At 44.3% G+C, this 955,000-nt stretch overlaps 2 protein-coding genes and 1 long non-coding RNA gene across 3 annotated transcripts in view; 2 read left to right on the plus strand and 1 right to left on the minus strand.

Annotated features, from left to right (window-relative positions):
- Nucleotides 1-283,831, plus strand: part of GUCY1B1 (guanylate cyclase 1 soluble subunit beta 1) — a 481,270-nt gene extending 197,439 nt beyond the window's left edge. Inside the window, exons 5-14 of the mRNA XM_086962339.1 lie at nucleotides 17,178-17,375; nucleotides 95,227-95,457; nucleotides 100,428-100,544; nucleotides 116,930-117,063; nucleotides 118,740-118,937; nucleotides 138,411-138,648; nucleotides 190,732-190,872; nucleotides 218,360-218,514; nucleotides 240,767-240,893; nucleotides 282,244-283,831. Of these exons, the coding sequence (XP_086818465.1) occupies nucleotides 17,178-17,375; nucleotides 95,227-95,457; nucleotides 100,428-100,544; nucleotides 116,930-117,063; nucleotides 118,740-118,937; nucleotides 138,411-138,648; nucleotides 190,732-190,872; nucleotides 218,360-218,514; nucleotides 240,767-240,893; nucleotides 282,244-282,267 (1,563 nt within the window). The 3' untranslated portion in view covers nucleotides 282,268-283,831. The remainder of the gene's footprint in view (nucleotides 1-17,177; nucleotides 17,376-95,226; nucleotides 95,458-100,427; nucleotides 100,545-116,929; nucleotides 117,064-118,739; nucleotides 118,938-138,410; nucleotides 138,649-190,731; nucleotides 190,873-218,359; nucleotides 218,515-240,766; nucleotides 240,894-282,243) is intronic.
- A 99,456-nt stretch (nucleotides 283,832-383,287) lies between these two features.
- On the minus strand, nucleotides 383,288-851,456 carry ASIC5 (acid sensing ion channel subunit family member 5). Its single transcript, XM_086963310.1, has 10 exons — nucleotides 851,367-851,456; nucleotides 827,389-827,695; nucleotides 640,885-641,122; nucleotides 603,426-603,548; nucleotides 597,686-597,835; nucleotides 574,855-575,002; nucleotides 554,848-554,904; nucleotides 515,942-516,110; nucleotides 438,771-438,862; nucleotides 383,288-384,084 (listed from the first exon to the last, which is right to left on the minus strand). Exons 1-10 carry the CDS (start codon nucleotides 851,404-851,406, stop codon nucleotides 383,894-383,896), a joined length of 1,515 nt encoding a protein of 504 aa, XP_086819436.1. The 5' UTR covers nucleotides 851,407-851,456; the 3' UTR covers nucleotides 383,288-383,893.
- On the plus strand, nucleotides 849,922-914,961 carry LOC147728569 (uncharacterized). Its single transcript, XR_015309564.1, has 4 exons — nucleotides 849,922-850,019; nucleotides 852,578-852,622; nucleotides 896,471-896,614; nucleotides 914,354-914,961. It is a non-coding gene; the product is annotated as an uncharacterized LOC147728569 (long non-coding RNA).
- The last annotated feature ends 40,039 nt before the right edge of the window (nucleotides 914,962-955,000 follow it).

Here is a 955,000-nt window from a genome sequence, read left to right on the forward strand (position 1 = left end):
AAGCGATACCATTCTAGCCAACTGCCTGAGAGGTGTATGAGAAAGTGACATTGTCTTTAATTCTTTTTGATAAGCATTAAATTGCACACTCATATTTCAAATTTAGAATCTATATGGAAATCTTGTGAAACAACATAGAGCAAAAGTCAGATCAAAGGAGTAAGACTTAAAATGGTAACTTTTGCTGCCAATTAAATTGAAGGAGCCACATGTGTTCCAGACAAATTGGAACTGACAGTTAGGGGTCCTTGAGGTCCAGCTTCACCATTGACTCTCCTGGAAAAACAAATATCCTTGAGATGAAAATTCACCACCATTTTTATAATGACAGTTATTTTTTTGTTCTTTTATTTTCCTCTCATTTTTAAGGAAAAATATGTTGTTTGCCCTACCTTAAGGGTGGAGAGAATGCTCTTCTGTAACTTTCTTTGAAAAGAACATTCATATATTGTACATGAGCTCTTATTTATCTAAACATAAATAAATCAGCGTTTGAGAAAACCTTGCAACAACTATTTGAAAAATCCTGCATGGTGAAGAGACCTTGGATTCTTTCAAATTCTATTTTGCAAACACTTATCAAAGGGGGAGAAAATAAACGAGAAACCAACCTTGATTAAACGCTCTCCCTTGCCCTCTGCTCTAGGGGAAATATCTACTCTTTGGTGAAGGAATTAAGGCCATTGGCATTGCCAAATCTCACCTCTCCATGGGTACTATTGTCACCAGTTATTGAAGTTGCAATGTTTGCTGCAACAGGTCCTAAAGGTTCTGTGTTCATGAATTACATCTTTCCTAAACAGCCTCTTCAGTAAACAATGTACTGAGCTTCAAGACCATCCTCCTAATGTGGAACTACACATCATTTGTAATCAATCTTAAACAACAAGATTTTTTATCTTTCCAATGAAATACCCACCCTATCACAACTAAGTTAATAGGGTCTAGTGAAACCAGAAGAATACCTATAGTTGACCCTGAGGTAGAGGTTGGGAACCAGGTGTTTATCAATGAAACATCAATCCTACCTAGTGAAGTAATATCATCCTCTGAAGTTCCATCCCTTTCCCGTTCCCGCATTGTTGACCTAGGTTCGCTGGATCCAGATTTATTGGAGAGTGTAGTGCCAGAGGTTAAAGTCGGGAGTCGTTCAGAGGGCCCAAGCGGAGGCCTGACAATGTTGTCATGGAATATTGCGGGCCTTATGGCTAAAATGGATTTGCCAAACTGGGGAGACTTTATTGACTCCCACGGGATTTGCCTCTTTCAAGAGACCTGGGCCCCAAGATCTATCCACAGGGTGGGTTTTGTGACATACTTTGAGCCAGCTGGCAAGGGCCCTAGATGCAGACCATCGGGGGGTTTGTGTACATGGGTGGGAACCCACCTTGGATGTGTGTTAAAAAGAGTTAACACTCATTCCCCAGATATAACTTGTATTCTCTTGACCCTTAAAAATTTACAAAAACTGGCACTTATTAATATCTACTCACAGCCAGTTCAGTATGGTGGTACTTCCCCGACCTTGGATTCTTTGACAACCCTTTCAAACTCTTTAAAGGGTGACATGGCCTTTTTGATTGGTGGGGATTTTAATTGCCACTATGAAGCCCTCAATGGAGTTACGAAACCCATCACAGCGGATGAGGATGCAATTTGGTCAATTCCACTCCCTAACACTTACGAGGTAAAGAGGTGGACCCCATTAGTGCTTCAAATAACGTTGCTTACACTAACCTCTTCTATAAGGGCTTGTAATGGGCGATTCCCGAGTGACAACCCTTGATTCCCAACTTTTGAAAGATTAGGACAGGAATCAGTAATCGATTACTTTTTAATTAGTGTAGAAATGTGGTATAAAGTGGTAGACTTTAAGGTCGTGCAGCTCACTGAAAGCGACCACAACCCACTGACCATTAAGTTAAATTTTCAAATAAGCGGCACAGACCAAGGCTTTTTAACCCCTCCTCGTAGTGATCTTAGAATAGTAAACGGTGGGAGGCGTATTCGCTGGGCTACAATTACGCAATCCCCAGACACAGACACCATGGCAAAAAGGGAACAACATTATTCCCCTGATAGAAAAGGCAGCTATCGTCTTTGAGAATATTTCTGATAGTAGCTTTGGGAATGACCTGGGAAAAATCCACCAGGAAATGGTGATATTGCCGACAGATTTTTTCTATTGCACTCAGTCAACCAAATGCAAACCCTGTGGGGATAAAAACCCATGGTTTAGTAGGGGTTGTAGGGTAGCTAAGCAAACTCTCATATCATCCCTCAAGGGGGGTGATTCTTTATCTATTAAGGCAACAAGGGCTGACTTTAAAAAAATTATTTTTATTGCAAAATCAGAATGGGAAACAGATAGATGGCCATTAAGTCTGCCCTCGACGCAAAAAAACGCAAGGGCTTTCTGGAATTTGATTCAAACAGGGAAGACAGAGGGTAAGACCACTATAGAACCAAATATTTGTGAGGAAGCCTGGCGTTTTTATTTTAAAGATCTCTATGCCATAACATCAATCGAACAAAGTGAGCTGCGGGTATGCCTTTTAACTGCAGACCCCACATGGTGTATACCACTGTGTACAGTGGCTGAGGTACAGTCAGCCTTAAATAACCTCCAATTGAACAAAGCCCCAGGATTAGACAGGATCCCCGGAGACCTGTACAGAAGGGTACAGGCAGTGTGGGTTTATTATTTACAATTACTATTTAATGCAATTTTTCAGGGACTCCAAACCCCTGTACCTGGGCTGGGGCTGAGATCATCCCCATTTTTAAAAAAGGTTCACCCATGGACCCGGCCAACTATAGGCCAATTAGCCTCATCGATGCAATCCAAAAAAAGTATGCAAGGGTACTATTACAACAATTGCAGGAATGGATTAGTGACCATGATATTTTGACCCCGTTACAAGCAGGCTTCAGGGCCAAAACTTCCACTATAGACCAGTTATTCATGCTCCAGTTAATTTACTGGAAGCATGTTGTTCTGGCAGGCGGGAGCTTATACCTAACCTTCGGCGACCTGAAATCAGCATTTCATATGGTGGACCGTAGCCAGCTGTGGAGTATTTTGCTCGCTATGGGGGTTCCACCATACCTATGCTTTCAGCTTAAACGACTCCACGAAGGCACCTTTGCTAGAGTTAGGTTTTGCAGGAACGGACAATTGACGGCTTCGTTTCCTGTTGGGAAGGGGGCTCGGCAGGGTTGCGTGGTGGCGCCGACCTTTCCCCTCATCCTAAATGGGTTGATAGATGATCTACTTGCCACCAAGGATATAGACTCTCCGAAATTGGCCCATATTAGGTTTCCTGCATTAATGTTTGCGGATGATACCCTGCTGCTTTCTAAGTCAACTATGGGTATGCAGCGTGTTTTAAATGAATTCGCCCAGATTTGTAAAAAAAGGAATCTCGTGGTCAATATTAAAAAAACTAAATACAGGTCTTTAACGCTAATTCCATCAATTGCCCGCACCCAATGATGGAGGCTGGTCCCCTGGAAAGGGTGCCTATTTTTGATTACCTGGGTCTCTCACTGACTGAAAAAATGGGGTGGGGCCCTCAGATGGATAAGGCCAACCTAAAATTAACCCAGGCAGTTGGGGGAATTTTAAAAGACCAAAAAAGCTGTGTTTTAAAAAATATAAGCTCACCGTTGGAAATATATAGGGTCAAGGTAGGTCAGCCTCCCTTTATGGGGCGAAATTGTGGGGGCATAAGTCCCATAATGCCCTCACAGTAACTGAAAACAATTTTCTCAGACAAATTCTGACCCTACCGAAAAACACTCCGCTAGTTTTGCTAAGGATGGATCTTAATATTCTCCCAGTTGCGGATCTTATCTCGATACGCCCGCTGCTTTATTGGCGGTGGTTGTGGAGTACTCCCGAGCTGTCTAGATTCAGGGAAGAATTAAAAGTGGTGTTGACCTCATTAGTGGCGGGTAGTATACCTTGACTTTCTTATGTGAAGCACTCCTTTAGGGCAATTGGCATGGAAAACCTTTGGATAGATCCTGAAGTATCCTGCCTAGCCATTTCCAGGAAAGCTTTGGCAAATGCTCTGAAAGATTATAAACTGACAAAAATCTTGCAGTTACCAAAACCCGATGAGCCTTACATACAGGCTTCCTGATTTTAAGAGCCACTATGAATTTGAGAGGGCCCTGGATTCCATACAACCAATGTTAGCAAAGAAGCGTTCCTTCAATTTAGATTTGGAACCCTGCCGCTACACGCGATCACCAACAAGTGGGCGGGAGCTCCCATTCACCTGTGTCCCGGGTGCCACGCAGAGGAAGAATCCTTTATTCATGTTATGCTCTTCTGTGCGGCATACAAACAGCCTAGGCTTAAATGAATCATCCAACTTTGTAGGAACCTGGGCATCAGGAATTATCTAGATTTTTTTAGGATTCTAAAAACCAATACTGATCCGGTTTATGTGGTCGCAGTATCAAAGTTCTTGTTTGCTATGTGGTCAATCCGTAGGAATTTGTTAAAATTGGAGCAGTCTAAAAGCAATAAATAGTAGCCCCCCCCCCCCCCCCAACCCTTTTGTCATACCGAGCTCCTTGATTAAATTTGGGAGTCTTCTATCCAGGGTGGTCGTGGAGGGAGACTCGGTGGTATGCACCCAGGGTTTGAGAAATGTGGACGGCTCTTTTTAGAGTTTTTAGAGTTTTATGAATTTGTACACTTAAATTATATTTTTATAGTGTGTTTTATTAACCATGAAATTCTATAATGACGATTGTTAAGTAATGGTATTAATCTATTCTGCCTAATCGCCAATGTACATTATGAAATTTCCGAATCTACCTTGGATCTGTATCAATAATTGTCATAAATTGAATGTGCTTTTATGGCTATATCTAGCCGCAATAATGTTTTTTGAATGAATGAATGAAATAGCCACATTGGCATTACCACTATAACACAAAACTTGATAATCCGAATGAGACAAGTCACTCTACTGAATCACTAGATTTCTTCGCTTATTCTGTGAGATCTAAAATCTTAGGAATTGGATCCGCCATCTCTAACAGTTTGTGCTGACGGCACAGCTAAACCTTCTTATTACCATTCTTTGGGTCTCAGTCACTTTTGGTAACAATGGTATACGTTTTAGGATCTTATACATGGCGAGCTGTGCAATTAGAGAGCTTAGTAAGTGATGGAACGCACACAGGATTACCATTTCAATCTAAAATAACTGACACTAGTTCTGGGATACTCCTGTCCTTTGGGACGGAGTCAACCAACAACTTTTGATTTTTTGGTGCGTCAGTACCAAAGCAGAAAGGATTGGAATTGTTGCATTATCATTGTCGAAATCAGTGCTATTACAACTATCATAATCACCCTTTCAAGCATTCTCCATAATAACATTAGGGTATTTCCTCCAGACTTGAGGTTCAAAGGATCAACTGAGTGTTTTGGGCCATCGAGAGCCAGTAATCAAAATACAGAAAGTACTGGAATCATCTCCATTATTGTCTGAATCATAATTATCAATTTCATCCATTTTGTGCATTGTTCAATACAACATTAGGTAATTCATGCATCTTGCAATTTATCTACAGAAGTGATGTTCAAAGGATTGACTTAGCAGCAATGTCTTTGGTGGGGTGTAGAAACACTTTTCACAATACCGACAGAGATGAAAATCCATATTATACAGGTCTGTTGATCCTTATGTTAATTGGCATGTTTACATTTAAAGAAAACTTTCCTTTTTTGGAGGAAGTCTGAATTTCTCTATCTTCAGAGACATACTCATTAAAAGAGTGAGCATATTCAGAATTGGATGTACGCAACCTGCTACTACCGGCAGGTGAGGTTAGGTTTTTAGTAATTGCCAGGCAACAGATGAGCCAATATCTACAGTAATGAACGTTAATAAAGATGTATAATAAAAAGGATACATGTTAGATTTTATCAATTCTTCCTCTTTGAAATCAGTCTGATGAAAAAATACCAGGACCTTTGTAACTAGTGTTTAATCATTACCTCATAAAAGCATGAAACAACCAAGTGCCACAGTATTGAAACAAATACATACTGAAATCCAAGCTTTAGAAACCAGAAGGGGGACACTTGTGTAAGTTGTAATTTTCAACTTAAAATTTTTACTGCTTAGACCATGTACCTAATATTCAGACTTCTCCATGCACAATACCATCATCCCTTCCCTTGTCTAAAATATACTTCAGGTAATTCATAAATGCTGTATCCGTGTTTACTAAAAAGGTACATTCCTCTTGTTCCCTTCCTCAAAGTATGTCCAATGTATGCATTGTGCACATTAACCTATCCTAAGGTTGAAAATGTGTGCATGTACCCATTGGTCTTGTGCTCCATTGAGATAGACATACATTTAACCATGCATACTGTATATGTAAGAGGAAAGAGAATGAATATAGAATGAAGAGAGAAAGCCAATCAGTTCTAAATATCATGTGTTTGTTTGTAAATGAGGCTGTTCTTAGTAACAGCTACATCACTTAAAATGTGTCAGCTATTTAATCATATCATTTACTGCTAAGCAAGGCTTTGGGAAATTGCCATAATGTTTACCCTTAAAAAACTGAAAGGCAAAAAAACCCTCTACTCATGACCTCACATATTGACTTACAGAATCTTAAATAAATTATGCTAATACATAAAAACATTATTCTAGGTATTTATTTGCTATTCTTTTATCATAGCAATTATTTTAGTCATTGGTATCACAGCGTAGTAAGTCTAATTTATAAACACTATTTGTTTATCATTTTAACATTTATGTTTCTAGATTTAGGCCACTGTTAATAATTCATATATTTTTGTGATAAAAAAGATCACAGATTTTCTGAATTCTATGGGCTTGATGTTCCTCCACTCTCTTCATTGGTAGAGAAAATTGAAAAGAGAACTCACCCAAAAGTCAAGCAATAATTGTGAAGGTTTGGGGGATGTTCTAGCTCATATTGGCTATGTGAGGAAGCTTTAAAAATTGCATGCTTTTTTTCACAGCAAAGCTTGTTTTTAAATAGTACCCAATATAATTAATGGCTTTTATAAATGCTGCTGACTTCCATAAAAAGCCATGCATCTTTTCAAATGGTAATGACTGAAATTAACTGGACACTTATGATATCACTAAAATTGCAAGTTAAATATTATAAATGCTGGGTGAAAATAAATACAGATATTTTCAACAAAACACATGGCCATCCCTTTTGGAAAAATCACTGTGCATAATTGAGAACAGTTCAAAACGAGGCATTTTCTACTGAGATTTTGAACAAGTCTCTACCATGCAAACAAATATCCATTCCCACCAATGTGAAATATTTGTCTGGAAAATGTGCTTGAGACTGATCCAATTATATTTTGTTAACGTTGAGAGAAAATATCCCATATGGGTTCTATTAGAACAACTATTTCTTAATTGGTGCGGCCCTCTCTGATGAACTATCATGAAATCCAGTACGCAAACAAAAAACAACAAATAATATTTAGTTAAATGGGAAAAAAGTTACACATAATAAAAAAGTGGATTAATTATGCCCGCATTTCTCTAACTTTAGGTATGTACCTGTCCTGCCAGCTCCATATCAGGTGTTTAATATTCGGCTTATCATCATGATCCTGTAAATAATATCTTCTGGATTATACAGCTATTAGGGAACATCCCTTTAATTATAAACAGATCTGAACCATTTATTTGAAAACAGTATGGAAAATGTCAAAAAACGTGTACATTTTCACTGACAAAATATAACAAATTGAAAAATAAAGACATTTTACTTCAAACTACCCTCTTGAAATGTATCATCCTAGAAAACTTTGGCTGAACTTCTACCATAAGACTCAGAAAATAGGTCAGTGGAATAATATCAATTAATCTACTAATGAGGTTGCTGCGTTGCAGGTAAAGGACAGCACATGTCTCTACAATCCATACACTCCATAAAGAACTTGTCATTTACCAGTAACAATGGATGTATAACTTTTCTGTTGTAGATAAACACTCGAACCTCTCACTTCTATGAGGTCAAGAAAGAAAAAGTTCTGTTATAGAAGTTTTACAAAGATTTTTAACACATTCACATACACACATATTCCCACGGGGAGAAATGCAGATAATCTGAGACGAAAAATATGTACATATGCATTGTCAGTTGTAGGGAACAAGTTCACAATTCATTCCATTCACACCTAAAATTGAAACAGTACTTAGAAGTATAGTCCAAACCCAACCCTAAAGGGCAGGAAAGTGCACAGGATGTGTATCTATAGTGCACTAAGCTGCAATTGGACTGTTAAAGGTAAATTCTATTTTCTTTCTTGATTCTTTGTAGCTCTGTAGCTCCTTTTGCCTTTTTTTGATTCTGGATTTCAGGCAGACAACTAGGGATCATATTTAATCTTGCCCATGCATCTGGTTTCCTGTTCATCAAATGTCTATGATAGGCCTTTCTATAATTAGGCTTAGGTAGTAAGAAGAGTGTCAACTTGATTATCTCTTTTCCATGGCTATGATCATCGGACACAGAAAGTGATCAGATCACCAGAATATCTCATCCTCAGATAGTCTCTCAGCACCCATTGTTTGTTTGGGTGCTTGGGGTTGCTTTGTATATGGCAGCGTAAAACTCATAGAAGGCTTGTAGAATACTTTTTTGAGTGTGGACCAGAGCCCCTGTACAATCCACCACTTCGGTAATGGAAAGAGTTGCATACTCTTGTCTTATAACCCGCGTTAAGAGTCTGCCAGGTTCTTCACCATCTGGATGCACCCTAGCAGAGTAGGCTGTAAAGTTATAAAGCCACAGACCCTTGAAGAGAGCCGACTGCTTGGTCCTAAAATCTGAAGTTGTAGAACAAATGCAGGGGCAGCATCCGCTGCCTTACTGAGTGTTGTTAGGTTCCAATCGGTCTCCTCTATGCCCCTTTCTAGTGTCCTGGGAACAGGCTTCTCTAATGACCACCTTACAGGCATCCCATTCCAGTGTCCTAGAGGATGCTGTGTTATGGTTCTCTGTAAAATATCATCATATACAAGTTTCCTGGCCCTTCTGGAACACCGGATCTTCAAGGCAGTCGTACAGTAACTTTCAGGTGGGTGTGGGTGGTAAGGGGGCGCCCATTGAAAGTCCATGACATGAGCATCATGATCTGATACAATCTGCCCCAGGTAGATGGCGTGCTGTATCATGGGTATTAGAGCAGGAGAACAAAGAAAACAGTTAAGTTGCACATGCAGGTTATGTGGAATGGAATTGAAGGAGTAGAGTTGCAATGCATCAGTGAGTGACCAGTGTTCCGCCCTGGCTTGAAAGCGTTCTATCTGTGCTTGTGGGGGTGAGCGTGGCAAGGGGAGTGAGACCTGACTAAGGCCAAGTCAAGCACACAATCGTAGACTCCACTCAGCACCCACAATGATGTTGTGTAGGGGGTCAGTGGAGTGGATCCTAATAGGTAGGGTTTGAAGACTTTGTGGATTTATCTTACAGTTAGTTTACAGGCAGTTGGAAAAGCAAGTAGAGAAAATTAGATTAGAATCCCTAACCTTTTTTCGTGATTTTGACAGAAAGAAGAATGAAAGATTAGAACAACCAGAGCACATGTAGATAGACGTGGTAAAACCATCACTTACTGGGAAGAGATGGAAATCACTTGAAGGAATAATCTCTGCCTATATTAATAATCCTCTAAACATTTTTATAGAGATTTTCCTAAGAGACCTCATAAGATAGTGTTGAAAAACTTCCCAGGCCAATGTTGAATACCATCACTGGGTGTTGATTCTGAGAGTCCATCAAAATGGATTGAAACAGACTCTAAAGCATCTCTATCATTTGATAACTATATCCCTAGTAAAGAAAAAGAAAGTCTTGAATTGGAAGCTTTAATTGATTCTGGAGCTACTGGTATCTTTGTTGATTGGGGAAGGGAAACATTTAGAGATTAAAATGGCCCTCTATTAAAAAATACATTTTCACCATTTCAGATTGAAGCAGTGGATGATAAATCTCTTAATTAGGTGGCAGTTACTCTCCACATTCAAAATTATCTAATGCTTAGAGAAAGTATCAGTTTTGGCATATAGCCGTGCTTCAATATCAATTAATATTTAGGGCCTGATTACTGCGAACCTATGGTGGTGGTTGGGGACTGGAAAAACACTCCAATTTAGCCAAGGTCTGAGGCTATTTTTAGAGACCTAGCGTGGATAAACTACCCCAATAAATTACACTTCTACAACTAATGTATCCCCGGGTCTGAAATTAGCAATTAAACAACAAGAAATCTAGGACAGGAAGTGTGCGCCAACTTCCTTGACTAAGGGTGCTAACATAGAAAATCAAATTAGAAGGACGGATTCTCATCACTCACCAATGGTGACATGCTTCATCATCTGGGTCTCCTCTTGGTGTCATACTAGTGGCACTTTGGGCTACAACCCTATCAGAGGGAAAGGGGAGGCCGAGGATTTTTTCTCCAGGGTTATCAGTGAAACACTATATTGCCCTCCTAATTAGACGTCCAGATGTGAGCTATTGAATTGTGTGGGAAAAAAATGCAGTGCACTATGATATGGTGATAAGTGAATTAAAATTGACCTGTGAGAGAACCACCTTTAATAATATCTCTCACAGACCAACCTAAAACAGTGCAAAAACAGGTTGTAACAAATAACTGTCTATCTTTGAAAAGAGGTCAACATGTTTCAGCATATTTGGAAAACCTTTGTCCCATGCCTTCGACAGGACCACTACTATATTACTACTGCAAATGTGAAAAATATATAACAAATAGTGATGAATAAAAGTACACACAAAGTGGTTGGAACAGATATAACCGAATCACCTGTAATCAGGAATGTACAACACTTCCTCTGCAAATCCCGTAATGCCAATGGCATCCGAAATGCATGAGGAGAATACCTCACCTCACCTGGCTGCAGCTCAGGGACAAGGGAGGCACCGCTCTCTCCGTCTGTACCTCTGGCGGTCAACTGAACCGTCTGGGGAGGTGGTTGGGGACTGCCACACCAGCAGTCCGACTGCCGTATTACAAGTCCAAACAAAACAGGTGATGGACCGAATGTGGAACAATGTCACACATTCAACCCAGTCCAAAGATCTGGGCCCAAATCCATCGTTTTTTTGCACTCCACACCACCCTGGGTTAGACAATGGCGATATGGAAATCAGCTCTGACCCTGTGCCCCATGGGAACAGTCCAGTCCGAACTACAAAAGCCATGTCCTTCCCAGAACGGAATCAAGCATCCGAGGACCGGACTGGTTTCGAGGTAACACCTCTCATCAGCCCGGCTAGCTTGACTCCAAGTGGTGTGGAGTGCCTGGGACCCACGTCTGAGCATCCCCAGCGCACTTATGGCGGCAATTGCAAACAAAACAGGTGATGGACCGAATGTGGATCAATGTCACACATTCAACCCAGTCCAAAGATCTGGGCCCAAATCCATCGTTTTTTTGCACTCCACACCACCCTGGGTTAGACAATGGCGATATGCAAATCAGCTCTGACCCTGTGCCCCATGGGAACAGTCCAGTCCGAACTACAAAAGCCATGTCCTTCCCAGAACGGAATCAAGCATCCGAGGACCGGACCGGTTTCGAGGTAACACCTCTCATCAGCCCGGCTAGCTTGACTCCAAGTGGTGTGGAGTGCCTGGGACCCACGTCTGAGCATCCCCAGCGCACTTATGGCGGCAATTGCAAACAAAACAGGTGATGGACCGAATGTGGATCAATGTCACACATTCAACCCAGTCCAAAGATCTGGGCCCAAATCCATCGTTTTTTTGCACTCCACACCACCCTGGGTTAGACAATGGCGATATGCAAATCAGCTCTGACCCTGTGCGCTATGGGAACAGTCCAGTCCGAACTACAAAAGCCATGTCCTTCCCAGAACGGAATCAAGCATCCGAGGACCGGACCGGTTTCGAGGTAACACCTCTCATCAGCCCGGCTAGCTTGACTCCAAGTGGTGTGGAGTGCCTGGGACCCACGTCTGAGCATCCCCAGCGCACTTATGGCGGCAATCGCAAACAAAACAGGTGATGGACCGAATGTGGATCAATGTCACACATTCAACCCAGTCCAAAGATCTGGGCCCAAATCCATCGTTTTTTTGCACTCCACACCACCCTGGGTTAGACAATGGCGATATGCAAATCAGCTCTGACCCTGTGCCCCATGGGAACAGTCCAGTCCGAACTACAAAAGCCATGTCCTTCCCAGAACGGAATCAAGCATCCGAGGACCGGACCGGTTTCGAGGTAACACCTCTCATCAGCCCGGCAAGCTTGACTCCAAGTGGTGTGGAGTGCCTGGGACCCACGTCTGAGCATCCCCAGCGCACTTATGGCGGCAATTGCAAACAAAACAGGTGATGGACCGAATGTGGATCAATGTCACACATTCAACCCAGTCCAGCAGTTGCAGTGCTTTGTGACTGCTGCAAACGCCAGGGATCCGTGATCCTTGGTGGTGGTGTAGCAGTATGAGTCAGCAAAATGCTTGGCAGGACCACTGTGGTACCACATAGCATATTATGAGTTTTCTTACTGTGAGTGGTCTTATGCAGTGTTCACGCCATGAAACTGCTGCCGGTAAGGAAACCAAGAGGACCCTACAGAGTTCCCTGGTGCCTCAGGCCATGGAGATGCAAGCAGGGGGGCAAATGGCTTGCGCCCCTGTCTGCATGCACACCCAGTTCCTGCACTGCATGGACTTATCAGTCCATGCCATGCTGAAACTTGCTTTGGTGTTCCCATTGAGGTGCCTTTTTTAAAGACACCTTTTTGAAAAATCCAAAGGACCGCCTGCCAGACAACGAGAAAACTCATCACATTTGGCAGTGCGGGAGTGGGGCGGTAGCGTGCTGCACCACTACTGCATGGCCAAACCCGTAATAAGGCCCCTAGTCTTCCCTAATTGTGATGCCATATCAATCACAAACTGGTAACTAGGTGTGGTCGCATTTACAATTTCAAATAATTTGTCAAACATATAAAAACCATAATGGCTGCTACTGCTGCAGAAGTGCATCCGGAAGTGGATGAAGTTCAAATAGAAGCAGTTATCTATTTCAACTATCTTGATCCCCTAGTTGTTTTAGTAAAAAGGCAGCAAAGAATGTACTACCTTATCATTCATATGATTGTAGGATTATTTTAGTTCTGAGTGCTACTCTTCCTTGCAGTTGGTTTTATGCCTAACAGTAAAGAAAACATGGTATTTGTGAGATCATTTAGATCAATATTTAGTTCATGGTTGTAGCCATCCAACTAACTCTACAGACATTTCAGCTTTTCATACCTGAGATGGATGATCAGAATGTGTGTAGACTGTAGAGCCTTACATTTAAAAATTAGGAAACTATATCCATTACCTCTAATTCCAGTATTATTAGATCAGAAAAATAAATCTACCATGTAAATCTACCACTATTTAATTTTAGGACTCTCTTTCTTACATGCCAGTTTAAAGGTTTGCATATTTTATGGGAAAATGTGCAAGCATTTGAACAAATCCTCTTCTGTTTTTGACTGACCACACTGGTATGGAATTTGATGATCTTAGTAATTCCATTACACTGTCAATGTTGTAAACATGTGTGTTAGCTAAATGTGAAGTTAGTCTTTGTATTCCAACTCTTGCAGTCTTCCATAAATAGGACATAGCACACTATTGCTGCATCAAGCATTCAATAGACTCAATCACATTGTTATGCTTATGTCCAGGCTTCCAGGGCAAAGTGTAACCCACCCTGTCTGTGATCCTAGACACTGTGCGCCTCATTCAACCCATCTCTCAATTTTCAGTAAAGTCATGTCTGCAAGATGGTCGTTCAGAGAAGATGCACATAACTTAAAGATGTACGCTTTGTAACACAAGAATGCTCCATGGTTTTGAAGACCCAAAACAATGGCCAGTTAAATAGTGATATATCCTTTGAGCAGTATTGAAAAGCTGCCTCTGCGATCCAAGGCAAGACGCTTGGCCACCTGGCCACTTTTGACCACGTTATGAGACACATATCTTATATTGGGCATGCAGTAAGGAAGAAACCGTGCAATACAGATAATTAAAGTACAAAACAATCACCCACATATCCGCTCACCGAGGGTTATTGACAATATATTTTGAGTCTTTAATGAGATAAGTCTCCAACAAACACTGACACCAATGCCCAGATATTCGTCTAGAATATGAGAGACTTTATCCAAATATGACAGTCCATATTAGGCCATACTTATGTTTCTGTCCACAAGCAGATCACAAAGATACCATTGCCGATTGAGGAAGTGTAGTGATGTGCTTTGAGAGCTGGTCATTAGATTTGACGGCCATGGCAATTAACAACAGTACATGCAATATAAAGAAAAGTAAATGCAGACAGAACTACAAAATGCCTTAAATTAATGACTCATAATGTAGATTTCATTCCAAGATAAAAGCTCATATATAGCAATAATGTGCTCAAATGCGGTCTATGTCTGTTGGTAGCCCTATTTAGCCACATGGAGTTTGTGCGTGCAAACGTTGCTGTCTGCTTGTTCTGTGAAAAGTCTGATTCCCAGTAAAATAATTCAGCACATTTGCAGTCCCTTACATTTAAAATAATTCAGCGCTGTGCATTTTTCTAAACTGAGCAATATGTAGATTTCCTTGCAACTTCCTTCCTTCTATATGTGCTCCGATGGTCATCTGCCGAACTACGTGTGGCAGAAGTATGCATTGTTGTTTTTTATTCTTGAAGTGTTTTTCCATGTGAAGAAACCATTTCCCATGTGCCCATAGGAAATATTGGGCTGTTTATCTCCCATCCTTCCAATGAACGTACTCTAGCTTTTTTCAAATATACCACCCCGGGTATGCTTCAGGTATTTTTTATGGCTATCACTTCCACTAAAATACAATTTTTCCCTACCCCCTTACCTATTATTCTAAAGAAATCTGCGTTTTTTTGCAGCTTTCACAGTATATTAAATTCAATCACTTAAAATGCCCCTTAGAATATTTGCACCCATGAATTTGAACATAAGTACTCCAAAAAGGTACGAATCCCTTCCTAAAATAACAGACCTCTAGGGCTAGATGTAGGTAGTCACAAATTACCGAATTTTCCTGATTCGGTATTTAAGAATCGGTAATTGTGATGTAGGAAATAATTCGGTAAATTTTACCGATTCGGTAAGATTCCTTATTACCGAATTGGTAATACCGATTCGGCAATAAGGAATCACCTTCCCATTCATTCCTATAGGCCTGGAGGCCCATAGGAATGAAAGGGAAGCCATTCACTATTACCGATTCGGTAAATACTGAATTGGTAATAGGGGGAGCATATTCAATGGTGGCAAGGGTGGCAGGGTGTCAGATTGACACCCTGTTGCACCCCTGAATGGTGCATGTGTGCACATGTGGCGCACATATATGCCCTAAGGGCATGTATGTCTGCCACATGGCATTTGTAAAAAAGCACAAAATTGCTTTTTAAAAGGTATTCAGTATTTACCACCAACTTGTAGTTGGTGGTAAATAACGAATCCTAAAACCAAAAATGCACTCACTTGAGTGCTCCCTACATAGGATTTAAGGATTCTGTAATTTACTGATTCCTTCATTTAAGGAATCAGTAAATTACCGAATTCTTATATCCAGCCTCCTACATCACAAAGGGCTAAATACCGGTCTGTAATGACAAATTTACTGATTTTCAGCCGTTACCGACCGGTATTAGCCCACCTACATCCAGCCCTTAATTCAGTATATACTGTTATACGCAGGTACAGAATTGGTATCTTGTTTAACAAGCATTTGCAAAGGAATAGGTCTCGCATTTTCAAAAATGTGACCTATTGGTATTGTAAATAATAATGCCTTTTATTATTGCAGGTTTTTTAAACACATAAATAAAAGGCATTGCAACTGCGTGTTAAAGTGAAAGCGTGCATTGCGCGCTGCAAATACAAGAAGCGCCTGCCATTGTCCCACGAGTGCTGTGTGAGGGCACCCACTATTAAAGTAAAAGTGCGCATAGCGCGCTCCCTATACAAAAAGAGTCCACCATTGTCCCAGGAGTGCTGTGTGGGCATGCTGCAAATACAAGAAATGGCCCTCATTGTCCCCCATTATTCATTAAAAAAAATAGTGCTCACCAACTTATAAAGCAGACACAAGTAAAAAGTCAAGTCTTTATGGGACGTTACAAATGCAGACAAGGCTGTATCAAGGAGGGACTACTAAGCCTATTCACGCATTAAAAGCAACGATTTTGCTTGGTCAGTTACCGGAGCCAATTGAAGAGATGGGCGGGAAGTGTGTGGAGCTTCTATGCCATACCTCAATACAGCATGCCTCGCAGAGCAGCGCATGTGCTGTACAGCCTCAACCTAAAACATGGGATTCTGGTAGCTACTGAAATTGCTGGATCTATGGGGCTGTATCATGATGAATTCGTTCATCCCAGGGCCCACGTTCATCCTTTTATGTGCCTGCAGTTTAACCAGATATTTCTCCAAGTTTGGCCTTCATTTTCAGACAGTACAGTGATCAGGGTTTGCCTTTTTCTGTTTCAGTGCTGTGTTCAAGGCTAGAAAGATCTTTTATTCCACTAGGCATTACCCTGTGGGCCGGGGAGCCCTTGGAGAGCAGTTGTGAAAGCCCAGGTTCGCTTCTGGTATTTTTTTGTCACTTTCCCAAGCTTCCTGAGGGCAATTGTAGCAGGCATGGGGTGGCTTTGAGAGAGAGAGGGGGGGGATGGCGTAAGGTAGAGAGAAAGCGACCAGAGAAGCAAAAGAGTGAAAGAAGAGAAGTAGAGATACAGACTGGGTGGAGGGAAAGAGAGAGATTGCTCGAGGAGGCCAAGTGAGATGGAGGGAACGTGCTTGGCTTGAGCATTTACCCCAAGGTTGCTTTTGGTTTCCTGGCCTTGGCCTGGCTGTCCTTTCTATAATAATACACTAATTTGAGAACATAGAGTTAATTGAATGCACTGCAGGTGCATAAAAACACCGTAGGGTCCTGGAATTAAGTCAAGTACAGATTTTGTTTGTCTTGCTGTTGTGTGTTCCAATCTTCATGAGATGTTCACAGTCTTTTACATTTTTTTTCTTTTTAATGCTTTGGCAGAATCTGGATGCTCTACATGACCACCTTGCTACCATTTACCCTGGCATGCGTGCCCCATCTTTTAGATGTACCGATGCAGAGAAAGGAAAAGGGTTGATTCTTCACTACTACTCAGAACGAGACGGACTTCAGGATATTGTCATCGGAATCATCAAAACTGTGGCTCAACAGATCCACGGGACGGAAATAGATATGAAGGTAACACAGGAAGTCTATATTCATTAAAGGAAGAGGGTGTTATTCTGGGGAGAGTACTGCCGTTGGCCTTTATCACAACACCAGACTCCACGCGTTGCAATGCGCCATCTTGCTAACACTGATAAGCATGTACCAGCATTGTATTGCAGAATACATATGACGGCACTCGTAGTTCGTGTCGGTCGTTTTATCAAATCCGCTTCAGTGTTTACTTTCAGTTCTGAAAGAATTAAGAAATTTGGACACAACCTCTGTCAAAGTTAGGGCTATATTAAAATTATTGTGGCATTTTATGATTTTGTGATTTAAAATATTATAAATACATTTTGTATTCTCATTTTGAAGTCAGACGTGACATTTAGACTACAAGATGCATTATATTTGGTTTTCAATATGTGCTGTTAATGTAATGTCACGTCATAAGCAGGCCCAGTTTTCCCCTTTGAAAACGCTAGCTATTTTCTTTGGTGTTGACATGGATTGTAGAGTATCAAGTTGCTAGTTCTGAGATAGTTGACCAATTGCAAAATTTGCAAAAAAATAAGTGCTGGGACCCTAAGATTTACACAGAAGCCCGTGGGCCTGCATTCTGCAGCACATGTAGAAAGAGAAATATACCTCTAAGGAGTGTTTTTGTGCAGGAGAGAGTCCCTTCCTGCACAAAACAATCCTGCCTGTAACACAGACACAGTTACACTATGGTGCCAGGGTGCCTGCATTGCTGCTAGGAAGCTCACAATGCACCAGCGCAAGGAGAGAGCAGAAATACACCATATTTTTGTAAATATGGAGCATTGCTGCCCTCTCCCTATCAAGCAACACAGCAAAACAAGTTGCCTTGCTGCGTTGTGTTGTGTGAAAGCATGGTAAACCTGCGAGTGGTGAGGGAAATTTATTGTTTGATTAATAAAAAAATCATTACAATGGTGAACATGCGAACAATATAAAACATGTGTCATGAATAGTTGTTAGAATATTTACGTTTGAACCATCATAGTGGGGTTAAAAGTAAGGTTTCATTAGAGGAACAATTTAAAAACCTAAAACCTATTGTTAAAAGTGGTTGAAGTCCTTGGTTCTCCATTCCGTTTTTTCCATCTAATCAAACCACATGCAGATATTTGCTATTAAGAATTAACAAATAATAAGTTTGATTGTGTAGTTCATAGTTTGTGGTAGGGGTCCGGGGGTTACAGACGGTTTATGTAGTAAGCCCCCTACATACAACCTTTCAACAAATTCCAGACATGCACGCGAAGAGCAAATCAATTCTACGCCGGGGCCATTGCCGGCTGTTCTTATGTAATACAGAGGACTATGCAAGTCGGAAGGAATACTGCGTGAGTTAGCCATTGATGGCTTACAGGATCTCGCAGTTTGTAAATGTTCTTGCTGTTCCTGTTACAAACTTGGTGAACCTGATGTTAAGCTGTGGAATGTCCGGGTTCATTGATGAAAGAATAGCCTGTCGGCGTGTTCGAATACCAAGTTTGTAAACCTGCGAGTGCCTTCTTGGAGTTCAGAATTTGGATTTGTCCTTCTGACTTCCCTGAAAAACGGTTGATTCCAGAAGGCAGGTTTCCCAATGAAAGTTAAACAGCGCTCTGATAAGACTTGGATGCAGACTTGCTAGAATGTTTATGCACTAATGTTGGACTAGCTGAACTTTGTTTTGGAAGAACTAAGTCATACGTAATCACTCGATAAACTCCAAACATGTGTTATCCTTTATTATTTGAATAAGGGCAATAAAACGTAGTCACAGTAATCTAAATGCTCGCCATTTTAATACCCGGTAATGAAGTAACTCATAATAATTATGCCCGATGGTGCAGTGTAATCAATTTCATATCAATTTGAATTTATCCGGAATCGTGAAGTCATCGGAATCCCCCGAAATGTAAATGCAAGTGACTTTGCAAAAAGTTACTAACGTAAAACCACTGTTTTTTGTGAATTGTTCGCCATGCTCCTCTTTAAGGTAAACGTGTAGCTTGCCTGTAGCATTAGTATGGTATCGCAAGTTCTTAGCCCACACAAAATGCCATCTGTCATTAGATTAGCCCACATCAGAAGACTAATCTGAGACGAAAGTACGTAACTGTAAAAGTATTTAAGGTGACACCTTCCAATTAGGTGAAGTAGAAGAACCTTATGGGCTGTGGATTACCACACTTGCTAACACGTTTAGTGCCTGGTGCATTAGGAACTGTCACATAAAATTGTGGTGAAATGACACGTAAAATATATTTAACTGATGTGAACCTTTTAGTGCATTAATGCAAGCATTCTATACATTTTCTCTCATGCACACACACATTTGAGTTTTAATTTGGGGACATTAAGCACTTTTTTACATGACTGCTCAGGTGAAAGGAAAATGCTAACATCGACAACCATTGTTAAAGCCATCGGATCTGACCTTGATAAGCTGGTAGAACGGATTTACATCTTGCAAGCATGTGTTACAAAAAATGAAAAAGACACCATATAAAAATGGAGGCAGTATGTTTGCAATAAAAATTAGACATACAAAAAATTAACCATTACATTCACATTAATAGGAAAGAACGGGGCTTCCTAGTATACAGTTGACCTTAGAACAGGGTGAGTACGCAAGGTTTCTAGTTTTAATCTAAGTCACAAGAAAATATTGTTCTTATTGGTGCAAAGCAAATGTACTATTGGCTTCGAATTACAGTAAATGGAAACTAGTCCTCATTTGTTAAAATGACTGTCACCCGCACAAATATGTGGCATGCTTCATTATCGAGTCCTTGCCTGGTAAATTTTTAGTTAGTAGATGGGCTTGACCTCAAGCTTGGAGGGAACAGTTTGTTGTAAAGGGTAAGGATTCCTGAGGGATAAGGGCAAAAGTTAAATAGCCTGCTGATGTGCCATTTACATTTTTCTTTTAGGACACCTTTGGCCATTTTTAAAACCGAGAGGGATGTGTAGGGAGAAGTTATTGACTTCTACATCCACTGGTCAACATGTTTCAGCCGGTTAAGCTTAGCCCTTTGAGTCACTTGGTTTTCACCAGAACCATTTATGTATGTGCTTGTCGAGATTTCCGATATGTATGAGATTTTCATAACTAGTATGTGAGCAACTTGCAGTTTACATGCACACACACACACACACACACTCTACCTCACCTTTGAGTTACAGTGTGTTACACATCAGGAAGCCTGGGAATTGCCAAGCAACTGAATCTGTGGAAATAGGTAACATATATTATTGTTATCTGCATAACTATTACCATTACATACTATTCGCATCACTCGCATATGAACATGATGCACTGCACACTCTATAAAAATCCGTGCAAAATTGAATCTGTTCATCAGGTTATGATGAAAGCTGGTGCATTCATTTGGATGAAACTCCTGTGCTCCTTTTACGTGTAGACATTATCAGTAAACACTCACTCTTGCTTGATATAAGCAGAACGTGAAGTATATATCATGTCATGCTAATAGTCTTACTTATGTCTGATAATAATGTATAGGTCTATAAGTAGAGAATGGAAGACCTATAAAGACGTGATTTTTATAGCGCACACTAATGTAAATGCTAATATGGCAAGTAATTAGAAAAGTAATCGTTCCCCATTCTGCTAAATTGGACCAAAAGTACCCCATAGTATGTTACAGGCAGTTACTGCTTGTAACATCCTGTAGGGCACCTTTGGTCCTATTCAAAAGTAGAATACATGATTACTTTTCTGATTACTTGTCTTTTTAGCATTACAGCCTTTACTGATTACCAAATCACCCCGTCAGACCGAGTCCCACAAGCTACAGCAAAAGCAAGCAGAAAGCTGAAATACCATGAAGCAAAAAAGTGGCCAGGGTACCAGAATATCGAGGCCTAAATATTATCTGACAAAAATATTGGGCCTGATTCACGAACTTCATTTTATTGATTGTAAATTAACAGTGCTTAAGAACTACTCAGATACTACAAAATGCGATACAAAAACCTATGACAGGAGATCTTTGCCTTCTATAACTTTTCTCGTGCAAAGTTATTTATCATAGTATAGGTATTTGTTTTTATAGTAAAAGTGGAAGAAACAAGAGAGTGGCTGGAAAATGTAGATAGTTACTTCAAATTGGGAGGGGTTTAGGGAAATGTAAGGAGGGGTTTTGGGAGGGACATGCTAATACAAACGCACTCCTCCAAAGAGTATGTTCATTGCTATCACAAACTACACTTCTACATTTATTTCTGCCCCAAAGCTGTCAAAAAAGGTATAAATGTTCTCCAGACCAGCCTTGGAGTAAGTCAAGCACCATACACAGCTGCTTAAAGGCACTGTAACACTTTTCCATAGAACTCAGTGGAGGCAGAAAAATAAGATAGCACCCCATAGGAAGTGATGTTAAATGAATGACATTATTTCTACATTTAAATGAAATATATGTACATAGGTGTGTGTGGGCATGTATAACCCACGCTGTGGAGACCGACACGGTCCTCTCAGCGTGGGTTAACCTTGTTAGAACCAAAGAAACACTATCTTTGTGAGGATCAGAGGATCAGTGCATTGTGAGGACCAGTCGCAATAGTGTGTTTAGGTACTTTCGAGCGAGTGTATCCAAAAACTAAAACTGCAGTTAGATTTGCCTCGGTCCACTTTATAGCCTTCCCTGCTCTCAAAGTGTGTGTGGAGTTTGAATAGTAATTCCACACTTTATCATGGTCAATGGCCAGCACTCATATATATAGGTATGTTATGTTGTATGTGTGTGTGTGCGTAGGTGCATCTGATAGAATTAATAATAATTTATTTTCAAAATGTGATAATAAACATCATTGTCAGATAAATTAAATATTAAACTTTTGAAGAATAATAATAATTTCAGTTAATCCACCACACACACTTCTTTTTAACAAGTTTTATAATTATTAAATAAAAATACAAATGTTACTGAGGGTAGGATTTTTTAAAAATGATAGTTTAAAAATTATGTATGAATTACAGTAATACATTTAAATTGATTCTTTAGTTCACATTTAATTTGATGAGTTAACGTGCTGTATCATAATATTTAATTGGTTCTAGGTTAATCAATCAATCAATCAAACATTTATAGAGCGCAACTAATCACCTGTGAGGGTCTCAAGGCACAGGAGCTGTGTTCTGCTGCTTGGAGGTTTGTTCATTCAAACATCCTGGTCTTTAGTTCTCTTCTGAATTGCTGCGGTGATGGTGCGATCCTAAGCTGCACAGAGAGGTTGTTCCAATCCTTGGCTGCCAGGTTCGAGAAGGAGCGTCCTCCCTGTTAACACGAAACATCCGTGGGCTGTCTGTTAGGGAGAGGTAAGCTGATCAAATGTGTCTGTTCAGTTGGTGGAGGGTCAGACGTTTGTTGATGTATGCTGGTCCTTCAGTGTGCAGGGCCTTGTAAGAGTGGGTCAGCCTCTTGAACTGGCAACTCTTCTGAATTGAGAGCGAGTGTAGTTCCTTGGGATGTGGTGTGATATGGGTCCTTATGGAAGGGTCAAGTATGAGCATTGCCGCTGTAAATTGTAAATTGATACTTGTATAGCGCACTACTCACCCGCAAGGGTCTCAAGGCGCTTGTACGAATACCGCTGTGAAACCCATCCTGGCTTTCCCTGTGAGGCGTCCACTCCTGGGCACCTCCAAGGTGGAGGCCAGGCATCCTTAGCGTTGTGGAGCCAGTGTTGGAGATTTAGCAAGTTATTGCCCAGAGTTGCAGAGTGCGACTCCATGATTGGAAGAGGCTCAGAGGGAAGAATTATCAGGTCCGTGGAATTTTGAGCCCAAGACCCGCCGAGGCGGGGAATTGAACCCTGGTCCCGGGCTAGGCCTCTGCATCTGAGTTCTGCATTGTCGAGTGTCTCATCATGAGGCATGCAGTGACTTCCACTTAGAGCGTGTTTCTGTAGTCCAGTCTGCCGGTGATGAGGGCCTGCATGACGGTCCTTCTGGTGTCTACAGAGAGCCTCCTGAAGATCTTATGGAGCATCTGAAGGGTGTGGAAGCAGGCCAATGAGACTGCGTTGACTTGCTTCTTTATGGATAGCTTGCTATCTAGGATGATGCTGAAGTTTCGGGTGTGGTCTATTGGGGCGTGGGGTGTCCTGAGCTTCTCAGTCCACAATATGTAGGTCCATGGTGAGGTGTTGTCCCCAAAGATGAGGACTTCCGCTTTTTTTCGATGTTGAGTTTGAGACAGTTTTCCTTCATCCTTTCCGCAACGTTCATCATGCATCTGTGGAAGTTAGCTCTAGTGATGGAGGGATCTATCGAAAGTGAAAGCATGAGCTGTATGTCGTTGGCGTAGGAGATGATGTTGAGTCCATCTGATCTGATGGTGGTGGTCAGGTGGGTCATGTAGGTGTTGAAGTGGTTTGGCCGAGGGAGAAACCTTGGGGAACTCCGTAGATAATCTTCTTGGTTTTTGATGTCGACGGTGGGTGGCAGATCTGCCTATGTAATATGAGGCGATCCATTTGAAAGGGTTACCTTGAATCCCGATGTAGTGGAGTCTGTTGATCAGGATGTGGTGGGATACGGTGTCAATTGCGGCTGGTCCAGGAGGATGAGGGCAGCTGTTTCCCTGCTGTCCAGGAGGGCTCTGATGTTGTCTGTGGCTGCAATCAGGGCTGTCTCAGTACTGTAGTTAGCTGAAAATCTTGATTGGGAGGTTCCAGGACCTTGTGGTCATCTAGGTGTTGGGTGAGTTGCTCGCTGAAAGCTTTGTGAAGGACTTTTGCTGTATAGGGGAGCAGAGAGATGGGCCAATAGTTTTTTATTTCGGCTGGGTTAATAATACATATTTGACATTATTTATGATTATATTATACATTAAAATATTCTAATTGTTTTGAAAAAACAAACGAATCATTTTTGCTATACTTTCCCACAGAGAGAATGCCACAGTGGCCCAATGTGCAAAGTTATAAGTAGTAACCTAATTCTTGTAAATCATGTTGTTGGAAACTCAACCACTTGAGTTTCCAACAATTGAGGAACATTTGAGGAATGGATACATGCAATTCTACACCTAGGAATAAATCTACACATGACACCTATGTGTAATAGCAAATATAAATGTCCAAATATGCATGTGTGAATCAGGCTCATTCTGTCATAATATCATATACAAATATATTGCTCCCATAGGAGTTAATAGTTGAAAATCTACACACAATGGGGAGATATTTTTGCAAACAATGTTTAGGCCTTTACATCGGTGTCAGATTATATTTTTCTTATCAATATACTTATATATCATCTATTTGCATGGCCCTGCCCACCAAGGGAAGTAACAGCTACATTCGAGCAACAACAAAAAAAAGGTAAAATCTTGAACTCCAGCTTTGCAGCATCACACTTTGATCCTCAGTACTCAAAAATATAATTTGCATTAAAGTGAGTTTCAAAATCCACCTAATATAAAAATAAATTCATGCTACATGAATCACCATGGAATACAGACAATATCTAGAGAAACACAAGCACTTACTATGAGGAAAGTACACTTACAATGCAATGTAGGGAATTAATAAACAATTGAAACAAGAGAGTTCACACATTAAGGGAGCCGTACACCACTACAGTACACCACTAATAGATGATGAGAAGCATTGAAAGAGCTCTTCCTCTTAAACATGTATCGGTAACTGGAACATACACCAGTGCAAGACTGCACAGGAAGTTTGTTTCACACACCTCTTCTATGAAATATAAGCTACCAGCTGTATGATCTGATATATCAGCGACATCTCAGCATGCCAACAGTGTCACCATTGGCATATCACAACCAGAAAACTATATTTTAGTATGATATACCAAGAATTTATTCAGGTGTCAAGAGGCGTGCCATGTCACATTTATTCACACATAACATATCTAAATATGGAAGGCCCCTACATCATCTGTGGCTTTCCTCTGATGGTAATCACTATTCTTTGCATACGCTTGCCATTAAATTGCCACCATAAGTCTCTTTGTTAAAACAACATTAGGTGAGCTTAAACTTGCACAATTACATTTTATTGCAAGGCATGGTGCTAATATCTTGAATTTTAATAGAGTCTCTATTTAAATGACATCACCCAGTTACAGAAACTGCACTCTACTAAGTTAGTTACCAACACAGCCACACATTACAAAGCAGCTGTACCTCCTGTTCAAATTACTCATGTCTATGGGCTTCGACCCCCATTTGTCAATGGCAGTCCTTCCCAGACATGTTTGAGGACACAATGACAAAAAAGAGTAAATATTTCTAAACACGATCCACCATCCAGAAAACTATTGGAGTGCTTGAACTGAAATTCATATGCCTCTATCAAGAAATCCCTGGGTAGCACATCTACCAAATGACTGTGGACATTATGCAGTTCTGACCATGCTCTACAGCATGTTCATCAACAGATGACTGCCAATCCTATAAACCACAAACAATCTCTTCCTGGGCCAAATACACAGCTGCTCTCTCATGAGTCAGGCAACTGCCACCACCAACTAATATAGAGCAGAGGAGGTTGACAGTAATCAGGGTGCTGGTTGCTAAAAGGTACTCAGACAAGAACTATATGTGGACCTAAGATGTCTTATGTGAAGAAAGAGGATTCTCAGATTCTTTCAAGGTCACTTGGTAAGTGACAAAATATATAATATTATATAGACCCTAGACTGCAAAGCCACCTTTGGATCCACTCAGACACATTGTAGTCTGCACCAGGATTTGAGGCAGGATAGAGGTAACAGGAAATATAGCACTGCTCATAGCATCAGAAATTGATGCTATTACGCAGTGATGTGGAGCCATCCAAGGTATTAGGATGATGATAGCACCCACTGCAGCCTACAAACTTTGTACAAACACATTGCCGGGAGGTTTCTCTTCAATAGTGTCAAAGAGGAATAGCACAGGCTCTTCAGCAATACTATGCACTCACTATGACTATGCAGTACACATGCCCTGCTGAATGAATATGCCTGTGCTTGTCTTTACCTACTGTGTGATATCTCCATTGTGCCTCAGATGTGTAGCACCACATATTCATGTTCCATGACAAAACATTATCCTCTGTCCAAATATTTCCTTGATTGCCTAAGTACAGTACTACACTGCCCTACTTATTTCGATTAATCAGCTTTCAGTGGTATGTTGAAACTTGTGCTGTGCTTCTCCCTTCTGCTACTTTACTCACAGATGGTGATTGTGGAAAACATGTTTCTACCATGAAACAGTACTTGACAATAAAGCTCCAGATCTGAAACAGCAGAGTAAACTCTGTGTTCTCCTCTGATGTGCCTTCCCTCTGTCACTCTCATTGCCAAAATCAATGTCCTGTGCTGCAACGGTCGCCGCTCCATCCAAAGTCTCAGCATATGTATTGCCCAGCTGCAAACTACTATTCTGTTTGTCATTACTTAGGCTTGTAATGTTTTTGTTGGGAGCACTTCATCTATGAACATCAATTCTGAGCCCGAGTTCTACATCTGTGCATAACCTAGGGCAGAGATAAAAAGGAAGGTTCTGAGATGCCAGGTTATGAGGTCAGTGGCGGGTGGTGTCCACGGTCAGCTGAGTGTGACAAAATAACCCAAGTGCCAAGGAACATCATTGCCCTGAACTGGGAACTTGATTTGAGATCTTAATTACTGGTTGTACATCTGGTTCTATAATGTGGGCAAGAATTTCATGGCACAGTGCACATGCAAATTAGGAAGTTGCATGATCATGGCAAAATATGTAAGTTGCTCACTATAGGCTCCAAAAGCGGTCATGTTACTCCATGGATTCTATGTGGCTAGTGGTAAGGTTGGTGTGCTTGGTAGTAGTGACCTGAACCAGCCAACCTCTTCTGCTGCTGATGTAGCAGGCCTCGGTTAGTTCTCTACGTAACTAGAGGGTGTGTCAGCAAGCAGAAGAGGAAAGCATATCAATGTTTTGGATGTTTTCCTGGCACAGAATTATTTCATGTAGCTTGATTAGTTTGTGGTATGCATCAGATACTTAGTGGACACACTAGAGTAAACTGATGATTTGCCCATTCCTGTAGCCCAGGGCTATTTACACAAGCCCAATAAAATCTGCTAATACTTATACCACACTCCTTGACCTACTCAGCACTAATGCATTTGATGGTGCTAGGTTTGTGGAACACATTTTTCTTCTAATGCTGTTTTTTAGGAGTGTCTATGAAAATGAAGCAGTTTGCAACATTTAGAGAGTAGTGCGGAAACAAACAATCTTTGTCCCAATCAGCATTAGCTGTCAACTCCCAAATGTGTACAGTGAAACCAGTAACATTTAATCTGTTGCCACGCTTGGTTTATGTTTTTTTTTTTTGTCCTCATTTATCACCTTGGTTTCAAATGAGGTCGACGTCTGGGACACTACAATCTGTCTCAGGTTAACAACCAGGCAGGGTATGGTTATAGACGCCTCTGAATGGACCGACACCCTCAGATATGTTATGTCCGCAGGGACCATCAAATAAGAAACCAAAAAGGGAGGGCAAACACTACCTTAGCCAGCAAAAGGTGCAAGTACAACCAATATCTCCCAGAAAATGCATCCGGGCTCTTCGGGCTCAAAGGCACCATTGGTGAGTAATCGTCGGACCGGGGAAAAAAAAACCCCGTTAAGTCAATGACCCCACTCCAACTGGTGCCAAAATGCTCTCTTAGCTGGGTTACCAGATCTTACTAGATCAACGCTAGACACTTGCAAAACTGAAATCTGCCAGTCGATGTGTGAGGGCGGAACAGAGTCTTTCCACTTTTTGCAAATCTCTCTACGGGCAAGTAGGATTGAATAAAACAGGAGACTTTTTGATTGCCCATGAACCTCGGCCGAGAGCCCAAAGATGACAGTAGAAAGGTCTAGGGTGATTTGACTTCCTAACGATTCAGAGAGAGTGTGGCATATAGCATCCCAAAAAGGAGTCAAACGAGGGCACTCAAAGAACATGTGGGCATACGCTTAGTTTATGTTATCAGTGGGAATTATTGCCCAGCTAGCACTGTAGTTTCCCTAAAGGTGTTCATGTTTTGCTGATGGGAGCACTTTTTGAAAATAAATTCAGCAAGCACAGGAGGTTGCCAAACACAAAATAGCTTTTGTGAAGTTGGGCTCTTTTAGAGATCTCAACCTTTCAGTCTTTTGACCTTCATGGGTGCAGTGACATAGTGGTTGCTGCTGGTGAGTCTGGTCTCACTGGCAGTGTCTGTGGATGGCACTTGCAGACTGCTTTGAAATGTGGGCTTTGTAGCAGGTTGCATCTGATTTGTGTAGGCACCAAAAGGTATCTTTAGGAGAGTATGGTACTAGAATGCCACGGTTGGGTGATGGCTGATGGGATCACTGTTGGTACTAGAGGCGAGCAGCTCCTAGAGGTGTTTGCATGTGTCTGTGCGCATCCATGAGTTCCTGTGGCACAGATGTGTTCGGATGCAGAGCTGTCTTTTTGGTTTGAAATCCTTTTCTGGACATGCTTTGTGTGCCTTTGTTTTAGGTCTGCGGGTGATGACATTGACTCACAAGTGCAGCAGAACTGGAGTTTGTTTGTCTTAAGATGGTTTGGAAAGGATACTGATATGTTCCATGTATGTGTGGCATGCCCTTCTAATTAAGTTATGATTTGAGGATGAAGAGGTATACAGGATCAGCATTAAATGGGAGAAAGCTGATGATAATGTTGAGATTGAGTGCAAGTGTGGTAGCCTGTATGGGCAATGTATCATGGGTATTGTCCGTTCTGGGAACATGTACTCTTTTGCCTGGAGTTACAGAGGATGAGAACCTGTAAAGGTTTCTGTTAGACAGAGTGCTGAAACATCCAGTACCAGTGATGTATAGTAAAATGTGTTTGTAAGATGGGCAGGTAAAGAACTAAGGGGCAGATTTACAAGCTCCCTGCGCCTCTTTTACGCCACTGTTGCGCCACTTTTGGGAAAGCCTCCCAAAAGTTGCTGAGTGAAATCTACAAGATTTCACTCAGTCCCTTTTGGGCCCATGCTACGTCAAAACCCTGCGCCTGCTTGAGGCAGGCGTAAGGATTGACGCAGCATTATGGAGATAAGGCCCTCCAGAGTATTGCTGGAGCTGCGTCTCGCTTGTGATGCAACTCCAGCAATGCGCCTCTTTTACGGCACAGATGTGTCACGCATCTGTGCCGTTTTTGCCCCATGGTGCACCGCATTGTAAATGCAGCGCATCCAGGGTGGCGGAGCTGCGGCGCACAATATCTGGTGCATCCCTTCTGATATGCAGGGATGTGCCAGTTATTGTAAATCTGCCCCTGATAGTATTATAAAATACCTAAGGGTGTCATTGACCCCCTCTGCCACAATGTGTGTGGTAGGTGATATCAGTCTTATCTCAACTGTGGTTCTTCTTGCTGGGACAGTCTGTGGTTATGTGGCAGTCTCTAGCATAGGTACTGTGTTTGCCACTGATGTTTCGTGATTTAAGGTGCTATTGGACTGCAGTTGCCTACCGAATTGTGCTCTCTTTATACACTTCATTCTTCAAAGGTAGCAGGACAAGCAGTCCAGGCTTACTAAAGCAAGAGTTGGCAGAGAATTTGGAAATCATAAAAAGTATCAATCAGGTACTCGTACAAAATAAACATCATATCCAGTCAAAGCTATATATTTCCATATATTTGAAAAAATAACCCACTCCTACCTTCCAGAGCTGAGATACAATCCCAACCACATTTGTATGGATCGGCAGTAAGGAGAGCCAGTTTAAGTAGCGTCTGGCCCAGTGGTCATTCTTATCATTTGGGAAATGTTTGTTTATCTTTGACTGCCATGAGGGACACTTGGGTCGCAGTTTTTACTGGACATCGGGTTCAAAAGGTTGCAAAGTGGATTTAGCCATATACAATCCTGCAGTGTGTGAAGTTGGATTTCATACCTCCGACCTTTGCTTTAGTTTCTATGTGGGCATAGGTGTGAAAGTGAAATACTGACTATAGCCAACTTCCATTCCATGTTTATATATACCTTTGAGTTCTCCTATTCAGGATCCTAAATCATTTGACAATTATTTGCTGAGGCCAAACTATCAGTCCCCATATCTGTTAATACATTTATTATCAAATCCTCAACCATGCTCTGTAGTAATTAGGGATATTACCTGGCACCATGAGGATTGTGTCTGTGCTGCATTATTGCAAATTACTTAGAAGGACCACTATCTTTAACATTCCTTCAGGCGGAAATGTTTATTTAATGGGGTAATGGAAACCAAGATTGGTGACTGAGACTATAATTTATGAACAAAATTTGTGATGCCTCCAATATACAGCCTGATATATTAAGTATTGGGGATGACGAACAGGCGTCTTGCAGCTTTGATTTGGCCAGAAACAAATAAAGCACCAACTCACAGGAATTCAAAGACCTTGACTTCCCATGCCTCATCACTTGACCTTTATTAGGGGACTAAGTTACCTTTACCATGTGCAGAAATATAGATTTTGAATAAATGAGAAAAGTGCTGAAATGTATTAATGCATGAATATGAAATAGTCGTAAACTTTGTTTAATGTATATGTGAGCTTCTCTTCTGCTATTTCCTCGGGTTTGGCATTTCCAAACTCTGCCATCTGTGATTTGTTCTTTTCATTCCGGTTGCCGTATTGTGGTGTGGCTTTGTTGTTCACACTCAGTAGCACTGAAGGAGTATGCAGTTCCTGTAGGGTGGGGAAAAAAGGAGGCTGGATTGGTCAACACCCTTAATCAGTAGTGGGGTGTGGGGTGTGGGTGTCTCCCAATTTGGGAAGTGGGGCCCTTACTCACCCATTTCGGTGTCATGCTTCATCATAGGGCTTGCTCCTCGTCAGGCTGACGCTGCAATGCCTGACGGGCACCCTGTGAGGGGCTCTTTTTTGGCGATCTTTTTCACAAACCGTATAGGTAAGGTGCGTGTGAGGGGTCTAGTGCTGTAGATGTGAGATTATGTGAGGAGAAATAAAATGAGGCGAGGTGGTGTTCCAAAATGAATTCTAATCTGCGGGCCTACTTGTCTCAATTAAAACCAGAATAGGGATACTGCCGATTATAATGGTCAGAGGTGTCTATATGTGTGTAGTCATGGTCAACATGTTTCTTGCCCTATGTGTGCAAATCACTAGGCAATTCTTCTAGACCTATCTTGATGCACTATCTACACAGGTGGTTGGTTATGGAAAATGAACCAATCACTATGATGACCGTTCATTGAGGTACCTTAATAATACAAATCATGGGACCAGCCTAATGAGATTCAAAACCGAGAGAGAAAAACAACGGTACATGAATAAGGTATGCACATACAGTAATAATGCCTCCAGAATGAAATTAAAAACATGCCACAAACACATGCACAAGTGGTTAGTGCAAATCAAGAGGTCCATGGCCAAACAAACATAATAAGCAGACCTGTGGCACATGTTACATATACAAAACATATTGTTGCCATCGGTTTTACCCAACTACCGTAGGAAACGGCGCGACGAAACTCACCCAATTTGGGTTCAAGCCACGCCTCATCAATAGTTAGGCAGAGCAACGATCGTTGCAAAAGTTAACATCATGCTGGTTTTGAGGAGAGAAAGGGGGAAGATAAAAACACAATGGGTATAAGCAAAGATGGAAGGCTGCCCAAGGATGAGAATTCTGCCAAAGTGGCATAGGTCTCTGGTGCTAAAGGGGGTGGGGGGGAGAAGAACGGGGACTGCTTACTTACAGTTTTCCTGGGAAACAGGTGCCGGGAACCTACCCCTCACTCTGCCTCATTGGGAGGAAGCAAGGTGTGTGGAGCCAGTGGGTTTAAGTAGCAGGGAAACAACCCAGAAGTGGTAGATTGAGGGACATGCAGCAGCCATTTTTGAAGGGGGTTGAAGCTACAAGCTTCTGGTTAAAATGGTGTGAGCCATCTTAGAATGTGGAATGCATGTGTCATCCACAGGTCGATAAATACATGGCAGCCATCTTTGAAGGGGGTATAAGCTTAAAGTTATTGATTAAAGCTATGGTGGCAATCTTATAACGTGGAATGCGCACAGCATCCAAAAGGTGGGTACTGTTTTGGATGGGTGACGCGTGCGCGTGTATGTGCTAAAGTTTGCCCACCCTTGTGAGTCATGTTGAGGCCAACGCAATTGGCAATGTAGAAAGGGGTGAAGGAACTACCTAATTGACCGGCAAAGGGGTGAAGTCTCGGCATAGGGATGTAAACACTGACACGTCTGCATGTGATGAATCCAGATGGGATGTCATGACTCAGTACCTTGCACAGGATGCTCGAATGTGGAACCTTGAGGGCTGGTGGTCGTTCTTGGGAAGATGGATTCTGAGGTGGTCGAGTCTACATGTTGCTCTAGAATAAAGGCTTCTGTTCCTACTTTATTGTCATCTACTTTATATTGGTGAAGAGTGGCTTACCTATATAGCCTCTGTCTCTCCTCGATTGACCACTGCAGTGGCATCCGTCAGCCATCCGTTCTGTGAGACTGTGCATCTTGCCATGTGGCAAAACCCTGCCAGGGGTAAATGAGTACCCTTCCTCGTCTTGTACACAGTGAGTCCTCAGTGCCATTCCAGGTGCTGATTACTGTCAGCCTCTTTGCTTACTGAGGGGTTACTTCAGGCTTGCAGGACATTTTTGTACAGAGCACTGTGAGGTGGTGTGGAGATTGTGAGCCTGCTCATGCACATTCTAGCTCATTTATCTGTGATACACCTTACATCTCCTACGGGACTCTACAAGGCCAAACTGTGCAGCTCTAAATGGAGGCCTTCTAAATCTGATTAGGGAATTTTCATGACTGCATCGGCTGCTGCCGTCCTAGTCTTCATCTTGATGCCCACTTCACTCCTATGGACTGATTATTGATACATGTCAGATAACGGGAATTTAAAATGACATTTGTTTCGAATAATAAACACTTCTTATTATATCATTTTGTTTATCTAATATGTGTGCTGCTGCTCAAACTTTCCGCCTTGTAATCCTGCAGGTCTTTCTTTCAGTGCCCAGGGAACCTCCCATGAAATGGTTTGACTGGAAGGAATACTTTTTGAATTGCATCTCATCTTTTGAGGAGGACACCTTAGTAAAAATGTTCACCATGTAGGAAGAAAAAATATTTTGTTACATACTTTTGGTCCTGAGTTTAAGAGTGTATGGACAGCTAGATAAAACGTTAGGTCAGAGAAAGATACAGATGATTTGAAACATTCCTTAGAGGGTCTCATCAATTACTTCCAGTCTGCAGTATGTTCGGTAATAGTCAGGTTTTTTCCAACGTGAGTAAGGTATTGCTGAGTTGATCAATGACTATGTCACAGCTTTGAAAAAGTTGGCAATTGCTTGCAAATTTGGTACTTTACATTCATGATAAAGTAATAATGCACACTAATAATTTCAATCTCAAAGAGATCCTTCAGGATAAAGGTGACTCCACCTTAAAAGAGATTGTGGCCATCACAAAGATGGCAGATTTATCTAACAATTGTGCCAAAGTTGCTACTGGGTTGCAGTGTAAAGTGACCTCCAAACCTGCATCCAAATGTGCATCTAAAAGTGGTCAAAAGGGTGTTTTTGCCAAAATGAAGCAAAATACAAGAAATGTACATGTTTTGGATGCGGCCATCTTGATCATCTTGCTACAGACGGTAGTTGCCCGACCACCAAACAAAAACTTTCATTTTGTCATATTCCTCTGCATTTTTCCAAAACCATGTAGGAAAAAAACAATTGTTTGTAAAATGCATTGATGAAAGAACAGATTCTGAATCTTCGGGCGCTAAAGATGGGTATACCTCAGATTGTGTTTTGAGTAGTGATGAGACAGTTTTGAGCATTTCTAAAGTAAAAAGCAAACTGATTTGTCAGATGACCATAGAGAGAGTAGAGATACAAATTGTGGTGGATTCTGGTTTGCCTTACACGATTGTGAACAAATCAGTGTGGGAGAACAATTTCTGTGGGAAATTAGTTAATAAGCCACTGTCACCATATGGACATCCTGTGAGTTACACTGGGAAACATCAAGGGGGTTTATCTCCGCTTTTTTGGCTTTAAAAGCCAAGAAAGCAGAGATAAAATTATCTCCCTATTACCTAGCTGTCGCTAACACCATTTAGCGACAGCTAGTAGGAGATAGCGACCATCTTGAACCCCACTTTGCATGTCAGTGATATTTATCACTAATGACATGCAAAGTGGGCGTGCCAAGATGTTAGAGACTGAAAACAGTCGCTAACATCGCTATCTCCTATTACCAACTTTTGGAGATATTCGCGCTAAGCGCGAATATCTCCAAAAGCTAACACCTGCCCTGAGCAGTTCTTAGCCATGTTATCCAATGGGAGGTGGATAACATGGCTAAGAGCATTAGCTCGGTAATGCATGAATATCGCTGAATTTTCAGCGATATTCATGCATTGCGGCGATTTTTATCGCATTTGCAATAAGCCTTGGTAATACCAAGGTTTATTTGCGGTAAAAATCGCCACAGCTCAGCAGTAAATTTTTATCTCTAACCAAGCAATAGCGATAATTATCGCTATTGCTTGGTAATATGCCCCCAAATTCCTATGCTAGGGCACAGAGATCTGTTATTAGTATTCAAGTGTAGGCAAGGCAAGTGTAAATTGAATGTTGGTGAGTATGGACCTTCTCTGTTAGTGTAGATGGGTCAGAAAGAATTGGGTATAACATTAAATCCCTATATTGAGGATCTGTCATATTAGTAGACTATGAAGAAGCTAGGATGGGGCAAAGATGAAAGAGGAGTTCTCCAGTTTGTTCTCAGGTGAAGTTGAAAAACTAAGGGGTTTTCCCAAAAGATTTTGTAGAAGAAAGGGGCCACACTTCTGTAGTTGTAAATGTAATTGTAATTGTAATGGTACTTGTAAAGCGCATGGCTACCATAATGCCTCCCAGCACTAAGGAATCTGTTCTGTGAGTGCTCCATTTAGCTAGATGGATATAGCAATGTTTTCAGTAGCTTGCAAAAAACCAGATGGTCATCCACCAACCGGATATGGTCTGGAAGAGTGTTCCATATTCTGGAAGCAACATAGGAGTATCGCTGGCCTTCACTTCTGTTTTTGCGAATTCTTGGGATGGTAAGGGACAATGATTTCCTGCCGTATTGGAGGACTTTATGCAGTCATGATCTTGTGGGTGACGCAGAGGGCCTTGAACTGGATCCTCTCTGCCAGGGGCAGCCAGTGAAGTGCGGCAATGGCTCGTCTTGCTGATTCTCTGCAGGGGATGTTCATGAGCAGTCTAGCTGCACAATTCTGCACTGCCTGGAGTCTCATGATTGTTGATCGTGGTGATCCAGCATAAAGAGCATTGGCGTAGTCCAGGCGGGAGAGGATTGATGATTGGACTACTAGCGTCTTAGCCCCCCAGGATAGAAGTGGAAAGACTTTCCTCATCATCCTAAGTAATCCAAAGCAGCATCCTGCAGCTTTCAGTACTTGGGCTTTCATGTTAAGTTTATTGTCCAGCCAAACTCCAAGACTTTTAATTTGATCTTTGGGTGGTGGGGCTTTTCCTAGACAATTGGGCCATAAGGTAATAACCCCCTCTGGAAGTGGTTTACCAAGGAGCACCAATTCAGTTTTTGTTCCATTAAGTTGCAGGAACGAACATTCCATCCTTGCTGATATTGTTTTCATACAGTTGGCAAGTTTGTCTGGGCTGTGTCCTGATTGGTTGAGGGATACTATTAATTGGGTATCGTCAGCATATGTAACAATTCGAATTCCAAATGGTTCAACAATTTTGGCCAGGGGGCTCATATAAATGTTAAAAAGTGTGGGGCTCAGGGATGAACCCTGAGGCACCCCACATTTCATGGGCTTGCTCTCAGAAATGCAGTTTTGCTTAAAAAACCTGGAACGAACGACCCTCCAGAATGGACTCCAGCCATCTTAGTGCAACCCCCGAGACCCCTGCTTCTCTAATCCTAGAGATAAACAGATGATGATTAACGGTATCGAAGGCAGCACTCAGGTCTAGGAGAACAATGGCCGCCGAGCCTCTGGCGTCCATAACTTTCCTCGTTTCCTCAGTGACGGCGATCAACGCTGTCTCTCTGCCTTGTTGGGGTCTGAAGCCTGTTTGTGTAGGGTGTAAGCGGCCGTTCTCTTCGAGATATGATGAAAGTATAGCATTCACATGTTTCTCTGTGATTTTGGTAATTCCTGGCAGCAAGGATATGGGGCGATAGTTCGAGAGGACTTCTGGGTCGGCTCCTACTTTTCTAAGCAGTGCTCTCAGCATGGCTTGCTTCCAGGGGGATAGAACTTTGCCAGTGCTTAATGACAGATTTATGAGTTCTAGTATGGTAGGTCTAACTGTGTGAGACACTTGATTTAGGACAGTAGGTGGAGCCATGTCTTCTGGGTAGCCTGATCTTAATTTGTTCAAATAGGATTTTAAGGATTCCAGATTCATAGGATGAAAAACCTCTATATATCCTTGTGTGCCAGGATATATACCTACTAGTGTTAGAGAAGAAGTTCAGTCTGAATTAAAAACTTTCTTGGAAAAGGGAATAATAAAATCTGTGGAAAGTACCAAATGGTTGGCTCCCTTGGTTATAGCGTGGAAGGCATGTGACCAGGTTAGATTGTCTTGATTTGAGGGATCTCAATAGGAATATTGTCATTGATAAGTTTCAACTCCAAGGCTGGTGAGGGTGCTATTTGGGTTAGTCTCTGCGGCTGTGGTGTTCCAGAGGTTAATTTATCAATTATTAAGGGTGTTGAAGGAGTAATTTCCTTCATGATTCAATTATGGGAAAGGACAAGAAGGATGAAAATAGGAGATTTTGGAAGGTCTTAAAGATTCTAAGGGAAAAAGGCCGTCTCGCAGTTAACAAAATCCAAATTTGTAGTAAAATCTGTCATGTACCTTGGTCATGAGGTAAGTGAAATAGGGATATAGCCCAAGAAAGAAGTTATGAAATCTATGAGGTAAGCCTCACCATCCTTATGTAAGGATTAAGTGAAATCCCTCATAGGTTTATCAGAATTATTTTCTAAGTTTGTGAAATATTTTGCCAGTAAGACTTCTGTTGGGATAAGGGACTCCAAAAGATGTTCGACTTTATTAAGAATTATGGGTCATATTATCAAGGGGGTTTATCTCCGCTTTTTTGGCTTTAAAAGCCAAGAAAGCGGAGATAAAATGATCTCCCTATTACCTATTACCAGTTAGCGACAGCTAGTAGGAGATAGCGACCATCTTGGGCCCCACTTTGCATGTCAGTGATAATTATCACTAATGACATGCAAAGTGGGCGTGCCAAGATGTTAGCGACTGGAAACAGTTGCTAACTTCGCTATCTCCTATTACCAACTTTTGGAGATATTCGCGCTAAGCGCGAATATCTCCAAAAGCTAACACCTGCCCTGAGCAGTTCTTAGCCATGTTATCCAATGGGAGGTGGATAACATGACTAAGAGCATTAGCTCGCTAATGCATGAATATCGCTGACTTTTCAGCGATATTCATGCATTGCGGCCGATTTTTAAAAATGCATTGCGATAAACCTTGGTAATACCAAGGTTTATCTGCGATAAAAATCGCCGCAGCTCGGCGTTAATTTTTTCACGCTAACCAAGCAATAGCGATAATTATTGCTATTGCTTGGTAATATGCCACTGGGTTTTCAATTCTATTCCCTTGCAGAGATTTGATCCTTCAATTTGCTCTGTGATCATAACTGATACCAGTGGGAGGAGATTGGTAGCGATGCTTTCAAAGAGAGTGAACGGGTTTTGGCCTTTGCTTCATGCTCTCTTTTGCCCTCTGAAGAAAAGATTTCAGCTATTAAACATGAAATGCTTGTGTGGGTTTGGGGAATAGAGAAATTCATGCACTACGTATGGGAGTCTGAGTTTACACTTCACACATATCATGTACCATAGAGTAAGGTACTTACTACATCTGGTACATTTAAGGCTACACCCCCTATTGCCAGAATGTATTTGGGACTGCTAGATTATAACTATATTGTTGAGTATGTTCCAGGAGCACAGAATAGGATTGTAGACTTCCTTAGCAGGTCTCCTGTGGCCATTAATGGGCATGTGCAGAATGAGTAGGATGAGTATTGTGTGAACTCAGTGGACGACAGAAAATGTAATGCTATTTTAGAAGAAGAGTGGAATAAAGAGTATGATAATAACCAGGTATTGAATACAATTTAGGATATATTCCTTGTTGGATGGCCAAGCAAATGTGTGCTTGATGAAGTTTGTAAAACATTTTGCGAAGTAAGATGTGAACTTTCCAAAAATGAACATGGTTTCCTGTTGAGAGGAGATAGGATAGTTCAACCTAGCACATCTGGACTAAAAGTCTGACTTTAATGCATGAATTCACTGTATATTGAAGTCAGGAGATTTGTTTGTGATTGTATACAATGTGCCGATTCTGACAAAAGTTGAAGGACTGAGGGGCAGATTTTCAATAACTGGCGCATCCCTGCATATCAGCAGGGATACCCCAGTTATTGTGCCCCGCAGCGCTGCCACCCTCATTGCGCCACATTTACAATGTGATTCAGAAAAGGGGGTGGTGATGAACAGAGTGTCTGAATTAAGCAGACCACTCTTACCCAGTCCAAAGATCTGGGCTTGATCCATCACCATTTTTTAGCTCACTGCAACATCACAGCTCAGAACTTAGCTATATGCAAATTAGTCTGACCCTGGCCCAGTGCATCATGGGAACAGGGCAGACCAAACTACCAAGCCAATTTTTATACTGGGAAGGAAACAAGCTACCGGGGACCGGTTTCTGGCATTTCAGCCGTCTTCGGCCCGGCTTGCTTGAATCCTGATGGTGCAATGAGCTAGGGACTCACATCTGAGTAAACCCTTCCACGCTTATGGTGGACAAAAATGATTCAGAAAAGGGGGTGGTGATGAACAGAGTGTCTGAATTAAGCAGACCACTCTTACCCAGTCCAAAGATCAGGGCTTGATCCAGCACCGTTTTTTAGCTCACTGCACCATCCCAGCTCAGAACTTGGCTATATGCAGATTAGTCTGACCCTAGCCCAGTGCATCATGGGAACAGGGCAGACCAAACTACCAAGCCGATTCTTATACTGGGAAGGAAACAAGCTACCGGGGACCGGTTTCTGGCATTTCAGCCATCTTCGGCCCGGCTTGCTTGAATCCTGATGGTGCAATGAGCTAGGGACTCACATCTGAGTATACCCTTCCACGCTTATGGTGGGCAAAAATGATTCAGAAAAGGGGGTGGTGATGAACAGAGTGTCTGAATTAAGCAGACCACTCTTACCCAGTCCAAAGATCAGGGCTTGATCCATCACCGTTTTTTAGCTCACTGCGCCATCCCAGCTCAGAACTTGGCTATATGCAAATTAGTCTGACCCTGGCCCAGTGCATCATGGGAACAGGGCAGACCAAACTACCAAGCCAATTCTTATACTGGGAAGGAAACAAGCTACCGGGGACCGGTTTCTGGCATTTCAGCCGTCTTCGGCCCAGCTTGCTTGAATCCTGATGGTGCAATGAGCTAGGGACTCACATCTGAGTATACCCTTCCACGCTTATGGTGGACAAAAATGATTCAGAAAAGGGGGTGGTGATGAACAGAGTGTCTGAATTAAGCAGACCACTCTTACCCAGTCCAAAGATCAGGGCTTGATCCATCACCGTTTTTTAGCTCACTGCACCATCCCAGCTCAGAACTTGGCTATATGCAAATTAGTCTGACCCTGGCCCAGTGCATCATGGGAACAGGGCAGACCAAACTACCAAGCCAATTCTTATACTGGGAAGGAAACAAGCTACCGGGGACCGGTTTCTGGCATTTCAGCCGTCTTCGGCCCGGCTTGCTTGAATCCTGATGGTGCAATGAGCTAGGGACTCACATCTGAGTATACCCTTCCATGCTTATGGTGGACAAAAATGATTCAGAAAAGGGGGTGGTGATGAACAGAGTGTCTGAATTTAGCAGACCACTCTTACCCAGTCCAAAGATCAGGGCTTGATCCATCACCGTTTTTTAGCTCACTGCACCATCCCAGCTCAGAACTTGGCTATATGCAAATTAGTCTGACCCTGGCCCAGTGCATCATGGGAACAGGGCAGACCAAACTACCAAGCCAATTCTTATACTAGGAAGGAAACAAGCTACCGGGGACCGGTTTCTGGCATTTCAGCCGTCTTCGGCCCGGCTTGCTTGAATCCTGATGGTGCAATGAGCTAGGGACTCACATCTGAGTATACCCTTCCACGCTTATGGTGGACAAAAATGATTCAGAAAAGGGGGTAGTGATGAACAGAGTGTCTGAATTAAGCAGACCACTCTTACCCAGTCCAAAGATCAGGGCTTGATCCATCACCGTTTTTTAGCTCACTGCACCATCCCAGCTCAGAACTTGGCTATATGCAAATTAGTCTGACCCTGGCCCAGTGCATCATGGGAACAGGGCAGACCAAACTACCAAGCCAATTCTTATACTGGGAAGGAAACAAGCTACCGGGGACCGGTTTCTGGCATTTCAGCCGTCTTCGGCCCGGCTTGCTTGAATCCTGATGGTGCAATGAGCTAGGGACTCACATCTGAGTATACCCTTCCACGCTTATGGTGGACAAAAATGATTCAGAAAAGGGGGTGGTGATGAACAGAGTGTCTGAATTAAGCAGACCACTCTTACCCAGTCCAAAGATCAGGGCTTGATCCATCACCGTTTTTTAGCTCACTGCACCATCCCAGCTCAGAACTTGGCTATATGCAAATTAGGCTGACCCTGGCCCAGTGCATCATGGGAACAGGGCAGACCAAACTACCAAGCCAATTCTTATACTGGGAAGGAAACAAGCTACCGGGGACCGGTTTCTGGCATTTCAGCCGTCTTCGGCCCGGCTTGCTTGAATCCTGATGGTGCAATGAGCTAGGGACTCACATCTGAGTATACCCTTCCACGCTTATGGTGGACAAAAATGATTCAGAAAAGGGGGTGGTGATGAACAGAGTGTCTGAATTAAGCAAACCACTCTTACCCAGTCCAAAGATCAGGGCTTGATCCATCACCGTTTTTTAGCTCACTGCACCATCCCAGCTCAGAACTTGGCTATATGCAAATTAGTCTGACCCTGGCCCAGTGCATCATGGGAACAGGGCAGACCAAACTACCAAGCCAATTCTTATACTGGGAAGGAAACAAGCTACCGGGGACCTGTTTCTGGCATTTCAGCCGTCTTCGGCCCGGCTTGCTTGAATCCTGATGGTGCAATGAGCTAGGGACTCACATCTGAGTATACCCTTCCACGCTTATGGTGGACAAAAATGATTCAGAAAAGGGGGTGGTGATGAACAGAGTGTCTGAATTAAGCAGACCACTCTTACCCAGTCCAAAGATCAGGGCTTGATCCATCACCGTTTTTTAGCTTACTGCACCATCCCAGCTCAGAACTTGGCTATATGCAAATTAGTCTGACCCTGGCCCAGTGCATCATGGGAACAGGGCAGACCAAACTACCAAGCCAATTCTTATACTGGGAAGGAAACAAGCTACCGGGGACCGGTTTCTGGCATTTCAGCCGTCTTCGGCCCGGCTTTCTTGAATCCTGATGGTACAATGAGCTAGGGACTCACATCTGAGTATACCCTTCCACGCTTATGGTGGACAAAAATGATTCAGAAAAGGGGGTGGTGATGAACAGAGTGTCTGAATTAAGCAGACCACTCTTACCCAGTCCAAAGATCAGGGCTTGATCCATCACCGTTTTTTAGCTCACTGCACCATCCCAGCTCAGAACTTGGCTAAATGCAAATTAGTCTGACCCTGGCCCAGTGCATCATGAGAACAGGGCAGACCAAACTACCAAGCCAATTCTTATACTGGGAAGGAAACAAGCTACCGGGGACCGGTTGCTGGCATTTCAGCCGTCTTCGGCCCGGCTTGCTTGAATCCTGATGGTGCAATGAGCTAGGGACTCACATCTGAGTATACCCTTCCATGCTTATGGTGGACAAAAATGATTCAGAAAAGGGGGTGGTGATGAACAGAGTGTCTGAATTAAGCAGACCACTCTTACCCAGTCCAAAGATCAGGGCTTGATCCATCACCGTTTTTTAGCTCACTGCACCATCCCAGCTCAGAACTTGGCTATATGCAAATTAGTCTGACCCTGGCCCAGTGCATCATGGGAACAGGGCAGACCAAACTACCAAACCAATTCTTATACTGGGAAGGAAACAAGCTACCGGGGACCGGTTTCTGGCATTTCAGCCGTCTTCGGCCCGGCTTGCTTGAATCCTGATGGTGCAATGAGCTAGGGACTCACATCTGAGTATACCCTTCCACGCTTATGGTGGACAAAAATGATTCAGAAAAGGGGGTGGTGATGAACAGAGTGTCTGAATTAAGCAGACCACTCTTACCCAGTCCAAAGATCAGGGCTTGATCCATCACCGTTTTTTAGCTCACTGCACCATCCCAGCTCAGAACTTGGCTATATGCAAATTAGTCTGACCCTGGCCCAGTGCATCATGGGAACAGGGCAGACCAAACTACCAAGCCAATTCTTATACTGGGAAGGAAACAAGCTACGGGGGACCGGATTCTGGCATTTCAGCCGTCTTCGGCCCGGCTTGCTTGAATCCTGATGGTGCAATGAGCTAGGGACTCACATCTGAGTATACCCTTCCATGCTTATGGTGGACAAAAATGATTCAGAAAAGGGGGTGGTGATGAACAGAGTGTCTGAATTAAGCAGACCACTCTTACCCAGTCCAAAGATCAGGGCTTGATCCATCACCGTTTTTTAGCTCACTGCGCCATCCCAGCTCAGAACTTGGCTATATACAAATTAGTCTGACCCTGGCCCAGTGCATCATGGGAACAGGGCAGACCAAACTACCAAGCCAATTCTTATACTGGGAAGGAAACAAGCTACCGGGGACCAGTTTCTGGCATTTCAGCCGTCTTCGGCCCGGCTTGCTTGAATCCTGATGGTGCAATGAGCTAGGGACTCACATCTGAGTATACCCTTCCACGCTTATGGTGGACAAAAATGATTCAGAAAAGGGGGTGGTGATGAACAGAGTGTCTGAATTTAGCAGACCACTCTTACCCAGTCCAAAGATCAGGGCTTGATCCATCACCGTTTTTTAGCTCACTGCACCATCCCAGCTCAGAACTTGGCTATATGCAAATTAGTCTGACCCTGGCCCAGTGCATCATGGGAACAGGGCAGACCAAACTACCAAGCCAATTCTTATACTGGGAAGAAAACAAGCTACCGGGGACCGGTTTCTGGCATTTCAGCCGTCTTCGGCCCGGCTTGCTTGAATCCTGATGGTGCAATGAGCTAGGGACTCACATCTGAGTATACCCTTCCACGCTTATGGTGGACAAAAATCATTCAGAAAAGGGGGTGGTGATGAACAGAGTGTCTGAATTAAGCAGACCACTCTTACCCAGTCCAAAGATCAGGGCTTGATCCATCACCGTTTTTTAGCTCACTGCACCATCCCAGCTCAGAACTTGGCTATATGCAAAATAGTCTGACCCTGGCCCAGTGCATCATGGGAACAGGGCAGACCAAACTACCAAGCCAATTCTTATACTGGGAAGGAAACAAGCTACCGGGGACCGGTTGCTGGCATTTCAGCTGTCTTCGGCCCGGCTTGCTTGAATCCTGATGGTGCAATGAGCTAGGGACTCACATCTGAGTATACCCTTCCACGCTTATGGTGGACAAAAATGATTCAGAAAAGGGGGTGGTGATGAACAGAGTGTCTGAATTAAGCAGACCACTCTTACCCAGTCCAAAGATCAGGGCTTGATCCATCACCGTTATTTATCTCACTGCACCATCCCAGTTCAGAACTTGGCTATATGCAAATTAGTCTGACCCTGGCCCAGTGCATCATGGGAACAGGGCAGACCAAACTACCAAGCCAATTCTTATACTGGGAAGGAAACAAGCTACCGGGGACCGGTTTCTGGCATTTCAGCCGTCTTCGGCCCGGCTTGCTTGAATCCTGATGGTGCAATGAGCTAGGGACTCACATCTGAGTATACCCTTCCACGCTTATGGTGGACAAAAATGATTCAGAAAAGGGGGTGGTGATGAACAGAGTGTCTGAATTAAGCAGACCACTCTTACCCAGTCCAAAGATCAGGGCTTGATCCATCACCGTTTTTTAGCTCACTGCACCATCCCAGCTCAGAACTTGGCTATATGCAAATTAGTCTGACCCTGGCCCAGTGCATCATGGGAACAGGGCAGACCAAACTACCAAGCCAATTCTTATACTGGGAAGGAAACAAGCTACCGGGGACCGGTTTCTGGCATTTCAGCCGTCTTCGGCCCGGCTTGCTTGAATCCTGATGGTGCAATGAGCTAGGGACTCACATCTGAGTATACCCTTCCACGCTTATGGTGGACAAAAATGATTCAGAAAAGGGGGTGGTGATGAACAGAGTGTCTGAATTAAGAGACCACTCTTACCCAGTCCAAAGATCAGGGCTTGATCCATCACCGTTTTTTAGCTCACTGCGCAATCCCAGCTCAGAACTTGGCTATATGCAAATTAGTCTGACCCTGGCCCAGTGCATCATGGGAACAGGGCAGACCAAACTACCAAGCCAATTCTTATACTGGGAAGGAAACAAGCTACCGGGGACCGGTTTCTGGCATTTCAGCCGTCTTCGGCCCGGCTTGCTTGAATCCTGATGGTGCAATGAGCTAGGGACTCACATCTGAGTATACCCTTCCACGCTTATGGTGGACAAAAATGATTCAGAAAAGGGGGTGGTGATGAACAGAGTGTCTGAATTTAGCAGACCACTCTTACCCAGTCCAAAGATCAGGGCTTGATCCATCACCGTTTTTTAGCTCACTGCACCATCCCAGCTCAGAACTTGGCTATATGCAAATTAGTCTGACCCTGGCCCAGTGCATCATGGGAACAGGGCAGACCAAACTACCAAGCCAATTCTTATACTGGGAAGGAAACAAGCTACGGGGGACCGGTTTCTGGCATTTCAGCCGTCTTCGGCCCGGCTTGCTTGAATCCTGATGGTGCAATGAGCTAGGGACTCACATCTGAGTATACCCTTCCACGCTTATGGTGGACAAAAATGATTCAGAAAAGGGGGTGGTGATGAACAGAGTGTCTGAATTTAGCAGACCACTCTTACCCAGTCCAAAGATCAGGGCTTGATCCATCACCGTTTTTTAGCTCACTGCACCATCCCAGCTCAGAACTTGGCTATATGCAAATTAGTCTGACCCTGCCCCAGTGCATCATGGGAACAGGGCAGACCAAACTACCAAGCCAATTCTTATACTGGGAAGGAAACAAGCTACCGGGGACCGGTTTCTGGCATTTCAGCCGTCTTCGGCCCGGCTTGCTTGAATCCTGATGGTGCAATGAGCTAGGGACTCACATCTGAGTATACCCTTCCACGCTTATGGTGGACAAAAATGATTCAGAAAAGGGGGTGGTGATGAACAGAGTGTCTGAATTAAGCAGACCACTCTTACCCAGTCCAAAGATCAGGGCTTGATCCATCACCGTTTTTTAGCTCACTGCACCATCCCAGCTCAGAACTTGGCTATATGCAAATTAGTCTGACCCTGGCCCAGTGCATCATGGGAACAGGGCAGACCAAACTACCAAGCCAATTCTTATACTGGGAAGGAAACAAGCTACCGGGGACCGGTTGCTGGCATTTCAGCCGTCTTCGGCCCGGCTTGCTTGAATCCTGATGGTGCAATGAGCTAGGGACTCACATCTGAGTATACCCTTCCACGCTTATGGTGGACAAAAATGATTCAGAAAAGGGGGTGGTGATGAACAGAGTGTCTGAATTAAGCAGACCACTCTTACCCAGTCCAAAGATCAGGGCTTGATCCATCACCGTTATTTATCTCACTGCACCATCCCAGTTCAGAACTTGGCTATATGCAAATTAGTCTGACCCTGGCCCAGTGCATCATGGGAACAGGGCAGACCAAACTACCAAGCCAATTCTTATACTGGGAAGGAAACAAGCTACCGGGGACCGGTTCCCCCCCCCCCTGCGATGGAACGCCTCCTTCTGGCGCAGGGCTTTACAACGTGACACATCTGGGAGATGCGTCACGTTGTAAATACCCCGCAGCATGGCGCATCTTTTGCACCACCGCTGCGTCCCAAAAGTGACGCAACCGTGGCGTAAAAGAGGCGCAAGGGGCTTGTAAATCTGCCCCTTAGAGACCACCATTATACCTCATTAAGGCCAATGGGAATTTCTAGCTATAGACATTTTGGGACCAATTTTGGATCTATCATATACATCTAAATATGTGGTAGTGCAAACTGACTTTTTTTTTAAAATGGGAAGAGGTAGAACTTTTACTAAATGTGGATTCCAAAGCTGTGTTTCTTTCCTAGAAACGGTTTTTCTTAGAGAGGGAAATTCCCACGGTGTTGTTGATTGACAATAGTCCTCATTTAGTGTCGAACTACCTGAACGATCATTTGAGCAGGAATGGGGTGAGAACCAGGAACACTTTGTTATATCATCCTGCCAGCAATGGATCAATGTAGAACGCTTCAACAGAGTCATTACAGGTAGTGTAAAGTTTGCAATAAGTGCTGATATGATTTGGAAAGTGGAGCTCTGTAATGTATTTTTGGCATATACAATCACTTCTGCGCTTACTGAGAGAGCCTTTGCGAGGTGCTTAGAGGAAAAGAACCGTTTACCTAGGGAAATACTGCCTGGATATCAGGGAACAGGAAAAAGGAGGAGTCACGTGAAGTGGTGAGAAAAAACATTGAGGATGCACAAAGTGTTTACAAGGAACACTACAATTGTAAACATTTTGTGTAGAGTCTTTACTTGGAAGTGGGAGTTTGGATTCATGTAACAAATTGTGTCAGAACTAAAAAAGGTATTATCAAGTTTAGCAAACCACTGCATGTGGTCATACCTTTAACAAATGTAGCACGGTTGAGTGATGATGAGTTATGGCACTTTAGCAAATTGGCAAGATGCAGTATGATTATTTTATGAAAGGATGAAAGTGGCACCACAAGTTCGTTCCCCAGTTAATTGTTGGTGGTGGGACGATGTGGGGTTCTCCGAAAAAATGGCAGGCAGAAATAAGGAGGCAAGGGTGAGTGAGCAAGTGCTCTGGAGTTTCTGAGCTAGGTGCTGTTGCGGATAATGCCAATCAACCTGTTTTGAAGTTACTGAGGACTCAGTGCATGACTCTGGTAGCAGTGTTCCACCCCTGAAAGTTATTAGGGGTGGTAGGGCAGTGGAACGGCCAGAGAAATTTAAGGAATTTGTTATGATCCTAGATGTTATTTGATTACATAGCTGTTACATAAGTGTAATGTAACAAAGATAGAATGTAAAAAACAAATATTGTTTTTGCCTTTGTATGGAATGTTGAATTTATTATTTGCATATTCAAGAAGTTGTGCCATTTAAGAGGGGAGAAGTGCGGTGTGGCTTTATTGTTCGTGTGCAGTACCCTGCACAAGATACTCAAATGTGGAACATTGAGGGTTGGAACAGGTGTCAATTATTCTTGGGAAGACAACCCTGGAGTAGGTTGAGTCTGCATGTTGCTCTACAATAAAGTCTTCAACTTCATTGTCGCCTACATTGAAAGTAGCATGAACAGCATGCATAAAAGGCATTTAAAATATTTAATCTTAAAAATGGCTTCCTTAATGTGCATCCCTTTGAATAGAGACCTCCAGTATCCGCAAATTTACTTTGGGATTTGAAAACATATTCACTCAAAAATTAGCAATGCTTGAGAGACGTAATTTAAAAACCTTTAAATGATTCAAGTCTTAGCCTCCCCGCTGATCACCAATGTTAGAAATGGGGTCTCTAGTTGACAGTTGTTTGCAATCTGTCCAAATAAGGACCCTCACTCTAGTCAGGGTAAATACGTTATAAACTTAAGATAACCCCTGCTGTCACCCCCATGGTAGCTTGGTACAGAGCAGTTCAGCTTATCCCAGAGTCAATGTGTAAAGTAGTGCAAACACACACACACACACACACACACACAAACACACACAGTAACACAGTGAAAACATTACAAAAGGACTCCACACCAGTTTAGAAAAATAGCCAATATTTATCTGAATAGAACGCGACAAAAACGAGAAAAATCCAACATAGACATGTCAAGATATGAATTTTCAAAGATTAGCCTCTTTGGTGCTCAGGACAGCCCCCGGCCGTCTGACGTCACGTGGCCATGTGCTAAGGACAGCTGGGGGCCGTCCGAATCCGGCCCACTTATTAATTCTCCGGCACAGCAGGAGAATTCGTGCAGCACCAAAGGGGTTAAATAAAGTTCAGTTCTTAAAAATCAATGGTTGCGTTTGATCAGTACAAAGTACCTTAGATGCTTCAAAAATCGAAGACAATGCGAGGCGCAGGGGAGGTGAGGTGCAGAAAAAGCAGGCGAAGCATAGGTTCCTTACTGCTAGGCAGGAGAGATGATCCTTCGGTAACTTAATCGTGCAAAGAAGGTGATGCATCGTTTTAGGCATTCGGCCTCGGTTCCTTACTGTGGTGCGGTGTCAATCAAGAAACCAGCACCCAGAGATGATGCTTTGAAAGTCATGTTGCGCGGTGTTGATTCTACACCATTGAAGCAGGCGCTGTGTCGGAATTGGGGTGATGCGTCATGGACTTGGTTGATGCAGTGCTCAAGACTCATGCAGCTGCAGTTCTTCAGAAGCACTGTGATGAAAAACTGGGGCCTGCATTTTAAGCCGCAGTCAGTGCATCACACGGGGACCACTGCTGGTGCAGGCAGTGGAGATACATCAAGTTTTGGCGGTGCTGCACCGATTCCGAACAACACTTGGAGTTGATGCAGGCATTTTCTTCTTTGTATCACATAAATTCTCTTCCAAGCGCCCAAAACTGGATTTGGCACCACTTGGCAAGACAGGACTCTCAACAGAAGAGCTCAGGTGCTGGTATCAGAAGTCTTTGATGGCCCTGAGACTTCTTAACAGAGGTAAGCTCAAATCAAGCCCTTGGAGAATCTTCTAATCAGAATGTAGAAAGCAAAGTCCAGTCCTTTCACTCCCAAAACAGAAGCAGCAGCAGGCCAGAACAGCAAAGCAAACAACAAAGTGTCAGTCTCTCCTGACAGCAATCCAATTCTTCTTCCTGGCAGATTGTCCTCAACCCAAAAGTGTTCTGAGTATATGGTGTCAGAGGTCCAGTATTTATACCCATTTCAGCCTTTTAAGTAAGCAAACTTCAAAGGAAAGTTTTTGTAGTGCACAAAACCCTGCCTTTCCTTGCCCTGGCTCTAGACACGCTACAGAGGGGTGGAGACTGTTTGTGTGAGGACAGGCACAGACCTATTCAGGTGTCAGTGTCATCTCCACCTCCACTCTAGCTCGCGAAAGCCTATCAGCCTGACGATGGGCTATCAAGATATGCAGGGCACACCTCCGCTCCCTTTGTGTGATTGTCTAGAGTGAATGCACAAACAGCCCTACTGCCATTCTGACCCAGAAGTGTATTCAGAGACAGGCAGAGGCACAGAATGGTTAAAGTAAGAAAATGCTCACTTTCTAAAAGTGGCATTTTCAGACTTGCAATTTAATAAATAACTAAAAGCTGTATGTTTAAAATGTGAGTCCAGTGACACCAAACTCCAATTTCCTATCAACTTCCAATTGGCAGATACACTTATAAGATGTTACAAGGCGCTTCATAGCTAACCTATAGGGTGGATAGGCCTTGCTGTAGTGAAAAACTAATTTAGCAATTTTCATTGCCAGGGCAGGTAAAACACAACTGTACATTTCCTATCTTTTAAATACACTGCACCCTGCCCATGGGGTTACCTTGTGCCTACATTAGGGCTGCCTTACATGCAATTATATGGAATGTTGAGGCCTGGCAAGTGGGTTCACTTGCCAGGTAGAAATGACCGTTTTAAACTGCACACACGGGCATTTTAGTCTTGTGGGTGGCACAATCAGAGCTACAGGCCCATTAGCAGAATTTGATTTACAGGCACTGGGCACACCTGGTTCACTGTACTAGGGACTTACTAGTAAATCAAATATGCCAATCATGGAGAAACAAAATACCATTTCATTTTAGACAGGAGGCACTAGCACTGGTCAGAAGTAGTAAAGTGCCCAGAGTACTGAACCCAGCAAAACCACCGAAATGCTGCACACAGTCAAAAATAGGAGGTCAGTGGCAAAAAGACAGTGGCAAAAAGACATTGCCAAAATGATGCCTGGTCCAACACACATAGTTACAGCAGACAAAAGAATATTGCTGTTTACCCAATATAGCCTGCAGGATATATTAAGAACATAGTTCATTTTTCTGTGTATGTGAGTGTTGTGTGTGTGTGTGTTTGTGTGTGTGTATATATATATATATATATATATATATATATATATATATATATATATATATATATATATATATATATATGTATATATATATATATATATATGTATATATATGTATATATATATATATATATATATATATATATATATATATATGCATAAACTGTATTATATAGATCAAAGGTTTCTTGCTTCTTATAAATTGGTTTACAAGAAGAGAAGCTTATTCATCTTCAGCCTCTTATCACTGTCTTACTGTTTTGTTCTTCGGTTTATAATTGACCCTGACAGCTAGAGATGAGCTCAGAATTGAATTAAAGTAGTGATCTAATTGTTATGTCCAACGGACTAGACAGCCTGTCCCATCCACTTACATCCTCTTCTGTAGTACTGGCCGTGCAGAAACACATGCATTGTAACGGGGACAGATCTTCATTTTCATGAGGATGTGGCCCCAAGCAAATATGGTGTCTCCTTTGCCTCGATGCTTGTGTATGGCCGTAGGAGTAAACAAGCCATCGAGAGGTACCATAAATGTGTTTTAGTTGGGACGTTGTGCACAGTTATTGAACCCCAGTGGGTGTGAGGGCCCCCGAATTAATGTCACAAGCATTAACCCACAGGTGAATGCAGTCACAACTTGCAGTGGTCAATGTTTTGGTCTATGCCTACTCAATAAAAACAGGTTAGTCCCCATGCAATGATATTGGAATTGTAATTTTAAAATGCTAGTCCGTCTTTCATTCGTGTGGTGTAACCAGTGCAAATGCAAGTTCTCACTTACACAGGGGACATCATATTTATTTTGAATCCACTACAGGGTCAAGGTCTTCCTATACCACACCAGGACACTGCACCAGATTAATGTGATGTGCCCCAGGTTCCAGTGATTCCTAAAGTGCTGCCCGTAGCATTCAAATGTCATTTACTTTGGTCTTTGCAAATTCGAATTAACTTTTACAGAACTGCAAGGATTTAAAATGAAAAACATGGGAAAGGTAAAATATATGTGTACACTACATCAAGTACTTCGAGAAATTACTGAAATTAAATGCTACCTTTCCATAAAGACATTAGTGGGATGATATTGCCCTTTTCAGTCTTTTGCTAAGATCCTTGGCTGCAGCTAGTGTTCATAGCTTTGCATTCAAAGCATGCAAGCATGGGGGGTGAAGGAGATTCATCCATGGTTTGTAGCTGTTGTTCGTGTTTTTCATCTTGTAAAGCATGAATTACACAGCAGGGATGGCTACATTGGTACAAATGCTATTGTAACATGTTCCTTCCATATCTTACTGTGAACGGGAAAATAGTGCAACATATTCAAATGGCATTTAAAATGTATCACCTCCAGGGAGTCATTTATAGGCAGATTTACTGAACGTCAAACCTTGGCCACACCCTCTTCTTCCCCCCTTGATGGCATGCTACTGACTGGGAATGTGCTTCCTCTTCCTGGTTTCTGATGATGAAACTGCAATACGTTAAAGCAATAAGTAGCCATGTCACAAGGTTTTGCTGAACCCAGATAAAAAATGCATTTGTACACCACATATCACAAGCACCTGCTTCTAAGTTTAAAACATATCTTTCCATGAAAGAGAAAACAGTGCAATTCGGGCATCTGCCGCCATCTAGTGTTATACTCATGTTTGCTGCTGCATCATTATTAAACGGGGTAGGCTAGCTTCAAGAAAAATATGCAACATGGAGCTCTGAAACGTCACGAGGTCTAAAGAATGAATTTCCTTTTGTGCCCATATTGTTATAATGGCAATGGCTAACGGCCTGCAATCGGTGTCTCATTCCACATTGTAAGATTTGTATAGCTACTTCTTGCCACTTGTGAAGTTGTTAATATTGGTATAATCAATGTCAATGTTTATAATGACACATTCATACACAAGAACGAACTCGCACCACTATTATCAAATTTGCTCGTCAAACCCCAACTCAGAAATACATGATCAACCAGACTCTGCGACCTAGGCCTGAGGTCACTGAATGACAGGTCGCAGGTTGGGTGGTATGTAGCCAGCAGACAAATGCACGAACAGGAAACTCAGGGCCATGCTCCAGATAAGTGCAGTGGCACCACAATGGTCCAGGAAGATTGGCCCTAATAAAGCACACATGGCTCGCGGGGCGCGCTTATTCTCAAAACACCATAAAGTCAGATGACACATCAAATTAGGAACACACAGCCAATCAGAAGACAGCACACAGTACACACAGTGATCATGCGCCTCTCATGCTGGACATCTGGAAACGTTACCCACTGGCCCATATTTATTCCACACATGGTCGAGGCTCACCTGCATTTATTATCAGGAGCATTATTTATGGCTCCATAGACAAGGCCTGCATTCTTTTGCCTAAAAAAGATCTACGCATGTTCAGATTGATTGTACTTTGAGACAGTCCTCAGACCCATTTCTGTAACTGGGCTCCCAGCCAAACTGTTTAATTGAACCAACTGTTCCTGTTTTGCCAAACACGCATGTCTTTTGTTTTTTCAAGGTAAATTCAAATTCTAGCAAAACACTCATCCTATGATTTCTAGGAATCCCTATCACCTCAGAGTCACGTCGCACATGAGATTACCTTCTGTCTTGGCACCCCAACTACGGGACATCATCAACATATCCTTCCACACTACCACCTTCCTGGAGAGCAGGAAGCACGCCGAGCTCAGCGCCCTCCTGAAGCAACCTAGAGCGGACCCCACCGACCTCAAGAACTTCCGCCCCATCTCGCTCCTCCCTTTTCCTGCCAAAGTCATCGAGAAAACCGTCAAGAGACAGCTCACTGCCTTCCTCGAGACGAATGGATCCCTCGACCCCTCGCAGTCCGGTTTCCGAGCCAACCACATCACCAAGACCGCCCTGATCGCAGCCACCGATGACATCAGATCCCTGCTCGACAATGGGGAAACAGGAGCCCTCATCCTCCTGGACCTCTCCGCAGCGTTCATCACTGTCTGACACCGCATCCTAGTACAGCGCCTCAACAACATCGGAATCCAAGAGAAGGCACTGGAGTGGATCTTCTCGTTCCTTGCCGGAAGAACCCAGAGAGTCCGCCTCCCCCCGTTCAGATCCGAGGCCACCAAAGTCATTTGCGGCACAACCCTCTTCAACGTCTACATGAGCCCCCTCACAGCCATCGCACGCCAACACAACCTCAACATCATCTCCTACGCCGATGACACCCAGCTGATCCTCTCCCTCACCAACGACCCCGCCACCGCCAGAACCAGCCTACACGAAGGGATGAAAGACGTCGCCGAGTGGATGAAGTACAGCCGCCTGAAACTGAACTCAGACAAGACGGAAGTCCTCATCCTGGGATCATCGCCCTCCGCTTGGGACGACTCCTGGTGGCCCCCTGCCCTGGGAACCACACCCAAGCCAACGGACCACGCACGCAACCTGGGCTTCATCCTGGACTCCTACCTCTCGATGACCAGACAAGTCAACGCCGTCTCCTCATCATGCTTCAACACCATGCGTATGCTCCGTAAGATCTTCCGATGGATCCCCACCGAGACCAGGAAGACCGTCACCCAGGCACTGGTCACCAGCCGACTGGACTACGGGAAAACCCTCTACGCCGGAACCACAGCCAAATTTCAGAAAAGACTCCAACGCATCCAGAATGCCTCCGCACGACTCATCCTGGACATCCCCGACACAGCCACATCTCCGGCCACCTGAGAGACCTACACTGGCTCCCCATCAGCAAGAGGATCACGTTCAGGCTCCTCACCCACGCACACAAGGCGCTCCACGATCTGGGCCCCAAGTACCTCAACGACCGCCTGACCTTCTACACGCCCACCCGCCAGCTACTATCGACCAGCCTCGCCCTCGCCTCCGTACCACGCATCCACAGAGCCACCGCCGCAGGAAGATCCTTCTCCTACCTGGCAGTCAAAACTTGGAACTCCCTCCCCACCCACCTTCGACTAACCCAGGACCATCTCTTCTTCAGGAAACAACTCAAGTCCCTGCTGTTCGAGCAGTAACGCACCCATCTTCCCCAGCGCCTTGAAACCCATCCGGGTGAGTAGCACGCTATACAAATTTCATGATCGATTGATTGATTGAAACATGTTTTTTTAATGGCAGTCTTGCTGCTGCAGACAAGCACACTTTTTCCAATGGTGGTTGTAGGTGTAATTGCATTAGCTGCATTAGTTTTGGTTTTAACGCCTGGCTTATCATCTTCTTGCAATAACTTTCAAGAGAGGCAGAAACTGTGAAACACAATCTTTCTGTTTTATATACTAATGTTTGACAGTGTAAAAGAAGTGGTACTATCATGCCAAATTCAGCATCTACTGTCTTAGACAAATAATTAGCAACTGCTTAATCCAGGTATAAAACACAAATTTTGCATAATAGAGATGTATTTAGAAAAGATCTGGATAGTATCCAGCACTATTTCCATATGGCTGAGATACCCGCCACCCCCTCTCAACACAAATCCACAAGGATGGGAAGACGGAAACGGTTCTGAGCTTTTGGAAGGCGGGAGGGAGTTCACCTTCCCGGCCGTATTTATTAAAATATGAACAAAAAATAAAACATTAAAATAGTTTCATATCATGTACAATTTCAGTTATACAGTACGATGTTCTTGGCTGACCTTAACACATCTCTAATACAAAGGTTCTCCTAGCCATCCTGCAAATGCATTTCTGAACATTGAAATTGTACATCCTAACGTTACGGGCCAACGGCAAGGTCGTAACCGGTGTCAGATCCCCACTACCAATTCCCCCCTCACTTGTGAGGGGCGGGCGCACAGAGGACTGTACCTCTGTGCCAACTTCCAATTTCCCTTGCCTTAGCGGGGGCCCCCTGTTAACTCGACGCCATCTTAGTGGTCGTCCGAGGACTCGTGTGAGGTGTCTAGAAGGTAGCGTAGACCCCCCTCCCACCCCACACAACTTACCACACCTGCCGTCGCAGATGTCCGGGCCCCGGGAAATTCCAAGGAGGGGTCCGTACCCCCTCCTACCCAGTGAAGGGGCCTATGGCCGCCTTCCCTTTCGGTGTCCCATCCTTAGATGGGACCGCCTCCCGTTTGAGGGGCCAATGGCCGCCTCCCCCCGGGCGCTCCCATCCGTAATGGGTGACGCCCAAACCTCTAGGGATCTTCCAATTACTGCTCACCGATCATGACCTTACCGCCGGACCAGAAATAAATACGACATTTCAAACTAAGCTAACGAAAAGGAAATTACATTCAAACAATTTCACGTAGAACTCTACTGAGCATCACCATTAAACTTATTCGCAAACGTTTCAGCTAAGAAAACATGTTAAAACGAAAATCATCCTTTATTATATACACATTACTAACTTTATTCCAAGACAACCTGTCAGAGAAACCCACTTTACTGAGCATCATCATTAAATTTATCCGAAAACATTTCTGCTAAAAAAAACATGTTGAAAATGAAAATCATCCTTTATTATACACACATTATCAACTTTATTCCAAGGCAACCTGTAAGCGAAACCAATTCACGTCAATCAATTTTATTCAAACAAATCGCTGTCAACAGGGGCTGGTGGGTGGGTCAAAATTGGCTCTTCGTTCCGTCTCGAGCTCACGTGCAACGCGGGGGTGCAGCTTCAGAGCACAGGAACAAGAGGATGCTTCCTTGGCTTGTCGCTCCTTTTATCCTTCGTCGGGCGGGCGTAGACTCTCCTCCAATCCGCCCCCCGGGCGTGGCTGGCGGTGTTGGTGTCTAGGACAACCCCTTCTTGGGCGGGAAAAGGCACGCCCCAGCTACGCCGCTTCGGGCATACCAGCCGTGACGCGCCTCCCGCCCAAAATGGTTTCCCAGGGGGATCGGGGTACTCCACCATACGTTCGGGGGGACCGAGTGGTCGCCCCTTTCCATATGGCTGAGATACCCGCCACCCCCTCTCAACACAAATCCCCAAGGATGGGAAGACGGAAACGGTTCTGAGCTTTTGGAAGGCGGGAGGGAGTTACCCTTCCCGGCCGTATTTATTAAAATATGAACAAAAATTAAAACATTAAAATAACAGTTTCATATCATGTACAATTTCAGTTATACAGTACGATGTTCTTGGCTGACCTTAACACATCTCTAATACAAAGGTTCTCCTAGCCGATACTAAACATCCTGCAAATGCATTTCTGAACATTGAAATTGTACATCCTAACGTTACGGGCCAACGGCAAGGTCGTAACCGGTGTCAGATCCCCACTACCAATTCCCCCCTCACTTGTGAGGGGCGGGCGCACAGAGGACTGTACCTCTGTGCCAACTTCCAATTTCCCTTGCCTTAGCGGGGGCCCCCTGTTAACTCGACGCCATCTTAGTGGTCGTCCGAGGACTCGTGTGAGGTGTCTAGAAGGTAGCGTAGACCCCCCTCCCACCCCACACAACTTACCACACCTGCCGTCGCAGATGTCCGGGCCCCGGGAAATTCCAAGGAGGGGTCCGTACCCCCTCCTACCCAGTGAAGGGGCCTATGGCCGCCTTCCCTTTCGGCGTCCCATCCTTAGATGGGACCGCCTCCCGTTTGAGGGGCCAATGGCCGCCTCCCCCCGGGCGCTCCCATCCGTAATGGGTGACGCCCAAACCTCTAGGGATCTTCCAATTACTGCTCACCGATCATGACCTTACCGCCACAGGCCCGGATAGTTGACCGGCTATCCGGACCCCCCCAAAAACTCCTACTTAAAGGTCATGGCTACAAATTCTTTAACCAAGCTATGAAGTCTCCTATGAGTAAATCATTCCCCACCCGGAACAAATGAACCCCGTCCTCCAAATACATTTGATCCCCCCTGATACACCCATGTGGAATAGAATGCAATGTATTTGTACGAAACAATCTACCAAGTTTGTTATTTACTTTCTTCACAGAGTGATTTAAAGCAGACACAGAATTAGCCCCCCGCCACACCTTCCGTGGGATCATGTGGGACCATGCAATTGTGCACCCAGGGACCCTCTTTGCTAACCAACTTACAGTGGATAGTATTACCTCGAGAAGAACTCGCCGACCAATGGTCACCAAATCATTGCCCCCAAGATGCACTATGAGTATAGATGGCGGTGACCTCGTCCGCCCTAACAAACCCTCCATAAAACCCTGAAACTGGTCAATACAGAGCCCGCCCCTTCCGTAGAAGGTCACCCTGTACCCGTATTCCCCAGCCATGTGAATCATGTCACCTGCTTTGAATACGTCTGCGGCACGCCTCACGTATGAGTGGCCCACGACCCACACCACTCTGTCCACAGCCGGTGTCCTTTGACCGCTGGTTCCCAGGTGTCGGGTCGACTGCACAGTCTGCCCCGCCTCGTAAGCATGCGAAACTGAAAAACCAAACAAAAACAAGAAGCGTGAGTTCATGATATTAGCTTCATAACATGTGCAACCGCACGTACCGTTTATAACAATTCGAGGACCAACGCCCCAACTGTTTCACTTTATCAACACTCAGACCCCTGGCTGTGGCCTCTGTTGCAGCCCCTATCCTGAAGGAATGGGTCCCGAACTCACACGGGTTTAACCCTGCGGCTGTAATTGCCATCGCAAGCACCCGTTGGAACTGAAACCTCGTCAGCGGGGTGGCATCGGCGTGCCTCAGTAAGCTTCCCCCCCATGCTGCCACCCTCTGCGCCAAATATTCCTCCACGCAGGCTACCGGGCATATGGGCGATCCGGGAATACGGCGGACTATTACACACTCGCCGTTTGCTCCTTGATCGGTCTTGGACCTGGCAAAGGAGACTACCATTGTTTCCCCCGCAATGCAGATGTGCTCTCGGCACAGTCCCCCCCCCGTATCCTGCTTATTCCTTGCTACAAGCTCGCTTACCCTCATAGCCCCGTGAAATGCTAATGAAAAAGCGGCTTTAAACAGTACTGTCTCATATTGTGATGAACATGTTGCAGGGAGGACTGACATCAACAGGGCCAACCTTTCCAGACCTATCGGGTGCCTATCATCCACTCTGCGACCCTCAAGGCGTTGCCACCCACGTAGCGCCTTCTGAACCACAAACGACGCTGTGGGGTCCTGGAGACCATGAGCCCGAGCCATGAAAGAAATGGCGGCCCGGTGCCTTTGTGCCGTGGCTACTGTTCTGCCTGCCTGACGTAATGATAACAGAAACTTCAGGACATACTCCTCTTGGCCCCATAGCTCCCCCCCAGCAGAACCCAAAAAGGACCAATAGGAACGGAACGCCCCTTCATATGCCTTCCTTGTTCTGGGAGCTAGACTCTCTCCCACGAGGTCTTGTAGTCCGGGGCACCGAGAGACCAGAGAGCTTCGGGAAAAGGTGCCGCCACCGGGTCCGCTGAGGGTAGAAAACCCCAGAAGGCCTGCATACGGGAAGGAGAAAGCGCATCAGCAGCCTGATTTAACACCCCTGGCACATGCCTTGCCCTAAAGTGGACGTTTAGTCTCATACACAGCAAAACAATTTCCTTCAGCAATCTCAAGATCCACCTACAGCGGGCAGCCTGACTATTGATACATTCAACAACAGTCATATTATCAGACCAGAACACCACAGTGCGGTCACGAAAACTCTCGGGCCATGTTTTCAAGGCCACCAGAATAGGAAACAGCTCAAGAAAACCTATGTTACCTGTGAGCCCATTCTCGTGCCACCACGCCGGCCAGGTTTGTGCTGACCAGTGGTTGCCAAAAATGGCGCCAAATCCCACACTCCCTGCCGAGTCTGTCCACAACCCTAACTCCTCCGAGGAGACCCCGGGTTTGCTCCACACGACCCGACCGTTGAAATCCGCCAGAAATGCCAACCATATGAGCATGTCCTGCCGGACCTCAGCCGAGAGCCTTGTGCGGTGGTGGCCTTCCTTAAGGCCAACCATGGCCTGCGCAATTGAGTGGGAAAAGGGGCGCGCCATTGGGATCACCCTCAGGGCAAAATTCAGTTGACCCACGACCTGTTGTAACTGATGTAATCTCACTTTGGTCGCGCTAATACATGCTTTGAGCGATGCCTCGAATTTCGCCACCTTTTCACTGGGCAAGCGGAAGCACCCCTCTTCGGAATCGAGCTCTATTCCAAGAAACTCGAGTGAAGTAGACGGCCCCACTGTCTTACCGGGTGCCAATGGCACGCCAAAGCGCCTCATGAGATCACAAAATGCATTCAAAGCTCGTGTACACTCTATGTCCCCAGGTGCCCCCAGGAACAGAAAATCATCAAGATAATGCATCACATGAGTAAACCCTGTTATTCTTGTGAAGGCCCATTGCAGAAAACAACTGAAACCTTCAAAATAAGCACAAGAGATGGAGCAACCCATTGGCATACATTTATCCATGAAATAGCGACCCTGAAACATGAAACCAAGGAGACGCTGATCGTCTGGGTGTACCGGGAGCAACCGGAACGCCGACTCGATATCTGATTTAGCCATCAGCGCTCCGGGCCCTAGGCGATTCAACATGGCGACGGCCTCATCGAATGATGCGTACCGTACTGAACAGACATCCGGGTCAATCGCATCGTTCACCGAAAGACCCCTTGGAGCTGACAAATTATGTATCAACCTGAATTCCCCCGGATCTTTTTTGGGGACTACGCCGAGGGGTGAACAAACAAAATTAGCAACTGGCGGGTTATCATATGGTCCAGCGACCCGACCTCGGGCCACCTCCTTACCAATCTTTGCTTGCACCACCGCCGCATTCTGCTGCACCGATAGCTGATTCTTACATTGCGCTTCACCCCGAAAATCCCCCGCCGGGATGCGGAAACCATATGAGAAACCATCTCGCAACACCCCAGCGGAGATATGATCAGGGTATTCGTTTAGCCAAGGGATCATTGCCATGATATCAACCGGGGTCGGTAGCGGTGCCCCCTGGACCATTTCAGACCTGTTTGGCGCTACCCCTACTCCCCGATTCACTAGTCTTGGCTCTGCACGTGGTCTCCGGATGGGAGGACTGACCACAACCCGAACATTCATGCCTGAATTTACAAGAACCCTGAGGCCTAGTACATTTGCCCCTGTTAAAGCTCCAGCAGACCCCTTTCTTCCCCGTGCTGCCGCTAGTCTTTGTGTTCCGGTCGTTGCTGGAACCTGCTCGAAAGGGCGTCCCTGACGAATGGCGGGAATACCCGGCTATCTCACTCCCCACTACTGGTGACTTCCCCACTTCCATATTTTGCCATGAAATGGAGTCAAAACAATCCCATGTCAGGGATGCATCATGTTCTTTGGATTTACGAAATATATTGTCATAGGCAAACCATTGATTTCCTCCATATGTTTCATAAAAACCCATGATACGCGTCTGATACACAGCCAATTCTCCCAACAAATCGGGCCTACGTTCCCCCATAATTGCAATGAACATTCCGAACGCTCTGCCCCAATTGCCTATCGATTCATCAACTCTAAAACCGGCCATCTTGGCTCGCCATACACTTGGATGCAAAAACTCTTTCTGGTTTTTTACATGCTCAATTTCGTAGTGATCGGTCAACAAGGAGAATATGTTTACATATTTATCTGCCCAGATCCTCTCCTTCACCTCCTTCGGGATATGTTGTACAATTTTTTCCCTCCTTGAAGGTACCGATCCCTCCCCAATCATCGGCAATGGCTTACCTGAAGATGCCGCTGCAGCTGCCGACCCTGACGTACCAACGCCTGATCCTGGGTGACCCACGGGCGCCTGCGGGGAAACAAAAGGACAAGGTGGTTTTGCGGCCTCCCGTGACTGCCCCAACTGCCTCATTAATTGCTTGGCCTCCTCGGCCGTGTCCCCTGGAGCAACGGAACCCACGCTGTTACTACCCAACCATGCCGCCAGCTGGGCGGCCAACTCCGGGGGCATGTCCCCCTCGTTCACCGGGGTAACCACCACAGGGATCGGCTGCCCCTCGACAGGAACCGGCGCGGGAGCCTCCACTGGTCTGGGAGGGTTCGCCGGGGGAGCCTCCGGAACTGGGACCTCGTCCTCATTTGCCCCGTTCCTGGCCCTCTTCCTTCTCCCGGCAGGGACCTCCACTGGGATGGTTCTTTTTGGCCGTCCTGTACCATCCCTGGCCTCCATTTTCCTCTTCATCTCCGCCATGTCTTTCACCAGCATCCGGAGCATTTGTTCGGTGCTAACCTTCTTTGCGACCCTTTTGCCCGGCATTCTCTTCACGTAGATGAAAGGTCCTGAACAAGACTAGCAGCGCTAGAAGAGAAAAAAGAGAAATTACAAATTTCAAAATTGGCTCTTCGTTCCGTCTCGAGCTCACGTGCAACGCGGGGGTGCAGCTTCAGAGCACAGGAACAAGAGGATGCTTCCTTGGCTTGTCGCTCCTTTTATCCTTCGTCGGGCGGGCGTAGACCCTCCTCCAATCCGCCCCCCGGGCGTGGCTGGCGGTGTTGGTGTCTAGGACAACCCCTTCTTGGGCGGGAAAAGGCGCGCCCCAGCTACGCCGCTTCGGGCATACCAGCCGTGACGCGCCTCCCACCCAAAATGGTTTCCCGGGGGGATCGGGGTACTCCACCATACGTTCGGGGGGACCGAGTGGTCGCCCCTTTCCATTGTTGTCTCTTTCACATGGAGAGATTGTTTTAGATTTGAAAAGCTCACATATCGTCAAAATACCTTGCCCTTGCAATACAGATCCAAAAGGAGTGATCAGAGCTTCCCGAACTCACTATAACCCCAGACAATATCCCTATGACTGCACTGGTTAGCAGTAGACCTGGGAAAGGGGAATCAGATAAGAGAGAGAAAAAGAGAGACTAGGTATCATCACACTGCCTATTTTCACTCCTGGGTTTAATTTGCACTGCATTAGATCTGCTACCTAAAAACATGAGAAGACTTTTAGCATGGCTCTAGGATTGACCATTCAAATTGACGTCTTACAGTACATATTTCTGTTGATGCTCTCTTTATTTCCCACTCCCTGTACTGAAATCGAACTTGATATTCCTTCTAAGCTGTAATGTAATAACAGTTGATATCATAGGTGCCAACAACATTGAATTGTTGTATTTTGTTTGCTGAAGAAAGCTACCATCAATGTTATGCAATACGTTTTATGATAATGTTTACATGCAGTGGAAGTGGTTGATAACTGTAATATGAAAACCATTCATTAATATCATGTAGTTCATCTCTACCCTTTATAATCATGTATTTGCTTTTACCAATATCGTCAGCGTACTTATCTCATAATCACAGATCTATGGCAACGTGATTCCACTCACTTCTCTTATGAAAACAGGACTCCCTCAGGAATACTATAGGGCAAGGTAGAGTTTGTAATCCTAACAGATGACTCTTGGTGAAAAAACAAAGTACAAAATAGAGTTTGTAATCCTGACGGATGACTCTTGATAAAAATAACAAAAGCGCAAGTTCACATTGAATGCAAGTGCGTTGCGAAATGACTTCTCTGATATCAATGATGTCTTTTGCTTACAGGTCACAGGCATTCTATTTCCAATAGTAATCCCTGGTTGCAGCAAATAAGCATCATGAATGCCTACAAGAATGCTATGGGTCAGGAGGGCCTACAAGAATGCTATGGGTCAGGAGGAATTATACTCTAGGCATTCAATGTAGCCACCAACATTGCCAAGTCTTGAGAGAATTCTGTGACTCCTTGGGACATGTGTCCTTCCTTCCTTTACTTAGAAACATTGCACTTCTCTCTGAGACGTAATGCTTCTGTCTCTGTGGCACCCACACTCTACTCAGCCCTCCATTCTTTTCTGCTTCTGAAAGCATGCAAGTTTATGAGCTTTAGGGTAGCTCATCATGAAAGACCGGCATGTGAAAGTAAGGATGTCCCAATATGAAGATCCTGACAGATCTTCTTCCAAGATCAATGGCTTTCTACATCCTAAGGACCTGCCACAGATTGAACATAAGGTAGAAATAGACCTGTATTTATACCTTTAAACTCCCATCAAGCTGGAAATATTTTTTGTGGATAACCCACTTTCTGTGATACGAATGGGCCAAGTTTAACTTTGTAGTCATCAGATGGGAGAAGTGTGGCACTCCTAATTGTCAATTAAATGGGAAGTATAACAAATCACCAAATAAATCTGCCTGAAAGTTTTAGGCAAAAATAACAATGCTCTAATCCAGAAAAGGTCAGATAAACTGGAAGTACATCTTTCTGATGTTTTAGTAGTTCAATGATTACTTACGACTCAAATTCAGGGAACGCTGTTGTGTATAGAAGCACACCACATTTTCCAAACCCCATGCATACTCCAAAATATTTTGATACTAGCAGCCCGTCCCAACGTTGTCCGGGTATGAATTGCTGCCGGCCAATAGTATATTGTTTTGTAGGATTTCGTTTTGATAGCATTTCTTATCTGTGACAGGCCTGTGAAACGCACCGATTCACAATGCACTGCTGATGCACTTAAAAGTGTGCGTTCAGTAGTGTGTGAACTCGAGTTTCCCTACTTTATTTTTCCTTGCAATATTATATAGCGCGAACTCAACAACATGGCATGAGCACAATTTACATTACAGAAGAACACATTCATTTGTGGTAGGCACAGGGAGACAAAGCGATTTGCCTGGAATCACAGGATGTTGAGCTGATGCCGAGATTCGAACGTAGATCCCCAGCTCTAAAGTTCGCAATTCCAGCACTTGTGGCGGGAGGTGTGTCTAAAAGTGTATGTAGGTGCTGGCCATCAATGAGAGAGACCTGTGCATTTTTCAAATGGGTGGTGAAAAAATATGAGTATGTTGTTGGAGATGTGGGCCGCCGTGCCACCAATGTACTTACCGGGGGAGGGTAAACACCCATTGTTCCGCAACTTTCTTTTCTGCATACCATCACTCCGCATACTTTCATTACGAAAGTACCCTGACTCCGCAAGGCCATTATAATGCATGGCATTACATTATATATGCTTTTACCACGCATACATTTACAACAAAATTCGTTGTAAATGCATAAATGGTAAAAGCATGTTTTTTTTAATGTTTGGATAAAGTAAGTATGGGTATGGGGTAGATATTTGGGGTACTGAGGTATGTGTTTTGGGGTGTTGGGGTATTTTAAGGGTTCAGATATAGTTTTGGGTTATGGGGTACAGGGGTAGTTTTAGGGTTTAGGGATAAGAATGGGTTTTGGGGTACAGGGGTATTCTTAGGGTTCAGGGCTAGGTTTGGGTTTTGGGGGTATTTTTAGGGTTCAGGGGTAGGTTTGGGTTTTGGAGTACAGGGGTATTTTAAGGGTTCAGGGCTAGGTTTGGGTTTTGGGGTACAGGGGTATTTTAGGGTTCAGGGCTAGGTTTGGGTTTTGGGGTAAAGGGGTATTTTAGGGTTCAGGGGTAGGTTTGGGTTTTGGGGTACAGGGTATATTTATAGGGTTAAGATGGGTTAGTGTTTAAGGGTGTTGGGGTATTTTAAGGAGTAAGGGTGGGTTATGATTATGGGGTGCAGGGGTATTTAAAGGGAGCAGGGTGAGATTAGCACACGATATGAGACATGGCATGAAGGGCGGAACGTACCACACGCCCCCAGCATTTGTCACGCCCCAGCACACACCCACAGCACAACGCAGACACGCCCACAAGGGACTACTTTGCTGGCACGGTTCTTTTACCTTTTAAATGTATATGGTGGGCGTCTGCATAGCCTATGTCCTTTTGCTGCAATTGCCCTTTCCAACTCTGTATTGGGTGTTGTGATTGGTGCTGTGGTTCCTGAGATTACCCGCCTCAAAGTTTTGGGCTCTCTCTTTATTATATTAGTATGGATAGAACTCTTATCTTCCGAAAATAACACAATGAAAGCTGTCTTTCCTATAAAGTAGAGGTACATGCTAAATAAGAGGTATATTCTAAGAATAGTGTCCAAAGTTAATAGGATGCTCTTCACGTGTTCTTCCAAACCTTAGTGCACTTTTTGAACCAGGACAATGCATATTGCATGTCCAGAAAACCAAGAATACATTGGAATGGCTGAAATACATGTACAGCAGTTGCTTTTTATATGCTTGTTAGTATATCTGTACAGATGTGCCATGACAAGGACACACACAACTGCAGCATGTCTTCAAAAAGAGTGACGCATGAATAATGATAAATATCATTCATTGTGCAACACCAAATGGAATATGCACTGAAGCATATTTTACCACTAAATGCAAAACCATGGTATCACAATCATGTAAATCAAGCATTTTATTAAAGAGGTCCTGAATAATTTCTAGAAGTATTGACCCGATTCCCCCTACCAGTTTAAATGCCTACCTGCAAGAATCAACAATACATTTGGATTCCACCAAAGACCAAATATGGGACGGACAAAATACGCCATCAGCCTAATAGGATAGGAAATAAAGGAAATGGCAAAAACCTTTTACAGATTCTCGCGATCCAAGCCAAGCTTTTTCAGAAGGTTATCATCACCACATTTTTAAAGATGTATGTATTATTTCTCAAAGCCAGAGAAGAGTTGAAGGCTGGAAGAAAGATAGGGGATTGTGTGGTAAAGATCATGATTTCAATAAATATGACTGGGGGCGTAGATCCTAGGGAGAAGAAGATCACTTCCTTATGTGTATTATTTCCAGAAATTAAGGTGAAGAGAGAGGAGAAAAGATGGGGTTGGTTGTTAGGACTAGCTCATTGTTTAAGGCTTTGGAGAATATTACCGAGCCTGTTGCATCACTCTTGCACCACGAAACATAGTGCAAGAGCGACCCAACTCGAAAATGAGATTCATGAAGTCACGCAAGGTCACCTTGAATGGCCCTGAGTGGCTTCATAACTCCTGAGTAAAGCAATGCAGCACAAATAGCTGTGTTGCTTTACGCTTTGCCAGGGAGGAGTTCCATGAGCATTGTGTGGGTGTGTTTACGAAACTCCCATGTTTTTTTACGCATTCTTTTACAGAACTGGTTAACCTAAGTATGTGCCAAAAAGATACTCCTCCTCAAGTGAGATGTAATGAGGAGAATTATATTTAGTTCTCCTTGTTAATTCCTCTATCTATGTTTAACTGGATAGTTTTTGTGCAGGAAGGTGTCCCTTCCTGCACAATAACAATCCTGCCTGCAACTCAGGCATCTCTACACCGTGGTGCAAGGGTGCCTGCATTGGTGCTAGGCAGTCAAAATGATGCTAGCACAGGGACAAGGACAGGACTGCATTGTATTCTTTTTTAAGTACGGCACATTCCTGCCCTTTTCCAATAATGCAGAGCAGCAAGGTGACTTGCTGCGCTGTGTTGCGTTACTTTGCCATAAATGTGGCCCATAGTGGCTGAGTTTGAGGCTGCATCTGATCAGAAATTGCACACTCCTTTCTCATGAGGTGTAAATGAACGAATAGGAATTTATTTCTAAAATGTTTGCTATGTTATCCCACAATAATTGGGATGGTAGAAAATGTAAACAGCATTAAAAAAAGTTTACGCTTGGGATTGGGCTTCCCTGTCAGCAAATTTAAAGGGTGTAAGGCAGACTGCCCTGTGTGCACAGGCTGCTTCTGGAAAAACCGAGGCAGCATCACAAATTAAAGAAGCCATCTTTTCCTGTCTCTTCAGGATACGGAAAGCCCTTGCTCCTGCAGCCCTCTGGCGAATCATGGTACACCGGAGGCAACCTGGGAGCTGGCAGTATGCTCCACTTGTTTGTCTGTAAATTAGATTCGGAACATTCTGATTGGCTGGCTAGCCTCCAACACTCAATCTAGGGTTCTAATAAATCCTTCAGAACAAAACGTCCACCTCAAAAAAGTAAGGATTTGCTTTGGAGTGTTGTAAAGGGATATCTGCCAAAACCCGTCCAACCTGCCCTCCTCTAAGTTCCCTCGTTTAATTTAGAATGGGGTTTTCCCAGTGGCAGAGTCGCTGGCAGGAAAACTCTTATGGCAGACCTAATGCAGGCAGAAACAGTTGTGAAACCCACTAGCATACTGTGCTTCATACCGTATGGAAAGCAGCAGCTAGGAAAGCCTGGGTACCCCATTGACTTTAGTGCAGAGCTGTGCCTTCATATGGAATGCATCAACATGAACGCAGACACTCGAATTCTACCCACCTTGGATATCTTCAATTCAAAAGATCTTTATTTCGGCAGTACGCCCTAAATGAGAGCAGTGATTGCTAAAAAAACAGTACAGAAAGAAAGAAACACTAGATGACAATAGAAATTCATTATATAGATAACATTTTCAGCAAAATTTGGCAACATAGTTGCTATCAAAATTTCATAATTATTGGCAAAAGTGAAATTGTTAAAACAATAAATATTTACATAAAAACAGTTAAAAAGCATATAAAAAGAACCATATGCCACGGGCTAAAGGTGCAGGCTAGGGTTCATTGAATTAATAGCCTGCGCTTAAGCCACATGGCAGCCAGAAATTTAAACAGCGAATACTATAGGTCCAGTTGTGTCAGTTTTTAGTATTCTAAATGCCTGCATGCATCTTCGAAAAGCCTAGGTTTTTACATAGGGGAACAAGCCAGTGGTTCATGGTCTTGAGATAACCAGGGCAAAAGAACAACACATGCAGCTCACTTTCCGTATCATGATTGCAAGCTGGGCAATTAGTCGGGGAAGAGGGTGACCATTTACAGGTGACAGCTCAGAATGGTAGAACACCATGCCTCCACTGAACATATAGTTTTTTAGCCAAGAGAGGATAAATGTCATCTAGGTATTGCTCAAATAGATAACAATCTTTAATCAAAATAAAGGAGGCTGTTATGAGCCGATTTGTGGATTACGTTGAGCAGCAAAAAGTCTGTCTGTGCGGAATGCATTCGTGATCTGGGAGCGTGAGACTTTTTTGCACCCTCGTTCTGGGTCAGACCAAAGCACAGAGAGTTCTAACTTTCCATATTCTTTTTTTATATAGGCAATCCAGGGAAATTTCCCGGAGCCAGAAAAGGAGGGAATCTCCTTGAGCTCTTCTCTGTATTGTTGCAGCTCCAGAGTTACCCAGAGTCTGCGCCAGAATCAATAATTGGTCTGAGACCCAGATCAAGCCTTAGTGGAAATAGTGGTGTGCTAGACGGTAATGCTATTAGTCCTCTTAGAAATTTATTTTCAGTCGTAGTAATATTGGGCCTGGGAGAGTACCCCCACAGTTCACCCCCATACATGATGGCACCCCTAGCTTTAACCTTGGATATCTGTTTTGATTCCAGAAGAGTTTTATGACTAGCTGAATTGCTATCCATGCTGAGCCAGAAAAGTGGCAAAGCCTTACAACATTTTCCAGCAAAATCTTTGAGCAAAATCTTTGTACATTTTGAGTTGAAATTTGACAAAGGAGTTTACCATTTTTAAAAAAGGTGGATAGCTGTATCACTTTTCTAACTCTGCAAGATAGCAATTGAGATAATCCGTTGGCGTCCTGTATGCGGACAGCAGCTATCTCCTTTCCCCACTTCGCAGCACAAGAACAGTAGAACACGTCTCTACTTGAAAGGAATGAGATTCCTCTCACACATTTACAACCAGACATGGGCATATATAAGAATATGTACAGCTTTTCCCAGAGTCTTCATGTAAATCACCTTTAAAGAGAAAGGGAAGATCATCTCCCCTAGCCATTAGACTGGACAAGAGAAAGGTAGAGAGCTGCTAGTAGACTTTGATGTGGCCAATATTTGTGTGAAGAGTTGTCAGGGAAAAGAATGAGTTTGACCCATAGTGTGCACTTGAAAAAAAGTTCCAATATGTGGTGGGCGAAGGGATTTCCGTAAAAGATGGGAACACATATAAATCTGTCTGGGATGAGAAATGTAAATGACCCCTTAAGTCTTCAAAGTTTGATGCTAGCCCTGAAGGCTCTTGATAATGTGAATGTCTAGTGAAAGAGAATTTCACGGAGGTGGAGTAGCTGCAGAGAATGACTGTCTGGAGAAAGCAACAAGTTGAAACATAGGAACTTATAGACAGCAATGAGTTTTACCCCTGAGATCGTTAACGTAAGTAAAGGCCTTGAAACCTGGACAGCCATGTTTGATCAATCCTATAGTGCAAAGGCAATGAGGTGAAATTAAGCGGCACTAAATTTGATCAACAGCACTGTTTGTCAAATTTAATAATGCCACAAATCAAACGAGCAGAAGGGCACAAAGTAGATTTTAAGGAGAATGAGCAGTAGTGGGTGAACCAAACAAAATGCAGGTTCTGAGTAGAGTGGATAAAAAGGGTTTGACTTTTCACAAGACAGTTGACAGAAACGTGATTGTCAGATCACATCAATATGTGGCTTTCAATTGATATGTGGGTGGAAAGTCTGGAATCGTTGACAACCAAAGGTGCTTGGATAAGGGAGTCTGGGCTTCAATGGAATACTACTTGCAAATCAATCTAACTTCCTGATGGTTTACTTAATGAAAAGTATTTGAACCTAATAAAATTAACTCATCGCTTGAAGTTGGAAACAGCAATAAATGTACCTAAGGTACAACCTTCTATTAAATGAACCACAATGCCGTAGGAATAATATTTAATTTGTAGTTACAAAGAAACCAACAAAAATCAAGCGGACAAGTAAGACCCCTCCTTGTTTAAGAAAAAAACAGCTGTGACTCAAGAATTTTCGTTTGAATGATCGTAGGTACAAAATTGAGGCGAACCCCATAAAGGTTAAAATACGATTTCACCTGCATGAGAGTTTTTGAAATGCATGCAACCTTTTTTTTAATAAAGCAAAGATTGCCCCTACACCTGGTACTGTTACAGAACCTCTGGGGATGTTGTGGGTGGTTCTATACACACAAATTTCTGCTAGCTGGTAAACACTGCCAATCAATCATTCACAGGTCACGAAGTGTTACTTGACACTTTGGTACACTGGTGCAGGTTTCCTTTCTCGGCTGGCTTGGATCCACTCATGTTCATCAAGCTTCAGTGCTTCGGTAATACCCTGCATTACAGTTACAGTGCAGTCGGTGTAACATAAATGGACAGCTATTTCCAGGTGTAGGACTAAAAATAACCCGGATGGTTATTGCAAAGTACGCTTTTGATAGGGTTGAAAAGGGCATCTCCTTGTCTGTCATCCTGCGATAACACGAAATCTCACAACTTTGAATCCTTTCATAAAACTATGACGCTAACGCTCCTTAAAGATATCTTTTAATGTTCGTGGTTTTAAAAGAGCTTTTTGAATTCTAACATTGCTGCAACTTACAAGAGGAGAGCCCAGTTAAGTGGCTCATTGAAGCCTGGCGGGTGATTTATCTTGATGTAAACGGCTGTTGCCATGGCGATTGAGCTCTGAGACAGGGCACGTTGACGTCATTAGCTCAATGCCTCAGGGGAAACCGGGCGCATCCAGCTTGATTTCTGCCTTTGCCAGAGATGAAGCTGTGTTTTCATTGATCCAGTGTTTATCTGTTGTGCTTGTTCATTTGATATTTTGCCTAGCTGTGCTGCATGTTTTCGTTCAGTGTTTGCTACTCTTTATCGAGCACTCCTTGTCAAGGGCACTGATCAGAGAAAATGAAGGCATCTCATCCATACATCAGAGTGCAAAACTGACCACCATTAAAAGTTGATCACATTTAAAACAGCTTTGTTTCTCATTATTCATGCCAATTAAGCATCGGTGTCTCTGCTAAGAACCGATTAATACGGTGCAGCCCAGGGATATATTACTAACTATTGGGGAATTTTCAATGGTGCATGAGCATCTGAATGGTCAACCATTGCACACATATAGAAGATCACAACAATTGATCTGCTGCTGCCTCCCTTTTCAAGAAATAATGTGTAATGGCAAATCGAAATTTGGCACCAGAGTATCATCAACGAATATTTTTCCCTTAAAAAGATATATCAATTGTATCAGTCATTTACAAAAGCAATGCTGCCTACTCATGCTGCAGTGAAATATGGAGAAAATGTGACTTGGAATCCTTCAGAAGTCGAGAAGTCTGGTTATGTAATTTGTGTGGCTGTCACCTTCTATTCCCAAATGATCATTTTGAAAACTGATATTAGGTGGAATGAATTGAAATAACAATTCATAGTAGCTCATTGTAAGCACATTTATAATGAATATTAATAATATGTCTTCTATGCTTCCTGATGCCTTCTGCTGTTTCACTGTGAGGTCTATATCTGCGATCTTAGGCCTTACCCAAAGGGAGCAGGACTACTTCAATGCGTTGGCAGGGATAGTAAGCACTAATAAATGCAATTTAAACTTTACACTGTACAGTACTATGCAGTGGCGAGTCGCACTGTTTATTCATAACCTCCTTCCACCAAATCAATATGATTAATGTTGCATGCAGTAATTTGTGATGGGTACTATAAGAACCTTGCTAAGTCTAATCAGACCACGTCCAGAGCACAAACATTCATTGGGCCTGAGTCTTAACACACTTAAATTGAACCTAGAACTGTTCCTAATCTTGTAGCAAGACAGATTTTTATTAAAGCTAAGTTTAGGGTAAGGGGCAGTCAAGTGGACGTAATGGGGAAAGGTCAGGCAGGTCAGCAGTAGAAGTGCCCATTTTTAGATGTAGCCTAGCATTCTTTCAGATGGCCTTTACACTGCTGTGTGCTGTGATCAATTTCTTCCCTCCTTTTCCTCATTTCTGGTTTCTGTTATGAACATGTGGTTGTATCAAAAATTTACAGACTTACTTCAGCCTCAGTTGCTGTCTTGCTTGAGTTTTATTTATAGACGCCATATTGCAGTTCAGGAGATTCCATCAATAAGCTCAACATAGGAGAAGCTGTCAAACAATTTGTTAATGCTTCAAGACTGCACTCGCATGCTCACAATCCCCTGCATGACAATAAGGAGAAGGAGGGGCCGCTGGGGAAAGTTATAAAGCCCCAGGCTGCTTCTAGTGCCGCTGGACATTTTGCGAATGCCTTAAGGATGGAGTCACTTGACCATAATCCTCCATACAAACACAAGGTGAAGGAAGAGGGGCAATGGAGGAGCACTATAAAGAGCAAGATTACTTCCCAATAGTGAGCCCACCTGCGCTAGTCTGAGTCCAGACAAGGCTGGGCTGGGCCATCCCTCTTGGCCATGTGATTTTACATAATCATCCCCACCATGTTGTATTGGTATTTAGACAAAATATTGAGTTGGAAATGTCTACCTACACAAATATCGAGTTGTAAACATCGTGACATAGAAATATCGACAGCAAGAATATCGTGGTCAAGAATATTGAATTTAAGGTGAGAAATATTGTTTTCAAAAATATAGAAGTCATTGATATCATTTGCAAAAATATAGTTGTTTAAAATATCGATTTTCTAATGAGTGTTATGTATTTTAGTATATGTTTTGAATGTGTGTGTATTTTTTGTATTGTCCATGTTTTTTAATATGTGTGTTGCATTTTTAGTAGTTATTAATTTTATTTTTATTAAATTTTAAGTTTTTAAGTTTCGTAGTAAATTGTGAGTTTATAGGGGAATAGGGTGGGAAGTATTTGAATTATAATAAATAAATGATTATTTTTTATTTTTTAATATTTATTTAATTCAGATTTTATAGCGTTATTTATATTTTTTTTTGTGTAAATTTTATGTGTAGGTTGTGGGATTTTCAGAGGTCTAAGGTGGGAATTAATTTATTGTTTATTAATTGGTTTGTTAATTATTATTAATTAATTAATTGGTAATTAATTATGGTAATTGTGTCATTGTTATTGGGTGCGGGTTGTGGGGCTTATGGGGTAAAGAGTGGGAAGTAATTCATTTTTAATTAGGTAATAATTAGTTGATAAGTAATAAATAATTGATAATTAATTTTGTTGAAAGCCAGAGGAGCCCTTCCCCTTAAAATAAGATTGAAGTCTGGTGGAATAGTCCTTCAATGTCTTATATCTTGTTTTTTTTCAGAAGCTTGGAGGTTTTTAAAAATATTGGGATCTCAGAACCGGCTTCCTGTACCATTTTGTCCACAAAGAAATTGTCTTTTAACCCATTGGAAACCACAAAAAAAGCTAATAAGTCTCAAAAAAGCTGCATCGTAGTAAGTTTGTATGTGCGGTAAAGCCAGCCCTCCCTGTGCAATGGTTAATTGTAGTGATGGAAGCTTGACCTTTGGTACCTTTTTCCTCAGACAAACTGTCTGATCATAGTTTCCGCTCTTTGAAAAAGTCCATAATAATTTTGAAGGGTATGATAATAAAAAGAAAGGTGAGTAGTGGAAGTCTGGACATCTTAATAAGAGATACTCGTCCCACCAGAGTCAGAGGGAGTAAAAGCCACTTCTCTAACAATTTCTTTATTTTACCTTGCATTCTTACATAATTCAGATTATATATCTGTTGGTATTGGTTAGTAACATAAATCCCCAAATATCTTATATGGTCGGGCTTTGCGGCTTGCAACTTGAGGTTAGCTGGGAGAAAGTTTATATTAGTATTCAAAACAAGAACGTCTATTTTATTTTGATTTATTTTATAACCCCCAATTAACTTGAATTTGCTAGATTCCCTCAACGCCAGTTCTAAATTCTGACTATTAGGCTTTAGATATAAAATAATTTCGTCCGCCAATAGCTTTAATTCGGCCATACCCAAAATTGGAGCATTGATTGCTGCATTGTCTCGCATTCTAATGGCTAATGGTTCTATAAAAAAGATAAAGAGCAAAGGGGAGAGCGGACATCCTTGTCTTGTCCCCCGATTTATTTTTACTGTACCAGCCCGTTTTGCGTTCATTACCACCTGAGCCTGTACCCCCTGGTAAATATTTCGAAGCATTGAAATATCCTGGGGAGGTATACCAAATCTACTGAGGGCAAAAAACAAAGAATTCCAGTTTACCGGATTTAAAGCTATTTCTGCATCGACCATCATGATACAGGCCAGGGTTGAGTTAGTATTTCATTAATCCAATGACTGTATTAAAAATTCAGTATTTACTGCCATAGATCTTCCTGCTATAAAGTTAGCCTGATTTTTGTGAATAATTTCCTGTGCAGCAAATAAAAAACGCTGCACCCAAACCTTCCTTTAGATCTCATAATCTGCGATGAGGAGGCTAATTGGCCTATAGAAATTAACATCCTTTGGGTTCTTGTCCTTTTTTGCGAAGCAGACAATTGCCTCTCTACAAAAAGAAGAAAAATCTGTCTGCCTACATTTAGAGGACCGCCCCAACCGTTGGACTACACTTTCCTCACCAAATAGGACATATCATAGTCCGGGGCCGCTGCACTAACACATGCTTTTCATGTACACTAGCGGCCACTTTACTAAATGAGGGATCATTGTTCAAGATTGGTGAATCACCGACTGTTAGGGTGGGGATTTTAACGGGCTGAGTCCCGCCAAAAACCACGTACCAGTTCTTGGCAGGCCATTCTGAAGAAGGGATAAATCCAGGTATTTTCTACTACTTGTCGAACCCCAATTATTTCAGGGAGACCCTAATGACCTACTAAACTCAGACTATATTTCTGACATTCAACATTACATCCATAATCTATGCCGAAGCGTTTCTATGTCATAACTACTGTTGCACATGCAGAGAGTAAGCCTTGAGAAAGTTACATCCATGTAACAAAACACGTGTCGGCTGTCATCGGGCTTTCGCCAACCGCCTTGACCGGAAAGGCCCTATGATTTGGACCTCCAGTTTGGCTGTTACTATTCATCTTGCTCATAGTGCTCGATTGCTCTGTTATAAATGCACATAATATGATCATTACATGTATTGTCTTCTGAATTGCTAAAACATAGAAATGTTATATTTTAAAACTTGTGCCAACTATTATGCTAAAAGATTGAATGGCAATATTAAATTGACAAATACTCGACGGTTTGATGTTCTCTTTTCTCACCGTTTGATAGACTGATAATGTTGTCTACTACTGGATTAATTGCTGTTGTAGGACTCTCAGTATTGGACATTTAGCTTTATCCAAATTGAATACTGTTAAATTTACAAGTTAGAGTGCCGAGGTACAACTATTTTTTATATAACAAAAGAAGGGACATGGCCTCTGTTTTTGATATATTTAAAACGTTTTTTCAGAGGTGGAATCAATTCCTCTGAGAAAGCCTTATAAAATGTTATAGGATACCTGTCCTCCCCACACACTTTGGCTCCAGCTGTAGATTTTATGGCCGCCAAAATCTCTGAATTTTCTAGATCTGATTTTAACTGGTCTATCAATGAATCAGATAGGTAGGGAGATTTACATTGTTGAAGTATTCCTGTATAGTATTTTCCCCACCAGATATTCCGTGGTGTAGAGCTGCTGGAATTGTTCCAAAAAAATCTGTGGAATCTCATCACTATTAGTTACTTCTACTATGGTCTTGGGGTTGATCATTTTTGAGACTAAAGCTGCTTCTTGTTAAGTTTTGGTAGAGCTGGCTAGCAGTTTACCAACCATCTGACTATCTTCGTAAACCTTTTGTTGGTAGGATCGGGAGCTACTGATCGCTTCAAAAAGAAAGAAATCTATCAGGGCCTTTCTAGCACTTTCCAACTGATGTGGACGTGACAGAATCCTCTGAACCTGTGCTCTTTTCAAAGCCCCCTGCAGTTTAGCTATTTTAGCCCATCGAACTCTTGACTGGGCGGCCGAAAAGGAAATAATCTGTACTTGTGCCGTGGCTTTAAACACCCCCCCCCCCAACTGCAAAGGGTTCTTCTGTCTCCTCATTAATCTTAAAGTAATCAGAAATACATACTCTAAAACCCTCAACCCATTTTTGATCTTGGAGAACGAGACAACCAATCTGCCACCTGGATCACCCCCTTTTCACTTCGCCAACCTCAAGTTCTAGCCTAATATATGAATGATCGGAGAAGGGGTTAGTCCCAATATCTGCCTGTAGGTTATGAAGGGATCTAGATGTTAAAAAAAAAGTCAATTTGGGATGCTGTCTGGTATTGGTGCGAATGACATGTGTAGCTATTTTTGTCAGCGTTGGCTTTCCGCCAAGGAGCTATTAGTTGGTAGTCATGCCTGATAATCTCAAAGATTCTTTTAGAATTTGATTTCAATTGGGCTAGCTATGAGAGGGGTTTCTAGAAATCTGCCATGGGAATTAGAACAAGTTCATAGGGATCCTCAGGGAAGATTACTATGGGTAGTGGCGAAATTGACGGGAGGATTTAAAATTTTGTAAACTACTATGGCCTGGTTACGGATGACGCATCGGGTTGATTAAGATCAATGAGCTGTTAAGGGGTGTCCCAGGTCAGATTATTATCTGGGGAGATTTTATATAAAACAGGATGTAAAGAATGTTTTGGGTGGGAAGTAAATTAATTTTACTTACTTCATAATTAGTTGTTAAATAATATTAGTTTTTTAATTGAAATTACATTTTACTTCTGTAATTATATTTTTAACGTTTAATTTTAGGTGTGGGTTTTGGGGATTGTAGGGGTAAAGGGTGGGGAGTTAATGAACTTTTTTGTGTTTTAATTTGTTTTTAAATTAACAATATATTTTTAATTGATAATAAATTATGTTAATTAAGGAAGTACATTTTTTTTAAATGTAGATGTGGGTTGTGAATTGTGCGTTGTTATAGGGTAAGAAGTAATTAATTGACATTTTTGTTATAATTCATGTTTTTGTTCATAAATAATATATAAATAAAAATATGTATTTAAAATAATATTTTATTTGTTTGAAAATTGTTTTTTATTGAATTTAATATAATATTTGTAGGTATATGTGATATGTATTTAACATTACAATATTTTGTTACATTAAATGTATTTGAATTTTTGACATATTTATATTTAGTTTTATTGATTTATTTAAAAAAAATATTTTTTATGTTTTTGATATTTTGTTAGTTTTTAATTTTGAACTGACTGGAGTGGGAATAGTAAATGTTACCGCTTCGCAATCCAACACTTTCCCTACTGTTGCACTGACTGGAGTGGGAATAGTAAATTGTATTGCTCCGCTATCCCACACTTTCCCTACTGTTGCACTCATTGGAGAGGGAATAGTAATTTTTACCCCTCTGCTATCCAACACTATTCCTACTGTGGCACTGACTGGAGTGGGAATAGTACATTTTATTCCTGCGCTATCTAACACTTTCCCTACTGTTGCACTGACTGGAGTGGGAACAGCAACTTTTACCCCTCCGCTATCCAACACTTTCCCTACAGTTGCTCTTACTAGAGTGGGAATAGTAATTTTTACCCTTGCTCTGTCCAACACTTTTCCTACTGTTGCACTCATTGGAGTGGGAATAGTATTTTTTTTTACCCATCCGCTTTCCAACTATTTCCCTACTGTTGCACTGACTGGAGTGGGAATAGTTAATGTATCCCTCTGCTATCTAACACATTCCCTACTGTTGCACTGACTGGAGTGGGAATAGTAATTTTTACCCCTCCGCTATTCAACACTTTCCTTACTATTGCAGTCATTGGAGTGGGAATAGTCATTTTTACCCCTCGGCTATACTGCACTTTTCCTACTGTTGCACTTATTTGGGGGGGGGGAATAGTAATTTTTAACCCTCCGCAATCTAACAGTCTCCCTAAAGTTGTACTGACTGGAGTGGGAATAGTCATTTTTACCCCTCCGCTAGGCAACACTTTCCCTACTGTTCCACTCATTGGAGTGGGAATAGTAATTTGCACCCCTCCGCCATCCAACACTTTCACTACTTTTGCACTCATTGGAGTGGGAATAGTATTTTTTTACCCCTCCGCTATCCAACATTTTTCCTACCGTTGCACTCACTGGAGTAGGAGTAGTAATTTTCACCCCTCCGCTATCCAACACGTTCCTTGCTATTGCAGTCTTTGGAGAGGGAATAGTCATTTTCACCCCTCCGCTATCCAACACTTTCCCTACTGTTGCTCTTATTGGTGGAGGAATAGTACTTTTTAAACCTCCGCAATCTAACAGTCTCCCTACTGTTGCACTGACTGGAGTGGGAATAGTAAATGTTATCCCTCTGCTATCCAAGACTTTCCCTATTGTTGCACTCACTGGAGTGGTAATAGTAATTTTTACTCCTCCGCTATCCAACACTTTCACTACTGTTTCACTCATTGGAGTGGGAATAGTAATTTGTACCTCTCCGCTATCCAACACTTTCCCTACTGTTGCACTGAGTGGAGTGGGAAATTTAAGTTTAAAGATTTTTAAATAGCTTAATATTGAAATTAATAATATATTGTTTAATAGATTTTATGTTATTAGTATATGTGTATATTTATTTACTTGTCAAAGTTATATATAATTCAAAAAATATAATTTTTTTTACAAACAATAGTTTATTGTTTTAATATATATATATATATATATATATATATATATATATATATATATATATATATATATATATATATATATATATATATATTATATAAATGTGTTTAACTTTTTTAAATTAAGTTTTTTGTTATATTTGTTAGTATGCATCTTCCATTTAATTTTTTTAAACACATGTTATTATTTAATATATTCAATATTTATTATTCCACTTAATATATAGATATATAAAATATGATATTTTGTACAACTATATTTATGACATTGATATTTTTTCTCCATATTTTTGTACTTACCATTATAAATATAGGATATCGATATTTTTTACATCGCTTTTTAGACCTTGATATTGTGGTATGGGATATTTTAGGTGTCAATATTCTGTCAGTGAACCTGTTTTATAAACTTGCTGGTGGAATGGGGAAAAGGAAGCCACACTATCCCTGGCATGGAATGCCTTATGTCTAGTTCCATCTTCAGTTTTTTAACCTAATGCAATGAGGGTAAGTGACTATGAAAATGATGTTGTTGTGGAGCAGATAAGCAATGCAAAAGATACAATACAAGGGTTTACTGGCCATTAACCTGGCTGTAAATCTAACCCTGAGAGCATGCTGCTTCCTCTTAATCCTATTGTGGGTAAACCGCTACACAGTGCAAAAAGGGATGACCCCAGCACCTATAATCCTTCAATACTATTAGAGGAAAAAGAACCCTCTTGCTCAGACTCTGGTACGAAGTTAGGCTCTGACTCATAGTCTTGACTCATTGACTCATTGTATACAACGTCCCCAGCCATGTATAAATAGGGAGCTCAAGGTGCATCACATGAGAATGAGAAACATGGGCAATGCTCTCCCTAGACCCAGACTCTTCATAGGTGTCAAGTCAGAGGAGAGAAGGGCCACAATGAACCCTACCTTCCATTTTCTGTATGTTGGGATAGTTAAAAAGATGTAGATGGCTTTTATGGATTCTGTCTCAATATGATTGGGTGACATTGAAACACTTTTTGTGGGACTAAATGCAAGCACAGGCAAACAGGCCATTGAACCAAAGAAAGAAGTATCGACATCAATCCTGATGGACTTTCTAATCCATAATCAATGTCCCTCTGTTCCAATTGCCTCTGCTGACTAGGAATTAATTGTCTACTCATAACCCCAACTTTACTTCTGTGCCAATCTTATAGGAAATAGGCTTTATCCCCTAACCTCAGCCTTCACCACTAGTGATATGTTTCTGTGTGCTACAACTTTCGCCTGAAGCTATGCCATACACCATCCTTTTAAAAGGCATTCCTCTTCTTAGATCAGAACAGGTGGAAAGACAAGACCACCTTCTTAATAAAGTCACCCACTGGCTTGGGTGACAGACACACATGCCCAAAGACTGCTTTGCTATACGCTTATAATTCAGTGCGTATAGCTAGGATGCCACTTAGGCTACAAAAATACAAAACCAATTTACACAATTTTCATGACAGATTGAGAGTTATTGTTGAACCACTCAAAGACCTACATATTAATTGAAGTCCCAAAAAGGAATAAAAATACTTACTACATAGTAAATATTTCTAAAAACTTGACTATTTCAACTTTTCCATATTTGGTGATTTTATTCAGCCCTAACAGTCAACTCCTACATGACCCCCTGGACAACATCTACAGAACCCATGGACTTAACATGATAACCAATGCCAACATTTCAAAACTCATCTTTGCTCTATCTGAAGAACCAGCCACTACGAGGGCCAACTTTTGCCGGTGCATGACCAGCGTCACTGACTGGATGCAGAACAACTGCCTCACACTCAACACAGACCAAATAGAAGTACTCATCTTCGGGAACAGCACCTCCCCTTGGAACGGCTCCAGGTGGCCTATGGAACTAGAACCCCCATCCACGTGTACAGACCACGCCCGGAACCTTGGCATCATCCTGGGCAGCAATCTCACCATGAAAAAACAGATCAAAGCAGACTCCACTGCTTACTTCCTCACTCTTCACATGTTCCGTAGATTCTTCAAATGTCTCCCAGTCAGCACCAGATTACCATCACTCAAGCCCTCATCACTAGGCAATTAGACTACGTCAAAGCACTCTAAGCAGGTATCACCAACAACCTCGTAAGAGACTGCAGACCATTCAGAACTTGGGGACCAGACTCATCCTCGACCTCCCTGGATGGACCCACATAACCAAACACATCATGAAACTCCATTGCCTCACTGTCCACAAGAGATGCTAATTCAAGTTGCTGACCCATGCCTTCAAAGCCTTGCAGAATTAGGATTTGACTAAATATCAAACTGCATTAGACTCCGTCCACTCATCCTTTCGTTGTGCATTTGGACTAAGTTGGATACCGGTGTTAACCGTAAAGTACTTAACGGATTGCATTAAATTGAATAACACAATGAAGATCCCATGGCTAGCTTATATAAAAAAAAATTGCCATTGTCTGGGTGTCCCATAATTGTTTAATAATCCAGACGCCCTTTTGCATATTTCAAATACATGCCAAAGGCACGTTTTCTAGCTTTTTGCGCGAGGTCTCTAACAACCATCATAGAGTTCTACTCGCTAGGTTGAGATTGAATATATTACATTTTATGGTGGCTTCCCCAGAGCCAGTTCTATATTCTACCAGCTTGAGAGTGTGTCCATGTGATTCATTGTCATCTGAGAACCCATTGGGGCCGATTTACAATAACTGGCGCATCCCTGCATATCAGCAGGGATGCACCAGTTTTTGTGCGCTGCAGCTCCGCCACCCTGGATGTGCCGCATTTACAATGCGGCGCACCATGGGGCAAAAATGGTGCATATGCGTCACGCATCTGTGCTGTAAAAGCGGCTAATTGCTGGAATTGCATCACAAGCACGACACAGCTCCAGCAACGCTCTGGGGGGCCCTATCTCCACAATGCTGCGTCAATCCTTACGCCTGCTTCAAGCAGGCGCAGGGTTTTGACGCAGCAAGGGCCCAAAAGTGACTGAGTGAAATCTTATGAATTTCACTCAGCCACTTTTGGGAGGCGTTCCTGCGCCGGGACGCCTCCCCCTGCGATGGAACGCCTCCTTCTGGGGAAGGTCTTTATATCGTGACGCATCTGGGAGATGCGTCACGTTGTAAATACCCCGCACCATGGCACATCTTTTGCGCCGCCGCTGCGTCCGAAAAGTGACGCAACGGCGGCATAAAAGAGGCGCAAGGGGCTTGTAAATCTGCCCCATTATGTTTACTATTGTTCTGCAAATTGTATACCCAGATTAGGGACCATTTATTATTCTGCTTTCGGAGGAAGGCAAATGTTAGATATTGTAGGCAAGCTATGTTTTATGTGCAATCGGTATAATCAATTCATATATGTTTGGCTGCAGTTAATTATATCTAGCTCTCAATGAAATTGAAACAGCGCTTGTGGCAAGCTGCCATTTGCTAATTAGTACTTACTGCACTTTAGTCCCAATTTGAAGGTGGTGATTTTATTAGGCCCATCAATTCTACTTTAATTTGTCATTTATTCATGAGATTAATTTTAATCTTTAATTTATATAAATTCAGTTATTACATGGATTTGTATATTTTCTTTTAAATTGAACCATTTGTACTATGTTGTTATCTCTTTCTCTGTATTGATCTGTTGGACCTGGCCCTTTTTGCAGGGTTATCCCAGAACATTTTGCCTTCCTCCTTTATTTATTCTGACATGTTTTTGTTGGTTTTATGGCTCTGGGCACCTTACCACTGCTGATTAGTGCTAAAGTGTATGTGCTCGCTCCTGTAAACTTCCTAAAATTGGTCTACATCTGGTAGGCATATTTACTTTAGCTGTAAGTCCCTTGTACAGTGGTATCCCAGGGCCACTAAATTAAATGCTACTAGTGGGCCTGCAGCACTGCTTCCACCACCCACAGAAGTAGGCTTTCAAACCTGTCTCAGGCCTCCGCCACTGGACGGCCTGCGTGCTCAATTTACTGCCACAGTAATGTGGCATTTAAAGTGTTTGCCACGTCTGAAACTGCTGTTTTAATACATATAGGTGACCCCTAATGTAGGCCCTAGGTAACCCTATGGGCAGGGTGCGGTGTAGGTAAAAGCTAGAACAAGTGCCTTTATTGTGTGGCATGTCCTGGTAGTGACAAGCAACCTATTTGGTTTCTCGCTGCTGTAAGGCCTTCTCCTCTAATAGGTTTGCAGTGGGAATTCCCTGATATATATTTCAGTGGCGATGTCTGATATGAAAGGGGTAGTGTGGCCTTCTTTGTTATATTTGGAATAGTGGTGATAAATCCTGTTTATTGGTGAAAGTGGATTTGTTATTACTATGTTAGAATTGCCACTTTTAGAAGTAGACGTTCCTGCACGCGTATGACTCTTTGTGCCCAGCCTGGTTATGTATTCAACTTCTGGTTTAGATTGGCAGGAACAGGAGATGTGCATTCACTCTAGACGCCACAAGGTGGGGTTGAGGTGTGCCCTGACTTTCCTGGGTGACTCATAGCCAGGCTGAATAGACCTGATCTGCATTTAAAGTGGTGGGAGCAGCTGTCACCCACACCTGGATAGGGCTATGCCTGCCTTTCACAATGCTGTCTCCACCCACATGTAGTGTGTCTGGAGCCAGGGCAGGGGATTGAATTGGGTTTTTGTGCACTTCTAAAATTTGTTTAAAGTGCCGTAAAAAAATACTTTGTGCGTATAAGTACAGGGGCTGTGACCCCATGATTTTAGACACTGTGTGGATTTGTAACTAGACGCTGTTGGCTCTACACTTCACCTGACCAGATGCAACTGTCAATGCGTGGTGTGCCCTGTATGGCCACAAACTCGGCGGTGCCCCCATGTGTGTTTACATACTTTCCGGGCTCCTCACTGTCCAAGTGCACATGTGGTACAGCGGTAGATGATTGGCCTTCCAGGACAGCAGCACGTCTGAAGCAGAGTCCCGATTCCAACTCAGCATTGTGCACCCGATTGCCATCTGCCTCATTGGAGCACTGCTTGACAACCAGGTACACCACCAACAACCCTGAAGGGATTCCCTGCTGCGTTCTCACCGTCGTAGGCCAGGATCAGACCTCGCAAGTCGCAATCATCCACCTGCGCATTGACGTCACCACACTGAAAGTAACCAGTGAGCCAGGACCTCAGTGTTGCCTAGGAGATCCTGGATCGCCCCCTGTCATGTGACTGCATGGCAGCCAACGCCATTTTTACTTTCCCCGTACGGAGTAGACCAGATGGGAAGTGAAGCCGTCACCCATCTCAGGCCACCACTGCGCAGTGAAACCCCAGTGGTGACACTCTGACATTCCCAGCTCTGAAACCGAGGTGCCTCAACGCCGAGAATTGAGAATGCGCCCTACTTTGTGTTGAAGATTACCTGAATCTGACCGAGCAGTCTCTGCATGGGGGTGTAGCGCTCCTTGCTGCACTGCTGGAGGCATATTCTTCACAGCAGCTGCACCACGCGATTGCAGGCAGCTGCTCTTGAGGATTTCACTGCTGGAGGGGGGAACAAAGCCTCCTGGCTTGATGTTTCAGTGCGTTTCCCACTTCTTGAGTGGCACCTACCTTTGGGAACACTGTATGTGGCTCCACAGATGGGGTAAGACCTCAACAGAGGCCCCAGCCCAGGAGTGCTGGGCCCTACTCTTTATGGTGATCCCAATGTTTGTATTCTCTTCACTACTAACAGCATTGTATGCCCTAATGTTGGTATATATATCATTTTAGTCCTTAAATGGCTTCATTTTCATCTAGATAAACCCAAATGTCAAACGCAAAACAATTTATACAACAGATTTCAATGAAGAATACGTCTTCAAATTGTGTTTTGTTCTTTCTGTCTTATTCTCCACAAGTTGCTGTAATATTTCAATCAGCTTTTTCCATCTAGCATCACAATAGCCAACACATGTTTGTCATTATACCGACTTCACCAGGGCTCCTTATTCATGTGCTCAACTAAAGCATGCAATTTAGTCACAGCCTGCAAGGAGCAACAACAGTGGAAAACCCAGGCATTACATGAACCCGATACCCATTTTTAAATTCCTGTCGTGCATCCTCAACGAGTTGCATTCATTTTGGTTTTATTTGAATCTGAGTTCAATTGGAGGTATTCCTGTCATATCCACCCTTGATGAATGAAGAGGTGATCTCGTGGATTGCTCTTATTGGAAGCATGGACGTTCTTTAGTTGAGTTTGTGGAGAAGGTCCCCTGACCAGATGCAACTGTCAATGCGTGGTGTGCCCTGTATGGCCACAAACTCGGCGGTGCCCCCATGTGTGTTTACATACTTTCCGGGCTCCTCACTGTCCAAGTGCACATGTGGTACAGCGGTAGATGATTGGCCTTCCAGGACAGCAGCACGTCTGAAGCAGAGTCCCGATTCCAACTCAGCATTGTGCACCCGATTGCCATCTGCCTCATTGGAGCACTGCTTGACAACCAGGTACACCACCAACAACCCTGAAGGGATTCCCTGCTGCGTTCTCACCGTCGTAGGCCAGGATCAGACCTCGCAAGTCGCAATCATCCACCTGCGCATTGACGTCACCACACTGAAAGTAACCAGTGAGCCAGGACCTCAGTGTTGCCTAGGAGATCCTGGATCGCCCCCTGTCATGTGACTGCATGGCAGCCAACGCCATTTTTACTTTCCCCGTACGGAGTAGACCAGATGGGAAGTGAAGTCGTCACCCATCTCAGGCCACCACTGCGCAGTGAAACCCCAGTGGTGACACTCTGACATTCCCAGCTCTGAAACCGAGGTGCCTCAACGCCGAGAATTGAGAATGCGCCCTACTTTGTGTTGAAGATTACCTGAATCTGACCGAGCAGTCTCTGCATGGGGGTGTAGCGCTCCTCGCTGCACTGCTGGAGGCATATTCTTCACAGCAGCTGCACCACGCGATTGCAGGCAGCTGCTCTTGAGGATTTCACTGCTGGAGGGGGGAACAAAGCCTCCTGGCTTGATGTTTCAGTGCGTTTCCCACTTCTTGAGTGGCACCTACCTTTGGGAACACTGTATGTGGCTCCACAGATGGGGTAAGACCTCAACAGAGGCCCCAGCCCAGGAGTGCTGGGCCCTACTCTTTATCGTGATCCCAATGTTTGTATTCTCTTCACTACTAACAGCATTGTATGCCCTAATGTTGGTATATATATCATTTTAGTCCTTAAATGGCTTCATTTTCATCTAGATAAACCCAAATGTCAAACGCAAAACAATTTATACAACAGATTTCAATAAAGAATACGTCTTCAAATTGTGTTTTGTTCTTTCTGTCTTATTCTCCACAAGTTGCTGTAATATTTCAATCAGCTTTTTCCATCTAGCATCACAATAGCCAACACATGTTTGTCATTATACCGACTTCACCAGGGCTCCTTATTCATGTGCTCAACTAAAGCATGCAATTTAGTCACAGCCTGCAAGGAGCAACAACAGTGGAAAACCCAGGCATTACATGAACCCGATACCCATTTTTAAATTCCTGTCGTGCATCCTCAACGAGTTGCATTCATTTTGGTTTTATTTGAATCTGAGTTCAATTGGAGGTATTCCTGTCATATCCACCCTTGATGAATGAAGAGGTGATCTCGTGGATTGCTCTTATTGGAAGCATGGACGTTCTTTAGTTGAGTTTGTGGAGAAGGTCCCCTGATGAAGTCGGTTATAATGACAAAACGCGTGCTGGCTATTGTGATACTATATGGAAAAATCTGATTGAAATAATAAAGGAACAAGACAGAAAGAACAAAACACAATTTGAAGACTTCTTCGTTATTGAAATCTGTTGTATAAATTGTTTTGTGTGTGCCATTGGGTTTATCAACATTTGTATAGAACCTCAGTACGGGTCTGTCTTTTGTGAATGTAAGGTGAGCATTACTCCCTTGAGTGCACCGCTCTTACTTGTATCAAATACTAGATGTTAACTTCAAAGTGAGTGCTGGGAAACCTTTTACTCACCCCCCTTTACTCAAGTTGCTTTATTGTCAAGCTCTGATGTGGAGAGGTATATTGTTGTTACGGCTTTTCTGACAGGATAATGAATACTCTTTCAGGAGCTACATAAAATGTACAGTGATGGTGTAAGATGTTGTTTTTCATGATGTTCCATGACAGGTACACTGATAAGTATTTACTTTATGCACTACTTGTGATGTTATGATAATTGCCTGGTTGAAGAAGTGATTTATGTGATTGTGGTCTGATGTGTTTTTTTGTGTAATACAAAGGATATTTTTTATATAACCTAGTGTGAAGTCTCTTTTGTGGTGTGACTATGGTGTCACTGGTGTGTGTGTCTGTATTGCCCGAGCGGTTTACACATTGCCTCTTGAATAAGATTGCTGCTCTGCCAAGCTACCAAGGGAGTGAGCAGGGGGTATCTTGTGTGTTTAACTCCCTTACCTTGACTAGAGTGGTGGATTCTGTCTGGCTTAGGTGAATATCCTAGCCAACCAGAAGCTCCATTTCTAACATGGCCTAATTATGGCGAATAAAGAACAGTACAGATAAGCTGTCACCTATTAGTATGCTGCAGAACTTATCAGTTTTTTTACCAATAATCTCGGTTTTAGATAATTCACATTTTTATATGTTTTTTATTTTCTGAGAGAAGGGATTCATTTTATTGTTGTTTCATACCTCGAAAAGTATTAATTTACCATTTCCTCACTAACTGCTTCAAAGCGCTGTTATGTTAGCAATGTATTCCTTTTTACTAATTATATAGGCATGCCCCCAATAGATATGGATGTTTATTCAAGTTCATTTCACTACTGTAAAAAATAAAATTCCTGTTCCTAATTTTCACAGTAGTGTATCCATTTCGCATATGTTTTGGGATGTTAGTTGCAGTTACATTTTTAGATAGGAATGTGTTGGTTCAGAGATTTGCTGCATGGGTATCTTATATCCTGGCCTGGAGTAGTAGGCCCAAATCAAACTGCTTACTTAAATTCAAAGTGACCCCTAACATTTAGTGGGATGTCAATGTTGGACAAGTTCTTTTTTCCAGATCTGTCATAACACCATGCCAAGGAGCCATAGGGGAGTTGACAATATAGCTTTGTTTTTTGTAAGGGGCTTTGATAGAGCTGTCTGGCCAATCAGGTGCAGTTGCGGGGATCCTATCTCATCAGGACCTATAGAACACTGACTCTGGGTGAAAGGCAGGTAGCCCATTTCTTTTATATACGTGTGCTTCCTTGGCCATGCCTTTGGCCACAGTCGACATTCCCATGTAGCTCTCTTTAGGCCACAGTCTCAGCCTCTGAAACTGGTTGAGTCCTTGTACAAATCAGAAAAACATGCTTCCTTTGTCTCGGATGATGATTGCAGCTTGACTTGGATTTACAAAGCATTTTACAAGAAGGAGGATTAAAAGGAGTAATGCAGGAGTACATGTAGGAAGAAGGGGAGGTAGCAGCACTGACAAAAACTAAACCACAAACATCCTACAACATTAGGGACTGGATACATCCAGATACGTCCAGCTGGTCCACAACTAAGGGTACCCTACCTCAACCACATCCATGCTCAGCACATGCAATCAGGGAGAATCAAGTGTTCCCAGTCATGATGCACAAAACTGATTTACCCCTGAGAGCCAGGAAGCAGTCTTCCCAATGGGGTTCAGGTAAAATGACATGCACCCAAGTACTATAAACAGGTGGCAACAATCATTAGTAGTTTCAAGGCATGGCCACAGGAGTGGTTGTCTCCCAAGTTAAAAAGTGAATGCCTTTTGGGTGCAGTTTTCACCTCTATTGGTGAGCAGCATACAAAATCATTGTTGAGCACTTATCAGGAGACACAGAGACATACCAGGTCTGCCAGAATGATAACATGATGAGCAGTTGGACACTATCACATGCAGCAGGGGCTTCTGACTCTATGTACAGATACAGGGGTTATGATTGGGCTTTCTTATCCTTGCTGTTAACAGCAATTTTGTTCAGAAACCTTTTGTTCAGAGTGTTGAGTTGGCTCGTGTAGGGCACTGCTTCCACTGGATTGTGTCTTCTCCCTCCAAGCAAATATTTAGACATGTGAAAATTCTGACTGCAGTTGACACCACTTGTCCAGTAGGTCAAATAATGTTTCTTCCCTACGCTGTATCCAATGATCCTTTCAGGTCTCTTCAAAACGGAGACCTGGTACCTTATTTAGAGTTTTGCGTACAACATACTCTATCACAAATGTGGAGTATGTCCTGTCTGCCATATTACAAGTGCATTATAGCCTATAGCAATTTTAATGTGGCAGATGGGATATTCATCACGTGTTGATGGATTATCCTGTCTGCCAAACTCTAAATAAGACAATTTTTTCCAATACATTACATTTACTTGCAGGACTTTGAGTCAGCCCCTTGGTCATGAGTGGCTGCTTTTTTGTCTCTCTTACTTTCCTGCTTTGTTTCAATGGCGGCTTTCCTCTAGGTTATTTTGTTTGTCTGGCCATGGGGCCTTCTATTCTTGAATTGTTTATTTTTAATTATGGTCTTTTCCACTGCTGATGTCTGACCTTGAACTGCAGTCGTTTGAGGGACTGTTTCCTCTCTGTCTTTCCTTTCTTTCTGTCTCTCTCAGTGCTCCCACCTCATTCACATTCCCTCTCTTTAAACCCCCTTTCCCAAATCCGCTTAACCCCCTTGTCCTTTGTCATTTTTTGTGTCAGCTGGTGCCCTACTTAAAGTTCCTTAAATAATTCCAAGATGGCTTCCTGTGCATGCACAAGCATACATGGATTGGCATTTTCAAATGACATTGGTTTAATTAAAAAAAAAAACTTTTCAAAGATGTTGTTAGACCGGACAGCCTTAGGGGGGTCTTCCCCCCAAAACCTTTGCCCTTCTCCTTCACTTTTCTGACCTTGTTTTTGCTGGTACCAGAACTTTGTGCCCTTTACTTCCCAGTGCTCTAGTGACTGTGCTCTCTCCCCTAAACATGGTAAGATTGGTTCACCATTGTTAGAACCTGGCTTTTGCAGTGGGTTTATCCCAGGGCTTTCTGCTTTTTGGCCTCCTGGTCATGATTTTTTTTATGACTCTTGGCACTTTACCACTGCTGATCAGTGCTAAAGTGCATATGCTGTCCCTGTAAATTGTATTTATGGATTGGTGATTCGATGATTGGCAAATTTGATTTACTAGTAAGTCCCTAGTACAGTGCACTCTGTGAGCCCATGGCCTGTAAATCAAATGCTGCTAGTGGGCCTTCAACACTGATTATGCCACCACATGAGCTGCCTGTAAATGTTACTCAGATTTGTCACTGCAGTGTCTGTGCGCAGTTTGGTACTGCCATAATGACCTGGCAAATGCACTCACTTGAAAGGCCCTAACCTTCCCTTTTGTTACTGGTAAGGCACACCTATGGCAGGCCCAAGGTAGCCCCATTGGCAGGGTGAAGTGTATTTGAAAGGTAGGACATGTACTGAAGTGGGTGACATGTCCTGATAGTGAAATACAGTGTATTTTGTTTTTCACTATTGAAAGGCTATCTGTCCCATAGGATAGAATGGGCGTTTATTTATAACAGCTTATAAATATAACTTCCCATTGTAACAAGATAGAAACATGGAGTTTAGTATGCCTGAACTCAGAATATAAAAATGCATCTTTTAGGAATGATGATTTTTATATTGTGTGTTTGAAAATACCACTTTTAGAAAGTGGGTATTTTCTTGCATAGCCATCCTGTGTGCCTCTACTGTGGATTGACTGTCTGGCTTTGGAGTAACAGGGGCTGGGGATGTGCATTCTCTCAGACAGCCACTGGGGGATGGCGAGGTTGATGTGTGTCCTGGCTTTCCTGATGAGTCCAGGCTGGGCTGAATAGACCTGGGATGCATTTTGAGTAGGGGGAGGAAATTTCCTTGCAGATGAATAAAGCCTGGTCTGCCTTACACAATGCTGTCTCCACCACCTGCCGGGAAGCTGGGCCAGAGAAGACATAACTGGTTTTGACTGAGCACAGAGCCTCTCTACCACCATAGAACAAAGATGAATTGACTACAAATATTGGGGCCCAGACCCCTGAACTTTAGATTACTTCTGGGATTCAAGTGGACCTTTGTTAAGGAGAAGAGCTGGAGAAACTGAGGAGAAGTACTGCCCCTTTGCTGTGTGCTGTCTGGGGTTGGCCTGCAGTGGCTGTTTCTGCCAAGGAAAGGACAAGAATGTTGCTGTGTGCAGTGACCCCTGCTTGAGGAACATCTCCAAGGGCTTGAAGTAGAGCTTGCCTCCTGTTTTGAAGTCTCAGGTACACAAAGATTTCATCCCCAGTCCCTCCTGAACTCCTTTCCTGGGAGTTCTAACCTGCCAAGAGGTGTCTGGCAGTGTTGTGGACCCCTGGGGGTTGTTTCTGGGGCTAAAAACTGCAAAAGACTTGTGAAAATTGATGCATCACCAGGTTCCGATGCATCGTAGAGGTTCAAAAGAAATCTCCGAAGCATCACCCCAGCCGAAGAATTGACGCAGGGCATGCCCCTGTCTGAAGTGCCTACCAAATGACGAGTCCTGTGCACCGATCTCTGACTTCCGAGATCACTGCACCAACTCTGACGCAGGCCCTGCTGTGTAAGAATCGACGCATCAAGGGGGCACGACTGGAATCATCGCAGCGCATCCCGGATCGTCACGCATCGCATCATCTCAGATCATCACGTATCACATCGAGGCGACAGGTCTGTCGCATCGCTGAGGGATGCAGTAAGAAACTGATGCATCACCTAGCCACGCAGTAAGAAACCAACGCATCACCTCCTCTCCGGTAAGGAACCAACGCATCATCCCCTGTGCAGCGGTAAGGATCCGATGCCTCACCTCCCCCGGAACAAGGAAATAACGCATCAACTTCCCTGTGTAAGGAACCGATGCATCACTTCCCTGCGACTCCTTGTTGCTTGTCGGCTTGACGCATCCAAGGTACTTTGTGTTGAAAGTGTTGCATCTACAATTTTCTTTGATCAGAACTATTTCTACCTTTTAAAAGTCATATTTTAATTACTGTATTGTGGATTTTTGTCGTTTTGGTCTTCTTTGGAGAAGATAAAGATGACTTATTTTTCAAAACTGGTGTGGTGTCCATTTCTAGTTTTTTCACTGTATTACTGTATGTGTGCACAAATGCATACACACTGCCTCTGACCTAAGCCTGTCGGCTCGTCCAAGCCACCATGCTACCAAGGGGATGAGCAGGGGTTATTTTAGAAGTGTATCCCTCTTACCCTGACTAGGAAGAATGGTCCCTACATGGACAAAGGTGCAAACCATTGCCAAATAGAGACCCACATTTCTAACAATACCCAATTGGAATATTTCATAGATCCCTAGTTGAGTGGTAATACGTGTACCCAGGGCCTGTAAATTAAATGCAACTAGTGGGCCTGCAGCACTGATTGTGCCACCCACTTAAGTTGCCCTTTAACCATCTGTCAGGTCTGCCATTACACTGCCATGTCGAACTGGCAAAAGACACTTTTTGCTACGCCAAAACCTTCACTTTTTATACATATTAGTCACTCCTAAGGTATGCCCTGTGCAACTCAGAGGTCAGGGTGCCCTGTATTCAAATGGCAGCACGTTTTATCTTCACATGTCCTGGTAGTGAAAAATCTTAAATTCATTTTTCATTCTTGCAAGGCCTATCTCTCATCTAACATTGGGATTATGTTATTATATTTTATAAAAGTAACTTACAATTAGGAAGAGATAAACCCTTAAAGCCAGGTGCCTCTGGAATCACAATTTAAAACCCAAACTTATGGTGAAGTCTGATTTTAAATTGCAATTCTGAAAGTGCCACTTTTAGAAATGTTGGTCTTTCTTTGCTTTAGCCATTTGGTGCCTGTAGCCTGTCTCTTATCACATGACTAGGTTATAGTTGTCAGTCAGCGCCTTGAGACCCTTACGGGTAAGTAGCGCGCTCTACAAGTACTCTGATTGATTGATTGATTGATTGTATTCCTGCAAGCCAACCACTCACAATGGGAGCAGAGGTGTGTCTCAATTGGACACCTCTGGTAGGATGAGAGGGAGGAGCTACGCACAGTCTCACTTACACCTGAATAGGCTGTATTCTGTACACGCACAAAGGGCTGCATACCCCCCTGTAGTGAATATGGAACCAGGGCAGGAAGAGAGGACATATGTGCACTTTAATGGCATGTCTTTGAAGTCGTCCCCACTTCTAAGGCATCACTGGGTACAAGTAACGGGCCTCAGACATCATCACTTCAGCGCACTTCTGGACCTGGGGATACTCTTTCAGAAAGAGGGACTCTTGTACTGCTGAAGGACTGCCACTCTGCTGGACTCCTGCTTTCCTGCGCTGGTCTGCTGCCTGCTGCCATTTTACCTGGTTGAGAAGGACTGGACCTCCATCTGTTGATCTCAGAACCCAGAGTGACTCCAAGGGCTAGTTGGCTGGCATCCTCACCTGAATCCTCAGGGACATAACAGGCATCCACCCCCTACACTCTGCCACCTGTGAGTTTACTTTACCAAGTTGTGCAACCCCAGTCCTGGACCCTCGAAAGAGGGTCTAATGTGCTTACGAGTGGAACCAATGCATCTTCTCTGCTGAGCAGTTCATCCCTGAGCAGAACCAATGCATCACCCCTACTGCTTGGATTGGACCCATCGCAAAAGACTCGCATTTCCACTGCCTCCTGCATCTTGGGACCGATGCATTGCCTTTGGAACCACAGCTGTGCGATTCTTTTCCTAGTGAAAGCTCCCTTTGGTCTTATTTTATTTATTAATATTACTATTTTTCTAGCCTGGTGTAGAATCTTTTCGTGTAGTGTTTTCACTGTTTTCCTGTTTGACGTGTTGCAAAAATACTTTACACACTGCCTCTAAAGTTAAGCTTGACTGCTATGTGCCAAGCTACCTAAGGTTTTCCCTGCCTCCTACCCTGACTAGGATTGTGGTTGCTGCTTAACCAGGGCTCATACCCAGGTCAACCAGTTACCTAATTTCTATCAGATATTCTGCACAGATGCTGGTACATTCCAAGCATTGCAAAAGCAATAGGTTTCATGACTGAGACATATTGGCTTAGCAAATGCTTGTTTAAATGATATCATAAATATTCAATGTTCATGCATATTATTTATTTGATTTCTTTTGTACAACAAATACATGTTATTTTGATTTATCTTTATAAAGTAATTCACGTTTGAAACAATCCACATTACAATACATGAATATGAAATAGTCATGGAGGGGGATGAGAGATAGGGGATGAGAAAGGTCCTGGTCTGTGCCTGAAGTGAGGATCTGGGACAAAGATCTGATTTCTTAACAGCTCTCCAAGAGCTAGATTTTATTTTGGTGCTGCAAATGTCTGTGTTTTTATTGTGAAATGGAACTCTGGCAACGGCCAGAATCAAGGCAAACATAAGTAAACGTTCTTAAAAGTATATTATACACTTAAGGCCTTATTACAACATTGGTGGTCCTCCAGCGGCACTGCCACTGCGCCGTCCTTTGGAAGACCGCCAAAGCCGTGGCGCTCCTGCCAGCCTGATTAGGAGTTTAATCCTGGTCGGGCTGCAGGGGTCTCACCGTGGTGGGCTGTTAGGCTCATAGGAGACCCTAACATAAAGCCTGCTGCCGTAACAGTGCCTGCAGTACTTTCCTGCACGGTGTGGCATGCATGCCTCACTGTTCAGGAACAGGGGTGCAAACCAGAGGGGCACAGCATGTGCCCCACTGCATGCACCCCCAGGTCCTGGAGCGGCCCCCTTAGTTGACTCTACGCCACCCTTTTCATGGCGGGCTCACTGCTTTGAAACGGGCAGTGAGGGCAACTCAGAATATCCTTAGCTGTGCCGCAGCGGCACTGCTAGCGTATTCCTGCTCTAGACCGCTGCACGACCATCGCAGGATCCTGGATCCCCAGAAGATTCAGCTGTCTTGTGATGGTCCAATCACCCCAATCACAATATTGCTGGTGAGCCTGCTGTGTGGCGGTGGTCAGACCTCCACCACTGGTACAGCTGTCCGATAGACCACCATACTCGTAATAAGGCCCTTAATCGTTATTAATGGATGTCTGTAGTGTTTAGTCGATGATGGGGCTAGTTGCAAAGATTTACTCTTAATCAATTCTTTTGTGTAGATGATTCAGCAAAGAAATGAAGAATGTGACCATATCCAGTTTTTAATTGAAGAAAAGGATTCAAAAGAGGAAGACTGTTATGAAGACCTTGACAGATTCGAAGAAAATGGTACCCAGGAATCTCGAATCAGCCCTTACACCTTCTGCAAGGCGTTTCCTTTCCACATCATGTTTGACAGAGATCTTGTTGTTACGCAGTGTGGAAATGCCATATACCGAGTTCTTCCACAGGTAAAGTTCCTGTTTTTAATCTTATAAAATGTTGGATGTTAAGCAATAATATTTGCACACTGCACATGCTTATAGTTCATTATAATTCAGTGGTAATGGAAACCTTCTGATTTTTGCAGCAAATGCATATATCATTCTGTTCATAGAGAGAGGGCATTCTCAAGGAGAAACATTTCCCCCAGTGCCACCTAGCTGTAATTAAGGCCATGTTTATTTCTTCTTAAAAAAAAACACAGCATTTCTTTGAAGGAATTTGTTTTTATTTCCTCATTGTCATCTGCAGGAGCACACATTTCAGAAACTGTGTTTTTGTCTCGAACACTAACGTGCGCAATTATTATATGCTTTCATATATGTAAAATGTCCTTTAGTGCATCTTAGAAACTTGCACTTTGAACTGGGACTTTTCCAAAAGGTGTCTTTCCCTGCAGCAACTAGTCCACCCCATCAGGAACCTGCTTTGCAGGAATCCGGGTTACTTGCAGTACAATGTTGCCACTGCGTGGGCACTGATTATTTTATTTAGCTGCTCAAAACAAGTCATCTTATTACTGAAAGCATGAAAGCTGACGATAGTATAAATGTGCAGCAACAGTAGAGATACCCGCTGTACCTGCCTCTCTTGTTGTCGTTTCTGCTCCCTCCTTCCCACCCCCTAGCCACCCGTCCTGCTGCGTTATTCAGTCGCAGAGAACTATAGTTTATGGCTACGTTATTAAATTGATATATTTGCAATTCTGTATATCAGAGTTTTGCTTGGCTCAGTCTCTCTGTTTTTGTTACATGTATCAAAGACGACCAATTTGGAGCTTTTACAATGACCTCCAATCCTTGATATGAACATGTTGTTAACATGTATTTTGATTTAGTTATCAAAACTTTAAGTGTGTGGTTAAAGGGTAGCTGTCATATGAGTTAGTTAAGGCTTTCTGAAAGAGGGCAAACGTCCATGTACACCACAATCTTCTAAAGGGTTTTTTTATAGAACACCTATCGTTTACACCACTCTCTTTAGTCTCTTCACTCCCAAGCTGCAGCAGCTTCTGCTAATTCTATGTGGTGCTTCTGCTGGCCTATGTATTGTTTGTTCCATTAAGCTGCACTTCTCGATAACGTGTTTCTATGGGTTCTTTCTGAAGAAGTCCTTTACATGGCTGTCATAGTAACATGTAAATGTAAATCCAGTACTTGTATAGCGCACAAATCGCCCCCGAAGGGGTATCTCGGCACTGGGGGATGTTGGGAAGATTAGGCGAACTATTGCCCAGATAGCATGGTGCTGGGCAGACTCCTGCCACCGGAGTCAGGGATGAAACTGTGATTCCCTAGCGCCCAGCGTAAGTCGACCTGGCCGCGAGGCCGCACCTCTTCCCTATAGTAAGGTCCAATAGCACACTTAATTATCATATAATGCACAGGGAGAGGTGTGGCACAGCAACCAGAGCAGCTGACTCCGGAATCGTGGGGCTCATGGTTCGATCACCGGTGGCAGCTAAGCTCAGCATCATGTAACTCTGGGCAATAGCTTTATTAATCTCCCAGAGGTCCCCCAGCGCCTTGAAACCCTTAAGGGGTGATATGTTTGCGCTTTACAAATAGTGATTATTATTATTTATTATTATATTGGGTGGATGCTCCAGGGCTGCTGCCACTGAAAGTAGGACGCAAGTAAGTGGACAAGTTTTCAATGTTGGTATCCAACAGTAGTGGTTGTGTTGTCAAACAATGTAATGGCATATTATCAAGGGCAGTATCGCCGCTTTAGCTGCAATATTTTCATTGCCCTATTTACAAGGTGGTGCTAACATGCATTATCCCATGTTAGCCCCCGTTTTCCCGATGCCCCGCTTTGCATCTCTAATGGGCGTCACTGGGCGTACCCCTGATGGACTACCTTGTAAAATATCGCTAAATGTACATCGCAATATTTACAAGGTGGCCCACGCATTTTAGCAGACATTAGTAACCAAAAACTAACGTCTGCTAAAATGCTGATTTACTTATACCTAACAATGGGGATGGATTATGCGGATACGACCACAGGGTCGTTTCAGCAAGGTTATCACCATTTTCCATGGAACATTGCTGGTAAAAACAGCAATGTTCCATGGAATACACCGCTATCGCTGAAAAATTATCGCCATAGCGCTATGCGTTGTTAATACAGCGATCGCATGGCGATAATTGCCAGCGATAAATAAGTTCTCGCTATTAGCGGCCAGCGATAATTATCGCTGCTGCTTGATAATATGCCCCCTACTGTTTTTCACTTCCTGTGTGGACTCCCTTCTTTTAGGATTGTTTTAAAAATAAGTAGTACAACTTTAGGTGTAGGTTCTCATGGATCTTTGGACAGGTGTTGACCATGTATTTGTCTTCAGGTACTCCATGTATCCTAAGTTAGGAAAGCCTATATAACTTTGCTATGTTGAGGATATTTAAGACACTAGACTTCATTTACCAGGATCCTTTCTCTTGAAGTAGAATATCACTCATTACCTGAAATCTCACTGCGTTTACGGTTTAGTCCTTTTGCTGTTTATTTATAATGTACTGCTCCTTGTCACTGCACCACAAGAGAACTCTGTAGTCACAGCCTGGTTGAAGTAGCTTTAATCAAAATCAAAGACAAACTTACGTAATGTGCACTTTTACTTCTCAATAGGCTTTTTTGTCCCACTTAAAAAAAAATGATTTAATCGTGTGAGGAGCACAGATTTCCATGATCAGTTTCATATTTGACATCATGCATACTTTGAAGTGATATAATTGGCATGCATCATATATGATTTCCAGATGCCCTTTATAGCATATTCAGCTCCCTTCCATTATGACAAGCAGCTTCTAACTCCTCCAGGGTACGTTTCTTGTACTACCGACAATTGTCTCAAAGCTATATCAAATGAATCCAAGTTTGAATCCTTTTCTCCTCCATCCACCGAAACTATCACAAAACGAATTATATCGGCAAGATCAGGATCCCTCTCCACCTAAGATAACAACCTCCATCACAGAGACATTAGCTACCATCCTGACCAGAATTTTCCATCACATGTTCTATTTCGCCATTGTCCTATTCATCTGGAAGAAAGTATTGAGTCTTCCTTTGCTAAAAAAGAAACCTTCCGATCCCACAGAGCCAAACAACTACCACCCCATATCGTGTCTCCCTCTATGGGCAAAGCTTATTGAGAAAGAAATGAATAGTCAGCTATTGAAATTTATTTGGGACAACAATCCTATGGATGAAACTCAATTTGGTTTGTGCTCCGGGCATAGCACGGAGACAGCTTTAATTAAAGCAACTGAGGAAATAAAGAAATCTCTAGATCATGGTGGCAAGGCCGCCTTGATATTTCTGGACCTGTTGGCAGCCTTCAACACTGTACATCATGGCAGACTACTGAACCGTCTGAAGCAAATCGGGGTCTCCAACATGGCCTGGGAACTTCTCAGCTTGTTTCTGCAGGGCTGCGAACAAATGGTCAGACTGTAAACATTTGTATCTCACTCCTTTTCTCTCCTATGTGGAGTTCTGCAGGGCTCATCACACAGCCCTATGCTTTTTAACATTTATGGTACCCCTCTTGCACAACTGATCAAGTCATTTGGCTTCAGCCATTCGTCCTACACCGACAATACTCAAATTGTGGTGTCCGTAGCCAATGACTCGATAGAAACTGGACTTAACTTTAACAAGTGTCTGCAGGCCATTATTTACTGGATGGCAGATAACTGCCTCCAACTGAACTCAGCCAAGATGGATTTTCTACTTTTTGGGGCCAACCAATCCTTCTGGATGCCCACCTGGTGGACTCAGGATATATGCTCCTTTCCACTCTCTGGCAACAAAGCTAGCAAGCTTGGTATAATAATTAACAACAAATTATTCCTAGCGGATCATGGGAGTGCAGTCACTTCCCACGCTTTCTACACTCTAAAACTTGTGAAGAAGATCCTTCCTTTCATTGCACCCCATCTTCAGAAGACATCGGTTACCTCCCTCGCGCTCTCATGACTGGACTACTGCAATGGCCTGTACCTAACTGTCCATGAGCATGTGCTAAACAGGGTGCAGATGCTGCAAAACGTGGCTGCACGGCTCCTCCTGAAAATACCAAAGTATCACTTGATGGCCTTACATTTCAGAAAACTCCATTGGCTACCGATTAGGCAAAGAGCAATCTTCAAAGCCATATGGCTTGTCTTTTAGGCCCTGAAAGACCAAAGTTTCTTATTCCTCAAAAACAGCTTTGACTGGTACCAGCCCACTAGGTCTCTGCGACCTTCCACTACTAAAACAGTCATTGTTCCCAGCTTCAAGTGAGCTACTTGGGGTGAACTCAGTTTGTGCGGACCAACACCATTGCCTGGAATGAACTTCCCTTCTTCATAAAAGTTTCCCCCAGTCTTTTGGGATTCAGAAAATCCCTCAATACCTGGTTTTTAATTTTCCTCACTAGGCTTCTCCAATTTAGTATAACAGTGCCTTCTAGTAATCAGCGCCAAGACCCCCTTATGGGTAATCGAGCACTTAATAAAATGTATAACATAACTTAGAAATTAACAGGATATTAAATATAGTGACGGTGAAGACAAGTAGCAAGCCCACCCCAATTACGAGAGCCTTACGATTAATTCTCTGCTCCTGACTGTTATGACACTGAGTAATATACTCCAAAATACTATTTGTCCTCTTTTGCTGTTATCAAATTGCACTGTACATAACTGGTATCTTATTTTCTTTCTTATATACAAATGATGCTTGTTCTTTAATTGGTCAATTTCTCTGTTTTGCTATGTTGTACAGTGCTGAGATGCCCAGATTGGTTCGCTCCCTCCAATAATTGGCAAATAAATACAGTGATGACTGTACCACAGAGCAATGTGCTGGGCTGCAAAAATATGTTTACTATATACGTGTTTTGTCAAACATAATTGCTAATTTTATCTTCCCAACGTTCTTACAGCTCATGCCAGGAAACTGTAACCTACTCTCCGTCTTCTCATTGGTTCGACCACACATTGACATAAGTTTCCATGGGATCCTTTCCCATATCAACACCGTTTTTGTGTTACGGAGCAAGGTAAGCACGCTATTTTATTATGAACGTTCGAAGATGAAATGCCTTAAGTGACGATTGTGTTGTGAAGAGTTAGCAATTTATGTGAGCCTCAAAAATTATAATGACTGCCTTGGTAGAACGCTAGAGACATCACTAAGATAGGCCTAGTAAATTGGATGTGTTGTGCCCTGTCCCTAGAGCTACCATTACCTGGGGGATCCAGTATTTCCCAGATGCTGGAGGGAAGTTAATAACACGTGGGAATCAGACAAATAGTGTTAATTCTGCAAGTTTTCTCCCAATATTTCATCCAGTAAAGTTCTAATTCAATTAGGGCCGGTAGCCCATGTTGCTAGTCCCATAGGAAATATTGAAACATTTGTAGTGAGGGCGTAATTCTGCTTTGACGTTTGGTCTGGGTAGGCAAATGCTACTGGTGTTAGCTTTCACACCTAAGTGCCTAATACATATTTTTGAGGACATTTTCAAAACACTATAACAGGCATAATTCTTTGAGTGAAGCTCCACTGCTTGGTTCATTTTGAACTTTAATCAGATGATATATAAAATTGAGTTTCGGATTGGCTAGAAAAGTCACCTAAGCCAGGGAGAACCAAGCACTCTAGGAAGGGCAAGTAAGTTACATTCCAAAGATAACCTGTGCTCACCCTCTGGTAGCTTGGCACAGAGAAGGCAGACTTACCATCAGAGGCAATGTGTAAAGCATTTGTGCAACACACTCACACAACATAATGAATACACCACAAAGGAGACTCCACACAGATTTATATAAAAATGCATATAGTATATTGTACATAAAACAGACCAAAAGATATGAATCTCCATTGTCATCTTTATTTCGACATAAGTGTCATAAAAGAGATATGAATCATTAAAACTGTGCATACTATCCGGTTACTGAAATTGTACTTTTTATCCTGACAATGTAAGAATCAAATGTCATATATTAGCACATCAGGGCATTAAATGCTGCAGTTAGATTATGAAGAAAAGGCATGAACCACAATATGAGTGCAAGTACTGTAACTTGGTTTTGAGGAAAAACACACAGGTCACCAAAGATCATCATAAGTCACCATAAACTCATAGATCAGCAAATATCCCCATAAGAACATAGGGTTCAGCACACCTGCACTCCTGTTACATGTTATAGGGTAGATTCTTGTGAGACCCGTGGACACCAGGGCATTCCAGCCCAAAACAAAGAAACATCTGCAGGCTATTGTGCAATATGTTAGGCTGTTTTCCAATAGTGACAAGTTTCCAATGAAAATCGGGACCTACGTCTAAGTTTCACCTCGTAGACTATAGCAAAGAGGAAAAGATGTAACAAAGGTTCTCACCACGTGAGAAAAATAACAGAAGGCTCTCCATGGAGCCACCCACAGAAGAGCGCTGGGTGGCTTCTCTGACATGGAGAGTGCCTTCAACTCAGCAGTACCTTCTGAGGGGACTGGGGAGAGTCTTGGTTATGGACCTCAGGAGCTGTGCACTCTTCTCTCAGGCTTCACAAGAGCTATGTTGTGCTGGGTTTGGACTGTGCCGTGACAGCCTTCCGTCTGGAGGAGGCGGGGCACGCAGCCTCTCTGGCAACACTTCAGAGCCGGATGGCAACAAGAGATGCACTGTCGTGGTTTGGGTCCCTGCTACTCTCTACAGTGGTCTAGTGTAGTTCCTATATTCCCAATAGGCTCTGCGCATTGGAATAATATATCCTATAGATTTGACGTAGGACTGAGGTCAACTATGTCTCTATTGAATATAGTAAACTTAATTGTGTGTGTGTCAGCTAACTCAGAGGTCACTAGAAACTTTCTCGAATACACAAGAAGGGATTCGTTTCTGACAACAGCATAAACATGACAACTTTGTTTCCCAAGAATAAGAGTATATCTCTCAATAGATGAGTATTTCACTCAGTCAATCGTGCATTTTCAATAAAAAGGGTTTATTGAACAGTCTTCTTTCTCATGCAAGAGATACGCAGACTGCAAAGTATAATGCGTACAGTGTAAACAGTAATATGAAATAATACTGTAACAGCATTGTATGGTTTCTAAGCCATATAAAAATACATACATAAATAACATTGACTAAAAATACTCAACTGGTGCTTCTAAAATACACCTACCCCAATGTACCTAACCTACGTCTAGTACAAGGGAAGAAGTAAGTATTGTGTAGCATAGGTTTAGATTTAGCCAAGAATCTACCAAAGGTTTCTCTAGGTTCTAATCAGCTCCATACCTTGTTAGAATGGAGGAGGTATGGTATCTCTGTCTCGGGACTCGATTTCCCAACACTCGCAACGGTAGCCGGAAACACTGGAGCTGGATTCTCAGCAGGAGAAGGGCAGCTTCCTGATTAGTGCGTCAGCTGGAGAGTCGGCTTTCTTCTGCACTTGCTGTAGAGAGCTGCGTCGGGCAAGTAGGTCTTCGAACTGCTCCCAACCACTGTATCTTGCTAGAACAAGTGTAGGTTTATTTATGCCTTGAAGGTGTTTAGGAATGCCATAGTTTGACGTAAAGTCGGACATATGAACATCAGGAAAGAACCCCTAGGGAAAAGTTGTTCTTTGTAAAGTAACTGAGTTCTTGGAAGAATCAATATTCCAGAAAGGGGAAGTCCCTGACTGCTTAAGCTTGTTTTGGAAGAAATCGTTGTAAAGTTTGGTACGGGTGGAGGTAGCCATGCCTGTATTTGGGTAGCATGGGCTATGGCTAAATAAGGGCTTGATTTCTATGCCTATATAAGGGCAATGTGAATTTTACTGACTCGGAGCTTAAAACGTCACACAACAGTGGAAATGTGGGCCCTCTTGAGAGGAAGTTAAAATAGAGCACTTGAGACCGGTTGTCAAATGGGGCAGTGCTAATTTCTCAGCCCCGTAGTCCCTGCGTGACAAGTCCATGTAGTGTCTAAAATCATGGGGTTAGAGCACTGTACTTATACTCCAAAATGTTGTTATTTAAGAGGTGACCTCAAAAGAAACCTTAGAAGTGTACAACACTTACTTTCATTCCAGCCCTGGCTCTGAACATCAGTAGGGGGGTAAATCAGACCTTTGTGTGAGGGTAGGACACAACCTATTTAAATATAAACTGTGAACTCCCTTCCCTCCACCAATCCAGGATGATCATCAGTATGTAGATGAATGCAGATGTAATTCTTGCAACATCCAGCCCTTATTGTGTGGCTGTCTGTAAAGTATGCACAAGTGTAGCTGTCACCCAGGCCTAGTCGTGGATTGGAGTCAGGCTGCAAAGCACAAGGACTCATAGGCACAGAGAAATTGCCACTTTCTAAAATAGTAATGTAAAATCCAAGAACACCAGTAAGCAGGATGTATCACTACCATTCTAAACATACCAAACACGGCAGCGCTACTCCTTTCAGATCAGGAATTAACACTTAAAAGTATTTAAGGAAATTCCAAGTGCTAACCTATGAGAGGAGTAGGCCTCACAGTAGGGAAAAACAAGGTAGGCTGTTTGTCACTACCGGGACATGCCACACATAAAGGCACATGTCCTATCTTTTTCTTACACTGCACCCCGCCCATAGGGCTACCTAGGGCCTACCTTTGTGGTGACCTATGTGTAATAAAAAGGGTAGTTTAAGGCTTGGAACATAGTTTTAAATGGCAAGTCGGAGTGGTAGTGAATTGCACACTCAGGCTATGCAGTGGCAGGCCTGAGACAGGTTTGAAAGGCTACGGCTGTGGGTGGCACAAGCAGTGCTGCTGGCCCTTTAGTGGAATTTAATTTATTTGCCCTCTGTATATAGGATACCACTTTACAAGGGCCTTACAAGTATATTAAATATGTTAAACAGGTGTGAACCAATCATACCATGTTTTAGGAGAGAGAGCCCAAGCACTTCAGCACTGATTAGCAGTGGTAAAGTGCCAAGAGTCTAAAAACAAATTAAAACAAGGTCAGAAACATAGGCAAGACGTTTTGGGGATAACCTTGTAAAAAGGGCCAGGTCAAACAAGATGTAAAGAATGAACAACTGTAATGTGGTTATGGGTAAGGAGAGGAATATTGTCCATTAGGAAAATGCATGAAAGCATCAGTTGATCTAGAGATCCACCCAGTAGAAACATTACAACTAACTTGTTTAAAGGGACTTTGCTGCCCAGATTGTCAGTGAACAAAGCTATGTAAGAATGTTTCTAACTACAGCAAATGGCACTCTGGGAGAGCCCATGTCATGGACAGAAACCAAGGAGGGTAATGGGTGTCACAGACAATCAGGAAAAAAGAGTATTGTGGCACCAGAAAAAAGAGGTCCCAAAACATGTTTCCCCCATTAATTTTCCATAGGAAAATTGAACAGCCATACAGAAAAAGACTGCTGAATGTAATTGCACCAAATGTGTCAGAAAGCGAAATCTTCATCCAGAAAGTGTGCTTTTTGGTATTTGGAATAAATCTGTTCAGTAGTTTTTGAGAAATTATGGCTCAGAAACTTTGAATATTTCACTTTGCGGAGCATCCGCAGACCCCACAGAACTAGAAGATTAGATCTGATTGGCTGCCACCACATCAACAAAGATGTGGCAGCAGCCATTTTAGTACTTGTGATGAATTCCCCAGTCCTAAAAAAGGCAAAACATATGGCAGACAGGGTGGGGATACTAGGCACTCTGGATCTGGTTGGGGTGGTCCTAGAGGGACATCTCTCCAGGCATAAAACAAAGTTTTTTTTAAAAATGTTACCACACATTTTCAGGTGGGGGGAGCAGGCCTGGATAGGAGTGTGACAAAATGTGTTTATTAGAGGAGGGTATCATGTGCCCTCCTCCCTGAGCCTCTGTGAACTCCCAACTAATCTCCTGGGGGTAGTTTTTCATACATTTGGCAGGGTGCACCAAAGACCGTTCATAGCGGAGGGTTGGGTGCCAGCGGTGAACAGAAAGTAAAATTAAATAACACTTCAAAAGTGTTGGACTTCAAGGAGTCATATTGACTAATATAACTACAATCTAAGCAAATTAGGAAAACTATTGGACTTTGGAGTGGTTAGATTTACTATTCCGACCCCAATGTAAATAAATGTAGGGAAAGTGTTGGGCTTTGAAGGAGTTAGCTTTACTATCCCCACTCCAACGTAAGCAGCAGTAGGTAAAGTGCTGGACTTTGGGGGGTTAGATATACTATTCCAAGTCCCACATAAGCAAAAGCAGTTGAAGTCTTGAACTTTAGAGGGGCGATATTTACTATATCCACCTCAAACAAAACAAAGTAGGGAAAGTGATAGACTTTGGAAGGGTTAGATCTACTATTTCTACTGCCATCTAACCAACAATAGGGAAACTGTTGTAACTGTAATATTCCCACTCCAACGTAAGCAAACACAATGAAAGAGTTACATATACCAAATACTATTCATTTTTAAACAAACATTTAAATAGCTATCAAAATAAGATTATTAAAACTATCCAAAATAACAATAATATTATATATAAATAAATAAAATTAGCTATAAAAACAATGTATAAGATAACGAAAATGTAAAAATTTATAGAATGCTTTAAAAAAGTGTACTTTCCTGCCCACTACCCAAATTACCACTACAGCTCCCCAAAACACTATAATATATTTAAAATAAAACATTAATAACATTAAAATATTAATGACACAAAACAGATCAAATTAAAGTCAATAACAAATATAAAATAAATTTTATAATGCTATTATTAAGCACTCTAAATAGTCCATTTTAGTTAATTAAAAAAATACATTTGCATTTGAAGTAATAATTTAAAAGCTAACATACCTTTTTACCAATTCAATATTTTGTTAAAATAAAAATCTAAATATAAATTTCTAACTTAACTATACAAAATAAAATATGCATACACATTTACAACATATTTGAATAATTAAAATAGCAATTATTCAATTTACAAAATTATTCACTAAAACTTCAAATAATAGAAGACATTAAATAAAAATAGTCAGCTATAATGTATAATGTAAATACTTTTCCTCGTCTACAAACTCAACAACCCACTACTTAAATCCAAATTACTAATTAAATGTCAGGAAAAAATATTTACACATTGAAAATTGAAAATTACACAAAAGAAGATGTAAAACAATTACATTAAAAATATTAACACCTAAAAGTAATATAATAAATATTTTTTAAATTAATTAAAACATATTTAATACAATTCTATTAATATAAATATTATACTATATACAACAATTTTCAAAATCAAATTGTTACTTTAAAAAAAATATATTAGAAACTTCTAAATTTTGTTTCTCAATATTTCTGTAGTGATCATATTTTTGGCATGAAATTCATGTCACACAATATTTTTGATTCAATACTGTTGTATATTACCAGGTTAATACTAGGGGCTAGACAGAGCAGGTGTATATGGTGGCTGAAATCTGTATGTAGCTGGTAATGATGAAATACACTAGAAAGATTCATCAAGATGGGGGCTACATCGACATCATGGAGGACATGAATGCAATGCTTTTTTTTAAGTTAGGGGATTACCTTAGGTCCCAGGGTATAAAAATTAATTAAGGAATAATGTGAACAGTGCTAGGAATAAAATTGCAGGAAGAAAAAACGGTATCAAACCTTGACTTTACTGTACACAAATGTGACCCTACCTTATTTAGGCTTATAACTGTTTCTGCTTCCAAAATGTCAGACACTGGAATTGTTTGGGTTCCATAAAAGTCTAATTTTGTTTAAAGCAAGGCTATAGACTTTCTACCAAAATTATTACTTAATGATCAAACTAGATCGTATTATTGAGAATGTGTATTTTAGCACAACTTTGACTAATAACTGTTGGCATGATGCATATATCTTGCATTGAGGTCAGTGGATGTCTGGTGTTTTAAAATAAAAATTTCCTGTTTTTCTCACATTGAAACATACCAATCCGTAACTATATAGTTACTTTCGTGTAATTTCTGCAAATATGCAAAAAGTGTCAGAAGGACACAGAATCCCTAAGGCTCCCAGAGTGATGACTCCCATATTGTAATAGTGAGCCTCTTTCAGTTGGTTTTCTGCAGAGAGAAATATAAATCTTTTGATCCTCTACTTTGGCCCATAGATCTAAAAAAGAAACGGCTATAGGGACAAACTGTAAAGTAAACTGGATGTCAGCTAATAGTCCATTGAGTCAGGTATGGAATTCTTGTGATCTTGTGTCAGTGCCTTTCCAAATGAGGAAAATGTCATCTCTATACCTCACCCATTGTCCGATGCTGTCTGAGTAAGGGTTACTTGATGGGAAGATATAACCCTCCTCAACGTCAGCCATGAATAGATTGGTCTGGTCTGGGGTGAAGCCTTACCCTATTGCTACTCCCTTGAAATGGAAGTAAAATTAATCTCAGCAATTGGCATTGTAGCATAGCCATGAATTGCCAACATGATTGTAGGAGTATGCACCAATGTGTGTGGCCTAGTGAGAAAGCAGACATGACTAACTTCAAGGGGCCTTGTGGTGAATAAATGCAAGGTGCTGAAGTCCAATCATCATGATGGGGAAAAAGTTCAAAACGATTTACACCATAGTGACTGATCCTCCTCTTCTTATCTACATCTCCTTTTGCTGGTCGCTCTGAAAATACCCTGTGCGAGAGTATAAAAGAGCATATGGGTCCAAATAAGTGTACATTTTTATGAAGGAAAGGTGTAACTTAAACGCCATACTTCGTATTATGTACTGTAGTTTAGAGTTCCACTACACTGTGCTGAGCTGATTGTAAATCCAGAAGGCAGTATGGAACTCTTAAGCCTGCAGTGGTGGAATAGGAACTTCCTTCATTTATCACCTTTTAATCACCTGCCTGGCTTGGGCCACAGTGGATACATCACAAATATAAAAATAGTTAACCCCATTCATTCAACTCCATTAGGAGCATGTAGTGTACTTGAGCTTTGTGCCATAATGCACATTGTTCTGCTACAAAGCTAGATTTTGCTTTAGGAAGTTCTGTGTTTTTTTTGTTCTGATCACTTGTTTCAGAATTTGAATGCATGACTGATATGTTCTTGTGGTGCGTATAAAAAAGACAAATATGTATGCTGGCAGGCCAAGGCCTAACTTTGAAAGCATTTGTCTCTATGCAATGCTATGGTTAGGTTAGGTTGGTGCTGCCTCTTCAAGGGGCATCCTGGTTATGAGGAAAGCCAAAAACAATGCACCAAGTGAGGAGAAAAATTACAGTTTAAAAAAACATGTATTATGTATCTTTCTACATGATTAGCAGGATGTAGTGATTATAGCCTTTTGAAGGAGCGAGTTTCAGTGCATGGTGGCCAAATAAAAGAAATAGCAGCAACCATAGGACCTACATGGAAACCAAGTATTCATTTTCAAATTAGCATTGGAAGAGCAACGGACACTAGTTTGTTGACACTCTAGATTTTTTGCTCACATAATGTATGGTGCCGAATTGGCAAGGTTTTTGTCTACTATGCAGTCATTTAAAAATTTAGTTTTTGGTAAAAATAAGTCAATGAAGGGTGACGAGATGGGGGAGACAGATTGACACTTGGGTAAATTCAGCAGCAGGTGAGAATCAGCCTTTTGCATCACATAAAGACAACGGAGATGATTATGAGGGAGACCAAGACACCTACATTTTTAGCAGTAGAGGCAGGAGTAGAAGTATTTACAAGATTTGATAGCCATCAGTCAGGGGACAAGATAGCTGTTTGTTTGCTGAATATCAGAATCTCTGTCTTTTAGAAAATATATATTTTTATTAATTTTCAAAACTCTCACGGTTCATTCATTCGACCACAACCCCCATACAAGCACAGACTCTGCCCTGTGTAAAGGTGTTATCATCAGAAATGGTAATAGTGAGTTAAGTGTGTTCATCATATGACGTGATTTGAAAAACAAACAGCCGTGGCTGGCAGTGGGAGTACCTGTAGGGCGGTGACGTTGGGGGGGGGGGGGGAGGGGCAGGCTGGGGGGTAGTAATGGATGGATAATGGATCTTCCCAGGTAAGTAAACATTTAAATAAATAAAACGAATTTCGTTGAGTGCACTGCATCCCCAAATGAGATGCAGTGCGCGCAACGAAATTTGTTGTATTTATTTAAATGTTTACTTATCTGTAAAACTCCGTAATCCATACATTACTACCCTCCCACCCTGCCCCTCCCCCACCCTACGTCACCGCCCTGCAGGTACTCCCACTGCCGGCCGTGGCTGAAAACAAAATCATTGAACGTGATCTACAAGGGCTATTGCATAGATATTAAATAAAGTGGGACTGATAGAGAAGCCCGAAGTACCCCATAGAGAATTGGAAGTAGAATAGAGGTGAACAGGTGCATGAAGGCAGATTGAGTATGGTTAGATAGGAGAGACTGAAACCAGTCGTCAGCTTTACCATAGATTCCAATACTGCACAGGTGAGAGATGCGAATCCTGTATGAAATCATGTAAAATGCAGCTGAAAAATCTATGGAGAACCATGATGGCTGTTCCCTTGGTCTAGAATATTTCTCAGATTTTCAGACACACAAAGTATGGTAGTTTATGATCTGTGTTGGGAAAATCTGAATTGTGAATAATAGAGTACAATGCTTCTCTCCAAATAGAGAAAAAATATATTTTTACATGTTTTTTCAAGTCCCTCTTAGGGAAAGGCAGGAGAGAAATGGGGTGACAGTTCTTTGAGATGGAGACATCAGTAGTCTTTATTTTAAGAGTATTGTAACCAATGCGTGCTTGCAAACATCTGGGATCGTGGCAGAATCCAAAGAAGAGTTTGAAATGTTAAGCCAGACCCATCATAAATAGCTGAGCAGGCAAGGGGCTGAACAAGACCTTGATTTGGTATGAATCATAACAGATTCAATCTTCCTACATGAGGTGGGGGAAATCTGTAAGACTAAGTTGTGTTATGTTATGTTAAAATCACTTTTACCGCGCACGGTCACCAAATGGTTTCATGGCGCTCAATAGACAACAGCGGAGGCAGACAGCATAATCACTCAAAAGCTAATTGAGAAAGGTAAGCTTTAAGTAGTTTGCGGAAACAAAGATAGTTGGGGCAGAGTCGAAGTGAGATAGGAAAAGAGTTCCACAATGTAGGGGCAAGAAACGAAAAGCACGAGCCACCATGCTTTTTACGTTTGTACCTGGGGGTGATTAGAAGGTTATGGGCAGTAGATCGGAGATTTCTTAAGGGGATATGACGTTTGAGGCTGGAGGAGGTAAAAACTGGGGCAGAAGCAAGAAGGGCTTTGAAGACAGTACAGCCCAACTTAAACATACAACGGGAAGCTACTGGGAGCCAGTGCAATTTCTTCAACAGGGGCGAGACATGTTGATGTTTGGACTGTTGAAAGACCAGTCTCGCCACCTGATTTTGGACCAGCTGAAGTCGATGGAGATGGTACGCAGGAATCCCAACATAGAGAGAGTTGGCATAGTCAATCCGGGAGGTGACAAGAGCCATAACCTCTTAGCAGCTATGGAACGTCCAGCTCCAGTGCTGAACGTTCCATTGCGCAGGTGAGGTTCGAACGTCCAACGGCCGACGGCAGCACTCCTGAGGTAGTGGTGCCGTCGGCCGTTGGAATAGGCGCAGCACCTAAGAGGATAATGACCAGTATGAGAGCCCCAGTTGTGAGGAATCTGCGGATTTTGCAGATCCTGCCTAGATGGAAAAAGCAGGACGATGTAACTGCATTGATTTGAGGTCTCATAGACAAGTCACTGGATATGATTACGCCAAGGCTTTTCACCGAATTGACAGGACAGGGCGGGATGCCGAGAGCGGAGGGCCAAAAGCTAGAGCACCAGGGGTTAGCCGACCCTCCTGTTAGTACCAACTCTGTCTTGCTGGGATTGAGCTTCAGCTGGCTAAAATGCATCCACTCAGAGATAGTGAGCATGGTGGACTGGAAATTGGCACAGGAAGAGGGGGATGAGTAAACAGGGAAAATCAACTGTAAGTCATCTGCGTAGTTGAAAACAGTGACAGAGGTGTGGCAGAGAGAAACTATAAGGGGTTGCATATAAAGATTAAACAAAAGAGGTGAAAGAGCCGAGCCCTGAGGAACACCACAGGATAGTGCAGAGTAAGGGGCGGAGAAGGTGGAAAGGTGAACTGATTGGGAACGTTGGTGCAAAAAAGATCTGATCCAAGTGAGAGCCTTGCCCTGGATACCCGCCTTATTGACACGGTCGATCAAAATGGCATGATCGACCATGTCAAAGGCAGCCGAAAGGTCCAATAAAAAAAGAGCCTGGGCCAAGTTTTTGTCGGGCCTTGCTTCAGTACATCCATTATGGCCACGATGACAGCTTCAGTGGAGTGAGCCGGTCTAAAACCGGCTTGCTGGTCATCCAACAAAAAAGACCCCTCAATGAAAGCACTGAGGCAATGGGTAACATAGGTCTCCAAAATTTTCCCCAAATAGGGGAGAAGGGAGATCAGTCGATAGTTGCTCAGGACAGAAGGATCAGCACCAGGTTTTTTGAGTATGGGAACTACAACCAGCTTTGGATTTAGATGTAGCCCATATGGTTCCAAGTTACCTGTAGAGAATGGATTAGGAAAATTGTGTGTATATTTTGGATAATTTGTTCTAAAAGTATTGAGAAAGGTTGGTGCATAGTTCTTCTGAAGGTGTGATGGTGCTATTGCTGGCACCAAGATTTAGAAGCTTTTTTACTATAGTAAAGATTTCATGAGATGAGGTCATTGAGAATTCAAATGAGAATGGGTTTATCATAGATATATGTGCAAATGTATAAATTAGATGCCAGTAACCTTTAATAGCCATTCTTAATATACTTTTTGATCTGGGATAGTAACCTGATATCTAAATTCTTCCTAAAAAGCTTACATTTTTATTTTGCCTCATGAAGGCCAATATTATATCATAGGCCAGAGGGTGAACTGCACAGAGTGACAGCTATTTAAGGGCGATATTGTGCTTAGAGCTGCCTTAATCCAACTGTTTAAGTTAATAGCAGCAGTAGATACATGATAGAGAGAGAGTGAAGGGTGTGTTTGTGAGAGTGTGGTTGAAACCTGAGCAGTTAATTGTAGAAATATTAGCCAACGTAGTGATTAAGTGGATCTTATGATGGTCAAAGCTTTCGGATAAGAACCGAAATAGATTGCAAATTGGATACATTAGAATGAAATAAATGCCCTGATTGATGTGTGAGCTGAGAGTTTGAAAGGAAGTCCAGGAGCTCTGAGGCAATTATGTTTATAGATTCATTGCTGCTTTTGTTTTCTATGGGGAATGTTTCCATCATCAATCATCAAATATGGTGACATTTGAGAAACGTAGTATAAAAGGAGGAAGACTACATAGGAAGATTTTACAGAAATTTTTCTTGGTCTCCGGGAGGGAACAATATAGTAGGCAGCTGAGAAACAAGATGGTGGGCTAATTTTAAGTGAAAAAATACCATGTGCTGCTTCCCATATCATTGGTATCTCTGAGAGAGCACATTAAATCTCTGATTTGGGTATTATTGCTAGTGTACTCCCTAATCTGAGAAGACGAATGCAGTGATGGATGACATATCCATGAGGGATTGCAGCTTTGATGTCAGGACCAGAGGTATCTTTAGGCCTTGTTACAGTTTGGTGTAAGTTAAGAAACATTAAGATATCTAGGTGGTGTCTAGGAAAGAACCTTGCAGTGAGTAAGTAAAAATGTATAAAGGGCACATATTGAAAAGTCATCAGTGGAAACGGGTACGTTTGGTGACAAAGTTTCATGGTTTATGCACTATTTACAAGATACTGGGCCTATAATGGAGCATAAAGGAAGAGAAGGACTGGTATGTGACTTATCAACAGATAGGGCTATACGATTTGCAACGATTGATGCACAGTCCAGTGCAGATGGATTAGGTGTTCTGCTGTGCAGAAGTTCAGGAGCCTCTCAGAAGTAGCCTGACATGATAAAGCGGGCATGGCCATTCGGGAGATGAGAGTGTGCATTTTTGGATATGGAGCATGAAGGAAAATTGCCTTAAAAAGGTGGGAGAATGAAAACATGAATTGGACCTGAGCTGCTCCTTAGTTCAGCACCAATCTCCTTTAACCCGTTTGCTGCTCTGAACAATCCGCGCCAGTGCGGAACGTTCTAAGAAACGGGTGGGGCCGCGTCGGCCAACGGACGTGCGCAGCACTACTGAGGGAGTGCTTGCGACGGCCGTTAGCCGACAGCAGCAGCCAAGAGGTTAATGTTGACTCGTACTCAGAAAGAAATACAAATACAAAAATACAGCACATTTGTTTAAGCTACGTTGCCACTGGGCCGATATATGATCATTTGTTGCTCACTTTAGGTATTATGTCCCAGGTTTTGCAGGAGTATTTTATTTTCAGCCCCCTGAATTTTTTAAACAGGATTAGGTCCTGAATTATATGACAGTGATGTTAGATATGTTTTTTTTATAAATTTTATCAAAGATAATTTTTTTGCTGAAATTGAAGCCTCAGAAGTGTAACCCAAGTTTCTGAACTGAAGTATTTAACTGTTGATCTAAATCTGAGCTTAGGCATGGGTTACAGAAATTTGCAGTAAAACAACCTCCAGCAAGGATAAGCCCTATCACAAATTAAAAACTCAGGGCCACATTACGATCGCGGTCAGACAAGTCTCCGATCATCATCGTTACGGGATGGGACTGGCCGATAAGTAGGTGGCGGTCCCACCCACCAGATTAGGATGCAACTGCTGTGTAGGTTGTCGGAAACATCCCTTCTTTGAAAAAGGGCTGCAGCATAAACTGCAATTGAAAAAGGGATGTTTTCAAACATCCAAGCTCCATGTGCCAGTCACCATGTGCTGCCTGGCACACAATGCATGGATGTTTGGGGGGGGGCACCACATGTGCCCTCTCAGCCGCATAGCATAGGTCCCTTTCTGGCTACCTATTCATGGCATTGGGACCGCCATGAACAAGCAGTCAAAAAGAGATATCCTAATCCCTATGGTGGTGCCTGCACGGGAACAGCAACTGTTAAAATGCATGCCATTACATTGCATGCCGTTGCAACACATAAGGTGTGCAGCAGTGGGTAGAAGGTGTTGGATTTAACTCCAACACCTTCCCTACTGTTGCAGACACTGGAGTTGGAATAGAAACTTCCAACTTCCAGTGCTCCTCCTCCGACAGAAAGTCGAGGTAAAGTTTTGCGTTGCAACGGCATGCAATGTAATGGCATGTGTTGTAACGTCTCTTATTCGCCTGCGCATGCACTGCCCCTGTTTTAGGGATTAGGAATCCGGCCGCTGCCCTGACGGGGTCTTTGATGCTGTTGGAGGCAGCGATCCTACCTCCACCTCTGCAGTCCGACCAGCTGCATTGTCAGTGGCGGTCTGCTTGCCTTCATAATGAGGGCCTCTGTTTTACCTTACCAACTGGAGTACTTTTTTCAAATATTTACAAGTTAGTAGTTTTTTCACATCATGGCTTGAGATATTTGACTGCATAGGCACTATCCCAGTAATTTCTACTTTACTGAAATCTAAATATCTTTTTTGCTTTTTGTATGTATTTAGAGGATATGCTTCAAATTGTATGTTGATGAACAGTGTCTTTGGAGTAATCACCAGAACCTGAACTAAGTGCAGGTATTTTTCAGCTTATATGCACATTGATTTGTTGATTCGTTTTAAGATCCAATTTAAACCACCTTCAACATTTTCCACTTGATATATGCTGTTCAACTGATTAATTTGACTGCTTGTAAAGAGATAAAGTGACTCATATTAACATGCAGGTTGATGTGTGTACAGCTAGTTTGTGGGTCACTAGATGAAGCCTCACGCAACATGTTGCATTTCTCAGGACACTTGGAGTTCACTTTTGAGTCCAAAAACGCAAATAAAGAAATTCTATGTCCTCACAGCAGTTGCTCTCTCTAATCAGCAGAGACCTTCAGTGCTACTCTTCCTCTTAATAGAACCAATTCTTCAAGATCATACATGTCCACACTTTGCTGTTCCTCAGAACATGCATTCTTCAAACTGAGGTGCAGAAAACACCACCGATGGTTTGCAGCTAGGTAGATAACGAGCCTCATTTAGGTGATTATCATTGCAATATATGGAGTCTTTTGAAAGGTATTCTCACTCTGCCCACCCAAAATACCCTTTGAGAAGCCATTGTACATAGTTCAAAGCATCCGATATCCAATCAGATTTAATGTTCAAGGGAGGAGGACATCATGTCCCTATGCAGGTCGCATTACATCAATAGTCTCGGAAGCAACCTTTCTATTGTCAAGTAACACATTCCAAATCAGGTGATTCGACAATTGTCAAACAGTGATCAATGTAAGTTTGAATTGCAAAAAAGGAATGGAAAAGCCACATGCATGCTAAATTGTCAGACATAAATTCCATAGACACGCACGCATGGCATTTGTCCCCATTTGGAGACTTATACTTATTCTCAGCTTGGAGCCACTCGTCAGAGAGGAAATTATCACCATGACATGTAAAACTTTGATTATGGGGAACTAATTGCAAATTATACTTTTTTGAAGGGATTATATTTTAAAAGTAGCTTGAACTTCAGTCACTGTACGATACAGTTATTAACTTTCATATATATTAAAACGGTTATTTATGTAAAGAAAATTAAAATACTTACTTCCATGTCAAGCAGTCCACCTATTTGGATTTCCATTTTTATGCTGGAATAAATTGCATTTTACCCAACATTTATAAAGTTGTGTAGAAAGATATTAAACCAGGTGTATCATTAGGTCATAAGCAATAGGGCCTCTTACATGAATGTCATATATTTTAAGTGCATAATATTGAGTGAAGTGACCTGTATAAGAAAGTGCAGAACTGTGTGCCATGGGTCAAAGATTTGGAATACTGCCTACGGGCACTTTGCACAATGTATGTATTGTGCTGCTCAGCTGAATGGTTGGTATTGTGATCGAATCCTTGGAGCTGAGGAAGCAGCAGGGTGAGATTTCCTGTTATCTCAGCCAGTCAGGATGTTGGACCAAGACAACTTATGTTTGGTACTTCGATAGCGCTTGAATGTTTTCCTGGTATTAGAGATTCTCGGATTCAGACAGTCTAATCACTCATGTATGTATGCTGTGAGACTGCTAAACATGAGGGACTTTCTCGTCAGCATTGATTTTTTCTGCCTGGGCGTTGGTGCTTCAAACTAACAGTGGTAGGACATACAAGAGTATCTGCCAATCAGGGAAAAGGATCAAGTAGGATAATGTGTGACACTTCTATGTCCACACTCTGTATCACGTCCCACAATCAATAAAGCAGCAAACGAGCTGGCTTTGGTCATGAAGAGAAAATAAATATTTCTGAGACTGCTTTTTTAAAATATTATTTTCTTTTTCAGGAAGGTTTGTTGGATGTGGAGAAGCTAGAATCTGAAGATAAACTGACAAGTACAGAAATCAGTTGCCTTCGCCTCAAAGGGCAAATGATCTACTTGCCAGAAGCAGACAACATTCTTTTCCTGTGCTCTCCGAGGTAAATACACGACTAGTTCATTGTAATACCTTTTCCAAGACATATGTTTTCAATCACTTGGTTCTCTGTACATTTCTAGTTAAAGAAGGCCAGTTCCCTTTAGATATAGACTTTATATGCTCTTGCTTTGGGCAATTGGCAACATTTAAACATACTGAGATTTATTGAGCAGTAAATTAGTCAAACAAAACACCAGTTACAAAGCGCTGAATTCTATCTACATATCTATGAAACGGAAACTGTTCCCCCGGATCTATTGAGAGGATAATGTCTATTCATTTTTAGAATATTAATCAAGTCTTTAAAGTTCTTGCAGTATCAGTGGTTTAAATAGTTGGTGGGTATTTGGACTGAATTAAAGACCCCTTTTGAGTTTGATCATCCAGTCAACACTGTTTTCAAGGCCAGTGATCTTTTTCAGTCGTTCCTGCTTTATAGTCAGACTTACTTTTGGTACCTTCTTGTGTGCTGAAAGGTGGTACCATGTGGTGTGCTGAAAGGATCAATGTATAGACAGTTTGACACCTCCTGCGGTGCAAACATATGTAGTGAGGGTTGCTTTGCCTGTGGAATATTTTTAGCACCAGAATAAAAGTTATCAGTCTCTTCACCAGGGGTGGACTTTAACCCCCTTTATCCATTTTTATAACCACCAACAGTTCATTGCATATCCCTTCCTCGTCCTGTTCAGTACATCTGTGTATATCACTATATTGAGAATAATTTATTAACAGTTATATTAAATCCCTCTGAATATAGTGGTATAACCTGAGTACTTAAGTGAAACGCTCCTGCATCTTAAAAACATACAAGAGACTAGGGCACTTTTAAATATGTCACTTCAGGATGCACAAATCCTGAACTCACAAATATAAAAGTGTCTCAGTCTCTTGTATGTTTTGAACCTGCAGGAGCGTTTCACTTTTTTTTCCAGAGTTTTATATAGTGCGGACTTGACCCGAAAGTATCAGGTATCAGAGCGTTTTATATGAGCACCAGTTGCATTACACAAGGATACATTCATTTTATTAGGCACAGGGAGATTAAGTGATTTGCCCAGAATCACAGGATGTAGGGCGTCATTGCCGAGACTCAAACCCGGGTCCCCGGGTTTGAGATCAACCGCCCTAGCCATTAGGCCCCATCCTTCCCCTACTTTTCGTTAATACCTATAAATTGAGAAGCATTTATTAACATTTTTAATAAGTGCCTTTCACTATAGTGATATATAAACTGATGTACTAATGTAACCCTCCCTCATTCTAAAAGCATACAAGAGGTGCCTCACCCCTTTCAAGTTCCACCATCCGCCACTGCTTTTGCACATTAGTAATAGTGATTACTACATAGCGATTTGCAAAATAATTGCTATTTAATAATCGCTATTACTAATGTTAATACATCAGTGGCCCAAAATCTTTGTGAATCTGGCGCTTCATTCTCCGTTTTCTTTTGGAGTTGTCACAGAAATGTTTGCTCATGTCTTTAACAATGATAGTGCTGTTTATGGAAATCCGTTTTGAATCGTTTTGCAGTAAATTGTTCATGACTTATTTTAATATATAACGTCATTCCAGATGTTGCAGCATTCTTGTGAATACCAGTTTTTTAAAGCGATCGTTTTAAATGGTACAGCGTGAGCGTGATATGGTGATACATATGCCATTCCATTGCAGTGTAATGAACCTGGATGACTTGACAAGGCGGGGTCTTTATTTGAGTGACATTCCTTTGCATGATGCAACACGCGATCTGGTCCTGTTGGGGGAACAGTTCAGAGAGGAATACAAGTTAACTCAAGAGCTTGAAATTTTGACGGACAGACTTCAGCATACACTCAGGGCCCTTGAAGAGGAAAAGAAGAAGACTGATACGTAAGTCAAAATTAAAATTCAAAAATATATTTAAAAACCGTGTTAGAGTATCAGGTGTCAAAATCTAACTTATTACAGTAATTTCATATATTTAATGTATACTTTTCTTGTGTAAACACGAAGTACGCAGTTAACTTGTATGGATAGCTAACTGTTCATATTTCCAGGGTATGAGCTCTGTTAATTCCGAGTTCTGAAGAAATATTATGTCTTGCAAACGTTTTGTATTATAGTGCAGTGGAGCTGATTGTTTCCCACGAACAATATTTAACTTTTCTTCTGTGGGAAATATGTTTCCCTGTAGAACATTCCCTTTCCCTACTCCCTGTCCAATAATCAGGCTGCCGACTTCGCTTATTCACATAACAAAGTGATTACTGCATTTGACGGAAGTCTGTAATCCTTTCAGCCTGGGACTAGAAGAGGTTTGCGTATAGAGAAAAACACTCGGGTTAGTCTTGCACGTGTACCAACCGTGGAACAACCACAACTCTTGCCCATGAGAAGATTTACTCATGCTTAAAATTGCTGACACAGCGCAAATGTTAAGTGAGTAAAACCTCGGCATTCTTGATTGGCCTAATCAGCAAAGGGGGTTTGACCCTGTAAATAATGATGTCTGTTCAGAAATAACCGTGTGAACAAGGTTCGGGCTTTTGATTGATTGTGATCATGTGTAGGATTCATTGTGTACATTGCACAGAGGGTGAGCTGAAATAGTCTTACCATTGGAAGTTAGTTCAGAGAATGCAATTCTGGGGTAATCTGGGGGACATTAGAGAATGATTCAAAGAAAATATTTCACCGGAAGTATAAACCCTAACTCATTCAAAAAAAGGGTGAAAATAAAATACCATGTATGTACTTTCTCTAGAAACCATTTCGTATTGTAAGTTAACCCTATCATTTTTGTCATTGCAATTCTGGTCAACAGTTCCCGCAAAGTGGTCTAAACAATAGCAAATACTTTGATGCTTTCATACGATTATTAATAATGGCTTTTAACAGTGTCCACCATATATTGAAAACATCGCAATTATGATGTTTCCAGTTTCGAACTACAACAATCCTGGCTTCCCCTTGACATCAGAATTATTCTTTTCCATGAGCTCAGTACCGCAATTAAATTGACATTGGATCCTTTTCAATTGAGTGGTTAGCAGTGCCAAAAAACAAAATTATGAAGTACTTAGGCAACCTGCTTATCCAAAAAACTGTCTAATGTATTATTTAACCACTTTATCTTTGTCAAATAGCCTATAATTTAACTAGAATAAATATTATGTGTATATGCTATTTAAAGAGATCACCTTTTTATGCAGTGGAATTTGAAAACAATCTTAGTTATGGAGTAGGAAAATTTCAGTTCTATTATGGACATGCAGTTAAGGATTATGTATCATTTGGCCACTAGTCGTTTCATTCTTGCTTCTGTTCTGATCTCAGCAAAAACAAACATAACACAACTATTGTATAATCTCCAAAGAACCTTGAATATCTTACCTCATTATATTGCATTAACACACCAGAACTTCTCTGGAGTGCTATCAGGTGACAGACAACTCAGACAACCGCCCAAAAATATTGTATGCCCCATGCACAGGGACTCATACTATACTTGTAAATCTAAGATATATTCATCCCACTTGCCTGTAGTGTTGAGTGGGTGCTCTAACACTAGCCTCTCTAATAACAGATTTGAAACTCTCCTTCTTTCTAGATTGTTAGGAAATGTATGTGCTGTGTCAGGACCAGAAGCGAGGATAATCCATGTTAAACCTTGATGACATTCTATACCAATCCACAAGGGACAAGGGTCTAAGGGACAGTTTACCGACCGATGACCAGATTTAATCCCCGATTCAACTATATTCAATACATAAAGATCTGGCGGTCAAATACAAAACCATTAAGAAAAAGAGACATAGCAACCATCAGCCATCCCACTTACTGTTATCAAATAGAATTCTAAAAAGAGTATTCTATTCCATAATCAAAACTGATATCTAACACAAAGACCATTATGAATCAGTCAGATTTCCATCAACTGCCCCTCACGGCCAGTGTCATCATCTGGATATCCTTCTTTTCTCCAAAACAACTGTAGAGGAAGTATAGAGGTAATGATAGCATCACCCTCCTAACTGATCTGTATAAACAACAGGATTCTATCAATGTGAATAAGTGAATACATTTATTAATAGTGATGACGGTCTTAAATGTGAGATGCGGCCCTTTCTTATGATGACAAGATAAGGGCACTATGTGCTTTCAAAATACCCCTCACACACTAAACAACCCTTTAGTGTCATGCTTCATCATGGGGGTCTTCCTGTCCCTCTACGGGGCGGGGCGGGCTACAACCTACGAGCTACGTGGGAGCACTAGTTGGTGTGACGATAGGCTATGTGTGGTACAGTGAAGGTGATATCAGTGAAGTGCAGGGACCTATATATGTGAATACAAAGAATTAAAAATTCCCTGGCTAGTAGAAAAAATGGAATTTATTAAGTTCTCTGGCTGGGAACGTTAAAAAAGGGGTTTTGTGGGTAGAGCAAATTGCTTGCTACCTGGTCAAACCCTTCTTTTCTCCCCACTCAACTCTCTCCGCACGTGAGGAGATTGTGTGGTTTGAATTTCGTATCGGGCTCTGTGACCTTTACATGGAGTAGCACAGCAGAAACCAATCACAATTAATGCTATTTAGTCAACTGATGCATCTGAAGGATATCCACTAAAATATGTGATGGAAAAGGATTGAGTGCAGTGCAAATGAAGTAGTGATCTAAAAAGGATACGTGAGAGAAAAACCTTTTATTCTAACATCTCTCACAAACCTAATAAAATCATTGCAGATACGACATGAACCAAATATTTTGCTGTGTGTGAAAAGTGGTCGACTAGTTTCAGCCCAAACGGGCTTGTAGCCCATGCTTTCTTCTGGATCTTCAATGACAATACGCTACTGCATACGTAAAAACATTTAGTGAAAACATATAGTTATGTGTTAATCATATTACCTTCATATAGGCAGGGTGATTGTCACAACTAGAAGATAGAATTTACACACATATAACACCAATCATGAGAATACATGGCATTGAGTGTATTGCTTACTCTTTTTCGTTTAGATGTTGATCTTAACGGTTTATTCAATATAAGAACAGGTACACTCACCTGTCCTAAATGAGGTATTAGCCTCACCTCACCCGGTAACCACTCAGGTTTGTGAGACCCCGCCGTGTAAATAAGATAACAAATGTTTCTCAGGGGGGGTTAAACACTACAAATGTTAGGGGTAAGATACAAAAAAAACGTATATATGTAAAATAACTCTCGATCTCAACTTGGGAAGATCACTTCCCAACAAGATAATCTACTACTATGGCTGGTCTCATAGACACATGAGAGTTTGGCTAAGAACTGTGTGTATATCGATGACTTATATATGAAAAATAACTCTCGATCTCCATTAGGAAAGAGCACGTCCCAGCAAGATAATCTCATGCTTTGGCTAGTCTCATAGATGCAGGAGAGCTTGGCTTTAAACTGTATGTAGATCGATGATCTCAAACTCGTGCTACCTCTGATGTTTATGTAGCACTCGTGGGACCACTCTCATAGATATTACGGTAGCCTTTTTTGATCGCTATAAAGTTGGTTGTCTTATGGTGTATACAAGAGGTAGCACGAGTTTGAGATCATCGATATACATACAGTTTAAAGCCAAGCTCTCCTGCATTTATGAGACCAACCAAATGAGGAAGGACCAACACAATGTGCTGCAAGCAGCAGCTGAAATAGGAAGTCAGAGGAAAGTGCACATGACAGAGTGAGCAACCTGGAATCCTTCGACGGGATATCGAACTTGCAAGACTCAGGAACTTTGCCGGAGATCATGCCTTAAACAGCAGATGCCATAATATAATAAACTGTTAGCTACCTGACCAATCCTGGCCATGATTCTGCAAAGATGATCAAGCAACTACTAAGAGACTCATATAGCACTGTTATTTTTATCTCACTTTTAATTGTGACAGCCATAATGCCCCACTCAAGTCACAAATAATGCATGTGTAGTTACGGCCACAGGGATCTGGCAGCCCTCACCAACATGCATTCCTCCTGGGCTGATTCTTTGGCATATGTAATTGCTAAAGCAGCCCCGGCCACTGCTTGCTTTTAGACAAAGGGGGGATTCATGAACTCTGGGTGGCTCTACCCAATAGCCATTGTTCGTAAGTCTGTTTGTTTTATAGTTTGAACAGTTGAGTGTTGCATTTTTGCCCTACTGGTATTATTTGCTCTAATTTTTGTTACAGTGGTTATCCAACACACTCCAACTTAAGTTAATAATCAAGATAGCATGGATACGATAAGTGGGGGCCCGCCCTTGTGTTCCCTCACAGATACCATGATCGCCCCAGGGCCCCTCGCTAGCTTCGAGTCCACATGTCTTCCCACAACGTGACACATATTAAAATATGCAAATGGAACGTTAGAGGGATACATCCTACTTCCTGAAGGTCCCTGATCTACTCCTATCTTAAGCGGCACCAGGTTCAAATAGCTCTCCCCCAAGAGACACACCTCACAAAACCGGAGACATTGAACTTTTGAAGGAGATGGAGAGGTCGGTTGAATGCAACTGGCTACTCTGCTTTTGCCAGAGGCGCACTAATTTGGGTTTGGCCAGAGACTTCATTCGAAGCAGAGTAATCACTCATAAACAAGGACGGCCGGTACGTCTCAGTAAAGGGCAGACTGGATGGTAGGCCTGTAGTACTGGCCTCCATATGCACGCCTAATACTGAACAAGCAGTTTTTCTTGACTCCCTCTTGAGCAAACTGTTAACTTGGCACAGAATTCCATTGCACATTGAGAGAGACTTTAATTGCAAGCTGGACGCATCCCTGGACAGTTCCTTTCCTCCTTTGCCAGGGGAGCCCACTGTAGCAGCCAATAAGGTATTAGACACCTGGACCAGGCAATGGCACCTGGTAGACACCTGCCTGCATGGAAACCCCATAAATTGAATCTACTCATTCTACTCAGGTTCACATGGTTTCCACGTCCGACTCAACAGAATACTAGTTACAGAGGATTTATTACCTGTCATAACCAAGCCTCAATATCTAGGGAGAACGCACTCTGATCACAACCCTCACACGCTACAAATAGCTTGGGGCAATAACACAACACTGATCCCCAGATGGCACAGGCAACCTGATGCATTAGAAGACAAATTATACAGTGAATCAGTTGGGGCTGCCATATTGAACTACTTCGACTGAATACAGGCACTGCATCATCACCCCTCATTGAATGGGATGCCTTTAGGACCGTGATACGAGGACATTGGCTAGGCACACAGGCTAGGCATGCTTAAAACACATGAGGCAGACCTTACTTAACTAGAAAAGGCCCACCTTTAAAAAAACACACCCATTTGACCCCTTGCTAGCACTAGACTGCGCAAGTACAGAGCAGAACACACCCGCCTACTGGAAAGACTCCGCGGTCTCAATTACTCAGCGCACTCAGCACGTACCCATAATACAGCATAATACAGCAGATAAAGCTGGCAGGCTACTTGCATGGCTCATTAGGCAAGACAATGTCAGGTCTCCTTTCACATCCATCCGCTCCCCACATGGCACATTACTATATTTGGTTTCGTCACGCTTGCACTCTTAGATCCCCTTTATTTACTGCTGTTGCGTGCTCCAGGGTGTACTCTCCTTCAGAGTACAAAAACAACAAATCAAATGCGTGACCCTTAATTGAGTGACGTCCCCTGGTCACAGCGTAATGCCCATGAATTGGGTTGTAAAGTTCCACAAAAGTTTTCGAAAAAAGCTTAAATTTCTTCAAACATCTTTATTTTCATTGTTTCCAAAGTCATTTTTTCAAAACGAATAATCCAGCCTTCTGGAAAATTATTAGGGCGTCCAATGCATTTCGGCTATGCAATAGCCTTCATCAGGGACTGGATTCTACAAATTAAATAATCACATGTGAGGATATAACAGGGACTCAAATGTCAAATTCACAACTGTTAAATTGGTAAAGTCTCAAAAACGGTACATAATGTTAACTCCTAAATGTCACCCCGTGGATCGAATTGAAAACTAATACAAAAAATACAATTGGGGTTAAGTAAAAAAACTCAAAGCAAGTTGTGTTAAGACACCTCCACCAGATATTATAGCGAGAATAAGACATGCACACATAGTAGAAAAAGACGGTCCGAACGTAGTTACAAGAGAAACCCTTTGCATAAATTTAGTTCTAAACATAAAGAGAAAAGTATACGCCCGCAGAAAAAAGTATACACCCGCTTACCGGTTGGACTGAAAGAAAACTCATACACGCCATTTGCGGAAGTAGATTTCCGAAACAGGTGCGAAGCACCGGTTAAATCACCACGCTGATAGTGAATATAGAAAGTGGACTAAGTCCCTAGTCAAGCAGAGAAAGCGATCAACGTAGTATAGAAGGCGGACCGTAGTCCGTAGTAAATATAGAAAACGGACATTAGTCCCTAGTCATGCAATGAAATCAACCAATGTAGTAAAAAACGGACGAAAGTGTGTGAACAATTAATGTAAGCGGCCATGATAGACAGGGGTGAGAACGTGTGAACAAAGGTGAAGTAAGAAGCAAAGGGTGTGTTCCTCATGTTTACAAAAACTCTAAATCACAATATTACAAGTATTATCAAATATAAATGAAAAAATGCAACTGTATCATATTCATAGACAGTGAACACTGGCTAGATGAACAAATTAAAGAACTAGAAAATCAAGTAAAATGGACTAAAAATAAAAGGTTTCAAAATTAAACGAAATTAGTCGCAAACATTGTGATTGAAAAAAGGCAATTATCAGAAACCATGTACAGTCCATTGGGATTTAAACGTATCATGATATAGTTCATAGATAACAACTGATTGCCCCAGTATTGGAACTTTCATAGATTCCCATGCTTTTTTTTGTATCAGTCCCCGTCGTCGGACTGGGAGTCTCGGTAATAAAAAATATCATAGTAGTAGGTACAAAAGAGAAAGGAAAGGCCTAGACCTCATTCCCTTTTGTAACATATCAGCCTCTTTTTGTAAAAGAGACCAAACCATAGGCGTCAGCCAATCAGAAGAGCCTCACCCTTAGAACCTTCCTGAAGGAACCTCAGAGCCTCAGATTTTCTACTGCACGTTGTGCTAGGGAGTCTCCATTAAGCTCTGCTCTATTTCTACTCTTTAAAGCTCATTTCTACAGATATTTCTTCAGAATTTCCTTCAGATTTCTTCAGGAAACTCTTTCTTCATCAAAATGTCTGAGGTTGAGATCAAAAGCCCTTTTCAAGCCCTGTTCCACCTGTGGGAAGAAAAGGCTGTTTGTGGAAGACAAACACAAGGATTGCATCTACTGCCTGTATCCAGATCACAAGGCAGAGGCCTGTAAGATTTGCCGCACTCTCTCCACCAAAACCTTGAGAGATCGTGCTGGAAGGCTTCTTACATGGTTGCAGAGGCAGAAGGAAAGGAAACATGGAGTTTCCAGTGATGAGGAGGAATCGGTGTCCTGTGCTTCTTCTAGAAGGTCAGTGAAAAGGTGGGGGAACCTCTACTGGGCGCCCCTCTAAGGCTTCAAAGAAGACCCCCAGGGAGTCTGATGGCCGGGGTTCAGGAGGTTCCCCCCACCACAGTGGGTCGGGCAAGGCAGAACTGGTTTCGCCTCCTAAGGGTGAGAAGACAGACCCAGCCTTCAAGAGACCCTCATCACACTCTTCAGAGAGGAGTTCCAAGTCCTCTACGACGAAGACTTCGTCGACGGTGGCTCCGTCGACGACAAAAATGAAGCCCAAGATCCAATTGGTCCCGTCGACGGGCTCGTCGACGGGAGCGTCGACGACGAAAGAAGAGCTCGACGACTACGGCGTCGACGGGAAGTATGCCGACGACATCGTCAATGAAGACGAAGACATCGTCGACGAAGAAACCATCGTCGTCGACGGCGGTGTCGACGATGGCAGTACCGACTACGACGTCAACGGCGACGACGTCGACGACGGTGTCGACGACGGTCATGTCGTCGACGAGTGCTTCGACGACGACAACAATTTCTACATCGACGGCGGGCTCGTCATCGGTGGCGTCGACGACGACATCTACTATTCCTATCTCGTCGACGAGGATTTCACCATCGTCGACGGACCAACCAACAATACTGGCTGCAGAGAGAAGGGTGACGATTTCTCTCACAAGGATCACGCCTGAAATGACATCCCCAAGGAGGGTGACCTCATTACCTCCCACGATGTTGCTAGACCAGGAGGACTCTGAGGGAGACGGTCAGGATGGCTTTGATTATGCGAATAGCCCATCTCAGCTTCTCATTAAAAGTCAAGAGACGGACTCAGAGGAGGCATATGAACAAGGTGGAAGTGACTACCCACAAACAGACCACCCAAGGGAATATGAATCACAAGACATGGTTTCAGTCCCGACGTCCTTCCTACATGACCTGCACAAAATGTTGCAAGACTATAAATCCAAAGCTGAGCGCCCAGCGCCGAGAAGGTCTACTCCGTCAACACCAGTGAAGGACCACTCTTCAGTTGTCCCACCTGTACACCCGGTACAGACTCCTCCTCAACCACAGCGGCCAGTGCCCCTGGCTACGTCTGAACCAACAGATGATCCGGATGGGGATCATGATAATGATACGGATGTGTCATCCGGTAATAATCAAGACTGGGATCAGGAAGGGGATGAATACAATGACTACATCCACCCGGATCAAGCTTCACCACACCAGGACCTAGGTGATTCTCCTCCTGCTGACATCGGCAGTTTTCACCAACTGATGGAGCGTGCAGCCGGCCGATTTAAGTTGGTATTGCCTGCACAAACCACAGACTGTTTCTTGTACGATTTTAAAGACACACATCGCAAGACTACGAGGTCCATTCCGATTGTGGAACATCTATGGGAGGAGGGTTTGAAGACCATGAAAAACCCAGCGACGGTGGTCCCTGTGCTACCGCGCCTTGACAAAAAGTATAAAGCGCCGGAGGATGGACCGGCTGCCCTGACAGGTCTTCCCAAGCCGGACTCTGTAATCTCACAGGCAGCACAAAGGAAGTCACGGAACCCTTCTGCTCCCTTGACGGCCCCTCCTGACAAAGATGGACGGCGGTTGGATAGCACAGGCAGGAGATTTTCATCCATTGCTAGCCTTCTGGTTCGCGCCGCCAATGCTTTGGCAATATTGGGACGATATGATCGCCAGTTGTGGTGCGATATAGCTCCCTATTTGGATCAACTTCCACCAGAATCAGGGCTGGAAGCCAAGAAGACCTTGCAAGAAGGTGAAGCGGTCTCCATGGAGATCATAGACTGTGCCATGGACATTGCCACAACGTCCTTTAGGGCTTTGGCGGGAGCGGCAGTGTTAAGACGCCAGGGGTGGCTAAAAGCGACTTGGTTTAGGCCAGAAATCCAAAATAAGGTCCTTGATCTACCTTTTGACGGCGAGGCACTCTTCGGCAAATTGATCGACGACACGCTTCAGGAGATCAAAAAGGACACGGAGACAGCTAGATCGCTGGGAACGCTCCAGTACCGCAAAACTCCTTTTAGGGGCACAAGAGGCAGAGGTGGCACTTACAGGGGCGCATACCAACAACAGCGCTATTCTTCGAACAGCTCTGGATACCAGCCAAGCCGCCAGTCCTACCAACAGAGACAGGGCCAGTCCTCTGGTTATTCACGGCTTTACAATAAAGGCAAGCAAGCTGCCCATGGACGAGACTCGTCCAAACGCCAATAGCGGCCTCCTGACTCTGCCTACTGCTCCCTCCTCCAAGAGATCATCAGTTGGAGGCAGGGTGTCAAAATTCCTTCTGAACTGGTCCCAAATTACATCGGACCGTTGGGTGCTCAACATCATCAAACGAGGACATACTTTGGAGTTTACGGAAGTCCCTCCACCCAGACCCCCATCAGCCATCCCATGAAAACATCTGCATCTCCTACGGCTAGAGATACAACAGATGCTCCGCAAAGGAGCGATAGAACCGGTCCCCTCCAATCAACGGGGCCAGGGTTTCTATTCCAGGTTCTTCCTGGTGAGAAAAACGCAGGAGGAATGGCGTCCCATCCTGGACCTCAGGGAGCTAAATGCCTATCTCATCTCCTTATCCTTCAGGATGGTATCCATACAGGATGTTTTAAAGATGGTCAACCCGGGGGATTATATGGCCACACTCGATCTGGAGGATGCGTACTTCCATGTCCCGATTCACCCAGCGCACAGAAGGTTCCTACGCTTCACAGTAGCCAAGAGCCATTTTCAGTTCAGCATCTTGCCGTTCGGCCTTCGCTCTGCTCCAAGGATTTTTACGAAGGTGCTGGCACCGGTAGCAGCATTTCTGAGAAAAAAACACTTCCAGGTCTTCCCTTACCTGGACGATTGGTTACTGAAGGCCCCGACCAGAGCATTAGCGCAGGACACGGTGCAGGCTTGCACCACTCTGTTCCAAAATCTGGGTCTCACCTTGAACAGGGAGAAATCCACGCTGCTGTCGTCACGGACAGCGCGGTTCCTGGGAGCGATGTTGGATTCGCGGCTCTCAAAGGCATTTCCTACTCAAGAAAGGATACAGAAACTGCAAAGATTAGCAGGAAACCTTCAAAGAAAAAAGTGTCTTTCTGTACGCAGCTACAAGTCGCTGTTGGGGGTGATGTCATCCTGTATTCCCCTGATCCCGCACTGCAGGCTCCGGATGCGCCCCCTGCAGGAGCAACTGGACCTCCAGTAGCAACAAGTGCACGGATCGTTCGACGACAAAGTAGTGGTCACTCGAGAAATGAAGGAGGCAGTGCTTTGGTGGTCGAATCAACAAAACTTATGCCAAGGTCTATCCTTCGCAAGCGTTCCATCGCCTCACATACTGACGACGGATGCGTCATTGGAGGGATGGGGAGCAGTGATGCAGGACCTGCAGGTCAGCGGCCATTGGTCTCCAAGCGACCAAAAGCTACACATCAACCTGTTGGAGCTGAGAGCGATCAGGCTAGCCCTTCAAGCCTTTCTTCCGCGTCTCCAGGGTTCACAGGTGCTAGTCAGGACGGACAACACCATGGCTATGCATTATGTGAACAAGGAAGGAGGGACGAGGTCACTCCCCTTGTCGCGAGAGGCTCAACAGATTCTGGAATGGACAATTCTTCACGGAATTTCTCTAAAGGCGGAGCACTTACCAGGAGTGCTCAACGAGGGCGCAGACAGGCTGAGCAGGCTCGCCTCAGTCAGTCACGAGTGGGAGCTGAAACAACAAGTTCTAGATCTACTCTTTCAAAAATGGGGCACACCAGAGGTGGACCTTTTTGCAACGCCCACCAATAGAAAGTGTTGAGCCTACGCCAGCAGGTTCCATCACCAAGGCTCATTGGGCAATGCCCTATCGATAGCCTGGAGGGGGAGGTTTCTCTATGCATTTCCACCAATTCCCCTGCTTCCTCGACTCATCAGGAAAATGAGGACGGAACCATGCAAGCTCATCCTGATAGCCCCGGCATTGCCAAGACAATTCTGGTACACCGAGCTACATCTGCTATCGCTAGTACCTCCGATAAAGCTTGAGGATGTTCCGGATCTCCTGGCAATGTCCGGAGGACAAGTTTGGCATCCAGACCCAAGGTCGTTGCACCTGACTGCATGGCTCCTGACCAGCGAGAATACATGAATGTCCCTCTTTCCAATGAGGTCAAAGACATCCTCTCTCAGGCAAGGGCTCCATCCACAAACAAAACATACAGATTGAAGTGGAAAAGAGTTTGTATTTGGTGCAAAAAAGAAAAGATTGATCCTTTCACGTCAAAACCTCATCAGCTCCTACCTTACCTACTCTCGCTAGCTAAGTCTAATCTGTCCCATTCTACTATCAAGGTTCATTTAGCGGCGATTTCGAGATTCAGAAGATCTGATTCTGGTCCTTCGTTGTGGTCTGCAAGAATTGTCAAACAATTCCTCAAAGGCCTGTTCAGGGTCTATCCGCCAGTGCGATCTCCTCCTCCAACATGGCATCTAAACTTAGTCCTGGCTCAACTAATGAAGGGACCTTTTGAGCCGATTCTCCGCTCAGACCTAAAATTCTAATCATGGAAGTTAGCTCTACTCTTGGCCCTCACATCAGCGAGGCGAGTGGGGGAGTTACAAGCCCTAACTATCCAAGAACCGTTTTTGCAATTCAAAAAGAACACTACCATCTTAAGGACAAACCCAAGGTTCATTCCCAAGGTCCCCACTGACTTTCACCTAAATGAGCCTGTCATCCTAAAGACATTTTTTCCGAACCCAGTCACTCCAGCAGAAAAGACATTGCACACTCTGGATTTGTAACGCTGTCTAAAGTTCTACATAGACCGCACCAAAGACTTTAGAAAATCTTCGCAATTGTTCATTGCTTTCGGCGGTCCAAACAAGGGTCTCCCTCTGTCCAAATAGGGGATCTCGAGATGGATTTCAAGTGCCATTCTGCATTGCCACAAGTTAGCAGGGAAACCTCTAGTGGGCAAGATCCGTGCTCACTCGACGAGATCAGTGGCTTCTTCTACGGCCCTCTTTGCGGGGGTACATGTCAAGGACATCTGCAGGGCTGCTACCTGGAGCAGCGTGCACACGTTCACTAAGCATTATTGCTTAGAGTCATTGCAGCAGGATGACGCGGCTGTGGGCCAGGCTGTCCTGAGAAACCTCTTCAAGTGATGGGTGAGCTTTCCTTCCTATCCCACCTTCCATGGGTGACACATTTTGTACTTTTCTTGCTAATGTTATGATGTACTGCTTTACAAAATGTGTTTATGGTGTTTACTGCTTGCTATTCTGATACAAAGCATGGGAATCTATGAAAGTTCCAATACTGGGGCAAGAAAACAAGTTACTTACCTGTAACTTTGGTTCCCCAGTATTGGTAACTTTCATAGATTCCCATGCGCCCACCCACCTCCCCGGGGAAAGCTCAGCCTTCAGCAAGTATGGTGTCTAGCACACTACGGCTACGAAAATCTGAGGCTCTGAGGTTCCTTCAGGAAGGTTCTAAGGGTGAGGCTCTTCTGATTGGCTGACGCCTAGAGTTTGGTCTCTTTTACAAAAAGAGGCTGATATGTTACAAAAGGGAATGAGGCCTAGGCCTTTCCTTTCTCTTTTGTACCTACTACTATGATATTTTTTATTACCGAGACTCCCAGTCCGACGACGGGAAATGATACAAAAAAAAGCATGGGAATCTATGAAAGTTACCAATACTGGGGAACCAAAGTTACAGGTAAGTAACTTGTTTTCATTCAGTCCGATCATTCATTCCAGTTGGTTTAAGGGTTTCCAATTTGAAAATCCAAAAGTTTTCTCTTTGCAGCAGGTTCTTATGGTTGTCAATACCTTCACGTTTTTTTACAATTTCTAGAACAGTAAATCTGAGCTGACTGATGTTGTGTGAAGCTTCACTGAAATGTGTTGCAACTGTAGATTTGGTGTACTTGTTACGAATGTTCGACTTATGCTCGTTTAGTCTTACTTTCATCTTTCTCTCAGTCTTTCCCACATATCCTTGCCCACAGGGACATTTCAAAAGGTATATAACATTCATAGAATCGCAAGTTGCTGACACACGTAATTTGATCTTGAATCCTTTGCTCGGATGTGTGATAGTATTCCCTCTGATGATATTGTTGCAATGACTGCAGTTGTGACAAGGCAACGTACCATGAAAAACTTCATTAGCATTCTCTGTTCTAGATTTAATCATGTTGCCTAAGTTCGTTCCCCTTTGGTATGCAAACAGAGGCATTTCTTTAAAGATGTTATTGAATTCTGTTCCTTGGGATAGTATCGCCCAGCGTTTTTTGATGATGTTCTTAAAAGCTTTACTCTTGGTTGAATATTTCGACACAACAACAATCCTTGTGTTTTCTTTTTTTGGAACTTGAGTTAGTAAATCCTTTCTCTCTCTTTGTGCACATCTCAACTTAGCATCATCTAGTACTTTTTGGGGGTATCCTCTACTTTTGAATCTTTCTTCCATCTCATTGATTCTAATCTCCAATGTCTCCGAGGATGATACAATCCTTTTTACTCGCAACATTTGCGAGTATGGCAAATGAGTTTTCAATGGGTTGTTGTGAAAGCTGTTATGATGCAATAAATTATTGCGATCTGTCGATTTCCGATAGATGTCTGTTTCAAAATGCGACCCTTTCCTGTGAATTTCTACATCCAGACATGTGATCCTGGAGGCGTTAATCTCAAAAGTGAATTGAATACGTTCATCACGTGTATTTTCTCTTTATGTTTAGAACTAAATTTATGCAAAGGGTTTCTCTTGTAACTACGTTCGGACCGTCTTTTTCTACTATGTGTGCATGGCTTACTCTCGCTATAATATCTGGTGGAGGTGTCTTAACACAACTTGCTTTGAGTTTTTTTACTTAACCCCAATTGTATTTTTTGTATTAGTTTTCTCTTCGATCTACGGGGTGACATTTAGGAGTTAACATTATGTACCGTTTTTGAGACTTTACCAATTTAACTGTTGTGAATTTGACATTTGAGTCCCTGCTATATCCTCACATGTGATTATTTAATTTGTAGAATCCAGTCCCTGATGAAGGCTATTGCATAGCCGAAATGCATTGGACGCCCTAATAATTTTCCAGAAGGCTGGATTATTCGTTTTGAAAAAATGACTTTGGAAACAATGAAAATAAAGATGTTTGAAGAAATTTAAGCTTTTTTCGAAAACTTTTGTGGAACTTTACAACCCAATTCATGGGCATTACGCTGTGACCAGGGGACGTCACTCAATTAAGGGTCACGCATTTGATACATTACTATATTTGCAATAGAACATTCACCAGGAATTCACCCGACACTACGATGCCCTGTATAAGCCCACAGTCACGGCTACGACAGAAGAGATTTGCCAGTATCTCTTGGAAATCAACCTCCCTAAAATAACTCCGGAACAGACGTTAATGCTTAACGCCCCACTAAACCAGGAAGAACTTCTGGTGAGCATGAGCTCTTTAGCCACAGGGAAAATCCCAGGTCCAGATGGCTTGCCACCTGAATTCTATAAAGCTTATGCCGCGATATTAGCACCCCAGCTAAAGAAAGTATATGAAGCCATGCTATCTAATTCCACACTCACAGACATGCCACAAGAGGCACTGTTGGTTTCTCTCCCTAAACCAGACAAAGTCCCGACCCTATTAGACTCCTACAGACCACTTGCACTCCTCAAAACAGACTACAAAATCTTAGCCTTTGTCATTGCTGCTATACTAGCACCCTTGGTGAAGGACTTAGTAAACCCTGATCAAAACTGGGTTCTTCCCACCAGGAACACCTGCCTAAACATACGAAGGCTCTTCAGAATCCTAGAATATGCCATACATATATGGCCCAATTCTGGGTGCGCGGTTCTAGACCTGGAGAAGGTTTTTGATTACCTCGAGTGGCCCTATTTATTTGAGGTACTGCACAAATACGGCTATGGGGATACTTTTCTCAAGCTGATTATGTTGCTTTACACACAAACCATTATTAGCGTTCCACAGGAAGTCTAACCTCAGAATGTATAACTATAAACAGAGGCACCAGACGAGGGTGTCCCTTGTCCCTATTATTGTTTTTGCTAACCATGAAACCGTTAGCAACACAATTACATGGCAGAGGTGATGAATGAGGCATACAACTAAGGGATGGAATGCATGTGATGTAAGGGTCCTACAAAACATCTCAAACACTATAACAGAATCACTGCTGCAATTTGAGCTATGTTGTGTGTGAAAGTAAACTGGACCAATTTGTGCTTGTATCCCATTGGGGATGAAACCCAGAATGTTGGTCTTCTGATAAATAATTCCCCTCTTAACTGGCAACCAACTTCCTTCCGGTACCTAGGTATATGTATATACTGCAGCCCCATCAATATCTTAGAAGGTAACCTATCAACTTCTGTTTCCTCCATCAGATCCCAAGTAAAGTTCTGGAAAACTCTGTCATTAAATAGCTTTGACTGAAATGGCAATATTGCCAAAGCTGCTGTTCTATTTCGCAAACCTCCCCATTTATGTCTCAACTAGAGCGTTTCGCGAGTTGGAGCAGCTGATTTGGGACTTTATATGGAACAAAAATCACCACTGATCGGCACTCTGGAATTTGTACGCACCTCAAGATAGGGGAGTGCTAACCGTCCCAAATCTGGAGCTCTTTTACCTGGCTTCATAGCTGCCGTGGGCGACGAAGTGGCTCGCCGGACTCAATCTAGCTGATATAGCCACGATTCAACCAGCGTGGACGCTATCCCAGATCTACCACTTGTTCCATCCAATGGCTCGGCCCTCTATCCCGTCGCCGACCCGCCTGGCCCTAGAATACCAATGACACAAACATAGTCTATACCTCACCAGAAATAAAATTCCCTGTGCTCCAGCACTGCCCCTCATTGGTACCCCAAAAAGAAAATGGACACCTCATACGGTGCACTAGCACACTGGCACAAAGCAGAGATACACACCCTTGGTGACTTGTATGATGTCAGCACAGTGATATCCTTCGACAAACTGACGTGTGAGAATGACCTGCCAACAGGCCAATTTCTTTTATATAACTCGATTATAAGATCACTAACTGTGGCTTGGGGTGACATAAATACTGAACCACAAATGCATCTGCTGATCCAGTACCTTTATGTAATGGGAAATGGGGGCCACGTTAAAAGTAGCAACCTACAACACACAGTCGTCCTAGCTATGTAACAATCTTAAGGTATCCAGTGGCCTTCACAGTAGCCAAAGCAGTGAAACCATCTGTTTAAAGCCCGAGACCAACGTCAACCCTTCTTCTAATATGCAGCCAAGATCTGGGATTCTCATATAAAATTGTAAATTAACTCTGAATTTACCTGCACTAGCATAACTATCGATTGATTTTACTGGCACAATACTTTAGTACATTGGTAAACCTCTGAATGTAACAGGGAAATTCTGCATCGAGCCACTATAGATGGCTGCATAATGATGCCACTACAGTACCACAACTGGCCACAGGTAGACACCAAATTGCAACATATGGTTTAGTAGGGCTGTGTTACTATGGGGATCAAAGGGCCTAAAAGGCAAAACATAACTGCTACTCCAGAATTCAGTGGATCAGAGTAGGTGGTGGCACTGTTTTTGCTGGCTATGGTTACTGTTGTTTTTGCGGCCTGAATAGGGAAGAGTTATCCAGATATATCGGCACAGGATTTTGGTAGGTGGCCAGGGCATAAGTGAGAGGCTAAAAAGGAGGGAAGGGACTAGGAGTGCATTAAAGTCCACCATGCAACTCCCAAAGTAGCAAATTATAAGCAAAGAGGGATATGCAGTTCCCATAGGTGATAGGTTTGAAATTTCCATTCCTGCAAATCACTTGTTTCATGCTATATTAGGTTAGCAGTGCGTGGCTAAATAGATGCCATTTGTATACATGTTATGCAACCCACTGAGTTATACCCGTAAATGTGCAGGCTTCAGTTAGTAAGTGTGACTCCATTTGGCATTTCGTAATCCCTATTAGGCTGCTTAGACTGTGCCTGAGTTAGGCCTCATTGCTCATATTGCTTGCCTCCGCAGAACACTGTGTTTCATTATTATTTTCGCTTCTATCCAAGGCTGTTTTGTCGACTTGCTAATGAATAGACCAATCTGCCCTTGCATGCCTATCTGAATGTGTCGTTTCTGCTCCCATGTTAGGAGATGCTGAGACCCAGCACTGTAGCCTTGAATCCCTGATAAAATGTTCCCATCTGGCAGGTGTTAGCTCATCCTACTGTGCCTCTTTGTTCATGTTCGGCCTAGGCCGGTAGTTTTCCATGGTGGGCATGGTTGGAGGCTTCTCAGGAGGAATGATTATCCACTGTAGACGGTTGGGGGGCCAGTCCCTCAGCAGACATATTAGGGTGCAGGTCATGATGGACTCCTCTGCAGAGCACTGCCAATAAAGATGTAAGTTTGTATTCTCTACTGTCTGACCGACTCTTCATTCTTGGGAAGGCATAGTAGGTGGTTGTAAGTAACCCGGGTGGCCCCTAAGGGCCACTTCCTTCATAAGAAAAGATTGTATAGCAAGCAAGGTATTGGTCAGTGGAAGACTGAAATTCCAAATTGGAGGATCTGATTGTTCAGAAGCAATGGCTTCCACCCACCCAGATGGGTGTCATGCTTCATCATAGGGCAGCTCCTTGTGGGCCGGCGCTGTAATGCCTGACGAGCCGCTTGAGGGGTTCTCTGCCAGAGATGTTTTGATTGTAATGCCTTATTTGAAGTATGAGTGGCAGTGCTATGTTTTTGAATAGTTGCAAATTGGTATGTAGTGAATTAAAATGAATTAAGGAGTATCTAAGTGAATGTAAAAGTTGGTCCCCTTGTAAATAAAATCAGCGAGTAGCTGGATGTGGATATAATGACCTAATCCAGTTTGTATGGAAAGTTCAATATGTTTCCTACCACATTTGAGTCGTCGTTGATTTAGGCAATTATTCAGGCCCGAAGACCTATTCTACTGAGGATTGGGTTACTCAGGGTACTACAGATCTATTAAGAGAAAGAAGTAAAAGAAAGAACTTCAAAAGTCTACATTTTTACTCAACGTGTTATTTTTATGTGCTCATATGTACATTATGTATTTTCGCCAACTCCATCAGTACCATAAAATGGTTAAGTGGCTGGCTGATGCATCTGTTATTAACAGTGCTTACAAGCAGCAGAAATGCCATATCTCTAATGAAGAAATTAAAACATTTTGAGTGCACATTCACTGAAAAAGAGCCTCTTGTTCCCCCAAATAGCCAGAAACACCACTTCCAAAACAGTCTTGTCCTCGAATAACTGAAAAGATGAGTGTTCTGACCATTCCTAAATAAAGAATGCTTTTGCATAGGTACAAACAAGGTATTATTATTGTTTATTATCTAAATGTTATTGTTATATACCATGTAATGTTCCACTAGACCGCATCCTTAACCGGTTCGATGCTGATGACGGAACCGCTCCGTCATCAGCTGCGAGTGCGCTGTGCTGATGACGGAGCGGGTCCGTCATGGCCCGCTCGGAACGCCTGCGCGGCGCGAATTCCGCGCCTGCGCTCGACGTTCCATTGAGCGGGGCGGGCCATGACGGAACTGCTCCGTCATGAGCACAGCGGAACCGAGGCTGGTGACGGAGCGGTTCCGTCACTAGCATGCGGCCGCCGCGTGGCCGCCCCGCCCCCTTAGCACTGCGGCGGAATAGGGGTTAATATTCTTAAACCCTCATGATGATTCTTCTTATTCCTGAACTCCTTACATTTGCTAACATTATGCATCTAAATGTCATTGGGGTTGTTTGCCATCTCTTTCTAACTTACTCTTTCTGTTTTTTTCTATAGGTTGCTATACTCCGTTCTCCCCCAATCCGTAGCCAATGAACTGAGACACAAGCGCCCAGTGGCGGCTAAACGATACGATAATGTGACCATCCTCTTCAGTGGTATTGTGGGATTCAATTCCTTCTGCAGCAAGCATGCCTCTGGAGAAGGAGCCATGAAAATTGTTAATCTTCTTAATGATATTTACACACGATTTGACATTTTGACAGATTCTCGGAAAAATCCTTATGTTTATAAGGTAAGCTTTTTGTAGGTATTACAGGAGCCTTCTTGTGTGAAACTAATCTAACGAGGCATAATGTGATTAATGCACTGTTTTCCGTTATTAAGTGATCTTGGGCTGATCGAATTGTATTTGCTGTGTTTTGCCACAGAATGGCAGGTGGCAAGTTTAATGTTAGTATGGCAATGCCATCTCTGCTGTTTGCTTTTAAAAACATGTTAAAAGCTACAACGTATGTGGCATGTTAAATTCGGTTTTTAATGTGCACAGTGTCATGCTGCACTTTTCTTACCTGCAAGGGACGAATCTTCTATCGACTGTAAAAAAGGCAAAAAAACAATTCCATACAATGGTTTGAACAACTGGAGACACATTCGCAAATAACTACTTTTTTCACTGTGGTAAAATGCGAGAAGTGCAAGGCCAACAAATGACTGGTTGCGCAGTTTGTATGTAGAGGTGAGCCTCAAAAAATGTCTCCTGTGATTTAAATTGTGCATGTGACAAACTGAGCCTGGGCATTTATATAAGCTACTCAAAAATGTTCATTTTGTCTAAGTCATGTTTCCAATTCGAAAACAGGGAAATTGCTAATACCCACGTGCCAGAGAAAAAGTTGGAATCAGGGCTGCCCTTTCAAAAGTTCACAACAACAGCACACCACAATATTATAAGACAAGCTATTGGCTTTACAATGTACTGGTTTGCATTGGCGCTTTGTGCTCATATAGTGTTTCTTTAGTTAATCGTTCCGACATGGCCATCTGCTAGTTAGAATAGTAAAGAAAGTAAGAAAGAAAGACTAAGGGGCAGATTTACAAGCCCCTTGTGCCACCCTTGCGTCACTTTTCCCATGTTAAAAGTGACGTAAAAGTGGCGCAAGGGGCTTGTAAATCTGCCCCTAAATGGTTACCAATATGTTATCTACAGAAGTGTAAGCATTGTGATGCATGAGCACGCATGTGTGCACACAGTTGCCATGTTGGCATCGTTACCATGTGTGCATGCATGTGTTATGATGAACCAGTAGCCATTTTCATTTGTTGTTGTTACCATACCCTTTCAATTTGACCAACGACCATGTCAGAATGGAGGTAGAAAGTATAGTGCCCAGGGCCCTTAACAGTGAGGCTAGAGGCCAAGTTGCAGTTTGAAGTTTCCGGGCTCTCAAAAGTATATAAATTATTAATATTTTTAAATAATGCACAGCAGGAGGACACCAATTAACAGATATTGGCATAACTAATCGGCCTGTCTTTTTGCCCTCCAGATCACTATCTAAAGTGATACCTCGCAGCCAAGCAGCATTATCTTTATTCCTCCCAGCAAATAAACATTAATCAGTAATGACAGCCATTTTGACTCAGTGGTCGAAGTGGGAGGAAAAAAGTAGGGGAACTGTGGGCGGAGATCAGGAGGTGGAAATAACCCGAGGGTTGGGGCAGTGGGCGGAGTCAGAGGTGTGGCAAGAAGGAGCAAAACATACCAATTTTTCATTTGTTTTGCATTTCACTGACCAGTTACAGCTCATTACTTTATTTAATTCAAATTGGGATATGAATCCAATCACAGAATGTCCCAAATACGCTTCAAAGTGCTATAACAAGAAGTAGCGGTCGGTGGTAGTAGTAGATGCCGGGCAGTGACGTGGGGAGGGGGAGGGGCGGGGCGGAGGTTAGTAATCTATGGATTACGGAGGATTACAGGTAAGTAAACATATATATAAATAAAATTAATTTTGTTGCGTGCACTGCATCCCCAAATGTGATGCAGTGGACGCAATTAAATTTGTTTTATTTATTTATATGTTTACTTACCTGTAATCCTCCATAATCCATAGATTACTACCCCCCAACCTGCCCCTCCCCCTCCCCACATCACCGCCCGGCAGTTACTCCCAACACCTTCCGCTACTGCTCACAAGCCATTTGTCTCTCAGCTGTGCAGTTTCTGTCATCAGCAATTTTCCTCCCCTTTTCCACAAAAGCAGTTCAAACATGAATGGCAAAATATCCTATTTTGCAAATGTTTTCCACATAATTATAGCTTTGCCCTATTTGCTACATAATACAACATCTGCTGCATTATCTGACGCTTTTAACTAATACATTTTCTGTAGCTCAAACGGATCAAAAGTTACTAAAAATGCTACTTGTGTTGCTGTGAAAAGAAGGGCCCTTTGCAATAGTTGAGTGGTTACCATTATCACTGCTACATGTGTATGTTGAACTGGTACTAACGAGTTAAAATATTTTCAGAGACTGTTAGTATGTGTAAAACTGTCAAAATAATAAAGTATCAGGAAATATACTGCATTACGCTGCAGCTTTTTTCTTGCTGCATAATTTAGTTAACACTGCAGCATAATTTTGTCCTCAATCGCAGCATAATTCCAGCGACTTCAAAGCAGGCAGCACATGCTAAAATTGCTTGTTTATGAAGCAAAGAGACTGTTAAGTTTGTGAACATATTTTAGTGTGCGCGCAAATCCTGCATTGCCGAGCCCTGATGAGTTGTAGCTACTACTGCTGAAACAAGGCCAATGGAGGTACCAATGGGTGAGGAGGACCGGCATTAAGGGTCCTGAGACCTCAGGGACAGAGTCACTGCCGTTCTAGGGTGTGCCTCTTCGTATGCCTGCTGACAAGACTGGAGGTGAACTTCAGTATGCATTGCCTTGGAGATTAACCCACACTTGCCACCCCTAGGGTCCACCTGCTGATGCTAAGACACTAGGGGCACGATGTAGGTCGCCAATTACCTGTCGGTAACGGCCAATTTCGGCCGTTACCGACCGGTATTTGGGATTTGACATTTAGGTAGGCTTAATTTACAGAATCGGTATATTTACCGATTCTGTAAATTTACCGATTCTGTAAAATACCGAATCGGTAAATTTACCGAATCGGTAAATACAGATGTAGGTGGCACTGAAAACAGTGCCACAGGCCATTACCGATTCGTTATTTACCATGTAATACTATTACATGGTAAATAACGAATTCCAGTGTACATGCACATCTGTGCATGTACACCTGTGCCATGTGGCACACAGACATGCCCTAAGGGCATGTATGTGTGTCATATGGCACACAAGGCAAAATCAGGGGTGCAACAGGGTGTCAAAGTGACACCCTGTCACCCTTGCAAAATCGGTAATTTTACCGAATCGGTATTTACAATTCGGTAATTGACATTGATTCCTATGGGCCTGTGGGCCCATAGGAATCAATTGCAATTACTGAATCAGTAAATACCGATTTGGTAATTACCGAATCATACAGATTCGGTAAAAATTACCGAATTTTTACCTACATCTGATTTACTGAATCTAGAATACCGAATTGGTAAAATTCGGTATTCTAGAGTCGGTAAATCAGATTTATCTACATCTGGGCCCAAGCCTTCTAAGGTCTAGCAGGGGAATGTGCTCTCTCAGGAGAGTAGTCTGGTGGACTGGTCATAAAGGCTGAACCCAGTTCTCCAGTTCCAAATTCGGCATCTCTGGCCAAAGAAGTGCCACATCCTCTCCCCCACTGGACACCAAACTGCCCCACTTAGAGAAAATTGCGCTGCCTTCAACTACAACCACATTTTACTCCTCTGTAAACACCTAGATGAGATTCAATTCAAATTATACACTAGACAATAGTAATAGTCTAGCGAATAGTAATTTGCTGGAAATAGCAAACCCTCATAGGGAATACAACTTAACACTTTTACACTCATTCAGAAATCAATGAGTAGTTTTGCCTGAAAAGTTAAGCACATGACTACAGGTCTTGGAAGGGACCCGTTTCAGTGTCCATTGCTTATATCCTTTCAAAACATAGGCAGTATGGTTTGAAAAGACCACATCCCTGAAAACAGAGCAGCGGTACACATTTTATGATCTACAATAGGGAAAACAACTGATAAGGATCACATTAAACGTTTTCCAATCTACTCATCAAGCAGGTATTGCCGCACTTCCCCACTTGGGGAACAATGATGTACAAAGAAAGATGAGAAAATAAATGTAGCGCTTCATTGGCAAATGCTGTAAAGTGCTGTTAATGTGTTTGGAGGTGAATAAAATCAATCAGGCCAACTTGCCACCACTCTCTCTTGCTTTATTTAGTTATAAATTTATTGTTCAAATGTTAAACCTTTTTTCTCTACTTCGGAGGCTGCATTGAAAAATGTCAGAAAAAGACATTTGCAGCAAAAGCGTTTCCTCTTTTTTTGGATCCATTTCGCAGGGAAACGAATGAAGGAATGCAGAGGAAAGAAAAGTCACGGTTTTCAACAAGTGACCTGGAGCATGACAAAACGGTAGAGAATACGAGAAAGAGAGGGGGATGGCTGCTAGCGGTGGAGCAAGAGAAGTGGACACTGTCCTTGACTTCTCTGGGCAAGAAGGAAACAACAGCCCTTTTCCTTCTGTGCCCGCCCGTCCTTGAACAGCCATGAACTGCTGGGCTATTTCGGCCGTCCTGGGATGCATATCTAAAATAATAAAGTTGGGGAACGAACTGTATTAAATTAAAGAAGTAGGGGCACGCCGTGCCCTGCCGATTCCGCCCACTTCGACCACTGTTTTGACTTTTGTATGTTGAAAAATAATGGTCGTGCCTGAGAACATCACAACATGGGTATTACATGATTAAGATAGTGGGTGTTTATGTTGCATACAAAGAATCTTGTGCCACTGCTTTGCAGGTTGTACCTAGTTTGCGTGTGTGTAGAAGCATATCCTGCTGTCCTCTGTCCGGCACCTGTCTCTTGTGCCATGAAGCTTGAAGTGCTACCGCCCATTGTTTTGATGTGCTGTATGTCAGGAAAGCTTGGCAAATACCCCATCAGTATATAAAGGTCAAGCAATTGCCTCTTTCTAGATGAAGGGCACAATGGGTGATGTAGTCTAGTGGATGACTTTGAAACATGGGTGTCCAGGTTTGTATCCTGGTCCCGGCCTGACATCCTGTAAATCTGGGAAAATCACTTAATTACCTCATGCCTTTAAAATAATCATATTCTGTCAAGAGCGCCTGCTTTTAAAGGACTTAAGAGGTGGTCCCCTGCCACTGTAGAAGGAAGCAAGAAAATGTGGCTGCCAGTGGCCCACACAGTGCACTCTAAAGAGGGCAGCCGCCTTAGTGCCGCATTCCGAAACATCCCAGCGTTCCCCGCGTTCCAAGCGCTGCGAGGCCTCCGGGTAGTTTAGCGCTATACAAGTGCAAGTTTCATTCATTCATTCATTCATTCACTCACTGGGACCCCCATACGGGAGTCCCCCATGTCCAGCGCCTTAGATGGGTCATTTATGGCATGCAAGGGGTGGGGTTAGGTATTTATACCTGCCCCACCCGCTTGCCGTCCTCTTGGTTCCCCCACTGGACACACAGTCATGTCTAGAGGCAGCATTTTGTCAGTATATAGCGGTGAGTTGGAGGCCTTTTGGAGGCCGTTTGGATGCCGTTGCCCCTGCCTTCCAGACGATTTCTCTACCCTCCTGGCTTAGCAGGCTCAACTATACAAGGTCCTCATTTGAGGCTGGGATGGGAGGGAACCAATCAGGGGTCAAGTCTGACCAGCCGGTTGAGGCGCACTTTAAAAGCGCAGCAAAACTATGTCCCAGCTTTTAATAACCATTAAGGTTTTTTACTCAGCTGTTAAAAATCACATTAAGGTTTGGTATATATGTGTCTAGCGAGACCATGTAGGTGGAATATGGTGCATCGTCATTGTACGTAGTAGAGAGACTGATTGCCATGTAGTGCCTCGAGCCCCAGATGCCAATTACTAGGGCCCTTAATAAAGTAGTGTGTTGTGCCAAAAATTGCCTCAGTCAGTAGCATGTCAGGTAGCTAATTCCAATCCCTTTGAATAGAGGACACTGCCCCAGAGGGATCGAACCCACAGGTTTTACACAGACAAGGGGAGCAGACACAGGAACCAACCGCGTCACAGTTTACAATCTGCACACCAGTTGACGCATCGCTCCGCACCAGGTTTGAAATGGCCACTAGAATTTCTTCCATGAAAACGAGCTCTGAAGACACCCGGTTTGTCATGCAGTGTAAGCAATTCCCAAAAGCCCGAACCAAGACAGGCTTTGTATCTCATCGGAGTATGTGTGGAATTCTTGCCAATTTCGGTGGCACTGGGATTTGTGTGCAGTCCTTCAGATGTCCTTCACAAGAGATTACCAGAGTAATTCCTGCCTTCATGAACTCTTGGCGCCAGTCCGCAAGTTTCCCTAAGGCACATCATTGCTTAGGATCACTGGGTCTCATTTGCCCTAGTTTTTTAGGTCTCGCCTAGGGAATGCAGTGCTTGCACTGCTTCGCCTTGGCAAGACTATTGTCGGTTTGGTGCGCGAAGGGAGACAAAATATGTGCACGTCCGAACAGGCGATGCGCACGCGCACGCCGTCTCTTCTCTGACTCATTTTCCATATTGGCCAATTTTGTGCAGATACTCAGGTCAGATGAGTTTCAAAACTAATTAAATCAAAATCTCTTGCAACTCCTAGTCTGTGCTAAACGGCCTCCGAACAAAGAAATGCTGCACTTAATGCAAGCACAAAAAAACAGTACTTCAGTGGTCACCACATGTGGCGCAGTTCACCTTAGTGCTCTAAATGAAAATCTAGAAGTGCGGGTACTCACTCTTTAGAGTACCTGTTTGCTCCTGAGATTTGCCGCTACTCTCCCATCAAATATATTACTGAAGTGCAGGTACGCTCCCTTCCAAATTAAAGAAGTGCAGGTACTAAGTACAGGAAAGTACCTTCCCATTTAAAGGATGATTCACCAAAGTGGGAAAATCTTGCTTGGAGTAGAGTCCTGAATCACTGCTTCCAGCAAACACCTCAAATGAATGGAACCACATTCCTTCGCCCACAGCACCAGTAAAGTTCTGATTTGTTTATAATTCGTCCCTGTTGGACCTGGCCCTTTTGGCAGGTTCACCCCAAAACTTTTTTGCTTTTTCCTAGCCTGTTTCTGTAACCTGGTGTTGGTGAATTTAGGCCTATGCGCACTGTTTCACTGTGGTCCAGTGTAAAGTGCATGCACTCTCTGTGTATGTATGGTGAGAGTGACCTGCCCTCCCATAGGAATGCATGGGTAATATGTGTGACCATGGTAGTTCCAAAGGTGTGGGGAGTACAAGGTCGAGTTTGAAATGTGCAAACTCGTGAGATTGAATGCTGCGCGATGATGTGTGCAGCTTTAATGTGTCTAGTGTGGAAGTGCCACTTCTAGAAGTTGGTGTGTCTGTGCAGTGAATGTGAATTAACTGTCTGGCTTGTGATTGGCTGGAGCTGGCTGGTGTGCCAGGCTCCTGGAGTCAGGATGGGTCTGCCCCGGTGGTGAATGGAGAGATCTGCATGTTGATGTGAGGGAGGGGTGCACCTGGGACCTGAATAGGGCTGGGCTTTCCCTCCACAATGCTGGCTCCGCCCCCTGTGGTATGTCTGATGTCCCTGACCCACCCTGTGAATAGGCAGAGGGGCTGAGCAAAACAAAGTGCTCAGAACCAGTTGCATCTTGTTCGCCCCTTGCCTGTACCTTTGGAGACAAAGGATTTGTGTGTATAAAAAGAGGCTGTGACCTCCTGTAAAAGGTTCTTGTCCTGTACTCAAATCTACCAGGGGCGTGCTGCTGCTGGGGCCCAGGGGAAGGCTTGCCTCCCTGGGCCCTGCCCAGCCCCTGGATGCTGGAGGACTTTTCTTTGCTGCGAGCTGCTTTTGCTCCACCTTAATCCATCCAGGACTGCTGAAGCCCTAGGGACTTGGGGGCTGCCCCAGCACCTTGTGAGTGCTGGCGTTGTTTTGAAATGCCCCTGGGTCTCTCTCTGAGCACTGGAGCGCCTTACTTTTACTTTCTGGCAGAGCGCTGTGGTTATCCCGGGGGGGAAGCGCTCCTGCCCGTTTGTTACACTGCGGGTGCCCAGCCCGCTTATTTCAATTCTTTACAGGTGCCACCCCGTTTATGGTGCCCTTTGCGGGTGCCCACCCCGCTCCTGCATTGTTTCTTAATTTCGAGGGAACCTACCCCTCGTTCTGCTCTGATAAAGTCACCGCTGCAGCCGGGCCTTAACTGGAAAACAGAAGGAGCTGCCTGACATGGGGTTGGACTTCTGCTTCCCAGAGGGAAGCCCGCACCCACCCTATGGCCGCCGGACGGAAAATGGAGATGAAACTTCGAGGCGCTGACGCAGGGCTCCCATGTGAAGGGGAGAGCCCTGCCATGGCGCCTGATGGGGAAAAAGCCCCGGGTCCCAGGAGGGGGCCCTGGTGAATCCGAAGTGGCGGCTGAGGCGGCCAACAGCAGTGCGGGGCTACCGGAGTCCAGGGGACTGGAGAAGTACTGCTGCCGCCCGGGATGAGATGGAGGACACCTCAGAGGAAGAACCGGTGAGTGGGGCTGCACAGGGAGCACTCTTAGTGCTCCTCTCCTCCCTACCTTAAGCTGTGCTATACAGCTGGACCGCAGTGGCGGGCAGCTGCCTCAGGGGGAGAACCTGTGGCCATAGAAAGGCCCCAAGGGGCCCGTATCCCCCTACTTTCCAGCCACCATAGGGATGCCCTCCTTTTCAGAGCGGCCCCGGATGGCAGCGGGCCACTCCAACACTTTGCCCATTACTTCCAGAGCCAGATGGCTCCCTCGTGGGCATGTTTATGCTGATCGCGTGGCTCTAGCGAGAGGCCCAGTTATTTTAAGAGCCTGGATGGCTCCCGCGGCACACTATTCATTTAAAAGGGACAGAGGAGGCCGTGGTAAGCCCCGTGGCTCCAACGATGGGGGCATTTATGTCTTTAAGGAGCCGGAGTGCTCCCATGCATACAGTTGTCAGGTTCCAGAGCCAGAGATGTCCAACGATGAGCCTGCTTTGTGTAAAAGCCTGGAGGGCTCCCCATGTTTTGCGCAGTGTTTGCTCCTAAGGGCTAGTGAAAGCCCAAGTCGCAGTTTTGAGCTCCCAGCTGCCCAGTAAGTAGTGGGCACCTGCACTGTTTAGGCCTTTCCTTTCAGGGGACATGTCTTTGGGAATCTAGGAGTGAGTCACACTCCTTTTCCCCCTACCACGGCCTTCCACAGCTGCGCAGCACTTAGTGCCAGCTGCAGCGTTTAGACCCTGTTCTTGTCCTCAGTTGTCCAGCAAGTAGTGGGCAGCTGCAACGTTTAGGCTTGCTACCCTGACTGGTGCTGCATTGACAGCGCGCCCTGACATTCTGGACACAGGGAATTTGAGCCCCTTCTTGAGATGGCCAGTTGGCCAGGGGGGCTGGTTTGTGGATAGGGAGCAAGGCCCTAAATGTGATTTATGTGCTAGAGTGATGTGGTGCTGAGCAATGTAATGCATTTAGTATGTTTTGCACACCCTGGGGCATATTATTAAGCCTGGGCAATAAAACTATTGCCGCTTTATCGTCAGGAAACTGCCGATAAAGTGGCGATAATGGGCTTGATAATATGGTCTATGGAATTCCAATCGAAACTCATGTTAAATGTGAAGGACATCTAACATGAGCTTCGATTGGAATTCCATAGAGCATATTATCAAGCCCATTATCGCCACTTTATCGGCAGTTTCCTGCCGATAAAGCAGCGATAATATTACCACCCATGCTTGATAATATGCCCCCTGTGTTTTTATACCTCTAAAACTGTGGTTTATGATTATGAGGTTGTGTAGCATATTATGGTTTATGCTAGGGAGATGATACTGCACTCTGTGCTTTACACCCCTAAATTTGAATTATTCTTAGGAGGCAGGGTCTAATGTGGTTAGACTAGTGAGAGATTGCATGATGTGTTTATGCTGGTGAGGATTGGCGCAGAATATAATTTGCACCTGAGGTGACGGTACATAGTGTAGTTTATGTTACAGGTTGAGATGGAGTACAGTGATTACCAATAGTTACTGGTTGTAGGTTTATGATCTATTTTCTTTTACCAATTTCTGCTAAGTGTTGATCCTGACAGTGGCCCACGTGGCCCTGTCCTGTGTAAAGAATCCCTTGTGAATATTGCCCTTGCAAGTTGGCACAATGTATATTGTGTGAGTACTATCTGATGTGTTTTGAGAATGCAAAAGTTATTTTTATATAACCTTGTGTGGATTTCCTTTTGTAGTGTGCCTGGGATGTTGTTGCTGTGTGCTTGCACAAATGCTTTACACATTGCCTCTGGGATAAGCCTGTCTGCTCGTGCCAAGCTACAAGGGGGTGAGCAGGGGTTATCTTGGCGTGTGACTCCCTTGCCCTGACTAGAATGGTGGTTTCTGCCTGGCTTTGGCGCAAGCCTTAGCCAACCAGAAATCCCAGTTCTAACAGTCCCACAAAGTTTTTGTGTGATTGCAAGCAGATAAAATAAACAATCATATGCAATGCAATAGGTCTCGCATTTGCAACAGTTTGAGCTCATGGTATTGTAAATGACATTGACTTTCATTTATGTGTTGGTTTTTAAAACATAAATACAAGGCATTATAATTTACAATGTCAATAGCTTAAACTCTCGCAAATGTGAGACCTATTGCATTGCAAATACTTGTCTTTGTTTGCTGCAGGGATGGGCAGCAGTACAAGTTGTGCCTTGATTCATCCGGTCTATTAGGGAGATATCTATTTGGAAATGCGGGTCGTAGTAGAGGTACACTACACCACTGGTCTAAAAATTTGTCTGCTTATCCAAATAGCTCAAATCTGAATCAGCCCTCTTCCGGTTTTGCTTTAAATAAAAAAAAATGTAAATTGATACTTGTATAGCGCACTACTCACCCACAAGGGTCTCAAGGCGCTTGTACGAATACCGCTGTGGAACCCATCCTGGCTTTCCCTGTGAGGCGTCCACTCCTGGGCACCCCCAAGGTGGAGGCCAGGCATCCTTAGCGTTGTGGGGGCCATTGTGGAGATTAAGCAAGCTATTGTCCAGAGTTGCAGATTGGGACTCCATGATTGGAATAGGCACCGAGGCGAGAATTATCAGGTCCGTCGAATTTTTGAGCCCAAGACCCGCCAAGGCAGGGAATTGAACCCTGGTCCCGGGCTAGACCTCTGCATCAGGGTCTGCCGCTCTAACCATTGAGAGAAAAACAGTGGTCCTTGACACGGAAAATGACAGTTATAATAATTATAGGCCACAATATGCGCTATAATAACCAAAAAAGTCCAGCCGGACTTACACATTTATTCAATAATTAAGTAAATTGATTTGGAAGGAAACAATAAAACAGTGGGACACAGTCCTGCATCCACAATGCTATACGTACATTAGGACAATACAAACATATAAGGTGTTTCAGGCATGTAAAAAAATGGAGCAAGAAGGGGAAACTCTACAATGCACTTGCTTCACATATGTGGGGAACAAAACATTTTAGGCACATAATAGTGAACTAGTGTTAAGCCCACATATCATGTTGACGGCGTTTCGATCCAGTTTGGCCCTGGATCTGCACAACCAACCGGGCGTCAAAGAGAACAAACATTCATAACCATGTTAAGTAAACAGGCAAGCATTGTTTACACTAACTGAAATAAAAGAAGCAAAAGGTGCCCCACACCATATAACAGTAGGAACACATTAATTTTAAGACATCTCTCAACAAAAGTGCGGATATACAGTCTCTTAATTAAAAAGTGTCTTTTTTTTCATGAGTCAGTTAATACAAGAAACCCTCTGGAGAAAGTTTTATACAGTTGATGTCTTGATAACATGTATTTCAAGGTGCCCTTATTCGTCAAAATGAAGGAACAAGTTAATTAGACAATTGCCAAGGATCACACAATTTAGTTTAGTAGGGAAGCCATGATTAATCCGAGGTTTTCTGGTTTACCTTTGCATAAGACGTCCCTCCTCAAACAAGAAGTAACTGCAGGAAGTCTATAATAAGGCTCCAGGCCATCCAATCATTTTTTGATACCTCTGCAGAGGTGGGTGCAACTGCTTGAAATCTTCACTAAGCGGCCGCTCGTCCAGTTAGCTAGTTGTTGTCTTGAGCCACATGCCAGTGCTTCACGTGAGCTGTACTAAGTACCTAGGTCACACACAGCGAAGCAGAGGGGTTTCAGTAGGATCCACATAAATGAGGGCTGCACCAAAACATGAAACTGCAACTCTTAAAATTCTGACATAATGTCTCCGCACCATTCATATTGTTAACAGTTAAATGTCCTTTGAAGATTGTCTTCTGAACAGCACAGTATTCAACTGCACTTGGGGCATTCGTTTAGGGAATTAATGGACATATTTCAATTAAACAAAGAAATATGATTCTCAAGGCCACATGTTTCTAAGCACCAGAAGCTGGGCATAAGGTACCTTGGAGAAGACAGTCACCAATGTATAATAATCTTTTGTGTCCACTCTAGCAAAACTAATATACATACTTTTTACTAACGGGCACCTCTTTGTGGGGTGATGTGGCCTATAGGTTGCTCTCGAACTTAGGCATCTGAATCTGCAGCAGTGGATTGTGCTTGCCGAAAGTGCAGAGGATATGATGATTAAATAGCATTTCCAGACCCACTAGGCTTTTAGGCAAATGACCACTTTCATCTGATCTTTTCCTAACTACCACAATAGAAGAAACCCACTATAATGACTCAGTCTAATCAATAATACCTTCAGAGCACGTTCTTTAATACTTGTTTCATTTCCTCCATAACACAATGGGCCAGATGTAGGTAAATCTAATTTACCACTTCTAAAATACCGAATCATACCGATTCGGTATTTAAGAAGTGGTAAATTAGAGGGGGGGAATCGGTAAATACCGAATCGGTAAGATTTGGTATTTACTGATTCTGTAAATACCGAATCGGTATCCCCCATTGATTCCTATGGGCCTTGAAGCCCATAGGAATCAATGTGGAATACCGAATCGGTATTTACCGATTCGGTAAATTCCAAATGTTGCAAGGGTGCAGGGGGTGTCACTTTGACACCCTCTAGCACCCCAATTCCGGACTTGTGTGCCATGTGGCACACAGACATTCCCTAAGGGCATGTCTGTGTGTCACATTGCACAGGTGTGCATGCACAGATGTGCATGCACACCTGTATTCGGTATTTTACCACCCAATAGGATTGGGTGGTAAAATACCGATTCTAAAGGGCCTTTGGGACTCAGAAGAGTCCCACCGACATGTAGATTTACCGAATCGGTAAATATACCGATTCAGTATTTTACCAATTCTTCAAATTTACTGATTCAGTAAATTTACAGAATCGGTAAAATATAGGCCCCCTACATCTGGAAACCCTAATACCGGTCGGTAACGGCCGATTTCGGCATTTACCGACCGGTATTAGGGCTCCTACATCTGGCCCTAAGTTGGAAAGACTGTACTTTGTGAACGACTAGCTGTGTGCAGTGTTTGAGTTTAATATGATGTTCGAATCCTTAAACCATACCTACTTGTTCCATAAGGACCTCACCAAAGTCATACAAGATGTCTTCTCCATTGTGAACATACTTGTCTACACAAGCTATGGGTAACTGAATCTGGACAACTTTGTCAACCTGAGCTATGAGCATATCTCCAACAACTCTAGGATTTTTAGCACAAGGTATAAACCCAATTTTGCAAACCTTGACATCCAACAACTTTTTTCCCTTTCACAGCTACATACACTTTAGTAATGGTTGCTCTTCTCAAGCACTCTATTCTTGATGTAAAATAACCAATCATATTGATATCCTTTCCACCAAAAGCTTTGGGATTAACATCAGTGGAGCAAAGAGTAGTATCTTCCAATTGTTATAAAAGATAGAATCCCGTAAAATCCCGTAAAATTGTTATCTGGGACCCTAAATCTGCCTTGACATGTAGAGCTATGCCTCTAACTGTTGCTTGCACCATTTATTTATTTGTAGAGTTTTATTTAGTGAAAAACCTAACCCGAAGGTATCAGAGCGCTTTACATAGTTTGGTAAAAGGTTCCTTTAACCAAAGTAGTACCTGTAACAGAATTACATTCAATTGTCAAAATAACATTGTTGAGTTTCTCAGCAGATCTATCCTTTGAAATGGCTAACAGTATTCTTACTCCTTTTACATACAACACAAAAAGATGATGGATGGAATGCTGAACATTGTTAAACAGTCACTCCTAGTCACATATCTGGGTTTAATCTATTGTTATTTTGCTCACCACGTCATTCCCGGTTAGACCCAGCCATATGCAAATCAGTCTTGACCCTGTTCCCCATGGGAACAGTCCAGCCCAAACTGCCAGGTCTGGTTCTCCCTGGATCTGAAAACAGGCATCCTAGGACAGTTATTGGGGTGTCACCCCTCATCAGCCAGGCTAGCTTGAAACCAGTGGCGTAGCAAGCAAGGGACCCATGACTTGGCATACCCTTCCCACTAAGGGCGAAAATGCAATACATTTCAGTTTGGACCCAGCCATATGTAAATCAGCCTTGACCCTTCTCCCCATGGGAACAGTCCAGGCCGAACTGCCAGGCCAGGGTATCAGTCATGCTAGCCTGACTGATACCCTGAAACTGGTCCGAGGATGTTTGTTTCCAGTCCAGTGAGGACCTGGCCTGACAGTTGGGACTGGACTGTTTCCATGAGGAGCAGGGTCAAGTCTGATTTGCATATGGCTGTGTCCAAACTGGGATGGGATTGTGAGCAAAAGAACGATGGTCAAACTAAGACCTCTTAACTGGGGGTTGAGTTGTTGACAAGTTTAAGCACTCCGCCCATCATCTGGTTGTGTTTGCTATGTTCGCCCTGAGTGGCCAAGGGTATGCCCAGATGTGGGTCCCTTGCTCACTTAGCCACTGGACTCAAGCTAGCCAAGCTGATGAGGGGTAATATCGTAAAAACGGTTCCAGGATGCTTGTTTCCTGTCCATGGAGGACGTGACTTGGCAGGTCGGGCTGGACTATTCCGATGATGGTTGGGTAAATAGCAACTAAATGCTGCAAATGTTAATGCTGTAGCACTTCAATAGTATAATATGAATACTGGTAAGTTAACAGTACCTTCCTACGTTGATTCGCTAACGTTCTTCAAATGAGAATTCCCCACGCAGAAAAGCAAACCTTTCACCTTCACGTACGATTGTGTAGGGCAGTACACTTAGTTTTACTTGTAACAAAAAATATGGCCTCTGACGACTTACGTCATACATTGTGCCCTCACCCAGGCACACACTGCACAGCTGTCCACTTAGTTATGGATAAAATGTCCACTCAACGTATTATGTCACCATGTTGCATGTTCAGTCTCAACATGGCCCAAGACAGTTGCAGGAGAGCCACTCATGCTTCAGAAGGAGAAAACACACTCTAACTGAAGGCTCAAACATGCAGGGCTAATGCAGGAAACTCAAAACCAAGTATACCTGCAAAGTCTCATCAGTCTCTGTAGACTGCAGACCACCAAAATACTTTTTAAACGTGCTGGAAACTGCTGCTGACCTCCGCTCGACCTCTGCTCGACCTCCTGCCGATGAGAAAGTCGAACTTCCAAGTTTGTGGGAACGCTGATAAAACTTGTCGCCAATTTCTCGTATTCAGGCTCACATGCCAATAAGGTTCCAGATATGTCTTTAATGATAATTAGAACATTGTAATGTTGGGAGCTCCATTGCAGACAATGGAGTGCTCCCTGCTTCTACGGGCCGTTTAAGGCCCACAGAGCAACATTGCAATGTTGTTTTCAAAGGCCTCTCAGAGCCAGAGGGAATTTAAACCCCTCGAGCTCCGAGAGGCCTTTGTTTTATTTGTTGGAACATTCTGCCTTCTAGTGGCAGAATGGTCTAATAGCCTTATAGCCCTTCGTAACAGGGCTATACCAGCTATTAAAGTCCCGTTCCCTTGTTAAAAACCCTTACCTTCGGCTCCGGCCTTTAACGCAGGAGCAGGCCTTTAATAGCCAGTACAGCCCGCTACAGCAGGCTATAAGGCTATAATAAATGTGCCCATGAAGAATCCACGTCCGGCAAGCACAAAGTCAATGAAGCAACTGACACATCTGCCACTCACTGCCAGGACCTAAGCCCAACAGTAAATTCCATTCCAGAACCTATGAGTGTGAGTACAAACATTCAAAAACATACATAGAATGTCATAACAAAACAGTAACCCTAAATTACAAGCGTTCTGATGCCCTGCTGTGACACGCCCATATTCACTGTGCAGCTGTTGGAAGACTGTGAGGATGTAAGTGTCTGCGCTGGTTCCCCACTGTTACAAAAAGTTTTGCTAGGCTGGTTCAAATCACCATTAGAACAGTTTTACACTTTAACCTAAAATTGAGAAAACTATTTTCACAACGTTTGGCACGAGGCAAGAAGAGAGTATTTCTCTCGCACTCTTTTTGCATCTATGAATGGGTTTTAACTACGGTCTTTCAAACCTAGTTGAGTCAGTGACTCAAACCTTTGCACCACTGAAAAACTGAAGCAAATTATTTGCCTCCATGTTTGTTGCTGGCAGAGTGAGAAATAAATGCTTCTAACTCAAACTTGTGATTCGCATTTGAGTTATCAGAGTAGAAACTGTTTATTTCATTTCTTTTTTTGTAAGTCACAAATGCAGTTAGTGGTTCTCTTGTACCACATTTTGTTGTGGTGTAAAACTTTATTTCACTACAGTGAAGACTAAGACCCAATTTATGAATCATGTGTGTTGACTTGTGTAAGCAAGGACAACACTAGGGCATCAGCCATATTTTCAAAGCCAAGAAAGGCCAGATTAGCATGGCCTTGCGCTTTTTTGTAAAGAAATGTAATGCGCTGCGTTACATTACATTTCAACTTGAGAGGGGGTCCATGGGTGGATCTTGGGCATTCTCGTGCATTCACACCTCGATTTAGGTGCATTCCCAGATTTACAAAGACTTACAAACCTGGAAATATTCCAAAATGCTATGCATTCTCAAGTGAGGCATAATGAAGAGAACTATTTTTGTTTCTCCTTGTTATTAACTCTTTCCACATGTGCTGGAGGAAAATGCCTGTTTTCGAAACACAATCCTGCATTTAAGGGTAATGCAGGCACCCGTGCACTTGTGGGCAAGGGTGCCTGCATTGGCACGGGGCTGCACACAGTACGCCTGTGCAAGGATGGAGCAGAAATGCTCCATGTATTGGTAATATCGAGTAGTTCTTCTTTCTCCCTTTCATACAACGCAGCATAGCGACTTTGTTTGCTGCCCTGCTTTGCTTCAAAGTTTCGTAAAAGTGCCCATAGGTTTTGCAGCAAACCTTGTTTATACCGTATGTAACTATGTAAGCAGCAGAAACTGTGAGCAGTGGGAGCGCTACTCTTTGCCTCAGTACTGAGCTTTACGCTACGTGGCTACAGTGTGAGGTCATTTTTGTTGGGATCTTGTTCAGTTTCTGGCAAGTGCTTATCTTTGTGTGACCTCAGTACTAAATCACAGTTCCTGCTCCTTCACATGTGACCTTTCTCAAATCACGCTGTGCCTTGTAGCCCTGCCAAATTATCAATGTTTCTTTTAGATTGCGTTACATTGAATGCTTCAAGGCGCAAGGGAATGCATGTAAAGCAGTCATTTGGAAAAAGAACAGTTTGTATCTAGTCAGCTGTGTTAAGATGCTGTCTGCTTTGTGGCGGTGCGGGATATTGCGATCTCCTGCTCTCTAGTCTCTCCTGTACTGTTTTGAGGGAGGCAAGTTGCTTGCTGGGAACGCTTACAGATGTGCTTGGTGTGAGAGCCTGAGCAGGAGGGTTCATGCCAATGTGTCTGTGCACATGTGCAGTGAGTATCGCCCGTGTTTGACTCCTCGCTTCATTCTTGCACAGTGCAGCCCAGAAGTGTATACGACACTCGGAGCAATGCCAAGTCCCGCCAGTTGTACAGTAATCTGCATCACAACCTGGACCTGTGATGGTTGGGTAAGTATCTCATCTCTATAGGCAGGAAGCAGACAACTCGAGCAGTGTGCTTCCAGCTCGCCATTACTTAGCTAACATTTTATCAGGGTAGGGCAGGCGTTGCTTCATAAAGAATGAGGGGTTTTATCTGGGACTGTGACTATATTGCAAACACAACAAGATGATGGACGAGCCGCTGAAACGTTTCAGACTCTCACCCCCAGTCACTATTAAATCTGGGTTAAGACACCGGGGGAGCCTGGCCTTATTTGACCAACGTCCCTGAAAGTCATCCTCCAAGTGGGACACCAACCAATAAGAAAGTATCCCGTAACCATAGCAGGCCCAAGTAGGATGAGCGCATGGGTGCTTTGAAGATACTCAATTATTACAAACAACACCAAGAAGCCGATTGGCACATAGATGAGTGAAGACCCTATAAGAGTGTCCTCTCTTCATTTGACACATTTGCCGGCTCACACAAGACAGCCTCAGTGCCAATTATGGGGCACTCCCACAATTTTTGGAATACCCTGGCTGTGGAGAAGACAACCTTAGCACTAGAGAACAAATTAAAATTCTATGAACAGGGTAACCTTTATCCAAAGCCTGATCCACGAATATCGAGAGATTACTTTACCTTGTTATCTCAACGGAATGTTATTTATCACTGATGAGATATCACAACTACTTCACAGATAAAGCACTTACTTTCTCTACCAACAATATTACTGCGCATGGAGCAGCTGTTCATGTGTAGGGGACTAGATGAAACCCTGTAGGAGCCAAGAACTGTTATCAACCCGACCGCAAGGGGTTGTGGGCGGGGTTGGAGGGCGGTTTAATTGGATTATATTTGTAACGCTCATTCCTTTCCTACCTTTGATACCTCTCTGGCTAGCCAATTGTAGTAAGTGGTATGTGTATTAAGTTAAAAAAAATATATAGTTAAACCTAAATCCCATCTTCATCCTTCCCCTCTTACTTTTTATTATTTTGTTCTTCCTCGTTTATTATAATATTGGTTATGTTATTATTTTTTTCAAAATGTTGGTATTTAACCTCACAATTGTCAGTAGGTCTTTTGTTAATCAACTGTTTGAATTATCCATTTTACTTAACTGCTAGTAATGTCTTCTTGGGAGCCTTTTTCTTAATCTGTTACGGACGTTTTGAGAATAGATGATCTTAAAAAGACTATGGGGGCATATTATCAAGGGGGTTTATCTCCGCTTTTTTGGCTTTAAAAGCCAAGAAAGCGGAGATAAAATTATCTCCCTATTACCAAGCTGTCGCTAACACCAGTTAGTGACAGCTAATAGGAGATAGTGACCATCTTGGGTCCCGCTTTGCATGTCAGTGATATTTATCACTAATGACATGCAAAGTGGGCGTGCCAAGATGTTAGTGACTGGAAACAGTCCCTAACATCGCTATCTCCTATTACCAACTTTTGGAGATATTCGCGCTAAGCGAGAATATCTCCAAAAGCTAACACCTGCCCTGAGCAGTTCTTAGCCATGTTATCCAATGGGAGGTGGATAACATGGCTAAGAGCATTTGCTCGATAATGCATGAATATCGCTGACTTATCAGCGATATTCATGCATTGCGGCTGTTTTTTATCGCATTTGCGATAAACCTTGCTAATAGCAAGGTTTATCTGTGATAAAAATCGCCGATGTGCGGCGATAATTTTTGTCTCTAAACAAGTTAGAGACAAAAATTATCGCTAGTTGTTGGTAATATGCCCCTATCTCCTTGTTTCTCACCATTAACAAAGTTATATTTCAGGGCCTATCTGCGCTCTTCTTTGAATAATTGTTCCACTTGCTGTAGGCCAAGGATATCATCACCCTTTACAATATAAATGAGCTGTTAGCCGCCATCTACCTTTATACTTCAAAGAAGATATTAATGCGAAATAAATGCGGATATCAAGACACAAAGCAATATGGGTCAGATTTGTACCTCAATTTTTTTCCGAGAAAAATGTGACAGTGTGATGTTTATCTTCTCTGTAGGTGATGTGCTCTAGTCTTACATATGGAATAGTGAAGCTTTTACTTTTGTGAGTTTCCAAAGTCGAAGTCCAAGTCTTTTTTAATTACTGATTTGAATTGTTTGCATCTTTGAAATATAAAAAAATGAAAGACATTTGAAACAAATTTGTCAAGTTATTGTTATGTTTGTTAGGAATAAGTACCGAAGCTGTAGATACTAGGGAGCTCAGCATAACGTAATACTTTTAACGTATTTTTGATGTTGAAAACCACATGTAACATCAGAGATGACTTCCAAAAATGATATATTTTGCAGCACACAACTATCGTTACAGAAACGTACATTATGTGACAGTAATTTCAGACTAATATCCTGTTCATTTCAAACTCAACCTGCAGCCTCACTTTGATGTATATGTTGTGCACCTATAACATAATTGAATGCCAAAGAGCGTGGAAAAGTGTGAGGCTACATTCTCAAGTGTGTGTGGTTAAGGTATAGTGAAGCATGGAGAGTAGGGAACCTACTGTTTCAAGCCCTTGCCTGTATTTATTTATTTATGGAATTTATAGAGCGCACAAATACCCTAGGGTGTCTCGGCGCTTGGGTAGAGTGATAGCAAGGTAGATGATTGCTGATTAAAAAGCCAGGTTTTTAGTTGTTTGCGGAAGGGTATTAAAGAAGTGGTGGTTTTTAATAGGTGAGACAAGGAGTTCCACAGTTTGGCAGTAGTGATAGAAAAAGATCTGTCACCCCAGGTTGCTTTTTTTTGTTTTTGGGACCTCTAAAAGGATGGCCGTAGAGGATCGTAGTGCACGAGCTGGTCTGTAGGGACATAGACATTGCTTCAAAAAAGCGGGACCTGTAGCATGGATGGTTTTGAAGGCTATGCATAAGGATTTAAATTTAATTCTATGTCTCACCGGTAGCCAATGAAGTTGTCTGATGGTTTTGGAGATAGGTTTAAACTTTGGTGTACCTGTGATTAGTCTCGCAGCTGCATTCTGTACCAACTGTAGTTTGTTAAGTACCTTTTCTTGAGCATTGACAAGAAGTGCGTTAAAGTAGTCAATGTGGGACATAACCAGGACACTAACCAATGTTTTTATAGTGCTAGCAGGGAGATAGGGTAGGAGTTTCCTGATCATTTTTATAGTAAAGAAGGCGGAAGAGACCGCTGTATTGGCATGTAACTTGAATGACAATTTGTTGTCGAAAATCATCCCTAGGTTTCTAACCTTGGTGCCTGGGGTGGGAGGAAGCCCAAGCTCTTCTGGCGACCAGGTAGGGGACCAGGTTGGTGTGAGATTGCCAAAGACCATTACCTCAGTCTTGTCCGAGTTAAGTTTGAGGCAATTTTCTGTCATCCAGTTGCTTATGGCAAGCATTCCCTGATGGAATGACATGAGCTGCTGTTACTCAGACCCTGGGTCAGATTGGCCTACAGGGCAAACAGGCCCAGTGCCCAATAGACTTGTCTCACAGATCAGACAGAAGGCTGTTTTTCTAGAAGTTGGTGGGCTGTTTTATGGCCGGGGGACGGTTTTTAGGTCTCGCCTACAGCATTGCTTTAGCAATGCTTGTTTGGCGAGATTATAGTAAGGCTTTCAAAATTCTACCCAAACTGCGGATTAGGTACAGTACATTTGAGCTAGGCGCGTGCACATCGCCAGCCACATCGCACATCGCACACAATTTGACTTCAAAGGAAGCCGCTCCCCCGGCCTGCCACGCAATGCCGCTCCCCCAACCCCACCATGCAATGCCGAGAGCTTGTTGTAGAACATATATTTCTCCCAGAAACATTTTACATGAGTAACATTACCAAACACCATCCCGGAATGCAAAACAATCACTACTAACTTAAATGCTTACTTGCCCATGAAATACCTCTTTTATGCTGCATGTTTTGCCCAACAACTCTAAATCGTATATCTAAATCGCAGTGCCATGTCTACGTTCAAAGTCCATTCGTTATCTAAACATAGCAGAATTTTCTCCCAAAAAAATGCTCCTTTTCTTACTAATTTCTGATCATGAACAGTGTACACACGATAAAGCTGTAAAATTGTTGTAACGCTGCACAGTGTCTTCCTCTGAGCACTGCAGAGAAAGCCACATCATGCTTTGAAGTCTGTGCATCAGCCATTATCTCTCGCCTTCATTCTCTCTCACTTAAAATGGCTTTCCAGTTACCACGGGTTGCGCAACACAAAGCGCAAATCTTTTGTTGCATTGAACGAGATATGCAAGTAGCCAGCCTGCACGCATCACTCCGGATTCCTCTGTTTGTACACGCTTGTTATCTTTTATTCCTGCGGTATTTGTTAGGCTTTGGTGGGACAAATGACACTCATTTCGTGTACACAAAATGTGTTTGCTTGAATCTGAGCGTATTTATACAAAGCCCTTGTGTTGTGTGGAAATTAAGAGATAAACATGTTTTTACCACCTCCGAACCTTATTTGTGTTTTTTCTTCTTTACATATGGCTAAACGTCTAGGCAGGAGGGGTAAATAATTACAAAAATGCCATGTTAAACTGCATTACTTTGTCGTATACCATGAAGTCGGTGCACCTCCCACGGTCTGACTACCAGTTACAGTTCTCCAAAAGAGCCTAGTACTGTTTGTGGTCTTTACAGATGTGTCGCACATGCACGTGCATTCGGCTTCTGTGTATGACACCGGCCTCTCTGCCCAGGGAAGAGAGTGGGCTGGTCAGCTCAGTTCTCCTGCCTGAGAGTGTCGCACGCACTATGCTTTTCGCAGCTCTACACATTTCACGCACCAGGCGCCACGTGTTTGTGTACATCTCACGAATCCTGATTCATGCCTGTGTTCACCTCACACACTTTGTTTTGAGAGTCATACACAACACGCTCATGTTTCAGAGTATCTCACACTAGGATTCTTGCGCATCTTCCACGTTATGCTTCTCAGGGGCATCTTAAGCCCACAACAGGCGTCTCGAGAGCGCTAGACTCGGCATCTATCTCACACCCATGTTTGTGAGCCTCTTGCGCTCTGCGAGCGGTTCACACGCACTGTACACGCTCGTATTCTCACACCAGGGTTACCCTGTGTTGTAAAATCACACACAGGACTCGTTTGTTGGCACCTCGCACCAGTTTCCCATGTTAAACGATCTTTTCCCACCTCATGCTTCTGTGTTTCTCTGCCTTCTCCACACAAGGCTTCCCGTGTGTGAGGAGCACACACCGTACCACACATTTACATACAGAATGCTTCATGTGGTTAAGTCTCCCACATACTTGAGTCTGTTGTGCTGGTGTTGTGAGCATCGCAGGCACTGTTCTTTTGTGACCTTGTGCGGTGTACTCACTTGGAAATGTTTCTCTCACAGTTTACAAGTATCTCCCTCGGGCTCTCGTGCTGTGTTCACCACAAACACCAGACTTCTGAGTACCACCCACACTCATCCACCTCGTTCTCTATATTTAACCATGCTCATAGTTGTGCATTTCCCGCTCCACATCGGGCTTCTCTCGCGTGTACCTGCATCACACACACACACACGCATCCTAGCATCTGGCACCCTGCAAGCTTTTTACAGTTGTAAGGTTCTTGCACCCTGCGTCTCGTTTTGCACCTCATGCACCTTATGCATGTGAGCATAAACCACGCGCATTGTGAACAGCTGCCATTTGCCACCAGACACTTCCACAGCCGGGTTCGTGCACATCGCACACCATTTGACTTCAGAGGAAGCCGGTGCCCCGCCACGCAATGCCGCTCCCCCGCCCCCACCATGCAATGCCGAGAGCTTGTTGTAGAACATATGGCTTATTTTCCATTAGCATTGGCTTTGGTCCCCTGCCCCACTCTCCTCCCTGTCAACACTCACCCAGCCCCACTCTGTCTCTCATTGTACAGCCCCCCTCCCCCTCGGCCCCCAGTTCACTACACTCACAATTTTCACCAGCTCTCTCGCTTGTCATTCTCTCCTCTTTCTTCAGATCCACCCCCCTCCTTCTCACATCGCCATATTCATATTTACCCCACCTCCTTACTTCATTTTTTCTCCCTTCCTCTCTCCCACCCCTTCCCCCTCCCTTTCCCTCCGTGGGACACCCCCACCCCTGTCCCACGCTCCTTTCCTTTCCCCTTAGTCCCTGCTGCACTCCTTCCACTCCCCTCCCCTCTCCTCACCCCCCCCCCCACCACTCGCTGCTCCAGTACATCTGTTTCGAATCTTCGAGCTCTGCCACGGCTGGAGACAAACGCACGCCTGTTTTCAGAACCTGAAAAGGAATTTTACGTCTTCCCCGGATACAATGTACTTTTTTTTTTCAAATAAAAAATAACAATGTTTCTTAAACTCGAGAACCTTTCCAGGCTCCTCTTTTAGGCGATGTCCAAATGTCTGGTGAAATAGTTCCTCAAGCTACTTTCACAAAAAAAATGATATTTTATTCTCAAAGCACAGTTTACAAACGCTGTGCAGACTTTCTAAAACAACCGGAATGCCCGACAATAATTAATTAATGCTGTTTTTCGATAGCATCTGTATTGTTCTTTGAGGCAACTTCAGGGTGCTTTGTACGGTACATAAATTAGGCAAGAATTAAAAGCGTGTGCACAAATTAGGCAAGAATTAACAACGTGGGCACAAATTAGGCAAACATTAACAGCGCGTGCCACTATATTTTTCTGTTTGTCAAATAAATTTACATCCTAGCACGGAACGTAGAAAGCAAACTAAACATTGACATGAACTTGTTGGTTGCATGTATTCTCTTTTGATGCCATTGTACAGTAGAATATACCAGATTGCTTTGTTACATTACCAATTGTACTCTACAAAATAGCTGCATTTAACTAGGCAATTGAATAACTCCGAGAGACTATCCAGTTGCCAGCATAACTGGGTCCTTGTGTTATTAATTTATTTTTAGGTCGAGCCTAAGGCATGCATCTATCTATCTATCTATCTATCTATCTATCTATCTATCTATCTATCTATCTATCTATCTATCTATCTATCTATCTATCTATCTATCTATCTATCTATCTATCTATCTATCTATCTATCTATCTATCTCCCTCACTCTATCTATCTATCGGCCTCACTCTATCTATCTATCTATCGCCCTCACTCTATCTATCTATCGCCCTCACTCTATCTATCTATCGCCCTCACTCTATCGCTCTCACTCTATCTATCTATCGCCCTCACTCTATCTATCGCCCTCACTCTGTCTATCTTATCTGTCTATCGCCCTAACTCTGTCTATCTTATCTGTCTATCGGCCTCACTCTGTCTATCTATCGCCCTCACTCTATCAATCTAACGCATCACCACAACATCACTGAGCACCACCACAGCATCAATCAGGGGCACCACAACATCACTATGCGCTACCATAGCATCACTGAACGCCACAGCATCACTCGTCACCACCACAACATCACTCAGCGCCACTACAACATCACTCAGCACCACCACAGCATCAATCTGTGCAACCATTCAACAACAACTGGTTCAAATATGTTCTCTCAATGTTTCAAGCTTTATTACAAGTGTCACAAAAAGCTGTTAATATTTCACTTCTGTTCTTGGATTTTCGTCACAATAAAATACACTGAACATAATCTTCACAAAAGTTATTTACAAAAGTTTAAGCTATTGCCATTTTAAATTACAGTAACTTTTATTTAAGCAATAATTATTAAAAAAAATAAAATCCATTCTTATTTGTAATGTCAATACATCTAAGTCACGTAAATATAACACATATTGTATTACAAATGCTATAGGTGTCACATTTGCGAAAGTTCAATCAATCAATCAATCACAGCATTTATATAGCGCGCAACTCACCCGGAGGGTCTCAAGGCACTTGGGGAGGGGGGGTCCGCTACTGCTCGAACAGCCAGGTCTTGAGCTGCTTCCTGAAGGCGAGGTGGTCTTGGGTCAGGCGGAGGTGGGTCGGGAGGGAGTTCCACGTCTTGGCGGCGAGGTAGGAGAAGGATCTTCCTCGTGTGGTGGCTCTTCGGATGCGGGGGCGGCGGCGAGGGCATGGTTGGTTGATCGGAGCTGGCGTGCGGGAGTGTAGAAGTTGAGGCGGCTGTTGAGGTATCTTGGGCCTTGGTTGTGTAGGGCTTTGTGTGCGTGGGTGAGGAGTCGAACGTGATTCTCTTGTTGACCGGGAGCCAGTGCAGGTTTCTCAGGTGTCCGGATTGATTTGATTTGATTTGATTGGGATTTGTAGAGCGCGTAGCTACCCTAGGGCATCCCAGCGCTAGTGACCAAGCTCCAGCAAGGTAGGGAAAGAGGGGAGAAGTGATCAGGGGAAGAGTAAAGTTTTTAGTCGCTTCCTGAACCTGAGGTGGTTGTGTTCTTGCCTCAGAGAGAGTGGGAGGGAGTTCCACAATTTAGGGGCATTGTACCAGAACAGGCGACCGCCGGTTCTGGCCTTCCTAATTCTGGGGACGTTTGCAAGGGATAAGGAGTTAGATCTTAATTGTCTACTTGACTGGTGCTGTGTCAGAAGTGGTCTGAGAATGGGGGGGCCTTCATTGTGCATTATTCTGTGGGCAATGCACAGGGTCTTGAAGTTGACGGAGATGTGGCTGTGTCGGGGGATGTCCAGGATGAGTCTTGCTGAGGCGTTCTGGATTTGCTGGAGTCTCTTCTGGAGTCTGGCAGTGGTTCTGGGGTAGAGGGAGTTGCCGTAGTCCAGTCAGCTGGTGACGAGGGCCTGGGTGACCGTCTTCCTGGTCTCGGTGGGGATCCACCGGAAGATCTTACGTAGCATGCGCAGGATGTTGAAGCATGACGAGGAGACGGCGTTGACTTGTCTGGTCATGGAGAGGGAGGAGTCCAGGATGAAGCCCAGGTTGCGTGCGTGGTCTGTTGGTTTGGGTGCGCTGCCCAGGGCGGGGGGCCACCAGGAGTCGTCCCAGGTGGAGGGCGAAGATCCCAGGATGAGGACTTCCGTCTTGTCTGAGTTCAGTTTCAGGCGGCTGTTCTTCATCCACTCGGCTACGTCTTTCATCCCCTCGTGTAGGCTGGCTCTGGCGGTGGCGGGGTCGTTGGTGAGGGAGAGTATCAGCTGGGTGTCGTCGGCGTAGGAGATGATGTTGAGGTTGTGTTGGCATTGTAAATGACTAAGCTATTAATTTCGCTATTTTCAAAACCAACACATACATAAAAAATTGTCATTTACAATATCAATAGCTCAAACTTTCTTAATGCGAGACCTATTGCATTGCAAATGCTTGTTGCTGTTGAGTTCTTTGATAGTATAAAGCAAACATTGCCTGCAGCAACCCCAAATGCATGCAATTCCCCATACTTTGCAAATTATTCATACAGCGTGTATTTACAAGTTCAAAACTGGCCTGATTTGCAAATGTAGGCTACTTTTGTAGCTACCTGCTTCGCTAACATGGGCCACTTTTATTTCGGTGCATGGACCTATTTTGTGCCCCAGTCCAACCCTGCTTGTGAAAGTCATGCTCTTTTATGCAACTATACAATTCACAGGGACAAATACGGTTATTTTTTATGTTCAACTCATATTATCCCTTTACCTGGGACATTCAGTAATATAAGGTCATCGCAAACCAAACAGGGTGGTAGTGTTCGGTACAAATCTGCTGAAATTACTTATTTTCTATTGAATCCAATTTGGGACTGGCAGCATCTGCCTCAGCTTTAACCACAACATTAATGGTGCTCTCCTGAGATTTTTTTAAAGCTTTAAGTGTTGCTGCTGACTGAGCACGAATGAGGCACCTACTCCACCCACGGATAGAAATGAATAATAAGGGGGATATTCACAAGAAATGGCGAAAACTATCGCTAACATCAATTAGCGTCCGTTTTTTTATCACGGTGTAACGCGAGAAAGTATTGCCGTGTTAGCTGCAGAAAAGTGCATCTAACACGGGGTTAACTCATTGTGAATATGCCCCTTACAGCTGGATTCATCATAGTGCCGTTTTGCGAGTCCTTAATAGCGATTATTAAGGAATCGCTATTAAGGACTTGCAAAACGGGATTCATGTAGGAATTGCTAAATAAATTGCGATTCCTACACATTCCTTATTTGCGATTAGCAAATTGCTAATCGCAAATAAGGAATAACTCCCCATTCGTTCCTATGGCCCATAGGAATGAATGGGGAGTTATTCCTTATTTGCGATTAGCAATTAGCTAATCGCAAATGAGGAAGCGATTTCAAGGGTGCCAGGGGTGTCCAAAGGACACCCTGTAGCACCCCTGAAATGTAATCTACATTAGTGTTGCGCAAACACATGTCCAAAGGACATGTGTGTGTGTAACATGCAACTTAGAAAAATGCATTTAAATGCATTTTTCTAAGTTTCTCGCTATTTACCACGAGGTTTGACCTCGCAGTAAATAGCGGCCCAAAATAGCGATTTTGCTATTTTGAAATGCTTCTTGAATTGCATTTAAGGAATCTCTAATTGAGATTCCTTAAATGCAATTAATCGCAAATATGCGATTTCTAAAAATGCGATTTTTGCATTTGGGATGATGAATCCCAACTGCAAATATAGCGCTCGCAAAGGGCCAGATTCTGAGAATCTGGCCCTTTGCGAGCCGTTTTCGGCTTGATGAATCTGGCCGTTAGTTTCTTAGCATCACAACGCCAGTATCTTGACACTGAAGCTTGAAGCAGAGGAGAATACTCAGTAATAACCAATGCCCTTTATGTCCCCAAATTTGCCAGATAAATGTGACATTATCGATGTATAACAGCCACTAAAATGAGCACCCTCTACTTACACTTAATCCTACAATCATCGTTATACCATGCCTGCAATAAAAGATGTTCCATCTAGATGAGAAACACCAATAGATGTGCTTGATGTTGTCCTGATGTGGGTTCTCGGGTAGGTCTCGTCTTGAACATGCTCTTTTTGCTTAAAACGACAGTGCACCTGCTATAGAACATTGCATGTTATAGAAATACACACGATTACTGGCTACTGCTAATGTCTGCCCATTGCAACTGGCAGGCGGACCTACGTGCCACGCCCTCCAGATGAGTTTCCCTCGCCAGGAGACAACACCACTTATGGCAATTAGGTAGATAGCTCTGTATTTGCATGGGTAGGTGTTCCAGGCGAATTCTGCCAATAATCTGGTAAAACTGTGTCAGCAGAGACAGGGTGAAATCACCCCAAATGTGACCAGCGCGTTACTTTTCGTTGTCTATGGTGGTTTCTAGGGGCAGCAGCAGTCCTTCAAGTACAGCTGTGGTGCAATGGAGCCCCAAGGGAACCTTTGCAGACTTTCATTTTGTTTTAGATGCCTACCTACTGAAACGGCCCACATTGCCGTGTTTAATATCCCCCTGGATTGGGAGAGCTTTGTTTCAATTCTCTTTCTCATATCGATCCCATCCAGAGTAATACACGACCTATAAAGCAAAGGCTAAACAGTGGCCTGTATTAGCATCCACTGCGTATTACTGAAAAGACTCAAAATGCTATCATTACCACACCGTGAATAAACTATAAACTTTCATTAATACTGTTCTCTGCAAAGCACATGAACCCACCGATCTAAGTTCCCATGTTAGCTTTTGATAAACCTTGGCTTGCTTGCTCTGGGCTCCTTATCATCTGTTTCTCACATATTTGCAGTCTGTGTAATGCAGAATCATCATTTGTAATACTGCTGACATCTTTTATAACTCTCCTCTCGGAGTAAGCTCCACACTGAACAATATTCCTTTGTGCCCTATGTCACCCAACGTGCTGAAAAATACAGAATGCCACTTGGCGCATGATTGGTGAAACCTGTTATCAGGGATTGATGTGAGCTCCCAAGCAGGGGTTTTTCGAATGAGTGAGAATTATAGTCAGCAGCTGCTTTCCAGATGAAAGTTAGACCATAATGCTAAGGCTCACGAAAACTACATTTATTGGCGTAATGTCACTAGTGTCGCAACATCAAGTGGCAATTGTGCAACCCCAATTGAAGATCTCATTACAATTCTGAATAGCCTGAAATTAGCAAAAATAGCAGATTCTTTCTTTATTTTCTAGAAATTATTACCACATATAACCTCTTATATTGGGAGTGCCGATGAAAAAAGGCAGAGAATTCCATTTTAGGAATTGGTACTTGATTTCACATCCAGGGCAGATGTCCTTATTCAAAGGTGATGAAATCTGAAAAAGAGAAGGATGAGTGATGCAATTGTAAGACCCTAATATCGTTCACTACTGCACTTAGATTTTGGTCATAGCTGTAGGGTGGGAGACCAGCAGGGAGACTGAGCTGCAATAAAGAGTGAATTATTTGCCCAGCTTTCCCTACAGTTGCATCTTCAATGAAGAATCTGTATGCATACATCTTGGCTCTGGGAACTCCCTAATGTAAACCCCTATTGGCTCTTTATCACCAGCTTTCCTTTGGTAGGGGCATCTCCTTCCCAGATCTCTTCTGCAATTTCAGTCAGTCAGTAATATCTTTATTTCGGTCAGTTTGACCTTAAAAGTACAACTAAAATTACATACAATTCATTTACTTTCGAAATCGGTTGTAGTTAAAAAAGAATATAAAGGATGGAGCAAGGCTGGATACATAAGGTAAACATAGATGGGTAAAACATACACACGTATGGCCTATCACCAATATGTGGTATAATGTGTTCGACTGGTTCCACCTATGGAAGAGTCTCATCAAGTAAAATAATTAATTGATCTTACCTGGACACAATTCTGAGAATGCAAAGGGCAAATTCTGACAATACAAAGTACATGTGCATCGATGCGAGATATAAAACAGGTGACAAAACCAGATGCGGAAGATCAGAATTTGGTCTTGGCCACAAGATACAGATTCGGAGACAGAAAAGCAAGGTAGCCAAAGAGACCAAATATGGGTTAGGTGTATCAATGCAGGTGATCACAGTTAAATCAAGATAATAGTTGCCCCAATAAAATTCCTAGTTTCATTTGTAAAATGGCAGTGGCCCTGGCTTGTTGCTATGGTTTGGTTTTTAAAAAGACTATGCGGGTGCACCACATGGAGAATAAGAAACCTGCTACCGAATAAACTATCGGGAGGCTGGTATCATGTTTAAATATCCTGAAAGCCTCGCAGCAGCGCCTGGTCCCATTCTATTGGGCAATCGCAAGCCGGGCCCTCCCCCTTCTAACCGCCCCCCCCCCTCAAATAGTTATGAGTTACTCCTTGCAATTCAAAGTAAGCCCAGCTTAATCAAGAATAATTCACATCTGCTTACAGAAAAATGTTTGTGGACTGGGTCGGTTAAGATTAGATCAAGAGTCATTTAACATGAGTTTGAAGGTTATGCTGGATATTGTTAAAGCTGAATGTTGGAAGCTGCACTGAAGATATTGGAGTGGCAGAGGTACAACAATCGCTGGTATAGGCCATCTGTTCCAACAATATTTTGGTTTATTTTAGAATATTTTATTAGTGGGTGGAATATTCTGGCAGCTATATAGCCCTTACGTCATAGGATATTCTGCTGGTTAAAGCCCCTCTCGTTTGTTAAATGTCCTCTCCTGCAACTCAGGCCTTTAACAACCCGTATCGCCCTCCACAGCAGGCTATACATGGATTGAAGTACCCGCTATTATATATTATGATATTGCATGTCACCCGCCATGAAAGTTCTGCAAAATGCCTATGTGCAGAAGCCACTTCTAAGTTATTTTTTTCACATATAACTCAATGTGCCTTGTTTTGCCACTTGTGCTAGCACACTCTACAGGATGAGCCTACATGCTAAGGTGTGAATTACAGTAGAAACTACATCAAGGGCTTTTATTGGGGCCTCTATCTGTGGCAGATATTATCTATACTATTTATGAACAGACTATAAAACAGATAACATTTATTTGATCATTTTAATGTATGCTTTTAAACTTATATTTTGTCAAAACAGTTAAAATGACTGCTTAAATCCCAGCTCCTTTGAATGTATATTCCTTCGACTGAAACAGTTGTACAATCCAACCTTAAGCTAATATAGCTTGTCTGGCAACCTTCTGGGGTGCAATGATGTATAGCAAGGTATATGAAATTCCGAGTAGCATGTATGGCTCCGATAGTTATCTTGGAATTTGGGGTTTGATAATAACGCTACTAACTTGAAGAATTCGCCAAAGGCAGGGCTTTTCTTATACTACTAAACTTAATTTGTGACATCCAAATGCCCATATGCAGCATTGTAGCGCCACCTGACTTGATTGTCCCACTTAATTTTAGACACCCAATGTCTCAGGTGCAGCATTATAGCACAATGACTTGATTGTCCACAGGGCAGGACCACTTACGAACATCCACTCACCGATTCCTTGAGACATCCGGAGCTATTGCATCTCTGCAAAACGTCTTTACAATGACCTCTCGACGGACGGTTGTTGAAGCCTCTTCAACTCAGATGGCGACCAATAACCACGGTAGCGTTCCAAGCTCTCTTACCATTGCTGTCAGAGGTGAATATCTGCTATTCGGGGGGTGTTATATATTGTTTATATATTTCAGCCATGACCTCTTTATATTCCTTAAACATTTAGCTTTACTTTTTTTCGAATTGTTAATCATTCCACTGTAACACCTTCCAAAGAGTATGTTGGTATCTTGGCCTAGGCTACTGAAAGTTGAAACAAGAATACATGTGAGGCTCCTGCAGCTCACTAGGACGCAGAGTGACTGAAGGTGTGGAGCACTGCCTCAACAACTAAGTGAAATAAACTTGGAATTTTGTTAAAAAACACAAACCTCACATGTATGATATTCCCATCAAATATGCTGTTTGGGGGACTGCAGCATTTCGGTCTTTTACAAAGGTAGTATCTACAGGTCTTCATTAAAGCTGTGCGTGTGTTCAGCAAACCCAATAGCAAGCCCTTCTTAATACTAAGGGGTTCATTAGGATGGCGGGCGGGCCTTGCCCGCCCGCCACCCTAACGGAGAAGAGGACCGCCTGCTAACAGTGCGGGGGTCCCGACATTTGTATTAGGATGCGCCCGCCTCACAGGCGGGCGCATCCTGTATGTCTACCATTGCGGCGGGCGGAGCAGGAATCTCCGCCTGCCGCAATGGTAAAAGTGCACGTTTTGCTTGGCAACGCGCAACACGACAGGCACCGCGCGGTGCCTGCCATGTTGCACTCTGACATGCGGGGGGGTACCATAGGTACCCCCCATGTGCACCCCCCAAGCCACGGACTACCAGGGGGCCCGCAAGGGGCCCCCGCAGGGAGTCTCCGCATGCCTTTCCGTGGCGGCATTGCCGCCACGGAAATGCACTGTGTAATGCACATTGTAATATGGTGGGCGGTGTCTACAAGACACCGCCACCATGTTAAAGGTTTTCCGCCCCGGCGGCTAGGCGACCGGGGCGGAAAACAGGCGGGCGGTGTTTCCGACCGCTGCGGTCCCCTCCGCCATTGTAATATGGCGGGGGGGAATGCAGGGAAGGATGGCGGGCGGATTGCCTCCGCCAGGGTGGCGGTGGCCACCGCTACCCTGGCGGAGGCAATCCGCCCGCCATCCTAATAGACCCCTTAGAATTTGATTCACAATTCTAGACATAGAATACAGGCAAACACCTGACAGCTCAAACGGCAAGTTGATTGGGTGTATTCAATGCCTCGAGCTGTCACTCACACACAGTGGCGGCTGGTGAAGTTTGAGAGTGGTGCGGCTGGGCTGGGCTACCCGTGGGGGGCTGGCGTTGGGGTTCACTAGAACAGGACACAACATGTTTGGGGACACAGGTTGCAATTTCCCATCATCCCATGCAAATCTTTTTTTTAAAAACAACGGGGTAAAGTGGTGCATTTTCCAAAACAGTTTTCAAAATTACAAGAACAAAAAGAAATAGGTTTTACAGGCTCTTGTACAACAATTTGGAATTTTGAAGTAGGTGGGTAGCTCTACCAGCTGGATGAACATAACTAAAGAACACCATTGCTGACCCAGAGACTTCCTTGAGGCATTGTTTTTTTCCACTGCAGCTTTTACCTGTCAACAGTCCTTGACTTGGCTAAATTTGCATCGAAAGTGTGAAACCCTCTCTTGTCCCCTGGGCCCTTCCTCCTTCCATATGAAAGCTGCTGCATTCTTGAAAGCACTTCAGGAACAGAAGTAGAAATGTGTGAAGCACGCCAGCCATCAATTTCATTCACAATCCCTCTGCCTAATGATAAAGTACGCCCAATTATAAAGTATGTCATACTCTCACTCAGTGGGCTATGAATAAATACGAACGTGATCATGATGTCACTTAAGGGAATCTGGAGCACTGGCAATTGAGATAAAAGGAAGAGTACATCCTATCCTACAGCTCTGATACTGCGCCCTAACCCTGCTCTAAAACTTCCTATACTTTCCCAGTATCAGAGTCCACGCACAGCTGGCAATGTACCTCAAATCTGCCCAGCAGCTTCCTATCCTATTTCAGTAGCAGGACCCACGTGCAACTCTGTTAATGTTGGTCCTCCCTGCTCTCCAGCCTTTCTTATTCTCCCTTTGTACTGTTAACCCCACAAAGCTTTGTCAGTGCAACCTAACGCCAGCTTGTAGTAATTACCATCCTTACACGTGACGAAGCCCACACCTGGAAGAAATCGGCAGTTTATGCACAGGTTTAACAAATTGTGTTGAGTGCTCACCGTACAGGGTAACAATATCAAACACAAGACATGCAGTGAATATATTCAAATTCTCCAGCAGACTGTAATATATAGTATATTAGTATATGTTTTATATACAAGTCAGCAAAAACAGTTCTACAAAGGTATTTTAAGATAGGTGTGTTCCAGTAAAACTCTGTAAACATTTTTGAAACCTCCTTAGAAAAGGATTTCGATTTCCTTTTAGCCAAGTAACTTGCTGCTGCCTGCTGAGGCTCCGGTTGAACAATAGACAGCTTCCCCGTGGTTTCCAGGAGGTGCATACATTGAAAGTTACTTTCTGCCCTCTGTAAGGTGGAATATTCTCCCACTATTAGGAAACACTATAAGGAACCCTGATACATAGCACCAGAGCATCATACTTTGTTCCTGTGAGAATTGTGTTACTCTGCATGTGTCTAGGCCTAGCAATTAATTCAGTGTGCCAATACCTGGACAAATACCTCAGTGTTAAAAGGCTAGCTGCTAGGATTTGTGTGCTTACCAACCTGCTTTGCTTGGCTTGGCTCCGTGACCATGGTCCACTCAAGGCATCAGGACTGCCAAGTGTCATGCATCAGGCGTGACACTAGCGCATTTCAGTGTGGTAATCCGCATTACTTGCACTGAAATGCATTGTCTCGCATAATCGTAGTGTCTCAGCAGGTGTCTAACTGTGAAGTGCTACCACGGTAGTAGAAGCTGTGCTCCATTAGGTGAAGCTTGCAAAAAACACAGTTGATGGACAAAATGTAGAGCAATGTCATACATTCACCCCAGTACAAGGATCTGGGCCTAAATCCATCGTTTTTTTGCACTCCACACCACCCTGGGTTAGATGTGTTTTTTGCAATTTTCACCCCGAGTGTGCTGGGTATACTCAGACGTGAGTCCCAGGCTCTCCACATCACTGGAGTCAAGCTATCCAGGCTGATGAAGGCTGATAGCCAGAAACCGGTCCTTGGATGCTTGATTCCGGTCTGGGAAAGGCATGGCTTGGTAGTTCGGACTGGACTGTTCCCATGAGGCACAGGGTCAGAGCTGATTTGCATATAGCCAGTGTCTAACCCAGGGTGGTGTGGAGTGCAAAAAAACGATGGATTTAGGCCCAAATCCTTGTACTGGGGTGAATGTATGACATTGTTCTACATTCTGTCCATCAACTGTGATTTTTGCAATTTTCACCCCGAGTATGCTGGGTATACTCAGACGTGAGTCCCAGGCTCTCCACACCACTGGAGTCAAGCTATCCAGGCTGATGAAGGCTGATAGCCAGAAACCGGTCCTTGGATGCTTGATTCCGGTCTGGGAAAGGCATGGCTTGGTAGTTCGGACTGGACTGTTCCCATGAGGCACAGGGTCAGAGCTGATTTGCATATAGCCAGTGTCTAACCCAGGGTGGTGTGGAGTGCAAAAAAAACGATGGATTTAGGCCCAGATCCTTGTACTGGGGTGATGTATGACATTGTTCTACATTCTGTCCATCAACTGTGTTTTTTGCAATTTTCACCCCGAGTGTGCTGGGTATACTCAGACGTGAGTCCCAGGCTCTCCACACCACTGGAGTCAAGCTATCCAGGCTGATGAAGGCTGATAGCCAGAAACCGGTCCTTGGATGCTTGATTCCGGTCTGGGAAAGGCATGTCTTGGTAGTTCGGACTGGACTGTTCCCATGAGGCACAGGGTCAGAGCTGATTTGCATATAGCCAGTGTCTAACCCAGGGTGGTGTGGAGTGAAAAAAAACGATGGATTTAGGCCCAGATCCTTGTACTGGGGTGAATGTATGACATTGTTCTACATTCTGTCCATCAACTGTGTTTTTTGCCATTAGGTGAAGCAGCATGAGGATGGTGCGCTGCTGGCAGCTTGCAGTGGACAAACTGTGAGCTATCTGACCTGCGCCTGCTGCGCACAACTGAAGCATTGCAAACTCATTTATATTTTGTATCAGGTGAAAATGGGAGTGGCGGCCGCGCCGTCTTCAGGGCTCAGCTGCAGCTTTCATTCTCACAGCTCTGCTCAGGAGGCTCAGCCCGGGCCGGCAGCGGCGGCATGTAGCGCACTTAGGTTCAAGGAAGTCAGGATGTTTTAGGTTATGTATGAGGGATATAGCCCCAAGGTTTTTTGATGATTTGGTTGCAGAGAGGAAAGCTGACTGTCCTGACATCACGTCGTTGCCCAGCACTTTTGTTTCACTTTAGTGCCTTGCACAAGGAGACTCCTGGGCCCTGGAGGCAGCGGGTGATCAGCTACAGCCAGTGCCAGCCATGAAGGTCTGCCCTGGGCATGGCTCGTGGCCCCGGGGATGCGTGCTGGTGTCTGCCGCCGTTAGTTGTAATTCAGGCTCGGCCAGCCAGCAGCCCTCCTTCACTCGGGCTAAGGCCGCTCATCTCTGCGCAGCTCATCTCTGTGCAGCTCTTCTCTGCGCAGCTCATCTATAGCTCACTGCAATAACAGAGATCACAGCGAGGGGAGAAAAAACACTGGCAGCACTCTACACAAAATAAAGATTCTTAGTTTATACACAGGGCACGTCTCTTTACTGGGCTCAGGTGTGAGTGGTGTATGAGAGAGAGACTGCACGGTGGGTGAGGGGGAGCCGGAGGGCTTTGTCGGGGCCCGAGGAGTATTGGAAAGGGTTTCCTTGCCTGAAGAAGGGGTAACATCGGGTAGGAGAATTGTAAGGTGAGCACACAAGAGCGCATCACGGCTGAAAGTGTTTGAGTTAGTGGAAATGAGAGAGGGGGCTTCCGTGCAGGATAAAAGAGGTGTGTGTGGGTGTGTGAAGGGGGGAAGGCGGAGGAGGCCTTCCTCCTCTTCTGACTCATCTTTGTCCCGTATACAGTGCATCATTTATGTAGGTGCTTGGTAGTGGAGGGAATTACTTTTTGGGCTCTGAGAGTTCTTTTTCTTCCACCATATTTTGGTCCAGAGCTACTACTAGAGAGAATTACAGAAAGGGAGCAAGACGAAAGCAGAGGAAAATAATGGAACAGTGACAGATGAAGATAGCAGGAATGAAAAATAACCTACAAGAGTGAGATAAGAACACAGGAAGTGCAGGTTGATTGAAAAAAGAAGCATGACATGGAATCAAAATGTATAGGCCTTGGTATTCATGAACCCCTACATTTGGCAGCATGAGTGACAGCCTCTTTAGAAAAAGTATGAGCTCCTTCTGTTTTTTATTTGTTTGAAAATTAGGCATGGCATATGTATAAAATACCAATGAACTTGGCCTAAATGCCATCAAGGCAAGCTTAATGGCACACCAAAAAAATTATACATGTATCAAACAGGGTAATGTAAAGACTAGCATTTGAACATAGCTCAGCAAACCTAAACTATGTAGGATACTTGAAAAAAAAACGAACTCAAGCCCAGATGCTCAAATGGATGTAATGTATGATATTGATATGTTTCCCTGGTTTTCATTGCTTGAGTTAGTGCACGAGAAAGTGTCACTCTTGGTCATTAAAATGTCACTCATAATTGCACTGAAATTATGAATATGTCACACATTGCAATCTGAAACCTTGGCAGCTATGAGGCATTGGGGGCTGCAGCAGACAGTCCGTCAGGAGTGTCAACTTCGGATCAGGTCAGCGGAGCTGGAACTGAATCATGGCTTCCACACATTCCTGCAAATAGCAGCGCGGGAAGCAGACACCTTGAGTCTGTGCAGTGTGTCTTCAAAAGTCCTGGAGACAAACTGCGCAGACTCGATGTCTCAGCTTCCTGCTTGTCTGCACCCTCAACCCCACCCTTTACAAACTGTTCACAGGGAGGGACCCCACCCAGAAAGGGTGGGATGATTTTCCTTTCCATTCCATGACGGACGTGAAGCCCTGGTACTACAGGGCTTAAGCCTTAGGCGCCCGGTTCAAACTTTATGCTTACATCATTAGGGGGTGGAGACTGGCCTGTAAGTCCATGTCTTTGCTGAGCTGATGACGTCACAAGCCTCAGGGCAGTGAGCTAGTCAGTCCAGCTAAAACTGTAGGTTCAGGGCAATGCATTGGTGTTGCTGGCGGTGTCACATGACTCATCTGTCATGATCACAGCAGTCCCGGAGTCCCGGCCAAAAGCAAGAGGTTTGTGTACTTTTTTTAAAAGCAGATAATTAAAATAGATTGTTTACTTTTACAATGGTCGTCCCTGGGGGGGGGGGGGGTGAAAGTAAAGGGGGCGGAGCCCCGACGCCCTCATGCAGAAACCGCCACTGCTCACACAAGTAATGTGACAAAAAGCCCGTCTTTTTGTGAGAAAGGGAGATGCCTGGAGGATCATAATGAAGAGATGAGGCAGCATGTGCTGGACACAGTGCTGCTGACAAGCACAAGGTAATTATTTAAAAATATTCTTGAATACCACTGCTGCTTTTGTGTTTCATTGTGCTTTTGTTTGTGCGGATGTGTGAGGGCATGGATTTCTTGTGCACTTTTTAGGTATAAAGAATACTGGACCTGGTATAATGGTGTTTGTTATAAAAGAGAAAACACTGAGTAGTTGAAAGCTGTCTTTATTTGGTGTAACAGCACCACCAGGTTCCAGTCAGCTGAAGGCAGCTTTGGAATGTGCGTTCAAACACTCAAGGGACATTCCAAATGAGGGAGAGAAGATGCCAAAGCAGGAATAAACCAAAGAACATTACAACACACCTCCCTATGCAGGGGAGTGAAAGCAAGAAATAACAATAGATAACATTACAATACAACAACTGCAAGGATATGCAGCTGAAATAATAACCAGGAATATATATATATATATTACCCAATCATATCGTCTTCATGCCTTGCAGGCTGGGCAATGATTCTTGATGACCCTTGAAGACAGCAGAAGTTCCCTGCCGCAAGTCCTTGGTCCAGGGATCACTCTGGAAAATCTGGGGTTCCTCGCAAAGTACAACTTTGCCCATTCCTCAAGTTTGCCCATTTTCAACTCGAACCACATTTTTACCCACATTTACTATTTTGAGGGGTTCTGAAAATCGGTTCACATATTCCTCCTGGGTTGGGAAGGTCGATGCACACCCATTTACCTTGTAAACCTTGGTTTTGTATCAGTTCTGTTGCTTATCGGTTCTTCAGCAACTTCATACCTGTTCACCTGACACGTAGTGTCTTTGCGTAACAACCCTGCAGTGAGTTTGGTCCTAGGTTTCCTCCCTTTTAAAGAGAAGAAAGGTGACACACCTGTGACACTTTTAGGTGTAGTACCGTAAGCCCATAGAGTGTCTTGTAAGGCATATTTGGCAGCTACATTAGACATTTCTGCTCTGTGTAAACATTCCTTGATCACTCTGTTCATACGTCCCACCAACCCATTTGCTCGGGGACAATAGAAAGCAGTTTTTTTTATGACAAATGTGAAGATTAGAAAGAAACTCCTTCATGTGGACAGAGTTGAGTTGAACCCCATTGTCAGTGACAATTGTGTCAGGAATGCCTTCTTCATAGAAAGTATCTTTAAGGAATAGAATTAGAGATTTGGTGTACGCACTTGGTGTCCACCCAACAAGTGTGCTAATCAATGAGGACTAAGATGAACCGTTCGTTAAGATGTTTAAGATTGAGTGGGCCAATGATGTCTAAAGCAAGTTTAGAACGAGGTAGATCAGGGACTTTGACAGGGGACAAAGGTGCTTTCCTGACTAAAAGTGTTTTTTCACTTTTAGCACATTCAACTTTTGACTGAGTCTTCCACCATGGTATACATTCCTGGCTACCAATATTCTTCTCTTACTTTGCTTTTGGTAAGACTACGGCCTAAGTGTCCTACATGAGCCAAATCCACAATCTTACTCCTTATATTCTTGGGTGGTACAATTTTCTCTTCTCTACAAATGGTACCTTTGATAATGCACAGTTTAAGTCTTACTTCCCAATATTTATTCACAACGTCTGGTGGGTATGCTAACTGGGTGGCCAACCCTCCATTATGTACTGTTTTAGAAAAGGTATAGTTTAATCACCTACACAACATTCAACTCAATCCTTTTTATCCAGTACTTGTACTCCCAAAACAATGTCACATTCCTCCTCCCCCTTGGTTTCAGTACATAGGATGAGGGGAGCTCTGGAAAGGAAGTCAACCACTGCATTCTGTTTGCCTGGCACATATTCAATTGTAACTTTGTAACCCTAAAATCCAAATCCATTTATAAATACTGGGTGTGGTTCTGTTAGAGCCTTTGATAGTGAAAACATATGTCAGGGGTTTGTGGTCAGAAAAAACAGTGAAAGGGATGCCCCATAAAAAAAATCGGAAATGTCTAATAGCCCGGAAACAGGCTAGGGCTTCTTTTCCTACCACAGAGTAGGGAAGTTCATCCCCCTTAAGTGCTCTTTGTCCCCCACCCTTTGAGTAAGGCTTGCTCCTTGGCATCTATTACTGGCATCTGTGAACAAAAATGTAGCTTTCATGGGATCAAACCTGACTAAGAAAGGGCATTAGTAATGTGAGACTTGATGGCCTGAAAGGCTGTTTGACAGTTTTCATCCCTTACGAAGGTGATTCTAGCTCTGAGCAGGTTCCCTAAAGGCTCCACCCTACTGACATCCTTTTGAATGAACTTGGAGTAATACTCCGAGAGTCCCAAGAAATATTTAAGCTCATCAACATTGGTGGGAGCAATAGTATTTAAGATGGTGTCCACCAAATTCATTTTGGGTTTGATGCCCTCTCGGGAAATGGTGTGTAGCCAATATTCCATAGAACTTACCCCAATTTGTCATTTTTCTTTTTTGAGTGTGAGGCCGGCTTTACGTAGTTTGTGTAGTACTTGTGTAAGCATGTCATTGTGTTCGCTTATGTCTTTCCCATGTATGAGAATGTCATCCTGGAAACGCAATGTGCCTGGTACATCTTTAAGAATATGTTGCATGATCCTCTGGAAGGCGGGAGCGGCAGATGCCAGCCCAAAGGGCATGCGTAAATATTGAAATACACCCAGGGACGTGATGAAAGAAGTACGGGTACAATTCTACTTGGTGGTATGCCGAGGATAGATCAAGGACGCTGAAATAACTGGCGTCCTTGATTAAAGTCAGGATTTCGTGGATCCTCAGAAGCTGGTGTCTGTCCACCCAGATGTTCTTATTTGATTCAACTCCTTTTGAAGGGGAACTTGCATGAGGTGTGGGATGGGTCTGATCTTAGGTGCCACAGGTTTGGCCTTATCTTTGAGTTTGATGTGGTGTTGGAAATCCTTGAGTAGCCCTAAAGTGTCTAAAAACTTCAGGAAACTCATCACAAATATTTTCTCCACAAACTGAACAGTTAACTAAGAGTACTTGGTCAGGGCTATTAGGGTCCAATTTGATGCCAAGCTCTTTTTGATGTTTCCATCCTAACAGATTGGAGCCCTTTTCAGTGACGTAGACCTTTCCCACAGTATTCCTTCCCTTGAAACTGAAACTGAACAGCATGGTAGTGATCCCCACCAAAGGGATATGATCACCATTCTATACACCAGGCTTGATGTCTACGTTTTGAAGGGTACTTAGCCTACTGGGAAACAATTCTTTAAAAACCTTTCCTTCCAACGATGTATAGGGAGAATAAGAATCAGCAAAAACTCTGACTTTTTTATTGTCTAAGGTGATTCAGCACTCAGGGAAGCTAACAGTCTCATCCTTGTTTACGAGTTGAAAAATCTATTTGGTTTATACCAGAGTCCTAGGTTCTATCAAGGAAACCGTTTTTTCATGTATGTCACAGCAAACTCTGGCTAAATGTCCCCTCTGTCCACACTTGTGACAAGTAACATTTTTTGCTGGGCAGGAAGGATTGTTTGCCAAGTGCATTGTGTTACCACACCTGTAAAATGTGGTCTTAGTGCTTGCCTGGGTGTTGTCATATCTACTAGGAGATTTGAACTTACTTTCCTTGTCGGGCTTTGTAAATCTTTGTTCTCTTGTTTGAAAATAAATGGCATTAACATCAGAAGGAGAATCAGTATTCACTTTAATTTCTTTTATGCACTATGTACTGTGTTCTATACTTAATGCTAACTCTACAGCTTGTTTGAGATCAGGGTATCCAGCTTGTGCTTTCTTTTGTATTTTAGGATTGTTAGTGCATCTCACTAGCTGGTCCCTAATCAAAAAGTCAGTAAGGTTTTCAAATTCACAAGTGTTAGACAGCCCTCTCAAAACTGCAATATAAGATTTGTTTTTCTCATTCCTACCTAGTACTCTTGAAAATAATTTGTGTCTTATTAAAACCACATTAATAGCTTCACCAAAATGTTTCTCCAACTTATTCATTGTAGCAAAGCACACATTAAAATACTTTCCGCCTTCCTCAACTTGTTGCTCAGGATCATTCAGATTATTATAAAAGATTTTCCGACCTTCAATGCCTAAATTATGTAAGAATATGTGTTGTTTTCTGAAATTAGAAAATGTATCTCCACCTATGGCAATGAGCTAGGACTCAAACAAATCTTTCCATTCCTTCCAAAGAATGCTTGGTTCACCAACATCATTTAAGAATTGGGGTGGTAACAACATATTGAAAACAGCCATGCTACACCAGGAGAGACAAAATGAGGAAACCAAAATACTAGAAAAAATGGTAGAATTGCAATAACAACGGTGGAAAAACCGACAGTGAAGCTACAGAGGAAATAAATGGAATATGGAGCAACACCCCAAAAACTACACTTGCTGTGCCCGTCAGCGAGGCGCAGGCAAAAACTGAATAATTGTACAATATCTGTGCCCATCAGCGGTGAAACCTTCAATGAGCCAGTGAAAAGGACAAGGAGAGGGTACAGTATACTAATAGCTTATAAGAAGATAACAGGCAGGCTGTACCATCAGCGGAACAAACAATGCACAGTAATTTTGCTAATAATAACGAAATTGACAGGCAAGCTGTGCCTGTCAGCGTAGATCTACGAAGAACACTTCTTACCCCTCAGAAGTCAAAAAATTTGACAGGCGAACTGTGCCTATCAGCAAAACGAAACAGAGGGAGTAATGCCAAACTGACTACAAAGCCGCACAGGATAGCGTAGCCTCTGTAATGCTGAAATAGGAAGCAGAGATGAACTCCTAACCGCACCACCTCATGTCAGGCAGAAGCAGTGAATAACTCGCTCATCCAATGCGCACTCACAGTGCACGCCGCACGTCATGCCTGAGGTGGGAACCACTCCCTCGAATGCACTCTTCGTGTTAGGTAAGGCGGGTCCTCACATCTGGCAGGAGGCGGGAAACTCATCTCAAGTGCACACCTCACGTCAGGCAAAGCGATACTCAGGAAAGAAAGCGGGAGTGGTGAAGATCCTTGAAGCACCACCTCACGTCAGCCAGGAGGTGGGAAAAGGTTGCTTCACTCCTCACGATACATGCCTCACCAACGACAATCGGAAAGGAGGCATTCATCTCTAGTATCTTCCCACGCAAGCGGAGAGATTTGAAAGGGTCAGCGCATGGCACACTTCCTCCCAGTTCCTCTCAGTACTTGGAGGAAATAGGTGCACCACAGTGCTAGGTCCAGAGAGTCTCGCCTAGATGGCAGAAAGGTGAGGGCAGGGCAGCTTACCTCCTCCAGACACCGATGGATCAGCCGAGACAGTGTGAAAGACAGGACAATACATTGAACGGATGCTAGGCTCCAGCAACTGCTTCCAGAGGATGGCAACCACACAAGCCATGCTGGATAATCACCACATCAGGAAAGAGAATGAGAGTTCCAGAAGGAACAGTAACAGTACCTTGAAATAGTAGTAAGGTAACTTCTAATGTATTAATCGCTGCCTCTGGAGTACAGCTGTAAAAGTAGAAATACAGCAGGGGATGGTGGAATAGCTGCCCCCTCACAGGAGATCGTCGCCAGTGTTGTAAAAACAAAACACTGAGTAGTTGAAGAGCTGTCTTTATTAGATGTAATACCACCAACAGGTTCCAGTCAGCTGAAGGCAGCTGTGGAATGTTCGTTCAAACACTCAAGGGACATTCCAAATGAGAGAGAGGGGAGGGAGAGGCCAAATTAGGAATAAACCAAAGAACAATACAACAGTGGTCTTTGTTGGCAAAGGGTCAGTTTCCATGGCTTGGTTATTTCCACTCTTGACACAATGCCAGCTCTGGAATAATAGTATTCATTCTTGGTACATTGTTTGCATCCGTGGTAAGATGGTTCCCGTCCCTGCTAAATTGATGAACCTTGATGATGGTGGTAATTCTTAACTTTTCGTCAAAATTCATGGCATGATGATTGATGGTGTGCAACTATGGTTAAATGCTGGCACATGCCAAATGGTGGCAATTATTGGTATGTGGTAGAAGTGTATGAAATATTGTTTTCCACATTAGGAATAATGCTGCTTCTTTCACAATTGTGGTAATTACTGCTATATTGATGGTGACTAAGGCAGGATAGTACCCACGCTTGTTAGAAACTCACTCTGAAATCATGAGGTAATTCCTGCCATATTGTTGATATTCATGGATCAATGAGGCTTAGGCTTGGTATAATGCTGACCCTTGCCCTGAAGTATAATGGTAATTCCTGGCATATTGTGGACATCCATATCGTGATGATGCCTAGCATTGGTTTAATGCTGGCCCAGGATTGGTTACATTCTGGCCCAGGCATAAAAATATGCCGCCACAATATAAGTAAAAATGTGATGAAAACGGAAACAATGCCTAGACATCAAACACATTTACTAAAAATAACCTTGTGTCTCAGGACAAAATTCTTTTTCTTCTTGAAAATCTAAAGCTTTTTTGAGAAATTCGGTTTGCTGTTTAAAATAAAAAAGCTTGTATTTAATAGTAAAATATCTGTAAATTGATAAGATATGTTTGGTGAAGTATAATAGCAGTTTCAAATATGTATTGAGATCTAATGTTCTATTGATAATCACTATAATCGTAGTAGACATTGACTTTTAAGACTAAGTTAACCTGTCTGCTATGCAAACCTCTCAGATCTTCCAAGCCTGAACTGTATTGTGAGATGTGTGTGTTTTTGTATATTTTCACTCAACCCCTTTCAAGAATACTGTCAATCATAACATATGGCAAAGAGGTAAGAACGAATCATTAAAGAATTTGGAATATAGAAGTCAAAATAGAGTTCCGAAAATGATAGGCCATGTGAAATAACATCTTTAAACTGCTTGCTTTTTTAGTGAAATTATGCTAAAATGTACTATTATACCTCTATCTTCTCAGTAAGTTGGGTTGTGTGGACCCCCAACACCCATGAAGATGTTAGGGCTTCCTTAGTTCACCATATAAAATGGGATAGTCCCTCCCAAACGTATTTCTTGTAGAGCATGTATGTGATGCTGCTGCTGTAAAATCTGTTATTTGGTCCATTTAAAAACATATTTAGAGGAAGAAAACCCCCATAAACCCTCATAAAGGAAGTCAAATTTGCTCTCTTCTCTAGCTTGTTATAATTTGTCACGTGTATTTATGACCCAGCTCTTTCAGACGTTAACAGCCTCCATCAAGTGTGGGAGGGTTCATTTAGCTAGAGTCTGTATGAAAATCCCTTGCTACCAAGTCACACTTATGTGGCTAGTGTAGATTCTTTCAATGACATAGCACAGTCCGTATGAGGTTGTGGAACCAGTGGCTTGCAGTCTTTCTGATTATGATACTTCCTGTAAACATCTTTGGATTGGAAATCAAATTCCCCACAAATCGTCCTGTAATGGAGTCTAATGTTCAGATCTAGTGGTGGTTGTGTTATTTCATCACCATTCATATATGTATTATAGCATTAATATATCGTAAAATGTAGGTAACTGACATCTGTTTACACAGTTTCATTAAAAAGAATTTCTTGATACTTGACTGCTACATACATTTTCAATCAGTCATTTTAATTTTCTTTTTCGTGTCGTCATTATACATAATGATATTGCTATATTCAGTATATAATAGGAAAGCATTTTTTTCTATAGTGGTTGATAAAGACTTTGGGGGTTATTCAGTATTTGGTGTCGGTGTGAGCCAACCTCGCCATTCGACCATTTTGTTACGAAGTCAGCAGAAGCAGGGTCTCTAACAAATAAATCCTAAGCTGGTTCTGACTCCAGAAACCTCTGACCTGGTGGAATATCTGCCACTGGGCTGTACAATCATATTGACAGGTTCCCTGCTCTATGTACAGAGGGGTTGGTGGTCATCATACGATTTCCCTTCCTGGATCAACCCTGCAAGCTATGGCAGTACCCAGAAGGAAAACATTTAATGGCCCCAAAACTCAGGGAGAAACTTTCTGCTCATCACGGCAATTGATTGTATTACACAGATATATTCCTGCTGTGAGAATTTTTGCAAAAAAAGATACATGCCTAGCAGGGCAAAACGACGCGCATCAACTGTAAGGTTAGAGATCCTTGTCTGGTTAGCGGTGATCTCTATATATCACAGTCTGGGATGTGGGCTGCCCTACAAGGTAATAATTACCTTATTCATCATACAGTTAAAGATTCACTGAAATGTGTTATGGCCTTTGTGGAATAGGTACGTTATTTTGCATTTTGAGGGCCTTCATTTGCAGTACTGCTACCAAATCAACATACAATAGCACATATTTTAGCCCTTCAGTGTATGAAATTCAACTTTCTACGTGGTGTGCACCATATATTTTCAAATTGTTTTCGACTGGATGTCCTGACTTTCTGACTCTGAGCACTGTGGGACTGCCATTCCTTCTCTATGTGTGTGCACTATGAATCCTAAACATGGAGCCAGATTTGCGCAAAAAGACTTCTGTGTAGTAAAGTTACGTGTGCAGAGTCTCTGCAGTCATAGAGGAATTGCCATGTGTGGAGACTCTGTTCTCATAACTTCATTTATGAAGATTAAGGGGCATATTATCAAGGGGGTTTATCTCCGCTTTTTGGCTTTAAAAGCCAAGAAAGCTAGTAGGAGATAGCGACCATCTTGGGCCCTTCTTTGCATGCCAGTGATATTTATCACTAAAGACATGCAAAGTGGGCGTCCCAAGATGTTAGCGACTGGAAACAGTGGCTAACATCGCTATCTCTAAGCGCGAATATCTCCAAAAGCTAACACCTGCCCCATAGCAGTTCTTAGCCATGTTATCCAATGGTAGGTGGATAACATGGCTAAGAGCATTAGCTCGGTAATGCATGAATATCGCTGACTTTTCAGCGATATTCATGCATTTCGGCCGATTTGTATCGCTTAGGAGATAAACCTTGATAATAGCCATTCCATTCAAAAGCTTTATTCGAGGATTAGACTCATAAAAGCACAAACATACATTTAAAATACATCGTTAAAAATTGTTTCCTCATTAATACAGTAATTTTAGAAAAATTGTGCAGACATAGACAATTAATCAGAGCAAAAAAGCAATATAAAACTTTGGTACATGATTGCACAGATGCCAGAAAGGATACCCCAATCGATGTACTCTAGAGAAGAGCCCTCCGTCTGATAGACCATACCCATCCCAGGTACTTGGCTGTTGCTAGGACTACAGGCATATGGGTGGAAGTGCAAATGATTCGTAAGGCATCGATACCCCTGGATGTCCCTAAATGTTTACAAACAGGGACTAACCAGACTTTTCTCGGGGTGGCATAAGCTTTGCAAGAGAATTAGAAGTGGCCTATACTTTCATATGATGCACCACAAGCTGGACAACATGAGGTGGAGGAACTCCTCCACCTACCTGTCAGTGATCTCAATGGAAGAGCACCTGATCTTAGCTGGAAAAAAAGCTTCATGTCCCCAGGGCTGGTTATGCTGTCCCAATAAGGTTCCAGAACTGGATACAGTTTAACTACCACAAAACGCCCCGTCATGGAGTCGGATTTAGTTTTGTTCCAGACTCTTTCAGCAACCCGATCCCAATATAGCTCTTTAATCGCATTTTTGCTTGGAAAGGGTACCCCGGTTGGATTGTCCCATAAATTTGAGAGACCAAGATCGCCTAGAGCAGACCTGAGATTTTTTAGCCAAACTATCATATGAAGGTTCCTAAGCGATAAAAATCGCCGCATGTCGGCGATAAAAATATCGCCGCTAAACCAACATAGCGATAATTATCGCTAGTTGTTGGTAATATGCCCCTAAGTCTCTTCATGAATCGAGCCCATGGTCTAAAATTGTCTAAACTCAGCATATTTAACTTTCTATTGCAGGTTATAGCACCATTTTACAGGGAAATGTAACATTGGCATAAACCTTAAGGGGCCGATTACGATGTGGCTCATAAAGGCTCCTTCCGGGCCGCATCGTAATCAGCCCATTGGTTTACTTTCCAACCGCTGTATTATAATGGTGGCAGTCGGAAAGTAAACTGTCAGTTTTTCTGTCTGGTTTCCGACGGGCTCAATGAGCCTGTTGGCCAGTCGGACCCGGCACATAATCCCGAAGGGAGCTCAATGGGAGATTGTGTTACGGCCAGTTTATGTCCGTAACACGAGCTCCCACTGAGCTCCCATTGAGAAATGACAGTATGCGACCGAACAGTGTTTGGTCGCATTGTAATTGGTCGATCGGTCCCAGGACGAGGCGGTGTCAGTCTGATGTCCTTAATGTCACATGCAGTCTAGCGTGCACATTTACACCACCTACAAATGTGGCTGGAAAAACGAGGCTAAAGACCTGACGAGGTCACAGCCTGCAGTAACATGGCAAACAAAATGTTTTTCACAGGTTGGCAAACATACTTTCAAACATTATCTCTAAGTGTGCCGCATTGCCAGCAAGGCTTTTGTATAAAATTGAGACGTGCAAAAATATTAAGAATAGTGGGACCTACAGTTACTAGTGCCATAGTGATATTTTCATGGTATAGGTTAATGTGGCTATTCCATTGAAAAATCTAGTTCAGTGTTGAACGAGAACTTTGCTCTTTTTAAATAAAGGTAAATTCACAAAATTCATATTTCGTCTAGCTGGAAGACTAGCAGTAGTAAACTAGTTCTGCTGGCTCCACTTCTCTCTAATGACAGTAATGAACACTCCAAAGAGGCAAGAGAAGTTCTTCTTGCCAAAGAACGACAGAGTGGGCTCTGCCAGAAGGAACACTGGGGCAAGTAATTATTGAATACTTAACTTGGGATAGAGTATTTTGGAGTAGGAAGCCCAAGCTGAGGCCCTAGCATTTTGACATGTTTATTTCAAAACAGGGCTTAGTGTAAGCGAATTCCTCAGCCTCTTATCTCTGTTCCTAACTAGGAGGAAATGTATTTCCAGAGCAGCCAAGGAAGGTTTGGTAGGTAGAAGCTACATTTTCATATGACAGGGTCCTGGGTGAAGTTTAGGAACTTTGAACAGTGGGACAGGGATCCCGTCTTCTTGAAAAAATGCAAAACAGTGTACTCTGTTGTAGTTTGGGGGAAGAAAATGCTGAAGAGCTGGAATGGCCCGGCTGAGGTATTTCTGTTAGGACTTGAGCAAGAGTTACCACACATCAGTAACTAATGTACATGTAAAAAAATCAAATCATCTCATCAGAAAACAAATGGACTTTGCAAAGCAACTTAATGACCCAGTAGAAGAATATTGCTTTCTGCCTGGTTTTTGCTACTAAGACTGAGGCCTGGATCTGCAGTTCCCTATGTCCAGGACTCTGAAATTGCTCTTATGAGGTAGAAAAAGGTAATCTCTTATTGTCTCTAGCTGGTAAGAGCTTCCCTGTGAAGAAAAGCTAGGTTAATGGTTGGGAGTTGACTTGTCTGTACCTTGGTAGCCACCTGCCTAGAACTGATGGTTTAGTTAGCCTCCCACGGCTGAACTTTGGCTTTGACCTGATACGTTTTCTGGATTTCTATCCAGAACACTGCCTCTTAATAGGCTTCCCAAACCACCTGGCACCAAGGGCTTTGTTAGTGTGGCAACCCAAGACAGAAACCCAGATGGACTGCAACAATCCCAACACCCATTGACCATTACTTGAGTCAGATGTATTGTAGATAACAATAAATCCAGTGAGATACCACAATGATAGTCAGTGGAACCCAAATTATCTTTCATCATGAAAAGGCACACTCAAGAACACTAGAAAACTAGCAATATATTTTCAATATTTGCTTAAAATCAAACCCTATCCTGGTGCTTACAATGTGAATAGTAACAAGGAAAATAGGGGCAATGATACCTATTAGTAAGGTGAACAATAAAAATTATTGAAAAATTGTGGTGATAGCATAAGGCTTATTAACAATGATATTTCCCACCCCATTATACTTTCAGCTAACTAAGCACCAAAAGAAACCTACTTCGAGTTCCAGAGATTGTTCATATTTGCATACCTTTTTCTGAACAATAGAACCAATGTTTAGCAAAGTAACAACATCTGTTATTTTTGTCTGTGTAAGTAGTCAGGCAAATAAGCCCGTCAGGTGAAGGTTAGATGTGCTTTCCTGTAGCCTTCAGCAAAGGAGGCTGATTATGCCTCTGTAAGACACTGCTGTTTCGAGTCTCTGGTACTAAGTTGATCTCTACCCTATTGCACTATGAATCTAGTTTATGTATTGTATCTGAAAATTGTTGAACATTTTCAGAATGAACGATTAGCAGAAAGACCCTAGCATTCTGTCATTTACTTGCATTAGGTGAGACCTTGCCTGTTGTTTATAAAAACTAAATGAGAAGTGGCGTATCAGCTTAAATTGAACCTGGTTTACTATTTAAAAACAATTATTGGAAAAGAGAATTCCATCCATACTTAAAAGCATAAATATATTCAAGCGACTTGATTATCATGTTGCAATGAATAATGATGCTTAATGTTCATGCATTTTTTACACTTATCTTTAGATTAACAACATATATAGTTCAAGAAGTAGGATACCTAGAAGAGAAAATATATTATAACTAAGACAGACCTAGGAAGCCTTCACCAGCTTTTTGGCAGTCTGTGTAGTGATCAAAAACTAGATTTTTGTATTTCAATAAAGAATAATATTTCTCCCTTTCAAAGCTTTATCAAGGAAGTTTGCGACTACAGCAGACCACCCAGAAGTGTCAGCCTGACATTGTGGAGCCCTCGGCTGTTCCAGCATCAAGTCTTAACCTACTGCAGGAGCATGAGAACCACAAAACCTTATTTTCTAAGTGTGGAGATAACTTTTTGACCAGAACAAACTATTGAGGTTTACCTCAGGACTGTTCTATTGTAATTGTACTGAAATCACATCCATGCCAATAACTCCATTGACTTGTTACAGAGTTTTGAATTTTTATGGTGCTTTTTAACTGAAAAATGTAAAAAAAATATATATGAATCAGATTGTCTCAACTTTTGTCCCATGTTTCTTGATTGATTCTTTCCTGAATTGGGTTTGGGACTGTATTGTTTTCTTTTCTGACTATAATGTTGTTTATTACCATTTCATTCTAAAAAGAATTTCTTAATGGAAAGCATTCCACTTGTGCCACTGTGACCAAGATTTTATCACTGAACTGTGATTTGACCCATCAAGATATTCAATTCTCAAGTCAGTGGGTCCAGCCTATTTTCAGCAAATGTATTGTAATGCAATATGTATGCATTTTCACAACATGTGTTTATCACATTACATGAGACAATTACATAACATGTCGTCCTTGTTCTTTCATAGGTAGAGACAGTTGGAGACAAATATATGACTGTAAGTGGTATTCCGGAACCATGTACACATCATGCTCAGTCAATTTGCCATCTGGCATTGGACATGTTGGAAATTGCTGGTCAAGTTCAAGTAGATGGAGAACCTGTCCAGGTCAGTATGGACTTTTGAGTATTATATAGTAGATTAAAGATCATGTTCGTATTTGCACATGTAACTAGGAATATAATGTAGTTGTTTCACAAGGCACTGCCTAATTACATTGTTTGGTTGACTATATTATGAATTTCCTGTTAGCACAAACAAATATTGCATGGCTTTATTTAAAAAAGAAAATATGTCAAAAAGAGCTTCTATTTGTTAATGTTTAAAAAATAATTGTGTTTAAGAAAATGTAATATCCGGTAATGATGGGTTGCACAGGATTTAGAGGAAGCCCTTAGTATCCATTCAAATGCAGTAAAGAACGTAAAAGACAACACGCCTTGTTAGTACCCATTTGGACTAACAGATATTAAAGACTCTAGAATCCACGTTTACTAATGACTCATTCAACGCAGGGCAATATTAAAATGTGCCCTGCTGCTCTGTGTAAGGTGAAAAACACTGCTCAGAGATACACCTACAAAGATTGGCATGCTTCTAGTATCAACCCCTATGCAGGCTCACAGACAAGACTGCCTTACATGATGCACATACTCGCACCATAGTGCACAGGTGAATTTCTGCTAGAGTGTGATTGCCTATGTGTATGCAAAATTCAAAGGTTCCCAGTCATAGAGTATTCTGCCGTTTGGAAGCATGCTCTAGTTCTGCTGCTGAGGAAACTTGGTGCAGATACTTCAAACGTGTCCAATTATCATCAGATTGCCTTTCTGCAATACTTGTCTGAGATTTTGGAACATTTGTTTAATAGCCAGCTTTCCCACCATTTGGAAAGTACAATCTGCAGGATTCCTTTCAAAGTGGCATCAGAGCTAAAAATAGTACCAAATCCACCTTGCTAGTGAAATGAACAGCATCATACTGCTAGTTGATTTGGGTAAATCTTCTGCCCTCATCCTCCTGGACCTGTCTACTGCATTCAACACAGTGTCTCATCATTGATTGCTACAAAGATTACATGAAATTGGCTTGCATTCCACAAATTTAAAATGGTTTTGTTCGCTCCCGTGTAATAGGGTTCAGTCGGTACAGCTGCCTTCTTTTAAATGTGAGCCAAAGGAAGCAAACTGCTGTGTTCTTGAGGACTCATCCCTGAGTCCCACCCTGTTTAATGTTTATGTGTCTCCTACGGCAGGTATTTTAAGAGATTGGAGGTTTGAGATCATTACTTATGCTGATGACACCCAGAACATCATTTCCATCGATGAAAGAGACACCAAGATGAAAGACAATTTACTGAGCTGTCTTTCAGAGATGACGATGTGGATGCAGTCCCATTGTCGGAAACTTTTTGTAGAGAAAACTAAATGGAATGGCTGCCAGCGTCTGGAATGGATCTTAGTGGCCAACACTGCCCCCAAGCTTAAAAAAGTAGTTAAGAATCTGGACTTTTTTATCGACACCTCTGGCTCCATGCAGTACCAAGTAAACGCTGTTTGTGGGAGTTGTTTTGGACATCTACGGACTCTCCATAGAATATTTTGGTCTATTCCTGGGGCAATGGCAAAATACTATTGTGCAACTCCTTAATGTGAGTAGATTGGACTATAGCAGTACCATGTATGAGTATTTGTTCACTCGCCTGCCATTTATTCAAAACTTAGTAACAAGATTGATTTGTAATCTCCTTTCTAGAAGATGGGTATCATCCTGTTTAAATTCCCTTAATTGGATTATGTTAGAACTTGGGTTTCTGATTGACAGAGGTATGCACCCAGTCCAACCAGGAACCCCCACTCTAGTGAGGGTGAGCTAAAAAGATAACCTGTACTCACCCTCTAGTAGCTTGGCACAGAGCATTCAGTATTTAAAGACACAATGCGTAAGGTATTTGAACAACACACACACACAGACACACACACAGTAACACAATGAAAACACTACAAAAATACCCCACACAGTTAGAAAAATAGATTATATTTTTATGAGTAAAGCAGGATCCAAACGACAAACATCCAATAAGTAGAACCATAGTTATGCATTTTTAAAGAATAAATCAAAATCCAATGCTCGGAATCAAATAGCACTTAGGGGTTACATGAGGTCACACTGGACCAGGGTAAATCCAAAGTTCGGGCCATCCAGGATGGAGGGCAGGCCGGCTACAGGACTCATGCAGGCGCCGCTGAAAAAGTACTTTTATATTGAGCAAGCATCAATGTCTTAGAATCGATGCATCCGCTCCGATCCAATCAGGAGATGAAGATTTTATCGACAAACCCCTTAATATGCAGGCACTGCTTCATCATTAAGCCATGCTGTCTGTCGCCGTAGAGCTGCACAGTCCATCTAAGCGATTCCGTCGATCGGCTCCTGTGTCAAAGGGCAATGCATCTGTTCCGATTGGTGTAAAGTGGTCACTGCATCAATTTTGATGACTCTGTACAGCAGAAATCAACTTTCAGGGGCCTAGGACTGGTTTGCCACCACTTGACAGGGCAGGACTCAGATAAAGCAGAGTCGAGGTGCTGTTGCACAGTTGAAGGAATTAGGGGTAATCAGCCCTTTGTATGGGAAATTGGACACTGCTTATTCAGGTCTAAGTGTCGGCTCTCCCTCTCGCTTCCTGCCCCGGAAAAGCTTTCTAAATGCAGATAAATGCAGAGGAGTTCCCAGTCACATCCAACCTTCCTGTTTGTGGCTGTCTAGAGAAATATTTCAAAGTGTAGCTGTCACCCACCCCAGAAGTGTATTGGAGATAGGCTGCAAGACACAGAGAGCAGTAAGAGCAGGGAAATCTCCACTTTTCTAAATGTGGCCCTTCTAAAATAGTAATGTTAAATCCAACTTTACCATTAAAGAGGATTTATCATAACCATTCCAAAAATATTAAACACGATGCAGCTACTCCATTTTAATCAGGAATTACAGCTTAAAATTGTATTCACGAATTTACAATGCTAGACTATGCGAGGAGTAGGCCTCATAGTAGTGAAAAACTTATTTAGCTGTTGGTTACTTGCAGGACATGTAAAACTCAAAAATACATGTCCTACTTGTACATGTCCTACCTTTCAGTTACACAGCATCCTGCCCTTAGGGCTACCTGGGGCCTACCTTAGGGGTGACATGTGTTATAAAAAGGGAGCTTGGCAATTGCATTTAAATGCCAAGTTGAAGCAGCAGTAAAATGCACACACAGGCCTTGCAGTTACAGCCCTGTGACAGATTTGAAAGGCTACTTGTGTGGGTGGCACAACCAGTGCTGCAGACCCACTAGTAGCAATTAAATTACAGGCCCTGAGAATATGATATTTCGCTTTACAAGGGACTTATGAGTAAAGTAAGTTTGCCAATCATGCATACACCAATGTCACCATGTGTAGGGGAGAGTCACACGCACTTTAGCACTAGGCAGCAGGGGTAACGTGCTCAGACTCCTAAGGGCAACAAAAAATACAGCAAAAAGAAGAGGTAAGTAGGCAAAAAGTTTGGGGGAAGAACACCCTTAGGATGACAGGTCTCAGTTACCAGTCCGTAAGAGAGACATTTTTAAGGGACTTTGTAATGTCCTTTGAGCACTGTATAAAACTGAACCAAATGTCCCCCATGGTAAGGTGGTTTCCATAAGCCTAATCCTACCCTTTATTCTGGAGTCAGACTCTGATACAAGGTAGGCGGATTAAGAGATCAAGAATGTAGGTCGCTCCTTTAATTCATTGTCAGCTCTAGACTGGAATGCCCTTTCTCCCTATCTTTGCCTGACGTCTGACTTTCTGTCTTTTCTTAGGATGCTGAAGACATGGCTCTTCCCTGACTGATTGTGTCTAGCGCCGGGATATCACTTTGGGGATGAAGTTTCACTTTATAAATGCAATAAATAAATAAAATGTGTGAAGTGCATTGCAGCACTCATGAAATGTATTATTTTTTTGAGAAAAGAACACATTTCTCCATATTTTTGTCTACTTCCAGTTGGTGTTAGTTTTAGATGCAAAGCCTGATTGCTCTTTCTGTCAAAGCTAAGAGCCTGACTTAGAGGTTGACAGAGGGAGTAAAGGCAGTCACGGTGGCTGAGGACTTTACGACCGCCACCATGCCTTTACTCTGCACAACAAATTTAGAGTCAATCTGGGCCCAGCTTTCTTCTCAAATGAAGAAAGGTTAGGCATGTTTTACTTCTCATAAAAACTATTACTTAAACTAGGTTGAAGGGGGTTTAGTTATGTTTGTTATGTTATTGTTTCTTATTAAGCGCAACAATATTACCCTAAAGGGTCTCTAGGCACTGCATGCTTTCAACAGGGCAAAGCAGCAGAATACAGGACATTTAAAAATGAAGAGCTAAAACAGCCATGTTTTACGAACTTTTAGGTTTAAAGCATTTTATTGAGACAATACAAAAACATGAAAACACTTGTCGCAAGAAATAGGTGCCAAGGCATGGCGATTGAATGTGCGCTCAAGGCACCAAGTCTCTCTCAATGAAAGGCCCATTAAGGCTAGTCCATCTTGGTGCATAGATAGAGACAGCAGTGCAAGGAATAAACAACCCCCCCAACTCCCCCCCAACACCCTCAACTCCCCCAAAACACCCCCCCACCCCTACCTCCCCCCTCGTCCAGTGCTCAGATCCATCCCCCGCTCTCCCCCCCCGCCCTTCCCCCGCAGGCGAATCTCAACCAAGGACCCTTCAAGAGGTCAATTCAGCAGGTGACGTTAATCTCAGAAGGCGGAGATACCTCGGACAAGTGAGCTCACTAAATTCAGTGACCAGTAGGGAATGAAACGGCTGCCAAAGGTCATTAAATGGCTCCATATACAGAGCGAAGAGCAGCGGGGACAGCGGACACCCCTGCCTGGTGCCCCTCTCTATTGCAAAACTCTGCGAGCTGCAGCCGTTCACCCGCACCATTGCCGAAGGAAACTTATAGCAGTTAAATACCAGGGAGTGGAATTTCTCCCCAATTCCCACCTTCGCCAGGACCTGTTCTAAGTAAGACCAGTGTACCCGGTCGAACGCCTTCTCCGCGTCCACCGCCAACATCATTCTCTCTCCGGGAATCCGGGAGGCCTTCTCCAGGAGGTGTACCACCCTTTTAGTATTGTCCACCGTCTGCCTCCCGGGAACGAATCCCGCCTGGTCTGAGTCCACCAAACCCGGCGAATGGAGTGCCAACCGGGCCGCAAGCATCCCAGTGTACAGCTTGAGATCAACGTTTAGGAGGGAGATCGGTCTGTATGAGCTGCATTGGGTCCGATCTTTCCCCGGCTTGGGGATGACGTCAAGGTGGCCTGCAAGAGGTCGGGCAGGATGGCGCCCGGTTCGGAGAACGAGTTGAAAAGACGGGTGAGGATAGGTGCCAGCGTCGTACAGAACGTCTTATAGAAAAGCAACGTATAGCCATCCGGCCCGGGGCCTTGCCGTGCTTTAGTTTGGAGATAGCGGCGATCACCTCCTCAATACGGATGTCCCTTTCTAGGTACTCCGCCTGTGATGGAGCCAGGGAGGGGAGGGTGACCGAATCCAGGTACTCCTCCGCCGCGTGCGCCGACGGAGGGTCACCCGCGTACACATCCGCATAAAACTGACGGAAGGCCTCAGCAATTTGGGCATCCTCTGTGACCGCGGCCCCGTCGTAGACCGAGATCTCCTTCACCAGGTGTTGTTGGTGCGCCACTCTGAGCTTGTTCGCCAGAAGCCGACCACATCTGTCCCCCGTATAATACGCATGTCGCAGACGTAATGCCGCGTACTCCGCCCGGTCCGTATCCAGGGCCGACATGAGTTTCCTCGCTGCCTTGAGTTGCCTCCAGATTCTGGGAGCTCCCATACGGTGATGCATATGCTCGAGTTCGTGGACCCGTTGTGTAAGTTCGTCCCGTTTGTGCTGCCGTTCCTTGTTCTCCGCCGACGAAATGGCTATAAATTCCTCCCTGAGGACTGCCTTCAAGGCTGCCCATTGAGTCGCTAAAGAGGTATCGGCGTTATCGTTGTGAACCCGATAGTCACGGATGGTATCCGTAATGTGCCTTACTACCGTTTTTTTGTGTAGCAAGGTGTCCCTGAGGCGCCAGACCCCGCGCGCTGAGGGCATTGGCGGTAAGCTAAAGGTGCCTGTGACAGGAGCATGGTCCGACAGAGAGAGGACCCCCCTCTCGGAGGCCGTAGCCAGGGCACAAACTGGTCCCGTAACCAGGAGGTGGTCCAGTCTCGCATATGTTTTATGTGCGTGTGAATAAAAGGAGTAATCCCTATAGGTGGGATGGATGCGGCACCAAAGATCATGGAGATCCAGGTCCACCAGTTGGGACCTGCACGCGGCAGAGAGTTCCCCAGTCTGCGGGAACCGCTGCGCAGATCTGTCCAGAGACGAGTCGAAGACCATATTAAGGTCCCCCCCTATGATGATATGTCTGTCTGGAGTGGCTGTAATATCCACCAAGGCCGAGCTGAAGAACCGCTCCTGGTGCTCGTTGGGGCTGTACACAGACCCAATGGTAAACACCAGACCCCCAAGCTTAATCCGATACGCAAGCAGCCTCCCCTTCTGCTCTGCAAATTTGTGTAGGACCTCCCCTTTGAAGCGCCTCGACACTAGTATTGCCACCCCCGCTGTCTTGGTAGTGTTAGAAGAAAAAAATTGTGTCGGGAATTCGTGGGAGCGCAGCCTATGGCAGTCGCGGGCCAGCAAGTTGGTCTCCTGCAATAGACAGATATCTGCCTGTGTGCTTTCCAGTTGTGACAGGACTGCTCTTCTCTTAACCGGATTGTTCAACCCTTTAACATTAAGGGTCACAACCATAAGGGTCGTTAAAGGCATAGGGACGAATGGGGGCACAAGCAATGGACCTCCGTCCAGGTGGGGCGGAGCAGAGATAAGCAGCACGTGTGAGCCCAAAGGCACAGGAACAAGCGTGTGTACAGGCAATAGATTCCCGCCCAGACGGGGCGGGGCAGAAGTATGTAGTACGTGTGAGCCCAGCTAGGACGGTTTAGACTCGCAAAGAGCACTGGACGACCTCCCCCCCGCTCCCCCCACCCGGCCTCTCTCTTCCACCCCCACCCCCCCTTCGCCCCCTCCCGTCCCCTCCCTTCCCTGACTCCCCCCCAACCAGCCCCCACAACCAGAACAACGAACCCACCCACATTCAACCCCCTCACCACTCCCACCCCCCAAACCCCCAACAAGCAAAAAATGAAAAAACATCCATCTCAATGCTGCATCAGTTCCCCTGACACCCCCTACCCCCTGCGACAACCCCTCAAACCTCATAGTCCCTGTCCGGTTCCCAGTGGAACAAGGCTGTTGTGAATTACTGAAGTGGACGTCCAGCCACTACGCCCTCCCCGCCGCCCCACCCTCCCCCCAGTCCCCGGTGCAGCCATAGAAACAATGCAAGAAAGGTGATCTCCCCCCGGAGTCAACTTAGGCCTCAACTCAGGCTGTGAGGGCCACTTCTCGTACCGCCTCTTTCATTCCTGCTCTCACTATAGGTGAGTCTGGTCTGGAGCCCAGCCCTGAGCCCCGCCGACACGGAGCCTGCTGCCAACCATCCCTGGTCATTCTCCGCCTTCGAGGCGACTGTGCCCTCTCCTCCGCTGCATCAATGCCCAGTACAGCGCATGTATCTTGGAGAGAGCGAAGCTGATGCAACGTCCCGTTCCAACGAAAAATTATGCGGAATGGGTGCCCCCATGAGTACTGCATTCCCTTTTCCCTCAGGAAATCCGTGGCCACCTTGAACGCCCTACGTTTACTGAGCGTAATCTCCGAGAGGTCCTGGAACAGGGCCACCGGATAGTCCCGAAGCCGTAGAGGTTCGCGCCTCCGCGCTTCCCGGAGGATACGTTCCTTAAGCACGTAGTCGGGCAAGAATGTCCGGTGGCGAGGTTGAGGGACCCCGAGCCTGGCCCACCCTCTGGGCCCTGTCTATCCGAATTGAGAAGTCCACTTGTTCTCCCAGGATCTCTCTGAACAACACCTGGAGAAAGCCCGCCACATCCGTGCCCTCTTCCTTGGATGGCACTCCCCGGGCCCGTATGTTGTTCCGCCGGGATCTATTCTCAAGGCCCTCATTGTGCGCCTGGAGGTCCAGCTGTTGGTCCTGCAGCCGCAGGACCTCCTGCTGCAGCTGCGCAATTTCCTCATCTCTAGAATGACCGGCAGTCTCCATGGTAGCCACCCGTTCACCAAGACTGTCCACTTCTCGCCGCCTCTCGCGGACCGCCCTTGCCACCTCCTGCTTCAGCGTGTGAAAGTCCTCACGCAGGGAGTTGAAGAGGGTCTCTAAGAAACATCTGGTGATGGGGACCTCTCCTTCCCCAGCTCCCTGCGAGGCCCTGGACGTGCCCGGGGATGTGGGCCCCTTCTCTCCCTTCTGCTGCCCCCTGCTCAGCATCTCAGGCATGGTACGGTCCCCTTTCTTTCCACGTTGCCCTGTCATGTCGCCGTACCTCACTGCCGCAGCACCGCACCCTGCCGCACTGCGGAGGCCGCTCACCTGCCCGGCTGCGGGCACACGGTCGTGGGCCCCTCGGTATTCGCGACTTTGGATCTGTCACGGGGCATCACTCCTTGCCCCCGGATGCTTGCTGCACAGTTCACCGGGCTCCAGACTCCCCAAACCCCCCAGCCGGGGGGCCCTCCACCACTTCGCCGGGCCCCACCACTCTCCCTGGGCCGGCCTCCTTACTGTGGGCCTATTCACAAAGCAGGACCTGCGGGATGTCGAAAGTACCTCTGCAGCCCACTGTGCCGCCCCTGATGTGCTCTTGTCCCGGGGCCCGGTCCTTGTCTGGGCTCTCAGCGCCACCCACAGGCCCCTGTCAATACCTCCTCACCTGTGGGGGCCCAGTCACGGGGCACGCCGACCCCGCCAATGCCTCAGCTCCGCCTTAGCCACTTACAATGGGGAAGGCCACAGGAACGTCCCCGGTGCGGGTAGGCCTCTCCAACTGCCTCAGGGGCGCGTCCACAGCCCCCGATGATCTCCTTCCCAGGGGGGGCTGGGGGCGAGGGGCGAGCCCAGTGGCCTCCCGTCCCCCAGTGGCCCCACTTCACACCCTCAAAGTCGCTGTCTCACACCAGGGCCCCTCGGTTGCCGATTTCCAAAACCCGGCCTGCCTCGTGGCCCTGGACGTCGCCCCCAGCTCGCTCCGGCCTCTCCTCACTCTCGAGTCCTGAAGGGGGTCTCTGTCACCTCCAAAGCTCACTCCTGCTTGATCCGGGTAGCTGTGGCACTCGCCCGGCGCAGAACGCCGACTTCCGCTCCGCCGCAGGTACAGGCCGCAGCACCGGCCTAGATTAGCTGCCCCGCCGGCCGGCCACAGCTCCACCTCCGGCCTTAATGAAGCGGGCCGCACCACCTCTGTGGCCCCCGAGGTAGCGCTCCACCTCTCTTGCCGGGTGTCTGCTTAGCGGGAGCCGATGCTCCATCCCCGACCCCTCCAGCACCTGCGGGGTCGCCCGACAGCTCCGCCCGGCTCCAGGCCGCACCCAAGTCCGACATAGCTGCAGGCCGCGGCCCCGGCCTAGAGTAATTCCAAAGCCGGGCTAGTTACCGCCACACCTCCGGTTGCCGCACAACTCGTGGCTCTGCCACAGCCGGCTCCGAGGGAGGGTCCGAGCAATCTCCTTGTGGTCCGGTAAGGGAAAGGCCGTAGTCTCCGACCCCACTCTCTCTCCTGCTCAGTCGGGACTCCGCCACGTTCCGTCCAGCACAGGCCTTCTCTCTCCTCCGGGGCAACCGGAAATCCTCCAGGCCCCTCCGACAGGCGATTCAACCGCTCTTTGTCCCGCAAACTGCTCCGTGGCACCCCAGCGTCTCCAGCCCCCACCAGGAGCACGAGGGGGGGAAGAACACGCCGATTACAAGCACCGGGCCGGCCGGGGTCGGAGGAGCTCTTAGGGAACACGTCCTCTCACTCCACCATCTTGGCCACGCCCCCTTTAAGAACTTTAAAAAAAAATTAACATTGATGCCTATATGTAAATGTAGTGGAAGTTGGTTCCAGTGCAAAGGATCCAAATGCGAGAAGGATTGGCCTACGGATCTGGCAGTACCGATAAATCGAGGATGTAGCAAACATATCCCAGTAGACTAGAGGCTTCCAGTGGGGCCATACCATTTCAGTTTCCTTTGTAGTTATTGTGGTCCATTACCATAAAGAGATGTATGTGCTAAGCAAAGGCGTTTGAACAATGATCAGTTTCTTATGGGTAGCCAGTGCAGGCTTCTGAGAATGGGTTCAGATGGTGACTGAGGTGGAAGATTACAACCTAACTTATGACTTATTTTGTGCCTGGATTACCCGGGCACTCGACTCTCTTATCCCAGCAACTTGGAGCAAATGCCGCTCTCAGGAACCGAGTCCCTGGTACAATGATACCCTGTCACTACTGAGGAAAACATGCAAAAAAATGGAGAGAGATTGGAGAAAAGACTAATACCCAAGGAAAAAAAGTGCTATACCTGGCAGAACTAAAAGCCTATCATAAAGCCATCTGTAAGACGCGAGCAGCATACTATGCCAATGAGATCAGACTTAGTCCCAATCCTGCCAAATTTATTTTTAAAGTCCTTAAAGACCTTAGTGCTAAGAAAGTCTTGGCGCCGGCAATCTCTTCGGAATTTCACTGTGAAGAACTAGCCACCTTTTTCTTGGAAAAAGTATGGGCTATTTATCGGTCCTTCCCTGCCGTAACCTCATCCCGCGAGTACACAACCCCTAGACCCAGGCCAAGCTCATGCCTTAACGTTCTCCCAGAGATTTCCGTCGAAGAACTGAGTAAATTATTTGTAAAAATCCAATCCGGCTCCCCTGCTGATCTGCTTAAGCCTGCTCAGATCAGAGAATCTTCCTCGCTCTGTCTGATACCTTTGTGTCAGTTAATCAATGCCTCTTTTTCATCTGCCATAGTACCTACTAAGTGGAAACAGGCCTGGGTTACACCCATCCTCAAAAAACCCACCCTGGACCCGACTAAGCCTGAGAGCTATCGACCTATTTCTCTCCTCCCCTGGGTGGCAAAGGCTGGCGAAGCCCATGCTAACAGCATACTTACCAACTTTTTACAGTCTAATAACATTCTAGATGTCACTCAGCATGGTTTACGTGCTGGCCATAGCACAGAGACTGCCCTCCTTGCGATGACAGAACATCTGCGAACCATGCTTGACAGGAATATCCTTCCGTGTCTCTACCCCTCCCTTCCAATCCCAAGCATATCCAATTGAGCAGGGCGTCCCCCAGGGCTCCGCTTTGAGCCCCACATTGTTCAATCTCTATCTTCAGCCACTGGCTGCTGTTGCCAGGTAATGGGACCTTACTTTGGTCTCATATGCTGATGACACGCAGCTAGTGGTTGCTCTTTCGGATGGCTCAAGTCAGGATGCCTCCAAGTTTAAAAATGGACTTGCTGCTGTGGCAGATTGGATGACGTCTAACTATTTACAACTGAACGCTATTAAAACCGAGGTCCTGATAGTTTGTAAGAACATCGAGCTATGGGGTGACCAGTGGTGGCCCACTGTTTAAGGTAAGACCCCTATACCCAGAAATGAGGTTAAGAATTTGGGGGTATTGATAGACCCCTCTCTCAGTTTCTATGGCCATACTAAAAAAGTTGCGGCCACTTGTTTTGGCATCCTGCGGGGCTTTAAACCGATTTTAAAATTCTTTGACGCACCCACGAGGCAGCTGATAATTCAGTCCACCATTCTTTCTCGTCTGGATTACGCCAGCTCCCTACTTTTGGGGGCTAATCAAGCCGAAATCATCGGATGCTGCGTATCCAGAATGCAGCTGCCAGGGCCCTAGTCGGCCTTCCGAGGTTCTGCTCTGCCACCGATACCATCCGGAAGCTGCATTGGCTCCCGGTGGCACAAAGGATTCAATTTAAAAGGTTGTGCCTGTGCTTTAAAATTCTGAAGCTGGCCACTCCTAAAATTCTTGACTTACTGCTGATTCCTTACGTCCCGTCTCGTCCTTTGCGCTCCATGGGGCATCACTTGGTCATGGTGCCTCGTATTAAACGCTGTAGAGCGGGGGGTCGCTCCTTCCGCTATCTTGCAGCAACATTGTGGAATTCGCTTCCGATCCACATTTGAGCACTGAATGACCTACTGTCCTTCAGGAAGGCAGTTAAGACTCATCTCTTCCCTTCCAAAAAATAATAATTTCTCCTGGTTTCTGTCTTACTGTGCCTCCATAGCTGCTTTTTCCTTTTTGCTGCTGTAAGCGCCGGGACGCCCCTTCGCTGGGGCAGCTGAGCGCTATATAAATAGTTATGACATAACATAACTGTGCAGCCTATTTTGAACCTCCTGATGTTTAGCAAACAATCCTTCATTCATGAAAGCTATAGTGCATACCATACTCAAGGGGACTAATTATCAAAGCTAGAACTAGAGATTAGCCACTCGATTAGTTTTCAGAGTGGGTACATTATTCCAAACATGCTCATAGAAAGATCCTCATCCAACAAGAAGCCCATGTTTCTGACCACAACCTAAGGAGTTGGGACTGCGCCCAGACTATTCAGCCACCAGTCATCAGACCATGCTAAGTAGGCTTTACCAAATAGAATGATGTCTATTGTGCTTGAATTAAGCTGCAGACACTTTTGCTCCATACATGTGGCAATGTCATTCATACAGTCTCGGAATCTTATCATAGTAGATTCTGGATTAGGTGATGACCTCAAACCCATAGGATATTATCACTGGTGCTAATGTTGCCATATGAATATTGAAAAGAGAGGGACTTATTACAGATCCTTTGAAGAGAGGGACTTATTCTCCCCGATCCAATGAAAACTATGGTTTGTGAGACAAAGGCGTCTAACTGTACCGCACTATTGCGGTCAATCTGAAAAATTCTTCAGCCATTCCAAGGCTTTTCCTACAGCCATTCCAAGGCTTTTCCTCCAGTCCAAATCAATCTTAGTGTTTTGATTAAGACTGCATGAGAGATGGTGTTGAATGTACTGACATATCAAGAAGAACTAACATGGATGAGTATCCATCATCTAAAGAAAGTCTTATATTGTCTAGGACCTCCACCAGTGATGTCTCTGTGTTATATGATGAACGGAAGCCTGACTGGGTAGGGTCAAGCACATTATGATTTTCCAAAAAGGCTATCAGTTGTGAATTCACCAAAGTTACCATGACTTTCCCCAAAAAAGGAAGCAAGGAAATAGGTCTAAAGTTTTCTAACGTATTATAAATTGCTGTTGGCTTTTTTTAATGGGTTTCATCCTGGCAGATTCCCATTCTGCTGGGATAGCTCCTAGGTCCAGAGAGAGATTGAATAACTCAGTGAGGCAAGGAGTAAGGACCGGGACCAAAATAGCAATAATGCAAGGTGGAGAAAAATATGCAGGCGACCCAGACTTAATTTGATTTAGAAGGCAATTCAATTGATCTGGTGTCACCCTATTAATCTCCTCCAACAGCACTGGACAGCCAGTTTCCTCCAAAACATGCTTTTATTTTATTTCATGTATAATTCTTTTTTCAAAAGAGTTGTAGATTTTGGTAATTTTTTACATTAAAAAAAGACAAAATCTTCCATTAAGTCTTGCGACGCAGGAATAGATTCTTTGCAGGAGAAGGAATTAGTGAATTCTTTGAGACTCTTGTACAATTCATTAGATGAGTTGACAGCATTGTCTAATCCATCAATAATGTGCAATTTCTTGGCTATTTTAATGTCATTGAGATAACGTCTGAAGGGCTTTTTATAAATAACTAGGGGCCCGATGTAGGTAAATCTGATTTACCGACTCTAGAATACCAAATTTTACCGATTCTGTATTCTAGATTCGGTAAATCAGTTGTAGGTAAAAAATCGCTAATTTTTACCAAATCTGTGTGATTCGGTAATTACCGAATCGGTATTACCGATTCGGTAATTGCCATTGATTCCTATGGGCCTTGAGGCCCATAGGAATCAATGTCAATTACCGAATCGGTAAATACCGATTCGGTAAAATTACCGATTTTGCAAGGGGGACAGGGTGTCACTTTGACACCCTGTTGCACCCCTGATTCAGGCTTGTGTGCCATGTGACACACAGTCATGATCTTAGGGCATGTCTGTGTGCCACATGGCATAGGTGTACATGCACAGATGTGCATGTACACAGGTATTCGTTATTTACCACCAAATAGTATTTGGTGGTAAATAAAAAATCGGTAAGGGCCTGTGGCACTGTTTAAAGGGCCACCTACATCTGTATTTACCGATTCTGTAAATTTACCGATTCGGTATTTTACAGAATCAGTAAATTTACTGAATCGGTAAATATACCGATTCTGTAACTATAAGGCCCCCTACATGTCAAACAGCAAAAACCGGTCGGTAACGGCCGAAATCGGCCATTACCGACCGGTATTTGCCGTCCTACATCTGGCCCTAGGTCTTCAACTTTTTTGAAGACCTCCATTTCCGTTCTAGCTTTCTACATGCTGACTTTTCATTCTTCAAGAAATCAATAGTTAGAAGGCTAGGGAAAAGCAGTTCTGCTTCATACGGCCCATTTGCAGATGTTCACTAGTAAAATAACACTTTAGCTGTTCCCTTTTTATGGACTTAGGTGCACACAGCTGGCTTAGAAAATTCCCTTGAAAACTGTGCAATGATATTGGGGACGAGCGAGTGGAGCCATATGGTTCGGTGCCATAATGTTGGTATTTTGTGTAGAGCCCTGAATATTAAATGCAACCTAAGTGAGCTTGGTCTGAGTGATCATATTTATCCTCTTGTTTTTGCCTATGGTTTAACATAAACATGGACTATGAATCACAAATAACTGTGGTGGAGAATTATTTGCTAGGATTTCACTCAAAACTTCAGAAAACTCAGAGAACCCAAAAGAGTACTCAGGACATCCATTAAACGTATGCTCCACATATAATGTTAAGCTGTCTACTCTAACTGAGGTAAAAGTTAAAGGACGCGATCTCATAAAGTGAGCATGGGATATGCAAATTTACTACATGGGCCCGGCCATAACTGAGAGTTGTATTTGAAGAATTCAGACAGTGTTATGTTACCATTTTTTACAGTGACATATGATTGCTTTGCACTTGAACTTTATTATAATGTGTGTTTCTCTCAAAACCTAGAAGCAATTGCTAAAGTCCGTTGATTTGTGGTTTCTGCCGCTCTTGCGTCACAACAAGTGATGCAATGGCGGTTCAAGGGCCTCATAATTATGGTCCTTAGTGTATTGTGTCTGTATTCTCATTTTGTTGTACTTTTCATATTGCCTTTTCATGACGTGCTCTTTTGCCTTGTTGTGTTAAGTGTGTTGTGTTACTTCATTGTAAGTTATTGGCATGTTGCATTCCTGGTGTGTTATTGTGGTTTTATGTTATTGCAATGTAGTGTTTTCCATTGGTACTTTAATGGGACTTTTATGCCATTGTATCCCAGCTGAAGCTTTTATGCTAAGATATAGACCAGCATTCTTGTTACATATTATTTCGTTCACATACCTGCTTTCATAATGGCAGTCGTAAAAGTTGTTTCAAGCATTGGTCTATTTACCAAGGACGTGTTTTAACACCACCTAAAAATGCTTAGTGATGCGCCCCTAAACAAATAAACATAAGCCATTTCCTTTTAATAAATGTGTTCCCTAATTACGGGCCAGAATTCTATTTCCCTGATTGTGAGGGGGTTGGTTTTTTCCAACCCTTGCACAAACTCCTGTGTACACATGGGACCTCATTTATGAGGCCGTGCGTAACTTTATCGCCGCCGGTGCGTCACTTTTTGTGAAGCACTAGTGGCGTAAAAAATGTGCCTTGTTGCACCATATTTACAAAGTGACGCATCTAGATAGATGCGTCACTTTGTAAACCCCTGCGCTACATTATACCTACGCCACGTATAATGTATGCAGGGGGGCGTTCTGACGCAAGAAAGGGTCATAGAAGTGACGCAGTGAAATCTATAAGATTTCACTGCGCCACTTCTAGGACACAAATGCGTCAATTTCTTACGCCTGCCTCACAGCAGGCGTAAGACTGACGCAGGCCCATGTGAAAGGACACATTGCTGGAGTTGCGTCACTTTTGTGACACACTCCAGCAATGCGTCACTTTTGCCCCATACAGACACGTCAGAAATACTGACGTATCTGTAACTCCTTGCGCCATGATGCGTCATACTGTAAATATGACGCATCATTGGTGTCGCAAGGAGGGCGCAGTGAAAAGTGACGCATCGCTGTTTTCATGCAGCGATGCGTACCGTATTTTTCGGCGTATAAGACGACCTTTTAACCCCTTAAAATGTTTTGGAAAGTCAGGGGTCGTCTTATACGCCGGATGCTAAATTTGAAGGAATGTGTTCATGCGTTTTTACATAGCGCAGACTACACCCGAAGGTGTCAGACTGCTTCTTCATTATATAACAATGGGCTGATGTTAGCAACAATAACAATGGACAAATTACCAAAGCAAACATTAAGTTACATGGATCAAAAGTGACAAAATACATGAGGTAGCAATCAGTACATTCCTGGAGAAAAAGTGATAAGTGTGCAGGTTACAAAAGCATACAAAGCAAACAAAGTACGAGCCAAAATAAAATAAAATACATTCTCAAAATGGCTATGCAGGACTGCGTTGGACTGCACTGGAAGTGGGGGTAGTCTTATACGGCGAGTATAGCATAAAACCTACATTTTATTAAGCAAAGTAGGGGGTCGTCTTATACGCCGGGTCGTCTTATACGCCGGAAAATACGGTAATTTTTCATGAATGAGGCCCATGGTTCGGAATTACGAGTTGCGCGTTATTTATTGCACGTAGGGTGCATTAAAGATCTCACCCTTCATAAAATGTATGGTACAAAGTGGATTTTGGTGCGGTAAGCACCAAAATTCTCATCTTATTCCTTTAAAACTTGTGATAGGTGTTATTTATCGCACCCAATACATGATGAACCCTGTGATATCGTTATTTATGAGATGCAATAAATAGCAACTTGATTTTTACGAAATCGGAATTAGGGCCTACACATTTTAACAGTGGCAAAGTAGACTTTTAAAATTCTTTTTCTTATTTTCTTATGTGGTAATCACTTTTTAGAGATCGGAAAAGTTTTTCTGAGTCCTAGAATGGGATTGCAATAAGATACCCATTTGGGATCTTGAAGGGGTTTGTTGAAGGCGTCCCTACCAAATACCAAATAGTCATCAAATATCTTGATGTTTTGCAACCAAATTCTGTTTGGAAAACTTAAATAATTGATCAACACCTCAAAGGAGGTGGCAATGCATTAATAAAAGGAAAAGGGTCCTCTTGAAAATGGTTACCCTGTGTAAATGTAAAATGTTGTTGGGTCCACAGGACGACTGCCAATTCTTAAACAAACAAACAAACAACAAAAAGTAAAATTTTCTTTTTTCGCTGAGTCCCATTTCCTTTAAGGAAGAGTTTCCTTTATTGTAAGACAATCACAGATACAGTCGTCTGCTGGCCCCAGCAGGCTGCTATATCTGTGATGGCTTGCAATCCTAGTGAGTTGTAATTTTGCAACTCATCACAATTCGGATTTTTTAGAATCCACCTATTAGTCCACTGGTCGGTTCTTAAAAATCTATACTGGTCAAAAATATCCTGGTCTCAATTTGCGACCAGATATTGTACACCTGACCCTACAATTCCACAAATCTCTAAAAACATCCTTTTTTAGATTTGATTTGCGATATTTTATTTCTCCAGGTAGTTCAGATAGTCATCAAGTGTATAGACAAATGCTAATCGTAAATTGTATCTGTAAGCAATGCTATGTAGACTCCTTCCTCTTCCTCTTTTCCAAGTTCGTCATCCTTTATTTTGTTGCTGTCAGCTACTCAGTTTACTCACCTGCAGAGATTTTCCTTTCTTTATATGTCTGTGGTGCCACTGCATCTGTTCGTCTTGAGAGTGCAGGGAAAGGTTGGAAAGAGGGCATATCTGGGGAGTTCTATGAGAGCAGCTGTTTACATTGCTGTCACTCACATGGCCAGGGGGGTGCACAGACATAATATCGACTCAAAAATATCGACTGGACATAATATCGACTTTTAAATATAGACTGGACAAAATATCGACAGGACAGAATATAGATGACCAAAATATCGTTTTTAAGGTAAGTGATATAATATCGACTGTTAAAAATATAGATAGTAAAAAATATCGAATTTTTAATAATATCAAATTTTTTATAGTGTATTTTTATGGTATAATATGTGTGAAAAGTGTGTATTTATGTTATAATTAATTTTTATTAATGATTTTTGTTTTTATAATCATTGCGTAATTTAATTCTGTAGCGGGTTGTGGGTTTATAGGGGAATAGGGTGGGAAGTATTTTAATTATAATTAATTAAATATTTAAATTTATTTATTGATAGTAAATTTAAATTAATACTTAATTAATTTATAATAGTTAATTAATTAAATTTTAATTGGTAAGTAATTTTAATTAATTGATTAATTGGTAATTATGTAAATTTTACTAAATTATTTTTGTAGCGGGTTGTGAGTTTATAGGGGAATTGGGTGGGAAGTGATTAAATTATAAATAATTAATTATTTACATTAATTTATATTTATTTAATTTCAAATAATTGTTAAATAATTTTTCATTATTAAATAATTAATAGTAAATATTTATAATTAGTATTAATAGGTGATCAATAGAAATAATTATTGTTAATTAGTAAATATAATATATTAATTAATAAATTGTATACAAATATTAATTATTTTTAATTAATTATTAATAGATATTCAATAATAAATTATATAATTATTTATGAAGTATTAATGTTGTATTCTATGGAGTGGGAATAGTAATTTTAACCCCCTACGCTATCCAACTTTTTCCCTACTGTTGCACCCACTGGAGTGGGAATAGTATTTTTAACCCCTACGCTATCCAACACTTTCCCTACTGCTGCACCCACTGGAGTGGGAATAGTAATTTTAACCCCTACGCTATCCAACGCTTTCCCTACTGTTGCACCCACTGGAGTGGGAATAGTAATTGTTACCCCTACGCTATCCAACGCTTTCCCTACTGTTGCACTCTTTGGAGTGGGAATAGTAATTTTAACCCCTACGCTATCCAACGCTTTCCCTACTGTTGCACCCACTAGAGTGGGAATAGTAATTTTTACCCCTACGCTATCCAACGCTTTCCCTACTGTTGCACTCTTTGGAGTGGGAATAGTAATTTTAACCCCTACGCTATCCAACGCTTTCCCTACTGTTGCACCCACTGAAGAAAAAACCCACTGAAGAAAAAACCCAATGCCCCATGGTACACCAAGACCCTGGCAGATAGCCACCTCCAATGTCGGAGACTAGAAAGACACTGGAGACAAACGTATGACACGGCCTCCAAAGCTCGCTATGTTCAACAGAGAAAAGTATATCTCTCTGACATCAAAGCAGCTAAAAAAGACTATTTCACTAATCTCATAATGGAAGCGCGCCAAAACCAAAAAACCATCTTCACTATAGTTAAGTCCTTCACCCACCCAAAAGCTCTTACCGTTGACATACCTCCGTCAGAGAGTCTCTGCAACCAAATTGCAGACTACTTTGTTGATAAAATTGTCAACATTCAGAAAGACTTTCCTCTACCTCCGACGACCATCACACAAGTCACAGTCAATTACCCCCTTCTCTCCAGTTTTAAACCAGTATCCTTGCAACAGACAAGCAAGGCAATTCGCGCCTGTAAATCAGGAGCACCTACAGACTCCTGCCCCCCTATCATCCTCCACCATCTGATTGATACAGTCAATCCCCACATTAATGGAATCATTAATGAATCCCTTGAATCCGGAATTGTACCTGCCGAATGGAAGAAGGCTACTGTCAAACCTCTGTTGAAAAAACAGAACAAACCATCCACAGATTTGACTAATATGCGGCCCATCTCCTTACTTCCTTTCCTGGGCAAAGTCACGGAGCATTTAGTGCACGAGGAGCTTAAAACCTTCACAGAAGCCCATAACATCTTGCACCCACAGCAATCGGGCTTCCGCTCCGGTCACTCGACCGAAACAGCTTTAATCGAGCTTGCTGATTCTATTAAATTCCTACAGGATGAGGGCAAGCAAGCTGTCCTCATCCTGTTGGATCTTACAGCGGCATTCGACACCATCTCGCATGTTATTTTAATCAATCGAATGCGAGAGATTGGCGTGACAGACTCAGCCCTGGCCTGGATTTCATCGTTCCTTTCAAATAGGTCCCAGACTGTGGCACTAGGACCACATCTTTCCAGCGAAAAGCCAATTACATCTGGAGTGCCCCAGGGGTCCATATTGAGCCCCCTATTTTTTAATATCTACATGGCACCCCTCTTAGCTGTGATAGAATCACATGGGATCCTGGTCACGTCCTACGCTGACGACACGCAATTGGTCGTCACCATTGACAAACAGCGTACGGACGCAGAGCTCCGCTTTAAAAACTGCCTCTCTGATGTCTTTGAATGGCTAAACACTAATCATCTTAGATGCAATAGCGCAAAGACAGAGATTATCCCAATAGGCAAAAATCCTTCTTTTTCTCCTAAAGATTGGTGGCCCACAGGATCCGAGGCCCCTCCTAGTGCAGTTACATCAGCCAGAAATCTGGGCGTACAATTTGACTCTTCCCTTACTTTTGACGACCACGTCAAGATCACTGCCGGTCGATGCTTTGGACTAATAAAATCTCTGAGGAAATTCTTTGATTTCCTCCCAATTGCAGCCAGAAAGTCAGTCGCGGTGGCCCTTTTACTTTCCCGACTCGACTACTGCAACGGCCTTATGGCTGGGGTGAAAAAATCTACCCTCAGGAAGTTGCAGAGCTTACAACATGCTGCAGCTCGACTGGTTCTACAACTCCCCAGAAGGTCATCTGCATCTGCAGCCCTGAATTCACTTCATTGGATGCCACTGCACAAAAGAATCTTTTTCAAACTGCTTCTCACAGTCCATAAAACCATGCAAAACACAGGACCCCGTTACTTTGTAAATCGCTTCAAGCGCTACAACCCTTCGCGCTGCTTGAGATCTTCTGGGACAAACCTTGTTCAAATCCCCAGATTTAAATACAAGACCAGAGGAGGAAAATCCTTTAATGTTCTGGCAGCTAAAGCCTGGAACACATTACCCATCGACCTTAGAGTCATTAACAATGAGAACAACTTCAGGAAACTTCTCAAGACATGGGTCTACAAACTATCAGACTCCTCTGTCCTGGCTGCCATTTAGCTCTATCTTTCATTCACCACTTTTTCCTCAGTCATTCCTCCGCAACTCGCCCAGCGCCATGATGCTCCCCTGGGAGCGAACGCTTGCGCTTTACAAATACCCACAAAATATCAAATATCAAATATCACTGGAGTGGGAATAGTAATTTAAACCCCTACGCTATCCAACCCTTTCCCTACTGTTGCATTCACTGGAGTGGGAATAGAAATTTTAACCCCTACGCTATCCAACGCTTTCCCTACTGTTGCACCCACTGGAGTGGGAATAGTAATTTTAACCCCTACGCTATCCAATGTTTTCCCTACGCTTGCACTCTTTGGAGTGGGAATAGTATTTTTTACACTTCTGCTATCGTACGGTAATACAATAGTATCTTATTTAATTATAGTATGTTACTATATATATATATGTTTTAACAAATATGATTGTAAAAATTTATTTTTATGAATTTCATTTATGATTTAATTATTATAAGTTAATTTAAGTATTTTTAAGTATATTTTAGTAATTAAATTTTAATATTAATTTAATTTAACACTGTTTTTAATGAAGTCGATATTTTTTAAAACTATATTTTTGTACTTACCTGTTTGTAGATACAAACTCGATATTTTGTCTGTCGATATTTTGTCCACGATATTTTTGCAAGTCGATATTTTGTCCCTCGATATTATTTCAGCGATCCGGCCAGGGGCTGTTGCACCGGCTGTGCTTATAGCAAGAGTGCAACTGGCTGGAGGAGTAGACCATGCCTTACTGACTTCTGAAGATTGGGCACCTCCTAAAGGCTGTTGAAGAGGAGAGAACATTAAGCAAACGCCTCAGTATATTACAGGCTGATGAGGCTGTAGTAGCTACTCACGCAACCAGTCCATGTGGCAACTAGTGAATTGTTTTGGGCCACTGTAGCAGCTTTAAGACTAAGGTAGTAGACAGAGCCCCCAAGGCGCTGCTAGGGAATGACACCTAGAATCTGTTCTAAAACTCGCAAAACCGCTCTCTTCATCAGACGTCAAGCACACAATGCTCTACAACTGCATTGATGGAGTTAGTGGTGCAGACAGCAGTTGCAGTGAGGACGGTTGTCTGTGCCAAATGAAGCCGGGAGGGTCACATGAAGATCTCCGGGCGTAATAGCAGTGGGAGCAGAGTCGGTCCTGCACCCTGTCGCCACAGGTGACCAACCTACGCCTTGGATCTCTTCCTACCATTCCAAGTGCAATAACAGTGGCATCAGGGTCAGGTCTGCACCCTATTGCCACAGGTGACCAACCTACGTCTTGGATCTCTTCCTACCTTCCAAGTGCAACAGCAGTGGCATCAGGGTCAGGCCTGCACACTATCGCTACAGGTGATCACCCTACGTCTTGGATCTCTTCCTACCTTCCAGCGCTTCTGATGCTAAGAGCTGCCCCTTAGCAATGGCAACAGCTTGATAGAACCCAGCATCGGGAACACAGCCTATACACGTCGATATACTCTGAGAGTCGCTGAGTCTGTTACATGGTTCCAATGCTCGGAAGGTGTTTCTACATTCTTCCTGTGACCCCTGGGCAGCGGCAGCAGTATCTCAGAAAAGCAGAAAGTTCGATCCATCCTGTCCCGTCACCTGGTCAGACTCCACTAGAGTAATATTGGGGGAACCCAGCATGGGGGTGGATATTTTGCCATGCTTCTCACTCTTTCCGTTGCGTTCAGTGATGTCACGCCCTGACAGCCCTGGAAGAAGAGGACATATAATTTTCTAGGTTAATAATTAGCAGCATATCAGGGAGGTTCTTCGTGGTGGACTGAGATAAACCTTTAGGTTATTGGCATTGCAGCATTAAGGGAAAACAGGAAAAAACAATCCCTCTGACAGAGGTATAGGGTTTTTTTTTATAACCGATTCTCACTTTCAATTGCCTTCCTCTATATGAAATCGAGTAGTTTGTATTCCAGTGACAAGGTTCTGTTTAGATCTTTTCTAGAATCGCTACATGACGTTTCACTGCAAACCATAAATGCGCAGCTACTTTTTGGAATACCTGAAAATGTAATGTTATGTTATGTATTCAATGACCAGTTCAGATACTGCCAGCACACATATATTTAGGTGATATGCCAATGCAACCAATACTTCAGAAAAGGTGAAATTATGTCAACACACAGTTATTTTGTCGTGCAGATTTTAGAGTCCTATTGACTTCTAGGTTAGACGGAGATTCCTAATTTAACGGTATTCTTTACACAACCGGCCGCAAATGTTTACTGCTGGTAGTGTTTACAGAAATGTATCCCACCATCATCCCTATTATCATCAAGACTTTGATTCCAGTAACAACAGCTCAGTACAATGTATTTTCTCATATTCTTGTTGTAATATTTTATTCGAAAAATATTTCATAAAAGTACGAACATTCAAGCATACAAAATACATAAGACAATATTACAAGTATTACAAATCCATAAAAAAAGTTAAAAATGGACATGATAAAAGGTTCTTTTCCTAGATGAACTGATCAAACATTGGGTAGCAACTTCGACCTGGTAAACCAAGCGCTCGCCAGATATTTGGCTACCCCACAAACAATATACATGGAAGAAGTGTTGGTTAAAATGATACGCATTGCTGATCTGTGGTCCCTGACTCCTAGCTCCCTACAAACACGTTTCAGCCATTTTGGCACATGCAAACAAAAAATGGCCAAGAGATTCTTTCCAGCAAGAACAGCCTGGACATTTTAGGTCAGATTCCCTCCTTCCCTTCCACCCTTCCTTAAATGAATTGAGGGGGAGGATACCATATCTTAATTTCAGAAACAGGGGGTCTGAATAAAGTCCAAAAATGACTCTAGCTTCCTGAGGGGCTTGTGGTCGAGGAAGTTATTCGTCACGGAGCCCCAATTTGGGTTCTTTAATTCTTTTGCCTCAACCCAATCCCAATAAAGTTTTTTAACAATTTGTTTTGACGGGGGGGTTTGGGAGGTCCAACAATCACCCAGACCTATACATACCACCAACTTCTTTAAATTGTTGAGCCATTTTATTTTATTGGTTACATTCAAACTAATTAGCTCATCCAACACTAATGCATAATTGGATAGTTCGGGGGTCCTTCTAAGCCGCACCCAATATAACAAGGGGCGAATTTGGACTAAGTCAGAGATCGTTCTTTTGCCCAAGTATAAAAATAATGGTTTCAAAGGGGTCGATAAAGGCAGCGAGACTATGTCTCTTATAAACTTGTTTTCAGCCAGTGCTTTGGTGTTCTCCGCACCCCAAAGTTCGGAGCCATATACTGCCACTGCTAGCGCTTTCCCCTCATAGACTGCTAAGACAGGGGCTATGGGTCTGCTAATAGAGAGCCGCTGATTCTTTAATATCACTCCTGAGACCCTTTTAAGGTTTAAAACCATTTTAGAGATATGGGAATTCCAACTCATATTATTGCTAAGTCTCACTCCGAGATAATCGAAGTCATCCATCACCTCGAGGGGTGTGCCACTCAACGAGAGGTTAACCTTCCTATGTTTTTTATTGGCGGACAATACCTTCAGCTTTGTTTTGGTGGTGTTTACCGTCAACCCTCGATCTTTACAGAAAATACAAAAACGATCGAGCAGTTTTTGCAAACCCATAGGGGTTTTGGACATCAGGAGGGTATCGTCTGCGAAGAGGAGTGTAGGTGTTTTCTCGCCTGCAAGGACGGGGGCATCAGCGGGGTCCTCCCTCAGATGGTCCACCACCCCATTTATAAAAAGGGAGAACAGGGTTGGAGCCATTACACATCCCTGCCTCACTCCTCTGTTGACCGGTACCCTCTCTGTCAGTTGGCCCTGACTTCCCCAGCGAATCCTTGCATAGTTTCCTTCGTGGAGTTTAATAATAAGCTGCAGCAAATAGCTGGGGAAACCCATATCAAATAGGATTGACCAGAGTTTGGCGCGTGGAATAACATTGAATGCTGTTTTCAAGTCTATGAAAGCCAAGTATAGACTACCCTTGGCGATTGATACTGACTTCCAACAGACTGCACAGAATCGAAAGACCTGGTCCATTGCACCGACATTGCGCCTGAACCCAGCCTGGAAGTGGGACAAAATGTCCTTGTCCACAAGCCAGGCTTCGGTACGATTTATGATGACCCTGCCAACTACCTTTTGGATGGTATCTATTAGACTTATCGGTCTGTAGTTGGCAGGGTCATCTCTTTCACCCTTCTTATATGGTAATAACCTCTGCACCCTTCCAGGATTCTGGGACAGGATGACCATGCTGGATCAAATTCATCAAACATGCTATGAACTCTGCCCATAGTTTAGGATCATGCAGTAGCAAATCCCCCGGGAGGCCATCTGGCCCGGCCGCCTTCCCTGGTAATAGTTTTGAGATGGCATCCTGAACTTCTCGCTGGGAGAATGGGTCTACCTTAGAACTTGGCTTCATACAAAACTTACTATGAGGATCTAAAGCTGGGGATATTGTCGAGCTTTTCAGACTGTCCTCACAATATAAATTTAAAAAATGGGAATACCATTGCTGTTCGGTTATATGGTTTAAAATTGGTTCTACCCCCCTTCTGTCAAGAGCATTAATCAATTTCCAGAAAATAATGGAGTTTTTCCCACGGGCTGCGACCTTAAGCTGCTGCCAGTGCTCCTCCTCCCAATCTTTCTTTGCTAATGTTATACTATCGGAGTACTCCTTTCTGGCCACTCGGACAGCCACAGGGTCCTTGCTTTTTATCGCTAGAGTAATTGCTTTCCTTTTCTTCCTACAATTTGCCGTATACCAGGGGTTGCTCTTAGAAGATTCACGGTTGAACCGTGATTTCACCCGGGGCTTCTTACAGAAAAAAAATCCTAGTTTAGTTATTAGGTTTTTATAGGAGACTAGCAGGCTACGTCCAGCTTGGTTAAATGTTGCTGAAACCAAGGCAGTAAGGCTGCTGGTTTCTGCTGAGACTAACTCTTTGATACTTTGGAGTTTCTCCTCATCACACTTGACCACATTCCATTTTAATTTCTGATTATCATTTGTAGGGAAAACTTCTTTGGTAATCATCTCTGGTTTTCCACTTGTATCAATCCCTTTTACCCAATGGATTTCCATACATAATGGATTGTGGTCACTATCTGAAGACTGCCTAACCTCCATATCAATTAGGTCAGCCCATGATTGTATATCTAAAAGAATATAGTCAATTCAAGATGGGCAACCTAGCCTATTGTAGGTCACTGCCCCATCGCGATCCAACGTAGTCCGTCCATTAAGAGCCCGTAAGTTATGTTCTAATACTAGAGCATTCATCTGGATTGCTCTGGCTGTCCATTTCTTAATGAGTTCGATCCATCCTGTCCCGTCACCTGGTCAGACTCCACTAGAGTAATTATTTTGGGAACCCAGCATGGGGGTGGATATTTTGCCATGCTTCTCACTCTTTCTGTTGCGTTCAGTGATGTCACACCCTGACAGCCATGGAAGAAGAGGACATATAATTTTCTAGGTTAATAATTAGCAGCATATCAGGGAAGTTCTTCGTGGTGGACTGAGATAAACCTTTAGGTTATTGGCATTGCAGCAGTAAGGGAAAACGGAAAAAACAATCCCTCTGACAGAGGTATAGGGTTTTTTTTTATAACCGATTCTCACTTTCAATGGCCTTCCTCTATATGAAATCGAGTAGTTTGTATTCCAGTGACAAGGTGCTGTTTAGATCTTTTCTAGAATCGCTACATGACGTTTCACTGCAAACCATAAATGCGCAGCTACTTTTTGGAATACCTGAAAATGTAATGTTATGTTATGTATTCAATGACCAGTTCAGATACTGCCAGCACACATATATTTAGGTGATATGTCAATTCAACCAATACTTCAGAAAAGGTGAAATTACGTCAACACACAGTTATTTTGTCGTGCAGATTTTAGAGTCTTATTGACTTCTAGGTTAGACGGAGATTCCTAATTTAGCGGTATTCTTTACACATCCGGCCGCAAATGTTTACTGCTGGTAGTGTTTACAGAAATGTATCCCACCATCATCCCTATTATCATCAAGACTTTGATTCCAGTAACAGCAGCTCAGTACAATGTACTTTCTCATATTCTGTAAGGACAACTCAAGTGAATACCTCATATAAAATAAAAATAGTTTGTGAAAACATTATTCCAACCATATAATAAAGCTGAACGGAATCAGAAATATAGTAGTCCCACGTTTGGTGGATTCAAAATTGTATCAGATTATGTGTGTTTTTCTTTTTCAGATAACGATTGGGATCCATACTGGTGAAGTTGTTACCGGAGTTATCGGTCAAAGAATGCCACGCTACTGCCTTTTTGGCAACACTGTGAATTTAACAAGCAGAACCGAAACCACAGGAGAAAAGGGGAAGATTAATGTATCAGAATACACATACAGGTAAGAAACAGCATTTGAGGCCATCTCATGAGCAGGAGCGCTGGCTTAGAGTTGAGGGACTGTTTTATGTCATTTAACTTTCTCTAATATAGCCCATGGTGCAGAAAGCACAAATTACTGAATGCCAGAAACACCAGTAATACCTTGCTATGAAAAACACCTGTGTGCCGCTCCATGTACACCAGTTTTGCTACCCCGGGTACATAAGGTCCTATCCATTGGTACCCCTTTTTACACTCGGCCATGGTCCTGAAGGAAGACGCATAAAGTAAGTAGGGGACTGAGATAATGGCCTTATTACAAGTTTGGCAGTGTGGCAGTGGGCTGCCACGCCACCAATCTTGTCTGCATTCCACCCGCCTGATGACGAGTTAATTTGTGGTCTGGTGAGCAGTCCTTTGGCATATCTGAGCCTTTGAAAGGCGCCGCATTAGGAGCGCCAAAGAACATTCCTGCAAGGCATGGACTGTGCAGTCCATGCCGTGCAGGAACAGGGGGCACATACTGTGCACCCACAGGCCCTGAAGAAACAGAGTGTTTTGTAGGAGCCCTTTAGTTTCCTCACCGCCACAGTTTTCATGGCGGAGTCACAGCCATGAAAACTGCCGCAGTGAGGAAACTCGTAATATGATTAGCGGTGCCACTGTGCCACAGCCAGCATATTGCACCTCAGAACGCTGCACAACTGCTGCGGGATCATGTTTCCTTTGCGTTTTCAGTGGCCCTGTGGCATTCCAACTGCCCATGTCATCATAGCGTGAGTCGTCCACCACTCTGGCGGTCCACAGACTGGCACCATGACTATGGTAGTCATAATAAGGCCAAATGTCTAAATCTGTAGTTTCTACTTTTTGCCTTGCCCGGGCCCTTCACGAGTAAATAAGAGGTGTTTTTTGGAACTAAAGGCATGATAATGGTTCATCACTTTGGTAGCACCATGGGTCAGAGTGTGTGTGATGTCATGTCTGTTATGCTTAGCCTTTCACTGAATTGACTTCCATGCACCTCTCCCAGAAAGCCTTAACATTTGCATCATGCTCCTCATGTCTAAGGCTAGACCATGCTAGCGCTGGAAACATCAAGCCCCTTAGCAGTCTCCAGTCTTTTTTTTGTGCTGCTCTCCATACTGTTGTCACTGCTTCTTCTTCTCTCACTATGTTTTGTTATGGTCGAGTCTTTCTTCTTCTTTGTATTTTTTGGCATCTTTCACAAATAGCCAAATCACTTCAACAAAAACAAGGACTGCCCTAGAACACTCTGTATATCTGATGCACGTACCTTGAGGCCCTTCGCCTGCCTACATCACTGCTCTCCCCTGTTACCAATCTATTATCCTTTTTGTGGCATTCTCCAGATGTAAAGGGGCTCCCTCATATTCTAGAAGTGCTCTTTTTCTCTGTAGGTTGTTTCTACACACTGTTAGCTTTAGGGTGAAAGTGGTACCAGAAGAGAGTTGGGAGGGCAAAAGAAGGAACAGGATTCCAACGTGGGTTTGAAAAGATGGCAACTGTCCACAGCATACCTGTGAATTTGTGTGCTGTTATTGCGTATTGTATGAATCCATACCTTGAAGGCAAACCGAAGGACTGCTGCACAAAAGGTAACTCAGTGGAGGAGGGATGAGAGGTAGTTGTCAGTAAACACTACCCACAAGCTTTTTGTTCAGTCTGGTGTTCTTGCCCTGTGCTGATATCTTGGTTTGTCATCTTCATAGTTTTTGGCAGTGGCACCTTACACTACAAAGGAAAAATGTATTCTGTTGGTTTTGCTTCAATCAGTAGGGGTGGCTCCTCCACTAATTGAAAGAAGTGGCCCTTAGGGGCCACTCTGGTTACTTACAACCACCTGCTATGCCTTCCCAAGAATGAAGAGTGGGTCAGACAGTAGAGAATACAAACGTACATCTTTATTAGCAATACTCTGCAGAGGAGTCCATCATGACCTGCACCCTAAGATGTCTGTCGAGGGACTGGCCCCACAACCGTCTACTGTGAGTAATCATTCCTCCCAGAAGCCTACAACCATGCCCACCATGGAAAACTACCAGCCTGGGGGCTGAACATGAACAAAGAGGCACAGTAGGATGAGCTAACACCTGCCAGATGGGTACATGTTATCAGGAAACCATGGCCACTGTGCTGGGTCTCAGCTTCTCCTAACATGGGAGCAGAAACTATACATTCAGATAGGTATGTGAGGGCAGAATGGCCTATTCATTAGTAAGTCGAGTAACAGCTTGAACAGAAGAGAAAATAATAATGAAATACAGTTTTCTACTGAGGCAGTGTTGGACTTGGCCCTTTTGGCAGGTTCACCCCTAAACTTTTTGCTTTTAAATGTGACCTGGTGTTAGTTGTTTTTGGCTTCCGCGCACTTTAACACGGTGTCCCAGTGTAAAGTGCGTGCACAGTCTTGAGTGCATGTGGTGAGATTGGCCTGCCCTCCCCTAGGAATGCATGGGGGATATGTGTGTCCATGGTAGTTCCTGATGTGAGAGGAGTGCAGGGGCGAGTTTGGTATGTGCGCACTAGTGAGAATAAATGCTGCGTAATGGTGTGCGCAGACTTATTGTGTCTAGTGGAGAAGTGACACTTCTAGAAGTTGGCATGTCTGTTTGCAGGGAATGTGGATTGCCTGTATGGCTTGTGAGTGACAGGAGCTGGCTGGTGTGCTTGGCTCCAGGAGTCAGGATGGGTCTGCCCGGTGGTGAATAGAGAGATCTGCAGTAGATGGGTGGGAGGAGTGCACCTGGGACCTGAATAGTACTGTGCCTTCCCTCCACAATGCTGGCTCCGCCCCCTGTGGTGCGCCTGATGTCCCTAGCCTGTCCTGTGAATAGGGAGAGAGGCAAAGCACAACAAAGTGCTCCAGAACCAGTTGCATCTGGTTTTCCCCCTGCCCTGCACCCTTAAGACAAAGGGAATTTGTGTATAAGAAGGGGCTGTGACCCCATGTGAAATGTTCTCTCTGTGACCTAACTTGAGGGGGGCCTGCTGCTGCTGCTGGGCACCAGAAGGACCGCCACTGGCGACTGCCTCCCTGCTGGAGGGCCCTGTGAGCTAGCCCCTGAGCACAGCCTCTGCGACCCCCTGCATTCCTAAATAACTTTTCACTGGACTTTGCCTGTAGCGCCTGGAGGTGCCTTATTTTTCCTCCTGGGAGCGCTTTGTTTTCCTGAGCAGCTCTTCTGTTTTGAACTGCACCACGGAGCTGCGATCACTGTCCAGAGGGAGTCCCCAGGGTGGGGATCCCCCTGCCTTTGTGCCCGATTTTTGGCGCGGGTGCCCACCCCGCATATTTGCCGTTTTCGACATCCCTAGGGTGTGCCCACCCCGTCAGGGACTTAGTATGTCAAGATTCAAGGAGCGCCCTCACAACGAGTTGAAATACAATGTGGGGGCATTTGAAGAGAACGGTGCCCCCTTGGAGTCCACGTACAGTGGGGGTACTATGCAGGACAGAGTCTTCTGGGGATTGCCCATGTAGTGAGGGCCATAGTTAGAGGCCGTGTCCTCTTTGGTGGCGGTCACGCCCTCGTGCCTCATGAAGGGGGACAGTTTAATTTGTAGGCCACAAATCCCTAAGTAGGACCCCACAGGCCCTGTGAGTGCCAGAGCCTGCGAATCTTCACAGCTGCCCCGTTTTGTCAGTGGGCAGCTGCAATGTGAGGGCATTGGCTGATTAAGGAGCCCCAGTGGGGGTCAGGAGGCACGCTGGTGCCAATGCTCAGTTTTCCAGCTGCCCAGCAATTAGTGGGCAGCTGCATCATTTAGGTTCTTCATTTTGAGGGGACAGGTTCTTTGGACTCAGGAGTGCGGCGTACTCCTTCGCCCCATTCATTTCTCAGCTGCCCAGCAAGTAGTGGGCAGCTGCCACATTTAGGCCCAAACTCTTGCGCACTCTTCTTTGGCTGCGTGTGCAGCCAGCCCTGACTTTTGGGACAAAGGGCTTTTGAGCCCCTTCGAAGGCCAGTTGGCCTGGGGTCAGTAACTTTTGTGATTCTTGCGCAAGGCGATGGTATAATGTGTTTATGATGGTGATTACCTAATGCCTAATGTGATTTATGCGTAATGTGCAATGCCTTTATGCCTGTGATACCTCTAACTGTGTTTTCATGCTGGGGGGTTGTTTTGCCTAGTGTAGTTTATACTAGTCAGTTTATGTTTCACTGCGTGATCTATGCCTAGGATAATTAGTATTGCGTAGTGTGTTCTTACCTTTTACCAGTAGTTACTGGTTGTGTTCTGCAATTATTATTTTGTGCTACAGTTTTACTAAGTGCCGATTCTGACAGAGGTCCACGTGGCCCTGTCATGTGTATATAATGCCCTGTAAATACTGCAGTTGTCACAGTCTATCTGTGTGATTATAATCTAATGTGTTTATGGTAATACAAAGGCTATTTTTATGTATAACCTTGTGTGGAGTTCCTTTTTGTGGTGTGCCTAGTGTGTTGCTGCTGTGTGTGTGTTGCGCAAACGCTTTGCACATTGCCTCCGGGATAAGCCTTACTGCTCGTGCCACATTGCCAAGAGGGTGAGCAGGGGTTCTCTTGGCGTGTAACTCACTTGCCCTGACTAGAGTGGTGGTTTCTGCCTGGCTTTGGCGCAAGCTTTAGCCAACCAGAAATCCAATTTCTAACAGGCAGGCAATACGAGTAATAGGGCCTAGTTCAGGCACAGTCTAAGCAGCCCTTGAGGGATTACGAAATGCAAAATGGAGTCACACTTGCAAACTGAAGCTTGTTCATTACGGGATAGCTCAGTGGGTTGTATAACGTGAATACAAATGGCATCAATTAATCCACACACTGCTAACCTAATATAGCATGAAACAAGTGTGTTGCAGGAATGGGAATTTCAAGCCTAACAGACCTTTTAGCAGAAGTGGCTAAATGCTTTATTTGGCTATCAGGTAGGGTCTTTACAATTCTAAGGGGGGGCAACTGCATATGTACTCTTGTGACAATCATGCAACAATGGAATAGAAAGCAACACACACTATGAAAAACCACCTAATACTCGAAAATGCCCTTGTCAATGAGCATAATATTCTGAATTTCCTGCATCATCATAGTGGAGACTTTGTTATCACGTCCTGAGAACCTAGGAGTAAGGGTGAGCTTACTCACACAATAGGTGCAACTGGAAGGCAATTAATACATGAGCAGCATGTAAATATGACACCTGAAATAGCTATTAGGACAATTAGTATCTTCCAACCCCATGATGTCAATAGTCGCCAGAGCCACCCTGTGACGAACCATGAACCATTTTCTTGGTGGATGTCTGAAGCAAATCTGTGTAATTTCTGTATTGCAGAGTATACAGTAGGGGCACTATCAGGAATGAACACGCAGCAGCTGCTGCCGATGATGCAACAAGCCCCACCCCTATCAGCCAAAATGACTTCTAAAACCATCTGATTTTGAAAAGCAACGAGCCTCGTAGCCTGAAGCTCGACTGTAATGTCAGTCAATATACCTGCAGTAGTATTAATGACTCCCTCAACTACTCTGGCCAGGCGCCGAATATTACGGCTGTTGAACATGGGACCCCAAAATGGCAGAATGCCCTTCATTATGTTAGTGAATTGCTGTAAGGAGGTATCTGTCAGATGGATATCGTCTGTATTGACTACTCTCTTAAATCGAGGGGCTAGGACACCCCTACGCTGTAGGCAATGAGTTTTGTGGTAGTTGGGAGGGGCTATATAGACTGGGGGAAGGAGGTAAGAAAGGTAGCACCTCCCGGACCAACCCTCAGGGAGCCACACATAACCACGGGCACCTCAAACAAAATAAACATCAGGTGGCGGGATCACGGGTAGACTTTTAGGCATCCTCAATATGGTAGTGGTGTTGCATCTACTGTCCCCCACCTCTATGTCTCCCACCCCTTGAACACAAAATGGAGGCAGTACATCTACCACCGCCAGGGGTATGGGCTTTTCTTCAGTGACATTGCGTGCTTGGAAGGATTGGTAATATTCTCATAAATTGACCTGCAAGAACCTGTCTTTCTACCTGAATCTGCCACCCTGAGGCAATAATTCAAGAACACCCAATCAAACCTCCCATCACCAGGGGAAACACCAGGTGGGGACCTATGTTGTAAATACATATTCATTGTCAAAGAACAGGAACAGGTGCCTCTTCATTCCAAGGAGTCAACGTGAGAGAATGAGCAAATCTAACTAAGTAAGGTGAACCATCCCTCACAACTGTTAACATAGGATAAGGGCATAGGCAGCAAGTTCTCACTTTGATGCGTAACAGAAGGTAATAAACCACACACCCAACATTTTGTTGTATTATAAACAGCATGCATTTGGTGCAACGTCTGAATAAAAACATTGTCCTTATAGGATTTCTGGTGTTCTTCTTTGTGAGACGCTAAGGTACCTGTTGGACTTGGACCGTTTTGCAGGGTCATCCTGGAACTTTTTGCCTCCCTCCCGTAGTTTGTCTGACCTGTTTTTGTTGGTTTTATGACTCTGGGCACTTTACCACTGCTGATCATTGCTAAAGTGCATATGCTCTCCCTATTGTAAATTGATGTATGGACTACTGACTCCATGATTGGCTATTTGATTTACTGTCAGACCCTAGTACATTGCACTGCGGGTGCCCAGGGCTGGTAAATCAAATGCTGCTGGTGGGCTTGCAGCACTGGTTGTGCCACCCACAGAAGCAGCCTGTAATGTGTGTCTCAGGTCTGCCATTGCAAAGTCTGTGTGCAGTCTGGCATCCACTTGCCAGTCCCTAAACCTTCCCTTTTCTACATATTAGTCACCCCTAAGGTAGGCCCAAGGGCAGGGTGAATTGTAGGTAAAAGGTAGGACATGCTCTGATTTGTGTGGCATGTTCTTATAGTGAATTACAGCCATTTTCGTTTTTCACTATTGCACGGCTACCTGTTCCCCATAGGCCAGAATGGGCAGTTTTATTAGTACATCTTATAATCCTAACTGACTCAAGGAACTAGGTAGAAATTTTGAGTTTAGTATGCCTGAACTCAGAATGATAAAATGCATCTTTTAGGTTGGTTTTAACATTCTGTGTTTGAAATTACCACTTTTAGAAAGTAGGTATTTTCTTGCCTAACCATCCAAGCCTGCCTCTGCTAGGTTCTGTATTCCTTGTCTGGAGTTTGAGTGACAGGGGCTGAGGGATTCCAGGAGACAGGGTGAGTCAGCACAGGGCTGAATAGAGAGATCTGCATGCAGATGGGAGGGAGGAGTTTCACCTGGGACCTGAATAGGGCTGTGCCTTTCCTCCACATTGCTGGCTCCACCTCCTTTGGTGCGTCTGATGTCCCTGGCATGCATTGTGAGAGGAAAAAATGAGTCTTGTCAACAAAGTGCTCCAGGACTGACCACAACTGGTTTGGAATAGGCAAAGGCCTCTATGACTTCATAGAACAAAGAGAAAATGAGTATAAAAGAGGGGACCCAGACCCCAGAACTTTAGATCACTTTTGGGAAACAAGAAGAAGCCTTTGCTGAGGAGAGGAACCAGAGAGACTGAGGAGAGACTATCCCTAAGTGTGATGGATTGGCCTGCAGTGGTTGCCTGACTGCCATTCAACTTGTGAAGTATCTCTAAGGGCTTGCCATAGAGCTTGCCTCCTGCTGAAGTCTCGGGGACAACAGACTTCACCACCAGCTCCCCAAGAGTTCTTTGGAAGTGCCTGCAGTTGTGTTGGGCTTTCTGAGGGACCACGTGTCGCAAGGAGCTGGAAGCGCGACTCATGAAGAAGCGTGTCACCGAACTGCTCCTGTCACTTCACAATGCGTAAGCACCTCACATCACCGGAGAAGAGGATCGACGTTGCACCAGATGCCGCCGCATCATCGGAAAAGTGTGTCGCCGCTGCAGCCACTGTCGCCGCATCGCTGGGAAAGTGTGTCGGTGCTGCAGCTGTCGCATCAATGTCGAAGGGCCTCGCCGGAGAAGAGGATCGACGTTGCATCAGACGCCGCTGCATCACTGGGAAGCGTCTCGTGGCTCGGAAGAATCGTTGAGTTGCTGCACGGCCGTCAGGCGTGCACGCATCGTGTCACATCAAAGAGAAGACGCCATTTTGTTCATTGCATCGGGTCTTAATTGCATCACAGCGCTGCTGGTCGCATCGCCATGGAAGCGCAGTAAGAAACCAATGCATCACCATTTTTGTGTGTAAGGAACCAACGCATCACCTTCCCTGCAACACTTTCGTTGTATAGCGTTACGCATCCAAAGGTACATTGAACTCAAAGTGTTGCATTTTACATCTTAAGAGAACTAAGCTAATTCTACTATTTTTAAGCACAGTATTGTTGATTTTTTGTCGTTTGTGGTCTTGTGTTATGTCTATATAAAAAAACTTATTTTTATGCTACAACTTGTGTGGTGTCCATCTGTAGTGTTGTCACTGGGTTACTGTATGTGTTCACAAATGCTTTTCACAAGCATGCACAGGATATTTGTTTACTAGGAAGAACAGTACCCCAAATACGAATAGCAGGGTAAACAAAATTATTACAACAAACACTATTTTACTCTTAGTGGACCAAGAGGACCAAACAGGCCCATCTGAATTGGGCCGCGGCGCCGCAAAGGGCTGCTCCTCATCATGGATAGGACAACCAAAGGGATACATTTATAAAACTTCAAAGGCAACTTATATGTGACATAAGGAAAGAAAATCACAAGCTGGAGCCACTATTGCAACAAGAGTAACAGGGGGGCACAGATCACCCAGCGTCCGTTTAAAGCCTAGCTGGTAAGCTCCTATCATTCAGCAACAATGGTGCTATGAAGCACTCCCATGGAGGAGCTGCGTAATCGCAGGCCTTGCAGAAAACAAATTCTCTTCTTTCAGGATAGGGCACCTTCCCTCCTGGGCAAGTACCCTCAACTGTCCAGAATACCGGGCAGTGCACCAGTGTAGTTCACTCTAGACTAATACAGGCACCTTAAGCACAGCACCTGGGCCCTAAGCTCAAGTCCTTCCCTAACTCCTGGACTGTTCGGCTGGTGCACCGTCCTTCTTTCGGGGCCTCAGATTATATTTTGTTACTCCAGGCATAGTTTCATCAACAAAAAGGGTCAGGCGGACATCGAGACTCAAAGTCGGTGTATTGGAAACAGAGTTATCCGAGGCAGCCCTTATCTCTGGAGGAATCGCCTTAAACAGGGCTAAACACTCTCATCTTCCATCTGTGCCCACCTCAATCGGGCATCAGAGAAGGGAACGAAGCGTGTCACCCTCTCACATTCCTGATCACCCATGCTGTCATTGACCCAACTGTCATGCGGGAGAGGCACTCGCTTAACAAGTGATGCATGGATTCAGTGTTTTCTGCCGTCTACCTTCACTGCTGTGCAAGTGACGAACAGAACGAGAAGAGGCCTCATCCACCTCAGCTCCAGACAGTTTTTCTGTTGAAAGTTTTTAATTAACGCAATGTCTACAAGCTGTATTCGGTGACCAGGACCTCTGGTACTGGCTGCAATGTGGCGTGTATCTGTGCACAATTTACTACTAGCAAATACTTCAAATTATTAACTTGTTCCATTTCGGTGAAATCCATCTGGAGTACCTCAAAAGGGAAGGAAGGCGTTGCAAAGTTACCAGCAGGTGTAGGAGTACCATTCCCAGGTTTCCAGGGTTATCCTTCAACCAAATGATGCAATGCTTCACTAGGTGTGTGGCTACCTTAGTGATATTATCATTCTGCCATACTTGGTCTAGTAGCTTGCATATTCCTTTGGCACTGACATACCCTGGGCCATGGGCCATGGTTAAAACAGGGAGCACACATGAATTGGGCAGAAACCATCGCTGTTTCCTAGACAAGTCAGTCCAACACCCATCCTCGTCCAAACGACCTGTTCTCTCCTCCCACACTGCCAATTCATCTAGAGTCACCTCGTCCTGAATTTCCCTTACATTTTCCAATGTGTCCTTGAACATTCCATTGTCTGGGACCCACCTAGCCGGACCTCCTGAAAAACATATTTCTCATCTTTGATTGAGATGTCTCCTTAGCAGTCTGGTCTGCGAATGCATTTCTCCTTCCAACATCATCTGTGGCGGCTTTATGAGCGCTATATTTTACTATTGCTAACTTATCAGGAAGTGTCAATGCGGACAGCAATCTATGTATCAATGGGCCATTCTGTATTCGCAGTCCGTGCAAAGTTAGGAACCCTCTCTCCACCCAGAGGCGCCCAAAATTATGGGTCACCACAAAGAGGTACTGGCTGTTGGTATAGATATTAATAGCCAGTCCCTCACTCAACTCACAAGCCCTGAGGAGCACAACCAACTCTGCAGCTTGGGCCGATTGGTGTGGGATACGGTATGTCTCTACAACAGTGTGTAACATTGTGATTGCATAGGCAGTGGTGGTTCCATCTGGCAATTTGAAACAAGAGCCCTTGGGGTCAGATAAGGGTACATTAGTCAGGTCTACCCTTCCTTTTATTTCTTCCTCAGTCAGAAATAAATAACCATGGACATCATTGTCCTTTTCTTCCGAAGGAATGGGTAGTAACGTGGCTGGGTTCAGAGTGCCTCATCTTTTGATGGTAATGTGCGGAGCAAACAAGGTCAGCTCATATCCAGTCAGACGTGCACTAGTAAGGTGCTGTTTCTTTGTCTTATTCAAAATCATATCCACAGCATGGAGTACCATTACTGTGAGATTAGTATCAAGGACGAGACCTGCCGATTGTCTGATAGAAAGCGCCACCACCGCAGCAGCTCTCAGATAGCTCGGGAGAGCTGCGGCAACATTATCGAGCATGGCGGAGAAATAGGCGCAGGGTCTCTGCTTACCACCAAAACCCTGTGTTAGAACAGAAAGGGCACAACTGTCCGCCTCATGTATGTAGAGCACAAAAGGCTTCAGGTAATCAGGAGTACCAATCACAGGAGCAGAGCAAAGCAAAACCTTTAATTTCTCAAAAGCTTGCTGCCATGCAGGGGTTTATGCACATCTTTGGTGGTCAGGTAAAGTAGGGTTTTTTTTAAATACAGAATAGTTAGGAATCCAGTGCTGACAATATAATGTTATCCCAAAGAACGCGTGTACCTCGCGCTGGGTCTTAGGAACAAGCATATTAGTAATAGCAACTATGCCTTCAGGTGTTAGTCTGTGACCCTCCTTCAACAGTAGGTGACCTAAGTAGGTGACCTCCTGTCGACAATATTGAAATTTCGAAAGTGACACCTTGTGTCCATGATGTGCCAAACGCAACAATAACAACTGTGGCTTCCTTGCAACCATCCTCATTGTCCGAAGCCACAAGGAGGACGTCAACGTACTGCAACAGCACATTACCAGAGGGACGCTCTAGAGAATCCAATTGGGCTTTCAAGGCTTGGCTAAAGATACTAGGACTTTCTGTATAGCCATGTGGAGCATGGCAGAATCTAAAGCTCCGACCTGCTGTTGCAAATCCAAACAGATATCTGCTATCTGTATGGATTGGTATGCTGAAGAAAGCATTCTTTAAGTCAATGACGGAAAATAATTTTGCTGATGGGGGAATCATTGTCAGGATCGTGATAATGTCTGGGACTACAGGGTACTGGGGAACCACTATCGTATTTACCTCTCTAAGTTCAATCACAAAGCGGTAAACATCAGGGTGAGCTTCAGAAAAATCCAAGGGTGTCTTTTTAAGAATAGGAAGAATAGGGCTATTACACACATTTGCCTCTGTCTCTTCAACCACACCAGACTTAATCAAATCCTGAATTATGTGTAATAAAGCCTTTTCTCCTGCCTGCAAGATCTTGTACTGGGGAATGCGTGGCAGTTTGTCATTGTCCTTTATCTGAATGGAGACCGGTGGGATCTGTAGCAACCCCACATTCGTGTCCCCTGTAGCCCACAATGTGCGTGGCACGTTCTTGAACTCTGCAGGGAGGGGAGCATCTTTTGGGAAGCATTGCTTTGCACGGGCCACCTGTGGTCCAACAGTCATGTAAAAAGAAAAAACAAAGGTGGTGATGGACGGAGCGTTGACAATACAAACACTCACCCCCAGTCAACTGATCTGGGTTTAATCCATCACAGTTCTTTAGCTCACTCCGCCACCCCAGTTCAGACATGGCCATATGCAAATCAGTCTGATCCTGTGCCTCATGGGAACAGTCCAGCCCGAACTGCCAAGCCATGTCTTCAGTGGACCGGAATCAAGCTTCCCAGGACTGGTTTCTGGCATTACAGCCGTCTTCAGCCGGGCTTGCTTGACTCCAGTGGCAAAGTGAGCACGGGACTCACGTCTGAGCATACCCTCCCAACTTAGGGCGAACAAAGAAAAACCAAAGGTGGTGATGGACGGAGCGTTGACAATACAAACACTCACCCCCAGTCAACTGATCTGGGTTTAATCCATCACCGTTCTTTAGCTCACTCCGACACCCCAGTTCAGATATGGCCATATGCAAATCAGTCTGACCCTGTGCCTCATGGGAACAGTCCAGCCCGAACTCCCAAGCAATGTCTTCCCTGGACCGGAATCAAGCTTCCCAGGACCGGTTTCTGGCATTACAGCTGTCTTCAGCCGGGCTTGCTTGACTCCAGTGGCAAAGTGAGCAAGGGACTCATGTCTTAGCATACCCTGCCAACTTAGGGCGAACAAAGAAAATGAGGAAGAAAACACCGCCGCGACTCCCGGGCTCAAAACAATGTTGAGGAAGTAATGAAGCGGCACAGAGACTCACCCCCACTTCATGAACACGGAACCGCTGTCAAGTTTCGGAAGCTCTGCATCAAAAAGGCAAGCTGTGAAGAAAAGGCTCCGCTTCCAGGCGGAGCTAACTGTAGGACGGCCATGTTGCCTCGGCGTCCAAGCCATGCCCCCCGGCTACCCTACATCTAGTCAAAGATGTTGCGCATGCAGTCAGTGAAAGATGTAGCAATTGATGTGTGAGAACCATCAAAGGCAAAAAGCAACTGGGTATCGTCGGCATAGGAGATAATTTGGCACCCAAGCGACTCCACCACGGAGGTCAAAGAGGACATGAAGATGTTTAAAAGGGTAGGCTAAGTGAAGAGCCCTGTAGCACCCATTGCCTGACTAAAATCACTTCCGAAAACAAAACGGAGCAAGACAAACCAACTGGCCTCTAGAGACCAAAGAGGACTTACACTAGTCCTACACAATACTCTCCACACTTATTGCCTGCACTTAGTGCAGGAGGATAGAGTGTGAGATGGTATCAAAGGTGGCAGATAAGTCAGGAAGGATTAGCACCGCATTTTTTCCAACATCCAATGGCGATTTAGTATGGTCCAAAATGTGCAGTAGTGCTGATTCCAAACTATGGGTGTGAAATCCCAATTGACTGGGATGTAGCAGCTTGCCTTGCTCGAGATACTCAGAGAGTTGCATATTAGCCAATTTTTTAAACATTTTAGAGGAGGCTCGGAGAAGAGATATTGGCCTATAATTTCAGAGAATGTTAGGGTCTAGAGCCAGCTTTTTAAACAGTGGGACCACTTTGGTCAATTTCCACGAGGCAGGCAGAACCCCGGCTGAAAATGACTGACTGAAAAATCGAATTAATCAGAGAGTTGATGATGACTACCGCTGCCGCTAACATTGAAGGGGGCAAACATCCAGAGGACAGTTCAAGATTGCTTCTCTAGATTGTTTGAGGGAAATAGGCCTAAACTGGATGAACCTGTTGCTATGGTTGTCCAAGGTCAAATCAACAACAGGAAAGGGATTCTGGCGGAGAGAGGGGATTGATCTCTGCATGTCAACGTTGGTTTAAAAAAATGTATCGCACAGCTAATGAGATGGAGCAATTACCCTGTTACAGGGCTGTGGAGAAAGAAATGTTTTCACGATCTGAAAAATTGCCAGAGCACTGTGCTCATCCAAACTAATTTTGTCTACAAAGAACGCTCTTTAAGACGGTTTAAGAGAGATATTGTAAGCTCTAAGGGCTAGTTTACTGTCAGGTGAGTAGCTCTCACGGCAATTGCATTCAAGCTTTTTAAAAGATTAGTGCTTTACTGCCAAAGAGTCAGAGAACCAAGGGGCCGGGAGTCTCCCCTGTCATTTCTTCAGCTCTTGTAAAAGTGCTAGCGCATCCACTGCCATGGCTAAGCAGGAGATAACAGCTTCCACAGAGTGATCTACATTATAGGTCAAGCAGGGTCAAGTGTTGGCGTCCTGGTTCTGAAAAAAGGTTTTACACATTTCTAATAAGTTAAGCATGTCTGCTCCATGCTACAGCTACCAAGGGTTAGGATCAGGTTTACATTATTGAGACTGGAACCGGTAAGGAATAGTGCCATTATTACTTGAAAAGGACTACCATCCACTTAAACCAATAATCAACTTTCTCACAATTCATATTCTCACTTCAAAGGTGACATGGTGTCCAAAATACTTTTTACCTGGGAAGAAATATGTACAGCTATTGTGGCAGAACCTCTGGGCTTACCACCATGTGAAATACGTCATCCAGGAGTCACAGTGGGTCTGGTTATTAAAGAAAGACTTAGTGTTCTCTGAGGTGGAGGATGGATTGAGGGATGTGTGTGCATGCCTGTGTGTTATTTTGTGTATGTGTGTGTCCAGTCTTTGTCACCGGAGACAGGGAAGCTTTCAGGTGTGGATCTGCAGTAGTGCCTTGTAACCCCTTTGTGTGACCAGCATGTACCAACCCTCCGGTAACATGGAAGGAAGACTGCCCCTTTCAGCAGTAGATAAAAAGACAGCTGCAACACAAATGCAACACAAATGAGCTAAAAAAAGATGAGAAATGGGTCAAAACAGGTTATTTTAGGAGGCCAATTTCCTAGATACTCCACCCCATCATCAATCCTGATGTGTAACTGAATTGGTATTGGCAGAAAAGTATGATAGTAGTAAAAACTGGGTGGTAGAAATAGTGACTTTTACTCCAGTGAAATTGAAGATCGGCCATAGCAGGGGCCAGAGAGAATAAGAGACCACAGCAGGTGGAGCATGGTTGGGGACAAGGAATAGGATGGCAAAAGAAACCTAACTATCCAAATAAAAAAGCAGTAGTCAGGTGAATGTACATTAGGAGTCTGCAAAAGGTGTACATCTATGAGAAATATGATGTGATCCTGAGTTTTTGCATTTCAGGGTTTTTATATTTGTGCCCAGCCTCCCTGACTTTCCATCTCCTGTCATTGTGGCCTCCTTGACCAATAAGCGTGATCCAGTGACATGGGAACCCCAGCGCCCCAGGTCAGCACAATTGCCGCTCTTCACTCCACTGCAACCCAGCTCCCAATGCAGGCAAGCAAGTGTAGTTTCACTCCAGTGGCCGATCAGACATTATCCTGTTATGGAGGGTTGTCCATATGTACTGCTGCCTGGAAAAGTAGAATATACGAGGGTGGTTTGTGTCCTAAACCCTGTTGTACTGCGAATGGCTGTTTGTCCCTGCGTGCACAGCAATGGTGATGCACATGTCCAGTTCCCAGATATTTTCGGTGGGGAATCACAGTGTCTGGATCCCACCCAGCCGATATTGTCTCTGGTATCCGGTTGTGCCTCCTCACACCACACCCACCACTTACCTTGCTGACGACGCCTCACAATGTGGAGAAGCCATCTGCAGAGGTTCTCCCTCTGCAGCTGACGCTCTACCATTGCAGGAGCAGCCCGTTGCAGGGAAGAATATCCCCACAAACTCCAGCCTCATTGTCAAGCCTCACAACATCCTGCACTGTCCCACATTGTTCGGCACACACACTCTCACCTATCCTGGACTGCTGATGCTCTGTCAGGCCACACCTTCTTTGCCTCAGGTGTCCCACAATAGCACTCTCTCTCCAAAAGAAAGGAGGACTCATTCAGTGGTCAGCCCTCTTTTACCAACACATCACTGAGTGTTCCTTCCTAGAGTCAGCAACAGGACACTCACTCTCTGCTTAGTTCATCAACATACCCTCCTCACAAAAAGCAACAAAGTGAGGGAGAAATCTCAATGCTTGCTGCACTATGGCTGGCATACCGCCCATTGAATAATTCACCATTAAAGGTGCACTCTTAGACCAAGTACCCAGTTGGAAAGACTAGGTAGAAAGACTAGTGCTTTTCTTTGAAGCTGCCAAAGTGGAAAACGCAAAAAAAAAGTGCCATGCTTATTCATCTTGGTGGTAAAGAAATACACAGGACATGCAAGACTCTCACCAAAGCTGTGCCAAAAACTACGCTCACCCACATAGCGGCCCTAAATGCTTACTTTGAACTGATGGCCAACAAAGATTAAGAGCGGTTCATGTTTCGACAAGCCAGGCAACATGCAGAAACTTTCTATTGACACTTTCCACACACGACTAAAAGAATTAGCTAGCACATGCCGGTTTGCTGATGTGAGTGAAGAAATACGCGCCAAATCATTCAAGGTTGTGCATCAGCCAAGCTCTGTGAATGCATCCTGGAGACGTCTGGGAGGTAACTAGCAGACATCCTAACATTGGGCTGCACGAAAGAACTCTTGAAATCACGTGCCTCTCACATTGAAGTTGTCCTAAATACACCTCTGAATTTGAAGTCAGTCAACACTATCGCTTCAACGCCCAGCACCAGTAAGCCCAGAAAAGACCTAATGACACCTAGAGCATCGGGATACTGTGGAAGTCCAGTTCACAGACCCTCAGAATGCCCACCCAGGCTAAGAAATGTTCTGGATGCGGAAAACTCAATCACTTCATCAAAATGTACCGCTCCGGCAAAGGGCACGCCCTGCGTATCACGATAAATGCCTACCAGACATACAAGAGAGGAGCAATGAGGACGAGAACGAAGAACACACCATCCACTCCATCTTTGTGAGTGCCTGATTCCCCGCTGTCAAGTGCTCATCTGGAGCCACCCCACAACAGAGGTAATGGACACTGGAGCGTCCATCAACATCATGCCCACCGAAATGTACGCCATGGTGCATCCATCCCCACAGCCACGTCACACAACAATCAAAGTATTTGCCTAGGGCCAAGGCACACCCCTAAATATAAAAGAAAAATTAACCACAATAGCATATGAACATCAGTCAGTAAATATCCTGATATACGTTGCTGCCGAAGGCTATGGAATGCTACAGGTATACAGAGCGGCAAAAGCGCTAGAAATTGTCCATTTCACATTTGGTGTACATCAAGAAGCAATAATTCACATCCTTGATAAGTTCCACACTGTGTTTGATGGGATCGCTTGCTTGCGAGAAAAGGCGGGGAAACTAAACATCAACACTTCTGTGCAACCAATAGCACTCCGACACCGACAAATTGCCCCTTGGTGAAAACAAGAACTAGATAAACTAGAAGCTGCCGCCATCATCGGAAAAGTAACCGGGCCCACCCCATGGGTATCACCAATTGCAGTAACCAGAAAACCTAAACAGCCCGGTGTCAAGCGTCGGGTGGCCCTAATCCACCAGCTCCAGCAATCACTAAAAGTGGACCTCAATAGCCGTGGGTGAGTGCAAGCCTTGATTTTAGGAGCCTCCTGGATGGCAGACACACCCTGGCCATAATCAATGACTACTCACAATTCCCAGAAGTAGAAATACTGTCATCACTAAGCGCGAGTGAAGTGATACCAAAAATAGAAAAGATCGTTGCCACCCATGGACTCATAAAAGTGCTAAAGATCGATAATGGATCTCTGTTGCCAGGTCAAGAGATAGCTGCGTCTCTTAGGTCACTTAACATATCCCACAAATGAATCCCACCCGCTGGCCTCAGGTGAAAGGTGAGGCAGAAAGATTTATGTGAACACAAAATAAAGTAATTTGAATTGCCTCAGCCAGTCAACAAGCTGCTGATCTCACCATCTTCTCGTTCCGCCAACAACAGGACGAGCTTCTGGACACCTCTCCATGGACAGGGTGATCATAGACACAAATCCTCATCATAGTGCGTGGACACCTGCCTCCATTGATGACCACAAGCACACAAAAAACGCCAGAGAACCAATGAGAAAGTGAATCACCACAAGCATGCGAAGACCCCTAATTTTGCAGTTGAGACCCTGTCTTCATCAAAGACCAATTCCCGGGGAGAAAGTTCAGACTGCGCTTGGAGATACACCTGTGGACCATCATTCGAGTGGCAGGTACGAAGAATAGCGCTCGTCCGGGGTGGAAGAAATCACTCGAAATGTGTCTGAGTTCAAACAGTACCACCATGACACCAAGACCCCGAAGACCGAGGTGGCACTGATTCACTGTTGGACGTCCGAATCTGGAAGCCTAGTATCATTCCCACCAGAGTCCTGCGGCACGAGTCCAAGTCCAGCCTCGCAGGAACTGAGCCTGCAGCCAAGTAATGCTCTAAGATTCCCTTAGCGGCAAAAGAACCGTGCCACTCTGACCAGATATGCCCTAAGAGGGAACCCTGCACCTTCAAGGAGAATGAAGGATCATGTCATGCTGAAGATAAGTATGACCGGGTGCATGGTTAAGACTAGGGACACTACCATTCTTACTGGTGTCCCATTCCATGAGCTGAGTAGGGTGGCCAGGTGTGTACAAAACAGCCCTCCTGAATTGCTGTGCTTAGTATTTGTTAAGCCTGTTTCTGTCTACAGACTTAGCACCATTTTAAGACTTATCATGTTTAAAGTTTTGCCAGTTTGTTCTTTTTGGGGAGGAATGTAGTGTTGCTCCAGTGAAGCAGTTGGAGCGTCGGATCAGACACTACTCTCCTATTGAGGGTTGTCCATATGTACACTTCGCTGCCTGGAAAAGTAGAAAAGACCCCAATGTTGCGTGTGGTGAACTACTAAAGAGTGGGGATTGCTAGGCGTGGTCTGGGAGTCTCATGAAAAGGCCAGCTGTGACAGTCCACTCAGAGTAAACCACAACTCTGCGTCCCTGTCGTTATTGGTAGGCCGCAGCTGACAAGGTGCCTCCTGACCACGAGGACCTGACATCATCATATGCCCCAACATTACAGTAAGGAAGAGTTTGCTTGCAGGCGTTGTGAAGTTTTAGTGTATACACAGCAGTAGTGTGTGTATGTGGGCATGTGCATGCGTGTGTATGCTCATTTATTTAGTTTGTGTGTATTTTTCTGTATGTGTTTATGTGTCTGTGTGAGGGGGAAAGTATGAGGGTATCTGGCGTTATTCATGTCAGAATACTGGTGAGAAAAAGGGCACCTTATAAAATATCCCACCCAAATATCGTCAACCAAATTATTGCGAAGATAAATATATAAAGTAAGTATAGTCTTAACTATATTTAGATATATGTTCTTGTGACTCTTCATAATAAATATTTGCAGTGTTGAGCATAGTACATCTGTACTTAAATATATATAATTAGCTTCATGAATATTTAGTAATCGATGTTTAACCCTTTCGATGCTGATGACGAGCTCAGCTCGTCATCAGCCACGGGTGGCGTGTGCTGATGACGAGCTGAGCTCGTCATGTAAAGCGGGATAATGAAAAACGCCGCACAGCGCAAAAATCGCCGCAGCAGCGATGCGGTTAAGTAATGGGATTATTGTAGGGTATTTTGTCCACCCTAATTTGATAACATGCTGTCCGATGCGATGTCTTTCTTGCCTTACAGTCTTTGTCTTTGGCTGCTACCTGATACTTGATATCTCTGGCCTCCATTGGCATTTAGAGACCCCTAAATGGAATACTACAGCCATGGTTGGCATGGTAGTGGTCACACATGGCATGGTCTTGACCATCCTAGCCATATTTTGCCATTACTTGTTATGATGACGCCCACTTCATTGCTCAGTGCTGGCTGTTATCCTTTAAATACTGTCAATACCCTTGGCATTGTAGTTTCCACCCAGATATACCTAGTCTTCTTTGGTATATTGCTGCAATAATGTATTAATTGGCGTCCATTCCTGGCATATTTGCATTCCTGACATAATGGTGATCATTCATGAAGCCATAGGCTATACAACGCTTTACACTGTAAAATCACGCTCAAGCAAACTCAATAGCATTTGTAGTGCCTGTTTCAGAATGTAGTTGCTATCGGCATGAACACTGTTGGCAACAAACAGACCATGGTAAATTTAGCAGAGCACTATATAATTGTCTCCTCAAGTGACCTCTTCATGGTGGCTGGTTAGAAAAGGGCATCCCAAAAGTCATCACTGTTATAGGTGGATATACTACTCTACGTCCAGCGATATCACAATGGGTATCTCAAAATCGGGCTCAGTTCTGGCTAAACTTCAATCTCAATCCACTGCATTTATTATTTCTCAGGCTTTTCTGATTGCTCTTCTGTGTCACTCGCAGTCCCACTCTTTCCTTCACCATTCCTCTTGCTGCCTCCACTCTCATCCCTGAACCTGCTCAGAATCTTGTTGTCCCTTCAAGTGATAGTTTAATCCTTTTTTACCTTGTTTAATTTAGTTTTGCTTTCTATCCAACATTCTTTCTGGTTGTCCATTAACCTTCCCTGACATTCTACGTTCTTCTCATAACTCATGGATGCTCGTGTGCTGTGGCAGCAAGTTACGGCCCTGCAAGAGTCGAAGTTGGGAGAGAGGATGCGATCTCTAAAGAGGAACTGCGTCATAATGGGAATCCCCCAAATGGGCATGTTTTTGGGGCAGTAGTCTATAACGTACTGGGAGGCTCGACCTGCACTAAAACAGACACACACACATCCAAAAGTTAAAGATACATAACGTTTAAAATAAATGGAAGAAGCAACTGAGGAGTTTAATTTTAAGGAGCTTGCACCACCAATGCATCAAAATTTTGGCGACGCCATCACTAGTCCAAATTTACAAGGTGACGTATCTTTGAGGATGCATCACTTTTCATCGGCCTGTGTTGTTTTTTTCCTCCATCGGACAGCTGTGTTGCGTTAGTTTTAATATATACTCGGTAGGTGTTCCATCAGAAGCCGTAAAATTGTTGCAGTGGTATTTATGACATTTTTGCCAAAATGACGTGTTGTCAGGAAGAGGACCACTGTGCTTGGGATGCGTCAAAATCTCTATACCTCAAAAATCTAAGCATCGTAATGACGCATTAGCTGTTTCAGAGCAATTTGACCAGCTGAAGTGACGTGAAACAGTATAATCTGCAATCAAGTCACATCCCCTTAACAGGTAAGTGCACAGATAAGTTAGATAACACAGTAAATTACACATTACTCTGTTAATGCCTTACGTCACACATACATGGACATAAGAGTGCTTATAAGTACACTGGGGCAGATTTACAAGCCCCCTGCGCCTCTTTTATGCTGCCGTTGCGTCACTTTTGTGACGCAGTGGTGGCGTAAAAGATGCACCATGGTGCGGGTTATTTACAACGTGACGCATCTCCCAGATGCGTCACGTTGTAAAGCCCTGCACCAGAAGGAGGCATTTCATCGCAGGGGGGGGCCTTCCGGCGCAGGAACGCCTCCCAAAAGTGGCTGAGTGAAATCTACAAGATTTCATTCAGTCACTTTTGGGCCCATGCTGCGTCAAAACCCTGCAACTGCTTGAAGCAGGCGTAAGGATTGACGCAGCATTGTGGAGATAGGGCCCCCCCAGAGCATTGCTGGAGCTGCGTCACGCTTGCGACGCAACTTCAGCAATGCGCCGCTTTTACGGCACAGATGCGTCACGCATCTGTGCTGTTTTTGCCCCATGGTGCACCGCATTGTAAATGCGGCGCATCTAGGGTGGCGGAGCTGCGGCGCACAATAACTGGCGGAAATCCCTGCTGATATGCAAGGATGCACCAGTTATTGTAAATCTGCCCCACTGTGCCTAGTTATATGCGTGACATACAGGACCAATGTAATAGAGTGCAGGGTGAGTTTTTCACCTTTTAACACTCTATTACATTTGTCCTATACAGTAGGCTACTCGCGTCAGTAATAACTGACTCATCGCCTCTGATTTTATACACATTGCTGTAGTTGAGTCAGTTTTATGACCAACTACAGTAATGTGCCACTTTTGGGCCGGATACGTCAGAATTCCTGATGCATTCATGAATCCTTGCGCCATGGAGCCCCATGTATTAAATATGGCGCATCCATGGAATAGTAAGTATTTTTGACGCAGGAGCAAGTGATTTCGACGCAATGCTGCATTCCTGCAGCAATGTGAATTATCTTGTAAATGAGTCGCTCCTTCTATACGTGATCCCTGTTAGATAGTCAATATTGTCATTATTTTAAACTGCTTTCTTCTAGAAGTGATTTCCATCACAGATATGCAATTAGGTGTGGGATTTTTATCATGCAAACATTTTTTTTTGTTATTCCAGATGCCTTATGACACCGGAAAATTCCGACCCACAGTTTCATCTGGTGCACAGAGGACCTGTGAGCATGAAGGGGAAAACTGATCCAATGCAAGTTTGGTTTCTGTCCAGAAAGAGTTCAGAAACAGCGGTATGAATAATCAAGCAGTTATTATTACATTACAGCGATGCATAACTATGGCAAGTGTTATCTAAATCACGAGAGGCCCTTTCTTTAGCAAAGATACATTTTCTTGTGTAGAAAGGAACTGCTCAGTTAAACATTGCTTTATTAATATGTCTGCTGCACAGAGAGCCAATTAAAATCATTGATGGTGCGGGTTCAGTCTTTATACCATTACAGAAATACTTTTTTAACATGGAAAACTACACATAGAAATTTCAGATTTTTTAATGTTCATCATTACACTTTCAAGGTTCATTTCCTCTTTAATGAGTCTTTGTAACATATCTGCAGGTAACAGTTCTTCTGGCAAGCTTCCCCTTAGGGCATGATTTACAACCCTTTTTCACTTGTGACACAAACCTGTACAAATGATATTCTATGAATTTGCTTTCAAGTTCAAACCTTGTTTTGCTCTGGAAAGTTGCCTGAAAGTAATGCAACACAAAAAGGAGGTAGACCCTTGGTGGGGCTGAAGGAGGGCTGGGCCCTATATAATTGTAGCACACAAAAAGTTGCCCCCTCTCCAATTATTTTGAATTTAAGGACCAAATACACTCTTATTTAAATTTGGTCCGGTATATTTATTTATACCTTTTAGTCATATTCTTTCGTACAGAAAAAGTTTTAAATGGCAGAAAGAGAATCCACAAAACAAACAATTATTGACAAGCTTATTAAATGAACATTTGACCAGAAAGCATATTCACGAAAATCTCAAACAATAAATATAAACATTACATCCAACATTCAAATATAAATTGCAGTTCAGAATTTTACAATGTGTGAGATCAATTCAAAGATCAAAAATTCTTTACATAAACAAGAATGCAATTACTACATTCAAAGAGCAAATAAAGACATGTATCACTATTGTCCTGAAACACTTTAGTTGTTACAATTCGCTCTTGCTGGGGTAGCAGACGCGTTTCAAGTTCGGACCATGAGTGTCCAAACTATCTTCAGGGCTTTGTATTATTCTGTTAGGATGCAGAAAAACGTAGTTTTAATACAACCAATTCACCTCTATTTGTTGAAAAGCAACCGTTTGGATAAAAACAAATGTACCTGTGTGATACTATGTAGTTTGGCTTCTATCACTGGGCACAACTCTTTTCTTCAACTGTCAAGCTGGGCACTTTGTTCCACAAGCGACAGTCTGTGAGATAAACAATATATTGCCTTTTTTTACTCAATGCAATACCAGGGGTTTACGGGCTCGTAGTCGAGTTAGTTTCAGTTTCAGTTTCATAAACTTTTATTCGATTATCAATTGTATAATCATAAAAAGTACATAGAAAAAAAACTTTTCAACACATGAATGGGTTTAAAATGAGTCAAGATAAAAAGAAACGTACTAAAGGTAAATTTACAATTTTGAATATTTCTGGTTAATTTAGAACATTTTGACGTAATTTGATGACTGCTTTAAGAAAAGTCACTATAAGTTTAGCTTCATGGGGTGTGTTCAGAGACTGCAAAAAGAGAAACGCAGAATAGCATAGTCTGTGAGCACTGGATCGAAGAAGTGGAATAATCCATGTTTTACGTGGAAGACTGTAATATCTACAAAATAAAATAACGTGAATCGTTGACTGTGGAGAGATTCCATCGCATGGGCAGTTCATCAAGTTGCGGGACCAGATTTGAGTTTCCGGAAATGAAACTAAACGGAAGAAAATGTCAAAGCGAAGTCTTGTTAGTAAAAATTTCTCGTAGTTTGATAAAAAGTATGTCAAATATGGTTGTATGCCTTTGCAGGATTGTTGAGCACAAATTTTTTCGTTGGAGGGTTTTATGATCTCAGCTTGGTTTCGTAGCTCTCTCAGGTGACCCAAGCACATTGATTTTAGTTGTTTCCTGGAAATGTCCTTGATCGTAGGGGGATCTTCGAAGTAGGAGTTGCGGCCCAGGTCTTTGAAAAAGTTCCAAATGTAGGTCAACCAAGGAATTTTATGCCAGTTTGTCAGGGCTAGGCAGTCTGTGATAAGGGAACGAGTTAGATGGCATTCAGGGTTGGTCCATATTCGGTGCCACAGTAAAATTGGTTGGGAGCGAATAGAGTCTACAATATGTTCCATACCGAGCTCACAATGCGAAGCAAGTATCGGGGAGCTTTGAGGGAGGGCTAGAACATATTTAATGAAGCCATTCTCCGTTACTTGTAGTTGATCTATGCACCCATATCCCCATACGCCAGCTCCATAGGTAGCCAGACTGTGGCACTTGGCGTAATATATGGTCAGAAGTTCGGATGGTGCTGGTTTCCCCAATTTCCTCGAAAAAGAAATCAAGGCCGTTGTTGCCCGTCGAAAATGGAGGTTTCTGGCGTCCAGTTAGGAGCAACCGAGGAGTACAACACAAAACGAGTGGACTGCGCATGCAGGTAATGAAATCTACGCGGCAGCGCAGAAACTCCCCCCTTTCTTTTCACCCCGCCGAACGCGAAGCCTCCATTAATGTGCTTCGTTATTCTTTCTAACAGAACGGGAGATTTGATATCCTAAACAGTACCCGCCAAGCACTAAATAGAAGGCGAGGCCGATTTATCTTACAGCCTCGGACATGGCGGTAGACGGGAGGCGAGAGGCGACGGCCTTTTCTACCGAAGGCACAGGTATGCAAACCTGTTTCTGTAGCGAGGCAGCCGTTTTTACGTAAACATGTGAATCTTTAAAAGTATTGTGTACTCACAAGTGCGTTATACAAACAGGTAGACATGGGAAGACACAAAGAATAAGAAGAGAAAAAAAGCATGAACAAAGGCCTCTGACTGGTACCAATACATGATTTGAAGGTACGAGATGGGTTTGGGAATAACATGTGACCACTCACTTCAGTTGACATACAAGGGTTGTCTAATAGCAAGCTATATGTCATTTAATTAGGATCACAAGAACAAAGATCAAGACATTCTCCCGCCCCCCGGTGCAACGCAAGATAGCGCAGTTTAAGGTATGGAAAACCATTCTAAAAAAACAGTACTTGGTGGCCCGTAAACCCCTGGTATTGCATTGAGTAAAAACAGGCAATATATTGTTTATCTCACAGACTGTCGCTTGTGGAACAAAGTGCCCAGCTTGACAGTTGAAGAAAAGAGTTGTGCCCAGTGATAGAAGCCAAACTACATAGTATCACACAGGTACATTTGTTTTTATCCAAACGGTTGCTTTTCAACAAATAGAGGTGAATTGGTTGTATTAAAACTACGTTTTTCTGCATCCTAACAGAATAATACAAAGCCCTGAAGATAGTTTGGACACTCATGGTCCGAACTTGAAACGCGTCGGCTACCCCAGCAAGAGCGAATTGTAACAACTAAAGTGTTTCAGGACAATAGTGATACATGTCTTTATTTGCTCTTTGAATGTAGTAATTGCATTCTTGTTTATGTAAAGAATTTTTGATCTTTGAATTGATCTCACACATTGTAAAATTCTGAACTGCAATTTATATTTGAATGTTGGATGTAATGTTTATATTTATTGTTTGAGATTTTCGTGAATATGCTTTCTGGTCAAATGTTCATTTAATAAGCTTGTCAATAATTGTTTGTTTTGTGGATTCTCTTTCTGCCATTTAAAACTTTTTCTGTACAAAAGAATGACTAAAAGGTATAAATAAATATACCGGACCGAATTTAAATAAGAGTGTATTTGGTCCTTAAATTCAAAATAATTGGAGAGGGGGCAACTTTTTGTGTGCTGAAAGTAATGCAAAGCAGCACAAATGGCTTTTTTTGCATTGCTCTTCATCAAGGGGCGTTCCAGGTGTATACATTGACATTTCCGTGAACCCACCCATAGTTTTTGCCACAAAACCCTATCTACTAACAATGGTAGACAGGGTTTTGCAGAAAATTAATGTCACTTTGAAGCAGGCGTAACAAGGAGACACTCTTTTATTTCTCCTAACATTGCCCATGTTGCATGTGTGCTAGACTCTACAGCACACATCCAAAGCGCGAAAAGTTCTAAAGTTAGTCTAAGCATAGTATTTTGAAAAAGTATCCTTCCAGTACAAAATCAATTTTAGACTCACAGACACCTTTGCACTATGGTGTATAGGTGTGTGTGGTGCTCGGCAGAATGATTGTGCAATAGTGCTATGTCTCTGAAGCGGATCAACTTTGGTGTTAGAAATCTTGGCCTTAGTATTAGACCCCAGCTCCCCTGAAGGTTTTTTTTGAGCCAGGTGGCAGATGTATGGATCAATGCAGTTATGTCCCCATTATGCATTATTACCTTATTGTTTAAAAAACATATAGAAAAACACATTTCATTCATTTTAAAGCAAGAATGTACATCATTTACACTTAATCAAAGCACTGAGTGGTGTGGCATAAAAGCCTATTTGAAGAAATACTAATTTAGTTGTTGGTATCTATTTTCTTTTGCTTTGTTTATTATTTATTTTATAGTTAATTGTGCCCCAAAGTAACAGAATTTTTTTATTTTATACTCATGAAGAAATACTTTCAAGTTTCAAATAATAAACATAGCCACAAATAATGCAGCCATCTCCTAAGGAAACTGAAAAGACATTGAGGCCTTATATGTGAGTTTCAAAAAGGCCTAGTTCAAGATTTGCAGGGAATTCACAGTATGAAAAATTCGTGCAAGCCCGCCAACATCATGGACCCCTGAAGGGCCCTGGTTTTCACACATGTCAGGGGTTCATAGGTTTGCTTGTGTGAGTAAGTAACTTGTAAGCCCTTCTGTGTTCATATTTTCGGTCTTTCATCTCCTGGGCATTACGCCAATACAAAAATTCCAATTTGTTTTTAAACAAAGTCTGAAGTTTGCAGGGCATTCTGGGTAAGGACAATGGTTGCATCTATGCCACCCACACCAATCTAGATCATCTACAGTCTCTAGTTTACAGAAAGGTGGCCCAAAACCCAAATATTTCAGTGCCCGCATACCAAAGGACAGCTTATTTTGAAAGAACTTTCAAGCCCTTTCCATGGTCGTGTTTTTGTTCTTTTTCTGTCTTGCCCGATAGCCCCATCCTCCCATGTGGGATACAGTTTTTATCAGAAGAACTGTGAATGCAGGATAGTAGGCTTTTTCCATGCATTCAATTTCTCTACCTTTCTGACTTCCTTATGTGAAACACGTTTTGAGAACCCTCCTCAGATTCACCTACAATTATAGAATGACCCCTACAACTAAACTCAGATTATTGTGTACATTGTAAAATAACATAGCTTTTCTTCATTCCCAGTGCTTAGTCATGAGATTTCTTTATTATCAAAGGATGCCTGATCAGTACACAAATAGAATTTATCATAAACCACTGCTATATTGCTGCCCTGGGTACTGTAGCTTTTTTTTTTTTAGACTTCAGACACTGTATATTTCTGTGACCATTAGAGTCATAATGGTGTGTTTCTTCTGTAGATTGTCTATAAGTGCACAAGGAACAATAGAAACCATGTTCTGTGTTTCTCTTTTCCCACTTACTTCAAAAGTTAAATTCGGTGAGAAAGCCTTAATCTATCTCCCCAAATGACCCTTTACTGAAAAATAGAACATTCTCACTATCACTTAGAACATTTTAAAAACAGTTGTGACTGTAATTTTTTCTCTTTGCCTGTTTCTGAAAGTTTGAAAATGATACTCATTACTTCTACCTCTTGTCGATGCCATTTTTAGATAAAAACACGGACTTTCTTGAAGAGAGGATATTTTTGGAAGACGCCATATTTGGCTATTTTCTCAGATCTCTGATGGGTAAATGCTAAATGCTGGGTCCCATAAATTTCCCAGGTTGGGCAAAAGGTCACAAATGTGTCCTAGATATCTACTGCAGAAAAAGGTCATGAAGGCTTAAGGTTAGTTAAAAAGAGACTCAGCCTTTGCGGGAGAGTGATGGGGTAAAGTGCAGCCCTTAAAAATCAAGGGGCACATGCATCATTGGAAATTGCGGGTGCAAAGGGGCAGAGTCTCAGAAACTGCCCCTTTGCGACCACAATTTTTGCATTTGGGATGCATCATTCCAAATGCAAAAATCACTATTTAAGTAATCGTTAAATTTGTGAATACTTAAATTGTGATTGCATTTAGCGAAATCGCAAATTAAGATTCCCTAAATGCAATGCAACAAAAAAAATGTGATTTCGCATTTAAGAAACACACGTTACATTCAACCCAAAGTAGATGGTAATTTGCGAGAACTTTGAAAAATGGACAAAAGTCAATTTTTCAAAGTTCGATGTTGCCCACATACATGCACTTGGGGTATGTGTGTGCAACATGTTTCAAATTGTAATTTCAGAGGTGCATCAGGGTGTCCTTCTGGCACCCTTGCCCCCTTGAAATTGCATGCACAATTTGGGAGTATCTATTTGGTACTCTCAAATTGGGCATGCAATTCCCATTGCCTTCTAGGCCAGTAGGAATGAATGGGAAGCAATTCCTTATTTGCAATTCCCAATTTGCGAGTCGCAAATAAGGAATGTGTAGGAATTGCACATTTTTGCGCGATTCCTACATACATAAGGAATTGCGGGTCCTAAATTTCGATTTCTTAAAAATTGCAATTTTGGAATCGCAAATCCTAACTTTGATGCATGTGGCCCAAAATGCTTTCAGGCACATATTCAAACACAAATAGAGCAACCCAATAGTCTCCTAGAAGACTGGGTAAGAATCAAGTACAACAAAATAAATGCTCCTATAGGAATTCTTTTAAGATAAATACAAGTTTTGTTGAGAAAGGTAATAATTATGTGATCTCTGTGAAGCAAAAGTTAAGGCAACATAGGAAAAACAAAATCCCACTTAAAGAAAAAATATATAATGGCATTTAAGGAAAATAAAGTTAAAGTATCTCTCATTACTAAACTGTACATAACATAGCATCCGAATGGATGAAACACAGCCGTCTGAAACTGAACTCAGATAAAACAGAAGTCCTCATCTTAGGTACTTCCCCCTCTGCATGGGACGACTCTTGGTGGCCGGAAGCCCTTGGAAAAGCACCCATCCCGACAGACCACGCACGGAACCTAGGCATTATCCTGGATTCTTCACTCTCAATGAACAGACAAGTCAGCGCCGTATCCTCATCCTGCTTCAACATTCTTCGCATGCTCAAAAAAACATTTCGCTGGATCCCCACCGAAACCAGAAAAACAGTCACCCATGCTCTGGTCACGAGCCGACTGGACTACGGAAACACCCTCTACGCAGGCACTACCGCTAAACTCCAGAAGAAACTCCAACGAATCCAAAACGCCTCAGCCAGGATCATATTAGACATCCCGCGCAACGAACACATCTCTGGTCACCTGAAAAACCTCCACTGGCTACCCGTCAATAAGAGGATCACTTTCCGACTGCTAACCCACGCACACAAATCACTCTACGACATCGGACCAGAATGCCTCAACTCACGACTGTCCTTCTACACCCCCTCCCGCCAACTACGTTCTTCCAGCCAAGCCCTCGCCACTGTACCTCGCATCAACAAGACCACCATGGGAGGCAGATCCTTCTCATACCTGGCTGCTAAAACATGGAACTCACTCCCCACTTACCTTCGCCTTACCCAGAACCACCTAGCATTCAGAAAGCAACTTAAAACGTGGATATTTGACAAGTAATCCTCCTCCCCTCCCTAAGCGCCTTGAGACCCTCTGGGTATGTAGTGCGCTATATAAATTCTTTGACTTGACTAGACAGGGTCACGTTATATAGCGCATACACAGGATGGATACCACTTTAACAAGGTGAAGGTCTGTTTTAGGTGTAATTACAACAACCTATGTATCCACAATTGCTAAGAGCAAATGTCTCTATAGCCCCTTTTCTTTTTTAAGGGTATTAAAGGCACTTGACAATCTTTAGTGGTAATCTGTGAAATCTGTCGACATTTTGGTCTATTGAGTATGAGACATGTAATGCAATCTTCAGGACCTTAGAGACAATGGCCCAAAGAAACAATAAAGAAAAACATGGAGAATGAAACTGAACACGTTGCATCTACTGAGTTTAAATGACAAAAAGTAATTAAATGTTTCTTATAATGATAGGATTGAATGTTGATGAGTATAGAAATGAGAACAACAAGAGAATGCTGTTCTGCAAAGTGGCTTACAAGATGTTTGAACATAATCATTGAACAAAAGCAATGGAGAATTCCTTGTCTGTGCATATATGGATAGAGGAACTCCTCCATATAATCTTTCCTTACCTAAGCTGTTTAGAAGCAAGACTTGTTTTTAATTTAGTAGTAAGGTGGCCTGTTGTACACAGCCCTGCTACACGTCTGCACAGCCTTAGTAATGACTACTAAGGTGAACATCTCATAAAGATACTCTAAGCTACTTATATCTGCTACGGTAGCTGCAGAGAAATGTTTCTGCAGATGCTGCAGAAGGAATAATCAGATTTTGACTAATGAATAGAAAGTAAGATGGCAAAACTATTTTTAAATGTTGGATAAGCTGCAATTTTGTCTGAGCAAAGAATGATAAAGATGAAGTGGTACAATGGCTTCCAAAGTTAAGATTTGACTTTCCATTCAAATTTAAACTATGAAAGCAGAACAAATTCACCAAATATGCATAGTGGGCAACTCATTGACGGAGAACACACAGAGGGCTTAATTGGGCCCAGAGCCACTAAAGCTGGACACCTGTATCCAGCCTTTCTAGCACTTTAAGAAAAACATTCGAAATGTAAATATAAAATCCCCAGAGTGGGAAGTCTTCACTCATCTGGCTCAGAAATTTTATAACAAGTTGACTTGTCAGATTGGCTCATAGCACATAGTTGTTCCTCAATATTGCTATAACTAATTAACATTACAATGATTCTCAAAGGCTCAAGACCATGAATTAACTTCTGAGATTCAGTTGGTAAACATTGGATGGGATCCCTTTCAACAAATGGCCACTTGAAACTTTGCTCACACCCTTGTTATTTGCTTATCCTGTTCCCTTTCCAACAACTCCTCAAGACACAAGTGGAATGTATAGCCTTCTTTCAGGCGATGAAAGACATGTGACATTAGGATACCTGGGAACAAGCAAAGTAACAGGAAAAATTCTACAAATAGTCACAACCGAATACTTTTTCAACCTTTCCATTGCCCAGAGGAGCTTGAGCAGCCTCCATTACTACAAATTAGAGGTACAGGAATCTCTAGTTATTCTGAACCTTTCTGGTGTAGTTCCCCTATTAACCCAGGGCACCCAATTATCTTATGCATGTCACAGTCCTTTGGATCACATAATATGACTCCTCTTCTTCAAAGGTGGTGTTAGAAATGGGCTTTCTGGTTGGCTAGGGTATGCCAGGCAGAACCCACCACTCTAGTCAAGGCAAGGCAGTTACACACATATGATAACCCCTGCACAACCCCTTGGCAGCTTGCAGAGCAGTCAAGCTTATCCCAGGGGAAATGTCTAAAGCGTTTACGCAACACACATGCACCCACTGGTCACACACGAGGCACAGCACAAAAGAGACTCTACACAAGGTCATTTAAAAATATCCTTTGCATTATAGGTAAACCCCATTAGATTACAATTACATCATTCACTATTACTTTGCCAGCTAGGCAATTGTCATGACATCATAGGTCATAAATCACTTTTGTCAGCTAGGCATTGTCACACCACATTTAGTACAATAAGGTAATTCCACATAAGTTGCATATGTTATATACACACCACTTTATAGATAAATGAGCTTTGTCAATTATGCAAACCTAACATCATATCCAGGGCACTGTTACACATAGATCACCTTGTAGCTTAGGACAAATATATTAGAACACCATTATTTTGGTCACCTTCACAGATCAGTGAAAGCTGGGTGTTGCATTAATTAACCCTTCATTACTGTCTGTTCACAAAAACGGACAGCCGTAAAATGTGGGCCTTGGCTGTTGTCAGATGCAGCTCGGAATGGCTTTGCGCTACCACCAGCCAAATTAATTTCTCCAACCCCAAAAACTTCCAGTAAGCACAGGACATTTTAAGTGGAAATAAAATGCACACAGAGCTCTAGGAAAGTAAAGCACCCAGAACTCTTAGTGATAAAGAACACATAAACTTTCTCAGCACAGGAGGCCAGCACACACAAGCCTTTCGAGATTTCTTTCCCAAGCAGGTACCACAGCAGGGAAGAACAGTCAGTCCTTTTACCCCACCATAGAAGGAAACAACAACTGCAGGCCAACCAACCCCTCACTCAGAAAAGGCAGTGCTCCTCACACAGTCCTTCCACTCTTCTTGTTTCTTGAAGTAATCTAAATTTCTGGGGTTTAAGGTCCACTACTTATACCTAATTCTGTCTTTGTTCTTCTTTGTGCAAATGTCTCTGAGCCCAAGTCCAAACCAGTTCTGTCCTCACTGGTGCAGTATGACCACAGGTGGTGGAGACAGCATTGTGCAAGGAAGAAAGGCCCTATTCAGGTGTAAGGGAAGCTCCTTCCACTACTCTAAATGCAGCCAAGGTCTATTCACCTCAGCTCTGAGTCATCAGGAAAGGCAGGGCACACCGCCACCCCCCAGTGGCTGTCTACAGTGAATGCACATCCCCAGCCCTTGCCACTCCAAAAGCAGATTATCAATACACAAACCAGCAGAGGCAGACAGAATGCTTAAATAAGAAAAGGCCTACTTTCTAAAAGTAGTAAAAGAGTTAGTAAGGGCGCACTACGCAGTTGTTGTTGGTTTGTATTGGTTGTATGGTGCTCCAAGGTATCACTCTCCGATGTAAAGTGTATCGAAATGACTCTGCTGGTTGCACCCTCATAGATATGGGGTGTGTGCCCCGGGCTCCAATGAATCCTTCTACTAGGAAGGCTGCTGTTTGGTCATCAATGAATATGCAGAATAGTTAATCTTTTTAGAAATTTGATATTTTATTCCATCTTGTTTTCACAAAAATGTAAAGTTCATTATATTTCACTTTAGTTCATGAGTAGACGTCTAAACCTTCCCAATGCATTTCGGCAATAAATATGCCTTCTTCCAGGGGATCTCTCGTGCAAATGTTTGTTACGTCCCGTACTTCTCTCATGAACCGGTTATATTGGTAGATCACCCAGTAAATGGCTCCAGCTCTTTTTACGCCTGTTTTGTACCTATGCTTTTTTTTCTGAGCAAATCTTTTTTGCGCTGCTTCTCGTCACTTTGTGTGACTCTTGTAAATACATGTGCCAACAGGGTTTTGGAGGTTTGTGCATGAGTAACACCCTGACACACCCACTCTGCATACATTAAATCGACTTTGGCACAGAGTGACACAAACCGGTTGTGAATCACGCTAACTTTAAAAAATGGCGCAAATACCTACCTGCACCTATCTGAAAATGTGTGTGACATTTTGTGCCGCTTTGCGTCATGCGAACACCAGCGCAAACTCTTTGAAAATCTGCTCCAAGGTCTCTTCTACCACATAATCACACATCAGCCAGTTCTGAATTACACATGTTTTAGACATGAGTGCCTAGTAGTACTTCTCAACTATTTGATTGAATTCAGCACTTTTGACAGCCAATTCAAGAGATGCCACTACATTACACATTTAGTTTTGGTGTCACCAAAGGCTTTCTACCCTGCACTCCAAACACTATATGGCTGAGATACCCGCCACCCCCTCTCGACACAATCCCCAAGGATGGGAAACCGGAAACAGTTCTGAACTTTTGGAAGGCGGGAGGGAGTGACCCTCCCGGCCATATTTATTAAAAATATGAAACAAAATCAAAACATTAAAATAACAGTTTCATATTATGTACAATTTCATTTCAACATTACGATGTTTGGCTAACCTTAACATATTTCTAATACAAAGGTTCTCCTAGCCGAAACTAACATCCTACAAAACATTTTAACTTGAAATTGTACATCCTAACGTTAAGGGCCAACGGCAAGGTCGTAACCGGTGTCAGATCCCTAAACCAGAATTACCCCCCCACTTGCGAGGGGCGACCGCACAGAGGGCTGTACCTCATGTGCATCTACCAATTTCCCTTGACTTGACGGGGGCCCCAATGAACTCAACGCCATTTAATGGTCGTCCGAGGACTCGTGTGAGGTGTCTAGAAGGTAGCGTAAACCCCCCTCCCCACCCCACACAACTTACCAAATCTGCCGTCGCAGGTGTCCTGGCCCCAGGAAATTCCCAGGAGGGGCCCGTAGCCCCTCCTATCCAGGAAGGGGCCTTGACCGCCTTCCCTTTCCTTTCGGCGGCCCATCCTTAGAAGGGACCGCCTCACCGTTCAGGGGCCAATGGCCACCTCCCCCCGGGCGCTCCCATCCGTAATGGGTGACGCCCCCCCCATAGGGATCTTCCAATTACTGCTCACCGATCATGACCTTACCGCCACAGGCTGGATAGTTGACCAGCTATCCGGACCCCCCACAAAACTCCTGCCTAAAGATCATGCTGTAAACTTTTTAACCAAGCTATGAGGTCTCCTATGAGTAACGCATTCCCCACCCGGGACAAATGGACCCCATCCTCCAAATACATACTGTCCCCCTTGATACAACCATGAGGAATGGAATGCAATGCATTTGAACGAAACAATCTACCCAATTTGTTATTTACTTTCTTCACCGAATGATTTATAGCAGACACCAAATTCGCCCCCCGCCACACCTTACGTGGAATCATATGGGACCATGCAATTGTGCACCCTGGAACCCTTCTCGCCAACCAACTTACTGTGGAAAGTATCGCCTCGAGAAGAAGTCGTCTACCAGTGGTCACCAAATCGTTGCCCCCAAGATGGACTATGATTATAGATGGCGGTGACCTTGTCCGCTCTAACAAACCCTCAAAAAAGGATTGAAACTGGTCAATACAGAGCCCGCCCCTTCCGTAGAAGGTCACCCTGTACCCGTATTCCCCCGCCATGTGAATCATGTCACCTGCTTTGAATACGTCCGCGGCACGCCTCACGTATGAGTGGCCCACGACCCACACCACTTTTTCCGCAGCCGGTGATGTTTGACCGCTGGTTCCCAGGTGTCGGGTCGACTGCACAGTCCACCCCGCCTCATAAGCTTGCGAAACTGTAAACCAAACAAAACAAGAAGCGTGAGTACATGATATCAGCTTCACAACATGTGCAATCGCACATACCTTTTGTAACAATTCGAGGACCAGCGCCCCAAACGTTTCACTTTTTCCACACGTAGACCCCTGGCTGTAGCCTCAGTAGCAGCCCCTATCCGAAAGGAATGGGTCCCAAACTCGCCGGGGTTCAAGCCCGCGGCCAAAATTGCCATTTGAAGCACCCGCTGGAACTAAAACCTCGTCAGTGGGGTGGCGTCAGCGTGTCTCAACAAGGTCCCTCCCCATGATGCCGCCCTCTGCGCTAAATATTCCTCTACGCAAACAACAGGGCACATGGGAGATCCGGGAATCCGATGTAAGACTACGCAATCCCCCATCGCACCCTGATCGGCCTTGGACCTGACAAACGAGACAATCATCGTCTCCCCCTTAACCTGAATGTGCTCTCGGCACAGTCCTCCCACCGTATCCCGCTTGTTCTTCGCCACCAGTTCGCTTACCCGCATCGCCCCATGGAATGCTAACGCAAAAGCGGCCCGGAATAACATTGTTTCATACTGGGATGAACATGTCGCGGGAAGTACGGATAATAACAGGGCCAACCTATCCAAACCTATTGGGTGCCTCTCATCTACTCTGCGACCCTCAAGGCGTTGCCACCCACGTAGCGCTTTCTGCACAACGAAAGATGCTGTCGGGTCCTGGATCCCATGAGCCCTTGCCATAAAGGAAATGGCGGCCCGATGCCTCTGGGCCGTAGCTACTGATTTGCCTGCCTGATGTAAAGACAGCAAAAATTTTACGACAAACTCTTCCTGGCCCCAAAGCTCCCCCCTAGCAGTACCCAAAAAGGACCAATAGGAACGGAACGCCCCTTCGTATGCCTTCCTTGTCCTGGGTGCTAAACTCTCTCCCACGAGGTTTTGTAGTTCGGGGCACCGAGAGACCAGAGAGCTTCGGGAAAGGGTGCCGCCACCGGGTCCGCTGTGGGCAGAAAACCCCAGAAGGCCTGCATACGGAAACGAGAAAGCGCATCAGCCGCTTGGTTCAGTACCCCCGGGACATGTCTTGCCCTAAAGAGCACATTCAATTGCATACACAATAACACAATTTCTTTGAGCAATCTCAGAATCCATTTGCAACGTGCTGCCTGACTATTGATACATTCAACCACGGTCATGTTATCAGACCAGAACACCACAGAGTGATCCCGAAACTCCTCAGGCCATGTTTTCAGGGCCACCAAAATAGGGAAAAGTTCGAGAAAAGCAATGTTACTCGTCAGCCCGCACTCGTGCCACCATGACGGCCATTTTTGAGCCGACCATTGCTTTCCGAATATGGCGCCAAAACCTATACTCCCCGCCGAATCTGTCCACAGCCCCAGCTCCTCGGAGGACACCGCCGGCTTGTTCCAGACAATTCGACCATTGAAATCCGCCAGGAATGCCAACCAAATGCGCATGTCCTGGCGAATCTCTGCCGAGAGCCTCGTGCGGTGGTGTCCCTCCTTAAGACCGACCATGGCTTGTGCAATCGAGCGGGAAAAGGGGCGGGCCATTGGCATTACTCTAAGGGCAAAATTCAACTGACCCACGGTTTGCTGCAATTGATGCAAGTTTACCTTAGTCTCCCGAATACATGTTTCAAGGGAGGCCCTGAATTTCACCACCTTTTCCTTGGGTAGCCGAAAGCAACCTTCCTCCGAATCGAGCTCTATCCCAAGAAACTCGAGCGAAGTTGAGGGCCCCACAGTCTTACCTGGTGCCAATGGCACACCAAAATGATTCATCAAGCCACAAAATTCTTTTAAAGCCTGTCCACATTCTGGATCCCCGGCTGCCCCCAGGACCAGAAAATCATCCAGATAATGCATAACATGCTGAAAACCCGTCTTTCTCATGAATACCCATTGCAGAAAACAACAGAATTTTTCAAAATAAGCACAAGATATGGAGCATCCCATTGGCATACATTTATCCATGTAATAGCGACCCTGAAACATGAAACCAAGGAGACGCTGATCGTCTGGGTGTACCGGGAGCAACCGGAACGCTGACTCGATGTCTGATTTTGCCATCAGCGCCCCGGGCCCCAGGCGATTCAACATGGCGACGGCCTCATCGAAAGATGCGTACCGCACCGAACACACTTCCGGGTCTATCGCATCATTCACGGAAAGACCTCGTGGGGCTGACAAAATATGTATTAGCCTAAACTCACCCGGGTCCTTCTTGGGGACCACCCCTAAGGGGGAACAAACAAAGTTAGCAACCGGTGGTAAATCGAATGGTCCGGCAACCCGCCCTCGAGTCACCTCTTTCCCAATCTTTACCTGTACCACCGCCGTATTCTGCAGGACCGACAGTTGGTTCTTACAACGTGTTTTACCCTGAAAATCCCCCACTGGAATGCGGAAACCATACGAAAACCCGTCTCGCAACACCCCAGCGGAGACATGATCCGGGTATTCATTGAGCCAAGGAATCATTGCCATGGTATCAACCGGGGTAGGTAAAGGCGCCCCTCGGACTATTTCAGACCTGTTTGGCGCTTCCCCTACCACCGTTATCACCCGTTTTGGCTCTGCACATGGTCTCGGGATGGGAGGACTGTCCACACCCCCCACAGTCGTGTCTAAACTTGCATGACCCCTAGGGCCTTGTACATTTTCCCCTGTTAAAATTCCAACAGATCCCCTTTTTACCTGCGTTGCCACTCGACTTCGAGTGATGCTCGTTACCTGCACCCGTCCGAAAGGGTGTCCCAGACGAATGGCGGGAAGACTCACCCCCATTACCCCCCGACAATGGTACCTTTAACATGCCTGAATTCTCCATTTTTTGCCAATAAATGGAGTCGTAACAATCCCAGGTCAAAGCTGGGTCGTGCTCCTTTGCCTTCCTAAAAACATTGTCATAGCAAAACCACTGATTGCCCTCATATGATTGAGAATACTCCATGATACGTGTCTGATATATGGGCAACTCGGGCAACAACTCAGGCCTTCGTTCCCCCATAATTGAGGTGAATATGCCAAACGCTCTGCCCCAGTTACCTATGTTCTCGTCGACCTTAAAGGCGGCCATTTTGGCGCGCCAAACACTCGGATGCAGAAGCTCTTTTTGACCCTTCACATGCTCGATCTCGTAGTGGTCGGTAAGCAAAGAAAACATGTTTACATACTTATCAGCCCAAATCTTTTCCTTAACTTCGAGTGGAACATGCTGGGCCACTTTCTCCCTTCGTGAGGGTACAGACCCCTCCCCCGCAATCGGCAGTAGCCGCTTACCTGAACTAGGAGCTGTAATTGCTGCCGAACTCGTGCCCGCTGCGGTCTCACCCACCGGAACCTGTGGGGGAACAGAAGATGGTGCCTTCGCAGCCTCTCTAGATTCTCGCAATTGCCGTGGTGCCCTCACTATCTTTTCCCAACCACGCTGCCAGTTGTGCAGCCAACTCGGGAGGCATATCCTCCCCGATTACAGGGGTGACTACAACGGGGATCGGTTGCCCCTCCTTCGGAACCGGGATTGGCTCCTCCATCGGTGTATCGGGAACAGGGGCCTCCCCCCCCAGGTGCCCCCCTCTTGGACCTCTTGCCTCTCCCGCTGGGGACTACTCCCGGCAATGCTGGTCCGACGACTCGCTTCGGGCCTCCAACCCCGTTCATTGCCGCCATCTGCTTTTTCATCTCGGCCATGTCCTTTACGAGCATGCGGAGCATCTGATCGGTACCGACCCGCTTTCCGACCTTCTTGCCCGGCATTCTCCAACGAAGATATCTGAAAGAACAAGAACAAAATTACAACGCTCAAAATTGGCTCTTCGTTCCGTCTCGAGCTCACGTGCAGCGAGGAGGTGCAGCTTCAGAGCACAGGAACAAGAGGATGCTTCCTTGGCTTGTTGCTCCTTTTATCCTTCTTCGGGCGGGCGTAAACCCGCCTCCGCCCGCCTCCGGGGGCGTGGCTGGCGGCTTCGGTGTCTAGGACAACCCACTCTAGGGCGGAAAAAAAGCGCGCCCCGGCTACGCCGCTTCGGGCATACCAGCCGAGACTCGCCTCCCGCCCAAGATGGCCTCCCGGGGGGATCGGGGTACTCCACCATACGTTCGGGGGGACCGAGTGGTCGCCCCTTTCCAGATGCAGCCTACAAGACACTTTTTGCAATTTAAGACATCAATATCCACTACTATCCCCAAAACACCTAACACTACTTCTGGTATTGTTGGACAATGATATTAAGTGAATGAAGTTCTGCCTGAAAGCCTCTAGTTGAATCTGTCAGTCGTATATATAATTTCACCACTGGCGGAATTATAATTGCTCCTTAGTGCTAAATTCCTGAAACCCACATTATGGCTTTTCGCTATGAATTTTGGCTCTTCTGTTTGTATCTCACTGACTTGCATTTAGTATGGATCCTGGCCTGATCAATAAACTTTGCTTTAAGATACAATCCGTGATCAACTCTCATTTCTCTAGATTACTTAACCTTCTAGCATCCAAAATGTATGCAGCATATCTTATAGCTCTCCTCGTCCTTTGTGTATACCTCCTTACTAACAGTTTGTTCCACACAAAACCGCCCAAAAAAGCCAGACTAAAGTTTGACTGCACCATCTTCACCTTGAAGATTCCTCATTCAAGCATTCATTGAGTTAGTGATTTATTGGCTAATCTACAAAGCTGACATCTGTAACTGTATATGAAAAATCACATCTACCATAGATTTGATCAAATTTAAGGGGCCTCATTTATGAGAAATGACGCATCGCTGCTTGAAAGCAGCGATGCGTCACTTCTCAGTGCGCACTCCTTGCGACATGATTGATGCGTCATATTTATAATATGACAGATCATGGCGCAAGTAGTCACAGATACGTCAGTATTTCTGATGTATCTGTATGGCGCAAAAGTGACGCATTGCTGGACTGTGTCACAAAAGTGACGCAACTCCAGCAATCTGTGCTTTCACATGGGGCAAGCCCCATGTGAAAGGGCCTGCATCAGTCTTACGTCTGCCTCACAGCAGGCGTAAGAAATTGACGCATTTGGGTCCTAGAAGTGGCGCAGTGAAATCTTGCAGATTTCACTGCGTCACTTCTATGACCCTTTCTTGCGTCAGACCGCCCCCCTGCATACATTATACCTGGTGTAGGTATAATGTAGCGCAGGGGTTTACAAAGTGACGCATCTACCTAAATGCGTCACTTTGTAAATATGGTGCAACAAGGCACATTTTTTACGCTGCTGGTGTGTCACAAAAAATTGACGCACCGGCGTAAAAGTGACGCACTGCCTCATAAATGAGGCCCAAGATTTTTTCAAAGAGAAACTCAGCATAATCTATCTCTGCAGCTGTCCCCACACTTCTGAAATTCTGTTGGGAGATGAAAACATTTACTTACAGATGATACCTCCATCGAGAAGGTAAACAAAACCCAAAATTGGGCCTCAGGCTCATATAGCTGAAATACATGTGCTATGAGTGTAGCAATACTACTGTTCCTAATGAATTCTCTGAAATTGTTTACACTCTCATAATACTGACCAGTGTGACCCTCCATGAGGAGTGAGACTCTGATGTAGGACCTGTGCTGTTGCTTAATGCCTCCCATCCGATTGGGGCAGCACAATTGCATTCTGCTTCAGCTGGCAATCACTTCTCTCAATCTTTATGTAATGAAGTCTATAATTCATTAAAAGCTCCTACATGATTTGTCTTCAGTCAGTCAGCTGATTTGGTCAATAATGTACATTGGAGAACGGTAAAATGTTCAACTCTTATAGGTACAAACTTTTTCTCATTATTCTAATATTCATATAAATGTAATTGTGTAATAAATTTTTGAAAGCATATACTATGAGATTATTAAGTCTTAAAAATTGCGCAACAGAATTACAATAATGAAGGATTTAAAAAAGTGATGAATGGAATGGTTGAATTAATCTCAGCCACTAGTAATTACTCGGGCTGCACCCCAGTCCTCAATTTTTTGCCCACCATGCCACCTCTTTAAGAGAATAGAAGTAAGAGAATTTGCAGAGAGTCAGTGGCTTAGCCTTGTTTTTTCTACAAAAGATGTAATTACATATGCTGTAGTTGGCATTGAAAATATATCCTTAACTTAATCTTAACTACTGAGCCCATCAGAATAATGAGTTCAGCAGGAACACTGCTATGCAGTGGTATTTTACTGAGAGACTTCACCTTCTGCACGAAGGAGATGTCTCTTGGTGAAATGCCAGGGAAAAATCGGACAGAAATGGACCCAGTATGTCACCTTGCCGCATGTATTTACCAGAAATTCCTAATTCATGTTGGTCCCTACCTTCCAAATTTACAGCCTACTGCCCCCTGGTAAAGAAAACATTTGTAATGAGAGTCAAAGTGAAGAATAAAAGTGTTAAATTAGGAAATGGTCTCTGCTAGGTTTGGCATGAACAGTGTCTTTATTAGTGGAAGAGGTGGCGTAGAGTATGTTACCACCTTGAACATAGGTAAATGCTTGTTTGTCATTGGAACTGTAAAAGAATGTGTTGTTTTTTGGCAGGAAATGTAACTGTATTCGTCGTCATCTCCAAATAACACAACTCAAAGCAAAATAAGGAAACAATAATTTAGCAATCACAGTACAGAAGAAAATGAACACAATGCATACAGTAAGCCAGCATAAAAGATGGCCACAAAATACAATGAAAAACATCAACACCACAACAAAATGACCCACAACAAGGATGCTTAAATATTCTTGTCAGACTTTACAACCTCAACAAGTATACTTTCATGTTGCATTGGCTGACGGCGTTTGCATCAAGCAGTGCCTTACTTACAGCCAAAGACATGTAATGGTGTCAATAAACATGTCTATGATCCTTCCCTTGGACTTTAGGGCTTGGAAAAAATGGGAAAGCAGAATAGATTTAAAAACAAAGCCCAAAGCAGAGCTCGTTAATGAAAAGGGTGCAACCTGAAATGCATTCCTTCCTTTATTGCTAGATGTGTCCGAAACAAAACTGTTCTTAAACAATGTCACACTCATACCCAAAATCGCACACAGATTGATTTTATTGTTGGACTCAATTGCAAAAAAGCATACTTTCTAAAAAAGTATGTCACTGGAGTATAATGCAAAAGTAATTAAAGAAACATACCTTTTTGTGCTCTATTATGTCTCCTGTGGTAACTGTAGGACAGTAACATTGATAGAAAGGGATGTTTAACATCTGTATTGCAGTATCGCTGTGGGGCTATACCCAATTCCCGTTAAACCCCTAATGAATGGGGGAAAAAATGCAGAAAATGGCACCATGGGCACGTAATTCTGCATATAAAACCAACATTCCTAGCCTAATTTCCTAGGGCAATTTCCTTCAGGTTTGATCCGGGTGATTTGCTCCGGAAACCAAGGCAGGATCCCTGCATGTTTTATCATAGTATGCCTAATTCAAAACAATGTTTTTGCAGTCTGCACCTTCACATACGAGGCAGAAATGTTCAGCCATTTCCAGGGTGACTAATGAGTTAGAAAAAGTATGTGAATACTAGCAAACGTTCAAGTTAGTCGGTGTGGAAAAACTTTAAGGGCATTCGCCCTAGAAGGTCTACCTCCCACCCCAGTAATGAGATTTACTCCTCAGTATTGCACAATCACTTGAAAATACTGTGCTTGTGTAAATGTATTTACCAGTGCACATACACCTTTAATAAATGCATTGTACTTGTAACTCAAGATATTTACACATGCAAAGTAATTTATGAATGAAGCACAATATTCATAATGGCCTAATAATATGATGCAGAGCTTTGTTGGTTGGGTAATCATCTCTTTAATTTTTTCGGCACTATCTATTTAATAAAATAAATCATTGCTGTAGTAAAATAATAGCCCTGATTTTAAATTGGGTGTATTTATGTGGAGGGATACCATATAGCCGAAATGTACTCTTCTGCATGGTATCATAAATCTGGCTATTACAAGTTAATCCCCACAGAATGGGTAGAAATGGTTTGGCTCCATTTTTTTCGACTAAATTCTGCACAGAATGTCATGTTCCCTGGGGACTAATGCTTAGATCTACTGTCTGCTCTATGTAAGTGATAAATGTGAACAAGGGGCTTTAGTGGGTAGGTGTTAGTATGGAAAGGGCTGAATTGTAGGTAGTAGGCAGAGAAGGATGTGGCTCCGTCCTGAGCTTCTCAGAAGCGGTTGCTCCCCTCGCTGCTCCCTGCTCTCACCTGGTATCGTAGCGCTCTGATTGCCACGCATTGCTCGCAATGCTAGAATCTGTCTATCATCGTAGCGCTTATTGCCAGACTTGCTCGCACTGCTGAATATTAAGTGATCGTAGCGCTTCAATATTAGACCGTGCTGTGCAATATACTGTGCCATTGTTATTTACTGTGCCACTCGCTTTGCCTGATCTGATAATTGTTGCCTGACTGTGCTGCCCAGTTCATAGCGCTTATTTAACTAAGGTCGTGCCCAATCTCGTCCTGTTTCGCTTTTGGCTTGCTGCCATTTTGTTGTTTGTTGTTGTGCCTCCAAGCCCGGCCCTCCACCCCGCTCCCGCCTCCCAGCTGCTCCTCCCTCCCACAGAGAGTGTAGGCTCTACCCGTCCAGCAATTGCGCTGTGACCGTCCTGAGTTTCTCCCCTCGCTGCTCCCTGCTTCCACCTGGTATCGTAGCGCTCTGATTGCCACGCATTGCTCGCACAGCTAGAATCTGTCTATCATCGTAGCGCTTATTGCCAGACTTGCTCGCACTGCTGAATATTAAGTGATCGTAGCGCTTCACTATTAGACTGTGCTTTGCCATATAATGTGCCATTGTTATTTACTGTGCCACTCGCTTTGCCTGATCTGATAATTGTTGCCTGACTGTGCTGCCCAGTTCATAGCGCTTATTTAACTATGGTCGTGCCCAATCTCATCCTGTCTGACGGCGACTTTTAACTGGATGCATGAAAATCATCTTAAATGCAACTCTGCAAAAACAGAGATCCTACCATTCGGGAAAAACAATTTATTTTCTCCACTCACCTGTTGACCATCTGATGCAGAGGCTCCTCCTAATACCATCAATGCAACTCGTAACCTGGGCATAAAATTCGACAATATGCTCTCTTTTAAGCAACAATCTAAAGAAATAGCAGCCGTCTGCTTTAACATCATGAAAGGACTACGCAAATTCTTTGATTACCTGCCACTGCCCGCCCGCCGAACAGTAGCAATTGCTCTAATTACATCTAGAATTGACTACTGTAATAGTCTGTATGCAGGGGTAAAAAAATCTACCCTGCACAAATTACAGATGGTTCAAAATGCGGCGGCGAGGCTGGTCCTAAGGTTGAAGATCATCAGCGTCAGCTGCCCTGAACAAGCTGCGCTGGCTTCCTATTCAGAAGCTGATCTTATTTAAAGTCCTTGTGATCACATTTAGGTGTTTTCACAAACGTGGCCCAAAATATCTGAATAACAGATTTCACAGGTACAATCCCTCCAGTGAACTCAGGTCAGCCACAGCTAATCTGATGACTGTCCCTAAGTACAAATTAGCCACCAAAGGGGGAAAGTCACTGGCAGTTCTTGGGGCCAAAGCCTGGAACACACTCCCCACGGACCTCCGTCTAATATCATCAGAACAGATCTTTAAAAAATCTTTAAAAACCTGGATCTACGGACTGTCAGAATCAAAATGTAAAACTCTGGTCTAACTGTACATAACAACTTAAACGCAGATAAAAACATTGTAAAACCTGTCAGCAATGAAGACAAAGCGACAGGATGCTCCTTGGAGTGACAGAGCGCTATACAAAAACCCACAAACATCAAACATCCTGTTTCGCTTTTGGCTTGCTGCCATTTTGTTGCTTGTTGTTGTGCCTCCCAGCCCGGCCCTCCGCCCCGCTCCCGCCTCCCAGCTGCTCCTCCCTCGCCCCACCCCCCTCCACTAACCACTTATGACAGATGCTTTTGCGTGCAGCGTTCGCGCGCAGTGGTCGCGCCCCATGCGCGCCGAAGGTGTGCCAAAGGTAAGCCCGTCTACGCCCGTCCGCGCCCAGCACCAGACCCCCTGGCCCCCGCAAAATCCACTCCGCCTGCATAACATACGACACCGCAACCCTCTCAGCCTTTAACCCCGGCCACCCATCTAACTGCTACCAAGCCGCCCCTAGACACACCCATGGACCCTTCACCTGCCATTCCTGCAAGTTCGACTGCATCAGGACCCACACCAAATCCACAGACTCCAATCAGAGCTCCGACACTAACCAACTAAAGTGCATCCTGCTCAACACCGCTCGGTCCACAGACACGCCATTGAACTCTGGAATCTACTCGACGGCTACAAGATCATCCGAAAGGACTACACCAACCAAACAGGAGGAGGCATCGCCATCGTCCACAAGAACACCTTCCGCATCACGACCAGTTCCGACGACAACCTCACAACCGCCGAACACCTTCACTTCCAGATCCACACCGACCCCAAGACCACACTCAGAGGCACCCTCATCTACAGACCTCCAGGACCCCGCACACAATTCAGCGATGACATCACTGACTTCATCAGCCCACATGCCCTCCCCTCCAAGGACTACATTCTACTGGGAGACCTCAACTACCACCTGGAAAAGAAAAACAACTCCAACACCACCACCCTTCTGGACAACCTGGCCAACCTCGGACTCGAACAACTTGTCAATACCCCCACCCACTATGCCGGACACACGCTCGACCCAATCTTCACCTCCAGCAAGCACATCTCCTTCAATCACACCACAGCTCTCCACTGGACGGACCACAGCTGCGTTCACTTCAACTACAAAAAGACCACGACCCACAACCCCCACAACCTATTCCCCGAAGAAACTGGAACAAAATTACTACCGACCAGCTCTTCACATCGCTACACCAAAACCCTCCTGCCAATTCATCGGACCCAAACCAAGCAGCCACCAACCTCACACAATGGATCACCCACAGCGCAGACGAACTAGCATCCTGGAAAAACCATCAAATCAAGCAAGGTAACAAAAAAGCCCCCTGGTTCAACGATGACCTTAAGAAATCCAAGAAGTTATGTCGCACCCTCGAGAAAGCCTGGAGAAAAAACCCTACCACTGACAACCTGACCACCTTCAAGAACGCTACCCGCAAACGCCACCAACTGATCCGATCCACCAAGAAATCAGCATTCAAGGATCGACTTGACAACAACGCCCACAACAACAAGGAACTATTCAACATCGTCAAAGAATTTACCAACCCCACCGCCAACACCAACGGCATCACTCCCTCCCAAGACCTCTGCGACTTCCTAGCCTCTTTCTTCTACAACAAAATCGCCGACATACATAACAGCTTTGAAAACCAGTCCGGGGACCAGTCCACTGCACCTACCTCCGAACCAACACCCCCCTCTAACAACATTTGCGTCTGGAACCCAATCAGCACTGAAGACACCATCCGCCTGATGAACTCCATCCACTCAGGATTGCCAACCGACCCATGTCCCCACCACATTTTCAACAAAGCAGACTCCATCATCGCACCCCATCTCCGAGACGTCATCAACTGCTCCCTCAACTCCGCTACCTTCCCTGAAAGCTGGAAACATGCCGTACTCAGCGCCCTTCTGAAGAAACCCAAAGCAGACCCCACTGAACTTAAGAACTACCGCCCCATATCGCTCCTCCCATTCCCTGCCAAAGTTATTGAGAAAGCCGTCAACAGTCAGCTTGCCGCCTTCCTCGAAGCCAACAAATCCATCGACCCCTCACAGTCCGGTTTCCGAGCCAAACACAGCACCGAAACCGCCCTCATCGCAGCAACAGACAACATCCGAACTCTACTGGACAACGGAGAAACAGCTGCCCTCATCCTACTTGACCTCTCCGCAGCCTTCGACACAGTCTGTCATAGCACCCTCATACAACGCCGCAGCAACGATGGAATACAAGGAACAGCATTGGACTGGATCATCTCGTTCCTCGCCGGAAGAACCCAGAGAGTCCGCCTACCCCCTTTTAGATCAGAGGCCACCAAAGTCATCTGCGGCGTTCCACAAGGATCATCACTCAGTCCCACCCTCTTCAACATATACATGAGTCCCCTCGCATCCATCGCACGCCAACACAACCTCAACATCATCTCCTACGCAGACGACACCCAGCTGATCCTCTCCCTCACCAAAGACCCAAACACCGCCAAAACCAACTTACACGAAGGAATGAAAGAAGTAGCCGAGTGGATGAAGAACAGCCGTCTAAAACTGAACTCGGACAAAACGGAAGTCCTCATCTTAGGATCATCCCCCTCCGCCTGGGACGACTCATGGTGGCCACCGGCCCTGGGAACCGCACCCATACCTACGGGCCACGCACGTAACCTGGGCTTCATCCTGGACTCCTCCCTCTCGATGACCAAACAAGTCAACGCCGTCTCATCCTCATGCTTCAACATCCTACGCATGCTCAAACAAATCTTCCGATGGATCCCCACCGAAACAAGAAAGACGGTCACCCACGCACTGGTCACAAGCCGACTGGATTACGGAAACACCCTTTACGCCGGAACCACAGCCAAACTACAGAAAAAACTCCAACGCATCCAAAACGCCTCAGCAAGACTCATACTGGACATCCCCCGTCAAGCTCCCATTTCCGGTCACCTGAAAGACCTCCACTCGCTCCCCGTCAACAAGAGAATAACGTTCCGTCTCCTCACCCACGCACACAAAGCCCTCTACGACCTAGGACCCGAATGCCTCAACACGCGACTGTCCTTCTACACCCCCACCCGCCAACTACGATCATCCAATCAAGCCCTCGCCGCAATTCCGCACATCCATAGATCCACCATGGGGGCAAGAACCTTCTCCTACTTAGCGGCCAAAACCTGGAATTCTCTCCCCACCCACCCCCGCCTTGTACAGAACCACCTCTCCTTCAGAAAGCAACTTAAAACTTGGATATTCGATAAGTAAATTAACCCCCCCCCCCCCTCCCCCAAGCGCCTTGAGACCCTCTGGGTGAGTGGTGCGCTATACAAATCTCTGAACTTGAACTCCTTTCTACAAAAGGGGGCGTAGCAGGGGCAATACAGCACACACTGAACCAGCAAAAACGAGGATAAATGAAGCATTTCACCTCGTTTCGCTTGTTTAACACCAGGTTTTTTCCTGACTTTAATGTTGGCGCTGCCCTATATTTACAACACCCTTGTAAATATGGAGCAGCATCAAAATCAATGGGTGTTGCGGCAGATTGCCCACCACAATACTCTTTTCCCGCCCATTTCACGTTAAGTATAGCGTAGAAGGGTGCCTTATTCACAAGGCAGCCTTAAGCCACATTAAGTGGCTTAACACCGCCTTGTGAATAAGGTGAAGCTCCTATCACCACAGGAATCTCCTGTGGCGTTCCTGTGGCGATAGGGGCTGGTAAATATGCCCCAAAATTTGGTCAATGTGCCCATTACCACTCTAATGCCACATACATAAAACACAGTTACTGGATTGTTTTTGTGTCTCATAAGATTTTTTTAACTCATAACGATTTGCTGCCATTTTGAAGAGCACAGTTAAAGTGTAAAAATGAGTATAAGAGGGCTTTTAGGTAAAGGACAGAAAATTGTTTTAGGCTGTTCCAATATTTTATGTTACAAATCAGCCCGCCTTCCTTCCCCAAATATGTAAATCTATTTTCATTGGAAAAGATTATAGCAAATTAATGCAACAGTCAATATGCTACAGAGATGTACTTGATTATGTTGACTGACATGCATGCGTCGGATTTCAAGAACAGAATTCATCAAATTCATAGAAAATTCATAAAAGCAATAAAAGTGTTAGAAAAACCAATCCAATATATCCTTGTCATACATCCAGGGCATAACCATCTGTGAGATCAGATAGGCCCTGTTTTACCGGCTAGCAAAGCTTCCCTAATCTATTGCGCCGGACATACATTACAGAGATTGCCAATTTCAGCATGCAGAGAAACACAAACTCCTTACACCAGGACATGATATCCAGAGCAATTGCCAATCTTGCCGTGGTTATGGCATAGAAGAGGACCACAGCCTTTTCCGAAGGGCTGTTAGGCTTGTGTCCAAGTAACACTATTCAGTGGTTGAACCTTACGTTTTTGAATGTAAAAGTTTACTCATCATTTCAAATACCCTATTCCAATATGGAACTGTTTGGTCCCATGAGGCAAAGATATGAACAGTGTTGGCTTTGGACAGACCAGGATCAATAGGGGACCCCAGCTCAACAAGTATCAATATGGCTGTCTAGAATTCAATGGTTGAAAAGGAACCATTTCAAACCTATATTAGATACATCTGGACCCTCTTAATGTCCAATTTCCAAGAGTGTTTTTTGTGAATGTATTGCTCTGGTTTAACATGATTTGGATTGGTGAAGACTGAATTTGAGCTTGGTTTATGTATTTTTTGAGTTACACTCTTGTTAGTTCTAGTAACCTTTCAACAATTTGAACTTAGTTTTCCACAAATTATTGACTGTGCATCAATTGAATTGAATATGGTTTTTCTTTTCTTTCATTGCACTAATTGGATAATGTTGAAACGTTTTTCCAACTATTACAAAAGTAACTTGAGGTCATTACTATTCTGTAAAATACAAAACAACAATTGATGGACAGAATGCAGAACAATGTCATACATTCACCCCAGTACAGAGATCTGGGCCTAAATCCATCGTTGTTTTGCACTCCACACCACCCCAGTTCAGACATGGCCATATGCAAATCAGCCTTGACCCTGTGCCTCATGGGAACAGTCCAGCCCGAACTACCCCGCCATGTCTTTCGTGGACCGGAATCAAGCATCCTAGGACCGGTTTCTGGCGATCAGCTGTCTTCAGCCAGGATAGCTTGACTCCAGTGGTGTCGAGAGCATGGGACTCACGTCTGAGCATACCCATCCCACTCGGGTGACAAATGCAAAACAACAATTGATGGACAGAATGCAGAAAAATGTCATACATTCACCCCAGTACAGAGATCTGGGCCTAAATCCATCGTTTTCTTGCACTCCACACCACCCTAGTTCAGACATGGTCAAATGCAAATCAGCCTTGACTCTGTGCCTCATGGGAACAGTCCAGCCCGAACTGCCAAGCCATGTCTTTCCTGGACCAGAATCAAGCATCCTAGGACCGGTTCTGGCTATCAGCCATCTTCAGCCAGGATAGCTTGACTCCAGGGGTGTGGAGAGCATGGGACTCATGTCTGAGCATACCCATTTTACTTGGGGTGACAAATGCAAAACAACAATTGATGGACAGAATGCAGAACAATGTCATACATTCACCCCAGTACAGAGATCTGGGCCTAAATCCATAGTTTTTTTGCACTCCACACCACCCCAGTTTATACATGGCCATATGCAAATCAGCCTTGACCCTGTGCCTCATGGGAACAGTCCAGCCCGAACTGCCAAGCCATGTCTTTTGTGGACCGGAATCAAGCATCCTAGGACCGGTTTCTGGCTATCAGCCGTCTTCAGCCAGGATAGCTTGACTCCAGTGGTGTGGAGAGCATGGGACTCACGTCTGAGCATACCCATCCCACTCGGGAGTCAAGCTATCCTGGCTGAAGATGGCACAGGATCAAGGCTGATTTGCATATGGCCATGTCAGAACTGGGGTGGTGTGGAGTGCAAAAAAACGATGGATTTAGGCCCAGATCTCTGTACTAGGGTGAATGTATGACATTGTTCTGCATTCTGTCCACCAATTGTTGTTTTGTATTCAGTAAAATGTTCCTCATGCATAAGTAAAAATGAGTTTGAATTACACAACCACCTGATGTTGTATTGTGTTTACGGCTTTGGACAGACATCATCAAAAGCAGTCAGAAGTATTCCTCAATCCCCATTTGGACTACTTGTTAGGTGTATAATATATGTCATAGCCAGGGGCATAACACAGGCCCCCGCAGCCCCCGCTGTTTGGGGGCTCCCAAGCTCCAGGGGGCCCCCTCAGCAGAGCATCCTGGCTGTAGAGCTCCTGATTGAGCCCGGCAGGGGCCCCTCCACGCACATTGCAGGGAGGCCCCCTCAAGGTTCATTACGCCAGTGGGCATAGCCCGTTTTGAAGGAATGAGTGCTTAACATGAGAAATGTTAAGAGCAAGCTAGGTGGTACATCTTATATCAGTAATGGAGATGTTCGATTGCAAATTGCGAGATCAACTGTAAGACAAGGTCTCAAACCTATATGTTCTGTTTCCTCAAGCTCATCATCACTAAATAAAAGATGCAAATTTAACCATGTTTGGGGACCTTGATGAATTTGTTGAAAAACCTCCTGGTAAACTAAACTGATTTCGTTGGAGGAAATATGCAAAACATATTTTTTTCACTTGCATGTAGGAAACTGGAAGTATATATGCCTTGTTTATTTCCCGAAATGTCAAGAGATCCCCATTGTTGTAAAGCTGACCAAGAGTCATAATTTGGGAGTCGAAACAATACCTTAAATAGCTGTCCTGAAACGCCTCTGGAGCTTGGGATTATTAACGAGAGATGTAAATTGATGAAACACCATAATAAGGCAGATGAAGCGAATATTCTGCCAGACCATATGATACGCCAAAAGAGTCTTAAACCTTGTGTGGTTTAAATAGGCAGTATCAATCTAGCCCTTATCAGTTATGACCACCGGCGGGAAGATCTATTATTCTGGATATAAGCCCACCAATTCCCAAAGACCTGCCCAACTATTGTGCAGAGTATTGAGATGAATGCAGATAAAAAAATATAGCCAAGGAGAATGTAGTGCTACACCACCCTCACTGCGAGGAATTTGAAGATATCTTATAGCGCAACAAGGTTTTTTATATTTTCACACAAAATTTTGCCAGCTGCTGTCAATCTTTTTGAAGAAGCTCTGGTATAAATACATGTGTGATGGTGGCCATCTTTCTCGGAAACTGCATGATGGTTTTTGAACCCACCTCCAGGCAGCTCTAACTCATTTGCTTTTATAGCGCTGAGGATTTAGAGTGGCCAGGCGAGGGGAAGGGAGTGGGAAGGGAACAGTGGGGAAGGACATCATAAAGAAAAATGTTTTAAAAATACCATCAACATAAACAAAAGTAGATTCATCCTCTGGATTATAACTCAGCGTTGGTTGAGAAGTGCTGTAAAGATATGGTGGTTACACTGTTGAATCCATTATGATACTGCTCCTATTAAAAATGTCACTAACGTCATTACTTATTTAATCTTGGTCACAGACACTGTCAAAACATATGACCTTTCTGCAGGCTCCTCTATTGTAGACAGTATTCTCCTTGCCTTTTATCTGCACACACACTCTGGTTCATAAATCAAACTGGGCCTGACCCCCGAGGCTAGAGACTGCTAATAATGTTAAAGAAGTGCTAAGGGCTTCAATTATCCTTTCTGTGCTTGATCACACTTACGTTAACTTGTAGACAAAATAAACAGAGTAAACACAATGTAATCAATTATCCTATCCACCCTCGATTGCACTAGTAGGTTGCCAAAATGAAGACACAAGACACTTCTTGCAAAGCTTACCACGGAGAGCACTGCCTGCTTTGTCAACATTATGCAGCAATACTCATTGACACGTCTATGTGTGTCGGCATGGGTATCGGTACCTCAGCTTCAGCTGTCTCACATCTGGAAATGCAGTGGAGCTGGCCTTGAATTTGGAGTTGCTGTGGGAGCCGGCTGGAACTGGATTTTCTTCACTAGTCAATGCGCACTTCAGTGCGGAGTTCAGCAGCAGAAGTGCTGCTCTGGAAATGCCCAGCTGATCGGAGGATGGGAGCTCCTGCTCTGATGAGGATGATAGAATAGTCAGCAGCTATTACTGGGCGGTGCCACCTATATGAGGCTGAACGACACCCAGGACACACCCAAGATGGATGTCCTCTGAGGCAGCTGGAAAATGGAGTTCCACACTTCACAGAAGGAACCAAAGGCCTGGCTAGGCATTTAATACAGTGTTCTTATCATTAAAAGCGTACCATTGTACCAGCTGGGCAGGACATTGTAGCCACCAGCGCGCAGACCATGCAAAGTGTTGTTTCTCACAGCGAGACTGGCTGTCACTGCAAGCACCACTACAAGCACCATGGGAACAGATAGAACCCATAGGGTGCTGCACTTCTTTGGTGGAATGGGCCCTAGAATGCGCATCATTATGGCGCTGACAACATGAGAATGCACCAGAACAGATATGGATAGCATGGAAGGATGACCATATTGCACCTACCAATTAACCTAAAGATGGATAAAAAGTCCTGATGCAGGGCATTAAAATTAAGAGCAATGATACAATCCATACTAACAGAAACATTAACGCCTACATATTTAGCTGAAGTGACATATCGGGGGCTATTTCCTACTGGGATGTTATTAGCCATAGTTTCAGTTTTATCTACATTTAACCTGTACCCTAAGACTTGGCAAAATGAAACAGCTGCTTCCTGAGAGGCAGAGCTTTGTCATCAGAATATGCCAGAAGTGTGCCCTCCCAAATATGTACCCTCAGGGTAGAATAGAAGTAGATTTTTTAAATGCCCAATTATATGGATCCAAATACAGGGCAAATAGAAGTGGGGAGAGGGAATCACTGTCTCGTACCCTGACTAATTTGTACTACATCGGACAGCACTCCCGTATAGGAGAGCCTGACCGTTAATGATATATACATTCTCTGGCGCTGTGTAATAAATCCTGAGCCACACCCAATTGCAGGCATAACTGCCCACAAATATTGCCATGAGACCCTAGTGAATGATTTTTCAGCATCGAGTAGAATCATACCGGCTGGTATTTTAGATTTAGCCTCCATGCTGAGTGTGGATATGGCTAGGTTAATATGCGAAGTGGTATCTTGCAAAGGTATAAATCCATGCTGCATGGGGTCTACTAGTGATCCTATAACTGAGACCTGTTTATAAAATTCCATTGGGATAGCGCCCGGTGCAGCCGCTCTGCCTGTGACTAATTATGAGGTAGCTGTTATGACCTCTTCACTAGTTATTGGAACGTCCACGTTGGCACTCTGCGCATTTGTACGTTGGTTGAGCCCAATAGCCTGGAGGTAGTGATCTGGTAAGCCCACATTTCCTGGCAATCGTCCTCGTATAAACTAGAATAAAACTTATGGAAAACTGTAAGAATTGTTTTACTGAAATCCAAAACGTTTTCTCATCTCCTCACTGTTCTCGAAACACGACAGACACTTTTACGACAGACACTTTGCCCTATATTTGGAACAGGTCCTGCCCCAGATCTTTCTCTTCAATATCATCCTTAACATTGTTAGTTGCCTAAATGTACCCAGTGCAATATTAGGATCCCTATTGGACTGAAAAAGAAGTGAATGCTCTTATTGTAAATGAAGGAACTTCAACCACATCTCAGTCTCCACAACCCGTTCAGTCCTTCTCTTATGGATAACAATGCTAGTAGTCTGGCCTCTAACAAAAGCTGTAAGGACATCCCAGACCATGATAGGATTAGCAGGATTAGCAGACCTTTGATTAAAACAGATGATGTCACTCAGACCAGAGCCCATATAATTAATATGCACCGCATCTAATAGTAGTTTAAGATCAAAGGACCACTAATGTAATGTTTTAGTATTATCTAATTCACTTGATTTGAAGGATAGTGAAAGGGAGTTATGGTCTGAGATAATCATGAGATTAAGTTTAATTGTTAATGATGCTAAGATATAAATCGCAAAAAACATATCTATAAGAGAAGATGAGTGATGACATATAGAATGAAATGAAATGTAAAGCCATACTCACCACCCCCTGTGAGCACGCAATACATCAGCAAGAGTGTATGTATCAAGGATCTGATTTTAGCCACCCTTCAGTTTCTCATCCACCACTGACTTGGAGTGCACATAGTTGTTGTTTCTACCCCCGGGTTAAGAGTCAGATTTACATTACCACACATAACTATGGGCACCTGACGTGCTAAGCTCTCCCAAGAGGAAGTTATACATGGCTAGGTCATGCGAATTGCCAACAAAAAAACACAAACTGTCACCTGAATTCATACAGTCCCTATATGAGTGATAGAGTGCGGGCTCACCTGCTCGTTTTACCATACTCACCTGGGCCCATAAAACGTACACACTTTGAACAGGTAAACCTACACTTTAATCAGAATTTTAAATTAACCATTTAGGACCTTAAACTATTTGTCTTACCAATCCTTGTCACCAGTACCTAGAGTCCTGAGGGATCAAGGGTGCATAATAGGCAGTAAATAAACATTTACACTCATAAAATAATCAAAGACTCGGGAAAGATTTAAACACTTTATCTATGTAAATTCTTAAATATCAGAGTCCATACCATTTCAATCAAAGTTCTTTCAATTAGAAAGAATATAATGAAAGCAAGATGAGACTTTCTTTAAGCATTGAAACATAGGAAGGGTGAGAAAAGGGAAACAGTACAATAACATACACACGCTACTTTATATTTACCTAGAATGGTGTGAAGACCTACCCTGGCCACGGGCTGGGAAAATGGACAGTATCCCCGATAGTTCAGGTGCCAACAGGACAAGACAGGTGCAGATCAGAATCAGGATAAGTATGGACCAAATTAAATCAGGACAGGACCATCGCAGGTCAGGACCAGCACCGACAGCTTAAGTGCAACACCAGCGTCACAACCCTCTATGCAGCTAACAGTCGGACCCCGATTGGGTTATCGAACCTTCTCCCACAGAACTCCAATTGGGTTATCGAACTCCTTCCCAAAACCCCAATAGGGTTATCGAATCTTCTGACAGAGTGCTCCGCCAGCACCTCTGCTCTCGATCGCCTGTTGAGTGCGTTGGGTCAGTGACAGGTCAGCTATTCGGACAAGTCAGACAATCTAACTAGCTAAGCCTATCTTGGTTATACCTTTTTCCAGGGCGGTTTACCACCCCCCAATGTTGTAAATGGGTGTATTCTCTCAATTTGATTGGTCAAAAGACAAGGAGAGGTCATCACACCATACCAGTTATGAGGCCACTTGATTCAATAATGCAAATTATCTTTCCAGCCCATAATTTTATTTTCCCATGCACTTTTATTCCACCCGACAATGGATGTTTCAATAACAAACACATTGTATGTAAAATATTCAATTCAGCTTCATCTCGAGAGGTCGAAGGGTGAGTTTCCCAGGCGCATCTTCAGGCAAAACAGTCACTGGCACAGGTTCAATGCCATGACTTGTTGAGTCCTGAGCTCTTCTGCGCAGTCGCAGAATTACAAGATGGAGTGCAGAAAGATTACATCAGGCCCAAATACGAGCTAATGGCAAAGCCAAAGAGAGACAATCTTAGAATAAAGAATAAATTAATGTACTGTATACCACTAATCTCTACTCTATTCCCATTATTTTATTTTAACTATAGCATTAGGAATTAGGCAGAACAAACAATTTAGTAAAAGCAGCAATGCAAGCGTTAGAACGTGAAAACATAGAGCAGCCATCTTTAGTTCTAGTGCGCAGAAGCATAGATTTCCCACCAAAGCAGAGAAAACGTCACGTCACGTGAGTGTGACAGACGCATGCGCAGAAAAGTTCCCACATTGCGGTGGCCATATTAGGTCACTCGAGTTACTGTTAGTAAAAGCACATACGCAAGCTTCCCCTAGATACTAGAAATGCCGTGTGATGCAAAATTAGTAAGACAAAACATGTTTATTAGTGCATTACATTTTAGTTAGAGAAGGTTGAGTCCGAGTAAGTCTCTTTACGAGTGAAACCTTGCTCCAACAATAACAACAACTAGAGAGAGAGGGAAGAGGCACCCTCGGTCCCCCAGGTAATAGTTACAATCAACAGAATAGTGCCCACACAGGGATAGTAGTGTCCAGCACAGAGAAGAAAAGAGAATCAAATCAACCTGAGCATGAATTTCTCAGGGATTTCTTGGAAGCCCTCACTCACCACCCTGGGTGGTGACATGCTTCATCATCGGGCCCACCAGGAGAACCCGAATGCCTCCCTAGTGTGCTGCAACGCCAGGTTACTGCGGAGCGGGCTTTTTTGTGACAAAGTGATTGAAAAAAGTGAGTTTAAAAAATACCAAACAGCTTTACCAAACAAAAAACTTCAGTCCGTGGTTAGCTGGGTATTGGTTAAAAGGTATGTGCAGGGAAATATACCAACTAATGTGTTGGGTGTTTTCCCCTTTTAATTACAGCGGGGTCAACATGTTTCTGCCCTTTAAGTGTATGGATATTACTGGGCATTCGTCAGGACCATGTAATTGTGTACCTCGGTGGTGTAGGCGCGCTAAGGCCCACCCCAGCCAGAGGACGTGACAGTTAAAAAACAGAATTATGTGTCAAAAACGTGCAAAAAAACAAACCAGAAAAAAGGGGTTCGAACAATTTTGATGAACCTGTGGTCTGAGAGAAATGACAAACACACATGAAAGACAATACAAACAATGTTAATGAATGGACTGGAGCGTCTTTTTGCCAACACTGATTTCAAAGTTCTGTGCTTGGACTAAGGGGAAAAAACGCGTGCCCGAGGTGGAAAATAGAGGTATTTTAAGCCTGCAACGGTGGGGGCCAGGCTGTCTCAGGGCATGCAGTTTTTGAGCAAAAAGGACGATCGCAAAGCAGACTTCATGCCATTCGTGCTGGTGCGATCAATGCGCCCAAATGGAGGGTTGGTGTCTATGTTGGACCCTAGCGGTTCAACCCATTTTTAACAAATAAATAAACTTAAAATAAATAAAAATGGCGAGTTTCTCACTTGTGTATTAAAAGATCCACACTTCATGGGTCTCAGGAGGGGGGTGGTGGCGACAATGGCACACCCTACAAAGGTAAATAAAGGAACACAAATCTACTTAGCGATTGGAATGATGTAAAGGTTACTTAGCTGAGCGTGGGGCGGGATGGCGCCTGATGGTCATAACAGAAAGATTCTTACGCCCGCAACGCCAAACACCCGCTAGGCACCTAACGATCTCCTCGAACCGGACCCCGTGGATGGATGTCCGGAGATCGAATGGCATTGAAATACTCTCTCCGTGGTAAAGCGCGCGGTGGAGGGCGTAGCTTTGGGCGGAGGTAGGCGTGCCGGGGGGTCTGTGTATGCCCAATCACAGTAGAGGACAGAAGCGAGGCTTGGGATGCAAGCCCTCGCGTTGTTGTGGAGACTTTGGAAGGTGTGACATAACGCATGCGCATCAGTATCTCAACAGAGTTAAGGATCAGACCGAGGCTTGTGATACAAACACTCGCGTTGTCATGGTGAGTGATTAGATCATTCCTTGCGGTGACAGAAGCCTTGTTCGTCAGGTGACGAAGAGTCTGATAGAATCGAAAGGTGAAGTGGACAGTTATATTTCCGATTCTAGATAACCAGAGCAGGAGAAACAGAGCAGGAACAACGAGACCAGAACTCTGGCGGCAGTAAGTGGTATAGTTCACATAAGTGAAGGTGAGCAAAGGATCATTGGGTCGTGGTGATAACCTCGAGAAACATGAAGAGGTTAGCTATCAGGACTGTGGTAGGCTTACCGCTTGAGAACAGAAGACCAAGAAATCTGATCCTTAAGCCCATTGATGTGGGTACCCAGTCTATACACCCAACGCTGCTCTTTTTCGAAGAGAATATTGGTGGTGTTTCTCTCCGAGGTGACTTGCTCGAATATTGTCCACCGTAGATCATTAGGCGTGTGGTGTTGTTAAAGAAAATGTTCACTCATTTTGGTTGCTGACTTTTGACACCTGATGTTGCTGCGATGCTCGCAAATCCTTTGTTTAATTTTGCGCGTTGTCATCCCTATATATCTCTTCTGGCAGGGACACGTTACCATGTAGACGACATTGGTCGAATTACAATTAGTATGGCTCTTCTGTGTCCATATCTTTCCTGTTTCGAGTGAAAGTTGTTTCGTGTGCGTAGTTAGATGACATACTCTACAGTTGGCACAAGGGAAGTGTCCTGTCACGGGGGGCAGGCCCCATGCATCTGTGATCGACCTTATAGTTCCGGAGGCAGAGGTATCAACCTTCGGGCGTGTGTGGACCAGAGAGTCTTTTAAACTTGTGCTTTTTTTGAAAGAAAAAAGGGGTTTTTCCCAGGTTCTTTTGTTGCTAGTTAGGATTTTCCAATGTTTGTTCACTGATTTTTTCATTGCATCTGAGATAGAGCTGTAGGTGGTCACGCAGGTTAGGGGTATTTCAGATGGTTCCCTGGTGTTTTCTTCCAGTGAACAAACATTGCATCGCAGCAACATCAGGTGTCAAAAGTCAGCAACCAAAATGAGTGAACATTTTCTTCAACAACACCACACGCCTAATGATCTACGGTGGACAATAATCGAGCAAGTCACCTCGGAGAGAAACACCACCAATATTCTCTTCGAAAAAGAGCAACGTTGGGTGTATGGACTGGGTACCCACATCAATGGGCTTAATGACCAGATTCCTTGGTCTTCTGTTCTCAAGCGGTAAGCCTACCACAGTCCTGATAGCTAACCTCTTCATGTTTCTCGAGGTTATCGCCACGACCCAATGATCCTTTGCTCACCTTCACTTATGTGAACTATACCACTTACTGCCGCCAGAGTTCTGGTCTCGTTGTTCCTGCTCTGTTTCTCCTGCTCTGTTTATCTAGAATCGGAAATATAACTGTCCACTTCACCTTTCGATTCTATCAGACTCTTCGTCACCTGACGAACAAGGCTTCTGTCACCGCAAGGAATGATCTAATCACTCACCATGACAACGCGAGTGTTTGTATCACAAGCCTCGGTCTGATCCTTAACTCTGTTGAGATACTGATGCGCATGCGTTATGTCACACCTTCTAAAGTCTCCACAACAACGCGAGGGCTTGCATCCCAAGCCTCGCTTCTGTCCTCTACTGTGATTGGGCATACACACACCCCCCGGCACGCCTACCTCCGCCCATAGCTACGCCCTCCACCGCGCGCTTTACCACGGAGAGAGTATTTCAATGCCATTCGATCTCCGGACATCCATCCACGGGGTCCGGTTCAAGGAGATCGTTAGGTGCCTAGCGGGTGTTTGGCGTTGCGGGCGTAAGAATCTTTCTGTTATGACCACCAGGCGCCATCCCGCCCCACGCTCAGCTAAGTAACCTTTACATCATTCCAATCGCTAAGTAGATTTGTGTTCCTTTATTTACCTTTGTAGGGTGTGCCATTGTCGCCACCACCCCCCTCCCGAGACCCATGAAGTGTGGATCTTTTAATACACAAGTGAGAAACTCGCCATTTTTATTTATTTTAAGTTTATTTATTTGTTAAAAATGGGTTGAACCGCTAGGGTCCAACATAGACACCAGCCCTCCATTTGGGCGCATTGATCGCACCAGCACGAATGGCATGAAGTCTGCTTTGCGATCGTCCTTTTTGCTCAAAAACTGCATGCCCTGAGACAGCCTGGCCCCCACCGTTTCAGGCTTAAAATACCTCTATTTTCCACCTCGGGCACGCATTTTTTCTCCTTAGTCCAAGCACAGAACTTTGAAATCAGTGTTAGCAAAAAGACGCTCCAGTCCATTCATTAACATTGTTTGTATTGTCTTTCATGTGTGTTTGTCATTTCTCTCAGACCACAGGTTCATCAAAATTGTTCGAACCCCTTTTTTCTGGTTTGTTTTTTTGCACGTTTTTGACACATAATTCTGTTTTTTAACTGTCACGTCCTCTGGCTGGGGTGGGCCTTAGCGCGCCTACACCACCGAGGTACACAATTACATGGTCCTGATGAATGCCCAGTAATATCCATACACTTAAAGGGCAGAAACATGTTGACCCCGCTGTAATTAAAAGGGGAAAACACCCAACACATTAGTTGGTATATTTCCCTGCACATACCTTTTAACCAATACCCAGCTAACCACGGAATAAAGTTTTTTGTTTGGTAAAGCTGTTTGGTATTTTTTAAACTCACTTTTTTCATACACTTTGTCACAAAAAAATCCCGCTCCGCAGTAACCTGGCATTGCAGCACACTAGGGAGGCATTCGGCTTTTCCTGGTGGGCCCGATGATGAAGCATGTCACCAACCAGGGTGGTGAGTGAGGGCTTCCAAGAAATCCCTGAAAAATTCTTGCTCAGCAGGTTGATTTGATTCTCTTTTCTTCTCTGTGCTGGACACTACTATCCCTGTGTGGGCACTCTTCTGTTGATTGTAACTGAAACCTTGCTCCATCATGAGCAATCAGCCATCTCCCTGATATGCACTTCAACCCGATAAGAGGTCCACTCCTTTCCCTTAGATAATAGTGCCACACCCCTTTGAGGAACATCTATCCTGGTTGCTACAAGAGTGTAATAGCCTAGACTATTCAATGTATGTATCTCCCGAGTTGTAAGACGAGTCTCTTGAATACATGAAAGCTGGGGCTTCAATATACCTAATTCCTCCCTGACATATCTTAACTTGGCAGCAGAGTGCAAACCGTCGACATTCCAACAGAGAATGTGCATATCCTTCTTACGATTATGATGCATGTTATCTACTGATGAGAAACAACTTTTTCCCTATGCACAGCATCATGATTAATTCATACAATCCAATAAATGCTATATCTTTACCTTTTCTTTCATCTTTGCCTGTTCCCCGTTACCCACTCCTGCTGAGACCCCCCAGCACCCAATCCTATCCCTGTCCCACTTTTCCCAGCAGGACCTTGGGCCCAACAGAGTAGGTGCAAACCAGAAAACCCCGTCGGATGGATGTTTAGCGGCACAACTGATGGCAAGCCCACCCCTGACTAAAAGCTAGAATGCTAAATGTAAATTCATTGTCACCTAAAGCCCAAAAAAGGAATCAAAAGAAGGAAGTCCGAAACTGAATGCAAAAACATAACTATATAAGTAATCTTTCCCCAAAACATGTTAGACATGAATTAGCCCTAAACCCAGAGCAGTAGGATTCTAAAGGGAAGAGCCGATATCAAGAACAGTTTGCTAGTATTCATTCAATTCTATTTTCAAAGAAAAATGTGAGGAACAAGAAGATAATTCATTCGGAATTTGCCCTTCCCTATTGTTTCAACAAGTCTTGCGCCTTTTCTGGGGCATGACAATATATTGTCTGGCCTTTCCAACATATCTTTACATTTTCAGGTTCAAGTAAGAAGACTGTGGTATCCAATGTTTGAAAGGGATAAATCATCTGAGTTCATCAGTCAGTCTTCGGGGCGAAGTCAGACCCAACAAAGAATTCAACCTTGCAGGCCTTGACTGGTTAACTAGGGCAAGTCAAATATGTCAAAAAGCAGTCAAAACCTGAAAATAATATAACAACCACAGGACAACATAACATCACATAGCAGCATTGAATCACAAAAGCAAAACAGCACAAAAACCAACACAGCAGAGCAACACCACAAGCTAGTGTCTCAAAACAAATACACACAGGCTTTCTTGACATACATTACCACCTCCAAAAATATGGTTTCATAATACAATGGTAAATGGTGTTTTCACAAGCACTGCTTTAGTTAACTGCAAGGACTAGGGATGAGTGATAAATTTCCCTCAGCCAGCGGAGTTCGTTGAGTTTTGGCCATTCGGCATTCCCCTTGTAAAGCGGAGTTCCAGCCACACTCCGCCAACTGACTGTTTTTTCTCGTGCACGGCTAGCCAACGGTTAGTTGGCAGGGGTGTGCAAGAATTGGCGTTCTTTAGTGCAATTTTCAGGTGCTATGAGGGCACACAGAGATGAGTTTTTCAACATGGGTGGTCGAAACTGCTCGTGGTTAGAAGGCTGCCGCTCCAGTAAAAAAATATACTCAAGAGGCAGCAAAGAGGCAGCTCCCTCTGTTACACCACATGGTGCCTTTTTACTGATTTTGCAGCATAGAAAAAGCTCCTGGTGCTAAATAGCAGCATGAGCACTGCTACATGCCTATTTCCACCCATTTGCAGAACTCAGCGGAATCTTGCAGTTTTCATGTAACTCCGCGAAGTTCCACCCACCCCTGCCAAGGAACTGGAATAATGGCAGTCACAAAGATTTTCTAAAATTGTCCTTTTCAATTTATGTTATATGGCCCTAGCCAGCTAATAATTTGAAGTTATTTAATAAGCTAGCTGCTTAATAAATAGTGAAAAGAGAGTATGCATTGTGTTTCACTGTCAAATACTTACCACCATAAATAATTGAACAATTTGCTGGTTGTTAATATTCACTTGTTTCAATCTCTTTTTTTACCATGCAACCCAGGAGAAAAAGCATGAAGTATTTTAAGCACTATGAAGAGATGCACAGACCATGTATATGGTTGGATCAGTATTCCTTGGCCGGACGGTGACTTCTCCAGCTGACCACTGCCAGCAAATGACCTGCATATTGTAAACCCACTTCTCTTGTTCTGTTCTCTGCCTGTGCTTTTGAGATTGTTGTGTTTCAGATGTGAATGCTAATCTTCTATCTATGTTCAATGTGGTATTATCTAGAGCATATTTAGCACACATCCCTGCAATCATACAAATGCAATATATGTACACAATGTTCACCTGTGTTTACCTTGTTTTACATCTGGTGCTTGGAACATTGCATGTTTACTGACCTATTTATAAAGACATTTTTATTGGATATTTCCTTGAAGGTATAGTTCTATACTGTTTATATAAATCTGTGTCATATTATATCAATTGTTGTCGATAGCTCACATTCCTCCGAACATAAATGTGCCAAATCCATCGGGGGTTGTTTACTCACATCAGTTCACTTCACTTCATGTAAAGTCAAACATGCCAAAGGGTTATTGTGATGTTGTTGTGCCATGCTATGCTAATTTCTGGTCACATCATGTGTTCTACAATCTCTACGACCGTCATTTCTCCCTCAACGCTCACTGTGCCACTTTAAAGATCACAAAAACATTTTTTTCTGGTGTGAAAAATAATATGAATTTTCAGTTTGTCGTTCCTTCATTGTAGGGCCTTTATATCTCCTCACCCTTAGAAGGAATAACATGTTTAGATTGGAGTCAATTACACCATAGATATGCTGATCTCTAAAAGGCTAATTAAAACATACATCTCTGCTTGATTAGGCTGGCGTATGTGGCACAATGTCATCTAATTATTTCTCTACTCAATTGACCATTAGATCAGCAGATCCATGTACTTTTTATTGACTAGGACATGTTGGTTCCGAATAGATGCTGACATGCTACACATGCAGTCCTTATGAATTCCTTGAAAGTTCTGACAGTGTTATTTTCAGTGTTGCCAAAATGTGATCCACTTATGGAGAGCAAACAATGGGTGTCTCTCAGTGTCAGATTATCTTTGTAGATATTTGTGCCCTAGCAGTACATTCTATGCTCTCAATTGAGTCATTATGAGGATTATACTTCTTTGTGACATAGGTTCACATAAATTATGTGTCTGTCTTCCTCCGCTCACCAGAAAAAAAAGTTGTCCCAATTAGTTATACACCAGCTGCTTGTTTGACTGTGGCAATAGCCATAGGATGGACTTGGCCATGGCCATCACTCCAAGTGATTTAATCATGTTATTCAGACATAGTCTGCGGCTTCTTTTCATGAATGTACACTGTAAATGGTTAATTAACCTCTATTTCACTGACAGTTTCTCTTTCCTTTTGTAAAGATGCACCCTAGGCAGAGAGCTGCTCCACCTGTCTTTCAGTACTTTCTTAATAGAAATCTGTGAACGTGCAGTTGTGTCAGTTTTAAGAACCATTTCTGTATTTATATATATATATGCTGTTTTCATGTCACATTTATATGTATATATCACTGTGTATAAAGGAAATACAATAAATTATTTTCTTCACTTTGTACTTGCATATATTAGGCTTATTTCAAAATAAAAAAAATAGTAATTCACAAGCAAAAAGTCTGCCCTTGGTGAGTCTGGCATCCAGAATTGATGTATTTACGTATAAGTTAAAAAAGGGCTTGAATTGCATCCTGTGATCAAAGCTGATTAACTGTAGCTTCTATTAATTTGGTGTAATTTATTAACTATTAAACACAAATGGCCACGATGATTAATGTTCTTAGCTCTTTTGCCGTGTTCCGGGAAACTTCACATGTTGTTGTCAGGCAGTGATTTGCATTGTAAAAAGACGTAGCACGAAGCACACACGTCAGGACCCGACTGGGAATCGAAAGCAGCCCTGGCACATTTCATCTGACCAGCCCCCATACAGTGCATAGGGATGTAGTGCAGCGAGCGAGCTTGACCAGTACACGGGAACTTGAGGGGTTCTCCCCCCAAGAATATTTTGGAAAGAATTATAAAGATTGGTGCATTCAACAGCACATCTGTAATTATATATTCAATTGTATTGGTTTTTGACGCATAGTAAAGGATGACCGTACAGTGCACTAGGGTACAGCAAACTGTATTGGGGTTCTTCAATAATTACCACACTATCACCCTCCAACAGTCCCTCTCTTCTCTCCATAGCACCTCTCTCGTATGTATTTAATTTGTTTTATAACACCTCTCTTACAAGTGTTTGGTGTTGAAACATTTCACATCACAAACACATATGGGGCTAATGAATCATACATGTGTAAATCAGTGTATAGAAAATATTACATAAGACAAAGGGGACTACAAGGTGTAGGATTCATGTCTTCCATTCTGATAGGCATATTTTAAGTGTTATTTGTCTGGGGAAGCCCAACTCAGGATTCAGAACATAACACAGTGGTTAGGGTTAACTTAACTAATAAGCATTTATTTCTACCCAAACAAACTCTTTTAAGCAAAATTAGAATGATGAAAGACAGGGACAAAAACGCATTCTAACTCAGATTACAACTGTAATTTATGAACTGCACAGTAACAAACAGATCTCTGTGACAAAAGCAGTAACTGTTCTTTGATTTGCATAGTACATGATCTTTGCAACAGGCATAGTAACCCTTTGTGCTACTTTAGATGAGACAAAATTCCATCTGTCTCCTGCAGGTACATTAATATCCAGAGTTACCCTGGCACTTTAATTGATGCCTGAAAACTGCACTCTTCAATGCTTTTAAAACTACTGCACTGCCTTAAATGAGCTCCTCAGTAACACTAGCAGCCCCATCCTTTCAGTCTCCCGGGGAAACGCCTGATGCTCGGTATGGCCAATCCATCACACACTGAATACTTTTTAACATTTAACTTTAACATTTTAATATTTCTAGGGCTTGTCTAGAGAAAATTAGCCTCCTATAATCAACAAAATAAATCATACATTACAGAGCAGCAACTTTGTACTCAAGATTAGTGGCCAAATGCCCCGGAGGATGTCTCTGAAATTTGTGTAGCTAATCCTTTTTGGTGTTACAAGTAAGTAGGGTTAGTGCTTTTAGACTTATACAGTATTTTAACTTAGTGATATCTGTTGCTTCTGGAGATTTACAAAACTACCATGGTATAGGTGAAGTCAAGTCATTAGCTTATTGGATAATGACAGTCTTTACAAAAGTTAGTGGCATCCATTATTGTACAGCTTATGCAAACTGTGTTTGTTGGACAACATGAGTGTCAAAACTGTGCGAGACTGATTCTACACACACCATCAGGATATGTTGGCCTTAGTCCCGCGAGCTTACAGTGTACCATCTGTACCCCAACCCTAACAAGGTAAGATATGGATTGTGCAACCTCAGAACATGACAACCCTGACTCTCCAAGGAAATCGTGCTAACAGATCTAGAATATTTCTGTTTGGTTGCTCATGCATACCCAAAGAGATACACAAGAAATATGAAGCATGCAGTTTCAATATTTATTGAAGCATTGTGATTTCTGAGTAAAATGCGTGTGCTGCAATAATCAATAGAAAGAAAAAGAATTAATTAATCAGCGTTACAAGAACGGAGAAGAAGATAAACAAGTCAACTATTTTGCTGATTCTGAAAATATGTGCTTGTATGTAAGTAACATAATATAACATGCATAACATTACATACATAACATAACATGTACATAACATAGCATAACATAAGATAACATAGCATGTGCATTTGTAAGGCGCATGTTTACCCTGGGGTATCTTGCCACTGAATAACAGATGTTATTGTACTGTAAAACATTGTACTCTTGCCTAAGGTTTTCTACCTATCCTAGTGTGCCTAGGGTGGGTAAATCTAACAGAATCCCTGTGGGGTGATCTAACTCCCCCATTACGAGTGGGTAAGTGTCATCACAGTGCCTGTCTTGGTGGAGAGCTGGGAATCATCCCTCACAGAGGTAAACAGGAACCAGCTGGGCTGGAATTCCGGCATAGGACGAACTCTCACTGCCAGCTAAAGGCTTCTCTCACTAAACAAGGGGGTTATGTGTATATAATAAACATCACACATGTTGCCAAGTCAAAGTCTCAGTCAGGCTGCTTTTGTTGATTCTATTGTGACAGCTCTGTCTCGGAGCGGCCAATAACAAACAACATTTTACGCAGTGAACTTAGCACTTGTACAGAATGTTCAAGTTATTTGATAAAATGCCTATGAAGTGTATATGTAAGCAAACATAGTTCCGAGAATGTTATCCTGCACAGGTACACAAGCAAATGTGTGTCAAATGTCATTGTGTTTAAGAAAAAAATCATTTTAAAACTCGAGCATGTAAAATGGCAGTGCTTCTATTCAGGTCTAATGTGACAATAAGACAATCACTCCCTGGACGTGAGACGACTAAAAAGCTTCCTAAAAATAATGCAATAATGTACAGTGTTGTAGAAACTTTAAAAAGCATAGAAAACATTGTGGTCTTTGGAAATAAAAGCATTTAGAAAGCAAATCATATTAAAATGAATATAAAAAGTGAATAAAAACGGTACAATTCAAAAGCAATTTAGAATGATAAAAATAAGCATGAATTAAAAAAGCTGTACTGGTTAAAACTGCAAGATTGTTTAAATGTTCTGAGAAGTAGACAAAACATTGCTGTTTCCAGTATCTGCAGATGATGATTCCGGTGGCACCCATTGCACTAGCTGCATAGAGCAAACATGGTCAAATCCAACCCCCTCAGCAGACGCCGAAGGAATAATAGCCAGTACTAAATCCACAGAAGAAGAGCCAGAATCCAGAACACCAGGAGCTGAGTTGTCCCAGGAAGGCTCATAGTATGCTTTTAGAAGCAATGGTAAGTTTGAAGGACAACTGTACTAGCAGGACTTTAGGGTACCCACCAGTAGTTCTATGTCCGGAAAATGAACCAAATACATTCCTAGGCATATGCCCATGGCACACGTGGAAGTGCACAGCGGCCAGTGGAAAATGAGCTACACACAGTGTGGCCAGACAGGCCAAGAGTCTGTGGTCATTGAGTTCCTGAAGCAAGGGTGCGCCAAAGGACTGTATCATCTACTCACAACACAGGAGCACATGTGGTAGTATCATTCCTACTGGGCTCATGACGGGACATCCATTGCAGAGCAGAAAAAATAAAACCACTGTACCAACAGCTCTGAACAAGACAAGCGGTAGCATTCAAACATGCTTACAAGCATAGAGTGAATGAATGATGGAATATCTGTGAAGACTGTCTGTAAGGGGCTACCCAACCCGGAGCCAACTGTTTTAAAAAGTGTCCTATTCCCGCAGTACTGTACATGTTAAACATGTGGTGCACCAGCTCCCAGAAATAGTGTGGGAAATTAGTGCAGAGTAGGCGACTGTCTCTCAGGAGACAACCTTGCAACTTGAAGATCAAACGTCTGCCTTGCAGATGTTAAGGCCACATCCTTCTGGAACAATATTCCTTTTAATCTGCTCAAAGCATCACAGTGCACATTTAAAAAGCTTTATCGAAGGCCAAAGCGCTGCATCCCTAACTGTATGGGCAAATGGAAACAGTACTTGCGTACAACAGGTCACAACCCCAGAAACCATCACCCTATAGGCAATTCCTGGTTTCATACTACAGCAGCCCTGATAATTTAACATCAAATTACACCCATTAGAGAGTAATCTGAAAGCAGGACAAATGACAGCTGCTGGAGAACCCTTCAGATCACACAACAAGTTTGCCTTAGATACATTAAATTCTCCATAAAGCAAAACTTCCCTGCAAACTTAGGAATGCTTTAAGGTACTCTCGCAGTCAGTCCCTCTAAGAAAAACCCCAGAGTCACCATTCCTACAGCTGTATTTTAAAGGTAAGATCCATGACTTGTGCAAGTATTCCTCTCCTAGCGCTTCATATCTGCCCACTTGATGGTGGTGTGAGCAGTATTGGAAGTGAAAAGTCGAAATTTTCAGAGAAATAAAGCCTTACATTATCCAGTCTGTGGTAGGTATTTTTGTAACAGTGAATGGTCGTTTTTAGAATTTCTCGATGTGTAACATAGTGAATGTCGCATCCTTCTTGGCAATGATTGTTTGTTGTTTTGTAAGATTGTAAGGATAAAACAAGTTAGTGTCATTAAAGTGTTTCCATGGAACGCGACCAGCACAAATTGTCTGTAGAGTCCAAATTAACAGCATGATAGAGCACAGCTGAGACTACCCATGTTGTAAAGAAGACATGTCACTTTGTATAATATCAACTGCAGATGACACAATCTTACCCAAGGAGTATAACCTAGCGGTAAAAGTAGTCATACCATTTTCAACCACTGCTTAAGCCCTTTCTAAATTTGCCAAGTCAGTTTTATGCAGTCTCTCAGCAGCTTCCTGCTGGGAAACCTTCCACACTTCATTGTGTATAACATGCAGAAAGTACTTTTGATATCATCTTCAAAGACCTATCAAACATTCCTGTAGTCCCATGTCATTAGAAAGAAGGGACAGATGTTGTTTTATTTGAGACAATGTGGAATGTTTCAGCCAATCAAGGCACAACTTCTCAACGCTGTCAGTTGTTACCACCCCTAAGTGTTTTGTCTGCAAGTAATGCGGATCCAGCCTATTGATCCCAAACCCTCTGGTGTTGCCATTAAAATGGGCCATAAATCTGTTAGTGTCTAACAGCTACACTAACCATTCTTCATGATGGGTACTTGAAAAAGTGTATGCTCCATTACGAAGCATTCGGTCAAATGTTTTCTCCATGTAATTTTGTACACTGTGGCAAATTTGAAAATCGTGCAAATGTGGGAATGTTTGGTGCGTTTCATCTTTTATCTTGACCAGGCTAAAACAGGTTGTTTGCTTCACAGTTTTGATTGGAAAATCAGTTGGCATGCTCTAAATAAAGCCTAGTTCCCCATTTAGATTTGAAATCAACATTGCCTTTCCAGAAGTCATTCCCATGTGTCGACAACTATGAAAGAAAAGATGCAGAGTAAATCAACTTTGTGTCATTGAGCATATTTTTCTTTGCCTTTGAAGGTGTAAGTTTATAATAATAAGACTCCGGGTCAACTGTGTTAGGACCAGAAACACATAAACGTCTGTGCAAATGTTTTTAAGCTAACCTGTGGTGGTGTAGGGCAGTGTTCCCATTGTGTGTAAATAAATACTGCACATTGAGAACTTGCTTTATGCAAATAATGGTGACCCTATGATGAAAACAGAACATTTCATCATAAATGGAACTGCCATCATACATTTCTTCAGTACTTAAAACAGTAGAATGCTCTAGATCATCTAGCATGTCATGCACTATATCAATACCCCAATCATCAGAGAGTGTATTAGGAGTGATAACATCATGTAAGGAAATCCTAAATGCATATGGAATCAGTAGAGTTTCAGTTGGTCCAAATATATCATAGGATACCTTATCCCAAGCAGTTCCATCAGGAACCAGAACAGCAGAAATGTTCACCAGGGATAGTTCTCTTTGCTCTTTGTGGAATGAAGATTGGGGTGTTAAAACCAACTATACCAGTTCAACAGCAGAGCGTTCTGGGAGATATTGTCTGTTACAAAGCAAGACAAACACTGTTACCAATCCAAAGAAAGAAGTAAAGTAACAACATTGTAATCCAAATATGGAGGGTTAAAGTATGTATTTTAAAGTTAAATGTAAACTTCACGCAGTCTGCCTTGTGGCAGTGGAGGTGAATCAGATAAATCTGAAGCAAAGTCATCAAAGTCAATGAAGTTGTCTGAGGCAGTTTAATCTACTTTAGGTAGCTCTAGAGGCTGTGTAGAACTGGGAGTTGACTTTATTGGTGGTACATTGTAGTAGATACCATCTTTGTCAGTTTGCCCTGAACAGGCTTTCATAGGGGGTTCAACCACCCAGGGAATTTCTAGGCAGTTTATTGAGCTCTCTCTGGACCCTATACATGTGGTGAACCAAACTGGACTTGAACCTAATACCCTAGCTATTAAAGACTACTTTAAACACAGTTCTTCCTCTCCACTACCACATTTCCTTATGGATGATAGGGTGAGGAATACTGCACAGTCATGCCAAATGTTCTCTTCTCTGTAAGCCCTGGAGGCAAACGCCTCCCTGGTCCAAATGGAATGTGGCTACTGCATATGTTCTAATAGATTAGGAGTCTGTCGATCGCTGTGGCCAAACCCCTAGAAATCAATATGTGGAATCCATTGCTACCAAGATATATTTGTAATGCATATCTGATTGTAAGGGACACGGTGGTCCAGATAAACAGAGGCTTGTCTTAGATCAGTAGAGGTGTCTGTTGTGGGCCCGCTATGGTGGAACCCTTCATCTGTGGCAGATATCACATTTGAGGATGAAGTCTTTAGTTTGTTTGTATGAAACTGGCCAGCAATAGCGTTGCTGCAATAATGAAAGTGTAGCGGCTAACACCCTGTTTGAGCGGATGCTAGTCCCTTATGTGCTGCTAAGATTAATCCTAACCTGCGATCTGAGTTTGGTATTACTCTTACCCCAATCCAGTAATTTGAGCAAACTGTATTTTTTCTGTGCTTAACTGGTAGCAGTATTTAGTTGCAAAACATTTTAGTAGGTGGGGGCCATTTCACGCAGCATTGACATCATGAGGTCTGCATCTATCCCCATACTAGAATGAGTCATTGCATTGAATGCAGCAGTATGTACTTTTGCTTTTATAGCTTTATCATCCATGGAATTCCTTACAATGTGTATTCCTACACGCTGATACGTGTGTATCACATAAGTCAGTGGCAAACAAGTTTTTAGTTTGGCCACCTGTCCCCAAAGCATTTTGTGCTTTATCGTGCACCTTTTCGAATCTCTGACTCCATTCTGACTTCAGTAGTGTAAGTACTCATGGTAAGAATGGTCACAATATTACGAATCACACACAATAATTGTGGGAGTCCGAGATTCTTATTCTCAAATGCCAGATTAGAGATTTCGGTTCAGCCAGCTGTATTATGCAATCATCAATCTATAAGGGTGGAATTCTCCATTCTGCATGTGACCCGTAAATGCTACCCAAGCAGCTGAGTATTGGTACTTGGTCCCTACGGCAGGCTGAACAGAACCATCAGTATAGATGATGTAATCATACTGATCTAGAGGCATGACTTCATTAGGCAGAAGATCCTTGTGTACATATTGCAGATTTCTTTGTAGTGTAGAGTCAAATACATAATCTACATCTGTTGCTGTAAATGAGTTGGCCAATTGTATCCATCTGGGATGTAAAGCATTTGCATTTGGAACAGCCTCTAAGACTGGAACTGGAGTCACAACAATTATTAGTTTGCCCTAAGCCAATGATATTTCTCTCACCACGCAGTCTGTACTGCTGTCAGAATCTTTTCTGTCAGCGCAAAACACATTTCTACATTTCTATATAAATGCAATTTATTTGCAACAGGTACAGTGTCTCCTTCATTGAATGTGGCATAGGTGTAGCCTGTTGCACCTGTAGTGATCCAGATCACCGGGTTTGTAGCATTTACACATGTGTGTAAGTGATTTGAAGCTAGCATGTCAGCTTGCACAGAACGTAGAATTTGCGTGTGTTCAGTTGTCCAATGTGAACTTGAAAAATTAAGTTATAGAATGGTTTTTTCCACTCTGTGTATTCTGGAATCTAAGTTGTGCCAAAATGTAGGAAACCCAATGGTGACTGGAGTTTTTTCCAATGCATTTGGTGGTTGTAAAAGCGCACACTTCTCTAATGAATGTATCACAGGGCTTCTGCTTTCTCTTGACAGCTCGTATCCCAAAAACTGCACTCCGACATTGGCTACTTTTGATCCATGAAATTAAATGTGTTGCCCATGTGAGCAAATCTATGCAATCTACTCTTGCTAAGTGAGTTGAGAGGTTATCAGTGCTTAGGCATCAAAATCTTGTAAAGGTTCTGTTACCCATGCTGAAAACTGCGTGGGGCTATTCTTATTCCCTTGAGGCAATTGACAAAACTGTTTCTGAAAACCTAGAGCAGCGAATGCGTCAAGTTCCTGCTTTCAGGTGCAATATTTTGGCAGAAAAATTAATTGGAAAGGCCTAATGTGGTTATGTAGGTTTTGTAATTTGTGTGCACTATATTGTTCATCAGTGCCATGCTGTGGGCATTCTGTACAGATAATGTGCCTATAGCAGAGTTCAAGGCCCTATAATTTAAGACTAAACCATATGAATTATTAATCACAAGAGGAAGGAACAGGGAGCAGTTCATAGTCCAGCACTCATGCTCCTAAGAAGGAATAAATGCATGAAAAAAGGGGGTAGCTGTTCCTTTACAGAAGATAACTGGTTGGAGTTTATATGAAGTGAGATGATCTTCCTTATTGAAAGGTGTTGCCCTCACACACCCATGTGGGTGTCATGCTTCAACATCCGGCTTAGCTCCTCGTGGGGCCAGTTATGCAATGTCCCACAGGCCACGTGAGAGGGCTCTTTAGCGGAGATCTTCTCTCTTAGCCATGATGATGCATGTGGGTGTGTGGGAACTCAGTAGTGAGTATAGTGAAAAAAGTGTTTTAAAACTACCTAGGAGACATTTGAATCAGGGGTCCCCTTGGCTCGATTCAAAGTAGGTGGATGTACATTGTCAAGAGAGTGTTACGAAGTGTGACAATATTATTTGAGGTGCTCAAAAGGTTTAACAAGTGAGATCAATGGGTCACTGATCCCATCCTTGGGTGCACACTGTATTTCCTCTATGATTCAAAGAGGTTTCACACTTTGTTCATTTGTTGATTATTCACATTTATTCAGCGTAACAGTTCATTAATGAATCTCATAAGTATATCATGTTGATGAGTTAATCCATTCTCAACATATTGGCACTATCCCTTGTGTAAATCCAATGCATTTCGGGGCTATTATCTGCCCCTTCATCAGGGAAAGGTACTGTAACAAAATTAAATAACACAACGTAAGTAATTACGAATGTATGCATGGTGATGTGTGATTTCTTAAACTGGTGGGGGTAAGCGCTGACTTTTTGCAACCCCTCATAACTTGCTGTGCATCTTCCCAACTAACCTGCTAGTGCTCAAAAGGTTCACATTTTTCATGCCTGCATGGACCAGAGGGTTCTGTGTCATTTCTTCAGGACCAAAGAAATCAAGTGCCCCTACTCTTACTCTGGGCAGGGTGTGAGAATCTATAATGCCTGGTTTACGTATAATGATCTCAAGGGATGTTAAAAATGTCAACAGTACCTGTAGATAATCACCCTATTTGGATCTCACATCCCAACCTAAAAAAGAAAGAAATTGAAAGAGTAATCTCAGATGTATATTGTCTGCATATGGTTAAAATATTCCTTAAGGTGCCTAGGAAGATTTTCATAAATTAGTTTTATTATACTGCATCATAGGTAATGTGCTAGGTGCACAAAGCATAGCTCCTCTGTGATTGTGTAGGGTGGGACGTTATTTAAGTATAATTTGGTTCTAAAAAAATATTAATGTATTATTAATAATTGAGGATTAATTAAAGTATTTTATTTATTTATTTATTTATTGTGTTTTCAATAGCGTGAACATGACCCTGTACAGGGTATCAGAGCGCTTTACAGGGTCTTACAACAATCCAAACCATACATATTCCGAGTCATTACTGATTTGAAACAATTAGAATTATAAAAAGCATAGTTAAATATATAGTATTCAAACAGATAGCTTATTTTAGCACTAAATAACATAATAAAACAAAATATGAATATACAGATCCAGTAGTTGGCGTAATAAGACACATCATGATTATACAGGTCTCACGATTGCAAAGAGGGCTTGAGTTAGCATTCAAACAGCAAGGGAGCATGACATTTACATAGTTTAGCAGTAGGGTATTAGGGAAGAAATTTCTTCATGTAAAACAGTTTTTCTTCCTTTTTGAATGTTGTGATGTACGGAATTCTTCTTATCTCCGGGGGGAGGGCGTTCCAAATTCTCGGTGCTGCCCCTGAGAATGCTCGGTCATAGGTTTTTTTCTTACGGAAACGTGCTGGTTTCAGTAGTATGTCCTCCTTGCTCCTGGAGGCGCAAGACCCTCCTGACAGAGTGAGTTTCTGGGCAAGATAGACTGGGGATTTGTTGTGTACTGCTTTATGAGTGATGCATGCTAGTTTGAACTGGATTTGTGCTTCGAACGGAAGCCAGTTGAGAGCTTTCAGATGCGGAGAGATATGGTCGAATTTTGTTGATCCCGCTATCAGTCTTGTGGCTGCTTTAAGGCATGCTTTCAATGGGGCTGTTGAGATTTTAGGGAGGCCTGCTAAGGTAGTGCAACCATATTCAATCCTTGAGATGACCAGTGCCTGAACTGCTGTTTTAAGGTCAGATTTGTTTAGTACAGGTTTTAGCTTTTGTAAGTAACTTAAGTGGAACCTAGCATTTTTTGCCATTGTGTTGATATGCGCTGACATGTTAAGATTTTTGTTCAGAATGATGCCCAGGGATTTGGTTGACTCAACAATCTTCGGAGTGCAATTTAGAGCAGTGATGGGGTTGGACCAGTCTGCAATCATTGTTTTACTTTTCTGTAGAGTAATCAGTAGGAATTCAGTTTTCTGAGGGTTTAGCTTTAGGTGGTTCTTGGTTAACCATAGTAGGGTTCTCTTTAAAGCTAGATTCATTGACTTTATGTCAACCGCCGAAGTGACCTTGATGTACAGCTGAGTGTCATCAGCATACATATGGAAAGCAATGTTGTCTTTTTGTAGAATTTCTGTGAGAGGTTCTACATAAAGATTGAAAAGAGCCAGAGATAGCGTTGAGCCTTGCGGCACTCCTATATTATTGTTGGTTGCGCTTAAAAGGTTTTGGTTGACAATGACTTTTTGTGATCTATTTTCCAGAAAGGAGCTAACCAGGTTAGTACCGTATCTTCAAAACCCATCCTGTTTTTCAGACGATTAAGTATATAGGCATGGTTCACCGTGTCGAAGGCAGATGACAGGTCCAGCAATATTAAGAGACATGTTTCATTCTGGTCAAGAGCCAGTAAGGCGTCATCCACTATGTGTAGTATCGCAGTTTCCGTGCTGTGGTTTGGGCGGAAGCCGTATTGGCAGTCGTTTAGCAGGTTGAAGTCAGACATGTGTAAGCTCAGTTGTTGTTGGACACATTTTTCCATAATTTTGGCCAACATGGGGATGTTGGTTACCGGTCTGAAATTGTTCGGATCTAAGGGGTTCTCAGTCGTTTTTTTTAGGAGAGGGGTTACTAGGCCTGTTTTTAGGCAGGCAGGTATTTGACCTTGTGACAGAGAGGCATTGATGACCTTAGCCCAAGTTGGGATTAGCAGGTGATTTATGAAGGACCAGCATTTCGCCGGTAGGGGATCATTATAGTGATTATTTGGTTTCGAGGCCGCCATGATCTTTGAAATGTCTAGTTCACTGACCTGTCTAAAATATGACCATCTGTCATTGTTTTTAGGTTTGGTAGTTTCCTGTAACTCCGGTACCACATCTCCCAGGCCCTTTTCCATTTCAATTTCATCTGCTGCTTTTTTGAGTTCCTTCTCCAATGAGTTAGCTTTGTCTGAAAAAAAGACCGAGACGTCTTCGCTATTTAAGTTAGTTTTGGAGATGACTGGAGCCATTTTGGCCGCCTTATTTGATTGTTCTTTGAGAAGATCGAAGAGTTTCCTAGGTCTATTTATTGCGCTATCCAATTCTTTCCTAAAGAATTCTTTTTTAGATTTAATGATGCTTTTGTTATACGCTTTCCTGGATTGTCTCAGTATGGATAGATGTGGTGAAGAAGGGTGTTGAAGCCATTTCTGTTCTGCCAGTCTCAGTGACCTTCTTTCTTAATTTAGGGCACCATTGAACCAAGGATTTTTGTCTTTCTCTGAGAGCCTTTACAGTTTTAGTGGGGCTATGTCCTCCATAATGCTGGACATCGTTTTGTTATAGTGCAGCGTGAGGTCTTTCACGTCAACCATGCTCTTGGGTGGCTGCAGATCAGTTTCGCAACGTGCGGCTAAGTATTCCATGTTAATTCCTCTAGTGTCCCTGGTCCACTTTTTGGGTTTAGTAGCTTGTGTGGACGATTTATATTTACTGATGGGAATTTCATAAGTAATTATGTGGTGGTCCGACCAATCACACGGGTTGATTACAATGTTCTCAATGGATTTTTCTTTAGCTAATATCCAATCCAATATGGACCCTTTGTTGTGGGTAGGGAGATGGCATCCTTGGATTAAAGATTGGTCATCCAGGACATTTTTCAACAGGGTGATTTGATTGTCCTCATGATCATCCCAATGAATGTTAAAGTCTCCTAAAAAAATGTTGTTCGTCTGCTTATTGGCGTTAGTAGTAATGACATCAATCAACTGTTCGATGAATTTGGTCTTAGTACCCGGTGGGTGTTATAGTGCGTGGAGTTTGCAGTACTGGTTATCTGCTGATCTTAAAGACATGCCTAGATATTCACAGGATTCTAGAAGATCAGCCTGTATTTTTGTGATGGTAATGTCAGGTCTATGTACGCAAGCGATGCCTCCACGTTTTCTGATATTTCTGTCCTGTCTCATAATCTGGTAGTTTGGGGGGACTAGGAGGTCTAGGCAGGGCGAAGAAAAGTCAGAGAGCCATGTTTCTGTTAGAATGATTATGTCAATTTCATGGCTGAGTATGAGGTCGGCTATGTCCGCCGCATGTTTATTCGCTGAGCGACAGTTGAGTAGAGCGCAGTGAATATGTTTCTGCTCAGTGCTCACGGATGGCAGAGGTTCTAACGGCGTTAATGAAACTTTCTTAAGATTGTTGGTATTGATCCTTCTTGTGTTTGTCTGTGAGGCTCTACAGGCGTTCATTGAGATCGTTTGAATATTATAGTTTTCTTCTAGCTTAGTTTGAGAGGTAGGTGTATAACATTTTCTATTATCTGCAGGCTACTGGGTTTGTAGGGGTACAGTGTGGGAAGTTCATTAAGTAATACATAATTGATAAATAATTAACAATGTATTCATAATTATTTGAGTATTAATTATATGAATTGTGTAGTAATTCGATTTTTAAAGTTAATTGTTAGGTCGGGTTGCTGGTTTTAGTAGGAGTAAAGGGTGGGAGTAAATAATGTAATAATTAATGATCAATGTTTTCATAATTATTTATTTGAGCACTCGCTGGGTTACTGGAAAATATTTATTGAACACATCCCCTACAGCCACGTTTCGGCGTTATGCCTTCTTTAATGCTGGGAATTTGAATATTTTATTGCAACGTCCCAATTGGTTTAAAAGCAATAACCATCCTTTTTATTGGCTTATGTCTGGCCAGAGGGAGGACTCATCAAACTCCCTTGATGTCATGGTCGCAATCATCATGCCAGTGCAGTACACAAGATCCTCCCCTCGTGAACGGATACAGCACCCGGCCTGAGTTTGGCCCCCTGGTGGGAAACAAAAATGAATATTATTTGTAAGACTGAATTGCCACTAACAGAAATAACCATTGACCTCGTAGGTCATGAGTTATTCAAACTCAAGGATGACAAAGCATATGCCTGATCCCTACGGTTGCAACGTGATTAACCATCCAGCGGGTTGTGGCAAGGTTGGAAATGGCACAGCTATTTGTCATCCAGGTAGAATATAAACAACAGGGCTATGTGATGCAATTGATCAGCGATGGATTGAAGGCACTGTGGTTATCATCATTATGTGCCCATCAGGAAAAAAGTGGTAATTGGGTCATTTTGGCCGTAAATTAACTACGCACAATGGCGGATGATACAGCAATGCCAAACCGGCATAATGATTGTGACCATGATGAACTGGGGTGGCAAAATGAGCTAAAGAACGCTGATGGATTGAACCCAGATCTGTTATTGACTGGGGTGAATGTCTGAAAAGCTTCAACTTTGTTTGCCTTAAGTTGGCAGGGTATGCCCAGATGTGGATCCATTTCTCATTTTGCCACTGGATTCAAGCTAACCTGGCTTAGGAAGGTGTTACCCTGAAACTGGTCCCAGGTTGCTTATTTCCAGACCAGGGAAGACCTGGCTTGGCTTTTCAGGCTGGACTGTTCCCATGAGGCACAGGGTGAAGACTAATTTTCATATGGCTGGGTCTGAACTGGGGTGGCGAAGTGAGCTAAAGAATGATGATGGCTTAAACCCAGATCTAATAGTGACTGGGGGTAAGTGTCTAAAAAATGTCAGTGCTCTAACCATCTTCTCCTTGTGTTTGCTCTGTTTGCCCTAAGTCAGCAGGGTAGGCCCAGATGTGGGTCCCTTGCTCACGTTACCACTGAATTCAAGCTAACCTGGTTGAGGAGGGGTGTCACCCTAAAACTGGTCCCAAGATGCTTGTTTCCGGACCAGAGAGGACCTGATTTGGCAGTTTTGGCTGGATTCCCATGAGGCACAGGGTCAAGACTACTTTTTATATGGCTGGGTCTGAACTGGAGCTAAAGAATAATGATGGCATAAACCCAGTTCTAATAGTGAGTGGGGGTGAGTGTAAAATGTCAGCGTTATGTCCATCTTCTCCTTGTGTTTGCTTTGTTAATGTTCATGTTAATTTAATGTTAAAGCCATTGATAATGCGCTCGAATCACCTCGAGGGGTACCTCTGCGTGACCAGGCAACCAAGCAGCATAGCGCAACCAGCTCAGAACAAAACTGTCTTCAGTAGTTTCCACAAGCGAAAATGACCCGTACAACTCCTAATATAGTGTGGTAGCTTATTTCAACATAAAGGGGTCAAATAGGAAAAGGACCTGCTGCCCAAACTCTTGATAAGTGTGATATTTAACAGTGGGATACTTAACAGTGATTTGTCACTTGATCTCAACAGCCTAGCCAGGTGGTACTGTCTACGTTTGGTGGCTAAGTAAACAGAGCCACAACCAGTTAAGGCTATGTGTGTTAAACAGCACAGTTTGAAGATAATTCTCTTTCAAACTGGAAGCCAATGAAGCATTTGAAGGAGGGGCGCAGAGGCGGTCATAGCAGGCAGATTACAAATAAAGCGAGCCACAGTGTTCTGCACCACCTGCAGTTTAGATAACAGAAGCCAGCAACACGTTGCAGTAATCCAGGCAACTAATCACCACGGCCTGGATCACCGTTTTTCTTGCAGAGAATGAGATGAAGGGGAGAGCTCTTCTCAGCAGGTGCATAATATGGAAACAGGAGCCAGCCAAAGCTAGACATCACCTGCTCTTTCATTGAAAGGGGTTGGTCCACGTGTACCCCCATGTTCTTAACCACCAACTTAGGTGAGGGAGCAGTTGCAAGTTCAGCTGGCCACCAGTCAGCAGACCATATTTGTTGCACCTTGCCAAATAACATAATCTCAGTTTTTTTCACGTTAAGCTGGGGACAGTTTTCTGTCATCCATGAGGCAATTGCTGTCTGGCCTTCTAAAAAGCATAGTTTTGTTTCAACGAGATCACCCTAAGTTGGCAGGGTATGCCCAGACGTGGGTCCCTTGCTCACTTTGCCTCTGGATTCCAGCCAGCCTGGTTGAAAAGGGGTGATACCCCGAAACCGGTCCCAGGATGCTTGTTTCTGGCGCAGGGAAGACCTGACTTGCCAGTTTGGGCTGGACTGTTCCCATGAGGCATGGGGTCAAGACTAATTTGAAAATGGATGGGTGAGAACTGGGGTGGCAAAGTGAGCTAAAGAAAGGTGATGGATTAAACACAGATCTAATAGTGACTGGGGTGTGTATCTGAAAAGTTTCAGTGCTCCATCCATCATCTCTTTTTGTTTAGTTGATAGAAATATAGCCGCACATTAACATTTATTTTTATGTTTAAATTTGTTTATTACGTTTTCATTTAATAAAATGGGTTTCATCAGCAGTCATATGCATGTATACATTTCAAGTGAGATGCATAAATTGAATATTACTGTACGTACATAACATGATTTATATGATCTTCTTACATGTGACATGTAGAATGCCGAGTGTGGCAGGATACTAGCAACAGGGAATTATAAATGGGTGTAAGGTCTTGATAATCAACTTGTTGGGGTAATAACATTCACTGTTTCAGTATACCACCAACCTCCAGTGTTGCCTTTGCATCTACTTGCTATCTGTATGCTAGGGTTGTGTGATGCTAGTCCTTGCTTTTCAAATGATATGACCCAAATGTGTATTTAAGGCGCACAACGTTTAGGGTATTGCAGAGTCCCTGGGTCTGAGTCACAGGATAGTGTCCACTTTACTCTTTGGTAATTTGTTGCACTTGTGTCTCGTTTATCTCTTGGGAGGCCTCATATGGTTCCACATACACCTGATAGGATTTGCGGAGATCCCAAAGTATTGCATCCCATGCTGCTGCCAGCGACAATGTTCGTAGCCCTATGGTGTCTTCACACCACAGCGCTACACTCTCTGCCTTGGCCCAGCACACTAGGGATTGATATCAGGCTTTCATGGATGGGGGTTCCAGGGACTTCCAGCAGCTGGCGATTAGAAGCTTGCTCACAACAAGATCTATGAATCAGGATGTCACTTTGTATTTTTTGTGCCTCTGGTAATGGCCCAGGAGGCACACCTCCCATGTACACTCCACAATACGACCTGTGCAGTGCGTTAGTGCATTGTGACTGTTTCCCAAAAGGTGGTAATTACAGTGCAGGCCCACAACATATGTTGGAGGTCTCCATCTAATAGTCTACATCTGGGCATTGTGCATCATTAAGACCAAAGTATTAATAAATCTTAGCTGGTGTCATGTAAGCCCTTTGCAGTATTAAGTACTGTATGAGATGGAACCTGGCATTCCGAGGAATTTGTGTGGGCCCTTCTAAGATGGCCGCCAATTCGCGCTCGGTGCTTTATTGCTTTAAATCTGTGTGCCAGTGATGTCTAAGTGATGTCAGTGGGTGTGCCGCATGTGTACGCAGTAATTCTGTGAACCATCTGGTGAGGTGCTGTCCCATGCCTATTACATGTAGAGACTGAATTGTAGGTGCGTTGTGGTCTCCTGTGACACATCTCCCTATAAAGCTGCGTGAGTGCAGCGTGCAATAAGAATGGCCTTGTGGTAAATAGCAGTCTTCAGCTAGCGTGTCAAACGGCATCATCTGCTTGTCGCGGTACAGATCCCACAGGGTTTGGAATCCTGCATCTTCCCATGAATTGAGCTCTGCAGTAGTGAGTACACGGTGCTCCCTAGGTGTGCCAAGTATGGGCAGGGAAGCTGTGATGGGACAACTGCTTTTGGAAGCCTGTCACCATGGTGAAAGCAGTTGTAAGCGACTTTCATCATTAGTTGGGTAGGTGCTGTTCCTTTGGGGTGACATAAGGTTATGATCTGGGGGTGGGTATAACCTGGTTGATGTGTAGCAGTATATGTTAGGTGCAGGCCACTAATCAAGCTAGCCCTCCGTGGTCGGTTGGCAGATAAACTTTAGTCAATGCTACTCTGCTACGCGTGCCATGATATATAAACTGTTTGAACTTGCAAAAAAGCATTGGTTTATTGTATAAAGGTAAATTTTCAAAATGGTAAAGGACCCTTGGAAGCACCACCATCTTTAGGAGCGCAATACGAACCATGGTGGTCAATGGGAAGGTGCAGCAGAATATCATTTTTGACCTGAATGCTGCTATAGCTCGTGTGAGGTTTACCCCTAGGATGATCCTCATTCTCGATAAATTTGCATACCTAAGTAGTGGAATGGCATCTGTTCCCAGGGTACCGATGTGTTGCTGATCACCAATGCTGGGTCAGGGGTCAACTTGGCCAATGGGTACAGGCATAATTTCCCCCAGTTTACTCAGAGCCCAGATAAGGAGGAGAACTCAGATAATGTTCTTTCTTTTGCTTCGAAGGGCTCCCAAATATCCTGGAGATATATTATCAGGTCAACCGCATACATGGAAACTGCATGCGTGCCGTCCCCCATAAGGATTCCCCAGTCTTCGCTTGTTCTGAGCAAGGATTCGGCTAGTGGTTCGATGGTCAATAAGAACAACAGCAGGCAAAGCAGGCAACCCTGTCTAGTGCCACATTCAATTGGGATTGAGTTAGAAATGTAAGGACCTGGCTTGATTTTAGTAGTAGGTTGTGTGTATAGCAACTTAACGAGGACTAGGAAGTTGCCGCCTAGTTCATATTTGTAGAGAGTGCTGAATAAGAAGTCCCACTCTAGCATGTCAAACGCTTTCTCTAAGTCAAGCACGAGGCAACTTGAGTGTGTCCAGTGCTCCATTGAGTAATGAGCTACTTGGAAGAAGCGTCGCAGGTCAGCAATGTACAGCAGGCGGGAACTAAACCATTCTGATCTGCGTGCACTAGGTGCGGTACCAATGGTCCAGTCTGTTTGCTAGTATTTTGGCTAATATCTTGTAGTCCTCATTTATTAATGCTAGTGGACGATACAAACTTAGCAACTCCGTATGTCTGACTGGCTTAGGCGGAGAGACTAGCAAGGATTCACAGAGCTTCACCGGTAGTATAGATGCCTCTTGCGAGCTGCGGTATACTGCAAGTAATTGTGGTGCTAAAGCTATTTGATACTTTCTACTTTCTAATGCCCCTCCGCCATGATCTTTCTGCCTCAGTGAGGTATAGCAATGATGGGAATGCTCAGAAAAGTTTAGTATTAAGCAAGACGTGTGCCAAGGATGCGTCCTTGCCCCAATCTTATTTCTCCTCTATACAGAGAATCTGAAGAAAACATTAGTTACGGCTGGGGCCGATGTGCCGCTGGTTGAGAATAAGGCTGTGCCTGCGCTCCTTTATGCGGACGATGCAGTCCTTATGGCAAGGACTGCGATTGTCCTAAAAAAAACTAATTTCCAGCTATGTTAACTATAAGAAATCTGTTGTTCTGATTTGTGGTCCCAATAAAACTGAGGGCCATATGTATCAAGCAAAATTGCGATCACAAATTTCGGCATTTGCGATTGCATTTGGCTTTGTGGTATGTATGAAGCACATCTGCTTGCGATTCCTTAAATGCAATGTAAAAAGCACCAAAAAGTGCAATTTGACTTAAAAAATTACCACCAACTTCAGGTTGGTGGTAATTTGCGATTTCTGTGAAAAATTCACTTTTTTGCATTTTTCAAACTGCAATGTGAAGCACATACATGCCCTTAAGAATGCTTATTTCAGGGGTGCAACAGGGTGTCCTTTTGACACCCTTGCACCCTTGAAATTGAATTCTCAATTTGCGATTTGCTAATTGCTAATCGCAAATTGAGAATGTCTTCCCATTCATTCCTATGGGCCTCTAGGCCCATAGGAATGAATGGGGTGGTATTCCTTAATTGCGAATCGCAATTTGAGATTCGCAATTAAGGAATATGCAGGATTTGCAAAACCTGCGTACATAGCATTTTGCGATTCTCAAATAGCGATTCGCAAAAAATTGGTATTTGAGAATCGCAAAATGACTTTTTGATACATATCACCCTAAGTCCTGTAGCCTGAAAATAGAGGGTAAAAAGCTGGAACAGGTTAGTTCCTTTCCGTATCTAGGCCTGGGCTTCAATGAAGGTTATATGTGGCATATCCGCATAAATAATAGAATAATAAGATTTACACTCGCAGTTGGCACTACTTATTCACATGCACTGTCCATAGGGAAAAAGCCTTTAGCCCCTATTTTAGAGATCTATAAGCGTAAATGTATTCCTATTTTAACATATTGTATGCGGATCTGGGGATGCAGGGACGTACATGCTAAGCAGCTGGAGGAGAACAGATTTTGCAGTAGAGTGCTAGGAGTGCCCGCTTCTTTCCGGCACTTTCCCCTCCATTTGGAGCCGGGTCTCGAGTATGTGCAAGAATCTATAAATGCAGCCCCTCTAGCTACGTGGTGTTCCATCTGGACAAATGAAGAAGCTGCCTTTAATCAGGCAATTATTAGAGATTGATTAAATTGCACTCGAATCCTTTACATCCCCTGGCTCCAATACATTAAAACTTGTTTTACGGAACTAGGTTATTCCACCTTGTTTGAGCACCCAGATCTAATTATTAAAGTGGATCGACAGAGGGTTCTGGCGAGCTTCCGAAAACACAAAGAATTGTCTAGGGAATTGTTTGATGTAGCCAAACCCACTGTCAGAGATTATTGCATCATACAAGTTCCTTCTTATATTGCCCTGTATCTTCTATATGTAAACAATGTGCATTAAAGGAATCTGTTGTCTAGATTCAGGTTGGGGTCTTTTCTTTGGTTGATATGTTTCCCCCTGGGTCAGTATTCGTCGGAATCTATTACTAGTTGCCCTTGTGATGAACATTCGAGTCAAACCATTTTACATTTTGTATTTTTTTGTCACTTTTATCTCCAATTTACCAGGAAATTTTTAATACCTCCTTTGCGCAGACACAAATTTTCTAAGTGCAAAGTGACTTTGTACTTTTTGCAGCAACTCAATGATCGTGATGTCTTTTTTGCCTTTGATAGCTTTTTGAAGTGTATTTTGGCAAAGAGAAGGAGCAAGATGTTTTAATGTAAATGCAGTTTACCATTGTTTGAATGGATTGTATTAGTATTGCTGCTAAAATACTTACCCCTGCTACTAAACTCCTCCACAAGATTGATTTTATTATTCATGTATTTTTGAATAATAATTGCTGCTATTGAAGGCTGAAGTTGTTGTTTTTTTGGTTTTTTTGCACTATTGGGTAATATCTGCTTCTACATACGAACCCAAGCGTTTTGCACTGTCACTTTAGTTCAGAGAAAGAAACTGCATTTGTTTGCTGATATATTCTTTTTTAAATGAAAAATGAGTTTGTCTTTGCTGTGATAAGTTTGATTTTATATGATACTAGCAGCCCGTCCCGACGTTGTCCGGGGAAGAAAATTAATGTGTAAAAGGTTATTGATTGTGACCAAAATGTATTACAGTGTTTTTGTTAGTGCTGCAACTATAGTGAGCAGGGCGAGAAGGCTTTTCTCATGGATGTTTAAAGAATGTGCTCAGCCATTAAAGCATACATTTGTGACTGTGGAAGCAATTTAGAGGCTTGTTGAAATAAAAAAAAAAGCGCCGTGAATTATCACACAACATGTGTCTTCCGGCAAGTGAAATGGTCCGTATTTAAATTGCGCTTGTTTATGTAAATTTCAGCCCCCTTTACGAAGGTTTGATGTCGTGCCAAGTCAAAAAGTGTGTGTGCTTCAGCGCAGCAATTGGAGGCAGGCCTGCGAGAACATCTTTGTCCCTACGACCAAAATAATGCCCTGAGTTTGTAAAGCAATCTGTGTACTTTTTGTTATTGAAATTGTCTTTATGCAAATTTAGATAGTAGCGTGTTAAGTCTTTTCCTTAGGGAACCCTTTCTTCTTCGAGCGTGGGTGTTTGAGCAATCAGTGAAGCTTTTGCACATTTATCGCGGCAAGTACTGTCATCGTTTTTGTTAATGGCACGCCATTGGTTGGTTGTGCAAGGCTCGGCCCTTTGCTCTGCTCGGAGCCTACTGAGAAGGAAGGCGTTGTGAAGTAGGCTGTGACGTATGTAATAGCAATCCATGCCCCATGAATTTCGCGTGCCTACGTAACGCGTCTTGTTTATGGAAGCCGCGCCCCTTTGTTTATGTCCACCCTGAGCCCAGTCATAACGCGTAGTTATAGAACTGCATGAATGAAGCGCCCAGTGTGTCTGCCTGAAGTGAGTACACATGTAAGTGCGAGCCCATGCCTTAGTTTGATCTTGTACATTCATGCCCTATGACAATGTTTAGGCCGACATGTTTAGTTACACATGGCCATGCCCCCTCAGTAACTTACACATGGCCACGCCCCTCCCTAACTTCCGAACAACGCTGTTTATGTGACCACCGGCACCTGTGATATCGCTTACTTGTTCAATGTTGCAGCGAGTTTCTGTCTTCCTGAACTCGCTGTTTTTTCTGTGTGCCTGCTGCGCTCTGTGTGCCTGAAGCTCGCAGCCCCTGTAAGCGAGTAAGCGAGTGAAGTTGGATAAGCTCGCAGCCCCTGCAAGCGAGTGAAGTTGGATGGGCCATGCCCCTCTGCCAATGTTTCCGCCCACAGGTTTACTTTGACACGCCCATGCTACTCCCTAACAGCAGAAGAACGGCCACAAGGAACTACTTTACCCCTAATATTGTTTGCCCTTTGTAATGTATATGTTGGCCAAATGTATAACCTATGTCCATCTCCTGGACCTCCCCTTTCCAACGCTATATTGGGTGTTGTGATTGGTGGTGTACGTCTGGAGTTTACCCGCCGGTTTTCCCGGTTCTCTCTTTATAATAGTAGTATAGATTTTTATCTATGTGTATCTTTTATGTCCTGTCTTTGGAAGGACGAATAAAGAAAGAATTGAATTGAATTGTATTGATGCTCGTATTACCGCCTGGACTTCTAGAAGTGTGGTTGGCCTATGAGTTCAGCTCTCTGCACTGCGGAGAGTGATGGCATGGAGAGTGGGGACAAGTAGGACTCTAGCGCTGTAGGTTCTACATGGAAAACTAATTTATACACCCTGGTGTAGTGGGCAGTGAATTCTTGATGGATGTTGTGTTGGCAAGTCAATATTGCCCTGTCGTAAATCTCAATGAAAGAATCAGCTGTTGTACATGTTCTTGCCTGATCGGTCTCGCTAGCAATCTACCCGCCTTGTCGGCTGCTGCATGGGTGCGGGCTGAGTGACGCCATCGTTTAGACATCGCAGTCTCTCTGTAACCCCTGTATGTTCTTGCCTCAGTTTGTCCAAGGCTTATTGGGTGCCAGTGTTGCATGCTATAGTGGTTTCTAGGCTAAAGAGTGCGTCTTCGATGCATTTTGCTTCTTTTTCTAACTGGTGGCGTATGCTCCAGCGAAGCCCCAGTCACTGCTCTCTAACTGCTGCTTACATGCATCCCATACAATTCCTGCATGAGGGACAGGGACCGGTGGGAAAGAACTGTCTAGGTTCATGTTCAGCACTGCATTGGTCTCCCCCCAACAGCTAGGGGATGTCACATCGGCGGGACAGTATGCCATATAACGTGTGCCAGAATACTGCCTGTTCTGTGTTCAGTGTAACTGCAACAATTGATGGACAGAGTGCTGAATGATTCAAATTCAATCATTCTCTCAGGAGATCTGGGTTAAATCCATAGCTCTTTTACCCACTCCGCCACCCCAGTTTGGACCCAGCGATATGCAAGTCAGTCTTGACACTGTGCTTCATGGGAACAGTCCAGACCGAACTGCCAAGCCATTTCATCCCTGGACTGGAAACAAGCATTCTGGGTCTGGTTTCAGGGTATGTCACCCTTCATCAGCCCGGCTTGCTTGAATCTAGTAGCACAGTGAGCAAAGGACCCACGTCTGGGCATACCCATCCCACTTAGGGCAAAAAGTGTTACTCCAACAAATAATGGACGTAATGCTCAATGATTCAAACATTCTGTATGACATTGTTCTGCATTCTGTCCATCAATTATTCTTTTTACATTTGTCACCCTGAGTGGGATTGGTATGCCTAGACGTGGGTCCCATGCTATCTATGCCACTTGAGTCAGGCTGTCCTGGCTGCTGAGGGGTGAAATCCCGAAACTGGTCCTAGAATGTTTTTTTCCAGTCCAGGTGAGACCTGGATTGGCAGTTCGGGCTGGACTGTTCCCATTGGGCGCAGGGTCAAGACTGATTTGCATATGCCTGGGTTAAAACTGGAATGGCAACGGGAGAAAAAAAAGGATGGATGTAGGCCCAGATCTCTGTACTGGGGTGAATGTATGACATTGTTCTGCATTCTGCAGACTAGGATCAAAGAGCGATGGAAGGCCACCAGACTGGCCCATTTAAAATACTGGGAGGGAGCTGGGAAACTGCTGGCTTGGAAGCGAAAAGCGGATAAAAAAAAGAAATAGAAATATGATAAAAGAAATAGAGGGCAAACAGATAGAGGCTAGACTAACCAGTGAATTGAAAATAGTGGAAGCCTTCTATGAGTTCTTTCGGAAGATGTATGCCGAAGAGCGTGCAGTTACTGAGGATGAAGTAGTCCAGTGGTTGGGTTCGAGCATAATCAAATCATTAAATACAAATCAGTAGAACCTTTTAGGTCAGGAACTCACTCAGGATGAGGTTAAGAAAGTTATGCAGTCAAGTAAAGGGGGGAAAGCTGCAGGGCCAGATGGGAAACCATTAGAGCTGTATAGACACTTGTGAGAGGCATTAATCCCTTTCATGACTTTGATGTTTAGTGAGATTTTGAATAAAGCTCTACAGCTGCCCGCATCCTTGGGTGAGGTCACAATCACACTGATGTTAAATCCAGATAAAAACTAGGCTACCTGTTATTCATATAGGCCTATATCTCTGCTCAATGAAGATTATAAACGTTTTGCAAACATCTTAGCATATAGACTAATTACAGTAGCAGGAGAAATGATGCATAGTGATCAGAAGGGTTTTATTAAGGGTAGATACCTGCAGGGCACAATTGATTTGGCCATTCACTTCCTTTAGCAGTAGTGACCTTAGATGCTACTAAAGCTTTCGATTGAGTAAACTGGGCATATCTGGTGGATATTTTGGAAAAATATAAACTGGGGAAGAATTTACGTAAGGTTATCCAGCTAATATACCAGGATCCATCAGCAAGAATATTAGTAAATGGATATCTGACAGAGCCTTTTAATATATCCAGTGGAACTAGATAAGACTGCCCTTTGTCTCCTCTCCGTTTTAACCTCTATATAGTGCCCTAAGCACAAAAACCTAGAGCTGCTGCAAACATTCCATGCTTTGGATATGAGGGGTAGAGAAAAAGGTAGCACTTTACACCGATGATTTAATGGTTTACACCTTATACCTCTCTTTCGCCCTACCAATTATATTTCAGATTGCTTCAGAGCTTGGCAAAGTGTCAGGAAATGAAGTTAACTCTGAGAAAACAGAGATAATGACGTGGAATCTCGAAGAGGGAAATTCATTGATTAAAAAGGAAATGTATTGTAAAGGAAATTTAAAAAAATCTCAGAAGTAAACCTGACCAAAGCTGTAAGAGATTGGACATGGATAATGAAGAGCTGGACACACCTCCCTTGGTCAATCTTTGGGATGGTGAATCTGGTAAAAATGATGATACTGGCAAAAATCACTTTTTTAACACAATCCCACTGCACTTTGAAAAGCCCATGATTGATATTTTTCAGCAGGTCATTAATGCATATGTCTAGGCCTATAGGCGCTTTAGAATTTCATGGAAGAAGTTACGGTGCAAAAGGGCGAAGGGCGGGGGTGGAGGTATCCCTCCCAAATTTCCAATACTATGCATGGACTTTCCAGATAACACACTCCAGAATTTTGCTAAAATCCCCAGCCTGCTCCAACCTGGAATCCATGTATAATGTCATGCTGAAGGGAGCTAAATTAGGTAGAGATCGTTTTTTATTTAAGTTTGGTGGTCCGAAATATTTCAAAAAGATTAGGCTCAAAGTACTACAAGCGATGGCCAGAATATGGGCTAGCATTAGATGGATGACAAGTCAAGGGTATTATTTAATCTTGGCTCCTATATGGGATTCTCCAGGAATGCCAAAATATCTAAAAGACAAATTAGTCATACCATAAGAGAAGCAGGAATATATTGTTGGGTAGATTCAGCCGAGGACAGCAATTTTATACAATGGGCAGAGTTGAGTACAAAGTCGGAAGGTAATCTATCGAAATTCAAATATATTCAACTGAGAAGTTGGGAGCAAATTCAGAGGTCCCCTCTAGGAAATGGAAGCTATTTGGAAGAGCAAATGGTGATGAAACCTCCTAGAAGCAAGGAAGTGTTATTGTGGTACTGGGCACTTCAATAGGCTACAGACAGTGTTTTCACTGTGGCAGAAGATCTACAGTGAGATTGCTTGCTGAGACAACAGTTGCAGAATATCTGGCAAGCAATGTTGCGCACATTATACTTAATTTTTAAGCCTGCCTGGTTAAGGTGAGGCTATCTTTTTTCATTCCATAGGGCCTATATAACTCTGAAAAGGTTGTCAAAGATGGAAAAAGGAAGATCCGCCAAATGTATGAAGTGCGGATTAGAGAAAGCATTGGGCGTCCATATGTTTCAACAACGTCCGGCTATTTTTGAACTCTGGGAGGAAGTGGGTAAGGCCATCTCAAGTATACTGAGGCTTCAACTTAAGGTAAGCCTTTCACTGATTATTTTTTAAGTAACGGAGCGTATTACAGGTCCTGCAAGATACTGTTTGTTGTATGCTATAGTATTAGCAAGAGGGGAAATATGCCAAAAATGGGTAGGAGAATCTCTACTTTGTACATCTATCAATCAATCAATCAAGCATTTGTATAGCGCACTACTCACCCGGAGGGTCTCAAGGCGCTTGGAGAGGGGGGGTCTGCTATTGCTCGAAGATCCAGGTCTTGAGCTGCTTCCTGAAGGCGAGGTGGTCTTGGGTCAGACGGAGGTGGGTCGGGAGGGAGTTCCAGGTCTTGGAGGCCAGGTAGGAGAAGGACCTTCCTCCTGTGGTGGCTCTTCGGATGCGGGGGACGGCGGTGAGGGCGTGGTTGGTCAATCGGAGCTGGCGTGTGCGAGTGTAGAAGTTGAGGCGGCTGTTGAGGTATCTTGGGCCTTGGTTGTGGAGAGCTTTGTGTGCGTGGGTGAGAGACGGAAGGTGACTCTTTTGTTGACCGGGAGCCAGTGCAGGTCTCTCAGGTGTCCGGAGATGTGGCTCTGTCGGGGGATGTCGAGGATGAGTCTTGCTGAGGCGTTCTGGATCCGCTGGAGTCTCTTCTGGAGTTTGGCGGTGGTTCCGGCATAGAGGGAGTTGCCGTAGTCCAGTCGGCTGGTGACGAGGGCCTGGGTGACCGTCTTCCTGGTCTTGGTGGGGATCCACCGGAAGATCTTACGTAGCATGCGCAGGGTGTTGAAGCACGACGAGGAGACAGCGTTGACTTGTCTGGTCATGGAGAGGGAGGAGTCCAGGATGAAGCCCAGGTTGCGTGCGTGGTCTGTGGGTTTGGGTGCGCTGCCCAGGGCGGGGGGCCACCAGGAGTCGTCCCAGGCGGAGGTTGATGAGCCCAGGATGAGGACTTCCGTCTTGTCTGAGTTCAGTTTCAGGCGGCTGTTCATCATCCACTCGGCTACATCTGTGATCCCTTCGTGTAGGTTGGCTCTGGCGGTGGCGGGGTCGTTGGTGAGGGAGAGGATCAGCTGGGTGTCGTCGGCGAAAGAGATGATGTTGAGGTTGTGTTGGCGTGCGATGGCCGCGAGGGGGCTCGTGTAGACGTTGAAGAGGGTGGGGCTGAGCACAGAGCCTTGAGTAACGCCGCAGATGACTTCGGTGGCTTCCGATCTGAACGGGGGAGGCGGACTCTCTGTGTCCTTCCGGCGAGGAAGGAGATGATCCAGTCTAGTGCCTTCTCTTGGATTCCGACGCTGCTGAGGCGCTGCACTAGGGTGCAGTGGCAGACAGTGTCGAATGCTGCGGAGAGGTCCAGGAGGATGAGGGCTGCAGTCTCCCCATTGTTGAGCAGGGCTCGGATGTCATCGGTGGCTGCGATGAGGGCGGTCTCGGTGCTGTGGTTTGCCCGGAAGCCGGACTGCGAGAGGTCGAGGGATCCGTTCGTCTCGAGAAAGGCGGCAAGCTGCTTGTTGACGGTCTTCTCGATGACTTTGGCCGGAAACGGGAGGAGCGAGATGGGGCGGTAGTTTTTGAGTTCGGTGGGACCGCTGATGGCTCCTTCAGTAAAGCGCTGAGTTCGGTGTGCTTCCAGCTCTCTGGGAAGGTAGAGGTGTTGAACGAGGTGTTGATGATGTCCCGTAGGTGGGGTGCGATGATGGCGTCGGCCTTGTTGAAGACGTGGTGAAGGCAGGGGTCGGTTGGGGATCCGGAGTGGATGGAGTTCATCATGCGGATGGTGTCTTCAGTGGTGATCGGGGTCCAGGCGCAGAGGGTGGTGGTGGGGGTCGTTGGTGTGGTCCTCAGGTGCGTCGGTTGTGTGCTGAAGCTGTTGTGTATGTCTGCGATCTTGCTGTGGAAGTAGGAGGCGAAGGAGTTGCAGAGGTCTTGTGATGGGGTGATGTCGTTTTTTCCGGCGTTGGGATTGGAGAGCTCTTTGACGATGTTGAAGAGTTCCTTGCTGTTGTGTGCGTTGTTGTCCAGTCGATCCTTGAATGCAGTTTTCTTGGTGGTGTGGATCAGTTGGTGGTGTTTTCAGGTTGCGAGCTTGAGGGCGGTCATGTTGTCTGGTGTAGGGTCTCTGCGCCAGGTTCGCTCGAGGGCCCGGCAGTTCTTCTTGGAGCTCTTGAGTTTGTCGGTGAACCAGGGCGCTTTCTTACTGCCAGGTCTGCTGGGCGGGGTCCTCAGTGGGGCGAGGTCGTCTGCGCAGTTGCTGATCCACTTTGTGAGGATGTTGGCGGCCTGGCAGGGGTGCACAGAGCCGGCGGGGGGGTCTTGGCTCAGGGCTGCGGCGAGCTGGTCGGCTGTGATCTTGTTCCAGTTTCTGCATGCGGCCTGTTGCTGGTGGTGGTGGGTCGTGTTCTTTTTGAAGCTGAAGTGGAAGCAGTTGTGGTCCGTCCAGTGGAGTCCGGTGGCGTGGCTGAAGGCGATGTGTTGGCTGGATGAGAAGACGGGGTCGAGTGTGTGTCCGGCGTAGTGGGTGGGGGAGGTCACCAGCTGTTTGAGTCCGAGGTTGGCGAGGTTGTCCAGTAGGGTGGTGGTGTTGCAGTCGCTGTTGTTCTCCAGGTGAAAGTTGAGGTCCCCTAGGAGGATGTAGTCAGCGGAGGGGAGGGTGTGCGGGCTGATGAAGTCGGGGATGTCTTCGCTGAATTGTGTGCGTGGTCCCGGGGGTCTGTACATGAGGGTGCCTCTGAGGGTGGTCTTGGGGTCGGTGTGGATCTGGAAGTGCAGGTGTTCGGCAGCTGTGAGGGTGTCGTCGGTGTTGGTCGTGATGCGGATGGTGTTCTTGTGGACGATGGCGATGCCTCCTCTGGTCTGGTTGACGCGGTCCCTCCGGGTGATCTTGTATCCGTCCGGGATGGCGATGGCGATGTCGGGCGCTGAGGAGGCGTTCATCCAGGTTTCCATGAGGAAGGCGACATCTGGGGATGCGGTGTCGATCAGGTTCCAGAGTTGGACGGCGTGTCTGTGGACGGAGCGGGTGTTGAGCAGGATGCACTTCAGGTGGTTGCTGCTGGGGCTCGACTTGGCGGGTGTTGGTGCAGTGCAGGTCCGGATGCTGGTGAACTTGCAGGAATGACAGCTGAAGGGTCCGTGGGTGCGTCTCGGTGTGGCTCGGTAGCATCCGGGTATCCGGCCGGTGTTGAGTGCGTTGAGTTCAGTGGCGTCGTAAGTCCGGCGGTGGGCTGGCGTCTGCGGGGGCCCGGGGGTCTGGAGCTGGGCGCGGTCCAGGCGCGGATGGGCGTAGACGGGCTTACCTTTGGCGCACCTTCGGTGCTCAATCGGTGCTCCCGCTGCGCGCATCCGCTGCACGGTCGCTCAGGGGGCATCATAAGTGAGGAGCCGGGAGGGCGGGTCAGCTGGGTGGCGGGAGCGGGGCGGCCAATGGGCAGGAGGGGGGCGGTAACGCCGGAGGGCAGTGGCGGGAAGGAGGACCGAGGGCGGCTCAGCGGCGGCTAGTTGTCCGGCGGTTGGAGGAGGGAGCTCACAGGAAGGGGGAGGGCAGCAGAAGGGGGGAGAGAGGGGTTCAGAAGGCAAAAGGGGAAAGGGGAGAAACAAATGCAAAATACAGGAGGCGAAAGACAAAGGGGAAAACAAAAGGCACACAACAGATGTCAAACAGCGGCCAAAACGAAGGCACACAACAGATGGCAAACAGCGGGCAAAACGAAGGCAGCAGCAGGAAGTACACAGCAGTCAGCAGGGCAGAGAACTGGCACAGCGGGCAGGAGCAGCGGTGGGTGGGGGGTCGACCTCGCCTGGAGCAGGCTCAGCGGTCGCTCCCTACCTCTGCGTTCGGTCCCCTTAAGTGAGGAGCTGGGAGGGCGGGTCACCTGGGTGGCGGGAGCGGGGCGGCCAATGGCAGGAGGGGGGCAGTGACGCCGGAGGGCAGTGGCGGGAAGGAGGACCGAGGGCGGCTCAGCGGTGGCTGGGTCGTCCGGCGGTTGGAGGAGGGAGCTCACAGGAAGGGGGAGGGCAGCAGAAGGGGGGAGAGAGGGGTTCAGAAGGCAAAAGGGGAAAGGGGAGAAACAAATGCAAAATACAGGAGGCGAAAGACAAAGGGGAAAACAAAAGGTACACAACAGATGGCAAACAGCGGGCAAAACGAAGGCCCAAAACAGATGGCAAACAGCGGGCAAAACGAAGGCAGCAGCAGGAAGTACACAGCAGTCAGCAGGGCAGAGTACTGGCACAGCGGGCAGGAGCAGCGGTGGGTGGGGGCGACCTCGCCTGGAGCAGGCTCAGCGGTCGCTCTGAGATTGATCAAAGGGGGAGAAGATCAAACAGAAAGAAGATATTCTGGTTTTTCCTACTAAGATGGTCGAGAAAAGGGATGGGGGATAATCAATGGAAGGCATAAAGTTGACGACAGACTGCCCTACGATTACACGAATTAAAATCTCTCTATGGTGCGATGGCCCCTCCTTTTGTTGCAGCTGCCGGTCTCCAAATAATACGGAGACAGACTCATCCACTTGGACAGTGCCCTTCTGTGCACATGTATACCCGTACATGGGTTTTCCCCACCTTAGATTTGTGGTTCCAGGGTACGGGCCAGTGGAGTGGACCTTGGTGTCAGAAAAAAAGAAGATTACCAACAGTGAATATCTCAGAGCACCAGGCAAGGTTACAATCAGTAGTGTGAAAATTACATTATCAATTTCTATAGAGTTAATACATGACAGTCCTAGCTGCAATGGCCCCAGAGCACAGGTAATAATTGTAGTAATGTCTCCCAAATGCCTTATGATTAATATGTCAAAAATCATCTCTTAATATATTTTAGAAAAACAGCCATTTGTTGTTAGCTAAGCGAATCTATTCTGAATATACCCATATTTTACACTCAAACACATGCTTTTCAATTTTGGGAAACATATTAATTCAACCATGCAAAAGCTTTGACTGTAGTAGGCAGTGTTACACACCGGAGAGCTTCTAGCAAGTGGCTGGAGCGCTACCAGTAGCTCATGAACTACTCATGGAAGAAGCCTGTACAAGCGCATTGGGGTTCTTTTATGAAGCTCCAATTTCTCAAGTCATTACTAGGGGCCCCTCTCAAATCAGATGCAACATTTTCGGACTTCCTTCTCAGAACTTCAGGTCTTCAAGGTATTACTAGTCATCCCTCTTAAATTAGATGCAAAAGAGTTGAGGTTCCTCTCAAGCCAAATACACATTTTTCAAAAATTTTAGGGAGAGTTGCCCTTCATTAAGGCTTTGCTAGAGATCTCTCTCAAGTAAAATGCGAAAGCTTTGCATTTTGTTCATGTGAAGTGTTGAAATGGCAATCACAAATCTGAAGGGGTGTGACATCAATCTAGAAATTTGCACATACACGTTAGGTATTTACTTGTGGTAATATTTTGTAGGATAAATCCATTTACCAAAACTAGTTTATAGTAAAGATCCAATACTGCAAGTTACAATAAGGGCATTATTATGAATTTGGCGGTTCACAGGACTGTTGTACATGCGTTGGCGGTCTGATTACTGCGTGTCTGCCTGTAGTATTCAGGGTGCGGCGGTTGGACCGCTGCAGGACTGCCTCATCACCGGGAATCCAGGATCCTGTGGCGTTTGAGCAGCGGCATGGAGGCAGCAATATGCTGGCGGTGCCGCTGCGGCACTGCCATGCATATTGCGAGTTGCCTGTCCACCACCTCTTTCATGGCAGTGAACCTGCCATGAAAAGGGTGGCAGAGAGGCAACTAAGGGGGCTTAGGGGTGCATGCAATGGGGTACATGTTGTGCCGTCCTGGAATTGCACCATAGTTCCTGCATGGGGTAGTATGCATGCCACACCATGCTAGAATATGCTGCAGGCGCTTTCACAGAGGTCTCTGCAGTTAAATCTCACCCATTGCAGCACCAGATGGCCGCCATGGATTAAAGTTGTAATCTGGCAGGGGGCCCCCGAGGGCCTTGTTAGTCCTCCTGTCGGCACAGTGGTGATGAGCCAGAAGGAGACCGCCAAAGTCGCATTAAGTTCCTTAATGTATTGAGCAATATGGAAATAGTTGATGACACACTAATATACATGTGGACTAGCAACCACAGGCAAAGGCATATGTCTAAAAAGACACGTTTTTGAGGAACTATTTTTAGGCGTATGCATACGTATGCAAAGGTAAAATGCAATCATTCAAAGTGAAAACTTTCAATGGCTGGTGTGAGCTGGTCATTGATCTCTATATTCTGCTGGGAGTATAGTGTGAATGGTGGAAGGGGATTGATTGAGAGATCCTATATGCATATGCATTTTTGAATAAAACGTTTTGGAAAACACGAGGCTGGCAACAGAGGCAAAGCTGTCTTTAGAACGAACCCCAAACAAATTCAAACATATTCACAAACATTATAAATGTAACTAATAATGTTTTATTAAAAAAATTAAAATGAGTATTAAAAACAATATATCTCATGTCAACGAGTGCCTAAAAAAGCCTACAACATAACATATGTATTTGTTTAAGATTATTTTTTATTTTTGATAGAACATGTATACCTTTTCTGATGGTGAAAGAGAGAGAACTTTATTGTTTGATTAATTAAAATCATTACAATAGAAACCATATATCAGAGAGAAAAAAAAACACTTGTCTAATCTCTAAAAATTATTATTTTTCCCTTTAAGAATATTCCTGTGAATGTCTGTTTTAGTCCGTTTGAATCATCACAGTGAGTTAAAAGGTAACATTCATATAAAAAGAAAATTTAAAATTAAAAAGAATTTGTTTGCATAGTTGTACAACCTCTTAGTGAGTATTAGAAAAACATTTGGGAGCCGTTGTTGTCCCTTGTGGTTTAACAGCTGCTAAAAACACAGAGCAAAACCATGGTTATTGAGAATACATAATAGGTACTACTGGAGGCGTGAATCTGCTAATATAGTAAAGACACTACATATGATGGCGTAATGGTCCTGGAACAGACGGGGCCCAGAGATAGTCTGTTGGAAGAATGAAGCCATGGTCAACTGATATTTGATGGAACAGAGGAGTTGGTCCTCCCATTTATTGTTGACCATTGTTTACTTGCTGGCTTCTCCGGTTGAAAATCTTCTTACTGCTCTTGTCATGAACTTGGTAAACCGAATATTGAGCATAGGGTTGTCCGGGTTCATTGATGCAAGTATAGCTTGTCTGCACATGCGAATGCTGAGTTTATTCCATTTGCTCTTTAACATGATCTTCCGGTCGTCAAGAAGTGCAGGACAAAGACATGCAACATGCCCGATTGATTCCTAGCTACTCCCACACCCCCTGCACATTACATTGGTATTTAAGCGTTGCCAGCTCGGCAGGTATGCTATTTCACTGAATTAAAATATTTTTATACATGAACTAATCTCCCCGAACAGCCACAATACACAGGACAAAAATTCAAAAATTGGTTTTAAAAATTATATTAAGAAATATTTTTAGACTACAATCTTAATTAAAATCAAATAATGAATTGCGCAGTTAAACAACAACATCATTAATGCGTTAACAAGTTCATCCAAAGTTTTAAATATTAGGTTCAATGTCTTCCTTAGTTTCCAATTTCTTCCATTCCTAGTGGACACACACACCTATGGTTTTCTGCAAACATGCTTAAATCCTTATGGTTGTTCAAAAAGCAAGACTTCCTGCCATTTTTTCAAATGGATGAAACATCAGAGAGGACAGGTGCAGCCAAATACAAAATACAACTATCAAGCAGAACAGTTGTGTATTATAGCTGAAAATGTTAAACAGGAAATGGACATGTGTCGGCTACATAAGGACCAAGATCCAATGGATAGAGTCATATTAGATGTTCATTGGATGAGAAGGTACTGCAGACTATTAGCAAAATCCCCAAATACTCTCCTAGAGATGGGTGATGTAATATAGCGTTCCATCCTTTTTGAGCTCGATGCAGTTTTAAGAAAATGTCTCAGTTTTGCATTGAGACCCCTTTCACCAGTGACCTAGACCATGTTTGACCTTTGACCTTTATTATAAGAATAAATCCTGTGAGCAATCCTTAAATAAATTTCTATTACAAGGACAAGAGATTATTTAATACACCCATCTGGAATAAACATTGGTGACCGCGTATTGGAGGAATATTGAAGTAGGCTTTGAGGGATAGTAGATAGATGTTTTATCAAAATTATTTCCTAAATTGGAAGGGATTCTAAGGGTTTTGAAATTACTGCTTATATTTGGTGATAAGAAACCTTGACTAAGTAATGTATTTTTATATAGCACTTCATAAAGCCCTTCCACTTTTTCTAAGCACTGTAAATTAGTGCTGTCATTATTAACCTATTTTATCACACATAGCCACACTAGCTGGACATCTCACTAGCATCGATTGGTTAGTTTTGCTGTCTGAGTTTGGGTGGTGAGAAGCTGGGATATTTTGCTTTTAAGTTATTATCTGTGTCTGTGTATTTATTGAGATTTGCAGGTTTGATGCATGATGTAGTGTAAGAACTCTAATTAAAAAGCACGGCAGAAAGTAACTGTTAAAATGGAAGTCTTTGTTCTTTTATGATTAATATTCAGAAGATATGAGGGAACAGTCACTAAGAGATGGAGGTGTTGCAGTGGAGCAATGGTAATTTAATGTATGTTTAAAAGGCATATAAAAAATATCTTACAAGGATAGGAAGCGTCAAGTTAAAAGAAGTGTACAGGAGAAAATGGAAACCTCCAAATCCTTCCAGAAGTTGTGGAAAGGAATGAGACGCAGGTTGTTATCGTCCTTTCTACTACCTATCTTCTAACAAAAAAAAGTACAGAAGAGGAGTGTACCTAAGTGGGAAATTTGGGGAGAGGCAGCAAAACATCTCAGTTAAAACGAAAAAAGCAATTGAAATAGTTGCATCATCCAATGGTTATGATGCAAATGGTAGAGACTCACAAAACGACTTTGGGGTCCTAAATTAATTGTCAGATGGTGGAAGCTAAAGGAAATGGCACCTTATTTGTCAAAACGCCTGCGGGTGAAGCCATGACAAAAGCAAATGAAGCTGGTCTACAATATTCATCTTTTGACCTATGAGAATATGTATTGAAGCATTCAAACACATTTTATGAAGTAGCATTGGCAGATTCTAAAGTAGTCATATGCTGTACAACCTTAGACAACATAAAGGAGCTCCTCTAGTGTACTTTCAAATTAAATTGTAAAGATTTTTCCATTCTACCGTGAAACTGTGTACTAACTTCATTTTACCTGTTAGAGTGGTCAACCTAGAAGCTGGGGAACCAGGATCGAGTTTCAATAGGGACGCTCAACATCCTGTGATTCTGGGCAAATCACTTAATCTCCCTGTGCCTAACAAAATTAACATGTCCACCTGAAATGCAACTGGTGTTCGTGTAAAGTGCTCTGATACATTCATGTCAAGTTCACGCTATATAATACTCCACCCCCCCCCCAAAAAAATAAGGTAGCTGGTAGCATGCTTTGTGTCTGGTTGCAAAGCGTAGAATACTATTACCCTGTACTCAAATATATTGAATAAAAACAGGTGTTGACAATTTCCTGTATATATAAAATTCAAAAATCTATTTTTAATCTTACAAAAAATTAACACTTCAAGGAACATCAGAGGACATGAAGGAAAAATGGCCCATAATAAATAATGGAAGGTCCTGGCTTTGCAGGACTAAAGATCAGACCTTGCAGAGAAATAGAGGGAAGTTCAGTTCACATTATCTATTTGGATTCTTTAATACCCTTCCCTAGTTAACATCGGATCCTTGACATTATATTAAGTGAGGTATAGAAGGCAAAATGATTACCATGGCAGTAAAAAGAACTTATGTGTTTGTGCATTTATTTTGTAGTTCACCATATGTTTAAAAACATTAATGTCCTCTGACATACTTCAAAGTGTCATTGCTCTGCCCGAAGGCACACTGCACCCACCTAGAGTTTAATTTCATTTCAACAGCTTTATTTGACAGATTAAGTCATTAAAGCATTAAAAAAATTACAGATAAAATTACTTAAGTAAAACATCTGCCATAGTAAATTGTATAAACTGGATGAAAGGGCATGCAAAGGTAACGTTTAAAAATGAGAAGAATGCACTTGACATAAAAGTCAATAAACCCACATGGAGTTTCAATCAAGCAGTATCCAAGTTGAAAGATAGAAATAGTGTGGAGAATGCATAGGTATTTAAGATAGAAATAGGGGTAGAGACACAGGGCGCTGCTGTCAAGTCTCCTATGCAGCCTATATATACTTCCCTGATCCTACCAATCACACCAGCTCAAGAAAAATCCATGAACAATCTCATGAGATGAGAAGGAAAATGAACCTGGGCAATGAACATCAAAAGAAATCCCAGTTCGTTATGTTGAACACGTTTTCTTCATTTAATAAAATTATTGCTGCCAGTATTTATATAATTGATAATAAAACTATTGTGTCAACAAGATAATAAGTGTTAGTTGCAAGTTTTTTTGTGGGATAGCTCCATTCCGGTCTAAGTGAATCAGGTGATCTGTATATTTGGGTATCCTTGTCGAGGATCTTTTGGCAATATTTTATCTTTTGTGTTCAGTAAAGTAATCAGCCTGTAATATTCCAACTCACTTGAATATTTGCCCACCTTTAAGAAACTTACCAGTATACCTGAATGAAAGTATGGAGGAATTGTAATACCTGAGATTGAGTGGCTGAACAAATTAGTTAAATAAAGTTGTATTGCATCTGAAAATACTGAGTATATTTGAACTGGCTAAGCCATCAACGTGAGAGGCTGTTTATTGCCTTTAACACCTGAACATCCATGCTGGCCAGGAATGATCTTAATAAATCACTCAAGCAAAATGTGGTTTTGCACTGGATATTAGGAAGTCTTTAACCACTGTTGGTGCAACTAGTGAACTAGGTTAACAACCACCTTGAAGGTGTGTCAAAAATAGTTCCAGGAGGGAAGATGGCGTCCGCAAACTCGGGCGTGTAAGCTGACCGCTCATTGATGCTGGAGCTCGAAAAGGTGCAGAACGAGATAATACGGGACAGTAACGCAGAGTCGTGGGCTCACCTTGTGATGGAAGCTGTGGGATGCTGAGCGTTTTGGTAGAGGTGGCTGCGGCGAGGCTTGGTTGTTTTCCGCAGAGCTGCTGAGCGGTCCCACTGTACCGGCATCGGCATTGGGCAGCTCGTCCGTCTCAGAGGCGATACGGAGGCCAGAGAGGAGAGTATCCTTGGTAGTAACAATGCCTCCCAAAGGTGCGCGGGGAGAACACGGCCACAAGAAGATCCTCTTGGAGTAGGGAATGCCTGTGGCAGAGTGAAGACGCCAGGTAAGCCTGACTGCCGCAAAAACTGTTAAAGATGATTTAAATGTTAAGGGGCTGAAAGCTGACAGTTTAACCAAAGGAACTGCAGACATGCAAAGCCACTATGGCTTCCATTTATTGGTTAAAGGGTACAGCGCAATGCATTACTGGGCCAAATGCTGAATAGTATCACAGTGTGCAAATGAGGGAGTCCATGGGGGTTGTGGGTCTGTCTACGTGCCACTTCCATGGTTCATCAGGCATGTCATGTATCCCACCACCCACATCTGTGGTTTACCATGGACACATACATGTGTCAATTTAAGGCATCTCTTGCATGTCATTATCTACCAAGGGATGACCAATTACCCCCACATTGGTTCCACAATTGCCTTATGCATGTAGTGGGGGCACACAACATAGAGTGGTCAGAAGCATCTACAAAATGACATCACAGAAAACTACATGATCTACATGACAATCAGGATGTAGAAGTGTATGATGTATCAGCCGATTCTCAGCATTTGCTATGGCACAGAGTAACAGAAGCGAAAAGTGCCGACCTATCAACAACTGTATGACTAACATCTGTTGTGAAAACAATGTTAGAAATATGTACAACAATGTAACTAGACATAACACACATGGCCTGCCATGTATCAGCAACAGTTTTCAAAAGTATTGACTTTTGTCCTTTCTCTTCACTTTCAGCTCACCACGATAGGTCATGACACCCTATGCACACCCCCATACGGAGCCAGAGTAGGCTTACAACCAGGCTCTCAGCAAGACTAGGAAGAATGTTGAAGGAACGTTCGACCTGCCCAAGACCAGGTTTTGCTGCCTGGACAATTCAGGGGGTAGATTTCTCCACTCCCCCAATGGTCTGCAAAATAATCTTGGTGTGTGCCATACTGCACAATATTTGTGTGCATACTAATGCCCCTGGGATGGGCATCTACAACTGCAGGACTTAACATGACCCATTAGCAAGAAGAGTCACGCATTGCACTAAAAGTGAAGTTTGAGTAAGAAAGGTGGCTCCATAGTACGAAAGGTGACTTCTGTAGTAAAATGTGACGCTTTTATGGGAAAGCTGACTCGTTACAACTAAAAGTTATGCTTGAGTGGAAAAAGCGTAAATTGATGCAGAGATCGGAAATGTGCCGCATCCACACAAGAAATAATGCAATGGCTCAGCCATGTTGCCGACCTGGGCATGTGAAGCTTCTTTAACTTTCTCTTACTGTCTTTTTGTCTGTGCTAGTGGCAGCTCCTCCTGCAACAGTTCTCCTGGCCAGCTTGCCTGCAGTCAACTACCCTCTGCTTCCAGTCTACCTGTTGACCTCTGTTTGTGCCTTCTCTACTCGTTTCTTGCTCTGTTTTGCCTTTTCTGCTCATTTATTTTTTTTATTCCCTCTGTTTGGCCTTTTATGCTAGTCTTTCCTCTTTATTGCCCTCTTCTCTTCTGTTTTGCCTTTCTGCTTGTTTTTCTGCCCTCTTTGTTGTCTTTTCTGCTCTCTCAACCCTTAGTTTTGCCTGCGCTCATTTTTTTGCCCTCTGCTTGTTTCTTGCCTCCTTCCACCGTTTCCTAAAAACCTTGCTGTTTTACTTAGACCACTCGCCCCAGTGCCCAGACACACCTAGGAGCGACAGTGTCACACTTCACAAATGCTAATTGACGTAGTGATTTGTATGCTTGGAGGTTTCTTTGTGTGCAAATCTCCTCTGAGTAGGGAGTGGATTTCCCAGGTTGGCAGTACCTTGCTAGAAAGTGTTTTTATCTAATAATAATGTTTATGTGTGTTTAGTTTGCATAGTCAGGCCTTAAGTTGACATAACTAGGCCTCAGACTGCCTTCAAAGGCATGCACATTTGAAGCTAGGAATGAAATGCTGTTTTATTACTTGTGATTTGAAGGAAGACATACTGAAAATGTTCTGTAATGTTTCAGTACTCAAGGCTGTTGCTGACTGCATCCACAACTGTTTGTTTATTCATTTTGAATGATTTATTGTTCAGTCATGCATTGTAATTTCCCCTGTATGTAGGGCAAAGGGTATTACAGCTTATTAATATTTAGGTGGGTTCTAGAGTAGCCTGCTTTATGTATCACAATGTATGCACTGTTGCTTGTGTTATAACTAGTTTGTTTTAGCCCTATGGAGCTACTTAGCACCATGCTTAGGGCAGGATTTTCTTCTCCTCTGAACCTATAAAATGTACCTTTAAGTTATGTGTGCCAAGAATGTTACTAATTTATTTCAAGAGAGTCTCTATGACAACGTTTTTTTTTTATTTAGACATAGACTTTTTTTGTTTTCATACTGGAAAGTCCCTATGTCAGATTGTCATTTAACTACATATTTTTTTTGCCATTTTTATATAAGCAGATTTAGTGACACTCTGGAGCTGACTTATATTTAGGCGGACGCCCTGTGGGTCCCTCCTCCCTATGGTACAGAGGCCGCTCACCCGGCAGGTGGTTATTTATAAAGAGATTGGCAGGAACAGCCATCACGTCAGAAGGGAGCAGCCCCGTAACAGTATTCTTTTTTACTTTTCAAAAAAGAAAATCCCAAAACAGGATTATGTTTTTGAAAAAACATCAATGCCCCCTTCAGCATGGTAGGCTTCTCCCATGGTTTGAGGAGCATTATAACTTTTTTACTATTCCTTAAATTTCATGGGTGGGCCGCTACATTGGTGGGGAGCGAACTTCATTGTTGTTGTGTTGGAGTACCTTCTTCACCAATTTATAAACAGGCCCTCTATCATTTGATGTTATACTTGGATATTAATGATGATTTATTTTAAACTGACTAAATAGCTACATTTTTGGTTTCAGTAATTTCAACATTTTTAATAAACCCATAAACTTTTGACTTTGAATATCTTTAATTTGCCTTGGACACTTGTACTCTGGGACATACACAGCCACTACCTTGCATATAGGCTGTTTTAAAATGTATAAGTGCAAAGGATCGACATCTGCAAAGTTGTGAACACCTTCAAACCCTTTTGGACGTTATCACAAACCATTTTCTGACTGTTCCCACCCTACAAAAGACAGCAAATTTACTCTAGTCATGGACAGAAGTAAAACCCTTTCCAGGATGGTATGTGGAAAGAAACCCTCACTAAATTGGTGACGTGTAGGAGACAACAAGAGAAATGTTAGCAAGCGTACTTACTGTTCATCTGTTTATTTTTTGCAAATCGAAAATTATAGGTTCATATTTGGGAGAGCAAAAATAAATTCACAAAAGATGTTCAATCTTATTCCTGCTGTGACTTGTGCAAGTTTTCAGAAACTAAGTGACGAGTGGATTGCTTGAATTAATCTCAGCCACTGGCATTTGTTCAGGGCTGCATTTTGGTCCATCGTTTTTCAGCCAGCATGGCACTCAGGACTAAGATCCGCATTATGCAACTCAGGACTGACTGTGCTCCTGGTGGGAACAGAAAGCCCTCAACTGAAAGGGGTAGCCTCCTCTAGAATGGACCACAAGAAACCCTGACATGCCCCAGTTAGGGTTTCACCCTTCTTGGCATTTGCCGGTAAGGTGTAGCTTGAGTCGTATGGCACAGTGAGCACTGGACGCACGTCTGGGCATACCCTTCTGTTAGATCTGTCAGTCTTCAGGTGATCTTCCAGAAACCTTTTGCCTTCACCCCTCCTAATTTTGCTGATCTTGTTTATGTTGGCCTAAGACTCTGTGCACTTTACCACTGCTAACCATTGTTAAATTACTTGTGACTCACCTATAAACATGGTAGAACTGGCTTACGCCCAATTTACACATCTAATTTATTTGTAAGTCCCTACTGAAGTGGTACTACAAGTACCCAGGGCCTGTAAATTAAATGCTATTGTTAAATTAAAATCTGCATTTATTGTACCACCCATGTAATTAGCCCTGCAAACATGTCTCAGGCCTGAGATTGCAGCCTGTTTGTGGTGTTTTACATACCATTTTGATGTGACAAATAAACCTTTTGTCAGCCATAAACCTTCCTTTTAAATACATATAGGTAACCCCTAGGTGCAGTATATAAAAAAGCTGCACATGTCCTTTTAAGTTTTATATGCAGATGCAGACCCTACATTAAAATGGACAGGGTTTGATCCAGTTGGAAGGTTTTCCCAAACACCAACATCTTTTTAATGCCAAACACGGATGTGCTTCCAAATGATAATAACAGTAACGCCAGGACAGAAATGCTTATCAATTCACCAAGTTCTGACATTTCCTCTTATGAACTCAACACCTACTGGAAATCGTGGATCTTGAAACCTGATAAAACAACCTGGTCTTACTGCCAGAGAACTTGATGATTGGTTCAAAGATACAGACACCCCAGAGAGTAACTAAGAGGAAGGAATATTCAAGTCCCACAGTGAGAAAAGTCAATAGATGTGCCAAACTGAAACTAGAATGAGATTAAATGATATTAGGATATCTTGATATGTCCCAATTAAATGCCTACCGAGAGGATGAGCTTTTGTTTATGTGTAAAGATATTACTAGACATGCTGGGTAAGCTCAGAAAGGTTGCCTTAATTGGCTCATGGATATAAAATTAGCTTGCCAAAGCCTTGCAGAGGAGTTACCATTTAAGCTTTAATGAACCTGACCTCACTTATGTGAGGTTTTCAAGAATGAAATTACAGATCAGGGAACTAATTTGCTAAGTCCAAAAAAGGGACTGAGCTGAACAAATGGGGAGGCAGGTAGGCTAAAAAGAAAGAACTGATGAAAGTCAGATTAGAGCTACCTTTGCATGCAACAGAGAGGGAGAATGAGGATTTATACATGTTTCCAATGAGAGATGTGACCGGTGGAGGTTATGGCCATGTACCTTGGAGCAGATGTTATCTTGCATTACTCACAAATGCTTTTCTGAAATTGACAGAAAGCCCAATGTAATGATACCAACAGGTTGACCGGTTTGTGAAGATTTAAAAGGTTTTTTGGATACATTTTAATACCTTGTTTGAAACTGTGGTTCCAGGTGTCTTGTGGGTTGAATGCAAAATAGCTGGGGAATGGCCTGAGAGGAGCCTATGAGACATCCCATAACAAAGGTGCAGTCACTGGTGGTGATAAAAAAGTATCATCAAGTGATTCCATTTTTAAAATCAAAGGTATTCCCTATGGAAATTGATTGGCTCAAGATTGAGAGGCCAACCCAAGAGTCCAAACAAATGTAGTCACATCCATGCATGTATACACTGCTGGAAGCGTTCAAACACTATTGTGGTACAGAGACTATTGAAGCCAAAGACATGGGACATTTTGTGTTCACGTTTGGGCAGTGATTGAAACCTGAGATTAGCATTATGATTCAACAGCATCTGATTTGTTGGCAGAATAAATCAATTGATGAGATCTTGAGGTATGGACAATATTGCAGTGACAAATTGGAGGCTAAGCACAAGAAACTGAAGGAGAAGTTGATGGAGATACAGATGAAAGCTGCACAAAGATTTCAGAATTAGCAGTTTGATGGGAATGCAGGTCCCACACAGGGAGTGCATCAAAAGGGAATTCCTGTAATGAAGGTGGACATGGATTTCAACTGCAAGTTAGAGGTTGTGGTTTTCCAATTGATCCCAGTGCAGACATTGATGTGGCAACGTTGGAAAAGTCAAATCCTTGCCACTTCTGTGGCAAGTTGGGGCATGGAAGCAGGAATGCCATTTTAATGCTGGTAAAATGGTATATGGGAATTAGGTTCAGAATAGTGGGTTGTGCAGTCTCAAAGTAATAATATCATTGAGACACAGCAAGTGCAGAGGCAGGCAGGACAAAGTTTCAATGCACTTCAATCTCAGGTAATGCAAGCCAAACAAGCCCCTTTGCCACATTTGAATACAAATGCTCCTAGATTTGTTCAAAATCAGGTTCCCAATTCAAATGCCAATCCATTTGTGAATCAGGTTACATCTAAACAGTACCACATGATACAAGCAGATGAGGATTACAGCTCAGAACCATTGCAATGACGGTGCCTTAGAGGTAGATCAGAGTGGTCCATTCATTGATCGTGAGGTGAATGGCCATCCAGTATCATTTTTGACTCCTACGGGTGCTACATGCTCTACTATGAGAAAATCTGAGGTTCTCAACCTACCCGTCTCGGGAAAAAGAATCCAAGTTGTAGGAGTTGCAAATAAAGATTTGACTAGCCTTGCACTGAAGCAGTACCTCGTAAAATAAGGTCCCTTGAGGTGATCACCCATTCGTGGTGTGTGATTCGAGTCCTGTAAGTCTGCTTTGACACAGTCTTTTGTGCAAACTGAATTGTTCTTTTTACTGTACCACAGTTAGCATTGTGTTTCAGACTCATGATGCAGACGATGACTTCAAACCTGCAAATCAGTGTTCAAATGTTAGATTGTACCCCATGTTGACAAAATATGATCTGCCCCCAGAATTAGGAGACACTGTGTTACCTGAAGTTTAGGACTTTTCAGGGAAGGTCATAGGTCTCATTAAAGGTGTTCAACCTGTACGGAGAACAGTGAAACCTAATGGTGAGTATCCGAGAATCCCATAGTTTAATCTGACCCCTGAAACTATTGCTGTGATTACTCCTTTGATTGACTCAATGATTCAACAAGGCATTCTGAAGGAGATTATGGGGAGTCCATGTAACCCACCCAGTGTGGGTTTATAGTGCCCCAACAGCAAATATTGCATAGTGCAGAATTTGAGAAGAATCAACATCATAGTTGTCCCTTGTTGTTCTGTGGTACCTAATCCAGCTGTGATTTTATTTCAGATTCCATGTGAGGTCGAGTAGTTCACTGTCATCGATTTGTGCCAGCCTTCTTTTCTATATCTTTGTATGAGGACAGTCAGTTCCTCTTTGCATTTTGGTTCGGCAGCCGTGTTTTATCATGGTGCAGAGTCCCACAAGCGAATACAGAGAGTCTGTTCATCAACCAGATCCTCAAAAAGAATCTTGAGTCCTTGGCAATGCCCTATCACTCAGTCCTGGTTCAGTACAGTGACGGCCTATCTGTGGTGACACAATTGCTCTGTTGAACCACTTAGTTGAGAATCAACATAAAGTGTCCCTGACCAAGTTGCAGTACTGTAAAAAAGTGGTCTTATACCTAGGACATCACATTGAGAATGGAGTGAGGAAGGTATCACAAAAGAGAATCTCAACAATTCTGAAAGTGAATCCGCTAACTACCCAGAAAGCAGAAAGGACGTTCTTGAAAAACGTGGGCTACTGTCAACAGTGGATCCCCAACTTTTCCCTAGTAGCCAAGCCTTTACAGAGGATGACACACAGAGATGTGTCAGCTTTGGTACTATTGGATGTCATTTGCATGCATGCCTTCTCAGAGCTGTGAGAAAGTTACTGTCAAGCCCCGGCACTGGGAATGCCTGATTACAATAAATATTTTGCTTTGTTTTGCAGTGAGATGGAGGACTGTGCTGTTTTAGTGCTAACTCGTATGCAGAGAAATGCTCGCAGACCCATTACTTATTTTTCAGCTACACTTAACCCACTAGCTGCTGCTTTTCCCGTTTGTGTAAAATCTGTGGCTTCCACAGGTATAAGCCCCGAACAGTGTGAGTGCATTATTATGGGTCATCCTCTGTTACCCATTCTCTGGAGGTACTGTTTACTCGTACCAGAGCACAGTACCTTACGAATAGCCACCTGACCAAGTATGAGCAAGTCATAGTTGCTGCAGAGAATATCACATTAAAGCGATGTACTACCCTCAATCCTGCTACTCTTCTACCTGGGAATGGTATTGTGAAAGGGGAGGTTGAGCATGTCTGTCTTGATTTTACTGAACTGTGTACCAAGCCAGGAGCTGACATACAAGACGTGCCAGTATAGTAATCAGATTATGTAATGTTTGTTAATGGTTCCTGCTGACGAGACCATGAGGGAAGCCCGAGAGCTGCATGCACAGTCTGTACTGTCTCAGATGTGGTCGAAGCCTCCTAGCTTAAAGGAGTATTTTATGAACAAGTGGCCCAATTGTTTGCTGCTCTTACTAGAGTGTGCTGTGTTTCAGACCAGCTGAGAGTGACAATTTTCACTGGTGATCAGTATGGATTTGGTGTTTTGAACAGTTGTGGCCACAATGTGGATTTATGACGTCTTCAGGGTCACCAATATGAAATGAAGAAAGTATACATATATCTGTAGGACGCTGTTACTGTTACCTGCTCAGAATGCATTGTTAAAGTGCTCAGCACACTGCAAAAGAACTGATTACATAACTGTTGCAACAGGTATAGGGATAAAACAGCCAGATATTGTGCCCTAAATGTTTATACCTTCAATGGGGAGTGCCAAAATTAAATCTCAGATAAGATAAATTACAATCTGTTGTTAACCGCAGTTGATACATGGGAGGAAGTTAGGAGGCTACAAGAGAAAGTGTCAGAAGCAGAACAGCAAGTTTTCGTTAAAGTTGGTTCTGTTAAAAGGGATGAGGACAACGTTTGGGTTTCAGGAGACAGAAGACCTGTGTTCCCAGATAGTTTGTTTCCTTCAATGAAGAGGCATTATCATTGACTTGCACATATAAGTAGAGATGCCATGGTGCACTTGTTCAGGCAATCCTGGTTTAACCCAAGGTTCCAGCTGAAGCGTTGTGTCACAGATGTGTTATGTGCCGAATGTAGGCAGGCGAACAGCAGTAACATTGAGTTACATTGGGAGATTAGGTGGTCACTGAACCAGGATACAACTGGACTTTATCAAGATGCCTGTGGGAAATGGGCTGACATATGTCCTATAAGATACATTGCAGTTATCGATCAGAGGCATCTATATGGAGCAGGTCAATGGGACTTTTAAATCCAGGTTTGTTAAAGTGTGTGCCTTGAAATCATTGAAGTGACCTTATGCTTTGTATCTTGTGTTGATGAGCATACATAGTACTCCAGATAGAAGGACAGGATTTTCTCCCCATGAGATAATCATGGACAGAGCCATACAACTGCCAGCTACACCTGTGAATGCAATTGCGAGCCTTACAGTTGATATGATTCTTGATTACTTAAAAAAACTGGCTGATGCAGTGCATTCTGTGTCTCATCAGGTTGGAAATGCTACATCTCCACCTCAGCAGGAGCAGTGCCATGACCTCAGTCCTGGTGACAGAGTTATGGTAAAGAAGCATTTGTGCAAGTTGGAATCTCGGTGGTGAGGTCCGTACCAAGTGATATTGGTCAATATGACAGCTGTGAAGTTAAGAGGTCTCCCCAACTGGGTGCATGCTGCCCATACTCGCAAAGTCCATTTCCCCCTTGATGATATAACAGCACCTGCCCCTTAAGTGCTGGTAGTTACAGTTAGACAAACAGAGCAGGTTAGTCAAGCTGTTGGGGACCAGCAAGGAGCTGGGACAGCACTTGTTTGGCCTGACAGTGGACTGAAAGAGTCAACAGTTGAAGTAGGTATCAGAGGGATTCAACCTGTGGTGTTGAGTGCGCCATATTCAGACCCTGCGAAAGCCCTAGTGCAGTAATAACAAGAGTAGTGACTGGAGAACGGTGGCCAAGAATACAGGAAAAAGGGAGACACAGTTTGTCTGAAGTGCGAGTACCACACACTATCTGAGAAGCTACTGAACGAGCCTACGTGACAATGATGAGGAAGGGTCAGCAGTGAGAAGATCTAGGAGAGCAAGAGTACCCTTTCAAAGCTACTCTTCACCCAAATGGACATATTTACCTGCCAATGACTAGAAGAATTTTGGGTATTTGCTATAACAATTCACATTCAAATAAGCCCCCTTAAACTGAACTTTGTGACTTAACTAAACTATGAAATCTCACTGCCACAGAGCAGACTGACTCAAATGATACTGGATGTGATCATTAGTAAATTTGCACTACACAAGGGACTTAATAGATTTTGCCTAAACTACTAAGAAGAGTACTGAGGTCTGTGTCTGCTGAAAGAGCGTAAGGTTGTCATTTAGAAGAACACAGAGTAAGACTGAGGAAGTCCCACAAAGATCCTTTGTACATATTTTGCTGAAAAGACACATGAACTTTGTTTTTGATTGAGAAGGTTGCTATCAGATCCAAGGTTTTGCAGAATAGACTTGCATTAGACGTTTTCCATACAAAGGAGGGCAGAGTCTGTTGGATAATTAAAGTTCAACAATGCGGTACCTACATTCCTAACAAGCGTAAGGATTTGAAGAGCTATATCGAGAAAATTACTTTTTTGTTTGTTTTTCTGTAATTTCAAAAACCTTTATTGAAAAAATTGCAACGTCAAGTTACAAATAAGCACCAAATGATAGCACCATATACCTGTAAACCAGGAGGTTGATAAGGTTGACCCAGTATATGAACCATCAAGTGGAAAACAGCATGTCACATATGTTGTCAAGCACAATAGAAGAAAAGACGTTAAATGGAGGGCGGGTCCGGATTGATAGGAGGAGGTGCGGGCACAAGCAAAGGGAATGGAGAGGGGGGAGAGTGGAATGTGGACCAACACTGGCGCCGCCGTGGGCTCATTGCCGGCGGGGAGCGCTGGAGAGGGCACAGGGCTCGTGAGGGTGAGGGTAAGGAGATATAACACCAAGGAGCCCCATATGTCAAGTGGACGAGATCTGGCAGGCATAAGGTCCCAGAATTCAGACAATAAGGTTTGGCAGCGCGAGGCATCCTCGAGCCAATGAGTGTACTTGAGTGCAGGTTTGCGATCCCAGTACATGGAGACCCTGCGGCCCGCAAGAACCAGCAGCATGTCAGTCAAGCAACAGGAGGCATCCGGGCAAAACTTAACAAAACCTAAGAGGCAGAGCAGGGGGTCAGCCTAGACCAGCGAGGAGGTGATCCCGCAAATGGCAGTGTAGACTTCTCACCAATAGTCAGAGACCTTGGGGCAGAGCCAGGCGAGGTGGTTGAAGTCTGCAGCTGGGTCGGAGCAGCACAGGCATCTATAGCTTGGGATGAGCCCCAACTTGTGCAATTGAACAGGGGTATGATAAAGTCTGTGCAAATTAGGCCTGGGTGTAGGACTACGCTACGCTCTGCTCGCGTACTTTGTGTAGTTTGCGCAACTACGCGCTACGCGAACGGCAAGTAGCACAGTGCAAAAACGCGTAGCCTAGCGGACAGTTTTTGCTTGCGTCAACGTCAAGTTGGTAACCGCAAGCAAGCAAAATATCATCCCGGCGAGACTTTTTCCTTGTTCGCGATCAGCGACATCAAGTTGCCGATCGCGAGCGTGGAAAATAAAGCTCCTGCGAGAGTCTCAACGCAGGGAGGTCAGGTTTCTCATTGCGAGTGGTCGCGTATGCTTGCGACCGCTCGCGATGAGAAACCACCAGTCCGCGTTGAGAAAGCTGCAGCTCGAGTACAAATCTACTCGAGTGGCAGAAAACGACCGCTTGCACTGTGCAAGATGCGTTTTGCACTGATTGCACAGTGGGGACAAGCATACAGCACTCTGCAATCAGTGCGAACAGGCGCATGCTATAGTTGGGGGACAAAAGCATAGTCTGGTTAAAGCAATAAAACCAGTCAGCTTGGGAGATGTCAATGCCGAGGTCCGCACCCCATGCCACATGCCACACTTGCGTGCTCAGCGGAAACAGAGGTAGCTGCAAGCGAGAGGCCATAAAGTTTGGTCACCAACTTCAGAGGAGAAGACGAATACAGAAAATCAAGAGCATTCATTGAGGGAGGAGGCTGGGGGAATGAGGGGTGCAACTCCCTGCAGATCGCCCAAAGTTGATAAAAGAGTAAAAGTATCCATAGGGCTGGTATCATCTGCGAGCGAGAAAAAAGTGTTCCCGGGATAAAGATCCGCTAGCTTGTTCAACCCTAAGCGGGAGGCGTGTTTGGCCATACCAGAGGGCTGAAGAGGAGGGAACGCTGGATGAAGAACGATTGGCATCGTGTTTGCTGAGAGCGTCGGAAAAGTGGCGGAGTCCCTCCCAGGCCCAGCGCCAGGTCCAGACCATGTCAATTTCAGTGCGTGGGAGTGGGGCTGAGGCGAGAGCGGTCACGAGGCAGCAAGATCTGTCTCCACAGCCACGTGCGGCTAGAAAGGAGCGGGGTGGAGCCAAAAATGTAGGAAGCTGGCCTGAGCGCAGAGTGCGTAGATTTTGAAGTAAGGAGCGCCAAGACCAGCGATCAACATCGGAAGGGTGAGAGTGTCATAAGCAATCCTGGGCTGCCTACTGGCCCAAATAAGCGAGATGAGTAGCGAACAGACCCTGTGGAAAAAGTGGGTAGTAAGGGGAATGGGTATGTTAAGATATAGAAAAAAAAAACTTTGGGAGCACAACCATCTTGGTGATTGCTATCTGCCCCACTAAAGATAGAGGCAGCCGATTCCAATGAGGAATCTTGGACTCGAGCCATTCAACCGCGTGCCCAAAATTAGCCCTCCACAACTCGTCCACGTCCCTACTCACTAAGTAGTGAGTGGGGCCCAAAGCCCTCACAAAAGGGTGGTCTGGGGTGAAGGGCACTGTGGAGTCAGTGAGAGGGAAAGGGACTGACTTGTTCCAGTTCACCTTTGTGCCTGAATAAACCCCAAACCTAACAGTCTTGCGCACTAGAGGACTGAGGTTGTCCCGAGGGTCACATAAGGTAACATCATCCACATACATGAAGACAAGGAGGGCACGGGCTGCGAAACTGATGCCCCTCTGAGTATGGCACTGTCGAAGTCTAGCTGCCAATGGTTCCATCTCAATAGCGAAAGGCATGGGTGAGAGCAGACACTCCTGAAGGGTGCCACGCTCGATGGGGATGGGATAGGATATTTGGCCATTGACCCACAGATGGGCAGTGGGAAGAGTGTACAAGAGTGAGATTTTGCGCATGAAAACCTGGCTAAATGTAAGATGCGAAAGGAGAGAAAATAATAAAGGCCATTCAAGTGTATCAAAGGCTTTAGTAACAGCAAGCAGGGCAGCAACCGCAGGGAGCGATGGGTTGATCTGATATAATACGGAAAAAATGGTCCAGAGGTTGTGGGAGGTCGTGCGGCCAGGAATGAAACCAGACTGGTCCGGGAGGGCGATATGTGGTGTAAGAGGGAGAAGGTGAGAAGCGAGCAGTTTGGTCCGTATTAAAAAGGGAAAGGGGGCGATAAGAATCATGAAACTCGGGATGTTTACCTTGTTTGAGAAGGAGGGTCAGCATGGCTTCACGGAGCGAGGGAGGTAATTGAATGCACTCAAATGATTCCTTGTACATGTGGCCAGATGCGGTATTAAAATCGGCGCAAAGTGTTGTAGAAAGATACAGGCAAACCGTCCGGACCAGGGGCCTTGTCGCCGGGCATGCCATTGATATCGGTGAGTATCTCTTCCTTGGAGAAGGGCACATCAAGGAATTCCGGATGGTAGTTTTCAAGCCATAAAAGCTTAATGGTGTCAAAATATTGTTCAAAAACCTCTCGCGAGGGGGTGGAGCTGGCCGTGTAGAAGTCCATTAAACGCGTATGGATTTTGGCGGGGGATGTTGTTCGAGCTGGACCACCATCCTAAAGTGAAATAATGTAGGATGTGGCATGAGGCGGGCGCTGCAGACTGGCCAGGGTCCTGCCGGGGCGATCGCCCTCGCCAAAGCAGCGTGCCTGAGCCTTACCTGGCCAGGAAGGAGGGCTCCCAATTGGCCTCTTCAGTGATTTCTGTGTGTTTGCCGTGAAGTTGGGCAAGCAATTCTGGGCTGGGGCTGGTAGTGTGGGAGGAATCCAACAATTTAATTTCCAATTTTCAATTTATCGAGCATGCCGCGGATGGACCGCAAGACTTTGGACTGTTTAGAGATGTTTTCTACGTGGATAACAACTTTCAAGCCTTCCCACAGCATGGAGGGAGAGTCCACACAGCCTTCATTGAGTTCAAAGTAATTAGTAATTGTTGTTTGGATCTCATCACAGAAAATGGGAGTCCCGCAGCGCGTTAGTGGGAAGCCGCCATGAAAACGCGTGACGATGAGAGAGGGGGAGACGAAGGCAAAGCTGGACCGGTGCGTGATCAGAAAGAGTACGTGCCATGTGATCGGTGGAAGTGAGCATGGCAAGACATTGAGGGATGTGATCCAAGGTCTAGCCAGGAACAGCAGCCGCGTGTACCAGTAACGCAAGTACCCTAGCAAGCCTCAGAGCGCATATGATGGCAAGCGTCAAAAAAGGAGTTTTCAGTGAGAATGGAATTGTGGAGGGCCGCAGGACGTGGGTGAGAAGTGTGGGAGCCAGAAAGGTCCTGGTCAGTGGAAAGTGTGACATTGAAGTTCCCCCCACGAAGGAGCGTAGCCAGGCCAAGGGATGCTATGTGGTGCCACACTTGTGTAAAGAAGTCTGGGTCATCGTTATTGGGACCGTCTAGCGCAGCGATCATCAGAGGTTGTGCCTGGAGGAAACCATGAAGGATGACAAAGCAGGCAGAGGGGTCAGTGATAACCTTGGATGTCTGCCAGGGAAGTCTGCGGCGTATGACTATAGACAACCCACGAGAGTAGCTAGAATAAAAAGAGGAGTGTGTTTCTCCCCAGTGCGGGAGAGGAGTCTGGAGGCAGATGCCTAAAGCAGATTAGTCTCCTGGAGTAGACAAACATCAACCCTGTGCCTGTGGAGATGTGCGTGCACTAGCCGGACCTTACTGTGGTCGTTGTAGCCGCGTATGTTCCATGTCCAGAAAGTTGTATCAGTCATTCAGACAAAGAGTAAGGAGTGAATGCCAAGGAGTAAGAGGGAAGTAGCCAGGGTGCCTATACAGATGAATGTGAAAGTGTTGGCGGCTGGAGAGGGTATGGGCAACGCAACAATGTAGGAGGTGATGGGTGACAACCAGGTGGCTACCAGGGCAGAAGACAGGGCTTCGAGGGGGAGCCAGTAGATCAAGTATGTGAGATGGGGAGGCAACAGGTGCCAAGCGCAGAAGCGTGTCATTGATGGAGCAAATAAGGTGTTGCAGAAAGGTGCATCGGAACAATGCTGAAGCAACATCGTCAAAAGTGCAATACATAAACCAAAAACAGTGTGACAAAAACAAAGAAGCCTCAGAGGGAAGCCTCAACTCTATGAGGAAATCCCCCGCCCCCACCCACACCAACCCCCCAAACAGATTGAGAAACCACCCAAACCCACCCTAGGGAACCATAACTGGGAAAGGAAAAATTAAGGACCAAAGTGGGAATTATCCCGCGGGGGCATGGCTACGCTCGGCATACACCCCTGTCGAAGAGACAGGGTGGTCAAGCCAACAATTAGAAGCAGAGGACAGAATATGCAAAGTCTTGTAAAGGTACAGTTAGTCCTGGCCCCTCAACGGATCCACCGAGAGACGTTCAGTGCAGGTCAAGCATTCTGAGGTCTCTGGGCGGGGAGTCAAAGTGGAGAACAGAGTACTGCTAGCTCCGCAGAGGATATGAAAGTCAGTCATTGTCACTTAAGATGCCAGAGGCAGAGTCCTGTGTCCTGAAACACAATCTGCAGCACACATAGAAGTAAGAAATCATCATTAGTGATTGTTTATGTACAGGAAGTGACACCTTCCTGCACATAAGCACCATTCCCTGCAATGCAGGCTCCCTTGCACTGTGGTGCAAGGGTGCCTGAGTTTGGTGCTAGGCAGCTAAATTTAGTGCCAGAACTAGGGAAGACACAGGGGTGCAATGTATTCTTGTGAACATTGCGCATCCCTGAGGTTTGAAACTGTTGGAGCACGGTGTTGCCAAATTTGGTGCAGCTCTATGCTCTGACATTTTAGCGTATATATGCCCCTATGTGTGCTGCAGAATGCTGCACACATAGAAAAACAAAAACGAGGAGAAATAAATGTGTTTCTCCTCATATCGCCATTCTAACGCTTGCTCTTCAGCATCAAAAAGCAATGGGTGTTGCTGTGCAATGCCCATAGCAACATCCATTGCACATCCTTGTCACACAGGTATCTGTGTGAAAGGGTGTCATATTTAACGCCACTTTGTAAATATGGATCAGGTCCTTATGCCACAGGAACGTAGTTAAAAATGACGTTCCTGTGGCGCAATGCCCTTGTAAATATGCCCCTGTGTTGCTTAATCATCTACATTCGGTTATAACTGCGTCTCTCGTCCTTGCACTAGCTAACTTTATTTTCGAAGTAAGCCTGATCGTAGTTATTGAATACTAATATGCATTCAAATACTCAAACGTTCAATCCTTTGGTGTTGAAGAGAGTTTGAAAGTTTAATTTGATTTTATTTACAGCAAGATGTCTAACCCTTTGCACCGGTTTGAATGCATGGTCCACAGTGCCATCTACTGGTAGAATTATTTTCAAGTGCACAGTCTATATTTCAAAAGACGGTGTTTGTCATGAATGTTTACGTTTCAACGGAAATGTATTATGTGTGGGGTTCAATTGTACCTAATCTCACACACCAACTGAGCTTAGCATTGAACAACTCATGCTAGATATTCCTTGGCCAAAAAACACACAAATTTTACTGGTTGCAGCCCATTATATTATTCATAATTGACTGCTTTTTAACTTCTTTTTGTATACAAAACACAAATCTCGTGTTTCTTCTAAGAAATCAATCCTTTTATCCCGAGGCCTCCACAACTGAAGATCAAATAGTGTGCATCAACAATCTAAGAATGTAAACAAAAAAAATCAAATCATGGAAAATCACCACCCATCCGTTCTCTAGAGTAGCACCATCCATCTGCAACAAACTTCTATTCGAACTAAAATATGCAAAAGACTTCTTGCCTTTCGGACAAATTGAAAAGGTGTAGAAAATAATTTAGCCCCGGAAATAATGTTGAATACATAAAATTATTTTAAGCTCCAAGGGGCTTATTTACAAGCCCCTTATTTGCAAGCCCCTTGCGCCATCGGTTTGTCACTTTTTGTGACGCACTGCTGACGCAACCTCCTGCACCACATTTACAAGTACACGTACAGCCACCCTTCGTGACTTTTCCTGTCCTTGTAAATTTGGCCCTGTCTCATGCAACACTTTGGGTGAAAGGGGCACAACATGGGTGTTGCTGTGTGTGTTCAAACGCAGCACCCATGTATTCTGGCACATTTCCAGATTTATGAGAATTCATAAATCTGAAAATGCAGCAGAATGCTACGCTGCGCAAATTAGGAAGAGGAAATCACCTCTTTTTGTGTTTTTTTGATATTATTTTTGTTCAGGAAGGTACCCCTTCCTGCACAGAAATGATTTCCCCGTCACACTGCCACCCTTGCACCAAGGCACACGGATGCCTGTGTGGCCCATGGCAGTCGATTGCGCGCAAGCACAGGGAAAAGCAGTGGGATGCATCATATTGTTGCAAATATGATGTATCCCTGTGCTTTAAAAGTGCTGCAGCATGGCGCAGCCAAAGGGCTTCGGTGCCGCGCTGCTGCACTTTCTTGTAAATAAGGCCATTAATATTTTCCCTGTTCTTTCCTATCGGGAGATTCCTGCCTTGCGGGAGATATCTCCACCTGCATGTGGAAATGTACTAGTAGTTTCTTTACACTTGTAAATTCTGTTGTTGGAAGCTCCTCCAGGAGGGTCGAGACATGTAAATCTACACTTTTGAGTAAAATCTACACTTGGGAATGGTGATCAGCAAAAAAAGGGTAGATTTACATCTAGCTCTATTGTTTTTAATTTTAGTGGCAGGCGGTGGCTGCAAGGTGTGTGCATTGTGCGACGCTGCCTAAAGTGCCCAGCGTGGGGGGAGAGAGAAAGAGCACCATATCTTAAGGTATACAATGCTCTTATATTCTCTCCAACTGACGCCATGCAGTGCGGTGTTAAATGTAAGTAAATCTGGCCCAAGGTAAGCCATTAGAGTTTTTACTTGTTCAGTTCTATGAATCACATGTAATAATGTTAGGGCCCTTCTGAGAATGGGGCGTTTATACTTTATTCTGGAAGCTTCAATCGACAATAATTGAAGTCGGTAGGGCTTCCATCATTAAAGGGATTAACATAACATAACGTGCGTATTGCTAAAGTGCACATTCCCCCGTAAGCATCTTGACGCTGAATAATGCGGGGCAGATTTACAAGCCCCGTGCGCCACTTTTACGCCGCCGTTGCGTCACTTCTGTGAAGCAGCAGCGGCGTAGAGCTAGCGCCATACTCCCGGGGAATTACAACGTGATGCATCTAGGGAGATGCGTTACGTTGTAAAACCCTGCTCCACATGTGGGCGCACCGGTGCCGGGTTGGCGTTCTGGGGCAGGGACGCCTCGGAAAAGTGCCTGAGTGAAATCCACAGGATTTCACTCAGTCACTTTTCCGACCGTGCTGCGTCAAAACCATGCGCTTTAAAGCAAGCGTAAGGCGTGACACACCATGTTAAGGATAGGCAGAGTTGGAACAGTGCTGGGGTTGCATCGCGCATGCGACACAATTCCAGCAGTGCGCCATCCTTACGACGGCAGATGTGACACTCATCTGTTTATTCTTGCGCCATGATGTGCCGCATTGAAAATGCGGCACATCTGTGGTGGCACAAGGGTAAACTTGCGTCACACATCTTTCCTGGTGCATCCCTGCTGATTTGCAGGGATGCGCCAGGAAACGTAAATCTGCCCCTAGATTTTTATTGTTACCCAACAGTACTCATTTTATAGATCTCAGATGGATGAAAGGCTGAGTGGACCCACCGGATTATAAATCTGTGACCATGTTGCCAAACACATGTCCCTGCAGTGAACGCATTAGTACTCTGAGCCGGTATACAACGTTTACAACAAAGTTTTTACAACGCACTATCATTACAACGCAGGCATTACCACGCATACCATTACAACGCATTGCGCTGGGGGGCGCTCTAGGATAGGGAATAAGTTTAATTTTCTATCCAACACCTTCCCTGGTGTCCACGGGGACTGGAGTTGGAATAGAAAATTATACTTACCACTATCCAGCACCTCTAAGCGCTATGCGTTGTAATGGTATTCGTTGTAAATACCGCGTTGTAAAGGTATGCGTGGTAAAAGTATGCGTTGTAACGTCAAACATCCCACTGAGCCACCGGACCCAGCTAAATTGCATTAGTTAGGGTCTCCTACCATCAGGATTTAACGATGTATCAAAACCTCCCCTACCTCTAAAAATCTATGACTGCTTCTAAAAGCAGGAAGACTGGGGACAGGTAATTGCTGCTGATTGCTCATCATTATTTGTCTGGAGATGCCTCACTTGGGGCAGGACAGGAACAGGTGGCCACACACAAGTCCCAGGCTGATGCCTGGCTTTTGATATTATTATGCAAATATGATGTTTAGAGTATAGAAAACTTCTATCAGGAGAACCCTTTTGTGACATTCGTCTGTCATCCCTGTATGAGATAATCCTGTTTCTATATTAGGGAAAGGGGGAGGGGTAAATTCCTAATTTCCGTAGGACTGGATAGACTTATGGGGCTTAGATTTCTAGGTAACCCAAAGCTGTGAACAGAGTATTCTGTCAGTGTTTACTCTGTGCTTCGTCTGTGAATTTAGCTCAGTGTGGTGCTATATAGTGCAGTACAAATTAACTTAGACATTTTGTCCCAGATTAAACAAACCGAGGCATACTGCAGTGCAGCAACCAAAGTTGTTGCACTGTGCTGCATAACAGTGAGAGTGCAGGATAGCGCTATATCTACAGAACTATGATGCAGTCGAGCTCTCTCTCTAGAGTTGGAACACAATCAGCTGCCAAGCACCACTCACCTTTGCGCAATAGTGCAAAGAAGAATGTGTGAGTCTGACATAGAGTTTGTACAGTACAAAATACTATGCTTAGATTAGCTTTAAAACTTTTCCCCCTAAGGATGCGTTCTGTGCAGTGTATCAAATGTTCAAAGTACAAAAAGTTAGGAGAAATAAAAGCATTTCTTCTTTTTCACACTTATTTCAATATGACAGTAAGGGGTAGATGTATCAAGATTTTCGTTAGCGATTTCTTAATAGCGAGTCGTTGCGAATCGCTATTAAGAAATCGTTAAATGCGATGTATGTATGTTTCTGCGACTTTTTTGCGATTCCTTAGAAGTCGCATTTTATTCTTAGAATTTTATGCGACTTCTTAATTTGCGAATTTCGCAAATTAAGAAATCGCAAAAAAGCGTGCATCTGCTGCTGCCAACTACAAAATAGCTGAGTCATACTCAGAAAATGGGCTTGATTAGTTTCACCTGCATGCCTGAGCCACACCCAGTGGCAGTTGGAAACCTGTTTGGCTGGAGAGAGGAGCTGCTTGACTACAGGATGGAGGCTGCAAATTCTGAAGGAGGCCCCTCAGTAGAGAAAAGAAAAAGGAAGCAAACATTTTCTGAGAGGGAAGTGGAGACACTGGTGGAGGAAATGGCCTGCCATCATGAACTTTTGTTTGGAAAGCAATCCAAATATGTTCCTGAAGTCAGGAAGAGGAAGTTATGGCTGGAAATCCAGGAAAAAGTCAATGCAGTTGGTGTCATCCCAAGAACAATTGATGAAATAAAAAATCTCATTGCACCATCAGGATTCAAGCAAACCGGGCCGAAGACGGCTGTAATGCCAGAAACCGGTCCCCGGGAGCTTGTTTCCTTCCCAGTGTAAGAATTGGCTTTTGTAGTTTGGTTTGTCCTGTTCCCATCATGCACTGGGACAGGAACAGACTAATTTGCATACAGCCAGGTTCTGAAACTGGGATGGTGCAGTGAGCTAAAAAACGGTGTTGGATCTAGCCCTGATCTCTTGACTGGGTGAGAGCTTTCTGCTTAATTCAGAGACTCTGTCCCTCACCACCCCTTGTTGTAAATATTTTTGTCCACCCTAAGCGTGGAAGGGTATTCTCAGATGTGAGACCCTTGCTCATTGCACCATCAGGATTCAAGCAAACCGGGCCGAAGACGGTTGTAATGCCAGAAACCGGTCCCCGGGAGCTTGTTTCCTTCCCAGTGTAAGAATTGGCTTTTGTAGTTTGGTTTGTCCTGTTCCCATCATGCACTGGGACAGGAACAGACTAATTTGTATACAGCCAGGTTCTGAAACTGGGATGGTGCAGTGAGCTAAAAATCGGTGTTGGATCTAGCCCTGATCTCTTGACTGGGTGAGAGCTTTCTGCTTAATTCAGAGACTCTGTCCCTCACCACCCCTTGTTGTAAATATTTTTGTCCACCCTAAGCGTGGAAGGGTATTCTCAGATGTGAGACCCTTGCTCATTGCACCATCAGGATTCAAGCAAACCGGGCCGAAGACGGCTGTAGTGCCAGAAACCGGTCCCCGGGAGCTTGTTTCCTTCCCAGTGTAAGAATTGGCTTTTGTAGTTTGGTTTGTCCTGTTCCCATCATGCACTGGGACAGGAACAGACTAATTTGCATACAGCCAGGTTCTGAAACTGGGATGGTGCAGTGAGCTAAAAAACGGTGTTGGATCTAGCCCTGATCTCTTGACTGGGTGAGAGCTTTCTGCTTAATTCAGAGACTCTGTCCCTCACCACCCCTTGTTGTAAATATGAAAGACTAAAGGATGCCAATAAAACTGGTGGAGGATCTGGAAATGTGGACCAACCAACCCCACATGAGGAGCTCATTGAATCTACAATTCAGCACAAAAGTGTTTCCGGAGTCTCAACAATTGACAGTTCTGATCACACAGTTGCTGAACATGGTAAGCAGGATGCTTGACTTTTTCATTGCATAAGTTAGAAGCATGAGTGTATGAGTGTGTGAGCATTATTCCATGTGTTTAATAAATAACTGCAGTTAAATGTAAAAATTGATCCCCTTTTTTGTTCCACATTACTGCATACTTATGATATGCAGTACATTTAAGCTGCACCAACATACATGCATCTGAATAAGTACACAATACTACCTCTTTAGTTAGCTTAATTTAATAGTTAAGAAGCACACAGACAGGCAAGCATCTCATGTGACTCTTTCTTTATTCCCAGATCATGTTGTAGATTCACATGATGGTGATGGGGGCCAATCCTCACAGGAACATATTACAGCCCCAGAAGAAGAAAATGTCAGTGATGAGCATGAATCATTGTCTTTTATGAGAAGAAAAATAAAAGCAGTTGCACAACTGCAACCTTTTGAAGAATCTGATGATGAACCTGAGGGATCAACAAATAACATAAATGTGTCAGAACAGGAAGTTATACATCTTGACACAGTTAGTGATTCTGCTTCAAGAAGGTCATATTCTAATAATAACACCAGGAGAAGCAGGGGAGAAGTCACAGAGACAGCAAATGTTTTTGCTGGTTTGGAAAACAACATGCTTGCAGTGCAACAAAAACAACATAAAGCATTAAGGTCAATTAATGCCCAACTAAATAAATTAAACAAGAGTAACAATAAGGTGGGTGATGGTATGGCCCGGATGGCTGACTCCATGGACAGACTTTGTGAAGCAATTGAAAGATCAGAGTCAAACAGAGTGAGGGATTCTCACACTCATAACATCAGACTAAAGAAGTACTATGCAGCTATAAATAGTCTGTGCACTGTGACAGCACAGAGTAATAGGCGAAGCATTGCCATGCAACGCATGGTTGGTGAATGCAGTAGAAATGTTGCCAAAGGGCTGGATAAAGTATCCCATTCTTTTGAATTATTAAAAACTTGTCAGAAAGGGGCAAGTGCGTTCTTTGAGGCCATTGAGTCTGAGGACACTTCCAGTAGAACCAGCAGTAACCCTACGCCCACTTTGGACACCCCTGACATGAGGAGTGGAAGCCTTGGTAGCCAACCTACATCTGTGAGGAGAAGTGGGCCAGGCCAACGCAGGAGTAGCAGAAGGGGAAAAAATTAAAAAGAAAATTCAACATATATATTAATAAAAGAGAATGACACTGTGAGCAAACATTCTCAGATGTATGTCCTGTGGATTAACAGGTTCCAGGTTTTTGTTACACATTTAATTTTGAAAAATTAAAGGTTTACATAATGAAAACAAAGATGTTGTGTTTTTATTTCTTACCTAGAAATAATTGTTAGTAATTTCTGCACGCCTTTGTCGCCCAGCCACAGCTCCTAAACCTGTAGCACATCTTCTTGGTGGAAGGACATCATCATTGTCTGAAGATTCAGGGTCACTCACTTCACATTCTGTTCCCTTTCTAATAGCCATGTTATGTAGCATAGCACAACTTGTAATTATTTTGCTACACAATGCTGGCTTATATTGCAAGGATCCTCCACTTTTATGGATTCTTCTGAACCTGCTTTTCAAAATTCCAAAAGTTCTTTCAATGACTCCACGTGTAGAACGGTGTGCCTTATTGTATCTACTTTCATGAATGTTACTTGGATTTAGATAAGGTGTCAAAATGAAATCACGAACTGCATAGGCGCTGTCTCCTAAATTGTAATTTCAGAAATATGACAATTTTAAAAATAGATTGACAAAAGTTTTAAAATTGATTTTGTGTTTTAAAGTAGCACTTACCAAGCAGAAATCCATCTCCAAATTCACCAGCACTCAAACGTCCATGTAATCCACTGTGTCTAAATATATATGAATCATGAGTGCTTCCTGGAAATTTTGCAACAATGTCAGTAATAATATATTTAGCATTACACACCATTTGAATGTTTAAAGAGTGGTAACTTTTCCTATTCCTATAAACATGCTCAGTTGCAGCTGGAGGTGTAATGGCAATATGTGTCCCATCTATACATCCAATTACATGTGGAAAATGGGCAATTTGATAAAAATCAAATTTAGAAATTTGGATATCTTGAGGTGTGCTGGAGAAGTAAATATGATGTTGCAAACTGTTCATCATTGCATCCAAAAATACCCTAAAAAACCTTGAAAAGGCACTCTGAGATACTCCTCCCACCTCTGCAATCACCCTTTGAAAAGATCCTGAGGCAAGAAGGTGCAGGGAACATAAGACCTGCACATGAGTTGGTATAGAATGTGTCCTGTGTGTCTCATGCTCCAAAAAAGGCTTTAACTCCTCAATTAAGTCCAAAATGGTATGTGGATGCAGTCTATATTTCTCAAAAATGTCTTCTTCAGTCTGTTGAAATAAGGTAATCCTCAGTTTGAAAATCCTTTCCTGCCTATGTCTCATCTGTGCAAGAGCTTGGATGCGCAGTCTTCTAGCTATCAGGTAAAGTCCAGCCATGGTTGTGTTGAAAAAATCAGTTGGGGCTGTCTTTTAAAGATTAAAAAAAAATTACACCTGGTTTGATTTAGTGTTAATTGCGAATTCTTATTTTGCGATTTACAGTTTTTCGCTATTTGCGATTCTTTGATACATTTCATAGCGACTTCTTAAAATGCGATCATGCAAAATAGAGAATCGCTAAGAAAAATTCGCATAAACATGAAAACGCAAATAACGAAACGCAAAATATAGCGATTTCTTATTTTGCGCTGCGAAAAAATACATACATCCCGAAATATGCAAAATATTCATTAGCGATTCGTTATGGTCAAAATTCTGCGAATTTCGGCCATAACGAATCGCAAAATGCTTGATACATCTAGGCCTAAATGTTGACATTTTCGTGCAAAACCCTGTTTAATATTGTTAGTAAATAAACTTCCACCAAAAGTCATGGGTTGTTGCATAGTAACGCCCATATACCACCCACGGAAAGCCCCATGACAGAGAGTAATGCCCAACCAAGCTTTGTGCTGCTTTGCATTACTTTCCGGCAACTTTTCAGCACAAAACAGGTTTTGCTCTAGAAAGTAAAGTCAACAAAAAAAATGCCCCTCATTATTGGAATTTTGGAACTGGCCAGTGCAGCAAGGCACTTTTCTATGCTGCTCTGCGCCCAAGTGTAAGGGCAGTAATGCATCGTATTTATGCAATACAGTGTATTCCTTTGTTTCTCCCTGTGCAGGTGCCGTTTCAGCAGACTAGGTCCAACATAGGCACCTTTGCACAATGGTGCAAGGATGCCTTTGTTGCCTGCAGCAGGCCTGGCCAGCACAGGTAACAGTGGTGAGGCGGGACAGGGTGGATGGGGTTACAATGGACAAACAACAGGATAGGGAAAGTAAAATAAATAATACCACTTACCTTGTGCTCGGCTCATCGCTGAGTCAGCAATGGGCAAGCTCATGGTAAGTGGTGTTATTACTTTCCCTATCCAATCATCTGTCTACTACCCCTCCCACCTGCCCCACTGCTGTTAACTGTGCCGGCTGCGCCTGGCAAGCAGGATTGGTTATGTGTAGGAAGGGGCCCTTTCCTGCACAAAAACAATCGTAAGAGGTGTTTTCTCTTTCTATGTGCGCTGACAAATGCAGCACACATAGAAAGAGGAAAAAACAAGGAGAAATAGAGATATTTCTCCTCGTTATGCCTCACCTTTGGAGGCATAAGGATATGGCGCGTCCCCAGGATTACATGGTTTTGTAAACTTGGGACAGCGTCAAAATCCTTGGGTGCTGTGCGGGAAAACCCAGGGTAATCGCCATGGAATGCCTCCTGGACGCGGAGTAAGGTGACACAGCGATTTGTGCTGCATTGCCTTACTCAAGATTTATGAGGCCAGTCAAAGGCAAGCAATGTCACTTTGCATGGTGTTATAATTCAGAGCCAGGCATCACGCATGCACCACTTTACCTGTTGCAAAAGTGACTCAGGGCTCATAAATAAGCCCCATTTTCTGCAAGATTGCATCAAATTTGTGACACAAATCCAGTGCAAAAGGTTTATAAATCTGGCCCCTAATATCTTTATTCCCAAAAGCTTTGCACGTGGGCAGAAAAACGTTTAATGGAATGAAAGCAGCTATTTTGGGCTGACGATATGAAATCTGATTTCCTCAAGCTCAGAAAAGGTCTTGCAGCTTGATTCCATATTTTCCAGAATTTCACTGTGCACTTCTTTAATGTACCAATGTATACTACATTACAGTAGTTAGGGTAAGTAATTGTTAGTCTTCATCCAAGTTCAGTCCTGTGTATCACAAGTAATACAATTAGGGCTCTTCTGAGCTGGTGATCTTAATCACTGTTGTGATTGGCTACTCACCAAAAAGACCGGGATGGAGTGGGCTTTCACTTTGCTATGGCTTTCATTTTGTCATACATTAATGAATGAGCACTCCTGAATAGACATGCTCCACTGTATTCTTTGTTCTCAGGAGCTGTAGGCAGTTACCCTTTAACAAAGTGAGATACATTTACAGAAGTTGACATATTCCTGAAAGCATTTTATTAGCCTACACTTTAAAGTATTCCTCATTTTTAAAAGCCAATACACAATAGCTATAGCTCATATTAACAATATACATCTTTTCTGTGGTCAAATTAAATGCAGCACTACAGACTAATGAGAAACATGTACAATTTACCCATCCTTCCATTTCTAAAGGAATAAACCTAAAAAAGAAGTGTCTATATAGTCAGCAATGGGAATTGATAACAAAATAGGATGTAAAAAAAGAAATTGGGGGCGTGGCCAACATGGCGCCTGAGTAGATGCGCCTTGCCAGAGCTCCATCAATTGCATACCCAACAGGGTAGAAGCAGCGTTCTGTGGGTCCCACAATGGCCCCCTACCCCGCAGACGCTTGCCCGTGATCAGCAGGAAGCCAGAGCCATTCCTTTGAGCTACCACCCTCCGGCCACATCAGGTGCAGAACAGGCTTAGCGCGCTGACAGCGGCTCCAATTTGGCGGCCCCCACGATGGTCTGGCATCAGTGAGGCGTTGATGCTGGGGACAGTTGAAGGTAGTGCCACGCTTTTGAGTCTGCAGCACCTGATATTCTTGGAGGTACTTGTTACCTGTCGGCGGTACCATAGCCTTGGAGTGGCAGCACACCTTCCAACCACCCTACAGCGCCCAACATTGCACTTCTAGGCCTCAGGAAAAATGTGGTGCAGAGTGACTGGTGGCCCATAAGGTACACCTCCAGTTACAGGCCCCAGCATAATATAATCTCTTGATGTGAGCACCCGCCACTTCAAATACCTCGCCTGCTTGTTCCCAGGGACTGTGGGGCTCGGGTGGCTCCATCTTCCTATCTCTGTGCACCTCCGGCGCTTCCACTCAGGGGGGGCAAGCATCCAAACACAATTTCCATGGGCCTTGGAGAGGAATCAAGCCCAAAGCCGTTATACCATCACATTACCTGTTGGAACACCGGAACAGTGTGCATAACATTAGGGTGCTGTGATTCGCTGTTTACTGAGAAGCCCCTGGGATGGCAGTGTTGATGGATCCTCCTTACTAAGGGTGCAATCTGCCAGACTTTGGCCCTAAACTGTGGCTTAGCTTTTTTCTGTGCTACGGGGCACACCACTTTAACTCTTCTCTAAGTGCAGATCGGCCTTTTGTCAGCTGGAATCTCAACTTGACACCCACGTCCAGCCCGGGCGTCCTACTCTAAGGTGCAAGGAGTGGTCGCTCACGCACCACCAAGTGCCAGTCTTATCACACAACCTACAAGGTGGAGCTGTCCAATGCTTTGACTGCTGACAAGATGAACAAACACCATTGTGCAGCCATTTACGGGGCTGCACTGCCAGCGGAGGCAATCCTGATGGGAGATTTGGGACAGACTCTGGTCACATAAGGGCGACTTCGTCTACCGCCAAGCTACATGTCCAACCGGTTCTGTGACAGCCACCTGTATCTCTATGTCTTCCAAACACAGTGGCAAAAAAGACACTACGCTCAAAGACATGTTCAAAAAAGCCCCACTCAAATAAACCTGGTCATAGTGGGGACTCTCCAACCACGCTCCCACTTACATCCCCAACTGACATAGGATTCCAAGATGAGGAGGCACCAGCCACATGGTCGTTCCTGGAACATCTGTTTGGTGCTCTATGGAAAGACCCAGCTGCCTGCAAGTTGGACATAAAGGCGGATGTCAAAGACTTGAACAAAGATATCGAAGAGCTGGGCCAGAGAGTCAATGCCCTGAAGCAGTCTGGTGACTCCTGTGAGGAGGGACTGGAAGACCACAGACAGGAGCTGTTAGACCTCAGGGACAAAAGGCAGAGTTCGTCTATGAACTAGAACACTTAGAAAACAGGCCCAGTTCTCTAACATTCAAATTAAAGGGGCTGTACTTCAAGTGGACTTGCGGAACCTTGAATACTATATCATCCACCTGTTTCGTCATGTGGTGCCTGATCTTGCGTTGAAAGAGGTGGTCTTCAATGGAACACAGAGGGAGAGACTCAACTGGTCAAATCTCCCAGTAAGCCATATGACTTCCTCATTTGCCTTCATTCATATCATTATAAAGAAACCATTATAGCAGCAATGTGTGACAGAAATGCAATTGACTTTGAGGGGTACAGAAATTTGGCTGTGCCAAGAGCTATTCCCAGTCACGCTGCTGGGCCACAGAAATGCTGTCTATTGCTGTCCTCCCCAAAAAGTGGCAAAGACCCTGTATACAGTGTGTTGTACCAGCCTATATAACTAATAAATGTAGATGCAACAATCTTCATTAGCATACTGGTGTCATGTCTAACCCACTACATGCAAGATCTTATTGAGCCTGACCAAGCCAGGTTTATACATTGCGGCAACAACATCAAAAGCCTTTCCCATCTCCTCGATAAAACACGACACACATGATTATCTACACTGCTCCTATCAGTTGATGCTGAAAAGGACTTCAACCAAATGCACTGGCCATGGTCATACCTCAACTTATTGCTTGCTAAATTTGTGTTGGGGGCAAGGTTTAGACACTTGATTGGGTGTAGTTATGCAGACCCTCAGACGATGGTCAAGATTAACCTGCCTGCTCCAGGACCCACACCTCTTTTATGCTGACCGGAAACACCTGGGTTCTTACTGGTTTGACCTTCAGTTCTTTTCCTCTGGGCCTTGGAAAAGGACAGGAGTAGCTATGTTGATGGCATTTCACTTACCCGGGAAGGTGCTACCAACACAGGCAGAACTCCCTGGCAGACTCTGCGAGTGAAAGTAAAGGACTACATTTTTCTGACTGCCAATGTATACGCCCCAAATGAGAATCAGGAGGCATTCCTTAATGACACGGTAGGGCTGGTGGTGGTCACTATTGAAATGGACATAATCCTGAGGGATGACTTTAACTTAGTCACCGGCATATCACTGGATAGGTCGGATGCACAGGGTGAGCAAGCAGGGGCTCTCTCACTGCCGACCCAAAAATGGCTTTTAGAAATGGGATTGATAGATGTGTGGAGACAGAGCTCCCGACCATAAAAGCCTGCACATTCTTTTCAACCGCACACCCGACATATGCATGGATAGATCTTTTCCTGTGCTCCCCATGCTACACCACAGCCACAACAGCAGCAGTCGTTGGAGTGGTCGCTCTATCAGATCAATCGTCCATAGTTATCACACTTTGATGGCCAACCAATGCACTAGGGGCCTGAATCATAAGCTACTTTTCTATGACTCTAATATATCGGAGATAACAGATGTTCTCTGTGTATTCTTATACACTAATGACACAGAGAGCACCCCTGTTGCCCACTTGTGGGACACACTGAAGGCTGTCATTTGGGCCATTAAATTGCTTTCTTGGCCCGACTTAACAGGGAGCAGCGGGACAGGCGCACCCAACTGGAATAAGGCATAAGGAATTTGGAGAAAGCCCATGGGTGCACAAGCTCTCTAAAAATGTAGCACCAACTTATAACATCCTACAAACAGCTTAAAGCCCTAGACACGGATAGAGCTGAGTATGCACTCCTTTGCACAAAGTAGAATTTGTTTCTGAGGGGCAATAAGGCAGGCTGTTTAACGGGTCAACTGTTTCGCAACCAAACTATACAGCAAAAATAAGCAAATTGCCCGTGAGTTGGAATGCTTCTATTCCCCGTTATATGAAGCAGAGGCACTCGATGTAAGCGCCACTGAAAGCTACATGGCCCAAGTTCCTGTTGCCCAACTTACACAAGGTGAAATTGGATAAGGATATACAAACTGCTGAAGTTCTTGCAGCCGTACAATGCCTGCCTCTGGGCAAGGCGCCTGGGAAGGAAAGGTTCACATCAAAATTCTATAAATACTTTGCAACCATTCGTGTGCCCCTTTTGGTCCAATTACTTTAGTGACACTGGCATGCTCATGGACACCATGAAACTGGCCTCTATTGCTGTCCTCCTCAAACCTGGCAAAGACCCTGCATACAGTGTGTTGTACCAGCCTATATCACAAACTAATGTGGATGCAAAAATCTTCATTAACATACTGGTGTCACGTCTAGCCCACTACATGCAGGACCCTATGGACCCTGACCAAGCCATGTTTATACATTACGGCAACAACACCAAACACCTTTCCCATCTCCTCAATAAAACATAACACAATCTTCATTAGCATACTGGTGTCATGTCTAACCCACTACATGCAGGATCTTATTGAGCCTGACCAAGCCAGGTTTATACATTGTGGCAACAACATCAAAAGCCTTTCCCATCTCCTCGATAAAACACGACACGCATGATTATCTACACTGCTCCTATCAGTTGATGCTGAAAAGGACTTCGACCGCATGCACAGGCAATGGCCATACCTCAACTTAGCGCTTGCTAAATTTTTGTTGGGGCAAGGTTTAAACACTAGGGGGCAGATTTATGAGGCCCTTGCGCCACGTTTACAATGCTGTTGCGTCACGCAAGGCAGCGTAAACGTGGCGCATCCCTACGAACGATTTACAACGTGACGCATCTAGGCAGATGCGTCACGTTGTAAAGCCCTGCGCCGCTTGTGGGCATTCCGGCGCAGGGTGGGCGTTCCGGGGTAGGTGCGCCTCGCAAAAGTGGCTGAGTGAAATCTATGAGATTTCACTCAGTCACTTTTAAGCCAATGCTGCGTCAAAAGCCTGCGCCTGCTTGAAGAAGGCGTAGGTCTTGACGCAGCATTGCTAAAATGAGGCACCCCCGAGCCTTGCTGGAGCTGCGTCGCGCTTGCGACGCAACTCCAGCAATGCGCCACATTTCCGGCACAGATGCGTCACGCATCTGTGCCGTTTTTGCACCATGGTGCGCCGCATTATAAATGCGGCGCACCATGGCTGGCGGAGCTGTGGCACACTGTGGCGCATGTTAACTGGCGCATCCCTGGGGATGCGCCAGTTAACATAAATCTGCCCCTAGATTGGGTGTAGCTATGCAGACCCTCAGGCGAAGGTCAGGATTATTGGCCTGATGTCCCGCGCTTTTGGGATAGGAAAGAGTGCCCCACACTGGTGCCCATTGTTCCCACTATTATTTGCTTTATATATGGAACCTTTGCTGAGCGAGTGCAACAACACCCACATATAACAGGCATACAAATGGGGAGAAGGACCACAACTCGGCCTTGTATGTTGATGACATCATGATCATGGTGACACAGCCATTTGCCTTCTTACCGCCACTCTTGCGTGAGTTGAAGAAATTCAGAACAGCATCAGCATTCAAAATCAACTTCCACAAGACCACAACCTCACTATTCCCAAAGAGGACCAGGCCATGCTTAAGTGACTCTTCCCATTTGAATGACCACCCAGGGAGTTAGGTACTGGAATTACAGATCCACTCCACACTAGGGTGCACTGCATGCGAAAAATATGCTACTCTTCTCTCCAATCCCAGATCTGAATTGTCCTCCTGGAAGAAATACACTCTGGCATGGCATGGCTAGGGCATCTTGCTACAGTCAAGATGAACTTGCTCACCAGGGACCTCTGCATCATGAGAGACATTGCCCATTCAAACCCCCACATACATATTAGACAAACTACACCATCTTATAAATTACTTTATCTGGGAGGGGAGGAAGACTCAGATGGCAAAGAAACATGCTTACCTAAGTTAAGCTGATGGGGGCTTGGATATACCTTACCTACAGAGATATTATCAGACATATCAGCTTCGGTACATGGTGAAATGGGCGAGAGCAAGTACTAAGAAGCATTGTTGCTTCATAGACCATGTTGTCGCAGGGATACACATATGGAAGGTGCAATGGCTATCCAAGGCATATGTCTATGTCTATGTAGCGGTATTTATAAAGAGCAGCTGCTACTCCAAGGAGTGTCCTGGCACAGGATGGTGAAAGGTAACAGTGGGGGCAAGGGAGGAGATTATGGGCTAGAGAAAAGGCACTTTTTCAGCTTTTTCCGGAACACGGGCGGAGACTTATTGCTTCTGAGGGTCAGAGGCAGTTTGTTTCCGAGGGACAGGCCCAGTAAGGAGAAGGCTTTTCCCCCCAACCTGGTCTTTTTAATACATGGAGTACTGACCAGGAAGAGATTTTAGGAACGGAGATTTCTCTGTGGGACAAAGAGCAAGATCCTGTGTTTTAGGTAGCCAGGCCCATTCCATGTGAGGCATTATGAGTCACAAGTAGTGTCTTAAAGATGATTCTCTTGCTTACTGGAAGCCAATGGAGACTCCTCAGAAGGTTTAAAACGTGAACATCAGGGGGGAGCTCGAAGGTAGTTCGGGCCACTGCATTCTGGACCAGCTGAAGCTTGTCCATCAGATACCTAGGCATGCCCAAGTAAAGGCTGTTCCCATAATCAAGACAAGATATGATCAGGGATAAATCACCTGTTATCTGGCCACCACAGAAACTTCAGAAGAAGATGCAGGAGGGCAAAACAAGGGCCCACTACCAAATTTACTTGGGTATGAAATAGTAGCTGATTATCAAATATAAAGCCCATGTTTTTCACCAGCTGATTTTCTATGATGGGGTGGGCGCATCTGGTGGCCAGTAGGACTGCATCTGTGTTTCTGCATCCAAGCCAAAGAAAAGCAGCTCCATCTTTCCCGCATTTCATTTCAGCTACCCAAATACCGCTGAAAGGCAAGTACTAATTAACTTGCGAGGGCAGGGCTTGTTGTTCTTCCATGTGAACAGCAGCTGGGTGTCATCTGCGTATGACACAATTTTTGCTCCTCAGAGCTCTACCAATGTAGCCAAAGGTATGAGGTAGATATTGAACACGGTCGGACTCAGGCAAGAGCCCTGTGGGACATCAACCTTCAGCTTGTGAGACGTGGCCAAGTAGGGATGGCACCATACTTCCTGTCCCCTCCCCTCGTGGAAAGATGCCAGCCATTTCAAGGCCAACCCCCAATGCCAATCGAGTGGAGACGTGGCAGGAGAAAATGGTGCAAGACCGTATCAAAGGTGGCTGATGAGTCTAACAGACCCAACAGCGCCCTGTCCCCCACTTTCAGAGCAAGTCGGATGGAATCAACTACCTCCAACAGTGCTGTCTGGGTTGTATTTATCTCTGGTTACACAGGCAATGGTGGGAGTCTGGGATAGAGTACAGGAACAGCTCTGCCTCTCCTCCTGTATTTCCCCTTGATGCTGCTTAAAGGTAACCCAGATTTCCCTCCAGCATCCCAAGGGTTCTCCTTCCTATGCTGGCAGGAAGCCACTGGTAAGAGAGTGGGGCACTTCTTTGACTTTGATGGGATCATGGAGTTCAAATAACTCAGAGATAATTATAGCCTACCCTCCACTGCATACTGGAAATACCTCACTATCTGTCATTGAGTCATGCAGCCTCATATTTACCCCCATGTCAGTTGGCCCCTTATGCAGTTTAAAAAATGACTTCTCACACACCATTCTGACAGGCACATTCTTTTGGACATTTACGCTTTCCTCCTCATGTCAGTCACCCAGCTAAAACCTCAGCATAGCAGAGGTAGGAGCTAGAGTGTGGTTGTGTATTCGCTTCCAGGGAATAGCATGATATCATACACATAGCACATGCATCGACCTGTAGTACATCGGACAAGGAAATGTTTCTTAAAATACCTCGCTATAGGCATTGCACACCACCTGAAACCCACATGAGGATGGGCCATTATTCTAACCTTGGGCACGGCCAAACAGGTCTTTCTTTCCCATTGGGGTTTTGTTGCCTTCCTGACAAGGTTAGATTGGCTCCACAAATTATGGGAACTTCCGGGAATGGAGACATTTATGGCAGTGGCAAACCAAACACTGCCACGTTTTGATAAAACTTGGGGTCCTCTATAAAGATTATATCCTCTGAATTTAAAGGATTGACCTGCTCAATCTATCCCTGCATACTTCACCGGACGGATGCAAGCATTCCTTCTGCTTGACACATCCAGGGTCCTCCGTAGCTATCTTCCTCCTATAGGTGTTTTAGGTGCTTTACCTGCTCTCTAGGGTTGTTGAGTAGTTGCTTTCCCTCTTCTGACTACCTTTCTACTTTCTACATTCTATCTTCCTGTTCTCCCTCTGCTATTTATTAGTACTATCTATGTGTTCCTCACCGGCCAGTGGATTTAGTTGGGATTTTGTTGAATTGCGCTTTGGTTTCAAAATCATTAAACCGGAGTTAAAACTAAAAGATAAATTGAACTGAAATCAATTGCAGGTCTATATGGCGGAAATGGATAGGACCAAAACTCATGTTAAAGTAGAAAATCTACACTAGGATTCATGACCACATCGAATCTGCATTGAGCCCATTCTCAACATATTATACAATCACCTGTGTTCCTGGCCGAGATACAAACAGAAGATTGTCATAACAGTCCCACCATAAGCAAATCAACCTACAGGAATATAGAAATCCCCGAAACCAGAGTCTGTTAGGCATGTCCAACAGCCATGTACAGACGCCTTTGAGGACATGGACCGGGTGTGTGCCTGCCCAAAAGAAACCCCCTGCATCCTTCAGATACTCATGCATTGCCAAGCACCAATCAATGCAAATTCTGTGACAGGATGTATGAGCTGAGACATTTTTGAGGGGTTCTCCTCTTTTTTAGTATGGATTTGCTGGTAATTAGCACTTTACCAATGCTATTCGCTTTCATATTGCTTCTCCTGTCCATATACCGAAGGATAAAATTGTCTCCACCCAATTTATTTATTTAAGTTTCTCGGTTGACCACACTGAATTGGTAAAGCAAGTTAACTTGTGGGGTGGAAGTAAAGTGTCAAATAAGGGTTGTAGTGTACATTTACACACCCACATGTATGGCTAGAGTAACACATATCAAAACAAGCATTTTCAATGGAATAGGTCTTGCATTACAGAAAGCTTGACCTATTGGAATTGCAAATAATAATGTAATGCCATTAGCTTAACCTTTCAGTGATGCAAGGCCTATTGCATTGGAAAATGAACATGTCTGTGCGGTACAGAGGCAGCACCTCCATGGCCTCTAAGCAGTGGCACCCTTCCAGATCCAGTAGCAGATTTTGAAAAGCCACACTTACCTAGCCTCCAGCAAAATCTTTAGAAGATCCGTGTATGTGATTCTGCCTTGCTTCTGGAAAGCGCAGTGTCCCTGAAGTGGATGCCGCACTCAGCTTGAAATAAAAATTAAAAATCTTAAACAGAAAGCGTTGTGTTCCTGAAGCAGGCGCTGGGTGCAACACTCAGCTTTAAAGTTAAAAAACCTTCAAAGATATGGCTGAAGCACTGAAAGGAGAGAGGGTTGTTTGTAGTATAGTTTCTGGAGTATGCAGTCGATGGGGAGAGCTTATAACACAAAGCAGAAGGGAGAAGGCCAACTAAGCTAGCAGTGACTAGCAGAAACCAACATTTTGAAAAAGACTGTACTGTCCCCCGGCCGGGTAGCGTTGCAGGCTACCCGCGCTCAGAGGACTCACACTAGCGCTGGTGCGTGTCTTCACGTGCCGGCTATATAATAAAGGGGCATGGCCAGGCTCAGGCAGTTGGGACCACGTGGTTACTAATTAAAGCCATGTCCTGTGATCCCTGTGGCCGCAGAGCTAGATAATTGCATGGCGGCGAGGGAAAACGAGCCCAATTAGTGCAATTAGTGGGCTGTAATCTCCTAAATGGGTGAGAGCCTTTGATCTAGGCTATAAACCCACGTGAGAGCCAACTGCCCTGCACTGGCTTGCTGTGTGCCCCTGGCATATCTGCTGCATCCAGTGGGGGCCCTGCAGCCCCTGAGAGCATCTGGTAAGAAGAGGGGCTGTGTCTGCATGCTCTGTCTCAGAGCCCACGCTCGTGCATGCCCCTAGCACCCAAGGAGAGGAGGACACCACAGTGAGGCCTAGCACCCAGAGGCCACAGAGAAGGAACCAGACTGCACAATCGTCACACTCGGCCAGGCGTCTCCTTCCACGCCCAGGAGGTAGGCAGTGCACGTGCCGCAAAAGAGTGACTGCGAAAGCGCTAAGATGGCGTCAATCACAGCCATTGAGCCCTTCGTGGTAGACGGCGCCCCCTCATCCCTCACCCCACGGTGGAGCGACTGGACCAACCATCTCCAAATTTACTTTGAAGGCAAAGACATCCACCGTATTTACAAGACCCTGGTGGAGGCCACACCCAAGACGTATGCAACGCTTCTCAACACCTTAAATGCGCACTTTGAGCCGATGGCGAACAGGGACTATGAAAGATTCATCTTTCGCCAGCCCAAGCAAGAAGCGAAGGAATCGTTAGACGCGTTCCATGGGCATTTGAAAGAACTGGCCAGCACGTGCGGATTTCGAGATGAACAAGAGGAAATCCAAGGCCAAGTAAAACAAGGGTGCTACTCATCAAAACTCAGAGTGAACATCCTTCAGGAGGACGGCACGCCTCTAGCAGACATCCTCACCCTGGGCCGGTCAAAAGAACTGTCGCAGGCCAGAGCATCCCACAAGGAGGCAGCCCTCCACGACCCATCAAGACGGAACAGGTCAACGCAGCGGAAAAGGCAAACATGGTGAGGCCCAAAGTGCGCCAAAACTCAGGGAAAAGACAACTGGAAAGGAAAAAGGAATGCGGTTACTGGGGAGGCACACCCCATCGCATGCAAGACAGCCCAGCAAGAGGGAAGAAGTGCAGTGCCTGCGGGTGGATGAACCACTTTGCGGCTGTATGCCGGTCGGCGAAATCACGGAAAGAAGCGGCGCAGACAGTGGCTGAAGCGCATGACAGTGAGGACATGGACGATGACAAGGGAGACTACCCGGGCCACTATGTGTTCGCAGTAAACCAGCCACGACGGAAGAGACGACGACTGCCAAGGTGCAGAATCAAGATCCACCACCCGGGTGTGAGAGCCACCATAGACACTAGGGCCTCGATCGAACTAATGGCTGCCAACGTGTATAATCAACTGAGTCCACGCCCGCCGTTAAGTGAAGCAAGGATCAGGGTATTTGCATACGGACAGAAGACACCCATTCCGCTCCTGGGAGGTTTCAAGACTGAGCTGAGACACCAGGACCTCAAGATCCCCACCGCAGTGTACGTGACCAAGGAAGGAAGCGGAATGCTAATCAGCGGGCAATCAGCAGAAGAGCTGAAGCTAATATCATTTGCCATGGCCGTACAAGAGGAGGAACTGGAGGCCATCATGGAGGAGTTCAAAGACATCTTCAAAGGCATCGGATGCCTGAAAGGGAAAGAAGTCTCTCTCCACATTGACCCGTCGGTCCAACCGGTGGTGCTGAAGCACAGGCGTATTGCATTCCACTTGCGGAAAAAGGTCGAAGAAGAGCTAGAAGTGCTGGAGAAGCAAGGGATTTTAGAGACAGTCAGTGGACCCACCCCATAGGTGTCCCCAATAGGTATGGGCGGAAAATCCGTTTCGCTCGCGGATTTTGCGGATTTTCGGTAAATTCGCAATCCGCGAGATTCGCGAATCTCCCGCAAAATCCGCAAATCCGCGAGCAGCGGATTTTGCTTGCACTGTTCGCGTGAGTTCGCGGCTTCCCAGTACAACTTTGCGCCCCGCGAATAAGCGCTAAATTGCAGAAATACGATCTTAGCAAAACTGAAACTACTTACCAGGTTCAAAAGTTCAGGCTCATCATTAGTAGCCATTTCCTGTAGTGCTTCCTGAGGGGCCCCTCCAGAGTTCAGTTGCCTACTTGCAACTATTATGTGACCCTGCTCTGAACCTCAGAATAGTTACACATATGCCACAAAGGTCCTGAATTACAGCTAAGGGAGACAAGCAGGAGCCAGGCTGGAAGTTCAAATCCATTAATCAGCCCCTAATTCATTATTGTCAGTTGGGGCAGGGCAGGTGTTGTAACTAATTTTGCAACAATGAAAGCACTTAGCAAGTGCAAAAGATCACTAATCAGGAAGCACTAAGGAAGCAGGTGCCAGCTAAAAAAATATTCTGTGACACATTAATCAGCCCCAAATTAATTCAGGTCACTTGAGGCAGGGAAGGTGTGCTTTGCTTTGCCACAATAATGTACACTGACTGGACAACCAGAGGGTGCTGTGATGAAACAGAGGGTGGCATGGGTGGGCCAGAGGGTGGCATGAGTAGTCAGAGAGTGGCAGTGGTGACAGAGAGTGGCAGTGATGAAGAAGAGTGTCCCAAACAGGCTGGACACGTAGAAACAACAAGTTCGCAAAACTTGCGACCCGACAGGTAAGTTCGCGTTTGCGAAAATTGTACAAAACCCTCGCGAACTGGCAGAAACCCGCGCGAACACAAAAAAAAAAAATCCGCAAATTCGCGAGAATTCGCGGATTTTGCGAATTGCAAGTTCGCAAATCCGCAAAATTCACGAACGCGAGATTCGCAAAATTCGCCCATGCTTAGTCCCCAATCGTAGTGGCAAGGAAACTGAAACAGCCAGGGCAGGTACGCATCTGCGTTTACATGCGCCTCCCAAACACTGCAGTGAAGAGGGAACGTCATCTAGCCCCGACCATCGACGACATCTTGGGAGAACTGAACAGCGCGAAGTGGTTTTCGAAGATGGACCTACGGTCCGGCTATCACCAACTGCCACTACACCCGGACTCTCGATACATCACCACATTCTCTACGCACGTTGGCCTCAGGAGATATCGAGTGCCGTGGAGGTGTTCCAAAACACTATCTGTGAAGTCCTCAGCAGGCTCCCCGGGGTCTTGAACGTAAGCGATGACCTACTAATATACGTATCGTCAATGGAAGATCATCACCGGAGACTTCGCGGGGTTCTCAAGAGGAACAAAGAGTCCTGACTGACCCTACACAGAGAGAAGTGTGAGTTCTTAAGAAACAAGATCAGCTTTTTTGGTTACACGTTCTTCGACAAAGGAATGGCCCCGGACCCCGACAAGGTACGAGATGTCGAGGAAGCCCCGGCACCTTCCAACATCTCGGAAATAAGGAGTTTCCTAGGGATGGTGAACTTATGCGGCGGTTTGTCCTGGACTTATCCAACCTCACAAAGCTCCTCAGAGAACTGACGAAATCCACCACCACATGGCAGTGGGGCCTGAACAGGAACAAGCCTTCAAGGATACTAAAGCAGCCCTGTCGGCAGACACAACACTGTCTTACTTCGACCTGGCCTAACTCACCAATGTCGCCGTGGACGCCAGCCCGTACGGGCTAGGAGCTGTGCTCACGCAGTTACAAGGAAACGGAGAGTGGGCCCCGATCGCATATGCTAGCCGCTCCCTAACAGACAAGGAACGGAGGTACTTGCAGATAGAATGTGAAGCGATCGCCATCCACTGGGCCTGTCGGCACTTCCACGTATACATGTACGGCCATCCATTTACAGTGTCCACCGCCCATAAGCCTCTCATTCCCCTGTTTCAAGGGTCAGCATCCAAACCTCCCCCTAGTATTGAAAAATTGATCCTTTAGCTGCAGAGGTATGACTATCAAGTAGAATACAAACCAGGCTCATCCAACCCGGCGGACTACCTCTCGAGACATCCAGGGCCGCCACCAAAGTGGAAGAAGAAGAGGCTGAAGACATGGAAGAATATGTCCGGCTCGTATCGGAAAGGTCCCAGCCACTTCCCATGAGTCTTGAGACCATCGGAAAAGCCACCCGGATTGACGAATGCCTGAAACTGGCAATAACAGCGGTCCAATCGAACGACTGGCACCCCATTCAGTTTACCATGACCAGATAGACGACGCAAGCAAAGGACGTCCTGGAGTCAATTGTGCGGGCAAGGATGAACTTTCAGTCGACAGCAGTGGTCGTCTACTCAGAGGCCTGCGACTGGTGATCCCATCACGCCTAGCTTAACAAGCAGTGGACCTCGCACACAGGGGACATCAAGGCATGGTAAAAACAAAGAGTTGGCTGAGGGCCAAAGCGTGGTTCCCGGGGATGGATCCACTGGTTGAACAGACAGTCAGAACGTGTTCATGGTGCCAGGCATCAGGCCAACCAGATCGCCCTCACCCCGTCATCACTGAAGAAAACCCCCAACGGCCATGGGAGTGCGTGAGTGTTGACTTCAGGCACCTCCCTGATGGACGCTATGCCCTGGTGGTCATCGATGATTACACGAAGTACCCCGAAGTCGAGATTGCAGGAAGTCAGACAACCATGGAAGTGATCACAAAACTCGAGAGAATCTTCGCAACCCATGGAATATTCAAACTAGTGAAGACAGACAAATACCCGCACTTCCAGGTGCAAGAAATTGCAGGCTATCTCAAAGCCTGGGGAATTCAACACCGGAAAGTGACCCCACGCTGGCCCCAAGCAAATGGGGAAGTAGAGAGGTTCCTGCGCACCCTCAACAAGGTAATACGCTTTGCACATGAGGATGGATCACCCCTCGAGCAAGCCATATACAGTTTCCTGAGGGAATACCATTTGACACCCCATATCACGACCGAGGCAGCTCCAGGGCCGGCAAGCATGGGCGAGTAGTGCGAGACACCATCCCACATAACCCAAGCTGGACCCCGTCTCAGATTGACGCTGACAAGGATCTAGCCATCAGAACCAGTTCCAATAATCAAGCCAGCGCCGACCGACTAGCCAGAATGTCAGCTATTCAAGTAAAGTACAGAGTCTATGCCAAGGACAGGTACCCCGGGATCAAGTTAAGGCTTTCATTCGAACATCAGCCCTGGGCAGCTATCTGCCAAACCGGCACCATGATAACAGCCAGAAGAGGCACTGAAGAATTCACACGCAACATATCTTTCTTCAAAAAGGTCCACGCCGGAACTCCAGACCAGCAACCATCGGACAACCTGGATGCCAGACCACGTCAACAGCCAGAGGAGGAAAAACCGGTGACCAAGGGATAATCCCCGCAGAAAGTCTGACCAAGGCGCCCCTTTGCTGCTGGGGACACCAGGCAGAGCTTTGCCAAGTTCCCCAGCACAATCTCCAGAAGAAGGGGTCTCACAAGAAATGATCTCCTCGCTGCCATCCTCACGGGGAGAACACTCCAGATATGGACTGCGAAGCACTCCGGCTCCATCCTCCCACCTGGCAGGGTTCATGGTGTGCTGAACCAAGGACTGGAACTTCATAGTAACCGGTAACAGACCTGTGTATTCAGTTTTTGTTTATTTTTTTAATAAAGGTTGGAAGGAATGTAGTGTCCTCCGGCCGGGTAGCGTTGCAGTCTACCCGCACTCAGAGGACTCACGCTATCGCCTGTCGTCCCGCGCCGGCTATATAATAAAGGGGCATGGACCGGCTCAGGCAGTCGGGACAACGCGGTTACTATTTAAAGATGTGTCCTGTGATCCCTGCGGCCGCAGCGCTAGATAATTGCATGCGCACGACCCCCCCATATCACAAAGAATTCTTGCGAACATCACATAAATAATGGTAGCGTAAGGAAACTGTAATTGGCTAGTGCTCTCACCCTTAAAAGGAAGTGAGGTATTGGCTGCAGAAACGAATTAAGCAGCAAGAAAGAAGACTGATGCTGCACTGAGCCTATGGTAGAGTAGTATTATTGATTACAGAAGGTCTTGCACACAGCACATGCGCGCTGCCATGGCTCGAAATTAAAAAGTGCTTTGAGTATTTGACAAATTAGCTTGTACATATTAGCTAAGCCACCCCTAAGTTTACTTTACAGATCACATGTCTGTGTGCTTATTATATCATATAAAGCAGGACAATTAAATATTGAGGAAATGTAAGCCCATACGGTGAACAGCTACAAACTGCTGCTTTCACTGTATATGTAAAATGACATTTTTGTGGGAGGGTAACCAAACTAATGCCATTCTGAACAAAGACTTCTGGGGCAGTTTGCAGATAAACAAGACAGGAAGAGCTGTAAAAGTGGGATGGCTGATGGGCATTGTGCAGAGACTGACCAACGGAATGCCAGCAATCAATAGCTAATCAGCTGAATAAAAAGGGCTTGACACTACCATCTCATACAAACACTAATGGACTGTTAGAGAAAACATAAGGGAAGAAAAACGACAAGACTGCTTCTATTTGTTGTCCATGAACTGGGCTAAGGCTTTGCTGTCAGGGACTGTAGCTGCTCTTCAACATTCTATTGACTGGACTGACCTCATGATCCGTTCATTGACATAATATCGATGTAAAAAATATAGAAGAAAAAAAATTGTTGAAAAAATATAGATTGCAAAAAACCGACTTCCTATATTTAAAAAGGTAAGTACAAAACTATTTTAAAAAAAAACTATTTAAAAAATGTAATTGTACAAAATATTGATTATATATATATATATATATATATATATATATATATATATATATATATATATATATATATATATATATATATATATATATATATATATATATATATATGAAGCAAACAGTCCAAGTTCCAAATGGTACAAGAACCAACGGTCGAGACCTCACGATACCTCACAGCCAGCAACTCGAAATAGCCTCAAAGAAGTGAATCCACAATGGATGACAGGCAAAACGTATTTTAATAGGGATGGCGCGTTTCACTCTACGAGAGAGCTTGATCACACGATATATATATATATATATATATATATATATATATATATATATATATATATATATATATATATATATATATATATATATATATATATATATATATATATATAATAAAATAATAAATACTAAATATGTTAAATAATGAAATAAAATAAAAAATAAAGTATATTTAATATAAATTTTAAAAAACTCCAGTGAGAGCAACAGTAGGAAAAGTGTTGGATAGAAAATGGGTAAAAATTAGTATTCTCCCACACCAGTCAGTGCAAAGTAGGGAAAGTGTTTGATAGAGAAGGGGTAAAAATTACTATTCCCACTCCAATAATTGTAACAGTAGGGAAAGTGTTGGATAGGGAAGGAGTAACAATTAATATTCTCACTCCAGTCAGTTCAAAATTAAAAACAAACAAAATATTAACAACAAAAAAAGTATTTTAAAAATAAAACAAATTACCAAATATATAAACATGGTTAAAAGTAAAATACAAATATATGTAATATTAAAACAATTTAAGAAAACATATTATGTCAAATACATATGACAAATACCTACAAATATTATATTAAATACAATAAAAAAATTCCAGACAAATACATATTTTTATTTAGAAATCATTTAGAAACAAAAGCATTAATTATTACATACATGTACTTTTTTATTTCCGACCTTATAACACCACACAATTCACAAGCCACATCTAAATTTTAATAAAGTACTTCCTTAATTTACATAATTAATTACCAATTAAAGAACCACTTTACCCCTGTAATCCCCACAGCTAAAATTAAACTGTAATGAATTAATTACAATATTAAAACTTTTTTCAATAAAAAACTAATAGTTTTTAATAACTAATCATAAAGTAAATAAAATGAATTTACTCCCCTTAAAGTACCCCTATAACAGTAAAACCCACACACACAAAACTATAAGCAAATGTCATAGTTAAATATCAATTAATTCATTAATATTAATAATAAACGAATTATTAATTAATTAAACATAAATTACTTCTCACCCTTTTCCCCTATAAACCCCACAACCCACACCTAAAATGTATTACACAATTTTCATATTTAACTTTCAATTAATTAATTAATATTAATTAACAAATAATTATTAATTAATTAACATAAATCAATTCCTACCCTTTACCCCTATAAACCCCACAACCCGTATCTAGAAATAATTACACAATTTCCATAACTAATTTATAAAAAATAAATTAATTTTAATTAACAACCAATTCCCACAATTAAAACTATAAAATCTCCAATAAATAAACATTAATACATACAAAATATTAATTAGTTTATTATACTTTGAATAACTATATTTGGTTAATTATGTAAAACCATCAAAGTACACAAATAAATCTAGAATTTTACGATTAAAAACAATTAAAACATGATAAAATCCTTGGGTTGCATCTAAAATGTACAATAAAAAGAACAGGAGTAAAATGTTAAAAATGTTAAAACAAGTAGTCGTCTTGTTGACAGCCTTACAATTAGGAGGCATAGGTAAATAATTTCACACCCTATTCCCCTATAAACCCACAACCTGCTACTGAACAAAAAAATGCAACATTTACTTAAAATAAAATTGATAACTAATAAAAATGTAACACTTGTATTAAAACCATAATAAAACGAATACAAAAAACTATCATCACATACCTTTAAAGTATAAACTAAAATACAGAACACTAATTAAAAAATGTACATTTTAAATAGCGATATTTTTGCAAACGATATTAATGACTTCTATGTTTTTGAAAACAATATTTCTTACCTTAAATTTGATATTCTTGACCAGGATATTCTTGCTATCGATATTTCTCTGTGACGATATTTCCAACTCGTTATTTGTGTAAATCGACATTTTCAATACGATATTCTTTCTGAATACCCTCATGATCCCAAAAGGCTGTAAAAGGACACTATTTAAATGGGAGAATACGCTGGCTTGTTGAGAGTGGACCCTGGCAAAAGCCCAGTTGTCAAAAGAGCCTGGCATGGGGAGGAGCATTAATTGGAAGCCTAGGAGCTGTGAGAAAGACCAGGACTTTTCTAGAAATATAACGAAATTAATACTCTTAGGGGGATATTCACAAGAACGTGTGATAACTACCGCAAGAGTAGCGTAACACAACTTTCAACATCGCAGCGTATCGTGGGAAAATAAGCCAGTGGCAACGTGAAATTCACAACGCAGCAATAGCATGCGATAGTCTGCCGAAACCGTGGATAATGTCTGCGATACAACCACCTCAATGGAGTCCAAAACACTAACCACAACACCAAAAAACAAGTGATGGACCAAAGCGCAATGAGGAAATAAGTGATAAGCAGCACCAGGCCTGCAACACACACCTGGCAGGTGGCAAAAATCACCATAAAAGTACACAAACTGACCAACCCCCAAGCACCATGGAGGCAGCCGGAGCAGGCGAAAAGATCGAGCGCAATCCCACAAGCACCCTGGATGACCAGCCTGGGACCTCGGGGACAGGGAAGGCAAGGACACAAAGAAGAGGAAGCCGAAGTTCAGTCCGCAGGCGAACAGGATCATAGTCACAGAGGTGATGGCCCACCTCCAACATGTCATTGGGCACCAAAAAAGGAATCTGGTGGGACATTGTGGACAAGGTGAATGCAGTCGGGGAGCACAAAAGGACAATGGACTAGGTCAAGAGGCGATGCAATGACATCAAGCGGAGGACAAAGGAGAACCTCTCCGCCAACCAGAAGGCAGCAATGCAGACTGGAGGTGGGGGCCCAGGGCCACAGTTCGAGCTGGATGACATGGAGGAGCTGGTGTTGACAGTCATCAGTGTGGAGACAGTGGCCGGAGTCAGGGGATCGGACACTGCTCGCCAGGACACAACACAACTGCAACAGGGTGAGTGACCACGAGGTACTGGGGCACTGGTGGAGATGGGCACAAAGGCACACATGCACAATCAAGCAGAGCACAGTGCACACCCACAATGACTCTGGGTCCCCTCCCAGATCTTCGGACTGTCACAATATACAATGCCATGCTTTCAGATTGTCTACATGTACCATGAGGCCATATAAATGTGGACATATTGTAATACACCATCTCCCCTTCACTTCGCAGGGGCACCATCAACACATCCTGCAGAGCAGTCCTAGTCACTCTTCACTGATGACGAGGGGGACAACACTAGCATCAACACCCAAACCATCCAATACATCATTGACCTCATCCGCCACTAACCTCCAGGATTAGGGCAGGCCAGCTACATCAAGGAGACCCCACCTACTACCAAAAGCACCCAGCAGGAAGCACCCACAGCCCTGGAACTCCCCCAAGAACCCCTAGGAATAACACATGGCCTTCCAATGCCATGTGCTGGAGTGCCCGAGGGATACCACAGAGCAGTTGCGGTTGGGCTTTGGCAACATGGCAACCAAACTTGACGACATCCTTGGGTGTGTAGCCCTGCTCCATGGTCTCCAACGAGCCCTGACTGACATCGCTGAAGTCATGACACAGAGAGAAGAACACCTGTCCACACAGAGTGGCTCCAGCGATACCAGCCATGAGCGGGAACACATTTGGAGGCTCATTGAGGACAGGGAGCGGATGGAGGCGGAAAGGATTGCAGCCACTGCTGCACATCAGTGGAATGTAGCTGGTATCTACCATGCCCTGCAGATCCTTATCATGGCATTGCTGCCACAAGGCGTGGCGATGTTGAATGCTGCTGCCCCCAAACCATCCACATCTCTGAACCCTGGTGTGTCCATGCCTCCCTGTGCGGCAGGCCAAACCACTTGGGCACACAGTGCCACACAATGCGGTCGGCAATCCACTTCCGGCACCTGATGTATCAGTGGCACACAGTGCCGCAGCCAGTACAGCAACACCCCCAGGCGGGGCGGGGCACACATCCGGGGACGAGGACGTGGATGGGATTGTGATCAGAAGAGCTCAGTAGCATTCATTTCTGCCAAATGGCCTGTTCCTGGTTGGTCCTGTATATGGCCTCATGATCTTCCACTGACCCCTGATTCACTTAGATGCACTCACCTTGGATAGCGACATGACCACCACATCCTGTTTGAGGACCAATCGCACAGCGACTAGACTGTGGACTGCACCCCTCCTCTTCCGCAGTACTTATCTTCCACTGATGAACTCTGGCTGGCCCTCCAAGGGCCTATTGGTGTGGTGTATTCGGAAGCGCCCTGTACCACTCCAGCTGCGGAACTGCACTGGATGTGTAATAAACATCCAGTGACACACTGCTGTGCCATGTCTTTCATCATTCATTTATGTGTGTGTGGAGGAATGTAGTACAGTGATTTCCCTTGCGTCAATGATGATCATCCTGTGGGATGCCAATCTGAGGCTGCTACATAGTGATGCGTGCATGGGTCCCGTGGACTCCACAGCAGGGACACACGCACCAGCCACATTCTTTTCCAGACATAGACTGAACCAGACCCAGTGCCCACAAGTCATTTTTGCAAGCCCTGCGCTGTTCGGGTATACAGCAGGCCAGACCACTCCACTCACGCTCCTGGGGGGGCCTCATTGCTACCCTTTGCAGGCGTACACGCTGGTGGTGTGCAGGTCACTGGTCTAGTTGGCAGCATGACACAGCCACTTCCTGAGGGCACACACACCACACCCATCCGGCACAGGCGTCACAGGCCATGTGACTCCACAAATATAAGGGACCAACAATGTCACATACTCCTCTGCCAGTGTTGACTGTATGAAGGACCTGAGGCCTTGAGGCCGGCACGGGCGTACCACCATGTGGAACTGACTGGGGTTGAACAGGGTTTGTGGCACACGCTGCATTGTGGAAGGGACAGGCACCCCGCCATGGGATAGTTACTGAGGGTACACTGAGTCATTGGCACCTTGAGCTGCTGAGCGGGTGTGCAGCCTGCGATGATGGCCCGTCCTGGCAGTCTGGACTGCTAAAGATGTTTGTGCCTTGCTAGACCGCAGTGTAGGCCGAGCCAGTGGGCTGAGCGGGCCTACTGCCATGTGGCTTCACTTCTGGGGTCACAGAGTTAGTGGCACCCATTGGGCTGAGCGGCTGTGCAGGCTGCGATGTTGCCGGGTGCCCTGGTATGTCCCATCCCATGGTATAATCAAGACCGAGCACCAAATATGAGACCTGGTAGCCTGCGTAGCATGGATGCATGGTGTGTAGGGTGCCATGTCCACGGGCCCGGGCTTGTGGCTTGCAGCGTCACATGGTGGGACCTGCAGTCTACATGCCAGTGGTGGAAGGTGAACAGTGAGGCCTGTGTGTGCTTGGGCGGGCATGCTCCGATGGGCAGCGGGAGGGCCTGGGATGCCTCTGCCTGGGTGTTCATGGACGGGTGGGTGGACAATGTTATCCTGTGCAGTTGTGTGCACTGTGTCAGTCATGTCTCTGAACTCTGTTTCAGATGACCCCTCTGTCTCAGATGTGGGATCTGGTGTACTGCCATAGGTACCAGCAAGGTATTTGAAACACACCAGTGGCAGCAGGTGAGCAGTGTGGCCTGGGTGTGCAGGGTCAGCTCTCTCTCTCTCCCCCTCTCTTCTCTTCTCTTCTCTCTCTCTTTCTCTCTTTCTCTCCCCTCTCTTCTCTCTCTCTCCCTCTCTCTCCCCTCTCTTCTTTCTCTCTCTCTCTCGCCCCCTCTCTTCTCTCTCTCTCTCTCTCTCTCTCTCTCTCTCTCTCTCTCTCTCTCTCTCTCTCCCCTCTCCTCTTCTCTCTCTCCCTCCTCCTCTCTCTCTATCTATATCTGCCCCTCTCTTCTCTCTCTCTCTTTCCCCCTCTCCTCCTCTCTCTCTCTCTCTCCCCCTGTCCTCTTCTCTCTCCCTCTTTCTCTCCCTCTTTCTCTCCCCCTCTCTTCTTTGCGCACTCTCTGTCCTTTGATGTGCGCAGGACACACGTTCTCATCATGTTTTTTGTGTTGCAGACTGTGACCTACGGATTGTGTCGAGGGGTGACGCCATGTGTTTTCTTCTGATTTCTGTGTTAATTTCAATAAAGTTTCTTTGTTTGCTTTGAAAAGTGAATGTGTAATGCTCATTTCTGTGATGACACATGCATGTCACCAGTTGTGATTGTGCAACATCAGGCGGATTATTTCGTACATGTTTCGGAGTAGCTGATGTGGCATGTCTTCGGTCGGGGTGCCAGGGAGGGCCGTCTGGGTGTGGTGTCGGTTGGTGTTGTGGCCCTCTTGGGTATCCATGCTGCATGTTCAGTTGCTCTATGGCATCTGTCTTCAGGTGTGGATGTGGGCTGTGTTCCCTTTTGTGGAGTAGGCTGTGGTCCGACCTTACACCAGGTCGGGGCAGGTGTCAATTTCCTGTTGCTAACGCGCCTTAGCGCATGTTTTTGCTCTTATCGCTGGTCTGGCTGGTCATTGTGAATGTTGAGGTGTGATGTTGTTGCGAGTTTTGTCACGGGAACGCCTACTCTGCATCTCATTAGCGATAGTTGTGGGGGTCCTCTGTGGCAATGTTGTTTGTGGCCTAAACAAAATATTTACAAGAAGGGGTACTAGGGAAACAATATTTAAAGACCAGGCAGTGTTCTGTCCCCATACTACAACTAAAAAAACACAAAGAAACTACCAGTCTACAAACAGTGAGACAAAGCTTGGCAGAAAAGCTAAAATGTCTGGGTCAAAAAGGAATACCTATTCACGAGGTGAGAAGGAATCCACTCAGCCCACAATGGTGGCAGAACATCATCATCTGGAATTTGCTGTGGGTTGCACGACTAGTGCAGCCAATAATGATGGCTGAAAAGCTGTACTTAATTCATAACCCAGTAATCGATACAGCCACAACTTAATTTCAGTCTGTGGTGCTGAAAATTTGCAGTGCAAAAAGGTGAAAGTTAAAATTGACTACTAAGATACTACAATAACTTTAATAGACGCTAACTTAGTGTCAAATCTAAAAACAGTGTGCTGGGTCAGCTCTCTCTCTCCAGGGTCAGCTCTCTCTCTCCCCCTCTCTTCTCTTCTATCTCTCTTTCTCTCCCCTCTCTTCTCTCTCTCTCCCTCTCTCTCCCTTCTCTTCTTTCTCTCTCTCTCTCTCTCTCCCCCTGCCTGAGGTATATTTTCTCAGGCACCAAACATGACTTGACTACCTGCTCCCAAACACATGTTAGCACTTATTAAATGTAATAATGCAACTCAATTGTATCCTAGGTGACTGGTAAAACCTCACAGTAGGAAAACATGAATTTGGGATTTGTTTACTACCAGGACATGTAAAACTTAAATGTATATGTCCAATCTTTTAATTACAATGCACCCTGTTCTATGGGCTGTCTATGGCCTCCCTTAGGGGTGACTTATATGTACAAAAAGATGAGTTAAAGCCTAGGCAAGGGGGTCATTTTGCCAAGTCAAACTGGCAGTTTAAACCTGCTATCAGGCTGCAATGGTAGGCCTGAAATATGATTTAAGAGGCTACTTATGTGGGTGGCACAATTAGTGGTGCAGGTCTACTAGTCGCATTTCATTTACCATCCCTGAGTGTATGGTATACCACTTTAGCAGGAACTTATAAGTAAATCAAATATGCCAATCAGGTGTAAGCCAACTTTACCATGTTTTAGTCAGTGAACACAAGCACTTTATTACTGGTTAGTAGTGGGAAAGAGCACAGAGTCCCAAGGTAAGCAAAGACTAATTCAGAAATTGGTGAGTGAAGGCAAAACAATTGGAGGAAAACCACCCTAAGGCTGACAGGTATAACAAACAACCCTCTTCACAATTCCCTTATTTTTTTTAAAGATTAGAGGAATGTTAGTTTCCTAATGGTGTAGCCGACCCAAGCTTCACCTTCAGACGAAGCCCAAGGCAGATCCCATACTGGTGGAAGGTCTCAGAGGCTATTACCACAACAGTGAATGTAGTCCAGGACTACGATGTGCACCATGACAATCCCAAAGAGAAAAGGTCCACAAAGGACCATTATGCACTGGGAGAAACCTCCAAGTGCACAGGGGACGTTTTTTTGCTGGATAAAGACACCGCATGGGGGTCAGTTCTTCATGCTGCTATGGCATGGCATACCTTTTGTCACTGTTTTTCTCCTTACAAACTTTTGGAGAAAAATACCCCAGCCTGACTTCATGCTCTAAGTTTGGCAGGCCAATCCATTGAACATTAAGGACCAGATTTAGCATAGTGTTGCATTGCCCTTGCACCACACAAGGAACACAACAGCAGCACAACATTAAAGTCAGATTTACAAAGCAACGCATGCCCACCTTGCATTGCCCTGCAGTGCTTGGTAAATCTGGAGTAATGTAAGGCAGCACAAGTCTTTGATTTGAATTACTCAGCATCAGGGAGACATTCCGTGGGTAGAGCGTGGTTGTTCCCACACATCCACCCATAGATTTTGGTGCATTCTCAGATTTAACATGAGTGGTAGAACTGGGAATGCGCCAAATGCTAAGCCTTCCAAATACCTCAGAGAATTATTTTTATCAATAGGGTGTCCCTCCCAGAACAAAAACAATCCTACCTGCAATGCAGGCGATGTTGCACCATGGCACAAGGCAGCACATTGTATGCCAGCTGAAGGAGAGGACAAACGTGCAACAGAATGTTAAGTGTGGAGCGTTCCTGCCCTCTTCCTTTCACTCAGCACAGCAAGGTGCATTGCTGCCTTACACTTCTGGAAAGTTTGATAAATCTGGGCCTAAATGACACTCATAGCTATTCGCTTGTTGTATGATCGGGAGCCAGGGAGGTGAGTCGAAAGGGAAAATCCCTCATCGGCACTTGGAGAGTGTCATTGAGGAGTGTTGTCTTATAACACTTAAGTCTTCATGGTTTGTATTAGCTTGATGAATAACAGTTGGTTGAAGTTTTTGTGTCACCATAGTTTTTTTCTAGAGCAAGAACGCTTGGAAGGCAAATCTTCTGCATCAATTTCCAAAGGCAAGATTATTGATGGATTTCAGAAGTCTGGGGAAAGTTAGAGATCTGTATTTATTATCGCAATTTGGAGTACTGCATTTGCTAAGTACTAATTTAGGAATAGGAAACGGAATTATATTCACGTATTCGTAAAGGTTCTTTTTCAGGCAAAAATACACTATTGTAAGAGTTGAATATACAGTTTGTTTGGACCAATGTTGTGTTGAAGATCATTGCTAGTACATTTTTAACCATTGTGAATTATGAATAATGCTGACTTGTGAGACATTTGATGTAGGTACTCTTCTGGAGAGTGTCATGTTAGACCAATGGGCCCTATTCATAAAGGGACATTTACAACAGATTTACCTTCCTGAAGGGATTCCTAGCAGACGACATCCCATTTAGATGTGTGTAGATATTTGCCATTGGTGTGGTATTCTCTGCACCCATGTATTTGATTTATGGAGTAGAAAAGTTAGTGTTTGAAGGCGTGGCTAGCCGTGGAAGTTTGTGAAAGCCCACAAACATATATGAGTGAGGGAATCACACAATCTCTCATTCCCTTTACAACCATGGAAGGGGTAGATATTTTACTCCAGCCAGGGGCTGGCATAAATCTATTGTCAAGTTGGGAAGGCGAATAGCTTACCCGTGGATTTGGTGGGGGTCTAGAGGAAATGGTTTCTCCACTGAGAACATTTTTTTTTTCTGTGGAAGAAAAAAGTGCATTTGCACTAGGATGACATTTCCTCCATGCATAATTCTCCATTGAATAGAATTCCGCACTGAAGAAATAAGATTCCACTGGAAATGTCACATGACCCTCCCAGAAGTATGCCTGGAAGCCTGTGCCTGGCTGAACTTTCTAGGCGTACACACAGGAATGATCATCAACTCCAGAAGGTCGGAAAATTACTTCTAGGAGTCGCCAGAGTTCTCCACTGGTATTTCTCTTTCCTTCTTAGTAATAAGGTCCAATTTATTTTCAGAGCAAATGCAGAAGAAGGGTGTAATCGTAGTGGTGGGTTGATTGATTTACAGAGAGAAATACTTATGGTGGCTGTGAATGTGAAGCCTGCTTATAAAAGAAACAGGAACTGGATCATGACATGAGACTCGAATTTGATGTAGCTTTTGTAAAAATATTGAAGGATTTTTCTAGGAGCCTCAGAAATAGGTGAAAGCAACAAAATTGTTTAAAAAAATGTGATTTATTATTTTCACTTTAATTTTCTTGTCTCCCTTACCCCAGACCATTTAATTGCATCCCCGCTCTGCTTCCTCATTATGCTTTTATCCTTTTAAATACCTGCCTTCCTAGTCTTACACCCAATACATGCAGTTTTCCCTCCCATGTACTATGTACCATGCTCCAATGCTTTTATATACCAGATTTGCACTTTATAAATATTTCAAGAGAACTCTGTGACATATTAATAAATAACCTGGTCACAAATTTGGTCTCTGGCATGAGGTGTAGATGAGGAGACCAGAATAAATGTGTTCAGAGGCTTGGTTTGTGGTCAATCCAGAGTTAAAGCACCAGGTACAAAGACTAATTAGGAAATACATGGGAAACGTTACACTGCCACCTACGTAGCGTTTAGGCAATATTGGTCTAACAGATCATGGGAGAAAGGTGTCTGTTTTTCATGAGAATTTTATAAGGGGAGGAGGGGTAATGGTGTTACATTTTTCTTTCTAAACGTGTCTAGTGTTATGTAATCAATTATATGGTTTGATACACTGCTGGCTGGGGAGGCTGGGATTGCTGTTGGGAGAAGAGAGTGGATTATAAATGGTGTCTCTCAAACGCGATGTTAGTGTGAGGTGGCACATAAAAGGTGAACGGTTTACCACCAATTGTGCATTGAATAGTGTTTAGCCCAAGCCTTTGGTTAGTTACCTGGTGAGGGTGGCATACAAGGGAGGACGATAGACATATAGGGGGAATGGCTACTGTGGTGTGATTGAGCAGAACGTTCAGTCACACCTTTTTTCTTAGTTGAACTTCAAATGTAGTTAAGATGGTAACGTAGCGCTGTGTTGTACAGGTATCTGTGGTTGGTAATAGTCATTGTGTGGATCAAGGAGCACAGCAGCGTTTTAGTCATTTGGAAGACAGACTGTCCAGGTCTAACAGTGCCCATATTTCAGTGGGAGCCATGCAGGAAGAGTAAGTTTACCCTCCGCTGTGTGCTTGTGACTTTTGATTGTAGCGCTCAAATCACAGGCCGTGGCCGAATGTGATGTCTCCTAACCATGGGGAAGATCAAGCAGACACACATACACACCTGCTCTCTCTCTCTCTCTCTCTCTCTCTCTCTCTCTCTCTCTCATCTGTTTCATGCTTCTACAAAACTCAGAAAAACAAAGAATTGAGGTGAACAAAAGTAGTTCATTCTCACATTCTAGACATTCTGATTGAGCGAGCAAGTATCAGCATTGAATAGAGGTGTCAACAGAGTTTAATGAGGCTTATGCCCACATGCATCATTGAGAATTGCATTCGCAAACGGTGCGAATCGCAATTTTCGGCCGTTCGTGAATGCAATTCTCAAATTTGGGATGCATCATGCTTTTCGCAATTTTAGGAATCACAACCATGTTGCGATTTCTAAAATTGCGTTTGCATTTAAGAAATCGCAATTTGAGATTTCTTAAATGCAATGCATGATCATTTCTAATTTGCGAATTCGCAAATAGGAAGGGGTAAATTAGCATGAAGTTGACCTTCATGCTAATTTGCGAAAACTTTAAAAAATGCACAAAAGTGCATTTTTGAAAGTTTCATGTTACACACACACATGTCCTTGGGACATGTGTGTGTGAAACTTGCACTTAAAGTTACATTTCAGGGGTGCAGGGGGGGGGGGTCCTTTGGACCCCCCTCTGCACCCTTGAAAATGCATTCACAAATTGCAATTCGTAAAATGCTAATCGCAATCTGTGAATGCCTTCTTATTCATTCCTAAGGGCCTCTTGGCCCATAGGAATCAATGGGAAGGGATTCCTTAATTGCGATTTGCAAATTGTGAATCGCAATTAAGGAATTTTTAGAAATCACAAATAAAAATGCGATTTTTTGATGCATAGCAATTTGCGATTTCTTAATTGCGATTCCTTAATTTTCGCAATTAAGAAATCGCAAATGCTAACTTTGATGCATGTGTCCGAAAGTTCGTTAATTCAGATGGTATACACGTTTCAGTATTGATCATGTACAATGTGTAAATGACTATGATATCCCTAATTATTTTCTCAAAACATCTGCTGTTCATCTAAATTAGTTTAGATGCAAGATGACATCAAATCTTTACTCAGTCACACACCATGTAGATCACCTAATATGTATATAATATTGGGCAAATATCAATACAAAACTTTTTGATGGTTTGTTGTGGTTCTATTTAGGTAAGAGGAAATCAAAAATATTTCTTAAAGAAAAATGACTTAAAGGAAAAAAACTAAAGCAAAAAAATCAACCATAATTTTCATTCAAACAGAAACCACAGTGCCAGTACCATATTACTTAAAGTTGAAATGTCTGCAATCAGCCCAGTTACATTAGATTTGCTTTACATACATGAAAAATATTGGTATATGATGAAAAGGGCAAGTGCAAAAAACGAATTAATAAATTCACTGATAGCTAGGTGTTACGATGTACAATTTTAAACATAGCGAGCCAGCTGTCAAGGTAATTTGCACAAAACAGTCCAATGATACAGTCATTGGACCACTTTTAATATATTGATGTTAAAATATGTACATATAACTTACAAAAAACTTTGAACGACTTAGAAAGGTCACACCATTCCTCCAATATTCATAGGGATAGTAAAAAACACATTCTCTTTGTGGCCAAAACCTCTGTTATTTCAACTGTTGTGCATAATGTTTTATGCAAGTGCATATAGCCCAATTGTTGGGCTATTCGTACCATGTGTGTCTTCCATGTTTCATCATGCTTATCCTGAAGATGTAGGGGCTGATTTACTAAGAATTAACGCAACACAGTAAAGCAAGTCTAGTTGCTGTGCTGACCTGCGTTGTGTTACGTGAACGGAAGAGAGCTGTGGAACACCTTATTTTCAAACATATGTCACTCTTCAGATCTCTCCCAGCGCTGGTGCGCTTTTGGGTGCTTGGTGCCAACACAGGCACCCTTGTGCCATGCTGCAAGGGTGTCTGTGTTACAGGCAGGATTGTTTTTGTGCACAAAGCGATATCTTACTGCACAAAATCAAATCATAGATTTGATTCCTCTATTCACATGGAATGCAGTATGCATCACATAGAATAGAAATAGAAAGAGGAAGAGGAAGCAACAAGGAAAAATAAACAGACCCACACTAGCGTGACTCCAGGGCGGATGCCTGGTGGAGAGAGTTGTTTGGACGGCACTTTTTAAACCCTTTTTTAAAACCCATCTGGAGAATTGTGAATTGTGAATCTGTGTTGCTTTTAAAATTTTGCTGCTTTGTATATGTGGCCCGTGCCATTATTTTAATTGCACTACCTTGCTCTCGGCCTATCTTTCTCTCCTTAGGCGAACAGCCGGGAGATCTTCCTATCACTTTACTCGAAGGCAGTGCGCTCGGTTCCAACTCCTGGGGGCTGACGAGCACCTACCTGTTTCCCTTCACTAGCACGCCGCTTCTTTCTGCTACCCTGTTCCCGACTTGATCTGGGCGCTCCCTTCTCAGCTGATTACGAGCTGAGGGGCATTGAGGGACGGGGAGGCTGCACACTAGCACTGCGGCCATCTTGGGTGAGGAAGGCTTGCGGACTCATGGGCGGGGTTAAAATTTAGACAGGGGTGGCTCCGCGCAGTGGACGCGTTCAGCGGACGCGCCCGTCCCGCGCCAAAGGAGCGCCTGAGGGAAGCCCGTCTGCGCCCGTCAGCGATGAGCTTTTGGCGTATTTTCTTTTTGTCGTCGGGTCAATAGGAGGTGTTCCAACTGTAGATGGTTTCCAAATAATGGTTCCATCTCTACTTCGCAATCAATCCCTGACACGAGCACCTTTTTGCTTCTTAACACTAGGTCTCTGGGAAAACATGCTCTAGATATTTATAATTTGTTGTCCGACACCAAGCCTACCTGTCTTTTCCTGACTGAAACTTGGTTAGGGGATTGTTCGGGCCCCGACTTAGCCACGGCCCTTCCTCCTGACTATGTGATTTTTAGAAAGGACAGAATTAAAGGCAGGGGCGGTGGTGTGGCGTTGATAGTGGATAAGAGCGTGGCTTGTTCTATCACTCCCACTGACGACATTTAGGGCTGTGAAACCCTGGGCTTCTCGTTGGCACTGTCTATGTATCAATCTTGTTCCGGCCTTTTGGTCTATAGACCTCCAGGTCCCATGGGCGATTTCCATGAAGAGCTTCACTCAGTGATCTCTACCCTATGCTTCAAGACACAGCACTCTTTGCTTTTGGGCGACTTTAATATTCATATGGATATGGAGGAGGCGGCAGACACTATCAAACTCAGTGATACTGCCACTTCGCTGGGTCTCCTTCCGTGTCTTGCCGCCCCCACCCATATCAAGGGCCATATGCTTGACCAAGTATTCTCTACTGTCCCGTTAATCACCTCTGCCCCTTTACCTGTTTTATGGTCTGATCACTATTTAGTGAACTTTCAAATCACCCACACTGACAGAACACCTCGGAGTGGGTTAGTTCGTCCTATGCAGAACTCCAGAGCTCTCCATTTGGTCTCTCCTGACATGCTGGCGCTACTCCTTCATCCTTGCCTGTGGTCAGGTACTCTGGAGACCGATCTCGAACATCTGCAGACATGGCTTGTTCAGCGATTAGATGAACTTGCACCGGTCTGTGCGGACCATAAGAACTCGTCTCAGGCATCTGCCCCTTGGTTTTCTCCTGCCTTGGCGAAGAAGCGGCGGCACTGCAAAAAAGTAGATCTGGCTTCTAAGGAGTTATACAGGGAATCCATCAAGGAATACCACCGCGATATCACTCTGGAAAAAAGTCCTACTTGGCAAGAAGAATAGACGGAGCGACTAACTCGTGCAAAGAAATCTTCCTGGTCGTGAAAGAATTTACCAATTCTTCTTTTTTGTGTATGCCGAAGAGCTCTCACTCTGAAAGCTGGGTTTCGTAGCTAGCCGACTTTTTTGCCAACAAAATTATAACCATCCAGACCTCCTTTTCATCTCTGGGTGCGGCGGTTGTTCAGGATGTAGAGACACCACCACTGATTCCTGCTGAGGAGAACGCGACTCTTTCATGCTTTCCACACCTCCCATTACAAGCCTCTCTAGACCTTCTCATGAAACGTAAGTCCGGTTCCCCTTTGGATCCTTCCCCCACATGCATCAATCTAGGATTTTGCATTTCTTAAATAGCGAAAATTAAGGAATCGCTATTTAGGAAATGCAAAATGCTATGCATCATTTTTTTCGGTATCTCTTTGTGATTCGGTAAAAATCGCATTTTTTACCGAATCCCAAAGAAATACCGAATTCTTAAGTTAATTTTCGCAATTTCCATTGATTCCTATGGGCCAAAAGGCCCATAGGAGTCAATGCAAATTGCGAGTGGCACTTAGAAAATTTCATGGGTGCAGGGGGGGGTCCAAAGGACCCCCCCATGCACCCCTGTAATGTATTTTTCGCATCATGTTGCACACACACATGTCCTAAGGACATGTGTGTCCGTAACATGAATGTTGAAAAAAAAACATTTAAAGCATTTTAAACACTTTTTCCAAATTTACCGAGTGGTTCAACCACTCGGTAAATTTGGAACCCTAAGTGCGAATTTTCACTTGTCAAAAGTGATGATGCATTGCTTTTAAAAAGTCGCACATCTGCGACTTCTTAAAAGCACCCGCAATTTTAGAACTCGCAACAATGTTGCAAATTCTAAAATTGCTTCATGCATCCCAAAAAGCACTTTTGCATTCGCAAACGGCCGATTTTAAGGAATCGCACCGTTTGCGAATGAAAAAGTGCTTGATGCATGTGGGGGCTTGTCCGGCTAAATTTTGCTTCAAAATCGCTCAAGTTATTAACCCCTTAGTTAATCCACTGCTTAACCTTTCCCTTTGCTCAGGGGTGGTTCCTCAGGCCTGGAAACAAGCCCTCATTCTGCCACTCCTGAAGAAGCCCAATCTGGACCCTCTGGCCCATGCCACCTATAGGCCTATCTCCCTTTTGCCGGCATTTGCGAAGATTGCGGAGAAACACGCTCACCAAACCCTGTCTAACTTTCTGGAGAATAATAACATCCTGCACCAGTCATAGTCGGGATTCCGGTCCAATATGAGTACCGAGACGGCGTTGCTGGAAGTCACAGAGTCCATTAAAGAAATCCAGGACTCTGGAGGCAAAGCAATGCTGGTAATGCTTGATTTGTTGGCGGCTTTTGGCACTGTCCCCCACGGCCATCTCCTTCTAAGACTTTGGGAGATTAGTCTGACGGGGATGGTGTACAGCTGGTTTGAGTCTTTTCTAGCGGACCGCCAACAAACGGTCTGGGCTCCACCTTTCTCGGCTGCGGTGCCGTCACTGGAGGTCGGAGTTCCCCAGGGCTCGATTAAGAGCCCGACTCTTTTTAACATCTATATGGCCCCTCTGGCGGCACTGGCAGAGTCTCGTGGAGCCCGGATCGTGTCATATGCTGACGACACTCAGCTCCTCTTCGCATGTGACAGAAACTCGGACTTCGATGGGGAGAGCATCCGCAGGTGTCTCGAGGCTGTATTCCAATGGTTTCAGCGGAACAGCCTTAAGTGCAACTCCGATAAGTCGGAGAGGCTTTTCTTCGGGTGTCCTTCGGACCCGAATTGGAAGTCCTGGTGGCCGGAGGCCACGTTTCCCCCTTCTGCAGCCTCAGTAGTAGCCAAGAATCTGGGAGTGCAGGTTGATGTGGATCTTTCATTGAAACCGCAGGTGCTCGGCCTTGTTGGTAAATGCTTTGGTCTCCTGAAAATGCTCAGGAAATTCCTGCCCCTTCTGTCTCTGGATCACAGAAGAATCACAGTGAAGGCATTGATTGGCTCCAGGTTGGATTATGCCAGCGTGCTTTACCTTGGCCTCCCGGACTTCCTCCTAACGCGTCTCCAAATTGTTCAAACCTCTTTGGCCTCCATAGGAGATCGAGTGCGAGTGATCTTTTAAAAACTTTGCACTGGCTGCCTATTAGAAAGAGCATCATCTTTAAAGCGCTTACTCTGTCTTTCAAGGCACGTCACGGTACTGGCGCCCACTACATCAGTAAACGGTTGGAGTTCTATCAGCCTTCGAGGGCACTCAGGTCAGCTTCTCTCGCCCTGGCCACTGTTCCAACTATCAGGCGGGCCTGGTGTGGCGGCCGTTCTTTCCAAACGCTTGGCGCCACTGCTGTGGAATGCCCTGCCTCTGTCTTTGAGGACTAATGTCAACCTTCTGGCATTTAGGGAGAACCTCAAATCTTGGCTGTTTGTCCATTAGTTTCTTTTCTGTCTTGCTCCTCCGCTCTGTACCGCTTTTGGGTTTTTTCTAGCACCGGGACACTCCTCGGAGTAGCTGAAAGCTATATAAAACAAATTTTAACATAACATAACATATTTCTCCTCATTACCCTTTTCTGTGGTGGCATATCGATTTTGTGAAATTCCAGCTTTGCAACCTTAGCAAACCTAAAATTGTGTGAAATCCATGGGTGGATGGATGGTAGTGCCCATGCTCAACCCATAGAATGTCTACCAGTAAAACATGTAACACAAGGCATCGCAAGTCTCTGTGTTGCATTACATTTTTTTGCAAAGTTGAGCAAGGCCATGCAAATCAAGCCTTGAGAGGCTTTGTAAATCCCAAATAAGCCTTTTTGTGCCCCGAGTAACCTTGCATGAAGCAAGTTCGATGCAAGGGCTTTGTAAATATGGGCAAACATTTTCTCTCAGGGGAGAACTGGCTTCAGCAGAAAATATGTAGTTGAACTTTAAAACGGATTGTGTGGCATGGCTACAAGTACTATTCAAGTGATGTTACCTTCCTGGCTTTTAGAAACTGTTGGAACAATACTGTTAGCTGCTATCCCACATAAAAGTACAGGTTTCCTACACATTAATGCTTATGTGGAATGTGTGCCTAACCCATCAGTCTCATTGGAAAAAGTATTTAATTCCAGCTTGTCCTAATCTAAACATTGTCATTCACTTCAACATTTGGTGCCAAACATGCCTAGTGAAAAGAAATGTTCTGCTTTAATGCTAAGCATGCACAAATCTGCTGATCTAGGCCCAGATTCGCAAAGGTGAAGCAGAATGTAGTGGAGCAGCCAAAAAATCCTGCGCTCCACTGCGTGACAGAGAGAGAGATGGAGAGCGTGATACTCAAAGAGATATGGCACTCTCCTCCCCTCTCACTAGCGCCAGTGCTGATTTTAGCTGCTGAGCGCCAGGCACACATCTTAGCGCCATAGTGCTAGGGGGAGTGTCTGAGTCTACCATAGGTTTTGTACAGGGAGGGTACCCTTCCTCTACAAAATACTATGGCCTTTTCCTACTTTGTATGTGTGCTGTACAGTGCATCGTACATGCAAAGTCGGAAAAGAAAGAAGAAATGAAAGCATTTCTCCTTTCAATGACTACTTTTTAGCTGGATTAATTTTTGGCTCTAAACCCTGTCTGCTAATGTTAGTTGATAGAGTTTAGTGTCAAAAAGCATGAGTGGTTGCATGGGAGCGCCCATGAACCACCCATGTAATGCCGCCTTGACGCAAAGTAATGCAAAGAAGCGTTTTGGGTTGCTTTGCGTTGCTTTGGGTACTTTCAAGTGCAAAGCAAGTTTTGTACTGGAAAGTGAAGCAGGAAAAAACATTGGTGTTGGTTAGCATCACTTTTGTGATGCTGAATCAGCATACAATCTTTGAGAATCTCCACGGATTCGGGTCTGCTCATGACGATTTTAACAATAGCATTACCTCTAACTTATTAGCCATTTGTGAAAGTTTGTTTACGTCATACAATGAAGAAACAAGTGCAATAAAATTTAAGGAAGAAATGTGAAAGCAACAATTTACCATATTGAATACCAGTCATGGATTCTAAAATTTGTATTTTGAAAACAGAGTACAGTTCTCAAAATATCATTAAAACATCATTAGGCATAATTAGTAAATGCTTCAAAAACAAACCCACAAAACTGCCCCTATTATTCTAAGTAAAATGCGTATTTAAAAGAAATGGTAAACAATTCAAATGGGGCTAAAGCACGCTCAAATGAAATAATGATAAAACATAGTTACACGGGTTTTATGCAGGGTGTTTACAATTAGACAACAGATCCCTCGATTACGCGAATAGAGCATTGCATTAATTTTCAATATTCTAGAAAACGTTTAGTTTTTTTCTTCCTTCTGAAGTCAAAACAAATGAGTTGCTAGGAATTGTCTTCACATTATAAATACTTCATAATTGTTCATATTCCTTTCCCGTAATGGTATATTTCCACACATGTATTTTTTATCACATATGTCCTAACATATTACCTTTCAAAGCATTAACCACGTTTGCATATCACTTTCATGGTCTTTCCAAATACACATTGAAAATGTACTTTAATCTATACATCAAGAAACAGTATGCTTACAGTAAACTATAATGTGCTGTTTATTACTGGTTACATTGTTGTTTGGCTATGACCTATTACAATTCTTGTATTTCTTTTTTATATGGGATTTGTTTTTGTGTAGTTTGACTTCTTTCGAAATTTTCAGGTGTTTTCATCAGCATAAAGATGCATATCCAGAAAAGATTTGTTATAAGGTATTCCAGAATTTCTATGATGGTAATTACGCTAGCACCACAAAAAAGACCAAGTTGTCCACCAACATCAGCTGAAAAAAAATGATAAATATTACAACTCTCATCTCGATCATTTTTACAGTCAGTCACTATTACATAAAGAAAGGCAAGCTGCAGTCTTTATCTTTTGCAGAACGCAATCTACACCTTATACGCAACAGAAAATTATGTTTTAATTGCTTTAAATAACACCCAGATCCCCCCCACAAATATTTAGTAATTCTTTTGACTTATCCAAGTTAGTCGAATCCTTTGTAATACATTGGCATTTTGTAAGTGAATATCTTAGGGGCAACTAAGGGTCTCAATTTATCAATATGGGGGCAGAATTACAAGCCCCTTGTGCCTCCTTGCGCCACCATTGCGTCACTTTTTTTGGTGCAACTATGGTGCAACAATGCAGCCAATTTACGTGTTGCATCTAGGGAGTGGCGTCATGTTGTAAAGCCCTGCTTCACATTATACCTGCCCCACTTATAATGTATGCAGGGTGGTTATTCCCACGCAAAAAGCCAATGGAAATGTCGCATTGTAATTTAAAACATTTCACTGCGGCACTCTACGCCTTCACTGCGTATAAATCCCAATGCCTGTTCAGACCAGAAGTAAGGAATGATGCAGGGCTTTTTTTATGGGACCCACCTATCTGTTGTGGCGCATTGCTGGAGTTGCGTCACTTTCATAAGCAACTCCAGCAATGCATCACTTTTGGGCCAATAAAGGCGTCAATATTTCTGACGCATCTGTTAATCCTTATGCCATGAAGCACTGTATTATAAATAAAGTGCATCCATGGTGGTGCAAGGACCTTTGGCACTGGGCAAGGAAACTGACGCATCTATGCAGATGTGTCAGCTCCTTGTAAATCTGCGCCATGGTGTCAAGTGAATGTTGCAACAAAAGACTGTAACTAGTACCCGAGCCTTCAAAAGAGAGGGCACACTTTTTTTGCTGATTGTGTGAGACCTCTAACTGCCAGAGGAGTAATTGGATCATGCCTGGATTATTGGAACGCTTTGAACTGACCTATTATAAAAATGTCAGAAGATACAATTCAGCACAGCCAGTTTAGCACAAACATTGAAGGTAATCAGTCATATCTTCTCGCTTGAATAACTTAAAATTGTGCTCCATTCTCAAATTGGAAATTCCATTCAAAATGTATCCTTCTACTCAAGTCCAATCAAAACTCTGCTGGCAGGCTTATACACTCTATGTGCAAATATGACCGCATCACTCATATATTTTATAGCCTTCGCAGACTAGCCATCACAACGGGGATTACTTTTAAAATCTGCTACCTCATGACAGAGCCATGCATGAAAATCCACAAAAATATCCCTCCCAACCTAGCAAATCTTCTATATATATCTCAGGTTGCGGAAAGGATCTTAAAGTGTCAAAACCCTTCCCTTTGACCCTCCCAAATTCAGAGCATTAACAGTTTGCAAACAATCCTTCTCTGGACTAGTTTGTACAGCATGAATCTATTTGTGTGCCACTCTCGGACAGCTGACCCCTCACCACTCCAATCTTTCATAAAAGCTCAAGGATTAGAATTTCATTCTCTGGACTAGTAACCAAGGTCTGGATCTGTTTGCCTGCCACACCCAGAATGCTGATCCCTCTCCATTCCAATGTTTCACAAACAACTCATTTCATTTTGAACCTGATATCTTTGGCATTGTTTTCCCCAACTTTTTTTTCGTTTCATCTTCCTGTTTTCCTGATATTTATTTTGCTGGCCTTATGACTCTGCTCATATTACAACTGCTAACCAGTGTTAAAGTGCTTGAGCTCTCGTCCTAAAACATGGTGAAATTGGCTTACACCCAATTGGCACCTTTATGTACCTGTAAGTTCCTAGAAAAGTGGTACCACCTGAACCTAGGGGCTGTGAACCAAATGCTAGTAGTGGTCCTTCATCACTGATTGTGCAACCCACTTAAGTGGCCCTCTAAACATGTCTCAATCCTGCCATTGAAGCCTGTTTGTGCAGTTTTAAACTGCTATTTGCGACTTGGCAAAATATACGTTTTACAGCCTTAAAACCTTTTTTCATGCATATTTCCCCCCTAGGATAGGCCCCAAACAGCCCAAAGGGCAGGGCACGTAGTGTTTAAAAATTTGGAGATGTACTTTTAATGTTTACATGTCCTGCTGCAAGGCCTGTCTCTCCTATAGGATAACATTTTGTGACCGAAATACATTTAATAAGTGATAACTTTAAATTAGGAAGAGGTAGTGTTGGACTTGGCCCTTTTTGCAGGGTCATTCTGGAACTTTTTTCCTTCCTCCTGTAATTTTTCTGACTTGTTGGTGGATATATGACTCTGGGCATTTTACCACTGCTGATCAGTGCTAAAGTGCATATGCTCTCCCTATTAGTTACTGTTATGGATTGGTGTTTCCATGACTGACTATTTGATTTACTACTCAGGCCCTAGTACAGTGCACCATGTGTGCCGGGGTCTGTAAATCAAATGCTGCTGTTGGGCTTGCAGCACTGATTGTGCCACCCACAGAAGCAGCCTGTTAAATGCAACTCTGGCCTGCCATTGCAGAGCTTGTGTGCAGTATGGGACTGCCATGTCAACTTGGCAAGTGCACACACTTGCCAGTCCCTAAACCTTCCCTTTTCTACATATCAGTCACCCCTAAGGTTGGCCCAAGGTACCCCTGTGGGCAGGGTGCATTGTATGTAAAATGTAGGACATGCCCTGAGGTGTGTGCCATGTCCTGCTGGTGAAATACTGCCAATATTGTTTTCCACTATTGCAAGGCTACCTGTTCCCATAGGACAGAATGGAGAGTGTGTTTATAACATCTTATAAACACAACTGGCCCGGGAAACAAGGTAGAAAAATAGTTTAGTATGCCTGAACTCAGAATGTTAAAATGTGTCTTTTAGTGAGTGTGATTTTTACACTCTGTGTTTGAAAATACCACTTTTAGAAAGTAGGTATTTTCTTGCCTAACCATGCAGGTTTGTGTATTGCATGTCTGGCTTTTGGATGACAGGGGCTGGAGAGGGGCAGCGGCAGCAGACGTCCGATGAGTCAGGGCTGGGCTGAATAGGCCTGGTCTGCATTTGGAGTGGTGGGAGGGGTAGCACCTTCACCTGAATAGGGCTGTGACAGCCTTCCACAATGACGGCTCCGTCCCCCTGTGGTGTGACTGAAGCCAGGGCTCACACTGACAATGGAGGTTGTTGTGCACTTGCAAAGTGCCTCCACACAACTGGCTTTGGCTGGGTACAGACACTCTCTGCCTTCAGAGAACAAAGGATTTTGGGGTATAAAAAGAGGGGCTCAGACCCCAGACTTTTAGATCACTTCTGGGAACTCAAGAGGAACCTTTGCCAAGGAGAAGAGCCAGATAAGCTGATGAGGTATGCTGCCCCGGTGCTGTTTGCTGTCTGGTGTTGGCCTGCAGTGGCTGTTTGCTGCAACGGAAAGGAGGAAAAGGGCTTGCTGTTTGCTTTATCACCTGCTTGTAGAAAAGATCTCCAAGGGCTTGAAACTGAGCTTGCCTGCTATTCTGAAGACTCAGGGACATAAAGACTTCACAACAGCTCCCCTGAATTTCCTTGCTTGGAATTCCAACCTGCATAGAGGTGCCTAATGCTGTTTATGACCTCTAGAGACTGTTTGTCCCTGGAGCTGGAAAATCAACGCAACACCTCAAGAAGCGTGTCACATCTGCACCTGTTTTACGAAGCATCGACAAAGAAACAAGCGCAGCACCTGCCGCGGCTCGAGAAATCGCAGCGCGATGCATCGGGTGCAACGATCTCCGAAGTCCGAGATCACCGCACTTATCCCAACGCAAGCCTGCTGTGGGTCTGCATGAAACCACGCATCGTACCAAATCAACACATTGCATCGAGGCACCAAGACTGTCGCATCGTTGGGAGCCGCAGTAAGAAACAGATGCATAAACTCCCCTTGCAGTAAGAAAACAACGCATCACCTCCTCCTCGGTAAGGAACTTACGAATCACCTCCCCCGGAGCGAGGAATCAGCGCATCACCTTCCCTGAGCGTAAGGAACCGACGCATCACCTTTCCTGCGGCCATTTTGTTTGTTTTGCATGACACATCTAGAGAAAAGTGACGCATCTGAGAAAAGTGTTGCATTTACAATTTGTATTGAACTGAACTATTTCTACAATTTATGTATTGTTGATTCTTGTTGTTTGGTCTTGTTTTAGTTTAGATAAAGATCACTCATTTTTCTAAACTGGTGTGGTGTCCATTTGTAGTGTTCTCACTGTATTACTGTATGTGTTCACAAATGCTTTTCCCACTGCCTCTGAGATAAGCCTGTCTGCTTGTGCCAAGTTACCAAGGGGGTGAGCAGGGGTCATTTTAGGAATGTATCCCACTTACCATGACTAGAAGCAAGGGTCCCTATATGGACAAAAGTGCAAACCATTGCTAACTGGAGAGCTCCATTTATGATTGGTAGGAAAGTCGAGTTTGGTATCCAAAGCATTACAATTTAAAAGGCTCTATAATGGTAAAGTTGAATTTTAAGTCACCATTCAGAAAATGCCACTTTAAGAAAGTTACAAAAACTGGGGGGATAGGCAGTTGAGAGATTCTGGGTACCACGCAAATATGAGTCATAACAGCAGCTCTCTCCGAGAATCAGGCAAACAGGTACAGAAATTTGAATTAAGCCTATTTAAGGAGAGTAGTGTTAAGTTTTCATTTTCACTGATGCAGAGTTTCTATCACTCATTTATGTTTTTTAGAAATCACTGACCATTAACATGAAGCCCTGATGAGAGTCCCGGTACCAGAGGACTGGGTCTTGAAACGTGTCAGCACTTTTTTTCAACACAGAGGAATTTGAATAAACTTGGTGTGACTTGAGGGCGTTTGTATTGAATTGTATGCCCCACGTACACATTCTAAACATTTTCCCGTGTTTGGCACATGTTTGGCCCCCCAAAAACAAGATAGCGATAATAGTATTCTAGTTTCTGATTTCATGCACTGTCTATTGTGAATCGTCATAAGTATTTTCGATGTTGTGTATGTTAATTTGAAAATGTGTGTCTCTTCACTTCTCATGCAATTAAAATCTTTTTGGAAAATATAAACAATTGCAAAGAAAGGAATGGTTTAATAAAAATTCCATTCAAACAGAAAAGATAGTGGTCTGTTTGTTGCTCAAAAATAATATGAGCATAATGGCAAACGGAGCCGGTTCTCCTTTTTGTATTCACTTTAGGAAAGTTGGGACTTTCTTGTCCCACCCAATTGGTGCCTGCAGCTTGAGTCCTGGGTCACATGATTAGGTGCAGGTGACAGTTGGTCTTTGTGTATTACTCCCCAAAATAGTGAGACAAAGACGGGAAAAGGTGTTGACCGGACAGACCATCTCTATCAGAATGAGAGGGAGGAGCTTTCAACTACCACACTTGCAAATCACAAAGATTTTGCTTCAGCACACTCACATGGTGTTTTACACTAGCCTGTTGTACTCCCAGATAAGCTGGGGCCAGGGCAGAAAGGAAGGAGCATCCAGACACCTCTATAAGGGAAGGACTCAAGAAGCTTCTCCCATTTCAACGCGGGTACCAGGTTTAAATAGTGGGCCCTCAGACGCAACACTTTAGACCACTTCTGGAACTGTGGTCTCTGCCAGCAATGACTGCCCAGTTGTGAAGTCTGCCCTGCTGAACTGCTTACTGACCAAGGACTCCTTTACTTCCCAAGGCCTGCTGGTGCTACATCAGAACTTTTCTGCAGCTGTGAGCTGTCCTCCTGTATATAGCCTGCCTTTGTAGACCCAGAACTCCAAGAAACTTTTATGGGTCAATTGGCTAGCCCACTGTTTAAAGCTAGAGCTACAAAATAGGCTTCTTTGACGTCGACACATCTCTTCATATCTTAATGCAGTGCAGTGCACCCCACCATCAACTCCAGTCCAGCATGACGGTGCTCGTCTTCCACACCGATTCATAACATCACAAGTCCTCCAAGCCCTAGTGGCTTTTATACACCAACGCCAAGGTGGCTCAATGCTGACACCAGCCCAGCGCAAAACATCTTGTCCCCTGTGCAGATGCAGCACAGCCTCGACAGCGGTGAAAGCCCTCACATCGCTAAACTCATTGACAGTCATTGACTACACTGCTGCACCGCACATCTCGACACAGGACCTCGCATCGCAAACCTTGTCGACGGTCATTGACTCAGCTGCTGCACAAAGAATTTTGATGCTAGACTTCGCATTGCAGCTTCTCGATGATGATTTCTCAATGCCAGCTAATGCAGCTCAATGCAAGGACTTGGCATCTTGATGCCCCGGCTCCTCTGTACTTTCAACAGACTAAACTCGGTCCAGTATCCAGCCCACGCTTCATCACGGTTAGACTGAACTTGTGCTGTTGGCGCTTTTTGTTTCATAGTGCTTGATTTCTGCAAAAGGTTTAAAATCACAAATCTCCGTTTCTAATATTTGTTTTGCTTTTGTTTTAGTGTGACATCATTTATAAATAAAAAGCAGGTTTTTGCTGTGTTTACATTTTGTTACTGTTTGAAGTGTTGCATAAATTCTTTACACATTGCCCATAAGTTCAGCCTGACTGCTTTTGTGCCAAGCTGGCAGAAGGTTGAGCACAAGTTAATTTCACTCTGACATGAATTGTGGTTGCTACTTAAGTTGGGTTTTAGCCCCCTCAACCAATAACCCAATTTCTTTACAACTCACATTTTCCAAACATTCCATGACTAAGAACTTTTATGCAAATCTGACCTTCAAACCAAGGGTGTTTGCTGGATATGTTATGCTTTCAAATTGTTATCTCCCTCTCCTCATCTTCATATAATCACTACTTGATATCTTCTTGTAATATAAAACATCCTTAAAACAACCAGTCCTGGTGCATTAAGTAATTGAATAAATAAAATAAATACAAAAAAATATACTTACATATTTGAAAATATACTTCAATCATGCACACTAAGAAAGTGTTCATATTTTACATTAAGGGAAACCTATCAAGAGCCTACCACTAGTTAGACTAAAGGTTTTAGCCCAAAGCCTAACAGTAGTGATTTCTTTTGCACCTGCAGCACACATAAAGGTACATATTATGCAGAAATCGAGTAAGCACAGTGAATAAGGCTAAACCCCATACTCCTAACTTAGGAGATGTGCACTCAAGAGATGTGCTCTCCTCTGAGAAAGTATGCCAACTAGTGCACTTTACAGCTAAACAAATTGTAAACAAAGCAAATAGTTCAATAAAATCAGCAAACAGTATCCTCAAATGAACATGCATTGTCAGTGGAATATTAGCTTTCAAGACTTTGTAATGACACAAAACATCTGTTTGTTGTTTTCTTTAAATATAGCAGTTTTGAGCATAATTATGTTTTTTTATTTTTATGAAAATGCACAGATATTCTCCAAATGTCAAATCTCATTTTTAGCAAGGCATTGTCAATGTATGTCTAGATACCCTAAAAATGTCAGTCATTGAAACCATTTTCGCAAGAGCCCCTTCATAGACCAATCATTGCCATAATAGGCATAGGTATGCCCTTTATATACCCTTATCTGCTGAGACATATTCATTACATGAATTTTCCTCAGTCCTCACCTCACACATATAAACATAATATATCTGTCTTTGCTGTCTTGTATCTAGGTAATCAAATAATAATTTGGTTGTCATTGACATCTGGGGCAGGACTAAACCTTTGACCAACTGATCATCCACTTTTATATTCCCTGGAGGGAATTGATATTGGTAGTCCTCTAAACCCCAAGACTGCCATAGGCAACACGATTAGCCTGGTCATGGTTGACCATGCCACAAGGTACCATTAGCCCGTATTACTAAGTTTGGTGAATATCCCCATGCTGGCCGCGACACTGATGAGGTGCTGTACTCAAGTGGGTTCTCCCCAAGGAGATTGTGTCTGACAGGAAAACCAACTTCATGTCTGCCTACGTGAAGTCCATGTGGGAAAGGTTTGGGGCAACCTATAAGTACCCCATTCAGTACTACCCATAGACCAATGGGCTTGTTGAAAGGTTCAACAAGACCCTGAAGGGTTTAGTTATGAGCCTATCAGACCCCATGTGATGTGAGTGGGTTGTCTTGTTACCTTGCACCCTTTTTGCATATAGGGAGGTGCCTCTTGAAGCTTCTTTTGTTTGCCCACTTTGTGAGAGGATGTTTCAACTGTGTTAAAGAGGGATATGATCAAGCTCCCAAGAAGCCCCTCAGAATGTAGGGAGCTACATGTTAGCGCTCAGGTCTCAGATAAACACTTCTAAAAAGAGGTCACTTAGTACACTTACAACATGGAGTCCAGTCTGGAGGTGATGAAATAGTGGTACAGCAGACCATCAATCTGGTGGAGTACCAACCTGGCCAGAAACTGTGGGTGATGGGGCTGTGGAACTCCAAGCCTTGCAGGATCTGTGGAATGGGTCCTCTGAGGTAAAAAAAACCTAGAGAGGTCATCTACCTGGTAGATCTCCAGACCCCCAGTAACCCCTTAAGGGCCCTGCATGTGAACCACCCCAAGCCTCACTATAAGAGGTTTGAAGTAATTACCCTCTTGGTGACAGATGGAGGTGAGGGGGTGGAGAGTTAACCCCTCCCAGACCTACTGTCTCCCAAGGAGCAGGATGGGTCAGTGTAGGGAGCCATCCTCTCCCCCAAACTGACAGCAGAGTAGCAGAGACACTGTCGCCAGATGCTAGGACAGTTCTCCTATCTGTTCTCCCTTACCCTGTTTGCCCCTACTGGTGTGCCCATGGCATCGACACAATGGACAGCATACCTGTTAAAATAACATAAACATGCTGTATGAAAAAAAAAGTGATGAGATGTCTTGGATGCTTGAGTTGAGGGTGGTCCTGTACACTTGTACTTGTTCTCAAGGCTGTACTACTGGACATCACTCCAGAACTGAGGTTCCATGTGGACCATCGGGGTCTCACTTATGGGCCTAATAAGGATGTCATTCAGAGTTTCCTCTGACCTACATCCCTGAGGTTTTGAAACAGACCAACCTCGGGTCAGTGGTCCGAAACTGGAATTACAATGCAACTGCACATGGTGCAGTTGCAGAATTCCATTTCCCTATGGGAGCTTGTGATGAGGTCGGAAACCATCCGCAGCACAAGCTCCCATAGAGAAATGGGAATCACTGTAAATCATGCACTGTGTGGCAGGCACCTTCTGGTGCCTGCCACATGGTGCAGGGATTTACAGTGGGAACCATAGGTGCCCCTTGGCCCCCAACCGGAGGCCGGTAAAGAAGGAGGGCCCTGCTAGGGGAACCCAAAGTTGCTTTCTGATTGACTTTCCATGTCAGAAAGTCCAACATGGAAAGACTGTTGGAAACCGACATCATAATCCTGATGGCAGAAATGCCTTCGGTATTGGATTATGGTGGGTGTTCAGACGAGCGAATGGGCTCCTTGAGCCCTCCGGAAGCAAGCCAGAATGACCGGCCAGTTTGATTTAATCGAAATACGACAGATGGAATTCAAATCAAGGATGTCGACCGGATGCTTTCCGACCGACATCCTAATTAGGGCTGTCGTCACTAAGACTGATACCTCATCTCCAGAGCTGATGAGCTCTTTGATCAATTGAGGGATATCAATTTCCTCTGTATCTCTGATTTGACATCAGGGTGTTGACAGATTTCCCTTACTGAGGGGGTCAAGGAGAGGTTGGCATTTTTCGAACCAGATGACAACTTTTCATTTATACTCTTTGGGTTAAAGAATGTCTATGCCACCTTCCAGAGGTTGGTAAATTGACTCCTAGCTGGGCTGTAGTGCAACATTTCTGGGTTATATTGCTGTTTTCAGTTCTAACTGGGATGACCACCTGTACAACCTCAAAGAATTGTTTCAGACCCTGCATCAAGCACGCCTCTACTATCAAGGTCAGCAAGACCCAGATGGAGCAGGGCTCAAAGTTGTACTTGGGCCACCAAGTTATTGGAGACCAAGTACACTCTCTACAGCCTAATATACAGACTGTCATTGCATGAGAGCCTTCTGAGATTCATACCCAGGTGAAATCCTTCTTAGACCTTACTGAATATTACTGGTGATTTGTCAACAAATATGGCACCTGCGAGAAAGTGGCTAATTATTTGAAGTGCATTGTAGTCCTCTTCAAGTAATAATTGCTCTATTTCTGAATCGGTCCAGTTAGTTCTATATAATTTAAACCTGAGATGAACCCATGGTGCTTTAGCACATAATAGACAGGAAGTGCTCAATTGAGCTGGTGGTTGCCGGGACTTCATTTTGGGGACCAGCACTTATTTTCCTGCATCAGATATTAACAGAGTGCAAGTGAGGGAAGAAGACACTGATCGTTAAGGTGGAGAAAGAGAAATATGACAAAACCGTCCCAAAGGAAGAAATCACAAACCTCCAAGAGCAAGAAAAACTGCCTGGTAGGTAATTAAAAATGACCAGCCTTAGTATTTTGGTGAACCGATGTTTTATTTCAACATGTGTCAGCTTGTGAACAGAGCTTTAAGCACTGGCGCTCTTTCTTTCTCAAATTAAGCACTGTAGACAGGCTTATTTGAGGAGAAATGTGTTAAACATTTAATAGTATCGAAACAGTTAAAAGGTAGAAAACAAAACACATTAAAACTCACTCCAACTTATGAAAATGGAGCGTAATTTAATAAACAAATAGACATCAAAACAACAAAAATCAGATGTAGTTAATCAGAGATGTGATAGGTAAGTCTAGTCCCAAAAAGAGCAGAGCACTAACTGGGTATCTGGCCACACTACATTAGGTTTAAGCCCAAAGTTACGGCCAACAGCAATAGAGCATCAGTCGGATAAAAGAACCAGGATCAGTCCAGTGGACAGTGTTACCTTTTGACTTAGACTCTGGAATGGAAGTCAAAATTCTTCAGTGGAGCAAGACAGCAGGCTGTGCCCCAGATTAGTTCCATAAGGCCGATAGCTGTTGGATTAAGACCCAGTGATGCCATTGACTTTTGGTGGGAAAGTTCAGAGTCGGAAAAATTTGAAACTCATGCCCAAAGAAGATCTCTTCCCATCCAGATACTTTAGGCATTTTCGGAAAGCGATTTCAATCTTTCAAATTTTGACTAACAAGGAGGAGTATACTATGACAAGGCCATAGGAACTCGACCTGGGGGTCAGGACGAGCTCAAGGGGAAGTCTCTAGCAGGTTCCATGGGAAACATGGTTAGAACTGGTTAGCTGGGCTCTTCAGGAAGGTGGGCTTCTTGCGTTATTTTGTAATACTGTAGCCTAATAGGATGTTAGTTAACCACTCTTCATTCCTGGTTACAAGTGGGGACAGGTCATAGCATTGGGGTTTCAATCCACAGGTTAAAGTAGGTTCAGTCCTCTCACTGACTGTAATCCACAGGTCCAAAGATGTTCTGAAGAGATTATCTAGGGATGCCACTTTTATGCCAGGTATTAGCTTGTGAGCAGGGATCACTCCCCAACTAAAAGAGAAAATGTTCCAAGTGTGAACTACACCCACCATGACATCATTTTGTGAGGGTTTGCCCCTAAACAATCTCACAGTGTCCTTTTTTGCTGAAATACAACAAGGTAAAATCTTTCTTCCCTTAGTAAGAACTAAAGGAACAGCCCTGAGGTGTATCAAGGGAAATGAGGAATGCCCCGTGCAAAACCAATTCGGACACTAGGATTGGTACCACTCTGGATACTTAGAGAATGGCAGGGGCTAGCCTAAGTGTGAACTAACATCTGACTGTGACTGTGGCTGTCCATTTGAAGATTTTCCTGTTTGCAGCCACCTCCTGAAGGCCAAACTGTGAGCAGGAAGTAACAGCTCCTTTCAGGCAAGGCCCTTTTGTTCCCCTTCCCTTTCGCACCTCCCAGCAAACTGCCAGGTGGCAGGTGGGGATTAGCTCTGAAAGGGCTTCCTGAGGCTTAACATCAGGAAAAAGCCAATTTTCTCCAAGTAAACAATTAAGGGTGCCTTCTTGGGATTTATTAAACCCAAAAAGTTTTTTTATCAGTTTATATCTTATATAGGATGTCCAACTATGAGATTGCAAATTATTAAGAGAGCGATAGTGGTGGGGAACATTGTGGCTGCATGCATACTCGCTCCTGTCCCTCAGGCTGAGTGGTCGCTCCCCAGTGTCCCCTCGTGACACTCGGTATCGTTGTGCTGCTTTTGCTCATTAGAACTGCCTAATTTCAATTGCCTGCTGTGTGCCTGCTTGCCGAGTTGATATATTTGCATTTTAATTAATTCTATCAGCCGCTTTCACTGTTTGTGCGCGTTTTCACTAGCGCGACGCTGTGCTCCCCCCTCCGCCTCCATTTTGTTGTTATTGTGATCCCTGGAGCCCGCCCCGCCTCCCAGCTGAGCCGCCCTCCCACTGACCAGATCAGCGCTCCAGTACCTGAGAGCGCCGTGACTCGCTCCTGTCCCTCAGGCTGAGTGGTCGCTCCCCAGTGTCCCCTCGTGACACTCGGTATCGTTGTGCTGCTTTTGCTCATTAGAACTGCCTAATTTCAATTGCCTGCTGTGTGCCTGCTTGCCGAGTGGATCTATTTGCATTTTAATTAATTCTATCAGCCGCTTTCACTGTTTGTGCGCGTTTTCACTAGCGCGACGCTGTGCTCCCCCCTCCGCCTCCATTTTGTTGTTATTGTGATCCCTGGAGCCCGCCCCGCCTCCCAGCTGAGCTGCCCTCCCACTGACCAGATCAGCGCTCCAGTACCTGAGAGCGCCGTGACTCGCTCCTGTCCCTCAGGCTGAGTGGTCGCTCCCCAGTGTCCCCTCGTGACACTCGGTATCGTTGTGCTGCTTTTGCTCATTAGAACTGCCTAATTTCAATTGCCTGCTGTGTGCCTGCTTGCCGAGTTGATCTATTTGCATTTTAATTAATTCTATCAGCCGCTTTCACTGTTTGTGCGCGTTTTCACTAGCGCGACGCTGTGCTCCCCCCTCCGCCTCCATTTTGTTGTTATTGTGATCCCTGGAGCCCGCCCCGCCTCCCAGCTGAGCCGCCCTCCCACTGACCAGATCAGCGCTCCAGTACCTGAGAGCGCCGTGACTCGCTCCTGTCCCTCAGGCTGAGTGGTCGCTCCCCAGTGTCCCCTCGTGACACTCGGTATCGTTGTGCTGCTTTTGCTCATTAGAACTGCCTAATTTCAATTGCCTGCTGTGTGCCTGCTTGCCGAGTTGATCTATTTGCATTTTAATTAATTCTATCAGCTGCTTTCACTGTTCGTGCGCGTTTTCACTAGCGCGACGCTGTGCTCCCCCCTCTGCCTCCATTTTGTTGTTATTGTGATCCCTGTAGCCCGCCCCGCCTCCCAGCTGAGCTGCCCTCGCCCCTCCCCCTCCACTATCCATATATGACAGGAGTTCCCGCGTGCAGCGTTTACGCGCAGCGACCGCGCCCAATCCGCGCCGAAGGTGCGCCAAAGGTAAGCCCGTCTACGCCCGTCCGCGCCTGGACCGCGCCCAGCGCCAGACCCCCTGCCCCTCGCGCTGCCCAGCCCTCCCGCATTACCTACGATGCCGCCACCCTCCTAGCCCTTAACCCCGGTCGCGCCCCCAACTGCGTCCAAGCCGCTCCTGGACACACCCATGGACCTTTGTCCTGCTACTCCTGCAAATTCATCGGCACCGACAACATCCCCGCTACAACCACACCACAGATTCCCGACCCCAACCACCTACAATGCATCCTTCTCAACACCCGCTCGGTCCACAGACACGCCATTGACCTATGGAACCTACTAGACACCATCTCTTCGGACATCGCCTTCCTAACAGAAACATGGATGAACGCTTCCTCCGCCCCAGACATCACCATTGCCATCCCTGAAGACTATAAGATCACACGCAAAGACCCTACCGGCCACACAGGAGGAGGAATCGCTATCGTCCATAAGAAATCAATCCGCATCTCAACCAGCTCTGACGCCAACCTCGCCAACTCCGAACACCTTCACTTCCAGATCCACATCGACCCCAAGACCACACTCAGAGGCACCCTCCTCTACAGACCACCAGGACCCCGGGCAAAATTTAGTGAAGACATCACGGACTTCATCACTCCTCACGCGCTCCCCTCCAAAGACTACATCCTCCTGGGAGACCTCAACTTTCACCTTGAAAAGATCAACGACCGCAACACCACCACCCTCTTGGACAACCTCGCCAACCTCGGACTTAAACAACTGGTCACTTCCCCCACCCACATCGCAGGTCACACACTCAACCCCATCTTCACCTCCAGCAATCATGTCTCCTTCAGCCACACTACGGATCTCCTCTGGACTGACCACAGCTGCGTTCACTTCACCTACAACAAGCCAAAACCCATCAACCACCTCCAACCAACTCTGCAAAGAAACTGGAACAAAATCACCACCGACCAGATCTCCTCATCGCTCCTTCTAAACACCCCAGCCCACTCTACTAACCCAGACCAAGCCGCCGCCAACTTCACCCTATGGTTATCCAACACCGCCGACACCTTAGCACCACTGAAAAAACGTCAAAGCAAACCTGGCAACAAGAAGGCCTCATGGTTCAACGATGATCTTAAGAAGTCCAAGAAACTCTGCCGCTCCCTTGAAAAGGCCTGGAAAAAAGACCCAACCACTAGCACCAAGGACGCCTTCAAAAACGCCACCCGCACTCACCACCAACTTATCCGAAAGGCCAAGAAAACAGCATTCAAGGATCGACTTGACAACAACGCCCACAACAGCAAGGAACTATTCAACATCGTCAAGGAATTTTCCAATCCCTCGGCCAACTCCAACGACATCACCCCCTCTCAAGCCCTCTGCGACTCCCTAGCCTCATTCTTCCACAACAAGATTGCAGACATCCACAACAGCTTCGACAACCAACCCGGAGACCAACCCACCCAACCATTTGCTGAACACTCTCCCCCCGTGAACACCCTTAATGACTGGAACCCAATCTCCACTGAGGACACCATCCGCCTGATGAACTCCATCCACTCAGGATCCCCCACAGACCCATGTCCTCACCACATCTTCAACAAAGCAGACTCCGTCATAGCACCGCACCTCCGAGACGTCATCAACTGCTCCTTCAACTCCGCCACCTTCCCGGAAAACTGGAAACACGCCGAACTCACCGCCCTTCTGAAAAAACTCACAGCGGACCCCACAGAACTCAAAAATTACCGCCCTATTTCGCTCCTTCCATTCCCGGCCAAAGTAATCGAGAAAGCTGTCAACAACCAACTCGCCGCTTTCCTCGAAGCCAACAAATCCCTCGACTCCTCACAATCTGGCTTCCGAGCAAAACACAGCACCGAGACCGCCCTCATCGCAGCAACAGACGACATTCGAACTCTACTGGACAATGGAGACACAGTCGCCCTCATCCTCCTCGACCTCTCTGCAGCATTCGACACAGTCTGCCACAGCACCCTTTTACAATGCCTCAGTAACATCGGAATACAAGGAAAAGCACTTGAATGGATCACCTCGTTCCTCACCGGAAGAACGCAGAGAGTCCGCCTTCCACCATTCAAGTCCGAGGCCACTGAAGTCATCTGTGGCGTACCCCAAGGGTCCTCACTCAGCCCCACCCTCTTCAACGTATACATGAGCCCCCTCGCGGCCATCGCCCGCCAACACAACCTCAACATCATCTCTTACGCGGATGACACTCAACTAATCCTTTCTCTCACCAATGACCCCAGCACCTCCAAAACTAACCTACACGAAGGAATGAAAGAAGTTGCCGAATGGATGAAACACAGCCGTCTGAAACTGAACTCAGATAAAACAGAAGTCCTCATCTTAGGTACATCCCCCTCTGCATGGGATGACTCTTGGTGGCCGGAAGCCCTTGGAAAAGCACCCATCCCGACAGACCACGCACGGAACCTAGGCGTCATCCTGGATTCTTCACTCTCAATGAACAGACAAGTCAGCGCCGTATCCTCATCCTGCTTCAACATTCTTCGCATGCTCAAAAAAACATTTCGCTGGATCCCCACCGAAACCAGGAAAACTGTCACCCATGCTCTGGTCACAAGCCGACTGGACTACGGAAACACCCTCTACGCAGGTACCACCGCTAAACTCCAGAAAAAACTCCAACAAATCCAAAACGCCTCAGCCAGGATCATATTAGACATCCCACGCAACGAATACATCTCTGGTCACCTGAAAGACCTCCACTGGCTACCCGTCAATAAGAGAATCACTTTCCGACTGCTAACCCACGCACACAAATCACTCTACGACATCGGACCAGAATGCCTCAACTCACGACTGTCCTTCTACACCCCCGCCCGCCAACTACGTTCTTCCAGCCAAGCCCTCGCCACTGTACCTCGCATCAACAAGACCACCATGGGAGGCAGATCCTTCTCATACCTGGCTGCTAGAACATGGAACTCACTCCCCACTCACCTTCGCCTTACCCAGAACCACCTAGCATTCAGAAAGCAACTTAAAACATGGATATTTGACAAGTAATCCTCCTCCCCTTCCTAAGCGCCTTGAAACCCTCTGGGTATGTAGTGCGCTATATAAATTCTTTGACTTGACTTGACTTGACTTGAGTGCCCACGGGCGCCCCAGGGGGTTGCTTCACCGCAAGGACGGGCACGTTTTTTGTCTCTTTTCTGACCGGATTGTACCTGGCTAGTTCCTGAATGGAAGCACCTGGAGGGTTGTTTGAATCCCAGGCAGAGATGGTTTTTGCTCATGGTGCATCCTGCATTGTATCATGCTGGGAGGAGGCGGCGCGAAAGCCGTAGTGTTGCAGGTCGGCCAGTGGGCGAGAGTAGGGCAGAGGCAGCACTAATCAGGCTGCCGGCTGGAGATCTCTCCAACCTTCAACAGAGACATGGATAAAGGGGCCTACCCGTCATCAGTCACTAGGAGACAGAAGGAATGAACTGATACAAAAAGATTGGGTAAGGAGTCTTCAGCATATGGAGAAGGGTGCTTCAACCATTGGTAAGGCTGCAGATAGGGCGTCAAGGTACACTCTGCATACCAGGAAAATTTTGGCTGGTAATGCGTGTTATGTGCCAGACTCGTCTTCTGTTGTAGTCCCTGGTATTATAAAGGACGCAAGACAGGAGAAGCGATGTGTGCCTGGTGGGGGGAGCAGGGTGTATGATTTCTGCCTTTCAAGATGTGTAATCTGCTAAGTCTTCTGGTAAAGCCCTGGGGGTAAAGTTAAAAGGTCTTTGACTCAACAGATTAAGATAACCCCCCTCGCCTAAATCCTTCCTCAGAGTTTTACAGGAATTTCCGCGAGCGGAGGTTGCTGAAGGAAATACCCCACGGAATAGTCTCAGAATGGGGATTCCTGTAATGGCTCCCAATACTATTAATTTTAACATCCTGGAAATACCTGCTTCAATAAGGTCCTCTGAAGAAGAAATGAAGCCTGGGTAGTAAACTCTGCTCCGCTAGCGGAGTTTGCGGTATTCACGCAATCCACTCTCCGCGGAGGAACGCAGAATTCCAGAATTTCACCATTCAGTTCTGAAACAGAGTTTTTTCCATGTGTGCGCTTGAGTTATATTTTGGCACTCAACTGCAAACGCCAAGACTCTTGGGCCGCTTGTGAGTGCTTGCGCGACTTCTCACACCACTAGCAAGCTCTCTTGAGACTCAGCGCTCACTCCCTCAGTTGCTGGCTGCGACAGCACCAATCTAGTATTCTTAGAGCCGTTTGCCATAAAAAATGAAGCGGTAGAGCAACTTTTCTGCTTGAGAATGCAGCTGAGAGGCACATGGAGTTGAATTTCTTCTCAAACAGGCCGATGGAGTTTTTTTTGTGTGAGATGCCATTTTTTAAACCTTTTTTTTTTCAAAACAGAACTAAGTGCCCCAGAGACTCCAACTTCCTGTTCCTGTCCAGCAGCTCCTAGTGCTTTTTCCCTCTCCTGGTCACTTTTCAGTGAGATTAGAAGCTGGAAGGATCACTGCCCTTGTCATATCCATATATACCATCGGATTTAAGGACTTTGTTTTTGAGATATTACACGTAGTTTGAAAAACTGATGCATTAGGATGATGTTTGTTTGACTGGGAGCATGAACCTGGATTTATTGGTATTTTCATTTGATTTTTAATATGTATTGTGGTGCGTGGCCTGCAGTTTTAGTAAGGGCCTCGCTTTTTTTTGCATGAAATTTATCTTCTTTTATAAAGGAAACATTTTGCACTGTTCAGTACATTTTATTTTCCATGTTTTCTATAAGTTTGCAATAATGATTGATTTAATTCACTATGTGGCGTAGTTTGCCAATAGACAGTCCAGCCAGTAGGCTCCGTACTATTCATGGGTGCATAAAACAATTGTTTCTTTGGTGTCTGTAAAATTGAAACATCTTTAAGGCGTGGCTGGCATCAGTTTAAAGACAAATATTCATAAATATTTTATGTGATATTTCCTGTTTTATCCTCCCTGCAAACAGTTTTTAGGTGGGGTAATGCCTTTGGAGGATATGTGTTGTTGTGTTGTTGTTAACATTATTAGCCCTGTTCATTTTCATATTTTGTCATTGCTAAATTAATGCTGTGTTCTCTGCGTTACCATGACTCTTTTGTCTGGCCACTGTGTGTGTGTGTTTGTCATGGGCCATCTTTTGCCTTTGTTTTTCATTATGCCATGTGGCCAGGGTCCATTTTGTATAGCCAGTGTCCACTCTGCTATCTGCATTTGTTCTTTTTTTCTAGTCCTCCTGCTTGTAGTTCTGACCATGTGGCTGCCGGCCATTTTGTGTATTCAATCATTGCGCTTTCCCCATAGGCCTGCATTTCTTCTTTGTTTGTGGTCATGACTCTTTGCTAGTTGTTGTTGTTGTGACCATGTGGCTGGTGGTCATTTTGTGTAGCCAGCCAGTAAGCTTTTGCCATAGGCCTGCATGTTTTCTCTGTTTGTGACCATGCCTTCTTGCTGGCTGTTGTTGTTGTGTGATCATGTGGCTGGTGGCTATTTTATGTAGTCAGCCGGTGTGCTTTCCCCATAGAACTGCATATCTTCTCTGTTTGTGGCCTTGCCTCCTTGCTGGTTGTTGTTGTTCTGACCATGTGGGTGGTGGCCACTTTCTGTAGCCAGCCAGTGTGCTTTTGACATAGGCCTTCATGTCTTCTATGCCTGTGAGTAACCAAGCCTCCTTGCTGGTTGTTGTTGTTTTGACCCTGTGGCTGACAGCAATGTTGTGTAGCCAGTCAGTGTGCTTTGCCATAGGCCTGCTTATCTTCTCTTTGAGGGGAGAGGTGTGGGGGCTGACTCTGGAGCACAGGGCTCACAGTTCGATCCCTGGCACCGGCATCAGCTCAGCCCAGCACCTTGTGTCTCTGGGAAATAGCTGTCTTAATCTTCCCAACAGCCCCCAGCGCCTTGAGACTCCTAGGGGTGATTAGTTTGTGCATTACAAATACCGGGTTTGTTTAGTTAATTTATTATTTGTTATCCATGCCTCTTTGCTTGCTGTTGTACCATGTGGCTGCTGGCCATTTTGCGTAGACACCCAGTGTGCTTTTGCCATAAGTTTTCATGTGTTGCTCTTCTATCATTATGTTGCTGCTATGCCGCCTTGCTTGCTTGTTCACCAAGGGATCAGTCGTTGGCCATTTTGTGTAGGTATCAAGGATGCTTTTGTCTTCTTCTCTTTGTTCCCATTCCCAATCCCTTTTTGCTCTGTATTCTTGTTGTTGTTGATGACCATGTGTCAATGGCAGGCAGCCATTTGTGTGTCCAGTCTGTGTTGCCCTTTGCCATTTACTTGCATGGATGGTTGAGCAATGAGATAGCAGTTTCATAAATTAAAATAAATGATATGCTTGAGGATAATGTCACTTATTTATAAAAATGTATTTTTTTCCAATTTTAGTTTTAATTAAATTATTTTTAAATTATTTAAAAAACAAATGTATTTGTAATTTATGTATTTATTTTTAGATTTAAAAAAAACAAAACTATTTTCATTACATCTGGCATCAATGAATCAACCCCAAGTCTGCTATATGTGCGTAATAGCAATAATTGTGCAAAGATTATTCTATTCTCATTGGTCAGCTGCACCTCCCTGAGTGCCACATCCCATTTGATGCATTGCACATAAAGCAAACAGTTACAGCTGTATTGTTTTGTTTTTGTTGTTGCTCTTTCCAATCCTTTCTGAGTGTACAGTCACCACAAACGTGTATGTTGGTGTCGTTTTCAGTTTTATGAAGGAAAACTGTATTCTATTGTTAATTATTTATAATAACTTAAGTAACCACACTAAATTATATTGTTTGTACTACTACTTGAACTGTACAATGCCACATTTCACTGATGTTTTTCTTGCTTGTTTGCTTTTAGGTTCACAAGAGAAAAGACATCACCCACAGTACGCCTGACTGATACACAATATGGTCATCTCTTCAGCTTGTTGTGAAGCTAATTACCACTGACAGCTTCAAGATGGCCCCAAAGAAAGGTGCTGCTGAGACAGTGGCTAGTGGGTAGCAGAAGAAGATGATGATAGGGACATGGGGTGGATCCAGACAGAGACCAGGAGACAACAGGAGAGGCAAGGGAAAATAAAGGTTTCAGAAAGACTTAGGCTTATAGAAGGAGATGAAGAGGATGATGACAATGACGAGGTAGCCATTGTAGCAGGTGACACAGAGGAATCTGACATTGCTATTCAAACAGCTCTAAGTTATGTGGCACAGGTAGCACCGCCACCAGATCCCATAGTTGCAAATCCCCAGCTAAGACCTGCACCAACCCCTGCCTCAGGAGAAACAGAGAGGCACTCGAAATGTCCACCTACTGCCAATTAGTCTTCAGGCATTTTAAGTGGCCCGGTAAAAAAGTACTCCTCCCCCGGTGTGGACTTTTTTTACAGTTAGCAAAGAGGGTGAGCAGTATGCACCATTTGCCACACAAATGTTCGTTGAGATAACCCTGGTACACATTTTGGTACTGGAGGCCAGATTACCCATATGAAAAAACACCAAACAATTAAGTGGGAGGGGCCCCTTAAAAGAATTGCCGGACATGGCTGTGGTGGTGTGGAGAGCAGGGAAACATTAGCTATAAGTGCAATCATGGGGGAAGGTGATGATGATGAGGAAGAAGAGGGTGATGTAACATCTTAATGCAAAGCAGCCTTGTTCCCAGCACTTTACCAGCAGATTCAACCACCTCAGCAACTTCACAATGGAAAAAAGACTCAGAGTGAGATGATGGAGACAAAGCATACAGCGACTGCCTCATCACCCTACACACATTGAGTCTACCACAGCATCTACTTCCCAAAAAACGCCTGCATCAGTGCCCCAAGAAAAGAAGAAACTCCAGGCTACTGTAAAGGCATGTTTAGGCAGGAGTGGCCCTACGAGTGAAACCATCCAACCGCACGTTTGTACAATGGGAAGCTGGCAAAAATGTTAATGCTGGACCTCCTTCCTTTTTCTTTTGTAGAAGGAGTGGGATTTTTAGAATTTGTGGCAACATTCTGCCCAAAATGGAAGGTACTAAGCAGGACCTATTTTTCCAGAGTGGTTGTTCCAGTACGCATTATGATATTCTGCAGTTGGCTGGACAAGCTTTGCAGCAAAGTGCTGTTCACACTATCCACCTGACAACAGACTTGTGGACCATTTGTCAGGTGACTGATTCCATGTGCATCACTGCACACTGGATCTCTTTTGCAGGGGTAAAACAAAAGATATTTTCAGGTCTTGGCCCTGAAGAAAGTTTTAAGAGCATTCATTGGCATTCAACAATGGCCATGTTTGACATGGAGAAATCATATACAGCTATAAACATCTTGGAGGAATTTAACAGCAAGGTGTATGAATGGCTGCAACCCAGAAGTTTTAGAATTGGAATTGTTGCCATGGACAATGTCAGTAAAATAGTCAAGGCCATGACAGACGAAGGCTATTTCAGGGTCCTGTGTTTGACCCATTGCATCAACCTGGTGGTGCAAGACTTTCTCAATAAATGAAGACCTAGTGCATGTTTTAAAATACAAGCGGTGGATTGTAGAGCAAGCCGGAGACTTGGAAGAAGAATAGCTGGAACTATGAGTTCCATCCCACTGTTCTGGGGTGCCGCCTTCAACTTCCAAAGAGGGCATTCTTGTCAAACAGCAGCCAACAATACCATCAACCAGAACACCGGCAACAACAGCAAAAAAAGGCCCGGACCCAACTGCCGCATTGTATTGGTTTCAATTGTCAGGGCTCAAGTCCAGTACAGAGGTGATGGTAAAGCAGGTAGAGTAAGTGGCAGCACCAAAGACCATCCACAGGATGTTCCAGGAGTACCTGGATTATCCAAAAGAGGTCTATGTGGATCAACATCCATTAATTTATTGGTATGGGAAGGTACGCCAATGAGCAGAGCTCAGCAGGGTGGCAATAAAGGATCTGTACTTGTGCTCAGTGCAGCTGGTGCTGTCATCACAGAGAGAAGGGCCAGTCTCTCGCCTCAATAAGAGATTGACCATGATCAAAATTAACCAACATTTTATACCGCAAAAATACACCACTCCTAAAACAGCAGCACAAGAGGAGAAAGAAGGTGATTGGTCCAAAATGGAATCAAATGTGTTAGCTGACCAACTTCTGGGTGAACAACCTGAGTTTGAGGTTGCACTCTACTTCCATGGCTAAGTATGCCAGTGCCCCATACAAATTTTACAAATTTCTCGTTGAACTTAGTTCTTTCTAGGCAAAATAAAATATATAAATGAGCCAGAGGAACATTATTATTTTTGTGTAAGATTTAAGCTGCCACACCTTATTTTTTATTAGTGACATATATATTGCGGGATTGCAGGTGGACCAGTATGCATTGAAGAAGTCTCCACTATTCCTGATGGTATTTGCAATAATGCATCACTTAGCACTAGAAGGGCTACCCCATACAATTATTTATTATCCTACAAGACTGCCTGCCAAGACCAAATTCCAATGGGTTGCCTGCAGCAAAGATGATTGAATATTTATCTGAAATTGATCTGCCCATGCTTGGATTGGATGAGGTAACTTTAACTATTGCAATGGTGAGTGACTGATTGCAAGAGTGATGATTTAAGTTGATTGATGATTCATGTGGTGACAGACACTGAGGGAGGGTGTGTGTTGAAATGTAATATGGGAAATGTCATTGATTGCTGCTTGAGTGATGGGCGCTTATTTTTTTCCCCTGTAGGTAAAAATCAGCCCTTTCACAAATAGCCAGATTTAATTAATTGCCGGGGTGTTCTCCTTTTTTTCTGGTTCTGCAGACACCAGAACAGTCAATTCAGTTATCAAACAAAAACCTACCCGAAGCACTGCAATTCTGTGTCATTCTCTACTTGTTCTTCAACAGCCATGCACTACACTCCACGTCTTTCTTGTTTGGGTCCTCGCGATTCATGATGATAAGGATGACTGGTCTGGGAATGGGTTACTCGGAATCAGCACTGGAGTAGTATCATGGAAGAACTCAGAACGGGACTGGGAGCTGCAAGTCTACCTCATCAATAGCTAAAAGCAATAAATTATAGAGTATACTGTGGACTTGAGTTCAAAGGTAAACCAAAATTTTGAGGTCTAGTTCTCAGATGTGTGAAATAGAGAGAGGTCTGTTTATGAAATGCTACTGCTGTGTGTGTATGTTGTGGAAAAGGCAATACTCTGATTCCCCTTTTGTGTTTTATGGCGCTGCCTCTGAGTCTTCTTGATAGGTTCCTCATGAAGCTTACCTTCTTTCTGGCCTTCTCCTTGATTTTAAATATAGTTTCTCCTTTACAATCCACAGGTTTTCTTCTAGTTTCCTTCCTGAATAAAAGGTGAAAGCTACATGAGCTCAATAACACTCCTGCTTACCTACCAGATGAGTATAGACTGGCCCCAAAGACTGGAGAAAATGCGGACACATCACCAAATTTTGCAATATGATATAATTTTTAGGTCTCACCTAGAGGCGCTTGTGCTGTCTCATTGAGGCATGCAGTATATACTATAGCTTCATTTAAGCTCCACTCACTCACCGCCCATCTTTTGGATTGGCTCACATCCTAAATGCTGCATTCTGATTGTATTTGGCTTCTTAGTCCCTCCCCATGATGGCCATGTCGTCATTTGTGTACTTCCATGGCTATCAGCCCCTTTACTCCACAGACCACTTTCTTCCTGTCCCTCCTCCTCCCTCCCACAGTCTATGACTTTTTGCCAGCCCCGCCCCCCTCCAGGCACTCCCGGTGTTGCTTGTGCCTTCTCGCGCCCGCCCTCCCGCACTCCCAATGCAATAGGACTCCATGGCACATGCTTGTTTTTCTTCTCTGACATTGAAGGACAGCGCTTTTTTAACCTAATAAAATTTAAAAAACAGACTTGAGATTTGGGAAGTGCAGGCTCCACCCCTGCAATAGGTTCAGTAGTATTATTAGCCGGAGTTTTGTATGCACTCATAGGCCGGCGGTGGGCGCAGCTGTCAGGGGCCGTGGCATAGCTGCAGCCTGGGAGCTCAGGAAAGAAGCAGAGCTGAAGATGGCGGAGTCCCCACTGGAGGGCTGGAGTGGCGATACCGTGGAGGGTGGCAAGCGGCGTTGGGGGACCCACCTGCGTCGGGGGACCCTCTTGTGTCAGGGCACCACGACGAGGGACCCGGCGCCAGGTGTAACTCCCCGGTGTCACCACTGCCCCAGCCCATCTTTCTCTACCCTGGGACCCGCCAGCGCCCGCCGCAGATAGCTTCGGGGAGCATCCCCGAGCTCAGAGGTGGAAGGACGCAGTGGTGAGGGAAGAGGACTCCCCTGTCTCGATCCTCAAATCTATCGCTACTGATGAATGATGAACTACGTGGGGCACCTTGCGACCAAGCAGCGCTATCCAAGAAGTGTGAGTACTGTCTGGGACGGGTTCGTGGGGGTACATTGTGGGTCCAACAGGGCATCTTCGGGACATGTATTAGTCCTTCGTTTGAACGAGCAAGGACTCTAATTGCTTCAATTATCATCTGAGTGACAAGAGGGATCCCTTAACACGAACATCACAGACAGAGCATATAACACATTATATGGTTTATATGGACGTGAGTACTGAGGATCAATAACTGGATGGTTGTATGAAGGATGCCATTGAAGGCCTCTTAGAGGCCTTTGTTCTCATGGGATGCACAGTTCCTCAGATGGAAGAGCCTCCTGCACCATCACGCTACCTTTGATCATTTCATTACGTACAGATTGTGTTACTTGCATTTGGCTGGTGCAGTGTATGAACCGAACCAGAACAGGTCGGAAAAAAGTTGCTATGATTAAGAACTTGTTTTGGGAAATAACTGTGACCTCAGAATTTAATTCTGCTTGTAACAGTACGTTAGCCATCTGGGGCCAGATGTAGGTAATCCCAAATTACCGATTCTTAAATACCGAATCATACCGATTCTGTATTTAAGAACAGGCAAATGGCATGTAGGTAAAAAATTACTGAATCAGTAAGTTTGGGTAATTACCGAATCGGTATTTACCGATTCAGTAATTGCCGTTCATTCCTATGGGATGAATGGCAATTACCGAATTGGTAAATACCGATTCAGTAAAAGGGGGAAACATTAAAGGGTGGCAGGGTGTCACTTTGACACCCTGTTGCAACCCTCAATTGTGTATGGGTGCACATGTTGCAGACATACATGTCTGCAACATGTCATTGTTGGAAAAGAAAAAAAAATGCTTTTTCAAAGGTTTTCATTATTTACCACCAACTTCTAGTTGGTGGTAAATAACAAATCCTAAGATGGGAAAAGCACTAATTTGAGTTCTCCCTACATTTCAGATTCGGTAATTTACCGATTCGGTATTTTTAAGAATCAGTAATTTCCTGAATTCTTAAATACCGATTCGGTAAATTACCGAATCTGAAATGATGCCACCTACATATGAAAAGACTAATTCCGGTCGGTAACGGCCGAAATTCTGTAATTTCGGCCGTTACCGACCGGAATTAGGCTTCCTACATCTGGCCCTTAGTGTATTAACTGCATGGCTGCTAAAGTAAGGGTAATCTGTTTACATTGGATCAACCCTTCCACTTTGCATAGGTTTTTTTCATATATTTACTTTGTACATTGTCCTGCCCAGGCATTGTAAGGCTAAATGAAATACAAGCAACTTAATATGGTGAGACTGAATCCTTGGGAGAAAGATTTCTAAGAGCTCTTAAATCTTTTCAAGCTATTTAACCAAAAGTATCTAGTATGGCCACTTACTACTGGTCGTAGGTCCCCAGGTTGTTTGAACGTCCCCTGGTGGTTCGTATGCACTCACACCTGATACCCTTTTAAGAATCTGCAGTTATTGTTTCACTGCTCAGTGGAGCTGTGCAACATAAATGTTCTGTCTTTTTTAAAGAGTCCGTTCCTGCAAGTTGAAATGAATTGAAGTGCCATGGATAAAACCAAGATGATGAAGATGGCGACGGAGTAAGACGTGCCTGCGAGCTCCTCCGGCACCCCGAGCCGTTCATAGTTTTGTTTAGCGGTATCGGGGCGATTTAAGTCCCGGCTTTGACTCTCCTGGGTCTCCTGAGGCACCCTGCATTGGTTTGTCCCTTCTCCCGTCGAGCTACGACACGGGACGGCAGACTTGGCCGAGGTGTTACTTTGGTGACGCACTTGCTCCGGAGCGGCCTACTGGGCTTTGTCTGGGCGGCTTCGACCCTTTGCGATAGGGGACTCGAGACTTTGGCTGGCGACCGAGTGAAGCTCTTCTGTGCGTGTCCTCTACATTGGCGCTGTGACGAGCCCGCCTGTGGTTCCAGTGGCCCAGCTGGCGACTGTCGCCGTATAGAGGTGACGAGGAGGCGCCGTCCTGTCTGGGGCCTTGCTGGACAGCGTCATCGGCGAACGATCGGAGAAGTGGTGCCATCTTGCCTCCTATCTTCGGCATTGGGACGTCGCACCATGTCGACGAGGACTCGCCTGAATAAACCGGGGAAGGAAGGTCCTGGGAAGGGGGCGTCTGGTTCGTCCCTTGGCTCTAGCAAGTCACCGACCAAAGACGACGCTGACGGCCCGGTCACGAAGGCCTTCCGGATCGAGCTTTTTTCCTCCATCAAGGAGGATATCACGGAACTGAAAGCGCAACTGGCCTCCGACCTCCGTGAAGTCCGTCGTGATGTAGATGGCATTGGCGAGCGTGTAGCTACCCTGGAGGACCAAGACTTGGGCCTCAGTGGGGATGTCCATCAGCTACAGCAGGACCTGCTCCAGCTTCGTGAGCAGAATCTGGATCTTCAGACCCACTGCGAGGATCTGGAAAACAGGTCCCGTCGCAACAACATTCGAATTAGAGCGGTGCCCTCAGAGGGTGACGGTGGAAATCTGCGGGAATATGTGGAGGCTCTCTTTCTACACATCTTGGCGGAGGACGATCGCGATGAAGTCAAGCTGGACAGGGTACATTGGGTGGGCCTGCCACGTGGCGCGCGCTCGCCGCCCCCCGACATCTTGGTTTGTGTCCACGACTTTCAGCTGAAGGAGATGATCCTGCGGAAGGCGAGGGACACTAACAATTTGCTTTTTCGCGGATACAGCCCCCAACTTTTTCAGGACCTGGCGGCCTCCACCCTGCAGAAGCGACAGGACTTTCGCCCGGTCACAGCTTTCCTGAGGGAACATGGGGTGTCCTACTCCTGGGGTCACCCCTTTCGGCTGATCTTCCGATGGTAAAATAGACTGGTGCAAGTGCGTACTGTGGCAGCCGCCAGGGACTTGCTGGGAATGGAGGAAACATCTGCTTCGGCGGACGCTACTGCCTCACCGAGAAGACGTCACCGCTCCTGATCCCCGCCTTGGCAGAGAGCGGGCCGACAGCGCACAGCGGAGGGGCCTTCCCTGTCAGCGAGCCAGACTGAGAGGGGAGATGCTTTGGCCTCGGTGGCCCAGGTGACTGAATCGAGCCGAGTGGACAGCTCCTCGGCGGCTTAGGCCCCATCATCAGCGGCCAGTGGGGGCCGGAGGGCTCTACCACCTCAGGTACTCTGTGGGACTTTTCTCCACTGGAGGGTCACCCCGGCCCTGGAATCGGGGGGGCATTACCTGGGTCTTCTACCCCCGACCCTTACGGTCATGTCTGACTTTCATTGTTCATTCTCTACTTTTCGTTTTCCTTTATCTATGGTTTGTTTTTGAGGCTCCTGAGGGCTCCGGTGGGCTTGTTGGGGATGGACCCCGGTGGTGGTGGATTGGGTCCTGGTGTGGCTGTGGTGTGTCTGGTTTGTCTTTAGAGTTGCGCTGCATTAATGGAAGCGCTGGGTGGGGAGGTTGGTCTCGATGTTGCCTGTTACGATAGGCTCTTGGAACGTTAAAGGCCTTAACTCGCCTCAGAAGCGTCAAAAGATTTGGAAATATATTCTAGATCATCAACTGGATGTGGTGGGCCTGCAGGAGACTCATTTGGCTCGCAAAGATGAATCCAGGCTCAAGCACAGGCAGTATCCCCTGATTTATAAATCATCTGCCTCTACTAAGCACCGTGGGGTGGCACTTTTGTTCCGATCTGCCCTTCAGTTTCAACCTGTGGGGGTGCGGGGGGACAAAGAAGGGAGGTGGTTGATGGTGAAGGGGATGCTCATGGGTAAACGTTGCACATGGGTGGTGGTCTATGCTCCAAATACGGGGCAGCATGGGTTCCTTTAGACGCTCTTGAATGTGATTGGGGACTTTGGGGAGGGAGCTTTGATTGTGCTGGGGGATTTCAACTTGGTTTGGGATAAAGATTTTGATTGTTCGCATCAACAGAGGACTGAGACTGGTCTCTTTTCCCCGGAGCTGCGTGATACTTTGTTAAGTCTGGGCCTTATTGATAGCTGGCGCTCCCTCCACCCCCGCACTAGGGACTACACGTTCTATTCACATGTTCACCACACATACTTCCGTCTCGACCACATTTTTGTGCATCAATCTTTACAGGGTGACCTGCGTGATAGTAAAATTTTTCCACTTTCATTTTCGGATCATAGCCTTTTGGCGACATGCTTGAATTGGGCCCCTGATTCGTCCCCTCATCGCAAATGGTATTTCCCGGCATCCCTCACGCGAGATGAGGAATCCTGCAAGAAGCTTCGGGCGGCCATTAGGGAGTTCTTTGAGCTGAATAAGACTGGCGACACCTCGATCTTTACCCAATGGGACGCCTTCAAGGCGTCGACACGTGGTACATGCATTGCTCTGAACTCCGCCCTGAATAGGCTTCGGCGGGAAGAGAGGGAGGCGCTGGAGGCGGAACTGACCACGTTGGAAACTGCACATAAGCAGAATCCTTTTAGAAGGACGCTTCGTCCCCTAGCGGCCGTACGAGGGAAGCTCAGGGCGCATTATAATAACCGAGCAGAATATACTCTTCTGCGCTTACGGCGCCTCTCCTACGCTCAGTGCAACAAAGTGGGGAAGCACTTAGCACGGCAGCTCCGTGATAAACGTGAATGAGAATATGTGGGTGGTATTCAGAACCCCCTCGGGATAGTGGAACACAAGGACGCGGATAAGGCAACGCTCTTTGGTGACTTCTATGCTGCTCTGTACTCGGCGGACCGCTTGGTGCCGTCCGCTCAACGAGCATATCTGGAGAACCTAGAGCTACCGCAGGTCTCCAAGGAGTGGAATGACCTTCTGGAGGCCCCGATTACTAGGGAGGAGGTACTCTCTGCCATTCGGTCTCTCAAGCCGCATAAAGCACCGGGCCCGGACGGCTATACAGCCTCCTTTTATCAGACGTTCGCGTCCGAGTTGGGGGACCGTTTGGTGCTCCTCTTCAACACCATGAGGGATGAGGGCCACACCTCGGGTTCTATGGCGGAGGCTATGATTTCGATAATTCCCAAGACGGGGAAAGACCCCTCCAGGTGTGAATCCTATCGACCCATTGCCCTCCTGAATATTGATGTTAAGTTGTATTCTTCTATCTTGGCCGCTCGACTTAAGGACCTTATGCCCGCTCTCATTCATCCGGATCAATCGGGCTTTATAAAGGGTCGCCAGACCCACGATAACACTAGACGCCTAATTCACCTGATTGAGAAGGCCGAACGCTTTCGGATCCCAGCTGTCCTGCTCGGCCTTGACGCCGAAAAGGCATTCGACCGGGTGGACTGGAACTTTCTCTTTAGCACTCTACAGGCATTTGGTATTTCCCCCACGTTTATCACTATGCTGCGGGCCAACTATCACAACCCGCGTTCGAGGGTCATGGTGAACGGCCATGTCTCTCCATTTTTTGCTCATTCTCGAGGCACGAGGCAGGGCTGCCCCCTATCCCCCTTACTTTTTGCACTTAGCATAGAGCCTCTCGCTATTAGGGTTCGTGAGGATCCGGATATTGTGGGCCTCCCCTTTTCGGGGGAACAGCATAAAATCTCTTTGTTTGCTGACAATGTCCTTCTGGCGCTAGCTGACCCCGGGACCTCCCTCCCGCGGATACAGGACGTGCTGTCCCAATTCGAAGCGGTGGCGGGGTTTCGGGTGAACCCCGGCAAATCATACATACTTAATCTCATGCTCCCGCCCTCTGAAGTAGAGCGCATCCGACCGCTCACTCCCCTGGCCTGGGCGGGCTCCTCCATTCAATATCTGGGGGTCCAGCTGACCTCTTCCGTCGCCACCCTATATGCAGCTAACTTCCCTCCTCTGCTGTCTCAGATACAGGCTGAGCTGACTCGCTGGAAGCCTATGTTTATTTCTTGGCTTGGGCGTGTGAATGCCGTCAAGATGACGCTGCTCCCCAAGCTTCTGTACTTGTTCCAAGCCCTCCCCATTCCCTTGGACGGGGGTTTCTTTCGGCGACTGAAAACTATGATTCTGCGTTACGTCTGGCAAGGGGGCCGAGCCAGACTTTCCTTTCTTACGCTTCGCCGACCTCAGAGGAAGGGTGAGGCGGGCCTGCCGGACATGCTCCTTTACTATAAAGTGGCACAACTCCGGGTGTTGGCTGAATGGACTCAAATGGAGTCGGAGAAGCATTGGTTGCACATGGACAGGAGTGTGGCGGGGCGCTCTATTTGGGACCTGGTTTGGAAGGAGAAAGGGGATCGGCCTCGCAACGCATACATTAGCACTCCTACTAGCACCACTCTGAAGGTCTGGGACTCGGTCTCTCATGACGAGCGGTGGACTTCCTTTCCTTCCCCCTTCACACCTATTCACTTTAATCCTGCATTCCCGCCGGCGCTAGTTGAGGGGCCCTTTGACAGATGGAAGGCGGGAGGCTGCCATGCACTTACACACTTGTTTCATGGCTATGAGCCGCTCACCTTCCACAACTGCATGCGCGATTATGGTGTGCCACCGACTGAACGCTACCGACATGCCCAGCTGCTGCACTGGGCACTGTCTCCTGAGGTGAGGGACGCTGCGACGAGGCCTCCCACAGCTTTTGAGTCCTACATTTTCCCCCACGTCCTCCATGAAGGGGGTGATTTCCTTTCTCTACGATTTGCTGTTAACCACGGCTGTTTCACCTCGCCCTAGATACATGGGGTTGTGGGAGGGGCACCTGGGGAGAGACATCTCCGACGCAGAGTGGTCGCATCTTTGGCGCGATCTACACACGTTTAATCATTCGATCGATCTTAGGGAAGCACAGATGTTGGCGGGGCTGTGGACTTTTGGGGGACTTCCGCCATATCTGGTGGGACTGCCACGTCATACGCCCCTACTGGGAGGAGATACTGTCTCATATTAGGGAGATCCTGGGCTACCCGGTTCCAGATTCCATTGGCTTTGTGCTCCTTGGCCTTCGGGACCCGCTTCTGGAGCACCAAACCAGGGCCGATAAGCACATCCTTTGGCTATGCCTGGGAGCGGCCAAACTCACTCTGGCTGCCTCATGGAAAAAGAAGGAGGCCCCGGCTCTTTCCCTTTGGTTTGCTAGACTTTGGAGGCTGCTGAGTGTGGAACGGATGGCAGATATCTTTAGGAACAACTTTAAGAATTTTGCTTTCAGATGGGGCCCACTGGTCCGCTTTCTTTCTCGTGGGTTGCCGTCCGCGGTATGCCCGCCCACTATACGTGCCTTGCATCTGTTTCAAGTGTGATCTGTGCCTGTGTGAACGGTTGTTGTCTGGCCGCCACCATCGGGGGGGGTGGGCGCACTGGGGAGGTTGGAGTCTCTGGGGAGGGGGGGGTTCGTCTTTTTTTTGGGGTTTGCTTTTCTTTTCTGACAGGGGATGTGGACGATTTGCTTTTATGATATTGCACATTATGCTGATTTTCTTGAGGCCGCACTGCGGGGAGGCGTGCACGGACCTGGTCGACCTAGCCTCTGGATTGCATTGACTTGCCCGGTGCCATGCAGGCTTTCCCCTCCGGACTCCTCAGGGGGCTTGACACTCTCCCGAGCTGCATTTTTGGAACTTTTTCTTTTTTGCACTATTATGTCCTGCCCTGTGTGTTGACACGGCTCAGCCCTTCATAAACGTTTCCTGCTGCCTGGCCTCTTTGTATTGACCCCTGCGTGGGTACATCTCTGATTTGCAATTCATGTGTCTTCATCCCCCCTTTCCTTTCTATTGTTTTTGTTTTTGTTTTCCCTTAATAAAATATCTTTTACAAAAAAAAACAAGATGATGGAAAGTAACATGCACTACAATTCAATTTTGTTCTGGTGATACAGCCCAGACCGAAAAGAAAGGCTGAAGAAAGTGAGACACATCTGGAGTGTATGTGTAATTTCATTCTAAGCTAGGTCATAGATGGTGGAGAGAGTTCAAAGGTCACAGTGCCTACAGCAGGGAGCTGCATGCAATCCAACATCAGCAGTCGGAAGTTTCGAGTGTCAACTTAGCCTCTGAACTTTGAAACGCTGAATGGTTGACCAGCTTTAGTTGCGATAGTACTGCTGTGCTGGTAAAGCAATCCGAGTCCCAAGTGTGGTATGTGTCTGTAGAAACAGAAGTGAAGGTTCGTGAAATAGTACCCAAAGTATCCCACAGGTTGGATCAAAATGGTCCTATTTAAACTTGTGGCATTTCTCTCTATAAGGAGAACAGAATAATGTCTGGGGAGCTGTTTGGGCGGGTCATATGTAGTAACTGACATGCCTTAACTGTATGTAGGCTGTTTGTGTTAGTTCTCACTGACACCTCCCCTGTGCCATTTTTCTCGAGGCGAAAAATGAAATCAATGGAAACACTCTAGTAACTTTTTTGTGATGTACATTTAAGATATTCTTGGCCCCCACGCTGTTAACGCTTTATATTAATGGAATTGCTGATTGTATGAGCAGAATTTCGACTGATGCCCCCATACTTGCTGTTGAAAAGGTACCAATCCTGATGTTTGCCGATGACACACTGATCCTTTCCAAGACCCCGAGCGGACTAAAGAAAGCTCTTCAAATTTTCGAGGATTTCTGCTGTGAGAGGGGATTGGAGGTCAACGTGTCCAAAACTAAGTTAATGACGTTTAATGCACGCAAGGCAAACATGAGAGGATTTGCAATGAAAGAGGGCCCCTTGAAATAGTCAATGAGTACACCTATCTGGGAGTTACCTTCCAAGGTAGTATGAAGTGGGGAGGCAAATCGACATAGCCTCTCTCAAACTCAGACAGATATCCGGGGCACTCTGACAGGAGTACAATTGCACCCTTTCCAAGCCTATCAGTCCCGTCCTTGAAATCTATAATCTGAAGGCTGTTAGTTCAGCATTGTATGGTTCAGAGGTGTGGGGCTGTGAGAACCTTGTAGCTCTTACCTCAGTAGAGAACATGTTTTTAAGAAATATAACCGGACTTCCCCAGAGCTCTCCTATGTGTCCATTGTTGTTAGATCTAGGTAAGAAACCCATTGCAACTATAGCCAAATTGCATCCACTCCTCTATTGGAGGCGATTGTGGACCACTCCCTAACTTGTTGGCTATGCCCAGGGTTTCCTAGATATCATTAAGTCAGACACATTACATCAAATTAAATGGCTCAGGGCAGTCCGACTTCTTTTAGGGGAGCTAGGACTGACTGTATTGTGGACCGATCCTGCAAACTCAATTTTTCCATCTTAAATCTTTGTTAAAGGTTAAGTACTGGTAACTGTTTTCACTGAATAATGCAAGGCAACAAGAGTCTTCTTCCCTTACTAGCCGCTTTATGGACCATAAACTGGTCCCTGGGATGGAATTATATTGGGATGCAATCACGAAACCTATGGATCGCAAATTGTACTTCCAGTTCTGGGTGGGGTCCCTCCCTGTAAGATCTTACACCTTGAAATGGTCACCAAATACCCCAGCTGGGTGCCCAGGATGCACTGCCAATAATGAGACAACGGCATTTGGGTTTGTGATGTCTATGCTGCCCCAAGGCGGGCTTGGTTGTTACCTATCTGTAAGCTTCTGGGTACCAGAGTAGCGGCGGAGGCTGATCGAATTTTGCACACAGATGCATCGCTACCGATTGCACTGGCTGTGGCGAAATTCCTAAGCTGGGCTTGGATCTTGAGGGCGTGCCAAATTGCACTTTGTCCTTGATTTGATTTAACTATTTTTATATTGTACATATATAATGTTGATAAATCCAATGTTTTAACTTTTTAACCTGTGGTTTTATTGATCTAAATCTTCTCTTTTTTATTGGGTTTTATATGAATTCATGCCAGACATCTGTTTTAACCTGTAATCCTGATGTATGGCTGGTTGTATATGCTTTTATGATAGTAAAAAATCGAATAAAGCTTTTTGAAAATTGAAATTGATATACTTGGGACCTGAGCAGGGCCAGTATCTGGGGGTTTTAACAAGTTCACAGTGGGCTACCTGCATTTGGTTAACACGCCTGTTGAGGAGTCTCATTCTTGTGTCTTTCTTATGCTGAGCTGCAGGGGTATAAAAACATAAACTGCAACAGCGGAAACCATGCATCCATTTCAATATTCCACATCTTTTTCCGCTCGGCCATCGACACTGGGAAGTATTTAGAACAGCCAGCCTTCTGTGTCCTCTTACAGCAGGGGTCTGGCTATGATTTATGTGTTACGTTATGTTGCCGTTATACTTTGATTGGGATTCCTAGGTGTTTTTCCTGGTTCCAGGAGTGGTGGTGGAAGCACAAGATAGGCACATGACGATGCAGAAATGTTGAAAGAGGCTATTTTTTGCGGTTTTATAGTTTGCTTTATTTTAAGGCTGTGTGTTATTGTTTGATTAGTCCATCCCGCACCTCCCTCTCCAGTCTTCAGATTCCATGAAAGCCAGTCCTATTCCATAACAATGGAAATGGTCCCAAGTGTGCTAAATTCGATGTTTGCCATGCGGTTATTTAAGTCAGATACTACAGCACACACAGAGTGTGGGTGAGTTCAATGCAACTTTAGGAAGGATTGATGTTTCTCGAAAATGAGGTCTTCATTTGACAAATCCTCTACTTTGGCTATTGAAAAGATTTTCTTGAAAAAGGAATAATGAGTTTCCCTGTATCTTTGTATCCCTGTATCTTTTAAGATTGTCTTGGGCAAATTTTAAAAAATGTTTTGTAGTACAGTGAGTGATGGGTGTCAAAGATATTTTCATAATGTAATGTGAATCTAGTGTCTCTCACTAGAGTCATCTAATGAGTTGACACCCCAGAACATGGCTTCATGTTTCTCTTCAGTCTGCAAGATCAGTGTCTGGTTTGGGATCTTTTGGGGCAGCTATCATGTGAACCTCCTTAGCTACTATCCGCTTGGCCACGTCTTTACATCATTGGTTGTGTACTGGGCCCTTATCCTGCAATCACTGGAAAGTGACCAGCTACCCTAGACCATTCATCTTCAACCCAGTCTGTGCTAGAAAAGGATTTGTGTTAGCCTACATTGCTCCATAAAGATGGATGGAGCGCAGGGTTGTTCCATTGTTTGATGGTACCAATGCCATCAGATCGAATAAACTGTGTCTAATCTGAAGCTGGCGATATGCGCTTGTTCATTCCAGTCCTGCCACCATCCATTGGAGAAGCATCTATGGGGAAGTGTAACCGAACTAGCAGTGAGAAAGTGACATTATTTGGGAGATTTATTGAAGGTGATGGAAGTAGTTTGAAATGCTGTACACAGGGTATGATGGTGGCTTTTCTGTCCAGTGTTTTATGAGGAGAGCTTCACACAAAGCCTGAAGAAGGGATGTTGGTGTTGTGCAGCAAACTGAATGAATGATAGACGCTCACCATGCTATGGTATAGGTTTTACTATAGGACAAGTACACCTTTTATTCGCAAAAGCATCCTATTACTGAAAAACGTACTGGTTCTGTTCATGCATGATTTAAAACGCGAGCACATTTTAGGGCCATGTAGGGTGATTTTGCAGCGTGCGGATGCACTCCACATTCCTAACACAGCACCAACGGGTGCACCAGCAAACTGCTCCCGAACGCGGAACTCCACGTAGTGCAGAGTTTTTTTGAAACTCCATGGAATTCCACTTAGTAGGACTCCGCAAACTCCGCACACCCCTAGAAGAAATAAGCTTAGGTGAAGCATTACAGAATATGGCTCAGGTCCCTACCAGTAACAGGTTTAAAGTCCTGGCATCAAGTGAAGTGCCGGAAAAATCTCAGGATTTATCTTTGAGGAGTCAATTGAATGAAAAATGTGGAGAAATGCCTATGGAAAAAAGAGAGGAATCACTGACTCTTATCCTTTTGGGGCTAAATGAAGACATAAAAATTGTATTTGGAGTCTTGGAGGCTAATCAGGTGGGCATTCAAGCCTCATGCTCTGCATTAGCCCAAAAGCTTGATGAAGTCACTTCCTGTACTAAAACACTGGAAGAAGAGGTAGGATCAAAAAGGTAAGGTGTGTCAAAAAAATGCCACTGGGATGAGCATGCTGGTTTAGCAAAACTTGATTTGAGGGAGGACCTTGATAGGTTTGAAAATTATTTGTGGAGGAATAACCTAAGATTCTTGAATGTCCCTGACGTAGAGGAAGGTGCAGACATAAATACCTTTATAATTAGCCAGCTGCAAGACACAGTCAAAAATTAATTTAGAGCAGAAGATCCAGAGAGCGCACAGGGACCTTTTTAGATAAAATTCAACATTTTCTCATATGTGCTGAAGGAGATAATTTTGAGTGTTGCCCTAAGGGGGGGCTTACATTGTTAAAGGTTTTCTGTCATAATTAGATCCAACATATGTAAGGCAACTGAGCAGTGACAATGAGAGGTAGGCAAGAGGATGGAGGATCTTTAGAAACTGAATGCAAAAGTACAACTAAAATTCCTTGCAATGAACAGATCATGTGGAATAACCAAATGTATAACTATCGGGCGGTGGAAAATGTGGATCCATTGATAGACTCCATTAAAAAGAAAGGAGAGGACCTATGAATTATAGACAGCTCTGAATTTAAGACATATGAGGTCGGGAATGACAGCATGCTTTATTGCAGCTAAAAATATTATGAATGATATATGTTTATAACCCCTGGGGTAGGTCATAAGGCATTTATATGCCTGTAAGGATTTGGAGGGTTCCCCTAGGGTGGGGTGATAGAAGGGTGGAAAGGTGGGTGTGGTGGAGGGGCACAGGGTGGGGAGCACTGGGAAAAAACAATAAATGCCCTCAATATTACCAAGTAGGTATTTTTCTCTTCAGAGATAGAGTATTTGAGGAGGGACTTAATCTAGGCAGATGATGGCTGGTATAGGCAAAAATATAGGCTTTTTAACATTAAGAGTGAATGGCCTCAGGTCCGAGTAAGGCAGAGGGTGGTCATGAGGTATCTGGAAGAAAGTCAGGCACATATTATCATTCTACAAGAGATACACCTGGTCAAAAGTGGGAGCAGGGAGCTATTCTGTAGGATAGAAAGTTTTGTGCTATCAGATCTAGGTCAGGACTGTAAATGGGTTGAGATTCTGACAAGGAATGTTTCCGGGGTGGAGTTTTTGCAGTCTAAAACAGATAGTTCTGAAAGGTGGGTTTCAGCCAGAATGAGATGTGCTGGCCTTGAGTTTATATGTGCAGGAGTTTATGGACCAAATCTGGATGATCCCCAGTATATTGTAGATCTGGAACTACATTTAGCAGAGCTTCAGCCCCATTGGTTCTGGGGGGAGATTTTAATACTTTATTAGATCCTATCTTAGATAGAAAGACCCGGAGAGATTGTGTCCAGGCATGCAGGACAAGACAGGCCCTTAGAAATATGCTCCAAGATCTAGGGTTGGTGGATGTATGGTGACATCTAAAAAGCCAGGTGGAGGGTACACCTTCCATAGCAAAAACTATGGTTATTATAATTTCTTGGTGGAAAGGGGCTTTGCGGCATACATAAAAGAGGTGAACCACCACCCAGGGAATATTTTGGATCATTCAGTCATCTTTATGTTAATAAAATAGGCCCAATTTAAGGTGGACCTTAACAAGCATTTTTCTTCTGGACAATGAGGTGGTGCTTATTTTAAAAAGGGCTGAGTTTTTCTTGGATAATACAAGTATGGCACCTCCAGGAGATGTATGAGATGCATTTCAAGCATTCATTCGGGTTGTAATGAAAAGCCAGGTGCATTTTAGGAATAGTGAGGAGAGGGCGGAAATGGCCAAATTGGAGCAAGTAGTTGGGGCTTTGGAGGCCTCCTTACAGACGCAGATGGGAGGATAAGGAACTGGTACTAAAACATCGAGAAGAGGCACAGCTAATCTATAAAATCAAGCTGGACATGAAGTGCAGGGGGAAGTGGCAGGCTTGATGTATTGGGCAGTTTGAGTATGGGGAGCAAGCTGGGGCACAATTGGCATGGAAGGTGAGGGTGGAGAGATCTAGAAACATGATAAAGGAACAGTTTGTTACCCCCCGGGGGATGTCACAACAAACTAGAAGATATGCAAAGTCATCAGATCGCCCTATTCTCTACAATGTATATGGAAGAGATCTCCCCGGAGCCTTATAAACGTAGAGAGTGGCTGGGTGATTTTGGCCTCCCTGAGATTACAGGAGAAGGAAAAAAGTGTATGGAAGCACTGATTACTCAGGAGGAAATCAAAGGGGTTTGTGTGTGTATGAAAAGCGGCTGGCCCGACCTCCATCCCTTCGGAACTTTATAAACTCCAAAAGTTGGAAGTTGTTCCTATCTGGAAAATCCTGTTTAATTTTGTCTATCAGGTAAGGCAGGGATCCCTAATTCATGGAAGGAAGCCACAATAGTCCTGATCTTAAAACCAGCAAAGAGCCCCTGGAAGGCTGATTCATACCGACCAATATCTCTTCTAAATGCAGATTATATGGTATTTATAAGTATTTTGGCAGGGAGATTGGCCAAACTTGCTCCTCGGCTCAGAAGGGCTCAGATCAGAAGGGCTTTGTCCCAAGGAGGCATATACACAAACTTACTTAGCAGCTCATTAGATGTATAGACCTCGCCACGGCTCGGTCGATCTCCCTGGCTCTCGTCACATTAGATGAAGCCAAGGCATTGGACCGTGTCTATTGGGCCTATTTGTGGGAGGTGTTGGCGGTATTCGGTTTCAGCCTCTATTTTATTGCAACACTACCGTGGCTAGGATCCTCCATAATGGATCGCATACCAGTAGCTTTGCTGTTTCTAGGGGCACTCGGCAGGGTTGTCCCCTTTCCCCATTATTGCTTGATATATATGTTGAGCTGTTCGCTCAGCTTTTATGGAGAGATAGTCAAGTTATCCCTTTTAGTTCATCTCATTTTAATAGCAAAATCGTGTTATACACAGATGATTTAATAATCTATACCTCGGATTTTGCTCATACTATTCCATACTATTCCCATGATGCAAATCCTGGTGAAGGAATTTGGGGCACTGTCAGGATATTTCATAAATATTTTGAAGTTGAAGGTAAATTGATAACCGATTGGAAGGGGGAAGAACAAGATGAGATCAGGTATTTAAGTATTACTATTTTAAATCCACTAGATGTAATGATTTGGGGAGGGTAGCAACTGATGTAGATGCTTTGCTTGCCAGATAACAATAAATGAGCGAGTACATTTGATGGTGATAACTCCAAAATTGACATATAGTTTTAACCACATACTTTTGACACTCCCAATATCTGTCATAGATAACATTCAGGGGAAAATAGTACGTTTTATATGGGCATCTAGAGGAGCTTAGCACACATAGAAAACTGAGGTGTAGGCTTGAAAAGGGTGGCTCAGATCTACCAGACTTGAATTTGTACTGCCCAGATTTCTAGTTTAAAAATTGTAGGATGCTCTTGGGTAAATTGGGAGCCTCAACCTAGGGAGGTGTGCTGGTGGAGATGGTAAGAGAGTGTGGTTCTGAAGGATTTCTGTGCAAGTTTGGGGCTAAGCAATTCTTCAATAAGGCCCAGCTGAAGGTCCTTAAGGCAGCGTTGACTCTTGTGCTTGTAGTCTAGAGGATGTTGAGCATGGGTTATTTTTCAGATTTTACACCGATTTGGGATTCCCTGGGTACGCCAGAGTATCTTAAAGATGGGTTAAACTTTCCACTACGGAGAGCTGAGATAGAGGTTTGAGGGGAATTGGTAACAGTGCAGGGTAGATTACCCTGGGTAGTTTTAGCAGCCAATACTAGTAGTTCCTTCTCCAGATTTAAATATCCCCAGTTGTCTTAGTTTGCAGCCAACTCACAGGAGATAGAGGGTGCATGGGCATTTGAGTCAGATTTGCAGGATTGGTCTCCTAGGGATAAAGAGGTCGCTCTGTGGTACTGGACGTCGCATGATGCTGAGGATTGGAAATTGAAGACACCATACTCTGTTTTGGAAGGAGTCCTTCAAGGGACTATGCTTCAAACAGTATGGCAAACCTCCCTAAAACTACTCTACTGAAGGGTAAAGCCAGCCAATATTATGTGTGAACCACTTTTGTTTTTACCATTAATAGATTATATTGGACCCCTCAAAAGATAGCAAAGTTTTACAAGAGCTGACTTCCTGATGTTGTTGGTGTGGTCTCCTAAGAGCTGATGACCAACACGTTTTTATGTGCCTAGAGATAACGGCTTATTGGCAGGAGGTGGAGAATGTAGTCAAAGACATCTTTGAGGTGAATATAATGCTAAGTCTAACTTGGTCTTAATGGGAGTGGAAATCTGCTCCAGCCTACCTTGGACTAAATGCAGAGGGCTCTGTTGTTTTATCTGATGCCTTTAGCAAGGAGGGAGCTCTCTAAGCATTGGACAGATACGTTACCTCCTACAGTGGTGGACTGGCTTCAAGCTGTACATCGAAACTGCCGAATGGATATTAATTGTAGACCCAGTGGGGCTAATCAAAGTAAGATGTGGGCCGATTTCCAAAGATTGAGTAGTGTGAGGATAACAAAATAAATCAATGATTGGTCCTATGATTACACCTGCATGCAGTTAGAAACCGGGTATCTGGTTTTGACGGGTGTGGCGAGGGCCAGTGAAAGTATGCAGCAGGCTCAGGGTTGGAAAGCAATTCTAAAAAAAAGGAAAAAAAGATGTTGCAAATTAATTGACAAAATACATGCATAGCATTTTTCTGATTAGCCGGGTGTATCTCAACATATTCCCTTTATATCTAAATACAAAGAATTAGGGGTTCATACTAGCAATTCGCATATTCATTTATAACAGGTGTTAAAGTTGTACTGGATGAAAATTAATTAGTCATCAATAAATAACTACTCAATTTCTTAATAACAAGAATGGAGTCTGTCCTACACATGGGATCTAGATCTACCCAAGTGAATTTACAATAACTAAAAGGAAGATTGGGTTACACATCAACGTTTCAGTCTCTGTTGTAAAATATCTGTGAGACCATCTTCAGGACACAAAAATGTGTGCGAAGATCCAGTAACCTTTGGTCAATAACTTGAAAACTGAAATGTTGTAAGAATGGTCTCTTCAAATCAATTGGAAACAGACTTCAGTTTAAACGTATGTCGTGAAAAGATTCTGACTCCTGTGGAATGCTGTTTGAGATGGCTGGCAGCGCTGAGGCCACTACTATCAAAAGATTATGTATGAATACTAAGTCTCCGGTGGGAGACTTCATACGTGTAAACTGAAGTCTGCTTCCAACTGATATGAAGAGAGCATTCTTATGACATATCAATGTATGTGAGAATTGCTGTTATGGACCCCTAATTATTTGAATTTTGGGATAAACTGAGATACACCCATCTAATTGAATGTATTTCTTCGGACAAACACTATGCACGTATTTTTAAATTAATTTGTGATGTCATGGTGGGATATCCTAAACCAGATATAGACTGAAATAAAACTATTTTGGGTTAAACAAATCCCTTGTTGGCACCCATACTTGTTTACCTTTAATAACCCAAGCCCACAAGGGTGTACTGGGCTGCCCACATGTACTTAAATAATTTTCTAAGAGTGGCATTTTGTAAATAATCATTCAAAATCGAATGTTATCATCAGATTGGATTTTTTATTCCTAGCAATTATAGTCCTTGAATCATGGTTCTAGCTGTAAGGAAAATGCATCTTATGCGTGATCACCTCCAAGTTTAGGACAGATGCTGCTGGCCAAATAGGCCTCAATGCCAGTGTTCTGACCCTTCTTTAAAATATATAGGTCTAATTGCTCACCCACATTTGGCATAAGTTAACTTACTTAAAAGTCCTCACCATTGCCAGCTGGCAGAGCAGTTTCGAACTGCAATTAAAGTAACAGCAATTTCAAACCTTCCTTTTCAATAATCCTTATGGCAGGCCTGATGGCAGAGTGCATTATAGTAAAAGCTAGATATGTGTTTTTGTAACTTTACATGCCCTAACAGTAAAAACCGTACATTGCTGTTTTTACTGTTGAAAGGCTAATAGACTCACTGGCGAGTACAGAGTTACATGCTAACAACTCAAAAGTGCTAACTTTTGCGATAACATTACTAAATATAGTACTTCAAGATATCAAAAAAATTGTTGCATTAACCCGACTTGTTGCTCAAGACAAATTTAATTTAACATTTGCACCAATGGGAACTTTGTTACCCAAAGTTTCCAGTAACTGTTCACATTTGGACACAAGCTGCTGTTCTTGAGACAACCTCTGCCCTCATGGGGTGATGTCTGAAAGATTCTCAGGAAGGAAAAGAAAATGCCTGCTGCGGGAAGCGTTGCAACTCCCTCCAGGCAGGATGGATAAACAATCAATCAAAAACACTATATTTCGATCACTTGTATGTTATGTTATTGACATTTGTAATGCACACAGCTACTCAAAGAGTGTCTCGGTGCAAACCAGGTAGGGGTGGCTGTCACCGGATCGTCATATGGAGAGAAAGGTTATCAACCATTTCCTAAAAAGTCTCGGATCCTGGATACTATGAAGGTCCAAAGGAAGAGAATTCCAGGCCTCTGCTGCCTTATATACCAAAGAGCTGCCGCCCATTCGCATGAGTTCGAAAATGAGGGATGACTGCCAGAATCTGCATGACCAGCAGAGTCTCATGGGAACATAGAACCTGAAGCGATTCCTGAGGTATATCCGGCCAAGTACGTACAGGGCTGAATGGGCCAGGGTAAGGGCTTTAAATGTAACTCTTTCAACCACTGAAAGCCAGTGAAGATCATGCAGGTGTTGCTTTATGCTAGATCTCACAGTAATGTCAAGCAGAGACCTTGCTGCAGCATTCTGCACCACCTGCAATCTCCTTAGCAGGTACCCTGGCAGGCCAATACACAGAGCATTCGCATAATCGATGTGTGAGAAAATCAAGGCACGGGTAACCATTTCCTTGGCTGCCCTAGGGGGGAGGGGGAGGAATTTCAGGAGTGATTTAAGAGTGCCAAAGCATTGCCCCGCTAGCCTCTTAATATTTGTTGCAAACCGGAGATTTTCATCGAACCAAATTCTGAGGTTTTTGGTAGGCTGCCCCATTGAATTGGGGCAGTGGAAAGTCCACCGGCCAGAGTGATTCCCTAAACTCATGTGGAAAAGACCCAAACAGGAGGATCTCAGATTTGTCCTCGTTACATTTAAGTTGCGTGGAGAGGAGCCATTGAAAAATAGCCCGAAGGCATGTTCTAGCTTGAAGAGTGGATGAGTCATTCTTGTTCCAAGAGAAGAGGAGCTGAGTATTGTCAGCCTATGCGATGATCTTAGCACCCAGCTCCTCCACCAGCTGAATCAGTGGGGTGACATAAATATTAAAAAGGAGAGGACTCGAGGCGAAGCCCTGAGGCATTCTGTGATCACTTTTTGAGGGGCAGATGAGGATGGGGGAGCCGAACTTCCTGCAATCTGTCCTCCAGGAATGATTTTAGCCAGCTCCATGCACACCCAACGATACCAATATCCGAAATGAGGGCCAATAGCAAAGAGTGAGGTACAGGATCGAATGCAGCAGAGAGGTCCAACAAAATTAGGGCCGCTCTGCCACCAGCATCCAAGCAATCATGATGGAAAATCCAACACAGAACATCTGACACACATTTTAAATATAGAAATACAAACAAGAAATAGAAAAACTCAATAAATACTTAAGATAAAATATTACAGCATATTTACAACTAATAATTAAATAACAAAAAGTAATAAACAATGAATAAAAACAAAAAGACTACCAATAATGCATTTGAATAGCAGTGTATAAGGGGTAGAATCCATACAAACGAACACACCAATTAAAAACCCATACATAGTAATACATGAGAGATGCTGCTCCTTTATTTTAGCAGACAGACTGGCATCTCAGGCAGAGAGGGAGAAGTCGTTGACAAACCAGCTGTCCATCGGCAGATAGCCCCCATGTAAACGATCATTGGGATGGACTAGGAAGGTACAGACCCCAATCAAAGTGTCTGTCATGTTGGATGTGAGTAGAACAATACATTATGGGCTAGCAGGATGCAAAACGTTGCAGGAAATCACTACAAGGTGGGAGGAGACTTGGTATCTCATTAGCTAGAAGTCCATATACCCTGAGGTCAAGAACCGGGCATAAAAGTATCACCCCTGACACCTAGGCGTCATATCACATCTTGAGTGGAGAGAGGTCCAAAGAATAACTGTCCTGCTTTTCTCTGAACCTAGCAAAGAGAGGTTGCATCAAGGACTGGACTTCGCCTGCGGATTTTTGGGCTAGCAAAGAAAGGACTGTAATTTTGGTGACCTGCTAGGGGAAAAGTTGTCCCCAAGACTTAGACAAAGAAGGCAGCTCCAAGAATCAGTTGGCTTAGTTCCTGATACAGTCACAGGGCCATAAAAGCAGAAAAACCTGTTCCCTTCACAGCCCAGTGCCAAGAAGCTTGGTCACCACTGGATGCGAAGGAACTGCTTGGGAGACCAAGACCCAACCCTCCAACGTTGCACCTGAGTCTGCTGGACCTGGGAGAGCTGTATAAGTGCAGAGTGGTCACCTAGCATGGACGTTACTGCAAGGTAAATTGAACCACTAGTTTTGGTGCAACCAGAGACCAGCAGAGTAGTGGCAACTAGTTTTGTGCTGGACTTCACCTAGACTGAATGGGACATCGACCCCTGAGGCTAATGTTGCCCCCTTTTGTTGTGGACTAACAGATGGCCACAGGAAGACCCCCCCAAAGCAGGCTCAGCATTCTTTGGTATCTACTGCTTCCTGCATCCCTTGCATCGGACCACTCCATTGATTCCTATGGAAGTTCGCCCATAGCTCCTGAAATTGGACTGGAGACTGCTCTTATGAGGTAACTGTCCAACTCGATCTTGTTGGTCCCTGTGACCGGCTCCCTATCTGAGTTGGTCCACACAAAAGTGCCTTTACAGCCCTTTCCATGTTACTTGTATGGTTAATCCTAAATTGGGCGATGGAGTCCATTACAGTGAGTTATTGTTCTACATGAAAAGTTGTGACCATTGTTTCTTTAAAAAAAATCATATTTCCGGAACCCTTAGGCAGATTTTTGCCATTGAGATGGCTTTTAAAAAAAAAAAAAAGTTTTTTTTATAAATTGGTGGCAGATATTTATTATGCTTTGGTGTTCTTCTTATTCAACTGCTTTGGTACTGCTTAATATTTTGCCAATATTCCTTTGATATAGCCTGACTGCCCTGAGCCACAGCTACCCAGGACTTAGCTAAGGTTTTACAAACAAACCTGGCCAGACCTGATACAGAATTGTGCTTTTATTGCACAATGATGTTGCAAAACCACACCATATGATAAATCACTTTCCTCACACTAGCTATTCTAAATTAAATTTATACAATATATGGTGTTATAATGTAACCCAGTGCTTTTCTATGGGTGAGCCAGACTTGCTACATTAAAAAACAACTTTTGAGATTTTTCACTGCCAAGTCATTTAAAACTTAAGTACACTTGTCCAACTTTTTAAATATAATGAGCCCTGTCCAATAAGTATTTAGGGCCTATCTGAAAGGTGAATTATAGGTATTTAAAAGGAAGGTTTAAGCCTGGCAAAGAGTTTATTTTGCGGGGTCAAATTTTCAGTTATCAGACTGGATGCTCATGCTGCAGGTGCAGAACTGAAGACAAGCTTTATTTTTAATTCATTTTGTTTATAATATTTACTCTCTGTTTCTGTGAGATTGGTATTGTTTTTCATTTCAACTTTATTGCTGTTTTAGTACTTTATACATTGTCCTAAATTAAGCCTGTCTGCACTTTGCCATAGCTATCATAAGGTTACATCAGGTTACTTTTATGACTTTGAGAGTTCATCCTGAGGAGGGTTGGGATTATCACATGAGGTGGGTACTTACCCTCCTCAACTAATAACCAATTTCTCACACCCTGTTTCTCAATGTCCGTTCTTCTCTAAAACACGAAAGACTATTAGGTTCAATTTGTTCACTATCTGTCTCTTATCTCACACAGGTGCCCATCAGCCACCCACAACGAACTCACTTCAACCTTAGAAACACTTAACATATCTTTCATTTAATAAAGTCAGACTTCCATACCCCACCCTGTATGCCATATGAGCCATTGGGGGAAGCACTTATAGCATTCTTGATTAGTTTCCTTTTTAACGCTCTGAAATTACTGCCTTCTCCAGCTTTCAGCAAACAGTTAGTTCAAAGTGAATGTGTGTATTTTTTTTTGGGAGAACTGATTTCCCTATTACTCCCACCCTGTATTTATTGGCCAAAGTTCATAAACAAGTCACTCCAGTTCCTGGGGGTCCTATAATTTCTGCACAAGGCAGTTTATTGAAAGCCATGTCTAAATATGTGGATTTCTTTCTCCACGAATATGTAGAAAATCTCCCTTTGTTCATCAGGGACACTGGTCATTTCCTGGAAAAATTAAGTGAGGTTAAATGGGAAGATGAATATTGCTTTTTAATAATGGACATCTGTTGCCTGTATACTAGTATTAACCACCAGGATGGCCTGAATGCCATCAGACATTTTTTGGCAGATAGAGATGTTTGCTTCTATGAACATAACAAAATGCTGCTAAGGATGACAGAACTTTGTTTGACTAACAATTTCTTCCTTTTTAATAAGGAGATGTATCAGCAATTGAGGGGTGTGGCGATGGGGGCGTGCTTCTCCCCCATCTATGCATGCTTGCATGTTGGCTGGTGGGAGAAGCATGTCCTCACGCACACTCATGCTGATGACATCTCCAGGGATGTTATTAAATGGTGGAGGTTTATTGATGATATTTGTGTTGTTTGGAAAGGCTCACAGGAATCAGCTTTGAAATTTGTTGCTGAAATTAATGATAAAACCTTGAACCTCCAATTTACGGCTCACGTTAGCAATCTGAAAGTAGAATTTTTAGATGTTGAGATTTATGTGGAAGAAAATACTATCCATACCAGATTACATAGAAAGGCCACTGCTGGCAATTCAATATTGCATGCCAGCAGTGCCCACCCTAGGCACTTTATTAGAAGTATCCCCTATGGGGAATTTTTACGTATTCAAAGAATTTGCAGCAAGAAAGAAGATTTGGATAAATGTTTGTCTGAATCTATACATAGGTTCAAAGCTCAAGGCTATGATTCAAAGGACTTACAATCAGCTATGGCTAGGGTACAGGATCAGGCTACTCAATCTGGCATTAGTAGCGAGGTTGTTAACATTACTCAACCTGATGTAAAACCCAAATCAGTGGTAAGGCTTATCACTACATGTAGTAGCCAAGAAAAACAAATAAGAAAGATTGAAAGCAAACATTGGCCTATCCTTAGAACAGAAATGACGTTGGCTCCGGAATTGAAATTACAACCCACAATCACCTTTAGAAGAGCACCCTCCATTAGGGACGCTCTCTAAGGACTAGTCCCGAAGTAAGCAATTCAGAAAATTGGTTAACCAAGAGAAAAGGTTTTTTATAAATGTAGTTCGTGCAGATCCTGCAAGTTTGGTGTTAATAAACAGGTATTTAAGGATGCCTTCTCATCTATGCCATATAAAATCCAAGGCCTTTATTCGTGTAAAACCGACTTTGCAGTCTATGTACTTAAATGCACTTGCCAACTTCAATATGTTGGCAGTACCAAACTCCTTGTTTTTAATTGTATTTTACAGCACCTTCGAGCAATTGTGAATTCGGATCCTACGTATCCCGTTCCCTGTCATTTTAAATTGGTGCATCAAAACAACCTTCAAGATCTAAGTTACTTTGTAATTGGCGCTGTTCCTAAATCTATTAGAGGCGGGAACAGGGAGAGGAAATTGCACCAATTGGAAAGCCAATATATCATACGATTAGACACTAAGATGCCCAATGGGCTTAATACAGGGGAAGACCTTTATAATTTTCTTTAATGGGTTGACAGCATATCTGAAATGTATTGTTATTATATTATATATGATTGTGCTTTCCAAATGTGATGATACCAATATGGGGTTTGTCTGTTCTATCTCTGTAATCCCAAGCACTTTATGCACTTTCTAGTTCTTGCTGCTACTATTAGGAACATGTATTCAATTTGATGATCTATTTTTTATAATTCGGGGTCATTCTGAATATATATTTTCTGCTATATACAAATGAAATTTTATGTAAATCTGGTGTACTTTTATATTTTTATATATTGGTTTTTAGTGTGTCAGTGGACGTAATATTTATTGAATTTTAGCTACACTTTTATTGTGATTTTTATTGGTTTAACTAGGTTCCTGGTTTTACTGGTTTTTATCCGGTATTGGTGTAGTATTAAAATCATAAAGTAGCTTATGCGGTTTTGCACACTATTTATGAATATATAAATGTATTAACTTCCACATTACTATCATTAATTTGTTTTCAGCATCTTTGTGTATTTTTGAATATACTGAATGTATCATTCTTTCTATATATATAAATATACATATATATATATATATATATATATACACAAACCTTTTTCACATCTTTCTGTAATGTGAAGTTTGTTCTGCATCCGTCAAACCCTGAAAATTAATTAATTAATTCATTATTTTTTAATTTTTTGCGTATTTGGTGGGTCTGCCTAGCAGTACGATACACTTTTTGCAATTTGATGAAATGCTCTAGTCTCTATTGCCCCCATAGAAATAGATGATTTTATGACTGATTATGTGGGTTTGAATTTGGGCACTTGCCCTTTATTGTACATATGTTTGTATAATTTGCGCCTTGTTTTTAAAACATAACAATATTGTTTATAATTAGAGTGGCGAACATTTTTACCCTCATAGTCTGCCTTCTAATTCCATGTTCGTATTGGGAGGGGCTACATTGGAGAAATGGAGTATTTAAATCACGCAGGATTCTTTGCATGTCATGTGATCAAGACCGGGGTGACCTGGTCGAAACGCGTCATGTTGGGAGAATGGAGGAATAAATTGCACACTATATTCAACTGAACCTGAGTTGTGGTCCGTTCCTGTTTGAAAACGTCTCTGGTACTGTGCTGCAGCATTATAATTTTCGACAATATTCTGGTGGTTCATATATATCTCTCTCTCTCTCTCTATATATATATATATGCCCAGCACACCGCCACAATGGGCGTCCACCAGAGGCGTGGCATAAACGTGAACAATATCACCTGGACCCACTCGCAAGCTCACAAGGACTGAGGCAACACCTCTAAAGAAGTTTTTAGGAAAAAACGAAACGCGTCAGGTGCCTCAACACTGCTGTATTAAAATGCTGTCAGCAAACTGAATACTGTGTGTGTCTCCCTTTTCTCTTCAAACTGTGAGAGAATAATTGTTGATACATAGCGACTGGTTCTGTCGCCGAGATACACGCACCACCACAAAGAGCGCCGTCAAGTTTCCCCGCCCGTGAACCACAACTTGCCTGTCTTGGACAAACCGAAAACCAGGGAAAACAGGCTGCTGCCTGACACCGGAGTCAGGTCAGGATCCCGCGCAGTCCCATAAAAGACTGGGAAGCATTCTGGGAGGTATTCAGCCTGGAAACGGAACACTTGCATGTTCCAGGAATTCCAGTGATGATCCAGCTGACCCTTGCGCAGAGAGCTGACTATTGAACACTGCAGGAAACAGCATGCCGAGTCAACCTCGGATGGAGGGGACTAACAATGCTGCAACAATCTTTCACTGCAGTTCGTTAATGGCAATCTGCTGAACTGAGGAACAATATCCTCCTTTTGCATCAAAGTGAGTGAAGAGACTGTTAAAACTAATGGGACTCCAGGTACCACAATGCCCAGCACACCGCCACAATAGGCGTCCACCAGAGGCGTGGCATAAACGTGAACAATATCACCTGGACCCACTCGCAAGCTCACAAGGACTGAGGCAACACCTCTGAAGAAGTTTTTAGGAAAAAACGAAACGCGTCAGGTGCCTCAACACTGCTGTACTAAAATGCTGTCAGCAAACTGAATACCGTGTGCGTCCCCCTTTTCTCTTCAAACTGTGAGAGAAAAATTGTTGATATATATATATATATATATATATATATATATATATATATATATATATATATATATATATACACACACATATATATACTCCGCCTACTACTCCGCTATTGTGAGGTCGCCTGGCTGGCGAGGGGAGACCACTCGTCCGCCTTGTTCTACACATGGGGCGCCAAGACGAAACAGGACTACCAGTCCCATCAGGCACTGGGACATTTGGACTGCCCATCAAGGGGCGTGCCATGAGTCTTAACAGGGCTGGTACCTGTATACCCACATCAGTTCGCCAAATCCTCTGAAGAGAAGGCGGGAGCCTTCGAAACGCGTCAGGAATTCCACGGCGAAATGGGACTGAATCACTTTCTCTTGAGCTCCTCAGCTATTCAAGCATGCTGTAGCAAGAAAGGCGAGTTCAAGTTTCTCCCCGCGTGTGTGGCTGTGTTTTTACACGCGAGCGTTCATATATATATATATATATATATATATATATATATATATATATATATATATATATATATATATATATATATATATATATATATATATATATATATATATATATATATATATATGCAGCTTTACCATGTACTACCACATTCAGATCTGTCCAGTGAGAATGATGTTGCAATATGTCACCCAAGAAGTAGATATAGCTGGCAAAGTGAATCAAAAATTAATTAGCTTCACAGTCTTTTCATACTCAGACCTCATCTCTCCCTTCCTTTGCTGTTGGGCATTACATTATTTACAACATGCCCTCTCATTCCTCGAATATGTAAAACAAGAAGGACTGACCCATACACCCAGTTAAAACCTTGATCAAATTCTGTAAAAGCAGTGCATTATTCCACCAACATCAATTAACATACATCAAAGTCTAGTGCAGACAGTGCAAGGTGCCTAAAGTGCTTTGTAAATATAGTTCACCCACTGCGGATTCTATGCACCTTGTGCATTATGCACTAGACTTTGAAATATGCTGTTCCATGTTGATGGAATACAATGCATTTACAAAGTTGGGTCTTGAAACATTGATTCTATACACATACACAATGGATCTTGATATACCCACAGAGGGTTGTTTGGGATTTGGTTGGTAGATTTTTGTGCAGAATTTGACCCACAAAACCATTGTGTTTGCTTTTTCCTTCCACGAGGCAAATTGGCACCTGTACGCTTTGGCACCTGCTGTTTTCCTGGGTAACATGCAGAGCTGCATTAACAGTCAATTCTCTGAGAAAGAGTACCCACACAGGCAGAAGGGCCAGCATTGAAGGATTTAATCTAGGACTGCCCTCTGTTATATTAAAAAAAAACTGAAGTGTCAAGCAGTACGTATCTATGTTTGTATGCATGTGTTATTTTTAATAATGCAAACATAGCCAAATTGCACCTTAGGTGATTGGAGGGGAATCTGGGTTCTGAGACAAAAGATGGACTTTTAATAAGTTGCAATGTACTGTGTGTGGGTTGCTCATTCCTTAATTGGAGTAGGGTCGTTGTGGTCTTCAATTGATGCATACAGGGATTTTTTCGTTTCTACGTGCATTTTCTGCACTTTTTTAATTCCAGGTTGTTGGTCTCCTGGGTGCAGATGGGTGAATATTATCAGAAGCAGTGTGCCTGTTTGCCACAAAAGGGAGGATGTCAGTAGTGATGACTTCCGCGATGATTAGGCTGGTCTTGAAAATTTCTGGAGCTGGCAAGTGGAGTGAGGGAAGTTCCATCCAGGAGAAAGGGGTGTGCCCATAATATTTCTGGCCATTGATGACACATGCTGCATCATGTGGGATGCCTTTACAGGAAACTAGTATAGAGTCTACAAGGCCATGGAGCCATCTATTATCCCCATCCAGGTGCAAGGGTACAAGAACTTGTATGGCAAGATTTCATTTATTTCAATGGAGGGTGTCACCACACCAACTTGGTCTTCTCAGCATGGTTCATTGATGATGAGATTGGTGTCCAGGGTGATTACAAGTGAGTTGACCTTGGGTGTAAGTTGGGGTCTAATTCCATCCAAGTGCATGTCATTGAGCACGTTTTGGTTGAGCTGCTACTTGTCAGTCTTATTTAACAGAAGGCATTTCCTCTTGCCAGCTTTGAGCTTCAGATAAGTGTTGGGCATCAAAGTATGAATAAGATGTAGGCAGTGTTTGAGGCAATGAATGTCTAGAGCGCATAAAACCTTTAGGTATAGTTGTATGTCAATAGCATACTGGTGAATGTTGATGCTTTTATCAGTAAGCAGAGTGGCAAAGGGCTCATGTAGAGCATGAAGATGATAGGGGACATATGGAACCCTTTGGAAACATGCAGGTGATAGGAAATTATTGGTGCCATATGAATAAACTTGTGTTGGTTAGAAAGGTAGGAGAAGCAACAAACATTGCTGGTGGTACCAATTAGAGGCTTCAAGGAGTAGATGAGGGCAGGATAATCTACAGTGTCCATGCTAGTTGAGCAGGTCAGCATGATCAGAAGTGAAAGGCTGTCTTTACCTGTGGTCAGGAGGGCATTTTCTGTAATTTGTAGTGCAACTGTCTCTCTGAAGCACATAAACTTAAGCATGCTCTCTAGTCCCACTACCAACCACTCCACCCTGTAGGAAATAGACCTCTATAGTAATAGAATATAGTGTGCTTCACCATACTCATTAGAAAACTCCAAAGACGTTTGCAAAATAGGAAAAACGATGAACACAGAATGGTGGACCTTATTTTTGCTTGGTATTGTATGAAACCCACAAACGTGTATTCTGCAATATAGGAGACATGCATCAGAATCACCCCCTTTTTTCACCCATTCATTCTAATTTAAAATATGTTTGCATGTTTCGATGTGTATATTTTACACTCTTCTCCTGGCTCATTGCTGATGTTCTACAAGTTTTGTTGATTTCCCACCTTTGCCCAGTTTTTCACCTTTAGGCTGGGGCATATTCACTCACGTACTTGCTTTTTTTCTCTATCTCTTTCATAAAGTAGTTCTTTGGTGGATACCATGTCTTGATTGGTCGATAAAATCATTCTATTCTAAGGTGATAATTGTTCGATTGTGTATGCGATGTGTTTACCCATCAAGAGAGAATTTCCTCTACTTTTGATGTGCATAAGAGCGTTCTCAGTTATGTTTTCATGCACAAATTGCAGAAACCATGTACCGTTCTTTTCTGCTGTCTTGATATGGATTTGATCATATGGCTATTATGTCATGTTCATAATTGTTACTTCATAGTAAATTACGGTAGGTGGACCTACTAGACTGTGTCTGATGGATGATGTAAAATCGCTTTTTTGGCTGCCATGCCTGTTTACATGTTTTTTTTTTTTAAAGCGGATGCTCTCTTTTTCTAGATTATGTGTTTTAATCAATTTTCTGGTTCGTTTTTAAGTCTTTCATGCATACATGCTCACCTTTAGGAGCCATGCTAATGTAATTTCGTTAACTATTCTTATAAATACATCAAGCTGAAAATAGTTTTGCTATTGTCTGCAAATTGAATCAAGAATTGTAATTATTCAAGTGGACCACAAATGTCAACTATTGGACAATTGTGTTTTTTATAACTCAACTGAAAAATTATGATCTATCTCTGTACCTTACAGTTTCTGTAACATGTGGCATGCTTTGGACCCCCAACTATAAATATTTTGTTGTGGTCACGAGTTGTGACTTCCATACTTACTGTTCACATAATTAGTGTGAAGATGAATATTAGACGTTTAAGTAAGATCTGGTAGTGACAGCAAGCATATGTAATGTGATAAAACCAAGTCTGTCGCCAACACCTTCTCTGCATATGTTGTGACATGTGACATGATATTTGAATGACAAAGAAGCATGCATGAATATAGTTCAGCAACACCTCGCATGACCATTTGCCTTACAACATATGCCATACTTACCAAGCAGCTCTGTAGTTGTCAATGCCTTCTGCTGTTGGGTCATCTTGTAGTTCAAGTCATGATATTTTACATCAATATGCACCAAATTGTTCCTATAAATAATAGCAAGTAAGTATATCCATTAAGTACCTGAGAGGCAATTAAAGTAATCAGAAAAGCACCATTTATAAAAGATTGTTCTTTTGAAGCAAAATGAAAATATACACTGTATAGGGCCGTATTAAGAGCAGAGGCATTATTTATCATCGCTGACAAAGTACGATACCACGGGGTATGGTATTATGAGGTGTGATTAGAAAAACAAATTATGAGTATGTGGAGAACAACATGTGGATGTTGGTGTTTAACACATCAAAATCCTCCTGAAACGGTAAATGCCTTATGTTTGTCTACGTTAAATTTCAGCAGGTTTGACCTGCCTAAATTTAAAGAAGGATGAGTTATTTAACGCTTCTGATAATTACCATATACGTTACATACCTTTAAACTTGTAATTCCAAACGATACATAAACGGGTTAGCGCATGGGGCGAATATTGCGAGGAACTCGTAATCAGGCCCTAAGGGTCTAATTATGAGGTCGGAGGACCACCAAACTCACGATGGCGCAGCTGTGGCGGTCCAGCCCCACTGTACTGGCAGTCTGACCCTGGATTACAACTGGACTGCCATGGCATCACCACAGCCACGAGGGATCAGAGACCTCTGGGAGTGGATTGGCGTCTTAGAGCTGCAATATGCTTGGTGGTGCCCTGCGCCATCGTCATTCGTATTACAACTTTCCTCACAGCCAGGGTGCCTGAACTCCATTTCTGCTCATTGTGGACTGTACAGTCCATGCCATGCAGGAATGTAGACTGTTGGTCCCGCGGCAGTGCAGTTTAAGGCGCACATATAAGCCTTATAACTGTACCTCCACAGGACTGCGACACCACCCGCCAGTCAGGTCACAATTTGACTCTTAATCTGATGGGCAGCGCTAGGTTTTGGTGATGCTGGAGCTGGGTGGTGATGTGCCACCCACACCCACACCGCCAAAACTCACAATTAGGATCTAAATGTTCCAAAAACAAGGTTTATCGTCAGAAGCGACAAACATTTCCCCAGACCAATACCTGGAACGGAACACCCTCAAATTGATATTAGTGCATGACCTAAGAGCCTCAAGTTGCACAAGGGGGTCGAGATCACTCTTATCTGGATTACTACCCCTCCACTACCGAAATAAAATCCCCAAGCAAGCTTCAGAGCAAACTATCAGCCTGATTCATCAAGCCGAAATTGGCTCGCAAAGGGCCAGTTTCTGAGAATCTGGCCCTTTGCGAGCGCTATTTTTGCATTTGGGATTCATCATCCCAAATGCAAAAATCGGTAATAGCGATTTCGCTATTTTGCGATGAATTACATTTAAGGAATCTCTATTTGAGAATCCTTAAATGCAATTCATCATCCACTTAAAATTTGCGAATTCGCAATTTCGGCCGGCTATAGGATATAGCGAAAACTCAGAAAAATGCTTTTAAAAGCATTTTTCTGAGTTGCATGTTGCACACATACATGTCCTTTGGACATGTGTGTGCGCAACACCTGTTTAAATTAGCATTTAAGGGGTGCTACAGGGTGTCCTCTGGACACCCCTGGCACCCTTTAAATCGCTATCTTATTTGCGATTAGCTAATTGCTAATCGCAAATAAGGAATACTCGCCATTCATTCCTATCGGCCTTTTGGCCCATAGTAATGAATGGGGAGTTATTCCTTATTTGCGATTAGCAAGTTGCTAATCGCAAATAAGGAATCAGTAGGAATCGCAAAAAAATTTGCTATTCCTACATGAATCCCGTTTTGCGAGTCTGGAATAGCGATTCCTTATGAATCGCTATTTCAGACTCGCAAAACGGGTCTTTCATGAATCTGGCCGATAGTGTCCTTGTGTGATACTGGAACCTCAACACACTCCAGTCTGGAAGCTCAGCCACTCCTCTACTCCAGTAAGCACAAGCAAAAACTTTTTGATCCTTGTCTTTGTTAAAGCTGCCCCATGAGTGGACTCACTTCATAGCGGCCAATATAAATGTTATATATCCATAAATGCATTTAGCACACCTTTTTGCAAATAAATAGCCACTAATAGCTAATAGAAATGTTGCCATTCATTACTGAGGGCATGAGAAAAAAATGTATGCTGTTAAAACTATCCATTGCTTTCCAAGTAAATATTCAATGTGTTCGTGTTTACTCAATTATTAGTGTACATTACTAGAGGAAGCTTTTATGCCGTATGTAATGTGAGCAATAAGCTAACATCAATATTCACTCTGGATGCAACCCCTGTAATAAGAGAATCCATTATGACAGTGCCTGTCGTTTTAGATAATTGCTTATTTGTATCCTTGAAAAAAACTGTAAATAATGCCTTGGTCCTTTTTGCCTTTCACCAATCAATACATTCCAGATCTGACACATGGCAACCTAACCTCATTAATACATTTACTTGATTACGATTGATCAAGTGCTTAGCAACAAAGGTAATTATCAAGTATGCGTGTGCACTCCATGAAAGTAACTGCTAGGCATGGAAATCATAAATTATTTTGGATGATATAATTGGGTTACAAACTCTTCAATGAGAAGTGCATAAACACAGGCCCCGCTTCCGATCCTACATACATCATTTAAGCATTAACTCCTTTGCACAGTTGCAAAGGAACTGGAATGTTAGTGTACCTAAGATCAAAAGCAATTTTGACACAATCTTATCTTTATTTAGCTTCTCTTATCACTCACTTCTTCTGTCCAACCCTCAACATCCGTTGATCATTAACTTGTATACAGCCGGCTGTCCTCTCGACAATTTTATTGCAATGTCAGTTGAAATCAAAGTAACAAACATACTTAGTATCTCGGTGTGGTTACTAGTGCATTTTAAATCCACCTTCAGGGTATTTGTTTGTTCAGTACTGTGCATCATACCTTAATGCTGCAAGGAGGGACGCTTCGAAAAGCTGAATTTTCTTTTAGTAATTGGCTGTATTTTGAGAAGTCACTATATGAGGAAAGCACATTTTGCAATATTGGGGACTGTGTTTAAAAAACAGCAATTTGGCAGTTAACTTGTCGTGGGAGGTAAATAACTCAATCATAGTACATATTATGTCCTTTAGCTACGGAATTGTATTTGTTTTCTTCCGGGAAATCTCACATTTCTAGAAAATGTTAAAACATGATTGGGTAACAGTTGTGAAGGACAAAATCCTCCACTGATGGAGAAACATCTGGAGGAATTTCCTTTTCCATGCAAACCTTTTCACATATGTAATTTTGGCTGACTGACTGTTCACACCATCGACAAAGAGTCCTGCAGTAGGGAATTTTCCACAAATTATGATAGTTACCTTTAACAATCACAGCTAAATTTAGCCCAGCATTTGGCAAACCGCTACGTAAGGGCACGGAACATGAACACATTGAGCAAACAGAGCTATCAATGGTGTTTACCGGAGCACAGATAAACACATTTGACCAACATCAAACAAGGAAAGTTCACGCTGACATCTTTATCAGTGCCTGACAGAAAAGCGTAGGCATTGCTGGGCTGGCACTATGGGGCAACCTGTAGGATGCATGCTGCTCGGACACGAAGCAATCTCTGCCTAGCACAAAGCTAACATTTCGAAGCTCTTTTATTTATTTAAAACTTTTTAATGAGCTGCAGAAAATTGTTTTGAAAATTTGGCTTTCAATACTTGGGACTTATTATCCGAAAAGTAACAAACTAATATTGGACCCAAAAAAGAACATACGATTTAGAAAGGTCTCTAGAGAGATGCACAGGTGGGAGAGATGTATACACCAGGAGAGGGAGGCGCAGACAGTGGAAGGGAGCCATAGGCACTGGAACCGGGGGTACCGACTCTGTGACAAAAAGACAAAGACACTGGGGCAGTCAAAAACAGCTGCAAGGACACACAGGCACGGTAGCAGCGTGACACTGACACTGGAGCTGGGACACAATCACACTGTGGCAGTCAGACATAGGCAAAGAGCAGGGGTACAACGGAACATGATGGGGCCCCTCTCCAAAATATAATAAGGGGCCACCGAGTCTCCTATGTCTCAGATATTTATTGACTTTGGGCAGAATAGAAGCTCCTGAAGTATTGGGGTCCCCAAAGAGTTGGAGGCCCCCCCCCGTGTACCACAGAGGCTGAAGGGGCCTACATTATGCTCCTGACCCAGAGACAGCATACCATGAGCACATTAGCAGGCAGAAATTAACTCTGGGGCAAGGACATAGCAACATTGGGCCAAGGAGAAACCGACACTGGAGCAGTATTATAGAAATGTGCCCCTTTTTGCATGGTTACCCCTAACTTTTTGCCAGATAATAGATGCCCACTTGACTGAGTGTGTGCTGGGACCCTGCTAACCAGGACCCAGCACCAGTGTTCTTTACCAAAAAGGTACTCCTGGTACCAACGACCTTGTAACCAGAGAGGGCCTCTGAGGGATGCAGCATGTATTTGGCCACCCTCAGAGACCCCTTGCCTTAACCCCCACCTACTGCCATTGCAGGCTGCATGTTTTGGTGCAGACCAAAGTGGAGAGTCGACATGGCACACATCCCTGTGAGTGTGTTTCAGGTAGCTGTATGCCTGAATCCCTATGCGCACTGTTAGTGGCTTAAAACCTATCAAGTTTACCAGTATACACAACATTTTAATTTGTTTTATAGTTTTCAGATATTCCATATATTTATTTTACAGTATCAAACAATTTGAAATAGTATTACATCATGAATTCAAAAATACAAAGCTCAACGATTCTTATGGAGTCCATTTGATTCTGATATCACCCTTTGCATTTTGGGACTTAGGTCCCATACTCAGGGGCCTCTATATTCAACAACAATATTATCAAGGGGGTTTATCTCCGCTTTTTTGGTTTTTAAAAGCCAAGAAAGCGGAGATAAAACTATCTCCCTTTTTACCTAGCTGTCGCTAACACCAGTTAGCGACAGCTAGTAGGAGATAGCGACCATCTTGGGTCCCGCTTTGCATGTCAGTGATATTTATCACTAATGACATGCAAAGTGGGCGTGCCAAGATGTTAGCGACTGGAAACAGTTGCTAACATCACTATCTCCTATTACCAACTTTTGGAGATATTCGCGCTAAGCGTGAATATCTCCAAAAGCTAACACCTGCCCCTGAGCAGTTCTTAGCCATGTTATCCAATGGTAGGTGGATAACATGGCTAAGAGCATTACCTCAGTAATGCATGAAAATCGCTGACTTTTCAGCGATATTCAAGTATTTCGGCCAATTTTTATCGCTTAGAGATAAACCTTGATAATAGCAAGGTTCCTAAGCGATAAAAATCTCCGCAGCTAGGCGATAAAGATATCGCCGCTAAACCAACATAGTGATAATTATCGCTAGTTGTTGGTAATATGCCCCATAATTTTGTTAACCAAAACTAACATCTCAACCAAGGAGCCATTACTTCTGGTAAAGTGATTCCTTATCTAATTTGCTTGTATGGTGATCTATAGAAATTCACCAACAACATGTGAATCCCATCGGTTATGATCAACAGCATGCCAACATTACCTCAGACGACCAGTTCACAATTTAAATGTACATTCATGTGATCCCATGTTCTGTATGTCATTCAACCTGTGTCACCGCATATCACCCTAATTAAATGATCTTATGTATAGCAACAGGTTACTCACAATCTAAGTGGGATCTTCAGTAGCTTCTATAATACCCTGACATCACCCAAATCCTCCTGTAGAATAACACAGTCCTTAGCAAAAAGAGTTTGCCATAATTATGTACCTTACATCCGACTCTTCTGAAAGCCATACCTTAAATTCCAACGTGATTCCCATGAACCATTTGTTTAATCTGTTTGTTCTCTGTCTAATCTTCAATACAAAAAGCAAACTTGTGTTCTGGTAGTCTGAGGTAATAATGTAATACTGTTTTGAATTGGAAGATTCTGTAAACAAATATATTGAATATTTGAAAACTATAAAATAAATGAAAATGTTGTTTTGACAATCTATTTGAAGTGTTTTTTCTGCACATTGGTAAACTTGATAGGTCTTAAACCATTAACAGTGAGCACAGGAATTCAGGCATACATTTTTCTGAAGTGCATATATAGATTTTACATGGGCAATAGGCAGCACCCCGGATCTGTGCAGCATATTGACACAAAAGAGCTTTTTGGGCAAGATTGATCAATGTTAAACCAGGAGTTCACAACTGTATTCAATTTTCTTAAATGAACATTCCTGTGTGCCATGCCCACCAACACTGCCTGTAGCATGGGTAAGTAACCCATATAGCAGGCCTTACAGCCCTAAGGGAGGGTGCACCATACCACAGGTGAGGGCATAGCTGCATGAGCAATATGCCCCTGCAGTGTATGTGCCGTTCACAGACATTGTAAGAGCTGTGAAGCCATTTTGAGTACATGGGCTGGGAGGTTGTCATTACGAATGCAACAGCTCCGTGAGGGGTTTACTAAAAAACTGATAAGTTTGGTACCACACTACTCAGCATAATAAAACCTCACTGATGGCAGTGTTGGATTTATTATAAAATGCACTTAGAGGGCATCTTAGAGATGCCCCCTGAAAAACAACCAACTTCTAGTGTATTGGCTGACTGGCCCCCACCAGCCACCACCAAACAGTTTTCTGACTTCATGGGATGAAAGCCTTTGTGTTCTTGGAGTTCAAGAACAAAGCCTTCTTTTGGTGGAGGTGCTTCACACCTCCTCCTGGCAGTAACAGGAACCCGTGGTTCTCACCTTGTGATGTTCTGATTTGGGCAGCTGCATCTAGTGTGGATGCCCACTCCTCTGCCCATGTCCCACATTTAGTGGCAGGACAGGCGGGAAAATTATCAAGCAGAGTAGGTGTGTTCACCTTAACGTGACACACCCCTAAGGTAGCCAGGAGCTGAGGTGAACCCCTCTTTTAGAAATTCTCCCAATTGAATTGGAAAATTAGGCTCAATAGGATGAGGGATGTGCCCCTCTCCTCAGGGGGAGGAGGCACCCAAAGGATGTAGTCACCCTAGTGGACAGCAGCCATACCCGCCCTCAGTAACACCCTTAAATGTAGTATTTAAGGGCCCTCCTGAACCTTGTTCCTCAGATTCGACGGATCAAAGAAGAAGACAGAAGAAGACTGCTGTTGGACCAGGAACTAAACAGTGCAGACATAACCAAGAAAGAACCCCGCCACCTGTAGCTGGATCAACAACTGGACCTGCTGTCCTTCCAGAAACCCCACAAGGCCTCCAAGAAACCCCAGAGACCTTCCAGCCTTCACCCAATCTCCAAGAACCTCCCTTTTGGCTGGAGGCTCTCATCTTCAGTGTCCCCTGGTACAAGAACCGCAGTGGTTGAGGACCAACAGTTGTATTGACATGACTCACCACTACAAACAGAACCCCAAGACCTCAGCGGTAGAGGACCGACACTCGTGTTGACGCAACTTTGACTTGCCAGAAGAAAGCACTGCAGTTGGAACGGCAGCCTCTCCAAGAAGGCGCAACATCGGTGGCACTCCTCCATCCCCTGCACATCTCCATCCCCACAACGGTGACAGTGACCTCTGGGCTGCTGGTGCCTCTCTTCAACCGACAGCGACTCGCTGAAGTTGACCACAATATTACCGGTGTTGGGGTCCTACTGACTCCCATTAATCCCCATTGGTCTACACTGACCGCAAAAGCAAACATAATTTCCAGAATCGACCGCCCCCGCATAGATACTGAACTCAGGACCTTTTCGGGTGCCCCAGTCTCCATAGACTAGCCTTGGGCTCGGCAAACTCTGCACCTGGCTGCCCAAGTGCCACCGGCGGTGCAGTGCCTGTCTTAAACAGACCCTTGACCTTGGCTGGCCCAAAAGCCCCAAAGACTGGAAAAGTAAGTTGTGTACTTACCTGCTGATGCATAGACCTGTTTTACTTCCTTATGATTGCATTGCATTTTATCTACTGCATACAACTGTAACTGAGTTCAACTCGGTTCTTAAAATAAAGTAACTAAAGTGATATTTTTGCATTCCTTTGGTCTGGAGTTAGTCATTGAATGTGTGTTCCTGTCTTGTATGAGTGGGTATGACAAATGCATTCACACTACCCTCTGATAAGCCTAACAGTTCAGCACAGCTACCACTAAATTGAGAGTAAGATATGATCTACTTTAACCTCTACCATACCTTTGGGAACTCACTGGACTCTGTACACACTATAACACTTTTTATATAGTATATACAGAGCTGGCTTCCTACAAGTATGAAATGGAGACACAACATTTGAGCAGTTTGACATTGAATCATAGACCCAGGAGAAGTATGACCTGGAGAAACAGACACTGGAGTAGTATGACATGGAGAAACAGATACTGGAGCAGTATGACACAGAGTCACAGACCTTGGAGCAGTATGACATGGAGAAACAAACACAGGAGCAATATTAAAGAGAGTTACAGACCCTGGATCAGTATGCCATGGAGTCACAGACCCTTGAGCGGCATAACATGGAGATACAGACACTGGAGCAGTATGATATGGAGAAACAGACACTGGAGAAGTATGGAATGGACTCTTGATGTAGTAGATGTTGATGTTGTGGCAATTACAATCAGTGACAATGAAACTGTTGTAGAGAGGTACATGCTATTCATAAAGGATTCACTGAGATTGGAACAGACAGGTACAGACACTGGTGCAGTATGACATCGAATCACAGACCCTGGAGCAGTATGACCTGGAGAAACAGATACTGGAGCAGTATAACATAAAGACACAGACACTGGAGTAGTATGACACAGAGTCACAGACCCTGGAGAAGTATGACATAAAGAGAAACAGACAGTGGAACGGTATGACATGGAGTCACTGACCCTTGAGCAGGATCACCTAGAGATACAGAAACTGGAGCAGTATGACATGGAGTTATAGACCCGGGAGCCATATGACATGGAGATACAGACACTGGAGCAGTATGATATGGACTCTTGATGTAGAAGTCGTTGATGTTCTGGCAGTTACAATGAGAGACAATGAAACTATTGTAGAGAGGCATATGCTATTCATAAAGGATACACTGAGATTAGGACAGAAAGGTACAGCCCCTGGAGCAGAATGACATAGAATCACAGACCCTGGAGCAGTATGACCTGGAGAAAGAGACACGGGAGCATTATAAATCAGAGATGCAGACACTGGAGTAGTCTGACACAGAGTCACAGACCCTGGAGCAGTATGGCACAGAGATACAGACACTGGAGCAGTATGTGACGGAGTCACATACTCTTGAGCAGTATGACATAGAGAAACAGACACTGGAGCAGTATGGCGTGGAGATACAGACACTGGAGAAGTATCAAATGGACTCTTTATGTCAAAGACATTGATGTTGTGGCAGTTACAATCAGAGACAATGAAACTGTTGTGGAGAGGCATATGCTACTCATAAAGGATACACTAAGATTAAGACAAAAAGGTACAGACACAGGAGCAGGATAACCCAGTCACTGGGGCAGGAAGATACAAATACCTGAGCAGTGAGACTTAAATCCTGCACATGAAAATCACAGCACTTGACCACAAAAGGGCATGGACATTGGGACCAGGTGAGGCAGACATGTGGTAGCTCAGCATGGACACTTGTACATTGAGACGTGTACACTCCAGAATGAAAACACAAAGACTAGCCAAGGGAAACACAGGTTCTCAAAACATAGACTTTGATAGGAAACATGAACATTGTGAAGGGGAGAAATATATATATTTCTTTCTTTTTTTTTCTTCTTTCTTTTTTTTACAAACTTAAGTTATGGCAAAACAAAACATTACCAAGAGCAATATATTACCCAAAACATATCACATGATGAGAAGAACTCAGCTAAATATGGAGTCTGCAGGGCATATTTAAACAAGATCACATGGGTAAAAAACAGGAAAACAGGTCAAAAGAAGAACACAGAAGTAAGCAGAGCGGCAATTCAGTCTAACCTATCCAGTCCATAATAGGAGTCAAGATTTATCGGCCCATTTCTTGCCTCTTTCGCCCTTTTAATCTATAAACTGCTGTTTCCATATTAAATATTGCCAACAGCCGGGATCTCCATTTTATAAAAGTAGGGAAATCAGGGCTGATCCATTGAGAGGTAAGCCCTGATCTAAAAATAGACATGGCTATAAGTAAGAAGTATTTATCAGGTTTACTAAGCCCTGGCAAATTTGGCGATCATTCTAGCCCCAAAATCACTAGACTAGGTGTTAGCCTCAGAGCTTTCCCGCTAACCGGAGTGAGAAAAGTTTCAATATCTTGTATGTATTTAGCAAGCATGGGACAGGAAAAAAACATGTGTAAAGTGTCAGCAGCAAGGATTCCACATCTACTACACAAATTCCCACAAAGATTAGACCATTTAGAGATTTTGGCAGGGGTGTAGTATAAGTCATAGACTGCCATGTAATGTTGGGCCCTCGGACTACCAGTTATCAATATCTGATTAACCAATTCAAGCGAGGCAGACAAATCAGTACCTTCTTGCCCAAACTTCATGTCCCATTTTTCACTTGAGTAATCAGGTCATCAGGCAAGTTAGATATTAGCATTTGGTAGATTAACTCAATCCTTGACCTTTTCTCTATAATTCCCACTAAAGGGATTTTCCGAAACATATCGAATCCTTCTGTCGTAAATTTCAATAAGTAGCTCCTAATTTGTAGATACTTAAGTGTCTAGTGGAGAGCCCATATTTTCCATGGAGATCGGAGAAAGAGATAATTTGGCCTTCATGAAAGAAGTCACCCAGTACTCTAATTCCTGAACTAACCCAACTGAAAATATTAGTATCCAGGCATATTAAGGGCAAAAGACCATGGGCCAACAAGGGGGATTGTGCATTGATAGCTGGAATACCAAACCATCGCCGAATTTTCCTCCAACTGGAATAAGCTGTTGAAAAATGTTGAATTTGACTTTCTTATAGTAACTTGGTTCAAAAATGCTTACTAAGCATTTACAAGCATCTTCACTAAGTAATGTCTCATAAATTGTAGGCCTAGCAATTTCCGGCACTATAAAACTACCCCCTGATATTAATACTCTCATGTGTTGTAACAGAGCAGCCCAGTGATAGAACATTAAAGACGGTAAACCCAAACCATCCCTTAATCTAGGAAGTATCAACCACTTAGATGCTCTTCTGGCTTTATGATACCCCCAAAGAAACCTCAAGCAGGCCCTTTCTGCATTAGAGATGTACTTCTTTGGGAATTCAGTAGGGATGGTCCTGAATAGGTATCGAAATTTAGGGAATATTGACATTTTCATAACGTTAGAGCGGCCATGAAGTGAAAGATGTAAATGATCCAGTCTCTCCAATGTTTGGTTTACCTTTTTAATAATTGGCAAGATGGTAATTTCTGGTATCTTCTCTACTGCCGCAGTTATCTTAACACCCAAATAAGTGGCAACTGGAATTATTGGAGGCTCTACTGGTTTTAAGAAATCAGAATGTATGATTTGGGTTTTGTCAGCATTAAGGCGATACCCGGAAGCTGAACCAAAAAGCTTGGCAGAGTCAAAGACAGCCGGGAGAGTGGAGAGAGCATCCTTCTTGAAAATGGCAACGTCGTCGGCATTGTCAAATGTTTTATAAGCCACATCTTTAACCATAACCGCCGGTATGATCGGATTGCTATCTAATTTGTTAAAAACTGGGTCGATGTATATTGAGAATAAAAGCGGGGAGCAGGGGCAACCTTGGCGAGTTCCACTGCTAATGGGAAAGGGACGCAATTCTTATCCCGAAATGTGAACTGAAGCCTTAGGAGAGATATACAAGGCTTGTATGGCTGTGATAAATTCTTGTGGAAATGCCTTAAATCTCAACAGTTGCAAAAGAAAGTCCCAAGAAACCCTGTTGAACGCCTTTTCGGCGTCCAACAGGATCATTGCCAAAGGTTGTTTACAGGCAAGAGCCCAGTCAAATAAAGAGATCGCCCGCCTAATATAATCGGAGGTTTCCCGGGTAGGTATTAACCCCTTCCCTGCTGCCGTCAGCCGTTGGCCGTCGTGAGCACTACCTCGCTGGTGCTTCGAACGTCTAACGGCCGACGCGGACCCGCGTGCTTTGCGGAAGTGCCGCACTGCCCTGAAATCGCAGTCATGGCAAAGGGGTTAAACCGTGCTGTCCAGCAGAAACTAGGGGGATAATAACCCTTCCCAGCCTGGATGCAATCATTTTGGCGTAAATTTTACTGTCAGCACAAATTAGGGAAATCATCCGATAGGACGAAAGAGTAAGCTCTGGTTTGTTCTTCTTCTTAAAGACTACAATAGTAGTCTTATGCCAAGAGTCTGGTGTTCGACCTCCCTGAGCCAATAAAAACAGGGATTCGAGCTCCCCGTAGAGAATATTGCTTAATGTTTGGTAGAATTCCAGGGTTAGTGATTCCGGCCCAGCGGCCTTCCCTGCTGCCAGTGAAGTTATCGCTAATTCTATCTCTTCCCTTGATATCAGAGAGGAAAGCACATCCAGCTGCTCCAATGGAACCTTTGCTGTTATATATCATCTAGGTATCCCTCCCCTAAATCAGCTTCAGCATCCTTGTCTGAAGAATATAATGTCTCATACAAATCTTTAAACACCCCAAGCACTTTATCTGGTTGATCCTGAGTAAGGCAATTTTTATCATTAATACAACTGATCCTGTTTAACATCCCCTTGTGTTGTAATATTTTGGCCAGCAGCCTACCAGTGTTTTCACCATACTCGTATATGTCAGTTCTATGTTGGATGAACTTTACAGTAAGCTCTTCCCCAAAGTTTTGCTGTATTCTGTTTTTACAGATTGCTATTTGTTGTTGAAACTCCTCCCTTTTTACCTGATCATCGATAACTTGAATGAATTCTTCTTCAACTGCTCGAAGATGGTTAATCCAGCCATTAACCCTCTCTTTGATTACCTTCTGACGGTGAAGAGAAAAACTTAGAGTCTCCCCCCTCACTGCTGCCTTGAATGTGTCCCAAACAATTAGCTCAGGGGATGTACCCTTGTTAATCTCAAAAAAGCCAGTTATCCAAGTATTCATGTTACTACGAAACCCATCGTCAAGCAATAATCTATGCTCAAATGTCCAACTTGACCCGATAGGTCTTGAGCCACTAGAGGGAAGTTGCAATATTATTGGATTGTGGCCTGAAATTACTCTGGGATGTAACTCACACAAAAACCCCCGCCAAGGATTGAATCTGCAATGAAAAAGTAGTCTAGCCATACAAATTTTCGGTGGGGAGCTGAAGCAAACGTATAGCTGGGTTCTGTCGAACATAATCTCTGCCAGACATTAACCAAAGCATGCTCGCGGCTAAGTCCACAGACTGCTTTGAACGTCTCACTCTTTCTCACCAAATAAGGAGTATCACTGTACAAATCTATATTTGAACTCAAATGGAGAATAAAATCTCCACACAAAATTTTAGGAGAGGTCCACAAAGCAAGTTCAATGCTCAAAAAATTGAACATGGCAGGGTCGTCAAGATTGGAGCTGTACAAAGAGCAGATAGTAAAAGGTGATCCCCTGATTACTATTTCAGCATGTGCCCACCACCCAAAATTATCGACCTTCACTTGCATAGAAACATAGGTACCTCGCCTGGCCATTATAGCGACACCCCTGACAGTTGTAGTTTGCCGCGAACAAGCGATGAGGTCGAGACCCACTTCCGAGAGCCAGGCTCGATTGCTCCAGGAAACGAGAGTCTCCTGTAGATATAATACATCAATATCTAAATGTCTAATAAGTTTGGCCAGGATCCCCCTTTTTTCCTATCATTTAACCAGCAGCAATTTAAAGAACACAGCCGAATCAATTCAGGTCTACCCATCATCCTTAAAAGCAGCCCAAACCAGCCCAATGAGGCCCAGACTCGCGTGCATCAAACCCATGTCTATGATCAGTGTAATGCCAAAAATGAAGTAAAAATTAAACACATACCACTTTAGAAAATGTATACTGTTTGCCATAACAATTTAGTGAAAGAGCTGTTTGTGCCCCAAACCCTCCCCCCCAAACACATCCTTGCCCACCCTCCCCTACCCCTCTCCCTACCCTTACACCCCCCCACCACATTAAGGGCATGGGGAACAACGGTCCCTGGTGATGTAGAGCTGATAAACCCTGCATTCTCACCGCTGAACTAAAAAAAACTCAAAAGTTAGCAAATAGAGGCAATGAAGGACCACAATTATTTAAGCATAAGAATGGAAAGACAAGAGATTTGCAAAAAAAAAACTAAAAAGGAAAGGAAAACAAGGGGAAGAAACCAGATACCCTCATCACTTAACCCGAGGGTTCGTTACCCAGACAATGAACTGAACCATAGTCTGTCAAATCTTTCCAAAAATAGCAAAAAATAGCAAAAGTGCTACACAATCCATTGGTAGTCCTAAGAGTAAGATCAATGATTTCCTCCTGCCATCATGGAGAGTAGATGCTCTTTAGCCTGAATCTCAGATTGAAATAAATTGTCTGTCCTTTGTAAATCACTGTTAGTTTAGAGGAGTTCAAAAGGAAAACCTGAGCACCCTTTGACTGAAATTCTGGGATCAGTTGTCTTAGGTGCCAACGTAGTTCGACTGTCCTCTGACAGAAGTCAGGGCGCACAAAGAAGCTACATCCTTTCCCAACTCTTTTACGATCAGGCCTAGCCAGGTCATACAAGGATTCACGGGCCAAAACGTTGTTCAGGGAGATCAAGATTGCTCGAGGGCGATTGTCAGACTGACCACCTGTATTGCGTCGATTGAAAGGAAAGCGATGTGCCCTTTGAATTTGTGTCTTCCAATCCCATTGGGGAGATCCGGGAAGGCTTCCTCGAAGAGTTCAACCACAAATTGGTGGATATTGGTGCTTTCTTGACCCTCCGGTATCCCCAAAATTCTTAGATTATTTCACCTAGCCTGGTTTTCTAGGTCAGTCAGTTTAAGCAAGGTATCATCTTTTACCAACTGTATGTTCTCCACCTTGAATTTCTGCGAGGTCAAGTAGTCTTTGAGTTGAGAGATCCTGGTTTCGGCTTCTGTTATTCTTGAAGAAAAATCCGTACAGGTTTTAGCGATCCTGCGGATGGAGTTTTGAAGTTTCCTGCAGTCCCCTTGTGTGCGAGAGCTTTCCGCCCTTGACTCCTCCCTGTGAGCCATCATCACTTGATAGATGGTTGATAGCGTAATTTCTTTAGGGCAAGCAGTAGTTAAGCCTGTACTGCTAGGCACTGCTCCATTCGTTGTAATGCTTTGACCCCGCATACCTGGTGAGTAAGAGTAGTCCCAAGACATCCCGAGAGTGGCCTCCTCCATCAGAATGGGACAAACCGATATTGTTTTCATTTGTTTGACGGTCTCTGGGCTCAGCAGAGAATGATCGGCACCCCCCTCCCTGTGAAGGCTACTCGAGTCAATACCTTCCCCAGGCATGTCTTTATCTTGAATGTCGTCTTCTCCTGATGAGTTTGACACGTCTGACAGGGAGAAAAACTTATCTGTTGTGTCATCATCTCTGTTTAAATTTAGATCTTCCTTTGGGACACCCGTTTTAAAAGTGACCGGGGTCTCCACAACCTGTTTTTCTAAGAGGGGGACCTTATTTACCAGCATGCATCTCTTCTGCTGAGCAACAGCTATGTCTGTATCCGTACCAGTTTTTGCCTGGGCAGTGGTCAAAGCAAAATCTTACACTACCTCACCTACTACCTCACTGGCAGGCAATGCAAGCATCACAGACTCCAACCCTTGGGAGCATTTCCTGAACGGTTTTAGCGTGGGCACAGGAGAAACAACAGTATTACCACGAGCAAGCGGCCCCTCAGCGTTGCTACTCAAGATGGAGACAGGGGATTTCGATTAACCGGAGCCTCTGACCCCAGCAGAAGCACCAGATACAGCCTTAGTTTTCAATGACTGTGCTTTGAACAACCCGGGAACTGTCTGCTTGACACGGCCAGTGATAAGATTTTTCCCAGGGTCTGCCGTTGCACCTGAGGCTGCTAGCGAGGTATTGACAGCCCGACCCTCAGTGGCAGAATCAGTAACAGGAGTCATTGCTGCGGTTCCGGCCATGATCACGGCTGAACCGCGGCCCCTGTTTCCTTTGCTGAAGACCTTTGGCGGCATAATCACAGGTAGAAAGGGCCGCGTCTCAACAGCCGGCGAAGCAGCAGTCGAAGCAGATGCACAGCCTGCTCTACGTCGGTATACCAGAAAACAGGGGAGCGGAGTGCCCCACAGCCTAGGACAACAGCGCCAGATCATCCATGTTAGTGACTAGGTCCGTCAGGCCACATTCAATAAGGGCTTAGTTTCAAACAATCCAATTCAGTGTAAAGCGCGCAAGAAGAAAGTCCTTCATAGCCAAGCCGGTAAGTCAGCTGCAGAGAGAAGGAGGAGAGCAGCTCACTCGGCCGTCATCACGGCTGCCATCTTGCCCCTGCCCTTCCGATACATTGAGTCACAGACCCTGGAACAGTATGACATGGAGATACAGACACTGGAGCAGTATAACACAGAGTCTCAGACCCTGGAGCAGTATGAAATGGAGAAACAGACACTGGAGCAGTATGACATAGAGTCACAGACACTGGAGCAGTATGCCATGGAGATACAGACACTAAAGAAGTCTCGAATGTACTCTTGATTTCGAAGACGTTGATGTTGTGGCAGTTACAATCAGAGACAATGAAACTGTTGTGGAGAGGCAAATGCTAATCATTAAGGATACACTAAGATTGGGACAAAAAGGTACTGACACAGGAGCAGGATAACCCAGTCACTGGGGCATGAAGATAGAAATACCTGAGCAGTGAGACTTAAATCCTGCACATGAAAATCACAGCACTTGACCACAAAAAGGCATGGACATTGGGACCAGGTGAACCAGGTGAAGCAGACATGCGGTAGCTCAGCATGGACACTTGTACAGTGGGAAGTGTACACTCTGGAAGGAAAACACAAAGACTAGCCAAGGAAAACACAGGTTCTCAGCATAGAGACCAAGATGCAGAGGCAGGTACATTTGAATATTGAATCTGGTTGAAACATAGACTGTGATAGGAAGACATGGACTACAGGACAAGGAAACATGAACATTGTGAAGGGGAGAAATAGATGTTATGATTGGAAGATATTCACACCTGGGCATGGAGATCATGCATTCTGGCATATAGTCAGTGCCATTCGACCAGGGAGTGAAAGACATGGACTGGGCGACACTGTCAGGATACAAATATGCACAGTCATGATAACCCTCAGATTGTAGGTAAGTAAGTGAAAGGCTAATAAAGCGTGCAAATGTCTGTTGGCTTCTTGGCGCAAGCACCAGACAACCCCAGAAGGTAAACCTAATGTGAGAGAAAGTGCTTGAAGAGCTGCATTTTTATCTGTGTCCTAAATTGTAGTAGATCTGAATGAGCTCCGAGTTTAAAGGGCAAAGAAACTTCTGCCACCTCAACGGACCTTGTTAAATCTGGGGATGACCACCAATTTGGCTGCAGAACATTTTAGCATGCGCTTGGGAGTGTACCATTGGGAAGTTTTTCAGAAGAATTAAGGGCCTGAATTGTGAAGGGCTTTGTGTGCTATGCAAAGAGTTTTAAAATTGACCCACTTGCGAATTGGAAGCCAATGAAGATTAATGATGGCTTGAGATACCAAGCTGAATTGTGGAATTTTCATGAGCAGACGAGCTGCGGCATTCTGGAGAGTCTGGAGTTTCATCAACCGACGTTGTTGGATACCCACATAAAAAGTATTGCAACAGTCAATTCAGTTGACTACTAAGGCAATAATAACTGATTTTTGGAGTTCTAGGGGAATACAAGGGAAAATCTTCCTCAAAATTCTCAGCAGGAACAAACAGGATGACGTGACCTGATTAGTTTGGTCCAAAAAGGATAGTTTTACATTAAAGAGCAAACATACGCTTTTCGCTTTATTTACTGGACAGAGGAGGTTTTTTAAGCCAATGGGAAGCAGACTAGAAAGAAGTGTAATAGTCAAATAGAAGTACCTCTGCATTGTTTGAGTTTAATTGGAGGAAATTATCCTTCATCAAAATAACAAGTTGTTCCATACTGTTGTTAAACTGTTTGACCACCTCTTCAATGTCACATGAAACTACAATATGTGTGTAATTGTCTTAAGAAATCACAGAAAAAACACATAATCAAATCAAGTTGGCCAACATAGTCATATATATTGAAAAGAGTGGGGCTTAACGATGACGCCCTGCAGCACTCTACAGGGGAGGGAGAAAGGCTTGGATGTCAAATCACCCAGTGATACCACTTGTTCTCTATCAACCAAGAATGAACTTCAAAGGGAGAGGGCAGGATCCCTGATACAAATGTACTGCAGCTGGTCGACAGTAGTTGATGGTATCATATCCGGATGATAACTCCAGAGAAATCAGAGCCGCATTACCATTCTTGTTGACTCTGGACCTGGTTTCCTCTGGAGCAGCCACTAGGATTGATTCAGTAGAGTGCTTGGCCCTCATACCATAATGAGAGCAGTCTAGGAGGAGGTGTTTGTCAAGAAAAACCATAAGATCCATGTTCAATGGTCTCGAGAATCTTGGAAGGCAAAGAAAGGTAAGAGATGGGCAGATAATTGTTCACATCTAACTGCTACAGTCCCTTGGATGCTGTGAAGAACATTAGGGGAACATGGATCAGTAAGGGGACCTGATTTCATAACCTCAATGAGTTTGGCAACCTTTTCACTACTGAGAGAGGAAAACGCTGAAAAAGTATTAGATGTTGCATTAGTTCTAACATTCCTGAATACAGTGGAGTTGCCATTCATATGTGAGGTGAATTCATTGAAGGTTACATTAACTTTTAATTGAATGAAAACTGTAAATTTATTGCTCAGGGTTGGAATAGGTTACATGGTGTTGTGAGCGTTACAGTTGGTCAGAGTCTTCACATTTTAAAATATTTCTCTGGTAGAGTTTTTTTGTGGTGTTAGTTTTATCTGTAAAGTATCAAGACCTTTCCGCTATAATCAGAGACTTATACAGGGACGAAGTGACTACCAGGCAGTTTGGAATGCTGCCAAGCTAGGGGCTGATTTCACTGCGGTGGGATCTGATTTCGTTCATTGAGACCTGTGGGTGCTTCAAAATAATTAAACCAGGTCTCCATGAATGAAATCAGCCCCCAGCTCAGCAGCATTCCAAACTGCCCATTAGCCAGTCCGGCCCTGGACTTATACTTGCAGATAAGTTTCTTGTATTTGTTCCTTTCATTAGTGGAGCAGTTGCTATTCCTTTTTTATTACTGATGTCTACATTCTTGTTTTTATAATCTTAGGCCTTGTGAATAGTATGGGGCAGAGAACTTACTTCTATGGGTTTTGATCATATTTATAGGGGCCTGCTGAGTCAATCCAGTTTGAATAACCAGGGGTAACTGTGGCTATGTTATTTCCAAAAGTGGGTATAATTTAGTTTGGTCTTGTCTAAGTCAAGGGCAAGATTTTCTCAATATTCAACTCATGATTACTAGTAAAAACCTTATTGAGGGTTTTATTGCTAAATGGGTCGCTGAGTTTATTTGAGTAAGATCAAAACTGAGCAATATATCAATAAGGTGTTCTGTATCTTTATTGTCTGAAAGCGCTATATGAAAATGAATGTCCCCAAGAACTGCAAAATTAGGGAGATCCATACACGATTCAGTGAACCCGATTAAGGTAGGAATGAATTGTGCTCTGGGCTTTGCTGAACGAAAGATTAAAATGCCATTGAAGGCAACATTATTGTTCAATTTAAAATTAAACATAAGTACAAATGTGTGATAGCATGAAATGAGACTTTAAGATGGTTGCAGAAATTATTGCGAGCCCGCAATCCAATCTGGAAATATTGTAACCATTGGCAATAGCAATTTGTAAATCAGGGTCCAATGTAGAATCGGGCCAGGTTTCTGTAATACAAATAAAATCTGGAGAGTAATGATTCACAAACTTTGCAAATTCGTATTTGTTTTTAATTAGACTCAGGGCCTGATTACAAGTTTGTCAGTAAGCGACCCACCATAAAAATTGCATTGGAAACCTCACCATATAGTTGCCTGTCTGCCCGCTGTATTACTATGTTGGTGGTTTGCTGAACAAAAGACTGCCGGAGCACAGCTGCCACTGTCAGCCATTCACACACCGCCTCAGGTAGTGGAAAAGCAGCTGCCAGAGGATGGTACAGAGAAGTTCACTGCCATCCAAATTATGAGTTGGCTTTCCAATGAGGTGACCGTGGCGGAAAAACCTGCATACTTCTAGTAGGCGGATTGGAAAAAATTGGGGTGCATAATCACCCATTTACTTATCTTCCCTTCAGTCTCTCACATGGATCTCTTCCTCCAGGTCTCCCCTTCACAGCAGCATCTTGACCCCCCAAATCCGACTCTGTTGGTGTCAAAATCCAGGTAAGTCTGTTATGTATTATTTACCCATTGACTGGACTGGGCACATATGGTCCAGACTCCAGCAATGGGAAAGCACTGGTATTTTTTCATGGGTCATGCATATGTGTACATTCCACACTTGGGTAGTCAAAATATACACACATGCCTCGACTCATATGAAAACATATTTCCCTCTGTCAGAAACACCGCTGCTGAGCCAGCGGTCACATCATAATATGGTGGGTTGGACACTGCTGCAGTCTTCTATGAACCTCTGCTGTGGAGGTATGGTGGGAAGACCGCCAAACTCGTATTCATGCCCTCAGTCTCCACCACATAGGATCAACAGTTGCCACTGTAGGGAAATGTATAACCACAGACCCCATGACCCATATCCATACATGAAAGGCTATTGGGGAAGTTTGCAGTTTCCACATGAACCCACAGGATTCTCACAATTGGAAATCCTCAACTATTAGACATACCCCAAATAGCTGCCAGAACAAAGAGACTTGGTAAATATCAGATGTTGTGCTTTATAAAAGTTGCACAATATAACATAGCCTTTATTTAAGCAATGCAAAAGTATTCTTTGCTATACATTAGTCTACAATCTGTACCAAAACAAAATGTGTAGTTCTCCATAAACTTCCTCATTTATCCCTGTTATGGGACGCCCCTTGTGGATTGCTAGCATCCATGGAATCCCTCTGTATTAAATTGGGGGTAGAATAATGCTACTGGCTGAAATTGATTAACATTAATTCTTTCAAATACTTGCTTTAAACTGGGAATCTATTCAGAATGCATACTAGAAATGTAATGGTTGTCACTAAAAACTTACAGAAACATACACCAGCTATCTAAAGACATCCAATAACGACTGTAACACGTAGACACAGATACTTGTTAAAAGAGACTATTAAGGCTGATACAACACAGAAGAGTTGAAGATGTGGCATTTCCTTAAGGTGGATTGGAGGTGAATGGATATTGTGTCCAACCTAGGCAAGGAGAATGGCAACTATTAAGTAACACAGTTGAGACAGTTGGAAAAGCCACCTATATGACATGGTGGTGCATGGTAATTTCCACCAATGACTGTCTGAATGAAAATCTCATTGAGTACAACCAACACACAATATACATGATGAGTGGCACACTTGATGGGTTGGTTAAAAAAGAGATGACAAACACAAGGAAAACAATTTCAACTTTGTACCAAAACAGAGTACTCTAGTTTGTATAGGAGATTGCCTGTGCATACTTTGGACGATCAGGACCAGTTAGAAGTATTACGTGAAATACAGTACAGGGAGAGCAACAGATCATTGCTACAAGCAAAGATAAGCAAAAATGGGAAAACAAGGATGGCCACAAAAAGAAAAATCATTATCAGAGGCGAAAGCCAGAAAGATCACAGGTGGGTGTGGGTATGAACGGCCATTTAAAATACAGAAGGTGGAGGCATGGGGGGATCTCCAGCTGTAAAAACACACCCATAGAGGAGATCAGAAGAGGAGCAGGGAAGTTGCATGAATCTAGTAAAAAATAAAGGTGGGAATAGGAAGTCTATTACAAAAGGGAAAACCATGACCACAGCAAGAATGTTACTGACTGAATAAGTTAAGTAACTCTTAGTTGTAGAAATAAAAGGGCTGATTACAATGATGGTGGTCCGAAGACCAACAGTGTGTCAGATGGCAGTCCGACCATCGCCATGCCATCAGCCATCCCCCCAGATTACGATGGTGGCTGTCACCACTTGATCCAAGATCCAGAGGCGGGGAGGCTTGAGGGGAAGAAGACCAGAATCACAGCGGTGCTGATGTCAGCACAACCAGGCAGATTATGAACTGCCTTTCCACCACGCATTTCATGGTGGGGTCCCCACCATGTAAAGCATGATGGAAAGAAATGTAAAGTGGCCAGCAGCAGGGCCCCTGTGTACACAGCCAATTGGGGTGCATTTATGTGTCCTCCAAAAGTGCACAGTCGTACATGCACTGTGTGGCATGCAGAACATGGTGCATGCTGCATCTTGAACAGACATGCTGCATGTGCTGCCATGGCATGCCTGTCCTGGATGGCTGTTGTAATCTGGCAGGCAGGAATGCCCCAGGCTTGGCGGTCTTACTGGGATGCCATGGCGGTGGTCCATCAGGAATACCACCAAACTCGTAATCAGGCCCAAAGATTCCTCACGGTAGCTATCATGCAGTCTAGAGATTCACTGTGCTGTGGACTTTGTTGCTTGCCAAACATTCTGATTGTGCAGACCCGTGTTTATAATGAGAGGGGTAGTATACATTCCTGTATGTTTACATTTAGATGCACTCACATTTAGTGGCACTTTGAAAAGGCAATTAGTTTTACTACTATCCTCTTCTGAATATCAGTGTGGGTGGGCACTTACAGGAATGCATGGAATATGTTTGACTATTTAAAGTATTGCCCACCCACATTGATATTCAGAAGAGGATAGCAGTAAATAGTCAAACATATTCCATGAATTCCTGCAAGTGCCCACCCACATTGATATTCAGAAGAGGATAGCAGTAAAACTAATTGCCTTCTCAAAGTGTCACTAAATTTGAGTGCATCTAAATGTAAACATACAGGAATATATTGGAATCCATTGGAAGTTTTGTGTAGTTTCCGCAAAATACCATAGCAGGTGCTTATTACCAGGTTTACATGGTTTTTCATTGGTAACTTCTTGTCAATTGTTATAACGAGGTTGCACACTACTTGTTTAGGGGATGGACATGGGACTAAGGTTTGGGGGCACCAGTCGCTAGACCAGTACTTGTCTGTTTTTCCAAAACAGAATGATCTTTATCTTGCTTCCATTTAGCTGTAAGTGGTTGCTGCCCATCCCGCTGTTAATATGGATCATACATTATTTAAAACGGGTCATTGTATCTATGGGGTCAGGGCCAAACGTAATTAACAGCTGAGTGTTGTCAGCATAGGACACCACCTCAAAGCCATAGGACCTGATTACCATGGCCAAAGGTGTTACATAGAGGTTGAAAAGCATAGGACTCAAGATGTAACCCTGTGGAACTCCTATGCTAACAGCCTGACAACATGAGGCCAGGGTACCTATTTGTACTGTTGTTGTTTGGTTCATGAGATAGTTCCTGAACTAGTCGAGGGCCCTTCCCCTGACTCCCATCTCCCAGAGCCGTTGTTCTAAATGTTCTAAAATGATGTGGGAGATGGTGTTGATTGTGGCTGACAGATCCAAAAGGACAAGCATGGCTGATAGCCTATTATCCAGGGCCAGCCCGATGTTATCAACAACCTCTACTACTGATGTTTCGGTACTATGTGCTGCCCTAATCCCTGATTGCGATGGATCAAGAAGTCCATGGCTTTCCAAATGGGTATTTAGCTGTTTATTAACCAGAGACTTGAGTACCTTTCCAATATATGGCAGCAGAGAGATTGGACGGTAGTTTCCTGGTACCACTGAATCAGTGGCTGGCTTTTTTAGGATGGCTTTACCTGAGTTGCTTTTCATCTGGTAGGAACCGAAGCCTGAGGACCGTCCACTTCGAGGTGCAGCTGCTGAGGTCTAGTGTGGACCTGGAGGAAGGAATCCATGTTGACGTCCGCCGGGGAGAAAGGGAATCAGCTGAGTATTCACCCCTTTTCTTTCATTTCTGTCAGCTCGAGGCAGACGGTCAGACCGACATGGTTGGGTTGTCGGAAACCAACATTGTAATCCGGATGCCAGTTGAATCTCCCTGTTTTGTCCTATGGCTTCTGTTCCCCCCTTACTGCCACCTCGGTGGTAGAAGGAAAGCTGTCAGAGTCAGCAGTCTGTCAGCGGTCGGTCGCAGAACAGGCTGGATGCATCGTTATCCGACAGTCGGACCGACCGCTTCCGACGAGACCTTCAACAGTCCAACCGCATCCAACAGGGCCATGGAGTGTGGTCCGACCGGCATTGGAATAGGGGCCAAATGTTTTGCAAGGGCGTCACTGTATTTTTGACAATATCCTACTTGTATGCAAAAGAAAAAAGTCTTAAGTCCTAAGTCTTAAGTTTTAAGTCACAGAGAATGTCCAACAATAGGAAACTGGATTCCTACCATTCAGTAGATGGCTATGATCAGCTTGGAGAAGGAGGATACAGTTGCTTGTATGATGTCCACCAGGACAAACTTGTAAGCACTAAGGGGGCGATTACGTTGTCTGTCGGAAAGGCTCTGAATGGCATTCGGTTCATCCAAATATGATTCAAAATCCATGTTTCCGATTGACTCTGAAACATTTCCAACAGACCGATTACGATGGTTGGAAACCATTTGGACTGTCCGACTCTGTTCTGACTTGCGTCCGAATGGCATTTAGTGACACCGAATCAGTCAGAGTCGACTCCTACGTCTCTACGGACCCCATTTCCGACCGAGCGATTACTATGTCGGATTTGGACAGCCTTTTCAAATCTGTCTGTCCAACATGGATCAGCAGTCAGAAATCGACTTTGGGGGCCTGTAGCAGGCCCCCCTTTAACCGGAGGTCTTCGGTTGGAATGTGGGGAATACCCAAGGGACCCCCCTTTCCCACCATGCACAGTGGTACCCACCACAGGGCGCATGGTTTTCTGCAACCACCCCTTTCTGTATTATCTGCCGGAACAAAGGCTCCCATTGAAGTCAATGGGAGTCTGACCGAACGGTGTTCAGCAATATTGAAATTGGTCGGTCGGAAGCGAATCGGAAACCATTCCGAAACCGAGTCGGTCAGAATGATTACCGACCGACATTGTAATGAGGCCCTACATTTTTACTGGTGACAAGAAGCAATACATTTGCCATTTGAAAATGAAAAAATAGCAATGATATTCGAAAAGCGGTTATTTTAATTTATGTCAGTGAGCTTGGGAAAACTGTAATGCATTCACTTACATTTTTGATATTGAGGCATAGTTTAACCGCATCGCTGCTGCGGCGATTTTTGCGCTGTGCAGCAATTTTTAAATTACCGCGATACATGACGAGCTCAGCTCGTCATCAGCATCAAAGTGGTTAAAAGCACTTCAGAGAGACAGTACAACTTTTAGTGGAATATAGTTATGAATAACAACAAACCCACAGAACACAACTATGGGACCTTGAATGTAAATATGGTAGTGTACAGTGTACAAGAAAGGTTGAGGCCTATGGGTGTTTGGACAAAATATCGAATAAAAAATGATGTTACAGAAAAATATTTTGTTAAGAATATTGGGATGTCAAAAATATTGTCGGCAGAAATAATGAAGGTAAGAATATAGTTTTGAGTGTTGTTTTTAATATCGTTGTTAAAAATATCAATTTACAAAATCTTGTTGTGAATAATATCATTTGCAAGTGTAGTTGTAGTGTGCTTGATGTTATAAGTTTAAAAATGATTTTATTTGTATATTTAGTAAGATATTCAATTAATTAGGAAATTGTTGAAATGATGTATTTTTATCTGTATTAATATGTAATAATAAGGTATACATATATAATTTTGTATTTTAGTAGCAGGTGTTTCAATGGATAATGATGGAGGGATTTTTAGAAAGTGAATATTTTCATTTAAATTTAATGTTATTTAATTCGTTGGAATGGAAATTAATATATATAATTTATAAATGTATTTAGTTACATTATTAATGTTTCTAAATCAGGCTTTATAATTATTTGGAATGCATATATACATTTTATTAAACATAAAAAATGAATTAAATTATAGAAACATTTATGTAAAAACTCAAAAAATATGTTTTCAATAAAAAAATGTAAATGTTAAAATCTTTGTGAAGATTTTTTTATTTTTTGGAAATTATATTGTCATTATGATTACATTTGATTTACATTGATTTTAAAAGTATTTGAAATGTCTTATTAAATTATGAAAATAGAGTAAAGCTGTCTTATTTATGATGTATACATGTATATCATGTAATATTAATATGTTATAAGTTTATTTATGAAACATTTATTAATGCCATTTTTAATATGCTTTTATTGGATTAGGTTCTGTGGTTAAGATCATATTTCCTAAAATGTACTAATTTTAATGTATATATATTTTTAACTTTTATGATTTTTATGAGTTAATTTTTTTTATTTTATGCTGAAAATTACTGGAATATTAATAAGTATTATTACAAATACATAAATTATTAATAGCGATACAACATATTGTTTTTTCCAAATATATGTGTTTTTAGTTTGGGATGTTGTGTTTCTTAAGTAATAATTTTTTTATAGATCAAACATTATGGGGTCGATTCCGATTCGGGAAAAACCGCTACATATGGCCGTTCGGAGCGTTTTTCCCAAACGAATCGTACCCTGCAACGTCCCCCGTACGTACGACAAAGTACGATTCGTACCAGGAGCCGTACTCCGTACGAGTCGTACAAGACACCGTACGACTTTAATCTCCGTACGATTCTCCCTCTGAATTCGCTGTACGCGACATCTGTACGGTTCGCGGCTGGTTTTTACGACCCAGCAAGTACGATGCGTGTCGGGTACTCACAGTACGACCCTTTTTCTACGGGAGCTGAAAACAGCCGTAAAAGCAGAGTTTGGGCCGAAACAGGTACGAAATGGCCCCCCTCGGTACGGTGCGTACCCCTCATGGGGTGTACAAGCCGTACCCCCATTGTACGATCGGTGTACGAGCCGTACCCCCATTGTACGATTGGTGTACAATCGGTGTACGAGCCGTACCCCATGTACGATCAGTGTACGAGCCGTACCCCATGTACGATCGGTGTACGAGCCGTACCCCATGCACGATCGGTGTACGAGCCGTACCCCATGTACGATTGGTGTACGAGCCGTACCCCATGTACGATTGGGGTACGGCTCGTACACCGATCGTACATGGGGTACGGCTCGTACACCGATCATACAATGGGGATACGGCTCGTACACCGATCGTACACCAATCGTACAATGGGGGTACGGCTCATACACCCCATGATCACAGGGATACGGTGCGTCCCCCTGCGATCATGGTGTGTACGGACCGTAGGTGTGTATGTGTTTGTGTGCTTTTCCGTACAACTCGCCCTTACCTGACGTGAACCGTACGAATTGCGTCCTCATACCCCAGTCCGGATCGTAGTCGTCGCGTCGTACGGCATGTGTACGAGTCGTAAGGTATGTGTACGAGTCGTACGGTTCACGGTTTCAGCCTTGCAATACGTACGGATCGAGACGATTTGGACGGATTCATGGAATACGGATCGTACTTCGCGACTCGGACGGACGGGTACGATTGTACGGAGAGGGCTCCCGATACAAATCGTACGTACGTTTTTTTCCCGAATCGGAATTGACCCCTATGTGTGGGTATGGAGTATTGGTTATGTATGTAAAATTGTTAGTGTCCAGCACCTTGCATAAAATGTTTTAGATTGTAGTGTGAATAGGAAATGCCACCCCTGTAATGTCCACTACCCTCCTCAATTTGGTTTAGATTGGAGTGGGAATAGTAAATGTCACCCCTTTAGTGTCTAACACCTTCTTCAAATTGGTATACATTGGAGGTGGGAATGGTATATGTCACCACTTTAGCATCCAAAACCCATCCCAACTTGGTTTACAATGGAATGGGAATAGTAAATGTCACCCCTCATTTTTTACTTCTATTTAGCGGCAATTATGTTTTTGTTTTTCTATCTTCTATTTGGTACTTTACTTGTGTCATTTTTAGTTTGTTTTCCAGGATCCAGGTCATGGTAAGGTGCTGTTGGTCATCATGTTTTGAGGGTTTTGAGGCTAGATGAGATGTTGAGGAGAGGTGTAGAGATTAGTTATATTACTGTTTATTTAAATTTAGTTGTATTAATTTTAGTGTATTTCACTAGCATGCTGGTTTGAGTTTTATTATTATTATTATCATTTGTTAGGACCTACGAATCGTCCCCAGAGCTTTTGAGATGAGAGGTTTGAAGGGTTCCCTACGCTCAGCTTTGTAAATTCGTTTTAGAATTTTGAAAAGCTCTTTTGAGGAGTTTTTTACAGAGCTGATTCTAGCCCCTTAATGGTTTCTTCTAGCAGTATCAAAAATGTTTTAATAAATCCTTAATGCAGTTTTATAAGTAAGTTTATCCTCTTCAAGTTTATATTTCCTCCATTTCTGTTCCCACTTCCAGCGTGTAGATTTTTCCTTTTTTAGGGTTTCATTATACCAGGGCAATGGGGAATTTTTCTTTTGTATCTTACATAATTTGATAAGAGCAATAGTGTCTAACGCCTGAGTTAATGCATCCTCAAAAGCTTTTAATATAAGTTCACTGTCCAAAAACTCATTTATGGCAGGCGGTGGAAAGATAGGGAAGAAAGTGGAGAGCAAGGCCAGACTGACTACAGAGCAGTTTGGAATGCTGCCGAGCTGCTGGCTGATTTTACTGCAGTGGGGGCTGATTTCGGACATGGAGACCTACGTGTACTTCGAAATAATGAAAACAAAACTAATTTCGTTTTGTACATGCAGGTCCCCATCAACAAAATCAGCCCCCAGCTCAGCAGCATTCATACTGCCCGGTAGCCAGTCCGGCCCTGGTGGAGAGGGCTACTTTCCTCCATGATCTCGAGAGTTTCAAGGAGGTGCTGAGCTGGGTTTAAGGATATTTACAAAGAACTTTAGAGATAAATGGTCAGTCCACGTCAGAGCGAAGGGTGGATCAACCACTACATTCAAGGCATTAGAAAAAATATTGTCAAGAGTTTTCGTACACTATTTCAGTATCAATAAGTTATGTTAAATTGTGTTATATAATTTGCTTTATGATAGTTAAGTCTAATGCATGTGTTCTTTTTGGAATGTATTGCTTTTTGTTGGTGGGTTTTGTGTTTTACTTTGCAGGTCTGCTCTTTATGAACGTATTCTTTGGGCTTTTGGATTCACCATTTTATTTGAAGGTAGTCTCTTTTGGTTCATAAAAAAAAAGAATGTTTACTTCGAATTCATTTTTTTCTGGTTTTTAAGAGCATTTCTTTTATCAAACATGTTTTTAGGATGTATGGTAAATTAATACTTTGACTTGCTTGAAAGTATCTTTATGGATATGTTTTATTTTTCCCTCTTTCCTTGTTTTTTTTAAACATATTTTTCTTGTCTATGGTGGATTATCCTTTTTGATGACATGGATACAGAGGATGATCTGTAGCTACTAAACTGTAAGTAATGCATAATTTATTTGTTTTGTGTGGGAAAATTCATATTTTATTACTTGTGGAACTATTATGTGATTGTTATTTGAAAATGTATATTTTATGTTTTGTAAATAATTTATGTCACAGATTGAGTTTGTTATTTGAGCGTTTTGGTTGGTAAGGTTTAGATTTTTAATATAAATAAGCTAAATCTTATTTTTTCATAGCATTTGTATGTACATTAGAGTTTTATTTCATAATATATTTTCAAATATAATAAAACATTATGTTGATTATTTAAATAAAAATGCTTGTTATGTTGGTTAAGGTTATCTCATAGTTTTTTGAGAGTTTTGTAGGAAAGTATTTATTTTATAATAAGATTTTGCCTATGATTGCTAAGTAATCTATTTATTTGTTGTTTATGAAGAATTTGACTTTCAGTTGTAGCATTGTGTAGATTCTTTTGGTTTAGTTGCTAAATTTAGGTGATATTGTTGTATATTGTTGTATAGATTGCTCTATTCGTAGGTGTTGCTAGCTTTGCACTTTTTGTAATGCTTCTATAGTTGTGAGTGGAGTTTGGGTTCTGCCTAATGTGGTTCGGAAGTCAATGTGCCATCCTTCCACTGCATTGTTTGTTTCGGCTTCCTGTGCCAATGTGCTGTCATTGACTTTCCACCATGGTATTTGCAATTTGGGTTAGTGTCTGAAGCAATGTAGTCTGATAACCCAAGTATCAGAAAAATAATTCATTAGGGGGCTTAGATTTTGTTCATTTTATTGGTAGAATTGAATTTCTAGTAACAATTTCTATTGGTGAGCAACCTTTGTGATAGGAACATAGGAACATAGGCTAGTGGTATAATTTGTTATTTTCAAGGCAAAGTGACTGTTTGTAGCATATTCCACACTAATGGCCTTATTACAAGATTGGCAGCCCTCCTGTTGGCCTGCCACCGCAGCACCGACAGGAGGACTGCCAAGCCCTTAGTGTTCCAGCCTGCTGGATGACGAGTGTAATCCATGGCGGGCGGGTGGTGCTGCAGTGGACTCATAGCTGTGGTCTATTAGGCTCATAGAAGGGCCTTAACAGCAGACCGCCACCATGACAGCGCCTGCAGCATGTTCCTGCATGGTGTGGCATGCACCAAGTCATGCATGCCACACCAAGCAGGAACAGGGGTGCAATTCCAGGGGAGCAGAAGATGTTCCCCCCCTGCATGCACCCCCATGCCCGGAAGAGGCTGGGGCCCTGTTGAGCCCCCTTTCCATGAATGTTTGCCGCTCCTTTCATGGCAGGTTCACTGCCATGGAAGGGGCGGTGGACATTCAAATCGGATTATGCTCGCTGGAGCCGTCATGGCACCAGTAGCATATTCCTGGCTAGTTCTAGACCACAGGTGCAGAAAGATCCTCGATCTCGGTGGAGCTGGCGGTCTTGTGGCGGTCCAACCACCACACTCATAATACAGTGGACCACCGTACTTGTAATAAGACCCTAAGTGCTGACTGTTGGAGGTGTCTCAATATACTTTAATTAAAATGGTATTAACAGCCTTTCATGGATGTGTGGGGATACATTTTATTAAATGCTTTGAATCATGGTTTATTCAAAGTCTAATATTATGTTTTGTGGGTAGTAGTTATATGGTTTATGTTTAATGTGGTTAAAAAGTTTGTACTAAGTGCTACTTTGCTAATTTGGTGGTTGGGCATATGTAAAAAGTTTATTTGTGTTTTGATATTCACCATGTATGGTCTATCCGAGCAAATCGTCCCATCCATCATCCACGTTTAACAGTGGCTTAGTTTTTGTATGTTTTCTGCTGTGTAATATATCAGGATTATTCTATTATTGTTTAGGTTTTCATACAACAGCAGAAAGGTTACCTAATTATATATAATTTTTAAGGGTTCAGTTATTTCATTATCTTGGTATCTTCTTGGGGCAGGAGGCGTATCACTGGTGGCTTTTTGGTTCATGCACTTAAACATTTAAGGGCAGATTTACGAGTTCTGGCGCATCTCTGCAAATCAGCAAATCAGCAGGGATGCGCCAGAACAGATGCAACATGCAATTCCCTCCCTGCACCACCCCAAATGCGTTGCATTTACAATGCGGTACACAGTGGGGCAAGGAGGGGGTGATGCGTTTTGCATCCTGTGGAGTAAGGGGGGTGCATTGCTGGAGTTGTGTCGCAAGCTTGACGCGGCTCCAGCAATGCTCAGAGGCGCCCTATGCCTAACATGCTGCATCACTCCTTACGCCTGCTTCAAACAGGCACAGGGTATTGACGCAGCATGGACGTAAAAGTGACTTTGTGAAATCATGTAGATTTCAGTGCATCACTTCTACAATGCAGGTTTCATGTGGCGCATGGCTTTACAATGTGACGCATCTCCCTAGGTGCGTCACGTTGTAAATAAGGCGCAATGTGGGGCAGGGCTTACGCCGCAACTGCATCATAGTAGTGACGCAACAGCAGAGTAAATGTGGCGCATGGGGCTTGTAAATCTGCCCCTTAATGTGGGTTTTGGTTGTAATTGGCCTATGATGTGTTAGGGGAATTTAAGTACTATATTTCTTTAGAATTTTGGTTGTGGACTCCTAGGTGCTAGTACTTGCACCTCTTATATCCTGCAATATCTACATTTTTTATATTTCTGTCACATTTGGGATGTGGTTGTGTTCCCTTCAATTCACATCTTCCATCAATGTGTTTTTTTTGGTTATGCATGTAGCCCATGTGACTTTCTAATTGCTTACCTTTCTGGGATGTTCTGTATCTTGCTCTTTCTGTCATTGTGTCTGAAAGTAGTGGCATAATTTACATAATTACAATTTTAAAATTAAAATTATCATGTTACATATGCCATCCAAGGTAAAAAAAATGAGACTAGTGTGATGAATATACTTGATTATACTTTCAATATGGCGTCACTATTGAACAAGACGTCAGGAGTCCCTCCTTTGTTTTCATTACGTTGTGCCTGTGAATTAAAATGGCGCCGCGCAGCGCGTTACATTTAGACACCGAAGAAGGAAGTTTATCCGAAACGCGTCTATCTGTGCAATAAAATACCGCTTTGACAACATCCCCAAGAGTGCTGCTTTCTTTCCCAGGGATTGGGAAGGATCCTGAGCTTTTATATCAGGGATCATCAGGCACTTTATTTGACAATGGCAGAATATACGCCAGCTCACTCTCACTGACGTGTTTCGGCTTTCCCATTAGTCTTGATCATAGTTGAGCAGTTCTGAGAGTCAGTAAGATCACGTTTTTTTAACAGACATATCATGGTCTCCTGAGTGTGGTCCTTGCCTTTGTTTTTGGTGTTCCCTGGAAAACACGTAGTGAAATTCTTTAGACTGCAGCATAAAAATCACAGTTCATTCTCATAAACACTGCACTCTGATTGACAATTCTGTATGCATCCAAGCACACAATGTTTCCTTTGCCCCCTATAAGTGAACCTGCCACACCTGTAACTGTTTCGCAATGCACTGTTGTCTGAAATCACCAAAAGGGAATGTAAATACCCCCTCTCACTTCCCTTGCCAGCCTCCAGTTGCAATAGTGCTAAGGGTAAATCCTCCTGTTTGCCATGTGAAAGCAAGTGGGTCAGGCCCCCAGATTTAAATTCCAGAAACGTTGTTTTAGCTTAAGAGAGTCCCAGACCCAGCAGGGTGGGAGCGGTAATGAAGCATCCTGTTAGTTAAGTATCCAAGAATAAAATGGCAAACACCAGGGGGCAGATTTACAAGCCTCTTGCGCCTCTTTTACACTACCGTTGCGTCAGTTTTGTGACTCAGCGGCGACGCAAAAGATGCGCCATGGAACGTGGTCCATGCCTCTGTTCTGATCGTGCCCGTGAAAAGATGCAATTCATTCTCATAAACACAACAGTCTGATTGATAGTTCTGTATGCATCCAAACGCAGTGTTTCCTCTGCCCCTATGAGCGATCCTGCCACATTCATAACTGTCTCACAATGCTCCGTTGTCTGAAATTTGGCAAAAGGGAATGTAAATATCTCCTCTCACATCCCTTGCCAGCCTCTAGTTGTAATACTGCTTAAGGTAAATCCTCCCTCTTTGCTTGAGGCAACCCCAGACACAGCAGGGAGGCAGTGGGAACGAATCCTCCTATTACCTACACATTCAAGAAAAGACACAATACACCAGATTTAAAGATCATCGGGCGCTTTATTTGACAACTAGCAGCCCGTCCCGACGTTGTCCAGGTATGAATTGCTGCCGGCCATTAGTATATTGTTTAGTAGGATTTCGTTTTGATAGCATTTCTTATCTGTGACAGGCCTGTGAAACGCTCCAATTCACAGTGCACTGCTGATGCACTTAAGAGTGCGCTTTCAGTATTGTGTGAACTCGAGTTTCCCAACTTTATTTTTCCTTGCAATATGATATAGCGCGAACTTGACAACATGGCATGAGCACAATTTACATTACAGAAGAACACATTCATTTGTGGTAGTCACGGGGAGACAAAGTGATTTGCCTCGATTGCCGAGATTCAAACGTAGCTCCCCAGTTCGCAATTCTAGAACTTGTGGCGGGAGGTGTGTCTAAAAGTGTATGTCGGTGCTGGCCATCAATGAGAGAGACCTGTACATTTTTCAAATGGGTGGTGAAAAATATGAGTATGTTGCTGGAGATGCGGGCCGTCGTGCAACCAATGTACTTACCGGGGGAGGGTAAACACCCATTGTTCCGCAACTTTCTTTCCGCATATCATCACTCCGCATACTTTCATTACGAAAGTACCATGACTCCGCATTGCCATTATAACGCATGGCATTACATTTTATATGCTTTTTACCACGCCTACATTTACAACAAAATTTGTTTTAAATGCATGAATGGTAAAAGCATGTTTTTTAAAAATATTTGGATAAGGAAAGTAAGGGAATAGGGGTATATGTTTTGGGTTACTGAGGTATATGTTTTGGGGTGTTTGGGTATTTTAGGGTTCAGATATAGGTTTGGGTTATGGGGTACAGGGGTAGTTTTAGGGTTTAGGGATAGGTATGGGTTTTGGGGTACAGGGGTATTTTTAGGGTTCAGGGCTAGGTTTGGGTTTTGGGGTTTAGGGGTATTTTTAGGGTTCAGGGGTAGGTTTGGGTTTTAGGGTACAGGAGTATTTTAAGGGTTCGGGGCTAGGTTTGGGTTTTGGGGTACAGGGATATTTTTAGGGTTCAGGGCTAGGTTTGGGTTTTGGGGTACAGGGGTATTTTAGAGTTCAGGGGTAGGTTTGGGTCTTGGGGTACAGGGTTATTTTTAGGGTTCAGGGGTAGGTTTGGGTTTTGGGGTACAGGTGTATTTTTAGGGTTCATGGGTAGGCTTGGGTTTTGGGGTTCAGGGGTATTTTAAGGGTTCAGGGCTAGGTTTGGGTTTTGGGGTTCTGGGGCATTTTTGGGTTCAGGGGTAGGTTGGGGTTTTAGGGTACAGTGGCATTTTTAGGGTTCAGTGTTAGGTTTGGGTTTTGGGATTCAGGGGTATTTTTAGGGTTCAGGGGTAGGTTTGGGTTTTGAGGTAGAGGGGTATTTATAGGAATCAGGGCTAGGTTTGGGTTTTGGGTTACAGTGGTATTTTTAGGCTTTAGGGATAGATTTGGGTTTTGGGGTACAGGGTATATTTATAGGATTAAGATGGGTTAGTGTTTAAGGGTGTTGGGGCTTTTTAAGGAGTAAGGTTGGGTTATGATTATCGGGTGCAGGGGTATTTAAAGGGAGCAGGGTGGGATTAGCACATGATATGAGACATGGCATGAAGGGCGGAACGTACCACACGCCCCCAGCGTTTGTCACGCCCCCAGCATAAGCCCACATCACAACGCAGACACGCCCACAAGGGACTACTTTGCTGGCACGGTTCTTTTACCTTTTAAATGTATATGGTGGGCGTCTGCATAGCCTATGTCCTTCTGCTGCAACTGCCCTTCCAACTCTGTATTGGGTGTTGTGATTGGTGCTTTGGTTCCTGAGATTACCCGCCTCAAAGGTTTTGGCTCTCTCTTTATTATATTGGTATGGATGGCTGAATATACGGCAGCATGCTCTCACTGATGCTTTGGGCTTTCCCATTTGCCTTTATCAAAGGTGAGTAGTTCTGAGAGTAGTTCTGAGAGTCAAGATCACATGTTTTTAAAGACAAACCATTGTCTCCTGAATGTGGTCCGTGCCTCTGTTCTGGGCGTGCCCAGGGAAAGATGTAGTGGAACTCTTCAGACTACAACATACAAATCGCAGTTCATTCTCCTGAACACTGAAATCTGAATGATAGTTCTGCTCACAACGTTTCCTAAGCCCCTTATGAGTGAGCCTAACACACTCATAACTGTCTCACAAAGGGCCGTCATTCTAAATTGGCATAAAGGAATGTAAATACCCCCTCACACTTTCCTTGCCAGCTCACAATTGCAATAGTGCTTAGGGTAAATCTGCTCTTTGCTCTGTGGAAGCAGGTGGGTTAGGCCCCAAAATTAACTTCCTGAAACATTGTTCTTTGCTTAATGGAGCCCCAGACCCTAGCACAGCAGCATCAGAAAACATAGACTTTAGTTAAGTATCAAGAGATCTGTCCAGGCGTTGTTTTTTTATTTGATTAGTCGGTCCCCATTACTGGTAACATGGTAACAATTACATCATTCTTTAGTGAACAGTGAAGAAGTCTGATTTTTTTTTTTTTTTTTTTTTAAGTTTTATTGTTTTATTGCAAGGAAATACAGCACACCATAGTAAGCGAAATAACACAATATATTCAAAAGACAAAATATGTAACAGTTTTTAACAGAATACATAATGGAGGAAGAATAGAACAGAAAATAAAGGAAATTAAATCCACTCTGCAATTGGTGCCCAGATTTTTTCCCCCATAATTCTTTTTTTAGCCCCCTTCAGCTTATATATAGCAGATTCCATGTTGTACATAAATAATAATTTTTCCCGCCACATGAAAAACGTGGGGGGATCCTGGCTAATCCATCCTTTAGTAATACAGGATCTGGCTGCGGCCATGCAAAGAAAAAGAAAGTAAGAGCTTGATCTGGGCCTAGTAACAGTGTGGTCTATACCAAGTAATACTAGTTCGGGAGTTATCTTAATGTCACATTTCAAAATAATAGATAAGAAAGTTTCGATTTGTTGGTACAACAATGACAATTTAGAGCAAAAAAAAAACATGTGTAATTCATCGGCTGCGTACAATCCACACCGACTGCAAGTCGTACCTGCCGTCGTACTCCATTTAACAACTTTACTTGGAGTGTAATAAAGATTATGGATGCACATGAAATGTTGGGATTTCATCATCCCGGTTATAAGACACTCTGCAGCCATTTTAATCGACAATAAAATATCAACATCCGGTATACCTAGACTGTTAGCCCATTTCAGCTGACATTGGTCTAAATCATCCCCATATTCCTGTATTAAACTTAAATAAATAGCTCCTATACGGGGTTTTTTTTGTAAAAGCTCTAGCAATGGGGTTTTAACTGGAGGAATTAAAGGATGATTCTGTAGAAAGCTGCGAAGTTGTAAATATTTGAAAAAATCATTTCTTACCACAGAAAAATTAGTCGTTAGATCCTGAAATGAAACCATTTGACCATTATAAAATAAATCACCCAGATACCTTATTCCTTTCTGCTGCCATCTATACATGGTTAAATCATAAAAAATTTCTGGAAGTAAATCCTTTGATGTAAGGAGAGTGTAGAAATTTAGTTTCATTAATTTTATATGTTTTCGAATTTTTTGCCAGACTCCAAAAGCTGATTTCAGCGTCTTATATTTAGTTTTTTTGTGATAGCTGGGTTCTACCATTCTCAAAAAGCTGCACTTAACTTTCTCACCCAAGATCATTTGATAAATTGATGGGGTCTGACAATCTAGAAGTTCGACTCTATCTCCCATAATTAGGGGGCCAATGTATTGTAAAACGGCAGAGAAATAATAAAAAAGAAAGTAAGGGACATTCCATCCGCCACATTCGTTGCTAAGAATCATTTTCTTAGCAGCTTTCCTATGGCGTTTATAGCCCCAAAGAAATCGAAATATAGTTCTCTCTAAATTTCTAAAGGAAAGCAATTGAAAATCCAAAGGTATTGTACGAAATAAATATAAAACCTTTGGTAGAACCAACATTTTTAAAATGTTAAGTCTACCAAAGAGAGATAGGCGTAGATGATCAAGGCGCTGTAATGAGGTATTGATTTGAGTTACTATAGGGTTTAGGTTGCGTTCTGGTATCTTTTCTATAGGTAAAGAAATTTTAATTCCTAAATATGTGACTTCTGAGGTGATAGAGATGTTTGCAGGTGGGTTTTCTCCTGAGCAGAGGATTTGAGTCTTTTCCAAATTGAGTTTATAACCAGAAAAAAGCCCGAACTGTTTAGCAATCTCATCAATATTAGGTAAGGCTGTTTGAACGTCCGTAGTAGTGATCACAATATCATCGGCGTAGGCAAGGACTCGATAATTAATATTGGCTAAATGTATGGGTTTAATATTGGCTTCTAAAAAAAAAATGGTTAATTAAAGGGTCAATGTAAAAAGCAAAAAGTAGGGGAGAACAGGGGCATCCCTGGCGGGTACCCCTCGTAATTAATAAAGGTGACGATAATTGCCCATTGATGCGAATGTACGCTCTGGGGGAAATATACAAAGTTTTTAAGGCTTTTATGATACCCTGTCCTAGTCCCTTCCTAAGCAATATTTCCCAAAGGTAGCCCCAAGCAACCCGGTCGAAAGCTTTCTCAGTGTCTAAAAATACGAGTCCAATATTAGACCGAGTTGCTTGGGACCAATCCAAGAAAGAAATCACACGTCCAATGTGATCGGCAGTGTCTCTAGCTGGGATAAAACCATGTTGGTACTTAAAAACTAAAGGGGAGATAATGTTAGATAGTCTTACCGCTAAAATTTTAGAAAACATTTTGCTGTCAGTATTTATAAGCGAAATAGGGCGAAAAGATGGAGGTAATAATGAAGGCTTGCCTTTTTTAAGAAACACCGTAATAATAGAGTCGTGCCATGATTGAGGGGCGCTGCCTTGCTGTGCATTCAGACATAGATCCAGTAGTTCTAATTTTAAAGCATTCCTGAAGAATTTGTAAAATTCTAAAGGAATAGCATTGGGTCCTGCAGCTTTTCCTGAAGCTAGCGACATTAGGGAGAGTTCAATCTCCTCCCAAGTGAATGGTAAGTCTAATTTCTCCTCTCTTCATTAGATAGGGTAGAGTTCAAAACTGAGTCAACAAACTGATTAATCTGATCTGAGCAATCAGGGCGATCATCATCAGCATACAGCTTAGAATAAAAATCACTAAATACTCTAAGAATATCTTCCATTTTACTAACAATCGTCCCTATGTGATTTTTTATATTATTAATACTAGCAAAGGCTGCTTTTTGTCTCGCCCTCTTTGCCAATAATTTACCAGAGTTTTCTCCAACTTCATAAAGCTCTGTCCTGAAGGCAGAGACATGTTGTGCAAGCTTTGTAGCAAATCGTTGATATATCTTGACTTTCAAAGTTGTTAATTTCTTTATAACAGTTTCAGTAGGTATTCCTTGTTTGCATGCTTGCATAAGGTGGACCTCTAGAGATCTAAGATTTTTAATTTCAGAGTTTTGTTGGAGCCTAGCTTCCTTTTGTTTACTTATTGAGTAACTCAGTGTTTCACCCCGAACCCCACATTTGAAGGCATCCCAGACTATTTCAGGAGATGCAGTACCTTTATTATTAGAAAAAAATTCCGGGATCCAAGTATTCATATGGTCAATATAAGATGGGTCATACAATAATTTACGGTCAAAAGACCATGAACGGGTGGTATTAGAAGTATTCAGTTCAAATTTAAACATTAAAGGGTTATGATCTGAGATAATTTTCGGAAGAACCTCATATTCCACTTGCGCTAGGTCATTGCATAGTCCCTTAAATACAAAGAAATAATCTAATCTAAAGAATCTTTGGTGAGGTGCCGTAAAAGAAGTATACCCAAACATCCCTGCTCTTTTCTCATGCCCTACATCAGTTAATCTATACTCTTGGATAATCCCTTTAAGTGCTGCAAATACCTTCTTTTTCCTACCCTTATATGGAGTACTGCTATGAATGTCAAATGTTTCTTCCAAATGTAGATTAAAGTCTCCACAAAATATAATATTGGAGGGCCATTGTGCCAGTTCTACACTTAGAAGATCAAGCGCAGCAGAATCATCCAGTATAGATGCATACATTGAGCATATAGTAATAATCAGTCCTCCATATTTAAATTCGGCAATCACCCATCGTCCAGATAAATCTTCTTTAACTCTTTTTACCTCCCCCATTCCATGTCTCTTAAGAATTGCGACCCCTCTAGTTGTAGAATTCTGGCGAGAGCACCCTACCACTTCCAAACCAAGATCTCTTAAGCTCCCTCTGCTAGACCAGGCAATATGGGTCTCCTGAATGCATACTACATCCACCCGCATAGTTTTTAACATCTGAGCCATTATACCCCTTTTTCTTTTATCATTCAAACCACATACATTGATAGAATATATCGACAATTTAGCCATTATAAAGCATTTTTAAGTAAACTTGCCGAGACAAAAATACATGAGCAACAATTACCAAAATTCGGTATCTGCCGTAAGTGGATCTTAAACACAAAACATATACATCTTCCAACTGTATGACCTTGCACCCCAAAAGAAAGACTTCTTCCCACCCACAACCCCCACTCTTCCCTCCCACCCCTCCCTTCCCCCAACACCCCCCCACCAGAAGCGTAAGGGCTATTGCCCTCATTGATGGTATGTGAGTATAAGCTGTGAGTTCCGCCCGGGTCTGACCAGCCTGACAAATGAAGAATAGAGTGCATCTAGAGGTAGAAAGGCAAAAGAAAAATAGCATAAGACACTGCTAGGGGGTCAGCCCATTCAAGCTAAATACAGTATTACCCATGTCCTCCATCCTATAAGGATTATTACATAATTTCTAGGTATTGTTGTGCTTTTATCTCCGAAACAAAAAATAAGGTTCTTCCCTTATGCACAACTTTAAGCTTGGCTGGATTCAATAAGAAGGATTGACCCCCCTTGGCTTGCATAGGTGCCATAAGCTGTTTAAGTCTCCAGTTGCGGGACAAAAATCTGGTCTAACGAAGAATTCATCCCCCAAGCCTTTTCTGGGTTTAGATCGCCTTGCCAAATCATATAAGATCTCTTGGAGAAGATAGTTCTGCACACAAATGAGAATAGCTCTTGGATGTTTATTCCTCCCCTTCTGATCCGGTTTTTGGTTAAATGGGAACCGATGGGCTCTTATAATTTCTTTGTCCCAGTCCCATCCAGTAAGTTCCTGAAAGGCATCTAAAAACATCTCTACTACAAACTGGCGAACATCCTTCCCTTCTGATTTTTCCCCAACTCCCAAAATACGTAAATTGGTACGCCGTGCACGATTCTCTAAATCAGTTAATTTCCAGTCCACGTCTTGCCTAGTACTATCCAAGTCCTTAATTGAATTATTTTGTAGCGTTAACTCATCCTCTACCACAGATATACGTGTTTCAGTCTCTTGCACTTTCAAATTAGTGTCCGTGCTAGACTTGGCCAATCGTCGAACGACATTCTGGCGTTTACGTACAGCTCCCTGAGTCCGAAGACCCTCAGCCTTGGTTTCCACTCTGTGAGTCATAATCAAACGATACATTGAAGCCTGTAACTTATATATGGATTTTAGTGTAACCTCCTCAGTTTCCTCTAGTAACTCTGGAGTTTCAGGATCAGTTTCATTATTTGCACCGGCCCCATCCCATTGAGGTTGACTGATGGCACTTATATTCTCATTAGATTTCTCCTCTATGACCTTACGGACAGTATTTGATACTCCTTCATTTGTTAAGAAATCAGAGCGAGCATATCTTCCTCTGAGATTTGATTGCAATCATCCGCCCAGTCTTTTTCATGAGAATGCCCCTCATTTAAAAGCTCCTCTTCAAGATCTCCTTCTGATGCAACTGATAAATCAGACATTGAGAAAAATTGACCCCCTGATTCTATAGACTCTGCATCTTGTTGTTCTTGTTGTTCAATCAGCCTGGGTGAGACTCTAACTCCCTCTACAGCGAGGCAAAGTTCAGATAATACGTCATCATCATTCACTCCCCCTCTTACTCCGACTCCTTCGTCATCTGGGGCTAAAGCAGCAGAGGGTTTACCTGGTTGGCTTATGTCAGTTTTTTTGGAGTTAGGGCATGGTGGAGCCTTAGAGGGGGTCGGTTCATTTGTAATACTTTTGTTAGGATTAGTTATAACCTTTTTCTTGAATAAATCAGGTATAATGGGCTCTTTAGTAACACCATTTCTTTGTAAATTGCGGTTTTCTGGCTCTGCTACTGTAGCTGTAGTTGATTTCTCAGCCACCCCCGGGGTGGTATTTGCAGAGTTTGCAGAATTAGCCAAGTTAGTGGTGTTTTTTTTTGTTACTCTGCCTTTAGGAGCCATGTTTAAACTCTCAAATAATATGTCTCAGATAGTATATCAAAAAATGGAAAAATAAAAGTTTGTTCATTCAATTAAAGCACTTATATCCTGTCAATTATTGCCAGCTGCTAAGAAAATGTTCAAGCACCACGATGTAGCAAACTCAGCAAAATGTATCCACTCACCGGCTGAATTTTCTGTAAATCCAAGCGTGGCAGAAAGAAAAAGAAAGCTCAGGAAACTGCTACAATGTTGATTAATAGCTGCAAGGACTTAAAAGTTCAGTCGCCTGCTCAACACCAGCAAAAACGCCTTTAATCGCGTCCTCAAGCTCCACACAGCATCCGAAACACCACCAGTACCTTCCTAGGTAAAGACGCTTTGAATTGCGTCCAAGTCAGGATTCAATCAATGTGCCACAGATCAAGTCGCAACAATGTAGCAGTCGGAGTAGCAGAAACACAAGAGGAGCTTTTCCGAGTATGCAACACGTCGTTAACAATCGTTAACACAGACGCCCAACCCGCGTCTTTGCACGCCTCGTAGCAGCCGGTTCACAAATGCGGTGAGGCGCGGTGAGACTGGAACGCTGTAAGTGCAGTAAGCGCAAAAGCACAGAAGCACCTGGGTCGCGCCGTCCAGCGGGAGAAGGTCCCGACTCGGTTCAGCGGTTCAGCGGCTCTAACACGAACAAGCCGGTCTTTCTCTTCGGAGCCTCGGTAAGTCCCATACAGCCTCGGACGACAATCCCAGACGAAAGCGCTGTAGCAAGCACCACGGGTTACGCCAGGTTGGATCAGTCACCGGGCAGAACGCGAGCAGCTCCTCACACGGCTGCAGTGGCGGCCGCCATCTTGCTTAACTTTGAAGAAGTCTGACTTTCAAAGTATTTTTGTTATTAATTATTTGTTCGGGATTATTTGTTAGGGTGACACATGTTACACCACAGGAGGGCACTACTTTAACCAGAGGAAGGGCTGAAAACTTCCAGGAGATTCTAAAAAAGTTAAGCATCCAATTGAATGTGGGTATTTGCCCATCTAGATTCCCTCACTGACTACCTGCTGAAGAATATTTCTAAAGAATGGAAGCAGAATATAACCTTTCTGAGCTTATAATTTAATTGCATACACATGCACAGCCACACGAAGGGACAGATCCACAAAGGAAATCTGAGACAATTCAAACTTTATGACATTTGGTATTCTCAAAGGTCATCTACGAGTCATATCTTCACTTCCACAGTCTAGCCGGAATCAATGGGCCAGAACACAATTTTTACAAAAAGGAAAATTATGAATGTGAGATACATGGTAGAGAAGGTCACAAAAATCAATTTGGGCATGGAAAAGAGTTTGGCAGACACTACTCACATCCTAGAAATGTTTGCTCCTTTACATCATGATACATGCAGTCCACAATTCACGCTCCCATCTGGGTTGACTGTAGTGTTACACCAAAGTTTGGTGCAACACTACAGTCAATACTGAGTGCGGTGTATCACTACACTGCCTGTGTCTTAACTGGGAAAACACATTTTGGCTCACTTGTCCCTTGCAATGCTGGGCTCACCCAATGAGTGACCACCTGGTGCAGTAAGGCTAGTACATTATTTGCAAATACTGAAACTCAGGTTACTTTAAAAAAAGAATGTTTTAAAACCTTAGAGAATCTTCCTAGAAATCAAATACAACACAAAATAGAAGTGTGTGCAGAATATCTTTTAGAAAAGTACAAAAGGATAAATTGTATGTATGTATATGGTACTAGCAGCCCGTCCCGACGTTGTCCGGGTATGAATTGCTGCCGGCCAGTAGTATATTGTTTTTTAGGATTTCTTTTTGATAGCATTTCTTATCTGTGACAGGCCTGTGAAACGCTCCAATTCACAGTGCACTGCTGATGCACTTAAGAGTGCGCGTTCAGTAGTGTGTGAACTTGAGTTTCCCTACCTTATTTTTCCTTGCAATATTATATAGCGCGAATGGCATGAGCACAATATACATTACAGAAGAACACATTCATTTGTGGTAGGCACGAGGAGACAAAGCGATTTGCCTCGAATCACAGGATGTTGAGCTAATGCCGAGATTCGAACGTAGCTCCCCAGCTCTAAAGTTCGCAATTCCAGAACTTGTGGCGGGAGGTGTGTCTAAAAGTGTATGTCGATGCTGGTGTGGTACTGAAAATTCTGGACTTGGGGGTCTGTGGTACTGAAAATTCTGGACTCGGGTGTTTGTGGTACTGAAAATTCTGGACTCGTGTCATAAACATCGTCATATCATAACGATTTTGGTACTAGCAGACCGGTAATGATTTAAATACTCACCATAAGCATTTTCGTCATGTTCGAGTGACGAAGTCACCCTGAAATCGAAGTATTCATCCTGAACCCTCGGGTACCATTTTGTGAGCGGCAGCCATTTTGTGATTGCCCTCACATAGCCAAATAACTAAGGCTAAAATTCAATCTGAAGGACACGTATACCTTTGCTGACTCCTCTGTGACCTGGGCAAGCTAACTCCACTGCCCGGAGCCAAACCTGTTCAACAGTTCCCATCCCAGTGGCCGAATGAGATTAGTATCAAGGCACAACATGTCACAAACCCTTCATCGCACACAAACCATGCCTAATCTTACACACACCTATCCCTGTTTCTTCTTTATGACCTGCTTTACGAGGAGGAGGTGCCCGTTTTTATTGGGGGTCCGTCGATATCTGATGAAAGTTCTGGGCCTTGCCAGGTAATTTATTATGGGCTGGACAAACAGAAATGTGGGCTTGTCATCATGACTCTGCTTTTTCTTTGTAGTGAAAATATGTGTATGGTCAACTGTAAAATAAGGAATGTTTGCCTGAAGCATATTATTTTGTATAAAAAGAGAAGGCTGGCTTTGTTTTTTTGAGCAGTCTCCTGAGAACATACATGCTGTTGTACTTCTAGGATACCTGTTACTGGCTGCAGCCAATAAATACGATCTTTGACTTCACCAAGAAGACTCTGTGTTTCTGTAGTCTGAAACAGGAAGGACTCGAAGTCTTTGGGTGTTCTCCCTGGCACCGCTGGGTTCTTAAAAACCCAGTATTTCAGTTGGCGCCCAATGTGGGGCGGTATCAGCGGTACTGGTCCAAGCCAGAGGTTCGTGAGGAGCTTTGTGTGAAAATTCTGGAGGAAGGCCAGCCACTTCATCGACCCCTGTATGTTGACGTGGTCCGAAAGTCTTTGCTGCGAGGTTCCCCGCGTCCCGACGGCTACGAAGGACTGCTGCCCTGACTATCGCCCTGTTTTGGACCCTTGATGATTGGTAGAGTGAAACGATAGACGAGTCTTCAGGTGACGTCATCGATACCTCAGTTAAGTATAAGTGGAGCGTCTCCCAGTCCTTAGTTTGGTTCTTAGTTTGGTATCCCTTGGGATTGCTTTGATTTGGAACTTGCAAGTGCCAAAGCCGAAGGACTCGTGTATTCACGAGACTATCGTATTCGATAATCCTTTGAAGTTTGAAGCCAGACTAGAGAGCGAAGATGCCTGGTCTTAGCAGACTTGGAAATTTGTTTTGTCTTAGTTGTAATAGGGATTCCCGATTGGAGGACTTGTGTCCGGTTCCTCCGATTGGGACTCCGACCTATGAATTATATGTGAAACATGGCGTAGGCCCTATCACATATAATGAAGTATGGATCCGATACACCAGAAAGGATGGTGTTTTTTAAATGGCCCCAATATGGTAGTTTTGACACAGAGTTTTTGGATAATTTAGAAGTTAAACTTTTTAAGAAGAAAGCCCGGCCGGCAATGTTTGACTCTTTTTGCATATGGCGTAAAGAAGCCAAACAGAGAAAAATTAAATTGGCGAAGAAAAATAAATGAGAACGAGGTATGTCAATGGTACAAGCTGCTGTTGCGTTGAGGGATAATGAGGAGGAGCAAGAAAGCGAACAGATGCTTAGGGTGAGAAAGTTAGCGGTAGATAGATGCTACCCAATTTTGCCAACTAAAGAGCAGGACGCAAAGAAAGATCTTGAGAAAGATCCTTTAATGTCACACCTCTTGAGTTCACCACCTCCTTATGCACAGAGTGCTACGGCACCACCGCCACCAGTTGTTAGTGCAAAACCCCCAGTTGTTGTGCCTCCTGTGATTCCTCCACAGCCAGCTCCTTTTCCGTTGGCTACTATTCCTTTGGCGCAGCCTCCTCAGGGGCCGCTGCCACCTTTGCCTTCTACTTTGTCTGTTACTCCTACGCCTGATCCTAATACTCCGTCTGCTCCGACTTTGGATTCTTCTACTATTGCTCCATCTTCACTTGCTTTTCCATCTTCTCCTTCTACTAGACAGCGAATGACTGCTGCTGTTTCTGGTTTCTTTTCTCCTTTGTTGGGACAATTGGGTATGTTCCCTGCTACGGAGCGTAGACAGTGGCGTAGTCAGTTGCCAAATATGGATGAGCGTACGATTTTGGACCACATGGCATGTAAATGGGTTATGTACGATACAGAGTATGATCTTGAGGGTGTTATGCATGTTTTCCTTCAATGGGAAGAGCCGAAGCAACGGTACGTTTTCGATACGATGTGTGCTTTTCTTGTTGAAAGATGGGATGAGGAAGTAGGACAAACTCCTGACGAGTTGTACCGCATACATTCCGAGTTTTCGAAGGGAACTATTGTAAGTCCATCTGATGTTGGGAAAGCGGTTGCGATGTTGTTGTCATTGAGGAGTGAGTCTCCTTCTCAACAATTGTTTAGGCCTAATTCTTCAGTTGGGAGAAAGGCACGACAATATCCAATGAGAGAAGTTCCCCCGGTGTGGAAAGAGGAAGTGGCTGCTGGTCCAGGTAATAATCCGCCACTTGTACCGGCCCATTTTCAGCGCGTCTGGGTGTATGTTCCATGGAAACGCGCTGAAGTTTTAGCTATTAAGCAGTCTTTACCTGATCCACGCAAAAATTCAGCAGGGTACTATAAAGAATTGACTCAGACCGTGGGTTCGTGTATTATGAATTTGGTGGACATTGACATGTTGTTTGGTAATGTTGTCCCACAACCTATTTGGAGTAAGATTCGTCATACGGATCATGTGGTTGAATTGGGTGATACATGGGTTAATCTTAGAGACGCCGACAATAGACAAGTAGGAGGTGCTAAGCCTGAGGATCTGATTACTGAACTCCCTGATAAGATTATTACGTATATGAAGACTTTAATGCCCGAATTGCGTGTTAATTGGGACAAGTTCTCTGCGTGCAAACAGAAAAAAGATGCGACTGTGTCTGACTTTTTCACGCGGTTTGAAGAGACCTTCGTCGATCATAGTGGTCAGGATATGGCTACCGAGGGTGGCCAGAGATTTTTTGTTGACAAATTTGTACATAATTTGCTTCCTGAACTGTGTAATAAGTTGAAGGATTCTGAGAGTGCTTGGGCTGTTTCCACGTCAGCACAGATTTTAGCTACGGCCCAGTACTATGAAAATAGGCGCAAAGATGAGTTAGAGAAAGCGGATAAGAAGACTAAGGAATTGAAAACTAAAGTCTTCCTACAGCAAGCTTATCCACCTCATACTAATAGTCAGCGCGACTATCAGCAACCTCAGCAATATTCGAGGAACTCGCAAAGAAACGAGTCTTCTCAACAACGTTTACTGTATGGACCCAATCAGTGTGCATATTGCAAAGAAGAGGGTCATTTCAAGAGTAGTTGTCCGGATTTGTTACAGCGTACGAATGGTGCTTCTGGTGCAAGAGGTCGAGGTGTTCAACAAGCTCCTAGAGGTAGGGGATATGGAAATTTCCCCCAGAACGCTCGTTCCTTCCCGCCTCAGAATTCGATGAATAGTTTCGACTAGCAGAATAACGCGTTTGCTAGGACGGCTCAATACTATGCTGATGACTACTATGCAGAAAATGAGAATATGGAAGGTGATGATTGCTAGGACAGCCATGGACAAAGAGAGGGAGTTGTTTCAGTTCCAGTAGATCAGAGTGGACCTTATGTTGAGGTGATTACATCAGGTGTGTCAGAGCCTTTTCTGTTGGATACTGGTGCTACAAAGAGTTCTATTATGCACTCAAAACTCCCTGGTGCACCTTTGTCTGGCGAAATGAACGTTTCACTAGTTTTTTCTGGCGCCCCAGTTAGGAACCCGATTTCTAGTCCTATGTCCCTTTCTGTTGGACCTTATGAATTCGAAGCACCCCTTATTCTTACAACAGGTTGTGGTGAAAACTTGTTGGGGTTGGATCTGTTGAAAAGACTATATGCGACTTTGTACTGTTCTCCTTCGGGAGTACAACTTACACTGGGTAAGAAAGTGGTTTCTCCAATGTATTTGTCGAAGGATAAACTTCCGACAGAACTGTCTTCTCTTCCGGATATTCTTTGGGCTACTGGTCCTAATGATGTGGGTCTCTTGGAAATAGCGCCATATGTTGTAACATTGAAAGCCAATGTTAGAATGCCACGTATTCCCCAATACAAGATCTCTAGTGAAGGTGAAAAGGCGTTGTTAGCGATCATTTATGATCTGATTGAGAAAGATGTAATTGAAGAGACAAGAGGCAACGTTTGTAATAGTCCTGTTCTGCCGGTTTTGAAGCGTACTGATACTTCCCAGCCACCTGTTTATAGGTTTGTGATTGATCTTAGGGAGGTCAATAAAATAGTTGTGCCACAGTTTCCAGTTGTCCCCGATATCACTGCCCTATTGACTATGATTCCAGCTTCAGCCACTTGGTTCTCAGTGATTGACTTGAAGAACGCTTTCTTCAGCATCCCAATTGCCGAGGAGAGCAGGGATATTTTTGACTTCAGTTTAGGAGGCCGAAGTTTCCGCTTCAAACGCGCTCCTCAGGGCTACTGTGAAAGTCCATCAATATACAGTCAGGCTTTAAAAACACAGCTTGATACGATTGTTTTACCTGACGGCGCTACCCTTATTCAGTACGTTGACGATTTGCTAATCGCTGCAGATACTGAGGAGAAGTCACTTTGTCGTTGTTGCGTCATTTGTGCGATCTGCACCACAAAGTCTCTCTTTCAAAGTTGCAATATTGTCAACAAGAAGTGACCTACTTAGGTCACCTCTTATCGAAGGAGGGAAGGAAAATGACCCCAGAAAGAATTCAGGCAATTGCAAAATTGAGTGTCCCAAGGACACAGAGAGAAGTGCGTGCTTTCTTGGGCATTACATCATATTGCAGACAATGAATACCGAATTTTTCCTTATTGGCCAAACCTTTGGTGGCATTAACTTGTAAAGATACACTGAATCCCATTCCATGGTCTGAAGAGTGTCAGAAAAGTTTTTCCGAATTGCGTGATGCATTGTGTTCGGCTCCTGTGTTGGGTACCCCCGACTACAATAAGCCCTTTACATTGTATGTCCATGAGAAGGAAGGTTGTGCATTGTCAGTTCTGACACAGTCTTTTGGGGACAAACAGCTTCCATGCGCGTATTTTTCGGCGACTTTAGATCCGGTGGCTAAGGCGTTGCCAAGTTGCTTGAGAGCCACTGCGGCAGCAGCTGTTTCTATTCGACAGTCTGCTGGGTTAGTGATGAATAACATGTTAATTGTAATGGTCCCGCATGCAGTGGACATTCTGTTAAACAGAACAAAGACACAGCACTTAACTAGTGCTCGATTGTCAGGTTATGAGCTGACACTGTTAGCGAGTCATGTGCACATAAAGAGGTGCAATACGTTAAACCCAGCCACGTTGTTGCCGATTTCAGTTGAGACAGATGATGATAGTGAAGAACAGCATGACTGTTTTCTGAGAACTGAAGAAGAAACGAAAGGGAGAGTAGACCTTAGAGATGCTCCTCTTCCAGAATGTGATGGTACTTTGTGGGTTGATGGTTCGTGTTTCAAGTTGCCGAATGGTGATACAACTGCAGCATATGCTGTGACGACTTTGCATACGATTGTTGAAGCTGCACGTATCCCACACAATTCAGCGCAAGCAGCAGAGTTGATTGCACTTACAAGAGCGTGTGTGTTGGCGAAAGGAAAACGAGTGAATGTGTACACAGACAGCCAGTATGCATTTGGTGTGGCTCACAGTTTTGGACGATTGTGGAAAGAACGTGGGTTCCTGACTTCACATGGTGCTAAGATCCAGCATGGTCAGTTGGTGAATGAGCTTCTCGAGTCACTGACCTTGCCGTTACAAGTTGCGATTGTGAAATGCAGTGACACAAGAAAGTTACTGATGATGTTGGTCACAGAAATGCGTTTGCGGATGAAGTTTCGAAAGAAACTGCAAGGAATGTAATGAGTCGAATGTATGTTGCAGGCCCTGCAAGATGGGTTGGTGATGTTGGTATGTGTGAAGATACGATTAAGAGTGTGAAGTCCATTCAAGCTAAAGCTACAGAGAAAGAGTTAAATGAATGGAGAGAAAGTAAGGGTAAATTGGATGCGAATGGTTGTTGGGTTGAATTGTCAGAACATCATCGATGGTTGTTACCCGATGCGTATGTGCTTGCAGTGGTGACAATGGCTCATGGAATGGCTCATATCAGTGTGAAAGGGATTTGTAAGTTGTTAGCTCCAGTATGGCAAAATGCTGGAATTCTTAAGTGTGCAGAGAATGTGGTCAAGAATTGTATGGTGTGTCTAAAATACAATCCTGGTAGGGGAACCCCAACTCCAGCTGGTCATTTTGCGCCTCTAACATACAAGGTTTTGCAGCTAGATTTCATCCACATGGAAAGGTGCAACAATTTGAAATACGTACTTGTTGTTGTCTGTGCCTTTTCAAGATGGGTAGAAGCATATCCTTTAAAGGATAATACTGCCTTATCCACAGCTAAAGCCCTTGTCAAAGAATTCTTCCCCAGATTTGGAATGCCGAGAATGGTTTGGAGTGAATTTGTGGGTCGGGTGATGAAGAAAGTGTGTGAAGGGCTAGGCATTCAGCAAAAATTTCACGCTGCAAATCACCCCCAATCAGCTGGACTAGTAGAGTGCTATAATGGCACGCTAAAACTGAAACTGGCCAAGATTCAAGCGAGCACTGGTCCTAAATGGCCTGACGCCCTGCCCTTGGCACTCCTATCAACGAGAATGACTGTTCACTCAAGAGTGGGACTTAGTCCTTATGAAATTGTGTTTGTCCGCCCGGCCAACATATGGGGAGTGCCAAGGCCAAACAAGTTTAGCGAGATTGAACACCCTGTGCTGCTTGATTATTTGTACGAATTGACGGCTAAATTGCGTGTTTTACACCAACAGGTCCACGACACTCGACCTCAGGCCTCTGAAGCTCCGGGACATCCAATTGATCCTGGATCCTGGGTGCTGATCAAAAACTTTCAGCGAACAAAGAATGACCAGCCCCGGTGGACCGGCCCTCATCTAGTTCTTCTCTCAACAAGATCAGCTGTTCGAGTGGATGGAAAGAAACACTGGATCCACGGCATTCATTGTAAGAGGGTCCCACTGCCTCTTCCGTACGACCGGCGGGTCCAGGAGGGGATCGCTGACTCTGAAGCTGAGACTGTGCCTTGTTTTCTACCTTTTAGCGATGCACGTGTAAAAGGAACAATTTCCGAACAGGAAAGCGACAACATCTTGCAAGAAGCTGGGCCTCCGTCAATTCGATTGAACACTACAGAGCCTGAACTTTTATTCCAAGACCAGACAGCACCTGGAAGAAACCGTTACAATTTGAGGCCGAGAACTATGACTATGGACAAATAAAATATTTCTTTTTACTTTTTGATTGTGCAGCTCTCTCATCTGAGAAACTTGCTCATTTTTGTTTTTTTGAACCGCCATCCGGTTCTGCTGCTAGGGTCGCGGTTGCCCAAGTCTTTGGAGTGCAGCTGGAGACGTTAGGTCAACAGTTCTGGTTGGTCTAAGGGAGTTGCCCTGGACTGACAGAAGCATTCTTTAGCAAAAACACCCTACCACTGCGGGCAGCAAATTAGAGAGGATGGAGTTTTTTAAGATGGAGAGACCTGCCAAACATATTAAATTTAAAGACAAAATGTGCATATTGATGACGAAGAAAAGATCGTTGGTATTTTGTATTTTCATGTTGCTTGGTGTAATGATGTTTTTAATAGTATATGCTTTATTCACTTTTCAAGTGACATTTGCACCCACGACACAGCCCATACTTCCTCCTACTGTTTCCTCGCATTCCTTTCACCCTCTGCCTGAACATGAGTCCTCTAGAAGATTAGAGTTTATTAATAACTCTTTCATTCAGCTTTTACACCAACACCAACTAGAAGTAAACACAACTAACTGCTGGGTGTGTGGTCTTATGCCACATACGACAGACAAGGGTATCCCATACTTGGTCTTACCATTTAGCTACAATGGTTCTTTGTGGGCATTTCAGACAATGTTCATATTTGCTAGGGGTGAGCGGGAAATCCGTTACGCTTGCAATCCGCGAATTTTGCGGATTTCCCGCAAAATCCGCAAAAAAAATCCGCGAACGTAACGGGTTCAAAAGTTGAACCCCCACTCATGCAACTATTTTACAATGGCGCCAGCAAGCTGCCAGCGCCGTTGTAAAATAGTTACAAAGTTAGCTTGCACAGAAACCACTAGATAAAACGAAGCAGGTGCTGCTTTATTTTATCTAAGTGCTTCCTGTGCAAGCTAACTTTGTAACTATTTTACAACGGCGCTGGCAGCTTGCTGGCGCCATTGTAAAATAGTTGCATGAGTAGGCTCACTCAAGGGACCCCTGCGCCCTTCGGGCGATTGCATAGTAATAACACACACATGGTCGCTCGAACTAGTTGATGCTCAAATTCAGTGACTCATTCATTAGCCCAAAAACAATCGTGAGCGTCGTCGAGGCTGGACAGGTGTGCCTTCTTCCCAAATCTACCGTGGAAAATCAGCTGTGATGCTGGATAGGCTTTGCATCCTTGACTTTCACGAGCGCAATACCCGTGCTGTTCCTGTGACCAGGAGCTTCTTTCTCTTCATCTGCTGAACTGATCTTTCTCTGACCTATTATTCACACAAGAGGCACATACCCTACTGGTCACATTGTGTTCGCACGGGTTTCTACAAGTTCGCACGCGTTTTGTACAATTTTGCAATTTGCGAAATTGTACAAAACCCTCGCGAACTTGCAGAAACCCGTGCGAACATAAAAAAAAAAAAAATCTGCGAGGATTCGCGGATTTTGCGGATTTTCGCAATCCGCAAATTCGCAAATCCACAAATTCGCGGATTGCCAATCCGCAAAATCCGCTCATGCCTAATATTTCCCACCGAACCATATTCCCCACGTTCCACAAAAAGTAACTCAAGCAACAAAGCATTGGTAGTAGGAATTGCAAAAATGAGCAGAACAATTGACTCGTACAAAACGATTCCTAAAGACGAGTTGCAAGCTTACGTTACATGGAATATAAAAAAATATGGAGTTGCTTTGAGTGAGAACCAGCGAGAAAACAGATCCTCCTCTATTTGGATTGTACCCCATCAGGGTCACCTATGTCTGCAAGGTAATGGCAAAAATCCCAGAGCTCAGTTGGGGAAGAGCGTCTGCACTGAAACATATGTTTTTGCATCTCGGAATTCCCCTTCATTCTTAGCAGCTAAGGGTACTTATTTCATCTGCCATGATAGGGCCTATACATGGTTGCCCCCTGACTTCTCGGGCACATGTTTTGTCTCATTCCTGTTGCCTCCCATCTACAAGGACATGGCAGATTACCATAGGACAAGGATAGTTAGAGGTGTCATCAGTAAAGAAGACACTGCAGGACAAGAATTTGGAGATTTTGTAAAGGGTTTTCTGCCGTTTTGGGGGCCTATGGTGAACAGCAGGAACATAAGACAATTGACAAGGGTGGTCGAATCCACTATAGTTGAAACTGCCTGTGGCCTTAGTAATTTGACTGCTGAGCTCCAGTCAGATCGCCTTATGACTCTTCAGAACAGGGTCGCGTTAGATGTCATACTTGCAGACCGAGGTGGGGTATGTAGAGTGATCCAATCGAGTTGCTGCATTTTCATCCCCCTTTTCTGAATCGTTTTTGGCCACTATAGGTGTGGCAGGGTATACTCAGACATGAGTCCCTTTCTCACTGCACCATCAGGATTCAAGCAAGCCGGGCCGAAGAAGGCTGAAATGCCAGAAACCGGTCCCCGGTAGCTTGTCTCCTTTCTGGTGAAGAATTGGCTTGGTAGTTTAGTCTGCCCTGTTCCCATGATGCACTGGGCCAGGGACAGACTGATTTGCATATAGCCAGGTTCTGAGCTGGGATGGTGCAGTGAGATAAATAACGGTGATGGTGGATCAAGCCCTGATCTTTGGACAGGGTAAGAGTAGCCTGCTTAATTCAGACACTCTGTTCATCACCACCCCCTTTTCTGAATCGTTTTTGGCCACTATAGGTGTGGCAGGGTATACTCAGACATGAGTCCCTTTCTCACTGCACCATCAGGATTCAAGCAAGCCGGGCCGAAGACGGCTGAAATGCCAGAAACCGGTCACCAGTAGCTTGTCTCCTTTCTGGTGAAGAATTGGCTTGGTAGTTTAGTCTGCCCTGTTCCCATGATGCACTGGGCCAGGGACAGACTGATTTGCATATAGCCAGGTTCTGAGCTGGGATGGTGCAGTGAGATAAATAACGGTGATGGATCAAGCCCTGATCTTTGGACTGGGTAAGAGTGGTCTGCTTAATTCAGACACTCTGTTCATCACCACCCCTTTTCTGAATCGTTTTTGGCCACTATAGGTGTGGCAGGGTATACTCAGACATGAGTCCCTTTCTCACTGCACCATCAGGATTCAAGCAAGCCGGGCCGAAGAAAGCTGAAATGCCAGAAACCGGTCCTCGGTAGCTTGTCTCCTTTCTGGTGAAGAATTGGCTTGATAGTTTAGTCTGCCCTGTTCCCATGATGCACTGGGCCAGGGACAGACTGATTTGCATATAGCCATGTTCTGAGCTGGGATGGTGCAGTGAGATAAATAACGGTGATGGATCAAGCCCTGATCTTTGGACTGGGTAAGAGTGGTCTGCTTAATTCAGACACTCTGTTCATCACCACCCCCTTTTCTGAATCGTTTTTGGCCACTATAGGTGTGGCAGGGTATACTCATACATGAGTCCCTTTCTCACTGCACCATCAGGATTCAAGCAAGCCGGGCCAAAGAAGGCTGAAATGCCAGAAACCGGTCCCCGGTAGCTTGTCTCCTTTCTGGTGAAGAATTGGCTTGGTAGTTTAGTCTGCCCTGTTTCCATGATGCACTGGGCCAAGAACAGACTGATTTGCATATAGCCATGTTCTGAGCTGGTATGGTGCAGTGAGATAAATAACGGTGATGGATCAAACCCTGATCTTTGGACTGGGTAAGAGTGGTCTGCTTAATTCAGACACTGTGTTCATCACCACCCCCTTTTCCGAAGCATTTTCATCCCAGACAACGCTCCGACAGTATACCAAGACATCTCCAAACTGCATAAGATCTCTGAATCCATTCACGTGGATGAAGGAGACTGGTCCGTGATGGGGTGGTTCTGGGAACTGATATCTGCCTGAGGATGGAAGATTCTGATTGTCATTGGGATGATCTTAGCCATTCTTTTCCTGTTCTGTTTGTGTGTACAGTGTGCTCCTGCAATATGTGGCCTCTGTGTTACATCATGTGTAAGGAAACCTGTATAAAAAAATGAACTAAATAATAGGATGATGCTATAGCAACATCTCAATGACTTTATGAATATAGACCTGGACTCTGACTAGCGTGAGTATAGGTTATTGCCTATTTAAGGGCAAAAGGAGGGTCTGTGGTACTGAAAATTCTGGACTCGGGGGTCTGTGGTACTGAAAATTCTGGACTCGGGTGTCTGTGGTACTGAAAACTCTAGACGCGTGTCATAAACATCGTCGTATCATAACGATTTTGGTACTAGCAGACTGGTAATGATTTAAATACTCACCATAAGCATTTTCGTCATGTTCGAGTGAAGGAGTCACCCTGAAATCGAAGTTTTCGTCCTGAGCCCTCGGGTTCCATTTTGTGAGCGGCAGCCATTTTGTGATTGCCCTCACATAGCCAAATAACTAAGGCTAAAATTCGATCTGAAGGACACGTACACCTTTGCTGACTCCTCTGTGACCTGGGCAAGCTAACTCCACTGCCCGGAGCCAAACCTGTTCGGGCAGTTCCCATCCCAGTGGCCGAATGAGATTAGTATCAAGGCACAACATGTCATAAACCCTTCATCGCACACAAACCATGCCTAATCTTACACACACCTGTCCCTGTTTCTTCTTTATGACCTGCTTTACGAGGAGGAGGTGCCCGTTTTTATTGGGGGTCCGTCGATATCTGATGAAAGTTCTGGGCCTTGCCGGGTAATTTATTATGGACTGGACAAACTGAAATGTGGGCTTGTCATTATGACTCTGCTTTTTCTTTGTAGTGAAAATATGTGTATGGTCAACTGTAAAATAAGGAATGTTTGCCTGAAGCATATTATTTTGTATAAAAAGAGAAGGCTGGCTTTGTTTTTTTGAGCAGTCTCCTGAGAACATACATGCTGTTGTACTTCTAGGATACCTGCTACTGGCTGCAGCCAATAAATACGATCTTTGACTTCACCAAGAAGACTCTGTGTTTCTGTAGTCTGAAACAGGAAGGACTCGAAGTCTTTGGGTGTTCTCCCTGGCACCACTGGGTTCTTAAAAACCCGGTACTTCACTGGCCATCAATGAGAGACACCTGTGCATTTTTCAAATGGGTGGTGAAAAAATATGAGTATGTTGCTGGAGATGTGGGCCGCCGTGCAACCAATGTACTTACCGGGGGAGGGTAAACACCCATTGTTCCGCAACTTTCTTTCCGCATACCATCACTCCACATACTTTCATTACGAAAGTGCCATGACTCCGCAATGCTATTATAACGCATGGCATTACATTTTATATGCTTTTTACCACGCCTACATTTACAACGAAATTCGTTGTAAGTGCATGAATGGTAAAAGCATGTTTTTTTAAATGTTTGGATAAGGTAAGTATGGGTATAGGGGTATATGTTTTGGGGTACTGAGGTATATATATTTTGGGGTGTTTGGGTATTTTAAGGGTTCAGATATAGTGTTGGGTTATGGGATACAAGGGTAGTTTTAGGGTTTAGGGATGGGTATGGGTTTTGGGGTACAGGGGTATTTTTAGGGTTCAGGGCTAGGTTTGGGTTTTGGGATATAGGGGTATTTTTAGGGTTCAGGGGTAGGTTTGGGTTTTGGGGTACAGGGTTATCTTTAGGGTTCAGGGCTAGGTTTGGGTTTTGGGGTACAGGTGTATTTTTAGGGTTCAGGGGTAGGTTTGGCTTTGGGGTTCAGGGGTATTTTAAGGATTCAGGGCTAGGTTTAGGTTTTGGGGTAAAGGGGTATTTTAGGGTTCAGGGTTAGGTTTGTGTTTTTGGTGTATAGTGGTATTTTTAGGGTTCAGTGTTAGGTTTGGGTTTTGAGGTACAGGGCTTTTTTAGGGTTCAGCAGTAGGTTTGGGTTTTGAGGTACAGGGGTATTTATAGGAATCATGGCTTGGTTTGGGTTTTGGGTTACAGGGGTATTTTTAGGCTTTAGGGATAGGTTTGGGTTTTGGGGTATAGGGTATATTTATAGGGTTAAGATGGGTTAGTGTTTAAGGGTGTTGGGGTATTTTAAGGAGAAAGGGTGGGTAATGATTTTGGGGTGCAGGGGTATTTAAAGGGAGCAGGGTGGGATTAGCACACGATACGAGACATGGCATGAAGGGCGGAACGTACCACACGCTCCCAGCGTTTGTCACGCCCCCAGCACACTCCCACAGCACAACGCAGACACGCCCACAAGGGACTACTTTGCTGGCACTGTTCTTTTAGCTTTTAAATGCATATGGTGGGTGCCTGCCTAGCCTATGTCCTTCTGCTGCAACTGCCCTTTCCAACGCTGTATTGGGTGTTGTGATTGGTGCTGTGGTTTCTGAGATTACCTGCCTCACAGGTTTGGGCTCTCTCTTTATTATATTAGTATGGATTCGTATAGCACAAATCTAGTCAAAAGACAAATATGCACAGGGTGAAATTCAAGGATACTGTCAAAGAGTTATTATAAGGGAACTGGTTTGTGAGAATGGCAGTGGACTGTTTCTTCAACATCATAGTAAATGAAAGAGTTGTGGACCGTAGTCTATGTTTTATTTCTACTGCAACTGTACACAGTGAAGAGACATAGAAGAAGAGCTAGGAGGACAACAATCTCAGTGAAATACTTCTGTAATAAACTACTTTCAAGAAGTTCAAATAGTCAAGTAGTTGAATGACATCCATCTTGAAATAGCTTCCTAGTAACCAGCTTCACCAATTTGTTTTTCACCAACAACACATAGAACCCTTCAGACCATTTCTAGTCACTATGTTAAAATGGATGAGATCTGGCTTTAACAAATCTGTGAATTGTTAAATGTGAATTGTGTTATATTTAACCCCTTCACTGCGGGGCTATTTCCCCCGCTGTGCTAGGGGGATGGGGGCGCGCGCGCAGCGCTCCGGTGCTCATGACGAGCTCAGCTCGTCATGAGCTATGGTGGCCATGTGCTCATGACGAGCTCAGCTCGTCATGACCACGCCCGTTCCAATGGAACGCACAGCAAGGGAATTATCCCCACGTGGGCGCGGCACAATGGTTATGACAAGCTCAGCTCGTCATGAGCACACGGCCACCGTGGCTCATGACGAGCTGAGCTTGTCATGAGCATGGGAGGGGTTAAAGAGCATACACATTTAATAACATTTATTTAGAAAGTATTTGTACAATAGTATACATTTGATACAGTGACTAGTGACTAAGTAATTGGTAGGAAGGTACTTTCAAAACACATAGATCTATTACACTCCTGACAGACTTATGGATATGATTTTTTCCCTTTCTGGAAGTTCCTACAGGGGCTTGGTGGGGTTTAGCTAAGTATCATTGGAAATTCAGTCTGTCTAATGTTTGGGTTACTTCTAATCCACTGAAGGTGCCATGTTTGCATTTCTTGGAACTTGGCAACATATGAATGGATAATTCTGGGCTAAGGAATGTCCCCATCTTATAAATGTAGATTGGGTGGGATGGTGGAAGTTTTTTTAGATGAGGAATGTTGGAGCAGAGGCAAGCTGAATAAGAGAAGAAAGGCAAAGTGATTCATGAAATCACTGTGTTAACCATAATATGTTTCAAAACAAGCAGCTAAGAAAAGCTTCAACCTAAAATTAATTTCAATGAATGTGAATGAAATTGACAACAGGATAAAACTGGGTATAATGTTTCTGATTTTATAGCACAGTCTTTGCACTTCTACGAATACTACTCAAAATTCATATGAGCATGCCTTGTCGGTGTCAGGAATGTTATCTAACATACTAACGGGTGTCAATGGTTTCTAATCTTTCAAGGGGGAAAACCACAGGGAGAGTGGTCAATCTACCAAAAATGTAGTTTTAAAAGTTATTTAGGCAAAAAAAGATAGAAAGTATCAGTAGTTAATTGTGCATACATTACAAAGGATGACTGACTGGACCAGCATTTGGCTTTTTCCCAGGAGGCTGGAATGGTGGGGTCTGGTTTTCTTACTGGCAGTGCAGCCGTTTTGAAAGCACCCGCTGCAGAGTTCCTTGCATATCCAGTAATTTGCAGGCAACAATAAAAGTGTCAAGATAACTCTAGTGATTAATATAGCTGCTGGAAATATATTAGAGTTGTGTCATTTGTGGCAGTGTTGACTCATCTAAGGTAGCAAGGGGGCTAATAAGAATGCTGCAAAGGGTATATGCAATGCAGATCACAGAACAGTATTTTATGTGCATAGCTTAGTGGGTTACTGCTTCTATCATACAGACCCTTTTGTTACTATGCAGTTCATAAGTTACAATCATAATAATCTAGCACAGTGGGCGATGAAGTGTCATCAAAGAGCTACATGCAAACTACTTGGTACAGGTTAGAAGGTTATATATTTTTTTTAGACTTTCGTTATCCTTATTATGTTGCTAAAACGGGTTTAATTGGGTAGAAATAAATTCTTATTCATAAAGCTATCCCTAACCACTGTGGTACATTCTGAATCCAGGGTTTGTGCTTCTCCACATCAGCACTCTTAAAAAATGCCTACCGGTATTGATGACATGAATCTGACAACTTGCATTTCCCTTTGCAACATTTTCTATACATTGATTTACACATGTATTATTCATTGTCTCTGTATGTGTTTGTGACATAAAGTGATTGAACATCCTACACTGGTCTGGGAGGTGCTATAAAACAAATGAAATACATGTGAGAGAGGGGCTATGGTGGGTTGGGAGGCTATTGGATGGTGATAGTTGTGGAATCATTGAAGAGCCCCAAAAAAGAACGTTGAATCCTGGTGCACCCTAAGGTCACAAATTACTATCCTTTAAAAACGAATACTATTGAATATATATTGAAAATGTGTTGTGGAAATTCCCATTTTGACCAGATTTTCTTGGGGGGAGGACCCCCCCGAAACTTTCCTTGTAGTGGTCAGGCTTATTTGCTGCACTCGCTATTCACCGTACAGGGCTGGTCTGACAAAGTTTGCCAGGGATGCTTTGTGTTCCAAGTCCAGCTCTGGACATTTGCTTCTCTACTATCTGCTAGATTGGATGCTATAGGAGCTCATGATCTTACTGGACCCTTGATGGACATAGCCCGGAGAGCTGGGAGAACAGGAAAAATGTCTTCATCAATAATAAACACAAGAGTTAGGATCAGTGAATTCCAAAGATCTGACATTCTTCATCACTTTCAAAACAATGAAAGACTTCTTCAAGAGACTATTTCAGAGGTTTGATCTTTAGGAACATCCTGCTATTAAGATAGCACGCTTCAGTTTGTAGTTGAGGGCTGAGGCATTTCAGAAGTTTTCACCTCTGACTTCCAAGGATCTTCCATCATGCATTAGCCTTTACCATTTCTGGAGTGGAGTGAATCCTATAATGACAGATTATACTACTTTGGGCAAAGAATATAAAATAATTTAAAGAATAGTTCTGCATTATTGTTTAATATGATTTGAGGTCAGAATCATTGATCTTATAGAATTGGATACTGTTCCCTTAGTATTCAATTTAGATGGATTACATTAAGTAAATGTCTGTTGCACATATTACGATAGAAGGATAATTTGATAGTGTTATTAATTATGAAACATATTATGGAATGTTTTGTAAATGTAGAAATGACAAGATTACCTAATCTTTAAAATGGCTATCAAATTATGATGACAGTAGCAGTGGTGGTTTGCCATTTTAAGCAAGCTCCCTGAGGTAATAAGGTATTTAGAAGGAATTTAAATTAAATTTATCAAAAAGAAAACATTCCTACTGATGGAAAGCAAGGGTTGTGGCCGATAAAGTGTTACCGCATATGTGGCCATGTCATAGTTCACAGTAATGGCACATATGATATCCCTGTTGACCATCTAACATTATTCCTGTAATAATATTCTTTATTAGTTGGGGTGGACTGGTGTCCACCGCAAGTAATAAAGGCACTGTTCTGTTAAGTCTAGTCAAATGTTTCAGTGATTTAAACCTGAGCCCATCCCCTAGAAGCAATAGCACAGAGCAGAGAGACTTAACTTAAAGAAATGTAAAACACATTTAACAATACCAAAACAGTCACAAAGTGGAGAGTACAACGCAAAAAAATATCCCACTCCAATTTATCAAAATAGTGTAAACCTCTGTGAACAAAATGACACAGAAAAAACAAAATCCAATAAAGGGAAGTGGAGACATAAATGTTTAAAAATGTTATTTAATATTGCAACACAAATTGCAAAGAGCAGATGGCAGTCATTGGTTGCGCTAGAAGTGATTTTATTCCGAAAGAGATAGAACAAATAGTATGTCCTTGTTAGGGTCTGGAAATAGAGACGTTTGAAAATCGTTTCTAAGCCCAAACTGAGAGGGGACTTCTCCATGTGGGACACACATGAAATCCAATCTGACTTTGTGAAACATCCGGTCATATACTTTTTGTATTCGCCCCCTTGAAGGCCTGAGCCATCAGAGGAGTACACTGCTAAGCCCCGAGGACATCAGGCTGGTTCTGTTCCTGAGATACAGTATCAGTATTTTAATTCAAACTCTGAATTTCTACATAGGAAAGCTGGGCTTGCAAGAAAATATAATTTTGAGCCTTTGCACTGTGAGACATGGCAATATTAATTTTCTTCATGTTTAAATTTTAAATACCATGCACCCTACTTTGAGGGCTACAAGGCTTAAAAAGGGGTGGCGTCCTCATATTTTTAAAGAGAGGATTGTACCTCTCAAAAAGGGTAATTTTAATAGGTCACATTGCAGGTTTTACACTGCAGCAATAAAGCTAAAATATTAGACCTGAAGCCATATTTTCCCTTAATACTAGTGGATGGCAAAATAAGTGCTGCAGCCCAGAGGTGATATTTTACTTTTCATGGCAGAGGTGTATTTCCACACCATATACTATAATAGTTTAGAAAAGTTAAAAATGCCATTCAGAGATTAGCCTTTTTCTGTGTGTTTTAGGGGTCCGAGAACATACACTGGGCATTGCACAGCAGTGCTCCAGTGTGTAGAGTCTATAAACTAGCAATACCATACAGTAATATTGGAGGTGTGTTAGACCCAGTGGTTTCCGTTTGCATGGGATGCATCGAAGTCAGAATCCACCGTTCTAGATTGGATGAATATGATACAAATGTCTGATAACCTGTTCTCACCTGTGAGTAGCTTGGAACAGAGCAGTCAGGCTTAGCCTTAGGGTCCATGTGTAAAGTAATAGCACAACACCACCCTCGCCACACTGCATAGGCTACAAAAAGACTCCACACCATATGTATAAAACACTGGTATCTCTATTACACACACACACATCGAAATCAACACAATATATACAATTAAATCAAAATGATCATCAACACAATATTTACATTGAAATCACAACAATCTGCACACTGAATATATACTTTATCTTTATATGCAATTGTCAAACTTTCTCATTAGCTTCGGAATGGCATTACCATACATGCCCTTTTCAGAGGTAATCAACAGATATGATATTTCCAATATTGCTTACCCCAACATTTGCAATGGTCAAGAAAGCACAGGTCTTTGACTACGCCTTGTGACCCAGCCCCACTAGTCACTCAATTACCCCAGCCAATGATACACATTGTCCCTGCTCACAACTCATTGATTAGAATGACAAAACCACCTAAACCGGAAAGAAACAGGTAATTTGTTTTGCCCATCTGGATTAGGTCTGGCACATGCACGAGTGCTGGATCGCTATCCCCCACCCCCTTAGACAAAATATTGGGGCCCAGGAAGCTGGTGAGCTTCCAAGTCTGGAGAAATGATTCCCCTCAGGTGGGGTGTGAGCTGCTGTAGTTCCTGACGGCCAGCTATAGATGCCTACAAAGCAAAACAAAACCCCTCATGGCCTGTTCCGATGTTCTTCACAACAAAGTACCTTGTGACATGGGTCCAGAGAGAGGGAACCTCTGACCTCGGACGAAGGTCACGATGTCAAGCACTGTCGTCCTCCTGATCTGGAGGTTGAAAACAGTCTCAGCTCCCAACACCCCTTGAACACCACACGCTCTGGAGTGTGAGTTAGGACAAGTCCCTTGGTTGCAAGCACTGGCCCTTTAAACTCTGCAAGATTCCTCGCACTCCTCACATCCTAGCACTTCAGGTGGTCTGCTGATCTTTACAGCACACTTCTCTGCACAGTGTGATGACGGTGTACGACAGGATGATCCTTGCCCAACTGACAATTACTTCCACTCAGTTCTGCTGCACCTCTGGAAATGGAAATGAGGAGATCATTTTTGCCCCTGGGATCTCTTGGACAGGAGGCCAGCCAACTGGCCCTTTGAGAGTACTTAGGGATCCGGGCCATGACAGTTGGTACAAGCTGCATGTCAGCAACGTCCAAGTAAAATTCACCAAGTGATGGTCTGTTTCCTGGAGCATGACAGGCCCCAGGCCACAAGTATGCAGATAATCCAGTTGCTGCCTCTTCTGCCCTAATAATTCCTCTTGTCGATGTCCCAGCATCAAACCAACATAGAATGGTTGCAAACCCAAAAGCTTCCCTAACTTCTCAATCAATCAATCATGGGTTTGTGGATCACAGCTTCTCAACTGAAAGGGGTCTCAAGGAGCTGAGGGGGTATTAAGGAACCGCCAAAGAGCCAGTCTTGAGGTCCTTCAAGAACTTGGGGGGTGATGGAGTATTTACTTGGAAGCAAAGAGGGGGAAGGAGTGTCCTCCTGATCCTGGTCTTATTGATGCGTGGTACAATTGCAAGGGAGAGCTGGGTCGAGTGGAGGGATCTTTGGGGTGCGTGGAATGTGAGGCGGTAGTTCATGTAGAGGGGTCCGGTGTTGTGGAGGGCTTTGTGGTTGTGATTGAGAAGCTGGAAGGTGATTCTCTTCTCAACAAGGAACCAGTGTAGAGTCTGATGGATGTTGGCTGATGTGGTGGTAGCACAGTAAGTTGAAGACTATCCTGGAGGCGGCATTCTGGATGTTCTGTAGTTTGCGGTTGGGGTTCTTGTTGATCCTGTTCTGGAGTGCACTGCCATACTCTAGTCAGCTGCTGATAAGAGCAGGTGTGTGAGGGGAATCCAGTTGAAGGTCTTTCAGAGTTGGCGGAGGGTGTGGTAGAGGTGACAGCATTGATCTGGCTGTCCATTTTGAGTTCGGAGGATGATTCTGAGGATATGTGCGAGTACCGTGGGGGGTTCTCAAGGGCAGGGGGCACCAGGTATCTTTCCAGGCCTCAGGGTAGGGCCCATGATGAGCACCTCCGATTTGTCTGTGTTAAGTTGTAGGCAGCTGTTCTTCATCCATCTGGAGACTACTTCCATACCATCTTTAAAGTTATGTTTGGAGAGTTTGGGTTTGTTGGACAGGAAGAGGACCAGTTGGGTGTCGTCTGCGTACGATACCATGTTGAGCCTGTGAGGTCTGAAAATGGATGCAAGCTGGGCCATGTAGATGTAGATGTTGGTATGGCTGATGGAGGAACCTTGGGGAACTCCCAGGTGGTCGGTGTGGGTTCCAAGAGGAAAGGAGGGAGTCTGACCTGTTGCGTTCTGCCGGAGAGGAAAGAGCAAATCCAGTTAGGGCCTTGTTATGGATTCTGGTGTAATGGAGTCTGTGGGCTAGGGTACGATGAGAGACTGTATCGAAGGCCACAGAGAGGCCCAGGAGGATGAGGGCCACAGTCTCTCCTCTGTTCGAGGAGGGAGCGGATGTCTTCCATCACAGCTAGAAGGGCAGTTTTGGTGCTATGTTTTTCCTGAAGCCTGATTGGGAGGAGTCAACGATGTTGTTTTCTTCTATGAAGACGGCGAGTTAACTGTTGCAGGCTTTTTCCAAGTCTTTCACCCTGGAGTAAGGAGTAGGTCTGAAGTTGTTGGGGTTGGTGCAGACCGCTGAGGATTTTTTCCACAGATGGTCGATCTCTATATGTTTCCAGTCATCAGGGAAGGAGGAGGTCTCAAAGGAGCAGTTGAAGAGTTGTTGAAGCTTGGGGGCAATGATGCCTGTGGCCCTGTGGTAGATGTGGTGGGGGCATGGGTCCTTTGAGGCCCCGGAGTGGGTGGTGTTTATAATCTTTTGATGCTGAGGGTGGTCCATCTGTTCAGGGTCAGCTGCGTGGGGCTTGGAACGGTGGGAGAGGGTTCGTCATGGAGGTTGTTGTCATCGAAGTTGTCATAAATGGTCTTGATTTTTTGGTGAAAGAATGTGTTCAGTCTATCGCAGAGGTCCTAGGAGGATGGGAAGTTGATGGTCTCCAATGTTCCCTCTAATTTGTTTCCTCTGGGTACAGCACTAAAGGGTCCCTGTGCACTAAAGCCAAGGCTGCGTGCAGTGAAGGTATGCAACAACTCCCTGTGCAAAAAAGTGCAGTGGAAGAGCTACCATAGTCATTAAAGTTTGCCACTTCAAGTATGTTTCAGAATAAACTTAAAAGGTGCATTTTGACTCACTCTTAGTTGAATTTAAAACTCACATTTAAGGTAGATGTTCTAATGTATCTGTATCGTACATTAGAATGGTTAGAACAGCAGCCTAAAAGAATGGAGTATGTATTCCAGAAGTATTTGCAAACGGTGCAGAAATTCAACAACTCGCATATCTAAACTGCAATGTATATTTTATTAAATTTGCAACCGCCTAGAAGTAGGCAGTTACTCATTTGCAAATGGGATGGGGTCTCCCAAAGGTCGCCTTCCTTTTTCATAAATGTTTGTTAATACATTTTTAAGACCAGGCAATGGACCCACGAACTGCTGCGTGCTCTTAAAAAATGAAAAGAAAACGTTTCCTTTTTCGTTGTGGAACACATCCCGTTTTCCTTTAAGGAAAATGGGCTGCATTTTTTTTAATTGCTTTTTAAAAGCAGTCACAGACATTGTGGTCTGCTGACCCAGTAGGCCACCATCTCTGTGATTTTTGCACAATACACCACGGACTACAACCGCCAATAGCATGCTGACTTTATGGCGGGAGGATCCTCTGCACTGTAAAACCCCCCGCTGCTGTGACCCGTTGCCCCCACCCTTCAGCATGCACAGCCAACGGTAGATAAAGGAAATGAAAAGCTGGACGCCTAATAAAATAAGAAAGACTAAAGTGCAGCTGTGGAAGTAAACTAGGCGGTGGCCCCACACCTTTGGTTCGAGCTTCCTTGTACTCTTGAGACCCCCAGTGTACATGAGCACGACTCACCAACCTGGCCGAGATTGTGAGCATTCGAGGGGTGAATTTGCTTTGTTTGTGCCCTCCCTGCTGGGGAGTTTCGCAGGGGTGATTCAAAAGCCTGAGCTACGGGGAGCGATCTTAAATGCCATAGTTGCAAGATGCTGCAAGCGCTGTGCCGAAAAATTAAAGGTGCGTGGCTGCCATAGTGTGTGATGTAGCACGTGACGTGAAGCACTGAGCATGACTGCAAACGTCATTGTGTCCTGCGTCCACACTCCACAATGTGAAATTCCTTACATGAGTGGAAGTGAAACGTGTCAGATTTAGAACACAGAATCTCCTATGGTTTGGGCCAATCAGCCCCCATAGTTAATACCTGGCATTGAAAGCATAGTAAAAACTGATAGGGGACACCATGTTAAAGACATAAAGTATGTAGAAAAAGCTTAAAGCATATGTGAATATTCACAATTTATAGCCACAGTTTATATCTACACCATCCTTATGTGGGTTCCAAAAAACAACAATGGATACAATGTACATGTACAATGTATCTTACTATTAAGTTATACTTTGCCCTTAAACAGCCCCACATGATCACGTACGGGCACTCATCAAGCTTTATGAGGCAAGACTAAAAAGAGCGTTATGATTCCATATCCAAATATCAAATATTCAAATTTAAGCAGGCTGCGGCATGTGTACAAGCACCAATAAATCGTGTGGAGTGACGCAGCAAAAATTCCCCTTTCTACACTGTATCATCGCATGTCCAAAACAACCCTGCAGCTATACAATGCCACCAGCGATCAACGAGCAGCCCTCATACAGCGTATGCAATCATGCAACACCATCCTCTCCTGCTCAAACATAGGCCACATGATAATGACCCAAAAATAAGCAAAAACATATAAAGAACCGGCACAGTCCCACAGATTATTCAGTTGTGGCAAGGGAAGTTCCCTAAAGCATTGTGGCCACTGTAGTTAGCATACAAAAATGAAAATTATTCAAGTAGTGTGCAGGGTGGGTTATTACTCAACATATCGTAAACCCTTTCACCCCAAGGTAACTAATAATTAAATATTAAAATTAAAAAGGTGGCACATGGCTATTAGCTGTATCTGGACCTCCTGTAGCAGATAGCCAGCAAAGAAATTGCTAAGAGAAATAACAGCATGCCGCTCGTGACGAGCTCCTTGCTGATTATGTATGCAAGTGGGGCCTTAAAAAGAAAGTTCCCCTCGGACACACATTAACCACAAGAGGGGACGAAAACTGTAGTTAGGCAGTACTGCTTCCGGAATAAACGGAAGTGATTCATCGGATCTACAGCAATAATAAGCCCTCTAAGAAAAGCAATGCAAGTGTTTACAAATGGCAAGCGTCAGGAGAAATTCCCCGGCAAAAGGCGGAGTTTCACCCCTGATATAGATTACTTGATGTCTCGGAGAGACAGAGCATGTGCGCTGCCTAGGCGAGACCTAAAAATAGGTATATACTGGCTAGGAGCACTCCAATCAACACAACCTGGAGCCCACTGGATAGATACCCTACAATTTCCAAAAAAACATGCAATTTTGGGCAAGTGGCATATATATGTACGATGTCAGCATTATCTAATAATCTCCATGGACATATCACTGGCCCTTTGGCCTTCCATTCAGTTATTTTATGCGGTGGGCAATCGAGCATGCAAGCCCTTTTAAAAATGAAGCAGTTTATTTCTAGCAAATAACTAGATTGTGTTAGCCAGGGAGAAGGATTGTTCAATCACATCTGAATTTACAGCGATACCAATATTAGATGCCCATTTAGACACTAAGGGGTCGAACTCATTCACTCTGACATCCAAAAAGCATTGTAAAATTATTGAACAGAATTTTTTTTTTTTTAAAGTGATGCATTGAATGCAATCTATCTAAGCCAATGTTTTTCGCTTTTAAGTCACCTTGAAAATAGTCAGGGATCTAATGAGATGCAAAGTGGGCGTTCCAGACCTAAATAACGTGAGAAATGTCGCTAACCGACATTTCTCCAATTAACAAGCTACACGCTAAACAGCATAGCGTTAAGAAAAGTTGCGCTAACCTTGGTTATCGCTACTTTCCTTACGCCTGTTTCAGTCTGACTTTGTCATTATATCCAATGGAAGGTGGATATGATGGCTAATTATGCCCTGCCCTATCATCAAGCTATCGCCAAACGTTGTGCGATTATCACTGGATTTCCAGTGATAATCACACATTTGACAGCCTGCGATTGGAATTGTATAGCTTTTGAGATAAGCTTTGCTGATAGCACGCTATCTCAGCGATACAATCCAACAATAGCCGGCGATAATTATCCTCGCTTTAAGTGCGCTGAGCGATAATTATCGCCGGCCCTTGCTGATATGCCCCTGAGTACCCCTGTACTTTCCCAGCAAAAAAAATTATTCCCAAACATGCTCCACCAATCATCATAGGAAATTATTTGAAACACGATTTCAAGGGCAGAGAGAGAAGGTAAGTGGGCAGTGTGTTCAGCTGGAGAGAGAAAGTGGCAGAGAGAGGCAGTCATATTAACAGGAAAGCATTTTATGGAAAGACGCACAAAACCTAAAATTACCACAGCTGTACTTCAAAAGAAAATTTTAAAACAAGTAACTAGGACAGAGTGAAATTGTGGGCACTGGGGTACAGAGAGACTGTGGGAGAGAGAAATGAGGGAGAAACCGGAAGAGTCATAGATAATATGTGTATCCATGTTATCAGGTAAAGCTAAGCACAAAACAATCTGCCTATCATTTTGGAAAGGTCAATGATTCTAGTTGCAATGTGTCCATTTATTCCATAATCTGGCTTGTGTTGGCAATATCTGAGTACCTACATGCCTATGCTTGTCAAGTCTCAAAAGGCACTTCCCTTTCGTTTCTCTGCCTCATGGAACGGAACAGCCTGGACCTGGGACTGTGTTCTGAAGGTCCGCACTACAGAGGACTCCCAGCTAGTAACTTACTTCAGCTTGTCCAGCTAGAACCTCATAACTCATGCCTTTCTGTCTATCAGGATAATATAAGCATGCCTTAAGCACATTTAACATGGATGAACTGAAAGGTGCTGCCTCAGTGGTCAAAAATATAAATTCATCAGGCTTGGTGCCAACTTTGTCTGTGAATCTTGTATGACTTCGCTCACCAAATCAACATCCTAGTAAAAACTAACCCTGGGCAAAGCACTACGCTACGCTTGCGTAATTTGCGAAGTTTGCACAACTTCGCACAACGCGAACTGCACGTAGCACAGTGCAAACATGTGTAGCGTAGTGCAACGGTCATTTTTTCCTTGCTCTCTGTCCTCAACGTCAAGTTGGCAACCGCGAGCAAGCACAATGACATCCTCGCAAGGCTTTTTCCTTGTTCGCGATCAGCAACATCAAGTTGCCGATCGTGAGCATGAAAAATATACCTACCAGCGAGATTCTCAAAGCGGGGAGGTCAGGTTTCTCATTGCGAGTGGTCGCGCATGCTCGCGACCGCTGGCGATGAGAAACTACCAGTCCGCGTTGAGAAAGCTTCATCTCGAGTAAAAATCTACTCGAGTGGCAGAAAAGAATAGCTCGCATTGATGCTGTTTTCAATGATTGCACAGTGCCGGATGCTTGTCCTCACTGTCCAATCATTGAATCATTGAAAACGACATCTTGCACAGTGCGAACATGCTACTGCGCAGTTCGAGTAGTGCTACGCGTAGCTCACGTAGTGCCAAGTGCACTTCGCGTAGCTACGCGTAGCGCTGATTTGCGAACTACGCCCACCCCTACTAAAAACATGTAAACACAATCAGAATCTCAGCATAAGCCTTTCCCGTCCCTCCTTTCCCACATTCAGGCCGCACTAGTGTTATAGCTCATTAATGATTAGGTGACAATTTACCTACCCCACAGTGATTACAGTGTGAATCTACAGTCTAGGGTCGCCTTCAATGTTCTGCGCTTCATGCATAAATCCGCCCACAACCTCAGTACTTCTGCCTGCGACTGACAATCCAAACGCATATTTTAACTATTGTAAATGCATTGTCTCTGAGCATGAGTTCGGAGCTACCTCTTCTGGACCTGTTACTTTGAAACTCACTTTTGCCATCTGTTCTTCGATGCAAGCCGAAAACCCTCCTCTTCAAGCAGCTCTTCTGAGCTTATAATTGTTAAAGGTATAGTACACACTCCCTCACGCTGTTTGGTCTTTACTCCTAGCCCCCCCATCTTTATCTCTCTCATTGCCCCCATATCCCTTCAGATTTAGACCTCTACCTTACTAACCACTCCCGAATTCCTGTAATCGATGCCCTTCTGTAGGAGGGGATCCACTTGTACAATATAGCAACAGATTTGCATGTGATTTTGCTCTCAGAGATACAGATTAAAAAAATTAATGTACAGTTAATGCCCCTATCTGATACAAGGATATAGGTATTGTTGAGGTATTCACATGAAAGTGCTACTTTACGTATTCTTCCTGGAGGAAATACATACAATAACTGAATAAAAATAGGATGCTGTCCTTGCACGTTTCACAGAAATACCTGTGCAATTAATGTGATCCAGAAAATATTGTGGAAACTTACAGATTTGTGTGGTAAGCTATTTAAGGTTCACTGCAGTGTTGGGCATACCTGCATTCTTTGTGTGAATTTTATCTGAACTGATACCTTTCCTGCACCATAGGCTTGAATGTCAGACTCTCACTGGAGGTGCTCCACGTGTCCTGGTGACTGCTCTCTACCACAGTTATATGGGACTAACGGCCCGTCCCAACGTTGACAGACATGTGTGCAATTAGAATGCTCCCCAGCCATATGTGCTTCTTGCCGTCCTGTCTGCAATCAGAATGCGCCCCAGTGATATGTGCAGGCGCCGATGCGTGTGTACCTGCTCTGAAGTTCTGGCCTCACAGTCTGCCCCAGCGATATGTGCCTCTTGCTGTCCTGCCGTGCACATCGTGCCCGGGCTCTGCATCCACAACACGGCGTGATGCACTGAGACGCCACACGCCGCGTCTACATCACCCGACGGCGTACTCAGCCACCGTGATAGAACGCTGTTCACACACTCCAAACGTCACCCGACGGAGTACTCAGCTGCCACGATAGAACGCTATTCACACGCTCCAAACGTACCACACGCCCACCTCAAAACCGGTGCTGCTTCCAACGGACTACTTTGTCACACAACGTGCTTTGTCCCCTCCAACGTATATGTTGCGCCGGTGTATAGCCTATGTCCATCTGCTTTGCCTCACCTTTCCAACGCTGAATGCGGTTCTCCGGTTGGCGCTGTGGTTCCGGAGCTTACCCGCCTCAAAGGCTTGGTCTCTCTCTTTATTATATTAGTATGGATGATAACTATTTTCACTAGCCAGGGCAGATGGGATTATCAATGGCCAGTGCATCTCCCCTGCTTTCAGCCTGAAAGGCCCTGTTTAATATCCCTACATTGACTCCCTCCGACAAGGGGTGGGTGGAATTTGCGTAATTGCGTTACGCAAATCTCTGCACAACGGTAAAAAATCTCTGCGAACACGCAGAAATTCCGCGAACACTCAGAATTGCTTGTTCGCGATGCTTTTTTAGTGTTCACAATCGCTGTTTGCATGCTTGAGGGAAAATATCTTGCGAACACGCATTTGAGAACGCGAACAAGCAAAACATTTCACGAAGTCGTGAAATGCAGAATTTTGGGCAATTTTGCATTCTCCGCCGAACGCGAAATTCCCCAAATTCCGCAAATTCTGAGAGCGGAACAGAATTTACCACCCAGACCTACCTCTGACCTAATGCTTTTCTGACTAGTACAGTGTCTATAATACATTACGACTGCTGACTTTGCCATCAGACCATAGGTATATTGTAACGTTCTACGAAATACAAAGAGAAAGGTCACTTAGTGGCAAACGACATCCTAACAGCACAAAGGCTGGTTTTATATAAATACAGACTGTGTAGTCCAATTTCGCCAAATCAAACTTTCAAAACAGATTACCAAAAGTGATAAGAGTCAAGTATACCTGAACACCACTCAATTCCAACCTGAATACCCCCCAAATCCAACCTTTTCAAAGAGCAGAGAAAAGCAAATAGAAACATTGGAGATTATAGCAGTCATTTTAAACCTCCCGGCAATACTCTTGTGAGGTAATATATCTATCCCCTTTTGCATCAATGCTGGCATGTTTGGAAAGAGAAGGAAAAAACACACAATTGGTGGACGGAATGCAGAACAAATCAAAACATTCACCCCCATTCAAGAGATCTGGGTTACATCCATCATTCTTTTGCTCATCATGCCACCACAGTTTAGACCTGGCCATATGCAAATCGGTCTTGACCCTGACCCTCATTGGAACAGTCCAGACCGAACTAGCTCTAGGACACTCCCGCGCCGCACGACCACCAGCTGCTGCGTGTGCCACCCCCTTCCTCTGTGCCTCGCTGCCCGTCTGCCGCCTCGTAGCCACGCCCCCTCCTTCGAGCGGCGTGGTCCGGGATCGGCGCTCTTCTCCCTGTGCCCCTGGCGTTTTTCTGTGCTTAATTGTTTAATTTGCCCCTGGTGTTTTTACTGTATTTACTGTTTAATTTGTGTTGTTATCTGTCTTCATTGCTGTTTCCCCCGCTGTATTGCCTGTCTCTCCCTGCCTGTCGCCGCCCTCCGTCTTCCCTCCCCGCTCCCCGCTTCCCGCCACCACCGCTGACCCCACCCCTTTTTTCCTTCTGTTCCCTCCCCGCTCCCGCCTCCCAGCTGCTCCGCCCACCCGCGCACTTCGCCATATATGGCGACCGTGCGAACGCGCAGCGGTCACGCGCAGCGGGCGCGCCGATTGTGCGCCGAAGGCGCGCCAAAGGTAAGCCCGTCTGTGCCCGTCCGCGCCTGGACCGCGCCCAGTGCCAGGACCCCTGGCCCTCGAGGACCCCGACCGACCCGCCTGACGTACACCGCCGCCACCCTCATCGCACTCAACACCGGCCGAGTCCCGGGATGCTGCAGAGCCACCCCACGACGCATCCACGGACCCTTCAGCTGCAACTCCTGCAAGTTCACCTGCATCCGGACCTGCCCGACACCAGCACCTGCCATGCCTAACACCAGCAGCAACCACCTCAAGTGCATCCTGCTCAACACCCGCTCCGTCCACAGACACGCCATCGAACTCTGGAACCTCCTCGACACCACAGCCCCTGACGTTGCCTTCATCACGGAGACCTGGATGAATGCCTCCTCAGCACCCGACATCGCCATCGCCATCCCAGAAGGATACAAGATCACCTGGAGGGACCGCAACGCCAACCAGGTGGGAGGAGGCATCGCCATCATCCACAAGAACACCATCCGCATCACGACCGGCACCGACAACACCCCACCCTCCGCCGAACACCTGCACTTCCAGATCCACACCGACCCGAAGACCACCCTCAGAGGCACCCTGATCTACCGACCTCCGGGACCACGCACTCAATTCAGCGAGGACATCGCCGACTTCGTCAGCCCGCGCGCCCTCCCCTCCGCTGACTACATCCTCCTGGGGGACTTCAACTTCCACCTGGAGAACAACAACGACTGCAACACCAGCACCCTGCTCGACAACCTCGCCAACCTTGGACTCAAGCAGCTGGTGTCCACCCCCACCCACCTCGCCGGACACACACTCGACGCCATCTTCTCATCCAGCAAAGACAGCGCCTTCAGCCACGCCACAGAACTCGACTGGACGGATCACAGATGCATCCACTTCACCTTCAGAAGAACGACGCTCCACCACCACCAGCAACAGGTTGCCCGAAGAAGCTGGAACAAGATCACAGCCGACCAGCTCGCCGCCTCCCTGAGCCAGCACCCTCCGGCCAGCTCAGCAAACCCCAGCCAGGCCGCCGACAACCTCACGAAGTGGATCAGTAACTGCGCGGACGAACTCGCCCCACTGAGGACCCCGCCCAGCAGACCCGGCAGTAAGAGAGCCCCATGGTTCACCGACGTACTCAAGAGCTCCAAGAAGAACTGCCGAGCCCTCGAGAAAGCCTGGAGAAGGGAACCCACGCCGGACAACAGGACCACCCTCAAGCTCGCCACCCGGAAACACCACCAACTGATCCGCATCGCCAAGAAAACGGCTTTCAAGAACCGACTGGACAACAACGCACACAACTACAAGGAACTCTTCAACATCGTGAAAGAGCTCTCCAACCCCAACGCCGGAAACAACGACATCACCCCTTCGCAAGACCTCTGCAACTCCCTCGCCTCCTACTTCCACAACAAGATCGCGGACATACACTACAGCTTCAGCACTCAACCGACGCACGCCACAACCGCAGCAACGCCACCCACCACCACCCTCCGCGCCTGGACCCCGGTCAACACCGAAGACACCGTCCACACGATGAACTCCGTCCACTCCGGATCTCCGACCGACCCCTGCCCTCACCACATCTTCAACAAAGCCGACGCTGTCATCGCACCCCACCTGCGGGACATCATCAACACCTCATTCGACACCGCCACCATCCCCGGGAGCTGGAAGCACGCCGAACTCAGCGCTCTACTGAAGAAACCTACAGCAGACCCCACCGAACTCAAGAATTACCGCCCCATCTCTCTACTCCCGTTTCCAGCCAAAGTCATCGAGAAGACCGTCAACAAACAGCTGGCCGCCTTCCTCGAGACGAATGGATCCCTCGACCCATCGCAGTCCGGATTCCGCGCCAAACACAGCACCGAGACCGCCCTCATCGCCGCCACTGACGACATCCGAGCCCTGATGGACAACGGGGAAACAGCAGCCCTCATCCTCCTAGACCTCTCTGCGGCTTTCGACACGGTCTGCCACCGCACCCTAGTACAGCGCCTCAGCAACGTTGGAATCCAGGAGAAGGCGCTGGAATGGATCGTCTCCTTTCTCGACAGAAGAACACAAAGAGTCCGCCTACCACCGTACAAGTCAGAGGCCACCGTAGTCATCTGCGGCGTCCCTCAAGGATCCTCGCTGAGCCCGACTCTCTTCAACGTCTACATGAGCCCCCTCGCGGCCATCGCACGCCAACACAACCTCAACATCATCTCCTACGCCGACGACACCCAGCTGATCCTCTCCCTGACCAACGACCCCGCCGCCGCCAGAGCCAACCTGCACGAAGGGATGAGAGAGGTAGCCGAGTGGATGACGACGAGCCGCCTGAAGCTGAACTCAGATAAGACGGAGGTCCTCATCCTGGGCTCCTCGCCCTCCGCCTGGGACGACTCCTGGTGGCCCCCCACCCTGGGCACCGCACCCAAACCGACGGACCACGCACGCAACCTGGGTTTCATCCTGGACTACTCCCTCTCCATGACCAGGCAAATCAACGCCGTCTCCTCGTCGTGCTTCATCATCCTGCGCCTGCTTCGGAAGATCTTCTGGTGGATCCCCACAGAGACCAGGAAGACCGTCACCCAGGCCCTCGTCACCAGCCGACTGGACTACGGCAACGCACTCTACGCCGGAACCACCGCCAAGATCCAGAAGAGACTCCAGCGCATCCAGATCGCCTCAGCCAGACTCATCCTCGACATCCCACGACACAGCCACATCTCCAGACACCTAAGAGACCTGCACTGGCTCCCGGTCAACTAGAGAATCACCTTCCGCCTCCTTACCCACGCACACAAAGCTCTCCACGACCAAGGCCCGAGCTACCTCAACAACCGAATCAACTTCTACGCTCCCAAACGCCACCTCCGATCCGCCAGCCACGCCCTCGCCGCCGTCCCACGCATCCGCAGAGCCACTACAGGAGGAAGGTCCTTCTCCTACCTGGCCGCCAAGACCTGGAACTCCCTCCCGGCCGACCTGCGCCTGACCCAAGACCACCTCTCCTTCAGGAAGAAGCTCAAGACCTGGCTGTTCGAGCAGTAGCGGCACCCCCCCCCCCCCCAAGCGCCTCGAGACCCTACGGGTAGGTAGTGCGCTCTATAAATGTCTTTGATTGATTGATTGAACTACCAAATCAGGTCCTGGAAAGAGAGCCAGCTGCTGTGTTCTGAAAAAACAGGCCCGGAATGGAAGGGCGCATGAATGAGTAAATATTGTTGACTGTTAGAAAATGTATGTCCTACAGAATGCATTGTTTGTTTCTCAGCAATTTCACTTTGTTTTCTGACGTATTGGGAAATACAATTATAGAATGAAAAAAGCAGACAGTAAAGACAGTAGTTAACTTCTCTAGAAATATTACCGGATATATTCCACGCTTTTCCCCAGTTTATTGGAAAGAATCTTTATGGAACTTTTGCTTGCAAATGTTGAATAGGTGACAGTGGCAGGATACTCAATTTCTTCACAAGGCGCAGGACATGTAGAATTGTATCTTCCGACTGAACATATGCCCAATATTTCGATGTCATCTGAAATTTTCAGCGGTAAGAATGATTAAATGCATCTGAAATAACAGAATATCTGACATTGCAATCCAATTGTTGTAAGAGCTTGAAAAACCATGAACATATTAGATCTACGAATTCAAGTTTTCCAGTCAGTGGACACATAACTATTTCAAAGAGCCTCAGGCAGAATCTTAACTGTGCCTCCTTTCTTTGCAATTCGATTAGTTATAGTTTATGTTGTGACAAACTCCTGCAACATTACTAGGGCCTCTATCATGAAAAGTTATGGTATAATGGCGACCTTCAGACATCAGAGTGATTCTTCACCAAGACATAATAAAGAAATAAGAAAAGCATACAATAAGCAAAGATGAATGCACCTGCTACCCGAAATTCCACAACACTGAATTTCGGTCTCAGAGGTATGTGCCTTTTTAGGTGGCCACGATTGTAAAAAGAGAGAATCATTCATCTAAATAATATTTTAGAATTTACTAACGGTCAAGGTCACTATTTTAAAGTAGTAGCCATACATCCTACATATTTTTAAACTGTATGAAAATATGTTTCCATGTTCTTTATTTCTTACAGCAGATATGTTGTAGATGTGCCCCACGGAGAATGAGACACTCCTCTAAAATTAAGGAACCTTTTATTAAGATGTGGTAAACAGGAAAACGTATAGGTATTCTGTGTTTCCAGGTAGATTCTCACATGTTTTCTCCTGGTGTTTCAAAGATTGCTGCTGCTCCTTTGAGCAGCAGCCCCATGTGAAATATCATAACTCATAAATCCAATTGTCCAATCATAATTACTGGGCCACTAATAATCAGGGTGTGTTGGACCTGGCCCTTTCAGCAGGATTGTTTCCAAACTTTTTGCCTTCCTACTTATTTTTCTAATCTGTTTTTGTTGGCTATTGGACCTGAGCACTTTACCACTGCTAAAGTACATGTGCTCTCTTATGTAAACATGGTATGATTGGTTTACACTTGTTTGGTATATTTAATTTAACTGCAAGTCCCTTGTACATTGGTATCCTATATACCCAGGGCCTTTACAGTAACTGCTACTAGTGGGCCTGCAGCACTGCTTGTCCCACACACAGAAGTAGCTTTTCAAACCTGTCTCAGGCCTCTGCCTTTGCAGGGGCTTCATTTGCAGAATACTGCCATAGTGACTTGGCATTTAAAGTGCTTGCCGTATAGGTCACCTCTAAGGTAGGCCGTAGGCAGCCCTAAGGGCAGAGTGTGATGTAGGTTAAAGGTAGGACATATGCTTTGGTGGTGTGGAATGTCCTGGTAGTGACAAACAGCCTATTTGGTTTCTCACTGCTCTGAGGCTGCTCCTCTCATAGGTTTGAATTCCCTGATATGTGCTTCAGTGGTAATTTCTGATATGAAAGGAGTAGTATTGCCATATTTGGTATTTTTGGAATAGTGGTGATAAACCCTGCTTATTGGTGAAACCAGATTTTTATTACTGTTTTAGAAATGGCACTTTTGGAAATGGGCATTTCTATGCGTTTATGACTGTTTGTTCTTTGTAGTATGACTCCAATCAACGTCTGGTGTAGACTGACAGGGGCCTGTTTTGCACATTCACTCTAGACAGTCACAAAAGGAGCTGAGGTGTTCCCCGCATATACTGATGGGTCTTCCTGGCCTAGAGTGGTGGGAGGAATTGTCACCTGCACCGGAATAGGGCTGTGCCTGACTTTCACAAAGCTGTCTCCATCCCCCTGTAGTGTGTCTTGAGCCAGGGCTGGTGTTGAATGGGGGTGTTTTGCACTTATAAAAGTTTGTTTGACGTAACCTCCAGATCAATGGCATTTTGAGTATAAGTACAGGGGCTCTGACCCCATTGTTTTACACACTATGTGTGACTTGCAACCAGTTGCTTCTGGCTCAAAATGCTTCACCCTAGGATTGCTGTGCTGACAGGAAGCACCACCATTGGACTGACTTGCTTGGTGTGCTGACCTGTGGCCTGCTTAGCTACTAGAAGGACTAAAACTTTGTTCACTCACTTCTTTGTGCTGGCCTGCTGCTTGCTTCATGTTAAGTGAGTGCCCTGGTGACCTCTTAGGGTTTGTTGGCTTGCCCCCCTGTTCTCTGGATCTCAGGGCCACCAAAGATCCCTTTTTGCCTACCCCGTGCTTTTGAAAACTAAGCGTGCAGAGAGCACGTTTTTCTTCACTTACAGTCCAGGATAATTTGTTTCCGGCAGCACTGGTTAGCACTGGTGTGTGCTCCTGATTTCTAATTCCAGTGTGGGGTGAGTGCTTTCTTATACTCCAATAGGGGAGGACTAGAGCGTCACAGTGATCTGTATTACCACCTTGTGGCACCAGCATCACTGTAACCTGTTCTTAGAGGAAGCCTGGAACTGGGTGCTGTGTGTGCTGCCTGCAAAAACCAGGGCAGGCCATCCGAAAACTGCTGTGGGCCCCTATCCCCTCTTTCCAAGGAAGTGGCTGCACTGGAGGAGGATGAGATCGCTCCAACGATGCTCGGACCCACAATACTTCAGGTCCGTAGCCCTTCACAAGTCCTTTACAGGCATACAGGTATTGCCTCATTACAGTGGCAACAGAGTAGCTCAATGAATATGGGAGCATGAGGGCCTTTCTCCAGTCTGCAGTCTTTGCACAGAGTGGCTGAGTTTTGGCGAATGCACCACACTTTTGCGGGCAGCTACTTTGGGTAATTCCAAATGCGGGGGACCTAGTGGGGTCTCTCTGCTGATGTGGGGAAAGTGTGTGCCCTTATCTTGTGGCATTTCATTGAGGGGGAAGCCATGACTTCACTGACAAGAAGGGAAGGAATCCTCAACAGATGTCCCAAATCTGTTGAAACCATCAAATACCATAATCCATGTTGTAGGTGGGCAGGTGGGCCGGTAACCTACATCTGAGTAACAGTGTACCGCATCACTGCTAAGAGGCGTGCAGTAACACTTGTGCCCCACATGGAATCTATGTTTGCCATATAGGGTGGGCTGTATGGTATTGATGTGTTCTTGGGGATGCTGGGGTAATTCTGGGGTAATTCTATATATTCAGCTTTTCTAGTCCCTGATGTAAAGAAATATGTTGTGCTTATTCCTTGCACTTTCAGGATAACGAGTAGTAACGAGTAGTAATCCAGGACTGCCTAGTATGTACAGCATTTTTGATTCTATGTGAGTTCCCTGACCTAACTGCTGAATATTATGCCCTGATGTTATGTGTTGTTTTATGACTTACAGTGACAGGATAATGGGCCTTACTTCAGGATCTGCATAGTAAGTACAGTGACTGTGTTTTTATGACATGCAAAAGTCTTTATGGCACTAACTGTATGGTTATTAGAATTGTATAGTTGGCAGAGTGATTTTGTGTGGTTTTGGTCTATGCTTATATGCAATACAGAAAGGTTTTTGAGTATAATTCTGTGTGGAGTCTCATTTGTGGTATATTTCTTGAGCCACTGGTGTGTGAGTGTGTGTTGCGTAAACGCTTTACCCATTGCCTCTGGGATGAGCCTGATTGCTCTGGCAAGTTACCATGGGAGTGATCAGGGGTTATCTTGGGTATGCAACTTTACCTGGCTAGAGTGTTGGGTTCTGCTTGGCTTAGGTGAATGCCCTAACCAACCAAAAAAAACCTTTCTAACAGGGTGTTAGTGCAATCGCTGAATCACTTTTACATGTAGTAAAGAAAGTTTCTTTCACTGTTAGGAAGCTAAGAAACAAGATAATATTCAATTTAATGCATGCATTTGGAAAGAAGCTCTATGGTAACCAACTCAAGATATGACACATGAAAAAATGATCATGTGACGCCACACACATGCACAAACATAACCGCAATGTGAAAAATATCCACTGTTAGGGAGTTGAGAAAGAATACCTGGACAACTTATAAATAAATCTGTCTATCTATCTATCTATCTATCTATCTATCTATCTATCTATCTATCTATCTATCTATCTATCTATCTATCTATCTATCTATCTCTCTCTCTCTCTCTATATATATATATATATATATATATTCAATGAAAAAACCATAGGTTATAGACCATATATAGTTAGGAATTAGCATTTACAAAACCTTATTTTACTCGCACAAAACCATTGAAATTCCATATATAGTTAGATGCGCTAACTATATATCGCGCACCCGCAATCCACTGCTGATGATGTCACATATTACATAATCATGACATGGTCAGTGACATCACTGATGGCATCACTGATGACATGTCAAATGACATCACTGATGACATCACTGATGACAACTCAAATGACATCACTGATGACATCTCAAATGACATCACTGATGACATCACTGATGACAACTCAAATGACATCACTGATGACATCTCATTTGTCATCACTGATCACATCACTCATGTGTTAATACGATGAACCTCTACAGACTCTGATATATCCTTAGATACACTCAGTGAAAACAGACACTCACAGATTGTCACTCATCCATGGAGTTACTCATACACCTAGACAGTCATACAAAGAATCAATCACACCTCCAATTCCTCAACTATACAGTTATACACACCTTACTTATTGAAGCATATTCTAACACATATTTACTCTCTTATATAATCCCTAATAAAAGTTCACAATGATCCATACAGCCATTCACACATTCACTGGCTCTAATGCACAGGTATTTATATATGTTAACTCTCACATGTACTGTGTTTTACATATGTACTTACTTTGACATGTAGCACTGAGATATCCATTCACTCACCAATACACTCATGCACACAGTCAACCACCCATACAGCTGTTTCCACATGCACTTTTGAAACCATACATCTAGTGAATCAACTGCTCACACATCTATGCACAGAGTCACACACCTCCCAGCCACTCACACATATACTCAGTCTCCCATACAAATACTTGAGCAACCAATCAATAACCCATATAGTTATTCATATAGCTACTGATCAACACATGCAGCAGTTAACAGAACAACAGATATAATGATGCACAAACTAATATAGTTTATTCACTAACCCATGCACTCAGTGAGACACATTTAATCACTCCCTCATACAATTAGTCATGCACCTACTAAATCCTTCATCCAGACATTTATACATCCACTCATTCTTCAATATGTAAGACATATTTTAACTTTACAGAAACATACAGTCACTGGATGTTGTGATCAGTGATGTCATCAGTGATGTCACTGACCATGTCATGAATGATGTAATATGTGACATCATCAGCAGTGGATTGCGGGTGCGCGATATATAGTTAGCGCATCTAACTATATATGGAATTTCAATGGTTTTGTGCGAGTAAAATAAGGTTTTGTAAATGCTAATTCCTAACTATATATGGTCTATAACCTATGGTTTTTTCATTGAATTTCAATGGTTTTTTGAAAGCTAATATTTGTATCTGTAAAATGTATTATTCTTTAAATCATAAAATATATTGTACATGTTTTTTATACATTTTTTTTTTAAAAAAAAATTTGTTCCGCTCCTAGTCCGCGAACTGGTCAGCTTCCCGTTAGCTGAATTCAAAGCCGCGACTTGGTGCGCGAGCCGGTAATCGTTCCTTAAGCGTAACTGTTACGTTATCATGACGTTTTGCGTTGTCGCGTAATACGTTATCCGACGCGCCAAGTTAGCGGACCCGGAAGCGGATTGGATAGTGGCGCAAAGCGCGAAACGTAAAGACAGCAGGTCATGTGACTCGATAATAACACTTTTCATTAGTTCATTTCACTTTTGGTTTCCTAATGATGTAATACTAGGTCATGTGACCTAAAAATAACACTTTTCATTGGTTCAGAACTTTTGCTTTTCCCAAATCATGTAAACCCCTCCTTCTTTCCTCACTCTGACTTTCATCTTGGTGAGAGAAAGACCATTTACCTACAATTGAGCAATGGCTTCTGTACTTGCTGCAGCTGGTGGACCCCCACCACCACCTCCACCTCCTCATAAGAAGAGAGGACCACCAAGTCAATTTACCTCCAACAGAGAGCAGGAAGAGGAGGAAGAAGAAGAAGAGGATCCACATCAACAACAATTTATCCCAGAGTTGCCCCGTGTTTCAAAGAGAAAAACTAGTTTCATCTGGCAGTTTTTTCCCATCCCTCCAGGGGAGAAGAAGGTGAATGCGAAATATGTCACCTGCCTCATCTGTGATTACAGATTGTCAAGAGGCACAGAGAAGAAATATAGTATGGGCAACTATACTATGCATCGACATATGACCAGGTGGCATCCCTTGAACTACAGCCGGGCTGAGTTAAGGGACCTACAAGACAATCCCCCGACAACTCCTGTGGCCAGATCTACCTCATCAATGTCTTTGTCAGGAAGAGAGGCACAGGAAACTGTGCCAAATATTCAACCAAATTTCCAACATATGAGGTTTACTTGTATATATTGCGGTGCAATGTTGTCGTATGGGAACATGAGCATCAATTTGATTAATATGGTGTTCGAAAACCATAAGTGCCCTAATGCACCCAAGAAGTAATTTTTTTTTTGCTCCTGTTGAGCCGTTTTCAATGCCTGTTTTTTTGTTGTTTCCCCTCCATAAAAAACACAAAAAAAACATAAAACTGTTCTAAAAATACAAAAAAATCAAAAAATGTTCAGAAAAAAAAAAAATATATAAAACAACAAAAACAAAAAAAAAAGTTCTTTTCAGAACTACCTCCCCTTTCAAATAAAATTGCTAGAATGTTTATCACTCTGGCAAGCTCTATTTCTTTTGGTTCGCTTCAAGTTCGCTGACCGGTTCGCGAACTTTAAGCGAACTAAAAAAATATTTTTTTAAAAAAAAGAAGAGTTAGTATAAGGGAAGTAAACAGAGAATAATGTAAAAAGAAAGACAGCTATAGAGAGTAAATGAGAGATAGTGTCAGTGACATCATCAGCAGTGCATTGCGGGTAAAAAGAGTAGAAAACATTTACCTTATAATTCTTGTTACCTTTTTAAAATATTTTTTCATACTTTCAATCTGTAAAACAGAGAACAAACATTTCCAAAAATATTAAAACATGTATTTAAAAATTAGAAAAGACAAGGGAAAAGGTTCAAAAACAAACAGTTTTTCAACAACTTTGACATTTACAGAAGTCTCTGCTTCTCTACGTCCCCTACACAATCCTAAATATATATATTTTACAAAAAACTGTATCTTGATGTTGAAGATGTAAAGCCATCATAAAATTGTCTCTAATATTTTAAATGATAGTTTCAGGATGCAAATAAGATGTCTGCTTTGAAGAGCTTTCTTTGAGGTGAGGCCTATTCCTTTTAAAAAAAACAGTACCCGGAAATACAGCACTATAAGCATTAAAATTGACACTTACAAAAGACTCAGTTTTTCCATATCTACCTCACATTTCTAAATGTATATCATAAGTACAAACAGAAGAACATTAATTATACATGTTAAATGGTTTATTTTTGCTGTTCTCAGAATGTATCAAATTTCACTTAAATCAGTGACTTGAAGATATTCATCATGTAACAGCGGGGAAAAAAAAACACAATCAAAATGACTGTGTTTAAAAAACCCATACAACCTAAGAAATCTGATTTCAAAACTCCTTAAAATTAACTTACTTTCAATGACGTCGAAGGATCTCCTATGAACAGCATCCACTCTGTTGTGCTATAAATATTTTCAGCCCGCCACTTTCTGAAAGAAAACCTCCATCGATACGAAAAATATGTTACATAGAAAAAAAGACTTCTCTCATTCTATCACATGTTTCCACTAGGCCAAATCATGTTGCCGCGATTCGCAAGTCTTGTAATTCTTCCAATCAAATACCGACATTTTCTATTTTCGCAACTTGCAAAAAGAAAACATTTGAGATTATTTTCACAATCCTGGACTACTAATATCTTACTCTTCTTTGTCACTCATGTTCTCCTTTTCCTATGACACTGATACTGCTTACTATGAAGCAGACTTACTTGCATCAGGTTTATATAGTCGGATTTTACAAAATAACATTATAATTAAAAGTTTTGGACCAATAATCTAGACAGCATTGCAGACTTACATTCCCTCAACTTGATGAACCTTTTCCAATTCTTCACAGGAAATCTCGAGATTCTTTCTTTAAAATTTTGGTTTTAAAAACACCAGGTAAGAATTTTTAAGGTCAAACGGCAATTTTTTTTTGAAACTTACAACGGAATCATTGCAGAATGACCAGCCGTTTCGAGACTTTAAATAAGCTGTATAATGTCCTGAAGTTGTTGAAGGACCATCGTGATAGATAATTGCTACAGTTACAAAAGTCCTTCCTGATATTGAAAGCTGAGAAGCCACAAAATTTTTTATTAAAGTTGACAATTTTGATCCATCAGGCCTACATCGTTGGATCATTAAAATGACATACTGTCCATATCTACGTATAAGTAATGTTGACATCATTTCAGATTTACATTGGCTACACTCCATGTTGTGATCCGCTGCATTTACTAGCTTATTAAAGGAGACTGATTTACTGTCTGGCAAAGTTAAATATATAAATCTTTCTGAGTCTACACTAGTAGTACTTGATACCCTACAATTCTCGCAGTCATGCTGCCATTGATAAGAAAGCCCAAACAGGTGATCTACATCTACACCCTCAACTTGCAATATATCAAGCATATACATTAAAAACTCCTGACAATCTTGCTGATTATTTTGAGAGAAGTCTGTTTGACCTGAACATTCATCTAACAGATAACGAACTTCAGACACACTTTCTACTTTTGTTCGATCAGTGCTACATTTCTCGAAAACAGAATTCAACAAACAGCATAAAATTTGTTCAGAATTCAACAGAATCTGTTCTTTTAAACTCTCTAGTGAAAAGAGAACATTAACCACTACATTTGCATAGCAGTTGACACCAGAACTGTTTTCAAATTGAAAACCGACAACATCTTCAACAGAATCCACTTTCTTTCTGCTAACAATTTTCGGTTCATTGACTTTTAGTCTTTTTGCAACAACCTCCCTACTATTACTGCTATTTCTACGTTTGCGGCCTACCACACGTTTCTCAAACAAAGGATATTGAGGCAAATGTGGCGCATACTCTCTTCTTAACCTATTGTATTCCTTAACACAATCTAGATCCGCACAAATGTTTGTGACATCACAGTCAATCAAGTACAATCCCGATAAAGTTCTAACTCGTGACAATGCCACATATGCCATACCCTCCTTGAACACAGAACTGCCAATATTCACCAATGCACAGTCTACACTTAAACCTTGCGATTTATGGATTGTCACCGCATATGCCAAGCAAACAGGAAACTGTTTACGGCGAACATATAAATCTTTAACAAGCAAAAACCTAGCAGAACAACGACCAATTTGCTGTACTTCCTCAATGCCATCAAATTTAATTCTTAAAAATTCTATTCCATCTCTATTTCTGTATTTCTCAAAATCAACAACATTACCCATTGATCCATTTACCAGACCTCTTTCTACATGTAAATTCCTTCTCAAAATAATTCGGCAATTTAAACACACATTCAAAGTCTTTTCAAAACCCGCTGTTTTAGATATAGTCTTCTCTAATGAATCCAATTTTGATTTCAAATTGTCTGACAAAATAATTGTTGATCCCATATGCTCTAATTTGTCGATAGCTTCAAGTTTCACAATCTCTTGCTTTTCTAAATTCAACATTTTGTTGTTGAAGATGGCACATTCTGCAAGAGTTGGCATGAGACATATCCCGGATTTCTTCTCAGTAATTTTCTGAAAAATATTCTCAGGCACAATCTCTTGTTTGGGATATAAATTTGACAGTAATCGTGCATTTAAAGCTTCTTTCCCATGCTCAGTCACTTTTCCAATTCTAATATCTTGTAGAATATTCTTGTAATCTTCATCCTTTGCCTGACGCATATTTTGATGCAGTTCTGCATAATTGAAGTTTAACCATATATTGACGTTGCCAATGCTCCCTAGGCACTTCCTGGTATCTTCATGCGTGAGTATTTTGAACACAGGTTGACCTTTTACTGGTGTCAGCTGCAGAAGATCTCCGAAAACAATGATGTGTTTCCCACCAAATAACACATCATATTCAGTTTTAAGTACTTCTTGCATTCTCAAATGCACAAAGGCAAGCATGACATTGGAAACCATGCTTACTTCGTCAATGATAAGTAGTTTCATTTTCCTCAAGACTCTTGAAACTTCACAGCAAGCATCTCCAGATAACTTGTTGTATTGTAATTTGTTGTCATGCTCCACCGGCAGCATCAGTAGACGATGCAAAGTAATACCTTTAATGTTATGTGCTGCCAGTCCAGTAGGAGCGGTGACAACACAAGACAGCGATGACTCAGTCCTTTCCTTCAAATAACAAGAGATTGCTTTAATGAGGAAACTTTTTCCAGTTCCCGCTTCTCCACTCACGTACAGTCGGACAGGCTTCAACGATGTACATGAGCATTTGTTCTTCTCATGACTTAATCCGTGCTCAATTTCCGTGGTAACTTCATCATATATTTTCCTCTGCTCAACGTTGAGTTGTTTTTCCAAGTCTTCTAAGTTAACTGAATCCTCCTGAGCATGTGCCATGGCTCTTTCCACTTCATTCATAGCAGTGGCAGCTTCATTTTCGATAATAGGTCCTCCAAGTGGATCTTGACTCAATGAAACAGAACTCTGACTGTCCTGAGAACTGTCTCTAGCAATCTCGGCTGCAATCGTTGCTTCCTGCTCAATTTCCAAAGTTAGCATTTCTTGATATTTAGAAAAAGCAGGACATTCTATGGACTCCTTGGCTGCATTGAAAGAGTCTTCGTAACAGAGGAAATCTCCAAGCAGTTCCTCTTCTGCACGCCAAGGCTTGAAAAGTTGCAAAAGTGCTAAATAAAAAAACTCCTTTTTTTCTGGAGATTCACCACTCAATTTTCGATGGTTTACTAATTGGCATTTTCTTTGCTTGACCAGGCATCCCTCACTTCCAATTACAGCATACACTCCTTTCTCAATATCTTCTTTGATGTTCCTCTTGAATATATAATTTTGGAGAACCTCATATAGACAAACATTCTCAAGGTGACTGCTTCGATTTGGATAATATGTATCCAACATGTTGGTCTTCAAAATGTCGGTACTGTTTGGTTCCTTTTCTGCCAAATACTCAATTTCCCGGACAGGTTTTAGAACTCGATTTCGCGTTGCAGCAAGACCAAGACTCGCCCAAACTAGACTCCTGGATTTGGCATAGAGACTTGCTGAAGACAACCGGTCAGAACATTCGTAAGCTCCGATTTCTCGATGCGACAACATCTTCAGACTGAAACTGTACAACTTCTTGCTGAGGCTCTTTTCATGAGAAATATCCTCCCACATATCCTTCAGTTCGGTCTTTTCTTTTTTGGTGATGTAAGATGTCACATACCGAGCCACAGCCATACAGTTGTCAGCCACAAACTGTATATCCATGTTAGCATTCCACATGGACAAAATCACTGGGTTGTAGTCATTGATGTACTTGGACTCTTCGTTCCTTTTCAAATTGTATGTATTCTTGGGTGATTTCCTCGTCACATTATGTCGCAGCGAAGACATCAAACTGTTCACTCTTCCTTTAGAAATCACCGGTCGTGGAAAGTTGAAACGACATTTGTTGTAGAACTTCTCCTTGTTTCTGAATTTACGACGACAGTACTTTCCACAACGATGGCTTTGGAAACGTAGAACTTGTTCTCTTAGACTTTTCTTCTCCGTTGCGTTTGGAACAGCACACGTAGAATACTGTTCGATGAAATTCATCACTAAGTCATCCGGATCTGTTCCAAATTTAGGTGCATCCTTGATCCACAACAACATATGTATATGAGGGGCACCTCTTGCTTGGTACTCCTTTCTCCAGAAGAAATCCAACACCTCTCCAAGAGGTGGATTCTTTTTATTTGTGATGAAAGACATCATAGCTTCAAATCTATGATTGAAGTACCTGCATACATTCACTGGATCCAAAGAACACAGTTCTCCAGGTGTCTTGAATTCAATGTTTTCAATATTTCCATTTGCCTCTCGTAGAAATTCAAGTAAGTCTTCCCAGCCATACTCGGCACAGCTCAGAGTGAGGAACCATGTTGGAGTTCCTAAGTTCCTCAGCATACATTTTAAATCACCATGACGATGGTACCAGTACTCATTAGTACCACGCTGACACGCCATGAGATTAATTAAGTGAGAATCCAAAATACTGTCTTGGACATTGACTTTATGCATAAAGTCACTTGCCGAGATGTTTCGCATCTGTATACCACTTTTTAAGATGTGGTTCACTGCATATGACAGTCCAGACAGATCGCTTTCAAACAGGAGATGAAACAAATAGGGAATGCATTGCCGAAACCTAGGATCTGCTGCATACAATCGTAAAGTCCGGTATTCAGACGCAGGAATTTGATGAGGTCGCTCATCATATCTTCCTCCTTGACCTGTGGGAAATAGCTGTGGGAAACACCGAGCTTCCAAACTTTCCTCCCAAACACTAATGGGACTCCCTTTGGCTTGTTTCATTTGAAACAACTCAATAGCATTCCCCATGACTTCCTTGGAATGCAAAGGATGAACACTATAATGTTCATATATTTCTTCACTTTTAGAGGCCTCTACTTTCTCAATTTGGCCAGCACACAAATCGCTATCCTCTTCATCACTTACTTCCTCTTCTGCAACATATACATTCTTATAGTACTTATTATTTTTCTTCAAATACACTGTTGCCTTTTTGACTTTCCTAACATCCACTAAATCTTGCCATATTTTCTTATTCTTTGTCGGAACCCCATTAACCAAGATAACCAGAGGTTCCTCTTCCACTTCTTCTATTCCAATTGTGTTAATGTTTTTGTTCAAATCTAGAGGCAAATAAACAACTCTTCCCTTTAATCCTCTCTGTAAATCTGCTGGAGGCAACTTCCCTGTCTTTGGCTCCATTCTTACAATAGCCTGAAAGGGATGGATACTTTGAATCAAAATAGATTCATAAGTATTTAAATCCTTCAATTCAGAAGGAATCTCAACCAATTCCAGATTATTATGAACTGCCCTAGCAGGCATCTGGTTTTGGTTTAATTTATTACAACAATAAGTACACACACGTTGGTCCGATCCCAAATCAAAACAATTTTCTACCATCAAGTATGTGGCAAAATCCTTCCATTCACTATTATTTTCCCTTTCACTTTTTGCATATAAATCCACTAACTTAGTCTGATTCTTATAATAAGTGCGTCGACAACATACACAAGTGAAATTAGGCCTCTCACTTGATTTCATCTGAAACGTGGCAATTTCCTTCTGAAAATTATCTGTACTGGAAACCTGTACATTATCTTCCACATTACCCTCTACTTCAGGGTCAATTTGAACATTCTCATCTTTACTACCAAAGTAACAAAACTCAATTTCTTCACAAATATTCTTCACATCTATTTCAGAACCATGCAAAAGAGCAGCACATAATTGTTTAAGCATAATTGCTGGACTCTTAGCATAATACAACATTCTCACTAATTTTCTCACTTTATTATGATGCACTGCTAGCATCCTGAAATGATGAAAAACACTCTGGCATACTCTCCTGGAAAGACAAGCCAGTGAATGACCACGCAAACCTGTCATTTGTCTCACTCTGCAAGGATCTAAATCTTGCAACAACTTCATTTTCTGCTTCAAACTTTTCTTATTAAATGTCCGTATAAAATCACAAAGCAAATTGATGGAAACCTGTCGCACACTGCAAATAGAACTACACTTCCAAATGTACACAGGACCCTTAGGACGTCTTCCTAAAACCTCATCACTTAGCGCCTCTTCTGTCTCTGTTGTCACAAGTTGTTCTTTTTCAACTGGACAACCATCCTTCACTTCATAAGCTCGACCACTGATGTCAACTGCATGCACCAAATCATTATCCTGAAAATAAGTCTCCTCATTAAAAAATGCCTCAGAACTTGAACTATGCATCCATTCTCCGGAAAAAACTTCACAAAAGTTAGTACGATTTACTACTCTCTTCCATCTACTTTTTGTTTTGAAATCAGAAATTACCTTGCTTAGTTTCCTAATTCTATTGATTACCAAAATAAACAACTTTCGCTTAATTTCAAAAGCATGATCAATAATTTTCTCTACATTTTTCTTCTTCTTATAAAATGCCGCTTTCTGTTGGCCTTTCTTTTTAATATTTTTCAATAAATTAACTAATATCCTATTACGGAACATTCGATTTCGAATGTCCCTAAACTGTTGTTTCCTTCTACTATCATGCACAGAGTTATCTCTTCCTCTACCAGTAACATTTGTGATGGGTCTCTCCTTTCCATTTAAATTACTTTTCTTTTTGTGAACTGAAACATTTTTTTGAGCAAAACTTTTTTTACTACAAATATTTCTTAAGAATGATTTTGTGCTCTTACCCGGACCTTTCTTGGTGTTTTGACAAGTATTTGGGGAAGAGGACTGCTGCAATAAAACATCATCCTGCTGTCTTTGACGTTTTCTAGCCTTTCTTATTCTACTTTTGGAAGGCATTTTACAAACTATGAAAGAATCTGCAGTTGAATCTGTGGAAAAATATAATATAAAATGTTATTAACCACTATTACCAAACAGTAAATAAATAACAGTCATCTAAAACTTAATGCCGTACTAATTATTTAACATAGCAAATATTTTCCACCAGCACTGCATCACAAAAATGACACTCAATGGTACAAAACAGGCATACAACACTCATAAATCACTCCCTAATATTTTAAATCATTAATTCAGGATGACGATAAGATGTAGCCTATCTAAAGATTTGTTTAGGCCCAGATCTTTAGACTGGGGTGAATGTGTGTCATTGATCCACATTCAGTCCATCACCTGTTTTGTTTATTTGAGGTGAGGCCAACACATGGTTGCAGATAAGATTATCACTGAAAAAAAACAAGGTAAAAAAACATGTGAAGGCCTACCAATGAAGTAAATCATTAAATGAAAACCAATACATTTCTGGAAATATGCACTACTAGTGCTTCATAAGATGTTTTGGGTCATATTTATAAGGCATTTGAGTGTGTAGTATGCTATTTTACGTTGTTCATGGTGCAAATTTATTGTAAATACGCTCCCACCTGCGGTTGGCAAATTAAGATTTTGATTATGGGAGTTAGATAGGCATGTTAATAATTTCCCAAAAATGGTGTATAACCCCAAACAACCTTTGAAGCAAATGCTCTTAGCCATGTTATCCACCTCCCATTGGATAACATGGCTAAGAAGTGCTTGCAAATGTGAAAAAAAACGGCCGCAATGCATGAATATCGCAGAAAAATCAGCGATATTCATACATTTTCCAGCAAATGCTCTTAGCCATGTTATCCACTTCCTATTAAATAACATGGCTAAGAACTGCTCAGGGCCCCGTGAGGAACGCTTTCCATTTAAAAAGGGAAAAATAACATCAAAGACACTAAAATGCCTTCTAAATATGACCCCAAACAACCTATGAAGCTCTAACAGTACATATCCTGAAATTTAATTGATTTCTAAATTCGTTTTTAAACACAGCATATAAATCAATTGTATACCTGCATTCATGAAGAAATGACTAAAAATGTCCTTGAGACACATGAAAGTGTTTTCTGGAATGCCCTAGCACCATTTTTGAGACACTATTAACATGGCTAGGTAACTCCCATAATCAAAATCTAAATTTGCCAAGCGCAAGTGGGAGCGTATTTACAAGACACTTGCCCCAAGAGGAACACTTTCCATTTAAAAAGGTAAACATAACATCGCAGAAAAGTCAGCAATATTCATGCATTATCCAGCAAATGCTCTTAGCCATGTTATCCACCTTCCATTGCATAACAGAAAGCTGATTGGCTCTCCGGTGTCTGTCAACATTCTAAATAGTCCGGAGCGGCCGCCATCTTATCTCTCGGTAGGATCGAGAGAGAAGAAGAGGTGAAAAACGAAGGGGGAATTTATTGAAAGGGGGCAAGGTATACCCCTCTTGACCCCCTAGGAATGTTGTTCGGGTTATTAAAGGGTCCCGTGGGGAAAATAAAAAAAAAATGATTTTTCACGGTAGAAGCGCTTCACGGGCCGCAAACTGGGCCGCAAACTGGTAGCGAAACGGGAATTCGCCATTTTGTGCTTCGTTTTAATTGTTTAGAGACAAAAATTATCGCCGCACATCGGCCAAAATGCATGAATATCGCTGAAAAGTCAGCGATATTCATGCATTATCCAGCAAATGCTCTTAGCCATGTTATCCACCTTCCATTGGATAACATGGCTAAAAACCGCTCTGTGCGTGAGCTTTTTTTTTTTTTTTTTTTGCTGCGTGACGTTTCTTAACGTTCGATTCGATGGAAATCAGGAAGTGTTGAACACCATTTTGTCACTGCGAGTAAATATTTTATTATAAATGAATCCTTATTGATAAACATTGTCTGCGCCATCTTGCGTTTTTGTCCAATGCCACAATTTTGTCGTGCACGGCAGCCATTTTAGATGCCTTGACCAGGGCCACTCTCTGCACGCCGCCGATTCTCAGCATGGCTCCCCACCCTCGCACGCATCTCCCACACGCAATGGTCACCCGCGCTCTCTCTCTCATGCATGGGCCATATACTTCCCCCATCTGCGCTGCTCTTCTCTGAGAATCACACCCTGTGCCCGCTCGACACCTCCCTTTCACCCTATTCACTACCGCACCCTCTGACACTTCTCTTCCTCTGTGTCCGATTGTCCAGGCCGGACCTAGGCTATCACCTAGCCCTGCGGATGTAGTTTATGGCTCCAGCTGTAGAGTATCCAGACATGCCAACCCTCCCGATTCAGGTGTGAGACTACTGATTTCAGTGCTAGTCTTTCGCTTCCCGATTCCTGCAAGGAAAAACCCGGGGGCATATTTCCAACAACTAGCGGTAATTTTTGTCTCTAACTTGTTTAGAGACAATAATTATCGCCGCACTTCGGCGAATTTTATCGCACATAAATTGATTTCTTAAATCGTTTTTAAAAACAACATATCTGTTTCAGCTTACATAACAAACCATGGAATGGGCTCCATGTACCACAATAACTTGTGTTACTGCATGCCAGAATGTTACACCAAATATGCAATTACAATTTCTATATAAAACTAATTCTATTACTATCTCACTAGAGACAAAACCACATTTAAAAACACAGCTTTCTTCATCATTTTCTCCTTAAATCATACTATTCTCTATCTAAATTAAATAAATCTTTTCTCACCTTAGCAAATATTGTTTGAGTTTTGAAAACAGTCTCAGAAATACACCAAATTGTCTTCAGCAGAAGAAAAAGGATGCACTCCAAAGGCTGCAGCTATTGAAAGCACAGAAATACAGATATTCATTTCACATATCTCTCATATTAGCCAATCATACCTCTTCCCTCACTTTTTTCAAATCAAAACCCTTCCCCCCTCTGCCCTCTCTCCCTTGTTTCCATAGCAACCACCTCCTGGAAGACCTCTCATGTTTGCAAATTCACACAACAATGTTTCAATTGAACTCTGAACTCTCAGTGCACCTGCGTATCCAGAGCAATCTTTCAATAAATGTTTCTTCCTTGACCATTCAAATTACATCTTTCAAAGAACACATCCATGCACCCTAACTTTCTGTTTTCAGAAATGGAAATGCACCAATCACTGCTAATGAATCATTAGCATTGTAAATCCACAGTTTTTTTTCTTTAGAAACTCCTACTGTTTCAACTGCCCTTTCATTACCACACTTCATCTGACTGCAGAACAACCTTCTCCCACCATGTTTAAGGTCTGGATTGTTGGACATAGTTACATCCACTGGGCTCAAAGGTATGCTGAGAGCAGAAATTTACCTAACCTCAATTTACAAGATGTGGAAATTAAGTGGTTGGGCCAAAGAGGATTAAAATGTCACCAATTGATACCATTGGTGAAAACCTTTATGCATTTGCCAAAACCTGACCTGTTAATAGTGCACTGTGGAGGTAATGATTTGGGCACTTTGACAGGGGTAGGTCTGGAAATGCTTTTAAAGGACACCTTTGAGCAATTAATGGCACTTTTTCCTCAAACTGCCTTGGTATATTCCAATATATGCCAAAGACAGAAATGGAGGTGGTCCAACCAATTTTGTCCACAAATTGAGAAAGCGAGGAAGCATGTAAACAAATCTGTTTCAGCTTACATGAGAGACCATGGAATGGGCTCTCTGTACAACAATAACTTGCGTTACTACATGCAAGATATCTACAGAGGAGATGGAGTTCACTTCTCAGATGAGGGCAACAGAATTTTCATTCTGAATTTAAGACTGTGCATTGGTACCTACTTATAAGTACCTAAATGTACCATAAACCCAAAAGCTCTTCTCAGAGCTACCCTACATCTGATCACTCACAATTATTATTTTCCTCTAACTTTTTTCACTAATTTTCCACAAAATTCGCTCCCCGGAGCGCTACCCGGTTCGCTAACCGAAAGCTAACCTCGCGGATTTTTTTAAAAAAAGTTTTTTTTCCGCACATATAAGCCTCCTCAGCCACGCTCAGAAAACCTAGGGGGTCAAGATAAGTCTACCATGACCCCTTCTACCCATTCTAAACATTATTTGCCCTCCATCTTGTATCTTAATGCGACCGAAACACAAAATGGTGGACTCCCGTGACGCTTAAGGTTCGCTAACCGGGCCGCTTTCCGGAAAGCGGTCCTAAAAAAAGGCGGGAAAGTAATTTACAGAAAAACGACTAGAGACACTCTCACCAAATATAGATTAGCTCATACTACATAACAATCCCTTCCATTCTCACAAATTTCATTGAAATTCAATTTAGCCATTTAGCCTGTAGACCTCTCCAAGTACCGTGAGGTAAATTACTTCACAAAACACATCTGAATTGTTGGCATTGACAACCAATGAAAATGTTACTTTCATTTTCTACTTTTATTACCTGACATTTGATTGGTTATATACCTGTATATATATAAAGGGAGAGAAGGAAACACAGCCATTTTGACTACTACTTCTTGTTGTACCTCCTATTTCAATAGCTTCAAAAAACTTCAACTTCTTTGTGAAGGTAAGTTATAATTTAATATATTATGCACTATGACTTAATATAGTAGACTTTTTTTGCTAGATATACACTATCCCTCTGTAGTAGTAATGTATTTAGATAGACTTCTCTGTTATAGTTATCAATGGAGTAAGGCTTGTCTTGGTTAAATCACATACACTTTTTTATAGTCCTATTTCCACTCTCATACTATACACTGTCAAAAGATAAATTCACTGATAAAAACTGCCTATCTAAAATTAATCCCAACAGTGCCCTATCTCTACTAATATATATTTTTTTAATCCAAATTTCAGGCAAAATTATAGTCCTATTTCCACTCTCATACTATACACTGCCAAAAGATAAATTCACTGATAAAAACTGCCTATCTAAAATTAATCCCAACAGTGCCCTATCTCTACTAATATATATTTTTTTAATCCAAATTTCAGGCAAAATGGAAGGCGAGCAGCAAGTTTCTTTTGAGATGGACCTGCAAGAGAGCAGCCAGGAATTAATTGAACAAATTGACATGGAATTTATGGATGAAAGCTTGGATAATGAACTGCTGCAATGTGTCCAAGCAGTAGATGTCCTCCTTGCAAATGAGGACATTTTGCAACCTCACAGATTGCAAACAATATATCAAGAAAATAATGACATTTCAGACACTGAAATATTAGAAAGTTTAAAAAATTATGAAAAAGAATCAAAATAAAAAAAAAAACACTTTAAAAAAAAGAAAACAAAAAAAAACAAGAAAAACAACAAACAATTAACATACAGCATTAGAAAAGTCTTTCATTCTTTTATCCATAAAGTTCGCTGCCCAGAACGCTTTCCGGTTCGCGAACTTGGCGCTTATCACGCAAAAAAAAATTATTTTTTTTTTTTTTTGGACCCTCCTAGGCCCTTTTAAAACCTCCACATAAAACCTAGGGGGTCAACGAGGATCTACTATGCCCCCTTATGGTAATTTCCCCCTTTGTTTTGCCCTCCTCTTGTCTCTCGATCCTACCGAGAGACAAGATGGCGGCCGCTCCGGACTGTTTAGAATGTTGACAGACACCGGAGGGCCAATCAGCTTCTCATCGCAAAGTTCCGTTACGCGAAAGGTTCGCTAACCGGATAGCTGCCCGGAGCGCTGTTACAGATATATATCTTGATTTAAACGTTAATTTCTCAAAATCCACTGAAGCACATATATTGAGACCTAGCAAAGGCACATCGGGCTAACAGTCCCTACAATTTTGCCAAGTTTCGTGAAAATCCATTCAGCCGTTCGGGCTAAAAGTGAGTCCAACCGCCCTATGGAAATTAACATGGGAAAAACGTGTTTTGGGACCCCCCTTTTTTCTCGGCCCCCCCTCCACAAAACCCCCCCAAATTTTCAAGGGCTGCTCAGAAACAAAATGTGCCATTTTCCTGAAAATTTCAGCCAATTCCGTCCACAAACGCCAAAGTTATTAGGCATAGAATTTTCAGAAATCCCATAGGAAAAAAATCCTAACTATATATACCTACTGGCGACCGCCAGTAGGTAATATATGCCAATAAACGCTTTTTCATTCACGGCCCCTGGAGTGCAAGTCTTTTGTGGTTCCTGGGACTTTATCTGTTGTGGGGAGCCCTTTCGAACATATATATATATATATATATATATATATATATATATACATATATATATATATATGTATATATATATATATATATATATTTTTTTTTTTAAATATATTTATATATATATATATATACACTTCAAACAGCGTTACTTAACCGCCGCCACTGGCCTCGCGGATCCGGTGCCGTGGATAGAAGCAACCACCACCAAAATTCAGAGATCAGTATTCATTCAGCATTGCAAATGGAAAAAGAGACAGAACACCAAGTGGTTTTGCACAGTTTTATTTTACTGAAAATCTAAAGGTTAAAGTTACTTTATAGTTAAGCGAAATGTCAGTTAAAATGTAGCATTTTAAACTAAAAAAAGAAATTCACTAGTTAATCGAGCTGAAAGTCACCCGCAAGCCTGTGCACAGAAAACCTGGAGTTTGCTGCCAATTGGAGGTTAATGTAACCTAAATTAAAAACTGGTACTTAACTGTGCATAAAGGGAAAGAACACCATGAAAGAATAAAACGAAAAAGACATTGAGGATGAACTGTCCCTTTAACCTGGGAGCAATGGACTGTGTCCCTTTTTGATTTTTAATAGTCACGTTGTTTAAATTCAAACGAACCCACTGACTTTGCAGCTGTTTGGCATTTGATAAAGAGTCACAGACTCGAAACGCGTCATACCCATGAATCTTTTTAATAAAGAATACATTTAAAGTAATGCTGGTGTGGCCTGGATAACGTGACAGACGGAGCGCGTTTCCTTTCTTTGGATATATATATATATATATATATGTATACACATTTCAAACAGCGTTACTTAACCGCCGCCACTGGCCTCGCAGATCCGGTGCCGTAGATAGAAGCAACCACCACCAAAGTTCAGAGATCAGTATTCATTCAGCATTGCAAATGGAAAAAGAGACGGAACACCAAGTGGTTTTGCACAGTTTTATTTTACTGAAAATCTAAAGGTTAAAGTTACTTTACAGTTAAGCGAAATGTCAGTTAAAATGTAGCATTTTAAACTAAAAAAACGAAATTCACTAGTTAAAGTTTACTGAGCTAACTAGAGCATGAATCCCCATGGTCGGGGCACAAGCTCTAGTTGGTCAGTAAACTATAACTGTGTGATAATAAGCAGTGTATTGTGTGTGTGTGTTGGGGGGGGGGGTGTTCTATGCCACTATTACTGGTTAATTTCAGTTTTTTTTGTTTCAAATATTGTTTAACTAGTATTTTCACCTAACTATAATGTCACTTTAATCTTTGTTTTTTTAGTGAATTTCTCAGTTTAAAAAAAATGTACAGTAACATCTTACCCAACCCCCTTTCGGTTGCCAACCCCACGCTGCACATAGCCCTTGGTCATGAACAGCACAGGGCTTGGTCTGTGACTAGGCTCTGCACCCTGCACCCTGCAGGTGATCAACCCCCTGCTGCACACTGACTACATCCTTCAGTGGCACGTGGTTGGGTGCAGGACACAGCTTGCAGTTAGGTTCTGTAACCAACCTATTGCAATGAGCCAATGACCTACAGACACCCACTTCATATTTTATTTTTGTATATCATTTTCCAAGTTCTTCAGGAGTCCCACTGGATTGCAGTGATCCCCTATTTTTTTTTATTTTGATCCCAGGGGTGTCCTTCAGGAGCCCCCCCCATAAGGCCAGGGAGTCTGGCTACTCCTAACCTACCCCCTTATATGGAATTCTTTAAAATTTTCAGGACACAGAGACCGAGTCCCTGTGTCCTGTAACAATGGCTGCAACATTTCTTCTCATATTGTGTCCCTCCAATCAGAGAGCTCACTACATCAAGTGGGTGCAAAATGATAAATGGGAGAACAAGCCTGCTCAGCTATTCACAACACTTCGGGGCATATTCACAGAAGCTATCACCGAATTAACAGCACTTGATCGCAGCCAATGTCGTGATACACTTACCCCCCATTCACAAGCTGGTGCGAACAGCCACCAGAACCAGTTTTCCCACGATAGCAGCCGCTAAAAACATCGCCACAGAGGACCCGCGCAACTATCGCTAATGAGATGCAGGGTAGGCGTTCCCGTGCGAAAACCTGCGACAACACGACACCTCAAAAGTCACAACGACTAGCCGGATAAGAACACAAAACAAGCGATAAGGCACGTTAGCAGCAGCAAATTAACACCTGCTCTGACCTGGTGTAAAGTCGGACCACAGCCTGCACCAAAAAAGGGAGCCCAGCCCACAGCCACACCTGTTGACAAACAGATGCCATGGAGCAACTGAACATGCAGCACGGACACCCAAGAGGGCCACAACACACATTGACACCACACCCAGGACCTCCCCTCCCTGGCACCCCCAACCAAAGAGATGCCACATCAGCTACACCTAAACATGTACAAAATAATCCGCCTGATGTTGCACAATCACAATAGGTAACATGCATGTGTCATCACAGAAATGAGCAACACACATTCACGTTCGAAGCAACCAATGAAACTTGTTTTAAATTAACAAATGGCAGCTCCCCTCGAGACAATCAGTAGGTCACAGCCTGCAAGACATAAAACATGATGAGAAGGTGTGTTCTATGCATATCAAAGGACAGAGATTGAGCGAAGGAGAGAGACCGAAGAAGAGAAGGGAGAGAGAAGAAGAGAGGGGGAGAGAGAGAGAGAGAAGAAGAGAGGGGGAGAGAGAGAGAAGAAGAGAGGGAGAGAGAGAGAAGAATAGAGGGGGAGAGAGAGAGAAAGAGAAGAAAAGAGGGGGAGAGAGAGGGAAGAAGAAACGGGGAGAGAGAGAGAGAGAAAGAGAGGATAGAAGAAGAGAGGGGGAGAGAGAGAGAGTGCCGCCCCTGCATACCTAGGCCACACTGCCCATCTGCTGCCACTGGTGTGTCTTCAACCACTTGCTGGTATGTTTAGCAGTACACCAGGTCACACATCAGAGTCAGAGCCGTCTTCTGAAACAGAGTCCAGATACATGACAGGCACAGTACACACACTTGCACAAGACAACATCGCCCGCCCGCCCATGCACACCCAAGCAGAGGCATCCAGCCCCTCCCGCAGCCCATCTGAGCATGCACGCCCATGCACACCCGGGCCTCACTGCTCAGCCACAAGCCCGGGGCATGCAGACATGGCAACCTCCACACCATGCAACCACGCTGCGCAGGCCACCAGGTCTCACCTATGGTGCTGGGTCTTGCTTACACCATGGCATAGGACATACCAGGAGACCCAGTAACATCGCAGTCTGCACAGCTGCTCAGCCCAAAGGGTGCCACTAACTCTGTGATCCTGGAAGCGAGGCCACGTGGCGGTAGGCCCACGCAGCCCGCTGTCTCAGCCTACACTGCACTCCAGCAAGGCACACAAATCCTGAGCAGTCCGGACCGCTGGGACGGGACATCATTGCAAACTGCACACCTGCTCAGCAGCTCAAGGTGCCAATGACTCATTGCACCCAAAGTCACTATCCTGTGCGGGATGCCTGTGTCGTCCGCAATGCAGCGAGTGCCACAAACTCTGTTCAACCCCAGTCACCGTCCAGTGGCGTGGTGCCTTTGCCGTCCACAATGCAGTGTGTGCCACAAACCCTGTTCAACCCCAGTCACCGTCCTGTGGCGGGGTACCTGTGCTGTCCACAATGCAGCGTGTGCCACAAACCCTGTTCAAACCCAGTCTGTGCCACGTGGTCCGTCATCCAGTCACCACCGGCAGAGGGGTATGTGACATCATCGGCCCCCTATATTTGCAGGGTCTTATGGCCTGTGACACCTGTGCCGGATGGGTGTGGTGTGCGACAAACCTGCCCTCAGGGAGTGGCTGTGACATGCTGCCAAATAGACCAGTGACCTGCACACCACAAGCGAGTACGCCTGAGACGGGTAGCAATGAGACCCCCCCTCAGAGTGCAAGTGGAGTGGTCTGGCCTGGTGTACGCCATACCAGCGCAGGGCCTGCAACAATGGCTCGGGGCTGTGGGCGTGGTTCAGTCCTTGTCCGGACAAGAAAGTGGCTGATGCATGTGTCCCTGTTGTGGTGTCCACGGGACCCATAGCACAAATTGCTCTGTAGCACCCTCTGACTGGCATCCCACAGGATGAGTATCATTGACGCAAGGGAAATCACTGTCCCTGTATTCATCCACACATACATACACAAATTATGAAAGACATGACACAGCAGTGCGTCACTGGATGTTTATTGCACATCCAGTGCAGTTCAACAGCTGGAGCAGTACAGGGCAAATCCGAACACTCTACACAATATGGGCCCATGGAAGGCCAGCCAGAGTCCATCCGGGAATGATAAGTACTGCGGAAGAGGAGGGGTGTAGTCCGCAGTCTGGTCACCGTTTCATTGCTAATCAAACAGGATGGGGCAGTCCATGTGGTAGTCCAAGGTGAGTGCATCTGTGTGGATCGGGGGTCAGTGGAAGGTCATGAGGCCATGTGCGCGACCAAGCAGAAACAGGCCAGGTGGCGGAAATGAATGCTACCAAGTCCTTCTGATCACAGGCACATCCATTTCCCTGTCCCCGGATGTGTGCTCTACCCCACCTGCGGGTGTTGCTGTACCGGCTGCTGCACTGTCTGCCACTGATACATCAGGGGCCGCACTGGGAGGCAGAGACACACCAGGGGGCGGAGATGTGGATGGTGTGGGGACAGCAGCATTCATCATCGCCACGCCTTGTGGCAGCAAGGCCATGATGAGGATCTGCAGGGCATGGTAGATCCTAGCTACATTCTGCTGATGTGCAGCGGTGGCTGCCATCCTTTCCTCCTCCATCTGCACCATGTCCTCCATGAGCCTCCACATGTGTGCCAGCTCACGGCTGGTATCGCGGGAGCCACTCTGAGCGAACAGTTGTTCTTCTCTCCACGTCATGACTCCAGCGATGTCAGTTAGGGCTCGTTGGAGACCATGGAGCGAGCCTACACACCCAAGGATGACATCAAGTTTGGTTACCATGATGCCGAAGCCCAACTACCACCTGCCTGCGGTCTCTCTTTGGCACTCCAACACAAGGCGTTGGAAGGCCATGTGTTGTTCCTCAGGGTCCTGAGGGGGTGCCGGGGCTGTGAGTGCCTCATGCTGGGTACTTTGGGTAGTGGGTGGGGTCTGCTCGATGTAGCTGGGCTGCCCTGATCCTGGGGGTAAGTGGCAGATGAGGTCAATGATGTATTGGATGGTTTGGGTGTCGATGCCGGTGTTGTCCTCCTTATTGTTAGATTTGGGGGTCTCTAGTTGGCAAAGGTAGGTACTTGTGACAAATAGGGACCCTTGCCTTTAGTCAGGGTAAAGGGGTACACTCCTAAAATAACCCCTGCTCACCCCCTTGGTAGCTTGGCATGAGCAAACAGGCTTATCTCAGAGGCAGTGTGTAAAGCATTTGTGAACACATATAGTAATCCAATAACAACACTACAGATGGACACCACACATATTTTATATCAAAATAAGTATTCTTTATATAGACTTAACACAAGACCATAAATGACAGAAATCCACAATACTGTACTTAAAATGGTAGTTTTAGCCTAGTTCTGTTCAATTCTAAAATGTGACACTTTAAGTCAATGTACCTTAGGATGCGTTACGCTTCCACAACAAATGTGTTGCAGCGATGGAAATGCAGCAAAGTTCCGGTGCAAAGAAATAAAGACGTGAAGATCTTCCAGATGCGGTACACTTCTTGGATGATGCGAGAAGTCTCCATTCAATGCGTCAGCTGCAGAAGCGACACCCTTGTTCTGTGATGCGATGACAACAGCTTCGGCGGCGACACTCTTTCTCGGACGTTCCGAGACGCTTCCGCACAATGCGACAACTGCAGCGACAACAACCTTGTTCCGTGATGAGAAGATAGCAGCTACGACGGCGGCACGCTTATCCGTGGATGCACTTTTCTTGAGGCCGTGCAATACGACAGCTACAGCGGTGACATCCAAGATGCGACAGCAGCAGCGACGGCAACACGCTTCTCCTTCGTTGCGAGACGCTTCTCTCAATGGGTGCAATATGACAGCAACAGCAGCGACATTCAAGATGCGACGGCAATAGGAGCGATGGCGACATGCTTCTTCTTCGTTGTGAGACGCTTCTCTCGATGTGGTGCAATGCAACAGCTACAGCGGCGACATTCAAGATGCGACGGCAGCAGCGACGGCGGCACGCTTCTTTCTCATGCGTCGCGCTTCCAGCTCCTTGCGACACGCAGTTCCTCAGAAGGCCCAAAACAGCAGCAGGCACTTCCCAAGGAACTCTGGGTTGAAATCTGTTGTCCCTGAGACTTCACCAGGAGACAAGCTCTGTTCCAAGCCCTTGGAGATCCTTACAAGTTGATGAAAGTACACAAAGTCCCTCTCTCCTCTCTTTGGCAGTCAGGCAACCACTGCAGGCCAATCCACCAAGCAGCACTTCAGCTTAGGGATAGTCTCTCTTCAGTTTCTTCAGGTTCCTCTCCTCAGCAAGCATTTCTTCTTGTTGTCCATAAGTGATCTAATTTCTTGGGATCAGGGTCCCAATATTTATACCCCAAAATCCTTTGTCCTCTGAGAGCAGAGGGGCCTTTGCCCAGTCCAAACCAGTTCTGGAGAATTCTGTTGTCAAAACTCCTTCTTTCCTTTCACAGTGCAGGGCAGAAACTTCAGACGCCCCACAGGAGGTGGAGCCAGCATTGTGGAGGGAAAGCACAGCCCTGGAGCTCTTTGTTGACATGATTACTTCTCTTCTTTTACAGTGCAGGGCAGAGACATCAGCTGCAGCACAGGAGGTGGAGCCAGCATTGTGGAGGAAAAGCACAGCCCAATTCAGGTCCCAGGTTCAACTCCTCCCTCCCATCTAGATGCAGATCTCTCTATTTACCACTCTATTCATCTCCTGGGATCCCCCAACCCTGTCACTCAAAACTCCAGACAAGGAATACACAACCTAGCAGAGGCAGGCTTGGATAGTTAGACAAGAAAATACCTACTTTCTAAAAGTGGTATTTTCAAACACAGAATGTTAAAATCAACTTCACTAAAAGATGTATTTTATCATTCTGAGTTCGGGCATACTAAACTCGAATTTCTACCATGTTCTCTGAGTCATTTAGGATTACAAGATGTAATAATCCAACTGCCCATTCTGGTCTATGGAGAACAGGTAGCCTTGGAATAGTGAAAAAAGAAATTGCCTGTAATTCACTATTCGGACATGCTCAATCACCAGTGCATGTCCTACCTTATACTTACAATGCACCCTGCCCTTGGACCTACCATAGGGGTGTCTGATATGAAGAAAAGGGAAGGTTTAGGGCCTGGCATGTGGGTGCACGTGCTCAGTGAACATCGCAGTACCAGACTGCACAAAGGCTCTGCAATGGCAGACCTTAGACACACTTTTATAGACCGATTCTGTGGGTGGCACAACCAGTGCTGCAAGCCCACCAGCAGCATTTGGTTTACAAGCCCTGGGCACTCCTGGTGCACTGTACTAGGGTCTGACAGGTAAACCAAACCAGTCAATCATGGAAACACCAATTCATATATTAATTTACAATAGGGAGCACTTGCACTGTGGCACTGACAGCATTGGCACAGTGTCCAACGCATCTAACACCAGCAAAAACATATGAGGCAACAGCAAAAATGAAAGGGAGACCCATGCCAATGGTGCCAGGTCTAACACTCATCATCAGTGAAGAGTGGCTGGGACTGCTCTGCAGGAGATGTTGATGGTGCCCCTGTGATGTGAAGGGGAGATGATGTATTTTAATGTGTCCACATGTATGTAGCCGCATGGTACATGTTGGCATTCAGACAGAATGGCATTGTACATTGCGACAGTCTGTAGATTTGGGCGTGGACCCAGAGTCATTATGGATGTGCACTGTGCTCTGCTTGATTGTTCATGTGTGCCATTTTGGCCATCTCTACCCGTTCTCCCAGTACCTGGTGATCACTCACCCTGTTGCGGTTGTGTTGTGTCCGATCCCCCGACTCCGGCCACAGTCTCCACACTGATGACTGTTGACACCATCTCCTCCATGTCATCCAGCACGAGCTGTGGCGCTGGGCCCTCACCTCCAGTCTGCGTTGCTGCCTTCTGGTTGGCGGAGAATTTCTCCTTGGTTCTCTGCTTGATGTCATTCCAACGCCTCTTGACATTGTCAATTGTCCCCTTGTGCTCCCCGACGGCATTCACCTTGTCCACGATGTCCCACTAGATTCCATATTTCGTCCCCAATGATAAGCTGGAGGTGACAAACAGTTATTGATGGTGTTCCATCACCTCCATGACTATGATCCTGTTCAGCTGCGTACTGAACTTCATCCTTCTCTTCTTTTCCTTGCCCTTCCCTGTCCTTGAGGTCCCGTGCTGGTCGTCTGGGGTGCTTGTGAGGTTGCGCTCGTCCTCTGCGCCTGCTCCGGCTGCCTATATGGTGCTTGGGTGTTGATCAGTTTATGTTTGGGTGTTTTTTCTACTTTTATGGTGATTTTTCCCGCCTACCAGGTGTGTGTTGCAGGCCTGGCGGTGCTTATCGCTGGTTTCCTCATCGCGCTTTGACCCATTGCAGGTTTTTTGGTGTCGTGGTTTGTGTTTTTGTCTCCATCGAGGTGGTTGTGTTGGGGACATTGTCCGCGGTTTCGGTAGACTATCGCATGCTACCGCCATGTTGTGAATTCTATTTTGTCACAGAGTTGGTTTCCCGCAATAGGCTGTGATGTTGAAAGTTGCGTTACGCTACTCTTGCGGTAGTTATCACTCGTTCTTGTGAATATAACCCTACATTTTTTAATTCTCAGTCCAGTGAGACTCCCTAGGGCCTCCCCAGGGACCAACAGCCAATATACCTGTATAACTTCAACCCTAATTACTCCAAATTACTGAACGGATAATTCTAAAAACAAGAAAACCATAATTTCTGGGTAAAGATCTAATTTTCGGACAAGTTTCATGCAATTGTGTTCAACTGGTTTTCTCTATCATTGTCTAATTTTCTTCATGGAGAATGCATGGGGAAATTGAGTTTTAGAAACGTTTCTGGGGCATATTACCAAGGAATAGCGATATTTATCGCAAAATTCCTTAGCACATTTTTTTTTATCGCAGCCTATCGCTGGATATGTTAGCGGAGAAAACATGCTATTAGCAACATTTTTCTCCATTGTGCTAAAATATCCAGCGATAGCGTCGAACTGCATGAATATCGCTGAGACTACAGCGATATTCACGCATTAGCAACGAAATGCTCTTAGACATGTTATCCACCTCGCATTGGATAACATGGCTAAGAACTGGTCTGGGCAGGTGTTAGCATTTGGAGATATTCGCGCTTAGCGCGAATATTTCCATCGCTACGCCTGCCTTGCTAATAGGCAATAGCGACGTTAGCGACTGTTTTCAGTCGCTAACTGGTTGGGTACGCCCACTTTGCAAGTCATTAGCGATAAACATCGCTGACATGCAAAGCGGGCCCCAAACCGCTCGCTATCACCTAAAAGCTGTCGCTAACATCAGTTAGCGACAGCTTGCTAATAGGGCAATAGAATTATCGCCGCTTAGCAGCCAAAAACAGCCGCTAAAGCGGCGATAATTGCCTATCGCACTGCTTGATAATATGCCCCCCTGTTTCTCGGGTCCCCTCTTGATGGAGCACCCTGAAACTTTCCAGGGATGAGCTGAGGTGGATGAACCTTTGTGTAAAATGTTCTCATTATTTGTCAAACAGCATCAAACAAAAAAATGCTCTTCCTATGAAAACATTTTTCTTACTATACCCACACAGTTGTGACCACCACTGTATAATATACACATACATATGTATATTAATACTCTGTAAATCACATTCTTCCTCATCCATATGCTTACTCATGAGAATGAGTTCACATTCTAAAAATAAGCAACATGGGGCACATGTATCAAGCATTTTTGCCTTCGCAAACGGGCCGATTCGCAGAATCGGCCCATTTGTGAACACATAAAATGCTTTTCAGATGCAGCAAAACCCAATTTGCGATTAGGTAACCTGTTACTGAATCGCAAAATGGGTTTGCGATTCGGTATTTGGAAGGGGCCTGTTTAGGGCATCCCTTATAAATACCGAAACCTAACGGTATACATCAATGTTTTGTGACCGTGAATGCTTCAAGTAGGTGGTAACCCATTTGCAAATGGGAAGGGGTCCCTAGGACTGTGACTAGTTGGAAAAGCATTTTTTAGAGCAGGTAGTGATCATCTTATTTTACTTTAAGGATAATGGGCTGCTTTGTAACAAAAAAAAGATTGCTTTATTTAAAAATAATCACGGGCATGGTGGTCTGCTGACCTCAGCAGGCTACCATCCCGTGATTTTTGCAAATCCTAGGGGGTCGCAAATTGCGATCTACCTCATTAATATTAACGAAGTAGAGCGATTTGCGACCCCCTAGGAGTCGCAATCTGAAACTCTTTGGTTTCATGCATTGTAAATTGCGAACACCTCATTGCAGTTCTCAGGAATTTGCAATTAGGTATTCGCAATTTATAATTTTGATGCATGTAGGCCATAGCCCTTTGAAGTGAACATATATGTTCACTCTTCATGTAGTCCTAAGTAGAGGTATGCAAAATCGGTGTAAATGCACCCTCATATCAATGGCAAATTTTACACTAACAAAAGAGAGTAAAAAATCGAAATCACCATGAACAACCACCCATCATGTTTTCATGAGTAGTTGTGCGTGAAATGTTTGTCATTTGCATTTCAAACTACATTTTGGTGCAAAATACGCTCATAAGTAATTTTTTGGCTTGAGGATCCATTTCTCTTCGAAACAAAAATAGCAACAAATCAAAAGCAGCTCTGACAATAGCTGCTTGCATTCTGTTTTATTATGTATGGCACAGTCATAGTGTGCAACTACGCAAAGTGACATAATGGCCTTCATCCATGCATTTCAGAAACAAGCCTAACGTGAAATTCCCGAAATTATGTGAATAACACTGGCGTAATTTAAATTCCACCCTGGCCTAGCCGTAGTACACTGATATCATGAAGGACTCTAATGAGGCAATGTTGGTCTCGCAATGAAAGTTACTGGGAAATTAGCAAACCATTCTACTTTAGGTTGAAAAGTAAAGAACAAAGCATCCATCAATTATAATTGAAAAGCAGGCACAAAAGGATCAAACAATAATGCAAGTGAGAGTCATTAAATCAGGTCTGTAAACCAACAAACTATTCTTCGGGGGATCCTGAAGTCCAAAGGGAACAATCAACTATATTGAATAACTTGTTACTGAAATGGAATGACATTTCTACGATTTGGTCACTATTTCTGACAGAACATGTGAATAGTTGTTAATTTAAGGTAGTAAGGAGAAAGACATATCTATGTTGACTCCAGGAAGCATTGCAAGAATCACAAATGCAGTGGACTCAGTATATTTCATAGAATTTCCGAGGTTCCCAAGTGTTTGTGCTTTCAGAAGAAAATCTGGTCATGTGCTACTTACAAGTAGCATGAAAAGTATGAGGTAATAGCCCCACCGCACAGCAAAGACTGCAAATTGCAGATTTTAGCAACAGCCACTGAATGGGTGAAAATATAGTTTAATAATTGATTGATTGCATTGATATAGCTCAAATGTCTCTTGACAGTGAAAGTCAAAAAGCGCTAAAGCAATAGATAGTGATGAAGGCTGGAACTATTTTCTATGAATCTCGACAAGTGGTCAATACATGTGACTAGGAACCCAAAGCCCTAGAAAACTAAATAGACTGAAAAAAGCATAGACCTAAAGTGAACCAGCATGGAGAAAAATTCTGGATTACACGTTTGGAATGAAAGACTCATAACCAGTCAAAATTTGGGATCCCCAAAGGATTCTTCAAGCTTGACCATTCTAGGGGCCACTGATGCTCTCATATCATGCCGGTAAAAGGCTGAATCACATTGAAGAGGATGTTGAAAACAGAAAACTCACTGATGCTAATAATTGTAGATAGAGAACAAGCAATTCCGTATCATGAAATAACAAGTAAAAATCAATTTCTGAGATTCCTGGTAAAAAAATATGTGATTCTGATTAACGTAGTAACCCACTTTCTGACCAACCAATCATGCATCAAGACCAATTAACTTTGAAAAAATACACATGCCCTGATTACGATGTTGCTGTGCAGGGCAGGAAGGTATAGTTTCTCACTTGTAATTCCAGTTCTCTCATAGGGGAATTTCCATGACAGCCATAAACGTTGAATAGTACCGCCCATCTGCGGGGACCCCGTAGCTCTTCATAATTATATTATCCAATATAAGTTCTTAAGTGCTGAAGTTCACCTTTCTTCGGGAAGGCTGTAAAAAGTCACTTAAGAAAGTTATAATGCAGTCTAGGGGTAGACCTCCAGGGTCAGAGTTCTACATCTTGGAATGGCAAAAGAAGAGGCTGGAATTACATATGCTCTCAGTACACGTAACTTTTGTAATGGCACAGAAAAAAACCTTCACAAACCCTTTTGCAATACACAGTCTTCCACTCTTCCAAAGTAGTGCTGTGCAGTTGTCTCAGATTTCCACGTAACCAGATTGTCACTTTCCCACGTTCTTTCCAAACACTTCGTCTCCAGCGGAGAGAGACCGCAACTCGCTGGATGTTAAAAGGGTATTAAATTTCTATTTGGACAAGACCAAGGCAATTCCTACTCACAACACTTGTTTATCAATTATGGCCCAGGCCGCACAGGTTTTGCTACTTCTAAACAATTTCTAGGTGGATTGTCTCTTGCATTCTCTGCTGTTATCAGCTAGCCAACAAATCTCTTTCTGGTAGGCCCAAAGCTCATTCTACCAGAGACAGGCAGCTACTACTGCAGTAATGAGGAATATTCCCTTAGTGAATATTTGCAAGGCAGCTACTTGGAGATCAGCCCATATGTTAACTAAACACTACTGCCTGGACACAGATGCTTGGGCAGAAGCACAAGTAGGAAAGGCATCCCTCAGAAAACGTTTTACTTCACGGGGTACATTCCTGGTGTTTTCTCTCTACTCCACTGCATCGGGGGTGAGCTTGCTATTCTATTGAACACTTATGACTATACATGGAAATCCCAGAAGGGAGAAGGTATAGTTTCCTATCTGTAATTCCGGATGAATGACGTTACAACGCATACTTTTACAACGCATACCTTTACAACGCATTTATTTCAACGCAACATTTCATTTTGGAATTTTGTAAAGCGCTTGGTAACGCACACCGGCGTGTCCCCGCGCTGAAGAGAACCTAGAAGAGAGTCAGAGGATTATAACAATGCTAGGCGGAAGAGATAGGTTTTGAGGGTTTTACGAAATTTAGTCTCAGAAGGTTCGAGACGCATTTCAGTGGGGAGCAAATTCCAATTCTTGGCTGCAAGGAGCCTGAAAGATCTACCTCCCATCCGAGATTTACGGATTTTGGGGACAACAGCCAGACCCATCCCAGAGGATCTGAGCAGCCGCTCAGGTCTGTAGGGAGTAATAAGGCTGTTCAGCGGGCCGGGTGCTTTGCCTCCAAAGATGCGATGGCACATGCAGAGAGCCTTGAAGGTAATCCTTTCCCGGATAGGAAGCCAGTGAAGGGACCTCAAGGCAGCTTTAGAGGGTGCTCTCCTGGGGAGTCTCAGTACCAGCCGGGCTGTGGCGTTTTGTAGAACTTGGAGACGGTTGAGACTTTTGGCCGTAATACCCAGATATAATAGGTTGGCATAGTCAAGTCTCGATGTGACCAAAGCATGCACAAGAGTTTGTCTGGCACCAATCGGTAATAGGTCAAGGACCTTGCGAAGGCTCTTCAGTATCCCGAAGCACATTCCAACCACCCGGTTAACCTGGGGAGCAAAGGATAGATCAGAGTCGAATAGAACCCCAAGATTTTTCGCCTGGTGGCTCGGCGTGGGGGTAGAGCCCAGAGAGTCAGGCCACCACGCTGAGGACCACACAGACGGGCCTCCCCCTACCACGAGCACTTCCGTTTTGGACCCATTCAACTTCAGGCAGTTGTTGGACATCCAGGAAGCAAGTTCCTGCATGCAGGCCCTGAAGTTGAGTGCCGCAGTATCGGGTGCCCGTGACAACGAGATGACCAGCTGTGTGTCGTCAGCGTACGACACCAGCTGGATGCCATGCCTTTCCACAATGGTGGCAACAGGGGAGGCGTAGAGGTTAAACAGGGTGGGGCTGAGGGCCGAGCCCTGGGGAACCCCTTGTTCGAGATTGAACACCCGAGAGTAGTGTTCCCCCTGCCTGACCTGAAAGCCCCTCTCAGACAGGAAGGACTGCATCCAGCTGAGTGCCATCCCGTTTACCCCGCCATTGTTCAGACACTGCAGCAAGGTGGAGTGTGCTACAGTGTCAAATGCCGCACTTAGGTCGAGTAAGATGAGAGCCATGGTATGCCCCTCATCTACACCCTGCCTAATGGTCTCAGTTGCCAGGAGCATCGCAGATTCCGTAGAGTGACGCGCCCGAAATCCAAACTGGGTCGGATGGAGAAGGTTGGCATCTTCCACAAAGGTCATCAATTGGAGATTGGCGATCTTCTCTGCCACTTTGGCCATATAGGGAAGGAGGGAGATAGGTCGAAGATTGTCTAGCCTATCCCAACTGAGGTTAGGTTTCTTTTGGAGCGGGAGCACAATCGCTTGCTTCCATTTTTTAGGTACGGTGCCGCTCATAAAAGAGAGATCCAAAACCTCTCTAATGTAAGGCGCAAGAGCTTCCATACTCCCTCCAAGGAGTTTAGGTGATGCCGGGTCGCGGGGGGAGCCTGACTTAATCGAGCAGCAGATTTGCTGAAGCTCATTCATCCATCACAACGCATTCCATTACAGCGCATGCCATTACAAAAAAAATTTTAAAACTACCTTTACAATGCATACCCTCACAACGCATAACATTACATTGCATGTATGGTAAGTATTGGATAGTGTAGGGGTAAAAATTACTATTCTAACTCCAGGGGGGTGCAACAGTAGGGTAAGTGTTGGATAGTGTAAGGGTAAAAATTACTATTCTAACTCCAGGGGGTGCAACAGTAGGGTAAGTGTTGGATAGTGTAGGGGTAAAAATTACTATTCTAACTCCGGGGGGTGCAACAGTAGGGTAAGTGTTGGATAGTGTAGGAGTAAAAATTACTATTCTAACTCCAGGGGGTGCAACAGTAGGGTAAGTGTTGGATAGTGTAGGAGTAAAAATTACTATTCTAACTCCAGGGGGTGCAACAGCAGGGTAAGTGTTGGATAGTGTAGGGGTAAAAATTACTATTCTAACTCCGGGGGGTGCAACAGTAGGGTAAGTGTTGGATAGTGTAGGAGTAAAAATTACTATTCTAACTCCAGGGGGTGCAACAGCAGGGTAAGTGTTGGATAGTGTAGGGGTAAAAATTACTATTCTAACTCCGGGGGGTGCAACAGTAGGGTAAGTGTTGGATAGTGTAGGAGTAAAAATTACTATTCTAACTCCAGGGGGTGCAACAGTAGGTAAGTGTTGGATAGTGTAATGGTACTATGCGTTGTAATGGTATGCATTGTAATGGTATGCGTTGTAATGACTGTGTTGTAATGGCATGCGTTGTAGTGGTATGCGTTGTAGTGCCATGCGTTGTAATGGTTGCGTTGTAATGGCATGCGTTGTAATGGATGTTGCATTGTAAAAGTTTCATTGTAATGGTAGTGCGTTGTAAAAGTTGCGTTGTAAAGGTTGTTCCCCGTAATTCCAGTTCTCTCGTTGGGTATTTCCATGATGGTCAAAAGCAGTCCTCCCTCCTCCCTGGTGGAGTAGGCAGATCAATTCATGCTCCAGTATTATTGGTTTAGTATAGGCTTAGAAAAGAACTGTGCCTCTGGCTGAGTGAGCACGATAGGATATTCGTGATCTCTCTGCTTCTAAAGGCATAGCTTATGTTTTCTTCACTTATAATAGCAGCCTATGGGCTACATTGCTGTGCACTTCTTCATCTCTGTTTTTTTAATAGCAAAAGGGTTTTGGAAGGTTCTTTTTCTGTGTCATTACAAGTTCATGTACTGAGAGCATATTTAATTGCAGTCTCTCCTTTTGCCATTCCTAGATGAAGAACTCTGACAACTGCAGCCTACCCCTAGGCTGCATTATGACTTTCTTAAATGACTGTTCAAGGCCTCCCTGAAGAAAGGCAAACTTCATCACTTGAGGATTTATATTGGATAAAGTGCTCCGGGGTTCTCACAAATGGGCGAGACTATCAAGCGCTTATGAGAGAACTGCCTGACCATAGGTCGGCTGTTTCTACAACCTAATTAGGATGCACCCACACATAGTGCGACCAGAAACATCCATTTTCCAGTGGAAGCTTGTGCGGAAGGCTCAAAATGCCCGCAGCACAAGTTCTCATTGAAAAATAGGTGTTGTCAAACATCCCTGCACCGTGTGGCAGGCACCTCACAGTGCCTGCCACATGGGGCAGGGATGTTTAGGGGACACCTTTGGTGCCCCCCAGGCCACATTGCGAAGGCCAGGGGGTAAGGGGGCCTTCTTAGAGGCCCCCAATGTTTCTTTGACAGCCTTTCGATGTGTGAAAGGGCAACATGGAATGACTGTTGGATACCAACATTATAATCCTGACGGCAGAAACGCCATCCTTAAGTGATTATGGCGTGTCTCTGACTGATTGTCGAGTACGTAGCCCGTCGGAACCACGTCAGATTCCCCCGCCAGTTTAAACTCCAACTGCCATCATCCTAATACGGCAGTCACACTTTAAACCTACCATGGCGGGCGGAAAGCCTCTGACCAGCTCCGCCCAGCATTGCCATCGGGGCCACAGTCTCCATACTGCTTAAGAAAGTCTGCTTCCAATTATTCCACAACATAAAAGTGGTTTAAGAAATGTGATGGTAGGAAAGAAACCACCATTCATGCCTCAGGAGCGTCCAAAAGATTGTTATACAGTATATCTAGAAATGTAGCCTATTGAGTACTGTAAATAGAAATTTAAATGACATTTTTATCAGACTTTGAAAGTGAAGTGTACCTGACGGTAAATTGATACACAAACTAGAAACATTTCTACGGAAATGCAGACTGACAATATATAGTGAACAACATCGATCGAACAATAAACTTAATGATGTCAGGATCTAGCAAAAGAACAACGTCTAAGAGGAAGAGACAGAGTGAAACTTTTCACCACAAAGCTTGGTATATGAAGCAAAGCTGATGTTCTTCGGAGTCAATGATAGACAAAGCTTTGCCTTATCTATGTGGTGACGAAAGAAAGAACAGTTGCATATTCACCTAAACTTTCATGGAAGAATGAGATTCTGATTGAATTCTGTCATATATCAGGCGGACTATTAAGCAACACATCAACAGAGCATTAGACCGGAGATGAGACCCATAACCTACCGGGTCAGAACTACCTCGGGCATCAACAGAGTACGAATCTGGATACAAAGGGTTATCAATCTCTGATGGCATGCACACCATTAAACATTCAGCCAACCACATTCTCACCTAGAAACATTGCAATTTGAAATTAATTTGCCTGTACTTGTTTATTATTTTTTTATTCCTTCAGTATCCGTGGTTTTAGTCAGTTTTAAACTTTGCCTTCGTATATCCTTATCAATAGTTTCCATTTTTCCTTATTTTTATCTCGCACTTTCCAAAACAAGATTAGTAATTATGTGGTCTATGTCCTACCGCTGCCGGGCCGTCTTTCACCACATCATATAGACTCTGAAATAAATAAGTGACCTGCATTTACTCCTCTGGTCCTGTGCCGCAAGCAACATTAAATTGGAAAGTAGATATAGCATAATAAGTGTAAGTAGCAGAATTTGTTTAATGCTTTTAATATGGCGCGAAACATGCCAAGTGTCTAATTCTGGAACAACTCATCCTCTAAGCCTGTCACAATTCTTTGAGAGACAATTAGTCATGCTTCACAATTGTCTCCGCTTCACTAATTTTAAGATAATGCATTTTTAACCATGTAATACGCATTTATTTCTTTAAATCACTTACCAAGTGCTGGTGAGACACATTTGTAGAGCTTTTCCAGGTCACACTCTCTTCCTTTACCTTAAAACGAAGTACATGAATAATATCAGACCCAATCACAAGCAGATACAATTAGGCTTTATGTTACATTTGTAGAAAACATTATACAATATTAAAATGTCGCTATGTTCACAAATTACACAAACGAAATGCAAACTTGCAGAATTCATGTCTGTCAATGCAATAATTTAGGACACATTTTAGAAACTGACCAGTTAATACAAATTTGCTCTGAGATACGATTTAGCACTATATTAGATATGGAAAGGGTTTGCCATTTTACTTAATTTCATTTGTCGGGAAGCATGTATCTATTTAAACTTTGGCGTTGGAGGTGTTAGCATACATCTAATAACTCCCAGCAGTCCCAGCCCTCCTTTGCTTTTATAGCTGTTTCTTCGGGAATCCACAGTTTTTAACAAAGTGCAGCCCAGACGCGGCCGGTAGTGGGAGTACCGACCGGGCAATGACATGGGGAGGGGGAGGGGGAGGGGAAAACATGTTAGCATACATCTAATAATTTCCAGCCGTCCGAGCCCTCCTTTGCTTTTATAGCTGTTTCTTCGGGAATACACAGTTTTTTTTATTTCTGTAAATTTTTATTGTAGAAAAATATATATTTATATGGAGCATAGAATATACATGGGTGGAGGAAGAGGGAAAGGGAAAAGAAAAGAAAAGAAAAAACGCCCGGGGGGGGGGGGGGGGGGGTTGATCGCTGCCAGCTTCCAGTCTTATTGGGGTTAGTCCGATTGCTAGTCTTCCAAGTTCTGCTTTCCGATGTCGTCTGCCGCCCCCTTTGTTGCTTGGTTGACATACTTGGTCCCACGCCCGGGAGGATAGAGAGGATAGAAAAGAAAGGTCGAGGAAGAAAACAGAAAGGAGCGTTGCAGGTTACATGTTACAGGTTACATTCCTGTTGTAGGCACAGAGACCGGTGAGGTGAACCGCTTCGCTGATTGCCTGGCTTCGCCGCCTATGGGGGTTTATGCGATGATAGGTAGTTATCTAGGGAACCCCACATATTCGACTGTCTGTGTGTTTTCGGTGAGTGTATCGCTGTAATGTTGTCAGCCCCGCGCAGGAAGGTGATCCAGTTAAGCATTAAGTGGGAGTACCGACCGGGCAGTGACATGGGGATGGGGAGGGGGAGGGGAATACATGTTAGCATACATCTAATAATTTCCAGCCGTCCGAGCCCTCCTTTGCTTTTATAGCTGTTTCTTCGGGAATCCACAGTTTTTAAGAAAGTGCAGCCCAGCCGCGGCCAGTAGTGGGAGTACCGGCCGGGCAGTGAAGTGGGGAGGGGAAGGGGCAGGGTGGGGGGTAGTAATGTATGGATTACGGACCTTAACAGGTAAGTAAACATATAAATAAATAAAACGAATTTCCTTGCGCGCACTTCATCACCAAATGCGATGCAGTGCGCGCAACGAAATTCGTGGAGACATGTAGTTAACTTTATTAGTAACTTATAAGTAAATGAAATTTATCAATTGGGTATGAGCAAATGTTATCATGTTTATAAGAGAGCGCATATGCCCTTTACAATTGGTTAGCAGTGGAAAATTGCAGAGAGTCCTAAAACCAACAAAAACAAGGTCAAAGGAAGAAGAGGAGGAAGGCAAAAGGTTTGGGGTGACACTTCAGAGAGGGCCATTTTCCAACAAGCTCAATCGTGGAACTCTTGTAGTTTCAGGTATGAATTGATATGATTCACAGATAAAAAGATACACTTGCACCTCGCCCATTATTTTCCCTTTACATTCTTATATCGCAAGAAGGGAAAGTTGACACTCTTCAAGTACAGAAACAGAAAAAAATTGTGGATAACAAAGAAATAGTGATTTACACCCCGCCAATTCCCAAAAATCTGTAGCATATACAATGTATAGACTCAATACTTAAAGTTCAAATTTGGTACAGAACAATTGAGAGAACCTGTTACCTAAAGGTTCTCGAAAAAGGGACACACTAGTATTCCTAATTATTACATACATAAATGCTTGCACACCTTCACACATTATGTTTTCAAAAATGTTAGTTCCCACAAGGTACAGTGTCAAGACTGATTTGCATATGGCTGGGTCCAAACTGGGGTGGTGTGATGAGCAAAAGAATGGGGGATTAAACCCTGACCTTTGTGACTGGGGGTGAATGTTTGCATTGTCCAGCATTCCGTCCATCAGTTGTTTCTTTTGCATATTGTTAATGTGTTGGCACACCAGCAATTTTCTGCTTCAGAGCTAAGAAAGTTCTATTGAGTGCAGACAGGGGCCAGGCAGTAGCTTTGATCTTACTGGACCTGTCTGCCGCATTCGATACGGTCAATCATGTGATTCTGCTAAAGAGACTAAGGGAGGCAGGGGTTGACGGCACCGCCCTGCTTTGGTTCCAGTCCTACTTGTGGGACAGGAAGCAGGCTGTGTCCCTTCCCCCCTTTCAATCTGCCTTCTCCCCAGTGCCCCACGGGGTGCCTCAAGGCTCATCCATCAGCCCCATTCTTTTTAACGTTTACCTCAAACCTTTAGTCACATTAATTAAATCCCATAGGCTAAAAGCCATAAACTACGCGGATGACACTCAGCTCATCCTCTCCTGGGAGGGGGAAGAATCGATCCCTCTGGAATCATTTCACGACTGCCTAAGAGACACAGCTGGTTGGCTGCACAAAAACTCCCTAAAATTTAACTCCTCCAAAACCGAGGTTCTGTTTTGCGCTGGAAGCCGGATTCCTCGCCTGTTCCCTACCAAATTTTGGCCCCCGGAAGCACTGGAAAAGCCACAGCCAGTCACCACTGTCCGCAGCCTAGGTGTCATGATGGACAACAAGCTTAGCATGGAAACGCAGGTCACGAAAACAGTGCCCACCTGCTCGGCCTTACTGGGTTCATTACGCAAGATCATGCCACTTCTTCCTACACAGGCCCGAGCGTTAATAGTCAGGTGTACTATTCTTAGTCGCATTGACTATTGCTGCTCGAGTCCCAGCTGTACTGTTAGACCGACTCCAAAGAGTTCAGACGGCCGCCGCCAAACTAGCCCTTGGCTGGACCAGGAGATCCTCAGCCACAGCGGCTTTAGCCGAGCTGCACTGGCTTCCTCTGAAGCAGCGAGTGGCTTTCAAAGCACTCTGTCTTGTTTTTAAAGCACTACACGGAGTCGGGCCCAGATCGTTGCAAGCCATGTTCACCTGGTACATTCCCACCAGAACCCTCCGCTCAGCCTCAGCCTGCCTTGTCTCTGTACCAAGATTCAACAAGGTCAGGACTGGGGGAAGATCCTTCAGAGTGGCAGCTGCAAAATTATGGAATAGATTGCCTATCGACATCCGCAAAACATCGCAACTCCTTCCATTCAGAAAGCGTATTAAAACCTGGCTCTTCCCTTAACTACATCTCTGGCATCCCGCTCTCAGCTTTTCCCATCACATTTCCACCTCAGCAGTAATTTTTTCCAGCGCCAGGATACCTGCAAGGTGACAGCTGCGCTATATGAATGTTTTAAATAAATAAATAAACTGCTTAACTCTTAGCTCTGATTAACTATCTGGGAGTGGACAAGAACAGCTCGCAGAAAAAAGGGCAGCTTCAGGGTCATATTTAGATCTCTCGCAGATGGGTCACTTCGTCACAACAGTTACTGATATCCTGTCAACAAAAATATAAATCCCATAGGTTACAAACGGAACCATATTTTGGGGACAGGATATTTGTCACAGCTGCAATGGAGTATCCCCTCCGCTGAGATCTAAATCAAGCACTTAGGGGGTCATTAGGATGACGGGCGGACTTAGTACGCCCGCCATCCTATCGGTTATTGGGACCGACCGCCATAAGGGCGGGGTCCTGTGGGGGGTATTAGGATGTGCCCGCCACTGTGGCGGGCGCATCCTGCATTTTTAATAGTGTGGCGGGCAATGCTCTCAGCACCGCCCGCCTCAATGAAACAATCAAAACACTGGAGACAGAAGTATGACGACTCTGAGAAGCAACCCACAGCCTACATCTCTGAGTAGAAGATGCTGAGGGGCATTGGTACAGAAAACACATTTGCTGTGTGGGTTTCCTGGAGAGAGCTGAAAGGAGGAATGCAGAGAGATTTGTGTAGCACTTTATCTTGCACTCAGTGAAACCCAGTGACATCTCTGCACAATTCGTGGTGAAGCAGGAACATCATCCACCTGGAGAGCCTCTAAAACCTGACTCCTTGCCTCATCCATTCATTGCAAAGCTCTGTATCTTCATGGACGATATCGTGAAAGTGGTGAATCAGCAAGGCCCCTCGCTTTTTAAAAACAATGTGATAATAGTTTTCCAGGATTGCACCCAAGGAAGTATATTTTCAATGTCGTAATTCAATAACGTGAAAGGGGAGCTGCACAAATGGAGTTACATGATGCTATGCTATTCGCAGCTAAGCTGTGAATACTAGCGAAGGTGAGGACATGGTTTTTGCCAGCCATAGCTAGAGGGCTAGTGGCAAGACCATGGAACCAACTCCAGATGCACCATTCAGGCAGAGAACACGGAGGAACTCAATCCAGGCATGCAACAACAGAGGTGGAACCTAGTGCAAAGCAGGGGCTGGAGGAGGTATGAAGACCTCAACCCCCACCCCATAGAATAAGCTGATACCTGAGGCTGGAAATGGGCTCCCCTACACGGAAGACTGTGATCTGGTTTGTAGTAAGCCCTGAGCACACACCCATACCAGCATCACATAAATTGTTGTTCTAGATGGGAAGGTGGCAGACACCTCAGAAGTTGGGGCAGCAAGTTATTTTGTACTCAGCATTTGAGGATGCGGGGTTGGAGGGTGTTTTTTGTGGGGGTGAGTTACTTGTATCACACTGACTGACACACCCTTGACACCTAGGATGGTTTCTGCAGGATACACATGTACCTCTGAGAGGGCACGACAGGGAAAAGGATGAAAGAAAAAGGAAAATGTTAGGACCAGAAGTTAGGTCTTAGTTTCCTCTTATGGAATGTTAACGGCCAGGATAACAGGGAAAAACAAGAAGCTATGACTAAATCTATGGTACTATGTCAGTAGCTGCTGCAGTCACCATTGAACGAATTCTAAGGAGCAAGAAGAAGGAGAGAAAGACACGTGTGCAGAGAACAAATAGTGCGATGCAGAGAGCTAAGTCAAAAACTGGTCAACAAAATCCAAATCATCTATTTATGGATAACCATCAAACAGACCAAGTGATCAGTCCTATCATTTGGCCGTCCAAACTGTGACCTGGCAGGTCCTTTGATCATCTAGACCCTGTGTCACACAGTAAGTTGTTGGTACTGGATCAGGTCCACAGTTAGCTATGAACCACCAATTGTTGGCCAGTTTATGATGGTAGAGGAAAAGTAGTGAAAACACAGTGCAATGAACCGAAAGTGGTGAATAAAATAGGGTGATATGTCTAGACAAAATTTTTATTGGAAACAAGGCACATCCCCTAATTAAAAAACAGGAACAGCGCAAACGACAATATGAAACAAATGACTGTCGCAATATGGGCCAACATGTTTTTGCCTACCGGGCAAAACGTCCCTTAGCTTTCATCAGGGCCACTGCTCTTTAATAGTTGCTACTGTTATAAATGTGTAGAACAAATAATACACCAACCTAATAAGTGAAAAGAATATATATAATAACTGTTGGGAACGATACAACCTGTACCTACAGATTATGTACTCATCCTCCTTGTCAAGGGATATAGAACGTGATCTAAGTAAAAATACTCATGTTAGTACCGTATGTTACACGATTCACAAGCACAGGTGCTCTCATCATCTCTTATATGTATTGAAATAAATAAATTCTGCTCACCCAGAATGACCTCACCTCACCTGGACCGTGCTCAGGTATAAGAGGCCCCTTACTGTGGATCAAATAAATGCAAACAGGGGGAAGGCATCAAACTTCCACTAATTATGTAGAATCACTAATTATGTAGAATCCAGATATGCCTATCTAAATTCCCTGCTAAATTCATCATATTTATCCACAAATAGAATCAATGTCAGAGCAGCCCCCAATCACTGGAAGACACCCCATAGACCTGCATTACAAAAACGCCTGTCTTTCATCTCAAAAACACATACTTCATCTTAAATCAACAAAGTTATCTCCCTTGAAGGTAGTGAGAAATGCTGTTATGTTCACTCCAGTCTGTGGTGAGTTATTCAGTCCAAATCACTCATAATCATAACTCATCCCTTTCGATAATCAAAGTCAGTTACTAGCTACATACGACATCTATAGTGACTAGCCGTCTAGCCTGCTCTCTCACCTCTCCGTCGGTGCCACCAAACTATCCTGAGGCTTGGGGGAGGCGCCGGTCTGGAGGAGATATGAGTGTATAAACTGTTTCACCAAAGGGGATTACTTTTCTTTCGTGTGTATATGCCCCGTTTTTGCTCATTTGTTCAGCAATGCAGAACAGCCAGCACCACTCCACAGAGGGTCCCTCATCCTCATGGCTACCGTAGTTAATTTAACAAACCCCGTTTAGCTCTATACCCATGTGGAACCTTTTAGTAGTAAAAAACGGGCACGCAAAACCTTCCGCGGAACTACAGAGTGACGTAAACACAGCCATGTTTGTAGTTCCGGGGGCGCGGGTCGCGCGTGCTCTCACAGATGCCGGTATTTCACAAATCAGGGTTTTTAGAAATGTATACAGTTGTTCTTCAGTAGATGAAAGGGCGAAAGAGGAATTATAACAGATATTACCAATCCTATATCTCAACTCATACGATATGGCTAGAAGTATAACTACAAAATGACCACAAAGCGGCCATTTATGTAGTTCTACCGGTATGCAGTAGTACTATGAGCCTACGCTTGCCCAATCATAACTGGTCCAATGTACATGACTGCCTAGTGACCTCATTACAGTCATTTACAGTCATTTACATAGTTCACTGCACCAATGAGTGCTCAGGTGGAATCTCAATATAGCTATGAGTGTTATGAAAGGAGAACGGGAGTACCTAAGTAAGAGCAGCCTAGACATCTCCAATGTATGCATTTTAACACTGCTGAGACAACAGCACTTAGATGTATTTCAGTGCGTTTTCGCGCCGAGCCTAGCTAATTTGTACGTGCACCATTTCGAGCAACTGCAAAAACAACAGGTGATGGACTGAATGTGGATCAATGTCACACATTCAACCCAGTCCAAGGATCTGGGCCCAAATCCATCGTCTTTTTGCACTCCACACCACCCTGGGTTAGACAATGGCGATATGCAAATCAGCTCTGACCCTGTGCCCCATGGGAACAGTCCAGTCCGAACTACAAAAGCCATGTCCTTCCCAGAACGGAATCAAGCATCTGAGGACCGGACCGGTTTCGAGGTAACACCTCTCATCAGCCCGGCTAGCTTGACTCCAAGTGGTGTGGAGTGCCTGGGACCCACGTCTGGGCATCCCCAGCGCACTTAGGGCGGCAATTGCAAAAACAACAGGTGATGGACCAAATGTGGATCAATGTCACACATTCAACCCAGTCCAAGGATCTGGGCCCAAATCCATCGTTTTTTTGCACTCCACACCACCCTGGGTTAGACAATGGCGATATGCAAATCAGCTCTAACCCTGTGCCCCATGGGAACAGTCCAGTCCGAACTACAAAAGCCATGTCCTTCCCAGAACGGAATCAAACATCCGAGGACCGGACCGGTTTCGAGGTAACACCTCTCATCAGCCCGGCTAGCTTGACTCCAAGTGGTGTGGAGTGCCTGGGACCCACGTCTGGGCATCCCCAGCGCACTGAGGGCGGCAATTGCAAAAACAACAGGTGATGGACCGAATGTGGATCAATGTCACACATTCAACCCAGTCCAAGGATCTGGGCCCAAATCCATCGTTTTTTTGCACTCCACACCACCCTGGGTTAGACAATGGCGATATGCAAATCAGCTCTGACCCTGTGCCCCATGGGAACAGTCCAGTCCGAACTACAAAAGCCATGTCCTTCCCAGAACGGAATCAAGCATCCGAGGACCGGACCGGTTTCGAGGTAACACCTCTCATCAGCCTGGCTAGCTTGACTCCAAGTGGTGTGGAGTGCCTGGGACCCACGTCTGGGCATCCCCAGCGCATTTAGGGCGGCAATTGCAAAAACAACAGGTGATGGACCGAATGTGGATCAATGTCACACATTCAACCCAGTCCAAGGATCTGGGCCCAAATCCATCATTTTTTTGCACTCCACACCACCCTGGGTTAGACAATGGCGATATGCAAATCAGCTCTGACCCTGTGCCCCATGGGAACAGTCCAGTCCGAACTACAAAAGCCATGTCCTTCCCAGAACGGAATCAAGCATCCGAGGACCGGACCGGTTTCGAGGTAACACCTCTCATCAGCCCGGCTAGCTTGACTCCAAGTGGTGTGGAGTGCCTGGGACCCACGTCTGGGCATCCCCAGCGCACTTAGGGCGGCAATTGCAAAAACAACAGGTGATGGACCGAATGTGGATCAATGTCACACATTCAACCCAGTCCAAGGATCTGGGCCCAAATCCATCATTTTTTTGCACTCCACACCACCCTGGGTTAGACAATGGCGATATGCAAATCAGCTCTGACCCTGTGCCCCATGGGAACAGTCCAGTCCAAACTACAAAAGCCATGTCCTTCCCAGAACGGAATCAAGCATCCGAGGACCGGACCGGTTTCGAGGTAACACCTCTCATCAGCCCGGCTAGCTTGACTCCAAGTGCTGTGGAGTGCCTGGGACCCACGTCTGGGCATCCCCAGCGCACTTTGGGCGGCAATTGCAAAAACAACAGGTGATGGACCGAATGTGGATCAATGTCACACATTCAACCCAGTCCAAGGATCTGGGCCCAAATCCATCGTTTTTTTGCACTCCACACCACCCTGGGTTAGACAATGGCGATATGCAAATCAGCTCTGACCCTGTGCCCCATGGGAACAGTCCAGTCCGAACTACAAAAGCCATGTCCTTCCCAGAACGGAATCAAGCATCCGAGGACCGGACGGGTCAGAGCTGATTTGCATATCGCCATTGTCTAACCCAGGGTGGTGTGGAGTGCAAAAAAACGATGGATTTGGGCCCAGATCCTTGGACTGGGTTGAATGTGTGACATTGATCCACATTCGGTCCATCACCTGTTGTTTTTGCAATTGCCGCCCTAAGTGCGCTGGGGATGCCCAGACCTGGGTCCCAGGCACTCCACACCACTTGGAGTCAAGCTAGCCGGGCTGATGAGAGGTGTTACCTCGAAACCGGTCTGGTCCTCGGATGCTTGATTCCGTTCTGGGAAGGACATGGCTTTTGTAGTTCAGATCCGACTATAAGAGGGGCCCTGAATTCATGCAGGGACACGGAGGGAAGAGAAATTGAGACCCTCCTCCTTCAGATGGAAGAACAATATTTCAATACCCCGAGCATTGAGCTTCATCATAGACTGACACTGACAAGGGAAAAATATATTGAGTTGACGAATAATGAAGCTAGGGCAAGCTATAGGGATAAGCACCATAGTTTGTACGAACAAGGGAACAAGGCTGGGAAGATGCCTGCCTAGCACAGCAAGCAGAGTAACAAAGGTGGGTCCATAGGGTCTCCACAGAAACCATAGTAGACATAGCAGAGATGTTCCAGGGGGCACTGAAACAAATGTACAGTTCCCATACTCGGGCCACTGAAGGAGGCCTACAGAATTAAGTGATGGAAATCCCCACCCCACAGTTGGAAGCGGACGAAAAAACTGATTTGGAGGCCCCAATAGAGATAGTAGATAAGATACTAAAAGCAATCTAGAATGAGAGCGGGAAAGCCCCTGGGCCTAACAGGATACCTCAGAGTTTTTTAAAGTAGTGCATTTTAAAGTAGGCAAACACATGCAAGTGCTTTTCATTAGGGAGCGCCCAGATGGGCATACCTTCATTGACCTTCGGACCGCAACAGTAGTCCCAATACATAAAAAGGGTAGACTGCCTGACAACAGTGAATCCTTTAGGCCGATTTCTCTGCTCAATTTCAAGGTAAACATATTTGCAAAAATACTAGCATTGCATCCGGGGAGGGTGATTGACAAATTTATATCACCTAATCAATGGAACCAAAATAATCAGGGGTAGTGAAGTATCAATCTTAACAAAAATCCAAACAAAGTTTACAAGTACATCTTTCACATCCTGAAATCAGCGTCTCTGACACAAGTTCGTCTAGAGTTTGGCCTGGCCAATGGAACACTCCAGAGCAAAGGCACATTCATCAAACTATGCAGGAGGCGTATATGCATCTGAAAGAGGCTCTATCAACTACCTGTGCTGGAAAGAAATTGAGGTACAAAAACAGAACAATATAAAAGGCTTTTGGGGCTTCTATCTAAACCAGGTTATCAATGATATTTGAGTGCGAAATATTGGAAAGCAGGTATTGGCAAAGAGGCCTTTAATGAAGCAATTAATTTAACCATTAGACACCTGTCCTATACTGCAGATGTGAACACTCTATTACAAAGACGTCATGCCTGGACAGTGATTAATTCATATATTAACTGGAAGCCTCAAGAATACTTATTAGCTCACTTCTCAATGGCCCTAAAACATCATTTCATGAAATTTCGCTTCTGCCTGTTGGAAACGAAAGATCTCATCTCTTCCTGGAAAAACCAGTATCAAAACCAAGATTGTTGATTGTGTAACTACAAATTAGAATCTTTAACACATATTTTCTGCGAATACCCAAAGTTCATGACAGAAAGGAAAAAAATACTAGAAGTAACATTTATAAAAATGAACATTCAAACCTGCAGAGTAGTGGTAACCCCATTGTTAGGAGGGTCTTCAATCCCCCGATTCTGTAGGGGTTTACACTTTTTAAAACTGAACTTAAAAGAAATAGGACAAATCTCTCTGGATCCCTAAAAGTACTTTAGGAAATCACAATAAATGGAAACAAAGTAACGGTCCATATAAAGCAGAAGCGCTTCCACGATCCATTGTTTTATATTTTTATAATAGGTTTATTAATGGATTCTACTAAGATATTTTATGTATGTAAGTATGTTGTTTTGGTGTAATGGTTTTAAAAGACTGAAGACTTGAATAAACTAAACATGGTGTTTTCAATATCACATAATCAATCCAACTGAATGCCTCATCTTGTCACAAGACACAGCCTTAGGAGACTGTTTGGCTGTCTGGCCAGGACAGAGTATGTGGCTGAACCAGCTGTAATACCATCCCTAGATGCAGAAAAAGCATTTGACTCCTTGAAGTAGCCTCATCTGCATGCTTTCCTGGACAAGATGGGGTTTGGCTTGGAATCCTGGCTGTGTTTCCACCTCTTGGACACAGGCCCAATAGCTAGAGTGCAAGTAAATGGGGAGCTCTCAGGTGAGTTCATACAGGGAGGGACTAGACACGGGTGCCTTCAATCTCCCCTCATTTGCCCGGGCAGTGGAGCCACTGATATGCTGAATTGGGAAGGATGCCCAGGTACAAGTCATATGCTGGTATGGTGAGTGGAGCGGCAGAATCTGCGTGTATGCAGATGACCTTATCCTATAGCTGACAGACCCAGAAAGCTCAATGCATTGGGTACTAAATATTATATCAATCTTTAGGACATTCACATACCTTCATATCAACTGGTACAAATCAATCCTTTTCCTTATAACAATTTGCGTGACCCAAAGGACTGGGAGTACCTTTTGTGGTGGACCTCAGAAGGGTTCAAATATTTAGGAATATATATCACCAAGGACATAACAAGGTTTCATAATGCCAATCTGGGAGTGGTCGTAGAGGAATGCAAAAGGGACGCAGAAAGGTAGTAATGGCTCCCTTTATCACTAATAGGAAGATCAGTACTGTTTAAAATGAAACCTTTGCCTAAGTCCCTATACATGTTACAAAATACACCATATGCAGAGGCAAATACATTTTGCCATCCAATTGACAGAATGGTCAGACAACTCCTGTGGGGTTGGGGACCCCCAAGAATAATGCTTCAGAAGCTGACCGCGGGACCATGTGAGGATGGTATTGACTAGCCCGATTTGCAGTTCTATTATTGGGTGGCACAGTTGCTTACAATAAACAAATGGGCATTCTCGCCTCAACAGGAACCAGCTCTGCTCTCAGACTGAAGTGCAATTGGGAGGGGGAGCATTTGCCCTGCCTTTACTGCCTTTGACAGGGGAGGCCCTTCCTGATCCCCACAGAAATTCTACTGTGGTATGAAAGTCAGTCAACTAAAACTTGGGATGGGGTACAATATTGACTCTGGAACCCTTCTCAGCCGCGCTCAAGGATGCTTGCAGACCTATGCCACCTCAATTGTCACAGGCACTAGGACCTCATTGGAATTTCCAAGCTGGTGGATATATTGGGGGAGAATGGCATGGTATCCTTCGACATACTTCAGGCACAGTGCGAGCTGGCAGAGATCAATTGGCTTTGATATTTACAAGTGAGACATGTAGTCGCCAAATACACATCGAAACTAGCGATGACAGAGAAGGAAAACCCCTTAGGTTTCAGGCTACACTCTTCCCTACTCCACATGCATGCCATCCGACAAATCTACAAAACGCTGGTGGCATAAGGCATGCTGCCACCACACAGACCTACGAGACTGGAGGGAGCAGGACCTGGGAGTCCTGGAAGACTCAGATTGGGAGAGTCATTGAGATACCCTAGGGAGGTAGCAATGCACACGGGGCTCAGATTGGTGCAACTCAAGACCCTACATGGTACGAACTCGACAAAAACGAGGCTGCAATAGATTGGTCAAATAGACAGGTCTGAGATGATACAGCCAACCAGTGACCCTACGACACAAGATTTGGAACTGTCCATATATCCAACACCCGTGGTCTGAGATAAGATAGGGGATGGAGGATGCCACGGGAGAAGATATAAGTCTCACACCAGCACTCATGATCCTGGGTATCTTGTGTAACTTTACTCTAGTGGTGATTAAGAGGGACAACATCTGTCTATTGGGTGCCTCAGACCCACCTACTTTGACTCAATGGGAAAGCAATATGGACTGGTTCCTTCGAGTGAAAGAGATGAATTGGAAAGCAAGTGTATGCCCAGAGAAGTTTAATAAGATATGGGACTGTCAGCTCAACTACACAGAAGATACCAGAAGAATAGTAAGAGGGAAGGGCGAATAGGAGTCCTGAAGGTCCAGGATACCTGTGGACTTGATCCGAGCAGTGATATGAGGTACCAAGCAAAGGGAGGTGGGACGTAACGGTGTTTAGTTACTTTATTGAATACGTTATTCTCCACAAGGAGTTGTTGATGAAAAACAAATAAAATGTTTTAAAAAATGAATATATCTTGACATTGTACCACTATTGCTTGTCGACCTTTCTCTGCAGTAGTACAAGTATCTGTCCTTGACTTTTAGTTTAGATTAATAATATACCATCTGACATATACCACCTATAGCGTGGAGTGACTGATTCCATCCAGAATTCTTCGAGGTGTGTTATACTTAACTGATAATATAGATAGCTCCACTGGATTTTATACATTGGCTTTTGAGTTAAACAGTTTAGAATTAGGTTGCATTCTGGAGCCACTTGATTTAGTATCCCTTTATCATATGTTTTGGTTAGTTCCCTCAGTTAAGAAGTGGAGAACTAGAGTAATAAGCACCTTGAAAGTCCTAAAAAGAATTTGTAAGGTTTGGGTTGGGCTTTGTTTTGGGAGGTGGTCAGGCAACTGGAATGCCCTGAGACTGATTTTATGAAGGTAGACGCTTAACGTAAAACAAATTGATGTAAGTTTGTCAATGTATGCATTTCATACAAACTAATTGTTTGAAATCGAATGAACTCATTATCTGCTGCCTTGTTTATGGAATCTCCCAACTACTTTATATCACTCAAATAGAGCGTGTGGTTGGATCATTATTGCAGGGAAATGAAGGCCAAAGATAAGTCAATGGTACAAGCCGTTTTGGAAGATATAGGAAATCTTTGGTATTCCCTTCCACCGTAGGGCCTGATAACAAGTGAGTTGTAGCAGAATTAGTGCATGGAATTCAACTTTATATGATAATAGGTGGGTCAGTTTACCCTCAATCATTTTTCCTGGGTGTTAGAACTCCGTACCTGATCATACTGTGCAGTAAATTCTGCATGGTAAATTAGCTTCAAGCTTTGGCTCTAGTAACACACCGAGCCTCTCTGTTTAATTTGTTCCTGCTAGAACTAAACAACCCTTTCCTTCCCTCCATAACCACCCCTCACCCTACACAGAAAGCCTGCATACATGTGCTACATGTTCAGACCACATGGTCAATGTATGCATTAGACCCCATGGAATTATAATTTCCGTGTTGTTTTAGAATCAGATAAATCAGCTCCCAATAGTAATTCCTCATTCCATCGGTTTAAACTCATAATTAGAGAGTTCTATGACAGATTTACTGAATGGCAAGTACATCTGCATGCCAGTTCACTGTTTCTACAGTACTGTCCAACTCATAATAAAGGACTTAGGACCTGATTACCAGTATAGGTGCTATATTTCCGTTCCTGGTACAAAATGAATCCATGGGGTTCAAATTTATTGGGTGTAGTAAATAGCACCTATTATGAGTTTCAGGGGAATAACATGCAGATTTGGGTCCAGATTTATGGCCCTTTATTTACGGTCACAAACGGGAAATCGGCCTGTTTGTGACTGCAAAATTGGTCTGGCCCATGCACAAACCCTATTTTGCGACTCAGTAACGAATTACCGACTCACACAATAAGGATTGCGACTCGCTATTAGGAAGGGGCATGCCAAGGGCATCCCTTCCAAATAGTGAGTCCAAATGGCATGTACCATTGTTTTGCGACTGAATTCGCAGTCGCATAGCAGTCGCAGTTTACCACATACTTCAAGTAGGTGGTAAGCCACTCGCATATGGGAAGGGGTCCACGGGGACTCATTCCCTTTGTAAATGGCTGCAAAAATATTTTTTAAGACCAGGCAGTGGTACCAGGGACCACTGCCTGCCCTTAAACAATGAAACTGAATAGTTTAATTTTTATTTTTTAAATGCTTTACATGGTGGTCTTCTGACCCCAGCAGGCCACCGTCCCTGGAAGTGCTAGCCATACCTAATGGGGTCGCAAATAGCACCTGCCTCATGAATATTAATAAGGCAGGCAATTTGCAACCCCATTAGGAATCGCTAACACGACACTGTTGTAAATTGCATTTTGCAAAATGTAAGGGTCGTACATCGAGCCTTTAATGTTTAACACACCAAATTCCCATGGCACGGTAAAGATTTTTTGGTTTGCCCCTGTAAAATTTTGGCAGGGTTGCACTGCCAATATTTCATGAAGGTTGAGATATTTAACACTCCATTTGTAATTCTGTTCCGTGTGTAAACAGGGTTTACGCACGGGTGGAAAAAACGCCTGACTCATATTGGGGCGTGGAGAATAATAGACATCCCATTAAATTTAGAGCTGATTCAGCTGTGGATCTTTGTGCACTAAAAATGGAGGAAAACCTAGAAGGACACAAATCCAGTTCCTTTGTGAGCAATTTATGTCAGATTGCTCAAAAAAATCACACACTACGAATAATGTAGGTCATGATTCCAGTTGAAATCACAACAGGTTACATTATTTCTGGGATGCGATTCACCAAGGATCACTGTACTGTTTAATGTAAGCCATTCTGTCAGTGTAGACAAAAAAACGACTCCTTCCCATCTGTGATCCAATCTTTATTTTGGTGGTATTTTACTTTGTGTGTAAATTTCAAAAGCTCACAATGAATTGCCATATTTTGCATTTTGATATTTATTTCTTGATAGATTTTTGTAATGTACTGAAAAGTACAAGCACTGATTGCTGTGAGCTGTGAGATGGGAGGGAGACAATAGAGGATTCATGAGTGCAACATAGGAGAGCAATCGTCCTCACTATACTGAGTAAACACGATGGTCAAAATACAGTTCTCGAAGAATCTCTGCAGGAACTGGTAGCTGTGGCAAAAATAGAATGCATTCGCAAGAATTGCATGGGTGACGTTTAAGCAGTGCCAAAAAAATTTAAAGTAAAAGACACAACACAATAAAATTGTTAAACAAATGTTTTTTAAAAAAGAAAGAAAGTTTAAATGAGCTTAAAAAACAGGATTATTTAAAAAGACTAAGGGGAACCATAATTATGTTTAAAAAATATATATTTTTAAGACAAAAAGCACCATGAAAAGGTAAAGTGCAAATCAAATCGCACTGCTCATGGTTGACTGGGACTAAACATGAGACCAACCACAGAGGAGTGGAGGTCGGATGCGCCAGTGCATCATCTGGTTAAAGTTTTTACATTCTGACTTTTTGTGACGCTCCGGTGGTGCAAACTTAAAAATCATATTAATGAGGTCACACAATGCCACTTTATGGACGACCGCATACAATGGAAGTACGAGTTCACAAATTGCAAAACAAAAAACGCAGTGTATGCAATAACATGTCCATGCCAAACAATGTATATTGGTAAAACGAACCAGGAAGTCAAACAAAGAATCATGCAGTCGACAAAGACTTCACCACACCAACTGTCACCGGAAACATCAATCAAACACAAGATCTGTGCAACCACCTCTCAAACTTTTTCTGTGTCAAAAGTGCAACTATATGCAGCAACGTCACCTCACAACAGGAACCCTTGGCCCTATTCAGAAGTCTCTCAGTGACAAAGGAAGATGGCACAATCACCACACGGGACACCATTACCACAGAGAAAAGTACAACAATCACAAAGACCATTCACCAAGGGGCGATGGTGGAGCCCTGCTTCCACCACACCTTCGGCAAAGGAGCAATCTCTGTCAGTGAGGCTCTCACCACTACCCTTAACCCCTCCATCAGTACAGCCACCTTCCCCGAACCATGGAAATATGCAGCCATCAGTGCCCTCCTAAAGAAAGCCAGGCTACCAGACCAAACTCGCCAATTGCCACCCAATAGCCCTCCTTCCCTACCCAGACAAAGTACAGGGAAAGCCATCAGCAAGCAACTCTCCAACGACCTCACCTAACACCAGATTCTCAACACCACACAGTCAAGTTTCAGACCCAACTACAGCACGGAACCGCCCTTATAGCAGCAAGGGATGACATTGGTATGATCCTTGACAGGGGGGAACTGAAGACCTCATCCTTCTACTCCTATCAGCAGCCTTTGACACCATCACCCACCCCATCCCAATCCAATGATTCCATTGAAGTAGGCCTCCAGGAACTCACCCGGGAAGGGATCTGCTTCCTTCTGACCAGAAGAACCCAAAACATCAACATTCCCTCCTATGTCTCTGAAGCACAACATCTTACTTGTGAAGTTCCACAGGGCTCCTTGCTCAAACCAGCGCTCTTCAACATTTACATGTACCAACTGACCTATGCCATATGAGCTCACAACATAAACATTCTCACCTATGCGAACAACACGCAATTGAGTCTGTCCTTCTCGAGTATCTCAAAGACCTGCTACAGACCACCTGGATCCCTCCCTTGTGATTAGAGTGCTATAAAATCACAGATAACATAGCGTAACACAACATAACACAAAACGACAGCATATAAAATAGAAATAGTTCACATGGAGTGGTGCAAGATTATGCAGCTAAAGAAGCATGAAAGGTAGGCTTGGGTCGACCCTTAACAAACAAATGCTGGTAATATTGCTACTTGCAGCTCAAGGAGATACCTTTTCATTATAGGCATAAATTGATTTACTTTAAGTTTTTACATCGCCTATACTATACTCCATAGGTCATTGCTAAAGTCACCCAGGGCAATGCTGTGATATGTAAGAAGTGTAAAATGATCAATGCAGATTTCCCATTCATTACACGGGTACGTCCCCTAGTATTTGCATATTGGACTGAGGTTTTTGAGTCCCTAAGTAGGATGATTACATTTGAGATTGCTCCTTCCTATGATATGGTGCAACTGGGGTTCCCTAATGCTAGACTTCATAAACGGTGCCAATTTGTATCAATGCCTCTTCTCTTGGCTAAAAGGCGGGTGGCAATGCAGTGGATGTGTCTCAAGCCCCACCTTTGAGAAGGTGTTCGAGAACGTGTTGTACTGTAGTGCAGTAATGGCTGTATATTGTGAAATAGTGAACCAAAACGCATACCCAAAAGGCTTTGGGAACCATAGAGAGCAGATGAGTGGCAGAGAGAAGCAGGGACTGTTACTATAATGATGAATAATACTGGATTTTTTCCTAGATTGTGCTGCACTGGTTGCAGAAGCTGTTATACATATCTGTGAGTGGAAGGAGTTAAGAATTTAATAAACTAAATATATACCTTTTAATGTGATTATAGTAATAAAATGAGGCTGAGAAATGTGAAATATCATCAGATGCCACAAAATTTGTTCTGTTGTACTATATACAAATATTTCAAAAATAAAACATTAAAAAACAGATAGTGCTTTGGTTGTTTCTCTTCCTCCTCATTACACCTGAAGCTCACTTCCCTTTCTCCTCAGGTACTTCTCCTATGATGTTGTCCTCCTGGTCTCCTGTGACTCAGGAGGATGTTTCCACTGCGAGTTATCTTGTAAAAAAATGTAATTGCCTTCCTTGCAATATCTTTAAAACAGGTATATGTTATGCTATTTAGGCAATAGTTATGCACCTTCTTCTAATGTGCATGGAACCCGGTTCACCTAGTAGGTGGAGTGGCTTCAATTCTACACATAATTGCTCTAGTACACAGATGCCAGCCAGAACTCATTAGTCACTGTCTTGTCACCTGCTCTGTCATATATATATAATTATAGGACTGGAAATATTTATCACAGCACACAGATGTGCTTTGACGACTGTATTGACGTTTCATGAGAAAGGGAGCTTAGCGGTGATGTTAATGCTGAGATATCTTGCTATGGTACATAAATGGTGATAGACCAGGCATTAGTCCATCAAGGTGTAGAACTGATAATCACTAGGGTGTACATTTTAGTGCCGTTAAACTGGTGGGAAATCTATCACATCTATTAATACATTAATATAGGTGATCCATGAACCAAGCATTTTGTAAATCTGACTAGTCCCCTCCACCCCCATTCTCCAGTCCAGTGCGTACATTCATTGACTGAGTTCAGATAACATTTTATGTATTTTTAGTTTATATCCCTTTTACAATGCTGCATGTCTCTTCGTGGATACAGGAGTGTCAAGTGGCTAGCTTTGGCTCAGGAAGAAACACTACCATTTTAAATGTACCCGCGTTTTTTTAAGTTACCTTCTTTTCATCACAGTGACTTTTGACATACATTTGCTTGCATAAATAAATACTTATATGCCAGCAAATATACACAGTTTATGTACAATGCTGGAATCGTTCATCCACTTCACTGTTCTTTTACTGCTAATCCCTTTTACCAGCTTCTGTCTGTTAATCATTGCAGTGAATACGTTTTATACAAGAAACAAAATGGTTCAATAAATATTGAAAATACCCCTTTGTGTATTTCTTGTGTATCTCTCTGAGGGACCGAGCAAAAAGGTTCTAGATCTGTTACCGCGATTTCTTGTGGAGTCAGGGTTGTCATGTTCTGAGGTTGCCAAAACCATTTGTTACCTTACTAGGTTTAGGGGTGCATATGGAGGCACTGTGAGCTAGCAGGTCAATAGGCTAGCATATCCTGAGGGGGTGCATGAAATCAGTCTGGCACAATTCCAATGTTTATCTTGTTCAAAAGAATAGTTCCTACTGGGAAATTTGAAACCCTATGACAGGAGAACGCTGAACATCACAGATAGAAATTCAAACAATGTACTCCAATTTCACTCTACACATTAAACTGTACAATAATTGGTACCCAAACCCATACTATAAATGACATTATTAACTCAAAATCAGGTGTTTTAAACCATGTGAGGGAGTAGTTTACATAAACTAAATTAAATAACAAATTACGTATTTGCCTACCTGGTAATAAAAAAGGTAAACATCCACAGTGTTTTCCTATGTATCTGGCTTTACATTCTTGTAAGCATCCATAGGTATTGTAGACAGGATGATATTTCAGTTTCAAATTTGGGTTACATTGTCCCCAAGGGTATTCTTGTATTAATGTCTTAAAATATATAAAAAAAAACATTTTAATTTCAAGTATGTGCTTCGGATATCAATGAAAGGAATTCAGTTAAACATCTGTAATGCATATTCATCCTAAAATATTTTTTTGTCTCAATTTACGTTAAAATATTCAAATATAGTCACATGAAATGAAGACAAAAAAAGCAAATATAAATTAATAACAAGGTTTGATAGTAAAGTAAAGAGTTGTGATACAAGATAAAGACAAAAATAATCTAATATGCATGATGTGGCTTAAAATACTACCGTTAAGGAGAACATACTGCATGCATGTAAGCTACTAACAACCGTAAATACAAAAAGTCCTCTTCAATCTTTGCATCATATGTTAGTAATCTTTTTCTACAATTATAAAATACAGCAAACTCATTATATTTGGTTGCATTACAGTTTTTGTGATATCATTTCAGGCATACACTGAGTCTTATAGGATAGAAAATTATATTTTTAAGATCAGCAGTGAAAGATAATTTTCAATTCTGTCATTAGTCAGAATTGCATTGTTTGTCTAAAAGTGTGTAAGTGTGTGTGAATGTCTTAGGGGGGCATCTAACAAAGGCATTGACCATGCAGTTACTTCCTACAATGTGTGATTGCAATTATGTTATATATATTTTTTTTTTTCACTGAAAAAACCATAGGTTTCAGGCATCTTATAGTTAGAAATGAGCATTTAAAAAACCTTAGAAATTGAATTAAAAAACCATAGGTTTCAGGCACGTTATAGTTACAGATTAGCATTTAAAAAACCTTAGAAATTCACTGAAAAAAACATAGGTTTCAGGGGCGTTATAGTTAGTTGGACATTTGACTCATACAAAACCATAAAAATGTACCCGTTATAGTTAGTTCAGCTAACTATAAATTGCGCGCCCGCAATGCACTGCTGATGATGTCACATATTACATCACTCATGACATGGTAAGTGACATCACTCATGATATCACTGATGACATCTCAAATGACATCACTCATGACATCACTGATGACATCATCCAGTGAATGTGTGTTTTTCTGAAAATTAAATATGTTTTTTATATGTATATCTCAAGGTTGATCGAAGAATAAATGGGTATATAAGTGTCTAAATGGATGATTTGTTTGGGTAAAATTGATTGTATAACTGACTGATTAAGTGTATCTTAGTAAATACATGGGTTAGTGAGAAATCTTTAAATACGTAAATATCTGTATCAGTCTCTCATGTTGTGTATAAGTGGCTGCATGTGTTGGTGAGTAACTACATGAGTGTCTATATGGGTTATTAGTTGGTTTTTTGAGTATCAGTATGAGTGTCTGTATGGTTCAGTGGGGGGTATTACTTAGTACATAGATGCATGAATGACTGACTCACTGTTGGTATGTGTTGAAGATAGCATGTGTGCAGGACTGTATGGGTGGATGAGTGTGTGTATGGGTGTGTTGAAGAGTGAATGACTGTCTCAAAAGTGTCTTTATGAGTAACTGCATATGTTTTAAACTAGTATATGTGAGTATTGGTGTATATAAGTGAGTATGTGAGAGTGAGAGATTCGAAGACTTCCTGTATAAATAAGTAGGTGTTTCTATAAGTGATTGTTTTAGAGAGTAAGTGTGGCAGTGTGTGTATAACTGTATATGCAAGTAAATGGATGTTTGATACTTTGTTTGCATGTGTGACTATGTGTGTGAGTAACTCTATGGATGAGTGCCAGTGTGTAACAGGATGTGTAGGTGTATGAGTACATATGATGAGTGAGTACATGTATGAGTGACTGTAAAGGACTGTTGGTGAGGGAGTGGATGTGTGTATAGATCTTGGAATTACTGAATAGATGTGTTGTAACTGGCATTGGTATGTCCATAGTGCATAAAGAAGCAACAGAAGTCCACAAAGACGAAGAAAAGTACAAGAAGAAGAAGAGATGTGTAAAAAGAACCAACAGAGGACCAGAAAGTCCTCCTGTGCCCACAACTTTTTCAGACGGCTACTGGTGGTAACTGAATCTGACTAACCAGGCCTAGAGCCAGTGCTATGCTAAAAAACACCTACATACACTAGGGAACACTATGCGTTGGGGTACCCCTGTGATTAGCATGACCTCCTCTGTAAGACCCTAGTACATAATAGGGCAGGGGGATTAAAACTACCTCTTAAAATGCACCACAGGGCACAATTGCACACTAGTGAAGGGAGGGGGGACTGAGGTGAAATGTGTGAAATCACGCCCTGTGCCCATTTTAAGTTGGGGTATAAGGTCCCCTTGAATCCTGAGGGTCCCTTGGGTCCAACTAGCCCACCAGGTATCTCCAGTAAGCGCCGCAGAGCTGCGTTGCAGAGAGGTGTAAAAAGGGACACTGCCTGGACCACCTCTCTGCAACGCAGCTCTGTGGCACTTATTGGAGGTACCTGGTGAGCTAGTTGGCCCCCAGGGACCCTCAGGATTGAAGAGGAATTAATTCACCAACATAAAACGCACCACAGGGCGTGTTTGCACACACGTCACCTCAGGCCCACCCCCTCCCTTCAACACTGTGCGGCATTATGTCCCCTTGAATCCTGAGGGTCCCTGGAGTGCAACTAGCCCACCAGTTACCTCCAGTAAGCACCACAGAGCTGCATTACAGAGAGGTGTAAAAAGGGGCATGGTCTCTGAACACCTCTCTGCAAAGCAGCTCCCTGGCTCATACTGGAGGTACCTGGTGGGCTAGTTGGTCCCCATGGACCCTCATTATTCAGGGGGAATTAGTTCCTCATCTTACAACCTGCCAGGGGGTGCGTTTGCAGAGTGCTGCAGGGATGGGGCGGGGCCACCGGCGTGATGCCGGTCTTTTTTTAAAATGTATTTTTTTAAGAAGGGGGGCTGTGTGGCCCCCCTTCCTTTCCTATTTTATTGGCCCTGGGGACCCCATCCCCCAAGGCCTAACCCCTATTTGTTTTTTAAATTGGAAGAGGCCCCCTTCCGAGTCCATATTCGGACTCAGGGACATCATCCCCCGGGGCATGGCCAGTTTTTTTAAATTAAATTATTGGAGGGGGGCTGCGTGGCCCCCTCCTCAGGCCATTTATGGACCAGGGGACCCCATCCCCCAGGGCTGGCCTTAATGTGTTTTTTTTTAATTTATTTTTTTATAATGGGGAGGGGGGTCACGTGGCCCCCCTCCCAGGCCACTTATGGGCCCAGGGACCCCATCCCCTGAGGCCTGCCCTATCCGTTGGGGACCGTGGGGGGGTACCTGACCCCCCACAGTCCTGCCGGCTCCCCGCGCCCTGCGGGAGCCAGCCTTGCTTTTACACATGGGGAGCTGCTAACATGCAGCTCCCCATGTGGAAAAGCAATTTGCTTTGCTTTATTGAAGTGAGAACATCTTTCACTGCTCTCGCTTCACTTAAGCAAAGCAGTTTGCAATGACAGCGGCTCCCGCCCTGTCATTGCAAAAAGCAGTGTCCCAGGGTGGGCACCCCAGGACACTGTAGGAGCCGGCCCTGGAGGCTGGCGGTCCCCAGGGCCATCATTGGCTCCAGGAGGGGCACCGCGCGGCCCACCTCCCTTCAATTGCATTACCCCTGGGGGTGGTCCCCGGGGGTCCATAACGGACCCCCAAATAAAATATTAGTGCCGGGGGGGGTGGCAGACCCCGGGGCATGTGGGGGGGTTCAAGCACCCCCACACAGGAGTTTTTTTTTTTAAGCCCCAGGGGGTGATGGTTCCCGGGACAGCGCAGGGCCATGTGCCCCGCTAATTATTTATTGAAAGCCCTGGGCGGTTAAGGTCCCAGGGGCTTGGGAGGGCCTTAGAGGCCCCCCACAGATTAAAAATAAGCCCCGTAGGTAGTGTTCCCCGGGGAAGTGTGGGAGGATTGGGGACCCCCACATTTTTTAACTGCCCCCGAGACCTGGCCCACCGGGAGCTTAAATTATACAAAGCACAGGAGCTGGTGCTTCATTTTTTAGAATTTTCGCGACCAGAACCGCGGATCCAGCGATCACCTCGTGATTTTTGGGGAAAAAAAGCTTTTTTGGGCCCTGGGGGTCCTAGTGGGACCCCCTGAGCAGGCCTAGGGGGTCAGGGTGTTTTCTTGTTTTGCGCCTTTGTTTTTCTCTTTTCTTGTGCCTCAGTCAAAAGATGGCTGCCAAGCCTTCCTGGTTTGAAGTGTTGACAGCCAATTAGCATGCAGCTCATGATCGGCAGGGTGCGCGGATCCAGCGCGCCTCTATATATATATCAATGTTTTTTAATTTTGATTTTCTCAGCAACTACTGAACGGATTTACACCATTTAAAAAAATAGTTCTTTCTGAATCAAGGGCTGCCTTTTTGCCAAATTTGGTATAATTCCGTTTAGCAGTTTGGGCTGTAGCAGTGTCTAAAGTTTCCTACGGGAGTTAACATGGAGAAAACACTTTTAGGGACCCCCCTTTTTTCTCGGCCCCCGCTTGCTGAATCACCCCCAAAATATTAAAGATAGGAGCTGACTAGAGCGCCCTACGAGTTTTGAAAAATTTGCGAAGATTCGTCAACCAGCACCAAAGTTATTGGGAAAAGAATGTTACGAATTTCCTATGGATAATAGGTCCTAACTATAACTACCTACTGGCGACCCCCAGTAGGTATTATATATATATATATCACCTACTGGCAGTCGCCCAATAACTTTTGCGCTGGTTGACGAATCTTCTCAAAATTTTCAAAACGTTTGGCCTGCTCCGGTCCGCTCACCGGGGTTTTGAGGATGAAACTCCCCGTATAGTGTAGTATTTATGCGAGAGTATCTGTGGGAAAATGGAAACAAAAGCACATACATTCCGAAAGTGTAAGTATAATGATTGTAAAGTTGCTTTACATACATCACCACACTTACAGCGCGCATGGTGGTATCTAAGTGAAACACGTGACATTCATACATGTCATCACTAACAATGAGCTTACCCTGCATCACTATCATACTTGCTCCATGGGAGGTCGAGGGTGGAAGGGCCTACTGTGACATTCTAAAAGGAGAGGGGTACATAGAATCATAGCCTGTTACTGATAAATCAGGTCCATGCTTGGGAGATAAAACACACACATATTTCCATTTAAAAGATGCCTTCCTCGTCGGAGGGGTTGAAGTGCATCAAAAAGCGTAAAGCTACGCTTTCTCAATCATCCAAGACACTCATATTCTTACTGTTTTCTTCAGCGCTTCCAGCCTTTTCATCTATCGTCGTCCGCTTCGCATCCCTGCCGTTGAAAATGGTGGGTAAGGAGTGGGTTTTTATCCTACTGCCAAGTGACTAATTGGCTGGTAATTATCAGGGAATTGGTAATGCCTGTGCAAGATCGCAAGATCCGGTGTATAGCTGGGAGGGTGCCTGGTTGCCTGCTCCAGGGCATTCGTGTTTGGTCTATTGGACACGTGTGTGTAGCGGCTGTTGGAAATGCCGCGTACGCATGTGTGTCACTCAAAAAGGTCATATCCGGGGGAAGAAAATTGGTATTGGGGTACCAAAGCGGCTCCCGCCCTGTCAGTTCAAACTGCTTTGCTTCATTGAAGCGAGAGCAGGGAAACCTGCTCTTGCTTCAACGAAGCAAAGCAGAATTGCTTTTCCACACGGGGAGCTGCATGTCAGCAGCTTCCCATGTGGAAAAGCAATGCCAGCTCCAGCAGGACGCGGGGAGTCGGTAGGACCGTGGGGGCATTGGGGCTCCCCCCATGGTTCCCAAAGAGAAGGCCAGCCCCAGGGGATGTGCTCCCCAGGGCTAGAAGTGGACGGGAGGGGGGCCACGCGGCCCCTCTCCCCCCAAAAAATGAGACAGAGCCCCAGGGATGGGGTCCCCAGGGCTAAAAGAAACCTCAGGAGGGGGCCACACAGCCACCCTCCTTTGTAAATATATTAAGAGAATAAATAAAGTGGAGATACCCCGGGGGCTGGGGTCCCCAGGGCCGAAAAAGACCTTGGGAGGGTGGACCACGCGCCACCTTCCCGATTTAAAAATACAAAAAACAAAGTTATGGGTCAGGCCCTGGCGGATGGGGTATCCAGGCCCCAAAATCAGGAAAGGAAGGGCTGCCACACAGCCCCCTCTATAAAAGAAAAGTAAAAAAAAATCCGGCATTGTGCCGGAGGCCCGCCCCCTCCCGCCAAGACTATGCAACTTCACCCTGTGGCGCGCTTTAAGCTGAGGAATTATTTTCCCTACAATCCTGAGGGTACCTGGGGGCTAACTAGCCCACCAGGTACCTCCAGTAAGTGCCACAGAGCTGCGTTGCAGAGAGAGGGCCCAGGCCACGCCCCTTTTTACACCTCTCCGTAATGGAGCTCTGTGGCGCTTACTGGAGATACCTGGTGGGCTTGTTTGACCCCAGGGACCCTGAAGATTCAAGAGGGCCTAATCCCCCAAAGTAAAACGTGCCACGGGGTGTGTTTGCATAGGGGTGAAGGAAGGGGGCTGGGCCTGAAGTGACATGTGTGCAAACACGCCCTGTGGCGCGTTTTAAGCTGGATAATTAGTTCCCCTTCAATCCTGAGGGCCCCTGGGGGCCAACTAGCCCACCAGATACCTGAGGTAAGTGCCAGACGCCTGCATTTCAGAGAGTTGGTCCAGACCACTGCCCTTTTTACACCTTTCTACAATGCAGCTCTGTGGCGCTTACTAGAGGTACCTGGTTGGATAGTTGGACCCCAGGGACCGTCGGGATTCAAGGATTTAATCTCCCAACTTAAAATGGCCCGTAGCGCATTTTAAGAGGTAGTTTTAATCCTCTTGCCCTATTATGTACAAGGGCCTTACAGAGGAGGTTTCACGGCACGTCATACTTAGAAATTGGCATTTAAAAAACCTTAGAAATTCACTGAAAAAAACATAGGTTTCAGGGGTGTTCTAGTTAGCTGGACATTTCACTGCACAAAAGCATAGAAATTCCTCTGTTCTAGTTAGTTCTGCTAACTATAACTTGCGCCCCCGCAATGCACTGCCGATGACGTCACATATTACATCACTCATGACATGGTCAGTGACATCACTGATGACATCTCAAATGACATCACTGATGACATCATCCATGTGATACATTGATGCATCTTCTCATACCCTAATATAACCTTTGAAACACCCACTTAAAATAACAGACTGCCATTCTCAAAACCATAGACACTCCAACAGCAATAACTACATACACACTCACTGATTTTTAGGTTTACACACACATCCACTCACTCACTCGTACAGTCACTCATACTTATGGCCACTCAGTACAGGACTATCATATGCACTCATACACCTATATAAACACTCACACACCACCACTCATCGAAAGAGGTACTCACACACCTAGTCAGTCATGCAAATAATTCATCACACTCCTGTTTACTCAACTACACAGTTATACACATACCAGCTCAATCACTCATACAAATACTCGCCCATTCTTGCGCTCTTATACAAGCACACACTCATCCATACAGCCACTCTCTGAATCACACACTCTCACTTATAGCCATTTATATACTCCAACACACATATATACTGCCTTTCACATATGTAGTTACTCACACATGTACCACTGAGATATACATTCACTCACTAATACACCCATACTAACACTCACCACTCATACAGTCTATCACAAATGCACTCTTGAAACCATGCAACCAGTGAATCACCCACTCACTCTGGAGGGGTGTGGCTCAATGGTTAGAGCGGCAGACCTGCTGCAGAGTTTTGGCCTGGGGCCAGGGTTCAATTTCGCCTCAGCGGGTCTTGGGCTCAATTTCCTCGGACCTGACAATTCTCGCCTCGGTGCCTATTCTAATCATTGGCCCCACGCTGCAACTCTGGGCAATAGCTTGCTTAACCTCCACACCGGCCCCAACAGCGCTAGGGTGCCTGGCTTCACCCTGGGGGTGCCCAGGAGTGGACACTTCACAGGGAAAGCCAGGAAGGGTTCCACAGAGGTATGAGGCATGAGTAATAGTGCAAGGAAACCGCTTGGAGACAGTGCGCTCTACAAATACCTTGACATTTACATTTACATTCACACATCTATGCACAGAGTCACACACACCCCACCAACATAAACACTCAGGCACCCATACAGATCCTCAGACTTCCAATAAGTAATCCATATAGACAGTCATGTACGTAATCATCAACCCATGCAGCAGCTTACACAACGACGGAGAGACTGATACAGACATTCACACAGTTTAGTCACTAACCCATGCATTCAGTAAGACACATTTAGTTACTAACTTATACAGTCAATCACACACCTATTAAATCATCCACCCACCCACTTATACACCAACTCATTCTTTAATACAACTTGGCATTAACATATATAAAACATATTTAAACTTTACAGAAACACACAGTCACTGGATAATGTAATCAGTGATATGATCAGTGATGTCATTTGAGATGTCATCAGTGATGTCATCAGTGATGTCACTGACCATATCATGAGGGATGTAATATGTGACATCATCAGCAGTGCACTGCGGGGGAGTGATTTATAGTTAGGTCAACTAACTAGAATGGCTGAATTTCTCTAATTTTGTACAAGTGAAATGTCTTACTGACTTTTATGTCCCTGTGCACTGCTGATGATCTCACATATTCCTGTGGCAATGGTAATGTGCTTGTGATAGAAGATAGTGCAGACTTGAGCCATGAATTGAATCCAGCTGGGCAACAGTGGACTTTGATTTAACATAAATGGGTAATCTGCCTTGAGGCAACTTTCTTAAGGTAAGGAAGTTCAAACGTAACTTTGGAAGTGTTATTATTAAGCATTTGAGGCTTGAGTGAGAACTAAAACTCACACTGGAACATAATGTTTTGAAATTTCTGGGGATCACCTATGAGTTTCAAAAGCAAATTTAGGGTGACCATCACACTCTTGGGCTACTAGTCACGTTATCGGCATTGGTTGTAACAACTGTTTTAGAGTTATTGTTAACTTACAAGGTATTGGTAGAGCTGAAACATGGTTTAGTTGATGCAAACAGCTCATGAGAGAGCTTGATCATGCTGAGCACTTTCAAACTCTTTATGTGTCTTGTTAGTAGCATGCAATATCATCTGAATGGAAATTTCTGACAGGTCCATATTCGGCCTGGCAAACTGACAGGATTAGATGTTGGGGATTGGCTGAAATCCCCTTATATCTCCTAGCCTCTGCACTGGTGAAGAAAATGATAAACGTGGACAGATATAGAAACTGGGGTAGGGATAAGGGAAATCCAGGAATGAAACTAGGAATGGAGATCACTCTCTGAGGCGTTGCGTTTTTCAAGAAATGGCACCACTCTGCCATGATGGTATGAATCTTCGGTAGATCAGACCAGCTGAAAGACACAGGTCAGAGGGCCAATATAGATATCAGCTGGAACGTAATATAGAGGTAACAACTGATGTAAAGCTTATCTGTTTCAGCAGTAAAAGAAGCTATGTGAAGCCCGTACTCAACCAGGAATCTGGTATAGGCTCCAGAAAACTCAGGTGGGGGGTCTGGCTTGGAGCCCATGGAGGATGGTGGCACCCGAGTGAGGCTCCTCGGCGCGGCATGAATGGACTGCAGTTTGATGCCAGTACTGGAAACTTGACGAGGTGTCTTCTCTGGCGGATGTCGTCCTAACGAAGAAGGAGCCCTTTAATACCCTTTTTGCAGCTCTGAGACCTGCTTCTGACCACTACAAGGTCCTGCTCGGAACGTAGAAAAACGCCACTGCCATTTTGAACATGTAACACAAAGCTCTGCATTTACAGAATGCTGGCAGTTCAGACTTGGGAAGGCTTTGCTTGTTTATATATTGCAACAAATATGAAGCACTTGTTGTGTTTCTGGCGCTTTGGGAACTTCAACTGTGGTGACCTCATGTCAGTATAGAGCACATTGGGGGAAAATATATATCTTTTCTTTTTTACCTCCGGGAGTTGTCATCAGCAGCCAACATTTTATTTGTTGATAATCTCTGGAGACTTTCCAGCTTATGAGAGAAAATAAGGGTGGCTGCTCCTGTCTCCTATATACTGACTTGTTTGTTGGAAAGATCACTTTAATACCATATCCACCCAGCATATGATTGGATATTTTATACAGAACTATTGCATAATGTGAAAAATACAGAGCTCTACAACATAAGACAGATTTGATCTCCGCAGTTAGTGCGAGCTCCTCCTTTTCCCAAACCATTTCTATATCTCCTCATCTTATGGGAAGATTGAAAAAATTGGGACCACCTGCATCACGTTCTGCATTGTCTTTTATCACAAACTCAAATTGTTTTACTGAGTTCGCTGTAATGGAACAGTCCCTGATATCCTTTTCTAAAGGTTCTTCCTCTCTAAGCCCTATCCCAAGCGACCACAAAACACTTGAAGAAGGATTCTCCATCCCCACCATAATCCTCTTCTCCTGTATCCTTGGATTTATTGTTGGAGGACGTACATGCTCTTTGCCCCTTTATGAAGGATAGAAGCAACAAATTGCAGTTTCTCACAGACAATTGGTCTAAAATTAATGAACGTCTCAATATAGTAGAGAAAAAGGTCTCTTCTTTTGCCCCCCTCTGGCACTAAAGTTGATATACTGCAAACACAGGTTTTGTCAATTCAAAAACAAGTCGAAGACCTTGAAAACCGATATAGAAGAAATAATCTTTGCTTTAATGGTTTATGGGAAGGCACTGGGGGCTCTAATCCCCTCGTTTTCTTCAAATCCTTTCTTCCTAAACTGCTACACTTACCAGAGGATACTGTACTTAACATTAAATGTGCTCACAGATTGGGACGACAACCGACTGGTGTATCAAGCTCACAGAGACCAAGAGGAGCTATCCTATACTTTCTCAAATATACTGATTTATTAAAGGTTCCCAATGCTGCCAAGTCAACTCAACTCATTGTGTGGTCAAGTTCTACCCCTTTTCTCTCTCAAGATTACGCCAAAGCTACTACAAATAGACGTAAGGAATTCCTAAATATGAGACCTGATTTACGCTTGTTAGGGGCCCGATATGGACTTTTTCATCCCTGCCTCTTCAAAAGTGACTTACAAAAACAGAACCACAACATACAAGGATCCAAACAAGCTGCAGAGCTTTATTAACTCATGCAAAACAGAATCCATGTACTTTTCTGGAGCTTTGACTTTCCAGATTATTTAATGTTATCACATTCTTACTGTCATTTGTCTTCTTCTTTAGTACCATGCTAACTCTTTGTTATACAGTTTCATTGTTTTGAATTGTTGTTGTAATGTTTTTCATTCACTTCATAGCAATTCTGTGATATACCTTTTTTCTCTCCTTCCTTGCAGATTTGTCGTTGTTTGCGCTCGCCTTTTCTCCTCTTCATATGTGATGCAGTCCCTCACCCACTCGTTGTTAGCTTGAACCTGGGTGCGTCATCTGTTCCCTATGGTTTCACCATCCCCACCCTTATATAGTTGTCTAGGTATGTCTCTCCATTCTCATTCCTGTATTTCCCTTCAACTTTCCATTTTTCATACCCGTTTCTTTTTCTTTCTCTTTCTCTTCTCTTGGCTACCTTTCTCTCTCCTTTTCATACTTCATCGCTTTTGTCTCTGTATGCTACTTGTTCCACATTTGTTTCTTCAATCATTTTCTTCATCTCTGCTGTACTGTATGGTTTATTCATTGTATAGTTCGATTCGTTCATGGTTTGTTTTTAACTTCATGATGGCTTGCCTGAATTGGCGTTTTGTATCCTTTGTAGGTCTCGCCTAGCGTTGCAGCGAATGCGCTGATCGCTTTGCGAGGCATGCAGTATACACTATAGTGTTGAAGCTTTCTGGAAGTGCCGCCCACACTCTGCCCCTCTTTTTGATTGGCTTACATTCAAAATGCTGCCTTCTGATTGGTTTTAGGCTTGTTAGTCCATCCTCCTCCTAATGGCCATGTTGTCATTTATATCCTTCCCTGGCTATTGGCCCCTTTACGCCAGCACTTTTTTCTGCCATGTGTACCCCAGCCCCCTCCTGTGGTCCATGACTTTTTGCCACCCCTCACCCTCCCACTCCCATGTGTGCATTTTTGGATGCCCACACTTCCATTTCCAATGCAATAGGTCTAGCGTAAATGTGAGTCGTATTGCATTGCAAATGCTTTTTTTATAATAGTGCGCAGTTATAGTCAATAGGCCCAATAAGGACCTAGGGGCCGTATTAGTTCACTTGTAATTCCAATAAAAACAAAAAAATATATAAAATAACACAGGAAACAACACGATGTAAAAAAAAAAGATAATAAGATAATAAAGCACACAGGAAAAAGAGGGAAAAAAAATAAAAAGAAAATAAAAAATAAAAAAAGTAAAAATAAAAAAGAAGGGTAAAAAAAGGTAGAAAAAAGGGGGGTTAATCAAAAAGGAACACTAAATCTCTTTTTCTTTTTCTGAGGCACTCATCGGTGGGGCTCGGGAGGAGTCGGGGCACTTACCTCCGGTACATCCGTATAGGGAGTGCAAGGGTTTCCCATGGGAGGGAGGGAGGTGTGGGAGGGCATAGGGGGTGGAGGGGAGGGGTGAAAAAATAACAAAATATCTATTTTTAAGAGCGCTCCAAACATCACTATCATTTCTTAGGGATTCAAACTCCAAGAAGCAGACAATTAGCAGTTTATATATATATAATTGGGCAGTATGTTATATAATTGCCTATTCCCATGGTTATGACGAAGCTTAACATTTTCTCCTGGAATGTAAATGGTCTCCGAACCAAACCCAGTGAAAATAAAATTCTTCAGTAATGTTGAGGCGGACATTATCATATTGCAGGAGACACATCTTGTTGAGAGAGAAATGCTCGAGTTGGTCAAGAAAAATAGATGGTTGAATACTTCTGTTTCTACCTCTCAATCGCTGAACATAAGGGGTGTTACAATTCTCTTTAAAAAATCTATCTCTTTAAGAATTACTCAGCAAATGGTCGACTCTGGCGGCAGGTGGGCTATTGTGGCGGTCGTGATAGGAGGTGTAGCACTAACGCTAGCCGGGTACTACGGGCCGAACAAGGATGACCCTTCCGCGCTAGAATCCTTATTTCTCCATCTGCTGCAATTTCCCGAGCCTGTCATTATTACTGGAGATTTTAATATAGTACTTAATCCGATGTTGGATAAGTCTCCTACAAGTAGACAAAAGCCCCTTTCTAAATCTAGAAACTCTCTATTGGGCTGTATGAACCAATATGGTTATATTGATATTTGGAGATTAAGAGAGGGGCAGAGAAAGGGATTTTCCTTCAGGAACTTTAAATACCGGCATAGGTCAAGAATAGATTTTATCTTAACTAGCCGTAAGCTGGCCAACTCAGTTAAAAACGTAGAATACCTTCCGTCGCATCTTTCTGATCATTCAGCGATGAAGATGGAACTCGAGTGGGGAGACAAAGCCCCTAGGAGGACGTGGTCTTTAGATCGGTCCCTCCTTACCTCACCTGAAGATTTAGAGCAAATACAGTCAGAAGCAAAAGCTTTTTTTGAAATAAATGCTGGTTCAGCAGCTCTGGGTGTTATTTGGGATGCCTTTAAGTGCACGTTAAGAGGGATTATAAAGAATAAGATCGTATATCGAAGAAAGATGCATTTGGAAGAGGTGGCTACTATTGAGGAGAATATTAAAGTTATTCAGGCAGTTATCGAAAACAGCAGCAACGACAGCAATCATGATCTATCGCTGGAACGTGCTAAAATAACAGAATTGAAGAATGCTCTAACATCGGTTTTAGACAAAAGAACCATGCAGAGATGGGAGGCGAGCAAACTAGCTCACTTCCAATATGGGGAGGGGGCTGGAAGGCTCCTGGCCTGGAAAGTAAAATCAGATCGAGCACAAAATCATATAGCTTCAGTGACAACTGATCGCGGTACTTTCACGAACGATGAGGACATCAGAGAAGTTTTTAAAGATTTCTTCCAAACAATATACCTGGAAGACCTGAATGTCACCTCTGAAGACGCGGCCAACTGGTTAAAAGATCTATCTTTACCATCCCTGTCTGATGAACAGAGTAACTTTTTAGATAGAGATATAACAAAGGAAGAGGTCGAACAAGCTATTCAGGGAGCTACGGGTGGAAAGGCTGCGGGAATCGACGGTCTACCATCAGAAATCTACAAAAACCTGATATCGGTTGTGTCCCCGGTTATGGTGGAACTATTTAATAATATCTTGAGGGAGGGAGAGGCACCCCCAGCTTCTTGGGATAGTGCCTCGATAACACTAATCCCGAAACCAGGTAAGCCCTTATCCGACTGCGGTTCGTATCGGCCTATTTCAATTCTGAATGCCGACTATAAAATCTTGGCGGCAATATTGGCTAAAAGGCTCGGTCAGGTGGCTCCAGATATACTAAATCCCAATCAAAAGGGTTTTGTAGAGGGGAGGCAGTTGTTCGAACTTACATATGACCTCGTGGGAGCAATAGATCTGGCGACTAGGGAGACTCTGCCCCTTTCGGTTCTCACCTTGGACGCCACCAAGGCCTTCGACAGGGTGAATTGGCAATACCTGTCGGAGGCCTTGTTGGGGTTCAACGTGGGAGTCAAATTTCGTAGAGCAGTAAAACTGTTATATGGAAACCCCTCGGCTTCTATTTTGATTAATGGAGGTTTGTCCGAACCATTCAGGGTAACTAGGGGAACGAGACAAGGTTGCCCCCTATCGCCTTTATTATTCGACTTATACATAGAGCCGTTTGCACAAAAACTGAGAGAGAGTCAGCAAATTATACCATTTGTCTTCTGTGATTGGACCAAAAAGGTGGCACTTTATGCCGATGATATTATGATTTTTACTCCAGATATAAATACAGCGTCCCCGGTGATTATAGATCTCGCCTTGGAGTTTGGAAAGGTGTCAGGTTACGAGGTGAATGCCTCGAAAACTGAGTCAATGTCTTGGAATATTGACACAAACATACACAGTACGACATCAAGAGCTAACTTGAAATATCTGGGGGTAATCATAGATAACAATATAGATTCAATAGCAGCCCTAAATTTTGCAAAAGTAGCAGTACAGTGCCGAAAATTGATGAGAGCATGGGCTCATCTCCCTCTTACTATCTTGGGGAAGGTAAATTTGGTTAAGATGTCCATACTGCCAAAGATTACATTTTTATTTAGCTCAATACCATTGTATTTTGACCCTAAATTAATTTCAAAATTACAGAGTGAGATATCTTCCTTTATATGGAACAATAAAAATCCAAGAATAGCGTGGAAACAGATTACGCGTCGGAGGGAGAAGGGCGGGCTGGCTGGCCAAGACCTTCAGGCCTACGCATGGGCTTTCCAGCTAACGCACGCACGCATGCTCCTTAAAACACCAGCTGATTCAAGCTTGGGCCTTATGTTTTCTACTTTGTTGAGATGTGAGGGAGTCGGGCAAGCCAGTTTCCTTTTCAAGTTTGGAGATCCCAAATTCCTTAAAAAGATAAAGCTGAAGGTACTACGGGGGATGGCCAACACCTGGTACAGAGTGAGATACTCGATAAATCTAGGATACTTTTCAAGCAGAGCTCCTATATGGGACTTACCTGCACCCCCCCTTGGGCAGAAGACGTTTTAGCACTACCAATTAAAGAGGCAGGTATCACATCTTGGGGAGACTTATTTTCTGATGGATCTTTGCTTCCCTGGAACTACTTTACCAATAAAGTCGGCCCGAGATTTTCCAGATTCAAATATCTACAGATTTCAAGTTGGGCCCAGGCGCAGAATACACTGCCCCTACGCTGTAGCAACTTCTCCTTAGGGGGAGTGAGCGAACTAGAAGCATGCCTACTTGATAGACCACCTAGGAAAAAAGAGATCTCTCTCTGGTATAATATGATCATAGAGGAATCAGACAGCAAATTCCGCCTTCCAACGCAACTGTGGGCGGAGTCTATGCCAGGAGTAGATGTGGAAGAACTCTGGCTAACTTCATGCAGAGTATTGTGGGATTTGGTTAAGCCTGCTTGGCTCCAAAGGAACCAAATATTTACAATTCACAGAGCATATTACTCCCCGCAGAGACTCTCAAAATTTTCACAAATAGGGCCTGTCTCCTGCCCAAGATGTGGACTGGAGGCGGCATCAGACACCCACATGTTTTTTGAATGCCCACAAATCACTCCGTTTTGGGACTCTATAAGTAATGAATTATCTTTGATTGTGGGTTATCAGCTCACTATTGACTTGGGTTTAGTTATTTTTAGTTTAAGTGGAAACACTCGAAACGCTGCTTCCAACATAGTGTTTTATTCTATTCTGGCGGCCCGTAGGGAAATTTGCAGACACTGGAAGGACGCTTTGCCACCTACCTTCTACGAATGGCGCTCTTCAATTCTCCAGATCTCGAAACTCGATTTGGCAAGGGGAGGAAATCAGGCGAAAAGAGCCTTCTGGAAGTTGTTGGAGAGGCCACGTTGATACCTGGGTTTTTTTTTTTTTTTTTCTTTTCCCCAGGTCCGATGATTAATGCTGACATGGCTACCTTCAGGCTCCGCCACAGTTGTGTCGTTGCTAAAAGGGCCTCGATGGTTCGGGCACAATGGTCTAACAGAGCCCGCATGTTTAGAATCTCACGGCCAGCCAGCTGTCACTGAATGGGGTGTAAGTCCTCCATCCCTCCAACGTTATCCCCGCTAGCTGAAGCTGAGTTAGTACAGAGGCATGGCCTGATTCTCTGCTTTGCGGAAGTCTTCTGTCTTGACAGTTTGGAGCCAATGAAAGCAAATGAGGATAAAAAGCAAAAAAAAAAAAAAAAAAAATAGTGCGCAGTTATTTACAGGCAGGCCCAACAAAGCCTGTACCGGAAGTGACATCCCTGGGCGTCACCGGAAAAGAACCCTTGGTTGCTCCGGAAGTCTTGGTCAAGCCGCACATGGGCAGCTGTTGCTGTCCTTGCTTTGATTCCCTAATCGCCAGAGTCTGCTTAGCCACATTTAAAGAGTATAGAGTGAAATTAGTTTTAGGCGCGCCCAAGCACTTCGAAACAGTGCGGCTGGCAGGAAGCTGTTTGTTTTTAAACTGTAGGATGTGAAGATTACACACGTGATTTCACATACTCTGATTTCAAAATCGATGTCGAAATGCACACATTATAATACATACAGCTCTAGCTATCATTGTTTGTCTGTACTGTATGGCTTGCAGGAAGCTGTTTTTTTTGGAACTGTAAGTAGAATGTGGAGATTTTCACATACTCTGATTTCAAAATCGATGTTGAAATGCACACATTATAATACATACAGCTCTAGCTATCATCGTTTGTCTGTTTCTAAGCGCTGTAAACCACGGGCATTAATATTACCCAATTTAACGGTATTGATTATATCGAACGCTGTAGGATGAACAGCTCAGATGGTCTTGTGAACTGTAGGTCTCATATGCAGAGATGTAACCTGAAGACACCCACAGCCTGTCTGGGAAGCGTGGGAGAGATCTGAGTGGACATATCCTGGTCTAGGTCAGGAGTCAGGTTTAGTGACCAGTGGTGCCTGGGCTGTGTGCATTCTGAACAGCAAATTAAGATTTAGCAGTTTCCACTTAACGCCACCAAAAACATATTGAGGATCGGCTAAGAATGCCCCTCCCCTAAACAGTGCTCCGGACATGCCTCACAGAGAGGGCCCAACCCCTCCCCCCTCAATGGAAAGTGTTTTTTTATCGAGCACGTCTGTTCAAAAGCACAGCAACACCCCAGAAGCATGTGTTACTTTGTAAAGTGCCTACGGTCATCGGTTCACTTCAAGAGGAGAACAAACAAGGAAGAAAGTGTCATTTCTCTCACAAGCTTTAAGTGTGTAATGCTGCATGAAGGAAAGTGATATTTATTCCATTGGATTTACCCGCTACCAGCTAATGTTAGCAGGGTTGGTAATCATTGGTGGGGTAAGTTGTAGTTGATGGTCGCTGGCCTGCATGACTTGGGTGATTTGTAGACGATGGTCCCTGGCCTGCATGGGTGGGGGGATTTGTGGTCGATGGACACTGGCCTGCATGGGTGGGGGTGATTTGTAGTTGATGGTCACTGGCCTGCATTGCTGGGGGTGATTTGTTGTCAATGGCCACTGGCCTGCATTGCTGGGGTGATTTGAAGTCAACGGTCACTGGCCTGCATGGCTGGGGGTGATTTGTAGTGTCTGCGAACAGGTCACACAAAGATTACTAAAACGTGCACATTAACCCACCTAGCTATCTGACCAGGAAAGGGGAGCCACGTACCAATGGGAATTGGGGATGTAAACATTTCAAACCTTGTAGCAGAATGCAGTGTCTCTCCAACAACTCTTCGGTAACAATCCATATGATTTATAAATACATTTAACAATGAGTTTTTAAACATGAGTATCTGTGACTGCGTGTACCTCTTAAAATATTAGCTTTTTTAATTTTTCCCCTAAATGCCTATTCTATGCACTTTTTTAAACCACCTCAAATGCCTAGCCTCACTACCACTCCACCCCCTACCTATCTGATGATCGTTGCTGCCTCCAATAAAACACGGATGGCAAAGCCACATAAATCTATATTGGCTGTGCGAGCACGGCCAGGTAAGGGGAGTTATTAAAGGGTAGAGCCTGCTGGCAAGAAGGGTTTCAGTGCTGGAGCTGTGGACGATGACCATTTTTGTGGGCTGAAAAAAGCACAAGGCATGCTATTATAGTTATGTGATTATTGGTAAACAAACCTAACTAGCATCTGCTTCTTTTATGAAAATGTTTCTTTTATCCAGGATGCTGGGACTCACTGATTTAATCTGCATTTGTTGTACTACAGCTGCGTTTGTCATGTGTTGTGGATCTTGGTGTAATTAATTAGACCATTCCTCTATATTTATATATGTATATGCGTGAGTGTGTGTAGATAAAAACTGCATTTTTAGGTGTCTACGTGTGATTAACAGCAGAAATTATGATTTGGACCCTAAAATAAAAGCAGTAGGCAGTTCAGTTGTGGGGCAGTAGGTAGCCCTGAAGAAAGGAACAAGGGGCACGGCTAAATGCTTGTAAGGTACGAAAGGCGAAACCGATTCCATTGCAAATGCTTGTTTCTATTATCTTCACGTCTCTAAAAATTGTTTCTTGGAAAGTCAGAGGTTTGAACTCCCCCATTAAAAGACAAAGGGTTTTAACACACTTGGCTAAATTAAAGGCTGATATAGCTCTTATACAGGAGTCTCATCTTACAGCAAATTAATCTTTAAACTTGAAAAGCGGTTGGGTGGGAGAGGTCTTCTTTTCACCAGGAGATGGTAAGCGGAATGGGGTTGCAACACAATGTCATAAATTGCTCTCTGTTAAATTGCTCTCTCAAAGTTCTGATGTTGAGGGAAGATGGTTGTATACAAAATTGATGTTTGGGAATGCTCTGATTTATTTATTTAACATTTATGCTCCTACCATTGGGGACCCTCTTTTTGGACATCGGTTGCCCATCATATCACAAGGTGCATTGATGATAATTTTATCCCTGCTGCTGATTGTAACCACGTTGTTGATCCCTTCATTGATCGCAACTCGATGGTTTCCCTTGTCCCCCATGAATCACACAAACTTTTCACTCAAACTATTCAGCAATACAAGCTTATTGATGGCTGGAGACTCTGCAACCCCATCACAAGAGAGTACACTTAATAGTCTCCGACCCTTCACACTCAATCATGAATAGATTATTTCTTTATATCCCATAATAGCTCCCAATCTTTAAGAGATGCAGAGATTGGCTCTATTCTAATATCTGATAATGATCTAATCTCTATTCAATTAGACATCTTACACAAACCAAATGTACCCAACAAATGGCGTTTCAACAACATTCTGCTCTTAGACCTGAAGTTTACTCCCTCCTTTATTTCCTTTTTTAACAAATATTTTTTGTTTAATCAAACAAATACCCTACCATTTGTTGTTATTTTGGATGCTTTTAAAGCACCTACTAGGGATTTCATTATTGGCTTTGTTTTTAAAAAACGTAAAACTTTGCATAAACTAAACAAAGACCTCCTAACTGAGATAAAGCGATTAGAGAATTCATATTACTCTTCCAAATCAAAGGATTGTTTAACTGTACAAATAAATGTTAATTTTCAATTTAATCAAGAATCGACAAGCAATGCCTCAACCTATTTATTAAAATCCAGTGGAAAGTTTTATGGTGGTCAAAACAAAGCTGGGAAAATATTAGCCAAGTTTTTGAAAGTTAAACATAATAAGGGCAACATATAGTCAATTTTTGATTATCTCGTTAATTTCCATTCTCTACTCACAACAACGGGCAGGTATATGTGCAAATAACAACATCTCATACTTTATTAAGGCAGAGGTGTTTGTCAGGGTTGCCCATTATCTCCCTACTTTTTTAATTTAGCCCTACGGCCTTTTTTGTCTAGAATTTGTCAAAACCAGGATATACATGGATTTAATTTTAAGAAACAACAAATCAAATTAGCCGCATATGCTGATGACATATTATTATTTATTTCACAACCCCTATCCTCTATCCCTGCCTTTCTACAAGAAGTCGAATCCTTTGACTCCGTGCCCGGGTATAAACTAAATAAAGATTAATGTGAAATAATGCCTTTGTCTAAATATACTTTCAAAGATGACTTTGTTGCATCCAACTTTGATAGGAAACCTAATCACATCAAATAGCTAGGTTTATACTTCATCCCTTCCATTCTAACAACACTCTCTTTATGTATGAGCAAATGTATACAAAAATCTCCAGATTGATTGCTAAATGGCACCCCTTATACTTATCTTGGTGGGGTCGAATGTACACTATTAAAATGATGATAACCCTCATCATACTCTACAGCATTCCTAATATCCCAGTACCCATTCCTTTAAAATGTTATAATACGATAACTTAGTGCTATCTTCATTTCTTTGGAACAACAAGAAATCTCACATGTCCATATCAAAGTTATCAAAACCAAAATCAGAGGGTGGTGTCAATTTTCCAGATTTTCTGACTTATCAAAAATCATTTCTACTCCGACAATCTTCGAGATGGCTTTCCAAGTCCCTGTTAGATTGTCCTTTGTGGGTGAAACTTGAACATTATTTCCTCTAACCAATCTCATTTCAAGAGTATCTATCCTTTATTCGCAGACCTCAATCTATATTGACCCATATCCTTAAATATACTTGCAAAAATATGGAATCTCATCCCTTGACACTCCTGACAAACTTACATAATTTTCTTAGTTCCACACTATGACATAACAAGATGGTATTGATACGTGGTAAGGCTGTGTACTAGAAGTCATGGAGGCAAAAGGGTTTAATCTGGGTCCATCAACTTTTTAAACAAGATGAAGTCATGCCTTTTTTGCAAGCTAGCCTACTCTTCAAACTTCCCACTTCCTTCCAGTCTAAATACAAACTTATACAGCAAACCCTCCAAATTGAATACGCTCAACTTCTATCCCTCAATACTAACATTTCCTGTGAAAGGACTACATGATCTTCTTTCCACCTATCCCAAGGCCTATGTTATATATACATTTTTACATACAGGGCATAATGTTCGAGAAAAAACTAAGATTATCGACCTTTTACCAGCAGTAGCTTTTTAGCAAATAATCAAAAATTGGAAAGATTCCATCAAGTTATCTTGTTAAGCTTGATGGTATGCTACGGACTAAATACAGCCTTTGTATACCCTGTTCATATGGCCTCGAAAAGTTTACATTGATGGTCACCAGCCACATCGTTCACATATGCAAGCGCCAAGCGCTCCTCTTCCCTAACAACTGTTCAACAAGAAGTTTCCCAACGAACCTGACTTTCCATATGTTAATTATATATTAGCCTGTTTATATTAATATAATTAATACATTTTTCTCTATAACATGTATCACTTTGTGGAATACACCATTGTAATCTTTATTTGTATTTTTCTTCTTTATTTCTCTTCTCTTCAAGCCATGTTAATCTGATATTTACACCTTACAATTTTGTTGCTGTGTTCTAACCTAATTTTTTTTGTGATTATCCATTGGTTGACTATATTATGTACCTTCATCCTAAATGTTCCTTCTTAATAAACTTACTTTTTGAACTTAAAAAAAAGACACATTGGTGGGGCTCTACATGAAATGGGGTTAATAGACAGACAACCTAGAGGACAAACAAAGGAGGACATTAAGAGGGCACTCTAGGACAAAAAGAGGGGACCGAAAGGGGAAAACAACAAACATTGAAGGACGCCAAAATGGGTGAGAGCAATAGTGAGACTAGGAAAATATAATCCAACCACTAACCTTGTTGCCAGACACTGGATGAAGGTTTTGGAGAGTCTACATTAGGCTCTATCCCTCCTGACCTTGAATTGACCTTAACCTAGGAAGTGAGTGAGAGCATTCCCAGGAGTTAGCAGTCTATCGCTCCTGCCTGTATAAGCTTCGATGTGCCCTGGCTCTAGTGCTTCCAGACCCTCCATAACTATTGCCTAAACTGATTCCGACCAATAACCCTATTGGATTCTTATGTTGAAGCTAAATTTAGACCTCAAGTAAGAGGTTATAATGTCAAACACTGCAGCACATGATCCAAAACTTAGACAAAGAGAAACCTTAGAAACGAATCAGACAGTCATTCAGACAGTCATTCAGCTCTGTTTTCCATAATTCTAAATAAGAAATAGAGATATATAAGCAACAAAAATAAGTTACCTTGAGCTGTTTGATTGAAGCATGTGCGTGCATCCCTATGGGGGTTGATAACCCTAAGCCATCAAACTGTGGCGGTTCATTGGGAGGGTGGACAACAAACGTGATACCAGCATCAATAAATCCAAGTGAAGGATCATCTGTGAATTCTGACTGAAATAAAAACAATTACAAAGTCTATATAGTTTGCGAGCTTGTTCATAGCACAAAAACAGTAAGTCTTTTTTTCCTGCTTCATATCCGCTCAATCCGTGAGTTTGAAAGATGTAAGTGGGCAGACTCATTAATGGATATCTACTTGTGCATAAATCAGATTGACCTAGTCATGTTTAAAATAAATATTATTATTCTAAAAAAATATATAAATATATAAAATAACTTAAGGATTAAGAATTCTCATGAATTTTATTTAAAATAAATATAGATATGAGAGATAGGTTGTCATGTAGCCTTTGCTGATCTGAAAATATTAGTTATTGCAACTAGATTTTCAACTGTCAATTTGTGCCTCATTGATATTTGCATTAAAAAAAACTTAATTTTGACAGTACCCAAGATGAAAACAGTTAGATATGGAGTAAGGCAAGGCAGAGCAAAGAACAGCGCTGTCTTGCTCTGCACTTGGGAGGCATTCCATGGTCCTTCCTATGCAACATGCATGGATTTTGACAGAAGATCCTGTACACCTGGGGAAGCACCATATTGTTACTCCTACCGATGTGAGGCAAAACAAGGAGAAATTAGTCTATTTTTCTTGCTATTTTCTCTTTCCATGTGGAAAATGCCTTTTAGCATTTTTTTCCTTTGGAGGAAAGTGCCCCTTCCTGCAGAAAACAATCCTGCAACCAACACAAGCACCATGGTGCAGGAGTGTCTGTATAGGCGCTAGGCTGTAGGACAGGGTGGAGAAGAATATTACCCCTTGATTCATCCAATAATTGATGATATGTACAATGATCTAATTTAATGTATATATGGTGTATAGTCAATGTAATGTGTACATGGATGTTTAACGTGCATTTGTCTTAAATTTTATGTATGATTTGAAACAAGGAGAGTTGAATTGATAAGGCTCTGAAATGAAGGTGAATACCAATATATTTGTATAAAAAATTCACAAAGATACCAAAAATCAAAAGTTTGATAGCCCAAAGTCAATAAAAGGGACTATTGAGGCAAAAAGAAATTGTCATCTATGGTGTCAGAGGTACTGTTGTTGTGAAAAAAGTATTATAGATTCTAGCCTCTGAGGTCCTGAACTGAATCAATCCCCTTCATTATATGCCGAAACAGTGCCAGCACTGAGAGAAAGGACAAGCCTTTCTCCCAGCACTGGCACTGTTTCAGCAGCTAGAGCCAATGCAGGCACTCTTAAACCATGGTGCACAGGTGCCTGTGTTTTCGATAGGATTGTTGCAGAAAGGGGCACCTTCCTGCACAGAAACAATCCTAATAAGCATTTATTCTCTTTTTACGTGGGCTGCATCCTAGATTTATATTGTGAGTTGATTTAAGCAGTGCTATCTCTTGCCCTGCTCACCTCTGTTACCTGAAAAAAGTTACATGTCTACTAATGCAAAGTGTTTGTTCAAGTCCAACATTGGGAGCATTTTAATTTGCAGGACATGGTGATGGATATGAGTTGGGTCATCACTGGGATGGAATTCTGATGGAGAACTCTAGTCCCACAAATGTGAATATCTGGGCATAAGCATAGGAGGAGATTCAACTGGGCAAATTACAGAAGGCCCAGAGCCAGTGAAAGACAAAAGGAGAGATGAGTTGCCAGGGGATGGAAGGAGTTGCATGTTTCGTTACAGAGAAATGAGGATAGTTCTGTGGAGAAGCCCCTAGGGAATGCTGGAATTTATTGTGGAGTGAGAGATAATTCTGGAAGAAGGTTGATCAACAAACCTGCAGAATAATGTATGTCTTTGTTTAGTAGGTCTAAGTAGCCTAAGAGCTGCTGAATGATTGCAAGGGAATAGTTTGCAGTGCCATGTAATGAAACAATTAAAAGAGAACCTTCATAATACAAAACTCTAAGGACAAATACAAAATGTGCTTAATTACATGAACAGAGCCCAATAATGTATTAAAGATGCCCTGATGAGGAAAGGAGTAGTAGGCGTCAAAGAATTAGTGTCACAATTGGCAGACACTCCCGGAGGAGTCAAGAAATGGAGATCCATGGAAAACAAATATTTTGTGCTCTAATAAAGGTAATGGGTCCTGGTTAAAACATTCAACTCTTCCAGACGTGGGGAGCTGGTGAGTCCCTCCCGAGTCACCAAAGACCATACTGGGCACTTTGTTTAACCACAGCCCATCAAATGGAGCCCAGGCCCAGAGAAATGCACCATGGGTTTCCGGGATCCCTGACCAGGACCTGTCAGAGCTTGTAACCCTGCCAGAGCTGGGAAATCCACCCTGGGCCTGTGAAACCTCGTCATTGTCACTTTGCGATAGCATGGGTTGGCAAATAGAGTCCAGGATAGGGGTAAGTACCTCGAGCTTCTAGAGGTCTCTCTAAACCCACCTGAAGCATCTGGTTCTGTGCACCCTCTCCCTGTTAACCTGGAGGAAAGTTACTAAAGTTTCTCAATCTGTGTACCATGTTTGAATATCTGAAAAAATCTACTCAAGATGCTGAAGGCCTTGCTGGTTAAAAATCTCAAAGGAACCTAGAGGGTCTTCCGAACGACCTCAAACTCTCTTTGTACCATGCATTCGAAGGGGAAATGGGTGCAAATTTCTCCTTGCATTTGGTAGACAGATTAGACATGGAGCGACAGCCTTAGGTGAGTGATTGGGGTTTGGATGGTTTACAATAAGAGATTTTGACGCTGAGATGCTGGCGGGACCCTGCCAGTCTTCTGGAAGGCTGCAATGGGTTCAAGACCACCCTGGACAAGGAGAGTCAGTCCAGGGCCCCTGCCCCAGGCCAGCATCTAGTGCCTGCCAGAGCTCTGACCAGAGACCTAATGAGAGATTTTCATCCCATTGGTGAGAAAAAGCCTTCCTGGGCCTACGCGGTCCTTTTCTAGGCACTCTGGGACTTGGCAGGACATTGTGGGCTGGTGAATTAAAAACCCATGGGACCTGGAGCTTGAAATAGCTATAACTAGGGAACGTTATTCTCCATCTGAGCAGGGGAAGCCTTACTGGGCCAGAAAAATTATATCTTGAGTAAGTTTGGACCCCAACCACTGGTTCATGATGGTCATGAGCATGCTGCAGTTCCGACTGGGGCCTGTTGAGCCTTTAACCCTGCAAGGGCTCGGAAGCCTTCCCAAGGCTACCAAATCCCTATCCATCAGATGGAAGGATCTGTTTGGTCAGTGGAAGTGCCTGGCAATTCTAATGGAGCCTAAAGTCAAACTTGTTACACCCTTCACTGGGTGAATGATATGGTTGGTGCAACAATTACTCTCTGGGTCAACAATTACTATCTGGGTGAAGGTGACTAGTCTTTCCTGTAATCTGGATCCCCAAGGTGACTGAGAGTACATTCTAAATGGAAGCATCTGCTCTTATAGTCCTTTAGCTTCAAGAAAATTTCAATTCATCCCTCACCAGGTCTTCCAGGGTAGCCTAAAATTCTAAACTTTGAGTTCTGCCCAAGAATCACGTAGGGGTCCAACTGCTCACTAAGCAATCAAGAAAGTCTTTATTTGGATTAGTAATAAATGTTTGCGATTAAGAGGTCGCCAAAGCAGAGACCAGAAGTACGGTGTTTAATTCTCTATCTTAAAGTAAGATATTTGTGTGATTAAGGCCAAAGCAATAAGTGATAGAACATAGTTTTGTCAGTTATCTAATTTGATCATTGGCTACAATTTGTTGTCTGACCTCCTGTTAGGTTTCATGTACAAAATTCTTAAAATCATTACTGTCGACAAAGTATTCTACAGAGGCCAGAAAGCAGATACGATCATGTCCTGCATGTTCCTCACCACAAGCATGTTTATCACTGTGCTCAATCAGAACAAAAACATTCACCTCATCTTTATATTGTGGGTGAGGCCTGTAGGCATAATACAGCGTGTCACTCACTCGAGTCCATGGCAGAGTACAAATAAACAAAATTAAAATGGTTGGCTCTGCTTCTGCTAAATCAAATTGTGGAGTCCCCCGTGGCTCCTCAATGTCCACATTGAAGCAACTGAGATCATATTCTTCAGTCGCTTATTGTTCACTACTGTGAGGCACCTTCTTTTATTCTCTGTAGCATGTTTCGGACAAGCATTTCACATTTATAGTATAGGTGGAATTCCCCATGACTTCTCATCATATGCAATACAACAATTTAAACCATATTCTTCAGTCTTTCATGACTATGGAGTGAACCAGAACTTTATTTTACACTCCACTGCCTATGTGCATGTTATGCATTATAGTGCTTTTGGATCTGTTCACAAGAGTGTCAATCTTTTTTTTACAGAGGGAAAGCTTTGGTTATTGACACCTTTAACTGTCTCTGGACAGACTTATTGCTACTTAGAGGGGGCTTTGTGTCATCAATTTGCTTATGACTTGATGTTCTTGTTCATCTCTGCTGTGTGCGCCACTTGATTTGATGGCTTTCCTCCCTATTTATGTGATGCCTAGGAGCATTACTCTCTCACAGGTTTTGGAGTTGGATGAGTTGTATCCTTGCACTGCATTCTAGAGGGGACTCTTTTATGTCTAGTGTACAATCAGCTTTTAGCTGGATGTTGTTGGAAACCTATTGTGCACAATTCTAGTGCTTACAGTTGACTTTGGGCCAGTCCATTGCTTACCATTGAGTGTTCTCCTCGACAATATCATTTGCTTGCACAGTATTCAATAGCTTTCATTTCTCTTTGTGTGTGTCCCCCTCTTCTGAGCATATTTTCTTTATCATCCTGTTCACTGGATGACATGCATCCTTCTAAAGCTGCACATCAGCAAATAACTTTTTTGTTTGCTTCCATTACTACATGAGAGCTTATGTGTTTGATTGCTTTCTTCCCCATGTGCTGATTCCCCCTCACATTCTGCATTCTGAACTCTACCTGTTGCCTACTCCCCTCAAGTGTGACCGATGTTTCCCCCACCCTCCATGCCCACCCTCCAATTTTTTGTTTTGAATTTTAAGTTTCATTAAAGAACTTCTCCACCCAGCTCCTACACTGCTAACCAGCTGTTCCTGACACTCAGTATTCACTTTACTCTGCACTAATCTGTCGGCCGCTCCACCATTGTGTCAGTGGTGCATTTATCATGGTAGTTACTTTCTACAAAGAAGTTCAGTGGTACAATAATTTACTGCTTCAAGATGTTTGTCTGCCTCTCAGAACTGTATATCAGAAAGATAAAATGGCCGCTGTGTCATAAAATTTGTATGTGTGGTGATGCACATGTATGCATCTCATGCTGGAGCCGCCATAGCATCATGATGCATACATGAACATGTATGATGACAAATGTATGCATATTCATCCTTTTGCATTTAAAAAAAAAAAAAAGCTTGGCAAAACCGAAAGGTCGGATTAGGTCATTGAAAGGCGAGACCTAGTAGCTTTGCCAACGCTTCTTTTCATTGTGAATTCAAAGGATTTAAAACGCTAATAAACTATTCACAACACAATGCCAACAATACTGATGTTTCTAGTTGCTTATTTCCTGCAGCATAAAAAATATATTCCTCTTAATGTTTTTTCACACCTCAAATATCAAACATTATAATCACAAATGTTTATTAGCGTATAATACGTACCTGTTTAATATCAAACAGCAAGCTCAGGCCTCTTCCAGACAAACTCACTTTTTTTTTTGCTGGAGCACCATCATGATTAAATGTGAAACAATTCCCATATTCAGTGAACACATGTTTAAATTCCTTAATGAGTAGAGGCAAAAAATACAAAATAGTCATTGGACACTGACTGTGATTTTATGTCTAACATCAGTTGATAAACTAGTAGAATATAATCATATTACATGAAATTTATGAAAGTGCTATTAAACTTAATTGCTCATTTCTATATAGTTTTAAGTTCTCGGTTTTTGAATTTGAATCAATCAATCAATCAAACAGCCTTTGTAAAGCGCAACACTATCACCCCTAGGGGTATCTGTGTGCTGTGTCTAAGTGGAAGAGCCAGGTCTTGAGTCTCTTTCTGAAGTATGCCAGCAAGGGGGCTGTACGGAGATGGCCAGGTAGGTCGTTTCAGGTCTTGAAAGCGATTTAGGAGAAGGAGCGGCTACCACTGCGACAGATGCAGGGGGTGTGTGCAAGGGTAATAGAAAAGAAGTGCAGATATCTAGAGGGTTGAAGTTCTATCAGTGGCGGATGTAGGCAGGTCCTAGGTCATGGAGGGCTTTTTAGGCATGTGTGAGGATCTTGAACTGGCTTGTATTCTGTATGGGGAGCCAGTGGAGGTCTCTCAGGTGAGAGGCAATGTAGATTCACTTGGGGAGGTCCAGGATGAGTCTGGCTGTGGTATTCTGTGTGGTCTGGAGTCTTCTGAGGAGATGGATGCAGATGCTGGCGTAGAGGGCGGTGCAATAGTCGAGGCGACTGGTGACAAGTCTTTCTGCTGCTGGTTGAGAACCATCTGAAGATTCTGCAGAGCATGTGAAGTGTGTGGAAGCAAGAGGAGGCAACTACGTTGACTTGTCTTTTCATGGTCAGCTGACAGTTGAGTATGATGACACGGTTGTGTGCATGGTACATTGGTGTGGAAGTAGGTCCTAGTTCTTCAGGGTACCAGCTGTGGTCCCTTGTGGAGGTGTTCTTCCCAGAGATCAGTAATTCAGTTTTGTCAGGGTTGAGCTGGAAGCTACATTGGTCATGGTGCTGCAGAAGTTGGTATTGGTGCTGGCGAGGTCCTCAGTGAGCGAGAGGATCAGTTGAGTGTCGTCTGTGTTCGGGATTATGGTGAGTCCATGGGATCTAACGACGTCTGCGAGGGGGGTCATGTAGATGTTGAAAATTGTGGGGCCGATGGATGACACTTGTGGTGCACCGCATATGATGTCTTTGGGTGTGGAGGTGAAGGGAGGCAGTCGGATGCTCTGTGTGCGTCCTGTAAGAAAGGATGTGATCCATTTGAGGGTGTCTCGCTGTATGCCTATGTTCTAGAGTCTCTTGATGAGGGTGTTGTGGGAGACGGTGTCAAACAATGCAGAGAGGTCAAGGAGAAACAGGGCCACAGTTTTTCCATGGTCAAGGAGTGTTCTGATGTCATCTGTGGCAGCAATCAGTGTGGTCTCAATGCCGTGGTTTGCACAGAATACTGATTGTGAGGCATCTAGTAGGTGCTTTCCTCCAGGAATTTGGTGAGCTCCTGGTTGATGGCTTTCTTGAGCACTTTAGCCTGGTAGGGGAGCAGGGAGATGGGATGATAAATCTTTGAGATTGCTGGGGTCGGTGGAGGCTTTCTTTAGGAGGGGTCTGGTGTCTGCATGTTTCCAGCTGTCCAGGAAGGTGGCTGTGGAGATGGAGTGTTAAGGATGCTCGTGATTTGCATGCTGATTGGGATCATTGTGAGGTTGTAGTGGTGGTGTGGGCAGGGGTTGGTGGGCGACCCAGAGTGGATGGAAGACATGTTGGCTGAAGTGGTCAGAGCAGCGAGCGGAGACCAGATGGTGATGGAGCAGGGTTGTCGCAAAAAGAAACCTGCTTGGATTAACCCCCCCCCTGTTATACATACTAACAGTGTGCAGTGTAAAATAACATACAAAAAAAAATGAAGCACTGGGGAAACTGCTTTGTGCATGCGTGCAATAATGTAAAATAATGCATGAAAGAACCAAGCCGCATTTACATTGCACTTCGAAAAAAACAAGAAATAATGCATGACTAGGCCGCATTTCACATCTTGAATGTTGTTTTTAAAAATAATAAATAATGCCGCTTTTGCTTAGAGTTTGCTAGGAAAAACACTAAAATGCGATAGAGCAAAGTAGAGTGGTAAACAGTGAAAAGTGCATTTTTATGTATTAATGAATGCTTATGTTTCATTTGCCATAGTGAGCCAAATGGGCCTTTATTTCCCTAAAGTTAACCTGATAGATGGGGGCTGAGGGGTGCATGAATATTCAGACAAAAATACAGAAATGCTGAGCCCTGTAGAAGAAGAACAAAGGTTCAAGGTTGTTCAGCTCAAAGAACATTGTTTGTCTGCAAAAAGGATGAGACTGACCATGGGACCTAAGACTTCTTCCGCGGACATAGCTGAGAGACATATGAGAACAATAATGAAATATTTACATGTATTAAATGTATGAACAAGTCAAAGTTTATGTTATGAGAAGGGAAGTAGAACAATAGACTATAGTAATCGTGAATGAACTCATGATGGTGTGACAGACCACCTCCCGGCCCATCCAATGAAAAGTCAAACTTAATGAATTGTTTTAACTAATGTGGGTTGAACATGAGGTTTTAGGGTATAACTGAGGTGCCTTTGGGGGTGTGGTTTAGCGAGATTTCATCATTAGGGAGAGAGCTGAGCGTGAGGAGGCAGCAGGAGAGAGGGGTGATGCGTCGCTGTCCGTTGCTTTGCAGAGAGGCCTAGATATTCCTGTCTCTCTCCTGATCCTGGGTTCTGAAGTCTTTGTTCCCTGACTCTGTTTCAGGGGACCCCTACTACCTCCATGGCCAGGGGGTGGTATTTCACTGATCTTTGGGTTAGTATATTTCTTCTGACTTTTACTTTGCATAATCATCTTAAAATGTATTTTTGTCTCCGAAACATATGTTTATTGTTTCACATTATTTTCTGACACTTATTTCTCTTCATCTATCCACTCCTTCATGTACATATCTTATTTTTCATGACGAGTATGACACTGCTTGCATTTTGCTGATGTTTTTCTCTCCCTCTTGTGAGTTTCATTGTTTGCATTTGTATGCAATGAGCATTTATTATTCAAATTTTGTTTGAAATAAACTTTATTAATCTTATTGAGAGTCTCTGATTATTTATCTATCTAGGTAAGTGACATAGATAGTACTAGTATTACCAGCAACTACTCAACCAATTGGTCCATCGACCAGAGGTAAGAGAATTGATATACAGGTTTAGTTATGTATTTAGAAATGTTAAACATGAACAACTATAGGAACGCCATGAAGGAATACCACCAGCACATAAAAGTCACCAAGAAGACGTTCATCAAGAACAAAATACACTTCATAGTAAGTAACAAAAAAGAACTCTTCAACGTCATACAGCAGTTCACCAAACCCCCCAGGCAAAGCCAGGGAGTCCCTCCATCCCAGGACCTCTGCAACAAGCTTAGCTCCGACTTCCACATAAAAATCAAGGCCCTCTATGACAACTTCAGTGAACCGACTCCTCGCACCACCACCAACGGCAATAGGCCGATCACACCTCCTGGAAACCGGCCGCCACTGAAGACACCACCAAGACCATGAAGAACACCCACTGAGGAGCTCCCACCGATCCCTGCCCACCATACTTCTACCACAGAGCAACGCCAGCATAGCTCTCGAACTAGGACGGGCCATCAACACGTCCCTCAAATCCGGCATCTTCCCCGATGACTGCAAACAGGCAGAAGTCAAGTCCCTCCTCAAGAAACCCTCGGCCGACCCAACGGACCTGAAAAATTACCGGGCCATCTCTCTCCTTCCCTTTGCAGCTAAAGTCACCGAGAGATTCGTCAACGCCCAGCTGACTACCTTTATAGAGGAGAACGCCATCCTTGACTCCTCCCCTCCCAGTCCGGATTTCACTGCAACCACAGCACCGAGACCTCCCTCCTCGCCACCACCCATGATATCCGCATACTCCTCGAACAGGGCCATACCGCAGCCCTCATCCTACTAGAACTCTCAGCAGCCTTCAACACCATCTCACACTGCACCCTCGCAGCCAGACTCTACAATTCCGGAATACGAGGAACCACCCTCGACTGGATCCTCTCCTTTCTTTCCGGCAGAACCCAAAGAATCAGACTCCCCCTTCCTTTCTTAACCAACAGAGATCAACTGTGGAGTATCCCAAGGATTGTCACACAGCCCTTTTTTCAACATCTACATGGCCCCCCTCGCCTCTATCTTCAGACAGCAAGGGCTCAGCATATTATCCTATGCCGACACCTAGCTCATCCTCTCCCTCACAAAGAACCCCAAAGACAGCAGATTCAGCTTCTAAGAAGGAATGAAAGACGTTGCAACCTGGATGAACAACAGTTGCCTGAAGCTGAAATAGGAGTTGACCGAGCTCCTTGTCCTAGGACCCACCCCCATGGCGTGGGACAGATCCTGTAGGCCCCCTGCTCTCAGAATCCCTCCCACACCGACGGACCACGCCCAGAACCTCAGACTCATCCTGGACCCTGCTTCAACTTCCCCTGCATTCTCCATAAGACCTTCAAGTGGATCCCCCACAAATGCAGAAAGACCGTCACCCATGCACTAGTAACAAGCAGACTGGATTTCGGCAATGCCCTCTATGCCGAAATCAACAAAACCCTGCTACAAAAGCTCCAAACCATCCAGACCACCGCAGCCAGACTCGTCCTTGGAGCCCCACGGCATGAGCACATGATCCAGCACCTACAAGACCTCCACTGGGTCCCCATCGAGAAGAGAGTAACCTTGCAGCAACTCACCCACACCTATAAATCCCTCCACAACATCGGGCCCAAATACCTCAATGAAAGAGTCTCCTTCTACGTACCCAAAAGGACCCTTCGCTCCACCGACCTCGCCCTACCAGAAACTCTCCGCGTACGCAGAACCAGAGCAGGCGGAAGAGCCTTCTCCTACGCCCCAGCAAAAACCTGGAACGAGCTCACAGTCAACATCAGACGCTTCCCCACTCTGAACAACTTCAGAAAGAGTTTCAAGACCTGGCTCTTTAACTGACCCAAAGCCACACCGTCCTCAACACCTTGCGACCCTCACGGGTGAGTAGGGCGCTTTATAGGCCCCTGCTTGATTGATTGAACATCATTAAACCTTGACCCCCAGAGCATCAGGGATTAGGGTGAATGTGTATGGGCCTTTTGTATGTGATGATTGATCCCTAATTAGGTGTTGCGCTGGTTCAGTTTTCTGGTAGCAGAGGACAGTTTAATTTTTGATTAGTTTGGTAATAAATATTGATTATATGTTCTTAACATGAAAAGTTATTGACATGTTCTATGTTGTCTAGAAGTACAGGTACGGACTTACCTGAGGAATCCTGTGAGTGGAATTTTAGCCTGAAGTAGGCAAAAGAAGAGTTTGGATAAAGTTATCACACTGGAGGAGTGCATTGTCGGTTGTTATAATACCGAAGCTTTGCATGGTTGTAGGTGCTATATTCAGGGACAATTTTGCATGTAAGCAGAGTGTCTGAAATAGTGAAGGGTCCACTTCCACTTTGGCCTTATCCCCAGAGGAGTACTAGGCCCTCCTGGAGCATGTTTGAAAGGTAAAATAGCGCTAGTCGTTATTCTTACTTGAAGTAAAAGAATGTTCCTTGAAAAAGTGAAGACAATGTCTTTATTTAGTGGAGCAGACAAGGTAGCATTGTTTTGTTTTGTTACTAACAGAAATTTTGATTAAGAAGAAAACTTAGAAAAATATTGCCGTATTATTTTGTAAAGGGAGGTTCAGTAGCAGGAGTAATACTAACGTCACATAAAGGCACGGTGGTATTGGTCAGGCAGCGGGTATGTACTGAGCTTTGATTGGTTGGTTAGTGTGAACTGCGCTAGTATTGGTCGAGATAGCAGATATGTAGAGAGCCATGATTGAATGGTTGATGTGAGTTGCGCTTGTATAGAACGAGAACTGACAAATAGAATAAGGGGAATTACGGAAAGGTTCTAATTTCTAATTTCTAATTTAAAATATTTCTAGAGCGCAGCGTACACCTTGCGGTTTCTTGGCGCTGGGGGGATTGGCTGCTGAGGGAAAGAGACCAGAAGAAAGGAAAAGAAAAAGTATTGATTTAAGGTTAAGGTTAAGGTTAAGTATTGATTTAAGGTTAAGGTTAAGGTTAAGGTTAAGGTTAAGGTTGATTAAGGTTTCCTTGTTTATTTGCTGAAATACATTAGCGTAGATTCAAGAAATGAAGTTTCTTAAAAAATGAACTTCTTTAACAAAGATAAACCATTGTGACTAGAGAGGGTATTCCTATTCCACCTCCAAGAACACCTGCTTCTTTTATGATCTTGGTGTGAGGATACCATACGTGTACGTGGTTAGAGAATTGGGTGGAATATACAAAGGCTGATTGTGTTATAGCATTAACACAGTATGTTTCGTTTAATGTAAGAATATTGCAGAATTTGAGAGAACGAATGAATTCACTAGAGCTGAATCCCAGACCTACACAGTATGAAGCATGAGGAATGGAAAGATGAGGCATTCGAAAGAGAGAAATCTAGAGGTAACAGAAGATACAGAAATATGATTTTTGTATATCCTTTTGAGAGGAGGGAAGATAAGCTGAAAAGATGGAGGAGAGAAGTGATAACGGAATGTTTGTAGCCAGTCTTAGCTGCAGAAGACCAGACAGGAGGCAAATGTAATGAGAAAAAGAAAAATATAGAGACTTCGAGTTTAAGATAGGATCCAAATGATTCTGATGATGAGTTGTTAGAGGACATTATGACCAAAAGACCTCCACCATATGAAGAAAATACAGGGGAGGTGACTCCAAGTGCACCACAAATGGGATCCCATTAACTCCACAAGTCACTGGAAGAGCTCAAGTAGTACAAGAAAATGAAATGAACTTGTTGAATAAGGCAAGAATAGAGCAGGTCCAGAAAATACATCAGTTAAGTCTGAATGCAGAAGCATTGACAGTACCAGTAACAGTTGGTCCGCAGTTCCACTGTAAGGAGAAAAACAGAATATATCAAAAGTACATTTGTTGGCAGTTCCGAGAAGTAGTGTCAGGAGTGGAATGGTGATGGGAGCGGATGAGAATGGATAGGCTGACACAAATCCTACATCGTTAGATCTTCTGGTTTGTGAAATGATAACAGAAACTCCTAAAGGAAGTATACAGATAGACCAAAGGAGAATAGGGCAGACTGTCACTCCAATGACAGGGAGTTCAGCAGGTCCTTCACCAGAGGAATTAAATGATTGGATAAAGTAAATGGTAAAGCATAAACCTCAACCACAGAGTATAAATGTGAGTCAATTTAAAGTAGATTTGGAAGAGATGATTATTGGTACAATATGTCCAGACAGATTAGGGACTTACTGAGATGAAGAGCTGTTGTTTTTGTGTAAAAATATTTCTTGGAGAGAGAGAAATCTTCATTAGAAAATAGCAGAGGGTGCTAGTGATTCTGGAATAGATATACAAAAGTCAAAGGTGTTGCAGAAATCATTCAGATTGGCCTTTACTGAAACAGATTTAGAGAGTTTGAATGCATCTGGCAGAAGGGTGCAGATAAAGGAGTTGATGAATATTTTGAAGAAATAGGGGGATGTAGAATGATGGAAAGGTAAATGGATGAAAAAGAAACAAGAGGCAGCTGGTAAAGAAGTATCTATGTTTCCATTAAAAGAGACAGAACAATTTGAAAGGGCATGTCCGATGAGAGAAGTTCCAGATGGTGGATATGTTCACGTTCCTTGGATGAGACAGGATATATTATATTTCACAAGTGATTTTCCTAGGTTAAGTGAGAAACCAGTTGAATGGTACAAACAGGTGGAGAGGATTGTGAAAGTGTCAAAGGTTTTGTTAAAGGATCTAGATGGTTTGTTTGAGATTTTCGTTCCAGCAGATATGCGGACAGAGTGTAACATAACTGTTGATTGGCCAAAAGAAGAATATCCTAGAGATCCAAAAACAGGTCCACCATCCGAGGAGGTGATGAAAAAGCATAGTAATCACCTTTTTGAAAGGGAAAATTTCCCCCAAAGAAACAGATTGGGTTGAGATTGACAGGACAACCCAAGAACCAAAGGAGTCAGTACATGCCTATTATGAATGGTTGTTGCAGTTATTCAATCATCACAGTCGGTTTGTGAATATTAGAGACAAAGATATGGGACATTTTGTGTATAATTTTATCTTTGGATTGAAGCTGAAGAATCTAAAGTGACAGATTCTGAAGAAAAAACAGATGATGAACAGCCGAGCACAAGTCAAACAGAGTAGGCACCAGCCACTGGGTCTCAAAAGACTTCTGTTGAACCAGAAGAAAGGGAAGATACTTAGGGGCCCATTAGAATGGTGGGCGGACTTTCGCCCACCCGCCACCCTAGCGGTGCTGGGACCGGCCGCCAGTGGTGCGGTGGTCCTGCACCGGCAATTAGGATGCCACCATCACCGTGGCGGTGGCATCCTTCATTCCCAGCATTGTGGTTGGCAGTGCTCACAGCACCCCCCACCACAATGCTGGGAATGCACTGTATGCATTGTCATGCACAAGGTGACAGGCAACGCGAGGTGCCTGCCACCATGTCCATGACAATGCAGGGGGTTACCATGTGCACTCCCAACCCCCTATACCCTGGGGGCCAGCAACGGGCCCCAGTAAACGAATTCCGCATGCCTTTGCTGCCACGCAAAGGCTTGTCTCCGCACCCATGCTAATATGGATGGCGGTGTCTAGCAGACACCACCACCATATTAAAAACGTTTCTGACAAGTCCACCGGGCGGAACCCCCACCATACTAATATGGTGGGGGAAATGGGTGGCGGGCAGAGAAGGTTGTAGGGCAGATCGCCACAGCCATGCAAGCGGATCGCCACCGCCATGTGGGTGGTGGCAATTGGCCCGACATCCTAATGGGACCTTAAATGACAGGAAGAAGAACCAATAAGAGAATGGCCTAGTAAAAAAATCAGTGAACCAGAAAAAGAAGTTGAAGAAGTTGTTCAATCTAAGAGAGCACGACAGGGTGATCATTGGCCAAGTGGAGTGAAAAGACTGAAATATACTTTTGCGAGGAGAAAGTCAACGGGAAGACCAGAGCAAATTAATGAGGTCTCAAGTCAAACAGAACAAGAAGAGTCAGAAGAAGAATTAGTACGAAAAACAAGGAGAGAAAGAATTCCAAGCAAGAAATAAACAGCACCGAAACACAATTAAAGTGAGGGACGATGGGGATCATGGCGGCCGGCTAACGAGTCGGCTGTGAGCTTGATTCTCTTTAGCGCTCATCTCCCCGAAACTGGACTGTGACAACATGCACACACTGGGAAATTTTTTGAATGCTTTATGACAAAGGCGGACAGTAATATACGGCGGAGATTCTGAGAAAAAGTTCTGTACCTGAGCCCATTCCCTCTCTAGGGGCTGCTTCTCTCCCTCTGCTGCTGTCTCCCTCACAGATGCGGACATGATCACAGCTGCAGCTGGAAGTGGTGAGCCGCAGGATTGCAGGCTGGAATCAACTTTCTCTACTGCTATTGCCGGTGTGCTCTGTTTGCTCTGTTTCTTCTCCTTCCCGTTGGTGACCCTCTAAGGGGCCTGCATGGGGGATGTGCTAGCATCTGGATTTATTTGTGGCATTTACAGTTTGGCATTTGGCATTCACCATTGGGTTGGTCGTGAAACTCCTCGAATGCCGCCTGTGTTCGACGTGCCGGGGACGACCCAGCCCTCCTTCTTGCTTTGTTGCTGCCTCTCTGCTGTAGTGAGGGTTGCTGATACCTGGGGGATAGCACATGGTGCTGTCTGCAATGCATGGGGTACCAAGGTACCTGGCAGCCCACCAACTTTTTTGGAAGAGAAGGGCTGTAGCAAAAATTTCTTTGCAGGGCAAAGTGTCATGGCCAGTTTATAAGTGCAAGCTCAGTGTTTTGGTGCACGAATATCACAGGCTCCAGCTGACGTGCTGGAGCTTAGATTGTCCTGGCACATGAACCCCAAAAGAGTGCCTGTGTTGAGTAAAGAGTCGAAGATACCTGGGAAAAAAATCTCTAACGATAAATCATCACAGAGGGCGAAATCGGAGGGGAAGCAGTTAGCAACTGCTAATATGGTTGGCGGTGTCTAGCAGACACCGCCACCATATTAAAAACTTTTCCGACAAGTCGACGGGCGGAACCCCCGCCATAATAATATGGTGGGGGAAATGGGTGGCGGGCAGAGAAGGATGTAGGGCAGATCGCCACCGCCATGCGAGCGGATCGCCACCGCCAGTAGGAAAAGTAATGATTTAATATTGAAAGAAGAATACATTAATTATCAATTAACACAAATTAATTACCAATAAAAAAATGAATTACCAATAAATAAAAATTAATTACCAATTAATAATTAAATATCAATTAATTATCAATATATATAAATAAAAATAAATATTTACTTGATTACAATTAAATTACTTCCCACCATATTCCCCTATAAACCCACAACCCGCTCCAAATAATAAATAATACAAATAACATAATTATCAATTAATAAAAATTAGTTACCAATTATTACAAATAAATTACCAATTAATAACAATTAATTACCAATGAAAATTAATTATCAAGCAAATAATTATCAATACATATAAATAAAAATAAATATTAACTTTATTACAATTAAATTAATTCCCACCCTATTCCCCTATAAACCCCAACCCGCTCCAAATAAATAATCCAATTAACATAATTATCAATTAATCAATTAATGAAAATGTATTACCAATTAATAACAATTAATTACCCATTAATAAAAAGTAATTACCAATTAATAATTATCAATCAATTAATTATCAATACATATAAATAAAAATTACTATTTAATTTACTATAATATAATTACTTCCCACCCTAATCCCCTCTAAATCCACAACCCGCTACGGAATTAAATTACGCAAAAATTAAATTACATAACATTCTTTACTTTAAAAAAATTAAATATACATTACAAAATACATACATAATGTTAACACATATACTACCATACATAACACAAAAAAAATGTATATTATGGAAATCGATATTTTAAATTCGATATTATGGAAATCGATATTTCCTACCCCAAATTCGATATTCTGACCTATCTATTTTTTGGAGTCGATATTCTGTCCAGTCTTTATTTTAGATTCTATATTTTGGTCATTCACCTGAGGATTTATAGTAAAAATTATTCCATTACAAGCTACTATGATCTGAATATAGATGACCCTTCTCCACTACAGGAGCTATTTCAACAAACACTGAATGATAACTACCCTATCATAATGGGGGGAGATTTTAACACTCTGTTAGATCCTGAATTAGATCAATACACCTCTCGGCCAACAGTTAATGTACCGCAAATGCGAGCTTTCATACAGAATATTATGAAGAATTTGGTACTAATAGACCTCTGGAGGCAGAGAGCCGGTAGAAAGAAAGAATTCACACATCATAATAAAAAATATGACTATTATCTTATTGACTCAAGATTAAGTAATAAGGTCAAAGCAGTTTTTCATCGCCCTTCCCACTTATCAGACCACTCAGCAGTCAGCCTAGAGATATCTATGGAACAAATAATGTCTGAACTCAGGTGGACCATGGATAGGTCCCTCCTAAGAGAAGTAGAAGTACAAAAAATGTAAACAAAGCGGGCAAGACTATTTTGAACTGAATACCAGTTCCTCCTCATTACAGGTTCTGTGAGATGCATACAAAGCCTACTTTCGAGGGAGAATAATTAGCTATGCCACACATAGGAAGAAAGAAAATGATTTTAAAAAATTGAGATGATAGACAAGAAAATAATCTCTGTGCAAGAAGATCTTTATGTTGCAGATGACTCGGCAGCAGTGAATAAGATTCAAACTCAATTTGATGAAAGAACGAGCTATTGGAACACTTGGAAGGAACAATTTTAAAAAAATGGTTTGCTAGTAAATTGGCGCACTACAAGTATGGTGAGGGGTGTGGGAGGTTACTGGTATGGAAGACCAGGGGAGACATAGTCAGGAACACAGTAAATAAGATTACCTTGGATGATGAGGAGATTGGGACTGCCTTTACAGATTTCTTCCAAAACTTATACAAGGAAGAGATTTCACTGTTGAACAAACAGTTAGCTAGCTGGCTTTTAGGTGACCCCTTACCAAAACTTTCACCTGACTAGTAATCTTTTCTTAACAGCCCATTTACTTCTAAAGAGGTATCTCCAGAAATAAAAAATCTGAAAAGAGGGAAAGCTCCCTGACCCAATGGCATTCCTAGCGAACTCTATAAAGCTCTGGCAGAGGAAATTATTCCCTCACTAACCTTATTATTCAACTCAGTATACATGAATAATGAAGTTGTCCCTGAATCATGAAATGCACCACAGTAACTCATATGTTGAAACTTCATTAAAATCACAAAAAATGGTAGTCCTACTGCCCAATATCCTTTCTCAACAACGACTACAAAATATTCACTGGCATACTGGCAAAACGGATAGATAAAATATGAGGAGACCTAATTGGCACTTCTCAATACCTCCGGCAAATAGCACCTACACTGTATCCCTCCGGACCGAATGTAGGAGGGGTACAGTGTAGGTGCTATTTGCCGGAGGTATTCTGCTAATCAAAGAGACGGGATACTTAACCCTTCGAGATCATGGGGCATAGCTACACCCCTTTTCATGAACCACATGATAAATTGTTACGGAGGTATCAGATGCATGCTTTATTACTTGCAGCATTAACTATTTATTTATTCAATTGTTCTTTCACTAGCTCATTGAAGCATCTATTAGGAGTGGTGAACACAGGGCTGGTCCCTGTCTAGTTATTCCTGAGGAAGTGCTAGGGGGACGCACAAAACTAGTTGACAGTTAGGAAGGGATAGGTACACCTGAATACATTGGCTTTTAGGCACCCTATTCATTCTACCCCGTTTTTAACTATACCACCTAGGAGCCGGAATAAAATTGTTTAGAGCTTACTAGGCAGGTAATTTTAAACTAATCACACATAATCCACTCCACCACATCACTACCTTTTGCACCACATATAGTCATCAATTAAAGTGCTCCTACGTAACTCCGCAGGTCGCAGCAGGACCCAGTCCATAGAGGACTGGGAGGACCCCCATGAAGAAGCATGTCACATTGGGGAAACCCTGGTGAGTGAGGGGACACGAAGAAAGAGCAATTTCTCCTTTTCTTCCACTGTACACGCTATTCCAACCCCAGTGAGCGTTGTGAATAGGTTAACAGTTAATTGCTAGGGTCTTGGTCTCTGTTGTAGAGATTTTTTGTGACTGATATGATCTTGGAGGGTGAGCCTAAGCCTTCCCTCTATCTTCCCTTGATAATTTTTAGAAAGTTGACATTTCTCTACTCTTAAAGCTCTGTTTGGCTGCAATCTGTCTCCAATACACGTCTGAGGTGACTGACAGCTTGACATTGTGTATTCCCTCCAGACAGCCACACACAAAAAAGGTTAGGTTTGTCTGAGTACCCATCTGCATCCTAATGGCTCATCCTGGGCAACATGGGAGGGAGGAGCTGACACCCCTGAATAGGCAGTGTCCTGTTCCCACTCAGAGGGTTGATTACCCCCATGTAGATAGTCCGGATCCAGGGCTAGGAAGGAAAGAACTCTGTGCACTGTACTTTCAAGTCACCCTCCACTTCAATACCACAACTTGGTATAAGTACAGGGGCTTTGACAAATCAGACACTTCTGGACCTGGAACTGTGATGTTACAAGGACTGACACTCTGCTGGACTGCTGATCTGGAAGACCTGCTGAGGTAGAGCTGGACACTGCCATGCAACCAAAGTGATCTCCAATGGCTCGTTGACTTGCCTCCTTTTGCTTGAGACTCAGGGCATTCACATTCCCTACACCTGCCCCAGTGCTTGGTTCATAGGAAGTGGACTAAGATACTTGCACCAGAGAAATCAACACATCTCCAGTCTGCGTGTAGCAGAACTTGTGCATCGACCCTGTTGCAGGAGCATAATCAGCGCATCACTCTTGGAATCAATGCATCGCCTTGAGAGCCTGACGCATTGGATCGCCACCGCAGCAGTGTGGAGGGATGAATGCATCCCCTCGACTGCACAGAGAAACTCGGCACATCGCTTTTGGAACTGACGCATCTCGGCTCAGCGCTTCATCCGTGGAACTGCTTGAAAAAAAAAACGTATTACCTCGACTGTGGGCTCAACATTGACACATCACTCGTCTGCACCCCGCATCTCACTGTTGCGACCAAGGATCAATATACTATGTTCACCCAGACTGCATGGGTACTCTAGCCAGCCTGTGCCCCGATCACATGTTGCCTGAACTTTTGCCTTTGCAGCGGTCCAGCACAACCACATAACCCCGATTAGCACTTCTTGCTTCTAAGTGCTAGAACTCTTTTTATTTTTTAGAAATTCATATTTCAACTTATAGTGATTGGATTTATGTTGTTTTGATCTTGATTTATTCATATAATTATTGTCTATTCTTCTTACCAAGTGTGGAGTCTTTTTGTGGTATTTTAATTGTGTGTGGGTGTGTTGCACACATACTTTACACATTGCCTCTTTAGATAAGCCTGACTGCTCTTTTGCAAGCTACCAGAGAGTGAGCATAGGTTATCTTTTAGTGTATCTAGCTTACCCTGAGTAGGATTGTGGTTCCGGCTTGGACAGGGTGCACACCTCTACCGACTAAAAACTTTAATTTCTAACATTGGTGACCAGCAGTGATTATAGGATTTGTGTTTGTGCAATAACATTAAGTATCTCAATGTTCACTACTACTCCATACTAAAGACCAATTCAAATCTTTTTTCGATTCTCCCTATGATTTTTTTATTTTTTGCTAAAACCATGTCTCCCTCTGGAGAAGTAGCATCTGCACATGCAGTAATTCCTTTTGAGCTGCCAAAGTTGGAAACCTACACAGTGGCCCAGCTCAAGAATTTTTGAAAGGGAATTTAACTCTCCACCAAAAGGCTTTAGCAGGAAGGTGGAGCTGCAGAAGGCATTGAGAACCTCAGCAGGGGGCCGTAATACAGGGGCTTGTATCCCAGAAGAGGAGGAGCAAGAGATTGCTGAGGTTGAGAGGCTGATCCTAGACTCTGAGGAGGGTTTTGGACTGCCTGAAGAGAGGAATCCAACATCCGGTCAGGAGGAGTGGTGGTCCCATGGAGCTGGTAGCAGTGTTTTATCTAATAATCTGTCCCTAGAGGAGCTGGAGGACAGGAGGGAGGAAATATAACTTCAGTTGGAGCTTGTAAGTTGGAGAAAGAGCAGACCCCCCTGGCTGAAAGCAGGTTAGCTCTTGGAGAAAGGAAACTAGTCCATGAGGTGAGCCACAGAGAGCTGGATGTCAAATCACTACAGGTGGAGACTAGCAGTAATGGTGGCAGGAGCACTACAGTGTCCACTGGTGGAGTAAGAGTTGGCATGCCAAATGACTTGGCGCCCAGTTATGTGGTGGGGGATGACATAGATAAATTGATTACAAAAAACAATTTGATGGACAGAATGTAGATCAATGTCTTACATTCACCCCAGTACAAGGATCTGGGCCTAAATCCATCATTTTTTGCACTCCACACCACCCTGGGTTAGATAATGGCTTTATGCAAATCAGCTCTGACCCTGTGCCCCATGGGAACAGTCCAGTCCGAACTACACAGCCATATCTTTCCCAGACCGGAATCAAGCATCCGAGGACCGGACCGGTTTCGAGGTAACACCTCTCATCAGCCCGGCTAGCTTGACTCCAGTGGTGTGGAGGCTCTGGGACCCACGTCTGGGCTACCCCAGTACACTCAGGGAGAAAATTACAAAAAACAATTTGATGGACAGAATGTAGATCAATGTATTACATTCACCCCAGTACAAGGATCCGGGCCTAAATCCATCGTTTTTTGCACTCCACACCACCCTGGGTTAGATAATGGCTTTATGCAAATCAGCTCTGACCCTGTGCTCCATGGGAACAGTCCAGTCCGAACTACAAAGCCATAGCTTTCCCAGACCGGAATCAAGCATCCGAGGACCGGACCGGTTTCGAGGTAACACCTCTCATCAGCCCGGCTAGCTTGACTCCAGTGGTGTGGAGGCTCTGAGACCCACGTCTGGGCTACCTCAGTACACTCAGGGAGAAAATTACAAAAAATAATTTGATGGACAGAATGTAGATCAATGTCTTACATTCACCCCAGTACAAGGATCTGGGCCTAAATCCATCGTTTTTTGCACTCCACACCACCCTGGGTTAGATAATGGCTTTATGCAAATCAGCTCTGACCCTGTGCCCCATGGGAACAGTGCAGTCCGAACTACACAGCCATATCTTTCCCAGACCGAAATCAAGCATCCGAGGACCGGACCGGTTTCGAGGTAACACCTCTCATCAGCCCGGCTAGCTTGACTCCAGTGGTGTGGAGGCTCTGGGACCCACGTCTGGGCTACCCCAGTACACTCAGGGAGAAAATTACAAAAAACAATTTGATGGACAGAATGTAGATCAATGTCTTACATTCACCCCAGTACAAGGATCTGGGCCTAAATCCATCGTTTTTTGCACTCCACACCACCCTGGGTTAGATAATGGCTTTATGCAAATCAGCTCTGACCCTGTGCCCCATGGGAACAGTCCAGTCCAAACTACACAGCCATATCTTTCCCAGACCGGAATCAAGCATCCGAGGACCGGACCGGTTTCGAGGTAACACCTCTTATCAGCCCGGCTAGCTTGACTCCAGTGGTGTGGAGGCTCTGGGACCCACGTCTGGGCTACCCCAGTACACTCAGGGAGAAAATTACAAAAAACAATTTGATGGACAGAATGTAGATCAATGTCTTACATTCACCCCAGTACAAGGATCTGGGCCTAAATCCATCGTTTTTTGCACTCCACACCACCCTGGGTTAGATAATGGCTTTATGCAAATCAGCTCTGACCCTGTGCCCCATGGGAACAGTCCAGTCCGAACTACACAGCCATATCTTTCCCAGACCGGAATCAAGCATCCGAGGACCGGACCGGTTTCGAGGTAACACCTCTCATCAGCCCAGCTAGCTTGACTCCAGTGGTGTGGAGGCTCTGGGACCCACGTCTGGGCTACCCCAGTACACTCAGGAAGAAAATTACAAAAAACAATTTGATGGACAGAATGTAGACCAATGTCTTACATTCACCTCAGTACAAGGATTTGGGCCTAAATCCATCGTTTTTTGCACTCCACACCACCCTGGGTTAGATAATGGCTTTATGCAAATCAGCTCTGACCCTGTGCCCCATGGGAACAGTCCAGTCCGAACTACACAGCCATATCTTTCCCAGCTGATTTGCATAAAGCCATTATCTAACCCAGGGTGGTGTGGAGTGCAAAAAACGATGGATTTAGGCCCAGATCCTTGTACTGGGGTGAATGTAAGACATTGATCTACATTCTGTCCATCAAATTGTTTTTTGTAATTTTCTCCCTGAGTGTACTGGGGTAGCCCAGATGTGGGTCCCAGGCACTCCACACCACTGGAGTCAAGCTAGCCGGGCTGATGAGAGGTGTTACCTCGAAACCGGTCCGGTCCTCGGATGCTTTATTCCGTTCTGGAAAGGACATGGCTTTTGTAGTTCGGACTGGACTGTTCCCATGGGGCACAGGGTCAGAGCTGATTTGCATATCGCCATTGTCTAACCCAGGGTGGTGTGGAGTGCAAAAAAACGATGGATTTGGGCCCAGATCTTTGGACTGGGGTGAATGTGTGACATTGATCCACATTCGGTCCATCACCTGTTTTGTTCATAGATAAATTGATGTCAGCCTATTGAGTGGCTCTAAGAGTGAAGAAAGTCCAAGAGGAGCTGTGGGGGTGGGTAGTTAGTAGAGGTACATGTATTCAGTGGGGAGGGAAACATTCTTAACATTGGAGGTAGGGTAACAGACACACTACCCTGAAAGAAAGCCATTCAGGCCAATAAGTTTGGACTGACCCCTGAGACATATAGGCAGAGATTCGTGGGCAGACACAAGGTATCATCACAGACATGGGTGGCTTTCCTTGCTATGCTAGCAAGGCACTGAAAGGTTGGGTGAAGGGTAGCATGGTTGATGATTATTCAGGACTATACAACCTAATTTGGCCGGAGGACATACTTGACATTTGTTTTCCGGAGCTGCCCCAACACCTAGTTGAGAGAAAGCTGTCTGACCCCAGGAAGCATGCTGAGGAGGCTTACATCTGCGTCCGTACCAGATTGCCTAAAAATTTACTTGAGAGTGACCCTGAGACTGGTGGATGCAGTTCCCCCTAACAGAGTGAGGGTAAGGTCAATGGAGATCTAGGCAAGTCTCATGTTAAGGGGGAAGGAAGGTTTCCCATGTCCCTTCTGAGAAGGAGGAGAACTTCTGATAGGAGGTGGCCCAGGGCACCACATTTGTAACCCTGCTGCTTTTATTTTTCCCAGAACAAAAGCAGAGGGACTCTGGGGCATATTATCAAGAAACAGCGTCAACAGTATCGCCGCTTTCGCTGCAGAAAACTACCGCTAAAGTGGAGATAATGGGCTTGATAATACACCCTTGTGAATTTCCATAGAAACCCATGTTCTGGTGTGAACATGGGCTTCTATGGGCATTCTCTACGGCGTATTATCAAGCCATTTATCGCTGCTTTAGTGGCAGTTTTCTGCCGCTAAAGCGGCGATAATGTTAACTCTGTGCTTGAGATTATGACCCTCTGTTTGTCTAAAGAAACCACCAACGGGTGGGAACTCTACAGGAGTGGCCAATAGGGACGTAGGGGTAAATAGAGCCCAGGGGCAGGTCATTGACCATGCTCTGATCTGCCTCAGCTGGAAAATACACTCGGAGGGCAAGCTGGTGATCCCTGAGGGTGGGGGTTGTCACTTCCATCAGGTAAAAGTGAATGGGGTCTCAGTCACTGCTCTGAAAAATACTGGGGCTAGACAGACCATGGTTGTGGAAAGGCTAGTCTCCCCAGAGCAGTACACTGGCCAGGTGTGTGGGGTAACTCAGGCAGAGGGGCAGGACTTTATCCATCCTATGTCTATGGTGTCCTAGGATGTGGGGTGAGAAGGTGACCTAGATGAGGGTCATAGTTTGTCCCCAGATGCCCATTGATTGTATTCTGGGGAATGAGTTGCCCCCGATGTAAGGAGAACTGGGAAGGGTGGCCACCACAGGTGCCTGACATTTCCTTTTTCTGGGAGTACCACCCCAAAATGGAGGGTAAGGAAGCTTAGATGGAGGGGCAGGGGGAGGAAAGACTCACCCCTGACTCCTGCTCAACCTAACGGTATAGACCTGGGTTGAAGAACCAGTTTTAGGATACCACCCATTAACTGATGGGAGGTGGAGTGCAAAAAGGGGGCAGGACACCTGGGGCTACTCCGCCACTCTGAGAAGCCACAGAGGACAGAGGCCCCTGGTTGGCCTGGGCCTGGCTCTTGTCAATGATAGCTCTTAGTGGCCTTTGTTGGTTGCTGTCCTTCGGGGCAGAGTTTTCCTTGGGCTAGGGACAGATGTCAGACCCAAGGGGTAGAATGGACCACATCATTTTGTTGGCCATGGTGGTACTGTCTACCTACTGGGATGGATCAGTGAGCTGGTTAAGGTTACATGCTGCATAGATGGGATCCACAAATAAAGAGAAGGATTCCCCATGGGTTTAGACAATGGTCCCAGAGAGTATAGAGAGGGATCCAACTGGGTTCAGAGAGGCATAGAACTGGCAAGTTCCCCTGCATTAGTGGGCCATTGTCCATGTTATATTGCCCTAAGCAGGGATGTCCATCAAGGTATTGATTAGTCTACCCTGGCTCTAGGATGGAGGGGGATCATCTTGGAAAATTGCCTTCTCTGAAGTGTCACTCCAAACTTTTTGCCTTCCTCCTCCTCTTTTTATGACCTTGCTTGTGTTGGCTTTAGGACTGCAGACATGTTACCATTGGTATCCAGTGCTACAGTGCAAGTGCTCTCTCCTCTTAACAGGGTTTAATTGACTTATCCACAACTGGTATGTTTAATGTATCTGTAAGTCACTAATAGAGTGCACTACCTGTGCCTACAGCCTGTACATTAAATGCTACTAGTGGGTTTGCAGCAATTTTGTGCTACTCACACCAGTAGCCCTTTAAAAACATGGCTCAGACCTGTCACTGTAGAGCTTGTATGTGCAGTTTACACTGTCATGTCAACTTGGGATTTAAACCACTTGTCAGGCATTAAACGTCCCTTTTATTACACTCAAGTCACCCCTAGGTAGGCCCTAGGTAGTCCATAGGTCAAGGTGCTGTTTAAGCAAAGGGTAGCTCATGGACTTTTAAGTTTTACGTGTCCTAGTAGTGAAAAAAACCTAAATTTGTTTTCACTACTGAAAGACATACCCCTTCCATAGGTCAACATTAGGAATTCATTGATACATTTCTAGGCTGTAATTACTGGTTGAGAGGCGTATATATTTCATTGTTTTACATCATTAGAAGGGTAATGATAAATCCTCTTTTCTGTTGAAGTTGGATATAAAATTACTATTTTTGCAATTCCACTTTTGGAAAGTTATTACATAGTTTGAAGTGACCCATATTTAACCTGAAGAAACTGGCTAATGTATAAAATAAACAAACAATGGCCGGACAGAGAAAGCAACCCTAACAAAGAGAAATGATTGTATCGCTATCTCTTTAACAATACAAGAAATGTAACTTGTGAGGGATTGGCGCAGCAAACTCCAGTAAAATCAGAAGAAATGACAGACACACACTAAGCACTTCAATAGATTTTAGTTAATAATTTTAAAAGCTTAACAATTTAGACACTGTATACATAAATACGTTTAGTTCAATAAAAGTTTATTAATCATAATATAAGGTATGAATACAAAATACAGCAAAAGAATTATGGGGGAAAACGGGAGGGGGGAGGGAAGGGAAAGCATAAGGAGAAAAATCAGTATACATTATAGAAATGAAAGAATAACAATAAACTTATCATGGGCATTAAAAAAAGAAAAAAAAGAAGACGTACAATAATTATACAATAAAAGTAAAAGCAAATGAGGTTATGCAGGTAATTATGTTAACAAAGAACGTGGAATAAAAAAGGGCATCAAGGGGGTTTGGAAACCCCTTGCTGAGCAGGTCGTGGACAAAAGGAACGAGTTGTACAAGTATTTATTTATTATTTATTTATGCCATTTTTAAAGCGTGCTGCAACCCTACGGGCATCCTGGCGCTGTGAAAAAGTGCAACTAAGAAGTGAACATCAAGGGACAGGATGGGGGAGCGAACAGGTTCCTCTTGGGGTAGTTAGACTTTAGGGAAGAGCCAGGTCTTTACCTTTTTGCGCTAAGGCAGCAGTTCACTAGTTTTCCTAATCTCAATAGGAAGGCTATTCCAAAGGTGGGCTGATGCTATGCTAAAGGCTCTGCCACAGTGAGCTGCTTTGCTGATTCTGGGTATACTAATAAGGTTAGTGGATGAGGAACGGAGGGTCCGTGTGGGCTCATACCATTTGAATTTGTTTTGTAGAGGCTTGGAACCCAGACCATGTGCTGCTTTGAAGACAGTGCATAGGGATTTAAAAAGGATCCTCTGATGCACGGGCAACCAGTGTAACTCGGCCAGTGCTAGAGTAGTGGAGGATCGACGTCCTCGAGAGAGTGCCATTTTGGCTGCTGCCGCCTGGATATTCTGGAGTCTGGAAATCAGATATGCAGGAGATTCCAGTAGCAGAGCGTTGCAATAATCCAGGCGGCTAAGAACAGTGCTCCGGACTACGGTAGCTCTGGTCTGTGCTGGAAGGAGAGGTAACAGCTTTCGGAGGCCCCACATTAGGGTGAAGCAGCTGCTCACCTGTTTGTTGACGTTGATCTCCAGATTTAAGTTGTCATTAAAGCTGACCCCCAAATTCCGCACCGTCTTTACTGGTGTCAGTGGTCCATCTGAGGCTAAAGGCCAGAAGTCAGCAGGCAGGCTTCTGGCGATTCTTCCCACTTTGCATTGCATTATCTCTGTTTTATTGCTGTTAAATTGTAGCGAGTTACTTTTTAGCCAAGTTGCCGTTTCCAGCATGCAGATGTGGAATGTCTCAAGTGATTCTGCATGGGCACCACACATACATCGTAACAGGAAGCCAGAAATCTGCACATTTAGCTGCCATCTGGGCAGGAAAAACAAAAGCCGTATCAAGCCTATGATTGTGACAAGCATTATACCACCATGCTTGGAAAGTAATAGTAGAGGAAGACTTCCAGTTAATAGTAATTTGTTAAAACGCAACTGCCAGTAATAAATCAACAATGCGAACATAAAGATGAGTTTCGTCCCAACAAGGAGAAAGACTGCCCAAAAAGATATGGGTGGGAGAGAAGGGAATACAAGTGTGAAAGATAACATTAGTTTGTGCCCAAACCTGTAACCAAAAGGGATGCACATTCTTGCAAAGGAACAACATATGAAACAGAGTGGCATTGGGTAGGGAGCAAGACATAAATACTTTAATCAAACATATTGTTTTCAAAATTACAAAAGGATTTAAAGAATAAAGAAGGTGCTCAGGACAATAAGTGTGAGTAGTGAAGGAGCAACCTACAAGCAAGCGTCAAACACGCATGACAATAAGTGAAGAAAAAGCAAAATAGAACAGGCCAATAGACTCCGTCTTATCAAGTGATAATAATCCACCTGGATGCCAGTATTATCCAGAAGTGTCCATCATATACCAAAATTACTGGCCGCCAGACTTGACTAATAGTGTGAATAATTATCCAACTTATTATAGAAAACAGGCGAGTGCCGTTCATCGGGGCTCCGAATGCTTAAACTGAAAAAGCGGTAAGTCGATTACCAAACAAATGATTTACATACTACTTTCCGCCTCTCAAGTGACTCCTAACACGGCTGGCAGTTTCAGCATTAGGAGCCACTGTGAACCGCCCTCGCCTGTTCTCTATAATAAGGTGGGGCAGTTTTAAGCTACTAGTTTGACTTTGTCATTTGAACCTATAGCAAAGCCTAAACATTCCTTAACTATATATATGTCTCCTCAAAGGAAGGCCTCTCAAGCCCTAAGGCATGCATATGATTAAGTAGCACATGTACTTTAATATATCCTAATAATAAAGGCCCCAAGTCATTGTTTTTTACTTTGGAAAAGCTAGTAGCCCCATTAGTAAGTATAGAGTTGCAGGCTTACACCTCAGTCTTGACAAAGTCTGAATGGGATTACAAAATCTTGTACTTCAAGATATCAAATTAATCGTGACATTATACCCGACTTAAAACCCAAGTTGAAGACCCACTTTTAAGGAAAAGCAACTTTTAAAAAGTTGCCACTCTGGTGCCCAGTTTATCTGGTGGTCAGTCAATTATTCTGGCCACCACATAGCCTTCTGCCTCCCTGGAGATTAGTATAAATGATCCCCCCTCCCTATCCAGGAACAATAGAGAGAGGTGTCACCTCCCTGCACAGGAAGCCACATTGTTGTTGGCCCAAAAGGTGAGTGCTACAGCAGAAGACGCATTTGATGGGCAAATGGCAACCACACTCAGAGGAGCTGCCTCTTTGCATAAGTAGACAGGTTTGCAGGGGGAACAGAGAGGGGAAACCAGTCACCAAACCAGTTTATCCACAGATGTACAACCCACAGTTATCCACACCTCTAGGCTAGGGCTGGATATCAAGCGCTTTACATTTTGAGAGTGGGCAGATTAGTGCACTCTAAGAATGCTAAGATGCCACACATAACAGGAAGACATCATAAAACATTTAGTCCATTGGATAGTGTCGGCTTCATCCCCTTGGGCACTTTCCAGACATATATATAGTACCCATGACACCCTGAACCTCAGATCACATCTGGAGAGGAGAAACAACTGAAGTAGGGCAGCTCTTCTGATCCCTTGACCTGGTAAGAGAGGCTGCACCGTTCGCTGGATGGCACCTGCTGCCCCTTGAGCTAGCAAGGAGATGACTGTGCCTGTGATGCCTGTGATGCCTGGTTCTTGGAAAAGTTGCTTCCAGAGCCCCAGACAGAGAACTCCAAGAGTAGGTCAGCTGACTACCTGCTGAGCACCATGACCAAAAATTGGAAGTAGTCAGTTCTGGCCAGTTAGTAGCCACTATCATCAAATCACCTCTGACCGCTGATGTGCAGCCAAGAAGACCACCCCACAACACACAAAAGTTGCATCTAAGGCTATCGGGCCTAGGAGAGTCATCAGAGTGCAGTTTGGTTGCCAAAGACAGACGTTGGCCGTCACCAAAAAAACCTTTGCATCTGATGTCCGGAGACCAAATGTCCAGTCGTAACTGGACTTATGTTGGTTCAAAGAGGACTTCAAGGGTCATTAACTCCTGTGGCCCAAGTTGCCCCACCTCAACCAAGAAATAATGCCAGGAAGACCCCAACCATAGACCACACAGAATCCAGAGCATCTTTCAGCATCTTCAGCATCTTGTACCCTCATCATCAGGGCCACTCCATGGAAGTCTATGGGAGCCCCTGCATAAAGTCTGGAACTGGACTTGAGACTGCCTTGATGGGTGGGTAACTTTCCAAGCATTTCTTAATGCTCACCCCACCTTCTCTCTGTCAGAAATGACCATCCACTTTCAGCCGGAGTAGTCAGATACCAGTCTTTAAAACCTTTCAAAAGTTTCCATACTATACGCTTACCAATGGTTGTTTGTGGCTGGGAGTAAAAAGCTGATATTTCGGTTGCACTCAAAAATCTATATCTCTGGAACACTCCCGAGGATTCTGCTCATCCTTCTGTCTAAAGACCGATACAAATATGATCTATATTCAGAAGTTTGTTTCGGATTTCTTTCATGTTGTGTAACGTTTGGATTCTCCAACCTGACCATCTGCAAACAGACAGTAGAAGGCCAAGAAAAAGATGGATCTGCATTTCATCAAACAGCAAAGCTTCTTTAAATGCATGAATTCACAATATACTGAAGGTCAATGCATTGCGACAGGGATATCAATCTAATATTCCTTCCTTCTCCCCATCCCAGTCTTATCAAATGTATCGACAGGGATATCAATCTAATATTCCTTCCTTCTACCCATCCCAGTCTTATCAAATGTATCGACAGGGATATCAATCTAATATTCCTTCATTCTACCCATCCCAGTCTTATCAAATGTATCGACAGGGATATCAATCTAATATTCCTTCCTTCTACCTATCCCAGTCTTATCAAATGTATCGACAGGGATATCAATCTAATATTCTTTCCTTCTCCCCATCCCAGGCTTATCAAATGTATCGACAGGGATGTCAATCTAATATTCTTTCCTTCTCCCCATCCCAGTCTTATCAAATGTATCGACATGGATATCAATCTAATATTCCTTCCTTCTACCCATCTCAGTCTTATCAAATGTATCGACAGGGATATCAATCTAATATTCCTTCATTCTACCCATCCCAGTCTTATCAAATGTATCAATCTAATATTCCTTCTTTCTCCCCATCCCAGTCTTATCAAATGTATCGACAGGGATGTCAATCTGATATTCTTTCCTTCTCCCCATCCCAGTCTTATCAAATGTATCGACATGGATATCAATCTAATATTCCTTCCTTCTTCCCATCCCAGTCTTATCAAATGTATCACGCCAATGTTCAGAAAGTGAACAGCAAGGACAGCACATCTTGCAACAACGTGCGGTGCACATTATTTATCGATCTTTCAATAGGATAGAGATGACTAGTGTATAATGTCAATGTGTTTGGTAGGATGTCGCAGTCAGGGAAAAAGGTTTTTGGGGCTTTAGACGTGGTGGGGTAGGATTTAGCTGCCAGTGAATAGGGTACATTGATTGTGGTGTATGTGAAGATGTTGCAGAATAGTCTGTGATGGTGTTATGATTTGGTAGATCCATCCAATTAAAAATAGATTTTTAATTCTGCATTCAATTATATTTTATGATGTTTACATGTTGAATCATTTTTTATCTTGTATATGTGTAAAGCAATTTACAAAGACATTTATCATTCCTGATGACAGCGGTACCATCAACCTCATGAAATGTATCATGTTCCCTTTGTGGTTTGTCTGCCAAAATCATCATCACTGGTATCCACGTCCACGTCCTCATCCTTAGGCATTTGTATAAGTACTAGATGCCTCAATGCACTAACGTATAGCATGTAACATATCTGCCATGTGGTGCAAATCTTTCCTGGGTTATTCTTAAGGCCAGCCCCTAGTCCAGTGCAGATACAGAAAAGGTCCATTCTTCAAATGCGTCCTCTACAATTTCATAGGTTCAAACGCATCCCTGTTGGAACAATGCTCACATGCAGTGGTTGGTGCTCTCAGTAGATTAATAAGCCGTGCATCAGAGGATATCCAATGCCACCTATAGGGGATGCAGAGTCGGAAATACGAATTGTGTATCACTTCGATTGCTATTTTTCCATACCAATGTTTATTTGCGAGCAGTAGAGTAGCTGAATATTGAGATTTGAAATTTGAATACTCTCATTTACTCTACAGAACAGCGAGTCATCTAACATGGCATGGAGACAAGTAGTGTCACTCAGCATCAGGTATTCACAAATATATAGGAACACATTGACAGATGCGGGAATGTTCTACACAATAAATGCGAATCATAGGCTTCATTACAATCATATGATCAACTTCAGTGCCAATGATACGTTTCATAATCGACTAAAAAGCTACAGCTCACATCCTCAGGAATGTTCCTGTTGTGTTATGTCTGTTCCTGTATTGGTGTAAAAATCACAAAACTGACCACGTGATTGCTGAGCACAGAAACATGCTGTGGTATAACACCGAACAGCTGCATACAACACGAGAAATTATGGGGGTTGTCAGAGGAAGGGTGTTACCATAAATACCAGGGAGCCACGTTGTGAGATCAGTCTTTATGCTGTGTGGTATAATTATCAACAGGATCGTGCCAAGTTTAATGGATTGAGTCTTGTTCTGGCAATCGTGGGCATTCTCCTTTATAGAGAAAATGTTTTTTCTTTTTAGCCCAGTGCAGGGTCTCTCCACCCAGCAGCAAGGCTTTCTGTACAAGTTTACAAGACAGCAGCCTTCATGTTGACAGCTGTGAGTGCCAGAGAGGATTAGTGTGATAGGCACTGGAGTGTATAACTGCTGCACCCTGTGTGCAGTGACTATTTATTATAGTGGTCAGGCGGTTCTCTCTGGCGTCATTTGCATGTGTAGTGGGTTGATGTAATTTAAAAAAAATCTGTATTTTATTGTTGCCTTCCTTCCGTTTATATTTCCTTTCATGTAGCGTTTTGAAGTCTCAATGTCCTTAAAGACTGTTTTATAAAGTTTTGCCTTTGTTACTACTCTTGGTTTTGGGTGAAAGAGACTTTTAGGTATAATCGCTCATATTTAGTGTTATTTTTTATTCTTATAGCACTTTTCATCACTCAGGTGTTGGAAGGCTTCATGAAGGTAGTCTTCTTTGTTCATAGGGAACACATTGCCACCTTTGGCAGCTTCTTTAATTATTGTATCTTGGTCTTCCCGGAGTTCTGTAAGTGCCTGTCATTGTTTAAATGTAATGTTTGAAGGTAGGTATTTCCTTTTAGATAGAGACTTCTGATGTTCCTTGTCAAGGTCCCTCATGACGAAGGAGTCCATTGTATTTCCAGATGGCTGGGTATGCATAAAGCATGATTTTGTGAGCAAATTAGATGGTTTTGAATGTAGAATGACAATTCCATATTCTGTAGAAATTTCAGATAATGAAATAGCCTGATCTTCTTCCTCTTCTGATAGATTTGTCAGTAGGTGGCTGGTTTGAACTCATTAGCTGTCAGATTGCTGGTTTTTGGTTGGTAGATTGGTAGATTGTTGTTGGTGGTTTGTGTTGTGTACCAGGTCCCATTCCGCCACAGGGCAAAATGAGAGACTTTTGTTTTTGCCGATCTGCCTCACTGATAGATGAATGCAATTACTTTTTCAGACCATGGAACGTAACCATTTGGTGTCCCTCTATCACCTCAATACACAGAGATACTCATGTGCCCCTCTCCTACCTAGAACTAACCTGTGATGTATTTATATAGACACTTATCTTTGATGCCTTAGCCTGTATTTACTTGGCTGCTTACGTAGCACCATCCTACCTAGAGCCATTCTGGAATGCATTTATATAGACACCCTCTTTAATACCCTACCCTGCAACTCCTTACAGCATGTTACATGATAACTTGAACATATACATTTTATCAGTGGCATATAACATTCTGCTGCAATGGTTAGTTTAATGGCTGCATATAATTTTATTTCTGTTTAGATGGAATTTGCGAATTTATTATACAATATCGAAAAAAGGAATACACAAAATGGAACCTAGATGACTGAATTCCGTATAATTTACGGGGTGTTTTTCTGTATTGTTCCCTGCTGTAATTCTTTCTTTATTACAGTTGCGCACCTATACATATTTCCTTAATATCTGTACACTATTTTTTCGACTGGTAGAACACCTGGACATTTGCTAATGCATTTCAGCAGAGCGTCACGGACGCTGTAGGCATTTCTAAGTGCCTTTTCTAAGTGCCTTTTCTATCCTTGTAGGAAGCGGGTGCTTTCGGCTCTCAATTCCACTTTTAAGTTGCCTGGCTCCCGACGTTGGGTGCCTTATTGGAGAGATCAGTCCCTCCTATACTTTTATTCTTTTCTAATTACTCATCTCTGATTTCATTAATATCTGTTCCCAGTACCGAGCCCTCGCAGGGAAGCCTGTGTATGGTTAGTGGGGTAGCTGGTCCCCAGGTTTGCCACATTTCCTTGGCCCACCTGTTTTAAAGGATCTTAAAGCACCAGCGCTGATTTCTGTACCCACACCCCCCTCAGTTGGGCACTATTTAAAACGCATCCTGGTGTGTCCGGCACTGCGAGCGCGCCTAAGGCAAGCCCACCTTTGCCAATATAGCGGCGGAACCCATTCTGTTTCAACCCAGAGAGGCTAAACAGAATCACCCTTTCAAATAATGAACTTTGCCAGCACAACACTTCAAAAAAAGGCTGTATCTGTACTGACCCAATGCAGCTAGGTCTAGGGCTCAATGCTTCATGTAGCGAGTATTTCATTTCCCTCATCAGATCACTGCAAAACCCCCAGACCGCCCAGACTAAAAGCGGTCTTAACGCGGCGCCTTTAAAAATTCTCTGCTCGCTCGTGAAGCCGGCTAGTTACTGAAACATGCACAAGGACTGGCAGAATTCATAGAGGGCCATCAGTTAGGCATTATTTTTTATCACAGAAACGTGAGTAAATGAATCATTCGGCCCCTCCTTCCCCCCTCCTCCCACGGGTATAATATTTTTAGACTGGACCCTTAGAAAGGGGCAGAGGGTTAGGGATTAACTTTAAAAACTGCTTCAAGAATAGATGTGACTTATGTCCAACTTAGGGTGCGAAGCACTCTCCGACTTCTGAGAAGTAACCAACAACCACTCCTTCAGAGGAGTACTCATCTATCACCCTCCAGGCCAGAGAAGTTGATTCCTCCAATCCATAAGTACCTTCCTTGACGTCGGGGCCTGCAGTAGTGACTACACTATATTAGGTGATTTTGATTTGCACCTTGATCTTCTCAAGGATAAAGACACTGCAGCTTTCTTAGAAACCATGAATGCCATAGGTCTCCACAACTCCTGCACCAGCCCACCCTGTCCCCCGACTCAGCTGGCCACACTTTAGACGCCATTTTCTCAAATAATTGACGTATTACCATTAAGGACTTCCACTTACTCGGTCCGACCATACTGCCATCACCTTTGAACTTAACATCCCCTCTTTTATGGAAAATAGAAAAAAACGACACCCGCCCTACTAGCTACCGCATTTGGAACAACACAGACTACAATGTACAGCTGCAAAAGCTTTCTTATGCACAGCCCATGCTTTCATCTGACCGAGAGCTTGCCTCACTTATATACTCAGAGTGACTAAGCTCTGCAATCTCCAAAGCTGTCCCCCTTAAAAGATCCAAAGCAGGTAGGAAGAAACCATCTGGTCCACGGTTTACTGAGGTTCTCCACCTAGGAAAAAAGTGTAGAAGGCAGGAGAGGAAATGGAGGTCTGAATATGACTCCAATGAGAAAAAAAATCTAAAAACTTTCTCTTGCAAATATACAAAGGCCTACATATTAAAGAAAACAATGAATTTTTTACCCAACAAATTGAATCCTCCAAAAACTCAGAGAGGGAGTTATTTTAGATAATAAGAAAGCTATCTAAACTTACTGAGACTAAAGAATTAATAATATTCAGATTTCATTGTGATAACATAGCCCACCACTTTTGTGTTCAAGTAGGTCAAATCTACAGCTTATTTACCTCATCCACACCTAGGCCCTTATTAAGATGTCGGGTGAACTTGAGTCCACCCAACACAGTTTCCGTGTGGGAACTAACCGACCATAGGTCAGCAGTTCGAACCTTGTATTATGATGCGACCGCTCATGGTGCAGTCTCAAATTCTCGTCTATGGGAGCTTGTGCTGCTGGCAGTTTTCCACGGTGCCTGTCATGCAGTGCAGGATGGTGCCCCCTCAGCCCCCAAACAGAGGCAGTAGGGAAACGGGGGCTCTAACTGCAGCCCCCAAAGGCACTTTCCGACAGGCTTTTCATGTCAGAAAGCCAAACATGGAAAGCCTGTCTCAAACCGACACCGTAATACTGATGGCGGAAACGCTGTCTGTCGGGATTATGTTTAGGTTTCTGGCTGGCCAACGGACTCCCTATTCCTGTCGGAAGCTAGCCAGAATGACCGGCTGATTTGACTTCCGCCCACCTACATTTTAATTAGGTGGTCAGAAAGCCTCCGACCTGCGGTAGGAGTCTTTCCACCGACATCCTAATGAAGCCCCTAGTGATCTCAGTAACGACTCTCCAATTGTACACTGCCCAGCAATGAATTAAACATATTGAACAATCCCACTCAAGTTAGTCTTAGTGAACTTACTCTCACTCACTCCACTGAAGTGCTTAAGCTCATCCAGTCTAACAAATGAGAATCTCCTTATGATCCTTGCACTCCCTTCATTCTAAAGTGGATTCCTGAACTCTTAGCTCTATGTTTGACAAACATCTTTCATGAGATGCTTGTAATGGGAATCTTCCCCACAATGTGGAAGAAGGCCTCCATCTTTCCACTTTTCAAAAACCCCAAACTTGACCCTTAAAACCCAGCCAACTACCGCCCTATTTCAAGACTGCCTTTTCCTACGAAGATGGTAGAAAAAATTATGAACACTCAACTGACTCAATACATTCAATCCAATCACTTATTGGATCCCACTCAATTTGGATTGAGAGCAGGGCACAGCACTAAGAATGCACTGATCAAAGCCACTGATGAGTTAGGGACTGCCTTGGATGAGGGAGGCACGCAGCCCTCAGCCTTTTTGACTTATCAGCGGACTTCGATGCTGTGGATCACTCCACACTGATCTACCACCTCGACATCTGGGTATTAATAACAGAGCTTTTGCACTTCTGGGATCATTTCTGAGGGGCAGAGGACACTCAGTAATGCTGGATAGTTTCACCTGCAAACCGTTCCCCCTTCCTTATGGGGTCCCGTAGGGATTCTCACTAAGCCCCTTACACTTTTTTGTTTTCCTTTTTTCTTTCAATCCATCTTTCTTTCATTTCTTTTAATTTCCTTCCTTGTTTCTTTCATTTTATCATTCCTCTTTTCCTTCTTTCTTGCTTTCCTTTTTTTCTTTCATAGCTTCTTTCCTTTTTTCTTGCTCTCTTTTTTGCAACATTCCTTGTGTCTATTTTGCTGCATTTTCTTCACTTTTGTTCCCCACATAACCTGTTGCCTTGTACCCTCATTTGTGTTTCTCCGCCTGTTTTTCCAAGTGCTGCTGCCCCTGTGGCCCAGCCCCCCACCCAAGACGCTCCCTCCTCCCTGCCTCCGCTCCCGCCCACCTCCCGTTTTTATGGTGACTGCTGCACGGCCGTGCCGCTGGTGCACCAAAGGCTTGCCTAAGGCAAGCCCATCTGCACCCGTCGGCGCCTGGACGCACCCAGTGCCAGAACTCCTGGACCCCATGAATGCCACGGCGCCCGACACCACTACGATGCCAGCACCCTCCACGCACTCAACACCGGACGAGAACGCGCATGCTGCCTGGCCACCCGAAGCGCTTCCATGTACCCTTCTCCTGCTGGAACTGCAGCTTCACCAGAATCCTATCCGCAAACCCACCCACCAGGAAAGAACGCAACCACCTCAGATGCATTCTTCTCAACACCGGCTCTGCCCGCAAACACGCATTTGAACTCTGGGACCTACTCAACTCTACCTCCCCAGACGTCGCCTTCCTGACAGAGGCCTGGCTGAACCCCTCCTCGGCACCCGACATCGCCATAGCCATCCTGGACGGCTACAAAATCACCCGCAGGGACCGCATCAACGGAGTAGGAGGAGGTATCGCCATCTTCCACAGGAACACCCCTAGAGTCTCAACCGATGACACCATCAGCACCGCCGAACACCTACACTTCCAGATCCACACTGATCCAAACACCACCCTCAGAGGAACCCTCTTCTTCCGACCCCTTCGGACCACAGCCAAAGTTCAGCGACTCCATCACCGACCTCGTCAGTACCGCACATCTTCGCCTCCACTGACTACATCCTCCTCAGAGACCTGAACTTCCACCTCAAGAACAACAACGACACCAACTCCACCACCCTGATCGCCAACCTCACCAACCTTGGACTCAGACAACTCGTCACAACATCCACCCACTCCACAGGCCACACGCTTGATCCCATCTTCTCCGCAAGCTCCCATGTCACCTTTAACCACACCACCGAACTCCACTGGACTGACCATCGCTGCATCCACTTCACCTTCCGGAAACCCACCACACACCACCGCACCCAACTGATCCCCCGCTGCAGCTGGAGCAAAGTCACCGAAGACAAGGTAACCACCGCCTTCGCCCGGAGCCAACCCATGGACCCCACCCACCCCGACACCGCTGCCGCAACCTCATACAGTGGATCGGCGACTGCGCCAACACCCTCGCACCAATCAAGAAACCCTCCAACAGACACACCATCAATAAAGCCAGCTAGTTCACCGAGGACCTCCAGGCCTTCAAGCAAACCTGTGGAAAGCTAGAGAAGAACTGGCTCCGTGAACGAACACTGGACAGCTATACTGCCCACAAGAATGCCACCTGCAGACACCATCGCCTCATCAGATCCGCCAAAAGGGCCTCCTCCAAAAAATGCCTAGACAGCATCGCACACAACAGCTAAGAGCTCTTCAACATCGTGAAGGAACTCTCCAACCTCAGCTCCAACACCAACGACATCCCACCCTCACAAGACCTGTGCAACTCCCTTGCCACCTTCTTCCATCGCAAGATCGCAGACATCCACGACAGCTTCAACATCACGACCACCCCAACAACCACCAAGACCTCTGTCCCCACGACCACCATCCACACCGATCCCCTGCTCTCCTGGACCAACATAAATGACAATGACACCATCAAGATCATGAACACCAGCCACTCCAGATCTCCTTCAGACCCATACCCACACCACATCTTCAACAAAGCCAGCACCACCATCGCACCCCACCTCCGGAAAGCCATCAACATCTCCTTTGAGACAGGGATCTTCCCGGATAGCTGGAAGCACGCCGAGATCAAAGCTCTACTCATAAAAGCCAAGGCTGACCCCAAAGACCTCAAGAACTTCCAGCCAATCTCCCTGATCCCAGACAACTGACCCAATACCTCGAGAACAGCATCCTGGACCTGCCCCAGTCCAGGTTCCGAAGTAACCACAGCATCGAAACCGCCCTCATCGACGCCACCGATGACATCAGGGCCCTGCTGGTCAACGGAGAAACCGCGGCCCTCATCCTCCACGACCTGCCTGCCTCCTTCAACACGGTGTGCCACCGCGCACTATGCACCCACCTCAATGACGCCGGGATCCAAGAGAAGGTCCTGGACTTGACCACCTCATTCCTCCCCGGCAGAACACAGAGCGTCCGCCTCCCTCCCTTCCGGTCCAACGCCACCGAGATCATCTGCAGCGCACCCCAGGACTCATCCCTTAGCCCCACACTGTTCTACAACTACATGGCACTGCTTGCCCACGTCGCCCGACTTGCACAACCTCAACCTTATCTCCTAATCCAACGACACCCAGCTGATCCTCTCCCTCACCAAGTACCCCCTCACCGCCAAAACCAACCTCCACTAGGGAATGAAAGCAGTTGCTGAGTGGATGAAGAACAGCCGACTGAAGCTAAACTCAGACAAGACAGAGGTCCTCATCCTCGGCCCCACCCCCTCAGCCTGGGATGACTCCTGGTGGCTGACGGCACTAGGAGCAGCTCCAACACCCACCAACCATGCACGCAACCTGGGGTTCATCCTCAACTCTAATCTCTCCATGACAAAGCAGGTCAATGCTGTCTCATCCTCCTGTTAAAACACCCTCCGCATGCTCCGCAAGACCTACAGATGGATTCCCACCGAAACAAGAAGAGCAGTCACCCAGGCTCTCGTCAGCAGCAGGCTGTACTACGGAAACGCCCTCTATGCAGGAATCTCTGCCAAACTCCTGAAATGACTTCAATACATTCAAAATGCCTCTGCACACCTGATCCTAACCATCCCTCACCGCAGCCACATCACACTGCACCTGAGAGGCCTGCACTGGCTACCCGTCAACAAGAGAATCACCTTCAAACTCCTCATCCACGCACACAAGGCACTTCACAACAGTGGACCAGCATACCTCAACAGACAAAGCTTCTACACCGCCAACTGCCAGCTCCGCTCGCCTACCTCGCCCTCCCCACCGTTCCCGCATCTGAAGAGCGACCTCTGGTGGATCCTTCTCTCACCTCGCTGCTAGGACCTGGAACACCCTCCCCATCCCCCTACGGCAGACCCAGGACCTACTGACCTTCAGAAGACTCCTCAAGACCTGGCTGTTCGAGCAGTAGCTGCACCCCCCCTCCAGCGCCTTGGGACCCTCACGGGTGAGTAGTGCGATTTACAAATGTCCTGATTGATTGCGTGATTGATTCTTTCTTTCTTGCCTTCTATTTTTCTGTCACTCTTTCAATCCTTGTTTCCTTTTATCTTTCATCCTATTTTTCCTTCATTCTTTTGCCTGCTATCCTTCTTTCCTTCTTTCTTGCTTTCAAACCTCATTTCGTTCCTTCTTTCTTCCTTCCATTTTTTCTTTACTGCTTCCCTTCTTTCCTTCCTTCTTTCTAGCCTTCTTTCCTTCCTTCTTTCTCTCTCTATTTTTCTTTCATTATCAATCTTTTCTTTCGTTCTCTCTTCTTTTCTCTATTTCATTCTCTCTTGCTTTCTTTCTTCTTTCCTTTCTTGCTTTCTGTTGCTTTACCTTCCTTCCCTTCTGGACTTCTTTCTTGCCTTCTTGCTTTCTTTCTTTCTTGCCTTATTTTCTTCCTTGTTTTCTACTTTCTTTCCTTCTTTCATCTTTTTTCTTTTCTCCTCCTTTTCAACTTTCTATCTTTGTTTCTCTGTTTCTTTGTTTCTCCAAGGCAAGAGGGTGGCAGTTAGTGGCATAACAATTGGCTTTTTCAGGTCTGTGTTAGTCAAGACCTTTTGATTTTGCATAAATTATGTGTATGGCATAATTACTTCTAGGGATCTTCAGCCACACTTCATCCATTTCTCTGTGGTTGTGCTATTCACATTTTTCTCCAACCCACTCGATCATGCATCAAGGGCCAATGCGTCACTCCAATTCAGCCATTGGCTAACTTAACTATGAGTTCCGGCATGCTGCCCTTTCATAAGGACCATATTAACACACACCAAGTAGTTTCCTTTACTGCCAGGGAGTACTGTGGTCATGTTTTAGTTTTTTGAGATCAAAAGTATTTTTGTCTTTGGTCAATTTTTTATTAGATTGATAAACACCCATCAGCATCGCACACAATAAAGTTTTGCAAAAGCCATGACAAAATAAAAAAATAGTTTCTGAAAGGCAAGCGAACAACGCCAAACCTATTGGCTTTCTCAATGTCTGCTTGCACTGGCACTAAAACCACAATAAATACGTGATCAGTGCATTTAATGAAAGCACATGGGGTAATTCTGATGTATTTGAAATTGTAGCTAGCAGTGTTACTGGGTTAATGAGAATATCTTCCCTTCATACTTAGAATAACCAGGGGGCATATTATCAAGGGGGTTTATCTCCGCTTTTTTGGCTTTAAAAGCCAAGAAAGCGGAGATAAAATTATCTCCATATTACCTAGCTGTCACTAACACCAGTTAGCGACAGCTATTAGGAGATAGCGACCATCTTGGGTCCCACTTTGAATGTCAGTGATATTTAACACTAATGACATGCAAAGTGGGTGTGCCAAGATGTTAGCGACTGGAAACAGTCGCTAACATCGCTATCGCCTATTACCAACTTTTGGAGATATTCGCGCTAAGCGCGAATATCTCAAAAAGCTATCACCTGCCCTGAGCAGTTCTTAGCCATGTTATTCAATGGGAGGTGGATAACATGGCTAAGAGCATTAGCTCAGTAATGCATGAATATCGCTGACCTTTCAGCGATATTCATACATTGCGGCCGATTTTTATCGCATTTGCGATAAACCTTGGTAATACCAAGGTTTATTTGCGATAAAAATCGCCGCAGCTCAGCTGTAAATTTTTGTCTCTAACCAAGCAATAGCGATAATTATCGCTATTGCTTGGTAATATGGCCCCTTGTCCGTGTTTGGCAGAGGAATTCGGAAGGCAAGATGCATTTGCTTCTACTTTTATCACTCAGCACAGTCTTTTTCGTCCCTGCTTGTTTTTATTACTGTCCCATTTCCAGCGGTCCAGGAAAACTTTGTTTTATCAACAATGTTAATTTTTTCTCAGTCTTACAACCAAAAAAGTCACTAAGCAGAAATAATTTTCAATTCTTGACTAACTTGGAGGATTCACAGTCAACCAATTTAAAAGTTGTTCAATTTCATTGGAAATATAATAACATTTTACACATTCATATTATGTGAAATGTTCATACATATTGCTAAAAATGGTCATTGTTTTGTTGTAGCTCCCACATCCCAGGACTTTCCATTTAGCAAGCTAAGAAAAATGTAGACATAGAGAACAAGATATATACGCCTAAGTAAATGCTGACATGTATCATTGCAAAAATAATGTATAGCAGCTCATCAAAGGACATGCATTAAGTCGTGGTGAATGTCACAGAGGGAGGCAATTGCTATTATTGATGAACAAAATATTAAAAAAGAGATTACCTCTGCATAACATGGTTTCCCAAAAAAATCGCATCTGAGAAGGGTGCTCTTGTTGAGATAAAATCCATTGTTCCTTGTGAATTCCTTAATGCTGAAGTTTTGATTTAATTGCAGGAAATCTGCAATGTCTTGAGCAATTTTTGAGCTGCCTTCAATCGAGGAGATGTGAAGAACCGCAGACACAATACCCCAGAGGAAAAATACAACGCTGAGGTTGGCCACTGCTTGGGTTTGGAACCTGCATGAAAAAAAGACCAGTAAGAAACCCCAGGAGTGGACTTTGGCTTAGGTTATTTTTAGACTGACTGCCAATAAATAACTTAAGCTGCAGTTTATCAAAGAGAGAGAGAGGACTAGGTAGCTAGTCCATATGCCCAAGTTTAAAAGGTTAATCAAAGAGAACTAGCCAATTGTGAAAAATTTACCGGACTCAGAACTGTATGACGAAATGTAAACCATTAGGTTTTTTCATGAAACCCTCACCCAACAACCTAGTTGGTGGCATGCTTCACCATAGGGCCAACCCATTGACACCGAGTGTGTCCACGGTGTGCTTCTATGCCTGGTTACAGCGGAGCAGGTTTGTAGCTGAGTGTGCAGTGTGGTGACATAAATAGTGACAATTAAAAAGCTATACAGTGGTCCCAGTACTCGAGGGAAAATTTATCTTTAATAACTGGGCCTCTGTTCGCATTTAAAAAGGCGAGTGGATGTAATAGGAGTGTATATTAAGACCTCCTACATCCAGGTGTGGTTGACATGTTTCAGCCAGGCCTTTATGATTAAAACTGGCTTTCCTCAGGACCATTAAATAAGGGAAGGTGCAATCTATACTTAAGTGAGTGTGTTGATTGTAAAAATGTGAAGCACTCGCTAAGGTGCTATATGTGTGGGAGGGGGATTCCCTCTCCAAGCATAACTGGACATACAACATGTATTGACAAACAAACATACAGAGGAGAGTCTTAGCATGGTTGCTTTAGATCACAATGAAATATATTTACCAATTTATAAAGTGCAGTGAACACGGTAGAAATGCGGCAAAGGTGTAACCATACTGGTGGTGCGGTTAAGATGAGTATTAGCGGGATATTCATAAATATTTGTGGTGCACTAAGAAACGTTAGCTCGCACACAAATAATTGGTTGATACATCAAGGGAAAATGTCCTCACGCTGGCGTTTTGCCACAAATGCCCCAGGGAGGAGTCTGGCAGAGGTGTTGGCCCTATAAAATGTAATGAGAGGAGGGGGCCATAGACCGTTAGCGACCTGCAAAAGAAGATGGCTTACCCGGGTTGTTGCTGATGGTCATAGTACTCACGATACTGGCGGTCAAGACCCTCGGTAAACCTGTTGGTCCATCATGGACCTTCCAAGAATGGTTTGTGGTCTCCGTTGGTCTTAAGTAATGCCTGTTTCCATTCGAAACACATGTAGCTGGGTGAAGTCCCTGTTGGGGAACATACACGAGATACTGCCCTTGCTGCGTTATACACGTGATGTGCCTGTGTGGGAATGAGCGTTTCTGTGCGGGCGCATGCGTGGTGGCAGAGGGCGTTCTCTAGGAGACGGTGCATACGAGTGGACAGCGAATACGAGTGGACGAGAAGACACCACCAACAAGTACACTGGGCGGAAGACGAAAATCCAGCGAGTGCAAACACCTGCAACAAATCACAGGAACAACCAGGCACGAGCAAACAGTGACCACAGAACCACCCACAACTTTGGTATTCAACCTATCTAGTACCCCACTGACAGTAAATGAAACATCAGTCCTTAACAAAGGCCCATCCTTCGTCCCCACTACTAAACTGGACAACTTTAAACTCCACATTGAACTGGCTGAATTTTTTAGGAAACTAAAACTTAAGGCCTTCTTAAAAAGGACCACACCTAACGATGAGATCTCTCACAGCAACTCCAATGAGACAGGTTTGAGACCAAAATCTACCTTTATACCACCTCCCACCAGTGTGCCAGCTGGGATCACCACCTTTGAGCAAGCAGTTTACATGGATATAGAGAAACTGAATTCCACTGGATCTTTCAACAGCCTTTCCAGGATACCATTAATTGACTACAGGACAACCCCACTTTGATCACCAAACCCTCTGACAAAGGCAGAGGGATTGTCCTCATGGCCAAAACGGATTATGACAAAGAGTGCCGCAGACTACTTAGTGATACCCGCAACTACAAGCTCTCGAAAAAGGACCCCACACCTGACCTACAAACAACAATACACGCCTTGGTCAAGAGAGCCAGCGATTTGGAGCAAATCTCTAATCAGGAAGCAGAATACCTGTGCACCAAGAATGCCAGAGTACCATACTTCTCTACAGTCCCTAAAGTACACAAGGGCATAACACCACCTCCGGGCAGGCCCATAGTGTCAGGGATTAATTCACTTCTAGAACCGCTGTTCCGGTACTATGATCACTTTCTGAACCCCCCTGGTCCAACACACCCCAACTTATATCAAAGACACGAAGCACCTTCTTAATACCATCAAGGATGAGAGCTTAGATCAAACAACCCAGCTCTTGGTAGGACTCGATATAGAAAACCTCTATACCAGCCTCCCACAAGATGCCACCCTCCCGGTCCTTCATGATGTCCTCTTGCAACCCCCCTGGACATACCACACACCTAGGAAGTTTATCCTAGATTGCGCAGCTCTGGCACTCAAGGAGAATTACTTTGAATACGAAGTTACTTTCTATTTACAAACTAACGGCACGCCAATGGGCAGCATTTTTGCACCAAGTGTGGCCGGTCTCTACATCCACCATTTTGAACAGGAACACATAATGTCAACCACCAATCCATACTTGGTCAACATTATAAAATGGCTCAAATACATAGATGACATCTTCGTGATTTGGGAAGGAACCCAGGACACATTGGCCGCATTCCTAACCTGGCTAAAGGGCCGTGACCCAAACCTAAGGTTCACCAGCACTTCAAGCGCGACTGAACTTGCATTCCTGGATCTCAACATTACTGCCAAACAAGGTACCCTAAGCACCACCACCTACTACAAACCCACAACGAGGAACTCCCTACTAAGGTTCGACAGCTTCCACCCCAGACCACTGAGAGAAAATCTCCCCTTCGGCCAGTTCCTGCGCATACGCAGGAACTGCAGCCAACTGGCGGACTACAAGAAACAGTTGGCCGCCCTATCGTCTAAACTTCAAGATCGAGGCTACCCCAACAAAATCATTGCCAAAACCAGCAAGAGGGCACGCAACCAAAACAGGGAGGAAACAGTGACCAGAGACCCTGAACCACCATCCATGACATGTGTGACTACTTATAACACAGCTTCCAACCAAGTCTCCAACATTATCCGCAAACATTAGCGGATTATCAACTTGGGTCCAGAGAATGGAAGACACCACGCTTTGCATACAAACGGGCAAATACCTTAATAGACCAACTTGTACCCACACGTCCAAGAGCCAGCCCCAAACCCTTACCTAACACTGTCCTCAACACCTGGGGCTCCCTAAAATCACTGGTCACTACCCTAGCAACAATTGTAATGTGAGCCATCTGACCCATCATACCAAAACACTGGACCTAGAACTCGGTAAAACATTGACACAACGACAACACACCAACTGCAACTCCAGTAACGTGGTGTACCTGATCACATGCCTGTGCGGCCTCTGCTACGTGGGACAACACGAAAAGTGAGGACCAGAGTGGTCGAGCACAGGAGCACCATTAGGTGCAAAAAGAACATCAGCAGACTAACTGACCATTTTTTGCAAAATCAACACACTCCCAATGATATGTCCTGGACGGTCATTGAACAGTTTGACACAGACAGCAAAACAACGAAAAGATACTCCTAAGCAATGAACAAAGATGGATCTACCATCTATCCACACAAAATCATGGCCTCAATGACTCCATTCCGTGGAACTCTCTGAAGCCATAAGGAACTTGCTCACAGTCCTGCTGAAACTAATACCCTGGGCACGTTACCCTCTCCCTAAGTGTCACACCCAGCCTCAGGGTGTACCACCACACCCAGCTATAGTGTTCCTATGTACATATATGTATATACTTTTTCTACCTTTTCTACCTTTCACATCCTTAAATATCCAAAATGTGCACACATTTATTACCCCTGACCCCCGAGCTCAACGAGCAATTTTGAGGACTCGCACAGGCCCACTTTCAGAAACGCAGGGCAGCCAGCCGGCGCCATCCCCTAGACAACGCCTGCCACCAACGCACAGGTTCTGTCCACTCGTATGCACCATCTCCTATAGGATGCCCATCACTACCACACATGCGCCCGCACAGAAACGCTCATTCCCGCACAGGTGCATCGCGTGCATGATGCTGCAAGGGCATTATCTCTTCTATGTCCCCCAACAGGAACTCCACCCAGGTACAGGTGTTTTGAATGGAAACAGGAATTACTTAAGACCAACGGAGACCACAAACCATTCTTCGGAGGTTGGTGATGGAGCAACAGGTTTACAGAGGGTCTTGACCACCAGTATCGTGAGCAACATGACAATCAGCAACAGCCCGGGTAAGCCATCTTCTTTTGAAGGTCGCTAACGGTCTATGGTTCCCTCCTCTCATTAAATTTTTTAGGGTCAACTCCTCTGCCGGACTCCTTCCTGGGGCATTTGTGGCAAAACGCCAGCGTGAGGACATTTTCCCTTAATGTATCCACCAATTATTTGTGTGCGAGCCTACGTTTCTTAGTGCACCACAAATATTTATGCATATTCCGCTAATACTCACCTTAACCGCACCACCAGTACGGTTACACCTTTGCTGCATTTCTATCGTCTCCACTGCACTTTATAAATCGGCAAATATGTCTCATTGTGATCCTAAGCAACCATGCTAATTCTCTCCTCTGTATGTTCGTTTGTCAATACATGAATGTCCAGTTATGCTTGGAGAGGGAATCCCCCTCCCAAACATAGAGCACCATAGCAAGTGCTTCACATTTTTACAATCAACACACTCACTTAAGTATAGATTGTACCTTCCCTTATTAAATGGTCCTGAGGAAAGCCAGTTTCAATCATAAAGGCCTGGCTGAAACTTGTCAACCACATCTGGATGTAGGAGGTCTTAATATACACTCCTATTAAATCCACTCGCCTTTTCAAACGATAAATTAACCCCTTGGGTACTGGGACCACTGTATAGCTTTTTTAATTCTCACTATTCACGTCACCACACTGCACACTCAGCTACATACCTGCTCCGCTGTAACCAAGCATAGAAGCACACCCGGGACACACTCGGTGTCACTGGGTGGGCCCGATGATGAAGCATGCCACCAACTAGGTTTGTGGGTGAGGGCTTCATGAAAAAACCTAATGGTTTACATTTCATCATACAGGTCTGAGTCCTGTAAACTTTTCACAATAAATAACTTAACCCTACTAACTTTAAAGATTCAGTGCGACCACATGCTACAAAGAAAAAATATTAGACACTGAACTGCCATTCGAATAATGCATTTCATTGATAGGTATCTGTAATTGTGTTTGTGCAGCACTCAAATCCCCTCTTTACTTCAACACAAAGCAATGAGATTATTTATTTGCGCCAATTTAAAACACAGAACTTTCATCAGAGAAATAGGGAGAATGTTCAGTACATACTTATATAGTCAAGTAACCAAGGAGGGAAAGTATCACCAATGTGGGAACAATATTTCTACAAAATATAAAAGACATGACGTTGGCCTGTTCTTTGTATGAGCAGGAAACCCCTTACTCCATTCCTATAGGTCCTAATTCTTTAACTGCTCTAAGCATAACTCTGGTTTCCAAATTGCTATGTAAAGCAATAAATGGACAAATACATAAAAAATAAACATATAAATGCATGTAAGTAAAGTTTAGTGAGTGTATTACCAGAATTAATTTTATCTATATGTTCTGGAAGAGAAACTCACATGAAAAATACGTTTATCTTTTTTTAGTCTTATGGTAGAGTGTGAGGGTTGTTTTCAATAAACAAGATGAATACCTGTTTCAGGGTTGAGGATACACTTAATTTCATAAGCACTATGTTGATGATACCCTTGCTGGAGAAGTGTAGCTCAATGATTAGTGCGGCAGACCCTGATGCAGAGGTCTAGCCCAGGACCAGGGTTCAATTCCCCGCCTCAGCGGGTCTTGGGCTCAAAATTCCATGGGCCTGATAATTTACGATGTTATGAAGAGCACGAGTTAGTTATTACAACGTGTTATCTACTGCATGTTCGCCACCCACCCTTTGTGCAGTAAGCAGGTATTAGAAAACTGGAATGTTAGGAACACCATTCAAGATAATGGAGTGCTACAGGCGTCTAATGGAAGTAGGGGGCCGGAGCTCCAACATTCTAATGTTGGCTCACAGCTCTCATTGTAAATAAAAAGGCCTCACGGAGCCCAAGGGTATTTAAATCCCTTCAGGCTCCATGAGGCCTTTGCTTAGCAAATGGAATAATTCTGCTCTCTATGGGTGGAATGGTCTAGTAGTCTTAAAGTCCTCCCTAGTGGGCTCTACAGTCCATTAAAGTTCTGCGCCCTTGTTAACCCCTTCGGTGCTCGTAACAGAATGGTTCCGTCATGAGCACCAGTGCTTCTTTGCTCATGATGGAACCATTCCGCCATGAGGACAGGGGCACTAAATCCCTCTGCTGCAAACAGCAGAGGCATTTCCTTTTTGGGGGGCCTCCGGAGGTGGGAATGTGCTTCCCCATCTTCCCGAGTCCCTTTGGTGATTTTCAATGTAATGACCATCACCAGCATGGTGCATTGTTGCCATTACTCTGAAAACAAAACTGAAACTTAGTTTCAGTTTCAAAGTTTCAGTGCTCGTGGGGCTATCCCAACCACAGGAGTGTGATCCTCAAGCAGGGATTCACCCACTAGCCACCAGGGAGGGGGGAGCAGCCTCTTGAGCAAGGGCCTTTGCTCGCCCTATTACATTTTGCCAGACAGCTTTTCTGCACCCCCCCACTGAGGCAGATAGGAGTAGTAGCCCACAATCTGCCCCTGCTTGTGGATGACAAAGCACCCTAGATGCAAGGGATTTTTTTTATTACCCAGGGGTGGGGGCTGCCCAGAATGGACATGCCAATGCCCCCACTCTATCCCCCCCCAAAGAAGGTATAAGACGTTCTGCCTCCCAGGGGACAGAAAGCCCACTAGGCCCCAGGTATTTCTTTTATATATACGTAGGGGCATGCCAATGCCCCCACACAAAAAATGCTACAGTATTTCTGCCCCCCCTGGGAAGCAGATGGGGCAATAGCTCCTTATCTGCCCCCGTGGGGCAGAAAGCCCTCTAGGCACCAGGGATTTTTTCCAAAGTTTGGGGTAGGGGCTGGCTTGAGCGGGCATGCCAATGCCCCCAAAAAAGATGCCACAGTCTTTCCGCCGCCCCAGGAGGCAGATAGGGGCAGTAACCCCTGATCTGCCCCGGGGGGCAGAAAGCATACAAGGCACCAGGGAGTGCCAATGCCCCACCCCCAAAAAAATGCTATAGTAGTTCTGCCCCCTGGAGGAAGATGGGGCATTAGCTCCTTATCGACCCCCTAGGCACCAGGGATTTTCCCCCCAAAGTTCAAGGTGGGGGCTGCCCAGAATGGGTATGTCAATGTCCCCAGCACTCCAAAGAAAAACCACAGTATATATGCCCCCCCAGGAGGCAGATGGGGGCAGTAGCCTCTGGTCTGCCCCCCCCCCCACACAGGGGCTGCAATAGCACTAGGCACCATAGATTTGGGGATTTTTACAAGTAGGGGTGGGGGCTGCCCAGAAGGGGCATGCTAATGCCCCCACCTCCAAAAAATGACCACAGTCTTTCTGCCCCCTCCCCCCAGGCAGTTGGGGGCAATAGCCCCTTATCTTCCTCTTCAGGGGGAGCAAGACCACAAGGCACAAGGGGTAAAAAAAATCAAAATTCAGGGGTGGGGGCTGCCAAGAATGGGTATGTCAATGCCTTCATGCCCCCCAAAACAGATGCCCCAGTCTTTATGGCCCTCAGGTGACAGATGGGGGCAGTATACTACAGCGATTATGCTGGCTTTTTTATATGTAGTGGTGGGGGCTGCCCAGAATGGGTATACCAATGTCCCCACCAACCCAAAAAATAGTCACAGTCTTTCTGCCCCCCCTAAGGGGCATATCGGGGCACCAGCCCCCAATTTCCCCCTTCTCAGGGTAAGGACATTGGCATGCCAATTCTGGGCAGTCCCCACCCCTACGTACATATATAAAAAAATCCATTGTGCCTTGTGGGCTTTCTACCACCCCTCGGGAGGCAGATCAGGGGTTACTGCCCCCATCTGCCTCCTTCGGGACAGAAAGTCTGTTGCATTTTTTTGGGGGGTGGGAGCATTGACATGCCCATTCTGGGCAGCCCTGCCCCAAACTTTGTTGGAAAAATAAAAATCCCTGGTGCCTAGTGGGTTTTCTGCCCCCCCGGGGCAGATAACGGGCTATTACCCAGCTGTCTCCCGGGGGTAGAAATACAGTCACATTTTTTTGTGGGTGGGGGCATTGGTATGTCCATTCCGGGCAGCCCCCAACCCTGTGTATATATACAAAAAATCCCTGGAGCCTAATGGGCTTTCTGTCACCCCGGGGGCAGATCAGGGGCTACTGTCACCTTTTGCATCCAGGGGGGGGGGCAGAAAGTCTCATGTATTATTTGGGGGATAGGGTGGGGGCTTTGGCATGCCAATTCTAGGCAGCCCCCACCCCTGGCCTATAAAAAACAATCCCTGGCATCTAGGGTGCTTTCTGCCTCTGGGGGTGGGGGCAGATTGAGGGCTACTGCCCTCATCTGTTCCCGAGAAAGGTAAGAAAGGCTGTCTGGCAAAATGTAATGGGGGAGCAAAGGTTCTTGTCCAAGGGGCCGCTCCCCCCTCCCTGGTGGCTAGTGGGGATGGCCTTCCTGGGGTGATTCCCAAGCAGAGATCCACTAGGTAAATTCTTCTGTTTCCAACGATACCTCTCACAAGTGTTTCGGTACTCGGGGGCTGAGATAGCCCAATAAGCACCAAAACATTAAAACTGAAACTAAGTTTCAGTTTCATTTTCAATGTAAGAACGACAGTGTGCCATGAGCACTATTGTCATTACATTGAAAATCAGGAAAGGGCCTATAGAGGTTGGGTAAGCTCTTCCCCACCTCCCGAGGCCCCCCAAGAAAATGGAAATCCGTCTGCTGTTTGCAGCAGAGGGATGTAGTGCCCCTGTCCTCATGACGGAATGGGTCCGTCATGAGCATAGGAGTACCGGTGCTCATGATGGAACCATTCCGTCATGAGCACCGAAGGGGTTAAATAAATATTGTCAGCAGCCAGGATCTGCTGCTCGTAACATGTGAGTCTGATGTTTGTCATGTACTGGGTGTTTGTTTTGATGAGTACTATTTCTACAGAGTGAGGGAATATATCAGTTAAGAGATGACACATCACTATGGACAAGATTCACATAAGTAATCTCAGAAAAAATCCTAACTTTACGACTTTCGGTATTCACAAAATGCATTTAGTAGTAGTGAAGTTTGTTTTCCTAACTTTACTACTACTAAACTGAGACAAAATCCTAACTTTACGACTTTTGGTATTCACAAAAAAATGTATGGTTTTCCTCAAATGAACCTATTTTGACCTGAAACTTTTCTGAAATTGGGGTTTTAACCTGTTTATTTGTATCTCCCACAACTTGTATCTTGTTTCCAGAGAGGGGGAAGTCTGGGACTTCCGCCGTTCTAATAGTAGAATGGGTAGTTCCTGTGTCGATCAAAAATGACACTTTATGGCCATTAATGTCTCCTTCAATAAATGGTCTACTTTGGTCTATCTCTAGGACTACACCAAGTATGCAATCTTCCTGGCCTGTTTCTGCATTAGCACCTGCATCAGCTAAACTGGTATATTCTGCATCTGCATTTGATTTCCTTTTGCATTTGACCATTTCCACTCATTCTAACTAGATTCAGTCTACACTCCCTCTTCCGATGCCTAATCTTATTACAGAAAGGACAAGGGGTCATTTTCTTCAGAGTTACAACATCTACAAAAGAATTCGGATCAATCGGAACACCTCTTTCTCTACCAAGAGAAACACCAAATTCTCCTGGAACACCTTGAGTTTACAAACCAACACTTTGCATTCCACCTTGGTTTCCTATAAACGACTGATCCTGAAAACCTTTCTGAACAAACCTCGTCTGGACTAACATGAATTTCTCCTTGAGCTCTTTCTGTTTTATCTCTTGTTCATCACTGCAAAACCTTGAATAACTTATTATCTGATTCAACAATTTTGTCTGCCTGTGTGAACATCTCTCATAGGTTCTGCATGCAGCCATTCTACAGCAATTTTACATTCAGTCCACTAGTCACTTGGCACTACAATATCAAAGAATTTATTAAAATCAATCCACAGCACATTCAAAATTTCAAGAAATTTTCCACCTTGTGTGTACATTTGTACAGGCTTCTCTCTCAATTTTGGGAAATTATTCATAAATACTGGAAGATTGCTTCTGCTCCAAAGTACTTGTACATTTCATCTACCAAGCATTTCTCTCAATGGAAAAGCACAGGCTACTCCTTCATCTGCGGGACCTGTCAGTGGCTTATAATTACTAATTAACTATTTCTGATTGTTTCATTTTTTGTCTCATTCTTCTTCGCCCATTTGCTTGCTAATTTCTTAAAATCACTCCATATATGCTTTTTACTTATTCAGTAATGTGTAGTCGCATCCCCGAAGAACACATTGACACAATTGCTTCAGCATCCAATAGTACCCTCAAACCTTTCTGTAATGGGATACTATTTGAAAGAGCAACTTCATATTTTTTAGCTAATTCAGTTAGTTTATCTTGAGTAGTTGCTGCACACCTAGTAAGTTCTTTACACAAATTTTTCAGCTCCTTAGCTTTATACAGATACACATGCTCATGATCTAAACATCCTCTGATTATTTCTTCTAATTCTACTTTTAATCTTGGGATGTTTAGCGGTCTTTCCTTCTCTGTCTCTTGGCTATTGACAACCTGGTATTCTTTCTTTTTATTCACTGCCATTTCTACAAACCATTGGGTAAAAATCCCATCTTCAAATAGGTTAGTCTCAACCGTGTGTTTTCGGTGTCATAAAGACAATCCTTCTTCCTATGATTGAACTGTTTGTGATGATGTCCAGGCAACAATCTGTGAATTCTGCAACGTCAGGATAAACACTGTCACAGGTGCTCCTCCAATGGCTATTTGAACTACTGTATTGATTGATTGATTGTATCAGGAATGGTATTTATCAGATCAGTTGTTGTGCAAATCTCTAATGACTATGCTGTTATAACCATAGTAATAGGTGCTGGTACCATTACAATAGAAGCAGTAACACCTGAAGGCATCACTGTCAAAAATTCTCAACTCAGACAGGCACAACATTAGAAATAACAGGTTGTACAACAGGCTGTGTGATTCGTAATGGTATTTCAATTTCAATAACATTTGGATCAAAAGGTCTGTAGCCACTGTTGCATTTGATATTGAATTACTCTCAGTATTTGTTACAGGGGCTACATACAGTGGTGGACACATGGGTAACAAAGCATCCAAAAACTCATTCCCTGATCATAATCAGTATCTGATTCTTTTTTTATTGCAGCAACCTCTTCATCTTTTCCCTCTGTCATATTCTTTTTCAGCTTGTCAGTTTTTTTTTAGAACTAATGGCTGGATGCAGTCTAGTCCCATTCACTATAGCTTTACTCCACCTCTTTTGTTCTTCATCCCATCAAGCATCTGCGTAATTACGCACTGTTCTTTAAGTTCTACTCTGGTATTTCTCGTCTCTTAACATGTGCTGCTTTCTCCAAAATATTTAATGCTTCATACTGTGTGGATTTAGGTGTTGGGTTCATCTTTTACAGCTTATCTAATTTTCAATGCTTCTCAGTTTAAATGCACAATATTTTACAAACTCAAAAGACTTTCACTTTCAGTGATCTTGCACCATTGATGAAGCCACAAACATATGTAACCCCATTTTCATTGTCATATAATGTGTTGGTGTACCCTCAGGTGGTGCATCCTCGCCTTCGTTTAAATGTTGATTGTTTCCCGAAGAGAAGAGCATACATATTAAATCACTTTAAATCCTATCACATTAGTATGGGCATTATAAAAGACAAACCATAAAAGAATAAAAAGACAACATTTCCATTTGAATGCAAACTCGGGCATTTAATATCATGACGTAACAAAAACAATTTCAAACACATAACCACCTCGCTCTACCGGATTGGTGCTCTAGCATTAGCCCACCCTGATCCAGCAGCCATATTGTATTGCCAATCTGGCACTACCTCTATCTACTGAATTTATATACCCGGTCTATTATACTCTACGAGCAAATAGCTACCCCCTTAGCTGCCTGAATCCAGCCAGTCTTCTCCTACTAAGGAACCAGTCAGCCAGTTAATCATGGGGCGGCATAATATTTTCACCGCTTTTTTGCTGCCCTACCCTTACAGTTATACTGTGATCATTGCACATTATGAATACCCATATATCGCCCTGGACATGCTTGAAACCTAGGAGGTTCTGCACTTTTCCACACTGTTGGAATCAACAGTCGGGCTACTGCCATACATATGAATATAAATATGAAGTAGGTCTGAGTCAAACCATTTTCTATTTGACTATCACAACTGAAGAGCATCATTAGTGGGCTGATACTTATGTCCTTCCCAAACAACTTTTCCCAGTATTGCTGGATACTCTTCTTCAGAGGCAGCAACTTCTCACACACATATAACATTTGTATCAAGTTGTTTTGTAATGCTGAGCTTTCCGGGTAGATGAAAGAAACACCTTAATTCCAAGCCCAATGAAAATTTACAAATCCACATCCCCTTCTCCTAATTTCTTCGCCCAATTCGATTCGATCTGTTCGGCGCTGTATCCCTTGGCTTATAAAACTATATATTCGTCCAATCCTGCCATCCGACTGGCTTATTGTCTCCAAAAAGGTGCCCTTCTCAAGGAAATATTGTTGGCATTAACATGTCTAAAACATTCTCTTACCTGTACATACTTAAAAAAAGACTCCTCTGCCAGTCCATAATCTTGTTGGAGCTCCTCAAATTAACACAATTGGTCTGCAGTATAAAAAGCCCCTATCATGATCAGCCCAACTTGTTCCTATTGTCTACCATTAAAATTATAAAAATTAGCTGGAAAAAGCAAATAACACCATGTAGGAGTATATCTATTATACTGTTTAATCTTCATCTGTTTAATCTTCATCAGTTTTGGGGACTTCTTACAAACTGTTCAGGTCACAATTACAGTCAAGCGCCAGTTCCTAAATGGTAGCCAGGATAGCTCTATGACCATGGTCTTCTCTATTCCCACTACCTGCCATAAATTGTACCCCCTTCTGTTGTAAGAGAGCTGCCCAATAGAAAAACATAAAACTGGGAGTGGCCCACCCTCCCTGCTCCCGTGTGAGGATTAAGAACTTAAGGGATCTCCTAATCTACTGACATTGCCATATAAAATGTGTACAAATTACATCAGCATCCTAAGTAAGGCCCAGTTTGACCTCAAGAGGGATAGATAGAAACAAATAATGAACTTTAGGCAGAACTAACATTTGTGGGACATTGCATCTACCTATGATTGATCAGTGTAGCCCATTTATATGCCTTTAGTCAGTGTTAATCTTACCAATCAATGGCTCAAGGTTAATATGAAAAGTAGTAGATACCTTGGGATTGATCTTGATCCCTAGATAAGCCGCCGTGTCCATCCAGCGAGCATCTGTTAGCACAATATTGTCTGCACAGATCATCTGTGTTTTTCTCTTTTCAATGAATAGCCTTATTCCCTTCCATATTTGCCAGCTAATTGCTCGATCTCAACTATTGCCATCTCAGAATCAGGATTTATCACTGCTACATCATCTGCATATGCAAGCACCTCAATTTGAGCTGGGCTAATACCCTGATTTTGAGCAATTTGAACTAAAAATGGCTCTAGATGAAGGGAAAACAGAAATGGGGAGCAGGGACACCCCTGTCTAATCCCTCTAGTTATATCAATTCTCCCGGACTCTAGACCCATAATTTGCAGTCCAGCATGGAGAGAGTTGTATAATTTTCTTTTGGCCTTAATTAGACATGGGTCAAACCCTTTGCATTCCATTACGCACCATAGGTAACCCCACAACACTCTATCAAACACTTTTGCCGCTTCAAGGAGGATCATAGCCATCCGATGTTTCCACAATATTGAATAACGTTTAAGCTGGTATGATATGATCTGTTGTTCTTCTGCCAGGTATGAATCCATGTTAACATGGTGTAACCAGAATAGCTATGACCCTCCCCAAGTGAACTAATAAAATCTTAGAATGCAGTTTTGAACCCAAATGTGTCAAAGAAATACGCCGATATGAGGCTGGGTTATCCAGGGGCTTGCCCTTCTTTGGAAAGATCAAAATATCCGAACCCTGGCAGAAATACCCCCTGCTTCTGTACTCCAATAAACAAGTCTAACAGAAATGGCACTAATTCTACCTGCAAAATCTTATACAACTCAGAGGGAATTCTATCAGGGCTGCCACTATCCCTGTAGCCAAAGAATGCAGTCCATACAAAACTTGCTCCAAGGTTATATCTGCCTACAATTCCCTACTGAACTCAGATTCAACAATCCGCCAACCTTCCTCCATCTCTTCTTCTTCTCCCGCAAAGATGGTGTGAGTGGCATCCTCCTGATATAATACTCTGTGAAGGCCCTCAAAAGTTTTAATTATTTTGCTAGGTTCCATAGCATAAGACCCATCATTTCTTTCAATTTTCTCAATATAATTTCTAGTTTCCCTCTGAATAGAGCGTAGCGCTAAAGTTTTGCCTACTGACTCGCCATATTCATAGCTCTTGTTTCTGTGTACCTGAAATCCCTGTGCCACTCTCTTAATGTACCGACTCGCCATATTCATGGGTCTTGTTTCTGTGTACCTGAAATCCCTCTGCCACTCTCTTAATGCAGGACTTTGAATCTCAGCCTTAACTATCGTGATTTCTAATAATGTGTGCCCTTCCTCCAGGAGAAATCTGCTTCATGTGATGTTCTTCCAACTCTGCTAACTTGTTATACAGCCTTCCTACTTTATGTATTTACTGCTTCCTCCTGAAAGCAACAAAACTAGTACCCTACCCTCTCAATCCTGATTTAAAAGAATCCCATATGATCCCCCAAGAAGCAAATTAAAAAAAACTCAACAAACCAATTCCTGATGTGCTTGATGAATAAACTATATAAAAACTGTTTTCAATCAAAGGCCCACTTTGACCGGGTTTCAAAATTGCACTGCCCTGAAATTCCTAATATTATTGGATTATAATCTGAGAAGAGCCTTGGCAGTTTCTTATTTTTCTTTTTTTTTTTGGAAAACCTTTATTGGTGATTCAAAGTACACCGCTATTCAGCCGTACATCCCGGAGGCTAGGCAGCATTATGAAAGCAACGAAAGGTGTGCACAAAAACAGTAAAAGGAGCAGTCAGGTTTAATTTTATATTATTAACTTGAACCTAAGAACAAGGTAGAAATCGGAAAGGAACAAAGGGAAGAAAGGAAGAGAGGAGGGGGAGGAAAACGGAAAAAGATGGCAAGGCAAAAGAGAATGAAAAAAACTGTAAAGTACATATCCAGGGGGACGAGTGGGAATTCCAGCATCTTGAAGTATACATAACAAATAAAGCATACAATTGTGGGGGGGGGGAGAAAGAAACAGGATTATACCACGTGAAACTTGGGCGGAGGGAATAACTAAGGTGAGAGACGAACCTCCGGTCGGACTACCTCATGGTGTACACAAATATCGCCTCTATACGCATTCCATGCACCCCAGACCATCCCCCACATCTTGGGCTTACCCCGGGCTAAGTAGACAGTTTTCTCACGAAGCATGCACCAGTCCATGTTGGTTTTCCAAAGACTCACAGTGGGGGGGGGGGTCGGAGCACCCCATTTCTTAGCAATATCCCTCTTGGCCACCATGTTCCCCAGTGTGACCCAGCGGGTTTGAGCATTGCTATAATCATTCGGAGCCCACACATTCAACAAGCAACGTCTAGCTTCCGCAGGCAAATCAACACCGGTCACATCACGCATGACCGCATGCACTCGTTCCCAAAATGAGGCAATGACCTGGCACTCCCAAATGGTATGCATAAAGGTGGCTAGAGCACCACATCCTCTCCTGCAAAGGCCATCCTGGGAAAGGCCCATATGAATCAGCCTGGGGCCAGTGACGTAGACCCTGTGTAGCACCTTCAGCTGAACCAAGCGCAGCCTGGCCGAAATTGCTACCTCCTTGGGGGAGGATACCGCACACTGCCAGTCCTCATCATCCATCTCAATCCCATCATTCATCCACTGATCTCGCACTTTCATCAACAGGTCTATCCGAACATTAATTAGTTTCTTGTAAGTCAGGGAGATGGCGCTGTCCGGCATATGGCCGTCCAGCACCCTGTCCTCCAGCGGGGATGACTCGGGAACTTTTTCACCAACAGGCAGGGTAGATGTGAGGGCGTGCCTCAACTGCGCATATCTGAAGTGTTCCGTGGCGCCCAGTTGGAACTCAGTCTGTAGAGCATCAAACGATTTAATTTCGCCCGTGGCCATCACATCCGCCACCTTGGAAATGCCAATGAGATCCCACCGATCAAACCCTTTGGAGTGCCATAACCTACCAAGCAAGTCAGAATCATAAAGGGGAGTTGCCATGGTGAGCCTATTCTTCCACCCCAGTGCCTTTGTGACGGCCCTCCACAGATGCACTACGGTCCTGGTGGGGCCAGTCAATTTCCGCTCCAGAGATCTAGAGTACAGTGCTCGGTAGTACATCCCATCGTTCATGAGCCAGCGATCCATGGCGTACCCCGGACTTATCGCCGGTCCGTAAAAGCCATGATTAAGAGCCGCCAATTGGGAGGCTCAGTAGTACCGGCGGACATCGGGCAAGGCGATACCGCCGTCGTACCACGGAATGGTCAACTTAACTACGGCAATACGCGGCCTACCTTCCCACAAAAGGGTTCGCTGCAAACCTTCGATCTCCCGGAAGTATTTGGAAGGGACTGGGTCCTGCGTGTTTTGAAGCGCGTATAAGAATCTCGGCAGGGACATAATTTTGAACAACGCCGCTCGGCCCAGCAGGGATAGCGGCAATCTTTTCCAACCCTCCACGTCACGCCGGAGGCGCGCCAGTGGAGGGAGCAAGTTGTTAGCGTAGCGTGCCCGGGCATCCGTTGAAATATAGATACCTAGGTATTTGAAGCCCTGCTGCGAGATCTGTATCGCACAGCCTCTAGGGAGACGAGGAGTGTCTCCGCGAAGCACATAAAAGTAGGACTTGGACCAATTAATGACCAGGCCCGAGTATCTACCAAAGGTACCCAGTGCATCGAACACCACAATCAAAGATCGACAAGGGGAGGTAAGGTAGAGCAGAATGTCGTCCGCGTACAGCGAAACACGGTCCTCAAATCCCGGTGACCACTTGATTCCACTAACATCAGGATGAGTGTGGATCCAGGCAGCAAGCGGCTCAAGCGCAAGGGCAAAGAGGAGCAGTGATAATAGACAGCCCTGTCTAGTACCCCTGCGCAAGGCAAAGGAAGCAGACATGCGACCGTTGACCGTTATATTGGCCAACGGAGAGGAGTAGAGAAGTCGGACCCAACTGATGAAATCAGGACCAAACCCAAACTTGGACAGCACAGCCCAGAGGTAGTTCCATTCAAGAGAATCAAACGCCATCGTCGCGTCTAGTGAAACCAGGACAGTTGGCTCGGAGAGCATGTGCGCCCGCGCCACGACAGCATGAAGCCTCCTAAGATTAAGGGCGGTATTGCGGTGAGGTATGAAGCCCGACTGGTCTGGATGGACCAAGTCTGCAATCACCCCCACGAGCCGATTGGCCAGCAACTTAGCCAGGATTTTAGGTTCGGCATTAAGCAGGGAGATGGGGCGATATGATCTACAAAGATCTCTAGGCTTCCCTTCCTTATGTATCACCACAATGGTGGCCAGGCGCTGGTCTAGTGGGAGTTCGCCAGCTTCCCGGGCTTCCAAAAACATACTCCTCAGGGGCACTGCAATGGTATCCGCTTTGATCTTATAGAGCTCCACCGGGAGACCATTGGGACCGGGAGCCTTCCCGGACCGCAGGGACGTATTGCTAGCGCCACCTCGTCCGCCGTAATGCCCCGGTCCATGTCGTCACGCTCGGTGTCCGACAGGCAAGGGAGCTCGACCCTCTCCAAAAAGGAGGCCGAGTCCGATTCAGTCAGGGTGGAGACTGAGGTATAAACCGTCTCAAAGTAATCGGCAAATGCCGAGGCGATAGCATTGGGGTCAGTAACGACCACTCCGTCATCGCCCAAAATCTCAGGTACTACACGGGAAGCCAACTCTTTCTTATCTAACCAGGCAAGGAGCTTTCCCGCCTTGTCACCGGCGTCGTATATCCTCCCTTGCTGTTCCCTGCCCATCGTCTTAGCAGCGTCAGTAGCAGTGGCCTTATATTCCGACTGCTTCAGGGAGAGAGCATGCAGCAGTTCGGGTGTCGGTCCCAGCGCCAACTGGGAGTCCAATCTTGCAATATCCGACTCCAACCGTACCATGTCCTCATCCCTTTGTCTGCGCACCTCAGCTATCAAGGAGAAAGCCTCCCCTCTCAGGACAGTCTTAAAAGCCTCCCAAAGGGAAAGGGCCGACGTTACCGTACCCGTATTCTCAGTAAAATACAGGTCAATGGCTTTAGCAAGGAGGTCCCGAGTCCTGGGGTTGCGGAAATACCAAGGATTGACCGGCGCCACCCTAGTCGCCGCCGCAATACCAAAGTCAAAGGATACCCAAACTGGGGAGTGATCCGATATTCCTCTGGCCATAAGGCGAACCCCAGAAACGGCCGATGCCCGAGCCGCCGGAATCAGAATGTAGTCAATTCTGGAGAGGCTACCGTGTGCGCCCGAATGAAAGGTGTACTGCCGCTGGACAGGATGTAAAAGCCGCCAGCAATCGATAAAGCCCATAGTACTCATGAAGTCCGGGAGCCATGATTGTGCGCTGCGCAGATCTCTGGACGGAAAACGATCAAGGGTGCCCGAAACCACGGAGTTAAAATACCCACCCAATATTAGCAAGCCCTCCGGGAGGCCCAAAATGGCGCCTCCGAGATCTTGAAAGGTAGCCGTCTGCAGGCCCGGGGGGACATAAACAGAAACCAAAACCAGGGTGCGCCCCTCCCATCTGCTCACCACAGCAACATAGCGGCCCCTATCGTCAATCACTTTGGACTCCACCTCCAGGGGAAGAGACATGCGCACCATGATCCCAACCCCCCGGGATCCCGAAGAGAACCCGGAGTGGGCCACCATTTTGAACCCCTTTCTGTTTAGAGCCTGGCAAGTATTGCCAACGAGATGAGTCTCCTGCAGAAGGATAACATCGGGCACACAACGTTTAAACATTTGCAGCACAACACCACGTTTAATACGATCCCCCAGCCCATTCACGTTCCAACTTAGCACATTTAAAGTCTTACCCCCATCGTCAAAGATGCCCCGTCCCAACCACCCACCCCAGAATGCAGCCACCGCAGCAGTGTAGTCGAAACAATAAAAGCCTCGCCATGAGAAAGGAGAGAGAGGAAAAGCAAAAGAAGAACACACAAACCAACCACCCCCCACCCTGCACCCCTGCATTAGACTAACAGCCCCCCCAACTAGCAGTGTGCCTGTCGCCCCGTATAACTAACCTACAAAAAGCCCCCAGAGGAGAAAGGAGACATCCTATCACCCCCTGTTACCCTCCAAAGTTAAGAAACAGGAGAATTAGAAAAAGAAAACAAAAGTCAGTGAGTGATGACATCCGCAGAGCCCTCCACCGAAAGAAGTCCAACGTGACACCGGTTATTCCTGGGAACCAGGATCGCCCGACGCCTCTTCCAATAAGTCCTCAGGAGCAGTCCGACACTGAGGCAAAGTGTCCAGCCAGTCCCCAGCTGCATCTGGCAAGTCAAAAAACAGCGTTCGAGCGCCATGCTCGATTCGAAGCTTCGCTGGATAGAGCATGGAGTATCTCAGCCCCATCTCTCTCAGTCTCCGTTTGACGCCCATGAAACTCTGTTGGCGCTTCTGTACAGCCTGAGTGAAGTCGGGAAAGAAATTCACATCAGCATTCTGAAATTTCAGCGGACCGCCACTTCTCGATGCCTGTAGGATCGCATCCCGGTCTCTGTAATTAAAAAGTCTGGCAATGATGGGGCGCGGGGACACACCCGATTTCGGCTGGCCACCAGGCAGTCTATGAGCTCTCTCCACCGAGAAGAACTTACTCAGGCCCCCGGGAGCTAAGTGCTTCACCACCAGGTCTTCTACAAACAAATCAGCAGCGTCCTCCTCCGCACCCTCCAGTACACCTGTAATGCGGATGTTCTGGCGCCGTGCCCGTCCCTCAAAATCATCAAGCCGGCGGGCAAGCATCGAATTGGCGGCCTTCAAGTCCCGCACTTCCGTTTGTACATCAGACACGTCAGTAGTCAGACTCGACGTCTTGTTTTTTTTTTTTTTTTTGTCCTCATTAGCCGTTTGGTCGATCCAACTGTACTCATTTCCGCACAGACAAGAGGGCCGACCCCCCTATAGCACCAAGAAGCCCAATGCTAAGCTCCAAGTACTCAGAGGGTCAGTCCCCCATGTCGCCAGCAGAGCATGGATGTACATTCTCCCTTCAGACCAAATCGGCCAGTTGTCCAATAGCTGTCCGGTGCCTGCCTTGGACAGAGCGATTTTAGGCCTAATCATCGGACCCGGGGAAAAAAAAAAAAAAAAAACCCGGGTTGACTAACTGTCCCTTCTCCAATTGATCAAAAGGTCCCAAAATCTTAGAGAGCGAGGGCTACAGGTTCTACATAAGTCTTGCTTTGACATTGCATATAATGAAGACAGCCACTCTGCATGTGTTGGTGGGTTTATGTTAATCCAGTTTTTACAGATCTCTCTTCTTGCCAATAAAATGGCGTAAAACAGAAATTCTCTCTCTAATCCCTTAATGTTGTCATTGACTCCAAAAATAATTAAAAGCCATGTGCACGGAATAGATGAGCCGAGAATAGATTCGAGTGTGATTCTAACTTCTTTCCAAAAGGTAACATTACTCAGGCACTCACAGAACATGTGAAGATCTGAGGCGGCAATGAGAGAGCATTTGCAACAACACTTCGCAGTTTGAAATTTCGACAGGCGTTTAGGGGAATAATACACTCTGTGAAGTGTAAAAAGGTGGTTGCGCCTCAGCCATGCTGGCTTGATAATTTTATAGAGCAGGGTAAAGGATTCTTCCCATATGGCCTCCATATGTGGTTCACCCTCCTGACCCCAAAGTTTTTCCGGGAGGTTGAGCTCCCTCTCCCCATCCTCTATGATATGCCAGTAGAAGAGTGCTACTTCCTTTTTTCCCGGGAGGTCTTTCAACGAGGATATTTTCTAATATACTCTCCTCACCCATCATTGCTCTCTTCTTAGTTTGAATACGAAGCCAACTGCTTAATTGCAAGTATACTAACCAAGAGAGTGAAAATGTTACCTTAAATAAGATTGATTTTTCCACCAAGAGGTCGCCCCAATGTGTGATATCTGCATCTAGCAAAACTCTTTTTACTGTGTTGGCTTCTTGCGGCGCTAGTCCCGGTAAATCCCAAATCGGGGCATGTTTGGAAAGATATCCTATCCCAATCTTAGACTTTATTTGAGACCATCCTTTTAAAACACACAGTAGTGACTTTAGTCTAATTTTTTTAAAGAACTTCTGGTGTCCGAACTTAAAGAGAAATCCGTTCACTGGTAGATCCGAACCCATAAGCATTGCTTTGTACATACACCCATTTGCGTTGTCCCAAGGGGTCTTAAGTAACATCCTGGAGTGGGTCAGATGAAATGCCCAAGCATAATATTCCAGATCTGGCAATGCGAGCCCCCCTTTTTCTCTTCTCCTTCTCAGTTTTTTCCAGGCTAATCTGCTGGATTTATACCCCCAAACAAATGAATTAATGTTTTGCTGACATTTTGCAAGCTGTTTGGTGTCAAATACAAACGGGATAGAATTAAAAATAAAAGTAAATTTCGGGAGGATACTCATTTTTATCAGGCTGGTTCTCCCGTAGATGGTAAGCGGGAGAAAGGACCAAGCTTTCATCAAGGTTTGGGATTCTCGAGAAATACGGGCTAAGTTATTTTGAGCCAACTGTTCTAAATCTTTAGTAATTGTAATACCCAAGTACCTCAATGAAGATTTCACTGGGAGCTGGAGGTTATGAATGTTCCAAACCATAATTTCGGTTTTCCCAGCGTTTATTTCATAACCTGAAAATTTTCCAAAATTCTCCGCTTTCTTTATAATGATTGGAAATGCCAACGCGGGATCAGTTGTATAAATGATTATATCGTCTGCATAGAGACCGATCTTCTTGTCCCAGCCCGAAAAAGTAAAATTTGGAATATTGGTATCCTCTCTGATAGACTGCGCAAATGGTTCTACATATAAATTAAAAAGAAGGGGGGACAAGGGACAGCCCTGCCTTGTTCCTCGACTAATTTTGAAAGGAGTTGTTCGCGTGCCATTTATTAATAGAGATGCTCTAGGGTTGTTATACAGTAACCCTATGGCCCTACAAAAATTAGGACCCAGATGATATTTTTCCATTATTAAATTTAAATTAACTCTGTCGAACGCTTTTGTAGCGTCCAGGGTCATGATTGCCAGTGGTAGTCCAAAAGTTGAAGCAATATCCGCAGCTCCCACCAAGTCGTAGGTTAGGTCGGCCAATTGCCGGCCCCTAATAAACCCCTTTTGGTCAGAGTGGATAATTGACCCAATCTCGCTTCCCAATCTCGCAGCCAAAATTGAGGTGAAAATTTTATAATCATTGTTGAGAAGCGAGATTGGGCGATATGACCCACACTCGGCTGGGTCCTTACCTGTTTTTAATATTAAAGCTATATTGGTTTCCCCCCAAGAACTTGGTGGTGTCTCCCCTCTAATCATTATGTTGTTGAAAAGGTTCGTAAGAACTGGGGTAAGATTAGAATTAAGGATCCTGTATAATTCTCCTGGGAGACCGTCTGGTCCCGCAGCCTTACCCTGTGCTAATTGTTTAATAGTATTAGAAACTTCCAGCTCTGTTATAGCTTTGTTTAGTTTTTCAGTTTGATGGTTTTCCAATTCTGGGAGAGTTATGTTATTCATCCATTCATTCCTTTCATTTGAATTAACATTAAGTTCCTCTGTATAGATATTCTGGAAGAACTCATTAAAGGCTTCCCCAGTGGCTGTATCTGTTACCCTACTACTGGCTTCCCCAGCGACCCTCACTTCCTTAATAAAGTTTCTGGACTGATCAGCTTTGATTTTCCAAGCCAGCAATTTTCCAGCGGCTTCACCGTATTCAAAATGTGCAAGTTTACTTGCCTGCCATCTTTTATTTATCCTTTCCTGCAATAGTGTGTCTAGCTTGGCCTTTAATTCTGTTTTCTCCTCTTGCTTATCAGCGAGGGACTGGTCTGATGATTCTAGTTGCGTTAATTCTAGTTCTATATGTCGAATAGCCTCTTCATATTCCTTTCTCCTAAATGAGGCTCTACCAGTAATACAACCCCTGATGAAAGCCTTCCAAGTCTCCCATCCAGTAACCAAAGGAGCAGAGCCTAGGTTTTGCTCTAGAAAGAAAACAGTTTCCTGCCTCAAATACTCTTTCTCCTCGTCCTCCAATAAGATTGTTCGGTCAAAAGACCAGGATAGGTGAGTGGACCTCTGCTCTGATTCTATAGTGAAAAAAATGGCGGAGTGATCTGAGAGATGTATAGGCAGATATGTTATGCTTTTAATTTGATCCTTAATTGAAAAACTAAATAGGGCATAATCAATACGTGATTTATGCCTGTATTTATAGTTATGGTATGAGACTCCCATAGTGTTCCCAGATCTTTGTCTCCATATATCTATTAACCCAAGATTTGACATACATCTATGCAGTGTATTCCTCATATTGCTATGTACTACGGCCCTAGAAGTTGTAGATTTGTCTAATTTTGGATCTAAGACCAGATTAAAGTCTCCGACCCATATTATGGGGTCAGAGCAAGAAATCAGCTGATTTTGCAGAATGTTTAAATAACAGGGGTCATCCTGGTTTGGCCCATAATAACTGATGATGGTAACAGCTTTTGAGTGTAACTGAGCATTGACTATCAGCCATCTACTGCTAGCATCTGTTTTCCAGGCCGTGATCTGGGCCTTTGCTGATTTTTTGAAGATGATGGCAGTACAACGAATATTAGCATTGTGATCCGTGGTTATAAATTTATCAACCCATTTAAGTTTTTTAAGTATGTCAGTAATTTCCTGTTTGTTCAGATGTGTTTCCTGGATCGCAATGATCTGCGCGGGTGAGTCTCTTAAGTATTGTAAGATTCTATTTCTTCTAGCTCTAACGCGCAGACCGTTTACGTTCCAGGATAGGAATTTAATGTCTGGCATAGATTATAAAATTGTTTAACTCAATTTCCCAGCCCTCAACTCTATTAATTCAGACTCGACGTCTTGATGTCGAGTGACTTGACCCTGTCATTCGTTTTCCCGAGGTCGGCTCTGATGAGGTTGAGTTCAATCGTGAGGGTATCAACCTTGTGGGACATCAGGTTCAGGTTTTAATGTCTTTATTTCGATAAATAAAATCATAAAAGACAACTTGGCGAAACATACATGTATATAAAAACAACAATGTACATCAAATTTGGGTCTACAGTTTAAAAGGTTATTAAACCATCAGCGACAATAGTCAAGACATTAAATATTCCAAATATAATATCATTTCATAATAGTAAAAAAGCTCTAAAATAGGTTTAACAGGTTTTAGTGGTGGGCACTATACAGCTTACACTCTGTCAAATAGCGGTAAGATTCCATCTTGATCTGATTACCCAAGCCCAACCCAGGTATTTGGCCAAGCATATCACAATGAAATCAGTTGTGTTTGTTTTTAAAACCCATATTGCATCTAAAGATTTATTGCAGTTTATACGTTTAAAAATGGGTTTTAACCACTTTGAACGAGGTTCACTATATCGCGGGCAAGCAAACAAAAAGTGTCCCTCTGATTCCTTACACCCAGAGCAATGGCTACATAGATTACTAGTTTTGTTATTCCATGTTGCTGTGAGGGAATTTAGGGGTAAGGTGCCCACCCGAAATTGGTGATACAGTTTTTTTCCCAGGGGCTTAGAAATAAGATCCCAATATGACTCCCGAACTGGATCCAGTTTAAATTTTAAAAATCGCCCTGTCAGATTTTCTGAACCGGATGCCTGGACCAGGGAATGGCGGATGGAAGCCCAGAATAGACTCTTAAATTCCTTTTTAGTGGGAAAATTACTAATGTCTGGCGAGAACCACAGGTGGCTAAGGCCCATGTCAACCAGGGTCTTTTTCACCATCTGTAGCCATGGGATTCTCTCTGAGCCACCTATATCCTTTACCTCGGATACCTCCTTTGCAAAAAGTGACAACTCCTCCGTGGTCCACAGACGCCTCCAGGTAGACACTACTCTGTAACGTGCCATATCTGTTATTGGACGGCAACCCATGTCATGGCAAAGAGGGATCAGTGGTGTTGATTGGGGGAGTCCCACCAAACTGCGAAGGAATCTGCACTGTATTTTGTACAGACTTGAAAGGTCCATAAAACCCCATAACTCTGCCCCGTACAATGTCGCAGCGTTAATTTTGACATCGTAAATTTGTAAGGCCGGGGCAACCCTTTTAGTGATCGATTTCTTTTGCTCCCGCAAAAGGCAACCGGTGAGTTGGGACAGTTTTAGATGCTGGGTCTCAATTTGTGGTTTCCAGGACAATCGGCAATCCAAAGTGACCCCCAGATACGTCATCGTGTCAACTTGTTCTAGGTTTACCCCATTAAGTTGTACACTACTACGAATAGATTTTTTTCTGGAAAAAACCATAAATTTTGTTTTCCCCACATTTATCTGAAGGTCATTGCGATTACAGTATTCCTCAAAGTGATTCAATGCCTTCTGCAGACCCCCCCTCGTTTTAGATAAGAGGAGGGTGTCGTCCGCAAAGATCAACAGTGGGAATTTTGTCCCTGCCAGAGACGGAGCATCAGTGTTAATGGACCCAAAAAATTTCACTACCTGGTCTATAAATAGTAGAAATAGGGTGGGTGCGAGAACGCACCCCTGACGGACTCCTCGGGAGACTGGAAAAGAGTCCGTACATTGGCCTTGTGCCCCCCATCTGACCCTAGCGAAATTGTTTTCATGTAGTCTGATGATAATGTCCACTAGTTCCCCTGGCATTCCTAGATCCCTTAAAACCTGCCACAGTTTTCCTCTCGGCACCAAATCAAATGCTGATTTTAAATCTATAAATGCAGCAAAGATGGTCCCGCCGCCAAGTATAACGAATTTCCAGAAAATCATACAAAACCTCAAGACCTGGTCTATAGTACTCGTGCCGGGTCTAAAACCTGCCTGTAAAGGGGATAGTATACCTTCCAAATCCATCCAACCATGGACCCTCACCAAAATCATGCGTGAAAAAACCTTTTGAAAACAATCAATAAGGCTGATCGGGCGATAGTTCCCTGGGTTTGTCCTATCACCCTTTTTGTATATGGGGAGAATCTCCGCCCCTTTCCAGGTCTTGGGGATATGGGCACCTCGTGCAATGCTATTAGCTATGTAAGTTAGGTAAGGTACCCACAGACCCGTATTCGCTTTGAAGAGGTCAGCCGGGATTTGGTCCAACCCAGGTGCCTTCCCCCTCTTTGTTAGCCCCAATGCATATTCTGTTTCAGCTTCGGTGAAGGACAGAGTCAGATTGCCTGGTGTTATTACCGGCAGCATAGACAATCTGGACGGGGAGTCATGGGCCACTGTACAGAATTGGGTAGAGTAATGTTTGATCCAGTCTTCCGGGCAAACATGGTTAGATGGGGTACGAAACTCGCCATCTTTACCACTTTTGACGATGTCCCAAAATTTGACATGGTCGTTTGATTTGCTAGCTTCCAGAAGATCTGCCCAAAACTCGTCTTCCCATTCCTTTTTTGCCTCCCATTGAACTTTTTTATACGTTTTCCTAGCCTCTTTAACAGCACAGATATCTCTATTTTTAACTTTTTCTATGAGGTTGGTGTGTGCGTCTCTACATGCTCCATTATACCACTTACTTCTTGGGGGGTTCAGTTGTCCGGTGTTATGGTTACATGGCTTTGATAGGATAAATTTAAGTTCAGAAAAACAGTTATCATGAATACCCATCAATTTTTGTAAAGCTTCCTGACCCTTTTCAACAGCAATAGACTTCATATTAATTAGAGCACATGTCACTACCTTTTCAATATTGGTCTGAATCATTACATCGTTTGAAATTAGTGACCACTTCACTCTCCTCCGGTCATTTGTTACCGTTATCACCCCTTGCCCCCTAGGATCGGGTTCCATTGCTTTTATCTGATCACACGTTAAGAATTTCAAGGACAGGGGGTTATGGTCACTCTCAGGTCGTGTTATGATTTCCATGTCATTGATAACATTCCAATGTTCCATTTTTATAAAGATGTAGTCTATGCGACTCTTTCTTACACCGTTATCAAAGGTAGGGTTTGCTCCAAGATCTGATTTTGTGCGACCGTTCACAGCCCTTAAACCCCAAGTGAGGCAGAAGGAAGTCCAGTTCAAGGCCGCCTCCGTTGCTTTGACTATGGTCTTGTTTGAAAGTTCAGGAATTTTCCACGTAACATCTTCTTCATACCCCCAATTATCCTCTGGCTGATACAAAGGCTCAATCGTGCAATTAATATCACCTGCTAACATAATGAAAGAGGCTTTATCCCAGCCCGTTAACAGCGTATCTAGTTCGCCGATCAAATTGGGGCATCTGCCACCAGGGAGACCTCTGGAATATATATTAATGATGAGCATGTCCTGCCCCCCTGTTTTGCTCAGCCTTACAACCAGTATATCAGGGTTGTCCACATACATTTCGGAAGCTGTAAACCCCCAGGCCTGTTTAACCCATGTGGTTAAACCCCCAGACGCCCGCCCCTTTACACCTTTTACTGCAGGTTTAAAAAAGTTAACATAGCCAGCCATGTAAAACGGGGCTGTAGCCCATGTTTCTTGTAGTATCACTACCTCATAGCTACTTATAAACTCAGACCAGTCGTCAGATACCAGCCGTGATTTGACTCCAGCGATATTCCAGGACACCAATTGTGAACATATCAGGTCTATCTCTGTAAGGTTGTTGCTAGCAGAGAACGGGGAATGTGGGCTCGATAGATGGGTGTTTGTTAGTCCTACTTCTTCTACATTCGGGGTAGTGCCTTTAACCCCAAAAAAACCCTTTACTGGCCCGCTAATATCGTGAGTTGACTGGCACTCATCTACCAGTTCTGGGGTGGGAATGGATGAGGTATGGACTCCCTCGTCTTTCGCCAGAGCTAGTATGGGTGACTGGTTAGGTGCACATAGTCAGTCAACCCATTCTAGCTCAGACAGTGCCTCAAAATGGTTGTAGAGGGGGGGGTAATATGGGGGGTGATGTATTACAGGCTCTATGGGTCTTCCCCCTTTGACTTTCCATGGGTTATATCCCGTTCGGCTTCTTTGATTTATATAGGGATAAAAGTAGCCAAGGTGTAATGTCTGGACATCTCCCAAACGGGCAAATCTAGCTTTCCGTTGGATTCTATCCACTACCCACGGATCTCTAAAAGAAATTAGGATGCAGTCCCCTTCTAGATCTTTTTCTTCTTTTCCAACCCAGTCTACTCTTCTAACATATAAGATTTCGGTGGGGGACGACGGGGGGAGTGGGCGATGTTTATTCAACCAGAACGTAACCTTGTTCCTCAAATCCACCTGGGATTCTCTGGTGCCCTCTTTAAGTGGAGCCACTCCTGTTAACACAATAGTGTACTGAGCCGCTTCTGGGGGTAGGTTGACTCTCTGTGATTTATGTAAGTTTCTATTATCTAACCTCTTGTTCTTATCTAGGTTTGGTGTTTTATTATCCCTATTTGACACTGGGGCGCGTGCTGTGTTGTTTGTTGGTTGCTTTGGAGCGGTATTAGCTTTATATTTTGCCCCAAGAGCGTTGTTGGCCACCGCTGCCGGTTTAACCTTCGATGTGTCTTTATTGGTGGCTCTAGATATGGGAGTTGTTTTTGGCCCTGTTGGAGGTTTCTTGTTAATATTAGTGGATGACATCACTGCGGGTTTTATTGTGGTTGTCCCGGTACTTTGGGTAGGACCCCCTTTAGAGACTTGGCCTCTTGGCTTAGTGCCAGATATATTTTGTAAGAGGTCCATGTTAATATTAGTTGCCGCTTCTAGGACATCTATTTTAGCGGACAATATCCTTATATTTTCTACCACCGGAAGCAATAAATTTTTAACTATTGTTTCCATTTTTGCCAGCAGGATGTCGTCGCTACTAAAGCAGGTTGGACAAGGGTTGGAGGATCCTGAGTGGGCCGATGATGGACAGTACACTATCTGTGGTATTTGGATGGACTGGGAGAGGGAGGGGCTATTCTCGGAATCTATTTTAGGTTGTTTCTGTGTCTTTCCTCCCTCGGGGCCGGATACATGTTTTCTTTTCCGTGGTGCCTGTTTGATGGTTTCTATTGGTGGGGCAGGAGTGCAGGGTAAAGTAGTGGCATTTATTTGGGAGGTTTCAAGCACAGAAGATTGGCTATTTGCTTCTATGCTGGTCACATTACTTTTGGCGGTCACGTCCATGTTTTCGTGTAGCCTAGATGTAGGGGCTTCAATCCCTTCTTCATGGACAATTATGTCGGTGTCTGATGTTGAAATACAATTAAATGCTGCATTAGTTAGGGGGCTTTTGACACGAGCCAAATCACCTATTGAAGAGCGTTTCCCAGTAACTAGGTCCAGAGACAATCTATGCTCGACCAGTTCAATTTCTTTTTCCAGTATACCGGTTGCTCTAGTAATAAAGGCATCTAAGGGGCCTGAAACTACCCCCTTCGAAGTTTGAATGTGCACTAGACGCTGCTTTCCAGATCTAAGGGCCATTTTGTAAGGGCAGGTATTTGGCCTCTGAATACGTGTTCGCGGGAATATAAGACAAATATTCAGGTGAACTGGACCCAACCCAACCTCGTTGACCCCCCTTACTCAACCTAGTGCCTGGGCGATTCAATGGGTGCTTGCGAAGGCCCCACTGACCCCCGTCTGGCAACAAGGAGGGGAAAGGAGGGATGCTATAAGTTGGGGATTGAGCAACAGTGTACAATGGCACAGAATATCATAAGTTCTTACAATTGTGTCTATGAGTCAATAATAATACCTTGTCTATGCCGTAACGTAGAATATAGGATGTTAGGGGGTTGGCCCGGCCCAGCCTCCTCCGGCCCCGGACGGCCACAGACGGTCCCGCCCTTGTCCCGGGCTTCTCCCGGCGCCCTCCCGCGCGCTCCCGCGCAGCGGGAAGGTCACGTTGTTTATGTAGTTGGGAGAGTGAGGAGTGGGGGCGGAGCCGGCAGGGAGAGCAGCCCAGGTGGTGACGGGCGCGCGGGGGCTCCTGGTCCTTGGAGTCCCCCGCTGGAAGCTCGCAGCCCTGCCGGACAAGGAATCACCCAAACCTTCGCTCGCTGGAGGGATGTTAACAAAGCTGTCAACCGCGCAGCGGGACCCGCGGAGCGGGTCCGGCCAGTCGTTGCGGTGACAGCGGGGAACACAGCGGCAGCTTCAGGCGGAGAGCCGAGTTCTGTCACCGAATCCAAAAGGTGAGGCTTGCTAGATGAGAAATCCACTGGTCCAATGTTCAGTCGCCCGTTAAGACAGGAGTGGGGGCGGAGCCGGCAGGGAGAGCAGCCCAGGTGGTGACGGGCGCGCGGGGGCTCCTGGTCCTTGGAGTCCCCCGCTGGAAGCTCGCAGCCCTGCCGGACAAGGAATCACCCAAACCTTCGCTCGCTGGAGGGATGTTAACAAAGCTGTCAACCGCGCAGCGGGACCCGCGGAGCGGGTCCGGCCAGTCGTTGCGGTGACAGCGGGGAACACAGCGGCAGCTTCAGGCGGAGAGCCGAGTTCTGTCACCGAATCCAAAAGGTGAGGCTTGCTAGATGAGAAATCCACTGGTCCAATGTTCAGTCGCCCGTTAAGACAGGAGTGGGGGCGGAGCCGGCAGGGAGAGCAGCCCAGGTGGTGACGGGCGCGCGGGGGCTCCTGGTCCTTGGAGTCCCCCGCTGGAAGCTCGCAGCCCTGCCGGACAAGGAATCACCCAAACCTTCGCTCGCTGGAGGGATGTTAACAAAGCTGTCAACCGCGCAGCGGGACCCGCGGAGCGGGTCCGGCCAGTCGTTGCGGTGACAGCGGGGAACACAGCGGCAGCTTCAGGCGGAGAGCCGAGTTCTGTCACCGAATCCAAAAGGTGAGGCTTGCTAGATGAGAAATCCACTGGTCCAATGTTCAGTCGCCCGTTAAGACAGGAGTGGGGGCGGAGCCGGCAGGGAGAGCAGCCCAGGTGGTGACGGGCGCGCGGGGGCTCCTGGTCCTTGGAGTCCCCCGCTGGAAGCTCGCAGCCCTGCCGGACAAGGAATCACCCAAACCTTCGCTCGCTGGAGGGATGTTAACAAAGCTGTCAACCGCGCAGCGGGACCCGCGGAGCGGGTCCGGCCAGTCGTTGCGGTGACAGCGGGGAACACAGCGGCAGCTTCAGGCGGAGAGCCGAGTTCTGTCACCGAATCCAAAAGGTGAGGCTTGCTAGATGAGAAATCCACTGGTCCAATGTTCAGTCGCCCGTTAAGACAGGAGTGGGGGCGGAGCCGGCAGGGAGAGCAGCCCAGGTGGTGACGGGCGCGCGGGGGCTCCTGGTCCTTGGAGTCCCCCGCTGGAAGCTCGCAGCCCTGCCGGACAAGGAATCACCCAAACCTTCGCTCGCTGGAGGGATGTTAACAAAGCTGTCAACCGCGCAGCGGGACCCGCGGAGCGGGTCCGGCCAGTCGTTGCGGTGACAGCGGGGAACACAGCGGCAGCTTCAGGCGGAGAGCCGAGTTCTGTCACCGAATCCAAAAGGTGAGGCTTGCTAGATGAGAAATCCACTGGTCCAATGTTCAGTCGCCCGTTAAGACAGGAGTGGGGGCGGAGCCGGCAGGGAGAGCAGCCCAGGTGGTGACGGGCGCGCGGGGGCTCCTGGTCCTTGGAGTCCCCCGCTGGAAGCTCGCAGCCCTGCCGGACAAGGAATCACCCAAACCTTCGCTCGCTGGAGGGATGTTAACAAAGCTGTCAACCGCGCAGCGGGACCCGCGGAGCGGGTCCGGCCAGTCGTTGCGGTGACAGCGGGGAACACAGCGGCAGCTTCAGGCGGAGAGCCGAGTTCTGTCACCGAATCCAAAAGGTGAGGCTTGCTAGATGAGAAATCCACTGGTCCAATGTTCAGTCGCCCGTTAAGACAGGAGTGGGGGCGGAGCCGGCAGGGAGAGCAGCCCAGGTGGTGACGGGCGCGCGGGGGCTCCTGGTCCTTGGAGTCCCCCGCTGGAAGCTCGCAGCCCTGCCGGACAAGGAATCACCCAAACCTTCGCTCGCTGGAGGGATGTTAACAAAGCTGTCAACCGCGCAGCGGGACCCGCGGAGCGGGTCCGGCCAGTCGTTGCGGTGACAGCGGGGAACACAGCGGCAGCTTCAGGCGGAGAGCCGAGTTCTGTCACCGAATCCAAAAGGTGAGGCTTGCTAGATGAGAAATCACTTCATGTTGTTTGTGCATTTTGGCCTTCACGCCCGCAATGGCTCCCATCACGTCCCGGAGGGTGGGTTCAGCATCTTCAGGGGATCTATCCCGATGCGAGTCTTTGGTATGGCCCGATGCGCCAGGCGAACCTTTGGAGAGGGAGAAGCGTTCAGGAATGGTGGGCTGCGAGAGGGAAGGTTTCCTGCTGACTCTTGGAGGCTTCCCTTTGTCCGGGTCTCCTCTGCCCGCCATGATGGGCGACGGGAATCGTGCGACCCAAGACGACCACTGCCACCTCCAGATGATCGAGGTCGGTAATCACCTCCACCTTCCCCAGGGAACTTCAAGCCACGAATCGGAGCAATACAGTCACCAGCCCTTAGCGAAGCAGCTCGTCCCTTCTCGAAGTGCCACCGCACAGGAGCGCCGCCATCGCCCCAACAACGCCAGGCCGTTATGGCGTCGTCGTCATCACGCTTCACAACGGTGTAACTTGGTTCAGGAAGCTCGGATCTTCAAACGGAGAACGGGTGCTGCGTCAGCATCAGCACCACAACCGATTCCCACCGTCGTGGGACAGGATAGTTAACAGGATCGATACGGAGGATCGGAGGGTCTTCGGAGCTCCGAGCTTACGCGGCCATCTTGGTTGCCTGCGAAGCTCCTCCTCCCAGTTTCTTAATTTCAATTTTGCCCAGAAATCTAGATGGAGCCAAACAATTATCTAGCCAAATGTATTTTCTGTGTGGAGCAGAAATCCTGGATCAGAGACCTTCATAGAATCCAAAATGCCCACCAACCCATGACTACCCATAAGTGGCACTAAATCCCAGTGAAATTGGGGGCTTCCCTCATGATATCTACTCATCCAACTACTTCTCACTTCATGATCAATATAAAGGTCTACACAAATTATCAATGGGGCTGGCCAGGATCCTAATTTACCCTCTAAATCTTTGTATATTGTAGTCATCCTGATTAGAACCATAGGTGGAGCATAATTCACCCCCTTAGCAACTCCACAATCACCCACTTGCCCCACGTATCCACTGCCTTTGGTTTAACAGGCCCAATGTTATTTTTTACAAACAGAGCAACCCCCTAATCATTGAACTCTGGATTGTGTGTGCTACTAACTTGTAGCCCCTGCTTGTTAAAAATTCTCTCTTGTCCCACGGGACATGTGTTTCTTGTAGGCATATAACTTCAGACACTAGAGACCTTAACATTTCTGCCACTCTCTGCCATTCGGTCTTATCATTCAGGCCCCCAGCATTGCAATCCAAGGTCTTGCCCTTATACCTATTCCGTACCACTTTGACACCATAAAATCTGTTCTTCTCTGTCCGAGCCCTCTTAGTTTGTTTCTTGCTCATTCTTTGGGTTTTATTTTTACTTACCCCAATGTCTTCAGCCCATACCCCCACCCCTGCCCAAACCAACCTCTCAAACCCCACACAAGTCACCCCCATCACTACAGTGCCCCAAGCACCCCACCCTTCCACCCCTGAGAGGCTGACAGACAGACAGCTGGAGAAGTGTGGCTCACTGGTTAGAGCAGGCAGACCCTGAAGCAGAGGTCAGACCCGGGACCAGGGTTCAATTCCCGACGCGGCAGGGTCTTGAGCTCAAATGTCCATGGACTCGATAATTCTCGCTTCGGTGCCTGACCTAATCATGGGTTCACACTCTGCAACTCTGGGCATTAAGCTTGCTTAATCTCCACAACGGCCCCCCCGCGGCGGGATGCCTGGCTTTCACCTTGGGGGTGCCCTGTAGGGGCTATCTCACAGGGAAAAACCAGGACGGGTTCCGAAGGCAAGCGCGGAGATACCCCTTCGGGGGTCGATTCTGGCGCTATATAAGAATATAATAATAATAATAATAATAACACATTGGTCTGTAGTGATGAAAACACATTCTCTGACACACACCCATACCACTGTATCTGCTTCATAATACTACCATTCATCTTGCTATCCTAAGTGAGAATCAAAAAACATTAGGACCCGTATTGGAAAGACCCCACAAACCTCCCTTTACACCTAGTATAGTCTTCCTATTATATAGGGGAGAGTCCTCTCCTGTCTATCAATATTGATTTACTCATTTCTTGCAGGAATTCCATTGTTTTAATTTCAGCTCTTTTATCTTGAAAATGTTTGATTATTTGTCACAAACTCCATCTCTTCTCAACCGTTGTGCGGCAAAAGTCAGGCATGACAAGGATGGAACAATGGCCAACTGTGTGTTTAACGTTTGGTGTGCCTCAGGAGAAAGTTCCCTATCTAATCAAGTATGGCCCTTGGGTTTCTATCTTCCCTGATCAGTTACTTCTGAACAAAAAGAACTCAATGGGCTCTTTGAACCTCCTTGGACCAGTTAAATCCGTCTAGTTCGGGAAACGCCTTATGAAATATATCCATCATAAACCCACAAAATCCAATCCCTCTTCTTTCTGGAATGCCAAATACCTGCAGATTGTTGCTCCTTTGCCTCTTAACCTTCCTGCACTGGAATTGTTACATAGCCTCCCACAAAAGCTTTAAAACATTTTTAAACATTTCATGATTTCAGTACATTCAACAAATAGCAAACAACGTAATTCAGATTCGCAATGCTTTGATTCTATTCCGTAAACGTCAGATCTGTTTTCTATAATCTTATTACAGTTTTTATTCTTGAAGACTCGTTAATCAATCTCAATGTAGCACTTACACAACAGTCGACCTATAGCACCTCAGCACTCTGTGTCATCATCAACAAATAGCAGTGCGAAAGTAAACCAACCAACCAATATAAGCTAAGCACACTATGATGTATGATCTCACTCCTTGAAGCATTTCACCCTCCATTACAATTTTTCTCATGCACATAACTCTGCAACTCTACGGAACATAAATAAAAAAACTTTTTCTGCTCTTTTAAAAAAAAAATGCAATTTGACCATCTAAATTCTAATATTTTAAAGCCTTACAACTTTTCTATACATGAAAGATATTTTACATACACAAATACAATCTTGACCAGAGGAAAATCACCCTGATCAATGTAGCCTCACCTTTTGTGCAATTGGGTTCTGGCACCAAACAATATTAATACATTGACAACAGCTTGTTTTAATCACTATCTTAATTGTGTAGTCGATGGCACCTCAGGACCTACACCATAAATGGTTAGCAGACAAATAAACCATAAATCAACTCACTTATCTATCTTTATCGCTATCCTGGGATCTTAAGCTACTTTGAGTCTGATTACTCAAACTTCAACTTCTTCACAATAAACACATAAACAGCACCAATTGATTCAACACTCTTCTTCAACATGCTAAACAAAATCAACAACTGCAACTGCAACGCATAACCGTATCAATATACGTTCAATACAGCAACCACCTTTGAAACCACAGCTTGTCAGCTTTCAAATTCTAGGGTTTGGGCTGTGACCATTACTTTAACTTGGGCCAATTAGTTATAGCTCCTCTTCTCATAAAGTAAACTGTCCTCTCTTTACCAAAATTGCTGGATCGTGGAAATCAGTTTAAATTAAAATATCAGTTCACCATCATCCAGGCTAATTCCTCCAATATCTCTTATGCAATGTATTTTTGCCATTGTTTTAGAGAATATCAAGATAAGTACATCACATAAATTATAATCACAATCACTAATCTGTTTTCAGTCAATAAAGAGAGTTTGGTATGAGTTAAATGGTGTTATGAAGCCAATATTTTTAGTAATTCATTTTCACGGTCACAAATTAATTTGTGTTAGTCTCAAATATCAGATATGAACAGTAATCAATAATCAATACTAGTTGATAAATGCATCAAGCATGTTCCATAAAGGAAAGAATCCCTATTCTAAGAATGAAAGAAAAGGTGTCAGTCAAACCCATAAAGAGTTTTAGTTCCAGAGAGTGAGAGAAATAAAACAAAAGGCTTCAGCACTTAGGTCAGCCTAATAGATCCAAATTGATTCAAAGCAAAATTCCATTAAAGAGAGGTTCAAGAAACTCAGTAGAGTCTCAGATCAGCATGGAATAAGGGTAAATGGAAAAATCGTAATGGCAAGTGGTAACCTACTCTAGGAACATGCATTATTATACACATATTCTGAAGCTTTTACAACATGTTGCTCCTTCCATCTCCAGTCAGCCAATCAGCTTTCTATGCTCCCAGGAGAGCAGAATCATTCCTCGTCTTCTCATAGAAAACACAAGAGTCCATAGAGTTTTTAACTAATTTGTATCTATTTTAAGTTCCAGTATAGGCAATTTTACCATTCAGTTCTACTTTCCTACGCATAAACTACATTTTTAACCTTTCAATATATCAACTTTATTCATTTGTGTTTGAAAGTCATCCTTTTGCCCTGTTAACCCCCATTGTATTTATTAAATGATACTGGTTTTAAATGTCTCTGATTGTACCCTGGGCTCTGTTAACCAGAGCTAGTGCTATGTATGAAATGGGTCAATGTAATAGGGTACACTTACAATTAGCAATGACAGACCCTATATGCCCATAGTAGATGATAGAGCCAAGGGGTGCAATATACCTATAAGTCCCTCGTATCTAATGGGGCAGGGCCCAGAAGATTTCCTGCACTTGCATGTTTGTGCTGTCGTGTGCCTGCTGTCCTTTTAAAGGCAGTCCTGTCTTGTGCCATAACAACGATTATATCTAGGAGTCAAAGAAAAAAAGAAACTCACTGTGAAAGACAAAGCCTCAACGCGGAAAGACAATAAGTAGATTAACTAAAAGTGGAGAACCAGGTGTGCAACCAAGTGTGACAAGAATATAAATGTGAGCTAAAGCTCGAGGGCATGGATAAATTGTCCCATCAGTAGCTGCTCTGTACCGCCCTTTTTGACATCATTTGGGTTCTCCTTGCCCAGGAGAGAAAGGAACACATGGCCTCCCCAGACAGCACAGAAGCCAGTCAGGAGACACCGACGGGCAGAGTGGTGCTCCTCTATACCTGAGCTGCAGCCAGGTGGGGTGGAGCGCCATCACCACAACTAATGGTCTTTGGTGGAATTACATGACCTGGATTTTGCAGGTGACATTTTTAACTTCACATTATACTAGCAGTAGCTAACATCAGGTCCTGAAGAAAGCATTTGGTACTTTACCATTAGAATGCTGAAACATGTCAACCGTCATATCTGTTTTTGCACGTTATTTTTAGATTTGGAAAACTGAGAGACAATATTAAAGTTTAACATCTACTCAGTATTATCCAATTTTAATTTTTTAACACACACTTCCTTTTTTGCACTGCTTATTTAGTCGCCACTTATATTTAAAACACCATCTATAACATCTAGTACTAAATTACATCACGCCAAAGGTTCTTACACAGCCTTGATAACATCAGTAGGCTGTGTTCCTTTGTCTCCTGGGAAAGGAGAACCCAAATGATGTCAAAAAGGGCGGTACAGAGCGGCTACTGATGGGAAAATTTACCCATGCCCCGAGCTTTAGCTCACATTTATATTCTTGTCACACTTGGCTGCACACCTAGTTCTCCACTTTTAGTAAATCTACTTATTGTCTTTCCGCGTTGAGGCTTTGTCTTTCACAGTGAGTTTCTTTTTTTCTTTGACTCCTAGATATAATCATTGTTTTTATGGCACAAGACAGGACTGCCTTTAAAAGGACAGCAGGCACAAGACAGCACAAACATGCAAGTGCAGGAAAGCTGGTTTCTTTTTTTCATTGACTCCTAGATATAATTGTTGTTATGGTATTTATGTTGGGGTACATATCTAGCTTGGGTCGTTAAATCTGCCCTTGGACCCTCTTTTTAAATTGAGGTTTTGACAGTCCTGTCTTGTAGCCTGTCTTTAAAAGTACATTCTCACAATTGGTATTGACAGACCCTAAAAGTCCCAAGTACATAATAGGGCTAATGGGTTTAAACTGCCTATAAGACCATAGTATCTAATAGGGTATCGAAGTTTAGAGGTGTGTGCACTGCTGAGGGCCTCTGTCACTTTAAAGGCAGCCTGGCCTTGAAGACTGTCTTTAAAAGTACATTTTGTGCAAACTCGACTTTATTTGCACATGGGTAGTCCCCTAGGTCTCCCCGGGGTGGGGGTGCATGTAGCTATAAGCAGGGATAAAATATGTTTTATATGCCCTGGTGACCAAACAATTCCCATTTCAGTTTTTCTCATTGTGGATACTTAGCTCTATAGGCTATCATTTCAATATTTTATTTAGATATACATATTGCTAGGAAACGAAAACATAACATTCAAGGACTTGAAAGATTGGTATTGATAAAGTCCACTACTTATACACATATATTTATATCGCTAGGAAAAGAGAAAATCACTTTTAATAATTTGAAAGATTGGTATTTATAAAGTCAACATCTCACCACTGTTGAATTTATCATAGCTAATACAGAAGAGAAGTTATTGAACGTTTTCTTCTGTAAACCAGGATCAAGCCTTCTAGTGGTCTCTACTGATTGGTCAGCTTTAACAGGCTTAGCCAGGCTCCTTTGATGTTTTTGTTTAAATCTATTTTTATTTTAGTTTTGCAAATTACAGCAATATGAGAGATATCATGTATCATATAAAGTTGACCATACAGAGAACCATCTGCCTGCAGGAGACATACATTACAATTGATTACCAACTTATGCCAAATATGCACATGGTATCGTCATAGACGCAGATACGAGCTTAGGCACAGCAGGTTATATATATTCCGCCAGGGTAATAGCTTCCCTGTGCTTGATGGGGTTCCTGTTCCAGTTTGTACAGAGTTTACACGGATCTTATAGTACAGATAAGTACACAGTAGCTATAAAACAGAAGAAAGCAACCAACCAAACGTTCAGAACTAGCAGCCGCAGCATGTAGTGATGTGTAGGTGTATGTTTCGCGCCCCGCCTTTCCCCCCCGCCCATGGCCCCCTGTTACACCCCAGATCTTCCTCCCCATTGGTGGTCTACACCACAGCACACCTTAAATGCGCACCCCTACCCGTCCGCATGGTTACAGACTATCTGGTCGCTTCTCCCTCATAGCAGGGCCTCCCCTCCACTTCCCCACTGTCCCCGGGGTCATCTCCCTTGAGGTGTATCAGAGCTTGAACTATCCCCTCCCACTGTGTTGCTATAGGCATCTTCCCTAATCCCATTTCCTCCTGCAAAATGACTATCCCCTCTGCTTTGGCCCACACTAAGAGTGAGTACCTCCATGCTCACATGTGTGGTGGGTCTTTTGCCTTCCATTTCTTGGTTAGAAGTCGTTTGGCTACCACCAAACCTAAGTCTATCAATCAATGAATCAATCAGGCATATTTATAGAGCACACTACTCACCCGTAAGGGTCTCAAGGTGCTGGGAGAGGGGGAGGGGTGCTGCTACTGCTTGAAGAGCCAGGTCTTGAGTTGCTTCCTGAAGGAGAGATGGTCCTGGGTCAGTCGCAGGTGGGTGGGGAGGGATTTCCACGTCTTGGCAGCCAGGTAAGAGAAGGATCTCCCTCCGGTGGTGGTTCTGCGAATCCGTGGGACGGTGGCGAGGAGGAGGCTGGCAGATCGGAGCTGATGGATGGGTGTGTAGAACATGAGGCGGTTGTTAAGGTATTCGGGGCCCATGTTGTGGAGATCCTTGTGAGCATGGGTGAGGAGCCTGAACGTGATCCTTTTGCTGATGGGGAGCCAGTGCAGGTCTCTCAGATGGGCAGAGATGTGGCTGTGTCACGGGATGTCCAGGATAAGTCGTGCAGCAGCGTTCTGTATGCGTTGGAGTCATTTCTGTAGTTTGGCTGTGGTTCCGGCATAGAGGGCAGTCCCGTAGTCCAGTCGGCTGGTGACGAGGATCTGGGTGACCGTCTTTCTGGTTTCGGTTGGGATACACCGGAAGATCTTTCGGAGCATGCGCAGGGTGTTGAAACAAGATGACGAGACGGCGTTGACTTGCTTGGTCATCGTGAGGGAGGAGTCCAGGATGAAACCTAGGTTGCGTGCGTGGTCCGTGGGCTTGGGGACGCTGCCCAGTGCAGGGGGCCACCAGGAGTAGTCCCAGGCAGAGGGGGATGGCCCCAGGATGAGGACTTCCGTCTTGTCTGAGTTTAGTTTCAGAAGGCTGAGCTTCATCCATTCCGCGACGTCTTTCATTCCTTCCTGGAGGCTGGCTCTGGCGGTGGCGGGGTCATTGGTGAGGGAGAGGATAAGCTGGGTGTCGTCAGCATAGGAGATGATGTTTAGGTTGTGTTGGTGTGCTATGGCTGCGATGGAGGTGTTGTAGATGTTGAAGAGGGTGGGGCTGAGCGAGGAGCCTTGAGGTACGCCGCAGATGATCTTGGTGGCCGCTGAGCGGAAGGGAGGGAGGCGGACTCTCTGAGTTCTGTCGGAGAGGAAGGAGGTAATCCATTCCAGGGCCATTCCTTAGATCCCGGCGTGGTGGAGGCGGTTTGTTAGGGTGCGGTGGCAGACTGTGTCGAATGCGGCTGATAGGTCGAGGAGGATGAGGGCAGCAGTTTCCCCGTTGTCGAGCAGGGACCTGATGTCGTCGGTGGCTGTGATGAAGGCGGTCTCGGTGATGTGGTTTGCTCGGAATCTGGACTGCGAAGGTTCGAGGGAGTCGTTGGTCTCGAGGAAGGTGGTTAGCTGTTTGTTGACGGTCTTCTCGATGACTTTAGCGGGGAACGGGAGGAGCGAGATGGGGCGGAAGTTCTTGAGGTCCGTGTGGTCCGCGGTGGGTTTCTTCAGGAGGGTGCTGATCTCTGCATGCTTCCAGCTCCCTGGAAAGGTGGCAGATACAAAGGAGTTGTTAATGATGTTCCGGAGTTGGGGTGCAATGATGGAGTCGGCTTTGTTAAAGATGTGGTGTGGACAGGGGTCGGCAGGGGAGCCGGAGTGGATGGTGTTCATCACGTGGGTGGTGTCTTCAGTGCTGACGGGGCTCCAGGTGCAGAGGCTGGTGGTGGCGGGCATTGGTTCGGTGGTTGGGTGCGTGGTCTGGGCGCCGAAGCTGTTGTGTATGTTGGCGATCTTGTGATGGAAGAATGAGGCGAGTGCGTCGCAGAGGTCTTGCAAGGGCGTGATGTCGTTGTTGCTGGCGCTGGGGTTGGAGAGCTCTTTAACGATGTTGAAGAGTTCCTTGCTGTTGTGGGTGTTGTTGTCTAGACATTCTCTGAATGCTGTCCTTTTGTTGGTGCAGATCAGCTGGTGGTGTTCGCGGATGGCGTTCTTGAGGGCTGTCATGTTTTCTGTTGACTGGTCGTGGCGCCAGGCTTTCCCGAGGGTACAGAAGGATTTCTTGGAGTCTTTAAGGTCGTTGGTGAACCACAAGGTTTTCTTGCTGCCGGGTCTGCTGGGAGGATTCTTCAGCGGTGCAAGGGCATCGTCGCAGTTGGTGAGCCGCTGTGTGAGGTCACGGGCTGCTTCGTTGTAGTCCGTAGTGTTGGTGGGGGTGTTTTGGATCAGGGAAGTGGTGAGCTGGTCGGTGGTGATCTTGCTCCAGCATCTTCGGGGAGCCTGTTGCGGGTGGTGGTGGGTCGTTGTTTTCCTGAAGTTGAAGTGGACGCAGCTGTGATCTGTCCAGTGTAGTCTGGTGGAGTGGCTGAAGGAGATGTGGTTGCTGGAGGAGAAGACTGGGTCAAGCCTGTGGCCGGTGTAGTGGTTGGGGGTGTTCACCAGTTGCTTGAGTCCGAGGTTGGCGAGGTTGTCCAGCAGGGTGGTGGTGTTGTTGTCATTGTTGTTTTCCAATTGGAAGTTGAGGTCCCCTAGGAGGATGTAGTCTGAGGAGGTGAGGGCAAGCGGGCTGATGAAGTCCGCGATGGCTTTGCTGAATTGTGTGCGTGGTCTCGGGGGTCTGTAGATGAGAGTACCTCTGAGGGTGGTCTTGGGGTCGGTGTGTATCTGGAAGTGAAGGTGCTCCGCGACGGTAAGGGTGTCGTCGGAGTTGGTCGTGATGCGGATGGTGTTTCTGTGGACGATGGCGATGCCTCCTCCGGTTTGTTTGACACGGTCCCTCCCGGTGATCTTGTACCCATCCGGGATGGCTATGGCGATGTCGAGGGCTGAGGAGGCGTTCATCCAGGTTTCTGTGAGGAAGGCGACGTCCGGTGCTGTTGTGTCGAGCAGGTTCCAGAGTTCGACAGCGTGCTTGTGGACGGAGCGGGTGTTGAGGAGGATGCACTTCAGGTGGTTGTTGCTGGTGCCTGATCTGGCGAGAGTGGTGCAGGTCCGGAGGCAGGAGAATTTGCAGGCTTGGCAGGTGAAGGGTCCGTGGGTGTGTGTCGGGGTAGCTCGGTGGCAGGCTCGGGTCCGGCCGTTGTTGAGTGCATGGAGGGTGGCTGCGTCGTAACTCCGTCAGGTGGGCTGGCATCGTCGAGGGCTGCGCGTCCTCAATATGAGGGGGAGAGGAAGGGAGGAGCAGCTGGGAGACGGGAGCGGTTCGGCCAATGAGTAGCGAGGGGGCGGGGCCTTGTGGAACGCGAGTTGCGGGAAAAGAGTGACACAGAAGGCAAGGGGGGGGAAACAGGCACAGCGGGCACAAAAGAAAGCAAGGGGCAAGGGAACAGTAGGTGGAACGAGAGCGGGCACAAAATGAAAAACCAAGGGGCAAGTGACCAGTAGGCAGAACGAGAACACAGTCAATAGAGCAAAAAAGAGCGAAAAACACAGTCAGCAGGGAAGAAGATGACACGAAGTCACCAAACCAGTCTGCAAGGAGGCAGCAGACTACACGAAGCAGCAGCACACAGGGGGGTCTGGCCAGTGGCAGAGGGAGCGACCTGCCTGGTCACAGGGTCAAGGGTCTAGGAAGCGAGAGGATACCTTTGTGGTCGGAGACCTGCGGAAATGGTGTAATAAGTATACAGACCATTCAAAGGGTATGCCCCGGCCTGCACAGGTGCGTAATGCTGCGCCTACAGTTCGCCAGAAGGCGTGTAGCTTATGGCCGCTCCATAACATGTGTACTGTTCCCACCTCCACCTCCATACATCGGGGACATAGCGCATCTGTGCGGTCAAAGTACCTGTTTATCTTTTTGGGTGTGAGATATGCCCTGTGGAGTATGAATAGCTGTATTTGTCGGAATCTCATGTTCCTGGGGATCCGCGTTGGACTTTTTAGTATCCTTTCCCATTCCCTGTCCTCCCACGGCCGCTCCAGGTCTGCCTTCCACTTACGGCACAACGGGTCTAGAGCTGTTGCTGCATGTATACGAAGGGACGCTGCAAACCATCGAATCAGGTGGCAGCCGCGCCCATTTACATGGAGGTACTGAATGGTAAGGTGGTGGCTGGGTTCCTCCTGCATGCATCCCCATCTTGAGGACAACGTCTCAATGAGTGAGCGGTGCCTTAGAAAATGTCCCGGCGGCAGCCCCATATCGTCAACCAGGGATTCGTATGGTAGGAGCTCACCATCCCGGTATAGGTCTCCCAATGTCTCTATGCCAGCTTTGTTCCAGTCTGCAAGCTCAAGAGGTGTAAGCACCCAAGGCCCGCTGGGGGAGCCAGCCAGTGGAATGGCCGGTGCATAGGGGACAAGTGTCTTGGTAAGATACAGGCAGCAGCGGAAGCACCTCTAAGCCACTGCCAGCAGGAGAGGGACAGGCATCAGGGCCTTGGAGGCTGGGTGAAAAAGCCTGGTGGTATACTCAAGAGAGTGGGGGGGCCAAGGTTGCAGTGTCCTCGCGTCCTTTGTCAGCGAGCCAACGAGCTACCCATTGCAGTTGTGCAGCCAGGTAGTAGTGTTCAAAACAGGAAGCAGCCAGTCCCCCTTGATCAGTGGGAAGGTATATTTTTGGAAGCGTTAGCTGTGACGCGTGTTGCCCCATAAGAAGTCCTAAAGCATCTTAGTAGGTGTGACAAAGAAAGTCGCCAGGAAATAGAGTGGCAGATTGGCAAAGTAATACAGGAGTCAAAGAAGGATTACCGTTTTTGACAGTGCATCCCTGCCCGTGACTGTCAGAGGTAACGTACTCCAAAAGTTCACATTCGATTTGATGGCAGTCAAATGGATCTGCTGGTTGACTGCCGAGTATATCTGGACGCCGAGAAAGCGAAAGGTGTCCGCGTTCCACTGCACCCTCATACCCTCCAAAACATAGCCCGGATCCTGCGTATCGCCTCTAAATGGATAGATATTTACAACAAGGGGTGGTGAGGAACAGAGTCTCTGAATTAAGCAGAGAGCTCTCACCCAGTCAAGAGATCAGGGCTAGATCCAACACCGTTTTTTAGCTCACTGCACCATCCCAGTTTCAGAACCTGGCTGTATGCAAATTAGTCTGTTCCTGTCCCAGTGCATGATGGGAACAGGGCAAACCAAACTACAAAAGCCAATTCTTACACTGGGAAGGAAACAAGCTCCCGGGGACCGGTTTCTGGCATTACAGCCGTCTTCGGCCCGGTTTGCTTGAATCCTGATGGTGCAATGAGCAAGGGTCTCACATCTGAGAATACCCTTCCACGCTTAGGGTGGACACAAATATTTACAACAAGGGGTGGTGAGGAACAGAGTCTCTGAATTAAGCAGAGAGCTCTCACCCAGTCAAGAGATCAGGGCTAGATCCAACACCGTTTTTTAGCTCACTGCACCATCCCAGTTTCAGAACCTGGCTGTATGCAAATTAGTCTGTTCCTGTCCCAGTGCATGATGGGAACAGGGCAAACCAAACTACAAAAGCCAATTCTTACACTGGGAAGGAAACAAGCTCCCGGGGACCGGTTTCTGGCATTACAGCCGTCTTCGGCCCGGTTTGCTTGAATCCTGATGGTGCAATGAGCAAGGGTCTCACATCTGAGAATACCCTTCCACGCTTAGGGTGGACACAAATATTTACAACAAGGGGTGGTGAGGAACAGAGTCTCTGAATTAAGCAGAGAGCTCTCACCCAGTCAAGAGATCAGGGCTAGATCCAACACCGTTTTTTAGCTCACTGCACCATCCCAGTTTCAGAACCTGGCTGTATGCAAATTAGTCTGTTCCTGTCCCAGTGCATGATGGGAACAGGGCAAACCAAACTACAAAAGCCAATTCTTACACTGGGAAGGAAACAAGCTCCCGGGGACCGGTTTCTGGCATTACAGCCGTCTTCGGCCCGGTTTGCTTGAATCCTGATGGTGCAATGAGCAAGGGTCTCACATCTGAGAATACCCTTCCACGCTTAGGGTGGACACAAATATTTACAACAAGGGGTGGTGAGGAACAGAGTCTCTGAATTAAGCAGAGAGCTCTCACCCAGTCAAGAGATCAGGGCTAGATCCAACACCGTTTTTTAGCTCACTGCACCATCCCAGTTTCAGAACCTGGCTGTATGCAAATTAGTCTGTTCCTGTCCCAGTGCATGATGGGAACAGGGCAAACCAAACTACAAAAGCCAATTCTTACACTGGGAAGGAAACAAGCTCCCGGGGACCGGTTTCTGGCATTACAGCCGTCTTCGGCCCGGTTTGCTTGAATCCTGATGGTGCAATGAGCAAGGGTCTCACATCTGAGAATACCCTTCCACGCTTAGGGTGGACACAAATATTTACAACAAGGGGTGGTGAGGAACAGAGTCTCTGAATTAAGCAGAGAGCTCTCACCCAGTCAAGAGATCAGGGCTAGATCCAACACCGTTTTTTAGCTCACTGCACCATCCCAGTTTCAGAACCTGGCTGTATGCAAATTAGTCTGTTCCTGTCCCAGTGCATGATGGGAACAGGGCAAACCAAACTACAAAAGCCAATTCTTACACTGGGAAGGAAACAAGCTCCCGGGGACCGGTTTCTGGCATTACAGCCGTCTTCGGCCCGGTTTGCTTGAATCCTGATGGTGCAATGAGCAAGGGTCTCACATCTGAGAATACCCTTCCACGCTTAGGGTGGACACAAATATTTACAACAAGGGGTGGTGAGGAACAGAGTCTCTGAATTAAGCAGAGAGCTCTCACCCAGTCAAGAGATCAGGGCTAGATCCAACACCGTTTTTTAGCTCACTGCACCATACCAGTTTCAGAACCTGGCTGTATGCAAATTAGTCTGTTCCTGTCCCAGTGCATGATGGGAACAGGGCAAACCAAACTACAAAAGCCAATTCTTACACTGGAAGGAAACAAGCTCCCGGGGACCGGTTTCTGGCATTACAGCCGTCTTCGGCCCGGTTTGCTTGAATCCTGATGGTGCAATGAGCAAGGGTCTCACATCTGAGAATACCCTTCCACGCTTAGGGTGGACACAAATATTTACAACAAGGGGTGGTGAGGAACAGAGTCTCTGAATTAAGCAGAGAGCTCTCACCCAGTCAAGAGATCAGGGCTAGATCCAACACCGTTTTTTAGCTCACTGCACCATCCCAGTTTCAGAACCTGGCTGTATGCAAATTAGTCTGTTCCTGTCCCAGTGCATGATGGGAACAGGGCAAACCAAACTACAAAAGCCAATTCTTACACTGGGAAGGAAACAAGCTCCCGGGGACCGGTTTCTGGCATTACAGCCGTCTTCGGCCCGGTTTGCTTGAATCCTGATGGTGCAATGAGCAAGGGTCTCACATCTGAGAATACCCTTCCACGCTTAGGGTGGACACAAATATTTACAACAAGGGGTGGTGAGGAACAGAGTCTCTGAATTAAGCAGAGAGCTCTCACCCAGTCAAGAGATCAGGGCTAGATCCAACACCGTTTTTTAGCTCACTGCACCATCCCAGTTTCAGAACCTGGCTGTATGCAAATTAGTCTGTTCCTGTCCCAGTGCATGATGGGAACAGGGCAAACCAAACTACAAAAGCCAATTCTTACACTGGGAAGGAAACAAGCTCCCGGGGACCGGTTTCTGGCATTACAGCCGTCTTCGGCCCGGTTTGCTTGAATCCTGATGGTGCAATGAGCAAGGGTCTCACATCTGAGAATACCCTTCCACGCTTAGGGTGGACACAAATATTTACAACAAGGGGTGGTGAGGAACAGAGTCTCTGAATTAAGCAGAGAGCTCTCACCCAGTCAAGAGATCAGGGCTAGATCCAACACCGTTTTTTAGCTCACTGCACCATCCCAGTTTCAGAACCTGGCTGTATGCAAATTAGTCTGTTCCTGTCCCAGTGCATGATGGGAACAGGGCAAACCAAACTACAAAAGCCAATTCTTACACTGGGAAGGAAACAAGCTCCCGGGGACCAGTTTCTGGCATTACAGCCGTCTTCGGCCCGGTTTGCTTGAATCCTGATGGTGCAATGAGCAAGGGTCTCACATCTGAGAATACCCTTCCACGCTTAGGGTGGACACAAATATTTACAACAAGGGGTGGTGAGGAACAGAGTCTCTGAATTAAGCAGAGAGCTCTCACCCAGTCAAGAGATCAGGGCTAGATCCAACACCGTTTTTTAGCTCACTGCACCATCCCAGTTTCAGAACCTGGCTGTATGCAAATTAGTCTGTTCCTGTCCCAGTGCATGATGGGAACAGGGCAAACCAAACTACAAAAGCCAATTCTTACACTGGGAAGGAAACAAGCTCCCGGGGACCGGTTTCTGGCATTACAGCCGTCTTCGGCCCGGTTTGCTTGAATCCTGGATCAGGATTCAAGCAAGCCGGGCCGAAGAGGCTGAAATGCCAGAAACCGGTCCCCGGTAGCTTGTCTCCTTTCTGGTAAAGAATTGGCTTGGTAGTTTAGTCTGCCCTGTTCCCATGATGCACTGGGCCAGGGACAGACTGATTTGCATATAGCCAGGTTCTGAGCTGGGATGGGGCAGTGAGATAAATAACGGTGATGGATCAAGCCCTGATCTTTGGACTGGGTAAGAGTGGTCTGCTCAATTCAGACACTCTGTTCATCACCACCCCCTTTTGTAAATCGATTTTGGCCACTATAGGTGTGGCAGGGTATACTCAGACATGAGTCCCTTTCTCACTGCTCCATCAGGATTCAAGCAAGCCGGGCCGAAGAGGCTGAAATGCCAGAAACCGGTCCCCGGTAGCTTGTCTCCTTTCTGGTAAAGAATTGGCTTGGTAGTTTAGTCTGCCCTGTTCCCATGATGCACTGGGCCAGGGACAGACTGATTTGCATATAGCCAGGTTCTGAGCTGGGATGGGGCAGTGAGATAAATAACGGTGATGGATCAAGCCCTGATCTTTGGACTGGGTAAGAGTGGTCTGCTCAATTCAGACACTCTGTTCATCACCACCCCCTTTTGTAAATCTAAATGGATAGAGGCAGGACTTATTGACATTCACTCGACGTCCCGAGAGAGCAGCAAATTCACGCAGCACAAGCTCCAGTCTGGTTGGTATGTTTCCCACGTCTCGCACGAATATGAGGAGATCGTCCACATATAGCGACACCTGGTGGGTTGCGTCTCCTAAAGGTATCCCCTGTCCTAGTGTGTCACGCATGGCCGTAGCCAGAGGTTCAATCGCCAGAGCGAACAGGAGAGGAGATAGTGGGAACCCCTGTCTCGTGCCCCTGCAGATAGGGATGGCGTCCGAGATGTATGGTCCCAACCTCACTCTTACTGTAGGGTTTTTGTATAGCAAGTTGACCATCTGGAAAAACCCCAACCCAGGTCATACCATAGCAGTACCGCCGCTAGGTAGCTCCATTCCAAGCAGTCGAAGGCTTTCTCGAGGTCAAGCACCAGACATCCCGCCCTAGGCCAATCCTTCACCCCATCTGTCGCCACTCTAAAAAATCTCTGTAGGTTCAGCGATTTGCTATGCTTAGGCACAAATCCGTTTTGGTCCGTGTGGGCCAGCTCGGGGACTACCGGTGCCAACCTCTCCGCCAGCACTTTGGCGAGGATTTTGTAATCTACGTTTAGGAGTGCCAGTGGTCTGTACGATCCTAGACTTTCAGGGTCTCTGCCCGGCTTTAACAGAGACACTAGATAGGCCTCCATCATCGACTTGTTCCACCAAGGCAGTGGAGTATAGGGCAGGCAGATGCCTCGTCAGATGCTCTCGGTAAGCCTTGCAATATTCGGCTGGTAGGCCATCTGGACCTGGCATTTTCCCGGAGGCCATCGACCCTATTGCTTCACGTATTTCCTCTAGAGTAAGGGGGCCATTGAGCGCTTCTTGATGTGCCACTATGGCTTTGGGTAATTGAGCAGATTCTAGGAACCTCGCCAGGGCGGGGCTGGTGCATTGCACTCTGGATCGGTACAATAGGGAATCGTGATCTGTCATTACTTTGTGCATTTCCCTCTGTGTGAAAACAAGGTTTCCCTCCGGTGTGCGTAAGGCTCCTATTGGAGCGTGCCTACCTTCCAGCCTTAGTAGCCAGGCCAGCAGGCGACCCGCCCGATCTGCTTTGGCATGGGTGCGGGCTGTGTGAGCAGTGTAGTTATGACACCTTAGCTTTTCTGAGAGCTCCGCATGCTGCATCCTGAGGTCCTCCAGCTGGTCGGATCGTCCACCCCCACCCTCTCCTTCCCACGTATACTGTAGCAACCGGGACTCGAGGCGGGTAAGCGACAACCATATTTTTTTGCGGACGTTCCACGTAGCACCCATACTGTGGCCCCTAATGGTGACTTTGTGAGCATCCCATTCCACCAATCTGGAACTTGCCGATTCCTCGTTGAGTTCAAAGTAATCGAGAACTGCCATCTCTAGGGACGCATGGAATCCTGGGTCTTCCAGTGCAGTTGGCTGGAGATGCCAGGTGGGCACCGGTGGGCAGCTAGGCTCCCAATTTAATGGAAGTGCCATGGGGTTATGGTCAGAGTGTGTCCGCCCCAAGTATTCCGCTACTTCCACCAGCGGGAGAAATGATTGGGAACCCACTACACTGTCTAGGCGCACGTGTAAGTCATGTACTGCCAAGTAATATGAGTAGATGGGATCTGTGGGATGGAGTACATGCCACAAGTCCAGCAGCACCCACTGAGTTAACCAGTCAGTGAGCGCCTACGCATTTGATCTAGCTACCGTTGTCCAGAGAGGTGGGAAGGAACTGTCATTGTGTACATCACGTACCGAGTTGGAACCTCCACCTAGGAGCCAGGGGAGGCCAACCAAAGGGGCCAGCGCAGTCGACAGTTGTGTCAAAAACAAAGGCTGGTCCGTATTTGGGGCATATATGTACCCTAGTAGTATCTGTTGGCCATTGAGTGCCCCCTTCGCCAGAGTGTATCTGCCTGCAGGATCTACCACAGTGTCCGTACAAATGAATGAGGTACCGGCCCTTAGCCAGATTAATGTGCCCCTTGCATGCGCAGAATATGTCGTGCTATATACTTGTCCCCTCCACCGCTTGCGTAGCCTGTCTAGTTCCACCTGGATCATGTATGTTTCGAGCAGCAGGGCGACTGCAGCATAGTGCCTTTGGAGGTATGCAAATTTGGAGTAGCGACGCATGGGTGTGTTCATACCACGTATATTCCATGTGACTATGTTAGCGCGCGTCATTCCTGGTGGAGATTAGGTGAGAGGGACACTGGGGGCCGGGGGCGCCACGGGCCACAGAGGGCAGGGCATGCATGAGTGTGTCAGTTTGCTGCAATAAAATAATCAACAATAAATGCGTTAAAAACAACAACAACAACATAACATCTCGGGCAGGCATTGCGTAATGTCTGTCCAAACCTCATACAAGAAATGAGTAAGATAAACTAGGCCAACGTGTCGCCAATTGGGTTGCATGTACTAGTGGTATTATGCTATGGCCACCCCTTCAATTCGAGTGTGTGCGATGTGCCATCCATCTAAACCTGCGATTCAGCTCGTAAAAGCATTATGTTGCCAGCTCATTGACATGTGTCAGGTATGAGCATGGTGTCCCATATCGTGAATGTTACGTGAATGGCTGAAGTATCGTTGCTGCATGGTTAATCAAATGGGCCCAGCCCGCCCATTCTGGTTAGCATCAGCAAGGATAACAATATACCTAGTTGTATTTACATGGTTTGCTTACAGCAGTAGGTACCCCATCTGTTGCGCAATCACACGCGCTCCGGTTGTTACCTTGTTGATGTTGTACGGTCCCAATTCTCCTGTGAACCAGCCAACTCAGCAAGGAAGGGAACACTTGATGAGCTAACTTGTCCCCAAGGGATAGGGGAAGTGGAGAGGGAAACAAGACAAAACACTGAGCCTTCGTCTTGAGGGATCCAGATGTTAGTTTCTCTTGTTGAACTGCTCTGGGTCTTTGTTGGGAAGTTTCTGCCAGCTGGCGTTTTACTTCTTCTATCAACAGTAATACCGAAAAGAAATAAATATGGTTCTCTCTTTAGGTAAACAACAAGGTACAATAATCACATAATAATATCGGGACATACCATTTATCTGTAGGCCCATGCAATCACTTCTATTGGTCTCAGGTTTAGTCTGATTTTTGCTTTAGACCTCTACACCTTTTGAACAATACAACACATTATCATTAAACTTGTAAATGCATCTGATTAATAGGGTTAGTCGAGGGTCAGTAAACAAACACTCACTCAAGAGGCATACCTGTAAATCTGAGGTGGGACTCTTCACTTGGGATTCTGTTCTGCAATGATATTAAATAAGAAAACAATTCCAAAAGAAAAGCAAACACTTGCACTAAAATTGGATAATCGTTCGTTAATGCCTCTTACTTATTCAACATGGACAGTAATGTACAATATGCATGGTTTTAGAATCCTGACGTGCACATGATTTTCCTTACAAGCTCAGTATTTCTTGTTGTTTTTTCTGTGCTTTTTGACAATCGGTAAATTTGTCTTTTCAGTGCTTGATGACAATAACTAAATTGTATTCTCAATGCTTGTTGGCAAAATATTGCTATGCAATTTCCTTTTCAAAGGTTCTTATTAACTAAGTTCCAAAAAAAACGCATTAAAATTCCAAGAATAATAATTAGTCTTGAAATGTCCTTTAAATGTTTCCAAACAAGGTGAGATCGATTGCCTAGCAACCTAAGAAAGCTTACTTTCCTTTTTAGGTTTCGCCTCGTCGAGAGCTGCGCACTGCGCAGCTTTTCGGCGCAGGCGAAATCTAATGTTAGAACAGTGTGGCTTGGGAATCCGCCCCTCTGTTCCATTGGCTAGCTCCATAAATGGAGGCTAGCCATTGGAACAGAGATCTGTCCGTCATGGCCGGACCAGATTCATGGGCGTTCCCTTGATTTCTTCCCTCTCCACCCTTTTCTGATTGTCATCGCGGAGGTGGGTGTGTGCTATTTTATTTTTTTCGTGTCGCCTGTTTTGTTCTTTTTAGAAGTGTCTGTTGCTGGAGTTGGCTTCAAGATTTAAGTTCCCACGAAGCGATCAGGTAAGGAGCATTTTCTTTATAAATGTGTTTTCCCTTTGTATGTTTACGTATTTTGACGTTTTCGCTCTTAATGTCTTTTTTCTGTTTCCTTTGTAGGTTTGGCCGTGGGTATGCTGCTGTTTTTGGATGTTAGAGGTAAGCCATCTGTTTTATTTTGCTCAGCTAATGTTTTTTTGTCTCTTTTCCAGGTTTAACATGGCCCGTGTTGTCCGCGTGCAGTTGTGTGCACAACTGTGACAAAGTGCTTCTGATGGTATGTATGCTGCTGTATTTGGATGTTAGAGGTAAGCCGTCTGTTTTATTTTGCTCAGCTAATGTTTTTTTGTCTATTTTCCAGGTTTAACATGGCCCGCGAGCAGTGGTGTGCACAGCTGTGCACGAAGTGCTTCCGATGGTGGGTATGCTGCTGTTTTTCGATGTTAGAGGTAAGCCATCTGTTTTATTTTGCTCAGCTAATGTTGTTTTGTCTCTTTTCCAGGTTTAACATGGCCCGTGTCGTCCGCGTGCAGTGGTGTGTACCGCTGTGCACGAAGTGCTTCCGACGGTAGGTATGCTGCTGTTTTTGGATGTTAGAGGTAAGCCATCTGCTTTATTTTGCTCAGCTAATGTTTTTTTGTCTCTTTTCCAGGTTTAATATGGCCCGTGTCTTCCGCGTGCAGTGGTGTGCACCGCTGTGCACGAAGTGCTTCTGATGGTATGTATGCTACTGTTTTTGGATGTTAGATGTAAGCCATCTGCTTTATTTTGCTCAGCTAATGTTGTTTTGTCTCTTTTCCAGGTTTAACATGGCCCATGTCGTCCGTGTGCAGTGGTGTGCACCGCTGTGCACGAAGTGCTTCCGACGGTGGGTATGCTGCTGTTTTTGGATGTTAGATGTAAGCCATCTGCTTTATTTTGCTCAGCTAATGTTTTTTTGTCTCTGTTCCAGGTCCAACATGGCCCGTGACGTCTGCGTGCAGTGGTGTGCACCGCTGTGAACGAAGTGCTTCCGACGGTGGGTATGCTGCTGTTTTTGGATGTTAGAGGTAAGCCATCTGTTTTATTTTGCTCAGCTAATGTTTTTTTGTCTATTTTCCAGGTTTAACATGGCCCGTGAGCAGTGGTGTGCACAGCTGTGCACGAAGTGCTTCCGACGGTGGGTATGCTGCTGTTTTTCGATGTTAGAGGTAAGCCATCTGCTTTATTTTGCTCAGCTAATGTTGTTTTGTCTCTTTTCCAGATTTAACACGGCCCGTGTCGTCCGCGTGCAGTGGAGTGTACCGCTGTGCACAAAGTGCTTCCGACGGTAGGTATGCTGCTGTTTTTGGAAGTTAGAGGTAAGCCATCTGTTTTATTTTTCTCAGCTAATGTTTTTTTGTCTCTTTTCCAGGTTTAACATGGCCCGTGTCTTCCGCGTGCAGTGGTGTGCAACGCTGTGCACGAAGTGCTTCTGATGGTATGTATGCTGCTGTTTTTGGATGTTAGAGGTAAGCCATCTGCTTTATTTTGCTCAGCTAATGTTGTTTTGTCTCTTTTCCAGGTTTAACATGGCCCGTGTCGTCCGCGTGCAGTGGTGTGCACCGCTGTGCACGAAGTGCTTCCGACGGTGGGTATGCTGCTGTTTTTGGATGTTAGATGTAAGCCATCTGCTTTATTTTGCTCAGCTAATGTTTTTTTGTCTCTGTTCCAGGTCCAAAATGGCCCGTGACGTCTGCGTGCAGTGGTGTGCACCGCTGTGCACGAAGTGCTTCCGACGGTGGGTATGCTGCTGTTTTTGGATGTTAGAGGTAAGTCATCTGCTTTATTTTGCTCAGCTAATGTTTTTTTGTCTCTTTTCCAGGTTTAACATGGCCCGTGTCGTCCGCGTGCAGTGGTGTGCACCGCTGTGCACAAAGTGCTTACGACGGTGGGTATGCTGCTGTTTTTGGATGTTAGAGGTAAGCCATCTGCTTTATTTTGCTCAGCTAATGTTTTTCTGTCTCTTTTCCAGGTTTAACATGGCCTGTGTCGTCCGCGTGCAGTGGTGTGCACCGCTGTGCACGAAGTGCTTCCGACGGTAGGTATGCTGCTGTTTTTGGATGTTAGAGGTAAGCCATTTGTTTTATTTTGCTCAGCTAATGTTTTTTTGTCTCTTTTCCAGGTTTAGCATGGCCCGTGTCGTCCACGTGCAGTGGTGTGCACCGCTGTGCACGAAGTGCTTCCGACGGTGGGTATGCTGCTGTTTTTGGAGGTTAGAGGTAAGCCATCTGTTTTATTTTGCTCAGCTAATGTTTTTTTGTCTCTTTTCCAGGTTTAACATGGCCCGTCTCATCCGCGTGCAGTGGTGTGCACCGCTGTGCACGAAGTGCTTCCGACTGTGGGTATGCTGCGTTTTCAGATGTTAGAGGTAAGTCATCTGCTTTATTTTGCTCTGCTAATGTTTTTTTGTCTCTTTTCCAGGTTTAACATGGCCCGTGTCGTCTGCGTGCAGTGGTGTGCACCGCTGTACACGAAGTGCTTCTGATGGTATGTATGCTGCTGTTTTTTGGATGTTAGAGGTAAGCCATCTGCTTTATTTTGCTCAGCTAATGTTGTTTTGTCTCTTTTCCAGGTTTAACATGGCCCGTGAAGTCTGCGTGCAGTGGTGCGCACCGCTGTGCACGAAGTGCTTCCGACGGTGGGTATGCTGCTGTTTTTGAATGTTAGAGGTAAGCCATCTGCTTTATTTTGCTCAGTTAATGTTTTTTTGTCTCTTTTCCAGGTCCAACATGGCCCGTGACGTCTGCGTGCCGTGGTGTGCACAGCTGTGCTTGAAGTGGTTCGGACAGGTAAGTGCTATATTTATATATTGTTAGGGAATGTGTTTGTGTTTTGTTACATTATATTGGGACTAGTTTGTCTTAAATAGCTAGTAGTTTCTTTAAAAAATATAACTAATGTTTTTGTAATTGACGCTTTTTTAAGGAAAGTGCTTTTGATGTATTTTAGGTCCAATTTTCTTCGGGAGACTTCTAGAATTCACCATTTGTGATGCAGCGAAATTCAGGTAAGTGCTATATTTATATATTGTTATCTTAACCAGAGCTGGTGATGCTGTTTGAACTAAGTCACTGTTGTTGGTGAGATGTCGCTACGCACTGCGGCCTGGGTTTTATGTAGTCTTGTTTAAAGAGAAAGCAGAAAGATGTGAGTGAAATCTCTCTACTTTGTTTGTGCTTTATGAGTATATACGTCCACTATTTTTAGATTCAGACGTCAATCACTGCAGTGTAGCTTCTTTGCTATTAAGCATTTGGACTGTAGTAGGTGGTTGGGCCCCTTGTGATAGAATATCTTGCATCTTTTGGAAAGCTCAGTACTTGTTAAAGTCCATTCAACTTGCCGGTAATCACCCGCTGTCTTTTCATTAGCACTGAGAGAGATTTGTTTATAATCAAAAAATCACTGTTGGTATTTGTTTTCTGAAATGCGTGATGTTACTTATTGTCTGTATCAGTTGCCAGTTACATGTTTTAATCTATTTCCATTTAGAATGCAGCCTGAACTTGTCAATGTCCTTGAATGTTGCACTTCATTTGTCCCTTGAGAGTAGGGATGTAGTTCCCCAGCCCCCTTTTTCACTCCCACTGTACAAGAGCTTAACAAAGAACTGTTGAATTGTGACTGGTGATGGGATGTTCTGCCAATGCTGTTACTAATTGCATCCTCTTTACTAAGTCTAATTGGGATTATATGTTTGTATTACAGTCCGTTAATTTTAGGCTGGAAATCTGTTCTTGTTTTACTTTAAAGTTTGTTTCTTTTACTTTACAGGGAATTCTACATGTTTTGTGAAAACTTTACTTAAAGGTAAGTGTTATCTTGTGTCCGGGTCATGTAGTCTGCTGTTGGCGTGTGTTAGGTAAGCCAATTGGTGTTTTGTGCTCCTCTAATGTACTTTTCTGTTTCTTTTCTAGGTGTACCCCGGCTTGTGTTTGGCTCGTGTCGTCTGCTGTTGGCATGTGTTAAGTAAGCCATCCACTGTTTTTTTCTGTTTCTTTTCTAACTTAAGTAAGACATGTTCTGTTTTGCCACATGTGTTGTGAAAACTTTACTTAAAGGTAAGTGTTATCGGATCGACCCCTGCTCGTGTCCGGCTCGTGTAGTCTGCTGTTGGCGTGTGTTAAGTAAGCCATCTACTGTTTCGTGCTTTTCTAATGTACTTTTCTGTTTGTTTTCTAGGTCGACCCCTGCTTGTGTTTGGCTCCTGTCGTCTCTGTTTATCTGTTGTTGTTTGCGCGTGTTAAGTTGTATTTTGTGCTCATGAAATGGATTTATCTGTTTGTTTTACAGGTCGACTTTGGCTCCTGTCCGGCTCGTATTGTTTTTGTGCAGTTGGTGCTGTTTGCGCGTGTTAGGTAAGCCCTCTTCTCTTTTGTGCTCCTTGAATGAATTTTTCGGTTTGATCTCCAAGTTAGGTTAGATATGTTTTGTTTTGTGCTCTTATAATGTTTTTTCTTTATTTTTTTTCCAGGTCAAATCCGTCTTGTGTCATCTCTAGCAAAGCTATCTTATGTTTTGTGCTCCTCTAATGTATTTTTTTTGGTTTGTTTTGTAGGTCTACCACGGGTCGTGTTTCCTGCTCGTGTCGTCTCTGTACAGCAGTTGATGTTTGCGCGTGTTACGTTGTATTTTTTTACCTTCTAATGTATATTCTTTTTTGTTGGCATGTGTTAAGTAAGCCATCTACTGTTTTGTGCTTTTCTAATGTTCTTTTCTGTTTCTTTTTCTAGGTCTACCTCAGCTCGTGTTTGGCTAGTCTCTTCTCTGTGCATCGGCTGTTCTTTGTGCGTGTTAAGTTGTATTTTGTGCTCCTGTAATGGATTTTTTTGTATCTTTTACAGGTCGACCTTGGCTCTTGTCCGGTTCGTCTTGTTTTTGTGCAGTTGATGCTGTTTGCATGTGTTAGGTAAGCCATTTTCTCTTTTGTGCTCCTTAAACTTATTTTTCTGTTTCTTCTCTAACTTGAGTTCTGTTTTGCCACATGTATTGTGAAAACTTTACTTAAAGGTAAGTGTTATCGGGTCTACCACTGCTCGCTACTACTAACTATACTAATGCACTAACTGTACTACTCACAATTCCCACGACTACTACTCACTGTTAATAACAATATTACTCCCTACTACTCACTTTAATACTGTACTAATAACTATCTACTGCTCACTCTCATAACTACATAACAAATAATAACTCTACTACTATTACTCACTCTAGTACTTATTCAACAACTCTTACTACTCTACACTTACTGTAGTACTAAATAGCATCTAATGTATAGCACTTACTGTAATACTGTACTACACACACTGCTATACACACTGCTATACTCTTGAATACTCAACATTACTCACTCTATACTACTCACTCTTTACTACTAAAAATAAAAATACACTTTAGATAGGTAAGAGTGTAGCTGTGCATGTAAATGTGTGTGGCTCTAACACTCTTTACTACTCACTCTCTCACTATTTAATACTCACTCTTTCACTTTTTACAACTAGATATCTAATAGTCTATTTACTAATAACTCTCTCCTACTCACTATCAACTACTCACCCTACTACTTTACCACTTACTCTGTGTGTAAGTGAAAATGCAATAAATCTCGCATATGCAAACAGTTAGGCTATTAGCAATGTAAATAACAATGACATTTACTTAAGATTTAGAAAAAAAAAATCATAAGCAATACCAATAGCTCCCCCTTTAATAATGCCGAGACCATTGCATTGTAAATGCTTGTTTCTGTTTCCTTTGTAGGTTTGCCCGTGTTGTGCGCTTTGCCCGTGGTGCAAGGACCGGCAGGTAAGCCATTTTGTCTTTTTGGGGTGTTTCTAAAATGCTTGCTTTAGGCAGTTTGCACGTAAACTATTTCCTCCTTTTCGCTCCTAATGTCTCTTTTTGGGGGGGAGTGATCTTGGTTTGGATCCATATTTAAAATTGATTGTTTTGACGAAAGTGCTATTGCTGAAGTTACGTCCTGTGTACAGCATTTGAATATGGCAGGGTGGGGCACGCTTCTCCGGTAAGCTCATTTCAAACGGCAGTTGACGATGTATTCCGCTTATACAGGTAAGTGCGACTCTTCGTTGTTTATCTCTTTGTACGTTTTCGCTCTTGATATCTGTTTTCTGTTTCCTTTTTAGGTTCGCCTGTCTCCTGACCGTCTCCTGTGAGCCGGTATTTCCTTTTCACACCTAATCTCTTTTCTCTTTCCTTTGTAGGTTTGGCCGTGTCGTGTGAGCTGTTATGTAGTTTGCCTCGTGACTTGGGAGCTCCGTTGTCCCGGTAAGCTATTTTCTGCTTTTCGCTCCTAATGTCTTTTTTCTGTTACCTTTGGAGGTTTGCCTGTGTAGGTGAGCTGCTATGTAGGTTTGCTCGTGACTTGCTCCGTCGTTCCGGTGAGCTATTTTCTCCTTTTCGCTCCTAATGTCTCTTTTCTCTTTCCTTTGTAGGTTTGCCCGTGTCGTGTGAGCTGCTATGTACGTAAGCTATTGTATATTGTCTCTTTTCTGTTTCCTTTGTAGGTTTACCCGTGCCGTGTGAGCTGCTATGTAAGTTTGGCCGTGACTAGCTCAGTTGTCCTGGTAAGCTTTTTTTCTCCTTTTCGCTCCTAATGTCTCTTTTCTGTTTACTTTGTAGGTTTGGTTGTCTCTTGTGAGCTGGTATTTCATGCAGAAACGAAGATGCACTGTATATCCAGGTAAGTGTTATTTTTTCCGCTTTGCACGTTGTGTTTTAACTTGGTATGTTTAGCTCTTTGGACGTGTTCGCTAAGTTTTTTTTTCCCGCTTTGCACGTTGTATTTTAACTTTGTATGTTTAGCTCTTTGGACGTGTTCGCTGCTAATATCTATTTTATGCTTTATTTCTAGGTTTGCCCGTCTCCTGTGAGCTGATATTTCCTGCAGAAACGAAGATGCACTGTACATATAGGTAAGTTTTTTTTGTATAATTTTCTTTCTTAACTTATTTTTAGTTGTTGTTTAGGATTTAAATAGCTTAGTGTTAATAACTTATATTTTTGTGGGGGGGGGGGTGATCTTGGTTTGGATCGATATTTAAAATTGATTGTTTTGACGAAAGTGCTATTGCTGAAGTTACGTCCTGTGTACCTCATTTGAATACAGCAGGGTGGGGCACGCTTCTCCGGTAAGCCCATTTCAAACGGCAGTTGGCGATGTATCCTGCTTATCCAGGTAAAGGCGACTCTTCGTTGTTTAGCTCTTTGTACGTTTTCGCTCCTAAAGGTATTTCCTTTTCGCTCCTAATCTCTTTTCTGTTTCCTTTGTAGGTTTGCCCGTGTTGTGCGCTTTGGCAGAGGTGCAAGGACCAACAGGTAAGCCATTTTGTTTTTTGGATGGACGCTTTTCCCGTGGTGCGAGGACTGGCATGTAAGCCATTTTGTCTTTTTTAGGTGTTTAGGAAACTCTTGCTTTAGGCCTTTTAAAAGTAAAGTATTTGCTCCTTTTCGCTCCTAATGTCTCTTTTTGGTTTCTTTTGTAGGTTTGCCTGTCACCTGTGAGCTCCGTTGGCCCGCTTTGTACGTTGTGTTTTCACTTTGTATGTTTAGCTATTTGTAGGTTTGCCCTTCTCCTTTGAGCTATTATTTATTTTTCGCTCCTAATCTCTTTTCTGTTTCCTTTGTAGGTTTGCCCGTGTTGTGCACTTTGCCTGTGGTGCAAGAACGGGCAGGTAAGCCATTTTGTTTTTTTGTTGTGCGCTTTGCCCGTGGTGCAAGGACTGGCAGGTACTCCATTTTGTCTTTTATAGGTGTTTCTGAAACGCTTGCTTTAGGCCTTTTAAAAGTCAAGTATTTGCTCCTTTTCGCTCCTAATGTGTCTTTTCGGTTTCCTTTGTAGGTTTGCCCGTGACCTGTGAGCTCCGTTGGCCCGCTTTGCACGTTCTGTTTTAAATTTGTATGTTTAGCTATTTGGACGTGTTTCCTGCTAATATCTATTTTTGTATTTCTTTGTAGGTTTGCCTGTCTCCTGTGAGCTAGTACTTCCTTTTCGCTCCTAAACTTTTTTCTGTTTCTTTTGTAGGTTTGCACGTGTTGTGCGCTTTGCCCGTGGTGCAAGGACCGTCAGGTAAGACATTTTTTCTTCTTTTTGTGTTTCTAAACTGTAGGAATGAAGATGCACCTCTTTTCAGGCTTGTGTTCATCTCGTGTCTCATGGTAACAATGGATGCTGTGTAAAGTCAGGTAAACGATTTTGTGTTTGTTCATACTTTAGTGCTCCTTTTCGCTCCTAATGTCTCTTTTCAGTTTCTTTTGTAGGTGTGCCTGTCACCTGTGAGCTCCATTGGCCCGCTTTGCACGTTGTGTTTTCACTTTGTATGTTTAGCTATTTGTAGGTTTGCCTGTCTCCTGTGAGCTACTATTTCTTTTTCGCTCCTAATCTCTTTTCTGTTTCCTTTGTAGGTTTGCCCGTGTTGTGCGCTTTGCCCGTGGTGCAAGGACCGGCAGGTAAGCCATTTTGTATTTTTGTTGTGTGCTTTGCTCGTGGTGCAAGGACTGGCAGGCACTCCATTTTTTCTTTGATAGGTGTTTCTGAAACGCTTGCTTTAGGCCTTTTAAATGTCAAGTATTTGCTCCTTTTCGCTCCTAATGCGTCTTTTCGGTTTCCTTTGTAGGTTTGCCCGTGACCTGTGAGCTCCGTTGGCCCGCTTTGCACGTTCTGTTTTAAATTTGTATGTTTAGCTATTTGGACGTGTTCGCTGCTAATATCTATTTTTGTATTTCTTTGTAGGTTTGCCTGTCTCCTGTGAGCTAGTACTTCCTTTTCGCTCCTAAACTTTTTTCTGTTTCTTTTGTAGGTTTGCACGTGTTGTGCGCTTTGCCCTTGGTGCAAGGACCGTCAGGTAAGACATTTTTTCTTCTTTTTGTGTTTCTAAACTGTAGAAATGAAGATGCACCTCTTTTCAGGCTCGTGTTCATCTCGTGTCTCATGGTAACAATGGAAGCTGTGTAAAGTCAGGTAAACGATTTTGTGTTTTTTCATACTTTTCTGTGTAAAGTAAAACACATAAACGTTTTACACATAACTCGAGGAAGTTAGAAAAGACCATTTGTCAAAAGCAATACCAAAAGCTCAAACTTTAACAAAGGCGAAACCATTGCATTGTAAATGCTTGTTGTAGATCGTCGTCAGCTGCCGGCCGTATTTCCGGTGAAGACGAGACCGGAATGGAGTCCAGAGTCAGACAATCATCTGAAAGGCATCCAGGAGTTTTGAAGGCTCAGGTAAGTCAGGGAACAGCTGGGTGGGGGGGTTTAGAGGATACGGGGAGAGTAGGACCTTGAGCTGGAACACAACGAGGGCAGGAAACAAGGCGGCTTCCAATCCGGGCAGAGCGGGGGGTCCGGAGCGCTCGTAGTGAGGCTGTGCAATGAAGCGAAGCACCGTCATGTTTTTGAGCGCTCCTTATATAGTTTCTGTGTGGTGGCGGAGCTCTCCTAATTTGCATGTGCTTCACGTGGAATCTAAGACGCCGTTAAGCGGTTATTCCATGTGAGGATTTCACGTGGAACCAAGAGGATTCATGAATCTATATACTAAATAAACAAGCATTGCTACATGCAACCACCGAAAACATGATTCATTAATACTAACATTGCTGTATTCGACCTTTCAAGTGTACATGGTACCGTTAACCATTAATTAGAAGGATTTGCAATGCACATATTCTTAGTTAACAGTAAACATGACCTCTGTTATAGGTTGTGATAATCGTGTAGCATTTAACAGGCAGCAGCATATAATCCTTCACCATCAGCCCCTCTTTTTAAGCCACCATCCGGAGCTTGCGGGGTAGACTTTGGCAGTCGGAATATGTTATCTGTCTGGGCTTCAAAAATGTCTCCTGGGAGTTAACAGCATACCGTCTGGCAACCTAAACAGGCCTGTATGCATCCTCGAATGCATCCCAGTTTGGCCCAGTGGTGGGCACTCTATTAAGCTGCCCCTCCTGTATCGTGAATGAACCAGACCATCCCACAACATGGTACTTGCGTGTGCAGTCCTGTACAATGTTCACATTGCCAGCCCGGTTATCCCAGGACACCGTCTGCAATCTGCGGGGTGACCACCGGCATATAGAGTCCTTCGGAGATTTCAGTTGATGGCATTGACGATTCCCTCGACACCACTGTATGCTGCATAGAGGGTTCCCGATAGGTCTGAGTGTTCGCGTGCCAAGCGTCATGACCGCTTCCAAGGCGTTTACTTGTTCCATTCTCATCTTCTCTGGGCTCGGGGAAACTGCTCTGGCCGCTGCTCCTTGAGGTTCCCTATGGCGGGTCGGCGTCTATTCCTTCTTCCCGGTGCCTCACTGTCATCCGGGTCTGATGGCCTCTTACCTGCCCAAAGGCCGGATCTCTCTAGCCGATCCCATGCATCTGCCTGTGTGTCAAAGAAGTGTGTTTTACCTTTCGCCACCACTCTCAGCCTGGCGGGAACAGCAGGGAGTATGGGAGCTCCAGTTCCCTGAGTTGACGCTTCACCGATGCATAGTGGCTTCTCCGGCGCTGAACCAGGGTGGTATAATCAGGGAAGAGCATGATGTGACTGCCTCTGACTGTGAGTTCTTCCATTTTCTGGGTCTCCCATAGGATTGTGTCCCTGTCCCTAGAGTTGATGAGTTTAAACAGGAACGGGCACGGTCTGGCTCCTTGGCTGAGGCCTCTGAGTTCATACTCGATGAGCCCTTTCCACTGCAAATTGTTTCGACAGTGTTCCCTGTGGGAGTAAGTCACATAGCCAGTTCTCTGTATATTGCTCAGGGTGCCGCCCTTCTTCCCCCTCCGGTAGGCCCACCACCCAAATGTTGTTTCGACGCGAGTGCCCTTCCGCGTTCTATGCCCTGTCTTCTAGGGCATGAATCGCTCCATCATGTCTTGCAATGCTGATGCATGGCTATTAGTAACCGGCTGGAGATCCTGGGGCATTTGACCCTGTGTGGCAACCCTGTCAGTTAGTTTGCGGTGATCCGCGTGAAGAAGCGTGAAATTAGACGTGACCTAGTCTATCCATGATTCCAAAGATGTTCTGGTGCGTTCTAATGCGGCCCCTATTTTCTCCACTGCCGCTAGGACGGAATCCATTTTGGCCGCCAGTGCGGACGCGGGCTCCAATTTGTTCTCCTCTCTCGTGTGTGGAGGGTCTGTGGCGTCGACCCGCAACAGTCCCTGTTGTGTTTTGGCCCTCATGCGGCCCATCATGAGTTGTTGCACCGTGGGCATTCACAGCTGGCACTTGGCTTGACCCACAGTAAACAACACACCTGTAATGAGTATGCAGTGGGGGACCCAGCTGTTACAGGGGGTGCATCACTGGGGCTATCCGACCTGATGAAATCACCTATCACAGTCAAAACTGACAGGGTCTCTGCGCCGTCCGCGTCCCGACTCTCCTGTGGTCTGCACGTCTGAGCGGTAGCAGCCCCGGTTTCCGTTCCATGCCAAGGCCCTCAGCAGGCCCACCTGTGCCGGGGCCTGGAAGCTGGAAAATACACCCTATTGCAGCGACCAGTGAGAGGGGGAGAGGCTGCCACAGAGGTGCATATGCACTTAATGTTCGGCTTGTTGCACCCGGAGAGACTAGTGTTCCTTGGCAAAAGTTACGCCCGGCAGCCAGGCCGACGCAGCGCCCTCTTTGAGTTGCTAGCTAGGTCCGTTTCTGGCTCGGTGGGGGCCCCCCGCAGTTGGTGGAGTCTGAGCGAGTCTAGGTCAGTGAGTGAGCGGGTGGTATCAATCCACAATGCACATGTGCACAGCACTGAGGGCTACGTACGTGCTCCACCGTTCACTTCTGTGCCATCAACGTGCATTGTCGTACCTGCGGGCTTGGTGTTAGGTCTTCTTGCGGCTCCACCCCACCTTCGGCTCGGTGGTGAATGGCTGCCGCTCCACAGATCCCAATCTCTGGGAGGCCGTGTCACCCACCTGCAGAGGAGCGCTGCCTCCAACGTCCTCCCACTGCAGGCCGCCGGGTCCTTTGCACTTCCCAACAGGAATGCCCCAGATTGCTGCCTCCACCTGTGCACTGCACCCCAGGCTTCTGATTCAGCCCACTGTCTTACTGTTGCAATCAGGACTCTGTGGCCTCATCCAATGTAACCCCTGCAGGTGCCATTTCCTCCATTACCAAGCGCCTGTGCCCAATGACATCCGAGCGCTGGGCCTGCCAGCATGACCCTCGTTATGCACGTCTATCTTCACTCAAATCCTCTGTAGTGCCCCAACTTGTGGGTGCGGGCTGGTGTCTGCATTAGGGCAAATTTGTGGTGCGCCATGGTATCCCCGCAATCGTCGCAGGCCCCAGTGAGCCTCTGCCAAAGGGTCCAAGCACAGGCCTTCCCCCACAGCAGTGCGTGGGTCTCCATCACGCCCTGGGACCCCCACCTCGGGCTGTCCACGCCTGCTCGGCGGCTCGCTTCCCTGTTGGCCTTCCTTCAATCCCAGTCACAGGCTTATGGGCCACAGGATCTCTCAGTCCATCGCTTGGGTCCTGAACCCTGGGCAGGCCCGTGTGTCTTCCGGGGGGGACTCCCACTCCGCACTCCCGCCAAACGGTCCGGGCCTCTTCTCTGTCTGAGGCGGCATCCTCCACCACATGCCCCGTCACAGCGCAGGCCCCCGGGCCGTGTCCCGGGCCTCCTCACCTCCCTTGTAGTTGTAGTCAGCGGTCTCACCAAAGGAAGCAGGACAGGACACTGCAGCAAGCCCGCCATGGGTCTCGGCGTACAGGGTCCGTGCTCACTGTATCACGTGTCCGGGCAGCTTATTACATTTCCGGGCAGCGCGGGCAGCCATCTCAGAGCGGGGTGCCCACCTCTCTGCTTCACCTCTTGCAGGCCACAAATCTTTCCCGGGGCAGCACTCCGTCCTCGGTGGCAGAAGCCTTAGGAGAAGGGGTTCCCCAAGCGTTGATTCTCTCCAGCTAACTAGCAGTGCCGGTTTCAGTCGTGGATGGCACACATTGAGGATAATTTCGGCGGATGCCTGGGGTGACGGTCGGAGCACTACAAGGGATGTTTGGGGAATGGGAGCGACACGGGACTCTGCCCCCCCCCCCCCTTCCTTTTGGGCTGGTTGGGCTTTTTGGGCTGGTTGGGCTTGTTGGGCTGTTTGGGCTATTTTCTTGCCCAAGGGATATTTATTCCTCCATTTTGTGTGTTCCTGTCACAATTTTGAGCATTACCGGTAGCTGGTCCCCAGCTTTAGAGAATTTTTTCTTTGGTGACCTGGTGGCTGGGAGCCTTTAGTTAGGAATTTTTTTTATTTTAGTCAGGGTAATTTTTTGGGCTGAAGTTTAGTTATTTTTGGCTTGTTGTGGCTTCAGTTTCTGGACGGAGCAGGTCACAGGAATTTATTAATTGGAGACATAACAGCGGCGTTGGCTGCTTGCACGTCGTAAACACCTAACAATGAACTCGGTTTTGGAGCAGGACCGCCTGCGGTCTAGAAAAGCGGCCCCGGTTTGGCATATCATGTCCGGTGGCGAAGGCAGCGGGGGCGAGGTAAGCGGGGGGTGGGGTGGTGTCATTGGGTGGCAGTTTTTGTAGGGGAGGGGGAATGGACCCAGTTTGGGGGGTGGGGGAGTTTCAGCCTCAGGGGTGTCTCCTTGGCAGGTCCTGAAAGGGGGAGAGGGTGAGGTGAGGTCTTTTGGATTTTCAGAGGGGGAATTGGTTCCGGTGGCAGGGGTGCACGCTTGGGTGAGCATAGTTCCTTTTTTCTTCTTGGGTGAAAGGGGTTTAGGGGCTCTGGGTTTGGGGGGCTACAGGTACCTTAGTACCCCTCCACCAGAGTGAGCCCCCCTTAAGGGGCGCAGTTCAGCATTTCAGTCATTGTGATGAAGAAGTGAGGTTGGGGTCTTTTCGGGTTGGTTATGGTGAGTGGGGAGTGGGGAGTTCTTCACACGGGGCCTCCCCGCGCCTGTTTTTTTCAGGATGTTTTGTGTGGAGTGGGGATGTGGAGGGGTCCCCCTCCGCCGCCCTCCCGGATAAGTACGGTGACTTAAGGCTCAGGGGGGCAGGGTGCTGATCGTTTTTTTCGAGGGTGGTCCTTGGGCCAGGGGAGATGGCAGGCCAGTTAGTTTTTGGGCGCTCCCAGCACTCCAGTCCAAATTTGTTTTTCATAAATTGAGGAGCGTCGTAGGTCGGCAGACTCGGTAGGGTGAAGTGCGGCCCCAATACACCGAGGAGAAGAGAGGGTGGAGCCTTGCGCGGCACATTCCGTACCGGCGGGGGAGCCCGGCGCGGCCAGCACACGCAGGTCATGCACGACCTCGCGGGCCGCGACGTAAAACAGGACTCAGTCAGCAGAGCGAAGTGCGGCCCCAATGCACTGAGGAGAAGGGAGGGTGGAGCCTTGCGAGGCACATTCCGTTCCGGTGGGGGAGCTCGGCGAGGCCAGCACACGAAGGTCAGGCGCGACCTCGCTGGCCCCAACGACAAACTGGACACATTCCGTACCGGCGGCGGCGTGGTCAGCAAACGAAGGTCAGGCGCGACCTCGCTGACCCCAACGTAAAACAGACACTGCAGTCACTGCAGGGGGGAGTACCGGCGTGTACAGCGGCTCCCTCGCCCAGAGTATTTTCACAGGCCGCTAGGGCTGGTGCAGGCAATGTTGGGTCGGTTGAGGCCCGCAGTGTGGGTTTTATGATGGATCCTATACAGATTGAGGAATCGTTTGTACTGTATTATGATGACTTCCGTGAGGAAGGGGAGTGGAGGGACAATGTGGAAGGGGATGCCTTCTCATGTGTCTCCTAGATTTTTTCAGGCACCGGAGGTGGTGCAGCCCATGTGGGCAGCGGCGTTGGGGCCCGGATGAGAGCACGGCCCTTGGTGAGGGTTCCTCAGCGGTGGACCCGGTTGAGCAAATGGCATGGGGCCAATGGTGTCAGTGGAGACAAAGGGTGAAGTATTTTTGGGAGGAGCTGGGTGGTAAGCTCCGTAGGTGAATCGGTCAAAGAGCGGAGTAAGAAGGTTGTTCCACGGGCCAAACCAAAAATGGTGTCGGTGGAGGCAAAGGGTGACAATGCTTGGGAGGAGCCGGGTGGTAAGCTCCACATGGGTAAATATATTAGAGACCGAGCCGGGTGAGAAGGTTCTTCCACGGGCCAAACCTAATATGGTGTCGGTGGAGACAAAGGGTGACGATGTATGGGAGGAGCCAGGTGGTAAGCTCAACATGGGTAATTATATTAGAGTCCGAGGTGAGGGGACTGGTGAAGTGGTGGCAGCAGGCACTAAGTGGAGAGTGGCATGAATACTGGACGGAGGGGCTAGGTAAAGAGCCTTGCAGAGTAAAGAGCTAGTTTTATAAAAACCTCCTGTACATGGGTGTAGCAAAAGGCCCCCAGGTGCGCATTTGATGTTGGCTACAAAAGAGCACGTTTGAAGGGGGGGAAATGTTGAAAGGTTAAAGCTACTTCATAAGGAGATATGGTCCAAGGAGGGTCTAAGGATGAGAGGTAGGAGATGGCCGAGCGGCTTACGGTGCCGTTGACAATTGTAAACTTGAAGGCCTATACTTACCGTAAGTGGTTACCTGTAGGTGCCGGCCCCTTCAGGGAAGGCCTACCCGGGGAGGGGTGGATAGGACAATAGCTACACAGTCAGGATCAGGAGCGTGAGGGGAGTTTTTATGAAGGCTTGGGCACAAGGGAGTATGGTAAGTTCATACCCGAGTTCTCCCAGTGCGGAAGGAAACACCGCTTGGTTAGGTGTTGGGGAGGCATGGCGCAAGGAAACCAGCAGGGGCACCGGACAGGTGCTTGCACATCTGGGCCTCCACAACAATCCCCGGGTGGAAGGGGGGGTAAGGAATTTCAGGGTCACGGGCCCAAAAGCTTCTACACCAGTCGGGCTAACAGCTTTGGCGTCAGGGTCTGGGGAAGATGAGGGTTTGCAAGCAGAGCAGGTCCTGTTGGAGAGTTTCGAAGAGGGGTTTTCGTTGGGTTTAAAAGGGGCCTCAGCGGAGGCGGTATCCAAACAATTTCGAAGTCAGCATTTTAACATATGGCAGGAGTGCAACACAAGTTGGACAAAGAAATCCGTGAGGGAGGGTTGGCAGGTCCTTTTGATGGCTGCCCAGTGCATTATTTGATTGGTTTCTTCGATTGGGAGGGGTGTTCCCAAAGAAGAATGGGGTCAGTATGGACTAAGATGACACCTATCGTGGCTTGAGGAGTTTCCAGTAAATATTTTCATGGATGAGGAGGCAGTGTTATATTTCCCAGTTTAAGTTGCTATGTCATTGGTTGTGACCGCGGGCGCACTTACAGATATGGCGACAGGGTCATAAAATCTTCATTTCACTTCCTTCCCGTACATCCGGTTGATTGGGGTCTTCTTAGATTCCAGTTTGAAGGACGGTGGTATGTGGACAGGGCATTTTCGATGGGTTGTTCAATGTCTTCTGCTTTGTTTAAGTGTTTCAGCACCTTTTTTCAGGGGTATTTTACACAGCACACTGGTCCGAGGCTGGTAACACACTACTTAGATGTCTTCTTTTGTATGTTCCCCGGGCTCCACGGAGGGCCAGGTAGCACTAGACACTTTCCACGAGCTCTTGGCTGAGCTGGGGTTGACCCTTGGCACCAGAGGAACAATGGGGCCATGCCTACCATGTCATTCTTGGGTATGGAAATTGACTTAGTAGGAATGCAGGCACGGGGTTGATTGTTTAGAACCCGAAAATGTTGGTGTTGTTGGAAGGAAGGTGGGCACGCATATATTAACACCGAAGGACATCCAGTTTTTGTGGGGCTATACCAATGTTGCCTGTAGGGTAGTCAGGGTTGGTAGGATTTTTTGCAAGAGATTGGGTAGGGCGTTGCCAGGTCATTAGCTGCCTCTACACTATATCCACTTGTTGGCTGGTGTGTTGGTGGACCTGCGCATGAGGAGGTCAATTTTGCATTCCTTTGACAGATTACTATGGTTTCGAAACGATTACTTTCAGTGGGATGTTCAATATTTTCAAGACCAGTAGGTGGTGATGGGTGTGGTATATTCTGACAAGGCAGTTGGTTTTCGGGGTCGTGTCTGAGCGGTGGTATTTTGGTGGGAGGGGCTTTGACGTTTTTGAGCCCCTTTTTCCTGTGCAGGTGGCTTTGTCGCCGAGGAGTGTGGTAGCGGCACTTTAGAAACTTTGGTTCAGGATTTACATCTTGACAGCAGTGGAAATTCTCTACAAGCAGGCGGCTATGGTTGTGCAGTTTGTGATTTGGTTGCAGGTTTGTTCTTGGCTGCTGTAGGCGTTATATGGCGTTCCGGGCATTTTATATCCCTGGTGTGAACTGGGAATTTTGCTGCTGCCTGGTTTCATTCGCATGGGGGGGTTTCTGTGTACTGGCCATTTAGGTGGTTAGGATTCCGACCGCAATACCGGAACAGCTTTAGTATGTATATAACTCAGGGTCTTTCAGCTGGTGGTAGGTTCTTTGTCAGCTCCTACTTGCGCAAGTTCTTTCTCTGGCCTGCGACAATATATGGCAGGTGTTTGTCAGCGGGAGGAGTCATGGGGGTGATCAGGGGTTGTTTTTCAGTTTAGGGGCATTGCCTGTATTTTGCAGGAAGGGTTTTTTGAAGTACGCTTGTTTTATGAACAGGCTTGTTTTCTTCTGGGGCCTTTTGGGTATCCGAGCTCTTAGGTTATATTTTTCACCTAGGTGTATCCTGGCAGTAGGTTTTTCTTAGTCTTGTTTCATATGTCTGGAAAGGGTTAGGTGGGTCTTCAGTTTGCAGGTATGTAGTTTTTTGTTGGCTTGGGCTCTGGGATGTGTGGCTCTTCCCTGTGTGAAAGTTTTCTCTGGGCAGGGGTTTGTTCTGTCTCATTGGGTTGGCAAAGGGGTGAATTGCCCCTAGGTTAACCACATTGCTGTGGGGTTTGCTGTCACTCAGGGTATTGGAAGGCTGCCCATGGGCTCGGAGCATAGCAGGCATTAGATATTAGGGAGTCGGGCATGTACTGTTGTTAGCAATGTGTTCTGGTCAGAGGGGAAGTGTTTCTAGATACTTCATTTTCTTTACATATTTTTTGGCATATGGCTTTGTGAGGAGAGGGGGGCCTGTGGGGGAGGTAGCTGCTACCCTCTTCAGATAATTTATTAGGATTTTACGTTCAGGTGAGTCATTCCATTGGTTGAACGACGGCCAGGTGGGTTGTGGTCTGGCCATTTGGGTCATCGGTTGGGTCTGTACACATGGCATTTGGAAGACTTGGAAGGGGTTTGTGCTGCCAGGACTCCTTTTTTCGACGCTCATGTGGCTTGCATTTATTCCTTAATTGTAGGATGTTTTTTTAGGTTTTTAGTGGTTCCCGTTTCTCGTCGGATCGGAGTGTTCGGTGCAGGTTTCTTTTGCAGAGTTTCTATTGGTTCCCCGTTTTTGGGGGGCAGAAAAAAGGGGAGTTTACCCCCCTTTTTTCTGGGTGGCACTCGTGTTGACATGTTTTTGCCAAGTTTATTTGTTATTGACAGAGGCAATCCAGGCTGAAAGGGTACGGGCAGACAAGTTCATGAGGTAGGATCTTTAAGGTGCTTTAGGAAATTAGGTTAGTGGCAGGTTAATAGTCGTAAAGGTTAAGGTTGAAAGGTCAAAGGTAAAATGGTAAAGTTCAAAGGGAAAGGTTAAAAGGTCACACCAAAGGTTCGAAGGTCAAAGTTCAAAGGTCAAAGTTCAAAGGGAAAGGCTGGAAGGTCGCTCCAAGGGTAACGTTCAAAGTTCAAAACTGAAAGGTCACAGTAGGTGGTACTGAATGGCAGGTTTTAATGTTGTGTGGGAGAACCTTAGGGGTGGGGGTAGCGTAACATAGGTAACAGCTTGTATAGTGAGGTTTTAGTTTTGTTAGGCGTTAGGCATTAGGCCAAGGGCCTTGTAATTGTGATGTGCACCTGTTTCAATAAAAGCGGCCTTTTTCACACTATTTCGGTGTCAGTGTCTGTGTCGATCCCCATATTCCCCAAGGGGGTCTTGGGGGGCAGCCGAGCGTAGAGAGGTCTGCCCCCGGGATGTTTGGGGAATGGGAGTGACACAGGGCTCTGCCCCCCCCTCCTTTTGGGCTGGTTGGGCTTTTTGGGCTGGTTGGGCTTTTTGGGCTGGTTGGGCTTGTTGGGCTGTTTGGGCTATTTTATTGCCCAAGGGATATTTATTCCTCCATTTTGTGTGTTCCTGTCACAATTTTGAGCATTACCGGTAGCTGGTCCCCAGCTTTCTAGAATTTTTTCTTTCCCACCCTCCCCCCCTTCAATTTTGGTCTGTTTCTCTGATTCACATTTTCTTTCTCGGTTAGAAATCTCGTTTTTTGGTTGGCTTTGTATTGGAACAGGTGTGCAGGGGATATATGTGTTGGTGTTAGGGCTGTCGCTTGAAGCAGGTGCAAGGGCGGTTGGCACTCATGTTGACATGTTTTTGCCAAGTTTATTTGTTATTGACAGAGGCAATCCAGGCTGAATGGGTACGAGCAGACAAGTTCACGAGGTCAAAGGTAAAATGGTAACGTTCAAAGGGAAAGGTTAAAAGGTCACACCAAAGGTTCAAAGGTCAAAGATCAAAGTTCAAAGGTCAAAGTTCAAAGGGAAAGGCTGGAAGGTCACTCCAAGGGTAACGTTCAAAGTTCAAAACTGAAAGGTCACAGTAGGTGGTATTGAATGGCAGGTTTTAATGTTGTGTGGGATAACATTAGGGGTCGGGGTAGCGTAACATAGGTAACAGCTTGTATAGTGAGGTTGTAGTTTTGTTAGGCATTAAGCCAAGAGCCTTGTAATTGTGATGTGCACCTGTTTCAATTAAAGCGGCCTTTTTCACACTATTTCGGTGTCGGTGTCTGTGTCGATCCCCATATTCCCCAAGCTCACGTCCGCCATGTTGGCCGGCTAGACACGGCCCCACCCTTAGCCAGGCTGCTTTGATTAGGTGATAAGTGACCTGACCAGATCAGAGCTAATCTGATCATAAACTGCATTCTGGATACTTTTTCATTTAATTGAAACAATAACAAAAGATTGACATTAATCTGCACAACGTGGTCTATAACACAATGTGACTTCTTTGATATATTTTGGAGTGCTCAGTAACGTTCATATAATTTCAAAAACATACAATAGTAGTCCAGAGGCAAAATTATTAAAAGTGGTCTGGGACAACGGCAAAGAAGTTGTCAGGAGGCGCAGTAACTGTGCAAACGTAGTGCACCAGTAGAGCACCCTTTGCAGGGAGGCTTTTGGAGTCTTAGGGACACCCAGGCAGCCCCTGCAGGCGGGTGCAGTCACTCATTGCACCCACCATGGAAGGGGAGAGCTGCCTTCCCTCTGAAAGTCAGGCTTATTGCAGCCCACATAGAGACAGGCGCATCAGTGGCTTTAAACAGACGGTTCTCTTTCAATAATGGCTGTTCCCAGTGGATTCGCACTGCACTGGGAAAAACACACATTCCGTGAGCGGCACAGTGTCTCAGTCTGCACCCAGCATTCTTATGTGTGCCCCACAGGGGAGAGTAGGTCTGTGGGCCACATCCATAATAAGGCCCCAGAGGGTTTCCCCTCATTCCTTTTCAGGAAATAGGAATAAAGTTTAACGGTAACAGATAGGCCTGTGAATGTTGAATACATAAGGCCCAGAACTTTTCATTTGGAAAGATCTATTTTCATGAGTCAAGTCCTCGGCTTCATTCTGCAGATCACACTTACATTTTGAGCTGAGAATATGGCATTTAATATGTCAACTTCACTATATTTGTTAACCTGTATTCTGAAAACATTAGCAGCCCAAGTGAAACGTTGTTGTTATTATTATACTTCAGCGCCGATTAAACGAGCTGGGTGGGCACTGCCGCCTTCAGGTTTATTGGAAAGGGGCGACCATTCGGTCCCCCCGAACGTATGGTGGAGTACCACGATCCCCCCGGGAAGCCATCTTGGGCGGGAGGCGTGTCTCGGCTGGTATGCCCGAAGCGGCGTAGCGCGCCTTTTTCCCGCCCTAGAGTGGGCTGGCCTAGACACCAACGCGGCCGGCCACGCCCTCGGAGGCAGGCGGGGGCGGGTTTACGCCCACCCTGAAGACGGATAAAAGGAGCAGAAGCCAAGAAAGCATCCTCTTGTTCCTGTGCTCTGAAGCTGCACCTCCCCGCTGCACGTGAGCTCGAGACGGAACGAAGAGCCAATTTTGGGCGTTGTAATCCCTCTTTTTGTCTTACAGATATCCCGTCTAAGAATGCCCAAGAAGGTCGGAAAGCGGGTCGGTACCGATGAGATGCTCCGTATGCTCATGAAGGAGATAGCCGATCTGAAAAGAAAGGTTGAGGCCAAGGACGGGGAGGGAGGACCGAAACGGCCTTTACCGGGAACAATTCCCGGTGGAAAGAGCAAGAGGCCTAGAAGGGGAGCACTTGGGGGGGAGACCCCGGTTCCCGAAGCGCCACGAGAGGAGCCAACCCCGGCGCCGAAGGAGGGGAACCCAATCCCTGTAGTGGTCACCCCTGCGAACAGGGAGGATATGCCCCCCGAATTGGCGGCGCAATTGGCAGCGTGGTTGGGGAACGATAGCGAGGGCGCCACGGCTGACGACGCCCGGGCAGTGATGAGACAACTGCGGGAATCGAGGGAGGCTGCGAAAGCTCCATCTCCTGTTCTCCCGCAGGTCCCAGCGGTTGGAAGTACAGCAGGCCCAAGTTCGGCGACAAGCGTGGGGTCTACTTCAGGTAAGCGGCCATTGCCGATTGCAGGGGGGGACTCCGCACCTTCTCGAAAGGAGAAGATTGCCCAGCACGTCCCACTAGAAGTCAAGGAGTTGATTTGGGCGGACAAATATGTTAACATGTTTTCATTGCTTACCGATCATTACGAGATCGAGCATGTAAAGAGTCAAAAGGAGCTCATGCATCCGAGTGTTTGGCGCGCTAAAATGGCTGCCTTTAAGGTTGATGAGACCATCGGTACTTGGGGCAGAGCGTGGGGAATTTTTACTTCCATCATGGGGGAACGCAGACCTGAGTTGTTGACCGAGTTACCCATCTATCAGTCACGTATTATGGAGTATTCTGTGGCATATGGGGGCAATCAGTGGTTCTGCTATGATAATCTGTTTAGAAAAGCTAAGGAACATAACCCGTTGTTGTCCTGGGACTGTTACGACTCTGTGTCTTGGCAAAAAATGGAGAGTACAGGGATGTTGAAGGTGCCATTAGTAGGGAGTAACGGGGGGGAATCCTCCCGCCAAAACTCTGGGACGCCCTTTCGGACAAGTTCAGGTAACGAGTCCCACACGAAGCCGAGTGGCAACACAGGTAAAAAGGGGATATGTTGGAATTTTAACAGGGGCAAATGTACCAGGCCCCAGGGGTCATGCAAATTCAGACATGAGTGTGGGGGATGCGGGCAGCCATCCCATCCTGAGTCCATGTGCAGAGCCAAAATGGGTGAGAACGGTGGTAAGGGAGGCGCCAAACAGGTCTAATATAGTCCGAGGGGCGCCTTTACCGACCCCGATTGATACCATGGCAATGATTCCTTGGCTCAGCGAATACCCAGATTATGCTTCCGCTGGGGTGTTGCGGAACGGGTTTTCATATGGTTTCCGCATCCCAGTGGGGGATTTTCAGGGGGTACCGGACTGTAAGAATCAAATGTCGGTCTTACAGCACACGGCGGTGGTTCAGGTAAAGATTAGGAAAGAGGTGACTCGAGGTCGTGTCGCCGGTCCATTCGATTTTCCGCCAGTTGCTAATTTTGTGTGTTCTCCTCTAGGGGTGGTTCCTAAGAAGGACCCGGGGGAGTTTCGGCTGATACACAATTTGTCAGCCCCACATGGTCTTTCCGTAAATGATGCGATAGATCCGGAAGTATGTTCGGTGCGGTACGCATCTTTCGATGAGGCCGTCGCCATGTTGAATCGCCTGGGGCCCGGGACGCTGATGGCCAAATCGGACATCGAGTCAGCGTTCCGGTTGCTCCCGGTACACCCAGACGATCAGCGTCTCCTTGGTTTCCAGTTTCAGGGTCGCTATTACATGGATAAATGTATGCCAATGGGATGCTCGATTTCATGTGCCTATTTCGAGAAATTCAGTTGTTTTCTGCAGTGGGTATTCACGAGGAAGACAGGTTTTCAACATGTTATGCACTATCTCGATGACTTTCTGTTTCTGGGGGCAGCCGGGGATTCTGAGTGTGGACAGGCCTTACATGAATTTTGTGTCCTAATGAATCAATTTGGTGTGCCATTGGCGCCAGGTAAGACTGTCGGTCCCTCGACCTTGATCGAGTTTCTGGGGATCGAGCTCGACTCAGTGGAAGGTTGTTTTCGTTTACCTAAAGAAAAGGTGTTAAAATTCAGGTTATCCCTTGAGACATGTATTCGTTCAACGAAAGTGAACTTGCATCAATTGCAACAGGTGGTGGGTCAGTTGAATTTTGCCCTAAGAGTAATGCCGATGGCGCGCCCCTTTTCCCGCTCGATTGCACAGTCCATGGTCGGCTTGAAGGAAGGACATCATCGTACAAGACTCTCGGCAGAGGTTCGTCAGGACATGCGCATTTGGATTGCATTCCTGGCGGATTTCAATGGTCGAATTGTCTGGAATAAACCAGCAATGTCTTCCGAGGAGTTGGGACTATGGACAGACTCGGCGGGGAGTGTGGGTTTTGGTGCCATATTGGGTACACAATGGTCGGCGCAAAAATGGCCGTCATGGTGGCACGATTGCGGGTTGACGAGTAACATTGCTTTGCTCGAACTGTTCCCTATTCTGGTGGCCTTGAAAACATGGCCAGAAGGGTTTAGGGGTCACTCTGTGGTTTTCTGGTCTGATAACATGACCGTGGTTGAATGTATCAATAGTCAGGCAGCACGTTGCAAATTGATTCTGAGACTACTCAAGGAAATTGTGTTATTGTGCATGCAACTAAATGTACTGTTTAGGGCGCGGCACGTGCCGGGGGTGATGAACCAAGCGGCTGATGCGCTCTCTCGTTTCCGTATGCAGGCCTTCTGGGGTTTTCTGCCCACAGCGGACCCGGTGGCGGCACCCTTTCCCGAAGCTCTCTGGTCTCTCGGTGCCCCGAACTACAAGACCTCGTGGGAGAGAGTTTAGCACCCAGGACGAGGAAGGCATATGAAGGGGCGTTCCGTTCCTATTGGGCCTTTTTGGGTACTGCCGAGAGGGGGCTTTGGGGTCTGGAAGAGTCTGTAGTAAGATTCCTGCTCTCTTTACGTCACGCAGGCAAGTCAGTGGCTACGGCCCAGAGGCATCGGGCCGCCATTTCCTTCATGGCAAGGGCTCATGGGATCCAGGACCCGACAGCGTCTTTCGTTGTGCAGAAAGCGCTACGTGGGTGGCAACGCCTTGAGGGTCGCAAAGTAGACGATAGGCACCCGATAGGTTTGGATAGGTTGGCCCTGTTATTTTCCGTGCTACCGGTAACATGTTCATCCCAGTACGAAGCAGTGTTGTTCCGAGCCGCATTTGCATTAGCATTCCATGGGGCTATGCGGGTAAGCGAATTAGTGGCAAAGAACAAGCAGGATACGATGGGGGGACTGTGCCGGGAACACATTCAGGTCAGAGGGGAGACAATGACGGTCTCTTTTGTAAAGTCCAAATCCGATCAGGATGCAATCGGGGACTGTGTAATCATCCAGAGAATCCCTGGGTCTGCCATGTGCCCTGTTGGGTGCGTAGAAGCATATTTAGCGCAGAGGGTGGCAGCATGGGGGGGGACATTGTTAAGACACGCTGACGCCACCCCACTGACGAGGTTTCAGTTTCAGCGGGTGCTTGCGATGTCGATTTCTGCAGCGGGCTTGAACCCTGGCGATTTTGGGACCCATTCCTTTCGGATAGGGGCTGCTACGGAAGCTACAGCCAGGGGTCTGAATGTTGATCAAATAAAACGTGTGGGGCGTTGGTCCTCGAACTGTTATAAGAGGTATGTACGGTTGCACATGTTGTGAAGCTGTAACGATGTACTCACGCTTCTTGTTTTTGTTTGGTTTTCAGTTGCGCAAGCCTACGAGGCGGGGCGGACTTTTCAGTCGACCCGACACCGGGGGGCCAGCGGTCAGACATTACCGGCTGTGAAAAAGGAGGTGTGGGTCGTGGGCCACTCATACGTGAGGCGTGCCGCGGACGTATTCAAAGCAGGTGACATGATTCACGTGGCTGGGGAATACGGGTACAGTATGTCCTTCTACGGAAAGGGCGGTCTCTGTATTGACCAGTTTCAAGCATTTTTTGAGGGTTTGTTAGGGCGGACAAGGTCACCGCCGTCTGTAATCATAGTACATCTTGGGGGCAATGATTTGGTGACAACTGGTAGACGACTTCTTCTTGAGGCGATGCTTTCCACGGTAAGTTGGTTGGCAAGAAGAGTTCCAGGGTGCACAATTGCATGGTCCCATATGATCCCACGGAAAGTGTGGCGGGGGGCTATTTCTGTTTCTGCGCTGAATCATTCAGTAAGGAAAATTAATAATAAAATGAGTAGATTGTTTCGTTCGAGTACACTGCATTCTGTTTCGCATGGTTGTATTAAAGGGGACAGTATGTATTTGGGGGACGGTGTTCATTTGTCCCGGGTGGGGAACGAGTTACTCATAGGAGACTTCTTAGCCTGGTTGAAGGGTTTGCAGCATGACCTTTAGGTAGGAGTGTTTTGTGGGGGGTCCGGATAGCCTGTCAACTATCCGGCCTGTGGCGGTAAGGTCATGATCGGTGAGCAGTAATTGGAAGATCCCTATGAGGGGGCGTCACCCATTACGGATGGGAGCGCGTGGGGGAGGTGGCCAATTGGCCCCTCAACGGGGAGGCGGTCCTGTCTAAGGAGAGGCCGCCGGAAGGAAAGGAAAGGTGGTCAAGGCCCCTTCCTGGATAGGAGGGGCTACGGCCCCTCCTGGAGAATTTCCCGGGGCCAGGACATCTGCGACGGCAGATGGGTAAGTTGTGTGGGGTGCGGGAGGGGGTTTACGCTACCTTTTAGACACCTCACACGAGTCCTCGAACGACCGTTAAATGGCGTCGAGTCTATTGGGGCCCCCGTCAAGTACAAAGGGAAATTGGTAGATGCACTTGAGGTACGCCTCGGTGCGGTCGCTCCTCTCACAAGTGAGGGGGGTATGTCTGGGTTAGGGATCTGACACCGGTTACGACCTTGCCGTTGGCCCTTAACGTTAGGATGTACAATTTCAAGTCAAATGTTTTGTAGGATGTTAGTTCGGCTAGGAGAACCTCTGTATTAGAGATCTGTTAAGGTTAGCCAAACATCGTAATGTGGAAATGAAATTGTACATAATATGAAACTGTTATTTTAATGTTTTAATTTTGTTTCATATTTTAATAAATACGGCCGGGAAGGGTTTACTCCCTTCCCGCCTTCCAAAATTCAAGAACTGTTTCCGGTTTCCCAATTCTTGGGGATTGTGTTGAGAGGGGGTGGCGGGTATCTCGGCCATATGGAAAGGGGCGACCATTCGGTCCCCCCGAACGTATGGTGGAGTACCACGATCCCCCCGGGAAGCCATCTTGGGCGGGAGGCGTGTCTCGGCTGGTATGCCCGAAGCGGCGTAGCCGGGGCGCGCCTTTTTCCCGCCCTAGAGTGGGCTGGCCTAGACACCAACGCGGCCGGCCACGCCCTCGGAGGCAGGCGGGGGCGGGTTTACGCCCACCCTGAAGACGGATAAAAGGAGCAGAAGCCAAGAAAGCATCCTCTTGTTCCTGTGCTCTGAAGCTGCACCTCCCCGCTGCACGTGAGCTCGAGACGGAACGAAGAGCCAATTTTGACCCACCCACCAGCCCCTGAGGACAGCTAGTTGTGTTGAGTAAAGATTTGATCTGGTAACTCTGTTTCTTGCAGGTTGTAATGATCGTTGTGAAATTTTGAATATGCAATAAAGATTGGTTATTTTCAGTTTGTTTTGCAAATAAAGTAATGTTGCACTAATGTCGATCAGTATTCATGCTTGTAATAAGTCATGTTTGTTTTATTGTTTAGTAAATTAGATAGAATTGTCGTATTTATTTTTGGTCGGGCGGTAAGGTCATGATCGGTGAGCAGTAATTGGAAGATCCCTATGAGGGGGCGTCACCCATTACGGATGGGAGCGCGTGGGGGAGGTGGCCAATTGGCCCCTCAACGGGGAGGCGGTCCTGTCTAAGGAGAGGCCGCCGGAAGGAAAGGAAAGGTGGTCAAGGCCCCTTCCTGGATAGGAGGGGCTACGGCCCCTCCTGGAGAATTTCCCGGGGCCAGGACATCTGCGACGGCAGATGGGTAAGTTGTGTGGGGTGCGGGAGGGGGTTTACGCTACCTTTTAGACACCTCACACGAGTCCTCGAACGACCGTTAAATGGCGTCGAGTCTATTGGGGCCCCCGTCAAGTACAAAGGGAAATTGGTAGATGCACTTGAGGTACGCCTCGGTGCGGTCGCTCCTCTCACAAGTGAGGGGGGTATGTCTGGGTTAGGGATCTGACACCGGTTACGACCTTGCCGTTGGCCCTTATCGTTAGGATGTACAATTTCAAGTCAAATGTTTTGTAGGATGTTAGTTCGGCTAGGAGAACCTCTGTATTAGAGATCTGTTAAGGTTAGCCAAACATCGTAATGTGGAAATGAAATTGTACATAATATGAAACTGTTATTTTAATGTTTTAATTTTGTTTCATGTTTTAATAAATACGGCCGGGAAGGGTTTACTCCCTTCCCGCCTTCCAAAATTCAAGAACTGTTTCCGGTTTCCCAATTCTTGGGGATTGTGTTGAGAGGGGGTCGCGGGTATCTCGGCCATATTACTAAATCCATCATCCAAGGAGGCCTGGTAGCTAAGGCGCATAGTATGAACTTTTCACACTGACAAATACAACACCATCAACAGATGTGTAAAAATACTTCTTGCGGTTAATACACAAAAATCTACCATCCCTTTGAAGGCAATTAAAATGAAATTAAGTTCTTTCTTGAATTAAGGTTAATTGTTGCGTAAGCTTCCCCTAATAGAGCGACAGCATACTTAATGACTTCCTTCACAGCAAGCTTTAATAAACAGTGGATAATCAAGATTGTAATGAGCAGATGGATGTAGACTGTTATTGTCTCTGCCGATTCCATAGCTTTGGTGCCTCGAGATAATTAATTGTAGAACCAAACTGCCGTAGCCATGGCTACCAGGAGTTTTTAAACTGTAACTGTATGATAGAAACGTATTTTTAGCTATTTTCTTTTTCAAGTTAACCTGCTGAATTGGTAGTGATAGATTAATCGCCTTTAGAAACTCAACTCAGTACACTGAAAAGTAGTACACCACAAGGAAATAGAAAGTCAGCTGAACGGTTTTGGGCGGCATTTCTCAGCTCACACGCTTCTGCTAACTGTATTACTTTCAATACTCTTGGCTGCATAGTAAGATGCTTGACATGCTATTTTCAGCTGTTACGAGTAGGGTGGGCTCAAAGGTCACCAGGTCCTGATGCTGCTGGCGATTCAATCTGCAGAAGTTGTATGAACAATTGGTTACACTGAGGTTGGACTGAGCTATAGTTGTACAGGAAGAGATGTGAGTTTAGCTTTTGAAAGTAAGCATGCAGTGAGGTGGTCATGTCATGGTATAAAGACACGTTTTCTAATTCAACGTACAATCATGAAGGAGGTGTTAAGGTCATTTGCTCTAGTTGTCCAGGCGTTTTGGGTATGGTACTGCCTCAATATATGGAGGTGGGTGTGCATGTGCCTACAGAGCTGTTGGGATAGGAATGTCCCCTGCTTGGTAAACAGACTCGTAGCTCTTCCCTGAGTAACCTGACTGCATGATAAACTGGTATCCTGAATTTTTATTGACCCAACTAACATGCTAATCTAGTGTGTGCACAGATGCATAGGAAAATACATGATAAATTCAAGTCCAGAATTTGCTCTGTGCCCTGGAGTGGTGCACTAAGGGGCCGATTATGATCCCGTCCGGAAAGCATTCCAACCAAATCGGTTCCAGAATGCTTTCCAAAGGACTCGGATCGGGGGAGTCCGACAGAGCGATTTGAATGCGTCCTGATGCTTCTGTATAGGATTCATTTGGACTCCCATTGACTTCACTGGGAGCCTGTGTTTTGAACGGGAGCACAGGCTTCCACAGAAGAAAGGGGTGGCTGGGGAAAATAGTGCCTCATGTGGCAGGCACCACAGGGGCACTTCCTTGTAGCACTTGGGGAACACCTATGGTGCGCCCCCTCACATTTCCCTGCCCCATGTGGCAGGCACCGCATGGTTCCTGCCACGTAGTGCAGGGAAATGTAAACTGTGCAGCTAGCAGCACCCACCGCAATGTTAAAGATAGTAGATACGGCCGCCACAGTGGTGGTGGCATTGTGATTCCCCCGGTGGGACCGCCACCTTGTAGGTGGGCGGTCCCACTACCTGACACAATGGCAGATGGACTGAAGCTCTTCCGCCAGAGTAATCAGCCCCTAAGTGTTTGCTGGAGCTCATTGACCCCTCAGATTGTTCCCTTATCCAGGGGAGCCAGAGGGAGAGGGGGCAACGTGTTCACTTGTTCATTTTTTGAAAAGATCTGAAGAAGTAATTTGGAGTGACACAGAATTAGGGTATGTTCTTATCAGCAATATCTCACCCCCTCTATAAGGCAGCACCTTAGCTGCTTGGTGCACTGAGCGAGGATCAGAATTTGAGGAAAGGAGAAGCTGGTGGCAGGGTGGTGCGCTCCTCCAGGTTAGGTGAGTAAGGCTGAGCTTGTTATTATATAATAATTACTGTTTTCATTTGATCCCCTCTGTAGTATTTGTATTGTGGGGAAATTGTGGCTGGTGTCACAAGTAGAGTTGTTGATTTGAAGCCAAATCTGTATACAACTCCAGTCCTCCACATGAAAGCTATTTTTTCAATGTCCTAGGGGAGTGCTTTCAATTGTCTGGAGAGAGTCAAGACTTAAATAGAATTTTAGGTGCTACATTGTACCTTTGAGAAATTCAACAGTTGGTGGAGAGGTGTGGCGCAGTGAATAGGGCAGCTGACTCCAGAGCACGAGGCTCACGGTTCGATCGACTGTGGCACCTCAGTCCAGCACCATGTGACTCTGGGCAATAGCTTGCTTAATATCCCTGACGGCCCCCAGCGCCTTGACACCCTTAGAGGTGATTAGTTTGCGCTTTACAAATACCGGGTTAGGCTCTCAAGCAACAGCTATAATCCCCATCAAGGTGAGCCACAAAAGTCACTAACTTAACCTGTGCTTAAGCTCCTTGTAACTAGGCATGAACACAGTCAGCCTTAACTTAGAGGCAATGTTTATGTATGCAGTACACAAACAGTAATAAAGCGAAAACACATCAGAAGAAGAATGCCACACCAATTTAGAAAACTAAGAGTATATTTTAATAAATAATTTGATACAAAAGCAACAAAAATCCAATCCTCAGAGCTGGAGTTATACATTTTTCAAGTTTAGAGTAGAAAATTGCAAAGCATCAACCACTGACATCTAGTCGTGCGTGAAAGGGGCAAAGTTGAAAGTTAAGAGGTACCACGATGGACCGAGTACCTTCATAGTTTATCATTTTTTTAAACATTTGTATTATTTTTAGTAAATGTTTTTTTTGGGTTCTATTATTTTACTATTTTTTATGTTGGTGACATTATTTAAAATCTTTTTTTATAATTGCTTATTTTTTTGTATTATTATTATTAGGTTGTTTTTTACTTGTGTACCTATTAAAACAATTAAAATTAATAAAATGTAAAATAAATATCAGTAATTGTACATATAAATATGTGTGTTTATATAGATACTTATTTAGATATAGTATTAAAAAAATTGTGGAATCTATTTACCTAACAATAGGGACCTGATTACGATGGCGAAAGGCCCCCCACAGACAGCCTGTCGGTGGCAGGCCCTCTGCCATTGAACTGCGGTTTTACGCCCACCAGATTGCTATGTCGGGTGAAAACGTGGCGTCGATTTCGACAGGCGGTCATTTTCCGATCACCTGCTGGTGCAGCTGCATTGCACAGCATGGCGGCGGTGTCTGTTAGGCACCACCGTCGGGATTGAAATCCCTTTTCCGCTGGTCGCTTTGCGGCGGTCAACCCTGTAGTGGGCCCCCCCCTTAATCCCTGGGCCTGGGATTAGATCACTGGGGGGGCACCTCTTGTGCCCCCCTACACTTCCCTTCACCATATGGCAGGCACAGCATGGTGCCTGCAACATAGTGCAGGGAAATGTCAAAGGTGCATGTTTAGCATTGTGGTGTATGCAGCAGCTAGCAGCACCCACCGCAATTTTAAATATAGCAGATTGCATCGTAATTGCTTATATGAGACTGCCGCCTTATAGGCGGGCGGTCCCCATCCCCGGGACGATGGCGGACGGACAGAAGTCTGTCTGCCATCGTAATCAGGCCCTATATTAATGTTATGTATTAAAATATTTAACATTTACTACTTGGCACTGTATATATTGAAAAAACAATATATATATATATATATATATATATATTTATATATATATATATATATATATATATATATATATATTACCTACTGGCAGTCGCCAGTAGGTAGTAATAGTTAGGACCTAGCTACCATAGGAAATCCGCAACATTCTATTGGGAATATCTTTGGCGCCGGTTGAGGAAATGTGTAATTTTCCACAATTTCGGCTAGCTCCGCTCCGCTCCTTCCCTGAAAGTTTCAGGTGGATTCGTGAAGTGGGGGCTGAGAAAAAAGGGAGTCCCAAAATGTGTATTCCCCATGTTAATTTCCATAGGACGGTCTGACAAGTCTACAGCCCGAACTGCTGAATGGAATTACACCAAACTTGGTAAAAAAGTAGGGACAGGTACGCAGATGTGCCTTTGCTATGTTTGGTGAAAATTGCTCAAGTGGTTTTTATGAAAAGCAACTTCTTAAACACATATATATCTATGGGCGCGCTCCGAGCGCTCACTGGTACGCGTACCGGGGAGCGCACTCGGCGCGCTACGGGAGTGTGCGAGCGGAAAGTTGATTGTCTGTCGGATGTCTGTCAACATTCTAAACAGTCCGGAGAGTCCGCCATCTTGTGTCTCGGTAAAATCGAGACACCTGAGGTGAAAATAAACAGTGGGAAATTATTTTGGGGGGCGGAGCTTGCCGGCGTCCATGAAAGATGTGTGAGCACTGAGCTCCTCGCCTGAGCCCCTTTAATATTCGACAAAACTATCCTTTTGGCACCTGGCTGGCCCTGGAATTTGTGGGTATCGCTTCAACTGCCCCCGGTGCTAGTGGGAGCACCTTCCCCGGTCGAAATCGGTTGTGGTTTCGCTCCGCTGGCTGGCGGAGGTCGGAGTGGCGGACCAGGCCGCAATCCACGGACTATCCTGAGGGGCTGCCCCGCCTGCGTCACGCTACGTGCGGCGTGAGGTGCTGGTGTGGACTCGGTCTGCCGGATCGGCGACTATCCTGTGGTTTCTGCTGAGTGACTTTCGCCAGTGCTTTGGAGAGTGGACGTGGTCGCACTGCTAACGGAGGTGCGAAAACTGTGGCCCAACAGCTGTGGCTTGGAAGCACGCCGGCGAGGCCCGGGACCTCTGCGGAGGGAACTATATCCTCCCGAAGACATTTGGCGGAGGACATCTCCGGCTGGGACGCCTCGGGGGCAGACGGGGCACAGTGGCCGGGAAGTGTGCTGGAGTGTGTTGGTACTATTCCCTTGGCGTCAGTGTGATCCACACAGCTGTGCGCGCCTGGTGGCGGGCTTTGTTAACCACTGGGCCCGCCCGGAATTAGCTGCCTGCAGCCGCCATTTTGGCTTCATTTTCTACTACGCAACAACCTGCCCGACGGAGTTCGCTCCCCAGGCGCCCCCATTACGCCACGCCGGTACTGACTGGGCTGCCTTGCCTTCGACCCTGAAGCGACACTATGGGGAAAGGAGATAGGAACCAGCCGAAACTATCGTTCGACCAGCGGAAACCGAAGGGCGCTGAAGGGGCGCCTCCGGAGACCTCAACGCAGCCTGCAACTCCTGATAGCTCACTGTGTGCGGACATCCGCGAAATGCTCTGCACAATGGAGAAGGGCTTACAAGATAGTATGGCGGCGATCGGCACGAAAATAGACGCTCTCTCCTTCAGGATGGACCGCATGTCTGAGAGGGTGGACAAACATGCTGAGCGGCTGGATATGGCGGAGTGACGGCTGACGGAGGCGGAGGAGGCCCAGACGGAATGGGATAAAGATCGAAAGCAGTTTAGCCGCCTGATCCAAGTCATACAAGACAAGACGGAGGACCTAGAAGCACGTTCGCGGCGCTCCAACGTCCGCATCATGGGAGTGGCGGAGTCCACCAATACTGGCAAGATGGAGTTGTTTGTCGAGAAGTTACTCCGCACGCTGCTAGGGGAGGACGTCTTCTCCCCTATGTTTATCGTCGAAAGGGCCCATCGCACTCTGGGACCGAAGCCGCAACCTGGCCTTCCACCGCGGCCGATCATCGCAAAACTCCTAAACTACAGGGACCGCGACTTGGCACTTCGGCTGGCAAGGGAGAAAGGAGAGCTACAATTTGAGGGCATGAACATCTCCCTTTACCCTGACTTCACGGCGAGAGTGCAGGAGGAAAGAAAGCGCTTTGCCCCATACAAAAAACAGATGAGAGACTTGGGGTTGGACTACGCCATGTTGTACCCGGCGAGACTCAGGATCAATAAGCAGGGGCACTCGCATTTTTTCACGGACCCGGCGGACCTGAAAAAGTCTCTCAAGGAATGGGCCAAGGAACAACGCAACAGCCCGAGGGGTCAACGTGAAGATGAGGAGGAAGCTGCCTCTATGGACGGCCAGGGGTGATCCGCCCTACGTCCCTATACTCGGCTTGCCTAGGTCTCCAGTGTATGTCGCGCTACAACGGCAGGTCCTATGAACCTACTTATTTGACTTTGTGGGGTGTGGTTCTTGCTGCTTGGGTCCTGCGGCAGAGATATGATTTTAGATTGGTTGACTGCTTGACTCTCGTTTTTGGGGGGTGCTGCCCTATGTCTGGGGGCTTGCTATTTGTCACTCTGCATTTGCTGGGGCTGGGGGGAGGTGCCGAACGACACTTGGGGGTTGGGTGGGGGGGCCACTGAAGTATCTGGTTCTTGCTTAATTGCATTGCTGTCTGGCTGGGAACCTCTGCCTCTACGCTTTCGGCTCCTGACTCTCTTGAGGGTCTTTGGGTTTGTAGTGTGTTGTGTGGGGGGGGGTTCAGGGTGGGTAGAGACGTGCTCTGTCTGACCGGGTTGGGGTTGGTCGGCTGTGGGTGGGTAGACGTTGGTACTGTTCTTCTATTGCTGCGTATGTATTGTGGGAAGTTCAGGGACTGTTGGGGGGGGTCTGTTTAAGCCAACTACTGAGGTGTGTCCACTGTACCTTCTGCTCTACTCTGATCAGTTCTCTGTCTTACACTGGCGAATGTTGAATCACTAGGGTCGGAATGCGGCCCAGGCACTCTGAGATTACTATCATGGAATGTGAGAGGGCTCAATGACTTTCGCAAACTCAGGAAGGTTCTGGCCTACTTGCAGAGACATACTTATGACGGCTGTTCTGGGTGGTGGTTCGCATAGTCCCTCTAGTACTTTGCTCCGTTCCATTGGGCCCTTGAGTCAGTCGCTATGGGTCCTGAATTCGACCGTAGACGTGGTAATGGGTGGGGGTGTGCGAGTGGTCACGGGTATAGGTAGTCTGGCTAGTTTGCAGGGTGGGGGTCTTGTTCTTGGGTGGGTTTTTAGTGGTTTACTACACCTTCTCATCTCCCCCTACCAGGGGGGCTTTATCCTCCGGTCATCAGGTGGTTGGCTTATTATGTATATACAGACTGTATTTCCTGTGCACACAGAACTGCGATATGGAGTGACATCACCAACGCTGCTGGTCAGATTTTGATTTGTTATATTGTGGTCAGTCATCAATTGCTTTAATAACTCGATATTGTCTCACATTTCTTCCTCTCCTACTGTTGCGCCAACAGGCCTTCGGGTGGTTGGCGTCGTGGCTATGTGTGTGACCTCTACTTAATGACCTGGGTGTGAACTACGGTTGCCGCCGGCCTCCGGGTTGTAGGCGATGAAGGCTGTGTGCACAATTTGAAGGTGTAATAAAGTACAAATTTAATTAAAAAAAAAAAAAGTGGGAAATTATTAAAAGGGGGCAGGGTAGACACCCCCTGACCCTCTAGGTTTTCTGAGGGGGGCCTAGAAGGACCCTGAAGGGCAAAAAACCATTTTTTTTAAATATTCGCGGGGTAACGCTCTCCGGTACGCGCACCCTGAGCGCACCACAAGGTAAAACAGTGAAAGAAAATAGGGGCATATTATCAAGGGGGTTTATCTCAGCTTTTTTGTCTTTAAAAGCCAAGAAAGCGGAGATAAAATTATCTCCCTATTACCTAGCTGTCGCTAACACCAGTTAGCGACAGCTAGTAGGAGATAGCGACCATCTTGGGCCCCACTTTGCATGTCAGTGATATTTATCACTAATGACATGCAAAGTGGGCGTGCCAAGATGTTAGCAACTGGAAACAGTCGCTAACATCGCTATCTCCTATTACCAACCTTTGGAGATATTCGCGCTAAGCGCGAATATCTCCAAAAGCTAACACCTGCCCTGAGCAGTTCTTAGCCATGTTATCCAATGGGAGGTGGATAACATGGCTAAGAGCATTAGCTCGGTAACGCATGAATATCGCTGACTTTTCAGTGATATTCATGCATTGCGGCCGATTTTTATCACAGTTGCGATAAATCTTGGTAATACCAAGGTTTATCTGCGATAAAAATCGCCGCAGCTCAGCGGTAAAAATATTGCCGCTAAGCCAACATAGCGATAATTATCGCTAGTTGTTGGTAATATGCCCCATAGTTTTAAATAAGAATTTGGATTGCTTAGAAGTAGGGTAGCTCTAAAAAGAGCTGTTGTGTTATGTGGGTGACTCTGTTCTTCTCATCTGAGAAATATACATCGTCTCCTCTGTAGATATCTTGCATGTTGTAATGCAAGTTATTGTGGTATATATATTCAACTCATACCACAGTCTTTCAGTCTTTCAGGAAAGCAGAAACAGATCCTTTTGGGACCTACAGCGAAGGTCTAGGGGGTGAGGGGCACTCTACCCTGCTCTCTTTTCAAGTTTTGAAGTATTACATTTCATTCTCTTCTAAAACTACACAAAATGGCGGCGATAGGGTGCATCAGAGACAGACAGTGAGAGAAAGGAGGCAGGAGTTGAAGAAGAGATGTCAAATATACATTGGTAAAAATACAGTGGGAGAAGGGCAGTAAATATGACTAAACTTGCTATGTAAAATAAAAATGTTGCACTCTATACTATAAGTATTACATTATACTACAATCACTTCGCTTTTACCTCATAAATTAGAAATAAAAATGAATAATATGTCATCTAATTTTTAATTTGTAATTAATAATTTATTGTTCAGAATTCTCATAATTTAATAGAACTTGTAGCATGTCCTCATCTGGTATTTCATCTTCATTCATAAATTTAATCTCCTCATGAAAATTGTTCATTGATGTTTGTTGGCATTCTATTTCATGCAAACATTCAATTAATTCTTCATCTAGAGATTGATTTAAAAAATCTTTAAAGTAATCTTTTCCTTGGGAAGAAATGGTGTTTTCATTTTCCTTGACGTTGCTGAGGCATTGTATGAGGGTGCTATGACAAACTGTCGAAGGCTGCGGAGAGGTCAAGTAGGATGAGGGCAACTGTTTCTCCGTTTTCCAGTAGTGTTCGATTGTCGTCTGTTGCTGCGATGAGGGCGGTTTCGGTGCTGTGTTTGGCTCGGAAGCCGGACTGTGAGGGGTCGAGGGATTTGTTGGATTCGAGGAAGGCGGCGAGCTGACTGTTGACGGCTTTCTCAATGACTTTGGCAGGGAATGGGAGGAGTGATATGGGGCGGTAGTTCTTAAGTTCAGTGGGATCTGCTGTGGGTTTCTTTAGAAGGGCGCTGAGTTCGGCATGTTTCCAGCTTTCCGGGAAGGTAGCGGAGTTGAGGGAGCAGTTGATGACGTCTCGGAGATGGGGTGCGATAATGGAGTCTGCTTTGTTGAAAATGTGGTGGGGACATGGGTCGGTTGGCGATCCTGAGTGGATGGAATTCATCAGGCGGATGGTGTCTTCAGTGGTGATTGGGTTCCAGGCGCAAACGTAGTTAGAGGGGGGTTTTGGTTCGGAGGTGGTTGGAGAGGACTGGTCTCCGGACTGGTTTTCAAAGCTGTTATGTATGTCGGTGATTTTGTTGTGGAAGAATGAGGCTAGGGAGTCGCAGAGGTCTTGGGAGGGAGTGATGTCGTTGGTGCCGGCGGTGGGGTTGGTGAATTCTTTGACGATGTTGAATAGTTCCTTGCTGTTGTGGGCGTTGTTATCAAGTCGATCCTTGAATGCTGATTTCTTGGTGGATCGGATCAGTTGGTGGTGTTTGCGGGTGGCATTCTTGAAGGTGGCCAGGTTGTCAGTGGTAGGGTTTTTTCTCCAGGCTTTCTCGAAGGTGCGACAGAACTTCTTGGAATTCTTAAGGTCATCGTTGAACCAGGGGGCTTTTTTGCTAACTTGCTTGATTAAATGGTTCTAATTTGCAATAGTTTGAAATGTGTTTTCCCCATGCAGTTTTCCATTGAACATTTAGATATAGCTACAGCCCAAATCGCTGAACGGAATTACACCAAACTTGGTAAAATTGTAGGGACTGGTACGCAAAAGTGCCTTTGCTATGTTTGGTGAAAATTGCTCTAGTGGTTTTTATGAAAAGCAACTTCTTAAACACATATATATCTATGGGCGCGCTCCGAGAGCTCACCGGTACGCGTACCAGAGAGCGCACCCGGCGCGCTACGGGAGTGCGCGAGCGGAAAGCTGATTGGCTGTCGGGTGTCTGTCAACATTCTTAACAGTCCAGAGAGTCCACCATCTTGTGTCTCAGGAAAATCGAGACACCTGAGGTAAAACAAAAAGCAGGAAATGTGTAAAAGGGGGCAGGGTAGACACCCTCTGACCCCCTAGGTTTTTTGTGGATGGCCTAGAAGGACCCTGAAGGGTAAAAAAAAAATATTTTTTGTTGCTATTTTCGCGGGGTAAGCGTTGGGTGCGTTCCCAGGCGTGCTCTCCGGTACGCGCACCCTGAGCGTACCACGGGGAAAAACTGAAAAAAAGAGAGCAAAAAAATAATTTAGAGTGTTTAAAGGCAAGTTAGCTCTGAAAAGAGCTGTTGTGTTATGTGGATGTTTTTTGTGCCTACAAGTATGTACCAATGCAGAGTCTCAAATTCAAGAGGAAGACTTTATTCCCCTCATCTGTAAAATGTACACCATCTCTCCTATAGATGCCTTGCATGTTGTAACGCAAGTTGTTGTGTTATATGGACCCCATACCATTGTCTCTGAGGAAAGCAGAAACAGATTCATTCACATGTTTCCTTGCTTTCTCAATCTGTGGACAAAATTGGTTGGACCAGTTCCATTTTTGCCTTTGGCATATATTAGAAAATACCAAGGTAGTTTTGGGAAAAAGTTACATCAATTGCCCAAAGATGTCCTTTAAAAGCATTTCCAGACCTACCCCAGTCAAAGTGCCTAGGTCATTTCCTCCACAGTGCACAATTATAAGGTCAGGGTGTGGAAGATGCTTAAAGGATTTTACCAATGATATTAATTGGTGACTTCTTAATCCTCTCTGTCCAATCCAGACAATGTCCACATTTGGCAAATCAAGGTTGTAAATACCTCTGTTGCTTGCAAATGTTTCACTCCAGAAGACATAGCTATGACCCACAAACCAGGCTTATGGCATTTTGAAGGTAGATGTGCTTGTATTGAGATGAGTAGTGGAAATGAAATGGCAGTTTGAAAGTAGGAGTTATGAAAAAAAGTGGTTGAGATTTAGTGCATTTGAAAAACCAGTAATGATTGGTGGTTTCTTAAAATTCTCCACTGAAAATTAGGGTGCATGTTTTTTTTTTTTAAGTCATTTCAATGGTTGAGAAAAAGTCATTTAAAGAAACATTGCAGTTGATTAGCTAGTACATTGAGAGGCCAAACACCCTGGCTGGATTTCTTTGCAACATAGTATGATGAACTTCTGAACTGTGTGCTCGGTTAGGAGGGAGTTACCATGGTAACAGGGTGAATGAGCAGTGGGGGATGGGTGAATGTTATGTGAGTTTCAAAGTGTTCAAATGTACAACCAATTAAAATATGCAGTTTGGTTTTGAATTTGTGAGGGAAGAATTTTGATTATTTTCAAGTATATGGGTCTATATTGAGAAAGAATCTGTGCCATTATTCTGAGGCTCCAGTTAAAGAAGCATTATTCAGAGATTCAGCTTAAGAATATCTGTTGTGTTTGACTGACACTGTTCTACATCTTTCAAAGCATTTTTAAAGGTGAGTAATGATTATTTTAAAAAAGATAGAGTGATGTATGCACTATGGGGAAGATTAAGAAGCATAGTGTGCTTCTTTATTCTTGCATTTTGTGTCATGTATTTTTGTAATGTTGTTTAAAAATAGAATGGTGCATATTGGAAATGTATTTTGAAAATTAGTTAGGTTTCTGCTTTGTTTCTGTAGTGGTCATTTAAATAGGCTGTGCTTTGTGTCAAAAACGATTTAGTAGGGAAAATATTTTCTGGAAAAAAGTCTGCTTTTTAAATTTTGGTGAAGCATCATACTGAATTTCTGTTTGAAATAAGAGAAAACATTTTTACATTTTTCAATAATGTCACCTGTGCTTTGTAACAGTTTGCCTCAATTAGCTTAAAGAGTATTCTTTGCTTGTTTCTCACTTTACTCGGTGCCTGTGTGTTATCTGATATATGATTCATTTATTGAAGATATACTGCTGTATGCAGTATAGGGAAGATTAAGAAGCATATTGTTGTTATTTATTCTTGCATTGTGTGTTCTGTTTTTTTGTAATGCTGTTTAAAAATTGTATGGTGCATATTGGAAATCTATTTTGAAAATGAGTTAGGTTTCTGCTTTGCTTTGTAGTGGTCATTTAAAAGGGTTGTGCTTTGTGTGAAAAACAATTTACTATAGAAAATGTTTTCTGGTAAAAAGGTATGCTTAGTTGATGTCTTTAAAAATATGGAAGTACGTGTTTTTAAGACATGGTAGATTACATGTAACATTCTGGTCATGTGCCTAAGATCACACTGATGGGTGAATCAAGCTTCACTCACAGTGTGATCTTAGGCACATGATCAGAATGTTACATATAATCTTTCATGTCTGTCTCTGCAAACAGTATGAGTGTCTCTGGCTAAGATCACACTGATGGGTGAATCAAGCTTCGCTCACAGTGTGATCTTAGGCACATGATCAGAATGTTACATATAATCTTTCATGTCTGTCTCTGCAAACAGTATGTGTGTCTCTGCCTAAGATCACACAGATGGGTGAATCAAGCTTCACTCACAGTGTGATCTTAGGCACATGATCAGAATGTTAGATATAATCTACCATGTCTGTCTCTGCAAACAGTATGTGTGTCTCTGCCTAAGATCACACTGATGGGTGAATCAAGCTTCACTCACAGTGTAATCTTAGGCACTTGATCAGAATGTTACATATAATTTACCATGTCTGTCTCTGCAAACAGTATGTGTGTCTCTGGCTAAGATCACACTGATGGGTGAATCAAGTTTCACTCACAGTGTGATCTTAGGCACATGATCAGAATGTTACATATCATCTTCCATGTCTGTTTCTGCAAACAGCATGTGTGTCTCGGCCTAAAATCACACTGATGAGTGAATCAAGCTTCACTCACAGTGTGATCTTAGGCACATGCTCAGAATGTTACATATAATCCACCATGTCTGTCTCTGCAAACAGTATGTGTGTCTCTGCCTAAGATCACACTGATGGGTGAATCAAGCTTCACTCACAGTGTGATCTTAGGCACATGATCAGAATGTTACATATAATCTACCATGAAAAAAAATATATAATTATAAAAAACAGGCAATAAAAAAAAATCGTAGGTTACAAACTCGATATACAAAGGAATTAGCTTTTAAAAAACCTTTGAAATTCACTGAAAAAGCCATAGGTTTCACAATTGTTATAGTTAGGAATTAGCATTTGAAAAACCTTTGAACTTCACTGAAAAAACCATAGGTTTCACAATCTTTATAGTTAGGAATTAGCATTTAAAAAACCTTTGAAATTCACTAAAAAAACCTTTGGTTTAACACCAGTTATCGTTAGCTGGACATTTTACTCATACAAAACCATTGAAATTCCCACGTTATAGTTAGTTGGACTCACTATAACTTGCGCGCCCGCAATCCACTGCTGATGATGTCACATATTACATCATTCATGACATGGTCAGTGACATCCCTGATGACATCAGACTGTCTTCTAGAACCATTGTTTCTCGGCTTTTAAGACAGCTTCTTCAGTTCAGCCCAGCTGTGCACACTGTGTTATGCTACTATTCCTCTGATGACCAATTCTGGGTCACGAATTATGACTAAAATATTGAAATGTGCGCCCTGATGAAGGACATTTTATTGTGTTTTGTGAAGTTTCTTTCTTTTCTTTCTTGTCTTTTTTTGTTTATGCTTGGTATGATTCTACTGTGTATCTGTTTTGTGTAATGTCGGATGTTCTCATTCTTTTGCTTTCTAATGCTTTTTTTGATTAATTGTTTGTTACTCGGTCATAAAAGAGTATCTGGGGTGACTCTGAGGGAGCTTCGTGAGTCAACTAGCAAACCTGTCTCCCCGGCCATGGCGATTTATGAGGGCCAGATACTCCCGGCGGCATTATATGGCTCTGAGCTCTGGGGGTTCGAAAATGTTTCAGAACTTTCCATAGCAGAAAATAAGTTCTTGAGGGAGGTGGTGGCTCTTCCCGCCTCTACTCCGCTGATCCCGCTGCGACTAGACTTGGGTAGACGAGCCCTTAAGGACCTAGTGAGGCTACGCCCATTGCTCTTCTGGGCCCGCTTAAGAAGGACTGAGGAGCTTGCTAAATATGCTGAAGGGTTGCATGACCTTCTACTGCTCGACACTGGCAATAAAATTGGATGGTTGAACAATGTGAGAGACCTGGTTTTCAAACTTGGACTAAGAGATGCATGGGAGTCACAAATGCCGCCGCCCAAGCTAGTGATCAAGAAGCTATATTGGGATTGGGTACATAGCGAGGCATTATGTGGATCGGTTGGGGGTTCACTTACTGATCGGTTTTTGGAATTCAAATGGGTGAGAAAATTGGAACCTTTCATTGACCTGATAACCAAACCCCTAGACAGAGCGCTATATTTAAAACTAAGGTACGGGACCCTCCCGGTGCATGATTTTTCCATGAGGTTGTCCAAATCTGGTGCCCCCTTGAGTTCGTGCCCCGGCTGTGCAGCACCTAAGGAGACTGTGGACCACCTATTTTTTGCCTGTCCCGCCTACAAAGTGGCCCGGAAAATCTGGCTGAAACCTGTATGTAGGGAGTTGGGGTTGAGGTGTCATAGTCTGGCCTTACGTGTACTCTCTACCGATTCATCATCCACTGTCATGATATGCGGGGTGGCAACATTTTTGAGTAGTGTTTGGCTGACGCGCTCACGGTTACTGAAGCTGTATCCTAGGTTACCTATCGATTGATGTATGTAACTGAAGATACCCTCACTTAATCTAGTGACTGTTGAGTATGCTTCATCTAAGGTTTATATTAATTATGTTGCTATATTTTATCACTGTTTTAGCGGGGGAATTGTATATTTATTGTGCATATGTACTCTTTTATGGTGAACAATTTTTACCGAATAAAGATTATTACTACTTAATTGTTTGTCTTAATTGTATGCTTTTTATGATCGTTGGTGATATAGTGTGTACTTTTATATGTATTTTTTCTGATATTGCTCTCTTTGGGTTGTACTTATGAATTTGATGCAAATTTGTATTTTTTGTGTAATATTCTTGATGGATTCTTATGGATGAACTTGCTGTATAAGTTTTTTGACTTTTTTCTTTTAAAAAATGATAAAATATCTAGTAATGACAAATAAATAATTTATCAATTCAGCTGTTTCGTGGGTGAACGTCTTGAAATTTTGGAGCTATTGACCAAGTGCTAATTGTAGTTGGGGACATCCTTTGATGTTCTTTAGTTCACTTTAGGAGGATTCTGCAATAAAGATACATGAAAAGATGTACAAGTTAGGCACAAGTAACTTTAATCACATTAATTAATAATAAATAGAACAGTAGGTATCTAATTTTAGCATTTTAATAAGTCTCCATCAGAATGAATTAACAAAAGAAATAGAATATATATATATATCAAGGTCACCCCGTTGGCCGAAACGCGTCATATGTCCGAGATTTGCACTTTGAAAATGGTTTAATAAAAACTCTACTGCGGCCGACAGTATCAGCGAAGAAGAAGTTGTCCAGCTCTCTTTCCGATGCCTGGATCTACCTTTGAGTGGTAATTGGTTATATATATATATACATGGTCCTAGGGAAGCCTTAAAATGGAATTCCCGAGGGCACAGCGAACCTCGCATCCTGAAGCAACAAGAATATTACCTTGCAACAAACACCCATTGGAGGGTTTAAAACAAAGACAAATCAGTGAACCACAGGTACCAGAAAGCACTACGAGCCATTAGGGGCGGTCCACCGAGGACAAAGTTTAAAATCACGTAAAAAACATGTGGTCTCACTAACAATTATGCAAGCAGTCATGGCGCACCTCTGAGGAAGTTCTGAGGAAGAACGAAACATGTAAGGATTGCCGTTTTGTGAATAAATTATGGATGCAAGCTTTGCTGGTGATGTGCGGCTGATTCTTTCTTTTGGAAGGGTTTTGGCAATATATATATATATATATATATATATATATATATATATATATATATATATATATGTGTGTGTGTGTGTTAGGGGAAATGCTAGTAATAGTATTAATCATCTGAAATTCGAAACCAATTATAATTTCCCTATGACTTTTATTCACTGTTTTGGATTTTATTACTGATCAAAAGTGCAAGTGGAGGACTGCTTGCCAGGCATTAAGCTGTACGCTAATGGTACGGTTGAAGGGTTAATGTTGGCATGAATAGTGTAAATTTGGGTGAATAGATGGAGAGTTGACTTAAAAGTGCCAAAGATCCAAATTTCTGAATTCTCCAAGTTATGCATTTTACTAAATTTAGTAATCGTGTGAGAGGGTTCTCATTGTCATTGGGTAGGAAAGGTTTGTTAGGAAAAGTAACTGTGAGTTCAGGGGGGTATTGATATCAGAGTAGGATTGTGTCTCATTTTTTTTGATCACCTGTTTTTGTCTATGAACCATTTTCCTTAAATTGAGTATTTTGGGCATACTACTAGCAATGTGCATGGTGATATTTTGGGATATCTCCCTCAGAACTGAGCCACAGGGTTCACTGGAGGTGGATGCTAGTATTTGTACTTGTTGGATGCTCTTGCTAATTTTAATCTCTATTTCAGAGGAAGAGTAGTTATGCTCTATGGTGCTTTCCAAAGTGTCACCCAGAGTAACAGCTTTCCTTTATAATGGGATGAGAAATACTCAACACACCGCTAATTACTCGTGGACTCAGTTAATCTCTTCTTACAATAAATGCATCCACTGTACTATAGCAGCTGGTTTCCTCATCTGGATTGTATATAGCTTGCTTGATTTCAGTTTTCCATTTTACAGTGATCTGTGGCTAAAAAAGAGAAAAGACAATAATGAGTGCAATGCATTAAATCTAAATGTTTTTTTTATTGATGAAATTATGTCTGCTAAGGAAAATTGTATTACCTGGTGTTAGATCTGGTATTATTCGGTCGGTCTTCCCCTGGACTTTTTTGCTTTTACCTCCACGTTTTGCTGATTCTTTTTGTTGGCTTTAGGACTCTGGGCACGTTTCCACTGCTAACCAATGATAAAGTGAATGTACGTCTCCCCTAAACATCAATCAATCAATCAATCAACCAACCAATCAGGGGTTTTATAATGCGCACTACTCACCCATATGGGTATCAAGGCTCTGAGAGGGGGTGGGGAGTGCAGCTCCGGATCAGTCAACATTAGTGTGTATCTGATTGACATATATTAAGGACTGGTAAGTCCATTGTAAAGTGCTATACCCTATAACCAGGACCTGTACTTCAAATGTTACTTGTCAGTCTGCAGCACTTATTAAGCCACCCACAGAAGTAGCCTTTCAAAACCTGTTTTGGGCCTGTAACTGCAGGGCCTGTGCGTGCAGTTTACTGCCACTCCAACTTGTCATTTAAAACTACATACCAAGCCTTAAAACTCCCTTTTTATTACATATGTCATCCATAAGGTAGGCCCTAAGTAACCCTAAGGGCAGGGTACTAAATATGTAACAATTAGGACATGTAATTATCTGTTTTACATGTCCTGGTATTAACAAACAGCCTATTTCATTTTTCACCACCTGGAGGCCTATTCCGCTCATAGGCTAGCATTGGGAATTCCTTAATACACTTATAAGCTGTAATTTGTGATCAGAGAGGAGTAGCTTTTTCATCTCTCATATGTTTGGAATGATAATAATAAATCCCACTTACAGGTGAAGTTGGATCTAACATTACTGTTCTAGAATTCCACTTTTAGAAAGTAGACATTTGTCTGCACTTATCGCTCTTTGTGCCTTACCTCCTGTCTCCAATACATGTCTGGGTTGGGTGACAGCCACATTTTGTGCATTCCTCTAGACAGTTACAAACACAGGAAGGTGTGGCTCGTCTGCATTCTGGGCACTCAGCTGCATTCTGCTGGATCTTCCTGGCAGGGAGGAAAGGGAGGGGCTGAACACTTCACTAGGTACTTTCCTGTGCACACAAAAAGCACTGATTTCCCCCTCCCCCCACAGATAGCCTGGCAGACAGGACTGAGTCAAAAGGGATCCTTGTGTACTTAAGAGTGCTGCTTTTAAGTCATCCTCTAAATCAAAGACACTTTGGGTATAAGGACTGGGTCTCTGACCCGTTAAAATCAGATAGTTCTTGATCTTGAACTGAACTCTATCAGAAGGACTGTTGTGCTGCTCTAATGGATCCAGTCATGAGCCCTGGAGGGGCATCTCTCCTCGTGTTTTATGGTGGAGCGGGCACACAGGTCGCTGGTGGCATCTCCTGCTTTGTAGGCTCCCCCTCATCCACTCATTGCGAAGATATTAAACTTCAAAGACAGAGCTATGGTTCTTCTCTCGACCCGCACCTGGCCCTTACACATTGTCAATGAGTTTGAATCTTGGTGTTTCCTGATTATACACGCCTGGTTCAGCGTCAACAGATATCCTTAAAGAACATCAAGCAGAAGCTGCGAGCGCTTGACTTGGGATACACAGTCTTTTTCCTGGCACACTCCTAGGTGATTCATGCAGGCAAATCCCGCTTTGATAGACAATAGGCAGCCTGGGAATGGGCCACTGTGATACAAACACTGAACAAGAACTTGCCTCCTCCATGGGGAGGGCAGAATCAAGATGGACCTCTGGAGGGCAGCAACCACCACTGCACCTGCGGCAGATGATGAGGCTCCTGCAAGCACTATGCGTGGGCTAGATGATCCCCCGCTTCCTTCCCCACACACGCGCCCACCTACATAAGACAGGTGTTGGGGGGTTGACTGACATGGAAGAACCAGTGGACTTGGTGCCCCCCAATGTAGCTGGCAGGGAGGAACGGACGGGGCCCGGACTCGAAGAGGAATCCTTTTTGGCTACCCTTGCCCTTTTCTATATAGCACTGTATCCTTACTGATGAGTTAATCCAGTAGAGACATGGCTGATTTCCTTTTTTTGTGTGATCTTTATGTTGGGGCAACAGATGCTGCTTGGGTGGAAGTGTGGGATGGTGGGCAGTTGGGGGGCAGGTTTGGGGTATTCTTTTTCAGGCTGGATATGACCCTTGTTCCCTTTAACTCATGGGAGGTCTCCATGTGTAGTCCCTGGACCCATAGAAAACTGAATGGTAAGTGATGGCATTAAATGCCCTTAGCCTCAAAAACCACATAAAGCAGAGTGCCATCTTGATTTTGAAAAACAGCATGCACCAGATGTACTTTTGCCCAAGAGACACATCTTCTAGGCACCTGAAGCCCAATGCTGGCTAGGCATGGATATGACAAGGTATACCATGCAGGGCACACTAGGGGCTCTTGGGGGTGGCTGTCTTGATCCATAAGTGTTTTACTATAGTGGTCCTTCATAGTTCCTCAGACCCATAGGGCCACTAAGCGGCAGTGAAGGGGCAGGTTAATGGGCAGCCCTATAACAGATTGAGCGTGTATATTCCCCCCAGATTTTTGACCCTACGTTAGAAGCCATGCAACAAGCTATAGCGGCGTTTCCCCAAGGGGTTAACATTGTGGGCAGAGGCTTTAATATGTCATTGTCCTCCACAGCTGATACCTCGAGTGTCCGGCGTGAACACCAACACACGCCGTCCCGCCTCAAGGACTGGGCAGCCGGCCTGGGCTTTTGTGATGTATAGCGCACCTGGCAACCCTGTACATAGGCATTTACTCACACCTCTTTGCCACATCTACTCCTGTATTGATTTTATTTTTATGCTAGCCACCTTCTTACACCTACCCAACAGTACGGAGAACCTACCTCTGGGTATCTCAGACCACACACCAATAATGGCCTACCTGGGACATGAACTCCAAGGAGAGTGCCTGAGTTGGCACCTTATGTGTGCCTTATGGATAGGAACAGGTTCAAAATTGATTTGCATATGGTCAGGTCTAAAATTGGGTGGCAAAGTGAGCTTAAGAACGAGGATGGAGTCAACCCAGATCTGTGACTGAGGGTGAGTGTCTGAAAAGTTTTAGGGCTCTGTCCATCATCTTGTGTTTGCCTTATGGATAAAGCTGCAGTGTATTCCTGTCCCAAGAATTAAATGATTTCCTAGAGCGCAATGTGGGATCAGTAGCTTCACCGCAAATACTCTGGGCAGCTGGCAAAAGCGTATCTGAGGGGGGTTGCACGCATGCACCTCCACATTAAAGACCAACATAAAGCATCGAAGATCATAGATCTGGAGACATGCATAGCACTGTCTGAAGTGAAGCTGGATACTAAGACTGCTACGTTGCCTCAGCACACTTTGGATAAGCTCTGACTAATGCAGTTTTGTCTGAACTAGGCCGGATAATGTTGGAACACCTCACAGAGTAGGGTTTACGGATGGGGAGACAAGTCAAATACGTTCCTGTACATACTTGCTCCCCAGGATCTGGCAGTCAAGGTGGTGCTTAGCATCCATGACCTTGATCGAGGTTTAGTATCCGAGACTCGAGACATCGCAATGACATTCATGGATTACTACTGTGTGTTATACGCACACTGCCCAACGCCACTGCCCACCGCCTCAATGTGAGTACTCCTCACTAGCGGATTTACCACTGTGTTCTATTGATAGTTCAGCCATCACAGAGCTTGACAAACCCCTGACCAATGAAGATGCAACTGTAACTCTCTCTGAAATAAACTTGGGCAAGACGGTTTCCAAGTAGAATACTACAACAAATACCACACAATCCTCATTCCTCACATGTTGGCCCTTTACAACAACGTGATAACTTACAGATGTTTCTCAGCAGAACTTGATGAGGCAGTTATTGTAGTCCTCAACAAAACCAGGAAATCCACTGTAGACTGCTTCCTACAAGCCTATTTTCCTTATAAACTTAGAACTGATAATCTATTTAAAATGCTGACCAATGATATGCTTCAGAATCTCCCTGCTTTGTTCCATCCATATCAATGTGGATTTATGCCCCATTGTGGCATCCGTTACTGCATCCGTAGAGTGCAGGCGGCAGTGGCAAACCGCCATGTACTTACAGGCTCTGATGCTCTCCTTGTCATAGACTTTGAGAAAGCTTTCGACTTCCTCGATTGTGCCTTTCCCTGGGATGTCCTGGACCAGATGGGCTTTGGGCCCCATTTTATTTCCTCTGTTCAGACATTACATGACGGGTCCACATCATGGATCAATGTGCACAGCTTCCTTTCAGGGGTGTTTCCAATCCAAAAGGGGACTAGACAGGGTTGTCCCTTGTCCCTCCTCCTCTTTGCCTTAGAAGTCGAGCAGCTGGTGACCTGGATTGGTTGTGATGCACAGTTTTGGGGGTTCCAATGGAAGACAGGATTTAAGAAAGGCTGCATTGGGCTTTATGCTGGTGACTTCTTGTTTTTCTTGAAAGACTCAGAGACAAAAGGTGGCAGAATACTACATATGCTCATGCTTTATGGACAAGCATCCTGCCTCAAGGACATTCACTCTAAGTCCCTGCAGTTTCCACTAATGGGACCTTTGCATGACCACAGCTGGTGGGCCCCATTCCCCTAACCTACCTTTAGCTTGGTATGTACCTTTCTCCCCTTCCAGATATGGTTGTGGAATCTGAAGAGCCTGGTAACACGTGAGCGTGATAATGTGGAGCAGTGGTTCTCCCTTCCCCTCAATATTATGGGCAGGATTGCATTATATAAAATGATGGTGTTGCCTGGCTTCCTTTACATCCTGCAGAACTTTCTCCATGCCATTCCAGGGGCCTGGTTTCACTCTGTCCAGTTCATGGTGGGACCCTTCTTGTGGGCAAACAGGGTTCCTTGAGTTGCCTATGGTAAGTGTGTACAGTCCACTTTGATGCCCTCCATTTTTATTACTGGGTCTTGCAATTAGTGGTTCTGAGGAAATATAAAATTTATGGTCAAGTTGTGTTCCCTAGCGTGTACCCCACCGTCTCCATGTACGAGTTAAAGTGCATGTAACTTCCCTCCTGTACCAGCTATGAAGACGCAAATACATTTGCGTCCAACGTTAACATGTCCTCTTTCAGACCCACCCTGATTGGGTTGAATGGTCCGTTCCTAAGTATGCCATGCCAGCGTCTTTTTGTGGTGTACTTCTCCGTTTTTCAGCTCTAGCTGAGTAGGCCCTGAATTTCTGCCACCGAGCCTCTTTTCTGGCTTCTGACTCCAAGGGCCTCTGCCCAGGCTGCCTCTGTACCCGTGAACTCTGACTTACTTTCAGCGCTGCCTCTCGCGCTCAGCTCAGCCTGCTGCCTGCCAAGATTGACTATAACCTTCGAGTTATCTGTTCCGCTCCTCGAAAATACATTCCTGCCTGCTAGCTTCAGTAAACATCCCCCTCAGCTACAGGGCCAAAGGGGCGACCTGTCTCCGTGCAAGTAATTCATAGCCTCTGTTACCATGCTCCCATGGAAGGCCCATGTCCCCACGCTTCTCATGCAGACACTTAGGCGCTTATACACGCATCCACAGTTAGTATAGAATAGCTTCTGCCCTAGAGACCTTTCCGTCCAGATAGCTCAGTTCCTAAACACCAGATATCAGATATGATAGAAGCACAAGTTGATCTGACATGCCAGACTTCTGTCTCTTTCCGTCGGTGCAAATGTCAAGTCCCCTGCACCCTCCAGTTTCACGTCCATCACACGTCATGCAGCTGCGCGCGCATCCAAGCTTCCAATTTCTGCTGACATTGCAACATTTCTGTTAGTGCCACCCCTTTTGTGACACCTATCTGTGACGTTTCTAGTTCACGCCTAGTCCACGCCTTCTGATTACGTACTAGTAACACGTGTATACTGTTATCTTGTCTTCTCTCAGCTGTTACGCCTACTATAACTGTTTCCTATGACATGAATTAAGTATATAAGCTATGTAATGTAATAAAAGAGCGCTCTACCCCTTCTGACACCCCTGTGGTGGTCAGAACATGATATCCTGGTCTTGACCATTCCTTTTTGAGGAATAAAACCCCTAAGAACTCTAACACCACGGACTCTGTTTTCTTTCTTTCCGATTGAGTTATTATTGATTAAGTACTTACCTGCATAGAAATTAAGAGAGTAAATTAATTATTTACGTCATTTTGGCGCCCGAATAGGGACCCCTCCCCCACCTCACGCGCCGGTTGGTGCGTTGCAAGCTATGCCCCCTGCCATCAGTTAGATGGAAACTACGCGTACCGGCAGGATTTCCTGCATCTCCCTCTGACCCACGGAGGTGACGAAGACTGCGATCAGTACCCAGACGAGGCGGTGAGGAGTGCGGAGGATCCCGACCAGAGCCTAGCCGAAAGAAGCAAGGTCCGAGGTGTCAAGAGGCCCACCAGGTTTCCGAAATTTTCCGAAGTTTTCCGAAGTTTTCCGAAGTGTCGAGTCGAGTCCAGTCGAGTTTTCCGAGGCCTTCTGTTTCCGTGCTTCCCGGTGAGTACCATTGCTGGGACGTATCTAGACGGGTTTGGGTACACAAGTCCGGTCTGCACTGTTTTTTAGACAGTGTATCTGTACTGTTTAGCAGTATATCTAGTATTCTGAATTTCTGCACTGTTACACCAGTGTATCTGTACTGTTTAGCAGTACATCCAGTATAGGGGGTAGTCATCTATGTCTCAAATGTCTTTTCATGTGATTAATGTCGTGGTATGAATGTGACCGTTTTAATGTGCATTATTGTGTTTCTTGTATAATTAGCTGTACCCAGTATTAAGTAAACCAAGGATTGAGCATTCAGTACTAAGTAAGCAAAATGCCGTTTTTTAACAAGTTAAAGCAGATAGGAACTAGGAAAGGGATACTGGAGGAAGAAATTCCTATTCCCCCTAGGGACACTCCAGGTAACTTTATGTACCATAAGCATGGCATAGATGCCATATTGTATCTAGACTTATGGACTGACTATACCAAACATCTAGACGAAAGACACAGATGGCCCGTTAACGGAACATGGGATGCCGAGTGCATCATGAAGGTAGAGGAAGCACTATGGAAAAAGAAAGCCAGACAATCTCAGAAAGACGCCATAGAATTTTGGCGTAAGGAATCACATAAACGTGCTGAAAGAGCATTACGTAGAGAAGATAGACTTAAAGAATCAGAGAGAGCCCAAGAAAACGAACTAGTTACCGAGGGGATCTGAGTAAAAACAGAACAGATAGACCGCGCACGACATAATCTCGTGAACGGTATGTATCTTGCGGCCGAGGGTACACCTGAGGCCCTATCAGAAATACCGAAAAACTTACCGCCACCATTAGTTCCAACTAAAGTAATGCATAAGACTACTAAAGATATATTCCTAAATTCTGATCTAGAGGATGTAGCACCGGCTTACACCAATCTGCCTGTTCGTGCCCTGCCTACAGACAGGGACGGGGGTGGCACCCCGCCCCCAGATCATGTTCCGCCGGTACCGCGACAGACCTCCCCCGTTCCGCCAGCCCCGCCACTTCCCGCACCCAAGATTGACCTATCGAAACAACGTTTACCTGATCCAACTAAACGACAGATTCAAGTTCAGATACAGACTCCACAGGGAGATAATGCACAAGCCTCCGCTTCAGGAGGTGCGACCGCGGGTCTTCGGACCCCGCCATTAACACACAGATTCAATCTCAGGGATATGCAGAGTCCTCTCACGTTCAGGTCACCCCGCCTTGACGCATTAAAAGAAAACATTTCAGTTTGCAGATACGATCCAGTACCCGGAAAAGACGATCTAATGATTTTGGCATCACTACGGTTAAGATCTGCTACTGACATCTTGTTATGCTATGTAGGAATGAAGGACCGTCTAGATAGAATATATGAGTTTGTTCAGACAGGGAAAGACCCTGACAGTATTAAGGAGGCCATGGAGAAACAGAAAGTTGACATTCAAGCACAGATACTACGTTTTTTCATAAATTGCCTAATAAGAGAACGAGACAGGCCTGGAACAGATCAGAGTGAATTAGATGCACTGAACAAGTGGGGTCAAAATATAGCTGAAGGAAAACATGACAAGGGAACTTGCATAGCCAGTATGTGTAGAAAAATAAGAAAAGCAGTGATAGCAGTACACCAAAAAGAGAAAGAAAAAGCTTCCTCCGAGGAGGAAGAAGAACAGGAAGAACCAGAAAAGACTACAGATATTATAGCGTATGTAGGTAAGGGAACTTACCTTAGGAAGGGTATCCGTCCGGAAAACAAGAGAGTTTTTCTCTCTGCTTTAACAAATCCGAATTCTTCTGAACATCAGTTCCAGGAGACTGATAAAAGACTACGAGAAAGAATGGGGTACCATGTACTCAATTCTATGGATGAGCAAGAACTAGCCCGATCAGCCATATTATGGGCCGAAAATTCAGACATATATAATGATGATACCTTAGCACAGACGTTTCTGAACCTCTCCCCAGACGAGCAGAAATTAGCAGGTGTATACATGATTCAGCACCTCCTCACGAAATACAGAAACCAACATTCTGATCCAGGTCCCTTACACGAAACATTAGAAGCACTACTTATGGATAGATGGAGAGGTTTCAGTACCAAGTTAATACAAATAATTCTAGAACAACGACATAAATATAACACTTTCGTAAGCTCTGAATATGTTCCCGCCCCGCCTCCAGAAAGGAAAATGTACCACATGCAATGCGGAAGTGGCATTGAAAGCCAGAACCCTTTACGAGAAGTACACCCAGTTATGGGTGAGGATCACCGTTTGAAACGCGTGTATGTTCACACTCCTCTGACTAAATTAGAGCTGTTAGAAATGAAGAAACTAGTCCCGTGTCATGATAAAGACCCTGCAGGTTTTCACAGAGAGCTTAAAGACATGTTACTAATGGGGGATTACACGTATGAGGATATCATGAAAATGTTGAAGGTACTGTTGCCCACGGGCATCTACGAGAAATTAAAAGAAAAAGACTGGGAGGTGGGAGACACAAAGATTGCATGGGCAGAGATAGAAGACGAAGAAAGCAAACGTATCCCAGGGGTAGGCCTTGGGGACAAAACTAAAGCATTACCAGGTTTAATAGTACAGGTTCTGCCCAGATTATTGACAACTAGAAAGGAAGATTGGGACGCGATCTCGTCCTGTAAACAGAAACATGATGAAGATACTAGTGACTTCTATTCAAGATTCGAGAAATGTTTCATTATTAATAGTGGCCTCAAACCAAGTAGCGAGTCATATCCGCATCTTTTTGTATCCAAATTAGTCGAGAACTCCCTACCATTAGTTAAAAACCGAGTGTACAAAGTTGAAAGTACTTGGCAGGCGAATACGCCATCCCAGATGTTACAGATGCTCCAATATCATCAGAACAGAATTAGAGAAGAACAAGATCAGGAACAAAAACGCATGAAAGACACGAAGATGAAAATGTTAGTAGCTCAGACGGTCCCAGCCGACGGTCAGAGAAAGGGTGGGACCCAGACAAGTCACGCCGCAGCTCCCGTTAAAGGGACATGCAACTATTGCAAGCAGCCAGGTCACTACGTACATGAATGCCCAGTTTTGAAACATAACATAGCAACAGGTAAAACTAAAGAAAGACCACATCCGCCTAGACAAGATCATAACCAGCATCAGTCTTCACAGAATACACAGAATACACCGCCTATGCATGCTTCTTCACCTCCAGCACAGACAGTAGCGGTACCACAGCCACAGCCCATTGCCGCGTCTCAGCAAGTTTCGCAACAGATGTACCAGTATGCTCAGTCCGCATATCCAGATTACCCCCGATATACATGAAACAGCCTAGAGAGGGAAGGTGGCTTGCCTCTTATTGAAATTCCTGTAGATCTAGAAGGCCCTTATGTACACAGTCGCGTATTGGGAAAAGACAGAAAGTTTTTAATTGACACAGGGGCAAGTCGCACCACAATCAGCCATGATGAAGTCCCAGGGGCACCCCTCTCAGGCTCACAGAATGTTTCCCTTGGTTTTTCAGGACAGCCCATTGTAAATGAAGTATCAGAACCAGTCCCCCTGGCTGTGGGTCCATTATCACGCGTTACAGACTTGTTACTTACAAAATCATGTCCAGAAAATCTGTTAGGAATTAAAACATTGAAGGCTCTAGGAGCTATAATCTGCTGTTCCCCGGAGGGAGTTAGACTCTTTCTACGGGATTTCAAGGGTCATTATGTTTTGCGAGAATTCGATGTCAGATTGAAAAATGTACCAGATCACTTGTGGGCCAAAGGCCCAACTGATGTAGGTTGTATGCATATCACACCATACCGTGTTACACTCAAAACAGGAGTTGTACTACCCCGAATCAGACAATACAAGTTACCACCCGATGCTGTAGTGGCTTTACTGGAAATAATTGAAGAGCTTATAGCACAAGGAGTGGTCGTAGAGACCGACTCCAATATCTTTAATTCACACATTATTCCGATTCTTAAACGTACTGATCCCAATGCACCGCCAGTATATCGGCTGGTGATTGATCTTCGAGAACTGAATAAATGCATTATTCCACAGTACCCTGTGGTTCCCGACATCTCATCCTTATTGACTGCTATTGATTCAGAAGCAACGTTCTTTACTGTAATTGACCTCAAGAACGCCTTCTTCAGCGTGCCTATTGATCCAGAGAGCCAATATCTCTTCGGATTCAGTTTAAATGGACGCAGTTTCAAATTTTCACGCGCACCTCAAGGATTCACAGAAAGCCCCAGCATCTATAGCCAAGCATTGAAGAGACAACTAGATTGTATTCAAATGCCAGTTAACACCGCTTTACTGCAATACGTCGATGATCTACTGATCACCGCACGAAGTGAGCCCGAATGTGAACAAGCATCGCTGACAGTTTTACATTTTCTGGCCGACAAGGGACACAAGGTGTCTCCTTCGAAGCAACAATTCTGTGTTCAGCAAGTTGTGTACTTGGGTCACTTGCTGTCCAAAGTGGGGAGACAGCTCACTCCCGATCGCATTCAGTTAATTGTGAATATGCCGCAACCCCAGACACAAAAGGAAGTGCGGGCCTTCATAGGCCTCACCTCGTACTGCAGACAATGGATTCCTCAATATGCATTTCTGGCCAAACCACTCATCCAGTTAACGACACAGGAGGCAGCGACTTCGACTGCCCTCCCTTGGACTCAGGAACACACACAAGCTTTTGAAGAATTAAAGAAAGCCTTATGCCAAGCACCAGTTTTAGCGACACCATGTTACAGCAAACCGTTTACACTTTTTGTTACAGAACGGGATGGTACAGCGTTGTCTGTCCTCACTCAAGATCAAGCAGGCTCACATAAGCCTTGCGCTTATTTTTCAAGTACATTGGATTCAGTAGCCCAGGCACTCCCTGCGTGCTTGAAGTCAGTAGCAGCAACAGCGTTAGCCATCAGACAGAGCGATTCAATTGTTTTAGGCCATCAATTAACAGTACAAGTTCCACACTCTGTAGAGGTTCTGTTAAACAGAACCCAGACTCAGCACCTGACTATAGCACGACTGACAGGTTATGAATTAACGCTATTCCAGCCACACATAGAAATCAGGCGCTGCAGCATTCTGAACCCCGCAACACTGTTACCTACAATTATGACCGATCCAGCCCCGCATGATTGTATAGAAATCATTAATGCAGTAACAAAGCCACGACGAGACTTAACAGATGTCCCACTGACAAATCCAGACCTGACACTTTATGTGGACGGTTCATGCATGAGAACAAGTACAGGAGAATTAGTGGCCGCATATGCAGTGACCACTGAAACTGAAGTTAAGGAAACACATCGTATTGACACACTGTCTGCTCAAGCAGCAGAGCTCATCGCTCTGACCCGAGCTTGTATACTAGCCAAGAACAGAAATGTTAACATATACACTGATTCCCGTTATGCGTTCGGAGTCGTACACGACTTCGGCATGTTATGGCAAGAACGAGGTTTCCTGACCTCTCATGGTGCCAAGATACAACACGGTCCCCTCATTCAAGCACTGTTAGAAGCAATACATTTGCCCTCGGGCATATCAGTCATGAAGTGTAAAGCACATACTAAGGTCACAGATTCTGTTTCCCAGGGTAATGACCTGGCAGATCAGACAGCAAAACATACAGCATTGACTCACACCCAGACAACTGATGTGACAAAGACAATAGTACCGACAAAGTGTATGACAGTCAAGGATCCCTCTCTAGATGTAATTGATATTCAGGCACATGCTACCCCAGAAGAAATAAAGAGATGGATTGAACTAGGAGGGATCCAGACAGATCAAGGTTGGATGACGAAGGGAAAATGTACATGGTTTCTCCCTGACTCTATGGTTCAAGTCATGATTAATACAGCACATAGCCCAGCACATCTAGGAGAGAAAGCAATGTTAGACAGTTTACAAAATCTTTGGAACAATAAACACTTACGAGCAGCCGCAAAACAGAAAGTGCGTACTTGCATGATCTGTTGTCAGTTCAACCCAGGTAAAAGCGTCCCTGTAGAGCAAGGTGGATTTCATCCTCCCGATCACCCTTTTGAAGTCCTCCAAATGGATTATATCCAGATGAACCGTTGTCGAGGATTCAAGTATGTCCTTGTAGTTGTTTGTGCTCTGTCCCGCTGGACCGAAGCATACCCAGTCTCAGACTATACTGCTCCGACCACTGCCAAGCAGTTGGTTCGTGAATTCTTCCCACGATACGGTTTGCCTCGTGTCGTGTACTCAGATAACGGACAACCCTTCTCGTCCGAGCTAATGAAACAAGTTTCTTTACTGTTAGGATACCAGTGGAAATTTCATTGTGTCCGACATCCGGAAGCCGCAGGCCTTGTAGAAAGGCATAACCAGACACTAAAGATACGCCTTGCAAAAATATGTCAGGAGAAAGGGGTCGACTGGATAGTCGCCCTGCCCGTGGCACTGTTCTACATGAGGATGGTCGCCCACTCGAGATCAGGGCTATCCCCGTACGAAGTGGTTTTTGGCAGACCACCGAATATGTGGGGGACGCCCATTCCTAAAAAGATCACTGATGTTGATTGTAATATGTTGACAGATTACCTTGCCTCCTTGATGTCTGCACTCCAATCATGTCGTTCACAGGTTGCCGCCGCCTTCCCTGACAACACTGATGTAAAGCCGCACGAGGTCCGTCCTGGGGATCTAGTCCTGGTGCGAAATTTTGATAGGAAGAGTCCGCTGGAGCCCCGCTGGAAATCTCCGAAGACCGTCCTTCTCACCACGAGGACCGCCGTGAAGATCGAAGGGAGAAAGGGGTGGGTCCATACGAGTCATGTGAAAAAATTCCATGAACTGAAACCGGACCGAGACTCGTCCACCCCCACCAAAGACTGTGTTGAGCCAAAAGACTTTACAGTTACCGAACGAGAAAAAACTCCCCAAGAGGAGTACCGGTCGAAACTCCGATCTAGCAAGTCAGACAGTTTAATTGTTTAAGTCCTCCCCTAGGTGAATCGGTTAAATAGTTTCTGACATGTATCCCCTAGATCGAGATAGAGAGAGAGAGAGACAAGTTAAGAAAAGTGCATATTGTAAATCACTTCGTAGTCACTGTATAGTGACACTATTAATCATGTTTATTCTGAGTATCTTAGTTATTGTTGCTAGCATTCTGCTACCTATCTACTGGCCTATTTTCAGGCGTGAACAATCTGTTTACAATGTCTCTGCTGAACACACTTTTAGTGAGTTACCTCCACACGAACTCTCTTACAGACTTGCGCTGCGCAACAACACATTCATTAGTATGTTACACCATTCCCATCAAACTAACAATGCTACAGACTGCTGGATATGTGGCCGCCTCCCTCCCTACCAGAATTACAAGGGAGCTCTGCCCCTCTTTCCGTACCCGTTCACTCACAATGGCTCCTGTGGGGCATGGTTTAAAATAATTAATTCCTTAGATCCTGATATTGCTGTCTTCGATGGGGGCTGGGTTTGGGGAAACTTGAACTTAGTCCTGCTCAACGTCTGTTACCCTGATAAGGAGGGACTCCCCACTCGAATAGGAACTGATCTAGAAAACGAAGTATATGGATTAGGTAACTACACAATTAGCCTTATGATCCTTACTGTTGAATCCGAGGCTGCACCAGTCCTGCCCCATATGCTAGTATTACCAGTCACTGGTGAATTATGTGTCCGAAAGAAAGGTTCAGTACACTTAGGTCATAGTAAATGCACTACTGTGGTCGAATTCAGTGATCATGGTAAATCGTCCTTCAAAGCTATCAGTCACTCTTATTTTGTTTGTGGTCATACCGCATACATACGCTTGCCTCCAGATTGGGATGGTACCTGTTACATTGCATTCCTTCTGCCACCTGTTTTCCTAGCTCCCCCTGATTACCATAGAAATACAAATCTAGTAAAGAATAGACCCAGAAGAGATATCCCACTTGTCGACTACACAGAAACGGCATGGGAACAGTACACTGATTTTAATAAGGGATTCTTTTTCTTTTTAGGACCCGTCCAAAACAGTAAATTAATACGTAGATTAACTAGAACGCTTGAAGCTGTAGTACATGAAACTGCCTCCGCCTTAGGTAATCTAACAGAGGAGCAATCTGCTATGCGGGTTGTTGTCCTTCAAAATCGTCTTGTTATTGACGTCATCTTGGCAGATAGAGGTGGAGCCTGTAAGGTCATCGGGTCAAGTTGCTGCGTTTTCATCCCACAAAACGCGCCATCTGTCTATCAAGCTATTACCCGTCTGCATAAAATTGCAAATCAGATACATCAGAATCCAGGCACCTGGACTTGGTCCGGTTGGTTCTGGACAACGTTAACTGCTTGGGGATGGAAGATCCTATCCTTCCTAGGTTTTGGCCTTGTCATAGTATTCAGCTGCTGCCTGTGCCTACAGTGTGGGCCGGCGATATGTGGACTGTGTGCCACATCGTGCATTGACCATTCCAGTTTTCTCTCAAATAGACAACGGAAGAGAGATGAACAAATTATGTTACAAGAACAAACTGATCAATTTATGATGATCGATATATCATGAAGGGTCCGTAGGGAACAAGGAGGGAATGAGGAAATATAAAATTTATGGTCAAGTTGTGTTCCCTAGCGTGTATACCACCGTCTCCATGTACGAGTTAAAGTGCATGTAACTTCCCTCCTGTACCAGCTATGAAGACGCAAATACATTTGCGTCCAACGTTAACATGTCCTCTTTCAGACCCACCCTGAATGGGTTGAATGGTCCGTTCCTAAGTATGCCATGCCAGCGTCTTTTTGTGGTGTACTTCTCCGTTTTTCAGCTCTAGCTGAGTAGGCCCTGAATTTCTGCCACCGAGCCTCTTTTCTGGCTTCTGACTCCAAGGGCCTCTGCCCAGGCTGCCTCTGTACCCGTGAACTCTGACTTACTTTCAGCGCGGCCTCTCGCGCTCAGCTCAGCCTGCTGCCTGCCAAGATTGACTATAACCTTCGAGTTATCTGTTCCGCTCCTCGAAAATACATTCCTGCCTGCTAGCTTCAGTAAACATCCCCCTCAGCTACAGGGCCAAAGGGCCGACCTGTCTCCGTGCAAGTAATTCATAGCCTCTGTTACCATGCTCCCATGGAAGGCCCATGCCCCCACGCTTCTCATGCAGACACTTAGGCGCTTATACACGCATCCACAGTTAGTATAGAATAGCTTCTGCCCTAGAGACCTTTCCGTCCAGATAGCTCAGTTCCTAAACACCAGATATCAGATATGATAGAAGCACAAGTTGATCTGACATGCCAGACTTCTGTCTCTTTCCGTCGGTGCAAATGTCAAGTCCCCTGCACCCTCCAGTTTCACGTCCATCACACGTCATGCAGCTGCGCGCGCATCCAAGCTTCCAATTTCTGCTGACATTGCAACATTTCTGTTAGTGCCACCCCTTTTGTGACACCTATCTGTGACGTTTCTAGTTCACGCCTAGTCCACGCCTTCTGATTACGTACTAGTAACACGTGTATACTGTTATCTTGTCTTCTCTCAGCTGTTACGCCTACTATAACTGTTTCCTATGACATGAATTAAGTATATAAGCTATGTAATGTAATAAAAGAGCGCTCTACCCCTTCTGACACCCCTGTGGTGGTCAGAACATGATATCCTGGTCTTGACCATTCCTTTTTGAGGAATAAAACCCCTAAGAACTCTAACACCACGGACTCTGTTTTCTTTCTTTCCGATTGAGTTATTATTGATTAAGTACTTACCTGCATAGAAATTAAGAGAGTAAATTAATTATTTACGTCAGTTCTGAAATACTGGTTATTTGGAGGATGTGAGTATCTGGCATACAGGTAATAAGCATCTCTTATGTCCTTTGGTATGATGATGGACCATGAGTATGGGTTTCCAATCCCCCATCCCTCTTGGACTTGACCAGAGGGATCTTTATGACATGGTGCGTGGTCATGAAGTGGAAGGGCTGGGATGGTAGGGATACGCTCCATATACCTCTCTTGAGAGGTGCATTGCTCTGTCAAGTAACTGACTTAGAAGGGTTTGGGAGTTGGGATCTGGTCGATATCTCATTTCTGGGGGATGTGTGACAGGGTTCCCGTATGCGGTACTTCTCAGACTTGAAAGCCAACTTCCAATTACACCACTACCACTCTCAGGTTCTTACAGCTCTGCCAAACCCTGTCAGCCCTTGGACCCATATTGAAGAGAGTCCCTGAATTTGGCCACATGGAAGGCAGGATTCTTATAGATTCAGTGGGGCAGGTTGTCTCTCGAATATACCTCTCTCTGGTTACTAATGTTCAGAGCCTGCTCCTGGTTCTACGTACTAAGTGGGAGGCTTGGGTTGGTGCACTGGTGGATGGGGAATAGAGGGAACTGCTCATAGCTCTATGGGAGCAGGCTGTTTCATCCCATTTCTGCATGAGCCAGGTAAACATCCTACACACTATAATAGACCATACTGAGGTTGTGGAGGGTGGGCAAGCTTCCGCCGCATTCATGTCTTAGATGTGGGCAGACAAAGCTGACTTTTATCACATAACCTGGTCATACCTTATCATACACCAATACTGGTCCCAACTCCTGGGGGTCTGGCTGATGTGCTGATGACTGTACACCAAGGACTGGCCTCCTGAGCCAGTTAAAAGACTTGAGGGGGGGGGGGGCGCTCTGCAAGATATCTTGTGGGGATGGGTTCCTTACTTTGCAACCCAGTAACCCCAAACTTGTTGGCTTGAATGGGTGATGGACTGGTGTTCCAAAATAGTAGGGAACGGGTGTACATAGCACTGTGATGCCCACACAAACATCATAAAATATGGTGTCCATGGTGGGAACATTTTATGATCCAGGGCCAGTAATGTTTATTGTCATTTGATCTTTGATCAAGATGTCACAGCTGAACATTAGATTTTGTCAATTTGATTATTTCGCTTGCATTTGTTGCTTATCTGTAAAAAGTCATTAAAAGTAATTTTGCCCCATCACTGTCCAGCACCTTCCTTGAGGTAGGTACGTTGTGGAGTTAGAATAGTAATTTTGCCCCCAGTCCCTGTCAAGCTCCCTCCCTGAGGTAAGTAGCTGGCAGAGTTATAATAGAAATTTTGCCCCCCCCCCAGTCAATGTCCAGCTCCTTCCCTGAGATAAGTATTGGGTGGAGTTACATTAGTAATTGTTTACCCCAGTCATTGTCCAGCACCTTCCTTGAGGTATGTATGTCTCCATGGTAGAATAGGAAATTTTACATTCCCTGATGCTGTCCAGCACCTTCTCCGAGTAGGTCAAAGAACTACCTAAATTATTTTTTTGCTATTATTTTCTTTTACAGAAAAAGGGTGAATGGTAACTTACACTGTTGGAACAGTAGTAAATGGATCGAAGGTGGTGTTTAACCCCTTCCATGCGGCCGCGATTCCCCATCGTGTGCTGGAAACAACACAAACAGGGGCAGGCCGTGACGAACCACAGCCGTCATCAGCACACGAGCACCGTAGTGCATGACGACTGGGGTTCGTCATCAGCATGGAAGGGGTTAAAGGTATCTTTCAGAATGTCTGAAAAACAATAACAAATGAATTGGTCCAGTTATATAGTCAGCTTTCTATTAGGGTGATTAATGGCAAGCATATACTTACTCATGTAGATAGAGGGCACTGTTTATAAATGTACTCTCCTGGTCTTGGAGGTGCGTAAGGTCACAACAGAAGGCAGTGTACCACTGAATACAAAATGGTGGCAGGCTGCTTTGGTAAGATTTTAGGGTATAATCGATCCTTTACAGTGAAATATGTATTGGAAAGTGTTTTTATTTCTTGAGTTAAACCACAACTAAATGTATTCTTATTTTGTTTGTGAAAAATAAATGCATTGTTGACCTTCATATTATGCAACAGCCATCTTGGATGGGGAGAAGGGACCTTGTTTACATTGAAATGAAAGAAAGGCGAAAGTTTATATATTAAACCTGTTCCATAAACTGTTGAGATGTGGTTTTCAATTTTTATTAATATTTAGAAAATGTGGATTTTTGAAAGTGTTACCTTTGTTTGTGTTGTGTTGCGCAGTTTTGTAATCACATTTTACTGATTTGCTTACTGTTTCATGGCTTTGGAATGGGTTGCGCAGTACTATTGTGTTGGAAATATTTTGCAAAGTGCTGCGATATATGGGGTGTTTTTTCAGCATATTGCGTGGTAGCATGTTAAGATGCTTGGAGATACACCATGCAAAATCATTTTCTTTCATAGAAATGTTTTTCTAATATAGCTTAATGTTACATTTGCACCACTCCAACCATATATATGTGTAACATGTTACTACCTATATTAGCTATCATTTACTACGTTACTATTTCTTTATTTTGTATTTACTACCATTTTTCTATAGGAAAATAAATTGTGTGGTAAACCTTAGCAGGGTAGTGGTATGCATGGTGAGGGTATGCTTGGTAATTGTACTTATAGTTAGTTACCCTTATGTTAGTTTATGGTAATGACATGCGTGGCAAAGACGTGCGTGGTATATGTGTGGTAAAGACTGTGTGGTAAAGACATGAGTAGTAAAGCCATGCATTATTCCATCATACATCCCCTCTCTCTAACCTATATCTCTACCCCTCTCTTTAACTCACTGCATTCTTCCTCATCTTTTTTCTCAACCTCTGTATCAACCTCCCCTCTCTTTTCCTACTTCACTCTTATTACCTTCAACTTTCTACCTTTCTCTGTGCCTCGCTACCCTACTGTCCCTGACCTGACCTCCAACAACTCTTCTATTTTTGCTTTTCTTTCAACCTCAGCACTCTCTCTCTGCCTTTCATCTCTCTGTAGTTTTTTCACTAGCTCACCTATGGGTCTTCCTACCTTATCTCTTTCTGTGCCTCTTTCCTGAAAGTACCCTATGCTTCACCTGCTCTCGACATCTTTCTATCTATCTTTTACTCTCTACCTTGTGCATCACTCTAAAACCTTACCTATCACTGTGCCTCTCTCTCTGCTTCATCTTCCTTTTTCCCATCTCTGTATATTTTTTCCAGACTACCTCAACTTCATCTCTTAACCTCATGTTTGTTTCTACCTGACCTATCTCGCTATCTATTCTTGAAACAAGTGTTTATTTGTATTAACTTGGATAGATACAAATGAGACAGAAACAACCAATGCAAAGGCATACATAAGTAGTACCATGAAGAGTAGAGGATCTTCCGCTAAGGCAGAGGAGCGTCGCCCCACTGCTTTGCAGCAGAGTAAAAAAGGAAAAATAAAATGATAATAACTCGGTGTTAGTATCATTTTATTCTTTCCTTCAGGGCTAGGGCTGCTCTGCTCATAGAGCAGGGGGAGGAGTGGTGAGCACTTATGTGTGCATTACTTTTTTGCCTGCCATCTTGGGCCTGCCAAATAGTCATGCACACTTTGCATGTTCTCCACCCCCGCTGTATTACAGCCGGGGTGGAGAACATGCCCCGGCTCCCACTGCCTGTCTGAGCGCAGAACCACTGTGCTAAGACCAATCACAACTCTGCTGTGCAGAGTTGTGTAGCTTAAGGGACCCTGTGTGCTTCCTGCTTGGCTCTGGCCTGAAGAGACGCCGAGAGATGACCGATGAGGGCTGCAGGAAAAAAGGTAAGTGTATTTTTTATTCCCCCCCCCTGCACTACCACCCTGATCCATGCCAGCTATCACCTGACCATGAGCAAAAAACTTTGGTCGGTAGACGAAAACAGTTCTTGCACAAAAGTATTGTGCCAGTTTTGGAGCAATGTTGATAACTCTGCTGAACTACCTAGTTGAGCAAAAGGAGAATTACTCCAAGATGGTCCAAGTAGAAAAGACCTAACACAAGGGTACAAATTTGGAGGGGAAACAGGGGTGAATTGAGAAGGATATAAAAGAGGGCGTAGAGGAGACATCCAAGTATATAACTCATTGCAGCACTGAATGTCTAATAGGCATTGGGACATGGATGTCAGCCTATTGATATTGGGTTTCCCATTAATAAGAGAAAAGTCCTGAACTGTATAAATCACATATTTTTAGGGGGCAAATTTCACCAGTTTACCCAGACACCTATCCAGTTCAGGCATAGTGTGCTTCCTCCAGCTGCACCAGATATAGCTTGCCCACTGCCAGCACTATTCTTATCCATCTTTTTCTGTGATTGAATAGACCCTTATCATATGATGTGTATCATGCAGCAAGGCCACAGAGGCAGAAGGTAGACTTACAAGTCCACTGACCATTGATAAAGTATTTCCGAGACTGTACAACTAGTTAGAGTCGCAGACATGCCCTTACACCATGTGGTAAGTCACATGGTTGCTCTTCATTCATCCAAAAATGTGGGTTAGGGAGGAGGCAGCCTTATGCATCCACTACTAGTTTTGTAGAAGCTTACAATAAATAAATGTGAAAGCTTCTCTAACATATTTGTCATGTATTAGTAGTAGGAATGGCCAGCTGTTTTCTGAGAAATCGGGTTGCCGGACAGTTTTGCGGAATCTTCTGGTTGTGGCTAATTTTGTAAAAGAAAAGAGATGGAAGTACCACACATAGGCCTGAGGTTTTATCTTTGTCAGTACCCCACTTTGTAAGATAGTTAAGAATAGACGTTTCTGTCCAGATGAAAGATGTTAAGGCGCTAAGCCCAATGTCTGCGTTAAGCAGTGTCTCAGTTAACAGTTTGGACAGTGTTTACTGTTGGCAAGGCCAAGCTTTTCAAAGCAAACTGTTTGAGATACCATATGCTTTTGGTTAGTCACTGATTCTAGGGCGAGTGTCTATCAATATATTGGTATTTTCTTATATTCAGGTCAAGAAACACAAAAGTAATATATACAAATGTATCATTATCTCATCTTTATCTCTACCTCCAATTCACCTTGCGCTATACACGTCTCAAAACATCTCTCCTCTTCTCCTGTATCAAGCTGCTCTCATTCCGTATACTCAGGAGTTTCACAGGTCACTATAATGCCAGAGAAGGATAGACATGAAGGGATAGGATAGGGAATACAGGGCGGAGAAAGAGAATTAAGGTGAAAGTTCCAGATTTCACTCAATGAAATGGTAAAACTCCCCACTGATGTTTATTTGTTGAAGAGAGAATGCAAGATCTGAGGGGAATTTAGCTATGAGTATGAATATCCAGCAGGTACACCTGGAATTTCTAGCACTATGATGGTAAGTCTTATTTTAAAGAAAGGCAATAATCTACTAATTCAGTGGTGTAACATAAAAAGATGGGTCCCCCTGCAAATTTGAAGAGGGGCTGCTGAATTTCCCATGGAATTTACTTTGGAAGGGGGCCCCTCTGAAGGGTTAAGGGATCTATGAAGGGTTAGGAGCTAACCTGCTCCAATGGGCCTATGCTACACACCTGTACTAAGTATCCACACAGCCACCTTTTTATTTTTTAGTTCTATATAGCGTCAATTTGACACAAAGGTATCAGAACACTTTACATGAGCACCAGTTGTTTTACAGACAGACACATTCATTTTGCCACTGGATTCAAGCAAGCCCGGCTGAAGATGGCTGTAATGCCAGAAACCGGTCCTGGGAAGCTTGATTCCGGTACAGGGAAGACATGGCTTGGCAGTTCGGGCTGGACTGTTCCCATGAGGCACAGGGTCAGACTGATTTGCATATGGCCATGTCTGAACTGGGGTGGCGGAGTGAACTAAAGAACGGGGATGGATTAAACCCAGATCAGTTGACTGGGGGTGAGTGTTTGTATTGTAAACGCTCCGTCCATCATCCCCTTTGGTTTTTCTTTGTTCGCCCTAAGTTGGCTGGGTATGCTCAGACGTGAGTCCCTTGCTCACTTTGCCACTGGATTCAAGCAAGCCCAGCTGAAGACGGCTGTAATGCCAGAAACCGGTCCTGGGAAGCTTGATTCCGGTCCAGGGAAGACATGGCTTGGCAGTTCGGGCTGGACTGTTCCCATGAGGCACAGGGTCAGACTGATTTGATATGGCCATGTCTGAACTGCGGTGGCGGAGTGAGCTAAAGAACGGTGATGGATTAAACCCAGATCAATTGACTGGGGGTGAGTGTTCGTATTGTCAACTCTCCGTCCATCATCCCCTTTGGTATTTCTTTATTCCCCCTAAGTTGGCTGGGTATGCTCAGACGTGAGTCCCATGCTCACTTTGCCACTGGATTCAAGCAAGCCCGGCTGAAGATGGCTATAATGCCAGAAACTGGTCCTGGGAAGCTTGATTGCGGTCCAGGGAAGACATGGCTTGGCAGTTCGGGCTGTACTGTTCCCTTGAGGCACAGGGTCAGACTGATTTGCATATGGCCATGTCTGAACTGGGGTGGTGGAGTGAGCTAAAGAACGGTGATGGATTAAACCCAGATCAGTTGACTGGGGGTGAGTGTTTGTATTGTCAATGCTCCGTTCAACATCCCCTTTGGTTTTTCTTTGTTCGCCCTAAGTTGGCAGGGTATGCTCAGACGTGAGTCCCTTGTTCACTTTGCCACTGGATTCAAGCAAGCCCGGCTGAAGACGGCTGTAAAGCCAGAAACTGGTCCTGGAAAGCTTGATTCCGGTCCAGGGAAGACATGGCTTGGCAGTTCGGGCTGGACTGTTCCCATGAGGCACAGGGTCAGACTGATTTGCATATGGCCATGTCTGAACTGGGGTGGCGGAGTGAGCTAAAGAAGGGTGATGGATTAAATCCAGATCAGTTTACTGGGGGTGAGTGTTTGTATTGTCAACGCTCCGTCCATCCTCCCCTTTGGTTTTTCTTTGTTCGCCCTAAGTTGGCAGGGTATGCTCAGACGTGAGTCCCTTGCTCACTTTGCCACTGGATTCAAGCAAGCCCGGCTGAAGACGGCTGTAAAGCCAGAAAACGGTCCTGGGAAGCTTGATTCCGGTCCAGGGAAGACATGGCTTGGCAGTTCGGGCTGGACTGTTCCCATGAGGCACAGGGTCAGACTGATTTCCATATGGCCATGTCTGAACTGGGGTGGCGGAATGAGCTAAAGAACGGTGATGGATTAAACCCAGATCAGTTGACTGGGGGTGAGTGTTTGTATTGTCAACGCTCCGTCCATTATCCCCTTTGGTTTTTCTTTGTTCGCTCTAAGTTGGCAGGGTATGCTCAGACGTGAGTCCCTTGCTCACTTTGCCACTGGATTCAAGCAAGCCCGGCTGAGGGCGGCTGTAATGCCAGAAACCGGTCCTGGGAAGCTTGATTCCGGTTCAGGGAAGACATGGCTTGGCAGTTCGGACTGGACTGCTCCCTTGAGGCACAGGGTAAGACTGATTTGCATATGGCCATGTCTGAACTGGGGTGGAGGAGTGAGCTAAAGAACGGTGGTGGATTAAACCCAGATCAGTTGACTGGGGGTGAGTGTTTGTATTGTCAACGCTCCGTCCATCATCCCCTTTGGTTTTTCTTTGTTCGCCCTAAGTTGGCAGGGTATGCTCAGACGTGAGTCCCTTGCTCACTTTGCCAATGGATTCAAGCAAGCCCGGCTGAAGACGGCTGTAATGCCAGAAACCGGTCCTGGGAAGCTTGATTCCGGTCCAGGGAAGACATGGCTTGGCAGTTCGGGCTGGACTGTTCCCATGAGGCACAGGGTCAGACTTATTTGCATATGGCATGTCTGAACTGGGGTGGCGGAGTGAGCTAAAGAACGGTGATGGATTAAACCCAGATCAGTTGACTGGGGGTGAGTGTTTGTATAGTCAACGCTCCGTCCATCATCCCCTTTGGTTTTTCTACATTCATTTTGTTCGGCACTGGGGGATTGAACGATTTGCCCAAAATCACAGGTTGTTGAGCGTCCCTGCTGAGCCTCGAACCTGGTTCTCCAGCTTTGATGTCGACCGCTAAAGCAGTTAGGCCACATTCTCTCCCCTACCCTTACCATGTCTGTTCTACACAGGCAAGGACAGACAAGCTGGTTAAACTCTGAATTTCTTATAAAATATTGTTGTATGACAAAGAAACCTACAATCGAGATGTCTAAACAATTTAATGGGTGGAAAAACTCTAATTCAGCATTTGTGGTTGTTAAAATCCTGTTTCTTATGTGCGAATGCAATTTTAGGAGTCTGAAATGTTCTTCTGACTCCTAAAATGGAATTGCGAATGGATACTAATTAAATATATCAGGAAGGGGCTAGTTTTAAGCATCCCTTCCGAATAATGAATCATATCTAATATAGCAATGTTTTGCAAACGAAATCTGGTTGCAGAATATTGATATTTTATCAATACTTCAAGGGAGGTGATAATGCATTTGTAAATGAGAAGTGCTTCCATAGAGTCCTCTTCCTGTTTGTGAATAAAAAAAGTTTGTTGAAAAGTAGGCAGTGGTCCATGGAAACACTGAGAACTCATGCAAAAAAGTAAACATTCCTTTTTAAACACAGTGCTGTTTCTTCTATGGAAAACAGACTGCATTTAAAAAATAAATGTTTACTACATTGAAAGGTGTTCACACACATGGTGGTCTGCTTCCCCCAGCAGGTCATCATCTCTGTGATGGCCGCCAATCGTAGTGTCACAGTTTGCGACCTACCTCATTGATATTCATGAGGTAGGTCGAGTTGTGAGCTCAAAATATATAGGAGTTTAAGAAAGGACCTATTAGTACATAGATCAGCTGTTAAAAATATTTTCTTGTCACAGAAATATTGGTCACAATTTGCAACCAGTGTTTTGCGACCAATTATTCTGGTCACAAAACCAAGAGCATGAAGAAAAGATGTATCACTGCTTGTTAAAGTTTTTAGTACTGTTTGGATGGTAGATGCCAGGCAGCTTAGGCTGTTTATGTTCTCCTCTTTCTGAAAGTGTACCTATAAGTCATTGTGTTTGGCAGCAAGAGGGCTTAAATTAGTTGCAAATGAGTAATAAATACAATGCCTTTCCAGACAAGTGTGTCCAAAAATATATCCTGCCCAAGGCCCCAAAATTTCTTCAGGATGGCACTTAAAATAGATGTACGAAACATTGTAAATAGTAAATGTATAAATATGTCATTGCGTAGTAGTGCTTTTCACATGCCAATCCTGAAATATAACAATTTCATTTGGGTAACAACTACAAAGAGTAAACATTTCAAATTTTTGATGACTATGATTTCATGAGCTGGAGTCTAGTACGATGACTGATTGTGAACAAACCAATGTCATAATAATACAATACTGGGATTTATTGCTGTACACTTTGAGAAAATAAAGAAAAGACATAAGTATCCCTGACCTCGACAGCAAGATGGAAAGAGATAATGTTTCAACATATCATATATCAAAATAATATTTCCAAAAACAAAGTAAATTATTGATCTTATTTTAACAAATGTGATTTTTCTACTGTCCTTTTTTAATAATAGTGTATATGTATGTACAGGTCTGTAGCGATTTGGATCAGAAGGGTTGGCTTTTTCCTAACAATACAAGTAATTTGTCCTTTAAATCGAAAATGTAAGGGGCAACCTAAGAAAGCAATGGCTCGAAGTAATTTACTATGACTGCTACTTACAGTTAGAGACTAAAGGTCTGATTACGAGTTTGGAGGTATGGCGGCAGGTCCGTACAGCTGCCAGACAACAAACCTGCGGTAAAGCTGCCAACAAGATTACGAGTAATTCTTGTACCTGCCGAGCTTTTTTTTTTTGGTTACCACAGTGGTGCACTAAAAATGGGCACCGCAATGTGAACGTCAAGGCTTTGACTGATAAATCCATGCTGTGCAGAAACTGGTGTGCATGCATACTGTGGTCCACATGCTGTGCTCCCCTGCATGCATCCAATTGTGCAGAGGCACAAGAGGCCCTGTAGGGTCCATTTGTTTTCTCTCCACCACGGATTTCATGGAGGAGGTACATTCATGAAAAGCATGGCAGGGAAGAAACCCATATTATGATTGGCAGGACCCCAGCAGTCCACCAAGCATATTGTTGCCTCCTGACAGGTGCAAAACTGCCACGAAACGGCGGTTCCTTGGCGGCTGAGGAGGGGCAATGGTGGTCTGATCACGCTGCTTGAAATAGGGCATTCGGGAGAATGCCACTGCCGCACCTCCAAGAGTCTGACATTCCGTGGACCGCCAGACTCGTAATCAGTCATTAAATCTATAAATATACAACATTGAGCCAGGGACCGGCAAAGGGCTACTGATTTCTTTGTCTCCTGCTTCTTTCATGCCTTCAGATACTGTAATGTTCATGGAGGAAATTATTTATCAGGTGAGCTATGAAGGTCATGATAGAAAGAAATGCAGAGCAATTAACCCCAATGCAGCTTGTATAAAGGTTAATGCAATAGAAAACGACTTGCTAATCTGGCTCACCAGTTTTAGAGGGCTTTTATTGTATTTATGGAAAACACTATTTGGAATAATTTCCAAGGAAAAGAATATGCCTGCAACCACGCTTTCAGAAGAGAGTACATACATGCAATCTTCCATATAGAATAAATCACATGGATCTAAACACTCATTGCAACATTGGACATTTTCCTACAATCCTGTCCACAGCAGGAATCGCAGTGACTATGTGCCCAAGCAAAATTGCTATATCATAGGTCACATTTCTATAATCATATCTGTGAGGATATCGTGGCTAGGGGACTAACAAAAATTGACTAAGAAGGGTAGATGAATCTGGGACATCTTTGTGGAAGAACTGTGGTAGGAAATCGAGGCTCATATAGGTAAATAAGAGTGAAGGCATATTTCAAAGGAAGGGGGAGGAGTAATGCAGAATATTTGCTGATTACAGCCTATAAATGTTTGATACACTAAGGTGAACCTCAGCATTGATGGAGTGCATGAGCGTTGAATGGAAGCTATTCCAAATCTAGTAGGAAAGACTAGACATTCACTGGAGATTGTGCAGCGCTTAATTTGTACAGGAAAGAATAAATAAATAAGTACCGGTGCCCAAAGTTTTTTACATGGGCCTCCAACAATTTTAAACTGCTGCATAGTCTGAGCACATGCTGACACACTCAAACACAATTTATTTGTTAAATGTACTACATTGCAGACAATTTACCACATCATTCAATCAACAATGAGAGAAGCTGGGTCAGTGTACAAGAAAAATGATTACTGATAGATAAAGATAGATCAATTCATAACTCCCTTCTGTCATTTGTGAGGAATCCTGGGAGGATGGAATTCTGAGTCTGTTCTTCCCGAATTCAAAATTGTCTCCAGAGCATAGCAAATGTCAGAACAATGTGTCAATTTACTGAGTCATCTTGCTCAATGGCTTTAAAGGACTCTGGATTTAAAATCTCGATTTGCTATTTTGTATTTCCCCAAACATTTTTTTTGCAGATGTAAATATAATCGATTGAAATGCACGTATCTTCACCGTTTTGGTCCTGCTTTGTCAAGCTGATTGCTTAGTCCCATTGCTGTACAATTTAGGCAATTTTATGTGCCCTATGCATAAGTGAACACACACCAGAGAGTATTCAACCTTGCTTTCCTGATTTCAGGGATATTTTTAAATCGGGGTCAGTTATCTAAAAGTCTGAAATGGCTGGTTTCCAAGGCATGCTGCTTCACGCCCTGACAGATGAAGATGGTTGAACCCCTAATTTTGTTGTTGTTTAAAGCAAGTGCTACTTTGAATCTCATGACGTTCTTATTTCTCACTAGCATTTCACAACACAACAGAATGGGTTTTTATCGGCAGTGGAATGTGAAGTTCAGGGAATATGCTGTGCTACAATGGTGGCAGCCTTTGGCTTTAGTTTGTCCTCTTTTTAATTTCTCTTATCTACATAATTTCCATCCTCCCCATCAGCATATGGTACATGTTCTCACCAATTGTCATGCTGTCTTATCTCTAGGCCTTGTCGGAACTCGCGGAGTTGTGCTCCGCGCAATTCCATGGAGTTCCAAAAAAAGTAGTAAGATTAGGTACTCCACGAATGGGTAGTAGAATGCTCTTTTGCCCATTCATGCTGCTTTTTTTAAACCAGTAGAGCGTTCCGCGCTAAAAAAGCAATGCGAACGGCACCACGCGGTCTGCATGGGCATGGCCATTTTGTTTTACCTGTATTCTCTGCTGTTTTGTGCATGCTGCTGGCCATATCTCTCAGTCTGTGCCAATCCTCCTCCTATCCCACTTATTAACCTCTGATTTACTTTTTTAATCAGTTCAGTGTCTCTCTTTCTGTGTGTGTTTTTAAGATGTTTGTCTTTCTTTACTTTTTCATGATTTTTTGTAACTTTATTTTTTTTCTTTAACTTTACTTGGTTCTTCCTTTCTGTTTTGCTGTTTGCTTTTCTCCTGCTTAATTTTTTTTCCCTTAGCGCCATGGCAGAGCAGGCAGCAAGGGGTAGCGCTAGTGTGGTGAGCACTGAAAGCCGCACATCTTGTGATCAGAAAGTGATATGTTTTTGTGGTAACACGTCATGCACTGAACTTTGTAAATACGGGTGAAAATGGTGTGTGGGCATTGGTAAATAAGACTGTATTTCAGCCGAAATGCATATATATATATTTATATATTCTTCGGCAAAGAACGGACCCAAACCAGCTCCAATACGCAGCCAGGAGATCCAGAAACACCACAGCACAAACAGGGTCCAACACTCGATTTTTAGGTAAGGTAAATTTTTATTTTCACAACACCATCGTGCAGACAAGGAGGACGGTCAACGCGTTTTGGCGATTGCCTTCAACTGGACCATATATATATATATATATATATATATATATATATATATATATATATATATATATATATTTATATATATATATATATATATATACTACTATTATAAAGAGAGAACTGTGTCCTTTGGGCCAGGTAAACTCGAAAAGTACACCACCAATCCAAACACCCAAGACATCTTTGAAAACGTCATGGCAAGCAGAAGGACATAGGCTATATAAAAAGAAAAAATAATAGTTCTTTAAAAAGATTACGAATAAAAAAAAGTAGTCCCTTGGAAGTAGCTCCAGCCGCGACGTGCGTGATGACATCGGGAGCACGGGGAGGAGCGGCGTTCAGGAGCAAGAGGAAGAGCGGCCGACATGAGCGCGGGGAGGAGCTGCGGACAGGCGGGGAGGAGCGGCGAGCGGACAAGCGGTGAGGAGCGGCAAGAAGCGGAGGAGCAGTGGAGCGGCGGATGAAGTAAGTGAAGCAGCCGCGAGTGCGCACCAAGGGACGGGCGAGGGCCATGAACACTGAGTGCTCAAAAAGCATTTTCCTCAAAGTCGGGACATCGGGGGAAACAAAGCGTGGGCAGAAGCGGCCAGACCTACGACGGGCGGGGGCCATGAACATTGAGTGCTCAGAAAGCCTTTTCCACAAAGTCGGGACGTCGGGGGAAACAAAGCGTGGGCAGAAGCGGCCAGGACCTACGACGGGCGGGGGCCATGAACACTTAGTGCTCAGAAAGCCTTTTCCATTAAGTCGGGATGTCGGGAAAAACAAAGCGTGGGCAGAAGTGGACAGGACCAAAAAAACGGCCGCTCTGCTGCGCCTCTCCTGATGCGCCTCTCCTGATGCGATGCTGCCACCAGCCCCTTCTGCCCTGAGCAACGCAGGGGCGGGCTGCTAGTATATATATATATATATATTACCTAGTGGCGGTCGCCAATAGGTAGTTATAGTAAGAACCAAGTTTCCATAGGAAAAGTATTTTTTGATGACTTTTTCACATTTTCAAAACTAATTGTTCACTCAGGTCAGCTCTTGTCTTGAAAGTTTCGGGGTGATTCATCAAGGGGGGCCGAGAAAAAAAGTGGGTCCCAATACATGTTTTCTCCATGTTAATTTCCATAGGAAACTTTAGACACAGCTACAGCCTGAACTGCAGATCAGAATGACACCAAATTTGGCAGAGATATATCTCTTGGTCCAGAAAGCACACTTTGCTTCAAATGGTGTAAATCCGTTCAGTATTTTTTCAGATATTTAAAGATTTACAGATATTGATATTTGAAAATTGTGAGATCTGATTGGCTGAGCCCTCCTGAGCACGAGCTTGCCTCTGATTGGCTGCCAACACTTCAAACCAGAAAGTGTTGGCAGCCATATTGTGCCCCGGTACAAGGAGAAGGAAAAAGGTGAGTGAAAGATTAAAGTGGAAGAAAAGGGGGCAGGTTAAAAACACCCTGACCCTGGCCTGGTCAGGGGGTCCCATAAGGACCCCTAGTGCCAAAAAAAGCTTTTTTTTTAAAATGTCAGCCGTATTCACGCACCCGGCGCGAAGTCGGCAGAAATAAAAAAAATAAAAACACAAAGCACATGCTCCTGTGCTTTGTTTTTTAAAGCCACTGGGAAGCCAAGGTTCCGGGGGCAATGCCAATTTATGTGGCGGGGGCCCGCCGCCCCGGGGACCACCACCTCCCATGGGCTTTATTATTTATGTGCGGGGTACACAGCCCCCCTGCAGCCCCAGGGACCGCCACATCCCCTGGGCTTTATTATTCATGAGCTCTTGATGGCCCTGGGAGGTTGCGGTCCCCAGGGCCATCAAGGGCTCCAGGAGGGGGCCGTGCCCACCCCCGGGACATTGCTGTTTGCTATGACAGGGCGGGAGCATGCCTCCCGCCCTGTCATAGCAAACACTGCTCTCACTTTCCAAAACCCAAGCAGAATTGCTTTTGCACAAGGGGAGCTGCATGTCAGCAGCTCCCCATGTGCAAAAGCAATGCCGGCTCCCTCAGGAGGCGGGGAGTCAGCAAGACCGTGGGGGCATTGGGGCCCCCGATGGTCCACAACGATGAGGCCAGGCCTCATGAGATGGGGTCCCGAGGCCAGAAGTGGCCTCGGAGGGCGGCCATGTGGCCCCCACCTGTGAAAAAAAAAATGAGGCCTCTGGACACAAGTGGACTTCATTCCCCAAGCAGCAGTGTGCCAAAAGCAGAATTTGCAGAGTGGTGTAAAAAGGGGGCATGGCTTTGGACCACTCTCACCAATCCAGATGTGTGGCGCTTATTGGAGGTACCTGGTGGGCTAGTTGGCCCCCAGGGATGCTCAGTATTCAAGGGACTTATTTCCACAACTTAGAATGCACCAGGGGGTGCGTTTGCAGAGTGGTGTGGAAAAGGGGGTTGGCTTTTGTCCATCTTTGAGCAATTCCACTGTGTGGGACTTACTGGAGGTAAGAGGTAGGCTAGTTGGCCCCTAAAGGACCCCCAGCAGCGGAGGGGACTTCAATCCCCATCCAAGAGCACGCCAAGGAGCGCCTTTGTAGAGTTGTGGGCAAAGGGGGTGTGGCCTGCAATGAGAATTTAGCAATCCTGCTGTGTGGGACTTACTGGAGGTAGTAGGAGGGGTAGTTGACCCCCAAGGAAGTCCTTGGAGGCCCACTACCCCACTTGTTATCCCCAGTAAGTCCCACACAGTGGGATTGCTAAAATGTCTTTGGAGGCCATGCCCCCATTTCTCCACCACTCTGCAAACGCACCTTCTGGCAGACTGTGGGATGAGGGATGAAGTCCAATTTACTCCTGCAGGACTTTGGGGGCCAAGAAGCCCTCCTGGTACCTCCTGTAAGTCCTATGCAGCGGAATTCCTGACCGTTGGTCGGAGGCCCAGGACCCTTTCTCCACTACTCTGCAAACACGACTACCAATTAAAGAAGTGTTTGCATTGTAATTGCATTTGCATGAATTAGAGCTATTGGTGTTGTAAATGCAAACGTTTTTTACTAATGTTTTTGGGAGTGGGGTGGATGTACGTTGTGTGTAGTGGAATTATGTGGTATGTTGTGCAGTGAAATTATGTGGATAGAAACTATGTGGTATTTAGTGTATAGGAATTATGTACAGTGGGATTATGTGTTATGGAGGGGAGTAATTATGTGGTATGGTAGTCTGTGCTGTGGAGGTGTAACCTCAGGTTTAGTCTTCCTCGTTTCCATAGAAGTTAAACTATAAACTCAATGAGACAAAAAAGAAGGAACCACCGAGGAGCACTTCTGGATCAAGTCAGAGGTATGAGGGGGCCCACTGGAATTATGTGACTGTTTGGCTGCACTGACTTTCGCACAATTATACATTCTCTGCATTAGCCACATAATTTATCATCTGCTCCCTAATCTGCGGATTTGAACAAAATAGCCTTGTTTCTAGCTCAAATGGCTCAAACGTTACCAAAAATACAGGGCCAAGTGTTACAGCGTGGTGGAAGGCCCTTCGCAAACCTAGAATGGTCACCTGTTACTTATTGCTAAATGTGTGTGTTAAATTGGTACTAATGGTGTGCAAGCCGCTCTTGCTTCCTTCTGCACTTCCCTTGCCTGTTTCTGCATTTCTGTTGCTTCATTCTGCACATTTATTTCTTTTTCTGCACTTGTCTTGCATCTTTCTGCAAATCTCTTGTACTTTCTGCACCTCTCTTCCCTCTTTCTGTACCCCCTGCCTCTTTCTGCACCCTTCTTACCTGTTTCTACACCTCCTTGCCTTTTTCTGTACCCCTCTTATGTCTTTCTGTAACCTTTTTGCCTCTTTCTGTACCTTGCTCCTTCTTTCTTCACTTTGTTTCTTTCTGCACCTGTCTTACTTCTTTCTGCACCACTCTTTCCTCTCTCTCCACTCTTCTTCCCTCTTTCTGCGCTTCTGTTGCTTCGTCCTGTACTTATCTTGCTTCTTTCTGTACCTCACTTGCCTCTTTTTACACTTCACTTGCCTCTTTCTGTAACGCTCTTGCCTCTTTCTGCACCTCTCTTGCCTCTTTCTGTACCTCATTTGCTTCTTTCTGTACCCTGTTTACCTGTTTTTGCAGCCCTCTTCCCTCATTGTGTAACTCTCTTGCCTCTTTCTAACCCTCTCTTCCCTATTTCTGCACCACTCTTGCCTCTATCTGCACCTCTGTTCCTTCTTTCTTCACCTATCTTGTCTCTTTCTGCATCCTTCGTGCCTCTTTCAGAACCTCTCTTGCCTCTTTCTGCACCCCTCTTTTCTCTTTCTGCACCTCCCTTGCCTACTTCTGTACCCATGTTCCCTCTTTCTGCACCTTTCCTGCATGATTCTGCACCTCTCTTGCCTCTTTCTGTACCTTTGATGCCTCTTCCTGTATTTCTTTTGCTCTTTCTGCACCATTCACATCTCTTTCAGCACCTCTGGTTCTTTCTGCACTGCTCTTCCTTCTTTCTACACCTCTGTTGCCTCCTTCAGATATTTTCTTGCCTCTTTCTACACTTCTCTTACTTCTTTCTACACATCCCTGCCTCTTTATTTACCTCTGTTGCTTCTTTCTGTACTGCTCTTGCCTCTTTCTGTACCCTGTGTGCCTCTTTCAGCACCTCTGTTGCTTCTTTGTGCACTTCTCTTCCTTCTTTCTGCACCCCTCATGCCTCCTTCTGCACCTCTGTTGCTTCTTTCTGCACTACTCTTACCTCTTTCTGCATCCCTCTTGCCTCTTTGAGCACCTCTTTTGCTTCTTTTTGCAATTTTCTCTCCTCTTTCTGCACCCCTCTTGCCTACTACTGTACCTCTGTTGACTCTTTCTGCACTTCTCTTGATCTTTCTGCACCCTTTGTGCCTCTTTCAGCACCTCTTTTGGTTATTTCTGCAATGCTCTTGCATCTTTCTGCACCTTTGATGCTTCTTTCTGCACTTCTATTTCCTATTTCTGCACCTCTCTTTTCTCTTTCTGTATCTCTCTTGCCTCTTTCTGTACATCAAAGGAGCCATCACCAGGCGACTTGCGTTGAATTGAATCCTTAAGGATTACCGGCTAAGCAGCCCCCCAATGGAGCACAAGCAACAAGAGCAGAAACCGGCAAGCCCATATAGACGCAGGTAAGCAAGTACGCGTTGTCGGACGCGGCTAGCACTGAAACAGTGTTGAGGGTTCAAACGAGTGAGCTCAGATATTAATGCTCCGAGTTGGGTTCAGAGTGATTTTGGTGATAACTCTGAAAGATTCTTCTTAAGAGCCGCCATCATTCAATTACCCAAGTAAACAAAATTCAAACTCACAAATGTTACTATGGCAGCCGACGCGCTAACAGAAAGGGAGGAGGTGGCGGCTATGTTTAGTGATAAAAAGGCATTAACAGTGGACTCTATTACCCACAACCCACCAACAATTGGAAGGCATACCGGGATGAAAGAAAAATGCAAACAACTGGAAAAGGCTATGCATACAGAGCAAAAACGATTGTGGGAGCAAAATCATTGCAACAGTACATAGATGTGGGGAGAATACCCCGTGGGCTGAGAATATTAATCGCCTCAAGTTACGAAACGCCTGACCGTGAAATGATGAGGAAATGGGCTGAAACGAACTTGGATTCATCACGTAAACTGTTATTCATATTGGTAAAATATGCTGCAAAGGATTGTATTAAACTAGCTGAAGAAGTTGATAATCTCAATAAAGAACCGGAGGCAATGGACCAACAGGAGGAAATTGAAAAAATCATAACTGACATGCAGAAACGTTTAAAAAGAAGAAGAGGATATAATAAGGGAACGCAAAGCTTTCAAATTCCACCGGTGTGATTATGAATACGGAAGAGTATTCACATTTGCAAGGAAATTCAACACTTTAAAAGCTAGTAAATCAGGGTTGACACAGAATGTGTCCAAAGGAGCAAGTGGCAAAAATCCAGAACCCGACCCAACATCTGCATCGGAAGCAAGTTCGGTTGTGGAAAGAGAGTCTGAAACTGACACTCGCAGAAAAATGAGACAACTTTCCACTCGTAGGCATTCCTTGACGAAGGAAGTGGATTTTTTATGCAGAGAACGCCTCCAATCTCTCAGGCAGAGAAAGCAACAAACCAATCTAAATCCGAGTGAAACAGAAAACGCAGGAAGAGAAAGAAGGCAAGCAGAAGGAGGGGGAAACAAAAGGCCACCAAAACGACAACAGAAGAAATTCTGGAAAAAATAGTGCCATCAGACTTGGTGGCAGTAAGTGACAAAACTGTCATAAATTTAACGTACACTATTTTCAATAAGAACAACTACTGGCCTTGGGCTTGTCCTTCTGCCCGAGAGCTCCTTTAATTATGCCAAATGTAGACATTTACAAAAGCGTCAGGAAACCAGAACTTCAAAAATACCATGCTCAATTCAGACCATCGAAATCAAATGCCCTTGATGTAATTCCGGCAAGCAGCAATCAGTCATCGCAGGGAAATTATGCGATAGCCACAAGTAATCAAGACTAAGAGAATATGGTGGAGGTCTTTTATGATTTAATACATGAGGATGACAATATAAGTCTTACGGGATCTGGGGATCACCAATTAGCATGTAAAGATTGTGTCAAACACCATTCAAACCACCATCTACATTCTATCCTTTAATGATCAAAGACACAATTGACATCTTCCAAGTACAAGTAGTTAAAGGCCTCAAAAATTTGAACCGGAGGATAAATAAAACTAAAAACAATGGTACAAAAAGCAAGAGAAAATTACCATACCACCAACTGATGACCAAATTAAAAAACAACAAAGACATAGTCATCAGAAGCGCCGACAAAGGCGGAAACGTTGTGCTGTGGAAGAGAGAAGATTACATAAAGGAAGCAATGAGCCAACTTAATGATGAAACTTGTTACTGTGACGGCAGCAAAATGAATTTGAATATGGTACATGCTAACTACAAAATGAAATTGATGACCTGGAGAAACACTGGTCTAATAACAACAGATGAGTATAAGTATCTATGAAATGCAAACCCTACTACACCAATATTTTACTTCATTCCAAAAGTACATAAGGATGAAAGAAATCCTCCTGGGAGGCCCACTATATCGGCAAGAAACAGCATTTTTGAAACAAATTCAATTTACATAGATTTCCTTTTACAGGAGCATGTCCTTTAATTGGCGTCCAACATCAAGGATACGGGGGACTTTTTGGCTAAGATGATGAACTTTCCATGGAAAGAGGACTACCTTTTAATTACACTTAATGTAGCCTCATTATATACATCCATTAGACACAAGGATGGACTCAGAGTCTTGCAGTACTATCTTTCCAGGAGACGGCCACAATATGCTGAACACACCAGAATATTGGTCAATATGGTTGAAATGTGCTTAACAAATAATATCATCATGTTTCAAATCACCCTGTTACAGCAATCTCGAGGGGTAGCAATGGGAGCCAGTTTCTACCCCAGCTATGCCTGTCTACACATGGGCTGGTGGGAGGAGCTGGTTCAAATGGCGGAACATCTGAATGTCATGACTAACAATGTTAAGATCTGGTGGAGATTCATTGATGATCTTTTTCTGGTCTAGCAGGGAACTGAGGCTGCAGCGAAGAAGTTTATTGAACTAATCAACATCATTCAGCTGAATCTAAGCTTCACTGCTTTTATCAGTAAAACTAAAATAAACTTTCTTGATGTTGAGGTGTATACCAACCAGGATAGGCTAGAGACCAAACTACATAGAAAACCAAGGGCGGGCAATGCAATTTTGCACGCCAGCAGCTACTTTGATTAAAGTGGATTTGTAGCAACTGTAAAGACCTTGAAGTTGCACAATTGGAATACCTATGCAGGTTTAAGAAAAGGGGCTAAAGCAATAAATGTCAAGCAACAGCTTTAACTAAATGTAAGCAAAAAACAGGGAAACCCTACTTAAACAGAAACATAGTAGGGCCACTGTAGCTGATGCTCCCAACAATTTCAGATTTATCTTTGAATGTAACCATCAGGATGCGGCAGTGAGAAACATTATTAAGAAAAATTGGTATCTCATTCGCCAGGATCCAATTATTGGAAAATCAGTCCCCAAGCAACCTTCAATTACATATAGTAGCTTTCAAGTATCCCAAGGGCACTACTACTCCAGGTTAGGGCAGGGGGTACCCCAGGACTCTATACTTAGCCCTACGTTTTTTAATCTGTACATGGTCCCCCTGTCTAAAATCATTGAAAAATACAGCATCGGTTTTGTGTCATATGCAGGTGACACGTACCTTGTCATATCCCTGTCCCAATCTCATGAAGAAGCTGCCACTAACTTTTCCGCATGCCTACAAGAGCTTGCAGTCTGGATGGCTAACAGCTGCTTAAAGCTGAATGGGGTCAAGACTTAGGTCCTAATTGTGGGCAAGGCTCCCTCGATATGGTCACCTAGATGATGGCCACAGACTTTGGGCACCACCCTCACCCCAAAGTAGGAGGTTAACAACCTGGGGATGTGGCTAGACTCTATTCTCTCCTTCGATCACCACACCAGGACGGTGGCGGGAAAATGCTTTCGCATAATGAAGGGCCTCTGGAAGACCTCAGATATGCTCCCGGTAGCTGCCAGGAAAACCCTAGCCCACGCATTTGTCACCTCTCGCTTGGACTACGGGAATGCACTCTACATAGGCGCCAGTAAAAAATGCGTACAAAGATTGCAATACATCCAAAACGCTGCTGCCTGCCTAGTCCTGATGCTTCCTAGGAGAGCCTCATCCGAAAATGCCCAAACTACTCTACACTGGCTCCCAATAAGGGAAGGAATTCCATTCAAGGCCCTATGTATTAGTGAATGGATTCTGATGAGGAGAGGCCCACATTACTTACACAACCTACTGTCCCCCTATACCCTGACCAGGGCCTTACGTTCCCAGGGCTCAGGGCTGGTTCAAGTCCCAGTAATAAAAAGAATGAGAATGGGAGGCCGATCTTTCCGCTCCCTGGCAGCTAAACAGTGTAACGTGCTTCCCATGTATCTTCGGATGGAACAATCTGATAAAATCTTTAGGAAAAAACTGAAGACATGGCTCTGCCATACATGGAGCTCCTTGGGCTCTGCTTGCTCTTTCTATACTTCTCTGTAGCATCCTCTGGCCGCAGTGCGGGGACACACTAGCTAGTGTAACCAGGCGCTTTACAAACTCTTTATAATTATTTATTATTTATGTCCATGAAAGACACCCTGGTGGATATTGACCCCTGTGGCCCTCCAGCTAAGACTACATGGTTGAATCGAAGAATGGGGTTCTACAAATGTAAATCTTGAAAAGCATGCCAGCATGGGGCATCAATGACCAGCTACACAACCCCCTTTGGCGGCCCAGACAGAAAAATAAACAAAGCCCTTAGTTACAAAACAGATCATGTGGTGTATGTGCTGGAGTGCCCTTGCGAATTGAAATATATTGGAAGTACCATCTTACAAGGACACAAAAGGGTGCTCCAGCACATTCAAGCCATAAAAAAACAATTATCAAGTCTGTCCAGTGGCTCACCATTTTAGTGAGGGGCATGATAGTAATCCCAAGGATCTCAAGTAATATCTTATAGATTCTGTTCCGACCAATAAAAGAGGAGGCGAGCGGGAAAGATATATATATATATATATGTATTTTATCTACTGGCAGTCACCAGTAGATAGTTATAGTTAGGACCTATTTTCCAAAGGGAAATTGCAACATTCTATTCCCAATAACTTTGGGGCAGATTGACGAATCTTTGCGAAATGTTTACAACTTGTGGCCCGCCCCGGTCTGCTCCTATCTTGAAAGTTTCAGGGAGATTCGTCAAGGGGTGGCCGAGAAAAAAGGGGGGTCCCAAAACATGTGTTCCCCATGCAATTTGCCATAGGAAAGTTTAGACACGGCTACAGCCCGAACTGCTGAACGGAATTACACCAAATTTGGCAAAAAGGTAGCCCTTGTCTCAGAAAGAAGCCTTTTAGTTAAATGGTGTAAATCCATTCAGTAGTTGCTGAGAAAATCAAAATTAAAAAAGTTTCGATATCTACGGCCACGCAGGATCCACGCACCCCCCGATCACGAGCTTTATGCTAATTGGCTGTCAACACTCCAAACCAGGAAGTGTTGGCAGCCATCTTGAGCCTCGGTTAATCAGTAAAACAAATGCGCAAAACACAAAAAGGGAGCAGGGTAGAAACCCCCTGACCCCCTAGGCCTGCTTAGGGGGTCCCACACAAAATGTTTTTCTTTTTTAAAATTGGGAAAATCCATGGAGGATCCGTGAATCCGTCCGCGAAAAAAAAAACAAGTGCGGACTCCTGCGCTTCGTTAATAATTAGTCCCCGGGTGGGCCAAATCCTGGGGCAATCTTTGAAGTGAGATGGGGGCCCAAAGGGGCCCCCCAGCCCTGGGGACTGCCACCCCCTGGGGATTTTTAAACATATCTGCTGGGGGCTCAAAGACCCCCAGCCCCGGGGACCGACACCCCCGGGGCTTTTTAAACATATGTGTGGGGGTCTCACAGCCCCCCATGCCCCGGGGACCGGCAGCCCCTGGGGCTTATCTAAAATATTTGCAGGGGCTCATGGCCCCCCGCAGCCCCAGGGACCGCCACCCCCCCAGGTGCTTGTTTTTCTTTTTTCTAATTTTAAAAACCTGTTTGGGGGGCTTGAACCCCCCCCCCCCACACGCCCCTGGGAACCCCACCTCCCTGGGGCTCTAAATATTAAAATTAGGGGGTCCATGAGGGACCCCCAAGCCTTGAGGATCACCACCCCTGGGGCTTTGAAAAATTTGGGAGGCGGGCAACGCGGCCCTCCTCCTGGAGCTTTGTCATGGCCTTGGAGACCGCCATCCCCCAGGGCCGGCTCCTGCAGTGTCCCGGGATGCCCACGCCGGGGACACTGTAGTTTGCTATGGTAGGGCGGGAACCTTACGGCTCCCACCCTGCCATAGCAAACTCTCCTTTGGTATTTGGAAGATAGAGCAGGAAACGTAGACCATGGAGCTTACTGGAGGTACCTGGTGAACTACTTGGCCCTCAGGTTTGAAGAGGAATTTATTCCCCAACTTAAAATGTGCTAAAGGGCGTGTTTGCAGACATGTCATCTCAGGCCCCCCCTTCCTTCACCATTGTGAAAACGTGCCCCTGAGGGCCAAAAAGCCCACCAGGTACCTCCAGTATGCTCCAGTGAGCTGCGTTGCAGAGAGGTGTTCAGAGGCCACGCCAATTTTTACACCTCTCTACAATGCAGCTCTGTGGCGCCTGAGGTACCTTGTGGGACTTAAGTTCCCAACTTAAAATGGCCACAGGGCGCGTTTACACAGTGGTGAAGGGAGGGGATGGGGCCTGAAGTGACGTCTGCACGTCTGTGATGTGTTTTAAGTTGGGGAAATAATTCCCCTTCAATCCTGAAGGCCCTTGGGGCTAACTAGCCCAACAGGTGCTTCCAGTAAGCGCCACTGTGCTGCGTTGCAGAGAGGTGGTCCAGACCGTGCTCCTTTTTACACCTCTCTGCAGCACAGCTCAGTGGCGCTTACTGGAGGTACCTAGTGGGCAAGTTGCACCCTAGGGACTCTCAGAATTAAAGGGGACTTCATCTCACAACTTAAAACAGCCACAGGGCGCGTTTACACAGTGGGGAAGAGAGGTTTGGGGCCTGAGGTGACATGTGCAAACACGCCATGTACCGTGTTTTAAGTTGGGGAAATAATTCACCTTCAATCCTGAGGGCCCTTGGGGGCCATCTAGTCAACCAGGTGCTTCCAGGAAGCGCCACTGCACTGCGTTGCAGAGAGGTGTTCCAGGCCTTGCCCCTTTTTACACCTCTCTGCAACGTAGCTCTGTGATGCTAACTGGAGATATCTGGTGGGCTAGTTGGATCTAAGGGACACTCAGGATTCAAGGGGACTTTATCACCCAAATTAAAACGCCCACAGGGCGTGTTTACACAGTGGGTACGGGAGGGGAAAGGGCCTGAGGTGACGTGTGCAAACACACCCTGTGACGAGTGTTAAGTTGGGGAAATAATTCCCTTCAATCTTGAGGGCCCCTGGGGGCTAACTAGCCCACCAGGTGCTTCCAGTAAGCGCCACTGCGCTGTGTTGCAGAGAGGTGGTTCACATGTCACCTCAGCCCCCCTCCCTTCACCAGTGTGCAAACGCGCCCTGTGGCACGTTTTAAGAGGTAGTTTTAATCCCCCTGCCCTATTATGTACTAGGGTCTTACAGAGGAGGCCATGGTAATCACAGGGGTACCCCAACGCATAGTATTCCCTATTGTATGCATGTGTTTTAACTGTATTCTAAGTGTCTTTTAGCATAGCACTGGTTCTAGGACTGGTTAGTCAGTTACCACCAGTACCCATCTGAAAAAGTTGAGGGTACAGGATGATTGTGCAACAAGGACTATTTCTGCACGTCTTCCTTCTTCCTGCACTTTTCTTGGTCTTTGAGGACTTCTGTTGCTTCTTTATGCATTTCTTTTTCTTCTTTCTGTGTGTGTTTTCTTCTTTCTTCACATGTCCTACCTCTGTAGGCATAGTTAGAAACTAGCATTTAAAAATCCTTTGAAATTAACTGAAAAAAACATGGGTTTCAGGCACGTTATAGTTACAAATTAGCATTTAAAAAACCTTTGAAATTCACTTAAAAAAACATGGGTTTCAGGCACGTTATAGTTAGGAATGAGCATTTAAAAAACCTTAGAAATTCACTGAAAAAAACATAGGTTTCAGGGCGTTATAGTTAGTTGGACAGTTCACCCTTACAAAACCATTGAAATTCCCCCTGTTATACTTAGTTCAGCTAACTATAACTAGCGCGCCCGCAATGCACTCATGACATGGTCAGTGACATCATTTATGACATCACTGATGATATCTCAAATGACATCACTGATGACATCATCCTTGTGTTAGAATGGCAGACCTCCTCTCACCCTAATATAATCTTTGATACACACACTCAAAAATAAAAACTAACATTTTCAAAACAATGGACATACGCATACCACTTACAACACACCTATTCAGTAATTCCAAGATCTACACACACATCCACTCATTCACCAACAGACCCTATAGTCACTCATACATGTACTCACTCATCATATGTACTCATACACCTATACATCCCGTTACACACTGACACTCATCCATAGAGTTACTCACACACATAGTCACACATGCAAACAAAGTATCACATTTACTTGCATATACAGTTATACACACACCACCACACTTACTTCTACAGAAACTTACATATTCTTACTCTCTTAAACAATCACTTATAAAAACACATACTAATTTATACAGGAAATCTTCCAATCTCTCACATATGCTCACTTATATACACAAATACTGACATATACTAGTTTACAACATATGTAGTTACTCAAAAAGACACTATTGAGACAGTCATCCACTCACTAACACACACATACACACACTCATCCACCCATAGTCTGTAGTATCTCTCGTGTATGATGGTAAAAGGCAGACATATTCGGTAAGAAAGTTATCAATATGCTTAGAGAGATTTTCCTTAACACTTCCTATGGATGAAACAATAGGCCTGCCTGGAGGCTCGCTGGGATTCTTGTGAACCTTAGGCAGAAGATAAAGTTTTGGCAATTTGGGATAATCTTTTTTTTTTAAACAAAATTCATGCCAGGAAATAAAGCCTTCTGTACGCCATTCAGTTAGTTTCAGATGCGCACTACCCCATTGCACGCCACTTTCAGGAATCACATAAATCGAATACCTCCCTTCTCAGATACTTTGCTGTTGAGCAAGTCAATATAGGGAGAAGAGGAGGCAACCGAGAACTTGCACTTAGTAAAAGAGAATCTAAGTGGATTATGGAACTCAAAACCAGATTCCCGGGAGAGCATAATCAAGACGAAGAATTAGCAACTCACTTACATGAAGATTAACAGTATGGTTGTTTAGAATTTGCCTGTTGTCTGTAAACAAGGGAAACAGAGCAAAGAAGAGTTGTAAATAGGTATATGCGGATTTGATTTAGTAACCTTTTTCTTCTTTAAACTGCCTGCTTTAACAGTACTGTAATTATGTAATATATGCTTTTCAACATTTTAATTCACTATTGATTTTAACTGTTTGTTTTTTTATGTTTCTTGTAGGTGGAAAGGAAGGGACACTTCACTTTTTTGTGCACGTCACTTGCTCCCTACCCTTTTCTTCATATGGATAGAAGAAACAGCCTCACTTCACAAAGATAAGAAACTTCCCTTTTTGCACTTTTTTCTGTCATGTGCCGGATATTGTATGGACAATATGTACATTAGATATGAGGACATCGTTGCTTTTCTTGGTAGTAGTAGAACTTGCTAAAAACCTGGGGGCATATTATCAAGGCCAGGCGATACATTATCGCCGCTTTTATCGGCAGGAAACTGCCGATAAAGCAGCGATAATGGCCTTGATAATATGCTCTATGAATTCCAATCGAAGCCCATGTTAAATGTGAACACATCTAACATGGGATTCGATTGGAATTCATAGAGCATATTATCAAGGCCATTGTCGCTGCTTTATCAGCAGTTTCCTGCCGATAAAAGCGGCGATAATGTATCGCCTGGCCTTGATAATATGCCCCCTGGATTTTGAAATTTTGTTGCGGATTCTTGAAGGTTGCATGTATACACGACCTGTAATAGAAGCTCTTTCAACTCAATTGAATGGTCAGCCACCCAACTTTATAGTGAACCCCGTTATTAGTAGGGCACTAGTCCAAACAAACACAGAGGGGATTTCAGTATTGACTGAACTTGAGTCTTGGGTATGTTTTTATGAACTTTCATGCATTATAAGCACTATGTGTGAAATTAGTAACATTGATTCTTCACATGCTTTGGACCGGTACCTATTAATCACTTTGACTAGAATGACGAACAGATAGTTGAACTGTGGTATTACAGCTGCTTCATAATCGAGAATATGGTGACGAACTAGGGGCACGTGACTTGAGAATCAGAATTGGTAGTTACTACTTTTTTGCGGAGCTAACTGCGATTTAATATGTCTTTGGAATCGGGCACTAGACCCAGATCAAGTAATGCATTTCCCCGGGTCATGAGTTGTTCTTCAAACATTGCTTAGGCTAAAACGGTATGAATTTAAATACTATATTTATTCGCATTATCTAATGTGTGTCTCACCTACCACCATTAAGAATTTCGAAAATCAAATGTAAACGTCATTTGTAAGTTTATATGTTTGCCTTTTGTTCACATTTTTACCACTTAGTAAGGGCTGCCATTTCCACTATCACGTGACACACATACTACGCTGCCTCGTCAATGTCTATTATTTGAATATGCCGGTGCTGACTGTATGGTCATCGTGTGATCAAGACACATGTTTGTGTCGAAACGCGTAGCGTTACAAAGGAATAAAATATTTTGCAGCAAAGATTAACCTCTGAGTGTACGTCTGCTTGCAAGCAACTTTTGGATTTGGAAATATATATATACTAGCAGCCCGCCCCAGCGTTGCCCGGGGAAGAAGGGGGCTAGGGGCAGCATCGCAGCAGGAGTGGCGCAGCAGAGCGGCCGTTTTGTTGGTCCTGGCCGCTTCTGTCCACGCTTTGTTTTCCCTGCCATCCCGACTTTGAAGAAAATGCTTTTTGAGCACTCAGTGTTTATGGCCCCCGCCCGTCGTTGGTCCTGGCCGCTTCTGCCCATGCTTTGTTTACCCCAACGTCCCGACTTTGAGGAAAATGCTTTTTGAGCACTTAGTGTTTATGGCCCCCGCCCGTCGTTGGTCCTGGCCGCTTCTGCCCACGCTTTGTTTCCCCCTACGTCCCGACTTTGAGAAAAAGGCTTTTTGAGCACTCAGTGTTCATGGCCCCCGCCCGTCCCATGGTTTGCACCCGCGGATGCTTCTCTTACCTCTTCCTCCGCTCCTCCCCGCGCTGCTGATTTTACCACTCCACTGCTCCTCCTCTTCTCGCTGCAGCTCCTCCCCGCGCTCATGTCCGCCGCTGTTCCTCGGGCTCCTGTACGCCGCTCCTTCCTGCGCTGCTGATGTCAGCACGCACGTCGCGGCCGGCTGGCGCTACTTCCAAGGGACTACTTTTTTTTTTATCGTAAATTTTTTAAATAAGGTATATATATATTTTTTTTATATAGCCTATGTCCTTCTGCTTGTCCTGACGTTTTCAAACATGTATTGGGTGTTTGGATTGGTGGTATAGTTTTCGAGTTTACCTGGCTCAAAGGTCACAGTTCTCTCTTTATAATATTAGTATAGATATATATATATATATATATATCAACGAGAGAAATCTCGTGAAACAGGCATCAAACGCACCCGCAAGGTCGATTTAGCAGGTGAAGTTTGGCAGTCACCAGTAGGGAGTTATTGATAGGACCTAGTTTCCTATGCATTTCTTGATGTGCCAATATCTTTGGCGCCATTTGACGAATCTTTGTGAAATGTTCAAAACTAATGGGGCTCTCCGGTCAGCTCCTGTCTTGAAAGTTTTGGGGTGATTAATCAAACAGGGGCCAAGAAATTTGGGGGGCATCAAACTGCATTTTACCCATGTTAATTTCTATTGGAACTTTAGACACAGCTACAGCCCGAACTGCTGAACGGAATTACACCAAATTTAGCAAAAAGGTAGCTCTTGGTTCAGAAAGCGACCTTTTCTAAATTGTGTAAATCCGTTAAGTAGTTCCTGAGATATTCAAGAAATAAAAATATTGATATCTGAGCACTGAGGGAGAGTCGCGACTCCTCCCGAGCATGAGCTTCACTCTGATTTGCTGCCAACACTCCAAACCAGGAAGTGTTGGCAGCCATCTTGTGACTCAGCAACCAAGTCAAAAGAAATCAGAAAAAAGAAGATGAAAAATAAGAATAAGGGGCAGAGTACAAACACCTTGACCCCCTAGGCCATAGGGGGCAAGGGGATCAAAGGGGGTCAAGGGGGTAAATAATTTTAGCTGAATTTGCGCTGGGTGCATGAATCCGGACAAAAGTCTAAAAAAATGAAGTGTGGTCTTCCGCGCTTCATATTTAAAAAAGCCCCTGGGAGGGCCAGGTCCCAGGGGCAATACTAAATTATGATGTGGGGGCCCCGGGGACTGCTACCTCTCCGGAGCTTTCTAATTTATGTGCTGTGGCACACGGCCCCCAGCAGCCCTGGGGACCAACATCTCTTGAGGGCATAATTAAAATAAGGGTGGGGGCCTCGCGGTCCCCCCAAGCCCTGGGGACTGCTACCTCCATGGGGCTTTCTTGAAATTAGGGTGGGGGCCTCGCGAGCCGCTCCCAGGCCCTGGGTACCGCCAGATTCCTGGGGCTTTGAAAATAAAATAATTAGTGTGGGGGGGTTCTTGAGCCCCCAGACACTGCCCCGGGGACCACCACCTCCCTGGGGGCATTGAATGTGGTAATATGGGGCGTTGCAGACCCCCGGCCATGGGGACCACCACCTCTCCGGGACAATGCAAATGAAGAGAGGGGGCCACGCAGCTCCCCTCCTGGAGCCCTGAATGGCACTTGGGACTGCCCCACCCCCAGAGCCGGCTTCTGCAATGTACCGGGGTGCCCACACCCGGGACATTGCTGTTTGCTATGGCAGGTTGGGAGCACGGCTCCCACCCAGTCATAGCAAACTCTGCTTTGCTTTTTGGATGCGAAAGCAGGAAACCTGCTCTTGCTTCTAAAAAGCAAAGCAGATTGCTTTTGGGCAAGGGGAGCTGCATGTCAGCAGCTACCCTTGCTCAAAAGCAATGCCGGCTCCTGCAGAAGGTGGGGAGCCGGCTCAGACCATGGGGGCATTGGGGCTCCCCCCATGGTCCCCAACACTGAGGGCCAGCCCCTCTCTTAAAAAAAACAGGCTGTCCAGGCCCTGGGGATGGGGTCTCCCGGGCCAAAAGTGGCCAAGAGAAGGGGCCCCCCTCCTGTACTATTTTCTTTTAATTAAAATGATGCAATGCCTCGGGGGATGGAGTCCCTAGGGCCACTATAGGCCTCAGGAGGGGGCCATGAGGCCCCACTACCAAATATATTTTTTAAATGCTGCCCAGGCCCGGGGGATGGGGTCCCCGGGGCCCAGAAAATAGTAAAAGAAGGGGGGGCACACAGCCCCCCTTCTACAAATGTTTAAAAAAAAGAAAAGCCGGCATCTCGTCAGAGGCCCCGCCCCTCTCTGCACCACTGTGCAAACACGCCCCCTGGCGCGTTCTAAGTTGCGGAATTAAGTTCCCTTGCCTCCTAAGGGTTCCTGGGGGCCAACAAGCCCACCAGGTACCTCCAGTACACCCCATACAGCTGGATTGCTGAGTGTTACAAATGGGATCTCTGGTTGGCTAAGGCGTGCGCCAAAGTCAGGCAGAGACCACCACTCTAGTCAGGGCAAAGGAGTTACATACCAAAGATAACCCCTGCTCACTCCCTTGGTAGCTTGGCACGAGCAGTCAGGCTTATCCCAGAGGCAATATGTAAAGCATTTATGCAACACACACACAGCAGCAACACACTAGGCACACCACAAAAGGAACTCCACACAAGGTTATATCCAAAATAGCCTTTGTATTATCATAAAACACATTAGATGGTAAACACACAATATACACTGAGCCAACTGGCACTGGGCAGTATTTACAGGGGATTATATATATAGTAGAAAATGTAAAAGCACAACCAGTAACAACTGACAAAGTTAGGAACTTATCCAATCACAACGACACAGGGTCGTGACTCCTAACCAGCAAGGCTGAGTCCAAACTATTCAACAACAAAACAACTGCCAATACTGGGTATTGTTCAATTAATTTTAGAATTAACCTGTATAAAAAAAACATAAAGGTGCGTTTTTTAGTTTACGTCTCTAGTTTATTTATTTATTTATTTGAACACTAGAGGAAAAAAATGTTTCTTATATTTCCATTAGAAACCAATGTTTGGTGTATAAACACAAAACCAATACAATAACATATTTACAAGTAATTCATAATCTTACAAAAAACAATTTACCAACAGTTTTTAGACACATCCAAATTTGCACATTGGCCTTGACGTGGCTAAGGTACTCTTAATACGCTCTATAGGCTATTTTTGGCACCATGCTGTATTTTTGGAATTTATCCATTTGGCCTTGCTGGATTTAGAACATATCATTACCCGTTAAGGGGTGGGAGCTTGTTTTGGGCTTACATCTATTCTCTATTAATTAGTTAACATGGGCAAAAGGAAAATTGTGGACCCTGTAAGCGGGTTACCTAGTGTAAATGTGGGGGGGGGGGGGCGGCCAAAAGGAAAAAGGCAAAGAAGCCCCCCAATAACCCCTGCATTTCTCTGGCACTTGAAAGAATTGAGACCCTAGTAGCTGAGTGTGGGGATATCTTGTCTTTGGATCCCACCCAGCTCTCCGGGCCTACAAGTAAAACTATTTTATGTAGCCCACAACATACAAGTCCTATTCGAGCAGTAACTGTACCCTCAATGTTTCAAAAACCATCAGCTAAACAAACCGAAGCCAGGAGTGAGCACATAACGACTTCGAACCATGTACCTTTGGAGCCTATAGTAATTTCCTGCAGTAATCGCTTTTCGGTTTTAGCTGAAACTATAGATATACTTGAAGAAGCAGGGAAGGAAGTAGTTTCCAGAAACTGTATAACCGATGGGACATTGGAGGCAAATCCTGATACAGGAAGTTTACATGATGTTGACCAATCAATTGCCTCTCTAAGAGCAGAAATAGGAGAATTAAAGTTGATAATGCATGAACTACTGGGTGCTGTAAATAAATATCCTATTGGGCCCTCAGTTAGGGGCACTGACCTCAAAGATTATAGAGAGGTGGGGAGGGGCAAAAATAAGCTGATCCCTAACGGAAATAATGCCAAAACCCCTAGTGTAAGGAACACACATACGATAGAGAGCACCAGTAGACACCAAAAAAGACAAGTGGATTATAATATAAATAAACCGCTACAACAGTTCGCCCCTCTAAAGTTAGTCTTGCCCTCAATCCAGTACACATCAGGCCTGGCCACGACCAACCATTTCAACCTTTGCACAAACCAGGAATCAGGCCAAAGACTATCCAACCTAGAGTCTACATGGTTAACGTCCCCAAAACATGTTCCCGAGAAGATGAGGTCTCTCTGATCAATAAGGCAACACATTGGATTAGCCACGTAAGGGGGTGTCGATCCCTGATAAGGGAGGACATAATTAGGGCACGTAGAAGTAGCTCTAGGTATAATTCTACAGATACCATTGAGTTAATTCTCACTAATCATGTACTCGCTATGGCCCCAACCCTCTTTTCTCTTTTTGTGAATTGGGTTGTCTCTTACTTACTAGAAATAAATGCAGATGCCCCAGTCCTGGCGGGTGATAAGGTGCCCGCTTTACTTTTTCCAGACGACACCTTACTAATTTCCAAAACTCCTGCAGGCTTGCAGAAATTGTTAAATAGGTTTCATTCGTTTTGTAATCTGAGGGGCCTGGTAATTAACACAACAAAGACCAAACTTCTCTTTTTAACCCTAGTAGGAAGTCAAAGTCTATCTTTACACTAGATGGGGTGCCTTTAGGGTGCTTCAAAACATTTGATTACTTGGGCATCAGAATTTCAGATAAATTGTCCTGGAAACCTCATATTGATAAAATGACCCTGAACCTCAAGAGGGTTGTGGGAGCCATAGGTAGAGAGCACCGCTCCTCAAGTTCCATGCCAATTGCTCCTGCGCGTGTGATCTATGCTGCCAAGGCCATAGGCTCAGCACTATATGGTGCTGAGCTCTGGGGCTTTGAGAAAGCTGACAAAATGGTTAAGGCAGAAAATAAATTTCTTAGAGAGCTGGTCTCTTTGCCGCAAGGAACCCCACCAAAAGCCTTTGCTGAGTCACCTGGGATGTCGTTCATTGAAAGATCTTGCTATTTTACGTCCTCTCCTCTATTGGGCCCGCCTGCAGCATACACCTGAGTTATCTAAATACGCCGACGGCCTAAGAGAAGTAATGCACCTTGAGGGCTCTCAAAAAATCAGTTGGCTCTCGAACATAAAAAAACTCTCTACAGAATTGGGTTTTAGGGAAGCTTGGGACTCTGAGATCCTGTTGAGTAAAGTAGACATCAAGAGTGCCTACTGGGCTTGGGTTGACAGTCAGGAGTCTAGCAACCATAGGTTAGGTAGGCTCACTGATGATTTTCATCTACACAAACAGGCCCCAAGCCTAAAACCCTACCTGGACTTTATCAAGAAACCTAAAGACAGGGCTCTTTATATCCAGTTTAGGTCAGGCACATTACCTGTCTGAGAATTTACTAGCAGTTGGAAACCCCCATACCAGACCTAATCATTCTGTCCCCACTGTGATGAAGTAGTGGAAAGCATCCCGCACCTTATGTTCACCTGTACTGCTTATGTAAAACCGAGGAAAAAATGGTTGATTCCAGTTTGCTGCCAATTAGGAACCAGAAACCATTGTGAGGCCCTGAGAATCTTACGCACAAATACTAACACTACTCTGGTCTGTGGGGTGGCCAAATTCCTCAGGTGGTCATGGGTGATCCGCTCGCAAAAGTTATGTTTGGGATGAAGCTTACTCCCAAACTGAGTTTTAACGTTGCATCAAAGCTGTGATTATTTAATTCAATCTTAATCAATATGTACTGTATATCTTTACCTTCAATGATTCGATAGTAATTGATTTTATAACTATGTACTCTCCTTTCTTTGAATGAATTGGTTTTTACTGATTGTATAAGAGGGGAATACGTTTTATCCTGTTGTGTTTTAGATTTTGCTTTTAATTGTTTTAAAAAAACAATTTGGAAAATGCTTTTATGATATTTCTATATCGAAATAAAGCTTTGATGATGATGATGATGTATAACTCAAACCCACAGCTGAACCCTCACCCTTTTCCAACCACTCTGCAAACACGACTACTATTTAAAGAAACATTTGCAATGCAATAGGTTTCGCATTTGTGAGAGTTAGAGCTATTGGCATTGTAAATGTACAAGTTTTACTAATGTTTTTTGGTGTAGAGTGGATGTGCAGTGAAAGTATGTGAATAAAAAGTGGTATTTAGTGTATAGGAATTAAGTGGAGTGGGATTATGTGTTTTCGACAGTAATTATATGGTATTGTAGTCTGTGATGTGGAGTGATAAACTCAGGTTTAGTCTTCCTCATTTCCAAAGAAGCTAAACTTTAAACTCAATGAGACACAAAAAAAGAAGGAACTACTGAGGAGCACTTGCAAAATTTTCCATCAAATCTGTAGATTTGATAAAAAAAGCCTTGTTTCTAGCTTTAATGTCTAAAACAAATCCCAAAAATGCAGTGTCACATGTTACAGCGTGGTGGAAGACCCTTTGCAAAGCTGGAATGGTCATGTGTTACTAATTAAATAATGTGGGTGTTAAAACTGGTAACAATGGTGCACAAAGCTCTCTTCTTTCTGTGCCTCTCTTGCCTCTTTATGCATTTCTCTTGCTTCTTTCTGCACCATGCTTCTTCTTTCTGCACCTCACTTGCCTCTTTCAGCACCTCTGTTACTTTTTTCTGCAGATCTCTTGCCTCTTTCTGCACCTCTCTTGTCTCTTTCTGCACCTTTTTGGCCTCGTTATGCATCTCACTTGCCTCTTTCCTCACATCACTTGCCTCTTTCTACAGTTCCCTTGCGTCTTTCTGTACCTATCTCGTCTCTTTCTGTACCTTACTTGCCTATTTCTGCCCCTCACTCTCTTTCTACTGCACCTCTCTTACCTATTTCTGCACTTCTATTGCCTCTTTCTGCAGTTCACAAGCCTATTTCTATGCCTCTCTTGCCTCATTGTGCATTTCTCTTCCCTGTTTTTGCAGTTCCCTTGCCTCTTTCTGTACCTCCATTGCCTCTTTCTGCACCTCACTCTGTTCTTTCTGTACCTGTGTTGCCTCTTTCTGCACTTCCCTTGCCTTTCTTCAGTTCTCAAGCCTCTTACTGTACCTCTCTTGCCTCTTTCTGTACCTCAAGTGCCTCTTTCTACACTTCCCTTGCCTCTTTCTACACTTATCTTGCCTCTTTCTATACCTCTCTTGCATCTTTATGCACTCCCCTTGCTACTTTCTGCTCTTTTCTTGCCTCTTTCTGAACCTCACTCTCTTCTTTCTGTACCTCTCTTGCCTCTTTCTGCACCTCACTTGCTTCTTTTTACATCTCTCTTGCCTCTTTCTGCACTTCTCTTGCTTCTTTTGTGCACCCTTCGTTTCTCTTTCAGCACCCCTGTTGCTTCTTTCTGCACTTCTCTTCCTTCTTTCTGCACCCCTCTTACCTCTTTCTGTACTCCTCTTGCCTCTTTGTGCACCTCTCCTACCTCTTTCTGTACCTCTCTTGCCTCTTTCTGCACCTCACTTGCTTCTTTTTACATCTCTCTTGCCTCTTTCTGCACTTCTCTTGCTTCTTTTGTGCACCCTTCTTTTCACTTGCAGCACCCCTATTTCTTCTTCCTGCATTTCTCTTCCTTCTTTCTGCACCCCTTTTACCTCTTTCTGTACTCCTCTTGCCTCTTTGTGCACCTCTCCTACCTCTTTCTGCACCCCTCTTGCCTCTTTTTACCACTCTGTTGGTTCTTTCTGCACCTCTGTTGCTTCTTTCTGCACTGCTCTGGCTTCGCACTGCACCTCTGTTCCAAATTTCTGCATCCCTCTTGCTTATTTTTGTACCAATCTTGCCTCTTTCTATACCCATTTTACCTGTTTCTGCACCTCTCTTGCATCTGTCTGCACCTCTGTTCCGTTTCTGTACCTCTTTTGCCTGTTTCCTCAACTCTCTCTCGTGTATTTCTCTTGCCTCCTTCTTAACCTCTGTTGGTATTTCTACACTCCTCTTACCTCTTTCTGCACCCCTGTTGCTTCATTCTGCATTTCCCATGCTTCCCTCTGCACCTGTCTTCCTTCTTTCCACACCTCTGTTGCTTCTTTCAGCAATTCTCTTGACTCTTTCTACACTTCTCTTGCCTGATTCTGCACCTCTCTTGCTTCTTTTTGTACCTCTCTTGCATCTTTCTGCACCTCACTTTCTTATTTCTGTACCCCGTTGCCTCTTTCTGCACATCGTTGCTTCTTTCTGCACTTCGCTTGGTTCTCTATGCACTGCTCTTGCCTCTTTCTGCATCCCTCTTGCCTCTTTGAGCACCACTTTTGCTTCTTTTGTACTTTTTGCTCCTCTCTCTGCATACCCCTGCCTCTTTCTGCACCTCTGTCGCTTCTGTCTGCACTTCTCTTGCTCTTTCTGCACCCTACGCACCTCTTTCAGCACCTCTGTTGATTCTTTCTGCACTACTCTTGCTTTTTTCTGCATCTCACTTGATTCTTTCTGAACTTGTCTTGCTTCTTTCTACACCTCTGCTGCTTCTTTCAGCAATTATTTTGCCTCTTTCTGAAACTTGTCTTTATTCTTTCTGCACCCCTCTTGCCTCTTTTTACACATTGGTTGGGTCTTCAGCAACTCTCTTGCCTCTTTCTGCACTTCTCTTGCTTGTTTCTGCATCTCTCTTGCTTCTTTATGCACTTTACTTCATCCTTTCTGCCCCTCTCTTGCCTCTTTGGGCATCTGTTTTGCTTTGTTTCTGCACCGCTCTTGCCTCTTTCTGTACCCCTCTTCCTTCTTTGTGCAACCCTCTTGCCTCTTTCTATACCTCTCTTCCCTCTTTCTGTACCACTCTTGCCACTTCCTGTACCACTGTTGCTTCTTTATGTACTCCTATTGCCTCTTTCAGCATCTTTGTTGTTTTTTTCTGCACTTCTCTTCCTTCTTTCTGCACCCCTCGTGGCTCCTTTTGCACGTCTGTTGCTTTTTTCTGCACTTTTCTTGGTTCTTTGTGCACTGCTCTAGCCACTCTCTACATCCCTCTTGCCTCTTTTAGCACCTCTTTTGCTTCTTTGTGTACTTCTCTCTCCTCTTTCTGCACATCTCTTGCCTCTTTCTGCACCTCTGTTTCTTCTTTCTGCAAATCTATTGTCTCTTTCTATACCTCTCTTGCTTCTTTCTGGACCTCACATACCTCTTTCAGTAACTCAGTTGCTTTTTTCTGCAGATCTCTTGCCTCTTTCTGCACCTCACATACCTCTTTCAGCACCTCTGTTGCTTTTTTTCTGCAGATCTATTGCCTTTCTGCACCCCTCTTTTCTTTTTCTGTACCTCCCTTGCCACTGGCTTCACCCCTGCTCCTTCTTTCTCTATCTTTCCTGCCTGTTTCTGCACCTCTCTTGCCTCTTTCTGTACCTCTCTTGCCACTTTCTGCACCACTCTTGCCTCTTTCTGCACCCATCTTGCCTCTTTCTGTACCTCTGTTACTTGTTTCTGCACTTCTATTGCCTCTTTCTGTACCCCTCTTGCCTCTTTCATCACCTCTGTTGCTTTTTTATGCAGCTCTCTTGCCTCTTTCAGCACCCGTCTTTTTTCTTTCTGTACCACTGTTGCCTCTTTCTGTACTCCTCTTGCTCTTTCTGCACCCTTCGCGCCTATTTCAGCACCTCTGTTACTTCTTTCTGCACTTCTCTTCCTTCTTTCTGCACCCCTCCTGCCTCTTTGTATACCTCTCCTGCATCTTTGTGTACCCCTCCTACCTTTTTCTGTACCTCTCTTGCCTCTTTCTCCACCTCTGTTTTTTTCTTTCTGCACTGCTATTGCTTCTTTCTGCACCTTACTTTCCTCTTTCTGCATTTCTCTTGCTTCTTTCTACACCTCTTTTGCTTCTTTCAGCAATTCTCTTGCCTCTTTCTGCACTTATCTTTCTTCTTTTGTGCACCCTTATTTTCTCTTTCAGCACCCCATTTCTTCTTTCTGCACTTCTCTTCCTTCTTTCTGCACCCCTCTTACCTCTTTCTATACTCCTCTTGCCTCTTTGTGCACCTCTCCTACCTCTTTCTGCACCCCTCTTGCCACTTTCTGCACCTCTGTTGCTTCTTTCTGCTGTGCTCTGGCTTCGCATTGCACCTCTGTTCCAAATTTCTGCATCCCTCTTGCTTATTTCTGTACCAATCTTGCCTCTTTCTACACTAATTTTACCTGTTTCTGCACCTCTATTGCGTCTGTCTGCAACTCTGTTCCATTTCTGTACCTCTTTTGCCTGTTTCCTCAACTCTCTTGCGTCTTTCTGCAGTTCTCTTGCCTCCTTCTTAACCTCTGTTGGTCTTTCTACACTACTCTTACCTCTTTCTGCACCCCTGTTGCTTCATTCTGCACTTCCCATGCTTCTTTCTGCACCTGTCTTCCTTCTTTCTGCACAGCTGTTGCCTCTTTCTGCACTCTCCTTCTCTCTTTCAATACTTTTCTTGCCTGATTCTGTATCACACTTGCTTCTTTCTAAACCTCTGTTGCTTCTTTCAGCAATTCTCTTGACTCTTTCTGCACTTCTCTTGCATGATTCTGCACCTCTCGTGCTTCTTTCTGTACCTCTCTTGCGTCTTTCTGCACCTCACTTTCTTATTTCTACACCCTGTTGACTCTTTCTGCACCCTTCATGCCTCTTTGAGCACCTCTCTTGCTTCTTTCTACACTTCTCTTCCTTGTTTCTGTACCCCTCATGCCTCCTTCTGCACTTCTGTTGCTTCTTTCTGCACTTCTCTTGCTTCTTTCTGCACTGCTCTTGCCTCTTTCTGCATCCCTCTTGCCTCTTTGAGCACCACTTTTGCTTCTTTCTGTACTGTTTGCTCCTCTTTCTGCATACCTCCTGCCTCTTTCTGCACCTCTGTTGCTTCTTTCCGCACCTCTGTTGCTTCTTTCTGCACCTCACTTGCCTCTTTCAGCACGGCTGTTGCTTTTTTCTACAGATCTCTTGCCTCCTTCTGCACCTCACATGCTTCTTTCAGCACCTCTGTTGCTTCTTTCTGCACTCCTCTTTCCTGTTTCTGCACCCCTGTTGCTTCATTCTGCACTTCTAATGCTTCATGCTGCACCTGTCTTCCTTCTTTCAGTACTGCTGTTGCCTCTTTCTGCACTCTCCTTCCCTCTTTCAGTACTTTTCTTGCCTGATTCTGTATCACACTTGCTTCTTTCTACGCCCGTGTTGCTTCTTTCAGCAATTCTCTTGACTCTTTCTGCACTTCTTTTGCTTGTTCTGCACCTCTCTTGCTTCTTTTTGTACCTCTCTTGCATCTTTCTGCACCTCACTTTCTTATTTCTGCACTCCGTTGCCTCTTTCTGGACCCTTCATGCCTCTTTGAGCACCTCTGTTGCTTCTTTCTACACTTCTCTTCCTTGTTTCTGTACCCCTCATGCCTACTTCTGCAACTCTGTCGCTTCTTTCTGCACTTCTCTTGCTCTTTCTGCACCCTACGTACCTCTTTCAGCACCTCTGTTGATTCTTTCTGCACTACTCTTGCTTTTTTCTGCATCTCACTTGATTCTTTCTGCACTTGCCTTGCTTCTTTCTACACCTCTGCTGCTTCTTTCAGCAATTATTTTGCCTCTTTCTGTACTTCTCTTTATTCTTTCTGCACCCCTCTTGCCTCTTTTTATACCTTGGATGGGTCTTCAGCAACTCTCTTGCCTCTTTCTGCACTTCTTGTGCTTGTTTCTTCATCTCTCTTGCTTCTTTATGCACTTTACTTGATTCTTTCTGCCCCTCTCTTGCCTCTTTGGGAATCTGTTTTGCTTTGTTTCTGCACCGCTCTTGCCTCTTTCTGCACCCCTCTTCCTTCTTTGTGCAACCCTCTTGCCTCTTTCTATACCTCTTTTCCCTCTTTCTGCACCACTCTTGCCACTTCCAGTTCCACTGTTGCTTCTTTATGCACTTCTATTGCTTCTTTCAGCATCTTTGTTGTTTCTTTCTGCACTTCTCTTCCTTCTTTCTGGACCCCTCGTGCCTCCTTTTGCACGTCTGTTGCTTTTTTCTGCACTTTTCTTGGTTCTTTGTGCACTGCTCTTGCCACTCTCTACATCCCTCTTGCCTCTTTTAGCACCTCTTTTGCTTCTTTGTCCACTTCTCTCTCCTCTTTCTGCAACTCTCTTGCCTCTTTCTGCACCTCTGTTTCTTCTTTCTGCAAATCTATTGTCTCTTTCCATACCTCACTTGCTTCTTTCTGGACCTCACTTGCCTCTTTCAGTGCCTCAGTTGCTTTTTTCTGCAGATCTCTTGCCACTTTCTGCACCTCACATACCTCTTTTAGCACCTCTGTTGCTTTTTTCTGCAGATCTCTTGCCTTTCTGCACCCCTCTTTTCTTTTTCTGTACCTCCCTTGCCACTATCTTCACCCCTGCTCCTTCTTTCTGTACCTTTCCTGCCTGTTTCTGCACCTCTCTTGCCTCTTTCTGTACCTCTCTTGCCTCTTTATGCACCGCTCTTGCCTCTTTCTGCACCCATCTTGCCTCTTTCTGTACCTCTGTTACTTGTTTCTGCACTTCTATTGCCTCTTTCTGTACCTCTCTTTCCTCTTTCATCACCTCTGTTGCTTTTTTATGCAGATCTCTTGCCTCTTTCAGCACCCGTCTTTTTTCTTTCTGCACCTCTCTTGCCTCTTTCTGTACCCCTGATCCCTCTTTCTGCACCTTTCCTGTCTGTTTCTGTACCTCTGTTGCCTCTTTCTGTACCACTGTTGCCTCTTTCTGTACTCCCCTTGCTCTTTCTGCACCCTTCGCGCCTATTTCAGCACCTCTGTTACTTCTTTCTGCACTTCTCCTCCTTGTTTCTATACCCCTCATGCCTCCTTCTGCACATCGTTGCTTCTTTCTGCACTTCTCTTGGTTCTCTCTGCACTGCTCTTGCCTCTTTCTGCAACCCTCTTGCCTCTTTTAGCACCACTTTTGCTTCTTTCTGTACTTTTTGCTCCTCTCTCTGCATACCTCCTGCCTCTTTCTGCACCTCTGTCGCTTCCGTCTGCACTTCTCTTGCTCTTTCTGCACCCGACGCACCTCTTTCTGCACCTCTATTGATTCTTTCTGCACTACTCTTGCTTTTTTCTGCATCTCACTTGATTCTTTCTGCACTTGTCTTGCTTCTTTCTACACCTCTGTTGCTTCTTTCAGCAAATATTTTGCCTCTTTCTGTACTTGTCTTCATTCTTTCTGCACCCCTCTTGCCTCTTTTTACACCTTGGTTGGGTCTTCAGCAACTCTCTTGCCTCTTTCTGCACTTCTCTTGCTTGTTTCTGCATCGCTCTTGCTTCTTTATGCACTTTACTTCATCCTTTCTGCCCCTCTCTTGCCTCTTTGGGCATCTGTTTTGCTTTGTTTCTGCACCGCTCTTGCCTCTTTCTGTACCCCTCTTCCTTCTTTTTGCAACCCTCTTGCCTCTTTCTATACCTCTTTTCCCTCTTTATGTAACACTCTTGCCACTTCCTGTACCACTGTTGCTTCTTTATGTACTCCTATTGCCTCTTTCAGCATCTTTGTTGTTTCTTTCTGCACTTCTCTTCCTTCTTTCTGCACCCCTCGTGCCTCCTTTTGCACGTCTGTTGCTTTTTTCTGCACTTTTCTTAGTTCTTTGTGCACTGCTCTAGCCACTCTCTACATCCCTCTTTCCTCTTTTAGCACCTCTTTTGCTTCTTTGTGCACTTCTCTCTCCTCTTTCTGCACCTCTCTTGCCTCTTTCTGCACCTCTGTTTCTTCTTTCTGCAAATCTATTGTCTCTTTCTATACCTCTCTTGCTTCTTTCTGGATCTCACTTGCCTCTTTCAGTAACTCAGTTGCTTTTTTCTGCAGATCTCTTGCCTCTTTCTGCACCTCACATACCTCTTTCAGCACCATTGTTGCTTTTTTCTGCAGATCTCTTGCCTTTCTGCACCCCTCTTTTATTTTTCTGTACCTCCCTTGCCCCTGTCTTCACCCCTGCTCCTTCTTTCTCTACCTTTCCTGCCTGTTTCTGTACCTCTCTTGCCTCTTTCTGCACCGCTCTTGCCTCTTTCTGTACCTCTGTTACTTGTTTCTGCACTTCTATTGCCTCTTTCTGTACCTCTCTTGCCTCTTTCATCACCTCTGTTGCTTTTTTATGCAGCTCTCTTGCCTCTTTCAGCACCCGTCTTTTTTCTTTCAGCACCTCTCTTGCCTTTTTCTGTACCCCTGCTCCCTCTCTCCACACCTTTCCTGTCTGTTTCTGTACCTCTCTTGCCTCTTTCTGTACCACTGTTGCCTCTTTCTGTACTCCTTTTGCTCTTTCTGCACCCTTCGCGCCTATTTCAGCACCTCTGTTACTTCTTTCTGCACTTCTCTTCCTTCTTTCTGCACCCCTCCTGCCTCTTTGTATACCTCTCCTGCCTCTTTTTCCACCTCTGTTTTTTCTTTCTGCACTGCTATTGCTTCTTTCTGCACCTTACTTTCCTCTTTCTGCATTTCTCTTGCTTCTTTCTACACCTCTTTTGCTTCTTTCAGCAATTCTCTTGCCTCTTTCTGCACTTCTCTTCCTTCTTTTGTGCACCCTCATTTTCTCTTTCAGCACCCCCATTTCTTCTTTCTGCACTTCTCTTCCTTCTTTCTGCACCCTTCTTACCTCCTTCTATACTCCTCCTGCCTCTTTGTGCACCTCTCCTACCTCTTTCTGCACCCCTCTTGCCTCTTTCTGCACCTCTGTTGCTTCTTTCTGCACTGCTCTGGCTTCGCTCTGCATCTCTGTTCCAAAATTCTGCATCCCTCTTGCTTATTTCTGTACCAATCTTGCCTCTTTCTACACCCATTTTACCTGTTTCTGCACCTCTCTTGCGTCTGTCTGTACCTCTGTTCCGTTTCTGTACCTCTTTTGCCTGTTTCCTCAACTCTCTTGCGTCTTTCTGCTGTTCTCTTGCCTCCTTCTTAACCTCTGTTGGTCTTTCTACATTACTATTACCTCTTTCTGCACCCCTGTTGCTTCATTCTGCACTTCCCATGCTTCTTTCTGCACCTGTCTTCCTTCTTTCTGCCCCGCTGTTGTCTCTTTCTGCACTCTCCTTCCCTCTTTCAATACTTTTCTTGCCTGATTCTGTATCACACTTGCTTCTTTCTACACCTCTGTTGCTTCTTTCAGCAATTCTCTTGACTCTTTCTGCACTTCTCTTGCCTGATTGTGCACCTCTCGTGCTTCTTTCTGTACCTCTCTTGCGTCTTTCTGCACCTCACTTTCTTATTTCTATACCCCGTTGACTCTTTCTGCACCCTTCATGCCTCTTTGAGCACCTCTCTTGCTTCTTTCTACTCTTCCTTGTTTCTGTACCCTCATGCCTCCTTCTGCACATCTGTTGCTTCTTTCTGCACTTCTCTTGGTTCTTTCTGCACTGCTCTTGCCTCTCTCTGCATCCCTCTTGCCTCTTTGAGCACCACTTTTGCTTCTTTCTGTACTTTTTGCTCCTTTTTCTGCATACCTCCTGCCTCTTTCTGCACCTCTGTTGCTTCTTTCTGCACTTCTATTGCCTCTTTCTGCAACCCTCTTGCTTCTTTCTGCACCTCACTTGCCTCTTTCAGCACGGCTGTTGCTTTTTTCTACAGATCTCTTGCCTCCTTCTGCACCTCACATGCTTCTTTCAGCACCTCTGTTGCTTCTTTCTGCACTCCTCTTGCCTGTTTCTGCACCCCTGTTGCTTCATTCTGCACTTCTAATGCTTCTTTCTGCACCTGTCTTCCTTCTTTCAGTACCGCTGTTGCCTCTTTCTGCACTCTCTCATTCCCTCTTTCAGTACTTTTCTTGCCTGATTCTGTATCACACTTGCTTCTTTCTACACCTCTGTTGCTTCTTTCAGCAATTCTCTTGACTCTTTCTGCACTCCTTTTGCCTGGTTCTACACCTCTCTTGCTTCTTTTTGTACCTCTCGTGCATCTTTCTGCACCTCACTTTCTTATTTCTGCACTCCGTTGCCTCTTTCTGGACCCTTCATGCCTCTTTGAGCACCTCTGTTGCTTCTTTCTACACTTCTCTTCCTTGTTTCTGTACTCCTCATGCCTCCTTCTGCACATCTGTTGCTTTTTTCTGCACTTCTCTTGGTTCTCTCTGCACTGCTCTTGCCTCAATTCAGCATCCCTCTTGCCTATTTGAGCACCACTTTTGCTTCTTTATGAACTTTTTGCTCCTCTCTCTGCATACCTCCTGCCTCCTTCTGCACCTCTGTCGCTTCTTTCTGCACTTCTCTTGCTCTTTCTGCACCCTACGCACCTCTTTCAGCACCTCTGTTGCTTCTTTCTGCACTACTCTTGCTTTTTTCTGCATCTCACTTGATTCTTTCTGCACTTGTCTTGCTTCTTTCTATACCTCTGTTGCTTCTTTCAGCAATTATTTTGCCTCTTTCTGTACTTGTCTTCATTCTTTCTGCACCCCTCTTGCCTCTTTTTATACCTTGGTTGGGTCTTCAGCAACTCTCTTGCCTCTTTCTGCACTTCTTGTGCTTGTTTCTGCATCTCTCTTGCTTCTTTATGCACTTTACTTGATTCTTTCTGCCCCTCTCTTGCCTCTTTGGGCATCTGTTTTGCTTTGTTTCTGCACCGCTCTTGCCTCTTTCTGCACCCCTCTTCCTTCTTTGTGCAACCCTCTTGCCTCTTTCTATACCTCTTTTCCCTCTTTCTGCACCACTCTTGCCACTTCCTGTACCACTGTTGCTTCTTTATGCACTTCTATTGCCTCTTTCAGCATCTTTGTTGTTTCTTTCTGCACTTCTCTTCCTTCTTTCTGCACCCTTCGTGCCTCCTTTTGCACGTCTATTGCTTTTTTCTGCACTTTTCTTGGTTCTTTGTGCACTGCTCTTGCCACTCTCTACATCCCTCTTACCTCTTTTAGCACCTCTTTTGCTTCTTTGTGCACTTCTCTCTCCTCTTTCTGCACCTCTCTTGCCTCTTTCTGCACCTCTGTTTCTTCTTTCTGCAAATCTATTGTCTCTTTATATACCTCTCTTGCTTCTTTCTGGACCTCACTTGCCTCTTTCAGTAACTCAGTTGCTTTTTTCTGCAGATCTCTTGCCTTTCTGCACCCCGCTTTTCTTTTTCTGTACCTCCCTTGCCTCTGTCTTCACCCCTGCTCCTTCTTTCTCTACCTTTCCTGCCTGTGTCTGCACCTCTCTTGCCTCTTTCTGTACCTCTCTTGCCTCTTTCTGCACCGCTCTTGCCTCTTTGGGCATCTGTTTTGCTTTGTTTCTGCACCACTCTTGCCTCTTTCTGTACCCCTCTTCCTTCTTTGTGCAACCCTCTTGCCTCTTTCTATACCTCTTTTCCCTCTTTCTGCACCGCTCATGCCATTTCCTGTACCACTGTTGCTTCTTTATGCACTTCTATTGCCTCTTTCAGCATCTTTGTTGTTTCTTTCTGCACTTCTCTTCCTTCTTTCTGCACCCCTCGTGCCTCCTTTTGCACGTCTGTTGCTTTTTTCTGCACTTTTCTTGGTTCTTTGTGCACTGCTCTTGCCACTCTCTACATCCCTCTTGCCTCTTTTAGCACCTCTTTTGCTTCCTTGTGCACTTCTCTCTCCTCTTTCTGCAACTCTCTTGCCTTTCTGCACCCCTCTTTTCTTTTTCTGTACCTCCCTTGCCTCTATATTTACTCCTGCTCCTTCTTTCTGTACCTTTCCTGCCTGTTTCTGCACCTCTCTTGCCTCTTTCTGCACCGCTCTTGCCTCTTTCTGCACCCATCTTGCCTCTTTCTGTAACCTCTGTTGCTTGTTTCTGCACTTCTATTGCCTCTTTCTGTACCTCTCTTTCCTCTTTCATCACCTCTGTTGCTTTTTTATGCAGATCTCTTGCCTCTTTCAGCACCCGTCTTTTTTCTTTCTGCACCTCTCTTGTCTCTTTCTGTACCCCTGCTCCCTCTTTCTGCACCTTTCCTGTCTGTTTCTGTACCTCTCTTGCCTCTTTCTGTACCACTGTTGCCTCTTTCCGTACTCCTCTTGCTCTTTTTGCACCCTTCGCGCCTATTTCAGCACCTCTGTTACTTCTTTCTGTACTTCTCTTCCTTCTTTCTGCACCCCTCCTGCCTCTTTGTATACCTCTCCTGCCTCTTTGTGTACCCCTCCTACCTTTTTCTGTACCTCTCTTGCCTCTTTCTCCACCTCTGTTTTTTTCTTTCTGCATTTCTCTTGCTTCTTTCTACACCTCTTTTGCTTCTTTCAGCAATTCTCTTGCCTCTTTCTGCACTTCTCTTCCTTCTTTTTGCACCCCTCCTGCCTCTTTCTGTTCCTCTCTTGCCTCTCTGTGCACCTCTCCTATCTCTTTCTACACCCATCTTGCCTCTTTTTACCCCTCTGTTGGTTCTAATTACACTGCTCTTGCTTCTTTCTGCACCTCACTGCCTCTTTATAGACTTGTCTATCTTCTTTTAACACCTCTGTTGCTTCTTTCAGCAATTCTCGTGCCTCTTTCTGCACTTCTCTTGGTTGTTTCTGCACCTTTCTTGCATCTTTCTGTACCTCTGTTGCCTCTTTCTTCATCTCACTTGCTTCTTTGTGCACCTCTCTTGACTCTTTTGGTACCTCTGTTGAATCTTTCTGTACTTTTCTTTCCTAGTTCTGCACCTGCGTCTTAGAGGTAATGTTGCAATCTTGAAATAAATTGAAGATAGTCCAGGATTTATAAAATGGAGAGTTATTCAGGATTGAAGTACAGCAGTCGAGATTCTTAAAATAAATGTAATCAGTTGAAATGTAGAGCAAACGAAGCAAAGTAGACTGGATCGGAGTAAAGATCTGATGAATCAGGAACACCGAGAAAAATTTGAAATTCAGTAGTTGAAAAAATATAGAAAAGACACTGAATATGTCTGCATGGATCTTGAGTTTTAAATAAATCCAAAAATAAAGGCGGGGTCCGTGGAATGCTATCTTCACCACCTCATCGCCAAATTTATGTTGCAATCTTGAAATACATTGAAGATAGTCCAGGATTTATAAAATGGAGTTTCATTCAGGACGGAAGTACAGCACTCCAAATCCTAGCAGAGTGTCTCTCTCAGTCAGCATCCAATCTCTAACATCAGAGCTGGAGCTTCCAGAAGAGGAACATTCCACACTACTAGGCAACAGGGAACATCAAAAGATACATTCCTAAATGACAATTTGCTGTCACCCTTTGTAGTTACACCACCATGTTTTATGGTCACCCAATCTTCAATCTCAAATTTAATATCTTTCACACTCTTCCTATCATTAAAATATCTAGTAAATTCAGCTTGCAATTTAACTACTTTGTCTTCCATTGCAGTTTCTGTCCACTCGCACACAATCTTTCACTTTCAACCAACCAGGAACCTCTTTGACACCAGATTCACGTCCTTTAAAGATATAAATGGAGAAACCCCAGTTACTGAATGCGGCATAGTTCTGTAAGACCACACCAATTTTTTTAATTCTTCACGCTAAGACAATCCATTAGACAGGGACAACTGAATATTATCCATAATCAATTGGTTAATTCGTTCCATTAAACAATTAGCTTGTGGAATAAATAGAGCAACTCTCTCATGAATGATCCCAAATTTAGAAAGAAATTCCTGCATTTCTTTCTACACCAATTGCACACCATTATCTGACACTAGTGTCTTGGGTATCCCTTCATTCATAAACACCCTTTCCATAAAATCAACAACTCTTTGAGTATTTATAAATTCTGTGCTTTCCACCACAAACCATTTAGAATGGTAGTCAACAATGACCATCAAAAACTTGTTACGAGTACCAAGCTTGACAATTGGCCCAAGAAAATCAATTGCCACCCTTTCCCATGGACATTTGGGAAATGTTGTAGACACCAATGAAGGCTGCCCTACAACTTTAGTTTTATCCGCTTGAGCACAAGCGCAACACTCTCTTACTGCATCCTCAATCTCTCTATCCATTCCAGGCCACCAATACGATTGTCGGACCCTTCTCTTGGTCATATTCCTGCCTAAGTGTCCTTCGTGAGCAATATTTATAATTGTCTCTCTTAGACTTGCTGGTGGTACAAATTGATATCTCCTCAATAGTTTTCCTTCACTTACACTCAGTTCAGCCTCAACATGGTAGAAACTTCTGTATCTTACTTCTTCAATATTGTTTGATGCCACCCATGAGAAGCACAAGTAATCACTTGTTGTAAAAGTTCATTTGACATTGCATTTGTCCATTCCTCCTTGCTAAAAGCATGTTCAACTCCTTTAACATCATGTACTACATCAATCATGTCATCCATATTATTTTCCACACCCTCAACTGGCATTCTAGATAAATATAAATCAATGTGGAAAGGATCACTGGTCCTGCATAACCAAGGTCTGCAGGTGGATCGGTAGGTGTCTCCCAAATAAATTTTTAATGATATGTTTTTTAATAATATGCTTCTTAATTCTCAACTGTGTCTCTATGTCATTGTACATTGCTGAAGTGTCTTTTCCCACTTATTCACTACAAATGTGGTTGCACTATCTCCCTTTTCTTTCATTACAGGTACAATGTGACCTACTACCACAAAACAAATCAGGTTACAAATTTACCTTTTCCCTTTTTTTCACTTAATCACTTTATGGTCCTGAGGAAAGCCGACTGACCAACAGGCAGATAAGGCTGAAACATGTCGACCACTTTTAACCTCACAAGATTAGTGCGCTAGAATTCCTAAATAATTCCATAGCGACACGCCTTAACTTTTTACCCGAATCCAGAAATATTAAAGTTGAACCTCTGGCTGTCCGGGTATTTTAGAACACCTTTATAGCACTATTTCACTTATTCACCATCACTACTGTTTTAACCAATGGTACAACCTCCTGGCGGAGGGTGCAAACAAAAACGGACCCAAGGATTACGCACGGACACGTGTTACAAGAAGCGGGGACACATCATATACCGCTACACGACTCTGAAAAAACACGTGTATGAGGGCCTTTTATTTGGGAGACACCTACCGATCCACCTGCAGACCTTGGTTATGCAGGACCAGTGATCCTTTCCACATTGATTTATAATTATTGAAAGGAGATTGAAAGGATCTCTACCCTCTCTCCCTCCACCAATTGATGATACCATTCTAGATAAATAGTCTGCTACTACATTCCTTAGACCCTAACATATTCAACAACAAAATTGAAATCAAGTACAGACAAGATCCATCTTGAAATCCTAGGGGTAACATTTCCTTCTAATCCATTCTTTTCAATACCTCATTCAGAACAATATCATGGTGTACACTATCTTTTCCTACACTTAAAACATCATCCTGAAAACACAAAACATCATTCATGTCTCCAAAAATCCTCTCCATCACTCTCTTAAATACCGCAGAGGCGGATGCTAAGCCAAAAGGCATCCTACAATACCGATATGCCCCTAACGGCGTCACAAAAGAGGTAAGATGTCTTGATCCACTTTCCAAAGCTATCTGATGATACGTCGAAGACATATCGATCACACTGAAAACAGTACCACCACCCATAGGTGTTAGCATTTCAGAAATATTTGGCAAAGGTTGTCTATCTACCCAAATATTTCTGTTTAAATTGCGTAAGTCCACACACAAACACATTTTGTTTCCATCTTTTGGCACTACAACAATTGGAGCCAACCACTCGTAGGCCTCGATTGGTTCAATAATTCCTTGAGCAATGAGTTCTCTCATTAAATGGGGTACATTTCTAACTGTGTGTACTACTGGAATAGCATTTCTCTTTAAAATAATTTTGTGCGAGAAGTTTTTCAATTTCCAAAGGTCATTAGAGAACAATCTTGAGTACTTTTCAAATAAATCATTTTGATAGATAGAATTAATATTGTGCACAACAGCAGACATAACAGGTTCTACAGCATTAGGGTTGCGGATAATATTTAAATCCTTTTGATGGCGCCAGCCCAACAAATTCGAACCTTGTTTGGTTAAATACACCCTTCCATATACTTTCTTTCCTTTAAAGAATATTAACATCCATTTGAGGCCAATTATATCAATAGTTTTTCCTCCATACCCGACAGATCTGATGTCAGGCTTATTCCATGAGTTAACATCAGATTTACCTTTCCACACTTCATTATACGTTTCCATGGATAACAAAGTGTAAAGACTCCCTGAATTCACTAGCATATTAACATCATATGAGTCTAATTTTATGATGCAGTGATGCTTGATCAACAATTCTGTGCTTTCTCTAACCACATCACAATCCAAAACTAAATTTTCAGAATGTGATTCTAAATCCTTACTGTACACTTGATCATTTTTAATAGAGTCACTGTAACCATCAACACATAACAAAAGCTCCCGCATATTATCAGTAACATCACCCACTTCATGTACTTGATCTGATTGCGTCTGCCCCGACTGGATCTTGGTCCTACACGCTTTGGCAAGATGTCCCCTCTTTCCACAAATTCTACACAAGGCATTCCTCGCAGCACATTTGGGACTAGAAGCAATGTGACCAGGTGCCCCACAACGGTAACACTTAACAGTCCTCATGTCAAATTTTGGAATGTTATTATTACCTACAGAGCTGTCAATTTTGACAGGATTTTTTATAGGATATTTCTCTATTTGCTTAACTAATTTAGTTTCATCAACATAGGCTTGAGTTTCACATTTCTTATTAACCTGATCTCTACCTAATGAATCACTACAAACTTCAATTTCCTTAATCCATATCTGAGTAAATTCTAGACTTTTAGTGATTTGAATTGCCTCTTCTAGAGACGGATCTTTAATGAGAAGTTTTTCTTGTATTCTCCTATTGTTAGTACATCTTACTATCTGGTCTCGAATAAGAGAATCTGCTAGGTTTTCAAATTGTCATGTAAGAGATAGACCCCTTAATGCAGCAACAAAAGTACCAATATCCTCATCAACTTTTTGTTTAAGACTAAAACATGTATGCCACTCAAGGACCACATTCACTTTAGTAGTAAAGCATAACTCTAACATTTTCATTGGCATTTCATATAGATTAACGGGTTGACCAACTCCCATTCCTATAGAGATCTCAGGTAGATCTTCATATAATCGACGCCCTTCAACTCCAAGTTGATGGAGTAATATAGCTTGTTTTCTTATGGGTCCATATTTATCTGCCCCAGTAGCCAAAATGTAAGTCAAAAATAGTTTTTTCCAATCTTTCCAAGGGATCGCCGGATCACTTGGAGTCGGAAGGAAACTTGGAAGAGCAGACATGGATTGATCACCCATAATGATAAAAAAAAAGATTAGAACAGCAAATCAAAACAATAAGTTAATATAAAAAGATAAAACAATAGTTTAAAATAACAAATCAGATTATTTGATGTCTTCTTTTTATAACTCCTTTCCAGTCCTTCTATTTATAATTCCAAAGACTTCTAAACTGTTGTAGTCTTTTCCAGTTCAATACTTCCAAACTGTGGAAAACTGTTCTCCTCTTTTCTTCAAATTCAAATATACCTCAAGATAGATGCAGTTTTCTAAAGTCGCGATCGTATTTTGATAAAAATTATCGTAATGTTTTTCTATTGAAAATACGCCCAATCTCTTAAAATGGCAGCCGAAAGAAACACTCGGTCCTCTTTTCAAGGGAAATAGGGCTTACTTTAAAGAAAATCCAATATGACCGCCGAAAGAAACACTCGGTCCTCTTTTCAAGGGCGGTAGGGCTTGCTTAGAAGAAAATCCAATATGGCCGCAATCACCATATACCAGTTAGGAAGCAGTTCAAAGAATGAAGTCTTTAACACTCTTGATATTTCTCAGACAAGCCTGTAAATCCTTAAAGTTTCAGTATTAAAACATCCAGGTTCCATATTAAAACATCCAGGTTCTATATTTAAACAAATCTTCAGAAGTTTGAGTAAATATTAAGGAAAGTAAACGTTTCCTTTCCTAATTGGAGAATCCAGACTTTCCAATTTCGAATTAAATCTTGGAAAGTGTAGTAAATATTCTTTCATCCAACAAATTTTACTCACAGTATATCCAAAGGAGGTAGGACACGCTTTCAGCGGTTGTAGGTTCCAACTAAATCTCAACACGTAGATAAATCTCCAATAAGTCCATAAATCCAGGGGTGAAGGTATCAATGTCTCTTCCCCCTGCGCAGAGAAGACCTCCTCGTCGCCAATGTAAAGATCCAATTTCCAGTCAATTTGATGAAGATCAAATAGCTTTATTTGAGAATCAAGGCAGATACCTCCAGCACAGCTTCACAGCTCAAAGATCAACTCCTATAATAAAAACCTAACATTCTATCCTAGCAACATAGCTAACATTATAATGATGACATGCAGATGCACTCAACTCTACACACCATTCAGGGACATTATAGTTAGAAATTAGCATTTATAAAACCTTTGAAATTCACTGAAAAATCACAGGTTTCAGGGACATTATAGTTATAAATTAACATTAAAAAAACCTTAGGGGGGGCGTGGCCAAGGTAGCTATCATGGCGGACGCAGCCTAAGAGAGCTCCGTCCCGCCGTTCATGAATCCGTCCAATTATCCTTAATCCCCTCCCATCTGGCAATACCCCGACGGAGGGTCCCTGTAGCGGACATCGGCGGCGACATTGTGGAGCAGTTTTAGCTAGCCAGGGGCAGCGGAGACCGATGGGTGATCCCCGGAGGCGGGGGGGCCTGCGCTGTGCAGTGAAGCCGGGAGCCTCGAGTTTTGTGCGAGGGGAGACGTCGAGACGGGCTGCGGAAAGCACCGATCCGGCGCCGGGGAAGAAGGCACCTGACCGGAGTGGTTTGGCCCCCGTGGACCTATGCGCAACTGCAGAGCGGTGCACAGGCGTGTGTGGCAGCAGCGCGGCCTAGGGCGCCCAGTGAAGCCGGGGCCTAAATTTTGGAGACCGAGGAGGGCCGAGTGGAGGGAGAGTCCTGAGCATTGCCGGAGGCCCCCCCACGGTGGCCGGATCGGGCCGCGGAGGCAGTGAAGCGGGCAGGAAGCCCCCGCCGTGCAGGAGACCGTGCGGGGGGACAGGCGACTGGAGAATATCGGGCCCAAGACAAGCGGCAACAAGGTGGCCTGGGGAAAGCTGCGGTGCCGGGGTCTGCACTCTGGAAGCTGGCGCTCCGGTGGAGGTGGCAAACTATCCTGGCGGTGGCGGGCGCACAGGGTCGAAAGTAAGGTGGTGTGGTCCTGGGCAAAGACTGTGTGGACTCGAGTGAAGGGGGAGTTCTGAGCACCAACGGCCCCCGCCCCTGGTGGCCAGCTCGGGCCGCGGAGATAGTGGGCAGCAAACAAGGAGCCCTCCTCCTTGCAGAGGCAGTCTGGTTCCCCAGGGTCAGCCGGAGCAGTGTGGAGGTGGCTGGAGGCTGAGGGGCGATGGGCCTAGATGTGAGCGGCAGAGGCGAGGTCTAGTGGACACTGTGGAGCCGGGGACTCCATCTTGGTGACTGGCGAATTTTCCTGGCGGCGGTGGGCCCGCGGTACATGAGTGTGGAGGGCCATTCCCTGACAGAGGCCGTGAGAGATCAAGCGGAGGGGGGTCCTGAGTATTGACAGCCCCCCCCCCCACTCCCCCAGTGGCCGGATCGGGCCACGGAGTTTGTTGAAAGCAAGCAGGGGCAGTCCGGCTCCTACTGGTCGACTAGGTGAGCAGCAGATGTAAGGGACTACAAGCTCCTTACTTAACATCAGTGGAGACGGGCCCTTCTGGCATTAGATCATTGGGTCATGATACTGTGTGACCTCGACGCCATTTGGTACCTGCTGCGGAGAAACTGGGTGGCACAGACGGAGTGGCTGGCTGGCATTGGCAAGGGACCTTAAGGGCGGTAAGCTTTGGGTGAGATTCGGACAACGGGCGGCAGCCGCCCTCGGAGCCCACGAACAGTGAGATAATTCTGGGACAAGGCTCCCGTCCAGCGACATAGTAAAGGCAGAGTGACACGCCTGAGGAGACCGAGACCGGCCATGACCAGAGGAGGAAATAGCGGTGGGGCCCCGAAACAGGGGCCCATGGACAAGTTTGCAGGCCAGAGCGGGGGATCAGGGGCTGCCGGAGGCCCCCAGTCATCGGGGCCAGACAATGCGGCCCTTATGGTGGCGATCACGCAATCCAGAGATATCCTTGACGCAAAGATTGGGGCGGTGGGGGCTGATGTTACCCTCTTGCGCCAAGATCTACGGAACGCTGTGACCCGTATTACCGAGGCCGAATTCAGACTTTCAGAGGTGGAGAATGGCATGGCGACCTTAAAGAAAAAAGTGGCCAATATGGAGGGGATTCAAAAGGGCCTAGTGCTCCGAGCTGAGGATGGGAAGGGTGGGCTCAGCGCAACAACTTGCGATTTGTAGGCTTCCCAGAAGGCTGCGAGAAAGACAATATGGAGGCCTTCCTGACCCAGTGGTTGGAGGGATGGATGCCGGCGGACTCTCTTTCCCGCTGCTTCATAGTCGAGCGGGCACATAGAACGCTCCTCAAAAAGCCACCGGTTGGCGCCCGCCCAAGACCTGTGATAGCTTGGCTGCTCAACTACCATGACCGGGACACTATTCTGCGGCAAGCACGTGCAAAAGAACCCCTCATGTATGACAATCAGAAAACCCTAATATTTCCGGACTATACTAAACAAGTACAACAGCAGCGGCAATCCTTTACAGCTGCCAAGGAGCGACTGCGAGACCTGAAGATTCAGTACACCTTGCTCTTCCCTGCCAGCCTGCGGGTGGTATATCGTTCTTGTACGCATTTCTTCCACACACCGGAGGAGGTGTTTAACTGGACCGACAAAACTGTTCGAGTTCAAGCACACACTCCACCTGGACATGACTCGGATTCATCCTCGATGGCGGTGCCGCGGCAGCCTTCCCGGAGATCGCGGAGTGCAAGCAACTGGAGGTCCCGGCCAAAGAAAAGCTCTCCTTCCCAGGCGGGGCTAGACGAAGGGCCTGATACATCAGACACTCAGAAGCCAGATCCTTGAAATACCGAGGAGGACCAGAGGACCCTTTCTACAGTTGATCATATATGGTGGGCGAGAGGTACTGCCTGGCTCCTACTGGAGACGACCGAAGGATTGGGGACTAGTCACATCCGATGCTGTACTGTTCCAAACAAACTGAGATGGGATGGGGGTTGGGATGGGGGAGCAATGATTTGCCGGGTGGACACGTTCCTCAAGTTCAGAGACGTTTATTGCCCCTAGGGGGTAAGTTGGGGGGTTAGAGTGCGTGGTTCATGGGGATTCATTGGAGTGGGTGGCTTCTGGCCTCCCGTTGGGGCTCGGAGCGCACCTACACCACGACTGGTATTTCAATGTTGCTGAGGTATGGGGAGGGGGGAGGCTGGAAGTTGAGGAGTTGTTGGGCTGGGGGTTGATGGGGGTTGGGGTGTGGGGGGAGGCAAGAGCTCGGGTGGGGGTGGGGCAGTTCTCTACAGCACGATGGTACACCAGGTTCAATTGTGGGCATACATGCAGTCTCAATCCCGGATACCCGGGCAATTGGAAGTTCAACCGATAGAGGGTGGTTAGTGGTCCCGAGCCAGAGCCCCCAGGGCATCGCTGCGAATAGTGAGCTGGAATGTAAGGGGCGTACTAGATAAAATAAAGAGAGGTGCTGTGCTGCGACAGGGGAAAAAAGAGAAGGCCGATTTCCTATTGTTGCAGGAGACACACCTCCTGGGCACCAAAATCCTTAGTTTGCAGCGCTATGGATATCAACAGGTATACCATGCCGGTTTTGTTAGGGGCTTATGAGGAGTGATCCATCGCAGGGTGTCTTACGTCCACTCGACACAATGGGTGGATGCTCAGGGCAGGTACGTCTTTGTCAAAGGAGTGATTGGAGGTGAACCAGTGGTTTTCGGAAGTGTGTATGCTCCTCCCCCAATGCAGTGGTCACTTGTTGAAAAACTGTTCACCATCTGGGCCGAGATCCTGGACGTGATGGCTGTCATCGGGGGTGACTGGAATGATGTTATGAATAGTCAGATGGATCGCTGCAGACCCAGTGGTGAGCAGAGGATGGACACCCCTACCAGGTTGAGTGACATGGTGAGAGGAATGGGCTGGATGGATGCATGGCGCTATCAACACACACATAACCGGGAATACACATATGTTTCTGCGGTACATAAATCCTTCTCAAGATTAGACTACATGTTTGTCCCTTGCACCCGGATTGGGAGGGTGGACTCGACGGCTATACTGCTGCGCGGTCTCTCTGATCACTCCCCTATTACTATCAACCTCCTCCTGGACAAAAGGCGGCAGCCATTTCGATGGCGCCTCTCCACTTGGCACCTGCTACAGGGCGACTATCAATCTTACATGAGGGAGGCCATAGCCCACTATTGGGAGGATAATGAGGGATCGGAGACGGATGACGTGACCCTCTGGGAGGCTCTGAAGCCCACACTCAGAGGAGTGGATGTAGCCTGGTGTGCGGCGGCCCGTAGGACGCGTAGGGAAGGCCTAGAGAAGGCGGCAGACCGGGTCCGCGAGTTGGAAGAGAGGTGCACGGCAACCGGGGATGACGAGGACGTGCGACGGCTGCTACAGGTGCAGCAGGATTCTGCATCCCTACATCTTGAGGAGTCACATCAGCTGTTGCTTGCTACGCAGAGCAGAATCTACCATTGGGGAGATAAGTCCAGCACGATGCTGTACAGGCTCTGCCAGGGCACTTTCTAGGCACAGACAATGCCGGCCCTTCGAGCCGAGGCCGGAGACCCTCTGTTAGCTCCCGAGGAGATTGTGAACAGCTTTGCATGCTATTATGCAGCGCAGTATGCCCCTAGGGAATCTCTCCCAGCAGACGCTATCGATAAATTTCTCGCAGACCTGCCGCCACGGGCGATATCGGAGGAGGAACGGGATCGTCTCGAACTTCCGCTGTCAGCAGAGGAATTAGGAAAGTCCCTTGGGGAATTGAATGCAGGGAAGGCCCCAGGACCCAACGGGTTCCCATGCGAGTTTTTTAGGAAATACCACCTCCAGTTGAAGGCGCACTATAAAAGGGCACTGGAGGTGGCCAGGGAAGGTGGCCGATTACCGGCGGATTGGAGGCATGCCAAAATAGTGGTCTCTTGTAAACCAGGGAGGCCCCCCGAATGTCACAAATCATACAGACCCATATCGCTTCTAAATGTTGAGGCGAAGATATTGGCTAAGGCCCTCGCCAATCGCCTCCTTCCATATATCACTAACTTGGTCCATCCGGACCAAGCAGGATTTATGCCGCATAGAGCGACGAGACACAACATTAGGCGTGCTCCGGTGGCAATGGAGATGATGCGGGCCACGGGAACCCAAGCGGCGCTTTTACTGGCCAACATTGATAGATCAATGTACAAAGAAAGAATTCCCTTGAACAGAACTAGATAAACAAGGCACAAAGGTCGAAAAAACAATAAAAAGATTCACTAATGTAAAAAGAATTCTTAACAATTTATTGAAAATACAAATGTTAAAAAAGTGGACATACAAGAACCACTGTAGCAAAATCTAAAAAAACAACAATAAAACTGTTTGACATTCAATATTGACCAGCAAGATTGAAACATAAAGACAGAACACAGTGGGACATGATGCTTGTACAGTACTAAATGTATATTCCAACTTTGTTTCCAACACCTATGTTGTGCACACCACAGAATAGCATATCAACAAAGGTGTATGAGTCATGAATTATACTGTTGTGGTGCGTCAACGCGTTTCGGTGGGTTTCCACGTTTTTATCCACCTTTGTCAAGACAACATTTATCTGTCGTAGTGAGTGGGTCAATATGATCTCCCTTGAGATTCTCTTTTGAATGTGGTCCGATTTTCGTTATTAATCACACCGGAGCGTGCTTTAGTAAAGATTTGGGCTTTGTATATTCCCCTCTTTGGTTAAAAAAGTCATATGCAATAGACTCCTGATATTGGAACTTGAAGGCGTTGACTTTAGCTGTTGTCTATTATTTAGGCATTGTGGTACGTTTTCATTTATGTGTTAAAAGACCAGAGGCGCTTCAGTCGTGTCCTTGCGTCATGAATTAATGTTTCACACTATGGCGCAGAGGGACTGCTTGCTTCCCTGGTTCTAGGTTTTTTTTTCTAAAAAAGGTACCAGAGGCGCTTTCGTCATGTCCCTGTGGCGCTTGGGCGTATATCACTGCTGTTCCGTCAGGGACTGCCTGCCTCTCTGGTTCCAGAAGGTGCTTGATCGAGCCTTTGACTCGTTGAGTTGGGTTTACTTACATGCACTCCTGCCTCGCCTGAATCTTGGACCCCAGTTTTTGTCGTACGTACAACTGCTATACACCACCTTGACGGCTTCAGTGAGAGTGGCTGGGGCTGTGTCCAGCGCTTTTTCCATCGGACGGGCAGCCGACAGTGGTGTTCCCTCTCGCCATACCTGTTCGCCCTTGCCATGGAGCCCTTGGCGGCGTGGGTGCGCATGGAAGCGCAGATGAGGGGCTTTGAATGGGAGGCTAAGCCATCGGACAGGATCGCGCTCTACGCTGATGATGTGCTTTTCTTCCTCACGGACCTCAATAGGTCAGGACCGAGGGTCCTGGACATTATGCGGGTGTTTGGGGAGGTATCGGGGCTCAATCTAAATGTGCGGAAGTCCACACTGTGGACACTGGGGGACGGTACGGAGCTGGGGGCCTGGGCATCGGCTTTGCAGGGGGCGACTGGGGGCCTTTAGTATCTTGGGGTGTTCCTGACGGACATACCTGGAGTCTCGTGGGAGCGCAATGTCGTTCCTGTCTGGGACCGGGTCCGGTCGGAAATGAAAACATGGTCCCGTATGCCCCTGAATCTTTATGGCTGTTCGGCCATTTTCAAGATGGTGGCCCTCCCAACTACAGAACCACCCCTACCCCATATCACCACAGTGGTTTTGCCAGGGCAATTCGGCGCTGGGCCAGTTCCTCTGGGCCGGAGGTGCGGTGAGAGTGGCACTCCGTACCTGCTTCCTCTCAACATATTGCGGCGGCTTGGCATCTTCGGATGTCCTGTCCTATTATCAGGTGTCCCACTTGTTGGTATTGAACGAGTGGTGGTACGGGGTCCGGGGTTATCCAGCTTATGCCCTGGAGAGGTACCTGATGGAGCCGGACACCCTACATAATAATAATAATAATAATAATAATAATAATAATAATAATAAAGGGGTTTATAAAGCGCCTGGTGACGCCTCCCGGCGTGTCCCCACGCTGTGGAGAAGGGTCAGAGTGCAGGGGAGGACAATAAGAGCTAAAGGGAGAATAGGTGGGTCTTCAAAAGTTTTCTGAATATGGATTCAGTGTCCGCAAACCTAATATAGGAGGGCAGAGCGTTCCATTTGTTGGCTGCCAGAGCACGGAAGGAGCGACCTCCCATTCTAGCTTTTTTAATTCGGGGTATCTTGAGAAAGCCAGTTCCCCTAGATCGAAGAGTTCGATTAGGCTCATAGGGAACGGCAAGATCTGTCAGGTTAGACGGTGCTTTGTGCGAGATAATCCTATAGCACATGAGGAGCGCTTTGAATAGAATTCTCTTTCTAATAGGCAACCAGTGTAAAGTGGCTAGGGAAGGTTTAGAGGCAGCTCTTCTCGGTAGTCTAAGAACTAGACGAGCCGCCGAGTTTTGGAGGACCTGCAGTCTCCTAATATTCTTTTCGGATGTACCTAGGAGAAGCACATTGCCGTAGTCCATATGTGAGGTTACTAAGGCTTGGGTCATGGTACGTCTGGCCTCCAAAGGGAGGAGGTCCAGAGTGCGGTTGAGGGTTTTCATAACCCCAAAGCATTTCCCAACAACTTTATGTACGTGGTTGTCGAAAGAGAGCTTGGGATCCACCCAAATACCCAAGTTCTTTGCTTCCCTGCACGGAGTAGGTAGGGGCCCAAGACAGGATGGCCACCAGTCTTTGGTCCAGCTGGTGTCCTTACCTCCTATTACTAACACCTCAGTTTTGGAGCCGTTTAGTTTGAGGCACTGATGGGTCATCCAACTTGCAAGATCCTTCATACAGGTTTTAAAGTTGTCAGCAGCTAAGGTGGGAGCTTGGGACAAGGAGATCAGCAGTTGGGTATCGTCGGCGTAAGAGACTAGCTCTACGCCGTACGATTGGACCACCTCTGCCAGAGGGGCCATATAGAGGTTGAACAAGGTGGGACTCAGGGCAGAGCCCTGAGGCACCCCCTGTTCTAAGGCTATGGTGTCAGAGAGGTGATTGCCTCTCTGTACCTGAAAGCAGCGATCAGTGAGAAAGGCTTTCAGCCAACCCAGTGCCGCCTTGGTGACCCCTGCTGTGTTTAGACACTGTAGCAGAATGGAGTGTGCTACAGTGTCAAACGCTGTACTGAGGTCCAGCATAATAAGTGCCATGGTCTGACCCTCATCTGCTCCTTCCCGTAGAGTTTCGGTCGCTCTCAAGAGAGCTGTCTCTGTAGAGTATCTCAACCTAAAACCAGATTGTGAGCTGTGTAGAGCATTGTGGGATTCAAGATGGGCCATGAGTTGATTATTGGCTATTTTCTCCGCCACTTTAGCTAGGTAGGGCAGCAAAGAGATGGGTCGCAGGTTTTCTAGGGTGTCCTGGCTAACATTGTTTTTTTTTTATAGGAAGTACAATTGCTTTCTTCCAATCTTCAGGAAGACAGGCTGAGTCAAAGGAGACTTGGAGCACGTGTCTAAAGTAAGGCTCCAAAACAGGTAGACTAGCTCCTAATACTTTGGGTGGAGCAGGATCCCGAGGGGAGCCTGATTTAATACTTTGGCAGATTTTCGTAAGTATTTCTGGAGGGGGGACAGTAAAATTTAGTAGGCAAGAGTCTGTCGGAGCGACATCTTCCCTTTCCACAAAGCCATGATCAGATGTCACATTGCCCGAGAAGTTTGCATAAATGTCAGTAATCTTACCGGCAAAATATTTGGCGATTTTGTTGCAGGTATCCACCGAATCACTATGGGATGTGTTATCAGTGGTTATTACTGAGATTTCTTTGAAAATCTTGAAAAGCTCTTTTGAAGAGTTTTCTGCTTCCACAATACGATTTTTATAATGTGATGCTTTGGTGATTCGAATCTTTTTATTGTAATCCTTTTGCGCTTTTTTATATAAAGTTTTAATTTTCGGGCAAAAGTTGGTTCGCCATTCCCGTTCAAGTTTTTTACATGCAGACTTAGCTGTCTGGAGTTCGTGGGTAAACCATGGGGTAGCTTTCCTTGCTCTCTTGGTGTTTACTAGAGTGCGGATAGGGGCAGTGCTATCAAGGGCAGTTATAATACTATTCTGTAATTGATTGTAGGCAGTTTCACAATCTGACCCGCCTGGAGGTCCTGCATTTTCAAGTGTTTTAATAAAGGTGTCAATGGAAAAGTGTTTCCATTTCCTGCAACTGTAGCGTTGTTCATTATCTTTTTTAAGCTCGATCTCAGATACCCATATTTGCAGCGGAATTAAAAAGTGATCAGACCAGGGTACCGGTTGTGGAGGGAAAGATAGCACACCGGTCCAGTTCCCAAATATAGGGTCCAGCAAGTGTCCGAGTTGGTGTGAGGGGTCATGATTCTTAAGCTCTAGCTGCTGGGAGTGAAGTTCCGACCTGATGTCCGAGGCATCTTTGTCAAGGGGATCATCAAAGTGGACATTCATGTCTCCAAGCACTAGTAGTCTGGTTTTCCTTAATGCTAGATGAGCTGTGGCCTCTATCAGGCTAGTCGTGAAATCGAATAAACTGCCAGGGGGGCGATATACAAGGATACCCGAGAGGGAGTGTTGTGGCCCTATTATGATGGTAAAGGAGCCGGCTTCACTGTGATATATCGTCAGAGGAGAGAAGGAACATTCCAGCGGCGCTTTGGTTGCAATAGCAATTCCCCCACCTCTGCCGTCTTTCCTGTCCAGTCTGGAGAGGGAATAGCCAGGTGGCATGGCCTCTATTATATCAGGGTCAGAATGTTCTCCTCAGTAAGAAACAAGATGTTTAAAGCCTCATCCTCAAGCAGGTGATACATTTGAGTGCAATGTTTCCTAAGAGATCTGCAGTTTATCAGTGCCGCTTTTAACTGCCCTTTCATGCAGGGTATGTTAGGGGAGTTCCCAGGACTAAAGGAACAAATTGCGCAGCTGTGTAGCGATAGCGCCTCCATAGAGTGTTTACATGGAAGGGTAGCAGTAGGACAGAGATCCAGCAGTTTCTGTCTATCATACCGTAAAGAGTTTATAGCCCCGTCCGGTCGCGGACGGGCGCAGACGGGCTAGACTTTGGCTCGACTTCGGCACACTTACGGCGCGCCCGCTGCACGTGTCCGCTGCGCGGTCGCTGACCTAAACACATTTATAGAGAGTGTAGGGGCCGCTAGAGCGCTTACCTGTCAGCCCTGAGCCCGGAAGTGCTAGGCTCCTCCTCACCCTCCGCTTCAAACGCCCATGAATGGACGCGGCGGACCGGGGCGGGAGTGGGCGGAATGCGTGGTCACCCAAGCTCTGAAATCAGCCTAGAGGTGAGGTGCAATTACAGAAGTTACAGAATTGTGACACACAAAGGAATGTTTAAAATTAGCCTTCACTCGCTAAATTAAAAACAACACGCTATTACAACAGCGCAAGCAGTGTGACAGCATAGAGCACAGCGCTAAGCAGATAGAGCCCGCCTCTGCCACCGGCAAGACTCTTCTCCACAGCGTGAGTGCGTACCGTATTGTACTCGGCTGGGAAGAGGAAGAGGCTCCATGTGGTCACGCAGGTGGTCTTCCAGATCTGGAGGCAGGCGTTTCACCGCATGGGATGGTGGAACAGACTGACAGTGGAGACCCCATTGTGGCGGAACAGTCGTTTCCCGGCTATGGCGTCTTTGCAGGGGTCCTGCGGCTGGGACGCAATAGGGATCTCGGCGCTCGGCCACGTTATGAGAGGCACAACCTTAAAATCATTCCAAGAGCTGAGAGACGAGTATAGTATGCCCCAGACCCAGTTCTTTAAATACTTGCAGTTCCGACATACCATCTCTCCTGCCCTGGAGACACTAGACTCCTTACCCGAATTCAACCCTCTGGAAGCTAAGGTATTCATGGGTGAATTAGAGGATAAGAAAATATCCTGCATCTACCAATCCTTGGTTACACACTGCTCCTCCTCTCTTGATAAACTGCGGGCCATATGGGAGGGAGATGTGGGTGTGTTGGAAGAAGAGGATTGGAGGGAAGCCCTTGATGCCCCTAGAAGGTGTGGCTGTCGCCGTACGATTACAATTCATCCAATTTAAATATCTTCAAAGAGCATACTATACTAAAGAGAGGCTGTGGCGAGCGGGCTTGATTGCGTCCCCTGAATGTTTGAGATATGGTCAGGAGGTGGGCACTTTCCTACATACGGTGTGGTCCTGTGGAGCACTGGAGAGATTCTGGACAGGTGTTTGGGGCTGTTTGGCAGAAGTATTGGGCTGGGAGCTCCCCCGAACACCGCAGCTGGGCCTTCTCCATGTAATGGAACAAGTGGGACACAACATTTATAAACGGCATTTACTGCTCCTTGGCCTTACCGTGGCCAAGAGGGATGTGGCCCACCCCTGGAAGGATACAAGGGCCCCCCCGGTGGGAGTGTGGAAAAAAGGATTAGATTACTGTATGGGGCTGGAGCGTCCAGTGTTTGAGGCCCGAGGTTGCCCCAGAAAACACTATAAATGGAAGAGATGGGCAGAGTACAGGGGATTGTGGCTGGAACCGCCAGCACAGCGTGATGTGGATACAGAACAGATGCTTTAAGAACCTGGGTGAGGGAAGAGTATGTATTGCCTGTTTCATAGATATTTTATTTCTTGGACCTGTGAGGACATCGTGCAAGGGAGTAGGGTGGGATCCGGGAGGGGGTAGTTAATACGGGAGAGGGGGATAGGAGAGTTGTAGGAAATATGCTCAATTGATTGATATACTGTGCATTTTGATTTTATGGTCACAGCCCCTCCGGTGTTCAGAGTACTGTGGTTTATTTGCAATCTCTCTCAAGAAAACAATAAAAAAAAATGTTCTTAAAAAAAAAAAACTTAGAAATTCATTGAAAAAACCATAGGTTTCAGGGACATTATAGTTAGACATGAGTATTTAAGAACCTTAGAAATTCACTGAAAAAACCATAGGTTTCAGGGATGTCATAGTTAGAAATTAGCACTTAAAAAACCTTAGAAATTCACTGAAAAAACCCACAGGTTACAGGGACGTTAGAGTTAGTTGGACGTTTCACTCGTACAAAACCAGAGAAATTTGTCCGTTATAGTTAGTTCTGCTAACTATAACTCGCCCCCCGTGACCTCTCAGTAGCTGGGGTTTGCTGTGGTGCATTGTTTTTAATCAGAAGATTTTTAGCTCTTCTTCATTTATTCACCCATAATATGCTTGCATTTGCATTCATTATTGCTAGGCGGGACTAAAGGAATATACTCTATGTTGCGATCCAGGATAAAATGGTCACATGATTGCAAGCAATACAAAATGGTGCAGTACACCTGATTGGGCATTTGCCAATGGGATTCGGTTCTTAGACATCTTTACAAAATACACTGGCTTCCTATTAGGAAAAGGATCATTTTAATGCTCTATTTTCTGTGCATCAGGCCTTTTATAAACGTGATCCTTAATACTTGATCAATAGGATTGATCATTACCAGCACTCCCACCCACTTAAGTCTTTGGCTGCACTTCAAGTTAAAGTGACACACCTTCAGCGTGCTCGATGCGGTGCACGTTCCTTTTCTGTGTTGGTTTGCAGAGAATTAAATGTCCTGCCTCTTGCTTGAAGGAGCATCTCAGAAGAAATCCCTTTTAGGAAGGCTCTCAAACCTACCTGTTTGGTCTGGCCAAAGGTGGCATTGCAACTGTGAGCTAGATTAGATTCAGTGTGGGGTTACTCTGTTTGGAATAGCCAAATGCTTTGCAGATTCATTCATTTATTCAATCATTCATTGATTCAATATATTGTGTATTCATTCATCCATGCATGCCTGCATTTGTTCATTCATTCATTCATGTATTCATCTGTGAAATTCTGTGTTGCATAATGCCTACATGTAGGCTTTAATACCAGTTATATTAATCTGTCCTTAAATGCCTACTGACATTAACATATGCTTCTCACAATCAATGTTTCAGGCCTTTTTACTTTATCGTAACTTTTCTACATAAACAATCAGGCCCATTACATTTGTCTTTGGCTTTTCACAATAACCAGCACAGACCTACTTTGTTGGTCATATACCTTTCCACACGGCAAACATCAGGTCTATGGTAATGAAATAACAACTATGTACATTATACAATTGCCAAACAATATAAAATCCCTACTAATAGAGCACCTTAAGGATTACCATATTGGAAACGTCTATCCTCATGGTTGTACGGGTGAGAAACCAAAACCAGCAACCTTGCCTACTACAGCAATTTGCTGAATTCCATATAGCAAAATACCTGCCGAAAGGCTTTAGCACAGTTTAATAACAATCCACCCTTAAAACCTTATTGGCTTTACCACATGCTTTTTACAATACATTAAATAAGGCATACTTGGGTTATAAAAACTTTCCATTATAAAGAAGATCACACCAAATCTGACACTACTTTTCCCAAGGGAAAAGACAAGGCCTCCAGTATTTATCAATGGCCTGGCACTCTATACAACATAGGCATACAGGAATGTGCATAAATTGGCAACCATCAGGGATACATTTACAAAATTACAAATATGTGCAAAATTACAGTTGGTAAAACAATCTACAACCCCTCTCAATAGAGCTTAACAAGAATCGTCACAATGAAAATACTCAAAGAGTTTGTCACGATGGGTAACAAAAACCATAGTATTCTTTAAAACTACATGTAACCAAATACCTTACTTCGGGCTGTAACAAAATATGATAACATTCCACTGCCTATTTATCATATGCTTTCACAGTAAATAGGCCAGGCTTACTACTTTTGTAATACCGTTTTACATTAAACAGGCCATCCTTATGACATCTTACATAACATTTCCCTACACACCAATTATGCTTATAGCAGCTATCAGTGGCTTGTTACCATAACCAATTCAGGCCTACAGTCCTCAGCACAAGCTTTGCCACACACCAACCATCAGGTTTACAGTGATGAAATTGCAAATGTGTGTATATAATTACAGTGGGCAAACCAAAATACTCTCTCTTCTAACAGGACTCAAGAAGGATCTCCATGGTGCAAATCTTCTCTATGCATGGGGACATATTTATGAGAGGTGTGTGTCATGTTTGCACCATGCAAAGTTGTGCATGCTTGAGCAAGCCTCTAAGTCAAATTTATGTAAGCACTCAAAGCCACTTTGCATATCTGTGACTGGCTACAACATTCTGGAGTAAGGCAACACAGAGCAAATCGCTGTATTGTCTTACTCTATACAAGGGAGGAGTTCCAATGTGTTGTTGTGGCGGGTGTTCCACACAGGGCCCATGTTTTTGATGCATACCACAATTTATAAGGACTTGTACATCTGGTAATGCACCAAAATCTTACACCTTCTTAGGTGTATCGAGGAGAAATATATATATATATTTTTTTTCCTTCTTCTACGTGTGCTGCACTCCGCAGCACATTTAGAAAGAGGAAAAAGCACGAAAGGATTTATTTTGTGTAGGAAGGTGCACATACTGCACAGAGAGTATGCTTTCCATCCAGGATGCAATCATAAAAGTACAAATCTCAAGAAAATTACAGTTGGCAAAGCAAAATACTATCTCTCCTAAGAGACCCTAACAAGGATTATTATGCTGCTCACATTCTAGCCTTACAGTTTGTATGGGTGGATCAACAACACCATATCCCTTGCCTACCATGGTAATGTGTGAAATTCCATTTACTAAAATACCTGTCTATAGGTTTTAGCACAGTGTAAAACCATCCACCCTTAAAAGCTCTTCAAAATAGGAAGGTTATTTCTACTGGCTTTGTCACAATGTTTCATATTTAATAGATTAAACCTATGAAATATGGCATGCCATTTCCCAGTGAACCCAAAGGGTTTGTCGCAGTGGGTGGCAAAACACCAAAATCTCATAAGGCAACATGTGAGATTACATGTGATAAAATACATGTCACTAGCCTTAAATATAGAGTAATACCAATCCACACTTAAATGTCTATTGACTTTAATATGTTTTTTACAATACATACATAAAATCTAGTCCCTTTGTCGTAACTTTCATAATAATCAGACCAAGCCTATAGCCAAGATTGTTGGCTTGCCACCAAAACCAGCTCAATCTTGCTGTATCGAATATAAGATTTGCCACAAGCTAAAAAGTACAATACAAGCAGACTTTTAGTGAAGGCTTCCAAATACGGACAAACAAATCATTTTCTCTGGGGGCCCAATGTGTGAATGTCCTGATGAAGACCCGCTCGTAAGGAAAAGATTCCTACAGTCTTATTGGGTCGAAACGTAGACGACTACACATCCATCGACCAACTCCGGTCCCAATCCAGACATTTATCGCCTTAACGGAGTTAGGCCAATTTTGCGAGTTATATTTTGGACTCTTTATGAGCCTCATGGTGTGGCCTTTACTTTAAAGGACCACTTGTAGTTGTTTTTTGGATTATGAATAAGATTTGTCACTGAATGACTCAGACCACATCTATCCTATCCCCGACACTTCCCTCACTTCACCCCCCCCGTTGTGAATGTGGGTACACATATGTTAATGAAATGTGTTGATTATAATATGAACCACCGACCTATTTGAATAGGATGTATATGCAATGTTGAATTAAACTCTCTTTGCATCCAATAACTTTGTTTTCTGAACTAATTGAATGTAATGAAATGAATTTGTAGATTGCTTTGTTCTAAGTCTGAGGACCCCTTCCTTTCTTTCTTCTCAATGTGTGAATGGAGCCTAAGCTCCTTTTTTCAGTGGTACTCTGAAAGCTGTTTTTTCTTGATCATAAGGTCAGGTGAAAGCTGCACTGTTAAGCCAAACCTAAAACTCTGTGTCGATTAGGGTAGCTCAGACTTCTCCAATGAGTAGCTCGTGAACAACTGCAGCTCTCCAGCCACTTGTAAATAGCTCTCCTGTGTGCAACCCTTACTACTAAAGTCAAAGCTTTTGAAAGTGTGAATTAATATATGCAGCCAATAATTTAAAAGCATGTATTTGAGACCAAAATGTATATTCAAAACTCATAAACTTAGCTGGCGACAAATGGCTGCATTTCTAAAAAATATTTACCGCTATTTGAGTAATACATCCTGAGGTGATTGGGAGACATTACTTCAATTAATCCTCTTGCGCTGGGGGCATTGCAGCTATGACTGTCGTGTACTAATTATGTATACATTGCAGATGGATAGTGCTATTTTTCCCATTACTGTTTTCAACCTTGTCTGGTTACACTAAAGTAATCACTGCTGGTGATCTTGCCTAGGGTGGCCACTAATGTAATCTTTTCTGACGTAGTCTCTGTTCCCATACTAGTAATGTTAGTAGCTCAGTATGATTTTCATTGAATGTAAGTTGCTCTTATTACAGAAAAGGTTGGATACCCCTGCTGTAGCTCTTGGCATTCCATTCTGCTCTCAAACACACAACTGCACTCTACAGACAACAATTAATGATGCAAGGGGACAGCACAGCAATTGCAGTACATTCCTCATGACATTCCTCCTGACCAATTCCATCTGTGCTACTGCCAGAGAAAAGTAAACACAACATATTATCTAGTTTTCTTAGGCGCTTTAGCAGAATTACAATGTCATGGTTGTGCCTCTGAAGCTCAAGCTCAAGGCAGCCATACTGCTGGTGGCTCAAGATGCCGGATAAACAAAATATTCCCAGCAGTGTGGAGGGGAAGCACTTTTTTTCGACAGCAAACAACTTCTGCCCAGTCAAAACATGTACTCCTGGTAACCAACATGTTGGTGAAGCCAAAGGCCCCCTTGTAGTGCCCCTGAAAGCTCTTTTTACGGTTGATAACATTATGTCTGGCAACAGCTGCGCTTTCCAGCTACACCTAAAAAACAACTTACAAATTCATAAATTATGTCAAGTTATGTGACAAAGTTTCACCAGTTTTCTAAATATTTCTTGAATTAATTTTATATAGCTTTAACATGTTATCTTATTGAAACATCAGATTACTAGGTGTTAGTGAGTAGAATCGTAACGTCAGTATAGTCCAATTACAGGTTAGAAGAACCTAATATTTAGAAGGGCCTGGTGCCTCACAAAGGAAAAGGAGAAGTTCCATTCATGCAGTGATGTGACAAAAGTGTCCTTAATTTCTTAAACAGGGAGTTCTTCAGGTCTTTCCCATTTGACCTCTTAGGGTTTTTTAAATTCCAAATGTGAGTTTCTTAGACTTTGATGGATCTTCCTCTATGCTTAATTCCGCAGGCTTACTTAGGCAGCGGTGGGAAGCATTAGTGCACCACAGGTTCCCTTTGGGCTTCTAGCTTTTGGTCAGATAAATACAGCCTTCTTCACTGAAAGACGTTATGGATGGCTGATGTATAGTCCCTTGAATATATACACAAGTTCATTCATTTTCCCCTTATAGTCTGCTGGACAACTTTCCGATTGTGTAAACACCTACCAAAACGTCTTTGTATTTCCAAAGAAACCTGAAGTATGACAATTTTATTTCTATGTGTATCCTTCTATTCTCCAATGAAAAAGTTGCCTTTCCTTCACCCCTGAATTCACACGCTTTGTGAATTTAAAACTGAGCAGCCCATTAATGTCAATTCCATTATTTGTAATCTGGAGGTCTCCAAAATGGTGGCAAGTACATTTAAAATTGCTAGTTAAAACTCATAGCTTGTGGTTATTTGCTAAACTTTTTTTATGTTTTGTATATTCCTCCTATTTCTTGGGTAGAGTACTTGAAACATCCACCCTTAATAAAACTCACAAACTACTTTTGTTTACTTTGTCACTTTTCACAGCCCTAATGTAGGTGATCCTGCTTTTCTGGCCCGGCATGAGATAAACATACATATGTTCAAATTTTTCTCTAGAGTGGAAATTCACAAAGGAACTAGTGAAAAGTCAGAAATGTCCTCCCATATGATTACTCCTACGTTTGAAGCAAATATCTGATCTTCTTGACATTTACTAATCATTCCTCAGCTTCCCACAAACATGGAAAAGCCAAAGCATCACCCATACGAAAATTTAGCAAGTCTACGTTTTCAAATCCGTAAATCTAACACATAAGTGTGTAATTATTGGGCTCTAGTGGGGGAAATGATTCACTTTTTAAAGAAACAACTTCCATTATTACCACACCAGTTTGGTGGTGTCCCCTCCCCTTTCCAATATGAAAATTGGATTTACTCCAGCATATGATAGAATCAAATGCCCATTGATTTTCAAAATGGGAACCTAATGATGTAAATATCCACCATTATGCAATGGTTTAATGCTCATTCACCAGCGTTTGCAGGTGTCCAGCCTAGCAGTGGCGTAGGAAGAGGGTGCAGTGGGTGCGGGCCGCCCCGTGTGTCACTACTGAGGAGGGGTCACAAAATGGCAAAGATATGTGTTTTAAACACATATTTTTGCCATTTTGTCAAGCCGGGGGTGACAAGAAATTTCCCGCACAGGGTAACATCTGACCTTACCACACCACTGCATCCTAGAACGCCTACAAACCACCCCTGTGAAACCGTTTTCTTGACAATAAAATGTCACCAAACATGTGTTGTTTTGAAAATGAGTGTAAGTGACTTCATTTACAACAACAAAATCCCTCCATTCCTGTTCTGTGAACCGGATGCAGGACTTTGCTATTACACGAGACAAAGTCATTGTAAGGCCTGGGGAAAATGGCACTATCCACGGGCCCCCAACTTCAAAAGGTCGTAGCACAAGCTCCCATAGAGAAATGGGAGTATGCGACTGCACCATGTGCGGTCACATTGTAAGTGCAGTGTAGGGGGTCAGATGGTCTCGAGACCACAACGTTGTCTGATATCGTAATCGAGCCCTGTGTATTTTTCTATTTTAATCTTTTACATCTAATTCAATATTGTTAGGCAAAATAGAGGCTTGAATTAGCAAAAAATGGGTAACAACAGTCAAATGTGTCCATAACAGAGTTCCCCAAAACATTTTTTTCCCAGGGCCCCTAAAATTCTTAAAATGACACTAGTGCATGCTGTTGAGGTGCGAAAGTAGCTTGGTCTATGAGGGGCGGTTCAATGCAATGCACGTGGGACACTGAGCTGTCAACCATGAGTTTGTGCAGAAGCTGAAGACTGCTCAGCACAGAGGCGACGAATGATGGTTGCTCGTCTGTTTTATCGAGTTCCGCTGCCCAGAGCTCATGCACTGAATCTTGAAAATATTGAATTAGTGGATGCAAATGGCGCACAATGGGCTTCCGCGTGTTTTTTAAGCATGAACACAAGTCCATTATGCTGCTTTGCAGATTGTTTATATAAATAACCCCAGACTCGTCTTGCAATTAACGTGCGGATCAATTACAGTCGACGTCGAGTTTAAAACATTTGGAAAGTTATAACTCAGATTAACAAAAGCGCTGTAATGATTGTGCGGTATACAAATGCCACATTATTATAACAATTAGCAATAACATATTTAGCTTTGTTCTTGAAATTAGTGTAAGAAAATTATGGATGGCATTGTTAACCTGGAAACATAATCTGGTTACCTGTTTAGATTGCAAAAGGTCACAGCCGGGAACTCAATGTTTTCCACATACTGAACTGTAACGGAAGTTGTGGTTGGCCAGCTGAAGTAGTTTATGATGCGCGTGCAGATCTGCCAGCATACGATAATGACCGAGCCCAAGACCACGGACGTCCACAGCACCTTCCGTATCCTGCTCCGTCTGCCAACCAGGTTGTGCAAGCCATGGAAAGAGGTGGAGTTCGCAAACTCCAGATCATACTGTTTTCTGTCTTCGATGGGAGGACGAGGGTGTCTTAGGAAGTAGAGCTTTAATTTTGCCAGCAATCCTTTAACATATATATAAAAAAAAGTATAATTACAGTCTTGGACTGAATGTGGGATTCATAATTGTTCCTCTTCTACAACACAGTTTTTACATTTGCTGTGAGGTGGCATTTACCTCGTGATCATAAACAAACAAGTTCAGATACGGCATATAGCTCTGTGAGTGATGTTTATTGGGCTAAGTATCGCATAGGTAACTTCAGTCTCCCTTATGCTGACCTTGGCTTCTCTTGTTTAAATCTTGGTTCCAGCAAAAAATGTTTTGTTTCATGTGACATTAGAAACTGAATGGACATCCCTTGGATGTATAAGTATGTACATTTTTTCTATGACAGGATACATACACCTCATGTACTATGTTGGCACTGATTATCTTCCTCTCATATTAATAACACCTTTTGAAGAAAGAAATACGTAATTGTCCCCATACGTAAGGGTATTTGCAATTATTCTTTGCAAGACACTGATATATACCTTGAGCTATGAATTCAGAATTTAAACAATTTCTGTCACTCTCAATTTTCATTGGATAACTGCATTGCCATCTGACCAGGAATTTCTTTTCAAGCTTAACAGTTACAGGAAGAGTGGAGATTTGACAATGATTAGAAACTTCACAGCAGTGATTCCCAAACTTTTGACTCCTGAGGACCCCCATTGACTCACCACAGGAAGCTGGGAACCCCCAGCAATTTGTATGATTTAAATTTCAAACATTAAAAGAGTAATTCTAAAAAAATAAACACACAGGTGCACACAAAACAAACTCTCAAATTACTAAGGATGTTAGTATTTTATATTAACGAGTTTGCAAAAAAACTGAAAAATATTATGGGAAGGTTGGTGCTGCATCTCCGTTATTAACTTTTAAATAGTTAGTTTTATTTCCCTGTACAAGGCTCCTACTCCTGCCAGGGCCAGAGTGGAAACTCAAAGCAGCCCTGGCAAATGTTTTCAGACCAGGCCCCATACATTGCACACCAAGTGCAGTGAGTGAGCCTGACCACTACAAAGGGGACTTTGGGAGGCTCTCCCCTCAAAACAATTTGGGATACAATGGTGCATTCTACAACACATTTATCATTATATATTGAAATGTATTAGCTTTTAAAGAATAGTAAATGACGACCTTACTATGCACCAGGATACAACAATCTTTGTTGGGGTTCTTCAATGAATCCCTTATTATCACCCTTCAACAGTGCCTCTCATTTCTCCATAGCACATCCGTCACATGTATTTCATTTGTTTTATAGCATCTCTTATACCATTGTAGAATGTCAGAGCACTTTACATCACACACATATAGAGACAATGAATCATACGTGTAAATCAGTGTAAAAAAATGTTACATAAGGCAAAGGGGACTACAAGTTGTAGGATTCCCATGTCATTCATACTGGTAGGCTTTTTTAAAGAGTGCTTGGTCTGGAAAAGCACAAACGCATGATTCAGAACAGAACACAGTGGTTAGCTTTGACTTTAACAATACAAAATACATTTCCACCCAAATAAACACCTTTAGCAGCGTCAGGATAATGAAAGACTGGGAAAAAACATAAGTTACTAAATTGTACCAAGCAGTGTATAAGCAGCTCTTTGACAGTTTATAGGTCACTGTGCTAGATTATGATTGTTTCCTATGAGCTGCAGAATAACACAAGAATATCTGTGACAAAGCCGTAGCCCACTGACCTATGCACATAAAATACTGGTATTTAAAATGCATGGTACGCGTTCTTTGCAGCAGGCATTTTAACCCTTTGTGCTACATTAGATAAGTCTAACCTACCACTGGACAAAACTCAACTCTCTTCAGCCGGTACATTAATCACTGGTGTTATCTTGACACTTATTGTTGCACGAAAACTGCTAATTCTACAAGGAACTTGGCAGTGCTTTTAAAACTGCTGCCTGAGGACCCCCTGGGAATGTGTCACGGACCCCTGGGGCTTCACAGGATGTAACTGCATTGTTTTGAGAAGGGAAGTCATAAGACTGAAGCTGCAGCATCGGAGAACCAGAGGTGAAAGAGGAATCAAGGTGAATGCTGAAGCGAACAAGGCTCTTCCAGCTATGATCTACATGAGCTATACAATCTAGGGGAAGTGAGAAACATTCTGGTCCACATAAAATAAAGTTTGGCAGCTGAGAAGGAGATAATGCAATTTGAGCAAGAGGAGGACCTTAATCATAAGGGCCAGCAAAAATATATTTACCATAGACAAAAGTAATCTTATCTGAAACATTGCCCAGCTTATGAGAAAAGGATTGGAAGGGAACAATAGCTTACAATACTTTTCTCAGGAGCAGGCAACAAAGTTTTGATCCTTTGAAAATAGCTTTCCACAAGAACTGGCAGCACACATATCCTTACTACCAAAGCTGTCAACGTAAGAGTCAGATTTCAAGAAAAATCTGACGACCAAAGCAGTCAGACTTTGCTTGACATCTGATTATTACATTGCCACCTATAAGCTGGGTGGGATTTCTCTGAGTAGGAGTAGGAGGAGTGGTGCAGGATTCATTCGAGTTGTCGAGTGGGTATCTTAAGAGTTTTCAAGACTGCCGAAAACTATCCATTATGACATGAGCTAGGAGTCCCGGTGGTGACAGGCGTCCTTTACCCGTAGGCGGTTCTGGATAGGACGGTGGAAGGGAAAGGACCAGGGTCGGACACAGGTGGTCAGATTGAGCAATTATTGCATATTGGTGAAATTGGCCCATATCCGGCCGTGACTGCCGTAGGAGGCTTGACCTTGGTCGGCAGGATACGAGTCGGTTGATATAGAAGGTCATGATATTTTTTACTTTTCCCCATTACTGCTGCATGAACTGCCTCAGGGTGTAGAACTGCATGTGAGACTTCCGAGCATGAGTGATCACCATCCTAGTTTTCTCACTCAAACCTCTATTTTGTTTTTAACTGTTGTCCACTTGTCATAAAAACTTCCCAATAATTCATGCCTAATTCAATTTGAACCTTGCTGATTTTACATCTGTGCAACTATTTACTCACAAGCAAGTCCGTAGCCTTTTGCAATTTATCAGACGCACTATTCATGTGGTTGCTCATATTGTGGATGCTTTCCGGGCTCCTAACGACTAGGGAGCCGCTTTGTGTTCAGAGGAGGTTGATGTGAGACACAGAAGGACTGCAAGTCCCAGGGGGCCTGCTGCTGATTTCCTGCGCCTGAGCCTGCCACCGCCTATTTTACAGCTCGCGGCTCTCGCTTCGCGGGAGCCGCTTCGTGTTCAAAGGCGGTTGCTGTGAGACACAGAAAGACTGCAAGTCCCAGGGGGCCTGCTGCTGATTGCCCGCACTTGAGCCTGCCACAGCCTATTTTACAGATTGCCCCTCCTGCTTTGCGGGACGAGCATGGGCCAGGCGAAGCCCGGGCCAAGGGCGGCCCATTTGAGCCCGTTAGAGACCAGATGAGACCGGGCCGGGCCCACCCTCTGAGACTGCTCATCTCTCAAGGTTATTCCTCGTTGGCATACTGGTGTTAATTAGTGAAGTACATAGAGGAAGTCTGCTGTGTTCTTGCTTTAATTCTACTCCCTATTCCATCTAAACCCTCACCTGAGGATGAACTTGCGAGAGGGTAAGGGGACATTTGGGTCGCCCTCAGGAAGTGTGGTGGGGACTTTGGACCGGTTTATAATTAGAGCCAGCTCGGTCCCTGCCCATGAGATAGCACTGACCGAGCGCCATCTATCTCTTGATCCTCAATTGTCTAAACAATCATCTTTGGGCATTATAGCATCTGCACGTACTCCTGATCGTTCTTTGATTGAAGACGCTGACTCCCCGGATAAGGCAATTGATGCTGGTCAGATACTTAATGGACCATTGGAAACCACTGCACTGCCAGTCACTGATAATATATCCCATCATGTTTAGTCGGTCCAGACGGATGCAGGACCCACCCAAAGCAGACCACCTCCACGTATTACTACAAGGTCAGCACCCAAATGTAAAAACAAAGCTCCTGTTCCAATCCCAGATCCACCGCTTAAAAAAAAGCGGGGAGGGGGGCCTCAGAGACAGAAACCGGTGAAGACCCAAAGGACAAACACTAACTGTGGAAGAAATACTTCATCAACGGTAGCGACGGGGATTCAGCCCTCAGTATGTCTGGAATCCTGACCTCAGGGATTACGAGTAGCTCCTCTGTTGAAGCAAATGAGGCTATGTGGAATAATTGGGGGATTTAATTGTAACTTCCTTAACTCCTATTATCCACAGATTGACTAAGATTGAGGAGAGACTAAATAACGTTGAACAGAAGGTCATGACAAATCACAGCACTATAGAGGGTTTATTGACCCAAGCCAACCGATTATCTACATCTTCAGAGCTGAGGAATGCGGTAGTAACCAATCCCAAATCGTTTAATCTGCAGGGAACTAGGTTAATGTCATCACCGTCGGGGGACAATGGTACTGTGTCTTTTAACCAAGAAGCTGGGGTAACGAATGTGGGAAGTGGAGTGGGTGAAATAGGGAATGTGTTTAGTGGTCTTGGACTAGCTAACCAGGGTGCTCCGAGAGGGGAGGAAAGTAGACCTTATGCAGGGCTAGTTGGTGAAATTGTACAACAGCCATTTACTCGTGCAAGAGTAAATCGGGCTAGCTCTATACCAGGGCCACACGGCCGAGAGTACCCTCAGAAGCACGAGGGACTAGACAATAGTCGAGCGCTAGAGGGCTCTAGAGTCTTACACCTTCCCCCAGCCTCAGCCCCTTCAGTGGTGGTTCTGAGGAATGTCCCAGTATTACAGGACGGTCAGATAGAAACCACCAATCAGTTGATGGCTAAAACCATGCATTGGCTTACAACACAACTGAAGGAGGCTAGGGTATGGAACTGTGATATCTGTAACCAGATGATTATGGCCAGACGATCATCATGGATAGGTTACACTACAAAGGACGGGAGAGGGGACTGCATAGTTGCCAACTTTAAAAATGAGATTGTTGTAACATTTCTTTTGGACCACCTAGGTAGCACTAATTTAGAGCATGTAACAAGAAATATCTCTCTTTTGCCCATAGGGTATTTTCATAGACCCTGCCACACTCACATGATGGGTTGGGCTACACCACATGCAATGAACCACCCAGGCCACCCCAAAGAATCCTATACAGACCAGCTGACTTAAATTTAGTTAATAGATTTGCTCCTCTTTCTGGTTTAGATGCCTGTGATTAACTACCAATAACAAACTTGCCCCTGTTAGAGAATACTGCTGTTTGACCTGTCCCCTCCCCTGTGAATGATATGAGTTCTCACTGAGCTTCACCACCTTCCCCTTAGAGCAGTGTGATTAGGTCTTTTTCAGATAGCGGGGTTAGCATTGCTCCACCCCTATTAAAAATAATATCATGGAACATTGCTGGTCTTCAAACAAAAACTGTCTCTAGTGAGTGGTCTGCTTTATAGAGAAACAAGACATTATTATGTTCCAGGAGACCTGGTCATTGAATACGATCTTTCGCCCTGGGTATTTGGCTTTTGGTAAATCGGCTATCCCCAGTCATAAAGGGAGACCATCTGGGGGTTTGCTCATCTGGGTTAGACAGCAAGCATATTACCAGGTGGAAGAGCTATTAATAGAATAGATGATCCTGACATCCTGGTTAACAAAATTCATTTTGAACATGGGCTAGATCTCAAATTTACCAATGTTTATGCAAGAGGGTTAGTGGGAGGGAAAGCCTCTCCTACCAACTCTAAACCTGATTTTATTTATTAAACCACTGAAGGGGCAAACCACCTAGTAGTAGCGGGTGATTTTAACTGTACATTTGAGCCCCTGGACATAGAAGATGGAAGCCTGTCCAAAGATGAGGATGCACCTGGGGTATACCATTGCTGGAGCTCACCCCGATTAACAAATGATCAGAGGCAGTACTCCAGTTAAAAAGTCTATCTCTGGAATTAGACCTGAGGGCTGTAAATGGAAGGTCGAAATCAAACTGTGAGGGTACTCATACTTTTAATAATGGCAAGAGAAGTAGCAGAATTGACTACTTTCTTATCAACTTGGAACTGTGGGTAAGGCTAGAGGATATGATGGTCCAGAGTAGACCAGAAAGTTACCATGACCCCTTAATTTTAATTCTTAAAACTACTGGTCAATCTACGACAAGGCCAGATACTGAAATAGCCACAGCTGAAGTGACTATGTCCAATGATTTCTGCAGATTAAAGTGGGCACTGGTTTCAGAGGATGAGGGTACTATGGACCTGATAAAGGTAACTCTTGAAGATACCCTATTAGCTCTCTCACAGCTTGATTTGCATGAGGCTTCTCTTCCTGCCCTTACAAAGGTTCACTAGGAGCTATTCATAAAGCTGAACACTTTCTTTTACAAAAAATAAAAGGAGCCTAAAGCGCGTCTTACAGAAATCTGCAAAATGGTATGATGAGGCATGCAGGGCTGCTTTTAATCATCTCTCACAAGCTATTAGATTAGGTTTGCCGCAAGAAGTTAGGGAAGTTAGGGTTGCATATAAGGAAACCCAGCAAAGGGCAAAGAAGATTTTTGATGAGAAAAGATGCAGGATTTACTAAATGCAAGTAATGGGAAAAATTGGGTGCGGTTCTTGCAAAGAGTGAAATGGGGCAGTGGTGATACAGGGACCTTACCAACTAATAATATCTCTCCTGAAGTATGGGTCATGCACTATCCTACCCAGTTTGCCTCAATGAATAGTAGTCCAAGCCATTACCCTTACCTAATGTGTCACACCGTCTTCACTTTTGACATAGGGGAAATTGAGAGAGCACTGGATTGCGTGGCCGCAGGTAGGGCCCCCGGCCCGGACTGTATCCCAGCGGATATTTTTTAAATTTGATAAGAAAAACTGGCTCAATTATATACACCATGTGGTCAATGGACTAGCAAGAGGTGCTCCTCTGCCAGAATCCTGGTGTGGGGCAGAGATTATCCCTATTTACAAAAAAAGGGATTGTGCCAGCCCAAATAACTATAGGACCATAAGTCCCATAGACACCATGCAAAAGATTGTGGCCAGACTTGTGCTGAGTAGGGTAAATACTTGGATAGATGCCCTAGAAATTCTATCCACTTTCCAATCGGGCTTCCCCCCCTCATGTCAGCACTATCGACCACGTTTTTAGATTCATGATGGTTTATTGGAATATTGTGGTTTTAAAAGGCGGGACTCTACGCTGCATTTATAGATCTGAGGTCAGCATTTGATCTGGTGCCCGCTTTAAGTTGTGGGATTCACTTAAGGAAGTAGGGATGCCCCCTGCAATTTTAAATTTCATCATTGAACTTCATGAGTCTAATTATGGTCGGGTTCGGTGGGGTCAACAGAGTGAGATAACAGATCAGTTTCCTGTGACCAAGGGGGTACGGCAGGGCTGTGTTTTTGCCCCTACCCTCTTTTCTTTGTTTATAAAGAATGTTATCTCGTATTACTCTGAATTCCTAACTGATGCTCCTACTCTTGCTGGCGTGAGGGTTCCACTTTTAAATTTTGCAGACGACACCTTAATTTTATCCAAACTCAATCAGGTCTGCAATGAGCCCTCGATAGAGTCACTTTATTTTGTAATGACCATGAGCTTATAGTCAATGTAGATAAGACTAAGTTCATGGTGCTGCATAAATACAAAAAAGTGAAAGGCAGAGTTTTAATGAAAAATGCACTATTGGAGCAAACTGACACCTTTACGTACTTGGGCGTAACGATGGACAAGAGGATAAATTGGAAGCCTCAGATAGATTTATTATCCCTCAGGCACAATCAATTAGCAGGGGCCCTCTAAAAAGAGTACCCGCTGTCCTATACTAAACCGGTAGGTCCAGGACTTGCCATTTACAATGGGAAAATCAGGGCCTCCATAATTTATGCTGCAGAACTGTGGGGCTTCGATAACCTAGACCCCTTAGTCCTGGCCCAAAATAAGTTTCTGAGATCTCTGACTGGCCTTCCCCAACCGTCTCCCCCTCAAACCCCTACTTTTAGTTCTGGGTTGTACTTCTATTGGGGAGGCAGCAGGGTTTAGACCCCTTGCATAGCAATTTAAGCATACCAGAGAAGCTGATATGTCTTCAAAAATTACTTGGTTGAACAAAATTAAGGGCACGCTGGTCAACATGGGGTTTGGCACTTGTGGGAGACCCAGAAGGGAATCAGTTCCCGTCTAAAAATCATTTTAAATCACTTCATTGGGACATGATTTGTCTTAAGTGTCTGTCACTGGTGGATAGTGCATCCCTGACAGGCCTCTTTTTAGATCGAAAGTATGAATGTAGGTTGGAGGCCTATTGGGATGTCATCATGAGACCTGGTGACAGGAAACTGTATCACCAATTTAGAGTGGGTACCCTCTCCTTGAAAACCTTTATGGCAAAATGGGGAGATGGCGATACAAAATGCAATGTGTGTACATCCCAGGATGAGTCCATACTCCATGTTTTGTTTGTGTGCCCTGTAATAAATGGATTAAGCCAAACTGCCGCAACATTGGTACAAGATCATCCCAAACGGCATTACATATCTTAAAGACAGACATAAGGGAACCTGTAGTTATAGCTATATGAAATTTTTGAGCTGGTCATGGGCCCTTAGAAGGAGTAGTTTGAAAGATAATGCGGGCCTCACTGTGTATTTATGGAGAGGATTTTGCTTGGTTTTTTTCTCTTTGATGGCTATGTGGGAATATTGTATTTTCTTATGTGGCTCCCTTTTGATATACTTATATTTTGCAATAAATGTAAATTTGATCTGTTCTTTTATTATAACTAACTTATTTCTTTTTAGATCATAATTGTATTTTATATAGTGTGGCACACTTGGTTTTATATAAAACCAAGACAAATTAATCAGTGTGTTGTTTCAATGATTATTGGAGTTATGTTTCACATGAGCTCCAGGAAATTGCATTTGTCTATGAATTTGCATTCTTGCTATATCACCATCAACCCTCATAATTCTAAACGTTAATTGTCTATGGAAATTACCTAATTACTCAATACAACTATAGGTATATTAAGGGGCTGACTCCGATTCGGTAAAATCCCATCCGAATCGTTGTACGGAGCCTTTTTCCCGTACGAATCGTACGGAGAACCGTACCTGTACGTACGATGTAGTACGATGTGTACCCAATGCAGTTCTCCGTACGATTCGTACCAAAGACCGTACAACTCAATGATCCGTATGAATCGTATTCGGAACAAGCAGTACAGGACGTCCGTACTGTTCGAAGCAGCTTTTTCTGACCCAGCAAGTACGAATTGTGTCGACAGCACTCCGTACGACGCTTTTGTTACAGGAGTTTAAAACGTCCGGAAAACCAGATTTTGTCCTGAAATGCGTACGGAATGGACCCCCCGTGTATGGTGCGTACACCCCATCATTGCAGGGGTACGGTGCATCGGGGTACGGTGCGTACACCCCTGGATTACAGTATGTCCCCGTGCGTACCCCCCATGAATGTAGGTGTACAGTGCGTAGCGGTACGGTCCGTACCCCCCAGGTCGTGCATACACCCCCTGCATACTCCCCTCGAATTTAGGGGTACGGTCCTTATGCAATAGTGTAGATCTCTGAACGAATTGCTCATACTCAACGTATCCGTATGAATTGCATCTCCATTCCATGGTCCTGATCGTACTTGGCGGGTCATACGGCATGTTTACGATTCGTACGGTTTACTGTGGGGGTCTATGTCGTACAGACTCACCCTTGACTTTCGTACAGTTCGCAACGATTCGTACGTATTTCGAGCCTACGGATCGTACTACGCGATTCAGACGGATTACTACAATTCATACAGAAACGGCTACGAATACGAATCGTCGTATGGATTCGTTTCCCGATTCGGAATCGACCCCTAAGTGAACATGCTAAACCTATATCAATCCTGCTGGATACAACCAAATGTTTATCCAAGGTTACTCTGAGTTGCAGTGTCCTTCATCAGCATCAGTGATATCTTCATCAATGCCAGTGGTGGTGTGATGTCAATCACATTTGTAATGTCATCTGTTACTTTCTGTCCTGCATTCATTCTTGAATGGATGCACTCCTTTAACCCAGACCGAGCCCCAACATCACAAAACAATTTTACGATTTCAACACTTTTTGAATGTCTGTCCTCTGGGAATGTCTGACAAAAGACAAAAAATCGAGGTACAAAAATATCGGAGCAATAATATCGATGTCAACAATATCGACAACCCATCTACAACAAGGTAAGTAGGAAAATATCGAAAAAATGTATTGATGTCAAAAATATCGTTGTAAATTTTTTTTCTTTTTTTTTATTAAAAAAATTTAAAATAAATGAAATAATACTTAAAAATATAATAAACCTAGTTACAAATATTTTATAATATTTAAAATTACTAAGTAATATACACAATTTAATATAAAATGAATTAAACATATACATATAATATATATACTTACTTAATAATCAGTTTTAATAATTATTTTAATAAGTTATACATAATTAAAATTATTATAAATTACAAATTGATCTATACACATAAAATATTAACATAAATAGAAATTAAATAATTATGCAAAACAAATAAAAAAATACATTTACTTTTAATATTTTTAAAATTAATTATATACTACATTAGCGAAAACAATACAAAAAATATTAAATAACAGAGGGAATAAAATACTATTACAACTCCAAAAAAAACAACAGTAAGTAAAATGTTGGATAGCGTAGGGGTTAAAATTACTATTCCCACTTCAAAGAGTGGAACAGTAGGGAAAGTGTTGGATAGCATAGGGGTAAAAATTACTATTCCCACTCCAAAGAGTGCAACAGTAGGGAAAGTGTTGGATAGCGTAGGGGTTAAACTTACTATTCCAACTCCACAAAGTGCAACAGTAGCGAAAGCGTTGGATAGCGTAGGGGTAAAACTTACTATTCCCACTCCAAAGAGTGCAACAGTAGGGAAAGTGTTTGATAGCGTAGGGGTAAAAATTACTATTCCAACTCCAAAGAGTGCAAGAGTAGGGAAAGTGTTGGATAGTGTAGGGGTAAAAATTACTATTCCCACTCCAAAGAGTGCAACAGTAGTGAAAGTGTTGGATAGCGTAGGGGTAAAAATTGCTATTCCGACTCCAGAGAGTGCAACAGTAGGGAAAGTGCTGGATAGCATAGGGGCAAACATTACCATTCCAACTCCTGAGAGTGCAACAGTAGGGAAAGTGTTGGATAGTTTAGGGGTAAAAATTACTATTCCAACTCCGGAGAGTGCAACAGTAGGGAACGTGTTGGATAGCGTAGGGGTAAAAATTACTATTCCAACTCCAGAGAGTGCAACAGTAGGGAAAGTGTTGGGTAGCGTAGGGGTAAAAATTACTATTCGAACTCCAAAGAGTGCAATAGTAAGGAAAGTGTTAGATAGCGTAGGGGTAAAAATTACTATTCCCTCTCCAGAGAGTGCAACAGTAGGGAAAGTGTTGGATATCGTAGAAGTTAAAAATAACATACTTATAAATAAATTAATATTTTAAAATATTTAAAACATTCATTATTAAATATATCTAAACTATTTACAAATACCAATAAATAATAATTAAAAACATAATTACCAATGAATAATTAAGTAACACTAAATTAATAATAAATACACATTAATAATAATTATTAAATATTAATTTCCAATTAATAAACATTGAACAATGAAGTATTTCTTATAACAAAAGCATTTTAATTATTAAAAAGTAATTACCAATTAACTAATATTGAACAAGTCAATCATTTGTTAAACCAAAAATATTCATTATCAAAAATTAATTGCCAATCAATAATTACTTATTAATATATAAATTAAAATATCAATACATAATATTTAGTAATATATAATTACCAATTAATGATTAAACAACAATAAATTAATTTTCATAACCAAAAAATTATACTTTTAAATAATTATCAATTAATATCCAATAAATTAATTATCAATACCCAACTATAAATGTAATAACTACTTAATTATATTTCAATTACTTTACACACTATTCCACTATAAACGCACAACAAACTCCAATAATAAAATAATACACTTAACATAATTATCAATTAATCAATTCATTAAAATTAATTACCAATTAATAAAAATTAATTACCAATTAACAATTAATTATCAATAATATAATTAGCAAACATATTTAATGAAAATAAATTATTACTTAATTACATTTAAATTACTTCCCACCCTATTCCCCTATAAACCCATAACCCCCTACAGAACATAATTATCAATTAATTAAAATTAATTACCAATTAATAAAAATGAATTACCAATTAATTAAAATTAATTCATAATTTCTAAAAATTAATCATTAATTTAGTATAATTAAATTACTTTCCACCCTATTCCCCTATAAACCCACAACCCGCTACTGTACTAAAATACAAAATGTACTTAAATTACATTTACAAAAAATACATATTAAATACATAATAATATACATAAAAATCATATAAAAATCGATATCAGTAACATCGATATTACTAACATCGTTATTAGCAACATCGATATTACTTACATCGATATTAACAAAATCGATATTACTTTCCTTCGAAATTCTGTCCCTTCGATTTAAAAAAATCGATATTACTTACCGTCTATATTCTGGCCCTACGATAATAAAACATCCACATTATTGTAGGTCCACATTAAAATATCGATATTTTGTCTGCCTACTGTCCTCTGGGTGTTGGCTAAGTGTGGAGTTGAGGCTCCTGTGTTTTCTCACTCTCCTATGGTATAGGAGCATTGCAAATAATACAATACTCTAACCCAATGCCTCACACAGAAACCGGGACAATAGACTGAGGGTTGAGAAAGTAGCATGGTTTATGAGGAGTGGCTCAATGCAATGCGCATGGGAAAGAATTAAATAACTGTGCTTGGTATGAGAACAAGATGGACCTGTTTGCCAATGTACAGTTTGGGGCATATTAACAAGGAGCCAATGCCGCCACTGGTTTATCTTTTTTTTATACAGCAGCAAAGCAATCTGCTCCATATTTACAAAGTGACACTAGAGGCCTCTAGCATCACACTCTAGGGTCAATTTTTCCCAGTGCCAGATCTGGCTTCGCCAGATACTTACAATGATATGCAAGATAGGTGTTTCCTCTTGAAAAGTCATGCACAACCGACGCAGTAATATTTACAAGGATATGGGAAAATTACGTTACTTAGGCAGAAGATGCACAGAGTCCCAAAACCGTACAAAATGTAATGCTTTGACAAAAAAGGCATAAAAATGATGCATTGGCACTAGTAAAAAAGCAGAATATACCCAAATCACTCTGGTCAGCTTAACTATGTCATGGACTTACCCCTACTGCAGCTTGGAGCACCAAGAAAGACCACCAGTACCACATCCACCATCACCACCACCATCACCAATGAGGCAGTGCAGGAGAAGGGAAAGGGTATACCGGCAGAGGATTACCCTCATTGACCTCAGGGACGAGGAGATCATCACCCATTGCAGGCTCAGGAGTGAGTCCATTTCCCAGCTCCTGCACCAGATTGCATCAAGACTGCAGACAACAGTTGAGTGGTGCAACAACCTCCCTCTGTAGGCCAAGCTACTGGCTGTACCCCACAGGCGGACTTCTGGAACATTCCAACCCACCACAGCCAGAGTGGCTGGAGTATCCAAGCCATCCTTTTCGGCATTCCTACTCTCCGTCCTGGATGCCATCACAAGTCTCACTCCCCAGTACCTCATTTTCCCCAACACACTGCAGAAACAACAGGAAAACAAGCAAGGCTTGTATGCCATTGCAGGATTTCCACATGTGTTGGGGGCAATGGACGGCACCCATGTGCAGCTTGTGCCTCCAGCAGGCCTGTACCGCAATAGGAAACACACATATTCGATGAATGTGCAGGCAATACTGGACTATCTGGACACATTCATCAATGTCCTAGCAAAGAACTCAGGGAGTGCTTAAGATTCTTTCATCTTTCGACATTCCATCATCAATGAGCGCTTCCAGAGTGGGATATATGCAAATGCCCTACTGATTGGTATGTACTTCTCAAGCACATGACTGACCACATGACAGTCAATATTGTGGAATAAAAAAAGTCATATTAGTGTTGGTCTGAATAAATGCATACCTAGCAGGTGTGGGCCTTTATACTTGCACCATACTACATGGCACATGTGCAACACAACCCGACAAGTCACACATGTTGACACCGGCTGCACCACTGTGGGCCACATGTACAAGTGGACTGCACTGCTGGAGCGTCAATGTTGGAGCAGCTCTCTCACTCATATTTATGAGGCAATGCAAAGTGAGCCTGAGTGTCCTTGCATGGCCTCATAGATATGGAGTAAGGCAAGTCAGTGGAAAGTGCAGTGTTCCCTCACCCTACAACAAAGATGTGTTCCATGGGTATTGAGGTGGCTTTTCCCACCCAAACCCATGGATTTTTGTCACGTTCCAAAGGATATGTGAACCTGGGAATGCATCTAATAGCAGTGCCTCCCAAGGTGAGGCATAACAAGGAGAAATAACGTCACTTCTCCTTGTGATTTCCTCTTTCAATGTGAGCTGAATTCTGCAGCACACACAGCATGAGCACAGTGCATCCATTATTATTATGTTTGTTCAAGAAACTGTCCCTTACAGCATAACATTTATTGAGCCCACAGTGCTGACATGCATGCACAAAATGCAAGGGTACCTATGTTAGTGCATGGTAGACATTTGTGCACCAGCACTGTGGAAGAGGACAGGAATCTTGTAAATATGAAGCATTCCTGTCCTTTTCTTTTGGTGTAGGGCAGCACAGCTAGAATGCTTGCAGTCCTGGCTTACGCACAAATCTTATGCATCATAGACTTCAGGTGGTCCCTACCACAGTAGCTGAAACCTGTGTGCTCTGACCCTGCATGCCAGGACATCTGCGTACAATGTAGTTAAATGTAAGCTAGTATAGATGTGATCTTGGAATGTCCCTATGTGTAGACACTTCCTGTGGCCCACACATGCCCTACCTCTCGGGTTGGTAGTTTCTTCTCTGACAAGCCCATTCCATGCTATGTATTTGCAGGCTAGATTCGTGTTTATGACCCCAGGTGAGACAGAGTTCCTTTTTTTTTGGGTCCTATGATTAAGCCTCAAGGAAGCTCTTAGGTAGTGTCCAAGCTTGAGATGCTTAGCGACACTACACTTGGTTTATCCCTGAAAAGAGTGCAACCACCATCCTCTGTAACAACGGGAGGGCAGCAACTAGGATGAAGTGGGGATGCTGCTGGTAGTGCTGAGGGGTGAGATCGAATCGTTGGGCCTACTTCTTCATCGGGAGTAGCAGTGGCAGCCTATGGATCCCATGTTAGCTGTGGTTGGAGGCGAATGAGGAAAAAAGAAAAAAAAAGACAGAGTTGCTTCATGGTGCAAGTTGACATGCAGGTTGGACAGGGTATGCATGAAGTGTTATTCCATTCAGGATATTTACAATACACCTGCAGGACTTTTACGCTGCCAGATGTTACTTTTGTGACACTCCAGAGGTGCAGTGTGCAGGCCCCTATTTGCAAGGCCACTCAAAGCTGGCTTTTCAGGGCCTTGCATATATGGAGTAAGGCAATGTTTTACTCTGCGTGAAAGGTGCATTCCATTGAAGTTGCTGTGGGTGTTCTCATGCAACCCATGGTTTTTGACACTGCTGCAGATTTACAACATAGCTTACATCTGGAGCAGTGCCAAAACTAACTCCTTCCCAAAGCAGGTGCAAGGAGGATAAATGTTTACTTTTCTCCTCGTCTTTTCCTCTTTCCACATACACTGCATACTGCAGCACACATAGAAAGAGGAAAAAACCTCCTTTGATTCTTTTTGTGCAGGATGGTGCCCTCTCCTGCACAAACACAATCGTACCAGCCTTACAGACTCCTGCATTGGTGCTTAGCTGCAGTTTGTGCACCAGTGCTGGAAGAAAGGACAGGAATGTGCCATATCTTGCAGATACAGCGCATTCCTCCCCTTTTCTTTTGATGTAGAGCAGTGCAGCTAGAAGTCATGCAGTGCTGGACTACACCAAAGTATTGTAAATTTGCCACCATGTTTTTGGCTTGCATTCTAGTGACTGATGTTGTATTATCCACTGCAAGTCCCAGTATGCAGAGAAAGGTGAATTTGGACTGGTGCGGCACTTCACACATGAAAGGGATAAAGATGACAGAGCTGGACTGAGCAGTGCAATGTGTAACTGGGCAGTGCAACTTCCTTTTATGTTATGTTTAACTGTAGATGAGCCAGCATACTACCATCTGGCCTACAGACAATGCCGTGGAGAGGTGGAACATAGCTGGTTGCACTGCATGACATTACCTAGTTGCCCTCATTGCCCCTTGTTGCAGTTTACCCTGTTGCGGTACATCATAGCCAGCACTGTCCTGTCCCGGAACTCCTGTCACTGACTACTGTGGGATGACAGCTGCATCTCCGAGGAATCCAGCTGCCCCTGGGGCACAGGACCTCCCCCTCATGTCTGCATGGCTGCCTTCAGGCTGTTGGCCAGTTTCTCCCTTGTCCTGCGCTTACAATCATGGCAGCTATTTTTGCAGTCAGTCACTGTCCTCTTTACTTCTGCCGTGCTGTTGACTTAGTCCATAATGGTCTGCCATATGGCTTCTATCCTCCCTAATGGCAATTTTGGGGTGACGAAGAGCTAATGTTGGTTCTCTGTCACCTCAGTGATCAGGATTACATTCTTCTCCTCACTGAACTTCCACTTCATCTTCCCCTGGGAGTCTGTCTGCACATCGTAGCTGGAACTTGGGTTGCTGGGTGTGTTATCCTGGGCTCTGCTCTCTGCTCTTTTCTCCATGGCTGCTTTCAGGCAAATGTGCCAATTTTTCTACGAAGTGGTGTTTTTGCAACTTTTTTGGATGCATTAGGTGCTCAAAAGTGACACTGAGACAGGTTGCATCTGTTTACAAGGCGCAATTCAGCCCAAAGTCCCTTTTGCAGAAATATCATCAGATTTCATTATGACTCAGCGCCCAAAATGCATCCGTTTTTATTAAGCCGCTTCCTCCTTTCACCATGGAGCGCCATATTGTAAATACAACAAATACGTGGCGTGGAAATCTGTCGTACTGCTATGTTAATTCTTTTGATGCATCGCTGCTACAACACAAGCTCGGTTCTCGTAAAGATGCCCCTTTGTTTGCATCACTTCTGTTTGTTTTCTTAATTGTTTTTGTACTCTTACCTTCACGGGCGCTGCGCTGGTATAGCTCACCATTATGAACACCCCTGTGTGATATATGATGTCCTGTTTAAGAAAATTGACTTTGTGTACTCATAATATTTTATAATTGTGAGGTATACAAATCCCCCCTCACTCCCTTCCGTTAACTAAGTATACAAAGGGCTAGTTTTTAGCCTTTGATTGAGTCATCAAATGTTGTGTAGATGCTTCCGACAGAATCAACTGGTCCTTAATATATGCTGGAGGGTAGAAGAGCATGCCAGGAAGTGTTGCGTTTGTAAAGAAATATTTGGAGGTAAAAGCCCAGTGTAAGTCTACAGTTTGTGGAGCTTGGTCCAGAATAAATAAAAACTTTAAAAAACAGAAAAATGAGTTTGAGATTGATAAATAGCATGATGCAACGAACGTTGCTATGTTTCATGCATTGGTGTGTCATAGAGATATCTTTAAAACATCTGATATTAAACTATAATTGTACCATAAGTTTTCGAAAACATATACTCTAATGCAGTCCTCAGTCTGCCCTTCAGCTGTTCCCTCTGATTCTCTGTCAAGCGTTCTCTTCTCCCACTCCCCAGAGCTTACTCTGCCTGCTGAGCAGCAGTCTCTCTTTCCCACCCCTACGGTGCACCCACTGTCACACGTAATGTGCTCATTTTTCTTCTGTGTTATCTGCAGTCTAAACACCCTGCTGTGCTCTCTGCGCACCTTCCGCTGTACTCTCTGCCCATCTATTGCGTTCTTTCTGCTGCCTCTTGATGTGACCTTACCTGCCACCCACTACTGTGCTCTTTTTGCCCCCACTATCCTATATGGTCTTTATGCTCCATCTGCTGTGCTTTGACCAGCTACTGAGCTTTCCCTGCACAACTCTCTCTGGAGTCTCTGCTGTGCTCTCTCTTCCCCCCTCTGCTGTGCTCTTTCTAGCCTGCCAACATGATCTCTCTGCTGAGCTCTATTATCTTTCTTTGCTCTCTCTTTCCCTGCAGTTGTGCTTTCTCTGCCCTTCCGCACAGGCTGGGACCTCCCCTCTTTAGGTCTAGCTTTAGCGGCAGCGTGCATGCACTGCTCGCTCTGGGAGGCATGAGGTAGTAGAGTATGGGAGATAAGCTCACTCTCAGCCCATATTTTTCATTGGCTTCTGTCTTTTTCCTTCGTAAATTCTGTCTTCTGAATGATTATGAGGCTTGTTAGTCCCGCCTTATTATGCCATGCCATCATTTGTACCCTCCCTCTGCTATTGGCCCCTTTACTTTGAGTGTTACACTGTACGGTACGTGTTATTTTAGAGCACTACTTTCCCCCTCCCCACCTGCACTGCCGTAGTCCTTGCCTTCTCGCCCATTTGCCGCCCGCACTCCCCTTGTCCTTGCCTTCTCGCCCCCTCCCCCGCACTCCCGTTGTCCGTGCCTTCTCGCATTCCCTGCCCCCCCCCACCCCCCAGACTCCCGCTGTCCTGTTTCCCCCCCCCGCCCGCACTCCCATTTGCAATGCAATAGGTTTTCCGTAAATGGGAGTCCTATTGCATTGCAAATGGTTGCTTATGATTGCTCTGTAAACAGACTGCCTGGCCTGCCGCGGAATCTGCACTAATAATTAATTCCTCCCTTTAGCAGCAATCAAAGCGCTTTGGAAGAAGGTGCGGGCCATGGAGGGTCGAAGAACTTGAAATTCTGCACCAAACGAAACGCCTAATGTGAGGTTAAAGCACGCATGTCTCTTGGCTCATTTATTAAATATTTAAAATGGGAAATGCTGATCTCACATGAGGCTGGCAGTCTGGAGGAACTAGGAGCATCCGATGTTCAGGCAGATAAGTGCCGCCAGGGCCCTCTGAGCTCCTGCAGCGCTCCCTTCTGACCACAGAGATGGTGTGGTGCCAGAAAGTGAGTATGTGGTGCTGTCTCAGCACTGAGTGTTGCGCAGTGCTCCCTCACACAAAGAGGGCGTGCAGTAACAAGGACGCTTGGGCTCTAGACCAGTGTTTCCCAAACTGTGGTCCGCGGACCCCCAGGGGTCCGTGACATATTACCAGGGGGTCCGTAGGCAACAGTTTTAAAAGCACAGAAACGTTTCTTATATAATTAGCAGCTTTCCAGCAACAATAAAAGTGTCAAGATAATGCTAGTGATTAATGTACCTGCTGGAGAGTGAAGAGAGTTTTGTTCAGTGGCAGCTTTGATTTAACTAATGTAGCACAGAGGGTTAATGTGCCTACTGCAAAGAACGTGTAACATGCATATTAAAAAGCAGTATTTTATGTGCCTAGGTTCGTGGTTACTGCTTTTGTCACAGAGATTCTTTTGTTACTGTGCACTTTTTAAGTGACAATCGTAATCTAGCAGAGGGACCGCTAAACTGTCAAAGAGCTGCTTGCAAACTGCATGGTACCAGTTAGTAACTTATATTTTGCCCCAGTTATTAATTATCCTGATGCTGCTAAAAAGATATATTTGGGTGGAAATACATTTTTCAAGGTCAATGCTAGCAATTGAGTTATGTTCTGAATCCTGAGTTTGTGCTTTTCCAGACCAAGCACTCTTTAAACATTTTATATACACACTGATTTACATGTATGATTCAATGTCTCTATATGTGTGTTATGTAAAGTGCTTTGACATCCTACAATGGTATGAGAGATGCTATAAAACAAATACAATACATGTGACCGAGGGGCTAATACTTCAATATAAAATACTAAGGGCCAGATGTACGATCTGTTTTTATATGTGCGAACGGGTTCGCGATCCCGTTTGCGCGTGCAAAAACCTATTGGGCCATGTACATAGCCCATTTCGCAAGTCGCAATTTGTTTGCGACTCTCTAAATAGGTTTTGCAACTTGCTATTTGGAAAGGGCATTGCCTTCCAAATAGCGAGTCTCAAAACCAATCACAAATGTTTGCGGTGGCAAAACAGTCACAATGACCATCTACTTCAAGTAGATAGTAATGCATTCGCAAATGGGAAGGGGTCCCCAGGGTACCCTTTCCCCTTTGCAAATGCATGAAAAATTATTTTTTAAGGGCAGGCAGTGGTCCCAGGGACCTCTACCTGCCCTTAGAAAATGAAAACAAAACGTTTCATTTTCTTTTTTTTTTTAAATGCATGGTAAACAGGCTGAATTTCTTTTTAAACTGCTTTATTTAAAAGCAGTCCGAGACATGGTGGCCTGCAGAGCCCAGCAGGCCACCATCGCTGGGAGGGCTGGCATTCCCAATGGGCTTGCAAATTGTGAGAGGCTCATTAATATTAATAAACCTCGCAATTTGCGACCCCATTGGGAATCCCAAACAGTGTTAAACACACTGTTGTACATTTCATTTAGCGACTCACAATTTGCCACTCGCGATGTGTCGCCAATTGCGAGGCGCTAAATGAAATGGTCGTACATCTGGCCCCAAAATCCTTAGTACTTTGAGAATTTGTTTTGTGTGCACACGTGTGTATTTTTTTTAGAATTACTGTTTTAATGTTTGAAATTTAACTCATACAAATTGCTTGGGGGTCCCCGGCTTCCAGTGGTAACTCAATGGGGGTCCTCAGGAGTCAAAAGTTTGGGAACCACTGCTCTAGACCCCTTAGATGTACCGGAGACGTGTGCAGAGATTGTACACAATTCCCTCATATGCACAGAAGGGGCACAGCACCGAGGTGTGCAGTGCTCCCTTGCACTAAGAGGGCGTGCGGTATAGAGAATGAGTGTGCACCATTCACATAGAGATGCGCAGTACTCCCGTATACAAAGACAGAGTGCAGTTATGAGGGTGTTTGTGCACTATCACCCTCAGATATAGGAGGGAAGCGGCGCACAGTGTAAGTGTTCACATTCTCTCATACATATAGAGGTACTAGAGTACAGAGAGTGGGCATCCACATTTCACTCATATGCAGAGGTGGTATAGTACAAAGAGAAGTGCAGCGCTCCCTTACAGAACACGCATTAGCAATGCAATAGGTCTCGCATTTGCGCGAGTTTGAGCTATTGGCATTGTTAATGACAATGCCTTTTACTTATGTTTTGGTTTTTAAAACATCAATAAAAGGCATTGTCATTTACAATGCCAATAGCTTAAACTCGCGTAAATGCGAGACCTATTGCATTGCAAATGCTTTGTGCCTCTGTCTTGCTCTTGTACTCACCGACTGCTGTCCGTTCACCCCTTGGCCCACCAAGTGTACTCTGTCTGGTGTTTGATCTCCACTTTTTGCTATCAGCCATTTGTCTCTGTCTTTACTGGCAGCACCCCTTTCACTCCAATGATGGGGGGTTTGAAGAGATGGCCGGGAAAGGTCGAACCTATTGCATTTAATGTCACCAATAAAAATGAAGATCGATTTCCAGCCCTCGTGGCAATGTGAACTTAAATTGCGAAAACGTATGATTTAACAATAGCCTGTATGGACAAGGATCTACCCTTGCCTTCATTTGGAGGCCACGTTATAGCTACTTTAATTCGGGAAGGTATTGAGATCATTTAAGTGTGCAGAAGTTGGCACGTTTCATTTCCGACCTGAAAACTACTCCGAAATAGTTTGCAGTCAAAGAAATAATACCATCAAAGGTTGTATATTTTCTGTCTGGGCAAAATAATGCCATATGCGATGAAATGTTTGTAAACCACCTGTGCTTTCTAGGAGTGAGAAAGCGGTTCACATTTATCAACTATCTATAATTTACCGTAGCACACCATAACACTGAAAACACATAGAAATAAAACAAGATACAAGATAACATACCGTAACATAGCCATACTTGAAAGACGCAGGTCTAATTATACAGAAAGTGAACAGGGGCTGAGCCTCCTCCGGGCCCCAGGACTAAAAGAAAGGGGGTTGGTGGTGATGAAGTGATGCATGGCATGGAGAAACGAAACATATGAGAAACGAAACTTGCCAAGTATTTAAAGCTGTGCCCTGGGGGGCTTCATTCTCTTTGTCCCCTTAGGCTGCAGCCTGAGCTTCAGGAGCGTCGTCACGTGGAGAAAGGTTCCGGTTGGCGGTGGGCGGCAGGCTGAGTAAGAGGGGGCCAAGGCGTAGTGCGATGAATAGTTAGGTTTGTATATCATTTAATTTGATATTCCTTTAAAGTTTAATTTGGTATTGTTTTAAATTGTTTTCCAGACGCGCGACGGCTTTGCTGGGATGGCTCGATTTACCGGAGTTGCTGTGGGAATATAGTGGATTGTATGGCTGCTGCATTTCTGGGATCGAGGGTGCGGCCCGTACACAGTGATCCATCGGGTGGTGTAGTCAAGTGTCTTGCGGTTGTGAGTTCTTCCAAGACTTCTGGAACTATTCAGGAGAGGGGAGGCCTTAACTGTAGGGTGACCGCCTTTGAAGTCGGGGAACAAAGTTAGAGTCCGACGGAAGGCTCAAACGCCCTTTGATTTTGGCCAGGTCACCGGGTTTCCCGATGCGAATAATGTAATACGGTACCATTTAAAGTGCTATCTGGTGCTTATTTAAAGCGCTCTGAGATCGTCGGTTGTGTTCGCTCAACTAGGTTCTTTAATTGGCATGTGAGCCATACCTCGCAATTACAGCGAATGTTTGCGTGAGTTACCTAAATGTGCTCATGTAAAGCGCTTTGATATTTTCTGTGGCGTTCTGCAACCGGTGCTTATTTAAAGCGTTCTGATATTGTTCGTTTATTCAGGTTCTAAAATGAATGTACCTGACAAGACGCATAAATAACATATATATCTTGGATGCCATGCAAGCCTTAACTTGTAATTACCGTGAATGTTTGCCTGAATTACGTGAGGATTACGTGCATGTTATACGCCTTCTGGGCAGACAAAGGTTGGATTTTTGCTTGTGGCTTTGCAAATCTCTGCTGTAATAGGAGGGCAGTGACTTGGGCATTTAACGACGAGTATGAGGGGAAATTCTCAGATACTTTAGGCAATGGGTAAAATGTAATTTAATTAATAATCATGACTGCAAGATAAGCCGTCTTACCTAAACTCAGGCGAATTCCAGTTAGAGGGTAGTTATTCTGACCTGGAGTTAATACTGGGCCTGGGCAAAATTCGCATTGGACACATCACGCAAAATGACTGAAATTACAATACGTGGCGCAGTTATACCACATGTGTCAAAATCATAATGGAGGAACTCGAACAACCAGTGCACTATTTGTGTCACTTGTGTTTTTCATTCTATTTTTTAACCGTAAAATGCGCCCTCTCATCCAAAATGTTACAAAAGCTGTAAAAGTAGAAAAATAGTGCCTGTAAGCAACCTTTCAAAGTAATATCCCTTCCTGAAAACATACTGCCAATGCTTGACAACTCAATATTACATATAACATCTCTACGTAACCCTAATAAAGTATATTTTTGGTTGGAATTTCATTGTAAGCTAGATGACAAATAATTAAATTGTTGTTGTCACTTACCAGGTCTTTCTAATACATTTGAGTTTTCAAACTGATCCATTGCCTTCGGTATTTGCAGACAAGAAGGGATGCGAACACCTTATTTTGCAAAGACAGTCATTTCTTAGTAAGGCTTTATATAGAAGGTAGAGCAGGCGGGGTTTACAGTCATGATAATCAATGAAATTTGACTACCTGTGTTGCTAAGTATTGTTAATGTGATTTCCCGGTAAGGCACAAAGGCTAATGACCAATCCATTAAGAGACCAAATGCATCCAACCATCCACCGGAAGCAGCTGCTGCTAATAAATAGTATCTGTCTTTAGCACTGAAACAACAGGCTCGTTTGGGTGTGTTGTTCACACCGCTTGAATGTATTTCTAATGTGCTTCCAGACACAAACTTTTCAACTTCAGCAATTAAACCCTTGCATAATTTCTGACAAAACATATAATATTGCAAGATCTTTCAATGGAGGTTTGTTTGTGAACAGTGTTCTTATTAAAAACGATATGGACCTTGCTATTGATCGCCTGGCCGAATGAAGGAAATACTGCTAATGATGCATAAAAGTGCCTAGAGACGCCTCCAAGATAGAGTGGAAATAAGGCTGGGGAGTGCTTTTCTGGCAGCTTAAAGCCCGGTATTACGGCTTCTATTTTCACCTTGTTGGAGCGAGCCAGTATCCTCCAAAGTTCCACATTCCATTTCTCTGCAGTAAATTACAAAGTAAGAGGGGTTCCACCAACCCGATGGTAGTATTCCAACGTCTACCCCCTACAACATCCTATATGTACAGTCTGGTGGCTGCACTCACTTCTCAAATGTACTGTGGCATGCCAAAAAAGAATTATAACAGTGGGGCAGTCAGCCATCTGACCTGGGATCCCAGAGCCTCATGGTGGGGAGAGGACTCCCATCACCCCCACATCAAGAGGGATCAGGGTGCGCCTTAGTATTGGCTTCACTGAAGTGAGAAAGCATCCACAGCAGAAGGGGATTCTGGGATTTCCCTTTCCTTTAGCATGAACAATGTATTTAATGGCATTGACTCCTTTTGATACAAAACTTTCAATTAATGTTCCTCTGCAGATTAGATTATGGAAAAGCATTTATTGGGTAAAATGCCCAGTAAATGCTTTAGGCTTAATGCACGTAACCATTATTGCACCCACCAATCTTTTCAATCTTTGCTTTTTTTATATCTCAACATTTCTTTTTTACTTGATAGGAAGAATACAAAAGAAGTACCTACACAGGAGCCGCTCTGCGCGAGGTAAGATCTATCGCATCCAGTAAGCATGAGTCTGTAAGTTGTTGTGACACCTCATTCCCTGCTATGGTGGAGGGCCCTGTATCTTGCATATCATGTAGATTTCAGTGCTCCCCGGTTGGTTTTTCTACAACAGACCTCACAATAGTTTCCACTCGAAACCATATTAGCCCAAACTACATCCTGTCTAATGTTAGATCCCTTGCAAAACACTCTATAGAGATTTGGGATTTGATCTCCACCCTCTCCCCTGATCTATGTTCCTTAACTGAAACCTGGTTAACCCCCACTAATCTTCTTGCTATTAATCTGGCAATACCAGCTGACTATAAATTCATCTAGATAGAACGGGGAAACCAGGAGGCGGTATAGGAATCGCCTTTAAAAGTCATCTAAAAGTTCAATGGCTCTCCTCAATCTGCAATAGCTCAATGGAATTAGGATTTTTTAAAGTGACCATGTCTCCGTCGGTGTCCTGAGACAGGGCACTGCTCTACCGGCCACCCGGACCCAAAACAAACTTTTCCAACTTCCTGATGGAATTCATTGCCATGCAGGTCTTGGCTTCTAGTAATTTCGTCCTTCTGGGAGATTTTAACTTCTACGGAGAAGATGTGATGAACTCAGAAGTAATGAAGCTCATTTCTAACTTGAGCGACATTGGACTGTCACAGAAGGTGTGTGGTCCTAATCACTGCAAAGGTCACACTCTGAACCTTATTTTTACTAACTCAGAATGACTGAGAGCATTCCCACCGCTTCCCCTTACTTGGACAGATCATTACATGATCTAATTTTCTCTTATGTCCCAATCGGGGCTAACCCATCAGAAGCTCTTAAAATACAGCAAGAACAGGCCATGGCAAAAATTAACACTGGATGCCTTTAATGAGACATTCCCCCAATTCATGGTGGATCCTGTGCAAGTTGACCAGGACCCCACTGCTATGTTGGCCAGCTTCAATTCTGTCTTAGAAAAAACATTTGATGTTGTTATCCCCCCAAAAATAACAATCCTGCTACTCGGCGGCCCTCTGCCCCTTGGTATTTGGGTGACCTGAAAAACAAAAAGTCCTCTTGCAAAGCCCTAGAGAGAAGCTTGAGGAGTACAAAAAAAATCTGCAGATAAGTTAGCCTATAAATCATCATTAACGCACTATCATCAATTAATAAAAATCGCCAGATGCTCATGCCTTCGCAACCAAATTGAACAATCCAGGAATTCTGCCAAAGCATTATTTGACATTGTCAAGGAGTTTTCCTCCCCTCCAGCTTGCAAACAATCACCACCAGAATCCCAATTACTTTGTGACTCCATAGCAAATTTTTTCCAAGAAAAAATGTCTACTATCTATGCCAATTTCCCTGTCATGCGCATTAACAACTCCGGACTCACTGCGACTCTGGACAATTTTCCTATATCTATCACTTGCTAGCTTAATCAGTTTGAGACCATCTCACTTGCTGACACAAACAACTTACTGCTAGCAGCCAAATCAGGTTCACCGGCTGATCTATGCCCCCCAGCATAATGGCCCTTCTCTCTCCAACGTGCGCTCCTATATTAAAAAAAATTCTTAACTCTTCCATTCTGACCGGCCATATCCCAAGCACCTGGAAAGAGGCGTATGTCAGCCCCATCCTAAAGAAACCATCGGGAGATCCCCAGGTGCTCAGCAATTATGGACCAATATCCCTTTTGCCCCTGCTTCGCAAAATGTTGGAAACAGCAGTAAACAAACAACTTATCCAGTATTTCGAATTCAATGACAGTCTTGACCCTTCACAGTCGGTCTTTCGCCCTGGCTTTAGCACAGAAACTGAAATTTTGGCAGTACCTGATTTACTGAGACTAACCCTCGATGCCGGAGGATCCACGATCTTGATCCTCCTAGATCTCTCTGCGACATTCAATACTATTTCCCATCGATGGCTAGCGGAAAGACTGCTTGAATGTGGCATCGGGGGCATGGCCCTGCAGTGGCTGAGAAACTTTTTAACTGATAGATGGCAAACTACCACCCTGGGTTCGTTTGTATCTCCCAAAATCATCTTGCTGGACAAGGGGGTGCCTCAGGGTTCGTGCCTAAGTCCCACCCTCTTTAACATATACTTGGCCCCCCTGGCCAAGGTTGTCCAACCATTCGGCTTTGAGATAGTCTCGCATGCCGATGATGCAAGGTTGCTGTTTCCAATCGGTTCGAATTCCACTGATGAGAAACTGCGTTTCTCCGGTCGAATGTTAGCAATCTCGGACTGGATGAGGGAGCACTGTCTTCAGCTCAACCCGGGCAAAATGAAGCTTATGATTTTGGGCAGAGCCGCCCACTCCTGGTCATCTGATTGGTGGCCTCCTCAACGAGGTGAAGCCCCCATTCCATCTTCCTCAGTAAAGAGTTTGGGAATCCAGTTGGACTCTAAACTTATCATGAAAGATAACGTTAAGAACATCTCTGGGGCGTGCTACTATAGCCTGCGCCTACTACGTAGAATACTCCCCTATCTACCATTAGAACACCGCAGAACAGTAGTCCAGGCAATGGTTGTTAGTCGGCTTGACTACGGTAACGCCCCGTTGGCTGAAGGAGGGGTGACTACTTTAACTAAACTTCAGGTGATACAGAATACTGCCGCAAGGATAGTTCTAAACCGCCCCCCAGGATCTCCAGCCCTGCCCCTACTTAAAGTACTGCACTGGCTTCCGGTGAAAACATAACATAACTATGGGCCAGATGTACAAAGGATTTCAGCATTTGCAATCCCTCTGATACTGGTAAATCAGGGGATTTGCAAACATTAAACTCATTTGTCAAGCTCTTTTATTAAGCCCATTTAACTATGTGGAAAAGGTTTTCTGAATCATTAAATGGATTTAGCAAAACATAACTCATCGGTATTTGGAAGGTGTGTGTTTAGGAAACCCCTTATAAATACTGGTTCATTATGCTATGTACCTCATGCTATGTATTATTAGTCTGTGACCGAAAAGCAGGTAGTTAATAATCAATACATTACCTACTACATAAAAGTAGTGGTGAGCCATTTGCAAATGGGAAGGAGTTGTCACTCCCAGGGATGGTGGCCTGCAGGGGTCAGCAGACCACCATGTCTGGGACAGCTTTTAGATAAAGAAGTCTTTTTTTTTTAAAATGCAGGCCGTTGATGCATTTAAAATGGAAAAACTTGTCAGTTTGATTTTATTTAAGCAGCAGGCAGTGGTCCCTGGGATCACTGCCTGCTCCTAAAAAATGTCCTCAAATACTCACAAAGGGGTTCCCTGAGGACCCCTTCCCGTTTGCGAGTGGTTTACCACCTACTTGAAGTAGATGGTAAACTGCGAGTGTTTTGCGGCTGCAAATGCGGTTGAAAAATAATTGTACAAGGCATGGTGACTCGCTATTAGGAAGGGATGCCCCTTCCTAATGGCGATAGTCGCAAATACTATTTTGAGAGTCAGTAATTTGAAAAATAGCATTTGTACATGTCATTACCCTTTTTTGCGGTCACAAACAGCAGAATCTCCCATTTGCGACTGCAAAAAAGGGTTGTACATCTGGCCCCATGTGTTAGTGCATATCGCCCTAAATTCATGTCAGAATAATATAGCAATGGAGAATCTTTAAGGATTGACCCATCCTCCAATTTTTCATCACAAATTCCCTCGCAATTTCACAGGATTCCAGCTTGCGTTCAACCTACATGTGAAGAAGCATTTCCTGCATTGTTCCATGAATTTTTTCATGAACCATTCCGAAAAACTGTAACACAATGCGAGGTACAGTGCTGTGTTATAAAGGTTCATGCGACTAACAGGAATATAAAAATCAATTTAGCCTCTTCACTAGTAATATCCCTACTATTTAATAAATACCCTCAATTATGAGATCTTCACGTCCAGTAAAATTTGCGCTGAAAGAGGGCTGCTACAGTACAGAAATATTTCCTCACAAAATTGTGCTATTTTGGATCATGACCACACCACATTGAACGAATTTTTTTCTTCCTTAGCCTAGCTTCTAAAACATTATTATTCTATATTAAGACTAATCGTGTGTAAAGAAGCAATTAAACAGTAAATTATTCATGTGCCTAAAACTGCATCCTTCTAACTGTGGTAACATTCAATTTATTTATTGGTTTCCAAACTGCTACACTTAACATGAAATCTTTCCCATTTTAGCTTCAGCCTAGGTGCATCGGCCCACATGGATCAACAATGGCATTTGCGATTCCTTATTAGCGAAAAATAAGGATTCACTAATAAGGAATAGCAAAAGGCTATGCATGAAGAAATCGCTAAATAAATTGCGATTTCTTAATATTCCTTAATTGCAACTCGCAAATTGCGAGTCACAATTAAGGAATACCTCCCAATTCATTCCTATGGGCCTAGAGGCACATAGGAATGAATGGGAAGACATTCTCAATTTGCGAATCGCAATTAGCGAATCGCAAATTGAGAATGCAATTTCAAGGATGCAGGAGTGTCCAAAGAACCCTTAGGGCATGTGTGTGCGCAACATGAAACTTTGAAAAATGCACAAAAGTGCATTTTTCAAAGTTTTTGCAAAGTTTCATGTTGCGCACACACATGCCCTGAGGGCATGTGTGTGTGCAACATATGTGCACAGATCAATTTCAGGGCTGCAACAGTGTGTTCTTTGGACACCCCTGCACCCTTGAAATTGCATTCTCAATTTGCGATTCGCTTTAAGGAATCTCAATTTGGGATTCCTTAAATGCAATCGCAATTTAAGGATTCTTAATTTAGAGATTCCTTAAATTGCGCTTTTTGCATTTTGGATGATACATCCCAAATGCAAAAATACCGGTCGCAAAGGGGCTGATTCTGAGAATCTGCCCGTTTGCGACCGGTTTTCAGCTTGATGCATGTGGCTGATAGTTTCTAGAATAAAATGTGTACACATTCCTTCAATCTTTGTTTAAAAACTTGTCATATAAAATGTCTCTTTCTTATCATTAATTTTCCTCTTTGATGCTGCTAGCAGCAAAGAGGAAAATTAATGATAATAAATAGACAATTTAATCAGTGCACTTTGACCTATAATTGTCAGAGATAGGGTCTTCCAGCACTTAAAATGGATCTTAGATATTTAATCAATGTTACATATTTGATGTCATATACATCTGCAAAATCAAAGCAAACATTCATCAAGCAGTATTCTGGCATCGAGAGAACTAATACCCACATCGAAATTGAAATGTTTATGGTATGTGCTAGAAATAGGATTCCTATTTGGCTGTAGTATGCAACCAGGCCAGGCAGGACCCACCAGCCTAGTCTGGATGCTCAGCATCAGGCGCAGCTGGCATAGGTAACAGCCATGGGGTGGGTCGAGCGGTGGGAGGGAAGTGGACAGGCGACGCGATAGGGAAAGTAAAATAAAAAATAAATAAAACCACTTACCTTGTGCTCGTTGCATCGCCAACTGGTTTTATTGATTTTTTAATTTTACTTTCACTATCATTTCATTTGTCCATGTCCACCCCATCCACCCGCCCCTCCCCACTGCTGTTACCTTTGCCTGCTCAGCCTCTGATAGCTTGGCACAGAGTAGTCAGGCTTATATAAAGAGGCAGTATGTAAAGAACTTGTGCAATACACACACAACAGTGACACAATGAATACACCACAAAAAAGCCTCTACACAAATTTATAAAAATAGATAATTATATTCTGGAAAAAAAAGATCAAAACAACAAAAATGTAAGGGGGGCGTGGCTAGCGGGCCAACATGGCGGACACGAGCTAATAATGCTCCATCCATAAACCCTTAGTTATCCTGAGAATCCTTTATCTGTGCCATCCGTACCTGGAAAGTGCAGAATCTTTTGAGCAATGATTTGAGGCTCCTGAAACGACTTGTACTCACCTGGCAACCGTTCACAGCTAGGGTGACCAACTGGCATTGGTGCAAATTCAGGACGGTGAGTGTAAAAATTCAGGACAAAGGGTAAAAATTCAGGACACAAATTCAGGACAGGAGGTCAAAATTCAGGACAAAACTTCAGGACAATAGGTACGTTTTACAGACACATCAGAGGTCGCGCAATAGTATATAAGTAAGCCCAGCCATTTCCAAACATATTCAACCGTTTGCAAACCTATCCATCATGTATCCTTCCATCTATCATTTCACTCATCCATCCCTTCATCCATACCCTCATCCATCCTTTCACTCATCTCCGTTATCCATCCATCCATCCACCATTTCACCCTATCCATCTGTACACTTATCCATCCACTCTTTATCCCATCCATCCATTCACTCATCCATTCAGCCTTTTACCCTTTCACCAATCCAGACATCCTTTCACTTACTAATCCTTCCACCCATCCACTATTTTAGTCATCCATCCATCCTCCCTTTCTCTCTCCATCGACCCTTTCACTTAGCCATCCTTCCATCCATCCATCCATCCATCTACTCATCCACTCATGAATCCATCCATTGATCCTATCACTCATCCATCTATCATTTCACTCCTTCACACATCTATTCATCCTTTTGTCCATCTACCCTCCCTTTCACTCATCCATCCTTACATCCACCCTTTCACTCATACGTCCATTCATTCACCCTTGCACTTATCAATCCATCCATCATTTCACTCATCCACCTACCCACCCATCATCCACCCAACCATCCACCCACCCACCATCTACCCACCCACTCATCCATCCTTTCACCCACCCACCATCCAATCCACTGATGCATCCTTTCACCCACCCACTATCCACCCACCCACTCATCCATCCATCCTTTCACCCACCCACTCATCCATCCATCCATCCTTTCACCCACCCACTCATCATCCATCCATCCTTTCACCCACCGACTCTCCATCCATCCATCCTTTCACCCACCCATCATCCATCCATCCATACATCCGTCCTTCCCCTCATCATCCATCCTTCCCCTCATCATCCATACATCCTTTTCCCTCATCATCCATCCATCCATCCTTCTACCCACCCACTCATCATCCATCCATCCTTTCCCTCATCATCCATCCATCCATCCTTCCCCTCATCATCCATTCATCCTTTTACCCACCCCCTCATCATCCATCCATTCCCTAATCAATCCATCCATCCATCCTTTCACGCACCCCCTCATCATCCATCCATCCACCCTTCCCCTAATCATCCATCCATCCACCCTTCCCCTCATCATCCATCCATCCATCCCCTCATCATCCATCCATCCATCCTTTCACCCACCCATCCATCCATCCTTCCCCTCTATCCATCCCCTCATCCATCCGTCCATCCCCTCACCATCCCCTCATCCATCCATCCATCCCCTCACCCATCCATCCTTCCCCTCATCCATTCATCCCCTCATCCATCCATTTTTCCCCTCATCCATCCATCCTTCCCCTCATCGATCCATCCTTCCCCTCATCCATCCATCCTTCCCCTCATCCATCCTTCCTTTCATCCATCATCCATCCTTCCCCTCACCCATCCCATCCATTTATCCTTCCCCTCATCCATCCATCCATCTCCTGATCCATCCATCCTTCCCCTCCATCCATCCACTCCATCCATCCATCCATCCATCCATCCTTCCCCTCATCCATCCATCCTTCCCCTCCATCCATCCATCCATCCATCCATCCCTCTTCTCATCCATCATCCTTCCCCTCATCCATCATCCAGCAACCCTTCCACCCATACATCCAGCTATTTACATTTTCTCTCCATCCTTCCCCTCACTCATCAATCCATCCATCCTCTCTCATTAGCCATTTATTCAATCTTTCATTCATCCATTCACTCTTTCACTAATTCATCCAGCCATTCACCCATCCCTTCACTTAGTTAATCGCCGACCTTTCCATATTAATTTTGAGCTGAGCCCTTTTGAGAAGAGGCCCATCAAGAACTTCACGCTCGCTGCAGGGGCCGTTCCAGGACTGGGACAGAAGCCACCCAGGGAGGAGACAGGATCCCCCACAGGGGGGGACAAGAGCCACCACAGGCGGGGGTGGACTGGAGCCACCACATGGGGGGACAGGAGCCATCACTGAGGGGAGGGCAGGAGCCATCACTGAGGGGAGGGCAGGAGCCATCACAGGAGAGGGAACAGGATCCACCAGGGTGGGCACAGGGGTGGGCATGCAGTATTCTAGTATCATCTTGGGCTCCTCTCCTGCACAAGACAACAAGAAGACAGGCTCTCTGTCCAAAATGCCATCCCCCACTGTGATGTACAGTACTTACAGGAGATACTCTAAGAGAACTGATTGAACCGATTGTCCTCCATACTTTGTTAATCAGTGTGGGTGCGATTGTGCCATTTCTTTATTGTATTACATTATGCATGTTTGAAGAACCGAGGTTGCTTACAATTTAGTGACAGTAATTAAGCTCTGTGAAGAGAACCATGTGCTGCCTCGGTGTAATCAGGGGTGTAATCTGGCCGAGTCTCGGATGTTTGGGGCCCTGGGTAGAAATGGAATGTGTGAGCCCCCCTCTAAATAGCAGAGACATGACACATTCAGGGCTGTTTGCATGTGAATAGATGTCGCTGCTCCTGAACCGGCAGCCCCTCCCTCTCAGTCACCTTCAAGCACCTCTTAACAGGTCATCAAGGGCTGGAGGTGTGAGGGTAGCCATCCCACTGTGCCTCTCCAATGCTGCGGGGCATCTGAGGAGCTTTGGTGCAGCATCGGAGTGAAGAAAAGAGATGGGTGCAAGCTGTGCCGGCTTTAGGGTGGAGCAACCGGTGCCCTGTTAAAATGCCGGACAAATGGCGTCCGTTAAAGATTCCTTCACGGACAACGGACAGACGGCCGAAATTACGGACTGTCCGTGAAATTTACGGACGGTTGGTCACCCTATTCACAGCCCTCATCATTTCCGCGCGAGATCTGCGGCCTGTGCACCCAGCCGCAACATGGGGAAGAGCCCAGCAAGGACAGTAGCCGTTCGGACTGATCTCAGCTGCCGCCTCTTGGGTGAAGTGCGCATTGATGGGAACTCACAGCTGCCCACTACCAATGGAGCCCTTGTGAATGGGGGCAGCACAACAGCGCCCATTTGGGGATACTGATCACTCCCCGAAAGCTGGAGCGGGGCGACCCTGCATGGACCCTGTACTCCCCATTGACCACCTGGCAGTGACAAGCACGGCGGATATGCCAAGACACGCGTCCGCCCTCATAAAGCACCATGCAGGCAGAGAGTAGCTTACCTTGCACCTAAAGCCGCTGCCATACGCAGCAGTGCCATCTTCGTGGAGAACCTGATTGCGACCTGCAAAGAGCTCAGGGCCTCTGATAGTGCCTTTACACACCACCGCTCCCTACTGCACACTGCTGCCAAGGGGGGCCTTGACTGGATCCAGTGCTCCCCATCGCCTCTGCATACCGCTGATCAGCACTGTGTGCCGCCGCCAAAGAGGGAAACCATAATGAAGCCTACGCGTCACAACAAACCTGTGCGCCTGCAGTCCTGAACATCCAACCATGGTCTGCGAGGAGGCTGGGGTAGCACAAGGGGTCACCAATTGCCGCCGATCACTGCAACCAGGGGAGTCACAGCGGACCCTGACTATAGGTAGGGCAGTTTGAGTGCTCGGTATCTGTGGCCTGTACATGACGCTCTCCACCAGAGGGCCCCCACAAATAGACTCTCCAAAGCTGACTTCTGTGACATTTAGCTCCGTGGGCAGTGCACGCTGAACATGCCTAAAGACGCTGTAGCAAGGGGTCGCAGACCCACTCCAGCCCACAGACTCCAACCCCCCACACAAAGCATTTAGAGCAACAGAGAGGCTGAGCCCAACGCTACTGGGTGCCAGCAGAAGATCACCTGTACATGACCTGCAGTTGGATATAACAGGGGAATCACTAGCTGGGATTACAGAGGAACGTAAGATCACACGCTTGGTGATGGGGGGGCATCCCCCTCCGGCCTCTGTGCGATCACCCTACTTGTGTGAGAGACCCCTGCGCTGTTGTAAGGGCTGTCACGGGTGGCGCTACAAGAGGCATAGAAACAGTAAACCACCGATCCCCTCCCGCCGTGAGGCCAATACAGCACCGCAAGGGCGGCATGGGTGCAGCGAAAGTGGAGAACATTTCCTAAGTCGGTGGTACACATATCCTGAGGCGCCCGTGACTACAGTGCTGGTACTTGCACGCCATGCTGGGGCGCGAGACACAATTCGTCCCCACTATAAGCTCACTATCAGTTACCCTTGAACAATCAACATGGGCACATTGAGGACTCACGTAGAAGCCCTGACGACTGGGTTAATCTCCAGGAACATATCAAAACACCAAAGCTTTAAGCTGCGTGGTGCAGCTCGCTGAAGTAGAGTGAAGGAAGCACCTGTTGGACGTGGATGCCTACTGCACAACAACTAGTGATGGGCCGCATACGTGCCAATATGTAGCAGGGGGTACTGTGTGCAAGTAGCTCGGAGTTACTGCACGCCGGGGGAGAGGTGCCTGCATATTCGGTGAACATTGAATTGGCGGCCAAAATAGACTCAGTATTGGCGGACTGGAAAAGATCGGTAACACACTGGAGCAAACTGGAGAATCCCTAGAATCCAGGATTGATAAGGTCACCTCAGACTTTACCTTGCAACTCACGCCCACCGCAATAATGTCCACGTGGTTGGCCTTAAGGAAAAAGGGGAGGGACAAAATCCGGAGCTTTACGTTGAGCGCCTGGCTCCAAGACATACTGCCCCAAGGAACACTATTGCTGCTGTTTGCAGTTGAGAGGGCGCATCGGGTACCGGCACAAAGACCTTCACCGGGAGCCTGGCTGCGCCTGTTCTTCTTCAGACTTCTGAACTACAGAGACAGGGAAGCAGTATTGCACAAAGTTCAGAAACTTGTGGAACTCAAGGTGGGTGGGAACCAGGTTATGATGTTCCCTGACTATACATTCAAACAACAGTGGTCCCGTACGTATTCAAATGTAGAACCAATAAATATAGACGGAATCAAATCTATATTTTAGAATGACATGTCCAGCCGGACAGAGGTCATTCGAGTTTTACTCATTAAACAATTTTTCTGAATACCATAAAGATACCTTCCACAAAAGCACTGTGTGGTACACGGCGTTTCGGTCCCCCTAAACAATAACTGGCGCCAGTGAAGATTTCCAAGACCGTCCATATCGGCTTACTCTGGCGTCGCCCGGTTACGATTGAGTAACGCGGCAACCCATATTCTAATTAGAATTGCTGGTCCGGGCAACCTCACTCTCCAAGACGACTAGATACTATTCTTATGTCACCTCGGCATTTTGAGGTTTTAGCGATAAAAGGCAATATATGTTTTGTCCTGATGATGGTCCCCGTTATTGTTTAGGGGGACCGAAACGCCGTTGACTTGCTTAAGCACCCTATACACAATTTTGATTACTAAACTGTTGTAATGGTGCTGTTTGTCATTTTCTGTATAATCAGTATTTGAACAGAACAACACTTGTTTTGCCTTAAAAACCTGTCTAACTTTCCACCAACTGTAAACACCCCGCTAAGTGTTGGGCACAGGCTTGTGTACCACACGGTGCTTTTGTGGAAGGTATCTTTATGGTATTCAGAAAAATTGTTTATTGAGTAAAACTCGAATGACCTCTGTCCGGCTGGACATGTCATTCTAAAATATAGATATGATTCCGTCTATATTTATTGCTTCTACATTTGAATACGTACGGGACCACTGTTGTTTGAATGAATATGTTCCCCGAGGTCCCCTGCTGACTAAATTGGGGCCCCTTGTTGTTTTCAATATGTTCCCTGACTATACAGCGCTGGTGCAGGGGCCCAGAAGTAACTACACGGCTGTGAAGCGCCAGCTCAGAGAGCTAGAACTGCCCTATTCCCTACTATTCCCCACCAGGCTGAGAGTGGTGACGAAAGGAGTAGTCCGCTTCTTTGACTCCCCTGTGGAGGCATGGGACTGGCTGGAGGAGTCCGGGCTGTGGTCGGGGACATGCCCTTCAGACACAAACACCGCCAAGGCAACTGGCAAGAGAATTCGCAGGCGGGGGAGATGCGAGAAGCAGGGAAATACAGCACTGGTGAAGATGGAGCCAAGCCCGGAGAGAATTAGGATAGAGTGGCAGGAAATTTTAGACACAGTTGCGGCACTCGGAACAGCACAGTATCCGGAGGACCGGGACGAGTGCTCGACTGACACACTGCGGCGAGTGGCTCATCGTCTCCGGGCCTAAAGATCGTGACAAAGTGAGGCTACCGGTGGTGACTCCGCAGACTGCTGATGATATCATATAAATAGACGACATTACTATGAACACTCCCAGAGACAGTTCACACAAGTAGAGATTTATTCATGAAGTTTGTTTGTGTATATAAATGTGGGCTGTTGGTGTGGGTAGCACCAAGGAGTTAGTAAATGCACAGAGTATCTCATTTGGAATCCACACAAATACTTGCGGTAAGAGCTCGATATAGTGCACACACTGCTGCGTAGAATGGGTGAACGAAAAGTGATGGCATGGCACAACACACTGTGCGGTGTTTCCTCTAATGCTTAAACTAATTACCAAAGTGAGAGACAGGTGGCGTCTGAGTCCTTGTATCGAAGTGCAGCCATATTACATATTAGTCAGTTCAGAGGATGGAGGGTCACGCCCCCTAAACGGGTCAAGAATCAGTGAAGTGATATTACACCAGAGGGACTGCTACGCTGTCTGCCTGAAAATATGCAGTGCGCAGTCCAAATCCTTTCTAGAAGCATGCAGCGCAGCCACAGACACCTCACATACCTGTTGCCACGACTCATTGCCCATATATCCTGTACTGACCTGGCTGGCAACCGGAGGGTGAACCTATTGAACATGAAGGAAGTAGAAACGCTGTAGTTGAGCGCACATCACACGCACACCCCCACATGGCACTGTACTGGAATAGTTACTTTCCTGTCACTGTTAGACACACAGTTTGGACGGACATCGTCGCAGAGTTCTCCCCAGTCGTTATGATGTTCACAGTTGAATCGATGTTTTGGTTACATAAGACCAGCCTGAAACTACTTACATATGACACATGTTTGATAACACAGTGTTTGCGCCTGATCCCCTTGAAGGTTGCGCATGTTTGCAATGGCACGAGTTAACTTACCGACATGGAATATACCCGGATTGCACATACTAATAATATTTGCCTACCTCCAGAGACATTTGGTCAGCCTCGCCCTGTTACAGGAAACACTCATGTCACAAATAGAACTGGAATGGCTATGCAGGCGTTGGAGGGGACAGATATTTGGCACTGCATACTCAGCACATGCGAGAGGCACACTAATCTGGGTGAGAGGAGGAGTCCCATTTACACATGAGGAAGCCATAATTGATACTGAGGGTAGATACACCTTTGTACGAGGAAGGCTAAATGGTCAGACAAGATTACTAGGCTCTATATACGCCCCAAATGTGGACCAACCCTACTTTCCTACACACCTATCACAAACATTGACCCCATATGCTGGTCTCCCCTGGATTGTGGGAGGAGACTTCAATTCAGTCCTCAACGTTGATCTGGATAGGTCATTCCCCCACTCCATAAAACTACCACCATGTCTAATGCCCAAGCACTTACGGACTGGCTCGCAAACTGGGCTATATTGGATATATGACACACTATTAACCTTACCGAACGTGTCTACTCCTATTACTCGGCAGTACATGACATACATATACGTCTTGATAGACCAGTGAGTTCCCAATCACTACTCCCATTAATTATGAAGATAGAGTACCTTGGTCGGACGTATTCTGATCATAATCCCCTGTGGATGCACTCAGCTGGGAGGCGGACTGTGCCCCCATACCTATATGACGTCTCCAAACAGCTGCGTTAGAAGATCCAGAATTCCGCCCATCCATCCTCACATATTTTGAACTAAATGAGGGTACAGCGAGCAATGCACTCATAGAATGGGAGGCTTTTGAAGTGGCGATCAGAAGGCACTGCCTAGGGGACACATGGAGCATACGTAAGCAGCTGACGTCTTCCCTCACAAAATTAGAAACCCAGCTCCTGGGGTGTGAGTGGGAGGGCGAAGGGAAAGGTAAGAATTTGCAGCTCCTGGAGCAGCTGCCCGCAGAATATGCTGTCCTACTAGAGCGATTGAGAAGCCATAACTGTACAGCACATACAGCGCGCACCCATGCATCAGCCAACCGTGCGAGCCGACTGCTTGCCTGGCTGATACGATAGGAAAACAACTGCGCTCTGATAGGGGCTATACGTACGCCAGAAGGGACACTGGCATGTACACAGCGTGAGATACACAAGGCCTTGACAAGCCACTACCAGTTATACCAATCTAGAAGGTGCTGTCCGGACCAAGAATTGGAAGGGTTTCTTAGCTCCGTGCAACTTCCTACAGTCTCAGGGGAACACCAGGAGATTCTCAATGGTCTGCTAACATTGGAAGAGATTGGAGATGCAATTGGATCCATGGCCTCTGAGAAAACGCCAGAGCGAGTGGCCTGCCAGCAGAGTATTATAAAGCATACCGTGAGTCTCTCATGCAAAGCCTTCTCACAGCATCTCTAGAAGAGCGGGAACTACCTCCCTTGATGCATGAGGCATATCTGGTGTCCCTATTAAAACCAGATAGAGAACCCACAGCCCTGGGCTCCTATAGACCCTTGGCCCTACTTTATACCGAGTATAAAATACTTTCCAAGGTGTTAGCAGATAGACTGGCACCGGTGGTCCCCAAGCTGGTTCATGCTGAACAGAACAGCTTTGTGCCCACGTGCAGCACCTCCCTAAACCTGAGGCATGATTTTTAGAGTGGCAACAGAATCTACACAGGAATGGCCCAGGGCAGGTGCCTCATATGAGATATGGAAAAGGCATTTTATTCTTTAGAATGGGGCTACCTCTCTGCAGTACTATTAAAGTATTATTTGAGCCTAGGGTTTCTCCAAATGGTTAACTTAACTGTACACAAACCCTTCAGTTTGTGTGCGCATGGGGCCGTACATATTGGATGCTATACCGGTGCGCAGGGGCACCAGGCAGGAATGCCCATAGTCCCCCCTCCTTTTCACAGTCACAATCGAGCCCCTAGCAGAGGCGATGTGCACCATATTGGGAGTCAGCATACCTCTGGGTGATGCAATACACCAAGTGTCACTCTACGTAGACGGTCTCCTAGTTTATGTTAAAGATATAGATCTCCGGGCTGCGAGTGAACATTAATAAGTCCTGCATATATGCGTTCCATGAGGGGGGTTGGGATACGGGCTATACTATTAACAATAGAAGGCTGCAGTGGAGAGAGGATACCTTCTTCTACCTGGGGATCTGGGTCTATCGCCAGCCAAAAGACCTGTTTGATGGGAATCTGTCTGGGGAGAGCCTTAACAGCAACCCAGTCGCATATGTGCTTTTGGGCACTCTTCCACTGGCGGTAACAGACAGAGTGGTGCTGACCAAGATGGTAATCCTTCCCTAACTCCTATATTACTTTGCCAATTTGCCTTTATATATCCCTGTATCCTATTTTACCACACTAACTAAACTAGTCAGGGACTTCCTGTGGGGTACGCAAGACACAGAATGGCATTGGCAAAACTATATTTACCTACGGACCTTGCTGCACCTTGCTTCGAACAATAGTCTGACTTTTTCACCCTGCTACTCGGGCTACAACAGCAACAACACCATTGCTACTAGCAGTGGCACACAAATGCTATCGCAGATGTTTATACATCACCAGAAGCGTCACACCCTACGCACCGGCAATCCCGCTGGAGGGGTCCCCTAGCGGGCCCACAGTGCTCACTTTGCAGTCAATTGTGGAGTGGCTAGAGGGAGGCCTCCAGACACTAGGGGATCTATACCGAGATGGAGCGCTCATATCGTACACGTCTCTAGTGGATAATGAGGGGTTCCCTCCAGGACAATTCCTCATGCATTGCTCGCTGATTACCACATTAGCAGCTAGATCAGGAGACATGGCCACTGAACCGAGCTCCCACCTCACCATACAGTATCTGCATGTCATGGGACGTGGAAGGCATCTCATACGCTGGTTCGCAACATCCTTCAGAACCCATGCTGCAATAAGCCTTGACCCACCCCATTGTAAAAGGGAACTAGACCTGAGGTGACAGCTGGAAGAGAAAGAATGGACATGGATACTAAAGAGCTCGGTACGCATACCTAGAAAAATGAGGTTTAGACAAATACAGTTGTAAATTGTCCACTGGGCCTACCTCATACCCGCCATGATCAATCGCTATTTTCACCATACAGATGCGACATGTCCGAGATGTGCTGAACCAGGGGCTGAGCTGGTACATATGCTATGTAAGCATGGGCGGAAAATCCGTTCCGCTCGCGGATTTTGCGGATTTTCTGTAAATTTGCAATCCGCGAGATTCGCAAATTTCCCGCAAAATCCGCGAGCAGAACGGATTGGGTCAAAAGTTCAAGCTGACTTTTTGTAACTATTATAGAATGGCACCGGCAAGCTGCCAGAGCCTCTAAAATAGTTACAAAAGTCAGCTTCAACAGGAAACACTAATAGATAAAGTAAAGCAGGTGCTAGAGTTGAAGCTCTAATTCAGTTACACAATCATTAATCACCCCAAACTTGTATAATAATAACGAATAATGATTGTGTAACTTAATTTGACCTTCAACTCGAGCACCTGCTTTACTTTATCTATTAGTGCTTCCTGTTGAAGCTGACTTATGGCTTAGGGCAGAAGGGCACAAAGTGGGACAGAGGGCATGAGTTAGGCAGAGGGCAGAAGGGCACAGAAACCAGTGGGGCAGAGGGCAAAAGGGCACAAACAAGAGTGGGGCAGAGGGCAGAAAGGCACAAAAACAAGTGGTACAGAGGGCAGAAGGGCGTAAAAAACGAGAGGGTGGCAGTGATGAACCAGGCAAAAAAAAATCGCGAACACGCAAACCGCCCCGCGAACAAGCAAAGCTCCCCGCGAACACGCAAAAATAAAAAATCCGCAAATTCGCACGAACTCGCGAATTTTGCAGATTGCGAATTCGCAAATCTGCAAATTCGCGGATCGCAAATTCGCAAAATTCGCCAATACTTAATGCTATGGAACTGACCCTGAATACATGCATACTGGCGCACAGTAAGTAGACTGCTACACATTTGCATGGGCCACAAACTGACTTTTGAATGTACAGTGTGTCCACTGCATCACTTTAAGAGGCATTGCCATCAAGCGCAAAGAAACATTGGGGCTGCATAAAGAGCCCATAGCAGCTTGTTGGGATGCCTTCCTGAACTCGCTACAGCAAGTTGAGAAGGGAGGATCTGGGGCACTAACAGACTGTGCAGAGGGAGAACAGATAACGTGAACCACACATACCTTTGTGCGATGTACCGTTGTACTCCGTGAACGTATTTGGATCACTTAAGTGTCTGCGCAGGCGTGTGCATCACTTACGGGAGGTTATGGGTGCTGAAATCTCAAGGAAATGAAATGTACACATGTGCGGGGACAAGGGGATAGGATTACATGGGCTGGTCACAGTTTTTTTTGTTTTCGTTATCTCATCTGTACAAACCCCAAGGTGAATTCACTGGAAGGACTATTGCGAAACGCCGCAGTTACCTCTGTCGTACTCCATTGTATTTGCTGTAACTCAGCACAATGTGTGATAATGATTGGAGTGCGGATGTTGTCACTGCCTTCTTAAAATAGTAGATATTGAATGCACATGACCTGCGCGTCACAGACTGTGTACTTGATATAAAAACAGCTTCTGCAAGGTCTTGATGGCAAATGGTTATGCATGTATCTTAGCCCAGACTTTTACTGTAGTAAATGGTGTTAAATGCAATTGGTACCTTTCATTAAAATGTAAAAATCAATAAAACAGATTTAACCAAAACAAATAATCTAATGCATAGAAGTTGAGATAATGAATTTTAAAGGAATAAATACAGTAAAGCTCTAAGAAGCAAGTAGAGCAAAAACGTTACTTTAGGTAGCACTTGATCTTGACTTGAATTGATTTTGATTGAAGCAAAAGGCAAAAAGGCAGGGGAAAGACCAACTTAAGGATGACAGATCTAACACACCCCCAGCTGAAAGTTGGGACATCTACCCAGCCTCCAGGGAGTTCTCTTAACTAAGGTGGAGAAACCCAGATAGATCATCAACATTGGTGTGGTCTATGCCAGGTCTATGTTCCACTCTGAGGTCCTTACCATGTAGGGAAATAGATCACCTCCACACTTTCGGATTCTCACACCTCATTTGCTGAGCCACCTGAGGGTCCTGTGGTCAGTCTGATTCAGGAAGTGAGTGCCAAACAGGTGTAGCCTCAAAATCCTCACTGCCCAGCTTACAGCTGGGTGTGAGTGTTTGATTGATTCAGATGCTCCGTCCATCACCACCCCCTTTTGTACCGCTTTTGGCCGTCATAAGTGTGGCAGGGTATGCTCAGACGTGAGTCCCTTGCTCACTTTGCCACTGGATTCAAGCAAGCCGGGCTGAAGACTGCTGGAATGCCAGAAACCGGTCCTCGGAAGCTTGTTTCCGGTCCAATGAAGACATGGCTTGGCAGTTCGGGCTGGACTGTTCCCATGAGGCACAGGGTCAGACTGATTTGCATATAGCCATGTCTGAACTGGGGTGGACGAGTGGGCTAAAGAACAGTGATGGATTAAACCCAGATCTTTTGACTGGGTGTGAGTGTTTGATTGATTCAGATGCTCCGTCCATCACCACCGCCTTTTGTACAGCTTACAGCAAAGGTTTCTCTCTCAGTAGCCCTCCGCCTCTGTTCCCTGGGGAGTAACCTCCTGGAGTCTGCCAGTACCCTGATATAAGCGGAAGAGTACTGAGATAGTAGGCAGCCCCAAAACTGTCAATACGCTCATGAGACAGGGGGGATGGGTTGAGCATCCCAGGTGTCATGCCTTCAGGGTCTTATTGAACCTCTCAACAAGCCCATTGGTATGATGATGGTAAGGGTTGGGGAACTTGTAAATTACCCCACACTCCTTCCACATTGGTTGCATATGAGCAGACATGAAGTTTGTTTCCCTGTCAGAGACAACTTCTTTGGGGAAACCCACTTGGATAAGAATCCCCACAAGGGCCTTTACCATTGCAGGTGCAATCATGATTCTCAGAGGGATTGCCTCCATATACCTAGAGGCATGATCCACCAGAACCAGGATAAACATGTTGCCTAATGCAGTCTGGGGATCCATAGACCGTACAATATTGCTGCCCACCTCTCAAAGGTGTGCCAACAACAGGCAAGAGATTGAGGAGGGCTTTAAGCATCTGCCATGTCTTCCCACTGGCCTGGAAGGTCACACACGTCCTACAGAATGCATCTGAGGAATTCTTGATCCTGGGCCAATAGAAGTGGGGGACAAGCCCTGCAAATTTCCTATCCTGGCCCTGATATCCTGCCAGGGGAATTTTGTGAGCCAGCTCCAGTAGGAAGGTCCTGTAACATTTGATGACCAACATGGCCTTTGCTGTCCCATGCCCAGGAACCTAGGGCTCACTGTAAAGGAGGTTGTCCTCACTGTAGATGTGGTGGCTACCAGAGGCATCACCTGCTGTTTGGGCTTCAGCCTGTTGCCCATGCCCACAAGGGTTGGGTACTTGGTTTGTGCCCTACATAACTCCTACTTTATGAGTCCTCCTTCCACATGCCATACAGGAAGCTCAGGCAGGTCACCAAGGGAAGCAATGTCCTACTTAGTATACTCCGGGGCTGCCACCGCAATGCCCCAACCAACTCAGTGGGGGTACTTTCATGCACTAGAGTCCCATGCCCTCTGCTCTCCATTTCTTAGCAGCTAGCTGAGCAATTGCTCCAGGCTCCAGGCCATTTTGACTCCCATCCTTGGTAACTATGGACTGTGTGGTAGCACAGATCCAGTCAGGTAACCCCAGCATCTACACATGAGCCTTGAGACTTTGTTCCACAGGCATGGCAGGGCTTGGCAGGGCTCACTGCAACTTTCAGAAGACTTGAACCCCCTCACTCAAATGGCACAACTCTGTTGTCAGCAACCACAACTTGGTGGAATGCTTGGGGACTTACCTGCTCTGGGTAAACCAGCTGACTCCTTACTATAGTCATATTGGCTCCTTTATCCCCCAGAGCCTCAACCTTGTCAATTGATGGTGACACATTGCCTATACTTTGTAGTATGTGATGGCACATGGATCATTGGAGCCTTCTCACTGTCACCCAGGACACTAGGGTAACCATTAACCCTGGGCGTAGGACTACACTATGCTCATGGAGCGTGCGTAGTTTGTGCAACTACGCGCTACGTGAATTGCACGTAGCACAGTGCAAAAACACGTAGAGTAGCAGGCATTTTTTTCTTGCTCGCGGTCCTCAATGTCAAGTTGGCGACCATGAGCGAGCAAAATCAAACCTCCTAGCAAGATTCTCAACTCGGGGAGGTCAGGTTTCTCATTGCGAGTGGTAGCGTATGCTTGCGACCGCTCGCGATGAGAAACTGCCAGTCCACGTTGAGAAAGCTGCCGCTTGAGTACAAATCTACTTGAGCGGCAGAAAACAACCGCTTGCACTGTGCAAGATGCGGTTTGCAATGATTGCACAGTGCAGACAAGCATCCGGCACTGTGCAATCAGTGTGAACAGCATTTTCACCTACCGCACTACGCAGTTCGCGTAGCTTGCATAGTGCGAAGTGCACTTCGCGTAGCTCTGCATAGACACAGTCCAAACACTGCCGCCAGGCTATCTAATCCAACGCCACAATAGACTCTCTGGAATAGGGGGCGGAGTCGCGATTATTTATAAAAACCACCTGTCCTGCCGCCTTGGAGACAGCCCGATCCAGGACTGTGAAAACATACACTTTTCTATCCAGCTCTCCCCGTTAAAATCATTCTCAGGTATCCTGGTCTACCGCCCGCCAGGACCACTAAAACAGTTCTGTAGCTCTTTGTTGGAAGCTACCACCTCCTATACCTGCATACTCCCGAATTTCTCTACTCTGGGAGATCTAAACATTCACTTTGATGACCAGTTAGACAAAGCAGCGGGAGACCTAATGTCAGACCTGACCTCTTACAACCTTCACTTGAAAAACCATTGGCCCACCCACACCAAAGGCCACCTTCTGGATCCCATCTTTTAGAATATTCCCGAATTAGTTGCAGATAAGCCCCTTCCAATTCCCTGGTCAGACCCAGCGCTGGTGGACCAACAACTTCACACCTGGATCGAAAAATCCCTAGACTTAGTACTGCCAAACAAATCTTGTCCCAGTAAAAAGGGAACATTTAAATCTCCCTGGTTTACACCAGATCTGCGCGAACTTAGGAAACACTGTAAAAAGCTAGAACGCTTATGGAGAAAGGACTGGGCCGCTAAGAGTAAGGGAGAATATAAAGCAGCCATGAAGCATTATAAAGCCAGCATAAAAATCACCCAAACCACCTTTTTTGAAGGAAAAATACAAGCCCCGGCCAACTACTCAAAAGAAACATTCCATCATCAGATCATTGATGAAAGTACCAGAACCACAACCGATCGCTGACCTCTCAGGTCTAAGATGTAATCAGCTAGCTGAGTTCTTCTCCTCCAAAATTGACACCATCTTAAAAACCCTCCCGACCCCCAACATCCCCCTAGACCTGCCTTCCTCTCCCTTTGCACCCGCCGCTCCTTGCCTGGACTCCTTCTCCCAGGTAATGAAGGAAATGTTTCTAGCAACCTTAAACTCAATCAAGAGCGGTGCACCGACAGATCCAGCCCCCATTAACAAACTAAAACTGGTAGCCACCACGGTGACTCCCCTCTTCACCAACTTAATAAACTCCTCCCTTAACAAAGGCACTGTCCCCGCCAACTGGAAAAGGGCCACGGTTAGAGCATTAATAAAAAAATCCCACCTCGACCCATCAGACCTGGCCAATTTTAGACCAATCTCACTTCTCCCTGGAATCAGCAAGGTGGCTGAAAAGATTGTTAACCAACAGCTCTCTACCTTTCTGGAGTCCAATGGTCTCCTGCGCCTTTCCCAGACAGTATTTAGACCAGGGCAGGGCACAGACACCGCCCTCATAGCAGTGGTCGAAGAAGCAAGAACCATGCTGGACGCAGGGGGATCAGTGGCAGTGATCCTCCTGGACCTTAGTGCCGCATTTGACACGGTGGACCATGCTATCCTTGCCCACCCGCTAAGTAGGGCTAGAGTCACCGGCCCTGCCCTGGCCTGGCTTAAATCTTTTTTGGAGCACAGAACCTTCGAGGTGGCCGATGGACACATCCATTCTAGAGCTCGGCCCCTTCAGTGTGGGGTCCCCCAGGGCTCCTCCCTGAGCCCCCCACTTTTTAATGTGTACATGACACCCTTGGAAGAAGTTGTGTCACCTTCTGGCATAAAAGTTGTCATGTACGCCGACGACACCCAACTTGTCGTCTCCTTAAACCAGTCGGCCCAATGCTTGGAAAATTTAGCCACATGCCTACAGAACATCTCAAAATGGATGAGTGATTCTCTCCTTAAACTTAATGGGTATAAAACAGAGATTCTACTACTGGGTGACTCCTCCAAACTCCCCACTAGGCTTCTGTGGCCGCCCTGCATGGGAACACCCCCCACTCCAAAAAAGGAAATTAAGTGCCTAGGCATCTGGCTTGACCAGGACCTCAATTTTAAGACGCAGGCCAGGAAAACCGCTGGAACTTGCTGTGGCCTTATGCGCATGGCACCCAAAATCCTCCCCTTGAAACCTCCCCAGTCCAGGAAACTCCTCATTCAGGGCCTTATCATCTCAAGGTTGGACTACGGAAATGCCTTGTACCTGGGTGCTCCAAAACTGGCCATTAATAAACTCCAATACGTCCAGAATGCAGCAGCTAGGCTACTTACCGGGACGAAGCCTAGATGCTCCGCAAAACTCGCTCTCAATTCTTTACACTGGATCCCAATCCAAGAAAGAATCATCTTTAAAACCCTCTGTATCTCGCACAAAATCCTTCATGGCAGAGGCCCCCCTATCTTGAGTCCCCTCATCCAACCACATAAAGCCAATAGGCAGTTGAGATCAAACACCCTCTCCCTGGCCAGTGTCCCCAGAATAAAAAGAGCAAGCTCAGGGGGCCGTCTCTTTTCATATAACGCCCCTAAACTATGCAATGCCCTTCCCCTTAACATCCGAAAGGAAACCAATCTATTGGCTTTCCGCAAGTTATTGAAAACCTGGCTTTTCCCCTGAAGTCTCCAGTCCTGGATCTAGCATGTTGAGTAACAGCGCTGGGATGCCTACTTGTAGCTACGCGCTTCAGAAATCCGATTCAAATTCAAATTCAAATTCAAAATAGCCCTACTACGAAAAACTACGGCCAGGGTTAGCAACCATCCAAACTCCACCCCATTAACTGGGGAAAATTCCTTACCCAGCAGTACACTAGCTACCCCTGGCATCTTTCCTCCAGTGGGAGGAAGTGCTCCTTTTGGACACTTGGAATCCACCTTGTAGTGTCCATACTTATATCGCTTTTAGCACTAAACAGGCTTGGGCTGCTAACTTTTGTTACAGTAAGTTTTCTTCTGGGGGCCAGATTTGAAATGGCATCTAGACCGTTTCCTGAGTTGTTGTGGGGTCTGAAGAGAACTCCTAGTTTTTCTCTCCTCCTCCTCCTGTTGGGAACCCTGACCACCCTTTTGGGAGTCCCTCCAGATACCTTTGTGGACACTCTGATGCTTGGACAGAGTTCCCCTTCCTCGGCAAGCTTCATAATCATTAACTTTGCTGTCTCTCACCCAGCCCGTCAGTGCCTTACCAGCATAGTCCAAGAAATCTACCCGTGCTTGTGTAGAGAGATTGTGACTGGTCCTGAACTGATGTCTGAACTTCTCACACATCAACCCAAACCTTACTGACTAAAAGGGTCTTCATGACAGTGTAGTTGGTCTGGTTCCCCATCTCTAATGTAATCAATGTGTCCCTCCCCACTGTGGGCATGTACCACCAAAGACTAACCCCCCAGAACTCCTCTGGAACCCCATGCACTTTCAAAGTTACTTTTTGGGCTTCCAACTATTTATCTCTGTGACCCTGACTTCATAACTGGGTACCATAACTTTGGAATATGAAGTCTGGACTCATGTGAAGACCCGCAGGTATGCTGCCATCAATGACGTTGTTGCTTGACCATACTCAAAGAGTTCTAACATCCTACTCTCAGGCTAAGCTCATGGGCCAGCTTCCTTTCCTCCATGGCAAACAACTTCTCCTCCAGAGCTTGTTCCTTCTCGGGCTTAGCAAGGGGTTGCTCCCTGTCAATCTTGTTAAGCTCTAGTTTGAATTTCCTCTCCTCACTCCAGTACACCAGCTCCTCTGGGGACACACTGTTGCCTGCTCTAGAGTGGACTTGCAGTCCTGGTAGAAGATTACACACCCCAATGTAGGCTACATTACAAGACCCTCTGTCAGGTCCCGCTCTGATCTTTCCTCATACTCAGATCCCTCCTCCACTTTTCCTTCTGGGTAGGGTGCTGTCCATGCTCTAAAGGCTTTCTCAAGCTCTGCCTTCTCGGCACTTCCCTTAGGGAACACCCTTATCTCCTGGGAGAACCCTTTGAGATGGGTCATTATGTATGCCTCCAGATTGGCCATCTCAAATCTATATTGTCAGGTAGTACCACATACATTGCAGAAAAATTTGGACCTGGGAAAAAGGACTTTAGGAAAAAAAAAAGATGATAGAACAGGGAGAATTTAAAAAAGATCAAATTGGTCTAAGTATAGAGTTAAACAATGAGCTACTACATGGTATTGAACAAACACAAGTCCTATCCTCACAGTTGATCACCAGTGTTAGAAATGGGATTCCTGGTTGGCTGAGGTATTGTTAGACTTGATATTTTCAATAGGATTACCCCAGACTTTTCGCCCTCCTGTTTTTGACCCTGTTTTTGTTGCTTTTAGAACTTTGGGCACCTTACCACTGCTATTCAGAGTTAACCTCCAGGTAAATTAGGTTTATGGATTGGTGTTTCCATTTTTGACTTATTTGAATTACGACTAAGTACTTTGTACAGTGCACTGTGTGTTCCCAGGGCCTATATATCAAATGCTGCTAGTGGGCCTGTAGCACTGGTTGTGTCACTTCACAGGGTTGTCAGACCTGCCATTGTACTGGTTGCACGTGGTTGTGACTGCCATGTTAACTTGGCATGTGCATCCACTTGCCAGGCCCTACCCTTCACTTTTCTTACATGTAAGACACCCATAAGGTAGGCCCTAGGTACCCCTATGGGAAGGGTGCAGTGTATGTGAAAGGTGGGACATTTACGGGTGTGTGTGACAGGTCCTGATAGTGAAATACAACGTATTTACTTTTTCACTATGGAAAGGCTACCTATCCCATAGGATAGAATGGGAGATACCTTGGAACATCTTACAAGTATATCCTCCCATTGGGATAAGATAGAGAACTGGAGTTTAGTATGCCTGAACTCAGAATGTAAAAATGCATCTTTTAGTCAAAATGATTTTTATGTTGTGCGTTTGAAAATACCACTTTTAGAAAGTGTGTATTTTCTTGCTTAGCAATCCGGTATGCCTCTTTTGGCTTGTAGATTGACTGCCTGGCTTTGGAGAGACAGGCTCTGGGGATGTGTATTTACTTGAGACAGCCACTGGAAAGGTTTAGGTGTGTCCTGCCTTTTCTGGATGAGTCAGTGCTGGGATGAATAGACCGGAGCTGCATTCAGAGTAGTAGGAGGAGTTTCATGAGCACCTAAATGAGCCTGGTCTTCCTTTAGAGTGGTGGGGCGAGATTTCCCTGGCACCTGAATAAGCCCTGTCTCCCTTGTACAATGCTGTCTCCACCTCCTGCTGGGAGGCTGGACCAAAGAGGACAGGACTGGTTTGGGCTGACCACAGACACTCTCTGCCCAAAAGAACAAAGAGAAACTGAGTATAAATATTTGGGCCCAGACCCCAGAACTTTAGATTACTGCAGAACTAATGGCCCTGCCAGGAAGAAGAGCTGGAAAAGCAATCCGGAAGAACTGCCACTTTGCTGTGTGCTCTACTGTGTTGGCCTGCTGCTTGCTGCTTTAGTCTTGGGCAGGGAAAAGAGTGCATTGTACTTTCATCATCTTGCTGTTAGAGTTATCTCCAAGGGCTTGAAGTAGAGCTTGCCTCCAGTTGGATGTCTCAGGGAGATAAAAGACTTCAGAGAACGCGCTGGGATCAAGGAACCTACCAAGGAGAAGAGCAGGAAGAGTTGCTAGGAGGACTACTGCCCCTTTGCTATTTTATGCCTTTGCTGGGATGGCCTGCAGTTGCTTCTTCTGCCTTGGACAGTGAAAGGACTGAACTTAAAATGTCTTCCCGTGTTGCTGAGTATCTCCAAGTGCTTGAGATAGAGCTTGCCTCTTGTTCACGAAGTGTCAGGGACAGCAAAGACTTCACTTACCTCTGGGTACCCCATCTGGGACCGTGTGTCTCAGTTGCCACAGAGGGAAACAGCAACCCAATGGTGTCACCAAGACCACCGGCGGTTCCATGACTGGAAGGCACCTCAGAGGGCACCACCACAATTTGCACCGCAACCCTAGTCTCACTGACGATGACGGCTGCCACCACCAACTGGGAAACAATGTTTACAACATAGTCATCCCATTGTGTAACTATTACAACACGGTTGTTACAATTACCTCATTGTTAGAACGCAATGCATTTACATCGCAAGTCATTAGATTGACTTGCTCTAGGGGGCGCTCTAATCTAAGGAATAGTATAATTTACTATTCCAACACCTTTCCTGCTGTTGCGCAGGCTGGAGTTGGAATAGTAAATGATACTATTCCAAAGTACAGTGCACACCCTACAGCAAGTCGATCTAATGACTTGCGATGTAAAGGTATCATGTTCTAACAACGCAGTCGTTGAATCGACCGCGTTGTAACATGCTATATTCCCACTAATTGGTACAGAAGGGGGTGGTGATGAACGGAGCATCTGAACCAATCAAACACTCACACCCAGTCAACAGATCTGGGTTTAATCCATCACCGTTCTTTAGCCCACTCTGCCACCCCAGTTCAGACATGGCCATATGCAAATCAGTCTGACCCTGTGCCTCATGGGAACAGTCCAGACCAAACTGCCAAGCCATGCCTTCCCTGGACCGGAAACAAGCTTCCTAGGACCGGTTTCTGGCATTACAGCCGTCTTCAGCAGGCTTGCTTGAATCCAGTGGCAAAGTGAGCAAGGGACTCACGTATGAGCATACCCTGCTAAGTTATAGTGAACAAAGCGGTACAAAAGGGGGTGGTGATGGACGGAGCATCTGAACCAATCAAACACTCACACCCAGTCAACAGATCTGGGTTTAATCCATCACCGTTCTTTAGCCCACTCTGCCACCCCAGTTCAGCCATGGCCATATGCAAATCAGTCTGACCCTGTGCCTCATGTGAACAGTCCAGCCCGAACTGCCAAGCCATGCCTTCCCTGGACCGGAAACAAGCTTCCTAGGACCGGTTTCTGGCATTACAGCCGTCTTCAGCCAGGCTTGCTTGATTGAATCCAGTGGCAAAGTGAGCAAGGGACTCACATCTGAGCATACCCTGCCAACTTATGGCAAACAAAGCGGTACAACAGGGGGTGGTGATGGACGGAGCATCTGAACCAAAACAAATACTCACACCCAGTCAACAGATCTGGGTTTAATCTATCACCGTTCTTTAGCCCACTCTGCCACCCCAGTTCAGACATGGCCATATGCAAATCAGTCTGACCCTGTGCCTCATGGGAACAGTCCAGACCAAACTGCCAAGCCATGCCATCCCTGGACCGGAAACAAGCTTCCGAAGACCGGTTTCTGGCATTCCAGCCGTCTTCAGCCCGGCTTGCTTGAATCCAGTGGCACACTGAGCAAGGGACTCACATCTGAGCATACCCTGCCAACTTATGGCGAACAAACCAGTACAAAAGGGGGTGGTGATGGACAGAGCTTCTGAACCAATCAAACACTCACGCCCAGTCAACAGATCTGGGTTTAATCCATCACCGTTGTTTAGCCCACTCTGCTACCCCAGTTTAGACATGGCCATATGAAAATCAATCTGACCCTGTGCCTCATGGGAATAGTCCAGACCGAACTGCCAAGCCATATCTTCCCTGGACCGGAAACAAGCTTCCTAGGACCGGTTTCTGGCATTACAGCGGTCTTCATCCAGGCTTGTTTGAATTCAGTGGCAAAGTGAGCAAGGGACTCACGTCTGAGCATACCCTGCCAACTTATGACGAACAAAGCGGTACAAAAGGGGGTGGTGGGACAGAGCATCTGAACCAATCAAACACACATCCAGTGTGAGTGTTTGATTGGTTTGATTGGCACCGCAGCCCTGATCTCACCGAATACGCTGCCTGCACTGCGACCCGAGGGCACCATACACTGCACCGCTCTACTCACACCGCAGCCTTAATGACCACCGCTGCTGGGAACACACCGCCGCGGTCAGCCAAGCCAAAAACAAGGTACTGTCTATAAGTCTTCTGACACTGAGGCAGTTGACCTACTAGGTTGGATATGGTCGTTTTCAGCACCACAGTAGCACCGGACCGAGCTACTGACTTCAACGAACTTCATTATTAAGTTTATTCTTGCCAAGTATATATTTTGATTATTGTTTGTTGGACTTTTATCATTTTGGTCTTGTTTGCAAAGATAAATAATGGTTATTTTTCTTAAAACTGGTGTGGTGTCCTTTTGTAGTGTTTTCACTGTATTACTGTTGGTTATGTGCAAATGCTTAAGACACTATCTTTAAGATAAGCCTGACTGCGTGTGCCAAGCTACCAAGGGGGTGAGCAGTAATTTTTTCAGTAGTGTATCCCACTTATCCTGACTAGGAATAAGGGTTCCTACTTGGACAGGATTAAACCCTGCTAACTAGAGACCTCCGTTTCTATCAGGTATGCACCGAGGCTAGGCAGGAACACCACTCTAGTCAGTTTAAGCTAAGTACCCACTAAAAGATAACCTGTACCCAGCCTCTGGTAGCTTGGCACAGAGCAGACAGGCTTATCAGAAGAGCTTGTGTAAAGCACTTGTGCAACACACACATACAGTAAAACAATGATTACACCACAAAAAGACCCCCACAGGTTTAGAACAACAGATTATTATATTTTGAAAAAAACAAGATAAAATGACAAAAGCAAGTATAACCCTAAAAAGGTTTCTTTATGTTGCACGGGGCAAAGTCAAAGTTTGGGATGACCGTGATGGTGCACTGGTCGGCTGCAGGACCCACGCAGACCACAGTGAACAAAGTACCTTTCCTGTTTGCAAACAATGAGATGCGTTGATCTCTTCCACGCAGTGAAGGTGATGTGTCAGTTCGAAGACGGGTGCCGGATTCAAGAGGCATCAAGCGTTGTGCCAGATTCTGCAACAAAGTTAAGGGCATGCATCGATCTCACCAAGCTGCAGCGGCGGCGATACGCCGTCCAATGCGTTGATCTCTCGAGGCAAAGAGCTGGTTCTCATGCAATGCTGCAGATATCACTCTTGTAATTAGGTCGATGCGCCAGATTGGCTACACACAGACAGGAGATACATCGAAATCCATGTTGTAAGTATCTGTGCCACTTCCTGTGAGCTAGGCACAGGAGCAGGGATAGACACTTTGATATCCTGGAGCTCACTTGGAGTGAAGGCAGAGTCCAGCTCTCCTTCAGCAGAGTCAGTGAGCAGCATTGCAACAAACAGAAAAGCAAGCCTTCCAGATCAGCAGTCCAATTGAGTCCTTTAAGTAGCACAGCAGTTCTTCTGGGAGAACTTTAGTTACAAGTCTAGTTGTGTCTGATTTTAGGGGGTCAGACACTCCCAGCCTGATTCATCAATCTCCCGTTTTGCGAGCCCCTAATAGCGATTCATAAGGAATCGCTATTAAGGACTTGCAAAACGGGATTCATGTAGGAATTGCTAAATAAATAGCGATTCCTACACAATCCTTATTTGCGAGTAGCAAATTGCTAATCGCAAATAAGGAATAACTCCCCATTCATTCCTATGGGCCAAAAGGCCCATAGGAATGAATGGGGAGTATTCCTTATTTGCAATTAGCAATTTTCTACTCGCAAATAGGATAGCGATTTAAAGGGTGCCAGGGGTGTCCAAAGGACACCCTGTAGCACCCCTTAAATGCAAATTGAAACAGGTGTTGCGCACACACATGTCCAAAGGACATGTGTGTGTGCAACATGCAACTTAGAAAAATGCTTTTAAAAGCATTTTTCTAAGTTTTTGTTATTTACCGAGAGGTCTGACCTCTCGGTAAATAGCGGCCCGAAATTGCGAATTAGCAATTTAAAAATGGTTGATGAATTGCATTTAAGGAATCTCAAATAGAGATTCCTTAAATGTAATTCCTTGCAATTTAGCGAATTAGCAATTACCGATTTTTGCATTTGGGATGATGAATCCCAAATGCAAAAATAGCGCTCGCAAAGGGCCAGATTCTCAGAATCGGACCCTTTGCGAGCCGATTTCGGCTTGATGAATCAGGCTGCTAGTACTTATACCCCAAAAGTGCATTTTATTTGGGAGTGACTTCAAAGCAGCTCTCTGAACTGCACAAGCATCCCTTTTTACTCAGTCCTGTCTGCCAGGCTATCTGTGGTGGGTAATCAGTCCTTTGTGTAGGGACAGGACACTGCCTATTCAAGTGAAGTGTTAGCCCCTCCCTTCCATTCTGCCCAGGGAAGGCCATCAGAATGCAGATGTATATAGCTGAGGACTCAGACACCTCTGTCCTTCCTGGGTTGGTGCCTGTCTAGAGGGAATGCACAAAGAATTGCTGCCACCCACCCCAGATTAGTATTGGAGACAGGGTGTCAGGTATACATATCAGTGAACAGAAAAATGTCCACTTTCTAAATGTAGCAATTCTAAAACAGTAACGTTAAATCTAACCCTGGGCAGAGTTTGCAGAGTTGCACTACGCTAAGCTATGCGAAGTGCAAAAATAAACTCTGTTGCACTACGCGGAGCTCCGCAAGTGGTGGAGTACGGTAGAAAAATGCTATTCGCGATGATTGCACAGTATCTGATGCTTTTTTTTTTTTTTGAAGACCTTTATTGAAGTCACGTAATCAGTACACAGCTTCGACGCCTACAACCTGAGGAAGCAGGCCGGCAGCTGTAGGATGTAGTTTCATCATACCTCATAACCATATGATAGAAGTAATAAGTTAACACAGCATGCTGCCTACAACCCATCTGGGCCGGCCGCGATATAAAGCGTATAAAGCTGTAAAAGGAGGTGTAATTCCGCAGGCAACTAACCAGGTAATGTCAATTCTTAAACACTTGAGGTCTCATTTTCTCTTTTTTGTTGAACTCCAAACTTTACTATAACGAACTACGAGAACCAAGGCTGTCAGTCCCCTTTTCCTGTATGATCTCCAGTCGAGGGATGTGGTGAATAGGATCTCTTAGCGCAGAGTAAGGTGCGATGCTTCTTCCAGCACGGGTCTAGGTGTGCTAAAGCTCCGGGGGGGGGGGGGGGGGGGGTCGGAAAGAGGGGCGTAGAGCGCTGATGCAGAGAGGGTCAGATGCCCGTCTTACGGTCAGTCAGGGAGAAGGTGGAGTGCGCTATTATAAATTTGCATGAAGGCGCCTGGGACCGCAGGTGGAGTTGTATTGGTATCAATATCTCCTACTCCGTAGTGCACCTAGAGGGTGGGGGGGGGAGGTACAGCAGCATCAGTCGGCAGTGTAGAGGACGCACCTAGAAGCTCGGAGGGTTGCACAGCTTGTCCTGCATCTTCCTGATCATCAAGTCCAGCTTCAGCATTAGTTTGGGCCCGAAGCAGATAGGCGGAGAGTGGGCCCCAAAGGTCTTTGGGGCGCAATTTATGGGGCAGTAAGTCAGCGTAATTATGGAGTTGATCCTGCCAAGTTGACATTGTAGTCAGCCACAATTTGAATTTGGGGGCGCGACCACGGCCCCATCTACATGCCACATGGCGTTTCGCAAGCAGGAAACCCAGTGCGAAGAATTTCCGGTGATGTTTATTCGCCGGGATGGAGTGGCCTAGTAGGGCAATTTTGGGACACATTTCGACCTCCGTCCCTATCATTGCAGACATAGCCTCGAACACCCGCGCCCAGTATAGGGCAACAGCTGGGCACGACCATGCCAAGTGAATAAAGTCTGCCCCTGTCTGTTTGCATCTGAGGCATCGATCATTGTCACTCAGTCCGAAACGGCAGAGCTTGGCGGGGGTGTAATAGAGGCGGTGCAAAAACTTATAGTGGACCAGTCGGAGGCGGGCATTTCCTGTCACTGAAGTCGTGTGTGAGCAGCTGTCTTCCCATTGTTCGTCTGAGAGAGGGGAATCTAGGTCTGCATCCCAATCACGTCTCGCTCGTAGATCTGGGGGTGTGGAGGTCGCATACGCGTGTTTGTAGAGCAAGGAGACTACGTGTTTCGGGGTGTCATTTTGAAGCAGTGCATGCAAGGGCGCTAAGACTTCCGGCTCGTCCGGAAACCCGGGTGTAACAGTTTTGATATTCTGTCGTAATCGCGTGTAAAGAAACGTGTCCATAACAGAGGGTGCGTGCTCCCCAAAAAATTGGTCCGCTGTACGAAACTGTCCCTGTACGTACAAATCTCCCCATGTATGAAGGGCTAGTTTGGAGAGCAGTTTGCGTCCCATTTCTTCGCGTGTGATACTTAATCTAGGGTCATACGCTAGGGTCATGAATGGGGAATACAAAAGGGCCACACCCATACGCTCCGCAATCCTACGCCAGGCACGTACTGTGGAATCCACCGTTGAGGGGTCTCGGTCAGTCATACTGGCTTCCGTGTAAAGATAGCCCGACGGTTTTTCAGGTCTCATGTACCCATCTTCCACGGCCAAGTGTGCCATAAAGGGTGGTGGATGAAGCCAGTAGGCAGCAAAGTGGCCTTGTGCACAGTCGTAATACAGCCAAAAGTTTGGTACATCAAATCCGCCCTGGTGGTAGGGCAACATGAGCGTCCCAAGTTTTAGCCTAGCTTGTTCCCCCCCCCACACAAGTCTTGACAACTGGGAATCCAGGGCGCGGAAGAAGTGCGAACCTGGGCTATAGGGAATGTTAGTGAAGAGGTACAGCATCTTAGGAAGGATAACCATCTTGATCATGGATATGCGTCCAGCCATGGACAGTGGAAGGTGAATCCACCTAGTAATGCTGTCCGTCAACTTGTCAAGGACAGTACCGTAGTTTGCCCTGATTAGGGCATCACGGTTCCTGGTCACGTTGATTCCTAAGTACTTTATCTCGTCATTTTCCCATAACAGTGGGTAGTCGAGAGGAAACTGGGGAGTGTTGTCTGTTAGGGGGAGCAGGGCTGATTTAGACCAGTTGATCTGTACCCCAGCGATGGCTCCAAATTTGGTAATTTCGCGCAGTAGGGGGTTCAGATTATCTTGCGGTTTATGGACATATAAAGTCATGTCGTCGGCATATAATGAAATGAGCAGCTGTCGCTCCGGATAGATCAGTGACCTGTGATTATGATGTTGGCGAAGCTTGGCTGCGAGGGGTTCAATAGCTATGGCAAATAATACTGGGGATAGCGGGCATCCCTGCCGGGTTCCTCTATATATCTCAAAGGGGGCCGAACGGGACCCGTTCAGTAGGACCGAAGCGTGTGGTTTAGTGTACAATAGCTTGATCCAATCTAGAAAGCTAAATGGAGTTCCCATCCGTTCCAGCAACGACAGTAGGTAGTCCCATTCCAGGGAGTCGAACGCCTTGGTGGCATCGAGGAAAACTGCAGCTGCCTCACACTTAGGGTCAATATCCTGCATTACAGCCTGTAGGGTGCGGAGGTTGTGTGAAGTCGCACGATTTGGGACAAAGCCTGCCTGGTCTGGGAGGACCAGCCTTTCCATCAGAAGATTCAGGCGTGTCGCCAGTACTTTCGCCAGTATTTTAACGTCAGTGTCTAATAATGACAGGGGTCGGTAGGAGTCACAAAGCTCAGACGGCTTACCTGGCTTAAGCAGTGATGCTATTAATGCCTCCCGCATACTAGTTGGCAAAATGCCTTCCTCAAGAGCTGAGTAGTACACCCGTTTCAGTATGTGGGCAAGCAGATGAATGTAGGTTTTATAGAAATCTATCGGCAGACCGTCTGACCCAGGAGACTTGCCAGATTTCATGGACATAATGGCGTCTTTTATTTCATCCAGCTCGAGCTCGAGGTGTAAGAACTTCTGTTGTGTCGGGCCCAACCATGCAATCGCAGTGTCGTCAAGGTATGCACACAGGTCCAGTGGCATCTGCCTCTGGGAGGTTTACATTGTCTTGTAATGGTCAGTGAGTACGCAAAGCTGTCCAGGGAGATCTCTCTGTGGCACCTGCTGGTCATCGAGCAGAGAGGTGACATAATTGCGGTGCCTAGGGGGCCTAACAGCCGAGGCCAGTGCCCTGCCCGGCCTGTCTCCCTCACCATATACGCGTGCCATGTAGGGTTTCCCCAGGAATTTACCCTCCATATCCGCAGCTTCGGTATATTCATTAATTTTGTCTCTGAGCTGAGCTCGCACATCATGTCCCTTTGTCCCGCGAGAAATATCTCTCTCAAGCGTGTGAATTTCAGATTCTAACCTACGTAGCTCTCCACGCAGGGATTTGAGGACTCCCCCTCCTTTGGAGATACACCATCCTCTCACAGTGACCTTGAAGGCCTCCCATACGGTAGTAAGGCTATCGACTGAGTTAATGTTACGGTCAAAGAATTCTTGTATGTCCTGCTCTAGCTCCGTCTGAAAGGCCGAGTCTGTGAGGTGCGCAGGGTTGAGGCGCCAGTTCAAATAAGGGGAGACATCGTGGGGGACGCGCAGGGAGAGGAGGACTGGTGAGTGATCCGAAAATGTACGAGCTAGGTGTAGAGTTTTACCCGCCCAGGGTGTGAGGCCTGCGGTCAGGAATATGTAATCAATGCGAGCCCAGGTGGAGTGGACTGCCGAGTAGTGAGTGCCTTGACGCAAGGAGGGGTGCGAATGCCTCCAGGCATCTGTCAAATGGTGTTCCTCCATGATGCCTAATAAGGAGCGTTGGGAGTGTGTGTAATGTATCGATTGTGGGTGTGACCTGCCAAGAACAGGCTTTACAGCAGTATTGAAGTCTCCCCCAAGTATTACATGAGCTATGCCCAACGTCTGAATTTTGCCCCACATGGTAAGAAGTGTAGACGGATCATCTGTGTTGGGGCCGTAGTAGCATGCAAAGAGTACTGTATGAGAGTGTAGCTTCCCCCAGACCATGCAGTATCTCCCCCCAGAGTCAGCGTCCGTGCCTGCTGGGGTGAATCCCACCCCCCTCCGTATCAGGATTGTGACACCTCTAGCGTAGTTTGAGTAGGATGAAAAGACCCTGCACGAAGCCCATCTAGATGCGAACAGAGGGGACCCAGTCGGCACCAAGTGAGTCTCCTGTAGCAGAGCTATAGACACTCCATGTCGGTCCAGGTACCCCAGTATTTGTCGCTTTTTTCTAGGGTTATTTAGTCCTCGCACATTCCATGACATCACCTGGAGTGCTGGCAGCGTATCTGTTACGTCACCCATCCCCACAGTGGAAAATAAGTGTGGCATGCATATGTAGCATGTATCATCAGACAGGCATCGGTGAATTTACTAAGTTGGACATTTCCCAGCCCCGTTCCATAGTTCCCTCCCGCCCCAGGAAGTGCCGCAACAGTGCAGTCAACAGAGTAAAACCAGGCTAAACACCCCCCCATTCCGGCATCCCCAACTGGCCAGAGCATCGCTTGTCCCGCAACCCAGAAGCGCCCAGACATTCCCATTATATCAGGCATATTAAGGATCGCAGAGTCAAAGCTTAGAATCCACCCACCCACACCGGCAACCCCAACTTGCCGGGCAATCAGCATCCACCCACCCACCCTAAACCCAAATAGAATCAAAAACAAGATAGTCACTACATTCGCTCTTGCCCCTGAAGGGGAAGAGGTGTTGTGGGGATTGCCCATTGGAGACGGAACCCAGGGGGCGCCAGACCTGCCGTCCACCTCCTTACTTGCACCCACAGGCAACCGGGACAGGGCCCAGTCTGCGTATGTGGGACGGAGGTGGGTGATCCGGCACTCGTTTATGTCTTAGATCGGTGAGAAAGTAAATCAGGAGTGGTACCTCACCGAGATGTGCTGCGTCCAGCCCAGGTGGGGGCCGTGTCCAGTACCTTTGCGACGGGTAATACAGCTCCAGTAGTTAGTCTTGCTGGGATAACGGAGAGTGTGATCTGGACCGACGTCCCTCCCTTTCATCTCGGAGTCGCTCCTTCCTGTGCTGCTTAAGAAAGTCCTCCACCTGTTGCGGGTTATGGAAGAAGTGTTGTGTGCCACGGTGAGTGATTTTTAACTTTGCAGGATAGAGCATGGCATAGGGGATTTCTTGGGCTTGGAGTTTCTTTTTCACACCTGCAAATTTGCGCCTGGCATCTTGAACTGAGGGGGTAAAATCAGGAAAGAAGGATAGCGTCGCGTTGCCATATGCTACAGTTCCGCGTTCTCTTGCACGACGCAACACCGCATCCCTGTCCTTGTAGTTTAGGAAGCGGGTGATGATGGGACGCGGGGGGCCCCAGGAGAAGGTTGTGCAGCAAGAGATCTATAGGCCCTCTCCACAATAAGGTGGGAGGAGAAGGACTCTATCCCAAACAATTCCACCACAAGTTTTTCCATGAAAACCTCCATTTTCCCTGTGTTGGTGGACTCCGCAAGGCCCAGGACGCGGATGTTGTTGCGACGGGACCTCGCTTCCAAGGCAAAGAGGTCGCCGCCACCAAGACGTGAAAATTAGGCGGCAGAGATCGTGGCAGCTGCTAGGCACCTTCAAAGCAGTTCTCCTGTGTGGCCGCTACTGCGTCTCCCGGTGAGGTGTCCCTCCACTGCTGCGCATCAGCGCCCACCAGGCCAGAGAGTCAAGCGCCCCAGCGGCTCAGCACCAGGCCCGAATCACACAGGCCACAGCTTCAGGCTCGCGCGTGGCCACTGGGTCAGGGGGGCCGCGCCCATGCAGGAGTCTGCGTATGGTGAGGCCTGCGGCAGAAGCAGGTCAGTGCGAAAGCGGAGAGTGGCCCCCAGACGCTGAGTGGTGAGTTCAAGCAATCACAGGGGTGGTTCGTGTCTCCCCAGCGCAGCAGCTCTCAGTGGGCAGGGCGGCTGTTGAGTCTCCGTGCAGGCTCCAGCTGGTGTGTCCGACCAGGCTTGTGCAGGCCGCACAGCCCCGTGGTCGCGTAATGCGCCGCCCCGACGAGCGAGGAATGCCAGGCGGGCAGGGGGCGTCGCCGAATACCTTCGTATTTGCCTAACTCTTTCAAAAAAAACTTCAGGTTAAAAAACATTTCTTCCCTGTTCTCACTGAAAATGAACATGTGCAGCCTGAAAATGAACGTGTGCAGCCATAACCACCCCAATCCTGGTGCCCCTCCATTCTCAAGCTCATCTTTTCTACCCAGGGAGTGGATCCCACTCTGGGTTCCTCTATCCAGTTCTGTGGTTTCCAGCGCTGTGTTTGGTGAATTCCAACGTAGTTGTGATTAAATAACAGTTGTAAACACAAATATTAAGATCACGCCACTGTAAATTGGACCATAACACTGTTTCATTAATTCACATGAGATATTTGCTTAACGTAATCTCTGTCTTGAGAGACTTCTGAATAGTTAAGCCAGGCTCACGCTGAACGTTCAGTTTGGCTTGCTGAAACACGAATGCTTGTGCACCAGTCAAATTGAAGTCCTTTATCAGTTGTTCAAACTTTCTATGCCTCTTAGAAGTTTCAAAAGTCATGGCGGAACACATTTGGAAAGAAATGTCTTTGTTTGCCTTTAATCTACAATGCTTGATTGTCTGATGTATTATATGTTCTTCAACACAAAAAGCCATGAAGTTGGCTAAGAAAATTTGAGGCTGCATGGTCCATCTGCTTGGACCTATGTAAACGCTATGCGCTCATTGTAAAAGACAGGATGTCTTAAATAAGATTCCAGAGAATGGATATATTCCAAAAGGAGTTTAATGATAGGTTTCCAATCACAGGAGGAGCGCCTCATCAGCCAGGAGTCCAAGCAGCAACTGAACAAACACAACGGACACCTGGCTTCAGAAAGCGCCCCTTCATTCAAATGAATACATGTATACATTCTGTGCATGTGCTCATACATGCGTTCACGAGGTAAGTGAGATTAGCGCGAGCATAGAACAATAAAGAATACAATACACTACATCACCTTCCCCCTTATACAAATAAACAGAAAAAAACAATAGAATAATTAAAACAACTAGAAGGGGGTCTTCTAATACGACCACTGCGACTACAAGACGGAACAGCAGGTGAACCTACAGGTTCTTGTGTAAGAGAGGAATCTTTTGGGGAAGAAAGTGAAGTAGGAGTCAAACCATCATTAGGTTGGACTACATTAGGTTGAAGCCAATGTGACCAATCACATCCCTCCTGAATAGACAAATTTTTCCTCCTAGAAATGAGGGATGCCTGGTCAGCAGTCAGCTTTGCCAACTGTCTCACGTTCCACCAACCCTTGTCTCCCAGGAAAACAGCATTCTTGCTGACTTTAAGGATTTGGACAGGGCTTGAAAACATAGACAAGCCTTTCGCAACCTTATAGGGTTTTTTGATCATAAGCCAATCTCCCACCAACATTTGAATGTCTTTCACATTTTTTGATCTGTCAAAATTCTCTTTCATTACTGCCTGTTTTTGTTTAACCGAAAGGTCAATGTTGTCCCTAATTGAAGGAAATTGATTACCCCCACCTTGCTTAACCAAGCAGGAAATAAAGGAGAATGAAATTCCCTGCCCCGCAACAATTGGAAAGGGGACACTTGAGTTGTACAGTGGGGAGAGACATTATAGTTCCAAATTTTCTTTTCCAAAAATTTAAACACATCCACACCAGAAGCAAGAGCTGTTTGAATTCCTTCTTTCAAGACCTTATTACCACGCTCTACCAGTCCGTTAGAAGAGGGCGAATAAAGAGCCACCTTCAGCTGCTTTACATCGTGGACTTTCAAAAATTTACACATCTTGTCAGAGACAAAATGGGTCCCATTGTCAGTTACTAAGATTCGAGGAGTTCCTTCCAAACGGAACAATCTTTCCAGGAAAGAAATGGTATTATCTGAATCCGGAGCCTCTACAAACCTATAATACATCCACTTAGAGAAATAATCGATTGCTAAGATAAGGTACCTCTTCCCTTCCGGAAGAACTTTATAAGGGCCGGAGAAATCTAACGCAACCTTCTCCCAAGCCATCCCCGGGAACTGAGAAGGCTGTAGCGGGGCCTGATGAGTCTTCCAATGTTTATCAGACAATAAACATTCTTCACAATTGTCCACCGTAGACCTTACCTGAGAATCAATACCCGGCCACCAATAATGAGTTTTGATTCTCATACAAGTCTTGGTCACACCAAGGTGACCCTCGTGAGCTAACTTGATAATAGTGTTTCTTAAACCACTGGGGGGAACGAACTTATCTCCTCTCAATAAAATTCCATCCTTGACCAAGAGTTCCTCAGCTACCTGAGCGAAATTCCTTAGATCCCCAGAAAGGTTTCTAACCTCTGGCCAAACCTTAGTGGAAAACTCCAAAGCTTGGGACAAAATACCATCCATTTCACTAGCTTCCTTCCAATCCTTTTCGGAAACAACCGAATTCCACTCCTCAACGGCATCCACCATTGACACACACTCCACGTCTTCCTCCACCAAGTCATCCTCATCATCCTTGTCCATCAGCATCCTGGACAAGCAATCTGCTCTGACGTTTTTACCTCCAGTAATGTGTCTTAACTCAAAGTTAAATTCCTGAAGTTTAGAGACCAATCTAGTCAGCCTAGGAGAAAGACTATTCGTACCTGAAACTTTGCTAAAAATAAATGAAAGGGGTTTATGGTCAGAAAGCATCACAAACTTGCAACCCCAGATGTACATCTTAAACTTTTGAGCCGCCCACACGCAGGCCAACGCCTCCCTCTCAATTGTGCTGTAGTGTTTTTCGAAATCCTTCAAGGATCTAGAGGCAAAAGCTACCGTGTGTTCTTTGCCCTCCACCTGCTGACATAACACATCTCCAAGACCTTTCATGCTTGCGTCTACGGCAATAATGCACATGGAATCATCCCTAAACGCCTGAAGGGAACGTGCAGAGACAATCAAATCTTTGACTTTGGCAAAAGTCTCATCTAAATCTTTGGTCCAAACAAACTTTTGGCCTTTCTTAAGAAGTAACCGCAGTGGTTCCACCACCTGAGCGTACCCTTCTACAAATCTGGCGTAGTACTCTGCCAGTCCCAGAAATGAACGCAGAGAATCTTTATCACTTGGGGGTTTAGCTTCCATCAAAGCCCTAACCACAGAAAATTTAGGTCTAATGCCAAATTCTGAAATTGAATGACCCAAGTACTCCAATTCAGACACCCCGAACTTGCATTTGTCTTCCCTGACGGTCATACCTCTACTACCCAGAATGGACAAAACTTTTTTAAGCAGGATATTATGTTCATCCATTGCTTTTGCAAATATCAAAATGTCATCCTAATACGCTTGTACCCCCACCAGATCCCCAAATAAAGAGTCCATTAACCTTTGAAAAACACTGGCTGCTGAAGCTAGCCCGAATGGAAGTCTCAGAAACTTAAAAGCTCCGAATGGGGTCACAAAGGTTGTTAACTCTTGAGAATCTTTAGCCAAGGGAATCTGGTGGTAGGCGGACTTTAAGTCCAACAATGAAAACCATCTAGCTCCACCAAGATTTGCTAAAAGCTCTTGAATTTTAGGGAGAGGATGACAGTCAATTTTAATGTTTTTATTGAGACCCCTGAGGTCCGCACATAGCCTGATCTCATTATTTTTCTTGCGTGCTACGACGATGGGCGCAACCCATTGAGAGGATTCTGAAGGTTCTATAATTTTATCTTTAACCAAATCCTCAAGCATCTTTTTGAGTTCAGTCCTGACACTAAGAGGAACAGGGCGAACCTTATGAAAAACAGGAGATGCCCCCGGAATAAGTCTAATCTTGTGTTCTGCCCCAGTCACGAGGCCAATTTTGTTGCTAAACACATTTTTAAACTCATTTAGTAGATCAGCTCTGTCAATTTTTGCATCCTCTACAAAACAAATAGGAAAATCTCGAACCTTTATTGGATTTTTATCCCCCGGGACAAGATATAGGCCCATTTTAGCGAGGTCCTTCCAACCCACAATATCTTTTCCTTTAATCGCCACATAGACCGTTGTAACTATGGATCTACCTAGAACTTCAATGTTAGTTAAGAAAAACCCAAGCATGTCAATATCTTTCTCACCGAAAGCTTTTGAATTAACATCTGATTGGTTTAATTTCATATCATTTCCCCATTTATCAAAAAATGTGGAGTCCCTGAGGATAGTAATGGGAGCTCCAGAGTCAGCCATTACCTGTAACTTAACATTGTCAATTATGGCTTCACACAAAGGTCCCTTAATAGGCTCACAATCATCACATTCTACCATTAACATCAGATTATCAAAGTTGTCACAACATTCGTTCATGTCCACATAGTTGACTTTGACAGATTTCTTTTGGAATCTGCAAACTTTTTGGAAATGTCCCACTTTTTTGCACAAAACACAACGTTTGTTTAAGGCGGGACATCCTTTAAAATTCCCGATGTGGAATTTGGATCCACACCTAAAGCAAAAGTTCTGTTTATTCGGATTGCCATTAGCTTTACTTTGCCATTTCTCTTTAGTATCTTTACTAGAAATAGCATATAGACCATCATCAGACGCTTCATCCGAAATAAAATTAACTTTAGTGACAGTATCTGCAGACATGGCTTTAGTAGAAGTTATTGATCTTTCAATACTAAGGCTAAGGTCAATAACTTCAGACAACGAAGGATTCTTACAACTAAGAATTCTTTCTTTCACCTTGGTAGATGAACAATTGAACACAAATTGATCACGGATATAATTATCCAGCAAAGGGCCAAAATTACAGGTAATTGCCAACACCCTCAATGCCGAAATATATTCATCAATTTTTTCATCCTCCTTTTGTTTCCTTTTATAGAAATTGTGCCTCTCTAGCATGATATTAGGAGATTCTTCAAATTGTTTCTTTAATCTGGCAATAGCTTCTATATAAACATTCCACTGACTATCCCCAGAATCAGCAACTGGAGGTGGAATAGGAACCAGACTCTTAAAAATGCGTTGCGCAGCTAATCCAAGACTGCCAAAGAGAAGAGCAAACTTCCTAGGAGGAGAATAATCAGATGCGTCAATTGCTAAAATGTGATTTTCAAATAATCCAAACCACTCAGACCATAATAAGACAGGTTTTCCCGGTTTTTCCAGGAAAGGAGGTGGTTGGGTGACTTCTCTAACAGAAGCCATGTTCTGATAATTAAATCGTAAATACCAGCAAATAAAATACAGAATGTGTAAAATGAATTAGTAAATGAACTAAAATGCAATGTTTGGTTCACAACAGTAAAATGCAATAATAGTAACGTTTGGTTCACAATAGTAAAATGCAATAATAGTACAAGCAAATAAATGAAAGTGCAGGACTCATTTCACTAAAATCAGACATAAAACCAGTGTTATGAAAATTTTGCTAAAAGAAAAGAAGATATTAGTGACAGCAAATACAGTTTCCACAACTATTGATACTTGTCTGTGAGGCGTGTGAATCGCCGAGGAAAACACACGTAGTTGATGAAGGGAGTTGTGAAATATCGGTAAAGTGCAAACGTTAATAAATGTAGCTTCCGACTTCACCAAAATGGCCGCCACACGTAGTGTGTAGCGTCGTGCGTAGCGGCGTATGCGTGAGGTCGTCACACGTAGTGCGTAGCGGTGTTCGTCAGCCAGAAGGTCGTCACACGTAGAGCGTAGCGTTGTACGTCAGTCAGAATTCCACGTGAAGACCAGTTCCAGCTTCGCGTAAAGATGGTGTGACGTTGGAGTTCTGAAGACGCGGTCCGGGTGTTCCAAGGCCGGTAAGCGCGTAATTTAAAATCCAGGTATGATCAGACTTTCTTTCAAATTTCCCAATAAAATTGCCAAAATCAAATGCGATCTTCAGACTTTCAACCACGTCGTCGGAACAAAGTGGCTCGAATGAAAGTGTCACCAAAAACAGATCCGCTCCCCCAAATTGCAAATTTCGACAAAAAAGACCATTGGGAAAAGAAGTCACCATAAGTTGAAATGAGCGCAAAAGAATCGCTCATGTAAATCCAAGTTTGACGGAACAGATTTCTTTCTTCCAGTAAAAATAAAACCAACAAATGTAAAATTCGTCAAAATAAATTCCCTTTTTGCGTGGGTCGGTGATGGAAACAATCCCGATCGTCGCCAATATGTAAAAGACAGGATGTCTTAAATAAGATTCCAGAGAATGGATATATTCCAAAAGGAGTTTAATGATAGGTTTCCAAACACAGGAGGAGCGCCTCATCAGCCAGGAGTCCAAGCAGCAACTGAACAAACACAACGGACACCTGGCTTCAGAAAGCGCCCCTTCATTCAAATGAATACATGTATACATTCTGTGCATGTGCTCATACATGCGTTCACGAGGTAAGTGAGATTAGCGCGAGCATAGAACAATAAAGAATACAATACACTACACTCATATAATGGTAAGATCACCTTGGTAACGTGTATTGTCTCATCAATTAATTCTAATAGCGATTCCGAGCCATCTAGGTAACCTGTTTTCAAGGTCCTCTTCTTTCATTTCTAGATCTGCAACATACTTAATCAGACTGATGACTCTGTTGTGGAAAGACGCTGCTCCTTCACATCTGACAGCTGCTGGGCCATGTGTTAAATTCTTAAACAAAGTGTGTCTGATTTTCTAAATGATTCATCAAAATAGATTTTAAAGGTTAGTGTATTTTTTTTCACAATTTGCTTTAAATTCGTGGGCCTCCAGTAATAAATATATTATTAAAAAGATTAGCTAAAATGCATTCTGTCAGTGTAACACTTGAACTTCGTCGAGACTGAAGTCTATGTGAGCGAACAGCTCATCAGATTTCTGTTCTTGAGATTTATCATTAACAGTGGACTTGGTAGCTTCAGTTTGGTTTCCAAAGACGTTATACCTGTTCTTGTTCAAAACGGAGGCTCTCTCACTGGTTGAAAACAAAGTAGGAGCTTGAAGACTTTCTTGGGGAGGAGCCAGTCTCTGCTTCATTGCGCAAAAACAAATCCCATAGTGTTGACCTTCAACTAGCCCATGAACCTGAGGTGTTCCTTCGCAGATGCCAGGGTATCTAGAAGCTGTTCTAGTCGATAACTAGCCATTTTTCCAAGGCGGAGCCTTTAAACTTCCACTCCCTTTCACCAGGCATCAGGCTACTGTTCGCCCCATTAATCACCTGTTTCAAACACATCACGTATGCTAAGTCCTGTCACGGGTGCATCTCATTTACATCAATCAGTGCCTGGATTGCTTCTGGATTATTTTGTTTGTCTTAAAACTGTTAGTGTTTAATCAAAAAGGTGCACAAACGTTTTCTCTAGAATTATTCTCAGGCTGCTCAGGGGTAATTTTATTCCCTGAGTCGGGGTCATTTTACTCCGAGTTACCGCAGCCAGGGACACTTCTTTATTTATAGTCTGAATGACCAATTGCAGAGACGAGGAGAAGGAGTAAAATGTAGTTGGATTTTCTCCTTCGTTGGTCAATATGGTTGTAGTGTTTCATTCAGCTTAGGTTTCTTGATGAGATCCTATTGGGGTGATTCTAGATGGAGAAAGTCAGATAGCTAGTTGATCTTCCACTTTAGTTTACTCTTGGTCAGAGTCATTACGATTTCTTTCCCGCCTATAGTTTACTGAGGAAGGTGTTTGGCTACATTCACTGCAATTTTTGCTTTAACACCATTTATGAAAATCAACCATCCAAAGAAGGTGCTTAAATAATGTCAGAAAAGGTACCTGTTGCTCTTGACATCGATATTCTACCCTATTTAATTTTGTTCAATGTCCTTTTCTTAACTGTATGCCATATAGTGAGTTAATCGCGAGGAAATAGACAAATATTGACTCCTACTATATTCTGGCAATGTTTGCAGCTTCCTGCTAGACGGAAACATGTGTGCAGGGGTCCCTCTCTCTTGCCTCCATCCCCCAGACACAAGCACCTACAGATATGCAGTTCAGGTGTACAAAGCAGGCCAGTGGCGTAACAAAGGCCCCCGCAGCCCCCGCGATGCTGGGGGACCACAGAGCTCCGGGGGCTCCCCTCAGCACAGTACTCTGGCGTGACAGCTCCTGAAACAGTCCAGAGGGGAGCTCCTTCATGTAGTTTTCAGGGGCCCCCTCAATTTTCGTTACACTATTGAGGCAGGCGTGATGGCTGGAACTACTATCAATACATTGTGATTGTACCTCAAACATTACATCTTCTTCTCTGCCTTAGGTGAACCCAGACAACACTTTATCCCTTTACCGGACCGAAAATATCATATCTAGACACGTCTTAAAGAAAGCATGCATTTTTGCACCAGTGTTTACATAAGGAAAAGATGAGCGTTAGATTTGGGGGTCTCTAGTTGGCACAGGTAGGTACTTGCGACAAATAGGGACCCTTGCCACTAGTTAGGATAAGAGGATTACACTCCTAAAATAACCCCTGCTAACCCCCTTGGTAGATTGGCATGAGCAGACAGGCTTATCTCACAGGCAATGTGTAACGCATATGTTACCACAGACAGTAACCCAGTGACAACACTACAAATGGACACCACACAAGGTTTTTATATAAAATATAAGTATACTTTATATAGAGTTATCACAAGACCATAAACAACAAAAATACACAATACTATTACTTTAGGATGGTAGATTTAGCTTAGTTAAGTTCAGTTCTTAAGATGCGACACTTTGCGTCAATGTACCTTAAGTTGCGTTGCGCTTTCACGACAAGCAATGTCGCAGCAAGGGAAATGCGGCAAACTTCAAGTACAAAGAAATAAAGACGTGAAGATCTCTGAGATGTGGCATGCTTCTCCGGGGATGCGAGAAGTTCTCGGTTCGAGGCGTAGACTGCAGTGGCGACACCCTTGTTCCGCGATGCGACGGCAGCAGCTCCACTTGTGAGACTCTTCTCCCATGATGCGTGAAGCCTCCGCACGATGCGACAACTACAGCGGTGACATCCACGATGTGACGGCAGCAGCTCCAACGGCGGCGCACTTCTCGAGCATGCAAGGCGCTTTTCTTTGATGCGGTGCAGTGCGACAGGTCCAACAGCGACACCCTGCCTTGGAGTTGTGACGGCAAGTACAGAGACGGTGACTCGCTCCGACCTCGTTGTGAGGCTCTTCTCTTGATGCGGTGCAGTGTGACAGCTACAGCGGCGACACCCTCCTTTGGAGTTGCGACGGCGACATACTTCCTCTTCGTTGTGGCACGCTTCTCTCCAATGCGGTGCAGTGCGACAATTCCAGCGGCGACACCCTCCTTCGGAGTTGAGACCGCCAGCCCAGCAACCGCGACACGCTTCTTCTCGATGAGTCGCGCTTCCAGCTCCTTGCGACACGCAGTTCCTCAGAAGCCCCAAAACAGCAGCAGGCACTTCCAAAAGAACTCTGGGGAGCTGGGGGTTGAAGTCTGTTGTCCCTGAGACTTCAGCAGGAGGCAAGCTCTTTTCCAAGCCCTTGGAGATACTTCACAAGTTGAAAGCAAAGTACACAAAGTTCCTTTCTCCTTCCTTTGGCAGTAAGGCAACCACTGCAGGCCAATCCCCAAAGCAGCACTTCAGCTTGGGAATAGTCTCTCCTCAGTTTTTTCAGGTACCTCTCCTTAGTAAAGGTTTCTTCTTGTAGTCCAAAGTGATCTAATTTCATGGGACCAGGGTCCCAATATTTATACCCCAAAATCCTTTGTTCTCTGAGGGGAGCCGGGCCATTGCCCAGTCGAAACCAGTTCTGAAGCACTCTGTTTACCAGACTAATCCTTTCCTTTCACAGTGCAGGGCAGGCACATCAGACGCCCCATGGGAGGTGGAGCCAGCATTGTGGAAGACAAGTACAGTCCTGGAGCATATTGTTTACAGGACTCTTTCTCTGCTTTCAGTGTGCAGGGCAGAGACATCAGCCGCTCCCCAGGAGGTAGAGCCAGCATTGTGGAAGGCAGACACAGCCCTATTCAAGGTTCAGGTGCAACTCCTCCCTCCCATCTAGGTGCAGATCTCTCTATTCACCACTGGGCTGACTCATCCTGTCTCTTGGAATCCCTCAGCCCTGTCACTCACAAAACCAGACAAAGGAATACACAACCTAGCAGAGGCAGGCTTGAAAGGTTAGACAAGCAAATACCTACTTTCTAAAAGTGGTATTTGCAAACACAGAATGTTATAACCAACTTCCCTAAAAGATGTATTTTTTCATTCTGAGTTCAGGCATACTAAACCCGAATTTCTACCATGATCTCTGAGTCAGTTAGGATTATAAACATGTAATAATCTAACAGCCCTTCTGGCCTATGGAGAACAGTTAGCCTTGCAATAGTGAAAAACGAAAATGGCTGTAATTCACTATTAGGACATGCCACACACATCAGGGCTTGTCCTACCTTATACTTACAATGCACCCTGCCCTTGGACCTACCATAGTGGGTGCACTTGCCCAGTCAGTGTGACAGTACCAGACTGTACACAGGCTCTGCAATGGCAGACCTCAGACACATTTTACAAGGCTGCTTCTGTGGGTGGCACAACCAGTGCTGCAGGCCCACTAGCACCATTTGGATTTACATGCCCTGGGCACACTCAGTACAATAGACTAGGGTCTGACAAGTAAACCAAATCGCCAAACATGGACCCACGGATTAATACATCAATTTACAATAGGGAGCACTTGCACTGAATAGCAGTGGCACAGTGCCCAAAGCATTTAACACCAGCAAAAATACATGAGGCAACAGCAAAAATGGAAGGGAGACCCACGCCAATGGTGCCAGGTCTAATAATGAGGGCGGAGTACGAGGCTGTGAAACTGTGAGGGAGTACTAGAGATATTTTTTATTTATTTTTATACACGCTGTTTATTGAGAAGAGTAGAAACACCTTTGAAGACATTCCTGAGTGCCTTCTTACCTTTATCCATGCAAAGCGAGTTTCAACTGCATGACATGCATTTATTTAGTCATTTATTTTGGAATTTTGTTTTTATCACAACAAATACCCTAAGCCTCAAAATACTACCTCATGCCTGACCCTTTGAGCCCATTTTCGCCACACCCTGGCATACTACTTCTCACTGTCAGCTTATCCATCATCTCTCAACAGCTCTAGCAGTGGCCTTATTCTCCATGAAACTACTTCTATGAACAGTGCGAGTGTTTCCAGGCATCAGGGAGCATTCCACAAACACTGAAAATGTTCATTTTACATGCCTTGGAATGCTTGGTCCTTGCTTTTTTGTTAAGGAAGCACATGCTGATTTTGATGCTTTAATCAAATATAATGATGTAGTGCTAATAACTAATCACCCTTGAAAATTCATTTGGCTTATTTTGCTGTTTTTACTTCATGTTGTTGAATTTACATTTTTTGACTAACAAGTAAAGAAGTGTGAACATATAAGCTTTCTCTTAAAGAAGACATGGTTACAGAATATCGTAAAAATACTGTGTCCTAAATATTATTTACAAAAATATCACCCTGTTAAAGTTAAAAATGGATATTGGACAAAATGGAGCACTTTGTTTGTAAACCACATTTAAGCCATACTATATATATTGGACACTATTTTTTGTTATTGATTTTTGCCATACGATCTTTAACTCCTTGCGTGCTGGTGACGGAACCACTCCATCACCAGCCACGGATGCGCTGTGCTGGTGACGGAATGGTTCCGTCACGGCCCGGCCACCGCACCTGCGCTGCATCAATTCCGCGCCTGTGCGGCGCGTTCTATTGAGCGGGAGGGGCCGTGACGGAACCACTCTGTCACAAGCACAGTGTGCCCGTGGCTGGTGACGGAGTGGTTCCGTCACGAGCATGGCGGCACCGTGTGGCCCCACCTCCCCCCCAGTGCCCCGGCGGAATTGCCGCCGCAGCCAAGGGGTTAAGGGTGCAACAGAAATACTAGCCGTTCGTCAAAACTATCTATGCAATCTGTTGCTCTGTATGTTTTGTCATAACACTCTTTTTTGAGGGCACAGCTTTTTATGGAGACTGTTCAGGAAAGGGACCCTTCTTCTAGCTCCCATATTCTTGAAGCTCAAGATGTCGCTTTATTATGAGATCTTTTTTGCAGGCCAGCTTAGTTCAACACAAACAAAATTGCCCAACACACTTCTCCTAAAAAAAAGCAAAACCTTTGACATGTCCTATGTGAATGCCTCAGGGCTGGTTTAACCAGGTGCAACAATCCTTTTTGGCACCCCCAACCCCCCACGTGACCATCTCCTGGATTACCTCACTGCCTCTCGGGAAAAAGTCCCCCTCATCTCTCCATAGCCCCTCTCTCATACACATTATATTTGTTTTAAAGCGCCGGTAAAGGCTGATGGCTGGCTTTAGTATTACACTCAGCTATCAACATAAAATACAGGGCTGTTCTTTGCAGCAGTCATATTTACCCTCTGTGCTACTTTATAGCGAGTCAAAATTGCCAGTAGACAAAACTCTGATCCCTCGCTCTAGCAGGAACATTAATACCTAGAGTTATCATGACATTTTTATTACTGCCTGAAATCTGGAGATACAAGGAACTCTGCAGCTGTGCTTTTAAGTCCCCCACCAGAGGCCAGTGGCCCCCCACATCCCCTGCCAGGACAGCGCCCTGTGCGGCCCGCACTGGTCGCACCTGGAATGTGTGATGTAATGGGTCAGTTAATCAGTATCAGCGGTCCAGGCAAGTGATATGCTCTTCACCTACGGGTACTTTAGGCTTTAAGATTTGGACTCACAACCATCTAAAAGTTGAATTATCCGGTAGAATTTGTTAGTTAAAGAATGAAAGTGAGCACACAAAGGGGCAAATGTCCAAGCCAAGGGAACTTTACCTTTTGTGGGTTAACACTGCCTTGTAAATAAGGTCCCCTTTGACACAATGCTTAGCGTAAAAGGGGTGGGCACAGTGTGCTGCGATGGGCGTTCTGCCACAACACCCATTGATTTTGACGCTGCACCTATTTACAAGGGCAGCGTAAATAGGAGGCAGCACCAAAATTAAGACCAACATTAAGACCAGGGAAAACCTGGGGGTATATGTAACAGCCTCCATTGCCACGGAACATAACTTTTTAGGATATTCTTGTGGCAATGAGGGCTTTTCCTTATTTACAAGGCAGTGTTAAGGCACTTAACGTGGCTTAACGCGGCCTTGTAAATAAGGCCCTCGTTCAAGCTATGCTTAGCCTGCAAGGGGAGGGCAATGTGTGTTGCTTTGGGAGTTCCATCGCAACACTTATTGATTCTGATGCTGCCTCCTATTTACAAGGGGGGTGTAAATAGAAGGCAGCGCCAGAATTAAGACCAGGGAAAACCTTGTTTTTAACCTGGGGCAAAAAGGAAAAATGTTTAATTTCTCCTTGTTTTTGGTGTTTTCATGTGTGCCGTGTTGCGCAGCCTGTTTGTGGAGAGATGAGCGGCCCAATATACCCTTGCGGGCTTGGGCAGAACAATAAACTGTAAATTAGGCCAGCAAGGATTTTGTTTGTATTGTGAAAAATCAGCTAAATTGTTTTTAAACTTAATTATGAGCTCGCATTATTTATGAGCGGTAGATGAACAAATAATAAACAATTGTTCTGAGTAAATAATGTTACCACACTAACATTATAATCTTAAGTTATTAAATGTAATGATACAACAACCAGGTATATTGATGTCAAAAAAGGGTTTGTTATTTTATTAGAAACAGAGAATTGATCATTCATTAAAAAGGGTACCAGAATTGCAAAAAAAGATATACTGGGAGAAAATTACATATTCCACTGGTATATCAAACAAGGTCTAAGCTGCTAATAAATATCGACATTGATTTCAACAAAGCAATTGAGAGAAAATCAATAGTGATGAGTAAATCAAAATGCAGGTTTAGACACTGTAGTCGACGTTTCGGTCTTTCTGTATTTGTTTCACAAGACCATCTTCAGGACAGAGAATAAAAGCAAAAGGTTGTAGACCCTCTGAAAAAACATAATATAATTGCGCAGCACACATGAAAACAACAAAAGGCCAATGATTGTTTATGTACAGGAAGTTCCTTTTAAAAAATGCTGATTTGCAACTTCTGTGTGTGCTGCATTAAGCAGCACAAATAGAAGTTACACAGCGGCATTTAAACATTGTTTATGTGCAGGAAGGGGGTCCTTCCTGTACATAAACAATCTTCCCCTGAACGCAGAAACTCTTGCACTAAGGTGCAAGGGTGCCTGTGTTGACTATAGGCTGCTAAACCTAGTGCCAGAGCTGCGGGAAATGCAGGGCTACACCATAGTCTGTTAAATACGGTGCACCCCTGCGTCTCAGTAGTGGCAGAGTGTGTCGTTAAGCCAAGCTCCTCGACTTCTTTGTAAATATGCCCCCCTGGTCTTAAGTTTCCGAAACGAGAAGAAATGCTGTATTTCTCCTCGTTTTACTTTTTCCATGTGTGCTGCCTTGTTCAGCACACATAGAAAAAGCAAAACACCTTGGATTGTTTATGTGTAGGAAGGTGACCCTTTCTGCACATAAACAATCCTTTAAAAAAATTACATTTTCTAACTTTCATGTGTGCTGCATTAAGCAGCACACATAGAAGTGACAAAATGGCATTTCAGGATTGTTTATGTGCAGGAAGGGACACATAAACGATCCTCCCCTGCACGCAGACACCCTTGCACTATGGTGCAAGGGTTTGTGCGCTGGCCCTACACTGCTAAGTGTAGCGCGAACGCAGATGGAAATGCAAGGCTGCACCACATTCTTGTAAATATGGAGCAGCCCTGCGTTGCTGAAGTGGCGGAGTGAGGCCACGCCTCACTCCGCCACTTCTTTGAACATATGCCGCAAAATGTCTTTATTGGGAGGCTGCACATGAATTGCAGCAGGGAAGTCAAGAAGGTAGCTTCATGCGTGCACCAACACCCATGTTTAAACGAGAGCAACAAAATGGCAGTATCAGTCGTCTGTATCATGCATTAAACCTCAACACTGGCTTCCAATTTTGCAGTTTACTTTGTAAGTGTTTGGTAGATGTTCAGTAGTCCTTCCTTTGAGCAAGTCTGCAATTGTTGTTTTAAGATTACTAATGGCAATATGTCTAGAACCCTCAGTCAGTGAACATGTGTGCCAGTAGAGTAAGTTATTGACTACGTGTTATGCCTTTCCTGTGCCTGCGCTTGATGACCATGTCTTTTTGTTTCTTTGTATAATTATCCCTATAGAATGAAAAACCAGAAGAGACACAATAATCATCATATTGCTCTGTTCAATCTTCTCGATTATAAATGTCAACTCGCACAGGCTAGATTGGAAGGAGAAATAAAGGTTCATGTGCAATAGTTTTGTTGCAGTTCTGTACCATCCTCTAGTGGATAATATTGTAATTGAATTGATGTTTCTCAATATTCATATTTTTCTTAAACATCACCCATTCGAAATATATAGAGTAAGATTATTTCCATCTTGTGCTTATCACTTAGCTTCAATTCTAAATGTGTAAAAAGCAAATGAGGATATTATGTGAGAGGTAAGTATACTATACTAGTTTACTATACTAGTAAAGAGTAAAGTATTTAAACACACATTAGACCATCATATGGACAAAACATCATGGTAAACAAATAATGTGGTTATCATGTTTCCTGTTGAGTTTTGGACAATGCAGAAGGGACAGTTTGTTCGCTCAATTATAAAAACAACAATAAAAGCTGCAACTTACAGCAATTGTGTACACAGTGGGATTTACGCATAAGAGATGAAGAAAATATTATCATCAATCTATTATATTACTTCAATATCAGTAACCACTCTGAGGGTTATGGTGTGACTGTATTGTAAATCCAATGGTCATTAGAACAGGTAAATGGAAATAAAAACAGGATATCAAGTTGAATTGGCAGCCCACCCACAGGCTGCTCCCCTGAGGTAATTCCCCTCGGGGGCTGCGACAGATAACCGCACCAGCCAGGATCTAATCCACAGTCCTGCACAAAAGGCAGAAGGATCCACACTCACCTGTCTGTGGCCTTTGGACTGGGGGCCTGGACAAAAGCTACCAGGATCCTTCCCAGTTCAACGCTTGTCTGTCTCTCCTATCTGGCCTCCCAATCTTTCCACTTTCCCTCCCTCAGGTAACCCATCACTAGCTTCTAGGTCTCCCCCCCCCCCAGTCATAATCTGGGTGCTCCCAGGCCACCAGGTCCTCGGTCCCTAAGTCTGCTATAGGGAGCCTGCTCACCCCTCTAGTTACCTGACCAGTGCCCGTCCTCTGCTTTTGCCCACTGGGTCACATCAGATCTCCAGGTTCTAACTCCTGGTCCCATCAGAGATTTCCAGGTCATGGTTATGTGCCTTTTAGCAAAGGCTAGTGCCAGATCGGAAACCGTGTGCCCGTCTTTTGTGGGCTCGGTCTCAGGAATAGCCCTAAAATACAGGTTTCCCAGTAGAAGGCGAGGGTGTGTCTAAGCGTAGAGTTCAGGACGGCCATCACCTCATCCCAGAAAGGTCGCAACTGGGGGCAATACCAAACAAAATCAGCATCCAAGTGTGTGCATCTTGGACAAGGACGAGACTTACCCCATAAACCACCTGGATTGTGTGTGGCGTCATATATTTCATGTGAACATAATTAAATTGGGTGTATTTTAACCTCATGTTTCTAGAGATTTTTTTAGGGAAAGCCAATGTTTTACACCTTTCAGGGTCCGTTAAAATCACATTGTAGGATCCTTTCCCATCTTTCCTATAGAATGTATAAATGGCCACAGACCATTGTGGAGAGGGATCGGTAGAACCCGGTCACCAGGTGTCTGGTGGTGCCCACTGAGACCAACAACTGCAGGACTGCATGAGTCATGGGTTCTTCCTGCTCCCCCCCCCACAGGTCTCGGACGCCAGAGTTAGGGCTTCATGCATAACAATTGGCCCAACGCCACGTCATAATGCGTCACCAGGTCCTCCAACGCAGTAGTGTGCATGGCTGATAGCAGTTCCAAACCGTCACCAGCCCGGCATCTGCCCAGACCGGCAGTTGACAGACTGTAAAAAAGGGGAGGGCCTCACCATGGGGCAGTCCGACTGAGGGCAGCACTGGTGCATACAAAGGCATTCCTGCTGTTCTCAGGACACACCAGCTCTAGCATTTCAGTGTCACAGAAAGTAGTACTCCCAGGAGTGGGATTGCCACTGCCAGGAGAAGCAGTTTTGCCAGTAGGGTTCCCATGTGGGCGGACCGTTCCACCATTTCCAGCTCGACCTGAATAGCCCCTTCAAGTCACAGTGTAATCCACTGAAGTTAAGAAGCCCGAAAATATAATTTTATTTCTGGGACACCCAGACCTCCCTCCTCAGAGGGGCGTTAGAGGACAGTCAATAACAAACTCTGCCGCGTATCAAGTCACATAACAGAGTGTCCGGTTGCTTAACCAAGAGACTGGCACTTCTACTGGTAAGTTAGAAAAAAATTGAGTCGTCTCAGGATCATGACTATTTGGGATACCAAGATCCGAGCCGTTATCTGCAATTTTAGAGAGCGCCAAAAGGGAATGCAAGACCTCAGGGACAGGAGAACTTTCCTCGAATTAACCTCTCGAAGGTCCTCCAATGTATGGAAAATCTGGATCCCTAGGTATCGAAAGGAGGTGGGTGACCATGCCATGTCCAGAGGAAGGCCTAATGGCCTCATTTCACCAGGAAATACATGTGCCTTGTCTGTATTGACCCAGAGGCCCAACACCTCCTCAAAATCCTGCAGAAGTTCCAATGGTCTTGTAAAGAAAAGGTTCTGTCTCTCAGGTAGAGGAGGATCTGTCCGCATGGAGTGAAATGATATGTTCCTATCCTTCAATGACTATGCCGGAACCCCAGGTAACCTGTCTAAAGAGCTTAGCAAGAGGCTCAATGTCCAAGGCGAACAGTAGGGTGGACAGCGGACACCCCTGCCTCATGCATCAAAATACCCTGTATTGTGGGGAGAACATAGCACCAGTCTTAACCAGAGCCATTGGAGTGGTGTACAGCTGTTTGATCCATTTGACCCAATTCTCCCTTTGGCCCACCCGTGACAAAACATCAATCAATAAGGCATTATTGCATAGTGTTGAATGCTTTTTCAAGGTCTACAGACATCAGCATGGTGTCCTCACAAGCTCGAGCATCAGGGTTGTACATTACATGATACAACCTTCTAAGGTTCAGAGAGGTGGTACGAGTAGGGATGAAGCCGCTCTGGTCCCCACAAATCAACATCGGCAGGTTTGGGAGCAACCGGAGAGCCAATACCTTGCTAAGGATCTTGAACTCTTGATTCAGCATGGAGAGGGGGCAGTACTCAATGACTCAGGCTTCCTGTGTCTTAGTCTTAGGGAGCGGGATAATGACTGAATCATTGGTGGATTCAGGAAGTGCGCCAAGCTACCAAGAGTCAGCATCTAGCTTTTCCAACTGTGGGGCCAAGGTCCGAGCACATGCTGCATAAAACTCGTTTAGAGGTCGCCGGTCCAGGTGTTTTGTGCTTCACAATCTCCTTGATAGCTAACCTAATCTCCTGCGTATACACAGGACCCCCAGGCCGTTAGGTTGTTCCTAGGATAGCCCAATCAGTGGTAGATTAACTAGGAAAGCAGATTGTGCCTCCAATTGATGGGGCTCAGGGGCAGCATACAGAGTCTCATAATTTTGACAGAACTCAGCATTAATGGAGGCGGGAGAGTACAGGGACTACCCATCCCCCTGCTGGATATGTGTGATGGGAGCCTACCTGGATTTGGGTCTGAAAAACCATGCTAGCAACCTGCCAGATCTCCCCTATTCTTCATGCGCCCTAGCAATGTAATGTTTGCAATTATGACTGTGCAGCCTCTCCGGTGTAGCATTATATTGTTCTCTTGTCTCTCGGATCTCATCCAGCACTTCTGGCTCGGTTCTAAGAGCATCATCCCAGGCATGCAGTTTGCTCTCCAAAGCCTGGAGACCCCATTCAACTCATTCTGTATGCCAACCGTCTGACCAATGCAATGGCTCCCCACCACCACCTTAAAGACCTCCCATTCCACTATACCCGAGGATTCATAGCCTTTGTTATGAGCGAATTAATCAGAGATTATCCCTGGCAGAGAGTTGCTGTAATATGCCAGAGAATATGAGTTAAGATGCCATGTGGAAATAGGTGATCGTCCCCAACCAGTTGGAACCCCAGCATGCCAGGGCTGTTATTAGACGGTGTACTCCCTAAGTATTTGGAATGAGTAATGAATTGCCCAAACCCATGAGAACACACAAATAGTGTGAACCCTATGGATGTGGGAGAATATTAGGAATCCCAAACATCTCCATCCTGGGTCCTCCAGACATCTGCCATATCCCAATGCTACAGCCAGACCTGCAGTCCCTCCACCAGCCTGTAGGCTGAAGCTCCCAGCACGGGGGGGAGGCAGAGGTCCAGCAGCACATCCTCTAAAGAATTAAAATCACCGGCTAGTAGAAGACTGTCAGTAAGGAGTCCCTCCATGTGTACTGAGGGAAACTGAAAGAACGCCACCTGTTCATGGGTTGGAGCATAGACACACCCCTATGTTATTTCCTTCTCCAGCAATCTATACTCAAGAAAAACATCTACCATCCTAGTCTGTGACAGAAGGGATAAGCTCTAAGGGATCTCCGCCCTAATCCATATCAAGGTTACCCTGGCATATTCTAAGTAGATAGTGGCACACAGCTGGCCCCACCATCTGCATTTCAACGAGTCAATCTCATCCCCTGCCATGTGTGTTTCCTGAAGCATAACCACCTGCACACCCCCTGTTGCCTTAAGTATCAACGAATGTTATGTCTCTTGGAGGCCAATCCCATCCCTCAAATTTTCCAGGACATAAAGGTCAATATCTGCCAGTTGTCAGTCATGAAAAGTCACAAAATGCGTGAACCTCTGGGGCCACCCAGGACCCCCCTATTCACATCTCCTCCTGGTGATGTGCAATGTGGTCCTAGTGCAAACAATTTTTTTTAAAAAGCATGAACAAACCACAACCATAAACTCCCCAACCCAAGGGCAGCACAGCAAAGGCCACCATCTAAACTGAGTATTTGAAAATATAATCAGAATGGATGACTCCATAATTCACAAGGGTTTGTCTGGATGGGGCAGACCAAGGTAAATTACCCAGATCAGTGCGGTGCGGACCCAGCACATGGTAAACAAATAAAGGATCCACCCAGCGATCAACCACACCAACACACATTTTTCAATCATGACTCTCGAAAGGCTGTAATATATACTTCAGAAAATCACTCGAGCCCCCACCTCCCTCAAACAAACCTCCTCCCAGGCACACAAATAACCATAAGGAGGAAAGGATATAAAAGTAGTTTTGGGGCTCCCTGGGGTGATCACCACAGGGAATCTTATGTCATTGTGATGACATGGACACTGTGTCTGACAACGCAGACTTGTATCAGAAGGGGGGTTCCCAGGCCACAAGGTTGGTTTATGAACAATTATGATGTCTTCAACCACCTGGAGGGCCACCGCTTGTTATAATTTGGTCTGGGAACTCCAGGAGCTGCCACATAAAGTCCTTCTTGAGCGTTTTTTTACTCTCCTCCTGGACACAGCTGGTCCCAAGTATGCCGTCGGGAGGCCATTTCCACCTTATATGCCTCCTGCCAGGCCCCCCCACCAACTCTGCGTCTTCACGGAAATGTGTGGTTCCATCAAGTATAATCCAGAGTTTGATGGAAACACCAGGGAGTATTGTACGCCATTATCACATCGATCCTTCTTAAACTCCAGAAAGGAGGCCCTCTTGTTCTGTACTGTAGCTAACAAATGAGCGTTGAGCATTCAGAATGGAGTTCCTTTATGGAATTATCCATCCCCTTCACTCTACCCGATAGTTTGTGATGCTCTGCCTGCTACTGGCCATGGCCCATCGATACTGTGCCAGTGTCCTGCTGAAGGGTGGCTTTGGTGTCTACTATGGCAGCCAGTATCTTGTCGTGCTGAAGGCTTATTGGGGACACAGCTTGGGTGACATCATTATTTTCCACAGAGAGATTGCAGGGTGGTCCTTCATTTCATATGGGCCCTCAGCCAGTTTGCCTCTTGGTTTCCTCATCAGGGCAGCAGAAGTGGAAAAACAGGCTGATCTGAGCTTTCATGAGGTCCAGTCCCCAGGACAGCTCCTCAAGTGTGTCACAGGCAAGCCATTTCTGAAAGCCAAGGGTGAGCTGAGTGGCAAATCGTATCCCACAGTTTTGCAGTAGTAGGAAAGAACAGTCACACAAAGAGGCAAATAGCTCAGACGGCCTGGACAATGGAGTATTATTCAAGGGTCCAGTGGGCACAGCATACCGCACTCTGATCATTTATGAAGCATGGCGTGTGGTCGTCAGTCAGGCAGGCTTTATTGATGGGGTATGAGTCCATTCTCTGTGGGGATAACCGCAGGAGAAACACTACTCTGTGGAGCATGCTGGGAGCCCCAGCATGCAAAAGAGGTACATTGAAGGCAAGTGACTGTCTGTAGCACACTGCAGAGTCCTCCTGGCATCCGTAGGATTGAGGGAAGCCAAAGCAGGATGATGCTGATGCACTATCTGGTCACAGCCTCAGTCCTTGAGGCCACAGTAGTGGACAGCAGCCTGCCACAGGCGCCACTCCCCAGCGGTGTCTCCAGATGTCCACCAGGGCATTCACAGCTGCACTACTGACCCTCAGTGTACTCTGTATCCAGGGAGACAGGCTCTTTCGTTATCTCTTGGTCACAACCCCACATGCCCGCCTCCCACTGGCAGGCCTCCTCAGGTTAATCAAGGCCAACAGGGGTAGTTGACAACCCTGCCACAGTCCCCGATTGTGCAGAGGGCTCAAGCAGCAGTGTCTGGGTGAATGTGGGCTGCACCAATGCAAGCATCACCGGCCTCACTCCATGATGAATGCGGTTCACCCCATCCGATCAGGTCGTACCTGCAGATAATTTCCAGTTCATTGCTTGCATGGAAGTGGGAGTACAGCAGATGCCACACAGATTGGGGCATCCAACTGAGCTTGTGAGCAGTGTTGATCTGATGGGGTGACGCCACCGCGAGCCCTCCGGCTAGGGGCCACAGTCAGTACGATAATGGGGAGAGTGCTGTGCTGCTTGGGGGCAGAGGGACCCACACACCAAGGCCGTTCGTTCGCCTCTGTTGTCCCAGTCTGCTTCCAAAAACTCCTCAGACAGCAAGGCCCCCACTCGAACCAGCAGCACGTGCCACTGCCTGGCCTAGCTGTAGCCACACTCAGCTCTCTGCCCAATATGCCGCAGGGCTGCCCCGGCTCCCCCCGGGTGCCCACTCCGGGCAAGAGCGTTATAGGATATGCTTCTTTGCATCTCTGACCATTTGTCCCCAAGGTGCTCTCCACGGGCAGACGGCTGCCTTTTTCTATGGGTGCATTCACTGGATTCAGGACAGGCTGTGGTAGGGTGACCAGATTCTCAAAACAAAAAATGGGGACAGGTCACAGACATAGAAGTAGGACTACGGTTTGCAGTAACCATCAACATAAAAGTAGGACTATTTGACAGAGGTCACAGACATCGAAAAAGGACAACAATGACAGCTCCCTCCACAGACCGAGATGAAACATTACCGACGACAAATCAGAGGTCTTTTATTGGCAGTAAACATTAATTCCATTTAAACAGACTTTGCCTCAACATTTGCTATAGTTGGTGACCACCCTTGCCTTGAAATTCCAAGTATGTTTTCTTATTACATAAGTGTATATATATATTATGACTGTTAACTGTGAACAATAATGAAAATGGCACCATAGAAGGGGAGTTTGTGCTCTCTTGTTTTCTCAGCGAGGAAGTGAATGAGTACACCGCCATTGAGTTTGATATATATATATATATATATATATATATATATATATATATATATATATATATATATATATATATATATATATATTCGCTGAATAAAACTATAGGTTTGACACACGTTATATAAGAATTAGCATTTAAAAAACTTTGCAAATTCACAGAAAAAAACATAGGTTACACACATGTTATAGTTAGCTGGACATTTCACTCATACAAAACCATTGAAATTCCCCCATTATAGTTAGTTCAGCTAACTATAACTCCCGCACCTGCAATGCACTGCTGATGATGTCACAAATTACATCACTCATGACATGGTCAGTGACATCACTGATGACATCACTGATGACACATCAAATGACATCACTGATGACATCCCTTGAATGGGTGTTTTTCTGAAAATAAATATGTTTTATATATGTATATCTCAATGTTGATGGAAGAAGAAATGGATATATAAGTGTCTAAATGGCTGATTTTTTGGTGAAAAATAGATTGTATAACTGACTGATTAAGTGTATCTTAGTGAATACATGGGTTAGTGAGTAATCTTTAAATATATACATTTCTGTATCAGTCTCTCACTTTGTGTATAAGTGGCTACATGTGTTGGTGAGTAGCTACATGAGTGATACATGAGTGTCTATATAAGTTATTGTTTGATTGAGTATCAATAGGAGTGTCTGAGTGTCTGTATACTACGTTAGGAGGTCTTACGTAGTACATAGATGCATGAATGAGTGAATTATTGCTTGTATGTGTTGAAGGCAGCATGTGTGCAGGACTGTATAGGTGGATGAGTGTGTGTGGTGAGTAGCTACATGAGTGTCTTTATACTACATTAGGAGGATTATTTGTTTTTTTGACTATGGGTGGATGAGTGTGTGTATGGGTGTGAGTGAATGAATGACTGTCTCAATAGTGTATTTATGAGTAAGTCCATTTGTTTTAAACTAGTACATATGAGTTATGTGTGAGTAACTCTATGGATGAGTGTCGGTATGTAACGGGATGACCAGGATGTATCAGTGTATGGGTACATATGTGAGTTTTTGTATGAGCGACTGTATAGGACTGTTGATGAATGAGTGGATGTCTGTATAGATCTTGGAATTACTAAATAGGTGTGTTGTAAGTGGCATTGGTATGTCTATTGTATTGAAAATGTTAGTTTCTATTTTTAAATGTGTGTATCAAAGGTTATATTAGGGTGAGAGAATGTCTGCCACTCTTTCACAAGGATGATGCCATCAGTGATGTCATCAGTGATGTCATTTGAGATGTCATCAGTGATGTCATCAGTGATGTCACTGACCATGTCATGAGTGATGTAATTTGTGACGTCATCAGCAGTGCATTGCGGGCGCGTGAGTTATAGTTAGCTGAACTAACTATAACAGGGGAATTTCAATGGTTTGTAGGAGTGAAATGTCCGTAAAAAAGGCACCGTGCGCTCATGCGTACGCGCACGTTGCAAGCACGTAGTCATGTGACTTGAAAACAACACTTTTTATTGGTTCATAGTAGTTTCTGTTCCAGAATCTTCAAAAACCCACCCACTTCCCTCACTATTTCTTTCTGTTTCTAGAGAGAAGGATCTTTGCAGCTTTTTCCCTGCTTCACTTATCATTATCAACATGGCAGAGCAACAGCCACAGGATTCCTCATCGGTCTCAGATGTGGAGGTGGTGGAATAGCAGCCACGGGCCAAAAAGACAAAGGAATCTTTTGTATGGAAATTCTTTACTTACCCGGAGGGCCTAAAAAAAGTGAATGTTTCAAAAGTGACATGCACTATCTGTGGGAGTGTGCTGTCCAGGGGGAACCCCAACAAAAAGTACTTGTTCAGTATTCACACCATGCTGCGGCACATGAAGAATGTGCATCCCATCACTTATGCACGAGCATCCACAAGAGCCCTTGGTGCTGAAGTTCCAGCTGCTGCCCCCAGCACCTCGTCAGCAGCAGCAGCATCTCCATCCACATCTAATTTAGATGTCCAGCCCTTTTTGGCCAAAGTAGATATTATATGTAATATATGTAATGAGATACTCTGCTATGGGGAGGAGAGCATGAATCTCATTAAATTCAGAATTAGGCAGCACCAATGCTCCCAAACATAATTGTTTTTTTTTTTGTTTCTGTTGAACAGTTTTCCATTTTCTTATTCTGTTTGTTGTTTAAAAAAATACATATATATAAAACTGTTCAAAAAAGAAAAAAATGTTATAACACAAAGACAAATAAAAGCGTTTTTCAGAACTAACTTCACTTCTCCAAGAAGAGCTGTATTTCTTATACACTGTGTCAGACTTTTTTTGAATGGATGTGTAGTGTATAAATGAATGTCTGAAATGAGTGAGTGAAGGGGAGGAAAGGAATGAGAGAATGAGTGAGAAAAGGGGAGTATGATAAGTGAGGAAAGGGGAGTCAAAGAGTGACTGAAACAAGAGGACTAAGGGTAGGAGATAAAGGTAAGGGGAGTGAAAGAGTAAGGGAATGGCAGTAAGGAAAGGAGAGTGAGGAAGGGGGAGTGAGAAAAGGGGAGCAGGGGACGGAGACAGGAAAGGGGAGTAAGAGATGGAGAGGAAGAAGTGTATAAATGAATGTCTGAAATGAGTGAGTGAAGGGGAGGAAAGGAATGAGAGAATGAGTGAGAAAAGGGGAGTATGATAAGTGAGGAAAGGGGAGTCAAAGAGTGACTGAAACAAGAGGACTAAGGGTAGGAGATAAAGGTAAGGGGAGTGAAAGAGTAAGGGAATGGCAGTAAGGAAAGGAGAGTGAGGAAGGGGGAGTGAGAAAAGGGGAGCAGGGGACGGAGACAGGAAAGGGGAGTAAGAGATGGAGAGGAAGAAGTAGGGCAGGGTAAAAGGAGTGAAAGTAAGAGAACTGGAGTGATGGTAAGAGAAAGGACAGGAGGATAAGAAAAGGGGGGGTAAGGGAAAGTGAGAGATGGGGAGTGAGGGAGAGAGAAGTGGAGTGAGGGGATGGAGGGAGTTAGGAAACTGGAGTGAGAGAAGGGGAGTTAGGATTTCAATGAGGGAAGGAGAGTGAGGGAAAGAAAACGAAAAAGAGAAAGGGTGTGAGATACAGACAGGAGGAAGTGTAGTGGGGTAAGGGGAGTGACTATGAGTAAAGGATAGTGCCAGTTAGGGAAGAGGTATGAAGGTGAAGGAAGGAGAATGACGGAGAAGGTAAAAAATTAACACAGAGGGAAAGTTCTTCCCACACGAATTCAAAACCAAACTAACATTTTAATTTGTTCTACATTTCAACACTTTCAAACTCACATAATGTTCAACCCTCCCCCACTGCTCTCTCTGCCTGTTACCATGGTAACACTTCACAGAACACCTAACCAAACACACAGGTGAAAAGGTCATCAAAGAATGTTGCAAATGAACCCAGCAAGGGTGTTTGACTTCTCAATATACCAGCTTACCCTGTGCAATGTTTCTTTCAATGACTTTTTCTCAACCATTAGAATTACGTCTTTCAAAAAACAGAAGCATGCACCCTAATTTTCAGTGTTGAATTTTCAGAAACCACCAATCATTTCTTATTCTTCAAGTGCACTGAATCTCATCCACATTTTTTTCAAAACTCCTACTTTCCAAACTGCCATTTCATTTCCAGAACCCATCGGAGTACAACCAGATCTCCCTTCAAGATGCTTAGAGTGTGGATTGTGGGACACAGCTATATTTTCTGGAGTGAAAGGTATGCAGCAAATAGATGCTTTCTCAACCTTGATTTACCAAATGTGGATATTATGTGGATTGGCCAGAGAGGATTGAGATGTCACCAATTGATGCCATTGGTAAAACCCTTTTTGCATCTCCCACACCCTGACCTCATTATTGTGCACTGTGGTGGAAATGACCTAGTCACTTTGACTGGGGTAGGTCTGGAAATGCTTTTAATAATAATAATAATAATAATAATAAAGGAGTTTATAAAGCGCCTGGTGACGCCATCCCGGCGTGTCCCCGCGCTGTGGAGAGAGCAGCAGAAGAAAGTGAGAGACCTATAGGGTATAAAGGTGGGTTTTTAAGAGTTTCCTAAATATTGTCTCAGTCTCTGCAAGTCTGATGTTCATTGGGAGAGAGTTCCAATTTTTGGCCGCCAGCGCGCGAAAGGAGCGCCCTCCCATTCTGGCCTTGTTTATCCGGGGGGCTTTAAGAAGACCAATTCCCCTGGAGCGAAGTGCTCTGTTGGGTACGTGGGGGATAGCAAGATCCTTCAGGTATTCAGGGGCTTTCTGAGAGGTTATCCTGTACCATATTAGGAGCGCTTTGAACAGGATCCTCTTTTTTATAGGGAGCCAATGAAGAGCAGCCAAGGTGGGCTTAGAGGCAGCTCTTTTGGGTAGCTCTTTTGGGTAGCCTGAGGACTAGCCGCGCTGCCGGCAATTGATGTCACTTTTTCCACAAACTGCCTTTGTATATTCTAATATATGCCAAAGGCAAAAATGGAACTGGTCCAACCAATATTGTCCGTAGATTAAGAAAGCAAGGAAACATGTGAATAAGTCGGTTTCTGCTTTCCTCAGAGACTATGGTATGGGTTCTATATACCACAACAACTTGCGTTACAACATGCAAGGCATTTATAGAGGAGACGGTGTACATTTCACAGATGAGGGGAACAGAGTCTTCCTCTTGAACTTTAGACTCTGCATCGGTACTTACTTGTAGGTACAAAAAAACACTAAATGAACACAACGGCTCTTTTTAGTGCCAACTAACATCTAAACACTAAAACTTGATTTTTTTTTCACAACAAATTTTTATTGATTGATCAGGTAAAGGCATATATACAGTTCTCCTCAATCAGGAGGTCACTGGAAATTATCAACACACGTACATCATGGTAGCCCAATCAATGAAAGAAACATTTCTCCCTAACCCCCCACCCCCACCCAATAACCCCGCTACCCACCCCTTATCCCTCCCTAACCCAGTACACGCGATCACATTAAGCCTCCTGTAAGTGCTGTCAGTATGCCAGGCGCCATGCGCCTCTCTAGGCCTGGTGCCCATCGTCCAGATCCAGATTGTCGTCAGGTTCTGCTGGGGGATCCCGAGTCAAACCCCTATAGTCGGCCCACCGTTTCCAGATTTTGTAGTGTTTCCGGGGGCAACCTCTAGCCTCGAACACTGGGCGCTCTAGCCCCATAAAATAATCCAGTCCAGATCTCCACGCACTCAGGAGGGGGGCTCGCTCATTCTTCCACGCCCGTGCCAAGTCCCGCTTGGCCACCACTAGGACCAACAGTAAAAGGTGGCGTTTGTAAATATTCCCTCCTACACCCTCAAGTATATGGAGGAGACCCAGACGATGAGTGCGGGGGAGATCCCAGCCCAGTCCCTCTGACAAACAACTCCACACACCATTCCAGAACCTAGTCAAGCCAGCACAAGACCACACAGTATGTAGCAGGGAACCTATCTCAGCTCCACAACGCAGGCACTCCGGGGACACAATCAGGCCTGCTTTCCACAGCCGCTCCCGTGTATAGTAAGCCCTGTGCAAATATTTGAATTGGATTAGTTGGAGTCGTACCGCGATGGCGGTCCCACGTGGGGACTCCAATGCCTCCCTCCAGTCATCCTCATCCAGGGGCCCTACATCTTTTTCCCAGGCGTCTTTCAATGGAAACAGGGAGGAGGAGCAGTGGGTAACCAGCGTTTGGTAAATGCGGGACACCTTTTTATCCCCGAGATCTCCCATGAAAACCTTCGCTTCCACAGGGCTGAACTCTGGCAGTGACACCAACCCAACTAGGCTAGGCGCGAGCGCGTGACAAAATTGTAGATATCTGAAAAATTGAGTCTTGAGCATGTGGAATTCATCCCGTAATTCTTGGAACGACTTGAGAGTTACGCCGGACATAACGTCTCCAAGCGAGGAAATCCCTATAAAGTCCCATCCGCCAAACCCCGCCAGCGAGGCCAGCGCGGGAAGCCGCCCATTCTGCCACAATGGGGTCTCCGCCGTCAACCTACCCCACCAGCCCATGCGACGCAGCGCTTGTCGCCAAACCGCAAAGACCACTTGCGTGGCAGATGGCAACCGCCTCCAGAGCCCGGCAGAGTACAAGATTGTATGTAACGTGTTGTTCCCCATCAGTGAGCGCTCCAGAGCATATGCCGGGTCTCCTCCATCCCCATACCACCATTCATTTAAGACTAACAGATGAGAGGCCTGGTAATATGAGAGGATGTCCGATATAGCCAGGCCCCCACAATATGTGGATATAAAGCATGTACGCAGCGCCACTCTGGTGGCACCCCGGCCCACAATAAGCGGCCTAGGACGGAATTGACCTGCCGGAACCACTGAGGTGCGATTAGGTGCGGATGGTTCTGCAACTGATATAGGAGGCGCCGAAGGGCGACCATTTTAAAGATCGCAGACCTACCATATATGGTAAGGGGCATTCGAGACCATGTTTTAACGTCCGTTTGGACCTTCTCCCACACCAGTAGCACGTTACGCTCCCACGAGATCGTCGCAGACTCGGACAAGAACACTCCAAGATACAATATGCCCCCGGCCGCCACCTGCAAGGCTGACGCCCACGAGCCCGCGCCTGCCCCATCTCCCAGCACCCTCAGGGTGGACTTACGCGGGTTAAGGTAGAGGCCCGACACTTCGCCAAATATACGCATTATCTCTAACACTCGGGGGCCCGATCTATGTAAGTCAGTGAGAAAAAAGAGGACGTCGTCCGCATAGAGGGCGATTCTATCAGTGAGGCCCCCATCCCATACGAAGCCCCGCAGCTGCGCATCAATGCGCACCCAAGAGGCGAGGGTCTCCATAATCAACACAAATAAATACGGGGACAGCGGGCAACCCTGACGGGTCCCCCGGCCGATGGTAAACCTCTCCGAGATAGCTCCGGAGACACGCACGGATGCCGTGATGTCCGTATATAGCAGTTTGACATATGAGATGAATACCGGGCCTAGATTGAGATGAGGCAGGAGCGCGAACAGATAGGTCCAACTCACTGAGTCGAAAGCTCTGTCTATATCCGCTAATAGCAGGGCCGCCCGCTCTCCAGTGGCCCTCATTGCGTCTACGGCCGTCTGTGCCTGACGAATATTGTGTCGCGTCGCCCTGCGCGGCATAAAGCCTGCCTGATCCGGGTGGACTAGATTGGTTACATATGGGAGAAGACGGTTCCCCAACGCCTTAGCCAGCAGTTTAGCCGCGATATTGAGCAAAGATATAGGGCGATACGAGTCATGATGGTCAGGGGGCCTACTCGGTTTCTGAAACACCACCACCTCAGCGTGGGGCCAGTTAGCTGGCAGCCTAACCAGTTCCCGTGCTGCATCTAGCGCAGCTCTGTAATAGGACCCTAATTGGAGATGGAATTTCTTATAAAATTAACACGGGAAGCCGCTCAGCCAGGGCGCCTTTCCTGTGTTGAGCTGCCCCAGTGCATCTCCCAGTTCCTCCGCTGTGAGGGGAAGGTCCAACGCCGCTCGTGTCGCAGTGGAGACTGCCCTCGGGGGCAGGTCGGCAATAAATTTATCAATCGCCTCAGCCGGAAGGCAATCCTGCGATGCATATTGCTCCGCGTAGTAACGGGCAAAGCTAGCTGCTAGTTCCGCCGGGTCCGTTATGGTGACACCGTCCCCATCTGTAAGGCCAGGCAGGGCAAGTGGCTGCAGGGTGCGCTGGCACAGCCTGTGGAGCATAGTACAGGACTTGTCCCCCCATTGATATACCCAACCACGCCTGTCGGGCCTCATCTAGTAGCACAGATGTATAGGACTGATGCGCCTGCAGGAGCAGCCGCACCGCCACATTGTCCTCCTCCCTCTGACACCGTTTCTCCAGAGCTTCCACCCAAGCTGCCGCCGCCACTATGGCCGCCTGCGACGGGCCGCCGCACACCATGCATTGTCGATTCCCCTCAAAGTAGGTTTCATGGCTTCCCAGACGACCGTTACATCTGTGTCTTCTACCAGATTTTCTCGCCAGTAGTGAGCAATTGCGCCCCGTATGTGTTGTACATAGTCAGCTTGCTGAAGGTGCCACGGAGACATCCTCCAACGGAATGGTTGTCTCGTCCTATGTAGGTCAACCACCACTGCCACAGGGGAGTGGTCAGACAGCCCCCTAGGAAGGATATTAGCCTCCCGCACTCTACTCAGAAACCCACAAGGCACAATTATATAGTCCAGCCGTGAGAAGGAACCATGAACAGCAGAGACATATGTATACTCTCAAGCCCTAGCATGCATGTGTCTACAAACATCCACCCAGCCCAGTCCCTCCACCATCGCACTCAGCCGGCTAAGGACGGCAGCAGCAAGTGTCTCCCGCAGCCTCCTAGGGTCCCCATGCACATCCATCACGTCATTCCAATCTCCACCCAGCACTGCTAGGGACTCCGGGATTTCGGCCCATACTGCAAACAAACGCTCAGCCAGGGACCACTGCAATGGGGGGGGGGGGTATAAATACTGCTAAACACCACTGATTCCGTACCCACCATCCCTTGAACAAACACATATCGGCCCTGTGGGTCTATCCACTGTTTCTCGTGAATGTAGGCCAACCTCCGATGGACCAGGACGGCGATGCCCCTGGAGCCCCTGCAAAACCCAGCATGGAAGACCTGTTGGTATCCAAACCTCTGCAGGCTAAGCACTTTCGTCCCCATCATGTGGGTCTCTTGAAACAACAAGACATCTGCCGCTTCCCTCTTTCCCCACCGCAATATCGCCCCCCTCTTGATTTTATCCAGCATCCCTCTAACATTCCAACTCAGTATACGCATTGACTCTCTGGAGAGCCCCAGGGTTGATGATTCAGCCATAATACCACAGGGCCCAACACAAGGACGCCCTACTCCAGGCCCAGGCGCACAGCACAATCCGTAACAAGGCACCAGAAATCGCGTGTACCCCCGCCAACCAACCCAGACCCCTCCCCCCACCTGCCCCCCAAGCAAACCCCTCAACTCCCCACCCCCTGTCCCTTGCCACCCACCCCTATACCTCATAAAACACTGAAGTATCTGTCATGGCATGGGCAACCTCGGGCCCAAAACAGAGCGCCCAAGGCCAACCATACCAATGGATCCCAACTACCCACTTAAACAGAAGAACCCCCCCCCCCAGTCAACTCCCACTCACGTAGGAGGCAAATAGCCCCTATACAGGTGCACCCCGAACCCCACCCCACAACCCCACACAATTTCAAGAAAGTAAACCAGCTGTGACAATACACTCAGTGTTCAAATATCATCACAATAACACACAGCTGTGCAACGCCTCTCAGCTGGAGCCTGTGGCATCTGCAGATAAACTCAGTTCCCCAAATTCTCTCAATGGTCCTTTCCAGAGTGATCAGAGTCAGTAGGCACACCAGTTTGAGTTCCACAGTGAGAAGAGGAAGGTTTCCGTGATCTAAACCTGTTCCTTTTGCCCCGGGCATTTTGGTCCCCCCGGTCCTGTGACGGGTCTCTCGAGTGGCCCGGGTCCAGACCCAGTTTGGGCATGCTGCCTGACCCTCACCGTTTTATCAGTACATTTGAAGACATCCTCCGGCGTATCGAAGAAGTGGGTTTGCGATTGGAAGACTACCCGTAGGCGGGCCGGGTAGAGCAGGGAGTATTGAATCTTCAGACCTCGCAGTTTTGCCTTGGCGGCAATAAAGGAGTGCCGCTGCTGTTGCACGATTCTGGTATAGTCGGGAAAGATCCTAATCTTCTGATTCTCGAATAGAAGTGAGTCTTTGGCCCTCGCTTCCCGTAATATAGTGTCTCTATCATGGAAATTTAGGATTCTGGCTATCACCGGTCTGGGCCGCTCTCCCACTGGCGCCTTCTGTGTTAGTGCCCTATGGGCGCGCTCCATCACAAAAAAATGAGATAGGACATACGGGGGGAGCCAGCTCTCCAACCACTGAGACAAGAAATGTTCGATATTGCCTTTCTCGCATCCCTCCGGAAAACCCACGAAGCGAAGGTTGTTCCTGCGCGCCCGCCCTTCGGCATCCTCCACACGAAGCGCAAGACCCTTTTGAATGTTTTCCATCGCCGCCATTTTCTGCTTCAGGGTCCCAACGTCGCCCTCCACCACCGAAATTCTGGATTCTGCCTCCGTGATACGTGCCACCGCATTTCGCAGGTCTTGGCGCAGCAGTGTCACGTCCGCTCCAACTGCCCCTATCTTGGCATCCAGCATGTCCCGGGACTGGGTGATCGCCGCCATGAGCGCTGCTTTGTCCGGCCCCGTTCCCTGGGCACCTCCAGTCGCTCCGGGCCCCCCACTTGGCCCCGTGAATGTGTCGATGGGTCCCTGCTTGGCGCGCCCACTACCCCCCTCTGGTCATGTCTGAGGCTTACCCAGGGGCTGCTGCCTTCGGAGCGTTCGCAGATCGTCACAGCGGAGGCACCTCGCACCACCAACAGCGACCAAGGGTATTCCACACGAATGTCCTCTCTACCCCCAGGCACACTGCTGTTGTCTGTTCCTGGAGGGGCACACTGAGTGTTATAGGGTCGCCCACTTATCGTAGGTGCGCAGCGTGGTTCTGGCCGGGGCCCGTCCTTCTGCCCTTGGTCTGGCCTTCACTCCACAGAGGGCCTCGTGGCTCCACTGCCTCCTGGCCACACAGTTCCCTCGTCTCACAGTCTAATTGCGCCGGGCACCCACATGCACTGCAATGGCTGGCTCCGGTCCCCCTTCGCCCTTCGTTTACACCCACAGAAGGGCCCCCGGAAAGTCACTCACGTCTTCACTCCGTCACCACTGGCTCCTTCGCAGGGCCTCTCCGGGCCCGGGCGCGATACTCGCCGGTCCGCTCGGCTGCCCCTCAGTTCGCAGATCAAGGAAGCTTAGCAGTGCTATGCCCGGTTTGTCGGGTGGGGTCTTGTACCAGGGGTCACAGCTCCGCCGGACTCTCCACGTCGCCGTCGGGAACCACCAAACTCGAGGTCCCGGTCGCACGGTCCTGATGTAGGCCTCAGCTCCCTCCAGGCGTTTCTGATGCACTGGCCGTCTCAGCGCTCTTGGTGGATAAGGCAGAAGACCCGCCCACAGTTCTGTTGTCTATGAGAGGCGCTGGGCCCAGGATGGATGACGGCGCGGCCTGCCCGCGCGGAACCTCCTCGACCGGGAGGCGCCAAAATCGAGGCCCCGGCTGCACCTCCCGGGTTCAGGCCGCAGGCCGCCCTTGCGGCTATGTCCGTGTCGGAGGGCCCGGGAACACCGCACTCAGCACCAGGTGACCCTTCCCACCTTCCGCCACAAATGCCCCAAGTGTGGTCTGCAGATCGGGTCCAGGGGCCAGGATAATTCGACGGATAAGTGTCGGGCTGGCGGGAGCTCTAGAAGGCTGCATCCACCATCTTCGCCCGCGAAGCCATGCCCCCAAACTTGATTTTTAACTATTTTTTTTTATCAATTTTTTGCCGCGTGTGAGCACCGTGCGCGCACCGTGAGCGCACCTCATGGTATTTTCTTTAAAAAAAAAATAATACATTTGGGGGGCCTTAGGGGTCCTTCAGGGACCCCCTGAGAAGGCCTTGGGGGTCAGGGAGTCTCTACCCTACCCCTTTTTCACATTATCCACTTTTGTTTTTGGCTCTCTTCTGCCTCAGAAACACAAAATGGCGGCTGAGGGGTGCGGCACCGTGCGGGCATCTCGCGATTTAAGAAACAATTTTTTTTTTGCCCTTTGAGTTCCTTCAGGGACCCCCTGAGAAGGCATAGGGGGTCAGGGAGTCTCTACCCTGCCCCCTTTTCATGTTCTCCACTTTTGTTTTTGGCTCTCTTCTACCTCGGAGTGATAAAATGGCTGCCAAAGGGTGCGAGCAAAGTGCGCGCACGTTGTGATTTTTTGGGGAAAAAAATGTTTTTATTCACCTTCGGGGTCCTTTAGGCACCCCTGAGAAAGCCTAGGGGGTCAGGGAGTCTCTTCCCTGCCTCCTTTACACGTTTTTAAAAGCATTTACGAAAATCGGGTAAAATATCATTCATTTGCGACGCGTGCGTGCACCGTGCGCGCATGCGTGCACGCACGTTGCGCGCACGTAAAGTCATGTGACTTGAAAACAACACTTTTGATTGGTTCATAGTAGTTTCTGTTTAAGAATCTTCAAACACCCCACCCACTTCCCTCACTATTTCTTTTACTTTGTTGGAAGAAGGATCTGAAGACACATAGTGCTCCAATCCATTTTCAACATGGCAGAACAGCAGTCTTCTTCATACAGTGAGGTGGAGACCTTTGTTGTGGAACCTCCAAAGGACAAAAAGAAAGAGTCTTTTATTTGGCAATTTTTTTCTTTCCCAGAGGGGCAAAAAAAAGCGGTCACATGTACCATTTGTGACTCTGTTTTATCTAGAGGGGATCCTAAAAAAAAATATTCTTTTAGTATCCACACAATGGTACGACATGTAAAGAATGTCCATCCAATAAATTATCCTCAGGCATCTACTTGAGCCCTTCAAGACAACCCTCCACCTGCTGGGCCCAGTACATCTTCGGCAGGAGCTTCACCAACATCAAGAGCTTTGGATATCCGGCCACTGTTTAAAAATGTTCATATACGTTGCACCAAGTGCAACGAGATACTGTGTTATGGTGAACGCAGTGTTAATTTAATTGAAAAGAAGATTGAGGACCACACATGCTCCAGGAAATACTTTTTTTCTTTTATTATTTTTGTTCCAGTTGACCAATTTTTTGTTACCTGTTTTTTCTTTTTGTTCAAAAAAATCAGAAAAATATATTCAATTGGTAAATAACTATAAAAAAACTACAAAACAAAAGAGAAAAAAAACAGTTCTTTTCAGAACTAACTTCACTTCTCCAAGAAGAGCCATATTTCTAATATACTGTGTCATAATTTTTTTTTAATGAATGTGTAGTGTATAAATGAATGACTGAAATGACTGAGTGAAGAGGAGGAAAGGACTGAGAGAACGAGTGAGAAAAGGGGAGTATGATGAATGAGGAAAGGGGAGTCAAAGAGTGACTGAAACAAGAGGACTAAGGGTAGGGGATAGAGGTAAGGGGAGTGAAAGAGTAAGGGAATGGCAGTAAGTAAAAGAGAGTGAGGGAGGGGGAAGTGAGAAAAGGGGAGCAGGGGACGGAGACAGGAAAGGGGAGTAAGACGAAGAGGAAGAAGTAGAACTGGGTAAAGAGAGTAAAAGTAAAAGAACTGGAGTGATGGTGAGAGAAGGGGTATGAGGATAAGAAAAGGAGGGTAAGGGAAAGTGAGAGATGGGGAGTGAGGGAGAGAGAAGTGGAGTGAGCGGATGGAGGGAGTTAGGAAACGAGTGAGAGAAGGGGAGTTAGGATTTCAATGAGGGAAGGAGAGTGAGGAAAAGAATGCGAAAAAGAGAAGGGGTGTGAGATACAGACAGGAGGCAGTGAAGTGGCGGAAGGGGAGTGCTATGAGTAAAGGATAGTGACAGGAAGGGGGTATGAAGGTGAGGGAAGGGAAATGATGGAGAAGGTAAACAATTAACACAGAGGGAAAGTGAGTGATAGAGAGAGGAGAGTGGTAGAAACAGAGAGGTTAAGGAGATCAAGGATAAGGAAGACAGAGGGAGAGAGAAAGAGAGCAAGGAACTGAGAAGGAGTGAGGTAGTTAGAATGAATGAGACATAAGGAGACAGGGAGAGAAACATGTAGAATAAATAGTGAGGGAGGGAGTGAACGTAGGGGGAGTAACAGAAGGAGTGACGGAGTGACAAAAGAGGAGTAAAAGAAGAAGAGTGAGGGAAGGGGAGTGAGAGAAGCAGAGCGAGGGGGAGTGAGGAAAAGGGAGCAGGAAAGTGAAGGGATGAGAAATACAGATAGGATAAAGTACATAGGGGGAAGGGATAAACAAAGGGGAGTACGTGAGATGGAGTGAGGAAAGAGGATTGAAGGAAGAGGAGTGAGGAAAAAGTACTGAGGGCGAGTAGAAGGCAGTAACAGTGAGAGAATGGGTATGAGGGTGACGAAAGGGGAATGAGAGAGAAGGAAGGAGATTAGGAGAGAGGAAAGGGGACTGAGGGATTAAGTAGGAGTGAAGGAAACAGAAAGAGAAAGACAGGAAGGGTAAGGGAGAGAGAGTGAGAGAGAAAGAGAGGCAGAGCAAGTGACTGAGAGGGAGTGAGGTGGTTAGACTGAGTGAGATAGAGGGAGAGAGGGATAGAGAAATTGAGTGAAGGGGAGTGTGGGACTAAAGGAATGGGAGTTAGCAAAAGTGAATGAGGAAAGAGGAGTAAGGGAAAGGGACTGACGGATGGAGTGAGGGAGGGGGAGTGAGAGAAGTGGAGTGAGTGAAAGAAACTGGGGGATGATGTGAAGGAAAGAGGGTAAGGGGAGAGTGAGATGAGACTGAGCGATACAGCAAGACAAGGGTAGTGATGGAGGAAGATAGGACAGAGAAGTGAGGGACAGAGAGGGGAAAGAGGGAGTTGGTCAAAGTGAGTGAGGGTGAAGGAAGAGTACTGATGGTAAGAGAATGAGTATAAAGGTGAATGAAGGGGAGTAAGGAGAATGAGGGAAGGGGAGTAAGATGAAGAAAAGGAAGGTGAGTAAGAGAGAGAGTGAAGAAAGGGAATGAGAGAAAGAGAAATAATAGTGATGAAAAGGTATTTTTGTTTGTCATACTTACCTTATAAATAATGACAAGTTATTAATACTATTTTTTAAAAAAAAATATAGTATCTGTGGAAGACAAGAAAAAATTGAGTTATAATTTATATTTCACAACACAAAAGAAAGTAGGACTGAAGGAAACAGAAAGGGAATGAAAGGAAGGGTGGGGGAGACAGAGAGAGGGAGAGAGTGAAAGAGAAAGAGAGGGAGAGCAAGTGAGTGACAGGGAGTGAAGAGGTTAGACTGAGTGAGCCAAAGGGAGAGAGAAATGGACTGAAGGGGAGTGACAGACTAAAGGAATGAGAGTTAGCAAAAGGGAATGAGAAAATGGGAATAAGGGAATGGTATTGTTGGATAGAGTAAGCGAAAGAGAGTGAGGGGGAGTGAGGGAATGGGAGCAGGAGAAAAGGAATGAGAGTGATGCACAGAGAAGAGAACATGAAGTGGGGGAAGTAGGACTGAGATTGAATAAAGGGCACTGACAGTGACAGAAGGGATATAAAGGTGAGGGAAGGGGAATGATGGAGAAAGAAGCATATTAAGAGAAAGTAAAAAGTAGTGAGTGATAGAGAAGGATTTATGGAAAGAGAGAGGAAAGAAAACTAACACTGGTGGACAGAGAGAGAGAGAGAGAGGGACTGTAAAGGAGTAAGTCAGTTATAGTGACTGAAACAGAGGAAGAGACTTGGAGACATGGAGAAAAGGGAAGTGAGGAGGAATAAAGAAAGAAAGGGGAGTGAGGGAAAGGAAGTGAGGGAATAAGAGAAGAGGAGTGACTGAAAGTGATTGAGGGATGGTGTGAATAAAAAGAGGGATGGGGAGAGAGAAACGAGTGAGGGATAGAGTTAAAGAAGGGTAATGATGGAGGAAGAAAGAAAAGAGAAGTGAGGGACACAGAGAGGAAAGAGGGAGCAGGAGAAAGAGAGTGAGGGAATGGGAGTAAGATGAACAAAGTAAGTAGAGTAAGAGACAGAGTGAAGAAAGTGAAAAAGGGAAAGAGAAGTTAGAGAGTGATGAGAAAGTATGTTATGTTTGTCAAACTTACCTTATGAGTAATGAAAACTTAATAACATATTTTTTATAAATGTAATATCTGTGGAAGAGGAGAAAAAAATTAGTTATAATATATATAATACATATTTCACAATACAAGAGAGAAGGAAGGAGATTAAAACTCAGGAAAGGGGCGTGAGGGATAAAGTAGCAGTGAAGGAAACAGAAAGGGAAAGAGGAAGGGTGAGGGACAGAGAGAGAGGGAGAGAGTGAGAGAGAAAGAGAGGGAGAGCGAATGACTGAGAGGAAGTGAGGCAGTTGGACTGAGTGACAGAGTGAGAGAGGGAGAGAGCAATGAAGTGAAGGTGAGTGAGGGACTAAAGGAATGGGAGTTAGCAAAACTGAATGAGGAAAGGGGAGTAAGGGAAGGGGACTGACGGATGGAGTGAGGAAAAGAGCGTGAAGGGGAGTGGGGAAATGGGAGCAGGAGATGGTGAATGGGAGTGATGCACAGAGAGGAGAACATGAAGTAGGATAAGAGGAGTGAGATTGAGTGAAGGGCAGTGACAGTGAGGGAAGGGATATGAAATGAAATTAAATGAAAAGTAGACTTATAGAGCGCGATTGCTGCCCGGGGGCGTCCAAGCGCTGGGAACCAACAAAGGTGGCCTGGCAGAAATGCTAGCAGAGAATTACTGAGGGAGGTTGAATAGGAATGTCTTTAACTGTTAGCAGAATGAAGAAAGGTTGGGGTTGGCTCTAAGATGAAGGGGGAGTGTATTCCAGGTCTTGGAGGCATTGTAGGTGAACGTCCTGCCGCCTGACCTAGTCTTTTTTATTCTTGGAGCAGTAGCCATGAAGGCCTGGCTCGAGCGAAGACTTCTGCTGGGTTGATAGTGGATGACTAGGTCATGGGTGATCATAGGACCTGTGTCCCAAAAGGCCATGTGGGCAATGCACATGGCCTTGAAGAGGAATCTCTGACGCACTGGCAGCCAATGTAGGCTGATCAGACCAGCTTTGGCTGATTGTCTGCGTGGAAGCTGTAGCAGTGTGCGAGCCGCACAGTTCTGCACTGTCTGAAGTCTACGCAAGGTGTATTCTGGAGCACCAAGGGAGAGGACGTTGTTAAAGTCTAGGCGGGACTGTATCAAACCCTGGATGGCTACCTGCTTAGCCTCCATGGGTAGAAGGGGGAGAATTTTCTTTAGCATCCTGAGAAGGCCAAAGCAGGTTGCCGATAGTTTTGTGGCCTGGATGTTAAATGAAAGGGATCTATCCAGCCACACCCCGAGGCTCTTGATGTTATCCTTGGGTGCTGGAGGGGTGCCTAGACAGGGGGGCCACAGAGAGTTGAAGAAACTGGGGTTAGAGGGCCCTAGGCGCATCAGCTCCGTTTTGTCCTCATTTAGTTTGAGGGATGATGAGGACATCCAGCTCTTTACCTCCTCTAAACACTTTCTAAGCCCGCCTGACATTGGCATGTCGGCCTCCTGCGCCAATGAGACCACCAGCTGGGTGTCATCCGCGTAAGAAAGGATCTTAACTCCAAATGGACAGACAACCTCAGCCAGTGGCCTCATATAGATGTTGAAAAGCGCAGGGCTTAAAGAGGAGCCTTGTGGAACCCCACACCTCAATGGTCTGCTAGTGGACACTGATTCACCATCGAATACTTGAAGGGATCTGTAATTCAGGAAGGACTTGAACCAAAGCCAGGCTTTATCCTTGATTCCGACACTAGACAGACGGTTCAGCAGGATGTCGTGGCTGACCGTGTCGAATGCCGCGCTAAGGTCGAGGAGGATCACTGCCACTGATCCTCCTTGATCTAGGATTTTCCTGGATTCCTCCGTGACCATAAGGAGGGCGGACTCAGTTCCGTGTTTGGGTCTAAAACCCATCTGGGTGGGGTCTAACAGTTGGTTGTTTTCTAAGAAATTCACCAGTTGGAGGTTGATGTATCTCTCCAGGATTTTACTCACCCAGGGGAGCAGGGAGATAGGCCGGTAATTGCTAAAATCTGAGGGATCCAGATTGGGTTTCTTTAATAGGGCTCGGACCATGGCCCGTTTCCAGACAGGAGGGACAATGCCGGAGGTGATGGATACGTTCAGGAGGTCCATTATGGTTGGCAATGTGATCTGGGATGCTGACATTATGATATCTGGCGGGGCCGGATCGTTAGAGGATCCAGATTTTACTTTCCGAGCCACGGACTCTAGGGATACAAGATCTAGAAGGGGGAAGTGGTCCAGTATGGGTGGAGGCTCTAGTGGGGGGTGTACCATAATTGTATTGGCCCAAGCTAAAGGGGCGGTAGCTAGGGGGGGAAAGGAGGAGTAGATTTTATTGACTTTGGTGGAAAAATTCTGCTACGTCATTACAGTGGGCTGTTGATTTTGTCTCGTACAGGCTAGATGGAGGTTTGGTAAGTTTTTTCATGATTTGGAAAATTTCTTTGGGTTTTGATTTGGCTAGAATAATTCTATTAGAGAAGTATGCAGATTGGGCAGCTTTGACTTCTGCTTTGTAGTCATTTATTGAGTCTCGGTATCGAATTTTTTTCTCCAGAGAATAATCTAGACTCCATTTTCTTCTGTTTTTCTGCATTGGCGTTTCTTTTCCCTGAGAGCCTCTGAGTACCAAGGGGCAGTTTTATGGGAGCGTTTCAGCGTGACTTTATTTTTAGGGAGGGTGGCTTCAAGGGTTTGTATAATCCAATCTTCATAAGCCTGATTGGCTAGACAAGGATCCTCATTGTAGAGGGGTTGGTTGCTGGCGAGCTTAATGGTCCATTCATCGACTGGGAGGCGTGCCCAGGCTCTGGCGTGTCTTATCAAGGGTCTGGTGGGTGGAGGCTTAAGTGTGGTCCAGGTGAAGGGTACCAGTAAATGATCCGTCCACGGGAGGGGAATTGGTAGTCCTGCTACAAGGTCGACACAGTTGCTGAACACGGGGTCCAGCAGATGGCCCTTGACATGAGTTGGGGTCCTGACATGTTGGCTTAGTTGCAAGGCAGCTAGGTCATCTACGAGCGTAGTGACTGTGTGATCCAATGCAGAATCGAAATGAAGGTTGAGATCACCTAACAGAGTGAAGTTAGATGTAGTGCTAACGCGTTCAGCCACAATCGAAGAAAGATGATGGTGGAACTGCTTAGGGGGGCCTGAGGGTAAGGGAAAAGGAGTGAGGGAAAAGGAAGCATATTAAGATAGAGGAAAATTTTCTCTACTACAATTCTGTACATTTTCTTCCACATTTCCTTCTGTTAATGTTTCAATTTCTGCACTGTCTTCTTCAGGACCAAAGTAACTAACCTCAATTTCTTCACAAATGTTGATTACATTTAATACAGATACATGCAAAAGAGCACTGTTTAACTTTTTTAACATTAGTGCTGGACTTTTTGTATAATACAACCTTCTCACTATTTTCCTCATTTCAGTGTGATGTACTGCTAACATCCAGAAATGGTTGAAAAACACTCTGACATACTTTTTTAGAAAGGCAAGCCAGAGAATCACCTTGCAAACCCATTTTTTCTCTCACTCTGCAAGGATCTAACTCTTGCAACATCTTCATCTTTTGTTTAAGACTTTTCTTAGTATACTTACGTAAGAAATTGCGAAAAAAATCAATTGAATCCTGTTGTACACTACAAATACTACTACAATTCCAAGTGTACACTAGAGCATAAGGACGTCTCCCTAAAATTTCATCAGCTAACACCTCTTCTGCATTTCAAGGGACAATGTTCTCTTTTTCAATCGCACAACCATCCTTAACTTCATAAGCACGACCACTGGTGTCAACTGCATGCAACAAATCATTACTCTGAGGGTAACTCTCTTCATTAAAAAACGGCTCACAACTTGAACTATGTTTGCATTCTCCAGAAAAAACATTACAAAAATTAGTTCTATTAATTAGTCTTTTCCAATTACTTTTAAAAGGCCTTCATGACTTTGATTGGCTTATCTAGTGATCGAATTCTATTGATTACTAAAATATACAATTTCTTTTTTACTTCAAAAGCCTTCTCAACAATAGTTTGAATATGTTTCTTTTTCTTATAAAAAGCTGTTTTTCTTTTACAATTCTTTACATTTTTTAATAAATTTAAAACAACTGTTATAAAACATCCGCTTCCAAATTTCAACGAACTGGTTCAAACGTCTTTTATTATACACCACTTCTTTACCAAATAGTTTTCCATCATTTTTCTTTTTACTCTGGTTTCTCTTTGTAGTTACAGATATATTTTTTGTTTTTTCAAGATTATCCAAATTTTTTTTAGTTTGTGTTATCTTCCTTATGAAATCCTTTGTTATCTTACCAGGAGCTTTCCTCTTTTTCTCCACACGTTGTTTAGATAAATCTTGTATTTGTTTCTCCTTGGAAGAGTAAGCCTGTTTATATGTTTTTCTTCTCTCAGTCTTTGAAGGCATGATGATTTTCCTTTCTGTAGATAATTGAAATCTGTTGTGAAGAAAAAAAAACATGAACATTTAAAAAAAAATCATAGACCACTACTAGCATACTACATAGCAATTAGAAACACTACATGCTGTAAAGTCTAGTTCACTCCATAAGTAAGTTTAAAGCACAACAGCAGTGTTTGGGCAGTGTAGTAGATCATGCAGGGAGTACTGTTTCAGGGTTTTGGACAGTGCAGTGGCGTTAGGGCAGTGTAAGGGGTCATGGAGACCATTCGGGAATTAATCAACCACCATTTTTTCAAATGAAGTCTGACTCACACTGTGATCTAAGACACATGACAATATGCCTTCCAATTCAGTAAAATGATTACCGCAGTGAAAGAGAGTCTTGCTGGGAGTGCTGTTTTAAGTTTTAGGACAGAACAGTGGTGTTCAGGCAGTGTAGGGGCTGAAGGTAGGAGTGAGAATGTAGAAATGAAAAATCACTGACATGATTACTACATGCTACAGAGACACTTTGTATGCAATTTCTACAGCTCCACCAGGCCTGACTCACTCCATGACTACATGCATTGCCATAATTGTAAACACATCAACTAAGCAAAATATTCTGCCACCATTTTTGAAATAAAGTCTAACTCACACTGTGATCTTAGACACATGACAGTATGCCTTGCAATTCAGTAAAATGATTACTGCAGTGAAAGAGAGTCTTGCTGGGAGTGCTGTTTTAGGTTTTAGGACAGAGCAGTGGTGTTCAGGGAGTGTATGGGCTCAAGGTAGGAGTGAGAATGTAGAAATGAGAATTCACAGACATGATTACTACATGCTACAGAGAGACTTCGTATGCAATCTCTACAGGACACACATGCCTAACTCACTCCATGACTACATGTATTGCCATATCTGTGAACACTTCAACTAAGCAAATTATTCTGCCACCATTTTGTGAATTGAAGTCTGACTCACACTGTGATCTTAGACACATGACAGTATGCCTTGCAATTCAGTAAAATGATTACTGCAGTGAAAGAGACTCTTTCTGGGAATGCTGTTGTAGATTTTAGGACAGAGCAGTGGTGTTCAGGGAGTGTAGGGGCTCAAGGTGGGAATGAGAATGTAGAGAAGAGAATTCACTGACATGATTACTACATGCTACAGAGAGACTTGGTATGCAATTTCTACAGCTCCCCCAGGCCTGACTCACTCCATGACTACATGAATTGCCATAATTTTAAACACATCAACTAAGCAAATTATTTTGCCACCATTTTGTGAAATGAAGTCTGACTCACACTGTGATCTTAGACATGTGACAGTATGCCTTGCAATTCAGTAAAATGATTACTGCAGTGAAAGAGAGTCTTGCTGAGAGTGCTGTTTTTGGTTTTAGGACAGAGCAGTGGTGTTCAGGCAGTGTAGGGGCCCAAGGTGGGAGTGAGAATGGAGAAAGGTGAATTCACTGACATGATTACGACATGCTACAGAGAGACTTGGTATTCAATTTCTACAGCTCCCCCAGGCCTGACTCACTCCATGACTACATGCATTGCCATAATTTTAAACACATCAACTAAGCAAATTATTCTGCCACCATTTTGTGAATTGAAGTCTGACTCACACTGTGATCTTAGACAATTGTGTAGGTGGTTAGAGGACTGCAAGTGAATTAGAGAGGGGTTTGTAGCAGCCTATGTGTTAAGGCCTGGTTCACTGCATGAGTACTTGGATACTACCTGATTGATTAAAATACTGCAAGGAGAGTGCCTACTGAATTTTAAATAGCTTAATTCTTTATAATAAGTGCATCTCCTCCACCAATAGGCTCTTCTTGATTGCTGCTCTCCATAAAAGGTACAATAAAATCTTCTATGAGACTGGCAGAAACTTCGAAAGTGATCTCAATTGTCTCCTCATTTTGATCCATTGTTAATTTTAAATTTGTTGCTGTACCTTGCAGAAAAATATAAACACTTTAATTTATCATTTTTAGTAATAGATGTATATGATTATATCAGTTAAATTTGTTTATAAGAATTTATACTTATAAAATGTCCTTACATTTGATTCAGGGTTAAGGATAGTGCAGTGCTGTTAGGGTAGTATAAAGAGTCATGGTGGCCTGGTGTTTCCAGTTACAGCAATGCAGTTGCGTTTAGGCGGTGCCCATACTATCATGCAGGCACTCTGAATATAAAGCACTGCATGTACTAAAGCCTAACTCACTCCATGAGTACATGTATGCCCATGTCTTCAAACACATGCACTGAGCAAGAGATTCTGTCACAATATTCCCTAAAACACACTAACTCACATTGCAATTCGAGACAAACAAAAATATCCCTTGCAATTCACTGAAATGATAACTGCATGCTAGAGAGAGAGTCGCTATGGCCTTTTTTAAAAGAACACCCAGGATCTTTACTACACAGCATGGTGACTATTTGGAAATTAAGAGGCCTGACTCGCATACTGCATAGGACTTTCTAGCACTACATGGCCTAAACCCTGACTCACTTCATCAGTACATGTTTTCTCATATTTTTAAAAGACATCAACCAAGCAAATTATTCTGCCACATTTTCTGAAATGAAGACAAACTTACACTGTAATTTCAGAGAAATGACAGTATCCCTTGCATTTCGCTGAAATGATTACTACAGTGAATGAAGGTCTTGCTGGGAGTGCTGTTTCAGAATTTAGAAAACTACAGTAGTATTCACCCAGTGTAAGGGGTATAGCAGGGAGTGTTTTATCAGACTTTAAGATCCCGCAGCTGTGTTCGGGCATTGTAGGAGATCATGCAGAGAGTGCTGTTTCAGGGTTTAGGGCAGTGCAGTGGTGTTTCAACATTACAGGGGCATTCGCTGAGGATAGTGTTTCAGGGTTTTGCACACTGCAATTGTGTTAGGGCACTGTAGGGGGTCAAGGTGAGACTAGTACTTCTGAGTTTAGAGCAGTGAAGTTATCTTTGGGCAGTGTATAGTATCAGGCAGGGACTAGGAATATAAAGCACTGCAGGTGCTGAAGCCTAACTCAATCCATGACTACATGTATTCCCATGACAGAAAAGACAAGCACCAAGCAAGTGATTCTGTCACAATATGCCAAAATGTAAACTGACTCAAGTTGTGATACTAGACAAACACAAATATCCCTTGCAATTCACTGAAATGATTACTACATGTTAGAGAGAGAGTCTTTATGTCCGTTTTTAAAAGCACACCCAGGATGTTTACTACACAGCATGGTGACTATTTGGAAACTAAGAGGCCTGACTCACATACTGCATAGGACTTTCTAGCACTACATGGCCTAAACCCTGACTCACTTCATGAGTACATGTATTCTCATATTTTTAAAACACATCAACCAAGCAGTGCTGTTTCAACATTACAGGGGCATTCACTGAGAATGGTGTTTCAGGGTTATGCTCACTACAGTGGTGTTAGGGCACTGTAGGGGGCCAAGGATGAGACTAGTACTTCTGAGTTTAGAGCAGTGGACTTATCTTTGGGCAGAGTATGGTATCAGGCAGGGACTAGGAATATAAAGCACTGCATGTGCTGAAGCCTAACTCAATCCATGACTACATGTATTACCATGACAGAAAAGACAAGCACCAAGCAAGTGATTCTGTCACAATATGCCCAAATGTACACTGACTCAAGTTGTGATACTAGACAAACACAAATATCCCTTGCAATTTACTGAAATGATAACTACATGCTAGAGAGAGAGTCGCTATGGCCTTTTTTAAAAGCACACCCAGGATCTTTACTACACAGCATTGAGACTATTTGGAAATTAAGAGGCCTGACACACAAACTGCATAGGACTTTCTAGCACTACATGGCCTAAACCCTGACTCACTTCATGAGTACATGTATTCTCATATTTTTTTAAAACACATCAACCAAGCAAATTTTTCTGCCACCATTTTGTGAAATGAAGTCTGACTCACACTGTGATCTTAGACACATGACAGTATGCCTTGCAATTCAGTGAAATGATTACTACAGTGAAAGTGAGTCTTGCTGGGAGTACTGTTTTAGGTTTTAGGACAGAGAAGTGGTGGTCAGGGAGTGTAGGGGCTCAAGGTGGGAGGTAGAATTTAGAAATGAGAATTCCCTGACATGATTACTACATGCTACAGAGAGACTTGGTATGCAATTTCTGTAGCTCCCCCAGGCCTAACTCACTCCATGACTACATGCATTGCCATAATTTTAAACACATCAACTAAGCAAATTATTCTGCCACCATTTTGTGAAATGAAGTCTGACTCACACTGTGATCTTAGACACATGACAGTATGCCTTGCATTTGGTGTCCATATTTTTAAACACATCAACCAAGCAAATTATGCTGTCAGAATTTTTCACAAATGATTACTAAATGCTAGTGAAGTAGTTTCTATGGCATTTATAGAGCACACCCAACGTTTTTTTTTACACAGCATGGAGACTACTTAAGAATTAAGAGGTCTGACAGACATACTGCATAGCACTTTCTAACACTACATCTCCTAAAGCTTGACTCAATTCATGAGTACATGTATTCCCATATTTTCAAACACATCAACCAAGAAAATTATTCTGTCAGAATTTTTCAGAAATGATTACTAAATGCTAGTGAAAGAGTTTCTATGGCATTTATAGAGCACACCCAGCGTTTTTTTTTACACAGCATGGAGACTACTTGGAATCTAAGAGGCCTGACAGACATACTGCATAGCACTTTCTAACACTACATCTCCTAAAGCCGGACTCAATTTATGAGTACATGTATTCCCATATTTTCAAACACATCAACCAAGCAAATTATTCTGTCAATTTTTCTGAAATGATTACTAAATGCTACAGACTCTATACAAATAAACTCCTGCTTCCACATTAGAACACATTTTTCTTATTATTTTAAACTGCACAACATACATCCCCTTACAAATTAACAACTCACCTTCAAAAATGCTTTTGTAGATTTAGAACACGGACAATCGCACACCAGATTTTCTTAAGCAGAATCTCTCAATTGTGCACCAGTCACTGGAATCATAGAATGACAAGGCTTCCCTCTCATTTCACACACATATTCATGTAGATAACCAATCAAATTTCTTCCCACACGAATTCAAAATCAAACGAACATTTCAATTGGTTCTACATTTCAACACTTTCAAACTCACATAATATTCAACCTTCCCCCCACTGCTCTCTCTGCCTGTTACCATGGTAACAGTCCACAGAACACCTAACTGAACTCACAGGTGAAAAGTTCACCACAGAATGTTGCAAATGAACTCCGCAAGGGTGTTTGACCTCTCAATATACCAGCTCATCCTGTGCAATGTTCCTTTCAATGACCTTTTCTCAACCATTAGCATTACTTCTTTCAAAAAACAGAAGAATGCACCCTATTATTGAATGTTCAAGTTTCAGAAACCACCAATCATTTATTTAATTTCAAGTGCACTTAATCTCATCCACATTTTTTTCTAAACTCCTACTTTTCAAACTGCCATTTCATTTCCAGAGCCCATCTGAGTACAACCATATCTACTCAATGAACACAATGGCTCTTTTTAGAGCCAACCAACATCTAAACACTCAAACTTGTTATTTAACTGTATTTTTTTTGGTCTTTTTTGCCGCGTGTGCGCACCTCGCACATTTAAAAAAAAAAAAAAACATTGGGGGGGCCTTCGGGGTCCTTCAGGGCCCCCCTGAGAAGGCCTAGGGGGTCAGGAAGTCTCTACTCTGCCCCCTTTTCACGTTATCCACTTTGTTTTTTGGCTCTCTTCTGCCTCGGAGACACAAAATGGCGGCTCAAGGGTGCGAGCACCGTGCGCGCACCTCGCAATTTTTTTTTTTTTTTTAATGTTTTTTTTTTTGCCTTTAGGGTCCTTCAGGAACCCCCTCAGAAGGCCTACGGTGTCTTTTGATTTTCTCAGGAACAATTAGAGGGATTTACACAATTTAACCAAAAGCATAATCTGCAAATCATACTCTACCATTTTGCCAAATTTCTTGTAATTCCGTTCAGCCGTTCGGGCTGTAGCCGTGTCTAATCATCCTATGGAAAATTGCATGGGGAAAACACATTTTGGGACCCCCCCTTTTTTCTTGGCCCCCGCTTCACGAATCACCCCAAAACTTTCAGGAAAAGGAGCGAAGCGGAATGGGCCATCTTCTTTGAGAAATTCACATAGATTGATCAACTGCCGCCAAAGTTATTCCCAATAGAATGTTGCGGATTTCCTATGGAAACTAGATCCTAACTATAACTACCTACTGGCAATACAGTAGTAAAAGGAAGTAAAGGATGAACTCCAAGTAGTAAACTTGCCGAGCCGCCAAATAACAAATACTGAGACAATGCTCCTCAAAAAAGGAATACAATTCTGCCCAACCAAAAGAATGGACTTGGCACAAGTAAAAATAGATCTTTACCTCTACTTTCGAAAAATCAAGCTAGCTAAATACTTTGTGGAAAAACAAAATGCGGTATCAAAATGCAAACCAATGGAGCATATTGGTGGGTTACAAGCAAAGGATGCTACAAGCTACTTGACATTAGGTAACCTGGATACAATGGATGAGAACGACACGAGCTTGGATGAAGCTATTGCACAAAAAGCAGGCGGCCTAAGCGGGCTAAAACTAAAATCAAAATTTTATTCACAATTGACACAGTGCAATAAAGGGGATATATTCCAGGAAGCCGTAATTGAGGATTTGTACAGATTGAAAGGCAGAACACATAAAGACAACTTAACCAAAGATGAAAGAACAGCCCTAAAAAATCTCATGGATGATAACAACATAGAAATTAAAATCGCGGATAAGGGCAGAAATATAGTGATTCAGGATAATACTACATATGTGACGGAAGCCCACAGGCAACTTTGGAACAGTGTTTACTATGAAAAACTAAAAAAGAACCCAACAAATGAAATAAAGGAAATGTTAGATGGAAAACTTCATGAATGGACAATTGGACAATGAAGGGACAAATCAATGAGGAAGAACGAAAATATCTATCAGTAAATCACCCTGTAACGGCAACAATTTCTTTTCTGTCCAAGTTGCATAAGGATCAAAGGAAACCTCCAGGACGACCGATACTATCGGCGAAAGGATCTCTGCTCGAACCAGTGGCAAATTTCATGGATTACTTTCTACAGCCCTACGTTAAACAGCTAAGCTCTTATATTCAAGACACAACTGACATACTAAAGATGCTCAAAATACACCATGGCAGGAGTCCTACCTATTAGTGACAAAGAACGTTGTATCTTTATATACAACAATAGGGAATGATTTGGCATAGAGGCATGCAGCTTCTTCCTACAGGAAAGAAACATTGAATATCATGATCACAACAGCATGTTGAGACAAATGATTGAGATTTGTCTCAACAAAAATATCTTTCTATTTGGAGAAGAGGTGTACCGGCAACGCAATGGCACAGCGATGGGCTTTTCCTTCAGTCCAAATTATGCCTGCCTGACCATGGGATATTTGGAAAAGGAGGTGGCGTGGAGAGCTGAAAATTATGAATTTCTGAACAAGATCATCACATGGAAGAGATTTATAGATGATCTTTTTATTATATGCGACGGTACGGAAGAGGAATTTCGAGACCACTTCAAAATCTTAAACAACAGCACCACCCAATTGAAATTCACCTATGAAGCAAGCAAAAACTGTGTAGTGTTTCTGGACACAGAAATCTACATCAGAGACAACCAAATCCACACCACCTTGCATCGCAAGAGCACTGCCACCAACTCAACGTTGGAAGCAACCAGCTTCCATCAAGAATCCCTAAAAGCGAGTATCCCCTTTCGGGAGTTCCTCAGAATAAGGCGAATCTGCAGTGAAGAGGATGAGTGGCAAAAGCATGGACAACAAACAGCGGAACGCTTTAAAAAGAGGAAATACAATAACAAAATTGTTTTGAAAAGCTGGGAAAAGGCCAATCAAAAGTCAAGAGAAGAATGCCTAATGCCGAAACAAAGAAAAAATGTAATGGAGAAGGAACCAATACGTTTAATAATGGACTTTTCAGTTGAAAGTAATCAAGTCATGAAGATATTGAGAAAAAATTGGAAGATTCTTCAACTGGACAATACAGTTAAAGAAGTGGTGGGCAAACATCCGGTGGTAACATATAGACGGTCCAGGAACTTAAAGGATCATCTAATTCATAGCCACTTTAAGCCAAAGAAAAAGGAGGGTGATTGGCTTAAAACAAAAGGATTTGTGAAATGCCACATGTGCAAGGTGAGCCAGATAGCAAAAGAAACAAAAAGGTTCCAATTGCAGAATGGAAAATCGTGTGAGATCAGACAATTAATAACGTGTAAGACACAATATGTTGTATACATAGTTGAATGCCCGTGCCCACTGCAGTACGTGGGCAGTACTATCTGTGAGCTAAAAAAGCGAGTTTTGGAACATGTAAGAGCAACGGTGCATAAAGATCGAGCTAACGCTATCGCAAAGCATATGGAACAACACCACCGAGGGGACTGGAAACAACTAAAAGTCTATGGTATAGATACAGTCCCTCAAATGAAAAGAGGTGGAGACAGAGAGAGGGAACTTCGCCGGAAGGAATCAAGATACATCATAAAGTTAAGGACAATGCACCCATATGGCCTCAACCAGTCGGAAGAACATTATATACATCTTTGAATCAAAACATTGAGTGATGAAGTAGCCCACACCACTAGGAACTCAGACTAAAAACATAAAGAGAAAAGAAAAGATGAAAGAAAAACAAAAAACAAAAAAAAATAAGAAAAAAATGGTTAAAACTTATGAAGATAAATTGGTCCAACAAAAAAACTAATTAAGGAAAAATGAAAAATAACGATATAAAGGAGAATTAATTTCAGATGAAAAAATGTTAAAGAGAAGACTGAAGACAACACAATAACTAAAAGATCACTTCCCACCAAAGGGAAAAGAAAAAGCTGGAAATCAACGTAAAAAACTGAAGCCAAAAATTAAACCAAGTAAATTGGGACTTGTTGGACAATCAGAAATGCATATACCATCTGTTCATAAAAATACAGCGTAAATGAACTGAAAAGTATTATGGTATTATGTTTAAAGACAACAAATCACACCTGTTTTTAACTAAAACTACAACCTCCAGAATGCCTAGAGACAATATGCACACTAAGCGGGAATGGTTACACTGTAACTTTAAAATGACTGACTTCCTGTGATCAGGTGATCGTGAGCAAGGGAGAGGTGCTCCCGGAACGCGTGGATCAGTGTTTGTCTTTAACTGCATTAATAGTATCTGAAGGGTAAAAATTGAATAAACAAGAGTAAAACTTCTAAAATACGAGAGTTCGTCCCGTTAATCCTTCTGTCAAGAAGGTTTGTGTTGGAATTTAGGAGCGGCGTGGTTCAGCCGCAGGGAGAACGAACCCAACGCTGAGCGCTGCAAGCCCCGGACGCAGGGAACCGAACAGGAGGAATATATATATATATATATATATATATATATATATATATATATATATACGCGGAAACTCCAAACATCACTTCTGAGTCAGACAGGAGTCAGACCGGCGAGGAAACATAGGAGACGGACCACCAAATGCGCTTCACAGGTTCTTTATTGCAAGATAGTCGGTAGGCAAGAGGGCACTACGCGTTTCGGGCTTGGAAAGCCCTTGTTCACATGCAAGTGAGCCAGTTAGAATTTTTTAATTTTATAATGCAGTGCACACCCAATCAGCCCGCCCAGTCACATGATGTCAGAATGTCAAAGAAATGAAAGACATACTACTCCTGTCTGTGGGAGTGTAGTGCTACATACGGACTTTTTACATTTCGCAAATAGTGTGTAAATCAAATAAAGAATCATTCTAGATACAATGAAATACAACACTATGCAATAAAAGTGCAATATAGTTCCACAAGTATTATTTGTGACAATTTCATATAATCAATTCCAGGATAAATCCATTAAAAATATATATATATATATATATATCGGTAAAGTCAAACTCCCCTACTTCTAACCTTCGGCGGCGGCGAAGAAGGAGGCTCAAACACCGCAGAACTTTAGGCAAGATGTTTTATTCTTTTACCACAATCGACGCACGACGCGTTTCGGGCCACAGGAGACCTTGTTCACATGCGGTTATGTACTACGCCATCGCTTTTTTTACATAGGAGTGTGTATTTGGTAACCACCCACCTTCACCTCTCCATGTCACATGACGATAAGCATAGTAAACAGGCTCACAGCATTGAAAGACTTTGCAAACAAGCCCATTACATCTGTACCTTGCTGGGAATTTATATAGGTTTGCCAATAAAAACCCTCATATCGGTGTATACATTTGTAAAATATATACGCACTGGTACTGGTTAAAAATGTATAAATACATAAATAACATATTTGAAAATACTCATATTACAGGATAAATCCACATGTAATGACAGTTTTATCTATGGCAAGTTTTTGCCATTTTGTAAAAAACTCGTCTCTGAATGAATCCAGTATGTGACCTCAGAATAAAGTGCATCAGTGATAAGTAGCAATAAATTGAATAAATATTTAAGTGAGCAACCTAATGCAAAAATGTGCAAAAAAAGCAATTGTAAAGTGCAGTACAGTATATATACAAAGACCAGTTTTAGTATAATTAAAAAATGCAAATATGTATAAATATTGTTAACAGTAAAATTCCACCCAAGGAAAATACTATTAAAAGCATATAGTATATAAAAAATTGCTTGCTAAGAACTTCATTATACATAAAAACAGGTCATAAAAATAGAAAAAGTTTCATTCAAAATAGCGGCAGATATTCCAAAACCAAAGCACATATATAAAAAAGTTATTGATGAAATCATCCTTATATCAACTCTGATGTGCCATTCTCTGGTATTGCCTATATAGATTTATGGCAGTTTAAAGACTTCATTTCCATTCAACACAAAGTATATACTGTGTGTGAATTACAGATAAACAACAATATGCAATATTCAAAGTTCTCCTAAAAAATTATGCATCTCTTCCATGTTGTTTAACCCTATCAGCCACTTGCTGTCGAACTCAAGGATGAATTTAGTTTCTAAATGTCTGAGTTGGCATTCCCTATTGCCATTCTTCCGAGATTTCGGGATAGCACTGATCACATATTAGGTTAGACCATTAATATCATTCGCATGAGAACATTTGAAAGGCCGTGCCACTGGATAAGCGGGGTCACTGTGAAGAATGGCTCTAATATGCTGCAATATTCTGATATGCACCTGTCTACCAATATAGTTAAAGCCGCAGGTGTACGTCAGACCATATACAGCATATTCTGTCTTACAATTGTAATTGCCATTAATGGAAATTAGTGATTCACAAAACGGAGTGGAATAGTGAGTTTTATTGCAGCCAAATTTACATGCTCTGCATGTCGCACATATTCTGAACCCTTTAGCTGGTTGCAACCAAGTAGCTGCTTTGCGGGTCTCGGGGGAATTTTTGTCAAGATCGATACACATAGGTTTCCCTTTTCTGAACGTTATTGTGGGGGTCTCTGCTAACCTGTTATAAAACACACTATCAGTTAACACAGTGGGCCAATGTTTTTTAATGATGGCTCTGATTTTACGCTCCTCATTGCAATAGGTTGTAATTAATCTAGGGGTATCGCTGCTTGTAGACCCAGTGATGAGTTCTTGATCTCCCTCACTGTTGTCACTTTTGAAGAGATGTGTCTGGGTCGTTTGCTAGCTTTTTTGATCGCTTACTCAATCATTTCATCGCTATACCCTCTAGCTTTTAATCTTCCCAGCATTTCATTTTGGCACCTGATGAAATTGGCTTTATTGCTACAGATACGTTTGAGTCTAAGGATTTCTTCATAAGGTATACTCGCAATTAAGTGTCTAGGATATGAACTGTTGGCATGCAACGTGATGTTACCAGACGCCGGTTTCTTATAAAGAGTACTTTCGAGTCTACCTTCATTGATATGAAGCCTCACATCAAGAAACTCAATCTGTGTTTTGTGGATGTGTGATGTAAATATCAAATTCATAGAATTGTTGTTGATATCATCCATAAATTGTTGAGCTTCTATCTCATTGCCTTTCCACAACATGGAATTATCATCTATGTATCTTAAATATGTCACAACATGTTACTCAAATGGTGCTTGGTGTCCCTGTTTGAGGACCTGTTCCTCCCACCAGCCAACATGCTGGCAGGCATAGCTGGGGGAGAAACAGGCCCCCATAGCAACTCCCCTTTGTTGTTTGAAGACATAATTGTTGAAGAGAAAAAAGTTGTTATTGAGACACCAAGTGATGAGCTCTAAAATAACTTTATTATGTTAATAAAATTCACTAGACCTGGTATCCAAGAAGTGTTTTACTGCTCTTAATCTTTGGATATGGTCTATGCTGGTGTACAATGATTCTATATCAAGGGTAATTAGATATAGATCATCTGTCCAAGTTAAGCCTTCTATTTTCTTGAGAACGTCCCCATTATCCCTAACGTAACTAGGCAGGGCCTTAACTAAATTCGGTAAAAAGTAGTCAATGTATTGACCAACCTTTTCGCCTGCACTATTGATGGCCGAAATTATTGGCCTACCGGGGACAGGCATATCTTTCCTATATATTTTTGGTATTAAATATAGGACAGGTAACACCGGGAAATCATTGAGCATGAATGTGTACTCTTCGGTAGATATGAGGCCTGCCCTTCTCCATTGCGCCAAAATTTTTTGTAATACCTCTTTGGCCTTATCATATTCTTTAGTGCTGGATTTTTTATAACAGCTTTCATCTTTTAGTTGTCTCTGAGCTTATAAAATATAATCTTTTTTGGGCCACAGTACTAAATTGCCCCCCATGTCTGATTTCTTTACAACAATCTCATGGTTTTCACCTAATTTTTTCATTAATTTATCATACGCTTTTCTCTAGAATATATATATGTAACAATCAAATTCGAGAACTTAAGAAGGTCGTAAAAAGGAATTGGGAAATCCTTCTACTAGATGAAACCTTGAAGGGAGAACTATAATCCGTCCCAAATATAACCTACAGGAAGACCTCGTCCCTAAGAGACATTCTAAACCAGATTCATCTGGATATCAGGCAACCAGGAAAACCTACTTGGCTAAACACTCCAGGCCTTTGGAAGTGCACAAAGTGCAAGGCCTGTGAGCATGGACGGCAAAGTGGGACAACTGAAAAGGTCCTGGTTCACATCACTTGTGAATCCAAGTATGTAATTTATCGACTTAGTTGTCCATGTAAAAAAGACTACATCGGAAGCACCATCAATAAGCTAAAGCAGCGGATCCTCCAACACCTGCGAGCGATAAAAAACAATGACCCAAATTACCCAATAGCGAAACATTTTAATGAATGACATCAAGGGGATTGTACAAAATTGACGTACTCAGGGCTGAACATCGCTAAACAATCTGAAAGAGGAGGAGACCGCACACTAAAATTGAGAAAGATGGATAGCCGGATGATACTGGGGATGGGAACAGAATCCCCTCATGGACACAACTTAGATGCAGAGTTACATGTACAGCTTGAGAAATTAACCATTCACACAAGACCCATCAGGAACACTGAGAGATCAAGTCCCTAGAATAACATCTGCATAGGAATCTTTTAAACCTAATCAGAGAACAAAGAAGAAGATTCAAAAGAACATAACAGCAAAAGAGGAGCCCTATGAAGGAATACAATAAATAACAATCAACTAAAAATCAAGATAACAACGCGAAGAGAGGTAGCAGTTGGATAAAAACTAGAACTAGAAAACAAATGGAGCCGAATAGCATAAGAAGAGACATTAGGAGCCAATGTGATAATGTAACAAGATGGAGTTGAAAATAGGTTCATATCTGTGGAAAATAGTAGAAGATAGACAAGATCATACCTTGAAACTTGATAATAAACAAGTAAGAAAAAGATCAGAAATGTGGGAGAAATGATTGTGGACTATATACTTGAAATATGATCATGGTTTGGAGTCAAGAATTATAATTATCATTTGAAGGAATTAATTATGATTTGGCGTATTTGTACAGTGTCATTCAATAGAATTATGAACTTTGGAACTTTATGTTGTTCATGCATTCACCAAGAAATATGTACTGCACTGAGATTATGAATGCAAGAAATGTACATACACATATAGGAATGAACTCCTGATCTAGGCACCTTCGCACTTCAACAAACAAAACTGTTTTTAAAAAGTTCGGACGTTATCCTATCTATGCTATGATTCTCCTGAGCACTCACAATTTATACAACAATCAAATGATAGCACAATTTGAAAAAGTCTTTCCAGTGTATCCAAAGCAGTTCCAGGTGGATGATCCCAATAATCGTATCAAAAGTTCTTCAAATCATATTCTTTTATTTTATACTTCTCTTCAAATAAAGCTTCTCCACATTCTATCCTTGGATTTTGCTCTATTCCCTTCTTCCTGAGGCCTAAGTACTGAGGAGGATCAGGGATCGGAATATGACCCTATTGGTCTCCTTCATACAACCCCCTCTACTCACCTAAGAGGACATCTGCACGAAAACAGAGGTTAAATTTGGCTGTGTGTATGGGGACTAAGATGTTCTTAATTTTACAAAACAATTCCCATCTAGTGTGTTAAAAACAACAATCACTGAATTGTTAATTGGGAACTGGGGTATTAGGAGGGTGCCAAAGGTGGGACGTCAGGAGAGAGGGCTCTAAAGTTCTTTAATTCAGGGAGTCACTTGAAGTTTCCTGAAGACAAATATTTATAACATTTTTGAAAGATAATATAAGGAGGCTGAGTTTTAAAAATTGTCCTTTAATGGACTTAAAAAAATGTTTACATTTGGTTAGTTATTATGAATATGTATTCTTGGAAAGTACTTGTTTCCATCATGTACACCAAATTATTGTATGGCAGCCTATCTTATACTGTTACACTTTTAAAATGATGACTTCAATATTTTCAGTGCTTTCTGTTACTTGTTGGGACCTCAGACCACTATAAATACATGTGTCAGTATTCTGCACTGTGCCAAGTTGAATTCAGTTCTGTCACTCTGGTCTCACAAAAAGACATCTGCAGTGAGTGCATTAACCAATTAGTGTTTCATAACTGAAAAAGTGCATTTCCCACCAATTAATTTCATTTGCATTTATTTTTTTATTTAAGATGTCTTTTAAGAGCTTGTGCAGTATTTTATATGTAGTTGCCTTGATTGTGAAAAAAGTAAAAAAAAACTTATAGAATATTTAGTTGTGTTTTGCCATGTTTTTTACATCGCAACCACAGTACTTGGGAACACAGTTGCTGGCATGACCAGTAAGTTAATGTCAATACAAATATTAATAAATCTTAACATGTGAACAGATGGCAGGCATTTTTCACTCTGAAAGGTGGCGCTGCTACCCTCACCTGCTTCATATAACTACAGATGGACTAGAAACAAGGGAAATTAAGAGAGTCACGCTTTCAGGCCATCATTATTTACAAGTACTCAGTGAAGCATTTGCACTCCCTGGGAATGCCTTGTCAGACCCCCAGGGGGGCGAGCGCATTTGAAGACCTCTGAGATAACCGCTATCAGTAACTGAAGAATAAGAACACCAGGGCAGATGGCTGGCACAATGACGTAGGTGTCTCTCTTCAAAGGATTTCCCTTCCTGCTACAACGCTCACCTAAATGACGTCACCCTTAAGCATTGCAAAGGGAGCAACCGAAACACCAATAAAAAAACGGGACATTTCTGTGTTTAACCTGGACAGTGGTTAAAAACCCAGACATTTCATTAACTTAGAGAAAAGTGTCGGGACACTGTGCCACTTCTCCAAAAACGGGGCCCTCCGGGGAAAACCGGGACATCTGGTAACCCTAGGCTGTGGGGACTCTTCGATGAGCAGATGTCACCAGGGTACAGGATCTAGACCAGGCTAAGCATGTAGCTCGTTCAGTGAGCATCTGATGCGACCGCCATCTTGGCCACGCCCCAAATTGACCTGTCTTTACAATGAACATTTAGGGAAGAGTAACCCATCATGTCTGTTGTGTGCTCTGAATACCACAGTGCCAATCAATCAATCAATCAGTCACTTGTAAAGCGCACTACTTACCTGTGAGAGTCTCAAGGCATTGAGGGGAGGGGGGTGCTGCTACTGCTCGAAGAGCCAGGTCTTGAGGAGTCTTCTGAAGGTGAGCAGGTCTTGAGTCTGTCGCAGGTGGGTAGAGAGGGTGTTCCAGGTCTTGGTGGCGAGGAAGGAGAAGGATATGCCACCTGAGGTTGTTCGTTGGATGCGGGGGACGGTTACGAGGGAGAGGCTCTTGTTGACGGGAAGCCAGTGTAGGTTTCTCAGGTGGGGGGTGATGTGGCTGCGACAAGGGATGTTAAGGATCAGTTGGGCGGAGGCGTTTTGGATGCGTTGTAGTCGTCCTAGGTGTTTGGCAGGGATTCCTGCATAGAGTGCGTTGCCGTAGTCCAGTCTGCTGCTGACGAGGGCTTGGGTCAACAGCGCATTCACCCTTTGCAGAACTGACAGAACATATTAGCTAGACTATTAGGCATCTTGACGCCATACATTCAAGGTTGATCTACCAAAACGTCAGAGTTTTATATCAACCTGCACTAACATTGACAAAAGAATTTTAACTCCTAACATGCCATTGAGGCAAGTTAATGTGGAAATAGAAGAGTTAAGTCTGATGCAACTCTGCTCAGCAAACTATGCCAAGTCCACTGACTTCATTACTTGACTCTCTGTGGTAGTGATAGCGAGCAGTCACAGGCTTCTCAGGGAGGTTAATGTAGGGGTTCAACTGGCTCAGCACTCAACAAACCCCCAAAAGGGCAATAACATCATTGTCCAATTGCGCTTATCTTCTAAAAAGAAAAGCACTTTATTACAAGTAAAAGTAATAAACACACACTATCAAAAAAGTTTCAGATACGTGAAGTACAGGTGGCAGACTATTAAATCAGGTGAGGCTCTGCCCCCTTCCAACTCCATTACTCTAAGTGCGCTCTGGGGTGGGTCTCGGTGCAGGTGCAGTGTTCCTCACTTTTGGATGATAGTTTTATGTGGTAATAGCAAGTACTCAGTCTCTCATTCTACCATTGGTTATGTGATAAGCCTTGCATTTAGCCTCCTGTACATTGTTCAGTGTTCCTCTATTAATTGGGGGAGGAGATGCGCCCGCCATGGTGGGTACGGGTAGCTGTATAACAGTCAGTGGTGGCTTCTCTGCTAGGGCAGAGGAGCGTTGCCCCAGAACAAAACTCATGACTGGATACGCTCATTCCTCTCTGGCAGAAGGAAGCGGGACAGACTCCCTTCTTTCCTATGGAAATCCACACCGACCACCTGCGGAGTCCCTCAAGGATCCTCCATCAGCCCTTCTCTGTTCAACGTCTACATGGTCCCACTCGCATCCATTGTCAGATCACATGGACTCAACATCTTATTGTACGCAGACAACACTCAACTCATACTCTCCCTATGTAACAAACCCAACATCTCCAAACACAACTTTCAAGAAGGAGTGGAAGCTGTCGCCAAGTGGATAAAGAACAGCTGCCTACAACTGAACACAGACAAAACCGGAGTACTCATCATAGGCCCACATCCTAAAGCCTGGAACAACACCTGGAACAACACCTGGTGGCCCCCTGCCCTCGGGAACCCACCCACGGACCATGCACACAACCTCAGAATCATTCTGGTCTTCGAACTCAACATGGACCGCCAGATCAATGCTGTCACCTCTTCCTGTTTTCACACCCACTGTCTCCTATGAAAAACTTTCAACGGGATTCTCCACACCCTCATCATCAGCAGACTGGACTAAGGCAATGCACTCTACGCCGGGATCAACAAGAACCTCACTCGCAAACTCCAGAACATTCAGAATGTCTCCGCCAGACTAGTCCTTAACCTACTGCGCCACTGCCACATCACACAACACCTACGGGCACCACACTGGCTCCCTGTTGAGAAGAGAATCACTTTCAAGCTTCTCACCCATGCCCACAAAGCTCTCCACAACACCGGCCCCACCTACATGAACCACCGTCTCTCGTTCCTTTCACCCCAAAGAACCCTCAGCTCAGCCCAGCTTTCCCTTGTGATGGTGCACCGCACCAAGAAGACCAGAACAGGAGGCCACTCCTTCTCCTCACGGCCAAGGCGTGGACCACCCTCCCTCGCCACCTCCGCAAGACACCAACTCTCTCCATGTTCCTGAAGGACCTCAAGACCTGTCTCTTCGATGGATCACCACGAGCATCTGGCTACTGCACGAACCCTGGTGAGTCCTGGAAGACCTCAGGACATACTTGGCCTTCGACAAAACCCCTTGAGTGCCCAGGAGCTGCGTGCGCCCCCCTCAGCACCATGAAGTCCTCACGGGTAAGTAGTTGTGCTGAACAAACCCGCGCTGCCTTGTCTATTTCCTGATTGCTAACTTGCATATTATCGTAGCGCTAGTCTGCCAAAATACGCTGCAACGCTCTGATCAATTGTACTGTGCTGCCTGTATTTTGGTTTTGTGCCTGGTTGTGCCGGTTCCACTTCTTTTTTGAACTGCCGGATACCGCTGAAACGCCGCTGTGCGCAGTCCGTTTTGAACAGTACTAATACAGACTACAGGAACCGCCCAATCGCTACAACTGCCCGCAGTCGTCACTGAAGCAGTTCTCTCCAACGCGAAAGTCCACCCCGATTGCAAGTACCGCTTATCTGCCGAGAATAACTGAAAATACAAAGTGAAGCAGTGCGCGGACTGCAACCGATTAGAAATGGATGGGCAATTGTAGTTAATTAAACTGCCAGAAGATATATCCATAACACGGCTCATGAACGGACGAAAGCTAGGAATTATCTAGAAAAATATATGTGGCATTTTTTCATCTTTACTATATTGTTCCTGCGCTGTGATATGGAGTAGCCAACTATATCTAGTAGATTATCCGAAATACTCACCAGAAAACCCTGCCAAATTAAAATGTCAGACTAGAATCAGACACGACGTTCATCAATAACTAAACAGACTTTGATGGCACATTGACCCTATTCTTGGGCGCATCAACCCGGTGCTTTGTTTATAATAGTATGATGGTACAGTCCTGAGGAAGGCACATAAGTGTCGAAACGCGTTGACAAAAAACAGGAAACCATCTGATCTTTTATACCAATGAACTACTGACTTGATTGAAAATTTACATATGTCAAAATGCTACCAACTTTTTTTATCTTCTGTGTATAATTATGTATCAGTTTTTATGAAATATCATGTTATTAAATTTGTATTTTCATATGTACATGCAATAGTGTATTATCATTTTTTTAATATGTATTGAGTGACTTTTCATGTGCTAGTTTGGTTCATGAATTTGCCTGGGTAATTTACTCACACTTGTGCCGGTTCCACTGCCATTCACATCGTGTTTCTTATATATTGTGCCCCAATCCTGTTTCGCTTTTGGCTTGCTGCCATTTTGTTTTTGTTGTTGTTGTTGTGCCTCCCTGCCCGGCTCTCCACCCCGCTCCCGCCTCCCAGCTGCTCCTCCCTCGCCCTTCCCCTCCACTATCCGCATATGGCAGATGCATTCGAGCGCAGCGTTCACGCGCAGCGGTCGCGCCCCATGTGCGCCGAAGGTGCGCCAAAGGTAAGCCTGTCTACGCCCGTCCACGCCTGGACCGCGCCCAGCGCCAGTCCCCCTGCTCCCCGCAATTCCCACTCCACCCGCATAACATATGACGCCACAACCCCCTCAGCCCTCAACCCCGGCCGACCACCAAACTGCTACCAAGCCGCCCCAGGACACACCCATGGACCCTTCACCTGCCACTGCTGCAAGTTCGACTGCATCAGGACCCACACCAAATCCACAAACTCCAAACAGAGCACCAACACTAACCACCTAAAGTGCTTCCTGCTCAACACCCGCTCAGTCCACAGACACTCAATCGAACTCTGGAACCTACTCACTACTACATCGCCGGACGTCGCCTTCCTTTCAGAACCATGGATGAACGCATCATCAGCTCCCGACATCGCCATAGCCATCCCGGACACCTACAAGATCATCCGAAAAGATCGCACCAACCAAACAGGAGGAGGCATCGCCATCGTCCATAAGAACACCATCCGCATCACGACCAGTTCTGATGATAACCTCGTTTCCGCCGAACACCTTCACTTTCAGATTCACACCGACCCCAAAACCACACTCAGAGGCACCCTCATCTACAAACCACCAGGACCCCGCACACAATTCAGCAAAGACATCGCCGAATTCATCAGCCCACATGCCCTCCCCTCCGAGAACTACATTCTACTGGGAGACTTCAACTTCCACCTGAAAAAGAAAAACGACAACAACAACACCACCCTCCTGGATAACCTGGCCAATCTAGGACTCAATCAACTTGTTGACACCCTCACCCACTACGCCGGACACACGCTCGACCCTATCTTCACCTCCAGCAAGCACATCCTTCGATCACACCACAGCTCTCCATTACAAGGACCACAGCTGCGTTCACTTCAACTACAACAAGCACTGGGGTTGCCAATAGGTCTCGCAGTAGGAAAGCTGGAGCTATTGGTTTTGTAAATGACATTTTATATTTATATATCGTTTTTGGCATTGTCAATAACAATATATAAATATAAAATGTCATTTACAAAACCAATAGCTCCAACTTTCCAAATTCGAAACCTATTGGCAACGCCAGTGCTTGTTTATTTATGCGTTGGTTTTGAAAATAGCTAAATTAATAGCTCTCTCATTTGCAATGCCAATAGTTTTAACTTTTGCAAATGTGACACCTATAGCATTTGTAATGCAATATATGTTGTATTTACGTGACTTTTTAAAATAATTAATATTTAAATTAAAGTTATTGTAATTTATAATGGCAATAGCTTAAACTTTTGTAAATAATTTTTGTGAAGATTATGTTCAGTGTATTTTATTGTGACGAAAATCCAAGAACAAAAGTGAAATATTAACATCTTTTTGTGACATTTGTAATAAAGCTTGAAATATTGAGAGAACATATTTGAACCAGTTGCACAGATTGATGCTGTGGTGGCGGTGAGTGATGTTGTGGTGGCGACGAGGGAAACTGTGGCATTCAGTGATGTTGTGGTGCGCCTGAGTGATGCTGTGGTGGTGCCATAGATAGAGGGAGGGCGATAGATAGATAGAGTGATGGTGATAGATCAATAGAGGGAGGGCAGTAGATTGATAGAGTGAGAGAGATAAGAGTGAGGGCGATAGATTGATAGAGTGAGAGAGATGAGTGAGGGCGATAGATTGATAGAGTGAGGGCGATAGATTGATAGAGTGAGAGAGATGAGTGAGGGCGATAGATTGATAGAGTGAGAGAGATAACAGTGAGGGCGATAGATTGATTGATAGAGTGAGAGAGATAAGAGGGAGGGCGATAGATTGATAGAGTGAGAGAGATAAGAGGGAGGGCGATAGATTGATAGAGTGAGGGCGATAGATTGATAGAGTGAGGGCGATAGATTGATAGAGTGAGAGAGATAAGAGGGAGGGCGATAGATTGATAGAGTGAGAGAGATAAGAGTGAGGGCGATAGATTGATAGAGTGAGAGAGATAAGAGGGAGGGCGATAGATTGATAGAGTGAGGGCGATAGATTGATAGAGTGAGAGGAATGTCTGACAAAATATCGAATACAAAAATATCGAGGTACAAAAATATCGGAGCAAAAATATCGACAGCAAAAATATCGGAATCCTATCTTCATTAAGGTAAGTACAAAAATATCGAAAAAATAATATCGAAGTACAAAAATATCGGAATCAAAAATATTGTTTTTTTAAATTTATTAATAATAATGTAAAAATAATATTTAAATACATATAATTTTACAAGTATTAAATAAAAATATTAAAACAAAATTAAAACGAATACATATACATTTAAAATAAATAAAATACTTAAAAAATTAAAGGAAATTTAATTTTTTTCATCTAATTTATTTGATGTAAAGTAATATTTTTTTGTTTTTACCCTGTACGCCTGTACCCCAAAAACCCAAAACTGACCCTAAACCCTAAAAATATTCCTGTACCCCAAAAACCCAAAACTGACCCTAAA

Source organism: Lissotriton vulgaris, chromosome 3_1, assembly GCF_964263255.1.
Source record: "Lissotriton vulgaris chromosome 3_1, aLisVul1.2, whole genome shotgun sequence".
In the NCBI taxonomy this organism is placed as follows: domain Eukaryota; kingdom Metazoa; phylum Chordata; class Amphibia; order Caudata; family Salamandridae; genus Lissotriton; species Lissotriton vulgaris.

Excerpts from the sequence above, each read along its gene's own strand:
- ASIC5 (XM_086963310.1), bottom strand. The coding sequence starts at position 851,406 with ATGGATCAGTTTGAAAACTCAAATGTATTAGAAAGACCTG. Across the intron at positions 641,123-827,388 it reads ACCTTTTGCAATCTAAACAG|GTTCCAAACCCAAGCAGTGG; the intron begins GTAACCAGATTA and ends TTTTTCATGCAG. Across the intron at positions 384,085-438,770 it reads GACAACTACAGAGCTGCTTG|CTGATGTTGGTGGACAACTT; the intron begins GTAAGTATGGCA and ends ATTTTTTTTCAG.